The sequence below is a fragment of the Mastigoproctus giganteus genome, chromosome 3 (genome assembly GCF_048544385.1).
Source record: "Mastigoproctus giganteus isolate SK-2022 chromosome 3, ASM4854438v1, whole genome shotgun sequence".
Taxonomy (NCBI): Eukaryota; Metazoa; Arthropoda; class Arachnida; order Uropygi; family Thelyphonidae; genus Mastigoproctus; species Mastigoproctus giganteus.
Window position 1 is genome coordinate 111223353 of NC_143577.1, and position 1153433 is coordinate 112376785.

The 1153433-nt window shown below is 38.5% G+C and overlaps 1 protein-coding gene across 1 annotated transcript; it reads left to right on the plus strand.

Annotated features, from left to right (window-relative positions):
* Nucleotides 1–70943: 70943 nt before the first annotated feature.
* Nucleotides 70944–762526, plus strand: LOC150088225 (uncharacterized). The gene is made up of 24 exons (XM_090369395.1): nt 70944–71276; nt 229412–229601; nt 255618–255720; nt 269732–269822; nt 299293–299338; nt 313037–313109; nt 322221–322323; nt 589533–589643; nt 643651–643758; nt 661793–661887; nt 676530–676647; nt 691370–691434; nt 702091–702240; nt 707303–707344; nt 718006–718093; nt 723922–723999; nt 731198–731264; nt 737896–738048; nt 744152–744336; nt 749091–749252; nt 749847–749956; nt 750058–750235; nt 751724–751895; nt 760340–762526. The coding sequence occupies exons 1-24, from the start codon at nt 71046–71048 to the stop codon at nt 762058–762060; spliced, it is 4440 nt and encodes a 1479-aa protein (XP_090225521.1). The 5' UTR covers nt 70944–71045; the 3' UTR covers nt 762061–762526.
* The last annotated feature ends 390907 nt before the right edge of the window (nt 762527–1153433 follow it).

Below are 1153433 nucleotides of genomic sequence, written 5' to 3' on the forward strand. Positions count from 1 at the left end.
TGGTGGGTTTCCAGTATCTGACACTCCCCACAACGCCTTAAATTCATCTAAAGGTGTTATCACGGAGTGAGACCTATTTACAGTCTCTGAGGAAGAACTAGTTCAAGAGCTTAGTAGTCAAAAAGTGATCAGTGCCAAACTAATAATGACAAGAAAAGATGGAAATCTCGTTCCTACTAGATCCATCATCTTAACATTTAGCACTCCAGAATTGCCATCCACAGTAAAAGCTGGCTATTTAAATTGCCGAATTCGTCCTTACATCCTAAACCGATTCGTTGCTTTAAATGCCAGCAATATGGGCACTCTCAGCAGGCATGCAGAGGGGATGCCATATGTCCAATTTGTGGATCAACAAACAGATTGTTCAGCCTCAACAAACAGATTGTTCAGCCTCAACTCCCATTTTCCCCAACCTCAAAGGAAGCCACCCTGCTTTTTCCAAATCATGTGGAAAACTAAAAAAAAATACAAAAATACAAAATTGAACATAAAGTCACATATCCTAAGGCACGAAGGCAAATTATGTTGATCATGCCTAGTCGATCATATGCGTCTCACACATGGAGCTATTCGTCAACTGCAGTTCAGACAGATATGTCAATTCCGCCCAGCACTTCCTTGCTAACTGGGTTAAAGCAACCCTATCAACATCTGGAAAAGACACTCGTAAAACTAAAATGAGTGAAGCCACTAACACTCCAATCAGTATTCCAACTGGTACTCCAACGGTCTGGAGCGACATTAAAAACTGCTAAAGACTCTTAAGAAAACCGAAGCACTCACTAACAGTATGGAAGTGGATGAACACCAAGGTTATGAGGAACCCGTCTTGGAACTTCATGCCTATGACACAATGGATACTGGACGCCCCATCTTCCCAAAAAAAGAAGACCGGAAGAAATGGCCCATTCAAAAAAAAAAAAAAAAAAAAAAGCAAAAAAAAACAGTCAGATGAATCTTCCTCAACTAAACCCAAATAATGCAAAACATCATACAATGGAACTGCAGAGGACTAAGCCATTCAGATAACTTGGAGGAGTTACTCACCCAATTTAATCCCATATGCCTACAGGAAACATTCCTGTCACCGCAGATCTCGCCAAAATTTTCAAATTATATCATTTACAGACGAGATAGAAGATCAGAATCTCCTGCATTAGAGGAGTAGCTATTCTTATTAATTCAAATATTCCTTCGAGGCTCATCTAATTACGAACCACCCTAGAAGGCGTATGCAGAATTTAACGCCAATCGTGAACAACCCGTCCCCATGAAACGATCATAAGAGAACTGTAGCTGCATACAGAGCTAGGCTGATATACACTTCACAGTTGATGTAACTGAGCGTAACGCCCTGTAATATCCCTGTACGTATCCACCCTTTTCGCCTAAAACGGATGTACGTGTGGTAACGGCAAAAAGCTTCTCTTTGGAAGTGTACGCATCTAATAATCACTGTTTCGAAGAGTCCACGACGGTGCAGGGCACGATTATCTGGCGTGATCTGATAATCGTAACCTGCACTGCTGATATGAGGGAAACCCTCATATCAGCAGTGCGAGCTATGCGGGTGTCCCGAGCAACCATCTGCGCCCAATGTTATATACCATTTCTGAACCTCCTGAACGAAAATCTCCCACTGTGACAATGTTGCACCTCACAAGGCCTATATTATTAGGCAGTGATTCGAAGACCACGAGGACGAAGGTGCCCATCTCTGCCACCACTTGATAGTAATCCTTTCGTAGTTTTTGGAACAGCACCCAAGATATAGGTTTCCACGACTGTCCAACCTGCTTTAATTGGCAATTATCCTTGCATACAAATGGCGCCAGAATCTTGTGGATTCCATGCCATACCATACCATATCAGCCCCCTTCCCCCACACGGAGAAAGGGAGGGGGATGGTGCTGATACGGTACTGTTTTTTTTAAACTGTTTTTTTTTGGTTACAACACAGAACATAGTTTTGCGTGATTTACAGACACCATACACTGACGCCTCATAACCTTCGCCTTAGATAAAAAAACAAAAATTAAAATAAAATAAAATAAAAAATGGTAAAATAAAATAAACAGTATGCACTTAAAAACTGTTGAAAAACAAGGAAGTTGGCAGCAATATAATTTGGAATGCCTGATTGTTATTATCGAACTTTCAAAATTTTTCTAAATGGCAAAACCGTCTGTTATTTTACTAAAAAAAAAAAAAAAAACAGTTTACTAAAAACTTCTTTCTGAATGCTCAGTACCACAAAATTATGTAATTAATTTTGGATCATTCATGTGTACAAATGCTGTACATCAAAATTAACTTTAATTTACAACTTCATTTAGCGAAAGCTACGAGTATATAGTCTATTAAATGAATGAGTAAAATGAAAACTGCTTGTCCCATGTATCTTGACGGCAACAGAATTTCAACGCAATTCCATAGCATTTACTCAACTGCGTTGAGTAAATACTACGTTCTTAATACTTAAGATAGAGCAAACTTTTCTTAACCACGAGTTGGCTGGAGAAGCACTAGTTTTAATGTTTACTGTGAGTCTAGAGACTCAAATTCATAAAAGACGTCTTGGATCGAAGTTACTCAGACGAGATAAGAGCCTCCAAATGAGGTCGAAATGTCGCCATGGTTATCTGTGAATAAACTGCTATCTTTTATGGAGTATGTCTGTTTTAAGAAAGCAATAAACCACTTTATTTTGCCAAAAACATGAAATTTGTATTAAGTTATTACTGCAGTGAAGATATATAGTAATTAGAACTCACTTTGCATCACTTTGTAGTTTTATAGGGGAAAAAAAAAATCTACTGACCCATTTACAAGCTTAATGGAGAACACCGCTACTTTTATTTGCTGACTGACCTCGTTATTCTTTCACGACAACAAAAAGTGTACCTATGATATAATTTCAGGCAACACAAAAAGAATTCCAGTACCGTCACTTCCCAATGTATCTAGTCGATTCCAATATGGGCAGGAATTCACGCCCTTTCTCCTAAGTAATCCTACAAAAAGGGAGGGAAGGACGAGAAGATTAAGTAATTAGTAACTCCGAGATGTCAGTATATTTTGTCTATAAATAATTTGCATGTTTGCTACACGATAACCAGAGTTCCGGGATATAGAACCTCACAACTTTCGTCTGAAACCGACTAACCTAGCCACGTTGTGTAAAAAGCCCATTGTGGTATCAGATAAATGCCGTACGCTTTCCTCGGGCTTCATAGTTGATCCAGTCAAAGCATGATTGGATCGACTATGACATTTTAGATTTCCAGAATGCTATTATTGTGTGAGCATGTTTAGCTGGAACCACAATTAATTTAGGCAAAGAATGACCCATATGTGACGGAAGTTGAATATTCTGCAATTTAGTAATCGTGTATCTGTAGAAAGCCACTCTATTCTGTAAAAAATCGAACGATTCTACTGGAGTGGTGCCGGAAATGCAGACCGGACTGCGTGAACCATGTAAAAAGGTCACGTGGTCTGACGAGTCTCGATTTGCACGGTTTTTTTTTTTTTTTTGCACCGAAGGTACAGTGAAAGTGTGGTGCGAACCTCAAGAATCCATTCATCCAGACTGTCTCGTGGTATGTACTATCTTCTAATGGTATGTATGGACCGAATCCATTCATACGAACATAGTCCGTACACGGAAGGAAGAAAATTATTTCCTCCAACGAAAAAAAAAAAAAATCTTTCTGTCGTATCGGATCATCTTCACCCTGCAAATGCTTTATTTTTACTCGAATTGCGATGGATTCTTTCAGACGACAGTACCTATCCATCCACCGTGCAAAAAATGCATTTGAAGTACTTGAAGTTCAAGGAATATTCCAACATTTCCAACATCTGTCCTGGCACCTAATTCGCCAGATCTGAATCCAATTAAGAATGTGGAAACGTTTAAAAACCGTTGGAATACGTTGGAAAGGGCAGTTCGACTTCGCAGCTCTCTACTGATCACACTGCAGCAATTGATATTGAAGAATGATGAGATCTGCAGCCAGACTTCCTCAGACACCTAGCGGACGGAAACCATGCCAAGACGTGTACGGACTGTAATTCAGGCAAAAGGTAGCTAGATATTAAATAAAAGTTTCTAATATTTTGGCGAGTGAATGCAGTTTATCTCCTATATTAATATCTGTTTTTTTTTTTCTTTTTTATCACCAGTAGAACTTTTTTTTTTTTGTTCACATTAATTTTCAAAGAGGAAAGCTGGAAAGAGGATGCATTTATGCATCCTCTTTCCAGCTTTCTTAATTATTTTGCGCTGCTCACGTTCTCTTCTGTGACAGAGATATCGTCATCAAATTTAATATTCTCAATTGTTCTAATCACAATGCAGTCTGTCTTATAGTTCTGCAATTTTCTCATCTTGTTGCCTTCTTCCTTTTTCTCTATTTTTTATAATTTTTTTCTATCATATTTCAGTGATAATTAATCGATATTAAATTCGAATTTAATCAGAATTTAATTAATCGATATTAAATTCGCTAGATGGCGCCACAACAACATCAATAGTTTGAATGATGAAACCAGAACTGCGGGTCACAGAGAAGTGATGTTTTGTTTTTGTCATTCTCTTATTAAATTAGTGAAAAAAAAAAAAAAAAAGGTTGAAACAAATTAATTATCAACCGAACTTTCTGGTGTACTGTTTTAACTTTTGTTCGCACTTAAAAAAGCTGTTCAGTATGATTGCGCTCTTTATAATCAAAGTATTAACGGGAATCTCTTGTGAAGATTTGAGTGTTCTCTGTTTCTTTTACCTTTCCCGCTCGCCTCATATTTACGACGTTTGTAAATAGGACCATGATTGCATAAACATTATTAGATTCCCAATGATGTTTGGCAATCGAAATTGATACGTTAACTTCGTTTACTAAGATCTTGAGCTAGAGTATGTTTCAACGACGTGACCGAGTTATTGATCTCGGACAAGGGCTGCATAGGTTGCATGTTTTATCTTCCGGAAACTCGACTTTTTTTGTCCAGCAACTAATCAAACATAAAGACAAATTCTGTGACATTGTAATTGCAGCAACCAGAAGGAATGATCACAAGTGCATGCAAATCCCGAGGGCTCACATCTGGTGAGTATGGACTTGGCACACTCAGGGTCCTGAGCTGAATTCATCATTCTTCTCTTTCTTGGTGATTCCCTTCTACTTTTGACTCAGGGTAACTTGGGAATTTTTTTTTTTCCTGGTGCAGCATAAGCCTCAGGCTTCCTTCCACCATATTGCTATTAATAATAATAATAATAATAATAATAATAATAATAATAAATCAGCAGGCGGATGAGTTACGGCGAGATATAAAAAAAGATTAAAGTGTAGTGTCTCGCAATAACCAACTTCAGAGTGCAAGAAGATTGTAGAGAATGGTGAGATGTTGGCAACAGTGGCTGCAGGAATGTACGACTGCTCATCGAATTGGTAGTAGAGGACTACAGAACGGGACGATCGTTTTATCCGTCGATTGGTAGCCAGCTATTATCTAGTGAGCTGTGACATCAGATGTCACCCCATCACCCGTCGAACCATTACAAGCCGATTGGCAGAAGAGGGCAATTATGTATATCGGCCGTTGCGTCGATTACTCCTGACCTCTGTCCATCATTAACAGCGTCTGGAATGATGCCACGGTCTTTCTGTTTCTATTTAATTTACAATACACATATATTCAAAATACATATACAGTCAGTCCTCGTATAACACGTGTTTACACTACACGAATTCGATCATACACGATTTATAAATAGGGGAACAATATCTTATATAACAAGAGCCGAATCGTGCATATGGCAGTCGAACGCGGATGAACGCAACACGATAGGAATGAATAGAAGATTCTGAAAATGTATTTATGTGTTTTATATCAGTGAAGGGGAAATACATTTCACCAACACGTAAAAACCAACACAATTCCAGCTATCAGTATAATCGCAAATGCAATTAGATCGAGTTTACTACCAGTTTATAACAGAGTCCACTAGCAGTAACGCAACTGGAAATTGTTTTTATTGTTTTATGGTAGTAACCCCTAGAAATGTGCTTTAGTAAAATGTGAGGTATTAATAGTGTGTCTCTGCCTTTACGGTATTGTTTATTCAGTTGCTACACACGCGCAGCTTTATTTATGCGAAAATTAAGCGTGCCTCCTCGTTTTGTAATTGTGCTTTATTCCCTAAAAATGAGTAAAATACTTAAAAGGTGTGAAAAGGAAGCTTCCTGGTGAAGACACTGCAGATTCAGAGAGAAAAAGAAAAGCAATATCGATAAACAGAGGCGGACTGGATCAAAAATTCTTACACAGGAAAATTTATAGTGGCCTCATACTATGGTTTATGGCCAAAATCACACCGGCCTCTGGCCCACCGGGGTTTCCCCGGTAAGGCTTATCGACAGAGGCGGACCAGTCCGCCTCTGTCGATAGGAAAAAAATAAAATAAAAAATAAATTTTCTGTTTATACTCCGGCACGACAACCAAGTCAGTAGAGTTTACAATAAATCGTCAATACAAATATGAAATTGTGAAACGCTTTGAGACAAATGAAAGACCATGTAATATTGCACGTGCTACAGACCTAAATGAGGCAACGCCGAGAATTACAAAGAATGCAGAGAAAATAAAAACAACTTTCATAGCAGGAACAACTCAAAGTGTAATTAATTAAAATCCATTAGATCAACACACAAAGAATTGGAAGAGATGGAACGGCTGTCAACTGTTTGGATAGAAAATCAAACAAAAAACAAGTTTGCTTACGATAGAAGCAAAAGCATTAGCAATATTTTATTACGTAATAGTCGTAATAAAATACGTAAGTATTTTATTACCATTATTTGGTAATGTTTTCGTTACAAATGTGTTTGGTAATGTTTTCGTTACAAATGTGTGTTCAGTCTTGGGTGGTCGGCACCTAACCCTATTTTTCCCATAGGGCCTGTTATTATATTGCACGATTTTGCATTGCACGAGGATTTCTAGGAACGCAACTATCGTGCTATACGAGGACTGACTGTATTCAAAAATATATTCAAAATACATTCAAAATTAATAAATAAAAATTATATATATATATACAGGGTGTCTCAAAAATACACGGCATAACTTCAGGAATGAGTTCCTCATATGAAGAATAAAAATATCGCTCCTCCGGAACAGAACAGTGTACCTCACTCATCGTAACCTCTGCTATACCCGATCCATCAATGCTGGTGTGCCGCAAGGTGGCGTTTTATCGGGGTTACTTTTTACCGCCCTCCTTATTCCGTTTGTATGTAACAGAGATGATGTCATTACCTACGCCGACGATATAAAGTTCCTAACGCAAATACCACCATCAGCTGACAGGGGAGTGATCACATCGGAAATCTGTAATAAAATCACAGCTTTCTCTAGCCATCTCAACCATTTCGGTCTCAAACTGAACCCCCAAAAATCCGTTATTATGGTTTTTTCTCTGAAGAAGTGCCCCACATCCATACAACCCTCACTGCAGGGCGCAGTTATTCCAAGTGTTACTAAACACAAAGATCTCGGTGTAACCTTCGACCCAAACCTTAGGTTCAACTGTCACATCGAATGTGTTCTACGCAAGATCAACCGAATGCGCTGGATTGCCCGTCAACATCTTCTTCATAACACAGACGCTAGAACCACAATCAGATATCTGGAAACCATTGTGTATCCTACCTTTCTGTATGCCTCTGAAATATGGGCATCTGCAGTACCTTCTCTCATGAAGCCCATCTTCGCCAGTGAATACTGGATATTGAAGTGGGCAACCCACAAGCATCGACTCCCCCCTCAGCAGAGGACCACCAGCATGGCCGACCAACTCCAAATCCCGCGGCTGCCTCAAATAATCAGCATGAGGAGAACTGCGACCACAGTCAAAATGCTGGTTGGAAAAATCAATTCCCCTGACTTCTGGGATATATGCCAGTGGCATGTTCCACTTCCGTCCTTACGAGCCACCCCTCTTCTTCAGCTACAACGGAACAGGCTGAAGATCAGTGACAGATTCCTACCTGGACAAGTACTTCCGATAGTACAAGCCCTGCTAATGATCGGAGTTGACCTGCAGAAATTCGCTTCCGATCGCAATTACAGGCGCTCGTTGGCCGAACTTGTTCCCCTTTTGTTTGGCCCCTGATGTCGACTCATACTGATATCTCCACCTGCTATCTCCTATGAGGCGCATAACGGCACGTCGCAGGCAAATCGACGAACTGTCTTCACAAGAAAATGCAATACCGAACAATAATTTGGCACTGTGAAATATTCTGACTTGTGTGAATATGCTTAAATATGTGCTTTGTACATATGAACGTGTACATACCTTGGTGTACTGTCTGCTTCACATCTATGTACATACTCATATCTATTGAATGGTTAATGCTACGTTTTTAATTGTTATGTAATCTTTTATACTGCACAAATTTTTATACTGTACATATTTTTATATTACCCTATATCATTGTCAAGCCCCTGGCCTCCTGGCTGTGGCGGGCACATTATTGTATCTTTACTGTACAATAAAGATTTTCTTCTTTATATCAACATAGTTCCGGAAATGCTTGGTTTCCGAGTTTTGAAGGTCTCTCTATGGCACTTAACTGTTCACGTCACCTTATAGTAATTGTTCAAAATATCCACCTTCTGCCTGAATATATCGACGTCTCATGGACTCGCGAAGACGATGCCAAATTCCTGGCATGTTTCGTATTATCTCACAACCTGCCACAATTCGATTGCAGAGAGTTTCCACATCAGCTACCGGAGTCGAATACACCAATGACTTTAAATGGCCTCACAAGAAGAAATCTAGACGAAAATAGAAAATAGACATGTGAGTGCGCACACGAAAATAGACGTGTGCGCATGCACACAAAAATAGACATGAGCACGCTCATACGAAAATAGACATGCGCACGCGCGTATGAAAATAAACATGCGCACGCGCATACGAAAATATATATGCGCATGCGCATACGAAAATGGGCATGCGCATGCGCATAAGAAAATAGACATGCGCACGCGCATACGAAAATAGACATGCGCACGCGCATACAAAAATAGACATGCGCACGCGCATACAAAAATAGACATGCGCACGCGCATACAAAAACAGATATGCGCACGCGCATACGAAAATATATATGCGCATGCGCATACGAAAATGGACATGCGCACGCGCATACGAAAATAGACATGCGCACGCGCATACGAAAATGAACATGCGCATGCGCGTACAAAAATAAACATGCGCACACGCATAAGAAAATACACATGCGCATGCGCATACGAAAATGGATATGCGCACGCGCATACGAAAATGCATATACGAAAATAGACATGCGCACGCGCTACGAAAATGGACATGCGCACGCGCATACGAAAATGAACATGCGCATGCGCGTACAAAAATAAACATGCGCCCACGCATAAGAAAATACACGTGCGCATGCGCATACGAAAATGGATATGCGCACGCGCGTACGAAAATGCATATACGAAAATAGACATGCGCACGCGCTACGAAAATGGACATGCGCAAACTCGTACAAAAAAAGACATGCGCAAACCCGTATACGAAAATCGACAGGCTCACGCGCATACGAAAATAGACATGCGCACGCGCATACGAAAATATATATGCGCATGCGCATACAAAAATGGGCATGCGCACGCGCATACGAAAATTCATATGCGCACGCGCATACCAAAATAGACATGCGCATGCGTATACGAAAATGGACATGCGCACGCGCATACGAAAATACATATGCGCATGCGCATATAAAAATAGACATGCGCATGCGCATACGAAAATTGACATGCGCAAACCGTGCGAAAAATAGACATGCGTAAACAAAAATAGACATGCACAAACCGTAAACATGCTATGCGCATACAAAAATAGACATGCGCATGCGAAATTGGACATGCGCACGCGCATACGAAAATAGGCATGCGCATGCGCATGTCCATTTTCGTATGCGCATGCGCATATATATTTATGCGCATGTGCATGCGCATACGAAAATGAATATGCGCACGCGCATACGAAAATGTATATGCGCACGCGCATACGGAAATGGACATGCGCACGCGCATACGACAATGTATATGCGCATGCGCATACGAAATAGACATGCGCACGCGCATGCAAAAATGGATATGCGCATGCGCATATGAAAATATATATGCGCATGCGCATACGAAAACGGACATGCGCACGCGCATGCGAAAATTGACATGCGCAAACTCGTACAAAAAAGACTCGTATACGAAAATCGACAGGCGCACGCGCATACGAAAATAGATATGCGCACGCTCATACGCCGATTTTTTTTTTTTTTTTTTTTTGATTTGGTAGTTGTTGGCGCATCGGCTTCAGTGGCCATATTGCCAAGGTTTTTGCAGTACTTTGATCCAAGCCCGAGGCGGGAATCGAACCCGCGACCTTTGGGTTGCCGGGCAGGTACGTTACCCACTCGGCTAGCCCGGTCGGCTCATACGCCGATTTCATTTAATAAACACCCCTTACTGTCGAAATGATGACTAGTATAATCATACTGTATATAACAGTCATAATTTCGAATAGTGAGGAATTCCTATGCCTCATCAAACACCTCACTGTTCCTGAAGACAAAATCATGGCATCATTTCAAGTCATATCTTTATTTACTTACTTTATTTACTTTATTCCTATGCAGCAAGCCATCGTATATACCAACGTATATATGCGATATGTATATATGCCATCGTATATATGCGATCTTCTTTTTTCCTTCAAAATGTGCCGCCATCTACCATCTCAAAAATTTCATTGCACAAGGTGCACAAATCGAGGGATGACTGTATATTTAAAAATTTCGTCGTGATCGACTGAAATTAAATCCGTGATTGACTGGTAGATCGCGATCGACTCGTTCGCCAACCCTGTAACTCCAGCTCCTTTTTATTATTATTATTATTATTATTATTATTATTATTATTATTATTAAAATCAGTTTATTTCCCAAGAAACCTTAGGTCACCCCGGGACGGCTCTGTGCCAGAAGGGCGTGAATTTACAGACTAAGTTGCGAGGAACACAATGTACAATAAACAAGAGTACATGCGTGTTCGACCCGAGACTTTTAGAGGATTAAATATTCAAAATATATGATTGCATGAAGACAAAAAGTCTTTGTCATATACAAATAGGCAAGTTAAAAAAAAAACAAAAAAAAAAAAAACAGTCTATTCAGGAGCAGGTGAGTATTATAAGTTCATAATCTGGTAGCAGTTCTTGAGGATTTCCTTTCTGTAGGGCTTGTCTTCACAGAACCTATCAGGGTGGATCCTAAATTTATTGAAGATCCGAAGACATTTGGCTGGAAACATGTTCCTCAGGGAATCAATGCTTGACAGCGTAAGACGTAGAGGGAGACAGGAGTCGAGGGTGCTCCCCTCTTGTCCTCCTAGGGCCAGAGATTAATGTGGATACCGAAGGAACATCAATTTGCCTCGTTATAAGCCGTGCAAGCGTGAGAACATTTTTTGTCATGATGATATGTCTCCAGGGAGTGGTGCCCACATTTGCTTGTAGGATAGATGTGGAGATAGTTAGCGGGTGGCCTACCACCCTGTTCATCCATCTAAGCAACCAGTACTCTTCTGAGATACTTCTCCTTGTGCTGGCAGTTCTGTTCTCGGCAGCTCCTTGTGCTGCTGGCTTTCCTATACGGGTTTCCTGGTACTCTGAACAGGTGTAGCTCTTTGCGATCAGTTGATTGAAACTGGAGTTTGGACCCTGTCTGATATTTAATTATATTTATTTTTGCGCAATTTGATTATTTTCTGTTTTTCATTTGTATATGTTTTGGTTGTGGAAGTCTTTCTCTCCCTGTAATTATTGGGCAAACAGGAGAGGGAGTACTATTAAATTAACTGTAAATGACGGCGGGGTTGCCATCGGTAGGCTGGGACCGCCTTAATTAATAAAAAAAAAAAAAAAAAAAAAGAAAAAAAAATCAGGTAAAATTGTGAGATGGGGCAATGTCAGCATTATAATTAAAGAAAATCCTTTTTATCTTTGCATTATGTGAATAATTTGATTGGATAAATTTATCACTTTTATGTTAGTGATAAAATATTTCAAAGTGGAAATAGAAATAACTAAATTATTATCTGAATTCCGAAAGAGAAAACCTAACAGTCTGTACAGTTTGTTTTAAATTTTTGAAAACTTTTGTAATGGTTTCTGCTTGCTTTGAGAGAGAAATTTTATAGACATGCGCATGCGCATGAGTTACTGAATTATGTGCTCCTAAAAATACTCAAATACCTAAGTTAACCTGAAAGGATCATAAATGAACTGCATATTGACAGAGAGCTTATGAGAAGGGGAATCCGGATATAGTGTCTACTAATGGAATCCTGAACAGGTAATATGTCTAATCTTGATTTTAAGCATTCATACTTCGCGTAATAGTTGAAAGGAACGGTTGGTTTATAGCGATTCAGTGCAGCGGAACATAGCAATATTCTGCTTAAGGCAATACGGCACTTAAGCTCTGAACAAGGTCAAGCGGTGACAAAGTTAGGGATTAAAACCTCCCCCATTTCCACCTGCATATTTCATAGGCTAGTCATCGAACGATAGAAGTGCCCTATCTTGTTGTACTAAAGACTACCTGCCTCGAAATTACTGAAATTCCAGCCCCCATTTGCATTTCAGAATGACAGATTTCAGCGCATCAGCCGTGCCGCTTACTTGCTGCATATGTCTGACCAATGATGACTTCATAATTAAATGCGTTACTTGTCACAAAAACTATTGCAATAAGCCTGATTGTACTTCTGTAGATATTAAGAAATTAAACAAAACTAGAAAACGCAAGTTTGAATGTAACGCCTGTAGGCAACAAACAGAGAAAAATAATGAAGAATTACCTAATGAAGTCATTTGTGAAGATTCTTGCACAGAACAGATTAATGACCTTGAACAAGCAACAAGAGAAATCCTCTCGCAGACTGACCTTGGAAATGGCATCTTGGGCCATCCTGAAGGATCAATTTTTGAAACCTTGGGATGCGATATTTGCCCGGAAGACTGCGAGCACTCTGAAGGGGGTTTCGCTAGACAGAGGAGCAATCATAGCCCGGATGAAAGGCAGGAAGAGAACCGTAAAGAATATGTCTCGCGTACGGAATTAAAGGATATCCTTGCAGACTGCATCAGCCCCTTTTCGATGCAGGCTGTGGAATACGCTGAAAACCTCGCGAGCAATTTCATCCCTGTACATAAAATGCTACAGGAACTGCAGGAAGAGAATTTTCTTCTCAAAGAACAAAACAGTAAAATATTGCACGCCCTTAAACGACTGGAGGAAAAGCTAGGATGCTTTGAATCCGTCCTCGTTGCACAAGGTGGCTCAACGGCTCCCGTAACCGACGAAACTTGCTATGCGAGGCAGAGCTACCCAAAGAAAAGTAGAAGTGATATGCATGGATTGTACAGGAGGACAGAAAGCATTGAAAATCACAAACAGAAGACAAGAAAAGAATTGAATTCGGGGGAAAACATATCAGAAAGAATTGCAAAACTACAAGACAGCCAAATAATATGTGAATCTCAAGCCCAGCCGCGAACTGTCTGTTTGCAGCAGGACCTCGCAAGCAATAGCACCAAACCCAGTGAAACTTTAGGGGCAGCACAAGGAAATGGCTCCACACATTCCACTAGGAAAAGTCGAAACCAAGATAAAGAAGCCTCAGAAATATTAGGACAACAGGAATCAACTGAAATGATTGGAGCATGCATGTATTCCAAGAGTACGAACTCCAGAGTTACATCTTCCCCCTCAAATCATGTTCCTGCAAACCCACTCACTTATGCGCACATCACTATGCTACCTAAAAAGCATAACACTTTTGAGGGTAGAAAAACCCGCCCATCCCAAAATTTCATGCCTACTCTCGCCGAGGACAGCCGACGACGTAATCCAGTTCACAGAGAAAGTATTAACGTGTCTTCCTGTAACACACCTGAAACAAACAAACGGTTTTCTGAAATGTACAACATTACTTCCGTTGCAACCAGAGAGCAAATTTTTGTATCAAGGCTGGGACCCACAACACAGCCCAGAAACATTAAAGCCATGTGTGAGGGCGAACATGGGATAACTGTGGAAGTAAAGCAAGTGAAAACACGACACCCAGCTTACTCCTCCTTTATAATCTCTTGTCCACCAGATAAAGCAACTCGCCTACAAGACGTAAGCGCCTGGCCAGTAGGTACCTTAGTCAAGCCCTACAGAGACAGATGGGCCAGACCACTGGTTAAAAATGATGCAAGGAATCGGGCTCAATAGCAATCAAGAAAACTACCCCCAGCTGGGAATGCAGAACATCACATCCACCTGTTTGTACAAAACGTGAGGAGCATCTCAAATAAGCTCCACACCCTACAAACGATGATGATGTACGAGGACCTGGATTTCATTTGCCTAATTGAAACCTGGTTGGGAAATGGAAAACAGTTAGATCGGCTAACTGCGGCAGCAAACTGCAAATGTGTGGGAACCGGAAGAACAGATAGGCGAGGAGGGGGAGTTATAATTTGCTATCAAAATAAATACCAGCCTATAAGAGAACGAAAAACCAATTCAAATAATTTTGAAGGGATTTGCGTTACCTTTTCAAAAGAGCACGTGAAAATACAGTTATGCATCATATACCTCCCACCTGAGCACACAAAGGAGACAAGAAACGAACTCTATGCTTGGCTTGCTGCAAATCTAAAGCCATCAGTCGACACAATAATAGCGGGAGATTTTAATTTGCCTTTTCCGAAACACAGGGAGGCCAAGAAAGAGCTGGATGCGACATTGGGTGCATTGCACTTAACGCAGCTTCCGACACCAGTGACAAGGGGAATGCAGCAACTTGACCTGTTGTATCATAGTTCCTTAGACATAAGGCTAGCGCAAAACTGCATAAAATTTAAGTCGGACCACAATCCCATTGAAATAGAAGCAGCACTGAAGATACACAAATACATGCAGGGTAACCACACGAACTGGGAAAAGCAAAGTAAGTATCTTTTCTCCGTGAAGTATATTAATGCAGAGGTCATTCTCAGTCACCTGACTAGTTACAACTGGAATGACCTGCAAGAAAAGCCAGTAGACGAAGCTTTAGAAATGATCACTAAAAAGCTATACCAAACAGCATTGGAAGGAGCAGCAAAAGAAATCAAAATATCTGAGAGAACAAAAGAATGGTTTAACCCACAACTGAAAGCAAGTTTCCTCAGGAAGCAAAAACTGTATAGAAAATGGCAAAGAACGGGTCATCCTGCCGATCACATTCGTTATAAGAAAGAAAGAGCACATTTCATCAAAGCAAAACGACAGGCACACTGCAGTGTTGTTCATAATAAACTAAAAAGAGCAAAAAGAATTACTAGCAACAGAAATAGCACAGAGAATATGACCGAATGCATTTTCAAGGAATGGGCTAATAACACTTTTAGTAACCTGCATGGACTGAATCAAATTGAGAACACTGATAATGGTAACAAAATTTTTGAATTCCTGAAAGATTTAAACAAGCGAAACCATTCGGCAATAGAGGAACCAACAAGACCTCCTTTGAGTGAAATACAAATCACCAAAGAGAGCGTAATGAAAGTAAGCAACGATCTGCCCAATAAGGCCACTGTTGGACCAGACAAATTTCCAATGTTCATCCTTAAGATAAGTAGCCCATTTATAATAGATCTATTACTGCACATCTATCAGGAAATCATTAGGTCAGGAGCTTTCCCGCAAGCCTGGAAAAATTACATTGTAACCCCAATACCAAAGATTAAACACCCAAAATTGGCTAAGGATTACAGACCAATTTCTGTCAGTTGCACCCTACAGAAGGTATTCGAAAAAGCACTGCTTCCCACCATCAATCAACACTGCTTCAGCCATAGACCACCACATTTGCACTCAGTTATTTCCGGTAGATCAACAATAACAAACTTACTTGAAACCCTTTTTCGCGTGCAGAAAGCACTAAATGAGAAAAAGCAAATCGATATTATTTTTTTGGATATCTCCGCAGCCTACGACAACGTCTCAATTCCAGCGCTCATTGCGATTTTAAAGAATTATTTTAATGTAAGAGGAAATTTGTTAACTATAATAACCAGCCTGCTAGAACATAGAAAACGTATTGTTAAGCACCAAAAGCTACAATCTTGCTTTACCATCTCGCGAGGAGTGCCACAACGGGGAGTTCTTTCGGCTACTCTCTTCGCGGCCGCCCTGGAGCCGTTTCTTGCACGGTACTACAATTTTATAACATATGCTGACGATGTAAAATTCTTCATCACTTCCAAAGACCATGAATCAGCAGAAGGTATTTGTCAGATGGCAAATAGCACAATCAGAGAATTTGAGAGCTACCTGGATTGCATCGGGCTCCGTATTAATGCGCAGAAGTCTGCCCAAATGACCATAACTTGCAAGCAGAATAAAAATGACATCTCGATCTCTGTGAACGGGTCTAATGTGGTAAAAGTGCACTCTCACCTGGACCTGGGTCTTAAGTGGGATGACAGACTCACCTTTGCTCAACACTTCGCCCATATGAAGACAAAAATATTCGCCGCTTTATGGGCTACCAGACAGGAACTGGTAGGAATTAGGGATCCTCAGCTAGCGACCAAGTACATTTTAATGTGTGTCCTGCCAATTGCAATGTATGCCTCGCAAATCTGGTCTTCAGCTCCAGATTCACATTATAAGTCCGTCCTTGGGATCGAGTACTGGTTCTTGCGATGGCTTAACAGAGTTGCTGGCCACCCTTTTACTATCTCAAGGGCCATTCTCTACTCAAACCTTAACATCACACCCTGGATGCAGCGGACAATTAACAGGAACATACACACTCTCGCACAAATGCTCACAGGCAGAGTGGATGCTCCAGTCCTGGAAAATATTCTAGTCAAACCGCGTGCCACTGCTAGACGTTGCGGAGAAGTAAATAATCCACTGCGTTCAGTCCTGAACAATCTTAGTAGCCTGCAAAGATTCTTCCCATCAAATGCAGCGAAAATATTTAACTCACTACACATAGATGCCGAAAAACTGTGTGAGGATGCAACATACCGGAAAGAGATCTTCCAGGATTCGTATAGACTTACCAAAATATGAATCGGCTGCAAAGTACCAAAGAATTTAGAGTAAAAGAGAAACTTTCTGCCCTAAGATTTAAGAACAATAATAATTTGTTGACTGTAAAAATATACCTTCTGTAATAGATATGTTAATATGTAATTTATAGATGGAATTATTAGTGAATTGTAAATATATCAGTTGTATAATGTATGTACAGAATCATCAATGTGTAAATACTGTATATATTAAACATAAAATGTGTATATAATATTTCGGGACGAGACTACGTGTTCAGTATATGTAACCCACTGCACGTAGTATCTCGTACCCTGATATGTACTTAGCACCCTCCTGGCACTTTGCCGTCCCGGGGTGGTTTCCTTATGGAAATAAACGGATAATAATAATAATAATAAATAATAAGAATGTTCGTATGTCCGCCCTTGGTGAGAGGGCGCTGTTTTTTTTAGAAATAAGGTTTGCAGAGTGCGATGTCTGTGGTGAGTGTTCTCTAAAATTAGTTTGTGTATTAAAGTGTAATAGTCATAATTTTTACGTGCACTCTGTTCATGATTAGCAGGAAATACTTGCTTCCACTTCAATAATAAACGGAGGAAACTTTCCGAAATATATTATGAATTAGACAGATGCAATTTAATACATTAAAGCACCATGAATTATTACTTAACCAAATGTTTGCGCGATGCTAAATTGTATTGAAATACGGTGATGGGAAATAACACCTCTATGTTAAGAATTTGAAAACATTGTAATCATTATTTCGTGTATTAATGATTGAAAATGCTCATTCATGAGGAAGTAGTTTGTGAATAGTTACAAAGAATAACCGGTAACGTGGGTTCTATAAATCGAAGCAGTGATAGGGATAAAACAATTCCGAAACTTTATGAACTTGTGCTTTAAAATTCATTAATAGTGAAATACTGGTATTTTTATAAATTATGTTTTAAGCATTTGCTCGTTTTAAGCAGTTTAACCATGAGCCTACATTTTTATTTTAAGAGAAATTTATATAATTATCGTTAATTTATTATTATTTAGTTTTTATTTTAATATTACTTTTATGGTTTCAGTATATTTGACTGGGCTGACAAAAAAATTTAATTAATTTTGAGATAATTATGAATGATCTATACGATATTAAGCTATGCGATTTTTTTTTTTTTTTTTCCTCACAGATACAACTTAAACGATGTATACAGTGGCGGAAATTGAGACAGGCTTTAAATTTTTGGGGAAATGCTAGTTTTGGGGAGGAGGGTGAAATACATGGACTAATAGTTTAATGGAATGCCTTTGAAAAGGTGAAATTCATTCTCGCATTGTTTCTGCTGGGACATGCAGTAACTTAAAAAGGGGGGAAGGATTACAGTCTGCCGGGGGGGGGGATATGCTAACGCGACAACCTACTACATGAGCTGCATTCGAGTTACTAACAGCAAGGCTCTAGTGTAGTGGTTTTCAACCGAGGTGCCGCGGCACCATTCCAGGGGTGCCACGTAATTTGGGATTTAAGTTACTTAAACTTATTATTATTTTTAAAATTTATACATTTATTTAATTTATATAATTTATATAAAAGGTGTAAGGTATCTATTTAATTCTGTGGTGATCTTTTATAATTGATGTTTATTTTAGTACCTCTATATAAAGGATAAAATTTTATATATATACAGGGTGTTTCAGTTAAACGTTTCAGAACTTCTAAGAGGGGTAGGGTACATCCTGACAACTCGAAATCACATAGCAATGTGGGGTCGGAAATGCTTTCCTGAAGCGGTGTTGTACACAGAAGCACCATAAAGAAAAGAGACCGTAAGTGAGAATCGTTTTAATAATACATGAAAAGAAGCAAAAGGTACATGGATTAAAGTAAGTGTTCGAAGTTTCTTCCACGGGCTACAATGCACGCCTCACATCTCCGACGCATGGACATCCGAACATTCTGGAATACTCCAGGCGAATTTCGAATTTCTTCGGCAGCTACTGCGATTCTTGCAACCAGCTCCTCAGCATTGTCAACAGGGGTGTCATAAACTAGCGATTTCATATGACTCCAGAAATAAAAATCAAGACATGATAGGTCGGGTGACCGAGCAGGCCAACGCACGGGACCACCACGTCCGATCCACTGTTGACCAAATGTGACATCCAGGTAGTTACGAACATCTCCGCTATAATGGGCAGGGGCTCCATCGTGTTGGAACCACATTGTGTGTTGCGTCGATGCAGAAATCTGTTCATCTCTCAAAAGTTGTGGCAATACTTGCTGCAGAAAGATCAAGTAGATAGGTCCGGTTAGATGACACGGTAACAGGTAAGGTCCGATGAGGTGATCTCCCATAATACCGGCCCATACATTGACCGAAAATCGAATCTGTGCTGCACGACGTCGTGTTGCATGCGGGTTCTCGACCGCCCAGATATGGTCGTTATGCGTGTTGAAAATTCCTTCCCTTGTGAAGGATGCCTCATCGGAAAACAACACTTCAGCAGGAAAAAGGGGATTTGTAGCACATTTTCCAAGGTACCACTGTGCGAAAGCAATACGAGGTGCATAATCCTCCGGTTGCTGTGTCTGGACACGCTGCACGTGAAACGGATGCATGTCTTGTTCTCGGAGAATCCTCCAGACGCTGCAATGGGAAACCCCGACTGCGTTTGCTAGACTTCGTGTACTCGTTCTTGGATTCCCCTGTACATGCTGCAGCACATTCTGTTCGACGGCTGGAGTCCGTGCTGTTCTTACCCTGTCCCTGTCAGCTCTTTCAAATGAACCTCTCTCAGCTAACCTCTGGTGCAGTCTTGCAAAGAAATTATGACTGGGAATACGCCTCATCGGATATCGTTCCGCGTACAAACGCTGTGCGGCTGGCCCACTACGATTTGCAGCCCCGTATGCCAAATGCATATCGGCTAACTCTGCGTTCGTGTAATCATCCATCCTACTAACTTGGCGTTCTTGTTCAAGAAATTCGAAATTCGGCTGGAGTATTCCAGAATGTTCGGATGTCCATGCGTCGGAGATGTGAGGCGTGCATTGTAGCCCGTGGAAGAAACTTCGAACACTTACTTTAATCCATGTACCTTTTGCTTCTTTTCATGTATTATTAAAACGATTTCTCACTTACGGTCTCTTTTCTTTATGGTGCTTCTGTGTACAACACCGCTTCAGGAAAGCATTTCCGACCCCACATTGCTATATGATTTCGAGTTGTCAGGATGTACCCTACCCCTCTTAGAAGTTCTGAAACGTTTAACTGAAACACCCTGTATATACACACACACACACACACAGAATCAGATCTAACAGGCAGAAAATTGAGTAGGAGGTGCCACAGAATAAAATAAATTACTTAGGGGTGCTGTTATTAAAAAAAGGTCGAAAACCACTGCTCTAATGTATAGAGTTACTTACTAACAGCGCAAATTGGCAAACACTTGCTTATATACAAATACAGCCGTACTTAGTAGCATAGTAAATAAACGTATACATTTATTATTGTTATTATCAGTTTATTTCCAAAGAAATGTCTCTTTACAGCTAGAGGATTTAATGAAATATTGTTTGAATAATCGAATGGTAACATAGAAATATCACAAAAAATATAATGCCATTCTGTATTATATTCAGAATTTCAATATGGCGAGGGCAACGTGCACAGAAATGCCATTAGAAGGGGAGGTATGCATTTGGTTAATAAATGTATAGAATCTAAAACAGTACACACATTAGATACGAGTGGTTATTGTAATATTGAATCAGCCTAACGTGACATAAACACTGGCCAGATAATTGCGATGAGTATAACGAATAACCGTACAAACAAATAGAATAATGTGTCAAGGAATCATAATCTTATCATGGGGGATTTTAATTTTCGGTATTACATAACATTCCTGGATTTGTTGAACGATTATTTTTCATATCAACATGTTGGAGATACTACACGACAAAGCAATATTCTTAATTTGATTATCAGCAAGCAGCGAGTCATCTATTAAGAAGCTTCAAATAAAGGAACCACTAACTGGCGATGATTATACAGTAGTATATTGATGCCGGGATTATTTATAGAAATATTTACTATTGAAGGTAATGGGAAGGGATTTTGTTTCACAAAAGTGTTTATAGTGAGTGGTCTTAGATATTTCATATATATATATATATATTTTTTTTTTTTTTTTTTTTTAAATTGGACCCAGTTGATGTTTTTAACAAATGTTATATGGGAAGTAATCCTACAAGCTACTAAGCTTTTTTTTATACCAACAAAGAGGTACTCTTGGAAGTTTAAGCCAAAATTCATGTCGGATGCTTAATGTTCTAATCATGTTACTCAGGGGGGTTAATCACGTTGATTCAGATAATGGGAAGTCTTTGGTTAGGAGCATAAAGAAAGGTAGCAAGGAATTCTTTACTTATGTTAGCACTAGAATAATGAGAGAGAGAGAGAGAGAGAGAGAGATGAACCATATTGGTCCACTTGATATGAATTGGAAAAAAAAATATCCATGATCTGTACAAGTTGCTGATAAACTGAATATTTTATATCCATATTCCCGTGTACTTTTAGAGGTGCGGATACTAGACGTGTATCTAATAGACTTGGAGTTAAGTGATGGTATGATAGCATCGGTCTGCATTATAAGAAAAGTTTTCTGATATTTTTCTACTGGTAAGTGATCTGAACTACATTTTAATGAAATTTTCAAATATTACTTGAAATTTGATCTATCACTTCAGAATTTTTTACTATTAAAAACAAAAATATTGGTTTAATCATGCTTCTAGTTTATTTAGCAGGTTTACAGATTTTAAAAGTAGGTAATTTTTATTTATTAAAATGCCGATAAAATACGTAAAGAGAGAAATATCAAAGGCGACATCCTCTTGTAAAGCATAGATGGCCGCGAACTAGATTTCTTATACACTAGATTAAGTTAAACTTTCGCCTTTTTGATTTCCTCAGGCAGCTAGTTTTGGTGGCTGGCCCTCTTTTTTTCTTTTTTCTTTTTTTTTTTTTTAAAGAATGCAGCAATAGTTGTTCATCGTATTGACATTGCAGTCCCCCTCCCTTGGTACATTTCATTTTCCATTTCTTTTATATCCCAAATGGAATATTTCCCCCTACTGTTAACTTTAAACTACCTAAATTTTCTGGGAAGTAGTGTAAATGAGAGTGCAAGGAGTGTATCTTAACAATCATATTGCAGCTTAGTTTTCTGAATTTTTCCAGAATGTCACTGACGATCATCTTATAATTTGGGTGTTTATTGTGTACTACAAATTTTTTTAAAGCCGGTCCAAGCGTCTCTTTTAGTTATTTTGTGAATTCTTCAAATGAAGTATTGCGTATTTGGTCGAGCAAATTCCTGCTTTGATTTTTTTTTTTTTTTTTTTTTTTTGTATGTATAAGATGGGAATTTAGTGCAAACACACTTATAATTGTTTCCTTCTTTATTCAGAAATTGGGTGAGCTGTTTCATTAAACCTAGCTTTATATGTAGAGGAGGTAACAGTACTTTTTTTTTTTTTTTTTCTAGTGGTTCCCCTTTAATGTTTGAACTTTGTGTCAGAGACAGGTGGCCACACTTTCCTTTACTTTCCCGGTGATCACTTCTTGCTCCGCTATTCCGCTCGCACAGAAAGTAAAGCATTTTTGTGTAATCAAATTGTTGGCCGAGTAGCACACCAATAACTTTAAAATCTCCACACACTAACCAACCTGAACTTCCTTCTACACGTTCATGGCCTTATACTTGTGCAACTTCCTTGTACGGATTTTTTTCCAAAAAGAAGCTTAACATTTTCGTAGTTTTCTTTTAAGTGTGCTGAATGGGCTACAGGAATGGATGCATAGTTATTTCCATTATGAAGGAGAATTCCTTTCAGGTGTTGCTTCGATGAGTCGATAAAGAGCCTCCGATCTGTTGGTTGGTAGAAAATTACAAAAAATGTTCGTGACTGCCGAATTGTGATGTGCCTTAATAAAATGTTCCTTATAAACCTGTCTCATTGAGGTATAAGGCGCATTTTATACACCCCGATGAGATTCCTTGTTGTTAAGGTGTGGATTAATATTGTTCCAATGGCTGTACTTTGGGAATATTGTTTGATGTCTTGTTTTTAGCATTTAGGTTTTTAGGTTTAGGTTTTTAGCGATAAACATCATTCTACTCATGAAAGAATAATTCGCTTCACAGACGAGAAACTCTTCAGGATACGGAAGACCATATGATAAAATTATCATCATCCTGTGTCAGGTGTGAAGATGTCAGCGAGCATAATTTCGATGAATAATGAGTTAAAACCTATTCTTAAGTGCACCTTCGAAACATTTTTGGAAGGTAGCACATCAGTTACTATTTCATAAGTTATTCTTACAGTTACTCTTTTTGTCGTGCCGGAGTATAAACAGAAAATTTATTTATTTATTTATTTATTTATAAGGTTAAAACGTCACATTTATGGCTTATAATCATGTCTCGGATTTCTTCAGGTCCTTTGAACGGCCTTCGCCCTCCCGTGCTCCACTGCATGAGCCCATTTGACTTTAGATTATGGTCACAGTTGGAATTCATGGCGTGCATCAAGACATCCTAATACAGTATTATAAAAATAACCATACTTGTAATCTGAAGCGAACATCGTCACAACAGCAGCAAGCCAATATTTCATTGATAACTGCGCATGTTACTAAGTTGAGCGGCCTGCCAAATTTCAGTGGCTCAGTAAAGGTTAGGGTGGCGATTCCGAATAATATTGCTGAATTTTGTTCACTAATGTATTAATAAATAAAAATAAATTCTCTTGATGATAGCCGTTTTTTTTTTTTTATTTCTTTTGCAGTAGTTATGACAGTACGGCATACATTCTTAGGGTAACGCTGTTGGCTGGATTAGTTTGGTGTTTAATTGTGAATAATCAATTTGTGATATGTATAACTGTGCAACAGTATGGCTTCTTAAATTAAGGAATTTTAAAATCTATAGTTGTAGTTAAGAATGGATCTTCTTTTTGGAAAGAAGTTCGGAAAAAATTGTAATTTACTACTAGTCGGAACTTCATTGTAATTCAATGAAGTTCCGACAACCTTTTTTATTTATCTGATCTTGGTTATGTAATCTTTAGTAGCTTTTTCGTGTGATGCTCATGTCGTAACGTGATAGTAATATAAAGGACATTCGATTTTCTGATGCTTGTGGGATTAAAAAAAAATCGTATTTTTGTACTGAAATGCTAAAAGTGCGAAATTTATCCGAAAAAAAAAATATAAAGAAGTACGCTATACAGTATACGCTCTTGGTAAATATGTGTCCAAACCTCATTCAATAAAATATCACGAAATACCTCATTCAATAAAATATCCATTAAATATCACGAAATACCTCATTCAATAAAATATCCATTAAATATCACGAAATACCTCATTCAATAAAATATCCATTAAATATCACGAAATACTGGATTGCACTAAGATATCACGAACTTAGTTTACAAATACTGTAAATAATGGCAGCGAGAGAGAGACTCATTATTTCATTAACTGTGTTCTGAACTCCTTGTTTGGGATGTAAAATTAACGATTGAGAGAAAGACATTAAAGTAACACAGCAGAATTTGCCGCTGTTATTGTTCATGGAGAAGTAAAAAATAGTTGCCTAATGAAGCATGCTGTGTGCAGCCTGAGAGGATAGCTTACGCATAAAAAATAACTATACAGTATCTGTAATTATCATAATAGTGCATTTGCTCGTGTATCACTAACCTTCATTTTTTAAAGTTCTTTTTTTTATGTCAAATAGATTTAAAGTCGGTTCATACACATTATTCTTTCATCCTTCTCACCATCTTTATTGTCGTGTCTCGTTATAGCCTATTTAATAAGAAGAGATAATTACAGACTTTGACAACTAGCGCTAATAGTAACTTGTATGACAGCAGTTCTTAACATGAGACTTCAAGGAATACTGAATGGCAAATACAACGACTTAACTCTAGGATCGCTACAAATGTGGGTCATAAAATATGTGTAACAAACATATCTACTGTGATCGTATACGAGTATAAATTACGTATCTCGACTTTATAATCTTTACTGACGTGTCCAGAAAAGAAATGCAGCCAGTTGACCAGAGATAAATTAAAAGCACGAATGATAAATGGTTTAGATAATGGCCTTTAACCCCAAGGTTCGTAACCATGGAAGGGTTCTCACATAATTTTTTATTTTTATTTTTTTATTTATTTATGTTATTTTATTTTATTTTTTGGTTATCGCAATATTTAAAGTAATATGAATGATTTTAAAAAAATTTTAAGTTTTGGAGCGCTCTTCACTCTATTTATCGACTTTTTGGTGTTTTTACGTTTATCGGCTTTATTAATTCAGATTTATTACGATTTATTAACGGTGTTGGATTTCACAAATTTGAAACTGAAACCAGAACGGGAGGAGGACGAACCACCACTCATTACATTAGCCAAAGTGTTTTTTTTTGTTTTTTGTTTTTTTTTACCTGTTTGCTATTCAGAGTAGGATTATTAATCATTACTTTTGCCAAACTAATGGTTATCCCAAGTAATGAGAAAGATAATGTTATAAGAGATTATAAGAGTATGTTTAGTAAATTAAAAATTCGTTGTTAAAAACTGAAAGCATTTTTCAGTGTAATTCTGCCTTTAAAAATAGACAAACAAATCCAGTGTATATTTGGGTCTAACGGCTCCTGGGATTTTTCCCATTTCCAGGTATGTAACACTGTATCGGACAAGCCAGGGATTTAAAAGTATATGGGTCATGTGGTATGTTGTGCCCTTTGTTCATCCGGCCTGTTAGCCACCGGGAACCGGTAATGGGAACCGACGTTACCATACCGTGCCATGGGGAGGCCGGCCGTGTGTTACCTGTAATATATAGTACTCTGGCGGGTCCTGCGATCTACTTTCCTGCAATTTCAGTGGCTAGGACCTATAAAAAAAAAAAAAAAAAAAAAAATGCTCGCGGTTTGTCATTAGGGTTTGCTAGAATAATTTCTGAAATGATATTTTCTCTATGTCTAAATGGGTCGGGCAAGAATTTTTGATCTAGTTAAATTTGGACGCGTAGGGCTGAAAACGCTGTGAAAGTCAACGGTAAAGGGAGGGTGGAGAGGCTGAAGACTAGAGGAGAGAAAAGGAAGTAAGGGACCGATAGAGAGGATGGCCCCGCGTTTGTAGTGGAGCAGGCCCGTGCCCCACCAGAGGGAATAGATTTGGGGAAAGGGGATGGGGGGGCAAACCTCCCCCTCTCACGCGGGAAGGGAAAGAAAGCACAGTTCAAGAGAGAAACAGTGTATGATGAGTCATATGACCACCTTAGATGGCCTTTAGTCCAGGTGCCCAGCAAGGCGAGATGAGGTTTTTCTAGTCTTCTGTGGTGTCTTGATGAGTTGAGTCACAGTTACTCTCACAGTGGAGGATAAGTACATCTGTCATCGTGGTACAGGCTGCAGCGATACAGTATGTGCGTCCAGGTTTCCTCAGCATCACACAAGCAGAGATTGGTGTCAGACAAGGCAAATTGAAATAGTTTGGAGTTGATGGAGCCGTGCCCAGTAAGTATATACGATGTTGTTAGGCTGGGAGAAAACCATTCGCGGACGTTCTTGTTGAGAGGGAAGGTAACTGCAGGAACAAAAGAGCGGGTGACTTGACCAGTAGTACTGAAATCCCATCGTGATTGCCACACACTGATAAGTTCATTCCAGATTCTCCGTTTCTCGTCTTTGATGTTAGCAGTTAAGTTGCATGAGATGCCGAGAATCTCGGCGCCTCCGTAGCCAGGTGGGAAGGAGCAGCAGTGCGTAGCACACGCTTCTTGATTAGACCGGGGTTCGAGCCCGTCACCAACAAATACGGAGGATGCGGAAAGGTCAGGGAATGACCACCGCATATCCCGGAGCAATATGGCCTTAGTTGCTAATGCTCCTAAAAACAAAATAACAACAACAACAACATGCCGAGAATCACGCCGGGAACTCCGTGCTTTAGACGATAGCATAGTCCTTTTAAGATGACATGCAGGTCTAGTGGTAAGACTCCAGCAAGGACCTGCAGAGGACACTGTCCTGCAGGCCCGGAGTATGGCAAGCAGCATAATCCGTTGAATGAAAATGAGCTTGGAACGGAGTTTAATATTAACGGCTCTATGGAACCAGACTCCCGAAGCATATGTTGTTATTGGTACGAATACTACTGTATAATACAGTAAGAGAGTCTTCCTATTTAGTCCCCAGTCCAATTTTGAAATTCGGATAACTGCTGCAGTGAACTTCTTAATCTTCGAGGCGAGGTGATTAATATGAGAGGAGAAGGTTAACCTGTCATCTAAAATGAAGCCAAGATGTTTTAATTCAGGAACAAAAGGGATTTGCTTTCCGTCTATCTTTATATTTGGAGGTCTTCTGTAATCTAACTTGCCCTTAAAAACCATCAGTTTTGTTTTTATGGCAGATATATGCGTACCTGGAATAATTGCTGTTTCATAAAGTTCTGTATGAACTTTGACATATTGCCCCTGAAACCTAAAGTGTAGAGATCACGAAGAATTCGATATCGCAAAGCTGTGTCAAAAGCTTTCTCGATGTCTAAATAAACTGTAATCAAATGTTCCTTCTTTACGAAAGCATTACGAATCTGGGTTTCCATTTGAGTCAAGAGGTCTAAAGTTGATCTTCTTGTATGAAATCCAAACTGCGATGAACTGATAAGATTATATTTGTTCAGCAACCAGGTGAGATGAGAGTTTACTATTTTTTCCATTATTTTGCCCATACAGGTGGTGAAGGGAAAAGGCCGGTAATGAGTGGATACATTGAGTCTTTGCCAGGTTTTAATAATGCTATGGCATATACATGTCTCCAGGTATCGGGGAAAGCATTTTCTGTAAAAATTCGGATTATAGAGAAGAAGTAAGACATGAAGTGACTTTTCGCTCAGCTCTTTTAACATGGAATAGTAACTCCATCAGGTCTAGCAGTACTAGGTCTTGAGCTGTTAAGAGCAAGCCGTATTTCAATTATGGTAAAGGGCCAGTTGCATGATTGATGGTGGTTAGTGCCAAAATTTAATTTCTGTTTTTCAGCAAGGGACTTTAATTTCTGGAATTCTGGTGAGTATAAGGATACAGCAGAGATTTGAGAAAAAGACTCTCCGACAGTGTTACTATGTCCTGAGGCGTGAAACGTCATTACCATTTACATTCGGTATTGATAGATGTGAAGGAGGATATTTGTTATACATTTTTCTAATACTTTTCCAGACTGTTTGTGTTTTGGTCGTCCTCGTAATCGTGGAAGCGAAACGTTTCCATGATTCTCTTTTGCTTGACCGCTGAATGCGCCTAGCATTGGCTCTGGATTTTTTAAACTGGACTAGATTAGGACTCATACTGATATCTCCATCTGCTATCTCCTATGAGGTGCATAACGGCACGTCGCAGGCAAATCGACGAACTGTCTTCACAAGAAAATGCAATACCGAACAATAATTTGGCATTGTGAAATTTTCTGACTTGTGTGAATATGCTTAAATATGTGCTTTGTACATATGAACGTGCACATACCTTGGTGCACTGTCTGCCTCACAACTATGTACATACTCATATCTATTGAATGGCTAATGCTACGATTTTAATTGTTATGTAATATTTTATACTGCACAAATTTTTATACTGTACATATTTTTATATTACCCTATATCATTGTCAAGCCCCTGGCCTCCTGGCTGTGGCGGGCACATTATTGTATCTTTACTGTACAATAAAGATTTTCTTCTTCTTCTTCTTCTTCTACTGGTAGGATTCTTGCGAAAGTTATTCCAGGCTTTATTTTTCTCTCGTTTGGCTTGATTGCATTCATTGTTCCACCAGGGCTTTGGTCTTATTCGCTGACTTTTGGAAACTCTTGGTATTGCTGCTTCTGCGGCCTGCAATGTTTGGTTTGTTATGTAATCAATAGCATCGTTTATTGACACATTTGAAACAACTGTTTTTTCTAGAATTGCTAGCTGCCTATATTTTTCCCAATCAGCTTTAGCAAAGTTCCATTTGGCTGTCTGATTAGGGCAGAGTGGTAAATTTGCTTCTATATGACAGACTATTGGGTAGTGGTCACTACCCAGTAGACTATGATGAACAGACCAGTCAAACAGTGGAAAAAGGGCTGGTGAGCAAATGGAGAGGTAAATTTCTGAGCTTGACCTAGAAGGCAGGTGAAAATAAGTGGGTAGTCCAGTATTCAGTAGTGTCAGATTTAATTTATCAAGAAACTTTTCTAATATTTTCCCCGTTTATCATGTATCTTATCATGCCATAAAGGATTATGTGCGTTAAAATCCCCCATGATGAAAAAGGGAGGAGGCAGCTGAGATACAAGAGTTTCAAGATCACTGTACGAGATGTCTTGGTTAGGGGGAAGATATAGAGAGACAATGGTAACAGCAAAACGACAGGATATTCGAGTGGCTACTGCTTCAAGATTTGTTTGTAGCATTAATGGTCGGGAAGGGATATTGGAGCTGATAGGGATATCAGATATGAAGTTGAGCAGTGCAAAAAGGCTGCAAGAGTAGCTCATGGTGTCTTGTCAATGATATATCAATGATATACAAAAATAAATGATCATTCCTTATAATTGGCTTTTTAATTCAGCTTTTAATTTCTTATAATTCAATGTATCATTTAGCGCCTCCGTAGCCAGGTGGGCAGGAGCAGTAGTGCATAGTACACGCTTCTTGATTAGACCACAGTTCGGGCCTGTGACCACCAAATACGGAGGATGCGGAAGGTCAGGGAATGACCACCGCATATCCTCAGCCGGAACAAAGGGTGAGGGTTGGCATCAAGAATGTCATCCGGCCGTAAAAATTGCATGCCAAAACAATAAAAAAACGCTGACCCCATATAATAATGGGAAAAGGCGAGGATAAAAAATAAAAATAATAATTCAATGTATCATTTAGGTTTTTTTCACACTTTCCTTATCATCTATTTTTAATACTTCTCTTTCTGTCTATCCTTTACCTACTAGTTTTGCTACCTTATGTTCCTTACACTTCCTCTGTCAGCTTTTCTCTCATTGATGTTTAACTGACAAATGGAAAGCACTGCACATGGGTACCAGTAAACCCAGAGTAACATATCAACTGGGTGTTACTATACTCAGGGTAGTGGAGAATGAAAAGGACCTGGGGGTAATTATGCAGTCAGATATGAAGTTGAGCAGTGCAAAAAGGCTGCAAGAGTAGCTCATGGTGTCTTGTCAATGATATATCAATGATATACAAAAATTTTGCTAGCAGGGATAAGGGTGTGATTGTCAACTTGTATAAGGCAATGGTCAGGTCACACCTTGAGTACTGTATTTTAGGAAAGATGTAGAGCTGCTGAAATGAGTACACAGAAGGGCAGCGAGATTGGTGAGTGGAACAAATGATTGGTGTTAGCAAGAAAGTCTTAAGTTCAATTGCAGTTTCTGGAGACTAGGCACCTGCAAGGTGATGTAATTGAGGTGTATACAAGGCCTTGAATCTATTGAGCAAGCTCAGTGCTAATGGAATTCTTCCTCTTTCTTAGATTAATCGTCTAAGGGGACATAAATTCAAATTGAGGAAAGACAATTGTAGAATAGATGTGCAGAAACTTGCCTTTAGCCAGAGGGTGGTTGATAGTTGGAGCAAGCTTCCATCTGTTGTAGTGGAGGTCAGCAACTTAAATAAATTCAAGGCAGAACTAGACACACATTTGAAGTGAATGGATGGGCGAAATGGGAAGGTTTTTTTTTTTTTTTTTTTAGCTGATGCTATATAAGCTTGCTTTCTTGCATCAGAACCTTCTAGTAATGCTAATGCTTAATTATTGTAACCTTAAGTATATACTTTTGTGTTCTTTGTTGTTGCTTAGCACACTTAGGTACATTTGCCATATAATTTTATAATATAATTAACCACTATCCCCATATTGTATAAATTACTTTAACTCAATTATCCAAACTTTATGTGTGTATATATATATATATATATATATATATATATATATATATAGAATCAAATTACTAAAGCGTAGAACTGTGATGTTATATTTACTAATGCAATAATTACTAAAGCATAGAACAGGGATATTATATGATAATATTAAACAATAGGATTAATGCCATCAGCGATAGAACATTACATCCGTCGTTATGCAGTAAAGAAATAAAGTTAAAATGTAGAGGCCGTCCTGTCGTTTAAAAACCCGAAGCAATCTATGAACTAACCGGACCCCTAGCCAACAATGGTTAAACATAAATATTAAACTCAATAAAAATTATATATAAATAGCCGTCCATGGGAAAAAAAACTTTGGAAGGGACTTTGTCGACGGCTAAACCCCTACAAAATACCAAACCCATGGCTGGCAGAGCTATCAGTTTCTGTTGTCATCTGCCTGTATAACTAGGACCTAAAGAAGTCCATAAGTACCCGTAAGATGGGTATAATATAATAAGATAGAAATTATAATAATAATTATAATAATAAAATTAAAATTATCATAAAATTATATAATAAAATAGAAATTATAATAATGAAATTAAGTAGTTTATTAATAGCAATTTTGCAGAATACAGGCTGGATGACATTTAGCCCGACCGATAGCTGAAACAAAATAGTAAATAAGCAATGTTGAGAACCAAATAATCTGCTACACATAGTAAGCTAAATTAGCTAACGGAGAGAAGGGCTAGTTAAAGTAATAGTACCTCAATCCCCCTCGAATTGCTCTAATAGTTCATGAGATATGAAAAAAAGAGAATAAGATGGTTAAAAGTAAAAAGTGAAGGAAAAGTTTTTATACGATTGTACATCGGATATTACCGGGAACGTAACTTCCCGACCCTATAAGAAAGGGATCCTGTTATAGTATACTGTCTCCAACCTTCTGGCAGTCCAAACGGAAATTTTAAATGCATTTGAGGCCAAATCAGAAATGGCGGTTGTTTATGCCGATATTGAAGCTGCTTTTGATAGCCTCAACATCTCAGCCCTTCTGAATCTCCTAACCAATTTCTTTCGGATCAAAGGTGACCTTTTCTGCACTCGCTCCTCCGGAACAGAACAGTGTACCTCACTCATCGTAACCTCTGCTATACCCGATCCATCAATGCTGGTGTGCCGCAAGGTGGCGTTTTATCGGGGTTACTTTTTACCGCCCTCCTTATTCCGTTTGTGTGTAACAGAGATGATGTCATTACCTACGCCGACGATATAAAGTTCCTAACGGAAATACCACCATCAGCCGACAGGGGAGTGATCACATCGGAAATCTGTAATAAGATCACAGCTTTCTCTAGCCATCTCAACCATTTCGGTCTCAAACTGAACCCCCAAAAATCCGTTATTACGATTTTTTCTCTGAAGAAGTGTCCCACATCCATACAACCCTCACTGCAGGGTGCAGTTATTCCAAGTGTTACTAAACACAAAGATCTCGGTGTAACCTTCGACCCAAACCTTAGGTTCAACTGTCACATCGAATGTGTTCTACGCAAGATCAACCGAATGCGCTGGATTGCCCGTCAACATCTTCTTCATAACACAGACGCAAGAACCACAATCAGATATCTGGAAACCATTGCGTATCCTACCTTTCTGTATGCCTCTGAAATATGGGCATCCGCAGTACCTTCTCTCATGAAGCCCATCTTCGCCAGTGAATACTGGATATTGAAGTGGGCAACCCACAAACATCGACTCCCCCCTCAGCAGAGGACCACCAGCATGGCCGACCAACTCCAAATCCCGCGGCTGCCTCAAATAATCAGCATGAGGAGAACTGTGACCACAGTCAAACTGCTGGTTGGCAAAATCAACTCCCCTGACTTCTGGGATATATGCCAGTGGCATGTTCCACTTCCGTCCTTACGAGCCACCCCTCTTCTTCAGCTACAACGGAACAGGCTGAAGATCAGTGACAGATTCCTACCTGGACAAGTACTTCCTACAGTACAAGCCCTGCTAATGATCGGAGTTGACCTGCAGAAATTCGCTTCTGATCGCAATTACAGGCGCTCGTTGGCTGAACTTGTTCCCATTTTGTTTGGCCCCTGATGTCGACTCATACTGATATCTCCATCTGCTATCTCCTATGAGGTGCATAACGGCACGTCGCAGGCAAATCGACGAACTGTCTTCACAAGAAAATGCAATACCGAACAATAATTTGGCACTGTGAAATTTTCTGACTTGTGTGAATATGCTTAAATATGTGCTTTGTACATATGAACGTGCACATACCTTGGTGCACTGTCTGCCTCACAACTATGTACATACTCATATCTATTGAATGGCTAATGCTACGTTTTTAATTGTTATGTAATATTTTATACTGCACAAATTTTTATACTGTACATATTTTTATATTACCCTATATCATTGTCAAGCCCCTGGCCTCCTGGCTGTGGCGGGCACATTAGCATTAGCATTTAGCATTAGTAGAGGCATTTGATGCAAGAAAGCAAGCTTATGCAGCATCAGCCAAAAAAAAAAAAAAAAAAAAACCCACTTCCACTTCACCCCTCTGTTCGTTCAAAATACCTGTCCAGCTGAGCCTTAAACTTATTTAGGCTATCAACCTCCACCACAAGGGATGGAAGTCTGTTCCACCAACCAACCACCCGCTGGCTAAAGGCAAATTTCCGCACGTCTATCCTACACCTGTCTTTCCTCAATTTGAATTTATGCCCTCTCAGGTGATTTTTCTGAGCTAGAGGAAGAATCCCATCAGCATTGAGCATGCTTAAACCATTCAAGGCTTTATACACCTCTATCAGATCACCTCACTGGTGCCTAGTCTCCAGACACTGTAATTTGCAAAACTTAAGCCTTTCTTCGTAAGAGCACCCCTTTGTTCCATTCACTAATCTTGTTGCCCTTCTCTGTACTCGTTCCAGCAGCTCTACATCCTTCTTGAAATGAGGTCTCCAGACCTGTATACAGTACTCTAGGTGTGGCCTGACCATCGCCTTATAGAATGGAATAATCACCTCCTTATCCCTGCTGGAAAAATTCCTGTATATCATTGACAATACTCCATGAGCTACTCTTGCAGCCCGTCTGCACTGCTCAGAGAACTTCATATCTGCCTGCACAACCACCCCCAAGTCCCTTTCATTCTCTACCACTGTCAGTGTAGTACCACAGAGTTGATACGTTGCTCTGGGGTTGCTGTTTCCCATGTGTAGTACTTTACATTTATCAATGTTAAACTTCATTTGCCACCTCTCAGCCCATCTGCTCAACCTTTCCAGATCCTGTTGCAGCAGCATAGTGTCAGTAGTGTCCTTGACAACCCTGCCAACCTTTGTATCGTCTGCAAACTTGGACATTAAGCCCGATATACCATCATCAATATCATTTATATATATAGAAAACAATAATGGACCCAACACTGAGCCCTGAGGGACTCCACTAATAACATCAGTCCACGATGAGCAGTGTCCATTGATTACCACTCTCTGTCTTCTCCCCCTCAACCACCCCTTTATCCATAGCAGCAATTTGCCTCCAATGTCACACTGCTCCAATTTGTGTAGCAGTCTTCCATGTGCAACAGTATCAAAAGCCTTTCTAAGATCCAAGTATATAATATCAAAGTTATTCCCTGCATCCAGTTCTTTTGTGACTGCATCATAGTATCCAATCAAGTTGGTCAGACAAGACTTCCCCTTAACAAAACCATGCTGTGTCTGAGCTATAACTGAAGTCTTGTCTAAATGATCCTGCAGTGCTTCTTTAACCAGTGCCTCCATTAATTTTCCTGGAACAGAAGTTAAGCTCACAGGTCTATAATTACTTGTGTCAGCCTTTGATCCTCCTTTGGGAATTGGGGTCACATTTGCACATTTCCAGTCTATGGGTACATCCTACCTTTCTGTATGCCTCTGAAATATGGGCATCCGCAGTACCTTCTCTCATGAAGCCCATCTTTGCCAGTGAATACTGGATATTGAAGTGGGCAACCCACAAACATCGACTCCCCCCTCAGCAGAGGACCACCAGCATGGCCGACCAACTCCAAATCCCGCGGCTGCCACAAATAATCAGCATGAGGAGAACTGTGACCACAGCCAAAATGCTAGTTGGCAGAATCAACTCCCCTGACTTCTGGGATATATGCCAGTGGCATGTTCCACTTCCTTCCTTACGAGCCACCCCTCTTCTTCAGCTACAACGGAACAGGCTGAAGATCAGTGACAGATTCCTACCTGGACAAGTACTTCCTACAGTACAAGCCCTGCTAATGATCGGAGTTGACCTCCAGAAATTCGCTTCTGATCGCAATTACAGGCGCTCGTTGGCCGAACTTGTTCCCCTTTTGTTTGACCCCTGATGTCGACTCATATGATATCTCCATCTGCTATCTCCTATGAGGCGCATAACGGCACGTCGCAGGCAAATCCACGAACTGTTTCACAAGAAAATGCAATACCGAACATCAATTTAGCACTGTGAAATATTCTGACTTTTGTGAATATGCTTAAATATGTGCTTTGTACATATGAACGTGCACATACCTTGGTGCACTGTCTGCCTCACAACTATGTACATACTTATATCTATTGAATGGCTAATGCTACGTTTTTAATTATGTAATCTTTTATACTGCACAATTTTTATACTGTACATATTTTTATATTACCCTATATCATTGTCAAGCCCCTGGCCTCCTGGCTGTGGCGGGCACATTATTGTATCTGTATCTTTACTGTACAATAAAGATTTTCTTCTCTCCCCTGAGTCCAAGGAAGCTCTCATAATTATGGCTAAGGGTTTGCTTACTTCCTTTGCTGCCTCCTTTAATATAACTGGATAGATCCCATCCACCCCGGGTGCCTTTCTTGTGTTTATCTTCAACAGTTTCTCCTCCACTTTACTCCCAGTTATTTCAAGATTCTGTAGCTTACTGCTACAGTTGAATACACCTCTGGCATTCCCCTCGCTGAATAACTCCTCATGTGTGAATGTCGATGCAAAATATTCATTTAGTTTGTTAGCTACCTGAGCAGGATCATCAACACTTGACCCATCAATATCAAGTGGACCAATTTGATTCATCCCCTTCCTTCTAGAGTTTACATAAGTAAAGAACTCTTTGCTATTTTTCTTTGCATCCCTTGCCAAGGATTTCTCGTAATCTGCCTTCGCCTGCCTAACCTCCTTTGTAACTTGGTTGCATATCAACTTGTATCTATCATAGGCTTCTGTGTCATGTGTTAATTTGTATGTATCCCATGCATTTTTCTTCTCTGCCATATGCCTCATTAGTTCATCTGACATCCATTTTGGCCTAAACCTTGAACAATATTTCTTAGTTGGTATGTAAAGCCTAGTAGCTTCCAAGATAAGGTCTTTGAATGCTTCCCATTTTGAATTTGCTGTTGGTAACAACATCAGTTGGTCCCACTGTATAGAATTTAAATACTGTCTCAGTCCATCGTAGTCGCCTTTACGGAAGCAATAACCCTTCCCTTTACCCCTAATGGTAGTTACCTCTTTGAGTAAATCCCACTTCAGCACACTGTGATCACTGCCACCTAGTGGTTCATTTATCTGCAGATTCTTAATGCATGAAGAATCACTGCTGATATTGTATCTTTACTGTACAATAAAGATTTTCTTCTTCTTTCTTCATCTTTTACCGGCTTTTCTTACTATAACAGGATCCCTTTCTTATAGGGTCGGGAAGTTACGTTCCCGGTAATATCCGATGTACAATCGTATAAACACTTTTCCTTCACTTTTTACTTTTAACTATCTGATTCCCTTTTTTCATATCTCATGAACTATTAGAGCAATTCGACGGGGATTGAGGTACTATTACTTTAACTAGCCCTTCTCTCCGTTCTCCTTTTGTTAGCTAATTTAGCTTACTATGTGTAGTACTATTTTGTTTCAGCTCTCGGTAGGGATGGCGCCTCCGTAGCCAGGTGGGAAGGAGCACCAGTGTGTAGCACACGCTTCTTGATTAGACCGGGGTTCGAGCCCGTCACCACCAAATACGGAGGATGCGGAAAGGTCAGGGAATGACTACCGCACATCCCCGGAGCAATATGGCCTTAGTTGCTAATGCTCCTAAAAACCAAATAACAACAACAACAACATCGGTAGGGCTAAATGTCATCCAGCCTGTATTCTGCAAAATTACTATTAATTAACTACTTAATTTCATTATTATAATTTCTATTTTATTATATAATTTTATGATAATTTTAATTTTATTATTATAATTATTATGAAAGCACTTACTTGTGGACTAAACCAGCAATTTGCTCGATCGGAGATTTTAATGCGTTTTCATACACCCTCCAGAGCAATAAAGTGAAGGGTATCCGAAAGTGTTTCTAAGGCATCGTCTACGGGGAGTCGGAAGAGATTTTGCCAGTTGAAATTCGCGAGCTGTTTCAAAATTATTATATATACAGGGTTCACTACCAGTGCGACAAACTTGCAGAAGGTGTAGGGGGCACAAAGACATATCAGAATCATATAGCATTGCAGGGCCCGAAATGCCTTCGTCATACGGTACAAGATCAAAAATGAATACAGAATACGAAAAATGCATACGCGCATACGAAAATAGACATGCGCACGCGCATACGAAAATAGACATGCGCACGCGCATACGAAAATAGACATGCGTACGCGCATACGAAAATACATATGCGCATGCGCATACGAAAATATACATGCGCACGCGCATAGGAAAATATTTTTTTTTTTATTTTTTATTTTTGTGTTTTTGTATGGGCGGCTCCTAGAACAGAAGTTCATCTCCGCCTCGTTGCTCTGTTCAGTTTTTATAGACTCTGTAAGGGTAAGGCCGGTGTGTGTCTTATAAAAATAAATAATATTTTTTTTTTTTTTTTTTTTTCCAAACCGAATCCACACAGGAATATCCCAGATTGGATGAAGATAGATGAAAAGGAAGGGGAGAGAGGGAAAAAGAAAAAAAAAAAAAAAAAAAAAAGCTTTTCATCCCGCACTGGAGAAAGTGATAGGAAAGAAAAACTGTGTTTGTGAGCTTATGTGTGTGTGTTCTGTAGCGTGATGTTGTGTTTTGGCCTATTGGCTACCTGGAAGGAGTGAGCACCTGGACGATTCCTCCAGGTACTCGTCCCTAGCAGAAGAAGGGCAAGGCCTCCCCTACTATCTGCACGCCCTCCTCCCTGGGGAAGAGTTCCCAGGGAAGAAAGAAAAACTTGTATAAGATGAAGAGAGGGAAGGAGTAAAGAGGAGAAGGACTGTTCCGGCCCAGGAAAGTCCCAGTCCAGGATGGATAGCTAGAACAACAACGCAAACAAATAAATAAATAAATAAATAATAATAATAAAAAAAAAAAAAAAATTAGTGTGAGAGAGGAGCTTTCCTGGTCTGGGGAGCCCCAGCCCAGGTCAGAACGCGAAAAAAAAAAAAAAAAAAAAGATTTAAATCCCACAACCTGGTCAAGGAAAGGAATAGAGCCAGGATGTCAGCAAGCAGAATGATGTTAAAGGGGAAAAAAATAACAAATAAATAAGAAAGAAAAGAAAGAGGGTTTTTTTTTTTTTTTTTTTTTCAAATTATCCCACACGGGGTGGATAGGAAAAGGCTATCAGGAGAGTGCTAGGGCTACTAGTGCTAGCTGATTATGAGAAGAAGAGAGAGAGAGAGTAAAAAAAAAATAATAAAAATAAATAACTAGTTATTGAATTGCAGAAGCTTCTAGGATGATCCTCCTCCTACGCTTGAATACGTCTGCCGCAAAGTGCTGTAGTGCACCTAAGTTCCTTTTGGAATGGACAAGGAGTTCTACTTGGTCAGGAGAAAATCCCAAAATTGCTGCCTGGAGTTGTTGTCTATGGTCCTCGTAGATAGTGCATTCAAATAGTAGATGTTCCCAACTCTCGACAGACCCACAGAAACAGAGGTCAGTATTTAGCAGATCTAGTTGGTGGAGTTTCTGGTTGAGAGATCCATGTCCAGTGACCAGAAAGGATGTTTCCATGCTGATTGAGAACCACTTGTTGACCGCTTTGCTGGTTGCGAATGTGACATCCGGTATAAATTTTTTCGTAACAATGCCTTTTGTGGTCGTGTCCCATCTTGTCTGCCAGTAATTGATTAGCTCGTTATAGCAACGAGCTCTTTCCTGTTTGGTATCACTGTCCAGGTTGAGTTCAATATCCAGTATTTCAGTTGGGATTCTTTTCTTCAGACGGTAGGCAAGTCCTCTATAGATAAGGAATAGATCCAGGGGGATGTTTCCAGATATTACTTGCAATGCTGCAGTTGACACAGTTCTACAAGCACGATGGGTAGCAAGAATAATGCTTCTCTGGATGGAGTTAAGCTTCTGTTTGATTTTGCAATTGGTCGCTCTGTGAAACCATGCTCCTGCAGCATACGTGGCGATAGGTAAGAAAACAGCTTTATAGTATAACTGTAAGGTACGCTTAGAGAGACCCCAGTCGCTTCGGGAGATTCTGATAATTGAGGCAGAGAATTTTCTGATTTTGGCATATAAATGTTGCAAGTGTGGTAAGAAGGATAGCCGGTGATCAATAACGACCCCAAGGACCCTGGTCTGTGTTACCAGGGGGAGCCGTATTCCATCTTGACCTGAGGGGGCTGCCGAAGATCCAGTTTAGTTTTAAAAATCATCATATTTGTCTTGTGAGGATTGATGTGCAGTTTGTTAATCTTAGCCCAGTTGGTAAGGTTAGTTAGTACTAGGTTAGCAGTATCTTCCAGAGCAAGTCTTGAGTGTCCGGAGACAACAATGGTAAGGTCATCAGCAAATGCAATGACCTTGGTGCGTTCAAATGATCTGCTTAGCCAATCTTGTAAAACTACATTCCAGATCAGGCCTAGGACAGATCCTTGGGGGCAGCCCCTAAAGACTGGTCTGGTGACGTGCTGATGTTTTGTTTTCACCATAACTGACCTTTCAGAAAAGTAGTTTCTAGTTAGCCAGTAGAGTTGTGAGGAGCAGTTGGCTAACCGGAGACGCTCCAGTGCACTCTCCCACCAAACTTTGTCAAATGCACCCTCAAAGTCAACACAAACAGCAAGCTCATACTTTGACTTAGATGTTTCTAGATGAAGAACCAGGTCGAAGAGGGCATCTTCGCAGGAGCGGCCAGGCGTGAAACCGTATTGTGCTGGGGAAATAAGATCTTGTGATTGGAATAAGTTGACAATCCTCAGGGCCATGAGGCGTTCCAGGATTTTGCCTAGGTTGGCCAAAAGAGCAATTGGCCTAAGGGATCTTGGCTCCATTGGTGGCTTGTTTGGTTTAGGTATAAGGCGGAGGAGTGCTTCCTTCCAGTATTTCGGAAATTTTGATTCCAGGAGACATTTGTTATACAGGAGTAGCAGTAGGCTGGGTCTTAATTTATAAAATCTTTGTATAAACATATACTCAATCAAGTCGGGGCCTGGACATTTTTTGGGATTAATTTTCATCATAGCTGTTTCAAGTTCTTGTGGGGTAAAAGGGTTAGTACTGTTGGATGCTATATAGTTAGCATTGTTTCTTCTGATTGTCATATGTTCTGGCGTATCTTCTGATACGTCATCTGGGGGGAAAAGCTTATCTAGTATCTCGTTGACTGAGTCTTCCCAGTTGGTGGTTTCCCTCATAGCAGTGGCAACCGATCCATAGATTTCTGGGACAAAGGTTTTGTCCCTTGTGATTTTGTACAGGAGGCCCCATGGGTTAGTATTACCTGAGTCTCTGACAAATCCAGTCCAGGTTTCTCTTTTGCGAGCAGCAATAGCCTTGGTGTATTCATTCTTCTTTATCAAGTAGGCAGTGTGAAGACGTTCGACATCAGGGGGAGGCCAGTCTCTATGGCGTTGGTATTCCCTCCTGGCACTGTGGGTGTCTTTCCTGAGTTTGCTTAGTTCAGCTGTCCACCAGGCACAGGGTCTTAGCACGATAGTCTTTAGTTATATACCTTGTGCATTTCGTGCTCCTAATTAAAGGTGATTTATGTGAATTACAGTGAATGCTCGACCGTTCAAGTGATACAGAGGTCATCAGTAAGTGCCTGTCTACTGGTGCATGAAATTTCAGCTGCGTTGCTCCAGCCAAAGATAAGTATTTTATAATTTTCCCTTTTTGGCCTGCGATAATGAATTTTTCCAAGATGGACGATATCTTGTTGTCATTTCTTGTATGCAAGACTAAAAATCATAAGAATGGTCTGATGTATACTGGCCAATAGCAAAGCACTAAACTAGCAAGTACTCACCGCACTGAGTAGGGTTAATACCCGAGGGATATAACCCTCCTGAAGTACAAAGACAAGAGGATTAAGAGCAGACCCCGAGTAGTATCTTTTGTAAATTTCACAAACAGCAAAATTTAACCGTAACATAGAGGCAAATGTAGAAGCGAGTTAAAATTAAAATTAAAGAATGCAATCTGAAAGGGATATCAGCTCTAAAATGACACAGGAATGCGTTATCTGTCACCAGAACCCTGAGGCCATCTTTAAATGCTGTACATGTAGCCGTACTTTTTGTACAGCCTGCCTAGGTCCCTCATTTAAAAAGTTAAAGAAAGAAAGGCGACTAAAATGGTCTTGTGATTTTTGTCGTGGCAGCGCGAGAACTAACACAAAACCAGATCCGACAACTAAAGAATTGACATCTGGAGAAGAGACAGAAAGTCCAGTTACCCAGGAAAATCAGGAAAGTGTAGGAATTACACCCGCAGACATCTCTCAAAGGGAAAATCTGACGACATCAGAAAACTCTATATTGAATCCTGATAAAGGCAATGGCGATAAGAGTGGCCAAGTGATCTACGGAGAGTTGATAAACGCGCTTACGGACGCCCTCGCTAATCACGTTACTCAACTGACACAGCAGTATTTACCTCCTCTGGCTCAGGATCGGGTTAAACCTACCTCCACTTCTCATAAAACTATACGTTTTGAGTCAGGAGACAAAGACATCGAAGCTGAAAGTACGACTTCTTGTGTAAATATTGAACAAAGCGATTCTGAATTTAACGCGTCTACTTCTCAGGTTAATCAGGGTGTTCTTGAGGATAAGGGCATAAAAGACAAAGAAGGTCTGGATAAAATGAATACTGATAAGTCGAAGACATACCCAGTTTTTACGATTGATGCAGAATGCCTCGCAGATAGTGCTAGTATGCAGGTGGCATTGACGAAAATAAAGAAAAACTTGAGTGATTTCATGGCTGCTGAAACCAATAAAGTAACTAAGGCAGCCTCCAACATAATCCATAGCCTTTGGGCAGAGATGGAAACGATTACCACGTCATTGATAATTCAAAATGAGAAGTTGAAAGTCAAGACAGAGGAATTACAAGTAAGAGCTAATATGTTTGACCAAATCATGAGTGGCAAGGCTGGTTTGATGCCACCTTTACAGCAATCTCACGCCGATAAAGTCAGGATCAGCTCGACACAAACGAAGCAGATGTATTCTGAAGGGGAAAGAGTGGAACGAGGGCAACATTACAATATAACTGACTCTAGAGATAGGATACTTATGGAAGCTAAAACTGTCACAACACAAATCAGTGCCCCTCAGCATGTGGCGATCTTTAGACCGGTGGACGGCTCCAAGCTAGCCTCGGGGACGGAGGTTAAAGAAGTAATAGCCAAATCTCTGCGTTCTGAACATAAAAATTTAAAAATTAAAAACGTCAGAATTGTGAGAAATAATGGAGTGATCGTTGAAACATCTAACAAGGAGGATTTAGAGCTGCTTAGACAATCATCCACATTTAAAGATGTCGGACTACAGTCGGACAAACCAAAAATGACATTTCCTACACTACTAGTTTATGACGTTTCAAGAGATTTGACTAAGGAAGAAATAGTAGAGGACATCTTTATGAAAAATCTTAAAGATTATGGCTTTACTTTCGAAGAAATTCAGGAAGAGGTGATGTTACGTTTTAGCTCCGGTACAAAGACAAAAGTGATAAATTGGGTGATAGGTCTCTCACCGAGATTATTTAGACATATTTTAGAAAACGATAGAATTTTCTTGGGATTCTCAGCCCATAAATACAGGAAATTTACAATAGTGACAAAATGCTTCCGTTGCTTGGGATTTGGCCACCTCACGCAGTTTTGCACCCACAAGACTGTATCTTGCGGTCATTGTGCGGCTGGGGTACATATATACGCAGATTGCCCCCATAAAGAACAACCCCCGAGATGTATAAACTGTAAGAGGAGGAACAGGGACAATGCACATTCTGTAAGGGATCCACTCTGCCCAGAATTTCAGAAGGCAGCTGAACTTGCAAGACTGAAAATTGCTAATGAATAATACACAAATAAACCATCTAAATTACAATAGATCTACCAACAAATACTTCCTAAAAATAATGCAGGTGAACGCGCAACGTTCACGTTGCGTTGCAGATGAACTAAGAGCTTCATGTTTGCAGGATAAAGTAGACATTTTGGCTATTCAGGAGCCCTACTCGATGTATAGACAAACGGATAAATTATATCACGTTGTTGGATACCCGTTAGTAGCTAGAGTCGTTGCATATGAATCCAAGCAGCCAAAAACTGCCATTGTTGTATTTAATGGAGCTCTAACTGTAACAGTCATATCTCGTTTTTGTACATCCTTTTCTACCTGCATCCATATTTCTACCCAGTTTTTAGACTTCTACATGGTTTCTTTATACTGCGCTCCAAATGATAATATCGAGGTACCAATGCATCTTTTGGAAGAAATTTTAAGCACTTTTCCTAGTGCAAATATATTGGTTTCAACTGACTCCAATGCAAAATCTCAACTTTGGTTTAGCGAACGCAAAGACGCTAGAGGTTCTGTCTTTGAAGAATTTATATTGACTAACCATTGGAATGTGCATAATCTTCCAAACATGCCAACAACCTTTTGGAACGTTCACGGACGGTCTAACATAGACCTCACCCTTTCCTCTCCATGCTTGTCGCAGCATGTAAAAAACTGGATGGTCTGCCCGGATGTATGCAATAGCGATCACCGTGCTATCACTTTTGATTTAGTATTAAATGGCACGGATGGAGGCTCTTCAGGTCACCTTCAGGATTTAAACCGCTTCTCTATGAGAACCACGAACTGGACCAAATTTAAGCAAGTCTTGCAACAAGAATTTTCAGATGATAAAATTGCACAATTGAACAGTTTATCTGCAGTAGAATATGCTTACTTTGTGCAAAACACTCTTTACAGAGCTTTGACTGAATCCACTAAAAGGAAAGTTAGGAGACCTGGCTCCACCCCATGGTGGAATCCCCAGTTATCTGTTTTGAGAAGACTGGTTATAGATGCAAGGAAGAATTTCCAGAGGCACAGATACTTAACAGAAACAGACGTTAGGCGACTAAAAGAAGTCTATTGTCAATTACGTAAGGAATATTTCGAAGCTATTGCGGAAGCCAAAAGATCCTCATGGCAGAAACTAGTGTCCCAGACAGGAAATTCTGACCCATGGGGATTAATATACAAAATTTGTCGTGACAAACTTGCAACTACTGAGATATATAGTTCTGTTTACTCTAACGGAAGTCAGACTACTGATTGGCTCTCCACGGTTGAAGCTATTATAGAGAGACTTTTCCCTGATGATCACCCAGAGCAAGACACCACCGAACAAACTCAGATAAGGTTCGTTAACGGATCTTACAAGGGATCAAATGATACGGAACTATTTAGTCTAGATGAACTTGCACTTGCAATTTCTAAAATCAATCAGTCAAAATGTCCTGGAATGGACTTAGTTGAAAATGTGGCGATCAAAAGATTTCACCAATATTTTCCACATATATTGTTGAATGTTTTCAACAAATGTCTATTAGAGGGGACTTTTCCAAATTTTTGGAAGATTGCATTAATAAAGATGCTCAGAAAGCCTGGAAAACTGGCAACGGATCCCAAGGCATATCGCCCAATATCCCTTCTAGGAAATCTTGGAAAGCTTTATGAGAGATTATTAGCGCCTAGGATGCAGAAGGTTTTGGCTGCAAGTAATATGAGTTCTAATTCACAATTCGGCTTTAAAAAAGGCTCCTCCACCGAAGATGCCATCAGAAATTTGGTGAATCTATGCAAAACTACAGACAAAAAATACATGATGGTTGTTTTTATCGACTTTGAGGGCGCTTTCGATACACTCTGGTGGGAGAGCGCCCTCAGGTCACTTCGAGAGGCAGAATGTGATGATTTACTATATCAGGTTATGAGATCTTATTTTTCAAATAGGCAGATAAAAGTCATCTCACAACACTTGGTATTTTCAAAATTCATTTCCAGAGGATGCCCACAAGGCTCGGTCCTTGGGCCTCTCCTCTGGAATTCTGTTTTAGACCAGTGGTTACTAAAAGAAAGTCAAATTTGCAATAAAATAGCATTTGCCGACGATTTAGCGCTGTGCATACCAGGCAGGTCAAGACGTATGCTAGAAACACATGGGAAAAAAAATCCTGGATGATTTGCTGGAATGGTCTAAAATAAACAAATTAAAAATTTCTGAGACGAAAACTAAAATGATGATCTTCAACAATAAATTGGATTATAACAGACCTCCTAAACTCCATATCAACAATGTCCAAATTCCTTATGTTTCTCAAAATAAATATCTTGGTCTCATAATTGATGATAAATTTTCTTTTATCCCCCACGTAAAGAACTTAGCTGAAAAGATTAACAAGTTTACTGCCAATGTGATTAGGCTCTCAAGAGCTGAATGGGGTATAAAGCACAAAACTTTGGCATTATATTATAAGGCTATATTTTTGCCAATTGTAGTATATGCGGCTGCCATATGGTTTCCTAGGGTTACTCACGTCACAGTGAAGGCCAAACTCTTATCATTGCAGAGAAAGATGATATTGGCAACACACAGATGCTGCAGAACGACATCAACCAATGCTTTACAAGTGATCTCAGGTTGTATTCCGATTGACCTTTATGTGGCATACCGAGGCATGATTTCTAACTTAAAGAAAGGTTTGCCAACTCAAATCCTCGACATTGCAAGTAATCCGGCCACGGACATTCGGCAGGAGAAAATTAATCTTTGGACAAAATTCACTGAGAAGTGGAAATACAGATGGCAATCCAGTGAAACGGGACTCACTACCAGGGAGTTCATTGAAGATGCAACATTTGCTGTAAATAAGAAAGTTATGGGATGGTTTTATCCTTCAATGACAACGTCGTATTTAATTACTGGACATGGTTCACTACGGGATAAATTGTGTAAATTTGGACTCGAACCTGACCCTTTGTGTTTTTGTGGGGCTGTAGAAGATTGGAGGCATGTTCTGCTTTACTGCCCGGCTTATGACGACTTCAGACAAGAACTATTTAACAGCACTCAACCTATTAGGACTGACAACCTCGATATTTTGATTCAAGATGCCAAGAACTTTGCAGCATTCCAATCCTTTTCTGACAAGGTGTTTAAAAGAAGACGCACCTTGTTTACTAATTCTAGAAGTGGACAGTAGAGTGATGTGTTCATGAACTTATATTTCTACCTTACTAGGTCAAACAGCTGTTAACTTAGAAACCAACTGTTGTGGTCTTAAATTAGTAATAACATTCAATGTATATAATGGTATTAACTATACATATTTTTATTTTATTTTAACTTTTTTTTTTTTTTTTTATTTATTTATTTCTTTTCTTTTATTTTATTTTATATTTTTTATTTATTTATTTATTTATTATTATTTTTTTTATTTATTTATTTATTTATTATTTATTATTATTTCTTTTTTTTTTTTCCCTCGGGTTGGGCAACCTGAGAGCTCCTGTCCTTTGGTATTGCACTCCTTCCACTGGACGACAAATTAGTGCAGCAGCACTAGATAATAGAAGCAGGCACAACTACTCAAGCCTAGAAATGGGCAGTGATTGACAGGGTGTTGATTGCTGTAGAGTGTAGACAGTTTCTCTCTCTCTCAACACAGAATTTCCAAGGTGGAGTTCGACTAAACGTCTAGGTGCCACCCAAAACAAGTACATCCGCATACATACACACATAGTATATCTTTTATTGCTTGCAAGTGAAGCTGTATAATTAAAATTGTTTTTATTTTTACGCAGAATGCGACGATTGTAAATATAAAGTGTTTGTATCTGTGTATATATGTAATAAAAATGTATGTAAATAAAATAAAAAAAAAAAAAAAAGTCTTTTTCCTAGCAGACTTGTACGCTGCTTTTGATAAAGAATTCTGAATCTTATGTCCAAGGTCAACTGCTGAGATGTGCTCCAGGCCCTGGATATTTGAATCAGGGAAGTCATTCTGGATGGTGTCATCAAAAGCGGTCCAGTGAACTGTTTTCGTGGAGAACCTAACAAAGTCCGGGGTCCGGTTCGTGGATGTTGAGTCTTTCAGGTTCAGGCAGAGGTTGAATAGGATCACCCTATGGTCACTGAGTGTCCAGTCTGGAATGACAGTCCATTCGCTGACTGCTGTCCTGAGATCCTTGGTCGAGACTGTAATGTCAATGTTGGACTGACCTGATGGACTGCAGAAGGTTGTTAGCTGGCTGGGCTGATTGTGGACAGTAAGATTCCTAGACAGGATCAAGTCTTCCAGGAGAAGTCCTCGAGGGTCTGAAGCCGGGGAGTGCCAAAGTGGGGATTTTGCATTAACATCTGAGGTGATGACGATAGCTTTAGAGCCAAGAAGGTCCAATGCGTGCTCAATATAGTGGAGTGACTCTTCAATATCCATAGATTGTGGGCAGTATAGAGATATTAGATAGAATGAGTGTGAGTAGAATGTTATCTGAATACAGGTTGCAAATTTTGTGCATAATCCATGGATCACCAGTACATCAAGATTTCTATTAAGCACTACAATACAGGATTTTGGGTCCTTTGTAGCAGAGTGGATGACTTTTGCATGTATGGAGTATCCCACAATCTTATCACTGTTGGACATCGGAGTTCTGGAGGCATAGGGCTCTTGGATGGAGATTATATCTATTGCGTGTTCTTCTGCTGCTCTTCTAATTTCGTCAGCAACTGCCCGAGACCGGTGACCATTTATTTGCATTATACTAAGTTTTGTAAAGGGATTCTTGTTCCTAGAGTTTACTGAGGCTGAATATATTCGGAGTGGTTGTGGTGGTCTATCATCGGCTGACTGTTTCTGTAGGAGGGTTAGAACAGGTTCATCCATCAGCGGTCCTTAGTCTTGCCAGGTCGAGGGCTCTTTGATATTCTGGGCAGGCTGCATCTCTGACCGAGTGGCCATGCTCTTTCTTTCTCCTTTTGCAATTAGCACAGCAAGGACTTTCATCCCTATGTGGGCATTCAGCAAGCACATGTCCACTGCGGGCACAGTGTCCACATGTAGGAGAGGAGTGTGTGCAATGCTGTGCTGAATGCCCAAAGCCAAGACACAAGAAACACTTTGTTAGTACTGTGAAGGGTCTGAATCGGTGAGCACTACAGCCCAGGAAGATTCTATCATGGGACATGGTGTACTTGAAGAGTCTGGGGGACACTGTAATGACGCGATGTGATGCTGCAGATGAGCGAGCCTTCATAGAGAACCTGTACACCATCTCTTGTTTAATCTCTTCAAAAGAGATGTCAAACTTGTCAAGGTTTTTGTTAAACAAGTCCTCCAGTAGTTCTGTATCAGTGATGGTATTGGGCACGTCATAAACAAGGACTGATGGATCGGTGCGTTTAGGCGGGTTGCTGGACAGGCCAGCTGCCTGCAGAGCAGGTGCCATGGAGATTGAGGTCAGATCTTCCTTGTTGGTGGCTTCAAGGAGGACCCCTCGATTGCGAATAACACGTAGCGATTTAACTTTTAGTGTTTTAAAGTCTTTCTTTAGGGTGGTTTGGACCAAATCTTTAACCTCCTCGCTTGTCTTAAGTTGGGAGCCTTCAGATGCACGCAGCAGGAGGATGTGCTGATCCTTTTTAGTGGCTTGTGTCCGCTGGAGGACTGCTTGTGGTTGCTGACTGATGGGGGATTGGTGTGCTGACCCCACGACAGAAGCAAAGGATTTTGATGGAGGTCCACTTTGTTTCTCTTTTATCATCTTCACAGGCTCTCGGCCCTCACTTGAGGGCAAGGGTAGCTTGGAAATGGTGCCAAGAACCTGCTCCAGGATAGCCGTATGGGAGGAAAGTTCCTCATTAGCAGCCTTGAGCTTAGCATTTTCAATAAGCAGGGATGTGGCTATTGACTCTAAGTTGTCCCACATCTCCTGAATGGAGTTAGCAGCAGATCTGGTGAATCTGTTTGTTTCTTGGTTCAGAAAGTTTGCCAGGCCCCTATGCAGCATGGAGATGACCTGGTGGAGTGAGGCTGCATCATTGGAGTTCAGCCCAGGGACTGAAGCAGTATCATAGGAAAATAGACATGCGCACGCGCATACGAAAATGGCCATGCGCATGCGCATACGAAAATAAACATGCGCACGCGCATACGAAAATAGATATGCGCATACGAAAATAGACATGCGCATGCGCATACGAAAATGGACATGCGCACGCACATACGAAAATACATATGCGCATGCGCATACGAAAATAGACATGCGCATGCGCATACGAAAATACATATGCGCATGTGCATACAAAGTGGACATGCAATAGACAAAATAAACATGCGCACGCGCATACGAAAATAAGCATGTGCACGCGCATACGAAAATACATATGCGCATGTGCATACGAAAATAGACATGCGCATGCGCATACGAAAATAGACATGCGCACGCGCATATGAAAATGGACATAGTGTTTTGTGGAAGGCGCCACCGGTGGTTTCCCACATCTGCGCCATGGTACTTTGTGAAGAATTTACAGAATCTCTGTAAAAGCCAGAAACAGTGTGGTGTCTGGTTTGTGACAGAGTTGTGCTGTGTTCTCTTGTTCTGTCTCTGGCTGCTTAGCCGCAAGGCCCCTAAGGGAACCCCATGTTGCCCGCCACCACCACTGGGAGGTGAGCCAGGCTGCCCATTATACTCTGGCTGGCCTCCGCCAGGGTTGCCTGAGCTTCCTGACGGAGCCAAAAAAAAAAAAAATAATAAATAAAAATAAAAATAAAAAAAAAATAATAATAATAAAAAAAATAAAATAAAAAATAAATAAAATAAATAAAAATAAAAAGTAATATAAGTAAATAAATAAATAAAAAGAAATAAAAAATAAAAAATAATAATAAAATAAAAAAAAAAATAAATAAAAAAAAATAATAATAATAATAAAAATAAAAAAATAATAAATAAATTAATTAAAAAATTAAGTAAAATAAAGTAACAGATTAAAAAAAAAAAAAAAAAAAAGGGAAGAGAGAGAGAGGAGCATAGAAAAAGAGAGGATTTGAGGGAGAATGAATTTGGGTGGGTTGACAGGGGAGAATAAATCCACCCTAATTTAGGCGAAGTATAGGAAAGAGTGTGGGTTTAAAAGTCACAGGGGACAGGTGCCCCTGTGTAATTGTCAATGGCATAGTGCCTGTAGATCCCGCACTGAGGTCAGTGCCAGCAATCCCGCACCTAGATCGGTGCCAGCAATCCCGCACCTAGATCGGTGCCAGCAGTATATCCTACCCATTTCGGGTTTGCGATGACTTTTAAATCCCGCACTCCGAGGAGTGCCAGCATTCCGCACCTTGGATGGTGCCTGCAGTGGATCCTACCCTATTAGGGTTTGCATAATTATGTCTGCGTTTTTTCCGGGGGAATGGAGAGTTATCCCACGCCGGTCCGGTTTAGTTCTTGGGCTCTGAGTTCTGCAATCTTAGCTCGCCTAAGTGCAAATGTTTCTTGTGCATAGGTGGTTAATGCCTTATAGGTATCTTCCTCGAGTAGCAGAGTGAATTCTTGATTGCGAGGGTTTCTCTGTATTGTGGTGAGGAATTTAAGCCTAATGTTGTCGTAGCTGGGGCACTCATACATGAGGTGCCCCCAGGACTCCTCTTCGCCGCAGTGGCAACGTGGGTCATTCTCGATTCCCATGGCGGTCAGTTTTTGTTGGAAGGATCCATGGCCGGTGATGATAAAGGTCACATGGAGGCCAGGCGAAAACCAGGGTGGAGGTTCTGGGTGAGTTGAACTTATGGATGGAAGGAATCGTTTTGTGATGGCCCCTTTTGTTGTAGTGTCCCAGTCATGTTGCCATATCTCTTGTAGATGTTTGGTTATCCGTTGTCTTTCCTGCCTGGTGCCGTTTGTGGTGTCAAGTTGAAAATTTAGCAGTTGGGTTGGAACTCCCTTCCTTAAGTGATAAAAAAGCCCTCTTTTAACCACTTCTAAGTATAGTGGCTGACATCCAGTTAATACCTGCAGAGCAGGGGTGCTGACGGTGCGGCATGCCCTGCAAATTGAAAGGAGCATGAACCTCTGGATTGAATCCAGCTTACGTTTATTTCTTGCTAGGATGGCTTTTCGGTACCAGATGGAGGCACCATAACAGACAATTGGCACGTATGCCGCTTGGTATATCAGAGTAAGAGCTTTGTGCTTCAGCCCCCAGTCTGCCCTGCTGACCCGCCTTATCATAGCACTGTACCTTTGAATTTTGTTGGCTAGATACTTTAGGTGGTGGTGGAAGGTAAGCCCCGAGTCTAAGAAGATACCTAGGAGCTTGACTTCAGCGTGCAGCCGTATGGGCATAAAGTTTAATTTTATTGTAGGTGGTCTTGTGATTTGTAGTCTGCCTTTAAGGAGTATGGACTTTGTTTTCTCTCCTGAAATGGTAAGGTTGTGCAGGGCTGCCCAGTTCTGAAGTTTTACCAGTGCTCCATTTGCCATTTTCTCTAAGTTCGTCCTGGTGTTAGCACATACCAAAAGGACAAGATCATCCGCGAAGGCCAAGGGCTCAACACCTCCCAGGTCCATGCCCAGGAACTCATCCAGGACAATAGACCAGAGGAAAGGGCCAAGCACAGAGCCCTGCGGACAGCCTCGATCGATGTACCTAGTCACTGTCTGGAATCTGTTGGTAACTTGGACTTTTCTACCAGTTAAATATGACCTTAAACTGTTGTATAGGTTGTTGGAAACATTTGATTGCCGAAGCCTCCGAAGAACACTGGGCCACCATAGTCGATCAAAGGCCCCAGCGAAGTCTACCATGATTGCAAGGGAGTACTTAAAGGCTGTGTGAGTTGCTTGAGTGATTAAACTGTTAATGGCATCTTCTGTGCTGCTACCTGCTTTGAATCCAAATTGCTTGTCACTTGGAAGTTTTTGTTCTTCATATCTGGCGGTTAAGCGAAATAGGAGCAGGCGTTCTTGTAGCTTGGCCATTACAGAGAGCAAGGCAATCGGGCGGTAGGAGGTTGGAATTTGTGGTGGCTTGTCGGGATTTTTCAATATAAATTTCAAGGTTGCCGTTTTCCAGGATGTTGGAAATGTGCCTTCTGTCAGGCACCTATTTAGAAGGCTTATGAGAGTAACAGGATAGCATTCTACAAATTTTTTAACCACATCCACTTCCAGCAGATCAGCACCAGGTGTTTTTCCTACTTTCATTTTGTTTATTGCCAAGTCCATCTCAATGTTAGTGAAGGGGGATTCCACAGAGGCAGGATGATAGTTGTGATTTTCATCTACTATTTCTTGTTGTTGTTGAGTCATAGCTGCAGCTTCAATGGGATAAATGGTGTCTAGAATATTGTTAATGCTATCCTTCCAGGTGTAAGTAGAGGAGCCATCCATCTTTAGTGTCGTATCGAGTACCTCTCCTCGCGGCAGCTTGTTTGTTACGATCTTGAAAACTATGCCCCAGGGGTCCTTATTCCCAGAAGTGGATACCAGGGTTTGCCACGTTTGCTTTTTACTTTTACGAATTAGCTTTGTGTATTCATTTCTGACAATGCGATAAGCCTCCCTGGCGGCATCTACCTCATGGGGAGGTAGCCTTGATCGAGCCTGCTGGAACATTTTTCTTGCATGGTGGACTCTTCTTCTGAGATCCTGTAGTTGGGGATTCCACCAGGGAACTGCATATCGGTAGGGCCTTCTGCGTGGGATAGAGAGATCACATGCAGATCTTATGGCAGTGGTAATAATCTGTACACAATCGTCTGAAGGGAGTGCTTCAGGGAGTGGAGTGTCTTCAGGGAGTCTTCTTGTTAGCTCAGTCCGAAAACGTTGCCAGTCTGCCTTTTTTGAATTGTACCGTATCACATCTCGTGGGATCGGAGGGGTCCGTTCCACAGAGCGAACCAGAGAAAATGATATCGCTCTGTGGTCCGACGTGGTCCAGGCTTCTTGTACAGTCCATTTGGCTAGTTTGTTGGCAATGTCTGGGGTGGCTGCTGTAACATCTATAGTGCTCTCCCAAAGGGGGCCGCTGTAAGTTGGAAGTTGATCTGGTCGGTTTATTACTTGGAGGCCTGTGGCTAGGAAGAATTCTTCTAGTTTTGCACCATTTCTTTGTGCAGATCTGTCAGGGGTGCGACTGTGCCAGAGCAGAGATCTGCAGTTTGCATCCATGGCTATTAGTAGTCGTCCCCCCGGGAGAGTCTCAAGAGCCGTCTGAATGGTTGAGATCGCTGGGGTGATGTCTTCACCAGGGTGAGTATATATTGTTAACAGGAACAAAGACCCTAACTGAGTTATGATTTGTGCACAGGCACTGTTTGCAGTGCAGAGTGGTGTAATCTTTGTTGTGCTGATTTCTGGGTTTCTGATGATTATTGCTGCCCATGGGGTTTCGGTTTTACAGTAGACCATTTTATAGGATGCAGGGTAACCTGTGACCACACCTGAGCGAACATATGGTTCCTGTAATAAGGCCACATCAATTTGGTTTTCTTCTATTTTCACTTTTAGTTGGTCAGCTACCAGCCTCGCTCTTTGTGCGTTCAGTTGAACTATTTTTATTTCATGGTGGCAGTTTATAGAGGGGCCTCTATCCATAGTTGATTCTCATTTGGTATTGGCTTTTGGCTTTCAGGTATACCATACAGTTCCCATCCCTGATTGAGTGTTGATGAGGAGCTTTCACTGCTTTGCAGTTTGCACAGACTGGGAGCTGGTCTTTTGCTGGGCAGTTGTGCCCTTTCTGGGCACAGTGACCACATGTTGAATCACGCTGGTTGCATGTGTGTGATGTGTGGCCAAAGCGAAGGCACTTGTAACATTTCGTAACTGAAATATGCTCCTTAAACCTATGGCTTCCCCAGCCTATGAAAATGCGACTCTGTGTTTCTAAGATTTGCCATGCTCGCGTGGAGAGCTGGATTACCCAATTGACATTTGAATGTGTTTTAGATTTAGTACTGTATTTTGGGCTAACGTCTTCTTCCACAGTGTCCTCAGGTAGGTGCAGACTTAGATTTTTGTGGTAAATTTCCTCTTTGAGTTCTTCTGGGGTTACACCTTGCTGTATGTCAAATAAGACAATTGAGGGTCCTTTTTTCTTGGGAGCCTCTGCCTTTAAACCGTACTTAATCATATTATCATTACTTAAAATTGTTTGTGCCTCTTCTCTGGAGTTGGTTTCAATTACCACACCTGGGTGTCTAGTCTTCCGCATACTTTTGATCTGGATTGTCTTCATTTGGTCTTTTAGATTTTTGGTTAAGGTTTCCTTTACAGCATCACTTGTGTCAAGCTGCGCGTCTTCTGTTGGCTTAATCAGGATTATATGTGATTCTGTCTTTCTTGTTAGTGTTTTGGTTTGGGGTCCATCTGGTTTATGGGATGCTACTTTAGCGCCATTTCGCAACGCCTCCGAAAAGGTAGGGGGGCGGTGTTGCATTTGTTTTCCCCCTTTCTGAGGGCGAACGTCCCATTTCGCTTGCAGTTTTTCGTATTCGACGTAGAGGTTTAAAATCACCGTCTCCATCTTGCTGAATATGTTAATGAGGTCAGTGCGGATAGCAGCAGTAATTTTCGATGATTTCCCGACATACTCCTCAAGCTTCCCTCTGATAGCCATAATTTGGTCAACTGGGGTTCCAATTAGAGGGGGTAGAGTGGGATTCGGGTTTGCAGCTGGTTCTGGCACTTCGTTTGTTTCTTTATGTGCATCTTTGTTTACCTCTTTGCTGGTCTCTTCAGTCACGTCCGGATGCGGGCGAGACAATTGTTGTGAATCCTTGGGTTCACAACTGCTTCTCTCTCCCTTTTCTAGGCAGTAGATTTCGCCTAATTGTAGCTCCTCGACAGATAAGTCCGCAGGAGTGGGAGAGATTTGGTCAGTTGTTGTGCTGTCTCTCTCTGCGTTGTTTTTTCCAGCACTTGAAATACTGCTTTTGCATTGGCTGCAGTAGTATCTAGATCGAGCCGTGGAACTTATCTTTGGAATCGTAGATCTTCCAGAACAGCACTCCCCCAGTCTTCTTTTGCAGGGGCCATTACAGATCAAAAAGACTTTAATATTTTTTCCGCAGCAATCACAAGTTTGTTGGCTTGCGCGACCAGGCATAATGATTATTAAAAGGAGGGAAAATTGGCAAAGAACAAATATTTAGAGTAGCACTACAGTTGGGGCAGAAGGCTTCTGCAATTTTTATTATTATTATTTTTTTTTTTATTTATTAGAAATATTACTGCAAATTCTATTTAGTTTCTCAAGTTCCTTATTTTTAAAGAGTTCAACTGCTAGGCAATAAAAGCACTTCCTACTATGTGAGGAGTGTTTGTGTTCAGTTATATTTAGCGTTAACACGACTTTCCCTTTTTAAGTGCCCCAGAGGGTAGCCGATGTCCGCTGCAGTGAGACAAAGTATACAGACCACCTGCCGGTTGACCTAATTTAGGCGATCTATAAAATGCTGGTCAACGTGGTGGAAAGCATTCCGCTGGCTATAATGCTTGGCTGAACAAAATAAGATATGTATTCAAGTTTTTAAATTGAGAATAAAGTTGTTTACCTGATCATTTAGTGGGTACAACTTGCCTCAGGAAAAAGCACACCAAAAACTGATTCGCTGGATATCAGAAACTCGACAAGATGTTAAGCATAGTCCTTTAAACTATTCATTTAACAGGAGCCTGAAAACATGCGACCGCACAGTGAAAAACCTACTCGCGTCCGTCATATGAAAATGGACATGCGCACGCGCATACGAAAATGGACATGCGCATGCGCATACGAAAATACATATGCACATGCGCATGCGCATACGAAAGTGGACACGCGCTTGCGCATACGCAAATGGGCATGCGCATGCGAAAATAGACATGCACGTGCATACGAAAATAAGCATGCGCAGGTGCATACGAAAATACATATGCGCATGCGCATACGAAAATAAACATGCGCAGGCGCATACGAAAATAGAGATGCGCACGCGCATACGAAAATGGACATGCGCACGCGCATACGAAAATAAACATGTGCATACGAAAATGGTCATGCGAATGCGCGTACAAAATGGACATGCAATAGACAAAATAAACATGCGCACGTGCATAAGCATGGCACGCGCATACGAAAATACATATGCGCATGTGCATACGAAAATAGACATGCGCATGCGCATACGAAAATAGACATGCGCACGCGCATACGAAAATGGACATGCGCACGCGCATACGAAAATGGACATGCGCACGCGCATACGAAAATGGACATGCGCATGCGCATACGAAAATACATACGCGCATGCGCATACGCAAATGGGCATGCGCATGCGAAAATAGACATGCACGTGCATACGAAAATAAACATGCGCATACGAAAATACATATGCGCATGCGCATACGAAAATAAACATGCGCAGGCGCATACGAAAATAGAGATGCGCACGCGCATACGAAAATGGACATGCGCACGCGCATACGAAAATACATATGCGCATGCGCATACGAAAATAGACATGCGCACGCACATACGAAAATGGACATGCGCATGCGCATACGAAAATAGACATGCGCACGCGCAATCGAAAATAGACATGTGCACGCGCATACGAAAATACATATGCGCATGCGCATACGAAAATGGACATGCGCATGCGCATACTAAAATAGAAATGGAGCTGGCAGCCATGTAATTGCAACGTGTGGACTTCAAAATCTTCCCGGACAATCATTAACTAATTTATTTATCTTGATTCCAATTGCTCCAAGACTTTAATGGCAGGGCACCATGTTGGCAACGGTTGAGATTAGGGGCAGTGAGGCAGACACGCTGAAGAATTGAAGCGAATTTCATTCGCAGTATATTTGTTGAGAAGATGGCCTCTCAAAGATGGCCTCTATCCCCATAGCAAGTTGTGTGATTGGAGGTCTGCATGGTAGAATAGCAAACTTCATACTGAAGTTTGGTGTGGAGTTTGGTCTGGTCATCAGTTAAGTGCTTGCTGCTGAGGTTTAAGACAGTGAGAATTGTCTGCTGTGGGATCCTTGCGGGTGTTGGAAGGGTGAACCTCTCGGATTAGGCCAATAAACTTATGCTGCTGGTGCGAGTGGTAAATATCAGATTCGCAGATAGCCTGGGAACAAAGAGTGTGAATCGGGTTTGAAAAGGTTAATGGAGAAACCAAACCTCTGAGTTCCTGGATAAGTCTGGCTTTGTTGTCGGTGGCTCTCGGCAGCTGTAGGTGTAATAGCCAATCCATACTCCCAAGGTTCAAAGGCCAAAGTTGAAACAGGCATGCTTCATATGGACATGGTTGAAGGGTGCCTTATAACGGAAGGCTTTAGGTATAATGCGATGTGCGAAGCGGAGGTGTTGTTTGTTTAGAGCTATCAAGATGAAGGTTTTCTGCAGTTCCACTGTAACACTACGTATAAGGGCCATGACTCGAGCAAATGAAATTAAAGAGGCCTGTGGTACCGGCCTCTTTAATTCGCAACTTTAATTCGGAAGAACAGTAACTGAGAACAGTAAATGTTTGTTATATTATTCAAAGGTTAATAAACCTTTGTTTCGAAAATGTTTTTCTGTTGAAAAATATTTTTGAAATATATTTATAAAATATATACTTCGTGTAAATAAATGTTTGAGAAGCAGTTGCAATCAAACTGCAATATATGGAAAATATTATCCACCAGGAATAACAATATACCTTTTAGCTTTACAGTAATTTTAATGAATAAATTTTTTTATTATTAACCAAATTGTTACTAGCAGTAATGCATTCCATTCAATATTTCTAAGTAATAATCATTAATTGATCACTTAATTGAACCAGATGGTTTTACATAACATACATTACATTTCTAACAATTGTTATTAGTATTAAATTAATAATAAATTCTAATAAAGATGAAGCCAAATAGAGCAAGAAACAGATTGACATTTAAGGTGCAATCATCTGGTAAATATCCAGCACCAAATTCAGATTATAGCTGCAATTTAAAAAAAAAAACCAAGAATGATAAAGCCTGTCATATCTCCAGCACAAAAAAAACTGACAACTTAAAAGGAGAAAGTATGACTGAAATTTACGAATTTATAGAGAAATGGCATTAATACTGTAAAAGTTCATTAGAGCATTGCACCAACTCCACCAGTTATGGGACACCTTGGTATGGTAGGTTCAAAAATTGTCGGCCACCCGACAATTTTTGAACCTAATCCCTTAACAAGAGGGTGGCCACCACTGCTCCTAATTTTGGTTTGCCCTTGTTTAGTGCGCACCTCATACACCTGATAAGACCACCCATGGTTACATGTCCAGAATCTCAACAAATAACGACCAATCAACTTCTGCATGCATTGACCTGCATGTATTGCACAAAAGATATATTCCAAGGACAAAAAAACAGAAAAACTCAACCCCAAGTGGTGGAGGAAACCGAAGATATCCAAAGACTGGCCAGCTCAATCAGCATACTAAATCCAGTCAAACGTGTGGGGTGCCCATGGGCATCACATTGCATTCTGACACCCAACTCTTTGGTCACTTAGTGAGCTAAGGTCTGCACTGGTGGAAGAATGTGATTTTTTGCCACGAAATCTTATAGACACCTTTATTTTTAGCATGGTTCACCATTGTCAGCCCTGTTTAGCCATACTGATGACATGTGACCATATTTTCGAGCATCTTGTATCGACTTCTGTAATGTGACCTTTTTGATAATTCTTATAACTGCTATAAATGTTCATTTTTCTTATCCGAAGTTTCTTGCTGTCTCCTCATTTCATTGTTATTCTATGATACGCCACCATACCAAAAATATTTCCTGCTGCATCACAAGCTACATAACGTTTTTTGTGTCCTGTTAATTTGCTCGAGTAGTGTGGTACCACATATAAACTTAGGGTGTCCGAAGAAGCTGCGGCTGCGCATCAGAGAGAGCACTGGCTACAAGAGAAAAGAATTGGGGATTTGGATTTTTCTTCTATGTGAGTGGAAAGAATAAAACACACCGATGAGCCAAAGTTTAAATTATTTGTAAATTGATGTATAGTTATCTCGTGGTAACCAGATTTTCAGGAAGTTTTAAGACAATTTTAAAGTTTAAATTATCTGTAAATTGATGTATATTGATTTCGAGATGTCAAGATTATCAAGACGATTTCAATTCTCATATTAGCATACGTTATTGGTTGGTTTTTTTTGGGGGGGGGGAGGTTGATGGCTGTCGACTTTCCACGATTCTTCTCGATGCGCTGGGTTGGATATGAGTATTGAATACATGATGATTTTAATACGTAGCTTTTTTAAAAATGATAAATTGATTTAATTAATATTGTACGCTAATTCACATAAGAATATATTTATATGCAATTGAGTGTTGAGAGAATTACAGTCCTACAATAAAGGTATGAGGTTTTCTCTTATAATTTAAGATTAATATTTAATTATTTATAATTTTGGCTTAAAAATTATAAATAAATAATTTTTATATATTAATAATTTTGGCTCCTGAAGGAAAAACAGGAAGAAAAGCAAGGGCTTTTTTAAAATCTAGACTTTGGACTTAAAATTGAATTTCACTGGCAAGATACACATTTGCTCTATAAGATTACTTCCTTAATTCATTTTGCCATTACTAATGTGAAAAAGTCATGCTAAAAGAGAAATTTTGATAAATTGTATTCACAGAATTTGAATTCATGGAGTGCAATGCTTAAATAGCACTCCTAAAATAAACTTAGATTGCAAAATATTTATGGTATTAAAAAACAATGAATGCTTCTATTCAATAATATTATAATGAATACTTCCTATTTGCTTTATAATTTTAATTATTTATTAGAAAATGCTATAAAAAATTAAGCTTACCCTTGCAAAATCAAAGTGTGGTTCATAATGTCCACCAATTCCATAATTAACAACCTGCAACTCTTCTGCGGTGGAAGCAGTAAGACCTGTCAGATCTTCAATTCTCTGACTAATCTTAGCCACAATATCATCATCCTCATTTTTTAACCATGCACTATAATTGCAAATAGAATATAAACACGGTCTTCAAATTGAATTCTGTTTTGTGAAAGAGGTCAGTAAAATGAATTAAAAATGTCTATCAGTAAATTTAATTCACATGGAACAGTGATTATTCTTCCATATCAACGGTAGAAAAACAGTTGATGTGGAAGAATTAGTTTCGGCCAGTGCAGCAAAAGCCTCTAGTTTCCTAGCACTGTATGGCTATTACCTTAACCACTTGACCACCCTGGCTGGGTGGCTGTGTGGTTAAAGTGCCGGACCCTGCCAAGATGATGGCAGTTAAAAGTTGATAGAAATTTGTTAAAAGTTAATATAAATGTGTTAAAAGTTGACTACAGATATTTATTATTAACAATATGAAAAGCATACTATTGAAGAAAAACAGTTTGTTTATTGTTAAAATTGTGTAAATGAACAGGATTATATAAATAAAAGTCAAAAGCCTGATATGCCTTTCCATAGTGTCCCACAAGTGCTCTATGGGATTGATATCGAGGGAAGTCGGAGACCAATAGATATGTTGATGTCAGAACTGTGTTCCTCAAACCATTCGTTAACAAGTGCCCGATGGCTTGGCACATTGTTTTCTTGGAAGTTACCATCGCCATTCGGGAAAAAGTATAACATAGCGGGGTGTACAGAGTCAGCAAGCAGTTGACGATAGCGGAGAATACTGATACGTTGTTCCACGTGCACCAGAGGTCCAAGTTTCTGCCAGTGAAACATGCCCCACACCATACAACCGCCTCCACCGGCCTGCACTTCTCATACCATGCATGATGGATCAAGAGCCTCATTTGTTGAAGCAAAATCCGTACACAACCATCCACGGTGTGGAGTAAATAACGTGACTCATCCGACCAGCACACCTCCTTCCAGTCTTCTAACGTCCAACTTGCATGCTCTTTGCACCAGGCGAGTCTTTTACGCCGATGAACCTTGGTTAGGAGAGGATGCCGTAGGGGTCGTCTGCTGATAGAGCCCATACGTGCGAGCGTGCGACGCATGGTCATGCCATATATTGTTCCGAGTTGGCCCATGTTGTATTGGGTAATCAATTCTTCAACAGTGCTACACTTGTTCGCCTATACGAGTCGTCGGACCCGGCGCACGCCTCTAACCTCAACCTTTGCATCAAGCTTTGCAGTTTTGCCGTCGGGTCGTTGTTTGACGCCAGTCCTGGTACACTTTAACTACGGCGGCTCTCGAACACCCCACCAGTTTAGCCATTTGGGAAATCGAGGCACCAGCTCGTCGAGCACCCGCAATCTGTCCTTTATCAAAGTCCGATAAATCCTTCTTTTTACCCATCACGCTCGGAATTTTACTACCTATTGAACCACTGACACCTTATCTATGTACGTAGGTGGACTAACTCCGCACTCTCGTACCTCACGTTGTCAACGGGTCGCATTCAGTTTTCATGGGGGTGGTCATAATTCAGTGTATGTAAGGACAATAGTCCTATCCGTGCAAACTTGCGGCAAGGAAATGCGAGGCTTCTTATTCAGTGCAGGACAAGTCTTGCCCTATGTATTTGTGGGATGTTTAATTCGTTAAGGGATGAACTCAGGGTTCAGTGTTGGATCCATTGTTGTTTTCTGTATTTATAAATGATATTGATGATGGTATATCAGGCTTAATGTCCAAGTTTGTAGACGATACAAAGGTTGGCAGGGTTATTATGACACTAATGACAGTACACTGCTGCAACAGGATCTAGAAAAGTTGAGCAGATGGGCTGAGAGGTGGCATATGAAGTTTAACATTGACAAATGTAAAGTACTACATATGGGAAGCAGTAATCCCAAAGTAACGTATCAACCCTGTGGTACCACACTGACAGTGGTAGAGAATGAATAGGACCTGGGGGTAATTGTGCAGACAGATATGAAGTTTTCTGAGCAGTGCAGACGTTCTGAAAGCTCATGATGTCTTGTCAATGATATACAGGAATTTTTCTAGCAGGGATAAGGAGGTGATTATCGCCTTGTATAAGGCAATGGTCAGGCCACACCTTGAGTACTGTATACAGGTCTGGAGGCCTCATTTTAAGAAGGATGTAGAGCTGTTGGAACGAATACAGAGAAGGGCAACAAGATTAGTGAATGGAACAAAGGGTTGCTCTTACGAAGAAAGGCTTAAGTTTTGCAAATTACAGTGTCTGGAGACTAGGCACCTGCGAGGTGATCTGATTGAAGTGTATAAAGCCTTGAATGATTTGGGCATGCTCAATGCGGATGGGATAGATTCTTCCTCTTGCTCAGAATAATCGCCTGAGAGAGCATAAATTCGATTTGAAGAAAGACGGTTGATAGATGTGCAGAAGTTTGCCTTTAGCCAGCGGGTGGTTGATTGCTGGAACAAACTTCCATCTGTCGTTGTAGAATTTAATAGCTTAAATAGATTCAAGGCAGAACTTGACAAACATTTGGAACAAGTGGATGGGTGAAATAAGGGTTTTTTTTTTTTTTTTTTTTGGCTGATGCTATATAAGCTTGCTTTCTTGCATCATGTGTCTTTGCTAATGCTACCTTAATGTTAAATATCTTAAAATTATTGTTCCAAATGAATTTTTCCAGGGAAGTTTGTTTAATGGACTTAAAGTACAGAAGTGAACTTATTTTCGTATGGATGTTAACAGACTTTGGTTCTTTTCCAGGTCTCTTTAATGGACCTTAAGATATTTATGTATGTTGAACTGAACTTATATGTTCTTTCAAATAGAGATGTAGCTGAAGACTGGTGATTACTATGCTTTCATCCTCCAACCGCTCAAGTCCATCTTCAACGGAATTCTAACAACAAGAAAATTTCCTAAAGCCTGGAACAGCTACCTCGTTAGACCACATCCAAAAGTTCGAAACCCCACTCTACCCAGGCACGATATCTAACTCCTCAACGCTCCTGAAAATCCTGGAAAAATCTATGCTGCCCACCTTAATGAATCAGATTCTTGGAGATAGGCCGCCACAGGTCCACTACGCAATCCGAAACCGATCCACAGTGACGAACCTCCTTTTTTTTTTTTTTTTTTTTTTATTTACATACATTTTTATTACATATATACACAGATACAAACACTTTATATTTACAATCGTCGCATTCTGCGTAAAAATAAAAACAATTTTAATTATACAGCTTCACTTGCAAGCAATAAAAGATATACTATGTGTGTATGTATGCGGATGTACTTGTTTTGGGTGGCACCTAGACGTTTAGTCGAACTCCACCTTGGAAATTCTGTGTTGAGAGAGAGAGAAACTGTCTACACTCTACAGCGATCAACACCCTGTCAATCACTGCCCATTTCTAGGCTTGAGTAGTTGTGCCTGCTTCTATTATCTAGTGCTGCTGCACTAATTTGTCGTCCAGTGGAAGGAGTGCAATACCAAAGGACAGGAGCTCTCAGGTTGCCCAACCCGAGGGAAAAAAAAAAAGAAATAATAATAAATAATAAATAAATAAATAAATAAATAAATAATAATAATAATAATAATAAAATAAAATAAAAAAAATATATATATATATAAAATAAAAGAAAAGAAATAAATAAATAAAAAAAAAAAAAAAAAAAAAGTTAAAATAAAATAAAAATATGTATAGTTAATACCATTATATACATTGAATGTTATTACTAATTTAAGACCACAACAGTTGGTTTCTAAGTTAACAGCTGTTTGACCTAGTAAGGTAGAAATATAAGTTCATGAACACATCACTCTACTGTCCACTTCTAGAATTAGTAAACAAGGTGCGTCTTCTTTTAAACACCTTGTCAGAAAAGGATTGGAATGCTGCAAAGTTCTTGGCATCTTGAATCAAAATATCGAGGTTGTCAGTCCTAATAGGTTGAGTGCTGTTAAATAGTTCTTGTCTGAAGTCGTCATAAGCCGGGCAGTAAAGCAGAACATGCCTCCAATCTTCTACAGCCCCACAAAAACACAAAGGGTCAGGTTCGAGTCCAAATTTACACAATTTATCCCGTAGTGAACCATGTCCAGTAATTAAATACGACGTTGTCATTGAAGGATAAAACCATCCCATAACTTTCTTATTTACAGCAAATGTTGCATCTTCAATGAACTCCCTGGTAGTGAGTCCCGTTTCACTGGATTGCCATCTGTATTTCCACTTCTCAGTGAATTTTGTCCAAAGATTAATTTTCTCCTGCCGAATGTCCGTGGCCGGATTACTTGCAATGTCGAGGATTTGAGTTGGCAAACCTTTCTTTAAGTTAGAAATCATGCCTCGGTATGCCACATAAAGGTCAATCGGAATACAACCTGAGATCACTTGTAAAGCATTGGTTGATGTCGTTCTGCAGCATTTGTGTGTTGCCAATATCATCTTTCTCTGCAATGATAAGAGTTTGGCCTTCACTGTGACGTGAGTAACCCTAGGAAACCATATGGCAGCCGCATATACTACAATTGGCAAAAATATAGCCTTATAATATAATGCCAAAGTTTTGTGCTTTATACCCCATTCAGCTCTTGAGAGCCTAATCACATTGGCAGTAAACTTGTTAATCTTTTCAGCTAAGTTCTTTACGTGGGGGATAAAAGAAAATTTATCATCAATTATGAGACCAAGATATTTATTTTGAGAAACATAAGGAATTTGGACATTGTTGATATGGAGTTTAGGAGGTCTGTTATAATCCAATTTATTGTTGAAGATCATCATTTTAGTTTTCGTCTCAGAAATTTTTAATTTGTTTATTTTAGACCATTCCAGCAAATCATCCAGGATTTCTTTCCCATGTATTTCTAGCATACGTCTTGACCTGCCTGGTATGCACAGCGCTAAATCGTCGGCAAATGCTATTTTATTGCAAATTTGACTTTCTTTTAGTAACCACTGGTCTAAAACAGAATTCCAGAGGAGAGGCCCAAGGACCGAGCCTTGTGGGCATCCTCTGGAAATGAATTTTGAAAATACCAAGTGTTGTGAGATGACTTTTATCTGCCTATTTGAAAAATAAGATCTCATAACCTGATATAGTAAATCATCACATTCTGCCTCTCGAAGTGACCTGAGGGCGCTCTCCCACCAGAGTGTATCGAAAGCGCCCTCAAAGTCGATAAAAACAACCATCATGTATTTTTTGTCTGTAGTTTTGCATAGATTCACCAAATTTCTGATGGCATCTTCGGTGGAGGAGCCTTTTTTAAAGCCGAATTGTGAATTAGAACTCATATTACTTGCAGCCAAAACCTTCTGCATCCTAGGCGCTAATAATCTCTCATAAAGCTTTCCAAGATTTCCTAGAAGGGATATTGGGCGATATGCCTTGGGATCCGTTGCCAGTTTTCCAGGCTTTCTGAGCATCTTTACTAATGCAATCTTCCAAAAATTTGGAAAAGTCCCCTCTAATAGACATTTGTTGAAAACATTCAACAATATATGTGGAAAATATTGGTGAAATCTTTTGATCGCCACATTTTCAACTAAGTCCATTCCAGGACATTTTGACTGATTGATTTTAGAAATTGCAAGTGCAAGTTCATCTAGACTAAATAGTTCCGTATCATTTGATCCCTTGTAAGATCCGTTAACGAACCTTATCTGAGTTTGTTCGGTGGTGTCTTGCTCTGGGTGATCATCAGGGAAAAGTCTCTCTATAATAGCTTCAACCGTGGAGAGCCAATCAGTAGTCTGACTTCCGTTAGAGTAAACAGAACTATATATCTCAGGAGTTGCAAGTTTGTCACGACAAATTTTGTATATTAATCCCCATGGGTCAGAATTTCCTGTCTGGGACACTAGTTTCTGCCATGAGGATCTTTTGGCTTCCGCAATAGCTTCGAAATATTCCTTACGTAATTGACAATAGACTTCTTTTAGTCGCCTAACGTCTGTTTCTGTTAAGTATCTGTGCCTCTGGAAATTCTTCCTTGCATCTATAACCAGTCTTCTCAAAACAGATAACTGGGGATTCCACCATGGGGTGGAGCCAGGTCTCCTAACTTTCCTTTTAGTGGATTCAGTCAAAGCTCTGTAAAGAGTGTTTTGCACAAAGTAAGCATATTCTACTGCAGATAAACTGTTCAATTGTGCAATTTTATCATCTGAAAATTCTTGTTGCAAGACTTGCTTAAATTTGGTAACCACATGTAATATATTGTCCGCCTTTGAACAGCAAGAGGAACTCGCAATCACGTACCTGGATATTGAAGCTGCCTTTGACGCCATCAACGTGTCGGCGCTCCTCCGCTTACTGGAAGACCACTATCTAATCCAAGGTAATATCCTCTGGTTCATAGCTTCACTTCTCTATGATAGGGTACTACAAGTCGACGCCTATGCACAATCGCACAAGAAGGCAATTTCTGCTGGTGTTCCGCAAGGAGGAGTCCTATCTGGCTTATTATTTACAGCCATCATTGCGCCTCTTCTCCGTAACAATGAGAAAATCATCACCTATGCAGATGATATAAAAATTCTAACGCCTATTGCTTCCAACAATCACCTTGAAGCTACAGCAAGCATTAATGATAGTTTCATCAACGTCGCCTCTCACCTCAAACAGTATGTACTCTCAATCAACCCACAAAAAAACAAAACTAATGGTGTTCTCTCTCAGATCAACCCCTACAATAATAGCCCCAACACTCGATGGAACTGTAATATCTGCCACTCCTACACATGTGGATTTGGGAATAGTATTTGACCCAAAATTCCGGTTTCATGCTCATGTAGACAAGCTCACTTCCAGAGCAGCCTCTCTCCGATGGCTAGCTAAACAACAACTAATTTATGTTAAGGAGCCTCGTATAATTAAGAAATATATCAGAACAGTAGTTTATTTTCCACTCCTCTATGCTGCTGAAGTGTGGGCGTCAGCAGCTACTACAACGAAGAAACCAATCCTCGCTGCAGAATTCTGGCTACTTAAATGGGCTAACTGGAAAGCTTGTCTCCCACCACAGGACAGAACTACAGCTTTAGCTACCTCACTGGGGATGCAGCGACTCCCTGACATCATTGAAATACAACGACTGATAGTTACAGTTAAAATGATCACGGGCCAGATCTCAACACCGTCCATTTGGGATTCGTGTTACTGGCGAATACCCAAGCCAGAACTTCGGTCAACCCCGAGGAATCGGAGGCTTCATATCTCAGACCGCTTCCTCCCAAACCAAATGCTACCGGAAGTACAGCACCTCGACGCTGACCTCCAGAAGTTTTTCAGTAATAAAACCTACAGGAAAGAAGTATTAGTAGCTCGCTCCAATCCCAGAATCTAATGAGAACAAGTTCGTGCATCCTCCACACCATCTGCCAAGCTATCCTGTGCCACGACAGAACTCGTTTGACAGAGAAGTGCCATTCATATATATTATATATTTTATTTAAATAAAATTGTGAATGACATTTGATTGTAAATTTTATTGTAAATATAACCGTACGATGTCACTTGTAAATATAGTTAATACTGTGCAATGTAAGGAAGTGTAATGACATGTTTACATGTTACATCTTCAATTTTAGAATGTGCATTATCCATCATATATCCTGATGTGAGCATTATCTATTATCCGTGTGCATTATCTATTACCTAATTATCTATTCTTATGTGAGCCCCTGACCGTTGGCCGTAATGGGACAATTGCAACTTTACTTAAATCTATATATGTACATTGTATTAATTTAGTTGCAATAAAGATTTTCTCTCTCTCTCTCTCTTTAAATTTCAGCGCCAGGAATACGTGTATGTTGGTTATAACTGGATGTTAGTTTCTAAGAATGTGTGATGCTAGTTTCTATGGGACTTTATGCAGTAATATCTAGAGGCTGTGAGAATCTGTTGTATGACAATTCACATTAGTGACTCCAGTTGCAGTCACTATTGCGAATTTCGTTTTATTCATTTTTCTTTTTATTCATTTTAGGTGAGTCTAGCTCTTCTTCTTCTTCTCCCCTGCTGCCTTTTTTGCTGTGTTTTTCCTTCTCCTTTTCGCTTTACTTATATCTAGAGCCATCCCACTCAGTTGGTCTGCTGTAAACGATTATTCTTACTTTGGTACTCCGTGAGTTAACCCAGCTTCACGAAAACCAGATGTTTATAGTGTTCTGTAGGGCTATGGGCTAAGAAGCCACTCAAAAAGCACAAACCATGACAATACACTACAGTGCATGAATACCACTACTTTAATTGCCGGGGTTCGAGTCCGTGACCACCAAGTATGGAGGATGCGGAAAGGTCAAGGAATGACCACCGCATATCCCCGGAGCAATATGGCTTTAGTTGCTAATGCTCCAAAAAAAAAAAAATAAAAATAAAAATAATAACAATAACATTAATTGCCCTTTGCCACGAACCGTATCCGCACACTTATGCAGCGGATTTTTCCGATGAGCCAGAACGGTCTACATTTAATAAATAAATCATAACCGTGAAAGACCGGAACTGCATGCATTTATTACTCGTGTTTGTCCTTGTGGGTAGCACAGTTTTTATAATCACCGTGTGGAAAAGGTCTGGGTTCGAATCTCATCCATGACGCCAGCAAACTTTATGGACCTTTTTCACACCTCGGTTGAGATGCTGGTCTCAGGCGAAGACAGCAGTTTTTTCGTCTAGCGAAACAGGCAAACCGAACAGAGAATTCGTGCAATTTACGGACATAATACATTTTAGTGGATGAGTTTGTCTTTTCGGGTAGCCCTGATCCGAAATATTTATTTATGGTTTTTGTACTCGTGTTGGGTAGAATATTGCGCAATGCCTTATAGACTACCTTCAATAATGAAGGGCGCCAAAGTTAGAAAGGATTTTGAACTGCACAAAGTGGGCTAAGCGATATCTGTTCTGGGTAAAAGAAGGTGACAAGTGAACCTGCCGCATTGCCCCCCATCTTTCATTTCCACTGAAGAGCGATAAATAATATTGGTAATAAAAAACTACTTCTTTCAGGCCGTGGTCAGACGGGCGAATTAAACTGCAGTACAGTATTTTAATTTTCACTCGTCTGGCCTTGAGAAAATCTCATGCTTCCAATTCAATTCGAGAATAAGCTGTGCACCAAAAATTTTAATTCCATTTTTTCAAAAAAAAAAGTGCGCGGGATATTCGAGAAAATGTGGTAATTTTTAAGAAAATGTGATGGCTCCTTGCGGTTTTAAGAGCAAATAATGGTCTTGATTTGGAGTAGAAGGTTCTTTTTTTTCTTCTTATGAATGCAGTACCTGTTTCTCCAAGCGTGGTTACTAAATTGGGAGATTTAAAATAATGACGTTGCAGTTTTGAGACAGTCAACATTCGGAAATAATCATCATTATAGAAAGGTTGCCACACATTTTATGTCATTGCCACGTCTATTGGCCTTTTTAATATCATAACTTTAACCTCAATGGGAATTGCACCAAATATTAAAGAAGACAGTGATTGACAGACATTAAGAAGAAAATCTTTATTGTATTAAATTATTTTCGTTGAATAAAGATATCATTGGTCACTGATCCTAGAATCGCTTGTAATGTTGAAATTACTGTAATAAAAAAAAATATATATAATAAATAAATAATCTGGAAACAAAGCTGTACAAATAGGCGACCGGCTGTGATCACTCCACTGTTGCGTTAGAGTTCGGTGCTGCTACTTGCGTGAAACTAGTTCATTCACAAATATGAAAGGGTTGGGAACAAAAATGCGCAAGCGTATTTTTTACTAGTACTGGCAAGAGTAAAGCCCCTTAAACGAAGTGCATTAAACAACTCTTACCAGAGGGTTGCAATTTAAAGTTGCAGGGATATCTTGCTTATTTATAGGCATAAGAGATTTGCCACGTATCATTTGCTTAAAATCACAATATATAAAAAGTTGTAATTTTCTTCCAGTTGTCGTTCCTCACTGAATTATCTGGCCATACATCTGGTTGCGTTGTTAATCAAAACAAATTATCCTCTGCCCTAACTGTGCCTCACGGAGGAGCCAAAGGCTACCTTTGTTCCTTCTCAATGCTGTAGCGGTAATTATAGGCATCCTTAGTTTGTAACAGTGAAGTCGGGAGTCCAAGCAGTTCCCCCTCTCGTTAATCATGTTCTGGCACCTTGCCCTTTGTCCACCGAAACACAGATGTCACATGGAGCGGCTCTTTGAGCGTATCGAGACTTAATATGTGGTAGACAGTCCTGGTGTCCAAATTTGGGCTCTTCAGCTTCTCAAATCATAGCTACCGGGTTGTTGCGTAGGAAGCACGTGGGACGCGAGAAAGCTATTGTGAGGGCAGTGAGAACGAGAGTGCACAGGTCGCTGCAGAGCGAGTTGCTCAGCTGACAGCAAGTGGTACACGTGCCACTACTGATGGCGCTGGATATAAACGTTGTTAGTTCATCTTTGTTTACGGTTACGTTTTTTGACTGTAGGGGATAACTTATAGTTTTTGGAGGAATAAACATATTTTCCAGGTGCCATGTCAACTCAGGAATGCGGGAGTGTAAATGTTTGTAAAATGTTGAATGTCGGTTCTCAGCGAAGACGGACATGGGCTCCGAAGAGAAGCAAGCGACATGTGCCGTCCATAGCTCGTCTTACTTTATGGCGCAACAAGTCAGAATCGTTCTCGGAGAGGCAGTGTTACCGTCCAGTCACCTGGAAAGGTGTGGAGGTTTTAGTGAAGGTTCCAGATGGATCGTGGAGAAGGGTAAGTTTTGAACTTCTTTGTGCTCGTGTGTACATGTCAGTATTGATTTAACTGTTATTAAATCCCCATTCGGTATTAAGGGAGAGATACTGCAGCTTTAATATTTCATTAAATAAGATAAATGAGCTGATGGCAGAAACTTACTCTTTCCCTACCTAATCCCAAGAATGTTTGTTACGAGATCATATTGTTTATTTTTAGGCTTTATAAATGACGTAGGTAGAATTTGATTGTAGCTAATAATAAACTTGGTTAGGCTTTGTATACAATGTCTTCATATTCTGTTTTGAGATTTACTAATGCTTTTATATGATATAATAGCGAGCTTGTTTAAGATTACCTCCCCCCCCTGCAATTTTCGGCAAGAGTTATTTAATGACTTTTTTTTTTTTTATCCGACGAAGAATTTTTCTAGCAACTTTCATGTGATAAGTCGATAGCGTGGCAATTTTGCTGTGTAATGTTTGTCTATCATTGATTTCCTATTGATCATGACTGGAAAATATCACAAGTGCCATTACTGACAGCTACCTAAAAAGCAACTTTTATGCGATAAATTTCCAAGTTTTTTTTATTTAACCCATTTTAGGTAACTAATGTTATTTTATAACATTACACTTTTTCAATACTTAATAAAAATAACCACTAATTATCCTGTTTTATGTAACCTAACCGTGTTTAATAAGGTTAGGTTTAATAAGATTAGGAATATAATAGGTCGTAAATTCCATATGATACTAGCGATACGCACGTGAAACTGAGTTTCCTGTTGTTTTTTTTTTTAATTATCAAATTTTAGATAACCTAACTTTATTAATAAAATGGTTACATTACCGAAAATGGCTAAAGTGGAAAAAAAAAAAAAAAAGACACGTAATATTCGATTTGCGATAGCTGTCAGTAATGAGTGTTTGATTGACAAAAGATATCAGCAGTGATCAGTAGAAACTGATAAGAGACGAACCTCATATAGTGAGATTGTCAACCTATCATATAAAAGTCGGGAAAGTTTTCGTAGGATAAAAAAAAAAATCGCTTAATTAATTCTTGCCTAATTTTCTTTGTTTTATTGCCATTTAACTTTGTTGAATATAAAGAGAAAGCAAGACGCAAATACAATCAATCCTGAGCCGGGATTCTTCTGTTTTTTGATTATCGATTCGTCATTTTGACTGACATGCAATTTGACTGACATGAGAAGTTATATAAGTCACAAAATGGTATTTAAATTTCGGGTTGCTATGATTATAGCATAATAATAATTGTTGAATATTTGAGACCGTATCCTTGTTCTTCGTGGGGAAACCTCACCTCACCCGATATTTTGAGTTAGTGATGTTCGACAGTTTAGAAACTCTTCAAACATATTGCTGAATTTTGTAATTAACGTAAGGTATTATCATGACTGTCAATCATTCTAAGTTGGCGAATAAAAGTTATTTATAAAAAGTAACTTTTCGGACTCTTTTTATTCGAAACCTTTTACCTTTGAAAGATTAACTATTAATTACGCTTAAACGTTTACTGAATTATTTCCAATTTTTGTTAATATCTATAAAATACTAAATATCTAATTTAACATTAGGCCTTTAAACTAACAAGTTCCTCAAATGACTGTAGAGGTTATGCAACATTCCATTATATAACAGAACGTATTATAAATTACTGGTTTGGCTTTGTAGAGCGTTGATATATAATTAATTAAAGTTAATTTACCCCCCCCCCCAAAAAAAAGAGTTCGACTTTACAAAGATTTATTTTGGAAACATTTAATTTTTTTTTAAAGACAATGAAAGCCTATTCCCCTACGGTTAGGCAGTTGCAGACATTTATAGTTCAATATTTAATTATCTGCATTTCACACTTTGTTTTCCAACTGTTTGTTCATCTGAAGAGTGCCGAGCATGGTGTACACCAGCTCTACAATATGTTAAGGGCAAAGGAGAAAACAATACAGTCCTTTCATTATGGTAATCTGCTTTTAAATTTAGTTGCTATTGAACTCTGATACACTGGACTCTGATCTTTGATAGCCCAGTTTACAGGGAGTGCGAATAACGCCCTCGATCCTAAAATTTGGAAGCCCCACTGATTTCATTATTTACATAATATGTATTTAAATCTAAAGCAAAATAGTTAAAGATTTTATTCGCTCGATTTCACTGGATTCTATTATAATTTGAAAAAATAATGTTAAAATTCACTCCTTCACCTGTTAGTTTGATTTAAAGCGAATTTCTAGTTTTGTGGGGGAAGATTTCAATTATGAATTAAAGTTACGCAATTAGAAGTAAAAAGATAAAGGAAAAATTTTCCTCATACATGTATTAAAACTTTAAGTATGGCTTAGCTTGATAACTTACGCATACTAATCAAGAGCTTTCACATACAGGTGGGAACCTGACTACTTAAATTTCCTAGCTTTGAACGCGTTAAGATAGTAGTCGAGCAAGCTGTGTCATGTTTCTGTGCGTGATTGAACGTTGTGAATGGATTTAGCACTCCTAAAACTGGAATACGATCGTACTTCGATGTGAGTGAAGTTGCGTGTAAGATGGGATGCAATAAAAAGCCAACTCGATACTGACAGTTCTGACAAATAATGAGACACCTGTAGTTAAATAAGGGGAGGGAATTTGAATCTTATGATTTTGAACATTTAAGTTATATCCTAAGACATTCGTGTCAGTGATTTCATTGTATTGTTTGTGTATATTGGATAATTCGAAGTTAATAGGCGGGTATTTACGTTAGCAATTTGTTGTACCGCATATAAAAAATAGAGTAATTACTAAATTTCCACAAAAGCAAGAGCTAAAACATTTGTCGCTCGTAATTCAGGCTTGTAAGTGTTTCCTCTTTTATGAAACAAACTCTAGTACTCAAGTTTATTTATTCGAATCGCGCACCTTGACACTCAATAAACTCATTAAAAATCGAAGTGCGAATCTCTCATCAGTACCATTAACAGCAGAATGGGAACTTTACGATACTTAGTTTAAACAGTTATTTGAAAATTAATCGTTGATGGGGAGGCTATACCAGAGGCAAGCAAGAAAAGACTTGTGTAAAGTAATGCCATTAGGCGTCAGTAATGGATAAAAAAAAAAACAGTTTCAATGAGATAAAACCACCCAACCCTCGCTCGATAAACTTAGCAACTTTGCGAAAAAGCATATAAATGCCTCGAGTTATTGACGGGATTCGAACCAAGGCCTTTTACATCCGGTTTAGGAGGACGGTGATTGTAACCCACGAAGGCTTACGTGTTACGTTCGGTTATTTGTTAATATAACCGGACACGAAGAAAGTGCAGTTTAAAACAGGTAACAGATTACAACAAAAGGTGAGTATTGATTTGCTAACATAGTGTTTCCGATAGAAGTCACGTTTTCAAATTTACCCCATTTAGAAATCCCATGCTCATTTCATATCGTTAGTAAAAGAAAATAATAAAAATGAATTAATTAAATTTTGAATTATAGAAATTTGCTGCGTTTGTTTTATATTCGCTATATGAACATATTTGTATACTTTGTGTTACCAGCAGTAAACTGAATTGGCGGATTGATCTTTGCACCTCTAGTAAGTGTTGCTTTCTTCCTCCTTCGTTTTAGTATCATACATTTAAGGACATCACGATGGTGATTAAAAGTGTTTCAGCCAGTATAATTGCAAGAGTACGGTGGGGGAACCTCAGAAAATAGTATACCTTAAAGCTGATTCAATATTTGTGGCAGAAAATATTTCGATTAGAGATGAAGATTTCTCAGGGTAAATAGCATGGTTACAGAATTGCCTGCGACCTTTCGAACGACTGAGTTTATTAAATGAAAGTTTGCCAGTGGGTAGTCACATGTACTGACTCTGGAACGAGCAAAGCTTATGATTCGATTGTTGTCAAGGATGGGTTGAATCACAGCGGTAAATATTGACGATATTTTCCCCTTGAGGAATATCTAATATCATTTGGCTGGACAACTGTTTGTGACTAATTTTGAGGTAATCGTTTTCTGGTTCAGAACAGTGATGTTAGCAATTAGAGTATATTACCATATGGAATACTGTAAATAGCTCTTCAGAAGCCCTTCAGGTCCCCGAAATTCTCGAATTGAAATAGTCAAGTGTTTCAAGCAGATCCAGATAGGTTATTACTTCAGATAAGTTTAGTTCAAATATTAACAGTATGTTTTGAGTAGTACAAAGAAAATTGGCGATTATTCTGTTTTTTAAGAGTATAATGGATCTGGGGTGGACTAAGGTAGATATGGTTGGGAATGAATAAACAGCTTTCTTTTTTTCCAATTATTTTAATAGTTAAATGAAATTGCGTTTGGCCCATGTTTGGTGACCTTTGGCGGCCAATTTCACTTTTGATATTGGCTTAACAATCAGGCCCTTAGAACAGTGCAGAATTATTTAGAATACCCACGCATTTGAACAAATTGCGAGATTTCATAGCCTGAAACAGCAGCGAGAGGAATTAAGCACAGCAATAATTTGAATGACTTATTTTCCTGATGGTTAATGAAGTCATGGTTCCAATAACAGATGGCGGACGGAGAATACCGAGTTGATCATGTCTTGCAACGTAATGTATTGAAATCAGATGCCTGCCGCTTTGTAATTTTCCTGTTTTTAAGATTTCGTAGCCATGTATTTGGTCATAGGTCGCTTAGGGACTAAAGTCCCACCCAAGAACATTTTATTCTATATTATATAGTTGTGGTCATGTGTTGACGGTTGTAAAAGCTACAAGTACATTATGGTACTGTACTGCTCCTTCCCCTAAACAAAATTTCTGGCTGCACCACTGAATTTGTTTCCTGGTTAAAAAATAATGAACGTTCTAATGGTCGGAAAAAACTTCCATCTAACGGTTTAAGTGCATGTGTGGTTATGGGCTTGGAAAACTAAGAATGATTGCATCATTTTTATTTGTTATCTCAAGAACCATGTAAAATTGTGTAAAGTTTTACCTACTGGTTTTTATTTAAATTCAATAGTATTCGAAGGTTTCATTAAAGAAGAAAAATTTCTTATGTAATATTTTATAAAACTGTGGTAGAGACGTTGCATATCACCACGTGGTCTTCGATTAATATCTCGTATAAATGTAAAACTTCCTTTCTCTTACGATGAATATTTAATAATAGTTTAAAACTAAATGATTTAGGAAACACATGATACCAATCAATCTATAACAAATAAGAATTTAAATGCAAAAAAAAAAAAAATAAATAAATAATAATAATAATAATTCGAAATAATAAAATTTGATTGCTTACAGAAAAATAGTCTGGAAAACACCGCTCTCTTGAAAACTGACATAGAAATGGCGATATTACTATCTAAGGCCGAACTGAAACACAATTATTACTCTGTATAAGTTGTTGTTTCATTATTTTGTAATTTAAATCAGAAATGTTATTCCTGTGTCGTCCCTCCTTCCGTAGCATCTCTCCGCATTCACCATAAGTAGTGCTATAGGAAAATCTCGTGTTGTGCAGAGGTTCCCAAACTTATCTTGAATCCGCTTAATTTTTCATAAATTTCACGCGCTCTCCAACTTCCAGAACAAGTGCAACTAAACATATTTGATCTGAAATTTACCTATGAATATGCATACTTTTATAAATTAATAATATATACTTCAATACCGTAGCCGAGTAGTCAGTAGCAGGAGTGCATAGCACACGCTCTTTGAGTAGACCGGGGTTCAAGCCCCTGAGTGCTAAATACAGTCGATCTGTCAAACCGCACTGGACCAGCGTAGCAGATTATGGTCCATTTCCCTCAACGTGAATTGTTGAGGAGGTTCTATCCTGCAGTGGATTGATAATAGTTGCAGTTGACTTTTACCGTTTTTACTTCAATACATTTTAATTTCAAAGAAATAAAATGAAATATAAACATCATACCTGGATAAAAAAAACTTCATACCTGGATTAGTGGAATGGTTTGTTCATATTTCGTTAAAGTACTTCTTGAAAACAAGCTCCCCCCGCCTCACACAAATAAAGTGTTCCGAGGGGAGGCGCGCCCTAGAGGAGTCTCTGGTCTACATGCTGAGAATATATACTCACAACTTAGACTCACAACGTCAAGGCGAGGGTTTCTCGGAGCTTTCTCTCATGGTAATAGAGCTGGCAACGGGGGATATTTCGATCATCTACTCGTAATTACCTTTGGTGCATTTTGAATCAATGCCTAAAAATGACATTAGCAGTTGATAGATACAACTCATTACTGTAAAATGAATCAATTGTCTTCTTATCCATACCTGGAAGGATAAAGTACCATTTCATGTGTAGGAAAAGGTCAATTCGCAGGACTTTTCAAAGTTAATCTTCGACTTACCATCAAAACAAGAGATCGAGAGAATTGATTTAAAGTGTCGTTTTGCTACACCACACTGTGCGACCACACTTGGCCATCCCACTTTGGAAACCATCCAGATTCTTCAGTGGGAAGTGACTGAACATTCTCTGTAGTGAGTGGCGTTGACTTTTGTCGCCTTGTGATGTACATATTTTTTAAGACAGACTGAAAATTATCTGGTAGGACGTGTTTCTGAACGGACGGAAGTCGAGGAAGCTTTCAATGTGGTGCCACCAGCAATTGAAAGACTTATGAGCAAGGATAAAAATCTGGTGTACAGTTTGGGATAAGTGCGCAACAGGTGGAATTTCTTTAAAAAAATTAAGTACCAGCTATCAGTAAGAAAAAAATTCTCCTTTTCATTGACTCGCCCTTGTAGTTGTAATGCGTATGTGTCACTCGCACTGAAAGAAACATTCCGTGTAATGTAGTGCTGTTCGTTATTTTGACATTAACTTGGTATCGCTGTTTTCATTAAACCTTAATAATTGCCTTTTCTCATTCGGAGATGCGTGTTCGCTGAACATTATATACAGCTGCCCTTGTTGGGGACGTTGAGTCAGTAGCAACTTTGACCTTGAGTGTGATGAACATGTAGGGCGTTTCCTGGAGGTGATGCAGCATTGCCTCCAGGAAGTTACATTTAGCAGCCTGATGACAGTTTTTGTAGAAGTTTATTGTTTTCTAGAGAAAGTTGCATGGCCTTCTGACTATCATTCTCATGCTCTTTATGCACACCTTCATCACAACTAACAGTAGCACATGTATTCACTTATAATAGTTATTAGCTCAGCTGTTGGCAATGAAACTTTGGTCGTCACTATCTTTTGTCAGTCATGTTTATATCGTACTCAGTACCGCCTATTATTTTTTTTTCTCTCATAATATATTATATTTTATGCATTATTTTGAAAGTTTTGGCCACATCAGATACTTTTAGCTGACGTGAGATTTATCAGATTTCGTTACTGAATGAAAGAAAATCAAAACTTTTATATAAAACTTCAGTTTAATACTCCATACAGCGTTTTTCCTTCACAATTTCTCCGTTTTTTTTAATGAGTATAGAATTACTATTTAATTATTACTGATCTTTAATCGTGCTGACCATCCAGAACCCTTGAACTGATTGTACTTAGTTTCTAAACTGCAGAGTATGGTATAAAATCGCTAAGATGGAATGGCGCTACAGTAGTGTAGTTAACAGCAGAACTATGAAAGAATCAAACCGTACATATCTGCTGCAGACAAAAAAAAAAAAAAAAAAAAGTTTATTCACGTGTACACAAACAAAGCCCTACACTCATTCTTGCCATTTATAGAGCTTTGTATCATCGCAGAGTACCACAGCGGAGTTGAACTAACTTTCAGGATTCGCCCTACATAAACTATAACATATGTCCATCTCACGTTCACTTGTGAGAAAAAGATTGGTTTAAGTTGCAGTTTCAATATGTTATTACGATGAGTTTGCAAAGTTTTCATAAGAGGAGTTGTTTCCACAGGTATGATTCAATGACTACGCCTCTAAACAATCCACATTATCTTGAATTAAGACCTGTCTTCGCTTGTTAAAGAAGTGTTCGTTTTCAAACAGGCTTTAAGAGCCTCCGTTTAGAATAGAGTTCCCATTTTTCTTTGATGATGGCGGACAGTTGGGTTTTTTTCAGTATTGTAAGCAAACTTAACTACCGCTGAAGCTGAAAATATCTCCTGATAGCTGTTTTTTTTTTTTTTTGCCATTATGCATTTCCACAAAAGTAATAATGATTTGCAGATTTTATGAAGGCCTATAATAACCATATCGTATTATGCTTATGGCAAAGAGATTAACCTAATAAAGCTAAATGAAAACGGAAATGCATCGAGGAGACAAACCTTTTTTGGAAAAAAAGTAAAAGTTCACCCACGTACAGAAAATCTTATTAAAGATCTTACTCCCATACATGGTAAACCGTAGTGGTTTATCTTTGCTCCTGATGACAAGCTATACTTGCTGCATGTATAAATCATATCTAATCAGAAATAGAGCTTGTTCTTTCTGCAGAACGATATTTAATTCATGCTGATGTTTGAACTAGAGTGGATCCCCCAAATCATTACCTAACAGCTAGACTGGATTTAGGTGATCTTTGGACCAGAGCCTGAACTCGCGAGAAATTTAAATATCAGCTTCTTTCTGAGAAAATTGCCAAAAGTCGTTATCCCTATTCAAATAACTATGGAATAAATCAAATTCATTCTGTGACAGCCAGCAGTCCGCCGGCCTCCTTATTAATAAGTGGGTTGAAGTACCTTTGCCGATGACGTTATACACAGTTTTATGGAAATCTTTCGATTTTTGTTATACCACCTTGTCCATCATTTGAAGGATATGAGAACTGTGATTCATCACCTTGTGTATTGCAGAATTTTGTCTCCGCCTTTGACCTTGTGCTTAAACCGCTATAAAATGTCTACCCCCATGCTTGCTGGATACTCGTGAGATCAGATCAGCCTTCCCACTTCTTTCGTTTGCGAATTGCAAATGGCCGTGATAGGTCTGTCTACGATTATATGTTGTTTACGTCGAAATCTTGCTTCTCTTCCAGAAATAACAGTGTTTTTGTCTTATTTTACCTACCTGTTTTAATTCTTCCATTGCTTCATTTTTCCTTGATGTTGGTCATTGAGACAGTGGTTTATCCACAGTTAATCGACTATCTTTTAAATTATGGATACACCTGTGAATACCACCGTCATATAATGTTGCTTCATCACAAACTACTTGAAGTTCTTTATTTAATTCCAGTCGCATCTGTAATGGTCGGATCATAAAACTCCTTAAATATATGAGATTTCTAGTGATTTATTATTTGAGCATATGACTAAATGGTATTTCGAGGCCTGATCTTGAGAATTTTATCTCTTAAGTTTTATTTGCTTTCTAAGTAAACTTTTAAATATTCCATATATTAGAAATTTTTTTAGTTAATTGTAAACTGTAATGCTTACTTGTAGTGACGGTAAACTATAATTAATCCAGATATACGAGTAAACATTTGTAACTCATTTGTAAACTTTTCTTGCCTGTTGTTTTGTCTCCTTGTAATTTCGATAAATGAAACTTTTTTTTTTTTTTTTTTTTTTGTGTAATACAATATTTTATATAGAACGTGAGTACGAAAGCGAAGCTAACTTAGCACTTATATGGGCAGTTATGGTGATGCAGTGATTTCTTTTTCTTTCTATTTTATCAAGTGACTACAACTGCCTATTTTGTTGCATAATACTCTGGTTAAAACGCATATAATTTTCGGCCAGTAAGAAAACAAACAAACAAAGGGGCTAATCATTCGCGTTAAACACCGAAGTGATGCAAAATGACAACGGTGTCATCAGTAAATAGGAACCCGATGACTCTATTATGCCCAAATGGAGTTTCCGTGATTGACCCTGCTGGTCCTTATGAGAAAGTTATGACTGGCCTTAATGGAAGTTTCATGCTGCTTCAGCTTCACTGTTACTTTCAGATTAACGATGGGTTCAGCAGTGACAATAATACTATGCGCGATCTCAATTCATAGGTCACTGAGGTTACTTTATGTTTGCTTGAGGTCGTTTGTGAACAACGAAGAGTTTAATTGCGATGGGTTTTTTTTTTTTTCAATCGAAATATTTCCTGTTATTACCGGAAGTTTTTTTTTTTTTTTTCCCTTTCTGACAGGAAACATGGATATGAACTGGATACCTGGAATTTTGTGAAATGTTCCTGAAAATATGATCTGTCATCACAGACGACATGGCTATAGAAAATTACTTCCGTAATCTCCAGTATTTCGAATAGTGTATGTGTTTATCCTAATAAACACATACACTATTCGAAGGAAGTGCCTTCCACATTATCAAAAAAGTATGAGTCATGAAAAGTGGTTGAGCCCAGCCGAAGATGACCAAGAAAATCAAAATAAACTGTCTTCTCTCCGAGAAATTTTCTCACTAAAGCGTAATCGATTGATGAGCCAAGTTATTTCTGTTTTTAAGTTTCATTCGAACATATCCAGTTTAGAAACTGTACACGTCGTACTTCTTTAGCTCAACTTACTTGAAAGAGTAGTGTAACATTACACATCACATAAATCATATATAACTGCATGTTCATAATTGTATCTGCGTTCTAATATGAGCCTTTCTTGGTTGGTTGGCGCGTAAGGTTAATTCTGAGAAGGATGTACATTTGGTCCTTTTTATGTTAAAATTTCTCTCCAGTTCTGGATTCGGTTACCAACAATATAAAACTTATGAAGAAAGGGAAACTAACCGCAACGAAAGAGCACACAGGCTTGGGATATTTATGTTATTACTTTTTAAGCGTATATTACAGGCTCATTTGGCTTTTTTTTTTTTTTTAATTTTGAAACTTTGTATCTGCGATAAGCCATTTGGGTAAACCTCATTACAATACCGGATGCAATATTTGAGTTGCCTGTCTTGTTGAGTAAATGGAATTATGTTTTACAAGTGCGTAGGTTCGTGGAAGGTTAAAGGTAGGAAGGCGAGTGAGAACACATTAATATTCGCATTGCTGTTGAACTAGATTAACACAAAGTTATGTCCTCCTCGTTGTTTGGCGAGATGCAAGGTCTGACTGTAGGCAGCATATATAAATGATTCAGGATATGTAGATATTGCATAAATAGAAGCCACGTTCAACTGAAACTGCGGTGGTACGGGTTTTAATAACATTGCAGCCAGAGATCATTGGGGAGGATAATTATGAAGTGTCATTTTATTGAGTAATTTTAAAAAAGGGAAATATTTAAAAAAAATTCGAGGAGGGATTATCAAGTCAGATTTTTTGTCATTGAAGAAGAGATATAAATCAAAGGAAAGACCTGTGAAAGATGGCAATTATATGTGGGCCCTATTCCACAAAGTGACAACACTGATCAAGTTCAGTCTCATTTTTTGACAACTTTGTTAACATGGGGGGCGCTACTTCAGTGTGTGTGTGTGTGTACATACGTGGAAAGAGATTTGAAGTACTTTTCGATTTCTGTGGCCAAACATGTTGTGAAGGTATTTTAAAATACCATGTCTGTTGAAATTGATTGCCACTTGATAGACATCGGAACCCAATAAACTAAAGTTAATGCGATACTGCATATCGCTATGAAAATTAAAGACTACAGTAATTAGGAAGTGACCTCGGTGGCTGCTTAAGGGAATGATTTTCCTGGACAGCGACGCACGCTGTTGAGCCCACAAACGACCTGCGTTATTTATCCTACCTCACCGAGCATTCAGCTGCTCAGCTCGTCTACTTCATTAGTAAAATAAAAGCGGTTTACATCACAGAATTAGCATTATTATTACAAAAACAGTCTTTCATTGTGCTGGAACATGGGCTTGGATAGCCTTGGTGACTGCGTTGGAACGTATGCCCTTGCCACTGTGCATTGTAGTTGTTTTATTACAAATAAAGCAATAAATTTAATAAATATGAGTAAATTTTGGATATGATTCCTCAACTTTGTTACTGAGATTAGCCACAAAATAAACGCGCATTTTATTCAAAGAAACTCTTATCTTAATTTTGAACCTTTTCAAGATAGCGCCGTAGCCGAGATTCAAGTGCAAGGGTATACAATAGTACAGGTGGCTGAGTTGACCGTGGTTCAAGCCCACGTGACTGATAAATACTGTGATGTTTTTGTGCTCTTTCTATTTTGTTTCTGAGCTCCTCTGACCTTATGTAGTCGTCCCCGAGTATAAACGGTAAATTTAAATTTATTATATACGGCTTTCTAGCCTCATGCAAATATACTTGCACATGATCAAGAAGGTTTCCATAACTTTATTGAATTATTATTTTATTATATATTTTTTTTGATTTGATATCATTACAGTTTGAATATTGAACACCTTCAATTTGACCTTGCAGCTAGCAGTGGTGATGATCCTCATCCTTCTATGCTGGGTAAAAAAAGCATGGATTTGAGTGGCCCATCTAGAAAAGAGGAACTTCTATAACTTTTTTTTCCTCTCTCTCTTCCCGGTCGACTTAGTCGGGAGAGGATCTCAAAAATTTATTTTAATAGAAAATCGGGGTTTTGAATCAGAAAACAGGCAAACTGACCATAAAGTACAGGTAACTTACTGACGTCACATGGCCTTAATTGCTGAAGCCCAAATTCCTTCTATTTGAAATTCTATTGGAGAAAATTAAAGTTGCAGTTCTCTGGCAGTTTAATCCGGGGATTGGTCTGTTGCAGTCCTCCACTCTGCTCTTCCTGCCAGCTTCTTCAATTCAGAATAACTACTGATGTCGACATCCCATATGAGATGACAGTAAGTCCTGTACTTCCTCTGCTTCCCTCAGTGATTGTTCTTAGCAGCCGCTCATGTCTTGATATGTGTCCAAATAACCCAGTCTTCTTTTTCTTATTATTTTCCACAAGGTTCTTACTTCGTTGGCCCGCATTAGTAATTCCTGTTTATGTCTGCAGTCTTATCAACATATGGGATCGTTAGTCTTTCATTAGCGAAGTTATTAATATCGTATTATATACCCTGCAGATATAATCCCATTAACAAACGTTGATATCCCTGTGACAACATAATGGTTTCGCCACCTGTCATTCCTTTCGAGAGGTCTGGGTTCGAGTCCCATTCATTGATCTAGGACACTCTAGAGGATTCTTCAGTCGTGGTTGTAGCCCATATCAGGAGGAGAGAGTAGAGCTCCCTCCGATAGTTATTCCTGTTTTTTTTTTTTTTTTTTTTTTTTTTTGTTTCAGCCTGCTTAACATGAAAATCTGCCTATGAACACATTTATACTTTCGTAATAAAATGTGTAATGCAATATGACCTTAGATGCTAATGCGCTAAATAAATAACAAAAATAATGACAAACATTTCTGTTCATTGGAAAATTGAATTCGCTTCGAGCGTACCTTCATTGTCTGGAATATATGATCGTATAGAATATATGGGGGGGGGGCTGAATATAATCTCCCTGCCACCATCAACTGATATAAATAGATTCACCTTGATGATTTTGTTGTCTTTCTTCTGTGATACGTCTATTGTGAACCGGGCGAGGGTCACACTCCAGAGTGTTTCTTCCTTGACTGCGATTTGCCACTTCGTACCCTCGTGGATGTGACATCGGGTTGTTCAAATATTCGATGAATTTCTACTACGGAGATGCTCTGTTATGCAAAACTGAATAACACTGCACTGGTCTGGCTTGACACATTAGTAATTCACGACTATTAGCGAAGTGTATCATTGTTTTACTAGCATCTTTTTAAAACACTGGCACTAATTTGTAAAGGTAATACTCAATTTCCCAGTTGCTGATAAACGAGAGATTCTCTGGCAACGTTGTCATTTTGTACATAAGAAGTAGTGGCGTCTATTCCTTTTCCGGGGAGGAAGGCGCCTCCATAGCCAGGTGGGAAGGAGCAGCAGTGCGTAGCACACGCTTCTTGATTAGACCGGGGTTCGAGCCCGTCACCACCAAATACGGAGGATGCGGAAAGGTCAGGGAATGACCACCGCATATCCCGGAGAAATATGGCCTTAGTTGCTAATGCTCCTAAAAACCAAATAACTAACTAACTATTCCTTTTCTGGTGACTCGAAGTGATCTCTTCTCTCTCTCTCTCTCTCTCTCTCTCTCTCTCCCTCTCCCTGCAGTAAAGAAATTATGATTTGTTTATTTCCATAATGAGCTCATAAACTCATCACAATTAAAAATAAATAAATATACCACTTATTAATAAATCAATCATGTATTCATATATTGATAATCTTGGGAAATTCTAAACTGCCTCCCGTTTGGAAAGGTCTAGGTTCGATTCCCATCGCTGTAGTGAAGGGACTTATTCCTTAATTAAGAGAAGGAACTATAAAAGCCGGCGCCTCCGTAGCCAGGTGGGAAGGAGCAACAGTGCGTAGCACACGCTTCTTGATTAGACCGGGGTTTGAGCCCGTCACCACCAAATACGGAGGATGCGGAAAGGTCAGTGAATGACCACCGCATATTCCCGGAGCAATATGGCCTTAGTTGCTAATGCTCCTAAAAAACCAAATAACAACAACAACAATCTATAAAAGCCATTTGAGCGGTACATAGTTTAGTCGAGCTCTGAATGATGTGTACAAATTTGTTATTAGCAGTTCAAATGTATTTTTAATCCTATAAACGACACAACGTACACGCAAATTACCCGACACGATGTACTCATGCTGCGTGACGGTAGTTTTTATGGCACTTATCCAAAAGAGTTTAAATGAACCGAACAGATTTCGTTTCTGTCCAGAAATCTTGTCGCCCTCTCAGTTTTTCTTAAATCGAGAAAAGCAGACAGTTCTGACTCTGAGATGTTTGCATCTTATTATTGAAATAGTTCTGATGAATGCTGTTTCTCTCTCGTTACTGCTTGAACGGATTTCAAATTATTTTTCCTGATATACGAGTTAAAGTTATATTTTTAAACAAAGGGTCGTTATGTGCCCCCTCCCTAATAATTTACCGACCGATCCATATCTTATTTGTTTATAGTACTTGTGAAACAGATTATTTTATCTCTAGCCGCTACCTTTTAATTAAAATAACTTCAGTTACTTGTGCCCTGTTGAATAAAGCGGAAAGAGACGCCATTTAGTTATGCTTATAACTTTTTTTACTATATTTCTGGTGATTTGCATTTAGTTTCGACGATAGAAGCTAAATGCAAATCAAGAATCGTTATTTTCAGCTGACTAGCTGTTACTTTTATTTTCCTTAACGGTACTCTTCTTTTCAATATGCCCTCATCACTAAACATAATTGGTCTTAAAACCACACCCAGATTCTTCTCTTTACAATTAACCATGATTATTCCTTCAATTAACATCCTTCGATTTACAATTAACCATTATTATTTTAAGGGGGATAAAGAGAATACGTATTATTATTCATGTGGGGACTAATGACATTAAACATACACGATTTGTTAGACAAATATAGGACCATCCTGATGGAATGCCTGGAGTTAGGTCACTGTGTCTGCAATTCTGCCCAGGCGCGATGGGAAGGATTATATGCTGAAACCATTGTGGATAAACTCAAGACTTGAAGGACTCTGTAAGGCTTTTTGGGGGAAATTTCTATAAGCTTGGCCCGCACTTGTAGGTAGAAGGAATCTGTTTTGTAGAGACGGGATACATTTAATCAAAGGTGGCGCAAGAGTTTTTGCTGGTATTACTGAGGATACATTAAAGGTTCAGGGAAATTGCTGGTTTGGGGGAAGACAAGGGTAATATTTATCTGATAATATTAGTCAAAGTAACGCTTGCACATACCTCAAGAGTTCTTGTTTGTTACCGCAACAGAACATATTAGCAAGATGTTCTGAGGGCAGAAACGTTTTAAAATTGAGTGGATAGCTAATGCCAGGGAAGCGAGCTTAAAATTACTTTAAGGGGCGTGTCAGGGTAGTTAACTATACAAGAACACTAAGTCTTAATTGTTTATACAGTAAGGTCAGAAGTGTGGTCAAAAAAATGAGTGAATTCGAACTGCTGGTTAGGAGAAGGAACCCTGAACCTTACGGAAACGTGGTGTCACCAGGACATAGGGGATGATGAGTTTCAATACGGTATGTATAATGTATTTAGGGAAGATAGAAGAGGTGGTGGAATCATGCTTCTTATGAAAAGCAATCTGAGCGAGATGAAAGCTTTCCCGGATTCAGACGTTTCACATACTAGTATAGAATCTGTATGGTGTGAGATCGTTGGAAGCAAAGGTATAAGAGAGTGGGAGTAATCTACAGGCAAGGTGATGTGATTGTGAAGATTATGACGAGAGCCTTTACATGCAAATGGAATGGGCAATTAGGCGTGAATGCCTTATGAGTGATTTTAATTTGCCTCTAATTGATTGGAGAAAATGAGAAGGAACCGCCACATGGGGGTCATTGAAAGTACTAGGGAAAATAATATTACAGACCTTGTCATCATCCATGAACCAGATGACATAATAGGGCCGACATTACAGGAACCAGTAGCAGGAAGTGATCACAGAGTTCAACAGTGGCCGATGAAGAGAGAGAGAGGTAGCAGTAGTTAAAGGAAAAGGAATGGGTTATAATTTCAGGAAAGGAAATTATGACGGCTTAAGGTGCTACCTGGCCTCTATTGCGGATACAATTGAATTATGGTATACCTTTTTAAAACATTAATCACAGAAGCCTTGCGTGCCTTTACGCTAACAATCTCTCTTTCTTGCCATTCACAGAATATGAGGTCCATCGAAAGGCAATTGCAGATATCTCTCAATAAAGTACAAAAGTGTGCTGAGTCTTTCCCAAAAGAAAACAGTTGCCATCCACTTTTGCAATCAACGCAAACTGCATACAGATCCTGAACTTCGGATATCAAATTCCACTATTCCGATTGCCAGCAATATCAGATTCTTGGGACTATTCTAGACAGTAAGCTGAACTTCTTTGAGCATGTTAAATTATTACGTACTACCTGTCTGAAAAAGATCAACATGCTAAGAGCTTTATCTGCCTGTCTTGGGGAGCAGATCATATGATTTTGCTGCTCTTATAAAGAGCATTGATTAGATCCCGTTTAGATTACGTGCTCCAGTTTTTGATTCTGCCCGAAAGAGTATATTACGCTGGCTGGATCCTATTCAACATAATGCACTACGGATTGCAATTGGTGCGTATAGGACATTTCTAACTCATAGTCTATACATTGAAGTTCATGAGCCCCCTCTGCATCTCCGCAGAAAAGTGCTGTTACTTAAATATGCAGCCAAAATACAGACTTGCTTCAGCCATACCTTTTTAATCAACCGCTAGTCAATCTCTATAGAAATAAACCAAGTAAAATCCGACCAGCTGGCCTACGGCTCCTTGAAATATCACAGAAATGGAATGTTCCTCTCCACAATAGTCAACAGATAAAGAATTACTCTCATCTACCCTGGACCCTGTTTCCTCAACTGACCTGTGATACTTATTTTATGCAATGGGGAAAGAATCGCCTATCGACACTGAATGTGCAATTCCAACTAGCCATATTCAAAGCTGTGCTGACTTCTTGCCGATATATACGGATGGTTCCAAATCTCTTTCAGCTGTTGGAGCAGCAGCAGTGTTTCCCTCTGCTATCATATCAGCTTCTCTTCCACCTGAGTATACCAACTTTGCAGCAGAACTGTATGCAATACAATTAGCTCTAGAAAATTTGACTCTACACCCATCTGCAAAATATATAGTTTACACTGAGCTCTTAGACCAACTAGAACAATGAAGAATCCCTCTCAAAAGAATCACCATATTTTAATGAAAATCAGGAGTTTGCTATTGCAAATTGATCATCGTCAACAACTAGTGAAGTTTTGCTGGATTCTAGCACATTCAGGCATAAAAGGAAATGAACTGGCTGATATATATGCTAAAAATCCATCAACCTTAGACTTAACCTCTGTTTTCATTCCAGCTTCTGATTATAATATCATAATTCAAACAGCATACCGTGGACAGAGCTATGCCATAAAGAAACAAACTTTTTCCAGCTGAAACAGGACCCAAAATTATGGCACTCGTGCATTCAGACAGTTCGGCGAGAAGAAGTGGTACTCGCACGGATTAGAATAGGGCATGCCCATCTGACTCACTTCCATCTACTCACAGGCGATGATCCTCCTCAGTGTTCACACTGCTCTAAACATATTTTGATTGACTGTCCACACTATCAACCACATCGTACTTCAAAATCTGGCTAATCTTCAAGAACCGTCGACATTACATCGTATCATTGGAGAGGAGACAAATATTAAGGAACTTTTCTGCTTTTTGAAACAAATTGGAGTGTATAATCTTTTATGAATAGGTTTCAGAACTGAAATGAAATCTAACTATTTCATTAATTATTTTCTGATATTCCTTCGAATAGGCGCACTATAGCCATAGCAGCTAATGCGCCAACACACACACACACACACACACACCTTGAATGCTTATATACCATTAAAAAAATACTCACGATGAGGATTCCAAGTTGGATGAATAATGAGGTTGCCAGATTACTTGAACAGAAAAAGACTGTTCAAATCCATGTGATGCATGGAAAAGTTACAGAGCAATAAAAAGTATTGACGCCTATAACAGTTACAAATTGATCTGTAATAGTGCCACGTAAAAGGTTAGGCTGGCAAAGGCAGATTATGAGAAATCACGAGCAAAGAGGGGGGGGGGAGGATAAGGAATTCTTCACATATATAATTAAGAGAAGGACAAACCAGATCGGACCCTTATGATCCGATCTGGTTTGTCCAGATCGGACGTGGGATAGTATTAGATACCCCAGCTGAAGTTGCAGATGAACTCAACAGTTACTTTGCATCGATATTTACAGAACAAAAACCCTTCACGTCAATGAGAAATTCTGGGAGTGAAGTTGAAAAAAATGTAATTAATGATGTTGAAATTTCACATGTTTATTTAATGAAAAAATTTCGAGCCTACAGGCCAGTAAGGCTCCTGGGGTTGATGGCATTTTCTTATAATCTTAAGGGAAGCGGCAAGTGAATGCATTGAACCATTTAAGCTAATTATGAGAGCATCACGGACTCGGGACTGATTCCGTTGAATTAGAAAAGTGCCAATGTATCTCCAATATATAAGAGCGGTTCTAAGAGTGAAGTGGGAAATTACCGGCCGGTCAGTCTAACTGCAGTAGTAGGGAAAATCATGGAGACAATGATCAAGGGTGGAATTCAGGATCATTTAGATAGAAATGGATTTCTGAAGGATATTCAACACGGTTTTGTATAGGGAAAATCATGTTTAACTAATCTGGTTAACTATTTTGACAGGGTCACTCAAAAGCTGGACTTAGGGATTAATTTCGAATTAGTTTATTTTGATTTAAGCAAAGCATTTGACTCAGTCGCACATGAGCGGTTACTTGATAAGCCTGAACAGGTTGGAATCACAGGGAAAATCCTTAATGGATGGTTTCAGGGCAGGAGGCAGAGGGTTGTGATAAATGGTTATTCCTCAGATTGGGTTGATGTAAGAAGTGGCGTATCCCAATGATCAGTATTGAGACCACTGGTGTTTTTTATTTTCATAAATGATATCGATGAAGGGGTAGAGAGCGTGATGTCTAAATTTGTAGATGAAGTAATAGTAGTAATAGTGGCATGTGATGCAAGAAAGCAAGCATATGACCTTATGTAGCATCACCAAAAAAAAAAAAAAAAAAAAAATCGCATAACCATTCCCTATAAATGTTTGTCCACTTCCTCCTTAAATTTATTTAACCTATCAACTTCAACAACGACGGATGGAAGTTTTTTCCAGTAATTAACCACCCGCTGGCTAAAGGCAAATTTTCGCACACCTATTCTGCAGCTGTCTTTCCTCAATTTGAGTTTATGACCCCTTAGGTTCGTAATCTGAACAAGTGGAAGGATCCCATCAGAATTCAGCATGCTCAACCCATTCAAGGCCTTATGCACCTCAATGAGATCACCTCGCAGGTGCCTAGTCTCCAGCCGGCAGAACTCAAGCCTCTCTTGGTAAGAGGATCCCGTCATTCCCCTTACCAATCTTGTTGCCCTTCTCTGTACACGCTGAAGCAAATCTACATCCTTCCTAAAATGAAGCCTCCAGACCTGTACGCAGTACTCAAGGCGTGGCCTGACCATTGCCTTATAGAGAGGGACAATCACCTCCTTTTCCCTGCTAGCAAAATTCCTATATATCATTGACAAAACCCCATGACCTGCCCTGGCAGCCTGTCTGCATTGCTCAGAAAACTTCATATCTGACTAAACAATTACTCCTGGGTCTTTTTCATTTTCTACCACCCTAAATGTAGTACCACACAGTTGGTACGTTCCTCTGGGGTTACTTCTACCCATATGCAGTACTTTGAATTTGTCAATATTAAACTTCAGTTGCCATTTCTCAGCACATCTTCCCAAATTTTCTAGATCCTGTTGCAGAAGCACACTGCCATTACTGTCACTAACAACCCTACCCACCGTTGTATCATTGATATCGTTGTATTAGTGATAAAGGTATATCAGTTAAAGCCTAATATACCTTTATCAATATCATTGATAAATATACAAAACAACAGTGGACCCAACACCGAACCCTGTGGGACTCCACTAATAACATTAGTCCACGAAGAGCAGCGCCCATTGATACAATCCTCTGTCTTCTCCCACTCAATCATCCTTTTATCCCTTGTAGCAACTTACTCTTAATACCATTTTGCTCCAATTTGTACAATAGCTTGTACAAATATCTTCCATGCGCAACAGCGTCAAAAGCTTTCCTGAAATCCAAGTATATGATATCAAAATTATTTTTTGCATCCAGTTTCTTTGTAACAACATCATAAGTAAAGATTGGTAGAGTAGTTAATGATCACCGCCAAGCAGAGCTTCTTCAGAATGACGAAGACAGACTTAGGGGATGGTCAGAAAAATGGCAGCTATTCTTTAATCCAGCGAAGTGTAAGGTATTACACCTGGAGAGCAGTAACCCAAAAATAAATTATACAATTGGCTGAGTTGAACTAAAGCCAGTAGTGGAAGAATAGGACTTGGGTGTTAACGATACGGTCAAACATGAAGTTCTCCGAGCATTGTAAGGGTTGCAAGGAAGGCCCATGGTGTCCTATAGATGACTTATCGAACAATTGCTATTAGAAATAAGGACATCATAATCCCATTATATAAGGCTATTGTTAGACCACACTTTGAATACTGTGTTCAAATATGGAGACCGCACCTAAAGGGCGCCTCCGTAGCCAGGTGGGAAGGAGCAGCAGTGCGTAGCACACGCTTCTTAATTAGACCTGGGTTCGAGCCCGTCACCACCAAATACGGAGGATGCGGAAAGGTCAGGGAATGACCACCACATATCCCGGAGCAATATGCCCTTAGTTGCTAATGCTCCTAAAAACCAAACAAACAAACAACAAACAAAGCACCTAAAGAAAGACATTGTGCTTCTTGAAAGGGTCTAAATATGGGTAACTCGCTTGTTGAGATCGGCAAAAGGGCGTCCATATGAGGAAAGGCTTCGAATATGTGGGTTGCAGAGCTTAAACTAGACACCTTAGAGGAGACTTGATTGAGGTGTTAAGGCATAAGTAGAATGAATGAGGACGAAATTTTCACGTTTATAAATGATTCTAGAACTAGGGGCCATAAATTCAAGTCCAGGGGAGAGATGTTTAGGCTGTATTGCAGGAAGTTTATTTTAGCCAGCGAGTTATAAATTACTGGAATAAGTTACCTACATGGATAGTAGAGGCTGACAGTTTGGGTAAGTTCAAAGGTCAGCTGGATAATTACGTACGGGAGGAGGGAAACGCAATGGTTGTATATTTCTTTTTGTCTTATTAATTGTTATTTTAATTTTCTTCTTATTTTATTTTATTTTTTTGGCTGGTGCAGTATAAGCCATAGGCTTCCTTGCACCCATTACTAATACTAATACTGTACTTCCATTAGTTGTCACAAGCCTCTGTGTGTGTGAATTACACTCGAAACAGGTTTAGGTATGATTCATATTTTAAATCCAGTCGTCTCTCATCTGATGAAGTACGTGAGGGAGAGGGAATGCTTTATGAAATAAGAAGGGTCTTTGTCATAATTTGCTATCTTTTCCGTATTCAAGTTGACATTATAATTAGCAGACCTCATTCTAAACAGTTTTTGAGCTGTTTCACTGGGATGCATCTAAATCGTATTTCGAAATAACACGTTTCGTCGAAGAAAGTACAGTATTTTCAAGTGAGGAAGCATGCCTGCTATGATACTGGCGAAATTCGAAATTTTGAATGCTTTATATATATACATACAAACAAACAATCTTTTGGTTTCCTTACATAAAGATTAATATTATGCTCACATATATTTACATTTTTATCTTATTTCAATATGTTATTTTATTTTTGAGCTCATGTCCTGTTTTACAGTTATGTAATTACTTATGAAATGAATTTTGGCCATTTTAATGGAATTTTTTAAGAGAAAGCGAAAGCCATTTTGGATTACGTCATATCTTTTCTAAGTGACATGTCTTGTGTACTCCACGTAATTAACCGATCAAGGCCAGATGCCCATAACTTACAGGTTGAATATGCAGACCACCCATGAAACCAACACTAAATTGACATTCAAATTGCTAACCACTCCCCTGTAATCATTACCTTTTTTATTTTCATTTGCCATCATGGATTAGCCCCGAGGCTTTCGTGGCAATAAGAAAGTGGGTGGACGTTGTAGGTACACCGTTAACCTTGGTCATCTAAATCCGATACCTTTACCGAAGACAAATTCGTTTCCTGAAGTTTGTGAGTAGGCTGAAAATTGGATATAAAATTTCGAAAACGCCAACACCGAAAGATGATAAGAATGTATCAGGGGTTCACCAAAACTAATCTGCAGTCGTATATGAATTATTTTATTTATTTTTTACTTTTATTCACGAATCGTAGAGTACATGGATGTAAAGTTCTTAGCATCTTGTTTTGTTTAAACTTTTTGTTTAATATCACTTGCATATTCTCTGTACCATCGGCCTCTACCGCGTCATCAATTAAAGCACAATATGACTTTTTTCTGAAAATGGTCTCTATATGTCATTCATATCATCTTGTCCCCCTCCATCTTCCAATTGACTACCCTTATTGACGTTTAGATATTTCATCACTGAAATTAAACAAAATAAACTCTGAGTTAATGTAAACAACTTAACCACAAATTTTAAGTTCTTAACGACGGTACGTGGAATTAACACAGTACACATGCCTCCGTAGCCGAGTGGTCAGGAGCGGGAGTGCAGTAGCACACGCTCCTTGAGTAGATCGGGGTTCAAGCCCCCTCACTGCTAAATACGGTCGATCTGCCAACCCGCACTGGACAAGCGTGGCAGATTATGGTCCATTTCCCTCAACATGAATTGTTGAGGAGGCTTCCATCCTGCAGTGGGTTGATAATGGCTACAGTTTACCTTTACATTACGTTGGATACAGATACAAATCTACAGAATTTCTGTACCCAACATAGGAGTATATTGTGTTAATTTTAACTGCGTATGTTGTCTTAAGAATTTAAGACAATATTATTGCCCTGCCAAACTATCAGAATTCAGTAAGTTAGATTTCCTTTAGCTACGATGATAGTAGTATCTTCCTTTCCACTTCCGTTGTTTATACAAGATGTGAAAAAAGTACCCCAGTGATGTCAGACCATTCCTGCAAGCGTGTGCTCAGCGGTTCACCATATTCATTATCAGCTGTTAACGCTCTTTGAAACAGCATTTCAAATAATCCTGCAGGTTCACAACTGTTTTCAAATCCTTGGATTATGGAAGCGAAGAAACATGGCGCTTATATTCGAAGCGATGTTTTGGCAGTTGTATTGTCATGCAGATTCATTCATTAGAAAATCAATTACATGTGATTATATGCGGATGTGTGCTATTCATTCTCGAAATGTTTCTCAGTTTTCGGTTTTTAATCGAAAACTAAGGTAAATAGCATGCTAGTTGCTATACTGCTCGACAAAATTACAGAAAAAAATGTTTTTCGTGAATATTTTAGTGTGAACAGTGTCGGCGAATATTTGATATAATTGGCATACAAATTCCGACTGTCCAGTAGAGATCGATCTACCACCTTACAGAGCCGCTCATTACGCAAATTATTCACGCTTATAAAAACAGTTGCGACCACGTCATTTCATTTCCGTTTTTTGGCTTGCTCAGTGGAATAGGCACATCTCCAGTGCTCAGGATGTCAAGTCGGGGTCCTTTAGATGATTCTTTGAGATGGAGGGTCGATGGACGACTTGGAGCGGGGCAGCAGCCGGCAGAGTAGCACATTGGCTTAATATGTCACGCTGTGTTGTCTCGGCACTATGGAAGTAGTTTCAGGAGACAGGAACCATTACAAGAAAAGTTGGCCAAGGATTACGTCAACCAGAACAGACCGCTATTTGGCTCTAACAGCAAGACGGAACCTACGATGTCCTGTCATTAGGAGTCTTGAGTTTGCTGTGGGTACAAGTGAAAGCATTTCCAACAGACTGTGCTAAGAAGGTCCAATTCAAGTGTACGCTACGCAAGAAAGCCAGCGGTTTGCATCCCATTAACCTCAAATCACCGCAGAGCTCGTCGAAACTGGTGCCATGAACATGATTTAGAGCCCTAAAATGGGATGCAGTTCTGTTCTCTGATAAATCAAGTTTCAGCCTACAAACAGATTCTAGACAACGAAGAATGCGGTACCATCTTTCCAACATCAGATAAAGGAACACTTACTGTGGAGGCGGTGTTCTTGTGTTTTGGTGGAGAAATGATCAACAGCCGCACCCCTCCATGATTTTGATAGGGGTACCATAAATCCGCAGACGTACCGAGAACAGATCCTCGAACCAAATGTGCGACTTTTTAGGTATGCGGTTGGCCCGGATTTTCTTTTAATGCACGCAGCACTACTGCACATAGAGCTCAAGTGGTGGAGGAATATCTTTAAACTGGAGATATCCAACGAATACAGTGGCCAGCAAGATCAGTAGACTTAAATCTGATCTAACATGCGTTGGGACGTCCTTGGGCGTGGCATTGTTCGCCAACAGCCAACTCCTGGGTCACTTGGTGAGCTAAGGTCTGTGTTGGCAGAAGAATGGGATTTGTTGCCAGTGAATCTTCAAAACCTTGCCCTGCAAAAACAGCTTCAACTTCTCGAATATCCACTATCAGTTTCTTAAATGCTAATCTACAGGTAATTATCCACTGGTGCAAAGATAACTTCGTTAATTTTAATCCTTCTAAAACTCAGTCCTGTCTTATATTTTGCAAAAAGAATTCTTCTCCTATGCTTATCTTCGATGACTCTCCGATATCTAGGCAAAATCATATATCTTTATTGGAGATTACCCTGACCTCTAATCTCTTTGGCATAAGTATATCGGAGCAATATGGCCTTAGTTTCTAATGCTCCTAAAAACCAAAAAACAACAACATCATAAGCATATTACAAATATTGCTTTCTCTGCATCTAAAATAGTGGGTTTTCTCTTTTGCTCCCGGCGTTGTTCCCACATTCGGGGCGGTGCCCCCAGAACCTTTCCCAATGCTTTTAGATGCCATTGAAAAGAGGTTAATTAATGACTCATCTCTAACGGATTATTTCTACTCTCTGTTTTATAGACATTCTATTTCTGCTGCATGCCTTTTCTTTTGATACTTCAATGGGCACTGTTCTTCTGAATTGGCTTCTATTATTCCCGCTCTCTCCTCCAAAGCAATCCGAACACGTGCCGCAATCAGTCAACATTCTTTTACTGTCCAACTTCAGTCTCAGAATCAACTTTTCTTTTTCCTCATTTATTCATTCGACTTCCGTTTTTTTCTTGAACAACCTTCCATCTAAGTATTTCTTGAAATTTGCAATCTATAGAAGCTAAAGTCTAATGTCAACAAGTATCTTTTTCATCTTTGCAACCTTTCAATCCGTGCACGATACTAAGTACTATTGGTTCTAATACCTCTCGTGTTTGCGGTTCACGTAAAAAATAAATAAATAATAAAGAAATATATATTCACCGCTGTCAGGACTGTTTAGCCGTTGGAGTGATCATAGGCCGAACTGAAGTCATCTTACCATATTTTCGAGCATCTTGTATTGACTTCTCTAATGTGACAATTTTGGTAATATAACTCCTATAAATGTCCCTTATACTTGTCCGAAGTTTTTCGCTGTCTCCTCATTTCATCATTTTTCTATGGTATACCACCACACCAAATATTGTCCCGCTTCATCGCAAGCTGCGCGAGTTACACCTCGTTTTCTATGCGTTTTCCAGCAGTGTAGTATAAAACTTCCCAAGAGATGCCAACTTTCACCTTCTCCGTTGGCTTTAGTCACTTCGTTGTAGCATTGCTGCTCTCTCTCTCTCTCAATGGGAATGACTCGATTTGATTCTCATCGACGGACAAAGTTGAGAAATACGCGTTCGGGATGGGAGAAGCTTTTATGGATTGTTTTCATGCTGGGGTGGATTTCGTCAGTTTCTGGAGTGTGTTTTATGAATTGAATTTCTTCTGTAAACTAACGGTCTTCCTGTTTCTGTCGGTTTCCATCCCACAGAACCAGGCAGACCGTCCTCAAGACACACCAGGTTACAGACACTATACATCCTCATGAACTTGCTTTTCATAGAATAATAAGCTACTTCGGAAAAAAAAAACGAATACACTCGCCTTTGTCTACACGGTCGTGCTTGTAAATCATTATTTGTAAAAAATATGGTCTATTAAACATATCCGCCTCACCCCAACCAAGCCAGCTCTCTAGAAATGGAAAGCATTTAGCTCTAAAGTAATAAAATCTGAAAAAAAAAACTGCATTAATCAGATTTATTCCGTGGTGAATCTTTAAGATTCGCCCTACAAATTAGAATTATGCGGAATTACTGAGCATTGGTATCAGGTTTATTTTAACCTGGCTTCGTGTACTACAGGCCGATAGCACTGGTTCACACGAGTGTCCTCTACACTCATTATTAATATCTCACGCAAGTTTTATGTTGCTTGTTTAAGAAAGAGGCCAAATTCCTCCAGAGGGCTACACGCATCGTGTTAAAAGTAATGCCGTCTTGTGTGCTTTTCACAATTAAGGCCAGAGAAGTGTCCTAAATTTTACAAAGGGGGGGGGGGGGGATTTTCTTGATATCCTGGCAGATACTTCAGCTTATTGTGTAAATTATGGGGTCAAATATATTTACTCAGGGTGGATATTCTTATCGCAATATATGTAAACTGAGAGTAAGCAGATTTCCAATAAAGGGTTGTAGGCATATTGCTGATTTAACGGGTTTTCCGTAGAAAGAGAGCCATTCGGGTCAGAAGAATTACGGAATTTTCGACTTTTTTTAATATATTAGATAAAAGAATTCCTTTTTTTTTATATATACGAGTATTTCATATGCTCAAAAGGAGCCGAACATATTTATTGATGCTTTTAGTTAATTTTTGCACTGTACTCCATTCTATCAGATTGCTGTCTTTTCTAATCAAGGTGCTGGTGAAAATCGAACCTTTACTTTGTCTCAGTTCTTAATGATCGATAATAACAAAACAAACACTCGTAAATCACGTAGTATGTGTTAAGAATTTCATTGTGATCACCCCGATACTTTCTGTTCATGACTAAAAGCTAAGTTTCAAGACAACTTACGTCTCATTTCAGGCTTAGAAGTGAATCATCTTGATTGTGACCTGAATCATTTCACTTCGATGATTAAGGAAGGCAAGCATCATTAAAGAGGGCGCATGTATAAATCCGATCCCTAAATTTAGATATAAATTACACAACATTCTTCGACATCACAGTGGCATCTGAGAGTCTTTTAGGGATCTTTTAGACGAGCGTATTTCCCGCCGCATTTTATCTGGCAGCACGCAACCTCTGTGTTAACACAGAGAGCGTGTTTCATGCTGAGGACTGACTCACCGGCTGGCAGGTCTACGGACACAACGGAACTGGGCGCGTTAGACCCGCGCGCGAGCCTATTTGTTTTCAAGACACACGAGACGGACCACACGCGAGCGGTTGACACACTTCAGGTTTCCTTCAGTACTCGTTGGTGTTACGTCTTTTTATTTGCATTTTTTTTTATTATTAATTAATATGTTCGACATTGAAAACTTTATTAGTGAATCTGAAAAATCTCCAGCTCTGTACGATACGAAATCAAAGTAATATACCGGTACATTGCTCGACGAAATTAATAGAACACGTAGAAAATGTGGTATGCTTGTGATGAAGCGGGACAAAATGCGTTTGGTGGTGTACCATAGAATAACGACGATATGAAGAGGCCAAGGGAAATTTCGGACAGGTATAAGGGACATTTATAGTGGTTGTATAAGAATTACCAAAGAGGTCACAATAGAGGAATCTATACAAGATGCTCGAAAATATGGTCACGTGACATCAATACGACGTATGATCTATTTCATCGGCTAAACAGGCCTGACAGCGGTGAACCATGCTTAGTATAAGGGTGATAATAAGATTCTGTGACAACAAATCCCTTTCTTCCACCAGCTCGGACCTTTGCTCACCAACTGACCAAGGAGTTGGCTGTTGGCACGCATTGCGACGCCCAAGGCCTCACTCTCACACTATCACCAGATTTGAGTCTGACGATCGTGCTGGCCACGGCAATCGTTGGATATGTGATATCTTAAGTTTCAAGATATTCCTCCACCATTTTTTTTTTATTAATGAATTTCTATTAATTTCCTTTCATGTCTTGCACGAAAGGAAACCTTGGGCCAACCGCACCCCTAAAAAGTCAAACATAGGGTTCGAGGATCTGTTCTCAGTACGTACGCGCAGTTACGGTACCCATATCAAAAGTATGAAAAGAAGTGCACCGTTGATCTATTCAGCCCCACACGAGAACCCCGCCTTCACCATAAGTATTCCTTTCTCTGATGTTTGAGAGATATTCTATTCTTCGTTGTCCCCAGTTGAATTAACGCCCAGAACCGATTTGTAGGCTAAAACTGGACTCATCAGGAAACAGAACTGTACTCCATTTGTCAGGGCTCCAAATTACATGTTCATGACACCAGTTTCGATGAGCTCTCCGGTAGTTTTGGGTTAATGGAATACAAACCACTTAGCTTTCTTCAGGAAAGTCCACTTGAATTGTGAGCCTTTTTAGCACAGTTCGGTTGGAAATATTTTCACCCGTGGCCGCAGTAGCCTGAAGAGTTTTGACAGGATATCGTAGGGTTCGGTCTTGCTGTTAGAGGCAGGTAGCGGTCTGTTCTGGTTGACGTAGCCCTCGGGCGATCTTGGCCAGCTCTTCTTGTAATGTCTCCTGAAACTACTTCCTTAGTGCCGTGATGACACTGTGTGACACATTAAGCCAACGTGCCACCTCCCTCTACGGCTGCCTCGCTTCAAGTTGTCCAGCGGCCGGCCATCTCAACGAATCATCTTAACAACGATGACTTGCCATCCTGAGTACTGTAGATGTGGCTATCCCACTGAGCAAGCCACGAAACAGGAATGAAGTGATGTCATTGCAACTCTTGTTTTTATAGGCATGAATAATTTGTATAATGTCCGGTCTATAAGGTGGTAGACCGATTTCTATCGAATAATCGGAATTTTCCAGGATGTCTATTATATCAAATATTCACCTTCGGCGACATTGTTCACAATATGAATATATTCATGAAGAATATTTTGTTCTGTTAATTTTGTCGCGTTGTCTAGTAATAAAGATGTGCCATGTATGAAAACTGGGATGATTTATCCATAGAAGAAATTAAAGCATTTGTGAGCCTGATCGACAAGTTAGGATGGATCCATCAGTTATGGTGGTTTTTGATTTATTAATTGAATAAACGCATAGTCTAGATAGAGCGTACAACTTAGCTCTGTAAAATATTTGCCGATTTTAAAAATTGGCTTGGAAAGCACTAGAATTACATTCTGAGTGAACAGAATGTTTTCGAATGAAAGCCAAAATAGGGGGCGGGTGGAATTAATGGTCTCCTACGTGCGACTAACAGGATTAAGTAAGAACATGAAAGAAATTTTTGATATGATACCATAATTTCTTTAAAACCACTTTTTCCAAAAAAAAAAAAAAAAAAAAATCTAGAAGGATTCATATATACTTTTTTTAGATTTTATTTAAAATATTTATTTCCTTATTTGTTAATCTGAAACTATAACATTATAAAATTTTATCTCTTCTCTTCGTTTTGGTACATTGAACAATGATATCGTTCAGGAGACTTCAGTCAGCAGTTTTTAGAATGCTTAAAATACTGCTTGCCAGTGAGTTATGGCTGCCTGATGCTCTGTGTAATTCTTCTCTAACCGTTTACAACTATCCGCTTGACTGAATGTCCCACTATACAAAGGCTAGTTTGCTGATACATCAAGAAGACAGAGGGGACAGAACCAGTTTCATGAATTCATATTTCAAGGACTTACCATGTTACATAATAGTCTGAACTGCAGATCACTGATAAAGCAAGTGCAAGTAAAGGAAAGGGAGGAGCTAGTTAGCGTGACTGTTAAAATCATCTTTCATGTGGCTTGGCCTGTTTGATGGCAGTCTTTTGTGTATTTGCCCTCCGATAGGAGGACAGATCCAGTAGGTTTCCATAGCTAAAACGTCATCGTATTGTTGAACATTGTGGTTTCTTTTTTTAGATAGCTCCAGATAAATAATAAAACAACATTTTTAACGGTAGGATATTATCCTTCTTCCTTTCGAATTTGAATACTGATAGTAGTGCTTAAGAGCAGGGGTTGTAAGTAAGTAAATAAATCTTTATTGTTGTAGAAGAGAAGTGTTAGCATGACGTACAGTGCAGAGTAGCCACGTGAAGATGTGTAGTAAGTCTGTTATTTGGTTTTAGGAGCATTAGCAACTAAGGCCATATTGCTCAGAGGATATGCGGTGGTCATTCCCTGATCTTTCCCCATCTGGTTGTCACGGGCTCGAACCCCGGTCTAATCAAGAAGCGTGTGCTACGCACTGCTGCCCCTGCCCACCTGGCTACGGAGGCGGCGTGTAGTAAGTAAATAGATGAATACATTTTGCTTTATATTAATGAATAAGTAGATAATAAGAGTTGCAGTAATATGAAGTGAAGATTATGGATTGCATTGACAGACTGCATGGGGCTGCTCCTAAATGTTGACAGATTGACTAATGGATATATAGTGTGGTTCAGTACCTGTTTTACTCGTACATCGATTTTCTATATTAAGCACATTCACAATAATTGAATATATCCCCAATAAAATGAAAGATCTTGTCTAGACACCGGGAAAAATCTGCGGCCAGGATGACCCCGGATCATTGGTGTGGATGGCTTAGTCAATGTACATGGCGTGTTATGTATGGCGGTTCCCGAACATTAGTTCAACTCTGCCATTGTACACGGTGATATACACAACTCTGTAAAATGGCCAGAAATGAGTATAGTGCAGTGTGTGTGTGTGTGCTTGTGTACGTTAGTGGTTTCTACCCTCTTTGCTACCAGGAAGCCGGTTTCCTTGTACCGTCCAAACCGCGAGGAGGCAGGCGGCAACTATGCACGTTCTCACCTACCAAGTAAATGGGACTAATAAGATCCCACACTCGTAGAAAGACTATGCTACTCATATAAAATTAGATCTATGCCAGAACACTCAAATTGGCAGATATTTTTCACATCACAGCACAGCAGATTATACCAAGACTGCTCTACTGCTAACCGTCCTTTGGATATGAGAATAAAACACCTCTTAGAAGAACTAAATTTAACCTTAGACATTCCCTCTTGTTCCTTGGAACATCACTTCACGTACTTGCCGCTTACACCTTCATGAATGGAATAAATCTACTTTACATAGAGAAAATTTCTTGCAACTGTACCACGCAGTAGTGGACCAGTTTCCCAACTTCGTCGTAGTACATACTGCTTGGTAAAAGCTAGGTAATATTCCTGCTCAGTAATGTACAGATATTCTCTGTACATCACTGAGCAGGGAAAGAAAAAAAAAATAAACTATTCAATAAAAATCGGTGGTCGACAATAGTTGATGGTCGTTGGGCCAAGAAATTCAAGGCCGTGGCTACTAAATACGATCAACGACTGAATTTAGGATTTATTGCAAACTCCTCTGACCTGATTGGTATAAAAAAATAGACTTGTAAAGTGGAATAAATTCAGAGTAAGAGAACATAGCCGGAGTAGTCCAGTAAAGTCTATGCTACGAGGTCAACACAAGGTCTTTACTCAAGAAAGCAACATCAGATACTGCATTTGTAGATGCTTATATTACGATGGTTGGATGTTAATGATATACAGATTACGAAGTTGTTAGTGCTTTAAAAATAGTACTATATGTAAGTCCACTAAACAATGGTAGTTGCAGAAATGCACAAATTTAATTGGCCTTGGAAAGAGGTAAGCTTAAATTTGGCTGCAGTGTTCTCTTTTTCTTAAACTTACGAAGCAAAATTCTCTTAATTTTTGAAAGGAATCATTTTGTACAAAAATAGTGATTCGTTAAAAGAAAAAAGAGGAAAATTGCAAGTTTGCACTGTTTTCCTGAAATCATTGTAAAGAGGCGCCTCCGTTGCCAGGTGGGAAAGAGCAGCAGTGCGTAGCCCGTCACCACTAAATATGGAAGATGCGGAAAGGTCAGGGAATGACCACCGCACACCTTATTTGGTTTTTAGGAGCATTAGCAACTAATTTACATTTTTTTTTTACATCATTGTATAGAGTTGCAGAAATATAGGAGATGCATTCAGTCTTATTTTGTTCCAGTTTGTGCTAGACCAAAATCTATAACTTTGAGTTCGTAGAATTGTCTAATTATATACGAAGTGAGTAGACTTGAATGAATCCATCTTTTTTATCCTCTGCCGTGGTAAGTAACTTCAAGTAGAAACTGCTTCGTGTGGCTATCTAGATATAAGAGTAGAACAGGTAATAAATATACCTGTTGTTTATTTTTTACAACTGTTTTCCTCAATTTGAAGGCATTTTTATGTTAGCGCCACTTTTTCAATTCCTTTCAAAATTAAATAACGCAGAGTTGTGTAGTTCTATGTTACCCGGTAAATATACCTATAATATGTAGTTAAGCTTTATGATTTTCCGAGTTTGTGTCTCATGATAGCATCTATTGGATAATCATCTAATACAGAATACACATATCCTTGTAATCAGGTAAGTGTTTGGATTGTACGTACGTACTTTGCACAATAGTTTCAGGGTGGATATCCTGAAATGGTCATTGCTTAAGCAATGTAAATGAAAATAGAGAAACAGCTTGTTCCATTGATTCGAGGAACTCCAAAGGTTTCTTTTCGTATTGAACAAAGTCAATTGAATTTGTATTGAACGCCACAAAATAATACGTACCAAATCTCATCGAAGTATTACCAACCTACAAGAAAGAATCTCCTCTATTTACTCGAGGTCTTCTTTAGCAAAGAAGAAACCCAGAATCCTACAGTCTGTTGCATTGTTTATAATTTGTTTATATGAATAAGGCATAAAAAAATTATTTCCGAAACATCTTTTGTTTGGAACACTTTTATTCTAAACTTTGTTCAGAATAAAAGTTATTTCTTTTTGGAACCCAACATTCCAATTGACGAAACATAATACAGGTGCACTATTTTCACATATCATAATTTAGAAATCTATAGAAACGAGTTTTCACACAACATTACAAACTGCACCTTTACTTTTGACTAGTTGAACTGTTAATAAAAAAGCAGATGTCGTGCTTAGTAGTTCAGTTCCTCGTGATCTCGCCATTCATGGCATGATTTTCCAAAGATTTCCTTCCGGTTACTTTTGTATGCCGAGTACACAGAGCGCTATTTATATCTTTCAAAACTTCCTTTTTTGACTCTCGTTCAGTGACTCAGTTTCTGTTTGAACTGGGAAACATTAGGGTCACTAGTTAAGGAGCGCAGCTACGTATCTAAAATAGCAGAGACATTTGTAAAATACAGCGTCATATTCAGCTGTGAACAAATCAAGAATGGTAAATGCCAACGAATAGTAATGACTTTCACTTTTAAAATTCCAATAAATACAAATATACAACGTTTCAAAGAGATATATCTGTTGAGTAAACAGAAGTAGTGGTCGAAAAACAGTTCAAGAATGGTTCCAAAGGATGTTCGTGACACGATACTTTATCAGAGGGATTAAAAAGTATCTCAGGCAGATATTGAGGAGGACAAAATTATATTTTCTTATGTTTATATAAATGTATAATAAATAATAATAATAATTTCTTTTCTGTTTGTACTCCACGAAGAGTACATAAGGTCAGATGAGTTCATAAAGTAGGAAGAATACCAGAACATCGCCGTATTTGGCAGTCACATGAATCGAACTATGGTCAACTCAAAACGCGTATACTAATATACCGTCGAGTTTTACAAGAGGACCACAAATTCAGGCAGGATGGAATGATAAACATCGGTTAACCTTCCAAAAATGTGTCATAGCAAAAGACACCACTTTATTGGTATGTCCATTCGCCATTTTCCTCCGTGACAGTAAAGAATTTCATTACTAAAAGGAAGGTTGATTATAGCCACTATATTACCGACGAGGACTCTTAGGAAGAGATGTTGGTTCCCCTCCCATGCATATGAGATAGTCACGGCTTTGATTGTTGATGGTCTAAAATTTAACAACTCGGCTCATTCGTCAGACAGCAGAGCAAAAGGACAAGTCACTTTTTTTTACATAACAGCGTAGTGGAAGAGTTAAAATTTGGATAATGGTCGTTTGCCAATATTGCTGGATTATTTATCGTCATAAAAGACTACATAGGATGGGGTATCACGGCTGTTACTTGCGTATCTAACTCGTGACCTCAACCCTAGCGAGTGTCTATCGAGTTCATAAAACGGAAATAAGCCTTGCAGTGGATTACGTGAAGTGATGAATTACAGGGAGCACGAAGCATGTGGATGAACCTTAGTGTGTCGAATTCCCCTTTCCAACTCGGATCTGTTTTGTGTTGAAACCCTCAGAGAAGTTGGTAGAAGCGGTTCGGATCTGTTTTACGTCTTTTAAATGTAGATCAATGATCTAGAATCTTTTCTTGCCGAGAAAACCTAGTCTTTTTGTTCTTCATCCACTTTTCTCCGTATTTCTTTCTTTCCCAAAGGGATGGGCACCTCAGTAGCCAGGTGGGTAGTAGCAGCAGTGCGTAGCACACGCTTCTTGATCACACCGGGATTCGAGCCTGTGAGCCACGAAATATAGAGGATGCGGAAAGGTCAGGGAATGACCACCGTATATCCTCGGAGCAATATGGCATTAGTTGCTAATGCTCCTAAAAAACAAAAAACCAAATAATAACAACAACCCAAAGGGATGAAAAACGAAATGTAATTGCGGCAAAAGAGAGAGAGAGAAACATTTTCTTAAAATAATTACTAAAAGATAATGTTATTTAATAATTTTCGCATCGGTTATGAAACCTGAGGGGAGGAAAGCAAACGCTTTACCGTTTCTGAAGTGAGTGCCTATTAAAATTGCTATAGTGAGTATATAATTCCATCTTTATAACAAGTGTTTTTATAAATAAGCGCGACAGCATTTTAAATAAAATTTAAATGTATATTGGTATTCTAAGAAACTACTGAACATTATAATTTAATTGGTATAAAATTGTTATTTTTTTAAAGATATATAATTTGCTTAAGGCTTTCGTGAGCTGTAAGTCGTCCTGCGGAATTCAGAAAACCGATGTATTTTTCCGCATAAAAACTGAATAATAATAATAAACAGGATGGATAATGACAAGACAACACCAGTATGGTTGTCAAAAAGCTTGCAGATAGATCTTTGAGGCGTTTGAAGTGTCTTTCACCTCAACAGGTCTTATAGGCGTAAGTGGGATTGTCTTTTAGCAGCGTCTGCCTACGGACCTGTGTGCGTTGTGTCTAATGTCGATACTTCTATCTCCAGAACGCAAAGCTAGTGTTGCTAGGTGTAGTAATTTGAAGCTCGGTCAGCGACGCGCGCCAAATCCTCATGTTTAGAGTGTAAACGTCTTATCTGCTAAGTAAATCTGGGTATTTGGGAGAAATTAACGGAGTCGGTGGTTTCAAACATTTGAAAGGTTGTTGCCCCAGAGATGCGCGATTACGTTAACTAGGCTACCGATGTTTGCTTGGGATGATCGAGATGAACACACGACCCGAGGCTACTTCTAAGAATAAGAAAACAAAGGGTGGAATGCATATTCTTGTCATGTAGGATGACTTGCGCTTTACGAGCGACAAATAATTTAACTGTATTCGACGACAGGTGGGTATAGGTAGTGACGACTTCCAGAGTGGGTGTAAGGGAGGGGGGGGGTATGTGAATGTCACGCTCAGAAGAACAAAACGCATGCTCTGATTATTGTACTGGAATAATAATCAGATATGTCTTCGTGAATTCAGTAGAAATTACAAGGTACCGTGAAAGTTATGTTAGAAAGGGTTAGGTCCTTATTACAGTTATATATTTACTTAAAAATATATATAACATAGCGAATAAGGAAAATTTTAAATGTTCAACCTTGGTTTAGAAAATATTATTACTTTGAGAATATCTGTGAATAGTCAGTTATAAGTAATATTACTTATTACATAAGTATTATTACTTTATCTGTTTAATATTTCAGAGGTGAATCGAATGAAAACGCTTGGTTTCTTATCATACGAGTCCAAACTTCCAACTGGTTAAATTTGTTTTCCATCGTTGTTGGCGAAAGTTAGCATTCTGCAACGCGTGCGAATGAGACAAATTCTGTTTACGCCCTCATACCACCTTCCATGACAGTACAGTACAGCAGTTTCGTCCCACTGGTGCTACAGATATTATTTATGTATAATATTTGGCAGCTGCATGGGGCCAAACATCCGTTGCAGAATGTAGGCAATATACAGTTAATTGCATAAATGGATACAAGGGATAGATTAAAAGATATTCTTGAGATTTAAGAGGACTGCTTTAGATGGCGTCACTTAGCGTTGCACTTTTTTTTTTTTTTTTATATTTGAATAATCTGGGCCCTCGCGGGAGCACAGTAGTTATAATTATCATCATCCCCACACTGGGTGGAAAAGGTAGTCTGCGCGGGGTAGCACTGTGGTATCGTCACCGGCCTCTCCACACCGGGTGGGAAAGGCCCGGGTTCGCGAGGAACTTTAATGGGCTTTTTTTCACTCCGTGGCTGAGTTACTCGGTCTCAGGCGTAGATAGTAAGGTTTTTTCCCCCAGAAAGTGGGGTTTTTCATCCATGAAACAGGCAAATCGACCAGAGAACACACACACAATTTACAAACAAAAAATATATAGGTAGATGTAATTATTTACGGGTGGCCCTAATATCACAATTTTTGGGCGGAAAGGCCTGGGCTCGTATCCTGCCAATGACGTGAGGAACTTTTATGGTTTTTTTTTTTTTTTAACTCCGTGGCTGAGTTATTCCGTCTCGAGTGACGATAGTAAGATTTTTCTCCCGGAATCCCGGTTTTCTTCGCCCAGCAATACAGGAAAACCGATCGGAGGACACCCGCAATTCATGGCCATATTATATGTGAGAATGAGATTGTTCTTAGGTGACTCCACTATGATATTTTTTTTTTTTTTTTTTTTTTGTACGTAATGTGGTATATGAAGAGGTGGAATGTAATTACTGTATATGTGTACGCTTGATAGGTATCTCAGTTATTTATATTTTTTACCCGTCATTAACCGGTAACGTCAATCGTTAACCCTAAATTAAAAAAATATCAATCATTAATCATCATGTAGATAAACAACAAAAATGAAACATTCATAATATAATTAATTTCACAGATTTTTATTTAGTTGCTGTGCAGAAACAGAACATTTTTTGTTTTAACTTTGTTAACTTGGTGACAACGAACATGACATAATACACGTGATACATAATAGCCAATAGGAATTGTAGTTTGGAGGGATTTTGGTGCAGCGCAGTTTAGGCCCTATTGCGCCAAAAATGGATGTTAAAGATTTTGATAGGACAAATAAAGATTTATTTATTTATTTATTTATTTAAAGATTAATTTCATTAGTTGTTAGTAAAGACTATATTCTATTAAACACATCTATTTTTAAAAAAACACGAACACCGCCGTCTTTCTAAAATCATGCGACTTCTTCTATTAGATTTATTTATTTAATTCAGGTAAAGTAAAAGTTGCATTGACCCCTAGACAGCAATCAAATGCTAAGAGGGTGAACACCACCATAACATAGCAATACAATATCTATATTGGGTAATATAAAAGATACAAAGGCAAAGACAGAATACGTTCGACATAAATGCTCAATATACATTCAGCGTCTATCCAAGAAGAGTGCGGGGATGCTGTAGGCTGACTGGAACAGGAGGAGCACCACAGATCATCGTCTAGTACAGAAGCCACGTAGGACGATGGTGAAATGAAGGTCTGAAATTGCAAGATAGCGTAGGTAGTATCTGCAAAAAAATTTGTTCTGTAGGCCTTGTCAACACAAATTGCCTCAGGGTCGATATTTAAGTCGTTGAGAAGTCCAATCGTGTTTGCTGGGAACATGTAACTGAGCGAGCTGATTTGGTTAAGGGCAGGTTGGATCACAGATGTTTGCGGATTACTTATTCTTCTGTTATTCTTGGGCAGGATGATGACGCTATCGATGCTGGGAGCGTCTAGTTTAAAGGAAACAAGCTTAGAGAGGGTAATTACGTTGCGAGTGGTGATTTGCTTCCAAGGGGTCATTCCATGCAGCGAATGTAGTATACCCCTAGAGATAGTAAGGGGATGTCCTGAAGTCCTATTGAGGGATCAAAGAAGCCAATATTCAATCCCCAAGAACTGCCGCAGGTAGGTTGGAGGGGCAGAGGACCAGATTTCCGATGCGTAAAGAGCCACCGGTACTGCACAAGATCGGATATACAAAAGAACAGTGCCCGATAACAAATCTAGAGCAGTGGCGAAACATCTAGGGGATAAGGAGTGGATGAGTTTGTAAGAGATCATTAGTTAGATTATTGTCTTTTGGGCAGAGTCGTTGAGTAGAGAGAGAGAGAGGGGGGGGACGGCTCTGAGAGTATAAATAGTGCTCAATAGTGGAGAGGATTTGTATAGATTTAGGAGCTGTTTAGAAGAAAGGTAACGCCGAGAGCGACAGAGAATCTAGTTTTTTTCTGTGTAGAGGAATCGATATTTGATATGCTTATGCGAAAAAAAGATTAGAAGGAAATACAGCTTTATACCCGATAAAGATACGTGACATTGATTCAAAATTTGAATATTGTTGAAAATGTGTACAGAAGCAGCAGTAGATTTTTTTTTTTTTTTTTTTTTTTTTTGAGAGATAAACATAGTTAACTGTGTTCTACCCCAGTGAAGAATTACCTTGCGATCAGAATTGACGGCATGATGGTAATCTTTCAAAAAGTCGCAATTTGAATTGGAAAATGAAATGCTGTGTACTGTCATCAGCGAAATCTTACTTCAGCTGTAGATGGATAGCATTTTCAATTGTAAAATGTCATTAAGACGACATTCTGCGGCATTCAGAGGTTATATATGTGTTATGGACATTTTGTGATTTATTGTTGCAACCTTTTAAATGTTATCTTTTTATTGTCGTAACCATTGACTTGGCGCATTATGGCCATAAAACTACAAGTCAACAAACCAATTAACATATCTTACGGTTCATAGCTGTTTGTCTCATTGTTTTTTTTTACTGAAATCATCCAATATTTTTTTTTTCTGTTGATTACATGTGCACAGTTACCCAGTAATTTCTTTCTCTCTGAGATGCATTATTTTCTGTATATAAACTTTTTTTTTTTTATTTATCACGTATACAGAATTTTTATTTGAATTTAAAAAAAATGGGTTCCGGATAGAAGGTGAAAGAGAAATTTAGTTTTATTTATAATTCTAAAGGTATAGCAGATGCAGTAAACTCGTGTTCTTAGACTATTTGTCTTCGTCATCCATTATCTCATTGAGAAAGGCACACATCATAAGAGAAAGATTGAAGACCACACCGGTTTCTTCGCCCTCGTTTTCTGTTCATTAATGGATTTTGTCATTTGCCATCTTCGCTTTACCTAAATGGTCTCCCGTTGATGATTTTTTAAATGATGGAACCTTGAACTGGTTACTTCTGTTAGAGTAACTTAGCATAATCGAGTTTAACGCCCATTTTAACTGGTTGCCTTTCGGAACTTTTTGTAAAGCAATATTTGGGCCATTTATATATATGTAATTGCGGAGAGGGAAGGAGGGAGGGGGAGAGAGAGAGAGAGAGAGAGAGATTGATTTTCTTAAAATAATTACTAAAAGATAATGTTATTTTATAATTTTCGCTTGGGTTATGAAACCTGAGGGGAGGAAAGCAAACGCTTTACCGTTTCTGAAGCGAGTGCATATTAAAATTGCTACAGCGAGTATATAATTCCACCTTTATAAATGCCAAACTGATAAAAAAAAAAAAATTAATGGAACAAAATGAGGAGGGTAATTGTGAGTTAAACGCCAGAACAATTAAAGCTATGGGGTGTCAATTTGCATGTTTGCTGGACGGAAAACCCAAGTTATCGAGAACAAAAAAAACTATGCGACCTTCGCCTGAGATTGACCAAATCAGCCACAGAGTGAAGAAAGCTAATTTGACTCAGCCCGCATGATAAGTTACTGTTCGAGCTGGATCATTTTGGAATCACAGGACAATTCCTTAGATAGATCGCAGAATAGGAGGCAGAAAGTTGGAATTAGTTGCTCCACAGTTGGGCTGAAGTCAGAAGTGTGGTTTTCCAGTAATGGGCTCATTGTTTTTAATTTTTAAATGACATTGACGAATGGTTAGTGGGCGTGATGTCAGAATTTTCAGATGTCAAGGTGGAGCTAAGGACAGCTTCTTCAAGAGGACGTAGATAAATTTCAAGAATGGTAAAAAAAATGGCAGCTGTGTTTTAATGCAGCAGAGTGCAAGGTCTTACACGTGGGGAACAGCATCCCAAAAATAATATATACACTTGTGGAGTTGAGTTAAAAACAGTGGAGGAATAAAGGAATTTGGGAGTTACGATACGGTCGCACATGAAGTTCACCTAGCAGTGCAGATAGGTTTCAAGAAAGGTCCACGTCCTATGGATGATACATCAAACATTTGATTGTACAGATAGGGAGGTCGCAATTCCACTGTATGAGGCAATTGTAAGACCGGACTTGGAATACTGTGTTCAGGTATGGATAAATAAAGCATCAAGCTTCTTAAAAGGGTCCAAAGACGGGTAGCGCACCTTGTGAGATGAACAGAATGGTGTCCATATGAGGAAAGACTTCGAATATCTCTGCTAAGTTGAGAAACTACATACTTTAGAAGAAACTTGATTGAAGTGTATAAAGCTCTGAGTTACGAAAGAAAAATGAATGATCCTGGAATTTTCACTAATATTAATGATTCCAAACCAGAGGCGATAAATTCAAATTATGACAAGAGATTGCAGGAAGTTTTTCTTTTATACAGCGAGTTATTGATTAGTGGAATAAGTTGCCTCATGGATGGATGAGGCTGAGAGCGTGGGGAGATTCAAAGCCAAGCCCAGGATAAGTATCTATGTGAGGAGGTAGTCAAGTATTCTATTTTATTTTTTATACTATTTATTATTATTGTTTCTTTCTTCTCCAAATGGGATTTTCTCATCCCTCGACGAGTACTTGTACCAGGTGAGAGGTTATCGTGGGTTGGTTGTTATGTTTGGTTATTATTATTGGTCCAGGAATTCTCTAACTATCCTGCAGATGTTCAAGATCACGGCTTTCTGCAGTTCCATATAAGTGTTCTTTGGGAGGCCTATTGCTGCTAGGTTCTGATGGAGACTCTTCGGCACCATGCTTGTGATTGATACGTTGATCAGGATGGTCATTACTTGTTTCATATGCCACATTTATTTGACTTCCTGTACTTTTCCTTAGGTTTTCTGGATGTTACTGGTGTTGGGCACCGTTATGTTGATCAGGTAAGTAGCCATTTCCTTCTTGTCGATGAGGGTTATATCTAGTCTGTTGTGCAGGATCGTCTTGATTGTTATTATGGCGCAGTCCCAGTATAGTTTGTAAATAGAGGTTTATAGTACGGCCTGGAATTCATACTTGTAATACGGTACACTTTATTTAATCAACTAGTATTTATAATTTGTTTATTTGTTTATTTTTTGCTAGTAAAGCAATAGCCTCGGTCTTACTTGCACCATATGGCGATCAAAACTTTCGAAAAATTAATTTTTTTTTTTTTAAATTTAAAGAATCGGTAATTTCAACCCCAGACTTTATCACGAACAAAGTTGTACGTTTTTAAATTTTCATGGAAAATTTTATCATTTATTCCTATAATTAAAGTGACCAGATCCTAGGTATTCCAATGCATCTAGAGGAAGGAGGTTTCCTCTTCCTCTTAGGAATATACCTAGAAACAATATACACTTTTTATGTATAAAAAATATTCACATACAAAATATAAATTAAATTCATTTACTTCTTTGAACTAAACTTATAAAAGAAATATCACACTTCTTAAATAAAACAATAAACAAATATAGTATACATTCCGAGGATGAGGTTCCTGATTGTCTTCACAGCCAAACTCATCACAGGCCAGATATCATCTCCAAATATTTGGAACGCTTGCTCTTGGAGGATTCCACACGTGTGTGTGTGTCCTGGTATCAAGGGTGGCCCCTAGGCATAGCCCATCTCCACCTAGTGGATCTGTATTGAATGTAGGACCTCTGCAAAGGAGCAGCCACCACCTGTGCAGCTGCTGTCTGGTGCCTGTCCCCAGGCGCGAGTAGCCAGGCTTTTTTTTTTTTTTTTTAACCTTTTACATGCCAAAGTGCACGAAATCCCGCACCCACTGGAGGTAGTGCAATACCAGTGGGTGCCCGCTATCCCGCTCACAGGCTGCCCAGGCCTAGAGCCCGCAAAAAAAAAAAAAACAAGGCTGGAGCTCCAAAAACCCATTGAAGTCACACAGCCAAGACAAACATTTTTAAAGAACTGCAATTTTCAATAGCATTATATATCAGTTATCAGGAGCATTATATATCAGTTATCCTATTAAGTTTAGCATGAACAAGGAAATAAACTGTTAACATTGATCACTATTTACATTACAGTGAGATTTACCAGTCTCTCTGTTTGACAGTTCTAGCAACAGAATTTGAGAATTATTTACAGTCGTTTTACAGCAATATTAGTTGTTACTTACCAATAGTTACATGTATTTCTGTTTTGTACAATTTTAAAGACAATCCAGTAGTCTAACTGTTCAGGAAATATATAGTCTCATTTAATTTCTTCCCCGGTAGGATCTGAGCTTGTAGAGTAGGGCTATAGAAGTTCCTCAAGGCGATTTCCATGTAGATAGTTCACATAGTACTCCTGAGCTTTAGGCAGGAGAGGAAGTTCCCAGCATGCATGAAAGCACTCGGAGTAACACTAGCGTCCTTGCAGAAGGTTTTTCTATACGTGTAGCATTACATCAGTCAGAGAGCAGAAATTGGAGTTTTTTGTGTTCAATTGGCTTGATGGCATTTCAGATTATTGCAGGATTCATCCTATGGGGAGAAGATCTTATTTTATTTATTTATTTTTTTCTTTTTAAATAAGATTTCATGAGAGAGAAGCGTGTTGGGGTGCGCAGAAGTATGGGTATTCTTAACTGTACGTTAAGCAATTATTTACAATTCTTCGAGGTTAGCTTCCTAATAATTTAGGCCCGTTTATACACAAAGCTTCTTGGAATCCCATCCAGCATCACTTAGAGGAGAAAGGGGTCTACCTGTCATTTCCTGTTGCGTTGATGGCTATCTTCCTATATGTTCTTCCCAAAAGTGAGTTAATCTGGATCATTATGACACCACAGTAGAGTTTCTAGCCGCAAGTCTTTTCTTGAAAACTGCCGCAGAGAACTGTTGAAATGTAGCGAAGACATCAGAATTTTCGACGAGCAAATGTACATTATTTTCTGAGAGATTATTTATTTTACTCAGCAGTACCTGTCTTTCATTCGAATAATCATTACATTCAAAGAGAACGTGCTGCCATGTCTCAGATGCTCCGCAGTGACAGAAAGGATCAGGCTCAAGGCTCCTTTCGAAAAGTTTAGCCCTGAGCGATCCGTGGCCAGTCATTAGATATGATGTAGTCATGCTAGGCACAAACCATTTTGAGACTGTGGGTAATGATGCGAATTCAACATTTGAAATGTATCTTCGTGTAACCTCACCGTGTTCACTTTCAGCCCATCTTTGCTGCCAAACAGCGGTGAGTTCCTTCCAGAGTCTTCGTTTTTCCTCTTTTATTCTGTTCGTAGGGTCTGTTACAATGTTAAAAATATTTACAGAAATTCCTTTTTTAAGATTGTAGATCATACCCCTGTAGGAGATATAAAGGTCCAGGGGCAGGGTTCCTGCTAGAACTTGTAGAGCATTATTCGACACCGTCCGAGGAGCTTGTAGAAGTGTGAGCAACACCGAACGCTGTAATGAAAGAAGTTTAGTCCTGGTCTTAGTTTTTGAGACCCTCCAGAACCAAACACCTGCTGCGTACGCAGCAATTGGTAGGAAGATAGTCTTATAGTATAAAGACAACGTCTTTTTGCTGAGGCCCCATTCTTTTCTGGAAATCCTTGCAATTCCAGCCGTGAAGTTTTTAATTTTCTCAGAAATTTTGGATACGTGAGTATGAAAGTTTAGTTTGTCATCGATTGTAAGTCCCAAGTACTTGGTGCTGGATACGTAGGGGATTTGTGAGCCATTTAGGATAACTCTGGGAGGTCTGCCATAATTGAATTGCTTTCGAAAAACCATGAAATTAGTTTTTGTAGGGGAAATTTTGAGCTTATTTAGATTGGCCCAGTTGGATAAATCATCCAATATTGTTTGGATCTTTTGTTCTAAGATTGTTCTCGACATTCCAGTAACGCCAACCGCCAAGTCGTCTGCATATGCAATTTTTTTGCAATCTCCATTTTTCTTTGTCAGCCATTGGTCTAAGACTGCATTCCAGAGGAGAGGCCCCAGGACTGAACCCTGCGGGCACCCTCTGGAAGCAGTCGTGCTGTAAGTCAGGTGTTTGGCACAAACCTTCATCTGTCTGTCTTGAAAGTATGATCTCATAATTTGGTAGATATGATTATCACACATGGCTGATCGTAGCGACCCGAGGGCGCTCTCCCACCAGAGGGAGTCGAATGCACCCTCGAAGTCCACGAACACCACCAAGACATACTTGCTGTGAGAATCCTGGATGTATTTCAGAAGAGAAATTATAGCATCTTCGGTCGAGTGACCCTTTTTGAATCCGTGTTGATGATCTGAGCACAATTGCTGGTCCGATAACATGCTTGCAATTCTGGGAGAAATTAATCTCTCAAAAAGTTTCCCTAAGTTAGCCAGGAGGGATATTGGCCTGTACGCCCTTGGGTTTGTTTTGACTTTTCCAGGTTTATATAAAATTTTCAGTAGAGCTAGTTTCCAGGGTTTGGGAAAAAGTCCTTCGAGGAAGCATTTATTGTACATATTCAGTAGTATATTGGGAAACAGTTTAAAAAATTTCACAATTACCAAATTCTCTAGCAAGTCAATGCCAGGGCATTTTTTCTTATTGAGTTTAGCAGTAGCAGCTCCTAGTTCCACGAGAGTGAAAAGGCAAACATCGGTAGATCCAACATAATTCTGGTTTTTCCTCCTGATCTCTGCCTGTTCTGGAGTATCACAGTGAGGTAGATCCTTTGGAAACAAATTATCAACGATCGTTCCGACAGTAGAGTGCCAGTCTGTTGTTTCTAGGTTATTACTAATTACAGTCTGATAGATATCTCCACTTATCAGTTTATTCCTCATTATTTTATATATGATCCCCCAGGGGTTGGTATTCCCAACATCTTTGACCAAGTTTTGCCAGCAGGTCCTCTTACTTTCAGATATGGCTCGATGGAATAATTTTCTTTTCTCTCTATAACTGTTTTTCAGCCTTTCAACGTCCTCGTTAGAAAGATGTCTACTACGCTGATATAAGCGTCTGGCTTGTTGAGTTTGAAGCCTCAAATCAGAAAGCTGAGCGTTCCACCATGGCACTGAAGGCTTTCTTATATGTTTTCTTTTACTTGAGTTTGACATAGCTATATATAGATGTTGCTGAACAGTGTCTACATATTCTGAAGCCGATAGTTGGTTTAATGCTTCAGCATCCTCTCCATTAAATACTGTACGCAGATAATCCTCGAATTTTTTCCAGTTGACTTTATCCGTACGGTATCTTCTTAAGTCATGGACAGTCAAGTCATTGTGTTGGGAGTTCTTTGATATGTTGAACGTGATAGCCCTGTGATCGCTGTTCACCAAGGAGGGTTTCACGTCCCAGTTTCCAGTTTTGTCATCCATCCTTATGGAAGTAAGTGTGACGTCAATGTTTGATTCTCCGTTGGTAGTGGAGAAAGTAAATGGTTTATTTTGTACATTTTTAATACAAAGGCTGTGAGCCATAATTAAATTTTCAAATTGGGCTCCCCGAGGATCAGTGCCAAGCCTAAGGTCGGTACCAGCACTCGTGGCCCACCACAACAGGCTTGTACTCACTGAGAGATTTCTTCCCAAGCAGATGCTCGCTGCCCTCAACCGTGTGGACGCCGACATCGACAGCATAATAAGTAACAAGAAGGACAGACACAACTTTATCAAAGCCCTTGAACCCTGATATATTGCCAAGTTGTATTTATTTCTGTATTTGTGTCTAGCTCTCTGTTTTTATGCTGTATTTGTATTTCTGTTGCATTTGTGATCGGTATTTTGCAGCCTTTTTGTATGTGTTCGCTGTATTTTGTAGCCTTTTGTATTTGTACGCGGTACTTATCTTATCTATATGTGTGAACCCCTGGCGCTCGTCGCCGTGATGGGATATTGTGCTGTAACTGTACTTCACAATAAAGATTTATTTATATATATTTATTTTTTTATTATTTTTTTTCACAGAAAGGCTGAAATTGCGTAGTATACCCCTCATGGCACGCTACGTAACGAACAGAAAGTTGCGTGAAGGAAGTGAACTGAGAAAAATAGAACGGGGGAAAAAAAGACTAATTGAAGGGGTCATGATTTTCATTGATTTTAATTTTTCTTTAATTAAAAACGTTGGGTGTTTTTTTTTTTTTTTTTTTGTGAAATAAAAATACATACTTCTTTTAACAATAAAAACAAGAGAAATTAAATATTCTTCCGCTGAGTGAATTTTGCTATTTCTTCGTAAAATTCTTCATAAGAATTAGCAAAATTACTTAACTTGTAGTATTGTTTTCAGCGTTTCTACGGTCAGTTTTTTTTTTTTTTTTTTTTTTTTTTTTTGACGTCCAAAACTTACTACCGAAAAAACCATTTCCATTGGTTCCCAGCAAACATAATGCAAGATTTGTATTGAGTATGGAGGCTACATGCCCAATCCGGGGTATTCCGGGACAGTTTGCAATGCGGGATCAACGACTGAAATCCGGGACTGTCCCGCATAATCCGGACGTCTGGTCACCTTTACCTATAATCCATCTCAGTATTATTCTCAACTTCTGCCAAAATTGGACCATTGTTTTGAGGTGTGACGCTTTCTCGTTTCTTTAATATTTTTCAAATGAAATTATAAAACGAACTTGGTCCTATTAGTGTTAATAACACCAAATAATGCAAAAAACCAGAAGTTATTTATTTTTATGTGAAAATATCTTTGGCGACAAATACTAAATTTTTCGGACTGAAGTAAAACCGATTGGTAAAGAAAATGCGAGACGGAAATGACGATAACTTAGTAATCTTGATCGGTGGAGTAAGTAGAGGGCGTGAACAAAAAATGTTACATCGTTCATAACTTCAGTTCTAGCTATTCGATTTTAAAACTTTAAACTTTTTCAAACAACTTTTTCAAAGATGTTTTCACATAAAATAAAACATCTTTCGTGTGTATAGGGTATCCACGCAGTTTTTTTTCCATCACCACCAAAAATTAATGGTAAGTAAATAATAATAATGGATATTCATACTAATCCTATTTTCACTAGTTAATCAACTAATTCTGCTTAGAACTTAACCAGACCCATTGTTTCTACAACGTTGGAGACCTTCCTTCATTCCTTAGACCGGGGGTCGGCAACCTGAGGCTCGCGAGCCGCATGCGGCTCTTTAACTTTTAGCCCACATGAAGCAAAGTTTGAAATGGAGTTAGAGGACTTAAAAAAATCAAGGGCATGTGAACTGCAAGACTAAAATGCCTTAAAACTGAAATCGAGGATATGGAGAAGAAAAAGGCTGCCCTTGCAATTCTACATAATGGATGCCGATAGATGAGTTGAAAAAGCAAAAACAAATTGTGTTCGATGCGTGGAGTAGCTTACTGGACACGTATATAAATTTGAAAATATTTGCCTTTGAACTTCTCTCAGTTTTCGGTTCACCGAATTTCTGCGGGCAAATGTTTTCGAACATGAACTATATTAAAAATAAATTAAGAAACCGTCTGAACAATGCGAGTCTCTCAACATGCTTAAAGATGAAAATTACGGCATATTTCCCTGATGTTGAGAGACTCGCTCAAGAAATTCAGCACCAAAAGTCACATTAATTAGAAATATTATTTTTTAATAAAACACCTTTCCACTCTATTCCATTTCTTAAACTCTTCCCCCCTACCCACCAGCATGAGCTGAAGTGCGGTTCTTCGGATTCTCTCTCTTTTTTAATTAGAACAAAAAAATCTTTTCAGTCAAAAAGGTTTCTGACCCCTGCCTTAGACTAAATCAAATAAATCTTTATTTGCCCTACCAAATTTAAAATATGGGTGTACATTGGTAAGTGACAAATTCCCTTCACGGCAGAAATGCCAGGGGATTACCATAAAATGTGAATAAAAGAATGTCTAAAATACAGTATACAAGAAAGGTTAAATATACACGAAAAGATGACATTTAAACTACATTTCTGTCTAGAGTCCTGGCAATTGTAATACAAAAATTCATCTTAACATCACATCCACTGATCAACTTGTGCGAGATATACATTATTCAATTGCGTACACACAGTTCAGAAAATTCACACTACTAGGCAACAGTAGCCTCAGCGAGCCACATTGCGGTTTGTTTCCTATATTTCAGATCTTCTATGAGCCTTAGTAGGTCAATTCCGATATGTGTTAGGCACTGAATTGATTCTAACGCACTGGCGGGTATAAATCTGTCGGCCCTCTTCAGTCTGTTGGTCTTCATTCTCAAGGATTTTGTGCCTCTTAATGCAGATGGTGGGATGTGCCACTCACAAAGCTGCCAGAAGCATGGTGATGATATCGTGCCAGTCTCATTTTTATTGTAGTTATTAATCGTTTCCAGGCAATGATGTCTGGTAAACGCTACAGTTTAAGCTGTTCAGAGAGCTGCGTGGTCTTTAACTGTTGAGGGAGATGGTGCTTATGGTTTGCCCACTTCAGCAGCCAGAATTCACTAGCATATATTCTCCTAATGTGGATAGGGGTGGCTGACGCCCACAATTCGGCGGCATACAAAATGGCCGAATACACTGTGGTTCTTAAATATCGTGCGGTTGTTGCAGCCTGTTTCACGTGCAAGAGGTGTTGTTTTGTTGCCGAACGTAAGTAGTTCATTTTCTTTACAATCAGGTCAATATGAGACTTGAACGTAAGTTTCGTATCAAATGTTACTCCCAGATCTCTATGCGTCTCAAAAACTAGGATAGGTTTGCCATTAAGTTTCTGGTGTACGAGCGTAGGCGATTTTTTGAGCGAGTACACCATGATTACAGTCTTCTACGGATTTAGGGCCAAGCCAAATTTGTCTAAGTACACGAATAAGTTCAGAAGCTTATAATTAATCTGTTCACACAATACCCTATTGTTCATGGATGGTTGGATGGGTGTTAGGATCTTAATATCGTCTGCATAAGTACATACATCATCCCTACCGTTGCAGAACGGGATCATCATGGCGGTAAAGAGGAGTCCAAATAAAACTCCACCCTGTGGAACTCCTGCATGGAGTTGGCGTTGGCGGATCTGACTATCTGTGCAGTAATAAATGGACCGACAAGTAAGTAGGGCCTGTAGGAACTTCAGCAAATTTCCTTTTATTTGGAAGGCGTGTTGGAGTAGATGAAGTAAGGCATGTACATCCAGACTATCGAAGGCTGCTTTTATATCGGCATAAATTATTGCAATTTCCTTTCTGGCTTGGAAAGCATTTAGTATCGCGGCTTGAACTGTGAGGAGGTTAGTTATTGTTGATCTTGCAGTTATTGAATAACGAATTTGTTGAGGCTGCCCAGCCAGTATCTGATTCGAGAACTTTGGCAACAGAGCTTTCTCCAGTACTTTTAACAGGGTAGATGCAGTAGATATTGGCCTATAGTGCTCCACAAGGTTAGGCTTTGTAATTTTCGGCATTGGAATTACAGCGTACTTATTCCAGTTCTCAGGGAAAACTCGGCAAGCAAGGATAGAGCTATAAATTGCTTGGAGTGGTTCAATTAGGTAAGGGCTGTGATGTCTAGTTGTTAAACTTTGCAGTCTACACCTTCTTAAGTCGTTCTTCTTAAGTGCTTTGGTTTACACTCATTCCTAATATATTCGACCTTCTTTGAATCCTCCTAGAAAAGTTCTATGCTTTTTTTTTTTTTTTTTTCAGTGCGGTCTCCAGACACGAATACAATATTCCAAATACGGTCTAAAGTATTAATGACGTCCTTCTCCTCATTAACAAAGGTCCTACAAATCATGGACACCATGTGCTTTTTAGCCACCTGTTTACATTCATTTACACTTCACGGAAACTTTCATATCCGATTGAATCCTAATACTTAACTAAATTTTTATCGGCTTTAACTACTTTTAGTGCCTCTCCCTTAGCTTATATGTGAATCCAGGATTTCTGCTCCTGAAATGCATAGTTTTACATTTAAGAGCATGAAACTTTCCATCAGGTTGCACTGATTATCTTGATATAAACACTTGAAATAAAAGCATTTCGCCTTTGTAATATCTAATACATTATTATAAATGAATATTGAGTTCATTAATTATCACTTAACGCTGATGAATAGATTAGCATTGTATCCACGAAATGTCTGGTAATTAATTAAATTGTTTTTTTTTTTTTTTTTTGTCTACACGGCAGTAATTAGCTGCCAGTTAACCTGGTCTGTAGCAGCAGATTTGCGAAACCACTTGAACAGCGCAACAAAAAACTTTTTTTTTACGAATCTACGCAGTTCAATGTCTCTTAACCACAGAACGAACTTTTCCCTCCTAATTATTACCCTTCAGAAATTTATATCAGAAATTGGGTTTTGTTTTGTTTTTTTAATGAGTAACAAAGTAGGAATTGAAAGAACTAGTTAATGCTTGGTGAAAATTATCAACAGAAGAAATTTCGAAATTGAAAAAGGAAATTAATTCCAACGAGTCACTAACATTTTCCTTTTAGTGTTTAAAATTATAACGCTCCAATTTTAGACAGGCGTAATGTAATATTCTTCGCCTTATGAGCGCAGATATTTATATTGAAGCATGATTGGTCAACTGTGTAAATTTTTTGATCCTGCAACATGTTCCTTCCTTCTTACTTTACGATGTGCTGTTTAATTATGCTTTCAGCAATGTTTGTTTTCTTTTCGAGCATGCCCACAAATTCTGAGGAGAGTGGCATTGATTCATATTATTGATCACCAAAGAGATATGACAGATTAACGTCAATACCTTAGCTTACAGAATTAGAAAAGAATTCTCTTGAGTCACTGCTCTTTCTGCTGGTAGATGACACCTTCTCACACTTCAGGGAAGTACTACAATAATCGCCAGTAGCAGTTTTATTTAAGTGAAACCAAATTTGAAAGAATTTTAGCAAAACCTCGTTTATACAACGACTTGTTCTTTACTTTCTCTATTCTGTAATAAAATGAATATAATAAATTTGGAATATATCTGTAAAATTGTAATAAAATTTCGTATTTTGGGAACAAAAATAAGATATAATAAGTCTGATCTCATTTTTGAGCTCAGACTATTATACTTAATTACTATTAAAATTTCCCACTGTAAACAACAGGGCAGTCAGTGTGGAATCTGAATCACGATTAAGACATCTAGAATATGCTTCTACATTTGTTCCGTGCAAGTTTGAAACATTCAGCGCATCTAAATGGTTTTATCTGTAGTTTTGAACCTCCTAACTTAGCAGGAAAACTGAATTTAATTGTCTTGTTTCTGTTCGACTCGTTTCCTTTCATTGATGCAAAGAACTGAATTTATCTTTAAAAAAATATTAACCAGTTTACTAAACATTGCATAATATGTAAATTAGTTTTAGCCATAAAATAAAAATGAATTTTAATGTCTAATAAAAATCGATTTGTTACCAAATAGAATTTTTATTAGATATTTTCCGAGTTTTTCAACCCATACAACTCGTATATCGGTTCATAAACACAATTGTGCAGATAATATACGACAACCATAAGAACTAGCTGACTGAGCAGTGGATGTGGCAAGCATTTCCAAGGAACAATCCATCATTCCAATTAAGCGCCTTTTGAGATGAAATAAATAAGGATGGGGATGTACTCACTATTAGGAATATTTACCTTGTAAAGTGGCCAGTCAGTGTACGCATATTATCCGTTTTAACGACATATAAGAATACTTTTCTTTTATGTCGTGATTTATGAATATCGCTAAAAGGGCAAATAATATACATTTCCATAAATATCGCTAGTTACAGGTTTACGTTGCTGAAAATGGAACGCTAGATTAAATTTAACATAATATGAAAACAGAAGTTCGAGGGACGCGCGTAGCCCGTGCTCTGCCCGTTGGTCAGCATGGTGAGCTTCGTTTTAAGCTCTGCGGTTGTGAGAGTTATGCAGTAAATTTTCGTCGGATTTTATTAATTAATGGATGACAACATTGTTGGGTGTGGACTTCGAAGAAGCTCTAGTTTCCATTTAGTGTTATTCACATTTATTTGCAGATCTTTTCTTATCGACTATTCCCATATCTTTGTTTCTCAGTCATCTGTTAATTCAGGTTTTGTCCTGGTCTGATTGTCGCCGACCCTCATGACCTTTGCTTAATAATGACTTCAGTTCGAAAGCTGCATTGCATTTGCCCAAAGTTGCGTCTTTGAAGAATGTTTAAAGATGAGCGTTTTTGCGAGAATGTAGACTGTGAGACATTTTGTTTATTATTAAACAACATTTGTAACTATTTTGTACGGCGCTATTAGATTCCTCTTTTTATCTACCTTTGTTTAGTGAGATTATCTCATTGTTAACTGCGAAAATCTCACGTGCGTATATTTTGGGAAGTTAATATATTAACGCTATCTGTAATAACGGACTTCTCAAGAGCGATGGTACAGAAGTACACGCATTTGATTGACCATTCAATCTCACGTGACTACTAAATACAGTGATTCCCTTGTACCTCTGACCTGAAGTGGTCATCCTGGAATATAAAGAGAAATTTTATTCTTTTTATGTTATTTATTGTACAATGTGTAATAAATACAGGGACTTTTGTATCAACTGAATTCTTAAGCTTGGTTTTCATACTTTTCTCTGAATATTTCAGAGAATGAATGGGTGGATATGTAGGCGCAGTATGTTATATGACGCAATATAATTTACTGATAACGTTTTGACCTAAAAATAATTAATTTTAATTATGAATGAAGGCGGTAATGAGAAAGATCATTTGGGACTGTGGACCACTTTTTTGAATTATTCAGTTCTCAGAGTTTCTGACAAAATAACAAAACTGAAAGCTGGAAACGCCCAGTCAGAAACTCGTAGGTCATATCACAATCGAATTAAAATAATGGTATTTGATTAAAAATATAACAGAGCTTAATTTTTATTACTTAATATGCATTTTAGAGAATGTTTCCAATTAAAGATATTTCTACATTTGTCACTATACATTTTCATACAATTTGTTCTGGCTTGCATCTGTGTTCGTTAATTTTAATTGTCTATAGGAGGAGATAGAAATATTTCATTTTTTTCGTATTTAAAAAAATTCCAAGTTACATCGCAGCTAATTTGTATGGTTAATAGGTGGAACCCCATGTTAAACGAGTTCAGCGCTATTATACAGGGTGTTCTAGAAAAATGTCACAATACTTTGAGACGCCTCCCATTATTGGAAATTTAGTGTCAGCGCTGTGACGTTGAATTTGAAAACCTACAGATGGGGCTGTGCCGCAATCATTGGTAAAATTTTTCTTGGCTGTTTGCAAATACAGACAGGGGTACTCATTTTATCAGTATATCCATAAGGTGGCGATAGAGTTTGTTTAAGCACAACAAACAAGGGTTAAAGAGGTATTGGATATATATATATATATTTTTTTTTTTTCCCTTTCATTAAACATAAAAAAAAACTGTATTACGCAGGCTGACATGTATTTCTTTAAAAAGTTTTTTATGGCAGCACCACCACCATACAACTCCTGTCACTTATCGACTAGTGTGTGTCCAAGAATACACTAACAGTTTCCAGTTCTGACGTGACTGTAAGTTGCATAATGTTCTTACATTACGCGCTGTTAGCGCTAACCATTTTGTAAGCCGCTCAATGGAAGATGTGAAGACTGAGCCAAGTTTTTTTTATCATCTGTTATGTTCCACGTGGTATGACTGCTACAGACATCATAAAATAAACGTTAGATTAAAACAAATGTTTGAAAAAAACTGCAATGTTTAAGTAGCACAGGTGCATTAAAGAAGGGCTGGAAATCTGTAATCACGACTACCACTCCCAAAATTTACTTCTCAAGAAATGATTTCCGGGAGTGCTTCAACGAATGGTTCATTGATGTGGCGCAAGTGTATACACTTCGAAGGAGATTCTTTCGAAGAAGGCTAAAATTAAGTTAGGTCCATTCCATGAATTAAATGAGCAACCTGTGTTTATACAGTAATCCCTTCCCAACAGCAAACTTCAGATAATACAGTTTTATACACCTGGCTTCCGTAGAGCGAGTTTAGTGGATTGTGCAGAGGTGATGATTTATTTACGCTATACCCCCAATGGTTCCCACACTTTTGTCACTCGAGTCACACTTGGATTTATATGACGCTATATTGACTGCACCTACCAAAATGGCGAGATACACAATTTGGGAACCACTGCCGTCTATCCTTTGAATGAGGCAATCATCGCTATCATATACAGTATACAGTTTGCATTGACCTATATGACTTGTATCAGCAATGGTATGATATACAGACTTTTTTTTTCTCCTGTACGTATTTTGAGGTTGCTTTTGTATCGCTTTGAAGATGCATGTTTCGCCGTGTCACATCACTAGATATACTCTAACATCTACTCGGAAGTTGTCTATTTTTAGATAAAAATGTATACCCTCATTTGACTTTAACCAATCGCGTTGGTTTGACTGATTTTAAATGCCCGTTATTTTGAGGGCATTTAAAATTGTAATGAGTTTTTTCCTTATTTAAAATTTTACAGCTTTTATTTATAATTAGTCTTGAATGTATTTGTTCCCGACTTTCTCCTAGAGTTTTTCATCAACATAAACATAATTATGTATCATTCGATGGGTGTCATGAGGAATCGAGTTTAATATTAACCAGAATTAAATTAATTCATTTTAATTATAAAATTATGTAATATTATGGAATTAAATAATTGTTTTTAGCCCCAGGTTACGCAGCTTGGCTACTTCGCTACTGTGGCGCTAGATAACATCTCAACAAGGATTTAGAGCAGTTTAACAACGAGTAGGATAGCATGACGTGGTAGGCTTTGAATTTCGGGCGTTGTTTTCGTTTCTTCATATACGGTAGTTGATTAAATACGTCTGTGAACGTTGAAGAATTAAACCTGTATATTTTGATTATTTTTGCAGAGAGAGAGAGAGAGAGTGAATGAATGATATTACTAATAGATATAAATGTAAAAGCTTATCACTGAGATTAAAGTTAGATTCGATAATTGAGCACTGAACATAATACAGTACGCTGTACTGATAAGTTAACTCCCGATATTAACTCCCCATATTTATTGTGATATAAACTCTTGGAACAAGATATATAACAACAGCACCACCGCGAAGTTAGTAATTGCCGTTGTGTTGTTTCCCAGGTGAAAAATAGCTAAAGTAAAAGGGTAAATCAAAACGTACAAGCAATTTGTGTTTAAAACTAAAACCCCATGTCAGAACATGCTCACGAGGGTCATCTTACCTACTACCTTGTCAGACAAGTCTATACGTCTGTCGCCAGTTGCCTACACTCAGTCTGTTTTATGACTGAGTAGGTAACTCAGTCATAAAACAGACTGAGGTATAGTCATGTGTCGGCTTTGCTTTCAAGTGGCACCGTTAGCGTACAACGTGCTGTGAATCACATTATTCAGATTTTTGTGGTCAGAAGAGATGAAACCTTTCTAGTTTCACTGAAGGTTAGCTCAATATATAGAAAAGCATATAAGCCATAGAAAGTTGTACAAATAAGCGGAAAGGTTTAGTAGTTGCACAACAAGTATGGTCGACGAAAATCATTCAGGTGGTCTTCGCTGCTGATTAACATTGTTTTGAACTTTTTTTCTCAACATTCATAGAATCTGGACCTCATCCCTTCAGGTTAATATCTTTCTGGCCTCTGAAAAATGCATTATCTAGACGTCGATTTTTAAACGATGAAGAAGTCAAAGGCGTGGTACAAAAGTGACCTCGAACAACCGAAAATGTTTTACTTAGACGGTTGGGTGGTGTTGGTTTTTTGGAGCATTGGCAACTAATGCCATATTGCTTCGTGTATATTGTCTGTAATTTTCGAGTGTTCTGAGGTCGATTTTATGTTTACTTGACAAAAAAACTCGAGTTTCCGGGAGTAAAAACCATGCTACCCTCACCTGAGACCGATTAACCGGGCCACGTTGCGAAAAAGACTGACAAAAATTCATCCCTTCATCGACGGGATTCGAACTCAGGTCTTATCAACCTGGTGTGGGGAGGACGGCGATCCTGCCATCTGCCATCGACGAGGGCTACTTAGACGGGAATTAAGAAGCTTGGGCACCGATGAAGAGCTATTTGGAGAAACAAGGGGACTACGCGGAAAAGTAGTATTAAATTTTTGCATATTTTCCTTTCTTTGATTTAATGAAAAATAAATTGTCTTTATGCCAAGCTGGGAGCAAATTGCCTTTACTCTTTTTTATTTACTCTCATAAATAAGGTGCGCTTGGGACCAGTTATATTAAATGAAGCAGCAAAGGAAATAATAAAACTCTTTAGCTGTAATGATGAGAATATACTCGGATTCGGGGCAAGTTCCTAGAGGTTGGAGATATGCGAAGGTCTTTTCTCTTCACAAAGATGGTTTAAAGGGTGAAGTGAGTAACCAACAGACAAGGTTTGACTTCTGTGCCAAGGAAAATAATGGGGTCAATATTTAAAGAGATAATGAAAGGTCATTTCTATAGAAATGGAGCTCTAAGGCAAATCACTGCATGAATTTGCTATGGAAAGAGATCCTGCCTGACTAGTCTGATTACCTACTATGAGGTCGTCACAAAGGAACTTGGATCTGAAGAATAATTTTGACATTGTTTACTCCATCTCAGTAAAGATTTGATATTGTTCCACATGAACAGTTTGCTGTTGATTTAAAAAAAAAAAAAAAAAAGGGGGGGGGGGCGAACCGGGTGGTTAATAACGTTAATCAGCATATGCTGCTTCAACAAGATCTAAATAAACTAGGAAGATGGGCTGAAAAAGTCAGTTGAAGATAAACGTTGATAAATGCAAAATATTGCGTTAATCCTAAATCCTAGAATAACATACCAATTGGGTAGCAGTAAATTGAAACCTAATGAAACAACTTAGGCAATGTACGCAGTGCGTTACATTTCAGGCTCATTCAATTTTGTCTTATACGAATGCGCCTATAAAAAGACGTAGGAGTAATTTAATAATAGAAGTTCAAAGTAAATAACTAATTAATTGTTACCAATTAAGTAACTAATAATATATAAAAGTAACCGTTTTTACTTCACTGCGAATACCTCACAACGTAGTATTCTATGATTTAATAAAATAAACAAAAGCAACAAGCACCTCAGATTTTAGCATACAATCAACCTTTTTGTAATGTAATTATTTACTTGGATTTCAATAATAATTAAAATACTGTGTAGGCACTGTACGTTTATGCAGTGAATAATAAAGCAAACAGTATATTTTTAGTGAACTGATAACAAAAAAAAACCAAGCTCCTCCAATAAGTAACAACTTTGAGATACGCAAACCGAGAAAATAGATGCTATACGCATATGAGAATGCTCTTACAAAAGAATTTAAGGAGTAAATGTACAGTCGTTCGTGGAGCTCTCCGAGCAGTGCAGGCAGGCTGCTAAGATGGCCTATGAGTTGGTTTATTGCAGCTGGATTCCTGCAATACAAAGAGGCGATTATTCTATTATATAAAGCAACGGTTAGGCAACATCCTCTGTGAATACTGCATACAGATTTGGAAACCGTATTTTAGAAAGAATGAAGATTTGTTTGAAAGGGTGCAGAGACGGAACCAGATAGATTAATTGGGATACAAAGTGGTATTTTTATCAAGTTAGACAGGTTCTATAAATTGTAAGCGTATGAAAAGTAGGCAGCATCTACGTGGAGATGTAACTGAATTGCTTAACGCTGTAAATAGATTAAGTAAACTGAACGATGATGGCATCTTTACTCTTTTTGAGACGACGCACGTAAGGAAATTTAAATTGAATAGGTGTGTGAATAAATTTGTTTTCAAGCAAAAAATAATTGATCGTTGGAATTTGTGTGAGTTTTTTTTCGTACCATGGCTAAGTTGGTTGTCTCAAGCGAGGGTTGCATGGTTTTTCCTCCCGAAATGTTGTTGAAGTACTGTGAGATGTAAAATCTTACAAATATAATATTTTGTGGAAGAGGGAGATTTATTTAAAGTAAAACCTATAATATAGCAATATGGGGGAGTGAAACCATATGTCAAGAATATTACTAAGATCACTGGCAAGGATTAAATTAGACAACGTCTATACAAGGGGAGCGGTAAGTGAAAAGCTATTAGCAACCTAGGGACACTCGACTCTTAGCTCACACAAACAAACCAAACAATAGAAACTAGTAGCAACTGCTATTAGTAGAAGGGTTAACTCTGGTAAACAATAGCGCGGTGGACCATGTGTTGTCGGGACATTTCTTTAATCTGTGACACCTGAAGAGGATAATAAGATGGTAAAAACGGAACAAATGCTGGGAATTAGATGGAAGTCTGGCTCTGGCTGGCAGTGATGGCAAGTTTTTAGATCGTGGGAAATTAGTCTGCTGCAGTATAACTATTAGCGGCTGACTTCAAAGGTACTGACAGCCTGAGAAAGTTTACAAATTTCTTAAAATAAGAAGTTAGATCGAGCAACAAGGAATCAGCTTGAGAAAATTAAAATTAGCGAATAAGAAGAGAGAAAGTTGATAAAATGAGTAAGATTGGTTAAACAGAAAACTAGTGCGGATTTGACATATGTAGGCGGTACAGAAAAGGAGATGAACAAAAAGTGAGTGAACGGGAAGAAAAGACACACTGAGTTGAGTTTTTGTTTTGTGAAAATGAGTTAGAGGACAGACAGTTGAGAATTTGGGAGTGTTTTGGAAGATGAGTTAGACACAGAACACAGAGTTGAGTTTTATGTGTGTGTTTATGGAAATGAGTTAGAAGAGACAAGTTGAGAATTGGGGAGTGTTTTGCGAAGATGAGTTAGTGACAGAACCACAGTTGAGTTTATGTGGGTGTGTATGGAAATGAGTTAGGGGGAGACAAAGTCGAGATTCTTGTCGAGATTTTGGAAAAAATGAGTTAGGACAGACAGTTGAGTTTTTCGTCGAGATAAGTAAAATGAGTTAATAACATGGACAGTTGAGGGTTCTGTTGTGGTAGGAAATATGTGTAAGTTAACAGTGGAGTGTTTGGTCGTGGTGGGAATAAGAAAAGGGTAGCGCCCTGGGAAGTTTTCTTCTTGAAAAAGTTCTTAATAGGTGGAGCGGAAAAACGAGGGTAGCACCCTATGAGTTTTTCCTTGTGATAAGTTTTAATAAAGTGGAGTGGAGAAGGAGTTAGTGTGAGATGCCCTACGAGTTTTCCTTGTGATAGGTTTTAAGAAGGTGGAGAGAAAGGGAGCGAAATCCGCAGAATCAGTAGCTCGAGAGAAAGGAGCGGAAATGCGAAATTAGTAGCTCTAGGAGAAGGAAGGAAGCAACGAATGGAAAAGATAGAAGTAGCCCGAATAAGGTGGAGAAAGAACGCCAGTCCCATGCAGCAAAGAGTTCCTAAAAATCATCTGTAGCAAAACCAGGTGTAGCTGATGAAAGAGATCCCCAGAAGGTACCCTGAGAGCCAGGAAAGCTTGGAACCTCCCCGGAAAGCGAAAGAAAGAAAAAAGATAATAGTAAGTACTGTAAGTTAACAAAGACTGTTAGTAAAACAGTATAGAGATTAAATAATGAAAAACAGAGATAGCACTAGAAGTAAATTGATAGATAAATTATCTCTTAAGTAAATTATATATATATACTAGCAGAGTTAATTAATTCAAAAAGGTTATTGTAAAATGCCAGAGAAACGAAAGATAAGTAATAGATTAAATTGTTGTTCAAATGATTATAATATGTTAGAAGGATAATAAAGTTTATAGCGAGAATCTTGGAATGTTCTAAAGATAGATAATTGAATATAGTGTTTGTATTAATGGAGAATTGTTGATCTAACTGAAAGACTAATAACAAATAGAGACTTTAGAAAAGTTAAGATTAGTCTTCAGTGTATTGTAACAGAATGGCGAGAACACAGATTATAATGATGAAAATAGCATATTGATTGTTAATATAAGAATAATAATTGCAAGGTATCCTTGACTTAACCTTGTATGCATATTACATGTTTTTTTATTCAATTGTATATTATGTTATATATATATATATATATATATATGTAAATAAACTTTGTTGTTTGTTAATTTGTGAGTTGTTATTCCTGAACACAGCCTTTCCGAAGGGAATTAAAATTAATTGAGAAGTTCCCACGAATCTGGAATTCTCCTAGGAAGTAAAGTCAGATGCGTAAGTGGGGGAAATAAGAATAAAGTGGACAAACATATAATAGGGAACAAAACGAAATAAAAATAAGAACAATAAAACAATAACTAAACAAATATATAAATCATCATCATTGTTTCCACCCCCCACAGTATGACTAAGTAGTTTCAACAAATTTATAGGAGAATCTGATAAATTATTAGTGAAAAAGTATTTTGGTCTGATGTAGAAACTTGCTTCCCTAACGCATAATTAATTTCAACTGGGAAGGTGTAGTCAGAATTATAGAATATAAGTATGTAAATATTTAAGCCGTAGTTCATAAAAACATCATTCACAATTCAGCAGCGCACGTTAATTTAGGTGGTATTGGACGAAAAAAAAAATATTAATGTTTATATTAAAAAAATTATGTACAGACTTCAAATCAAATCGACCACAAATAATGCGATCTGTTAAGCTTTAATCAGTACGTTAAACTTTAATCTAACCAGAAGCATACCATCTCCAGGCCTTATAGCACATTGATTTAATCGTCCTCTCACACCGAGTGGAAAAGTCTTAATCACACACCTAATATAACCATCTCCCAATCGTACTTTGAGGATGATTGTTTAGATTAGGGAACTGGAGATACTCTCCAGTTCCCTAATCTAAAATAATAGAATTTCTATGGCTATAAAATGCTTTGAGCTACGAAATTTTTAGCCAAATGTACAAGTTGGTGCAAATCATGAGATCTGCATGTAGCTAAAATATTAAAACAACCCGAAGTCTGTATGGAAGACAGTGTCATGAATTCCTTCACAACGAGTTGCCCTTTTTCTTATACCTCGAGTAAGTAACACTTCCCAAATATATTTTTATTGATTCTCGACTGAACACCACCATCCATCCATGATTTGAGAGTATGCTGATCTGGCCGAAGCCAAAGTTCCAGTTCATCTCTGGTGTGTTTACTGGGATTAAGGTAGGAGCTCTGGGCTGTCCAATGAAACTTTGCCCGCCCATATCTTCAAACCAAGTGACTTGGCTTGAAAGCATCAGCGTGCGAAATGCACCCTATCAAAGCAAGTATGACATGGTGCACTGTCATGCTAGAACAGAAAATGGCTTTCATCATACCGCTGCCACAGTGTAGGAAGAGCGGATTTGTCCAGAATGTTGATGTACCGCATGAGATTCATTGTCTAGGAACGACGAGCCTACCCCAGATAGGGGCAAAATCTCCGCCAAATTTCATAGTTGGGTTGCCATAGTTTGATAAATAACATTTCTCCTGGCATCCGCTAGACCCAAACAATGCCTTTAGATCGGAAAAACTCAGTATTGTGATTTGTCACCTCCATTTCATGGCTTGACTTGGCGCATTATAGCCTTAGACGCTAATGCGCCATAAAATCCTAAAACAATCAACCAACCATTTCATAGCTTCCCAGTGGTTCTATGAATCAATTGCGATCGGTTGTGCACCAGAAAGTCGACTGTGCATTGCATGCTGTGATGTTTTTTTTTGTATGCAGTAGTTCTTTAAAATCCAATTCCTACAGTTTCCTATTTATTGTCGCTTCCTTGAACTCCCATCTGTTGTATTCGAAGAGGACCGACAGGATCCACGTGCCACCCTTCTGAGTACCGTCTCGTCTCTTTCTGTTAATTTCTATTCGAAAGTTTCCCTGCTCTGATAGAACTACGATGTTTCCATTTGTGATTACGTCGCCTACCTTTGATCTCGGGTGTTTTATGTTTTTTTTTTTTTTTTATGTATTATATCTTATGTAGGGCGACTCTTGAATGTTAGTTCGATTCTGCATGGTACTCTGTGATACACGGATCTCTGTGAAATGGCCAGGAATGCGGTAGTGCTATGTTTGTGCAGCGTGTATGTTGTTATGAGGATTAGATACTTTGCTGCTGGGAAGCAGCAATTTTCGATAAGGTGACCACTGCCTCCCGGTATCTATCCGTGCCACGAGGAGGCGGGCCAAAACTATGCATGTACCGTCTACGGAGAGGCAGGTCAGATGTGCACGTACTGACTCTTGCCTCCCCCCCCCCTATATGCACCGAAGTGAACACGGGGAACCAAGAAAGTCTTAATATTAAAATGAAGAGGGGAGGAGGGGAAATAAAAATATGGCACGAACAGATTGATTGCTAATATGGCATCCTTTGGAAACCATTAGACCCAACGCCTCACCCCATCTATTGTTATTTCATTGGACTGCTTACTGCTGGGAGGTTGTTTTTATCTCTTCTTGACACGTGGATGGCGTGTGTGGTTCATTTTCCCAAAATTTGAGGGATGTTCAAATGCTATTGAGAATAGCGTATATACTAAGGTTGTTTAATTAAAACCAATTGTTCGATGTGAGAAGTTTCAAGTTTCAGACTTCCACTTGACCTTTAAATCAACACATCGACATGCTAGGTTATAAAACAACCTGCTTGGTGTTAGTCAATCCTAACGTAGCAGAGAGCAAAAAGTTTTTTATTTTTGTTGCAATTGTAACTTTCATACAAGCGCCGTGTCCAAAGTGGATCTGCGTGTAGTCACTCGGTTTTTAACTGCTGAAGGGCAAGTCCCACAATCGGGCGAGTTGTGGTCTAGTGGTTAGCGTGCACGATCATTTGTAAAGACGTTGCAGATTTGAGAGCGTACTTTGCCACAAAAAATGCTTAGGCCATTGTGAAGTATGGTGCTGAAAATCGGGCTTCCCTTAACTGATTCAATAGGTATGCAATCGCAATGAATTTGTTAACTCTTTGGCCTCAGCCGTCTAGAGAACAAACAGAAATATATAACGGAATATGTGCTGGGTAGGGTGAAGTTGCTACTCAAAAAGCCGCTATCACAGAATAGTCGAGAAAAAGGCGGAATGAAACGAAAGCACTTCAGTTTAAGGGGAAAAAAAAAAAAAAAAATCACGGATATCTGCAGGAAAAGTGGTTGGAAATTTGTGTTTTTTTTTTTTTTTTTTGTTCGACGATTCGCTGTTGTTAGACTGGAAAGAACGATAACGTTCATTCGGAAAGGTAAGCCGAAAATCCGAACCGCCTTCGCATCAGAATCAAATGCATCCTGCTTCATGGTAACACACGCCCACACGTTTCAACCTGGTTCCTACTTAATTCAAAGGATGCTCTGCGAGGCACTCAGATATCCTGTGTTGTATAATCCAAATTTGTCATCGTGTGGCTTTCATGTTTTGGTTCCATTTAAAAAAAAAAATTAAATGATATTTCAAGTCGAACGTCGATGTTAAAACAGCCACCGAAGAACTTGTGAAATATCCACGTTTCAGTACAGTAATTTCATTAACTTAAAATTAATTTCATTGGCATTCGGATTTGTATCTGTTTACTCATAAATGGCCATCGTGAGGCTAGAGATTACCTGTTTGGCCTTCGGGATTTCACTATGCTTATGAAGAAGAATGTTATTCCGGAAGAACTAAGTCTTCACCACAGACCTCCTCGTCAATTCAATGAAGAAATTAATTTGTGCGTTAGTATAAATTAATGTGTTCAAGACTTGTTTAGCTTCCTTACAATTTGTTTCCATTGTTCAGATATGTGCTGCCATCTTTTGATAGTCTTTATCATATTTTACATTTCGCGACACGATTTATTCTTTCTTACGACCTACTTAACTTTTTCTAAAAAGTTATCCCGTCGGAGTTCCATTTCATTGGAATTCCAGCTTCGTACAGGAAGTCTCTCTCCGCGTTCCATTTTACGAAGGGTTTTTGCAAAACTACTTCTCTCAGAGGCGAAGTTTATTCGGGAACCGATGCGGCAGATATATCCTCTCACGGCAAATCTGTTTGGGGGTCAGTCAGTAACCTGTTCTCCACCAGGTGGTTTGAAATAGCTTTCTCCACCCACATAAAGTGAGACCTTTAAGGTCATACGCGGAAGTTATGTCTCGTCGCCGGCTGACAGGATGGACAACCTACAAGGTAGGGAACTTTTTTAGTACTTTGACACGCCTTCGCGGGCACGCAGGCACAAAAAAAAAAAATAAAAATAAAAAAAAACATGTAGGTACAACGCATTATGCAAACCCAAGTTTCTCGAACTGATTGAAACAAAATTCCTTTCATTGTTTTGCTTTTGATGTAATGGAATGGATCCTAGAAATGAACACTTAAAGAGTATTGTTTAATTTTAAGGTTGAAATTATAAAATAAAGAGACTCGGTTCTAGTTATTTGTTATTGTTTAATCATTTGAAATGTGGAAATAATACAGAAAAAAATTTGGAGAGGAAATAGAAAACATGAAATAATAGAAAAATGAGTTTCTTGACTCGTCTTCCCGAAATTTTGGCTTAGGTTAATTAAAAAAAAGATGTTATTCCTGTTGATGGCATCTCTTGATGAAAAAAAGAACGGATTCGCGGCATAAACCACTGTTAAGGTTTTGTGTAAGAAACTTAGAGGATTAGACTCTGTTGTACTGGTAGACGTTTTCGTAAATTTTCATATGGCGAGCGCCATTTAATCAGCCATCCTCCTTCTGATACCATTATCCATCAGTGTGAGAATAGCCATTAGCCTCTCTTCCAGAATTCCATCAGCAATACTTGTTGTCCGCTCGTTGTAGCCCGCATCCTCGTGGCGTGGTCTGGTACTGGGAAGCAGTCTTCCTAGTGATCGCTGCTTCCTGGTAGCTAAGTGGCCAGAAACAACACACACACACTGCGCAAACATATCACTACACTCATTTCTGGCCATTGTACAGAGTTTTTGTATATATATCATCACAGAGAAGCATGACTGAGTTGAACTGACGTTTAGGGGCCGCTTTACATAAGACACAACGCGTGTTCCCATCAGCAATGCTCCACGTTTCACCAGGAGGCGCTGGCCTCTATCGAAGACGATTCTCGCTGGCAAATGAGTTTCAGTTGCACGGAACACCGAACGGCTGCTTATAGTGTTATGACAGCAATTTCTGGCTTTGTCACAACAGATTTCAGGAATCAATTCAGTACTGCCATACCAAGAATTTAATTGGAGTCATAGCGATCGGCATTCAGCTGTTCCTTCTAAATGATAAAACTCTGTCAATTTTATCCTGCCTATTGATTTTGCTTTCCTTGGAAATGAAAATGCTATACGTTCTTTAGGTGTAGGTGGTTTTACGCGCTGGTGCATTTCTGGGCTAGTAAGTATTAGTTGGATGTTTATTGTTGTCATATTCCACTCAGATCCTGTTTACCGACTTTCTTGACTGCGTTAACCACCCCCTTTTCTGTTTCTGAGGCCTACCAAAATTGCTTTCATAATTTTTTATGGTTTTTAAAACGCGTCGAATGCTTATTTTATTTCTAGGCACTCCTTGCAGCTTTACAGTTCATATATTTGGGAACAAGTATACTTCTTTTGACACAATTTTACTTAAATTTTGCATTTTCATATTTTATAAAGTACATAATTGCGAAGGTTAAAAAAAAGTGAAAAGAATCAAAATTTGTTAATTGATATAGCTTCTAGTTAATATACAGTTTTTTTTTTTTTTTTTTGCTGTGACAATGTGGTTTTCAACTAGACCTGTGACATGAACGAAAGGTACTACGTTCCCCACGGAAGACGAGAGGTTTCAACTCTGTAGGCAACGTACATGAAGCGATCAATGCTACTGGAATTTTCCAGAATGTATTTTTGTTAGTGCCTCTTCTTGTTTTAAACTTTATTAATTTAATTATTATACGATGTTCAGATATTTTGATAAATGTAGATGAGTACATTTTTAAGCCACTCGTGATTTTAAGTGTTATTTTAGGTCCTCTTTGATATTATAGAGGGTTTCACTACTTGTCACTCGTCTGGGTTCAAATATCATCAGCGAATGAACAAAGTTAAGGCTTCTTCATTCGGAGCTGTAATTAGCCGATCTCAAAGGGAGTGGGCACAACTTATCCTGAGTTTTTTTTTCCCGCCCACACAACATGCAGACCAATCCATGATCACATGGGATGATCTGTTTGTTTCATATTTCAAATAAATACAATCCAACAAAGTATGTCGTAGTTAAGAAAGATCAAATATTGTAGTGACTTTTGGCTCGGATCGCATTTATTCCACTGCCATTCCTGGATCGCAGTGTACCCATTATATTGATAAGACAATGTTTTTAAATAGATCGAGTTAATATTGTAAGAAAATGTATTTAGCAGATGTCATATGGGTTGCAATCTTCGCAAATAACTGTTGAACAATATGAGGAATCAATATTTAGTGGGGCAATTCCTATTTCATCACAGACTACGTAACGTGCGCCTCTCCATTTTCTCTTTCAGCTCCTCATACGGATTTTTCTGGCTGTGGGTAAACATGGGTTTTAACTACTGAAACATTTTCTTTTCTGTGCAATGGTTATTGCTCCCATTTTTATCAGTCTCTGACAACACCGTTCTAATCAGCTTCTCTTGCCAATTCTAAATTGGCTTCAGATTCAATACTACGTGTTTTCCGTTTAAAAAAAAAAAAAAAAAAAAAAAACTTCCCACCCACTTTGAATGTGATGACAGACCGCCATTCTTTCTTATTTTGATGAATTTCCACACGCTTCAATGTTTAATATCAGTCAGTCAGTTTTGACGTGAAAAACATAAAATGGCAGTGCATTGTTATATCCCCTTGGTTTCAGGAATTATATCAGAATGGTGGGGGGGTTACTTATCGCACATCCCGTACATACATATAAAATATGTATTAAAATTATAGCATTTTCAGTAGTTTTAACTTTTCGGAGATAACCTCAATTACTTTTCTTCTCTACGAACAGAGATTGGGCAGTTAAGGTCCGTACCGAGACTCAAATTGGTCGGTCTATCTTTTCTCTGGTCTTCCAAACTCCTCCATCCATGTGGCCTATAAAACAGAACCTTCTTAGGTAGTCTTTCATCAATCATCCTCATAACGTGTCTCCCCCACCCCACTGTGTTCTATATCGTGTAATATATTGCTGATGCCTAAACGTTCTCTAATGGTGTGGTTCTGGATATGGCCTCTCAAGTACCCTGCAAGCGGCCTAAGAAAGCTCATTTGTAGTGCTTCCAACCTTCTTTCATCTTTTTTTCTTCAAGATCCAAGTTTCGGAGCCAAACATTAAGGCTGGTTTTGAGATTATATTATGGAGTCGTAATTGTATATCTCTTGACATATATTTATCAAAATGTCTTCTAATAATACCATTCATTTTGTTGAAATTTATTCTTTACTCTCCACATCTGCATTTCCTAAATTTGAAATCGTATTGCCAAGGTATTTAAATGTTTTTGCTTGTTCTATTACATGGCTATTTTCGCTCGTAATAATTCCTTTCCTTCCATGGCCACGGTTTGTTTATTTTTGGATTGATATTTCCATACCAATTAATGAACTAATTCTGAAGAGATTGTGAGCTGCTTTTTTGTAATTCTGTCTCGATTCAGCTAAAATAACTTGGTCATTAGCATATAGAGTATAGTTGAGACTTTTGTTTGTGCTGAAATTGAAATCCCGTTAGAGTGCAATTCCCCCCCCCCCATCTTCTATTACTTTATTGACATATAGATTAAACAATAAAGGAGCGAGTCCACCTTGTCATAAATCCCTAGTTGTTTCAATTCTGTTTGAAAATTTAAAATTGTTTAATTGCACTGTTACTTCTGTATTATCATATAAGACCTTAATTGCTGATAACAATTGCGAATTCACACCATAAAATTTTAAAATTTCCCAGAGTTAGTCAGTAGATTCTGTCATATGCTTGTTTTATAATCAACGAACAGTAGGAACGTTGACTGGTTGGATTCTCTTCTTTTGTTAATTATTTGTTGTAAAATAAAGACTGGATCAGTACAGATTCGGCCTTTCTGAAAACTTGATTGTTCTTCAATTAAAACATTTTCCACACATTTTAAAGTTTGTTTTCTAATGTGTTTGCTTAAATTTTATATGTGCTGCATAGAAGTGTTATTCCTCTAATTTTCGCAAATTTCTTTAGATCCCTTCGTATGTAGATTTATTACCTCTCGTGTTTTCCATTCATTAAGGAGTTCACTTACCACCACCCCAAGGTCCCAGAGGTGGTATCCGCCGAGAATAAGTAACATTAGTCTTCTCCATTGGCGAAGCGTTGCTTATTGGAGGCAGTGCAATATAAGGGCAACTTATTGTGAGGGCATTCACAATATGAGATATAACAAAAACGATGCCATTTTACCTATTTCGGTAATTTACTACGAACTAAAATGATGCTTGACACTAAATTTTTCGATTACCAAAATGCATATATTGTTTTATATTTTTTTAAATATAAAAATAAAGAATTTCTATATTTAAAGTGTGAAAACGTCATTATAATAATACACTGCGTGTTCTTTATCACTAACTTTTTATGCGGGAAAACGTTTTATCCGGGAAACTTACGCAGGAAAATAATACATCACAACATATAGAGTTGAAATTGGGACTTAAGAAACCAAACCTAGTAGGGGAAAACTTCTTATGCGGGAATTTCTTATCCGGGTTCTACTGTATGTATTAATAATTCAGAGATTATTATATACGCAAAAATCTTTCAGACATTTTCCATTTCGTTCTCCATATTTTCCAATGCAGTCTCTTAAAGGATTGCATTCTATTCTAGCATTTAAATCTCCCATAGTCATTTTTATTGATTAATCGATTGTTGATAAAATGTTTTCTATTCTCCAGTGTAGCATAATATATTCGATCTGAGATCCAGGCTTATGACATGATTTGTTTTTGAAATCTCAGTTGCTATATGTCCCCCCCCCCGTGTGACCTGCATAATAAAGGAGGATTTCTTATGAAAATTATGTTTTCAAGCGGTAATTTAGCAGCAATACTTAGCAAGAGATTTTTGTGGACCACCATTAGAGGGGAGTGGAATGTCAGCCATAGTTTTAAGATATATTCCACTCGCTAATTGCGCTTCCTATAGATTCTCACGTGAGGTTTTAATGGCTGGCGTAACCCATTGCCAGAAGGTTCGATTGTAATAACCCGATTACTTACAGCTGTGTCGTTACTTATTCAAATTGTCTTCTCTGTTTACATTTAGTAATAACTACGGTATGCGGTCACGCTCGGGAAAGTGTATTGAGGCCACATTGCGTAGTTTGTGCGTGCGTGCGTGTCCGTACATCAGTAAATAAACGTACATGTCGAATGTATATGGGAACTGATCTTTTACGTTATAAGATTCATTGCATGTCTACCAGTAAGGGTTGACATAGGTGAGGCTGTCGTCCTCCTTGTGTCTATCCTGTTATCTATCAAAAGAACTGACTGGTGGGGGGGGGGGTTTACATAACAGTTGTGCAACAGTTGTACGTTTTCTCAGTTCTTGAGCATCAGTTATTCTCTTTACTTGCTGCAGTCACGTTTTCTAAAGCAGTACTCCCATGTGTTAATTAAGCACCTTATTGTTATTCAGTTGTAACACTGTGGATTTATTATGCCAGTAACTTTACCGGATATCATTACGGAGCATAATGCAAAGACCTTCTGTAGTGCTACGAATAGCGTCCCTGCACGCTCCCTGTGTTAAAAAAAAAAAAAAAAAAAAAAAAAAAAAAGCCGTTTAATTAGTCCTTCTCCGAGGAAAGTTGCTTGGTTTTTAAACTTATAAAATTGATTTTCATCACTTGGAATAAGCAAATGGACCATAAGTACGTGCAACTAACAAACAAGACATAGTGGCGCTTTAGTTGTCTCAACTAAAATTCTAAACAGCCAACACTTTTAAGCTAATGGCTATTTATTTATTAAGAAAACAGAACATGGACAAATCACAACTAAAGTTACATAAAAAAGATTAGTGGTGACACATTTAAATCATTTTAAAGTGTATCAAAATATATTAATAGTTTAGAAATTGCTAGAAGTTTTTTTTTTTTTTAAATGAACAGAGTTGACTGAAACCATCAGTCTTAAATTGTTGGACAATAAATGCGGAATAAACTCTTGCATTTGATTAGAAAGATTTTGAAACAGATTTATTCGGGTAAATTCCATACTTATATGGAAAAAGTGGTTGATTACATTACAAGGAAAGAAAATTATGTAGAAATGATTTCCATTCATGTAAGGTAATACACGCTGAGAGCATACAATTCGTGTGCTACCTGGTTCCTGGGCAATGCGACGGTGTCGTCCCTCTCGCTAGAGGACCAACCCACTGCTTTGCAGGTATATACACTGTGCTGCCATTTTTTTTTTTTTTTTTTTTTTTATTAAGTACACCTACCTAATAGCGTGTTGAGCCTCCTTTAGCCTTCAAAACAGCCTAAATTCGTCTAGGCATGGATTGAACAAGATGCTGAAAACGTTGTGCAGGAATGGAGACATGAGTGTGTCACGCAGTTCCTTGAGATTCGACGGTGTAGACCTGCAGCGAACAGCCCTTTCCACGGAGAAGCGCGGATCTCAATAGGATTGAGATCCTCGGACAGAGCGAGCCACTGCAGCAAAGAAAAGTCATTGTCATGTTTCTGGAACCATTCCATTGTGATTCGGGCTTTGTGCACCGGCGCATTATCCTGCTGGAAATAACCATCTGACTGAAGTTAAACTGGCAACATGAACGGATACACTTGGTCAGAAACGATGTTTAGGTACGATGTGGCATTCAGATGTGAATCTATTGGTATCAATGGACCCAACGTGTGCCAAGAAAACATTCTCCACACCATAACACTGCCTCCACCACCTTGCACAGTAGTCGTCAGACATGTTGTTTTCGCCAAATTCTGAGCCTTCTGTCAACGTGATGCACCAGGAACTTCGACTCGTCAGACCAAGCAACGGTTTTCCAATTCTCGATAGTTCAGTGCTGGCGTTGCTGTGCGCACAGGAGGCGTGCTCTTGTTCTTCATGGATAACAACGGTACGCGATGTGTCCGTCTGCTGTTGTAGCCCATTCGCGACAAAGTGCGACTAGTGGTCCGTTTCGATATTTTGTTCTGCGCACCAAGGTTGTATTCTGACGTGATGTGCGACATTGTGGCCCGTCTGTTTGCTTACACAATTCTAGCCATCCTCCTCTGACCTCTCTCATCAACAAGATTTTCTATCACAGGAGTGCCATTGAGAGGATGTTTTCTGTTCGTTGCTCCATTCTCGATACACCCTTGAAACTGTGGTGCGTGAAAAGTTCAGAACTGCCGTTTCAGAGATGCTTTGTCCAGCACGTCTTGCACCTACTACCATGCCACGTTCGAAGTCCGTTAGATCACTTATTTTCCCATTCTTGCTACGGTTTGTACAGTTAACTGATACTAGAAAGGTTGTTTTGCTGCATTTATATCCACAACTGTGGCTATGTGAATTGCAACGTTGCGGGACAAACCATTTGTGTGCACAGCAGGGGTGTACCTAATAAAGTGGCAGCACAGTGTAAGTACGCTGCATCACTGCATTCACGTTGCGAATAAACGGCGTGAGTTAACCGAATTTGAAAGAGCGATTATAAAGGGTGGCCGATGCATGGGTCACTCTATCGCGGAGGTGGTACAGAAATTGCACTATCCCCGTTCGACAGTATCAAGAGTGTATCGGGAATACGCTATTTCCGGAATAATATCTCATCATTGACAGCGCTGTGGTGGGGGGAGAAAGGTGGTGGATGAACGTGGCTGTCGACGTCTGTCCCGCATTGTTTCAGCCAACCGGAGAGCGACGGTGGCACAAACCACCGCAGACTACAACAAGGAATGTGCCAGAAACGTCTCCACCAAGACAATCAGGCGATCATTAGCCAAAATAGGTTATGAGAGCTGCCGACCTACCAAAGTCCCACTGCTAACACCACCACTACACAGGACTTTACGCCTCAGTTGGGTGAAAGAACATCGGCACTGGACCTTAGATGAATGGAGACGGGTCTCCTGATCTGATGGGTCCCGTTTGCAGTTATTTTGAGTGGACGGGAGAATGCGTATCTGGCGGAAATCACTGGAAGCTGTGCTCCCGTCATGTCAACAAGGAACCTTTCAGGCAGGTGGGTGGTCTGTAATGATCTGTGGCCGTGTTCAACTGGTACACGTTGGGACCTCTGGTACGTCTAGACGCATCGCTGAACAGTACAGGTTACGTGTCCATCCTTGCAGACCATCTGCATCCCTTCTTGGTCATTTTTCACCCACAGGGCAATGGGCTCTTCCAGCAGGACAATGAGCCTCCCCACAGAGCCGTGGTGACTAGAACATGATTCGAAGAGCAATCCGTAGATGCCACAATAGAATGGCCTCCCCGTTCACCGGGCATGAATCCTGTAGCATCTTTGGGATGCTGTGGAAAAGTCCGAGCTTTGCATCCTCCATCCAGGAATGCGACGGAATCATAGACAGCGGGGTAGCAGGCATTGATGGAAATTCCTGTGTAACGCTTTCGTGAACTAGTGGACTCAATGCCTCGCCGTGTGACTGCCCTTATCCGTCGAAAGGGGGGGCCTACCCTTTAATAGGTAGGTATCCCATGATTTTTGTCCATTAAGTGTACATTGTAAAATTACTGTAATTTTGAAATGTGTATTGGTATTGGCTAATGATGCAAGAAAGCAAGCTTATATAGAAGCCAAAAAAAAATACCATCCACATCACTTGTCCATCCCCTCCAACTATCTGTTTAGTCTAACTGGAATTTATTCAAACTAAGGACATTCACAACAGTAGATTGAAGTTTGTTCCAAATTCAACAACCGCTGGCTTAAGGAAAATTTCCGTATGTTTATTTCACAACCATCCTTCCTTAATTTGAATTTATGCGCCCTTATGCGCGCCGTTTAAACAAAAAAAGAAAACTGCCATCAGTATTGAGCTTGCTCAATTTATTCAAACCTTAAGCACCTCATTCAGAACACCTAGCAGGTGTGTCTAGTCTATAAACGTTGCAAATTGCAGACTGAAGCCTTTATTGAAGATCATTTTGTTCCCCTCACCAGTTTTTTTTATATATATATATAATCTTTATTGTATACAAACATGGTATATACAATAGACCCTTCACAGCAGTAATGCCAGGGGTTTTACATTGGCTGGTGGACAATAATAGCCTTGGGGAGACGGGGCCCACATCGAAGTTCGGGCTCATCCCCCAGAGCCAACAATAAAATAGAATCAGTGTCAGATTGTTTACAGGATATATGCTTTTGACAGTATTTACAATGAAATAATAAAGATATTCGTATTTACATTATGTTATATTAATATTTATATTCATAAAGACATCGTGCTTTGAACATTATGTACAACACATTGGGCATTATTATGCTGCCCTTATTAATGTGCACTTTGCCTGGCCAAGGTCAGGCTCTTAAGGATCTGTCTTCGGTACCTCCGATCCTTCACAAACCTACAGAGGTCGCCGTCAATTGAAACGATTGTGGGAAGCATCTCCTTGGGGAGAAAGCGGTCACTGAGCGATAGTCTGTTATAGTGAGCTGTGAGCATGGGAGCTGACCTCAGTCCGGGTAGAGGGATCCTCCAGCCACACAGTTCCCAGATGCTTGGCTCCGAGACCATTCCGGTTGTCATCTTAACAGTGAAAACGAGGCGTTTTTCTAATACAAGATCTGGAAGTCGGGCAAAGTGAAGTGACGTCGCCATCGCAGTTGTCCTTTGCTGGGGTGGACGACGATGTTTTTGCGTGATCCAACGAAGGAGCCAGTATTCGGCGGAGTACACGCGCTTGATGTTGGTAGGGGCCGCGGACCCCCAAATTTCCGAGGCATACAGTACGACGGAGTATACTGAGGTGTATACGTACCGACGAGTCACATCCAGATCCCTAACGTGGAGCAGTTGTTGTTTTGTGGTCCAGCGCATTTGACAAAATTTTGCTATGAGCTTGTCAATGTGGGGGTTGAAGCTCAGTTTATAGTCGAACACGACGCCCAAGTCTGTATGCATCTTGACCGCTGGGAAGGGAATGCCGTCTAGTGAAGCTTGGATTTCAGTGGGTTGGCGCTTCAGAGAAAAGACCATTTGGGCTGATTTGGCGGGGTTAATGAGGAGGCCAAATTGATGGAGATAGGATCCTAGGTTATGTAACTTTTCACAGATCTTTTTATTGATGTTTGAGAGATGTTCGCCGGGGTTAATCTGAGTATATATTTTAATATCATCGGCATAGCAGAGTATGTCTTCTCTCTGTTGCACAAACGGAATAATAATTGCGGTGAATAATGCTCCGGAGAGAACTCCACCTTGGGGAACTCCCGCAGTGATCTTTCTCCAGATTGTGTGTTGATCCACTTTGAGAAGAATGGTTCTACATCTTTCCTAAAATGGAGCCTCCACATGTGTATGCAGCACTCAAAATTCAGCTTAACCATTGCCTTATACAATGGGATAATCACCTCCTTATTCATGCTGGCAAAATTCCTGTATATCATTGATAAAACCCATGAGCTGTCCTGAAAGCCTGTCTGAACTGCTCAGAAAACTTCACATCTCACTTCACAATTACCTTCAGGTCTATTTCGTTTTCCAACTTTTAGTGTGGCACCACACAATTTCACGTTATTCTGGGATTACTTCTTCCCATGTGAAGTACCTTTCATTTCTCATTGTTAAATTTCATTTGCTTAAACTGGGTCTAAAAGACCTAAGTTCAATCCCATCGATGACGAGAGAAATTTATGGGCTTTTTTTTTTTTCACAGCGTGGCTGACAACGGCTCCTGGGATTTCTCCCATCTCCGCGGGTGTACATTGTATCGGGGCCAGAGATTTGAAGTGTGTGGGGGGGTCATGTGCTGTATATTGTGTTGTGCCCTTTGTTCCTCCGGTCTATTAGCCGCCGAGTCCCTAGTGGGACCCGACGTTACCACACCATGCCACGGGGAGGCTGACGGGGTGTACCACTGTAGCTAGAGTACTCTGGCGGGTCTTGCCACCTACTTTCCTGGGATTTCAGTGGCTAGGACCAGATTTGAGAATGAGATGATCGCTGTTTCTTGAGCAACGGTTGTAATTTTAACAGAGCGTAGGGTTGTTCGCTGATAACTTGTTCTAGGGCCAAATAGGTCGGGCAGTAATTTTGATGTTTTTAGATTTAGACCTGTGGGGTGTGTGTGTGTGTGTGTGTGTGTGTGTGTGTGTATATGTATGTATGTGTATATATATATATATATATATATATATATATATATAAACTAAATAATAATAATAAAAAACCGTTGTGCAAGAGAAAAGTAAGGGAGGAAGGCAGAAGACTGGAGGGTAGGAAACAGAAGAAAGGGGCCAATAGGGAAGATGGCCCCTGATGACAGTGTGGCATGCCCAGTGCCTCACCAGAGAGAGGAGTGGGGTGGCGGGTGGACGAAAACCACCACCCCACAAAAAAAAAATCATTCTGTAAGAGAAAAATAGGGGTGGGGGGAGTAAAAGAACGGATGGCAGGAAACAGAAGAAAGAAGACGAAAAAAAAAAAAAAAAAAATGAGAGAGAGATATACCCCGCAAGTTCAGGGTAGGTACAGCTAGCACGGCCAGTCAGTTGGAGCCGACAACTTGCTGGAAATCCAGCAGTGTGAGTGCTGCTATGGTGGATGGGTCATGTTCAGTAAGGTCTAGTTCAGGTGCCGTCATTGGGACTCCATTTGGTGAGTCTGTGTCGCATCCAGACTGAAGGCTGGTCCAGTAGTCCATCTGAACGAACAGTGGGGGGTGGTCAAAACCGGGAGTCCAAGATTGATGGTCAAGTCCAGGGATCGATGCTAGGCCTCATGGTTGTTATGACCTATTGATTCGGATACTAAGGTGGTGATAGCGCTTTCTGCCTGGCAAATAAGTCCATTGCAAATTGAGTCAGAGCTCGGTAAGTTTCTTCATTCTGTAGGGTGAGGTGTTCTTGATTTTGGTAGTTGAAGCGTAGTTTTATTATTAGGATCCTCCTGAAGTCCTCGTAGATTTCACAGCTGTGGGCAAGGTGCTCCCACGTCTGATCCTCTCCACAGTGGCAGCAGGGTGAGTCTGAAATTCTGAAGTCATGTAGTTTTTTCTGGAAGGAGCCATGTCCAGTGAGGAGGTAGGTAGCATAGAGTCCTGGTGAAAACCAGACAGGTGTGAGGGGGTAGGAGGCCCTGACATCAGGGAGGAATCTTTTGGTGACAGCGCCTTTAGTTGATGTCTGCCATCTTTCTTGCCAGGTGTCTGTTAGATGTTCATTGTCTCTTCTTTTCAGCTTTTCTATTATTTGCTGAGTCAGTGGTGAAACCTGCACAAGTAACTGCTCTTCCTTTGGCTATTTGGTAGAGCAACCCATGACGAACAATCTCCAGGTCCAGTGGAAGAGATCCAGTGAGGACCTGGAGCGCATGGGTGCTGACAGTGCGACAGGCACGCGAGGACAGAAGAAGAAAAGAGCGCTGGATAGTTCCTAGGCGCGATCTGTTTACTACGGTATTGCCCTTCTTGTACCAGACTCCAGAAGCATAGGTGATAACCGGGACGAAAACTGCCTTTTTTTTTTTTTTTATGAAAACCTCAAACACGAAAGGTATCAAACCTATAGTACTTAGTACCGTGCATGGGTTGAAGGAGAAGTATGGGGGGAGGGGGATGCCGGAAACTTTGCTCTAGAGACTAAACATGGGTTTCACCACTTCAAGCCTCCAATAAGCAAAGTGGTGGTATTTCACCGGTTGATGAAAGTTATAGAAGAGTGACAGCGTTCTCTTCTTTAAGCCCCAGTCCTTCCGGGCAACTCTTGAGACTTGGGCAGCATACTTCCTGATCTTAATCCTGAGTTGGTCTAGATGAGGAGTGAAGGAAAGATTTTTGTCTAAGATCAAACCTAGATATTTAACCTCTGTTTTTAGTTTTACTGTAACACCATTGACCTTGATTTGGGGTTAGTTGGCCTCAGGCGATGGTAGCATGTTGTTTTTTTTTTTTTTTTTTTTTTTTTTCTCCCTCAAACTCGGGTTTTTTCTCTAGCAGACCGAAAATCGACCGCAAAACACATGCAATTTACAAATATCTGCATACCTGGATCAATATGGCTTTAGTCACTGATTCCCCTAAAACCCTACAACAACCGGGAGAACTGCTCTCTTTGTAGAGAGCGCAAAGAACTTTGATAAATAGAAAGGTTTATCTGATTCGTTTGATCATGCCTAGATTTTTAGGCACAAGATCTCAAAGATGTCACTGAGAGTTTCTAGATCGACGATGGTTTTCATACATTTTGCAATTGCATACCATTGTACTGAAAAGGGTAAATTGGGACTCGTTGAACCACATCGTTCTTGCCTCTAGCCCTTTGCGTACTTCCTTTGAGTTGCTGGAACCCAGCTGTGTTTTCTGGTGGTCATCCGAGGTTAGTCGTTTCCATGAAGGTCTACTCCAGTACCAGTAATGCATTCTTCATAGGGTTCTTCGCATGGTGCAGGTACTTATGCCTTCTGATGTTCCCGCATTAAAGTGCAATATTATTTTTTCCGTCTTTTCGGGATGATTACATTTGATAATCCTCTACAGAAATCGAACATTTTGCTCCATTACCTTATTTTTGGATGCAGTTTGCTCTGTTAACAGATGTTTTTAGGTTAGTTTTTCATTCGTTAAAGACTGGAATGGCACGAGTCTTTGAACACTCGAAGTGCAATGAAGAAGTCTCTCTCTCTCTCTCATTGAAGTAAATTCATCAGTGAAAAAAAAAAAAAAAAAAAAAAAAGGAAGATTAATTCTTGGGTTCCCCCTCTTTTGGATGAAAATCTCGAGTTTCCAGGAGAAGGACCACGCAACCCGAGACCAACTAACCGTACTACCGTGTGAAAAAAACGCCCATAAAAATTACTCTTATCCAGACGGGAAACAAAATAGGGACTTTTGGCATTGTGTGCAAGATTAGTAAGCATAGCCACGAGAACGTTACCATTAGATTACAAGTGTGCATCTATTGCAGGTTAATGAAATTGAGTAAATTGTTTTGAATAGGATAGTGGAATGACTTTGTTATTAAATTAAATGTTATATTTGGGGGGGGGGGGTGCAGTTATTTCTATTTCCTTCTACAGTAGTTTATTTCCATGAACTTTTCCTTCAGCTTTGATATCATAGTCTGCAGCAGTCGATGTGAGTGACCCACATTTTGGGTCAGACTGCTTCCAGTGACCATCACAAAGTCCATGTGCTCTAGTTTTTGTGTATTTGTTGTAGAGTTCATGAAGTTATTATTTAAGCGCTGTACAATAGCGTGGTGTTCAACATAATGCCTGCCAGTGATTTCGTGTCCTAGTTAAAGTAGTCATTTCTAGCTACGCTTAGTGATTTAAAGTACATCAAATGTAAATGTACTGATAAAAATAACTCTGGAGGTGTTTGTTATTTCCTTAATGTTGAATTTTTTTTTATTTAGATGCGAATGAAAGAAATTATGTATTTCTATCCCAATTATCTGTGTCTCAGTGCTAAAAATTAAAAATAAAAAGTTGTTCTGTGAGAATTACCGATTGGAAGGTTTCAACTTTCTAAAAATGTCGCAGATAATTGCAGTTACAAACAACGTGCATAAAACTAATTATTAGAATATAAAGTAGATATAAAAAGCATTGCGGAGGAGGTAATCCTTGTGCATACGTCTTGATGATATGCAAATAACCGGAACAAAGCCTAATGACTTTGTCTAATATAATTAAAAGTTTTGTCAGCTACACGGAATGGCAGTTACTTGCAGTATTTGATCGTTCTGTCCCGGATAGGCAAGAATTGAGAGATCATTGCTTTTCTGTTTCATCATTCTTTAAATGGGTAAATAAATCTTAAATTTTCATAGAAGCTTTTCAGCTGCATGCTGATATCAAGGTAGCCGTATTTTTCTGTTGGGCTTTACCAAGAAGCTGGGGATTTCAAGTACTTTCACCGCAACATAAAAAGTTAATTTCTTGAATGTGCCGATCTTGGGTGGGAGGGTAAAGAGGAGAAAGAGAGAAACGTAATTGGTAGCTGCCGTCACTTCTATTACAGAAAGGCATTCTCCTTTAGGGCATTCTAAAGGCGTTGTGTAGGTTCATTGCCGAATCATCGGAAGCAGCGTCATAAGTGCATTTTTTTCTTTTTCGGTTTACTTTTTTTACGTTCAGGAGCATTGTAACATTTTACCCTGGAGGTGTACAATGTCATGGGGGAAATCCTTAAGACGTTCATTTAAACATCGAATGACGAATCATATCTGATGTCGTTAACCTTTACTTGTGGATGAATGATGATGATGTTGTTGCTGCTGTAACATAAGTCCGCTTGCGAGTTGTCTGATTACATTTCTTGATTAGGGCTGGGCTTCTTTATACCCAAATTATGTACTCAAGAAATTTCTCTCTTTCAACATAAGCTTGCTTTCTTTTATTTTATATGAAGTAAAATTCTCTGTTGCAGTAATAAATGATACAAGAGATTTTTCTGCTTGAAACTAACTAGATTCATAGTTTACCGGTCAGATTTCGTTATTCTTGTTCTTAATTTCTTTTACACAATTCTGATTTTCTGGTAACATTAATAGAAATCGTGGTATCATATGGGATGTCGCAGCATGTGATCTGCCCTCTTGCTTGAATTATTAGCATATATTTCAATTTTTAATTAGCACTTTGAATTTTGTATTGTGTATTTTGCAAGCCTGTGTACCAGAATCTTAAAATTTGAATTATTACAAACTGTTTGTAGCTAGCATAATTGGATGACTGATTTCTTCTCCTTTATTTTCTACATTGACATCAGCAGCATTGAACTATTACTAACATGGAGCATTGAACAAGAAAAAAAAATCTTTGAGTCGGTACATTTTTTTTTTTTTGTCATAGATTTAAAATATCATACAGAATAGTTTTATTAATCCATATTTTGTTTGTTGTTGGGTTTTAGGCGCTTTAGCAACAGCAAATAGTGTACTATATAATGTCTGTAAATTGCATGTGTTCTGTGGTCACTTTTCTGGATGAAAACCCCGAATTTCCTGGAGAAAAAAATCATGCTATCCTCGCCTGAGATCGATTAACTCAACCTCCTTGTGAAAAAAGCCCATAAAAATTCCTCACGTCACCGACGAAACTCAAAACGAGACTACAAAACTGTAGAGGACGCAGATTCCACCAACTGTGCTACCCACCAGGTTCTGTTTGTTGCCGAAGACGGATTGTAACGATTAGTATTTTATCCATCCATATATTTTTTACAAGGAAATATGTATTTATTTATGTTTTTGTCCATCTTAGCTAGAATGTAGTCTACGCAGCGCCATAGGCTGTAATACACTCAGTGATCCCTGCATTATGACCACCTACCTAATACTGTGTTGGGCCAACGTTCTCACGGATAACAGCCGCTATTCGCTTAGGCATTGACTCCACTAGATGTCTGAAGACGTCCATAGGAATCTGCAACCATGCTGCCTGCAAGGCTTTCCACAGTGTCTAAATAGATGACAGTTGTGTCCATTCGCCTCATTTCCCAACCAAAACATCCTACAGGTGTTCAATTGGATTGAGGTTGGAGCCCAATCAAGATGGATGATACATTCACTGTTTTCCTAGGACCATTCGTGCATAGTGCGAGCCCGATGATACGGCGCATTATCGTCTTGGAAGATCCCGTTTATGTCCAGACCTCTCCTAAGAGGTGGCGGTAGACCTCGTCAGTTACCCTTTCGGGGGTGGGATTAACGGACGACACTGTCCAGACTTTCTTTGCTTTTACTTTCTTGCATTGACCTTGTAACTTCCACTTTTCTTGGGGGATGTCTCCTTTCTTCCTATACCTTTCTGTGTACTGTCACCCTGCTCCATTTTATCCCACTCTTCACTAACTATTTCCTCTCTTCTGTTCAATGTTTCTTTTGGACCTCTCCAGCTTTTTCTGGAAAGTCCGGTACGACACCTTTCCTGGATAGTTTCTGGCGAGATTCCACGTGACTGAGGTTGTGCGGCAGGGGGCGGCCGACCAGGTGTCTGCTGCCCCCCCCCCCCTGACTGCGAAGTCGCCAGGTGCAGGCACACAACAAACATACACTTACAAACTTTCATTACACTTACACGGCCGACCCCTATAAGTGAGTATCTTCAAGAATTCTTGAAGATACTCACCTACAGGGGTCGCCTTCCCTTACGTCCCCCATGCTTCTGTCTTTTCTCCCCAGTCTTCAGTCTACCCCCCCAACTCTCTCTATATGCAAGCCAGCGCCCACACGTCTAAATTTAAACATATCAAATTAACCGCGATCACCAGTTTTTGGCTTCTCCAACTTCAGCGTTCCCCTAGGTTTTTTTTTTTTTTTTTTTTTTTTTTAAGGCCCAAGCCACTGAAATCTCAAAAACTAGGTGGAAGGGTCTGCCAGAATGTAAATTTCAAACTACTGGGTCCCTGGTGTGCCTCCACGGGGTCAAGTTTGGGCAACGTTGGGCTCCAGCAGGGATATAGCGGCTCAATGGCCAAATGAATAATGACACATAACATTACACATACAAAATCCATACACTTTTTTAAATCTCTGGCCTTCCCAGCGAACTGGTATACCTACAAGGCGGAGATGGGAGCCCCCTGGTGCCGTTAGAAACTAAATACATTTACTTTACTCACCTACCAACCAGCATGTAGATCTAAAAATAAATCTCTGTCGATCCCATACTTCGAGAATGAACTTGGAGTTTGGACTGTTTTCTTCATAAGATATTATTATCAACTCTCATAAACTTTTCCCCTAGGATTAGTAAAACTGTAAATAAGTGCCTGGTTTCTTTAACGAATTTCAGCGGTTAAAATGGTTTGCACTGGTATTCACAGCTAAGCAATCAGTAGATCGCGATTAGAGATTTCCAATAACTCCTTCTCTAAAAGAACTATGACACTTATAATCCAGAATGACTGGGATCTTTCTTTGGACAGAAAACCGGCTGGTTGCTGGCTTCTTTTTGCATAATGTTTCTTCTGATTTTTTTTTTTTTTTTTTTTTACTTCTTCTCATGATGTGCGATTAAAGGAAAGCAGTGACCAATCGTCTTGGACTGGTCTCATGATAAAACTGTACCATCCTTGTACATATTGTTTATTTTTTATGGTATTATTTACTTTATTTGTAACTTAATATCTATAATCTTATATTTTAGTATTAGTATTAGTAACGGCCGCATGGTGCAAGAAAGCCTATGGCTTATGCTTAATATGTATCCAGATATTATATATCTGGATACACTGAGTAATTCTCCGTTGTACACTTTAATTGGACACACATGCCTGCAGTGTATATTAGATTTAATAAGATAAAATAATATAATGTATAAATAAAATAATGTAGTAATAATATAGAAATAAAACAACTTCTTATAAATATCAACTAACAGTGACTGCACTAATAGTTCTTGGCACTCTTCTGTACTTATTCCTTTTATGAAATTTTTAATGTGAATGATTTGCACATTTGATATACAATAATAGCTGTTACATGGTATGTACCGATTTATATTTTTATTAGTGCCTTATTCTTATGTGTTGTTATCTTTTATGCATTCCTACCAGTGTACGATGAAAGGACAGAATTCATGGGACAACTGATTCCTGGGCAAAGCAACGCTGTCACCGATTTTGCTAGCGGAGGAACCCACCGCTTGGCAGGTATATAGATACACTGCATTCACGTAGACGGTAATTAGATGTCAGTATGGATAAACGTCGTGAGTTAACCGACTTTGGAAGAGGGATGATAGTGGGTACCCCACGCATGGGTCACTCTATCGCGGAAGTACAGAAATTGCACTATCCCCGTTCGACAGTATCAAGAGTGTATCGGGAATACGTAATTTCCGGAATAACATCTCATCATGGAGGGCTCTGTGGGTGGAGAAAGGTTTTAGATGAATGTGGCCGTTTATGTCTGTCTCGCAATGTTTCAGCCAACCGGAGAGAGACAATGGCACAAATCACTGCCAACTTCAATGCGGATGGTGCCAGAAACGTCCCCAACAAGACCATCAGGCGATCATTGGCCGCAATAGGTTACGAGAGCTGCCGACCCACCAGAGTCCCATTGGTAACGCCACGACACAGGACACTTCGCCTCAACTGGGCGAAAGAACATTGGCACTGGACCTTGTATGATTTGAGACGGGTCTCCTGATCCGATGAGTCCCTTTTTCAGTTGTTTCAACCGGACTAGGGGGGGGGGGTGCGTATCTGGCGGAAACCGCACGACGCTGTGCATCCGTCATGTCAACAAGGTACTGTTCAGGCAGATGGACGGTCGGTAATGGTCTGGGATGTGTTCAACTGGCACACTTTGGGACCTCTGGTACATCTAGATGCTTCTCTAAACGGTCCACATCGTGTCCATCCTTGCAGACCATCTTCATCCCTTCATGATCACTGTGCATCCACTGGGCAATGGACTCTTCCAGCAGGACAATGCGCCTTCCCCACAGACAGAGCCACGGAGATTAGAACATGGTTCGAAGAGCATTCCTGAGATTTTATCACCATGGAATGCCCTACTCGTTTACCAGACATTAACTCTGTGGAGTATCTTTGGGATCCTGTGGAAAGATTCGTTCGAGCTTTGGATCCTCTACCCAGGAATGCAACGGAATTATGGACAGCGGTGCAGTAAGCATGGATGGAAATACCTGTGGAACGCTTTCGTGAACTAGTGGACTCAATGTCGCGCCGTGTGACTGCCCTTATCCGGGCGAAATGTGGGCCTGCCCTTTACTAGATAGGTATCCGATTCCATAGCCAGCAGACTATTCAGAGGGTGAACTTTGCGTACGAGGCATACAACAGAAAAGTGGGAATTTGCTTACAGTATACACTGGTATTCAAAATTGCATCACCTAAGAATTTCACATTTCTAACCCTTTTTCGCGATGGTATGTTACATTAATGACTAGCATTAGAAATATAAACAAAAGATATTTATTAATAGTTAAGGCAAAGCTAAGTAATATTTGACAGGTGCTCTCAAAATGAGCATTTGCACCCTTTATACAACAGTTTTGGTAAACACGACAATTATGCAGAAATTTTATCAGAAGCCCTCAAATTTGCTTCAGTTTATCATTTTAAATGGGGGAAAAATAAATAAAGTTCACCAGGCGCAAACTAGTATTTAATTGAACTGCAGCTGGCCCTGATGAGAGCAGCACACCGTCGAGGCATTGAGAAGATAATCAACTGATAGTTCGTGGTTCCAAACACGAATTATGAAGTTCACGAAGGGTCTTTGGTTTCTTTCTGGCAACTTCAGATTCCACACGATGCTTGTTAACAGTTCCCTATAGGATTCAGGTCCGAGCTGTTTCCTGGCCAGCTCACGGTTGTAATGGACCGTTCTTCCAACCATTTTTTCACCTGTAACAAATGTAAACACATTACTGTCGTCTCTAATGCAGAAATGAAGCTAAAGTAACTACAGAAGTGCCTACTTACACTTTTTGCCTGATGACGAGCAGAGTCGTCCTGAAAGATGCAGTTATTTGGCAGGTTGAAATGGTCTCTAATGGTTGGCAGCAATTTGCCTTCCAATATAGCCAGGTATTCATTGGCATTTACGGAACCGTTTATAAACTGCAGGTGACCTACTCCGTGATACGAAATGCATCCCCATATCATTTGGCTGGTAGGGAATTTCACTGTAAACACCATACAGTCTGGATGGTATTCTTCACCACGTCTACGGCGAATCGTTCGTCTCCCATCAGAGCCATGCAGGTTGAATTTCTTCTCATCCGAGAAAATAACTGACTTCCACTACTCGGGGGTCCATTTGACATGCTCCTTACACCAAATTAATCGGGCCTTTTTCATTTTTTTTTGTGAGGAGGGGCTTCTTCTTAGGACGACGGGCTAAAAGTCCATTTTTGAAGAGGCGTCTTCTGACCGTTACTGCACTTGCCACCACTCCTGTATGTTCCTCCCATTCTCTTTTCAGCTCAGACGAAGAAGCCTTACGGTTTTTAAGGCATAAGCGCTTCAAAACGCGGTCCTGTTTTGGCGTAGAGACTCGTTTGCGTTCGGTTCCTTTTTTCCTATCAGCAGAACCAGTATTCTTGAGTTTGGAAAGAAATCTACTCACTGTCGACTGATTACAAGACACTCTATAAGCAACATGAAGGACGGGAAGAACATCCTTCCTCATGTAAAGCAACAATAGCAGTCTTTCTTCGTGCCGTCAACTGCACGTAACTCTCCATCCCGACACAAGTAAGGAATGACTGCAACTCTTGCAGAGTGTAGCTGAAAGTAACAGTGATGCAATATTACGTCATCACCTACACGTATCACTCTTATCTGATGCAATCTGTAAGAAATATTGCCATATACTTCAGTTATTATGACAATTACAATTTTAAGGGGTGATGCACTTTCTTTGAACACCAGTGTATATTGCATGTTTCGTGTGTGTAAAGAACATAGCGAATTTGCGTAAAACGATTGGTAATATAATAATTTCAAAAATTATCCACATTAAGAATTTCATTCCCTTTTCTGATTTTTAAAAATGGGCATGGGGTGATGTATTTCCTGTTCCAAAAAGTTCAATTTTAATATATAAAAATTTTGATATTCAATTTCTCGTTTTCTTGATATCTGCGTTGCTAAACAATACACACGACGTAAATTCCCCATCACCCTACACAAAGTCTTTACCACTGAAATGGATTTTCATAATAATAATAATTTCTGCATCAAAATGCTCCTTTAAACCTTAAAAACATTTTTAGTATAAGTGACCTATTTTATTTATTTATTTATTTTTTTTTAATAAATGATGTTGCCTCGTTCTCAATCTCTGTACATAATATTTCTGTTACGGTTCTTATGAATCATTTCCTATGCTTCTAAAAATTTTCTACACGCAGATTACGAGAGCACAGATGTTATCTATTTCCATCTAAAGACTTCCTCGTTGCTACCTGTTCCCAATGTGATGCAACATTCGCGCAGGACTCTGCTACGAGTCAAGTGTTTCTGAAAGGATTGAATTGCTTAGCTCTTTGCCTTTACTAGTTCTGTTTATGGCTTCTGGATTATCCATGAAACTCTGACAATATATTTGTTCTTGTTGTTTTGGTTTTTTCCTTTAAGTTAGGTTGATTTTTTATGCAGCAAAAACAGGATTAAAAAAAAAAAAAAAACATCAGTATTCACATAAAGGTGTTTAATAGCGATTTTTAGCATTGGAATGACTGTGTTCTTCCACGCCTTTTATGTTTAACTGACATATAAATGCGTTGTTAACTTCTAGTGTATTTGTAATACCATGTCTTAGTTATATTTCTTTATTGTGCCAAACAAGAACGATTGCAGTCTAGTACACGAATGGAAATTAAATTCATATTATCACCAAAAATTGTTTTTTTTTTTTTTTTTTTCTAATCCGATCTACTGCAGCAAACTTCGCATAGAATGGAAGGGATATTGCGCATACTCTGAACATTTATATAAGAATCGCTAAGGATATTCCCACCTCCACTCTTCCATCACGCGCAGGTGGCTTATTAGAATGTGTTCGCCGTTTCTGATTTCATTCATATAGCTGTTTGTGTTTGTTTGTTATTTGGTTTTTAGGAGCATCAGCAACTAATGCCATATTGCTCCGGGGATATGCGGTGGTCATTCCCTGACCTTTCCGCATCCTCCGTATTTGGTGGTGACGGGCTCGAACCTCGGTCTAATCAAGAAGCGTGTGCTACGCCCTGCTGCTCCTGGCTACGGAGGCGCCATTCATATAGCAATTTAAGAATTATTCTCTAGTATATTTTTTTTATAAATCTGCCGCCGAATAATAATATTATTATTAACAGTAATATAATTTATTCTTAATAACAAATTTTTTGACTCCGGACGTTGTTATAGATCTGAAAACGGTTCTCGAACTGGAAAATATTAACATCTGAAACGCTGCATACGAAAGTAACTAAGTTTTTTTTTTGTTTTTTGTTGTTGTTGAGATCTCACCCCAAAATAAAAAGTACTTGTACAAAACTATAGAATGGCTGGCATAGTAGCAGGAATATTTAAAATATTTTTTAATTTTGTTCAACTACTCGTACTAATGTGCATGGTCTAGTAATCGGCAGTGTCAATGAAAAACTTTACATAAAACTTTTTTTTAACCTCTAGAACTCATTTAACCTTTTACATTTAACCTGAAACAGCCGTAACGCTGTTTCAGGCCCCATTCAAACGCTGCATACGAAAGTAACTAATTTTTTTTTTTTTTTTTTTTTTGTTGTTGTTGTTGAGATCTCTCCCCAAAATAAAAAGCACTAGTACTGTAGAATCGCTGCCATAGGTGTTACTTATTTTAAACCGGTATTTGTGCTTTTGGAGGCGATTATTTTCAGAAAAAACGCTATTATTCGTGTCTTCCGTGCTTCATTCATGGATATTCGAAAATATAAAATTATATACTAGTGCTGCCATCTATCGTAATTATTATGCTGATATCTGTTTTTTGGTTTTCACGCACTATTTGTACTTTTAAAAATCATTGTACTTTCTGGCCCTTCCGCTCCTTCCTCTTTTAGAGATTTTTTTTTTTTTATTAGCAGTTTTACAAAAATTGTTAAAATATTTTTATCGTTTGTAGGAATTATCAAATGTAAAAAAAAAAAAAAAAAAGTAATAAATAATATAACTCTAAATAAAAAAAAAATATCTTTGTTATTGAATAAATAAACAGCCCTTGCTAAACATGTGTGCAATGTCTACAAAAAGATGACATAGCATGCAGTATTTATATAAAATCACGGAATATCTGCATAAAGATGGAGTAGTTAATAAAGAATGCACAATTTTCATGTTTTCGTATATTTTCATAGTTAGCATTACGTAAAACAAAAAGAAAAAAGTTAGTTGTAAATTATTTTTGCCAAATGAAAAAAAAAAAAAAATTGATAGGTTAAAGATGCAGCAATAAAAAAGTGGAGAAGCCTATAATTACAAAAACATACGAAAATATACCCAATATTAACCGTAGTAGGACTGAAGAGGACAAATTTTTTAACTAAAAGAATTAAACGGGAAAAAAAAAATTGTAAATGCTTACTTAGACAAAAGTGGAAGCTCAGAATTCAGAATATATAAAAGTACTAAAGATTAATTACAATAGGTTCCCAATTATTCAAGGATTAACCTGGGGTCGTAGAGACCCCGGTTCATTCGCTTTGTCTTATGTGGAGTCCCGGCTCGACTGCACAGAACAAGATACGCCACTCTCGCTGGCAACGTGATGCTTTGGAATTTACTTATCCGCAGAAAGGGCAACCAAGGGCAACCATTGGTTAGTTGATACCTCTGCAGCAAAGCTGCAGAGGTATCAACTAACCAATTCTGCAACAATCGTATCCCGAGGTTGTTCATTGTGCTGGTACAATATGCCGATCGTATCGGGAATCGTCTTAGCTGGCCTTGCACATAACCAGGACGAAAGATTCCATTTCCGTCCATGTCATATTCATATAACTGTGATTTCGGTCATAATTCATTCAACCTTGCTGATTTCCGCTTATCGAACTGAAACCTAATTACCCGATGGTCACTGGATCCTTGCTTGCTGAACCGACCAATTATTGATGAGATCTGATCCTGCATGGTAGATGTGATACCAAAGTTAGATTCCCCATTCGTTTTCCAAAAAGTGCTGTTCTGAGTGATGATTATGCGAACAAATTGAGGTGAATTACCGTCTCTTAAAGTTACCGTCCCCTATCATCATTCAATCTGCTGCACCAGGAGGTATTTTTAGAATTGGAATCCAAACACAGAATGATTTTCTCTTCCTCTAAGTGATGCAACAAGTCGTCCAAGTAATTTAGATATGGTTCAGTTTCCGCCCCATGTTTGAAATAAAGTGACACTGTAAAATTTAATGTATCTCGATTGATACGCATACACCATACGCATACACCATAGAAGGGATGTAGAAGAGTAACAGTAATATTGTGATTAAAGATAAGAATAGCTGCGCAGATTACGCTCACGGGTTGCTCAACGACCACAACCTGTGATCGTTGACCATTTAATTGGACTACATTTAAAGACCGTGGATTACAACATAACCTTTCATTACTTTCAAAGTTCTTTTGGTTCTGATGCATATTACGGAAACTACTAATCTGTGCCTTTGCACGATTCAAAGTAATTAGACCGTTCAATAATCAGTTTCAGCGCACGCTCATATTTCGGACATTTCCTGTCTCTTACCGAATGGTTACATCCATTTCTCCTCTGCTTGCAATTTGCACATACGCAGGCTTATGTGTGATTACTACCATATGCTGACAACTGTGATATGTGTGATTGTAGCGATCACACATATCACTGTGGTAGTAGCTACCACAGTGACTGCAGATTGGCTCGCGCCTACAAGTTTTCGAGATATGTCCCTAAACTAACAAATGTAACAGATTGTCGCAAGGCGGAATGAATTCAGTCTGTGCCAGGGGTGGCGAACCTATGGCATGCGTGCCCGAAGGGGCACGCATAAAACTTTTTGGGCACGCGGAATTCAGAGAAATCCGCGTCCCAAAAAAAATTGCCAACTGTTGAACAGTTTTCTTCAAGATTTGTGAAGTTCAGAGAATTGGAAGAAACTGCAAAATTCATCAAGATTGTAGACAGTGTAAAACTAGTCGAACTGAACCAGAAAATATTTCGGTGGATCGACCTGGATGATTTTGAGATGCAATTGATTGATTGATTTTCAGAGCAGTTCAATTTGGAAGAAAAAAATTTATCGACCTCAGAGCTGATTTAGAAAATATTGAAAGGGAAATGAATGACGGGATTTCTTTGCTAATCCCGTCACATGAGTGTGACGGGATTAGCAAAGAAAACTGCAGAAAATGAGGTATTAAAAGTTTGGAATTCCGTTCCTGAAACTTTTGTTTGTTTAAAAAATCTGGCAACAGCATTGCTAACAATTTTCTCATCAACATATTCTTGAGAGTCGTTGTTCTCAGTGATGAACTCAAATCCAGTCATAGAAGTAGTCTTACGGATGAAACTAGTGCTGCATGCATAGCTGTATAAGTTACAAAGTATAAGCCAGACGTAAAGTATCTGTCGTCAATGGTGCAGCAACAGAAGTCTCCAGTGAGACTTCTGTTGCTGCACCATTGCATTGATGTTTTATATTGCAGTTATAATATATGAGAGATTTATCATTTTATATTAAATTATTTGTTCTGTAAGCTAAAAGTTATATTGTTGTAATACCTTTATTAAAGCTTCTTTGAAATGTCTTTTATTTCATTCATTTTTTTTTTTTGTTACGCTTTTGTCAAGTAAAACGTGTATGAGAAAAATAACAATACAGTAGAACGTCGATTAGCCGAACTAATTGGGACCACGATTGGTTCAGTTAATCAAATAGGTCGGATAATCAAACATACATGAAAATACACAGTTTATACGAAACATAGTGTAATTAGGCTTGCAATTAAATTATTGCACGCAAGGTATTTTGAAATATGAAGTCTTATAAAAAAAAATAATTGATCTAGGAAATGGTTTTTAAATAATAACCAAACGTTTTGAAAAAAACAATGCACAGTATATTTATCTTGAACTTACCTAATTGTTTTACATTAAGCGGCAGGAGTAATAGTTCAGCATAACAACCAGTGACCTAAAAGTAGATACTGTAATTTTTGGGAGAGGGGGACAGTGGTTCGGATAATTGACAGTTCGGATAAAAGTGTAAAGTGTATTCGTGTCTAGCGCCACCGGGGGTTTTCCCCCAACTCCGCGTTGCTTTCATTGTAGGTGTAACAGTTCACTGTAAGGGCCAGAGATTTAAGTGTATGGATTTTGTGAGTGTAGTGTTGTGTATTGTTCTTCTTCTGGCCATTTAGCCGCTATACCCCTGCTGGGGTCCAACGTTGTCCACACTTTACCAGGTAGCCAGTAGTTGATATTTTACTCTGGCAGGCCCTGCCACCTAGTTTCCTGAGATTTCAGTGGCTAGGGCCAAAAAAAAAAAAAAAAAAAATTGTGGGGAAATAATCGCTGAAAAAGGTTTAAGCTGAAAGAGTTTTGCGTGCGCGGTTTAAATTTGGACATGTTTTAATTTTTGACATTGTGTGGGACATTGTGTGCATAGTGTTGGGGGAAAGGCGCCTCCGGTGGTTTCCCACATCTGCGCCATGTATACTCTGTGGAGACAAACAGTATCACTGTGAAAGCCCAAAAAAATTTTTTGTGTTGTAAATGAAGTATTATGCTGGGTTCTGTTGGGTGTCCTGGCTTTTGGCCGCAGGGCCCCAGATAGGACCCCACGTTGCCCGCACACACCACTAGGAGGTAGCCAGGCTGCCCATAATTCTCTGGCTAGTCTCCTCCAGGTCACCTGAGCTTCCTGGAAAGAGACCAAGTAAAAAAAAAAAAATAATAATAATAATAATAGGATTCAGGGAGTACAGGATGTATTGGAGAGGGTAAAGGAAAGGAGGTATAGACAGAGCGACGGAGGATGTAAGGGAAGGCATCCTCCACAGGTTAGGTGGGAATTCTCTCACCTAAGTGGAAGAAGAGGCCCCTCGAGAGGGTGGGAAGACAATCACGTATCAAGAGAGACACGGATGAAACAATTCAAGCGACCTGAGTGTCAAGTCCAGTAGCTAGAAGTGGTCACAATCTAGGTGAAGATGTTCAGTATATGAGAAAAGGGTGTTGATCAATGTGCATCAGTTCCAGGATGTTATACAGTGATCTTCTTCTGGTGAAGAGATCATGGGCGAAGGCAGAGAAAGCGTGGTACTGGTCTTCCTCATTGATCAGAAAATGTTCATTTCCTCGAGGCAAGGCATGTATTTTTAATATGAGCAACGTTCGCAGGTCCTCGTAGAGCGGGAAAACATAGAATAGGTGATCCCAGTCTTCGTTTTCACCACAAAGACAGCGAGGGTCATCCACGATGTTCATAGAGGCAAGTTTGTGATTTATGGATCCATGGCCTGTAATCAGGTAAGTGGTATATAACCCTGGGCTGTACCATGCTAGAGCTTTAGGGTAGATCTGGGCTATTTCAGGTAAAAATTTTTTATTGATGGAACCTTTGGGGGTGGTATTCCATCTGTTTTGCCAGGCGTTAAGAAGGTAGACTGCAAGGCGCTTTTTTTCTTCTTTGATGGTGTTTGCTGGGTTTGTAGTGAAATCCAGGATGGTGGTAGGGAGTCCCTTTGCGAGCCGGTAGTGCACGCCTTTGCGAATTATCTGCAGGTCTAGAGGGAGAACTCCTTCCAAGACTTGAAGTGCTGGGTTGCTTACAGTGCAGCAGGCACGGGTGATAGTGAGAAGGATATTACGCTGGATGGAGGTGAGCTTCCTTTGGTTACGAACAATGAGTACATGATGATACCAGACACCTGCACAGTAGGTTATAGTGGGAATAAGTACAGCTTTGTATAGCGTATGCAGTGAGCGGCGATTTAGGCCCCAGTCAGACCTGCTGATCCTCACTACCATTGCCGTGTAGTTCTTGACTTTGCGATGAAGGTAGTCTATATGCGTGTAAAACGTGAGCTTGGGGTCGAGAATTACCCCAAGGTACTTCAACTCAGTTGTCAGTTTGATAGTTCTACCAGAAATTTTAATCTTCGGCGGCCTGCTTATTTGAAGGGTTCCTCTGAGTAGAATTGAAGTAGTTTTCTAAGGAGATATATGGAGTTTATGGAGGCTGGCCCATTCTTGTAGCTTTGTACGGGCTCCGTTGACTGTTGTTTCCAGGGAAGCTCTGGAGTTTCCAGTGACTGTCAGTATCAAGTCGTCTGCGAAGGCTTAGGTGGAAACATCCCCCAGGTCTAGGTTCAGGAACTCGTCCATGACCACTTTCCATAGGAAAGGACCAAGGACAGAGCCCTGGGGCATCCTCTGTAGACATTTCTGGAGACTTGTCGATAGGCATTTCTGACTGTAACACTTCTGTTGTGAAGATAATCCTGTATGCAGCTGTAAAGATTTGCTGGAACGCTAGCTTCTCTGAGTCTTCGTAGTATACTTGGCTACCACAGCAAGTCAAAGGCCCCGGCGAAATCCACTGATATTACTAAGAAGTATTTGGTGGCTGAATTTTTGACTGAATCTGTGAGCTGTCGAAGAGCATCTTCTGCTGAACGGCCTGCCCGAAAACCGAACTGGTTTGGGGACTAGAGATTTGCATTTTTATAGTGTTTTTCCAATCTGGATAAGAGAAGACGTTCAAATATTTTGCTTAAAACGGGAAGGAGTGCTATTTTTTTTATTTTTATTTTATTTTATTAATAACAAGATACACAACAGGTAACCATTAACAGTGTATCTGAGATCAGATCAATAAACATAATAACAATGATATGAAATCCAACAGGACGATAAACATTGATATAGATTCAAACAATAAAAGCATATGTACAAAAGAGGATTGTATTAAGTTAAGTTACCGGTAAAACAAGTAATAATTAATCCGTTAGAGAATAGAAAAATAATATAACAAATAATAAGCTACAATAATTAGGTGTGAGCTAGTCACTTTGCAGTTTAAGTGAAGAGGCAAACTTGTGGATGGAGTTCATCAGTGATTGGGAGTTGTCAAAGAAGTCAATGCGAGAGTCATTTGCTGATTTGCTGATTCTGTTCAGTGGACTGAACTTCATTAAGTCCGTGTTGGCAGAGTCAAGGCGAAACGGTGTAAGGTTCCTGACTTGTCTACAGGGAGCATTGAAGTTTATTTTACTCAGGATATCAGATGCTTCGTAAATTCCAGTGATTACTTTGGCTAGAAGGGCGATGTCAGCAGTAACTCTTCTAGTGCACAGAGGCTTCAGATGAAAGTAATCACACAACGATTCATAATACACTGAGTGATAGAATAGAGGATTGCGGTACGGAAGGTAACGGATAAAGTTTTTTTGGACTGCTTCAATTTTGTTAGTTAAAGTCTTTGTGTGAGGATTCCAGATGGGTGAGCTGAATTCAAGGATTGGCAGAACAATAGTTTTATAAAGGATAACCGCATATCTGTAGCTTTTGAACTTGTATGTGTTCCGTTTGATGAATCCCAGTGTTTTGAATGCTTTGCTGGTGATTTTAAGGACATGGGCATCGAATTTAGCACTGCTGGAAAAGAGAATCCCTAAGTCAACTTGATCACACCTTTCGATGATCACAGAGTTAACAGTGTACTCCGTATTCATTAGTTGTGGAGATCTGCAAGATGAGAAAGAGATTACTTTGCACTTCGAGGGGTTAGCAGACAAGCCATTCACACAGAGAGAATTTATTGAGAGCACATTGAAGCTGTTGAGAATCGGTAGTCTCCTTCACTGCTGAGTAGATCTTAAGATCATCTGCATAGAGAGCAACTTGAACATTGGAGGTGTACATGAAAGAAGGAAGATCATTTACGAAAACAATGAAGAGAAGAGGACCTAAGGGAGAGCCTTGTGGTACTCTGCTTAGTGGTATAAAACAGTCTGAGTTCACTTGATCTATGATAACGCTCAAGGAACGATGCGTAATATAGCTGCGTAGCCATGAGAGCAAAGGGTCACGGATACCATATAGCTTAAGTTTTTCCAGAAGTTGTTCGTGCGGGACTTTGTCAAATGCCTTGTTGTAAAGAGAAAGATGGGAGGGGAGGTGGAAGACTGGGGGGTTGGAAATTGGAAGTAAGGGATCTATAGGGAAGATGACCCCTGTTGAAATAGTGGGGCATGCCCATGCCCCACCAGAGGAGAAAGAGGGGTGGCAGGAGGGGGAGGAGACAGCAGGCCGTCCCCTCCCCCCCTTGCTAGGGAAAGAGGAGTAAAAAGCAGGCTAGACAGAGCCAGGGCACTATGGCTGTATGGCATCATAAGATGTAATCTTCAAGGTCCGAGTCCAAGTTGCAATCTTTGTCTTTGCATTGGTTCAGTGGTGGTCCAAGTCCAGAAGTCAGGTCCAGTTCGTCACGCTCATGTGTTGTATCTGCCTCAGGTGGTCACTAGTTCAGAGTTTCGCTGTCTTTCATAGGTTAGTGATATGTGGCAGGGATCTTTGTCTTTCAAAGAGTTCGCGGGCAAAGACGGTGAAAGCCCGGTAATTATCTTCTTCTTGCAATATTATTTCTTCTCGGTTTTTTAGCAAGGAGTTGATGCGTGTATATAGCTGACATCTGAGGTCCTCGTAGTTGTCACAGTCATGGATAAGATGTTCCCATGTTTCCTCCTGACCGCAGTTACAGCTCGGGTTGTCAGAGATTCCCAGCTCTTGGAGTTTCCCTCTGAAGGAGCCATGTACCGTAAGAAGGAAGGTGGTGTGCAAGCCAGGGGAAAACCAGGACGGGGAAATAGGATATACCCTGCTGACATCGGGTATAAATTTTTTGGTGACTTGCCCTTTTGTGGTAAGATTCCATCTATTTTGCCAGATAGATTGCAGGTGTTCCGTTAACCTCTTATTTTCTGAGGATTTGCTTTTTTGTGGATCTGTTGTGTAACCTAGATAAGTTGTGGTTCTTCCTTTCGAATGTTGGTGTAGCAGCCCACAGCGCACAATCTCCAGGTCCAAGGGAAGGAAGCCTGCCAGGACCTGGAGCGCATGGGTGCTCACCGTGCAGCAGGCTCTAGTTGTCAAAAGTATGGATCGGTGGATCGACTCCAGCTTTTTCTTGTTGACTGCTGTGTTTGCTTTCTGATACCAGGCACCTGCACCATAGGAAAGGATAGGGATGAAGAGAGCTTTGTATAGAAGAGAGAGGGCCCTCTTCTTTAGTCCCCAGTCCCTCCTGGTGATTTTGGTTATCAGGGCCGAGAGCCTTCTTGTTTTTGTTCTGAGATAACAGAGATGAGATGTGAAGTTCAAGTTTCGGTCTAGTGTTATTCCTAAGTATTTTAGTTCCTGTTTGAGTTTGATGGTCGCTCCATTTATTTTGATTAGTGGAGGTCTACCAGGGTCAAGGGTACCCCTGAGGAGTATTGAGTTTGTTTTTTCGGTTGAGATTGTTAGAAGATTCCTCTTGGCCCAATCCTGTAGCATTTGTGTGGCATGATTGCCTATGGCCTCCAGTTGAGCCCTGCTGTCTGCTTGAAGCATCATAATCAGATCATCAGCGTATGCCTGTGTAATGACATTTGGAACATCCAGGTTTAAAAACTCATCAAGCACCAGGTTCCAGAGGAGCGGCCCCAGGACGGATCCCTGGGGGCAGCCCCTGTAAACCGGTCTGGATACAGAGGTAAAGGGAGTGCTGACAGTGATTCTTCGGTTTTCCAGGTAAGATTTCATGCAGCGAAATAGATTTGATGGGATTTCAGCCCGTCGGAGCCTGGTCAGAACGCTGGGCCACCAGAGGGAGTCAAAGGCTCCAGCGAAGTCAATTGAGATGAGGAGGAAATATTTCCTATTACAGTTTCTGACTGCATCAATGATCCTCTCGAAGGCATCAGTGGTGGAGCATCCCCTCCTGAAACCAAATTCGTTTCTTGACATCAATTGAGCATTCTGGTAACGGTTTTCAATTCTGTGGTAGATGAGTCGCTCAACGAGCTTGCTCAGCATCGACAGCAGAGCGATAGGCCTGTATGAGCCTGGCATGTCCTGGGGTTTAGTGGGGTTTTTCAGAATAAGTCTGACTCGGGCTGTCTTCCACGAAGTTGGAAAGAAACCCTCTGTGAGGCATTGATTTGCTAGGTTTAATATAGTATCCGGTATAATTTCCACTGCCTTTTTTTAGTATTTCCGGCTCTATTTGATCTTCGCCGGGAGTTTTCCTGTTTTGCATTTTGGCTGCAGCTATGTTGAGTTCCGTTATCGTGAAAGGAGGCTCCACTGTCTGGGTGGTGTATTTATCATTCCCCTCACGGAGAGTTCTCTGTTCATGCGTGTGTGGAATTGTTGAAGGTAGGAGGATATGGTCCAATATATTATTAATGGAAGAGTGCCAGGATCTAGTGTATGTCCCTTGAGGTGTTAAGGTGGCAGCAACGACTTCTCCCCTGGGCAATTTACTGGTGGTGATTTTATATACCAATCCCCAGGGGTCTGCATTTCCCACTGTGGAGACAAAGTCTTCCCAGGAGTGTCTCTTTCTTGTTTTAATTTGAGCCGTATATTGGTTCCTGACCTCCCGGTATTGCTCTCTGAGTATGTCAACCTCTGCTTGGGGCCAAGATCTGCGTGCCCTTTGGAACCTTTTTCGGGCATTATTCACTCGCTGTCTTATTGCCTGGAGTTCTGGTGACCACCAGTGGACCACTTTGGGAATGGGCTTCTTCTTCCTGATGGCTGTGTTTGCTGCTTCAGTTATAAGCTGCGTTACTTTTTGTTGGTGTTGGTCAGGATTGAGATATTTTGAGTCGAAATTTCTGGCTTTTTCCATCAATGTTTGTTGGAATAAGTTCCAGTCTGCTTTTTGGATGGCGTATCTTGGCGAGAGGAATCTAGGTGAATACTGTGCTACGAGGGAGTGGTGGAGGTCAAAGGTTAGGACTCTGTGGTCTGAGGTAGTCCAGTGTTCTTGTACCACCCAGGGGGAGAGATGCCCAACAATCGATCGAGTGGCCAGAGTTACATCTATATTTGACTCCCATAGTGTGCTGGAGAAAGTTGATGGTTGATTAGGTCTGTTCAGAACTGCTAGATTACTGTTGGAGATGTAATCCTCCAGGCGCTGACCATTTCTGACACCCCCACGGTCTGGTCTCTCACTGTGCCAAGCAGGGGATCTGCAGTTGGCGTCCATTCCTACTATGAGTTTGGCATTCTGCATTTGTAGTTGGATATTTTGCAAATATCTTGTTACGGGCAATATATCTTCTCCCGGACGGGCATATATAGAGGTGACATAAAATTCCCCTAGCGGTGAAGCTATATGGGCACATACGGCCCAGTTTGTACATAGGTCTGAGATCTTGGTTACCGTGAGGTCAGGATTCCGGACAGCGATGGCAGCCCACGGGTTGTCTCCATCAACTTGTACGATCTTGTAATGTAGGGGGTAGCCTTTTACTTCTTTGTTGTAGGTGTAAGGCTCCTGTAGCATTAGTATGTCATAATTTTCTTCCGTGGCTTTTTTAGCCATTTGTGCGGCAACAGCCTTAGATCTCTGAGCATTGTGCTGTGCGAATTTAATCTTTGTTTGATTATAGTGATTCCTGTTATTCCCCATAGTCGGTTCTGTTTTGTTGTGCACTCTTAGCCTTTATGTAGATTGGACACTTATTATCCCGTAGTGAGTGATCAAATGGCAGCTTCTTTTCTTTACAATTCACACAAATTGCAGGTTCTGCTTTCCTGGGGCAAAATGCGAATTCATGTCCGATGTCTGCACAATGCCCACAAGTAGGCTGTGTTTGCTTACAGGTGTGGGTTGTGTGACCAAAGCGGCAGCACCTGTAGCATTTGGGAACAGCCACATGCTCACGAAAACGATGGCTGCCCCAGTTTATATAGATTCTTGTTTGTTGGCTCAATGATTTCCAGGCCGCTGCTGAGAGCTCTATGATCCAATTTATGGCATTTCCGTTTCTGGATTTAGTTTTATATTTCGGCATAATGTGTTGCCCTGATTCTTCCTCCATGAGTGTCTGCTTCAAGTTTTTGCAGTATATTTCCTCTGTTAATTCTTCTGGTGTTGTTTCTTTGTCTACATCAAATACAATGATGCTTGGCCCTTTCCGTCTAGGGGGCTCTGCTAGGAGTCCCAGCGTTGGAATTTTGGGGTTGCTGAATATACCTTTTATGTCCTCCGCGGTTTCAGTTTCAATTAACACCCCTACGTTTCTTGTTTTCCGAATAGATCTAATCTTAGTATGCTTGAAGTCACCCTTCAGTTTTTCTACTATTGTTTGTTTTACTTCTTCACTGGTCTTGTGTGTTTCTGTAGAGGCTGGCTTTAGTACAACTAGATGCTGTTTTGGTATGAGGGTTTTTCTCTGTGCTGTTGTGGTTCGGTTTGTAATGGTGCTTTCATTTGGCTTGTTTAGGTTGGTCCTCAGCGCTTGGGAGTAGGTAGGGACGCGCTGTAGCATTTCCTTTGCCCTACTGTTTTGATAGACTTGAAGTTTGGCTAAGGCAACCTCTTTTTCCAAGTTGGTCTGGACTAGGATTGTCTCCATTTTCATCCATAATCCCACTATTTCCCCCCGGAGTGCAGTCGTAATCCTATTATGTTGATCTTTAAATAGGCTTTCTAGGGCAGTCCTTAGAATAAGAGACTGCTCCAGTGCAGTGCCTTCAGGCAGTCTGGGGTCCAGTGGGGTTTCTTGTTTTTCCTGCCCTTTTTCTGTCACATTTTCTTGTTGGGAGATAGTCTGCTCCGTTTGGTCTTTGTTCTCGCTTTTGGAGCGGGTTTTCATCTCCGATCTGGGAGCTGTGGATTGCTTGCCCTTTCTCTTTGCTGTGGATGCTGTTAGAGTACTGTCCAAATCTTCGTTATTCTCTATAAGTGTTGGGTCATCGTTATTTATAGCCTTTTTCAGAGGCGTACTTGGATTTTTCGATTTTACGGCCAGGTCCGGATTATCGGGATTGTTTCGGTTTATCGGTTCCATATTTTCCCCGGATGAAGAGTTCTGAACGGCAACTACTGAATTGCTTAGCTGCAGGAGTGCAATGCTTAGTGCAGATTCTGTTTAAGCTTGTTGACCTAAGCTTGTCAGGTGGTGGGGGGGGGGGGAGAGATCTCGACCCTAATCACCAAAATACCTGGATGTTGTGCTTAGTTTATTATTCGTTCTGGGAGGTCAGCACTGTGCACATTATTATATATATTCTCAATATCATGATGTAGTGACATTACCTGGCTTTTATTAATCCTGTGTTAAATATATTTAGTACCCCCTAAAATGTTTTGGATATAGATGTCTTGAAGTAGCAAGTAACTCGCACTAACGGTCACTCAGACAAGGTCCGACCAATCAGGGCTCGACCGCGTGGGACACTGAGAACGTTTTGTTATATATATTCAAAATATCATAAATGTAGTGACATTAACTAGCTTTTATTAACCTTGTATTAGATCAAATATATTTAGTACCCCTAAATGTTTATGGTATAGATGTCTTAAAGTACGTGGCAAATAACTCACACTAATAACGGTCACTCAGACAATGTCCGACCAATCAGGGCTCGACCGCGTGGTGTACACTGAGAACAGTATGTTTCTTTGGATAGTGTCCAGCAGTCTTCTGTTGACCGCGGTTCCGGCCTTCCTGAACCAGATTGGCGATCCGTAGGTGATCGCTGGGATGAATATTGTTTTATAATACAGTGACAGGGTCTTCCTGTTGAGTCCCCAGTCCCTGCGAGATACTCTTGCTACAAGTGCTGCATAGTTCCTCAGTTTCTCTATCAAGTAGGTGAGGTGTAAAGGACAGGTTTCCATCCAGGATAATACCTAGATACTTTATTTGCTTTGCTAGTTTAATGGTGGATCCCGCTATCTTTATTTGCGGTGGTCGTCTGATGTTTAGAGAGCCTTTTAGTAATACTGAGTTTGTCTTGGTTGGTGAAATCATTAACATATTTGTTTTTGCCCAATTCTGTAAGGTTTGTAGTGCTTGGTTTGCTTGTGTTTCAAGTCCCGTTCTGGAGTCCGCTTCCACCATTAAAATGAGATCATCAGCGAAGGCCTGACTGGCCACATTTCCCAGGTCCAGAGCCAAGAAGTCATCAAAAACCATGTTCCACATTAGTGGCCCCAGGACAGATCCCTGTGGGCAGCCCCTTCGGACGCTTTTAACAACTCTTCGGAAAGTTGTGACGACCTCAATTTTTCTATCCGACAGTTATGCCCGGACACTGTTATACAAGTTTTCTGGGAGTGCTGCTTTCCGGAGTCTGCCAAGGACACTGGGCCACCAGACGGTGTCGAAGGCCCCAGCAAAATCCACTGCTATTACCAGAAAATACTTCTTGTTACTTTGGGTTGCCTTGGTTATGAGGTTTTGGACTGCTTCAATGGTCGAGAAGCCCGGTTTGAATCCATATTGCCTGGGTGATTCCAGGTTGGCGGTTTTGTAATGGTTCATGATCCTTTTGTGGAGCAGCCTTTCATAGAGTTTGCTTAGGGTAGAGAGTAGGGCTATGGGGCGATATGAGGCTGGTTGGTCCGTAGGTTTTGTTGGGTTTTTTAAGATAAGTTTTAGGTGTGCAGTCTTCCAACTTGTCGGGAAGTTCCCAGTTTCCAGGCATTGGTTGAAGAGATTAAGTATCAGGTTTGGTATATATTCCACGGCTTTTTTGACCATCTCTGGTTCTATGAGATCCGGGCCGGGACATTTCCTGTTGCGCATTTGCAAGGCCGCACCCTGTAATTCATCGACTGTGAAGAGCGGTTCTATTTCTTGGGTTCTATACGTTTCGTTTGCCTGGCATATTACCTTTTGTTGTTCATTAAGGATATCTGGTGGTTCATGGATGATAGCACTAAGAATATTGGTAATCGATTCCTCCCACGTTTTGGTCAGGCTTCCATTGGGCATCCTCGTTACAGTAGGCGCCTCTGTAGCCAGGTGGGAAGGAGCACCAGTGCGTAGCACATGCTCCTTGATTAGACCGGGGTTCGAGCCCGTCACCACCAAATACGGAGGATGCGGAAAGGTCAGAAAATGACCACCGCATATCCCGGAGCAATATGGCCTTAGTTGCTAATGCTCCTAAAAAAACCAAAATAACAACAACAACAACCTCGTTACAGTGGATGCTTCTCCCCTGGGGAGCTTGTTTGTGGTGATTTTATACACTACGCCCCAGGGGTTCTCGTTCCCTGTCTTGGAGACCAGGTTTTCCCAAGAGGCTCGCTTGTTCTTTTTAATTTTTTCTGTATAGGTGTTTCGCACCTCTTTGTATTGTTGCCGTAGTACTGTTACCTCTGTTGGTGGCCATGTTCTCCGTGCTCTTTGGAATTATTTCCGTTTTGTCTGGACCTGTTTTCTCAATCTTTGTAATTCTGGAGTCCACCAGGGCATGTCCCCGACTGAGGGGGTTTTCCTCTTCATAGCTGTCTCTGCTGCTTCAGTTATGATACTGGTGATTTTCTCTTGGAAACAGGAAACCGTCTCCCCCCTGCCAGGGGATTGGGAATTAAAGGTAAATGGGACTAGAGGGTCCTATTCAGGCCGCCAATATGGCGTACCGCAGGTAGTTCCTGCATTTATGTTCAGTCTGGGTTTTTTTTTTGTCATTTGGTTTGTTTGCATGCACTCATCTTCGTCGGTTAGTTCCTGTGGCTGTGTCTAACCAGGTTCTTTGTCACTCTGCTATTTTCTTTGATCTTTGTATGGTCCTGTTGGGTCCTTTGATCCGTTTGTGGCCTCACTTCCGTTGTGGTTGGCTTCTTCCATGCTCATTTTGATTTCCTCTTACCTCAGGTATGTGTTCCACAGCCATTTTGATCAGCTCCGGCTCCAGGGGGTCCGGTCCCGGGCATTTCCTATTTCTCATCTGTGCCGCAGCATTTTGTAGCTCCTCCATGGTGAAGGGCGGCTCCATTTTCTGCGATGTGTATGCCTCGTTCGCTTGGGAGACTTCTTCCTGCTTGTCACTGAAGTATCTGGGGGGTTCTAGAATAATTGTATTTAGAATGTTTTTAATTGAATCATCCCATTGTAGTGAAGGATCCTTGAGGCGTTTTTGTGGCCGTCGTTATTTCCCCCCGGGGAGCTTATTTGTGATTATTTTGTATACCACCTCCAGGGGTTCTCATTTCCTGTCGCAGAGGCTAGTCGCTCCCAGGAGGCTTTCTTATTTTTCTTTATTTTTTCAGTGTAGGCATTGTGTAGCTGTTGGTATTGTTGTCTTAGATAGGCTACCTCTGCCGGCCAGGTTCTCCGCGCCTTCTGGTATTCTTTTCTCCTTATTTGAACTTGCTTTCGTAGTCTTTGTAACTCCAGGGTCCACCACGGCATGGCTCCTACGGAGGGTATCTTCCTTTTCATCGCCATTTCCGCTGCAGTGGTTATAATGTTGGTGACTTTCTCCTGCATCCTGTCCACGTTTTCCATCCTGTCAATCTCCCATCCGGTTACTTCCTCTTGTGCTTTGCGGATCAATCGACAGTTGGGATAAGTGTAAAGTGTGTTTAGGGTCAAGCGGCACCAGGGGTTCCTCCCATCTCCCGTAGTTTACATTGTGGGTGAACCAGTTGACTGGAAATTCCAGAGATTTAAAAGTGTATGGACTTTGTATATGTGTGATGCCTTGTGCCGTTGTTCATCTAGTCATTTAGCCGCCAGACTGAGGCCCGACATTGCCCCACTTTCGCCCCGTGGAGGCAGACCAGGTACCCACTAGTATATAGTTCACTCTGGCAGATCCTGCCACCTAATTTCCTGAGATTTCAGTGGCTAGGACCTAAAAAAAAAAAAAAAAAAAAAAATCGCGTGCGCGTCGCGAGAAGCGCTGGAAGTCCAAAATTTTGGGCAAAATTAATTTAGTTTGGTGATTTTAGATTGTGTGGGCCGTGTTCACGTTGCTGTCAGATAGAGCGGGGTGAAGGCTGAAGACTGTGGGGAGATAGACAGAAATATGGAGACGAAAGGGAAGGCAACTCCAGTTCACAGTGGGGCATGCCCACCAGAGGGAAAAAATATGGTGGCAGGGGGGACAGAAAACTGTCCCCTCCCTGCCAGGGAGAGGTGAGACAGTGAGCCAGACAGTGAGCTGGCTCAGGTTGCCAATGTGGCCTGTGTGCATGGGTGGGAGCAAACCAGACCGCGGGGTCAGGTCCGCACCATCCAGAAAAACGTGAGGCCCAGCAGAGGCGATCCAGTGTTGGTTTGGCTGAATAGGTTGTACAAAATGTCATAGTTGGGAGTCACTCATGGGACTGTTGTCCCGTCCAGTAGTCAATGTTCTGGAAAGTGCAGTTTTGTCCTGCAGTCAAGCCTGACGTCTGGTTGGAGACTTTGAGAAGCTTTGTTTGACACGTCTATTCGAAGTTTGCAGGCAGAGGAATGGTCAATCGTCTGGAATACAGATTCTGGGCAAACTTAGTGAATGCTATATATGAGGCTTCGTCTTCCAGTAAGTAGTGTTCCCGGTTTTTGGTATTAAGGCGCACTAGGATGATTAATTCAACACGAAAATCTTCATAAAGTTCGCAGTCATGCATCTGGTGTCCCCAGGTCTCCACAGAGCCACATGCACACATTGGGTTGTTTTCGAGTCCGAAAAGGTGTAATTTGTGCTGTACAACCCAGGGCAAAGCCATGCCGGATACTGTGGGTATTCACAGTTCGGATAATCGATATTCTACTGTACTTCGCAAAATTCAGCGGCACACGAGGATATTTTTTTTTTTTTTTTTTTTAAGATTTAGCCCTTAAAAAGGGTCGCCACCCCTGGTCTATGCCATCATCTCTACAAAAATGTGACTTTTATCCATAAGATATTTGAAAATACGACCCGATACTTCCGTTATCCAATTTCCTCCAGTTTGTCTTATTCACTCTCCCGAAACGCTCCAACACCTCACCGTCCATTTCCGTCAGTGACATATTCATATAACTGAGATTTCGGTCATAACTCATTCATCCAGTCATCCTTGCTGATCTTCTCATTGACTTCGTAAATTATCACTTTTGGTCCCAGTCTCCTAGGTTTGGAGAATGAGATGCCCACACTTCTTACTCTGTCGTTCGTTTTTATGCGATCAATATCCTCCGCACTTTCCACCTCTATGACATTTCCTTTCTCCACTGTTGAAACTTTCTGAATCTAACTGATGTCGAATTCGGATCTATCTGATTTCAACATTCCTTTCGTCGTCTTATCAACGGTATCATGCACTTCCTTGCTGCTCTTTACGAGAATCGTCATTTCGAGGGCTTAGTGTCAAACAACGTTAACTACAAAATTGCATTTTTGTTTTGAGACCACTTTGGTTTGACTTTATACAAATAACAATGCATATTGTGACATAGAAATGTTATTTCTCTAGTAGATTGTAGTTTACAAGTTAGCATGGGCTAAAAGCACATTTCTGGTAAACCAAGAAAATGCCAAATTACTTTTTCTTGGTTAATTACAAAAATGTTTACTACAAAATTATTTTGTAGTTAACGTTGTCTGACACTAAACACTCGAATTTCTCTGATTACAATGGAATGAAGCTCTTCAGTGCATGTCTTCCTGCTTGTCTTATCATCGTGTTCATTTTCCTTAACTAACCTCCTTGCTTACCATATCACTGTATAAAAATAGCTCTGGTACACATGCCAATTTGCCCACATCTAGCATTTATTGTCATTTTCCAAAATTCAATTATTTGTTCTTGATAGGTCTTGACCATTTTATCCAGGTCGGTCTCTCTCTCTCTCTCTCTCTCTCTCTCTCTCTAAACCTTCATTTCTGACCTCCCAGTTCTATTGTCGCATTTTCCAGGGCATCCCCACCTAGATAAAATTTCGCCAATTACACTTTCGCTTATTCCAATATTCCCATTAAACAGAAGCTTCTGTGTACTGGTTCGAAGCATTCCTGTTAACTCAGACCGAGCACAGAAATACATGACCCTGAATTTTAGATGGGTATTCCCTCACTTCTTCAGCATCTGAATATGAGATTATTTCATCCGGGTTAAACGCAACATTCTCGCCTTCAAGCGCATACTCTGCATTAGATGACAGAGAGGAAAATAACCCTCTCAGTCCCTCCAGATCACTATTAGTTATCGAGCTCTGCTCACTGCCCATTAAAACTAGATCTAAATCCACATTCTGGTGTACCTTATGTTTTCCCCTCTTTCGATTGACAGTCTTCTTCAGATCATACTCCTGGAATTTCTAACTACACCTTGAGATCGATTGTTGACAGAATTTAGACAGCAACCTGTGCTGACCCGTTTCATACATGCCAAGTCCCCAAATTTTTGCTGTCTTCGAAGTCTTCAGTCAAAATTTCAGCCTCATTTTGAATCTTATCGTAGCTGGATAGGGGGCATCCAGAAACCTCATCTTCCCCTTCCCTGTCCAATACTGTCACCTCTTCATGTTCGGAAGCTCCAGTATCTCCTTGTTCCTCCTTAGTTTTCAGAGGCTTATCTGAATTTCTCCCTACATTTATAATGTAACATCCAATTTATCTTCCCTTTCTTCTGACCCCTTTTTTGCCACTGCTACTCCGGAAACAAAATGACAATTATCACAACTTTATTTTTACTATCACGACTGCTTGCCAGCAAAGGCGTGTTTTATTACGCCATTGGCATGTGAACAGTGTTTACGGGCTGTCCTGAAATTATTTTTGCATGCATGGTATCAGAGGAGTCACTGTTGTTGGAATCTCGCACTGAATTTCTACGGGGGAAAAAAATAATAATTTTTAATACGTGACAAGGAGTTGCCGAGAAATAGCTTTGTTTTCCATCACCACAACACCTCTCCTCACAGCAAATTCAGTGCTACAGTTTTGCTGGGAAAACAACTTTTGACTATTGCAGTGACAGTTTAATTGTATGTTGCACAGATGATGATTACATCTATCTGCAATCATGTATGGTTGCTGGAGTACTGAGGCAAGACTAGGTCATAAAAGCTGTAGCTGATTTTCTTACTTGAAAATCACGACTCACTGGAAAATCAATGAATCATGCGTGTAAAGTGAATATTCTGCGAAAATTTTTCCGTGTTCGGGAGGAAACATCCAAGTTTGCTGAAGGAAAAAATTCCACGCCTCCGCCTTGAAACTGACTAACAGCCCGAGTGAAAGAAGGTTTTGTAAAGAATTACACGAGTCTGCGACTGGATTCGGAATTCAGACCTTTTGCAAATTGACGACAAGTGGCAAAGCCACTACCAGTATAAAGATATCGTCCGCTAGGTGGCGAAGGTCAGTGAGTTACTGAATTATGTGCTCCTAAAAATACTCAAATACCTAAGTTAACCTGAAAGGATCATAAATGAACTGCATATTGACAGAGAGCTTATGAGAAGTGGAATCTGGATATAGTGTCTACTAATGGAATCCTGAACAGGTAATATGTCTAATCTTGATTTTAATCATTCATACTTCGCTTAATAGTGGAAAGGAACGGTTGGTTTATAGCGATTCAGTGCAGCGGAACATAGCAATATTCTGCTTAAGGCAATACGGCACTTAAGCTCTGAACAAGGTCAAGCGGTGACAAAGTTAGGGATTAAAACCTCCCCCATTTCCACCTGCATATTTCATAGGCTAGTCATCGAACGATAGAAGTGCCCTATCTTGTTGTACTAAAGACTACCTGCCTCGAAATTACTGAAATTCCAGCCCCCATTTGCATTTCAGAATGACAGATTTCAGCGCATCAGCCGTGCCGCTTACTTGCTGCATATGTCTGACCAATGATGACTTCATAATTAAATGCGTTACTTGTCACAAAAACTATTGCAATAAGCCTGATTGTACTTCTGTAGATATTAAGAGATTAAACAAAACTAGAAAACGCAAGTTTGAATGTAACGCCTGTAGGCAACAAACAGGGAAAAATAATGAAGAATTACCTAATGAAGTCATTTGTGAAGATTCTTGTACAGAACAGATTAATGACCTTGAACAAGCAACAAGAGAAATCCTCTCGCAGACTGACCTTGGAAATGGCATCTTGGGCCATCCTGAAGGATCAATTTTTGAAACCTTGGGATGCGATATTTGCCCGGAAGACTGCGAGCACTCTGAAGGGGGTTTCGCTAGACAGAGGAGCAATCATAGCCCGAATGAAAGGCAGGAAGAGAACCGTAAAGAATATGTCTCGCGTACGGAATTAAAGGATATCCTTACAGACTGCATCAGCCCCTTTTCGATGCAGGCTGTGGAATACGCTGAAAACCTCGCGAGAAATTTCATCCCTGTACATAAAATGCTACAGGAACTGCAGGAAGAGAATTTTCTTCTCAAAGAACAAAACATTAAAATATTGCACACGCTTAAACGACTGGAGGAAAAGCTAGGATGCTTTGAATCCGTCCTCGTTGCACAAGGTGGCTCAACGGCCCCCGTAACCGACGAAACTTGCTATGCGAGGCAGAGCTACCCAAAGAAAAGTAGAAGTGATATGCATGGATTGTACAGGAGGACAGAAAGCATTGAAAATCAGAAACAGAAGACAAGAAAAGAATTGAATTCGGGGGAAAACATATCAGAAAGAATTGCAAAACTACAAGACAGCCAAATAATATGTGAATCTCAAGCCCAGCCGCGAACTGTCTGTTTGCAGCAGGACCTCGCAAGCAATAGCACCAAACCCAGTGAAACTTTAGGGGCAGCACAAGGAAATGGCTCCACACATTCCACTAGGAAAAGTCGAAACCAAGATAAAGAAGCCTCAGAAATATTAGGACAACAGGAATCAACTGAAATGATTGGAGCATGCATGTATTCCAAGAGTACGAACTCCAGAGTTACATCTTCCCCCTCAAATCATGTTCCTGCAAACCCACTCACTTATGCGCACATCACTATGCTACCTAAAAAGCATAACACTTTTGAGGGTAGAAAAACCCGCCCATCCCAAAATTTCATGCCTACTCTCGCCGAGGACAGCCGACGACGTAATCCAGTTCACAGAGAAAGTATTAACGTGTCTTCCTGTAACACACCTGAAACAAACAAACGGTTTTCTGAAATGTACAACATTACTTCCGTTGCAACCAGGGAGCAAATTTTTGTATCAAGGCTGGGACCCACAACACAGCCCAGAAACATTAAAGCCATGTGTGAGGGCGAACATGGGATAACTGTGGAAGTAAAGCAAGTGAAAACACGACACCCAGCTTACTCCTCCTTTATAATCTCTTATAAAGATAAAGCAACTCGCCTACAAGACGTAAGCGCCTGGCCAGTAGGTACCTTAGTCAAGCCCTACAGAGACAGATGGGCCAGACCACTGGTTAAAAATGATGCAAGGAATCGGGCTCAATAGCAATCAAAAAAACTACCCCCAGCTGGGAATGCAGAACATCACATCCACCTGTTTGTACAAAACGTGAGGAGCATCTCAAATAAGCTCCACACCCTACAAACGATGATGATGTACGAGGACCTGGATTTCATTTGCCTAATCGAAACCTGGTTGGGAAATGGAAAACAGTTAGATCGGCTAACTGCGGCAGCAAACTGCAAATGTGTGGGAACCGGAAGAACAGATAGGCGAGGAGGAGGAGTTTTAATTTGCTATCAAAATAAATACCAGCCTATAAGAGAACGAAAACCAATTCAAATAATTTTGAAGGGATTTGCGTTACCTTTTCAAAAGAGCACGTGAAAATACAGTTATGCATCATATACCTCCCACCTGAGCACACAAAGGAGACAAGAAACGAACTCTATGCTTGGCTTGCTGCAAATCTAAAGCCATCAGTCGACACAATAATAGCGGGAGATTTTAATTTGCCTTTTCCGAAACACAGGGAGGCCAAGAAAGAGCTGGATGCGACATTGGGTGCATTGCACTTAACGCAGCTTCCGACACCAGTGACAAGGGGAATGCAGCAACTTGACCTGTTGTATCATAGTTCCTTAGACATAAGGCTAGCGCAAAACTGCATAAAATTTAAGTCGGACCACAATCCCATTGAAATAGAAGCAGCACTGAAGATACACAAATGCTTGCAGGGTAACCACACGAACTGGGAAAAGCAAAGTAAGTATCTTTTCTCCGTGAAGTATATTAATGCAGAGGTCATTCTCAGTCACCTGACTAGTTACAACTGGAATGACCTGCAAGAAAAGCCAGTAGACGAAGCTTTAGAAATGATCACTAAAAAGCTATACCAAACAGCATTGGAAGGAGCAGCAAAAGAAATCAAAATATCTGAGAGAACAAAAGAATGGTTTAACCCACAACTGAAAGCAAGTTTCCTCAGGAAGCAAAAACTGTATAGAAAATGGCAAAGAACGGGTCATCCTGCCGATCACATTCGTTATAAGAAAGAAAGAGCACATTTCATCAAAGCAAAAAGACAGGCACACTGCAGTGTTGTTCGTAACAAACTAAAACGAGCAAACAGAATTACTAGCAATAGAAATAGCACAGAGAATATGACCGAATGCATTTTCAAGGAATGGGCTAATAACACTTTTAGTAACCTGCATGGACTAAATCAAATTGAGAACACTGATAATGGTAACAAAATTTTGGAATTCCTGAAAGATTTAAACAAGCGAAACTATTCGGCAAGAGAGGAACCAACAAGACCTCCTTTGAGTGAAATACAAATCACCAAAGAGAGCGTAATGAAAGCAATCAACGATCTGCCCAATAAGGCCACTGTTGGACCATTCCAATGTTCATCCTTAAGATAAGTAGCCCATTTATAATAGATCTATTACTGCACATCTATCAGGAAATCATTAGGTCAGGAGCTTTCCCGCAAGCCTGGAAAAATTACATTGTAACCCCAATACCAAAGATTAAACACCCAAAATTGGCTAAGGATTACAGACCAATTTCTGTCAGTTGCACCCTACAGAAGGTATTCGAAAAAGCACTACTTCCCACCATCAATCAACACTGCTTCAGCCATAGACCACCACATTTGCACTCAGTTATTTCGGGTAGATCAACAATAACAAACTTACTGGAAACCCTTTTTCGCGTGCAGAAAGCACTAAATGAGAAAAAGCAAATTGATATTATTTTTTTGGATATCTCCGCAGCCTACGACAACGTCTCAATTCCAGCGCTCATTGCGATTTTAAAGAATTATTTTAATGTAAGAGGAAATTTGTTAACTATAATAACCAGCCTGCTAGAACATAGAAAACTTATTGTTAAGCACCAAAAGCTACAATCTTGCTTTACCATCTCGCGAGGAGTGCCACAAGGGGGAGTTCTTTCGGCTACTCTCTTCGCGGCCGCCCTGGAGCCGTTTCTTGCACGGTACTACAATTTTATAACATATGCTGACGATGTAAAATTCTTCATCACTTCCAAAGACCACGAATCAGCAGAAGGTATTTGTCAGATGGCAAATAGCACAATCAGAGAATTTGAGAGCTACCTGGATTGCATCGGGCTCCGTATTAATGCGCAGAAGTCTGCCCAAATGACCATAACTTGCAAGCAGAATAAAAATGACATCTCGATCTCTGTGAACCGGTCTAATGTGGTAAAAGTGCACTCTCACCTGGACCTGGGTCTTAAATGGGATGACAGACTCACCTTTGCTCAACACTTCGCCCATATGAAGACAAAAATATTCGCCGCTTTATGGGCTACCAGACAGGAACTAGTAGGAATTAGGGATCCTCAGCTAGCGACCAAGTACATTTTAATGTGTGTCCTGCCAATTGCAATGTATGCCTCGCAAATCTGGTCTTCAGCTCCAGATTCACATTATAAGTCCGTCCTTGGGATCGAGTACTGGTTCTTGCGATGGCTTAACAGAGTTGCTGGCCACCCTTTTACTATCTCAAGGGCCATTCTCTACTCAAACCTTAACATCACACCCTGGATGCAGCGGACAATTAACAGGAACATACACACTCTCGCACAAATGCTCACAGGCAGAGTGGATGCTCCAGTCCTGGATAATATTCTAGTCAAACCGCGTGCCACTGCTAGACGTTGCGGAGAAGTAAATAATCCACTGCGTTCAGTCCTGAACAATCTTAGTAGTCTGCAAAGATTCTTCCCATCAAATGCAGCGAAAATATTTAACTCACTACACATAGATGCCGAAAAACTGTGTGAGGATGCAAAATACCGGAAAGAGATCTTCCAGGATTCGTACAGACTTACCGAAATATGAATCGGCTGCAAAGTACCAAAGAATTTAGAGTAAAAGAGAAACTTTCTGCTTTAAGAACAATAATAATTTGTTGACTGTAAAAATATACCTTCTGTAACAGTTATGTTAATATGTAATTTATAGATGGAATTATTAGTGAATTGTAAATATATCAGTTGTATAATGTATGTACAGAATCATCAATGTGTAAATACTATATATATTAAACATAAAATGTGTATATAATATTTCGGGACGAGACTACGTGTTCAGTATATGTAACCCACTGCACGTAGTATCTCGTACCCTGATATGTACTTAGCACCCTCCTGGCACTTTGCCGTCCCGGGGTGGTTTCCTTATGGAAATAAACGGATAATAATAATTATGGAGGACATTAATTTATTTCTTTAAAAAATAAATAAAAAATTAACTTCCGTTTGGTGGAATATAAGAAGAAAATTTTATAAATGCAGTATAAGAGTAGAAGCATTGTATTATACCTTTTGAGTTTAATTCTGTGAAATATCTTTTATATGACATCATGATCTTTTCATATAGGAATACCATATTTATTAATATATAGTAAGTGATAAACCACTGCCACTGTATGGTAGTTAAAACAGAATCGAATTTTAGTGGCTGATGAACGAAGCTCATATATTGGGCAGGAAAGCATTTACGGGTTAAAAAAGGCACAAAACGTGTCACAGAAGAAGGTGAACATGTTAGATGATTGTCAGCATGCAAAACATAAAATAAATAATTTCCTTACAAGTGAATGTCGCCTGTTAAAACAAGGTAAGGAGCCGTTCATCAAGGGACTTCATGACTCGTTCATTAGACTAAGAATTTTAGGCTGGATTTAAAAGGCTTCCTTAAATGTAAAGAATATCTGAGAAGCGAGAACTAAGCTGACTGAAAAGAGATGATTAGGAATTATATTTTAGAATGAAACTGTGGAAGTTAGACACTTTTACTATCAAAAATTTTCCCATTGTACTTGAGAAATATTTATTATCGTTGAGGTAATTCGTTTTCTGAAGAACGCAGTTCACTAAAAGTTCTTAAAAATACGTTCTAAGATCCAATTCTGAAAAATGGAAAGCGAAGGTGTTAGCTTCTCCACTCGCAAACATGTCAGCTTTCCAAGATATAATATAACATTCCAACAATTCGTAAGCTTAAAGGAAACTTTCTTGGCATGTGCTACTGATGCATTACGTACCTCGACTGGGCTACAGGTTATAAACCTTGCTCAGCAGTTTAGTAGTAATTCAAAACAGGTCAAGGAAGAAATAAAATATCTCATCCCCCACCGATTCCTTTTATGGACGAGGGGACAAACAAGTTACCTTCTCATACGAAGGTAAGAATCTGCCATTTGTAATCCGACGACTGGGTGTAGGTAGTCTGTCCAATGTTCTGCATACATATATGTCTATTGTTGTAGGGGACTTTGGTTTGCCTAACACAATTATAGATGTGCATAGTCGAACAGAAAGCTGTTGATTTTAGTTAAGCTTCGGGTATCAAGAATTATATTGAACTGAATGGGAGTGATCCAAAAACCTTAAACACTCGTATTACCTTTTATGAACGGCTACCTGTCTCCAATTTTCTTTGTTGATAACTTGCCATTTTGTGGTATTCTGTTTGGATAGAATTTTCCAATCTGCTCGACTCTTTCTTAAAAGTAGAAAATTGCCGTTTTAATTACAGCGTTTATTTCTGTTACCAAGAATTGAAGATTAATAATCAGGTGGGTGATTTCCAACGGTTTGTGCTTATGAAAATTAAAGCTTCCACCCTCCTATCTCCGCTTGGAGAGACATATATTATTAAGAAATTATTTTAATGCGATGTTTTTAAGTTATATTATTAATATATTTGAATTGTATTATTGTATCGTAGGAACTATTTTTCAATAAATGTGTGATATTAATCAGTCAACTCCTTGTGCGATAGCAGTTGCTTCAGTGGATACGATTGTTCCGTTATCAATATCCTCAGTACTATAGTGATGACAGTTGAGTTCCATAATGCAAATATTAGATATAAAAGTATTACCTGTAAAGGGTAAACTATTTATAAGACATTTGTTTATCGATTCCCAACTTTTAATTTATTTTTTAAATATGTTTTGAAAGATTCACAATAATGAAAACTTACGAAGTCTTTGAGATAAATGTAAGACCAGGTTACAAGTTTTAGGCCGCAATTCGATGTTTTATGAATCTCAATTCCGCGGTCACAACTCATGAGACTCTTTCTTTATAATGTATAAACAACAACTCAAGTTTAGCATTAATAACAGCATGTTTGCAGGAGAAATCCGAAGTGTATTATTTATGGGTTCAGTTTATTGAGAAATTTAGAAGGATGAATCTCCTCGCAGGCACTTTCAGCACTAAATATACAATATCTTTGTGGATTCTTACTGAATGGAATAGCCAGATCTGCACGGGTGGAACAGGTCCGAAGACGATACCGAGCTTGCTATGTTGTAACGGTATGATAAAACATTTCAATTTTGTAATAAGATATGATTAATGCTAAAAATGGTAGCCATACCTAAGCGGTATTATATATTGTCGTTTATTATTTGAGGTTATGTATATACGTAATAACCGCAATACATAATTCAATGTAAACAAATTTTTTGATGAATATATTATTATTATTATTTACATATAATCTTTAAGGGAACGCAACAGAAAAAAAAAAAAAAAAAAAAAGCAAGATTAAATTTAGCGACATCACGTCGTCGGCCATTAGGGAGCCGACTCATACAGAAAGAGAATAATGTGGATATGCACCGTTCGGCATTGTTCATTAAAAACACCTTTTCCTGGAAATTGTGGATAAATAAAATCCTTTAATAGCTAAATTAGATACGAGTTTGCAATGACTGAACTGTCGAAGAAAAAGCTCCGGTCAATTTTCCATATGCCATTCCTCTGCAAACAACAATTCCAGGGGAATTCATTTGTTTTCCTTTTGAGAACGGCTAGTAGACCAAACAGTTTGATTGAAAAAATTTGTGTTCTTACTCATTGCATGAAACTTGTACGTAAATACCATACCCTTTAAAACTCACCTTCACTGAAAGCCTGGCCTGATTTTGGTATATGGGGACTGAATCCAGTGTTCTTTAAGGTCCTCCTTATGGAGATCTTTAGTATCTATGCTATAACTGTACTGGAAAATCTCAATGATAAAAGTGTCCTCGTCCGTTGTCTCTGTAAAACTTCACCACCAAATATGGAGGATGCGGAAAGGTCAGGGAATGACAACCGCATATTCCCGGAGCAATATGGCCTTAGTTGCTAATGCTCCTAAAAACCAAATAACAACAGCTGTACAACTTTTACGTTTTCGTATTTTTAATTATAGTAACTTCACTGTTTGTTTACCTCAGATCTGTCTTTTCATTACTTCAATAAAGGTTTAAAAGTATCTTTAAAGATAAAAACATTCATATATATATATATAATTTGTAGGAAAATATAGTACAAACTAAAAGAAAAGCCATATAAAACAGCTTGGGGATAGCGAATTTGGGGTGAATCAACAATGTAACCCTTCATTCAGAAAAATGTTACTATCCTTGTTATGTGAAATGTTATAAGGCTGCTTTGGAGGAAACAGCTGTTTCATTAAATTCATTCGTATATTCAATTCATTAAATTGTATTCGTAGTTTCGTATTCCATGAAACATCACATAATACCATAAAACATACGAGTATTTCTACTGTTCTGTGAACAACTGGATGGATGGGTTATCTATCATCCATTTACGCCTCTTGTCGGGTGCATTCAGAGCCTCACTAAGTACCTCATACTTTCGAAATTTTAAAGACAAAGGTGAAACTCTTACCTGGGTATACTCAGTATTAGTCTTTTTGTTGTCAGAGATAATAAGTTTTTGTGTAGTCTGCATACGTTGTGTTGATCTGTTTTTCCTCTGCCATTTAGCCGAGGGACCCTGGTGGGACCCCGTTACTCCTCCATCACCTCGAGGAGGTAGGCTGGGAGTAGGGTGTAAGTATAGTCTCCGCCTGGGGCTAACTCAGGACATATCCTGAGATTGCTAGGGAAGGTCTCCTGAAAATAAAAAAATAATAATAACTCTGGAAATTTTTATTGTAAATGGGTGTATAGGTAACGGTTAATGTTTGGGAGTAAAGGTGAAGATAAAGGAGGTGGATTGTAGCATCGAAGATCCATAGGAAATTAACAGTTTGATGACCCAACGTTAGGCAAGTCCTTTGTTTTTAAAATCAATGAGCATCAGCTGAGAATGATCTACTGTCTGAGAGTCCAATAACTAGAACAAATAATATAGAAAGCTGAAAGATTTGTTTTGTAAGATCGTTGAGACCCTTTACATTTCACATAGTTCCACATTTGCCATTTTGCCTAATCTCAAATGCATTTTGATATTTTTTTCCGTGAACTGGGAGCAAGTGAGATCAGTTTTGCTGTCCAGTTCTTTAAGTATCTGTAGCTTATAATCCTCTGAATTTTCGTTAACTTTGAAATGTTGCCGATCACTTATTGAACAACTTCCCTTCAGATTTTCACCCGAATTCACCTCTCCACTATAGTTCATATGTTTCATATTTAACATCCTCTAATCCTCATGTTCGCTAAATTTCTTCCAGTGACTTACTTGTTTCTCTTCACACAAACCAGACACCTAAGAAGTCAATTTCAAACTAGAGCTGCATTAAACAGATTGAGTTTCCGATAGTTTAAATTTTCTTCCCAAAGAGGTCTTCGCTAGTGAATAGAATGGTGTAGCAGACATGTTGACGTAGTAATGTATTGAAGAGGTAAAGAAACGTGCGACGTACTTGAACGACACATTGAAAAGAACACATTATTCGTATCGCCTCCATTCAGTGTATGTTATAGCGGGCATTCTTTTTTTAATTTCTCACTTATTTTAGATATACATTCATTAAATTTTTCCATTGTTTTAAGATCATATATTTTACTTCTCTTAATTTAACTATTTTTTGCCATTTATTAGAGAGAATGATCGACAATCGTATTGCATGTTTTAAAAATCTTAACTCTCAAAATAGGAAAATCTACATTTTCAGAAAATTACTGAAGAGATTGAGATCAAGATTAAGAATCATCTGTAGTCATAAACGTACAGGCAATACGATTATCGATCATTCTCTCTAATAAAGAATAAAGTTTTTTTAATAACTACCTTTGTATTTTTTCAAATGTATAACAATAACTTGATATGGGATTAAATCTTTAATAGTAATCAAATTCTTGGTAACTAATAGACATTATTATTACCTAAATGCAAATTACTCTTTCATCTTATGCGCGTATTTGATGACTGTTATATGCTATTATAGCGAGGCCACGTTACGTCAAGGATCTGGGTATATTCTTACCATATGTATGCCATATCCATAAATTTAGTACTTCAATTTAGTACAGCATGTCCCACCCACTTTTTTTAACTATTGAATACACATGAATTGTCAAACTAATAGAGCAAGCTTATCTGCGAAAAGATCTAAACCTCCCAAGCACTTCCTAATTCATTTCCCAAATATACGTGGTCTCAATTCTAATCTCAACGATGTTGATTCAACTACTGCTCATCTCAGATGCCCAAATTATTCGCTGTATGATTCCTTTCGCCTCAAAGGAGGTACTTCTGCATATGTCCGTTCTGATATTCCCTGTCAGAGACTTGGCAATTTGGAATCTCCTCTCTTTGATCTTCTCTGCCTTAAAATCTCTCTATCTCATTGTGTCAAATTCATCTGTTGTCTCTACCATTCTTCCAACTCCACTAATCACTTTGAGCTCTTTGACTTCCTCTCTTTGCAGCTTGACTTTCTTCACACCAACTTTCCTAACAGTGAGGTAATTTTCCTTGGTGATTTTAACATTCACAACTCCAGCTGGCTTCCGTTTTCTAGTCACACGACCCAGCAGGTCGAGATGCTGAGGCTTTTGCAATTACTAATGACCTTGCACAGATTGTTCATTTACCTACAAGAATATCGGACAATCCTAATCATACAGCCAATATGCTTGATCTTTTTCTCATAAACAACCCTTCTAAGTACACGGTCGAAGTGAGAGGTCCTTTAGGCACTTCAGATCACAACTTGGTGATTGTCTCTTCTCCAATGGAACCTTTATCTCATGGCTATTCCCAACCTCGTGTTGTTTGACATTACAAGAATGCAAAATGGGATGACCTGCGAGACTTCTTTTCCTTGGTCGGATTACTGTTTCAAGACTTCTGATGTCAACGTTTGCTCAGATCGTGTCAGTGAAATTATTCTTGCAGGAATGGAATCCTTTATCCCACACTCCACTTTAAAATCTCGTCCTTTATATAAACCTTGGTTTTCCAATAAATGTGCTAAGGCTGTTCAAGAGAAGAATGTTGCATATCGTAATTGGCTTCTTTCTAATTCTTCAGTTTCATTTTCTGCCTACACCAAAGCTCGCAACAATTGTAAAGCAGTTATTAATCAGTCCAAACTAGAGTTCGAACAGGCTAAGAGTAGAAAACTTGCTTCTTACCCTAATGGTAGCCGAGAATTCTGGTCTCTTGCCAAAGCTATTGGCTGCAACTTTTGCCCATCTCTGCTTCCATCTCTGTCTAAACCAGATGGTTCTGTTGTCACTTCAGCCAAGGATATAGCTGACCTGCTAGCATTCCATTTTTCTTCCAGCTCATGTATTAATGATCTTGGTAAAACACCTCCCACCATTCCCAACGTGCTCCATTCAATGCCTCCTGTGGTCTTCCGTCAAAAGGATTTTGACGAATCTTGATGTTAGGAAAGCTCCAGGTCCCGATGGTATTTCTCCACTTGTTCTTAAAACCTGTGCTCCTGAACTTACTCCTATTCTTTACCGCCTTTTTTCACTTTCTTATTCCAAGAGTTTTTTCTTCTGCTTGGAAATTTTCTCATATCCAGCCAGTATCTAAAAAGGATGACAAATCCCTCCCATCCAATTATCGTCCTATTGCAATTACTTCTACTCTTTCTAAAGTAATGGAGAAATCAATTAACTGCCAACTCTTAAACTGATTAGAAACCTTCCATCTGATCAACGGTCGCCAGTATGGATTCCGTCAGTGTCGATTCACTGGTGATATTCTTTTTTTTTTGTAGTTGTTGGCGCATCGGATTGTGTGGCCATAATGCACCTCCCAAGGTGTTTTTTTTTTTTGCAGTACTTTGATCCAAGCCCGAGGCGGGATTCGAACCCCCGACCTTTGGGTTGCCAGGCAGACGCTTTACCCACCTGGCTAGCCCGGTCGGCGGTAATATTCTGGCTTATGTTACCCATTTATGGACTAATTCAATGGAAAGGTTCGGTGAAACACAAGTAGTTGCTCTTGACATCTCAAAGGCTTTCGATCGTGTTTGGCATAAAGGTCTTCTATGGTATACCAACTGTTTTTAGTAATTGGTTATCCAGTTTTCTCTCTGATCGCTCACTGAGGGTGATGGTAGATGGCTCTCTGTCTTCTAACTTCTACACTAATGCCGGTGTCCCTCAAGGTTCAGTTCTTTCTCCCACTCTTTTCCTCTTTTAGCATTAGCATTAGTAGAGGCATTTGATGCAAAAAGCAAGCTTATGCAGCATCAGCCAAAAAAAAAAAAAAAAAAAAACCCACTTCCACTTCACCCCTCTGTTCGTTCAAAATACCTGTCCAGCTGAGCCTTAAACTTATTTAGGCTATCAACCTCCACCACAAGGGATGGAAGTCTGTTCCACCAACCAACCACCCGCTGGCTAAAGGCAAATTTCCGCAAGTCTATCCTACATCTGTCTTTCCTCAATTTGAATTTATGCCCTCTCAGGTGATTTTTCTGAGCTAGAGGAAAAATCCCATCAGCATTGAGCATGCTTAAACCATTCAAGGCTTTATACACCTCTATCAGATCACCTCGCTGGTGCCTAGTCTCCAGACACTGTAATTTGCTTTAAGCCTTTCTTCGTAAGAGCACCCCTTTTGTTCCATTCACTAATCTTGTTGCCCTTCTCTGTACTCGTTCCAGCAGCTCTACATCCTTCTTGAAATGAGGCCTCCAGACCTGTATACAGTACTCTAGGTGTGGCCTGACCATTGCCTTATACAAGGGAATAATCACCTCCTTATCCTTGCTGGAAAAACTCCTGTATATCATTGACAATACTCCATGAGCTACTCTTGCAGCCCGTCTGCACTGCTCAGAGAACTTCATATCTGCCTGCACAACCACCCCCAAGTCCCTTTCATTCTCTATCACTGTTAGTGTAGTACCACAGAGTTGATACGTTGCACTGGGGTTGCTGTTTCCCATGTGTAGTACTTTTCATTTGTCAATGTTAAACTTCATTTGCCACCTCTCAGCCCATCTGCTCAACCTTTCCAGATCCTGTTGCAGCAGCATAGTGTCAGTAGTGTCCTTGACAACCCTGCCAACCTTTGTATCATCTGCAAACTTGGACATTAAGCTTGATATACCATCATCAATATCATTTATAAATACAGAAAACAATAATGGACCCAACACTGAGCCCTGAGGGACTCCACTAATAACATTAGTCCACGATGAGCAGTGTCCATTGATTACTCTTGTATATTAATGATCTTGTTCCATTGACTGGAAATCCTATCCATAGTTTTGCCGATGATAGCACATTGCATTCCACTTTCCATTTTGAGAAACCTTGTCCTGCTCAATCAGCTTCAACTTCTCGAAAATCTGCTACTAATTCCTTAAATGCCGATCTTTAGGTATTTCTCCAGTGGGGCAAAGACAAATTAGTTGATTTCAACCCTTCTAAAACTCAGTCATGTCTTATATCTGACAAAAAGGATTCTTCTGCTCCTCTGCTAATCTTTAGTGACACTCCGATTTCTAGGCAAAATGATATATCTCTTTTGGGAATCTCTCTTGGCACAAGTACATTACAAATATTGCTTCTTCTACATCTAAAAAACTTGGTTTTCTCTTTCGCTCTCGGCGTTACTTTTCTTCCAAACAGCTGCTCACTCTGTATGAATCGCAAATCCGCCCTGCCATGGAATATTGTTTCCACTTCTGGCGTGGTGCCCCCCAAACCTCTCTCAGGCTGCTTGATTCCATTCAGAAGAGGGCAGTCAGCTTAATTAATGATTCATCTCTAACAGAGTCTCTCCACTCGCTTTCTCATAGACGTACTGTTTCTGCTGCATGCCTCTTCTACAGATACTTCCATGGGCACTGTTCTTCTGAATTGGCTTCTATAATTCGCGCTCTTTCAAAACAGTCCGAACATGTACCGCCACCAGCCAACATCCATTTACTGTCCAACTTCAAACCCACAGAACCAACTTTTCATCTTCCTCGTTTATTCATTCAACTGCCGTTTTCTGGAACAACCTTCCTTCATACGTATTTCCCGAAAATTACAATCTACAGAAGTATAAAGTCCAATATCAACAAATATCTTCTTTCGTCTTTCCAAGCACGGCACTAAATACTATAGGTTCTAATATCTTTCGTGTTTGGGGTTTACATAAAAAAAAAAAAAAAAATTAACTGGGTTGTCACCAGTCAGCTGTACCCTTTATGCAATTTTCGGTGAGAAAACATAGTTACAGGCACATTTAATATATCCATTTATCTGTGATTTTCTTTCCCTCGTGCCTATATAGCGCAGTGATTTTAATCGACGTTCTTTCATACCGGACGAAAAAGGCCTGAGCTGTAATCCCGTCAATGACGCGAGTAATTTATGTGCTTTTTTTTTCATAACATAGCTCATTTAATCTGAGGCAGGGGTTGCATGGTTCCCCTCCCGAAACTAGGCTGTTCCTTCCAGAAAGTCGCATTGCCGCTTGGCATACATACATCTAAACTAATCTTGAATTTCGGCGAAAACAGTCCACCGATCATGCTGAGTGAAACGCTCTGGTTGTGATATTTACATCTGTAATTACTTTCCACATATTCCTGTGGGTTTAGTTACTATGGGGGTATAAAATAAATAATTTATTAGTCGGAAATATCAAGGAAATTCAAAAGATCAAAAGGTTTGCTACAGGGGTGCTGTTTATCCCCCACATTATTCAAGTTGTACCTGGAAGTGACTCTGGAGGCTTTGGTCCCAAAGATGCAGACCATTGGGATTATGTGTAGCTCAAAACATCTACCTTTCAAAGGTAGATGACCAGGTACTGATTGCTGAGGGTGCTGACTGTATGTGCAGAAATCTATTGGAACAATATACAGAATGGGGTTTGATAAATTTTAATAAGACGGAATATGGAGCGGATATAAAGAATGTGAAGCAGTTTAAATATCTGGGAGCTATTGTGCAGATGGATGATTCATCTGAAGATGAGATTACAAAGAGAATTAATGAGGGGAGAAAAATCTTGGGAATGTTGAATTTGAATCCAATATTATGGAGCAATAACATTCTCCCAAAAACCAAACGATTACCATATAATGGACTATAAAAGAAAGACAAAGGAAGAAATTGCTAGCTGTCAAGATGGATATTTGGAGAAGATTAGCCCTAGAGAAGATCTAAACTAGAAGGAGTTAAGAATGAAGACATAAGAAAAGCAATGGACGCTCAAATAAACATCGACAAAATAGAACAAAAAAGATTAGAATGGTATGGACATGTTATGAGAATGGGGGAAGAGAGACTATCTAAAAAAGCAATGGAGTGGACACTACCTCGAAGGAAAATAAGAGGAAGACCTAGAAGCACATGGATGGAGGGAGTGAGGGCAGTTATGGAAAAGAGGAAATTGATAACCCCTAGCATTTTTGCTGTTATGGGCATTGCATCAGGCATACATTTAAAATTTACTTATTTTCGCTGATTGCAATAAAGATATTATGACTGGAGACCGGGAGGACAGAAAAGAGTGGAGGAACAAAATTTAAATAATAAAAAAAAGTTAGGTCGAGGATAACTATTGATACAACGGAGAAATCTAAGAAGAAGAACTTATTAGTTACTGATAAGTTACTTATTTTATTCGGAATGCAGGTAGCGTAGAAATGATGGAACATATCTCTACATCATAATTTCTCTTGGTCACATACTCTTTAGTTTCTGCTGTTTCAGTCGACTGCCATTCAAATATAAATGCATCAATACTTAACGGCCCTGCTTTAATTTTGTAAAACGAACTATCTACACGTTTCTTCTTTTAATAAAAAAAAAAAAATCCATGTTAGCTCTCACCGAATGCTGGCTTCATTGGCAGAAAAGTAACTATATCGCTTTCTACCCGCCTATTTGGAAAAGTCCATCTTATGGACTTTTCCAAATAGGCGGGTCCATTTTCCCAGAGCTGCAAAACGGGAAAATTGGGATTTAGAATATAGGCGATTTTACAGACGCTTAACACTAACGCCTCATGTGTTGCTTTGGTGTTGACACTCAAACTAGATATTTAATAACGAAGTCCGAAAAGAATAATTAGTCTTTCTAATTATTACTTTAAAGGGAATATTCGATTGAAATATTCTCTGGGGTAAAAGTGCCTGGTGAGTAAATGAACTTTGGAATGTTTATCATTTGCTGAGAAAATCAATGTCGGGCATTCATACGGGAACATTTTGACTGTTCGTAACTATAAGCATCTTTGATGCAGAAAGCAAAGTCTTGGAACATGACCTTAGATTTTAATGAGGCATTTAGTAGTCATAGTGGCTCTGCCATTAAAACACAACACGATCTTGATTTTTCTTTTCTTTTTTTTCTTTTCTTTTTTTTTTCTGGAGTCTTTGTAAAGTGTGAAGACATTAGGGGTGATAAGCAAAATAAATTGCGCAGATATTAATAGCACCTTAATAATTGGCTTCCGAGAATCTCGAAATAAGTTAGTTACAGAGTAATTTTTACTTAAGCATCTGTTCAACAATTTGTATATTAATTTTTCATATAGTAGTCGGGCGGGGTCGCTTCGGGTGAACGTACATTAAGTAGGGTGAAAGTACACAAAGTTCGTGAGTCAGTGCTCGTGACCTGACATTATTTCCCACTTGCTTCTTTTAGCAGTCTTGCAAGCCACGTGTAGTTAGCGTATAAGCGCGTGTAGTTCGTGTTCGATGCGTAATTGGTCTCTTGTTAGTGAAGCCTATCCCAAGCTCGAGGCTATCCTGGCGGACTTTGATGGGTGGAAGAGTAGTGGACTGACGGCTCTTGCGTTTGCTGGTAGATGCGAAGGGAATGGTGACAAACGTGCGACCTTCTCCGCTCGATGTGGGTGAAGCTAGTGTGCCGTAGGCGAGACAGCCAGTTAACATTTGAACCCCGTCACCTCGCCAACCCACTCGCACTCAGATTGTGATCTCTGGATTTATCTCGTCGATGACAACAGCAAATTAAGCTCCATTCAATTCGATAAATATATTTGCTCACCAGGATTGTACCGACGAATCGATCACATCGGTTTTGTATTGACCGTCCGACACTAGGAACTTCGTTGGTAGGCCTTGCCGAGTGTCGTGTCCCACTTCTAGGCACGGACGATCAAAATACTAACCCTTTCAGCAGTAAAAGTGGACCGGTTTCTGCGCCACCTTTTCCGGCCGAGTCACAACTGACATTAACTCAGTCGGCTACGTTAAGGTGTTAGAATGTGCATCTCCTATTGCCGCGAGTTCGCTGTAGGCATCACGGCTGTAGTTGGTTGGTTCATCGTGAGTTGTAGCGAGTAGCCGACGAAGGACGACAGTGGCAAGAGAAGTGATTGAAAGTGAAAAAAATATTAAATATTTATCAGAGTGAGTAATATTTTGTTTATCTTTGTTAGACTGGTTCGTATCACTTTAATCAAACTAATATTCGCCTTTTCTCAGCCGTAGCCATTAATCTCACGAAATACAATTAAAAGAATTTAATGAAAGCGGTGGTAACTTAAACCGGTCTTTTGTACAAGCGTAAACGGTCGCAATGGACCATTACTCCTGCCCAAATGACCGACACTCTCTGGTGGACTTTCTTTGCATCCTTATTAGTACTGTATTGGCAAAAGATTCTCAGGCTAGCGGCGTATTTTTCTGGATGGTCTGATTTGGGGTGGGAGTAAATATACACAAGTACTGTGTTAATAAAGCAATCATTCTCTGTTTTTATATGCCTTTGGTAAACGCATTTGTGAAAAACGTGGGTAACGATTGCATCCAAATAACGAGCTCTTTGAAATAACACATTCTACTTTAAGTTGGAAGGCTATTTGACAGAAATTTATACGTTGCCTCGATCACAAGATGATGAGTATTTACGTGGCACCCCTGGAATGTTGTTGCTGCACCCCGGTTGAAAACCACTGCGCTAGTGGTTTTTTTTTTATTTTTATTGAACTGCAATCGTGCTCGTAATAAGGAAGGAAAATTGAACAATTCTGAAAGATTTTCTCTCTTTACGTATTATTTTATGTTATATATCTTGACGTATGCATTGCGTTAAATTAAGGCTTGATAAGTGGCGTTTAATGCGAGAGGACAGCACACTTTTGAGTTGACCGCAGTTCGATTCCACGTGGCTTCTAAATATAGTAAATAACGTTCCCGTTGTGACCAGGTTGAACTAATTAAGATTAATAAAACTAGTTGTATAATGACTAGCTGTAATTTCCTCTGACGTATGTGGTTGTGCCGAAGTACCAACAGAACAATTTTATATCATCTCTCTCTTTTCTGCGGAATAAACTGTTTCCTATTACACACAACCTTTCCTTCCTGAACAATATATTTCCAGCATGAACCACGCCTTAACCCCCTTGGAGATGTCTATTGAGAAAGAACCAACTGTGTTTTTTCCCTTGATCCGAGGAATCAGTGAACTCTCCTATCTAAAGTCCAGTTTGTCCAGTTCCTTATATTTATGTAAATGCCAAATATCAATTGTACATATTTCTACAGATCAATACTGTTCATTTTTTTTTATTGTAATTATTTTCTGTTGGTTCCTTTTTTTTTTGCACCCTTCTAGCTTGCATGCTGTTCTAGGGGTGTTTGTTAAAAGCAATAAACTGAATAAATAAATAAACAGAATTTTTCGGAATAAACTAAAACAAATAGTATTTGAATTATTAAATCTGAATAAGACTTTCCGAAGAATCGCTTTTATGTTCGTATAAAAGATGCTTGCCAATTGATTTCAGCATCGTTGCTCATCATGGCAGTATGAAAGAGAAGAGTATAAGCTTTCATTTTCCATTTAGCGAGCCACAAAATAAGCAGAAACAAAAGAAAGAAAAAAACTTAATGTCTGCAAAATTTTGATGTTTTAAAAGTTATATATAAGCAACTCACTTAAAAAAAAAAAAAAAAAAAGTTGAATTGGAAAGAATATCGAAGTTCTATAGCACGTTTGGCTGTTTGGTTCCAAGCATAAAGCAACAAAAAAAAAAAAAAAAAAAAAACGAATGGAAAGTAACTTATGCTGAGTACCTAACTGAGGTCGTGGGCCTGTCTGCACACTTTTCGCAGCGCTCTCTCTCTCTCTCTCTCTCTCTCTCTCTCTCTCTCTCTCTCTCTCTCTCTCTCTCTCTCTCTCTCTCTCTCTCTCTCTCTGATTTCCGGATTTTTCCCACAGAACAGGTTTTCTGTGACTTGCTAAAAGCAAGTGAAAGATTGTTTCTTTCAGAATTCAGTGACTCATTAAGAGAATCTTAAATACGGTTAAGCATTCATAAAAGTGTGAATGCTTAAACTCCTCTAGCTTATTTTCATGCACCTTTTTGGAAGTAAGCTAGAGGATCTTTCTGCTCCCGTAGTTTTCAAAATTATAGCTTCTTCAAAAATACAAATGTATTCTTAGATTACTTCTGTCAGTAAAATTTTGTATACGATGCTAATGTTAACAATTTGGATTCGTAAAATTAATATAGAAAGAAAGAAACATTAAGAAGTTTGTTTTATTTTTATTTAAAATGAATGACGGAATGAGAAAATTCTGAAAGAAGTAAGGTGTTTCTCTTGAAGGGATCTGTTAAAATATTTCAGCGTAGAGATAAAACTGGCCATTTCATGATTTGTTATTTGCATTTCTATCCCATCATGATATATCAACATGGGCTTATGCTGGTTTGCCTATTTAAATATTATGGCTTTTTTATTTCTTGTGTTTTAAAAGTAACATTATTGCAGAAATATAGCCTTATTGTAGTATTTCCAACATTAATTACACATGTTAGCCTACAGGCTGAATGCAAAACTCAGATCGTTCAGCAGTGGTTCGCATTTCTTATCTTGCAACTGCCTTGGAAAAACCGTACCCATCTTCCCATCACTGTTCAGTGATGGAAGATGTGTAATTTGTTTTCATCCAAGTTTCGTTAGTTTTTCTTATCAATGGCAGATGTTAGTTTCGGTTGTAAATTTTATTGTGAAGTTTCAAAATATACTACATTTCAATGACCTTGAGAAAAAAAAAAATATATATATATACAGTATACGAATTCCAAAGTGGTTGCGAAAGGCTATCAGTTGTGCACTGCTTCACAATTATGACAGCCTTGAGAAAGCTATATAGTATCTATTGCCTATAACTGTGTTTTAAAGGTCACTGCAATGACCTTTTTGTTTCTCATCTTGTTTGTCCTTTCAATAAGTGTTGGTCACCTCCCGAGGATATGGTAGGAATGACAGAATGGTGTAATTTCATTACTAAACAAATGGTAATTTTACTTTTCATAAGAAATATTTGTAGTGCAACCCGAAGTAACAGCATCGGAAAATGCGAGATCAATGCCATTTTCATACTATGAAGAGTTTCTATCTATCTTAAAAATAGTCTTACAAGCACTAACCGATTCTCCGTAGACATCCGCTTCTGAATAATCATCTTAAGTATATGTGACTTTAGCAGGCGGTTACTAGAAGTTTGTCTCGCGTTCCTGGAACCAATTCTGTACAGTTCCGGCCTTGTGATATGGCGCATTAATATTTTAGAAGAATTCGTCCACAGAAGTGATGGGCCTGGTTGGAAACAATTTCCGGATCACTTAGCTAGTATTACTCCACTGATATCAAGGAGCCCAATAGATACCACGAAAGCAATCTCAACACCATTACACTGCATTGTTGATGTTTGGCAGGATGGGTCTGTGGCAAAAACAGAATTAGCTTGTTCTGTTTTTGTGTTATTCTGCTCCTCTTATCACCGTGAAACAGCAGGAATCGGAATCAGACGAGACAGCGCTTATCCAGTCCTCCACTTGGACCGATCTAGATTCACCTGAGATGTGAAAAACCCAAGCAGATTTGCAGTTTCCGATATCCTCGTAATGGCACGTCTGGCACCGACTACCTTGTTGCATTCAAAGTCACTTAAACCTTTAGTCTTCCCCATTTTCGCACCAAATTATACACAAACAGCATCCCTCTATCTGCCGTCTGTTCTATATCGTATGATACGAGCACGTGATGCTCTTACTGAAGGAGCTCTATTTCATAAAAAAAAGGCAGATGTAGCTGGTGAAGTGGCCACTCAGTATACAGTAGTTCTACTTGATACTTTGCCTTAACTGATTGCTATTAAGAAAATTTTTTGTACACTGTACATATTTAAGGCGAAAGAATAATATTTTACCCTATAAATTGCCTCATCTTAGAGCCCGTCAATGGGGTGGGGGCGAACTAGATTGCGGTTATACAAAAGAAAATAAATTCGGATTAATTAATACTCCCCACTGAAAATCGGACATCCATTATACTTGTATTCTAAGTAACTTTAATGGAATGGACATCCTGGGGAAGGAAAAGGAGAGGTAGACCTAGAAACACATGGATGGGGGGGAAATGAGGGCGGCTATGAAAAAGAGGAAATTGAAGAATGGAGACTGGAAGGACAGAAAAGAGTGGAGGAACAATATTAAATTATAAAAAAAAAAAGTTAGGTCGATGATAACTGTTGATACAACGGAGAAATCCAAGAAGAAGAAATTACTTTAATACAAAAGAATAGAATTTAAGAAAGATGAATAATAAATTCGAAAGCAACTACAGCATTCTTTATACGAGAGTCTACAAAGTTTTCTGAGACAGATGTATTTATTCTAGGCCCACTGTGAATGAGGTGATAGCACTACTACTGTATATTGGGAACCTCGCACATGAAATTCCATCGCGCCGCCTACGTTCAGTCTTCTGATATATGGGTTAGTACCAGGGAGTGTGTTTAACTTTGTATCGCAATTCGAAATTGCTTATGCTAAAGAAGCTTATGTCTTACGTCAGCAAAACAGTTTCAGACTTACTCGAAATGTTGCAAACAGAATTCGGTGATGAAACCGTGAGACAAGTTTCGGATCGTTTCTCAAAGTTTAAAGAGAAGGGGTAGTGCGATCGAATGTCAGGGCGACGACGTTGACATTTTTCAGTACTTTTGTGATGAATACAGAACTTCTGTAAAAGCCAGAAAAGTGTTATGTGTAGTTTAGTGTTGGGTTCTGTTGTTTGTGCTGGCTGCAGGACACCTAGTGGGACTTCACGTTGCTCGCCGCCGCCGCCACCACCACCACTGGGAGGTGAGACAGGCTGTCCACAGTACTCTGACTGCTCTCCATCAGCGGTCGTCTGAGCTTCCTGACGGAGAACAAAAGAGAAATAATAATAAAAAAAAAAAAGCATATGTGAGGGAGATAGCTGAAGGGTGGGAGTAAAAAGAGGAAGGAAGAACGTCAGTGCGTTTCGACAGGTGTGTCTTTTAGGTAGAAAAGACTTGACTTACTCTGTCATACCTTTACATTTTACGTAGAAAAGCGTGCGCGAGGGTTGACGAGAAAAGCGAGCAGGGGGGCAATACACCATTACTAACAACAGTAACAGTGGCAATGTCACTCAGAACTTTTGTTTGTCAACTGGGTAATTAATAATTAAGCCCACTATTTGAAATACCAGTTTCATTAACTGCTACTAAAAATACGTCATATGGGCCTCTTATATTGACAAACACAAGTAGATTAATTGTGCTGAACAGACGTTCAAAAATTGCTGGCTGGCGAGTAACGTGTGACAATGATTTTAAGCAGAGGTTTTCAGCGGTCTGCGTCTCTAACCGTTTTAAAACTTCGTAGTGGACTGCAATAACAGTGACACCTCGCGAAACGCATCCTGATAACACCATTCCTCACTGTAGAAAAATTTAATTAGTATGACCTTCACATGTGATTTTTATTTCACCACCTTTTTATGGCATTGATATTGTTTTGGCAATAGCATCCCTAAACTTTATCAAACATCCTCGGTAGTCCGCTCCAGTCTCCCGAAAATGATGTTCTTTTTGTGTTTCTTCCTAATTGCGCTTCATTACCGATGACGTACTTCTGACTTTCCAGTTCGCAAAAAAATACATTTGGAAATGTTCCAGTGGGAGGGGTGAAAAAAAAAACCAACTCCCTTCAAAACTGCCTCCCTAAATAAATAGACTTGAAATAATCGAGATAAAACGAACTTTCTGTACTGCTGCTCTTTGGAGACATTATATTAAAAAGAAAATGGTTGGTAATTAGCAACAGCATGTAGTAATTATACTTTTTTGTTGCCAGAAATTAAAACTGCACTCAATTCCTTCCACATCTTGGTAACAATGGAGGTAGTTTTTTGCAACAGAACTTGTGGATTTTATATTCATATTTCTGTTTCCTTTTGTTCTTCAGGTCGATTCTTCCTAATGTTGAAAAAGTTTTGAAAGATCAAAAGTGACGACCGCTCCTGACCCCTCCTTGAACCTGCCTTCCGGAACAGCTGGGCGCCAACCATCCATTATGTGGAGATTTCTGACTGATGGATCACAATTACGTGGTTACTGTTCTCCCTGCACGCTCCACGTCAACGAACTCAAACCACACGTTACGAGCATTCATTTTTATGCATATATTTTAGCCGGTTTTTTCCATAAGAAAAAGGGATGCAATCAAAGTTTTCCCTAGCTACTGCAAGTTCTTTTATCCATATTGGCTTGAAATTGCCATCGTCACTATCTTATAATCCTTGCACTCCATCGACGTTCCTTAATATCACAGATCTCAAGTTCGAACTACGTGAGCCAGACTGGAGCTGCGCGGTAGCCGAATTAAACTTTTATCCACCCCCTTAACACAGCAAATGTTTGTTGTATTATGATTTTGCTGGTTCTCCCTCCTGCTTTACAGCTTACAGTTTGATTAATCGACCAGATTCTTGGATGAAGATTAATGTGAATTATAGTGTACGTTTTTACTGTGGTAAACTTAGGGTCTTCAAAGCAAAAATAAAACGGAAAAACTTTTACTGAATACACGTGAGAACTAGCTATCTCTCCGTTTTCCAAAAAGTGATAACCTACGGACTGTCTTGTTTTTTTGTTGTTTAATAAAGAGAGTCACCAAGCTTAAATATGATATTTGTGTACTTATTAGACGAAATTTACAACAAACGTTCAGCTCATTTTCGTATTCAAAATGCAGCCCATTACACCCTAGTATTTGCATGCATGAAAATAGGAAGGGCTACTACCAACTATGCGTTGAGCATCTTTCCAGACATTTACAGCATATGAAATCAGTTTATTTCCGCATACTTCCACACAATGGAAATCAAGACTTTTCACAATATTCTATCCAATCCAAAATTTTAACGAAAAACGCATGATCAAACAAATTTTACCCAACACGGAATTCTTATACCAAACTAACTGCCAGTAATGCATTTTGCTCGCTGAAAAGTGCACCGTTGGCAGTGACAGCCTGAAAATATTTAGTGTGTGTGTGTGTGTGTCTCAAAATGATGGAATTTTAGTTTGGTTATATTAGTCTTGCGACCCCTTAAAATATTTCCTAAATTTCACGCTCATCCCATCCTCCAGAACAAGTGCAAATAAACAGATTTGGCATAAACTTTTAGCTATAAGTATATGTATATAATTTAATACATATAATCTCAAAGAATGAAATAAAATACGTTTCATACCTGGATTAAGGGATGATTTATCCATATATCGTTAAAAAATTGCTTCATAACACGCACCCCCCCAAAAAAAAAAAACAAGTGCGCCCCGTACACTTTGGGAACCGCTGCGTTATACGAATTATTCGCACGATCTGCGAGTATTCATGCCTTTATTTAAATCTCCCAGAAGTGACTGCTTACACTTTTATATATATATATATATATATATATAATAAAAAAAAAAACATGAATAACCAGTGGGAGCAGAAATTACGTCTATACAGTTATTTCCCCAATACTACAACCTATGCTTTACTAAAACATTATCAAAACTACGAATCTCAAGAAAAATTTTAAAAAGGAGAAAGAATAAAATTCTAAATATAAAAAGCAGCGTGCTCAGCGAAGTGGTAGCGAGAACTTCATGAAACCGATAAATATGTGTTCGATTGTTATCGATTGATAAAATTTGCTGAGGTTTACAACTGCAGATAATCTACTGTTAATTCTTATTCTACGTAGCTGTACAGTATTATAAATAGAATATAGAAAATCTTTATTAACAACCTTTGGTTAAATTTCGAAACTATTTAAGGAAAATTTAAGGTTTGCCAAATTTTTAGAAAAAATAAAACTGAAATTATATCGAAACTATCAAAATTTGGTCGAACAGACAAAATTTGTCTTGGAGCTATTTGGTTGATTTTTGGACTCTTGCTGTACGTATACGACGGATAATAATAAAAAAAAAATTCTAGACTCGCATGTATACATGTACTATATTCCCGAGATTTGAGGAAAAATTAAAAAGCCCGCCCGCCATCCACGTGTCAAGAATAGATAATAAAAGAAATTGCATTCACCCTAGAAGTAAGCAGATCAACGAAATACAGTGGATGGGTTGAGACAAGTTGAATTAGTTTCAAGGTAGTCATCGTACAATGCCATATTAGCAATCAATCTTTTCGTGATGATGTAGGGTGTTGCAGCAAAACTGCAACACCTAGATCAATAACGACGAACCCATCCGTCCTTTGTACTTTACGCCCCTTTCCATCCTTGTCCTAAGTGGCTGACTTAATTACCAAATGGAAAGGTCATGATGCTATGACAGTCGGGAAACGTCCGGGTGAACCGCAAAAATTTGATGGAAAGACACCGGAGGGAGTTCAAAGTGTAAGGAGCTGTATTGCAACAAGTCTTCCTGAAGAGTTCCAGCGGACAAACCATTCACAACGCGCGGTGCACAGTGTCGACTTGTGTGGTGCCACACAACCCATGGCAGTTGGGTACGCTGTGATATAGGATGGCGAATCACGGTGCATGGTTTTCCGATTCTCTTGCCGTGTTCGTGTCTGGTTGATGCCCAAAGAACTTTATTTACCAGAGTGTGTTGACCCAACAATGAAGTTTAGCAGATATGCTGCCATCGTCTACGGTTGTGTCTTGTGGTTTTGGCATGACCACTGGTCGCCGTTCCTGGACCAATAAATGCAATATTGTCCAGAACGTCAATTGTACATTGACATTTTGGTCAATTCCGCCCTTCCTTAGACTATGGCAACGGATTGGGAAGGGTACTTTTCTATTTCAGCTTAACAAATTACCATGTCATATTGTACAACTTATTGTTACTTCGTTTAACGACATAAGCATTGGGAATCTCCATTTGCCTGCCCATAGCCCTAACTTTAATCTCCAATGAACACCTTTACGATGAATAAACGTGAGATTCAGGCCAAGCCAGCACGCTTCCAATCAGTAGTTGAAATGACAGCAGTGTTGAAGCACAAATTGTACAAAATATCCCCTTCCTGTTATCAAAAAGCGTTTAATTAATAGACTGTATGCGAATGCATCAAACCATTAGAAATGTTAATAAGCGAGTGATTAGAATCGGAAAATCCTTCTCGACTGGTGAAGTTCTAAGATTGTGTCTAGCAAGGTAATGTGAAAGAGGAATTAGGTAACTACAGTGGCGGCCAAAAAAACTGCATCACCTTAAAAAAAAGTAACATTTGTAGCGAAACGTATAAGATATTGTTTGATTACAGTCATTTTTTTGTCGCAGAGCAAAGGTAATGCGTCAGATAACGCTTCTATTGCATCAGACAGTAATTGCATCAGCCGTTTCTATAAATACGGCGTTGGAAGGCTATACACGCTCATTAGTAACCTGTTTTGCGGAGGTTAAGCTATTAAGCATGGCTCCATACGTTCAGTTGACACCAAGAAAAAAAAAAAGTGTAGCTATTGCTCTGTCCCAGGAAGGGCTTTCTACGCGTGCTGTCGCTGATAAAATAGGCAGTCAACAGTATCTCAGGTGCTGAAATTAAACCGTGAAACAGGTGATGTGAAGAGAAGACCTGGATCAGGCCGTAAGAGAGTAACTACGTCTTCCCAAGATCGATATTTGAAATGGCTATACCTTCGTAATCGCCATGCTAGTGCTCCTGATCTAAAACTGGACTTTGAGATGGCCCCTGGTGTTGAAATAAATGCACAAACTATCGAAAGACGGCTTTCGGAATGTGGTCCAAGAAGCCTTTGTTGACCCAATAAATGTGGAAGAAGCGACCTTCTTGGGCTAAAACGCATGTTTCATGGACAAAAGAACAATGGGACACCGTCATCTTTTCTGACGAATCGAAATTCAACCTACATATATAGTACCTTATGTAGGACGGCACCTGAACGAAAGTTGAACACCGCCTTTGTGCACTGATGGTTACAAGGTACTGTAACAGGGCAGAAATGTGTGTAATATTATATTCGTGCAATGTGTGTGTGTTTAGTTGTTTCTGGCCGTTTTGTCAACCAGACAGGCGATCACCTAGAAAGCCTGCCCAGTGTCCGTCTACACCACGGGGAGGTAGGCCACAACTACGCATGTAACATGGCCAACCTCAACAGTCACGCACTGAATGTCCAAAGCGAATTTGGAGCCATTCAAAAGAACCCCGTGCCAGCAAGCCGACAACAGCGCGCGCACGCACACACATTCCCAGGAGACAGGACAGCAGAAGACGAAGAAATAGAGAATAGCATAAAGTAAAAAATATATATATACTAAATAAAAAAAACTAAATAAAACTAAAAATAAAAAATATATATAAAACACTGTCTTTGCCCACGTTTTTATGCAGTGCTGCCCAAAGTAGTCTACAAAGAGAAAAAGTTTACTGTCAAACAAAAGCAATGTTGTTCAAAACAAGATCAGCAGGAACAAGTTCTACATATAATTCTGTTAATCTGGAGTGGTATCAGAAGTCACTGGTTGATGACGGTATCACTGTGCAGAGGAACGATTGAGGTGTGAAGAGTCTTGATAAAGAATGAACCAGAAAAATGCAGCATCTGTTAAAATCTTCGTTTGTTCTTAAAAACCAGCAAAATTTTTGGACATTGCGTCATCAGGACGACAAACGAGGCAACAGGCTGTATTTTCATTTATGAAGTCTTTTCAGTTTGATTGCCTGAAGTAACATTGACGTTGAAAGTCTTCCTGCGATTAAAAGCAGCATTACAGAATGTTTGAAGGGCCTGGGAATTGTTGACAGATATGAGTGTCTTCTCACATCTGGGAGACAAGTTTGGTACTGTTGCCTTAAGAGCCAATCTTAGGTCCTCGTAAATGGAACATTCAAAAAGGACGTGAGGAGAGTCTTCCGGTAGCCCACATCGACAGGAGACTGTATTGGAAAGCCTGAATTTGTACAGTTTTGCGTTAAGGGAATCATGTTCAGTTAGAAGAAGAACAACAACTCTTTATTGCATACAAAACGCACATGCCGTACACAATACCCTTCACGGATACAAGCCAGGGATTTACAGTAAAGGCTAATACAAGGTAATAAACAAAGATGAGATAAGAGAAAAAAATAATATTACTAATTATACAAGTGTAGGAAAGCAACTGAAAAATTTTCATATGAACATATATACACAACAGCATGTTATCATGTTAAATTGTTCTCCAGGGAGCAGTCATCTAAGCAGGAGCAGAAAGTTGGAACAATGTAGTGAGGGATCCAGATGGACAGGTCCGTGGGAGCAGGTTCTAATGTCCTGTGACGTGGTATGTAGGAGGTAAACAGTGAGGGTGAAAACCATTATCTGGTGTATGCTGAAAGTAGTGCAGTTACGTTGGGATCGAATTTTTTGGTAATAGCTCCTTTTTCAGTAGAATTCTGCCAGGTGTTCACCAAATATTCCAGCATCGGGTTCGTTCAGTTGTAAGGGAACCACTGTCACCTTATCTATGCTACGTAGGTCGACTAACTTCGCACTCTCGTACCTCACGTGGTCATTCAGTTTTCATAAGGGTGGTCATAATTCAGTGGTCACTCAGTGTGTGTGTGTGTGTGTGTGTGTGTTTAACCAAAAGTCTATATACGTTTTCTGTTGGTTATTTTTCTAGTTTTAAATTTTCCTGTTCTCTTCGAAAAAAGTTTCTAGTACGTATTTAAATTTGCCTAGAGCAGAGGTTCGCAAAGTGGACTGCTTGTACTTCGTAGAGATAACGCAAGTTTTCTGAAAATTTCTTATTTATTTTTGATGAATTCAATAAATGTATAAACTTGAGCTAATTTATAGCAAAACTGCTTTCCATTACATCCAGGAATAGGTAGCTCCCCTCTTCCAAATAATCTTCGTTACTTGGAAGATGGGATCTACGTAATTGTTCATTATTTTGTTAATGAATTGATAGACACAGCACTATTATATCACATGGTAGATTAAGTAATTTATTATGGCAGTGATGCAATGTAAAGGAATTGAACCACCTCAATGCCAAATTTTTAAACCATTTATGGCTATGCTTATAGGATAGCCCTGAAGACGGGAAACAGTGAGTTCCCGAAACGTAGCCATAAATAGTTTGTGTTGTGTTTGGCATTGAGGTGGTACAATTCCTTCAAATTGTATCATTTCGATAATAAATTACTTAACCTATCACGTAATATAATAGTGTGGTCTCTCTCAATTCATTAACATACTAAAATGCTCGCCTTAAACTAGAAATTTATATGGAAGTACCTACAATTAGATCAGCTGGCGTTGATATTGACAATTTTGTGTAATGCTGTTAACAAAGAGCACTCGCATTGTCTAAATTATGGGAGCTCAGCATACATTCCTTATCAGAGGCTACCATACTATCTTGCTGTTCAGCAGAGATAGGGCGTGATATAAGCATACATTTATGTTCTACTTATTCATTTTGTCGATAAAATTTGGCTATAAGGTAATATGGAAATCTTTAAAATTTCCATATTGCCTAATGAAGGCCTAACACTTTAGATAAACATTTATAGGATCATCTAGAGAAGGCTGCCGTATTGCAGAATCATCCAAACAATACTGCAGTTATACTTCAGACAGAGCATCGTTTTGTTAAGGAGAAATCTGGTCTGACCAATTCAATTGGATATTATAATGCAGTAACAAAGGAACTGTATGCAAAAAATAATTATTTTGATATCATATACTAGTATTTCAGGAAAGCTTTAAGATTTTGATAATGTTGCACGTGAAAGACTGCTGTGCAAATTGGAGCAGTGTGGTATCAAGGGCAAGTTGCTGCTTTGGATAAAGGGATGGTTGAGGGAGAGAAGATGAGAGTGGTAACGCTGCTCTTCGTGGACCAATGTTATTAGTGAAGTCCCCCAGGGTTCTGTGTTGGGTCCATCGTTGTTTTGTGTATTCATCAGTGATGTTGATGAAGGTATATCAGGCTTAATATCCAAATTTGCAGACCATACAAAGGATGGAAAGGTAGTTAATGACATGAATGAGTATGCAGTGCAACAGGATCTGGAAAAGTTGAGCAGATGGGCTGAGAAGTGGAAATTCCCGTTTAAAATTGACAAATGCAAAGTACTGCACTTGGATAGCACAAACCTCAGAGTAATGTACCAACTGTGTGATACTACACCTAGGGTAGTGAAAAACGAAAAAATACCGGGGAGAGGCATAATTGTGCAATCAGATATGAAGTTCTCTGAGCAGTGCAAACAGGCTGCCAGAACAGCTCATTGGGTTTGGTCAATAATATACAGGAATTTTGCTATCGAGGATAAGGAGGTGATTATACCATTGTATTAGACAGTGGTCAGGTGACATCTTGAGTACTGCATACAGGTCTGGAGGCTTCATTTCAGGAAGGATGTAGAGCTGCTGGAACGAGTACAGAGAAGGGTAACAAGTTTGGTGAGCAGAACAAAGGAGTGCTTTTAACAACAAAGGTTTCAGTTCCGCAAATTGCATTGTCTGGAGACTAGGCACCCACGAGGTAATCTGATTGAGATGTATAAGATCTTGGATGGTTTGAGCAAGTTCAATGCTTACGGGATTCTTCCTCTTGCTCCGATTGCGCACATGAGTGGGCATAAATTCAAATTGAGAAAGGAGGGTTGCGGAAGTCTGCCTTTAGCTAGCGAGTGATTGATTGCTGTAACAAATTTCCAGGGTTTTTTTATGCAAGTTGGTAGCTTAAACAAATTAAAGGAAGAACCACATAAGTATTGGAGGGAATCGATAGGTGAAATAGGAAGTGTTTTGTTTTTTTCTCTCTTTTGGCTGATTCTGTATTAGCTTGCTTTTTTGCATCATATGCCACTACTAATTCTAACATTTTAGAATAGAAATAGATGCTTCTGCCTTCGGATAACCTAATAGCCCAGAGTGTTGAAATAAATAGTCAACAGGAAGTTAAAAGTAGTACACAAATGAAGAATAGTACGGTTTTCTACGAGCGTTAAGTTCTCGTAGATTTTCTATCTGCTTGAGATCGGCTAACTACAGCAACTATTGAAGAGGCCTTTAAGAATTCTTCCAGCGAGATCCGAATCCAGACCTCTCCAAAAGAGTGACAAGTTGCGAAACGACTCTAATGTCACGGAGGTCTATAAGACGATTCCAGTGTTGCTGAACAAAATAAATTTGAGTGTTATACCAATGGAAAATCATTGGCCCATGATTTTTTATAAATTTTCTACATTTCCTTGACTAGTTCATAATTTCGTGTGTCGTTATTTTTATTTGCTCGCATGTGTTTCTTTTAATGTTATGGTAGTCTACAGTAGGATTCCATTAAATATATCTACAGATCAGGAAAACTATAGATAATATCGAATTTTTTTAAGAATGGACAACCTTGGGCGAGTAGGGAAACGTGCAATTACAAAATAGCATATCTTTACATATAAATGAATTCAGATCTATAGTAGATCGATCTTATTTATTTTATCTTATTTTTTTGTCGTGAATTCCCATTATTCCTCAGGTTCTACTACAGCAGGAACCCTGAACGTTGATTTCGGTGTCTTCAGGTCATGCATATTTCACGAACGAGACGTTGGATGTAGGAAGGGGAGTATCAGCCAGATTTCATTTTCCAATGTCTTCACTTACAGTTGCTGATCACGTAAGTCTCTATCTTAGTCAGCTCTTCTTCGTTTATTCGTTAACGATTTAGCGCCAAAACAACTAAGGCCATTAGGCGTCAGTATATTGTGTGCGTAATTGAGTGGATCTGGGATCCACTCAATTAGGTACACAATCAATTCAAATCTGGGAGGAGAAAAGGAACTCCAAAAAACTGCAATCATCCTCTGAGACAGGCTAACTCAGCTATGTTGTGAAAAAAGTCCATGAAATTTACTTTCAACTGTATTCGAACTCACACCTCTTCCACTAGTGTGGTGTTTATTTAAGTTAATTTTCTTAAATGAAAATGAAGTCAAATAAAATTCGTACGTTTCTTCCTGGATTAAATTTCCATCACGGGTAGATCTTTACTCGCCCCGAAAACCAAGGGCATTTGGCCCAATACAGTTGTTCTCGGTTCTGCCTAATTTGATAATATCTTTTTAAATTGTATAGCATCACGAGAAGAGGTGAATCTGCTGTACAAAAACTACATTTGAAAGGTTAGAGGTACACCCAATGGTTTTTTTTAAATGAAGTTTTACTTTTTCTAAGAGAACAGCTTGGCTGTTCTCTTAGACAAAATATATTATTCACAGTTCTATATACGTTTGCTAATAGAGATCAACCAGTTCCGAAGAGAGAGGGAGATTAGGGGGTTACAGCTGCAGTTCTTAAGGGGGCCCAGCCAAGACATTAATATTACATTTTTTTAAATAATTAAATTCATTTTAATAGTCGGCAAAATGTCTAAAAACTTAAAATAAAAGTGTTTTTCATGTTATCAATTTTTTATCTTATTGATTTATTATGTGTTAGAATCGATGTTTTTTTTAACCTTTATATCTAAGTATGGTACACACAAACACATAAAGACAGGGGGAAAGTCATGCACTTTGCACCGGGCCTCCGTTAGCTCTCGACTTCTCTGATCACCCATCAGGACAGCTTAGAAACAGTAGTCCGGACAAAATCCTATAATTTTAAATGTATAGCGGATTCACCTTTCTTGATAATTCTATACAATTTAAAAATATATTAAAAACTTAGGCAGAATCGTGGATAATTTTTCTAATAAATTCTAAATTTTCTAATAAGTTCAACCGGCAGTTATTTTAATCTCTTTTTCATCTATTTTAGATGAAATTCTCTGCAATTCTAAGTAATTATCTACTGTTTATCGCACACAAGATGCTCTTCCACGTAAAGTTTATTTTAGCGCCAGAGGAGCTAAGGCTGTGAAGAGTCGATGTGTTCTGTCTGTAAATTCCGTGAATTCTATAGTCTGTTTTGCTTTTTTGATGGATAAAAAATTCGAATTCCTTGGGGTTAAAAAAAAAAAAAAAAAACAATTGTGCAACCCTTTCCCAAGTAAGCCTCGATGTGAAAACAAGCCTATAAGAATTCCTCCCGTCTTGATGAGATTCGAGCCCAGGCATTTTCTGCGCAGGGTTAATTGTTACCGCTGTGAATACGAAGAATAATTTCTTTCGTTTGCTTTGTCTTTAGTATACCATACCATAAAACTCGGAACTCTTTGGAATAGTTCGTAAAAATTCTTCTCATTTGAAAATAATGATTAGCAGGCAGCAAGAACTCCATTACATTCATAAAGAAAGTCTCCTTCATTTATATGAGTTATTCCGGGAATTAAATAGCTTATTTCTAAATTTTGAAGTCACTGTAAAGACACGGTACGATTGTATAATTTTTTTTTGTTCATTAATAATTATAATTATTAACGAGGTATTAATTTTAACTCATTAATAATTTGTGATTTCCTTCCTTTTGCGTTCTTTCTGAATAAAATTAAGTGAACAGCCTCTAAAATTACTTGTCATATGACATGTATTTTTACTCTTATGTTTCTGAATTTGTTTGTTCCAGTAATTTTGGCAATGCGTGATATACATACATCCTGTATATCTACCCACTCTGTCTGCGCTGCGCCGCGCCTACAGTAATGTGAGTGTACTCGCTTTTAATATTGATTTTTACTCAACTGATAGTTGGGAACTTAGCAGTTTTGAGTGTCAAATAACGCGCAGCTTGACCATCTGTACATTATTTTCTTCAGATTATGACCGACAAATTACATCTTCAAGCGTGCTACAAGTAAATATACATCGTTGAAATTAATGGAACACTTATTTATTGAAGTGTATACAAAAAAAAACTACATATTGCTATGTGAAATCCTACTAAATAATTCCGTCAGTTTTCCATCCCTATCATCATTGTAAGCATTAAATTACCGGACTTCAAAAGATAGCAGACATTTGAAAGGAGGGTATAGCAGCAATTCTAAGCTTCATAGCTCTGTTTATCTGCCCATTGAGAAACGTTGACACGTTAGGCAGCTGATGAGGGCGGCCGTGCTTTTCATGATAAACGATAACTCTTCACTTGGCATAAACTGGCGCTAACCTTGTCGGCCTGGAGATATTCCGTATGCAAACAGCGACTGCCGATTAGCGGAGGGCCTTTCGAACCGGAACTACAGATATTACCCTGTCACGCGATATCTCTCTGGATATGGTGGACGTGATACAATTCACAAGCTAAAGGTCAACGTGGCCCGAGAATCATTATAAACAGAATTTAGCAATGTGCGTATGAGGGTGAGTATATGAACTACCTACAAATGTGAAGTTCCATCTTTGCACTCATCGTCCTAATATTTCTGAGGTTTATCTATATGTTCGTTGGTTGATCTGTGTCAACAGTGCATCTAGTCACAATGGCAACGCCCTGATAACCCAGTCATAACAATTCTGACAATATATTGAATTGCAGACAATTATAAAAAGCTGATTGCTAGCAGTGGCAGTATTCGAACCGATTTAAGTAGAAAAACCTTTCAGCGCTTGCTTCAATAGTGCCGATTTTAACGCATTCACCTCTCTGTGGCTGTATAATAATACTTTGTGTATTTTACTTTTCTAGATATGTGTACGTATTACCTATGCTAAATAAATAAATACAATGGCGTGTGTTTGTATTGTTGAGATAAGTTAATACAGAGTTAATCAAACACAGATAAACAACAGGATTCCTCAAGTTACCTTGTACGATTTATACTCAATCTGTTTCCCTCAGATAATGACACTCTAGTGAATGGCATGTGTTCAAAGACTTCAGACCAGTTTGTAAACTACTGCGTTTCTGTCATGGGAAAAATAGCTTTTTGAATAGAAGTAGACCATCAAGACAGGAAACATATGGCCTAGTTTTTATATATATGATGTATATAAAGAGGGTCCTACCTACGCATGAAATCGGTAAACAGCAGCGTTAAAATCAAAAAGTCCGGATCACATCCCTTTTTTTAATTATGAAAAAATGTAGTAACAAAATTAAATATTTGTTTTCTCACAATCTTATTTTTTTAATTCTCTGTTAGTATGGCGAGGTGTCTTACATCCCCATCACAGCTAATTTGTATAGTATCTAACAAAGGCAATAGTTTCGAATCTGAGAACAATAGTACCTTCTCAGTACTAGTCGTAAAATATATAGACGCCTAGTTTTTCAGTTGTACATTAACTAGTGGTAGTATATAACAGAGTTGTGGTGCTCAATACGTGCTACGTTGATATCAATATTTGTAGAAGAATAAGAGAAATGGAATTCACCTCAAGTGTTCTACGTATCATATTGAGGTAAATTTGTCTTATTATTCTATAGATATTAGCTAATGGTGAATTAGCATTATAAAATAAGTCTTTAGGGGTCATACACCCTGCCGCACTAATGTAATTTTGGTATGTACTGTATAAGTAATTTTGGTGTATAAGTAAAGTTTTCAAGAGAGGAGTCCCTCGAGGGGGAGTGTTGTCTGCTGCCCTTTGGGGCCTCTTCTCTTCAGCAGCCGTAACATTTGTCTAATCAGACGACATTAAAATTTTTATCACCTGTGACAAACCTGAGGAAGCACCCACAGTCTTCCAGAATGCAATGAAGCAAATCTCTAATATCCACAGTTACTTAGAGTCAATCTGGCTGGAAATAAATCCATCCAAATCGGCGAAGATAACCTACATTAAAAGGAGGAGGAAGAAGATCCCATAACTCTACCGTTTACTGTTAGTAACCTCTTAATTCAGAACGTCATTCATCACAGAGACCTCGGCTTGGTATTATGGGACAGAAACCATTCGTTCCAACATCATTTTAGGCAAGCAAAAAATAAATCTCTTGCTCCTTTTTTAGATTGCATGACAAGAACTGGTTGGATTTGGATTTTGTTGGATCCGCCCCACCGATGTCCAAATTGAAACAGTAAATATATATGATGTATTTGAAACAGTACATCGGTCTGAAGTACCAAGATAGTATTCCAGCCCGATATTAAGATAGTTTAATCGAATAGCTGAAACCTCTTTACCATCTCCAAGGCAGCTTTACTCTCATTCTTCGAAACAACCCCATGGATGCTTATAATTTCTACCCGGAACGTGTCACCCTTGCTAAACTTATAACGGGAAGACTTAATGCTCCAGACATCCATTGACTCATCAAACAACCTAAGACTAACAGAAGAATTACGTTACGGACCACCAGAGCGCCCAGATTCGTCCCTCCCTCGATCAGCTGGGTTGCTTGAATAGATGTTCGCCTAACACACAAAGATTTGTTAACGACAACACTAGATCTTTGGAAGATATGCGAAGATAGAAGTTAGAGAAAGATGGTTTTTGAAGAAACTGTTACTCCCATGTCCGAGCAGCATGCAACACCATGCTAAAATTTTGAAACAACCATTGCCTAACGAACTTATATGTTATTATTTATACACAGTAAAAGATTAAGTTAATAGAAATCAAATTATTAAGTGTTGCGTGCCATCCAGAGGGAAAAAACCATCCGAAGAAAATTCTATAGAGGGTTAGGTTTAATAATGTAAAATCTATAAAAATATATTTTTTAAATAATGCATTTAAAGTTAAGCTTATGTATAACCTTTTTTATTGCCCTACTAGTATATGAGTGCTGTGGTGGGGTTAATGTAATTTTTTTAGTGAATAAATAATAATAATTAAAATCTGGTTCTGTCTTATTTCTTGCAAAAAAAAAAGTCTGTTGCTCCCACATCCGAGCCTGTTTGGACACCTCCGTAGCCAGGTGGGAAGGAGCAGTAGTGCGTATCACATGCTTCTTGATTAGACCGGGGTTCGAGCCTGTCAACACCAAATACGGAAGATGCGGAAAGGTCAGAGAATGACCACCGCATATCCCGGAGCAATATGGCTTTAGTTGCTAATGCTCCTAAAAACCAAAACAACAACCGAGCCTGTTTATCATCATCATTCAGATTTATAGAAAACTACCAATTTTTTTTTTTTTTTTTGTGACTTCTGACCTTCTTGGCATTACCATATCAAAATTACTGATTCTTCGCCATCGAAAAATTATAGCCTTTCCTTTGACTCTCGGCCTTAATTTTCTCCTAAACAAACTATATAAATTCCAAATGCACAATAATATAGAATGTTTTCCCCATATATGGGGAAGTGTCTCTGTATATCCTCTTAAATTCCTACATTTTGAGTATTATAAAATGCATTTCTTGCCTTGCTAATAATAATTTCTATAGATTAGAAATTATTATTAGCAAGGGAGGAGCCAGAATAGAAGAGAGGAGCCAGATTAATCAATGATCCTTTTCTTGTAGGATCATTGCAGAAGATTATTTTCTGGATACTGTTCTACGAAATTAACTCCATTTAATTCCATTTCCGTCTTCCAAACTAATGTGTTAGCTAGAGAGCAATTCATCCATAGATCAACTAGAAATTCACCAGGCCAACTTTTTCTTCTTTTTATTTATCCTTTCTGCTAATTTCCTTTGGATCAAAATTCCCTAAAAGTATGATCTATAGAAATTATTAAATTATAATGTAAAGTATCTCTACACGGTGTTAGAGTATTTTTATGAGATCCTGAAGCACGACAGTTGGAACCTATAATACTTAGCACCGTGTATTATTACGGTGGCGAAGAATAAATCCACTTTTCCCTAGAGGGGAAACCTGCAATCGTCGCTGAAGGCAAATTAACTGAGCCACTGTGTGAAAATAATCTCAAATTCCTCCCTTCACGACGGGGGAGGGATTTCTCAACTTATGCATGTAACGGGAATCGAATCCGGGCCTTTTCCACACAGTTTGAGATATCAGCGACGCCATCCACCGCACTTCTGGGTAATATACTTCAGAAGGGAGAGTTGTGCAATAAAGCTCATCCAAAAAAAATCTCAAACAGTGTGAAAAACACGTAAGTGCAGTACCCAGTTTATTTAAGGTTATGCAGGAAAACAGAAATCCCAAGATTAGAACAAAACTTGATTAGACTTTAAATCCAATTACTTCAGACTTTCTTGCATTTATGAAAATAGCCGTGACTGCACTTGAGAATTACTGATTTAGGAAATTTAAGAAAAACTATGATCTAAGAAGCTATACAGGGTGTCTCAAAAATATTAGTACAAACGTTTAGGGGAGATAGGCAACATCTAAAGGAATGTGAATCGCATAGGAACCCATAACCGGAAACGTCACAGTAAATCGGTACACGGCGCTGTTCATCAGTTCGCAAGAGGGAAAATTTCTGGTTTACTCATTCAAGCAGTAGTCGCCGCACGAAGAGCATGCATCGATATACGAACTATGAGCTGGCAGACATGCATCTAGCGGATTAGCAGAGGGCAATGGACGAGCCGCTCAACGAATTTATGGAGAACGCTTCTCAGACAGACATGTACCGGACCACCGTTTTTTTTGCGCGTGTGCATCAAAATTTGTGCGATTATGGGTCATTTAGAGGTAACAGGAGTAGTGCGGGCAGACCACGTTCGACGCAAACTCCCGCCATGGAAGAAAGTGTGTTGAATGCCGTCCAGAATAATCCTACTACCAGCAGACGTGCCGTTGGCTCTGCCTTAGGAGTGTCTCGTTGCAGTGTACAGCGTGTCTGGCACGACGATTCCTTACACCCCTTTCATCTCCAAAGGGTTCAGTTTATTTATTAATTTATTAAATCTGTTTATTGCTCTGCCAAAGAGCCACCCCCTGGACAGCTAGAAGCTAGGGGGGTGATATTACACACAGAGGTTAAGATAGGGACATGTGCCAGGCGGTTACATGGGGCACATGTATGCTTAACCCGACAGGTACAGAACTTAGTGTTTATTATTTTACATAATTAAAAGAATTAGAGGATATTATTTTCTCAAAATTGCTATAAATTACATAAGCATGAGGGAAATATACAAAATATAAAGAAATGAGGCAGTCCTTCACCGGTTGTTACACGTGGTATCTCTTCAATTCTTCAATCGTGAACGTAATAGTGCAGCCAGGCGTCTTTGGAGTAGTAGATTCTAAGTAAGAGAGGACCAGTGATGGCTTCACCTATCTTTAACGGGATGCATTGTGGTGGTATTTTCCTTCTGGTGGCGTCTCATAAGTGTATGTTTGCATATGTGTTCTTTAGTTTCTGACGTCTGTATGAATGCTGTTCGCAGAATCTATCCAGGTCGATGGCTAGTTTGTTCATCAAATCTACCGTGTTTCCTGGGAACATGCATCTCAATCCTTTCAGGTTGTTCAAGCTGATTGTGAGTGGGAGCCTTGGGTCCATTTGATTCCTTCCGGCAATGCGTGGAGTTTTTATTAAATCAGTGATGTCAGGGGTGTCGAGTCGTCTTGTGATTAGTCTGGCAAGTGTAAGAAGATTTGCTGCCACAATCTGTTGTTTCCATGGGGTGACTTCCAGATTTATGTAGAACTGAGCCCTAGAAATGGTGTATTGGTTGCCAGTCCGCCAGTTGAGCCATTTCAGGAGCCAGTATTCCAGGCTGAGGAACTTGTTGAAGTGTGTTGTGGGAGCAGAGGACCAAATGGTTGCGGCATAGAGAGGTATATAGGATAGACACATCGGACAACATATTTCTTTACCAGGTCGGCGTCATGAATTCCCGTTAGTTCCTGGCGGATCGCCCACATAGCGGAGTACATTTTTGTTTTTGTGTTCAGGAGGTGAGCCTGGAATGTCAGCCCATCATCCCACACTAATCCGAGATCTTTGTGCGTTTTAACTTTCTGAATGGGTGATCCATTGATAGTAAGATTAATGTCATTGCGTGACTTCTTCCAGGTGAAGGACATTTGAGCTGTCTTTGTTTGGTTAATCTGTAGTCCGATGGAAGCCAAATATTGTTGAAGGTTATGTATGGTTTTATTTGCCTGCAAGGTAGTGCTACGAACCTGAGTTTGGTCAGAGGATGTAATATAAAGTTTCAGGTCATCGGCGTATGATTGGAAGTCAGTTTGGGATGCAAGGAAGGGCTCTAGCGCTGCGGCAAATAGGGTTGGTGATAGGACTCCCCCTTGCGGGACACCCCTATTAGTAATGCAAGTTGTCTGAAATCTGCGATGTGATATGATGAGATGTCTATGCTCCAGGATTGATTTAATGATATGGAGAATCCTTCCAGTGATGTTAAAGTACTGCTGGAGAATGGTGATTAGAGCTGTTATATCTATTTTGTCATAGGCCGCTTTTATGTCAAAGAAAATAACATCAAGCTGTGTCCTGTTGTTGAGGGCTTTCTGGATTCTGGTAAGGGTGTCTAGGAGGTTGCTGTTAGTAGATCTCCCCTTAATCACAGTGTGGAGGTACGGAGGCCTGTGATTGAAACAGTGGTCTGCAATGGTGGGCTTTAGGAACCCACAGCCGATGGCAATCGGCCTGAAATCTTGAGACCGCTTGGGATCCCTGCATTTAGGCACTGGCCGCACAAAGTATGTGTTCCAGATATTTGGAATCTCCCCACTTTCTAAGATTTTGTTAAAAATATGGACTAGTGGGTCTATAATATATGTACTGCAGATTTTGATTAGAAACAGAGGAAACCGGTCGGGACCCACAACAGCTTTCAGTGGAAGTTTTTTGATGACCTCCAGCAGATGGTTCCGGGTTATGGTTATGAGTGATATTGGAGGTTTGAAGAGAGGGCCAAAAAGTGTAACAGGGGGTGGAACATGTGACTGGTCGGTCTGTTGAAAAGTAAGCTCAGTCCATTCTTTAAATATTTCTTCCTTCATATTGATTTGCTTATGGCTCTGTTTCTGGAGTCTTTTAGATCTCTTCAGCTTATCCAGGGCAAACTGGTTGCAGACAAGTCGTTTTTGTCTTAAGAAGAGAGCCCTTGCCTTTTTATAGGCGCTGAAGTTTTCGGTGTCAGCTGATTTTCTCCATCGTCTGTAAGCCTTCTGTTTCTGGAGAAAAGTTTGTTTGATCGTTTGATTAAACCATGCAGAGGTTCTGGAGGTGATGCGTATTTCTTTTGCAGCTCCCTCTTTGGCTATTCCATAAAGCTCTTCGGCTAGGTGGCTTAGGGCTACATCAGGAGGGACAGTGAATAGGTGTGTCCAGTTGAATTCTCTGAGACGTCTGAGGATGATTTCTGGTTTCAGGAATTTAGTAGAAAAGGTGAGTTCTCTCTCAGGTTGGTTTTCTTTTCTGGGCAAGTGATGATTGTGATTTTTTTGTAAGGCGATTTCACATGTGATAGGATTGTGGTCAGAGTAGAATTTAAAAGAAGAGGTGATCATAGATATGCTGTCAAGATTATGGAATACGAGGTCGAGTGTGCTATTACCTCTGGTTGGGCTGGTAATACTTTGTACGAGGCCCAGGGCAACAAATATGGCGTCCAGTTCTTTCTTGGCTTCTTCATGGCGTGGTGTAGGCATGTTGAAGTCACCGGTCACTATGGTTTTGAGGTTTGTTTCTAAGTTTGTAGCTATCCAGTTGTGTAGCTCCACTCTTGAATCTTCAGTATGATCTGGGGGAAGATATATTACACAGACTTGAATCTGGGTATCCTTGAACGATAACACTGTGGAAAGAGATTCAAAGTTAGATGTTTGGCTGGTTTTAGTTTTAGTGGGTTGAAAATGTTCTCTGAACACCAGTGCGACTCCACCTCCTCTTCTGTCGTCTCTGGAATTCTCTAGAGATCTGTACTTTGTTGGCTGCGTGAGGGTATCTAGGTGATTGCTCTTGGGTAACCATGTTTCTGTGATACATATAATTTCATATTCTTCCATGAGGAGCAGGGATTGAAGTGTGTTTAGTTTGTTGGTGAGACTTCTGACGTTTTGGATGAAGCAACTGAGCTGAAGGCATTTCGGATTCATATGTTCCTGATCTGTTGGTTGCTATGTCGAATGGTTGATTTCGTTGGTGGTGAAATTTTCTCTATGAACCCTGTCAATGAATGGTTTAACCAGGGTTCCTGGTGGCCAGATTTTGGGATCTAGAATTATGCTTTGTTTATCCGGAGGACAGAAAATTACAAATGAGGTATAACTTGGGCGTCTTGTTTTGACGGGTTTCACTTCTACCTGTGCTGCGAACTCGGTGTCCAACATCATCTTGATGTTTTCGCCCGTTGTAGCTGGGCTCAATCTTGAGACGAAAATTTTCCCGCGAGTTGGGACAGCAGTGATATTATAAATGGAAGACAGGCTTTGTGAGTGTTGGTCTCTTCGAGGTATTAATGATCTGGTGTCTGGTAAAGAGTTATTTGCGTGAGGAACATTGATGCCTGGGTCAATTGATTGAACCATATCAGCTGACTGTGGGTTTAACCGCCTGACTAGAGGAGAGGTAGGTTTAACTGCTGACCGTGAGGTTAACCTGTCGTGCTTTTCTGGGTGCATCTTTACCACCTTGGCATATGTCTGTTTGGTGGGAGGGCTTGACGGGTCACCCCGGTTTTTATTCTGGGGGTTATATGCAGGCTGGCTCTGGAAGCTTCGTGATTTTGTACATTGACTGCTGGTAGTTGATAAGTTGTTCTCTTGTGCCAGTTCATTGGATGCCTCCACCGGGAAATACTACTGCTCCCCCAAGATCATCCTGCACATGTGGCCTTTGCGCAGTGGTTTCTCCAAGAAAGTGTTCAAGACTTGAATTTTCCAGCCTATGTTTTGGTCTTCCCGAGTGAAATAAGCCTCACGGATGAGGCTTATTTCACTCGGGAAGGCCTATTCAATCAGCACAATGCTCATGTGTGGGCTCACGACAACCCACACGGTGTGCGCTCTCATGCAGCCCAACATCACTTCGCAATAAATGTGTGGGCAGGTATGGTCGGTGACTGCTTAGTCGGCCCATACCTGTTACCATCCCGCATGAACTCCGCTAAATATCGGATCTTTCTTGAACAAGTTCTACCAGGGTTACTTGACGATGTTCCAGCATCGTCAAGTAACCGATGTGAGACGCAAAATTTGGCTTCAACATGACGGGGCGCCTGCCCATTATGAAAGGCGTGTTCGTGACCATTTGGACAGGCGTGTTGGGCGTCGATGGATTGGCGGTGGTGGACCCGTTGCCTGGCCCTCACGCTCACCTCATTTATCGAGCCTTGATTTCTTTCTGTGGGGGCCCTCAAATCTATCGTGTATGAATCGCCTGTGGAGACGGAAATGGATCTCGTGGCGAGACTTGTCTGCGCTGCTGCTACTGTCAAAGAAACTCCAGGTGTGTTCGACCGTGTCCGCTAATCCTTGCTACGTCGGTGTCACGCATGCATCGCGTCTCATGGTGGAACCTTCGAGCATCTGTTGTAACATCATGAAATGCATCCATCTCGTAATCCATTGTTAATATTATGTCAAATAAATGTTTTCTACTAATTACTGTGTTGTGTCATTTCTGCTTCTTGTGCCTCTGCTACTACTTTCCCGTGACGTTTCCGGTTATGGGTTCTTATGCGATTCGCATTCCTTTAGATGTTATCTACTTCCCCTAAACGTTTGTACCAATATTTTTGAGACACCCTGTATAATAATCTATTAAATTAATGGATGAGGAGGGTTTGTCCTTCTGTTTTTTCGTGCTTAGTTTAGATATGTGCTAAGCGAGAAAACAACTAATGCTATGAGGCGTCAATGTATTGTTCGATCTCTGTTCTGTGGACGAAAAGCCTGAGTTTCCGGGAGGGAAAGCCCTATAGCCAGTCCTCGACTCAGACTGACTAACTCATTTTTATGCGGGATTTTTCACGCAATAAATGACCAGAAATTAAAAAGTATCAACAGAATTATCAAAGATTTTGAGAGTGAAGCGCATCTTGACGAGATGAATTGATTGATGAGTAGGTTTGCATTTCAGCAGTTTGTAATTCAGCATTTCATTTATTCTTCTAGAATGGGATTATCCATATTATACCTACATTTTTCGTTTCATTTCAGCTTAAGTTTCTAGTAACCACGCGATTCAGAATCCCGTAATGAAATTGGTGCATTTACATTTATTTCACTCGATAGGCTTATTATGATGCTCATGCAGGTGAACTTACTATGTTCCTAAAGTGCAAGCATACATTTTGTAACCAATCTATACATTCTATGATATATATAATTCACCACTGTATTCTGTGAAAACTAATAATTTTTAAACATTATCGCTTCGCCGCAGTTGTGGAATTATTTCACAAATGGATAAAAGTACGCGCAAAACTAAGGATATCATTTCTTCTTTGTTTGGATGATTAGATGTTCTTCCACAGCAGTTAGTGTTACCAGGCTATTCCTTCTTACCCTTTGATTTCAAAAGAATGTCTACCGATTAGCCTCTGTTCCTCATCCACAATACTTCTACTGGTACAGGTGTCTTTCCTTAAGGGTTTAGTAGAATAGTAATTACAGGTGGCGCGCCATCTGTACGTGTCACTGTAATTAAAGTCGCATCGTCTGGCAAAACGCGAGGCTTCTCTACTCTGCCTTTTGTCAGGCAACTGGCCCGTGCAGGCGTGGTTTCGAGAAAGTGGGAAGAATCTCTCTGGAATCACTTACACATTCTCTGTATTAACAACGCCTTTACCAGCGAAAAAGTTCAAGCAAATTTAGAATACCTTTCATCTTGATTAGCGCTTTTCACACACAAAAATAAAAGGCACAATTTGACCATAGCAGTGCTGATGCCAATGAAGTCCGTTCCAAAAGAACCGCGTTCTTGACCTACTAGTTTTACTATGGACTGGTTTCTTGAATGGACAATTTAAAATAAAAGCTGAGTAAGCGAAAAATATTAATTAGTTGTTGAAATAGCGAAATGTATCTAAATTATTTTATTTTACTCCTTGTAAATAAAAATAAAATAAAATCTTTTATTTTGTAACAATAGTACTGGTATTAGCTTTATAGTTCAAGGAAGCCACAGGGTTTTGCTGCAACGACAAAAAAAAGAAAAAGAAAAATTTTGCCGCATTAAAACAGTTGCTACTTTTCTGACCACTCTTGAAGCCTGTTTAACTAATCTTGAATGAATGGTACTTGGCACTGTTCGTTAACGACTGTCCCAATCTTTATGTCGTCTGAAAGTTTTGACATCACGCCATTTCTCCCTTCGTCGCTGTCGTTGATGAAAATCAGAAAAAAAAAACAGTGGTCTAAGAACCGATCCTTGTGAGATCCTACTTCTAATGCCCCACTAATCTGAAGAGGTGCAGTATAACCTTAGTCGTTTTTGCGCCAATAAAATCAAAATCACTAATCTGAAGAATATCCAATAATCAAAAACCCCCTGCCTTCGGCCTGCAGCCGCCCTGAGTACAACTTAGAATCTTTCCAGCAATCGTAACCAGTTCCATCTTATACAGTAACCTCCCATGAGGGACTGAGTCAAATTCCTTGCTAAAATCCAAATAAACCACTTGACATTATTCCCTACGTCCAATTCATGACTAACTGTGTCAAAATAGCTTACAAGTTCAGTTAAACATGATTTTCCCTTAACAAAACTATGTTGTGTGTCATTTAGAATGGTATATTTTTATCTAAATGTTCCTGGCTTGCACTCATTCATTGCCTCTAAGATTTTCCGACCACTGAAGTCAGACTGGCCGGTCTGACTTCAGTGGTCGGAATTACCATCTTCACTCTTGGAATCACTTTTATGTATTGGTGATACGTTGGCACATCTCCAATCCAAAGGAATTTCTCCTAAATACAATGATGCCCTCGTAATTAACATCAGTAGTTCAACATACTCTCTGGCCACCTTCCTGAAAATTACTGGATATATGCCATCAATTCCAGGAGCCTTACTTGCCTTTATTGTCTTTATGCTCGAAAAGGACCATCTCATTAGCAAGACATCAATAGAACTCGCCACTGAAAGTCGTTCGTAAATAAGTTGGACTGTAACGGACTTCAGTTTATACTGCCTTAAATTTAATGAAAAAGAAGATTGTCTCGGTTAAAAAAATTTTATTGCGCATTTATTAGTATTTTTTGATTTTTCGTAATATTAAGATGAGTGCAAAATTTATTGATATATTCCGTGAATTTGATCATTACTGAACGAACATTTCTCAACCAAATACGTCAAGCTAAATTTAAACTGTAATATCTCCATAGATTTTATTTGAGATTTCCAGTTTAAGAAATGGATGGAGTAGTGCATTCTGCTTGTGCCCAATTTTTTACTCTGTAGTACAGACTATATTTATGAACCATATTCATTTATATTTTATACTGCATTTATGGTAGCTTAAACAACCCAACAAAACTAGTATGGTTTTAACTAACTGGAGAGTCCGTCATGGTTTTTACCGTTCTTACCTATTGAGACAATGATGCGACATTGAGATGCGACGTTTATTGGTCCCACACCCGTTATTAACCCAATAATGGGCATGGTTAGTATAGTGCGAACGGCACCTGTAAATAGAGAAACGGTTGATGTCGAAGTTTATTCATGCGAAAAAAGAAATTAACTTATTATTATTATTATCATCAGTTTATTCAACAAACACCCCTGTACAGAAATTATCTAGGAGGGTGGCTCATACATACATCCAACTAAACTTATTGGAGTGTAACAAAGGATAAAATATCAGCAAAAATAAAGTATATAAATATAGAGGAAAAATTACACAGATACAGAAATCATACATTCATAGAAAAATTACAAAACAATATACATACATAGAAAAATGACATCGTCATTTACACTATGAATTGGTCCTCATTGTCATTCTCTGAACAAAAGGAATATCCTCAGTCCTATAAGAGTCTTTTGGAAACACAATATATAGTTCATTTAAGATTTTTATGAGTTTGAGGGCACTTGAAGTCTTTCTTGAATTACGTTCTTCATCATATTTGTAGTTTCGTATACAGATCCGCTGCAATGAGCTTCCTGTAAGTTTTTTCTCATGGCAGTACCTGTCCGGGTCTATTTGAGGTCTCTAAACAGCTCCAGAGTATTGGCAGGAAACATCCGCCTTAATCCATCCGTGTTATTGAGAGCGCTTCGGCAACTATGAGGGTTGTGGAAACGGGCTCCAGGGCGGGGCTTTACTACAATATTTTCAATTTGAGGGGCATCTAAACTCCCAGTCAGAAGTTGTGCTAGAGTGCAGATGTTACGTATTGTGATCATCTGAATCCACGGAGCTGTGTTCAAATTTGCGTACAGTATGGATTTCGAAATTGTGAAGGACTTCCCGGCAATCCTATTTAACCACCGGAGCAACCAGTATTCCAGGCTGAGAAATTTCCTGATATAAGTATTTGGAGCAGAGGACCAAATTGTCGAAGCATATAAGGATGCAGGAACGATACATCGTTGGATGTATTGGTCACTAGCTGGTGGTTTCGAATCCCAGTTATTTTCTGTCTTACAGCCCATATGGCAGCAAGAGTTTTTTTTTTTTTTTTCTCGTGTTCTGAAAGTGCCTTTGGAAGGTAAGGCCCACGTCACTCCTAGGTCGGTGTATGAGTTGACTTTCTTAATCTGTGCTCCATTAAGAGATAATTTGATTTGATTTTTAATCTTCTTATTAGTTATTGTCAGTTGTGCTGACTTGTCTGAGTTTAGCCATAAACCGATTTTACATAGGTATGTCTCCAGTTCATGCAGCTTAGCGTTGGCATGGAAATTGACGTCGGACACCAGAGATCCTTCGTTAGAGACAACAAAATATTTTATATCATCGGCGTAGGAAATAAAATTCTGATTCCGCGGCAGAAAAGACTCCAGGGCGGCAGCGAACAGCAAAGCTGATAAAACACCTCCCTGAGGGATGCTCCAAGTGAGGGTGTATTCTGCACGGAATTCTTGGTGTTGTACAATTAGGTGCCTTGGCTTAAAAATGGTCTTGATGATCTGCAATAGTTTGCCCTCAATGCGGAAATAAACTTTCAATATGTTTTCAAGTGCAGATAACGACACATTATCGAAAGCTGCCTTTATGTCAAGGAATATGATGTCAATTTGGGCTTTTTCATGTAATGCGTGATGCATTCTGAAGAGAGTCTTCAACAGATTAGTAGTAGTGGATCGTCTCGGTACTACGGTATGGAGGTGGGGTGGCCTGTGCGCAAAACACTGTTGGGTTAAAGCAGGAAGGATGGCTTTTTCAAAAAGTTTTAAAAGAAAACTGATGGATATAGGTCGAAAGTCTGAAGAGGCCTTAGGGTTCTTTTTCGGCACCGGCCGCACAAAGTAGTGATTCTATCTCTGTGGGAGGACTTCATCTCTCAGGATGTTTTGGAAAATGTGCAACAGCACATCAACAATATAGGCACTGCATATTTTTTAAAAAAAAATAGGAAACCCGTCGGGGCCGATCGTAGATTTGGTAGACACGGAATTAATGGCATTGATGAGATCTTCTCTAGAAATAGACTGTGGATAAAGCATTCTCACAAACGCCTCCTCTCGCTAAAATATGTTCTGCCATATCCTTCAGCTGATATACTTATACCAAATTTTAAATTGATAAAGTGCCATATTTATTTACGATTACTTGAGTGGTAGATGTGTTATTATAGACGGTCAAGAAAATTACAAATTGCTTCCAATTTTAAAATTTAAGCTGTGCCTAGTCACTGTGGATCTTGACAATCTCAATGTACACTTGGTGTATCGAGGCGTTCAAGATCGGTAAGTACTTCTCCAGTCCCTCTTTAAATTTAGATGAACTGCCTACCTTCTCAAGTCTACGTGGGAGTTTATGCCAAAGGTCAATCACTCCTTGGCTAAAGACACATTTTTGCACAATATTTGAAGCCAAGCTGTTTATAGGCAGCTGGTGTAGCTCATCCCAAATTAACTTGGAACTGATCCCTTCATGTTCCTCACCATGTCGCTTCTCAGATTCCTGGGTTTCTGCATACGACAACTGTCATGTTAACATACGTAATCATAGGATGTATCATAGTCTCATAAAAATAACAGAAAAATCGCAACACAACACAATTTGTTAATGAAATTATCAGTGTCCGTGTCTTCTAACAATAGAATAGAGAAGTCTTGCAGTGTTTTTTGTAATTGGACCCTAAGAGTTTCTGCATAATTTAGGATTTTTAATCTGAATAAATGTGCGAACAATTCCCTTTGAAAGTTATTCTTCGCTCTGGAGAATAATTCAGGATGTTTAAGTAAGCATATTTTACTCGTTTTTTTTACTTTGGAACAATTCTTTTACAATATCCTGTTCTAAGCTACTTTAATAACAAAAAAGGAATAAAATCTAATGATCCGACTTTGTTGAAGAACATAATTAAAATTTTAATTTCATTGCATATACCCATTATTGTTCTTTCAACTACAAAGAGTACTAAAATGTATTCTTTTTATCTGAAAGAGCTGTGAGTTAGATATGAAAAATGGTAATAAAATGTATTTGCTTACATATGTACTAGTTGAGCTTACAGCCTACTCTTTTCATTATAGTGAGACTTCAGATGGCCTCATTGTAAAGAAAAGTTTATGCTGAAATGTATATAAGTTCTACAATGCATAACAGAAGTTTGTAAAAAAAAAAATTACTGCTGTTTACTTTAGGTAGTTGGAGAGAACCGGATGCAGGTGTGGGAGTTAGTAGCGCCTCTTGTAGAGGAATTTAAACTCCAGGAGCCACGAATACACATGTCGGAGACAGAAGCTCCTGTGGAAGAGAGAGTCAGTGCGTCATTCCTTGCAGGAGAAGAGATCGTCATAGAGGAAGGAAAATGTAAAAGGGACCCTCGATCTGGTGAGATATATTCTGTTCAGCATTTTCTGTCTATATTTATCATTCTTTAAAACAAAATCCAGTGAAACTAACTGAATCGTATTTGCCATTCAGATTATGCAGATGAAGAAGAGAGGAAGAGTAACTAAAAATCTTTTTAGAAAGATTTTTCTGTGGAAACCTTATTTTTTTTATTTCAGAGGAATGAATTATGATTTTTTTGGAGAATGGGAATATATTCCCAATTGGGAATATTTAAAATTATTTTCAAATTATTATATATATCCCCACTAGCAGTTGGTGTGTGTGTTAATATAGTTCAAAATTGGGATTATTTGTGGCTATACGTCTTCCCAGTCTGCACAATGTGCAATTATCCGTTCACGCCTTCTCAACCAACACCCACCGTAGTACATTGTGACGCATTGGAGACACGTCAACTCGCCCACTTATCATGGCATAGATAAGAGACGTTGTGCTGCTTACCTGCAGTCATGTTCCAAACGTGAGACAATGATACACCAAATATGTGTGGTTTCCGCCCGCATATTTGTAGTAATGGTCTAACGCTAACATAAAATCAACACATTTTTGCAGTCAGATTTTTAAAATGAATAACTTTAGTGACTTTCGCCAGAGGCATAGTTTTTGTGACCGTAACGTTAGCATATCTTTTTATTTATCAGCTGAACTGATCAATTCAACAGCTGTCGGTTGTTGACTACTGGATTAAAATGAAAAGAACAAAGGGCGATCGGTTGCTCTGAAACTTTGATTCGTAATAACTTAAAGTGAATCAAGAGATAAATCGGGTAAGACATGAGCTGAAATAGAAGACGATCACTAGCTATCTAGGTTTGAGAGAAATCATGAGACAATCAACATAAGGAGCGGAAACATAGAGCACATGGTGTTGTCATGAGAAGACTCAAAATTCACTCTACTCCATGACAATAATAATCAAAACTGGGGTTTACTGCCAAATATCCCTCTTGGCTCCAACTGGCAGATAAGTCATGAAAAGTTCTGTTCATCATCATCAGCCATTTTCAATCCACTGCAGGATGAAGGCCTTTCCAGCAACTTTCCAGTGCTTTCTGTTTTGTGCAATGGCCATCCATTTACTACCCACAAACTCATGAATTTCATTTATCCATCTCCGCCGTTGTCTTCCAGGTTTTCTTCTAGCTCCTCTTGGGTACCATTCTGTTATTTTCTTAGTCCATCTGTCATGTCTTCGAGCTGTGTCCTGCCCAAGACCATTTTAGTTCTTTAGTTTTGATAGGAATGTCCTTTACTTGAGTTTGCTGCCTAATCCATGTTTCTCTTCTTGTCTAACAGTCCGATTCCCATTTTATAATTCGTTCCATTCTTCGCTGTGTAGTTCTCAGCTTCTCTTTCATTCTTTTGGTGAATGCCCAAGTTTCACTTCCATAAGTCATGGTGGGGAGTATACATTGGTTCATTATTTTACGTTTCACACAAACTGAGATATTGCTCTTCAGTATGTGACTATATTTCCTGAATGCTATCCATCCAAAACTTATTCTTCTCTTGACTTCCAGCCATTTATCATTATTACAGCTAATAACTTGTCCCAGATAAGTATATGACTCCACCTTTTCAATTACTGCTCCTTCAATCATTATTTTCCTTTCTGTGGCATACTTGTTTACCATTACTTTTGTTTTATTACTTTTGTTTTGTATTTTATGGCCTAGTGCGCCGTTATTTGATGCTAGTGAGCATATGGAGGTCTCAACGTTTAAAAATTATGAGGAAGCCGTATGAGAATACGTATTATTAGGATTTCATTTTATAGTAAAATACTGTCGGCTGAAAGTAGTTTTCCAAAACATATCTTACACAGAACGAAATGACAATACAAAAGGTAGTTGTAGTTGAGTCTTGTTTGCAATTTAAGTAATGTATTTACTTCTTGTACTGTATTTTTAAAAAGTCGTCATCATCAGCCATTTGGGTACCATTCTATTATTTTCTTAGTCCATCTGTCTTTTAAAAAGGATTTTACATATTAATATACCGTGGAATTTATTTGGTAGTAGATAAGGTAACTTTTAAAATTAAATTACGTCAATGTAAAATTGGAACTTTTTTTTTTTTATTTACATAATTTTTATTACATATACAGATATAAACACTTTCTATTTGCAACCTTCGCATTCTGCGTAAGAAAAATTTTAATTATACAGCTTCACTTGCAAGCAATAAAACGCAATAAAAGATATACTATGTATGTATGCAGATGAACTTGTTTTGGGTGGCACCTAGACGTTTAGTCGAATTCCACCTTGGAAAATCTGTGTTGAAAAAGTAACTCTGATGTCTCCACTCTACAGCGATCAAAAACCGGTCAATCACTGCCCATTTCTAAGCATGAGGAGTTGTGCCTGGTTCTATATCTAGTGCTGCTGCACCAATTTGTCGTCCAGTGGAAGGAGTGCAATACCAAAGGACAGGAGACGTCAGTCTGCCCAACCCAAGGGGGGAAAAATAATAATAATAAAAAAAATAAATAAATAATTCTATGTTAAAAAAAATTCTATGTATAGTTAATACCATTATATATATTCTATATTATTGCTCTACTATTCTATATTACTGCTCTACGGTGTAGAAACCTGGACTCTAACATCAGCCACTACAAAAAAGCTCCAGGCCTTCGAAATGTGGCTCTACCGAAGAATGCTGAAAATTCCGTGGACAGCCAAGATAACCAATGCACAGGTCCTGCAGGACATGCACACGGAACGGGACCTGCTCAAAACCATCATCAGCAGGAAATGCAAATACCTAGGTCACATCGCTAGGAACCAACAAAAATATCACCTACTACCACTCATCCTGGAGGGAAAGATCGAAGGCAAGAAACGCCCAGGCAGACCGAAAATGGCATGGCTAGATAACATCAACACCTGGCTTCACATGACAACAGCACAAATTCTACACGCAGCGCTAGACAGAGAACAATATCAAAACGAAGTCGCAAACGCCATTCGGCAGCATTAAAGAAGAAGAAGAAGAAGATATTATTGCTAATTTAAGAACACAACACTTAGTTTCTAAGTTAACAGCTGTTTGACCTAGTAAGATAGAAATATAAGTTCATGAATACATCAGTCTACTGTCCACTTCTAGAATTAATAAACAAGGTGCATCTTTTTTTAAACACCTTGTCAGAAAAAGTTTGGAATACTGCAAAGTTCTTGGCATTTTGAATGAAAATATCGAGGTTATCAGTCCTAATAGGTTGAGTGCTGTTAAATAGTTCTTGTTTGAAGTCAGTCATAAGCCGAGCAAAAAAGCAGAACATGCCTCCAATCTTCTACTGCCACATAAAAACACAAAGGGTCAGGTCCAAATTTACACAATTTATCCCGCAGTGAACCGTGTCCAGTAATTAAATATGACGTTGTCATTGAAGGATAAAACCATCCCATAACTTTCTTATTTACAGCAAACGTTGCATCTTCAATGAACTCCCAGGTAGTGAGTCCTGTTTCACTGGATCGCCATCTGTATTTCCACTTCTCAGTGAATTTTGTCCGAAGATTAATTTTCTCCTGCCGAATGTTCGTGGCCGGATTACTTGCAATGTCGAGGATTTGAGTTGCCAAACTTTTTTTTAAGTTAGAAATCATGCCTTGGTATGCCACATAAAGGTCAATCGGAATACAACCTGAGATCACTTGTAATGCATTGGTTGATGTTGTTCTGCAGCATCAGTGTGTTGCCAATATCATCTTTCTCTGCAATGATGAAAGTTTGGCCTTCACTGTGACGTGTGCAACCCTTGGAAATCATATGGCAAAAATATAGCCTTATAATATACTGCCAAAGTTTTGTGCTTTATACCCCATTCAGCTCTTGATAGCCTAATCACATTGGCAGTAAACGTCTTAATCTTTTCAGCTAAGTTCTTTACGTGGGGGATCAAAGAAAATTTATCATCAATTAAGAGACCAAGGTATTTATTTTGAGAAACATAAGGAATTTGGACGTTGTTGATATGAAGTTTAGGGGGTCTGTTTTAATTCAGTTTATTGTTGAAGATAATCATTTTAGTTTTCGTCTCAGAAATTTTTAATTTGTTTATTCTAGACCATTCCAAGAAATCATTCAAGATTTCTTTCCCATATGTTTCTAGCAAAAGCCTTGACCTGCCTGGTATGCATAGCACTAAATCGTCAGTGTATGCTATTTTATTGCAAATTTGACTTTCTTTTAGTAACCATTGGTCTAAAACAGAATTCCAGAGAAGAGGCCCAAGGACACGGCCTTGTGGGCATCCTCTGGAAATGAATTTTGAAAATACCAAATGTTGTGAGATGACTTTTATCTGCCTATTTGAAAAATAAGATCTAATAACCTGATATAGTAAATCATCACATTCTGTCTCTCGAAGTGACCTGAGGGCGAATTGTGAATTAGAAATCATATTACTTGTAGCCAAAACCTTCTGTATCCTAGGCGCTAATAATCTCTCATAAAGCTTTCCAAGATATTCCTAGAAGGGATATAGGGCGATATGCCTTGGGATTCGTTGCCAATTTTCCACACTTACTGAGCATCTTTACTAACGCAATCTTCCAAAAATTTGGAAAAGTCCCCTCTAATAGACATTTGTTGAATACATTCAACAATATATGTGGAAAATGTTAGTGAAATCTTTTGATTGCCGCATTTTCATCTAAGTCCATTCCAGGACATTTTTATAGATTGATTTTAGAAATTGCAAGTGCAAGTTCATTTAGACTAAATAGTTTCGTGTCATTTGATCCCTTGTAAGATCCGTTAACGTACCTTATCTGAGCTTTTTCGGTTGTCTTGCTCTGGATGATCATCAGGGAAAAGCCTCTCTATAATAGCTTCAACCGTGGAGAGCCAATCAGTAGTCAGACTTCCGTTAGAGTAAACAGAACTATATATCTCAGGAGTTACAAGTTTGTCACGACAAATTTTGTATATTAATCCCACGGATCAGAATTACCTGTATGGGACATTAGTTTCTGCCATGAAGATCTTTTGGCTTCCGCAATAGATTTGAAATATTCCTTAATTAATTGACAATAGACTTCTTTTAGTCGCCTAACGTCTGTTTCTGTTAAGTATCTGTGCTTCTGGAAATTCTTCCTTGCATCTATAACCCGTCTTCTCAAAACAGATAACTGGGGATTCCACCATGGGGTGGAGCCAGGTGTCCTAACTTTTCTTTTAGTGGATTCAGTCAAAGCTCTGCAAAGAGTGTTTTGCACAAAGTACACATATTCTATTGCAGATAAACTGTTCAATTGTGCAAATTTTATCATCTGAAAATTCTCGTTGCAAGGCTTGCTTAAATTTGCTCCAGTTCGTGGTTCTGATAGAGAAGCGGTTTAAATCCTGAAGGTGACCTGAAGAGCCTCCATCCCTAACATTTAATACTAAATCAAAAGTGATAACACGGTGATCGCTATTGCATACATCCGGGCGGACCATCCAGTTTTTTACATGCTGCGACAAGCATGGAAAGGAAAGGGTAAGGTCTATGTTAGACCGTCCGTAAAGGTTCCAAAAGGTTGTTGGCATGTTGGGAAGATTATGCACATTCCAATGGTTAGTCAATATAAATTCTTCAAACACAGAACCTCTAGCGTCGTTACGTTCGCTAAACCAAAGTTGAGATTTTGCATTGGAGTCAGTTCAAATCAATATATTTGCACTAGGAAAAGTGCTTAAAGTTTCTTCCAAAAGATGCATTGGTACCTCAGTATTATCATTTGGAGCGCAATATAAAGAAACCATGTAGAAATCTAAAAATTGGGTAGAAATATGGATGCAGGTAGAAAAGGATGTACAAAACCAAGATATGACTGTTACAGTTAGAGCTCCATTAAATACAACAATGGCAGTTTTTGGCTGTTTGGATTCACATGCAACGACTCTAGCTACTACCGGATATCCAACAACGTGATATAACTTATCCGTTTGTCTATACATCGAGTAGGGCTCCTGAATAGCCAAAATGTCTACTTTATCCTGCAAACAAGAGGCTCAGTTCTTCTGCAACGCGATGTGAACGTTGTACGTTCACCTGCATTATTTTTAGGAAGTATTTGTTGGTAGATCTATTGTAATTTAGATGGTTTATTTGTGTATTATTCATTAGCAATTTTCAGTCTTGCAAGTTCTGATATTCTGGACAGAATGCATCCCTTACAGAATGTGCATTGTCCCTATTCCTCCTCTTACAGTTTATACATCTTCTGGGTTGTTCTTTATGGGGGCAATCTGCATATATATGTCCCCCAGCCGCAGAATGGGTGCAAAACTGCGTGAGGTGGCCAAATCCCAAGCAACGGAAGCACTTGTGAAATTGGAACTAGAATTAATAATGTTATATGAAGCTTACATTTTGCTGTTTCCAGCAAAACCATAGTAATTTGTATTTAGTAAAGGGTTTCATATCCGCACGGTTTTCTATCTGTTAATGGGGTTCTGTCGGATAAAATTTAATTACTTTGGTTCGGGTACAGCATAAAAAAAAAAAAGTTTGAGAACTACTCTGTACGATTAAGGGCAACTGTTTGTATAAAGATTAGGCATGAACTTGTAGCAATGCTCTCCAAACTTCTCTTTGACACCGACAGAATGTGCACATAAAATAATTCGACACTCCATCTAGAATTTTGTAAATATTCGACACTCGCTCCTTTTGTTCCTTATCGTTAAGCTGGTGGTAAACGCAACAGTACACAACTTTCTTTGTCGCGGACCATAAACATGTAGACAATGATAAAAGAGTGTAAAGTGTATCTAGGGTCAAACGGCACCAGGGGTTCCCCCCATCTCCGCGTAGTTTACTTTGTGTGGTGATACAGTTCACTGTAAAGGCCAGAGATTTAAAAGTGTATGGATCTTGAAATGTGTAGTGTCATGTACCGTTGTTCTTCTGGCCATTTAGCCGCCAGGCCCTGCTGAGGCCCGACGTTGCCCCACTTTCGCCCCGTGGAGGCAGACCAGGTACCTAGTAATTTGCATTTACTCTGGCAGGTCCTACCACCTATTTTCCTGAGATTTCAATGGCAAGGACCCAAAAAAAAAAAAAAAAATTTGCACGTTGTATGTTGATCACATACATGTTGCCCGGTTTGAAGGGGTTGCGTTTGAAAATTTAATGGCCGAGGAGAGGGCGAAATAATTTAAAGAAGCTAGAATTTTGGTGTGGGTCTTGCGCTGGCATAGAGAGGGGAGGAGACTGAAGGCTAGGGGGGGAAATAGGAAAGACTGGGGTCAATAGAGTAGACGACCTCAGCATGATAAAAGAGTGGAGGAGATGTGGTACTCGGGGCCAGCGCTAGGCGTGCGCAAGTGAGACACTTGCCACAGGCGCCGTCTAAAATACGAGCCCCGCCGAACTGCATATATACATATGCGCGTTAAGATACGATATGAATTAGACGCCATTAAAGGTTTTGTCTCGGACGTCACAAATGCCCAGCGTCAGCCCTGGTGGTACTGGGCACAAGCTGAACAAAGTCCTCTGAAATCACTGCATGAGTTATTAGCTCACACACACACACACACACACACACACACACACACACACACACACAGAGCGATAGAGAGAGAGTCCAGCACTCACCGGTGACGAATAGAAAGCATATGAAGAAAAAAATGTTGTAAATTTGTAATATATTACTCAATAATTGTATTTTAGTCAATATATGCCGTGAGATAAATCAGAATGAAGTTTGGCGAAATCTTTTTTGGAAAGCGCTGCTATATAGTATGACGGTTGAACAAAGTTCAGCGAAACATTACTACACCACAGAAATACTCAGTCGGTTGTAAAGGTAATTCATACTGATCAATATATGGACTATCATACTTTTAATGGTTCACATTTAAGGCTCTTGGGAGGGGAGTTGATCACAATTATGGGCACAAAACGGAGCATAGTGCGTGATTCAGATGAAAAAAAGCGCCTTGAGTACTGCGTACAGGTCTGGAGGCCTCATTTAGGAAGGATGTAGAGTTGCTAGAACAAGATTGACGAGGAGAACGAAAGGATCCTCTTACCAAGAAATTCTTAAGTTCTGCAAATTGCAGCATCTGGAGACTAGGCACCTGCGAGGTGATCTGATTGAGGTGTATAAGGCCTTGAATAGTTTGAGTAGGCTCAGTGCTGATGGGATTCTTCCTCGTGCTCACATTACAAACATGAGGGGGCATAAATCCAAATTGAGGGAAGAGTTGTCAAATAGATGTGCGGAAATTTGCCTTTAGCCAGCAGGTAGTTGATTGCTGGAAAAAACGTATCTGTCGTTGTGGAAGTTGATAGCTGAAATAAATGGACAAACTTTTAGAGCAAATGGATGTGAAATGGGATTTTTTTTTGGCTGATGCTGTATAAGCTTGCTTTCGTGCATCATATGCCTCTGCTAATGCTAACTATCCATGTTAAGCAGAGATGACCAAACATTCAAGAAATGTCAGAGAAAATATTTAGTGTTCGAGTGCCACGTATATACTTGCACTGTGACATAAATAATACAATCCTTACTAAATACCGTGGTCCTTTTTAAATAAGACGTTTATTTGTAATATTGTAAATTAGTAATTGGTGTACTGCTGTTGTGTCAATAAATTGCAGTGGATGTATCCCTTCATAGGCTCATTCAGGCAGAAAAGCCGACCGGGCTAGCCGAGTGGGTAAAGTACCTGCCCGGCAACCCAAAGGTCGCTGGTTCGATTCTCGCCTCGGGCTTGGATCAAAGTACTGCAAAAACCTTTGGAGGTGCAATATGGCCACATATCATACTTAAGGAAGCCGATGCGCCAACAACTATCAAATCAATCAGGCAGAAAACAAAAATAGTATAAAACAATAATAAATAAAAATTTACTGCCGTAATAGCCGATCTCATATTTTCAGTGACGCTGTAAAAAGTTATTTCGTGTACCGCATTTCTTTCTTGTTATTTATGCCACTGTAAAGAAAAACGTTTACCAGTTTTCACTTATGACAAAATAATAATGATAGAAAGACAACATCCACATTAACGAGATCTGTAATCAGAGGACTGAAGAATACTTTGACACTCTCAAGCAGAACCTCCTGACACTCAGCAAGAGATTTCGCCGATACAGGTTGATTTCCCAGAGGAAAACAGACAATCGGATATTTGATGAAAAACGGGAGAGCTATCTCCAGGTAAATCGGAGAAGAGGAAGACAAGGGACTCCACCCCCCCCCCCCCCACCAACAAGTGGCAACCTGTGAAGCAGAGAATTTAGCCATAACAGCTGTGATCCTTGGATAGACCTAGAACGGAAGACAACAGTCGATCAGGAAGTCCCACAACTTGCGAATCCCAGAGATACATATAATATTCACAATTACTAGTAAAAGAAGTTCAGCTGCACACATATAGCGTAGCAGTTCACCAGATGATAAGGCACCTGACATAATTTTAGTCTGTGACTCACGGAATCACCTACCTGAAGGCTAAGGACAAAAGCAGCACAAACCACTAGTATAAGAATAGACCGATCACATGTAAAGATACTGACCAGTTGCATAATCAGCTTGGAAGACTGAGTAGAATGAATGGAGGTCTGTTCTCCCTCGTGGGTAGGGTTGCCAGACGTCCCTTATTTTAGCCAAACTGTCCTTGTCCTTTATTGAAACGATAAAGGATGCAATTTGTCCTTTATTTTCATTTTTCAATGCCTGTGCCTCGTAATGGCAGTGGCCGATTTCCGCACAGGCGTAGGAAGCGAAATAATTTGTAAAGCAATAAAATATCTTGAAAAGAATGAAACGTGTGCCAGTGATATTTTTTATATAATGAATGATCTAAAAAATTCACTGAAGAATCGTCTTGATCAAGAATTTTTTGTGTATCAAGTTCATCAGCATTTTCAGAAATTAGACCCTATAGTTAAAAGCACAGTAATAAATGATTTCAAAGCATTTTATAATGCTGCATTGAAATATTTTGGAAATTTAATTTTAATGAAAATACCCCTTTTTTGAAATTCAACAAATTAAGCTTTAAAAATGGTTGTCCTAACGATGACTCGTGTGTTGAAAAAGCAGAATATTTTAAATTAATAGAAAAACTAAAGTTGGATATGAATGATTTATTTGATGAGTTTTCGGTAAACTCATCAAATAAATGATGAAAACAAATTATGAAACTGTTAACCTCCTGAAAATTTTAAAACTAGTATAAAATATATGTTCAATGTGAATGATTTATAGTCATTAAACCAGTACGGTTTTTTTTTTTTTTTTTTTTTGCTTTTTTTCACTCACCTAAAATTATTTTAGTTTGATGTCAATTAAGGCACTAAACTTGCATTAAAATATTTGGACCAATTCATGCTTTTTTATCATCCATATCGTTCATTATCCTTGTATATCAATCCATATCTTTCCCCATAGAAATACTATTAAATATTTTAAATTCTAAATTAAACTAAAATATTTATGGTCAGTATGAAAGCTATAAGTTTTAAAACAAAATCTAAAAAATATAAACAATGTTTAATTATTAACTAAAAAAATCATTCAATTTTCCTTTTTTGTGGTGGAGTGAGAGTTGGAGAGTGGTAGCATTAATTATTTTTGAGTGTCCTTTAATCGTCATAGAAATCTGGCAACCCTACTTGTGGGTGAGATACGAACCAGGGAACATAAATATAAAATCTCAGGGGAAAACGGAAGATTTGATCTCATATTTCAACCACTGACAGCAGGTTGTCTTGTATTGAGATAATTTGTCTCCTAACGTGATGGAGGCAATGAGTCTGACATTCATCCATTGTAGGCAATCATCCATTCTTTAAAGAAGAATGGATGATTACTGGTGGGAATTGTATTATTTATTTATTTATTTATTCATGATTGAGTACTGTAAGCTTCTGTGCCGTTAAGCTATTTATTAGCAGAACAAAAGACACAGGATTCGCCCGTTTGATAGCATAGTGCACTACAGTATGAATATTCTGTCTTATTTGAATTTTTATTATTTTATTTATTTATTTTTAGCCAATGCAGAAAAAGTTTGCTTCCTTTCATCATTCGACCATACTGATATTTAAAAGCTGTAGTTCACATTCAAGAAGCTTCAAATGTAGGCAGTAGATCCTTTAACGTTTCCAGACACAACATATGATTGAGCCACGAATGCCTCGTCAAGTACATGTTCGAGATCAATGTTCCAGTCGTTTAGAAGAGAGGAGAAATATAGTAGCACAAAATGAGCAAGCTGGTTGCTCTTTTATATCATTGACATGTGAACTGCAGCAAAATTGGCAGAGCTTTTTGCCATAAATATCGATGTTCAATTAAGCGTTTATATATTTTGTGTACTGAAAACACGCCGGACTCTATATATGGTTTCTCATACGTTTTCCGAATAGCAAACCCTTTTCACAAGGTTGTTTCGTTAAATTTACCGTGACCCACATTTTACGTGACTGACAAAGCACAATGCTGACTTCCCTTAGAGGCTTGACCATTATTATTGATAGATGGGCTGGCTGCAAGATCCTTCCTTCCTTCCTTCTCTGGGTGCCCTCGAAAAGGGTGTGTTGTGTTAAAACGCTTAGAAAACATTGCCTTAAAGTGACTTGGTTTATTTCTACTCTCTCATAGCTAATAGAGGATTTTTTTTAATTCATGAGAGTATTTCATAATACAAACAACTTGAAATGGGCCGAAGGGTACTTAAAAATTGACTTATTTTGAACTTAATAGGTCACTTACTTTTACTCACTATTACATTTCTGCTATATTACGACCGTATACTTAAAAGCAGAAAGTTAACGATTTCGTTAGAAAACATTAAAGTAATCTTTCTTAAATTATTGTTTCTCATTAAACTATAACGTAATGTCTCCAACATCTATCAGTTTTCTGCAATCAAACATCATTAAAACCAGTTATAAAAACTTCCGATGGAGCATCACAAGTGAGAATATGTTTAAGCAAGAAAAAAGTAGAGTGGTGAAACCCATGTTTAGTCTCTAGAGCAAAGTTTCCGGCATCCCCCTCCCCCCATACTTCTTCTTCAACCCATGCACGGTACTAAGTGCTATAGGTTTTGATACCTTTCGTGTTTGGGGTTTTCATAAAAAAAAAAAAAAAAAGAGTGCAAGACAATTTCTTCACAAAAAATAACTGAGTGCGAAATGGAGAGAAGAAGTTTTTAATTTTTCCAGCACTGCAGCTCGATTACTGGCAACCTGCCAGCTGAAGTGGAGAAACATATGTTGCGCCCATTTTAAGCAGAAACTCCACCAAACTGGAATGACAACTTTTTAGTCTTGTGTGTGGAAAGGTGGCATACACTGTACTATCAAAAGTCATAGTACCCCCATTCCTGACTGCAGAATATTGAGTGTGACAACGAAATATATAAATATTTTGTCATATAAAAGTAATCAGCGGTTCTCCTGAATCGATTTCATGCGCGTATGTCGCACGTGATCACACAGAAAACGCAAACCGAGTTTCAGAGGGGAATGACAGTTAGATGATATGAGCAAAATATGTGTGGGCTATTGCTCAGGAATTAAACCATTCCCAGACCAACAATTGGCAACGTACTCTAAATAATACCTTTAATCGATGTCTTAAGAAAAGGTTTTTTTTTTTTATCTCCTTCATGATCGCTATACAAAAAGCTCCTATACCTAAATTTAATGACTAAATTTCGCCTATTTGTTTTACGTTCCTCCAAAAGAGGGTTTCCCCCCTTCTTAACCTCTCAAAATCTTTCCAATTATTCTTTTTAAATTCATTTTCCTCGGGGGTAGCAAGTGGTTACAATCACCGTTCTTCCCTCTCCTCACTTCGTGGAAAAGTTCTGGGTTTGAATCCGGGTCAACAGCGCAAGGAACTTTTATGTACCTTTTTCACACCGCGGCTGAGTTGATCGGTCTTGGTCGAGGACAGCAAGGATTTTTCATACTGGAATCCCGTGTGTTTTCGTTCACCAAAACAGAAAACCGATCAGAGAACACGCGCAATTTACTGATATAATACACATGGGTGGATGAGTTTGTTCTCTCGGTTAACCCTAATATCAAAATGTGTTTTTCATAGATTGATTACAAAAGGCAGTGTTTCAACTCTCTCCAATTCTCTTTGCGCTGTTTTTGTTGGCTACTGATGCTATTAATGATAATTCAAAACTTGATTTTATCCATTTTTTATGCAGTGTATTTGTCGCTTTTTATGTTATTATTCCAAATTCCTCCATTGAACTTATGTCAGCTTATTGCTCCATTCCTGGAGAAATCTAATGTTTTATCTAAAAAATCAGTCAAATGCCGTTCTTAATCAAGATTTTTTTTCTCACATTTCCAAAGTTATCTTCTTGTTGTGTTGTTGGCGCATCATCTGTGATGGTATATCGATTTACCAATCATTGTCTAATGCAGACGCCATCAAGATTTGGAGTATCTGATCAAACAGTGCTTGAAGGTGGCAAAAATGAAGGAAAATGCATTTTGAAGAAGAGGATCCTCGCTTCAAAATAATATTATTCATTTTTCCCTTCGAGCAACTAGGATTTTTCTTCGTTTGAACCTATCTCTTTAATCTTTGGTATACATGTATGTATGTCGAGCTTTCGCTAGCCGATGGAGAGTCATTCTTTATGGAATATCAGGAGCGCGATAAATGGAATTCAAAACTCAATATACTGTTAGATGATTTGGTCTGTCAGAAAGCGAATTGATATCTTGAATAAAGTTCAATCTAGGGATTTTTCAAAGACTAGTCTTATTTTATTTATTTATTTATTTTTGCGTTGGGCGAGGTACTTCTCTTTTTTTTTTTTTTGCCCCCAGATATAGGTCATCTAGTATATAGAATGCGTTGGTTCCTCAGGTGGTAATATTAACTGGAGACTCGATTGTAAAGGAAATAGTCTGTGCGTATAGCACAGTGGTATCATCACCGTCCTCCCACATCGGGTGGAAAAGGCCCGGGTTCGAACCCGTTTTTTCACTCCGTGGCTGATTTAGTCGGTCTCAGGCGTAGATAGCAAGGTTCCCCCCCCCCCCCCCCCAGAAACTGGGGCGATTTTCCTCCAGCAAAACAGGCAAATCGACCAGAGAATACACGCAATTTACAGTCAAAATACATATATGAGCATATATAAGAAATTATGAGTGGCCCTAATATAATAATTTCAGTTTTTTGTAAAGGAAATAGGGAATATATTCTCTAGGAAAGACAATGGCAAAGAGCGAGAGTATGTCTACCGGATTCAGAAACTGAAGATGTAACACAGTTCATTAGCTAATGATAACAGTGGCTGCATGGTAATATTTGGAGAGGCTAATGATGTAAGCTAAAGTGAGCTGAATTGGTAATAAGGTCATGTTGAAAAGTGTTGCAAGGTAGGACAAAATGTTTTTGTGTCTGCAGAAATTCTGCCCAGGAGGGATTTCATGATAAAGCCGTGTGGGGTAACTTTAAAATTGAGGGACTATACTAGGTTTATGACAGAAAAGTTTTCTCATCGTGGCTGGCTTTATTTCGTAGATGGATTTCATTTTGTACAGGATATTCACTTAAACAGAAGAGATTTCAGTAGTTTTGCTGATGCCATTAAAGAGGCATTAAGGGAAAGTGGGGCGGGAGTATTTAGGGAAGTCAGTACACAATGGATTCAAATCAGTGATATGGGACAAAATTACTTTTGCACCATCTCTGCGAGCGTAAACAAACGAAAGTATCAAAAAGGGAAGTTAGAAAATTTTCTCAGGATCTGTGGCTATTAACTTTGTCAGTATCATTAATACATGAGGATTGTTTAGATTAGCATTACGAAGAATTCATCCCAGTATACTGAATACATCTAGAGTACCGCAACCTTATTTCCATCTTAACAGAACTTCTGGCGAGATTAAAACCGAATGGAGATCATGTGGAATTAAACCCTTTTGAAAACTTATATTTTATATCCGAGATCAGATTTTGTGACATAAATAAAAGAGGGCAAAGAATCTTAAGATGCTGTCATCTAGAGTGTATTGGAATACTAAATGAAAAAAAAAAAAAAAGTGTGGTTATCAGAAATAAATTTTTAATATTGAGTATGACTCCTCTGGGCTTTAATCGCATCAGAAACTCTCTGGGGAACACATTCTAGGTTAAAAAGTGTTCCCCAAAATCCAACAGCAGTTTCTGGTAAGCGGTACTGGATTCTTGTCCACTACTCCCATAAATCTACGGCGCCTCCGTAGCCAGGTGGGAAGGAGCAGCAGTGCGTAGCACACGCTTCTTGATTAGACCGGGGTTCGAGCCCGTCACCACCAAATACGGAGGATGCGGAAAGGTCAGGGAATGACCACCGCATATCCCGGAGCAATATGGCCTTAGTTGCTAATGCTCCTAAAATCCTAATAAGAAACAAACCATAAATCTGCAAGCTAGTTCTTTACTTCAACTAGGTCGTAAACTTTCAACTATTGTTCCAAAACATCCTGAATAGTGTTCAATTGGATTCGGATCTCAACTCCGGGCTGGAAATGGCAGGTTTACCATATTATTCTCCTCAAACTATTGTGGCACTGAGCGTGATGTTATGGATGCCTGATTGCTGATACAAATAGAGTCCCCTCTCCAAATAATTATCACATTGAATGTAACACTATTGTACAGGCCTGGGCAAACTTTTTGGCTGAAGGGCCACATTAGGAATTCAAAAAGAAGGCGGGCCACACGTAAAATACTATTTTTAGATATATATTATTTGTTATCATGAAGGAGAAATATAACATAAAAAAATTATTCTCTAACAGCCAAGAATTTAATGAAATGAATGGAACTGTTTTACATCTTTTACCATTTTTTTCTTAAATTTCGGGTGTTAATTTTGTAGTTGAGATTCTTAAAACTGCTTCTAAATGTTTATCGGTGATGCTTGATCGTAAAGAATTTTTATTTAGATTCATGATGGAAAATGTTTGTTCACATATGTAGGTTGATCCAAAAATAACCAACATTTTTCGGGCAAAATCTTTTAAGTTCGTCGAATTTGTCCGAATTAAGAGTATTGTAAAATTTACAGATTTCCTCACGACGGTGCAATTCCCTTAAATCGGTATCACACTGCAGATCTATAATCTGAAGCTGTAGTTCACTCGGTGCACTATCAAATTCTATTGAAAATGGGTCGCGCACTATTGCCAAACTTGTCTCAATTTTTCGGAAGTCGCCAAATCTTCGTGAAAAGTCGTCATTCAAAGCGTTGATAATTTCACAATATTTTTCAAATTTATTTTCTGAAATCTTCAGCAACTTCATGGTTGGAAAGTGGTCTACCTTGTTAATTAATAAATGTCGAAGGAACAACTGGAGTTTTAATTTAAATCCATTCAAACTTTTTACCATATCGTGGGCGTATAAATTTTTCCCTTGTAACACGGTGTTGAAAGTATTTAAGTGTGTCACGATGTTCAGGGTAAACGCAAAATCACAAATCCAGTTATTATCAGTTAATTCGGGAAAGTCCATAATATTTTTCAGTTTTAAAAATAGAACGATGTCATCTTTAAGATTCCATACTCGCCGAAGAACTTTTCCTAAGCTAAGCCATCGAATTTGACTATGATAAGGAATATATGTGTACTCGGATTCAATATCTTGAAGAAAATTAACGAATTGTCTGTGTTTAAGGCCCTCTCGATCGTATTAAATTTACTAGTTTAATAATACAAGATGTGACATGTTCAACTTTTAACACATTTTTACATAATACTTGTTGATGTATAATACAATGAATTGTAATTAAATTATAATCGGGATAATTTTCACAAATTTTATCCTGAATTTTCTTTAACGCTCCAACATTTTTACCTGTCAAACTTGGTGCTCCGTCAGTTGTTACGTTTACCATTTCGTTCCATTGTAAATTATATCTTGTTAAGCATTTTTCAACCTTTTCAAATATATCAGCTCCCGTTGTTTGGTCTTTAAGAGATTCCATTGAAAGAAGCTCTTCAATAATTTCAAAATTAGAGGTACATCCACGTATGAAAATTAATAACTGTGCAGTATTCTTTTGGTCGTTACTTTCGTCGAGAGCTATCGAGTACTATGTTATGGATTCTAATACTGATAATAATTGCTCATTCAAATTTGTATCGATACATTCAATTCTTCTTACTACAGGACATATAATTCCACAAGCTTCGGTCATACATTCTTTAATATAGTCTCCATCAGAACAAGGCTCGTTGCTTTTTGCAATTATATGAGAAATAACAAAACTTGCCTCTACAGTAGCTTCTTGTTCCTTAGTTAGCCGCATAAACACATTTTGTTGTCTGGATAAATTTTGAATCAATCCATCAGCAGTTTCCTTTCTCGCTTCAGGAGTTAAATTGGCACCATATTCGGAATATTTAATAGTGAAATGTCTTTAAATATTGTACTGTTTCAACACTGAGACACTCTCCCGGCAGATGAGACAAATAGTCTCGTTATTTATGTTAGCAAATAAATATTTTGTGTTTCACTCTTTATTGAAGACACGATGCTCTTGTTGAATTTTTCGTTTTTTATTCATTTTTAAAAGGGCGTAAATATTATTTTTATCACTACTGGCACCAAGATGATAACCGAAGATAACGCAAAAAAACTAACTGCGGGATGACCGTCAGAGAAAACAGATTGGAACTGCGGCCGGTCAGCAGTCCTATCCTATTACTCCGCCACCGCAGAAAAGCCGTTGTCGTTATCACCGATTGTCTGTTACCGTAGTTTCGCGCAGTTAGTTTATAATCGCAAATTATACCGTTATAAAAGCGCCCGTTGGCTCGCTCCGGTTTCGCGGACTATTTCAAATTCTGTCTCAATTTGAACAATACAGAGATAAAACAATTTACAAGTCGACAAATTCTATAATGTATTACATATACAAATTTATTTTTCAAAAAGGCGTCGCAAAAGGCATAAAATAAAGCTCGCGGGCCGCATGCGGCCAGCGGGCCATAGTTTGCCCTGGCCTAAAGCATATCTCAATAGACAGTTGCATTCATCAATAACCACCATCAACACCAAGGAAATTAAATTTTTACAAATTAACGCGCAGCGTGCTCGAGCGATAGTAGACCAAATAAGGAAAAAAGCTGACGAAGAGAACATCGACGTTATCCTAATACAAGAACCCTGACGCATAATAAGGAAGTCAGGGGGTATCCCCTAACTTACAAGATCGCCCAAGTGGATGGAGATACCCCATGGGCCGCTGTAGCGGTCCGTAATCCTAATATTACGGTCACGAAAATCGTACACTTTTGCTCAGCCTGGGCTGCAACCTTATTACACCTCTAGGAGAATTAAAGGCCAGGAGAAGACATCCAACCTGCAATCAGATATATGCAGACAGTCCTTGCAGAACTTCCCAACGCAAAAATCGTCATCGGTGCTGATGTTAATTGCCGTTCCTAGCTGTGGCACAGTGAGACTGTAGACCCATGTGGGAATGGCCAGCGACTGGAGGAATTCCTTGCAAATTCCACCCTCACCGTAATAAATCAACCAAACAACCCAGCAACCTTTTCCAGTACTCTTTTGGAGGCCACAATCGATGTGACCCTTGCAACCAGATCACTGGCACGATATCTCTCGAACTGGACGGTACATGACTCATGGACAACATCCGACTATCGGCCATTACGTTCCAGATGAAACAGTCCATTGCTTCCTCACTAATAATCAGACAGATAATGCATAGATATGCCCTCGCCAAGGCAGACTGGAACCTCTTCAAGCAGGTGCTGGCCGACTCCTCACAGGCTTCAAGTAAGTGATTTACAACACTAAATCCAGACCAACACTAACGTGCTGTCACAGACATGATCACATTAGCCTGCAACATCTCCATTAAAAGGAAGAACCCCAAACCGGGTGCAGTCCCTTGGTGGGGCCCTGAGCTAGAAGCCCTAAGATGCGAAGTAAATCACAGACCAAAAACTTTCCAGCGCGCTCGCAGATCATGGCCAGAGGCTGAGGTAGAAGCCCTCAGGCAGCAGTACGCGGAAGTCCGGAATAGCTACACCGCATTAATTAGGAAGCCCAAACGAAAATCGTGGGACGACCTTGTTTTTACTTTTGGCAACTCGGATCCCTGGGGGTTAGTCTTCTAGGTAACTACCAACAAGCTCCCCAGAGGTGAAGTGATTCCATCCATAAAGACCCCTCTGGGAACTATAACCACGAGTTGGCAAGCATCGATAAATAACATACTTGATGTAATATTCAAACAGCCAGCTGCTCCATCCACTCCGCAGCAAATACAACTGTGTGAAGACAACAAAAGTTGCAACAGCAGGAGCCTCCATTCACAGCCGAAGAACTCAGTATCGCAGCATCAAAACTAAGAGAGACAGAAAATCACCGGGACTAGACTTGTTAGAACCGTAAGTTGTAAAGAAGGTGGCGGTGTACAATCCAGAGCTTCTCCTTAATCTATTTAACCATTGTCTCCAGCGTGGATGGTTCCCAACAGACTGGAAAATGGCAAACATCAGGCTAATTTTGAAAAATTCCAGCAAACCCCATGAGCAACCAGATTCCTATAGACCTATCGCTCTCTTGTCAGTAATAAGGAAGCTGTTTGAGCATCTTCTAAGACAAAGAATAGAAATATTACAACAATGCCAACTTACTATTCCCAAATTAATATGGATTCAGAAAGGGTCGTTCCATTGTTGATGCACTGGAGAACATGATCGAAGGCGCAAAGAGCACGGACAGAAAATATTTCTTAGCTATCTCAGTGGACTTTGCCGGGGCGTTTGACGCACTGTGGTGGCCAAGCCTCCTCGGCAGACTCCGTACAGCAAATCTCCTTAGCAACCTGTACCAATGCATAAAAAATTATCTATCACAGCGGAGCATAACCGTCAGGACACCGTATAGCAAAGTTACGCGCCAAATCTACAGAGGATGTCCCCAGGGCTCTGTCCTGGGTCCCCTACTATGGAACATCGTACTCGATGAGTTCTGAACATAGACCTGCAGAATCTCAAGCATATGCAGACGACTTAGTCCTTACCCTTGCCGCTGATACTATATCCCAACTGGAAGCCGCAGCAAATAGAGCACTCGGAACTTTACAGGACTGGGCCTGGCACAACCACCTGGAAATCTCACCAGTAAAGACAAACTTCATCCTGCTTAAAGGCTCTCTGAACGTAGCGAGGCCACCGCAAATCAAAATCCAAGGGTTTGTCATTTGGTTTTTAGGAGCATTAGCAACTAAGGCCATATTGCTCCGGGGATAATGCGGTGGTCATTCCCTGACCTTTCCGCATCCTCCGTATTTGGTGGTCACGGGCTCGAACCCCGGTGTAATCAAGAAGCGTGTGCTATTCACTGCTGCTCCTGCCCACCTGGCTACGGAGGCGCCTAAATCCAAGGGAGAACTATCCCGTTAACAACTGAGTTGAGATATCTTGGAGTGATCTTTGATAGGAACCTATCTTTCACACCACACCTGAAATATCTACATACCAAGATTCGAAAATATACTGCGCTAGTGGCAAGAATCGCACGTCGGGACTAAGGATTGAAACGACGCGCGCTCACCCTCTTCTATAAGGCTATGTGCATCCCCATAATCACTTATGCATCTGGTTTTCAAAGGCCACCACAGCAGTTAACAAGAGGAAGCTTGACTCGATTCAGCGCGTCATCCTGCTCACCATCACTCGGACCTGCTGCACAGTCAACACACATGCCTTGCAAGTGTTGGCCGGCGTGCTACCTCTCGATCTAGATATAATCAAATGTGGTTTGCTTTACATGCTTTCCAAAGGTAAAGCCATCTCCTGTCTGGATTTTACCACCGACCTCTCAAATAACATCAAGGCCGAGAAGAAGCGCCTCTGCATACTTGCAGCAGGTCTGGCAGCCTAGGTGGACACAGTCTTCAAAAGGAGAAGTCACCAGAAAATTCATTCCTACAATAGCAACAGTATACCCAAAATCTCCCACATGGATCTCCCCTGGCCTATACGTCACTTTTTTGTTAACTGGCCATGGATCTATCAGAGGAAAACTCGCTACACTCGGGATCGCCGAAAACCCACAATGCCTCTGTGGTTCCCTTGAAAGTTGGGACCACCTGATGTACGAGTGCGAAATATATGAAAATTTGAGATGCCTCCTCCTGACTAGGATACATTACCTTCCAAAAACCAAGAACAGCACATCCTCGAAAGAGAAGAAGACTGTCACCTTTACGCGCTACGCACAAGACTTATTAGCACGACGGAAGACCCTACCATGGATATAGTCACTATCCCGATCATCATCAAAACCAAGAGAAGACAACCACCTATATTTTGGGAATCAATGCAGAGGCCTACCAGCAAATGAGACTACACCACCACCAAATCTGAGAAGATCCAGTATAGGACAACCACAGCTGCATTCCTATTTATATCCCTACTGACTTAGATACAGATCACCACTGAAATTGACATCACGACCGGACCTGAATGAGAAGAGCAAGAAGATTCTGCCAAATGGCGATCACGCTTGTGCTCTCTTGCACGGCAACTTTTCTCCCACTCCCATCGCCTACTTTCGTCTGATGAATGTATTCCATTGTACCTGGGGGATGCCTTCTTCTTCATCCCCCATATTTCTACCTGTTCCCCCCTTTTCTTGACCGAGCGGGTGGGCTTTTCTAAAGCCCACCCGCTCTAACTCTCCTTTTTTTTTTTTTTTTTTTACATTGGTCTCTGTCAGGAAGCTTAGGCGACACTGCAGAGACTAGCCAGAGAATAAAGTACAGCCTGGCTACATCCTAGCGGTGTGTGCGGGCAACGTGGGGTTCCACCAGGGGTCCTGCGGCCAAATGCCAGGACACCCAAAACAATACTACGTATTCAACACATAGCACTTTTTTGGAATTTACAGTAGTTCTGTATTTCTTCACAGTGTACGTATGGCGCAGATGTGGGAAACCACAGGGGGCGCCTGACCTTAATACTCTGCACTATGCACACTATATGCATCACGTACTACCTTCGCACTACGATATTCATTGTTGTTGGAGTAAAATTAGAGTGAAAGCGTTCTTTGGGCGTGTGGTGTATGCCCAAAGTGTTTCTATTCTCTGCATTAGTATAGGCACTGACGTGCACTGCTGGGAGACTGCTTCAGCTTACAAGCAATTGCGCATCCATGGCAGCCATTCTTTGAAGTGTTTTTAGGATGGCTTTCGATCTTTCACTTGTTCGAGTTTGCAAACTGTCTTTTCCGTCAGCAAGTTAAGAGTGCCTTTGCAATTTCCCCTCACTGTTCAACTGTTTGCTTGCTCTATCAGGAATTAATTGTCTACCTGGATTGGGATGAATGGTCGCATTACCTTCTGTTTTCCATTGGCGTACGAAATTAGCATAGTCAATATTTTCGATATCACATGATTATCTTATGACGTCCGGTACTTTTTTGATAACGTTGTATATGTAGTAGTAGTGGCATCTGATGCAAGAAAGCAAATGTATGAGTTTATTCACCATCAGCCAAAAAAAAAAAAAAAAAAAAAAAAAAAAAATCACACCATTCCCTCCAAAATGCCTGTCCAGTTCCCCCTTAAATTTATTTAACCTCTCAACTTCCACAACGACAGATGGGAAGTTTGTTCAAGCAATTAACCACCCGCTGGCTAAAGGAAAATTTTCGCACATCTATTCTACATCTATCTTTTCTTAATTTGAATTTATGCCCCCTTAGGTTCGTAATCTGAACAAGTGGAAGGATCCCATCAGAATTCAGCGTGCTCAACCAATTCAAGGCCTTATACACCTCAATCAGATCACCGCGCAGGTGCCTAGTCTCCAACCACTGCAATTTGCAGAACTTAAGCATCTCTCGGTAAGAGGATCCCTTCATTGCCCTCACCAATCTTGTTGCCCTTCTCTGTACACGCTCAAGCAAATCTACATCTTCATAAAATGAGGTCTCCAGACCTGTACGCAGTACTCAAGGCGTGGCCTGACCATTGCCTTATACAGAGGAACAATCACCTCCTTTTCCCTGCTAGCAAAATTCCTATATATCATTGACAAAACCCCATGACCTGCCCTGCAGCCTGTCTGCATTGCTCAGAAAACTTCAAATTTTCTAGATCCTGTTGCAGTAGCACACTGTCACTACTGTCATTAACAACCCTGCCAACTTTTGTATCATCTGCAAACTTCGACACTAAGCCTGATATACCTTCATCCATATCAGTGAGAAATATACAAAACAACAGTGGACCCAACACCGAACCCTGTGGGACTCCACTAATAACATTAGTCCACGAAGAGCAGTACCGATTGATTACCACCCTCTGTCTTCTCCCACTTACCATCCTTTTATCCATTGTAGCAACTTACCCTTAATACCATTCTGCTCCAATTTGTACAATAGTCTTCCATGCGCAACAGTGTCAAAAGCTTTCCTGAAATCCAAATATATGATATCAAAATTATTTTTTGCATCCAGTTCCTTTGTAACCACATCATAATATCCTATCAAATTTGTCAGACAAGACTTTCCCTTAACAAACCCATGCTGTGTCTGAATTATTGCTGCAGTCTTGTCTAGATGATCCTGCAATGCATCTTTAACCAGTGACTCCATTATTTTATCCGGAACAGAAATTAAACTAACTGGTCTGTAATTACTCGTGTCACCCTTCGATCCCCTCTTTGTGAATTGGGGATACATTTGCACATCTTCAGTCCGTGGGGACCTCCCCTGAGTCCAAGGATGCTCTCATAATTATGGCTAAGGGTTTGCTTAGTTGCTTTGCCGTTTCCTTTAATATAACTGGATAGATCCCATCCACCCCAGATGCCTTTCTTACGTTTAACCTCAACAATTTCTCCTCCACTTTGCTCTCAGTTATTACAAAATCATTAAGCACCCTGCTACAATTTGATAACCTTCTGCCATTTCCAAACCTTAATAACTCCTCATGTTGAATGTAGATGCAAAATACTCATTCAGTTTGTTTGCTATCTGGGCAGCATCATCAACAATCGATATCAAGTGGACCAATCAGATTCATCCCCTTCCTTTTAGAGTTTATATAAGTAAACCTCCTTTGTGACCTGATTACAGACTAGGTTATATCTACCATAGGGTTCTGAGTCGCTTGATAATTTATATGCATACCATGCATTTTTCTTCTCTGTCACGAGTCTCATTAGTTCATTTGATAACCATTTAGGCCTAAACCTTGAACAATATTTCTTAATAGGTATGAACCTTTTAGTAGCTTCCACGATTAATTCCTTGAATGCTTCCCACTTAGAATTTACTGTTGTTAACATCGTCAGTTGATCCCACTGTACAGAATTTAAAAACTGTCTGAGACCACTGTACTCACCTTTACGAAAGCAAAAGCCCTTTCCTTTACCCCTACCCCTACCCCTGATGGTAATTATATCTTTAAGTAAATCCCACATCAGTACACTTTGATCACTGCCATCTAGTGGTTCCTTTATCTGCAAATTCTTAATACACGAATGATCACTGCTGATAACCAGATCAAGAGTATTACTCTCTCTGGTTGCCTCCCGAACGCTGCAGAAAACAATCATCCAATAAATCCGAAAAAGTCTGACTAGTGTGTGAGTGACCAACCCACAAGTTCCAGTCAATATCCGGGAAGTTAAAATCCCCCATTATAAGACATTCCGATTTACTAGCCCATTCTATTTCTCTGTACAATTATTCATTGTAGTCATTCGAGTCATTAGGCCTATAACACACTCCTACTCTTATTTTTGCACGTTCATAGAGTTCAAATCCATCTATGAACGTTAGTGTTTCTTTTTTATTTTGGTTTGTTTTTGATTTAAAAAAATTTAAGTTACCCACAAACTTTAAGATTGGCCTTTTTAACGTCTTATATATATAATTCATAGATATTCCAAAACATTTAATAACTGCTGAGTAACATCAACATTATTACGCCCCTGCTATTACATTCTATGTTATTTAATAATTAATATAAAATAAGATATTTTAAAACAATTGTTAGGGTATGGTAGAGATTCCCAATTTCCCCCTCTTCCCCCCGTTTCTAAGGTAGAACTAGCCCACCCAAGAAAGAAGCATACTTTTTTGACAGTTTTTAATCAAAAATACGGTAATGTTCTCACTGGCTCAAGTATTCTTGAGTAACTTGGGGCAACCTTAAGTGTGCATTAAGCATTTTAAATATAATAATAAAAGTAGAAAAAGGTAAATATCCCGTTGTTTTTGATAGGAGTTTAATCTAGTTAAATTATTGAATATCACAGCATTTGATATGCTTCTTTATATGTAAGTTAGGAAAAAAAGTTAAGCTAGGAGAAAAGTCTACGAAAAAAACTTTTCGTAAATGCAAAGATTTGTAACGATAGATTTATAATATGAAGCTATATAGTTCATATTATGAAATTATCGCTCCGAATTTCTTCATGTTATGAAGCTTTCACTACCGGTTGCACTAAGTGGGTGCGCCCGAAGGTATGCTCTGAACCACAAGGTTCGAACAATTAAGTTGTATAAGCGAATCTGTTTATTCATTCGGAGTACTGTTATTAACGACATTAATTTTACTGTATCAAAATTGTGTGCGAGTTGTTTAAAATAAAACATAGATAAGCTAAAAATGAGGCGAAAAATAGCGATACCGGATATTTCCTCTTATGTTCAGATAATCTTTAGACTACCAGTCCTATTTACAGAATTCAAATTTTGATGAAAATGAAACGGCCACGAAGGGACACCAACCGATATCCCCTTTCCATACCTGATACTAATTTTAACTTTTCAATGGAATCGTGTTGCAATTAGAATACTATATATTGTATTGCATTCCTTAATTGCTTGATTAAATAAATGCCTTCGACGCACATTTGCTCAAATGATTTTATATATATATATATATATCGCTGTGATCATAATTTGCAACTGCAAAAACCAATCTGAAATATTTTCTTTTTAAGTTGCTGATCTCCGGTTTGGTATAGTAGAAAATATTTTTCTCAGCGAGAAGGAGTATTGCCATACCCTGAAGAGTGTCTGTGATCTTTATGAAAAACCCCTCAGGTAAGTTCACTGAACGTTTTTTTTTTTTTTTTTTTTTTTTTTTATGCATTGGGGTGAGAATTGTTCTACATTTATTTATTTAATTGCCGAAAGTTTTCAAAAATACCATATTCTACTCTGTTGCCACTAAACTATACGTTATTTAAGAAAGATCCTGAATGATTTTTTTTCGAAAGAAATTTTTAATTCTGCCATTATGGACTCAGTTTCAAAAAAAATTCTTGCCCTAAAAGAAAGATTTTTGTGTGTTTTAAGTGCCAGAGCAGCTAAGGCTGCGAAGCTCAGTATATTGTCTATAAAGTGTGCATTCTGTGGTCTGTTTGCTAGACGAAAAAACCAAGTTTTCGGGAGAGGGGGTGGGGAGAAACATTCAAACCTCGGCCGAGACTGACTTATTCATCCACGACTTTTATAAAAGCTAATAAGACGGCCTCGCATTACGATTTATGTGAGCTGTTTTATACAAATAGATAAGAACAAAGGCATGAAATGATCAAAATAAAAGTTCTTTATTAAATGTCATGAACTTGCCTGACGTTATATAAAGTACGAAGTGCACTCCTGATTAGTAACATGCTAACCAGGAGTGCACTTCGCTTCCGCTGCATATAGAATAGGCCTGAGTTCGAATCCCGTCTCAACAGGAGGGAGATTTGTGGGCTTTTTTGCACATGGTAGAGTTAGTCAGTCTCGAGCAAAGATTACATGATTTTATTTCCCGGAAACTTGAGATTATTCGTCCAGCAAACAGGCAAATCCCCACCATAGAATACACTGACCTTTGGCGCTTAACTCACATACCTACCAAGGCGAAGTCGACTACCTTTTCCCTAGAACAGTGCAAATCATTATGCTTTTTGACATTGAATTAAAAAAGTGCTTGCCATCCCTCCATACCCGGGGTTAACTGTTCCCTTAAACCCGCTGTACTACGTGCTGATTGAGGCACAGATTTTAGTAAGGAAAGAATGAATTGCAAAGAAACTGACATTAGGGTTGTGGGGATGTTATTCCATTGCCCTTTTGGAATAAAATGTTATTTAATTATTGGATTAATTGATAAAGGACAGGTCTAAGTTAGTTTCGACATATGTATATAACAATGCTAACTTTAACATCAGATGATGAACGACTACTGTCATGCGAAATGGCACTCATTAAGATTCCTGTTGTTAATGTGAATGCCGTTATTGAATACGTCCAGGAATACTCTTGAAATAGGGTGTCGCCATACACTGATTCATGTGTCATCGTTCCCACAAACCTAACATTGACTCATCAGTGAAGAATAGTTCCTTGCCATTCTCCATTTCACCTGGGCTGTCCATGTGCCACGGATATCTACAGACGTCTAGGCTCTTGAATCAGTGGCTAATGTGGCGGGACAAAACCGATAACGAGGAGAACAAGTCAACTGGATATCAACTGGAGAACAAGATATCAACTGGGACTACAGATGTCTGGTCTGCCACGTATGCTAAAATCAGTAAGAGGTGCAAATAGGCATTAAGACTTCAGAACCTGTTTTCGCTAGATCAAGCAGAAAGCTCGTTATAATGGGTACTTGTGATATTGAGATGAACGACTACTGTCATGCGAAATGGCACTCATTAAGAGTGTCATTTCGCATGACAGTACGGCAATCGGAAGCTTCTCGTGTGTTTGTGGGTGTCCTGCCGAATGCACCTTCAAATACAGTCTAAACGAATCCATTTTCATTGTATTGGAATTGTGCAATGGTCGTGTTGTGGGACATCCACAAAAAAGTAATGTTGTCAGAAGAATCACAATTCGTATTGTTTAGTAGTGACAGACCCACACTAGTGTGGAAAACTTCGCACGAAACAATGGATCCCGAATGCGTCATCCTTTCTGTGCTGGCAAATGGTGGCGAGAACTGCTTTATAGAACGGCATGGATTTGTTCGTATTTCTGAAGAGTTCTTTCGCCTGCAAGGCGTATCTGAATATCTTTTGAGGAGCAGATGTTTATCCTATAATACTGACACTGTACATGGACCGATGGACTGTTTCAAGAGGACAATGCCATGGCTTACAAGGAATGGTGCGAGAATAGTGTGCATAACGCTCCGACAATATAGAATAGAATAGAATCTTTAATTGCAGCATGATATACATACAATTAGCATGTATAGTTTTACAATACCCCTGGCACTACCATGCCAGGGGTTTACAATACTTTACAAAAGAGATACACATGATAAAAACATACGTTACATCAGATTATTGGAATGCAATATTTTCAGTTCGACGAGGATTCCCTTCCTGTATTTTTTATTGTTGACCACTTCTTGGAGGACCCCGTCGATGACTTGCAGTAAGGGCAGCATTTGCTTTGGCAGGAATCTGCCGGTTATGGTTTGCTACCAGCTGTGCTGAAGACCGGAGATAAGGGGGAGAAATGCGCCAAGTGCAGTGATCCCAGAAGTTCTGCTCTGTAATTTTACCGGTGGTCATACCGATGGTAAACAGCAGCCTTCTTTCTCCGATGTATGATCGGAGCCTGCGTAGTTGAAGGGCATCTGCTAACTGCGTTGATCTGAGAGCTGGGGGAAGGTGGAGTTTGGTGTTAGTCCATTTTAGAAGCCAGAATTCGGCAGAGAATATCCTTTTTAATGTTGGATTCGGCAGCCGAGGCCCATATCTCTGAGGCATACAGTATTGTCGGGTAAAGGATTGATACGATGTATCTTTTTATCAGGTGTGGGTCGGTGGTGTGGAGCAGCTGTTGTTTGGCCACCCAGCGTAGTGAATTTAGCCTCGACTGTATGAGGTTTACATGATCGTTGAAAGATAGTTTGGAGTCAAAAACGACCCCCAGATCTTTGTTCGTTTGAACACTTGGAACTGAGGAGCCTCCAACAGGCTCCAACGTTGTTTGGCTGCCCTTTAGTGAATAAATTATTTGTGCCGATTTTAGGGGGTTGATTTGGAGGTTGAAAGTATTGAGGTAGTCAGCCATGTCCTGCAGTTTGCTATTGATTAGCTGAGTGGTTTCGACTGCCGAGTTGGATGGCGATATCCTAGTAAGGAGCTTGGCATCGTCAGCACGTGTGATCCAATTGCACTTGTTGGTCACATATACACCTAGGGGGTGATAGGGATCTTACTGTAATATGTTAAACTAAAAATATTTAGAGCTTATGTTGCAACATAAACCTAAAGGCATATTACATTGGTTCGGAGTAGGTATTAAGCTTTTAAACTGTATTTACAGATTATGAGATTTACACGGGTGTTTCAAATTAAAATGCAACGCCGTTTTAATTGGAAATCCCAAATGTGCTGGAAGTGCGGGAATAAATGGATACATCTTTCTCGCGTAGACGTTCATTCACTTGTTTACTGTGCTTGATTCGGCACTACGGAGAATGTTCAACAGTGAGATGAATGCATTTCTGAATGTCTTAAATTCATCTACAGTATGTGGACTATTTGCATAAGTCTTGTTCTTGGGTGTGCACAGAAAACAATCGTTAGGTCAAACTCTAAAAAATAAGGTAGTTATCAAAGAAATTCGTCAGTAGATTCATTGATGTGCCAGCTGTGTTTTTCAGTTGCTTTTGCCCTGCTGGAACCAGCCATGGCATTCATCCATTTCAGCATAAAGATGAGCTGCAAAATAAGTCATGATGCATCTCAGCGGTCACTGTCTCAATCAAGAAGATCGGTCGCATATCCTCCTCTGTGAGATAGTACACCAACCTTTTGCGAGTGTAACGATCTTGCTAATATTGCGCAAGAATATAAATTATTAGAATATTCTGTGCACCCTTGTTATTCTGTTAACGTAACAGTGCAAATGAAACCGTCATTGAGAAAAATCGGTTGTCCAAAACCTTTATTCTTCTCTAGCTACTTTATCTTGCTATTTGAACTAGTTCACAGCGTGAACTCAATATGAATGTATTCTATTTTTCACGTGACAAACAGCTCACATTGTTGTCGAAGATTCGATAGATATGAGTACATGTATTTCCTATTCTCCTATTTCCTGTAGCTTATCTTCTGATAAAACTATTGATTTGAGGTTATGTTTACAATCATTCTCACAGCTATTTGGCTTAAGCGCCATAAAATGTGCTGCATGGTTGTATTATTTGGTACAGGCCTCCTCGGATATTTAAATTTATTTTTATTTTTATTAATAACAAGATACACAACATATGATCATTAACAGTGTATCTGAGATCAGAACAATAACATAATAACAATAATATGAAATCCAACAGGAAGATAAACATTGATATAGATTCAAATATTAAAATCATATGTACAAAAGAGGATTGCATTAAGTTAAGTTACTGGTAAAACAAGTAATAATTAATCAGTTAGAGAATAGAAAAATAATAAAACACATAAACTACAATAATTAGATCAGAGCTAGTCACTTTGCAGTTTAAGAGAAGAGGCAAACTTGTGGATGGAGTTCATCAGTGATTGGAAGTTGTCAAAGAAGTCAATGAGAGTCATTTGCTGATTCTGTTCAGTGGACTGAACTTCATAAAGTCCGTGGCAGAGTCAAGGCGAAACGGTGTAAGGTTCCTGACTTGTCTACAAGGAGCATTGAAGTTTATTTTAGTGAGGATATCAGATGCTTCATAAGTTCCAGTGATTACTTTGGCTAGAAGGGTGATGTCAGCAGCAACTCTTCTGGTGCACAGAGGCCTCAGATGAAAGTAATCACACAGCGATTCATGATACACTGAGTGATAGAATAGAGGATTGCGGTACGTAAGGTAATGGACAAAAGTTTTTTTGGACTGCTTCAATTTTGTTAGTTAAAGTCTTTGTGTGAGGATTCCAGATGGGTGAGCTGAATTCAAGGATTGGCAGAACAATAGTTTTATAAAGGATAACCGCATATCTGTAGTTTTTGAACTTGTATGTGTTCCGTTTGATGAATCCCAGTGTTTTGAATGCTTTGCTGGTGATTTTAAGGACATGAGCATCGAATTTAGCACTGTTGGAGAAGAGAATCCTCAAGTCGTTAACTTGGTCACACCTTTCGATGATCACAGAGTTAACTCCGTATAAAGTGTAAAGTGTAAAGTGTGTTTAGGGTCTAACGGCACCAGGGGTTACCCCCATCTCCGTGTAGTCTACATTGTCGCGTGTTACAGAACACTGTAAAGGCCAGAGATTTAAAAGTGTATGGATATTGTTGGATGTAGTGTCGTGTACCGTTGTTCATCTGGCTATTTAGCCGCTGGACCCCTACTGAGGCCCAACGTTGCCCACACTTAGCCCCGTGGAGGCAAGCCAGGTACACCAGTATTTTTAAATAAGTACTCTGGCAGGTCCTGCCACCTAATTTCCTGGGATTTCAGTGGCTAGGACCAAAAAAAAAAAAAAAAAATGGGGGGTGCGCTAGAGGTTGGGTCAGGCCAAGGAGTTTTAAGTTATACAGTGTGGAATTAAGAATTTTGGGTGTAGGGCTAGGATAATTTTGACATGGGATGAACGCTAGTTGGAAAGCTAGAGGGGGGAGGGGAGACTAAAGGCTGGGGGGTGAGAGACAGAAGTATAGGGTCGATAGAGTAGATGACCCCAAAATCAGTGAGGCAGGCCCATGCCACACCAGAAGGAAAGGGGGGGTGGCGGGGAGGAGACAAGGGGACCTTCACCTCCTCCCCGCCAGGACAGGGGAGAAACAGGGCCGCGCAAGGGAGCACGGGTTCAGGATCGCCACGTGGCATTGGCAGCAATGCTGCGTGAAGTCATAGTTGGCAGAGTCCACTCCGAGAAGGTAAGATTCGAGTAGTGCAGTCCTGGGACAGACAGGTCCCGGCCAGGTGGTGAAGTCATTTCAGTAGTGAGCTGCATGAAGATGTATTTGGTAGAGTCAATCAGAGAGGATCAAATCCGAGTAGTGTCAATCCTGGGACAAAGAAGTCCCATCCAGATAGTAGAGTCATTTCAGTGGTGAGTCAACTTGGTGGGAGGCGAAGCCGGAGCGGCAGTCATGGTAGATGAAGGTGATGTTGAGACTACATTGTAAAGGCACAATTATTGTGCAGGTTGAAAGTCTTCACGGGGATTGCAGTGTGCTGAAGCAAGTAGTGGTCTTAACACATGGCTGTTTAGGCCGTTTCATTGTCTGGTTGGGTCTGATTCTGTGGTTGTGGTAGGGTTTTCCGCCTCGTGAAGAGGCCCTGAGCAAAGTTCGAAAATGCTGTATAGGTATGGTGGTCTTCCAGGAGATGTTGCTCCTGATCTCTCGGGATGAAATGAATTTGTGTGATGAGAGAAGATCTGAGGTCGTCATATAGTAGGCAGTCATGCATCAAGTGGTCCCAGGTTTCCTGGGCACCACAGGTGCAAAGGGGGCTGTCGGAAAGTCCAAGAAGGTTCAGTTTGCTGCGAAAGGCACCATGCCCTGTTAGGAGGTACGTGGTTAGAAGGCCTGGGGAGAACCAGGATGGTGATTTGGGATATACTTTGCATATGTCTGGTATAAATTTGCGGGTGATGGCCCCTTTGGTGGATTCAGACCATCTGGCTTGCCAGGTCTGTTGTAAGTAGGTTAGGAGTCTGCTTTTTTCGCTGGAATAGGTGTTAGCAGGATCCGTGGTAAAATCAATAAAGGTGGTAGACTTTCCTCTGCTGAGTTTATACATCATCCCCACATGGGCCACCTCAAGGTCTAGGGGCAGTACACCGGCGAGGACTTGTAGGGCGTGCGTGCTGGAGGTGCAACATGCTCTGGTTATCGTAAGGAGAATTGGCCGTTGAATGATGTTCAGCTTTCTTCGTCCTACCACAGTGGAGGCTTTGGTGAACCATATGCCAGAACCGTAGGTGATAGCTGGTATGAATATGGCTTTATACAGTAAGGCTAGAGTGCGTTTTTTGAGCCCCCAATCTCGGCGGGTAACCCTGGCAACCAGTGCAATGTAATTTCTAATTTTCTTTTGTAGATAGTTGAGATGTGGGAGAAATGTTAGTTTGCTGTCGATGATAATGCCAAGGAGTTTCAGCTGAGTAACAAGCTTGATGGTTGTGCCATGTATCTTGATTTGAGGCGGCCTCTGCGGATCAAGATAGCCCTTCAGGAGAATGGATTGAGTTTTTGTGGATGAGATGGTCAGATGGTTTTTCCGGACCCACGCTTGAAGGGTGGTAAGAGCTCTGTTGGCAGATACTTCAAGCTGAGCCCTGGAGTCCCCTGCCAGGATGAGGGAGAGATCATCAGCATATGCCAAGGTCTGGACATCGCCTAAGTCAGTACTGAGAAGCTCGTCGAGTACAGAGTTCCAGAAAAGGGGGCCCAGGACAGAGCCCTGAGGGCAACCTCGGTGGACACGACGTTCCACGCTGGAGAAGGGAGCCTGAACCACAATGCTCCTGTCACTGAGATAGTTGGCAATGCAGTTGTAGAGATTTCCTGGGAGCTCAGCGCGTCTCAGCCGTCCGAGGACGCTAGGCCACCATAAGGTGTCGAACGCCCCAGCAAAGTCGATCGAGATGACAAGGAGGTACTTCTGGGTGCAGTTCCTGGCAGCATTTGTAATAGCCTCCAGCGCATCGACCGTAGACATGCCCGGTTTGAATCCAAATTGATTTTGTGCTGGTAGCTGTGCAGTATTGTAATGGTTTTCCAGTCTCCGTCTAAGGAGCTGCTCAAAAACCTTACTCAGCACAGGAAGGAGAGCAATAGGCCTGTACGAGTCAGGGCGATCATACGGTTTAGTTGGATTTTTGAGTATGAGCCGAATGGACGCAGTTTTCCAATCAGTTGGGAACCATCCCTTTAGCAGGCAATGGTTGAAGAGGTTTAGCAGGGTTTCTGGAGCGAATTCAGCAACTTTTTTAATTATTTCGGGCTCGAGCATGTCCAGGCCTGGTGACTTGTTATTTCTCAGTCTCCCAATGGCCATAGAGAGATCCTCGACGTTGAAAGGCTCTTCCACGAGTGTTGAGTTATAGTTGTTATTGTCAAGGCAAAGCTGCTGTTGTTCTGGTGAGTTGTCATCTGGTGGCTGTTTGAAAGAGTAATCAAGTATGTTTGAAATTGAATGCTGCCAGGTGGAGGTCATGTGGCCTTGTGGGGTGATTGTGGAGCGAATAACTTCTCCCCTTGGCAGTTTGTTTGTTGTTACCTTGAACACGACACCCCAGGGGTCAGAGTTACCAACTGTTGATACCAGGTGCTCCCAGGACAGTCTTTTACGCTGCCTGATCATCGCGTTGTAGGCGTTTCGAGTTTCTCTGTACTCCTGCCGGAGGTATTCAATTTCTGCAGGGGGCCAGGATCGCCTGGCTCGTTGGAATGCACGCCTCTTTTGGTTTACTTCACGTCTGAGGGCCTGAAGCTCTCCTGACCACCAGGGGACTGCTCCAGGGATGGGATTTTTCCGTTTTATTGCTGTGTTTGCAGCGTTCGTAATCATGTCCGTGATACTGTACTCCGTATTTGGGCCGACCGGGCTAGCCGAGTGGGTAAAGTACCTGCCCGGCAACCCAAAGGTCGCGGGTTCGATTCCCGCCTCGGGCTTGGATCAAAGTACTGCAAAAGACCTTGGGAGGTGCAATATGGCCACAGAAGCCGATGCGCCAACAACTACCAAATCAATCAATCAATCAGTACTCCGTATTTATTAGTTGTGAAGATCTGCCGGATGAGAAAGAGATTACTTTGCACTATGAGGGGTTAGCAGAAAAGCCATTCAGAGATGGCCACAGAGAGAATTTATTGAGAGCACATTGAAGCTGTTGAGAATCGGTAATCTCCTTCACTGATGAGTAGAGCTTAAGATCGTCTGCATAGAGAGAAACTTGAACATTGGAGGTGTAGATGAAAGAAGGAAGGTCATTTACGAAAACAGTGAAAAGAAAAGGACCTAAGGGGGAGTCTTGAGGTACTCCACTTAGTGGTATAAAACAGTCTGAGTTCACTCGATTGATGATAACGCTCAAGGAACGATGCGTAATATAGCTGTGTAGCCATGAGAGCAAAGGGTCACCGATACCATATAGCTTAAGTTTTCCAGAAGTTGTTCGTGCGGGACTTTATCAAATGCCTTAGATATGTCTGTGTAGACTGCATCAACTTTTAGGTGGTTATCAAGAGCTTCAGAGGTGTATTGCCAGAAAGGAAATAAATTTGTGACTACTGACTTGCCACTGCAGAAACCATGTTGATTCTGATCAATGAAAGGCCTGTACTGCTGTGTCGAAGAGTTTAGGCAGGCTGTTTTGCAAGGTTATGGGTCTGTAATCAGTTACATCATTGTTATCACCTTTTTTGAAGATAGGAACTATATTGACTTGCTTAAAGTGTTTAGGATACTTCCCCAGCCTGAGAGACAAGTTGAAGGTCCGCAGTATGAGGGGTTTTAAGGTAGTGACAGTCATTTTACAAAATAAGCCTGGAATGTCATCTGGGCCTCTAGTATGCATTTCTCATGCTTTTTTTTTATACATTGTATATATATATATATATATATATATATATATATATATATATATATATATATATATATATATCACCTGGTTGTGGCGCATTATAGCCTTAGTCGCTAATGCGCCAATAAAACCCAAGCAACAACAACATCTCATGCTTTTTAATGCCGAATTTAAATCTTCATCAGTGATAAAGAGGTTAATGAGGATATCATCTTTAACAGGTGTGAAGTCAGGAAATGAGGCAGGTCTCAATGTATCATTTGTTTGAATTCTGGAAAAATATTTGGCAAACTTTTGAGCAATACTGAATTCCATCTGCGTTATGGAGTTGTAACTTTCTACTGGTTATATTCTTATGCTGCATGTAATTCCAGAATGGTTTGATATCTCTGTAAGTAAGCAGACTATCCTGAACTGACTCTGCATACATATTGTAAGAGTTTAATATGAGCGTTTTCACTTCTTTGCTGAGTTGGCTGAATATTTCATAGTATTGACTGTCACCTGATTGCTTCTACTTGTTTCTGTAGAATCCTTTGGATTTAATTTTATGTATTAGTTCGCTGTTATACCAGTGCGGGTAGGTAGAGCGTGCAGTCAGATGGGATTGAGGAACAATTTCAAATATAACTGAATGGACACAGTTGATCAGGTTGCTGGTGAGCACATCGATGCCATCCATAGCGTCAACGAGCTGCTTGTCTACGTTGAGCAGAGGCCAGTCAGCCATTCTGAAATTGAATCGTGGAGAACGGGAGCTGCATTTGAAGTTATGAGAAGTCACTGTGATGTCAAAAGTAATTGGCGAATGATCCGAGTGAAATATAGGGTTGTCATTGTGAACATCTATATGAGTAGAGGAAAATATTAGGTCAAGGTGGGCATTTTCTCTGGTTGGAAAATTGCAAATTTGTTCAAGACCATAGCTGTGAAGCATATTAAAGAGAGCCCTAGTGTGCAGTGATGGAGAAGAAGAGCCTAAATTGGCCAGTTGACCAAAACCATTGCTATGTCGGCAGATTGAATTAGTGGGAAGACAGATTCCAGCGAGCTTTCTAAGTACTGGAGGTCGATATTAGTTAAGGGAGTTGGAAAACAAAGCAATACGATTAAACTTTTAACTTGCCAAGATGAAGAAGGCACTATACTGATTCAATATTTGTGAAATTTGATGCAATTTCACAGAGTATATGGTTAGAATGTATAATAGCTAATCCGCCTCCACGAGATCCTCACCACCAAATACGGAGGATGCGGAAAGGTCAGGGAATGACCACCGCATATCCCGGAGCAATATGGCCTTAGTTGCTAATGCTCCTAAAAACCAAATAACAAATAACCACGAGATCCTCTGTCCTTTCTATGGATTGTATATTGCCCATCTATAATATCCTGATCATCAATATCTATGGAGAGCCAGGTTTCAGTAAGTAGGTAAATGTCATAAATATGTGAGCTTTGGATTGCTCTAAAGTGGTTTAGGTTGCTAATTATACTCCTGCAATTCTGAAGGTAAACACTGAACAGTTGGGATCTGGGGATTCTATGACGAGAGGAGAACGTAGTATGTGTAGATAGCAGGGTCTCTGATTGCTATGCCTGTGGAGAAGAGATTGTGGACTCCCTTGATGGTCTGTCCGTGAAGCGTTTTACTAGAGCCCCTGATAAGAGGGATCTTAGATTCAGCACTTTTTCTGTTTGTGATGGAAGGCATGTTATTATAAAAGATGAGTAGGCGGGACACCGTGTCTTCAGAGAACGGACATCTACACCGAAACCATATTCTTTTTTAATTAAGTTGATAAGATCTTCAGATTTAGTGGCGGGTCCAAGCCCAGAAACAAAAATACGGTCTTTTGTGGGAATAATTGTGATATTGTACTTATGTTTGAGTAACTGAGATTTTTCTGCAGTACTGTAGTTACATTTTGTGTTTGATGAGTTTTGGCTGGAAGCTTGGAGGAAGTGTCTTGAGATATAGAGACTTGAACATTTTCTGAAGGTTTGTTCTGTTTTGATCTTTGGTGTGATATTTGAGACTGGCAATCAGAAACAGGTTTACTCACTGTGGCGGCAGCCCTACAGACAGGTTTGCAGACCTCATTAGATGTGGCAGCAGTTATTTTTGCATATGCTGCCTTAACTGATGTTGAAAAGGATTCCACTTGGTGACTCTGAGCTTGTAAAATAGAGGTACAGACAGAACTGTTCCGCAGAGGAGAGCAGGTGGTAGGAGTGGTTCGATTTACATCAGAAGAATCATCTGACAGAGTCTGTTTGGCAATAAATTGCTCTGTTGAATGACTTGAATCATGAATGTTAGCAGGCTTTGGAAAATTAATATTTGCAGCAGTAGGAGTATTGAGGCCGGTGGAAGATGAAGATCTGGTCTCAATACTAAGGGTATCGTCAGGTAATGAAGAATTCCTATTCACTTTGAGCCCATTAGTTTGAAGAGTAGGTTCAGAATTCTTCCTAGCTTCCCTTAAGTGGCAAGACATAATTGACTTGAGATTTTTAATTTGGGCGTTAATGTCGGAAATTTCAGCCTGTTGATTAGTTAATATTGTTTTTATACCACGAATCTCCGTGGATAACTCGCAGTTTCCTTCATTGAGTGTATTAGAATCCAGGGGAATATCAGATTTTGCAGTATGAGGTAGGCTGATTAGCTGAGTTTGAATGAGGATTTTCTGCATAGTATTAAAGAGTAGTTCCTGGAATTCAGTTGATTGCAGAATACAAAAGGTTGGATTCAGAGTTTCAGTAGGGAGGGAGTTAGCGCTGAGATCTTCTGACAGCACAGATATGTGTTTGAATTGATGCATCTGAAAGTTGATGCGACCCCAAAGAAGGATTAGAGGCTTCATCCACGTACGATTCAGAGTCAGTTTTTTTTTTTTTTTTTTTTTGTCCTCGCCTTTTCCCATTATTATATGGGGTCAGCATTTTTTTTTAATGTTTTGGCATGCAGTATTTCTAGTTATTGGCATGATATTTGTCTCAAATGAACTAGAGTAGGGCATTTCAACTTTGTTAGCGGAAGAGGAGGAAAGTGTCTCAGGTTCCGTGTTGTTTTGCGTTGCAACAGTTTTATATAGGGCTTTTCTGAGAATTTCTGAGTCGACATCTATCACAACAGAATGATTTCCGACGACTTTTATTTAATTTTTTAAGGTCAGATTGGGTACAGTCATTGCATATTAATTGCTTTCACTCAATACATTGGACAATGGGGTCAGAGCTGGTCCCACAGATGGTGCAGACGCTAGAATTTTGACAGAAGGTAGTATTTGTCATATTGAATTCAGTTATTGTATAGTGTGTTTAGGATCTAACGGGACCAGGGGTTTCCCTCATCTCCGCGTAGTATACATTGTGGTGTGATACAGAACACTGTAGAGGCCAGAGGTTTAAAAGTGTATGGATATTGTGGTGTGTAATCTTTTGTACCGTTGTTCATCTGGTCTTTTAGCCGTTGGGTCTCAAATGAGACCCACCGTTGCCCACACTAAACCTCGTGGAGGCAGACCAGGTACACCAGTATTTCAGTTACTGTAGTGTTACTAGACAATTTAATATCACCACCAGTTGTGGTTTTGCAGGCAATTGGCACTGTGACCAGCCGGTCGCCTTACTTGTCCCGTAATGAAATCCACAGGTAGCAGGGAGGGAAGAGCAGAGCGGCTATGCGAAACTCTAATGCCTGGTCAAGTGTCTGTATAAGTTGAATTACAAGATAATGGCTGAAAGCGCTTGTATAGAGTAGCAGAATGAACATGCAGAAATTCATTTAATACTTATCTGTTGTCTGTTCAAATAATAAAAAGTACTTTCACCTGGCAATCCAAGGGCCTATCCTTATGTGGTGGCACTAATAGGAACTTAATACCTTAATTAAAAAAACACACAAATCAAGAAAAGTTTATGGAGCACATCATACAAACAGCCGGACGCAATCGTCCTCCTAGCGGACACTGACAATTCCCGATGGACCCAGCAGTGAGCAATCCTTCCTTTCCAGTGTTGGACGATAGTGAGTGCTCCCACCTCGTGTTATCTAGGTGGGAGTTCATTTCAGGTGCTAGTTTATTTCGGGCGCTATTTTATTTCAGTTTATTTCAGGCATCACACAACTTGTCTCCTTTATAGCAACGGAAAGTGTTCTGCTTCGCCTTCGGTAGGGTATGCGCGTGCGCATGTCCATTTTTTTTATTTATTTATTTATTTATTTTTTTTTTTAATGCTAAATGTCTCTTGGCAATATAAAAAATGATCCGAAATAAATACGCATTCTTATCGGAAAAAAATCCATTTTGTACACCACGTTGATAAACGCTGTACAGTACTGCTCCTCAAATACCACCACTGCTATCACTAAACTTCTTTATTTATTAAAACTGCAAATAAGAAAAGTATTAGAACCTATAGTACTTATTACCGTGGATGGATTACTTCGAGTTACCTCGGTGCATGCGGTTGACCAGTTTATTGCACAATAAATGGATAATTCTGTTTAATTATAAGCCGATTATGCACAGAAGTTATACGCCTACCCATTAAATGTTTAACTTTTATTTCAGGAAATTGTTGTCAATGGACAAAGACAATCATCGAGTACTTTTCGACTGGGTGGACCCAATTTGCTCATTAAGCAATTTAGTGATCGCCAAAGTGAGTACGCTAGATACATAATTTTTATATCTAATTAATTAAAACTAGAATAACACATTTTTTCCACTGTAGTTAATTACTTCAAAAGTTTTCTGACTAAACACTCGATGATGTTTATTACAATTATGTACTGGTACATTACGGTTATTCATGTGGTAATTGTAAGTCTTGTAACATTAATAACCAACCAGTACACAATATGAAGTTCTATGTCTTTCTTCCTTAAAGAAAGATATATAACTTCTAGAAAAGATTTAAAGAAGGGGAACCAGTTTGGTGAGGAATGCCAATCGATGTCCATATAAAGACTGGTTTAGAAGGTGCGGACTGCAAAACATGGGAACTGGACATCTTAGGTGGGGGTGTATATGGTCCTGAAGAGAATTAGTAAAATGAACGAGGGTGGCATATTTTCACTGGCAGAAAAGAGAACTAAGGGGCACAAATCCAAAAATTCTTGGAAGTAACAGAAAGTTACTTCTGGGAGCGTGTTGTAGGTCGTTGAAATGAATTGCCTGCCACAGTCGTCAAGGTTAATAGTTTGGTAAAGTTCAAAGCGTAATTGGATAGGCACGTTTTTTTGTGGACCTGGAAGCTATGAATGATAGAATTTTTTTTTTTGGCCGATGCCGAAAAAGCAGGCTTTCGTGCATCATTTAGCCGTTATAATATTGATAATAATTTCCTTTTGGTATTTGTCAAAACGTATCGAATCTAAACTTCCATTTGTATAGATTTTTTTGTGACAGCTTTAATCCTGCAGGGAAGGAAATGTTGCTCTGCTTACAAAAGATTTTGTAAGTATGATTTGAAATATTCTCATTTTAAAAATGTCTAGTAAACATTGTTGATGAACTGATACATTTGTGGATCTTCTACTTCGTGTGTGGCCCAAAAAAAATATAAAAAAGTTGGACTCCATTTATAATGTTTTTAGTTATAATTTAGACTGTATAGGCTATTTAATTCATCAATATTTCTCTCATTTTAAAGGCTCTTAATAAGTGAAGTTTTATTTTTCGAAAAAAGAAAAAAAAAATTACAATGGAGATCTCCAAAAGCCACACTATGCCTGAAGTGGTCACATGCTGCCTATCTTTACCCTAATTGAAACTTGCATTCTGATACTCTTTCACTTTGTTTGTCGCCATATCTGATGAATTCAGTGCCGAGTTCATATATCCCTCATATTGTACGTACGTAGTATATTTATTCAATGTGAGATCATCGCTCCACCTCTGGACAGCAAAATGCTATTTGGGATTGATCATTTACCAGTTACTTCATCATCATCATCATCATCAGCCATTTTCAATCCACTGCAGGATGAAGGCCTCTCCAGCAACTTTCCAGTTCCTTCTGTTTTGACACCAGTTACTTATGGAGCTACAATTATCAAATTTTAAAACACAAAAAGATAAGCAGTCGACGGAAAACAATAAATTCGGTATAGTTTGAAGCCCCACACATTTTGTTAAAAAAAAACAAAAACCGTACATTAAATTCAAATAAAGATAAGTAATGTAAAAATGAACGGTAAATAGAAATGCAACTAGCAGGAAAAAGTCAGTCATGTGCGATCCGCTCCGAATTTCACATCAGGGCGTGTCCATGGCAAAACCAAGGGAGAAAACAGTTTATGTGAATTATAGTTGGTTAGGTGAGGGCATGGAAGCTCACTTGTGCTGCAGAGCTACTACAAACTTTTGTAGTTCGTTAGAAAACATATTTTACTTACATCCATTTTCTGAGATGTTGCAGAAGTTGATGATGTTTGAGGGACATATGTAGGAAACACGATAGATTTTGAAGTGCGCTTTCTTTATATAGTTTATTTGGTATTGCGGTCTCATCTTATCTTCCTGCTGCATACAATGATGTCGTCAACATCAGGACATCCAAAGCGCGTGTGCCTTGGATTAAGGTTATGGCATTCCGTGTAACAATCAAGTGCCTCCAATGTATAATGTTCCGGTTCGAGAAGAGCACCGCCTTGGAGATCATGAAGGAATTACTTACTTGTGGTCAAGTTCAACCATCGCAGGTTTCAATATTCTAATCAAATGTGGCGTTTCGGATGCAAGGGCAGAATAGATGACCAAATCAACGATGCGTACAATTGAGGCATCAATTGTACTGCATCACGCATACTGCATGATTAGCCTCTTATTACAAAATTTGGTAAGCATTATTTGCATAAATTGCCGAACTAAGGGCATAAAGCTTCGCATGCTTTTTGTGCTCCTGCGGCACATGTTGTCATAGAATAAGAGTATCGATAAAATTTAATCTCACACGCACGTAATGAAAGTTTAAGGGACAGAGTAAGAAGAGTGAAGTGAAGTGAATTCCATTAAGTATACAGCTAGGAATTTTCTGTAGGTTTTAAACGGAAATTCATTCGCTAAGTGAAGATCACCTCCTTCTGCAATCTATTATCATGCGAGATAATAATTTTGTTCCACAACACGCTCCCTGAAGGTAAACTCACAAGATCTAGTGTATTGTTCTTTCGTAAGATTTTGCAGTTGTGCCATTTAGTTCTTGTTCCACTCACCATTAAGAATATTCCTCCTCATTCATTTTACTAAGACACCTCAGGGTCTTATGTACTTCAATCAAATCCCTTCTCCTCTCCCCAACAAGGTGTTTTGTTTGCCAAGATCTGAAAACTACGTTCAACAGACAAGTCGATCTTTAGAATCGACAGATACACTGACTCATTGTCACCTGCGTTGTCTTTCCACCACCCAACACAACTGTCCATTGTCTGATTATTTTTTTTTATGGATGAGTGGACTAATAATGAAAATTCCTGACGTTATAAAAGGCAATTACCATCCTAAAATTTCAATTACTTCGGAGATTGATTTCTTTCTTGGCGTTTTTGCGACCACTACTACAAAATAGTTAAGTGAAAGTATGTTTTGGTCCCCTCTTTAGAAATGTTTGGTCATTGTGCAGTTCCAAAACAATAAAAGAATTATATATCTTTCAAGTCGTGTGCTAAACGAAAGGATACTTTGGGTAACAGTGTATTTATCTTTTAATGATGTTCGATGCGATACAATCTGCGTTGTCACCGAGTCTGATTAATAGCTGCTGTAACTCCACAGAGACATGACTGAGAATCCTATCGGAGATATTACTGTTGAGCTATTGCAAAGCTCGTCAGTAAGAGGCTGTCATATCAGTTTTGCTGAAAGTGGCATTTATTAATTCGATACTACGTGTTACTCATTATAAAACGTAATATTCATGGAACCAGCGTTTATGAGAATTTCCTGAGGTTATTCAAGTTCCGAAATCAATCAAATATATAATGAAGGCTACTATCGTGAACAACTTATCTTGCTTCTTCACATTAAATCGACGACCTGGCCACGAAAGATACGTTCTTAGAAAAACCTTTCTCGTTTTGCTGATTTTAGCGATATGAATACTCACGTTTTACATACTGAAGACTTGGTTGGTATATACATTACACTGTAATGTCTTTATAGATGAATTGCCTCGCCCCTCCCACCAAACTTAAACGAATGCCAAGTTTATTCCTCATAACCTGAAAAGCGTTGATAATTCCAGTAGATTTCAGAAACAGGGCTAGTTCAATCCCCCTCCAGTTCCCACATAATATGCTGCCGAAGAAGGAAAACTAACGTAAGAAATCACCATTTGTACGAGATAAATCAAAAAAGAAAAACTAAAGAAAGATTATAAATATATGTACTTGTGTTTTAGAGTTTGTTTATTTATTGCAGTATGTGCTTATTTTTTAAAACGTACTTGCAAAAAACATTTTTCCTAATAATTACCAGAAAATACTTTGCCAAAATCATTGTACCATTTTTAAATAATAACCTCAAATTAGTTTTTACGGCATGACTATTCGAAAATCTCTTTTAAACTTTAAAAAATCGTAGGGGCGATTTTATAAATGTAAATGTGATAGAATTTGCATACTACTTTCAGATTAAATTTGGCGTATGTTTCACTCGCTGCCATCCGTGGAAGATTTGTTGTGATCTTTCCGGATAACTAAAGCTTGTAAATCCAGATTGGGATTAAAGGCTAAGAGGTAGTTCTGGATTTGCCATCAACCGTGAAGTATTGCGGTGTTAGTAATTCTGGAGTCAACATCCAAAGACATGACTTGACATCATAAATAATTGGTCGCAAACAGAAACTATCACCACATATGGAAGTTATTTCGGGCAGGTAAGGATTCAGTGGGTATAGAAAACCTTTGGTTAGAGAATTTGTTGCAAAAACTGTAAATACTTTTTAAAATAATTTTATGGGCGAAAATCCTGAATAATGTTTCTAAACTAGCGGCAACAAATGCTTCCATTAGAACACTTATCTGCGAACAGAAGAAGGAAAAGTTCTGCGGTTCTTTATATTCTTAAAAATATACCACCTCTGTGGAATTTCGCAATCCACTTTTCTTGGGGCTTTGTATAGAGCAAAAATTATATAGATTATCACTAGGATTAGTATTAAAAAAAAAACTCTACTTGCGTTGCTTCTTCAAATCAGCGTTTCCCAACGTGTGATACCCATACCATCGTTGGTAAACAAAGGTATTTCAAGGAATACACGGCACAAAATAAATTAAAATTTGTGCCAGGATCTGTCTGCTAGCAAATGAACTCTGATGTAAAGAAAGTTGAACTGGTTCATTTCTGAAAATTTGTCTTAATCAGAAAACCGATCAACAAACATTGTATTTTATGAAGACGGAACGGAACGCTCGTCAAGATAATAGTAGAACGCAGTTAATGCGTATAATGGAACACATGCCATTACTGATTTGTATGGCGAAATGGAAGGCTGTTAATTCCGAGCTCTGAATATTATGCAAATCGATGTCTTTTCAATTGCGTTCTTTCAGGCAGTCATATTTTTACCCCAGTAATTTCGTTTTTAATGTATGGTCGATATATTAAAATATATTATATATTTTAATATTAAATCTGAAGGCTAGTGATCGTAATCAGCAAGTGCGTAAGGCATCTGGTATTGGTGCATGTGAGGTAAAATGTCGATGTTTGAAAAGCGTACATCATCCAACACGATTTGCTAAAAAACAAGTTTCCATCAGACTTGGTCAAATTGTTATATTGAGAACGCATTTGGCTATTTAAAAATTGTTGCCTTCTTTTGCTGAAAAAACAATGGAACACTTCAGCACTGAGGATCTGATTGTATGAATTTTAAGTGCATTGCAGATGAGACTAATTTTTAAAATTTTTCATTCTTTTTATTCATTTTTTATTCATATTTTAATGCATTTTTTTTTCAGTTTTTAATGCTTTTTTTTTTTTTTTTTTTGCTCTAGATAATTTTGCTAGGGCTTGTGCTCTTTTCTGGAGGTGCTTGTTCATAAAATTAACTTTGTTTTCTTACCAATAGACGCCTTCAGATTCTTGAGGAAAACTAAGTATTGAATATTACTTAAATTCTAACGAATTTTATCTCTTTTATTTCACTAACTGCAAGTAACGCTGTGGTAGCGTAAACTTTTTTTCCTATGCCCACATAGCAAATGGGGATTACAAATTTAGTGTTTTATAGAAATTGATATCACAGTGATCGGCTAAAAAATAGACATTCAGTTTTTGTGGCGGTTTCACAAATTCACATTATGTATCTAAAGGTTATGAAACTTGTTTCTCTAGGTTTTTGTGAGGAAGATAAAGAAATTAATCGAATAAATGAACTGTAACGTCAGTTGCTTCTACCGGTCCACATTCTCATTACTCTGATAAAGGTAGCCACGAATTCTGAATGAAATAAACCGTGATTCAACAAGTATTTCTAGAGTAGCAACGTGTTGACTTTAGAAATCTGTAGTATTTCAAAGTGCCAATTGCAAACTGAAAAGAGTGACATTAATTGGAGGGAGCGTTGCATTCCTTCTAACGCCTTACTTGTGGACTTTCTGGTGCTGTTCAAGAATGAAAAAAAAAAAAAAAAACAAGATAAGGTAAAAAAATTCCTACCGCATACATCAGAACTCATTCTCCACGCTACCGATAATGTGAAATTACAAGACAGTGCTGCCGATGTCAAGGAAATAGCAAACAGGCGACAGCAATCGAGGATGAATAAAAAATTCTAGCTGGGTCCAGCTAAGTATGGTAATCTAGATAACTCTTCAGCCGGGAACTATGGTAGCAAATGGGGAACGGAGAAAGTAAAAGATGACTGTGGCGAAACGAAGAGTGAAACGTGATGTGGAGGAGGGATTTTAAGTCGAGTGGAGGCGTGGACATGGTCAAGGACCTGACGAAGTCCAGACAGGCTATTACTAACTCATGAATCATGCTGACCTCCTTGCTGCCATTAACCTGCTCTGTCTTTCTCCGTAAAGAAAACTAAAACAAGAGCTTGTAATATGTGATTTAACCACAGAGCTGGCACAGTCACTCTTTCCTTATTCAGCTTAATAAACAGCGACGAGTTTAGTCTGGTGTACAAATGTAATTGCTACTAACTAATAATGAGTTCACGTGAAAAGTATGCTACTTGCTATTAGGTTATTAACTCTAATAGCCAATTATGTGACAGCGAATTTATTTGTCTTTAAGATAGAACTTGCTTCATTCTACCTTCTTTGAATAAACAAAATCAAGACATGTATAAGAAGATGGAGAAAAACTAACCAAAAATAAGATTAATAATATTAAAGTGAGGTATCCTAATTCTTGCTTTATTATATGTTGAAGTTTTCCAGGAATATTGCTTCCATACGTGCAGTTCACTCCTCCGTGAGAGTAGAGTGATTTGGTAACTAATTTGGAGAAGTTTAGGTTTCCGGAGACTGGAAGAATTCTTACAAGCTTTTGCAATCCCCGGTGTAATTGGCCCATCTCTGGCAAAGGCGGTAGGCTTTTCAGCTACATATCGTGCAACTCGACCCGTGGGAAGATGTACTTGTACAGGCAGAATATACGGCAAAACCCTGTGAACGAGAGTGACATACAACTAGTGCGCTATGGCCTGAATATCTGATGAGCCAATTTCCAAGATAGGTCATTGTAATACCATTTTTTATATCTTCTGACCAGATGGCTCAAGATGAAAACGTTTCGTTACTTATCAAATCTTTTTAGTATGTGCACTAAATTAAAAGTTTTAAACTTTGATCACAAATAAATAAAAAGAAATGGTAGTTTTAAATTTTATTCACATAATCTGAAAATTAAAAATATTTTGGCTTAAGAGTGATATTACCATTTTTTTTTTAATTTGAAGTTTTTGACATTTAAATCGATTTTTAATTTATTCTACATGTTTAAACGTATAATACGGTGTTTGCATACTTGACACACTATGGAATGTTGTATCAAGATTATTACTATTCAGTTTATTAAGCTTAATTTCACCCCGTGTACAGCTGGTTGGCTAGAAGGGTGTGCATAGAATTATAAGTGAAAAACACATACATTAAAAGGACGGTTGATGTTTGGCAATGCACTTGCCGGAGTTGGCATATTATCAGTAAATATATTAACAAGAGGGAAATAATACAGGTTTGAACAGGAGAATAAATAAAGTTTACAATATAAATTCAGTTTACGATCGAATGAGAACAACCAATTAAAAGAAGTCTTTGCATACAGAAGTTCATGATTATATTCCTTCCCATTTAATCAGAAGGTCTAAAATTGAAATAATTATTATTATTACTGCAGTGACTATTCTTTTAATTTTATATATAAAGGAAAAACAAATTTGCATCCATTTATCACCATTTTAGCAAATATAATGAAGGAATAGTCAGTTTCAAAGACGAGATAAGCAGCAATTGGATTTCCATATCATCCTAAATCACTCAATTTAGGATGTCGAATTGATGACAGAATGAAACAGGAGACATAGACCATATTTTCAACTGAAGGTAATCATTTTAGAACGAATAAAATGTTTTGTTGTAAATACACTTGGAAAGTCTGCTGCGTGCAATAGTCGACGCTTTAACTAACGGGTTGGCAGTTTTTGATAGAAGTAATAGGATTTTGGCTGTGCATGTCATACTCATGAAATAAACGTACATGAACTGAAGAATTGATTGAAATGTGCATATGCTCGTCCTTAAAAATGACATGAGTTAAGACAATGTAACGGTCTGCATTTCTGTCCAGGCACGTTACGAAGGCTTTTATAATGCGAGCTTCATATGTTAACTCTACGATGTAGGGACTTCTTTTGGTGGTGGAGAGGAGACCTTTATCAACATATCCCTCCCCCGCCGTAGTTGGTAAAAGGAATGTATTGTGCAGCGATCTATGCCAATGCAGTTAAAGGAACTTTGAGTTCAAATGCCAGTTGAAGCAGAAGGAAAGGTATATATCTTCCCTTCACCTATAGCCATAAGTCCGGCATCATAGAGAAACCAGTAATAATGGACAATGTTTGCTCAATATGTCCACCATTCATTGTGATACACAAATGCAAGGATCTGCACAACGTATACGACTACTTGGTGCAAGGCTGTTGGGGATCAAGGACACTGCGAATTATACTTCCTCTTAAAGTATCTACAAATGGTTAACCCCCGTGACTACTCTACTGAAGAAGAAGCCTATGATGCGGCCCCTCCAACCTCCATACCACAGCCATTAAACAATCAGCATATTGTTCTCAATCAAATCATGATTTGTTCACATACCAGTAACATAATGTGCCGATGCGCTTCTCCGGTCAATCTAGCCACCTTTTTTTTTTTAAAGCTTTGGTATATTCGTGCCGATTTTCAGGAATATCGAGAGTGTACTTTGTTCGAATAACCCAATCGTTCTCCTGTATTTTTTACTCATTTTTAAAATCCTACCAAATATAGTGAACTTGTTATAGATATTGCGGTATAGGGGAAGGGTCTTGAAAGGAGGAATCTTGGCCAGGGAGAGTCTCTCCCTTCTTCCCATCATTTAGAGAGAGAGAGATGCTGCCCACACATCTTCAATTACAAATTAACAAAATTTTCTGCTATTTGAATCATAAGCTGGGGTCGTATTCGAAATAAAACTAATTAAAACTTTGTGTGAACTTATACGCTGTACAACTTTTATGTTTCATCACTGTAACGAAAACTAGCAAAAACGTTATGGCTCACCAAATGTTGGGAGGTTTAGGAAAAAAAATTAGCTTCACCCATTGAACGTTATAAATAAAAAGATATTTATTTTTAAAGGTAGATGGCGCAGCAATGATCCAGAAACAGTTAATCCAAAATGTGCTTTACATACATATCTACACACGCATTTGAAGTTAATATAAAGGTTTTATAATAAAAAGGGAGGTGTTTTTACTTAAATTATTTTTGAAAACGCAGTAATTTAATAAGCATGCTTTGAGTGATGAAGTATCATAATGGTTGAATAAAATAGAGAATTTTTCTAGATTACTCTCCAAAGAAGAAAATGCTCTTATTTCAGTCTGATCTAAATCATATTTCCAATACATATGAGAGAGAACGTTAGGGTATCTCCTATTTGTGGAGTTTTATCTTTGGTGGTTACTACCACTCATATTATAAGAACCTCCGTGATACAATATAGCTCCTGTGTACAGTCCGAGTCAAATTACACTTAACGGTACTTGAAAGTGTATCCTGTTCTCTGTAAGATTAAAATAAGTTACATTATTCAAAAATTTCAAAAGACAGTAGAAAATACGATTTAAGTTACCAATTAAAATAACAGATTATTAACAAGACTTTACAAACAGTTTTTCTACTCGGTATCGTGCGTAAATTTTAATTCTCTCATAAAGTTCAGTTACATCTTTCATCGAAAAGAAGAAAGATGCGTGCGGGATTTATGTTTATTAAAAATTACCGATAGTAAGTTGAAATGCTCTCCTTTGTTTTATAATAAATTTTATTTTGCCCCGGCCTTCCCTGAAAGAATGTCTTCGCACTTAAGATCCATTATGTATACTTGCTAGCTTTGTTGTCGATAGATGGCGCCATTGATTTCGAAGATCTGTAAACAGTTGAAGCAAAATGCATATTGTGCTTTAATAAGGTTTGTCGCAGACGTTCTGCCAGATATTACAGCTGGGGTTACTAGTTCAGAGTCTAAAATGCTGATGGTGTCAGACATGACGGTGAGAGCCAGTATTCCTTATATTTCGAGGTTACAGCTCTAAAACGGTGTTCACAGACTGGCCGCTGGATAGTCTACCAGACCGAACCTGCTGATAAATTTATAGGAGGGACTCGGATCAGCTACTGTATAATCTCGCTGCCTCTACTCTCCAGCTCGTGACTGGAGAGAGTGCGAGTAGTGTGCATATAGGGTGGGGGGGGGGGATACTGCCGAGTTCACATTATGTCAAAGAGATGGATATATTCTCCGTATGGCATAGTATTTAAGGTTAGGCGCCACCGGTGGTTTCCCACATCTGAGCCGTATGTACTCTGATAGGATGCCGAACTAATGTAAAAGCCAGGAAAAATGTAGTGTCTAGTTTATGCAGTGTTATGTTCTGTTGTTGTGTCTTTGGCCGCTGGAACCCTACGTTTACTCGCCACTACCACTGGAAGGTGAGCGCCTAGTCTCCCTGGCGACCCTGGTCTCCGCAAGGGTCGCCTAAGCTTTCTGGACGGAGACCAAGTAAAAAAAAAAAGAGGTGAGAGTGGGTAAGATAGTACAAGTGGTGGAGTCAAAATAGGCAAGAGGATGAGGAAAGAAGGCATCCTCTAGCGGAAAGAAGAGGTGGGAAGGGAGAAGTAGGAACCACCCCTGATCTGGAAGCCACCGAAGGCCAGGGAAAGGAAGACAGCTTGCAGAACAAGGGAGGGCTGCAAAGGTGGGTAGGTACAATGGGAAGTGTGCGAGTGTGATTTCTTTCAGATCAGTGCCGTAATTCCTACGAGGATGATGTCCAGTTGGGTGTTCATTCAATTTTGTTTATGATCGGTGATGAGAGAAGAGCGGTTTCAGGAACATCTGGTCTGGATGTCTCAATTATAGGACCAGACGTGGAGTGATGATACCCTGCGCCTCTTGAAAACTGCAGAGGCATACCTGCTAAAAGCTAAAAAAGCTTCCTTTGATTTAGCAGGTTTCTCTCCGGAGTAAGTGTGGTTAAATTTAGATCCAGTAACAGTTGATTACGTAGGTCCCGGTAGATGTTACATGACTGCATCAGGTGCCAGTCCTCTAGTTCTCCGCATTCACAATGGGCATCGTTTACAAGCCTGAAGTCGCTTTTGAATGACTCATATCCTGTCAAAAGAAAGTAATATGTAAATTAGGGAAGAACCAGCCAAGTCTTTGTTTGTTGAGGTAGGAGATACTTCCAAACTATTTCTACCCATAGGTAGAAATAACTTGGTAGTGTACTGCCTTTGGTCGCAGTACTACCATATTCTCTATGTGTGTTTGCTATATCCAAACTTCTACCTCATTTGCACCAATGAATTACTAACAGCCAAATTAATAAATCAAACTTATAAGCGAAAAGATATAAACCTCCCATAAGCTACTCCTTTCATTTCACAAATATACATAATCACGGTTTCTCACCTTCCATTTCCGCCTTCATAAGGTAATTAATCGTCTGTCTGCTAAGCCCCAGTTACTTTTTCTGAGAGAATCTCTCAATTGTTGATTGTTTCAACCACTACTCATCTCAGTTTTCCTACTTATTAACACTTTTAAGTCCTTTCTTCAAAGGTAATACCTGTGTATATGTAAACTCTGATATCCCTTCTTAGAAGCTTCCTAATCTTCTCATTCTGATCCTCTCGTTTTTAATCTGCTGTGGATTAAGGTCTCTTTATCCCATCATATTCATCTGTTGCTTTTATTGTTCTCCCAAATCCACAGACCACTCAAATTTTTGATCTCCTTTCTGTGAAACTGAATTTTCTGCAGTCTAACTTTTCCAACATAGTCGAATAGTGTTTTGGATTAGGGCGCCACCGGTGGTTTCCTACAACTGTTCCATCGTTACTCGTTGGCGTTTACAGAAGAACTCTGTAAACCCCAGAAGTGTATTGTTTTGTGTTTGAGTAGTGTTGGATTCTATTGTTCTTCTAGTTTTTGGCCACAGGGCCCCTAATAGGATCCTGCGTTGCCCGCTCATCTCCAGGAGGTAAGCCAGGCAGGCCATAGTTCTCTGGCTACTCTCTGCCAGGGTCACCTGAGTTTCCTGACATAAGCCAAGTTAAAAAAAAAAGTGAATTGGGAAGATAGAAACAGAGTGGGAATGAGAGTAGGGGGAAAGAAGGATGAAGAAAGAAGCATCCTCCAGTATAGAGAGAGGGATGAAGTAATTGAGAGCCAAGGTAACGAGTCTTATCCTGGAGGTAGAGATGTTTCTGGTGTCGAGATTAGCTTGGATTTTGGTTATGAGTCTAACCCTGAAGTCATCATGAAGTTGGCAGGTGTACATCACATGCTCCCAAGTCTCACAAGTGGAGTGAGGATCCTGCGCTATCTCTATGTCGACGAGTTTTTGTTTGAAAGGACTATGTCCAGCGAGGATGAAGGTTAGTTGAAGGTGAGAACCACGAAGGAGACTTTCGGCAGGTAAATGTAACGGAGGATTTTATTTTATTTTAATGAAGTATATATATATATATATTCCGTTTGTGTTTACATCTAAATACACTATTCTCTATTGAGAACTGTGTACTCCACTGGTGTGTGCAAAACTTAAGGACCAACACTATTTCTAAAGGTTCCAACCACAAAATAAAACGAAACAGCCTGTGGCGATTTGCATAACTGTGGCCTTTCAGTAGAAAGCTGGTGCACATGAAAAAAATTGAATCGTGATGAGAGGGCTCACATAAACAGATAAAAGCAGCAATTATGTGCAAATTACCGAATGGCGAGCAAGTGGTCGTCCACGAAAAACAACACCCAATGATGACCGCTATATACTCCTACAGGCTAAGAGGGACCGACACCAGACAGCGGGATCCATTGCAAACCAGGAGCACAGGACGCAGGATATCGCGGTTTACTGTAGCTAGGCGACTCCACAAAGGTGGACTGTTTGCCCTACGGCCAGTACGCCGTGTCCCTTTTAACACCGTTTACAGTGGTGCATCGAACAAAAGGATTGGACAGCAGCGCAATGGGCTAAGGTATTCTTTACTAATGAGAGTAGATTCAATCTCAGAAACGATTCTGGACGTCAGCTAATCTGGCGAAAGATTGGCACACGGTGTCACCCCGAAAACATCACTGAACGGGATCGATATGGCGGTCGAGGTGTTCTCGTCTGGGGAAGCGTTATCTTGGATGGACGTACACAACTCCAGATACTGGAAGGCGGTACTGTAACTGGTGCATGCTACTGTGCTGAGGTAATCCTTCCCCATGTGCATCTGTTCCGAGGTGCGACTGGCCCCGAGTTCGTGTTTATGGATGATAACGTCACACCCCATCGCACTGCAGCTGTGATATGCTTTTGGAAAGTGAGGACATTGTTCGTATGGATTGGCCTGCCCCGTTCCGCAGATCTAAATCCCATCGAACACATATGGGACGTTCTGGGGAGACGCCTAGTGGCACGTCCACACCCACCAGAAATGTTCACTAGCTGAAGATGGCGCTGACAGAGGAATGGACGATGTTACCGCAAGAACTTATCAACAAAATTGTTCTAAGTATGGACAGGTGGTGCAAAGTCTGCATCGACATTAGGGGTGGCCATATCTCCTACTAGGACCACCTCTTCCCTTTGTTTCATCTTTGGCAGTGATGCATATGTATCATGGCAGCAAGTGCTATGTTGCCATTTTTTAATAAAGTCCCTCTGTACCGTTTTGTTTCCGTTGTTGTTTTCTTCATCATTTCTGTACCTCACGAGGTTTGTTTGGTATGCTTTTCCCATATCCAGGCCACTCCTATGAGAAGCTACAGGTGAAAACCTAACTGGTCCTTAAGTTTTGCACACCAGTGTCATATTTAATGTTTATTATAGTCGATTCGCACTTTTCGCTCAGTTTGGGTGAAATTCGGGCGGACTATAGCTCCAATTTTAAGTTTCTTCAAATCGGAGCTGCAGTTAGCTGTTTTCGGAGGTTGTAGTTATTCTTGGTGTTTCAGGCAGCACATCAATCAACCTGTGAACACACGCACTTATAGAGACATAATACATCGTAAAAGACCATATAAACTGAAACACGTGTGATCAAAGTCGTCGATGCACCAAAATAGAAACTAAAAACCAACCATTGTGTTTATTACACGGAAGAACTGCTCATTGCTTTTCTGTCGAGTTTTTCGGATGCACACTTCAATTTCCCATCGGCAGGTGTAACCAGTATAAGGCGCATCAGTTTCGTGTTCCATCTTTGCTAAATAATATAAACTGCGATAATCTTTGCCAAATAATAAATAATCATCTACCTTCCCTTCAGACGTGCTCAAAAATGAAATAACATGGATCCCGAAACCTTTGTGATTATAATGATTATAGTTTTATTTAGGTTATGCTGGCATTACTTTAAAGGTTTGTTTTATTTGCCATAACTCTCAACGACCCCAGAGAGCCTCTTTCTGCATTCAAGTTAAAATGGTCGGCTCAAATGGAATTTTTTTTTTTTTTAAATAATTCTTTTCGATGTTATTCCTTTTGTTATTATTTGCAACTGCACAGTAGCATTCCACCTTTAAAAAATAACCAGAATTGTGCAGTTTTGATTAACTGTGTACTGTTTATGTAATGAATGGGGAGAAACAAATATCCCTCTTAGTTTAGCACCCTCTTTAAGGGTTTAGGTGTGATAAAGAATTCAGGCGGAGGAATGTCACAGGTGGGAAAAGAAAAATGTCCTCCCACATCGGTTTCATAAATGGCGGGTGTGCTTGATATCCTGCCAAGTTTTTTTTTTTTTTTTTTTTCCTGAAGTGTGAAAGAGGAATTTTTTCTTTGGAGTCTCAGGTGTGGCTTTAATATTCATTTTTGTCTGTCCTCCTACCTTTTAAGAATATGGAAAGCTTTAAAATGTTTTCATTATTGTTCACTACACTTACCAGCACTTAATTCTTTCGGCCAATAATGCGATCTTTAAATGTACAAAATCAAGGTCGTAAATTTTTGCAGATCTTCTACACTATTGGAAAAAAATCAGCTTATGTGAACCAAACATTTCATGAATTAGCGTTTCTGAAACTGAAGCACTGCATACCTCTAGGTATATTAGTATCTGAGAGGATTGACTTGGCGCATTATGGCCACATCTGCCAGTGCGCCATTAAACAAATCAATTAATCAATATCTGAGGTATGTAAAGGAGGAAAGTCAATAATCTGTGACATTTATTTATAATAAAAGAAGCAAAAAATCTGAATCCTGTGTTTTCTTTTATAGGCTTCTTCGCATATATGCCTATTCCACCTATTGTGTTCATGTCCGTTCGTCTGTCTATCCATCCTTCCTTCGGCGTGTAATAATTCGAATACGTCTGGATGGAATCTCATGAAATTTTATATTTGGGTCATTAAGAAAGATTTGTCGAGCCATTTCAATTTTCATTAAAATCGGACAAATTTAAATTTAGAAATTATTATTTCTGTTTTGTTTTTTTAATTCATACATTTCATATGGTTATATATATATATATATATCTGATAATTAAAATAAATATGATATTTAAAATAAAAACATCAGCCAGTAGTACGGCAATAATGCAGAGCGAAACGAAACGCAAAATAATATAAAATAAACAAACTGGGAAGGGAAAGTAGAGATAATAGGACAAAAAGGTAGTCGATAATCCCCTGTATAATTTAGTCAATTAAGTCAAACCCAATTAATAGAACATGATGTAAATTTAAAATAATGCCAATTATAAATAATTTAGTTCTGTCGATATGGGGCATGATGGTCAGTCTATTATTTTGATATTTTAGTTTTTTGGTAGTTTCTTTAACCCTTATTTGGTGATATTTCACGTCTTTTGGAACTGGTACCTTCGAGGGGGTTCCGCTAAATTATTTATAATTGGCATTATTTTAAATTTACATCATGTTCTATTAATTGGGTTTGACTTAATTGACTAAATTATACAGGGGATTATCGACTACCTTTTTGTCCTATTATCTCTACTTTCCCTTCCCAGTTTGTTTATTTTATATTATTTTGCGTTTCGTTTCGCTCTGCATTATTGCCGTACTACTGGCTGATGTTTTTATTTTAAATATCATATTTATTTTAATTATCAGATATAATTAGGCATCATGTGGAGGATGTGCATTTGCTGCCTCTAATGATAGCTACATAGCCATATTTATTTATTTTTATTACTTTTGCCTAACTTTTACTTCACATAATATATATATATATATATATATATACACAGGAAATTGTAGTCGGAGCACTGGACGTTGTGTGTTGCCGTGCTCTGATTGGGAAAATGGATAGTTATGGCGGATGCAGAGAAACCGAAATGTTCTCGGTTTGCATATATGAAGTAATTTTTGTTATCAGTTTACTAAATACATAAATCGCGAATTATTGTTTGCTTATTATACTAATCACACCAGAAACGTTAAATATGTTATATTTCAACTGACATTAAAATCCAGGAGGAAATAATTACAAAAATGTTTATCGGATATTGCGTCTGAGGTGTGCGTTATTTATTTTACTAATTCACGAAAATTCGTGAAATACAAATTGTATTTCAATTCTTGCTAAAAAAATCAAGGAGGATACAAGTAAAGTAACTACAAAACGTTGAGTGAATATTATTTGAGGTTTGCGCAATGATGCGAAAACAGTACTTTTTATATATTGTTAGTTAATCAATTAGTTGTGATAAGGTAATTATTTACTTTTCACTTTCATTAATCACAGAAAGAGTTCAATTAATTTTTCTTTTCGATTTAATTTCTTAATTCTACATTTATTTTGTACATTGGCGCTCTAAAATGAAACAAGTTAGGTAATGAGTACATTACCTAACTGTTTGATTTTAGTGGACCAATAAATTCAAATTTTAAAACTATATTTTAATTGTTCATATATTGTGTATCGTGTAATTTTAATCTGAATGAAAGATATATAAATGAATGGCGAGTGCACGCACACGTTGATTTTCAAGTTTACGAACAAACAGGAATTATAACATATATCCAATTAATTTAATAGCTTAAAGTGTAAATTTTTATATATTACCTGGCCTTGGCGCATTATGGCCTTAGTTGCTAATGCGCCAATAAAATCCAAACCAAACCAAACCATAGCTTAAAGTGCTTCGAACTCGAAAGTTTCACAACTGGAATTACTTCCACCCATGACCTAAGAAACTTTCCAAACAAGAAATTTGGCTGTTTTCATAAGAGGATTTTCGCAGTTCTTACTTGCTGATTTCTTGGCTGTACAGCTTGGAATGATACTCCAGATGACGCTCCTCAGTGATGTTTCATATTGCCTGCCACCCATTATTTTTGTGTCCGTAAGTCCTTCAAATTAAAGGAACGATGAAAACTCGCATTTCCGACTGCACGCCATATTTATTTTAAACTTATGTTGCCTGTAATAATTCCTTGGAAAATTTCGATAATGAATTTATTATTGGGCATTTATTTTTTTCTTTAAACTTCTGTTTCATGAAATTGCTGCTTTCTACCCTAGAATTTTTTTTTTAAATAATTCTTTTCAATGTTATTCCTTTTGTTATTATTTGCAACTGCACAGTAGCTGTTTGAAATGCACATATCGAAAAGGGACTATCACGCATAACCTTCGTGTTTGTTTGTTTTTCTTCAAATAAAATCGGTTTACATTCGTTTCAGAAATGAACCGATGATGTTTAGACCAAACAGGACGGGGAACAACTTTCTCATTGAGGAAAAAAAAAGCAGTTGATTAGATTAAATTTAGAAATCGTAAACTCTGAACTTTAATACTTAGTCCAATTTTACATCAAATTCAAAACTTTCAGCCCAATATAAATCCCGACAAATAGCCTAAACCTAAAAATAGATCCCGGTGTTTATATTTCCAATTAAAGAAAGGCAGTTGCAATTTATTTTTAATAATAGAACTAAAACATCTTCGTATGCTTGACCAATTGTGTAAAAACGTTCGTTGGCTACTCTGGCGTGTTGAATTCATCTGGTTCTGTATGACACCTTTATCATTTGGTTAAAAAGTAGGTTTACCGGCTGATTTTCATGTGCAGGCTGAAAAACCTACACGAACTTACTATGGAACTCTATTCCTGAGGCCTAGGTTGCGATACTTATTCGGTCTCACTTGCGATACTTATTGATCAGTAATAGACATTGCGGAGTACTTCGAAAAATGCGCAGTGGCAAAATTATCCGCTTTTTATGGCCATTTATTTTTCAGTGATATGAAAGGATGTTGGTTGTCTGATGTTATTTTGTATAAAAATAAAATGTGATACTTCCATGTATATCTCTATTATCTTGGAGTTTAACTTAGAATCGCTAATGGATCATTCATAAAAATATCTGCAACGTTACAAACTGAGCATACAGAATTTATAGATTTTAATAGAAGACATGGATTCGAATTTACATTAAACAAGACATTTGTCGTACTCTATTCACCATTGATAACACCCATTCTAGATTACGCATCAGCTTTTGGAATTAACATCTATCCACACTACTGGACAGTGTCGAATGTCTCAAAGGAGATTCATCAACCACTTCTCTTACAGGAACAAGATCTCATACCACACTGAAGATTATGCAGACATGTGCGATATCTTCGACTCATTTTCTGCTACAACAGAAGAAAATATATCGGCTTATATTTTCTTTAGAAATTTATTAAGGTCAAAGTAGACTGACCGCACTTATTGAACAGCCACAGATTCCATGAACACCTAGTAGCTCCCAAATTCTACAGGTGCTTGTAGCATTTGTTTTACTGTTTGTCAGATTTAGTCTGTCGCTCTGGTACATAAGATTAGAGCTTAATGCTTAAAATTAATGCGAAAATCTGTGCAACTATAGCGAAGGTAATAGTGCAAAAGCATATTTTTTGAGTAGCTGTATAAATGGAAGCCTATAAAGATTTGATAATAGAAATCATTATACTAAATTTCGTATTTTAAATCCCTTCTCTTTCCCCCTCCCGAATAAGTATTACTGTCCCAAAGAGAAGTGTACTGTTATTTATTCTCTGCCCTTGCGGTAGCGAAGTGGATATAATCACCACTATCCCCACACCGGGTGGAAAAGGCCAAGGTTTGAATTCAAAAGGGTATCATGCGTTTTCCTCCCGAAAACTCAGAATTTTCGTCCAGCAAACGGTCAAATCGACCGGAGAATTCACACAATTTACAGACAAAATATGCTAAAGCCTCAATTTACTCATAGCCTTAATTGCTTTGGATCCTAACACATACATACATATTTATTCTCAGTTGAATACCACCATCACCTGTCGGCATTGAGAAAACATCATCTCTGGGTGGTGGCACTCATCTCAAAAATAAATAGCAGTATACTTCGTTGGATAATTTGCTGCTTATTCAAGACAAAGAATCGGGAAACTCGTTCACAATATGAGATATCATTGCGTAATGATATGTTTGCAAACTTTGCCTTCATTCATACACCTACCTAAAAAAAAAAAAAAAAATATGATTTTCAATTGCATTTATTACGAGTATTTTTATATTTTAGTTCGTTTTAGCTAGACTGGAGAATCTGAGCATTAAGACTGATAAAACTGAAAGGAGTTGGGCGATACTACGCATTCGATTCCTTTGATTTCCTCTTTGTCTCGGCTCCTTTTATATTCACAAAATACCCATATATATTTTAAGAATTAAACTAATTTCTATTTTCTGTATTACCAAAGGGTAATATCCAGCTGCCGTTATATCCCCATCACGCTATTTTCCTTCTTTATGTTAATACAAGCTATCACATTTGATAAAGCGAGTTTCTTTTGTTGCTTTAGTACTTCGCCAAGGCAACTAAGGCCACTTTATTCGAAAGTGTATTGCGTCTATACATTACTCGCATTCTGTGGTCGATTTACTTATTTGTGATTAAAATCCCGAAATTTTGGAATAATAAATTAACCTGAGAAATCTTCGTTCGATCTAACTCTGTCACATCACGTTTGAAGAAAAAAAAAAAAAGAAAAAAATGACTACTTTCCATCTGGAGAGAATTAATTCAAACTCAAGCCCTTTCCACATAATGTATTTTGTTTATACTCCGGCCATATATGGTTACAAAAGTTTTCAAGATATAGAGAATATAAGAACATATTTAGTAGTTACGTAGGCTAGAGCCATCGTAAATTTAAACGCGTGTTGTAATGTACCCTCGTGTTTGACCACCCCACTATGACGGTGGTATGGAAGAACACGAAATCATAACCACTCCGCTACCCTCAAGGTTGCTGAATATATTTCAGAAAGTGATTTAATCTACTGCGCAAAATTTAGTCAATTTAAATTTCCAAATCTTTCCGTATCATTATGCACATAGCCTTTTTGTGTTGGACAACATAACAGCTTCTCTGCGCCTTCTGGAAATAGTGTGGATATTTATGACGCAAGTTAGTTGGAACCAGAGGCCGATGAACAGGTTTTCATCGCAGCAGCTTCCAACGTTCTTGCCCCATCCGAATCGGTTATCAGCTCATGACGGTTAGGCAATGACCCAAACTGGTGTTGGCTCTGGAATGAATGAATATAGCGAAAACTGTATAATAATCATAGTGGACAACAAATTTACTCCTTTTCTGATGAACTGAATCCAAATTTAAAATCAAATAACGTCCAGTAACCACAGATTTAGATAAGAATAAAATTTACGTTTGATGAAATTTTAACACTTTTTACATTAATAAACAGCGTGAAAATATAGTCAGTTGTGTTTTTTGTTCGTTTGCTTTTTCATTTGTAATAATCGGGATCTTCTCTGATCAATGGCCCACAAGAGTCTGATAGCATACTGTGCATCTTCCATCGTGACTGGTGGGCTCCTTCCACGCCATGAGAACAACGGAATGGAGTGATACTTTACGTTTATATATTTATTATTATTTTCTTTTTGAACAACATCTGAGCGCGAAGAACAATTTCTCCACTTCTCTATGCCACTGAAGTTTGGGCATCAGCATATACTACAACGAAGAAGCCACTCCTTGCTGCACAATTCCGACTCCTTAAATGGGCTAACCGGAAAGCTTGTCTCCCACCACAGGACAGAACTACAACCTTAGCGACTTTACTGGGGATGCAGCGACTACCTGGTGTTATTGAAGTACAGCGACTGATAGCCACAGTTAATATGGTCACAGACCAAATCTCAACACCGTCCATTTGGGATTCGTGTTACTGGCGAATACCCAAGCCAGAACTTCGATCGACCCCGATGCTCGACCCCGATGCTCCGAGTAGAGCATTGACCCCGATGCTCTACTCGGAGCATCGGAGACTTCATATCTCAGATCGCTTCCTCCCAAATCAAATGCTAACGGAAGTACAGCACCTCGATGTCGACTCGAATAAGTTCTGCATCAATAAAACCTATAGGAAAAATGTCTTAGCAGCTCGCTAGAATCACAAAAGCCAATGAAATCAAGCTGGTGCTCCTCTTTACACCGTCTTCCAAGCTCTCCTGTGCTTTGAAGAAATTCGTTCGCTACAAGTGGGGGCAAAGTCTCACCACACCCACGCGTTTTTAAACAAGAGCGCATCGATGCTCCTCCCCAGAGAAGGTATGAGTGCCATTCCTGTAATTTCAATTACGTGATGCAGCATATAAATACAGTATAGTTAATACTACATTAATGTAAGATATCATAATAACATGTTACATTTTTTTAAATTTTCCTTTTTATATCGCTGTGTGCACAATTAATTACTCAGATGTGAACCTCTGGCCTTTGTCGGCGACGGGACAGTTGCAACTGTACTTATTTATCAATATTGTATTTCATCTAGTTGCAATTAAAGATTAATTTGCGCAGCATTTGTGACAACCCCGTTTCTAAAATTCGTGATCTTCCTTTAATAAGGGCATTATACATATCTATATATTTAATTATTGCTTAAATGTGTTAAGGGCTTTAGCCTCAGGCTGCGAGAGATTTAGACAACGTACAAGTTAGTGGAAACGCATCATATTAGTACGCAGCTAAACTCTGAATTAGCAAAACATGCAAAGGCGGCAAAACATGCAAAGGCAGCATCGATGATTATACCAGCTGCGCCCCTCGGGGGCGCAGCTGGTATAATCATCGTTTAAGTTATATCTCATATTGTGAATACCTTCACAACGAGTTCGCGTGATATTGCACTACTTCGAATAAGTAACGCTTCACCAAAGGAGAAGACTTGTTACTTATTCTCAGCGGATATCACCATCTAGACGGCACCGTTTCAGGGCTATTTGGCCCTTTTTTGGTGGGTGGGTTTGTCATCATTGCATCACTAGGATACCTAGTGATGCAATGATGACAAAACAGTTATGAAGTATAACTCCACAATACGAAACGGTGCCATCTGGGTGGTGACATCCGCTGAGAATAAGTAACAACACTTCTCCTTTGGTGAAGCGTTACTTATTCGAAGTAGTGCAATATCATGGCAACTCGTTGTGAAGGTATTCACAATATGAGATATAACTTAAACGATGCCGCCTTTGCATATTTGTGCTAATTCAGAGTTTAGCTGCGTATTAATATGTTGCGTTTCCACTAACTTGTACGTTGTATATTTAATTATGTAATCATCGCAATCATAACAATAGCCATCTGGTGAATTAACACACTGACGTGACATTTTTAAAAGCACATTCAACGTTAACGTCAGACTTAATTACTTGACTCACATACCTCTGACTGATTGATCTGTTTGGGTGGTTCGCTTTAAATTTCCATCTGACATGCAAGGGGTGGGTGGGGTAGAATAGTCTAGAAACTGCCATAAACTGACAGTTTCGGCAGTACTCAATCAACAATCCATTTAAGATGAACAGATAGGCCAAACCTAAGTACGCGATAACTAAAACATGGAATATCTTGCGAAGTGAAGGTGCTAATCAAAAACGGGCCGCCTACTTGAAAGCAGCATTAAAGAGTGCACGAAATCCATTAGATTTCTGTTGAACAATTTTTCATTATTGTGCAGTATTATCCCTGACATCGTGTCCTAGGTTGCCCTCGGGGGCGCAGCTGGTATAATCATCGTCCTCCCCTCACCGGGTGGAAAAGAGTTCGAATCCAGTCAATAAAGCATATATCCTCCCGGAAACTCGGGTTTTCTGTCCAGCAAATAGTATATGGGGGGGGGGGGGTGAGATTAATTATTTATTCTATTTATATACTTTATTATTATAGACCTTATTTTAATCTATCCGTTAGCTATTTCTTTCCCCCTTTTCCTTGGAACCATAAAGGCTGTTGTTATTTTCTTTATTCCTTTAAACAGGGGGGGGGGGTCCTCACTTCCCTTCCAAGGCCCACACGCTACCTGCTGCATAATATATTATTCCCTTAATTTTATCCTGTTTGTTCATCAGAAGATCCAAGTACTGAGGACTTTATTTTATTATTTTTTCTCTTTATATTAGCTTCCCTAGCTTGGATAGTTCGTACTACTAATTATAGCTCTGAGGTCAGTCTATTAAAACGAAACAAGGGGAATTAACATAAGTATTTATTTACCATTTTGTATAACTATTATTTACACACACTATATATTCATGATTATCAAAATTTTACAACACAGTACTTATTATCATACATGAAATGGTGTCCTCCCTTAATCACTCTTCTTGAATAATTCATAAATTTCCACTTTATTTTAATACTAAATCTTAAATATTCTATCTTGTACACCTTTATATGGTCATATATATATATATATATATATATATATATATATCGTTTCCAACATAAACTGAATAACTCCAATAATTTTTCAGTCTCTCTTACATACTCTATGCAGGAGATTTCTACTGAATACACTTCACTCCGTTAATAGCAATTAGACAATTCATGAAATCAATTCTTACTTTTAACAAGTTTCTTTAAGTTTCTTAGCAATATCTCTCATCACAGATGAGTAACATTCACTCACTCTCTTTCTCTCTCCCTCTATTTCTATTATATCTTATTCCTATCCTTACAATATAGTAGTATTTACGTTACAATAGTTCTCAAACTGTCCTGTCCAATTTTCTCCCATGGATTTCTTTACCACACCGTTCTCGTTAGTAAAATTCACTAAACTGACTTACTTGGTATCTTTTTTCTACCACCTGGGTGAGTTTCCGATCTTTCAGGTCTTCCTCCGAGTTCTTCCCTGATCTGCTAGGCTTACAGCTCTTTTCTGCCTCCACGCCGATCTTCCCACACTCAGGACTTTCTCCGGGTCATTCTGCCTTTCGCTATTACCTTTACCCACTCAGCTATCATAATCGGACTTTCTATATGCGTTTCCCGCACTCCCAAAAATATCTTTCCGCCACTCTCACGCCTCTCCGGGATTCTCCTCCGGATCTTTCCCTTCCAGGCTTCGGGACTCTGACTTTCCGGCTCTGGCTCCTTCTTCTTCCTGCATCAGAGTTTTTGTTTCCAACTCTCCCTTATTTTTCGTCCAATCATAGTTTTCTCTCCCTCTTCATCTTTAATTTCATTTGCTCATTTTTTCCTCGTCGTCCCGACCCGCGTCTGGTAGGTCGAGCTCCCTTCTTTGTGTCGAGAACATCCGGGCACTAAGCAATCTGTAGAACTATCTTTGGGATGCCCGCTACCACTTACCTCTTCCGTCACGCTTACTTCCAAGACACCGCCTGTGAAATTTTTGAGAGTGCCTCCCGTGTCGGCCTGTTTGGACTTTGTTTACTGCTCGAACACGGTGAGCTCTCTGATCTGGGTCTTCCCTTTGGATGGAGTATGAAACCACTTTAGGGGTGTGGGCGTTCTTTTGTCCCCTGCTACCGTCAGTTGGCAACAGCCCTTTTTCTGTACACACGAACTGCGTCAAACTGGCCTACCCATTGTATCACAGTTCAGTTAGCATCCCCCCTGCTGTTAAGCTAATCTCTCAGTATTGAAAGATGCACCGCATAAGCAAATCTGCTGAGTGCTTATCTGTTAAAAACATTAGATATTGTAAATTATAAATTCCTAAAAATATATGTCAATTACATCCCAATTACAAGTAAATCGACCAAAGAACGCACGCAATTTACAGACATTTTATATACAGCGCAATATAAGTTGATGATGCGCCTAAAACCCTACAACAGCAACCTCCGAGGTTAGTTGGCAAGACATATCACTGACTGCCACTGGTTTGAAAGGGGGGGGGGGAAGTCGAATCCCATCGATGAATAAAGGAATTTGTAGTCTGCAATCGAGGCTGTTATATCCGAGATGAGATACAGGGATAGGTTTTTCACACTGCACAACATGAAAATCGTAATGTAATCACAAGCTTTAACAGGCCTCGTGAATTGCAGAGTGGATATAACCACTGTTCTCTCCCTCCCTCCACATTGACTGGAAATGCCTAGGTTCAAATTCAATGACGTGAGGAATTTCTACGGGCTTTTTTTTTCAAAGTGGCTGATTTAGTCTGTCTGGACGAGGACAGTAAGGTTTTTGCCTTCGAATATGGTTTTTCATCCAAAAAAAACGGAAAAATCGACTACAGAATACACGCAGCATACAGACAATATTCGTGTCGCCTCATTGTATCACTTAACACGGCCTCATAGCCACGCTTGACACACTACGCTATCCGTATAGATAATAACATACGGAGTTAAGTTTCAATCACCCGTGCTGTTAAAATAATTTTATTCTAGGCAGCGTATAGGTGCAACCCTCAGTTTGTTTCAAACATGGTTACTGATGTGAACATCAATAAGTTTCAAATTATCGATGGTATATATAGATAATTTTTAATATATTTCCTCACCCAACTCCTTTAATCCGATACTGTTAGAATCAACCTAAACAGTTAGAATCATATAATGCCCTCGTAAAACCTGTTTTACAACTTTTCTTGGCTAGCAGTTGAAATTTGAAGTCTCAGCAATTAATGAAATGGGAACATGTACCAATAAGAACTGAAAATAAGTTGCAAGGGGTATTTCAATTAAAAAGTACCGATGTCTACCTTCGGTTAATTTTATATTTAGGCGAATTGATTTGTCATCTGGATCTTTTTTTTTTTTTTGTCGTATGTGAGCTAATCTTTTTGAATTTGTTGTTAAAATGGATTAAATGGATCTTTCAGATTTTTAAGATTTCTGAATTGAAATTTTGGCTAATCAGCTACTTTCTCAATGGGAACACTGTCTCTCCCGCCTTGGTTTAGTCCGTCATGGGGGGATTTCTGAAACGAACGCAAACCGATTTTACTTTCTATGAGACATTTTCTATATTTGAAATTTTTTATTGAAGAGCGATTATTACATATAACCGCTGTGATTTCGTTTCATTTCTTCAAATAAAATCAGTTTACATTCGTTTTAGAAGTACGACTATCACGTTTTTAGGTTAAACCGAATATAGGGAATAACTTTTCCATTGAGAAAAAAAAACCCGGTTGATAGGTTAATTTAAATTTAGAAATTTTAAATTGTGAATGGTAATAGTCTAATTTTAACATAAATTAAAAGATTTTTGAAAATTCAAAAATTACATCGACGATCTCCGCAGCGCTGCACCACTTCTGGAAAACACTCTTCTTTTTGCTGACGACGCGAATACCTTCGCTCGCGTTAATGAAGCAAGACATAATGACGAGTTGCAGAGGTCACTCGATGAGCACCTTACCTAGTGCAACTCAATGGTAGCAAATATGCTGCTATGAGCTTTTGTCAGTGCGAGAAAGCACAACAGGGCCACCTAATTACAACATCGATGGTACTCTCTTGACTCGCATCAAAAACATGAAGAATTTGAACGTGCCAATTACATTCCAAACGGATGTAATTGGAATGAAAAGATAACGAGATTGATCATATTAAAATCAAAGAACTAATTCCTGTGCCGCTCTATTGATGGCTGTGAACGAGCTCAACATCGATCTGTAGCTCAGGCTGAATCACACCAGAAGTAATATCCTACATTTAGAAGGGTTTTTGGGGTGGGTATGGCTATCGATAACTTTTGAGATCGGACAACTTAGTTTCTTTTAGGGAGCTCCAAACTCTTTTTCAAAGTCTCTCAAAGCTGCTAATTATGATACAGTGTCATCTTTTAATATACAGATCCTTAATTGCAGTTTTGTAGATGATTGGATAGAAGTAACGTGAATCGTGCACTCAACCTGATTCAAAAATTATTCCATAGGTGGATAGGTCCGTCCATTTCTTTCTAGCCGATTTATTGAAAGGGTTGTCACCCTTGATTCTATGAGCCCCAAGAAGGGTTTTTTTGACACTGTTTCAATGCATATTGCTCCTTCTTCATTGACAAACCAATGTACATATCCTGTACTGATGGTATAAAGATCCCTATTGTTATAAATCTGATGATAACCTCCAGCTGACCAATCATGACTTTGACAGGGATATTATACAATTATTTTAATACTTTCGGATACTGTCTCTTTCAATAAATTCACAATGTCCACCTTGAGAGACCATATTGGTCTCCCAAGAAAAATCCCTCATCTCTTCACCAAAATTTTTTAACATCACAATAACCGCTGAACTGTCCTATCATGAAGATATTTTATTTTCGTTGACAGAATACTGCAATTCTATTAGCGTATTACAACTGTTTTCAAGGCTAAGGTGGAAATAAAAACGTGAACTTATGCATAATATCTGTCTCAACATTTAATATTATTAGATTTCTTGTCGAAATCTAATAATATTATTGGTTTTATTTAGGAGGTCACAGTATTGCAAATTTGAGAATCTGCAACTTGGAAGAGTTCCAAGATTTCCTTTAGCTTCTTTCATACATATCCTTATATTCTTTACATCTAATAACGACTTGGTATATTCCAATAAGTACTTAGTTTTATTTGCAGAAAAGTTTTCTCTAACTACCTTTACATCTAATAACGACTTGGTATATTCCAATAAGTACTTAGTTTTATTTGCAGAAAAGTTTTCTCTAACTATCTCTTTAACCTCTGTTTCCTATGCTGTTCTGAATTTCTGTTTTTGAAACTTTCTTCCCACATTCCCCCATGGATTTTGTTATATAAGCCCGGAGTGTTACACAGTGCTGATATCTGAGCATTGAGAGAATCAATTTCCATTCTTTCAATGTATTCTGGAGGGCACTAGCTAATTAAATAGCTGATATTACAGACAGTGACTCCTTTCCGGAGTCACTGATAAGACAGCTACGCGCTCAATTTCACTATGGAAGGTAAATGTCCACATCTGTTTGGTAGCCACTTTTAAATGGTTTACTGGATGAATCGACACTCTTGTGTCCTGGGACGTATGCCAGTAGAGTATCCCATGACCCCCGACTTAGGAACAAGCTAGCTCCATCAATTATCCGGAACCGTCTGGAATTTGGACACATCTCTGGCTTTCGTGCCCAACAGGATCCTTCAGTTTGAGGGCGAATATAAAAAAATGCGAATGTGTCAAATATGGGATATCCATGTGCTTCCGAATAACACTGGCTGTATGATGGTCTGCTCAACTGTCACCGTAAACTTCACCTCAATGTTACTTTAATTCTTATTAATATTGATGTATTCAGTTATTATTCACGTCAATACTACCTCCATAGTGTTAATTGGCCTGTGTGCATTATGTGTTTTCGTATGTCATCGTTCGTGCATCTCTTTTACAATAATGAACATTTGTTTATTTATTGGGCAATTATTTTCACTCCATAAGTAAATACATTGTACTTTGTTCATTTTCTTTACATTGTTGATACTTGGGCTACAATTTAAATGCCGGGTGGGCTGTCTGTAAAAATATATGGGCAGTGAGACAACGCGTTACAAAAGGAGTGAATGTTATCATCATTATATTTTCACTTCTGATTATTCAGATTATTCAAAATCAGAGCTCGGTGCACGAGTCAAACTTAAGAAACGCACAACACGCGGTTCGATGAAGCAGATATTCTTAAATTTTCATTTCGATTACGAATTAAAAACATACAAAGTATTGGCCATCAAGATATTTTAAAACCTTCCATATTAAGTGAGAGACTACCGGTCGATTTTTCCGCTGCATGGATCTTGAACCGCATCACGGTTCCGCAAGAGAAATTTGCTTTATGCAGGTGATTATCATAAAGAAACAAGTTTTTGTGATCTCTCACATTGTGTAATCTATCGACAGTGTAAGTTATGACCATAATTCTTTTTTTTACGTTTTAAGGTTAAACTCATTTAACTTTAAAACGTAAACTATTAATAAAAGTCATCCTATTTTCGTGCTGTTCGCATTTATGCAAATTATCCAAATTCTCAAGACATAAACAATTTTATTTCAAATTTTTCTTTTATTCAGTCATTTAATCATGCTTTTTTCCTTTTCAGTTACAAGTAGCCATGGAAGATTGGGAATCCAGCTCAACTAAAGTGGGTAAGTAAGAAGTCTTAATCTCAGAAAGTAGTAGTGATGTGTTCTTCATACGCCTCTTGTAGACATCACGGAAAAATTGCTCAAAGACAAAACCTTTCAATACAGTTATGATAAATTCTGTGCGTGATACAGACACTTCTAAATTAACGCGTTAAAATCTTTGATTGAATTAAAATAAAAACCGCTTCCAATAAAGACGTGCTGCTTGAATTAACAAATAAAAAGCATCGCGTGACAAAACAGTTGCCGTAGGGCAATGGAATCCGGGAAGCGACAGCATAAATAAATACATTTAGGAGTCGGGGAGCTTAGAAGTATTCTCACTTTCCATCCATATTTATATTAACATAATTCTCGATATCACATAAAAACGTAGTTTTTACTGTACTGTATTTTTGTGTATGATTCAAGTATACCAATACAACAATGCCAATTGGTTTACATTCATAAAATTACTTTAATAATTTTATGAATTTATCGTAAATTTATGGATAATAGAATCGATATTCCACTGTTTGATGAGGTAAAGACAATTATTCTTAATAATGCCAAGAATTAATTAATTACCGGTATTTACTGTATTTTTTAGCCTGATTAAACTGATTTCCTTTAAATATCATGTAAATTCTCAACATGAACTTCACTGAGTAGCATATACGTAGTGCAGTGAAGCTTAATTTACAGGGATGGCGTACTTATCATGGTTGGTCAAAACGGTCATCTTATAACACATTACAATGCCAGCTGGCCACACTGTCTCTAATTAGGGTATTTTGTTACACTATTGAATCAGTATTAATATTCGACGTGTCTGTATGTTGAGAAAGATCTCAAAAACCTTTCAGAAGAGGCTAAAGATTTATGGGCATCAATTTAGCATATTGGCGATATCTTATTATGAAGCAGTGAGATAGGAAACGAAGTACTACTATATGCAGGTTATCCAAAACTGTTCTTCCGATTTCCTGTGGTTTTGTTTTGGCATTGGAATTTATTGATACAAAACCATAAGCAAGTTGCATTAAGTACCCAAACTCAAAAGAGCTACGTGGGTTACATTCTGCGTCTGCTTGTTATTGCATTTGCTGGAAATATTTTGGTACATTATCTGCTCAGTCTCTATGTTATGTACATATGTGTGTTTTTACGAGCCGATCTATATTTTGTTTGTTCTGAAAAATCAGGAATAACTCACACGATGGAAACCCTACTCTTTCTTTATGAAATCGGCAGACTACAACACGATTGAAGACGTATTCGAAAATCAACCCCCCCCCCCTTACGATGGGGCTCTAACCCCCAATATCTTAAGACATGCGACAAGTGGTGAATCTACTATATTGACTCGGAAGAATGGCGCTCCATAGACATCACAACTATTTATTCACATTAATATGCATTTCGTAATATGAAATGCTGACCTATTGCAATATCTTCTTGTATTATTTCCTTTAAAATGTCCACACTTGCTAAAAATAGTGGAACATAAACGTAATTTTTCATATAACACGTAATTTTTAACAAAGGAAAGAAATTAAAGGGAGATCAGGCGAAGAGGCTGGCCAAGCTTCTTCGCCTGCACTTCTCATTTAGGATTGTTTTAATTACTTTGTGAAGGTGAAAATGGCGTCCTATTTTCAAGTGAAACATCTGGTTTATCCACAGTTTAACGTGCTCTTGAGATTTATTGGCACAAGGGCTCTTGCTAGGAAGAATGGCCTAACCACTTTCTCAATAGTGATAACACATAAAAAAAATCACTCTAAAGCTATCGCTGGCACCCTCGCGTGTAGCACAGTGGTTATAATTAAGGACCTCTCACACCGAGTGAAAAAGTCCTGAGTTCGAATCCTTTCAATAATGTGAACAATTTTTATGGATTTTTCCCAAATCCATAAAAATTGTTCAAATTAGTTGGTTTTGGGCGAGGGTTGCGAGGATTTTTGAGGGAAACTTGGATTGTTCGTCTAACAAACAGCATAACATACCGATAGAAGAACGTACACAACTAACTACAGATACAAAGATATTGAGGCCTCGTATTCTTATTTACTTTGGTGCTTAACATACACATAACCTACTTATTATCTCCGACGTGTTCGACATAGGAATTTTACTTCCCCGTATTCTAACATTGTCCGTTCTCTCTTTTTCAGAAAGAGAATTTTTCCTCGCCATTAATAAAAATTTTCTACAGGAATGTGCCATTATCAGCAAATTCTTATTTACAACAGTCAAATTGATAGCTTTTAATCAATTTTTCCTTCATATTGGCGTGTTGCAATAATTGCATTTTGTAGGAAAAAAAGAAACAGTTTTTCGCATCAATTTAGGTAAGAAGAGCGAGATGCTATTTCAGAGTAAATATTCCAATAGTCTGAAAAAGTAGCGCAACACTGCGTTGTGATTTTATGTCTTGACTCTTTGGCGACACGTAGTGCCGCCAGAGAGTGAGTGAGCCAGTGGGATAGCTTAGGATTATTCTTCTTTAGAAACTGCTAATCATATCACGAATCAGCCTAAAATAAATAATACCATTTTTATTAGAATAACATCACCCAGTAGGTGAAACCATTATTCATTAAAACTCCCAGGCACTATTGTGACCAGTTCGAATCTATTCGGGTCATTCATCACACAACGCGTATCCTCAATTGGCAACTTTGTGTCGAGCGATGAATAAATGTATCCGACTTAATGTAATGAGGGCAGCCAAGTGGTGCGCAGAAGAAAATCTTCCCACAGAAAATGTTATGTGAATAAATATCCCCTGTTGGTGGCTGCGTTGACCCAATACAGAAATTTAGTAAAGAAGCGGGGTGCTGATTGGGCGTAGATATTGAAATAGTTTGTGAAAATAACGCAATACTGTGTTACGTTTTTTTGGCATGACTGTCTGGGGATATATCTCGTTTAAAATTATATAAATCGATTAAAATGGATATTAGTTGCTTGCTTTGGGTCGTCTCGTGGATGAACGTAGTCATTTCTAAAGCGCATAAGCCATGCTCTCTCACTGGACTAAAATTTCTCCAGGCAGTCAAAATCAGAAAAAATAACGCTGTGCCCTTTTCTCAGACCAAGTTTTCTAATTCTCCACCAATTGTTTGAAGTACATTCGATTAGCTACTGATGCGACATTTTTCAGGCAAGTATCAGGCTGTCCTGTACATTTCATTTTCGCAAATGAAACCAGTGTTGATCGATTATCACTTTGCACGAATGAAGTAACTCACTTGGGAGATACAGTATTTTCGTAATTATTGTAAATTTCTTTTTGACATTAATTACTGATTTCTTTATACAAGAAACTGTGGTTAGTATTTACGAATCTTCTTCATTTCTCAATACTAGATGGTTTCGGGTTAAGATACCATCTGGTACAATGGGTACTCAGCTCTCTTAAGTACATCAGCGTTAAGGTGTGTAACATGTGGTATATAGCGAGTTGACAATTATTTCCCCCAACCAGCCTGTAAAAAGATCATCAGATGACGTCCTTAAGAAAGAATAAGTTTCAAGCGACTATAAAACCGGCCTGTAATTATTAATACTTTCAAATATAATTGTAGTACGCACAGATATTTACATTTCATTCAGCTGCAGTTGTAAAACATTTTAGGGGACCATAGTCATGTTGCTATTTTAATTGTAGAATAATGTGGTTTTAACTTCAAAATTATAAAATATCATATGATATTTTGGCCTTTATGAAATTGTAAAAAGATAGGATAAATTTCAGTTATCGCTTTTTGATTATATAAACGTCATGATTCGAAAAAAAAAAAAAAAAAAACAGACTTTTGGGGGAAAAAATAATAATTGTCGATTTATATTAGATTTTAGGCCTCCGTAGCCGAGTGGGCAGGAGCGGGAGTGCAGTAGCACACGCTCTTTGAGTAGACCGGGGTTCAAGCCCCTGACTGCTGAATACGGTCTATCTGCCAACCCGCACTGGACCAGCGTGGCAGATTATGGTCCCCCTCAACATGAATTGTTGAGGAGGCTTCCATCCTGCAGTGGGTTGATAAAGGCTGCACTTTACTTTTTACTTTTTTTTTATTAGATTTTAATGAAATTAACATTAGTAAAAGCATATGATGCAAGAAAAGCAAGCTTATATACCGTCAGCCAAAAAAAAAAAACCTGCCCAATTCACCCATCCATTAACTCTCCATGTTTCTGTTGTTCTGCCTTGAATTTATTTAAGTTGTCAACTACTGCAACGACAGGAGATTTGGTCCAGCAATCAACCACCCTCTAGCTAAAGGCAAATTTCCGCACATCTGTTCCACAACTGTCTTTCCTCAATTTAAATTTGGCCCCTTAGGCGACTAATCTTGGAGAGGAAAAATATAATCAGCATTGCGCAAACCATTGAAGGCATTATACACCTCAATCAGATCATCTCGCAGGTGCCTAGTCTCCAGACAGTGCACTTTGCAAAACTTAAATTTTTCTTTGTAAGACCAACCCTTTGTACCATTCACCAGCCTCGTCGCCTTTTTCTGTACTCGTTCAAGCAGCTCTACATCCTTCCTAAAATGAGGCCTCCAGACCTATATACAGTACTCAAGAAAGATAGTCATCTCCTTATACCTGCTAGAAAAATTTCTATATATCATTGACAAGGCGACTCTTGCAGGTTATCTGCACTGCTCAGAAAACCTCATATCAGACTGCACAATTTTACCCCCCCCCCAGGTATTTTTCATTCTCTACCATCCTGAGTGTAGTACCACCCAGTTGATACGTTACTCTGGGACTGCTGCTACCCATTTGCAATACTTTACATTTGTCAATATTAAACTTCAGTTGCCACTTCTCAGCCCATCTCCTCAACTTTTCTAGATCCTGATGCAGTGACATGCTGTCATTGTCACCCTTCGTATCGTCTGCAAACATTAAGCCTGATATACCTTCATCAATATCATTGATAAATAGAAAAAACAACAATGGACCCCTTGGGGGAAGGGACACTACTAATCACATTAGTCCACAAAGAGCAGTTTAAGTGAGAGAAGAAAGAGTGTCCGTCCATTGATTACCACTCTTTCTTCTCTCACTCAACCATCCCTTTATCCATAGCAGCAACTTCCCCTTAATGCCATACTACTCAAACTTGTACAATAGTTTCCCATATGCAATAGTATCAATATCATTGGGCAGACTCAAATCCCAAGTATATAATATCAAAATTATTTTTTGCATGCAGTTCATTTTTATCTTTAACACCATGCCCGAGTATCTTGGTGATGGACAATGGCTCCATGACTTCTGGTTTTGGAAACTCTCGATTTTCATTTACGATCAGGCAACTGAACCACAGGCCCGGAGATGGTTTACCACAGTGGGGGCTGAAACGCAGTCCGAAAAAGTTTAGTAACTGACAGTACGGGTAAAGGGTTTGTACCAGGAAATTCAACAAACAAAATTTGAGTTTAAATTTTGTTTACCATGTGGGTATAAGATTTCCTTAATTTGAAAACGTCATCAACTCCCACGTAATGATCTTTAGTAATTATAGTATATTAGTTGAAATTATATTTGAAAATAACAATTTAAAGTGTTGCAAAAAATTTTTTGCGATGTCCTAGTACAATTATTCTTATGGTGAAATTTTTTTTCAAGTATGTTTTCTTTTTTGCTTTCCGAACAGTCGTTTTAATAAAATGATATTTCACTCATAATCCATGCCTGAAATAAGTATACTTAATTTTAAATATGATATGTACTAGTACTCTCAATAATGAAATATCATATAGCCGTTCGTTTTATTCCAGTATATAACTTGTATGCGGTTATAATAGTGGAAATAATATCGGAAAATAATTATGAAACACTGAAAAAACCGTATTTGTTAACAGCTGGTGTTATTCACTGATTCCGATGCCTTAAATAATTCCTTCAATGGAAATAATATTAAGTTCGCTGGAGTTTTGGTTGAAATATAAAAAGCGAAATAAACCAAAAAGTAGTTTTCTGGGATTTGGATTCTTTGGGATAATAATAATCTTAAAAGCATCGGGTTGACGATCTTCTTGAGAACTAAAATTAGCGGAAACAAGATAAGGAGTAGGAAGCAAGAGGAAGTGAGTGCAACCGTGACGAGAGATTTCTTAGCGATCGGGGTTACGTGGGTGGTCTTTCTTGTTTTGAAAAGCTAGGTTTGTGTTCTCAACAGCTGATGATCATAATTTCTCCATCATAAAAAACACTGAAAAATATACAGTTGAAAACAGCTAGTTTGTGTCTGTCTGAAAATTGACCAGTTCGAAAGAAGATATATTTAATTCCCGTGAAGAACAACAAAAGAATCTTACTCGACCACATAAAAACTTTTTTTTTTTTTTTTTGTTTCTAGATAAATATAAATTATATATGCAACTGAATTATGATGAGTGGAGATAGATAAGCCTAACCATCAACTAATCTTAACATTTTCGTATTCTAAACGTATCTTTTATTTAAAATTGTTATAACGATTTATTGCACATGCGGGTATTTTTAAAATCTAAACAGCTTCATGGTTGATGGTAATTATCTATTTATTAAAACCTTTCGATATCTAGCCTTATCCATCTATTATTTTCCCATCCGGGTATCTTTGTTTGTACCAAGCTAATTCCGGTTAATATACACAAAAAGAACACGAGCTAAAATTTTTTAGACCCTGGCCTTTTATTTTTCTAAAATGATCAGATTACAGTCCAGGAGAGAAATAAAGTTATCTTATGTAAATGGCGCCCTTTATTTCATCATCTACCAATTTACCGCCTTCGTGCTTGATTCAGTGCACCGGTCCTTGCCCAACATAAAACAGCATTGACCAGGTCAGCAGGAACGACTACCTAGTGCTCTTCAGGTAGTTATTTTTATCGCTCTTTCTTTTTTTTTTTTCTTCTTCTCTTCTGAGTTAAATTTCTCATCTCCGTTTTAATTTTGCTATTACAAAAAAGTTTGTACTAGCAAAAAAAGAAAGGTTGATAATTTCGTAAATGATTCATTCAGTTTTCCTATTTTAAGGGTATCATAAGGCGTATATATTCCCTGTCTCAAGAGATATAATATATTCAATTTTAATATAATAATTTTTATTTTCAATTTTAGCTTTTCTTTATATTTGCTTTACTAAACGATATACAGGGGCTAAAGTACGCGTACAGTGGCTTATTTTAATTTTATTTTATTTTCCAATAGATAATATGTAGATAGTGATGGGTAGGAATTTGACAGCTGATGAGCGCAAGTGGGTATTCAAATACTACTGGAAAATCGAGATTTGGAAGAGGCTGGAAGTCGATTCTACTTTAATAGAACGATTCTCTCTTTTCTCACTTTAAAGTGGCTGGTTTTTTTTTTTTTTTTGTTTTTTTTTAAGCTGCGTATTCTGCAGTCTGCCCAATGAAATTCGAATTAAATTAAGTATGATTAATTGTTTATGATTGATTTTAATATATTTATTATACTTCGATATTTATTTTACTGTCAATATTTTCTCTGTTGCCTTCATGCGATTAAGGCGGAGACACAATTACAATTCTTTCTCCCAGCCAGCGAGAACGTTTCCTCCCACAAGGTTTTCAACAACCGTACCAACTGACATCCCTTCACGCAGTTCGCTGGCGAAACTAACATTAGTTTCGCCAGCGAACTGCGGTATGTGTGTGTCAACTTTAAATAAAAATATACCTACTTTTAACAAAGTACAATTTTATTGTTAGAATCTTTATTCTCTTACTTAAAATACGATATTTTTCATTATCGTAAACTTTGTTTGGTGAGCGATTGATTTGTTGAGAGTCTGGCAAAAACAATACTTTCTATGTATATATTAAGTGCAATAGCATAATTAATTCACAGCCATTTCTGAATTAACAGAATATCTATAAGGTAGCATCGTTTTAAGTTATATCTCATATTGTGAATACCTTCACAACGAGTTGCCATGATATTGCACTACTTCAAATAAGTAACGCTTCACCTAAGGAGAGGGTGGTGGTACCTATCTGAGAATAAATAACATTAGTCTTCTCCTTAGGTGAAGCGTTACTTATTTGAAGTAGTGCAATATCATGGCAACTCGTTGTGAAGGTATTCACAATATGAGATATAACTTAAAACGATGCCGCCTTATAGATATTCTGTTAATTCAGAAATGACTGTGTATTAATGATGCTATTGCACTTAATATATATATAGTCTAAACGTGCTCGCAGCTTGAGGCTTTTAGCCTTAAACGCATCTTAATCTTAAACAATTCTTTCTTAAGAATTTCCCTTCGGTACACCTCTATTTGTAATAATCTAAAAAATAAAAAAAGAGGGAAAAAGATCTTTCATAACAAAATACTTCAACAAAACCTCTATTATCTTTCCAAGATGTTTGCTTGTTTCTTTTGTCCTTCCCCTAACAAAAACATTGCAATACTGTGGATAAATTCCATTTTTGACATTTCTCATTAGTATAATCATGACAACAGCAGATAAATATATATTCGGATATGAATTAACCTTCCTCATGCTAAGCGACTTTGTGGATACTACCGATTTTCTTCCACGCTATTGGCTAGATTTGATTCCAATCTAGACGAGAAAGACTGCTTTTCTTGAGTTAGTTGCTCTTGTGCGAGGGTCGCATGGTTTTTTCCTTCCCTGAAACTAGTTTCAACCAGATCCTCAAGAATTTCGACATAATCATTTGACTTTAATTAATTGTTTGTACATACTGAAAACCGAAAAATACGTTATTTGTGCACCCAGCATGGTACTGGTCTCGTGCCTGTTTTGTAGCATTATTATAGAACCATATTGGTCATTGGCGCAGTTCAGTGAGGTACTAGGTCAAGTGGAGATGAGATTACACAGTTGACTAGCAAAAAACTGAAGAAAATATGTGACTGTCCTTGGCCTTTGACTTAAGCTGCTAAAGGAGGTATATTAAGAATTAAACTTTGTATTGTTTTCTCTATTCTCGCCATAAAGGTAAATAACAGATGCCGTGTGTCCTGCAGAAGAAGAGAAACGTAATAGTGTTTTGTGGTTGCGTGGAGGCGGTGATATGTGCAAAAGTATAAGTTTGGGAAATTTTGTAATTTTTTCTTGTTGCACAATGGATGCTAACAGCAGTGAATAACTAAATCGTAGGTGTTTTTTTTTCTTTGAATTACCTGAAATTATTAAATATGTCATTGTGAAGTGTAGAGAATTAAGGGTAGAGCAAATTGCTGATGGGGAGTGCACAACCATAAAAAAAGACTTGCAGAATTGGTACCGGTTCTATGAGAAACCTCTTTTCATATATCCTCTAATTAAGGAAGATGTATTGTTGCTATAGTATGTTAAATAAATACCTCTTTCTTTTCCTATTTCGAATACCCAAATTTCAGTTAATTTTGATGAAATAACAAATTTGGAATAATAATAATAATATAATTCCAAATTTGATATTTCAACACAATCGAAATTTAAGTTATGATAATAACTTAAAATAATTGATTGATTTAATAAATACTAATAATTTAATAAATTATTAATCAAAATTAAATTATTTTAATAATAACTTGTAATTACTATTCTCATTACTTTACTTTTGTTGTTTCTATTTCGTTCAGTACAACAATCAGTACATTAAATCCACGATTTCCTACATGTCTTATCGTTTGAGATTAATCTAAATGGATTCAGCAGCCCCAAAATGAGAATCTACATTTTGTATTAAGTGGTAATACGTATAGAATGAATCATGAATTTCGTTTGACCCCACACAAATTAATCTAAGTGTTTGAGATCAGATGATCGTGGTGACCAAATCCATCGGTTATTACATTCTGCATTTAGAAAGTCAGAAACATCACGCGAAAATTGGGCTGGTGCACCGTCATGCGTAAACTACATTCTATTCTTTTCCTATTTTCAAGGATGTGTCTTCCAGTAGTTCCCACAAATTTTTATGCAGAAAAGGTAGGTATTTCATTTCTGAAATACTTTGCTGATAAAAAAAAAATAATAATAAAATAAATAAGGAACAATAAAATACACCACACTCTACTATACAGTGAAGGAAAATGTATATTGATATTCAGTACTGAAAATCGTATATGGGTATTCTTCAGCCTAGGTATGAGTATTTCGAGAGTTGAGTATTCCACTTCTTGTAAAATATGATTCATTTGCAACCAGAACATTGCTGAGAAATTGAGGACCACATGTACACTGCAAAATGAACCACTGAAAATAGTTTCTGCTCTTTTTCATATCTCATAACAACAACTCTTGTACAAGCTGACCGTGATGACCTCCGTACGCTTGGGATTTCGCCACGGGCAGGTATTCCAGAAATTTGGTGATGAGATTATCTTCATCTTCACCGTTAAAGTTGTAGTTCGTTCAGTTACAATAGAATGCCTCCTTCTGATCTTGAATACGTTTGCAAGAGCCGTTAACGTAAGACCACTGGGCTACGGTCGCCGCCTTTAAAACGAAAATCCGTCCGCACTTTGTTTTAAAGAGCCCCGAATGGCCGTTTTGCATCATCGAACAGTGACTGCCAATCTGATCAGCTTAACTTGGCGATGCCATGTTATGGCAATCAGCACATAATCGTTATGTCTTTTGTCCAGAAGAGAAAACAAGAATTCTTATCGTTCAAAAGCGAATACAAGCAAACCAATGTGCTAGACCAATCGAGTTGACGCGCAGTTACGTTTCAATTAACAATCTTCTTGGTCTACTCAAACACTAAACTATCCAGTATAATCGGTCACATTGCTGTTTACTGTAACCATGATATGGCTGGAAAGATCAAGACATCCCTGATGATTTCCACGCAGCACGCTAGTAAAATCGTTGTTTCAAGACCTCGGACCTCACTTAACAGATAATTTTAGAATAGTATGCTACCTCAGCAAGAACCAGGATTGCAGGAACTAAACTTTTTCGACTGACATTTCAGAACATACGGTCAATCAGGATAAAACCAGAAATTGCAAAACAAATGTTATCCTCCTCTCCACGACTCCTGATATTTTTTTGCCTCCCAGAAACCTAGTTAGATCCGCATCAAACTTTCATGCTTTGCGTCATCCCCAGAGGCCTTCTAGTGCAATGTGATTCACGCAAGAACAAAAGAGAGGAGGCGTTTTCATAATATTTAATACGAATATGGTCACGAAACATCCCATTTCTCAACGCTTACTGAAATAATAATGGTAACGTCATATTCCGTCTTTTTTGACGTTGGCGCTGTTTACCTGCTTACTGATGAAGCTATTGATAAAATCGCTGTAAACACTGAAACATCTAGTTTCACTCAGTCACTGAAATCAAATCATCCACCACCCTATGTTCACGGCATTCTTACCGATTTCAAATTTCGATATTACGAAACCAAAAGTTCAAACCCTTGCCAGAACACACAAAGTTCTGGATCTGGACAGCTCCATCCAGGCTGCTTCATTAATTCTATGGGGCACCACCGCAGTGTGTGAACCAGATCCAGCAATTGACATCTTTACTAGATGGATATTAACTGCTATTTGCCATGCCAAAAAACTTGAAAATCGCTCCACCTTTCCAGGATAGGATGGGACCCATACCTGCATAAAAGCCTTTAAAATCAAGTAAACCTTAATTGATGTTGGAAATCGACAGGCGAAATGGAAGCATTCTCCAATACCAGAACGCTCTTTAACAGGAATAAAGCCGCTTCCATTAGTAAGCATGTAGATAACTCTCTTAGGACGGCCCTTCTATCCACACAGACTGGATCGCTAAGTGTTGTTAACCACATTTCAAGGTTTTCAATGATGGACGCGACACTGGATGCTACAAGTATTCTCTCCACAGTTGCAACAAGAACAGCATACGACCGCATTGCCAAAACTTCAAGCCAATAATCAAAATTATTTCGGACCGATTGCATGCGCTTCCAGTTTTTTAAAGTTATAGAGAAGGATTGATAAGGTATACAGTAACGTATACACTAACCTCCAAAAAGGACAACGTCTTCTTTTTTTCATAGTTCATTAGACCTTTCCGGATAAACATGTAACTCAAACCGACATATAAGAAGACAAAGAAGCCACACAAGTTAGCTGTTCTCGTCGTGGTACGTAAAGCTGAGCTGACTGATTTCTAGAGGGGTGTTATTTTCGGATGCCACATTGCTGGTTTCTCGAATTGTGCAATTGATTTCATTCTACGCCACCCAAAATCGACTGTTGATGATTTCAAATTGAAGTGGAAGCGTGTCGGTAATACCACCACCAACGGACAGGAAAAACCACCTGATCTGAGGGTATTCGGAAGGGTAGTACAGCAAGCTCTTCAAACATTCTTGCAAAACATTCACGAGGAGCTTAAAGCGTCAACAGGAGTCGTGGTCTATAAGAACATACTACGTATGGAACTTCAGTCTCGGTTTTCGTGTGAGAGGGGGTCATATGCTAAACATCAACAGCAATCAGGAATCTAGCTTTGTATGATGCAAGAAACGCCGCAATTGGCCCGATAGCAGTGGAAATAGAATCTACTGAGTAACAAATCTCACTTCACTTTATTCCGATCAGATGAGCTGGTGTGAAGGATGCCTGGAGAAAGTCTTCTGCTGGAATGCATTGTGCCAGCAAAGAAATTCGGTGGAAATGAGGGTTATGAAGTGACCTTTGGTGGTTGTACAGGAAACCATGAACGTAGTGATGCCTACCTTAACATTTTGGACAATTTCAATGGTTTATTTCAACAGGATAATGCTCCATAGCAGTTGGCCGGTTTTCTGTTCGAGAATGGCTCATGGACATGAATATAACGTCGAGTTAGGTCCAGATCAACACGAATCACATTGGTAGTTCACCAGGTCACTATTCTGGAAGAAGAAGAATGGAAGACCACACCTGTTGCAGAGGATGAGGAAAGAGAATTTGATGGAATGTGTCATTAGCGGCCAAAATAGGAACCGAAGTTACTGAGTGGCATTTGACATCAATATGAAATTGAGTGGCAATGACATCAATATGAAACTGACGTGTTTCCGGATACCTTTTTGAAGAGTAGCCTATACCCACCAATCTTTAGTTTTAAAAGCGGCCGCCGTAGCTGAGATCAGGCACGAGGGTATATACTCACACGTGCTCCTCCGACCGTGTTGTCATTCCGGAGTACAAACATAATTTTTTTATTTATATGAACGTCTTCATAAAATACCCGTCCAGTAAGCGCTTAAGTAGTGTGGAGCGACAGACAAGAGACGAGATAGCATGGATCTGTAACAAACAGAAATTTAAAATAAATTTCAGCCGTAAAACTTGACTACTAACCGAGCAATCGACAGTTTGAACAGCAGCACTTCTTGAAAACGGAAATAAAAGTAGATACCGCAATTTTCAAGGTCGTCTAACTGAAAGAACAAATAATATCTTTTGCTCGTTTTTAAAGCAGAAATATCATTCCTGTTGTACCTTTCTCGTATTCACCATAATTAAGACGGATGGTGTTTTTTGGGGTTTTTTTTTTTATGAAAAAAGCTAAATATAGGGGTTCAGCTTAAATCACAAAAAAAAACTCAATATTTGTTTATAAATAAACATTGTATATTTATTTTCAAAGAGATTGACATAAGGAATTCATACATTGAAAACAACTGTATACATTAGTTCTGAAAGTGTTATGCATAATAAACAATATCTGTTTAAATTTACAGGGAACATATTTTCCAAGCTGCTGTGGAATAAATATGAGGAATATCAAATTATCTATAGAACTGCTATTCTACCGTAAGTATTGGCATTTTAATGAGAGGATATTTTAATGTCAGTTTTTAATAATAATAATTTAGAATATGTTGTTGTTGTTTTCATCTGTTCAGTCCCAGCCGACTTTATGGGCGAGCTGCCTCCATGCTGTCTGGTCTTCAACAGCTTCTTCCAAATCCTTGATGGTGTCGAGCCAGCGTGTTCTTTGCCGACCTCTTCTTCTTGTTCCACTGACCTTTCCTAGCATTATCTATTTATTCTTGAGCTCGACCATAAAATTTTCTGGTGAAAAATACTGGAGTAGGTTGTCACCACGTCTTTCTCCAGCAGCTAAAAAGAATTTTAAGGGCATTTTTGAACCGTTACCGAGTTGGCCTGTCTCCTGAGGCTTTACCTTTCCACAAACTTGAGAATTTCATCCTCTAAATAGGAAAAGCAAGCCACAGAATGCAAAAAATTTGTTGACACGATATAGTGATACCTTATGACGAAGAAAAGCGAATGTACTCTTATATCTAATCTATATATTAACTAAATAAAATTGCATTTATTTAGTTTTATTTAGAAACCTTTCGGATTCACGGTGGGATTCCTTTGTCAAGAATTTTTCTCAGCATGGTTTTTGCTTGTTAACAGGAGAAACTACTTCTACAGGGATGGGATGCACTTAAATATTAAAAACACTGTCTCGATAGCATATGCTGATGCTATCGAGGCAATGTTAGGTGAGTCGGAAAACTGCTAGCTTGAGGAAGGGGCGGAATTCAGAGACTAATAGATAAACAACGGCCACAGGAAGAGGTGAAAGTGATTCTTGCACTGCTTCTCCTGGAACGAGCAGCAGCCTGGAAAGCAAGGTGCCAGGGGTTTAAAGGGCTGCTGGCAATCGTCATAGAACAAGTAGAACACAGCCCAATACACGGGCTGTGTTCGGGTAACTGAAATTAAAAATAAAAAAAAGTAAATTACCGTTTACTTTAGATTGCAAAATACAACCGCTTCAGCAAATATCTTTCCCTTAGGAAGCATTGAGTTCTATCGTGCATAACATAAAGTTTTGTTGGACTTCAGCAATTTTATCAAATCGATTAGGACTTATGGGAACAGTACAATCATCTAATTTTGACGTTAAAAACGTTTTACTGGTGTTATTCCAAAATTTTTCTAAAGAAAAGCGTTACAGTAGCGGCTTCAGCCAGAAGCGAATTATTGTAACTTGTATTGCTAGAATCATACTTTTATGATGGCAACAATAATTTATCTTCTACTGGACCACATTTAATGAAATTTTGCATGAAGCTTCATCTTAGCTGTATGCTAGAGGGAAAAACTTTCAAACCTCCGAAAACTGCAGTTGTTTTTTTTTTTTTTCAGGATAGTGGAAATTATGAACATGTGATCAAGGAAATTTTCTCACGTAATAAACGGGATAATGAGGACGCATAGTATATCGTTGGAAAGCTAAGGAATTTAGAAACAGAAATATTAAGGTTTTAAGATACCAAAACACGTTCGGAAACTGGAAAATGCGTTAATTCGAAAACGCATCTGGTTTCAAATGACCTGGTGTTTTCAGATTGAATGTAATTTTTTTCCTTTACAATTGAACTCTGAGTCTGGAAAGGAGTTGTGCACATTTATGAAAAGATTCTTCAACTTGGACATTCATCAGATCTTTCGATAAATACTACACGTAATGGAACAACTATAGATGGTGTATTTAGTCATGAACTAAAATCTCTTCAATGTAAGAATTATATAATCCTGCTTTAGTCATCAGAGACCAATACTTTCAGTAACCGATATGTAATTATTATTAATAAAATAAAAACATTTTATATTATTATCCATGAATTTTATTAATATCTAAAAAATTAAACCTTTTTTAACGCCTGCCGATGACTCTTAAATGTAAAACACTTTAAATATGCTAGCGGCCGGACACATTATGTACCTGGTAGAGAATTTAACTTTTTTCTATATCACATACAATTTCATGTACACATTTACAGTAAACTGGACCTTTATGTTGTTTGATTGAAAGATGTAGTTAGTAATCGATCTTTATATTTCTATGAAATCAAATGAACACTGTATAGGATTCAACAATATTTAACAATAATTAGGATCCCCTTCTCTTTTGTGAGAAGGGAATTCTAAGTTTTACAGAAGGTGTTCTGTAAAACTACAAAGTAAAATTTGATTTTTATTTATTCTGCGCTTACTCTAATAACAAGTCAGTTGCATAACGGCGCTTTACTATAGCAGAATATCTTTACAATTTCAATATAAAATCCTAGAACCAGCACTGAAACAAAACAACAATCAACAAATTTTTTGTTGAATAGTGAAATTAGAGTTAATCTTGTTTTCATTCATATCATTATATATGAATACATAAATTAACGTATAAATATTATATTATGGATATAGTACAGTCTTTTATACAAGTAGTAACAGATCTGTCGCAAATAGGTTTAAAGAACAAGGGGCTAATTAATATTCGTGAGATCTTTAAAGGAACAGGATCAGTGGTGATTTTTATCACCCACACATGGCCATTTATACCGTGAAAAGGATAGTAGGTGGATGTAGGTGGAGATAAACACTTCCACTTGAGAAAATAAAAGACCTTTCACTTTAGATTGTATAACAAAGTCTAGACAGTGAACTGCAAATCGCTGCATGCATTATCCGGTTTTCATTGAATTCAAGGTCAGTTCTTTCGATTCAGGCATTAAAATAATAATGACCTGGTCGTTATCAGTAATATGAACACCCTTTCCCGCCTTCTATTTTTCTCTTTTATATGTGCTCATCAGGTCTTTCTCTCTGCAGTTGGATTTCACAGGAACAAAAGAAAGCTTCCATATGGTTTCCATGAGGCAGTCTGGAATTCTTTTAACATATTCCTCTTCAAAAGTTAAGAATATTAGTTGTAAAGCATCAAAACAAATATCCTAATTTTATAGTAACCGAAATCTTTGCAGCAAAACCACAAAAAAAGTAAAGTGATGTATAAATGAAACGAAGTGTTCGATATGAAACTCGAGGATCACTTTGGACTCTGTTATCATATTTTTCCTTATGATTGCCCATGAAGACGTCTTAAATTTTCTTTTATCTTCTTTTTTATCCTTTAGATTCGGCTTAGAACTTATCTGAATCTTCAGAATTAAGCAATAATGTTTCAGGTAGCGTTTATGGGCACAAAAATGGTGGAGGGGAGTGGTAATAGGTGGATTTAAGTTCGAGAATTACACGCTTCAGCAGAAACTTAACATTCCCCTGAAGAAAATACGAATTCTTGTCAACTTAGACAGCATTGAGCTGAAAGAGTTGAGGTGCACTTTTTATTATAGTTCTTCTCAAAGACAGTTTGTCCTTATCTTTGAAATGAACATTTAATTTTGATTAAAAGGCAGGGTAGACATATATAAAGAGCACTCGGTGTTTTACTTCCTTATCCCTTACTTGATCCATTGTTTGGTGAAGACCTCTCAAAGTGGTCTCCAATCATTTTTCTCCATTGTCTTTCTTCTCTGTTCCGTGCTTAAAAAAAAAAAAAAAAAAAACACCCAACTCTGGTATCATCTTTCAGTTTGCACTCATGCCGATGCGTCGCTCAACCTGAAATACAGTTGCTGAAGGCTATAATTTAGGACAGATATTTCGTCTATGATCATTCCCCGTCAACTGAAATATCTCTAGATTGCTGGGATAATAACAATGGTAATATTCGTTTCAAGATTATCAATTACGTGTCCCTATGATGTGAAGAAACGGTGTTGTCAGAAGTGTTACCCATTCGGGTAATCTAGTTTAATTGCTTATGCAGTAATTAAGAGATTAGCAATTTAAAAGAAGCATTAAAAAACAAAATGGCCCTCCAATTTCTTGGGAGAAAGACATATGTCGGAATTAATTAATTCCAATAAAAGATTAAACAACACTTGTAATTAATAAAATAGCACCCAGTCCATACAATTTTTGTTTTATATATATATATAATTAATATTAATATATATATATATATACGGTGCGTGTGTGACTAATACAAACTAATAGTACTGAAAATAAATTTAAAATAAAAACTCATTCCTTTATTTTCTTTCACTACCATTTTCAACTATTGTTCATTATTCAAATATATATATATATAAACTACATGCTCTTTCCAAATTCATTTAATTTCTTTAAAAAGTGCTGCGGTTGTTGTAACTTACCCTCATTCAATTTTTAGTATATTTAACAATGACAATTTCATAATTATCGCATAATTGATTAAATATAGCGCAGCGTATCCTCATACCCATGGTGTTTTTTTTTTTTTTTTATAAATCACACAATGTTTTTTAAATTTTCAAAAAAATTAATAGTGCAGCGGTTTTTATATAAACAGTTCTTACAACCGCCTTATTTTGACTCCCTCTAAACTTGAAAACGCTATCCACAAGAATTTCGAAACACCGTCAAATTCGTCCTCTAAATAGGTTATCTGAATATTTTCATTAAAGTCCTTCCCAGCTTTTTTCAATAAACTCTGCCATTTTTTTCCTTTAAAATGTTACGTGTTTAATATTTTATTAGAATTAAAATGAATATCCATTTCATAAGAAAAAGCATTATGCATTCTCTTACGAAACAGACAACCTTCCCCTTTAGAAATTTCATAAAAAGTACTCCAACACTTAGGAAATCGTTTCTTCCTTATTTACAGATTCCTTGTATGTAATCATGTCAATATGTTGCATAACAATGTACGTGAAATATGCCTTTTGAAGAACAAAACAAGTGTAAGATACTTTGGCTCCACTTGTAGCACTGTGGAAGAACCTGTGTAACCAGGTTCTACAAGTTACTTGAACATACTATAAAATAACCCGGTCATGTGTGGAACAAGATTCTCATTCCCCAGATCCAGTGCCCACCTGCCTTTACAGTTCAATTTGGAGTAAGATGTAGTTTAACCGTAACCTTTATTCTCTAACTAATTTTGCATGCGAAGAAATATTCTTTGATTCCTGCGTCTTCTACTTAAAGAAAAAAAGAACCATCAAGATGCCTCACAATCACGACACAAAATCCAATAAAATCACTGCTGGTGCACTATCTGGGATCCTGTTTATAGTGGTCCTTGTCCCTTTCACTTTGGCCAGGCAAGGTATCAGCGCTACGTCGATGACTACAAAATTCTCACGACGACAGAACCAGGGACCGACCTCCACCAAATCAGCACATCACTATCCAGAAACTGACCCGGAAAAATATTTAAAGATTCAAACTAATTCTCAACCCCTCCAAATCAGCACAAGTGATTTTTTTCCCCTCAAGCAGAATCCTCGTCACTTGCATACTTCAGTCGATGGCATCCTGATTCTGAACTAGAGTGACGTTTGACCCAAAACCGACCTTTTCGCAACATATTGACAAGCTTCAGGTCAAAGTGGATCGGATCTGCTGGTTAACAAAAAAAAAAAAAAAAAAAAAAAACCCGAGTGATTGACGTCCATGATCCCGAATAGTAACATCGTATATTCTGTCTTGTATATATTTAGCACCACAAAGGCTTCCTCAACTGATGTTAACTAAATGGACTTATATAAGCCCGGAATTCCCAATGGCAGTAGAACAACTCAAATGGCAAATGCACTAAAACTAAGAAGACTACCATTCTTGGTCGAAGAAAAAAAAATCTCATCTTCACAGCAAAAATGATGACTAGACTTTATCACCAAGCGTAACCTCTGCGAATGCTGCTTGGGGATTCCCCATCCCCAGCTGCGACCACGCCTGCACTGATCGCTACCTCCAACCGGCATGCCTTATCTGACCGATTTATGCTCAACCAAATACTAACTAGACTACAGAACACTGATGGTGATCAGCACAGGTGTGGCTCGTAGTTGCTCACCCCTTCATCTGAAAATCTATTAAATAGATGCAGCTAAATTGATTGATGCAACCTTAAAACATGAAGCCTAATGACAGCGATAAGTTTTCTCTATCAATAAATTCCGGGTGTTCCTATGTTTAATGATTGTTATTTTTCACTATGTAATTCGTTATGCCTTTGTCCATAAATATTGTATGTAAGTCCCTAATACTGTCCTATATTATTCAACTTTTATAGCCCTTGGCATTGCTGCCGTGATGAGCAATACTGTACACACGTTACCTGTGCAATAAACATTGTTTATTTTTTTTTATTTGTTTTTATAGTAGATAAATTGTAATATTTCATTTTTGACCATTCCATTGTATTAAAGCGCGATATTTATCTCTGTAGTTTACATTACCAGTCTAAGAGAAATGAAAAGGAGATTTCGGTCGTCTAAATTTAAATTACGCGCTGCCATGATATAAATTTAGGAATTGGAAATAATGCTTCTACTTAAAATAGTAAAGATTTGCTGTCCAGCGCTGGGAGTGATGCGCAGCAGCAGAGAAACATGGCGTTCACAGTGACGGGTGTATTCAAACTTAAACAATAGTTTTACTCGGTTTCTTATGCTCAGAACAGTGTTCAAACTGCGATCTGTAAGGCAGTACTGTACACTTAGTTTGTTAGAAGGCGTCTGCGTCTATCTAGCAGCAATTCTCTGGCGTTATTTAAAAGGTATATGTCGACAAATGTGTCGCGCTCATGAGGGTACTAATGGGCAAATCCCTATCGTGAAAATCACTATCTTCTGTAACAATAAGCTGACAGTTGTTACAGAAAAAAATGCGGCTCTGTGTACGATAGCTGATAATGCATCCAGGGAGCTGTATATCAGTCATGGGTGTGCCTAGATCATAGCTGATATACACTTCTCGGAACGCATAGACTGTTTATGAGACTTAGTGCAGGCATTTTAATCTGATGAGGGGGTGGAAACGAGAAAAGTGAAGCTGCATGCACTGGAAGCATCCGTCATCACTACGACCGAAGAAAAATTAGGATTTTTAAAGTAGTCGTGAGATTGTGCACATCTTCATCGACTTTGAAGATAAACGCCAAGTCGTTGAAATTTATTTGTCCTTGTTGTAATATTTGACATCAGTGAAAATGCGCTTTGACATTGGTTGATATATTATTTGATATGTTGTTGAGAACATAACAAGTACTTTGAAGCAAGGGAACTTTTTCTGACCGTCAGTAGAATCCCAGAATTTTGAAATGCAGTATGTTCTTGTTGAAATAGGTACTTTATTTCAACAAGAACAGCTGCTATTTCATCTTGAATGAAAATTTGTGTGAGATCACTAATCTCAAAATTTAGTGGGTGCATCATTAATTGAAATTTAGGTAGGAGTTCTTTTAATATTCGAACATTTCTTCGAACTGGTTAATGAGGTTTTTCAGTGATTTTACAAAGAGTGATGGGCATTTGCTGACAGCAGTTTAAGCCAAGCATTTTTTTAAGTTCAGGAAAAGTATGCGAATTTTCTTTGGAAACCTGGTTTTAGAAGTTTTTTCTGGAATCCCATTATTTCCTCATATAAGACAAGAGTGGACTTGTTTTTTATCTTGCAACCTCTGATTTAAGTTATTCAAATGGCTGAAAAGATCCGCCATGATTGAAAATGCTATCTTGAAGTCAGAAATAAAAATTTTAGGAAAAAGATTATCCTTTTTGTTATGTATCAGAAAGCCTTTACCTCTTCAAAATCCTCTCAGATTCTGAAAGTGCTTTCCCAAGACTAAGCCACCTATGGATAATAAGATCAGAATAGGGTACTTGCAAATCTTCAAAAAATAACTTTATGGGTCGTTTATTTAGCGGGCCTTGAGGTTAAATAGTTGATTTAACTTCGACAGTTCATCATTTCATTTTGATTTTTCATTTGAGAACATAAGCTACGATATGAATTAAATAGTGATAATGGACAAAATTAGGTATTCTTTCGTCTTTACTAATATAAGCAGTAAGTCCTTTGTTTTTTCCTACCATGGTTGGTTCCTCATCAGTAACAATGGATACAAGTTTATTGAGATCGACTGTGCAATGTGAAAAACTGCATCATTGTTTCGCATATATCCTTCCCAGTTGTTTGACCAATAAGAAGTAATACACTCAAGAATTCTTCGCAATTACCATCGTGTTGTACAAAATACACAAAACACATGAGTTGCGATACGGAGGAAACATCAATAAATTCATGAAATGCCAGAGACAAAAATACACAATTTTTCAATTTTAAGCAACAATTTTCTAAACATAAAATCGGAATTTTATGAACACGATTTATTATAGTATCATTACTCATAAGGATACTTTTTGCAGAGCTTATCAATGAAGTTCTGTGTTTGTCTGATAAGCATTAGGAAGGATTTCCAATGCAGATACTACACACTCTTTTGTTACACTTAATTCAAAGATTGTGGTGAAATTTAGAATTGAAAAATCAAAGAATTGAATAGAATTGAAATTTTGTCAAATCAAAAATGACCGTTCATTCTTAATTAAGAGACTGAAACTTGTCTTGAAGATGGAATCCCAGAATATATGAAATATCAAAGTACTACCTGGTATCCGTAATTTTAAAATTGTAATTTTATTTAGTTAATTGAACATGCTTTTCCATCTCTCAGTAAATAGTCAGTAAACCATTTAATTTGCAAATATACGTGGAAGCTGTTTTTCGCCTTTTGAAATTTAATTATTAATTTCCACGTAATGCTTTCCACAGAATATACGAGAAAATAGTTGAAAGATTACATATAAAGAAATACAATGTAAGATTAAATATTTTTTCGATAATAATTTCTTGTTATTAATTTAGGCTGACTTTTTTGCTTTACTGTTGTGTCAGTTAATGCATCATGCAATTCTTCATGCGGCACAGCGTGAAGAATTGAATTGAATGTTGATTAATAGCACACCATTCTTTTACACGAAGTTCCAAAAAAGCAGTTTATCTCTTTCTTCCCCATCTGACAACCTTTTTCTGAATTGATCTTAATACACGAGTTATCAATCACTCTCGATTTCATTAATTAGCATTCTCTATTAACGAGTTAATATTAATAATATTATTAATACGAGACAAATGCAAAATAACTAGGATATTTACAACGTGCGATTATTTTTCAATATTTCATATATGAAATAAAGCTATTATTCATTTTTATGTTTTTCTTTATAGTCTCCTTCACGAAAAACAAAGCTCTGACGAAGACTTTACCTCTTTGTGCCAAATACGACAAGGAGCTGCTAAATATTCGCTGCATGGTCTCCTTCACTTGCCGGTAGGTGGCAGCACATAGCGTATAAAGTAATTTAACTTCTTTAGAAGTGCTTCGTATGACACAACTCAAGCCGAATATTTTTTAAAAATTGCACAATCTTGTTTTTTTCTTTTAATTATTTTAATTTAAATTTTACAAATTGATCCGATAAGAAGATATATCAGATGTTTTTAGAAATATCATCGCGATCAATTAGCTGTTATTCTTATCGATATAAAACGAAAAATTTTAACTGATTATTTTTAAATAAACAAGAATTGCAAATGAAAATCTTAATGACTGAAGGGTTTCTTTCTTAAAATAGAAAATGCTTTCTGATTAAAATAAAATTAAAGTAAAATCCTTAAGTTTTCTATACCTGGAATCAATGGATGAGAATTTCTTGTTTTTCATGCTTATTAAATAAAATTTAAGAAATTAAAAATAAGATTTGCTATTTTGCAGTAATTGCCGATATCTTAAGAATTCCAAATATTTTTTCTATATTCAAAATGAAGGAAGAATTATAATTTTATAAATCTGTAGCGTAAAGCTGGCATTTTTAAAATCTCGTAAAAATATTTTTTGATATTAGTCCCAATTTCCTCGCTCCAGTCTTACAAATTTTTAAAATACAAAAATTAATAGTTTTTTGACGTAAATAGAATTTTAAACGTCAATTCTGTGGTGGTTATAGAAACCGAAAGGCTATTCAGTTTGTATTTTAAATTATGTTTTTTTTTTTTTATGTGCCAGTACAGGTAAGTTATAACCTTACACTTATCATGATTTAGTTCAGAATTATTAGAATAAATCCATTTGCTTTGCTCCTGAAGGATAGATCAAAGTAGACGCAATCATACAAAGTGCAATTTCGTTTCTGTATTCTGAGGTCGTCAAGACATCTACGTAAGTAGGTAGGAAAACTCCACATTATCTGAAAATCAAGGGTAAATCATTAATATTAATTAAAATACACACACAGAGCGCTTAAATTACGATGTGGCCTTTAAATCAGTGAGATTCAAACTCAAAAAAATCGTGAATACTATAAATGGACTAATATGATAAAATAATAATAATTATTATATTATTTTTCCCTGATGGGGATTCCACCCCGTGACGGGTAATGATACCAAGTACATAGGGTAGTTGTCATGTTCGCTGGTGCTGTTGGTTGAGGAACTATCTGATTATCCTACAGGTGTTCAGGATTGCGACTTTCTGGAGTTCCTTGTAGGTGTTCCCGGAGACCTATTGATACTAGGCTCTTGTGTAAAGTCTTTGGCACTATACCCGTGGTTGAAACGATGATAGGGATATTGTTACTTATTGCATATGCCACTCTTTGATCTCCTGTCTTAGGTCTGTGTATTTCCCCTGATCTTTTCCTCTTGGGTTTTCTGGAGATTGCCAGTGTTGGGCACCGCTATGTCAATCAGATAGGTAGCCTTTTCCTTCTTGTCGACAAGGGTTATGTCCGGTCTGTTGTGTGGGATTGTCTTCGTTATAATGGCGCGGTCCCAGTACAGCTTGTCGGTTTGGGTCTCTCGTATGGCCTGGGTACTTGTAATATGGTACACTTTCTTTGATCAAATGGCATTTCCTCGCTAGCTTATGTCTACCCGGTCGTGTTTACGAGTATACTCCTTCTGGGTGATCATCCTGCAACGATGTGTTGGATCGTTTCTGAGGCTAAATGGCATCGTCGATACGTGTCCTCTCTCTCACTCTGGACTCCTTGGCAATGCATTTTCTACAGTTCGTGGTGTTGATTTCTTGGTCTTGAATGGCGAACATGAATCCTTCGGGCTCGTGAAGAGTCTCTCTCTCTTTCTCTCTCTCTTCAGCAGGGCATTGGAAGCCATTTTATCTATATTGTGGGGGAGAAAAATTTGGTCTTTACTTTTTATTTTGTTGTTGTTTGTTTTTATTTAATGATAATATTAAATATTCTTTATTTTGTTCCCTATTATTTATATAGACCTCTTTTTTCTTATACCCCCACTTACACATCTGACTTAGACTTCACAGGAGAATTCCAGATTCAAGGGATGTTCCGACTACTTCGGCTCAACTTTCTATTGTTCTCTCCAGTGACCCTTATTGACTGCTACTTACTGATGGCTCTGCTACCCGTTTTAGGCCTTCAGATTTGTTTACGGTACTTATAGCTGAGTGTTTATCCATCTGTAGGTAGAAATTTCGTGCAGTAATTCCTATGACTCTCCCTTCCCTTCGATTAGCCCCTCCTTAATTTAATCTCCCCATATTTTTAACTATCCACTTTGTTAAATTTATTTGATTTGTTATATTTTATTTTACAATATAACTATTCCTAACGTATCCTTTCTTATTAAATTTCCCAGTTTGGAAAGACGATCTATTATCTTTATATACAATTTACTTGTAAGATTTTACATCTTACAATATGATCGTGATGAGGGTCGTTGTAGTGTCTGCCATGGAGCGTCCTCTTTGCCCATCTTTCTGGTTTCGTCTGGATGGGAAGGGTTCTCCTCGCTTAGATTGAGAACCGATTGTCTTATTATTAGTTGAATTTTTAGAAGCTGAAAATTTACTTAGTCTTTTATTAGACAATTATCACATTTTATTACAGAGTACTTCTTGATAAACCACACTGATATTAAAATTTCTTCCGTATTTATTTTTCCTTTTGTACTTAATGAATTTTGCTGACCTGCCTTATTCACTGAAATTTCCTCTATTCGTACCAGAAATTAATGTTCCGAAAATACTTATAAAATTACTTAAAATGCAAATATATTTTCAGATTTACAGTGGCAGACAAAAAAACTGCATCATCTTAAAAAAAGTAACATCTGTTTGATTTCCTGTTTCTATAAATACGGCGTTGGAAGGGTATACACGCTCATTAGTATCCTGTTTTGCGGAGGTGTAAGCATGACTCCATGCTTATAGAGTCATGCTTACACATATGGATTGTCAACTGAACATCCATATTTTCAGTTGACACCAAGAAAAAAAAAAGTAGCTGTTGCTCTGTCCCAGGAAGGGCTTTCTACGCGTGCTATCGCTGATAAAATAGGCTGTCAACAGTAGGAGCATCAGCTACTAAAGCCATATTGCTCCGCGTATATTGTCTGTAAATTGCATGTGGTCTGAGGTCGATTTTCCGTTTGCTGGACGAAAAATTCGATTTTCCAGGGAAAAAAAATTCATGCCATGCCACCCTCTCCTGAGACTGATTAACTCAGCCAAGTTGTGAAAAAAGCTCATAAAATTTCCTCCCATCATCGACGGGACTCGAACTCCGGTCTTTTCCACCCAATGACCCTACCAACTGTGCTACCCACGAGGGTCTGTAAGCAAGTATGAGTGCCGTGTTATGGGAAATTTCAATCTGCCCCATTGGAGTTTTGGTTGAGAAACTTATCATGGTGGGCAAAATTTTTAAATAAACTAGATGATTGTTATCGATATCGGCTCGTTAAGAAAAGTACTGAGGGGAAAAGCAGGATTTACCGAGCTGCAATGACGCAGTTGCTCATTGTTTAAAATTTACAGATCATGAAAAATTGGGAATGGATAATAATGAGCAGCACTGCTGCGCAACGACTTAGATAGGCTTCAGGGATGGCCAAATAAGTTTTAGCTATGTTTTTAATGCTGAAAAGCACTAAAAACATAGCTAAAACTTATTTGCTTATTAAACTTATTGAACACTCGGAGAAATAACAATCCTGAAATAACTAGCACATTTGGAGTGAATGAATTAAATGACAGAGGAAGAAAGGGAGTTGGAATTATCACACAAACAGATGCGGCGTTCTCTATGCAATTCAGATAGGTGGTAAGGACAACCTACCGTATCCTGTCGAGAATTTATGAAATGCAATTGCTTGTAGACATAAGAAGATTATAATTCCACTGCATAAGGAAACTGTAAGATCGTACTTGGAACACTACATCCCGGTATGGAGGCTGTACGCTCACGAGCTTCCTGAAAAATTCAACAATTGGGGACACATCCAATGAGATTATTAAAGAAGGACGCCATACCATGTGGTTTTTCGAATATCTGTGTTATAGAACTTGGTAACTAGATACCTTAGAGGGGATATCGCCGAAGTTTATTAAGCTCCAATAAGGGATTGTAAAATGAATGAAGACGGAATACGTATTAATCCCACTTGAACCATTCATTCAAAATAAGGAAGATGTATAGAGTGAACTGCAGAAAGTTTTGTTTGAGACCAGGCCTCGCCAACCCAAATCGTTCTGCGGGCCACCTTGACGAACTACAAATTTTCCGCGGGCCGCACATAAAATAAAACGATCTTTTAAAAATAAAAAAAAATCAAATGCCATAAAAATTTATTTTATTCATTCATTTTTATTATATATCTACATCAATGCGATATTTGCTATCAATCTTTTTTTTTTTTTAATTTACCTCAATATCAATATTGGTAGTTGACATCTTAATTGATTTGCTATTGAAGCTCGAGATTTACTTTTAATAAATTTCATTTTTGAAAAGAAAGTTTCACAAACGTATGTGGATCCGAAGGTACTCGCAATTTTTTGTGTAAAAAATTCTTAAATTCGATTACTTTTCCGCCACTTTACAGAAATTTGTTGTGTCTGGTGCAGTTAGTGAATGATTTCCCACTGACGTAGTCAGTAGTATAAAAATAACGTGGCCATCTCGCATGTGGCCCGCGGGATGGCCAGGCGTGCTTTAGACAGCGAGTTTTTAATAACGAAAATAAGTAGTCTCCATTGGTAGTTGATGCCGATGGCTTGGAAAAATTTGAAGGCCAGCTTTATTTATTTTTATTTATTTATTTTTTTTTTTTGCCAATGCAGAAAAGATTGGCTTCTTCTGCTTCGTACCATAAACCAATATAATAATTAATACTTTAATTAATTCATTCATTAATTAAAACATTAAATTGTAGTTTTCATTATATAATAATTGAATCATTTAAATTAATTTAATAAGAATTAATGAAAATAAAAGGCGCGTTTTAAATACGAGATCTCGTATTTGGCCGTACGTGTCAAAAATCTCAGTTACGCCTCTGTCTGCAAGAGTCCGCTGAGCGCTTCGAATATTCCTCTTTCAAAAACCTGGAAGCTTCATTTTAACCCATCCGAATAAAGAAATAAACAAAATATCTTTTTAATCATTATATTCTACAAATTAAATCTCTTAATTTATGTTATATTTCTCTCAAAATAAAATTTGTATTATACAAGTGTTAATATAGCATATGAGATTTACTTAACGATTTCTTTTTAACATTAAACATATATTTTAATATTAAGGATTTCCTTTAAAAATGAAACCATTGCTTTGCATGATTTTCATATCATTGAAGATAATTTTCTCATATGTATACGAATAATCTGAGAAGCGTTACTCGAGTTTATAAAGGTGAATGACAGAAACTGACTGCTTGTCATAAGTATAGGTCATTTTTTTTTTTTTTTCCTATTATGGGCACGATCACCTGCCTCCTTGTAAAGATCGCAGTTTGTGTGTGGTAAACAAACACACCAAGAAAACCATGCCATTTAGATGCGCTGTACGAAGTTGTCAGAATCGAGATCTGAAATTTGTGTAGTTGCGATATATATGTTAGCAATGCCAGTCTTGTAATATTGTCACTGAACCCATCCCTGTAGGGACCTCCAGGGATCCCTCTTGTTTGAATAAGTTTGAAGAACTTGTCAAACAGGCTCGGTGAGATGGTCATCTGCTGTCCTGTGACAAGTAGGCTGTCTAGTTGTCGGCTGATATTAGCCCCCTGGCACTGGTCCCATGTAGCCAATTATCTGTATCCTGTCATGAGAGAGAAAGAGAAACTGCTCAGTTGATATTTTGAAGGGAGGAACCTTGATTGATAAAAAAAAAAAAAAAAAAAAAAAAGCTAATGTTTGAAAATGAATTAGTTAGCTAGTTCTGCAAGTGACACTGTGACTGGCCATTTTGAGGGTCGTGCGGTGGGGTTTATTTAAAACCATTTCTGTATTTAAAAGCTAAACGCGGAGTTGGGAAGACATGTGAATTACCGCTAATAGTGATGGCAAGTAGCCCATATCTCTTGGCTAAAAAAATTGTGGTAAAGGAGTCTAATATTTAACCAAATAATACGTACACACTAAACCAAGCTAAACTAGAAACCCCTTCAGTTTAAGTACTGTATTCAGATCCTCGTAATGTAACAAGTAACATTAACGCGCTGTTCTTCACGGTCGAATGCTCAAGTACAGAGTCTAATGTTTAGCGACTTATGATCTGCATAACAAGGTTCATCATCTGTAAGTAAAGTAATCGACACCGTCCGGATATATTTGATGGAAATGCTATGAATAAATGATGCTTTTTGCAGCCCTATTATCTTTTGAGGACCAATATTCACGAATTATTAGCAGATGCTTCCTGTCCAAGAACCATTGTCAATCGAAAAAAGAAAAGAGAAATCCTGCATCATTACTAAACTAAAAGTTGACACAGAGTTACTTCAAAATTTCACTCAGGCGAACAAATTCGGGACTTCTTGGAAATTATTGACCAGTCTCATTACAAAAACATCGTTGGAAGGCAGTTTCCTGCTTAACAATCAGTGAAGAAAAAGCTTCGGTAAAAATTATTATTGATCACTGCTCCTCAGTGTCAGTTTCTTGTAAAGCAGTGCAGCTGAAGCGTAACTGGTGGAGCGAATCACATGTTAACACACTGCCATCGATGAAAATGAAATTATTAAACGGTATTGTTTCGGGAACCCTTGCAACAATGCTACATTCCTCGGGGCTATACCAATAGGTCCCTTTTAGGTGTGCTTTGTCAGTAGAAGAAAAATAGCATTCTGGAAACAGAACTGCATGAAGCAGCTATTATTTTCATTGGGCCATTATACTATTCTTTTGCGTTGCCTTTTGAGCTGTGTTTTGTGTTATATATGTCTGCAGAAATGTGTGTTCACAGATCGATTTGCACGTTGTAGGGAATGAAAATTCCATAATAGTTCGCAAAAGAATTCTTTTTCTTCCTGAAATTGGTTGCGGTTCCTGTTGAAACGTCATTTAAGAATTATTCCGGCCTTCGACGGATTTGAACCCAGATCTCTCAGAAAAAAAAAAAAAAAATGGCTAAGCCACCAATGTACAGGTTTTCATCATAATGATAAATCAATTAATATTTTGCCAATCTGGTTCATTGCTGACGTACTGACTGATCCTGGATGGTGACTTTTGTGTTAAATTAGTGACTGATCTAGATGGTAGCTCATTGAGTGATAGACGATGAGGATGGTTAAAGTTGGCTAGGACTGTCTAAAAATAAATGTAAATATAAAAACATTCCTTCCTACGATTGAGGTTTAATATACAATAATTGTATATTGTATTTGTTAGATTACATTGGATAACAAATTTGCAACTTTTAATTTTTTCCCTCCCATTTCAAGATACATCCTACGAACTGTGATGAGCTGAATCCAAATATTGAGGTCAGTTGTAAAGGAATTATTTGTAACTCAGCATAAAAATACAATTAAATATTTTTTTTGTTTTTGCTTTGTAATTATCAGAAACATCTCTAGATTTTCACCTGCCATAGTAACATTTTTCCATGTTAGCAATATCTTGATAAAAACATTCACCTGTTCATCATTGTGTCCAGGATAATCTGGGAAAAAGCTCACATGGGAACAGAGAAAGCATATTTTTAAAGACGCATTGCAACTGAGATTTTCTAATAATGTTTCTAATAAATTTCGAAAGATTTTATATCTGTCTGCTCTATTTTTGCCCAAACATGTTTACAAACTTTCTTTAATATTTCCAGTCTTCCAGTTCGAAAAGATTCAGTGATTCTCAGATCTGGGAACTGAAAAATATATCTTTGATTCGTGTAGCTTGCGATGAAACGGGACAAAATTTGGTATGGTGGTGCACGACAGAATAACAATGAAATGTGGAGACAGTGAAAAACTTCGGATAGGTATAAGGGACACTTATAGGGGTTGTAATAAGAATTACCAAAAAAGTCATATTACAGAAGGAAGTCTATACAAGATGCTCGAAAATATGGTCACATGACATCAATACGGCGTATGATCCCCTCCAACAGCTATACAGGGCTGACAGCGGTGAACTATCCTCGATTTAAAGGTGTTTATAAGATTCTGTGGCAACAAATTCCATTCTTCCGCCATCAGAGACCTTAGCTCACCAAGTAACTGAAGAATTAGCTGTCCGCGTGTAACACGACGCCCAATGGCATCCCACACATGTTGAACCGGATTTATTCTATGATGGTGCTAGCCATGACAGTTGTTGGACATCTTCGGTTTAAAGATATTCCTCCACCGCTTGAGCTCTATGTGCAGTGGCATTGTCGTGCATGAAAGGAAAATCTGGGCCAACCACACCCCTGAAAAGTCACACATAAGGTTCGAGGATCTGTTCTCAGTATCTCTGCACAGTTACGGTAGCCCTATCAAAAACGTGAAGAGGGGCGCGGCTGTTGATCATTATTCCGCTCCACACGAGAACACCCCTCCACCGTAATTGTCCCTATCTCTGATGTTGGAGGGATGGTTCCGCATTCCTCATTTTCTTCAGATGAAATAAACATCTAGAATCTGTTTGCAGACTAACACGGGACTCATCAGAGAACAGAACTGTATCCCATTTGTCAGGGCTCCAAGTCACATGTTCATGGCACCAGTTTCGACGAGCTCTGCGGCAGTTTGGGGTTAATGCGATAGTGACATAATATTTTTTACCGAGGGTCTCCCTCAACTCCGCATTTTTACTCTGTGTAGAATACAATGCTCTGCATAAGGCCAGGTTGTGTGTTTTGTGAAGTATTAGTGTGGGTTGTGTTGTTCCTCTGGCCCTTTAGCCTTGGGAACTGTGGAGAGCCATTAACACCCCCGGTTTCCGTCACCGCTCTGGGGAGGCGAGCCAGGACACATTAAGAGAGAAGAAAGCTCTGATGGGGTTGAACCCTGGGGTAGCCTAGGTATCCAAGGAGAGGAAAAAATTATTGGAAAGGAGATAGGAAGAGGGTGGGATAAAAGGGGTAGAGAACAGAGTAGTTGAGGCACTCGCCTGATTTGAAAGGAAATACACTAAGGGAACCCTGGTACAGGACACCCATCCTGGTCCAGAGGCTGGGAGTTGAAAGTGGGTGGTAGGAGCCACCCAGGGTGGGGAACGGGTTTAGAGGAGGGAGATTCAACCACCCCAGGTGGTAGGAATAAAAGAACATAGGGAAAGAGATCCCTATGGTGGAGTGTGCTTTTTGCAGCTCTGTCCTACACTGGCCTCGGGGTTATCCTAATGGCCAGTGTCACCATACCAGCTAGAAAAAGGTACAGCATAGTGTTAGCTTGGATAACCATGAGGCCCCTGAGGTTCTGCATAGTTTTTTCTTACATTTTCTATTTTATACTTTTTTCTTGCATCTAAATTTTTTAACTTTTTTCTTACACTTTAGGTTTTGTAATTTTTTTTCTTACATTTTGGGATTTAATGGGATACAAACCTCTGGCAGTCCATATCTTGTTTTTATAGGAATGAATAATTTGCATAATATGTGAGTGGGTATTCTGTAACATAGTAGATTGAGTTCTATTGAATACTCGGAATTTGCATGCCAGGTTGCCTATTATATCAAATAATCGCTTTCGGCATCACCGTTGATAATAAAATATGCATGAAAATCCATTTTTTTCTGTTAATTTTGTCGAACAGGGTATGTTAAATCAACTAATGAACTCACACAGAAGGCAACAATATTTTGTATAGCCAGATTATAAGATCTCCTGATATCTGAAATCCTCATAGGTCTGCCACTTGTGTGTTAATCATACTGTATGTTTCTTAAGAGAAGTTCCATGTTCTCATAGTATTCTCTCAAATAAGTAGCATGACTAATTGATATAGTTAGTTGGATGCTTCCATTGTGGAGCAGCATAGATTTTAGACTTAATTTCGTACAGTCGATGAAGCCCCCATTCTTCTGGTTTATGTTCTCTTTCAAGGGTGTCAAGCAGTCCATCGAAATAATTAAAATAGCAAGGAATCTTCCATAATAAATATGAAGAAAGCACTTTTCGTCGTTTACAAAATACAGAAGTGTCACTTTAGATATATTTAAATCATATCCAGCAATATTTAATTAATTTTGAATTATCTTGTTTGGTCCTGTGAGTTGGTATTCTGATTCAGAGCTTCTTACGGTCTGTGTAATTTGGATTATCTGTATTTTCCTCTTGTAATAGCCAGGTTTAACGTGGAACAGAAACAGTAGTTGTCATTATGGCTGACGGAATAGTCGAATACTAAATTTTTTTCTGCCCTTTTCGTCTTCCAATTTGAGTTATGCAAAAATAGCAGTCGTTGACATGATTGGTTGGCTCCCTTCACATGAGAACTGCGAATGTTAGTGGTGCTTGACTTTTATTTTTAAATCAGCTTCTCAGACACGAAGCGCAATTAGTGCAGCACATATCCTGCCCTGATCACTTAATTTGCACCCAAAATAAAGTTCATATTATTCTGACTGTGATTTATAGGACCTTTGCAAGTAGAAAGAGGGATGTCGTTACCTCTCTGTATATGATGATGGAGAAACCGCATTTGCGAGATTGTATTTAAATCTGGAGACCAAAACTAAAAAAAAAAAAAAGGGGGGGGGGAAGCTTTTAAAGGGGATTCAAAGAAGAAAGAAAAACGGCGCACGGTCTTCTTGCAGACATGAACGTTCTCATTGACAGGAGAAACGAGAACCAGGGGACTCAAATATAAAACCTTCGGGAGCGAATAAGGCTGGATTCGGACAGAATTTTATAAATCTTTGGAATAAACTGTCATAGTAGCCTGGTACGATAGTTGAGTAAAGTTAAATGTTATGAAAGAAAATACAAGACTTCGCTAATTTACATGGAGGGGGATTATTATTATTAACACTTGACGTTTACAATAATGCCCTCTCTTTCAAATAAATTCGTGTAACGCCTTGGTTCAGAATAAATATCTCACGTGTTTCTACACGCAGTCTTGTGTTTTCTGTTATACCGTAGTATAGCATAGAACATTTAGTCTACTGCTACAGGTGTAAATAAAAACCAAAAACCACAACAGGACAGCTTTCTGATTCCCTCCCTCCCCCCCAGACACCAGGGCTTAAGTCCAAAAAGGGTTTGGTTTATCGTATATTATTGTCGTGCACGCTTTCTGTTAGCAACCTTCAGCTGTTGCTTATACCCTAGATAGATATGTTATGTCAAATAACGGTACTCGCATATGCAATATAACAGAATTTTATACTGCATTATGATTAATGATATTTCCACAGGGAATCCTTAAGCTGTAGTCATTGCTTCTAGTACATCCCACCTAGAAACAATAGCCAGAAGAGGAATGCTGTGTACTTTGTTTCGTAATAAACAAACAGATGACAGAAAGTAGGAAGTTACGTAATGGCCAACGCCCCTAAATGTAGCCATATCCCTGAAGGCATTAATACGCCATTTTATACTATGCAGTTCGTTGATCTCAAAATCTAGTTGTTAGCGATTGCAAAGTAAAGTTTAACATGACGGAAACATTATCATAAAATAAAAGGTGGTTAGGGAAGTTTTAAATTTTCATAAAAATAATTATTCAGGAATGCCAGCCGTAATGGTTCAACATAAACGTGACAAGCGTGAATAAATTTAAAAGCACATTTAATTCGCCTTTGGGTTTTCTGAGCATTTAACAGTAGCAATGAATAAAGGAAAACGTGCAGGAAAACAAAAATGAATGTTTTCTCCTTCCGAGATGCACCTGGATTCGATTTTTATCTGTAATGATGATGCCTTCCACTTCCTCATTGTGGCGACAGATTTATTCTCTTACATGATCAAATAAACACTGAACGGAAGTGTTAATTCATAATGCACAACGACAAGAAAGGAAATCGTGCAGGATAATCGAAATATTCAGCAGAAAGAGAGAATGGAATGATTTTCCCTCACGTAAGCGAAGCTGCAATTTCTTTAAAAAATCCGAAACGTGGATTCCGAAATGCTCTAACAGAATGAGAAAAAATCTTTCATGTTTTGTTTAAAATTTAAAACAAAAGCGCAAAATTTTCTGAAACGAAAACAAACTCTGAAATCGTGAAACACAGCGAAATGCCATCTTCAGCTGTCTATTTAAGCATCCACACAAATCACCTCATATGATTAGCTATATTTGTACCCTTCTCCTTTATCATGACTATTAACGTGTTGTGTGTTTCCGAAAATGCTTTAGTTCTGGAGAAATGTATACTCCACGGTGATTTTTTTTTAAAATTAAGTATGAAAGTCTCTAGGTTACCAAATGATTGATACTTGACACTTGCATTTCAAATTCTTCTCTAATATGAAACATTGTGCTTTTGTTTCTGCGTTACAGTTAACTAACTCTTCGTTCCATTCTGATTTTAATTTGAGTATGCCCAAGACCACCGACACGAACACTGCAGATAACAAATAATTAGAATTTTATTACTAAAATTGTCTCATTACGGTAATGTTCTGTTTCAAAATTTAAATTACAGCTTTCAAACAGAACTAAGAAATTCTGGTTGTTACAGAATCGTAACAAAGATATTTTTGACAATGAAATAGTTCTTCAAAACTATAGAATCATAAGACACGATGGAATAGCAAGTTGGTTGTGGAAGTGGAGTGGTCTTAATCCTACGCTGCAGGCTCTGCATTAAATGTAAAGATACAGAAGGAACTGATTTAAAAATTCAAATTACTTTTGCACTATATACGTGGTTTATGCTGCTTGAAAAATGGTAAAATCTCATGCCATTATAATATCTCATTATACGTTTATTACCGCAAAAACTGATGTTATCGGAGATCGCAATTTACCATCAATTTAATTAATTATAATAGCGCGAGTATATGCTGTAAAAATAATATGAACTTAGTCACCTATCTAGAATTTGTTTCTTAAAATAGGGATTACAACAGCAATGCTGACTCCCCACCAGAAATATGAATTTCTTAGATTTAAGTTTCTCTAGTTTAGATCTCACCGTAATTGGACCATTGAAATTGTTTACTCTAAACACATCAAATGAGATAACGTTAGAAAATCAGTAAGGATGGAAACTTCCTCAGAATGTCAAGCTCCGATTTGGAAACATTGCTAAACAAAATTGGGCCAATTATCTCAAAGCAAGATACGAACTAGAGACATGCTATATGTGCTAAAGAGCTCTTGCTGTCATATTAAGGTTCTTAGCTATAGGAGATTCCTACCATTCCATGATGCACCTATTTAATATCAAAACAAGATATTTCTTTTATAATACCGGAAGTATGTGATGCTCCCGCTGAAATATATGAACAGGAAGTAAAGATATGTAAAATAAATTAATCAATGATGTTTAAATATTTTATTCAATTTAATGTAAAGTTCAATAATAAATTATTAAATATTAGTATTATAAGTATAATAATATTTAAGTAATTAATGTATAATATGTTTATTGGTATACTATTCAGAAACAGTAAATTAAAGAAATGTAAAAAAAAAAATTATATATATATATATATATATATATATAAACATTTTAGTAGAACTGTGAATTGAAAGAAGCTCGAAGGATTATGCCACCACCACAGTCGGAATCCTTGGTGTTTTTTGCCACATTCTACTTACCTGTTGTCGCTGCACCAGAAGAGGAGCCAATACAGTCGTAGCTTCGTAGTCCACTCGTTTCCTGGAACGGTGAAAGTATCGACATTCCTGTCGATTAATGCTGTTTCGCAGAATAGTTCTGTGATCCTCTCGTTTCCTGAGACGGTGAAGGTATTGGCGTTCGTATAGTTGAGTGCTATTGGGAAGTATAGATTTGTGATCCACTCATCTCTGAGGACGGTGAAGTAATGGGTGTTCGTAACCATGAATGATTTTGTGTGGGATAGTCATGTGTATCCCGACTGACTTCCCACAAAATGTTTGATATCATATGATAAAACATTTTTTAAGAATTCCATAATAATAACCCTTAGTTACTGCCTTGGCAATCACTGAAAAAGTGGCAAGAAAATACCATAAAATAATTAAAAGACAACAGTAAACAAGGCAGAACTAGTGGTGATGGTCCACACTAGAGAAACATCCCGTGATATTTCCCACATGTTGCCGCTTGTTGCTATTTCCTTTGAAGTCTACCTCTCAAGGCGGAAACACGCAACAAGAGGGAACCTTCGGCAACTAGCAACAGAAAGATTTAGCAACATGAGTCAACTAGAAGCAACTTTGTTTCTGAAACCTAAAAGAATACAATGATATAAACCAGTAAAACGTATTTAATAGATAACACAATAAAATACAATAGAAGCTTTCGAGACAGTTGCGTCTCTTTATCAACTAATTAGTCAAATTAGTTGATAAAGAGACGCAACTGTCTCGAAAGTTTTTATTGTGTTATCTATTAAATACGTTTTACTGATTTATATCATTGTATTCTTTTTAACCGTGGACCCCAGTACATCAGGCCCATTTGTCATAATTTCCGAAACCTGTTGCAAGGTAAAAATTAACACTTTGTTGCCTCTGTTTCGGCAGGGTTTTAGATTTTGCAGTTATGCCCCCTCGTTCTTGTCTCACTTATCAGCGAGAATATTCCTCCCTCATACATTTTACTGATCCTTCCCTGAGGGCTTTATATCCTTCAATCAAATGCCCCCAAAAGTGTTGTTTGTCAAAGCTCCGCACGTCACATCTAAGCCATCTTCCTAGAGAGAGAGAGAGCGAGCGAGCGTGTTGCTTTCTCTACTTGGAAAATTCCGATAGAGAACAAAACCATATGTCATTTTGCCGCCTGTTTACATTGCATATTGAACTTTGACTCTGTATCGTAATCTCATGTCTTCCTAATCTCGAATATGCTTTAATTCCTCTTCCCCTATATTCTAGTCTAAAAACCACTCCTAAGTTCCTCAAGTGAAGTGCTTTGCATTTGGTAGCATTAAACTTTAGCTGGCATTTAAGGCCATACTTGCGTCGGTCCACATTCTTTGAAGCAGAATATCCAGAACCAAATATTAATCATCCTCTTGACCTTTGTCATCTGCAAAATCTGATGCTTCCCCTGTATTTCCTTGTCAATATTATTTAGAAAGATAAGAAACAAGAATAGTCCGAGCATTGATCCCTGAGGGGGGAGCCGGCTTTGCTACTATGGCACACTCTGAAGAGTACTCAACTCATATATAACCACCATCTGTCTCCTCTCATTCAACTAAACCAGATATAGATCTTTCCTATTATTCCGACCTGCTATAATTTATACAATAACTATCATGAGAAACTATGAAAAACCCTACTAGAAACCAGATATATAATGTCAGAGTTGTTTCTTACATCTAACTGCTTCATAACCACGTCATAGTAATACTAGATTTGTCAGGCAATCTCCTCTTCACGAAACCATGCTGAGGCCCATTAGAATGTCATCCTTGTCGAGATGGTCTTGTACTGTACCTTGTAACACCATTCCATAATCTTGCCAACCGCCGTAGAAGTCAAGCCCACTCGTCTATAATTGCCCATCACATTTTTAGCTTCTCCGTTATGGAGACATTGGCATTTCATTGCAAGGGAATAATTCCCAAATCTAATGATAATCTCATTAACGTTACTAATGGTTAGACGAATCATGCTTCCCTCATGTGAGGGTAGCATGGTTTTTTCTCCCGCAAAATCTGGTTTTTCGTCCACCAAACAGCAAATCGCCACAGAATACACGCAATTTACGGCTATATAATGTATACGGCGCAATATGGCCTAAATTGCTAATGCGCCGAAAACCCTGCATCGATCAAGGATCGGATGAATTCACTTGCCTCAATTTATCAAATGAATGCATATGGGCCTCGGCCCTGGAGGCATGTATGGGATGAAGTTGTTAATATATATATTTATCAAATGATTCTTGCATTGAGTATGCAATGACTTTTACCAGTGTCGGCATTACTGGTCACCCTCATATCCAATATTGGTTGCTAGATGAAGTCTATATATGAATCCTCTTTGCCAGATATTATTATTTTATTATTTCTTTTTTATTATTATATAGACTATAAAGTGTTTAAGGGCAAAGGCCTCATGCTGGTTTTTTATTATTATTATTGTTTATTATGTGTAGCCGTCCCCGCCAAGAAATGGCATCTGTGCCGTATACATATGATTGGTTAAAGTCGAACTGAAATCTACATTGCGTATACCCTCTGTGTGCTTTCCCGGTCGGTCCTAAAGTTTCTTTTTTTTTTTTTTTTTGCTTTGCCGATGTAGCTGGCGTTACGTTATCCATAGTTAATTTTAATAAATGGCGCCGCTACCGAATATTTCTGGAGTGAGATATTTGATTAGGGGAAATGTAGCCTGTAACTCTCAGTCCGGTAGTTGTCCCCACAGTTTTGTTTAAATATTCTGTCTATTTTCTGCGATACCCTAGAATAAAATGAATACGAGCTACACCACCCTTAACTGGGCGTTCTCCTTGACTGTATCCCTGTCTAACCAAGACTTAATATTTTTCAAGGATCCAATCTGAGAAATCAATTGTGCACAGATCTCTCTCCATACTCTAGTTATTTCGCCAGGTTCTCAAAAAAACAACAGCCCGATCCAACTCTCCAGCATGACTATGAACACCCTTCAGATGTCCTAGCGACAACCCAAATCACGAAGCGGCAACTCATACAGGTCATCAATTCCCTTCCCACAACAGCCACCGCTGGGGAGGATGGAATTCTACAATTTATGATCAAATGTTTGAGCTCTTTCATCATAGACCCCCTTCTGTAGACCTACAACAGATGCCGCACTGATCATTACTTCCCACCATAATGGAATAAGTACAGAGTGCACCCCATCCCTAAAAAACCAATTTGCCACACGCATCAGCCAGTTTAGACCCATCTCCGTTGCCTCCAGTCTGTTAAAAACTCTAGAAAAAGCCTTACTATCCACAATTGTTTACCAAATCCTCCAGATGAAACCACCTGACATCCACTACGCCATCTAAGGAAAATCATCACATACCAACTTGGCAGCTACCATTGAACGCATCGTCTCAGCATTCGAGTAAAGAGCCGAACTTGCAACTACATATCTCGACGTAAGTGCAGCCTTTGATGCTGTGTCAATCCCTGCCTGCTCTTCCTACTTAAAGAAAAATTTCACATTCGAGGTGATATGTTATGCTTTCTGGAATCTCTGCTCTGTCAACACTTATTCTCCATCAGGAACAACACACTCTGTCCTGTGACGTTACTGCTGGAGTTCCACAGGGGGATATCCTATCTCGTGGTCTGAACACGGCTATTATTGTGCTGATCACTGTCTTCATGGAGGCAGTGAACAGCACTGCCTCCATGAATGACCTCTTATGCAATGATGATGACCTCCAACTGCTGACGCATGTTAACCATATCGACAACCCTGCTCAGCTCACCACAGCAACAGGATCAGTTCGCACCTTAGGAATCTTGAATTGTACCTTGCAAGCATCAAATTCACCGACAGAAGTGTGCTGCTCAGGTTATATTTTCCCTAAAATCTGTGCCAACACTATTCAACGTTTCACTAGGAGGGGTACCAATACCAAGCTTGCTCTCGCACACAGACTTTGGCCTTCTATTTAACCAAAAGATGTCATTTGTCAACCAGATCGACAAAATTAATACCAAATTTTGTCGCCTTAGGTGGATCTCAAAGCAGCAGCTGCTACACGTTCGACATCCCCCTCATTGTCAAAAGATTCATCATATCTACATTATACCCCCGCCATTCTCTATGGTGCAGAAATATGGACCCCAGCCGCACTCACAAACCTTAAACTAGTGTATACCGCTGAATATTGGGTACTGAAATGGGCCAATAACAAGCTTCGTCTGCCTCCCGCCATCACAACAACGAAGATCGCCAACCACTGGAAATCCCGAGGGTGAAGTCCCTAATCATGGAAAAGAGGTTAGTCTTCACGACCAAACTCCTCACTAGCCAGATATCATCCCCAAAGATTTGGAACTCCTCCTCTTGGAGGATCCCACAGCCAAGCCTAAGCCAATTGTGGCTCACCACAATAGGCGTGCGCTCACTGACAGGTTAGCAGATTCTCACCGCCCTGAACTGTATAGATGCTGGCTTTGATGGCCTGATAAAGAACAAGAAAGACAGATTCAACTTCATCAATGAGGCCTTCATCGCTCATGATCCCTGACCTTTTAGAAGAGGATTACGATGCTCCCGTTTCCTATCCCTAGGCTCCGTGAACATATATCAAATTGATATTTATCACTTTTCTATATTCCTTAATTCTTAATGCATTCATTATTTTGTTTTTGTATTTGTATGCTATGTTTTGTAGTCTGTTTATTCAAGCTCCTATATGTGAATCCCTGGCGCTGGTCGCCGTGATAGGATATTGTGTTGTATGCAATTCTGTACTTCACAATAAAGATTTATTTAATGCTTTTAGCATTCCATCAGTTCCTTTGCTACAGTATGACCCAGGTCCTAGCCATCAAAACTCCAGTTATACTATTCTTATCGGCGGGAGCACGACATGTTGAATAATCAGTGAATTAATAAGCACACAGTGGTTGTCTAGAAACCATAGTGTATAACTGGTTGTTATCATAATAAGACACACTTTGACCTCAGTTTTCTCTTGTTTCGTTAAACCCTATAACAACAACAACTGGTGGCTCTCTCTCTATCAAAACATCTAAAAATGAAAGGTCCGGTCACATTCTGTTTCTACCGTAAATTTAATGATCGAATGACGATATTCTAACAGAATATTACAGCAAATATATCATCAGTGAGGTGTCGCCACACGTGAATTTCATATATCACTTCTCAATCTTTCCTCAAACTCTTCCATGATCAAATTATTGGGGTGATTTCTATATACAACTCTTTCATTCTATTCAAGAGCCACATGCTGTGATTAGTATGAGATTTTATAGCTGTACAGTTGTAAAGACAGTAAAACTGTTGTAATAAGATTAAAATGCCCATGCGTTAGTTCTAGCTTAAGAGTCGACACTAGTTGATTCTTTTCAGATTACATTATTGATTCCAACTGATGTGCCGCTACCTGTCCCCATTGTCATTTTATGAATCTTTGGGGTAGGGGAGAATGTTGATCGATACATATACAGATAGGCGAAAGATTTATAATGGAATCTATTTTAAAACCACAGCATATTTTCACACAGGTGCATCCGCGCACTTACCTTGTACCGATATAACACAACACCCCGCCCACCTCAAATATTCACGATCACATTCCAGTAGTATGCAAACCGGCGTACTAAGAACAAGGTAAAAGATGCAGCAACAAACCATGTGTTTAAAACCCACGTGTTTTGAAAGTTTTTGAGACCCCTTCCTCTAATAATGCTTCCAGTGTCGCGGGGGTTCTTATAGTAAAAGTGGACGCTGGATTAATGGTTTACAAAACTTGGTTCAAACGAGTGACAGGAGAGGAGTCGCTCGTTGGCATTTGAATGTCCTTCATATCGATAATTCTTTCTCGTATTATCGCTTCTACTCTTTGGTGTTAACGTGGACTGCTAAAACCGACCCTGCCCTTCTCTCCTCTTTTTGTTTTCATTTTGGAATTATCAATTGAACACTTTTTATATAAGTAATTGGACGAAAATAACCTATTCGTATATTCCAAAAACATTCTTCGTCTTTGCAATTAGAAAACATCAGGAAGGACCTATGTTTTGGATAATGCTATGTCACGTTGTTCATCAGATATGCGTATCATTTTATTACTTGTATGTTATGTTATGTTATGTTATGCCTTGCTGTCACTGTTGTACAGTTACATCATCCAGTTCTTTCCACACACCATAGCAAGAAACCTTCACATCCAAATGTGTTAGCTATGCTGAATAGCATTGCTACCATTAATTTCTTTTGTCTATTGTAAGTTTGACTACTTCCGCTTTTCCTCTACTTTCATGTCCAAACCTATTGCCCGCCTGCTGTGCTAACATCTCATTATCTTCCAAAGTGACTAATCTATCGAGCTGATACGATGCGTACATACGGACACGCACCACATGTGCAGAAGTGAAGCCAGGGTAGATGCTAGTATCTTTACCTATTAACGAAGCTCTTATCTGGTGCAAAAATAAAAAAAACCGATTGTCTAAATTAAAGCTTATGTTTACAGGGGAATAGTCTAGGCTGTCATTATAAAGGTCATGGCAGCATTAACAATATGTGTAGACGGACGTGTTCTCTTGTTATATCTTTGAGTTGATCTTTAAGCCGCATGTCATATTTAGTTCGAAGTCGTGTTGTTGTTTTTTTTTTTTTTAACGCTTTAGCTATTTTGTTCTTTCATGCGAACAACGTCCAACGTTGCATTAGCTTACTAAATAAAGCTAGACTATAATATATGTGATTACATTTTAAAGAATGTATAGAACGCGGTGTATGCACTGCAATCCGAATATTTTTTTCCCTTCGGGTTAGTGTAAGATAGCTCTAAACAGCATTTTGCTCGTTATATAAAATTCAGCGTATGTTCGCGTCTTTTCAAGCGAGCTTGGCCAACTCATTCTGTGTGTGTGTATGTGTGTGTGCGTGCGTGCGCACGTCTTTAACGCACAACACTATATACATTTTCAAGCAGTTAACAAAAGTTAACTTGTTGTCTCGGTTAAAATGTACTTCGAAAGACAGCTCATTAAGAGTATTTCTACCTTATATGGCTACTAATGATACCTCGAGCTTGCATACCTTGCAATAGCTTGATCAAAACCTAATAATGATTATGCTTTGAGCAGAATAATAACTGCTCAAAGCAGTTATCATTCTAAATAATATTCTAAATAAACAAATTAAATGATAATAGTTAAAATTATATATAAAGGTGTCTCAATAAGCCAGCATAACATTTTACGTTTCAAATCCATCTTGGGGTTTCGTTTAAAAGTCTATAAAGAAAAGGAAAAATAAAACAGGATGAAACAAAATAATTAATAATTAAATATTAGATATCAGAAATCCTACCTGGAGCGATCTGACGGTCTTGTAGCTTTATGAACACTGAGAGATTAACCTGTGCTGAGATTCAGTGGACTATATGTAATATCATTTGAATAAAATTCAAGAATATTCAGTAGTTCCCCCTCCGGATACGAGAATTTATAAGTATTAATAAAAATAGTAATTTTAGTGTGATGATTCTATTTGGGTTATCTGCTCAGATGTACCCACATTAAAATTAAATTTCTAGGTTAAGATTAATATGGTAGGTAATTAAACAGATTATACAGTTTTTATACCATTCTATAATTTTTTCTCCATTCATAAATAAAAAAGAAAACAAGCGATTCGACCATAGAATACATGCTCAATTTACAGACACAATATGTTGACACCGCATGGCCTTAGTTGCTTTAACGTTAAAATGCGCACTATTTCAACATCTCTAACTGCAGTGAGAAGGGAGTGGCTATCTAACCAGCTTTCTTTACTCGGCCAAGCGCAGTAATAGGGAGTACTAAAATTCTACGATACGGAGTTCAGAGAATCTTTTAACAAGTTGCTTAAACTCTGTCTTATATTTAAACTCGAAGTTTGTTTCAGGCTCATCCAGACTGAGAGCTTGTTGGGCACAAAATCTAGTAGGTTCAAACAAGCGAAACCTCTTCATCCAACTCGCCATCTATAGAATATTATATTGAAGAGCATAAGCTGTCTCTTTAAGTCTCTTGCATCTACAAAACATATGTTGTAAAACCTTAATTAAGGACTAAACATAAAATTTGACCATCAGTTCGTCATCTCAACCTTGTTGAATGAATAGACAGTATCACCAGATACTTGAAGGACACTGCTGAAGTAAACCAAATGAATATGCAATCTGATAGTACCTCGCCAAAATGCCACTTCACATTCCAGTCAGTAAGCAGGCAAGAGCTGGTCAACTCATTAAAACTGTGGTCCCCTTAAAGATAGCAGGTGTAGATAAAATTACATTTATGCTCCTAAAATCTTGGAGATCTTCCTTCCATCCTTAATTAAACACCTTCTTGCTCCGGCGCCAAGGGAGCCACTACGGAACTACAATAGCCAAAATCTTTGCAGTCAAAACTTCGATTTTAAACGCATTTCAGACCGGATCAGAACGGACTCTTGTGTATGCTGACATCCAATGAGCATTTCACAGCTTTATCAAGCCCTTTTTAGTATTTGCTGCAGACTTCCATCTGTCGTTGTGGAAGTACACAGCTTAAATAAATTGAAGGCAGAACTAGGCAAACTTCTGGAGTGAATGGATGGGTGAAATGGGAAGTTTTTTTTTTTTTTTTTTTTTGGCTGATGCTGTATAAGCTTGCTTTCTTGCACCATATGCTTCTACTAATGCGTTACTGAACAATTTCTTCCCCATTGTGATGTGTTTGTTCTTATAAAATCCCTATTACACTGGATGGTTTACCTTAAATTTAATAATCGGTTCTGTGTAAAGCAAATGAACGTTGGAGTACCCCAAGAAAGTTCTTTCGGATCTTTTATCCACTGCTCTTTTTAATTCCCTTTGCTCGTGCCGCCAGAGAAGTAAAGGTGGTTCCACTGATAAACTGCCGCATAGGAATTTAACTGTTACATTCAAACGCTACTAAATACATTCAGTACTCTGGGGCAAAGAGCCAAACACCATCTGTTTGGGAAGGATCTCAAGATTGGACACTTTATCCAAACACATAACACGATCGGGCACCGCGGGCAACCCTAAATCACGATTTGGCACTAATTTCTTTATTGAAATAAGTCACTCGAGAATATTGAGAAAACCGAATAAATAGAAACTCAAACATTTATACATAGTATAAATGTTTGATTATAAAATTATAAAAATTATTAAATATTATTAAATTATAATATTTAATAATTATTAAATATTATAATTTATATAATAGATTATTAAATTATAAAATTTAAATCCAGAATCTATTTTAAAAAAACATGAATAATTAAAATATTACCATATATTATTGATGACTTATATTTTTGATGACGTATATATATACTTCATCAATAATGGCAGGATGCATGTCTTTTATAGGCTTAAAACACATATATCACCAATGTTGAGTATTCCCTTAATTAAATTGTTATATTTTGCTCGTCTGGAAGCGGGGTTCCATTATTTTCATAAATTGACGATAAGCCAATTTTTTTTTTTATTATTGTACTCATCCTATGTTTTTTGGATAAAATCAATTCGATCTTTAATTTGCTTCCTCGAGTTATTCCAGATATTTTCCTTTAGTCCGTTTCAATATGAATATCCACAAGTACTTGAGTACGTTATAAACTTGATGCATCGTATATTCCGGTGTATCAATAGACTTTTGAAGCGTTAAAAAGTCGTCTAAAATTTTTAAGTTGACTTACATGCTGGATATAGGATCCTAAGCTTGAATTAAAGGCTCATGCTTGGTGTTGGAAAGACATGAATTAATGTCAGTACATTTACAGTTTATTACACATATATTTATACATTGTGTTCACCTTTTTAAACTCAAAATTGATTCATCTTCTTCATCGGACGAAAACAGTTCATGGAATTCGTCGGATGTTCCGTTTTTGGGTTTAATTTGCGAGATTATCAGTTTCTTTTACAAAACGTTCTTACCATTTGTAGCATTGTTTAAAGTGAAAGAAATTAGCAGGCAGTGCAGTACTACTTAGGCAAGGAATGGCCCAGTTACGCAATCAGATCCTTCTATGTAAGCATACAGTATCAATAACAGCGATGTCACCGACATGGATTTTGGTCTTGTTACTTTTTACCTGAGGGAGTACTGTATAAGCTTACCGCTTTCTTTATAGTTTGCTGTGCAGTGTAATCTAATCGACATATACGCCGGAGGTAACAGAGAAAGAAATTAGGATGTATTGTGTAAACGGTTGATTGGAGTGAGAATGGATAGATTGGAGACAGTTTATCATTCTTCGTTCACTTTCAAAATAACTTTCAAGTGAACTTGAAAATTATTTTGCCCATACCTCTTTGGATGATACGAGGAGTCTTCTGCCACATAGTTGTTCAGAACGTAGTCAGGAAAAGGTATATCTTCTGTCAGAGCAATAGCAATCAACCATAGTCATCTGTTTCATCGAAAGGTTAAAAAAATGTGCGAAAAAATATATTTAAGCCGTTGCCCTGTTTCTATAATTTTGATTACAGCAATGGCCGAGGCTCCTTTGTGCTTCTATTTTCCGGTTCCAACCCCACCCGAGATGTAATCGACAAAAGCACCGTTAAGTGTTTCCGGAATGATATTTGGCATTCCAGAAACCCTTAATAGTACTGAATGAGCGCTTCTTTTGAAATCCAAATGAATTTTAACAAGTTTTGGCTCATGACCAGTAAGTTCCAGACAAATTTCCTTTAATGTGGTTGTCTTCAATTTTAGGCTTCGCTTGATTTTGACCACATAAAACAGACGGAATAAAACAGTTCTTCCATGCATGTACAGCGTATGACTAGCAAAAAAAACAAAACGTTTTGGGAATAGGAAATCGTGCCATCTGCAAAAACGTCTCGTGCATTTCTCAAAATTTTCATGTCTTCTTTAATGGTAAATATGAGTACACTTCGGCTACAATGCATAAGACAACTTTTTCGCTATGCTGGTAACAAACCAATTTTGTGAAAAAGTTTTGTCATATGCATCGTAGCCGAAATGTACTCATATTTAATAAAAAAGCATAATTTAAAATTTTGTTGGTTGTGGTAGGTCTTGTTTTTTTATTACTTCTTTCATTACATGTTGCTTTACTTAGGAGATGAACATCAGAATGAAGAATATTAGAAAAGGTATCATTCGCGGTTCTCTTCCAATCAATATGCTCGTCCTTTCATTTGCTTTTCACTTAGCAATTATACCCATATTTTTTTATGTTTTATTAAATTATCGTAGAGAGGAGGATCGTTGCGCTCATATCGTATGATAACTACGCATTTCTTTTCCCTATCAATAGTAATTTACATTTATTTCCTGTTACTGAACTGAAAAATTAAACCCTCATCTTTAATATTTTTCCTTCACTAAATTTATACTTTACTATAAGAGGACAATATGTCATTCGTATAGAAAATTATCAATATTTCGCCAATTTAACTTCCATAACCACTTATGATGACTGCTTGAACGTTCATGGGAAATAACTAAAATTGAAACAGAGAAAGAAAATACAAAACTTTCATTTTTTTTTCTGCTCCACTGGGGCCTTAGTGGAACCGGAAAAGTCCGGATGAAAAATCCGGATATAGCAATCTATCTATGAACGATTCCAGGTCGAGCACAATCAACCAAAATTAATATTAGCTTGGACCAGAGATCGATGCACCATCTAAAACTTTGAGATTAAACCATTGATGTAAAATCACGTTGCCAAATTTTCCATGGTTGTTTGCGTAGCAGATGCCTTTTTTATCCAGTTTTTTTAGTATCGGCATAAAACTTTAAATGTCATGTTTCTGTGCCTTAGCTTAGACTGTTGAAGAGGCCCCATTATATTCTTTCATAAGATTTTTTTGTGATATCTTTTATAACTTACTTGTTACTGCACAGTGGGGAGTATTTATAAATTTGCGGGCCGTGTACAAAATATCCGAATACGGGTCCCAAGCACTCCATTCAGTTCAATGAATATCATTTTTTAGTGAGCCGTGAATATAGCTTCTTTTAATTCCAACCATAACGGAACAAAAGGTTGAGAAACAACGGGACTACCAGGACAGCACGTGGAACAATACTGAGGTTGCGCGAGCGCCGCCACCGGCCACTTATGGAACAGTACTAACATAAAACTAATGATACGCGCATTGAATAAAATAATAACATTTAATTGTTTATAGATATTCTGGATATGTAAATTTATATCTGGATTAAAAATATATCGGATATCGCGTAAAAACGGATATTTAACAGGTTGGTTGTTGTAGGGTTTTAGTCGCATCAGCGACTGAGACCATATTGCGCTTGTTTCAGTAATCAAGTTTTTGTATGTCAGACGGAAAACCCGAATTTCTGGGGGAAAAATGCTACCCTCGCCTGAGACCTGCTAACTCGGCCACGTTGTAGAAAAAGAGCACATAAAAATTCCTTGCGTCAGGAGGAATTTTTATTTCAGGTGTTTTCTGCCCGATGTAGGGGGGGATGGTAATTATACCAACTGTGCTACCCAAGAGGCAGATATTTCACACACGGGCTTATAAAAAGATTACTACACTATTCGCTTCGACAACTCCCACACAAATTGGAAACGTAATCTAGTCTCGAACGCACAGGCCAATCGTTTTATGAGTAACTGGTAGTAAAAAGGGTTTGGTGCCAAATTACGTTGCACCTTGCCATAGCGTCCAATTGTGTTACGGCTTAAATAGATATTAAAAAGGATTTGATGTCCAATCATGATGCGCCCATCTCAAGGACCACAAGGGTTATCTACAAATTGCTGGCCACCCAAAAGTTTTTTATGATGTCGAACTCGGACCTTTGCTCCACTATTCAAAAGAAATAAATTTACGCTAGGAAATATTACGCTAGGACCTAGTTCGCTAAAGTTGGCGTATAATATTCAACACTTCCGCAAAAAAGCTCAAAACTGAAGCTGTTAAAAAAAGAAAAACGACAAATCTGCAATGTTTATGGGTTGGTGGACAGTTACAAGACCATTCGAATCATGGGACTGCTGTAAATTGAGTGATCTTAATCTCAGATATTAAGAAGATATGAATCTCAGAGAAAATGCATGTGGAGAAAATTATCAAATGTAAGGCTCCAGGATTGGATGGTATACATCCAGTTATACTAAACAAGTCAGTTGATCTACGCTGTGCATTATATTTCAAGCGTTTAGCAAATACTAATAATTTGTGTGAATACTTTCTAAAAGATCTAAATATAAAATTTCATAAAAATCCGCCCATTTGGAGTCGAGTTATTAAATGCGAACAGACGGTTAAACAGATAATAATGGTCTAATTATTATTGTTCCAATTTTAATAAAATATGAGACGACTCAACAAATCTTTCTACTAGGCCCAAATATAAAATTTCATGAAAATACATCCGCTGAGAGTGGATTTATTACGGGAAGTCGGAATAAATAATAATTTCCGGATTTCTATTGATCCGATTTTAATGAAATTTGGAACGGCTGGACGAAACTTTTTAAAAGGTCCGAATATAAAATTTCATGAAATTGATCCAGTGTAGTAGGATTGTTACATGCGGACTAACGGACATAGTGAAGACAATAGGCGTATTATGCACATATGCTAATGTGCTTAAAAAAGGCTGCATGTGATTGCATCAGCGCGTTGAGAATGTTAATGAGATCATCATTAGACTCCAGGGAGATCCCCTAGAATGGAGAAGTGATATCGTCTCTCTAATCCACAAAGGAGATACAAAAGACATGATGAACAACTGTAGCCCAGTGAATTTGATTTCGGTGTGGGAAAGATAATAAGAATACAAAACGGACTGTCTTGATAGAAATGGTATCCTTAATGGATCACAAAATGAGTTTGTGAAGGGAAAGGCTTGCCTGACCAGTCTAGTTAATATTGATAGTATCGTAAAATAACATATTTGGATGCAAGAAACAAATGCAACATTATTTATCTTAACTTAAGTAAATCTTTTGGCAGTTTCCTCATGAAAAGCTATAAACTAAAGGAAATTGGCATTAATGGCAAAACTCTTCATTGGATCAAAGCCTGGCTAAAAGATAGGAGAGAGAATGAAGTACCTGAGGGATCAGTGTTTGGAGCCACTTCTGTTTTCTAACTTCCTTAATGACATTGGTGAAAGAGTGCAGGAAGTTGTTAAAGTTTACTGATGATTTAAAGGTAGGAAGGGTGGTTAACAACCCCTAACTTGTACATTTTACTTCAAAATGGCTTATATCGGTAGCAAAAAAGGTCTGAAAAATGGAAAGTGAAATTTAATGCTTTTAAATGTAAGGTTTTGCACATAGGAAACAGAAATCCAGATGTTACCTACAAGCTAAGGGGGGGGGGATTGAAGTTAAAAGTGGCCCGGGAAGAAAAAGATTAGGAGTTCAGAATCAGTTGGACGTGACGTGATATTTTCCAAGCAATGTAAAATTGCGGCTAGGAAAGCAGATGATATGTTGTCTATGAGATATAGGACCGACCTTAGCCAGTAGGGAAAAGGATGCCATCATTCCTTTATATAAGATAATGGTGAGACTGCATATAAAATATTGCGTTCAGATCTGGAGGCCACACTTGAAGAAAGATATAGAATCTCTAGAAAGGATTCAGAGAAGGCAGCCAAATTAGTAAAGGATGCTAATTTATGTCCATATGAAGAACTTCTTAGAAGGTGCGGACTGCAAAGCGTGGCAACTAGACGTCTTAGGGGGACCTGATAAAGGTGTATAAGCTCCTGAAAGGAATCAGTAAAATGAATGAGGGAGGTATGTTTTCTCGAAATTTAATTTGATTCGAACCTGGCGTCTTTTGGAGAGGTCAGGGTTCGGGTCCCGTCGTATAATAGAGGAAATTTTAGAGGCTGCTTCTGTCGGGGTTGTAGTTAGCCGATCTCGGGTAGTAGGAGTCTCTCTTAGTTAGTCTGGTTTTTTTTCAGTCTGCACATCATCAATGGCACAATATGGTCTAAGTTTCTGATGTGACTAATACCCAACTTGATAGCATACTGTATATAATATAAGACTTTGTATGAGCGGCTCCTAGAACAAAAGTTCATCTCCGCCTCGTTGCTCTGTTCAGTTTTTACAGATTTTGTCAAGGTAAGGCCAGTGTGTGTCGTGTAATGAAAAAAAAAAAAAAAAAGAAAAGAAAAAATAATCCCGCACAGGACGGAGGGTTCTGTGCCGGTTGAACTGGGATAGAGGGAAAGGAAACACACACACACACACACACACACACACACACACACACACACACACACACACACACACACACACACAGAAATCGCTTTTCATCCCGCAAAGGAGAAAGTGATAGGGCAGAAAAATTTTGTCTGTGAGCTTGTTTGTGTTGTGTTGTATATTGTCTTTTGGCTACCTGGAAGCAGTAATCACCTAGACTTCCGCTTCCAGATACTCGTCCCAGCCGCGGGGAGGCCTTGCCAGGGAGGAAAAGAAAACTATAGTATAGTGAAGAAGAGGAAGGACGAAAGAGGAGGGGGCCACTCCCGGCCCAGGGGAGTCCCAGTCCATGATAAATCGTTAGGGAAAAAAAATGAGAGTGGGTGAGAGGTTGCTATCCTGATTTGGTGAGCCCCAGGCCAGCGCAGAACACGAGAACGAAAAAAAAAAAAAAAAAAAAATCTTTAAATCACGATCACGGAAAGGAAGGGAGCATCGATCAGATGCAGCAACAGGTATATAGGGAGAAAAATAAATAAATAATAATAATAATAAAAGTTTTTCATCCCGCGCGGTACAGAGAAGGAAAGAGTAGCAGGAGAGTGCTATTGCTACTCCGGATTCAAGAACTAGTCCCAGGCCCAAAGCAGAACGCGAACAGAGAGAGCGAGCAAAAAAATAATAATTAATAAATAAAAAAAATTTAAAAAGTTATGATAGGACATTTATCATTTTGCAGTCAGCTCATGTCCTAGGGTGGTCATTAGTTCTAGTCAGGTTTAGATGTCTGCGTCTGGCGAAAACTTCCTTAGCAAATGTTTGGAAAGCCCTCAGGTTGTCAGTCGTCGTAATAAGTTGGTCAATATGGCTAGGGTCAAGGTTTGTCACAATAGTTTTCAGTTGTGCTCGCTGCTCTTCATATTGAGTGCATTCGAAGATTGTATGGAACAAATTCTTTTTTTCCCCACATCTGCATCGATCCGTTTGAGAGTTCCAGCTGAAATATCTTCTCATTAAGGGAGCCGTGCCCCGTTACCAGGTAAGACGTTTCAAGGCTCAGTGAGAACCACCTTCCCACTACTTTATTCATTGCAAATGTTACGTGTGGGAGGAATCTTTTAGTCAGTCCCGAGGTTTAAGGTGTCCCATCTGGTCTGCCACACCTTGACGAGCTCGTTGAAACACCGAGTTTTTTCTTTAGTTGCATCTTCCTCAAGGGAGATCTGCATATCCAGAATGGAAGTGGGGATTCTTTTCTTGAGTCTTAAACAGAGCCCTCGGTAGATAATGAAAAGATCTAGAGGAAGTGTCCCTGCAATTATCTGGGTGGCAGCCGTGGATACAGTGCGACAGATCCTGTGGGTGGTAAGAATCGTGTTTCTCTGGATGGTATGGAGTTTATTTCGCATTCTTACCCAGACCGCTCGGTGACTACATGCTCCTGCAGCGTATGATACAATAGGTAGAAAAACCGCTTTATAGTATACCAGGAGTGTTCTTTTAGAGAGGCCCCAGTCACTTCTGGATACTCTAACAATGGCTGCGGTGAACCTCTTTACCTTAGTGACCATTTGTTGCAGGTGCGGCGTGAAAGACAGCGTGTGGTCTATTACCGCTCCTAAGACTTTGATTTGTAGTACCAGGGGAAGTTGGAGGCCGTTGATCTTGACCTTAGGTGGGCCACCTGATATCTAGTTTAGTTTTGAATATGATCATATTTGATTTGGCAGGGTTGATTTGTAGTTTGTTGGTTCTAGCCTAGGTCATGAGATGATTAATTACCCGTTGGACATTTGCTTCTATTGCAGATCGAGACTTTCCTAAGACTATGATGGTTAAATCGTCAACAAAGGCTATGATTTTTGTGTTATCAAAGGTATTATGTAGCCAGTCTTGTGAGACCATATTAGACATGACATTACTATTAGAATAAAAAAAAACAGTTACAATGAATTTTTAACTAAGTAATATGCTAAGGCATTACGTAGCTTTCAAGTGCGTTGCGGCAAAAAAATGTTGATGCTCTGGTTTTTAAAAAATTCGATGTGCCCTGATAAAATAAAACCTGTTTTTAATAGTCATACAAAGTTCTGAGAATAAAAATATTCTAATAGTTTTCAGTCAGCGAAAGTCGTGTGTGCGAGTTATCAATCATCATTAAAATGTTCTGATAAAAATATTTTCCTTAATAAGCGAAAAATAAAATCTAAAGCCGAATTGTCCTTACACTTTTTCGCGACTTTGTACATTGCAAAGATGCATTTCCAGGTCTTGATGATGGTAATTAAAAGAATTTTAATTATTTTAATTACCATCATCAAGACTATAGTACTTTTTGCTGAAAGGAAAACACAAAATGATATACAGTATTTCTAATTGAATTTCATTACCGCAATATTAAAAATGTCTTACTTTCTCCCAGCCTGCAGTGCAGTATTTTTCATGATTGAAACGATTTAATACAACCGGAAGATATTTTATTAGCCGCCATTATACCAGTCTAAAATGAGAGGTCTGCTTTGAGAAATGGGGAATATTTTTACCTGCTTAGCAGTGTATAAAGTTCACCTTTTTCAGAAACAAACAAAAAAAGACGGAAGTAAATGTATGTTGTCGTACAGATGTAATAAGGGTAGTTTCCTGTGTGTGTGGGCATCAACTTTCCAGGCCAAAATATATTCCGGTAGGAAGTACATGGATTGCCCTTCCATTCTTTTGTCAGGTTGCGTTTTGTGTTCTTGTGACATTGTATCCCTTGTTGTTATTTATTTAAATATTCGGAAATCATTTTTGGAGTTCACATCCTCTTTATGATGTGGGTGACTGTGCACAAGCAATTTTAAGAATTTGTATTTATTAAATGAATTACTCATTCCACCAACAAACTTAGAATAAGTAATAATGAAAAAAATATATATAAAGATACGCAGTCTGATACGAAGTAAGCATTTATTATTATTTTTTTTTATGTAAACCCCAAACACGAGAGGTATTAGAACCTATAGTACTTAGTACCGTGCTTGGGTAGGATGTTGAGAAGACGAAAGAAGATATTTGTTGACATTGGACTAGAACTTCTGTAGATCGTAATTTTCAGGAAATACGTATGAAGGAAGGCTGTTCCAGAAAACGGCAGTTGAATGAATAAATGAGGAAGATGAAAAGTTGGTTCTGTGAGTTTGAAGTTGTACAGTAAATGGCTGGTGGCTGCACGTGTTCGGACTGTTTTGAAAAAGAGAGGGCGGGAATTATAGAAGCCAATTCAGAAGAATAGCGCCCATGGAAATATCTGTAGAAGAGGCATGCAGCAGAAACAGTATGTCTATGAGACAGCGAGTGGAGAGAGACTGTTAGAGATAAATCATTAATTAACCTAACTGCCCTCTTCTGAATGGAATCAAGAAGCCTGAGAGAGGTTTTGGGGGGCACCACCCCAGATGTGGGAACAATATTCCATGGCAGGGCGGATTTGCGATTTATACAGAGTGAGCAGCTGTTTGGAAGAAAAGTAACGCCGAGAGCAAAAGACAAAATCAAGTTTTTTAGATGCAGAGGAAGCAATATTTGTAATGTGCTTGTGCCAAGAGAGATTAGAAGTCAGGATAATCCCCAAAAGAGATATATCATTTTGCCTAGAAATCTGAGTGTCACCAAAGATAAGCATAGGAGCAGACGAATCCTTTTTGCGAGATATAAGACAAGACTGAGTTTTATAAGGGTTGAAATCAACTAAGTTGTCTTTGCCCTACTGGAGAATTACCTGAAGATCGGCTTTTAAGGAATTGGTAGCAGATTTTAGAGAAGTTGAAGCTGATTGAGCAGTGCAAGGTTTCTCAAAATGGAAAGTGGAATGCAATGTACTATCATCGGCAAAACTATGGATAGGATTTCCAGTCAATGGAAGGGGGTCATTAATATACAAGAGGAAAAGAGTGAGGGAAAGAACTGAACCTTGGGGGACACTGGCATTAGTGGAGAATTTAGAAGATAGAGAGCCATCTACCATCACCCTCAGTGAGCGATCAGAGAGAAAACTGGATAACCGATTACTAAAAACAGTTGGTAAACCATAAGATGGAAGCTTGTTTAGAAGACCTTTATGCCAAACACGATCGAAAGCCTTTGAGATGTCAATAGCAACTGCTTGTGTTTCACCGAACTTTTCCATTGGAAAAAAAAAAAAAAAGGTAAACTGCAGCCATTATCAACCCACTGCAGGATGGAAGCCTCCTGAACAATTCATGCTGAAGGAAATGGACCACGCTGCCATCTGCCACGCTGGCCCAGTGCGGGTTGGCAGATTGGTTGGTTGGTTTTGATTTTATTGGCGCACTAGCTACTAAGGCTATAATGCGCCAAGACCAGATAATATATAAAAATTTAACATCTCAGTGACCTAATTAATTAGGCCACCATGTCCAGATCTAATAATAAATAATTAAAAAGATAAATCAATAAAAGATATAACAATATCATATAAACTTTAAATACTATTAAAAAGGTTTATTGCTTTCAAAAAGCTAAAAACAGCAGACACATTGTCATTGTCGGATAAAATCTGACTGAGTGTATACGGCTCAGTCAGATGATTAGGGTTGGCAGATCGACCGTATTTTAGCAGTCAGGGGCTTGAACCCCGGTCTACTCAAAGAGCGTGAGCTACTGCACTCCCGCTACTGACCACTCGGCTACGGTTGAAAAAACTAACATTAATACGTTTTTCAACACCACTGTCAGACTTATCTGCATCTTGGTAAAGAAAATTATACTCAGTTGTTTCTGTTTCCAATAACTGCTAACGTTCACAATAATTTCATTGTGGTTTTTTTTTTTTTTTTTTTGTTTCAAATAGATCTTTCAAAGGACAAATTTGGAAAAATTTGTTCGTGCAAATTGGCCGGATTTGGTTTCTTTGTAAAATATTAGGAAAATTAGCAAAATCACTAAATAGTTTCTCCAATAGTTTAAAAGTATGTATAAGAAACACTTCAGCAATTTCTTGAGGCATTTCTTTTGATATTATACGAAGATGTAAAATAAGAGTATTGATATAATGGCATAATACCGGATATTAGGTTATTGACCCAATTTACCATCACATTTATATTTAAAGGATAAATTCTTTCATTTAGGGTAAAACCTAACTACAGTACTTTACACCGTGAATGTAAAACTTACCGATAAGACCGAGTCAGGCCCGCTTTATGAATCAGTGAGGACTGGGTGAAGTTCACAAATTTTCATAAAAATAATATCATAAAATAAAGCATATAAATTTTCTAAAGGTAAACTTTTTTAAGACACTTTGCTTGGTACTGCTTAGTATTTTTTTTTATCTTAAAGCTTGTTCAATCCCACGCTTAAACTTTGTTTTTAAAATTAGACTTAAACAGCAGTAAATTTCATGTGAGGGCTGAGATTTATCTATGCTTGAAACTAGCCACAATACGAAGTTTTGATTTGTAATGCGAGTTCATAGTTAATTTTTGAACTTTAATTTTTTCCGTTATTAGTAGTTTAGTAATAATATTTTTTTGCTATTAAGGTGTTATAGTGTTTTGTGTGTAATTTTATTTTGTCGAAATTTCAATCTACGCTGTGGACCTCGAAAGTTAAGCAACTAGTACAAAAAAACGAACACATTTTTTTTTAAAATTCGAATAAAAACAGAACTAAATAGTCGTCATTTATGAAACAAAACAATCTCTCTCCGACCCTGTAAACATTGCTACGCACAACCTATTACTACGTGCAAATTGGGTAACCAAATGAAAACAGCCTGCTTTGAGAAGCTTTGTAATGTTTATCGCCCAAACTATCGATTTCAAAGTAACCACGATTGTAAAGATATCATAGTCACCGCCTGAATGATTCTTTCTAATTGAGAACAACAGGGACAGCAGAAGCTGTACAAATCATGTCGAAGTGGCTGATAGCCATTTGCAGCATTGTAAGCAGATTCCACTGTCTCCAGAAAATTTAATGTCTTCACAGAAATTACGTTGTGAACATTGGTTTAAAACGTAAAACCTTCAGCAGGAGAGTATAACTCATATGAAATGGTCAGCCAGATCTCAGTCCAATAGAGCACGCCTGGGGTGCTCTGGGCAGAAATAATGGGAATTGATGCCTGCAGCACTAATTAATAACAAACAGAAATCTCATTCTGCCAAATTCTACCTTTGTTTAGACTTGTTCGCTGGATGATATTTTGCATAATTATGGTGCTCCTTTTTTGAGAGAAATAAAACAAAAAAATTATTACAAAGTTGTGATAACTCTCGCAAGTAACACAATGGTTACAATCGATATCCTTCCAAGCCGTATGGAAAACGTCTGGATTCGAATTCCGTCAATTTGAGTTATTCTGTGTCCTTTTTTACGCAGCGGCCTGGTCGTGGCGCATATAGCCAGAAAAATGGAAATCAAATCAAACACCGTGGCGAAGTTAGTCGATATCGGGCGGGAATGGCGTGGCTTTTCATCCAATACGATAATTGACCACAGATCACATACAGTTTGTAGGCACAATACACTGGCGCCTGATGGTTTAGCTTCTTTTGCGGGGAAAAAAATTACAACAAACATCCAGGATACCCTTCAAGATTCTCCTAGCTGTTCGCAAACGATTTTTATTTTTTTTTGAGAATCACTACTTTAGTTTTGTCACTGACCACAGTGGCAGCCTAGCCGACACGATACATAGCCATGTGCCACCCGTTTGGCAGGCTCTGGGTTCGATTCCTGTCGCTGAATGCAGGAATTTTAGTCTCTTCATTTTGAGGCTGTAGTTAACCGATTTGAGGCGGAGGGTGTAAGGATTTCACCTTGAATTATTCTGAGATTTTTTTAGCACGCACAAGGTTCAAATGAGTCCATAAATAGGCACTTCTATAGACCTAACACACTTAGTTTTGAGAGCATGCTTAGGAACCATTAATATAAATATACAGCATAAATATATATATATATATATATATATTTGATTTCGTCACTGAACGAACAATTTGACAAAAGTATACATGTTTGTTTTACACATTTGCCTTTCAATAAAATGGAAATACATAATGGTGTTAAGTGACCTCTATCAGTTGTGCCTTGCCATTGGTCTTGGAGTAAATTTTCTTTTAAGTTAATTTCCAATTGTTCTTGCCATTCACCTTGCTAAAAATTAACACTGTTTTCTTCTCCTTTTTTTTTCTTTCTATAATTATTTATGAGAGACACTTCAGGAATTTCCTGTTTGTCAGCACCAGCGTATAATGATTTGCGCCAATGGACTCCTGTTACCTGTGGCTGCCCATTTTATATAATCGGCATGAGAAACTGTGTTCTTTCCTTTCCTTAGTTGTTTATCGTGAAAAAGAAGAAGTATATAACGTACTATTCTATTAACAGCGTCCCTAGTCAAGAAATAACCGCGGCAGTTATTACTTTACGTTTGATAGTTTTTGTAATCCTGATCATCAGTTGAAAGAAAAGTACCGCAAAGAAGATCTGTAAAGAACGTATTTTTGTTGCCTGGCTTACCGAGTCTTTACGTTTTTATTCGATTCTCGTTATTTCTTGAATAGGATGGTTTTTACTTTCTGATCCACTACCGAATTACAAATTTATATGATGTTATCGACATTAATTCAAGCTGTGAAGGTCCCCTTTCAGAAGTTTCTGTTTGGAGTCCTTATAAACGATTTTCAAAATATCTACGCATTATACACTGCACAAATAATACCCGTGTAGTACTATAAATGCCTCATTTTAAACGTACTCTACAGCTTTCTCTACATTGAACTCGACGCACACTGTAGCGTTTAGCGATTAAAAGCATCGAGTTATTCCTCGAGATTCAGCCATAACAAGCACACGTACAAATAATAATACATTTCTATGATCCGGAACCGTTCTTTGGTCAGATGTAGGCGATCTCCCTGCAGGCCAATGACCTCTCAAGCAGCTCAGGCACGTGACCGAACGCTACGGTTCTACGGATGGCGTCAAATGTGCATAAGAGACAAGTAACACTGGGATGGCAGAGCAGGTGGCAAAGGCCAGCAATGGACAAAGCCGTAAGAAAGATACAAGGTATGTGCGGCTGTTTGCCGCAACCGCAGATGTTTGGAATTCTGTAATGGTCTTTCTTGATAGGAAAAATACTTACTTAACAGGGTGATGGCCTCTGTAAAAAAAATTTTCTATTAGAGGTGCTCAAATTAAGTTCTCTCTTCATCCTCTCCCTTCCCGCAGCATGTTGCAAGTGAGAATTTCTCAGAACACTTGGGGTTTAAAAACCCAGTAATGGTGACTTTTGGGAAATATAAATGATCACACCCAGGTCGTGAACGTTTAGGTAATGCCAATTTTGAGAACTTCGGATTTGCTGACCCGCACCTTTCCAGAGTTTACTTGTGGTCAAATAGCAAACTCTCCCTGCCTCCCATCCAAGACTTTTTTATTCTTAGATTTCAGTCTTCATTCCCTCCCTCCCCCTTTTTTTTATCCATTTTTGCGGCAGCCACATTTTGAAGAACACCCAATTTGGTTAACAGTTATGAGCAATCTTAGTATCCGTTTATCATCATCTTCCGACTTCTTTCTTTTATCTTAGATTCCACTTAATTCACTATTATGACTAGACAATTTTCGAAACAACTTAAACTTTCAATATTAAACGGATATTATACTTAGAGCGGTTTTCTGCATTATGCCGATGTTCCCAAAAATTAAGAAGTCCATCATTAAGGTTGGATTAATCCATCCTGACTGATACAGCTGTTACACGTGATATTGGTCCTGTAATGCGCGAATAGTGAGGTAAGTTGTGTAAGCTGCTTGTTTAACATTCCCAAGCAGTGATTGTCTATATAGTCTACAATAATATCGAAATTCACCAAGATATTAGTGTAGCTAATATAATCCAGAATCACAACAGCTTCTCATACCAACATATACTAAACCAAAACACTCTCACCATATTTTTTTTGTTATCTGAAATTCCTCATTCACTTTTTTTCGCAATGTATAAGCAATTTACAAGAGAGAGAGAGAGAGAGAGAGAGAGAGAGAGAGAGAGAGAGAGAGAAAGAGAGAAAGAGAAAATACGCTTATTTGTTAGTTGCTATGGCTCCAAAGCAAAGCCTCTTAACAGTCATGTAACTTAGGTATCAGGGTGTGTTTTCATTCTTTGCTAATACTACTGCTGCCTTTGAATTCATAACTTACTTTTTTTTTTCTTAACCTATATCCACCACTTTACCTCTTTCAATGAAGGCATGTAAGAAACTCTCCTGTTACACGATTGCTATCAAATACCGTAACTTGCAAAAACTTAAATAGCAATTAACAAACAAAAAAGAAAGAAAAAAAATTCCTACCAAAATCTTTACTGTCCCAGTATTGTAAACTAAGATTCAAATAAAGCTGCATGATTTGTTTTTAAATATTCCGTTTAACTTTTCAAAAAGGAATACAATATCTTTAAAACTGTTTTATATTTCGTTTTAAATACGGAACCGATTTGGCGTATTGGTACGCTACATACAGGCAATTCAAGATATATCTGAAGTGAACTTTTTTTCTTGAGTAATGAGCAAGTCAGAATGAGAATTATCCTGAATGGTAAGGATTAATTGTTTATTCTCCACTGTATCGATGCAATCATTAAAAGAATTTTATTTCTTGTATACCACAAGAAAAAAAATTCCTGCTAATCATTACCATATTTAGCAATCACTTAGGCTCGAACCACGGTCTAACTCAAATGCGTGTGCCTATGAACCACTAAAGTAAAGCTGTCGCAGTTCAGTAGCCCTCTGTATATATTCCATATGCAGTCTCTATCATCATCATCATCATCATCCATTTTCAATCAACTGCAGGATGAAGGCCTCTCCAGCAACTTTCCAGTTCTTTCTGTTTTGAGCACTAGCCATCCATTTACTACCCAAAAACTCATGAATTTCATCTATCCATCTCCGCCTTTGTCATCCAGGTTTTCTTCTAGCTCCTCTTGGGTACCATTCTGTTATTTTCTTAGTCCATCTGTCACGTGTCTTCGAGCTATGTGTCCTGCCCAAGACCATTTTAGTTCTTTAGTTTTGATAAGAATGTCCTTTACTTGAGTTTGCTGCCTAAGCCATGTGTTTCTCTTCTTATCTAACAGTCTGATTCCCAATAAAATTCGTTCCATTCTTCGCTGTGTAGTTCTCAGCTTCTCTTCTATTCTTTTGGTGAATGCCCAAGTTTCACTTCCATAAGTCATGGTGGGGAGTATACATTGATTCATTATTTTACGTTTCAGACAAACTGGGATATTGCTCTTCAGTACGTGACTATATTTCCTGAATGCTATCCACCCAAAATTTATTCTTCTCTTGACTTCCAGCCATTTATCATTATTACAGCTAATAACTTGTCCCAGATAAGTATATGACTCCATCTTTTCAATTACTGCTCCTTCAACCATTATTTCCCTTTCTGTGGCATACTTGTTCATCATTACTTTTGTTTTATCCATATTCATCTTTAGTCCAAAATCCTAACTAACTGTGCATAACTGATTAAGATTTTCCTCTAATTCTTTGGGATCGTGGCTTATGACCACAATGTCATCTGCAAATCGTAAATGGTTTAGGTACTCTCCGTTCACATTGACTCCTTTCTGCGACCAGTCTAATCTTCTGAAAGCTTCCTCAAGGGCAGCAGTAAAGCTTTGGAGATATTGTGTCTCCTTGTCGAACTCCTTTCTCGATTTTAAATTTGCTACTGTCTTTGTCTAGTCTAATAAAGGAGGTAGCACTCTCATATATTTTCTTCAAAATCATAATATATGGGGCATCTATGCCTTGTCTTTCCAGTGCCCGAAACATTGCCTTATGCTGTATGGAGTCAAATGCCTTTTCATAATCCACAAATGCCAGGCATAATGGTGTTTTATATTCATTTGCTTTCTCCATTAGCTGTGATATTACGTGAAGGTGATCCATAGTTGAGAATCCTGTCCTAAAGCCAGCTTGCTCTTTCGGTTGATTCTCATCAAGTATTCTTCCTAATCTGTTAGTAATGACCCTTGTGAACAACTTGTAGATGTGGGATAACAAGCTAATTGGTCTATAATTTCCAATTTCTGATTTATCTCCTTTCTTATGCAGCAAAACTATGATTGCATTATTCCACTGCTTAGGCGTCACACCTTTTCTAATGCACTTTGTGAAGAGCCTTGCCAGTTTTTGTGTTATGTCTCTTCCTCCCAATTTTAACAACTCTACAGTAACTTCATCTTCCCCCGGGGCTTTCCGATTCTTCATTTTCTTCAATGCATGTTCTACCTCATCAGGAAGAATATCGGGTATGTCGTATGTGTTGCTACTTTGCAATCCATGTTCCCCACTGCTGGTATCATTCCCTCGCTCCTTGTATAATTCTCTATAGTAGTCTTCTGCTATTTGAATTATGCCTTCTCTGCTGTTTATAAGTACACCATCGCTATTCTTCAGTTTCAGTATCATTTGTCTTTCTGTATTACTGCTGCTGATTTAAATCCTTTGTTTTCCCTTAATGCTTGTTCTACTTTTCTTGTGTTAAATCTTCTTATGTCCTCTCTGAGTCTCTTTCTAATGGCTTTGCATAACTCAGTATACTCAAATTTTCTCCCTGTCAGTGTTTTTCTTGCTCTTCATTTGTCGTCTTCGGTTCATCATGACAAGTGTTTCTTGACTAATTTTTTCTTCTTTGGATTTTTGTTTCCCTATAGGTTTCTTGGGCTTTATCACTTTCAGAAAGTTGTAATATTCCTCGTCGATATCTTGGTCCTGAGCAGTCTGCAGAAGCTCAAACTTGTTCTTAAGTTCCAGTACATACTGCTTTTTCTCCTCCTCTGTTATCTCAAAGACCTTTGTATTATTTACTCGAGTCAGTTTTTTCCTTTCCTTTCCTACATCTATATCAAGTGTACATCTTACCATTCTGTGATCACTTCCAACATTTACCTTATTCAGGACAGTAACATCATTCACAATATATAATCTGTTAGTGAGGATGAAGTCGATTTCATTAGTTTTTAATCCATTTGGACTCTTCCATGTCCACTTTCTGTTCACCCTTTTCTTGAAAAAAGTGTTCATTACTGACAGTCCTTGAGATTCTGCAAATTCCACAAGTCTTTCACCTCTTTTATTTCTTTCGCCAATTCCAAATTTTCCTATAGTTCCTCTTTCTGCGCTGTTTTGCCTTTTTCCAACCTTAGCATTGAAGTCCCCCATAATAATAGTGTAGTGGGCTTTCTGCTCATCTAGAAGACTCTCAATTTCGGTGTACATTTCTTCAACCTCTTCATCATCATGGCTCGATGTTGGTGCATAAATCATTATAATCTTTAGCTTGTACCTTGTAGAAATCTTGAGTATTAGTCTTGACACCCTTGGTGATGTACTTTTGAATTCCAAAATGTTGTTTTTAAAATCTTTATGGACCAGAAACTCAACTCCACCTTCACTCCTTTCACTGTTTCCATTGGTGTATAGCAGATTTCCACTTGATAAACTTATAAGTGATTCATTTCTTCTTGTTTCAGCCAAACCGATGATATTCCAATTCACATTTTCTAATTCCTTTTCCTGCTCTAATATCCTGTCTTCACCGATGAGTGATCGTACGTTATAACAGGCCAAGTTCAGTTTCCGGCAGCCTGGTTCTACCCAGAGATTCTTAGCACCCTCTCCTTCCACTCTGATCCTCTCGCTGCCGTAAGAGGGAGAGTGAAAGCTGCTGGGGACTGAGGGCCATTTGTATTGTTGTGCTTTCATATGCTGGAGGGTTTGGTCTTTTCCTCTTCACGCTGACCAGGCGTCTTGAAGAGAACCACTCTACACGTTCGTTGCCACCTAAGTGACGTAACAGGGCTTACCATCGAGAAGGTGTGCATGAGTGGATTTTAGGGAGGCAGGCCAACCGGACTTCTCCTAAATCTTCTGTAATAGAGAGATATTGGATCCATCAGTGTTTTAGGCTGAGTGTCTGATAACACACAGAATACCTGTTCCCCTCTAAGCCCCTATATACTCCATACTCCAGTATATACTCCATACTCCAGTCTCTATACTCCATATATATTTTCTGATCGGTTCTCCTGGAACTCAGGATCAATAAACAGTTAGGCTAGCCATCTCATTCAGGCTTACGTTGGTTGTTTGGAGCACAGGTACAGTTGATAGAATACAGTAATGTATATGTGCGAGTGGGGGGGGGCGCCTCCGTAGCCGGGTGGGCAGGAGCAGCAGTGCGTAGCACACGCTTCTTGATTAGATCGGGGTTCGAGCCCGTGCCCACCAAATACGGAGGATACGGAAAGGTCAGGGAATGACCACCGCATATCCCCCGAACAATATGGCCTTAGTTGTTAATGCTCCTAAAAACAAAATAACAACAACAGCGAGTGGAGAAAGTGGCTACTTTTGTTAGCCATAGTAGTTGCTCTTATAAGATGTAATCGTTGTGCAGCTGTGTTCTCGATAACATAATTTTGATAAATTAATTTTGAAATGAAAAATTTCGGTATGTTGATAGTATTAAATATTATTCAGAGGTTGATTAACCATTAATAATTTTCATATGTTTATCAATGTAAATTAGCGATCTTGTTTAATTTTACAAATGGAATAAAAAAAAATAATTACTGTTCGTGTGATCTGACCTTACAGTGGTCACACTGATCAAGATAATTTCAGCTGAGTTGTGGGCTGATGGGGATAGCAAATGCCTGTCATTAGAAGCTATCACATTAGCCACCTGCCGAACACTAATACACTTCAGTTTCATGCGCTGTTCAATTGCGCATCCTTTGTTGAAAAAACTTTAAATATACCCCATTGAGAATTGACTAACAATGATGTTTTTAATGTCAAACCCAATTCCGCTTTGAACTTTTGAACTTTACAAAACTACCAACCGCGACCACTGCTGCAGGCAATTCATTCCAGTGATCTTCAACAAGCTGTCAGAAAGTAAACTCCATGGGGTCCAGCCTTCTGCTACTCCCAAAAATTTTTATTTGCGCTCGGTGGTTCTTCTCTCTTCTTCCAGTGAAAATGTACATCTTCGGTTCATTTTACCGATTCCCTTTTGGGTCTCATATACTTCTATCAGGTTTTCCCGTGAGATGTCTAGTTGCCAAGGTTTGCAGTCCGCCTAATAGCCATTTTTAATATAAACATCGATTAGTCTCCTCACCCATCGGATTGCCGTTCTTTGAACCCTTTCTAGAAGTTTTGTCTTTCTTCAAGTGTACACAAAATTCTAAATACGGTCTCATCCTCGTATATAAAAGGACAATGAGGTTATTTTCTCAAGTTGAGAAAGTTATGCAAATATATATTGCAGAGAGGACGCTGTGTGTCTTTCTAACCATTTGTTTGCACTGCTTTGAAAATTTCGTCTGATTAAATCGTAACTCATGCCTTTTGACTGTACTTCCCCTAGGTTATAAGTAACTCTTGGAAAGCATGAAACGTCAGTTGCCATTTTTCAGGCCATTTGCGAAACCGATCTAACTCATTTGGAAGTAAAATGTCCTGGTTGTGGTCCTTTAAATCATCAGCAGATTTTGAAAACTTTCTCTCAGCTCCCTCAAGTGTTGAGGCTACTTCCTTTTCTTATCTTCCTTAATGACATTTGAGTCATGAACAACTGTTCACCCTGAAGTGAACAGTTGATCATGCTCACTTTCTGTCCCCTATCTTTTAGCTAGCCTTTGATCTAATGAAGGATCTTGCCATTAATGCCAACCTGCTATAATTTATATAATAACCTTTCGTGGGGAATCGTATCAAAAGGTCAATCGTCAATCAAGGCAAATAATGTCAATGTTATTCAACTTGATAGCAAAGCTTAACTAAGTGTCAAGGTTATTTCTTGGGTCAAATGCTTTACAACATTGTTAATAATTAACTAGATTGGTCAGGCACAAATTCCCTTCACGAACATGCTACGATCCACTAAGAATATCATTCCTATCGAGATGGTCCTGTATCGTATCCTGAACTACAGGTTCCATGATCTATGTCACCACTGAAGACAAAGTCACTGGTCCGTATATGCCCATCATGATATGATATATCGCTTAATTTAGGACAGTCTGACTCCTTGTTACTCTTCGCTCGTGGCTCTAACGAGGAACAGTGAGTCGTTTTTTCAGGTGTAAAAATCTTTGCAAAGTACATATTCAACTCGTCTGACACTTCTGTATGGCTTTCTGTGACTTTCTGCCATGGAAAATAATTTTTTTTTTCCATGGCAGAAGCGGATTTTAGAGATCATGATGTGAAGGAAACAAATAGATTGTAATTAACTATTAGATCCTCTTATTTGTATTTGTCTTAATTCATCTACATATGTAGAGATCAACGAAAAATATATGCCTATTGAAGAGAGAGGAAACTGTGCAAAGATTTAGGGGAGGTGAATCTTTCACTTAAACTAAACCTGCTTTAAGTAACTTTACGACACCTGAAGATAGATGTATCCCTGACCTTACCAAAATGACTGACATGAAATATACATTCAGAGACTTAACGAATGACTGACTGTAGTAACATTTTGGATTTAATTTAGATGGCTACGAAATTCCCACTATTAAAGCTCAGAAATCCTATTTAAATAATAATAAAAAGCAAAAAAAAAAAAAAAAAAAAAGTTCGCGATACAGGCAAGACTTACAAAAATTTTCAAATATAACATATAATCATTACACCAAAAACTAATAACAGAATAGTGAACCACAGCACATGGCATTCATGGCCCCTGTGCCACGGCCATGAACACCAACTACACATCACAGAGATTTATACCAACTCAGATGCTTGGCTTGGTCCAACAGCTGACTTTGATTTTGCGATTTTCCCCAAAGAGATAAGGTATCGAATAAAACATCTTCAATGAACCCTTCAGAAAATAGCGACACTTCCAAAATATTCATTTTTTAATGGCTTCGGTGCCACTGTTTATGGTTCTCTCTCTCTCTCCGTTCATTCTGGAAAACGCTACTAAAAAGGCGAATAAATACAGTACTTGTTTTTGGTTATCTTAGATGTAAGAGTTCGCACATTATGAGGAGAGTCATTAATCAGTGCCTCCTTTACCATGTGCAGTTCCACCATCCAAATTTTCTGCAGCTCGTGTACACTCTTCCGCAATTCACGGATGGCTAGTAATCTACTTCCACCGACAGCGTCCTCAATCGCTGCAGCAGATATCAGTTAAAGATTGCCGCCTAATAGGAGCTCCTGTCTTCATCTGCAAACTGATTAATGGTCTTAGCTACTCAAGCATGACTCTGAAAACTCAGAAGACAAGCGTCCCACTAAAGGCTTGCCGCATGCCTGAACTTTCTTAAATCTAATCTTGAGCCTTTCATTACTGATCTAGATCTTTTACGGCTGAGGTTGTGGAATCCTAATATTTTAATATTATATATATATATATATATATATATATATATATATAAAATTCTAAGTTGTCCTGAGTCCGGCTTGTTGACTGCTTTAGAATTTGAGCTCAAGTTTCAAGGATTGTCAGAAATTGTATGTATAATTTTTGCTTGGTTTGTATGTTTTGCGGGATGAAAAATCTTAGTATCTGAAATAACAGTGGGCAAAATTATAATTGAACTGGAATACAGTACTAAAAACATCATAGAGATGTAAGATAACTGATTTTTGGTTTAATTCGGAAATCATACCGTATTTGTTAATAGTTCTGGAATAATAAATAATTGCTTTTTCCTTATTTGTCTTTGGATGTGTAACGTTCGATCACGTTTTGATTTCTCTAAACCAGTATAATGTTAATGTCGCGCAGTTCGAAATAAAAGAAGCGATTATTTCTGTATTTTTCTGAATCGATTTATTCCTATAAAGAAATGTTTTTATCTCGCTATTGGTTGATTTAACATGAAAAAGATGCCAATGAGTAAACGAATAATTGCCTTTAACTTGCCATTTCCCGGATACCCTCCATTGTAAATCTGTGTATCTTTCGCTCGTTCTCTGTATTCAACATTAGCAGTGTCCTTACCTTCCGTCCGATGACATGTCATTACCCAGAACTGAACGCGCTTGCTTTTATTACAATGTGTTGGTGATGTTGGGTGACGTGGAATTGTCCGCGTCTTCCTGATGGATGATTGTCACTACTTGCAGCTTTGTTCCGCTAGGAAGCTTACCACGCGCACTCCCCCTTTCCTGCCCTTCCTCCTCGCAGTTAGCCAGTGGTGTTGGTGAATGACCGGTTCTGTTTTGCAGTCTTTCTCTAAAGAGGGACATTCAAGTTAACTGTTGAGAGAAGCTGGCAACGCTAACTTATGTCCAGAATCTTGTTATTTTTTTGATTCTCTGCCAGTTTGGTGAAGCAAAGTTTTCAGAAATATGTGTGATTAGTAATAGCCTTTTACTCTGCTACAAGTTCACTTTGACTGTTCAACGATTTTAAATCATTAATATTTCCTTCTGTATTGGAGTCAAAAAGTCAAAAAAAGACGAGTGTACTTTTTGTTTCGAGGTCAGCCTTAAGTGAAGATTTCTTTTGGAAACTACAACAGGAGAAAACCAGGGGCAGTTCACATAGTCAATCGTAGACCGTATGCATAATGTTTGCGATGAAAGTTCTCTGTTAATATCAAATTATAATAGTGAAATTGAAATTTCAGCTCTTACATCTCCACTCAGGATAAATTCCTTTTTCCTCCCCAGGAAACAAACCTGTGTACTTTTTTTTTCGGTTTCAGCTTCTGTTCGGAACAAAGCGGATGCTAAAAACCTTCCTGCTGGATTAGTAGGAGCTGTTTTATCGCTCTGTTTAATAGCCAAAGTTAATGTGTTTATCACGTTCTTTGAGTAGGCGTTCGTCTCTTCTAACAAAACTTTACTAGAGGCCGAGTCCTTGAAGACTTTTCTCTTCTTACGGTGAAGTCTATGACCGTAGGGGGACATTCCACGTCCCGTTCTTCATGTACGGGCAAACAACTTTCACTGGATCTCCCTGCCTTGCTACTGCTGTCGATCTTGTCGGCTAGCCCCGCGGCACGGACTGTCGCTATTTGGACCCGGTCCGGTATCCTGATCGGCCTGTGAATTTTTTCTTTAATTCCGTAGCGGTCGGACGTAGCCAGTCACGACGCGAAACGTAGCTGTACGAGGAGCTTATGTTGGGCGCACTCTCTGCTATTCTGTTGATTACTGATGTTGCCTTCCTGATATTCCCGTGCATCCTGTAGTCCCCAGTTGCAGGAGATAGCGCACTAAATTTATCTACTCGATTATCCGCCTTATGTGCGCTTTTCTCAGGCGCGTGAAGCTTTGACAGCATCTCACCATGTCGTTACGAAGGCTAAAGGTCGTGGAGCAGATGCTAGAGAGTAGTGTTAGGAGCTTATATTGTTTTTCCACCTCAACCAGCACCAGCGACAGCTTCCGATCCGTTTATGTTAGTAAACGTCAAAGGCCACCGCTTCCACCTGCATTTAGGAAGAGTGACAAGGGACATCACAGTAGTGATGAACTTGATTGCATTTCAGGAGAAACCCAGGTATGGCTTTGTCTTCTTAATGAATATATAATACGATTATTAAAAAACGCAATTACTTTTTTATGCCACACAGAGAATACGATTGGTTTGCAGAGTCATATTCTTATTTGGGATACCAAGAATAAGCTTTTTGTTTGCTTTTGTTAGATGCTTCTTCTTTTGGGGATAGAGAGAGCAAGCAGAATGGAATAACTTTATTCTCTTTGGTAACTTACGAGTATTTCTGTACTATTTAATACTACTTTCAAACTACGCTCGAACTGCTATATTCCACTCAGGCTCTTATATCCAAAATGCCAGTAATCAAATCGACTAATGAGTGGGAAAACAATTACAATTCTTTTTTGGGGCTTCTTCAGTGGCCCAGGTGGGAAGGAGCAGCAGTGCGTAGCACACGCTTCTTGATTAGACCGGGGTTAGAGCCCGTGACCACCAAATACGGAGGATGCGGAAAGGTCAGGGAATGACCACCGCATATCCCGGAGCAATATGGCCTTAGTTGCTAATGCTCCTAAAAACCAAATAACAACATAACATAACAAATCTTCACTGGCACTGCAGATCCATCACTTGCCACTATTTCTGGGGGAAAAATCGAGGTTTCGTTCATTTTAACACATTTCATAGGTATAAATATTGCTATTACTTTCGTATCGCATTTATTCTTTTTTTCACTTTCTATTAGATCTCGCTGTGTGTTGTTATATGTAATTTATTAAAATTCCTTATCCCAGTTTCTTGTTGTAAATTTCTGCCCTCGAAACCAGGAATTTCAGCTTAATCACATAAAACAGTGACAAAAAATTAGTTACTTTTGATGATCTCATTAGAGTAATTATCAATATTTTAACGCTGTTTGCTAAAAAAAAAATATATTAATAACTGAAATAAATGGTTAAATATATTTTTATAATACACTTTCGGTTGTTGGTGGTGTTCGTTTTTTTGAAAAACCACTTATAGTTTCACTTTTTCAGTATGACCTCCCATTTCTGAACAGTTATTAAATTAGAGCAGAAAAATTTTCATAAAAATCTCCTCAAACCTTTCTTTCGATCGGAATGATAACGTGCTGATGGAAAGCGTTTCGAATTCAAATCCTGGAGCAATTTTAATTTTATACGCGTGAAGCAATTGATTTCGAATTCAATTAAATTGAATGATAACAAACTCAACAATTCAAAACAACTGGTAATGTATTCCAAATCATCTTTCTTAAGTCTCCTTTCGCAATCGATCCTAAATAACAACAAAAAAAAAGTTGTGCGCCTAATATGTAGGTGAGTCAACTTTTGATCCCTTCCCACCATCCCCAGCCGATTCCTAAATAAGCCACAGAAGAGAATTATTATTTTCTTTAAGTACTTAGCTTTGAATTCAGTCGTAGGAAAGTAGTTTGTGGTATCTGTCCTTACGTAAAACTCCTTTTGACCCGAATGACAGCATTAAACAGAAGCGCCCAACTTGCTAGTCACGTACGATCTCAAAATTTATGATCTTAGGCTCTTCTTATCATAATTAAAGCTACGCCTCAAGTTCAACTTATTTGCAGTTTCTCTTTCACCTTTAAACTGGTTGTCACATTCCTCGCATCGTTTTGTTCCTCTTAGTCGGTTTCTTTCTCTCTTGCAACACAGCGTCCCATCTGCAAGTATGAGCAGAATAGAGAAATCTGTGGAAAAAGCCACAAACAAATAAATGAATAGAGTTATTTATTGATAAAAATGGAGGAAGCCCATCACAGCCTTTTGGCTAGGGTAAAAAGTTAACAAAATATACGCATGCTATCAGCGACAATAATATCAGAATCGTGGATTAATAACAGATGGGCGACCTTTGGTACCATAGTTTATTTGAAGACAATGTTTTATACATCGCATTCAGTTGCACATTTAGGTAACAGTTGGTACAGTTCAATGATATTGTAAATGTTCATTAAAGAACGAAATTGTTGTTGTAGTTGGCCAGCGCTGAGAATTAGAGTAAAACCTTCATTGGGAGGACTTGTAGCGATGAAGCCTTCAGCTCTTTTGGTTCAATTTGACTATTTCAGTTCTCTAGAATTTTCTAGCGACAAATTTGTGACAGTCCATTCCGCGTTGAAGTGTAGAGTGGGAAATAGTTTATCCATTTGTTGGAGCCTGTTGAATTAATTTGGAATCGTATGTTTTCGCTGTTATTATTATACGTACTTAATAAGCTTTTTCTGTGGAAAATAGAAATCTGATTAACAATTATATCAGGTTGCGAATAATTTTAAATTAATAAGCTTTAGTCTGTGAGAATTTTGCAGATTAAACAACAAATTTAACAACCATGTTTGTATTTAATGACTGCTGGGAAAACAGAGATTTTTAGGAAGTACAAGCTTAAGGGAGTCGTCGCTAATTTATGCTTCAGGATCACACACGTATAACTTAGATAAGTGTACCTTTACCGTCATTCATAAAGATGGAAAAATTATAAAACTAGAAAATGTGCGTGAAAGAATCAAAAACATCACATTTGTCGATGGCATGTAACAGTAGTGAATTTCAAAGATAAAAATTAAACGAATGAAGCGGCAGACAACTAAGATTTCTCATTCTCTCCAAAAGCACACACAGATTCGGTACTGCTCTGTGGGTAGCTTATTAAGAGTTCATTAATATGCCCACCGCGATATCCCATTACGTTGTTATTAGATGCCACTACTTTCGGTTTCTCTCTCTGTGATATATATGGGAGGGAGGGAGGGTGTGAGGAGAGAGATTTTTCGTTAACAAAATATTTTGTGCTCAAAAGTTTTCAGAAGAATTAAAAAGAAAATCTTCGACTGCTACAACTTGCTGCGTTTTCCATGTATAGTGCTATAGGAGGGAGTCCGTGGAAGTGATATTTTCAATGGCAGCATTCCAACACCCAAAATACACTGCATCATATGGCACTATTGGTGGAAAAATAAATAAATATCGTATTTATCGGCTTATAGTACGCACTGTTTTTCCCTATAAATACCTTAAAAATCGCCCTGCCTCTTAGAAGTCCAAAGTGGCAAAAGAGCACATGCAAAAAAGCGGCAAGGGACAAAATGTAGTTAACGGATAGTTTACATCGCGATCACGATCAAGTACACTTTTCAGTAATTCCTAGGCTGTTGTTGGATACAAGTGAATTCCAGTTATACATTTAAGCCCTGATTATTAAAATTAACGATTAAAACCACTGGACATGAAAAGACACACTAAACCTCAGTTTTAGCGTGTTATGCTGATGGGACCAGACCTTCCACCAATGTTAATTTTTAAAAGAAAAACTTTACCGAAAGATTAACTGTCAAATGGAATTCAAGTGCTTGTACAACCGAAGGGAGGGATGGATGAGGAATGTATCAAGGATTGGTCCAAACGTCCTGATGGACTACTGCGTAAAAATACGCTACTAGTATGGGATCAGTTTAGAGCACATAGGAGTGAAAACATCAAACAACTGGCCGAAATGATGAATACAGAATTGGCGGTAATTCCGGGTGACTTAATTTCCCAGTTACAGCCGTTAGATGTCAGCATCATAAGCCATTCAAGAATAACATGGGGTAGCATAGTGTTGGAGGAAAGGCGCCTTCGGTGGTTTCTCACATCTGAGCCATATAAACTCTGTGGAGACGAACAGTATCACTGTGAAAGCCAGAAAGTGTTGTGTTGTAAATGAAGTATTGTGCTGGGTTCTGTTGGGTGTCCTGGCTTTTGGCCGTAGGGTCCCTCTGGCCCTGCGGCCAAATCCTGTCTGCCCATAATTCCCTGGCTAGTCTCCTCCAGGTCGCCTGAGCTTCCTGGAAAGAGACTAATTAAAAAAAAAAAAAGAAAGAAGATATAGGATACAGGGAGTACAGGATGTACCGGAGAGAGTAAAGGAAAGGCGGTATAGACAGAGCGACGGAGGATGTAAGGTAAGGCATCCTCCGCAGGTTGGGTGGGATTTCTCCCAACTAAGCGGAAAGTGGAAGAAGAGGGCCCTCGAGAGGGTGTGGAAGACAGTCACGTATCAAGAGAGACACCGATGAAACAATTCAAGCGACTGAGTGTCAAGTTCAGTAGCTGGAAGTGGTCACAATCTAGGTGAAGATGTTCCCAATCGGGTTAAGACAGTCGAATCTGGACGAATCTGAGGTGGAGATGTTCAGTATATGAGAAAAGGGTGTCGATCAATGTGCATTAGTTCCAGGACGCTGTACATGCGGTAGCAATGGAATAAATGGATGATCGAGGGGAACCATGATACGACGCCTACGGAAAGGATGAACGTCCATCAATAGCACAAGTGAATGGGCGCTGAAGTCATGGCATGATGTGAAGACTGAATTTGTAATCAGTCCTTTAAAAAATGTGGTGTAAGTGATGCAATGGATGGCACTGAAGATCATTTATTGTATGAGAGTGACAGTGATACAGTGAAGAGGAATGATGATAATGATGATCAAGTCAGTATTAATCTGAAGTTGAATAATATTAAAAATAATAAGAGTTATAATCCTATACCTTTCTTTATTGGCTTTTGGGTTTTATTTTTATCGAATTTTAAATTTGCATTGTATTAACAATAATTTTTTTTTCAAAAGATTTTTTCTTAAATTTACCGTTCCAAAATTAGGGTGCATCGTCCACGCTGTTGCGTCTTATAAGCCGACAAATACGGTAACTAAGAGCCTGAGGTTTGTCAAACGTAAAGTAATAGAAATACCCCGGAATGTTAATCTGAATGTTCTACCCGAAAAATCGAAAAGGTTAATTCAGTGAAAATGCGAAAGAAAACTCCATTCAACAATAGTATAGGTCATTACTGAGTTCTTCAAAGCTAATTGATGCGAATAAGGAAAGATCGGAACGAATAGTAACGTGTCACATCTGTGGAAATTTTGGAAATGGATGAAAAACACAGAAAAAAGTAAAAATAGCTGAAAAGGTAGATATTGATGATTAAAAACAAATTAAAAGCTATTGCCCTGTAATTGTAGTTTATTATGTAGGATAATTTAAATTAGTTAAATAATCTATATAAATGTTTAAAAATTATTGCAAAAAAAAAAAAAAAAGAAGAAAAAGTCTCTTCTGTAGCAAATGGATAACATTACTGATGATTTACACTGTCAAAAATTCCTGGGTTCGATTCACTTCGCTGGTCAAAGTTCATAATTAGGTTCAAGTTAAGTTCATATTAGTTAGACCTTAACTGATTTTATACTGTCTTTATCCATATTTTACCTCTACTCCTAACTTATTACGATTCAGTATTAACTTGTTGATCGATTTATGTTATAACGAGTTACCTAATCACTTTAGTTAATGTAGTTTATCCTAGCCTCTGTATTTTCTAATCTATATCCCAGGCTTGTAGCCGTGAAGGGATTTTTGTACTGGCATATTCTAAAGTTTCGTTTATAGAGTAAAGAATTCCTCTTCCTAAAATAATTTGTAGTTGTATACGAAATTTATCTGATTTAAAAAATAAAAAAACTGGGGCTACACAAACCTGCAAGCTGGCTACGAGCTGCCACTGGTTAATATATGTTCTACCCGAAAAATCGAAAAGGATATAAGACGCATGGATATCGAATGTAAGGTGTATCATACCTTAGAAAAGAAACCCCCCCCCCCCACCCTTTCACTCAGTAATGCTGTTGCGTGAAATAATGCGATATTTTATATCGAAATCGTGATGTCTCTATTTCGAACTCATCGGCAGATCAGACCGTCTCGGTATTCAGCTAACAAGTAATTAAGCCATATCCGAAGAATTGGGGGGGGGGCACGCGTTTAACACCACCTCGCTTTTATTCGGATCTCAAATAATCTGAACAAAGAGATTACAGATAAACTAACGGAAGGGTAGATCGAAGACAAGTGGTAGGCAGAGAGGAAAGAGCTGGATAGTAACCATCAATTTGCGCTTTACGTGGGACGAGGTTCACTGCAGTAGCACATCTAAATTAGTAGGGGATAAACAAAAAATAAAATAAAAAGATTGGTCCGCTTAGAGAATTCTCGCTTATCTTTTCTAAATAGCGGAGTAGCGCGTTTCACTCATCTTGTGAATCTTAAACGAAGCTTCCTGGTATCACTTTTTTTTTTTTTTTCACGACGTTACTTTCACCTAGCGTATATCGCATTTCAATCATATAAATAGTGCCTTCAGCGTCTCATCCTTCTCCAGTGTAGGTCATCAACCCTTTCTTGTCTTGGCATTTATTTGGAGTGCAATCGACAATAGATGATCATTAATTTATAGTCTGACCACCAGCAGTAACCGGCCGCGTGCAGTGACCTCCCCTAACACATCCCTTTATATTTGTAGGAAACTGGCTTCTAGTAAGGTGTTACTGTTGTTTTCTCCGTTGTAAATCTTGTATCACTGTGTAAGAGATGGGAAACATGTGTCGGCTCAGAAGGCTTCCGCAATCCAGTACAACTGCTAATGACTCCGCCCACACGAGTTCTGTTTGCTCGCCTAATATAAAAAAATGCAACAGCAGGTAAACCAGAAGTGATGTCATCATTGAAATTTCTGAGAAATTCCATGGATAGCTATTGGGAAGGTCTCTGAGCAGCTCCCTGTAAAGGCCCCTTAAAATTATGATGGTATCTGTCCGTGGCAAGAAAACACACGTAGCAACTTTCTGATGAAATCGAAAGGCCCATTTTGATGAAAAAAGTTTTAACCTTCTCTGTTATTCCGTTTATTTTATATTGTCGTTCCCGCTGAAATTAAACATTTCTTAGAAAGAAAAAGTCATTGATCCGCTTGTTTATATAGGCCGATATCTTTATATGTACGAAATTTTACATTCACGCGGCTTTTTAAGTTTATATACTGTATCTTCGTGGTTGCTTTCAAGATGAAATAAAAGACAAAAAAAGAAAAACGTCATATCTGAACTTCAACAGTTTCTTTATTATAGTCTTCAAATGTTTAATTGTATAGTATATCGTAATTTGGACTCACTGCGATAAAATATTCGGACTGGGTTCAAGAGAAATCTTAGGAAATTTCATCGCCCCTGACTGATAACGTGATGCTCTCTTATAATTGGTGGAATACATATTTTTAGTGAGTAATATCCTAAATATTTATTTTAAAAATAAATATAATTTAACTGTTCATAAATAAACAATAATTCTTATAAAATAAACAAAATAAAAATATTAAAAAAAAAACCCAAAGTGGAAGGTAACCGAAAAGGCCGCGCCCCCTAGGTAACTAAGACGCCATTAGGTTTAGATGTACTGTATACTCCTTCATGCTTTCTTAGTGCTGTGATGATTACTCCACTTTTTTTTCTTTTTTTAAAGAGGGTAGTTAGACAGTTTCGGGTGTTTCCGCTACTGGTGTACTTCAGGTATTTAATATCCACTTTTATTCTTTCGCTAACTCGCACAAGTATATGATTTTACAAGGGCAATTCCAAATGTTTGTCTTCTGACTACTAACTAATTAAGATATTGAATTTATATTTAATCAGCATTAATACAGATCTTCCTTGAATTATGTATCAGAAAAGTTGTATTTTTTTCTAATGTGCCTTTCTTTTGTGTAGAAATTTGTGTGAAAAATACTAATATTATTATTAATATCAATTTATTTCCGAAGAAATGTCCCTTTACAGCTATAGCTAGACACAGGTTGCGTGATAATAATGAATAAATATTGCTATACTATGTACAATCTATGTACAGAGTACTGAAATGAGTTGATACAATACATGGCCTAAAACAGCATCTGATCATAAATACATAATCGTAGATACATAAATACAATACGTGGATAATGTAACATCACCGAAATTATATCACCTAGAGCTTTACGAGGGCATACATATCTGCTATGTATGCCCTCGTAAATATATGAGTACATATTCCCATGTACTCATATCTGCTAGAGAGGCAAATCTGTAAGTTTTGTCATTGTCCAGCTTCTGAAAGTCAATGAATAACCTGTTAAATATTTCCATGGAATTAAATGGAAACATGTTATCCAGGGAGGTCATACTGCGCAGCTTGGATCTGAATGGCAGTGCGCCGGTATGAATTATATTACGATCTGACGGTCTAGCAATGATATTCCAGATATCAGGTGAGCTTAATTTTCAGGAGAGAAGCTGGGCGAAGATCACGAGGTTCCTGGAGATGATGTGATACTTCCAAGGTAGCATATAAAAATAACGAGCCTGACAGATTTTGAAATTGTAGCTGATAGGTGTGCGATCTTATTTAGCCATTTTAAAATCCAGTATTCCAGGGATAGGAACCTGATTTGGTAAGATGGAAGTGCCGAGGACCATATAGTTAAGGCATACAAAGGAATTGGGGTTATGCAACGGAGAATATAGTTGATGATAAGGTGCGGGTTATGGAAGTTGGAGATCTCCATGGGGAAATGGGGAAACTGAACTGTGGTTATTAATTTCAAAAATTCCCATGTACTCATATTCCTCCAGAATTATTTCACTCAAAGGGAGAGACCAATATCATTGCAAATGTGCGCAGCACTTTCTCCTGATGAAAGAGCACACTGCGCTGTAATGTGTTACCTATTTCTTTCCCTTGTGATATAGACATTCAGTTGTGATCCTTTTTCACTGATTGTGATGCGTTGTATTCTGCCATACGCTAAATAAATCCCTTGTTATTATGGTACAATTTTTCACTTAACTGTGCGCAGCAGTTGTCTGCAAGGGTTGATCCTCTAGCTCGGCGATCCGCGGCCCGCATGCTGCTCGCTTAAACGTTTTTGCGGCCCTTCTCAGCCTATAAGAATATTTCCGAAAACATAAACAGTTTTTGAAACCCGGCTTCATATCTGAGTTCCAACTATTGATGATTTAAAAATACTTTGTTTTCTTATACCGGTTAAGCTATTATTGTATTATTTTAAAAGTGTAAAATTGCCCCAGTGAAACCAATGGCTGAAAAAATAAAAAAAAACGGAAGTAGAAGACGGAAAACGTGTATTCCAAAAGCAATGGGCGAACAAATATTCTTTCATTGAACAAAATAAAAATATAATTGTTTGATATACTAGCAAAATATAAGCATGCCAAGAGAGTATAATCCAAAACGGAATTTTGAAACAAAATACGCCGATTTTAATGAAATATATTCTGGAGAACTGAGAAGAATAAAAAAGGTCATCTTCATTCCTTGCAAGCTCAGCAGAATATATTTGAGAAATGTTCTGAAATCTCAGAACAAGCCTTAAAAGTAAGTTTCGAAATACTTCAGCAATAGCTCAGTCATCGAAACCTTTTTCTGGTGGGGATTTTGTAAAAAATGTTTACTTCTTTCATCACAAACAGTTATGTTGCAAAAATCAGTTTGAAAATATCAGTTTAAGCAGGAACACAATTCAAAGGCAAATATCTGATATTTCAAATGATATGAAAAGTAAGTTTTCCGAAATTTTAAAACAGTGTACTTACTTTTCGCTTGCTGGTGATGAGTCAGTATATAACACTTCAACAGCACAATTGTCTATTTTTGTACGTGGAATGATTTTAAGATATATGAAGAACTGTTAGAACTGCAACCATTGAAAGGCTAAACGAAAGGATCAGATTTGGTTGAGGGATTCTTTTCTTGTCTTAAGAAGTATAATTTGGGATTTATCAAAACTTGATAAATCCCAAATTACGGTGCACCTTCTATGATTGACTCTAAAAGTGGTATGGTGTCTCTTCTCTGTGATTTTATGAAAGAGGCCTTCAGACAAAATTGATACGCTATCACTGTATATTATTCATCAGCAAAATCTATTGGATAAAACAATAGGATTCAGAGCAGTTATGGATGATGTTACTGTAAATTTTATTAGATCACGAAGGTTAAACCATAGACAATTCAAAGAGTTTCTCGACGAAATCAAAAGTGAATATAGCGAAATTATGTACTACACTGAAGTACGCTGGCTTAGCAGAGGTAAAGTTTTACAACGGTTTTCGTCGCTATTCGAAGAAATAAAATTGTTTCTTATTGATAAAGAACAAAGAGTGGATCACTTTGAAGATGAAAATTAGGATTGCAACCTAATGTTCTTGGCGTACATATCTGGTCATTTCAATAAGAGACTTCAAGGAAAAGTTCAACTTATAGCCAAACTTCAACTTATAGCCAAACTTACCAGTGAAGTATCAGCTTTTCAAATGAAATTATCGCCATTTCAGTCCAAACTTTTAAATAATAACATTTTACGCTTTCCAGATTTTTAAACAATTTAAAAAAGACAGCAATGAGAACATCCGTTACATTGAAAAACTTCAGCACTCGTTTGAGCAGAGATTTGGGAACTTTGAGCGAGATAAGATATTGTTCAAAATCTTTATCAGTCCTTTTGAAGCTTCATATAAAGAATCTGATCCAAATTTACAACTTCAACTAATTAAGCTCCATTGTTAATGATGAACTAAAATTCAAATTTACAGAGGACAATTGATTGAATTTTTGCAAATGCCTCCCTCTGGACAAATATCCCAGTCTACATTATAATGCAGCTATTTGTGAAAGTTTATTTGGAAGGACATATATTCGTGCACAGGCTTTCTCTCTAATGAAAATGAACAAGTCAGTTCATCGCAACCATTACAATCTCAGCTCAATCATACGGTTATCATCAACTAATATTGAAGCAAATTTAAAAGTTTTAGCCTCCTCTATGCAAGCTCAAAAATCTCATTAGTAAATTTTACTATAATTTTTTATTAATTCATAAAAAAACTTTGTATACTTTGCTAATATAAATAGCATTTTAAAGTTTCAAATTAAATTTCTATTTTTCATTATGTAAGGAAATTTCTAGTTCCCTCATCCTGCAGCCCGCGGACATAGAATATTTTTAATGGCTCTTCGAAGGACGTTGGCATCGTTTTGCCTGCAGAGGCAGTGACACGAAAAATCTGTGGAGGTGATGATGATCTGATGCTGATTTCAAACCCATGCTTTTTCGCCTGGACTCGAATGTGGTCTACATTTCATTCACAGATAAACCGCTGATCGTTTAATCCACTTTCATACCTTTTCTGATAAAATCTTGATAAAAATAAATCCCGCATGCAAATGCCTCGCCGTACAGAAAAGGATATTAAGAAAATCATAAATTACTAACTTTTAGTAACTGTACATAAGATAGTATCTTAATTCCTTTATAGTAAAAATTCAAAATATGCGAATAACCACTATATAATCCAAATCTAATTCGGGCTGAAACTGTGTAAGCACAAGTGCTTAACAGATTTTATGGCTTTTTATTATAGCGAAGTACGTATTTGATGAATGATCCATATTTCCTTCTGAGATATCTTCACTGTGGACTCCTGACATCGCATGGAATGGTGAACTAACGATAATCATGCTTTGTAATAAGTTATTGACCTACGTAAAAGCAGCTGTCACAAGGAAAAGTGTACATTAATGGTACACCTAATTGACAGTTACATCCATAATGTGCCTTTTTTTTTTTCAGTATAGGCGGAGGAAATTTTTTCCTAGTACTTAATAACTCTTCAGTGGTTATGCGAATAGTCTCAAGTCCAATGGCGTAACTAATATTTCGTCACGTTTACCACACAGGTTCTTTCACAACGGGGGGGGGGGGCAACAGTATGATTTCTCAGGTTGTACTATTCCAAAGGTTTCTCCATATCTAATTAATATACTGTGTCCAAATGTGGCTTTATATAGCAGTTTCTTGATTGTCTACCACTGCTTATTTATCTTGGATCGATTGGACACACAATTATACCGAAAATACATCGTTTCGGTTTGAACATTACATTTTGTTTTTCACAAGTTGTTTTTTACGATTGAGTTTTGAATTACAGTATTTCCTTAGACAGAGATTCCATTTCATATAAGCAGAACAACTATCCTGCAGAAATTTTGAAATAAGCTATATACTGTACAAGGATGACGACAAACTCAAAACTGCTTGTGCAGCTCGCCATCGGGTCTCGGGAGGGGAGGGTCTTGCCGGTCGCACCACTGTACACACAGTACACTGGTAGCATTCCTGATTGAAATACATTAAATATTTTCATGTATTTCCCCTTGCACAAAAAATACGTGATCTCGAGACCAGAAACATTTATGAAGGTTCCTAAATGTGACTTTTATTTAACAGTATTTTCATATAGGTTTAGCGTTATTAATCTGTAAAATTTGATTACACTTGGGGCTGCACAAGAAATATTTGAGGGCCACTGGCCGCCAGTTTGACATGACTGCTGCGCACAGCCTATAAAGAACTTGTGACTGCAGTATCTTACTTGTGAATACTGGACAAAAAGTTTAGTTTTTTCTCATGAAATATGTTATTCGTATGTATTTTGTGATGCTGAATGTGATTATGACCTTAAAATTTTGCAATTGACTTTTTTTTTTGAAAATATTAATATTTTTACTGGTTTATTAAAAATAAATTAACAGGCATTAATGAAACGTGAATTTTTCCAATCTTAAAATGTTTAGAGCCCTCATTTCTGCCTCTAGGTTCTCTTACCCTCTTAAGTGTCAAACTTGCTTTCATACCATTTTTTATGCAAGAAAATAAATATTCTGTAAAATCTTTCTCATGTTTATTGTTGGCATTACCAATGGAGGAGATTAAAAAAAAAAAAAATGGGGAAGAACAAATTAAGATGGAAATGTAGAAAATGAATTTTTAAGTTCATATTAGAGTTCAGGTTTTTGTAAACTTGCAGCAGTTGGGCACTCTCCTCATAGTTGCCAATATTTAATTTCCTAAAACTTTTTTTTTAATTTTCTATAAAACCTAGATCTGTGGACTAATTAATATTCCCCGTTTTATCTTCGCGTCTCACCAAATCCATGAAATTTTTTTAAAATTTTTCTGAAAATGGCAGCATATCTAGTTGGCACGAATGAATAGATATTTCCATTCTGGAAATAGCTATTCATCCGTGGAAATATTCATTCATCTTTAAACGACATTTTGTAAAGTCTATAAAAGAAAAACTCAATCTTCAGGGTAATGCTTATAACATTTTCATCTATTAAGCCATCATCTTAACCTAGATCATCTGTTAAGTCACCAATATCACTGCAGAAGATGATATCTCCTCTAATTGAAAAAAAAAAACAAAAAAAACTACTTCTTTAAATCCTTTTGGAGCACCACGACCAGTTATGGCTGTGTGCTGTGCGAGCAAGTTCCATCTCTGTAATTTGGAACCCAAGAGTTCAGCTTGACTAATAGAAAGCTAAATTTAAGTCTGGAATCGGGTATATCATTTACTTGCAGTTCCACTTGAGTAATCAAATGAGGCTGCGTGTTCATCATCTTCACAAGATTACATATCTTCATCTAAAATCCATGCTTGAGGAGATACAGGGATATTGAATCTTCTTACTTTTAGATGACAAGCCAAAAGTCTTGGTTAAACAAATGTAGCAATCCTCAAAATAGTCTCTTTGTTCCCACCATATCAAATAGCACTGAAAATGACCTAAATTTAATTTTTCCATTTAACTATTGTTCTTTTGTGCTGATTCAATTACATACTCCGCAAACATAACAAAACAATTTGATTTATTAACGTTATGTTCACATTTATTCAATTCTCAAACCATAAATATTTCATTCGCATACAGTGATTTATTGAAACACGGAAACAACAGACTTCAATTTGCCTCACGTGTAACACAGAGGGTATGCACACCGAGTGGAAAAAAGATGCAAGGAATGAAACTTTATGGGTTTTTCGCAATGTGGCTGAATTAGTCTGTCTCAGGCGATAAATGCTTCGTTATTTCTCCCAAAAACTGGAAGTAATTTAAATTTATTTCCAACTGTAGTATATGTACATATTTTAATATAAAATAATGAAATCTTTCAGAAATCTGATACGATGGTAATATTTTGAAACCGTTTTCTTAATCAGGAACTAAAATGCATCAAAGGAGTCTTACATCCATAGGTGAGGGGGATAATCCCCAATAACATTTTTTTTTTTTTTTTTTTTTTCGTATTATATAATTGTTTTGCCACATGTTAAATCTCGCAAAAGCTACCAATGTGGAAGGTACGAGCCCCCGAAGTGAAATTTGTTGGTGCGCCACTGTACCAAAAAGAAATATTGTATCTGAAGAGTTCAGGGATGTTATATCCGATTGATGTACTCACGCCATCTATCGGAAGTAAACGTAAAATGATTTAGAAAAAAGTAATATGTCATTTTTAGAATGGTGAATTTACGGAGAAATTGTATATTTCGACAACGGTACTCAAATTAAAAAAAAGTTGGGAACTTCTGCAATAGTTGGTTTACACGTGCGCTGCCAACTGGATTATTATGCTGTTGCCCATTTTCGAAAGAGTCACTTCAAAGCAAAATATAATTGATGCGGGATTCTTATCAAAAGTTTGAAGCTTAATGAATACGTGATATTAAAAATAGTTAATATTAAACATATGAACTGCTGAGTATATTTAAATTCCGCTCGTTTCCATATTTCTCCTCCGATTTCAGTCAAGATTTGGAATTTGGCGAAACAGCTCAGTTAGGATAGCTGAAATTTCATTATTGGATATCCGCGGTTCAAATTCTGTAGCTGCTTTTATATTTTGTATTTTGTTTGTTTTATCCATAAAGTAAATAAATTTATTTTAAATTTTATTATATTATTATTTTGTTTTATTTTATTTATTTTTAAATTTAAATGTATACATAAATTTGAGAAAATTTCTATGGTGACCATTGTAGATGGCAATAATTCGTTGATGTGCTTCGAAATTACAATGACACTAATTCAGCTGACGCCTTGCAAGCTTGAAGTGCGTTTGATAACTGGCGAAAAGTGGCTAAAAGGTGGCTACTTCAATTACATTTATTCGAGTACGTTTACTTTATGAGCATAAACTGGGAAAAACGCTACACAAGTAGCCCATAAGATATATACGGTTTGGATAATATACAGTGGCTGTGTATATTAAAACACAGAAACAACCCAAAAATGGTCACTTGACGATGTGTCGTCCCCCCATGAGGACGACCAACCGCCATTAATGACTGAAGCGGCCAATGAGTCAGATTCAAGCGAAACGTGCCAGGTGGTTGCAGATATATTCAAATGAACGATGAAACCTGTATTTGCATCGACTGGAAAGATGTAAAACTGAGCAAATTTGTGTTCCACGTAAATCACAGCCGACGACAAACTTTAGACGCTATCTACTTGTTTCTGCTTTCGCGCCACAATGAGCCATTTTTGGACTGGTCGTTGACGTACGAAAGTAAAAAAAATTACTAATACCAGCAGAACCAAACGATTACATCATTAATTGTAATTTTTTTTTTTTTTTTTGCCAGTGCAACAAAAACCTGTGGCTACCTTGCACTACATGGCCAATACTATTACATGACGTCCCCACTTCACGAACAGAAGATTTTACTGGCTTTGTTTTGTGGTAGCATATAGATGGTATCGTCCATTACGAGCTTCTACCCTCTGGTGAAATGTCAAAATGAACAAAAATACTTGTCTTTCAGGAGACGTCAAGTTTTTGTTCATTTTTTACGTGTGTTTTAACTTTATCATAAAAATTTGCAGCACGAACTTTTTTCATTATCTAATAATAAAAAAAATCGCATTTAATTAATTTACATACACTCGCTCATTATCAAAATGCAGACACCTGATAATGGGATAGGCCATCTCAGACTCCCGAATTCATGGGATGACGAAACTCTGCATAAATGACGAACTTTTTATTTCTGTTGTCACTAACCATGCTTAATTTATGACGTCTACTGAACGTTTTGTCTTGCTTTTTGGATAATGTAGTATCTACATCTCGAACATTTTTTTTTTTTTTCATTTATTTACACACCCAAATATTATGTACAATTTCAAGAAACATAAACAATAATCTATATACAATTTTATGTACATTTTCATTCTCATATATATAATTACCCTAGCATATCTCGAACAGTCCTTCCAACTTCATTCTCTAAAATTCAAAAGATAATTTTCTGAAATGCCACAATGAAATAAAAAAATAATAATAATATCTATCGCCGACATTGATATTTCCGTGCATCCATTCAAAGTAGCATAAAATGTTAATGCAAAACAGATAAATAAAATAAAATAAAATTCTGTTTATACTCCGCGAGGGCTACGCATTCAGAGAATGTCAAGAGAGAGAGAGTATAAGAAATAGCACCGTATTTAGCAGTCACACGAGCTTGAACTACGGTCACCCAAAGCGGCTGCTTATGTACCTGACCACAAGACTAGATGCATCCTAAAGCAACCAAGCCATGAAGCAGTTCACATTGGAATGTCAAGTTTTCAACGAGCAAACAGGCAAACCGATCAGTGAGTACGCCCCTCATGACCTTAGCTGCTTCAGCGCTTAATCTAAAAACAATGGACCTAATCTGACAATAAAAGGATTACAAGGAAGATAATCTGTCATTTAAGTCTATTTTTAACTTTACAATTCAATTATTCGAATGTTCAGTCCTCACTTTTAACCATTGAGCGGTTTCGTCGATTGGAGAATGGCTACTGTTACTATTCCGAAATTTTCAATAAAAATTCGTTTATTTTTATTTTATGCCACTGAGGCAGTTACTATCAACTGGGGATTCGTGAATGGTTGCGCAGTATGAAGTGAAAAAAATTATTACTTGCAAATTAGCGATTGTTTTAATACGTTGAGAAAAGGATGCATGATTATTCATAAAGAATTAATGTAAATTAGGACTGCCAGTAATAAAAATATGAATGTTATTGAGTGAATTTTAGTGGGAAATTGTTACCGTTAATAAAAATATTTAATAATAAAATTATTAAACAATTTTATAAAGTGTTTAAGGGCAAAGGCCTCATGCTACGAGGTAGAATGATTATCATGTAGGTTAGTGCAAATGCATCATTTTAACATAGCTATCTACCAAAGTAGTTAAATTAATCAATTAAATTGGCATCGTTTTGTTTATATCTCATTGTGACTGCCTTCACAACGAGTTGTCATGGTATTGTACTACCTCGAATGAATAACACTTCACCAGTGGAGAAGACTATTGTTATTTATTCTCGGCGGATACCACCACCCAGACGGCACCGTTTCAAAGCTTGTTGGCTTCTCTTCGGTGGGTGGACAGGTGCCCTGGTGTTGCAATAGTGACTACCCAATATGAAGTTATACTTCATAACTTCCCACCCACCGAAGAGGAGCCAACAAGCTTTGAAACGGTGCCGTCTGGGTGGTGGTATCCGCCGAGAATAAATAACAATAGTCTTCTCCATTGGTGAAGTGTTATTTATTCGAGGTAGTACAATACCATGGCAACTCGTTGTGAAGGCATTCACAATATGAGATATAACCAAAACGATACCAATTTAATTAATTAATTAATTCAACTACTTTGGTAGATGTTAAAATGATGCATTTGCACTAACCTACATGATAAATAATTTTAATAGAAATATGAATATAAAATATGGTTAATAAAAATATGAGTGTTATAGAGTGAATTTTAATGGGGAAATGGTTACAATTCACTTTGAATCCGACCATGAACCCATCGTAGTCCTATTGCAGCTCCCAACGCCCAACTTTAATGTCTCCCACTACGTCAAAAGGAAGATCATCATCTCTCCCACCTTCCTACAACCTAACAGATGCCTTTATGCAACAAGATTAATTCCCTGGGAAGTTCTCGAATCAGGAGATCCGGAACTGGCTCTAGACATATTAACTAGATGGTTGCACACTGTTACCATGCTCTCAGCAGCTAAACAGGTCAGTATCTCCGCTAGAACTAATGCTTGGTGGTCTTCGGAGCTAAATTACAGTTTCAAGTGCAAACAGGCCCTCCATAAACAATGGAAACAGTCTGGTATAGCATATGACCGAACTCAGTACTCCAAAGCTAGAGCACTGTTTAACAGACTGATATCGCAAGCCATTAAAGAATGTACTGACAAGACCTTATCCAAAGGCAAAGTGCCATATACCCGTAACTCTGAACCAGGTTCCAATTTCAATCCAGTTGAATGGATCAACTATGTAGCCAGATTCCAAGACAACATCACACAACCATATGATTACCAACCAGACCCCATTTCTAGTCCACATGATGAGCTGTTTTCCATTCAAATCGATCGACAGCAGCTCCGTCAAGCCATCAACTCGCTTCGTCCGTCATGCACCGCTGGCGTCGATAAAGTCCCGCATTTCATCGTAAAGTGCCTCAGTCCATATATCCTTGATCCTCTGCTCTACTTGTTCAACTCCATCCTCTCTCATAGAGTGTTTCATGCATCCTGGAGCAAATACGCTCTCGCCCTACTACCTAAAGTTCAACTACCAAGCCAGCCGAAGCACTATAGACCGATATCCACTGCATCCACGCTCCTAAAGCAACTGGAAAAAGTCCTTCTTCCGCATATAACACGCCATCTTCTTCCACAATCATCAAAACAACTCCATTATGTTCTCCCTAATAGATCAACTGTCTTCTGGCAGTCCAAACGGAAATTCTAAATGCATTTGAGGCCAGATCAGAAATGGCGGTTGTTTATGCCGATATCGAAGCTGCTTTTGATAGTCTCAACATCTCAGCCCTTCTGAATCTCCTAACCAATTTCTTTCGGATCAAAGGTGACGTTTTCGCTTTTCTTCACTCGCTCCTCTGGAATAGAACAGTGTACCTCACTCATCGCAACCTCTGCTATACCCGATCCATCAATGCAGGTGTGCCGCAAGGTGGCGTTTTATCGGGGTTACTTTTTACCGCCCTCCTTATTCCGTTTGTGTGTAACAGAGATGATGTTATTACCTACGCCGACGATATAAAGTTCCTAACGGAAATACCACCATCAGCCGACAGGGGAGTGATCACATCGGAAATCTGTAATAAGATCACAGCTTTCTCTAGCCATCTCAACCATATTTCGGTCTTAAACTGAACCCACAAAAATCCGTTAATATGGTTTTTTCTCTGAAGAAGTATCCCACATCCATACAACCCTCACTGCACGGTGCAGTTATTCCAAGTGTAACTAAACACAATGATCTCGGTGTAACCTTCGACCCAAACCTTAGATTCAACTGTCACATCGAATGTGTTCTACGCAAGATCAGCCGAATGCGCTGGATTGCCCGTCAACATCTTCTTCATAACACAGATGCAAGAACCACAATCAGATACCTGGAAACCGTTGTGTATCCTACCTTTCTGTATGCCTCTGAAATATGGGCATCCGCAGTACCTTCTCTCATGAAGCCCATCTTCGCCAATGAATACTGGATATTGAAGTGGGCAACCCACAAACATCGACTCCCCCCCAGCAGAGGACCACCAGCATGGCCGACCAACTTCAAATCCCACGGCTGCTTCAAATAATCCGCATGAGGAGAACTGTGACCGCAGTCAAAATGCTGGTTGGAAAAATCAACTCCCCTGACTTCTGGGATATATGCCAGTGGCATGTTCCACTTCCTTCTTTACGAGCCACCCCTCTTCTTCAGCTACAACGGAACAGGCTGAAGATCAGTGACAGATTCCTACCTGGACAAGTACTTCCTACAGTACAAGCCCTCTAATGATCGAAGTTGACCTCCAGAAATTCGCTTCTAATCGCGATTACAGGCGCTCGTTGGCCGAACTTGTTCCCCGTTTGTTTGGCCCCTGATGTCGACTCATACCGATACCTCCACCTGCTATCTGCTATGAGGCGCAGAACGGCACGTCGCAGGCAAATTGACGAACTGTTTCACAAGAAAATGCAATACCGAACATCAATTTGGCACTGTGAAATATTCTGACTTTTGTGAATATGCTTAAATATGTGCTTTATACATATGAACGTGAACATACCTTGGTGTACTGTCTGCCTGACAACTATGTACATACTCATATCTATTGAAAGATTAATGCTACCTTTTTAATTGTTATGTTATCTTTTATATACTGTACAAATTTTTATACTGTACATATTTTTATATTATCCCCATATCATTGTCAAGCTCCTGGCTGTGGCGGGCACAATATTGTATCTGTATCTTTACTGTACAATAAAGATTTTCTTCTTCTCTAGTAAGCTAAAACTACCACACAATAACAGCAATTTAATAATTTGCCACGTTTCTGGATTGCAAAAGGATCTAAGAACACAAAATGCATTTTCTAATTGTCTACTTGCAGTTTTCAGTGACAAAAACACAAATTATAATCTTTAAGAGAAGACCAAATTATGCCAGGCCTCCAGTGAAAATATATCAAGGAAAATCACTTCCTTTAGTATCCACACAAGAACACCTAGGCGTTCTACTATGTGACCGCCTGGCCTTCTCTTTGCAATTACACCATCTCTCTAAATAGATTAAGAACTTTACAGCAATGTTCTATAGAATTTGTATGAAAGAATGGAGACTAAAAACAATACTCTCATTATCGTACTGCCCTTATTCCAATTCTATTATGTGCCTCCTATATTTGGTTTCAAAGTCCAGCCTTCTTACTGTAAAATCCTGACTGGAACCATACAAAGATTTATTTTCTTGGCCTTACTACGTGCATGCCGTACAGTCTCCACACGGGCGCTACAAGCTACCACAGGCGCATTACCCGCTGACCTTCATGTTATTTATAAAGATATCTGCTATTATACTAGGAAATGGATACCTATTACATGTACCTTTCTCAATATTACTATTGATCGAACTGCTGACCCAAAGAAATAAAAAGAGAAATGTTGGAATCTGCTCGCCCAATGTTGGCCATTCAGGTGGTCCTTTTGTACCTGACATTTCATTTACCTGTTCCAACATTGTACAGAAATAGTTCTTCCCTGGTATCTGTACATTATACGTAATAATAGAACACGGATTATTGAATGCAAAGCTCTTACACTTTAATCTCACCTCTACAGATTTTTTCATATGCGGTGGCATAAGAAAAAGATTGGCAATTGTGATTTATTCTTGCCCTATCTACCATGTCCTTCAGCAACAAATCTCGACTATGTCTCATTATTTTGCTCCTGGAAATGAATATGATTTAATTGAAAATAAGTAAACTTTTGAAATCTTCCAAGAATTTACCAAAGAAATCTTTAACAGATGGCGCCAACTAGTCGGCTTCCCTACTATCAGGATATCTGCCTTATAACTCAATGTAATTTCTTATGATATCGTTACGTGCTTCGAGCAGAACTTATTATTCATTAACGTTCATTGATTAACGGAGTTACCCTTAGTACAGAACCCATCGTTGAGTGTATATATATATATATATATATATATATATATATATATATTTTTTTTTTTTTTTTTTTTTTTTTTTAAACTACTTTGTGTGATTCTGGCATCAACTCGACTGAGTCTTCTGTTTTGTCATGTGTCTCGAGTTTCATCCTGGATAAATCTACCTGTTAACGTATCTAACTTCTTTTCAGTATTCCTGATATTTTTCTGATGACTCCGGTTTGGGCTCCGAGTGGTACAGATTCTTCTGGCATCACTGGAATTGATTTTTACTTCAACGTATGCGGGATTATTGCCATGTCACTTTTTTTCGACAGTACGCGTATAGGTTTGGACCGCCTCCTCGTAGCGTGGTCGGGTACTAGGGACAGCTTTCCTGGTGCTCGCTGCTTCCTAATAGCCAGAAACAACACAACTCACACACTTTGCAGACATAACACCATACTCGTTTCTGGCCATTTTACAGAGTTCTGCATTCAGCACAGTGTACTATGGAGGAGTTGAACTAACGTTTAGGTGCCGCCCTACATATGACACAACACACATGTCCATACATGTCTACTTGCAGTCGTTCCATCCTCTGAGATGATTAGAATACTACTCTCTGAGTGCAGAATTTGATGTATTAGTAGTAAACAAGGAATCGGATAAAGCCATGTGGAAGAAAATTATCAGAGACTCTGATTTTGGTCTGGATTTCACCCTTTCCTTCCAAAGCCACTGCTTCAAAATCATGAGGACGAAAACCACTTTGTATAAACTCCATTATTTTACCCAGCAATTTCCCTCGCTTAGCACAAAACAGTTATTTGAACAGTATCCTAACGTTGACCTTTGCAATAGCATGCGAAAATGCAACATGAAGTTGGCCGTGACCGAATACTTATCTCCCACAGTGCAAATGTTAACACGTTCCACTATGGGTGTTAGTTCCCTTTGTTGAGCTTGTGGGTGTCGGCCAAAGAATACATAACTTTGTAATTCCATGTACGTACTTATGGTTTTCAATCCAGCAAGCAGATAAACTAATCATATAATACACACAATATGCTGTCGCCTTGTGGCCTTTGCTACCTCGGCACTTATTCTAGCAACAATGAGGCCTAATCTGATGCTAAGGAGATTACGAACACTTTCTCCAGAACATCAGCAAGGGACTCTAATGCCTCCTGGTGGGGTGAAGTGATCGGTCTGACAGAACTGAGAAGTGATGATTGACATTCGCACTTTCTTTACTTTTATATACACTGAATAAATATAATTTAAAAAAATTAATATGGAGAGAGAGAGAGAGAGAGAGAGAGTGTGAGTTGATATCCACTCTGATTGATAAAGATAAGTTTTAAATATGCTGCGAATCCACTGAAACAGTCCATATATTAGATTTACTAAAAAAAGATACATTTAAATTTTCTCCATTAATTTTTATTATTAAGCTATTATATATTTGTATCTTATATGCTGTTTTTTTTTATATATATGAATTCTTGTTGCCTACATTAACGTCCTTTATGGTGCTCTACAGCTGTTTTGCTTCAAGCAAAATCAACTGGTTTTTTTTTTTTTTTTTTCGTTTTTTTAAAGATATATTATGAATAAATATACAGAGGTCCTCAGCGTGAGAAACCCGTGAATGAATGAATCCAATCGTTAATTGTCAGATTCTTCATATTTTAAGATTCTATGTATTTCATCTCTTAAAAAAATTCTATATCGCTAAAACATAATGAATAAATGAATGAAATAACTGTTTTGTCTCATTATCACTAGATGCGTGGTCAATGGCTAGCTTCGTATCATGTACAGTGTCGCCATCTCGTAACGGTTGACCGGTTCTGTTACAAAACATTAAAAATAGGTGGCGCGCTTAACGTACTTATTTACTAAAGCTGTGTGCCGAGTTCTACATTGATACGGACTACTTCGGGGTGGGCCCCGCATAATTGGCGAGAATATATACGCAGTTTATAAAAACCGGATACATCGTACGGAAGAATATGATTACAGGTGTCTGGTCCGAATTATATGTCAAGGTCGCATTCTTACGTGGTTGATGAGATGGAATTGAGGCTCTGTTGGAAACTTGATACTTTGGGTGATGCAGAATAGGCAGTTGTCATATGATAGTCTGAATTACTGCTAAGAAATATATTTGAAAATAGTTATAATAATAATGGTTATCACTTTTAAATTATCGATATTTTGATATCATATCCAAGAATCGAAGTCACCATACCATTGACGCAAGAAAAGTAACGGCAAAAATAGGAAGTAAAATTTAAATAATAATAATACTAAAGTGGTCGAAGTATTTAACTTAATGTGACTTTAGAAGTTTAATGTCACTTTTAAAAATTTCTAGGGAAAAAGTTGCGACGTTATTAAATTATCTTTTCTGTTTGTCTGCATTGTTTGTAAATTTTTATGATTCATAGTGGTCATTGGAAAGAGCCTTTCAGTAATGGTGGTACATTGAGCATTTTGATGGGCCTCCCCCCCCCCAAGAATTTTCAGTGGCACTATTTTGTAAGAAAGCTGGAATAAATAATCCTTACACAATAACTTCTTAACTCTTCAAACGTGTTATTTAGATAACATACTATATGTCGTCCCTCAACGTATATGCATATACAATGGTTCTAGGAACCACAAAAAAAAAAAAAAAAAAACCACTACGATTACTGTGCATTACATAATGTGATGATATTCTAAATTCATATTGCTGTAATATTTTCGTAGGAGGAGAGAAGAATGTAGGAAATATATCCAAATCTATGCTGAAAATTGTATTTTTAATACAATATGGATGCATGTTTTATAACCTCCCCCCCCCCCCGTCTCTCTCTCTCTCTCTCTGATGAAAAAGCATATGGCAATGCACGCGACCCGTGATGAAAGGTAGTTAAGCAGCACCATCACGTGCAAAATCTGGATGCACGAGTTGAGACACGAGGACCGTAGGTCAGTAGTCTAGGTTAATGAAGTCGTTTAGGCCACCGCACAGGAACAAGTAGCGAAAACTCGACCCGAGCTGTGCATCACGGGAGACAGGTCATCGACTACATAAAAAAAAAAAAAAAAAAACCCTTTGGCTTCGAGTTTTACCATATTGTATATTCTGTTTGATAAATAAATTACACAAAAATTAACGTCAAATTCGTTAAATTAACAACCACCTCCCCCTCCCAAATTATAAAAAAAAGCAGAAATGATTTATTTGTTCATAAAGGGGTTTATAGAGGCGAAACGAATGCCTAATTACGGACCTATACATTTGACATCTGCGTCAGGAAAGGAGTTAACAGTAAAAGGAAGGTATAACTGAAGATTATCTCGATAGAGGTGGATAAAACGATTCCAGCACGTGCTTGTTAGGAGTAGATCATGCTTGACCAGACTGATTAGCTATTATGAGCTTGCCAAAATGGAACTGAATGCGAAGAATAATTTTGGCATCACACATCTAGATCTGAACAAAGCTTTTCATACTGTTAAACGGCCCCTGCTCTTCACAGACTAATATTATGAGTGTAGTACCACTCATGAAATTAGTCTATGGAAGGATTCGATGGAAGGTCCATAAAGAATAGAAGATTCGTGCCCCTTATTTCTTTAATTCCTTTATTTTTTTTAAATATTTATTAATGATATTGGTGTATTGATGATGTAGGTATTTCAAGTGTAAATATCGAAGTTTGCTAATGACGCAGAGATGGGTATAGTGGTTAATGACACTAATCAAGGTATGTTGCAGCAAGAAGAAGACCTAAACCAGGGTTGGGCAACATTAAGTGGCTGGCCAAATAAAATGTCTGTGAGGTACACGCGGGCCAATTTTTTTTAGTGTTCCACGATTAATGTACAAATTAGTGCAATTGCATCATTTCAGTACATAGCCAACTGCTTAAGTAGTTATAAATTGCCATCATGTGACACAATACAAGTGTTGTAATCTTCGCTACTTAATGATGCCAATTTTTAACTACTTAAGCAGTTGGCTACGCACTGAAGTAGGCGACCGGGCTAGCCGGGTGGGTAAAGTGCCTGCCTGGCAACCCAAAGGTCGCGGGTTCGAATCCTACCTCGGGCTTGGATCAGAGTACTGCAAAAACCTTGGGAGGTGCTTTATGACCACAGAAGCCGATGCGCCAAAACTAACTAAAACAAAACATGTATTGAAATAATGCAATTGCACTAAATTGTACATTAGTTAAACTCTTTATATAACCTGAGGACTTAGCCCTAAACTATATCCACGATTATTAGTATTAAATTATTAAAAACTTTTCACGATTATTATTGTTTTTTTAGGATTATTAAAATGGTGCATAATGAAAAAAATATACACCATTATTAACTTGTTAACGAGTTGCATTGTAGTTAGGGTTGAGTGTTTTTGCACCATATCAGGTAGTATTGAACTACTTAGAGAGACATGTGTTTATTTGACAGTTGGAACGTTCTTAGTTCTAACGATCAGCTGATTGTTTGCCTATGATGTAGTAGTAGTATCAACTTCCACAACGACAGATGGAAGTTTGTTTCAGCAATTAACCACCTGCTGGCTAAAGGCAAATTTCCGCACATCTATTCTACATCTGTCTTTTCTTAATTTGAATTTATGCCCCCCCCCCCTAGGTTCGTAATCTGAACAAGTGGAAGGATACCATCAGAATTCAGCGTGCTCAACCCATTCAAGGCCTTATACACCTCAATCAGATCACCGCGCAGGTGCCTAGTCTCCAGCCACTGCAATTTGCAGAATTTAAGCCTCTCTTGGTAAGAGAATCCCTTCGTTCCCCTCACCAATCTTGTTGCCCTTCTCTGCACACGCTCAAACAAATCTACATCCTTCCTAAAATGAGGCCTCCAGACCTGTACGCAGTACTCAAGGCGTGGCCTGACCATTGCCTTATACAGAGGGACAATCACCTCCTTCTCCCTGCTAGCAAAATTCCTATATATCATTGACAAAACCCCATGACCTACCTGGCAACCTGTCTGCATTGCTCAGAAAACTTCATATCCGACTGCCCAATTATTCCCAGGTCTTTTTCATTTTCTACCATCTTAAGTGTAATACCACACAGTTGATACGTTTCTCTGGGGTTACTTCTACCCATATGCAGTGCTTTGCATTTGTCAAGGTTAAACTTCAGTTGCCACTTCGTAGTCCATCTGCCCAAATTTTCTCGATCCTGTTGCAGTAGCACACTGCCATTACTGTCATTAACAACCATACCAACCTTTGTATCATCAACAAACTTCGACACTAAGCCTGATATACCTTGATCAATATCATTGATAAATATACAAAACAACAGTGGACCTAACACCGAACCCTGTGGGACTGCACTAATAACATTAGTCCACGAAGAGCAGCATCCACTGATTACCACCCGCTGTCTTCTCCCACTCAATCATCCTTTTATCCATTGTAGCAACTTACCCTTAATACCATTCTGCTCCAATTTGTACAATAGTCTTCCATGCGCAACAGTGTCAAAAGCTTTCCTGAAATCCAAATATGTGATATAAAAATTATTTTTTGCATCCAGTTCCTTTGTAACCACATCATAATATCCTATCAAATTTGTCAGACAAGACTTTCCCTTAACAAACCCATGCTGTGTCTTAACTATTACGGTAGTCTTGTCTAGATGACCCTGCAATGCATCTTTAACCAGTGACTCCATTATTTTACCCGGAGCAGAAGTTAAACTAACTGGCCTGTAATTACTCGTGTCACCCTTCGATCCCCCTTTGTGAATTGGGCATACATTTTCACATCTCCGTTCCGTGGGGACTTCCCCTGAGTCCAAGGATGCTCTCATAATTATGGCTAAGGGTTTGCTTAGTTGCTTTGCTGCCTCCTTTAATATAACTGGATAGATCCCATCCACCCCAGGTGCCTTTCTTATGTTTAACTTCAACAATTTCTCCTCCACTTTGTCTCAGTTATTACAAAATCATTAAGCACCCTGCTACAATTTGATAACCTTCTGCCATTTTCAAATCTTAAAAACTCCTCATGTGTGAATGTAGATGCAAAATACTCATTCAGTTTGTTTGCTATCTGAGCAGGATCATCAACAGTCGAACCATCGATATCAAGTGGACCAATTAGATTTATATAAGTAAAGAAATCCTTGTTGTTTTTTTTAGCATCCTTTGCCAAAGATTTCTCGTAATCTGCCTAAGCTTCTTTGTAACCTGATTACAGACTAGCTTATATCTGCCACAGGCTTCTGAGTCGCTTGATAATTTATATGCATCCCATGCATTTTTCTTCTCGGTCACAAGTCTCAATAGTTCATTTGATAACCATTTAGGCCTAAACCTTGAACAATATTTCTTAATAGGTATGAAACTTAGTAGCATCCACGATTAATTCCTTGAATGCTTCCCACTTAGAATTTACTGTTGGTAACATCGTGAGTTGATCCCACTGTACAGAATTTAAAAACTGTCTGAGACCACTGTACTCACCTTTACCGAAGCAAAAACCCTTTTCTTTACCCCTGATGGTAATCAAATCTTTAAGTAAATCCCACATCAGTACACTGTGATCACTGCCACCTAGTGGTTCTTTTATCTTATAATGGGGAATTTTAAGACATTCTGATTTACTAGCCCACTCTATTTCTCTGTACAATTGTTCATTGTACTCATTCGAATCATTAGGCCTATAACACACTCCTACTCTTATTTTTGCTTTCGCAGTGCTTATGTCACACCAAACTGACTCAACAGTGCGCTGTTCATCTATATCAACTGGAAGCACTTCTTTTGATTTTGTTTTTCTTAATTAACAGCATGACACCTCCTCCCTTCCTACCCTGCCTATCCTTTCTGTACACATTGTACTCCCCAAATTCCAATTCTGCATTCCTAATATCAGTGTGATACCACGTCTCTGATATCCCAACAATATCCGCCTTTGATGGTTTGACCAACACTTCAAATTCATCATGTTACAGCATAGCGTAAATATTTAACATTTTATCTGGCTATAATTTAAAATTTATTCATTGGCACTAAGCCTATACAAACCACTATAAAAAATATGTTTAAGAAAATTCAAAAATCATTAATATATTGGACATTATTACCTAGAGATTAAGAGAGGAAGAGGAATAATAGCGCCACCTCACTAAAGATTAAACAAAAATTAATTAATGCAAAACTAATTGAATAATACTTATGTATATATATTCCGGACTTCATTCCGGCTCGTTTTCAGATTACTTCAGGCATCGTCGAACTAACGGATACAGCTAAAATACTGCGGTGCAGAAAGTAAGGGGAAACTACTGCACTATGCTTCCCAAGAATAATCACCATGGCTAGTACAACGAGAGAGAGATGGCCCCGAGTCCCCAGCATCCTTTAAATGGGACAGGGATGCTAAGAATACCCCGGGTGGCAAAAACTTTCATTAGGAAAAATAGGAATATGGAATGTTAGAACCTTATATGAAGCTGGGAAACTGACAAATGTGGCTAGGTGTGCAACTGGACTGGCAGACCCGCTGAGGATCTTTTTCATCTCGCCCAAGACAAGATGCCAGAACCCACCCCTCCCTGTGCCCCAGCACATCCGTGGATCTTGCCCAAGACAGATAGAAGTACAGCGTGGTAATCGCCAACCTCCAATAGGAGACGACATCACAAGAAGAAGAAGAATGAAAAAATTGTTATAAACAGCTTTGTTATTTACTGCAATATTTATACAATTCTCGTACATATAATTAATTTTATTAATAAGAAAAGCTAAATACAAATTCAAGATAAAATTACAAAAATACAATTATAATAACAAAATACAAGTACAATTCCAGTAACAAAAATTGCAATATTTCATTTTATAACATTTAATGAGTAATTTGATATAGTTTATTATTTTTCAATCAATCGACATCTGGATGGATATTTGTTGTAGCAATGCGCAATGTTTTCTAAATTTACGTTAGAAATTCGGGACCTCTTCTTGGATTTTATAAATGTCATTTTCGAAAAAAATTGTTCACGTCTGTATGTGCTTCCAAATAATGTCAGAATTTTCTTTGCCTTGTCTATCATATGTGGAAATTCTTTCTCGGTTCAAATTTTTATAAAATTCGTGATAGCAAAAATTTAATTTACTTCGGCGGGTCGTCTATTCTATATATTTTGAAAACGACCGCTGGCCGAATTATGCACGTTAGCGAGTTGGAGTTGGCTCCTCTGGCCGGAGGTTGCCCACCCATGATATAAACAAAATTCTTGTATTTTTAAATTAAAAAACGATGTTTGCAGAAAGAATCGGCAAAATTTTCCTTCAGCAGAAAGTAACTGATTGATTTAAAGAAAAATTGGACAAATTACTAGAAGGAATGGGCAAATAATAAACCCTTTTATTATTTATTTTAATTTATTTATTATTATTATTTATTTTTCTTCTTTTGCATGATGTGGTATAAGCTTCTTTGCACCATTTTTTCCAGTACTAATATTAATTTCGCAAACTGCATTATGCGTATGAGTGGTGGACAAAAAGTTCTGAGAACGAACTAAATTCCCCCTTTTTTATTTTTTAATGTATTCACCTCGAAATTATTGCATTTAATCTGCTTACTGTTGTATATACGTATTGCATTTAATCTGCAAACAGCTTAATTGTTCAAGTTGGGCATCAAACCACACTTCCACAGATCCTCTTAGCTCTTTTTTCATCTTTAAAATGAGTTCAAAGAAGATGAGACATGATCTTCTGAGGAAATAATAGTGACTTATTGCCAGATATAGGCTGTATGAGGATAATTTAATTGTTCAAATCTATATTCGTGAATTGTAGCCTGTGCAACCTGGCTTTTGTTAACGGGTGAATTGTTGTAGAAAACAAAACCTGATAACCAACTTTTCTCTCTCTTTTTTTTTTTTTTTTTTTTTTTGTCGAATTGCAGCTTTAAACTTTGGCATAATGCTGATATAAATGTTCCCCTGCTAGTGTGGTTTTAGGTGGAAGATAATTTTTCTGCTTTGGAGATCTTTTGTGCTTCCACTTCATGCGTTTCTAATTTGGATTTAGAATCATAAAAATATAGCTGAATTTCAACACCATTCACCAAAACGGGATTAAAATACGTCTGGATTAGCAAAAATTATTTTTAAATTCTCTTTTGATGACTACCTACTCATGTCTGTCATGAAGGGGAAAGGTTTCTGGGAACCCGTCTTGCACAGACTTTGGATATTCCCAAATGCTCCTGTATTATTGCTATAATGCTTCCATGGGAAATGTAGCGTGCTTTTTTTTTTTTTTTTTTTTTTGTACAGACATTTTAATTTTTTTGTTTTCTAAATGTTTTCTTCAACGATGGCAATCGTTTCAGAATTGATTGCTTCAGATGGCCAGCTAGACCTTGAACGATTGAACCATCCTCCTCTTTTGAACTCTGTTGACCATTTTGCAACAGTAGCACAACTGAGCGAGCGATCCTTCTCATAATTACTCTAGTGATTTTTCATGGATTTCATGGAATTCATTTCTGCTCTCTGGATATTCAATCTTCTCCCACCTAATAACAACAAAAGAGACATTTAATTTTGGAAACTGCAATAAGATGTTGACATACAATTTTTCATGTTACAGTATTTTAAAAGACATTAAGCTATAAAAATAACCTATTCTGTAATTTATTAATACGTTTTATACACCCTGTTCTCGAAACTTTTTTGACCTCCCCTCGTATCTCTGACAATAATATGAAGAATAAAATTATCAGTAAGCGCAGATTTTCACATTAATACTGTACCAAAACTTTATTATTTTTTGAGAATACGGGCAGTGTCTGATAGAATTCATTTAATGCAACGGGACTCCAGCAGTATAAGCACGTGTTTTTGAGGTGAAAATAACGTTATCAGTAGAATTTGATAGCCTTATTGACAATGTTGTTTTTTTTTTTTTTTTTTTTTTAATGCTGTTGAAATAATGCCCAGATCAGAAATATTTACTGTGAAGAAATACTGTTTCTCTCGATATTACTGAGAACTTTATTCTTTAAGTGCATATTCATTATCGCTGTCTGTTTTGGTTTGCATAGTGAGCCAGATAGATTTAAAGGCAAAGAACTTTTACAAATTTTCCTTATGTCCTGGGTATAACAATCGAAAGTAATCATCTTGTGGAAGTTACACACCAACACTTAAAACTTTATTTTAGAAAAATTTAGGGAACTTAGATATGCCAAAGTGGAACGCTACAACTTATATTGATTGTTCAATATGTCGACTGCAACTTATTTTGATGAATACTAATTGCTGACTCCGCATAGTTATTCTGTATTTGGCCTCTCACAGTTAATTTGTACTTTAATCTGCAAACTCTATGCCCGGTCCTAGTTGAGTTGTTTAGACGTTGCCAGGAGCAAATAAGTCCATGAAGCGTCAGATTGGCGTCTTGATAATTTGTATGGTTCTCAATGGTCGGTTTGCGGGATGAAACACTCGAGTTGCCCGGAAAAAAAAAAAAAAAAAATGCAACCTTGTCGCGAGATGACTAATTCGGCCGCGGTATCAAGAAACTTCGTAAAAACATTCCTCTAGTGGAGACGAGATTCGAACTCGGTCCATTTATAGTAGGCAAGAGCAATAATCATAGAGGCTGAAACAACCTGTAGGAATTATTAAGAGCGTTTCCTTTTATCTTATTCACGTCTTATTTACATCTACTAGAATGAGTTCCTTGCCATTCTAACCTAAAGATGAGGTAATAGCCGTGTGAAGGCGCGTCGGCTTCTGTTAGTCGGCGTTTTACTTTCACCTTGCCGTTTATTGGGCTCATTATCATCTTTGGATTTCCATTTCTTCAGCGTTGAGAATTAATGGCCTTGGGAACATTGAATTCCTGAACAATAGCACGCATGGACATTTTTCCCCACATGACATTTTTGAAACTCTTCCTCCCTTTGCTCATTATTCGGCCTACATGTTTTAAACGAATTCCAAACTAACCACTGAATTGCCTTTACTGGCGAAAATAATTGCATATTTCGTAGTAATATGAAATTTCCTGCAATCAGTCGAGTGTCCAACCATGACTTTTAGTGTGATATTGTAGCTACAGCTCTGGTACTTCATTATCCTTCTCCGTGTCTTCTTACTGTATAGAAGTTCGATAGGTGTTGCATGAAAGCAACTAAGGCTATGAGGCATCATAGTGTTAGGGTCGGGCGCCACCTGTGGTTTCCCACATCTGCGCCATATGTACACTGTGAAGAAATACAGAACACTGTAAATGCCAGAAAAGCATTGTGTTGAATGCGTAGTATAGTATTATGTTGGGTTCTGTGGTGTGTCCTGGCATTTGGCCGTAGGACCCCTGATGGAACCCCATGTTGCCCGCACACACCACTAGGAGGTAGCCAGGCTGCCTATTATTCTCTGGAAGGTCTCCGTCAGGGTCCCCTGAGCTTCCTGATTGGAGACCAATTTAAAATATATATATAATGAAATAAATTAATTAATTAAAATAAAAAATTAATAATAAATAAATAAAAATTAAAGTAAAAATAAATAAATAATAAAAATAAAAAATTAATAATAAATAAATAAAAATTAAAGTAAAAATTAATAAATAATAAAAATAAAAATAAATGAATAATAAAAAATAAATTAAAATAAATGATAATAAAATAATAAAAATTAAAAAAAAATTTGTCAAATGGCCGCCATTCAGTGTAGCCACGTGTTCTGGAGCTCCTGAATGTTGAGTTATTTTAATGTGTTTAAAGTGTTTTCTTCCACTGGAAAAGTGTGCCAGCTCAAAGAACTTCGCAAGAGGATTACGTGGGTGAGAAATTTTTGTTATTACGAGGGTTATCTTGTCTGTACTCTCTCGTCATCTACCTAATCCCTTTAGGCTTAGCATTCTACTAACGCTTTGCTGTAGTCACACACGCATTGTTGACAGTTAGGCCTAGTGGATATTGCTGGTAATACGTCCATAAAGTTTTGAATTGGAGCAAGTGCGTGCGCGTATAGTGTGTGGCAGCCTGCGAATGAGCTCCGTTTTTCCGCCTTGGTAGGGTAACTACTAAAATCATTACTGTCGCTTTCCGTCATACTGCAATGCCGTCCAGGAACACCAAAAATCAACTAAAGACGACTACTGTCGTTTGCAGCCGCTGCAACAAAAAAGTCAGTGAAGCGGTCTCGTGTAAATTATGTTTCGCCTTGCTTTGCGAATCATGTTCGGGCCTAAAATCCGTACATAAATTAAATGCCCCGCGTCGCAAGAATTTCACGTGCGTTCCTTGCAAGAACAACCAGCCGGAAAAATTTAGGTCCTGCGAGCAGTTTACCAGTTGCACAGATAATCAAGTTGGTGAAGCGATCGCAGTTCCATTAGCAGATGATAATGATACATCACCCACTTCCAGCACCCCAGCTGCTGATACATTTCATCCAACTGACTGCTTCCCAGATATAAGGGCCGGATCCGTGGAACGGCTTATTTCACATTGTGATATCACTAACGCCGCAACCTGTTCGGTTGACCCTGATGATGAAGACTCTAGCTTCTCTAACTTAACAGACGCAAAGGATAAGTCCCATCATCGCAGTGTCGCCACTGTAGCAACTCAAACAGAAGACTTCGCCAATATCCCGCATGCACAGCCAACAATGCATGCAGATCCCCAAAGAAGGAACTCCCCACTTTCTATCATGTTTACTAATGTGTCTACACAAACTGATTTTTCGCTTGCTGAATCTTTGTTTCCTAGCCACTCCACGTGCCTCTTCAAGAACCGTAAATCACTTGAAATTATTATAACATCAATACTTGAAGATATCAAACATCGTATGCTCTGCACTACTAATAACTACGTATCCGCCATAGCTGATAACTTTTCTCAAGATCCATGTTTGTGTACATGTAATGATGGTGGTCCAGCTATTAAATGCGCTACGACTCAGACCTGCCCTACTAATCAGGATCACAATAACTTATCCTACAGCACTAATGCACTGAATTCAGGCCAAACACTAAATTGCCCCAAGATCCAGATAGCCAAAAAACTTCCTTGCCAGGAAAACCAGACCAGAAACCCTGCCAATCCTACGGAAGAATCAGCTAATCCAGATAAACCACTTAGTGTCCCACTCCACAAATCACAGAAGCCATCTACTACATTGCAATGGGAACCCAATCCTGAAACTATCGTCGAGCCTTACTCGTACTCAAGCCGAGTGTATCAACCTACAATGCCGAAGAAACCTGAAATCCACAATTACGGTCCCCCACTGCTAACATTACAACCATCCTGGGCGGAAGTTGTAGCTGCACCTCCTCCTACACTTGGGGCCAAAGTTACTGCAGTAAGCCTCGCCACCCTGAAGAGGGTAAAATGGGAACCCCAAATGTACTAAAGAGAAGGCGATCATTTAAAATGGGCACCTCGGCCACCTCCAGGCTGCAGGCGATGAATCCACCAACTGTTCGTCTTCGACGAAGTCTATTCGTTTCCCGACTGGCCCCAAATACAACTCCAGATGATATCGAGTCATACATAATGCATGAGCTGCACTTTACTGTGTCCGTCACACTTCTTAAGAAAACACCCCTGCATACATCGTTCAAAGTTGAGTGCGATGCACAGAATTTCAGCTCCATATCAGCGACTGCTCTCTGGCCGTCTGGATCACTACTCAGGCCATACTATGAACCTAAATCCAATATCACCCCACGCCTAGCCATGGCTAATGCGCTATCCCACCAAGACTGCTCCCAAGCGTGACGGTTTCATAGACATTCCTATTCTCAGAAGCCCCAAAACCAGGAATCAGGGTCACACGATGATGAGCCCTATACATACCCCGATGACAAAACCTCTGATCAATCTCTGCAATACCACAGCTACAATGAAATCCACCCTCAGCTTATACCAACTATTGTAACCAACCGTGCTAAAAAGCCAACAAAGAAAATAAATAATGTCCTCGAATCAGCACTCGTGAAGGTCTCGTGTCACCTTTTATCGTCTGGTTCCTGTAGCGTCGACATTAAACCCGAAACTCACTTTGAATCCGATCATGAACCCATCGTAGTCCTATTGCAGCTCCCAACGCCCAACTTTAATGTCTCCCACTACGTCGAAAGGAAGATCATCATTTCTCCCACCTTCCTACAACCGAACAGATGCCTTTATGCAACAAGACTAATTCCCTGGGAAGTTCTCGAATCAGGAGATCCGGAACTGGCTCTAGACATATTAACTAGATGGTAGCTCCCTGTTACTATGTTCTCAGCAGCTAAACAGGTCAGTATCTCCGCTAGAACTAATGCTTGGTGGTCTTCGGAGCTAAATTACAATTTCAAGTGCAAACAGTCCCTCCATAAACAATAGAAACATTCTGGTACAGCATATGACCGAACTCAGTACTCCAAAGCTAGAGCACTGTTTAACAGACTGAAATCGCAAGCCATTAAAGAATATACTGACAAGACCTTATCCAAAGGCAAAGTGCCATATACCCGTAACTCTGAACCAGATTCCAATTTCAATCCAGTTGAATGGATCAACTATATAGCCAGATTCCAAGACAACATCACACAACCATATGATTACCAACCAGACCCCATTTCTAGTCCAGATGATGAGCTGCCGACCGGGCTAGCCGAGTGGGTAAAGTACCTGCCCGGCAACCCAAAGGTCGCGGGTTCGATTCTCGCCTCGGGCTTGGATCAAAGTACTGCAAAAACCTTGGGAGGTGCAATATGGCCACAGAAGCCGATGCGCCAACAACTACCAAATCAAAAAAAAAAAAAAAAAAAAAAAAAAAAGATGATGAGCTGTTTTCCATTGAAATCGATCGCCAGCAGCTTCGTCAAGCCATCAACTCGCTGCGTCCATCATGCACCGCTGGCATCGATAAAGTCCCGCATTTCATCGTAAAGTGCCTCAGTCCATATATCCTTGATCCTCTGCTCTACTTGTTCAACTCCATCCTCTCTCATAGAGTGTTTCCTGCATCCTGGAGCAAATACAGTCTTGCCCCACTACCTAAAGTTCAACTACCAAGCCAGCCGAAGCACTATAGACCGATTTCCACTGCATCCACGCACCTAAAGCTACTGGAAAAAGTCCTTCTTCCGCATATAACACGCCATCTTCTTCTACAATCATCAAAACAACTCCATTATGTTCTCCCTAATAGATCAACTGTCTCCAACCTTCTGGCAGTCCAAACGGAAATTTTAAATGCATTTGAGGCCAAATCAGAGATGGCGGTTGTTTATGTCGATATTGAAGCTGCTTTTGATAGCCTCAACATCTCAGCCCTTCTGAATCTCCTAACCAATTTCTTTCGGATCAAAGGTGACGTTTTCGCTTTTCTGCACTCGCTCCTCCGGAATAGAACAGTGTACCTCACTCATCGTAATCTCTGCTACACTCGATCCATCAATGCTGGTGTGCCGCAAGGTGGCGTTTTATCGGGGTTACTTTTTACCGCCCTCCTTATTCCGTTTGTGTGTAACACAGATAATGTCATTACCTACGCCGACGATATAAAGTTCCTAACGGAAATACCACCATCAGCCGACAGGGGAGTGATCACATCGGAAATCTGTAATAAGATCACAGCTTTCTCTAGCCATCTCAACCATTTCGGTTTCAAACTGAACCCCCAAAAATCCGTTATTATGGTTTTTTCTCTGAAGAAGTGTCCCACATCCATACAACCCTCACTGCAGGGTGCAGTTATTCCAAGTGTTACTAAACACAAAGATCTCGGTGTAACCTTCGACCCAAACCTTAGGTTCAACTGTCACATCGAATGTGTTCTACGCAAGACCAACCGAAAGCTCTGGATTGTCCGTCAACATCTTCTTCATAACACAGACGCAAGAACCACAATCAGATATCTGGAAACCATTGTGTATCCTACCTTTCTGTATGCCTCTGAAATATGGGCATCCGCAGTACCTTCTCTCATGAAGCCCATCTTCGCCAGTGAATACTGGATATTGAAGTGGGCAACCCACAAACATCGACTCCCCCCTCAGCAGAGGACCACCAGCATGGCCGACCAACTCCAAATCCCGCGGCTGCCTCAAATAATCAGCATGAGGAGAACTGTGACCACAGTCAAAATGCTGGTTGGCAAAATGAACTCCCCTGACTTCTGGGATATATGCCAGTGGCATGTTCCACTTCCTTCCTTACGAGCCACCCCTCTTCTTCAGCTACAACGGAACAGGCTGAAGATCAGTGACAGATTCCTACCTGGACAAGTACTTCCTAGAGTACAAGCCCTGCTAATGATCGGAGTTGACCTGCAGAAATTCGCTTCTGATCGCAATTACAGGCGCTCGTTGGCCGAACTTGTTCCCCTTTTGTTTGGCCCCTGATGTCGACTCATACTGATATCTCCATCTGCTATCTCCTATGAGGCGCATAACGGCACGTCGCCGGCAAATCGACGAACTGTTTCACAAGAAAATGCAATACCGAACATCAATTTGGCACTGTGAAATATTTTGACTTGTGTGAATATGCTTAAATATGTGCTTTGTACATATGAACGTGCACATACCTTGGTGTACTGTCTGCCTCACAACTCTGTACATACTCATATCTATTGAATGGCTAATGCTACGTTTTTAATTGTTATGCAATCTTTTATACTGCACAAATTTTTATACTGTACATGTTTTTATATTACCCTATATCAATGTCAAGCCCCTGGCCTCCTGGCTGTGGCGGGCACATTATTGTATCTGTATCTTTACTGTACAATAAAGATTTTCTCTCTAAAATAAAAATAAATAAATAATAAAAAATAAATTAAAATAAATGATAATAAAATAATAAAAATTAAAATAAAAATAAATAAATAATAAAAAATAAATTAAAATAAATGATAATAAAATAATAAAAATTAAAATAAAAATAAATAAATAATAAAAAATAAATTAAAATAAATGATAATAAAATAATAAAAATTAAAAATAAATAAAACGGACGAAGATGGGGGGTGAAAGTAAGAGTAAGGGGATGTAGGTGAAGGCATCCCCTAAATTGACAGTGGAGCGTATGCTCCACCAGGAGAAAAGGAGGAGGGGATAACTACAGAAGGGTAGAAAAGCCACAGCGAGAGTGCTGAGTGTGACTTATATTTTGCAGTGGAGTGGTCAAGACCACTGGAGCCTACCCAACCATGTGGGTAAGTTAGCAGGTAATCATTCTACCCTGGATATTCCAGGGTTAGCAAGTCGATGCTGGTAAAACGAGATTTTTTTATTTCCGATTTGAGCAAGTCCCTCACAGGTTTGTATCCCTAGCTTGAGTTGGTTGTAGAGTCCTGCGCCTAGCAAAGAGGTTCTGTGCGAACTCCGTTAGAAATTTGTAGCGTTGTTCATCAGAAATGAACAGGTGCGCCTATCCTTGAGGTATGTGTTGGAGTCTGGTGTATAGTGTTCCTCAAAGAGCGTTGTAAATTGGGCAGGTATAAAGAAGATGGTCCCAATCTTCAGTTTCTCCACATGTACAGTAGGGGTTATTTATGATTCCCAAGGTAGTCAACTTATGATTTATAGAGCCATGTACAGTAGTGGCCAGGAGAGAACAAAGGCAGTGACTTTGGATAAACAAGTTTGACATCCGGGATGAATTTCTTAGTTATTAGGCCCTTGTCCGTCCCATTTTATCTGCCAGATTTGTAGTAACATGGCAGCTAGTTTCTTCTTTTCTTGCTCACAGTCAGTGTGGGTGTCGATGGTATGTCCAAAGATGGTAGCTGGGATGCTCCGCGACAAGTAGTAGTGCAATCCTCGACGGATAACCTCCAAGTCAAGGGGGAGGACACCCGGAAGAACCTGGAGGGCCGGAGAGCTTACTGTGTAGCGGCCCTGGTAATGACGAGCAATATACTCTGCTCAATTGTTTCTAGTTTTCGTTTATTGCGAACAATTATTGCTCTATGGTACCAAATTCCGGATCCGTATGTAATAACAGGGGGGAATATAGCTTTATACAGTTGAGTGTTCTACGGTTCAGTCCCCAGTCACACCTGCTTGCATCATGTAGACATGTGTTTATGTAAGGGACGGCTCCTAGAAAGTCAGTTCAACTCCGCCTCGTATCTCTGTGAAGAACAGTATCACTACAAATGGGCCAGATATGTGTGTGACGTAGATTTGCGTGTATTCTGTGTGTGTTCTGTTATGTTTTGGCCACTTGGCTACCCAGAAGCATCAATCACCTGGACAGATGATCCTGGGTACTCGTCCACACCACGGGAAGGTGGTCCAGTAGATGGGACACCTATGGTCTCAGAGTATGAGACGACAAAAAAAAAAAAAAAATTCCTTCTCTGGGGCCCACTCCAGAGGGAAAAAAAAAAAAAAAAGAGAGAAAGAAAAAGGAAGAGAAATAAAAATAATTAACTAAGATAATAAAAAAATAATAATAATAAAAAAAAATAATATATATATCCAATATTTAAAATTTTAGAATTAAATAAATAAAAAAATAAATAAAACATAAGCCAGCAGTGTGGCAAAAATTGTAGAGCGAAAATTAACATAAAAATAACCCAAAATAAAATAAACGAACGGAAAAAGGAGAGTAAAGGTAAGACATAAACAGTAGCCGAAAGACAATTATATAATTTCGCACTTTAAATCTAATTAATAAAACCGATGTAAATTTAAAATAATGCCAATTGCATAATATATATTTTTATTTATTTATTTAATTCGAAAATTTAAAATATTGGATATATCTTGACTTCATATGGAGGATTTGCGTGTTGCTGCCTCTAATGAAGTTCAATATTTATTTATTTTATTTTATTATATTATATTATATTTTAACTTTTGTCATTATTTAAATATAATTCAATGGTAGAATTATATTTAATAATTGATATGCCAATTAAGCAGCGCCTGTGCCGCCATCTATTTTCCTTTTTCTTCTATATAAGCTGGTTCAGCTTCATTATGCCAGTGGTGTGGCTCTGCTTTAGAGTGCTGTCTGTTCCATAATTTATTTTTCGCTGCATAAGGACCACCGCCGTGCAAATCCTCTGCATTGGTGGATCGATCGGAGGGGAAAGGGTGGATTAGTACTTCGATCTTTTCGCCTTTGCGACGATTTGTATAGCGATTGAAATGCAGCGATTCCATGACCATTATTGGCCTCGTGGTCCTCTGTCGATATGGGGCATAATGGTCAATCTATTATTTTGATATTTTGTTTTTCTTTTAGTAGTTCCTTTAACCCTTTTTGGTGATATTTCACGTCTTTCGGAACTGGTACCTCTCTGGGGGGGTACCGTTAAATTATATTATAATTGGCATTATTTTAAATTTACATCGGTTTTATTAATTGGATTTAATGCGCGAAATTATATAAGGGTTTTTCGGCTACTGTTTGTTTTACCTTTACTCTCCTTTTTTCGTTCGTTTGTTTTATTTTGGGTTATTTTTATGTTAATTTTCGCTCTACAATTTTTGCCATACTACTGGCTTATGTTTTATTTATTTTTTTTTATTTAATTCTAAAATTTAAAATATTGGATATATCTTGGCTTCATATGGAGGATTTGCGTGTCGTTGCCTCTAATGAAAGCTCAATATTTATTTATTTTATTTTATTATATTATATTATATTTTAACTTTTGTCATTATTTAAATATATATATATATTGGTTTTTAGCATATATACGCAAACATACATATATATATATATATATATATATATATATATATATATATATATATATATATATATATATATACCAAAAAATGAAGGGGGGAAATCAATGGAGGGGAAAGAGAGAGATAAAGAAAAGAGTAGATCTTCCAGTTGTGCAACCAGTAAGAACGGCAGCATCAAAACACTTCGATGCCTACAGTCAGATGGATTTGATCAACCTCGTATCACTGGAATCATACTTTCCTTAGTTCAAACACTTCTTTAGCAAATACCTGGAGCATCTGAAACTTACTACAGTCTCTTAAAAATATAGCTTCTTCTCCTGGAGCAATACTCTCAAGAATTTCACGTATCGCTGTCCTGGCATTGTCATATATTCGACAATCATATAGTGTAGTATGTGCCGCCAGCCTTCCCTGGCCCCGCAAAAACAAAGGTCCGTGTTACTTAGTCCTAATGCATATAATTTCTCATTCATTGACCCGTGCCCTGTTAACAAAAATGACGACTGTAAACTAGGTGTAAACCAATTGCGAACCTTTTTATCATTGAGAAAAGTCACGTTCGGGATAAACAAGTTGGTTACTCTTACAGTAGGTATGGTATCCCATCTTGTCTGCCATATATTGATTATTTCATTCATACATCTTTTCTTTTCGCCTCTACAGTCAGAGCGAATATTGATCTCTATGCCAAAAAGTTCTGTAGGAACTCTTTGGTATAGTTAATACGGTTGCATCAGTATATTATGTTTGTAGTTGCATGCCTTCTTCGGGTCGGCTTGGCTGTTTGTTGGACAGAAAAGTTTTCGGGAGATAAACCCTCGCCCTTGACTGGCTAACTCAGCCACGTTGTGACAAAAGCAGATAAAAATTGTTAGCGTCATTAATGGGATTCGAACTCGCCTTTTCCATCAGGTGTAAGTAGATGGCGATTGCAATCATCATGCTACACGCGAGACCTTTAGCGATTAAAAATGTCTAAATCTTATTTGTACCTCTTGGCAGCGAGTGTTATTCCAAATTAACATACGTAAGTCAGTGAAATATTGTTCCATTATAACAACTGCAGTAATTCGACCTGTATTAATTCGTTTCTTATGACCTATTTTTTAAAATCTTTCTGAGAAAAAAAAATAATTTCTTTCAGAAAACGGATTTCTTTCGTTTCATAAAAAAATTTTCGATTATTTTAAAGGTTATTCTTTCCTTTATAAAAGGCCGCATGAACTATCTAAATTATGATGTGCAGTAGTATTTTACAAGGCAAATTTTGTGTTATTTCGTTACCATTTTCTGTATGGAGCGGAGAGACATAACAAATAAATAAACATACGTTGTTATGTGATTTCAATTAAATGATATTTAAACTCAGTTCCTTCAGAATACTTCAATAATTTTTCATTTTAGACACTTCATATGACCTTCAGAAAATCGCACACGAACCTTAACCGAATAAAAAGACAATATGGAGACTAGTTTCACAAACCGTAACATTGGCACAGTTGAAAGGAACGTCCAGGACACACGCGACCTTCGCTCTCTCATCTACGCTCCTGTCCATCAAATCCAGTGGAAGTTCCAGAATTACCTATTCTTGAAACATGGCACCCATTGCGTATGAAATTCCTCTGCCGATTAATCATCGTTGCTGTGTCGTTCCTTAAGCTATGGTAGAACCCGAATCGCATCGCGTCTATGGGCAGACGTCAAGGTCGTGGCAAGCGTGCCTGACATGCAGGTGAGCCTTCTTAGATACCACTTTACCACGACCTCCTCTCGTGACTTGTTTTTTTGAAGGTCACGAGGGTTTTAGGCGGGGAGGGGAATTTTAAACACTAAATCAGGAGGATACGAATTGCAGGCCAAGTAAGTTGGGTTTCATTACACACCTGTCGTTAGGGGTATAACACTTTCGGTAACAGTTAAGGAAAAATCTTCTTCTTTTGATTCTGAGAACACTTCACATTTGCTTGAACTGTTTAGCATACTTATTCTAAGTGAGGGTAAATACTTTTCTTCTTCTTCTTCTTCTTCTTCTTTGGTTTCTGCCAGCCAGATAAGTTAGTGAGAAACCATGCTCACTACATAATATGACGGAGTCTGTCATTGCTAAATAAATACCACATTTGTTCAATTCGTAAATCTTTTTTTTTTTCCCTCTGATATTCAATTTAGCAATGCTGAAATCAGATTAATCTCACTAATTTTTATTCATAGTTTGTTGCAACCAGCTACAAAATTTGTTTATTTACAATCCTAATAGAGCAGGGCTGTCAAGTGAAACTATCACGTCAAGCACATTTCAGCCAACCAAGTGAAGTTTTAAAAATTGCATAAAAAACTCAACAAATATTTAATATTAATATAGGCAGTATGAAGCAAGCAAGCAAGCAAGCTTATTCACTATAAGTAATATTAATAATAAATAAAAGGAAAACTTTTATCCACTTCAGTCAGTCAGTCATTCATTCTAATATACCTTTCAAAGCAGATTTCTGCATCCACAACGTTAGGTTTTTATCAACGGTCGTTTACTCTCTGGCTGAAGGGAAAAAAATTTCTGCAAGTTTATTCTGTGACCATCCTTTATCAATTTAAATTTGTCTCCTTGTGGTCGTGTCGCTTGAGAAAGATGAATGATGTAATCAACATGCAATTTACTTTAACCCTTTTAAAATCTTAAATACTCCACTTAGGTCTCTTCGCAGATGCATATTTCCAGTCCCAGTAATTTACAGGGCCCAAGTCTTTCTTGATAAGAACGTCCTTTTGTGTATCTGAATAATCTTGTTGCTCTTCCCTTCACCCTTTCCTATAGATCTACGTCCTTCCTGAATTGATATTTCCTAGACTTAGAACATTAGTCCGCGAAGGGCAGTAGCCATTTATAACAACTCTCTGTGGCCGACCGGGCTAGCCGAGTGGGTAAAGTACCTGCCCGGCAACCCAAAGGTCGCGGGTTCGATTCTCGCCTCGGTACTTGGATCAAAGTACTGCAAAAACCTTGGGAGGTGCAATATGGTCACAGAAGCCGATGCGCCAACAACTACCAAATCAAAAAAAAAAAAAAAAAAAAACAACTCTCTGTTTATTAACGTTAACCGTCCCTATACTGACAGAAAAATTTTAATAAAGCTGAACTATTTAAAACACTTTGCATGATTACTGTCTAGTATTTTTGATATTAAAGCTTGTTTTATTGCTAGGCACTAATTTTAACTATGAAATAATTGCTCACTGCTGTTGGTAAATTTCTGGTACATTATATAACCAAAAGTATTTGAACACACACACACACAGGTAATTTTAATTCAGAAATTTAATAAGCAGTACGGCTACCTTTGGCCCGTATGACATAGGCTGTCATACTTTCTACCAACTTTTTTAGTTGGTGTCTACAAGAATTCGTTTCCATTCTTCCCGCAAAGCTGCTGCCCGAGCCTGTTTGGAAGATAGCCGTAACCTAATCCCGCACTCCAATTCATCTATGTTCAATGAGGTTGGGGTTCGGCTGCTTATCCGGACTGTTCAATTCCATGACAGTGGTTGTAATCGCCGTTCTCTCAACACCGGATGGAAAAGGCCCGTTGTGGAATCCAGTCAATGACGCGAGGAACTTTTATGGGCGTGCTTTTTTTTTCACTTCGCGACTGAGTTAGTCGGTCTCTGGCGAGAGTTGCATATTTTTTTTGTCCGGCAAACCTAACAGTGAACACATGCAATTTATGGACATATACACGTGGATGGATGTGGTTTTTCTGGGGTAGCTCTATTGTGACATTATTTTAGCCTACCAGTTAAATTTTTCCATATCTTTGTACATATACTAGTTGTATATGCACAAAGATATTTTGTTCATATACAACTGTGGTATCTAATCTCCTGCGGTGAAACTGTGTGCGATCCGATCCACAACTCATACTGGCTTATCTCGTGCTGCTACTGCAGAGGTAGATCCACAAGATTTAAATTGGTCTGTCTGAGCCAATATGCATGTGGAAAACCTCTGACACAGTACATGATATTCGTGGAGGGATGGCCGAATACTTTGGGTGATGTGGTTGCGTGTAGGTTTAAAGCAGCAGGAGAATCTCTCATCAGGGCTGAGAATTCATCCTTATCGAAAACCTAGCGCTTATCTCCACGATACATTTTAATCGGTTGTGTTTCTTCAGAGCTAAATTTTAAAGTTATATTTTAAACTTAATATAATTTCTTTAGTGGTTAAGTTCTTATTTTTTTTCTACTATTTTTAATCTATTACGAAATTTGTCAAATTTATTCTGGAATTACACAGTGACAGTTTATCCTAAATGCTATTTAACTCTCAATAGAAATCCATCAATTATACTGATTTCACAAGTCTTCCTAATTAGGAGATCGTGCATCACCAAGTTACGATGCGAATTTTTTTTTTTTTATTAGGGAGCGAAACATTCCAAGATCTCCTGCCAACGTTCTCCAGTCATATTACAAAGAGTCCTGTGTCATTCATCGTTAATTTCCCTTTGGTGATGTTACTTCTTGCATTTAATTGGGATCATTGCTTGTAAGACTACATTCCACAGTGGCCAGAATAAATACGTAAAAATGTAGCAGAATATTTTTTCAGCTACTGATATGTCTGCTAATAGCACTGATAAATTAAAACAGCTTATTTTTATTTTTTTGAAATTTATAGAGCTGAACTGTAAAAACTAATGATGAGGGTTGAAATGCAAGAAAGTGAAATGAAATTCAAAATTACGAGCTAAAAATTAAAGAAACATTTCTATATGAGAAAAGGTGCCAACCTCTTTTCTGATTGATTCATCAAATTAAAAAATATACTACCAAATAAATTAAAGTTATTGAAATCGATGGAAACCGGAATTCAGTTCACAGCTTTTTGGTAGCCAAGCCAAATTCGTAAAATTGCCCTCCCTGAAATTGAAGGTGTATGTCTCTTGCTAACGCACGTAGAATCACAGCAACGTAGGTAGCATAGAACTGTTCGCACTATTGATTTAAATGGTGGTGAGTGTTGTGTTTCGCTTTGCCAGTTTTGCTGAAAGAAAAAATCTTATGTTCTGGGTAAGGGTGCAGCTCTTCCCGGATACAGACTAACTCAGCCTCAATGTGAAACAACCACATTAAAATTCCTTGCGTCCTGATGGAATTCGAGCCCAGGTCTTTTTCCCATTGTGTGAACGAACATGGATCATCAGCACTGTGCTGTCCTCGAGAACTACTGACGCAAAACACCGCCACTATGGATTGTAATCTTACAAGCAATGATCCCAATTAAATGCAAGAAGTAACATTATCAAAGGGAAATTAATGATGAATGACACAGGACTCTTTGTAATATGACTGGAGAATGCTGGCAGGAGATCTTGAGATGTTTCGCTCCCTAAAAAAAAAAAAAAAAATTCGCATCGTAACTTGGTGGCGTAATGGTGTTGCACAGCTCTGTTCTGTATTGCCTTTAGAAGTGCAATAACTTTTCCAAAACAAAATCAATGACGTTGATAAACGTCTCTTTTTGTGACTACTTTGATTACTTTGTGAATAATAATTACCTTGTTAACACTGTAAGGTATAAGTTGAAATATTAGTTTATATAAAGAATTCTTTGTTTCTCCTCTAGCCGGATGGAGGAAAACAAAGAATTGACTATTTCCCCAGTAAGCCTATATCTTGTGCATATAGTAGCAAATCACACTTGATTCAGACATTAGTGGGTGTTGCTGGTGAAGGACAAACATTTAGTTTGAAAATTTTATGAATAATATTGACGTAAGATAATATAGACGTAACTGGACGTTATCACCGTTTGCACGAACAAAGATTTGTTTCGTATTGAAACTCCCTGCGGATTAACAACAGCCATTGTTTCTATCATGTAAATAAATCGTTATCGTGGTAAGAAAAACAACACACGAATCACAGATCCTTTCTGTGATTCGATGAAAAAATTCCCCAATAGTGTGCATATGGAGTAAAGAACCTGTTAACGTCATATGATAGTAGTTTATTTTTTAATAAGGCATGGTCAACAGAATCAAATGACGTTCACCCAGTTTCCCTTGTCAAGCTCCGTGGAAGCAAACTTCCAGAAAGGAACTAGGTTAATTCCCACTGACCCAACCAGTACAAGATCCGTGTAAATCACAAGAGAGGATTGGATTTATAAAATGGGAAAGTTTGTTGTGCAATTTGGTATCAAAGATTTCAGCTTTACTGTATAATAATATGATACGGCGATAATTTTTAATGTCTAATTTGATTCTTTTTGTGTATAGGAAGAATAAAAGAAGTTTTGAGATGTATTGGGTAAATTCCTGATTAGTGGTTTATTAAAAATGAAACAAAGATGATCAATTAACTGGTAAATGTAGCGCTTCCAAAATATGGGCCAGGGATAATTGTTCTTTAGGTAATTTACTGCAAACATATCTCATTTTTTTAATTATCTTAATAATGATCAAAACTATGATTGTCGAGGTTAGTATTGGTGATGGAATTATTAAATAAACACGATTTGTTATTCTTTAACTTTTATGCCAGAAGACGGCAACTCATCAAACCCTGTTATAACGGTCCTCGCAAAGTACGACGCAATACTCGGGGAAGATTAGTCCACCACCCGTTATTGATGCAGTCATGTTTCGATGAAAAATAGGTTGTAGTCATTTAACATCAAATTATAAATTAGGTTAAGTCTTTCGCTAAACTGCGACATAATTAATATTTTGGATATAGATTTTATCATTTGGCTTAGATTTGTATTACTATAACTGGGACAATTGCGATTGGAACGTATGCTAATTGTAATTTCTCAATGTTTCATTGAATTAATTTATTACAGTGCCCCTTGGCCATTATATCAATGTTTGTGAAAATATTTTGGTGTAATTGATCGCAGTGAACTATAATTGGGATATCTAGTTTTTAGCTTTTTAACGTACCCATCAATTCCAAATGCCTCCATAAAGTAATTAATGATATATTCCTCAGAGATTTCGGCCATTCGAGAGATGAAGTATTTCTTAGGTATTTATTGAATTTAATTTGTTTACTTTGTAATTTTATTGATTTGTTGCCTTTCGTATTATTTTTAGTAACGGAATTGAGTGTTGTTACATATTTGGAAAGTAGGGTGGAGGATTGAGTTACATGTGCATATGATTTTTTTTCTTCAAAAATTTGGTTAGTTTAAAGAACTAAGAGACAGTTAGATGTTACACAGTTGGGTAAGGGAAGAAAGTCACGATCATCAGAATCGCTTTAGCATTATTTTCTGAGAAGTCTTTCCCAAATATTTTTGAGTCTTTAATCATGGTTGTTTTTTTTTTTTTTTGATTTGGTAGTTGTTGGCGCATCGGCTTCTGTGGCCATATTGCACCTCCCAAGGTTTTTTGCAGTACTTTGATCCAAGCCCGAGGCGGGAATCGAACCCGCGACCTTAATCATGGTTGTTGTGTTTGAAGTTCTTAGTTAGGTTACATGGCGTTTCAGTGAAATCATAATTAAAAAATAATTCAGTTCTGCTTTGTAGTTACTCGTACTGGCGATTTATTTTTGCAGAATACATAGGGGGTTTTTTAGGGAGTTCAGTATTTTCTAGAGAAATAAATTCCCTTTTTCGATAATTATCATTAATTATAAAACTGAATTATAATTAAGTGCAGATAAGTTTACCGTTAAAATTCTTCAGTTACCTTTTGTGAATTTCTCATTAAGGCATGAATAATTACTCAGTCATTTTGCAGTGATCTTTGGATTTTTCTTTCATTTTTCCAGTATTAAGTTAAATTCCACATCTTGTTCAGCGGTTGTAGAAATTGGTGATGCTCGTACACTTACTGATGAACTCTGTTTGCTTACAGTGACAGTTGAGCGACAACTGGAGCGAACACCAGGACACTTCACCGGTCGTCAGGTCATTTTTCCTCCGTTTCTTTTTTTTTTTCTTCATCTCTCCTGTTGACTTGTGGCGCCATAGCATTTTTCAGGACCCTTGCATGTTATACTGCCTCCTAAACGACCTTGGGCGAAGCCTGTACGTTTTGACCTTCTGCGTATGTGTGCGCGCAAGCCAAACTGCAATTGAAACATTGGCAAAAAAAAAAAAAAAGAAAGAAACACAAGGCACGTGCGTCGAGTGCACACGCATGCATACTATGCATGTGTATGTTCTTTTAAGCTATGTAGAGGCGGAATGTTAACACTTGTTGCAGAAGCAGGGCGGGATCGAAATATATATATATATATATATATATTTTTTTTTTATTATTATTATTTATTTATTATTTATTTATTACTATTATTTATTTATTTTTTTCGCTTTCTTGCAAGACATGCGGATGCCTGTTAATCTGATAAATAATTCCCGTCTCAACAAATAGGGATACTTGCAATATTTTGTGGTGGAAAAAATATGTTATTCTGTTTCCCGTAAAATAACATTTCCTAAAGGGATTGTATAGTGTTTCTTGTCAAGCGGTTCCAGCGGGTTGGTCTCCCCCAACTCCGTGTCGTAAACGTTGTGTCGCTACGCAAACTCTGTAAAGGCCAGATAGTGCGTATTCATTGTGTGATGTGCGTCATGTAGTGTTGGGTTATGTTGGTCTATTGTTCCTCCAGCCACTTGCCATAGGGGCCCATGAAACACCACAGTCCCCCAGTTTACGTCCAGCACCATGGAGAGGTAGGCAGGGCAGTAGGGTGTAAAAGGTCTCTGGCTGGGACGAACCCTGAACATCACTTCAGCTTGCCAGAGGTAGGTCCCCAATAAAAAATAATAATAATAAATAAACTGGAAGTTTTTATTGGAAGAGGAGCGCGGAGCTGACAGTTTGGGTTTGGAGAAAAGGTGAAGGTAAAGAGGATAGATGATAGGAAGGCATCCACTGGGAAATGGGAAGTCAAGGGGGCAGGGGACTGTTAAGAGCAGGGGAAGATTCAAGGTGATAGGGCACACCAGGCGAAATCTTAGGGTTGAGAGGTAGGGATTGGTCAAAGCCGTGGGTTTAGGGGGGAACCAAAGTCAAGGGCCGGAGGGTCCATGTGGAAGAGAAAAATCCCAGCTATGGTTATCAGTACATAAGTTTAATCCTGCACTGGCCAGACCAGCTGTTGCTAGTTTCCGCATACCTAAAGAGTTACCTAAACATGTATAGTATCTTATGAAGGGCGGCACCTAAATATGTGTAATGTTATGTTTCTGCTGTGTGTGTGTGTGTGTGTGTGTGTGTGTGTGTGTGTTGTTGTTCAGTTATTTCTGGCCACTTTGCCATCAGGAGCGATCACCTGGAAAGCCTGTCCAGTGCCCGTCTGACCAAGAGGAGGTAGGCCACAACTAAGCGCAAAAAGTGGTGGACCTCAGGCACTAAAATCATTGTCCGCAATAAAGAGAAAAATCCCGCACCCACTGGAGGGTTGGTGCGGGACCCTATACCAGTGCGAGTGGCCCAAACCCAGGAGACTGGGAAAAAAAAGTCATAAATAAAAAAAAAAATAATAGAATAGAATAAAAAATAACAATAAAATAAAAATAAGACTGTTTCCTTATATGAAGTCAAAACCACTACTGGCGTCCCAAAGTGACTTCAGACGACGAAAAGTGGAAGAAACGAATTTTTGAAAAGCAATAAAATTAGTCTTGTTTAAAAGAAACACGGATTCCTGATTTCGTGAGATTATGCCGGTAATAGAAAAAAAAAGTGGGGGGGGGAGGGTTTGACGAAAATTTTCATGAATAGAACATGTAAATGGACTGTGCTCAGAAGTCTCGATTTCGCCACAAAAACAAAGATCGTAATCGGAGATTAAATTGAGCCAATTTCACATTTATAGAGCCATGCCCTGTAAGAAGGAAACAAGAATATAGATTTGGAGAAAACAATTCCAATGTACTTCGATTGACAAAATTAACATCACTGATAAACGATTTAGTGACTTCACCCTTAGGAGAGCCAGTCCAACGCTGACACTTGGACATAAGGATACTGAAGACCCTGATTTTTTTTTTTTTTTTCTCTCTTTCCGGATCATTAGATTGATCAGTTTAAATGCCGTCAAATTCAGTGGAATATTCTTTTTAATGAAATAGCAAATCCTCGAAAAACGAAGAAGTCAAGGGGCAAGGAACCAGACAATACTTGTAAGGCAGGAGTCGAGACAATTCTACAAGTTTTCGATAAAAGGAAAAGAAAACTGCGTTGTATTGTACAGAGGCAAGCCTGCGAGTAAACCAGGCTGCAATTGCATATGTGGCAAAATAGGCAGAATGACAGCCTTGTAGAGAGTGGTTAATGTTTTTTTTTTTTTTTTTTTTTTCATGATATGACAGCACACAAAATGCATTATCTATTTGTTCAATATGTTTCGCGCGTACTACCACTGCAAGAAGTCTGCGCGGTAGCACAGTGATATCGTCACCGTCCTCCCCACACCGGGTGGAAAAGGCCCGGGTTCGAATCCCGTCGATAACGCGAGGAACTTTAATGGGCTTTTTTCACTCCGTGGCTGAGTTACTCTGTCTCAGGCGTAGATAGCAAGGTTCCCTCCCCCCCCATCAAAACAGGCAAATCGACCAGAGAACACACGCAAATTACAGACATAATATATAAATGGGTATATGTAAGAAATTATGGGTGACCCTAATATAATAATTTGTATTTTTTTGTATTGCCACTGCAAAACATAAAGATTGCCTGTGCAGACGATCTTGTGATTGTTATTGAAGGTCGTTCTCGAAAAATACTAGAAGAGAAAATGCAGCCATTACTTGACGATCTTGCAGCATGGGCTGCAAGATCGTCAAGCTAAAAATCTCTACAAGTAAATCCAACTTCATGACTTTTAAAAATCACTTCAATTATGCGAGAACCCCCTAAGATTCTTCTGAACCATTCACAACTACCGTACGTTTCAAAACTCAAATGTCTTGGCTTATTACTGGATGACAAACTGACCTTTTTGCCCCATGTTTGGTACATAACTAATTTGGTACATAAAATCCGAAATTTTACAGCTGCTGTAACAAGAATTTCTAAGAAAGAATCGGGTCTGAATAAGAAAATATTGAGATTGTATTACAAGACGATATGCTTACCTATTGTCTCGTACGCTGCAAGCGTTTGACATCAGGATGTTGTTAAGGTTGCTGTGAAGAGGAAGTTAACATCAATTCAAAGATCTGTTCTTCTAACTGTTCACTGCGTCCCTCGTACGGTTTCAAATAATGCATCCCAAATTCTTGGTGGTGAAATGCCCACAGATTTATATATTTTATTCAGAGGCACAATCTACAAGTTAAAGGGATGTCTACAACGTTTTTGGGCATAACATCAGACCCAGCAAATTACATTAAAGCAGAAAAGAAAAGAATCTGGACTGAGATAACTGCTATTTGGTAGTCCAGATTGGACGAATTTGTGGCTGGACAGGTAACCAAAAGGTTCATTCAACAAGCGACTATTGTGACTTCAATCTGTTCATGGTTCACACCATCTATGACTACAGCATATTTACTAACTGGTCATGGTTCTCTCAGGGCTAAGCTCCATGAGATGGGGCTAGAGCCAGATCCGTTCTGTACTTGTGGTCAGAACCAAGATTGGGGAACATGTCCTGTTAACGTGTCCACTGTACTCGGAACAGAGAAGACCTATTGTAAATAGGGTCCCTAACCTATCGGTGGATAATATTGATATCCTTCTAGAAAATGAACAAAATTTTACCGCCCTCCAGATCTTCTCAGTGTCAGCTTTTCACAAGAGAACTGAACTCAGGAATCAGCTTGGTTAATTAATTTGTAATCTAATTGGTGTACAAGTTGCATGAGCTGCATTTTAATGAATAAAATAGCCTACTGTGATTTATTGGAATACCTAGTTCCACTTGTTGAAAAGAAGGCAGATATAAAGTAAACAATATCAATACTAGGAGGGAAGATCTTCTTGGGATACTTGGAGGGGTGTAAACTCAAGTTCATATTTTGAATCTTGTAACCTCCTGATTGTTGGACTCTGGAAATAGATACCATACTGATCCGACACCACATTGCTCAATATAAAATTCAAATTACTTGCTCAAAAACGCCACTTTTGGATTAGATAATATAAATCGTGCCGTGACAGTCTTATTGCAACTGTTCACAGCAACTTTCATCACTCCTAATTTTCTGATCGAATGATTTCCTAGACTTCACTGCGTGAGAAATGATGAATTGTGAAATTATGTATTATATAGGCACAGTCTTATTGTGGTTGTTGACCTCCTTCCTGACGCTAGAGATTTTTGTCATTTGCTTCCAGTACATCTCTTTTGTGGAAGATTGAAAAGCAAGATTTCTAATTTTTGAGTATCTTTGACTGGGAAGACGACAAGGATCATTATGCTTTTCGGTGGCAGTGGCCTCTTCCAAGGTTGATAGTTCAAGTTGAGTAACGTTTTCGACCAGCTAATATTAATGGGCTGTGAAAGTCTCATTGTGGCTGTTCATAGCAATCATCATCACCATTAAATTTTTGATAAAATTTTCCTGAATTTGACTGCGTAGCAATCAATGCTTTATAGAGAAACAGTCTCACTCCGGCTGTTGTTTCTCTGTTGATGCTACTGGCTTTATCATCTGCTTCCAGTGTGCCTCTTCCCGTGGAAGATTGTAAAGATGTATTTCATTGCTGTGTATCGTGGAGCGGGAGTGACGAATACCAACATGCTTCCTGTGATAATAGTCTCATCGTGACTACTTCCCACCGGCTGTCCTTTTAAATGCTTTTGTATATAGTTAAAGTTTTAACTTTTAAATTTCCTTGCGTTGCAATATCTAATAGCCAAATTCAAGTAATAAAATATCAGAATTTCTGAGTAAAATAATTACTAGGTTAATTTACACAGCTTTTTTTTTTTTTTTTTCGCTGGCTCCCTGGCTTGGGCAACCTCGGAGCGGGATTGCTGGCACCCACCGGTATTGCACTATCTCTGGTGGGTGCGGAATTTTGTGAGTTTCAGCACTACAGGTGATAGTGGACCCAGACCAGAACATTACGCTGACACGAGCGCCAACACTTTTTCAGACGCGATCTGCAGAGGTTCTGACCCACCACAGATGAACAAGGTGGAGATGGGCAAATGCTTAGGAGCCACCAGCGATACCACACACACACAGTGCAAGACATAAAGCCGAACCATCAAGGAAATTAAATATAGCAAAAAATTCGATGTTTCTTCACTCATTTATATTAAATGGGGGAATTCGTGTATACAGGGTGTTTCAGTTAAACGTTTCAGAACTTCTAAGAGGGGTAGGGTACATCCTGACAACTCGAAATCATATACCAATGTGGGGTCGGAAATGCTTTCCTGAAGCGGTGTTGTACACAGAAGCACCATAAAGAAAAGAGACCGTAAGTGAGAAATCGTTTTAATAATACATGAAAAGAAGCAAAAGGTACATGGATTAAAGTAAGTGTTCGAAGTTTCTTCCACGGGCTACAATGCACGCCTCACATCTCAGACGCATGGACATCCGAACATTCTGGAATACTCCAGGCGAATTTCTAATTTCTTCGGCAGCTACTGCGATTCTTGCAACCAGCTCCTCAGCATTGTCAACAGGGGTGTCATAAACTAGCGATTTCATATGACCCCAGAAATAAAAATCAAGACATGATAGGTCTGGTGACCGAGCAGGCCAACGCACGGGACCACCACGTCCGATCCACTGTTGACCAAATGTGACATCCAGGTAGTTACGAACATCTCCGCTATAATGGGCAGGGGCTCCATCGTGTTGGAACCACATTGTCTGTTGCGTCGATGCAGAAATCTGTTCATCTCTCAAAAGTTGTGGCAATACTTGCTGCAGAAAGATCAAGTAGATAGGTCCGGTTAGACGACACGGTAACAGGTAAGGTCCGATGAGGTGATCTCCCATAATACCGGCCCATACATTGACCGAAAATCGAATCTGTGCTGCACGACGTCGTATTGCATGCGGGTTCTCGACCGCCCAGATATGGTCGTTATGCGTGTTGAAAATTCCTTCCCTTGTGAAGGATGCCTCATCGGAAAACAACACTTCAGCAGGAAAAAGGGGATTTGTAGCACATTTTCCAAGGTACCACTGTGCGAAAGCGATACGAGGTTGAAGAAACTTCGAACACTTACTTTAATCCATGTACCTTTTGCTTCTTTTCATGTATTATTAAAACGATTTCTCACTTACGGTCTCTTTTCTTTATGGTGCTTCTGTGTACAACACCGCTTCAGGAAAGCATTTCCGACCCCACATTGCTATATGATTTCGAGTTGTCAGGATGTACCCTACCCCTCTTAGAAGTTCTGAAACGTTTAACTGAAACACCCTGTATATTTTCGCTACAAGTTTTTTTAAAGTTCTTATCATCGGCCGTAATAATGCTTGCGTTAATTTTAAGCAGATAACGTAGATCTAAAATTAAATTCCGTGTTTTTTTTTTTTATTTTAAAAGGTTTTAGCGTTGAAAGATAATTTGATACGAATTGCGTATCTTATTACGTACTTCCACATACTTTGTTTCTTCAGGTTTTAAGCTCTCTCGTTACCTTAAATTGAATTACTTTCGAAACACGACAAGCACCATGGTCACCGATTAAGAAGTGGGTCACCAGGAAAGTTGTTTTTTAATAAATATAATGACTCTATTTATTGCTGCTATAATTATGTTCTTATGTTGCCAATAAGCGAAATACTTCGTATAACCTGCGGTAACATCCATAATAATGCGATAGAACAGTGCTCAGCTCAAATGTAATTCGAAGTGATCCGTTTGGGAGTTTTTGTTTGTAATTCCATTGGGTTGTAGAATTCAATAAATTTTAGTTCTTTATTTTTGTTTGGTTGTGAGGCTATAAATTATGTGCATAGGAAACATTTCATGAATTTGATAAAAAGGTGATAGATAACAAACTGAACTTCGATTTGTCGAAATGAAGTTCAGCAAATGATTTTCTACCTTTTCACTAATAGACAGAACATTTTTAAAGTAGATAATTATTAAAAAACACCATGGTGTATTTTTTCAATCCGAAATGAACTTCTGGGCAGCAAATAAGAAATTGGACTGAGAGAGTAAATTACTAGTGGCCGAAGTCTTCGGACAGTGTTATTACCAGCAGGAGCCCATTACCAAGAAAGTGATAAATTTTATTAATTTATGTAATTCAGGTTTATTTTTGGATGTCTTGCTGCTAGCATAGAAGCTCTGCTTATGTTTTTTTCTTTCTTCCCAGAAACTCGGGATGTTTAATCTCGGAAACCGACTACTGTATGTATTGTATGTACAATTTGTTGACGAATCTCTTCCCGCTGGTTAAAAATAATAAACCTCAATTTTTGACTTTAGTAGATTTTTAATCACAAATGATATGTTATTTTGGTAACTAAAATGTTTGGTACAAAATGTTGTGCATATATTTGCGAAATACACCTCGAAATTCATTTCGAAGGTAATGGCACACTAACCCCGGAAAGGTTTTATAGTATTATATACAGGCTTTCATGATGTGGTGCGCCAGATTCATCTGGTATGTGAGGCGGGTTCACTCTGGTCTGTAATTTAGGATGTAAACATTAAATTTTTGAAATCGTGAAGATATATTTGTGCTGAAATTACCTGCCGTTAATTTTCAAAATCAGAAACAAATGATCATGATCTTCTGAGAAGGTCAGAAACAATGATATAGTGCCAACACTGAATCTTAAATGGAATTCATATGAGTTAGACATTGAATCTTTAACGGAGTTCAAACGAATTATACACCATGCAATGTGATTCAATTCAGTAATCGAATCGTACTGTATCCTGTGTAACTCGATTGAACCCACTTTCCTCGAATTCAGCCACCATAACTTTTGCAGGAGATGGTATGAGTTCATACCATCTTTGAAAGAAGGCTGGGTCTAACGGGGTTTGTTGCAATGATTAAATGAAACCGTTGTTTCGTGATGACATTCGATATGGTTACCGGCATGAAACTGTTCGCTAACATGACACGGTTTTTCCTGACTCCTAGTAGTGTGTGTGGGCGCCTCCGTAGCCAAGTGGGAAGGAGAAGCAGTGCGTAGCACACGCTTCTTGATTAAACCGGGGTTCGAGCCCGTCACCACCAAATACGGAGGATGCGGAAAGGTCAGGGAATGACCACCGCATATTTCTGGAGCAATATGGACTTAGTTGCTAATGCTCCTAAAGACCAAAATAACAAACAAACAACAATCCTGGTAGTGTACGGTTTCAAGTAATGAAGAAATCTATCAACTGAAAACTCTTTCGCAATATCGAGATTTTTCATCTGATCAACGATCACCAATATGGATTCCATTAGTGTCGATCCACTAGTGATATTCACTTGTGTTACTTATCTTGGACAAACCCAATGGAAAAGTTCGGTGAATCTCAAGCAGTTGCAGTTATTTCCAAGGCTTTCGATCGTGATGATTTTAAACAAGTTTCCATCACATTGTTTGCCTTTTACTTTTTTTGCAGTTAGGTAAATAATAATTTATCTGCAGATGATGGTACCTGGCTCTGCGTTTCTAAATTTTCAACTAATGCTAGAGGTCCTTTAGGTTCAGCTTTTTGACCCCCGCTTTTCCGTTTGTAAATTAATAATCTCCTCCTACTGACCGAAAAACCGCTTTCAAGATAATGCACATTTTCTGTTAAGATCCGCCACTGACTATGGGAGCACTAGTTTAGCAAAACGCTGTGGATCCTTTGCTAAGGTTGGTTTTATTAAACATAAGATAATACATGTTTAATTTTTGGTTTCAACACCACAGGATGTTACATGTTACAGGATGTTCTTTCTAACACCATTTCCTCAACATTAGGTAGGCGCACTATAGCCTCAGCAGCTTATGCGCCATTAAAAAACCTCCATAACACACACACGCTCAACATCAGGTGTTACGCTTCTGGACCTACCTGATCGTACTCCATGTGCGAAGCGCCCATGTTCTCTAAGGCGTTGATTTACCCTGATGAATGTGCGCCTGTTGGGCTGCCTTCGGTGGGGAAATGCTTCTTGGTACAAACGTGCAGCCTCGAGTGCACTGCCGCTGGCTTTACCATACATGAAGTGTGCATGTCCGCATACTCTTCGTTGCTGTAACCTCTTTCCATGTTGACTATCCTTTTACAAGTACTAGTATGCCTGCTACGTCTCAGAGCATTGAGAGAGGGTGAAACGGAGAGAATGAGCATAACATAAACAAGTTAGTGGTGGATTCCAACTCTGTACAGTTCACCTTGTCAGTGGTGGATTCCAACTCTGTACAGTTCACCTTGTCAGTGGTGGATCCCAACTAGAAATGTGCAATATCTCGAAAACGATTCACTTAAGGACCCATGTTTACTTGGCTTTTTTGCATATTGTAGTCTGTACAGTTCACCTTTAAATTATTGACCATCACTTTTGAAATTGTGGGGGGGGGGTTGTTGGCGTTAATACTTTTTTTTTTTTTTATTATTATGTATTTCTTTAATAATAAATCACGTTAACCTTCCAGACCCACCTCTTTTAACTTTGTATTTCTCAATTAAATTTCCCCCTTAATTTACCTCCCCTCCACGTTAACACCTGACTTGTATACTGCACAGAAGATCACAGATTCTGGGGGAATAATAGTTCGTGTATGTCTCCTCTGGACTGGCTGAGTATTCAGAATGACTCAATACTACACATGATAAACATATACAAATTTGTTTATTTCACAGTATATACATTAAAGAATTGTATCATACAACATCAATTGGTATAATGTTAATAACTGGCATTATATGTGTGTTAAGATGTAAAATTAATAGCAAATGATATAATATGTCTCTTCGTGTCTTTCTGCTTTTTCTCCTTCTGGTTTAGGCTACATCTCATAACATTATTTTTTCTTTCTAACAGTTAAACTTCCCAACTGGAATTACCTCAGTGGGCTTAACACCTCTATGGATATTGTCCTAGAGTTATAAATCCCCGCTATAATCTTTCATTAATTTATCCCTTCCAAAATAATTCAATCTTAATATCTTGTAACGTTTCAAGTACATAGAACACCTTTACTTCTTAACTTAGAACATACCAGTCTCAAGTACCTGTATCTAAATCTTCCTTGCTTTAACTTATCCTTGAGATGAAGTACATACATCTATGAACCCTTTTCTTCCTCTTATACTAATCAATACCAAATCTACTATCAACTAAATAAACATTTTTCTAAAGTCCTTCTCTTCAAATCTAGCTTAAAATTATTATCTCGTACTTACATATTAACTTAGGGAATCACTCTTTACACTACCTTTTCTCAGTTCAGGGGCGACTCATCATCAACAGCATAGGGCATCATCAGGCTCCAACTGGAATTTTTCATCGGCAAAGTACTGCTGTTCATCTACAGGGATCCTCCTACGTTCAGGAACTCGCTCTTCTTTCCATACGGCTATTAAATAAGTTGCTCCGGCCTGCTTTTTGGGCGTCTGATCAGTTCGACGAAACTGGGAAGCATAATAGAATTATCAGGACTCTTCTTACTACTTTATTAAGAAGCCTGGCTATGTAGCTCTTCCTTATCTTGCTATACCGAGGCTTTTCGATCCTTTTTTTTTCTCAGCTCCAGCATAGGTGTTTCCATCTTTCAACGGTTATCTCCTTCCTATTCCAACAACTCTTAAACAGCAACTCCCACAACTCATTACTCTGTCCGCTACTTTCTGGCGATTCTCCCGGCACTTCTCGGGATTTCTTTCCAGCCGCACATCACTCAGGCATCTCCACGGGAACTCTCAAAACTTCCACACTGCCAAAACTCACAACTCTCCCAAAAAAAAAAACCTCCTAACTCTCTTTCCTGTCTTGCATCTCCTTTTTGTTTCAGCCGCTCATTCTATTTTGATCCAATCGTCGTTCGTTCTTCATCATCTCATTATTCTCATTCGCTCTCTCTCACTTCTTCCGTTTTTCTTGGCCCTTCCCTCTCCTGGGGTAACTTCCTGTTTACGAAATTTCCATCAACTTCGATGAACTACTGGGCGTCTAGAAATTTCTAGATATTTCCTTGTGATCATTCCCGATTCACTACTGCTATTAGTCCACTCTGCTTCTTCTCTACCGCTCCTTGAAATTAATAAGTGCTTAAGGAGTCGGTCTGTTTCATCTAGCGGCTAGTCATCACCACATAGTGTATGTCGCATCCAGGGTTTCCTTCACCCTCTTAGTTCTTAAAATCTTCCTCTCCACAAGGGGGAGTCGGTTCCCTTGTTCTTTTCTTCCAAAGAGTTGCTCACTTTCTGTTTATGCGACCATGAACTGGCCTTACGGTGCTCCCTTTGTACTAGTGTTCCAGTGCTCCCATTGTCTTGTGTACCGTCCTGCTACCCCCCGTTGTTACGTTAATCCTCCCCTACTTGACTGTATGGTACAGAGCGATCGCAATCTAAGCTGAAAATCATCCTATGTAAATAATATTATTTAATATACTGTATACATTTTTTTCTTGATATGTTATAATATTTATAACATAACATTCGCTAGGATAAGTGTAAGAATTTTGTTCTTACAAAATACTTGGGGTGAAGGATCCAAAACTTTTATCAAGCTCTTGGTCTCTATCCAAAAGAGGTCTTTCAAGTTAATTAATGATCCGTTCTTACAAACTCTTTCCGCTCTCTAACAACGGATTTTCGTGTTTGCATTTCTGCTGCATACCTTTTTATTGATATTTTCGAGGCATCGTTCTGAACGGGCATCTGTAATTTCACCTCTTGCTTCCAAAGCAGTCCAGAATCAAAGATTGTAAACTTGTAGCATAGAAAAACTTGTAATTCAACTAGCCAACATGTATTTAATGAAAATTACAGTCTCAGAAATTCAAATCCAGTATCAGTGCATGTCTTCTGAACCTTCAACCAGTACACGTTACTAAAATGCAATAAATTATACCTTTCGTGTTTGGGATTATACAAAAAAAAAAATATATATATATATATTAATTTGGAATGTTTCAGTAAAGTTGGATTACTATTTCTAGATTAGTTATAGTTTAATTTTCTGAAAGTCACAGAGACCTTCGTAGTTCATGAATTGGTGATATAATCAGTCTTATATAATATAACTGAATAAACGAATTGGTCGACCAGCTGGTTCATGCAATCCTAAAATGGATTGCAGTAAAATTTGACTGTACGTCAGTTGAGTCCAGTTGAGTAAATTCTGCGAGAGGAGTAATTTTTTATTATATTTATTTTTTTCCTTTTTTGTTATTTTATTTATTTTTTATTCAACCTAAAATAATAAATAAAATAACAGGATCATAGCTACAAGCTACTAGTATATTGAATTGTTATATAGTATGAATCAGAGCTGTAATACTCAATATGTTCTACGTTGATAATAATAATATTAGTAAATTAATAAGAGGAGTTTACCTCAATATAGTACGTGGAACACTTCCGTATGATACCCTCCAGAAATTAAAACGGAAAAAACGAAAAAATCGACAACTTACCGGTACATTAAAGTAAAATATAAATAATTAAATAATTAAAGTAAAATATAAATAATTAAATAATCAATTTAACACAATTCAAAACGATCACTCCTCTTATTAATTTACTAATTGAATTGTTATATACTTGTCTTTATCAGGCAGCACTTCTTTAAACCTCAAATACCCATAATCCATCAACAGAATTTCTATGGTGTTGCCAGTGCTGTAGTTGTAAAATTAGCAGAAGATATACTCTGTGAACGTCATATATGCAGAGAGTACAGTATACTGAGCTTATTAATCGAATTCCAGAAGGTATACGGCGTATACCCATATATATATTCTACGTGCCGAAATTCTACGAAGGCGTTGCAAATGTGTCCTGATAAAATAGATCAATATGTCACATACTTTGAAGTTAATGATCTCTTCCATCTTTCGCCGACTGCCTCGAGCCCATAATTTAAATCATACCGAACACTTCTGGAACAAATTGCCCATTCTTTACTGACATATTTGGGACTTTTCTGATTGAGTAATTGAAGTAAAATCATTATATAGCTTCAAGTCATTACGATAATTTAAACATTATTACAAAGTTTGAATTTCATGAAGCCTCTTCTGAGGGGGGGGTGGCTCATATTTGTACAGTGAGCTTTGTCAAATATGGGCCGTATACTAGCATTTTCATTTAAAAACGTAATAGAAAAACAGATTATTCAAACAATTATATACAGCACTAGGGGATTTTACAGAATTTTATTCTCGTTAATGGGAAATACTTTTTTGTTAAGCAGATAAAGGTGAAAATGTGCAATCTTTAATGGATTCCGGATTGGTAGGCAAATTCCGGATTTAAATGCAAATAATTCAAATTTTGAGATCGTAATTGGATTAAAATAGTTTATTATTTCGAATGGCATTTGATTCTCCTCCTCCCCTCCGCAGATATCAATGCGAATAACTTAGTTGTTACTTTGTCATTTTTCTACATGCCTTCACGAATAGCACAGTGAATAAAACAACCGTTTCCCACACCGCGTAGAAAAGGCCTGAGTTCGAATCGCATGAAATACACTAGGAATTTTTATGGGCTTTTTTACAATCTGACATAACCCTGCTTCTGTACAAGCGTATGGTCAAGGGGCCAGTCGACATGTACATGCCAGCACCTCGCGTACTGGCATGTACAGTACATGTGCAAATCCGTTTCGCATCCTTGTTACGCAGCAGAGGAAGATTCCCATATACGTAACGATGATCAGCAGGCATGCGGTAGGGAGGCGTGCCTGGCCCCATGTAATATAATTATTTTCACTCGAACGAAGGATCATTACATAGCCTGGGCATTGCTGATTACGCCGCTTTGATCGATCATTTTGACCTCATTAGTGAAAGTGCATCGACTTGGTGGTGACTATATTGAATAGGGGGAATAAATATGTGCAAATAGATGGCATATTGATTCTGTTGATTATTTGCTTGTGTATGCTCACCTAAAGAAAACTTTCAAAGACCGGAAATTAACTTTATTCAGCATGCACTTAGCGGAAAACCTCACCTATAATATATACTGTATTATCAATATGCAATTAATATGAATATAATTTGCAATAGAAGAAAATTTTATTAGAAACGAATGCAGAAATTAATGGTATGTATTCATTCTTTTATTAACTTGTTTGAGCAGCTCTGCGAAAAACAAATTCATCAATGATGTGAAAAGTTCTCAGTAGTTTCCTTCCGTTTTATTAACACTGACTTATTTGGATATTTATTACTAAATTTGTCATGGAGAGTCCTTCACGTGTCCGCTGTATTAACGGACCGCACCCGCAATAACTGTAACCTGACCCGAACCCAAACCTGCATTGTTTGTTCCCACAAACCGATCCACAACTAGCAAAAATAAATAAATGATGTATTAAATATTTACACCTCAATAAAAATGCAGTATTTAGCTTTAATTTAAATAAATAAATTTTATTGATTATAATACATAAAAATTAAAAAAAATGAAACATTCACAATATAATTATAATTTATTTTTTTAAAAAACTTATTTGGTAAAGTTTCTGTGGGAAAAATAGGAGTACATACACAACAATTTCCGGATTCAACTAATCTAAGAAGATTAGTTGAATCCGGCAAATAGCATAAAATAACAAATGAACTGGCGCACTGTGTTCTCCTTTGTCAATGCGCTAATAAACACCAAGCAACCAATCTTCTTTCTTGAATTAGAAATCCAATGCAAAAATCTCCAATGAAGTTTAAATATAACCTAATTAAATGCAAATTGTAATTAAATTCAATGTAATTTATGTAATATAAGATAAGACTTGTCTTATATTACATAAACTTACGCTTTTTATCTAATTCACTTGCTTGGAGTGTCGTTTTGTAGATAATATTCACAGGTTTATTTATGCCACATATCTTTTTGCACACATTATATTACTTGGGTTTTTTATTATATAGTTAAACTTTAATGCAATGGGTGAGCTTGTTTAGTGAACGTAATATTATTCATATCCCGAGTAATCCTGGGTAATCTTAAATTCCAAGTTCGGCTGCAGAGAAAGAAAAATCTAACCTCCGTTAAAAATATTTGGGAGGCATTTGAACTTGATATATGGACGTCCGATCACTAAACAAACTAGAGGATTTGAAACAAAAATTACTGCAAAAAACAAAAATTAAGTGTGTTCCCTATAAAACAAAAATTATTCTTTACTGCTTAAACAATGATACTGAATACAGAACAGTTAAACTGCTATCATTCTTCCCGAAGGGATGCTGATGCAGTTTAGGATAATTCAAAGTCCACGTAACCAAATTATCAACAATATATTATTACTTTATTAATTATTGTACTATCAGATTATGCATTCAAGTGATTTAATAACTATAATGATAATAAGGAATTATAATAAATGTTGAAAATGTCTACCTTCTTAAATGCATGGACTCTTTTCATATATGGGAGATATTCAATGACTCCTTTTTGAACGTCTGTGTTCTCAATTTCATTCTGTATATTGGCTTTCAATTCCTCCGATTTGTGGGGCTTATTTTACGCACTTTGCTTTTCACCACATCCAGCGAGGTAAAATTTTGGAAGCAACAATTTTTTCGAAATAACGCAATCCCCGAAGAAGTCTCCCGGTTGTCATGTTTCATTGGGTATGTAACAAGTCACCCCGTTTTGCTGAAACCATTGCTAACATTCGTCATTGACGAGTTACGCAATAAACTAGAATCTTGTAAATGGTATGTGTTTACTGTGTTCTCGAAGAAGGAGAAATCCAATCACACCTTAGGTGAAACGGCACACCACGCCCCATTTTTTGGGATGTAAGGGCGTTTCATGAAAACCATGAGGATTTTCGTTACTTCATATCCTGCTGATTTCACTGTTTACGTAACCACTCAATTGGAACCACTGAAGAAAACACGGTCCAAAATGCCAATTCCGTTCGAATCAGTAAAGACGCGAAATCAGTGAAAATAACACATTATTATTTCTTTGTCATCCAGTTCTTCTTGAAGTTCATGCATAACATAATTACCATATGGATGAAGCCTATCTTTTCAATAGCTCTTTGAGTATTTATATAAGATATGTCCATTTGCGGTGCAAGTCTTCTGGGCGATTTTTTTGGGCTACGACAATAAACGTTGAAGAATGGTAGCAGTATTTCTGTTCTGTTTTCAGTACCAGTATGCTATTTATTTTTCTGTCTTTAATCGTTCGTTTAAGAGTGAATGGCATCTACCTAGTTCTCCGCTCTCTCTCTCTTCTCTCTCTCACTCTCTCTCTGTGTTGCTTGATCATGAATAAATCGGTATGAATGAGTTTGTGTAAATGTAACCTAACACTCGTTGTTCTGCATGCGGAGGTATAATATTGAATACGAGGGGGTATCAAAAAGGTCGTACCCTTACCTAGAAATAATAGATATCCCTAGAAAGGTGAAACTTCAACAGTAACTTTAATGCTTTTCTATGTACTCTCCATGTATAGTAACACATTTATCCCATCTATGGATCAGTTGTTTAATGACTTGATCATAGAATCCGCACTTTTTGCCTGAAACCACGATTTCACTTCATTGATGACTTCCTGAGACAAATCAAAGCCACTGCTTTGACATGTCTTTAGTCTCCGGATCATACTGGTACACCCAACATTCGTCATTTGTCACCAACCGATCAAAAAAGTTCTCAACATCTGCATTACACAAATCCAACAGTTGGCGAGAATATTGAATTCGACATCGCTTCTGTAAAGGCGTCAGCAATCTTGGAATCCATCTTTCGGAGACCTTAGACATGTGCCGATAGTCATGTAAAATAGCCTTCTCAAAGTTAGTTTGCCGAAGATCTGTACAGAAGACGTGACCTGAACACGCATCATGACCAGTAGCGACACTGATAAAAGAACTGAACAAAGGACGGACGGCTGCATGAGCTGAGCACCCTAGCTCGGCTTTCTTTAACTCCCCTCCCTGGCAAGGGGGCGATACAAGTCGCCTCGCCCCTCTGCTACCCCATCCTCTCTCTGGTGGGTCATACCCACTGCTCAACCTGGGGACGTCTTCCCTATTGTCCCCATACTTCTGTCTATCCCCTCCAGTCTTCAACCTTCCCACCCACTCTAACTTTTGCAACTGTGTACGTCGGCCCTCAGTCCAAATTTCGATATCAAAATTCAGATCAATCTTTTGACCCTTTCGGTGTAGCTCTAGTGAAGCGATGTCCGACGCTTTTTTTTTTTTTTTTTTATTAGGTTCTAGCCATTGAAATCTCCAGAAACTAGGTGGCAGGGCCTGCCAGAGTGCTGAATATAAATCTACTGGGTACCCGACCTGCTTCCACGGGGCAAGTGTGGGCAACGGGGAGTACCACTAGGGGCCCAACGGCTAAATGGTCAGAGATACAACATACCATACCATGACATTACACAACAGGACACTGACCATATACGTTTTGTAAATCTCTGACTTTCACAGACCTCTGTGCTACACCTACAATGCATAAAACACGGAGATGGAGGAAACCCCTGGTGCCGTTAGACACCAAATAATTTACACTTTAGTCATGTAAAATGCTGTGGACAGACCCATCACTAATTTCCACTGCATTTGCGATGAAATGAATTGTCACACTTCTGCCACTCAGTTCCAGCTGCTCAACCTTTGCAACCGTCTCACTGTCTGTGGATGTTGATGACCTTCCTTCTCTTGGCTCATCAAAGACACTTGTACGACCGCACTGGAACTCCCGTTTCCAGTTTTTTACAGTGGACAGTTCTGCCCATACACAGCTTTCATTTCTTCGTAAATTTCCTGAGCTTTCTTACCCTGAAAATGCAAGAACTTGATCGCTGCTCGATACTCCACTTTGTCAACCGTCCTTCCTCAGATTCCGGGCTCCACCTCTGGTGTACGATCACCTACGGGAATGAAATTTCACATGTTAGTTATTGAATATGTAGACAACTTGTATTAAAAACGGCATCTTCTTACTGATGTTTTATCTAGGTCAGGGTACGAAATTTCTGATACCCCCTCGTATGGTTACCAAAATGAGAGAAATCAGATCTTTAATTTTGGGTTGCACGAATTTTGAATCATCCTGTAGATGTTTACCGTTGAGAAAGAAGTTGGCACACGGCAGTTTCTGGACAACCATATTGACTTTCAACTTCAGATTGAGAGATATTCGTGAATTTCATTCTTTTAATCCACTTTCAATTCTGACAGTCAAGTGACTTAGCATTCTATGGTTTGGATGTGTCACCTTGTTTTCCAAGAAGTTTTTTCTTTTTTCTTTTTTTTTTTTTTTTTTGGTGTGCATGCGTGTAACAACCACATGAGGCACATCTTCTTTCATGCACTTTAGTGCAATATGTTCACCCCAGATAGCTGTGTACGTTAAAGTTTCCACGTAGTTAAAAAATAATAATAATAATAAATAAAAATAAGAAGAGAGAAAGAAAGAAAAACAGAAAAGTACTTTGTACCGGTACAAAGGCAAACATTCTTTTTAATTTATTTATTTTTGCCCAATGCAGTATAACGCTAATACGTAATCTTAAAAGCAGGCGTTGCGTTCTAATAAACAGGACCCACTCAATAGAGAGAGAAAGAAAGAAAGAGAAACTCGCCAGCCTACTTTATCGACGCACTTATTCATTAATTTTGCTCGTCCATCCTGTCATCTGCCATTCCGACAACTGATTCTTACCTTTTTCTTTTTGGAGGCCCTTAATTTGCCCGTGCAATTAAGATTCTCACCTCTGAAGGTTAATGTCAGCGTGTCTAACGGAAGGTGAGGTAACGGAGATCGGCCTCTCTTTTAATGTCGTATCACTGTTATTGTCTGCGCGATCATTTATCTTGTCTGTTATTTTGTTTTCGAGGCCCTACCTTTTAAAATACTACAGGCCCGGGTCTTTAAAGATTAGTTTCTTTCGCCTCTGCTTATATTCTAGATCCTGATGGAGCGAAGTCATTTTACTTTGTATTTTGTTTGTTAAGTCACATAATACAATTAACTTGCTTTCGCTTTTTGGTTTTCTAATATACGACGAACGGTTAGCGAAATTAAGGTATGCGTATTCTTGACAATGATAAATCTTTTTTTATTTATATATACGTGTATATGCCAGTCATGTGTCACAATAGAAGTTTCTCTTTAGCGTGAAATCAATATCTAATTGCAGTTGTACTTTGTGACATTAGGACGCGTCTGTGCTCTAAATAGTTGTTCTCAAATTATTTATTGAACCGAAACTTGAATTTATTCAGTTAAGAATTCCAGTGTTTTAGTATTTAACCTTCTCTTTCCATTTGAATTAAACAGCGCTTAAGAAAGATAAACTTGGTATGGAGATCTATTTAAATGCTTCCACCTTAAAATACTTCTAATTGAAAGCACTTTCACTTATCAAACAACTTGTGTTTGAGTTCGAGTACAGTAGTTATTATAAAAGGTGAAGTGAAGGCAACAGAATCAATAAAAATTAAATAAATAAATATGTTATGATGACATTACTTATCATCACTCATCTGGGCTGTAGATAGTCGATTGTACGGTCGTATGTGATGTTCACCCCTCAGTAGAACAGCTAGCTGTATAAGAGTTGTGATGTAACCTGTTACAAAATGAAATCGGTTTAAGTTCGTTTCAGAAGTACACCGAAGATTTTTTAGACAACTAAAGACAGGGAAGAACTTTCCCGTTGATGGGAAAAAAAAAAAAAAAAAAAACCAAGCGGTTTATTAGGCAAAATTTTAATTTAGAAACGGTAAAATCTAAACGGCAAAGTCCAAAGTTTTGCATAAAAGCAGCCCATGTACAATAATAATAAAAGACAACAAATCACTTAAACCTAAAAATAAGCGATATAAAATAATGATTAATTGAAACACACGATAAGCGAACAGTAGATCGCCAGACCTAAATAATGTGTTGGGTCAGTGAACACCATGCCCTTAGTCCCTCCACTCTCCAGCCCCTTCAGATCTAGCTCTCTGTACATTATTTTTTTTTTTTTTTCTGAGTGAAATAAATAAGGGTTTCGATTCAGCTCAGTTTAATTTTTCTTAGCGATTTGGTTTCAGTTCTACTTCAACTAGAAATATTCTTTTTTATCTGTGTTCGTTTGTTTCGATGTTTTACTGCAAATGGAAGTTATTACCATGAGTATAGAAAAAGGCTATAAAGATGGGGGCAATGGCTGTACTGAACGAACATAATCAAAACTTTATAATAAACTGCAGTTTTCTGCCTGATTTCCACTACTTTTTCCCAACTCTTGTACAAAGTATCTGAAACAAGCTTCTGAATAATAAGTAGTTTCAAACTTACCATGGCTTTACTATACAGTATCTTCATTAATTTTAGAAATTAATTCCTGCAGTGTTTTGTTTGTTTGAGCTGCGAGAAATGTTTATTCTTTCTCAGAACGGAGAGGAAGATCATTGTCTTATTTCATTCATATCTTCGGAATCGTGACCCCGTTATTGAATTATCAAACAGAATAATCTTCGTAGAATGAAACTATTTTCTGGAGCTTGTCGCAATATTTTATACTTTAATTAATGTAAAGATTCAGTTATATCTATAAAGAATAGTATAATAATAAAGTAAAAAAGAAAAGTCGAACAGTAAGAGATTCCAAATCAATCTAGATGTGTTATTTCCTTTGCGATATAAGAGTATTTTAACGCCGATCGTTGTTTAAATTTTATTAGTCCGTAATGCTTTTTTGTTAATCCGATCTGGATACTTGTAAATGTTAACAAAATGTGATATTTTCGTCTTAATACTCGTACTTTTACTCCCTGCCATTCTACAAACTTCCAAAACCACTTTTAAAATTTTATTTTTCCTTCTCTAAAGAAGATGCAGAATGGTTTTTTTTTTTTTTTTGTTATCAGAAGAAATAACTAATTATGTCATTACAGAGTTAGCATCCCTTGGCAAGGATAAAAGCAATTAACGCTTCAGACGGAGCAGTCACTGGAGACCCCGTAAATAATGCTATGTAAAGTTATACCCCTCTACTGTTTCATTAAACACCGTCATTCTTTGCCATTGGTTAGTAATCTCTTTTTACACATCCCAATTACAAGGTTCGTTTCCGTTGCAATGCTATAATTCTGAAAAGGAAGATCAGTAGCATAATTTACATTCGCTTCGTGCATTTTGTGGTAATTAGCAAACTCGTAAATGCTAATTAAATATTAATGCCGCATAAAAACAAAGCTTGTGTGGTCTGGACTGTTGTCTCTTTGAGAATGTTTGTATTGTTTTGTTTATGTACAAAATTCACGATAGGCAGTCATTTGTTACCGGGTAAATGGAGATATCTGACAATCCTCCCGTGTCATCAGTCCGGCTTTCGTCCACAGGGTCATTTATAAAGTCCCACAGGAAAATAATCATCGCGTAAGTTGAGAGGATTATTTCGTTTAAACCATTTGATTTATTCTTTCTTTATAAATGATGTGCTCCAATGTTTTTCAAATGCAGGTACTTTTTTTTTGCTTTGAACATTTCGGTGATAGCGAATTTTGCCTTTAACTCTTATTTCACATGATATTTTTCGCATCTCTCGTGTTTCTCTCCGATATAATTTCTATTTCTACCTGCGTTTCCATCCAAAAGACTTTCAGCATCCTTATGCTGAAAGCCATAATTATTGACGCCATAGACATTGAATCATTGAAGGAGCAGTATTTGAAAAGATGAATTCATATACTCATCTAGGACAAGTCATTAGCTGTAATAATTGTAAATGGATGGAAGTAAAGAGAAGAATAAATTTCGGATGGATAGCATTCAGGAAATAGTCACATACTGAGTAGTAATATCCCAATTTGTCTGAAACGCATGATAATGAACCAATATATACTCCCCACCATGACTTATGGAAGTGAAACTTGGGAACTCACCAAAAGAATGGAAAAGAAGCTGAAAACTACACAGCGAAGAATGGAACGAATTATAGTAGGAATCAAATTGTTGGATAAGAAGAGAAACACATGGATTAGGCAGCAAACTCAAGTAAAGGACATCCTTATCAAAACTAAAGAACTAAAATGGTCTTGGGCAGGACACATAGCTCGAAGACATGATGACAGATGGACTAAGAAAATAACAGAATGTTACCCAAGAGGAGCTAGAAGAAAACCTGGAAGACAAAGGCGGAGATGGATAGATGAAATTCATGAGTTTGTGGGTAGTAAATTGATGGCCATTACACAAACAGAAGGAACTGGAAAGTTGCTGTAGAGGCCTTCATCCTGCAGTGGATTTAAAATGGATGATAAGGATGATTAACCCAACTTTGCTGCAACACATTTAAATCCTATGAGCACTCCTCTCCCCACACAATACATTCTTAAGTCCTGTGTTAGGACTTAATGAACCATTTCAGTGAAAACCTCAGCTGCAGAAGTTTCTATATTAGTAATTTACACCTTTATTTTCTATATGTTGTGAATTAAAATTTTCCTCACAGACTTCTATTGCTATATAATAGAGATAATATTGTTTTCTCGTGAATGATGATGCACTGCTTGAAACTGGCATGTATCTTATATAAATGGAAAGTAGGTTTTGTGGCTAGACCGTTAAAGCTGCTAGACGATGAGAAGCTCGAACTACATTCCGATGCTAATCAGATATGATTATTCCAGAACAGAAAGGAGAAGTGAAGAAAAGATGAAGGACACGACCTCTGTCTGTGAAGGACACGACCCCCATACAGTCCTGTTAAATTAATAGCGCCTTATGACAACCCCAGATAAGGTTTGCTCCATTAATAATTGCACACAGGCGGTGGCGTCAGCCCCAACGTGTCCGTGACTTTTAAAGATAACACTGGGCGGAACAAGAACGGAGGCTGTCACTTCGATTTTTTTATCCTGCTCTTAGACTTCATTATTTAATAGAGATATGATAACAAAGGTATTTTTCTTCGACATTTAAACACCTAGAAGATAAAAGAGATGTTTCTATCTTTCGGTCGTTTTAACATTCACATCTACTAGAGAGAAAAATCTGGGTTTTTTTTGGATCTAATTAGCTTCTGTTGCATTTGTCAGTTTTTTTTAATTGTGCCAAGATGACCTGTTACCTTTTCTTAGGGCTGACAGATTATTCACCATCGGCACCCCAGTGTTTGTCACTTATATTTCAATTGTATATGTTATTACTCTGTCACCTTTTAACCACATCATTCATATGTACAATGTGTGCGGGCTGTCACTTCTGGAAGTGTAGGGCAGAATCATGCATTTGTTATTATGGTTTACAGATTATGCTGTGCCTTTGAAACCAAATAATAGGGTATGCACAGCACACAAAAAAGATATATAAATTCTCAAATGGTCGTTACAACTTGCTGACAATAATAAGGCCATTCTCCTTTAAATATTATTTCTGTAATTCTTAACTTTTCATATTATTATTATAAATTAGAAAAAATCATGTTCTTTTGCTATAACTATTTCTAAACTTTATAATTTTTAGTTGGTCCAAGAACTCTTTCGAGATTTTCTAGCCTTTATTAGAGATCACATTAAAAATAACAGCGCTTTTTTAAATTAACTTAAAATTAAATAATTAAAACCAACTTTTTACTTTAAATTAATTAAACTTTCTTTCTTGGAGTAATTTTCTTCTGTTAGCTGCGATGGACGCATTTTGAATATTGTGGAGGGATATTTTGAATATCCCACCACAAATTGGAGGTTATTTTTTCTGTTTATACTCCGGGATGACCAAACGGTCAGAGGAGTTCGCATGATAGATTGAATACAAGAAACAGCACCGTATTCAGTAGTCACGGGCTTGAACCCCGGTCACTTAAGGCACGTGTGCTTAGGCACCCGCGCGCCTGACCATTAGGCTACGGCGGCCTTATGGCACTTGCTTTCCCCCTTTGTGAAATCTGGGTTTCTTTATACCATTTCAAACAAACGGCAAGTGTGTGGTGGGGATATACATACGCCGTTGAGTTTTTCTCTCCCCTCTTTAGTTTTTTTTTTTTTTCCCCCCCACAATACATTCAAAAACATTTACAGATGCGTAGTGACGAATCCATTCTCTTTGTCAAAACTGGAAAAAACCGCCTGAGGAAAAAAGATAATATTTAAAGAGCCCTAATTAACTTGATAGATCACGTATCCTTTAAGGAATAGGCTAAGCTACTGGTTTGGAGAAGTTTGGGTTTGAATTTCGTCAGAGTCTAGAGGAAGTCTTCAAATTCCCTTCAATCAGTCGTAGAGAATAGAGGTTTTCCCCGTGATTTACTTTTCATAGAAAATTCTGAGGTTCAAGGATATGATGAGAACTTTTATGGGCTTCATTTTACAATTGCATGATTATCCTCCAAAAACTCCTGTTCTTCTTTTCAAAACAAGCAAACCTTCTCTGTGGCGAAGAACATACACAATTTATAGGTTCCGAGTATAAACTGACCACTCATCGTAGCTGCCTCGGCATTTATTCTAAACAACCCAGTCCCAATATTCATTGTAATGTTGATAATATATAAACAGCTTGTTCATTTGCTTCATATAGCATGATGAACCATTCGCGGTTCATTCATTATCTCTGGTGTGATTAAAGGTTTCTGACGTTTTGGGAAGAAAGTTAAAGGATGAAATAAGACTAGAAATTCGTCCTTGACCTTTAATTCATGGAAATGAAATTCCTCGGCTCTATCTGTATGCCCCTTACGTATTTATGTGGTCCTCCATGAAAGTATAGTGATTTCGTCGCCTGACTTTTTTGGAGAAATTTGGGATTGAATTCTGTCAGACTGGAAGAATTCTTGAAATTCTCTTCAGTCAATCGTAGAGAATAGAGGTTCCCCCCTTGAATTATTTTTTTAGCCTATACAACTTGTACATCTGTCTGTCGATACACACTTTTACATACATAATATACTGGCACATTATGGATTAAGATGCTGGTGTACGACAAACCAACAATCGGCCTCCCCTTACCTTTACTCCTCAATATATTTTACTAGCACTGTATGCTCATTTTTCCTTCGCAATTCATTGCTTTTGTGTCGTACTTGCATATTTTTTACTTTTGACAAATAATAACGAAATTGCAATTGAAACCTGAAAGCCTTTATTACCCCGAAACATCATTTGTGATAGGCAGATGATGTTTACAAACCCCAGTTCTTCCGACGAAGCTGGTAACGGCCCTTATCCTTCTTATCTACCTGGTAAAACAAACCTATTGTGTGGCATTGAGGAAATGGCTAGTTTAACATACAGGTGAAGGTCGAAGTGATCTATGACTTTCCCTTTCCACCGTCGCTTGCTCTATTGTCGTCAGCATTGTTCGCCAGAAGATTGAAGGCAATCGCTATAGTTATTATCTCTTAACGTGTCACTGCCGGTCAGTCTACCTGTCTCGGTTTTCAAGAACAGCGTGATAGGACACGAGACAGTATTACGCCACAGAGAAACTCGAGTCTGCCGACTCTTATTGTTCGTCTGTCTGGTTGCTGTTCACTTAACAGTACCCCGTGAATGTTGTTTGTTCAATTGCACCAGGCTTCAGGGCGTAACTGACTCCTTAACTTTCTTGTGTTAAGCAACAGCAGTCTGTAGCTCCTTTCGGTGAGTTCTATTAGCCTCTCTGTATACGTACACGCTGACAGTTATTGCTGTTCACTGCAATGCGCTCCCGCTGACAAAGATCTCTACAGAAACGTGCCTTGCCCGATGTTGCGATAAGCAAATACAGTGATATTTATATCCTCTCTTCTTAGAAATGATAATTAAAATTTGGACATTCAGGACTTCAGCATTGGCTTCTCTCCTGTCTTTGTAATTCCTGAAATGTTGTTGTTGGGTTTTAGGAGCATCTGCGAATAAGGCCATATTCCTCCATGTATGCGGTCTGTGGTTGATTTTCTAGACGAAAAACCCGAGTTACCGGGAGAAAAAACCATGTTACCCTCGCCTGAGGCCGACTAACTCAGTGACGTTGGAAAAAATGCCCTTAAAAATTCCTCACGTCATTCGATGGGATTCTGTGTTTCATATTTATATTTTGCAGTTATAAAATCTTTTTCTTCAAGTTCTCTGCCCTCTGGCAGGTTCAGGGCTCCATTGACGTCATGCTTCTCTATCTTGTGCTATACTTTTAATTCCTGCATAATTTCCTCTTACCGTCCAATCCATCATTCCAATTCTCCTTCTCCCAACAGTTCTCTTCCCACACATCTACCCCTCAATCTCCTTCCTCAGCATGCTTTCTCTTCTCAATACATGTCCTATAAAGTTATTTTGTCTCCTCCTTAATTCTTTACAAACGTCCTCTCTTCTACTTTCCTCAAAATCTCATTCTCACTGTGTCCATCCGTTTCACCCTTTCCATTCTCTTTCACACCCACATTTCGAAAGCTTCTAGGCGTCTAATTTCCACTTTCCATTGTCCATGTCTCGGAGCCATATAGTACAACAGTCCATATTAATGTTTTCATAATTTGCTTTCTTAATTCCTCCTTGAAATTTCTTCTCAATAGTTCTTTTCCATTACTAAATGCTTCTTTGCTATTGTAATTCTTGTTTTTATTTCTTTCAGGCTTTTCCCAATTTATGTCATTATGCTTCCCAAGTATCTGTCGACCTGTTCCAATATTATTCCATCTAATGTTGTCATTCTTCTTCCTGGCTACTTTGAAATTACATTACCTTCTTTGTTTTAATGCTGTTAATCTTCATATTTTACTCCTTTATTGTGCTGTTCAAGATGTCCAAGGAGCTCTGTAATTCTTCATTATTAGCAATCAATATCTAGTCATCTGCAAATCTTATTGTCTTTGTCTTCCCCTTCCTACTTTTACATCTCCTTTCTGCTCTTCTTTGAACTCTTTCATCAGTGCTTCTGTGTATAAATCAAATAGTATGGGGGGGACATGGAACATCCTTGCCTTACACCCCTACCGATGGGAAATCACGGAATATTTTCAAGAAAATAGAACAGAGGAAGCACTCCAAAAAATTCTCGATTCGGCTAATAATATGGCTACTATCACTGGCATTGCCGCTTCGGTTCCAAACGTAAGCACTGTAAGGAAAAGATTGAAAAGAAGTCATTTCGATTATGAACGTAGAGAGGAAGATATTCAGGATCCGCAACAAAATTTCAAAATTAATTTTTTCTTTCAAATTATGGAGACCAATTTTCTCGTTAACTGAAAGGCTTAGAAATATGAAAGAACATGTAGAAATATTTAAAATATTTTATAGTTCTGAATTAAAAAAATGGTAATATAACGATTTCTTAAATCTTTGCAAAGATTTAAGTAAAAAATTAAGTGACATTTTTTTTAATATGAAAACCCCAAACACGAGAGGTATTAGAACCTGTAATACAGTACTGTACTTAGTACCGTGCAGAGGTTGGAAGACGAAAGAAGATATTTGTTGACTTTAGACTTGAACTTCTGTAGACTAATTTTCAGGAAAGACATTGATTATAACGAGTCGGATAGATGATTTAACATTATTTGAAGAACTTAAGAGTACAGTACTTAAAATTTATATTAAAGACAATATTACTCCATTTGAAGTGTTACAATATATTTTTAAAAACAATTTTACAGATACTTTTTCAATTGTAGCAGTTGCATTAAAAATTTATGCAAATGAGGGGATAAAAGGGGACTCTTACCAAGAAAGGCTTAAGTTCTGCAAATTGCAGCATTTAGAGGCGAGGTGATCTGATTGAGGTGAATAAGGCTTTGAATAGATTGAGCAGGCTCAGTTCTGATGGGATTCTTCCTCTTGCTCAAATTACGCAAAAATTGAAATTGGGGAAAGGAATTATGAACTGTTGTCCATCTGTTGAGCGTAAATAAATTCAAGCAAGAACTGGACAAACTTTTGGAGCGGATGGGGAGGTGAATGGAAAATGGGTTTCTCCCCCACCCTTTTTTTTTTTTTTTCGGCTGATGCTGTATAAGCTTGCTTTCTTGCATCATATGCCACTACTAATGCTAATACCAATTTTTCCAGTTTCAGTTGGCTCAGGTGAACGGACTTTTTCAAATTAAGATTAATGAAAAATGTGTCAACAACAACTCTAATTTAGCAATAATTTCAATGGAAAGTGATCATTTGGAACAAAAAAACATAAATGAAATAATAAATTCGCATCTCTTAAAGCAAGGAAACATCCTCTTCCAGTCGCATAGTTCCTTGAGGAGCTGGGACCACCAACACCCCAACTGCATCGATCATGTGCTATACGAGCGGAATCGCAAAATGTCACGCCCAAAAGTTCACTTATTCCATCCTTCCACCTAGTTGCAGGTCTTCCTTTAATAGCAGTTTTTGGAGTTGGTTTTGTTATGGTCTCTGTGGCATCAGATAATGTGGTGGTATGCCATTGCCTACCACATGGACGATTTTGAAAGGGGCCGTCTTTAATCATAGGAAGAATCATCATGCATCCCACGAGATGCTCTTGAAGAGGAAAGGTGACTACAGCAGAGCCCCACTTAATGCAGAAGGCTGATTACAACTGGTTTTCGCCTGGTTTCCAGATCGTCTATGTGTGTCGTCTATGTATATATTATTCATTAGATTCGCACAAGTAGTTATTATATATTCAGTCAATGAATTTATTCACAAGGTGACGCTATTATCCCTCTTCTTCCTTCTTCGATGTCTAATTAATGTCCAATATTTCCAATTAATTATGTCGAATACATTTTAAAATTATTTTCTCCCAAACCACGCAACGTTTCCTTACCATAAGATTATTTTCATGCTGATTCGCGCACAGTCTTAACCCCAAATGAATATATTTCTTACGTTTTAAAATCTTCGTTCCTGTATTTCAAATTTACACTCTTTTCATATATCATTAACCGCTGCAACATACGAATTTCAGAATGATTTTGATATTTTTGTTTGCTGTTTCATTATATTATATGTTGTAATTCTTTTATTTTTTAATCGAAATATTTTGGGACGGCTTACTGGCGACACATAGGATAGGGTCGCAGCGGCCCTGACCACTTCCAGTACTGAAGGTTGAATGTTTATGGATTGAATCCTGGATAATTATCGTGATAAAATCTTTTTATATTCGTGATCAAATCTCTTAATTTGCAAGAATTGAGTAATTTTGACTAGTTTTTATATCCCAGTTTCAGATTTGGTTTACTCCAAATATTACATCGCATCAATATTTTGCGTTATTGAGCATTTTTATAAACTCTTTCTTACAAAACACTTGAAATTTTCAATAGTTTGTTTTCGAAGTAGTCAGTTCATATTCATTTTTAAGTGAAGTGTTAAAGAACTTTTAGTTTACAGATCTCTCGGAATCCATGAACGATGCTTGCGATACTGCGATTGAAGACCATTGGTTAAGAAATTTTTTTCGCACTCTGCAAGTTAAGAGAAGCGTCGTGTTAAAGGCAGGAGAGAGTGTGGTGACGTGTGTTATGGCGTTATGTGCTTTTACTTTCGTAAAGAACTCGTCACGTCTTTGCTAGCTAAGAAGTCCAAACATTCACACCTGCGCAAGCTGTTCAGGTTCTTATGGTTACGTATTCTGTACCCTTCGGCGCTTTAGCTTGTTAGTGTGGGTCTCTGGTTTCACGTGAAACGTGACAAAGATTAACATTTGTTGAAATTAGACCGTCTTTTAGCACGAGTTTTTATTAAAGTACGGCACTTGGAGGCAAGCACTAAAGATCACTATCCAAAACCACGACTACATATTAAAATAATCATTTTCAAGTGTGTCAGCTTCTTGGAACGAGCCGGAACTGATTTACTTTCTGCTGAAAGGGGACATTAAGTTGTCGTGTGTGTTTTTTTTTTTTTTTTTTTTTGGCGCCAAAGTAACGGTTGTAGACAAGGCACTCATGAAAATAAAATATTGGGGTTTTCGTGTCTACTGACTTAAATAATGGTATTTTAAACGTTGCCGCAATTTATTTAAAAATTAATTAATGAAACATACTCGTATTATCGAATCTGGCCATTGCAAAATACAGAATGGAAAAATATTTATTTATTGTTATATATTTTATATATTTATTCGTAGAGTCCTGATTCAGAACTCTTTCATGAAATGACCGAAATAGTTTGTTTGTTTTTTATAACCAAAACAGTTTGTCTTAAGATAAGCTGCAGACACCACAATTAAACCATTAAAAGCCGCTGAATACTGGCTCCTGAAGTGGGCAACCTGGAAGTGTCATCTCCCACCACAGCAGCGCACAACACCGATGGCCAACGCGCTGAATTTAACCAGGTTTTCAGCATTAATGCACGAGAGAAGACTCATCTTCACCGTAAAAATGATTGCCGGGAGAGTCTCAGCACCCAACGTTTAGGACACCGTGTGCTGGCGGATTCCCCAACCAGGTCTCCGCTCCACTCCCAAGCTTCTTGCTCTTCCTTCGAGACTACATTTGAAAGATCGGTTCCTCCCTTATCAGAAGCTCCACCTGGTTCAATCCCTGGATGCCGACTTATTTAAAATCATAGATGATAAAAAGTATAGACGGATCATCCTAGATCTGCACGTGGTCTCCAGATCTACCAACTGATCTCAGATCGTTATGGCGGGGCAAGAGACTCTCAGAAAACTGGACTTGAGGAAAAGCTTTTGTTATCACAATTTGTTATTTTTGTTATTTTGTATTAGTTTTCCTTTCAAGTCAATGTTATCTGCTATGAGTACTTTTTTTAATTTTTTTTTTATTATATAATTTGCTTATAATTAATCTTTACAATTCCTTTATTATCTCTGCCGTTTGTTAACCCCTGGCATGGTGCCGTGAAGGGTATTGTATGGTCGTGGTACCTGCGTGTACCGGTGAACTGTACAATAAAGATCTTATTTATCGTACTTGATTCTAGTAAATCAGACGTAGTTTTAATTACCTGCAAAAACGTTTCCCATAAATAAAGAAGTAACGTTTCGGTGTCAAAGTCAATTCAATAATATGTCATTTTCAAATATGAGGAACAACCTTATGTGCCACAATTACTGCAATTAAAATTGCAAATGGCGTTTGCCAATTTTTGAATAAGAACACGTATTTGTAACAAAGCCAACTTAAGTGCAGACAGTGTCATGTTTGAACAGAATTTTCAAACTGCAAACTACTACTGCAACTAGACCAACTCAGGATTAAGATCAGGAAATATGCTGCCCAAGTCTCAAGAGTTGACCGGAGGACTGGAGCTTGAAGAAGAGAACGCTTTCCCTCTTCTATAAGGCAGTTTTCATCCCGGTTATCGCCTATCCTCTGGAGTTTGGTACAAGAAGGCCAATACAGTTGTAAACAGATCGTGCCTAGGAACTCTCCAGCGCTCTCTTCTTCTGTCCTCGCGTGCCTGTCGCACTGTCAGCACCCATGCGCTCCAGGACCAAATGTCTCAAGCATATATAACTTTCTCAAGATGATTAAAGTAAACCTCCTTTAGTTAGTTAAAAAGAAAAAAAAAAATACTTTCTGGTTTCTTTTTTCCATTTTCTGTAATTGAGAAGAAATGGCATGCATAATTATTATATGTATGGCGCACTATGGTCATAGCTGCAGATGCGCCCAATAAATCCCGAAACAAACAAACAGCTCCAGGTCCTCACTGGATCTCTTCCCCTGGACCTGGAGATTGTTCGTCATGGGTTGCTTTACCAGTTGACCAAAGGAAGAGCAGTTACCTGCGCCGGTTTCACCACTGACCCAGCAAATAATAGAAACACTGAAAAGAAGAGACTTCTAACAGACACCTGGCAAGAAAGATGGCAGACCTCAACTAAAGGCGCTGTCACCAAAAGATTCCTCCCTGACGTTAGGGCCTCTTACCCCCTCTCACCTGGCTAGTTTTCACCAGGACTCTATGCTACCTACCTCCTCACTGGACATAGCTCCTTCCAGAAAAAACTACATGACTTCGGAATTACAGACTAACCCCGCTGCCACTGTGGAGAGGATCAGACGTGGGAGCACCTTACCCGCAGCTGTGAAATCTATGAGGACTTAAGGAGGATCCTAATAATGAAACTACGCATCAACTACCAAAACCAAGAACACCTCACCCTACAGAATGGAGAAATTTACCGAGCCCTCACTCAATTTGCAATGGACCTATTCACCAGGCAGAAAGCACTACCACTACCGTAGTATCCGAATCAATAGGTCAAAACAACCATGGCTGCCAATTGTTGCTACGCATCGCTGAGCCATGGATGCTAACACCTTGGACCAACTTACACAAGACTTGACCAACAAACCATCCGGAGTACAGAACCCAACTTGACCCCTCACATCTCGAGTAGCAACTGGTCTCCCCACTTGGTTGGGACAACATTAGCGGTGCAATCAAAGACAGGGTTCTCACATACCTCACGGGACGTGACACATCTCATCAAGAAGAGACCTAACATCGGTCCCTGGACTTGACCATCCTATCTAGGACTCCCGGTTTTGACCTCCCAACTATTTATTATCATGGACTACTGGACTAGCCTTCAGCCTGGATGCGACACAGACTCACCGAATGGAGTCCCAATGACGACACCTGGACTAGACCCTCCCGAACATGACCCATCCACCATAGCAGCACCTGTTATGGTGGATGGGTCATGTTCGGGATGATTTCTGCTGGATTTCCACCAAGTTGTCGGCTCCTACTGGCTGGCCGTACCTAACCTGCACTTGTGAGTATCAGTCTCTTTTTTTCTCTCTCTCTCTCTTTTTTTTTTTTTGGTTGGTTTTTCGCTCCCCCCGCCAACCTACTCTTTCCACTGGTGAGGCATTGGGCATGCCACACTGTCAGCAGGGTCCGTCTTCCCCGTTGGACTGTTTCTTCTGTTTCCTACCATCTGGTCTTTCCCCCCCCTCCTTACACAATGGCTTTTATTTTATTTATTTTTTTTTATTATTATTTTTTTTTGTGCGTGTGGGGAGGAGTTTCGTCCCCCGCCACCTCACTCTTCCCTCTGGTGAGGCACTGGGCATGCCACACTGTCAGCAGGGGCCATCTTCCCTGTCGGCCCCTTCCTTCTGTTTCCTACCCTTCAGTCTTCTGCCTCCCCCCCCTTACTTTTTTCTTACACAACGGGGTTTTTTTTTATATATATGCCCCATAGATCTAAATCTATAAACACATCAAAATTATTGCCCGGCCTATTTGGCCCTAGAACAAGTTATGAACGAACAACCCTACGCTCTGTTAAAATTGCAACCCTTCCTCAAGAAACAGCGATCAAATCATTCCCAAATCTGGTCCTAGCCACTGAAATTCTAGGAAAGTAAGTGGCAGGATCCGCCAGAGTACTCTAGCATCAGTGGTACACACGGTCAGCCTCCTCGTGGCACGGTGTGGTAACATCGGGTCCCACTAGGGGCTTGGCGGCTAATAGACCGGAGGAACAAAGGGAATAACACATAACCCCCACACACCTTCAAATCTCTGTACAGTGTGCATCCGCGGAGATGGGAGAAATCCCAGGAGCCGTTAGATACTAACATACCTTACACCATCTTTGTTCAAATGAATACCATCTCTATAAAATAAATTCCTTCTACCTACAAGTGTAGGCCACGCTGATAAAAATTTCCCCTTAGTCTCTCAAGTCTTTAGGGCGGATTGGACAGAGCCAGTCTTCGCACATACGTTATAAATCGATATTTACTAGATGTAATGAATTAAAAAATAGTTTTTTTTAAATAAGCATATGTGTAATTATTATTATTAAATTTCTTCAAATCTCAATTTTCTTTTTAAAAAGTATAACATTAATAGAATATACTGGGCAGTTTAAATCCTATCAGCCGCAAAATCAGAAGAAAGGACAAGATCCCTCATATAGAAATAGCATCAGCTATTTCTATAATCAGGGGGGTAAAAGAAACAAAACTTTGTTTGTTTTAGTATTACAGTACATAGGCCTAATCTACAGACATTAGCAGATAACACTACACTATATATTTACGCTAAATTTAAAATGCGTTTAGTTATTTTAAATATATGATACCTATCATTAGTATGGGCAACTTTTGAGATTGAAAGACAGACAAGGATATCTAAGCAGCATTTGATGCCGTTTGAGTACCTGCACTCCTCCGACTGCTCGAAAACCACAATTTCGTTAGTGAGATGCATTGCCCTTTCTCTCATTACTCTTTCGAAGCTGTACAATCATAATCCATGGTGGTAACAAAGTCTGTGCCAAGGAGATATATACAGGAGTATCCCAAAGGGGTGGTGTCCTATCCGGCCTCCTGTTTACTGCCATCATCTCCCCGGTTATAAGCAAGAGACCAGATATATTGTCATTTTCTGACAACAAAAAAATTGCAAGCCCCGCTGTGATCACAGAAGAAATTACCAACTTGCTCCTCTCATTAGCAAGTTATCTCAAACAGTTTGGCCTCAATATTAACCCATTCAAATTTGAGTGCACGCTCTAGTCACTGAAAAAAGAACCAACAACCATTTCGCCTATAATGCGAAATGGTTGTTGGTTCAGTGAAGCTGTAATCTCTGCTATCTTCTCCCACTGAGATTTAGGAGTTGTTTTTGACATAAAGCTGAGATTTAACCATCACATCGAGAAACTCGTCAGCCGTGCAGCGCACCATAAGTTGAGAGTGAAAAAGCATCCACATTGCATCTCAGATAAGATCGCAACAGCAACATGTGCAAAGACCATTGTGTACTTTCCGCTACTCTAAGGAACAGAAATCTGAACATCAGCCGCATTTACAATTACCAAATCTATTTTTCAGCAGAGTACTGGCTCCTCTGTAAAAATATAGATTTGACCCATCACATCTCCATATTTCTGGGATCTCTGTCACTGGAGGATTCCGCCTGCCTGGCTTAGAGCAACCCCAACAATTTGTTCTCAAAACTCTCATATTCACCTATAAGATTGCTTTGTAGCCTAGGAGATGCTCGAAAAAGTCCAGAATATCGATGCTGACCTTGCTAAATTTGCAGTCAATCGACACTATATAAATTATAATCTCGGACCCACATATCCCATGTCCCTCCGCCATTCGTTCGCTGGCTGCTCACCGCCTTCATCGACCCACACCACGACCATCTGACCCTACCAAGAACAGAGATTCTGATAGATGGCATAATCATCATGTGATGACACCCTACAAGCCGCCTAGCACAAATAGTTTCATCCTGGGCTTTCTCCAGCGAGGGAGAAAACAAAGTACACGATGGCGAAACCATTGTGTACAACGGAACTCCACTCTGTCCATCGTTACAATCAACATGGCCCTCACTTTCCATTGAAACTGCCCTATAAATAAATGATCGTAAAGAAGGCTGAGCATGAAATACTGTTTATCTTGCACTCCGAAATGTAATGACATGTACTTTCATATGTACTCGTATCTATGTATCATTTTATTTATTTATCCTTCTCTCACTATTTTATAATAGAACGTACGTATAATTCTACATACTATTTTTACATTATACCTCTGACTGTATTTTTGCTTATAATTAAAAACTTATCTGTAATTTTCATTGTTATTTTCCTTATAATGTAATTTTCGTTATAATTTTCTTTATTATAATTAAATTATTTTAATTTCGTTATAATAAATTAATAATTGATCTATTATTTGGTGAACCACTGGCCTTCTGGCGGTAAAGGGCATTTGCAACACCAGTTAATTTGTCTAAGTTTACGATTGAATGTTTGCAATAAAAGTATTCTCTCTCTCTCTCTGATATCAGATCCGGTATGAATAGATTATAACCTACCAGCGTAACATTCTTTGTCTTTATTCGCTATTGGCCATTTTGTGTCACGTGTTAAAAAATATCTTTCGTCAAACTAGTATAGTGCTAAAGGCAGGGGAAGCTTATTTCAGGTTGCCCACGGAGGATAAAAGTGGCGCCACCCATTGTGGACTGTCTGAAAGGCCCCATTGTTTCCTGTACAGCTAGAGTATCGTGGCGAGAGTGAAAGTTGTTTTTGTTTAGACTTCAGAAAATATTTGTGTAACTGCTTTGCAGTTTCTGTACCTGGCATTCTTAGGTTGGCAATTGCCAAGCAATGAATTCCGCTCCAACGAGTCTTTTAGTGGTATAGCTCACGAACAACCCTATGAAGAGAGATAGCGAAGAGTCTCCTTTCGAGATTTATTAACCATTTTGATTGAATTCAATATTAATACAGGCCATCATTGTGTAAATCGTTGAATGCGTGATGATGACCGTGTATTAGAGGAGTCTATTTTTATCTCTTGTTCTTTAATTAAAAGTGCAGTTTAGTTTTTAAAAAATGCAGTAAAGTTCAGAAATTACTTTAAACAATAAAAAAAAAAAAAAATCCAGAATTTTCAGAAATATCATGAAAATTTAGTTATTTCTCTAAGTATTATTTTCCGATTTCACTCCTGTTTCATAGATATGGTTCAAGGACATTCCTTCGCTGATGCGACATTGTAGTAAAATGTTCTGTATTCATTAAATACCTTTAAGTCTGCCACCAGCGTGAACCAAGCAGTCAATAAAAGCAGCACACAGCTCGGTGTGAGCCTTTAAAATCATACTTTTCAAGGCTATCTACTTGCCGCCTTTGATACTAGCCACCTCTTCTACTTTCATCCCCGACGTGTCATTCCTGACCAGGATAGGAACATGCTTTAATTACCATTCTTAGCTCTGATAGTTTCGTATTACTATCGCCATTCAAGGTTGAACATTATTAAAACTTGCGTACCAATAGCCATCGTTAATATGCTCCATTCCAGAAGAAGCAGTTTCGTAACAACCGAACTGTGCCATGTGGCAGGGCAACTCTGTCGCGAATGTCGTAATAGCAGATATGCAGGAAGAAAGAAAAATGAAAGGAATTCCATACTGGAATTTGTTTTCGCGTGGCCATAAATGAAGTCCTGTTTTGGTGAAATTATTTATAATAAATAATTTGTAATACGTATGAAACATAATTTGCTAAATAATCGAAATTGTTTATTAAAAATTTAATAAAATTCTCTGTAGGCATCATTTCTACGAAATGCTACCTATAGAACTAGGGCGAGGATAGTTCGGTTTTCTTTCTTAAATTCAAGTGATTTTCATCCCATAAAACAGGAAGAGTGACAACAGAATACGCGGTTTTTTTTAGCTTGAAAAACCTTTATTTTGGTACAAAAACAGAATCAACCAACTGACTGAGGGGTCATAAAACTTTGCCCTCGTGCGTAGCACAGTTGGTAGAATTGTATCCTATCCACACCGGGTGCAAAAGACTCGGGTTAGGTTCCCATCAATGACGAGGAATTTTTATGGGCCTTTTTCTCAACGTGGCTGAGTTAGCCAGTCTCAGGCGAGGGTAGCATGGTTTTTCATCCAGGAAACAAAATCGACAACAGGACACACGTAATTTACAGACAGTATGTTGCCTTAGTCGCTGATGCCACTTATAAAACTGTACAACTACGACTCAAACTTTGCGATTCCGCGGCCTTCTAAAATGGTAAATGTTTTTGTGCGCCGCTCACTCCAAAAAAATAAAGTTAACGATTTCACTTGAGTTAGAGTAATACAAGAAATAATTATACCTCTTAATTTTAATAATTAAATCGGCAGTGGCAAATATATGAGAGGGATTGCCTGAATAATTACTTGTAGAACGCTTCGATGTTGACACACTCCATTACCCAAATGAATTTTAAAAAATAACTTAAATGAACCTTTACACCCGAAGAAAAATCGATGATCCAACATACTCGGTGTCAATGGTTCACGAGTTCCAAACCCGACCCGAAAATGCATCAAACCACCAACCAATTCTTACGAATGAAAGAAGACATTGGCATCATTAGAAATACGAATGTGATATAATTAAGATACTGTCCTGAAGCTTACAAGGCTTTTCGACAACAATCATGACCACAGGGCCAAATATATTACAGAATTTAAGCCTTTTGCTGCTCTTATATTTATTAAATTAAATCTGAATATATGTATCAAGGAAAACAATGATAGGACCTTAAAACTCTATAAAATAAAACCGTCGCATTGGGGGAGGGGAAAAAACACACATTTAAAACTTGAGGCAAAACAAAATTTTTAAAAATTTGCTCGTGAATTGCCAGGGAATCACGACCTGTAATTTGAGAACCCTGATCTAACCATAAGGAGGTTGTCAGTTTGCTTTCTAATAATTAGGCTAGAATTTAAACGAGATTCCTCTCTAAATTAATTCCTGTCTATTTTTTTAAATCTAAATTAGAAAGAAAAATCTAGTCTCAATAGAATAAAAACGTGAAACTGGATAGAATAACAACATGCAATTGCATTAAAATGAAGCTGCAGCCTAGTTGAATCGCCAAGTGTTTTTTCTTTTCAGTTAACCAATTTAACTTTAAAAGATGTGCTATGCAATCAAGTGATAATTGAGTTTTCTTATTTATTTGCTTATTAAAAATGCCAACGGGAATCGTATTAAGGTGAACGAACAAAACTGAAGACATTAGTGAAGTTTAATTTCAACTACTGATTTTGCAAGGATGAATTTAAAAAAAACAAAAAAAAAATTGTATTTCGGAATTTCCATCTTAGATAGCATGTCTACTGGTTCTATTTCTGTCATAGCTCAATTAAATATAATTTCACTCCACCTTTTCACTATCTCTTAACCTAATTTGCAGTGATAAAAAATATCTGAATTTCCCCTGCCACTGTAAGAGTTAAATTGCAATATTCTTTGAAACAGTGCACTTTTACACGGCTGGCTAATAAAGAATGAAATTGTCTTAATGTCGTTATAGCGGTATGCTGTTTGCTAAGAAGTACGAGTAAATGAATAATATCACGCGAGCATTAGGCCTTGCCGAAGAACCTCAATTTCGTTACCATAGGCTACTTAATGTATTGCATTCTTAGCGGTGTAGTAGTTTATATTACACTGTTCGACAAAATTAACAGAACACGTAGAAAACTTAATGTAACTCGTGCAGTTTGCGATGAAGCGGGACAAAATGTGGTATTGTGGTGTACCATAGAATAACTATGAAATGCGGAGACAGTGAGAAACTTCGGAAAGGTATAAGGGACATTTATAGGGGTTGCATAAGAATTACCAAAAATGTCACATTATAGAAGTCGATAATATGGTCACATGATATCAGTACGGCGTATGATTCCTTCCAACGGTTAAGGAGGCCTAACCGCGAGCAGCTAACTATGCTCAATATAAGGGTATCTATGTATAAGATTCTGTGGCAACAAATCCTATTCTTCCACTAGTGCAAACCTTTGCTTACCAAGTGACCGAAGATTTGGCTGTCGGCGAGCAATACGACGCCCAAGAGCGTCCCACACATGTTCGATCGGATTTAAGTCTGGTGATCGTGCTGGCCACGGCAATCGTTGGAAATAATCAGTTTCAAGATATTCCTCCACTTCTTGAGCTGTATATGCAGTGACGTTGTCGTGCATGAAAAGACAATCTGGGCCAACTGCACCCCTAAAAAGTCGCACATAGGATTAGATGATCTGTTTTCGGTACCTCTACACAGTAACGGTACCCCCTCTCAAAATCATGAAGAGCGATGCGGCCGCTGATCATTATTTCGCTCCATGTCACTTATTGAACAGCTAGAATAGCAATCTGTTTTAAACAAATAGTCTTTATATTCCTTCTTTTGTAATCTGATTTTAGTCGGTTGAACACGTATGGAAGAAAGTAGAATAGAAGTACAGTATAAGAAATGATATAGTCTGCACCGATGGCCCTTTTGACAGTTACAATTAGAATTTGTTAACACAAAGAAAATGCATCGTTAAAAACAAGAGGAAAAAGAATGTCAAGAAATATAATGGAATATTTGTTTGCGTGTAATAAAGTGCTTTTAGCCTAGTGTTGGCTCTGTTATCTTTGTATTTTTAAATTCTCTTTACTTTTCATTCCTCATAAGAATTGGAAAGTAAATTTTTATAATGCCTACAGTTTAGCTTTGGGTAAGGGTGTAAGCTTTCGTGCATATTATATCAAGTATATTAAATATTAATGGGGCAAAGATAGTGTGGTTAATTTCAGTCCTGTCTCGTATATCTCAAAAAGGATTCTTCTGTTCCTATGCTTATCTTCGATGACACTCTGATTTCTCAGCAAGATCATATACTGTATCTCCATTAGGGATTACCCTTACTTCTAATCTCTCTTGGCATAAGCATATCACAGATATTGCTTCCTCTGCGTCTAAAAAACTGGTTCTTTTTCGCTCTTACATTTCTTTTCTTCCAAACAGCTGTTCACTCTGTACAAATCTCAAATCCGCCCTACCATGGAATATTGTTCCCACATCTGGGTCGGTGCTCTCCGGAGTCTAAAAGCCTGAGCCTCTCACTGGCTTTTAGACTCCGTTCAAAATAGGGCAGTTAGGTTAATTAATTTTCTTTAATTAATGGCTATTCAGAATTAGCTTATATAATTCCTCCTCTCTCTCTTTCAAACCTGTCCGAACACGTGCCGCAAGCAGTCAGCATCCTTTTATTGTCCAACTTCAAACTCAAAGAACCAACTTTTCTTTCTCATTTATTCCTTCAAAATTCGTTTTCTGGAACCACCTCCCTTCACACGTATTTCGAGAAAATTACAATCTACAGAAGTTTAAGTCTAATATATCTTCTTTCATCTTCTCAACCTTCACCCAACGCCCAGTACTAAGTACCGTAGGTTCCAATACCTTTCGTGTTTGAAGTTTTAATTTAAAAAAAAGTCCCATTAAAAATATTGTATCAAACTCTGATATAATACCCTGAAATGATCATATGCATACAAATCAGAGAAGGCAGTCCGACCTGATATTAAATCTAAAATATATATAAATCGCCTTGTAGCTTATGCTTCTTGAATACAGTCTACTCAACTATAGGAGTACAGTATTAGGAATCGGCGAGGCATAACCCCAGGGCTCACATCTGGTGAGTAGGGGCTTGGCGCACCTAGAGTCCTGAGCTGGATATCATCTTTCTTGGTGATTCCCTTCTACTTCTCTCTCTAAGCATAACTCGGAATTTTTTTTTTTTTTTTGCTGGTGCAGAAAAAGCCTCAGGCTTCCTTGCACCATATGGCTAAATATAATAATAAGGATAACACTAATCGAGAAATATTCCTATGCGTATATGTAGATTTCAGGAATACCTTGATCTGCAAAAAACTTTTTGTTTCACATTCGTTAGCGAATTACAGATTTCATCCAATTCTACTGAACAGTCACTCAATAACATTAATAAAATCACTGATTTGCATGTATCTGTGATGCTTCCAGTGATTTGACCAATTTTGCTATTGACCAATTTACTGCATATCCAGTCGACCATCTGTTATGTTCTGTTCCGAATATACCAACCCCTCAAGACATTAGTTACTTTGGCGTTTATGAGCTCGTCCTCCTTGACAGTCTAGTGCAGGGGTTCTTAACCATTTAGCCATCATTCTTGTTCCACTCCCTTTTGGCGGAGCGAAATAAGGATGTCTTCTTTTTGTTTCCACAGTGATATGGTTTCTTTTTTCTGTGTGAGATTTACTGCATAGTGTAGTAGATCGATAATTTCTGATTTCAACGACCACAGGATTAGAATTTTGTTTGTTCGCAGTGCTAGAATGAGTGGTTGATTTATCAAAAAAACTTTGCATATTTTCTAATAACGCATATTTAGAATCAGTAACGGGTTTTATGTCGTCTATAGGACAACTACAGGCCAAGGTTATGCATCCCTGGCTTGCCGACATCGAGAGGAACTCGTACTCTTAAGACCACCTCCCTGTCAAGTGTATAATCAATTAGGACCTGACCCAGATACCAGGCGAACGTTGAAACATCCTCATGCTTCGCTTTTTATCCCTAGACTAAAGAATGGTGGCTTTGATATTTCAAGGACACCTGCCCTAGACTTGAAGAAAGTCTAAATGATATATGAAACGCGACTGATGTTACATGAGTGACAGCAGAAATTGAAAGTTAATCCTGCTTTCGTCTTGGCTGCAGCAGGTGTGTATAGAATAATGGATATTATGAAGCAGTTCTGCTTATCTTACATTTTCTATTAACGTCTACATATATACGCATACGAAGAGAGAAAAAATAATGTTCAGGTGAACACCCAAAATAAATACGAGTTTCCGCTGCCTTACTGAGTTAAAAGACGCTGATCGCTCCTCATTATTTGTTTTGTTTATTCCAGTATTACTCCTGTTTTAAATGTTCACTGCCGTTCAGTTTTACTTTTCGCGTGCAGATCTCATTAATCGAATTCGATACTAGCGCTAATTATTGTTTTATAGTTGTTAAATCATTAACGGTTAATGCAAGTAAAAATTATCCCGTTTTTACGTGAGGCAACAAAGAAAGCCAGTATGATGAATGAAGGGAAATTTGAAATGCCTTTCACTGCACGGCCCCAAGGTAGGACTAAGTTCAGGCGGCAAGATGAAAGGCTCTCAAGGGTGTGGTTGCCCAGAAAGAGAAAAGTGATGTCACGTGTGACATTCCCGAGATTTATACACCGTGGCCATCGGTAATTATGATTGTTACCCATATAAAAAGCGTAACGGAAATTACGACGTAATCCAAGCAATGACTGAACACTCTAATTACCCCGAGAGGGGGCTGCAAATGCAGAACTAGATCTTTACAATACGTATTCCTGAATGCTCTATAATTGACAGCAGTTACTCTGTACCAAGCTATTTTCTCTTCTCAAAACTCTTAAATTAATAATACTTGCACAATGAACCCCCTTTACTTTAGATTTAAATTCATAGCGCACCAGAGATTTAAATTCTGTGGTGCCCTGTGGCCACACATGCCGAAGCCCCCAAAAAATTCTCAGATAAACAAACTCTGAATTCTGAGTCATTAGTTTGATTAGTTCGATGCATGGTTATATTAAGATACTGTATAAATTTTGAAACATAATAAGAATTTTAAAACAAAAACATTTAATAAAACTAATAACACTACTTTTTTTTTTAAGAACGCGGTGCTTTAAATTTCAGTACACGATACCTTCAGTTTGGTGCATCAAGTCTGTTGAAGATTTTGGTTTTATCGAAGCCCGTAGTTGGAAAGGGGAATAAGGAATTTATATTCTTGTTTCGAACCGAATCAAAAGTTCATTAGAGACTTAAAAACTCAAATCATCCAGAATATCTGTGGTGTTTTCTTTTTATGCTCAGTTGATTAGCTGTGTGTGGAAATACTTTTCTTTTCCTAAATGACAAGGCAGAAGCAGATATTTCATGCTGTTGTTTACAAATACTTTTCTGCACATGACCTATAGCGGCATAAAATATTCTCTTCTGCCTTGTCATTTAGTAAAAAGAAGAAAAGTATTTTCATAGCTAAATTAGCTGAGCCGTAAAAAGAAAACTACACAGATATTCCGGCTGATTTTGGGTTCCCAAGTCTCTACTGAGATTTATACTCTTTATCCCGAGAAAATACATAACAATTTTTTTAAAAAATCAAACCTGATAATATTTTTTTTTCCTTCTCTTGGATTTTGTTTTAAAGCTTCAAAGCTTTCTTCGTCATATCGCCCTACACGTGAGTTACGAATGGGTGATCGCAATTCACATGTATTGATCATTTTGTGATGAATTTGTAACACGCTCACAAGGGCTATGCATCTATTTTTCATTAAGTACGTTAGTATATATGCGTAATGCGCGCACAGATTTGTCTCCCCAGTAGATCTATCTCTGCACTGGACCGTTCATGGATGTTCCTCATCCATTTATCCTGGCATTTGAATGGACTTACTAATCAATCTTCACAATAATAACCACTTTCCTGTAATTTTCAAAATACAGACAGGCACAGAGTATCAGTGCAACCAATAAATTACCTGGAATTTTCACGAGAGCCAACGAGAAACAGTTTTCTAACACTTAAGCCAATATGATAATCGCGCGATTCTTACTGCTACCGTTAAATAATGTCATTATACATATAGTAGAACAGACACTTGGGGCTGCTACCATTACAGCAATACACTACCATACAGCAATATCAAAGGAAAACTTATTTTTTTTTATAAATGGGTGGTGGACAAGAGTGATTTCTTGCCAAAAGGAAACAAAATAAGCATGGAAACCTTTTTCCACGAAACTCTACGATGGAGAATCTTATTCAAAGCTGAAGCTCGACGAATTCGTAGAAAATTGAAACAGGAGTTTGGGTTCAAAGAAAGAGATCTGTACTCTTTAGAGAAAAGTGTGAACAACCATGTCCCCAGTTCTGTCTTGTAAAGGAAAAGATCTCTTGCTTCTATTTTTCACTTACAATTTGATGCAGAGGCATCGTCACTTAAGCCAGGGCGTTTATTACCAACTCATCCTCTGAGGTCTCATTTTGCAGCACAGAGCAGTCTGTGGAACTACGTAAGATTATCTTTGATACCACTCGATCCTTTTCCTATAATTTACGGCCCGCTGTTACTGAACTCGATGAATCTATTCAACTTTCCCGAAATAGTTCTGCTAGAGTAGAAGCCATTATTTTATTTCATGTGTCTTATGTAGGGCAACCCATAAACTTTTAAACCTAGTTCAACTCCGCCTTTTTTACTCTGGAAAGTGGCCTAAATGAGTGTAGTACGCTATTTGAGTAGTTTGCGTGTTGTTTCTGGGCACTTCGTTATTGGGAAGCAGCGATCACGAGGAAGGCTGATTCCCAGTACCAGTCCGCAAAGAGGTGAACCAAACTATGTGCACTTACTGCCCTTTGTGTGGAGGTGAAAACATGGGAGCATATTTTATATGATTGTGAAGAATATGTGGACAAAGGAGGATTTGTGGTGTTTGAAGAATTTGCAACACAAATTTTTAAAAGAAGAAAGGTTTCATTAGAAAATGAGCAACAAGACTGATGAAATCAATAAATGGAACGGAAAAGAAAATAGAACGGAAGATAACAAAGCAAGCGTAGCATGAGAGGTAACTTCGTTCTCTAACTGGTGGGAGCTTTCCCTGGAACAGCGTACTCGTCGCTCTCTGCATATTATATGATATTGAAATTGTAAATAGTATCAATCCAGGATGTTCATTTTGTAATATACTGTACTTCACTTTGCATTTTGTATGACATTCTAAATTGTATCATAATATCTATGAAGTGTACTATAGTTTGGTGGTGTTACCAAACGTTGGCTGGGACCACCTAATTGGGCGCCTCCGTATCCAGGTGGGCAGGAGCAGCAGTGCGTAGCACACGCTTCTTGATTAGCCTGGGATTCGAGCCCGTCACCACCAAATACGAAGGATGCGAAAAGGTCAGGGAATGACCACTGCATGTTCCCGGAGCAATATGGCCTTAGTTGCTAATGCTCCTAAAAACCAAACAACAACAACCAACTAATTAAATAAACTTTTTAAAAAAATATCCTTTGGTGACTAAATCCTGCACCCACAAGCAGTGGCGCCTCCGTAGCCAGGTGGGCAGGAGCAGCAGTGCGTAGCACATGCTTCTTGATTAGACCGGGGTTCGAGCCCGTGACCACCAAATATGGAGGATGCGGAAAGGTCAGGTAATGACCACCGCATATCCCCGGAGCAATATGGCCTTAGTTGCTAATGCTCCTAACAACAACAACCACAAGCAGTAATGCACGATCATTTTTATTACAAGATGCTCCGCGACATTAGCTTCATTTCCATCTCCACATTATTGCAGTTTTACAAAATAATCTTTGAAGAAAAAGTTTATCCCAGCTGCGTGGTATCAATCAATAATGACAGCCCTAAAAAAACTGGAGAAAGATGCTTCCTCTGCCAGAAGTTATTGTACTATAGTTATCTCTGATATCTCTTACCAACTGTTTAGGGATATCCTAGGAAAGGTGGTTCACAAACGACTTTTCTGGAGTATTGACGACCAAAATGTTATATCAGGCCATCAATTTCCACTTTTATTATTAACTCTTTTTACGAAACGAATGGCAACACATGGTACTGGTAACTTGATATTGAGAAGACGTTCGATATCACCTCTGATACCTTCTCCAATCTTGTAATGAGAGGTAAGCTACCTTGATTTATTCAGAATTTCCTCCATCTCAAGACCTTTCGAGTACCATTCCACAATCCATTATCCACAACTCGAATACAAAAAGAAGGCAACTTTATTGCATTACGTACAAGTAACATAACTAGTGACATTCCAGCTACGGTGGAAGCTTATACGTACACAGACGATCTTGCTATTTCCGTGTCAATCATCGAGTATGGCTACCATTGAAAGACAGTTTCAATTAACATTAACTGAAATTAAAACTTGGACAAAATTCAATGGCTATCGATTAACTGAAGCAAAAATTACAACAGTACACGTCTGTAAGTTTCAGTCTCTTTATCCAAAACCTGTTCTGAAACTGAAAGGCATAGAAATACTCATGACAAATTTCGTAAAGTTTAGATTTAGACCCAAAACTAATTTTAATGAACATATTACCTACCTGCAAACTATGTGCCTCCAGTAATTAAACATATTTCGTGCAATATCCTCAACATCTTGGGGTGCTAACGAACAACCATTACACAATTTATAACGTGCTTTAATTCGATCATGGATTAAAGCGATTATCTAGATTATCGAGCCACAGTACATGCTTCAACCAGAAACAGCATCTTTCGATATAAATACTCAACACTATCCAATACGGTACCCTTTGATCTGCATTAGGCGCCTACAGAACCTTATTAGTTCATGGCCTGTGCTTTGAAGAGCATGATCCCTTCCCCACCTCCTCTGCATCTTAGATAATAGTGCTCATAAAATGCAGAAAGTTCCTATTTCCTTTCATGATTTTAATAAATTAGAAGAAAACTGAAATAATAGTAGGAGGACCTTATCGGAAAAGTTAAAAAAGAAACAACGCAGTTACCAACTTTTTTTTTCTCGGGCCGCCTTGGTTTTTCAGCCACCGGTTGAAAAACGCTAAATTGTCCTGATATACTGTACATTTAGTAAATTCAGAGCACAAATATTACACTATACCAAACCGAGATGCTCTTCAGGATTAATTGCATTTCAAATTGGCACCAGCCACCATTTATCACAGTGCGTTATTCCATCAGTGTTTAAGATGAATCATTATCGTGACCTCAGCTAAATTTAGAAAAATTTCTACAAATAGAAATTTCTGTTAATAAAATTTTCGCGTATTCTATCGAGTTTTAAAAAGCATGCAGAAAATCACGCATGCTTGGAGCTCCTAATTTTTGTTTGCCCGAATAAGTGACTTTCAGCTGTGCTCAATGCTTGTTCAACCAGATATCATGAAGGAGAAATCCTTGCACGAATTGTTAACTTAAGTGGCTAACCGACATTCTTGAGCCTACTCTTAAATGAATTCACAGTCGAATACGGAAATAACCTAAAATGTTGCGATTCTTGTTTCATCCACTTATTACAAAATGCTGATATTTATTCACTGGGGCAGCCAGATTTCCTATGAGATGGCAGTGACTATCAAAACAGTTCTTGAAACAATAAAAACAGGGAGAAGGAGGAATTAACTCGAGCAAAATTTAGATTTCTGATTTTTTTTAATCGAAAAATATATTTATATTTTTCCATAATTTATAACATGAATTTCTGAAACTAAAATAGGTGCGTATTTCATAAGTATATAATTTTCATAAGCCCTCATCAAAACTTAAAACAATTTTAAATTGAAATACATTTTGTCATTCATTTAAATATTTCATGAGGTTTCGGTTGAATAGAATTTACTCAAAGGCATCTCAGGTCTTAGTAATGTGTCTGTGAGTTCAATGTATCCTTTGACCGGTTTGCTTATCTGGTAGAAGAAAAACCGAATTTCCGGGAGGAAGACCTTGGCGACTCAGTAACTCGACCGCAATATGTAAAAGCCCATAAAATTCCTCTTGTTGAGATGGAATCATCCCACACCTTTTACAGACGCTGTGACAGAACAGAGAACAAGAGGTGTAACCAGGAGGAGGCGATGGGGAAGGTATTCTCTATAGTAAATTGGAACAAAAACTACATTTTAACATATGAAGTTGTATAAAAGCTGGTTAAAAATTCGACATAATTTTAAATAATTGTCAATCACATACATCATCATTGTATCGTTCCCCACCACCTAGAAAGGCAGTCTGTTTGGCGAAACTGGAATCGGCTTGAATAATAATTTGGGATGGTAGTGGGAGAACCGTTTATGGTTTTAAAGCATTTTAAAGATTACTTTGTCTTTTTTTAAAGACTTTTTCAGTATTCGTTGAAGTTTGAGAACACAGAAAATACTTTACTTTGGAATTGAATTTTTTTAAATTGTAATTCTTGGGAAATACACACGAAGTAAGTTGATATACTTTAATGGGGCAGCTTATTACTACTTATGCTGATACTGTCACTTCAAAAAACAAAGCTGTTTATTTATAATTTTAGTCTCGCACTGTTTAGATGAGACATCTCATAATAGTGAAAAAAAAGGAGCGAAAATATTTGATGCAAAAAGGCTAGATAGAAAAACAGAGTGGTTAAGTTTGAAAAGGTTTTGCTTATACTCTGAGACGGCCAATGAGTACAACCTCATGGGCAAGCTACCTGACTGGAAAACTGTTCACAACTTTTTTAACTTGTATTTTAAAACGGATCTGCGGAAAATACTTAGTGTAATGAAAAAATGAGGGTTATGTTCTAGGAGAGTAGAAAATACAAAAACGCAGTTTTAAACAATAGAAATAGGAAAAATTCGTAATGAATACGTATACAATACGTTTAACGGACCATTTATCAAAAAAAAAAAAAAAAAAAAAAAAGAAAGAAAATCATATACGGGGGATGATATGGGTGACGCAGAGAAGACAGGCGCAAGAGTTTTATGCAGTAGAGACAGAAATCGGCTCCAAGAATTCTGTGATTGAAAGCCTCTTATTTTATTATTTAATTTATTTATAGACTTCTCTATAAGGTAATGGATCAAACAACAAATCGTACTGTGGCCACACACTTAAACGGACATCATACCTGATAAACCCTGTTAGCTAGTGCACAACCACCATAACAAAATATGCGTCAAAAATCCCCAAACTACCTTAGATTAAGATTATAGGCATTTAGGATATATCCAAAATATTCAGAATAGGTTCCGGATTACACATAAAAAAAGGGGAAGGGGTCCTCTACTTGAATCGCATTGGAAACCTACCATATCGCCAGGTTCACCACCGCAATGCTGCCCGCAGTGCCTTTTGTATTTCAGCGCCCTTTACTAAGGATATATATATTTTTTGTCTCATTGTTCTTCTGTTTTTGGCGCCCCGTAAAGAATGTGCCCCGGGCAAGGGCCCCGCTAGCCCGGGGCTCATTCTATAAGGTAATCGATCAAACACAACAAATCGTATGAATGGATCAAACAGCACAACTTAATCTGGCACTGGCTGCTCGCGAACTTCGCAGGGGAAGGGGCTAGAATTTGTAGTTTAGGTGATGAATCAGATGGGCTCGAGTGTTCCAAATGAATTCAGAGGAGATTATTTATTCGGCGCATTCCTTTAATTAATGTAGAATTGTCTAACGTGCACTGATATAGCCAGCCATTCAGTCCATTCATTTCCCTACCCACCAGATGTCACTTGGCATCCTGGAAAAGCCTACATTTTTATGAATGTTCTCATTTGAACGATTTATGCTTTTAAAATTCATTCCTACAAACTCCAGTTAAACATTTCGTACTTTTTTCCCCATGTGGTGACACTGTCACCATTGTTTACTCTTTTCACGCGCACTTTAACTGTGTAATGACATACGTATAAATGAAATCCCCTCCCCCCCCCCCACTTCCAAAAAAAGGCAAACGGGAATGGAAACTCGATTGGTCGCATAACTTTTCTAACTAGCCTGTGGCGAAATCAGTTATACTGAACAAACTAGCTTGACAAGAGCCCCTTCGGAAAAGCAATAAACTGTTATTTGAGAGCTTGGCTTTCTGCCAAGTATGCGGGCCCGCCTTAGTTTTTTAATGACGTGATTTCATTGAGGGGATTGGGACCACGTGCTGAATTTCATGTCTCACATAGCGCAAACTGCAAATAACGCAAATAAGGATTTCAATTTTAGCTGATTTTCAGTCTGCACTCGCTGAAACTGGCGAAATAAATTATCGAACAAAGCAATAAACACGCAGATATCTTTTAGTTGAAACGGATATTGAGGAAATGCAACATCCTGTTTTCTTTGATATTACTTGCGTTAGACGGAAATCAAATTTGAGGAAGTTAATCAATATCTCATTATTTAACTCTGTTTCCGTTTTCTCGCTCAGATGGGATAAATTCGCAGTAGCCCAGATCCTGGTTAACCTTCAAAAGAAGTCAACTTGAATAATTTAAGCATAAACTTGGAAGTTTTTTTTTTTATTTTTTAATTCAAAAATGCTAATATGCCTTATATTTTCCAGAAAATTCTATTTTAAATGTCACCTATTCCTGTCAAATAATCTGCTTTAATTTAAATAAAATAAAGGCAGCTCCATCTCACCAATGTTGCCCCTTTTTCCTTATATTTTGTTGGAGGAACCTTCACCTTTGCATCTAATTCCTCTGAGTTAAACAATTCCCGTAAAATTGCTTGGCCAGAAGGAGATAAACCTAAACCTGATTTACTCGATGTTCCAGGAGAGTTGGAATGTAACATAGAAATGCATTTTTTTTTTTTTTTTTTAAATAGAAATAGGCAAAACTATTAATCTAAATTATGAATAGAAAATAAGTAAGTGTTTAACTTTAGTATTAATCCAAAATAATATCATATTGAAGGCTTGACACGATGGGCGCCTCCGTAGCCAGGTGGGAAGGAGCAGCAGTGCGTTGCACACGCTTCTTGATTAGACCGGGGTTCGAGCCCGTCACCACCAAGTACGGAGGATGCGAAAAGGTCAGGGAATGACCACCTCATATTCCGGAGCAATATAGCCTTAGTTGCTAATGCTCCTAAAAACCAAATAACAACAACGACACGATGGGAGATGACAGGAGCGATTTGCCAATGGAAACGTTTCATGCAGTGGAGACAATAATCGGTTTCATTTATATCGTAAGATGTTTATCTTTCATGTGTTTCTCAACATTTAGTGAAGCGTGGAGGAGCGCCACAAAGTGTTACCTAATTTAGACAGCACCAGAACAAAAATGTTTTTTTTTTCCTTAACATTTTACTGTACTCTGAAAGGACAGAATTCATGGGGTTCCTGGGCAACGCTACGCTGTCACACCCCTTTCGCTAGTGGACGAACACACCGCTTGGTAGGTATATAGGTACACTGCATCTCTTCATTCATGTAGACAGAAATTCGATGTCAACATGGATAAACATCGTGAGTTAACCGACTTTGGAAGAGGGATGATAGTGGGTGCCCGACGCACGGTGATACAGAAATTGCACTATCCCCATTCGACAGTATCAAGAGTGTATCAGGAATGCGCAATTTCTGGAATAACAGGCCATGTGGGCAGGAGTAGCAGTGCGTAGCACACGCTTCTTGATTAGACCGGGATTCGAGCCCGTGACCACCAAATACAGAGGATGCAGAAAGGTCGGGGAATGACCACCGCATATCCCCGGAGCAATATAGCCTTAGTTGCTAATGCTCCTAAAACCCAAACAACAACTGGAATAACATCTCATCGTGGACAGCGCTGTGGGCGGAGAAAGGTGGTGGATGAACGTGACCGTTCATCAACGACAAACTCCAATCAGGGAGAAATAATATAAGAGCACTAATAATAACAAACGTACCAAACATTTTTATTGTATTTATACAGGGTGATTCACTACCAGTGCGACAAAGTTGCAGGAGGTGTAGGGAGCACAAAGACAAATCGCATAGCATTGCATGGTCCGAAATGCCTTCGTCATGCGGTAGAGGACGTTGAACGGGAGGTCGCGTGAACAGCGATCCCGCTGGAAGTCAGCATTTGCGAACCGGTTCCCGAGGCAGTAGGATGGACGAGTATTCAAACGTTGAACTGGCCGACATGCACCTCGCGTAAGGATCTGCGGACTGTAACTGGCGCGCCGCTCTGCGCTTGTACCAGGAACGTTTCCCGCACAGGCGTGCTCATCATACGATTTTCGCACGTGTGCACAGAAGGTTACGTGAGACTGGTTGTTTCACGAGAGATACCATGAATCGAGAGCGAACGACGAGGACGCCAGACAATGAGGAGAATGTCGTACGTCTTGCAGAAGGCAATCCGAGTACGAGTACTCGAGCGATAGGCCAACGATTGGGTATGTACCAATCCACTGTATGGAGGATACTGTCAACAAACCAAATGAGTTCATACCATCTGCAACGCGTCCAATCATTGGAGCCTACGGATTATCCACTCCGGAGGACTTTTGCTACTTGGTTCGCAAATGCTGACTTCCAGCGCGATCGCTGTTCACGCGACCTCCCGTTCAACGTCCTCTACCGCATGACGAAGGCATTTCGGACTCTGCAATGCTATGTGATTCCGATTCGTCTTTGTGCCCCCTACACCTCCTGCAAGTTTGTCGCACTGATAGTGAATCACCCTGCATAAATACAATACAAATGTCTAGTACGTTTATTATTATTATTATTATTAGTGCTCTTATATCATTTCTCCCTGATTGGAGGTTCCACTTAGTGACGGGTATTACTACCAAGTACGCAGGGCAGGCCTCCGTAGCCGAGTGGGCAGGAGCGGGAGTGCAGTAGCACACGCTCTTGAGTAGACCGGGGTTCAAGCCCCTGACTGCTGAATACGGTCAATCTGCCAACCCGCACTGGACCAGCGTGGCAGATTATGGTCCATTTCCCTCAGCATGATTTGTTGAGGAGGCTTCCATCCTGCAGTGGGTTGATAATGGCTGCACTTTACTTTTTTTTTTTTTTACGCAGGGTGGTTGTTGTTATGTCTGGTGTTACTGTTGGTCGAGGAACTCTGACCATCCTACAAGTGTTCAGGATTGCTACTTTCTCGAGTTCCTTGTAGGTGTTCGCTCGGAGCCCTATTACCACCATACCAGTGGTTGACACGTTGATTCGAATAGTCGTTACTTTTTTTTGCATAGGTCACATCTCTTTGATCTCCCGTCTTAGGTTCGTGTGCGTCTTCCTGATTTTTTTCTACATAGGTTTTCCGGAGGTTACCAGTGTTGGGTACCGCTATGTCAATTAGGTAGGAAGTCCTTTCCTTCTTGTCCCCAACGGTTGTGTCCGGTCTGTTGTGGGGGATTGTCTTATCCGTTATTATGGGTCTCATCCTTTATTTTGATTTATTCATAGAGTTTTTTAAGATAATACAGCAGTTTCAGATTTTTCTGGCCTCATAGATATGCAAATAGTCCACTGAATACACGCTTATTACATGATAAACTCTGAGAACCAGTGCACTATAATCAAAACTCGCCATTCGCCAAAACTCCCTAAGAAAAAAAAAAAAAAAAAGTCTTCGTATGAAATCGTATATCTTTTTACTAGGACCTTTTTATACTTATAAGAAAAACGTAAGATATGAAGTTTAAAACTGCCCTGTTATGTATTCAGTAGGTCTTGCTGCTTGGCTCCCATGGGCAAGAGGGGAAATTTTGCTGTAAGGCTAATCTGCCCCTTGAAATATTGTAGCTGGCATCTCTTTTAACCTTTTTAAGCTGTCTAGAATGTCAGTAATATCAGACACGTATAAGATTATGATATGCGGTATATGTATTGTCCATTTGACGGAAAAAGCTCATTAAATGATCACCATCGTGATCACAGCATAACTGAGAACGATGAAGCGCGCGCCAAAACAACTGCATACGGCGTGTTGTTGGTGATATTGAATAAGTTGCTTTTCAGTTTCGCCAGCGTGCGTGGACTATTGTTGTAGCCGTGACCTTTGACATAACCTCCACCAAAAGAAGTGCCTTAGAACATCGGAAATGCCTGAAAAATCGCTTTGAGTGGTTTTAAAACGACTCTGTTTTGAGATACCCTTCTATGCTGAAAACTATGTTCATTTACTGTTTGCTGAACACTGGCACTATTGGTTGTAGCACGTTGTAGACAGATGGCGATGCCATGATTAGAATAAAGAATGGTACTTATAAATTTCATGTCTCTAGAATTATTTTGCTTGAAGCTTTTCGCATTTTCGTGAGTTCTTCTTTAAAATTATCATCCTCTATCAGGTGATATCAGAGAGAAATTGGAGTCGAAAATTTAATTAAGTTTCCAAATGTTTAGTGAAAATTGCATCAAGCGCATGGATTACTTTTTTTTTTTTTTTTGTTTCCTTCTTTTCAAAGGCCGACCGGGCTAACCTGGCAACCCAAAGATCGAGGGTTCGATTCCCGCATCGGTCTTGGATCAAAAGTACTGCAAAAACCTTGGGAGGTGCATTATGGCCAAAGAAGCCTATGCGCCAACAACTACCAAAAAAAAAAAAAAAAAAAAATTCTTTTCAAAGTTTCTGATGATAAAGTTTGACAACCCCTTGTCGTAATGACTTGTTCCAGTTTTTCAAAAAAATTGTTAGTAACCGAAAGCTGTGCTGACGTGCATTTAACCCTTGGAGAATGTTTCAGTACGCACGGGGGTATCCAAACAGTCGATTTGCACCAAACATTCGCATACATTGCTTCGTGTGGGGCATCCACTGTGAGATGTAAATTGTGATCCCCTCCAAGTGCTGGACTATATACAGCAGCGCCAAGGTAACGTGTGTGTACAACGATCTGTACACGGGCACAAACCAAAGATGTATTTAGTTCACATGTACTCCCTCTTTGGGTTGCGTGTGCAGTGTCAAACTCGTATGAATGGCGCGCACCAAAATACACCGTTGAGGAATTTTCACGAGAATTGTCATTGTCTCCTATTATATGGATAGCAAGCAGACATTTCTGACAACACTCATCCTCGGGGCTCCCTTGACCAGAGGAGACCTCCCTCAGATCAAGGTTGGTACCACCATACTGAGACTATCAAAAGAGCTCAAGTACCTGGGTGTAATACTTGACGCCACACTCTCCTTTAAAGCGCATCTCAACTACACCAGGAAGAAAATCAGGGGCTACACGGCCCTCGTTACCAGGGTGACAAAGAGGGACTGGGGACTAAACAGCAAACCCTCAAGCTCATATACAAAGCAACCTTCATACCGATAGCAACCTATGCATTGGGAGCATGGTACTCTAAAGTCACCATGGCAGTTAACCACAGGTTACTTGACTCTGTCCACAGAGCCATGCTATTAGCCGTCACACGAGCCTGCAGCACAGTGAGCACACATGCACTGCAGGTGCTGGCTGGAACCCTTCCACTCGACCTGGAATTGGACAGAATCGGAATCCTCTATGAATTATCTAAGAGGAACGCTTGCACCTTCATGGGCTTCAATGCATATCCCACTGCTGACCGAGAAGAAAAAACTCACTTCCCACCTCACGCAAATATCGCAATCTAGGTGGGACAACTCTCCAAAGGGAGAGATCACTAGGAAATTCCGTCCCAACGTAGAGAAATTACATCCGAAGATCCCGTTCTGATTCTCACCGGGTCTCTATACAACCTTTTTACTTACCGGACACGGAGCATTCAAGGCCTTGGGCATCACAGAGGACCCTGCATACTGCTGTGCTGTGGAGAGTCTGAGAGCTGGCAGCACCTCATGCACGATTGCCGGCTCATCTCCAGGATCACCTTCTTGCCCAGAGACAGGAAAAAGCATCTACTCGACAGTAAAGAGGAATACATTGCATTCTCCAAATTCGCAGAAGATCTCTACAAGAGGAGACGTACCCTAATCTTACCACAACCAAACCGTGACCAACAGCAATAAAGCAAAACGGACGAAACCTTCGAAGACAGGCCAAATTCAAGCTGAGTGTGCAACAGAACTGAAAACGACTAGGTGTCATGACCACTGCATCGTGGAACCTACAAGGAAACCGACATCGTGTATGTTGCAGCAATCCTCGGGGAGGTGAACTACTGGCACAAAAAAAGTTTTGAGTACAGCACGGCTTTAACGAACTTCAAAAGAAGTGCTGCAGAGTATGGACCTTTATATTGTGCCACTTTGATTAATGCGCCCAGCAACGATGTCAAATCGAACTGCCTCCAACACTATGCTAAATGCTCTGATAGCTTGCATAATGGCTACAGCTGCTGGTCTTCCACATTGTGGTGGAAAGGCTTTACTTCGAATCCTTGCGAAACGGGGAAATGTTCATAGGCACTTTTTCACAACGCGGTCGAGTTAATCTTTCAGGCAAGGGTTATAATTTTCTAGACAGAAAACTGGAGGAGGAGGGTGTTCCCACAAAACACGAAAACCGACCGTACAACAGAATATACTAACACATCAGCGGCCTTATTTTCCTGGGCGCTTAATCTAAACACTCCCACCGAAGCCAAAAATGAGAACAAATTGCCATGAAAGGCGCACACATGTCATAATTACGATGTTGTGAATCGTACATTTTTTCTCTACTCGGGCAAAAACAATGTGCTTGATGACTAAAATTGAAAAGACATTTTGAATTCAGATGTGTTTTAAGATCATCCGCCAAAGACATATATTTAATTATCGCCGTATATGTTGTATAAATATAGAAATATAGGCCTATTATGTTTTTGAATACAGCATTCATAAAAGGAATGGGGTGAGCAATTTTCAAAATGAAATAAATGTCATTCTTAGTATGAGCAAATAGAAAATCGAAGCTGTAGGAGTGGGGGAACCATTTCTTACATAAAACAAAATTCTGTTTGTAAAAGGTAAACTGCAGCCATTATCAATCCATTGCAAGATGGATGCTTCCTCAACAATTCAATTCATATTCAGGGGAAATGGACCATAATGTGTCACTCTGGTCTTTTGCGGGTTGGCAGATCGACTGTACTTAGCAGTCAAGGGCTTGAAACCCGGTCTACTCAAAGAGCGTGTGCTACTGCACTCCAGCTCCTGATCACGCGGCTATGGAGGGCACAAAATTCTGTTTGTACTCTACTACAACTCCAAGGGACGGGAAGAGTTCCAAATTTCATTATAACTTTGTACTTTGTTGCATCCGATATAATAAGCTCAATAGTTAACATGTATTTGGTTTGTGACAACTTAAGAACTGTGACCACAGTCAAAATGCTGGTTGGCAAAATCAACTCCCTTGACGTCTGGGATATATGTCAGTGGCATGTTCCACTTCCTTCCCTAAGAGCCACCCCTCTTCTTCAGCTACAACGGAACAGGCTGAAGATCAGTGACAGATTCCTACCTAGCCTGGCCAAGTACTTCCTACAATACAAGCCCTGCTAATGATCGGAGTTGACCTCCAGAAATTCGCTTCTGGTCGCAATTACAGGCGCTCGTTGGCCGAACTTTTGTTTGGCCCCTGATGTCGACTCATACCGATACCTCCACCTGCTATCTGCTATGAGGTGCAGAACGACACTTCGCAGGCACATCTACGAACTGTTTCACAAGAAAATGCGATACCAAATATCAATTTGGCACTGTGAATATCCTGAAATACCGGTATGTGCTTTGTACATATGAACGTGTACATACCTTGGTGTACTGTCTGCCTTATATTAATATCTATTGAATGGTTAATGGTACGTTTTTAAGTTAATTTCATGTTATGTTATCAATACTATTACCCTATATCATTGTCAAGCCCCTGGCCTTCTGGCTGTGGCGGGCACATTATCGTATCTTTTGTGTACAATAAGGATTTTTCTTTCTTAACGGTTTCAATCTTGAAATGTTCGTAACAACGTCCAGACCCACAACCCGCGCTTGGCCGGCCGTTACGACCGGACACGTTATTTCGCGCTCCTGAATTTGTGTGGAAATGAAGTGTTTAAAATGTTAAATCAGTCTAAAAAAGTGTTCCACCTGAAAGAGCTTATCTGGAGGATTCCGTAGGTGAGATTAGTTTTAATATCTATTGGGAATTTAGTAAATTACCAGCGTTTCTATCTGTGTCCTTTGTTGTCAGACTACAATGGTCACCATGTGGCTGGCAGAAGGGCCATAGAGAGGCACTGATGTAAAGCAGAAGCCACGTTGGTAGTTTACACTTGACTGGGGAGTTGCCCAAGCTGTGTTTAAAACTGAGCTGAAAGACCGCTCCACCAAACTGTACCGTAAACCGCCGAATTTTGTAAAATCGTGTGCTTCGAACATGTACTTAGTGTAGAGAACTATTTTTTACTGCGCCGTGCTACACTGGGACGGCCTGCGACGACACACATTCTGCTTCACCCATTGTTCTTGAACTGGAGGGTGTGACTACAGTGATCTGCATTATTGAGTGGGGAGGGTGACCCCCATGTGTGTAAATGCTTAAGCCTCTATTAGCGAGAGCTCCTGGTTGCCATCTACAGCCTTCGGCAGTAGCTTCGTCATCGCCACAAAAAGCAGCGACCACCTGCTTTTCACAGCATTAACTTTCCCACTATACTTGGGTTAACCCCCCCCCCAATCATTTGTGGGGAATCAAAAGTTTAGATTGACCACTGCTAGGCCCGAAATTGTGCCACGGACTTACGATCGGCAACATTTGTAAACATTCCTAGCCGGTTCTTGAGTGTGTGGATCCTACCTCGATAATCCGGATTAGTCTCGATAAACCGTACCTGAGACAAAATGATTAGCCATAGTCAGAAATTGACTGAACTTCAGCCAGAAGATGAACACCAACGAAGAAGGCAACAACCTATCCTACAGCAAAATGATGATTTGCAAATTATAGAGAAGAATGACCACGACGATGGAGCACAGCCACAACACACTTCAAAAAAGAAATACAAGAAATATGTCGCCCCGAGTACGGGAATGGAGACAAGATCGCAAAGCGAATCGAAAGACCAGCAAAACAATGAGGACCCCCAACCAGAGAACAGCGAAGAATTAAGTAAGCAGCCCCAGCCTACCACAGACCCCAGATTGCCGGATGGAACGGTACTGGACCAGGTTTTGGCCCTCCGGGTGGAGCTTGAAAACAAACTGAAAGACTCCGCAAGTAGAATCTCAGCTGCCCTTAGGGCTGATATTGTAGGAATATGGACCAAGCTGGAGACGGTCTTCCACAAGGTTCGCAGTGAGGCAGAAAGAAATGCAGCCAAACTGGAGGCCTACCAGGAATGTAGGGTTACACAACAAATGCAACAGCGTATCCCTACCTATGCAAGTGCACTGAGTAATCCACCAACTGTGACACAGATGCCAAGAAACGAACAGCCAAAGAAAAAGACACTCCTCCCAACGCCAAACCTGGTAATACTAAGGCCCAAAAATGCCGAGGAAATAACAACAAGTGAAGAAATTAAGGCAAAACTAATAAGCACCATGAAGGAAGACCTCAAACAAACCCAAATCAGAGGAATACGCAAGATGAGGAGCATAGGACTGGTAATAGAAACCGAGACAAAGAAAGAGATGCTAGGAATAATACAAAACCCGAAAATAGCCACTTTGGGTCTAACAGCTGAACCACCCAAAAGAAAAGGGCCAGCCATAATAATATACGACGTAGATAAAGACATCACACCGAACCAATTAGCGTACGAACTCTACCATAGAAACCTACAGGGTAAAATCCCTAACAAAAATCCACAAGAGATAGCAATGCCCAAATATTCCATTAAAGCGAGGGATGGAATAAACAAAAACTGGGTAGTAGAACTAACCCCGGAAGCCTGGCAAACCCTGAAGAACCAAACAAGGGTGTTTATAGAATGGGGCTGCTACCGATATCACGAACGTGTGGTCGTTCCGAAGTGCTACCGCTGCTGCAAGTTCGGTCACACCACGCATACGTGTGCACAAACCACCCCAACATGCGGCCACTGCTCAGAAAAAGGCCATGAATATAATGCCTGTCCCCACAAAGATGTGGGACCTACCTGCGTAAACTGTAAAAACTTAAAGCTAGAGTACAAGCATTCACTGAGAGACCCCATGTGTCCCACGTACCAACGAGCCAAGAGTTTATACCAAAGTAGGATTAACTATGGGGACGAAAATTAAAGCTTACAACACAAATATACTAAAAATAATTCAAATAAATGCGCAGAGGGCTAGAGCAGTAGCCGACCAGATCCGAGTTAAAGCTGAAGAGGAAAACGTCGATGTCATCATATTACAGGAGCCATACTCGCATGGGAAACGGGTTGTAGGCTACCCGCTCACCTACAAAGTGATACACACAGTTGAAGACACCCCATGGGCTGCTGTCCTGGTAAGGAACAGCAATATCACAGTGACTAAAATCACGCAGTTCTGCACGGAGTGGGCCGCCTGTGCCCAGCTAAATACAGCTTTAGGGAACCTGTACGTTGTGGCACTCTATTGTAGACCAGGACAACAGATAGATTTTGCAATCGAATATCTTCAATGCCTGCAGGACATCCTACCAAACCAAAAAATCATCATAGGAGCTGACGTGAACTGTCGATCCCCGACATGGCACAGTACTACCCCTGGCAGGCGTGGAACCCAAAATGGTCAACTCCTTGAGGATTACTTGGCAGGATCACAGCTGACAGTGCTAAATCAACCTCACCACTTGCCAACCTTTTGCAACACCCTCTGGGAGGCTACGATCGATGTATCCCTAGCTACTAGGAACTTGGCGGGATTTGTGACTGACTGGAAGGTGGAGGAGGCATGGACTACCTCAGACCACCGTGCAATCACCTTTAAAATAATCAGACAACTGACAACAGTAACACGAACAAACCAACAGAAAAACAGATATGCAGTTGCCAAAGCAGACTGGATGTCATTCAAAAACCTGCTCATCACAGCCATAGAAAGCAACCCAGCCAGTATAAACCCGCAAAATGACCCGGATGACCTTCTGAGGGGGACTACAGACCTAATACAAACCATTAGCGATCGAACAATCAAAAGAAAAAACCCAAAACTTGGTGCTGTTCCTTGGTGGACCCCAGAAATAGCCGTGCTTCGACGCCAGATGCAAAAAGCTAGGAAAGATTTCCAGAGAGCCCGTAGGACTTGGCCTGCACATGAAGTGGAGGCTTTAAGACAGCGCTATCGAGAAGTCAGAAATCAGTATACGGACGCGATACAGAAAAGCAAGAAGCGTTCCTGGGAGCGTCTAGTATCCACGACAGGAAGAACTGACCCCTGGGGTGTAGTTTACAAGGTGACTACAAACAAACTGCCCAGGGGGGAGGTGATCAGCACCACAAGGACCTCGCAAGGAGACTATACAACCACTTGGGAGCAATCAATGGGTAATATACTCGACACAATTTTCAAGGAACCCGCGACCCTAACTCTGCAAGAACAACATAAGATTTGCGAAGAAAATGAAAAATATATCACCGCTGCGCTCGAGCCCCCCTTCACCCATGAGGAACTCGGCGCGGCTGCTACCAGGATCAAAAACCGCAAATGCCCGGGACTTGATATGATCGAACCGGAGATACTGAAAAAAATAGTAGAAATTGCTCCGCAAATCCTACTCACCCTCTACAACAGATGTTTGGAAACAGGGAAATTCCCTGCAGCATGGAAAACTGCAAACACCAAGCTAATTCTGAAAAATCCTACTAAGAACCCAGAATGTCCATCATCATACAGACCCATCGCTCTGCTCTCAGTAGTCAGTAAATTGTACGAGAGGCTACTCCACATGCGGATACAGAACCACTACGAAAGGGCAGGCCTAGCAGCTAAAAATCAGTTTGGCTTTAAGCCAGGATCCTCTACGGTGGATGCCCTTGGAAATCTGCTTAGGAAAGCACAAGAGTGCAGGAAAAAATATCTATTGGTCATTTCAGTCGATTTTGCCGGGGCGTTCGACTCACTTTGGTGGCCGAGCGTCCTGAACAGACTGAGAGAAGCTGCAGTACCAATCAACTTATACAAAGCAATGGAAGACTACCTTTCAGGCAGAAGAGTGGAAATAAATACAAATTATCAAAAAATCACAAGAAACATACATAGGGGATGTCCGCAGGGGTCTGTCTTGGGTCCTCTCATTTGGAACATGGTCTTGGACGATTTCCTGTGCCAGGACTTGGGGCTGGCTGAGGCCCAGGCCTTTGCGGACGATCTCATTGTTACTATTGAGGCAGATTCCAGAGTCCAACTGGAAAACATCGGCAATGAGGCAATGCAGAAATTACAATACTGGGCCACAAAAAACCAGCTAAAAATTGCACCGACGAAAACCATATCCATCTTGCTGAAAGGAACTCTTCAGGTACAGCGTCCGCCCCAAATAAAAATAAATGGCCTGACCATCAAACTCACCAAGCAAATGAAGTACTTAGGAGTTATCTTAGATAATAACCTATCCTTCATACCTCACCTGAAACACATAAGAATGAAAATAAGAAGATACTCAGCCCTAGTGGCTAGGATTACGAGGAAGGATTGGGGACTGAAAAAACGAACCCTAATGCTATATTATAAGTCAACCTTCATTCCAGCAATAATCTACGCAGCTGCAGTATGGTACACCAAAACATCACTGGTAACCAACAAGAAAATCCTGGATATGACACATAGGACCATCCTATTGACAACCACACGAGCTTGCCGCACGGTAAGCACACCTGCACTGCAGGTGCTTGCTGGCGCGCTACCCCTGGATTTAGAAGCTGTGAAAGCAGGACTGCTCTACTTGCACTCAAAGGGAGTGGCCGCAAATCATCAGGACTTCACAATCAACCCAGCAAGCAGTCAAAAAACGGAAAGAGCCCGACTACAGACCTACCTCCTTCAGGAGTGGCAGCAAAGATGGACAGAGACGACAAAGGGCGAGATCACTCGTAAATTCTTTCCAGAACTGAACAAAATATACCCAAGGCAACCGGGTTGGTTCTTCCCGGGCTTGCACCTGACCTCATTACTCACAGGACATGGACCCTTCAACCAGAAACTGTTCAGCTTCTGCCTCGTCGATGACCCAAATTGCACGTGCGGGGAGGTCGAAAGCTGGGACCACCTGCTTTACGACTGCCCACAATACGAAGACCTCAGATGCACCCTCATCACGAAAATCCATTACCTCCCCAAAGGACTTGAACATCACTTCATTGACACGGAAGAGGAGTACCGAGCGCTCTCCCAGTATGCACAGGACCTCTTCACAAGGAGAAGGGTGTTAATTGCTATACATCGAGACTGATAGTACAGTAACATAAATCGCATAAGACAGAGACAATTCCTGGAAAAGAAAACTGTGGAAGAAAAGAAAATGAACGGAAAAGAAAGGAATAAAGAAAATAAGGAAAAAAGAAGAAGAAAAGAGAATCAACGGAGAAAAAAAAAAAAAAAAAAGGGGGGGACAGGGATTGCCTCATGAGTGTCCCAATCTGAATCAAGTGGACAAGAATAGAGACAACAAACTGCAGCCTAGCTCCCAAAGCCTCACGGCAGCCTGAAGAGGGCACCCTAGCCCCCTTCACCTTTAAACCCTACTCCCCCGGGGAGACGATTCTCTCGTCGCCCCCCCCCCTCATTTCCACTCTGGTGGGGCATGGGCATGCCACACTAAACTTGGGGCTGTCTTCCCTATTGGCTCCATATTTCTGTCTTTCTCCCCCCAGACTTCAGCCTTCCCCCCCTCTCTATCTTCACGCTAGCGAAGTCCCACACACCTAAATTTAAATACATCCAAAATATCTTCACCCACGTTCTGGCCCAATTCAAGCGACGTCAACCCCACGATTGACGTTGGCACATGTATGCACGTTGTGTGTACATATATGTGCTTGTATACATGCATATATGCATGCAATATAAATACATTCTTTTTTTTTTTTTTTTTCTTATTATCCTTTTATTTATTTATCCTTTTATTATTATTTTATTTCTTTATTTATTTTATTTTCTTTTATTTATTTATTTATTATTATTTTTTTTTTTTTTTTTAGGTCCTAGCCACTGAAATCTCAGGAAATTAGGTGGCAGGACCTGCCAGAGTAACTTAAGTCTACTGGGTTCCTGGTCTGCCTCCACGGGGCTAAGGTGGGGCAACGTTGGGCCTCAGCAGGGGTCCAGCGGCTAAACGACCAGATGAACAACGGTACACGGCACTACACATATACAATATCCATACACTTTTAAATCTCTGGCATTTCCAGTGAACTGGTACACCCACAATGAAAACTACGCGGAGATGGGGGGAACCCCTGGTGCCGTCTGACACTAAATACACCTTACACCCACAACCCGCTCTTTGAGTAGACCGGGTTTCAAGCCCCTGACTGCTAAGTACAGTCGATCTGGCAACCCGCAAAAGACCAGAGTGGCAGATTATAGTTCATTTCCCGTGAATATGAATTGAATTGTTGAGGAAGCATCCATCTTGCAATGGATTGATAATGGCTGCAGTTTACCTTTTACAAACAGAATTTTGTTTTATGTAAGAATTTTGTTTTACGAGCCTCTGTGCTCGTAATTTTAAATTTCTTTTGTTGAAAAATGTCCAATCCCACGTGCAATATATTACTTTATTTTGCCCCCGTAACATGCAGTTTGTTTGATAATATTTTCCATATATGCTGGATTGATCGTTGTAGGAATGTCGAATGGGTCGTATTTAGTGTCATTGTTTTTTGCTTCTGGAGACAAGTAAAAGTTCATGTATCCTAAAAGGAAACACGTTCACTTCAAGTCATTAAGAATCGCTTAACTGGGGCATTTGCAGTGAAAACAGAGAATTATACATTTATATTATAATAAAATTATATTTGCAGCCATCAGTGACAATAGAGCAGTAACGATATTGACGTGGATTATCAGCAGTTCGAACAGAAATTACATGTTGATGAGCAACCGAAAGATAATGTTTGTTTACTCCTACAAGCGAAAAATCACTTATATATTTAGATTATTAATAAATGTATGCAATGTGGCTCACGTATAGTTATGCTGCAGCCAGTGTCCGTTATGTTTTGACCTGAACTTTCAACCATTCATGTTGAGGTTCACTGAACTACCGTACTACAGTGAAGTCTTCAACACAGGTCAAAAGAAAAGAACTCGCATCCCAGACTACATCTGTTTTATATCCAATTCATGTTGCCGTGCTTTCTTTAATAATTGAAGGCCACGGCTGAACTATAAAGAATGCATAAAAGAAACCTCTTTTATGAAATAAGATTGGTAATTTATATATTAGTATTATATATAGGAAGAGCGTTTAAGAAATTTGATGTTATTAAACCAAAACACAGGCAAGATTAATGAAGCAGTAATTCGACACATGATAGGCCAGAATCGGATTACAGGAAATCTCAGACTCTGATCTCATTAAAGAACCCTTACCCACACATCGAATATTTCTCGGAACCAACCTCCCCATACTAGCACAGACAAGGTCCCCTTTCGGATATAATCAGCTGAAACTCCTCATAGCATCATGATCTGATCCATATGGTGCCATCTCCCATCCTCGCCTTAGTTACAGCCCCAGTGGCTTTTTGAATGTGACTTATCTCACTAATTGAATATGGGTCTGTTTTATGTCAGTTCGCGTGGGATTAGTCGAATTTTATGAAGTGAGTTATGCCGCAAATTTTAGTTTGTCTTTTGTGAGGGCATTCCATATGCTATTCATCTGGATTTTTTTATATTATATATTTATTATTTTGGTGTTCACTATAGTCTTTTGATTTACAGTAGAGTTGTCTCCACTGTGGAATCATGCCCATTACATGTTGATGGGCATGATTCCATTTTATATAAAATTTTCTATCTTTCCGAGATGCCTTGGCTCTTATTTATTATTGATTCTTTATAAAGGATCAATATCTAATCTAATTATCAACATCCATATCTAATTATAAGGAATCAACATCCTTATCTAATTAGAAAGGATCAATATCCTTCTCTAATTAGAAGGCAACCCATTTTGTAATGAAAAATTTTATATAAAAGCGAATAAAGAATTTAATTAAAACTGCTACACTGTCGGAAATCTCGGCCTTGCTTCTATAAACAGCATTCAGTCTTTTGCAAATAATTTCTGCCCTTCTGCAAAATAATATTGAACCCTAATGGTAATTGCAGAAGGACAAAATTCCTCGCAATGGAGTGAATTTCTTTACGTAACAGAACACCAGAGTGAAATTGAAGGAATGACCGATCGGATATTAAACTGAGATATAAATGACTGACGAATGAAAATGATTATTGGAAATATCTAAATGGGTTAGTAAGGCGATTCCTCTTGATTTGGACATTATACAGTCTCCCTTATAAATAAAATAATAAATATCTTGTTTATACTCCAGCACGACACCAGCGCTGGATTTAGGTAGCTTGGGGCCTTGGCACACGTACTCGCACTTTAAATGGCCCAAAAATAAGGTGGCCGGGATCGCTGGATCAATAGCCCCCTTCCCTGCCGCTGATGAAAAACCTTTCAACCCAAACAGCTGGAGATCGTGAACCGTAGTCAAACATAACCCACCACGCGTTTCGAAAAGAATTCATGGTTGTTGTTTGTTATAGGATTTTCTGTGCATCAGCGACTTGGGCCATATTGCGCCGTGTATATTATGTGCATAAATTGCATGTGTTCTGTGCTCGGTCAATTTTCTTGTTTGCTGGATAAAAATCCCAGGAGTTTCCGGAAGAAAAAGCCATGCTGCCTTTGCTTGAACTAACTAAGCCACGTTGTGAAAAAGTTCCATAAAAATTCCTCACGTCATCGACGGGATTCGAACTTGTGTTTTCCAGCCGGTGTGGGGAGGACAGTGAATCTACCAACTGTGCTACTACCCGCGAGGGCTATAATTGACGGACTCTGATCCATATATTGCCAGTTTGGAATAGCATTTATTTTGAAAAATTGTATCCATTCTTTATAGTCCATAACAGTTTTATAGTTATTTGTTTCTAACAATAAATAAACGAATAATCTTTATTTGTATACTTGACGTATACGAGAAAACTACAAATTCCCATCATGTCAATTAATGCCAGGAGATTAACATTTGTAGGAGCATGTTATTGAATTATTCAAGATTTAACTGAAGTACTTATGGGTTAGTACTAAGGATATTGGGATTAGCTTGTTCAGCTTGAATCTCAGACCACACCTTGCATACCATTATTAGTACTGAACTGTGTATGTATCACAAATATCATTAATATCTTATATATCGCATCATGCTATTTTAAATTGAAATGGATTATAATTACCAGTCATAAAGCATAATAATTAATTGTAAGTAAGAAACATAGACGGTGTAAATTTGTCAATTTGCCATTAGTTTAGCGTATTAGATTTTCTTAGCAAAGAGATTGCCACAATGGTCTTGTGTGGTCACTTTTTATGATTAAACCACTAGTGCAACTTTATTATTTATTTGTTTCGATTATCAGCCATTAAAATCGGAGAGGGCCGCATCTTCAATTTAGAATAGATTTTATTAACCGAATCTTTAAATACTAAAATTCAACGAAACTTTTGATGGGTAACACAGAGTACAAATATTTACAAACCATTTAGCAATATTCTCTCAAAGCGTGCGTCAGTCGTCATCTTTGAAGATCAGTTTCAATGTTGAGGAAAGTGAAAGTGTGTTTAGGGTCCAACGGCACCAGGGGTTCCCCCCATCTCCGCGTAGTTTACATTGTGGGTGAACCAGTTGACTGGAAAAGCCAGAGATTTAAAAGTGTGTGGGAATTGTATTTGTGTGGTGTCGTGTACCGTTGTTCATCTGGTCATTTAGCCGCTGGACCCCTATGAGGCCCAACGTTGCCCCACTTTCGCCCCGTGGAGGCAGACCAGGAACTCACTTGACTTAAGTTACTCTGCAGGTCCTGCCGCTTAATTTCCTGAGATTTCGGCGGCTAGGACCTAAAAAAAATGTTGAGGAATGTTTCGATTGATGAAGTGCTTTCTCTGGGATGAACCTTTCATTGTTACTTTCTTGCATTATCTGTAGATTTCGAGTATGTGATCGCCGTAAACATTATGCTAATACACATGGTTTTAACGCATTTCATTAAAACTTTCTTAAAAGTGAATTCATTTGGTTGTATTATAAATTGTTACATATTATTTCGAAAAGTAAGAAATAAGTATTAATCTAACTTAGTATATAGTATTCTTAACAAATGGATCATTATCAAAAACTAATGCCACGAAGGTGTGAGTTTGGAAATCACTTTCAACTCGAGTTCTAAAAAGCAGTTGTAATGCAAAAGTCATTAGTTCGTAAGGCTGTTCCTCGTGCAGACAGTGACAGCTAAGTAACAGGGCTGGCTAATCCAATATAACGACGACGTCTGGGAAGAAAATGGGCCACGGGTGTAGTGACCTAGAGATGAGAGATCAGTATACTCTCTACTGCTTCAAGTTCATGGCCTCGTTATTCTTCCATAGGATATCTGGTTTGGCTTGAATGCAGAGCAGCCATGACCTCTCGTTTTCAGTGCTGAAACAAAAGTCGTTCGTCAATGTTTTTCTGTAAGAGTGCCAGGACGATGTTGAAGAAGGAAGATCATTTAGGATAATATCAAATAGTTATTTCTGAATTACACTGTAATATCAATTTACCCGAAATATAATGAACAAATAAATATAAAGCATTTTTTTTTTTACCTTGTAGAAGATAAACAAATATAGTATATTGCGACATAATCGATTTGTCAGTGAATTACAGACTAAGGGACACAAATTTTGTCCAGAAAGTAAAAATTAAGGTTTAAATGTAGATACGCAAAATTTGGATTTTGAATTAGGAACCAGCTGAATATGACCATTTTTCATTCGTGGATTTAAATATCATGGCAGTTGTATTGTCTCAAGCTATATGCAGTGGGGTAGCAAAATTTTAAATGTTTTCTCATGCTTATACAACGTAAGATTCACCAGTCCCACTTTTAATGCTTCTTTTAGTAATATTTTGAGTCAAACCTCTTCCCTCCCCCGAGAATAACTAACTCGGTTAGTCACGAAAACCTTCAATAGTTTCAGAGTAATGAAATTTTTTTATGTATTTAAAGAAGGTAAATGTACATTTATCGAAAAAGTCAATGGTTCTCTTTCTTTTTTCGTAAATGGGTGTTACATCATCTTTCTGATTATAAAAGCAGGTTGGAAATACTTGGCTAGATGAAAAGAATTGGAATGTCTCAGAAATAACAAGTTAGAAGCAGATGGATGAGAGAATATCATTGGAATGTTTTTGTTTTTTTTTTGAGGGGGCGTCCATTAAAATTAAGGAGTATTATTAAAATTAAGGAGTCCATTAAAATTATCGAGTATTAAGAAGAGAAGGAACTAATAGAAATCACTAAATATTAATGCAATTGAAGGTTGCATAATACGAGACTCGTTAAGGCACTAGATTGGCGCCTCCGTAGCCAGGTAGGCAGGAGCAGCGGTGCGTAGCACACGCTTCTTGATTAGACCGGGGTTCGAGCCCGTGACCACCAAATACGGAGGATGCGGAAAGGTCAGGGAACGACCACCGCATATTCCCGGAGCAATATGGCCTTAGTTGCTAATGCTCCTAAAAACCAAATAACAAACAAACAAAGCAGTAGATCGATTTCTATTGGAATTTGCATGCCAAGATGCCTATTTTATCAAATATTCGCATTCGGTGACACTATTCACAATAATATTCATGGAAAACATTTTGGCCTGTTAATTTTGTCGAGCAGTGTAGAATCATAGTTGTTTCAAACAACAACAGCATTGTAATTATTATGAAGCGCTTCTGATTCCATGAGGTAATTTAATATCAGAGATTCCACAGAGTGTTATACCATGAGCTAGTTTCCAGAACACGGGTTTCCTTTATGAATCAGAAGAGATAAATCCTTGCATTACTCGTATAGAAGGTCATCAGGTTACGACTTAACTGAATGAATAAAGATAGTTAAACGGATGTGCATACGATTGCGGAAATGAATCGTCACAAATGTGGAAGGACAAAGAAAGTTCATACTATCTTATCAGTATTGGGCGGATGATCCTGAGTAAAATAAACGAAAATTGCAGCGATTTCCTGAGACTGTTTTAAAGATTGTATATCATCAGTATCTTTTCCTTTCTTCTTTTATTGTATTTACTCACCACTGGACCTAATAGGAGGTTACTGTTTAATCTTCTCCCTTAATTTTCCTTTCCGATTATGACACTTTGCCATATTTTTTGCATGTTCCAAACTTTCGAACATTTTACACAAAATTATCTTCTTCACTCTGTTCTGCTTCTTGTAGTATCGGCATACAAGTAATTCAGAAATCTTTGTGTATCAAATGTTAAATCGACAAAGAACTGGATTATGGACGCTAAAACCTTATAAAATAAACCAGCCCATTATGAGTTTACGCCGCCAAATGGATCTTATTGTATTACCTGTTTCTTTTTAGCTCTGCTAATGTGGACGTTTCTGTCCAAAGGCTGCTCTAGAACAGTCGTTCCAATCTGCCTGCCCTGTCACTTTGGGATGCCGCTACCTTATTGAACTTTCGCGAGATTAAGAAAAACTCCACTGAGTTCAATGGCAACACTCTTTAGGTGTGCCGAGAATACAACTTCTTTTAAATCCAATTGTGAATCGCATGAAAAAAAAAAGAAAAAAGGTTGGAAACTACTGCTCTAGAATAAAATCCGCAATGTTTGTTGTGAATAGTTTTAAAATAGTTTATGTTAATCATTAAGACTGAAAATAATTTAGATGTAAGCGACTTGCAGTGGTTGATTTCAAAACCAACCCTAGGATGGAATGATACTAGAAGTGTAGAATGAGTAAAAGATGCAAGACAATTTAGAGCAGTGATGCACAATCCACAGCCTGTCTCTGTTAGCCTCATAACTTCCCGAGGGAGTGTGCGCCCAGAGGATATTTATTAACGTATGAAGGTTACTGCGAATTTAATGTATAAAACCTGCGTTATCAAAGTATTGTTCAAATATCATTTATTTACATACAAATTTGATACATTCCAGTCCTTAATATGCAGAGATGTAGAAAAAATGATGATAACATATAGCTAAATAATAATAATAGTAATATTTATTATTAGTGTTATTGCAGAAAATCTAATAAATTTGATTTGAACACGCTCGAGATTGTGTGTGAGGAAAAGAGAATTGCAGTGGCGTCCAAATCAGAACTCAGTGTCAAAAAATGGGAAGTAATAATTTCTTGTGGAGGATGATAATCACATCGTTACTGTTATAGGCAGATAATAAATGGTTAACTAGTCCCAGAAGTTTGGAGGGACTAATTAACTAGTTTCGTCTTTTTCTGAGAGATAAGAGTGTTAATATGTAAGGAAGGATGAAGGGCACATCAAAGGATAATTCCTTTGATCTGCCCTTCATATTATATTTTAGTCTCTGGAAGAACTACTTATCAAGTACACACTGAAAAATTATTATATTATCATACAATTAGGAGAAAAAGTCGCATAAGTTACATTCAAAGATTTAGAAACATATTGTTCATAATAAATCAGAGAGAGGGAGAGATTCGACGCAAGATTCTGCCTCTTCATCCGACTGTAAATCAGTAACTTTGAAAAGCTTCAGGTCATCTGCAAACAGTTACCACTAAATTTTTACATCCTGGAATACTCACTATGATCATGTAGAATGAATGCCTACTCATGGTTTTTTCATCTGGTAACTGACAGATCTTTAAACAATGCTTTATAATATTCGTTTTTCGGACTGTTTGCAATGACTCAAGGAGCACGAGGGCGGCTACCATATTTCACTGTCTGCTCATTCGCTCACCGCATCTCAGCCCGATGAGGAATGAGGTGGGGATCCGCTGTTTTCCCGTCTGAGGCAAATGCAAGTGGCAATCGAATCTGTATGAGCCAGCATCCCTGTGGGTCGCTTTCGCTGCCACGTTGGAGTCTGACTCGAATCGAGATTCCTGAGAGCTGTGAGAAGGTGCTACTCGCTATTAGGTCGGTGTAATTAATAAACTGGATAGTGCGTGTGTATGTATTAACCTGTAACTTATAAAATTTTCAATCTCGTCGTGCAGTGGAACAGAAGTTGCCCATCCTTGCTCTAAACAGAACAATATACTTGAATATTTTCTCTTGTTTTTTTTTTTTTTTTTTTTTGATACATTCAGTGATAGGAGTGTTTCCAGCAAAGCTCTGTTCGTAGCTAACTTCTTTCTTTCTTTTCTTCTTAGGTGCGTACACTTCGAAAGGTATGAATAGCTGCACTCATGTTTCTGTTAACAATAGGCGGGATGCAGTCTTAATTTCTTCCGCCCTCCTGCTCATCCCCATATTTCCCCTTTACCGCACTGTCATCAGCTAATTGAAGCCTTTTTCTTAAAGCAGAAGACCCACAAGTTAAGATAGAAGTAATAGATACTTCTGTATTCACAATTCGACACATAACTCAACATGACACAGCAAGGAGATGGGAAACCAATGTTTAATATCGGGCCGGAAAGAAGCAACCATGCATTTATTACATTTTTTTTTCTGATGTATTAAATATTTCGGATTTAATAATATGTCAGAGTGAATTTTATTGTGTTTTGGATAGGGCATGCCTTGGAATATGCAAAAGAACAGTCTATTTTATAATTCAACAACCAACGTAATATATAAAAACTACACGCAAGCCCTGACTTTAACAGCGATTCGAGAGCTGGCGACCAATTAAGCAAAACAAATAAAAATATATTTCAGTACTGTTTTCCGATGAACAATTAAAACCAAATCCATTTAAAGCACCCAGAATGTCTGTAGCATAAAATTTTAGAACACACAAGACGAAGGTGAAAATTTAATTTTCCATCCAAAACAAGGCCTAAGAATTTGAAGGATTCAAAAGGGAACCACAGGAACAGAATTAATTACAATCCGAAGCCTGGTAAACATAGAAATCATATAAAATGGAAGTAAAGTAATTTTTGGTTTGGCTGGATTAACTGAAAGACCAAACTGAACAGTACAGTAAGAGATAAATTTAGTGAGAAGTTAACAACGCCAATAAATCAGATAACGCTTCATTATTAATACGGCCATGCCTTTACTCCTTCTGGACTTGGCGCATCATGGCCTTAGTCACCCATGCGCCATAAAAACCGAAATCAAATTAAAAACCTTTACTCGTTATAATTGAGTTTGAATTGGACGAAATATCTCTTTCTTTTGGATCTCTTATTCTTCTGGTGTGTATTTAATTTCTCATTATTGTTCCTTTTTCCAAAAAAAAAAATGTTAATGAGAATTTTTTTAAAGAAAATATACAAATGAGATTAGAAAAGAAATTTTTTTCATTTGGGCATTTACTTCGCTCCCTTTTATAAACATTTATTGTCGGACTTTCATTCTGCAAGGCCCACAAAGACACATCCGTGAAATTTTGCGTTTTTTTCACAATTTTTTTTACAATTTTTTTTACATAAGTTAATATTGTGGCCTATTTCAGCACAATTAAAACATTTGACTTTTTTCGTACAATCCACACCAAAATGATCTTTTGACCCATATCTCAAACGTGTTTTCTTTAACCCAGCATAATTTTGAAAGGGTTTTGTGTCTCCGTACGTTAATGATATCTCAGACCAGTTTTTCATATCTGTAATCACCATTACAAATCCTGTTTCCAATGTCTTTCATGTGCTGTACACCTCCGACTTGTTTAGCGCTCCGCAAGCTCTTCATTACTAACTGATACAGAACACCTTTCGATAACACGATTAATGGAAGTGGCCTTTTTCCCCTCCTAACCTAGACATTTCAGATTCCATAGCCTTTAACAGAAAGAAAAATTTAGCTCCTGAAATGTCAAATACTCTAACAGAAAAATATCTGTCTAATTATCATCGGAACTTTATTTTAATTTACATTTAATTGTTGGAAAAAGCAATGGCTCTTTCCCACGAATAAGTTTACTGGGGGTGGGAAAGAGAATTCCTTGAAGGAATTACAAATGCCGTATTGCTGTCACTTGTGTACTGCCAGAAATTAAAACAAAAGTTACGAAAGAAAAAAAAAATTGTACTATATAAAGAAAAAAAATTGGGTTTGTACTCTTGATGACATAAAGACAGAAAAGTTTACAAGATAAAGAGAAACCAAAATATCGCATATTTAGCAGTCATGTGATCTATAACGAAGGTCAACTAGTCAAACGTGACGGTACAGTAGTACACGCTAAATCTGACATTATTTCTTTCTTGAATGAGACTTTGATGACAGGAAACTTATGAGAATGGAGGGAAGATAAAAAAAGAAAGAAGAAAACATGAGTTTTGAACAAGTTTAATAAGCTTATGTTTTTGTTTGTAAATACAATTGTTGCTGTTATTGTTTTTTGTCTAGATGGGTATCACAAAATGGGGTTACAATGGGCTCAAAAACACCAATGGAGGATTGAAATAAATAAAAAAAAAAAAGTTGTCTGATGCGATGAATCCTGGTTTCTGCTCTTTTACGCTGATGATAGCACCAGAACGTGGCTAATACAGTAGAGTCCATGAACCCATCCGACCCAGTGTCGGCATTGCAAAATGGTGTGATGAGTAATGTATGTTCAAAGTATGTTCACACAATGGAAATAGTGCGAGGCTTCCATGAACACTGGAACTGCAACGAGACATTATTACTAACGTGCATGAATAGAAAACAGGTGTATTAATACTGCCTTAAACGTAATTTGTGTCAGTTTGTTAATGCCAAATGAAACGCTAGTGAAATCGCCACACTCAGTTCATGAAATACGCAAACCACCCCTTCAGATAACCACTGACATCAACACCCATTACTGCTATGAATGTTCAATAAATGACCTAATGGTGCGCATTGGATCCCTTGATACCAGAGGATCAATATTTTGATGCTATAGGTTATCTGTAAATTATTTCCACCCAGTAGGAGCACTCCTTCACGGTGTATCCACTTGCGAATGGATTTTTACAACAGGATAATGCGCCATGTCATGAGGCCAGAATTGTATTGTACAGAACTGCTTCCAGCAACACGACAGTAAATTAAGCCTACTATGGTAGTCGCCTAATCATCACATTTCAATCCATTGGGCAAGTCTTAGCGCGTAGCACAGTGGTTATAATCACCGTCTTCTCCACTCCGGGTGCAAAAATTCTGGGTTCGAATCCGGTCAATGATGCGAGGAACTTTATCTGCTTTTAATTAAACAGTCCCGGGCATAGATAGCTAGGTTACTTCCTTCCGGAAACTCGGGTTTTTTTATCCAGAAAAACAGGCAAACCTATCAGAGAACATGCAGAACACACATGGGTGGATGAGATTGTTCTCGGATGACCTTAATATGTCAATTTAATCCAATTTAACACTTACCAGGCGAAGTGGAACGAGCTCTTTGGTATAGATATGCGCAACAATCTAATGCAACTGAGTCAACATGGATCAGCATCCCTATAACATACTTTCGACAACTCGCTGGGTCCATATCATGACAAATCTAAGCTGCTCTGAGGGCTAAAGAGAAACCTACTTGCTATTAGGTAGGCGTAATAGCATAGGTAGGCATTACTTAATAAAATGGCCACTCAACATATGTATATATCCTGCATTGGTGTTGGGCAAAAACTCACAGTACTGATGAAGGATATACACATTTATAACTACTCTGTGCACAAACCAGTTTTTACTCTTAACGCAGTTGTTAATGGCAGTGATTATTAAAATTCGATACTAAGTTAATAGAATTATTAATGCAAAGTTATTTTCAGCGTGACTTTTGTTTCATTTGCGACTTTGGAGCGTGAACGTTCCTGATCAAAGTGTGGAAAATTAGAAGTAGTAACTGAGAGGGTTAAAGTCGCAGATGTGATTTTAAGCATAACAAGCGTTACTCAACCGTTCAACGAATGAGTAAACGTAGACTTCCACAAGTAGCAGTTGTTTTGCGATTTCTGGTATTAAGGATGAAAAAAAAGTAAAATACTTTACTTCCTCCTCCATTATCTTGTCATAGTGATTCTCTGATTATTTTTTTTTTTAGTATTTAAATTATGGGAAGTAGTAATGTCTACTAAAGGCCGTCACGGTTCTCCATTCAGAATGGCCAACTCGTATCCTGCAATGTGAGTGAATTTATAATTAGTGCTTAATTATATTCTCGAACAGTACTAGTGGAGCATGCATGACAAGTTCTACGGTAGATGTATTGTTGATTGAAAAGGTCAGCATCCAACATGTGCAGCTCCAAATGATACACACACAAAGTATGTTCACACAATGGAAACAGTGCGAGGCTTCCATGAACACTGGAGACATTATTACCAACGTGCGTGAATAGAGAACAGGTGTATTAATACCGCCTTAAACGTAATTTGTGTCAGTTTGTTACTGCCAAATGAAACGCTAGTGAAGTCTCCACACTCAGTTCATGACATACGCAAACTACCCCTTCAGATAACCACTGACATCAACACCCACTACTGCTATGAATGTTCAATAAATGTCCTATTATGTTAGACAGTAACTTTCTATTATAGTCGCCGATAGAAACAGTTGTAAACGGATTACGTTCCTTTCTCTTCAGCGGGGGGTTGGAAGTTCCGGGTTCAGAACAGTAAGCCTCTTGTTAAAAAAATAAGAAGACTGCGCGTGAGAATTTTCTTCCACTCGCTCCTCGAGAAAGAAACCACATGCAAGTACTTGAATTACTCTTCAAATTTGTCGGGTTTAAATTATACATTTCTTATTCCCATTATGCATTTGTGTTAGTGATTTCAAAGGCCATTGTCACTATTGATTCGAATTTGAATACCAGCGGGGCTTTCACCGAAACAAATGAACTACGAGTTCGGTAACTTGCGATTTAAAACAACTTCAAATGGAGTGTGTCCATTATTGTTATTAGAATAATAACTATAATAATAACTGTTTTTTGGCAACTCCCTTTATCAAGGTGGTCACCTATACCCCATTGTATATGCATTATTTTTGATCAAAAATTTCAGTGACTGATCTTATAATTTTTAAACGCATGAAAATAAATAAGAGGGTCGAGCTTCCAGCGACATCTTTTGAGAATGCGTTCACCAAGTTTTAACTTGTTACCAGTGACTAAACTTTTAAATTCAGACCCCACCGCCAGACCGATGAATAGCCCATGTGATCTTAAACATCCATACCATATCAGCCACCGGCTGATATGGTATGGATGGTATGGATGTTTTGGCTATCTCCTGTTTTTGCAATTTTCATTAATTAAGTAGGGGCCCGAACATGTTCTTTGCCTCCGGGCCCGAAAAAGGGTAGCTACGCTACTGGTCCGCACCATCATTCAGTCTGATCGGCAACTAAACATTTGACAAATTTTTGAAGAGACATCTTCATTTGATTCAATTCAGGCTATTCTGCCTGACCATTTGGGCATAAGGTGAGTGAGGGGCAAGTTCGTTCCACGCATTTTCTCTCTGTTTCTCTCTCTCAAGATGGAAGGCAGCATGGAGTCCTCAATTCATCTGAGTTGTTCGAGCAAGATTTGTCGAATCCTTCATTTTTAATCAAAATTATAACAGCTAGTCTTCTGTTTATGGATATGACCTAGAGACCAAGGATCAAAGCTCCCAGTGGAAAACTACATCGATCTTAATGCTAAAAGAAAGGCGAGGCAGTCAAAATTATGAACAAAGGCCAGGCTAGTTGCATTGTTTGGCAATGAGGGGATGGTGTTATCAGAATTTATTTCGCTAGGTGACAGCGTTAACGCAGCTATTAAAATGGAGTTTTAAGATGGCGATAATGGTTGGCTCTTTCACCACGATGCTTCACGTCACTCGTCGTCCAGCATTTTGGCCCATTAAAAAAAAAAAAAAAAAAAAAATCCCTTCGTGCTGCATCCAACTTATTCCCTGATTTGACTATTCCAAAATTTAAGACAGGCCATGAAAGGAAAAAGAATTAAGTCGATTCAAGAAATCCAATCAAACACGATGGCTCCCCCCCCTGAAATTACTCACGAAAAAAAGATACAAAAATGTTTTGATCAGTGGGAGGTAGAAGGAGATTAATTTTTGATCAAACCTTAATCGTGTATATATATTTTAAAGACAAATGTTAAATTTTCCATTAATAAAAATATATATAGTATATATTATTCGTGTATATATTTATTGATCCACTAACTGATAAACATTGATTGCTTTTGCTAATTTTTAATCAAAAATAGATATTTCTGTATTTATAATTTAAAGCACAAACTTTTCATATAAAAATACCGTTGAAAGATTAAATGAAAGATAGAAAAAATATGTTTGATTGTAAATGAATTTATTCTATAGTTCAAAGAGTAAACTGATGCTCCAATACTTTTATTCTATATTAATTTGAACTGTGGTTCTGCCTTGTACTTATGTCATTCCTGTTAACAGGCCATGGCTCGTTCAAAGCAAAATTGGCAGATGTAGGCATCAGAGAGACACAAACTTGCCAGTGTGGGGAGCCTGAAACCTATTCTATACTCTCCTGCCTCCTATATGCAATATACAGGGCAGTTAATTCAATCGATCTTGCTGTTAGCCAGGAAGAAAAACTTATTGAAACAAAAAAGGTATTCAGTGCACTCCCAACATTTGCCAAACACCATATTAACAAGCGCACAACAGATGCTGATGCAGCTTTCCTGCTCTTGCCACCCTGCTGTATTGTGCACTGTCCTTACTACTTACATGAGAGGACTGGTGTGAGGAAAACAATCAACTAATCATGGCTGACATCTTTCTTTAGGATGTATGGATAGGTTCATCTTAAATAACCAAAACACTCTAAAACCAATTTCCTACATTATCTGCATCATACTGCACTGTAGTATAGTACATTGCACTAAACCATACTGCACTGTTAGTATAGTATGGTTTGGCGCAGTGTAGCATGGTATAATATACTGTACTGTACCATTCTGCACTAAACTGCATAGTATAGTACAGTATACTGCACTGAACTAAACTGCATCATAATATAGTACAGTATACTGCACTAAACTGCATTGTCCTATACCATTCTGCCACTCCTGGCTACACTATGGTATAGCATGCTGCACTATAACATAGTACTGTATAACAATAAACTGCACTGCATTACTGCATCATGGTGGACTGCACAGTGCAGTTTACCCCAGATGTGGTTTGGGTTGGGCAGAACACATGCTGGCCACCTTGGTTTCAGCCTTTACTGAATGTGGCACAGTGATGTAGTTTAGTCAGAATGTGATGTAGTTTAGCTTGAGCCAGCGATTCAGAGCATACGCAACACTTGACATACAGTGGATGAAGAATGGTGTCTGCTTGAAGCAGCACCAATTTCTATGCGTGTTGGTTGACAGCATATTTTATTTTTTTTTTTTTTTAGTGAATCTATCTACCCTACCACTACTCCTCTTTCTTTAACTGAGCACTCCTCTCACTGCAACCCCACGGTTGTAGTGAGCAGCTTGAAAACCATGATTTTATGTGTATGGGAGATGGCCTCTCTATACACGTTGTACTTGCCTCCTTGCAGTAATGTAGGGAGGGAGGCAGGCAGGCAATCTTTTGTACACGTTCACATAAAACACTAAATGACAGGAGCAAGCCAGTATATTTCCAGCCAACTTTTGCTGGCTGATGTCTAAGAGGCCAGTCATACAAACACAAGCACATCACTAAGCACAGAAACCAACACAACATACATGATTGGCTTTGCAGAGAGGCACAACACAGAAACATGCGGCAGGTCTGAGGAAATTCTTTGGAACTACTGTAACAGAGCAACATATACATACATGCATGTCCTCTCTATGCACGTTGTACTTTCTATATTCAAATTGAACCTTCCTTATGTCGGATGTCTGATATCCCTACAACATGTGCATTTGATGACTGGACCAGTACTTCATCAAATTTATTTCCTATACTCCTAACATTAGTGTACATTTAATGATCTGTTTTTACTGCCCTAGTTAAGAGTGCTGTTGGGAAAGCTGTATTAAGTCAAAAGCATACATGGAATTGGACCAGGGTAGGTGTGCCTTGGGAGAAAGGTGATATTGTTATACACTTTGGTACTAATGATATTAAGAATAGGAAACCTGAGGATTTACAGTACTTAAGAGGTATAGGTCAATCTTGAGGAAGACTAGCGAGCTAAGATTAAATTTCAAAGTGAATGTCTGTGGTTATGCTTACACGCAATGGGAAAGTACACAGCAGGAGCCTTGTAAACCAGTTCATATCTAGAAAGACGGTGCAAAGCTGAACGTATCATTATTTCCCCGGATTCCAAGAGCAGGCCCTCGAAAACATGAAAGAAAAGACTGTTCGGTTGGGAACTGGAGACCTGTGATGTTGAAGAACTGTTGGTATTAACCATTACTTAAGGTTACATACATTTAACTATATACGTGTACAGTATGTTTATTTTAGATGTCCTAAAATGAAGAAAGCTACAACGAGAAAAATTAAATTTAGAGGAAAATTTAAAAATCATTAAGGAGGTAGAAAAGGGCGTAAAGAGGTTATGGCTTTGGCCGAGAAAATTAAATTCAGTTACCTGCTTCATATCATTGGCTGCAAAAAAGCACTACAAAAAGAGAGAAATCCTATCAGAGAGAAAATTGAAAAATTACTTGTTTTCTAGATAGAGGATCATAATAAAAATAGAATACCTCTTAGTTCTGATGTTATTAGAATCAAAGCTCTGCAAAATTTTAATCTCCTGCAAGAAGAAGCCGGTGCATCCAATGCAGATGTCTCTCAGGCCGGTAAGGGTTGCTTTGAAAGTTTTAAATAGCGTCAAAATCTTTTCAAAGTAAAATTAACTGGCGAAGCAGCCAGCGCTGATCTGGAAGCGGCTTCCTTGTATCCAAAAACTTTAAAGGATATTATTGTGATAATCTAACAAGTCAAGTGTTTAATGCTGATGAGACCAGCTTATTTTGGAAGCGTATGCCAATCCGAACGTTCATTTCAAAAGAAGAGATAACCTCTCCAGATTTCAAAGTTTCAAAAGATAGGTTAACTGTGGCTATGCAGAGGATGACTTTAAGTGCAAACCGCTTCTAATTTATACTTCAGAAAATCCTCGTGCTTTTAAAGGAATATCAAAAAGTTCTTTACCAGTTCATTGGAGGCGCCTCCGTAGCCAGGTGGGCAGGCGCAGCAGTGCTTAGCACACGCTTCTTGATTAGACCGGGGTTCGAGCCCGTGACCACCAAATACGGAGGATGAGGAAAGGTCAGGGAATGACCACCGCATAACCCCGGAGCAATATGGCCTTAGTTGCTAATGCTCCTAAAAACCAAATAACAAACAATAACAGTTCATTGGAAATCGAGCAAAAAGCCTAAATGACAGCTAAAATCTTCGAGTATTGGTTTTTTAAATTGCTCTTCCGTCGAAGCAGAAAAATATTGTCTGAAGAGAAATATAGCATTAAAACTGCATTTTTTTTTTTCTTTTTTACTCTGAAGTTTCATTTATGACTTTATTTGGGGCAAGACTAAACAGATCTGCCCTAGGCACCATATGTAAATCCGCTTCTTCATTCCTCAAAAGCAGACTGCCAACTGCGTTAACATACACTAAACCGCAGGAATATTTTACATATATTCCTCTTTCAGATTTAATAGTTCCGCTCCCCTTATCCATTAGAAAATTTCCAGTGAAAACTGCTACTTCTCAGAGGCTGCCTTTTCTATTCGTCTAAACCTTCAGTTTTATAAATATTCAAATTTCTTTGTTTACTGTGCCTTTTGCTAGCTGAAAAAGTTCTTTGTCTCACTTTACACCCAACACTCTTTGATATATGCCACCCTAAGCTATCCACATTAGATACCTATACCAAAGGGGCTGTATCTGCTGTCCTAATAGCTTTTTTTAAAGTAGTTCTAGAGTGCTGTTTGTTCTCTACGCACTTAATCGTGTATGTTCCATTTTTAACGTTTATACTCTTCGCTTCCGTTCTTTGCTTGGCTCTTTATTTTTTATCTCATAGAATTATCCTCAAATATAGATTATACATGTACATAATGTTTTTACCATTGTATAGTAATATAAAAATTAATTTAAGGCTAGAAATATTACAAATTCATAATTACAACTATAATTATATAATGATAAAATGATTATTTCGTTAAATTCAACCTGTGGAATGTGCTGCTAGTATTAATACTAACTAGTACCACTACTAATATAAAATAGCACTCTCGAATGTCGTCATGGCGAACGTTGAGCTGTTTCTTGCACTTGTGCTGTGAGTTGGGCACGAGTGGCAGGACCTGTGAGAGTAGTTATTGAACATCATATCCTAAACGTGATTGATGGCCAGAAAATCTCTGAACGAGCAGAACAAGGAAGCATATTCGCATCACGTAGAAACTGTCGGGATACTGAGAGCAGTATAAATTTAAATTTTCTGTTTATGCTCTGGGATGACCACTCTGTCAGAGGAGTTCTATGTGGGTGGGCATTGTCCTGCTGGAAAACCACTAGTCTTAGAATGTGTTCAACCTATCTTGTCATCAATAACGATCACAGGTGAACGGTTGATGGCACCCCATGCCACGATTCTTAGTTGACGATTCGCCATTTGGCCCGGCATGCCGCTCCTTGATGCAGGCTGGATTATCTCTGCTCCCGCCGTGTCTCCAGACACGCATGCATATGGCCGTCATTGGATCCCAATGTGTTTCGTCACCAAGGATAATATTATATCATTTTTGTCCCCAACACTAACTCTTAAGTATTAACGTTCCTTTCCCTGCACTGCTGACTACGATGAAACAGCGTCAGAGGTAGACGAGGCAATGGACACCGAGAATACAGTTCTCACTTCTCGCGCTCATCTGCTAGTCTTGTTCCTCCCCACAGGAGTAGACAGAGATGGCTTTACAATATTAGAAATCTGGAGGTTTCTGATAGATCTGTTTCCTATTGCTATCCAGAGATCCGTCGAGCTCTAGGTTTTTAGAAAGTTTTTAGTGAAGAAAATAACATTATGTTTACTTGTCGGTTACTGACAGTATTCAATAACCGACAAGTCTGTATTATCTTTCCAGGAAGTAGGATTATTCACTGGGTTTCTGAATATTGAAACCGGTATTGGTTCGAGAACGTTACGATTTTTAATAAATGTGTTTCATCCTGGAGTACTTGTGTGATTAATTTAAAGTCAGTTCTTAATAAAATTAGATTGAAATCTTTTGGGGTATTAGACATACTTGCTAATCAGCCACAACTCCCCCATTCTTCTTAACACATTTTTTCCGTTAGCCGAGCATATAAGAAGCTCACCACTGCTCTACTTATCAACTGACCTATAGAGAAACAACCTGTTATAGTGTTTCCTTAGACACTGAAATATTCTCCTGGTTGGTAAAATATGTGATCTGATTTTCTTAAGTAGAAACTTTCCCAAACTGCGAGCCATGCTTTGAAGTGTATCGTGACATCATTGGACTTGTTAAACGATGCGAATATTATGGCATTTTGGATTGTTTATTCTTCGCTTAAAATAAACATCGTTTTGCACTAGAAGAAATCTGGTATTTGCCTTTAAAAATGCATACATGGTTCACTGTTACAGTTGGAAAAAGGAATCCAAAGAGACGGAATAATTTTTTTCACACTCCTGTATTCTGACTGCTCTTTTAAACATTTGCCCAGCACCCAGTAGAAACAGAGGGGGGGGGATCTGCACAGTACTACGCCGAAGCGTAGGATGCGTGACATACAAAAGCTACAATCATTTCAGAATCAAGCAAATAATACAAAATAACTTTAAGTAGGAAAAACAGGACGAGAAGGGTGGCGTCTCTTTTGCCGGGGTCCCTTCAGAGCGTTAGATCTATGGTAGTAAGTGTCATTGAAAGTTGACTTTCAAAAGGAGCAGCCTGTGACTTTGAGACCCAAGTTTTAAGCCACCACAAATTAGTATTAGGCCTTATTTCCGAGGTGGTACTAATATACTGGAGCTAATTAAGCTTGTATGAATTAATAAATCAATTTTTCACGATGGCTTCTCTAGTAGATGGTGGCACATGGACAGTATGCACACATCAGTCATGATCTCATGGCAAGCGAGGAAGACTTTAATACCGTGAATCTTCGGTCAATAAAACAGTTGAACTAGTAAGAACTAACGTGTCTGTATTGAATAAAATATCGATCCCGCCTCCCTCAGAATGCTCCCTTGATGCGAAGACACTACACAAACTCGATGCGCATGGAACTACTAAGGAGTCCTCATTGGAGAAAGCCACGTTTCTGAAACAAAGATGTCATATATTCTAGAGAATGCAGCATTTCACAGTATCCAGTTCGTTTCTAAGTTAGTTACGCAGCTGCACTGAGTGTTGCTGGATATTAGTGTTAGTGGTCTTTTACAAGTATGAGGTTTGTCCTTTTGGTAATGCGTACTGGACCTTTAATTGTATTCTTTTTTTTTTTTTTTTTTTATTTCCTGGTTGAAAGAATCGTAGTTATGATTCTTTATCCGGTAACCATACAATTCCGTTGAAATTTTATATTATTGATGGTCGGATGACAAGTCACACCTAAAAAAAAAAAAAAATGTGGAGCAGCAGTTTGTATTCTTTGTCATCATTGCATCAACAAGCGGCTGAACATCAACTTGGGTTCCCCTATGTATATTTGAATGTCCAGTCAAAAAAAAAAAAAAATAATGGTCAACTATCTCCAAGATTGCTAGAAAGCGAGAGGCAGAATTTGAATCATTAATTGCGACTTTGAATGACTCATAGAAGGGTTTCTTAGTAGAAAGTTTGGTCACTTCTGCATCACAAGACTTATATATGCAGGATGAGGATAGCTTGCACTTTTGTGATGGTAGGTAGGCTTCATAATTCTTCTACTATAGGCTTCGATAATGGACAACTATCTTCTGGGACGCCAGCCTTCGGCTAGGACCTATAAGATAGTCGACCCTTGATAACTTGGATTGAGGGGCTTAACGGGTGTCATTTACTTTTCACTAGAGTTAGAAAAAGGAAGAAATGTAGAATTTGTTAGCTGATCTCAAAAGTTTTCTATACTTCCATCTTGATTGGTATTACTAGAATCGTTTAGAATTAGTGACTGATTCAATGCTATAGTTTGTGGAAGGCTTATGGTTGTTTTTTTTTTTTTTTTTGGCACCCGTGCTTGTATACCTGGGTACATATTCCTTTTCCTCAAATGCTTTAAGAATCTCGTTAGTACTGGCCAAAAGGTTCGTAATTGTCGATCGGCGCTTGGTGTCGTAGTGAATTTGGGGAAAGTGATCATGGCCTCAGCTGTCAAAATGTAAATCCACATTTGTAAATTTAGATTTACAATATGACGTACTGCACATTTGTAAATCTAAAATCTATAAATGTCAGATTATCAGAATTGTTTGACACATGTAAGACCAAATTGAAAAAATGGGGCATTTGAGTTTGAAAGGCTGCATTGGGAGAGGTTCTCACTCAATTGAATTTAAAAAAAAAAAGTAGTTATGTATAGAGGAAGTGTCTTAATTGTTGGATTTATGGTGCATTCGCTCCTTGGGCCATGATGTACTAGTGCATTATATACACTGGTGTTCAAAGAAAGTGCATCATCTAGGAATTTCACATTTCTAACCCCTTTTCGCGATGGTATGTTACATTAATGACTAGCATCACAAATAGAAATATAAACAAAAGATATTTATTAATAGTTAAAGCAAAGCTAAGTAATATTTGACAGGTTCTCTCAAAATATTCCATCCAAAATGAGCATTCGCAACCTTTATGCAACAGTTTTGGTAAACACAACAATTATGGCTGAAATGTTATCAGAAGCCCTCATTTTGCTTCAGTTTATAATTTAAATGAAAAGAATGAAAAGTTCACCAGGTGTAAACTAATATTTAGTTGAACTGCCTCTGGCCCTGATGACAGCAGCACAATTTCGAGGCATTGACAAGATCAATTTCTGAAGATAATTAACTGATAGTTCGTGGTTCCAAACACGAATTTTGAAGTTCACGAAGGGTCTTTGGTTTCTTTCTGGCAACTGAAGATTCCACGCGATGCCAACAGTACTCTGTAGGATTCAGGTCCGGCTTGTTTCCTGGCCAGCTAAGAGTTGTAATGGACCGTTCTTCCAACCGTTTTTTCACCTGTAGCAAATGTAAACACATTACTGTCGAACCTCTAATGCAGAAATGAAACTAAAGTAACTTCAGAAGTGCCTACTTACACTTTTTTTCCCCCCGTGACAAGGACCAGAATCGGCCTGAAAGATGCAGTTACTTGGCAGGTTGAAATGGTCTCTAATGGTTGGTAGTAATTTGCCTTCCAATATAGCCAGGTATCCATTGGCATTTACGGAACCGTTTATCAACTTGCAAGTGACACTAATTGCACCCCCATATCATTTGGCTGGTAGGGAATTTCACTGCAGACTGTGGGGGGGGTTTAAAGTGTTGTGTATATATATTCTATATTATTATTTATTTATTCCCCTATTTAAACAACTCCCCTTTATAATATCTCCCCACTTGCGCATCTGACTTTACTTCTCAGAAAATTCTAAGTTCATAGGGGAGAAACTCTTATATATGTTTAATTCCCATTGATTAGGCTTGTGTCCAGTACAACAATTACACACACACAAATGTTATACAAAAAAAAACAAGTTTATTATGCATATTTACAGTTAAATCATAACAAATCTCATTAAGAATAAAATTTCACTGTTTCAACACCAAAGTACTTCCAACATATCCAGTCTCTTCCTATCTAACAGGCTCCTTTACAGACTTGACTTTTTTTTATCTCACCTTTCTCATTATATATGCTCACCTTATTTCTGCTCCTATTACAACACAATCAAATCATACCTCATAGGTGTCAATAACATTTTTTATCATTAAAGTTAAACATATCATTGATCATATTACCTTTATGTATCATCATAACTACCAATTTATTCTTTAATTCCCTATTCCTCTTTCTTATATATTTCTTTAACCATTATCAGTTACAGAATTTGATCACCAAAATACAATAGTACATTCAAACACACCTTTAAGGGTTGGCAATATACATAAATTTTATCTCCACACATTTAATATTTCTATTTTTTCTACAATTCCTTCCGTTCACTTTCTCATCTACATTACTATCCTCCTTATTCCAAATTACTGCCTAAACCAACCATAATTGCCTTAGAGTAGATTTTACTCCTATTTGGTTCACCCATCTAATCTTATCTTTATCATTAAATTCCCCAATTATCGCACTACAGTCCTTTCTCTAGCAGTTAACTTACAGTATTCTCAAATTAACTCTCACTTACTTAATTTCTGTGATCAGGTGTCTTCATAAGGGCCTTCTATCCTATCCTTATCCAGAGCTGCTATCTTCTGCTATCCAGGGCAACATCTTACAGCTTCCAGGGCAACATCTTACAGCTTCCAGGGCAACATCTTACAGCTTCCAGGGCATTATCATACGGCATTCGCAACTGCTACTCCGCTTTCAGGATCTGCTACTTTTCCTGTCAGGACGACTACCTTTGCCTCTCAAGACCATATCAGGATATTATCGCCCTCCTCGGTGGACTGGGTGTTCTAAGGGAATCTTCTTCTCTCATTCTCACTGTTTGCAGAACTTCCTTTTACTACCCCTTTCCAGTTCATCTCCTAATTTCTCACTCACTACATTACTGATAACCCCACTTCGACCTTTTTCGTCGGCTATTTCTTCATCATCTTTCAAACAACTCTACCCGACTCACCCTTTCACTAGCACCGCTCAAAAAGATCTCCTCTCTCCTTCTCTTCCTTTTTTCACTCTGACTCTTGTCCATATCCATCCACAATTTTCTCCAGGAGTTTTCCACGCCTTCCCACAGTGTTTTCTTCCAATCACTCTTTCTTTTTCATTTTTCTTTCTTTTCATTTGTTGGAAGGCTTAGTTCAGCCTGCCCCGTAGCACTAGCACGTGATTCTCTATACCCCTTTCTTTACAACCTGTTGACATCCGTCGGCCGAATACATCAAAACAACTCTTTCTGTCTCATAACAGCTTGTCTCTATAGCACTCAAAAAAAACCACAAATTGTGACACTGGCTACCATAGTGTCTATTTTTAGAAACTAGTGTGTGTTGTTCAGAATACGTTTCCGGTGTGTGACCCCTCATAAACCTTAAGTTGTTTTTGTAGCGCCGAACCCCCTGCTGGGTTTGTCATCATCCTCCATCTGTTCCCTGGTTTAACGGAAGTAAAGCTAATGGCTCTGTTTCCGTTCCTACTACTCTTAATTTTTATACCTCTTACCAGAATAATTCTTATTTCTGAAACTGCATATATTACCCATTTATCCTATTAATGGCAAGAATCAAAAGAAAACTAACTTTCAAAGTCTTAATAAAAAATATTTTATTTTTGTAAGATTTTCAAATCTTACAAGACACCATACAGTCTGGATGGTATTCTTCACCACGTCCACGGCGAATCGTTTGTTTCCCATCAGAGCCATGCAGGTTGAATTTCTTCTCATCTGGCAAAATAACGGACTTCCACTGCTCGGGGGCCCCTTTGACATGCACCTTACACCAAATTAAGTGGGCCTTTTTCATTTTTTGTGTGAGGAGGGGCTTCTTCTTAGGACGACGGGCTACAAGTCGATTTTTTGAAGAGGCGTCTTCTGACTGTTACTGCATTTACCACCATCCCTGCATGTTCTTCCCATTCCCTTTTAAGTTCAGACGAAGAAGTTTTACGATTTTTAAGGCATAAGCGCTTCAAAACGCGGTCCTGTTCTGGGGTAGAGACTCGTTTGCGTCCGGTTCCTTTTTTTCCTATCAGCAGAACCAGTATTCTTGAGTTTGGAAAGAAATCTACTCACTGTCGACTGATTACAAGACACTTTTTAAGCAATATGACGGGAAGAACATCCTTAATTACTTAAAGCAACAATGGCAATTTTTCTTCTTGGCGTCAACTGCACGAAACTCGCCATCCTGACACAAGCAAGGAATGACAAACTCTTGCAGAGTGTGCTTATATAGCTGAAAGTAACAGCAATATTAGGTCATCACCTACGCGTGTCAATCTTATCTGATGCAATCTGTAATAAATATTGCCATAAACCTACGTTATTCGGATGGTAATTACAATTTTAAGGGGTGATGTACTTTCTTTGAACACCAGTGTATGTACACGCTTCCATTCACTGGCCGCTTTGCATTTGCACGTTCTGCCAGCTGAAAAACGTGAAATTACTCATTGGGAATCCTACTTTCTCCGCTTGAGATTGGCTAACTACAGCTCTGATTGAAAAGGATTTTAAGAATTCCTCCAGGCTCGAACCTAGACTATTCCAAATTAGTGGCGGAACCACCGTTTTATTACAGAAGACCATGTCTATGGCCATGGATGCATTTCGCGTGTCACTGTAGTTGTTTACAGTTTACACCGAAACAATCTTAAGCCATGAAATGTCAGTAACATCGTATCTCCAAACCTAATGTATTCTATGGCCAGTATATGTGTTTTAATGGAAGACAAAAAAAAAAAACCGTTTCCAGAAAAGAACCTTCAAACTTAGCCATAAGAAAGTCGGGCTGAGAAATATTTCTCAGCTTTAGATGGTGATGGGATTCGAATCCAGTTTCTCTGAACTTGTGTGGATCCATCCGTACCAGAATATAAGCAGAAACTTTATTTATATTTTTCCACTCGGTGTTAGATAGCGGCGACGCTATACGAGCTTATTTATCAATATAAATGCGCATGTCCGAGGGTATGCATCAGTATACAGCCACTCCTCGGCTTACGTAATACTCGACTTACGGAAATTCGACTTTACGTAAGTTTTTGCCAGCCGGTGAAACTTAAAAAAATTGTGGAAACGTATTCTGCATCCCTTAGGAATAAATGGAGGTATCGTGAAAATACCGTACTGTGAACCCAGTAACACATCGTTTTTTTTTGTTTTTTTTTGTTAATTCGTTCCAAGACCTCGGAAGTTGCAATTTTTTTCCTATATAACTAAGCTATTTATCTCTCTAAAAGGTCATTTTTATAATGGAAATTGCACCACCCTTTCATCGTTATCACATGTTCCGTTATAAGAATCAATTTTGGACGCCTTTGTGATATTTTTCTAAAACACATTTCTTTTGGTTGTGACGACCAAAAAACAATAAAAACAATTTGCACTTTTCGATTTACTGGGCTTTTATTTTAGTGCATCTAATTATAAACGGGTAGTAAGCTCGATCTTATTGCATTTGCGATAATCCTGATAACTGAAATTGTTTGGGTTTTTACGTTATTATGGTGAAATGTGTTTCCCTTCACTGAACTCTTCAATCATACAAAAAACATAAATAAATTTTCAGAATCTTCTCTTCATTCACTTGTACTTTCCGTTGGTCCCTTTCCCTTCACCATTGTAATAAGTAAATAGGAATGACTATTTACTTATTACAATGGTGAAGGGAAAGGGACCAACGGAAAGTGCAAGTGCTGGCAGTGCTGAGAAACGATACAAAATTGATTTAGAAATGAAGATGATTAATTAAGAAGTACGAATCGGGACAAAGTTTGTCATCTATTGCAATGGAATTAGGTCTCGCTGCTTCAACAGTGAAATCTATTTTAAGGGACAGTGCGCGTATAAAAGAACATGTCAAAGAATCAACGCACTTAAGATCAACAGTGATCACAAAACAGCGTTCAGGTGCTATATCGAAGATGGAACAGCTGTTAATCATATGGATGGAAAATCGGATTCAGAAGCGAGTGCTCCTGAGTCTAATGGCCATTCAAGCAAAAGCAACAAGTATTTATGAAAATATTAAGAATAACTACGGCGAACCCCAAGCCACGTTCGTGGCAAGCGACGAGTGGTTTAATAGGTTCAAGCATCGCGCTGGTTTCCAAAACATTAAAGTATCCGGTGAAGTCACCAGTGCCGATTCTGCAGTTGGAGAGAAATTTTGTGATGTGTTGGAAAAAACCCCTTCTAAACTTCCTCAGCGGTGTGCTTATCAGCTAGAGAGTTAATTCTGGCAACGATACTCGAAAGGCAAAACTTGCTGACGTTTTGCCTGTCTCCTCTCTCTTTTTGTAATTTATAATTTTGAAATTTTTGTAATCTTTCCTGCGCATGAAATAAAAGAAAAATTGAATAAATAAATAATTCTGTTTACATGTTCGTGGAACATTTATTTTTTGCTTCAATCAAATTTGCGAGTGCTGTTTAAGCATTTAGGAAAATTCCGATTTACGTAGAGTTCGGCGGATCGCAAACTCTTACGTAAGTCGGAGTGGCTGTAAATCGAACGTTGTTTACACCAACTTCCAAATTCATCTCTCCCGCTACTTTCGGCAAGCAATCGCAAAAGGTTTGCAATCTCTGACCTGGGTAATTTAACGTTGTGGTGATAATTAATATTCTAAAGGACAGAGCCGTTCTCCTTTTCCATTTTTACATTGTGGATTTGTATCGTTTCCAGGTTTGCTATGTACTTTGTGGACTAAACTGAGATTTGTTACTTCAGCTTGGTACAATGTTGGTAGTACAGTGGCGTACTCAATCATGGATACTTTTGATTAATAGTTGATTCACTCATTCCATGCATATTTTATAAACAGGAGTAACGCTAGGAAAAATAAAACTAAAAGTTTTCAAAAATGTGAAACAATTTTCCTTCTCTGATTCATTTGCGATGAATGACGCGAAGTTACTTAAAATGAAAAGTTTAGTTTTCTGTAAAATAAGACCAGACTCCTACCGAATCTAATGAAAGAAAGCAAGGAAGATTAAACATAAATCGTATTCTCCCCAAATTCTTTAATTCGGTAAGCTTTATTTTGTGCAATTATTAAATGACAAACTGTTTGACTAATCATTCAACATCTCCTTTGAAACAGATGTCCTGTTTAGAAAAACGTGCAACTTATGCAGAAATTGAACAAAAACTTCATACGAAACTAGAAGTTCGTCTTCAGATTTGTTAAGTAAGACTACCTCAAATGAACCGGCAACTATGACTTTTTATCTCTCACCTGGGTCACAAGTAGTTCGGTACATTCCTTGGTCTGACTAACTGGACGGAATCAACCTCTGACAACCAGTATCCTTCTGGTGACGCAAATGATGTCGTCAGACCTTTGAACCAGATTTGATTGTTCCCGTGAAAAAGGAGAGTTTTGTGTATGGCGTCCGTGTTTATTTTATCTTTATTTGATGCCCCCCCCCCCTTTGGTGATGAAGCAGGCGAATTCTATCGCGTTTCAGCGCAGCATCCAAAACACCTTGTAGTCCGACAGGTGAGGCGTGTCACTATCGGTTTTCCTTTTGCAACAAGTCCGCCATGCGACACTCGTGGCAGCCACTGAGAAGTAGCCTGTTCCCATTTACGTGAGAGGGGAGGGAAGTGGCTTCACGGATAGAAAGAAACGGCTGCCGTGACCGCAGCCTACCTCCAACACGAAGGAGGAAAAACAGTGAATACGAGGAAAGTGTGCACACTTCTCTCTCGCGCACAGAACTTGTAAGAGCGGTTCCTGTTTCTCGGTCACATTTAAGTATCTGAAGGAGTAGTGTGCTGTTGGAGGAAGTATCTGTTGTTCTGGAAACTGTACTGAAACCGGATTTTGGAATTCTTACGTGTGTCTTCACTTGTCTGTTGGCCTTTTAATAATTCTCCAGTTTATCTGTAAACGTCACCCGACACCTGTTGCAGTGAATAGTGAACTCCAAGGCATCCGTGGAAAATTTTTCGGGAATTATTAAAGTTTGTGAACCTGGGATTGCTTGAAAGTTACCAGCACCATCTGCCTCGCGGAGCCACAATGAAAGGTGAGTGTTTCATCATTTTAACTCTCTCTTTCTCTCTTATAATATCGATATACGTCACGTGTTAGTACACACACTGATACAGATTTGCACGATCGTTTGTAGCGTAATTTAAGCACTGCATATTTAATAGAATAAATTCAGTTCGGAATCGACATTATAGTTGCTTCATTTCTGTTATCCACCGACAAACTAAAAGTGCCACCTAGTGTTACTGATGGATTCATTGGACTCAAAGGATGAAATGGACAGATAGGGTTGGAAATGAGTACGTATGGAAGAAAATTAAAGTATAATAAAGGATGTAAGGTAAAGAAAGAAAGAAAGAAAAATTGTATTCGAAATATACTTAGGGGAGAAACTTTGGTAAGGTATGTAATTGAAAGAGAAATGATGGGCAAGAGACTAAGAGGCAAAAAGAGAATTGGAATGCTGAATGTTGTAGTAGAGGCTGATGGGTATTGTGAGCTGAAGGAGAGAGGGCTAGAGAGAGAGATGGGGATGTGGTTGAATTCGGCTCTCATGGACTTACCATGTGGCAGAGACAAGTACTTTATATTGAAGTAAGAATTTTAATTACAATGTTATAAGCATTGTAGCTTTAAAAGTGATAATGATTGCTTTACCGAAAAAAAAAAAAAAAAAAAAAAAGGTTATTGCGTGTTAAAAGGGACAAATGATGTATATTAATAACATGAAACTAGCCGCAGTTCCGAAATAATTTTTCAGACAGAAACAACCACATTTCTGTGTCCTCAGGATCATTTTATCAATAAAATAAATGTTAATAAATCTATATACTGGATTGAATTCTTTCGGAACAGTCCACTTATTTGAAACACTTCCTCCGTTGACTTTGAGCATCCATTAAATCTGAGAACCAAGCGTAATCAATGGCGTACCCAAGAGGGAGAGGAGGATAGTAATAACCCCAACTGGATATGCCATTATGTGTGTGTTATAGGTATTATGTAGCCGTCTCAGCCATGTGTCACCCCCTCTTCCCCCATTATGTGTGTGTGTTATAGGCATTATTTAGCCGTCTTATCCATGTGTTACCCCCCCCCCCCCGTCCTCCTCCTCGCCATACCCAGACTGGAATTTTCTGAGCTTAAATAACTGTCATCGAAGACCACTTCTTTAAACATAGAGATTCAGGCGAAGGACCAGACTTCGATAACACTATGGTATTATGTACACTAATGGTATTATCATTACAGGCTGCTTTAATGTACTAAGAAATTTAGTGAATAAGAAAGAAGAGTGTAAGTACGACTTACCTTTTGTGTTCTGCTTTTCACAGTGAGACCAACTTTCACCTCAAAGAATGCTCATTTGCTTCGTTTCTAGGTGTGTCGTGTACTGATTCTGAATGTTTAATAGTGACATTCAGTGTTTTAATGTAACTTATTAAATAAACTGTTTGTTTGTTTGTTTTGTTGGTTTTTAGGAGCATTAGCAACTAAGGCCATATTGCTCCGGGATATGCGGTGGTCATTCCTTGACCTTTCCGCATCCTCCGTATTTGGTGGTGACGGGCTCGAACCCCGGTCTAATCAAGAAGCGTGTGCTGCGCACTGCTGCTCCTTCCCACCTGGCTACGGAGGCGCCAAATAAACTGTGTGTCATTGTTTATTTAATGATGTATTATGCCAACTACACTGCTGTGGAGGGTGTGTACTACCAGTCGTTATATTTTAAAACAATTTTGAAAACGATATCGTTATAGTATCTGTTAATAAATTAGAAAAATTTTTTAAATTTTTTCTAATTTATTTCTTTTAAAAATTTAATAGATTTTAATGAAAATTATAAAATGGCAGCCACGTAACTTTAGAAATTTTGATATTTTAAACATTTTAAATGCAACATCGTTAATTGAGTTTGTTCCCTAAATTATCAACTACAATAAAACCTCAGTAATTCTGACTAACACGAGGAAGAGGTAATCCGAATTAGTAAAAGTCTGAATTATAGAATATGATTATATTAAGCTATTATCAAGTCGTAGCAATTAGAAAAGCGATCAAATTTATTCACAATCCAGAAAGAATATGTCAGTTTAGATGCACTAGACACAAATATGAAAAATATAAACTTTTTTTTGAAAATAGTTATATAAAACAGAATTAAAATTTATCGTTTAAAAAATCGTATTATTCATGTAAACGGTTCCTTGTCAGTCGTTTTTTTTTTTTTTTTTTTTTTTAAATAAATCCGAAATTTATTCTTAAATAAAGGTCCTATTGTATTATAGTGACATGACGTTGATCTGCATTCTCTTAGAATGTAAAAATATTTTTTGTATTCTTCGTCAGAATTAGCAAATTTAATAACAGTATCAAGGCATCCTCTAGCTTTACGTAATTCAATTTTTCCTTCTTCACTTCTCGCTTCACCTGTAGACTTTTCCTCTTGAACTTCTTTTGCTATTTCCTCTTCCTTTACCATATGATAACCGGCTCATCTTCACCATCTTCTAGCCAGATTCTTACATCCATGAAATTAATACCTTTTTGCCACCGTTGTACAACACATTTTGGCGCTCTTCATTCTTTTATTTCTTCTAACTCATTATGAACATCGTCATCATCGTATTAATAGCTTTTTTCATACAGTTACCATTGTATTCTATTTTACTCCATTCCAACAGCCCAGTTATTCGGAAGATGGAATATCCTGAAAAAGTGTTGTACTTTGGGGAAAATACACAACGCTTTTAATGCTGTATTTTATTAATATTTTATCGATCGTATTGTGCGGAGCAGAAGAACTTGAAATTTTGCTGTGTCATGTAGTGGAAGTGGAAACTCTGGCTAAAGCTTATCCGGACTGTGAAAGTCTCTCGGATACCCTCGCTAGCTGACTTGCTCGTCAGGTAATAGAAGGTGATGCTGATGAAAGTCTTGGTTCTCTGGCTCTCTACTTTATTGAGAAAATATTTTATCCAAAGGCAATTGCCATCAGACTGAAGCAGTACGTCACTGGTCCTGTATAGATGAAAAACCTAGTTAGTGGACTCTGTCCATTATTTCCCAAGTCCGTTAAATTGGGGTCCGTTGAAGCCAGGGTTTACTGCTCTAATTTTTGTTATGATTTTTGATATTTACCATTTTCTTCTCTTGTATCCTGATCACTGTCAGAATCATCAAAAAATCGAATAGTGTGCAACTGTTCCTTTGATACAAACTTTTACAGCGACTTTTGAGTATGACGCCTGGTCCGTGGATTGATGAGATCTGTGATATTGGGAGGAGAAAAGACACTTATAATTGCTTTTGCCGTTGGTTAACATTAAATCAGAAGGGTATACAAATGGATTATCTAATAATAACAATGCCTCAGTGTTTCCGTTTAAATTTTCATTTTGAATGATTTTACTTCTTGTAACAAAGTGATTGTGAAAAAACATTCTGAAAAAAAGTTCGAAACCTATCATTAAGTTTTCGTTCACGACAAAACTCTGTTATGCATAAATAAAATAAATACATAAAAAAGGCAGTCCGAATTAGTGAGGTTTTTACAGTACGTAAATGCTTAAACAAAATTAACATTTGTTGAAGCTAACGTTCTCATTCGGTGATCTGTGTCCAGATGAACTTGGTAATGCATTTGATTTTATCGTTGATACTTTTACAATTTTTTTTTTTTTTTTTTTTTTGTTAATGTCGTGCCTGTGAATTCAGTAGAAAGAAATTTACGAGGATTCAATGGCATGCCCCAAAATTATACTCGGTGGTGATGGAAGTACAGCGAAAGTGATCATTGCCCAGTTTTATGAATCAGACGTATGTCTCTGATATGCTTAGAAAACAACAGCAATACTTGAGCGTATGGATTATTTAATATCCCCTCCCTCAGATACTAAGATAGTAATTTGTATTACTTATATAGGAATTCAGAACCACTAATGTTTATTTAAAAATGCATTCTCAAAATAGTGCTCGCGTGCTAATTTCTCATAAATCAGTAGTGTATCAAAACCTAAAATACTGTTTATTTAATTTTTAAAAAAATAACCAATTTTAAACTAGCTCTTTGTATGTACCCTCACCGAATGAGTAGTGGGTTAGTTTGTAGAAAACACAATTATAAACGATGCCTTCCCCAATCGTGGCAAAGTGTTCATTTGTAGTTCTACGTTGCTATTCACTTTTGCCATTCTGTACTTCCCGGATTTATCGCTACATAGTTAACTGGTACGCAACAGGAAATGACGATTTGTGCCGTTCTCTTTAATGCGAGGACATCGACAGTATCAAGCCTTGGCTTACGTGCTGCAGTCCATACTTTTTTCTCCGAAATAACAACTTATCTAACGGATCAAGAGTGGCTCATGGTCAGCCGAATGCAAATACGAACACTTGTCTTAGTGAAGGTTATTCGTACGCAATGCTGAATCGATCTGCCTCAACAGTGAGTGAAGTTAGGAAGTGTTTCTTTCTGTGTGTAGTTTTAAATGGGCTTCGGAAGAAAGTTATACTTGTATTTTAATTCATTGTCTTATTTATTTATTTTTTTTTTACTTAGGGTTTTCCCTTGAATTCAAGACTGCTAGTAGTGACTTTGGCCTACTTTTAGGATCTCCAGTATCATGTTGCAAATGGATAGTATATAAATACCTAAAAAGTACTAATTGACCGAAAATTAAATCACTCAAACTCTTTCGGTTCTTAATACCAACTGACTGCGTTTTCTGCTGATGTCACAGGCATCAGCAGAAAACGATATTGCTATTAGTGATTCATGTTATGAGTTCTTAAAAACAAGAAAGTTTATCAACGTGCTACACTGGTTCTGAGAGTCGGGAAGATGATTTACTGTGTTGCTGCTTGCCTGTGTTACAAAACCACGTTTTTCAAGAAGAAATTATTGTTAACGATCACAAGTTGAGCTGTATCTATTTTCAATCTGGTAAATTATTTTGGAATCCTGAATTTATTTAACAACGATCGATATTCGCCTACACTCCACTCTTTACTGAAATTTTAGAATAACTATGAATGAAATTCACCAATATGCTTCATTCACAATTATCTTTAAATACTAAGGTTTATCGTGAGTAGTTGAATTACGTGACGTTACGCCTTCTCCTTCTCCGCAAAGCGTGTACTATTTGTTGTTATCTTGAAGCTGCCAGGTGTATCAACTAAATATCCTGACACGAACATGGTATTGCACTTTGATGATTTCACGACTAGCAACTTTAACTCACTCTCTGCATTAAGCCATTGATATCACCCAATCTTCGTGGTGTCCTTGGGAACATTCACAGTCCCGAAGGTTCCCTCAAGCCATTCTTCTGTGGTCGTGAAGTTATAGATAAGTTTATCACTATTAAAGACACTGCTATCAAAACCACTCCCTACAGAAGAAACTGTGGAATGTATGACATAAGATTTAAAACAGAATGCTTAACTGATTTAGTTTTGATTTTCACTGGTATTCTATTGTCGTGACTATCTCTGTTTCAAAACTTGAGGATGGGCGTATAGTTGGTTTATGAATACTTTGTCACGTTAGAGCAAATCCAAATTCCTTACTAAAAATATTTTTTGCTAGAGAGAGAGAGATTATATTAACTCCACTGTAGGTTGCGCCAGCAGCAGACCAACAGAAGAATACATGATAGAATCCCTTCATGCGTATATGAAGAGAAAAAATCCGGTCTACAGGTCTATCTCCTCTCTTAAAGAATTAATTGTAAGCGTATGTAACTGAAAAATATTATTTTGGGGAGTGTTATATAAGATAACTAATTTGTACATCAATAAAGCTTGGATTTATTAATGTACAAATTAATTGGGTTTTGAAAGTTTGGATTCAGGAAGTTATGACAGATAGCAGTACCAGCTAAAAGTGGATGCAAAAAAAATTTTGGTTTTATATCATCAGCATTTTAGGCTATATTGTGTAGCACGGCTGGTCGTGGAGGGGAAAGGGGCTAAATTCCTACAAGGAGGACCAAACTTTAATCCCTGCATCCGGATCCCTTGAACTCTCGACATAATATGCTGGCCCTCTGTACTAGTATATATTATACCTGTAGGAGTGTGTGTGCACTCCGATTAGCGGAACCTTTAAGAAATTCTTTCAGTTTCCGGTGGGAATTGAATCGAGACCGCTCTAAATGAATAACAAGTAGCGAAACAACTATATACCTTTTCCTTAATATGAGTGCTTTTGGATTCGGGTATTCAGCTTTATGTAAACTTAACGTTATATTAATGATGTGATATGCACTTCAGTGATTTCTAATAAATGGAGCATGAAAAAAGTACTCTGTTATTTAAATTGTTTTTCAGACTGTATTTGTTGAAAGTTTCTAAGAATTTAGTGAATCGGTAAAAGCAGTACATTCTCATGCATAGGTAGATTTTATAAGGAAACAAGTTTTGGTAAACAGAATAATAATTTAAGAATATGTAGCTATCCTTTTCTTTAAGTGAATTCTGGACTGAGCTTGAGTTACCATACAAGACGGGGCATGTAAAAGAGGGGCTGAAAACTAATGTTATCAATGTGCTAAATAAAAATATTAAAATTTCTTTAAACATTGGAGCATGATTCATCTGTTCATGAACTAGCGAATTGAAGCCTATACTAACCTCAAAAAGAAGTCACACATGGGTTTCCGCCAATGGGAACGTTAAAAGGGGTGGCTGATCAACCCTTGAATATGTTGGTGACGCCGAACAATTGTTGCACTTTCTTGTTAATAGTCCTACAAATTCAGAATGCTACTCTCGTCTGTTTATGACCGGATCGTTTAATCCTTTCATTAGCTTAAATGATTCAGGTCCGATATTGGAACGTGCCATCAACGTCTCAGGTTCAAGAGGAGGGTATTCCACATGGCTCTACTGAGTGCAGCCCTATTTGAGATAGAATCAAAAACATCATACAAAACCTTCCAAAAACCATTGAAGTTTATGTATGCCTACGACCTAGTCATATCTTGTCAATCACAGAGCATGAGCACTGTTGAAAGAGAGCTGCAACTTGCTAAAGGCAAAACAAAATACTGGATTTTAAAGTGGCTACCGCTTAGCTGAACAGAAATCTACCATTCACTTTTTCAAACAACGTTCACTCCATCCTCATCCTGAACTACTCGTCAATAATGTATCGATTCCACTTTCCACATTGTTCGGTTTCTAGTCCCGATCGTTGTTGCTAAACTGAATCTTCAAGCTCATGTGACTTAGCTTCAAGCCATTTGTTCTCCACTATATAGCTCTTCAGGGAAAAGTACTTTACAGGGATTAAACACCATGCACAGTATTCTGAGAATCTTCCTGGGGCTTTCAGACTTTCTCTAGTTCGCAATCTTTATATGAACCTCCGTTACACGGCAGGAAAACGCTACTCTTGTTATTGGTGTAAAAATCCGCAGTCTTCCCTCACACCCAAATTGGAGATGCCTATATGATACTGAATGAGACTCACTTTATAATAGCCTACCAAATGAAAACCGACCCGCTTCCTTTGACTTAGGGAACTTGCTTTAGCTTGGAATATCAAATTATGCAATGTATACAGACTGATCTTTAATTCGCGGAATGTACCCACCTTAATTTTAATCTTCGTCGCAGAGATCTGCGGATGCCCTTTCCTTTTTGAAATAATCTCGTTCCTTCGAAGGAGATTATTTCGAAAAGTTTCTTAACTATTTGAGAGTGGTTGATTTCACCACAGATTCCCGTCCTTCCTGAATGCAGCTATGCCACTTAAAAATTGCAATTTTTTTTCTTCAAATATTTGTCTTCGTAAACTGTCACGTTTCTTTCACAGTTTCTGTAGCACTTATACCATGTAGAACACAACAGCGAATAACAAAAACGTTGCTCAGTCCTCAAATCCTTCATTATGGAGAGCACGAAATGGTTCATTTATAGCACGCAACTTAAAGCTACTTTGCAACTATCAGACATCATGTCAGAACTTGTATCTGTGTCAACGTAATCTAGGACATATACACTCCAACTATCTACTGGCAGTTCGCCACAATTTGAGTGGTGGTGCTGCCATTCCACGAATTTCGGAACAAAACACCACCTTGGATCAATATCCCTACAATTTAAGATTTATTTTTCTTAAAAGTTATATCTAAATTACATGTAATAAACAATTTGTGAATTATAAATGTACAGCTGACCTTACTCTGTTTTCGTAAGGCTGTCAAGGAATTTCTCTGTTTATACTCCGGGACGACCAAACGGTCAGATGAGTTTACGAGATACACAGAATACAAGAAACAACACCGTATTCAGCAGTCACGGGCTTGAACCCCGGTCACTCAAGGCACGTGTATTTATGCACCCTCGCGCCTGACCACTAGGCTACGGCGGCCTAGCTGTCAAGGAAATAAACTATTCTAACACTATGTACACCGCGATAGATAATGTTCATAAATGAGTATTACGTTGCAAACAGTTTACCAAGTTCTTCACATGCGCAATCCGGAACAATAACATGACATAGGATTGGTAACGTAATGCTCGTTTATTAAAATTATTTATCGTGATGTATAAAGTGTTAGAATAGTTTTTATTTCTTGATGGATGTCATCCGCGAATAAAATGTCTCATTTTAAGATATGATTAAAGTGCATACTGTATACACAGTATTAACAGAATTTTTCCTATCATCACTTCTAGTACATAGCAGATGGAAACACAATTCTGTCTAAACCCGTCCTTTAGATTCGAATAATAACAGCTCGCTGGTGAACATTTCTAAACTGACGGATTAGAGCAAGCCCCTGTATCTTACAAAAATCTATAAAAATAGTACTGTGTTGTCATGGAATGTGTACACGTTAAAGACTGGGATCCGCTCCAGTTTTTTCGGGTGTCTAAAGATGGTTGTTACATCGTACACTTCTCTTGCGTACACAGCGTCCTTCCAGTTGAAAAATAGAAGTTTAAAGGGTTAAAGTTTGGAGACTATACCAGCCATGCCGCGTCTGTCTCAGGTGTCCAAACCACTGGTGCAGAAAGTGCTTACCAAGTCATGTGCACATATGCTGGTCCTCATTATGCATAAACAGCATATCGGCACATATGGCCAGCAGGACATTTTCAAATGTTTTGTAGGTAAGCCGCAATAGTAAGATGGACAGATTTCATGTAAGAGTCGATCGCATTGGTGAAGCATTGCTGATACGGCATTTACTGTACCATGTGCAGGTTTCCATTCTGCAGATATAAGAATAATACAGGTTTAACAGTCATTTCTTCTGAAGAGCATACGTTACTTGTGCACTACTCGCACGGGTTATGAGCAGAAAGATGAAGCAACTAAAATTAACCCTGTTAAAGTTGTGGTCAAGAATGACTGCACTATTTTTCACAAGATGAAATCCAAACAGTTCTTGTGGGTTTCGCACACATGAAAATAAACACCCTAGTGTGCGCTGCTACCATGCGTAATATCAACGCGTGGATCATTGTGTTTGGAGTCGGATTCCTCTCTGTCTGAAGTTGCCCTTATATATAATGCATATAATCAGCTAGGATGATAATTCTCTTTCCTGGTGGCGATTAGCCACACTAAGAAATCTGAGAGAATTTGGCAGGTTATCTTTTTTGTTTTAATTTATTATTTTGGAAGGCAGACTGAAATGGCATGACTCAGTTTAACTTAAGGTAGTTTGAAAAAGGACCTGATTATACTCAGTTATAAAATTACTTGGAGTAACTGTTTAAACTATTGAGTGCATTTAATGGAGCCGTTTAATCATGCGTAATGTATCTAATGGATTGATTTGTGCAATTAATGGATCAATTAGGAATATTACACGCTTTAAATATTAATTTCATTAGAATCAAATATTAATTCTCTTTTCTCTGAGCTTTCATCAGTGGCTAAATAATGCGTTATTCACAAAGAACTACTTTGAAATTGTAAAATTAAAATCGAAATGAAATTAATATTAGAATTACTATAACATTACCTATAAATTAATATCATGAAACCACTTGATTACTAATTTACTGATAACGTTATAACTATTCTGCACATAATTAGCCATTGTAAATATTATTTATTATACATGTAAGGCATGACTTCGATCTGTGCGTAGCAATGATCAAACTAGGTTTACTACTTAGTGCAATGATCTCATATTGTGGAGACATTTGGCTATGATTTGCCTCGATATTATACTACTCTAAAGTAAAAAGACACTGGATGGGGCACTATATTGCTATTATTTATAATTACACTATTTATAATAATAATAATGCTTATTGTAATAATACAATTTCATAATTATTATAATAAAATTCAATTACCATTCATCATCCATCACGTGCCATCTCCTTTCAGGAATTTGGCTTCCAAGGATCTCTTCTCAGCTAATCTTGCGAATTATTTATCACACTTAACCTTGTTCATGTCTCCAAGTTGGGAATCATGAGTGTCTGGGGGCATCCTCGTCATATTTTGCTTTCTATTTTTAAATTCCTGTAATAAGTTCTGTATGTCATTTTTTCTGCTCAAGTGTCCCATATGCGTTATTTTACATTCTCGTTAATGTGCTTATCTGTGTATGTTTAGCATTTACCATCCACAGTACCTCTTTGTTCCTTCATTTTATTTTCCCTGATATTTTCATCATACTTTCCTTGTTGCTAAATGCATGTTTCGCCATAACAATTCTTCTTTTCATTTCTTCCGCCAAGGCAGATAAATTTATAAAGTTGCTCTCCTCTTTCTCCATTTATTTCGTTTCTTATTTTGGGGCATCTCTTGAATGCTGATGAACATCACTCTTTCGTTTCTTCACATTTATATTCGTTGCTCAGTCTCTCCTATTTCTGTTTCGAGCATCTGTAATTGCAGGTCGTTTCATTTTCAGTTAAAGCAATATCACAAATACCATTTAACAAATTGTAGATTATTTATATTTCGTACATCTATGTTGACTCCTTTCAACCTTCAATCTCTTTAAATATCATTTCTGTGTAGAGGTTGAAAAGACATCGCGATAGCATGCGTCATTGTCTAACTCCTTTTCCTAATTTCTGCTGATATCAGTATGATCTTCAGTTTTTATGACTGCCTTTTCATTCCAGTAAAGGTTAACAATTAGTTCCAATTCTTTTTCCATCTATTCCCATACTTTTAAAACACAATTAATTATTTATGGTTGACTCTGTCAAAAGCTCTTTCACAGAGTATCCCTACTGATTTCTCGGTGTCTTTCACAAATAGTTCCAATATTAAATTCCTTCTTGTTCCTTTTCCATTTCTAAAATCACTTTGTTTTGCATCATCATCTTGTTTAATTTTACTCAATCTGTAAGCGATTATTCTCAATAATATTTTAGCTTCATGGCTCATAATGTATATGGCTTTGAAGTTTTTACTGTCCTGACTATATTGCTTTTTGGGGATAATGCAAAGGGTGATTTATTTATTTATTTTTATTCATATCATTTATTTTCTTTGCAGTTTCACACGCTTCAATGTTTTCATACCAATAATATGATTACTCTGTAGAGAAAAATTTGAAGATTTGGTTGGCAACATTGAATACTGCAAGAGTTTTCCTGATCTTCCTGAATAAAATTTTTGACAACAGGGTGCTTTCTAACCGCTACCCTGAGGTGCTTAGTAAAGGACTGGCGTGGCCTCCAATGTTACCTGATTTAAACCAATGTGATTTTTATCTCTGGGGTTATCTCAAAGAGAAAGTGTTTCAGAAGAATCCACGAACCATTCCTACACTGAAGAAAGCGACTGAAAACATTAATTTATTTTTCTGTCGGAGGAAATGTTGGAGCTTGTTCTTCGTAACTTCACACTCCGAGAGCGACACATTATTAATAGGATACCTCATTTCATAATTAAGTGCCTTAGCTCCTACATCCTAGATGCATTGCTCTCAATCTATAACTCTGTTCTTTCCACAAGAGTTTTCCCTGCTCAATGGAATGAATACTCTGTGAGTCCACTGCCTAAGGTCAAAGCGCCAACAAGCCTAAAAGATTTCAGACCAATCTCAACTTCTTCCACTCTCCTTAAACTTTTTGAAAAGGTGCTCCTTCCAGCATTAAACAAACAGCTGATGCCACAGAAACCGAAACAGTTCCATTTCGCAGTCGTAATTAGATCCACCATAACAAACCTCATGGCCGCACAGACATCAATTCTTCAGGCCTTCGAAACTAAATCCGAATTAGCTATTGTGTACGCAGATATTGAAGCTGCTTTTGACAGTCTAGCAATCACAGCCCTTCTCAGTCTTCTGCAATTATTCTTCAGGATTAATGGAGACCTACTAGCTTTCTTCACCGCCTTATTGAGGAATAGAAATGTCCACCTCACAACGAAGAAGACCCACTTTACAAGGAAAATCAATGCAGGAGTCCTACAAGGTGGCGTCCTGTCTGGCCTTCTTTTCTCAGCCATTCTAATTCCTTTCATGAGTCCCCGTGATGATGCTCTAATATATGCCGATGATATAAAGTTTCTTACCTTAATCCCACCGTCTGCAAACCCAACGGCAATTAGGTCTTCAATTACAGAGAACTTGACCGCTCTTTCAACTTACTTGAAGATGTTTGGATTAAACCTTAACCCTTCAAAATCTGTAATAATGATTTGATTTACTCATTGAAAAAGCAACCAACGGTAATTCAACCATCAGTTTTTGGTACTCTCATTCCAGTGGTTACCTGCCATAAGGACCTCGATGTCTATTTTTATCCGAAGCTGAAATTTAATGTTCACACAGAACACCTCTGGAAGCGATTTAATACCCTACGCTGGAGAGCGAAGCAACACTTACTTCATTCCAACGGGCGCCTCCGTAGCCAGGTGGGAAGGAGCAGCAGTGCGTAGCACACACGCTTCTTGATTAGACCGGGGTTCGAGCCCGTCACCACCAAATATGGAGGATGTGGAAAGGTCAGGGAATGACCACCGCATATCCCTGGAGCAATATGGCCTTAGTTGCTAATGCTCCTAAAAACCAAATAACAAACAAACAATCATCCAACGATGCCGCAACCACTACCAGGTATCTTCGAACCACTATTTATCCGGTTATTTTATACGCTGCTGAAATTTGGGTATCTGCTTCGCTCTCACTTCCAAAATCGGTGTTCTCGTGTGAGTACTGGACCCTGAAATTGACCACAAATAAGCGTCGCCGGCCCCCTCAATTGAGAACAACTAACATGGCTGTGCAGCTAAATGTACCCAGGCTCCCTAAGTTAATTGACAGCAGGCGTTTTAATGATTACAGTAAAAATGTACACAGGAGTGATAAACGCCCCAAACATCTGGGACTTCTGTCAGTGGCACAATCCTCTGCCATCCTTGAGGTCAGACCCCACACTAATCCTCAAATACAACCGGTTGAAACTGTGTAGTCGTTTCCTACATGCCCAGGCACTGCTTCGTATTGGAGTCAACCTACAGAAAATGACTACCGACTACAAATACCGTCACATGCTCCTCGAGTGGATGCATCTGTTGAACTGGGATAAATTATTCCAAACTGGGTTATGACGTTCATTTCCTCTTTATATTTTCCTATTATTATAATTTCATTTTGTGTAACTCATAATTTCCCATGTAACTGTAATTTTTACCAATTTAATTCATTCCTTAATGTAAAAATCCTGGCCATGGCGCCGTGATGAGAATTATTGTTTCTAGTATCTGTACCGTACTTAGCAGCAATAAAAGAAGTTTATTATTAAACGTGAAGGATGCATTGAACATGTTGTGGCATGAATTTCCCAGCACTGCTATGTTTAGTTCAAAGTGTTAATTTCTGTTTCTAAACAATGTTTTATATTCTTCAGATGAATAAGAAAAAAACGCCCTGTAAATTCAATAGATTTTGGGAATTTTCGTATGTTATATATTAGAGTAAAAATTTTTGTTAGGCTATATATTGCTTTATCATTCACTGTTTTTATAATTTCTGAATATACCTCATTATCGCCTGTTGCTTTTTCCATCTTTCGTAATTTTAATGGCTCTTACGGCTTCTTCCTCTCTAAACTCCTGTATTCCTAATAGTGTCTATCCTTGTTCCTTTCTCTCTTCCATTAATAAGAGTGTATCATCCAGTTTTACTTTCTTAATCTGTTCACTTTTAATAGCTTTTGTTGGTGTATCCTTCAAGATTTCTTTAAATCCATTCCAAAGAGATTCAATTAATTTTTGAAGGCTTCTGTCGCGTTCTGCTTCTAAATGTTTTTTTCTCTTATTCATTTCGTGTGCTCAGTGTTTTACAATTAAAATTAAGTGAATACTATCGGTAGTGGGGTAAAATAACTAAAAACATAAATACATAATGCAAAAATGTTATTGATACATTACGTTCATTAACGTCATTGTAAGGAAGAAAACAACACGCTGGTTGACGTCACCCACTATGCCCTCTCGTCAATATCATTAGTAAGGAGTAGGAAGCCAAGTGAATGACTTTCAGCCGCCTATTGTTTTGCCTTCCTATGTTAGAATAAGTTAAACTACAGATTTACTTCGAAAACAAAAACCTTCATATAATGATAAAGTGTAAAGCAGGTGCATGGGACGAAGTGACAAGCTGATGCTATCGGTGACGCATTTTCATTTTTTATATGGTGAAACAAGTAGTTCTCTGGTACCATGTATGAATTGAGGAGACAGAAGATACTTTCTGAGGTTGGACATGGATTTCTGCAGAGTGCAACGTTCAGGAAATACGTAAGAAGAAAGTTGTTCCAAAGAACGGAAGTGGAAGAGAAAAAGTTCGGCGAGTTAGAAGTTGAACTGTGAATGGATGTTGAGTAGTTGAGCTACTCAACATCCATTCACAGTTCAACTTCTAACTTATTTGGAAGAAAGAAGTAGAAATAGAGGTTCTAATTCTGTATAACAGTGCCCATTGAAATATTTGTACAAAAAGGCATGCCGTAGAAACTGAGCATTGATGTGACATGGAACACAGTGAGTTTTGTAATTGAGAGATCATTAATTAACCTGGCTATTTCTCTTCTAATTCTTGATGTATATTTAGGCCTTCATAAATGCATTCAGTGCCATCTTACTATTAGTTACAAGCACCATATGAAGACATTATAATAATAAATAGAACAAACCATTGCAATATGTTACCTTTCCCTTCATGGCCTCCACGCCAAAATATGTGAACGATAATACAGTATGTGAAAGAGAAATAAAAGCTTTAAAAAAAAAAAAAAGAAAAAAGAAAAAAAACTTTACACAATATCGAAAGTTTTATGTGGATATATGACAAATAAGAACTATAATTCTGTGAATTTAAAAATTATTATAGATTTAAAAAATACTGGATACTAAATGCAGTATCCCGTTAGAGAGAAGGAAAGGCTTTTATGGCTGTAGGTTGAAATTTTTATCCTGTGGGTTAATTAGTGAATAAAGTCCTGAAAATGTTAGATTTTTGTATTCATTCTGTATACTGTATTCCCCCCCTTCAAGGACAATTGGAAAGCAATTCATTCACTGAGGATCTATTCAACAAGCCACACCGAAATGCAGCCATCACTCAACTAAGTATCGATTGGATTACAAAAAGGTGTTAAATAGCTTGAACCTTTTCGATTTCTTTTAACTTCCTTCAAGAAAGCTCTTTATAAATACAAGGTCAGCTAGCTTGCATATTTTTTCAGAATGATAAAAAATCCATTATTTTATTTCGTATAGTGGTATAGTGTATTTGCATCTGCATTGAATTCTAGTCATAATACACCATTTCACTATAAAATTGTACTGCTAATTTCTACAATTATGGCTAATGTAAGCTTCGTGCCAGATCAATTTTGTAGGACTCGTTATCCATCATAAACAGAGCTAATGTTTATGATGGATTAAGACCGCTTGTCCTGAAAACTTAAGTGTCCGTATTCAAATTCAACCCGTAATGGGACAGTGGTTACATTCAGCAGCATTTTGAGTTTTATGGACGAATTCCGATGTCCATCAGATGAGCAGAACCAAATGTCCTGCATTTCTGAACGTTCACGAAGCGAACCTCTCCCAGTTCTTCGCCACTACAAATCTCTACTAAGCCGCTTTCTAGTCACGATCTTCAACTTTCTACCGTAACTGTCTACGATGACGGATTTGCATGGAAATTGAATAGCTGGCGTCAGATGCCGCTTCACGGGATCCTAGTCAAGCGTTCAAAGACAGGTACCCTAGATCTTCAGTAAGCATAGCTGACCTGCTGTAACCTGTTGGTTAAGGGTCACTTGAAGAGTAGAGTAAGTGGTCTCACTTCTTACAGGGACTAATTTTCCTATCGCGAAACTTTGTTTCTGGACTTGTCTGAGAACTCACTTAAAACATTTGTATGCTAATAATGCGCAATGAACAAAAAAAAACACAACTTCGTCTTTGTCGGCTAAGTTACAAGTAGACAGCCATCCCTGTTTACCTCTTGTGACTCACGGAATTCTGTAGGAAACTGCCCTGTTATTTGCCTCCTATCTTGAATGCCTAATTCTCCATATGTCATTAGTGTGATAGATAAAAAGTGATGTAATGTCTTCGTGTCATTCTCTATACCCAAAATACGATCTAGATGAAATTCTCTGAATCATCACCACGACCTATGATAACTATGGGCTTAAGAATCGTGGTTCTGAAGAAATAAATAAATTCTGATTCAATTCTGATTTATTTGAAGCATTTTCTTCTCGTTGCAGACTTCACTCTGACATTTTAAATCATTAAATTGATGTTTTCTCTTAAAAAAAGTTTCTCTGTTTATTTTCATGCGCAATAATATTTTGTCTTTATATTGCGCATTAAGAAGTGTATGTTTTTCCCTTGAAATGTTTCTTACCTTCACATACTTCCTATGCGTCTTGAACATCTTTCCTCTTTTATCTGATATATTAATATTAAAATATTTAAGTAAGAATACATATATAATCTCAATGTTGTAATCTAAAATCGAGTTTAATTATACTTCCTCAATATGCAGCTGCAAACTAGGAAAAATAAAAAAGATAATAATATTAAGTGTATTATTATTATTATAATTACAAAAGTATAATTACTACAAACTATTACTGATTTAACCCATTTTCTAAAATATTTGACATTATTTATTAAATTGCTATTTTTTCTCTTAAATACATGTATCAACTATCTTGGTAATATTTAAGTTTACTTGGTTCTCTAGACTTCTTTTCGTTAAGTAAATTTAATTAAATATTTTTTAGAAAATACTAATGATTAAAAGAAAAAAAATCTATATTTTTCTTCCTTCATCATTGTGATCAGTTTCAATCTTTAGAACAGCAAAATAGTGGGTGTAGCCGCGTACAAATATTGATTCTGAACACATTGCTTTTTTTTTTTTTCTTTTCATGATTGAAGAAGCGATGTGTTCAGAATGTGCTCGTGATTGCTTCTTCTTGATTGAATGCACTCAACGCTGTTGGGTGTATTCCCTCAAGCGTGTCTCCCCCTTCTTCCTTACACTTTGAGTTCCTCGGGTACGCATCAGATATTATTAGCTGCCTCCAACTAATGCATTCTTTTCAAGCCCAGCAAAGCTCCCGTTTTTGAGCCTGCTTTTGGAATTGTTTCTACCATATTACGTTTCGATTGCAATATTTGCTTTGATTACCATGAAAATAAAGGATTTGTCTAAGCAGTTGCACTTTCATTGATATTTGTTTTTCCATTAAAATGGCACCATGTTTAAACACAGTCTTCCATACATCTTTTATTATTATTATTATTTTTTTTTCTTTTCAAGAGAGGAATGCTGTACCAATGTTGTCATCATTTTTTTCTGTTTGTTTTTAATTACGTTTCTTTATTTTGGAATTATCTTAAAGATAACCATTATTAACCAATATTTTGTAAATAAAAATTATTAGAAATTAGATGCCCTTTAGAACTTCTGGCAGGCATACAGAGGTGGAAAACGTAGGAACTTGTCCACAGAAGCGAGCACATAGTCTATTTTTTATTCACCCAGCCAGCCATTGCAACTCCTTGTTCACCAGTGCGCTAACATTAGTTTTATTATTTGTGCCAATGTTCTTGAGCATCTTTTAAGACAGCAGCCGAATTGGATGAACTAATGAGAAAAAAAAATTGTCATTCTGGTAGACAAAGAAAAGTTGCGTTGCTGAATTGCATCTGAAAAGTGAAATTCAGCAAAGTAAGCTGCAGGAAATGGGAGAAGGTACCACTGCCACAAATAACTGAAGAAACAAGCATTCATAGATTGTTAATGCATTAAAAAGCTAGAGTTTCATTTTAAGAGTTGATGCTGCACACAAAGACTTTATCTAACAAAACTGAAGCTGTCCAAAAAAATTTTGTCCGTTACCTTACGTACAGCAATCCTCTATTCTATCACTCAGTGTATTATGAATCGCTGTGTTATTACTTTCATCTGAGACCTCTGCGCACTAGAAGAGTTACTGCTGACATCACCCTTCTAGCCAAAGTAATCACTGGCACTTATGAAGCATCTGATATCCTTAGCAAAATCAACTTCAATGCTCCTTGTAGACAAGTCAGGAACCTTACACCGTTTCGCCTTGACTCTGCCACCACGGACTTTATGAAGTTCAGTCCACTGAACAGAATCAGCAAATGACTCTTTCATTGACTTCTTTGACAACTTCCAATAACTGATGAACTCCATCCACAAGTTTGCCTCTTCTCTTAAACTGCAAAGTGACTACCTCTGATCTCATTATTGTAGTTTATTAGTAGTATGTGTTTTATTATTTTGCTATTCTCTAACTGATTAATTATTACTTGTTTTATCGGTAACTTAACTTAATGCAATCCTCTTTTGTACATATGATTTTAATGTTTGAATCTATATCAATGTTTATCTTCCTGTTGGATTTCATATTATTGTTATTATGTTTGTTGTTCTGATCTCAGATACACTGCTAATGGTTACCTGTTGTGTACCTTGTTATTAATAAAAATAAAAGTTGTCCTCTCACATGTTCTAATGGTTAAGTGGGCACTAGCTCGGCTTGCAGGCTTTCTGGCGGTCAGCAGTTAATGCTGCTTAACCATTAGGACAAGTGATCATTGGTGCCATTTCCACTTTCTAACGATTAACCCCGATCCTACTCCTCTCAACATAGAATGATTTGACCCGCTCTACTTATTAGGTACATTCTTGGGCACTCACTAGTTAATGTTCTTGGTAATAACGTTTTTTGAAAAGTGTTAACTTATTCAGATTTTTACTTTCGCATTGCATTTTTATAAAACCGTTGTTGTACTTTTTAATTCAATTATTAGCACTCTTTCTTTTAAAAGTTTACAATGTGATATTTGTTGTTAGATTTTAAGCGTATTAAGTACTTAGACCATATTGCGCCATTGTTTATTATGTCTGTACAAGTGTGCGCATGTTATGCGAGATGAAAATCCGGAATAACTAATGGAGAAACCCTAATTTCCCTTCTCCCCCTGAGATCGGCTAGCTGCAGCTTCGACCGCAGAAGATTTTCGAAATTCCTCCAGAGGAATTATGTTGACATTTAATTGCACTGTTCATTAAACTGTAAAGAATGCAGTCGGCGTTTACAGTATTCTCTTATGTAGAAGTTCAGAACCATTGCAATAGCCGAGCTATTCCCTCTTGCCTATTTAATACTGTACTGGTTTCTCTGTAAACACCGCTTCAATATATAAGTGAATTTCAGGTTTACTTTTCAAGAATTCGAAAATAAAGAAGCGCGATGCCAGGAGACAAGTTTTAACGGCCCCTGATATGCCGTCACTCCAGATGACCAAGTGTGCTCGCCCTTAATGCCGGTCCTGCTCATAACAATACGTGTAACTGCGTTCTTACGAGGGGAACGACGAAATTATATAGTGTAAAATATATCCTTGTTGTAATAAGAAATTCTGTGCAACCTAACTTCTTCCCTTACTTCGAAATCATTTGAAAGTGTGAGAATTTGATCCAGCAGTACAAGTAATCATTTGTTTTTGTGCGGAGGTGTTGTACATTACCTCGATTAATCGTTCAACCTTTCTGTGTGGTCGAACAAAAGAAAACGTAAGTTTTCATTTGCTATTAGCATCTAAACACACTTTGAATAGGATTTTCTGACTCTACTTAATAGATCTAAACCATTTGGCAGCGATCATTAGGCCATCAGCGACCGCCTTCGTCACAAAAATGCAGAATTTGCTGAGCACGCACCATACCATTAATGGATAATTTAACTTCCATTAAACAGAGTGTCGTGATAATTACAATCTGTGTAGTGCCGACATAATTCAAACAGCGTTTCCCTTATTCTTAATATAACATCTAATTATGAAAAACATTAAAAAAAAAAAAAAAAACACTTAGCAAAGTCTGTCTGATTTGCAAATGTTAAAAATTAAAAAATTGGTTGTTCATTTAGCACGATTCAATTTTACATTAGCGAATTACTTTTGTTTTCATTATTGAGCCTCTTATTCTAGTTAATTAAAAATGTTATTACGTGTGTTAGTAGTGGCTTCCATTACTATTTATATTAGTTTAATGAAAGTGTTGAATGAGAGTAATAATTAAAAAGGAATGCGATCTTCCTGAATGATCAGACATCCAGTTTACTTTTGAATTGATTAATTTGTTTAATTATGCATCACTCCATGTATATAAAGTGCTTAGCATCTAAATGCGCCTTAGTCTAAATGCATCACTCCATATCAACTTCAATGCAAACTCTACCCACCTTAAATTATGAATTATTTACATTACAGACAGGTTATTTTATTTCCGCAATACAGCATTTGCAATCCAGTGCTGAATTAATGATATACCATATACCTGGTGAACTAAACTGAAATTATTATCAACTAACTGATTCGTACAATAAAAACTGTACATATGGAAAGCAGTAATTTTACTTTTAGCCAGAGATGCGCCTGACTTCTGTTATAGATTTGTACCTGAGAAATCTATCGCAGAATTCCTGGCATTCTGCAGGAAAAAATTTTTATTGTACTTCAAACAACACTTACATAAAGTGTTAACATTATTACTTTTTTCTTCTTTTTTTTTTTTTTTAAATTAATCAAGAAATGGGAGATAAAAACGAACAGAAATAGGGTCACATGTACCAAGAAACAACCGGACCATACGAAGCTTATTTATCCACTAGCCATGTTTGTACTTTCCTTTACTTCAATAAGGGTTTTAACACTCTTATTGAGGTCTACTGCCTCGCTCAAATAGGCTGTTGAATTGATCAACTTTGCGACAAAGCGATTATTCAATTACGTAATCTTGTAATTAAAATTTAATCTATTTAATTCTTGTTAATATTATAAACTCGATTGCTTGTCCGAGGCCTTTCGAATGAGATTGAAATCGAATGATTAGCCTTTGCAGATCAAGGTCAAGATTGTGGAAGAACTCCAGGGCAAGATTGTGAAAAATCATACTCAAGAACGGTTTTGACAATGGTTAATAGATTGCTTGATTATGATTGTGTGCGAGAAAATTTCTTAAAAAGTCTGTTTTCTATAAGTTGAATATGGCCTGGTATATATTGGAGGTGTAAGTGTTAAAGATATCAAAGGAGTTGGCTGGGAACATTATCTTTAGCTAGTAGGTCGTGCAAGACCTGCCGGCAATGCTCGAGGGTCCGAAACCCTTGACGAGAGAGTCGCTGGAAAAACGGTTGAAGTATCAAGAGTGATCTGGGGACATCAAACTATTGCAAGAAACCTACATATCTTTGCAAAGCTCCTCACAGGCCGATTAGAGGCTTCGAAAGTGAAACAAGTTCCATATTTATAAAATTGGTAATATGTGATCTATATGCAAAATGCTGATTAAAATTAATGTGAATAAACAGTAATAAAATAAAATATAATAACATTTTACGTGAAACATTTACTAAGAAAGTTAAATACAACAAAATGTAGAAATTAAAAACGCTAAAAGTAAACAGATTAAGATCGCAGTTATAGGCTTTCAAAAACATCCGTTTCCTTTCTCAAATAACAACGTCCGTTTCCTTTCTCAACAACTTGTTGTTGAGAAAGGAAACGGACCTTTCTGAAAGTTACAGCTTTTAATATGCGAGTTTTATATTTTATTTTTATTCATTAGTATTCATTTACATTAAAGTTATTAATAGCATTTTAAACATAGGGTAGTATGTTACTAATTTTATCCACATCGATTAGATGATCTAGTTGTTATACATATTATTATAGCAAGACCACGAATCGCCAATGAAGCAAGCAGACTCAAAGCAGACTTATCTCTGCTAACCAGACATTATTTTGTCAAATGTTCCCTCTATCACTTTGGACAATTTTAACACGTTTGGGATCGATTCTTTGAGGATAAGAAATAGAAAAATTAACTGGAGGATTCGTACGCTAGGGTGAAGTTTTTAGCCCAAAATAGCTGCATTACGATTAACTATTACATGTCCCAATGCTACCAATATCGTATGATGAGCGTAAGGCAAGTCCCTGTCCGAAATCTTCCATAATGGAAAGTGAGCTTTACTCTTCACGTATTTGGAACCTACAATGCTTCGCATCAAAGGATTATGAGTCCGAGGAATTTGTCATAAAACTCCATCTCGCCTATTGGGTGGGGGAAGGGAAATTGGAGAGGACCATCTTCAATTGGTAGTCCTAATGACCACACCTATAACAAGCGTACTTTTTTTTCCAAGTTTCTAACCTATATCTTACTGAACAATTATTAATTTGCTTGAACGCCTGCAAAGAATGAAATGCTATTTGTCTACATAAGACTCAGAATTTATCTAATGTTTTTTGTTAACTGATGTTACTGATATACTCAAAAGGCAATATATATTCGTACCATTGATCATTGACAATTAGATGAAATCTGCTGGAGGGGAATTGAATAAATCTGGAGATTATAATAAAGTCACCATAGTAAACAACTGTACTTCATAAAAACCACTTTCTGCAATCCTGGAGGGGATGCCGTAGCTGAGTGGTCAGGCGCGAGGGTTCATACGCTCTTTAAATGACCATGGTTCAAGCCGTGTGACTGCAAAATATGGTGCTGTTTCTTGTGAACTGCTCTGACCATGTGGTCGTCCTCGAGTATAAACAGAAAGTTTATTTATTTATTCACGGCATGGAAACACTGCAGTAGAACCTGAGGTGCCTTCTCTTGAAGTAAGTGAATGCAATGAAATTTCAGTTTTATACCGTTCCCGAAAATCCCATAGGAGTAATGTTAAATTTTTCTAGAAATTAAGTTTCTGCTTTCTTTCTATCTCCTCAGTTTTGCTCTTTATTTACCATCACCGAGATAAAAATGGTCACCTCAAACCGTTTCAATTTTTCAACACTCAAACTGTTTCATTTTTTCAACACTCAAACTGCATACACAGTTTACTTACACCCTCATTTCATTGAGAATAAAAGAAATAAAAGAAATATTTCCCTGCACGGAGTAACCTTGCTTTACAGGAAATGTTGCCTTAGACACGAAACCTGATAAAACGCCATCTTCGAGGAGGTCCGAACATCAGTTTCCAGGGCCCGCGGATTTTTATTTGAGCTCTGGGATGTCATATCAACAACCAATAATTTTCGCCCTACCAAAGATGTTCTGGTTGGTTTGTATTTTCCCATAATTCACGCGTGATTTTCGATTAAGATGATTCATAACTATAAATCATGAAAATTCCAACATCCGCGAATTTTAAGGATCTCAGTGAAAATCTGCATGCAGATGATTGCATTTACCCTGCGATGGCTGTTGTAGCCAGATCAACCATCCACTAATATGAGTTGATAGCTAATATATTGTGCTATTTGTGTAAATTCTATTACAGGATAATATGACTAGAAGAAGAAAACAACGTTGAATCTCGGCAACACACGAAACCGGCAGAGCAAAGGTTACTTAAGGTTAGACCGTAACAACAGTGTCAGCCTGAATACTATACCAACGCTGTCAGTGACTCAGGAAGCTTGAAAGTATCCAGAGACCTAATCCCCCTTCCCCCCCATAAAGAATGCCCAACGGCTCAAGTGCATGGAGCACAGAGACCCCTTTGTAACCGCTAGTCAGCTCATGGGTTTTTACCCGTTTTTGAAGTGCTGTATCTATCGAACCCAGTCTGTCGCAACTGTATGATGGAATTTACTAATGCTGGGTTCCCAGACACGCATACACAGATCAGAACAATGCTCGCTACAGTCCAAAAACATAGGACTTACTGATTGGAATGACACACATCTTAGATACACTGGAGATCTTTACTTTTCACTGACAAGTGACTGGTGAAGTTCATTGCAAAACACACACCTGGAAAAAATGCACAAGCGTACTGTCCAATTCAGGCAGTTCTGTCCATGATGACAGTGATTTCGGGTAACACATCCCTAATTCATACCTGTGGCACATCAAATTCACATTGCCATTCTTGAACTAGTAGTTGCTACATTCGTGACCTTTTCCAGGCAGCCAACAATTTGTTCATTGTGTAAGCTAGAGGTGTTCATACTCTATATCGACTACATGGATTCGATGTGTATTGGGTACAATGCACGTTCCCATTTCCACATTTGATTCTTTTCTATTTGGTTATATCTGTAATATGTTCGTGCATTGTCATTTGTCTCCAGTTCTTTTGTGGTGTCTTTTCATGACCTACTGTATATGTCATTTTTCATTACCAGATTTAAAAATGTTTATTTTTCACATATATTCTTGGAATTATCCGAATTTTAAGGCACTGCAAATCGAAAAGTGAAAGCTATTTTTTTTTTAAAGTAATTTGCATCTTTATTTATTATTTATTTTTTTTTTTTTTGGAATAAAACTACTTTTTCGTTCATTTTTCAGGAAGGTCCTAAAATTATTGATATAAAATCAACTAGAAGTTGTAGGGAAAATACCGCGGAGATTTTTTGCGAAACCGGCCCATGAAGTGACAAATTGTACAAAAACTAAATTCATCTTCAGGCGTTTTCAATCCACTGCAGGATGAAGGCCTCTCCAGGCTACTTTTCTGTTTTGTGCAATGGCCATCCATCTAATACCCATGAACTCGTGAATTTCATCTGTCCGTCTCCGTTGTTGTCTTCCAGGTTTTCTTTTAGCTCCTCTTGGGTACTATTCTGTTATTTTCCTAGTCCATCTATCATCATGTCTTCGAGATATGTGTCTTGCCCAAGTCCACTTCAGTTCTTTAGTTTTGATAACAATGTCCTTTATGTGTTTGCTGCCCAATCCATGTGTTTCTCTACTTATTTAACAGTCTGATTCCTAATATAATTCGTTCCATTCTTCGCTGTTTAGTTTCTCTTCCATTCTTTTAGTGAGTGCCCAAGTTTCACTTCCATAAGGCATGGTAGGGAGTATACATTGGTTCATTATTTTACGTTTCAGACAAATTGGAATATTGCACCTCAGTATGTGAATATATTTCCTGAATGCTATCCATCCAAAATTTATTCTTCTCTTGACCTCCAGCCATTTATCATTATTACAGCTAATAACTTGTCCCAGATAAGTATATGACTCCACCTTTTCAATTATTGCTCCTTCAATGATTATATCCCTTTCTGTGGCATACTTCATCATTACTTTTGTTTTAGCCATATTCACTTTAGTCTGAAGTCCTTACTAACTCTGCGTAACTGATTAAGATTTTTCCTCTAATTCTTTGGGATCGTGGCTTATGACCACAATGTCATCTGCAAATCGTAAATGGTTTAGGTACTCTCTATTCACATTGACTCCTTTCTGCGACCAGTCTAGTCTTCTGAAAGCTTCCTCAAGGACAGCAGTAAACAACTTCGGAGATAATGTCTCCTTGTCGAACTCCTTTCTCGATTTTAAATTTGCTACTGTCTTTGTCTAGTCTAACAAAGGAGGTAGTGTTCTCATATATTTTCTTCAAAATCATAATATAAGGGATATCTATGCCTTGTCTTTCCAGTGCCCGAAACATTGTCTTATGCTGTATGGAGTCAAATGCCTTTTCATAGTCCACAAATTCCAGACATAATGGTGTTTTATATTCATTTGCTTTCTCCATTAGCTGCGATATTACGGGAAGGTGATCCAATTGAGAATCCTGTCGTAAAGCCAGCTTGCTCTTTTGGTTGATTCTCATCAAGTATTCTTTCTCATCTGTTTGTAATGACCCTTGTGAACAACGTGTAGATGTGGGACAACAAGCTAATTGGTCTATAATTTCCAATTTCTGATTCATCTCCCTTCTTATGCAGAAAAATTATAATTGCATTTTTTCACTCCTTAGGCGTGACGCCTTTCCTAATGTATTTTGTGAAGAGTCTTGCCAGTTTCTGCGTCATGTCTCTTCCTCCCAATTTTAACAACTCTACAGTCTTCACCCGGGACTTTCTGACTCTTCATTTTCTTCAATGCATGTTCTACCTCATCAAGAAAGATATCGGGTATGTCGTATGTTTTGCTAATTTGTAACCATCTTTCCCACTGCTGGCTTTATTCCCTCATTCCTTATATAATTCTTTATAGTAGTCTTCTGCTATTTGAATTATTCCTTCTCAGCTATTTATAAGTACACCATCGCTATTCTTCGGTTTCGGTATCATTTGTCTTTCTGTATTTCTGCTCATGGCTGCTGATTTAAGTCCTTTGTTTTCCCTTAATGCTTGTTCTACTTTTCTTGTATTAAATCTTATGTCCTCTCTGAGTCTCTTTCTAATGGCTTTGCATAAAACTCTGTATACTCAATTTTGTCCTTGTCAGTGTTTCTTCAGTCCATCATGACAAGTGTTCTGGACTATTTTTTTCTTCTTTGGATTTCTTTTTACCGATAGGTTTCTCGGGCTTTATCACTTTCAGAAAGTTGTATTCCTTATCGATATCTTGATCCTGAAAGGTCTGCAGAAGCTCAAACTTGTTCTTAAGTTTTAGTACATACTGCTTTTTATCCTCTTCTATTATCTCAAAGACCTTCGTATTATTTAGTCGAGTCTTTTTTTTTTTTTTTCCTTTCTTTTCTTACATCTATATCAAGTGTGCATCTTACCATTCTGTGATCACTTCCAACATTTGCATTGTTCAGGACGGTAACATCATTCACAATATATCTTCTGTTAGTGAGGATTAACTGAACATTATTAGTTGTTAATCCATTTGGGCTTTTCCATGTCCACTTTCTGCTCGCACTTTTCTTGAAAAAAGTATTCATTACTGACATTCCTCGAGATTCTGCAAATTCCACAAGTCTTTCACCTCTTGTTTTTTTTTTTTTTTTTTCATTTCTTTCACCAAGCGATCTTACGTTGTAACAGGCCAAATTCAGTTTCCGTGCATTGCAGTCTGGTCATACCCATAGATTCTTAGCACCCTCTGCTTCCACTCTGATCCTCTCGCTGCCGTAAGAAGGAGAGTGAAAGCCGCTGGGGACTGAGGGCCATTTGTTTCGTCGTGTTGTCATGTGCTGGAGGGTTTGATCTTTTCCTCTTCACGCTGACCAAGCGTCTTGAAGGGAACCACTCTGCACGTTCGTTGCCACCTAAGTGACGTAACAGGGCTTATCATTGAGGTGTGCGTGAGTGGATTTTAGGGAGGCAGGCCAACCGGATTTCTCCTAAATCTTCTAAAATTGGAAGGATATTGGATCCATCAGTGTTTTTGACTGAGTGTCTGATAACACACAGAATGCTTGTTCCCCTCTAAAACTAGATTACAGAGTCACTATTTATTGGGGGGGGAGTAAAACTAAATTTTTATTGTATAAAAAAAGCACTATTTGTACAGTTGTCATATTAATTTCACACCATAAATTGAGGTCTCTGTACTGTATATATATATATTAGTTTAAATTAATACTTTTCAGATGCAGGAAATTTTTGATAGCTTATAATATGCATATTACCGTAATAATTTATATTGGTAATATGCGGTTATTCAAAGATTATACTTACAAAACTGTATTAATTAATTTAAATCAAAGTGCAATACGTGCCATTTTTCTATTTAAAATATAAAACCGGATTCGTTGACACACAAATTACACACTTCAAGTCCAATGAAATAAGCTAATAACTTTTTATCCTGTTTTCCAACTGCTGAGCTGAACATCAGTTATCGAGGGACTTGATAAATTGCAGTCACGTCTAAATACAGCACTATCTTTCACAAACTATCGTTTGTGGAAGATAAATCTCTCATTTCTTTCATATCATGACAGAAAGAGAGACAGAGAGAGAAATTTCATTGCATTTGACTTGTACACAAATCTTAAACATAATCATATCAATTATTTTTAACAAATAAATAAATGTGAAAATAGTACATTGTGACTTGTCCTGCCCGTTTCGGCACGCGGGGCAAACAAGTTTATAGCAACTTAGAAGAAGAAGAAATATATACAAACATCTAGATTCAGCACTATATACGTATTCGATTCGTTCAAGATAAAAATCAAAAGGCGGCTGTAATAATTATGACACTCACGTAAAATAATAACTACTGATCACGCTTTAACAAAATTTTAGAAAGTAAATAGCCAGAACCCCAATTGAGTGTCCGTCCTAGAACACTTGGAAGTCAGTCGTTAATTCCTGCTACTGTGCAAAAAGTAGAGATTAATTTCATGCAGATTAAATTAGTTTTAGTGAGGGGCTAGAATATTATAACTAACATTAATATTGAAAGATGAAATGAATGAGGCATTTATTTGTTTGTGAGTATTGCGTTTTGAAATGATGGTACGAACTGTTTTTGTTGGATCGAGCTCCGTGTTGAGTTTTTTCCCTCGATTGAAATTACGTCTAGTACACACATGGTGTATATCGCCAATAGTACCTCGGCGTGTGCCCAACCTGCATGGATAATCTGGCCATTTGTGCATCCTATTCTAACTTTGTTAGGTTGACAACCATTTTAACCTAGATCATCTAAACAGGTAACGCTAAATCCAAATCTATACGACTAATTACTGCGATTAGTCTTATGAAGCAAAAACATTTCTCTATTTCTTAATACTCTTATAATGGGTGGAACAAATGTCTATGTTTAGACGCTGCTTGGAACTTCAAAAAAATAATAAAATAAAAACAATGGAGGCATTACATAGATCATTAAAATATAAATCGTCATTTTTGTTGTTTTTTAGTTAAATGCAACTTCGTATTGAATCGCCCGTATTCTCGTGCAATCTCGCGTCTTCCAGGGGTGACGAATGCTCTTCATTTCTGTTCCCCCTCCCACATTGGTGAAACGACACATGAAGTGACTCAGAGACACACCTTATTATAATCCTTCGAAACAGTTTCCGAATTTGGATCTCTGTTATTTTAATAGCATTACAAACGTTATTAAAATGCATGTGTGCGTAGGACCATTGAATGGTGGTATCTTAGGACTGAAGATACCGCTGAACAATATACTAGATCCTGGAACTTTTGTAATTGCAATTTAATAAATATCTAAACACGTTTGTACAGACATAATACACAATGGCGCAATATGATCTAAATACCACCAGGGGCTCATATCTGTTGAGTATGGGCTTGGCACACCCATGGTCCTGAGCTGGATATCATCATTCTTCTCTTTCTTGGTGACTCCCTTCGTCTCTCTCTCTCTCTCTCTCTCTCTCTCTCTCTCTCTCTCTCTCTCAGGGTAACTTGGGAATTTTTTTTTTTTTTTTTTTTTTTTTTTTTTGGCTGGTGCAGTATAAGCCTCAGGCTTCCTTGCATCATGTAGCTATTAATATTAATAAAAATAATAAAGCCCCGGATGCGCCTAAACCCCACGACAACAATTAACAAATATTTTGGGGTACTTTCAGTAATAAGATTCTTGTGCTTCACGTCCACTTGCTGATATATTGATGAAATGTCGCTTCTGCTATGCCAGACTGAAACCAAGTGATTAGTAAGTAGTTCGTGCCACTTGTTTGAATTCACGTGATATGATTATAAAACGAGATTATACACTTGTATTCCTTATCTTGTAAACTGTTTTGCCCCTATGTGGCCTTCCAAGAGTATTAAAAGAATATTGATTTGTTTTTTCATTATTATTAAATATTCTGTTAAGCCTTATTCATAACCCCCAAGGTGCTATGTATTCATTAGTAGCGAGCAGAGCATCTTGGGAAACCTGTTTCACATGCGTCAAGCTCAAGGCTCTTTTGGTAAAGTTTATGGGTGTCACAAGATCCGTGTTATTATTCCACAGCAACTCTATTGATTCATTTTCTTCGCGTATATCAGTGTTCATCTTGTTCTGTTTAATAGCAAGGGGGAGAAGCGTTTCTTTCATTCCATATCGAGCTCTAGTGACGCAAGTATAGCCTGTTGCGTACTAGTAAGCGACTGTTGCCATATATGGTTGCACACAGGACGTCTGATATACCTCATATTGTGTAGGAAGTTCCTCAGTGGGACTGGAGGGCGGTGATTTTTGAAACATACACCAAGAACTATCCCTGCTCTTCGCATCTTTATGTATATGCTTCCTACGTCGCAGGTAATTCAGATATTTCAGTGGGAAGCCGCTCCTTTAGAAAGATTTGTAAAGCAGACGAACTTAAATTGTTGAATTATGCACACGGTCGATCTGTTCCTCCACCGCTGTTGGGCAAGTGGTAGCACATGATGGACCCAAAACTGTGAGGAACGAAAAATTGAAAACTCATGGAATACTTTTTTCCAAAGAGTAACCACGTATTTATTAATACCGGGGCCCGAACTGAGTCTGGTGCAGGATTCACACTGAACTATTCTTAACTGTTATGAACCATTGCAAAAAATACACTGGTGGCCAAAAGCAGAATAACAGTTTTCAGAATAATTGATACAAGCAATTAAATTTGGTATGGAAGAACATGATGTTGGCGCAACGGTGCCGTATGGGAACTTATGAGAAAAGCGTGTAATTTCTGAAATATTCAATTTAATTCATGCGTACATCAATATAAGTAACCAACAGTAGGAGATTGATCTTAAGAGGAAATATGATTACTCCCGAGAGATAGGCATATAGACAAATCCCCCAAAAATATTTCGTACTCCAATGGAATGCACGAACGCCCCACCCAAATAATAGCAAGGTAATTGTGTGCACCACTGACCACACAACACTCGTGACCAACTCTCACGCTGTTAATGAAAGTGTTCAAGAGCCTTGATGGTATTAAAATCCAGTTTTCCATGAGAGAAGTTCTTAACTCATGTAAAGACTGGAGGCAGGGAGTTACCTCTCGAAGTTTGAAAATAATCTCGAAACGAAAGATTCCCCGGGACACAGGGAAATATCCTGGTTAGTCCTCTGCCCATGGCCACTAAACAGCGAGACCTATTGAATATATAATTGCACAAATTTTTAACTTTTCCATTCGTGTTTCTTAAATTATGAAACAGTGCTGGTAAAAAATGTCACTTTATTACAATTGTTCTTATGTCAGGTGCTCATCAGCTGTTTTGATCGTAGTGCACTGGTTCACATGGTTTATCATGTATTATGATGTCTGCACAAGAGTCTTTCCATGCTAAAACTCAATGCCACTGTACTAAATTGTAAATAACTCAAAAAATAAAAAAAAGAAAGAAAGAAAGAAAGAAATACAAGCAGCTTTCATTCGCAATATTTGTGCCTCCACAGTATAAAGGCTTCGAGCCTAATTTATGGAATTTCTTTGGGCTATTGGCATATTAAAGCACAGTAAAAGCCCAGCTAACTAGCATTCATCGGGAAAGTTCACGCAATCGCACATCTAAAAAACAATGTTAAGAAAAGGTCGGTTGCACCATCATTAATTCGCAAGACTATGAGTTAATTAAACATTACAAAAATGCGTTGAATATAAACAATGTTTAACGAGAAAAAAAATATATTAAAAAATGAACGTATTTTTTTATAAACTTGCAAAATTCTGTATTTACTCTTTACATTATCCCCAAAGTGACCATCAGAGGCACTCAAGTCTGTTGTCCACTGCCAGTGTATTCATGTCAGTGTTGTCAATTAAGTTATAACTGTAGTATTTTTACTATACAACACTACCATCTTTGCCGAGCGGTCAGGCGCGCGGGTGCATAAGTACACGTGCCTTGAGTGACCAGGGTTCAAGCCCGTGCCTGCTGAATATGGTGCTGTTTCTTGTATTCTCTCTACCTTGTGAGCTCCTCTGAACGTGTGGTCGTCCCGGAGTATAAACAGAAATTTTATATATTTTTTATTTTATCTTGACTGAATCACTATAACAGTAAGCTACAGCACACTTAAAACACTATAATTTTCAAAATCATGTTATCGCTTAAAATCTTTTGAAACCAAAGACAATTTATGAAATTAAATTTTTCAGTATTTTTACATCTTTTTCTAATCAAGTTCCGCTGATTATCTTACTGCGCCCGTGCAATACAGGTTGGCGTGCAGCATGCGGTGTGCACGAAGTTCAAACTTCGCATCGCTATTTCGTGCTCATTCCGTTTCAAGTACAGTATTTAATTTGTTGGTGGTAATAGAGTGGACAATGGTGAGAATATAAAAATTTCAGCTGCGTAGAGTGAAGTCTGTCTTTTATTTATTAAAAGACTGCAGATTATTCCCGGACGAGTTAGTTCTCGAGTGCCCCTAATATGACACTTCACTTTAGTACTTCAAATAAGTATGGCAGGTACGCTGTAACTCTTGGTGGAATGCAGAATGTGTGACAGCAGAAAGAAAACGAAATCGTGCATGGAATGAATTCCGAAATTATCCAACAACCGTTAAATTGGTTGCGTTTGAAAAAAAGCTAAGGCTGAAGCGAGGGAGATTCGGAGAAAACAAACAACAATTCTTGGATGAAGTTTGCGTCCACTCTTACTGGGAACTCAAGTTCTGGTTTAGTGTGGAAAAGAATTCGGATTTTGAATGGCAAGTATCTCCTCTGTTTCTGCTTGTGCGCAATAAAAGATTATTTATTTATTTTGTCCGGAGATGCAATTTCCAGTCTTTCACTAGAAGTGTGTTCTCAGCAGATAAAATATCAGAAATTCTGGCTCACTCTTTTTCTACTGAATCAGCGGTTACAAGTTACAGCGTTGTAAAAGTGCTGTAGCTTATAAAACTTTTCACATTTAAAAGCTGAAGCTGAATGAAGTAAGTTGAACTTCTCAACTATACATCACTCATAAAATTTACCATTAAAAAAAAAAAAAAGAACTACGTAAAGCCATCACAAATGTGCCTAAGAGCACTGCAGGTCCGGATGGTATAAACGCCTACAATCTGATTCTCTGGATACTCTATAAAATCGATTTTATTTTCTAAATAACTTGCATCCATCCACATGGCGGTAAAAATTTGTCCTTATATTTCTCTAACTTGAAAAAGCTCCTTATTCGGGCATATAGCTGTCGTCTCATATCGTTGCTTAGGTAAAATCCACAAATGAATGGTGCATGGAGAAGTACGCGGCTTCTGGAAAAAAAAAAATGCTTCATCTCACCAGTTTGAATTAAGAAAAAATAGATCGCCCTTGGCCTACATGGAAAAGTATAAACGAATATAAGAAATTCTTTTACTATAAAACAGCGATTGGTTTTGATGAATCTAGACCTTGAGACAGTTTCGATATAACATCAAGGTTCGAAGTACTGGGAGATTTTTTTCAGCTGGGATACGGAAACCAACTTCTCCAGTTTAGAGAGAACTTCCTTTCTCTCAGAACATTGCAGATACGATATAATAATTTAAATTTGTCTCCGATACATATACAACAAAAAAAAAATTAATAAATAAAAAATAACTGTCATATTATGGCCATCCAACACAGAATTTTTAAGCCCATGTGTATTGCGTCCATAAATTTCTTGTGTTCTCTAATTGATTTTGCCTGTTTGCTGGACAAAAAAAAAACCAGTTTCCGGTGGGAGACTTGCGTGCACGCCTGGGACAATCTAAAACAGCCCATACAAGTTCCCGCATCATTGGAGAGATTCGAACTCTGATATTTTCCACCCAGTGTGGGTAGGACAGTGGTTATAGACACTGTGCTACCGCAGACAATACACACCCACCCACCATTAAAAAAAATTCCCCCAAGGCTCATTTTTATCCTTAGGTATTCCCCGAAATCGCCCAACTACAGCGCCTAATGAAGAGGACCTCAGAAATTCTTCCAGTCGACTCACTAGGAAAGTAGAATGTAGAGATAGGGCAGTGGAATTGCCGACAGAGAGAGAGCTGTTGTTGTTGGGTTTTAGGAGCATCAGCGACTATACAGGTTATATTGCTCCGTATATAATGTCTGTAAATTGCCTGTGTTCTGAGGTCGATTTTCTGTTTACTGGATGAAAAATCAGAGTGTCCGGGAGGAAAAAATCATGCTACCGTTGCCTGAGATCGACTAATACAGCCACGTTGTGAAAAAGGCCCATAAAAATTTCTCAGCTTAATGACGAGATTTGAACTCAGGTCTGTTCCACTCGGTGTGGGGAGGACGGCGATTCTACCAACTATGCTACCGACGAGGGCGGAGGGACAGCAGCACCTAACAGTCATCCCCAAGTGTAGATTCATGTGTGGGGAACATGGCAAATTCGACAATGGGCCAGTTATAAACATAATGTTTAGAAATAGTAAAATAAGGTCGTCTTTAAATAATGGCCCGGTAAAATATTCCACACACATAATTTTTGGTGCCAATTACTGCTCTAGCACCTTTCTATTGGCCGCATTTCCTTCACTTATTACTTCATTCGCTAAATGGATCCACTTTTTATTTATTACGCTAGGCGTTACCTGCCGAAAACTGCCATCCTCGCCGTATCATACAACATTGTACTTAGAGACATAGATACATGAATCCACGTATACAATATGCATAAATACATATATTTAAAACGCAAATCCAGTTAGTTCAGTCCAGTAAAAGACGTGCAGGAACTGCAATCCCATTAGATTGGAAGCTCACTAAAACGCCATCAGTCCATCAATTATAAAAAAGTGCATATTGATGAAGTTGAGACTTAACGAAGATGCCACCAGAAAGAAAGAGCCACGTTAGCAGACTTAATTCATTGAAGTCTAAAAGAAGCGATGGGTTCACCAAAGATGTGCTCTCCACATCTTGGTAGACTGTAAACGTTGTTAGCAGCAAGTCTAGATAAACCAAATTAAATGCACCCATCATCAGCAGTTCATCAACTATATATGATCAATAAATCAGAATATAGTCCAATCTGAAACTCTTGGCATCACATAACTCAAGAGGAGATAACTAGGTGAATAGCAGACATTGGGAGTTGACGAAGGTAGAGCAGAGTACCCTCCCATCAGTAATCAGAACAGTGCCCAAATCCTAAGTCTACTCTGCTAATAAATATTAATCTGTTCTGATGCACAGCCTTGTAGCTTATTATTACCAGGCGGGCCCAGCCAAATCCATTTAATTCATTTGCTATATAGTAAAATAGAAATTTTACTACTGGACTAATTGAGCTATAAAACAGGTTAAATAATTCTTTGAGCCAAAGAATGGAAACGGGTTTTCGAAACTGGGGCATGATTAACGTGAAAAAAACCTTCAGTGCCATTTGTTCCGCCCGCCTCACCCCATTAACCAGAAATACACACGGATACAAAAAAGCACCAAATCTTGACGAAACTCATAGGAATTCATGCAATCATAAATATTTACCGAAATTTTTTCGTTATTTTTTTAAATTAAAAATTTAATAGCTCGAAGTTGAACATCAGAAAATATTTATAATGAGATAATAAAATGCTTCTTTAATCTAACCGCATTTACCATAAATTGCAGAAACTTTGCATAACAATACTATTTGCTGTTATATTAATTTCCTTTCATCTCTTTTTTTTTTTTTTTTTTTTTAATCCTGGAAGTAGCGGTTTTTCATATACCTCTATCCTGGTTGAGCCTCTCTCTTGGTAATGGTAGCCATTCACGTGGGAACATCGTATTTTAGTCGTCAGATGGCAGCAGGTGTAATTCGGACCACATAATAGGCAGATGGTTATAGCGCGGACATTTATCATTGCCTTAAATGCTCAAATAAAGAAATTTTCAGTTGTTATATAATATATAAAGTGTCGTGTAAAATTATTATTAATAATATTAAATTGTAGATGGTTTAAATTAAGTATATCTATCATTTTAATGGCAATGGAAAAAGTCTGTAACTTAATTTATCACCGAACATTTCAAAAGATATTTAAATCATAGCCTAAAGTTTAATATCCTTCTGCTAATTCAGTTACTATGCAATTTCATAAAGTGACAATAGTATTGTTGCTAAATTGAGTTATTCCTTATTTCAAGGCCTCGCCAGTAGCTCATTTGGTGTGATCACCGCCCTCCCCACACCGAATGGATAAAGGTCCGGCTGGGAATACCATCATCAATGATGTCAGGACTTTTTCCATAACGTGTCTGAGTTAGTCGGTCTCAGGCGAGGGATGCAGATTTTTTTATACTGGAAACTCGAGTTTTTTCGTTCAGCAAATATGCAAATTGACCACAGAATATAAGTAATTTACTGAAGCCCTGTAGCATTAGTTGTTGCGGTGCTAAAAACACTCTTAAAACACACTTGTAAGAAATAGACTTTTCAATCTTTTTTTTTTTTCTCGAAGGCACAGTGAACATTATGTGAAAAACACAGTCGCTATATAGCGACAGTGTTTTTCAGCAATAAATTGCTGAAAAACACTGTTTTTCAGCAGATAAACCTACGATAGATAAAAACTAGTCTGCAATCAAGTCACAAAGGAGGCTGGGCAAGTTAAGGCTGATTACGAGAAGTCTCTGGCAGTGAAAAGCAGCAACGACTCCTTTATTGACAGTAGAAAGGAGAGGTTGAATGACATTGGCCCACTTGATATCAATGGTTTAACTGTTGATGATCCCAGGTTGCTGACAAACTTATGTCATCGACATTCACGCATGAGGAGTTCTTTAGGGAGGGGAATGCCTGAAAAATTCATGAAATCTAACTGGGACTAAATGAATTTGTGGTGACTGAGAGGAAAGCGAAATTGTTGAAGCGTACATAAAAAAAAAAAAAAAAAAACACCTGAGGTGGATGAGATCTATCTATTTACATTAAGGAAGTAAGCAAACCCTTAGCCATAATTATGAGAGTATCTTTGGATTCTGGACAGGTCCCTATAAAATGGAGATGGGCAAATAATTCCCCAATTCACAAAGGGGGGGCTGTATAGGTGACATGAATAATTACAGACCTGTTAGCTTAAGTTCTGTTCCTGAGAAAATAATGGAGTTTCTGGTTTAAAAAAGCAATGCAGGACCATCTAGACGGGAGTATAGTTATACTTCAGTCACATCGTGGGTTTGCTGAGAGGAAATCTTCTGTGACCAATTTGATTGGATACTATGATGTAGTCACAAATGAACTGGATGCAAAAAAATAATTTTGATATCATATACTTGGATTTCAGGAAAGCTTTTGATAATGTTGCACATGGAAGACTTCTGAACAATCTGGAGCAAAGTGGAATTAAGGGCAAGCTACTGCTATGGTTAAAGGGACAGTTGAGTGGTAGAAGATAGAAAATGGTTATCGATGGGCACTGCTCTTCATAGACTGATGTTATTAGTTGGAGTCCCCCAGGGTTCGGTGTTGGGCCCGTTGTTGTTTTCAATATTTATGAATGATATTGATGAAGGTATATCAGTTTTAATGTTTAAGTTTACAGATGATACAAAGGTTGTTAGTGTGTTTAATAACAGTATTCAAGGTAAGCTACCGCAACAAGATATAGAAAAAATTAGGCAGATGGGCTAAAAATTGGCAGTTGAAGTTTAAATTTTAAAAATTCAAGGTACTACGTATGGGTAGCAGCAATCCCAAATTAACGTACTAACTGTGGTACTACTCTCAGAGAAATGGAAAAATTGTGCAGTCACATATGAAGGCCGCCGTAGCCTAGTGGTCAGGCGCGTGGGTGCATAAGTATACGTGCCTTGAGTGACCGGGGTTCAAGCCCGTGACTGCTGAATACGGTGCTATTTCTTGTATTCTGTCTATCTTGTGAACTCCTCTGACCGTTTGGTCGTCCCGGAGTATAAACAGAAAAAAAAAAAAAAAACTTCTCTGAGCCATGCTGCCAGGATGGCTCATGGGATTTTGTTAATGATATACAGGAACTTTACTAGCTGGGATAAGAAGGTGATTATTCCAGTATACAAGGCCATGGTCGTGCCATATCTTGAGTACTATATACTCGTACAAGTCTGGAGAAGCCTAATTTTAAGAAGGATGTAGAGTTGCTGGAACGAATACAGAGAAGGGTAATGAGAGTGGTGAGGAGAACAAAGGGATAGTCTTACCATGAAAGGCTTCATTTCTGCAAATTGCGGGGTATGGGCCTACTAGCTGTAGAACCCTTCAGTTTGAAACAAAATATAGTTTCACACTTACTTGTGAGTGTATCGTTTTTAGTAATATTCGATTATTCCTCTTGTCTTTCTCATGATGTTTTAGCTTGCTCAATATTTAACAATATTATAACCTTGTAATAAGAACGTTGCTAGTCATGCAATAATAGCTTTGGCTGTTCGTATTCAATTTTTAACGCGTAAAAATTAAACTGAAAATATTGATTAACTGAAATTAAACCCTATTTTGAAAAATGCATAATTAGTGGTAAGAAACTTTTTGTGTTGCGCGTAGCTCGTTGTCCGTGAGAACTCATACAGCCCTTAGCACAACCCTTAGCATTTTTTCTGTGTTGTTCCCCCAGACATAAAAAAAAAAAAAAAGTTGGACGTCCCTGTTCTATCCCTCTACCTGGGGGAACAGAACAGGGACGTACACACTTGTACGCAAAATACGTACTGTACTATGCATATACATAAATGTGCTCTTCTCCTGTTTGATCAAAGTTTATTTACAAAGTACCGACTATGTATCGATACACATCATGTGTGTAAATCGTTTACACGAGTATTGTGTATGTGTGAGTGAGAGAAAGAAAGAAAGAAAGAGAGAGGTGTTTATATTTTTAAACGCCCATTTCGCTGATATTGCGTCTACATTCTGCGATTACCTGCCCTTTTCCATTTCAAGCTCTATGGCTCTCGTTCTCTCACTGAATACCTACCATCCGTGTACACGTGGCTAAGTGATTTTCCACGTGCCTTCAGTCCAATAATAGCGCTGTTTCTTTGTGATTCAAGTATATGGTGTCTGCGATCGTTAGCGTGTTACGGCGATTCGTTTCCACGTGCGCGGTCAGATCACCTACTTAGATTACTTTTGCCAAATAACAAATATGTATAGGGAGTAATGTCCGTTGTGAATGGGTCCCTTAATGGCGGCACGAAAGAATACAGTTCAATAGGTTGGATAAAGACTGACTTCCTGTCTACAAGTAATTAGAATGGCTGGCTGATTAGAAAGACGCTAGGAAATTCCGGCAGCGGTTACGAGGAAATCATAAAGGTAAATAGCCTGCTAGCGTTTAGAATTATATAAAGCGACACAGGTTATTATATTCTACAAAGCAGCAGGTGCCTCGATTTTCTGTTACAGAAGACATGATGGCGGAAACCAGTTATAACGCGGTTTTGTCCTCTCTTAAAACGACATTTCGTCAATCGTGTATTTCGTACATATTAATACAATGATTAATTTTAATAAGTCATAATTATGTCATTCTTCGCTTTGTTTAGCATCGAAACAAAGAATTTTTATTAGTTTTATTGGAGATGTTTTGTATCAGCGTGTGTTGTGCTGAATCCTATAAATAGATAAACGTTTCTATTGTTCAATCTGCAAGTAAACACCCTTCTATTAATTCTTTTCGTAGTAAAGTCCTTCCAAAAAAGCGGATCGTCCTGGATCATCACACAAAGCCTTACTTTTGCTGCAACAGTGTTAGTGGACCCTATTATCTGCTCTATGGTTAAAAGCGATAACTCAGATTTATGTAGTGTACAATGGAAGGGAGTCCCAGAAGCCATTATCTGAGTCCCCGTTTTCTTAGCAGCAGGAGCGGTTCTAGGAACCCGTGCACCTGTAGCAGTGGTCTGAGCAGGTTCTGTTGACTTCTGCAGATGGTAAACGCACCCCATGCTAAGATACACGTGCCACTATTGTGAGTGATAACTGAGCGAGAGAATTTTACGGATTTGGCCGTTTTCACAAAGGGGGACTGTCGCATTTAACTAGGCAGCAGACAGACAATGAAGAAAATGTATTTACTGGTTTAAATGTAGTCTGAGGATACGTATTGTTTAGTATCTTAATTATTCCTGTAGGGAGTCATTAAGACTATGACTGCAGAATTTATGAATTATTGCCCAATAATGTGTCAGTCTTATTTACGGGTCAGTTTACTTTATTTTCTTTATTAGAAGCGTGAGTGAATAAGAACTCCGTACTTGAACTGGACGATAATTTATGAATTGATAATGAGGACAGGCTCGTCCTTACTGCACTTTATTTAAAATTAATATATATTCAGTTTACAAATAAAGTTTATATACACGCGTCCATGGTTCATACAAGTCACTTAATTTTACCTGAGAACACGAGTATTCCATAGGTGGAACTCCAACTTACGCAGGGAACCTAATCCTCGAGTATTTTGAGACCTGTTGTATTAGAAAACATTGAATGAATATTACTGTGCAGAGATGCGAAAACAGTTACAGTAATTTTAAATATTAGTAGTTGGTTAATTTTCAAAAGATAATTTGTTATTCACTTTTCACTTCTATTAATCGTAGAAAAAGAAAAAAAGTCAATTAATTTCAGAAATGAAAATCGATTGCATCCGAAATGTAACACACTGCGTGCCTTATCCAACTCGTTCGGTTTGTTTCTGAGCTACATAAATGCATTACGCGCGAGTAATCCATAAACGTGTTGCTCTACCTTTCAGCACTTGGCGGATACTTAAATGTAATGTCGTGTTGAGTCTTCTAGAATCAACTAGTTTAACATTTCCAATCACGTATCGCGCTAGAGGTTCTTGACGCTCGTTGCTGTTGTACGGAGTACTAGATTTCTTGGGGGAACTGATAATCACTGTTATTTAACTGTCAGAGGACAACGCAGCAGAATCCAGTTTCTCAGAGAACGGATTTAATGATGGAGGGAACTGGATAAGTATTAATGTGCAATCTTTCGAAAAAGTGAGGAGTAAATAAATAAAAACTCCTTTAATTAGAGTAAGTGCATTATCTGTTAATCAATTGTTGGCATTTTTATGGGTGGCTGCTCATTTCGGATATTTTTTGGAGCTTCCTTAATGTATCTACCTTCTTAAAACTTTCCTAGCAGACTTCGTTAACTGTTTTAAAAAAGGGTGAAAAGAAGTTCTCAAATGGTTTTAACCTTATTAATATTGTAGATGACCCCAAACAACTCTCACTCCTTAAGGACATAATGGCTAGGAGGGTGGAGATTGCGTTACATTTGACATTGTAACACTCTATGTTATATTTTACGAATTATCATTATTTGTCCTTGCAGGAGGTTGATAACATCTTTTGAATTAAAGGTTTAACTTATATAAGTCTTACTTTAAATTTTATCTAGTTTTAAACAAGCGTTTGCCATCTTCGAGGAAAACAAATGTCGCAGAGTTACGGAGCTGTAGGACTTCTAGGATCAAGCCTGGTGAATGTCAAAAATACAAATTCTAATTTCTTCTACGTTTCTGCCATCATCGTCTTTCTATATTTCTTATCGATATAGTTTTTCATAGTCGAGGTATTCCACAGTTGCAAAGTATTTGTGGGGAACATACCTTGTATGAAACTCTGTTGAGCCTTTTTTTTTTTTTTTTTTTTTTGTCCAAAGAACTAGATGTTAACCACCTTAGACAGTTCTCTTAGGCAGACCTTGATAGGACTGATATACATCTGGTTCATCCACTCGACGGACGAGGAGCTGAGCAAGGATGATGATGTTTCTTTCCATTATAATCTGCCTTCATGGAGTGACGTTAAATCATATAAGGAAAACCAACTTCGAGATGGTAATCCTTTTACCATTCTTTTAGTGATAAAAAGATTGATCTATCTGAGGATACAGTCCTCATATTGAGAAAATCTTTACCTTGGAGTATTGAGAAGTGATTGGCCATTGTGGAAGATGCTTGTAAAACAACCAGGATAATGCCTCTTTGTACATATTCAATAACCAGTTTCGTATTTGTCATACCCAGAAGCACTTGTTGAACATTCTGTAATGCAACAGACGCTTCTACTTTAGTAGCATCCAAATGATTTTGAAGGTAAGATATTAATACAAAATAAACATTTCAAATGCACCAACCTTCCAGGCAGCAAGCTATGTACGCCCATAAAAACACAAAATAACAAGCCAACCAACAAAGTATTTTTTACAATAAGCTAAGACGAAATTTAAATTTATCAGTGCATGGTTTGGTATGGTGTCTACTGTTATCTTAAAGGATTGATTCCCGTTAGTTTGCCTACTGATTCGCAACAGATTAATTAGCGAGAATCCTGCATATATAGAGCAGGCGTTACAAGGTGGCAATCCGCGAAACTTGTGCAGCCCTTAGATGCTTCGGATTCCCAAGTGTCATCAGCTTCCACCTATATGAAAATAATAATAAATGGTGATACTGTACTTAGAAGACACAATAATATAAAATTTAAATAAAATGCGCAGCTTATACTAATATACATCATTGTCGAAGAAGATGAAAGACTTTAAAAAAAATGAAAATTTTCCCAGTTTCAACGTATTAAATGTGCTGTTTATCATTATAAGAAAAAATAAATTGTGATGGTGGTGCGTTAAAGAATTTGGAATGTCTTTTAATAAAACGGTAAAATTATAAACCGAAGTTCGTTTTCTGACAGCAACGTTCTCAAAATTCACTTTTCGAACTTTGTATACATTCTCAAACATCTTTTTTTTTTTTCTTTGCTTTTAATTTTCATGTCACTCTATTAATAAGGTGTGCCAGCTGTTCTGCTGCTTTGCTCAGAGCTCGAAATGGACCGGAGCACACTAAAAGCCATCCGGTTGGTCACTCATATCGGTAATGTCACATACACACTTGTTTGCTAAAAATAAGATATTTGATTAAAGAGCATTCCGTTTCGTAGCATTTTCCATTTCGACCCCTCGTATAAACGAAATGAAGAAGTTAATTCCATTTTTAGGCGTTTTCTCTAGCTAGAACATTGCAGTAGTGTCTAGAGGCTCGGCCCATGGTGGCTTTGGAACCCCCTTTGCTTTTTTTTTTTTTTTTTTTTTTTTTTTGTACACAACTATATCATAAGCATCTCTTGAAAGTTTTGCAAATCCTCGCCGGTGCGTTGCATCCATTGCATCTTCACCCCACCTCCCTTTTAGCACGGACCTGTATGTTGTGATGTACGCCATCTTAGCTATTAGGCAGGGTGGAACGACTAACTGATAGAGATTTCTTCAGTTTTTCATTCCAGTAGCAAAAGAGTGCTCTTAAATTTTTGTTAATATTTTGATATAAAGAGTGTTTGTTTTGAATTGGTGCCTAGGAAACTAATGCCATGAAGCGTCAGTTTATTGCATCTGTAAAGTGGCATGCATTCTGCGGTCTGCTTTCTTGTATGCTGGAAGCAAAAAAACCCAAGTTCCCGGAAGAAACAGCCACACAACCCTCTCCCGAAACCGACTAACTCAGCCACAGTATAAAAAATATCCATAAAAGTTCCTTCGCTCGAAGTGGAACTCAGAATCAGCTCATATGTATTTATTTATCCTTAACTCGAGGAAAATAATCACTATCCTTCCTCACAAGTGGAAGGACGTATAAAGAAACATGAAAATATGCTTTGAGCCGTTTTATCGACTTTATTTCTGAAAACCTCTCCTTCATGGGTTGTACGATTGGTAGGATCGCCGTCTGCCCTACATCGGTTGGAAAAGACCTGAGTCCCGTCGATGACGTGAGGAATTTTTATGGATCTTTCACAACATGGCTGAGTTAGTCGGTCTCAGGCGATGGTAGCATGGTTTTTTCATCCAGCAAATAGAAAATCGACCTCAGAACACACGATAGACAATATATTCGGAGCAATATGGCCTTAGTCGTTATGGTTTTTCATCCAAAACAGACAAAACCGACTATAAAATACACTCATTTACATCGTGGTGTTAATTCCCTCGATATAAATTAAAAACAACCGAACCCAATTGTTTGGCAACGATATTTGTGTTTATGCACTGAAAGAAACTATAGAGATATGTCTTAGAAGTTACGTGTTCTGATTTTAGAATATGAATAGTGTTAATTTCTTAGAGAGCTTCCGCATTCAGTTCAAATTAGACGTTCGGCATTGAAGTGCGTTACACTGGCACTAAGAAAGTGCACTTAATTCCAGATGCAGTTATTTCAATGCATTCACTGAAGCGCGAGACACTTTGAGCCGCCAAGTGGAAAAGGGATTGGGGCGGGGAATTTGTACATTGCTCCGCGCAAGCCAGAGAAGACAAAAAGAATTCTGTCAAACTGTTTCACTTCACCTTAAATACTTCGGATTGGAAATGCCGAGAAACTAGGTTATTAGTCGATCAACAAACCTTTAAAATTTAACGCCAAACGTCTATTTTGTTCTCAGTTTTTACATGGGCGGGTCACGTGCAGCTAAGTACGCCCCCGCCTTTTTGTGGCACGCGTTGTTTCTAGAGTAAGCAATCCACTGGTCCATAACAAAGCGGAAGAGGCATTAAAAAATAAAGGTGACACCCGGTAAGCTAAGGCTACCCGTTATGCGCCAAAAGAATTTGGAGAACGCCTAAGACTGGCAGCGTCCGCGCGTCGCCCTTTTCTTATTCTCTGATCTTCCATCAGCCGCCAGTCATTGGTTGGATATAAGTTCATACATCTTCCCGTTGCTAAAAAAATTTCCTAGAGCTCGTTAACCCTAAGATATGCGCAATAAATGAGCCAAATGTCAAGATGTCATCCGTTATCAATGACACGAGTATCTGGATCGAGACGAGTAATGCCCGTAGATGCCAACTTTGTAACACCACCCAATTTTTAATCCATCGAGATAAAGCGAGGCGAATTTTAACGAAATACACGCAGCATTCGAAAGTTGTTTATTTTAAAAATGGTTAATTTATGCTTGCTGATGAGGATTATATCTTTTTCTCACAAGTTCAAGAGACATGGTGAGTTTGGGTGGTAAGTAAAGACCCAATCATTTTTTTTTTTTTTTTTTTTACTCCCTTGTAACGAAAATTAAGTATAATGTAAGTTAGTTCGGTTGGTTGTTTGTTTTTTTTGAAGGAATATAATATAATATAATATAAGGAAACAATTACACTAGCTCGTGATTAATTTGGTGGGCTTCAATGTTTTTCTCTTAAATGGACTGATAAAAAAATAAAAATAGAACTTTAAACTGCTATCATACGCTTTGGAAACAACATATATACCCGCGAATTAGTCAAAATCCTGGTGCTGGTCCGAGAACAGCATTCAAAGATCGCGTTCTAATTTATTCGTTTTGTTTATAAAATGTTTAGCAGATATATATTTTTTATTATTATTATTATTTAATTCAAGATAAAGTAAAAGTTGCATTCACCCCTAGACAGCAATCAAATGCTAGGAGATATGTTTGTGAGTGGTTAAGATCGGGGGTGGGCAACATCCGGCCCGCGAACGTCAGTAATCATGCACGCGGTCGTTTTCAAAAAATATATAATAAAAGGTCCCCCATTTATTATTTATATATTTTTGAATTAATGGAATTTGTGACCTAAATTTAGAAAATACTGTACGCATTTCTACGACAAATATCGATCCAGATATTGATTCACTGATAAAAATAAACAGTATCAAATCTCTCATTAAATATTATAAAAATAAAATTTTTCAATTTTTGTTACTCGACTTGTATTTTGTTACTATAATTGTATTTTTGCAATTTTATCTTGAATTTGTATTTTGTTTTTCTTATTAATAAAATTAATTATATGTACGAGTGTGTATGAATGTTACAATAAATAACATAAAACTGTTTAAGACATTTTTCATCATACGCCATTTTAATAATCCTTAAAATTGTGGAAAGCTAAAAAAAAAAAAAAATTGGCCCGCGTGTACCTCACAGACATTTTATTTGATCTGCCATCTATAAAGGTTGCCCACTCCTGGTTTAGATCATTGTCAGTTTTCCAACAGCGTGCCCCGGTACTTTGGTGCAACACGAGATTAGAAAGCGCCCGATCGATTTGAAAGAACTAGACAACTACAGTATTTGAGGGAATAAATAAGTGAAAAAGGAGTTGTAGTGTTTTTTTTTTTTTTTTTTTTTTTTTGACTGATGCTGTATAAGCGTGCTTTCTTCTATCCTTTGCTAACAACAATCACTCTTTAGATATGTACGAATATAGCGACTTTTGACTCAGTGTGACTCGGCTAACAAAAGTTTGCGAACCGGTTTAGCTGTTTCATTTTATAACTTTATTCTTATAAGGAGAATTTATTTATTTATTAGATTTGTTTATTGTTCTGCTCAAGGGACCACCCTCTGGACAGCAGTAAGCTAGGGAAGTGATATTTACATTCAAAGGTTAATGCAGGGACATGTGTTCGGGGTTACATGCAACACATGTACGCTTAACCTGAGAGGTACAGTTTTTTTATTTTACATACTTGAAAATTGTGAAATATCGAATTATCCCAAATTAATAAAGATATTATTTTATCAAAATGTGCTGTGCAAAAACGTGAAATATATGTACAAAAATATAAAGGATTTAGGCAGTCCATGACCGGTGGTTGCCCGGAGTATCTCTCCAGTCTTGATGATCTAAGCGCTCACTACCAGGGGATCAGTAACGGGTTCACTTTGTTTTAAAAATTAATGGGTCATTCTTGTTTCGAATAACCTTCTCACGATATAAGTTACTTCTTGTTATTGGACAGTCTAAATTAGGCCATACGAGAGTCTGAGTTAATTTACGCGAAATCTCGTTTTATACCGAAATTCCTTTTAAAATGTTGGAACTTTCCTCTAAAGGTGGTTTGTTTTGATGCGAAAACATCTATGGCGGCACCTACTACAATTTTGGACTGAAGTAAAACCAATTGGTAACGAAAGTTTCTTACGGTAATGACGCTAACGATACTAACTGAGTCACTAACGTTGATTCGGTATAGTAAGTAGCGAGCGTGAGAATAGAATGTCGCATTGTTCATACTAAGAGACAGAAATGACGTCACTTCCTATATGACGCTAACGTAAGAAGCGTGTAGTAATATTATGCAAGAATAAGTTTCAATGCACCGAAGAAGCCTCTCGTGTCTACAAAAGAACAAGTTCAAAAACATAGAGAACGGGAAAAAAATGCAGAGTTGGACCTCAACATCACTAAATTATCCTGAAGATTTCGATCCAGAAGATTTGACTTCAAATGAATTACCTGAGGATTTTCAGTTGATTCCTGAACTGGCTGGACAGTATACTGCAACAACCAACTTTGATTGCATCATCCAAAAAGAAACAAAATGGTATTTCAGCTCAATCGCCTGTTGTAGATCCTCCGCGTGTTTCAACAGTAGTCGAGCATGAAATCATTTACAAGAACATCGAACATAATTCCTGTAAAGAATTTGAACGACAATTTCTGAAAAATAGATTTGGAGCCGTTTGTGATATCTGCGATCTATTATGGTGTGAAAATGATGTAAAATTGTGTCCTCCAGGAAGTTGTGTGTTAGAATTTCCAACTGCAGACGTAACGACTATGAAGGATCGTAATACTTGTCGAGAATTTCTCAAAAATGATTCCATTCCAACATTTTCGAAGAGTCATTTTCGTTTATCCTACTATTTCACCTCATCTGCCTCGATTGGATTTAGTGATCGAGCGGCTCATTTCTCTTCGTATACCATTCATGCAAATTAGAAGACTAAGACATGGTTTCGGCCAGTACGGAATTTTGGGCCAAATTATAAATGTTGATTGGATGGTCAATCATTTGCCTCGGAGTAGAGATGACGATTATTGCGTTAACGTTCATATCAAACGTAAGAAAATCCTCAAATCGAGTGCTTAATGAGCTTGTTTCGTAAATGAGATGTAAAAGTTTGTTTAAAGTATCTGCTTACGACTCCTTTGTATCGTCTGTATGATATCGAGATTTACGAAGCATTCTTCGATGAAAAAATGGAACACGATGATGCTCCCACACGTGATGAAATGAGTGAAGCTGTACCTATTGAAGAAAGTTTAGTCACTCAACAACAAACTCTTATGGAGCGATTACAAATATTTACGAATAGCTCCTGGTGAACGAAATGTTCCACAAAGTTTACCTTTTGACGAACATGCCAAAGAATTGTTCTTTCCTTTAAACCCTTGATACTGACCAAGGTCAGTATCAAGGGTTTACAGACAATTTAAAAGTTACACCGTTTCTGATGGCATTGAGTGAACTTCGTCGTTTACATCGGCGTGGAGTGACGCCTTATCATCTTCTTTATAAGGCCATGGAAATAATGAGACTAAGAATTCGAGATTCGTTAACAGTTGTTTTTAAATACGTCGGAAAATACACTAAGCTCACCAAAGAACAAATCCAATCTCGAATATACGCCAATAAGTGCATTGGAAACAATTTATCTTTTTTGAAATCGATTTCTAATTGAACTTGTTACTCGACGTTTGATAATCAGACAATTGGATAAATAAATGCTCAAAAAATAAATGCTTTAAAGTGTTAAATGTGTTCGGATTCTTTTCATACTAAACTCCTTTAATCTCGTCCAAACCAATGATGTTTTCACATAAAATAAAACATCTTTCGTGTGTACAGGGTACACACGCTTCTTCTTTTTTTCAATGGTGATTCTAAACAAAAAGTTTGGAGCCTGTAGTACTTTAGTACCTCGAGTAGGTAAAGAAAAAAAAAAGAAACTTGTTGACATTGGACTTAAATTTCGATCAATGCAGAGGAAGAATTTCCAAAGAACGAACGTAGAGAGAGAGAGAGAAGAGTTAAAGCAGAAGCATACCCAGTAGTTTCAAGTTGAACCGTGATGGATGTTGTTTAGCTCTTACGTCTATCAAAAATTTTGCCAAAAATCCTGGAGCTATACCTCATAATGTGAGGAATGAGGGTGTGAGTACATTCTGTGACATTGAAATTGCAGCACCCAAAAGGCGTGATCGGAAGTGCACGAAAACAGCAGGCGGATGACTTGCGCAAAGATATACAAATGATTGCATATGGATCAATCGAGCGGAAGCTTCGGCTGATATAAAAACTACTGTAGAGATCGTGCAGTTCAAAGCAACGCGAGTGTGACGCAGTTCACAGGCTTCTGTGTGGCGCCTCCGTAGCCAGGTGGGCAGGAGCAGCAGTGCGTAGCACACGCTTCTTGATTAGACCGGGGTTCGAGCCCGTGACTACCAGATGCGGAAAGGTCAGGTAATGACCACCGCATATCCCCGGAGCAATATGGCCTTAGTTGATAATGCTCCTAAAAAAAAAAAAAAAAAAAAAAAATAACAAATAACAGGCTTCTGTATCGCAGGAACAGATTTCAGAGTGCAACGAGATTGTAGAGAATACGTTACGTTGGATGGACATCGATATCGGCAACTCAGAGCCTTCGGGAGGGAAGGTAAGACTGCTTGTCGCTCGGGTAATGGAGGACTACAGAATGGGAGGATCGTCTTATCCGTCGACAGATTTACAGTCGCGCCCACTACCATACAACTAGCTGCGACATCAGTTGCATGTTATCCCATCATTCATCGAACCATTGCAAGCCAACTGGCAGAAGGGGTCCGCCGTGCATACCGGCCATTGCATGGATTACCACCGACCGCTATTCATCGTAAACAGCGTCTGGAATGGTGCTACGCACCAGCCATCTGGGTGTCAAGCGGCCTTTAGCGATGAATCCCGTTTTTGCTCGGGGTGCGATTATCGCTGTATACGTGTTCTGACCTTAGAACCATTGTTGAACGCCCTATTGGTGTTACGGTGTGGAGAGCGATCAGTTTTGACAGTCGGTCATCGTTGGTGTTCGTCAACGACAATCTGATTTCTTGTTGGGGTGCCTGGCGTCATTTTTCATAGGACAGCACCCGAACACATAGCACAGGGGAATCCTTTGAGTATCTTTGCGGTGTGGCATACTGTCTTGGGCTCTTGGCCAGCCAGGTCTCTGAATTTCTCCCCCATCCAGCACGTGTTGGCAATGATTGAATGCCATCTACAGAGCCACCAAAGACCAAGGATGTTCTGAGGAGCTTGGTGGGAATTATCGCAGGAGGCTATTCCACACTTGTACGACTCAATGCTGAGACGCTTAGCTGAATATATCCACAACCATTGTAAACATTAATTTTGTGTCATTAAATCTGTTCACACCCACACATCAGCGTTTGAAACTCTTTCCATGTCACAGAGTGTACGATGAAAAAAATAATACATTCTGTAAAAACATTTCAATGTGCTGATTATTTGCAAATCCATTGATATTATCCTTCTACAGGAAACTGCTCCATCACAATGAACATTAATAAAAATATGATAATAAATATTCCATTTCTAAGCTGGAAGACCTTTCTTCCCTTCATTGTTGATTTTTCTGGCACACCTTAAACATTGAACACTTCCATAACTGGTTCGTAAGAAAGTGTAACTACAAAATCCAGTTCAGAAGAAAAGATACATTACCTTAATCTTGGTGTTGTAGGAGTAAATTTATGAGATGGTGAATCGCTGATTAACCTGATTGTTCTCTCAGAAGAGGGTCAAGAATTTTTATAGGTTTTTACAACTGGGGAAAAACTCCAACTGCCAGAAGAATATCACATGGTACCACAGAGTTTAGATTTTTAGAGTTAATAATTATTCAGATGAAATATAATTTCTGAAACAAAAACAGAAAATCTGATAATTTTTTGACTTACAAAGGAAGCGATATTTGCACAAAGAAAGACTAAGTCAAAAAATAGGAAACGTCTTGAAATTTGTGTCATTGAATATGAGCAAAGATAAAACTAGTAAAATTTTTATTTATTATGATTTATTTTATTTTTTAAGATTAATCAAGATTAGGTTTTAGGATGGAAATTACATTCCCTGCCTCCGAATGAGGAACGATCTCGGGATCAGCACTTACGACACCAGCGATGGCTACTCGAGTAGTTGTTGTTGTTAGCAGTGTGCTAAACAAAAAATGAAATGCACTCTATTATCATCAATAATTTCTATATCTTATTAAAAAAACATACTTTGCAGGGTACTATCGCTAAATATTGAACTAAATATTATTTATAGTAGTAGTGGCATGTGATGCAAGAAAGCAAGTGTATGAGCTTATGCAGCATCAGCCAAAAAAAATCACAACATTCCCTCGAAATGCCTGTCCAGTTCTTCCTTAAATTTATTTAACCTATCAACTTCCACAACGACAGATGGAAGTTTGTTCCAGCAATTAACCACCCGCTGGCTAACAGCAAATTTCCGCACATCTATTCTACATCTGTCTTTTCTTAATTTGAATTTATGCCCCATTAGGTTCATAATCTGAACAAGTGGAAGGATCCCATCAGAATTCAGCGTGCTCAACCCATTTAAGGCCTTATACACCTCAATCAAATCACCGCGCAGGTGCCTAGTCTCCAGCCACTGCAATTTGCAGAACTTAAGCCTCTCTTGGTAAGAGGATCCCTTCATTCCCCTCACCAATCTTGTTGCCCTTCTCTGTACACGCTCAAGCAAATCTACATCCTTCCTAAAACAAGGTCTCCAGATCTGTATGCAGTACTCATGGCGTGGCCTGACCATTGCCTTATACAGAGGGACAATCACCTCCTTTTCCCTGCTAGCAAAATTCCTATATATCATTGACAAAACCTCATGACCTGCCATGGCAGCCTGTCTGCATTGCTCAGGAAACTTCATATCTGACTGCACAATTACTCCCAGGTCTTTTTCATTTTCTACCACCTTAAGTGTAGTACTACACAGTTGGTACGTTTCTCTGGGGTTACTTCTACCCATATGCAGTACTTTGCATTTGTCAAGGTTAAATTTCAGTTGCCACTTCTTAGCCAATCTGCCCAAATTTTCTAGATCTTGTTGCAGTAGCACACTGCCATTACTGTCATTAACAACCCTGCCAATCTTTGTATCATCTGCAAACTTCGACACTAAGCCTGATATACCTTCATCAATATCATTGATAAATATACAAAACAACAGTGGACCCAACACCGAACCCTGTGGGACTCCACTAATAACATTAGTCCATGAAGAGCAGCACCCGTTGATTACCACCCTCTGTCTTCTCCCACTTAACCATCCTTTTATCCATTGTAGCAACTTACCCTTAATACCATTCTGCTCCAATTTCTACAATAGTCTTCCATGCGCAACAGTGTCAAAAGCTTTCCTGAAATCCAAATATATGACATCAAAATTATTTTTTGCATCCAGTTCCTTTGTAACCACATCATAATATCCTATCAAATTTGTCAGACAAGACTTTCCCTTAACAAAACCATGCCTGAAGTCTTGTCTAGATGATCCTGCGATGCATCTTTAACCAGTGACTCCATTATTTTACCCGGAACAGAAGTTAAACTAACTGGTCTGTAATTACTCGTGTCACCCTTCGATCCCCCTTTGTGAATTGGGGATACATTTGCACATCTCCAGTCCGTGGGGACCTCCCCTGAGTCCAAGGATGCTCTCATAATTATGGCTGAGGGTTTGCTTAGTTACTTTGCCGCCTCCTTTAATGTAACTGGATAGATCCCATCCACCCCAGGTGCATTTCTTATGTTTAACTTCAACAATTTCTCCTCCATTTTGCTTTCAATTATTACAAAATGATTAAGCACCCTGCTACAATTCCATAACGTTCTGCCATTTTCAAAGTTTAATAACTCCTCATGTGTTAATGTAGATGCAAAATACTCATTCAGTTTGTTTGCTATCTGAGCAGGATCATCAACAGTCGAACCATCGATATCAAGTAGACCAATCAGATTCATCCCCTTCCTTTTAGAGTTTATATAAGTAAAGAAATCTTTGCTGTTTTTCTTAGCATCCTTTGCCAAAGATTTCTCGTAATCTGCCTTCACCTGCCTAACCTCCTTTGTGACCTGATTACAGACTAGCTTATATCTGCCATAGGCTTCTGAGTCGCTTGATAATTTATATGCATCCCATGCATTTTTCTACTTTGTCACGAGTCTCATTTAGTTCATTTGATAACTATTTAGGCCTAAACCTTGAAAAATATTTTTTAATGGGTATGAAACGTTTAGTAGCTTCCACGATTAATTCCTTGAATGCTTCCCACTTAGAATTTACTGTTGGTAACATCGTGAGTTGATCCCACTGTACAGAATTTAAAAACTGTCTGAGACCACTGTACTCACCTTTACGGAAGCAAAAACCATTTCCTTTACCCCTGTTGATAATTATATCTTTAAGTAAATCCCACATCAGTACACTGTGATCACTGCCACCTAGTGGTTCCTTTATTTGCAAATTCTTAATTCACGAATAATCACTGCTGATAATCAGATCCAGAGTATTACCTTCTCTGGTTGCCTCTCGAACATGCTGCTGCAGAAAACAATCATCCAATAAATCCACAAAATCTTACTAGTGTGTAAGTGACCAACCCACAAGTTCCAGTCAATATCTGGGAAGTTAAATTCCCCCATTATAAGACATTCTGATTTACTACCCCTCTCTATTTCTCTGTACAATTGTTCATTGTACTCATTCGAGTCATTAGGCCTATAACACACTCCTACTCTTATTTTTGCTTTCGCAGTGCTTATGTCACACCAAACTGACTCAACAGTGCGCTGTTCATCTATATCAACTGGGTGCACTTCTTTTGATTTTATGTTTTTCTTAATTAACAGCATGACACCTCCTCCCTTCCTACCCTGTCTATCCTTTCTGTACACATTGTACTCCCCAAATTCCAGTTCTGCATTCCTAATGTCAGTACCTTGATTATATAAAATTGATTAAAAATTAAATGAAATTAATAATAAGGGGAAATAATGATATTGCGTGAAGTAACTTTTTAAAAATGAAAACCTTTTTTAAGATTTATCTTCCGAGAACCGACCAAATTTGAATTTTATTATGTTAGACTGCAGATCTAATACAATAAAACAAAACAACGGAGGTAGCACAACCTGCTGTGCGCGTGGCAGCAAGAGCAGCTCTCAGTGGAGGCGCCTCCGTAGCCAGGTGGGCAGGAGCGGCAGTGCGTAGCACAAGCTTCTTGATTAGACCGGGGTTCGAGCCCGTGACCACCAAATACGGAGGATGCGGAAAGGTCAGGGAATGACCACCGCATATCCCGGAGCATATGGCCTTAGTTGCTAATGCTCCTAAAAGGGGAAAAAAAAAAAAAAAAAAAACCAAATAACCAAGCTCTCAGTGGCACTCCTTTCGATTTGGAAAATGTAATGTAATCAAAAAACTGATGTGAAAAATGAGAATTGAAGATAAACGCGGTTAGATTTCAGTTTAACAGACAAAAATTACGACCCTGTTTGCGTCAGATTCATGCAGTTGGGAGGGGTTGCTACTGATCTCCTCGTGACATTGTGTACAAGCGAACGTTTGTTTGTTAACCTGTATTAAATTTGCAGTATGTCTATTTCAAGTGCTTAGCAGGGGCGGATCACTTGGGGTGGGGGAAAGAAATTATTGATTCATTTTTAAGAGCCCAACCTTAAATTTTTATATAGAATTTTTTTACCTTTTCTGTAGAAAAGTTCTAATCGTTGCAGGAAAACGTTGGCCACCACTGTGTTAGAGATACCGCATAATTAGGTGCACAAAACGGAAAAATTAGCTAAAAGAGCCATCCATTCATATCTATCCGAATGTGAAAAGATACGTGTAATATATCGGTTTGTTAAATACTCAAAAAAAAATAATAATAAAATAATTCTCAGAGCACAAGCACCGTAAGTTATGGAAATATTGTTTTTATAAAACTCAGAAACAGAAAATTATCCCACCAAGGATAAGTCACTGGCGTTTGATATGTGATAAATCTTGAAACCCGATGCCCGTGTTGTTTGACTGAGCCAAGAGTAAACGGAACGACTCTTGACCCCGCTCTAACAAGCAGAAGACGGAGACATACCATTCTCTTTAACTAAATCTCTTTTTCAAGTATCACTTAAACTGAATGGAATTTTCAAGATAAGTTTGGGAAGGAGGGAAGGGGCGGCTTGGCTTTTGACTTTGAGATCGAACACACAGCTTGCAGTCAAAATGTAGCAAACAAACACGTAAAAAATGCTGATGGTAAAGTTCACAGGCACGATTTTAATATCATAAAAGAGTATAATCAGACTTATACAGAACCACAGTGATGCTTTCCGTCAGCAGGTTGCAGGCCCTTACACTAAAAGAATCATGATTAGGGATATTCTTTTTCAGGTTTGACGTTACAAATATTCTATGTACGAAGCACGATGTAATTTACTCGCTCCATCTAATCCTAACGCGTACTTTACCACTCTGCTTTGAACTCGTCCTAACTTTTGCTAAACATTAACTAAGCAAATTAACAATGGCGAAACTACTATACCGCAAGATCTGCCACCTCGGAGGCCCGATAGCTCTTTCAAATGGTTTTAAAAATCATGCTGGGCCGTAGGATCATTTGGCTTGGGGGCCCAGGCTAAACTTTTACCTACCTCTGAAAGAAAGGCACCTATAAGAAGAAGAAGATACAATCATCTGGTTGTAATACAAATGCATGCATTTGTTAGTATATCAGGTATAGAGGACAAAATGAAAAATTGTCTATACATTTTTAATAACTGCATATAGGATAAATTTATTTGTGTTAATCGGATTAATTCTCAATCGTCTTGTATCACGAAAACGTATTTAGGGGACACACACACACACACACACACACATATATATATATATATATATATATATTTTTTTTTTTTTTTTTTTCCTACGAAAAATAACGAGGGTACAAATCTTGGAGAAAATTGTAAAATGTACGTCGACAAAATATTTGACGTACCTTTTACAAATGAATATCACTGTGTTAAGCCGATATTTTATCTGGGTGGGGTATTTTCATACAGTGCGCGAAGTGAAAGCTTAAAAGCTCCTATTTTTAAGTCTGTGATTAACTAGAAAAACTTCAAGAATAAAGATTAGTCGAAAGAAAAGTCGGAGGTAGTCTCCCGAGGAAGACAGTGGGTCACAAGGGAAAAGCAAGACCATCCAGCCCAACCAAGTGGAAGTACTTCCTGCGCTACTGACCACCCAGGAAGGAAGAAAAAACTAACTCATGAAGTGGAGCATCGAAATGAATACGTTCATCATGAGAGCATGCTAGGAAGCATTCCAACCAAGCTAGAGACCGATATGATAATGCACAGGATGAACGGTTCTCGACTGTTCCAGTCACTGAACAGCAGACCAGAGACGGACAGTCGTCATAAAGACCTGATGCTCCTACAATCCTGGAAAAAAAAAAAAAAAAGCAGAATGTGAACGATCAACTGCAAAAAATTCGGCCACAACCTAACTAGAACAAGCCATAGTGGAAGCAGTGGAAGTGGATCTAGCAGAATTCGAGGGAATGGACCCCCACAATGAGCCACACCATACCGAAGCAGAGACCCAACAGAATCCTGTGGCAAGTCACAATCAGCGAATCATACCGGATTACCTCAACAACAACGAAGTAAAACTAGACGCCATCCGCACAGCAATTTACTGTGCCACTGTAGCAGCCATCAGGATGAACGTAAGAGAAACCAGAGACCAACAGGAAACAAAATGCAAAGACAAGGAACCATCAGCTTGGGGAAGAAAGCTACAGCAGAAGACTGAAGAGCCAGGAGTGAATACAGGACAAATGAGCCAGTACTAATGGGGTAACAGAAGTAAGAAGCTGATCAGGAAAGTGAAGATCATCCTCAGGAAAGACAACATCCACAGCAAACACAAGACCTATAATCACAGGATCGAAGAATACCTGAACATCCTCAAGCAGAATATCCTTGCACTCAGCGAGAGTGCTCTCAACACATGGGGAGTACCCAGAGAAAAGCGAACAACCAGATATTTTTGTTGAAAACCAAAGACTCCTCTACAGAAACATGGGACAAGAGGAGAAGGTGGGCAACGGACCAGAAGGAAATTGAGGAATGCTAGGGTAACCTGTGAAGCAGCGAAGTTAGCCATAACAGCAGTACAGGATAGACCTTGAACGGGAAAAAATGAAGGACATACAACAAATGACAATGGGAGATTCAGGAGGAAGAAGTATAACAATCGATCAGGAAGTTCAGCTGCATACACAGGCACACAGAGGAGCAGTTTTTAGATATTTTGATTATTCGACATGAACTGCTTTGAGTGCAACCATGTCCTCAGTTTATAACCCACTTGGAAATTGCCTTCCTGCGCCGAATATAACTTCATAGATGGAATAGTTGTTGCAAAACTGACTAAAATTAGTATTGCTAAATTTGCATTGCTGCAGTAGCATAATTAAGTATTTATAGAACCGGAACTATTCCCAGGATATATACTTCCATTGCCCCTCCCATAACTTGCATAACCAAGAATCAGAATATGTCCCTTCTCGGGGCGCGCTCGGTCCATTGCTCGCTCGTCCCATCTTAGTTTTGCTGCTGCTAAAATAGTGATTCATCTGATGATACGTCTATAATGTTAACAAGGAAAGGTACCGTCTCGTTGCCCTTGTATTTACCAAATTAGAGAAGCCAGTTTCCTGGACACGTCATATTCTTGAAAACTGTTCTTTTTTGGTCGAAGACATATGGGATAAAAAACCAGTTATCTGCTCCTGTGATTGTTGCTTAATTACTTCATCTACTCAGCGAACTGACAGACTTAAAACCTCTTTAAAAAATCTAATTCGATCTGTCAGTGGAAAGTGGAAGTAGGGAAGTGCATAATTTTCTTTCGCTAAGCAAAATGCTAGTGCAGCTGTTTTCTTTTTGTTTTTTTTTTTTTTGTCTGTCACATACGTTTAATGGCACATGATCCGATCCGATTCGAATTTGCTTTGCGGTTCCCTGACTTCTGATTTTGGAGAATACTGGAAAGAGTAGATGGAAAATGTTACAGCCTCCCGTTTGATGTTAACAACATTCCCACAATCCGGGCAAGGATCATGGGAATCGCTGTCTTTTTACCCAGTTTAATTCTCGCTTCGAGCTCTCGTGAACTGTACGACAGACAGAGTCGCACTCCCGAAATCAACTCTGGATGCACCGCTATTGCTCTTAAAATTCTTGAAATTCTATTCTATCTTGGATATTTCATTACATTTGACGTATTAAAAGTTACAAATGGGTCTGCCTCAAATGCTCGCTCATTAAGTCGATTGTTTCCAAATACATTTTCCCATAGAAAGCGTGTTTTATTATTAATTAAATAGATATGAATCAAATCGTGTCATATATGTGTAGCGTATTATTATTAATTCTAAAAGCAGTTTCAATTAATTAATTTCAATTGTTTTATATTTGTTATGATATTGTCATAATAGATTCATATTACTCTTATTATGTTCACTGCATGGAAAGGTAGGTCCGTGTTTAGCATTTCTCGAGGGTTTTTTTTTTTATTTTTTTATTCTGCCCATAATGTATAATAATTTTTAATGATACATCGGCAAAGATTATTAACCGCAAAGATTTTTTACAACTCGGAGTTCCGTCTAAATAAATTACATTTCTTCAGGATGATTTTATAAAATGTGCAGGATAAATCAGTTCCGGCTGTCTTCTTCTTTTTTTCCTCTGCACTCCGATTCTTTCCACGCAAAACAGCAGTTCCAGAGATTTGCCTGCAGCATGTAGAAAGCCATTGTCATAAACAAAACGAAGCAGTTTCTTTTGAGGGGAAACATAACCCCTCTCTGTAAATGCGATATATTTTCTCGTGTCACGCTGATTTCTCTGAACCTGTCTCTGTGTTGTCTTAAGCCGTTCTCAGTATGTGACATACGGACTACACGGCAACCCTCCAGTAAATACTTCGTAGAGATGCCTTCCGAACGAACCATTCGCTGCAGTAGCGGTAATTTCAGGCTGCGCATTCTTGAGGATTTCGTGAGGGAGGGGTGGTTGTGGCGATATTTGAGCAAGGCGGAGTGATGAGAGACGAATGCTAGTACGTATTGGGTGGTCCTGCTATTATAGCCGTAATGTGCTCATTTCACTGTCTCATTTGTTTATACCTAACCGGATAGAGGTTACTTATCTTGGCAACTTTATCTAGCGCTGTCACGCGCATCTCCACATGATAACCGAGTTATTTATATATTCGTGTTAAAGGGGACTACAGCAATCGTGCCAGAACAATGCGTGAATCCTGGCAATACGGATCAATAGGAAGTTCGATAGGAGTCTCTTCATTAATTAAAAGTGTTTAGTTAACATAAAAAGAGAAAAAGAACCCTCCCATGATTTGTCCAGTTCTTTAAAAAATACAAAATTTGTAAATAAAAATAAAAACCTCTACAGATAAAAATTACCGCGTGTTGTATTAAGCTTCATCAAAGCAATCAATCTAAATGCCATCGATGCATCCCGTAGCATAGTTTGCTCATAACTAAATAGAAAACAACTATTATTATCTTGACTGAGCAATATTTAAGCAGCATCTTATTAATCTAGGTCCTTGAGTGGTTGCTTTCAAACTGTTGTCTGCTGCTGGTTGTCTGTATGATTTTAGGCACATCGACGACTTAGACCATATTGCCACATACATTCTATGTCTCCAAATTGCGCGTGTTCTGTGCTCAATTTTCTGTTTCCTGGACGAAAAGCCCCAGTTTCCGGATAAAAAATCATCCTGCCTTCGCCTGAAACCAACTAACTCAACCACGTTGTGAAAAAGGCCCTTAAGAATTCCTCGCGTCATTGACGGGATTCGAACTCGGGTCTTTTCCGCTCGGCGTGGAGAGGATGGCGATTATACCAAGTGTGCTGCCCACGAGGACGTTGTCTGCATCACATGTATTATAAAAAAAAAGTTGTGTTAACACAATTTGATCATCTGAGAAATCCAAATATTTCATAGCTATAGAAAATTGAAAAAAAATGAAGGTTTTAGAAATTTCGGTAAGTTATAAAAGTTTTCCACAATAAAACAAAAGCAAAAAATAATACACTGGTGTGAAAAATTTAAGGATCAGTCAGGTTTTCACCTGTAGCTTCTCTAAAAGGAGTCGCGTGGATTTGGGAAAAGCATACCAAAGGAACTTCGTGTGGTACAGAAATGATGAAGGAAACAACACCGACACAACAACAGAAACAAAACGGTACAGAGGGACTTTATTCAAAAATGGCAACATAGCACTGGCTGCCATGATGCAGATGCATCACTGCCAAAAATAGAAAAAAGGGAAGAGGTGGTCCTCAGTAGGAGATATGGCCACCCTTAATGTCGATGCAGGCAGGCTTTGCATCGCCTCTCCATATTTAGAACAATGTTGTTGATAAGTTCTTGCAGTAACATTGTCCATTCCTCTGTCAGTGCCATCTTCAGCTGGTGAACATTTTCTGGTGGGTGTGGACGTGCCGCTAGGCGTTTCCCAGATCGTCCCATATGTGTTCGATGGGATTTAGATCGGTGTAATTGGCAGGCTAATCCATACGAACAATGTCCTCACTTTCCAAAAGCATATCAACAGCTGCAGTGCGATGGGGTGCGGCGTTATCATCCATAAACAGGAACTCGGGGCCAATGGCACCTCGGAACAGACACACATGGGGAAGGATTAACGCAGTACAGTAGCGTGCACCGGTTACAGTACCGCCTTCCAGTATCGGGAGTTGTGTATGTCCATCCAAGATAACACCTCGATCGCCATATCGATCCCTTTCAGTGTTTGCGGGGTGATACCGTATGCCAACCTCTCGCCAGATTAGCTGACGTCCAGAATCGCTGCTGAGACTGAATCTACTCTCATCAGTAAAGATTTTGTGGTTGTAACCTTTAGAAATAGTGTTGGTCCTTACCAGCACGCCAGTGTAAAACAAAATAAATATAAAAGAGGCGAACCACCTGTTTTACAGAACAAAGAGTACTATGGAATTTGCGATTCTGCAGAGTAAGCAGTATCGCAAGCCTATTTTGAAGAAGGGATGAAAACATCCTTTCTTTAAAATAGGCTAAGGGCGGATTGAGACACCACGAAATTTCTTGCTAGCACATCCGTCCCACTCCTATGAGTCCCAAGCAGCAACACTTACTGAATGCACAATCGTAAAAATTTTAAACTTCGTATTCTAAAATTTAATTTTAAAAAAATGCTAGTACAAAGATATAAATTTAAATAGCATTAATTTATTTAAACGATACAAATGTATTATGGTTTTTCTTTTTTTCGGGGATTTTTGGTTTCTGGACTCTTTGGTCATAGTGCACTTGCTTCCCAATCGGCGAAGTATATCTGTAATTAGAAGTTGAGGACCTTCTCCCCCTTGAAAATTTCCCCTGGCCTCCTTGCAGCCATCAATCAGCCCCCTTGACTCCCATTGAAAACAGTCCCCACTAGTTTGCTAAGAATTCTAAATTTATTCCACATTCATTTTCCCGGTTGATGAATTTTTCAAAAGTGAGATTGTGTTCAGGCTTGTGCATATATAAAACTGAAGCTATATAAAATATAGCTTTAGTATATATATATAAAATTAAACAATGAAACTCTTCTATCTTCTCTACCCCATTCTGTCAAATTCATCATCACTAATTACTTGGAACTCTGAAATCGTCTCTTTGAAACTTGACTTTCTCCAGTCCAACTTTCCTAACAATGAGGTAATTTTGAAGGAAAATTTCTTGGTGATTTTAATGTTCACAACTGAAGCTGGCTTCCGTGCTCTAGTCACCGGACCCAGCTTGTAGAGATGCCGAGGCTTTTGCTATTACTAATAATGCCGCACAGATTGTTCATTTACCTACCAGAATACCAGACAATTGTAAGCAGCCAACGCTCTTGATTTTTTTCTCACAAACACCCTTCCAAGTTACACGGTTGACGTGAATGGTCCTCTAGGCACTTCGGATCACAACTTGGTGATGGTCTCTTCTCCAATGGAGCCTTTCTCTCATGGCCATTCTCAACTTCGTGTTGTTTGACTTTACAAGAATACAAAATGAGATGATTTGCGAGATTTCTTTTCTTTTTCTAATTTGTTAGATTAATGTTTAAAATCTTCAGATGTCAATGTTTGCTCAGATCATGTTAGTGCAATTATTCTTGTGGGATGAAATCCTTTTGTTTACGCTCCATCTTAAAATCCTATCCTTTATCTAAACCTTGGTTTGTCAATAAATGTGCTAAGACTGTTCAAGATAAGAACGTTGCATATCGCAACAGGCTTGCATCCAAATCTCCAGATTCATTTTCTGCCTACACCAAAGCTCGCAATGATTGTAAAGCAGTTATTAATCAGTTCAAAATAGATTTCGAACAGGCTAAGAATCGAAACTTGCTTCTTGTCCAAATGGTAGCCGAGCATTCTGGTCTTTTGTTAAACCTATTAGCCGCATCTTTTGCCATCTCTATTCCCACCTCTATCAAAATCGGAAGGTTCTATTGTTACCTCAACTAAAGATAAAGCTGACCTGCTACCATCCTACTTTTCTGCTAACTCGTTTAAACCACCTCCTGCCATTCCCAGTACACTAAATTCAATGCCACCTGTGGTATTCCGTCAAAATAATGTCAGAAAATTTTTTAAGTCTTAATGCCAAGAAAGCGCTAGGTCCTGATGTTATTTCTCACTTGTTCTCAAAATCTGTGCTCCTGTTTTTAGTCGCCTTTTTACACTATATTGTTTCACTGGTGTTTTTCCTTCTGCTTGGATATTTGCTCCTATCCAGTTCCTAAAAAAGGGTGACAAATCCCTCCCATCCAATTATTGGCCCATTGCACTTACTTCTACTCTTTCTAAAGTAATGTAGAAATCCATTAACTTCCAACTCCTAAACTGTCTGCAACCTTCTATCTTATTAACGATCTTTGTCTTGCATCCAAAGCAGGTACTGATCGCCAGTATTGATTCTGTCAGTGTGGGATCCATTGGTGATATTCCTGCTTTATCATCACCCACCTATGAGCAAATTCAATGGAAAAGGTTGGTGAAACTCAAGCAGTTGTCTTGACATTTCAATGGCTTTTGCTCGTGTTTGGCATAAAGCTCTTCTAAATAAGCTTTTATCTTATGGTTTGTCAACTGTTTTTTGTAATTGGGCATCCAGTTTTCTCTCTGACGGCTCACTGAGGGTCTGATGGTAGACGGCTCTCTGTCGCTAACTTTTCCACTAATTCTGATGTTCCCCATGCTTCAGCTCTTTCTTCCGTTCTTTTCCTCGTGCATATTAATGAACTTCTTCCGTTTAACGGAAATTTTATCCATTTGTTGATGATAGCACATTTGCATTCCACCTTCCAGTTTACGAAACCTTGCCCTGCACAAACAGCTTCTTCTCGAATATCCACTACAAGTTTTTTTTTTTTTTTTTAAATGCTGATCTCCAGTGGAGCAGCGATAACTTAAGAATAGTTGATTTTTCAGATTTTTAGGATTTTTTCAATCCTAAAACTCGGTCTTATATCTCTCCAAAAGGATTCTTCTGCTCCTATGGTCATCTTCGATAACACTCAGGTTAATGCCATCCACTGTCTTAGACAACGCTACATATGTCTATTAGGGATTACCGTGAATTTTCATCTGTCTTGGAATAAGCACATCAGAAATATTCCTTCTTCTGCACCTAAAAACCTAGGATGTCTTTTTCTCTCTTGGCATTACTTTTTTTCCAAATAGTTTTTCGGTCTGTACAAATTGAATCCGCCCTACCGTGGAATATTGTTCCTACATTTGGTGGGGGGGGGGTGTCCCCAAAACCTCTCTCAGGCTTCTAGATTCCATTCAGAATAGAGCAGTTAGGTTAATTAATGACAATCTTTAACAGATCTCGCCACTCTGTCTACCGCTGTTCTGTTTCTGCTGCACACCTTTTCTATGGATACTTCCATGGGCACTGTTCTTTTGAATTGGCTTCTCTCTCTCTCTCTCTCTCTCTCTCTCTCTCTCTCTCTCTCTCTCCAAAACCTGTTCGAACACGTGCCGCAACCAATCAGCATCCTTTTACTGTCAACTTCAAACTCACAGAATTAACTTTTATTTTTCTTCATTTATTCCTTCAACTTCTGCTTTCTGGAACAATCTTCCTTCACTCGTATTTCCGGAAAATTACAATCTACAGAAATTCACGTCTAATGTCACAAGTTGTTACCTTCATCTTCTCAATCTTCAATCCATGCACGGTACTAAATGCCGTAGGTTCTAATACTGCTTGTGTTTGGGATTTTCATTTTAAAAAAATCATAATAAATATAAAAAAAAAAAAAAACAAAAAACGTGTTTGTGTAAAAACAAAAGTTAGTGCCCTCCGTGACAATATAATAGTTTTATCACTTGTCATTCACTCATTAGGAGAGGTCTGCTTCTATTCGAACTGAAGAATTCTTAAAAGCTTTTTCTCTGTGTGACTGTAGTTACGCCAATTAAACACACAGATTTTTTTTTTTTTGTAATTTTTTAAGGCGAAACTGCAACTTAGGACATATTACACCGTTGTGTACTATGCCTGTACAAACGTGTGCTCATGAACTGGTCTGCATGCTATGCTGCCTGAAAAACCTGGAATAACTCACGAGAAAAAGTCTACTCCCCGCACCTGAGATCAGTTAACAACAGCCCCAGAGAAAGGGTCCTTTAGACATTCTTCCGGTCATCAGTGGAACTCGAACCCATACTTCTCCGAAGAGTGGCAAGTAACGAAACAGTGTCACAGAAGATAGGTGCATTATAGCCACAGTTGCTGGTACACCAACAAATCTAACAACAACAACAGAAGATAGGTAGAGGTGCAGTGATTTTCCCCCTGAGTTATTCCGGTTTTTCAACTCGCATAACACGTAAATTCGCCCATAAACATTTTTACATAATACAACAACAACAACGCAATATGTCATTAGATGCTAATGTGTTATAAATAATAATAAGAGTAGTTAGTGGCATAGATATATACTTTTCTTTGCATATTTAAAACACTGCACATTTTAGTTTAACCCCACCATTCCCCCTCCCGGTTACGTCACTGATGATAAAGCAGCTGAGAAAAGAACTACGTAGCTCGATTTTCAGCCGAAACTGCGGATAATTCCAATGCAATCAATCAAACCAACTAACCTCAATTTCAATCACTGGGCAACAGTTTATTAATGCCATCCACTCTCTTAAGCCCTCAGAGACAGCGGGAACTGACAGTGTCCCAGATTTTCTTTTGAAATGCCTTTGGTCAATATATAATTTAACCATTGTCCGCTTATCATTAATAACAGAGGCAGGAACGAACAAAAAATTCCATGACTAAATTTTTATTTATTATAGTTACAGATAATTACACATCGAATTTTTCAAATAATAACCTTGTCTATTTACACATTTTTTTTTTTTTTTTTTTTTTTACATCGGTTTATAATCGCAAAACATATTTTCGAAATACTCTTTAGAAAGTTTCGTGAATTCATAGCTACCATAAATCCTGCTTAACCAGAAAAGTGTTTGTTTTTTTTTTAATGAGTTCGTCAGTTGTCGAAAAATTTAAAAATTGGATGGCGCAAGGTCTTAGACCTTGCGCCATGCAATTTTGAATAACGAATGTTTTTTCTAAGTGCATAGTATTGCACTTAGAAATTGTATGACCCGCTGGCAAAGGCTAACATATACCTTCCTCCCCTCCCGAGAGATTTCCCGACGGTCCTCCACACGATCATTAACAACCATACCAAACCTGCCGTCGAACTTTTCTAGTTCCCAGGTTTCCTAGCGGTGGCGGATTTGGCTGTATGGCAGTTTCGCCACTACCTCCTGATATAAATTCTTAATGAATTATGGCTTTATAGCCATCGTGGGTAGCACAGATTGGTAGAATCACCGTCTTCCCATGTCGGGTGGAAAAGACCTGAGTTCGAGTCCGTCGATGACGTGAGGAATTTTTATGGGCTTTTTTCACAGCGTAGCTGAGTTAATGGGTTTCAGGCGAGGTAGCATGATTTTTTCCTCCCGGAAACTCGATTTTTTGTCCACTAATTTATAGACATTATATACGCGCGATATGGCCTAAGTTTCTAATACGCCTAAAACCCAACAAAAACAGGTCTTTTGAAATTTCAACGCTTGTTTCCATTCTGCAGTCGAAAACTTGGGAACAAAGAATTAACATAATGTTTATGATGGCTTGGGCCACTGCCATATATGACATGTCAACTTGAGGGGCTACGTCTTTATTTCTTATTTGATGATCGTCCCGAATGATGCTTCTAACGAGAGAGAAAAGTTCGTTTGTTGACGAGCAATGTCTCCCACACCTTGATTATTCTCGGCGATATTACATCCATTTTTGAAGCGCTTGTACAATTCAAATATCCTATCTCTTGATAAAGCTTTTGTGCCACATGTGCTTCAGCAATCATTTTCATTCTCTGAGACCGATTTCTTCAACAAAAACTAAAAACTTTATAGATCTTTGTTCAAAAAACTTGTTATATAAACCTAAAAATCATTGTAAAAATGATTTTTAGAATGAAATTACTTGTCATATTGTTAAAAAAAAAAAAAATTTAGGCGTATGTGGCGTAATCAACTAAGATTAACAATTTAAGTCGCACTTTTATACCACTATGGAATCCTGATTCAAAAGGATGATGCTTGTGAAGTGTTGCTACCTGCAATCATGCTATAATAAAACAGCTTGAACGAACAAAACAAAAAGTAAAGAGAGAGAGAGAAAAATAAAAATAGAATGAAATTGAAAGCTGATTCTCACGCCATGAAGCACAAGTGACCAGGTCGTCGTACCGGAGTATGACGACCAGGTCACAAGTAAACATTTTTTTTAAACTGGAACTTCGCACAAGGTGGTGCAACTGCAACCCTAAACGGCAAGGACTCCAAAGACGTTCAGACCTAAAGGCAAATGTCGACCCTCACACTTCCAGCACAGTATAGGGGAAAAAAAAAAAAAAAAAGTAAGAAAGATAATATAAAGAATGAACATGAGAAATACAATAATCTCTTCATCAGGATTGCATCGGCCATCGTGGATCCAAAACGGTCGTATTTCAGAGATGGCCTGCTCTTAGAAAGCAAACTGGTCATGGATGCCCCTATACGACTGAGAAAGACTGATAGATAAGGACTGTTGGTCTCTCTCTCTCTTTTTTTTTTTTTTTTATTTAATCCAAACGCGCAGCTTTATCTCAACTGCCCTATGCCTGTAAGTAAATCCTCAGATCTCCTATCCTTAATATCATTAATACCAACTTATACAACAATATTACCTTTTTATGTTTTTTTTGCCCTTAAAAGATAATAGCCATTCTACAACATCATTAACTTTAATCCCTGGCAGACTTATCCTGATCCTATTTCACCTAACCTTTTTTTACAGTGTATTTACTGTCTCCCTAACAAGAGATTTTAATAATAATTATTTCCTGTGAGACCAGAGCTTTCTGCCATTGTAGATGATTTTGTGGTGTAGGTCAAGTGTTGCTGTGCAGCTGAGAGCTTGATAGGTCCCTTTTAATTCTCTCGAGGGCATCAACCCTCGAAAGAATTAAAAAGAACTGTTTTTCAAGGAACTATTCTCCAAGCTGTCATGGTCGCCCACCAGAACACTGAATTTACACTCAATCCTCTCACATTCTTTGCACCCAATAACTGTATCACGTCCCGATATAGATGGCCTGAAATCTTGCAGAAAGTAAAGCGCATTATAAAACCCTGATTACAGCAAAGAAGAAAAACAACAGACGGCTCAAGGTGAGTGACCTTGAAGCGCCTGTTGTATTCGCTCTGTTCCAGTAGGACAACTGCTCTTAGCAGTTATGCTCAAGCCAAGCATTCCCACTACTTTCAACTCTTCACATTGCTGCTCTAGTCTGAGTCAGATTTTAGCTTTAAAATATCTAAGTTCATTGTAAAATCACGTTACGTGTTATTTTATAGAGTTACATTACAAAATAATGGTTATGTATTATGCTGTACAGTATTATAACATCGCTTTCGCATTGTTATAGTTTATAGACTTAATAAAAAACATTCTAATATTAACCACACTCTTACTGAATTACATAAAATATTATTAAATAGTGTTTATATCCTTCTTATGTGAATGTAAAGAAACTGAACAATGTCAGCAAAATACTTCAACTCTCGTGTTTCAGTAATTCAAGGCCACTTTTAAGAAATTTTAAGAAACAATTTCACCTACTTTATCAAGTAAATGAAAATAATAAAGGAAAGATGCCATCGAAACCAGGAGAAGAGTAAGCTTTCATGTTTTTGATTGCAGTTTTCAAGCTCTAAGATCAGATATGATTCAATGTGGAGTTAGTACAGTATATTCCGTAAGTTTGGTATTATGACTAGCATTCATTTTCGTATAAACTTCTGACAATTTCGACAGAAGGGATCTGCTGTTTAAAAATAAAAAAAATAAAAAAAAATAAAAGAAAGTCAGCGAATACAGTAAATCGGTTTGAGTCTTTGTAACGTCAGAAGATAGCCGATGAGGTAAAGGAATGAAATTTTCGGTGGCAGAGACAGTGACATCTTCAAGATATTGGGCAACAGCATGGCCATCATTGCTGTTTATTATTTTTGGCCTGCCGTTTTCCCATAAGTTTTAGATGATATGAATAGTTATCATTATTGAGTAAATTAACTACAATTTTTTCGAGCTATTTCAGTATGACCAGAATCCACAATCAGTGAAGTTTGGTTTATTTGTACTAATTGATCAGTACACCAAAAGATCAAACATGTGCCTTTAGCCAGCGGGTGGTTAATTGCTGGAACAAACTTCCATCTGTGGTTGTGGAAGTTGATAGGTTAAATAAATTTAAGGAGGAACTGGACAGACATTTGGAGGGAAATGGTGTGATTTTTTTTATTTATTTATTTTTTTTATTATTTTTTTTTTTTTTTTGGCTGATGCTGCATAAACTCATACACTTGCTTTCTTACATCACATGCCACTACTACTATGTGATCATTTCTCATCGGAAAGGTGCGCATTCGTTCTGAGTTATATCTAGAATTAAGTTCAACGAGCACTGGAATCAATAGCCTGTACGGTATACACAGGGAACGTTGACAAAAAGATGCTGCACAATGTAAATGGTAGAGGTTGCACAAGCAACCTCTACCATCATAACATCCATGAGATTCTTAACATTTTGTTATATGCCAATGGATGCTGGAGAGGGGAATATAGACGACCTCAAAACAGAGCAAATGCTTTCTGTTTCCTTTTATACAAATGGCTACAAACTCTCTTTCAATTGTTACAGACGTCCGTTTTAAAAACCTTTAGCTTCTCTTTGTATATAATCTTTACCCCACCACCTCAGGAATTCCTGTCTAAGCAGACGACTTCATAACCAAAGTCCAGAAATCCATCATTTAAAACAGTTTCAACGAGCCACGTTTCTATCAGAGCATATAGGTCATGAGTTTGGTCAACGAGTAACAGGGCCAATGCAATCCGGTTGCTAATCGACTTCGATAGTTTTGGCAAATTACGAAGAGAGCCAATTTATTAACATAAACTGAAAATTTCGCGTCCAAATATCTAGACATTTTGTCATCTCAGGTGAGATTTGAATACGGTGCCATTTGTATACACATTTGGAGTGGCATATTCAAATATATATATATATATATATATATATTACTTATAACCAAAAATTGCACTCGGTACCTTCGCATATGACTCCCTGAGACGATCTCCTTGTGGCCTTAACTAACGGCGTTACGCTGGCTTCTGTTATAAATGCAGTAGCTGATTATCGATATTTTACTGTCAAGCAATAACACTACGAACAGTGGATTCTTTTGTACTTAAACGAACAAAAAAAAAATGAAGTACTGGAAGCTCCTATGCATCATGAGAATTTTATATTGAATTCACTTTGCAGTAGATACACTAAAAATTTAACACTTATTTAATATACGGCACTTAGGAATGCAAATGTCCCCAATAAGTCAATTACCGTAAATTGGCTCCTTGCAAGCAAGGATCAAGTTTCTTAATTCTCATTTCCTGTTTGGCAAGTTTCGGAAACATGTTTAAGGTCTGCACAAGGGAACCATTTTACCTGGCCACTGTAATCGCTTATCTCAGTAATTGAAGTGATCTTATAAAAGAATTTTTTCTCTCTCACACACACACCGTTTATTTCCAATAGGCACAGTAAGTAGTAGTCTAAGTATGCCAACCTCTTGAGCTAATTCTTCTAGCCAAACTGTGAACACTATTACTAGCAGCTGATTCCATTTTTTTTTTTTTTAATCAACACAGCCCATGAATAATTTAAATTATGAATAGATTATAATTATGTATGTAATTTACACCTCAATAAGCGCTTATTACACCTTAATAAGAACGCTTATTGGGATGGATATGACAGTCAGCAGGTGGAACAAGATTTACAAGATGAAGTTGGTTATATTAAATTTTCTATTTTCAACAAAATTTGAACCCTTACGGTACCTCTTTTTGATGATCCCTACTATGACTCCGTTGGGTATCCAACTAAAACAAAGAACTACTGAGAATAAGAAAAAAGAGAAATCTATCGTCTATTATCACTCTTAGTGGAAAGTATGAAGGGCTTTCTGATTCGTGTGCAATTTATCAACAAGAAATTTGTTCTATTTACTTTAAAAACAAAAAAAAAAAAGGCAAATGGATCTTAAAACAGAGCGGCGTGGAAAACGTGTCTAAAAAATACTGAAAAAATTCTGTTTATACTCCAGGACAACCACATAAAGTCAGAGGAGTTTACAGGATAGAGAACATCGCCGTATTTAGTAGTCACACGAACTTTAATCACAGTTACTTGAGCACGTGTACTTCGGTACACAAGAGATTGACTACTCGGCCACCCGACATAATTTTATTTTAAACTGTAAATGTTTGAACTTGATTAAATTTTATTTAATGTATTAATCGAGGAATTCAACTAGATTGTTTTTCAATTAAAACGAAGATGATTTGGTCATGCCAGAAATAAAAATAAATATTTGATATAATATAAAAAAATTATGCTTATAAAAAATTCTTTTCGCGTTTCGATTGAATGGTGGCTTGTTTGCTAATCATTAAACGTGGGATGGTGGGGGTATAAATCGAGGGAAAGAATGCAAATACTGTATTGTACTCTGACAACTTTTTTTTTATATTATTTGATATGTAAAAGTTTATTTTCAATACGCTACGTAATCCATCATTGCATATACTGTTTATTTAAAAAAAATTAATAAAAAAGAAAAAAAAATGCAAAATTGGCCAGCTCTTATCTTCGTCCCTGCAAGTAAAACCACTTTATTCGAACTGTAGCGTGGCTTTCCTCGACATTGTCACAGTTGTGCGTGATGTCCTAATACACACACGTATGTTCGGAAGTCTTTTACTAACCAGGATGCAAGATTCAATGCATTAATCGTGTTCCGCACTTTACTTTCAGTTGCATATTGCAATAACCGTTTCGCTGGTGTCTGTCATTGTTCGAGTTCACACAGTGAGTAACACGATTGCGACACCATTTTGATTTGCAGCACGCGGAAATAGAGCGTAGGGTGCGTGCCTTTTAAATGCAGTTCGTTCTATGGAGGACTAATGTTGATAGTAGGCTAAAAATGCTTCCTGATACATGGGCAGTTGTAAGGGCTGGGTTTGGTACCAGTTTACATATAGGCAACTGCCTACGGCGCGAAATTTTGAAGATGACAAACCTTTGTTCCATGTTTTTCGTGCGATGTCATTTTGAATTAGTATTAGCCATGTGGAGCAAGAAAACTTGAGGCTTTTGTTACACTAGCCAAAAAATATATATATAAATAAATAATAATAAAATAAACTACTGTACTTATTTCAGTGCCTCCTCACGCAGATGAGGAGGGACTGAAACTATAGCTTATCTTTGAATTTCCCTAACTGTCAGCCTTAGCCAGATGGAGACAATTTATTCCAGTAATTAAAAATTCGCTGACTAAAAGAAAACTTCCTGCAATCCAATATAAAGATCTTCCCCCACTCGTAATTTTAATTTATGTCTCCTAGTTCTGGAATCATTTATAACAGTGAACATTTCGCCTTCCTCCATTTTATTTTCTCCTCTCAGAGCCTTAAAGATCTCAATTAGGTCTCCTCTAAGGTGCTGGTTTCAAGTTCTGTTGCCCATATATTCGAAGCCTCATATGGGCGCCCTTTTGCCGACCTCAACATATTGTCCATCTTTAGACCCTTTTTTAGATGCCATCTTCCATACTTGAACACAGTATTCCTAGTGTAATCTTACAATTGCCTTTTTACAGTGGGATAATGACCTCATCTCTACGAGCAAACGTTCAATAAATCGTTGATAGAACACCATGGGCTTTTTTGAAGCCCGTCTACTCTGCTCGGAGAACTCTGCAGCAACCCTGGGATCCGTCTAAGGATTTTCCCTGTGATTCCAAGAAGTTCCAGCTTATACAGTCTCTCATGCGGGACTGAGTCAAATGATTTGCTTAAATACAAATAAACAATGTCGCAATTATTTTCTTCATCCAACTCATCAGTGACCCTATCAAACTGACATTAGAACTAATGTTGGATTCTAAATAGTCTGATTTTCATTTTTGAGTTTGTAACTAATGGTGTATCCTTAATTTTTGTAATAAACGATTTAAACGAGTAATACAGTATTCATCACTACTGTAAGACCAGGAGTTTAACATGAACTGTAAATTAAGCTTATAAAAATAGTTATAATAAAAAATGAGTAGGAATTTTTTAAACAATAAAAATATAATTAATAAAACAGCAATTAGTTAGGTGAGATGCGGATTGGAATACAAAAGTAACTGCTTAATTAATAAAATTATGGTGCCGGTAGGAAATATTGGGATATTTTATTATAGTCAACGATGAGTCAAATTAAAGCGTGTGTGAGAGATGAACTTAAAAATTTCTGCAGCTACTACAGAGATCACAAATGTCTCGATCTTATTTTCATTTTAGCTGATATTTTAGTATTAATATTGCCTTTCGTTAATTATAATAATCAATTTATTTTCGCTTAAATCTTAAGCGAACAACAAGGATTTAACTTCTGGTTTACTTCTGTTTGGGTAGTCAAAGTTCCTCTTATTCCACTTTCGTAAATTTATTCTTCGCCGGAGGAATATTGGATTAGATACACCAACTATGGAAATTTCTCGTATTGAAATATATCATAAGAAATTATGATGATGGAGAACTTGTTTTTAATCTAGTGCTAGCCCAATTTGAAGCAGCATATACTGCAGTGGATACAAAATCAAATCTTGAAAAAACATTGTAGGAAAAATTTTCGATTTTTACAACAGCGATTAAGAAGTGAATAGAAGATTTTGAAACATATGAATATTAATAATAATTCTAGATTATTCCGTTTACAATAAAAAAAAAATAGTAAACATTAGTACTAAATATTGCTACCTTTCCTGGAGGAATAGTCTATCCCTCCACCCCATCCCCCCACCCCAGAATCAGAGTTTTAATCGAGACGTTGCATGTTTTTCAACTTCCTGCAAACGAACATGCGTACAAGTCTTTTTCTTTTCCTGGTTTATTGGATAATCGCAATTTGAGTCATGGAATCATTTAGTTTCTCTCTTCGCTAACGAAACGAAGTAAAGTACGAAGACTGAGTGAAATTGGTGTAAAATGGCGGCCATGGAACCCACTTAAGTTTCTGATTTCGTGGACAGATCTGCCTTGAGATTCCTTTTGCTCCAGAATGACCTCGGAGTGGCCTTGTAGAAAAATAAAAAAATATCTACATCGTTTTATGGGAACGGAAAAGAAAAGCGGGAAGGAGAGTGGGGAGTTCGAGTTATGACCTCTTAATTCTTACGTCACTAGAATTAATACCAGACTAGATCGCCTAAGGCAGGAAAGTAGAAATTGCTAGTGTGTCGAGGACGACACAGCCTTTCGATATAGGGAGGGGGGGGGGGGGTGAAAACATCATTCAGTCTCTCGTACTTGCCGTTCACATGAACTTGGTCGATTGTATATCCTTGATGTAATAATTTGATGAATTAGCGTCTGTGAAAACGATGTAATAGCACACCTTTATTGAAACTACCCTGTAATATCCGTACGGATCACTAATTGGCCTCTTGATTGCTATAGTTCTGTAAATTTGGTTTTACTGCTTCCTTTCTTGAGAAACTGGATGCCATTAAAGTTATAAGATCTCTTAAGAAATATTACATGTGACTGTTCTTTAGTATACTTCTCCTGCAGCGCTTTACAAAATGAGTATTTAATGAAACAGGTGTCTTAATTAATGCATTATTATTATACAAAGTTCCATGAAAAGCTGTATCCGCCGTCTTTTTTGGCATTTCAACAGCAAGATGATTTCATCTTGGCGGGAAACAAAACAGAGGCAGATTCATATCACTTAAGTTCAAAAAGCAGTCACCATGGGTTCGGATGGGGCCTCAGACTTCAAATGAAAAACTTTTGTATATGAATAGTTTTGAATAGGTTAGGGTTCTCAGTGGCTAAACCCACCAATACAGAGGGTGGGGGAAGAGGGCCTTAAAAGATCGGCCAATAATATATACGAGATTCACTTGGCATTCCAAAAGTCAAAGAAAATGAAGAAAGTTTCATTCACTAGCCCTTTTAATATGCGACATTATTACTAAACAGTGGAGAAAATGGGTCACTAACAAGGAAGAACATCGCGTGTTCAGCGCACGCAAGAGAGAGAGAGAGAGAGAAAGAGAGAGATAAATGAAGTGTAAGAAAACTAGTACCGGATTTTGTACCCGGAACTAGTTTCACTTAGAGAATGTGCTAATTATGCCTGCGATATTATTTTTCGTGTGGCCATTTAAACCTAGCACGACATGTAATAAATTTGTGTGTTTCACCTCTGTGACACTATGTTCCTCTCCCTTTGATAAAGCTATTATTATACAGTACGAAGAAATTCTTGATATTTCATGGACGAGAAACTGTTGGCTGTTTGCCCTTGTGCAAACTATAGGCTATTATGAGCGATGTATTCCTTAAGCATAATAATTTGACCATTACTAATAAAATAATAATAAACTGGTAACACAAATTTGGTGTTAAAAGGGGAGAGAGATAAAAAAAAAAAAAAAAAAAAAAGCAGGAACTTCGAGGTCACTCACTTGACTTCCCGCTTCGTACTAACGCAATGGAACTAAAAAACACGTGAGTGAGTAACCCTGAAGCTCCTGATTTTTTTCTCGTCTATAGTAGGCTTGCTAGGAGCTTTGCAAACTCAGATGTTTACTCTCTGTTCCAAATGGGGCACGTTTACAGGAAAACGATGTACAGTGCACTTCTCTGGAGACAACAACAGCAGTGGTAAACTTAATGAAGTAACAGCATAGGGCCGCATGCATGAAGTTTCTCCCCACTGTTAATTTAGCAGATGCAATAACTGACGTCATTTACCTGCAGTTAGGTATGCATAAAACGTTTATCATTCCCGTCCGTGACATGTTCACTACTTCCTCATGCAAATATGTGGCATCAGATTTTTAATCCATTTGGAGGAGAACCATACCCTACTTTTAGAACTTTCTCTTTCAATTCGACAGAAGGAAACCCAAATATTTTTGTCAAGCCACCTTCACCGGAGGTTGATTAATTCAGTTATAGTGTGAAGAAAGCCCAAAAATGTCTCTTCCCTTTCCAATCTATATTGACTCAATCCCAGGTCAAAAAAAGGTCGTCGATAAAGATGGTTGCGAAAGTTGTTGGAAAGCGGGCAACCAGCTTTCTTTGCTTTCGTATCTTAATGGTATCCATATTCACAATTGCTAACTGCACTTTAGTTTTTCTCAAGCAGTAGTTTACAAGATGATGTTGCTAGATGACAGGCATCTAGCAACATCATCTTAATTAATCATTTTTCGTCTGTCGATCTTAATCTTCGTCTTAATCAATCAGTACCAAATTAATCATTTTTCTAATTCTATAAAACGTGAAAGCGCACCTCAAGGGTCTTCTTTGGGATCCTGTTATTATCAATATTTTTAAATTATATAGCTGCTTAATTAAGCATTCGTATATTAAAAATTTAACGTACACTGTTGGTGTAAAAATTTATAATACTCTTAATTCAATGAGAGATAGCTGGGTATTAAACAAATACAGCTCATGGAAAAAGGGTTATAACTAATAACTTAACAATTAATACAGTTAAATGTACAGTAATTTCATATCATATTCATAAGCACAAGCCAGTAGTATTTAATTATTAATTTTATTCCACCTTTGTACCCGGTGAGAAGTTTTTAAAATATTTAAGAATACAGACAGTTATAAATATCGTGTTAATATAATTGTTACGCTAAGAGACAATTAGGATCAATAAAAAGATTTTTTTGGAATTTTAGCAATTCTGACCTGTAAATTGACAATTTTAGCTATAATAGAATATAATTCATCATTTTGAAATCCATATGAACTTTGTAGAGAACATCAAATTGAGCAAATTCAACATAGCTTTTCTTAATACTTTGTTATAAGAAAGATGCCTTAGATTTGGAGTGATGTTCCTCGGAGACTGAAGAAAAATATCTTCGAATATTATTTTAAAATAATTAATACCTTTTTTTTTTTCTTTTCAGAGTTGCTCCTTACTGCGACAGACCAATTAAACTTGATCAGAAACAGCCAATTATTTAGGTTGTATAAATCTAAAACAAATAATTTGTATTTTAATTCGTTAACAGAACAACGTGGCTTGCAAATCAGTTAATCCTGAATCTTTCTGTCAATTTTATAATGTCTGTCAATAATTTCTGTCAATTTTATAACCATTTTATAAAAGTTTTAAGTAACTAAAAATTTACTTATTAAGTCTTTGTATTCCTTTTTTTTTTATTTCTATATTCTTTGCTTTTTAGTTTTTGTTTTATTATTTTAAATTATTTCAACGTTTGTCTTGTATTAACTTCCAGTTTTAGAGGTTAAAAAAAAAAAAAAACTGTCGCAGTATAAGATAAAATAAAATTTAAAAAAATCAAGCTGCAGTCAGATGGTTCATCAGATTATAGTTCAGATGGTTGAAAAAGCTTTATTTCAATTAACCTCAAATATAATAAATTTCTTAAAATAATCATCAGTATCGCAAGTAGGCTATGGTTAGACTTTTCGAATAATGCTAATGTCTAATTTTAAGGAGTAATGGACTGCACATAGGTATTCCCAGTTCGGTGAACATTTGCATCCCCTTAGCTCCCCATAAATAAACATAAATTAACAATAAATAACGGCATACTACAAAATGTGTGTCGCTCTCACTCATTTTGCTGTATTTCAAAGTTTATATTTATATATATAAATGATATACATTATTTTTAAATTCTACTTTTTGTCTGTGTTCCTGTTTTTGATACGCCGGAGTAAAAACCGCTTTGGGTCACCCTAGTTACGACTCCGGTTTAGTCTACAACCTGCTAAGTTTGGCCTTATTCGATTGTTAATTACATAAATATGTAAGAAATTATCCCAATTATGAGACGCGCTGAATGAAGTTTCATTCAGCGCGTTTTGTCAGCGAAAAAAATAGCTTAATTGATGTTCAAGTTGCTTAAAATAGTCGTGTATTCTTATTTTATTTCCTTCTTTGCAGTTAGACAGGCTGGTCCAGTATGAACGTTATCTTTCTCAGTTGGCAGCGGGGACGACCGAAGAACATCCGGATTACAGCGATATTAGTCGAGCAGCGCGGAAAGCTTCAAACGTACGTTGTCTGATTCATTGCTTTGCTAAAATTTATATTTCTAAGTGTAATAATTCTGTGTTTTTTTTTTTTTTTTTTTTAAGTGCAGTTTTCGGTAGGTTTGCTCGTAGTCTTATTTTGATCATTACAAATAAGTAGTGTAAGTGTAGTCTAATCAACTCCGAAGTCCTCTTTCGGTAACTGTATACAGAAATCAGGATGGGCCAAACCTATTCGACAACTGTAATCAAATACTCTGAAAACAGAGGAAGTCAAATGCCATTAAATAGCATTTGAAGAAAAGAGAATGAAGAAACGCTTCAAGTTTCATGTATTGAGTTTGATCTGAGCTCGCTTATTATTATAAGTCAACATGTCCGAATATTACCTGCAAAAGTCTCAAATGTCTACTGCTTCCCAAACACACAGTAGCACCTCTCGGCCTGCTTAGTTATCGACTATGTGATGCGCAACGGCAACCCACGGAGAAAGCTAAGCATTGAAAGGTTTGTTTGTTTGTTATTTGGTTTTTAGGAGCATTAGCAACTAAGGCCATATTGCTCCGGGATATGCGGTGGTCATTCTCTGACCTTTCCGCATCCTCCGTATTTGGTGGTGACGGGCTCGAACTCTGGTCTAATCAAGAAGCGTGTGCTACGCACTGCTGCTCCTTCCCACCTGGCTACGGAGGCGCCTACATTGAAAGGATGTACACCTGAATCTTCGCGAATTCCCAGAGACTGAGATCTAAAGATGTCAGAGCTCGGGAAATGCGGGGCAGTGGAACCAGGTTTCGCACGTCCAGTCCACTTACGGATAACCACTGCGACGAGATATGGACTTCTGTATAGTCGTGCGCAACCTTGTTAAAAATGAGGGTACGGTCTTTTGTTCACGTAGCTGCGGCATCGGGTAATTCTGCAGCATATCCAGGTACACCACACCAGACCAGACAGTGCGTAGCAGGAAGAAATGGTCTATAAATCTCGCTCGGCAACACGTGAAAGATATGAGAATGACCGTTGAGCCGCTAAGTTTCTGTTCCTTTGGTATTCCTGTGGAGCACAGAACCATCGCGATTTTGTGCTAAAATTCTGACATTTGTTCACCTTAGTACCCAAGTAGAGAATACAAGCTCATTACCGAACACAGTTCATTCCAGGAAGTTGTCAGGACCGAAGACAGGAGACCGATGTATGGCGCGGTCCAGGAAGTTGCCCTCCTCCTCCTACCGTCTTTATTACATCGGTGACTCACGGCACTCGGTATCTTGGGGCGGGGGGACGCTCATTTTTGTAATTATTTCTAACTCGTTTATGAAGAACTCGCTACTGGATTAGGGTGTAAACATTTTGAAAAATTTTCAATACTAATAATCGTTATTATTGTTATTACTCTTATATTATATATAAGAATAATATTATATATAATATTATTATGTTATTTCTCAATGATGGGGTTTCCACCCCGTGACGGGCACAAATTGCACACAGGATGGTTATTTTATTATTGTTATTATTATTTTAGGGTTGCCCGTAATTAAATACATTAACCCGTATTTGTGTCTGTAAATTGCGTATGTTCTATAGTCGATTTGCCTGTTTTGCTGGACGAAAAACCCCAGTTACTGGGGAGAAAAACCTTGCTATCTACGCCTGAGACCAACTAACTCAGCCACGGAGTGAAAAAAGCCCATTAAAGTTCCTCGCGTCATCGACGGGATTCGAACTCAGGCATTTTCCACCCGGTGTGGGGAGGACGGTGACGATACCACTGTGCTACACGCGCAGACACAGGGTGGTTATGTCTGGTGTTACTGTTGGTCGAGAAACTCTCTATCATACAGGTATTCAAGATTGCGACTTTCTGGAGTTGTAGGTATCGCTGGGAGACCTATAAAGGTAGCCGTAGCCTAATGGTCAGGCGCGCGGGTGCATAAGTACACATGCCTTGAGTGATCGGGGTTCAAGCCCGTGACTGCTGAATATGGTGCTGTTTCTTGTATTCTGTGTATCTTGTAAACTCCTGTGACCGTTTGGTCGTCCCGGAGTATAAACAGAAAATTTATTTATTGCTGCTAGACTGTTACGTAGGATCTTTGGCACCATACCGGTGGTTGACACGATGATGGGGATGGTCGTTACTTGTTGCATACGCCACATCTCTTTTGATCTTCTGTCTTCGGTCCGCTTACTTCCTGATTTTTTTCTACATAGGTTTTCCGGAGGTTGCCAGTGTTGGGTACCGCTATGTCAGTCAGATAGATAGCCTTTTCCTTCTTGCCGACAAGAGTTATATGCGGTCTGTTGTGCGGGATTGTCTTATCCGTTATTATGGCGCGGTCCCAATACAGCTTGTGGGTTGGGTTCTCTAGTACTGCCTGGGGTTCGTACTTGTAATACGGTACACTTTCTTTGATCAACTGGTATTTCCTTGCTAGCTTCTGATGTATTATCGTGGCTACCTGGTCACCTTTGTATCGTTTCTGAGGCCAGGTGACATCGTCGACTTGTGTCAGATGACACAAGTCGACGATACCACCTGGCTCCTTAGCAATGTATTTTCTATAGTTCCTGGTGTTGATTACCTGGTCTTGGATGGCGAGCACGAATCATTGTCTCGTCAGCCACGTTGGAAGCCATTTAACTATGTGGTCATGTTGGAGGTCATTATAGTGTCTACCCTGGAGTGTCTTCTTTGGCCATCTTTCTAGCTTCGTTTGTCCGTCTGGGTGAGAGGGGAATCCTCGCTTAGGTTGATTGGGGGTACGCCGCTTGTCTTTCTTCCTTATGGTCTGGTAGAGTCCTGCTGTGTTTTTCTGGAAGTAATCCTTCAGATTAGCTATCACTCTCTTCAGTTGCTCGATGAGGACTATCAGGACCCTTCCTCCTTCTTTCCGAGCTACTTCAGTCTCTCCACGACTAACTTTGGATGATGTTGGTGGCTTTTGGTCATCATTGTCTGTCTGTCTCTCTCTCTTCATATTCTCCAGCTTGGTGTTAGTCCAATCTATGATCCGAAAGAATATGTTAGCACTGGGGATGCATAGGCGTTTATGTCTTTAATTGTGTTGCCTCCGTTCAACTCTACTTTCAGCAGGCTTCTGAGTCTTTGGTGGTATTTTTGGGTCAGGCAGGCCTTTATCTCCTTGCGCTCTAACTGCTCAGGTCTCTCCCCTGTCATGGCTTTTATCTCTTTGCCAGTCTGTAGCTGGTAGTTTTGGCCAATTAATTTCCTCTTGATATAATTAATTCGGCCAATTAATTTCTCTTGATATAAAATCTTCGGTGACGCGCGGAGTAGTTGCTGGAGTTGCTTTTCTGTTGCCGCATAGAGCTTGCTGTCATCCATCTATCAGGTGGGAGAGAGTATACTAGTTTTTCCTTCCTTCCTTCCTTCAAGTTATATCCATACTTGCTGTTGTTGAGCATGGTGAATAATGGATTGAATGCTAGATAGAACCACAGTGGGCTCAGGGCATCTCCCTGAATGATTCTTATCGTGATGAGGATCCGTCTGGTTATGATGTTCTCGACCTTGATGGTGGTACTCCATTTCACCATTGTTGCTTCTAGGAAGTTTTGTATTGTCGGATTGACTTTGTAGATCTTCAGCGTCTCTATTAGCCAACTGTAAGGCACGGAACCGAAGGTCTTGCGGTATTCGATGTAGCCCGTGTACAGGTTGCTGTGTTACTGTAGGCTTGCTCTCTAACTATGGCATCACTGGTTAATTGCTCCTTCAATCCTTTTGTTGTTCGATCATGATATTAATGTTCTGGCTCTCCGAGTGGTCTAATATCTTCTTGGTTATGCAGCTGATCGTGATCTTGTACACCGTTGAAAGACAGGTGATTGACTTGTCTATTTTGAAACGGTGCCTTCTGGGTGGTGGCGCCCACCGAGAATAAGTGACAGTAGTCTTCTCTATTAGGTCCACTGTTGTTTTGTATATTTATCAATGATATTGATGAAGGTATATCAGGCTTAATGTCGAGGTTTGCAGATGATACAAAGGTTGGCAGGGTTATTAATGACAGTAATGGCAGTGTGCTACTGCAACAGGATCTAGATAATTTGGGAAGATGGGCTGAGAAGTGGCAACTGAAGTTTAACCTTGACAAATGCAAAGTACTACATATGGGTAGAAGTAACCCCAGAGAAACGTACCAACTGTGTGGTACCACACTTAAGGTGGTAGAAAATGAAAAAGACCTGGGAGTAATTGTGCAGTCAGATATGAAGTTTTCTGAACAATGCAGACAGGCTGCCAGGGCAGGTCATGGGGTTTTGTCAATGATATATAGGAATTTGATGTAGATTTACTTGAGCGTGTACAGAGAAGGCAACAATATTGGTGAGGGGAATGAAGGGATCCTCTTACCAAGAGAGGCTTAAGTTCTGCAAATTGCAGTGGCTGGAGACTAGGCACCTGCGCGGTGATCTGATTGAGGTATATAAGGCCTTGAATGGGTTGAGCACGCTGAATTCTGATGGGATCCTTCCACTTGTTCAGATTACGAACCTTAGGGGGCATAAATTCAAATTAAGAAAAGACAGATGTAGAATAGATGTGCGGAAATTTGCCTTTAGCCAGCGGGTGGTTAATTGCTGGAACAAATTTCCATCTGTCGTTGTGGAAGCTGATAGGTTGAATAAATTTAAGGAGGAACTGGACAGGCATTTGGAGGGAATGGTGTGATTTTTTTTTTTTTTTTTTTGGCTGATGCTGCATAAGCTCATACACTTGCTTTCTTGCATCACATGCCACTACTACTACTGTTAGAGAAGTGTTACTTATTTGAGGTAGTGCAATACATGGTAACTTGTGAAGGATGAGCACAATATGAGATACAGTTGAAATGATGCCCTTTATACTACTATCGTAGTTTTTTCCTTTAAGAGTTGTCTATGGTGTTTTTACACCAATATTCTATAGATATAGTAACGTATTCATAGTTGAGGCACACACAGAGTCGAAAGCTTTTGTAAGTACAGTATTTCATTTTAGAAGAAGAACTCTCTATTGCATACAAATTTATTTCATCAAAAGCAGCGAGCAGGGGGGGCGAAGCCCCCTAGTTATTATTATTATTCCTAATATAGCCCACCGCGTTGAGTGTAACAAGAGCAGGTTATAATATCCAGTAAAAGCAGTGAACCAAGCTTAGTATTAACGTTGTAGACGCCATCGTCATTTTTAAATGGACATAATTTCTTATTATGAACTTTGAAAGCATTAAAATGAAATGCATATTTTCTGGCTAAGATGGTGAACAGATCTAGCCCATTTATATAGCAATTGATTTACAATTGATACTGCAATTGTAAATCAATTGCAGTATCAATTTTTGGGTCCGCTATAATAACGAGTTCCGAGTAAGCCCGTGCAGAAAGAAGGCGACTTCCTCTCCACCACACAAGCTGACATGTTTTAGAAATTCAATCGTTGTCGTCGTTTGGCGCCTCCGTAGCCAGGTGGGAAGGAGCAGCGGTGCGTAGCACACGCTTCTTGATTAGACCAGGGTTCGAGCCCGTGAGCTACCAATTACGGAGGATGCGGAAAGGTCAGGGAATGACCACCGCATATCCCCGGAGCAATATGGCCTTAGTTGCTAATGTTCCCAAAAAAAACCAAATAACAATCGTTGTCGTTGACAGTAGCCGTATGCAGCAACTGCACTTTGTACTGTTTCATTCGTAATCGCTTACCTAAAGAACCCTTCAGATGGATTTACTGTAATGCACCACTAGCTCCTCTCGTCGTCTTCTTTGGATTAGTGTCGAATGCGTTTTACATTGACTTCCTACATTTTTGGCTTGCTACTTCTTGACCAAGGTGTTTGCCCACAAATTCTCTACGCTGGTGGTTTGCTGTTGATTTTCATAAAATTCAACACTAGTAGTTACACCTCTTTTACCCAGGGGTCCTCTCCAACAGGCCTGGCGACAAGAAACAGTGAATTCACGAAACTTCGCCAAATCGCATAAGTGTTTCCGTTGAGGTGTTTTCAGTCAATTTACATTTTCAATAAAACAACTTAGTCTTTCCCACGGTATATTAGTGCTGCTTTATTAATTCATTCCCATAAGATGCTCAACCACTAGCGCACTTCTTCCAATTAAAATAGTTCAAAAACAAACCGCAAAAATTAAATGGAATGAAACAGTCTGCTCTCAATTAGGACAGAATCTCCACCGAAGTGAAGTTCACGGAGATATAGTTATGCTGTAGGAGATGGATTTTCTTTGGGAAAAGACAGATCTTCTGAGAGATAATAAAAACAGACGTTCAGTTTACAAAGGACAATTTCTAATTTAGTAGGAAAAATGTAAGCTTTTGTCTGGCAAGTGGGGTCGGACCATAAAAGGACAAGTCATGAAGCCACTGAGATAAGGTTAGACATATTTGTAGAAGTTTCCTATCAGTGATTAAAGAGGGCAGAGGTGCGAATATTTGTAAAGCTGATGATAAAATATGGTTCTGTAAAACATGAGATCTTCCTGATGATTTTTTTCCCCTCCACGGGTTCGAATATGTTATGCGTAAATACTGTACCCTTCAGGTTAAAACATACGTATGACCCTGTCTTAACTTTAATATGAAAATATGAACTCTTCCCCCCCCCCCCAAGCTTAATGCTATCCAGGGGATGGCTCATGAGCAGAGCAATAAACAAAAAAAAAAAAAAAAATACACATAATAATCATATTGAAGGACTCTTTCCTGTTATAAGATCGAATATGGGAGGCAGATTCCGTTAAGAGCAAACCAAGGCTTTAAACAGCAATTAGTTCTTTAAACAGAACTACAATTTTAGACTTCTGTAACGTATAAGTATTCCCTTTAACAAATCCAGAGTGTCTATCAGCAGACTAACCAGATTTTCAGTATTCTTATTAAAGTTTCCCAATTCAGAGGAAACTAATTCCAATATCTTTTATTTCAATGACATTTTGCAGTCGGCATTTGAGTGATGAAATAAGAGCACTGGATTTTATTTATCTCTTTGGACAAATCTTATACTTGTGGGGATGGGCACCGCTGAATTGCAGACCGGTAATCCCTTTAACTCTCAGACATATTGGTAATATCCTGAAACTGACCACTAAATTGCGGACCGATCATTCCTGGAATTCAGCAGGTGAAAGGTTACAAAGAGATAAATTATCATGGGGGAGTGGGTGATTTTATAAGGATATTACTAATTCAGCTTCACTGTTCTCATACGACCACCACAGGATAGTTCAATGAAACGTTCCATGATATGGCCACTGAAATGATTGAAAGGGGCAAAATTTTTATTGTCAGTGAAAAACTTAGCACGAAAAAAGAGTTAAGACGTGGCAAGGTCTTCCGGAACTGCACGAAAAAAATAGCTCATTGGGAAAAATTTTTTTTGTGGGGAAAAAATTATCCGAACGTCCATTATGTAGAACACTGATTTCATTAAATCTGTGTTATTTGGAGTGCATTTACCCCCCACCCCCAAGAAATCCACGTATTTTACTATTATTTTTGATTTTATCAATATTATTATGGATTTTGTATGATTATGTCTAATTATTATTATGTCTAATAATAATTAAATTAATATGCAAAATATATACTCTGATGCATTGATTAACAAGATTATCACAGACACACACCAATATGACTCTGTGAGTGCTAGAATCTCTTGGAAACCCTGAAAACACCAACTTATTCTGCAAGGATTAACTGAGGTATTTAAGGATTAGAGCAACACGGGATGGGGGGAAACAAGAGGGATTCCCTAATTGGTTTAACACAGCAGAAGTGAATTTTTTTTCCCCGAGATTCGTAAATTTATTTCTTAGATAAATTCGCATTCTATTTTAATGAAAATATCTAACGATGCTGATTTTAATGAAATTTGGAATGGCTCGACTTTTTTTTTTTTTTAAAGAACCACATTTAAAGTTGGAAGTCGATTGTTACAATAGAATTGTTAGTAAACATAACAGACCCATGGTAAAATTATATAACTATTGCATTACAGCGAATGCATTTAAAAATCATTATTTTTGATAGTTTACACAATTTATGTATTCTGTGAAAATTCTGTGTTCCCTGATAATGCATTTATTTAATCATCTTTGAAAATTCATCAATAATTAGCTGCAAATTTCTCCCAGGACAAGCATGATTTAAGAAAATACGAAATCTTGGACTTCGCTCTCCTTGGCTCATTAGCCCAGCTACAAAATGGATGGTTTTTTTTTTTTTTTGTTTTTTTTAATCTGCATATGACTGTTTTGCCTTTGATGAAACCATAACGAAACTGGCCAATTATTTGCTCAAAATTACGGAGCAGAAAATGCACTTTCGTTCCCAGCATGTGGGCATAAGCAAGTTCTTCGACAGAACATACAGTAAACACATGTGAAACTTTCATTCGCGATTTAATGCCAGCTTCTACAAAAAGTAACGGGTAAAAAGGTCCAGGAATTTTTTTTTTTTTTCGTATATTTTCATATATTGATGTACGTACTAAAGTTTTATTCATTATACTGTTCAAGTTCTGCACCGACCAACATGGTCACTAAATTGCTTCGGGATTATGCATGTAGGGTAGATAGCCTTGAGGGTTTAACTCAGTATTGGGCCCCTTTTTCCCAGAAACTTTTTTCCGTGAACCACCTTGGAGATATCAACTCCCGTGCAGTAGTGATTTCTTGAAGGGGCGTGCAGCGATGTATTGATATCCCCCCTCAAGAAATCCATATATCGTTTTTATTATTTTTTGATTGACAGCTATACTGTATTTTTAAAAATACCACGGGAAATAATATCCCAGATTGCTTTACATATTACAAAATCAAAATCACGTCACCGTTCTGTCCACTTAATTTTAAATTTGTTTAAGCAAACCGGGAATTGTAATTTGCACTAATTTAGCATGATTGGCCGAGATAAAACACTCCGGCAGATTTAAAGTATTTCATATACAAGTATTGGCATTGCTTCACTGTTCCAGCCATCCATCTCAATACTCTTTTATTAATATTTTAATGTTAAATATACTCTAAAATTCAGAGCGAATTGAGAACTTAGATACGAAACGTATCTAAGAGAATATCTGGATTTCAGATCTGGGTTTATAATTTGTCTTGTTCGTTAAAATTGTGTCACACCTTTTTTGTTGTTGTTGTTGTTGTTTAGTCGTAAATGGAATATTTAATCCATTCTGCAATTATTTAAAATCAGTTTTCATAATTAATTAAATATATTGGAAACTCAATAAATTTTGTCATACTTGAAATTCGAGTTTCCTTTCACTTTTAACTGATGCTGCCTAAATCGCATCCATCAAGTTACCTGAGACTTTTACCGCCTCCTGCTATCAGTCCTCCTACCTGGCTTAAAAGGCAGTCATCAACATCATCAGCCCTTTTAAATCCACTGCAGGATGAAGGCCTCTCCAACAACTTTCCAGTTCCTTCTGTTGTGCAATGGCCATCCATTTACTACCCACGAACTCGTGAATTTCATCTGTTCCTCTCCGTCGTTGTCTTCCAGGTTTCTTCTCTCTCCTCTTGGGTACCATTCTGTTATTTTCTTAGTCCATCTGTCATCATGTCTTCGAGCTATGTGTCCTGCCCAAGACCATTTTAGTTCTTTAGTTTTTTAATAGTTTTTTAAAGAATGTCCTTTATTTGTGTTTGCTGCCTTAATCCACGTGTTTCTCTTGTTATCTAACAGTCTAATTCCCAATATAATTCGTTCCATTCTTCACTGTATAGTTCTCAGCTTCCCTTCATTCTTTTGGTGAGTGCCCGAGTTTCACTTCCATAAGTCATGGTGATTCATTATTTTACGTTTCCGACAAATTGGGATTTTGCTCCTCACTATGTGACTATATTTCCTCAATGCTATCCATCCAAAATTTATTCTTCTCTTGACCTCCAGCCATTTATCATTATTACAGCTAATGACTTGTCCCAGATAAATATATGAATCCAGCTTTTCAATTATTGCTCCTTCAATGATTATGCCCCTCTCTGTGGCATACTTGTTCGTCATTACTTTGGTTTTAGCCGTATTCATCTTTAGTCCAAAATCCTTACTAACTCTGCATAACTGATTAAGATTTTCCTCTAATTCTTTGGGATCGTGGATTATGGCCACAATGTCATCTGCAAATCGTAAATGGTTTACGTACCCCCATTCACATTGACTCCTTTGTGCGACCAGTCTAATTTTCTGAAAGCTTCCTCAAGTGCAGTAAGCAACTTCGGAGATAATGCCCCCCCCCCTCGTCGAACTCCTTTCTCAATTTTAAATTTGCTACTGTCTTTGTCTAGTCTAACAAAGGAGGTAGTGTTCTCATATATTTTCTTCAAAATCATAATATATGGGATATCTATGCCTTGTCTTTCCAGTGCCCGAAACATTGCCTTATGCTGTATGGAGTCAAATGCCTTTTCATAATCCACAAATGCCAGGCATAATGGTGTTTTATATTCATTTGCTTTCTCCATTAGCTGTGATATTACGTGAAGGTGATCCATAGTTGAGAATCCTGTCCTAAAGCCAGTTTGCTCCTTCGGTTGATTCTCATCAGGTATTCTTTCTAATCTGTTAGTAATGACTCTTGTGAACAACTTGTAGATGTGGGATAACAAGCTACTAGGTCTATAATTTCCGATTTATCTCCTTTCTTATACAGCAAAACTATTATTTCTTATGCAGCAAAACTATTGCATTATTCCATTCCTGCGTCACACTTTTTCTAACGCATTTTGTGAAGAGTCTTGCCAATTTCTGTGTGAGGTCTCTTCCTCCCAATTTTAATTGGGAGGAAGAGACATCAGTACATTCCCGGGGCTTTCTGATTCTTCATTTTCTTCAACGCATGTTCTACCTCATCAAGAAGGATACCGGGTATGCCGTATGTGTTACTGATTTGTGATCCATCTTCACCAATGCTGGCATCATTCCCTCGCCCCTTGTATAAAATCACGTGACCGTTCTGTCCGCCACTTAATTTTAAACTTGTTTAAGCAATCCGAGAATTGTATACAGTAATACGTGTAATTTACATACACACCTCCCGAAGCAAACCGGTGTCCAAATTTCCTGGAAATCCCCGAAAGCATTAACTTCTTTCTATTGGCAAGGATTATTTTAGGGATTATTAGGGAAACAAGAGAAGTGGTGGGTTTAAGTAAGTATCCAGTAATACTAATTGATTCAAAATTTTCCTTGGACCTTTGTTTTTCCAGATTCAAATAGTAAACGTATCACGAATTTTTTTAAAAAATAATAAGTAATATTTGCAAATGAAATCTATAACAGCATCAAGTCCAAACCTTTAATGAGGAGTTGAGGTGGGGGAGCAATATAATTAGGATGATGTATGTGGTTGACAGGAATTGGAAATATTCAATTTAGTTTGAATTTATCTCTAAGCAGCCTTTACCGACTACAACTTAATACAGTATTATAAAACACATGGTATTTGTTCCAATTTACTTAGACTCTGGGCTCGGAGACGATCCCACTGACTTAAAATAAATCCCTGAAAAAATATCCCATTTTCTTTATTTATTTATTTTTCTTAAAAACTACACAACCACTTGATTTAACAAAATTTCAAGGAAAATCCCGGAAAAGATTTAAATAATCGCACATGCAATAGTATATTTAATTTTTTTCTTAACTATAAAATACATAAGTTAAAACCTGTAACCTGTTTCGTTTGATTACATAATAAAAGAGATTTTTTTTTTTTTCTTGGATATTTTTCCTGTTACTCCAATCAGCAGTTGGTCAGCAATATAGATCGGAATCCAGGTTCATGGGTGGTTGGTCCACAATTTAGGTACGCCAGTGGTGATAAGTTCTCAATCAGTTAGGCCTCCAAAAAAAGAAACAGAAGCCTTTTTTATAGGACATTAGCTTCATTAATATTTTATCGCAGAAAAAAATTTACTTTATTCGCTGCGGCGAGTACTTAATTTGTTTCCAGGAAACTCAACGATTTCTGCACGAGTAAAATAAATAAAAATTACAAAAAATGTTAGTTGCTTTAGCTAAACTGTAGCATCGAATGGGAACGGAATTCGGGATTAATCCACGTATTTAATCCTCTTACAGTTTTCGGTGGCTGTAAAATTACCTCTGGATTTATGGCATGGAAGTTTTTTCCTCGTACTACATTCCTAAAGAGGTGTATGCCATGAACGGATTGTGGGTTATCGGGTCAGACCAATGAACCTAATAGATCACAGTCTGTCGGGCAAATATTCATGCTTTGAAGCCTACATTTGTCTTTCCTGTAATTGATGGCTACCGTAGGATAATAAATATTACTGGCACGCCTGAATTTTTCTTTTTTTAATTTGGGTTGGAGAACCCTGAAAGAAATTTCTCATTACACGCTACATCAGCTAGTGCAGAATTTTCTTAGGGCACCTTCATTCTGGCGTGTAGACTTTTCTGGAAGGTGGTCAAGCTCCAAGAGCAAGATCTCTCGATGCTCTTATGCACTATCTGCAAAGCTTGTCATTTCTGAAATAAAGGTAAGGTAAGGTAAGTAGCAGCCGTTATCAAGTCACTGCAGATGGAAGCCTCCGCAACAATTCATGTTTAGGGAAATGGACTATAATATGCCACTCTGGTCCAGTACGGGTTTGCAGATCGACCTTATTTCGTAGTCAGGGGCTTGAACCCCAGTGTACTCAAAGAGCGTGTGCTACTGCACTCCCGCTCCTGACCAATTCCTTACAGCCGCCTTGACTTCTGAAATACGTATATACTATTTCTGTCTTACTTGAAAATGAGGGGGGGGGGGTGTAAAATTAATAGATGTATAATTAAAGTGACCAGAGTTCTGATTTTTGAGGATCCGCCCTACCTTTGTTCTTTTCACAAGCTTGTCGCTCCAAGAGAATTTCGAATTTTTTGTCGAGAAAATTAAAATTTAAAGTGAGCTAATAATTCGAACATATACCTGTTGGAAACACAAGTTACGGGTTCGTATGTCTGTTTCTCCTACCCTCCTTCCTATATGAGAAGTTGGATAATCAGACTTGTAGATTGAAACTGATTCATGATTCTTTAAAACATGGTCCTTAGTCAAGTTGGAAAGGACCCTTCTCTACGATGTGAGAAGGACAAAAACTGTCGTCATGCATATGTAGACCTAGCTATAATTTGTGGACCTCTTTGCCATAATCATCCTGAATGTGATTCAAATGCGATTTGATTGCGAAGGAGACAGAAGAAATGTCTTGAATAGCTACACAGGGTCGACCAAGAATCACATCACCAAGATGGCCGATATTTGCCCAGCAAAATTCTTCCAAGTGATATGATTCTTGGTCAACCTTGTGTAGCTATTCAGGACATTTCTTCTTTCTCCTCCACAATCAAATAAAAACATTTGAATCACATTCAGGATGATTACAACTACCAGCTGTGATTGGCCTATTTACATATTGCGGACTGCGTTCCACCATGGCCGACCGGGCTAGCCGGGTGGGTAAAGTGCCTGCCTGGCAACCTAAAGGTCGCGGGTTCGAATCCCGCCTCAGGCTTGGATCAAAGTACTGCAAAAACCTTGGAAGGTACATTATGGCCACAGAAGCTGATGCGCCAACAACTACCAAGAAACAACCAAAACGCTCCACCATGATAATCACCGATATGGTGCTCTCCCATTCGATTATGAAACGTTACTCAAACGAACTCTGGACCTGTGTACAATCGAACTGAGGGATTCGTGGTCAAACCGATATTATTTAAAACTATCCATTTACGTATCAGAAAATGATACACATATGGATATGTGCGCACACGTACTTATTTGCTTCAGTTCATCTGTCTGCACAAGTTCAGTTCGCCTTAAAAAGGGTAAGTGGGTAAATCCGACTGTGCCATTACTTTTTCTCATCTATATACAGTATGTCGGTTCTTTGCTGTGAACCTGATGCTTAATCTTGGTAATACCGGATGTTAGTGTCTTAGCCTGGGAAGTCTTACTACTGGCCTGACTAGATTCATCATTCACCTTCAGCTATATTGATGTCCTGTCTTGCAGCCGGTTCCTGCGTGGACCCTAATTTTCCTCCGAGAATAATTTCAATTAGCCTTGAGAGATGGGTCGTAACCACAACTGAATAAAGAGCCGACTTCTTTGCGATACATTGTTGAAAGTGCTTCTGTTCTATCTTCGTCAAATTCAGATGTTTTTACTAGCGAACGCTTAAGATCATTTGCATATATGTACCTTAATATACGAGGGGGGAATCGAAAGGTTTTCTAGCCCAATATAAATCTCAACGGATTTCGTGAAAAACAATATTGCAAATCTGTGCTGTGACTCTTTTTGTGTGTCTGCATATAATTTCAGATCTGCATGCAGCTATATTCTTCTTCTTTACAGAGGGTATGGAAGGTGAATGAAAATGGCGGCTGTAGAGAAATCAAGCACAGTGTAATCATTGAGTACCTTCATTTAAAGGGAATATCGCCTATCGAAAGAAATTCATGAAGACATACAGCAAACTTTAGAGGAATCTTACCCCTCTATTTGAGTGTCACGGTCCTAAACTGGATTGCCGAACTTAAGCGTGGACGAGACCGGTTTAAGATGCACCCCGCAGTGGAAGGCCTGTTACCGTGTCGACACATGCGAATGTGAATACCATTCATGACCTGATCATGCAATACCCCAGAATAACATTGAAGCAAATTGAGACAACATTCAATATCTTTCATGAGTGAGCTCACGATATTGTGGTGAATGTTTTAGGAATGAAGAAAGTTTCTTCGAAGAGGGTCCGTAAAGTACAGAATGCAGATCAGAAGCGAGAAAGAGCGAGGTATTGTCATGGGAGATTGTGCAGCATTTTGAAGCTAATGAAGCGCAATTTTGGGGGCGGTATGTTACTATGGACGAAATATTGGTGTACCACTTCGACCCTGAAAGAAAAGAACAGTCGAAGCATTCGTGTTCTCTCCCTTAAAAAGTTTCGGGTGCAGAAGTAGACGAGAAAAGTACACGTCCTTGAGTGACCCGGGTTCAAGCCCGTGACTGCTGAATACGGTGCTGTTTCTTGTATTCTCTCTACCTAGTGAAATCCTCTGACCGTGTGGTCGTCCCGGAGTACAAACAGAAAATTTATTTATTTATTTTATTTAAAAGTCATGGCATCCGTCTTCTGGGATGCAGGAGTGATCATGGTTTATTTCCTGGAACGAGGTCACTATCAATGCGGGGTATTATTCTTAACCTACTGAGACGGTTCCCTGGGGAAATTGGCCAAAGCCATCTTGCATCAACACAATACACCGGCGTAAGCAGCGTTTGTGACTCAATCAACACTACTTAACTGTGGATTCGAGCTACTGCAACATCGCTCTAATCACTAGATTTAGCTCCATCAGACTATTTTCTGTTTCGAAATCTCAAAAAGGACTTGAAAAGAAAAAAATTCGACAGTGAACAACTGGTTTGAGTTAAAATCTTAATTTTTTTGAGCAGGTTACGATAGCAACGGGATCGTGCCAAAAAGTGTGTTGACTTAAGGGAGGAGGGACTATATTGAAAAATAAATGGGTTTTCGCAACTTACTAGCATTCCTTTTATGAGAAGCTAGAAACTTTTCAACCTCTCCTCTTGCGTTTCATGTATTGTAGTCATTTGACTTCTGCATTGCTTAGATTTTGCATTCGAGTGTTGTTCTTCGCTGTTTTGAAATCCGTGGCATGTTCCTGAAGGTTTATTTTTAGTCATTCCAATGATTTCCAGTTATCTATGCTGATGGTTCGTAATCAGTAAGCGGATTTAGTTGGTACCGTAATTGAGAATACGGCATTTTTGAAATTCATTGTTGCTAAGATCAAATTCATATTGGTTCCAGCACGTGCACCCAACGTTTGTCATGCACTGTATTTTATTCACGCAATATTAACAACATACATGACGTTTTTGTTTTTTTTTTTTTTAATAATGAATCAATTAGCTTTAAATTTTTTAAATGCATTTTAAGTGAATGTCACTGGCGTAGATATAATAATTCTGCTTCCCTAGAAAGTTACGGGCCGGCCCAAGATATTACTTTATTTCGGAGGGGTTCCAATTACTGATATATCGTGGGGCACCTAAAATAGTGCAGCCGCTAGAGGACTTTACACATTCTTGACAGCCTGTGTAGTCGTTCCAGCGCTACAGTTACTAGTGGGCCCTTCATTTTTTGTGACTCGTATTGCTCGACTCGCGTCATGCTATCTGTTGACGTCTATTATCCCAGGACCAAATAAATAAAGTTAGGTGAAAATGTAGCTCCTTTTCAACTCAGTTCAATGGCTTTAACATAAAACTTCACAAAGATCCTGGAAACTATTGTTTTTCGGTGTTTGTTCGACTTTTTTTAAAAATTTAATATTTAACTACAGTATATGACTCCACCTTTTCAATTACTGCTCCTTCAATCATTATGTCCCTTTCTATGGCATACTTGTTCACCATTACTTTTGTTTTAGCCATATTCATCTTTAGTCCAAAATTCTTACTAACTCTGCATAACTGATTAAGATTTTCCTCTATTTCTTTGGGATTGTGGCTTATGACCACAATGTCATCTGCAAATCGTAAATGGTTTAGGTACTCTCCGTTCACATTGACTCCTTTCTGCGACCAGTCTAATCTTCTGAAAGCTTCCTCAAGGGCAGCAGTAAACAGCTTCGGAGATATTGTGTCTCCTTGTCGAACTCCTTTCCCGATTTTAAATTTCCTACTGTCTTTGTCTGGTCTAATAAAGGAGGTTGCGTTCTTATATATTTTCTTCAAAATCATAATATGTGGGGTATCTGTGCCTTGTCTTTTCAGTGCCCGAAACATTGCCTTATGCTGTATGGAGTCAAATGCCTTTTCACAGTCCACAAATGCCAGGCATAATGGTGTTTTATATTCATTTGATTTCTCCATTAGCTGTGATATTACGTGAAGGTGATCCATAGTTGAGAATCCTGTCCTAAAACCAGCTTGCTCTTTCGGTTGATTCTCATCAAGTATTCTTTCTAATCTGTTAGTAATGACCCTTGTGAACAACTTGTAGATGTGGGATAACAAGCTAATTGGTCTATAATTTCCAATTTCTGATTTATCTCCTTTCTTATGCAGCAAAACTATGATTGCATTATTCCACTGCTTAGGTGTCACACCTTTTCTAATGCACTTTGTGAAGAGCCTTGCCAGTTTTTGTGTTATGTCTCTTCCTCCCAATTTTAACAACTCTACAGTAACTTCATTTTCCCCGGGGCTTTCTGATTCTTCATTTCCTTCTATGCATGATCTACCTCATCAGAAAGAATATCAGGTATGTCGTATGTGTTGCTAATTTGAGATCCATCTTTCCCACTGATGGCATCATTCCCTCGCTCCTTGTAATTTTCTATAGTAGTTTTCTGCTATTTGAATTATGCCTTCTCTGCTATTTATAAGTACACCATCGCTATTCTTCTGTTTCAGTATAATTTGTCTTTCTGTATTACTGCTCACGGCTGCTGATTTAAGCCCTTTGTTTTCCCTTAATGCTTGTTCTATTTTTCTTGTGTTAAATCTTTTTATGTCCTCTCTGGGTCTCTTTCTAATGGCTTTGCATAACACAGTATATTCAATTTTCTCCTTGTCAGTGTTTATCTTGCTCTTAATTTGTTACCTTCGGTTCATCATAACAAGTGTTTCTTGACGAATTTTTTTCTTTTTTGTATTTCTTTTTCCAAAAAGGTTCCTTGGGCTTTATCACTTTCAGAAAGTTGTAGTATTCCTCGTCGATATCTTGGTCGATGTTGATGTCTGCAGAAGCTCAAACTTGTTCTTAAGTTCCAGTACATACTGTTTTTTCCTCATCTTCTGTTATCGCAAAGACCTTAATATTATTTACTCAAGTCAGTGTTTTCCTTTCCTACATCTATATCAAGAGTGCATCTTACTATTTTGTGATCACTTCCAACATTTACCTTATTCAGGAAGGTAACATCATTCACTGTATATCTTCTAATAGTGAGGATGAAGTCGATTTCATTAGTTGTTAATCCATTTGTACTCTTCCATGTCCACTTTCTGTTCACCCTTTTCTTGAAAAAAAAGTGTTCATTACTGACAGTCCTTGAGATTCTGCAAATTTCACAAGTCTTTCACCTCTTTCATTTCTTTCACCAATTCCAAAATTTCCTATAGTTCTCCTTTCTGCGCTGTTTTTGTCTTTTTCCAGCCTTAGCATTGAAGTCCCCCATAATAATAGTGTAGTGCGTTTTCTGCTCATCTAGAAGCCTCAATTTTGGTGTACATTTCTTCAACCTCTTCATCATCATGGCTCGATGTTGATGTATAAATCATTATAACCTTTAGCTTGTACCTCTTAGAAATCTTGGAGTATTAGTTTTGATTCTTATATATATATTTTTTTGAGTTCAATAATGTTGTTTTTTTTAAATCTTTATCGACCAGAAACCCAACTCCACCTTCACTCTTTTCACTGTTTCCGTTGGTGTACAGCAAATTTCCACTTGATAAACGTATAAGTGATTCATTTCTTCTTGTTTCAGCCAAACGATGATATTCCAATTCACATTTTATAATTCCTTTTCCAGCTCTAATATCCTGTCTTCACCTATGAGCGATCTTATGTTGTAACAGGCCAAGTTCAGTTTCCGTGCATGGCAGCCTGGTCGTACCCAGAGAGTCTTAGCACTCTCTGCTTCCACTCTGATCCTCTCGCTGCCGTAAGAGGGGGAGTGAAAGCCGCTGGGGACTGAGGGTCATTTGTTTTGTCGTACTGTCACATGCTGGAGGGTTTGATCGTTTCCTCTTCACGCTGACCAGGCGTCTTGAAGAGAACCACTCTACACGTTCGTTTCCACCTAAATGACGTACAGGGCTTACCATCTAGATGGTGTGCATGAGTGGATTTCAGGGAGGCAGGCCAACCGGACGTCTCCTAAATCTTCTGTAATACAGTAGAAGGATATTGGATCCATCAGTGTTTTACAATGAGTGTCTAATAACACACAGAATACCTGTTTCCCTCTAAACCCCTAATTGCACACCGGACTTCGAATACTTTGGATGAGTTTGGGTAAACAGGTTGTCCACGAATACTCTTTTATATTATATTGTTGTATTATCACATATTTCTGCAAGATTGCACACTGGACTTCAAATACTGTACAATATGCAGGTTCAGCTGAAATATTTTCTTACATATATTGGGGAGAGAGGATAATCCTAAAACTGATTATGATCAGTAATTGGGAAAAGAAAAGACAGACCGAAAATAAAATATTACTGCTCAAGCTGAAAAAAAAATATATCATCACACTTTTTGTGGGGTAGGCGATGTATTCCCAATATGTCCTTGTTCAAAGTTTAAAAATCGGGAAAGTGGGAGAATCGTTAATAAGAAACATTTTTTAAAATACAAAAATATTTGTGTTATTACTTCCCTTTTCGAGGTGGTACTAGTGTACAGTTTAAAGTGTATTCGTGTCAAACGGCACTAAGGGTTTCCCACATCACCACATAGTATAAATTGCCATGTGGAACAGTTCCGTTTAGGCCAGGGATTTAAAAGTGTGTGGTGTTGTGTACCGTTGTTCATCTGGCCATTTAACCGTTGGGCTCCTATTGGGGCCCAACGTTGTCCACACTTAGCCCCGGGTTGCAGACCGTGTTCCCAGTAGCTTTTTTATTTTATTGTGGCAAGTAAAAAAAAAACGCGATTTCCGGGATGAGATGCTAATGAGACTAGAAGCCGAAAGTGGTGATGCACGATTGGATTTTAATAGTTAAATTTTGATTGTGTGGAGTGTACGCTATGGATATTAGACAGAGTGGGGGGGGGAGATTGGAGGCTGGGGCGAAAAGGCAGAGATAATAGGGAAGGTGACTCCAGAGGAACGTCAGTGCGGCATGCCCATGCTCCAGGCGCCTCCGTAGCCAGGTTGGCAGGAGCAGCAGTGCGTAGCACACGCTTCTTGATTAGACCGGGGTTCGAGCCCGTGAGCCACCAAATATGGAGGATGCGGAAAGGTCAGGGAATGATCACCGCATATCCCCGGAGCAATATGGCCTTAGTTGCTAATGCTCCTAAAAACCAAAAAATAACAACAACAGCCCGTGCTCCACCAGGGGGAAGGGTTGCGAGAATGGAGGACCCACCAAGGAGAGGGAGAGAAAAGCGAACCAGACAAGAGCGCCCGGCTCGGGTGGCCAATTGGTGTAGTGGAGCGGGGCAGCAAAACTGCTAGTGTAAAGTGTGTCATTGTCATATGGCACCAGGGGTTCCCCCATCTCCGCGTTGCTTTCATTGTGGGTGTGCCAATTCGCCGGGAAGGCCAGAGATTTAAAATATGTGGGAGTTGTTCTTGTGTAGTGTCATGTACCGTTCTATATCTGCTCATTTAGCCCCCTGCTGAAGCCCAACGTTGCCCCACTTATGCCCAGTGGAGGCAGACCAGGAACTCAGTAGACTTAGTTGATTTACTCTGGGAGATCCTGCCGCTTACTTCCCTGAGATTTCTTCTAGGACCTTAAAAAAAAAAAAAAAAAAAAAAATTTCGTTGTCGTAGGGGTAATATCGCTTAAGATTGTTATTCCGAATTATGGACGAATGGTAATTTTGCACGTTCAGTTTTTGATGTGTGGGCTTTGGCTAGCGTAAAGACAGAAGAAAATTGGGGGAATAGAAATATGGGGCCAATAGAATAGATAGCCCCGGTTTTCAGTGGGGCATGTCCATGCCCCACCAGAGTGGAAGATAAGGGAGTGACGAGGAGGTGGAGGACGAAAACGTACCACATCCTTGGGGGGATGTTTTCCATACATGGGGCAAGCCCCATCATAGCTTTTCTTTTCCAGTGATCAGCATTCTTTGTCCATCAGGTGTCGTTTCTTGTCAGTCACTATGTTGGTTACTGTCGATAGCTGTTAGTGTTCTTCTCCTGGCGAATAAGTCCTGCACAAACCAGGAGAGTGCCCTTTATTCTTCCTCGGTGTCCAGAAAGTGGGACTCCGGTTCCCTTGGGAGCTATCTGATCTTTGTTATGAGTATCCCTCTGAGGTCCTCGTATTGTGGGCATTCATAGACTGTGACTCCAAGTTTCACTCTCCCCACACGTGCGGTCCTCGGTGAGACCGAATCCAAAAAAGCTTCTCGTTATTGGGACCATGTCCTGTTAATAGCGTTTTCATGTGGTACCCTGGGAAGTACCAGGCCGATTGCTTTGGGTATATTTTCCTCAGGCCCGGTAGAAAACGTTTTTAGTTACTTTGCCCTTGGTAGTCTCCATCCACCTTCCCCAAAGGTTTAGAAGGTGTCTGCAACCTGACTTTCTAATTCTTTAAGCTGTTTGGCCAGGTCAGTTGTGTAGCCCTGATGAGTGGCAGCCACTCTCCTGGACAGCAGAAACAGCAGCCCCACCCGAACAACCTCCAAATCTAAGGGGATCACTCCAGCAAGTACCTGCAATGCTGGGGTACTTACTGTGCTGCAAGCATGCGTTGTTGTTAGTAGTATCACCCTTTGGGTCATTTCCAGTGTTCTTTTGTTCACTGCCAGTGCCACTTTTGGATCCAAACTGCCGCTGCATAAGTGATTGCTGGAAGGAAAGTTGTTCTATAGTAAATTGTCAGGGCTTTTTTTTTTTTTTTTTTTGAGTCCCCAATCTTTCTTTGTGATCCTGGCTACCAGCCCAGAGTAGCCCCTGATTTTCTTCCATATATATTTCAGATGCAGTTGGAACGACAAAAAAAATTATGATATTAAGGTCCTCTGTAAATGATTACATCTACCGATATATTTATTTTGTCTGTAAATTGCGTGTGTTCTCTGGTCGATTTGCCTGTTTGCTGGACGCAGTTGAAACGACAAGTTGTTATCTAGGATTACGCCTAGGTACTTCAGCTGGCTCACAAACTTGATGGTGATATTTTAAATTTTGATTTGCGGGGGTCGCCGCAGTTGTAGAGTCCCTTTGAGGAGAATTTACGAGGTCTTTTCAGGTGATATTCTTAGCTGGTTTTTGGAAGCCCATTGTTGTGGCTGCTGCAACGCCCGGTTTGCCAGTATCTCCAGCTGGGCCCTGAAGTCTCCCTGCACCGTCAACGTGAGCTCATCCGCGAACGCATGCGCCTCCACAGGTCCATCACCAGGAATTCTGGTGATGGAATAAGGTGATGGTGATGGATTACTGGAATAAGTTGCCTTCATGGGTGGTAGAGGCCGACAGTTTGGGAAAATTCAAATGTCATCTGGATAGTACCTTCGGGTAAGGGAAATGCATAGGATGATAGGTTTAATTTCCTTTTTTTTTATTAATTATTATTATTTATTTATTTTTATCATTGTTTTGTTCGGATTTTTTTTTATTTTATTTTATTTTATTTTATTTTTTGGCTGGTGCAGCATAAGCCATAGGCTTTCTTGCACCATGCGGCCATTACTAATACTAATTCATCAAGGACCATTTTCCACAGAAGCTGCCCAAAAAAACCTACCCCTGCGGGCATCCTCTGTGCACTTCTCTCGTGATTTTCTGATACTGCACATTTATCTCCACTCTTCTTTGGGTTAAATTTAAATAGTTCTCATTGACTTTGTACAAGTTAAGTGGCACCTGGACCTCCATTAACCTCGCCAGGACGCTTGGCCACCAAAGTGAGTCAAGCGCCCCAGCAAAGTCAACAGAAATGAGCAGCAAATATTTTCTTCTGCATTCCTGCACTATCTTGAACAAGTTCCCCAGTGCATTCACAGTTGAGGTCCCTGGTCTGAAGCTATACTGGTTTGGGGCTTTGTGATCTGCCATTTCGAAGTGTTTAGTAATTCTTGGATGGAGTAATCTTTCGAATAATTTATTTGCCACTGGGAGCAGTGCGATCGGTCGATAAGCCTCCGGTTTTTCTGTGTTTTTTTTGTCTGATTTTTTAGTATTAATTTGAAATTGGCTGTTTTCGATGTCGTTGGGAAAAGTCCAGCTTCTAGGCATCTGTTGTATAATGTGAGGGGTAGTTTCGGTTCAGTTCCACAGTTTTTTGAGTATTTCAGGCTCAATCAGATCAAGGCTTGGGCATTTCCTATTTTTTATTCGACGAGCAGCCAAGCTAAGTCCATTCAAGGTAAAGGAGGGGCTCAGTCGCCTGGTTATTGTAGTTATTGTTGCTCTCATGAATCTGTCGCTGTGTGGTAAGATTGGCATATCTGGATTTTGAAAGATTGAGTAATATGTTATTCATTGACTGCTCCCAAGTGGTGGTAAGATTTCCCTGCCGAGTCCTGGTGGTAGCCTCCCCCTGGGCAGCTTATTGGTGGTTACCTTGTAGACTATGCCCCAGGGGTCAGTGTTTCCTGTTGTAGAGACCAGGCATTCCCAAGAGTGCCTTTTCCTTTTCTTGATGGCATCAGCGTATCTGTTTCTGATTTGTGTCTCTGCCTGAGGGCTTCAATCTCATTTGCCGGCCATGTTTTTCGGGCCCTTTGGAAATCTTTCCTTTCTTTCATCCTTTTCCGCCGGAGTGCGGCAATCTTCCGGCTCCACCAAGGGACCACCCCCGTTTGGGGATGCTTTTTTCTGATGGTTTGGTTGCTAACGTCTATCATTAGTTGCCTTTTGCAAGTAATTCGGGTTGTTCCTTGGATCTAGGGACAGTGATTTGTTGCTAATTGCTATTGTTAGGGGCTGTTTGTATTGTGGCCAATCTGCCTTGGCAACTGTATATCTTTGGCTTGTTTGCTTTAGTGTTATTGCTCTTCTCAATGTTCTTGCTATTTTACAGGTAATGACTCGGTGGTCCAAGTGTCCTCCACCCTCCAGTCAGCCACATATCTCACCAGGTTCCTAGTGGTTAGGGTAATGTCGATAATGGCATTACGAAGGGTGGTGTAGAATGTTGGTAGCTGGTGCGGCTGATTCAGTACCTCTAGCTGTGTTCCTGTCAGGTATTTTTCAAGTTGTTGCCCATTTGCTGTTCCTGTTCTGTCGGCAGTAGCGCTATACCACAGTGGGAAACAACAATTTACATCCGCTCCTATGATTATTTTTTCATTCGGCAGAGTGTTCTGGAGCTGGCGCAGGATTGTGGTCTATTTCCTGTGCTGGCCTGCTGTACAGGGCCACAATGTAGAGGGAGCCCAATGCTGTAATGATCTGAGCACATGCAGCCCAGGCCGTACACAAAACTGCTCGTTGTGGCAAATGATGCAGGGAAACAAGCCTACACTCATGAGCCAAAATATTATGACTACCTGCCTAAAAGTGTTAGGCGACCCTTTGCCGTGATCACCGCTTGCACCCGGCGTGTCATGACTCCACGAGACGCATAAGGTGTTCTCAACTATCATGGCCCAACTGGACAGAAGGTCGTCCCGAAGTTCGGCAACGGAACGAGGCACTGGCGAATGCTGCATTCCACAGCATCCCACAAATGTTCGATGGGGTCGATGTTGGGGGAATTTGGGGGCCAATGGAGCACACAAAATGCTTTTACATGATTCTAAAACCATTCCTGCACAGTGCGGGCCTTGTGATACGTTGTAAGATTCACTGGTACATGCAGATACCACGACCCTTCAATGCCCTTCCCGGCACCATGCCAGGGGTTGTCTTGTTTAAAGCGTCCACGACTCTACAATACCCTTCACGGTACTATGCCAGGGGTTGTCTTGTTTAAAGCTTCCAGTGCCATCTCGATACACGGTCACCACGTAGGGCAAAACTTGGTCCGAAACAAATTGTATACAGAATAAAATATGCCAAGAGAAAGGGGAAGGTCGCCTCCTGCAATGAAGTATAACTGGAGAAGGTAAAGGATGCAAGCAGTTGCTTATTTATTCTGGGTCTTTGTTAGCAAAGTAGCAGCCTCTCACTTCTCAAAAGTCTGGGACTCCTCAGCAGGATGCAAATTAACTTCACTTCTAGCATTTGGGTTACTCATTATACGTGTACTTTAAATGTTAAGCTTACTGAAACGTGGTGAGGCGCAACAAGAATTGAAGCGAAGAACAGAAGCACAGCACTGTGCCACTTAGATGGCATTTCCCTCGTTCAAGGAGTCATCACTTTCCGTGTACAGTACTGTGATGAATATATTAATGATATCTCGGTTGTTTGTTTGTTATTTGGTTTTTAGGAGCATTAGCAACTAAGGCCATATTGCTCCGCGATATGCGGTGGTCACTCCCTGACCTTTCCGCATCCTCCGTATTTGGTGGTGACGGGCTCGAACCCCGGCCTAATCAAGAAGCGTGTGCTACGCACTGCTGCTCCTTCCCACCTGGCTACGGAGGCGCCTATGATATCTCGAAGATTCGATTATTAAAAAAAAAAAAAAAAAAAAGAACAAGATGCTTATAAAATAGTTAACTGTTGTATTGTAAAAATAATAACTATTATATTGCCTGAAGTACTGTATGGGCGTATTTTGAAATCGTTAGAACAAGCTTAGCTCGTCAGGTCTAGAAGGGAATGAATCTTAGTTTTGTTTTCTTTGGTCTTGCCCTTATGTCACGATGTGGGGAGGTTAACCCCTGCACAATTCTGTGCTTCCCGGTCGCCGTGGATCACGGAATGTTGTCTAATAAAGAATTCATTACCCTTGTTTCTGGTTGTTTCCTGAGTTCTTAGCATAAAGTTTTTAAGCGAGCGTACACACACACTTGTTGTCAGTAATTGGTTTGGCAGTGCGTCATTGTCAGTCTGTGTAATGCAAAACAAGATACGAAGGCCACCTCACCAAATAACCCTTTGTTCTTCGTTAAATTGTTGATGTTGTATTTCTTGTAAGACGGAAATGGCGTCATCACAATGAAGTCATTGGTTGTGAGGGCTGGAAGCATGACTAACCATTTCTTACAAAAATGATGAGAAAATGCCATATTTTATTGAAAATCTATGCCAAATAATAATGCGGTGAGTTTAAATTATCCTTTTACTTAATCTTCTGGATTTGATTACAATTCGTATTTCAGTTAATCTGTATTTTATGAGATCTGTTCCTGTGTCGCTCGCGACTTCCGGAGTTCAGACATTTTGCCGAAGTAACATACTTAAAATTAATTTGGATGGCGAATGTAAAGCCTGATGGGTTTGGTCTCTCAAAAGAGACCACGAAAAGATACAAATGGATTAAAATACGTTTATTCACCCTCACTGATGTCATCCGCGTGTCCACGAATTAATTTCACTGTAGGAAAAGCTTTTTTTTTTCAATATATTTATTTTGCCGTCAAAATGCATACTCGTTCCGAACTGCTTCAAACCACCAATTCAAGAACTTTCTCGCCCAACCTACAAGGCGAAATGACTGCTAGGCATTTCATTCAGCATCAGTCATTCGGTCTGAAAGTTTTTTTCTCTAACTCTGCTTCCCCAGAGGCAGAGAAAGCAAATGAGCTTAGTGAAACCAACTTACAGACCCAGAAGGAACCCCAGCATCTTGGAGTCCCACAGATATCCCATTTATACTGGTCATAAAAAAAAAAAGTCTACTCAATGAGCGTGTGCTACTGCACTCCTGCTCCTGACCACTCGGCTACGGAGGCCTTTACTGGTCATACTTAATCTCCTCTAACATAAGATTCGCATTTTCATAGTCTTCTTTAATACGAACAGGTTGCCCAGTAGGAATCGGTGGCTGTGTATTCCCATTGTGAAGCAACACAGCTCTTAAACTTTTACTTGAGCCGTTCGCAAAAAGATGACACTCTTCTGGATTGTGACTAATGCCAATTTCTTTATAAAGAACAATTAAATCAAAAAACAGTAGAGCAGAGACGCTGCAACGCTGTAAAAACGTGCGTGGGTGATGTCTTTTTCTGTATGCGATAGCTTTACATCTGCGATCAAGTAGATTCCACCCGTTTAAACGAGTTATTGGGAGCTCTGCATTGGAATTGGTTAGACCCAAATCAGCCAATTATTGACGATTAGGGAAATGGACCTGATCGACAAAGTTTACAGGATCGACAGTCCGTCATAGCTTTTTGCTGTGAAAGGGACCTGAACTAGACAGTGCATATCTGGTTATCTGAATATGGAAAGACCGGTCTGGAATAATAGTTGGAATGTTACACTGCCATTGCAACAGCCAACGCTCGTACATCAAATTGACACTGAAGTGTGATGGACCCTTCCATTCTGGAAAAGTGCCATCAGGACTATTCCCTCCAAGGCGCCTCCGTAGCCAGGTGGGAAGGAGCAGCAGTGCGTAGCACACGCTTCTTGATTAGACCGGGGTTCGAGCCCGTCACCACCAAATACGGAGGATGCGGAAAGGTTAAGGAATGACCACCGCATATCCTGGAGCAATATGGCCTTAGTTGCTAATGCTCCTAAAAACCAAACAACAACAACAACTATTCCCTCCAGATGGAGGGAATAGTTGTTGTTGTTGTTGTTTCTATTCCCTCCGGGCTACTAGGCAGGAACTGGTAGGAATTAGGGATCCTCAGCTAGCGACCAAGTACATTTTAATGTGTGTCCTGCCAATTGCAATGTATGCCTCGCAAATCTGGTCTTCAGCTCCAGATTCACATTATAAGTCCGTCCTTGGGATCGAGTACTGGTTCTTGCGATGGCTTAACAGAGTTTCTGGCCACCCTTTTACTATCTCAAGGGCCATTCTCTACTCAAACCTTAACATCACACCCTGGATGAAGCGGACAATTAACAGGAACATACACACTCTCGCACAAATGCTCACAGGCAGAGTGGATGCTCCAGTCCTGGATAATATTCTAGTTAAACCGCGTGCCACTGCTAGACGTTGCGGAGAACTAAATAATCCACTGCGTTCAGTCCTGAACAATCTTAGTAGCCTGCAAAGATTCTTCCCATCAAAAGCAGCGAGAATATTTAACTCACTAAACATAGATGCCGAAAAACTGTGTGAGGATGCAACATACCGGAAAGGGATCTTCCAGGATTCGTACAGACTTACCGAAATATGAATCGGCCGCAAAGTACTAAAGAATTGTGAATAAAAGTGAAGCTTTCTGCTTTAAGAACAATAATAATCTGTTGACTGTAAAAATATACCTTCTGTAACAGTTATGTTAATATGTAAGTTATATGTGGAATTATTAATGAATTGTAAATATATGAGCTGTATAATGTTTGTACACAATCATAAATGTGTAAATATTGTATGTATTAAACATAAAATGTGTATATAATATTTCGGGACGAGACTACGTGTTCAGTATATGTAACCCACTGCACGTAGTATCTCGTACCCTGATATGTACTTAGCACCCTCCTGGCACTTTGCCGTCCCGGGGTGGTTTCCTTATGGAAATAAACAGATAATAATAATAATAAAAAAAAAAAAAAGATAAACCGAGAACTGAAGTAATCTTCCCGTGTGAGTTTCCTTTTTCCAAAGGGTAAATATCACTGGAGTCTCCTTGTGAGATTCCTATTGGAAACAAAACATTGTAGGGTGAGAGTTAAGATCCAATGGTCAAGTGAGTTTGCTTTAACTGTTTTGGCTAACAGTCTATGTAATTTTAAGCAGAAAAAATCATTATTTCAGATTAATGTTATCAATAATATTTATAACAATGTTCAGGATTATTTCATCTCTTAGTAATCTACCCGTATTATGTCATTCAGATCGTATATATGTCCTTGCGGTTAGCACTGTTGTTACGATCGTTGTTTTTCATGTTAAGCGTGAATTCCGTTTCGACGGAACTAATTTTTATGATCTTTTGCAGTATATAAATTTCACACCGTGGCCAAGTTAGTCAGTCTCGGGAAAAGATTGCGCAGAATGTTTTTTTTTTTTTTTTTTTTTTAACTTAGCACTGATTTTCATCCAGAAACCATATAAACCAAACATAGAAAACACGCAATTAACTGATATATTATACTGATGCGCATGGCCTTAGTGCCGCCATAGCCGAATCGTTCGAGCAAAAGGATACAGTAGTACACACGTTTCAGCGACTGACTGTGGTTCAAGCTCACGTGAATAATACATAGGACGTTCTTGTATTCTCTTTCAGTATGGGGTTCACATGTGGTCGTCCGAGAGTATAATCAGATTTTTTTTTAGTTTCTAAGCGAAAATAAGCAGCAAAAAAAAAAAAAAAAAAAAAGTCATAATTCTAAAATATTTGGAAACTGTTATGAGTGAAACAAATAATATAAAAATTTGATGTCAGATGGCGATATTGCCTGTAAGAAATATAAAAGAATGATAACACCGTATAGTATAAATCAGGGACCTGTTAGGTGTCCATTGTGGTAAAGTAACCGACCTTGGAATGGGCAAGCAGCAATTCTGTTAAATATCTAAACTGTGTAGATACTGTATTTCCTAACACGGTACAGCTAGGGCTTACAATACCGGTCAAAATCGTAATATCGGTATTTTTAATTTATGAAACAGAGATACCAGTATTCCAAAAACGTTTTTCTTCATAAATTTTGATGACAATTAGGTGCAGTAAAGTAAGGAAAAAAACAAGTACTGTAATTACTTGAATTCATGTTTTAAATAAACTTTTATTGCAATAATAAATATTCTGAAAAAATCATCAAAATACAGTTATTCTAAAAACAAAAAAAAAAAAAAATACATATTGTTACTGCAAAGCTTAGTTATGTTTAAGCATCCACACTACCTCTCCGAATAAAGTGAGCTCTTAGGAAACATAAGCAATCAACAGTATGATCGTTTAAAATGGTTCTAATTTTGGTACATACAGTATTTGATTAGCAGCAAAAAACGCCCTTTCGGATTCTATTCTGGTACTGAGATAATCGTAGACGATCTCAGTCCATATTTTCTAGGCTTTGAACTTTTTTAGCAAAAATAGTTAAAAGTATTTCATTAATTTCCGACTCAAGTTCATCTTTTAAAATCTCATTGGAGTCAGGCAATTTCTTATTTTGCGGAACACTGATGTTTTGTTCCATGTTGGTCTTCCCTGGTTGAATCATGTTCATCATTTTCTGAAAGAGAAAGACGTTTTATTTAGCGAAGTATAATTTTCACTATAGTATCTTTACTGAGTCTAGGAGAGAGCAAAGAGTGGGGATAAGGAATAAAGAAGAGAGCAAAAAGTGCAGTTAAGGAATTCTTCACATATATAAATGTAAAGAACAGAAGGACAAATCAGATTGGACCCTTATGTAATGGACGTGGGACAGTATTAGATAACATAGCTGAAGTTGCAGATGAACTCAACAGTTACTTTCCATCGATATTTGAATGATAAAAACCCTTTGTGTTAATAAGATATTATGGATGTGAAGTTGAAAAAAATGTAATTAATGATGTTGAAATTTCAAATGATTATTTAACGAGAACTTTCGCGCCTACAGGCGAGTAAGGTTCCTCTGGTTGATGGCATATACCCTATAATCTTAAAGGAGGCGTCAAGTGCGTACATTGAATCATTAAGGCTAGTTATGAGAGCATCACTAGACTCAGGAGAGATTCCGTTGGAATGGTGTAAATTGGAACATAAAGGCGGTTTTAAGTGTATAACGGGAAATTACCGACCGGCCAGTCTAACTTCAGTAGCAGGGAAAATCAAGGAGGCAATGATCAAGGGTAGAATTCAGGATCATTTAGATGGAAATGGAATTCTGTAGGATACACAGCATGGTTTTGTAAAGGGAAAATCATTTTTAACAAATCTGGTTAGCCATTTTGACAGGTCACTCGTGAGCTGGATTTAGGGAATAATTTCGGCATTATTTATTTGGATTTCAGCAAAGCATTTGACTCAGTCCCCCATGAGTAGTTACTTCATAAGTTGGAGCAGGCTGGAATCATAGGGAAAATCCTTAGATGGATAGCACAATGACTTGAGGGCACCAGACAGAGGGTTGTGATAAATGGTTATTCCTCAGATTGGGTTGACGTAAGAAGTGGGGTTCCCCAAGGATCAGTATTGGGACCACTGTTGTTTTTGATTATCTTAAATGACATCCATGAAGGGATGGAGGGCGTGAGGTCTAAACTTGCAGATGATGTAAAGATCAGTAGAGTAGTTAAATACAACTGATCTCAGATCGTTATGGCGGGGCAAGAGACTCTCAGAAAACTGGACTTGAGGAAAAGCTTTTGTTATCACAATTTGTTATTTTTGTTATTTTGTATTAGTTTTCCTTTCAAGTCAATGTTATCTGCTATGAGTACTTTTTTTTTTTTTTTTGTTTATTATATAATTTGCTTATAATTAATCTTTACAATTTCTTTATTATCTCTGCCGTTTGTTAACCTCTGGCATGGTGCCGTGAAGGGTATTGTATGGTCGTGGTACCTGCGTGTACCGGTGAACTGTACAATAAAGATCTTATTTATTTAATGATCGCCGCCAAGCAGAGCTTCTTCAGAGTGACCTAGATAGACCTCTGGGATGGTCAGAAAAGTGGCAGCTATGCTTTAATTCAGCAAAATGCAAGGTCTTACACCTGGGGAACAGCAACCCCAAAATAACTTACACACTTGGTGGAGTTGAACTGAAGTCAGTAGTGGAGGAACGGGACTTGGGAGTTACGATACGGTCAGACACGAAGTTTTCCGAGAATTGTGGACAGATTGCAATGTTGCATGGTGTCCTATCGATGATTTATCGAACATTTGCTAGTAGAGATAACGACGTCATAATCACATAAAGGTCATAAAATGACCTTTACGTAATTAAATTATAAACAATTATTTTTTTTTTTTAAATTAGTACCGAAAAACCGGTATTTTTTGTATCAATACAGGGAAAAAATGACCGGGATCCTGGTATTGTATGCCCTAGGTACAGCGTTCTTGAATTACAAAGAACTGACCTTGAGTAACAAAACAACGGTAACATTTAACTAAATCCCTAACAGTTGATCAAACAAATTAAAATCATACGACGAACATACAGTAACACGTGTGACCGAGCTTTCTCTTCAAGTGCTGCTGTTTCCTAATCGAAAAATCACCAAAAACGTGCTGCCGCCCACATATTTCAAATCATGTCACCGGAAGCAGATATACGTCGAGATAATTTTGTAAGATAGGAGCATTTTAATCGTATTACAAATCTTAGTCAAAGTTTTAATTTTTCCTGATGAAGCATGCGTGACATATACGGCTTGATAGGTTGGCTTTTGCAAGAATAGATCGATTGTACACTTTCCACGATTGATCATTTTCTAATAAAGCTATATAATTGCCCAATAAGACCTTGGGTCCTCATAGCCGTTAATAAATAGAGTGAATAGACATGCTCGGAGTAATCATGACACTTTAATGACTGGCGACACATAACAGGGACGAATTTACTCCCAGACAAAAATAGGCCATTGTACTGTTTGTTAAGGCGTAAATTCGTGTTAGAACTTCACTTATAATAAACTGATATTTAATATATCTTACTTGTATATCTTACTTGTTACAGGTACAGAGTCTTCATCTCGCAAACAATAAGATGAAAGTGGTGCATTTGTGAAGAGCCTTATGAGGTGTGGCATTAAAGTTCCCGGACTGGTGCAATAAAAAGAAAGTGAAGGAGCTCAAAATTGATTTTTTTTTTTTTTTAATTCAAAATTATCACTACATGATTGAATGCATTTATTACATCGTTCTCTGAAAAGAGTCAGCGAAGACGTCCAAAGAGATGATGTTCAGTTACTTTTTTGTTTGTCCTCAGAATAGTGAAATCCTTTGAGGGAAAGAGGAAGAAGTCGGCTGGTGCTAGAGCGGAGAGTAGGGTGGATGGTTGATTTGTACGATGCCATGTTTCGTCAGAAATGTCTTCACAATAAGTGTGGGATGAGCGGGGCATTGTCGTATAACAAGAACCAGCTGCCTTTCTCTCGAAATTGCGACCTTACCTGGGAAGTGTGCTTCAATAGACTTTGAATCACCAGTGCGTAGAATGCAGCATTAATTCTCTTCCCTTCAGGTACAACTTCCTTGTGAATCACACCCTGTTTGTCAAAAAAAACATGATCAGCATCGTCTTGATCTTGGACTTCTGTAAACAAAACTCTTACGACGTTGGTGATGATTTCGAATAATTAGAAAGGAGATATTTGTCACCCTTTTCACCCTCTTTAGGAACTAGCTGGATATGAACAAATTTCCGTGCAGAAATTTACAAATGGAATGAGAAAGGGTAAAAAAAAAAAAAAAAAAAAAAAAAGAAATATGGAAGTGGAATAAGAAAGGGTAAAAAACAAATACAATCTCGAGAGCACAGCTTTTCAGAACAACTGCAGAAATTCCATCAGGATATGCAGCTTTCTTGGCATCAAGACTGTTCAGAATTCTTCTGCCATCTTTCTGTCCGAAAACCACGAGAGGAATTGATTAGTGTGTGTTTGTTTGGTATGATAGGAGGTCATTTGCCAAGATCCTCTATTCAGGCAGTGAACGGTAAAATTGCTAAATATTATACCTGTTATATGATGAACACACGCACATTGTCTAGTCAACACTGGAAAATTTTCGCAGAAAATAGGATGCGGAAAATCTTTTTATCTTGGTACTGTACTAAGATTCAGTAGGTGAGGAAATAAACTGAGTTTATGGTCAATGACAACACCCTGGACATCGGCCTGTGTTACAATGGGAAGTCGGAAGCCAGAGATCTTGACTTGCGGGGGCCTCCTGAGGTCCAATTTCTTTTTGAAAAGCATCATCTTCGTTTTATTTAGATTTATTTTGAGCTTGTTCAGAATGGTCCAGGATTGAAGGTCTGCCAGGACTCATTTGTCATTGTTCTCAACGTCTTGTTTTGATTTACCAGAGACCACGATAGTCAGGTCATCTGGGAAAGCTATAATCTTGGTGTTATCAATGATGCGAGCAAGCCAGCCACAATTGATAGGCAGTTTTTAGCATTCATAGGTCTGTCTACGAGGTCTTTTAAGACATTCCCTGGAAAGCATCCCCCCCCCATACGAAAACACTGCCTGCCACCTGTCTGTTTCTGTTGTACTAAAACATCGGAGTGTTTCACTCCGTAGTTTGTCGCACACCCTCCATTTACTGACCGATTACTATCCACATGGCATAGCAGAAAACGTAATTCATCTGAAAAGGCGACTTTTTTTCCAAAGGAACAAAGTGTCCTAGTTCACTACGACACTCGTGCCACCAAGCGTAGAGGAATGACCGATTGCTAAAATATGATTTGATTGAACAGTGTGTGTGTGTGTGTTTGTGTGTGTATATATATATATATATATATATATATATATATATATATATATATATATACACACACACACTCCCACCCCCATTTTTTTAATTGCCCCTAAAACTCAAAACTTATTTTTAACTCATATTTGTCCCGGTTGTGTATATCAGCACCTGGTCACCCTAAGCTGTATTAGAAGTCTCTGCCATTCATGAAAGAAATAGGGCACCACCTTGCACGTAATACATGTTACTCTCATTCAACGTGAAAGAGTTCAGTTGAAATTTTGCGTAATACTTGCAGGAAGCTTTACACCAGCTGGTACTATTTTAAGAAATTTCATTTGTGTTGCGGTACCTGGTACAGATACCAAGACTTGAAGAGAGTGATAGAATTGTGCGTGGATCGAAGACAAACCAAAGAAGGAATCAAGGTTGAATTCTTTCGTGCATGAAGCACGATTTATACACTTCGTATGCTAAGGTTTCGCTAGTTGGAATAATATGCTTGGGAAATTATACATAGCCAAAATTCATCCGCAACTTCATAAAGGATAGACGCCGATTTCTGTTTTAATATTCGTATTAGTATTGGAAAATGATGCAAGAAAGCAAGTTTATACAGTATTAGCCGAAAAAAAAATCAAGTTTGAAAAGTGGCGTCATTACTGCAATATTCCGCATTGTGAAATCCTTCATAATGACTTGCCTAGTCTTGCACTTCGAATAAATAACACTTCCCAATTAAACAAGAGTATCGTTACTTATTCTCGTGTGAGTACCACCACCTCAACGCACTGTTTCAAAGATAGTTGATTCTTAATCGGAAGGCAAACAGGCACACAGAGTGTAAGAGATCCCACAACTCAGTTGGGAAATATTTCCACATAGGAGAGATGCCATAAAGTTCACAATTTGCGAAACGTTATTTACAAGAAGTGTGAGACCAGCAACTCGTTGTTGGTCGCCTTCAGTTGTGATGCCACTTTGCAAACTTGGTTGCTTCTCTATGAGTTACACCGCATATAAAAATTAGGCTTTTAATGCTCTAACTTATGCGTATGTTACGAAACAAAAAAAGAAGAAATTGGTAAATATTTACATAAATCAGAACGGAATTCGTTGATTCATCCCACTTTCGGTATTCCTGGATATTTATAGGTCGCGTTTTATTGTTACCTCTATTTTACTGTCTGGAAGGGGAACCATCAATCAGGAAGGAAGCTTAGGTACATTACAGTATTCATTTATGACGTTATCCCCCCCCACTTCCTTTCATTGCCTGAAAATGAAGTGAAGGGGAAGTGTCGTTAATGCTTATGTAAACTTTTTCAGCTTTCCCAAATGCACCGATTACCCGAGTCTTGTACTCTTCATTCCGCACAACTCATCCGTAATTTTTCATAAATCCTTCCTCTCCGGAAAAAAACCTAGCGACACTATTGAGTACTGCTTCCGATATGTCAGGAAATCAAAGCATTCTTACTATCTACAATTCAGATAACCCGGTTGGTAATCAGAGTGAAGTAACATTTACTGAAATCATATTGAGCTTCAATCCCACGCCATTATCGTCAGAATTAACGGCTCTTATTTATTTCAATTTTTAAGACATAATTTGAGGATAATTGATGATAATTAAGTAATGTTTAACTCGGTGAATTTTCTGTGTGCAGCGACTCTTCATTAACTTTCCTTAAATATGCGACAATCTTAGACTATTGCCCTTGGTTGTGTGGATTGCGACAGGTGGGGGCCTGCTCGGCGCTTCTGCCAGTGTTTGTAGTTTCTTCTGGAATGCTGGAATTGGAGAAAATCGGAGTATTCAATCATTATATACTCCGATGCAGCCCCAAGATATCCAGAGGAGTGTACAGCTTTATTTTATTTATTTTATCGCCCTCTCTTTCCAGTTCCATTATATCTTGTTGTTCGGTTTTAGGCGCATCACCAACTTAGACCATAATGCTCCATTATGTATTATATCTGTAAAATTGCGTGTTCATGGGTCGATTTGTACGTTGTACGGGTTGAAAAACCCGAATAAACCACCAGGAAATCATTACTCCCTAATGGTCTTGTTCGGTTTTAGGCGCATCACCAACTTAGACCATAATGCTCCATTATGTATTATATCTGTAAAATTGCGTGTTCATGGGTCGATTTGTACGTTGTACGGGTTGAAAAACCCGAATAAACCACCAGGAAATCATTACTCCCGAAATGGTCTAAATACAACCACGATTGAAGAAGATTTTACAAATTCCTCCTGTCATAGACGGAATCGAACCACTGTACTACACAGAGGATATAGATGATCTCTCGCAGTGTCCCTTTCGGTTTTTGTTGAATCTCCAAGATGTAATTAATCTTTCGTCCCCTTTAAGTTTAATTTTAGGCTAGGAAACAAAAAAAAAATCAGGGGATGTGAAGGTCTAAGTCCAAGTTTTTGTCCTGAAATTGTCACACATATATCACACCTTTCCTGTGTTGACCTTTGAAGATAAAATTATCATTATGTTTTAAAGGCACCGGAGCTTGTTGCTCATAACCGCTTTTGCATGTGTACGTCTGTAAAAGCTCGGACTTGAAAAAAACATTTTACATAACTCACGGAGAGGACAATCCTCGCTTTACGCATGGAATCAGCTAACTGCAATCTCAGTTAAAGATGACTTTATAGATTCCTCCAATCGTACGGGAAGCGCATAAAGACCTCCCCCAAAATTATCGGTATGGTAGACAACAATTTATCATGCCAATTAAGCTGCTACAGATGTCCTTTGAAATCCAAATTATTATTTTAATGGTACAGCAGCTTGTCGTATATCCCACGCGTGGGAAAACCGTTAGCACTTTTGCTTCCCACTGCCGATGCTAGAATCTTGTTGATGTTGACAGAGCTACGATTCTATGAACGTCGGATTTCTGCAGATCTACGAGACCAAGAGGTGGCAATAGTGCTAACTGCAAACTTTCTAGAAGTAGGATCCATTGCTAAGACTGACAATTGCTTCTTTTGCCAAAGTGGCTGTATTCCTCCTGGCTAGTGTGGTCTGCCTTGATTTAGCTGCTCTAGCAGTTATGAAAGCTGTTATTTCCCAGTTCCATCCTTGCCTGTTTGGCACTCAAAAGGAGCACACACAGCAGACTTTCCGTCTGCTGTGTGGGATCTTCGATTGATTCATGTCCCAGCCTAAGAGGAATATTGCTGACGCTGAGGTGTCCTCAGTATGGGATTTCGATCTCGCGGAGGCCTCTGCCTCTTCCTTCCATGAGCCTATTAGAACCGTCTCTCAGTCTCCACATCAATAGACGCCTTATCCTTATGTCATAAGTTCTCCTTATGTCTAGATTACCTTTGTGCTAACTCGCAATAGTCGAGCCGATCAGAGAATCCACACCTCTTATCCTTGAATTAAAACTCTTTTCAAACTTAATGAATAACATTAAGTAATTAGAACTCGTGATTGAGTGATATAATGTCTGTATGAGGAACAGCCTTCACTTGTCCATAACCGTGTAAAACTGAAGGTTAAACGCATTTTTACGCACGTGCTAACCTTCGCTTCCAGTCTCCCAAAAACAAGTCATGTTTCATTGTGCTGAAGTACTTCATGTTTTTTAAATCAGAATTCTCCACTTTCTGACTGTTTAATCTTTAAGGTCTGATGCATCTCCTCCCCAATCTCCACCCACTTTTTTGCCCTAACTAGAAAACAAGTCATGATTAAAATTATAGTTTATTCTTTCAAGAAACATGGTACGCGTACACGATTTAGAAACTACAATGGTCAAAGCATCAATGTATGATAATTAATCAAACTGTCTGTAGAAGGGCTTATTTCATTCATAGTATCGGATATGGTTAGCCTTCTCAAAAAAGGTAAACACCCCGCGACTGTTGTAGCTAGTCTTTTCCTGCCCAGCTGAGATCTGCACGCGCCTTGAGAAGTAGAAGCCTTTATCACAAGTAACAGCTGAACAGTCTGCAGAGGCATTTATTTCGCTACTATATTTAACAGTGAGATCACACTTGTGCTGTGCAACCTTTGTAGATAACGCTGCACATCTCGGGTTTCCGCCTATAGACAAGGACAGGTTACGCGCGTATATCTTTATTGAATACGCAGCCGTACATCCAAGGATAGCTTAAGCGCACTCGTCAATACTTCTACCTATGCGCTGATGTCATTTTCAGAAAATTTTTAACCAGTTCTTTGCACAAGGAAGAAATAAAGAAAGAAAAAGTAAATTGTATATAAAAAGTTTTCTAGCAGTAGCGCCAAAAGATTCATTTCGTTTTCTTTAAATTACGGGTGGAGACAACTGTACCCAACCCTTACTGGTTCGCGTACAAATAAAAAACATTGCGTTTGATGAAGAAAATTCCCATTAAGTAATTACGTATGCATGTGGAAAAGTATTTGATTTGTCATCACATAGTGATTCATGTTTGGCCGCACTTCCTTTGAACTGTAGCCTTTCTTTGTTTGTTGTCACTTGATGACAACATATAAAGAAACAAACAAAAAAAAAAAAAAAAAAAAAATTCGAGGTCCCATTGTTAGACTAACAAGCTCATTGTTAGCCTGTTTGTGTTGCCGTTTATCTTTTGGCGTTCTGCATAATATCTTTAGTTTTGTTCTCGTTATCATTATTACTTGCATAATGTACTGCGTAGAAAATAATTTTCTAATTATAAACTGAACTTGCCGAAAAATGATGCAATTTTCTGATTGCTCAAGTTGTTTTTAGCAGTTTCTTTGAGAAAGGAGAGAAGAGGGAAAAAAAAAAAAAAAAAAACAAGAGTTCAAAATTCCTCCCACAGTCTGCTAAAAGGTGTGAGGGCGGTTGACTTTTTGTTCTCCAAGTCAGTTAAAATAGCGGAAAGTTAAAAAGCTGAAGTTAAAAAAAAAGAGAGAAAGATAAATAAGCGTTAAAAGATCGAACAGCTGTAAGCAGAACCGTACAGTGGTATCTTGGGGATCCTTTCGCATGATTAGTTGTAGGATTTTGTCGTACCGTCGCAAGCAGGTAGGCGGGTCCTACGGGCGGCAGTTCAAGACGCTTTTTTGTACGCTCTTAGAACGTCAGTTCAACTCCGCCTCGTATCTCTGTAAAGAATAGTACCACTATAAAAGGGCCAAAAATGTGATTGGTGTAGGTTTGTGTGTATTAGGTGTGTGTGTGTGTGTGTGTGTGTTCTGTTCTGGCCACTTGGCTACCCAGAAGCATCAGTCACCTGGACAGATGATTCTGGGTACTCGTCCACACCACGGGAAGGCGGGCCAGTCCCAGTAAAGCTCTGACTCACCTGATGTTGCCCAAAGGTGATCCCGATTCCTCGAGGGGCCAACTCCAGAGGAAAAAAAAAAAAAAAAAAAAGCCGTGGTGTAATAAATTAATAAAAAAATAATAATAGAAAAAAAATATATAAAATAGGACACTTCAGAGGAAAAAGGAAAAATACCGAAAAAATACCGAAAAAAAAAACAAATAAAAAAAGGAGGAAAAAAATTGGCTAGTGCGGAGCGCGAAGAGGAAAAAAAATTTTTTTTTGCTCCTATATTCTTTCCCCTTTTCCGCTGTCCGTGGCGTTGGTAGTAACAATTCTGGATTTATGGTTATCCAGCACAGTGTTTCAATCTTTTTCAGTAGCCATGTCAAACACAAAGAAAAAATATATATTGAATTGTTTTATGATGCTTTGCTATTTTTTCGATTCAAACAAAAAAATAAAATAAAGTTTTTGTTGTTGTTTAAAGAGTAACAAAGGAATTCATTGTAGTATGGATAAATGATCTACATTAACGTTCACTACTATCCAAAAAACATTACCTATAGCTGGAAAGTTACTTATGCATTGCTCTTTAAAAATAGAATAGAATAAAAAAAAATTTTAAAAAAAATTACAACACAAAGTGCTTGTGTACACAACTATTATGCTAATTGCTGTAGCTGTGTGAGTCGGTTGAGAACCAGAAATAAATAATAGATCGGCGAAGACAGGGCTACAAGAGATAGCGTCAGCACGTCTTCCAGTTAATTGTCGATGACCTACAATGCATGTTGAGTTGTTCCCCTCAGGGGGTGATTGTATTCCGAATGCAATCTTTTGTACTTGCGTGGAGGTGTGATAAAGGTCTGTGAACCTTTTCCTTTAGTACCAAAGTTAATAGCTATTGTAAGGAAAGGATTCCCCCCTCTTATGTCCTCCCACCCTGGTCGGTTGGCGTTGTTGGTTTTGGAACGACTCCAAGTAGAACTTCTACTTTCCTCTTGAAAAATAAAGTGGACAGGAGAGTCATGCGCACTGATCGCAGGCAACAAAGAATCATGCATTCGATTTTCATCCCGAATTTTCGGTGTAAATTTCAAGTAATTTATAAGCTCTAAAAATGATTAAGCAGTTCATCACAATTAGCGAGCCCATTGGCAATTGATTGATGCTATATTTTTGTCAAGGACCCATATATCGTTGATTGATTAGTTTCATGTTCACAGCTTGTCCGTGTTGGCATCAAAAAGGGAAATTCGGCCATAAAACTCGGCTCCAGCCATCGCCCTAACTGTATTTCAGCTCCAAGTGATTACGACGTTCGCTCAGTGTCTCATGGGATTAAAACTCCGCGTTGACTTGGATTAGTTTAACATAAGCGCTGAGGCAACTAGGCTATACAGTACCCAAAACTGCAGTCATTAGTGAAATATCCAAGTGCTAGTTCTATATAAGCCGAGATCTAGCTTTCATTAGAATTTAGGGTTTAGAAACACTATCACTTCATTGTTATTAGGTATTTGGGAAATGTTTAGAAAAAAGTATTTTAATTAATACTGACTTAATGCTAGTTAATACTGGAAAAATATTTCATTGTGACAGTGAAATATTTATTCCGACTCCTAAGAAATAAAGTTAGGTGCTCAGATTCTCGAAAAGATTTTAATTTATAAAAAAAAAAGTCTCAAGATAAATCGGGATTGAAGGTTGACTGCATAGAAAAATCAGAACAAATGTTGTCTAATATGATTGGTATTTTTTGGAGGGTGGGGAAGATAAATATAAACTTCCGTACTGTATATCAACCATTTACTGCCTAGTACTCATGGAGTCGTGCCTAACGGTGTGCACTGGAGAAACGAAACCACTAATTTGGATCAAAGTAGGTGTAAAAATTAGATTATCATCAAACGGAAACTGTCATTCCAACAGATTGCACGTGGGCTATGAAGAAAGTACTATTTGCGCTTTCTTTCGCCAATAGCCAATCACATGTTCGTTTGATGCAGTGTGACGTTATCTACTCAGGAATTTTCAGGGTCTTTCATTCACCTGAACTAACGAAACGTGCATTATCAACACACTAATGGGGATACGTCAGCCTCACGCACAATAGATAACTGTAACCAGTCAACAGCTGAACGTTTAATAGACATGACCAGTGCAACGCGTGAATAATACACGAGGATAGCATGCATGGCAAAACTTCTCCGAGTGATTCAGAAATTTTCCACCTTTCGGATCTGTGTGCTCCAGTGGATGTTTTCATGTGTGGGCCCGCCATTCGGAGTCATAGGTCATGCTCCTACAGTTTGGAAGAGGCCGAAGAATTGATCAACAGAAAAGAAAGCTTTTTAGATGCGGATACCATTTTCCCCATTCATGGAGCCTTTACCGTAACAGATGGTGTAAGTTATCTTAATTGATTTTTCACTCTAAAATTAAAAGGCAGTGAGTTTTTATGATGTTTTCGTCCTCTTCATAATATTATTTATTCCAATCTCTTTTAACATAAACTATAGACGGTAAATGTTGCACCAGACATTGCTAATTGAAATTTGTTAATCTACTAATGTCAGAAATAGGAAGAATCCTACAGTTTCATAATTTTTCCTCATCATTTTTGTAATAAATGCTTCCAACGATAGTGTTCACATATTTATATTCCTATCAGTATCAAAGTAATAAGCCACGAACTGTCTGAGACCACTACAGTGGTCTCAGACAGTTTTCGAATTCTGTACAGTGGGATCAACTGATGATGTTTAAAATAGCGAATTCTAAATAGGAAGCCTTCAAGAAATTAATCTTGGAAGCTACTAGGCTTTTCATACCAACTAAGAAATACTGGTAATGATTTAGACCTAAATGAATGTCAGATGTACTAATGAGGCTCGTGGCAGAGAAGAAAAATGCACGGGATGCATATAAATTATCAGGTGACACAAAAGCCTATGGCAGATATAAGCTAGTCTGTAATCAAGTCACAAAAGAGGTTAGTCAAGGGAAGGCTGATTAAGAGAAATCTTTGAGGATGCAAAGAAAAACAACAAAGACTTCTTTACCTATGTGAACTCTAGAAGGAAGGGGATGAAACAGATTGGTCCACTTGATGTTGATGGTTCGACTGTTGATGATCCTGCTCAGATAGTTGAAAAACTAAATGAGTATTTTGCATCTACATTCATACATGAGGAATTCTGTAAGGAAGCGGAGGGCAGAAGTTTACTAAACTCTAACAGGGAATTAAATGATTTTGTAATAACGGAGAGCAAAGTGGAGGAAAAATTGTTGAAGTTAAACATAAAAAAGGTACCTGGGGCAGATGGAATCTACCCAGTTATGTTGAAGGACGCAGCGAGGGTAGTTAGCAAACCCTTAGCCATAATTATGAGAGCATCATTAGATTTAGGGGTGGTACTCGTGGACTGTAGATGTGCAAATGTATTCCCAATTCACAAAAGAGGTTCAAAGGATGACAAATAATTATAGACCTGTTAGTTTAACTTCTGTTTCGGGTAAAATAATGGAGTCGCTTGTTAAAGAAGTGATGCACGATTACCTAGACAAGACTGCAGTAATAGTGAAGACACAGCATGGGTTTGTTAAGGGGAAGTCTTGTCTAACCAATTTGATTGGTTACTACGATGTGGTCACAAAGGAACTGGATGCCAAAAATAATTTTGATATCATATACTTGGATTTCAGGAAAGCTTTTGATACTGTTGCACATGGAAGACTGCTTTACAAATTGGAGCGGTATGGCATTAAGCGAAAGTCGCTGCAATGGATAACTAAAAGGATGGTTGAATGGCAGACGGCAGAGAGAGGTAATAAATCGACACTGCTGTAAGTGTACTAATGTTATTAGCGGAGTCGTGTTGGGCCCATTGTTGTTTTGTGTATTTTTCAATGATATCGATGAAGGTATATCAGGCTTAATGTCCAAATTTGCAGATGATACAAAGGTTGGTGTGAGAAACATGCCAACTGTGTGGTACTACACTCAGGGAGGTGGAGAATGAAAAAGACCTTGGGGTAATTGTGCAGTCAGATATGAAGTTCTCTGAGCAATGCAGACGCGCTGCCAGAGTAGGTCATGGAGTTTTGTCAATGATATATAGGAATTTTGCTAGTAGAGACAAGGTGATTATCCCCTTTTATAAGGTAGTGGTCAGGCCACACCTTGAGTACTGCGTCCACGGATGGAGGCCACATTTTAGGAAGGATGTGGAGTTGCTAGAACGAGTACAAAGAAAGGCAACAAGGTTGGTGAGAGGAATAAAGGGGTGCTCTTACGAAGAGAGTCTTAAGTCCTGCAAGTTGCAACACCTGCGAGGTGATCTGATTGAGGTGTATAAGGCCTTGAATGGTTTGAACAGGCTCAATGCTGATGGAATACTTCCGCTTGCTCAGATTAAGAACCTGAGGGGGGCCATAGATTCAAATTGAGGAAAGACAGTTGTAGAATAGATGTGCGGAAGTTTGCCTTTAGCCAGTGGGTAGTTGATTGCCAGACTTCCGTCTGCTGTTGTGGAAGTTGATAGCTTAAATAAATTTAAAGCTGAACTAGACAAACATTTGGATTGACCGGATGGGTGAAATGGGAAGGGGTTTTTTTTTTTTTTTTGGCTGATGCTCTATAAGCTTGCTTTAGTTTGGATTTAATTGGCACATTAGCAACTATGAGTATAATAAAAAATTAAATAAATTTTTCTGTTTATACTCCGGGACGACCAAACGGTCAGAGGAGTTCACAAGATAGACAGAATACAAGAAACAGCACCGTATTCAGTAGTCACGGGCTTGAACCCCGGTCACTCAAGGCAATACGCCAATGCATCATACGCATCAACTAATGCTGATGCTAAGAGCTTTCGAAGTCTGTCCTGATGCTTCCCCTAATACGGATAAATCATATCAGTTCCTCATGCCTTGTTCACTTTCAGGCATGACAATGTCTTTACCAATCCACAATCGTTTATTTCCCAATACCGTACTTTTTACCTGGGCGAAAGCACTGTGACGTTAAAAGAATGTTCACAGGTAAATATTGTTAGGAAAAAAACCTTGTTTAGCCCATAGGGGTTCGCAGCGGCTGAAGAAAACAAATTTACACTACATCACTGGTGTGAAATTGTTCCCTATAAGCTTCTATTAACGGTACGAAGATGTGAAAATCAGAAGGAAACATTTGGACTTAAAGGGTGGAGGAGGGATAGTTCAGGATCGTTCAGGATCTCCCAACCCAGTGTATTGAGTGTTGCAATCGTTTTGTTAGCAGTATGGGACTAAGCGATTTCAGCATCTTTGAAATCAAGCTTGCAGTAGATTTCGGTAGTGAAGTTGCTCATGATTAACGGGCATATAGAAATGTTGCGACTGTCCAGAATAAGCTTTCAGCTTTGTTAACGTTCGCATGCTTGACTACTGAGTATCGTTTGCAACCGTCAATATTGGGGAAGTTGATACCTGTCTCACAGCTGTCCTAGAATGTACACCACACATACATACATTTTCGGTGATATTCTTCACTGACAATGAATATCATCGAATATCAATTCAATGGACAGATTTAAACCAAATGCAAATATGCGAATTTAAACAAATTAGACAAATGCAAATATGCAAATTTAAGCAATTTAGACAAATGCAAAGATGCAGATTTAGACCTGTCGATGTCTAATTTGCATTTTGGTCTGTTATGTTTGTTTATTTAACCAATAGAGGGCAGTAGACATGACAGACTTTTTACTTAAAGTTTGAGTTCTATTTGTTATTTACTATCTGGTTCTGGACATAAAAAAGGGATATTCGTTGTCACTTTGCTGGATAGCAGTCAGTGATTGAAATACGATCGTTTTTTGGAGTTCGCAAATGCTAATACGGTTGTAGATTCCCATTTCAAATAATTTTTTATCTATTTACAAAATGTGATTCCCACTCTCTGGTGTGTGTGGGCGTGGCTAGCTTGGCCCGGGTTCGTGCGTTCGCGCTGCTGGGGGTTGAGTGTTGCCTTCCTTATTTTATTTCAGTTTATTTCATTTTATTTTTAGGTTAGTTTAGTACATAGGAGCGGAATCATACCTTACCAAGTTCAGCCTTAAAAAAAAAGAAGAAGAAAAAAAAAAAAAAGCAGGAATTTGCTGTATTTGAAACATGGTTTAGTGTTTCCTTTTTTCATAAGTTCTAGTAATATTACTCCTGTAACGTACAGAGTAATTTGCTGTTTGATTTGTATTCTGTATTATACAAAACCCACTTTTTGCTTAAAATTATTTGATTTGTTGAGAAATCTGAAAATCGTGTCACTCCCCACTGACAATGACCTTTGAATTATTTTAAATTATATTAGAATTATAGAATTTACCCAAACTAATGATATATGTGATGCAAGTGAGCATTAGATTACTCATTGTAAAAAGCTCTTGCCTAAGGTGTGGCAATATACGTGTAGACTGTAACTGGTAAGCTTATCGGATGATATTTAAAATGCATATAAACATAAAAACATCTGTTTGCTCAATGAGAGAGATGTCTGTATGCTTTTTCGCATCATGGTCGATTAAATGGTCTTGGGCGAGTGTTCCACGATTTTTCATCAAAAAAAAAAAAAAAAAAATGAAAAAAAAAAGAGCCATATAACCATAGAGCTGATGCCTCATTGATTTAGTTGCTTTGGTGAAAAAAAAACTGATTAATGTATATCCTGCACTATTCATTTTACAAAGAACCCTTTCAGTTTAAAGACGGCTAGAAAATTATTCTAGTTGTTGGATGTCTAAATACTTATCTAATCAGTCTGAAAACTGTAATTATAGCAAGCTTGCTGTAAGGCCAGATAATTATTTCGAAAACTGTTGTGAACCAACCTGATGTCCTGCACATGCGTCACGCAGAAATCTGAATTTCACTTCTCAAGTGGCCGTACTCAGCATTATAATGTTCTTTCAACGGTGTATTCCCTTTTGATTAGTCATGTGTGGAGCATTCTTTATTTTCAAATGGAAAACAAACACATCAGCTTGCGACTCTTATCGTCAAGTGATAGCCTAGAATAAAGGTCACCGGTGATCTTTATTCTCCAAAGATAACCTCCTTTCATTTATTTTTAATTCAATTATTTACGTACGTTGGCAGCATTCGGAAAATTGCTGTTTTCCTGTGAATGATCTCTGCCTATTTAGTTAGCGGAGCTAGTGAAGGATAAGTTTCAAGAAAACAGTCCATTAATAACTCCCTTTCTTAGCTCTGAGAGATTCAAGTACAATGTAATTATTCGCTGATTCTGTATAGCTTTTTTACTCTATAGGAGCGAAACAAAATTTGGTAATGAACAGATACTGCAAACATACACAGGCTAATCACTGAATTAGCAGAATGGCAGTGCTACCTTACAACCGCTCAATTTTTGTGAACTACTGGTAGAGAGCATATGTCCAAGAATATGCTGATACAGTGGCAAGCGTTGATGTCTGGTAGATGCAAATTAGTTACATGTTGTTGGTGGTGTGAACCGTGTCCTGCTCCAGTGGAAGATCTGACGACCGTGCAACGTTTTGTTATTCGCTCTGTTGTTCGGCTTGTGCGAATGTTTGAAAAAACTACAATTTTCAAGTGGTACAGGCGCATTAAAGTTCGAGAATCTGTGGCCACAACGGCCACTCTCAAAGACTTATCAAGAATAGCTTCCGGGAGTGCTTCTACAAGTGGGTTCATCGATGAAGACCCCCTTCGAAAAGGAGAGGACACGGCAGACCTCACCGACGAAGATTAAAATAAACGAAGTCCCATTCCGCGAATTAAATTATCAACATGTATATTATACAGGTACATTTATCTTGTAGTTGGATTATCTGCTTCATCAGCTAGATTAAGTATACAATAAATAAATAAAATAAATCTGCAGCCATTGTCAATCCACTGCATGATAGAGGCCTCCTCGACAATGGACCATAGGAGGGAATGGACCATAATCTGCCACGCTGGTCCAGTGCGGGTTGGCAGATCGACCGTATTTAGCAGTCAGGGGTTTGCACCCCGGTCTACTCAAAGAGCGTACCATTCCACTCCCGCCCTGACCACTCAGGAAGCCTATAAGTATAATACCTATATACCTACTATAATACCCAACCCAAAGTATTCAGACATCACTAACGTGTGGAAAACGCGAGTTTTAATGAACAAATTCATAAGGGTGTGGAAAAGCTCACCTTTGACCACAATGACAGCATCAAACTGTCGTGGAACACTTTTGACTATTTATTTGGAGCAGGCAGCAGGAATTTTTGTCAGTTCCTCCTTCTCCACTACTATTTTCAAATAAGATAGCCGTCGTGGAAAAAGAACTGGCTATAGCGTTCCTGCTGCATCTCATACTATCTAGGACTTCACACCAAAGGGCTTGAGGTTAACTGATTCTGAGCGGAAGGAACTTTCTGAGTTTTTTCCCCCTCACACCTCGGGTGACCGTTGCAATAGACTTCTTCCAGAAACCAGAGTTTCTTTTATCGGTCTAACCGGCCACAGAATGCATGCGACGTGCAGAATTGATATATTGCTGCCTTGCTTCTTTAGTTTCTTCGCACATATAAGCAACCCAACCACACAAATACAACACAATGAATGAAACAATCTGATGTGGCATGACCTCAGTTGCCTTCACTAATCTAAACGTTCAGTTAAACTGGATTCGAAACGATTTTTAATTATGAGCCTTTCTTTTCTGAATCAAATATTATTTTGTCAACTATCAGGTGTCCATTAATACGCCATCTGTATTTCTTTTATCTCAGATCAATTTTTTACAATAACAACATAAATATGTTTGTTTGAAATGTTCTTGTTTTGTTTATACTGCGGTACGGCCACCAGGTCAGAGGAATTCGCAATGAATCACAATAAATCAATCGTTAAGTATTTAGCAGTCACACGAGCTGGAGCCACGGCTCACTCAAAGAGCGTGTGCAACTGCACTCTCGCCTTGACCACTCGGCAATGTCACGCTTTATTTTAAAGTGGTTTTTTTTTTGGCAAATTCGGATGGTAAAAGTTACTAGGTTGATTGTTTAAAAAAGGAATTCAACCACAATGAATGAAAATTCATTGTGGTTGAATTCTTACTTTAATTGGTACTGACTTGAAACCTCTTACCTCATATGATGGGCCCAATCTCACAGTGAACATGATGGTCAACAGAGCTAGACGTCTCCTGTATGCTTAGGTGCCTCCGTAGCCAGGTGGGAAGGAGCAGCAGTGCGTAGCACACGCTTCTTGATTAGACCGGGGTTCGAGCCCGTCACCACCAAATACGGAGGATGCAGAAATTTCAGGGAATGACCACCGCATATCCCGGAGCAATATGGCCTTAGTTGCTAATGCTCCTAATAACAACAACAACCTCCTGTATGCTGACAGATAAGTATAGTGTGTTTAGTGTCTAACGGCACCAGGGTTTCTCCGCGTAGCATACATTGTCGTGTGATACAGAACACTGTAGAGGCCAGAGATTTAAAAGTGTATGGATATTGTAGAGTGTTGTGTACCATTGTTCATCTGACCTTTTAGCCGTTGGCCACTAGTGGGGCCTACTGTTTTCCACACTATGCCCCTGGGAAGCAGGTCAGATACACCAGTATTAGATATTTACTCTGGCAGGTCCTGCCACATAGCTTCCTGAGATTTCAGTGGCTAAGACCTAAAAACACACACACACACACACACACACACACACACACACACTAGGATTGGGTTTGGCCAAAAGGAATATAAAGATTAAAACTTTGGGTGTTGGGCTCGATAAATTTTGACATGTGTTTGACGCTAGTAGTAAATATAGGTAGAGGGGGGGAGGAGACTGAAGACCGGGGGAAAAGACAGACGTATGGGGCCAATAGAGAAGACAACCCAGGAGTCAGTGAGCATGCCACAGGAACTGAACGGGTTGTCGCTGAGCGGCCCAGGGCGATAAGTTTTCCTCTGATGGTGCCATGTCCAGTCAGCAGATAGGTTGTCAGGAGACCAAGGGAGTACCAGGTTGGTGACATTGGGTAGGTTATCCGGATTTCTGGAACGAATTTTTTGGTTATGGCCGCTTTATCTGTGGCTGTCCATCGTTGTTGCCAGGTCTGTTGAAGAAAGTTAGCAAGTCGTCTCATCTCCACTCAGGAAACAGAAAATCGACCACAGAACACATGAAATTTACAGACAATATACAGTAGCAATATGACCTTAGTCGTTGATGCTCTTAAAACCCTACAAAGATTGGGAATTCTGACTGGTTAATTAGTAAGAAGCTTTGCTTCAGTCGGGTGCTAATTTCATAATATAATGTAATGTGTGTTAAGCGCTAAACTAAGACTATGAGGAATCAGTATATTGCGTCTGTAAGTTGCGTATATTCTTGTGATTTGCCTGTTTGCCAGACGAAAATACGAGTTTCCGGGAGAAACAAGGGCTACCCTCGGCTGAAACCCATTAACCCAGCTACGTTGTGAAAAAAAACCCATAAAAATTCCTCGCGTTACTGACACAAATTTCCCACTTAGGTCTTTCCCATTGGTTTGGGGCTGAAATTGATTATACCGTTTGCTACCGCGAGGACTTGGGCGCTGGCTGCTTCATTATGAATTTCCTGAAGGTGGTGTATATAAAATTGTGGTTGTATAACGTAGCTGTACGATGCTAACATGATTCCAAAAAGGATGTAACAACATTGTCTGGAAGTTAACCTTTCCACATTTGTTCAAAGATTTCTCACTGTTTCCGTAACATGTCAAAGTTTGTTGATGATTGGTATATAGGCTTGGAACGCATTGGGTCATGCCCACACAAACCGTAAAAGAATTTCTTGATACAGGTTCTACAATGTCGTTTTTGCCGTCTTGTATAGTGCTACAGTCGCTAGTCTACTATTCTTCAAATTCGACTACATCTCCAGCGCATTCGGCTGCGAATAAGTTTCTTCAGATACTTTGGATATTCCGAAATTTTTATGATGAATGCATGTGAATGGACTTGTTCATGATGTGGACTGACTTGTTCACGAAAATAATAATAAGAAAAAATATTTAAAAAAAAGAATAGCAAGTTACCACTCTTTTGAAATTAATGGTTTTTATCATTATTTATTTATTTATTTTTCGTTGAATGCCGCTTGAAGCGTAGAGAACAGTACGTCATTATCTCTATTATCAGAAACATTTTGATAAGCGGGCCAAGGTATCCAGATAAACGCCAGAAAAGGTGTCAGTAATCTCGACACCTTGTATGGCGTTGTTAAGAGATCGTTGCACCTAAGTTGTTCTTTTTCCCATCTGTTCAACAAAAAATAAGCGAATAAATAAGAGGAAGTAGAGAATCTCAATCTCAGGTATCGTTTTTTTCTTTTAGCAGCCTTCTCAGTTATAATTTACTACATGCTTCCTTTTTAAAAAAAATATACGTATCGTTTTTTTTTTAAGAAATATATGTGATGATTCCTGACACCATAAATAAATATATTTTTAGAACTATATGTGAAGTAGTGCTGAGGATGTTTTAGATTAGGGCAAGATCATCTCAGATTAAGAAGCATAATATTTTTTAAACCTGTTTTCTGTCTTAAAGACCATCAGTTCCATGGGTTTCAAACCTGGAACTTTCCCAATGATTTGGCGAGTGATAAATCAGCCTAGAGTGTTCATTAGTGGCTCTACCAATAATGTTTGTTTTTATCCTTATTTCTGTCCTTAACAGTTATATTTTCCGCGGTTTTTTTTTTTTTTTTGTACCTTTATTTCAGAAATACCTGTCTTCCAAAATGTATTGGAGCGTCTGACCCTATATGGGTTTTAATGACATTAATAACCTTCTTGGAGGACAAGAACTTTTACAATTTTTGGGTATTAATATTAGTCATAATAGTGCAAGGAAGCTCCAAGCTTTTGCTGTACAAAAAAAAAAAATAAAATAATAATAATAATAATAAATAAATAATAAGTAAAATCAAATAAAATACATATATACAGTACAATTCCTTTCTCATGTAGGTATCTATCCAGCTGATCTTTGAATTTTCTCAAGCTATCGGCGCATAGAGTCAACTAGAGTTATCCCAGTAATCAGCAACTTGCGGGATAAAAGAAAACTTTCTGTAATCCATCTAAACCTCTTTCCCCGAAATTTAAATTTATAGTCCCTAGTTCCGGTAAAAATTTCGCACTCATTCATTTTACTTTTTTCGCTCAGAGTATTGTAGACCTGAGGTCTCCTCTAAGGCGCTGTCTATTTGAAAAAGTCTGTGGCTCACATTCGAAGTCGTTTCTCTTATGGGCATCCTTTAGCCAATCTCACCAGCATTATTGTCCTTTTTTTTTTTTTTTTTTTTCAGGTGTGACCTCCACACTTGAACACAGCATAATGTGTGTTCATTATGTGGACTGTTTCAACATTATTATTCATTAGTATTCCGCGTGCTGTGAGATTATGACCTCCCTGCCTCTACAAGAGAACCTTCGACTATTCATCTGATAGGACACCATGGACCTTCCATGCCGCCTGCTTGCATTACATGGAGAACACCATGTTTGCCCGTATTTCAATCCCCAAATAACTTTTTTCATGTAATTTATTTCATTCAACCCCCACAAGTAAGTTATTTTGGGGTTGCTTCTCAAGTGTAACACTGACTTTTCTGCTATGTGGAGACTGAAACCGTGCTCCACTCTTCCAGTAAGGCTGCAGCTAATTCCCTGCTTGACCTATGACTTATTGCCGTTGCCCTCAGTCTTTGTTTCAAAATATCCTAAAGGTGTTCAGTTGGATTTAGATCTGGATACCCCCTAGACTGGATGCAATTGGTTAACTCCATTATTCTTCTCAAACCATTCCTACATACTAACTGTGCGTTGTGGTATGGAGCATTTTCCTACTAATGCAAAGAGCACGTCCTTTGCGCATAATCCTCCCCCCCACCACAAACACCCAGGTTCTGCCATGCATAACTGGGTTGTGTAACATAATTCATCAACTCATGTCACATTCTGCAACTGCTGTAATATTCAATGTTCCTGTTCTCTGGTGGATTGGACCAATAATGGTGGATTGGTGGATTGGACCAATACGACCCACCGAAATTCTATCCTCTTCCACCAAGTTTAATGGATATAAATTTATGCGATCTCCGTGTGAAGTGGAATAAGAAATAAACTGTACGTTATGAAATTTGCAGCATTTGAGAAACTTAGGCCGACGAAATTTGCGTCACGTTAAAGATCATGCGGCCTCCCTCAGTACTCTTTCAAGAAGAATGTCATGTTGTTGTATAATAACATTTCACTGGGGATAACCCTGTGATGACCTAGAGCAATGGTTTTCACCCTTAATTAATTTATTTTATGTTGTGGCATCCCTACTCAATTTTCTGCCTGTAAGGTCCGATTCTCTCTCTCTCTCTCTCTGTATATACATAATATTTAAAAAAAGTTATATTATAGTTATTATAATAATATAATTATAAGGATGTACCGTTTTATAGTGGAATAAATACTTACATTTATAAAAAAAAAAAAAAAAGCTTAAGTAACTTAAACCCAAATTACGTGGTACCCCTGGAATGTTGATGCGGCATCCCTATTGAAAACCACTGATCTAGAGGTTAGATCAATGCAGGGATGTTTTATGTGTTGATAAAATCTGATTTAGGGCTGAAAACTGTGCAGGTTGTAGTCCTAAATTTTATTTAGTAGAAGATAAGCATAGTATATTCTACTTCACCTATTTCTAATCATAAAAAAGAAATAGAAGGTTATGTGAAAAAAAACTAATAATAATAATAATAATATCAATAATTGATTAAAAATATATATTCAATAAATTTTACATTTATACTCTGGGATAACCATCAGAGTGTGCTAAAGAAGTTTACAACTAGAGCGATTACCGTTAAATAGAATGCATATTTAGTGATTACGCATAATTTTTAAAATTATACCTCCCTCTTCCCAGTATAGTATCATATGAGTGAACAAAGATCAGAACTTCGAAGACACGATGTGTCACATTTTCGGTTTGGCTATTAAAGACGTATAGAATGAGTTGTTTTAGAATCTGACATGGAAAGTTTGGGTAAAATCTCAATTTGTTGAATAAATAATATAGATAAAGTGTGTGAGTATTTGTGTAAATGCTGGAATAGTTTTGAGATCTTAATGACTCGCTATATGAATGCGACAACAATTTCTTGTATAAGTTAATAAAAATTGCTGTTAAAAAAAAAAAAAGTAGTGCCATGTATAGGACCTGTTAAAAATTTCTTAATTAGATAAAATTTCATGGTGTGGGACTTTCAGATAATAGTACCTTGTTCCGAAAATAACTTTTACTCCAAAGTGTGAAACGCAGATAGGCAAGTATCATTCCGAAATGCATAATATTGCGTACAGCCAAAGAAAGTCCGGTATTACGCGCAAATGACACAACACTTAAGGGGTGTCGCTCGCAGGCTAATTTGGCACAGTGCCACATATTGTTAGAACTATTTCCTGCCTGATCACAAAGGCAAAACAACTAACTCCATGTGTTTTGTTTGTATGCAGATGGTGAAGCGAAACGAACTAGGAAAGGAGGAGTCAGACCTAGACCGCATTCAAGATCTATTCCCAAGTGACCATTTGCGGCTGCATGATCGGGATCCGCTATCTCCGGTAAGTACGTAGTACCTGTTTTATCTGCTGTACATACTAGTCACTAATTAGATCTCTCTTGTTTTCTATCTGGCAAGGTGAACGTGTAATGATATGCTGGAACTGAGATGCACAGTTCGTTTTTTTTTGGGGGGGGGGGAGAGGGATCCTTCCTATCTTTTGTTTTGACTATATTATAAGAACTTATCACCCGAGTTCCTCTTCTGTATTGATACCCAGTTACTTTACATCTGGTCCTATCTTTCCAAGTTTGCACGGCCCTCTTAACGGCGACAGATTCAGATGTTCCAGCGTTCTTGGAGAGGAAGAAAAGTTAAGCCTTTTGTTTTTCTTTTTTAATGAAGGCATTAATAGTGCCATATGACAAATACTAACATCCAGTGGTGGAAGAGAATGGTTGCTTCCCTCCACTCCCATATCCGTGTATCTGTTTGATAATTTTAGTCAATTTATTGTTGGTTTACAGTACATCAACATCTTAAACCATATTACTCCACTGTACTGTCTGTGTCAGTAGAAGTTGTTCACAGACTGATTTGTGCATATTGAAAACCCTTCTCCTTCCTCCTGAGATCAGCTAACTATATCTTTGATTGAAGAGGCCTTTAAACACTCCCACCGGTGTCTAATCTATATTCCTGTTGCACTGTATTCGCATATGCAGTAGTACTCGAGCTTTCGAAGTAGTACGCGAAGATCATGATATTAAGGGGATGTACGACCCCTAACAGATATAAGCAAAATTTACGAAACAATGTTAACTGAGATATATATCTTCACTCTCTCGCTTCATTGTGTTGATGACATTTATGGTTCTTGCGAATGATGCATGTAAAATTCTCAAGACTGTCTAACGTTACAGTTACGACGAGCCGTGTTAGGGCCGTTATTAAACTCCTAGTCTTCGCGAAAACTGCTGGATTTCATTAAACTGTTTATTTCTTTCCCAGGTCTCTCATCCTAATCGTGAGACAACGAAATAACTTTATATTAATATCAAGACAAAGTATTATGTACCTATTAAATATATAATGTACTATGTCAGATATGCAATGTTCGGAACATTTTCCAGAGGTGGCACGTGATTTCATTTAATTATTCCAAAAGAATATTATAAGAAAGTGGTAACATAAACATATTATGTATTTCATAATTGTAACATAGATGTATTTTTGTAACATAGTTGTATATGTATTTTCACCCTCTAGCCAGTAAATAAAATAAATAAATTTTCTGTTTATACTCCGAGACGACCAAACGGTCAGAGGAGTTCACAAGATAGACTGAATACAAGAAACAGCACCATATTCAGCAGTCACGGGCTTGAACCCCGGTCACTCAAGGCACGTGTACTTATGCACCCGCGCGCCTGACCACTAGGCTAGCTGTAACCGGGTGTTCTCCTAAGAGAAATAAACTGATGATAATAATAATAATAATATAGGCGTATCTCTGTTTTGATTCAATTTTAAGAAGGAGGCTTATATTATATGCATTTACACCCCTTTAATTCGTTTGTATGTACTTAGAGTATTTTATTAAAATAACAGTATTTTTTTTTAATGTTATAGTAGACCTTTGAAGCTTGAAATTTATTAAATTTTCTGTTTATACTCCGGGACGACCAAACGGTCAGAGGAGTTCACAAGAATACAAGAAACAGCACTGTATTCAGCAGTAACGGGCTTGAACCCCGGTCACTCAAGGCACGTGTACTTATGCACCCGCGCGCATGACCACTAGGCTACGGCGGCCTCATTTTGGATTTAGTAAACAAGGTGGGAACTCTTTATCCCAGAAAACTCATTTTTACGATCGATAAAACGGCTGGCACTAGAAACATCAATTCGGGGGAACCTAAAAAACAGGATCCCACAGGGTGGGATCCTGTTTTTTACAGCTACACTTTTACCACATTTTGAAAAGCGACAAGAAATCCTGCTCCATTCAGACGATGTTAAGTTCTTTACTGCCATCCCACGTAGAAAAGGAACGAACAGAATATTGCGAGCGGCTGGGACTCCGCTTGAATTCAGCTAAAACCGAGGTTATGATCCATCCCCACATCAGCCACGATTCAGCTAGCAATCCCCGGAGCAAAAATCCCAGTCGTCAAGGGACACAGAAAGCTTCGAATCATATTTGAGTTGATACTGAGTTTCCATGATCACGTTGACATGCTGACAAAACGAATGACGACCATAATGGTGTGCAAAGCAGAATCTTGTGAATGTAAAAAGTGAAATATACTTTTTTTTTCTTATATCAAACAGTAATTTATCCCATGATACTTTATTGAGCCGAAATATGGGTCTCTTCGGTCCCAACTCCAATGAAGAATTCGGGTTGATCAAATGGATTACGTACAAGCATCACCTTCCGCCACAAGTTAGTACAACTGATAAGGCTATATAGATGAAACTTCCCCGATTGATGATGACAATCAAAAACAAGTGGCTCACAGCAGTAAAACTTCACGGGCATCATATCATCCTCTGATTTCGGGAACTTATGCTATCTGAAGATTCCGCTACATTCCTTACATTCAACACTAACGTTGCGCCCGCTGATAGACGGTAAGGACTCGGTGGCAGGTCTTCACCAGTGTAGTCTCTGCGTGTAACCCAGTGTATATGGATTCCATCGGAATTGACCTGAATAATTATGGGACTGACCATGGCAAAGGAAGTGGATTAACCATCATAGCAGCGAAATAACCATTGTTGAAGACCACCCTCACCAAGTGATCGTAGCAGTTTCCCTGAAGAAGAAGAGAAAAAAAATAATAATAAATAAAATAAAATAAAAAGAAAAACGCCTAGAGGCGTCAGCCAAAGAGACAGTATACGTAAAAGCTGCAATACACCATATGTCAAGCAAAATATTTGGCCATGTTTACTCACTATTGCATTTTGTCATTTCCACATAAACATGTAAATAATATTCAATGTTACCTTTACTATGTGTGAGAACCGTAGCCTTATAGGCTGTCAAGCGGTCACGTTACTACGCTGTAATACACTTAATGATTTCGTAATTCGTAATCGACTATGCCGAACAGCTGCGTGCGCTACAGAAGTGATTTGCATCTGGTCGTGCAAGTCAAAGTGATAAAGTACAGTAGTACTTATGGGACGTAGTAAAGATATCGTGGCGTTTCAAAAGGGTATGATTGTGGGAGCGCGTGAGTCGGGTGCTTCCATATCGAAAATGGCACGTCTTATCGGTTGCTCACGGCCCACTGTCGTTAAGGTGTACAAAAAATGGTGTCGAACGAGCCGAACCAGCTCCCGCTGACAGAACTGTAAAGGATTATGCAAGATGGGTGTTAGTGAAGAGTGCAGCGCGTTGTACAGGCTGAATGGCAGGTCACTGTGCGAGAGTTGACATCGCAATACAATATGGGAGAATGCAAGAACAATATCCCAAATGACGATGCACCGCATATTCAGATGTATGGAGTTCGACAGTAGACGACCGAAGAGACATCCTCTCCTCACCGCTGATTATCGCCAACAGCGAATGCTGTTGTTTCAGCAACTCTGGTTGGACACTCGAGGACTGGAAACAAGTGTGCTCGTGGGACGAGTCCAAATGCCAGGTGTAGCACGCCGACGGCCGCAGTCTTATATGGCGCAAGCAATACAGGTCCATGGATCCATCGTGCATGGTGTCCCTATCCAGACAAGTGGCGGTAGTTGCTTAATATGGGACGTGTTTTTCTTTCAAGAACTAGGACTCATGGTATGTATGAACTACCGTTTCGCTGTTGAAGCCTACCGGCAGCTCTTAGGCGACAATATGAACCCTGCCATGTTGCATTTTTTCCGGACAGAAACAGAATCTTTCAGGACGATAATCGGGCCTTCAATGTGCGTACGCGGTTCGAGGAACACAGCGAAAGACATCACCTATCTTGATTGATCTCCAAATTCGCCTGACCTCAATCCAGTTTAATACCTGTGGGATGTTTGGAACGGGAAAGGAGGTGTATGTGCACCTATTCAGACACAGTCATGCTACCTACAAGGCAGCATGACTGTGTCTGCATGGAATCAATGCCTAGGCGAATAGCGGCTGTTATCCGTGCGAGTGGTGGCCCAGCACGGTATTCGGTAGGTGGTCATAATTCAGTGATCGCTGAGTAGGTAGGTGGTCACAATTCAGTGATCTAGCATGCAATAAACATTCTTAACTTTTTAATTTTTAAATACGGTGCACCACTTTGAAAGATTCCCATTGCTGTACTGCACTATGTAATTGCAAAATTCGGTTTTAGAATTTTAGAACAAAGTAGATACTTGTTGGCAAAAGCTCGGTTTGCGAGGCTTTTCCCGCGTCGAAATTACTTGTAAATATCTTTCACACTAATAATCTTTCATAATCGGGGGGGGGGGAATTCAAAACTGACTGCATTCGTCAGACGTGTCACGCTGAGTGACCGCGTGAAACAATCGGATGCTTTTTGTGCGGCCTCCTTAAGTGTTGTCAACCTTCGCTGGTTATAGTGGTAAACGCATATAAAAAATATTTGTAAATGATGATACGTCAAGGATATAACATAAAAATTAAATAAAATTCATAACTTTCACGGACCGTTAAAAGTATTGATGGTCACGGCGCCTCCTATTTTGCGCAAGGGAAAATACGTAAAATTATTAAATGTTTTTCTCTCAATAATGCCATTGGTGTGCACACTAGTGGGCCCAATAGCCCAATGAGAGCCATTTGTGTACGATCAGTTCGATGCCCTTATTGTAACTGCTACAGCACTTGGCTGTAAAAGGTAGAAAACCTCGTTGTATATAATTTGTTTATTATTTATTTATTATTATTTTTTTTTTTTTGAGAAAGAACAATATTCGATATCTAATCTGATACGTCAGTTGTAGTCTCCCTGAACTAATTTCACTAGGATGATTTTTGTTTAGCTGTCAAGAGAGTATTTATATGATGACAGTCACTGGCCTAGTAAACAATGATAATAAATAACTTGTAAATAACTTGCGCTTTAGGGAAGAATGTTATTCGAATCAATAAATAATCAGCAGTGCTTTTAGAATCATAAGATAATCCGCATTCTTTACATAGATGGCTGATTATCTTTATTGATTTTTCATATTTTCAATTCAACGAAATTGTTTTTCATTCTTTTTCCCCTGAAATTGAATTTGTGTTGCTTTTGCGTTAAACTATATGTAGCAAATGTTTCATTTTAAAATAATATCTCTAACCTATTAAAAATAACCTCGGACCACATTCAGTCGCACGTGATGTCCCCCAAATATCAGTTTATCCAAGCCTGAATGCCACAGCCTACTCGAATATTGTTGCCTACTAGGTGCATCCCTTCGTGTCACAATTTATCCATATGGTAACAGTTACTCTCAGCAGGATATGCTCTATGCCACAGATCGTTCGGGAACTGTTCATGAGAGTGACTTAACAAGGATAAAACGCCGCTATACACTAATTGCCAATGCCAGCTTACAGTACGCCACTTAATCACACTGTCCGGTATGAAGATGAAAAACAGCATTTCTCACACATGCGAAACCGCATCTCAAAAACATGTCCTAGAAGACAGAAAAACACTGAAGGAATCTTCACCTTCCCTAAATTAATGCATAATTATGATTGCATTTAGAACTACAAGATGTTAAAAATAAAAAAAATGTTTCTTGCATATTTTAATAGGTGTAAATAGCCTTAATAGCTTTTGCTCCACCAACTGAACAACAACAAAACGAGAGCGACTTTATCATATTTCACTGGCCTGCTCACATTGGCTGATATTCTGTGTGGAATGCTTTCTGTACTTCGTGGAGTCTGTGCTCCAACTACTTGAGGTTGTTCTAAAAGCTAAAGGAGATACTGTTATTGTTATTTGGTTTTTAGGAGCATTAGCAACTAAGGCCATATTGCTCCGGGGATATGCGGGGGTCATTCCCTGCCTTTCCGCATCCTCCGTATTTGGTGGTCACGGGCTCAAACCCCGGTTTAATCAAGAAGCATGTGCTACGCACTGCTGCTCCTGCCCACCTGGCTACACAGGCGCCAAAGGAGGTATTACTCGGTATTAGATCGTACCTGATAAAATGGACACTCAGTGTACGTTGCAGTAAAAGTCAGACTTGTGAATTTAATCATTTACTCCTTTTAAAGTTTTATTTTATAAATAGAATCTAAACATTACATTAGCAATACGACAGCCATTGTGATGTATTCTTCCCTCAGGAGTTTTCAAAGATCGTAGGTTCATTTCAGTTTAGTTTTTCTGGGACTTCTTAGTGCCATCCTCGACAGCTTAGTGGGGTTGCCATTTGTCACTCGTTTGTTAAAGTCTAGGTTCACATCCAATCGGACACTGGGAGAATTCCTGAAGACCCTTCAATTGTAACTATTTAGCCGATGCGAGGCAAAGGGAGTACAACCCCCCTAATATCTTAGAGAGAGAGAGAGAGAGAGAGAGAGAGAGAGAGAGAGAGAGAGAGAGAGAGAGAGATAATCTTTTATTACCCTTCACGGCCATAAAGCCAGGGGCTTACAGTTTCCCAAACTTGGGAAAATTGAACAATTATTTACAAAAAGGTAATTTTACAAAGAAAACATATTATAATACAAAGGAGAGAACTCCTTACGAGAGTTAAATCTGCTTGAGCTGGCTTAACATCGAGATAAGAGCAACAGCTCAATCAGACAGGAACAGGTGCAAGGTATACATCAGTCATTGCTGATTAGTCCTACTCGTCATAATTTTTTTCCGGTAAGTCCGGTCAGCAGCGAATTTGTTCAGGTCGGCGTCCAGTGCCTGGGTTTGCTTGAGCATCTGCTGAGGAAGGAACCTGTCCGAGAGATGGAGTCGTGCTGAATGCGAGTAGAGCTCGGGATTGGCCCTAAGGGCAGCAGGGGGGATCCTCTAGCCACAGGTATCCCAGAATGAAGGTGTTGCCATTATGCCTGTTATCATCTTGACTGTTGCTAGGAGGCGTTGGTCATCGATTAAGGTGGGAAGCCGTGGAATTCCGAGAGAGTTGGCAAGCTGTGTGGTACGAATCAGAGCTGGAAGGTTGTGCTTCCTGTTGGCCCACTTTAGGAGCCAGAATTCTGTGGCAAAGAGTGGTTTCTTTATTGACGGTGCCGCTGACGCCCAAATTTCAGCAGCATAGAGTAAAGGTGGAAAGATAACTGTTCTTATGTACCTCACGGTTATCTTTTTATCTGTGATATGAAGGAGATGCTGTTTTGCTATCCACCGGAGTCTTGAAGCACGTGTGAGGAGCATATCCATGTGGGCGTTGAATCGAAGTTTTGGGTCGAATACAACGCCCAGATCACGATGGCTGGACACAATTGGGATGAGGGTGTTGCCGACTGAAGGCTGGAGAGAAGGAGTTTGCTTCAATGAATACACCATGAATTCGGACTTAGCAGGATTGATCTTGAGCCCAAACTGGCAGAGGTAAGATGTGACTGTGGTGAGAGTGTTGTTAATTTCCACTTTTACCAGATCTAGGCCTTGACCGGGAATGATGGGAGTGAGTATCTTGATATCGTCCGCATAGCTCAGTAGACATCGAGAATGTGCAACCAGTGGGAAGATAATGGATGAAAACAGAAGGCCCGAAAGGACCCCTCCTTGTGGGACTCCTGCGGTGACGGATCTAGTAAGGGTGCGATCTCCTGTATGAAGCTTTATAACTCTGTTATTCAGAAGAGAGGAGAGAAAGCATAATATGTTCCCTGTGATCTGGAAGTGGCATTCCAGGAGAGTGAGAAGTTGGTTTACTTGGATGGCATCAAATGCAGCCTCAATGTCTAAGTAAGTCACAGCTAGTTCCTGCCTATTCTCCAATGCTGACAAGATAGTATTCGTGGTGGCTAGCAGATTGGTGATCGTTGATCTGTTTGGAAGGGAGTAGTGAATTTGGACTGGATTACTGGGCAAGATCTGCTTAGTGAGGATGGGGAGTAAGGCCTTCTCCAGGAGCTTCAGCAGGCTGGAGGAGTTGGAGATGGGTCGGAAGTGTTTAGGTTTCGATGGCGACTGAACTTTGGCTAAAGGTTTGATGAGATAGTTTTTCCACTGCTGTGGGAAAATTTTGTTCGAGAGTAACTGGTTGAAGATAATTAAAAGTGGCTGAATAATGTACGGACTTAGGCATTTGAGCATGAATTGGGGAACTCCATCATCACCGGTGGTAGACGAGGCAGGTAGAGAATTGATGGCTACGATCAGCTGTTGTTTTGTAATCTGAATGTTGTTCAACACTTCTTGCTGGATGGGCTCTGTTAGTAGAGCTACATCTGAGTTTGGCATAGGAATACGGTTAAATCTTGTGACGAAATCGAGCCACAATTCAGGATCAAGTTGTAAAGGAAAATGAGGGTTCACTTTCTTGTATGGAATTTTTCCTTTAGCCAGCTCACGGTTAACATATAATTTGATTGCCTCAGATTTCAGGCGATTAAAATGAGCCCGTGCCCTTGAATAAACGATACGATCATTGACATTTTGAGATTGTTTCCATGTGCGATGGAGCTGTTGCTTCAGCTGGAAACTCATTTTGAGTTCAGAATTCCACCAAAGTCTTGTATATGGACTGATTGTGATCTTTTTAGAAGCAGCATATTTGGCAACCGTGTTGATCCAGTTTGTGAGAATGTTCACAGCTAGTTCTGGGTCACAAGTCTCTAAGGCCACCCAGGGAATGAGAGAGGCGGCTCTGATGCACTTATCTACGTCAAGTAAGTTGGGGCTAGTAATGTCAACCTTTGTTGTTGTCCTTCTGGCTTCTAATTTGGGGGCTGGCAGATATGCGGTTACATGCATCGGGACATGATCAGAGTCAAATGACGTTTCTGTAATGTAATCAAGGGTGCAAGGGAAAGAGGCTAGAACTAGATCTAAGAGGTTATTCCTCCTGGTTGGAGCTTCATTAATAAGTTGTAGGTCAGCACATCTCAAGTGTGTCAGAAAATCCTTTTTCAGATTAGATAGCTGAGGAGGTAAATTGAAATCACCACAAACTAAGTGAGAAGCTGTGGGATGCAGCTGATTGATTAACCAGTTGGAAACTTCAAGGATGATTTGCTGGGACGGCTTTGGGGGTATATACAGCACACAGACGTCAAACGTCACGAAGTTGTATCCTAACGTAACGAAGATTGCTTCATAGTTAGGAGAGTTACTGGATTTATTATCCAATAGCTTGAAAGCGGATTTCTTGTAGAATAATGCGACGCCTCCACCCTTGCGTGCAATCCGAGATGTGAATACGACCCCATAATCAGCTGGGGCAGCTGCTGCTAGGAATTCTTCATCATCATTCAGCCAGGTTTCGGTGATGGCGAGCAGGTCAAAATGTTCGGAGAGCAGAATTTGCTCCATAGTATCAAGCTTGTTCCTAAGACTACGCACATTCTGATAAAAGATGGTGCAGGCAGGTACTCTGGGTACTTTGATATGGACGGGTGGTCTCTGACATGGCACTACTCGATTCAGCGGGGTGTCTCTAGGACTGATGAGCACAGGGATCGGCATATTGGTGTTCTGTGTCTGTGATTCTGGTTGCGGTAACAAGATCTGTGATTGCTATGAATCAGGGTACCATTGGTGGGAGTCTTTCCCATTACTTCTATATCGCTGCCCGAGATATGGCATAACAAGAGCTCCAGCAGGCCAGATTTCAGGATTGAAGAGTGCTTCAAAATCTGCATCAGCTACATCGATCTTAAAGGAGGCGTAGGTGGGATATTTCGTGGACAGCTTAGTGACTCTACCATTCATTTTGAATGCAGCAAGAAGGTTTTCCACATCATCGGCTGAGGTAGCAGGGGAGAGCCTACTAATGAAGACATTACGCATCCGCTTGTCCCTCATTCTAGTGTTCGCAATTTGCATCTTGCTGAAGTGCAAATTGGTTCCAATAACTTTAAGATTGGGGCTCAGTTCTTTAAGAGTTGGATTACGGGTCAGTGTTTGTTCTTTTGTTCGTTGGCTTGCAATCATTGCATACGTTGTAGTGTCTCTATGGGTCTGTACATTAGATACAATCGTAGTCCCTGTATAATGGTTACCCCTCACGTTGTTTGAGGTGGAGCCACAATTGCTATGTACTTCCGCAGCCAGAGCATTATCCAGTCTCGAGCGCGAGGACCCCATATGTGAGCTTTGTGATCGCGAAAAGGGGCAATTTGGCAGGTTTTGCTCCTGATGACTTCTGGGAGGCAGTATTTCCAGAGTATTCGCTGGCATCTGCTGTGATTTCAGGGCACACAACTTCAGACTCACAATTTGTAAGAATGGGGGATGGAGAGGAGTCATGTGATAATAAAGATGGGGTGGTTTGGGTAGGAGCTCTCGGTTTCGCATGAACGTGTCCGTCCGGAGGATGCTGCTCATGATGGTTAGTTTGAACAGCAAGATCACAAACAGAGTGCTTCAGGTCATCAAAGTTTTTTCCCAACACCTCCAATGTTTTATGCATGCATTCATTTTGTTTTCGTAGTCGCTTGTTTTCAAGCAGTAGGTCTGCGAGGATATTATGAATTGGGGATAGCTTCATGCATAAAGTTGTCTCGATATTTGTGAGGAGCGAGACAAAGAGTGGACTGTGTTCGAGTGATGCTTGATTAACTATTGCTGAGATCTCTGTTGATAGGATGTTATCCTGTTGGGAACTACTTGATTTTTGCATGATGAGATTTTGTTCTGCCAGTAATGAGTCAGGGGTCAATTCCACATGTGAATCTGACGATCTCAGATTCATAGATCATACTTAGAGTACTTTTAAAAGTATTTGATTACTCATATAACTTACAGGAACTAGTTTTATTAAAACTAGTTCCATTAAGTTATATGATTAGTTAGAATTAAGAGATATGTAAATTGCTGCAGACATTTTTGTTACAATTTAGTTAAAGGGAAATTGCCTTATTTTCAGCAGGAATTTAAAAGGTTATTTCTTTGTTATTATGTAACAAAAAAAAGAGACTTGTCTCTCTTCTACAGTCATGCTTACCGATTTATCCAAAAGAGGAAGATATAAAAAAAAAAAAAAAAAACCGCTTGAACTATGTGTCACTTTTTGATTAATGCAAAAATACTGAGAGACAGAAATTACGGGACTTTAGTAATAATAAAATTCTGATAAATTACACACGCATCTCCAGTTGCATGTATATTGCCACCTACTTTGTACTATATTGTTTAACCGTAATTTCCTTGATGGCACGTTGACCAACTCTTTACCATTGAAGCAGCAGCTGACGGCTGCAAACAGGTCTGTGCAAAGGTACTTGGGGGCCTCGTTTATTTATGTTGAGACAAAAAATGCTCCCTCGATTGGGGCCCCGTAGATCAGGGTCCTGATGCGGTGCATCACTGACCCTCCCCCCCACAATTGCACGGTCCTGGCTGCAAATGATTCATCTGTACAATATATAAATATGAAGGATTCTACTTTGCTAATTGTTGAAAGGAAATAAATGCTCCACAAAAGCATTCGTTCGTTATCTTGGAAATGAGGGACCCAGGTATGTTTTGGAGGAGGCTCGCGCGAGCCACTTGTTAAATTTTTGGAAATTATCCGGGCTCCTTGTTAAAAAAAATAGTTTGATAAAATTTAACAGGCTGTTTTAACTGGTTATGACCCTCATTCTAAATTCTTCTCGAGCGAGCCCCTTATTAAGAAATTGGCAGCACCTTCCCTATCAGAATGTTATCTTTAACAATACAAATATTGTATACAGAAAAATAAATAAATGATTTAACGTGAAACGAAATCAAGACAACCTGTCAGAACTGGGGACAACTTTAGTGCTGAATTTTATCGATTCATACAGAATCAGGTGGATCCAGCATGTAGAGATAATGGAGGATGGACGCTGTCCGAAAGATATTCTTAATTACAAAGAGAGAGGCAGACTCCTGCAAAAGAGACCGTAACAGACCACTAGTCCTAATACCGGACAGGAAGAAGAAGAAAGAAAAATAAATAAATAAAATACGAAATCAGATGATTTCATCAAATTGACATTTAGTATTTCATTATGTTATGACGACGTCTCACAATATCTCGAAGTTTTTTATGGAAATTGCGACACTTGCAGCGATAACAAGTTCTCGACACGAGAGTGTATTGCGACTTTGGGGAACACGTGGTATCTGAATTTGCACACGTGTCACAACAGGGACTACTTCCGTACTAGGGATAATTCTCTCTCGTCACTTCATTTCTTGATATAGGAATTCTAAACGATGTAGCGGTGCAGAACTTTCAGTAGTGATAAAAAGGAAATGCTAAAAGCATCACACAATTTCCAGTAAGTCGCTGTACACACAATCAAGAGCCTTACAATTGCTCTAAGAAGGAACGTTTTAAAGAATAAGGCAACAGTCTACTAGGATAAACGTGATTCTGCATATCTTTAATAGTCAGCGGTTGCTACATTTGCAATCACCTGGAAAAAGTTGTGGTGCAATGGCGAGAGCAGTGCTGTCAGCTTACCAAAGCTGACACTGCGTTGCAAGCATTCTTAAGGAATACGTAAATATAAAGGCGTCTTAGTTACGAAATATTAAGAAGCTGTAGCTTCTTAATATTTTGAACAAGAAACTGTAGTACTGGTTCCAGCTACTGAACCACGCCGCAAAATTAATATTCGCGTTTTCAGTTAATAAATTCTTTCCATTTGCAAGTCTTACCAGTCTTCAGGTGTGGTTCTTAGCGTAATACCCGTTACCCCTGCACAAGAAGGAGGTGAAACAATCTGTCATCTGAGGTGAAATTTCAGATGGATGTTATACAATCTTTAGTCCAATTTCCGCTGATAATTAGCATAAGCGTTATCCGTTTTTAAAAATGTTAAATTTTATAATTGTGACCATTTCCTCCAAGAAGAATGTGCAGCACACCTAAAGATAAAAGGATGATAATTGCGGGTCTTGAAGATGCGTGGTTGATAGATGGTAGATTCCACTGTTGGCTTTTGTCTAGCCAGTCCATCCAAATTAAAGATGATGCACCTCCTTTGACGTTTGTAATCTGGTTATCAAGAAGTCCATTGTGTGGCATAAATTAGTATTTAGGAAAATAAATAAACACTGACATTTAATTAGGTCGTCTCCGACGTTTAGCCTGTTCCAGAAAGTACCGGTTTTCATTAGGTTATCCTGAGGATAAGGTGTCATAAGTCTGCCGTACCGCATTTCCATTGTATCGTGTGAAGAACCGGAGTCAGAAAAAAATATTGCATAAAATAAGAATATTACTTGGAGAACCGCATCATCGAAGCAGTGTTCTTATTAATGTTCTGACCTGAAATGAGGTTCGCACAAAATAGATATTACAGAAAGGACAGAAGAAGAAAAAGATGTGTGAAAGAAACAAATTAATGCTTTTGCTGTTAAATTCCGCTGAAACTCAATACATTTCTACATTATCAGTCCATCCTCTCTAATAATTTGTCTAATTCTTCCTTAATTTTATTCAAACTTAATAATTTAAATAGAGATAAAAAGGAAGATGAACGGGAAATATATTGAGAGGAGTCTAGAGATGCAATTTTTAGAAACAGAATTGTGGATGAGATATTGTCATATTTAAGCCAGAATAACACTGCACGAAGAAGAAGAGTGAAAGAAAAGAGAGAGAGAGAGAGAGAGAGAGAGAGAGAGAAAAGAACAAAAGTAGGAGAAAAAATATGTACGACTCTGGGAAATTCCCCAATGTGCGTTTTTTATTGGGCACGCAGAAAAAATGGTTAGAGTGAGTTTCACAAGAATAATAATAATGATAATGACAATGCACGAAGCGAAGATAGCAGCAAGAGCGCTGATTGGGATAACATTAAACATTACAGTTACTCACATCAGGGATCAGTATTCCGTTTTTATTCGTGATAATTGGTGCATTCAGCGCTTGAATTTATTTATTTGAACAAAGATTACATTGCAGGGGACAGTCTCTCGCAGTACATAAAAAAAACAGATGCTAAAAGGTCACAGCATAGCTAAAGCATTTCTTGAATTAATTTAATCATAGTATGACCAATAAATAGACTTGGTAAATAAATTGTCATTTAATAATCTACATAAATAAATAGTTGTTTAATAATCTAAATAAAAAAAAATTTGTGCCTAATAATCTAAAATATGCATATCTAGTTAGTTCAATAATCTTAAAGAACCTTTAATTTAACAACCACCACTTCACAACTTCTCTCCCCTCCTTTTTGCTGTTGATATTGAAATATTCAAAAATCTGATTTGGTTTATTATTATTATTATTTTTAGATTGCCGAGGTACGAATAAAATTTACAATTACTTTCATCTTTTTAATTCAAAGAAAAAATACATAAAAACTAGAGAAATTAAAGGCGGAACGTATTTGGCACACATAGGGCGTTAATTATTCTTAATTTGTTCCTAACTAGTTTCTTAAGTAGTCGGTTTCAAAATAAATAAAAAAATAATGGCTCTTCTCTCATCCCTTAAGTCGAAAGCGTCAGCTTCTTTCTGGCTCTTAGACAAAATGTCTTGACCAGTGCTGGTCAAGACATTTTGTCTAAGAGAAATCAGAGATGTGGTTTCACACATATAAGGAATGCAGATTTGAAAATGGGGGAGTACAAAGTGTACTGAAAGGACAGACAAAATGGGAAGGGAGGAGAAGTGGTGCTGTTAGTTAAGAAACAAAATCTGGCGAAGTGCATCCAGTTGACATGGGTGGACAGTGCAGTGTCGAGTCGTTTGGTGTGACATTAGCACTGGGAAAGACTATAATAAGTATAACGAATAATACAGAGAAATAGTGGGCTGGTAAATCAGAATGTCTTATAATGGGGAATTTTAACTTTTCGGATATAGACTGTAACTTGTGTGTTGGTCACCCGCACGCTAGCAAGACTTTTGTGGATTTATAGGATGACTGTTTTCTACAGCAACATGTTCGAGAGGCAACCAGAAGAAGTAATACTCTTCATCTGATTATCAGCAGTGATTATTTATGCATTAAGAATTTGCAGATAGGGGAACCACTAGGTGGCAGTAATCACAGTGAATTGATGTGGGATTTACTTAAAGATGTTACTACCATCAGAGGGGTAAAGGGAAGGGGTTTTTCTTTCATAAAGGTTTCTACAGTGGTCTCAGACAGTTTTTAAATTCTATACAGTGGGGCCAACTGATGATGTTAGCAACAGCGAATTCAAAATAAGAAGCATTCAAGGAATTAATTGTGGAAGCTACTAGGCTTTTCATACCAACTAAGAAATACTGATCAAGGTCTAAGTGAATATCAGATGAACTAATGAGACTCGTGTCAGAGAAGAAAAATGCATGGGATGCATATAAATTATCAGGCGACACAGAAGCCTATGGTAGATATAAGATAGTCTGTAATCAAGTCACAAAGGAGGTCAGGCAAGCGAAAGCAGATTATGAAAAATCTTTGGCAAAGAAAAACAGCAAAGACTTCTTTACTTATGTAACACTCCAGAAGGAAGGGGATGAATCAGACTATTTCACTTGATATCGATGGTTTGACTGTTGTAGGTGATTCTCTAGGGAAGTGGAAGTCAGACGTTTATCAAAGTCTAACAGTGTGCTAAGTGATTTTCTAATAACTAAGAGAAAAGTGGAGGAGAAATTGTGCATGATAAACATAAGAAAGGAGTCTGGGGTGAATGCGATCTATCCAATCATATTAACGGAGGCAGCGAGGGAAGTAAACAAACCCTTAGGCATAATGATGAGAGTATCATTGGATTCAGGGGAGCTCCCCGCGGACTGGAAATGTGCGAAAGTATCCCCAATTCACAAAGGGGATCAAATAGTGACACGATTAATTACATACCTATTAGTTTAAATTCTTTTATTGCGAAAATATGGAGTTACTGGTTAAATAAGAAATGCAGGATCATCTAGACAAGACTGCAGTTATGCTTTAGACACAGTATGGGTTTGTTAAGGAGAAATCACTCCTGACCAATTTGATTGAGTACTACGATGCAAAAAATAATTTTGATATCATATACTTGGATTTAAGGAAAGCTTTTGATACTGTTGCACATAAAAGACTGGTACGAATTGTTGCAGCAGTGTGGCATTAAGGTAAAATTGCTGCTGTGGATGAAGGGATGGTTGAGTAGGAGAAGACTGAGAGTGGTAATCAATGGACACTGCCTTTCGTTAAATAACGTTATTAGTGAAGTCCCCCCAGGGTTAAGTGTTGGGCCTGTTGTTGTTTAATATATTTATCAATAATATTGATGAAGGTATATCGGGCTTAATGTCCAAGTTTGCAGATGATACAAAGGTTGGCAGGGTTGTTAATGACAGTAAGCTACTGCAACACGATCTAGAAAAGTTAGGCAGATGGCTGAGAATTGGCAACTGAAGTTTAACATTGACAAATGAAAAGTACTGCATATGGGTAGCAGTAACCGCAGAGTAAGAGGCCGTCGTAGCCGAGTGGTCAGGCACACGGGTGCATAAGTACACGTGCCGTGAGTGACCGGGGTTCAAGCACGTGACTGCTGAATGCTGTTTCTTGTATTCTCTCTACATTATGAATTCCTCTGACCGTGTGGTCGTTTTGGAGTATAAATAGTTTATTTATTTTTAGCTGTGTGGTACTTCACTCAGAGTAGTGGAGAATAAAAAAGACCTGGGGTAATTGTGCACTCAGATATGAAGTTCTCTGAGCAGTGCTGCCAGGACAGCTCATGGGGTTTTGTCAGGCCGTACCTTGAGTAATGCATACAGGTGTGGAGACTTCATTTTAGGAAGGATGTAGAGTTGCTAGAACGAGTACAGAGAAGGGCAACGAGATTGGTGAGGGGGGAAAAAGGGGTGCTCTTTACCAAGGAAGGCTTCAGTTCTGAAAATTGCAGCGTTTCTGGAGACTAGGCACTTGCGATGTGATCTGACTGAATTGTATAAGGCTTTGAATAGTTTGAGCAAGTTCAATGCTGATGGGATTCTTCCTCTTGCTCAGATTACGCACTTGAGGGGGCATAAATTCAAACTGAGAAAGACAGTTGCAGAATAGGCGTGCGGAAATTTGCCTTTAGCTAGCCAGTGGTTGATTGCTGGAAGAAACTTCCATCTGTCATTGTGGAAGTTGACAGCTTAAATAAATTCAAGGAAGAACTAGACAAACTTTTGGAAAGAATGGATAGGTGAAATGGAAGTGAGTTTTTTTTTTTTTTTTTTTTATCTGATGCTGTATAAGCTTGCTTTCTTGTGTCCTATGCTAATGTTAATTCAAATACAGTGGCAGGCAGTTTTTACATTTGGAAACCAAATTCCGCGTAGACCGTAGCCAAGAGGCTAGCACAGCTGTTACGATCGCTGTTTACTCACACTGTTTCGTAACACTTTAGTTCAATTCCCGAACTAAAAGTAATTTTTATGGGCATGTTCCGCACCGTGGCCAGATTAGTTGGCTCTCTGATGTACGGTTTTTTCCCAGGAACTTGTGTTTTTTTTTATTTTTTTATTCAACAAACAGGCAAACTGATCAAAAGAAATATTTGCAATTTACAGACACAATATACTGATGCCTAGCTCATAGCCTTAGTTGCCACGGTGAAAATTCTAAAACAGTAATGGGAACTATAATTCTGATTATACGAATTTTTGGTATTAGAAACCAAATCGTGTCCCAGCGAATCGGTATTATGTGAGGATAGAATGTAGCGGCAATTTTTGTTGACGTACTGACGGAGTCTTTCAACAAATTTATCAACATCACTCAAACTCAGGTTATTATATTAATTGGACATTGTGACGATATTGAAATTGCATAATGTTGACTCTCACTGGTTTCTCCTAATCCAAAATGATAGAAACTTTTATACTATAATAATACTCGTTCCTTTATATAAAACAATAAGTACGGCTTATTAGAATCGAGTCCTGTCGTAAGATTTGTTTTAATGAAAATTTTATTTTCAAGCCTACTGAGTTCCTTTGTTTCATGATCATCCCACAATAACATCTGTTATAAATTCTTTTACTTTCAGCGTAAGGGTTTGATGCGAACCAAATCTTCTTCCTCTGCCACAAACAAGTTACAGAAGGCATTTCCTGCAAGGACGAAAGGATCGCCTACAGATATGTGAGTAGCTTTTAATTAGAAATACAGAAACCATCATTATTTTAAAATAATATAACTTTCATTTGTTTCTTCATAAATGCGTATTATATTAATTGATCTCCTATTTATTTGAGACAAATGACAATTATATGGCAGTATCAGTTAAAATTAGGATAGAAATGACATGTACGTGAAGTTTCAAGGATGAGAAAACGGCCTAGATTACTCCACAAGAGGTGTGAGTGTACGCATATTCATTCGCCAGAGAACAGAAAGACTGAGACACCCAAAATCAACTACCGGAAGCATCTTACGCCAATGGAAGGCAGAAGGTAAAGCAACAGCTCATCCTAAGTCAGGTCGATCACCATCTACCAGACTTGAGATGACCTCACGGAGTACGACAGTTGAAAAGATAGCGAGAAGAAATAGCAAAGGTACCTTTATTGAACCTCCATGAGGTCACCATTAATGACCTCAGGACGCATAACAGTTGAAATAGATAGTGAGAAGAAATCTCAAAGGCACCTTTATTGAGCTGATCGACAGACAGTTGACAGAACTGAGAGTCGTGTAAATCAAAAACCATTAGGGGAAAAAAAAAAAAAAAGTTCACAGAATGAAGGGTTACTGATATTTTCTTCCGACAATCCTGCCTGGTGCAGAAACGAAAGCATTGGCAGAACGTGATATGCAGCCATCAGATGGACACATCTGAGCATGGCCAATGCCCAAAAAGGTTTAGCTCGAATTGTATTGCGCCAACAGTTTGAAGATGGTGGTATAATGGACTGGTCCAGTTTTACTGGTTTGGCTCGATCTACTGGTTGAATGTAGCCGTGTATTGTGACATTCTGAACAATTCAGCCTTACCTGCTTTGTGCCATAATTTTGGAGAGAAGCTATTTGTATCAGCATGAAAATACTTCATGTCGTAAAACGCGGTCAGTACAGTAGCAGTTTGAAGAGAATAATGTGATGAACCTCCCATTTCCACCCCCAGAGCTCAGATCTGCGCAAGGGCAGATCTATCTATCTTGTGAACTCCTCTGACCATGTGACCGTCCGGAAACAGAAAATTTATTTATTTAAATGCGCCCTTTCGCTAGCAGTATTCCCTCCAATGTTTTAATGTCCTTCGTTATTTTCCAGATGGTTCAGTGATTTTCACAAATTATGATGTGAAAATCACCGACATCTAATCTGTTAACCACTGAGTAGTTATTTGAGCACCACAGTAGTTTGAAAGTGAATGACCTATGTAAACTGCTGTTTGATGAATAATAAAATGTGATATCTAACTTTTAAACTCCTTTGACAATAATTCGGCTGTGACGATTTCAGAAAACATGTCAATATACTGTGGTTCTTCAAAACTTGAGAAACTGCGTGGAAATTGATTGTTGCCTAGGGATACTTAAACAAGTCTTAAGGGAAAAATGTTTTTTTTACAATCATTAACTTTTTATTGTATTTCATTTTATCTAATAAATGTACATTGTCGGTCATATTTTGTTATTATATGTGGAGTTTTTATTAGCATTAGTAGAGGCATATGATGCAAGAAAGCAAGCTTATGCAGCATCAGCCAAAAAAAAAAAAAAAAAACCACTCCCATTTCACCCCTCCGATAGTTCGAAATACCTGTCCAGCTGAGCCTTAAATTTATTTAGGCTATCAACTTCCCAACAAGGGATGGAAGTCTGTTCCACCAACCAACTACCCGCTGGCTAAAGGCAAATTTCCGCACATCTATCCTACATCTGTCTTTCCTCAATTTGAATTTATGCCCTCTCAGGTGATTATTCTGAGCAAGAGGAAGAATCCCATCAGCATTGAGCATGCTCAAACCATTCAAGGCTTTATACACCTCTATCACATCACCTCGTCGGTGCCTAGTTTCAAGACACTAATTTGCAAAACTTAAGCCTTTCTTCGTAAGAACAACCCTTTGTTCCATTCACTAATCTTGTTTCCCTTCTCTGTACTCGTTCCAGCAGCTCTACATCCTTCTTGAAATGAGGCCTCCAGACCTGTATACAGTACTCAAGGTGTGGCCTGACCATTGCCTTATACAAGGGAATAATCACCTCCTTATCCCTGCTAGAAAAATTCCTGTTTATCATTGACAAGACACCATGAGCTACTCTTGCAGCCCGTCTGCACTGCTCAGAAACTTCATATCTGCCTGCACAATTACCCCAGGTCCTTTTCATTCTCTACCACTGTCAAGTGTAGTACCACAGAGTTGATACGTTGCTCTGGGGTTACTATTTCTCATATGTAGTACTTTACATTTGTCAATGTTAAACTTCATTTGCCACCTCTCAACCCATCTGCTCAACCTTTCCAGATCCTGTTGCAGCAGCATAGCGTCAGTAGTGTCCTTAAAACCCTGCCAACCTTTGTATCGTCTGCAAACTTGGACATTAAGCTTGATATACCATCATCAATATCATTTTTAAATACAGAAAACAACAATGGATCCAACACTGAACCCTGAGGGACTCCACTAGCAACATTAGTCCTCGATGAGCAGTGCCCGTTGATTACCACTCTCTGTATTCTCCCCCTCAACCATCCCTTTATCCATAGCAGCAATTTGCCTCCAATGCCGCACTGCTCCAATTTGTGCAGCAGTCTTCCATGTGCAACAGTATCAAAAGCCTTTCTAAGATCCAAATATATAATATCAAAGTTATTCCCTGCATCCAGTTCTTTTGTGACTGCATCATAGTATCCAATAAAATTGGTCAGGCAAGACTTACCCTTAACAAAACCATGCTGTGTCCGAGCTATAACTGAAGTCTTGTCTAGATGATCCTGCAGTGCTTCTTTAACCAGTGCCTCCATTAATTTTCCTGGAACAGAAGTTAAAGTCACAGGTCTATAATTACTTGTGTCAGCCTTTGATCCTCCTTTGTGAATTGGGGTCACATTTGCACATCTCCAGTCTATGGGTACCTCCCCTGAGCCCAAAGAAGCTCTCATAATTTATGGCTAAGGGTTTGCTTACTTCCTTTGCTGCCTCCTTTAATATGACTGGATAGATCCCATCTACCCTAGGTGCCATTGTTATGTTTATCCTCAACAATTTCTCCTCCACTTTCCTCTCAGTTGTTACAAAATCATCTAGCTCACTGCCAGAGTTTACTTCACCTCTGGCATTCCCCTTCCTGAATAACTCCTTATGTGTGAATATAGATGCAAAATACTCGTTTAGTTTGTGAGCCACCTGAGCAGGATCCTCAACTGTTGAACCATCAATATCCAGTGGACCAATCTGATTCATCCCTTTCCTTCTAGAGTTTACATAGGTAAAGAACTCTTTTCTGTTTTTCTTTGCATCCTTTGCCAAGATTTCTCATAATCTGCCCTTGCCTGCCTAATCTCCTTTGTGACTTGGTTACAGACCAGCTTATATCTGTCATAGGCTTCCATGTCACCCATTAATTTATATGTATCCCATGCATTTTTCTTTTCTGCCACATATCTAATTAGTTCATCTGACATCCATTTAGGCCTAAACCTTGAACAATATTTCTTAGATGGTATGTAAAGCCTAGTAGCTTCCAAGATAAGTTCTTTGAATGCTTCCCATTTTGAATTTGCTGTTGGTAACATCAGTTGGTCCCATTGTATAGAATTTAAATACTGTCTCAGACCATCGTAGTCGCCTTTACGAAAGCAAAAACCCTTCCCTTTACCTCTGATGGTAGTTAACTCTTTGAGTAAATCCCACTTCAGCACACTGTGATCCCTGCCACCTAGTGGTTCCTTTATCTGCAGATTCCTAATGCATGAAGAATCACTACTGATAATCAGATCAAGTGTATTACTCCCTCTAGTTGCCTCCCGAACATGCTAATGTAGAAAACAATCATCCAATAAATCCACAAAAGCCTTGCTAGTGTGTGAGTGACCAACCCACAAATTCCAGTCAATATCTGGGAAATTATTATTTATATAACATATAATTGGTAACATTAAAAATAGGAAAAAAATGATTAGGTACTGCTTATGAGTTGACACTTTGAGATATACAGGGTGATTCACTACCAGTGCGACAAACTTGCAGGAGGTGTAGGGGGCACAAAGACGAATCGGAATCACATAGCATTGCAGGGTGCGAAATGCCTTCGTCATGCGGTAGAGGACGTTGAACGGGAGGTCGCGTGAACAGCGATCCCGCTGGAAGTCAGCATTTGCGAACCGGTTCCCGAGGCAGTAGGATGGACTAGTATTCAAACGTTGACCTGGCCGACATGCACCTCGCGTATGGAGCTGCGGACTGTAACGGGCGCGCCGCTCTGCGCTTGTACCAGGAACGTTTCCCGCACATGCGTGCTCCTCATCATACGATTTTCGCATGTGTGCACAGAAGGTTACGTGACACTGGTTGTTTCACGAGAGGTATCATGAATCGAGAGCGAACGACGAGGACGCCAGACAATGAGGAGAATGTCCTACGTCTTGCAGAAGGCAATCCGAGTACGAGTACTCGAGCGATAGGCCAACGATTGGGTATTTCCCAATCCACTGTATGGAGGATACTGTCAACAAACCAAATGAGTTCATACCATCTGCAACGCGTCCAATCATTGGAGCCTGCGGATTATCCACTCCGGAGGACTTTTGCTACTTGGTTTCTTCAACAGAAATGGTTCGCAAATGCTGACTTCCAGCGGGATCGCTGTTCACGCGACCTCCCGTTCAACGTCCTCTACCGCATGACGAAGGCATTTCGCACCCTGCAATGCTATGTGATTCCGATTCGTCTTTGTGCCCCCTACACCTCCTGCAAGTTTGTCGCACTGGTAGTGAATCACCCTGTATAAGCTGTCAAAAATAAAAAAATAAATAAAAGGTTGAAATAAAACTCCTCTTGTGGAACTGCAGCCAACTCTGCCTGGCGTTTAAGTTTAACACATTTCACTGAAACGGATTCATATGTATGTGGAGTTTGGTCGTCTTTCTTATAGGGAGGGAAGTAATGTAATCTTTTGCAGCCCCTATCCAAACTGTGAACCATTTTTCTGTCTTAACAGGCTTTCTTTCATTTATAACTTGGCCATTTAATGGAGGATACCAGAAAGTATGTTTAATTAATTGACAGCAGAGGCCAGCGTCTATATTAGAGTATTTCATAACATAGAAATAAATAATTTTTTTGTTTACGCTCCGGGACGACCCACACGGTCAGACGAGTTCAGAAGATAAAAAAAAATACAAGAAACAGCACCGTATTTAGCAGTCAAGTGGGTTTGAACCACGGTCACTCAAAGCACGTTTATTTATGCAGCCTCTGTTGACCACTCGGCTGCGGTAGCGTTGGTTCTCTAAGTAAGAGGAGTAGCGGAAAAAAATTTCATGTAGCTACCTTTTTGTTTTCGGTTTTCATAGGCGCTTCCGTAGCCAGGTGGGAAGGAGCAGCAGTGCGTAGCACACGCTTCTTGATGAGACCGGAGTTCGAGCCCGTCACCACCAAATACGGAGGATGCAGAAAGGTCAGGGAATGACAACCGCATATCCCGGAGCAATATGGCCTTAGTTGCTAATGCTCCTTAAAACAAAAACAAACAAACAAAACAATCGGTTTTCTTACGGACGCTCATTTTTGACTAAGAAAATGAAGAGAGTTACTTTCTTTGCTTTGTATTCAATAAATAAATTCTGTTCACCATGGGCTTCAAAAACCCTGTTTTCTTTTTCAAAATTCATTAGCAAGATTTGCTGATGTTTCTATAGTTATGGTACTGTGTGGCGCATGTAAGCATGCGCCACGAGAGGTTTTACTTTTGTTGTGAGTGCGATCGGTACTTTGATATGCAAAATGGTACTATGCAAAATAATGACTCTTGAGTAATGTTTCTTAACCTGTGGTCTGTGAACACCCAACAAGCGGGCCATGCATTAATGAAAGATCAGTAGACTTGACTGTATTTAAAAAACAAAAACAAAACAGGAGGCTAGTTTTATTTGTTTTTTATAACCATGTTTCCTTTCTTTATATCTGTATGAATATGCTAATGATATTAATGAAATAACAAGATCATTTCTATTATTTTAATTAAGTTAAAAGTTATTGGTGACTAATGTAAAAGTTTGCTCAATCAAAGGTTTGTCCATAGTGTCGGAAATTTAAGAATTACTGCTGTAAAGGAAAGAGTATCACTATGAAAAGAAAAAAATGTGCAAATAGTGGCAATGAATATCCCGCCAGCCATGCTGTGCTTTTCTATTTTTAATAGAAATCTCAAACAACGAAAGGTAGAATAGGTAGTACCTAGTACCGTGCTTGGGTTAAATGCGGAAGAAAGTGTCAGTACTAGACCTAATTTTTCTTTCTTTGGGGGGGTCCGGGGTGGGGGGTCCCGTCTGTTTTTTTTTAATGAGAAAATATTTAATTTCTTCTATAAATCAACCGGTTTCTTTCTTACTTTTTTTTTATTTGTGTTCAATCAACAACATTCCTCCCAGTAGTCTAACGAACGTGTTTTCCTCTTGAAGCGATAACAAAAATTGGGTCACACGACCGAAGATCGCATCAGGGATAATAAGTCGGCCTTATCGGACCTGTTCAGCTTACCGATAAAGTTGTTGGAAGTGTAAAGGTCTTCTTACCTTCCTGGTTAGTGTAAGTTGGCAAGTCGTGAGTGATATATTAAAACCTTTGCTTCTAAATCAGTCCAAATAAGGTCCTAATTTTTTCGGTTCATTTAGATAAAATGCTACTTACTGTTGCACCCTCCAGTTGAGGCATACGGCAGTAGTATTAGCAATAAGGTATGCAGGCCAGTTTTTTACATGTTAAGCGAGCAAAGTTTTAGAATGTTAATCATTTTTGCGCGCTCCTGCTTGTGTCCAGTTTTCGCGGCAGAATATTCCGTGATGGAAACGTAGGTTATTCTGAATAATTCAGTCGTTCTCTTTGTTTTTTACTGTTAAACGGCTGTTTGTTATGATAAACATGGCTTGAACACTTGGAATGGTAAGCGTACACCAGTGACCTAAATCAAGATGGAATACACAGGACACTGCAGACACTTTCTTACTACAATACTAATCATCCGGAGGAAACTTTTAGTGAATTGACTGGAATATTAATTTATGCTATATGGGATTATCCCACTTAGTAGCAGACGAAGGCTTGAGCCGTGTAGGTCTTGAAGAGTTGAACTGGTTCTGGAAGAATCGATGCTATTGAAGTGAACAAAAATAGACATTTATGCGCGTAATGTTGTTTTTGTAAACGCTGTAAGCACTTAATTTTAGCTTTCTCGCTCTACCTGTTTTTCTTTCTTCTCCCCACCCCCATCCATTGCGGTCATCCAGTGTCAAGAGGAGTTTACTGCAGTAAATACAACAGCATTAACAACTGGTCATGCATTTTTTTTTTGTGGCAGCGCGCGATTCGAACCCATGACTACTTACTCCAGGACCATAGCAGCCCTTTCAGCCAGGGGTGTAACCCTAACAAGAGCCAAAAATTTCATTGAAAATATAAAAGTATATAATTTGGAAATTACGCTACTCGATGATTATTCTTGGATTAATTTTGAAATGAACCGTTCGCCTTTGAAATGAACCTGTAGGGTCTGATGATGGAATTCATCAAGGATCCTGATGGATCCCGCCTTTATAATAATTTTAGGAATTAGGTCAAAAGCACTTCCACGTGGTGAAAGAGTGGTTTATTTCAAAATTAATCCTTAAAAATATAAAGTAAATGCAGAATGTAATATTCGTGTATCAACTGCTGCCATATTCGTTACATCGAACATTGTTCTTAATACCGTAGGATTTGCTAACTCTTAACACAGTTTATGCTCACACAGTTACTTCAGCAAGAGCTCTTTGTAAATGGTCGGCATGGCCTTTTAGCAGCGATTTGTATATACTGAGTTGGTCAGTTTGTCTCAGTACACAAATAATTGTACAAAGGTTTTCGAGTGTTGTAAATCACATTCCATGTTATTCGGACTGGAATGGCTCTTGATTTCTTTCTTGGTTGGTGGCTTTGAGAAGATGCATGAATGTATGCATGAATGTAGTCTTTCTTTTTCATTTTAGCTTAATTAATTAAAAATAGGAAATGAAATTCAGAACTTCTCAGTTGTCTTCGACACTACTAATTTTGTTCGATTTATTGTTATCGTCACGCTTAAAAAGATGGCACCTTTTCTCTTACAAATTTGATCAATATGCGTTGGATTGAAATTTAAATGTAAGACAACTCATTTTCAAATTCTTTTTCTTGATGAAATAATCTCAACGGACTTGCATAATTTCATTTGTTCATTGTATTTCTCAGTTCTAATGATAATATTGCTGTATGCTACATATAGTTTCTAATTGTCGTGTCGCACTGTGCGTCACGTGTTTCTAATGTGAGTTGGTGCAATGTGCACGTTTTATTTATTGTATTAGGCTGTCCCTGCCAAAGTTTGGCAACACCGCTGTCTAATATGCAGATAATTTAGATAACTATAATGTACCCCTCCCCTGTTTTTGCCCAATTGTATGGTCGGAAGACCCATAAAGCAACACAAAAATAGAAGTGGGTTTAAAGTCCATGTTATAAATAACTGTCAGCCCATTTCAAAATAGCGTCTTCAATTAAGATGGCTATGGCAAACCACAAATCAAATAACAGTTAATAAGGAAATCCTCACGATGTTAAAGAGTTCTATAAGAATCTACATCCCATGGTCTGTAGGAACCAGGTACTCCTCTGAGAAAAGCACAAATAGATACCTAAGATAGAACTGTTAGCGCTTGGTAGTATCACGAACCAGCGCAAGGAGTTGCCCATGACAATCACAACAATGCTGACAGTGCCAGGGGATGCCAAGAGAAAACCGGAGCGGTCGATTATGTAGATACGGAAGTGGGTGTGCCCCATGTGTACAACGTAATTTAATTAATTTTGTTATTTATTCATTTATATTTTTACATATTAATCATTTTTATGTATTCATGTTTAAAGAAGCCAGTTCTTTAAACCCTGGCTTCTACGCCATCGCTAATGGATATTGTACACCGGTCTATTTCTCTTCAAAGTTTGCAATAAAGAATTCGGCGAATAAATAGTATTGCTCTATCCGTCCAGTAGCAGCGATATTTCTGGGATAAAGTGGTTAATCAGTATGTGTACCCCATGAAAAGATAGCGTTGTAATCAGGGCTGTAGTGGAGAGAATGCGTAGTATACCCTCTGGATTTTTTTTTTTTTTTTTTTTTTAAGGTGAACAGCGTGTACCTTCTGTTTTTTGAAAGACTTGAAAACAAAAACAAATATTATTAAAACATTTAACATTATAACATTCACAGAGTATACCTTCTGCTAACTTTACGACTACAGCACTGGTTATAATGTAACATATTTTACTGTGTTCAAAAGGGACACTTGTCATTTGAGTCCTGTCCTCAACTGTCTCATTAAATGAAAGAGAAGTAGGATGAGGGAGTATGTGGACTGTAAGAATAGATTGCTTTTCGCTAGCACAGCTGGAACTACCCTGAAGATATAATACTTGTGGCCGGCTATCTATTTCTGTGGCATTAACTCAGTGTGCCTTTTCTTCAGGGTAGCTCTGTGAAGAAAAACACACAGTGTACGAAAGAAAAAGAGAATACAGAACGAGCCGACAGGCCGTTCCCACATATATTCATATCATGATTCACGTGCATCGCAATTCAAGTGCGAATCACTGGGGAGTTACCTCGCTGCGGAAACCTCTGACGAACGTGGACGCACGCAAGGTGGTCGTTAGAACGCATAACTACGTACCAGTCCCCACCCTCCTCCTCATGACGAATACCTAGCCCTACTTCTAACGGTGATGGCGGCCCCTTAAAATATCGACTACAAGATGTAACATAATCAAGTCACGATTGCTTCATCCTTTTCACTTGTCCTTGCTGCGAGCCCGCTTCCCTACAAGGGCCATGTGCGGCGCTCCTTGTCTCACAGCACTTTGATGGTTTGTGTTCGCCGCATTTCACGACCATAGAGTACTTGCAAATCACTGACGCTCCCCCCCCTTCCCGCCCGCCTCAAAACAGGCAAGGGCCTTTGTTCAGCACCGGTAACTAAAGAATAGCTGGCAAGGGATAGCACTTCTCTGCACCTGACAGGTAATGACAGAGGGAGCCGAGTGCTAAGCTGATAAAAGCTTCCATTGACATATATTCTCCCTAACCACGTCGCATGCTTTGGGAATGGTTTAAATATCAGCCATACATTTCATAATTTGTTAGAGGTGTTTTAACGCTTGGAATAGTAAATAGATATGCTATCTTCAGAGTGGCACACACACGTGCCAATTAGTGATGCCAGAGTAACATTTGCGATCAATCTTTGCTGCACGTCGTATGCAGTTACTTAAGGCTATAATTACAACATGTTTGAAAGATAATAATCTTATGATAATGCCACGAACAGTTTAAAGTTAACGCTCACAAATTACGCCTCGATCAGATTATATATCATCTGTGAGAAATTTTCCATCACTTGCTTTTGTGATCTGTTTTCTATCTGGCCGTCGTCTTCCTTCAGGACCAACATTTCGATACTATTTGCACACTATTCCTTTCTAGTACTAACTTTCCGTGCCCTTCATAGTGCCCATATATGCAACTGTAGTGAACGAAGAGTGCTTAATCATTTTATCGATGTATATCATCCTTTACTTTTCTTTTATTCGTTACTTATAAACAGAAACTCTTTAATGAAAGATATATTGGTAAAAGAGTTGCCGCTAAAGTTTGCCGCCTGTACTGTAAACTAACGTTTTCTTGATGGCTGTGGATTCAGACAGTGATCCATCCTGTCAATATGGATAGGTAACAGGTTTTGTTTACCATGGCGCCCATTGTAGCGCTTTCGATTTGCATATTTATGAGTTCTGAACCAGAAGAAACCAATATCATAGCACAAACATTTTTGGCTACATTGAATCAGCCCAACTTGTAGCTTACAGAATTAACAACGTTCCCTAAGCAAAAACGCCCCTTTCTGCCCAAATCTTCATTTCACTCAAGTCCTTTAATTTTGATTACCAAAATACTTTAGAATTTCCAGCATCAGAAATTTTGCTGAAAAAATAAGCAGCGCTTTTAGTACCACGTTGCGAGTTTTTTTTCCCAAAACGAAATTTGCTGAAGAAGTGAAGGTGATAGAGGTTCATTTGGAAAACAAATTGAGTTGTTGATGAAAAGTATTGTGGAAGTTACTGATAAATTAAGAAACCCCAAGGACGATTTCTCATTAAATGAACTTGTTGTTGCGACAGAAATCAAGATGTTGTGTTCCGCTCATTCTATTCTTGAAAAACTTTTGCTTTCAAAAGTGGTCTGTTGAGTTATTTAGATCTCCCAGGCTTTACTGTACAGTCTTGAACGCATCACTTCTAAGCCGTTCTGAAACTGAAGATTTCTAGATGTTGCTGGATTTGTTAAAACACACGTCGAATCCTTTAAATACCTTAATTCTTGCGTCCCTTCCAACTTTGCAACCGAGGCAGGTGCCTCGGTCGCTATACTCTCTTCTCGCCATTGACAGTAAAGTAATTTGAACTTTTCTTTATCAGATGTGACAGCTATGGTAAAAGCAGTCGATTCGTCGATCGTGGCTGGCGAACAGCAGATAAGCAGAACAGAACAGCAGAACAGAACAGCAGATAAGTTTTAATACCCCTTAATACTTAGATGCCTCAAGTATTTTCGCTATTGTAATGCGCGCATTGCCTTCATTTGCAATAGCGTGTTTCTTGCTCCCTCCCTGCTTCATGTTTTGTATTCTCCTCACTTAACTGCGCGCAGGAATGTGCGCACTGTGTGTTCATGTAGCACGTGCCATATTGTTGGCAGACGTGTTCCCCTCATCCTCTGGTAGTCTTCTGTTAGCTGCCTAATATTCTCTTCTGCATTCAGAAAAGCTATTAACGGTTGTAATGGATGTTTCCGTGGTGTCACGTTGCCCGTCTAAACCCCACCATTATCTGGTGCAGCGGGTGATACTGCGGTCAAGGACTAGAGCATACCAGTCTTGTCACGTGATGCGGAATGCTGAGTGCAGAGCAGTTGTTAATGTAATCTTCGACTGAGTTGGGAAAAGGAAACGGCCTTTGTTGACTGCAGCTAACGAAACACACATGACATTCTGTCACAAAGGTTGCTACAGAATAACGGTAATTGGCTTTTCCTTATTACACCCTTCCCATCCTGACGGTTACTTCACGAACTTCCAGAGGGGTTTCAACAGCGGAGCAAAACAAATACTTAAAATATTAACGAAAAGCAAACATACTCGTACGTACTCACTAAATAAATAATGAAATCGAAGCAAAATTTCAAGGTGATGAATTTCCATCCGATAACCCTTCATTTAGCAGGACGCCGTAGCCGAGCGGTCAGCCGAGGAGGTGCTATATTTTGAATGACCGGAGTTCAAGCCCTTGACACTACTAAATATGGTGCTATTTCTTGTATTCTCCTTATCTTGTGAACTTCTCTGACCGTGTGGTAGGCCCGGAGTATAAACAGAAAATTTATTTATTTTATTTACAGAAGTTTATGGATTCGGTGCTGTCCATTTTCTAGTTAATTATAACTGAATAAGCAGTCCTCAATTTGCCTGTTTTATTTAGGTCGATCTGCGCGTAGGTTAAAAGCGAATTACCATAAGCGTCATCATTTATGGCAGTGTGATTCGCACTATTTTCAAAGTAAAAACACAACACCCGTACAGGCGAAATAAAAAAAAAACAAAAAAAAACAATGAGAAACCTTGCCCCACACTAACAGTTTCATAGATGCTAATCTCCAGGTGACTTTCTTATGGGGCGAAGAAAATTTAATTAAATCGAATCCTTTTAAAACTCGGTCTTGTATTTCTTGCTACAAAAGAGTCTACTACTCCTATGCTTGCCTTGACAACACTCAGACATCTAAACAAGACCATATATCCTTATTAGGGATTACCTTGACTTCTAATCTATATCTTGGCATCACAAATTTTTCATCCTGTGCATCCAAAATAAATAAATAAATAATAATGGAGATAAAATAAAAGGGATTTTATTTTCGCTGTCGGCGTTACTTTTAAAACTTCTAAACAAACAACTGTTGCTCATTCAGAGGCCAAAAAAAAAAAAAAAAAATTGTGTTAATTTTTTTAATTTTTAGACGCGTTTTCCCGGCATTAATTGACGGAATTTTCCAAAGATATGACGTTATCACCATTTGATTAGATGTTTATCTTTTTAGGGCGTAATGGAGTGATCAACACGTGATTTGATTTCATTAAATAAAAAAAAAAAAGTGACTGCGCTAGACAAAAAGACAGAAATCCAAAGAGGATGCGAAGAAAATTACCAAGTTGGTGATGAGTGCAAATCGATGCACATGCGAAGAACGGCTGGAAGAGGTGAATAAAATAAACAAGGAAGGTTTGTATTTGTCATCTCTGGTTCTAGGGACACAAGTACCAGAGATGACAAAATACAAAATCTCAAGAAACAGAGAACTGGATCTCGCTTCACCTTGTTAGCAGCGGGTTGTCGAATGCTGGAATAAATTGCTTCCCAACGTGGTAGAAGCAGATTGGCTCAGTTGAAAGCAGAATTGAAGGGTTACCTTGTAGGAATCGTATGGATATTCCGTTTTGTTTTATTATTTTACTTTATTTTTTAGCTGATTCAGAAAAAGCCCGTTTCCTTGCGTCATTTTGTCTTAATACTAATAGTATGTGTTGAGGATCGTTTCTTTATGCGTATATACATAAGCACCTTTGTCTTCTCCGTGTCCGTCCGTCCGTCGTATGTAACAACTCGACTCTCAGTAGACACATTTTCATGTACTGTAATTTTATATTTGGTTAATAATAGAAAGACTTATCAAGCCATCCAAAATTGTTAAAATCAGACAAATAGAAATTCGGTAATTATTATTATTTCTTTTTTCCGTACAGTTTGTTTGGAAGAAAATAAATTCATAAATTAAATGCAGTATTATTAGCTTTACACACAGTTCATGCACGCTTCACGTGAAGTGTGATGGTGATGTGGGGCTCCTGATGTGCTGTCGCTTGTGAACAGATATATATATGTAGAGAGAGAGAGAGAGACACGTAAAAAAAGCATACCGTGGGAGAGTTATAAATATTATACAGTTGTAATCAAACTGAATGGCTATGTTTCGAGAACGTAAAACTATAGAGTTTTATTAAGTGTTCTTTAAAGTTATAATTACTTAATAAGAAGATAATTGTATTTACTTTTCACTTTTATTAATCGCAGAAAAAGAACAAAATCAATTAATTAAGAAAAAATCGAACTCAATCGTACATTAACTAACTTGTTTATATAATCTCTGATTAATACGTATTTAACTTTTAGAAACGTAAAGAATGAGTGATAGTGCAAAAAGATGCTGTGCATAACGATCCTCATCCTACACGCAGCAAAATGTTCGACAACCTTGTAGAATTCACTTGGAATATAACAATTCGATGTGGTGGGAAATTTTGCCAATTTAGACAATGATCTGTTCGTTCAGGCTATCTTAGATTTGCTTGGCTATGAATTACTTGTTTCATGATCTCGTTTCCATTATCAGTAGTTTAATGTAGTTATCACTTTCTTATTTTCTGTGACACAGGTGTGACAATTCACGAAAAGCAGATGGAACGAAATCGAGTTCACCGAAGAAGAAACTGGCATGGAATGAGGAAACTGTTCGAACCTTCATCGTGGACTGCTCCGTTCATTTCACCATGGTTAGTGATTGTAGTCTCTTGTTATTATCATTCATAATCATTACAAAACATGTGGGTTTAAGGGATTTCTTTATCACATACCAATATTTGCTACCGCGTTGGACGGTAGCACTTTCTTAAGAAATTTTCATAAGCACTTTTTTGTGCTACTTTTTTAATGATTTTTTTTTCCTTTTTTATTTATTGAAAGAGAATCCATTGCCCTTTTCCAAGCTAAAGTAAAATTAAATTTGTTGAAAAGAGGATATTTGTCTGTCTTTATATAAGAGTTCTAGTACCCTTAGCCCGCGAAACGGATCCTTCGGTGGCTAACCCCCAATCAACCAATGAAATTGAAGAGGTTGGAAGGATGTTTAATTTTATTGGTTGAATGGAGGAATAGCCACTGCCGGATCAGTTTCAGTGTGTGTGTGTCTGAAGGTAGCCTTGCATTTGTTTCACCCAAATGTTCCTAAGAGGGATAGTAGGCAATGCAAGATAAAGAAACGTGTTATGGGAATTATATCTCGTATCGACTGGAGAACGAATCTGTTGTCAATAAAATCCTGTCCTTATATTCATGTTCTTATATAAAGCATTTTGAAAACTTCTGATTTACACGGCTTCTTTGAAAACATGCCGTTTTCACACCATATACAGTAGAACCCGAATAATTCCCGCATAAGAAGTTTTCTCCTGTACTATGTTTTGTTTCTTAATTCCCAATTTCAACTCTATTTGGCCCCGAGTGCCAAGCGATAGTGACAAAAGATTTTCTCTGCAATGTATAGAGTGCCCTTTCCAAGATAAAGTTTTCGTTCTTTTCTAGTGACTTTTTCTCTTTCGTTCACTTCAAGTGGTTCTTTACTAAAGCATTAAAGTAAGAACTCAGAAAAGAACTCTACCTTTCTTTATTTAGTGTGCGTATACATATATATTAATTACTAACAAACTCTAACTACTACAACCACTTGGTCACTGGGAGCACCGCTCCTACCTCCACGTGGCGGGCCGGTAACCTGGGAGAAGGAAGTAACTTTCTCAGGGCTAAAAGGAGCAACGATGGATTTAAATAATTTTCCACCTTTAGAGCAATAAAGCTCAAGTTTAGACATACCCAATAAAAATGACGCCAACAAACCCAAAAGGCTTCGAAGAGAAGCACAGTGCCCTAACCTACCGAACTTTCTGGTGACACTCTTTTGTCATCTCAGCCTGTGGGCAAGTTATCACTATTTATGATCCAAAAATATTTGGAATCTATTGCGGGATTACTAAAAATGGTGAAGAGATTACAATCCTGAGACCTTCTGGTTGAAACAGCCACCTCCAAGCATTCTGAGTGGCTATTAAATACAAAGACATTCGGTGGGCCGCCAGTATCTGTTACTCCTCACAATATCTTAAATTCATCGAAAGGCGTGATCACAGAGTGGGATCTACTTGCAGTGACTGAGGAGAAACTACTTCACGAACTTAGTAACCAAACAAAAGGTAATAGGTGCGAAATGTATAATTATTAAAAAAGATATAAATTTGGTTCCAACTCGATCCATCATTTTAACTTTCAGCACTCCTGACTTACCATCCACAATAAAAGCCAGCTATTTAAACTGGCGAATTCGGCCATACAGCCCGAATCCTCTTCGCTGTTTTAAATGCCAGGAATATGGTCACTCTTACCAGGCACGCAGAGGGGATGCCACCTGCCCCATATGTTGTTCTAAGGATCACATACAAACAGATTGCTCAACCTCAACTCCCGTGTGTCCCAACTGCAAAGGGAGCCACTCTGCTTTTTCTAAATCATGTGATATGTAGAAAACCGGAAAGAAAATTCAAAGATACAAAATAGAACACAAAGTCACATATACAAATTATGTTGACCATGCCTAGTCTATCCTGTGCATCTCGCACCAGAAGCTATCTTTCAACTGCAGTTCAAATAGACGGGTCAATACTACCAAACACCTCTTTGGCGAACTGGGTTAAAGCAACCGTATCAGCTTCCAGAAAAGATACGCCTAAAACTAGAAGCAACTAACACTCCAATTAGTATCCCAACTGATACCCTAACGGTCTCACACGAGAGTAAAAAATTGGGAACTAACAAAGATAGCAAGAAAGCTGAATCACCAACCAATATGGAAGTAGATGTACATTCAGATAATGAGGAACCCATACTAGAACTTCATGCGAATGACACTGTGGATACTGGACGCCCCAACTTTCCAAAAAAAGAACGGAAAAAATGTCCTGCAAACAAAAAGCAGTCAGATGAATCATCCTCTGCCAAACCTAAATAATGCATAACATGATACAATGGAATTGTAGAGGACTAAGTACTCATTCTGATGACTTAAGGGATTTACTAGCTCAGTTCAATCCCATAGGTGTATGCCTACAGGAAACATTCTTGTCTTCCTCAGTTTCGCCAAAATTCTCAAAATTATACCTTGTACAGACGAGATAGGAACTCAGAGTCTCCTGCACGTGGAGTAGCCATTCTTGTTAATTCTGGTGCGCCGTCCAGGCCAATCCAGTTAAGAAAAATTTAGAAGCTGTGGCTGCTCGTATTGCAGTTGGTACGTCAGTCACCCTTGTTTCCGTTTATATTCCACCATCTCTACATCTTCCCCATTCAGAACTCGATAATCTGTTTACCCAACTCCAATTTATCTTCTCAGTGATTTAAATGGACACCATCCTTTGTGGCGGTCTAACACAATGGACAGAAGAGGCAAATTGATTGAAAAATTTATGAATAATAATGATCTTAATTTACTAAACTCTGGATCACCAACATACATCCACCTACCTACAGGATTTACTTCTGCAGTTGACTTGTCAATTTGCTCTCCATCCATCTTTCCAATCATGACATGGTCGGTATTATCCGATCCCTTTAATAGTGACCACTTTCCAATTATTTGCGCAATACAAACATCGGTAACTCAAAATCCTCATCAACGATCCAATTGGAAGTTTAGCAAGGTGAACTGGGATGGCTATTCTGCCCAAAATACTTTTAGATGGAATTTATGTTCAACAGAAACGTATTGATGATGTAACTACTTACATCACCAATCAGATTCTGACTGTGGCAAATGCTTTCATTCCAAAATCCAATTCATATCCCACTCACTGGTGGAATGCAGAGTGCTCTAATGTCAAACAAGAGAAAAACCGTGCATGGAATAATTTCCGGAAGTGTCTTACTACCAGTAATTTAATTGCTTATAAAAGGCTAAAAAGCAAGGCAAATTAGAAGGAAAGCTAAACGCGATTCTTGGATTGCTTTTGCATCAACCATCACAAAAGACACTGACACACGGATCATCTGGAGAAGGATACAGGCGCTAAATGGCAAATTTGTTCGGATGCCCTCTACGATACTTCACTGGAAAGGGAAAGACATGTCCACTTCTGAAGGAGTTGCCAATGCGTTAGCAAAATCTTTTGCCACCATCTCTGCTTTACGCTCCTATGCTTCCTCCTTCCAGAGCATTAAAGGTGGTGCAGAACTTTATAAAATTAACTTCTCAACGCACCGCTCCTTTACACTAATAGAACTGAAAGAATCATTGAATTGATCTCCTAACAGTGCTTCAGTCCCAGATGGTGTTCATTACATTATGCTGAAGCATTTACATGAAGAGGACTTTAGTACCCTTGTTGATTTTCTACAATCGCATCATCTCTGAAAATGCCTATCCTTCTTCCTGGCGCCATTCGTTCATTAAAAAAAAAAAAAAAAAAAAAAAAACGGCTCCGTAGTCGAGGCAAATATCCTTTCCTGGTTCAAAATTATAGGCCAATATCTCTAACGAGCTGTAGGAACAATTTTCGAAAGGATGGTTCGTAAAAGGCTCACATCCTAGAGTTACAGAATAGCCTTCCAGACCATCAGTATGGATTTCGGAAGAACAGATCAAGGCTAGACGTGCTTAAAAGCTGAATCTCTTATGCGCAATGCCATCGTCATGAAACAGCATCTAGTCATGGTCAACTTAGATCCTGAAAAGGCATTCGACACTGCTTGGCGTCATGATATTATAATGGATCTTTACCATCTAGGTCTAAGGGGACAATTGCCTGAAATAATTCAAAATTTCTTGCTGCTTCAGTATTTTCAAGTCCGATATAAAAACACTTTCTACACCTCACATTCAAGAGCCACAGGGTCCGATACTTAGTCCAACACTATTTGCAATTCGAGTTAGCAATATGACACGGGTCACCCCAAAAAAACAGTTGAAATTTACATGTATGCAGATGACCTTACCATTTCCTGGCAGTCTAAAAGTATGAACACCATCGAACAGCAGCTCCAACTAGCCATAAACAAAATAGAATCCTGGTCTTCACGGAACAGTAAATGCACTGCCACTCACTTCTGCAAGCTACGTGCGTGCTCTACATTCTGATCCTGAACTAGAAATAAACAAAACTCCAATCCACTTGTTAATACTGTTAGATTTCTTAGACTGATATTGGACAGCAAGCTAAACTTCCAAGCTCACATCACTCATTTAAGAACTACAGTACTTGATTAAAGCATTTGAACACACTTCGATCAGTCTCGTCCATGTCATGGGGAGCTGATCGATATACCTTACTATACCTTTACAATTTCCTAATCCGTTCACGCATGGAACCTTGATTATGGTTCCAGTCATATACTGGAGAACCAGTATATGACTCTGCTAGGGTAAGCTCATTGGAATGACTGAACGTCATACAGCACGGTACCCTGAGGACAGTCCTAGGAGCTTTCAGGACTTCTCCTTTCCAAAGTCTTTATATCGAAGCGCACGATCCTCCATTACATCTTCGTAAGAAAACATTACTGCTCCAATACGCTGCTAAAATCCAGTCTTCCATCGCACCCCAGTTGGGAGTATCTTCATAATACTTGGTGGGATTTGTTCGATGAGAGGAAACCAAATAAAATAGGCCTGCTTCACTCAGGATTAAAGAGCTTGTTCAGAATTGGAATATTGATTTAAGTGATATTTTTCAAGACAACTGCTCCTGTTCCACTTTGAACGTGCGTTTCTGCCTCTTACAATGTACATTTTCTTCAGTGGGGGGAAAAATGTCATACGACCTTGCAATATCTGGCAGTTGCACTCAGCTCGCGCTGTTCTCAACTCCCCTGCCTGTACAATCTATACTGACGGATCGAAAACTGCGAGTACAGTAGATGCTGCTGCAGTTCTTCCTTCGTTTACTGCTACACCCTTACTACCATTAGCCTGCAGCGTTTTCACTACTGAATTATATGCTATCAAGTTAGCACTTAATAAAATTTTTGAGCTATCCATCTCACATGCCATAATTTACAAAGATTCCCTCAGTGCTGTGTCTGCCATAAGGAAGAATTTCTCATCTTCCTATCCTACCTTGAAATGCATTCATTCCCAATTAATCTCTGCAACGTGTCCAATCATAGTGGACATAGTGTTTTTTTGTCAAGCGGTTCCTTTGGTTCCCCACAAATCCGCGTTGAGTACTCTGTGATGTATGCACAGCATTGCAAGGCCAGTCACTGTGGGTGTTGTTTGACTGGCCTCTTAGTTACTGGGAGACTCGATCACCATGGAAGGAGCTTTCAGCATCCGTCCACCGGCACGAGGAGCCGGGCTCTCTCCCCACTTGCAAAGCAAGAGAGGAGAGAGGCCAAATTAGAGGAATGGAGCGAGTTGGATAGGAAGGGGAAGGAAGCAAGGGTAGGCAGAGTGGAATGTTACCCCCAGCAGAGGGCCAAACGGCCAGATGATCCCACGCCTGTCAGTTGATCAGCATCAGCAGAACCCCTTCGATGAGGATTCATCGAGGGTGGTTAAAATCCCGCCTGGGGAGTGTCCCAGGCCAGCTAAAGAGCCCTAAAGCATCTAATCCCACGCCGATGGAGCTAAGAAAAGGAGCTACACAGAGAAGAGGTGAAGTCAGAAATCCCATTAGTTTATTCCCTGCAGAGAGAAGTGTCGGCGTCGGCAAGGATCTCTGGTGGAAGCTTTGTCAAGGCAAGTTGAGAATCACCCGGTGAAGTCTTCTAGGAGCAGCAGAGAACATGTTGGAGCATTGCAGGGGAAGATGACGTTACTGTGGATGGACAGAAAGAAAAAAAAAATTGAGGCAGCTCTCGAGTGGCCACATAATAGAAACTTGGTGACATGATTGCAATAGTGCATCCTGTTAAGTAGAGAATCTTATTGGGTTTGGTATATCCTTATTGCTGACAAGTTATTTAATTTATGGTGTGACTGGCAGTGGGGAAGATAGTCGACAGAATGAGCTGCGGTAGTCATAGGTGTACCAGTTGGTGGTTGTGAGTGATAACGGCGTCTGTTGAAGACCGCGGTGGCATAGATCAAGAATGCTTTGTAGGCTTCTTCTGATTACAATACCCTAGCCTCTGGATGGATTGTCTGTGCATTGAAGGCCAGAAGAAGCTGGTTGCGGTGGTCAAGGTAGATCGCACAGGAGTGCATCTCGTGGTTCCAGTCCTTTTACGCTCCACAGATGCAAAAAGCATCCTCAGCCAGACCAAAGTCGAGAAGACGCCTTTTAAATGATCCATGGCCAGTTAAAAGAAAGGACGTGTAGACGTTAGGGTAGAACCAGTTGCAACGTCGTTTGTTGAGGAAGGTGACATCCGGAATAAAGAGTTTAATAATTTCACCTGTTGATGAGTTATTCCATCGTGTCTGCCATAGGGAAATCAGTTCAGTCCACACACAGGTCATCTCATGTTTGATGTTAGTGTCTTTACGCGTTTTAATGGTGAGTATTTTAGCTTTATTCTTCTTGATGGCATGAGAGAGGCCGAAGTATATGATATGGAGATCTAGGGGTAAGCATCCAATAAGAACTTGTAGTGCAGCGGTTGACGTGGTCCGACATGCACGAGTCATTTGCAGCATCATAAGCCGCTGGACCTAAAGGATCAGACGTTGCATTCTTACTATCGTCATCCTGTTATACCAAACTGCGGCGCCATATGTGACAATGGGAATAAATACAGCTGTGTAAAGAAGAAGATGTAAAACCCAGCCTTTGAGGCCCCAGTCTTTGCTGGTGAAGCGTGCCAACATGTCAATATAGGCTTTAATTTTTTCTTTGATGGAATATAGGTGGGGAATGAAAGTTCCTCGGTCATCCAGTGTAATACCCAGATATTTGATAGCGCGTTGGTTTTTGAGTGATTGCCCTTAATAACGGATGGTCGGAGGCTCCTCACATCCAACTTTCCTTTCAGTAGAAGGGTTTTGCTCTTTTCAGTAGAGACTGCAAGTTTGTTGTTCTCAGCCCACTCGGAAAGGGCAGACAGTACTGCACTGGCCCTAGTTTCTATTGTAGCTCTCGTAGGTGCTTCAACGACGATGACAAGGTCGTCGGCATAAGAAGTTTGTGTGACGTTGGGATATATCCTCAGAAGCCAGTCATCCAGGATCATATTACACTGCTGGACCAAGGATGAAGCCTTGGGAACTGCCTCTGGTAAGTTGCCGGGTGATGGAATGGAACTGTGTTTTGATGGTGAGACGTCGGTTAGAGAAGTAGCTCTTGAGGCAGTTGAACACATTCTGAGAGCAATCAGTGGCCCTGACCCTCTGTAGGATGGCCGGCCACCAAATGGTGCCAAAGTTCAATCAGTTTTTGCTGGATCCCTGGTCATTCTGGTATTTCAGGAAATTAAAGTGGTGACATTGCCACTGAACATCCTCAAGTTCCCTACAGCGACTATAAGCCTATCATTCGCAAAGCATGCTACGACAACTGGTTACAGATTTGGAAAAGTAATGCCAACAATAAACTTTACAAGATAAAACATGAACCAAAGCTGTGGCCCTCTGGCTTCCGACGAAACAGACGAGAAGAAGTGGTATTGGCAAGACTTAGAATTGGACACACTCATCATACACATCTCTTCTTACTATCGGGAGAAAACCCACCTCAGTGTTCATCTTGTCTGACGCAACTTAACAGTCCATCATTTTCTGGTTGATTGTCCCTTACATTCAACCATCCGCCTAACACTTTTCAATTTCTCTCCACATTGAACACCTCTCACGATTTATCTCACTTCATAGGGAATTAAGCAAACATAGAACTTTTGATGTACCTAAAATATATTGACCTGTACAGGAGTATATAATTTAACATCTATAGCTATATGTGGCCTGTAAATAAACAGATTTGGCCTCAGTAGCCCTTGTGTCGTTAAGCCCAATAACAACATCAACTCAGTTTATTGTAATGTATTATTTTCCCGCTTAAGAAGTTTCCCTCATAAAAAGTACGGGATAAAGAATACCCGGTGTATTATTCTAACAACGTTTTCTCACTTAATACATTTTTTAAATATAGAAATTCTTTATTTTTATTAAAAAATATAAAACAATATAAAAATTTCGCTAATCTAATAAGTTCAGTGCGTAGCATCATTTTAGTTCGTAGTAAATCACCAAAGTAGGTGAAATGGCATCATTTTTTAATCTCATATTGTTAATGCCTTCACAACGAGTTTCCCCGATATTGCACTACCTCCAATAAGCAATGCTTCGCCATTGGAGAAGGTTAATGTTACTTATTCTCGGCGGATACAACCTCTCAGGGTGATGCATCCGCCTAGAATCCACTGGTGAAGTGTTGCATATTCGAGAATCCACTGTCGAAGGTAGTTCAATATCAGGGCAACTCGTTGTGAAGGCATTCACAATATGAGGCATAAAAACGATGCCATTTCACCTACTTTGGTGATTTACTACGAAGTAAAATGATACTGCTACGCACTGACTTGTTCGATAGTGAATTTTCCGTAGTTACTAAAACCTTTTTAGCATAAACATTTTGATTTAATGGAAGTGACATATTGCAATTGTTTTCATCGATATCCATAATTGGATACGTCGACCACGTTAAGCATTAAGTTCTGATGGTTGTGAACAGTTCTGAATTACTTAGTGGATTGTTGCTTTGTCCTATTGTAATTGTGACCTTTTGAAACTCCAAAGGAGCTCATTCTTCCAACTTGGTCATGAATTTAGTGAACAGAATGTTAAGCAATTAGAAATCATCAGTTTAAAAATGTTTCCCATAGGCAGAGTAATATATTTATAAATTCTGAAATAGTACTTAAAATGTTCTTTAACTTATTTAATGTGTATCTTTTCATTTTTTTTTTTTTTTTTTTTTTTTGTGTAGTTAATATTTCATACCTTTGAGGTAATTTCCCCTCGTAAGAAGTTCTAAACCTCCACTCCCTTGGAAAAATTCTTATCCGGGTTCTACTATATATATATTCGCCACTCCGACCGTATTTATGACAATTGACTGATACTGTTGCATAGGAAGACTACTGTACAAATTGGAACAGTTGATGCAATGTATAAAAGGATAGTTGAATGGGAGAAGACAGAGTGGTAATCAATGGATACTGTGGACTAATGTTATTAGTCCACAGTATCAATACTTCGTGGACTAATGTTATTAGAGTCTCCAGCGTTCGATGTTGAACCCATTGTTGTTTTGTATATTTAGCAATGATATTGATGAAGGTATATCAGGCTTAATGTCGAAGTTTGCAGATTATACAAAGATTGGCAGGGTTGTTAATGCAACAGGATCTAGAAAAGTTGGGCAGATGGGCTGAGAAGTGGCAACTGAGGTTTAACATTGACAAATGCAAAGTACTGCATATGGGTAGCAGTAATCTCAGAGAAACGTATCAACTGGGTGGTACTACGCTCAGGGTAGTAGAGAATGAAAAAGATCTGAGAGTAATTGTGCAGTCAGATATGAAGTTTTCTGAGTAGTGCAGACAGGCAACCAGAGCAGGTCATGAGGTCTTGTTAATGAATAAAGGAATTTGCTAGTAGGGATAAGGACGTGATTATTCCTTTGCATAAGGCAATAGTAAGGCCACACCTTGAGTACTGCGTACAGGTCTGGAGGCCTCATTTTAAGCTGTAGAGTTGCTAGAACGAGTGCAGAAAGGGGCAACAAGATTGGCTAGGGGAACAAAAGGGTGCTCTTACCAAGAAAGACTAAGTTCTGCAAATTGCAGCATCTGGGGACTAGGCACCTGCGAGGTGATCTGATTGAGGTGTATAAAGCCTTGAATGGTTTGAGTAGGCTCAATACTGATGAGATTCTTCCTCTTGCTCATATTACGAACCTGAGAGGACATAAACAATTTAGCCTTGTTGTCTAAAAGCACATTTAGCTTACGAGATGTGCAAGGGCAACAATAAGTATTTGCAGTTTCTTTCGATAACTAACCGAATGCCTTTGTCTCTTTCCTTTCTTATGGTCCCATCGCATATGGCTGCCCTATGCATTCGACAGTGATAAATCATGATCGAAAACTTTTCTTTAAGAGATTATATCAAACCTTTATACCACACACACAATGATTCAATTAAAAGGCATTGTTATCTATCTCGCTTATTTTTAGGTTAAGACTATTTGTCAATTTGCTTTTTTTTTGTCATATTTTGTCTGAAATTTCTGAATTTGACTTCAAAATTGGATTAACCAATTAGATTTTACGATTTCAAAATCTAAATTTTACCTAATCAACTTCTTTTCCCTTCTCCCTTGGTGTCAAAGTTGTTTCCTCCTCCTCGGTTTGGTCTAAACATGTCATCGGCTACTTTTGAAACGAACTTAAATCGATCACAAACAAACGACAACAGTTTTTTGTGATGGCACACCTTCAGAACACCCGTTTAGTTGTATGGGGGCAGCGGATGTGTTACAATGGGCGCATTTGTATTAGAAAAAAAACGAAACAATGTGGAAGATTTCTTGTGATGACTGACAAACTCGAAAATTAGAATCAATATTTTAATAAAATACAGTATTTACATAAACAAGAATGAAACTGATAAGGTTTTATTATTATTATTATTATTATTAGCTCTTTGGTGGAAGGAAGTCTGAGGATTATGTTGCACAAGCCAAAAAAATATATATATATATATTTTTTTCTGAATTACCCAGAGAGAGAGAGGAATCACCAAGAAAGAGAAGAATGGTGATATCCAATTCAGGACCCTGGGTGTGCCAAGCCCATATTCACCAGATGTGAGTATGGGCTTGGCAGACCAGGTAGAGAACAAGTGCCTCTTTATCAATTTAAAGGAATGTACAGGCCTATATAAATAACAGAGTTCGTGTGGTTATCTTAGACCAGGAATGACCGTTTTTAACGAAAAAAAAAAAAAAAAACCACGCGTGCAAGTTTCCCGACAGCACTTGTCTCTTTGCAAGGTGGCAGACTGCATATTAAGGTGCATGCGATTCATATCAGGCTTCATCGTAGTAGAAATATGAAATGCCACGAGCGCTGGCGGATTAAATAAAATTTTGATTTTAATTTTCGAGTTTGTCTGTCTTCACAAGAAATCTTCCACTTTGCATTTGTTTATCTTTTTTTTTTTAAATAAAATTTATTTACTTCGTTTCAAAAGTATTTGGACGACTATTTACATAACGAAACACTGTTATATATATTATGTTAAAGGAATTTGCAAACTGCAACAGGTAACGCTGAAGAGGTGCAACAGTCACGCTCAAACGAAAATTAAACAAAAAATCAAAACTACCAAAAAAATTAATTAAAAATACAGCATATATAAGCAGAGGTCTACACTCACTCAATCAAGTACTGTACAGTCTCCTACTTAAGAACAGCATAACTGCTGTCGCAAAAAAACAAGCAAATCTCTCCCACCGCCACCGTACCCAATTGAATAGATCAATACATGCACTCATTTAAGACGATAATCACGGGCAAGTTTAGGTGAACCGCAGCGACCGCTTGAAGCTTCAAGCACAGCATCGGCCCTGTGGAAATTCACAAAACACTGATATTTCCGTGCTAACAGCGAAAGAACCGTGGATGCCCTATGCGAGCGATGGAGATAGACAGAACGGAAAATAGTTAACCCGATAACCAGGAAGCAACTAATACAAACTGAAACGACGAAGTGTAGATTTCCTTGCGGACCGAAGCCAGTCGACAGGCCAAAATACCCGTGGAACGACGGTAGCTTATATTAATAACATCTACTAAATAAAATTACAAAGCGAGGTAAGAAATAAATTTTAATGTAAACCGAGGCCAGAAAAGAATTTTCGCATTCAGCAAAATAGTTGATTAGGCAAAATTTAAATTTTGATGTAAACGATAATACCTTCGGTGCCTTTTAATTGAAACACACACACAGACAGGGTGGACTATTTAATTTAGCACTTTTATTTTTCTAATATACAAAGCTGGGCCAAAAAAACCATGCATATGAAAGTGTAGTACGAACAAGGGAGTTATCGTACCATTTTAAGATCTTGTTAAAAATTACATCTCTTAAATGTTGTTCATTAAAATGTACATATATTCTACAATGAAGTGAAACATTCATCTATGCCTGATCTATGCCTACAATGAAGTGAAACATTCATCTGTGCCATTTTGGATAACAGAAACATCCCGAGTAATCCTGATTTTCCGTTCATCTCTAGTTTTGAGTCTCTTTTTGTACTTAGCTTTTCAACAATTTCCAAAAGGAGAAAAAGAAAAACTGGTAATCATGATGGTCATAAAACATTGTTGAACCGGGAGGCTATCCCCTTCCAAAACTGTTGTGATGGAAATTTCTAAATAATTCATGAATAAGGGTGTAAGAAAGTTTTACAGTACTACGCAAGTATCATTCAGAAGTCGCCATATAGTCTCATTATTCTCTTCAATGAAATAAGATCCAATTATATAAATACATCAATGGCACAGTACACAACCTCTGCAGGATTTTACATTATCCTCCTTCCCATTATGCTAATATCGTGCGAAACTTTCTGAATAAAGCATTCCTTGAAAGATGGATTAGTCAACAGTTGCCATCGAAGGAAGGGCCACTACTTTCACCTAATTTAAAGCCCTGCGATTTTTTTTTTTTTTTTTACCGCTCTGGAGCGGTAAGGAGTATATAAAAGATAGTCTGCCTTATGAAGCAAAGTCATTTCAGAATTTCAACATTCATTTGTCAGAGAACGTGAATCATTACCAGGTGATTTAGGCATGTCTGACTCTCCAAATGTTACAAAAGATCTATAGTTTTGTGACACCCAAAATGGCGTAAATTTTGAACACATGCGTTGATGAGTTATATATCTGTTTTTAAGTTGGTAATCACCTTTCTTTTACTTACGATTTATACTTTATGTATAATATTTTATGTACAGTTCATCAGATAAACTTCTTCCTTGACTTTTAGTGCATCCTGTATACATTTATATTGTTTATACATCTCCATTAAATAGTCTAGCTGTTGGTTTGCTTCGATGTCTCAGTACTCTAAGGTTGCATGAAGTAAATCTCTGTCAAGTGAGAAAGAAGACAGTGTTAGCTTATAAACCTGGAAGCAACGCATTCCAGATCTGGATCCATTCTGATGTTGTCTACCAAGACAACATTTCCTTCTGTGGCATATATGTGAGTTTAGACTGGACGAGCGTCATTCTCCAGAGGGATTTTAATTTATTATTATTATTTTTTTTAACTTCATGATACAGTTTTTGTAAACTTGTGGGTGTCTATATAGTTGTGGACGTACAGCTTTTCGTACTCCTGTGAATTTGTGCTGTAGAAACTCTCTCCACAGTAAGAAAGTGGATAGCTGGAAACGTTGAACTATCTTGGAAGAATCGCTGTGAACTCCATATTATTCCTGTTGCTGAGGATACATGGCAACCAACTTTCTCTGTTGTTAAGTGGAAGCATTAGTACCAGTATTTAAATTTAAGCCCGCGGCGCGTAATGTTTGGATATCTTTGAACAGTGTTTGGGCGATAATGAAGAGCCGTTTGTATGTTGGAACTTCTTGTGTAAAAGGAAAAGTAGCGATATATTATGGCGTGTGCAGTGTTATGCTGCATCAGGGACCATGCGTTGATATTAATTTGGCTTTGTGTAAAATGAAAGGATATGGGGTAAAAAAAAATAATAATAAAAATAAAAAAACGAATAGCCAGAAAACAATTCACAAGAGGATGCCATATACTTTATGCAAGTTTACCTCTTATGTAATCATTTGGACTAAGATTTTATTCAATTAGGAAAAGCAACTAATGATGACTCGATACGAATTACGAATGCTACAGCAACTTGAATAGCTGATCACGCAGACCTTCCTGTACTGAAATCTGCCATGGATTGTGATGTAGGCAAGAGCCATGATTGTTATCCAACTCCCTGGTCACTTCATCAACTGTGTTCAGTACTTAAGTTGTTCTTTTGGCGGCAAATCGAAATGGAGAATAGTGAAACTTTAAACACTTAAACCTGGATAGAACAGAACTGCCTTTGAAGTACTGTAATACAGAATTCTCAGAGATTTCTTTATACTTTCTGTATTACTTCTTCAATGACTGAATTGCTGTCATTATTATACCTTCAAAGGATGCTTCAAATGTCTACACCTGTTCCGAAAATAAAGTCGGACTTAAGACTCGCAAGATAACTGAAAACGCTTGGAACAAATTAGGGTCGCGAGACGAAGCGAAAGCAATACAATGTAAACAGAAGAATTCACTTCAATAAATAAATAATAATAATCTACGCTGTTTCCATGTGTCATAAAGAACTTACTTTTTTTTTCAACGTTTCAAGTGAAAGTCCGAATTATGCAGTTCCATTGTATATTCACAGATTTTGAAATTTCTTTATTTTCAGGGGGTCCAAAAACAAGACAGACATCTCTTTCTGTTCGATGACCTCCTGCTGATAGCAAAGCCCAGGTTAGTACTGTTAGTTTGTAATGTTGCATTTTTTTTAAAGACTTTCTATCCTTCAGATGCCTAACTGAAACAATTGGCAATTTTTAAACGTGCATCTGCGAATTGTCACATTCACAGTATGTATTTCGGCTCATCAGTACGGCATGTGGAATGACGGTAGCTTATATTTAAGTTACACTTACAACATTATTGTTTTTTTTTTTTTTTGTGAAGACTTCGTTCTCATTTAAATTTTATACGTCCCCTCCTTCTCTCTCTCTCTCTCTGCTTGCAAAATACAATCAGGGATATGTTTTTGATAATTCACATCTTGCCAACATATTAGAGAACTGGACATCATTATATGGGCGCCTCCGTAGCCAGGCGGGCAGGAGCAACAGTGCGTAGCACACGCTTCTCGATTAGACTGGGGTTCGAACCCGTGATTACCAAATACGGAGGATGCGGAAAGGTCAGGGAATGACCACCGCATATCCTGGGGAGCAATATGGCCTTAGTTGCTAATGCGCCTAACAACAACAACTCTCTGAACTTATATATATATCATTATATGTGAGAGCGTCACGTTGAATTTAAGTTATATAACCGTTATTTAGTAATATATGGAAATAAGTTGAACTATAATGCAGCTGTATACTCGATGCAGTCAATTAATGCTTTTCTATGGGAAAAGCTAGCGATATCAACCAATTTACGAGAAAAATGACTGTTAGTGTTAGAGCAGTGGGATGCAATGGACTCAGCCCTTATTGTCTCATATATGTCTGCAACACGAGGCAACGACTTTAAATTTGACGCCCACCTACTTCTGAGCCTGTTTTAGTGAAAAATGCAACCTTTCGAAAATTGCATCCGAGACGCAGCAATCCTGAATGGAAATATATCTAATGATAAAACAGAGATCAACTTATATTGGTTAAGAGACACTTTGTGTTGTCTGTTCTTAAAAAAAAAAAAAAAAAAAAAGAAAGTACTCCACAGTCAAGATCGATCATTTCTTTCTCCTGATGTAAGCAAAAAACTCAAGTGCGTGTGCTATTGCACTCCGTCGAAGAGTTTGGGTGCTCGACGAGCTGGCGACTCGATTTCCCAAACGGCTGAACTAGTGGGGTGTTCGAGAGCTGCCGTAGTTAAAGTGTACCAGGACTGGCCTCAAAATGGTCAAACAACGACCCGACGGCAAAACTGCAAAGGTCGATGTTAGAGGTGAGCGCCGGGTCCGACGACTCGTACAGGCGAAGCACTGTTAAAGAATTGACTACCCAATACAACATGGGCCAACTCGGAACAATATCTGGCATACCATGCGTCGCACGCTCGCACGAAAGAGTATACCAGCAGACGACCCTTATGGCATCCTCTCCTAACCAAGGTTCATCGGCGCAAAAGACTCGCCTGGTGCAAAGAGCATGCAAGTTGGACGTTAGAAGACTGGAAGAAGGTGTGCTGGTCGGATGAGTCACGTTATTTACTCCACACTGTGGATGGTCGTGTACGGATGCACTTTTGATGGGGCACGTTTCACTGGCAGGAACTTGGACCCCTGGTTCATGTGGAACAACGTATCAGTGGTCTCCGCTATCGTCAACTGCATATTGACTGTATACACCCCGCTATATGTTAGACTTTTTCCCGAATGGCGAAGGTGTCTTCCAAGATGACAATGCGCCGAGCCATCGGGCACTTGTTGTGCAGGAATGGTTTGAGGAACACAGTTCTGACTTCCAGGATATCGACTGGCCTCCGAACTTCCCCCGATATCAATCCCAAAGAGCACTTGTGGGACACTATGGAAAGGCATATCAGGCGTCTGGATACACCAATTACCTCCATACCTGCATTGCTGACCGCATTACACACAGCTTAGTTGGCCATACCTCCCTAACGTTTCCGACATCTTGTTGAATCAACGCCACGTCGTAATGAGGGCAAAAAAGGAGGACCTACGAAGTATTAGGTAGGTGGTCATAATTCAGTGATCACTCAGTGTATAAGATTGGATGAAAAACATTGGCAGTATTGAAGACCCTGATTTCGCCTCTGCAATTGATGCCGAGACGAAACCTGGATATACCGTCCAAGAAAAGGAAAACGAAATACGTAAAATTGGATGAAAAAATTTGCAGTATTCTTGAAAAATGTTCATTTACATAATAATAATAATTTACAACGATGTCTCCCCTTTCTTGGACATGTAAACAGGAAAACTAAGAAATAAATTACGTTATGCTGCTTCTGCACATGTGTTAAAAAAAAAAAAGTACCTTTTTGTGTTTTTAATAAAAGCATAAAAATGACGGGAAAATAATAAAAAGAAGTTAAATAAACATAATGCAAACAATTTTTTGGGGTGTAGGCAGTTCGCTTCTAAGCGGCGCAGGGGTAACGTTAAATGAACTGGAATGCATTCGAGCTATGTCATAAATACTACCCTGTATCCGTCGGGATGCATTTTAGTTATGTAATTTTCTGGAACAAACTCAGAACGTTGAAATATTCTGATCGTGCGAAGCAGCACTTCGGCTATTCCCTCAAAACGAGCACGTGTCAATTGCGTGTAGATTAAATTGTTAATACCCCAGATGCTTTCAGCCATTACTTGCAGGCCCCATTAAGCAGATCAGTCATTTCTGTTCAATGACTACTTTGAATTTTAAACTAAACTTTCATTGACTTCGAAGCCGCTACTTGTGTAGAAATTAACATTGTTCGGGCAGAAGATTTAATAACAGGTCCAGTACTCAGCAGCAGACTGGATTTGTTTTTTTTTTTTTTTTTTTAAGATGCAGCTTGGTAAGTGGGGGAGAGAGAGGCCGCGGTAAAAATCGGAAATTAGCTGTAGTTTTTACGTTGTAATTTATACAACGCGTTACATTATAAGGCGTGCGCTCTGTATAAGTACGTTTTCACGGGCCAATTTACATTATGTCGTAATTTTCTGCGATTCTCTTTTATAATAGAAACTGAAATTTTAAGTCTGCTTGTCGTTTGAATGTGATTAGCTAATAATTACCTAAGACCAGCAACTGAACTAAAAAAAAAAAGTTTGGAAAGCACTGAAATAAACGGAAAGGATTTCTTTTTAAGGAAAATAAACTTTAGGGGCAGTGTGCACTGTTTTTCCGTAAAATTGATTGAGACCACTATTGTGAAACAAAAATAAATTAAAACAGACCATCGAACCCCATCTTTTCGGAAGTTAAACAATGGTCCGGGAATCACTGCATCGCCGACCTAATCGGCCTCCAATGCAACTGATTAGATTAATGACCCTTTACGCAGTGAGAAATAATACAACAGCAAAGAGCATGCACGAGGCAACACCAAACAACTGTGGAAAAAAAATAAAGAATATAAATAAGAATTTGAAATTCTAAATTATTTGAATGAATTCTTTCTGCACCATCTTTATTTCTCCCACCATCCCTTCCATTTTTATTGTTATTTTTTTAAGTTACTAGCTTTCTTTTTGTTTCCTTCTTTGCTTGCCATATTGCCAGCGTAATCATGATGTGCATATTAATTGTATTTTAGCAACAATGTGACAGGTAATGCTTTGTAATCACCCATGTTTTCCTTTTTTGTATTTTTTCTTTATTATTATTATTTTGCCACTTATTGTTACGTATGAACTTTTGTATGTTATATATAAAATATGTAGATTAAATTGAGAATAGATTACCAGACTGGGTAACTATACATACATATAGAAACAAAGAGATAGGGACTAAATTAAGAATACATATCTGATAATTTAGGATATTTTAAACAAATGGCCAACATGTCAAATTTACAAGCCGATTAAATAACTTTAGACAGGTGTACCTTGAACGTGTCTGAGATCGAATTTCATGAAATATTAATTAACGATACTAAAACGACCATAACAACGTAAGCAATATATACAACACGGCTCATCTCATCGGAAAGCCAGCAGACAATGGTTGCGTGCATTTCAAACGATGAACAAATCGCATCCAAGTAGTAGTGGAAATGATGCAAAAAAGCAAGCTTATATAGCATCATCCAAAACAAACACACACACACACACACTTCACCATTCTTACCCTCCAAGAAATTGTCTATTTCTTCCTTGAATTTATTCAAACCATCCAATTCCACAACAACAGATGGAAGCTTATTCCAACAATCAACCACTCGCTGGCTGAAAGCAAACCCGCACATCTATCCAGCAACCACCCTTCCTCAACTGAAATTTATGTCCCCTCATGTGTGTGGTCTCAGCAATAAGAAGAATGCCCTTCACATTCAGCTTACTCACTCCATTCAACAAGGCCTTAAACAACTCAATCACATCACCTCCTGGGGGGGGGGGGTAGTCTCCAGACGCTGCAATTTGCAGAACTGACGCCTTTCTAGGTTGCCAATCTAGTTACCCTTATCTGCACTTGTTGCAGCAGATCTACATCCCTCCTAAAGCGAAGCCTCCAGACCAGCGTTTCCCAAACTTTTTTAGTCACGGAACACAAGTTTAGCGGGAGCCAAAGAATTGTTTGCTAATATTTTATTACATACAACGCACTGTGCATCAGGAGCATCTTTATTTCCAACACACGTAAAGCTGAAAAACTGTCATCATACTTTCGTTTTGATCTTTTATTAGTTGGTTCCTGTTTTTTCACTTCCGATTTTTTGGGAACAAAAGGCTGCGATTGTTCCTCCTCACTTTGAAGTGTGACAATATTGTGTTCGTATTCATCGACCACAGTTGCACTACTAGAAGTACTTTGCTTCTCGTTTTAAAGTTGCTTTTTTCAACCACAAATCTATGGTCACATATTTTAATAATAATATTTCGAAATACTTATTAACAAAAAAAAAAAAAAAATGTACAAGGAAGTGAGTTTAGTTATGATATCGGTTCGCTTCCTCCTCTCCTTCAACCCGTGTACTCCAAGCTAAATCGCACACGAATGGTAAACTAGATCACCACATTGCTAATTTTTCGTAGATGTCATTACCAGGGGCAGCTCGTCCATAGGCACTGCAGCATCCCCAGCTATTTAAATCTAGATATACAGTGAACGGAGTTATATGAAATTTTGTGAAGAACAATGCAACGCAATGAATACTTTTATTAACAGGACCCGCATATAGTATGCGCATCCTCTGTTTCAAGTAATCATTTCAATAATAAACGAATACGGTTAATTAAACTTCAAAGTTGGAAACTTTGAAGTTTAATTAACCGTAGGCCTCACTGTGCGCCAGACAGTGATACATTTTGCATTCCAGTGAATATCTGGTAGTTGGTTGCCATTGGCAACTTTCCAATATACATTTTTTATGGGTGAAACGAATCAAGGTGACTGTAAAGCGCGCAGTACAGATTTCATCGTTGACCATGATAGGTGTATAGCCACAATGTCGGTGTCGTTTTGTTATTCGCCCGAATTCCCGTTAAGTCAGTACTCAACAGTGTAATTATGTGATTACAGCTTAATTGAGCTCGAACTTGGTAAGTTGAAGTTATATTATGAGGTGATGTGTAAGTAAAACGTTATTTCTACGACACACGATTTTGTGGAATTTGATTCGATCATGGTCTCCATGCTTCCCCATGAAGTAAATCGCGTGACAGTGAATAAACTTTTTCACACAGTTTTTCACAATTATCTCTCCAAGAAAAAAATGCGATTAAAAAAAGAAGCCCACCCCATACCAAAGATTCAAATTTCTCAGCTGGGAATAAGTAATAATAAGAAATATATTTGCAGTTTTAAAACTGAATGGTATCAAAGGAAAAGTTGGCTTTGTGGTTGTGAAGTTAAAAATGCATTGTTTTGTTTTCCATGTTTACTGTTCGGTGACTTAACGTGGGCAAAAAGTGGCTTTACAAACATAACAGAATGAAAGAAAAAACTCTAAAACATGAGAGTTCGAAGAAACTCATGTTTTGATAATGTGATTTCACTATCGTTTTTAGGAAGCGTAAATATTAAAGAACAGCTTAGTGAGGCCTACTGACTTTCGATCTGGAAAAATAACAGAAAAGTTACCAAGAATCGTGAGGTATTACTAAAATAATAGACTGCATTAAATTTTGTGGACAGGACGAAAAAGACGATTCTAAAAATCCAGGAGTATTCAGAGGATTAATAAATTTCGTCTGTACATTAGATTCCAATTTAAAGAACCATTTAGAAAGTAATGCGTCATTAAAAAAACTATTCAGAATGATATTCTTCACTGTTTGCTGCATATATGCCGGGATGAAATAAAAAGAGAAATTAAAGAAGCTTCATTCGTAGCTGTCATGGCTGATGACAAAACAGATGTTTCAGAACATGTACAAATGGTAATTGTTCTGAGATATGAACTGAATGGAGACATTTTTGAGGTTTTTTTCACTCCGGAAATCCAAACGGCAGACGGAATATCGAAGTGCATTCTAGATTAGGTAGACACAATCCTCAGGAAATACTCAAAAACTGGTTGCTCAGACATTTGACGGCGCAAGTGTGATGAAAGGAAGAAAGTTCAGGCTAAAATAAAAGAAGTGTACAAAAATGCACATTTTATTCACTGCTGTGCATTTTATTCACACCAACTGAATCTGATGATGAGAAATGCAACAAGATTCAAGACCCGAGATTCCAGAGGTATGAGGTATATTGAGGGTCTAGCGGCTCCTGGGATTTCTCCCATCTCCGCGAATGTTCTATGTATCGGTGACAGTACCCTGTCAAAGCCAGAGATTTAGAAGTGTGTGGGTCATGAGTAGTGTTATATGTTGTGCCCATTGTTTATCCGGCTTATTGGCCGCCAGGCCCCTAATTGGGACCCCACGTTGCCCATACCTCGCCACGTGGAGGCTAGCCGGGTGGTACCATTGAGTCAATTGTACTCTGGCAGGTCCTGCCACTTACTTTCCTGGGATTTTAGTGGCTAGGACCTAAAATAAAATTGGAACGACCGCGGTTGATTTTAATTCACTTACATTAAAGCGCTAATATGGGGTTTGACGCTGAAGGCCTGTTTCTGAAGTGCCTAAAAGGTTGGGCGAAATTTTTTTGGTGTATTTTAAATTTGGACGTGTAGAGCTATACACTGTGAAAGAGAAAGTGCTGGGAGGGGAGAGTGAAGGCTGGGGGATGAAATAGGAAGAAGAGGGTCGATAGGGTAGGTGACCCCCAATTATTCAGTGAGGCATGCCCATACCCCACCAGAGGGAAGGAATGGTGTGGCAGGGAAGAGAGGAGACAGCAAGCCGTCACCTCCCTCCCCTGCCGGGTGTGGGAGTAAAAGAATTGCACTGCACAAGAGAGTGCAGAGCCTTGAGCCAATATGGCTCCGTTGAGGCAGAAACTTGGAGTTTCTCTATCTTCGTCGGTCTTCTCTGTCATTGGTAGCGTTTGGTATCCAGATTTGTCCTACAGCTATGAACACTGGACCCGAGATTCAAGAATAATCTTTTCGAACCTCATGTCGACACCAACGTTTTTCTCGAGATCACCACAGTGTCTCCCTGTTCTCATAAAGCATATGGACCGCCGTGTTGCCCGGCCTTCCCCTACAAGATGGAACTTCAATATACGCACCGTGAACAGCGTTTATGAAAATTTTGAATCCTTAAAAAAGTGCATGGAGGAACTACAAGCGACAGCAAACGCAGGTAAGACGATTTCAGAAGCAACTGGAATTTTGCACATCTTGAGTAATGAAAAATTCGAGTTCTTGTTAAAACTTTTCCATCAGTTAATGCCTCACGTGGAAGTTATTTATAATCAAATGCAATCTGGAGAAATTGAGGCAGTTAAAATACATGAATATATAGGAAACTTTAAGAATGCCATTCTAAAAATCAGGAATTCAATGTACTGTGAAAATCCTTCAAAAACACTCATGATTGAAGCAAAGGAAGTATGCGACTATATACGGTAAGTGTTGACCATAGGTGAGAGATATTCTTTTACAAAGCAATTTGTTATTTTTCGTACGGAAATGCCCATGGAAGAGGTACGGGAGACTACTGAGACATATACCATGATTGAAAAAAGAAAAACTTCTTACGGAATTACAAGTTTTCTATAGCAGACATGATCTACACATTATTGCAAATTAACTGACTTGCTGAAATTTTTCTCAGAAAATAATCTAGCTGAAGTTCTTGGTGAACTTACAAAACTCATAAAAGTTCTTTTGACCATTCCTATGACTACTTCAAAGCCAAACGCTGCCATTCGACATTAAAAGAATAAAAACATTTTTAAGGAGCAATATGAATCAGGAAAGGCTAAATGCTCAAGCAATGCTTTCAATAGAGAAAAGCTTGGTCAACAGTGCACCAAACTTGAATTAAAAAGTTATTAATCTATATTAAACAAATAAAAATCGAAGAATGGATTTTGTTTTGAAATAAAAGTTCAAGTCTGTTAACGGTAAATGTCTAGTTAATGTTTTGTAGTATTTTTAACTTGCTTATTATTATTACTGTGTATGTCTACATGTCTTATAACAAAGGCAATTTAATTTTAATGTAACTTTAAGACGCAACACCCCCAAACATCAGAGTCACGAGCCGCCGCTGGCCATTACCTCTACGCATACTTCTCTATGCAAAAGCCCACCAAAATAAAGTGTTCCGCGGTCTATTTGATTATTAGTCTATGCCAGTATATTGATAACCGAAAAAAAAATTACGTTAATTATTATAATGACACAAAAGTGGTGTACGCTACAAACATGCAAAATTTATTTATTTTCTTTTTTTAATGATTAATTACGATTTTTTGCAAAACACAGTTTGAGAAACGCTGCTCTAGATGCAGCCAAATCACGGCCTTATACAAGGGGATAATCACCTCCTTATCCCTACTAGCAAAGTTTCCTATAGGATTGACAAAACCCCATGAGCTGGCTTGGTAGCACGTCTGCACTGCTCAGAGAATTTCATATATGACTGCGCAATTACTCCAGGTCTTTTTCATTTTCTACTACCCTAAGTGTAGTTCCATACAGTTGATAAGTTACTGCTACCCATATGCAGTACCTTGCATTTGTCAATGTTAAACTTCAACTGCCATTTCTCAATCTTGTTGTAGCAGCATATCGTCATTACTGGCGTTAATCACCCAGCCAAACTTTGACATTAATCCTAATATATCTTCATCAACATCATTAATAATATTGAAAACAACAATAGGGCCAGCACCGAACCCTGGGGAACTCCACTGATAACATTAGTCCACGAAGAGCAGTGCTCATTGATGTTTTCTTCCACTTAACCATCCTTTTATCCATAGCAGTAACTTGCCCTTAATGCCACACTGCTCCAGTTTATACAGCAGTATCAAAAGCCTTTCTGAAATCCAAATATATAATATCAAAATTATTTTTTGTATCCAGTTCCTTGGTCAGAGCATCATAGAAACCTATCAGGTTGGTTAGACAAGACCGCGCCTTAACAAATTCATCCTGTGACTGCAGTATAATTGCATTCCTGTCCAGATGGTCCTGCATTACTTCTTTAACCAGTGACTCCATTGTTTTCCCTGGAACAGATGTTAAGTGCAAGTCTGTAATTAATCATGTCACCTTTGATCCCTCTTTATGAACTAGGGATACATTCGTACATCTCCAGGCCACAGGGACCACCCTTGAATCCAAGGATGCTCTCATAATGGTTTGCTCACCTCCTTTGCTGCCACCCCTAATATGATTGGATAGATCCCATCCATCCCAGGTGCCTTTCTTATGTTTATTTTCAACAATTTCTACTCCACTATGCTCTCAGTTATTACAAAATCATTTAGCTCACTGCCAGAGTTTAATACACCTCTGGCATTCCCCTCCCTGAATAACTCCTCGTGTGTTAAAGCAAAATACTCATTCAGTTTGTTAGCTACCTGAGCAGGATCATCAACAGTTGAACCATTGACATGAAGTGGCCCAATTCAACCTCTTTCTTCTACTATTAATACAGTATAAGAATTTTCTTGGCATTCTTCGCCAGAGACTTCTTATAATCTTCCTTTGTGACTTGATTGCAGACTAACTAATTTGTATCTGTCATAGGTTTCTGTATCACCCGATAATTAATATGCATCTCATGCACTTTTCTTCCCTGCCTCGTGTCTCAACAGTTCATATGACATCCATTTAGGTATGAAAACCTAGTAGCTTCCACGATTAATTCCTTGAATGCTTCCCATTTAGAATTTGCTGTTGGTAACATCATCAGTTGGTCCCACTGCATAGAATTTAAAAACTGTCTGAGACCACTGTAGTCATCCTTACGAAAGCAAAAGCCTTTACAGTAGTTACGTCTTTAATTAAATTTCACATTAGTACACTGTGATCGCTGCCACCCAGTGGGTCTTTTACCTGCGGATTCTTAATGCATGTAGAATCATGCTGATAACCAAATCAAGACTATTGCTTCCTCTTGTTGCCTTTCTAATATGGGGCTGTAGAATTTATTATTACTTATTAAGTGACAAAAAATTACACACACGCCCTCTTTGAGTGGACCGTGGTTCAAGCTCGCGTGACTGCTATGTACGATTAGTGATCGTATTCATGATTTATTTTAGACACTTCTAACGTAGTGGTCGTGCTGGAGTGTAAACAAGAACATATTGTACAGTATATTGAAGGTATAGATTTTAATTTATCCCTCCTTTTTCCTAACAGGTCCGGCGGAATGTTTAAACTGAAGGAGAAAGTGCGAGTGTGCGAAATATGGATTTCTGATTGTCTTGGAGATGTTTGTGAAGCCTCTAAATCACCAGATACCTCTTTCGTTCTTGGGTGGCCGACTACGAATGTGGTTGTGACATTTGGGTGAGTGTAACACATAAACAGCTGTTATTATTTTAATAACGAAGTTGGTTCTAGGCTCGATAGCATTTTGATGAGTTAGAAAAGCGGTATTTTACCTTTTTTTTTTTTTTTTTTTATTGTTGTTGATCCCTTTAACACATTTTCGGAAACTATCGTATCCTCCTAGTATATTTTAACAAAAACAACTTATATGTATATATTACTTATTATTATAACTTCATTAATCTGATATTGTGAATTACCGCACCATAACTGAGACTTTTTTTTTTTTTGCCATGTGTAGCAAGGAAGCCACAGGCTTTTGCTGCATTGGCAAAAAAAAAAGTAGATAAGAAAACACATTACAGTATATATGCTTCCCTTCTCTCACGTGTAACTATCCAGTTGACCCTTGAATTTTTTCAAACTGTCAGTCTGAACGACTTGCGAGAGCAACTTGTTTCAGCAATCAACGATCGCCGGCTAAAAGAAAACTTCCTACAATCTAATCTAGCCCTGTAATTTTAATTTATGACCAATATTTCTGGAATTCTTTATAACAGTGAGAATTCCACCTTCATTCATTTTACTAATCCCTCTCAGAGCCTTATAAACTTCAATCAGATCACCTCAGGTGCCTGGTTGCCAAGCTCTGTAGCCCACATAATCGGAGTCTTTCGTCATTCCATCGTCCTTCTGTCGATTTGACCATTCGAATTGTCTGTCTTTGGATCTGTTCAAGAAGCTCAATATCTTTATTCGGATGAGGTCTTCATGCTTGAACACAGTATTCCAAATGTGGTCTTGTAATGGTTTCAAAGATTTATTTCTGAATAATGTTTTTCACCTGACAAATCCATGAGTTACTAAGGGGATGGAGTTTAAAAATGGTTCGGGATAAAACTGACTTAAGAATTAATATTCAGTCAAACATGAATTAGGGAAAAGAGGTCCGACGGAGCTTTTTAAGGCCGTGGCGAGGGTCGTAGGAAAAAAATTATTAGAATTGATAATTTCTATATTAATAGAACGATCATTGCAACAAATTTCAAGCTACCAACGGCAATACAAATACGTGTATTGAACAAAAAAAATAATAATAAATAAATAAACGAATCACAGTGCTAAAATCTAGCACCTGAAATCCAAATTTCGAAAAAGCTTGACAGGGCGTAGACAAATTGCGCATTCCCAGAACCCGCCATTTTTAAAGACTGTCTGAGAATTCTGAAAAATTTTAGGGATATAATGACCCCCCCCCCCACCCGAAAAAAAAAAAAAAACAGTTTCTTCTATGTTTTGCCTAAAAGCCCTAGGTGTTGATTGTGTGTATGTTTTTTTTATATTTTTTTTATATTTTTTTTATGCAACTCCGAGCATAAATGAATTAGAACCGGTAGTAATTAGTACCGTGCATGGGTTGAAGGCTGAGAAGATGTTTGTCGATATTATACGTTAATTTCTGTAGATTGTAGTCTTAATGAAATAGGTAAGAAGGGAGTTTTGTTCCATAAAACGGAAGTTGAATGAATAAATGAAAAGAAGAAAAGTTGGTCCTGTGAGTTTGAAGCCAATTCAGAAGAACAGTACCCATGGAAGTATCTACAGAAAAGGCAGAGAGTGGAGAGACTCTGTTAGAGATGGGTCATTAATTAACTTAACTGCCCTCTTCTGAATTGAATCCAGAAACCTGAGAGGTTTGAGGACACTCCCAGATGTGGGTACAATATTCCATGGTAGGGCGGATTTGGATACAGAGTGTAATCATTTTTGCAAGATAAGACAGGTTTGTTTATATGGATATAAGTATGTTCGCATACAGTGAAGACAGAGATAAAATTATTTGAAAGTGTAGGAGAATTTTAATGTGTACACTGGACAAAAAGGAACTCTTTTGTCTGTGTGTCGCATAATCATCCAGCTGATTCTGAAGGAGTCCTAGTCACGAAAATTATTTTTCGTGACTTGAACTCACAGTAGACAGTTAATTGGTATATTTTTAGAGTAAATTACGTTTTTGGTGGAGTTGTTTGAAATTTAATTATTAATTAAATTTCAAAGTTTTTAATTATTAATTAAATTTCAAAGTAATTAATCGTTATTAATTTTGAATAAAAACACGAAAATACCAAGGCGATATTTACTCGTAGTAGAGAGAAAGCAACATGCAGAATATTGAGATTTCGGGCGTCTAACAATTTTTTAAACCTTGTCAGGGAGTAACAGAACGTTATCGAGTAATGCCCGAAGTTCGTAAACGTACTTCCATTTGAAATTTCGTGCGTTTAACGTTTTTTTTTTTTTTTTTTTTAAACCTTGTCAGGGACTAACAGAATTTAGTGAAATTTGGAATGACTACGAATATTTTTAAATGAACCAATTATAAAATTGCATGATACTGTAATTGTTATTGCGTGTTGACGGACGGACAAGGAAAAGATATATCTGCGCTTTTCATAAGCAGACGCGCCTCAAAAGTGTTTTTGAGTTGATGTAAGGCTACTTTATATTTAGATCCGGACCTTTTTTCCGTGGACCTGTTTTCCTACAATCATAAGACGATAGTGAAACCGCCTTGAGATCGCATTTGAAGAAAGATCTAGAAAGGGTTCAAAGAAGAACAACCAGATCGGTAAAGGATGCTAATCGATTCCCATATGAAGAACAGCTTAGATAGGTTTGCGAACTGCAAAGCTTGGCAAGTAGACATCTTAGGGAGGACCTAATGGAGGTATACAAGGCCCTGAAAGGGAATTAGTAGAATGAATGAGGGAGGTTTATTTTCACTGGTAGAAGAGAGAACGAGAAATTGAACCAGGGGTTATATATAAAAAATTTTGTGACTTAAAATAAGACTAGATCTCATGAAGTATACTTTCGGGCACACTGTTGTAAATTATTAGAATGAATTACCTGAAAAAGGAGTCGAGGTTGATAGTTTGGTAAAGTTCAGAACGGAATTAGAAGGCACTATTTTTGGCAACGGGGAAGTTATTAGCTGTACATGCTATTATTAACCGTACTTTTATAATTCGACGGAATATGAAGGTCAAATACAACTGTCCTCAAAGGAAGGAGCAGTAGCTGCTGGAGAAAACATACTTTACATTTCTGTTTTGTCTAAAAAAATCTTTTGCAATTAATGAAGTGTCAGCTCAAACTGTAGCCTAGGCCTTAGGGTATTTACATAGGTAAGGAGAGTCAGACGATACAATGCATGAAAGTGGTTATTCGCTGTTGATTGTGACGACTGCTCGTTTCCGTTGTTCCATTCCTAGAAGGGTAGTGCCACGAGACTTCGTCTCTTGGGACTATTCATCTTGGTTAATTCCCAGAAAATTCTTCTGTTTAGGAAACAAGCCTACCACAAATGGATACAACTACAAAAGAACCTTGAAATAACTCGTGTCACATAATTGACATCTTTAATGAAAACATTGATGCTTTCATTAAAGAAAACATCAATGCTTTATGCTTTAAAAATTTCAGTTGACATAATTTATTGTTAGCATTGTGTAGTGCACACTAGAAGCAATAATCAAACTTTTAACTTGCACTTAAATTACCCTTACACTCAATTCCAGTGTTTTATTAATTTTTTATTGCATTTAATAATTAAATAAGAAAATTCAACAATCATTGCATAGCAACTCACATTAATAACATTCTTATTATATGGTTATAGTAATATTGCTAAATACCGAGGATGATACATGACACTTCATAAAAAACAACACAGAAAAATCTAATATTACAAAAAACGGATACTTTCAAAAGTCAGTGCGACACTATATTTTGTGACATGCTAGGTTTTAAATTGGGGTATTATGACACTGTGCATGTCATGTATGCAACCCTATGTGATGGAATAGACTGGAATTGGACACCCGTGAAGCCTACTGATTTAATATATTAATTAACTTTGGGGTCATCCGTAACAGCTTAGTCGGTGCGATATATCGCCGTCTACCACTCGGTTGGAGAAGTCTGGGTTCGATTCCTGTCGACTGCTGGAGAACTTCTACAAGCCTTCTTCGTTCGAGGTTGTAGTTAGCCAGTCTCAGGCGGACGATGTAGTGTTTCTTCCGTGAGTTACTTCGAGTTTTTCAGTCCGCACAACAAGCATATCGGCGCGTGAACACACACACCCCTACAGACATTAGACACGGTTATGGGCGCACGTAACTGTCGATACATGTGACATTTCGTGCAGAAAACAGATTATATCGTGTATGCACAAGTATCAATCAGCAGTCTAAAGAAATTAGATGAGGAAAGAACTTTAGAATAAACACATTAGGGATGTGCCTACCTTAGAATCTTACAAATATATATAGATGGCTAAGGGTGCAATTTTTTGTTTATTTTGTTCTGGGTGTTGAAATGCTTAGTGACAGTCTGATCACCATCCCCGAGATGTTATTTTGCATCCCCTTTTCCCAGATCTTTGAGCCGCCGGCTAGACTGTTACAGTTTGGAGTTTGGTGTCTTTCATGTATAATTTGATTCAAATGAATCAAATTTTATCAGAGGCCTTTTGTAAATTTTCCATATTGGTGGAAATTTTACAAAAGGATCAATGGACTTATTTATTTTATTCCGAGTACTCTCAAACGTTTATTGTTTCATTTATTTGTTTATCAAGTGGTTTCAGGTGTGGATTCTGTTCTACCTTTCCTTAGTATTATTGCACGCGCCTCAGGCTGCTTCTTAGGAAGCTGTCCCAGATGTCATCGTTTCCAGGAAACTTGGACAGCCTACTGGGATTTGTGACATCGCAGGAGAAAGTGTTCCGTGGTTATTGTTTACCCTTCCGCCAATGAACTTTGACCTATGTTATTGGGAGGTCAGGACTGCCCCCACTATAAGCCCAGCTTCATGCGTGTCCTCTTGCACGTAGCCTCAATTAGGTGAATAGTCGTAACTAGATTGGTTGTTGTAGTTGTGCCGTTCGGAATATTCGTCATTAGAAACAAGAACGAAACTTCGGGAACTTTTAATCCAGTGTGTTCGTGTGTATCTGTTAATATTGTACAGCATCTTTATATTGCACGAATTTAATCGATTCATTTTCTTTCATTAGCTCATTGGAAACTAAAGAACTGTGGAAGGACAAACTGCAACAGTGAGTATAAAGATTTTACCTTAATAATAAATATATATGCTATTAATTTGTACTCATACAAGCGTTAACATAACGGACCTTCAGGAGGGCAATTAATTTTTTTAAATCATACCACTTTACTTATACTTTATTAAGGGTATGATTTTATACTTTATTAAGGGTATGATTTTAAAAATAAATATCCTTGCGGAAGGTCATATATTTTATGTTAACGCTTGTATGATTACAAACTAATATCAAACAAATTAATAAAAACAGTACAGTACAGTAAAACTAGTATAAACGTTAGTGTTACTGCTCGGTCGTCCGTCCACCCACAGATTTTGTTTGGGAAGTAGGACTTGTACTTTCCACATTGGATAGCCTTTGCAAGTGTCAGCACAATGACATAGTGTGCATGGTGGACATAGTGTACAATGACAGTGCCATTATATTATTTTATATAATATAAAACAAACTGTGTCAGGGATAACTTGAACTTTCGTAAGCCAAAGCGATGAAAATTCGCCAGCCTATAATAATAATAATTTAAGTATTTAGCTAATATTGCGCTAGTATTTAGCGCAAAGCCAGGGAAAAGGAACGCGCATTGTTCACTGACCTTTACTGGAATAGGAAACACCTTCCCTGATATTTAAAAATACATCAATAAATACTTTTTTTGTGTATACACTAGGACGCGTGAACATGATTGTATAACAGCATCATACTTACAAATCACGTGGTCTTTAACCACAGCCAACCCAAACACGTGTACTATTGTACCCTGACATTTGACCACTCTGCTGTTAATAATTGTGAAGTATACATACATAATTGGGCAAGCTTTTACTTTAGCGTTAGAGCACTTCAGCTCTGACCTGTGATTCCAATGTGTTTTTCTGGCAAGACATGCGCGTTCACTCACTCTATTTGCCCCCCATGCTGTGAATTTAATCTTATTGTTTAGATTCGTCTCCACGATCTGTGAAGAGATTTATCGTATTTTCAGTTAAAAAGAATGAAACAAATAGTTTTTTTTTTTTTTAATTGTAGTCAGCGTTGTTAATTTGAATTTCCTGAGCTTATACAGCGGTATTTGCAGATAATGCTGCAAATACCGCTGTATTTTATTACTGTATTTGCAGATAATGCTGCAAATACAGTAATAAAATTTAGGGTTTTATGTCGTGTGTGTGTGTGTGTGCGCACACTTTAGAACAACTTAATTAAATTAATTAGACAGGAGGACGTGTGGATGAGGATATATGTAACCTCTTGTTGCAGCAGCACTGAAGATATTTTCACAGGCCAGAAAACCCCAAACACGAAAAGTATCAAAACCTATAGTACTAAGTACCGTGCATGGGTTGGAGAAGTATGGGGGATGCCGGAAACTTTGCTCTAGAGACTAAACATGGGTTTCACCACTTCAAGCCTCCAATAAGCAAAGTGGTGGTATTTCACCGGTTGATGAAAGTCATCTACCACCTACAATATAGAGCCCTTGCTACTGCAAGTGCATTTCATGATATGAAACTTAAAATTTTATATAACTTTATTGGTAATGGCGAAAATATCGCTGCTATAGGCGCAGAAAATTAACAGCAGTAACTAAGTTAAAAAGAAAAATAAAACTTGTTTTAATTTTTTTTTCTTATTGAAATACGACAAATCTTTGGGAAGGGGAAGAATCCAACACGCAAGGTCCGAATTGAAAGTTTAATTATCCGACATAGACAGGCAAACATAAAATAAAAATGTTAAAATACGGTATTTCTGCACTTTAGCGTAGCGCATCACAGTCAGCTCGCAAGCCAGCCTGCAACCTGTCGTGAATCGTTCTGACGGAGCAGTTCCGACTTGTCACCGAACTTGTAAATTTTTTTTTTCCCCCGCTCATTAGCAGCTATGTGATGCAAGGAAGCCGAGGCTTTTGCTGCACCAGTCAAAAAAAAAAAAAAAAAAAAATATATATATATATATATATGCATATATATTTCCAAGTTACCTAGAGAGAGCAAGAGTAAGAAGTAGAAGGGAATCACCAAGAAAGAGAAGAATATTCAGCTCAGGACCCTGGGTGTGCCAAGCCCATGCTCACCAGATGTAAGCCCCCTGGAGTTCTGAAGGAGAATGCGAGGCGTTCGTTTCTCCACAGAATTAAAAATAATCAAAAATAAGATCTTTCAGGAATGATATAATGTTCGTTTCTACTTTTTCAGAAAAAAATAATGAAATATAAGAACTTTCAGTAATTGTTATATATAGTCTTTACGTGTTTATATATAGTCTTTACTAATGACATTAAGAGTAGGAGACCGGCGGAATTACTTGACAAGTACAGGTCACTGATGAAAAAAAGCCGTGAATTAGGGTTGAAATTGAAAGTGTCTGCAATTCTGCCCAGACACGATAGGAGGGAGTATATGATGAGAGCCCTGTCAATCAATTCGGCCCTGGAAAGATTGTGCAGGGCTCAAGGGGTAGAATTTTTTTCAGCCTGGTCTGTACTTGTTAACAGGAGAGACTGCTTCTACAGGGATGGGATACACTTAAATAGAAAGGGTGCAAGAATGTTTGCTGATGCTATCGAGGCAATGTTAGGTGGGTCGGAAAACTGCTAGATTGGGGGGATACAAGGACTAATAGATTAACAGTAGCCACTGGCAGAGGTGAAAGTGATTCTTGCACTGCTTCTATTGGAATGAGCCGCAGCCTGGAAAATAAGATGCAGGATATTTCAGAGACTGCTGGGAATCATTGGGGTACAAGTAAACACATGGGTTGTGTTAGGGTAGCTAAGAAAAAGAACAGGTGCATGTATACTTGTGTGTACACCAATGCTAGGAGTTTAGTAAATAAATTTGATGAATTTGAGGTATTGCTCAAAACATCAAAGGCAGATATTGTGGGGATTTCAGAGACGTGGTGTCACACAGATATAAGGGATGCAGAACTGGAATTTGGGGAGTACAATGTCTACAGAAAGGATAGACAGGATAGGAAGGGAGGAGGGGTTATGCTATTAGTTAAAAAACACATAAAATCCAAGGAAGTGAAGCCAGTCGACATCGCTGGACAGTGCAGTGTCGAGTCAGTTTGGTGTGACATAAGCATTGGGAGATCAAAATTGAGAGTAGGAGTGTGCTATAGGCCTAATGACTCTGATGAGTATAATAAGAAACTGTTCGGAGAAATAGAGTGGGCCAGTAAATCAGAGAGTCTTATAATGGGGGATTTTAATTTCCCAGATATTGACTGGAATTTGGGGGCTGGTCACTCACACAGTAGCAAGGCTTTTGTGGATTTATTGGATGATTGTTTTCTACATCAGCATGTTCGGGAGGCAACTAGAGGGAGTAATACTCTTGATTTGATTATCAGTAGTGATTCTTCATGCATTAAGAATCTGCAGATAAATGAACCACTTGGGGGCAGTGATCACAGTGTGCTGAAGTGGGAGTTACTCAAAGAGGTAACTACCATTAGGGGTAAAGGGAAGGGGTATTGCTTTCGTAAAGGCGACTACAATGGACTGAGACAGTATTTAAATTCTATACAGTGGGATCAACTGATGATATTGCCAACAGCAAATTCAAAATGGGAAGCATTCAAAGAACTTATCGTGGAAGCTACTAGGCTTTACATACCAACTAAGAAATATTGTTCAAGGTTTAGGCCTAAATGGTTGTCAGATGAACTAATGAGGCATATGGCAGAGAAGAAAAATGCATGGGATACATACAAATTAACACGTGACACGGACGCCTATGATAGATACAAGTTGATCTGTAACCAAGTTACAAAGGAGGTTAGGCAGGCGAAGGCAGATTACGAGAGATCCTTGGCAAGGGATGCGAAGAAAAACAGCAAAGAGTTCTTTACTTATGTAAACTCTAGAAGGAAGGGGATGAATCAGATTGGTCCACTTGAGATTGATGGGTCAACTGTTGATGACCCTGCTCGGGTAGCTAACAAACTAAATGAATATTTTGCATCGACATTCACACATGAGGAGTTATTCAGCGAGGGGAATGCCAGAGGTGTATTCAACTCTAGCAGTAAGCTAGAGAATCTTGTAATAACTGAGAGCAAAGTGGAGGAGAAATTGTTGAAGATAAACACAAGAAAGGCACCTGGGGTGGATGGGATCTATCCAGTTATATTAAAGGAGGCAGCAAAGGAGGTAAGCAAACCATTAGCCATAATTATGAGAGCTTCCTTGGACTCAGGGGAGGTACCCATTGACTGGAGATGTGCAAATGTGACCCCAATTCACAAAGGGGGATCAAAGGCTGACACAAGTAATTATAGACCTGTGAGTTTAACTTCTGTTCCCGGAAAATTAATGGAGGCACTGGTGAAAGAAGCACTGCAGGATCATCTAGACAAGACTTCAGTTATAGCTAGGACACAGCATGGTTTTGTTAAGGGGAAGTCTTGCCTGACCAATTTGATTGGATACTATGATGCAGTCACAAAAGAACTGGATGCAGGGAATAACTTTGATATTATATACTTGGATCTTAGAAAGGCTTTTGATACTGTTGCACATGGAAGACTGCTGCACAAATTGGAGCAGTGTGGCATTGGAGGCAAGTTGCTGCTATGGATAAAGGGGTGGTTGAGGGGGAGAAGACAGAGAGTGGTAATCAATGGACACTGCTCATCGTGGACTAATGTTATTAGTGGAGTCCCTCAGGGTTCAGTATTGGGGCCTTTATTGTTTTCTGTATTTATAAATGATATTGATGATGGTATATCAGGCTTAATGTCCAAGTTTGCAGACGATACGAAGGTTGGCAGGGTTGTCAAGGACACTACTGACACTATGCTGCTGCAACAGGATTTGGAAAGGTTGAGCAGATGGGCTTCGAGGTGGCAAATGAAGTTTAACATTGACAAATGTAAAGTACTACATATGGGAAACAGCAACCCCAGAGCAACGTATCAACTCTGTGGTACTACACTGACAGTGGTAGAGAATGAAAGGGACCTGGGGGTGGTGGTGCAGGCAGATATGAAGTTCTCTGAGCAGTGCAGACGAGCTGCAAGAGTAGCTCATGGTGTATTGTCAATGATATATAGGCATTTTTCTAGCAGGGATAAGGAGGTGATTATTCCCTTGTATAAGGCAATGGTCAGGCCACACCTAGAGTACTGTATACAGGCCTGGAGGCCTCATTTCAGGAAGGATGTAGAGCTGCTGGAACGAGTACAGAGAAGGGCAACTAGATTGGTGAATGGGACAAAGGGGTTCTCTTACGAAGAAAGGCTTAAGTTTTGCAAATTACAGTGTCTGGAAACTAGGCACCAGCGGGGTGATCTGATAGAGGTGTACAAAGCCTTGAATGGTTTGAGCATGCTCAATGCTGATGGGATTCTTCCTCTAGCTCAGAAAAATCACCTGAGAGGGCATAAATTCAAATTGAGGAAAGACAGATGTAGGATAGATGTGCGGAAATTTGCCTTTAGCCAGCGGGTGGTTGGTGGGTGGAACAGACTTCCATCCCTTGTCGTGGAAGTTGATAGCCTAAATAAGTTTAAGGCTCAGCTGGACAGGTATTTCGAACGAACAGAGGGGTGAAGTGGAAGTGGTTATTTTTATTTATTTATGTTACTTTTTTTTTTTTTTTTGGCTGATGCTGCATAAGCTTGCTTTCTTGCATCAAATGCCTCTACTAATGCTAATGCTAATGCTAACGTGTTTAACGCATCAAGGCCAGATCGCAAGTTGCTATCAGCTCCGACTTGACTGAGCATGCGCGGCGCTCACTGTATATACCAGTCTATGTTCCGGGAATTGTCACGGAACATGCGCGATGATCACTGTATCTGCTTGTCTATATACTGGCAATGTATTACGTACTCGCAGTAAATATAGTTGAATTTTAAACCCCTCTTATTTGTATTCTGGGAAAATAGCTATTTTAACGCGTTTTCAGAAAGAATAAAAACAATTTCCTGACTATATAAGAATTTGATTATAAAAATAAAAGTAGGTAATTATAAAAACAAAGGAAATAGGTAGCTTATTAATTTTTAATTAATTATAACACTGATATTTTGTATTACCTAAAAATAATAAGACTATATTTTGCGATTATTTGTATATACGTATTTTCTCAATTAACCTTGCAGACACCCTCCTTTAGGGTGTGGGATTCAATCTACCTCTCCACTAACACTTACTAACTGTTGCACCAGGGCCTTGGATAGGGCAGTCCAGAATCTTGCACGCTTTCTTCTCTTTCCCTGGCTTTGGCTGGGCTTCCCCAGACCAAGCGTACCCTGGTATCACCGGAAGGGGGGGGGGCATGGCAACCAGGCTTTTGAGTTTTTCTTTAGAACGCCTACTGCGTTATTTTTTTTAAATTTCAATTTTTTGGTTAAGGAGAGGCATTTTATAGGGTTTCCTTTGTTTTACATGAAAACAATTTTTTTATTACAAGGATTTAAGTAACTATTCAGGAAAAGTTTTTGAAATATATTTCTAAATGAGTATTAGCAGCTTCAATAATTTGTTACTGCTTCATCATCATCATCCATTTTCAATCCACTGCAGGATGAAGGCCTCTCCAGCAACTTTTCAGTTCCTTCTGTTTTGAGCACTGGCCATCCATTTACTATCCAAAAACTCATGAATTTCATCTATCCATCTCCGCGTTTGTCTTCCAGGTTTTCTTCTAGCTCTTCTTGGGTACCATTCTGATATTTTCTTAGTTCATCTGTCATCGTGTCTTCGAGCTATGTGTCCTGCCCAAGACCATTTTAGTTCTTTAGTTTTGATAAGAATGTCCTTTACTTGAGTTTGCTGCCTAATCCATGTGTTTCTCTTCTTATCTAACAGTCTGATTCCCAATATAATTCGTTCCATTCTTCGCTGTGTAGTTCTCAGCTTCTCTTCCATTCTTTTGGTGAATGCCCAAGTTTCACTTCCATAAGTCATGGTGGGGAGTATACATTGATTCATTATTTTACGTTTCAGACAAACTGGGATATTGCTCTTCAGTATGTGACTATATTTCCTGAATGCTATCCATCCAAAATTTATTCTTCTCTTGACTTCCAGCCATTTATTATTATTACAGCTAATAACTTGTCCCAGATAAGTATATGACTCCACCTTTTCAATTACTGCTCTTTCAATCATTATTTTCCTTTCCGTGGCATACTTGTTCATCATTACTTTTGTTTTAGCCATATTCATCTTTAGTCCAAAATCCTTACTAACTGTGCATAACAGATTAAGATTTTCCTCTAATTCTTTGGGATCGTGGCTAATAACCACAATGTCATCTGCAAATCGTAAATGGTTTAGGTACTCTCTGTTCACATTGACTCCTTTCTGCGACCAGTCTAATCTTCTCAAAGCTTCCTCAAGGGCAGCAGTAAACAGCTTCAGAGATATTCTGTCTCCTTGTCGAACTCCTTTCTCGATTTTAAATTTGCTACTGTCTTTGTCTAGTCTAATAAAGGAGGTAGCACTCATATTTTCTTCAAAATCATAATATATGGGGTATCTATGCCTTGTCTTTCCAGTGCCCGAAACATTGCCTTATGCTGTATGGAGTCAAATGCCTTTTCATAATCCACAAATGCCAGGCATAATGGTGTTTTATATTCATTTGCTTTCTCCATTAGCTGCGATATTACGTGAAGGTGATCCATAGTTGAGAATCCTGTCCTAAAGCCAGCTTGCTCTTTCGGTTGATTCTCATCAAGTATTCTTTCTAATCTGTTAGTAATGACCCTTGTGAATAACTTGTAGATGTGGGATAACAAGCTACTAGGTCTATAATTTCTGATTTATCTCCTTTCTTATGCAGCAAAACTATGATTGCATTATTCCACTGCTTAGGTGTCACACCTTTTCTAATGCACTTTGTGAAGAGCCTTGCCAGTTTTTGTGTTATGTCTCTTCCTCCCAATTTTAACAACTCTACAGTAACTTCATCTTCCCCCGGGGCTTTCCGATTCTTCATTTTCTTCAATGCATGTTCTACCTCATCAGGAAGAATATCGGGTATGTCTTTTGTGTTGCTACTTTGCAATCCATGTTCCCCACTGCTGGTATCATTCCCTCGCTCCTTGTATAATTCTCTATAGTAGTCTTCTGCTATTTGAATTATGCCTTCCCTGCTGTTTATAAGTACACCATCGCTATTCTTCAGTTTCAGTATCATTTGTCTTTCTGTATTACTGCTCATGGCTGCTGATTTAAATCCTTTGTTTTCCCTTAATGCTTCTTCTACTTTTCTTGTGTTAAATCTTCTTATGTCCTCTCTGAGTCTCTTTCTAATGGCTTTGCATAACTCAGTATACTCAATTTTCTCCCTGTCAATGTTTTTCTTGCTCTTCATTTATCGTCTTCGGTTCATCATGACAAGTGTTTCTTGACTAATTTTTTCTTCTTTGGATTTCTGTTTCCCTATAGGTTTCTTGGGCTTTATCACTTTCAGAAAGTTGTAATATTCCTCGTCGATATCTTGGTCCTCAGCAGTCTGCAGAAGCTCAAACTTGTTCTTAAGTTCCGGTACATACTGCTTTTTCTCCTCCTCTGTTATCTCAAAGACCTTTGTATTATTTACTCGAGTCAGTTTTTTCCTTTCCTTTCCTACATCTATATCAAGTGTACATCTTACCATTCTGTGATCACTTCCAACATTTACCTTATTCAGGACGGTAACATCATTCACAATATATCTTCTGTTAGTGAGGATGAAGTCGATTTCATTAGTTGTTAATCCATTTGGACTCTTCCATGTCCACTTTCTGTTCACCCTTTTCTTGAAAAAAGTGTTCATTACTGACAGTCCTTGAGATTCTGCAAATTCCACAAGTCTTTCACCTCTTTTATTTCTTTCACCAATTCCAAAATTTCCTATAGTTCCTCTTTCTGCGCTGTTTTGCCTTTTTCCAACCTTAGCATCGAAGTCCCCCATAATAATAGTGTAGTGGGTTTTCTGCTCATCTAGAAGACTCTCAATTTCAGTGTACATTTCTTCAACCTCTTCATCATCATGGCTCGATGTTGGTGCATAAATCATTATAATCTTTAGCTTGTACCTCTTAGAAATGTTGAGTATTAGTCTTGACACCCTTGGTGATGTACTTTTGAATTCCAAAATGTTGTTTTTAAAATCTTTATGGACCAGAAACTCAACTCCACCTTCACTCCTTTCACTGTTTCCATTGGTGTACAGCAGATTTCCACTTGATAAACTTATAAGTGATTCATTTCTTCTTCTTGTTTCAGTCAAACCGATGATATTCCAATTCACATTTTCTAATTCCTTTTCCAGCTCTAATATCCTGTCTTCACCGATGAGTGATCGTACGTTATAACAGGCCAAATTCAGTTTCCGTGCATTGCAGTCTGGTCATACCCATAGATTCTTAGCACCCTCTGCTTCCACTCTGATCCTCTCGCTGCCGTAAGAGGGAGAGTGAAAGCTGCTGGGGACTGAGGGCCATTTGTATTGTTGTGCTCTCATATGCTGGAGGGTTTGGTCTTTTCCTCTTCACGCTGACCAGGCGTCTTGAAGAGAACCACTCTACACGTTCGTTGCCACCTAAGTGACATAACAGGGCTTACCATTGAGAAGGTGTGCATGAGTGGATTTTAGGGAGGCAGGCCAACCGGACTTATCCTAAATCTTCTGTAATGGAGAGATATTGGATCCATCAGTGTTTTAGGCTGAGTGTCTGATAACACACAGGATACCTGTTCCCCTCTAAGCCCCTGTTACTGCTTATTGAGCTGATATTTTTCTTTCCACCTCGTATATTAACTTTTCTAAGTCATAAATAATTTTTACAAACGGACCGTGCTTTGTGATCATATCAATGCCTTAGCAATGAGCAACTATTTCATGACCAGTGTTCATAAATATACTCAGACATGTATCCCATTTCATACTGGTAACAGTTCCATTGCTTCAAGGATGGAGCATGTTGCATTTTTTCACTTACTGCAACAAAAATTTACAGTGCACATACTCTCTCATAAAGCAATGTGTTCTGTCTGTGGAACTAAACAGTTCCTCAGCTAAAGTTGCCAGTATATATGGTTAAATTGCCACGGTTCAAATTGACTCTATGAATACTGAAGTGGTGGAAGTGCCGTATTCAAAAGTTATTGTAATAGGCTAAGTATCACATATACTGTATCATTATTTCTAACCTATTCCTGGTGATCCATGTCATTGAGCTAACCAGAAATTTGCACCTTGCTTACTACTCCTTAAGTGATTATAGCAGTTTTAATTCCTTTCTTCACAAGTCCATTAGGATAGCTCTTAAGTTACCTCCCCATTTTGTGGGTGGGGGGGCGCCTTTGTAGCCAGGTGGGAAGGAGCAGCAGTGCATAGTACACGCTTCTTGATTAGACCGGAGTTCGAGCCCGTCACCACCAAATACGGAGGATGCGGAAAGGTTAGGGACTGACCACCGCATATTCCCGGAGCAACATGGCCTTAGTTGCTAATGCTCCTAAAAAAAACCAAACAAACAAACAACTCTGGGTGGGGGGGTTATGACCCACTGGAATATGGGATCTTGGGGTCATTAATAAACAATCGAATAAGAGATTTTTTTCATTGTAAGATAAATTGGGTACTTGACAACTTACCATTCTGCTTTAATTCTTATATGGTGAATTTTTTTTTAAAATCTAGGCTGATTACAGAAGTAAAGGAGAAAGAAGGATCACCTTTGACTTCAATACAAGTGACTTATTGGGATCCCGATACAAAGGAAGATTTTGTAAGTTTCACGTTTGCAAAGTTTGTTTTTGCCTTTTTTCATCCAGCATGCCATTTAACTATTAAAATTTATTTTTTTCATAAATAAATAATAATAAATAAAATCCACCGTGTTTCATTTACAATCTGTACAGAAAATAAACAAAACAGTTCATTGTAACTGCTTTATTGTAGTCAAATATACCTGTGCATGGGATTGATCTCATGTACATTACCATTGGACTCGGCCATCTCAAATTGACATTCTCAAATTCTGTTGATATAGTAATTTTCTTGAATGTTTATAAGGATTAACTTTTATTCCATTGTCATACATCCAGCAGTGTTAATATGGAACTTTAAAAGTTAACCCAGTGACCGCCAGTGATGGTACTGTTGCCTCACAGCAGATTCCAGTTGCAAAACGGTGGCTACCATGCGAGTGTGGTCCAAAACAGGTGTTTGTTAAGTTACTCACTTATTGCAAGCAAAAGGGTCTTCGCCAAGTGACATTCACTGTGAACTGGTTGCTGAGTATGGCACAAAGGTGATGACAAAGAAGAGGTGTGTTTTTGGTGCAATGAATTTAAAGCAGGCCGTGTTGACATTGGGTGGGTAGGCCTTCATCGAGCAAGATAAAGACAACATTTCGTGCATTAAGGGCATCGTTCTTGAAAACAGGCAAGTAAAGCTGCTTCATTTAAGTGAGGGACAAATAGTGAACACGAGTAAATCGACTGTTCACCACGTCCTTGGCTTTCAAAAAGTGTGCTGCCGCTGGGTTCCCCAACAATTGTCAGAAGAGGACAAAGCAAAACGCATGGGGATGTGTCTGTAGAACCTGTTGCAATACAGTGACAAAGGTGGGTTCATCACTTTACCATGGAGAGCAAACAAAACTTCATGATCTGGAAACATCCACAATCTCCTGTGCACAAAAAATTCAAAACTGTTCCCAGTGTTCTGTTGGTGGATTTCTTGCCGAAGGGAGGAAAAATCAGTGCACAGTTTTACTGTGAAACATTGGAAAAACTGAAAGCCAACATTCAATGCAAACAACCAGCGTGATTTTGTTGCACGACAACGCAACTCCACACACTACTCGTGAGTGGTTGTGCCGTAATTGTTGGGAAACTCTGTCACATACCCCCCCCACATCCCAGAGTTAGTGCCTTCAGATTTCCATTGGTTTGGCCCTCTGAAAAAACACCTTTTCAGGAAAGCATTTCACCACGGATGAAGTTCATCAGGCAGTGCAATGTTGGTTACTTCATGTGGGCATGGACTTCTTCAGTACTGGTATTGATAAACTGACCCATCATTGGGATAAGTAGCTCATGTTCACTTATTTCTTGGTGTGTAATTTCAACTTCATATTATTAAACATCATCGAGAGAAAAAATGTGTTACCTTACTTTTCAGAAACTGCTCGCATCTTTCAGATTAGAGGAAGCCAGTGTATATTTTCTGGAATCATGTGATTCCAGAAAATATATAAACATATAGATATTTTAAAATAATTTTTACTAAATCTAATTTCATTAGCAAGATGTTCTGTGAGTGAAAAATTCCAGAACTGTACTTTATGTCTGGCTTTGGAACAGAAAGTGTGTCAATGCTAGTTAAACTCTGATATACTGAGGTTTGACTGAATTCAGTGTCAGGTTAAAGAATGTAAGACAATTATTAAAGTTTGTGATGGTTGAAGAAACTATTACTGCCTCTTCAGTTCAGACAGACATGGGTTTATGGCTAAAGGGTATAGGCCAAGTCAAGAGGACATGATCAGCACAGGAGAGAAATCTCAGGTGTTTACTAAAAAAAAGCTATAAAGATGGCAACAGGTCTGATAAGGAGCCCCCTGGAGGATCTTTTCATGGAATGTTAGGTTAATACTTCTTTAAATTTAAAATAAAGTATTATATATCTCTTTGATAGAATGAGCTTAATGAAGGATAACACAGGGTCTTTTATTAGAGAGAGGAGGGATTTAATGGAAAATGAATCAAATGCAGTAGATAAGTCCAGGGAAACAGCATGAAGGATGTTAAAATTAGGGCATATAGGCATGTTATGGTAAAAATGTTACCTTTTTACCAGGAGATATGTGTTGGCGTTTCAGTGAAGATTTGGACTGATAAATGACAAAGCATATATTTTTCTAATAATTTGTGCCAGATTGGTCAAGTCTGGCATGTTTGTTTTAGATAAGGACATCATTCCTTAGATAAGGAAAGCTTTTGACACTGCTGTGCATGAAAGGCTATTGTACAAATTGGAGCAGAATGGTATTAAGGGTAAGTTGCTACAATGGATAAAAGGATGGTTAAGTGGGAGAAGACAGAGGGTGGTAATCAATGGGTGCTGCTCTTCGTGGACTAATGTTATTAGTGGAGTCCCGTAGGATTTGGTGTTGGGTCCACTGTTGTTTTGTATATTTATCAATGATATTGATGAAGGTATATCAGGCTTAATGTCGAAGTTTGCAGATGATACAAAGGTTGGCAGGGTTGTTAATGACAGCAATGGCAGTGTGCTACTGCAACAGGATCTAGATAATTTGGGCAGATGGGCTAAGAAGTGGCAACTGAAGTTTAACCTTGACAAATGCAAAATACTGCATATAGGTAGAAGTAACCCCAGAGAAATGTACCAACTGTGTGGTACTACACTTAAGGTGGTAGAAAATGAAAAAGACGTGGGAGTAATTGTGCTGGCAGATATGAAGTTTTCTGAGCAATGCAGACAGGCTGCCAGGGCAGGTCATGAGGTTTTGTCAATGATATATAGGAATTTTGCTAGCAGGGAAAAGGTGATTATCCCTCTGTATAAGGCAATGGTGAGGCCACACCTTGAGTACTGCGTACAGGTCTGGAGGCCTCATTTTAGGAAGGATGTAGATTTACTTGAGCATGTACAGAGAAGGGCAACAAGATTGGTGAGGGGAATGAAGGGATCCTCTTACCAAGAGAGGCTTAAGTTCTGCAAATTGCAGTGGCTGGAGACTAGGCACCTGCACGGTGATCTGATTGAGGTGTATGGGTTGAGCATGCTGAATTCTGATGGGATCCTTCCACTTGTTCAGATTACTAACCTAAGGGGGCATAAATTCAAATTAAGAAAAGACAGATGCAGAATAGATGTGTGGAAATTTGCCTTTAGCCAGCGGGTGGTTAATTGCTGGAACAAATTTCCATCTGTCGTTGTGGAAGTTGATAGGTTGAATAAATTTAAGGAGAAACTGGACAGGCATTTGGAGGGAATGGTGTGATTTTTTTTTTTTTTTTTTTTTTGGCTGATGCTGCATAAGCTCATACACATGCTTTCTTGCATCACATGCCACTACTACTACTATTCTATACACCAGCTAAGGAAGAACCTAAACTTCTGTTGATGAGACTACAAGGATGTCAATAATAACTAATGATTTTGAGTGCATAACTTGGAAATTGGTCTGCCTCAAGACCAGAGCAGTTAGGTAACTGATTTATTATTTTAATTGGTTCTTGTGTAGAGGTATTAATCATATTAAAGGTCAGTAGTACCCCATGGCAGATTCATCACTGCTTGGTGGGAGGAGAATATGATGATGTCAACCCATACTGATGGCTGTATAGTGTGGAGCAACCAAAAAAAATTGTCAATATAGGGAAACAGTGTACCCTGCTTCAGTTGTTGGAAGCGTTTCCTTTTGTCAGCAACACTACAAACTGAATCCACTAATCAGCACTTTTAAATTTTTTTATGAGCAGATTGTTCTTTATTAAAAGGAAATTATTTTTCATAAAGAAAATTGGGAAATCCTTTTCATTTTATAGAGTTTTGTTCATATAACTATTTATGCTTTACGTTAACTGACTTAAGAGGTAGGTATGTGCAACCATTTAGAGAATGCAAAGGGACTATGCGCACATAGTTACTTTACTATAATGTTCTTCCAGAGTGTTTCAAATAATTAGTGCATCCAAGCACGCTATTGTGCTGTAACATTTAAATTTATCATAACTGCCTCTACATGTTGTTAACGAGTAATTAGAATATTTTATCTTATTTGGATATCAATATTAAGGGCTATTTCAAACCTTATCTTGCATGGTTTTACACACCTCACGTTTGATCATGTAATCTTTAACTGGAACAGAAATTGCATCCATGTTGCTTATGACCCAGGAACAGTAATTAGAATGCAAGGTGGAAAATCACTGCTGTTATGAAGCATTACTACCTTTTGAAAAATACTGAGAAGACACATGAAAATAGCTGCTTTAATCTTCAGGGATACAGTTGGTGAAACTGTCCTTCATAGCTAATTATTTAATCACTAGATAACTGTGGTTTTTAAATTGGCTGCCACTAACAAATTATATGAATTGCAGTCATTATTACATTACCTCTTCCACTTTTTTTTTTTTTTTTAAAGGCACATTTGAGTGTGTAAGTGCCCATTGTCTTTGCTATGTACATTTATGTGTAATAAGTTGACTCCCAGTGGATGGATTTTCATGAAATTTTATATTTTAGTCTTTTAGAAACATTTGTCAAGCTATCCTAAATTTCATTAAAATTGGACAAAGAGAAATTCAGTATTTTTTTTTTTTTTATTCATGTCACATAGACTATCCATATATTGTTGCTAGTTGCTGGTGGGAGGAATGAATGGACAATATGGCAGATGTGCAGAAACAACATTCTTGGCTTGCACAGAAAAGCACATTGTTTTGTTATCACTTTACTAAATATATACATCATGAATTATTACTAAATACTTATTACATTAATCACAGCAGAAATGTGAAATACATGTTATATTTCAATTGTTATTAAAATCCAGGAGGAAAATAAAGTGCATTACAAAATTGTAGTATCAACATACTGTGTCTGAACTATCATTGCTATTTGTTTAATTTATTACATCACAGAGCATGGAATATTGTGTTATTAGGTATATGCACACTGCATATACCTTATAACCTAATTTTGCAGTAATTATTAGTAATCAATTGTAACATGACAAATATTTGCTTTTCACTTTTATGAATAACAGAAAAAGAAAAATTTAGTTCATTTAAGAAAGAGAACGTGGCCTGAAATGTAATGCACTGCATACATTGCCTTGATCTTAATCGTGCATGTCTTTCATGTGAAGATGATTTAAATGAAAATTATGTAGACCTAATACATTGCATTATCATTATATTAGATCATTGTCTTTAATAAAAGTCATCAACTGTGATAAATAATATAATTTATTTATTTCTTGATAAATCTGTAAAATTTACAGATTATTTCATGAATAATCTGTAAATCATATACACTTTCCTAAGAACAAAAATTTGCATGCAAGCTAGAGAGGAAATTTTGAATTTATCTGCTGAATAAAAGACAGGCAGATATTATAGTATTGAATACTGTATTTGTGTTTTTATAAATTTTCATTTGTGAATATTTACATGATTAGGGCTGTATAGTGAGAGCATATACTGTTAAGCCATGTATAGCCCTTGATTCTCATACTGTGCACAATTGTTTGGCATTCTGGGAATAAAAGCTCTTTATCTAGCATCAAGTAAAGAACACAGCAAATAATTTTGCTTTTAATTTGGTATTATGTTTCATATATCATATATAACAGATTTACCATATGAAACCATTAAATAATGCTTCCTTGTGGTATCCAGTATATGCTCGATGTGTTAATCACATTGCACATATACTGGATACCTTAATTTCTTACTAATTAGAAGTTTTGTTATTTGATGGTATCTAAGTATACATACTATACCTAATTAATTATTTTTTGAAATATACTATCTGAAAAAAAAATACATATTATTTTTTCTTTCATTTCAGTCCAAAACAATAAAAATTAGCAACACGCATACTGCTGTTGACTGCATCAGTTTGGTTCTTCAGAAGCTAGGACGTCCTGTAAGTAATTAGTTACCATTAAAACAATGAGTGAATATCTACTAAGATGGCAGGGATTTTTTCTTAAATAAGAAACTTTATTACATTTTCGAAAATGTTGGTAGAAAAATTTTCATAGTTTTCCATTAAGGTTATTATTATATTTAATACTATTCTTACACCACATGAAATTAATAATATAGTTTATTAAGCTAATGTTTCAGGTATCTTACCAATATCCATCATCAGACTGTGCTGCTGGCAGGCTCCTCTTTGTCGATGCTCCCAGAAACCTGTATGCACATCTACAATGATGGGTATCAGTAAGATACCTTAATGCAGTGTTTCTCAACCTTTTTGTTGTTGTGGCACACTACAGTCACCATTATACTCATATATAATATATATTATAAATATTTACAAACTGGAAGTTATTTCTGTTGGGTATATTTAATAATACATTTATTATTTGAACATACATGAATTGCATTAAATTTGAAAGAAAATATGTAAAAAATTAACATAATTATATAAACACAAACAAATATAACATGTTAATCAGTGAGATGGTTGGGTTTGATGGGAAGAAGTTTTTTAATACAAGGATTTATTGTGGATAGGCTTACTCTCAGCTCCTCTTCTACCAACTTTAGTCTCTCTCTTTTTTTTTTGTTTAATCTTGTTTAAAGCAGAAAATGGCAATAAAATTCTAATTGCCTTTTTCAGAAACTTGTGGATATTCATTTTGAATTAACATTTGCTAATATTAGTGCTATTAAAGTGACTGGTCACTGGATCTCAGCCAGTTCTTCCTCTTGCAAATTAAGTTGTAACTTGGAATGTTTCTTGTTGCAAGTGGGTCTCTTACCCACAAATATTTTTTTGTATCAAGGGATGGGAAGTAATGCTCAATTTTGTCTTTAACAGCCCTAATGTTTCACTTATTACAATAATATGTTTTGGCAGTCAAGGGAAACATTTCTAAATGTTTTTTTTACATATTTTTCCATATACTCAATTTTTCTTTGAAGGCAAACAACTTGTTAGTAGAAGTGAGTAAATTTCCTCTGAGCCTTAAATATTGATATTTAATTTATTTAGCTGTGTGAATAAATCTGCTTGAAAAGCTAATTTGCAGCACTAAATTTCATCACTTAAATAATTAGAAAATTTTGATTGCTCCACTGAAAAAAATATGAGCATTTCCTCATGATAACCACCGAACCTTGTATGCATCATTAAAGAAAAGTGATCAGACTCCAGTTCCTTGCATAATTTTTCAAAAATACATATTTTTTGTGGTCTAGTTTTGACCATTTTAACTGCTCGATCAAGTACAACTGTCTATGCTACTGGAACTTCTCTGTGTCTAAAACAGTGTGTTGTTTTACTAAGTTTGCAAATCCTCTTGGTGCTGTTGGTACAAATGCCAACACAAGACTTCTATAAAATACCACACTTTTGTAAATATCTTGGCTGGGCTATCCTGAGTTATCTCGTGTATGCCAAAAAGTTTGCGTCCCGCCGTAGCCAGGTGGGAAGGAGCAGCAGTGCGTAGCACACGCTTCTTGATTAGACCGGGGTTCGAGCCCGTCACCACCAAATACAGAGGATGCGGAAAGGTCAGGGAATGACCACCGCATATCCCGGAGCAATATGGCCTTAGTTGCTAATGCTCCTAAAAACCAAATAACAAACAAACAACAAGCCAAAAAGTTTGCAAATGATACAGATTTTTTTTTAATAAATTAGCACTTGAGCTAAAAGAAAGGAACAGATAAACATTCATTATATAAATAAATTTTTAAAAAAATCAAGTAGAAAGCACAAGCAGTAACCGTGAACTAATTACATTCTGACACATGGCTGCTGCAAGTAGATAGGTGAGGTAAGTGTTGCCGAAATATTTTTCAATATAGTTTTCTAATTGGTTAATGCTTATCAGTATTCAGCATTTAGGATGGCAAATTTTATTTAGCTTACTGGTGACACATAAGAATGCATGCTACTGTTCTCACATTGCTGTAAAATGAAAGCCAGTCTGCTGCCAGATGCAAGAAAATCCCAGGATTTATCTGGCTAATTTTGCATTAGCCAGATAAATGCCCGAGATATTTTGTGTAGTTCCAAATAACGTTTAAAACTAAAAATGAGATATCTCGGAATAATCCACGAAGGGATTAATTGGGCTTTACCACTAATATCTGTAGAATTATTTACTGAGCCATACTATAAAATTCTATACATTGTTGGCTAATAGAGGCTTGCAGTCTTTTAAAATACTGCACAGTTTTGGATGATAAATTCTCATGTTTCGTAGAAAAATTACGCTGCAATTTACTCAGCACCATTGATTCATTCGACAATTTTAAACCGCACATAAGGGTTGAGGACAATCTTGGGTACCAGCATAAGAAAATCCCATCACCAAATAATCATATTTTCTTCTTTTTTGTCATTTTCTCCAAGCTCGTTATCAAGTTGCCTGGGAGAGTGTCTCTCAAATGATAAGAATGATTGAATAAAGGTGAACAGATCTAGTACTAGGAATCAAAACGTGATGTTACATTGACTGCTGGAAGGGGCTTGGATATAATTGCAGCGTAAATAAACAGATTTTTTATTTGCATTTTCCGCGGCACATAAGTTGAGAAACACTGTCTTAATAAACTATATTATTAATTTCATGTGGTGTAAGAGTGGTATTAAATATAATAATAATCTTAATGGAAAACAACCACTTAACATCCTTCCCTAACTATATTTCATAGTTTTATTTATTCATATTTGAAAAGTTAACACTATACAATCAAAATAAAATAATTGTGACTGCAGGATAGACCAGATGGACTGATTTGTCATTTTTTGATGATCTGTTACATCCATTGGGTGTAACAGATTTGGATGGAGGTGGTGGTGATGATTGCATGCAAATACTATTATTGACTATATCATAGTTAATGAACAAACTAACAAGCTACCCACTGATTATAACAGATTTGGATGATGGTGGTAATGACTGCTTGCAAATGGCATTATTGAGCCAATTAGCAGGCTGGCAATATAAGCTGACATGGAGGATGCTATAAAGAAATAGTTGCACTGAGAAAAATTATAACAAAAACTTGTATTTGGTAATCTCGAAAAATGTTAGCATGAAAATAGTAAATATTTATGATTGTCATGAACTGTTTAATAAGAGAACTTCATGTCAGATCTTTTTTTTTTTTGAAAAAGTCTGTCATATTAGTTATGGCCAATCCTGATTATTTATTTATATTTATTTTAGAAGAGGGAATAAATTTTCTTCTGGAAGAAGAAAATTAATTAAAATAGTGTATTTTTTTGCATCTTCTCACCTAATTCATTTAATTTCTTCACTTTAAAATAAAATAAAAATAGTGCGACATTTGTTGCTAATGGCCCTCAATATCAATTTATTTCTTCTTGTAGACTATTGCATAATTGTCATGTAATTAATAAAAAAAAATTGTGAAGTGTTTTTTCCACAGTTAATATTTTCACCTAATTCCTTTAAAGTACTGTTGCATTTGATATAACCAGGTTCTTATGATCACTGTATTCTTTCCTTTCTCTTGACAATGGCATCTACAAGGATTTTGAAATTAGTCTAAAATGGTTGGGTAATTGGGATGTTTTTGTAAAGTTTTCTTTCCTTCTAATTTCAATAATCTTGTATCAGTTTTGCATGGAGTGCAGTGTTATTTCTCATTTATATCGAGACCAAATTGTATTTCTACATAAGATTATCCACTTTTATATTCTGTTAAATAATTCTTTTCCAATTTTCCATCCATTATATTAATTTTAATTAAAAGGGAGCAGTTATTAGCAAAACACATAATGAAAATTGGGTTAAATTAAACTAGAAAAAAATTAGCCAAGGCTAATTTTTTTCTAGTTTAATAGAAAGTGGAGTCTTTAACTTCAACTAAACACTGATGTGATAATAATAAGTAAATAAAAGTTTGCATATAGTTTCCCTTTTTTATTAACGAGTATAGCAAAATTTCTATTGAACTTTGTTGTGTAAGTTTAGGGATCTGTTGTGGAATAGTATCCTTTCATATCCAAACACATATAAATGGTTATTGTTAAGTGGCCAGTATGAGTGGTTTGAAATTAACTGCTTGATCTGTGGACTGTTAGCAGCAATGTTTTGTTTATATTTGATAGTCATTTTCATTTACACAGATTTATCTTTTGATTTTTGTTCTGATTTGCTGTTCAGCCCAAAAGTGAAATTATCAATTCCTGAAAATTCTGACACATTAACATATTCAATTTTACATTAGTGCTTTTTTGACTATTTACTTTGTGACACTGTGAACATTAATTTTTCATAATCTTTCTTGTTATGCCTACCAGTTATCAGCATAAAATTTTATCAAATCAAAAAACAGCTAAAAAAGATTTTTTATGCGTTTGGCAAAATTTTATATAAATAATTTTACTTATAATAGAGAGTCTTGTTTCTGTAGCCCTTTCTCCTTTATATTTTGCATCCAGTTTATCTTCTAACTTTGTTTTTTTATTTTTGTACTAGAAATCCATATAATTTAAGATTTTATGAAATATTTTCTTTTTTAAAACAGTTTCCATATCTTAATTTTTATTGACTCTAAGCATCTTTGCTCTTCTTTTAATACTGGTTATATGTTAATGTAGACAAAAGTTTTCTAAAGAGTAGAAGTAATTGAATGGGAGGGATTTGTCACCCTTTTTAGGAACTGGCTGGATATGAGCAAATTTGGAATAAGAAAGCAAAAAAAAGGTGACACAGAACAGGAGCACAAGTGAGAAATTTTTTTGGCTGGTGCAGCAAAAGCCTCAGGCTTCCTTGCACCATATGGCTAATGATAATAACATCAGGACCTGGAGCTTTCTTAGCATCAAGATTCATTAAAATCCCTCTGACATCAGACCACAGGAGGCATCGAATGGAGTGTACTGGGAAAGGTGGTTTATCAAGATTATGAATACACGAGTTGGAAAAAAGTTGCAGGCAGGAGCAGCAGTGCATAACATACGCTTCTTGATTAGACTGGGGTTTGAGCCCGTGACAACCAAATATGGAGGATGTGGAAAGGTCAATGAATGACCATCACATATCCCCGGAGCAATATGGCTTTAGTGGCTAATGCTCAGATACCATTTGGACAGATTAATAACTGTTTTACAATCATTGCAAGCTTTGGTGTAGGTAGAAAATGAACCTGGCAATTTGGAAACAAGCTAATTACAATATGCAACATTCTTAGCACATTTATTGGAAAACCAAGGTTTTGATAACGTGGAGTATGGAATAAAGGATTCCATCCTTACAAGAATAATTTTACTGCTATGATTTGAAACAGTAATCTGACAGATCATCCTGTTTGGCATTCTTGTAAGGCCAAACAACATGAGGTTGAGAATGGCCATGAGAGAAAGACTCCGTTGCAGAAGAGACCATCATCAAGTTATGATCCCAGGTGTCTAGAGGATCACTCACCTCAGCCGTGTATTTAAAAGGGTTGTCTGTTAGGTAAATGAACAATCTGTGCATGTTCATTAGTAATTGCAAAGGCCTCAGCATCTTGACTAGATGGGTCTGTGACTGGAAAACGGAAACCAGTTGGAGTAGTGAAAATTAAAATCACCAAGCTAAATTTCAAAGGGAGGATGTTAAAGAGTTCCAAGTGATTAGTGGAGTTGGGAGAATGATAGAGGCACCAGATATATGTGCATATATCTTAACTTAGTGTCTGTATGCTCCAGTTTTCTTCTATATAGCTATTTTACTTTCTCTTCATTTTAAATGTTTTTGGTGAGAATCTTAATTATTTTGGCCTTAAATAAATTCAAAGCTATAATCTGTATCATTACTGTTCAAGTGATACACCTACCTGCTACAGATAATGTTCATTATTATAATAGTGGATGTATTTTATTGTAAATATTTCTGCAATTTAGCAACTATAAGCTAAAAGGTATTAGAAGTTTCCATATATTGGAGTTCTGAATCGTAATTTTGGAAATGAACTAAAAGTTTTGGTTTCATTTTCAAAGTAAACCCATGTTATTTCTATTAATTACAATACCAATTAATGATTGTTGGGGTAATTGTGTAACAATGCTAGTGGAGGAAGTTACAGTTTGTTATAATTCATGTTTGAAGCCATGCATATCATGCTTTATAATGTATTTTTTTAGTGGAATCTTACAACAAATGTCAAAAAATATTTTGAAAAATTTCGTAACACTAACCATCCATGCAAATTTGCGATTTTCAAGATAAAGAAATTTCATTAGTGTGGATCAGTAGGAAATAACGAGTGTTCTTACAAGTGGCACTTTAGACAAACAAATCTCTATGGAATATTCAAAAGGGGATTCAGCTTATTTTACTGTATGAAAACACATTATTCATGAGTTTCAGCTTCAGGATAATATTAAAAGATTATGATACTATCGCTCATTTAAATGTTTACTTTGTGAAGGTATTGAACTTTTTGAATAAAATTTATTTAACTTATGAAGCATGGCTGTAGCAACAGTCAAAATTAGAGAATATGGAGTACTAAAAATTTGCAAAATTTCCTTGATGTGCCCAAAATATCGAGGCCCATGTTTTTTGAATAGACTGTTACATCTGATATTTATCAAGCCATCGTAATGCAGCAAACTGCATTGCTAGAGGAAAATGAAAGATACATCTTGCTTCAAGAGGATAGGGCAACCTGGGATACCACTGTAATGTTGCAAGAAGTTTTTTGGGGATTGAATTTCTATCATGAGGACCATACCACTAGGTCTTCTGATTTAAAATCCCTAAACTTTTATGGAATTTATTAAAATAGAAAGGTTACAAGAACACTGCACAAAACATTCAGAAGAGTGAATTTATGTATTGTTAACAATGGTCACTTCCAGCATTGTTTATAAACTATTATGTGCTAATTATATTTTTCTTTGATAATTTCTAAGCTTACTTTTAAATGAAGTCTGTATTTATCCACAGTTTAGCCTATTATTTTCTCTTATAAATAGAAGAAAATGTATTATGTACTCATCACTACAAATTTATTTGTACACAGTGTCCACTTGTTATTAATTATATACATAGGTTGATTTTTTTCCCTTTCATCCCAATGAGTACTGAACTTTTAGAGTATTCTAGTGATTGTGATTACTAATAATGATGTCTTATTTGTAGGAAAACCAACGACATTATCAACTCTGGGTGAAAACAGGAAAAGATGATGCTCCATATCCATTAATAGGTAAGTAGGACTGATTACACACAAAACGTTTAATTGGTATAAGAAGAGTTCAATTAAAATTCTGCATTTAATTACTAGTACATAATCAGTGATTTCAAATTTAAGAAATCACGGATTCCCCTTCTTTGTATTCAGGTACCTCATCACTAATTCAGTCTTGTGACTGGTCAGTTCCTCTGATGAGCTGTTGCCATCTTTGTTTTAGTTCCACTTCATCCAGAAGCAAACCACCATGCCGAATCATGTGGCCCACCCATTTGAGTCTGGTTGAAACGTATTCTACCTAGAATTTTCCTTTGTTTTGGACATGTCTTAATACCACAATTGACACTTTTTCAGTCCATTTAATTTTTCCATCCTACACCAGCACCACATCTTGAAGGCCGCAAGTCTCTGCTGCATATAGTGCCACCGACCAGATGTCATTATTATCTTCTTCCTGACTTAAGATCAGAAATAAACATATATTAAAATGGCACCTTAGAAACAAATATGAAGGCATATCAAAAAGTTTGTACCCCCACCTAGAAAGGTGAAACTTCATAGGAACTTTAATCTTTTTCTATGTACAGTAACACATATCTGCCATGATCATAGAAGTCTGCACTTTTTTCCTGAAACCACGATTCCACTTCATTGATGAATCAAAGCGGTGTCCACACAATGGTTTCTTAATTTTTTGAAACAAGAAGTCTGATGGTGCAGTAGTTTGAAGCCACACTGGCCGTATGAGCCGGTGCATTGTTTGACAGAAGACGGGTGCCTTTTCACCTTCAAAGCATCGTGTAACTTTTTCAAAAGATTTCTGTAGTATTCTCTGGTAGGTAATCTGTTACGAAACCCCTTTTCTGTTCCAAAACACGGACGACATCACCTTCTTTGCAGACGGGGAGGAGGTGTGCTTCCACATGTCTTTAGTCTCTGGATCATACTGGTGGACTCTGCATTTGTCAACAACTGATCAAAATTCTCAACACAAATTGTTGGCAAGAACATTGCTTCTGTAAAGGTGTCAGCAATCTTGGAACCCATTATGTAAAATGCTGTGAGCAGACCCATATCTGTCACTCAGCCTTTGCAGTCATCTCACTGTCTGTAGATGGCTTTCCTTCTCTTGGCTCATCACAGACACTTGTTTGACCACACCAGAACTCCCGTTTCCACTTTTTTAGTGTCATAGGATGGGCAATTCTGCCCTGCAAATGCAGGAACTTGATACTCCACTTTGTCAACCATAGTGTCCATCCTCAGATTCCAGGCTACACCTGTGGGAATGAAATTTCACATGTAGACAACTGATATTAAATCTAGGTCAGGGTATGATCTTTTTGATACCCTCTTGTATATTTCTTAAATTAACCTAAGGTAATTGGGAAATAAATCATCTTTAGTAGTCTTCAAAATTAAAGAAAAAATTTAAACATGACCAAATTGTAAATTTATTTAAATAAAGGTGTGTTACAGCATGCACTATTGGAAACCTCAGACAACACAATTAATTTAAGTAGAGTGAGCTAGAAAGCAAAGGTGGGGATGAGGTTTTCGAGGGTTTCAAAGAGTCTTGTCAGTAACATTACAGAATGTAAGCAAACATCACGTGTTTTCCTGGCTAATCTGGCAGATAATTGCAAGTCTAGTATATCACTGTTTTAACAGTGGGTGTTTTTAGGCAAAAGTGCCGAACATGTTATTATTTGCTATAATTGGTTGATCCTACTGGAATGATATAAGTAAGAAGATATTATCATAGTATGAAACAACAGAATCCTTGAATAAGTTGTAAGTAGGCTGGATAGAAATGTGCATTTAGCTTATTATAAATAGATTGCCTGGAAACTTAACCATCTATCAGGATGACTTGAATGTAAAATTAAAGCATCTGCTAAAGTGATTTCAGTTTTCCTTCCTTCTTGGTTTGACCATAAAAAAAAAAAATAAAATAATGCAGTTATTGTTGTAATATAAGAAATTAAAACTTTTTGTGGGAGAGACTCTCAAAACCAGTGTGCTTTTCAGGTATCATATGAGTTAGAAGAGGGATTTACTTTGTGCAGAACAACTTAAGATATAAATTGTTTATAGATTATGTTAGTTAACTTTTCGCTGATCAGAGGAACTGTGGTAGTCCCCTTCTCTGTGATAAAAATAATTTTTTCTTTCTGCTACATGATTAAAGTTTAGTGATTCCCTGAAATTTGAAGAAGGAAATAACTCTGTCTTACTCTTTTTGGGAGGGGGGTGACGGCTGCATCTGCTTGACACTAGGAATCATTCTCTTATAGTATGATTACTTAGAAAAGAAGAGAATGCCAAAATTCTGCTGGTAACAGCAGAATAATATTTCATTTTTAAGGCTTACTGTGATGTGGTTTGCAATGATTTACCACAAATTAGCTACCAGCAGTTAGTGTCTTTTATATGGATTTATAAATAGTTAAAGTCATCCCTGGTAGAGATAATCTACAAAATCTGCTTTTCCTCTAAAAATATTACAAAATTGCACATCAGAAATTATCAATACTACAGTAGGCCTTAATGTGTTTTAATGGTTGTCTTGTTTAAGTTTGCCTGGGATATAAAAATAAACATACTAGAAAAGTGATAAAATATTAAATTCAAGATAGAACAATGTTATTATTATTATTTTTTTAATATAAAAGCCTCCAGACCTTGGGTATTATAAATTTTCATTCAAACTGCTTTCAGTTTAAAATGTGATTGAAGTGAACAAACTACTAAAAATATTTGATGTCTAAAAACAAATGGATAGTGCTATTTTTGTTGGGGTGGGTGGAAAAAAGAGTAGTACACCCTTATCTTTTTTCCTAGGTTGTGTATTTATTCAAAACTGTTTTGAATAGTAGCATTTTTATAGTTGTGGGGAAACATTTTTAGTGATTTCAGATCTATCTGTGCTCTACCTTCTAATAAAGAAAAGATAATTGGGCAATGTCTTGCCACCTAATTTTAGATATTAAAGAAACAACACAACCGTCTTAAATGATACACAGTATCATTTAAGAAAACTTTCTTATACATCACATGATTTTATACCTGCATGTATACCTGCGTGTACACCAATGCTAGGAGTTTGGTAAATAAATTTGATGAATTTGAGGTATTGCTCAAAACATCAAAGGCAGATATTGTTGGGATATCAGAGACGTGGTGTCACACAGATATAAGTAATGCGGAACTGGAATTTGGGGAATACAATGTGTATAGAAAGGATAGACAGGACAGGAGGGGTTATGCTATTAATTAAGAAACACATAAAGTCCAAGGAAGTGAAGCCAGTTGACATCGATGGACAGGGCAGTGCCGAATCAGTTTGGTGTGACATAAGCATAGGGAAATCAAAATTGAGAGTAGGAGTGTGCTATAGGCCTAATGACTCTGATGAGTATAATAAGATATTGTACAGGGAAATAGAGTGGGCCAGTAAATCAGAGAGTCTTATAATGGGGGATTTTAATTTCCCAGATATTGACTGGAATTTGTGGGTTGGTCACTCGCAAGGCTTTTGTGGATTTATTGGATGATTGTTTTCTACATCAGCATGTTCGTGAGGCAACAAGAGGGAGCAATACTCTTGATCTGATTATCAGTAGTGACTCTTCGTGCATTAAGAACCTGCAGATAAATGAACCACTAGGTGGCAGTGATCACAGTGTGTTGAAGTGGGATTTACTCAAGGGGGTAACTACCATCAGAGGTAAAGGGAAGGGTTTTTGTTTTCGTAAAGGCGACTATGATGGTCTGAGACAGTATTTAAATTCTGTACAGTGGGACCAACTGATGATGTTACCAACAGCAAACTCAAAATGGGAAGCATTCAAGGAACTAATCTTGGAGGCTACCAGGCTTTACATACCAACTAAGAAATATTGTTCAAGGTTTAGGCCTAAATGGTTGTCAGATGAACTAATGAGACATGTGGCAGAGAAGAAAAATGCATGGGATACATATAAATTAATGGGTGACATGGAAGCCTATGATAGATATAAGTTGGTCTGTAACCAAGTCACAAAGGAGATTAGGCAGGCAAAGGCAGACTACGAAAAATCCTTGGCAAAGGATGCAAAGAAAAACAGAAAAGAGTTCTTTACATACTTGAACTCGAGAAAGAAAGGGATGAATCAGATTGGTCCACTGGATATTGATGGTTCAACAGTTGAGGATCCTGCTCAGGTGGCTAACAATCTAAACGAGTATTTTGCATCTACATTCACGCATGAGGAGTTATTCAGGAAGGAGAATGATGTAGGTAAAGTAAACATTGGCAGTGAGCTGGATGATTTTGTAATAACTGAGAGGAAAGTGGAGGAGAGATTGTTGAGGATAAACATAAAAAAGGCACCTGGGGTGGATGGGATCTATCCAGTTATATTAAAGGAGGCAGCAAAGGAAGTATGCAAACCCCTAGCCATAATTATGAGAGCTTCTTTGGACTCAGGGGAGGTACCCATAGACTGGAGATGTGCAAATGTAACCCCAATTCACAAAGGAGGATCAAAGGCTGACACAAGTAATTATAGACCTGTTAGTTTAACTTCTGTTCCAGGTAAATTAATGGAGGCACTGGTTAAAGAAGCACTGCAGGATCATCTAGACAAGAATTCAGTTATAGCTCAGACGCAGCATGGTTTTGTTAAGGGCAGGTCTTGCCTGACCAATTTGATTGGATACTATGATGTAGTCACAAAAGAACTGGATGCAGGGAATAACTTTGATATTATATATTTGGATCTTAGAAAGGCTTTTGATACTGTTGCACATGGAAGACTGCTGCACAAATTGGAGCAGTGTGGCATTGGAGGCAAATTGCTACTATGGATAAGGGGATGGTTGAGTGGCAGAAGACAGAGAGTGGTAATCAATGGACACTGCTCAACGTGGACTAATGTTATTAGTGGAGTTCCTCAAGGTTCAGTGTTGGGTCCGTTGTTGTTTTCGGTGTTTATGAATGATATTGATGATGGGATATCAAGTTTAATGTCCAAGTTTGCAGATGATACAAAGGTTGGCAGGGTCGTTAAGGACACTACTGACGCTATGCTGCTGCAACAGGATCTGGAAAGGTTGAACAGATGGGCTGAGAGGTGGCAAATGAAGTTTAACATTGACAAATGTAAAGTACTACATATGGGAAACAGTAACCCCAGAGCAACGTATCAACTCTGCGGTACTGCACTGACAGTGGTGGAGAATGAAAAGGACCTGGGGGTAATTGTGCAGGGAGATATGAAGTTCTCTGAGCAGTGCAGACGAGCTGCAAGAGTAGCTCATGGTGTCTTGTCAATGATATACAGGAATTTTTCTAGCAGGGATAAGGAGGTGATTATTCCCTTGTATAAGGCAATGGTTAGGCCACATCTTGAGTACTGTATACAGGTCTGGAGGCCTCATTTCAAGAAGGATGTAGAGCTGCTGGAACGGGTACAGAGAAGGGCAACAAGATTAGTAAATGGAACAAAGGGTTGCTCTTACGAAGAAAGGCTTAAGTTTTGCAAATTACAGAGTCTGGAGACTAGGCACCGGCGAGGTGATCTGATAGAGGTGTATAAGGCCTTGAATGGTTTGAGCATGCTCAATGCCAATGGGATTCTTCATCTTTCTCAGAATAATCACCTCAGAGGGCATAAATTCAAATTGAGGAAGGACGGATGTCGGATAGATGTGCGGAAATTTGCCTTTGGCCAGCGGGTGGTTGGTTGGTGGAACCGACTTCCATCACTTGTTGTTGAAGTTGATAGCCTAAACAAATTTAAAGCTCAACTGGACAGGTATTTCGAACGAACGGAGGCGTGAAATGGGAGTGGGTTTTTTTTTTTTTTGGCTGATGCTGAATAAGCTTGCTTTCTTGCATCGTATGCCTCTACTAATGCTAATGTTTAGTAGTTACTCTGAAAGCGGTGCATGCCTTATTTCTGATTAGTTTGCATTAGTGAAAAAGACTTTAAAGATCTCTGGTTAGCGTAGGCACATGATGCAAGAAAGCAAGCTTATATAGCATCAGCCAAAAAAAAACCCCTTATTTCACCCATCCACTTGCTCCAAATGTTTGTCAAGTTCTGCCTTGAATCTATTTAAGCTATCAACAACTATGACAGATGGAAGTTTGTTCCAGCAATCAACCACCTGTCTTTCCTCAATTTGAATTGATGCTCTCTCAGGTGATTATTCTGAGCATGCTCAAACCATTCAAGGTTTTATACACTTCAATCAGATCACCTCGCAGGTGCCTAGTCTCCATACACTGTAATTTGCAAAACTTAAGCCTTTCTTTGTAAGAGCAACCCTTTGTTCCAACATCTCTACATCCTTCTTAAAATGAGGCCTGACCATCCCCTTGTATAAGGGGATAATCAACTCCTTATCCCTGCTAGAAAAATTCCTGTATATCATTGACAAGACATCATGAGCTACTCTTGCAGACCGTCTGCATAATTACTTCTGTTACCTTACAGAATTTTACATTGCCTAGTATGTTCTTGTTGTCATGCAACTGTTGGTCCTTTCCTGGATTCTTTTAAAAATCTTCTGGAACTAAATAGTAATGTCATGTTAGGAAATTCTGAAATATGTTTAAGCAATAGGGATTTGTTCTTATAATTTTATTTTTTTCTAGGACATGAATATCCTTTTTGTATCAAGATGAACTTTATTAGGGATTTGCTTCAGCGATCAGATCTTGATCTGGAAAATTTTATGAATATCAGTACTGATTCAAAATGTTGTTTCATTTTGAGAAGAATCAGGCAGAAAAGCATAGCTGTTGCAGGTTAGTATGCCTAATATTTACAATTATAACATATCAGTAGGTTTAAAGAATTGTTTTGTTATTAACATTAAATGTTCAATGAGAATGAATTTGAACGGAATAAATTATACATTTCTTTTGTATTTAGCATCCAGATTTGTGTTGTGATCACAACACACTGAAACTCTTATCTTCATGTTTATTGTCTTGATATTAAAAAAAAAAAAACACCTTTGCCATTTAAAACTCTATACCTGGCTTTTTATAATGTAATATAAGTTGAGGGCACTTTCCATCCATTTGTAACTTAGATAAATTTAATAAATAAATATTTGATTAGTTTTCTTTTATAGCTGTATTACCAAATGATTATAATTTTGTAATCAAATGGCTGATGAGACATCTTCTACTTGGATGGATCTTCAATTTTTTTTCAGTAAATAAAATGAAACCCTATATTTGTGTTTTTCTGGGGGCTGTCAAAATAAAAGGTATAGATTGTGGGAAATGAAAATATAAAGCTGATTTTTCAGTTTAACACTGACAATCATAGCTTAAATTTTTTATTTCTTATTAGAAATACACATTACACTTAATCCATTGGTGGTAACCTGACAGGTTCTCAGTTTTATTTTTAATTTTTTGGATTCTGCAAATGAACAGTGCTAATATTTCCTATGGATTACTGAACTTAAGTTTTAATATGCTATGTGTTTTGAAAAATATTAATTCTGCACAAAATTAAAACACCAGTCTCTTATTGTCTTCCAAATGTGTATATATTTCTGCTTATTTTGTAAAAAAAAATTATATATTTAGTATTTCCATAGTATAGCAGGCATTAGAGTAGAAATCAGGTTTTGTGTTATCATTCCTAATTCGTGAAAATAAATCTTCAAAAACAACTAACCCAAAACTTTTACTTAAAGAATAGTGCTGACAATGTGCTTGTTAAAAGCCAAATAGTTGCAAATCCTTACATTCTGTATAAAATATGTTTAGCAACTATTGCAATAAAAGTTTGACTATATTTAGGAAAGTGTAAAAAAAAAAAATTTCAGGTTTTTAATCATTGATAAATGGTTAACATGGGAATGTCTGTTAGATTACTTGTCACTACTTCCAGGTTAATAATATGAAGTTAGGAGGTTTTTAGCCAGCATGATTCCAATTTGCATAGCTGATGTGATGGTCTTTTCAATCACAAACTTTTAATAATTGGTTAATCTATTATTTATTTAAAAAAAATTAGTAAAATCTCGGCCAAATTGTGGAATTAATACTTTAATTTTATTAATTATTACCAAAGGCAGTCTTGTTACATTAGCAGAGACATACGATGCAAGCTTATGCAGCATCAGCAAAAAAAAACAACCCCCCCCCCCCCATTCGTTCCAAATGCCTGTCCAGCTTAGCCTTAAATTTATTTAGGCTATCAACTTACACAACAAAAGATGGAAGCCTGGTCCACACATGTATTCTGTCTTTCTTCAATTTGGATCTATGCCCCCTAGGTTCTTAATCTGAGCAAGAAACCCATCCAAGACCTTATACACCTCAATCAGATTACCTTGCAGAACTTAATTCTTTCTTGGTAAGAGCACCCCTACATCCTTCCTAAAATGAGGCCTCCAGACCTGGACAATCACCTCCCTGTTAGCAAAATTCCTATATATCATTGACCAGACTCCATGACTTGCCCTGGCAGCCTGTCTGCACAATATGAAGGTCTTTTTCACTTTCCCTAGTGTAGTACGTTTCTCCTGGGTTATTCCTACTCATATGCATTTGTCAATGTTAAACTTCAGTTCGAGTAGCATACTGTCTTTAACAAACCTGCATCAATGGGCCCAGCACAGAACCCTGGGGAACTCCACTAGCAACATTTGTCCATTGAAGCAACTTACCCTTAATGCCATACTGCTCCAATTTGTACAGCATCAAAAGCTTTCCTGAAATCCAAGTATATGATATCAAATTGGTCAGACAAGACCTCCCTTTAACAAACCCATGCTGTGTCTTAACTAGAGGATCCTTGCAATGTTTCTTTAACCAGTGACTGTTATTTTTCCTGGAACACAAGTTAAACTAACAGGTCTATAGTTACTTGTGTCACCTTTTGAACCCCCTGAGTCCAAGGACGCTCTCATAATTATGGCATTCCCCTCATGTGTGAATGTAGATGCAAAATACTCATTCAGCTACCTGAGCATGATCATCAATAGTTAACCCATCTATGTTAAGTGGTCCAATCTGATTCATCCCTTTCCCATTTTTCTTTGTATCCTTTGTGACAAGCTTATATCTGCCATGAGCAGTATTTCTTAGTTGGAATGAAAAGTCTAGTAGCCTCCCCATTTAGAATTCAACATTGGTAAAGAAACTTTGCTGAACAGAATGAATTTTGTGTGAATCAGCAAAAAAAAAAGGCTGAAAGTTAACCAAAATTCTTAAATAATCACACATTTAAGAGAAGAAAATGAAATCTGATATTATTTATATTTGGAATTCCTCCCTCCGTAGCCAGGTGGGCAGGAGCAGCAGTGCGTAGCACACGCTTCTTGATTAGACCGGGGTTCGAGCCCGTGCCCACCAAATACGGAAAGGTCAGAGAGTGACCACCGCATATCCCCGGAGCAATATGGCCTTAGTTGCTAATGTTCCAAATAACAACAGCGAACTTGGAATTTCTTTCTAGGCCTGTCTAAATTAAAGTCATGCAGCTGCATTAATATCTCATTGAAATTGCTACTACTCTAGAGCAGTGGTTGCGAACCCCTTAGCCTACACCAGCCCAAAAAAATCCTGATATCCATCTTACTGAATTTCCAGCACTATGTTTTTATAAGTGACATTGCATACTAATAAAAAGTATTAAGAAGAAGAAATCTTTATTGTACAATAAAGATGAGAATTAAACCATGACATTACATATATTTTTTATACTTTGTAAAGCAGTTATATTAATCAGTCCAAGAGTAGAACTTGGTTCTTGTCCAAATGGTAGCAATTTTTGCCCATCTCTGTTCCCACATCTTATTTTTCTTCCAACTCATCTCAAACTGTTTCCAGTACACTCCATTCAGCACCTCCTGTGATCTTCCGTCAGAAAGCTCCAGATAATATTTCTCCACTTGTTCTCAAAACCTGTGCCCCTGAACTTACTCCTGTTTTGTGTTGGCTTTTTTCCCCTCTGCTTGGAAATTTGCTCATATCCAGCCAGTTCCTAAAAACGGTGGCAAATCCCTCCCATTACTCTTTCTAAAGTAATGTTAAAATCAATTAACTGGCAACTCTTAAACTATCTGGAAATCTTTCATCTGATCAACAATTGCCAGTATATATTCCGTCAATGCCGTTCCACTGGTTTATGTTACCCAATTATCGACAAATTCGTTAGAAAAGTTTGGTAAAACTTAAGCTTTGATTGTATTTAGCATAAAAGTCTTCTAAATAAGCTTCCATCCTATGGGTATCCAGTTCTCTCTGACTGCTTACTGTGGATGTTCCCCAAGGTTCAGTTCTTTCTTGCACATTAATGACCTTCTTCCATTGACTGGTAATCCTATCCACAAATTTTGTTGATGATAGCACATTACATTCCCTTTCCAGTTTGAGAAACCTTGCCCTGCTCAAACAGCTTCAACTTCTTGAGTATCCACTGGGGCAAAGATAAATTAATTTCAATCCTGTCTTATATCTCACAAAAAGGATTCTTCTGCTCCTATTTCTAAGAAAGATCTTAGGGATTACCCTGACTTATATCTCTTGGTATAAAGCACATTAAAAATATTGCGTTTTAGTATGGATTTAACACTGTAAGGTACTCAAGGAATTGTGGGAGATGTAGTTTCTTTCTTTGGAAATTCTTTACTTTACAATAATATACCTGCATAAATCTAATCAGATGCCATTACAGAGTTTTTATTGCGAACCACTGTGCTAAAGTATAGGGTTACCAACCTGCAGCCTATACAGTTTCAATAAACAATGCAAAAACATAAGAACTATTTTTTAGCATATTTTAACCAAACATTGAGTTGTTGTAATGAAGAGGGAAGGGTGGTAATCAGTCAGAGAAGAAAACACTGATCTGTTCCTGTTAATGCCAAAAGATAATTGGTCCCTGCAATAGCATGTATACTAGAGAAGAAAGTTAAAAGGACTAGTTAATTTTTCTTCAAATGACTTAGTGCTATCAAACCATTTTATCCATAGGAGTAAATGGCAAGAGCACTTTATCTTTTTCAGACCTCTGACTTAGGGTACCTTGTTTATCTTCCCAGGAACGTATCCCAAAATTTTTTTCTTTCATAGAAAAAGGGACCATTTGTGATCATTTTTCTATTCTGTAAAATGAGTAGTGCAAGTGGGCTTTCTCTAATATAAAAGAATGACTGACTTGGGTATCTTGAGAATGTCTCCTTTTTTTATCAAACTTTTTACGGTTCTGATTGATTGTTAGACATGTACAGCATACTCCAAATTAAAAATCAAGTAATAAATAGGAGATTAATATACCTATTATCCTGCAATCCCCCCCCCTTCCACAAATGATGGATAAATGCACAAAAGTTGTGCTTTCAATTCAACAAAACCTTAACTGTGCATCCATTAAATCTTTAATGAACCATTATAATGTTGGTGATGAAAGCATGTGTCAAGTTTTTTTTATTATCATCTATCCCAGAAAATTGAGTGTGCAGTTTAATATTTTGATAGTATGCTTCCTTTTTAGTCGCCTAAAATTCATCTTGTTTAACCTTACTTTGCAATGTAGTCTAAGTTCAGAATTAATTTTAAGAGTACTAGGTATTGCATTATATCACTTACACTTTAAATTTTTTCTTAAGTTTATGTCTGGATCCTTTGTTTCTTTACTATAACCTTTGGTGGATTATATATTGTAGAAGAAGGAATTTTAGCATTTGTTACACACCAAGAAACTTGGGAAAGTCTATATTTCACTGGATGCCTTCAATATATGTGTGATTCTCACTTTGACTAACAACTGTTGTATGTACAGTTCGAGGCTATGTTCTCTTTCTTAACCTCTCTATTAATATTAGTAATAGCCACATGGCCTATGCTGCACCAGCCAAAAAAAAAAAAATTTTCAGATACAGAAACACAGGTTCATGGCTATCTCTAAGGTGTCTATTACATTACTAATAAGTGATATTTTTTGCCTAACTCAGTGCAGTGATGTCAAAATTGAGCAAATTAATTATTCTAAACCTCTAGATTTTATAGTACAATTTGAGATATCAATGCCATTCATATAAACAATGGATAGAAGTTTTGCTCTAGCAAAAATCTGAAGTGCATAGATAATCTTAGAACTTTAATTTATCTAATGCACTAAATCATTGCTGGGTATCAGCATTTTGCATATAGGTTTTATATCATTAATTTTATCCATGTAAGACTTAAATTTCTTTTTACTTACACCGCATACAGAGTCCAGTCACATTATTATGACCACCTACCTAGTATCCAGAATTCAATAAGTCCGCTACAGATATCTGTGACCATGCTGACTGCAGTGCACCCCGGAGTTTGTGGAGGATCCATCTGTCTGATGTGCCAAGGGAGTAGCTTGAAGTCTGCATTGTGCTCCTCAAACAACAATTCTGGTGCATTGTCTTGCTGATAGATACCATTGCCCCCAAGCCATAATGCCACTGTCTATCCACTTGGTGGGGCAGAAAGTCACCTGGTTGGTATTGCCGTATAAACTGATGGCCATCAGCATGGGTGCTGTCACCGTCATGTTGGATAGCCAGTTGAGTGCTTTGCCGATGACAGAGGTTTTTACTGTGTTCATGGATGCTGAACATGTGCTGTATGATTTACTAGGTGGGTGGTGATAATAATAATGTGGCTGGACCCTGTATTTGAAAGATACTGATGCTTGTTAATTAATCTTCTTCAAGAGGAGTGCTTCCTCACCCTACAAGTAATTTAATTAATCAACTCATTTATTATCATTTTTCTACATTTCATAACCATGTTTAATTATATTTGTAGTGTTTCTTGAGAATTTTTGAAATCAAGCTTTATTAAGTAAAAAAAAAAGAATGATTCTTCAAAAGGTAATCAGAACTTTCCATGTTTAATTTAGATCCATTCCCTACAAAAAAGAGAAAGAAACACCGAAGAGTAAATCGTATTAATTGGCTGTTTAGAAGGCAGCCTCCAAAGCAAGAATCTCAAGATAGTGGTAATGGAAGTCCTCCTTCTAATGATTTGTTTGGGAAACCTCTATGGAAGGTATGCATAGATGACAGCCTTCCCAAGAATATTTTGGTAAGTTGTCAGCTCATACAACTTCTGTTATTTTCATTTAAAATTCCAAAAAAAAAAAACAAAAGCATATAGAACAGTGTTTCCCAACCTTTTTTATATTCAAAAATTGAATTATTCCCTAAATGAAGCCTAATTACAACTTGTTCAGGACACAAGACTTAATGATTTCTTCCTAAAACCTAAGTAAATTTTCAAAACATATAATAGACAACTAAAATTCAAGTACAAAATAATTTATATGAAAGATTTTTCTATAATATTTTAATTTTTAATAATTATTGTTTAATAATTTCAACATTCCATGTGAAGTCACTAAATTTAGTGAGACCCTTGTGCAGAGAGATTTTATATTGGGCTCCAGTCTTTCCTTTCTTTAGTAACAAATCATTTATGGCACTAAATCCACATTCAGCTAGTTCTCTTGCAAGTTGGTATTTAATTTCTGTTTCATCACAAAGCCATGCCATCGCTCTGCATTGATACATCATCCAGGTTGGAAAATCAAAGGACAGACAATAACAAGTACAGTGGTATCAGTCACTTCACATTTTTGCAATGATGAGAGTTTTATTTAATATATTTAGTTTTTCAAAGATATCGGCTAAATAACTCACAAATGCTTCATTTCAGGTTTGTCACTTAAAAAGTCACTAATAGTTCCATAAATCCTTTCAAGCGCCACCTTACTTCACACTTCACACTGAAGTAAAAGTCTCACATTTGGCATTGACACACTTCATTAAGAACAGGCAAAATATTTTTGGCTACCAAGTTATTCCCTATGAATAACATAATGCACAAGATGTTATATATCTTTGGAGGTAGTGGTGCTCTCTAATGATTTACAGAATAACATACGTTATCAGTATGGCTTCACCCATTTCATCTATTCTTTTGCTAATAGTATTGTTATTGAGTGGTATAGCTTTCACATCTTTTTCCAGAACTGCTGATATTGATGGTTTGATTAAATTCTCTCCTATAGTATGATTTTTCCCAGATTTAGCAATGAGTAAAGAAATTTCATAACTAGCTTCAAGAGTACGATTGACAGTTGCAGTATGAGCAATAAACAGAAACTTTAATGTTGCTCTTTTTTCAAAATTCTTTAAAGTTTGAAAGTAATTTAAATCTGAATTTACATGAGCATTATTGGCATAAAAGACAAAAAGGTGACCTTTGATTGTGGACAGTGGGTATGAAACCAAATTTTAAGTATTCCTCTGAATACTGATGAACTTTTTTTTTTACTGTGCAACTGAAAGAAATAAATATAAGATAAATCAAAAACTAAACTATGCATTAAAGTTAATTATTAGTATGAATAAATCACACAAATTACTGAATTTGGGCTATTAAATCTGTGGTCAAGCAGATAAGTGCACTATAATAAATACTTTATTATTATGTGACATGCAGATATCTTTGTTATTGTAGTTTTAGCGTGAAGTTTATTTTTCCTCTCCTGCAAATTCTGTGCACAGACAAGGTAATTTTTTATTTTAATCTGAGATCGCCCAAAAAAGTGTTTGTATGAAAGGAATTACCTATTTCATATAACATGCGGAAGGCTACAGTAGACAACCACTTTGGTTGTGCCTGCCATAGTAAGCAATACTCTCTGAGCAAACTGTAGTTGATATTACTCCAAACTTTCAAGTGTGGCTCTATAGAAAGTTCAACATTTAAAGAATGCTTATTTCAAATTGAGATACCAACAATTCTTCTTTTGTACAAGTTAAAACATAGTAGGCAGTTGTTTTAAAGTCTAGATGAGCAATTTTTGAATTGCCTCTCTGATATAGAATCAAATACTTATTCAATTAAAAACAAAAAAAAAAAATTTGATCTGGAATAGAATGGGAAAGGATTTATTTGCATATGTCCAGTAGCAGAGTAGGGAAGTTTAATAGATACACCTTACATTGATTTTCTTGAAATTATTTGTGAAGCCAAACAGACATCCACAGTGATTCAGTTTATATATATACAGAGAGCTTAAAAAAAAATGTGTTAGTAATTAATTAATAAGATAAGTATATTTACATTAATCACATATTCCTGAAAAGTAATGCATGGTATTGTCCGGGGTAGGGCTCACAATACTAGTATTCCAAAAAAAAAAAATTACTTGAATTTGTTTTAAATCAAACTTTTATTACAATAATAAATAAGCATCCACACTACCTGTCTGAATAAAGTGAGCTCTTAAGAAACTCAACAGTGTTATCATTTAAACTGGATCTAATTTGTGGCAGAAAACGTCCTTTTGTACTGAGATAGTCGTAGTTGACCCCCCCCCCCCATTCCTGTATTAATGAAAAAGGAGACTAATGGTTAAGCATTCATTTCCCTGTGCCTTAGTATTGCCGTCTCAATTAAATCACTTCCTCATAGGTCACTAAGAATTCCATGTAATCTTTCTTAATTTATTATTAGCCATATGGTGCAAGGAAGCTTGAGGCTTATGCTGCACCAGCCAAAAAAAATTCCCATGTTACCCTGAGAGAGAGAGAAGCAGAAAGGAATCACCAAGAAAGAGAAGAATGATGATATCCAGCTCAGGACCCTGGGTGTGCCAAGCCCATACTCACCAGTGTGAGCCCTGTAGCAATAACAATTTTCTTTTCAAGTACCATTTCCAAAACAACACAGTTTAGAGGGCTTTGCACATATCTCCCCCTATCTAATTTAAACTTGACCCAATCATGGTGTTATTCTTTAAATTCACTCTTCTTCCCACACAACGAAATGCATGAAGTGTTCGTGTAATAGAAGGATTAAAATTATCCATGATTTATACACATAAAGGTTATAAATCATGGATAATTATTTTTTAAATTAATACTGGATGCTAAGTAATGACAGCCTATAGAAGATTGTTTTTAATACAGTGGATTCTGTTTATTTGGGACAAATCTTAAAGAACAGAACCTAATTGAGAAAAGCCAGGAGATTGCAGCACAACTGTAAAATAATTAGCAGTTTTCTGTTATAAAGTGGGTAGTGAATTTGTAATAGCTTTTATGTTAGTATATCAAAATGTGTTTATTCCATGAAATCTTCTGTTCTTAGCCCCCTGCCCATCCATAATGTCAAGTATAAATTTGTTTTAATTGGTAAGGTAATAAAATCTATACTTTTATAGTCTGTAGATAATATTGCTTATCATAATTAAAATTCAATGCACAAATGTGATCATAATGACTGGTGCTTACTGAATATTGTATAGTGAAGCTCTGCATAATTGGGCAAAGTGCACACCTCCTCCTGACAACTAATACGCTATGAAACAATTCCTAAAGTGGTCTTTTTAAGTTCTAATTTTGTTTGTGACAGTTTCAGTACCTATGTAAGTCTGTATGTTACTTTTTTGAAAATCCTGAAATATGATAAAAAATATATATTGAAACATTTCTTTAGTAGGACACTTCTCTGGCCCTCTTTCTTAGTTCCATAAACTTTTTTAAAATATGTAACCTTCTGTCTTCATTAAAGACTGTTCTTGAGATTTTGGAGTACAGTATCATTGGTATGTAAGACTGATTCCTTATTTACATTCTTTTCTTTAAATCAATGATAAATATATCTATTATGAAATACAGCATCTTGTAAAAGCTATTTTTAACATTTTGTGAAGGATTACTCTGTTTAAATGGGCCACCAAACATCTGGTGATAATTTGAAGGTTTATAGTCAGTCTGAGCTTTGTAATCACACAGAGAAATGGGAGGGTCTAATAAGATACACTGCTCAAAAAAAAAAAAAAAAATTTTATTATAAACAGTGTTGCCTAATGCAAGTATTTGATTCACATCACCAGTACTCTGAATGGCAAGTCATTATTTAGATCAATCTGTTCATGACCTATAGCAGCTTGCACTGGTGGTCTTTAACTTCTATAATGAGACATGTCCACTGATGATGTTTGGTTAATCAGATTTATATGACACATGAAGAAATAATGTCTATTTAGAATTGAGCTGATAACCTCATAATTAGTTATTATTATGAGTGGACTGGAAATGGCAGCAGTAATGAATAAAAAGTTTGTAGAGAATCAGTGTTATTCTTTTTCTCATGTACTGTCTCTTATTTTTCCAGAGTTCAGTTTTAAACCTGCTGCAGTATGTAAAATGCCCTTGTAAGTACACTTTTTTTTTTCAAGTGAGAAAAACAACTAATGAAGTTATTTTCCTTATGGATAAAAGCATTTGACAGTATCATAGATCCTGAAGTGCCACTTCAGGCCACTGACATTAATGTTTTGCTAATAAAGTTGGAAAGATTCTTATCCTGTGTAGTTAATACATACCAGTTTTTATTAGTGATCTTTAAAAAAAAAATTACAATATACACCTACATAGTAATGTGTTGACCCTCCAAAACAGCTCTGTGCAAGGTATGCAATGTGGCTGTCCTCCTCTGACCTCTCTTGTCAACAACTGATTTTTCTTCCAGAGGATTGCTGTTCTTTGCACCATTCTTGATACTGTGGTGAGTAAAAAGTTCAGGAGAACTGTTGTTTCAGAGATGCTTTGTCCAAAGTTTGTTAGATCACTCCTTTTCCCCATTCTTGCTACACTTATATTCACAGCTGTGGTCATGTGACAAACCATTTGTGTGCACCTAATAAAGTGGCAGCATAGTGTAGATAAAAGATCATTAAGTAAGTAAATGGGTAAAATACAAAGATAATAGCATTTTTATGTATTGGATTGCTTCTACAATATTTCATCCTTTTTTTTTTTTAGGCAATTCTGCTCCATCTATTTCAGAAAGGTCCATTTACTGTTGGCATCTTTCGTAAGTCAGCAAATGCTCGCTCTTGTCGTGAACTAAGAGAAAAGTTAAAAAGTGATGAGCCCATCAACCTCCATGGCATTTCTATTCATACAATTGCTTCAGTTTTTAAGGTATTATTAACAAAAATTATTATCTGAAAATGAACCAATATATATTTGCAGTTGATGTATAGAATACTATATAAAATCTAGTGGTTTTCATTTTGAAGATGAAATCTGCAAAACAAGATAGTAATTATAAGTGGTCCTTTGAAAATGTTCAACCACTAGGTGTACCTTGTACTTCATGAGTATGCTAGATTTTAAAGAGTTTTCTATATCAGCTGCAAAATGTATGTTTTGTATTTAATATATTTGACAATTTAAGTTTAATAGGATTTTCATAAAGCTAAAATACTTGCAATGCATTGTCTGTAGTTTCTAGGCACTTATTCAGAATCATTAAATGTAAACTGGTTCCTATTTTCAGTTAGCATTACATTTCCATGTTGAATTTTATTTTCTTTTTGCCACTGTAAGATACTTTTAGATGTGGCTATGTAGGCAATTCTATTCTCTGAAATAGGAGTTAAGACAGCAAGCAGCTGGTCAAATGCTTCTTTACTTTACCCTTGTGCTACAATACAGTAGATATCATTGTTTAGAGTATATTAAAGTTAGATTAGGGGTATGGCTAATGATATTATAAATGTATTTTTTTTGAAGGAGTTCCTTAGATGTTTACCTGACTCCCTTCTTCAGGCTGATCTTTATCATGAGTGGTTAGAGGCTGTTACAATGGATAATAGTTGGAAATCCAGAGAATCTGTTTTAAGGTATGCTATGATAATTTAGCATTGTTATTTTATGGATTTATTTTAAGGTTTAATATAGTGAGCATGATTCTGTCATTAATGGTTACTGTTTTGTCATTTAGACTTCTAGGTAAGCTTCATGCTGTCAATCTTCAGCTACTGCGATATACTTTGTGCATCTTGTGGCATATATCTCAGCATGCTTCTGAAAATAAGATGTCATCTTCCAACTTATCTGTGTGTATTGGTCCCAGTTTACTTTCTCCTGGAATGCATCAGTCTCCAATGTTACATCATGAGGTAAGTTGTTATTCTTTTGAACTGTCATTGTAGTCTGAGTTTTCTTTAATGGTGTTATAACTGAAAGTGTTTCTCTAAGAAATTAAGTACAATGAGAGAGAGATTTTATTTATTTCATATGCACCAATGAGTTGTTATGCATATTACAGCATGGTATAAAAAACACCTGATACTGAACTCTATTAGTCAGTGTTGCTCTTGTTCTTTAGATGACAAAGGCTCTCCTGGATGTTACATGTCAACTCACCAAATATTAGAACTGTGAGTGGAGGTTCAGATCAGACTTCAACTTTCAGGAAATACATATGAGGGGTGGTTGTTCCAGAAAATGGCAGCATCTGGAGAGAAGTCATTAATTAACCTAACTGCTGTTTGGAATAAAAGTAATGCTGAGAGCAAAAAAGAAAGCCAAGAGAAGTATCACCAAAGATTCCTTTTTGTGAGATATAAGACAATACTGAAGTCAAATAAGTTGTCTTTGCTCTACTGGAGGATTGGCAGGGCAAGGTTTTTCAAACTGGAATGCAATGTGCTATCGTTGGTAAAACTATAGATAGGATTTCCAGTCAATGGAAGAAGGTCATAATATACAAGAAGAAAAGAGTGGAGGTTGATTGATTTCTCCATTACTTTAGCAACTAAGGCCATGGTCTAATCAAGAAGTGTGTGTGGCCAATAGATTTGGCAATTTTTCTACTCTTAGCCTGATTAACAAATGCTTTAGTGTATGAAGAGAATTAAAAAGCCAGGGTTTAGATAAAGGATTCCATTGACACCAGAAGTTTTGAAAAAGAAACCTTGCCAGTAACTAGTTGTGATCTGAGGTGCCTAAAGGAACACTCACTTTGACTGTGTTGGCTATATGGTTAGGATTGTACCAAGCCAAAGAAGGTACCCATATCCTTGACAATGCCCCCTCACTACTATCTGATGACCAGTTTGTGAACTCTGTTTCAGAGTGATAATGTGCCATTGCCTCTAAATTCCCCAGATATCCCATAACCATGGACCTGCTGGTATTAAAAGATACATTTAGAAATTTTGTAGTGTCCATTGCTCATTTGTGTAGGTTAAGAAAACTTCTATTAATTAATTCTGTGGCTTAATATAAGAACAATTGTAATTGCTGGGAATGTGTGCAAAAAAAAAAAAAAGGTTTTTTTTAACAGTCACTGCATTCTAAGTTTCATCTGGTAGGTATTTGAGACTGATCCCAGCAGAATCTTAAGCTGTTATTGGAACTAATTTGTTCAGTCTCAGTGATTAATCTTCATCAGCTGAGAAACCATAGTGTGAAATTTATGTTTCTATTTTGGCTACTACAAATTTTTAGGTTAAAGAAGGAGCTGGCCCAATAACTAAATAAAATGAAGTGGTGTTTTCTTTGTTCATGCATTAAGCTACTGGAATAGATGTATATTCTCTGTGATATTTAAATGATTGTAGTCTTTTCCAGAATTATAGCATGATGCATATGTTTTATTTCAGGAAGTAATTAAGCAAGTACCCAGTGTTGTATGTTATCTCATTGATCACTGTGCAGAAATATTTGGTGATGAATGCTTGAGGTTGTTGGGAGAGCTTCCTGATAGAGAAAGCACACGATTGGATTCAGGAGCTGAAGAATCAGACAGTCTACATAGCTTACAAGATCTAACAGGTTTGTACAAATTTATTCTGTGTGAACATCCTTTGTTAAGAGCATGTTGTGCAGTATTTGTCTCAATTTTTAGCTAAGAACACAAAGAAAAACTTTATTTGTAATAGAATTCTTCTTAGAGACCTGTACCCAAGCATACCTTATCTTGGTAAACACACTGAATGCTGGGGCAAAAGATTTTCTGTAATATGTTAAGAGAACAATTATTGATTGTGTGATTATAGCAATCTAAATGTTTCAGTTGAAATAAACAGAAAAGTAATCTGGGCAGTAGAACTTTTATCATATATTGGGGAAAGAAGAGATGTGTTTCAGTGGTATTTATGCTTGAAGGACAAATGTATTTTTTCTGTCATGGAAAGGAAGGTGTGTGGGTTGACATTTATTTGGTTATGTACTAAATAAGTGTCCAGATATTGATGTGGCATTTTGTTGATTAAAGTTTTCAGTGGAGGCAACTCATGTAGTTAAATCTTATAGTAACCAAATTTGCAGAAGTCTAACATGATTGTCTGAGCACTGATATGAAAGAAGTATTGTTAGATTCAGAAGAGCTTCCTACAGACTGTATACCAGGGAAAATAATCTACTATTATTGTTCATATGTGTACTCTTTCTTAGGTAACACATTTTTATGAAAAAAGGTCATCTTTTAGCATGGCTACTATCATCAGAATGTTGTTTATATCTAAAAAAAAAAGAAAAATTATATCTTTTTAATGTCAAGAGTATTGTTAATAAAATGGCTTAATTTGAACTCCTGGTTAGGATAACTAATGCTGATGGAATGGGAAAGCCCCAGATTGGAGGAAGATGTTGTTATATTGCAAATACATACATTTAAGAAAAAAGGTATAATGGGACAGTTATAGAGCAATGAAGCCTACAACAGGTACAAGCAATTTTTCATGAATGTGAATAGAACAATGTACAAAGCTAATCAGATCTTTGTGCACTGGTTGTTAGAAAGTCTTAGATAACCCAAGTCATGATCATTTATTACAAAAACTTGTGAGAAAAGGTTCCTGGAGAAGTGCCAGACTTTAATGGTAGGGAAAGAGTGCAATCCAGGAACATTTACATAGATGACCTTTTGAATAACACATAGCATGATTATGTTAAGGGTAAATCATGCGCAAATAACTTAGTGAAAGATTATTGGTATCCTGTAATAATAGGGAAGTCATAATTCCACTTTATAAGGAAATACCCAGATACCTTGTCTGACAGGATATTATGATGTTGTTACAAAGGAACTGGATGCAAAACATAATTTTGATATCATATATTTGGATTTCAGGAATGCTTTTGACACTGTTGTGCATGGAAGACTATTGTACAAATTGGAGCAGAATGGTATTAAGGGTAAGTTGCTACTCTTTGTGGAGTCCCACTGTTGTTTTGTATATTCATCAATGAAGGTTATCAGGATTGTTAATCACAGTGTGCTATTGCAACAGGATCTAGATAATTTGGGCTAAGAAGTGGTAACTGAAGTTTAACCTTGACAAATGCAAAGTACTGCATATGGGTAGAAGTAACTCCAGAGAAATGTACCAACTGTGTGGTACAAAATGAAAAAGACCTGGCAGGCCACATTTTAGGAAGGATGTAGATTTACTTGAGTGTGTATAGAGAAGGGCAACAAGAGGTCCTCAAGTTCTGCAAATTGCAGTGTATAAGGCCTTGAATGGGATCCTTCTACTTGTTCAGATTATGAACCTAAGGGGGCATAAATTCAAATTAAGAAAGGCCAGATGTGTGGTTAATTGCTGGAACAAACTTCCATCTGTAGGTGAATAAATTTTTTTTTGGCTGATGCTGCATAAGCTCATACATTTGCTTTCTTGTATCACATGTCACTACTACCTTAGAGGGATTAGTAAAATTAATGAAGATTGTATAAATTTCAGAACTAGGGGTTGAGGACAAAAGTATGTAATTTGCACATCTTGGTTTTCTTAACTTACTAATAAAAATATTTTAGATAAAACATCTCTACCATACTTAGCCTTGTAAGAGTTGCAGCTAAAAAGAAATTTTGAATTGCACACCTTTAAGATGTTTGAAGGCAAGACAGTGAGCCCAAAGCTACAAAGAAAGTTTTAGTATGTTGAATAAGAAATAATGAAGTATTAAGATATGTGCAAGAACAAAGGAAAATTCTAGTTATTTGGTTTTTAGGAGGATTAGCAACTAAGGCCATGAACTATGAGATATGCACTGCTGCTCTAAAATTGGTGGAAAATATGTTCATTGGGATGTTGCTGGACTTTGAAATTTAGAGGAACTGACTGATTAATAAAACAAAAATTCAAACTATATCATTTACCTTAAATATTGTAGATTAGGGATTCTTAACCTTCTTAGAATAATGTTTTTAAATACCTAAAATAAAAACACACATATGTCTCTTTTTTAACACATTGAATAATAATACATTTAAAATATAGGAAAGTTAAATTTTAAGGACATATCAGTGTGAAGATTGTTGTTTAAGAACATTAAACTATGGTGTGGTATTTGACAAGGCAACACACGTCATGTTGGACATCTAGTCGATTTTATTGTTACAAGTGGTATCAAAGCTTGCTTTACAAGATGAGGATATTCTTTCAGTGAACACTAGAATTCTCCAAAGCTTTTTGACCTAAGGTCAATGAGTTCATCTTTGATACAGTTTCAGAAAGAAAAGGATTTTTGATCCATGGTTCAATTTTCATGTCATCAAGATGACATGTTTCCAGATATCTCTTTCTTTCAGAAAAAGTGAAACTTCTGCCCTTTGTTTGAACAAGTACTTCATATTCTGTTCCTTGACAAAATCTTCTTTCAGGGTTGTTGGGAGAGTCTGTGTAAAAAGCAATGATGACTTGAGGAGCTTCTTTTTTCACTAAAGTAGCCAAATCAGATGTATTATCAAGCATTACAGGAGCTCCATCAGTGCAAAGAGACTCACAAAATAAGAATTCTTCTTTGATGGCATCAGCATGCACATAGCAAACAAAAACAAGGAGCTGGCTACATTGAGAAATTTCTATAGTTTCATCCAATTGCATACTGAAGAGGAATGGTGAGGCTGCCATTTCCTCAATGACCTGCTTCTAGTTTTTTTCTCTGTTCCAGTCCACATGCCTTTACTAAAGTCACTCCAATAGTGTGGGGACTTCTTTTGCTTGGCAATCTGGTAAGCAAATTTATAAGATGCTTCAAGAAAAGGTAAATCCAAGTTTTGGAAGTGTGCCTGCTTTTTTGCATGAAAAACACTGATATTTGAGTCCTGTCATGTTCATTAAAGCTAGTGAAACCAAATAATACATAATTTAATCATACTTTTTTTCAACATAAATTTGGTCTGTAACAAATTTTAAACAATTAATTCAATATTAGCAACTAAGAAAGACAGACTGTATGCATACACACATAGCAGTGAAAAGTTTAAATTACACACTTCAACTGTGTCTATTAGTGTTAGAAGTGGCCTCCTAGGTGCTGATTTGCCATGATAGTCTGTCATTTCTATTGGTGACTACAGCTAATACAATTTATTGCATACATTCATAAGTTGATTTTTTTTTTCATTTCTACAGCTAATGTATTGTACCTTGAACTAGCTTCCCCTCCTGTTTTATATAAATGTCTAATTATGCAAGCACTTCAGTTAATATTTTGGCTTTGTGTCCAAATACACATTTTTGTTTATTATGAGTACAATAAAAAAGTGTTAAAAATGAACTGTCAGTTTCCTTTCAAGACATCTCATAAGGTAGAGAAATTTTCCCCTGATCTTGCTTGAGCAATTATTTAAGAGATCTGAACTTTACTTATTTCTCTTTTTTGGTGAGCCAAAAAAAAAAAAAAAATTTCTGAGTTACCCCAAGAGAGGAATGGTGATATCCAGTTCAGTCACTTAAACTGTGGATAATCATCATGTACTTTTCACTGTCAGTTATTTAGGAGCATTAGCAACTAAGGCCATATTGTTCCTGGATATGTGGTGGGCTCGGACCTGGCCTAAGCAAGAAGCGTGTGCTGCTCCTTCCCACTGGCAGTTATTTTCTGGATATTAGCTAAGTGCTGTGTTGACTATTATTGGGTCTCTGCCTGCAACCATTTTGGGATATATATATTATTTATTTTGCTTAATCATGGAAGGGGAGACATTCTACAAATGCAGATATCTGAAAAAAAAAAAAGTGGATATACACAGTACTGCCACAAAAATGAAATGGGGAGATAAAAAGGACATGATACACCTACAAACTTCTGAAACCACTTGGAATAAGCTGAAGATTTGTCTACAGGGCAATTGATGACAGGCTGCCTAAGAACTGTGAGGATCCCTTTATGAAAACCATGTCCAGAGCAATGGGAATATCATGCATAATCAAAAGTGATCAGTGCTTACTGCGGAAGAGTACCTGAATGGCCTCTTTCCAAAATGTAGTGTAGCAACTTCACCTGTCAGTTAAGCTCAGCTTATCAATGAGTGTGCACAGGTGGTGCTGCTACATTTTTGTGTTTACCATCAAAGTATTCTTCAGTCTGGACTTTTCTACAACTGTCAAGGTGTATATTTTAATCATTCAGAATTTGATCTTATGATATAGTGTTTCCAAACTTTAAACAACTAACATTACATTGTAAAATAAAGCTAAGTGAATTTAATCACCTTTGTTATATAAAAAGGGTAATAAGAGGTACCAGCAAGAAACATGTTTACAGTGAAGTTGTTTGGAATTTCAACAAAAAATGGACTGATTTATGCTTGTTTCTTTAATATATCAGGTATCCAATTTGAAAAGACATTATTACATGACACTGTCTCCAGGGTCAGGTACTCAAGCTTAAAAGCAAGTAATGTCAAAACTAGTTAAATCATTGCTCAAAAAATTGCCATGAGGTTGTTGAAACCATTTTCTGATGGAGTGCCTTCAAAAAGATAAGCTTCTCTAATCACTGTTACAGCTCAGTTGGCTTTATGTTCCTTTCAAGGAACAGACATTCTGGAAGTTATGAAAATGACTCTTGCAGGGTTGGCCACCTCCTTACAGACATTTCTTCTCATTTGAAGCTTCAGTCAAAAGATCAACTAGTGCATATCCTGTTTAATCACATCAAATTAGAACTCTAAGTGCCAACTTGAAGACCAGAATTTAACTCATTTTCAGTCCTCAAAATCTTGGCTCCAGACTGAGTTCCAAGAGAGAACCCTAAACATGGTAATTAACCATCTTTGATGAAGATGTCGCTCCTAGAATCTTCTACCTCTTCGGAAGCATGTAGTTATATAAACAGATGTTTTTCTAGAATGAAGCACTCCAAGTCAAAAATTAATGATTGGCATCTGGAGCACTGCCTCCAATTATTAGTAGAATATCAGTTTTCTCATTAACTGAATCGTTCATTCATATTGTATTGTAATAAAATTTGCTTATAAATGCAGTTGGTTTTGTTCTTTTAAAATTTAAACAATCCCTAGGTTTACAAAACAGTTATTACATGTAGTCAAATTCAGAACCAATTCTGAAGGGTAATATTTTCTAGTTGAAAAATTAAAACAATCACATTATAGTAAAGTGCATGGAACAACACTGCAATTGATTTTAAGTATTTTTACTCAACAAAATTTTCCTTCAGGTGTTGCTTCTGAATTAGAGCCTAAATCAGTATATAAAACTTGTATGGCCTGCAACTTCCAAAAGTTTGAGCCCCCTTGCTGTAGAAAATCAGAGAAACTGCAGCCTGACCATACTTTGGATGAATTCCACACAACTGTTCATAGCTCTGTCACTTACTGAAGAAATCTCCATTCTTGAATTTAAGAATGAGTGGATATGCTGAAATCCTATGGGGAACATCTCATGAAGAAAACATATTCCTACCCTGGGAGTATAGGTTATCTAATCTTTGAAATAAAGCTGTTAAACATATGACTTATCTAATTAAAACCACAATTGTGCAACAGAGAATGGCTAAGCCTAATGCTCCTTCCAAAGATGAATATCCTACCTCTCAACACAAATATTTAGGGAGTTGTGTTGCTGCCACTGCAAGAAACTATAGAAAATGAACATTTATTATCCCAAAACAGCACATCTACATCACTTGAAAGAGGCTTACTTGTTGCTATTCCAACTTCACTTTCATTTATAGGACCAATACCAGACCATCCTTTCCAACACTTCTTGAAGAAAACCTAAAGCAACCAATTAATGCTTCTAACCCTGGAGTCTCCAAATGCATCTGTTGTTTTGCACCAAAGAAAGGTCTTTATATCCAGTCTTGGTCTAGAGACAAAAGCAGAAAGTATCAAAACCCTATTCTTGATGGAAGTTGAGAACCAGAAGAAATGGGTAAGCCTTTTAAGTAAAAATATCCTTTGGCAACACATAGATACAACCCCCCAAACCAACAAATGGCTGGTCCTGAACCAAACTCTGTGCAAATACAATATGTCAGGAGTTTATCAAATAAGTTCTATTCTTTCATCTCTCAGAGAAACTGACCTAATCTGTTTAACAGAATCCTGTCTATCTAGTGATGGACACATTGATATTCTACTTCAAGCTATTCCTTACAAAAGTAAGGGAAGAGGAGGGTGCATCCAGATATTATTCCAAGCGTTGTGTAAAATAATAACGAGTTTAGCTCAATATAGTATGTAAAAAATGCTTCCATATGATACTCTCCAGAAATTAAAAACTTGCATTAGAGTAACAAATAGTTTAACCCAAAAAAAAAAAAAAAAATTGCAAAACTATTTCTTTTAATTTCTGGAGAGAATCATACAGAAGTGTTCTACGTACTACATTGAGGTAAACTCTTATTATTTTACAAACACTGAGCATTACAGCTCTGGTTCATACTGTGTTGAACCTAGAATATAAGTGTTTGGTCTACCTCCCTCCTCACCTGATTAGTTTTGAGCCTTGCCCCTGCTCAATATACCAGTCCCAATCTCTGCAAGACAATGTTAACCTTGAATTCTTTGGACTTCAAAGAGTGACAAAGTTTATAACACCACCAACAAAAGCAGGTGAAGCTTTAGACCTTGTCTTCTGCAACCTTCCCAGTTCTTTCTCTATTCCAATGAAATCAGCCTTTAGATGTAAGTAGAGAGCATATAGAAAATGGGTAAGATTGAGTGTAGTACAGGCCAAGAAACTGTTAAAAGAGAGAGCAGCAACACATCATCCTGGAGAATTTCCTTGAATTGCAACAAACATTTTAATATGGATGGAAAAATCTTTTGGTCATAATGATATTATCTCTAAGCTCATCAGCATTATAAAAGGCAACAACTGGATCTGATGGCTTTCCATTGTTTATGGTTAAGGTGTGTTTGGGGTACATCTCCTAAAGGCAGGCACCATTCCTAAACTCTGGAAATCTTAATTTGTCAAACCAGTCCCTAAAATTTGAAACCCAAGACCAATCTTCATAGGATGCACTTTATTGAAAAACTTATACACCCAGTGATTCAGCACTGTTTTGCTCATTGATCCTCTCTTCCATGCACAAAAAGCCCTTAATGACAGAGCTCAACTGGACCTTCTTTTAGAATGTATATTAAGAGCAGGAATGAAGACAGTATCAAAGGCAGATTTAATATAAAAAAAGAATGTGACAAGACATCAAACCAAATAGTCAGCATCTTATAATTTTTATTACAGTAGAGACAGTTAATTATAGCCAATGGATCTATGCAATGAGGGGGTGTGCCAATGTCAATCACCCTCTTTGCAACAAACCCAAAATTCTTTATTATTTCAAGAGAGCAATAATCAAATCTTCAGGCAAATTCAGCAGTTAATAGACAACCTACAGCTAGCTGTACTCAAACTAAATAATGCCAAGTCAGCCCACGTGACTATCAGGAATGATATCTAGTTATAGTAAGACAATTCCAAAAGTTTCATTGCATACCGACTTGAATTTTAAAGAACAACAATAAACTGAAAGGTCAAAATATTAATAGATGTCTCACCCCTACACCTTAGTGTAACAAATTCCTTACCATGGAGTATTCTATTCTGCAGTGGCTTAACTGGCTGGGAGGGAACCTATTCATTATCTTGAAATCTATTCTTCTAGTCAATGTAGGCATGACTTCCTGGAAGCTCACTGTTCTTAAAAAAAAAACTTCTCCACACTTGCTAAGCCTGATATTATCTCACTCCCAAAAGGAATGTTGTCATGTAATACCATCCCCATAGACCCAAATCACCACCATAAAAACTGCACTTAATTTATATCCAGAAATTTAATGTCAACCTGTATATATATATCAATTTAATATTGGAATGAATTGTTACTCGCTATTTAGTAAGTATAATTATCTAATTAATATTATTTTAAAGATCTGTATACTGCATTTTCCAAATTTTTGTACACCTTCCTAAATAAACAGATAATAATATTGCATATTTCTTTTTATGTAGGTGGTTATCGCAGAGATGATTCATCTATTGATAGCTTAGATCGTGATTTTATGGATGAGAGTGAGCAGAGTCCCAAGCTACCATGCAAAAATAAAATGTCCTTAACTAACTTGAGTAGAGATTCAGGTTTGACACTAAGTGATACACAACTTTATGCTCCCGAAGAAGACATTGAAAGTGAAGCTTCCAGTAGTGGGGACATACGCAAGTCTAGTGGATCAGCAATAACCAAAAGTGTTCCTCATTTAGATTCTGCAGGATTGGAAACTTTCAGTGTGTATGCAAGAAATGCAGGAATAAGTATTGATGGTTCATGTCATGATGTTGTTCGCAAAAAAAGGCATGGCATGGAACACTGTAAGCCTCCTCTAAATGTTTGTCATTCTCAGTCATTTCCTACTCATGGTGATACATATGAAGATGATCATGTTCCCCTTCATCATTCTAAGTCATATGGCTATAGCATGCGGCAAGACTTGTTACATAGGTCAGGATCACTATTACCCAAAAATAATACTAGAAGAGAGGCCCGTGAAAGGACTAGTTCTGAAAGATCAGCAATGTCAGAGGTTGAACCCCTTGAAGAAATGTCCAATGTAGTTCTGCGACGAAGTACTTCAGAAGAGAGCCTTCACCTAATAGGTGCTTTGTCAGACAGACAGCATTGCTTCATTTCATGTGACACACCATCTTTTCACCAAGTATCATCTCAGGGCTCTTTAAATAAAAAATCATCCCCATCTCCTGATCGTAATGCAGTGTGGTTTGCGTCACAGACAAGGGGCAGTACTGATTGGAAGCGTAGCCAGTCTGCCTCAAAAATTGATGAACTTGAACAAACTTGTGAGTCTAGTGATCTGTCATTAGTATCAAGTGAGGAGAGTACCCCACATGTATCACGTAGCAACTCTCGTGTGCAGGATATATCTTATTCACATAGTGATCTATATAACATGTATCATACATCCCCACGTGTAAGCAGTGTGTGTAGCTCTTCTTCCGACTCCAGTGCCCATTCACAACTTTCAGGTTCTCATGAGTCACAAAGGTTGAGAGGATCTTGTAGATCTCAAACTTCTCAGGGATCAAATAAGTGCTCTGGAAGGACTCTGTATTCGCCAAATAACAAACGCTTAGAACCACCCAGTTATCAAGAAGCACTTAACAGGAGGACGATTATTCACCAGTTGCAAACATCTCCTCCAAAAAATATACCCAATCAAGCACAAACTAAGTTTGTGGCAAAAGTTTGTGAACTGTATGAAAAATCTGTGCAGAGGTATCAACAGGTAGAGGGATCTAAAGAAACCCATTATGCTGTGCCAGCAAAAGTTTCTAATAATAAAGATGTTGTTAGAAATTCACCAAATACAAGAAGTGGTGCAGTGTGTTTGCAAAGTGAAGGACATTCTTCCAGGTTACGGCAGCTGCCTCCTGTTCATGTAACTGAAGCTCAGATTGCTCAAACTCGGGGACATGGACAGAAAGGTACCACAAAATTGCAAGTTCAGAAAGAGGAACTTCCAGAAGATTTACGCAAGGAAATCAGCTGGAGTGTAGCCCAACTGAGAACTATTTTTAGTTCTCCTCAGCAAAGTAAACAGGACCTTACTTTGTATCATATTGAATCAAAATGTAGCAATCTGTGTTCAGAAAGGGATGAAGTTGATAGAACTAATTCACTGGAAAGTAAGAACAGTGGAGAAGAATCTTTTGTCTAAGTCATGAACTACTTTCTGCCCACCCAAATCCCTCTCTTTAGCTACATTGTTTTATGTATAGTTTAAACTTCATAACATTTGATTTTGTATATATTTTCTATTCTTATAGATTGTAAATATTTCATCAATGCTGTATAAATATGCCATAGTGTTTACTTTTGAAAATCAGTAGCTCTCAACATTGTAAAAAGTAACAAATTAAAAAATACCTTTAATGCAGTGCAGTTGCCATTAAAATTGAACACTACTCAATTGTAGTTTGCTTAGTGTTAATTTTGTATCTAAATTGGTCACAAAAACTGATGTCACATATCTCTATGAGAGCATAGAGGCTGTGTGTGCAGTTTTTAGCATTTATATAAAAGATGTCTACCAAAGTTTTGCAATCTCATAATGGACTTTTCTGTGAGAGCATTTGAACAAACGTTGAATACTGTTCATTTTGTATATTTACTAACTGTGCATAATTTTTCAAAGAATTACAGTGGCAATAAAAAAAAAAAAAGCCAACATCTGTGTGAATTTCCTGACTCAAAACATTCCAGGACAACAAAAAGTTAGACCATTTTGCTATGATATCAGCAAAAAGGTCAATTTTTCTAGAAGATATGTTATTACCAAACTCTGTGTCACAGTCTTCAAAAATTACAGGATCATGTTAGGTTTTTGAATATGGAGAAAAATTATCTTGGTTCTTTATAGAGTAAATAGCTAGATGCTTTTAATCACACAGTTTTATGAATTCTAATATTCCATTCAGTTACCATCACTTTGCTATGCCAATATATATAAAACTGGACAACATTGGCCTAAAAACAGGTTTTCTGACATTCATCATGTAATAAATCTAAAGAATGGTTGTTAGCAGAGATTTCTCTATCAGTCTTAGCCAACTTTATTTTGGATGTAATACATGCACTATCCCACCAAAAGGTCCTCTGTAATCAATTTCAAACATGAATGTTAAGCACATGGAAAAATATCTGGAATTAAACGTTGATAACTTGCTGGAAAAAGTACAGTCCTGATACTGGGCCCAATTAATGACCAACATCTGGTTACATCACTTGACTCCATATGGATACACTTAACCCTTTTATGGAAAAATACTAGACTGAAATACAAATAACTGTTTAACCACTGAACTTTCATTTTTACGTTCAGTATCTGGAATATCAGGTCATATTATATGACCACAAGTATTGCGACACATCTGGGTAGTTGGAAAAGGGCTGTATCAAAACATTTCCATATGACCTTTGTTCTTTGTCTCAGGAGGTTTATTTGGAACATTACTTCTCACCCAAAGCAACAATTTCTCCCAGCTTTTGCTCTTGAAACTATGCCTTCCATCACAGAAATAAGTCAGGGATAGCAAGTTCAGTGGCTGAGAAGGTAGTGTAAGAGCAAAGTGAGACTGAGACTTGCAAAAGATGTGGGAAATTGTTGCTTTGGGTGAAGAGTAATGTGTTCCAAATCAACTTCCCGAGACAAAGAACAAAGGTCAGATGGAAACGTTTTGATACAAGCCCTTTTCCAACTACCCAGATGTGTCACAATACAGCAAGCTAAGTGGCTGAGAACGCAGTGTGGGCTGGTGTAACAAAAAAACCTTTTTTGAGCATTCCATATTTGTTTGATAATCTCTTCGCCTTGCAGAAATAGGAATTTCATACTGTTATATTCAACTTCATCCATGATGACACTGTCACAACCGAAACTTCTGGAATCAAGCAATACCGTTAATAAAACATATTCATAGAATAAGGTCACGGTAAACACTTTTTGATATTCCCAAGGTTAAAAAAAAAAAACCTAACCTAATACTGGAAACTATTAAGTCTGGCATCTTTTACCAACCTAGTACTCACATCAATGGTCAAATTTGTCTTTAAGAAGACATTTCTTTCTGTTAGCACTATACATTATTCAGTAAACTTTCTAATGGTGCAACCTCCTCTTCCAAATTATGGCTCTATGTAGCTGGTGACATACCTTGAGAACAACAATATATGGTTAGTCTTCTTCATAAACAGCAACATGACAAGCATTAGCTAAACTTCCACAGAACCAAGATACCCAGTATAGTAGTATCAATTAATCAGTAAAATTTACTAAACTTATTAAATAACTTGACAGGAGATAAGAGTCATATAACGTACTCAGTACCGAAATACATATATCTCATAACTGCATTGGGATATAAGTTTAGAATTATATTTTGTATTGGTATTTTATTTGAAATTGAATAGAAATCATGACTCAGACCAGAGCAGCAAAGCAAAAGGCTCAAACTAATGGGAATGGTTGCTCTCTGATTTATTAATTTGTGGGGTGGTCACTCACACACTAGCAAGGCTTTTGCAGATTTATTGAATAATTGTTTTCTGTGGCAGTGATCAGTGTGCTGAAGTGGGATTTACTCAGAGGCAAAGGGAAGGGTTTTTGCTTTTGTAAAAAGGTAACTACCGTGGTCTGAGAAAGTATTTAAATTCTATACAGGGGGTGGTGATAATGTTACCAACAGCAAATTCAAAATGGGAAGCACTCAAAGAATTAATCTTGGAAGGTGCTAGGCTTTTCATACCAACTAAGAAATATTGTTCAAGGTTTAGACATAAATGGATGTCAGATGAACTAATTAAACGTGGCAAAGAAGAAAAATGCATGGAATACATATAAATTAGCAGGTGACATGGAAGCCTATGATAGATATAAGCTGGTCTGTAACCAAATCACAATGAAGGTTATGCAGATTACGAGAAATCTTTGGTAAAGGATGCAAAGAGTTCTTTACTTATGTAAACTCTAGAAGGAAGGGGATGAATCAGATTGGTCCACTTGATATCAATGGTTGAAGTGTTCATGAACCTGCTCAGGTAGCTAAGAAACTAAATTAATATTTTGCATCTACATTCACACATGACGAGTTATTCAGGGAGGGGAATTCCAGACTTGTATTAAACTCTGGCAGTAAGCTAGATAATCTTGTAATAACTGAATAAAGTGAAGTAGAAATTGTTGAAGATAAACATAAGAAAGGCACCTGGGGTGGATGGAATCTATCCAGTTATATTAAAGGATGCAGCAAAGGAAGTAAGCAAACCCTTAGTCATAATTATGAGAGCTTCCTTGAAATCAGGGGAGGTACCCATGGTCTGGAGATATGCAAATGCAACCCCAATCCACAAAGGAGGATCAAAAGGAGACAGGTAATTACAGACCTGTTAGTTTAACTTCTGTTCCAGGGAAATTAATAGAGGCACTTTTTAAAGCAGGATTATCTAACAAGACTTCAGTTATAGCTCGGACACAGCATGGGTTTGTTAAGGAGGTCTTCTCTGACCAATTTTATTGGATACTATGATGTGGTCACAAAGGAACTTGATGCAAAAAATATTGATACTGTTGCACATGAAAAACTGCTGCACAAATTGGAGCAGTGTGGCATTGGAGGCAAATTGCTGCTATGGATAAACAGATGGTTGAGTGGGAGAAGATAGTGGTAATCAATGGATACTGCTCTTTATGGACTAATGTTATTAGTGGTTCCCCCAGCATTCAGTGTTGGGACTATTGCTGTTGTCTGCATTTATTGATAGTATATAAGGCTTAATGTCCAAGTTTGCAGACAAGGTTGTTAATGACAGTATGCTGCTGCAACAGGATCTAGAAAAGTTGAGCAGGTGGGCCGAGAGCAAGGGTTTACTGTAATCATCATTGCATTGCACACACTTCTACTCTTTTTAAAATAATGGAGAAATCCATTAACTGCCAACTCCTAAACTATCTAGAAACTTTCCATCTGATAGAGATTTAGTCAGTGTCAATCCACTGGTGATATATTGGCTTATGTTACCCATCTATAGATAAATTTGGTGAAACTCAAGCAGTTGCTATTGACTATTTGGCATAAAGCTCTTCTAAATAAGCTTCCATCTTGCATGCTGCCGACTGTTTTTTTTTATAACTGCATCTCCAGTTTTCTCTCTTACTGCAGTTGGTTTTTTTTTTATTAGTATTATTAGTAACGGCCGTATGGTGCAGCATAAGCCTATGGCTTATGCTGCACCAGCCAAAAAAAAAAAAAAAAAAAAAAATCCGAACAAAACAATGATAAAAACAAAAATTAAATAAATAAATAATAATAATAATTAATAAATAAATAAAAATAATAAAATGAAATTAAAAATTAAATAAAAAGGAAATTAATCCTATCATCCTATGCGCTTCCCTTACCCGAAAGTACTATCCAGATGACCTTTGAATTTCCCCAAACTGTCGGCCTCTACCACCCATGAAGGCAACTTATTCCAGTAATTTATAACTCGCTGGCTAAAATAAAACTTCCTGCAGTCCAATCTAAACATTTCCCCGCGTAACTTGAATTTATGTCCCCTAGTTCTAGCATCATTTATAATCTTGAAAATTTTGTCCTCATTCATTTTACTGATGCCTGTCAGAGCCTTAAACACCTCAATCAAATCTCCCCTAAGGTGTCTAGTTTCCAAACTCTGCAACCCACATATTCGAAGTCTTTCTTCATACGGACGCCCTTTTGCCGATCTCACCAGGCGAGTTACCCTTCTTTGCACCCTTTCAAGAAGCTCGATGTCTTTCTTTAGGTGCGGTCTCCATACTTGAACACAGTATTCCAAGTGTGGTCTAACATAGGCCTTATATAATGGGATTATCACGTCCCTATCTCTACTTGCAAAAGTTCGATAGATCATCGATAGGACACCATGGGCCTGTTTACAATGCTCAGAGAATTTCATGTCTGACCGTATCGTAACACCCAAGTCCCTTTCCTCCAATACTGGGTTTAGTTGAACTCCACCAAGTGAATAAGTTATTTGGGATTACTGTTTTCTGAAGTAATGACCTTCCATTGACTGGAAATTGTATCCATAGCTTGCTGATAATAGCCCATTGCATTCTACTTTCCATTTTGAGAAACCTTGTCCTAAAAAAGATTTCTCAAACTCATTTACCTTTCTGGGCACACCCCATAACTGAAGCTTCAACTTCTCAAATATCCACTATCAATTCCTTAAATGCTGATCTCCAGGTAATTGAAATTAACTAAGTTCATTTCAATCCTCCTAATCTCAGTTCTCTTATACCTTGTGAAAAGGATTCATCTGCTCCTATCCTTATCTTCAACAACACTCAGATTTATAGACAAATTCACATATCTCTATTAAGGATTACCCTGACTTCTAATCTCTCGGCTTAATTCCCAAGGATGCCAACTTACTGTACATAGTAACAGAGCTATTTTTGATATTCATGCCCACATATAAAGAATCTTCCAGAGAACTGGAAGAATGTTGTCATTATGGACAGCATGAACCAAACCCATATAATAAGATTCCTCCACTAAACTTTATGATAGGGACAATATAGACAGGAAGCATTCTCCACACCTATCACAACAAACCATTGTGTAGCAAAGATTATATACAATAGCACCTGTCAGTGTTCTAGAGTTCATGAAATTTGGGAAACACTTCAAATGTCATATTGCATGATATTTGGCTTATACATAACTACCCTACATACATTCTTGTGGCCTCTTGAAATTTGAGATAAATCACACTTTGATACCACATTATTAACCTTTCTGGGCACACCCCACAATTTATACTCTTATACTTCACATAATGTACTGTTGGCTCATCATCTTCACAAACTAAAACTCAGTGTGTGAAGCTGACTGTGTAATAAGAACAGCAAAATATCTGCAATCCTTTAAATAGCATATAAAAATGAAGCACACTTTTCCTGATGAAAAAGTTTTTGTGCAGTTGTCAAGTTTGCATTTAAAAGAAATGTGAAAAGAATTCTGAGCTTAGGATTGATGACATCACCTTGTAATGGTAAAAATCTGTTCTGGTAACTAGAATAGGCAAGCAAGTGTGATTGCCTTTAATTTACCTCTTGGAGAGGGAGTAAATAAGAACTTCAACCTGCATGGATTGTGATTGGTCTTTAAAGGACTATAGATTATTCTCATTTTGTGATACAATTGTTTCTGCTATAACACTAGAAACTTACACAATAAACAGGGCTTATGGAAAAATTAGGGTTGGGGAAGATAAAAAATACACTCAAAATTAAAACAAATATAATAGTTAACACAAAGGATAAACATGTTAAATTCTTTGAGGTTTCTGAGTTAGAAAGACAGGAGCAGAGGGTTGCCATCACTTTCAGGTGCAGTTGCAGACTTAAAACAAATAGTTAAGTGGATGGCTGTAATTCATTGTCTTCTGACTTTAAAAAAAATACTATTTTTTGCTGCTTTGCCATTTTTCTTTTTTTGAAAAGAAGCTGTTTCATCGGATGCCAAATAAGACCTAATTCCATGAACATTGCATTGTAATCATTATCTTCTAAGAGCTTCAACTTTCCTCAGGATAGAAGAAAAAAAGTGGAAAGCTCTGTGGGACTGCACCCTAAACTTCATCTTAGCTGTAGAGAGGTCTTCACAATGGGAATCAAGTAGCTCTTCAACACCCTCACTCTCCACCAAATCCAACACAATGTTCTTTGATTCTTGTGGGTTACTCTGATCGTTTTAATCTTTAAAATCAAGAATAAAATCTGAGAGAAGCTTCTGCTAAACAGTATGCAAGCAGTCCTTATTGACATCTCAGTAGCTGCAATGAACTTCTTAAATGGTGTCCTTAAACAATAAGCTTTAAAAGACAATTGCTGTGTGTTACACTTTGGTCCACAGGCTCAAGGAAAGATGTATTTAGAAGTAGATATAGGACTTTGTATTGAGAAAGCTCAGCAATAGTGTTTTATTCAAAGTGAGAATCTTCAAATCCATTTTTTTTTTGGCAATAATGTTTAAGAATTTAACAGGTACAACTGTTAATATGCAACTGAAAAGAATCTCATGTCACAGGAGTGGACAATATACTCCCAGCATGCCTATAATATCATCCATTCCTGGTCTACAAACTTGGATTTCTTCTGAAAGAAGAGTTCTTACCAGTCTGGGTAACTATTATGATGAAGTTATAAACACTTTAATGGGGAAAAGAAAATTACATTCTAGAATTTACTAAATTTTTAGATGTAAACTTGCAACCAAACACACTGGTGGGGGGGGAAGAAAGGAGTATATTTTCAATGCTAAAACATGTAAACGGACATTCTTCGGAGCAGGCATCCTCTTGCCCTTAACATTAAGCAATTAGTTTCATGATTTCAAGAATGGTTAATATCCATACTCTGGATGAGTTGAAACCCAGATAAAAAGAATTAAGTCATAGTACCATCAAACACAGTATGAAGAAGTCACACAGAATCATAACCAGCATTAATTGTCCTTATATGGAATAGCTTAGACAAGTAAAATTTGCCAACTACATGCCTGTGGGAGGAGTAGATTTCCAAAGGTACAAAAGAAAAATTAGTGCTTGATCAAGAAATTTACTTTTGGGTAATATGTTGTATATCACTGTAATAGAATAGTTACTATGGAAAATGTATAGTGTTTCCTTGCATCAGAACAAGGTGTGAATCAACCATTTTGCACATCACTTATTCCGAATGAAAATTTATATTACAGTAAATTTAAGATTAATATATGCTTTATTAATATTTTTAATAAAAATATAGTTAAGAAATTCCTGCATCCACTGTCAGTTTTCGGCAAATATTTCTAAATTCAAGTCTATCAATAAGGATTTCTAGTATTTTCATCTTCTACCCTGAAGTAGAAGTTTACTCGTACAAAACAGTTTCAGCAAAATGTTCATTGAACCAATTAGTGCTGTGTACAGTTCTTGCAGAGTTCAACACATGGACTTCATTTCCCTTATTGTTGCAGTTTTGGGTGCCCATTAATACTATTCATTTTATTGCTTGGATGTGGTCACTTTCATTTGAACACAGTAAATTGAGTGATGAAACATCATGAAAAAGGTTCCTCTGTTGGCAAAGTAGTTAAGAGTTATAACTGCTGATGCAAAAATATAGCTTTTGAAGTGGACTACTGGAGCTTATTTCAATACTGCAAGTTGAAATAAATATATTTCTGTCAAAGGAAAGTGATTAGTATGCATCTTTCAGATTTTACCTGGATAAAAAGTATTACAATTTTCACTTACGGATTATCAAATGTCAAACCTTGTGGTGAATGCCAATTTGCAAAATTTTCTTGCTTACTGTATTACAATAAAGGTAGCTCTAAATATACAGTAATTAAAGCTGTTCAGATAATTACTTTGAAAATCCTATATAAAATAATGATAAAGAAATATAATTCTTTGTCTAGTCTCTAACTTTATATTCTGGAAGACTAAATGCAAGTACATTAAATATTTACTATCTTTTTTTGTCATCATGGATAGATAATATCCTAGATAAATGTCAGTTATGTAACCCAGATCCATGATTCCATTTACAAGTTACACAGTGTAACCCTTTCACAGCAAGTGACAAACAATTTAATAGATTTTAAATGATATGAAGTCTAGTCATAAAAACGTCAGATCTTTCACTGTATGCCTGTCGCTTTGTAATGATATTTTTATTATAAAAAGTGTTTAATGTCTTTGAATTCACTAGGTGATATATAAAGATAACTTGGTAGTCTGAGAATAGGTGATGGGAGTAGTAGTCAGGAAAGTAAAGTAGAAAAACGGAAAATTGATATTGAGTTTAAGGAAGGGGTTAAATGCTTTGTACAGAGTATCATGCTTTATGGGGTTGAAACATGAGCACCAAGAAAGGCGCTCATGTTTCAACTTTGATCTTTTAGGGTGTTAAGCTTGAAAGGGTTATGAGAAAATCGGATTGGCCACATATTGAGGGAGGGAGTATTAACAAAGGTAAGAGATGGAGAATTTTTTGCCTTCCTCCATATTAACATTGGGCTTAATGAAAAAACAAACAGTCTGAAAATCATGAAAAGTAATTTTTGTCCACCCACAATTAGAAAACATACAGAGCCAGAGAAAATTTTTTAAATTAGCATTAAAAAAACATAATGAACTAAAATTTTATTCATGCTGACTATATTGGGTAATGTGAACAAATAATATCTTAAGTGTCAATCTTGTTATCAAAAATAAAGTTTATCTTACAGCAGGGACACATGAAATTGAAGCTGAAACCAAAGCTCTATCAAAAATTAAAGAAATGCAGGAAACACTATATTTGTATTCAGTTCTTTTTCCATCAGATCCGAGTACTGAACTTGGCAAAAAACTGCATGAAGAAATACACGATACAAAAAAGCATGATGGAATCAAGATGCTGACTGACTTATTGAAATGATTAGAGAAATGCTATCTGTTAGTTAAAAAAAAAAAAAAACTGCCTTAAACATGGTGGATGATCCCAGCTCAAATTTACTAATCACTTATTTTGAATTGCATTCTTCATAATACAAATATTCTCACAGCAGTATCTACTTAGGCCTGTATATGTTTAAGAACACCTTATAACTTTTGTTATTGTTTCATATCATGCAAGTTCTTTTCCATTTCACGACTAAAACTGTAATGAAACCCCATTCCATTAAAGCTGAATACTTTTTTTTTGTTCTGCCAGCCAGACAGACATGCTGATTGTAGTGCAGGTAATGTGTAATTTCTTATTATATCTTCCTCATCCCATCATCTTGGTAATTAGAACAAGTTAGTGAATTTTCTCATTCCTTCGACATTCAAGAATCCAATTACAGATGTTAATTTTTATTCCAAACGATTCGGACATTTCCGAATGAAAATTTGATCCTGGGAGTCGGGTTATTACACGCGGATGGGCGTAGTGAAGACAACAGGTCCTTTACCTAAAGCGCCTGAAAACGCAAACGTACTTTAAAAATAAAACAATTCTACTCCATTCCCTACAGCTAAGGCAAATCAAAACGAGGAGTCGCTTGGTCTGAAAACTGTGTTCTGAAGCTTTAAGGTTGGCTGGGGTTCTATTTCATTATTTCCTATATTACTGTTGTTGTTTGGTTTTTAGGATTAGCAACTAAGGCCATATTACTCCGCCTATTATATTTCGATACAATACTGGTAGACTGACATAGAGACCGCAGCACAAACAGTAAGAGAAGCGCTTACTCTGTGCTGCGGGACACATCAAATCAGAAAACGCAAGAATTATTTTGACTTCCAGTAAAACTTCAAACAACATTTTTCATAGAAAATTATGCTAATACAATTTTAATGTTATGTATATTTATACCCAAGTCAAAACATCTAATATTAGTGATTCACATCTTTCACATGTAAGGGGAGAGGGGATATCAGGGTTTGCACCTGTTCGTCAGTAGCGATCTAAAAACTTGAAAACCATGCAGCATAATTACTTGTTTTGGAGGAAGCGCGGCCAATGTGATTAATGATAGGAGGAATTTTTTCATCACGCTCGATGTGTTCTTAAAGACACAATAGGGAAGAGGATGCACTTTGATATTCAAACTATTTGTAAGAGAAATTGTATCTAAATAATTTGGTTACTGCCAAACTTTTTGAGAAGGAATGTCGCTAAATCTTAACAATAAATATAATGCCTGTCAATTAACAGCAATCATTAAACCTCACAGCAAGACGAAATGACAATGAAAAACACACAAGACCCGACCAGATCAGTATCCAAGATATTGCGGCATTCGAGAATTCATCTCATACACCTTGTAAGTTATTTTCCCTCTAGTATTTGTTAACATATGTGACTCATGGAATAAAGCAAAAACAGCATTTAGGATCACACAAACTACTCACTTGAAACGTACCATTGTTAAGTACTTTGAAAAGCTATATGGTTTCTTTCGGAAGTGAACTCATTTAGCAACAAAGCTATTAGTTTAGTAGCAAGAAATCGTTTTTAGAGGCCCAAAGGGAAAAACAATTACTCAAATAATACGTTGTGTATTATGGGTAAAGAGGGTTGAACAAAACACTGATATTGTAAGCAAAGTTGGCCTGTCTTTCCTTAATTCCACTCGTTTAAGCTAAGGATGGGTAAAAAGATTGGAATTGGGCCTGTAAAGTGAAAATTATAGGTCCAAGCAGCGAAAGTATAACCTCCATTGGTGATAGCATCAAAATAATTACTCCGGCAGGAGAAACTAACTGTTATTTGGCCACTCCTTGTTCTCATTAAACTTTGTTCTGTGCACGTACGAGGGTTTTGCCCTCTAGAATGAGGTATTCCCTTATTAAAATATATATTAGGAAATGCCCTATTTTTACTTGATCTAGGATCTCCGTAGAGTAAGCCAGAATGATATGCTTCACTTAAATACCATAAATGAGCAACGAATTCAATAAAATGGACTATTTATCCATCCTTACCAAGTACAATCATTGAACTGGTCATGTAGTTGTCATAAGGTTGTACCTCCATAACGTTTATATTACATTGTTTTCCAGATAGTGGGCAGTTTCTTTAACTACTTTCAGCTCGCCCATCGTTACAGTATACCAGAACAGCCTTCTCTTCCCCCATACTGTACAGCAGGGATACGTAAGATAGGGCAATCCACTGAACTTCAAATATTACAAATTTTTGGCAACACCGGTTGAGAACAGCTGATTTAGAGTCCACCGTTTCTCTAAACTGAAAGCAAGTCTAACAGAGAAAATTATTTCTATCCGATAGGTATAAGTATGTTGAGGGTCTGACGGCTCCGGGATTTCTCCCATCTCCGCGTATGTATGTTCTATGTATCGAGTGACAGTACTCTGTCTATGCCAGAGGTTTAAAAATAATGTATGGGTCATATGGTATGTAGTTTGTTGTGACCATTGTTCATCCGGCCTGTTGGCCGCCGGGCCCCCCAGTGAGACCCGGCGTTACCATACCTAGCGACGGGAACGCAGGCCGGCTGTACCAAGAGACTAATTATACTCTAGCAGGTCCTGCCACTTACTTTCCTGGTATTTCGGTGACTAGGACCAAAATAAAGGTTGGAGCTATCGCGGTTGATTTAAGTAAAATTGCATTTAGAAAGCGCTGCGTGGGGTTTTACGCTGAAAGAACTATTTCTAGAGAGCCTAAAGGTTCGGGCAAAATTTTATGTGATTTAAATTTGGACATGTGGGGCAGTCGCTGTACAAGAGAAAGTGATGGGAGGGAGGGAGGGTGAAGACGGGGGATGAAATAATAGGAAGGTGACCCCCATTTTCAGTAGGGCATGCCTATGCCCCACTAGAGTGAAAATATGGGGAGGAGAGGAGAAGAGCAAATACTCCCCTTCCCGAAAAAAAAAAAAAAAAAAAAAACGCATAAGGGAGTGCAGTTTTGGATCGCCAGTAGTCCATTCAAATCACCCTAAAGTCTTGTCTTTCTGTGGTATGGCGAGTTTTTTTACTCGTTTGACCTCCTGCATTCTTTCTAGTCGGGTTGCCTTTGGTGTATTTCTATTATTGTTTTCCTTCTAGAAAATAGATCCTGGGCATATTGATTGAGTGCCTTGTAGTCCTCTTGAGTGTCTGGGATATATTGGATTGCCGTTATTAGTCGTAGGTCATCATACAAATCGTACTCAAACATTGTGTCTCCAGGACTCCAGGTTGCCACAGGGACAGTCCGCGTTATTTATGATGCCAAGTTGAAGTTTAGCTTTAAACGGGCAGTGTCCTGTAACGAGGAAGGTAGTATTTCGACCGAGGTGAAACCACGCTGGCGCCTTAGGGTATAGCTTGGTGACAGTGGGGAGGAATCCCACTGTCACCAAGGTGCAGTGACCAGAATCTTCTGGTCACTGCACCTTTTTCTGTGTTGCTCCATCTCCTCTGCCAAATCTGGACGAGGTGGTCGGTGATTCTTCTATCCAATAGGAGGTTTCGAGTTTCATAGTGTATATATTTCCACCACCACTCCTTGAAGGAGTAATGAAAATCCTATTCGCCTTGGGACAAACTATTTTATTATATTTATTCAATTTTATAGCTGTTTGCAAACGTGTTTTATATGTATTGCATTTTTTCTCCCATATACTGCGCTACACTAATTATCCTGTAACCTAACCGCAGCCGAGAGCAGGTGTTAATAAGGAAAAATATCACTGTATATAGACAAAATACATAATTCTAAAGCAGGGACGGACTAAGGTACTCTCGAGTCCAGGGCAGAAAGATTATTTAGGCACCTTTTGCATATCCTAGAAATGTTCTTGTTAATACTCCGGTACGACCACCAGGTCAGTGGAGTTTACAATAAATCAATAAATACAAATGTTAATCGTATTTTTCAGTCACGGGCTTGAATCCCGGTCCACTCAAAGATCGTATGCTAGTGTACTTGCGCTCCTGACCACTCGGCTACGTCAGGTTTTGTAAAAAAAAAAAAAAAAAAAAAATCCTTCCTTTGCTCATCAGCTTGTGGCGATTGCCCTATTAGCCCGTGCCTTAATCCGGCAATGTTCTAAAGCTTTTTGGGTATCCTCTTATTCTAGTCACGAAAATTCTTAAAATAACTCTCACCCACCAGGGATGGGGGACTTGAAGAATTTTATATTATCCTATCTAATTTCAGTAATGGGATACAATTAGGCAGCTAAATGAGTACTTTCCTGTTCTGAACAGAAATAAAAAAAAAAAAAAAAAATAGTACTAAATAATAAATATTACATTCCGTAGCGAAATTTTTTACAAAACAATGTTCATCCAGGATAATACATGACAAAGGCAAATAACGCGTGCGCGTAACATTAACGATGCTTATGACATTCACGGTTTCATGGTTTAACTTCTTTATTAGCATCATGTGACATCTTCTAGAAAGGTTAGACAAAAATGAAGGTTTTAAAGATCTCTTTTAAGAAAGCAGTGCCAATTAAAGTGAATATTACCAAAATAAGCAGGTGTACACTGGTTGATTCGAGGTAACTACCTGAAACAAAGGAAGTCAGCTATTATTCTGTTAAGAATGATCGTCACTTCATTTTACTACATTCGTGAGGCTCTAATAAACATCTCCATTCACAGAAAGGAATGAGCAGATTCCGCCACTTTCCACAACATTCCCCCCCTCCAAGATTTCTTTTCTTTCTAAGGACAACTTGGCAGCCCGTGACATTTATCTTCTTTAATAACCAGGACGTAACAAAGGCGTCCTATAGAAGGAAGTTATTGCCTTTTATCATATTCCACTTGCAACAGCCTAAGAGTAAAAGGTGCAATTTGTTGCACGTGATTAGCGAAATGCTCCAGGGTGTCAAAAATCATTGTATATTAGTTCCTCACCAGGACACGAGATGTTCCGAGTCTGATAAATGGAAGCGGAGAGAGAGATCCGCCTTCAGTGCTGGTCAGCACGGTGGCTGAAATTAAATGCATTCGCCACTGCTGGTCATTCACCCAGAGAATATAGGAGTGGGTGACGTAAGATATTATGTACAAGTGAAGTCAAATATCAGAGAAGGAAAATTCCCCATTTCAGGGAACAAAGCAGATTTGGTTTGCAGAAACGGCTTTGCAATAGAGCTGTTTTCTTAAGTAAATTAAAATATAGGGATTTGCTGCTAAACATATCTTTGGTTCCAAAGTTATTTAAAAAGGATCCATCTAACAGTCAAAATATTCTTAAAAGTAGAGTGAGTAGTTCTCACTTTCTTTTAAAATGTTATCAATTACCCCAGCTAAATTTCAGAAACGAAGATTTTTTTTTTTTTCTCTCTCTCTCTCTCTCACAGTTCTAGAACAATTTACTACAGCGATGTGTAACTGGCTTATCCTACTTTTTTCCATTCCTTTCCTTCCATCGAATTCTTTTAAAAAATTCAAATCAAACTTTAAGAAATATCCTGTAATAACTTATTTCATAAAGCAGTTCGTAGCTACTAATGTCGTGCTTCACCCATTTCGAGCAAGTTCATTCATGCTGGATTTTTTTTCAGTCGTTAAAGGTGGGGTAGGAGGAAGGTAATAGACTTTTAATGGCGCCTATCGTTTCGAGAACCAGGATGTTCATTTACGTATTTCTCACATAAAGACCGCTTCAAGCATGAGAGTACAAGATATTTTATAGCAAAACCTTCTGAAACATTTGAGTTGATAACGCAGCGATCAAAACAGAACTTGGAAAACAATTATGACTTTACAAGGCGCCCGCTAGGAGATCTGTTTCAGCAGCTCACCGAAGACATCTTGCGAATTTAGCCACAAATTGTAGCATTAAAGAAAAAAAAAAAAAAAAAGTGTGGAAAAGTTATTGCCTATTATCATTTTATTATTTAAGTTATTTTAATAGTTATTCCACTCAAGTACAGTTATTGCCTGTACTTGAGTGGAAAATTTAGCAATTTCCGATTCTTCACTTCAATCAACTGCGAAATTCGATTATTTCTCAGAATTAACGCTACTCATAAAATGAGATTCGTTTCGCTCGAGGAACAAGAATATTTTGCAATTACAGAAGTAATCGTAAAATTATACTTACTTCTTGGAGATCAACATACGAAACACACTGTTAATAAGTAACACCGTGCCTTGATTTCCTTCCCATCATCGGAATTCTACCTTCCAGTAACGACAAAATTTTCCAATGCACAGTTGAATTCTGAACTGTACGTGAAATCAAATGAGATGCACATTGCTGTCATGTTTGCTGATCATTCTCGTCATCTCCAGACATAAGTGAAAATTTAATGCAATTTAACCACGTCACTAAAAGAAATGCATTTTACTCTATTGCTTGAAGATTAATACAATTTAAGCTCAATAACCAGGAAAAATCAATGCTATTCACATTCAAATAAAGAACGCTGGCGAAATCGGAATTAAAAGAATTAACTGTTGCTCTTATTCCCCACGATTAACGAACATAACCATATCGGCTATGCCCTCTGTTCGTTCTTAATCTAGGACTAAGGAATACTTACATTTAGGAGAGTATATTTCTGATGGCAGAGGAGGGGGGGGGGGGAATGGAACGGTATTAGCCATATGGTGCGAATTAATGCGTGACCAGCCAAAATAATCAATAATAATAAAATAAACTGTTTCGCGTCTCATATATTCATCTGAATAGATACTATTCAGATGAACTTTGAAATTTCCCAGGTTACCAGCCTTAACTAGCCATAAAGACAACTTATTCCAGCAATTAATAACTCGCTAAAAAAAATCCAATTTTCCTCCAAAATTTTTAAATTATAGCCCTAGTTCTGGCATAATTTAAAACCATAAAAATTATAAAGTTGATACAGGTTATCAACTGTATAGCAAAACCTTCTGAAACATTGGAGTTGATAAAGCAGCGATCAAAACAGAACTTGGAAAACAATTATGACGTCAAAAGGCGCCCGCCAAGGGATTTGTTTCAGCAGCTCACCGAAGACATCTTGCGAATTAACCGCAATCCATATTTTAGAAGTCTTTCCTCATATGGGTGCCCTTCTGATGGCGTTTGAACCTTTTCAAGCTCAATGAATTTTTTTTAGGTGCGGTTCCCCCTACTTTGACACGATATTTCAAGTAAGATTTTACAATTCGTCATATAGTGGGATTATGATCTCCCTGCTAACAAATGTTCTATAAATCATCAATAGGTAAGCGTTTCCTCCTTCGCAAAAATCCCATTCTTCCTCTACCATTTTAATTCATCCCCACCAAGTGGATTTTGCTGTTTGAACAAATCAAAAAAGGTGGCAGCTGTATTTTAATACACAGCTACCATTTTTCTGACCATACTTGTAGCCTATTTAGTCAGTCCTGACGTCCAGGTCATTAACTACTTGCCAAACCACTACATATGACTTTGTCATCACGACCGGTATTCCTCTGCCGATGTCATATAACGAAATCAAAAACAGTCCAGTATCCATCCTTGAAGAATCCCACCCGATAAATCTTTATTGCAGCATTAAAAATGCACCTTTGTAAATTATTTCCCCTCTGGTTCTTGGTAACGTTCATATGCAAAAATTTATTCCAACATGGCGCTACTACAAAGAGAAACCAGCCACATTTCAATTAATTTCAGACTTCCTCCGCTGGACACTCATTTCGACAAAATAAAACTGGTTTGGCAGATTGCGTGAACTCATAAAATTACAAATTTAAGAATAAATATCGTAGTAGTCATCTCTCGCTCTTATAGTTCAGTATGGATAGAACTCAAATTATAACGAGACTCTTATCAAATGAATCTTTTAGCCTTAAGGAAAGCTAAAAGATGTTCCTGTCTCACTGGTTCTTACTAATTCAGTCCCTAACACATATCGGAATTGACCTACTAAGGCTCATAGAAGATTCGAAATATAGGAAACAAACCGCAGTGTGGTTCGCTGAGGCTACTGTTGCCTAGTAGTTGTGTGAATTTCTGTCAAGAACTGTATGTACGCAATTGAATATATCTCGCACAAGTTGATTCAGTGGATGTGATGTTAAGATGAACTTTTTTATTACAATTACCAGGACTCTAGACAGAAATGCAGTGATGAGTAATTCATCTGTTCGTGTATATTTAACCTTTGTTGTATTCATATTTTATGGTAATCCCCTGACATTTTCTGCCGTGAAGGGAATTTGTCTCTTACCAATGTAAACCTATGTTTTAATTTTGGTAGGACAAATAAAGATTTATTTATTTAATCATGACTGACGTCAATCAAACTAATTTTACTTATCCACGATGTAAAGAGAATATCGAATAGCAGTTGCGTTTCATTAGGTAACCAAACCCATAAATTAACCAAAAAACTTTGCAATTTTATTTGCCTTATTTGGGCAACGTAACCTTATATGGTGATGGAAATAAGAACGTAAGATTGTTAAGTTAAAGAAAAGATTTCCTTAATTGATTCTTGCTTAAATAGTGTTAATAAGTATATTCGTACCATGATTCCCATCGTCGTCTTAAAATTTCTCCAACAAGTTTTCGAATCAAATGGGATGAACATCTTCGCGCTATCAAAGTGAGTTCACTGCATTCCACTAACAGGGGACTGACACGCAAAATGAATACGTTAATAACAAGCGACTCTCGCTATCTCTAAACAAGATTTACAATTTAGTGTAACACCGAAAAGAATACATTTTACTCTAGTTGCTTGAGGAACTACACTTAAAATTGACTTACCTAAATCCACCAACTACAAAATAAATCCAGTCTTAAGATATTCACGTATTCATACAACGAACACTAAAATCAAAAGTACAAAGAAACATTACGCTTCTTGACCACGACTTACAAATACTGTACACTGTTTGATAGTTCTTAATCTAGGACTAAGGTTACCTTGTTACCGAACAGCGCTAGGGTAAGGACGAGGCGCGATGCTGTCTTCAACATCCCTCACCCGGGGAAAACCTACCCGCGTGGCGGATTTTCAAGAGAAAATGTGTAAAGGTTTGTGTTGCGGATGTTCTAAGGTCGGTTTTGGGAGGAGGAACCCTCACGACCACAGCCTGAGACCGACTAACTCAGAATACTGAGCAGGAAAGAGCTCCCAATTACCGATAGCGCGACTCGAACCCCCCCACAATACTCTGCTGAGTACAGTCCAGCGCTCTTGCGGCCATGGCTACTGGGTCCCGCTAGGTTTCTTTTCATACGTGTCTTTTATTTTTTAATGTAGATTTCAACAACAGAAATTTCCTACACTTTCATAGCAGTCGCAATGATAAGGTTTGTTAATAATAAATATTTCAGCAAAATATATAATTGTGCGAAGCATTTTAACGCTCAAACAACATACCGTGTTTTTAAATGTGCGATTTCGAAAACTGTTTTCAAATAGTTAATGTGTTTGTCGTGCATACACGACAGTTAGTGGGAGTTGACAAAAAAAATTAAATATAACTTAAAAAAAAAAGAGACAATACAGATGCCACCTACTGTAAATAATGCAATAAAAAACAAACAATACAGAGGATGTTATTACACTAACTGGTAATCTAAATGACGTCAACCGCTCAGGATAAAAAAAAAAAAAAAAAAAAAAAAAAAATGACGAAATCATCAACAGATTGTGCCACAGTTCAATTTTGAACTTCACTGCTTTAAAAAAAAAAAAACTGAAAATGATGTCGTCACCAATGCAAACAACTAATTGTTGACATTACAAAATGTGAAGAACCGAAGATAGGTAGTCCCTCAACAACTTAAATTCATCTAGCGGTCGAAAGGTAGCCAAGTGGAAACTGATGCGGCATATCACTGATTTCTTCACCCTGCTATTATTATTATTATTGCCCAGGAAACTGTGGGCCACCCCAGGACGGTGTGAAATTTACATACTAAGGTGCGATGAACCACACGTACAATGTACAAGAGTACGTGCGTGCTCGACCTGACATATTTACAGAGATCAACTTACAAGGGCTCAAAATAAAAACAAAGTTTGTAATAAACAGCAAGAGAAATGCAGCAGGCAAAAAAGTCCAGGTGTAGGTGAACGTCATAAATTCAATAGCTGGTAACAGTTCTTTTTTTTTTTTTTTTTGATTTGGTAGTTGTTGGCGCATCGGCTTCTGTGGCCATATTGCACCTCCCAAGGTTTTTGCAGTACTTTGATCCAAGCCCGAGGCGGGAATCGAACCCGCGACCTTTGGGTTGCCGGGCAGGTACTTTACCCACTCGGCTAGCCCGGTCGGCTGGTAACAGTTCTTAAGTATTTCTTTCTGTAGAGCTTGTCGTCATAGAACTTATTAGGGTGGATGCCTAATTTATTGTAGATCTGAAGGCAATTGGCCGAGAACAATGTCCCTAAGAGAATCAATGTTTGTAAGGTTAAGCCGCAGAGGGAACAGGAGTCAAGGTGTTCTCTTCTTTTCTTCTTTGACCCAGAGATTACTGGATATAGACGGCGCATCAATTCGACCTGCGATAAGCCGAGCCACCGTGAGTGTATTTGTACAGAAGAATGTAAATCGGGTTCATTAGACCCAACATCTGATTCGCATCCTTTGCAGTCAAATTGCGTTGCCTCATCCACTTGAGTCTGTTTCCAATTTTTGGGTGAAACGATTGTATTACAGCAAATGAATCTCATATATTTCCACTCTCTGGGTATTTTCTAATCAGACATGAGTTGATGCAGTTACTCGATTTGGGTGTGACATAAATCTGTGTTCTCCCTCTTGTAGGGTTCTCTTTCTGTCAGTTACGTCTTATAAGCACAACCACTTCTTATGAATTCTGGACACTGGCAGTGAAAAGTCCTGTGATTTCCTCCTATCAACTGCAAGTCTTCAAGCTAGTAACATCATGATTTTGTTCTTCTCGATGTCGATGATATTTAATATATCAAGGCAGAAGCGAAAGGCTGTGTCGCCCCACTTATGATCAACTAATGTGGATTTTTTACTGTTACATGATGAACACTGTTTTAGCCCTACCTACATCAGGATTGTCATTAGTTAATTTGAATATTGTCAATTCACTGAAATTAACAATAAGTTGAGTTTCCATTATCCTGGCAGTCTAATATATTATACATAAATTATCTTTTCTTTATCACAAGTGGTTTTTTTTAAACAATTCCAGTAAGATTAAGAAGAGGTCCTCGAGGAGAAAAAAAAAAAAGGAAAGTAATGCCAATATGTCCAGAACACAGGCTGAAAAGCAAGTTACAAGAGGTTTATTAATGCTTGCAATAAGGTGACCTCACTTCAACCGTTCAATATATTGATGAACAAACGGTTATCGAAGGTACCTTCGATACCTGTTAAATACAGGTGGTACAAAAAGCGACCAAATCCGCAATGCAGAAATTTAGGAAGGACAATTCTGGATATTGGCACAGTACATTACATACAGATGAACAGCTGCGCAACATGGTTATTAATATCGGAAATGAAACCCAATGCCAGACATTGTTTGTCGAACTGTTCATTATGAAGTCAACGAAATGCTCGAATCGTACAAATATGATCTCAAGGGTTGCTAGTAACATTTCTTCGAAAAGTGCTTGATATGCTATTTTTTTAAGAGGGGGTTAAAATAAGATTTGTATTCACCCAGTAGTTGTAATGGAAGGTTGAAACAAACAACATGCATTACACTTTTTCAACACAGTCACCAGACATTTTTTTTTTCATTTATTTAAACACACAATTCTATATACAGTTACAGCCTCATTATACACATACACCGATGAGCGAAAACATTATGACTAGCGAGTCGTTATGCAAATCGAAGCAACTGCAGGTGAACGACGGCGCGTGCGAGGGTCTGGACACGGTATAAAAAACACCTGATACCGAGCTCCATCAGTGTTACTCTTGTTCTTCAGATGGGAAAAGCGGCGTACTTAAGTGAGTTTGACAAAGGCCAAATTGTAATGGCCAGAGCATATCCAAAATGATACGGCTGGTGGGATGCTCACGGTCAGCCATGGTTAGCACTTACCGAAAGTGGTCCGAGAGGAGGAGAAACCCACGAACCGCCGGCGAGGTGTTGGACAACCACGGCTCATCGATGCTCGAAGGCTCTCCCGGATGGTACGTGGCAACAGAAGGATGTAATTACCTAAATGAAGAAAACATATGATGCTGAGGAGCAAGTTGCGCTCATCCAAGAACAAAATATGCCGAGGTAGTCTCATGATGACTTGTTGCTGCATTATTATGTGCTAAACGTTCGTGGACCACTTCCTTACAGAAGCCATTTTCCTAGGAGCCACCCCGGTACAAGAGTACACACGCATGTATACCCCTAGGATAAATACAAACGAGAATGTACATAAAATTTGTTTGTGTAAATAAATGAAGTTGCTGGGCGTCCTGGAATTTCTTCATCATGCATTGAGGTTCTTCCACATTTGAATTGTTAATACCAATGTGCAACAACAGCACTATAACCTAGGCAGCCTTCTCCATAAACAGCGACCATTTCTTCCTGGATTGTTATGGGTGTTTTCCCTTGCAGAAAGAGGAACCGAATCACTGATCTGTATTCCACTTTACTTCATCCAGCGCTGCAAAGAAAAAAAAACATTGACGTGGTTGCTGTAAAGATTTCAATGTATCAAACAAACAAAAAAAAAAAAATCATCTGTCTGTCACAACTAATTCTGGATAAATACGAATCTTTATGTACCCCCCCCCCCCCTCTGGGTTTCAATATTGCACCACCCTCAAATAGCCCCATAATCGGAAATTACAAGGATTGAGGTCGCCAAGCAGTTGGGAAAAGACGAGATATTGTGCGTAATTTGGAAAAATGTGTCATAATTATCTGAAACTCTGTCTAAGAAGCCTTTTCCTTGAAGGTTGGAAATAACACACGATGGGTGACGAGTTAATCGCATTGCGCACCGTCATGTATAAGCTAAGGGCTAAAAGTGGTCCAAGATGAAAACGACTAAGGTGTTACGATTCAGTCTGACGTGAAATATTCCATGCATTATAAATAGACGGCCAGGAAGGCACTTGGTACCCTATCCATGATTTATAGGATGTCATTATCCCTCTACACAAGACGATGTATAGACCGCACCAAAAATAAGACAAGTTCTGGAGGGGCACCCAAACTAATAAATGCACATATGTACACTAGTATGAAACATATTTAACAAACGTCTTACAGATAAAACTCTGTGGAATAAAAGACAATTCCACAATATAAACACTGCAAAACAGCAGATTCACACTTATTTATTATTCCACACTGGAATAATGTGCACATAGGTATAAGTGAGGTCGTACGATTGTCTTATACATTAGGATTATGACCTCCGTATATCATCGATGGGGCTTCGTGACCCCCGTCCATACGGCACGGAGAACTTCACTTCTGACTGTATCGTAATCCCCCCCCCCCCAAATTCATTTCTTCCTCCACCGTTTTTAAATCAACGCAACCAGGCACATAAATCGCCATACCCAATTCGAATCAGAGGAGGTCTGGTCGTTAACACTGCTCTACAGACTTCATCAGTATCATCTAAGAAAATCAGAAACAACGGTGGTCTAGTCCCATTAACAATCCTTGAGAAACTCACACTTCTAATCCTAAAGTATGAAGAGTAAACATTTAGCACAACCATCTGCCTCTTATCTTGTTAACATCCAAACACCATGGCAGAGGATATTACACCTAACCACTTTATACAGTTGAATTTACCTCCTATGCAGAAGATTTAATTTAATTACCCCAAAATGATACCGCTACACAGACACGTGCCACTTAATTTCAGGTTCCGTCCCTGTGTAGCATGGAGGTAGTAGCTTCTGTCCTTCTGCTTTCAGCTTATGGATAGATTTCATAAATTATAACAAGAACATTTAGAAATCTACTAAATGATTTTTTACTACTACTGATAGCCTCCCGCATGATTTATCAATAGCTTGACAATCACATTGTACGACGTTTGTCTCTCATTGGTTCTTACCAATCATTATTGACAGCTGACGTCGAATTAACTTTATTTGCACGTCTCCACGATGTAAAGGAATATCTAACAGCAGTTAAGTGCGATTTTACGGCTTAAGTTATCTAACCCATAAATTACATAAAAGGAGTTATTAACTTGATTTGTATTATTAAATAAGGTACCATTATTTAATTCAACGTCACTAAAAAGAATGTATTTTATTCCAGCCGCTTCAAAGCAGTTAGGAATTAAATTTATATAATGATGCAAAGTTGACCTAATAAGACATCTTATCTAATAATGACGACCAATATCATATTAAAGTAGTTAGATGCAATATCCTTTGGAAATTGTTTCTTTCATTTCATCTCATACGGAAGTGAAAGAAATGATTTCTTCTTCAGTTAATTCTTTTAAAATAATTTTTAGTGTTAACAAGTGCATACCTCGATTTGATGCTCATCGCTGGCATCAAATTTCCTAAAGCCCAGACGAATTCTAAATTGTATGTCAAATTAATTGAAATATAGTAACAGCATTCGGAATAATTACATAACCGACTCGAAACATGCATACGTTAACAAGAAGCGACTATTATATTACACTTCGTGACAACCCTCGCTATCTCTGACATGACTTACAATTTAGTGTAACTAAAACAGGTATGAAGGGGCTAGTCTACCTCACTGAAAAGAATACATTTTATTCTAGTTCCGTTAAAGCAATAACGATTAAAATTTACTTACCTAACTCTCTCAACTGCCGAATTGAAGAATAAATCCAAACATAAACATCCCTCATACAGCGAACACTAAAGAATGACTAGCATCAAGAAACATTCCACTTCTTGAGCACGTTCCGGTAGTTCTTACTGTAGGACTGTCTAACGCTAATACACTAGAGTAAAAACTCTTACTTACTAGCACTGTTTGTGCACAAGAGTACGAACTCTTACTCTAGTACACAAACAGTGCTAGAGTAATTAAGCGGGCGCGACGCGATAGTGTCCCCCCGCGCGTCTTCAATATCCCTCATCCGGGGAAAAACCCCCGAATGGCGGATTTTGAAGAGAAAATGTGTAAAGGTTTGTGTTGCGGATGTTCAAAGGTCGGTTTTGGGTTGTGAGGGGAAACCGGAGCTCCCGGAGAAAACCTCACGACCACGGCCTGAGACCGACTAACTCAGAATACTGAGCGGGAAAGAACTCCCAATTACCGTCAGCGCGACTCGAACCCCCGATACTCCGCTCAGTACAGCCTAGCGCTCTTGCTAACATGGCTACCGGGCCCCGCTAAAATTCATTTCATAAGTGTGCTTTATTTCTTCAAGAAGGAAACAACAACAGAAATTCATAGCAATCGCGGGGATAATAAATATTTCAGCAAAATATATAAAATTGTGTGAAGCATTTTTACAATGGAACATAAGTTTTTTTTTTAAATATGCGATTTCAAAAACTTTGCGTATTCGCGATAGTTAATTGGAGTTGGAAAAAAAAAAAACAACTGACAATACCGATATCACTCACTGTAAATAATGCGATAAATATATAAAAAAACACATAGACAATAGAGATATCAATTATTGTAAATGATGGAATAAAAAACGCGGACAATACACAGGATGTCATTACAGTAATTAGTACTCTAAATAATGTCATTCTCTCAAGTAAAAAAAAAAGATAATTCGCCAATAGATGGTGCCACTGTTCGATTATGAACTTCAACGAAAAAAAAAAAAAAAACATCGATGCCATTAAATTAAACAATTAACAGAAACCGAAGATCAGTATTACAGTACCCTGTATGACATCAGAAACTCAAATTCAGTTGGTGTCCGAAAGGTAGCCAAATACAATCTACCATTACTCCAACCATTGTAACTTGTACGAGGGTAGTTCAAAAAAAAAAAAAATTACACTTGACCATTGTAGCCCAAGAGACATTTATTGAGGTATGTAACATTATGCAATAGAAAGCACATACCTTGCACTACTTTTCCACACAGTTGGTGTAAACACTTCTCGGAACGTGTAACTAAACGTTCGATTCCCTGATGATAGAAATCCACTCCTTGGTCATTCAGCCACCGTTGAACTACTGTTTGCACTGCTCATCGTTGTCTCCCTACATGTTCTCTCAGCTTGCCGAAGATGTGATAGTTACAAGGCTAATGTATGATCTGGACTGTACGGCTGATGTCGCCATTCCTCCCATCCAAAGCTTTAGAGCAAGTGTCGTGGCGTTGTCCTGAATAAGAACAACACCTTTGTTTAACTTTTCAGGCCTCTTGTTTTTCATGGCTGTTCGCAAAGACCGTAATTTTTGGCAGTATGAGGCAACATTAATTGTCGTGCCTTTTGCCATAAATTCCAAGTAAACAACTTCTTCACAGTGGCCATGACCTTTCCTGCTGATGGTGCAACTTTGACTTTCTTCCGCACAGGCGATGTTTTGTGTCTCCATTCCATAGATGCTCTCTTTCTGGGGTGAAATGGTGCACCCACGTTTCATCGCCAGTTATGATGCGGCGTAAGAAGTCATGGCCTTCCACAGAATAGCGTTGAAGTAAGGCTAGAGAAGAAAAAAACGTTGACCGTTGTGTTCATCTGTCAGTGAACGAGAAACCCATATCGTGCACACAATTTGCGATAGTCAAGATGTTCACGGTCGATGGAACGAACACTGCCTATCGAAATATCCAACTCCTTTACAATTTCAGCGACTGTCAGTCTTCGATTATTGCGAATCATTTCATCAACCTGCATCAGGTTGCCTGCACTGGTCGACGTTGATGGCCTTCCTTTTCGATCAGCATCCGTCAATTCTGTGCGACCACTTTCAAACTGCTGGCGCCACTTCACTATGGCTGGACGTGACATTGCATTTTCTCCATACACCGCCATTATTTCACGATGAACCTCGGAACAGTTCAGACGTTTCGCCCACAAAAATCGTACTGTTCCGCGTACCTCGAACTTGGAGTAACATTTTCGCTGACGTGCCATTACGAACCCCTGCTCCTTCACAACTGTCACCGATACATCAACGAAACTCACCTACCAAGGGGCGCACGATATGAATTCCATTCCACGCAGGCGCCACATTTGTTGCGCAATTATACCAGGAGATGGTGGTAGGTGTAACTTATTTTTTGAATGTACCTCGTACAATAGAGGTGGCATATCACTGATTTATTCCCTGTTTCGGTCTTATTCAAGCTGCAGTTTCTACAGCAGAGAATCGGGATTCATCAGGTCCCAACATTTGATTCGCAACCTCTACAGTTCAATCGCGTCGCCTCATTACCTTGAATCTGTTCCACCTTTTGGGTGAAACGAGAACTGAACTCCAGATCTCGCCACTCCCTGGATATTTTCTAATCACATATGAGTTGATACGGTTACTCGATCTAATGCTCCAACATAAATTGATGTTCCAGTAACTTGTGAACTGAATTACTTAGCTGAAATAGTTCTAAAGAATGCCGCAGAATATACTAAGGCCACTACATTCTGGTGCACCTCCATCCTAGCCGGAAACTAATGAGCGAAATCTAACCATTTCTCAGGAGCAGTTGAAGTCAGCTGTTGTATCATCTGCACTTTATATTGGTACTACATTCTGGTACACCTCCATCTGGTGCCACTACATTCTGGTGCACCTCCATCCTAGCCGGAAACTAATGAGCGAAATCTAACCATTTCTCAGGAGCAGTTGAAGTCAGCTGTTGTATCATCTGCACTTTATATTGGTACACGTTTCGCAGAACCTTGTGGACATGTATTTATGTGTTCTTTGTCAAAAGAACAGCAGAGGATTCTCTCACACTCCCCCGTATACTCCATCTGTGGTGAAGCGATCTCTGCCTAGTCAGTCATGTGTTGTATGTTCATTATGTTGTATAGGTATTGTGCCGCGTTGTCAGGTGTGATCGGTCACGTTGCAACCAGTAAGGTCACTTCTAATTTCAGTCTGTGCCACGAGGAGGCAAGCCATCTACTCTTCAGAAGCTCTTTCTGAGCATCCTCGGGACAATTTGTAGGCCAAGGAAAGGAGTCTATTAAGTAATACTAAAGAGAGCGGAGGCGCAATAATGGGAGCAAAGGAAGTAGACTGCCTCTTCCTCTCACCCCAATGTAAACATTACTGCACACCACAAGGGTAAGGTGCCCGCAATAGACAGATATAGAAAGGCTGAACAATAGGAAGGTCCCACAAACGATGACCCATGCACACGCCAAAACGAATGCCGGCATTGTAATCAAGATATCAAAATCCTCTGCACAGTGGTGGAGGGAGCGGAGTAGAGTAGGCTACGGATTCCGTAACCAGAATCCGTATCGAAACAGTTTGATACATCCAGTATTGTACACCGGTGTGCAAAACTTAAGGACCAACACTATTTCTAAAGGTTACAACCACAAAATCAAACGAAACAGCCTGTGGCGAGTTTCATAACCGTGGCCTTCAGTAGAAAGCTGGTGCACTTGCAAAAATTTGAATTGTGATGAGAGGGCTCACATAAACAGATAAAAGCAGCAGTTATGTGCAAATTATCGAATGATGAGCACGGTTGCCACAGACGTTCGATTGGTTTCATACAGTGCTACAGACAACGAAATGGCAAGTAGATATCTGGATGACTTTACCCTGGGTCGAATAATTGGGAAGCTCGAAGTGCGAGGAGTGTGACTGCACAGTTCGGTATTGCCTATAGCATCGTCTCACGTGCGTGTCGGCCTTCAGAACGACAGATACAGCTGTTCGAAGGACCAGTGGTAGTCGTCCACGAAAAAAAAAATGCCCAATGATGATCGCTATCTACAGGCCAAGAGAGACCGACACCAGACAGCGGGATCCATTGCAAACCAGCTGCACAGGACGCAGGATATCGCGGTTTACTGTGGCCAGGCGACTCCACAAATTAAATTCTCCAACAGATGGTGCCATTGATTAATTAGGCACTCCAATGTCTCAGTTAAAAAACAAAACAAAACACGATAATATCACTACATAATGGAGTACCGATTGTCCTAACACTTATAAACGTTTAAGTTAAAAAGACATGGGAAGTGGGGGGGATATGAAACTCAATCAGCGACATATACTGCCGGACCAAAATTTCAAAATCTGAAGCTGAGAATCATGAATTCAACTAATGGCTAAAAAGGAACTGAGAATTAAATTTAATTCTCAGTTACATTACACAAATTATTTTCTTTGGTAACGAGGGCAGTGAATTCTGCACACATATGACAACTTCTAATGCGTCTTGCAAATTTGAAGATTTCTTTCAGAAAAAAAATCTTGCCTTTTAAGAAAAGACGCTTTGAATTTACAAGAAATCGTCCGTCTGTGATCCACCACCACTACCACCACCGATGCTCATTAGTCAACCTTTCTTTGTTCACTGGGAGGGCCCCCCAGAACAGGGAGTAACCCGCTCTTCATCCCTCACCTACCAACCTAAAGCGAGGGACGCCTTCCTTCTTCGTCCTTCTATCTTCCTCCCAATTATGAACGTAATCAGCACAATTAAGTTAGAGTACGTTCATCCTCTCCCTTTTTTTTTTTTTTTTTAATTTGTCTACATCCAGAAAGCCCAGGCGATCCTGGCGGAGACCATCCAGAGTATAATGGGAAGCCTGGCTCACCTCCAAGTGGTGGTGGCCGGCAAATAGGGTCCCACTAGGGTCACTGCAGCCGAGCAGCCAGATACAACGACAGAATAAAAACACAATACTACATAAATCAAACATTACACTTTTCCTCGATTTTCCAGTCGTTCTGCATTTCATCACAGAGTACATATGGCGCAGATGTGGGAAGCCACCGATGGCGCCTGACTCCAAATACTATGCCACTGGTCAACCAGGAAAGGACCGCGCTACTTTTGTGGTCTGAATAAAAGTAGAGACACGCTAAACTCAATCCCAGCACGCTACCATGAACCACCAATATCACAGAAAATTAAAACTTTCGTGGTTAAATTATTTTCAGAAATTTCATTTGTTTACTAAATAACCCGGCATATTCCATCTCCTAGGTATGTGAGGACTGATGCTAAGTAAGAAAGAATTCCTGGATGATAGAGAAAAATCTTTGAAGCTCAATATATCAATGAACACTAGATTTATATACCAGCAGCCGAGACAGGATAACCTTGTTAACTTAGCTATACGTTGTCAGCCATACGTGATGTTTAAAGTCTGCGGATCGGATTTCTTTTCATTGAGTTTTAAACTTAACAGAAAATTCAGCAGAAGTCATCGCCTCATTTCTCCATACTATTTGTGGTTAGTATGGACAGTATAAGTTACCGTTAGTGTTAATAAGTCTGTTCAAATCTTGATTTGACCCGCATCGACTGTCCACCCTCGGCTAACGAAAACAAAACATTAAATTTGACAGAGCAGCGGGCAAAGAGATGAGCATTACTGCCATGTTCGCGCTACTAAAGTGAGTTAACTACATTCCAACAATGAGAGTATTCGGCGGAATTAAATAACTGGCGTGTAAAGTGAATGTGTTGCACCGAACGTGTCAGGCCCCAGTTTACGTGCATGTGTGTACAGCGAGTAATGAACGTTATTAGCTGGCTTCAATAGCAGGATGCGGCTCGTAGACAATTATTTAGAGGCGCGACTGTCACATTTCGTGATCAATCTCGCCACATACAGACACGATTTACAATTTAATGTAACAACAGTAAATATGCCATTTATGCACTATCAATCTATGGGGAGGCGAGTTTGACCACGTCACGGTCTGAAATGCCTTATTCCAATTGCTTACGCTAGCAGTTTGCAGTAAATGAGGAAAGTAGCTCAAGTAGAAACTGGAAAGAAAAACACTTGTGTTGAGAGTGGAGAAATGCGAACTTCTAAAATTTATATATAAATTCCATTTACTTCCGGTTTCGGAATCAGAAACCGCAAAAAGAGGAAATTGCTTTATTTGAATATTTCAGCAGGAATTTTTTTTTTTTTAAATATTACTATAATTTTAGAATAACAACTGAAAAGAAAATCATAAAAGTACGCATCATAAAACTTGCATACAAAACAAAATTAGGTTATTTTTATAACTGTTTTCTTGAAATAAATAAATCTATGAATGAACAAATAATTGAATGAATAAATAAGTCTTGGTCAATCCATTTCAGCTAAAGCGTAATTTATTAATTTGTTGTCGAATTAGATCTCAAGTTACAATTGGGGGAACGCCACACTTTACGGAGGTGACCGTAATTTTTTCCAACAGGAAAATGGTTTGTGGGCAAAGGCAGATTTTATAATAAATGAAGCGACAGAATTACTTTTAAGAAGTGCCACAAACTATTTTTGTCCAAGATTCCATGAAGCCTACATTCGGTTCAATTTGTGGAAAATAACGTTCGAACTCCACTGCTGCCCTACATTGGAGTTCGAACTCCGATGCAGGGCCGTGAAAATGGGGGTGCATTGAATGGGCCACACTGAGCCCTGATCTAGGGGGACCCCAATCCAGGGAGCCATCAAAATCACAACATAAATAAACGAGGCCCCTTAACCCCTTTTGCATCCGGGCCCCCAAGTACCTTTGCACGGCGCTGCTCCGATGAGATAGAAGAAGATGAATAGGGTATCCACCTACACGAGGTGGAGACCCGATTCAATGAAAGTTTCATTTTTAGTAAGGATATTAGGCCAAAAACGATCTCCTATTGAAAAGTATTGCAAGTTGCCACTAGCTGAGCAGAGTGGTTTTTGAGTGAAAAAGAGCGGAGGAAGGGAAGGAAATTGAAGTTGATTGCACTCCAACCACGTTCTAGCGGCAAGAATGCATTTCATTTTCGATGAAATCAAAATTTATTGCTTCGTTATATGGTCTCAAACAATTTAAAAAAAGACAATCGTAGACATATGAAAGTTCGTTTTCAGTCGAAGGATTATCAGTAATTGAAGCCAGCTCTCATCAACTTTTGTAGTTAGAAAACATATGTAGATTTAAAGGGAAAACTGGATAAATATTGGGGGGGGCGAGGATTAGTAAAACATGAAACTAGAGACACTTTTCTTTTTTTATATGGGGGAGGCTACACAAGATTTGCTTCCTCGCATCTTTCTTAGCACTAATTACAATCACAATTGTGGTGGATTATTAAAAAAAAAACTAATTTAGTTTACGAGAGATTAATTTATTAATTAAGAAAAATGGAAGAAAGTAATAATAACTTACTTCATTAAGTGACCTGTCATTACATTTTCCATGTGATCTTCAGCCTTAGTGACTGAGACGAGATTGTTTTTCCACGGCTTGTAACGTACTACCAAAAAAAAAAAAAAAAAAAAATAGCCTTTTTGTTCGTAATGTATATAAAATAATTACATTAAACAAGAGTCGGTTGGCCTTATTTTTTACGTTTTTTTTTAATTTTTAAATTCAGTTTTGTTTCCATGATACGTGTTTCCTTTATGCTGAAAATATGAATTTCTCCCCCCCCCCCCCTTATTTACAGTTATGTTGATGTTTAACACACCACTATACTTCAAAAATTGAAATACAGTAATAGGTTTTTTTTTTTTTGTGTGTGTGGCGCTAGTAGCGTTCGACATGCGCTGTGATAACGGTTAACAATAATTTAAAAGGTGGAGCATTGAAATGAAGGCATTTGAATTGAGTTAGTGCACGTTATTCGTTTTCGCTGGCTTTGTCTCGTTAATTTGTGATATTGGAGGACTAGGAAGCGATTTCCTCATAAACAGCAGGTAGTATTTTGCCATACCGCGTGGTGGTAAAGTAAATTAACGAAAAATTACGAAGTATTTTTGACATGATCATTAATCTACATACAAAATAAAAATCTCAGGTCTACTGCTCAATTCTAAAGGAAAATGTATAAACCATTCTTCCTATTAGACCTCGAGAGTTGTACGAATATTACTGAACTTCATATAAAGTGAATATTGTGAGAAAAAAATCAAGATGCGGGGAGGTAAATCAGCAGACTTCGTAGTGAGGGAAGCGATTATTTCTTTTGAAATGCTTTTATTAAAGCTGCAATAAAGCTTAGACAGTCCAAATCCTACAGAAGGAAAAGGAAAGGCTGTTGTGTTTAATCTTTAAAGAGTATTAAGAATGAAACTTGCCATGAAGTTTTGGCTGTTATGCCACAGCCTTTAATGATTTAATAAGGATGGGAAACTTTCAGTTGGATGTCAGTGGACCATTAACATAGAACGATTAAGTTTCGATATTCAAGAATTTCCAAACACTTCCGAAGATAGGGAGTTGTAAAGCTTGAATTTTCTGTTCATAAGGTCCAGAAGTTAAGTATTTGTTCAGTCGTTCTCGCGGCGGCTTCTGCCATAACAGATGTCTTGTTTTCAATGGAGGCTCTGTCAGTCTTACCACGAAGAGAAGACGCCAGGGATTTCAGCCGGTTTTAGCCAAAGACTGCGGCGTAACAGCCGACACTTTCACGGTAATGTTATTTTTTTTTTCTGGCTATCGCTTCATTAAGCAAAGTAGTGAACATTACATGTATAATGTAATTGCAAGCCGTTGGATGGTTGCTGTTTAAGCATTCGGCGTTTTTATTTCCTACTGCAAAATTTGTTTGTAGTGTTTAGTTTCTAGCCATTTTAATCACTAGGAAGTTGATCACCTGGAAAGCCTGCCCAGTGACAGTCTACATCACAGGAGATAGGCTGCAACTACGCATGGTATCACCCTTGTGTAGGCTGAAGAAATCTCTGCACGTGACATTCTGTAACAGTAATGTGCAACTTCACATCCACGTCATAGTGACGTGCGTACTCTGACAATGGATGTGAAGCCAGTTCCTGCATTAAGGTCATTCCGCTGAAGAAACATCGGTAGAGTTTCGGAAAGAGTAGCTACCTTACAGCCACAGCCTTCAATCCTGGAGATCGTGGGTTACATAAGGTATCTGCAGACATAACCCAAAAGATCTCCCACAACTAAAGAGGGCAATCCAAACAGAGGACGCCTGTGTCCTAAAAGCAGTATGTCCGGTTTGTTCATCGTTCATTACTTGAATCGGAGCTTTTGATTCAGCGGGTTGACATTGAATAATATTTGTAGCCGTTTAAATTGAGGACCTCTTGTATGTAGATTAACGTTTATGCCGGCACTCAAGTTACTTTGACCACCATAATTCAACTGCTGAATATGACCATCTCAGCCAGAGGGAAGGTCTTGAGCTTTTTCGCCACCTTAAGAGAAGAAATGAAAAAGCCGTTTCAGTTAGTCTTTCGTATAAAGACGTTGTGGATTTTTCCTGGCGAAGTTAGGATTACGTGATTTTTAAGTAAAGAAGCACTTTTGTAATTTTATCGGAATTAAGTTGGCGTGTTCAAAATGCCTTTCTTCGGGAGAAGAAAACGCTGAACAGTTAACTAGCTCTGTGCTTTAGTGTCTCAAATTTAAAGTGTGGTTTGCATATAGCAAAGTGTTTCATGGTTCAGTTTTTCTTTTTTTTTTTTGATATAAAGAAGTGCTCGTTTAAGTGACTGCTACTACAAATTTATTCCAAGTAACGCTGCGGTAATCTACGCTAGGACTTAATTTTGTCTACGTAAGTAGAAAACTTTCCAGGGATAGTTCGCCAATCACATCATTTGTGTTTTTACAAAGCGGCCGAATCTATCAACTGATCCATGGAAGAAACATCAAGCATATATTCAGCGCAGTCTGCTTCCGTTGACGGTTGTGCCATTATAAACTCTCCGCTTCTGCGTTATTGATGACTGCGTTCTGTGCTAAAAAAACTGACTTCGAGGTATCGAGACAAACTACGTGCCTCTGGAAGTGAGACCAATGAAGAAATTTGTAATTGATTTTCGTGAATTTGGAATATAGCGCTGTGTAATCAGTTTGTTTGCAGAGGTTGTTAATATCCTTTAATGCTGTGAAATAAACTATTTTGGAAGTGGCTTCTTTACTTCAACATTACTCTGTACATATATACTAAGGACTCTACCTCGCGTAATTTGGACCTGAATAATAGCATAAAGTCACGCATTCAGTGAACTAGTAGACTAAATTAAATTTTTATACGGAGTTAATTTTAAAGCGGAAGGACTATTTTACGAACTAAAAGTGATTCCTAGCAACTATCTTCAACTTTTCTGCAGATTTGTTCCTAACCGCTTCAGTTTTAAGTAGGCATTTACTGCAATCCTGTCATTTAAAGCGCTATTTGAGAAAAACAGTTAAAACCTGAACCAATCAGTTTTTGATGTTAACTTGGACGCACATACGTGCTAGATTTCTTAGCCTAGGGGACTTCTAGCGATCATGTTAACTATAGCATGAATATTAGCATTACATTCTGTAATGCACTGTTTCAAATTGTATATTCAAACGAAATTTGAACAATTCATAAGTATTGGAATGATGTTTTAAGTGTATTTCCTTAAACTAACTTAGCTAAGCACAAAAATGAGGTTAGTATACTAATTTGAGTTAACTTTCATACTGAGTTCTTGTATATAGATTAAATAGTACAGGAATTACTATAGCAAGATTTTCCTCTTCACTAATTCATAAAATTAAAGCTGATTTTTTGATCACTTTCAGTGGTTTGAAATCTTTCTATAATACTGATTATTAATATTGCACAATTCGCACATTGTCTTGTGCAGTCTGGCAGAGGAATGAATTTCACTTATTACTTTAGTTTGGCCTTGAGTATATGGTTAATTTTATAAACAAATAAAAATGTTTTATTAAGTGGCGTGACACTGTAATTTTGAAATACTACATACGTACTTCGCTAATAATTTTAATGACATGCGAGACAGGCGCGAATTAAAAATATTTTGGACAATTATTAGAAATAATTGCAAGTGACGATAGAAATGTACTCTCGTACCAGTTGTTTACTTTAAGATAAACGATTGAAGATAATTATCTTCAATCGTTTGTGGAGAAGTGCTTTCAATTTACTGTTTTATTGATATCCTTAAAGAATGGTTTTTGAAAACGACAATTAGTTACCATTCTAAAAACTTGACGACCGTTGCAGTGGAATTAAACTCCAAGGTAGGGATTAATACGAACATAGGTGAACGAGGCAGGTTTTCAGTAATTTAAATTTTAATGGTCGTAACGTATATTTCCGGAGGACTATCCCACTCAACCGACAGTGGTTCATTGAACACAATTCCTTGAAGTTCCAACACCGAAAAACGTACAATTTCAAGAAATTGCGTAGGTTTTACCTGACCTTTCTCCCCCATTGGGTGTGAGGAAAAAAGTTGCCAAGAAGGGGAAATTTCACCCTGTTGCGAGCAGACATCTCCAATATCCGTTGGCTAGATCTGATCCCGGGTCACACACTCACTATGTGAACAAGCACGCCACAATAGTACTGCTATGATTTTCAGTGAATGAAAATAGATATTCGAATTTATCTTTTCTTTAAGAAAATATATCTGTGATCACTTTGCGTCGAACTGCTGGTGTTTGGGAAGTAACGAATAGAAAAGTTTACATTTCGTTTTGGTATGAACTTTTACTTTCTGGACCTTTCTTAGTTTGTTTCCTTAAACTATCTGCTGCCACTTGTTTTGCGATAAGTAGCATCTCAATTTACTTAATTAGTCAACTAAGTTTTTCGCTTCAGTGAATTACTACTTTTATAGTTTGCCTAAAACGTCTTCGTTTTAGTCTAAAATAATTAAAGTGATTTCAGTCTTTGTGTGTTGTGCTGCGGTAGTTATTGCTAATGAGTCCACTTCAGTTTAGTGCATCACACAGATCAGAAATTAAAATGAAGTGAAATGTTTAAGAAATCTTACCGACGTAGGCGAAATTCAGAAAATATTTTGTCCTTTTATTTCGTATAAAAGGATGCACGCCAATCCTCACAGGCAGGTTCGAAAGTAGTGCCTATTTTAGCATAACTGTCCATATTGTAACAAATACATAACTATTCAGTTGACCCCTATGCTTGTCAGCAACATGAACTGGTAGACGGTTGGGAAGCTGGAAGAAAATTAATGGCACAGAAAATATGTAAAGGAACAGACCATCCCTTAATCAGGAGCATTGAGAACCAGCGAGGATTCTAGTGAAAACGCCTTACTGGGGCAGAGCAGAGCGCTTTTAGAAGGGCACTCCAATTCCAACGCCTATCCAATCTCCATGGAAGCCTACCCTTAACCCATCCGCGGTACTAACGTATTGCTAACTTTTTTCAATAAAAGCTATAGCGCGGTTGCAAACCGAATGTCAGAAGATACTCAATACCCACCCAGCATCCATTCATGATCTCTAATTTTGGGCTCTGTAACAACTCTTTCCCACCACTAAGTTGTAGTTCATTAAAAATGCAACTTGTGAAAGTAAAGTGCGAACAAGATATCCCAGTCGTTAACCTGTGGTGACTTTTTTTTCAAAGAGGATCACCTAAAACAAAAAAAAAAAAAAAAAAAACCAATGTGCATTAATAAACTAAGATAGCACGCGCCACGAAAAATATGAAAAACGGTATATGGGGATCATCAAATTCACCATTTTCATCACGGCATGTTAAAAGTTTGCATTTTGTCTTACTTGCCATGCATGGAATTGTCCTAATCGTCAATTGTCTCGCCAAATTGTTACATTCAGCAAGTTGTCGTGCAACGAATTGACGTAAGACCCATTGCTAATAACTGTTCAGTGATAAGTGTTATTCAGTCTTAAAAATCCGTACAGGTTTATTCAAAAGACACGCAACCCACAGTATATTTTCAGTTTCGTTCCACTTGTATAAATATAGAACTTATAGCTTAAAATATTTACATATAATTATAAGAGTGCAAGTTTTATTTCAATTCTAAACAAAATTTAGATTGCAATAAATGTTGAAAGGGCCCTTCCTAAATGTGAGTGCAAATAATTCTCCCACGTTTGGTTGGACTTCATCTGGTGTTTGAACGGTTACGTTGATTTCTGATTCGGTATTGACTCGATCCTCTTTGAATGTAGTGTTAGTAGATGCAAGCTTATAAAGCATGAGCCGGGAAAAAAAAAAAGTGTGTAGGTTCTTCCTTGAATTTTTTCGAACTACCCACACAACGGTTGGAAACTTGTTCAATTAGCCATGCGGTGGCTGATGGCAAATTTCCGCACATCATCCTGCAATTACCTCACCGTTTTGAATTTGCTCCCTCCACGTGCGTAGTCTAAGGAGGAATGTTATCAACGATTAGATTGCACAATTCATTTAAAGCCTTAAATACTTCAATCAGCTCACCTCGCAGATGCCTGGTCTCTAGACGCTACAATTTGCAGAACTGTAGTAGTACATGTATGGTATCTTTTGTAGGGAGGCACCCGAACGTCAATTCAACTCGCCTTGATACTGTGATGAATACAGAACTTGGTAAAAGGCTAAAAGCGTATGTAACGTTATGTTTGTGCAGTATGAGTGGTTTACTTGTTTCTGGCCACTGTGCTACAGGAAGGCGATCACTTGGAAAGCCTGCCTGGTGCTCGTCTACACCACATGAAGATGGCCACAACTAAGTGTGAAACGTGTTTGCCCCAAAGAACGAAGTACAATGCGTACAGAGCTGACAGGAGAGGAACTCTCTTAGTTAAGAAGCGTATTAAATCTAAAGCAGAAAAGTCATCTAGTCGACATGGGTGGCCAGTGCAACGTTGAGTCAGTGTAGTGTGACAAACACTGGGAAAACAAAAACGAGAGTAAGGATGTATTATAGGATTAATGACTGTGATCAGTAAAAACAACTATACAGAGAAATAGAGGGATCTAGTAAATCAGAATGCCTTATAGTAGGAGATTTTAACTTCACAAATATTGTCTAGAACTTGCGGTTTGATCACCAACACAATATCAAAGTTCTGTGGATGTATTGGATAACTTTTCTATAACAGCATGTTAGAAAGGCAACAAGAGAAAGCAATACTCGATCTGATTACCAGCTTCGATTCTTCGTGCATTAAGAATCTGCAGTTAAAAGACCCACTGGGCAGCGATCACGTGTACTCATGTGGTATTTACTTAGACATAACTATTGTTAAGGGAAGGGCCTTTGCGTTCGTACGGGAGACTGCAGTGGTCTCAAACAGGTTTAAATTCTATACAGTGGGACCAACTAATGTTACCAGCAGCAAATTCCAAATGGGGAGCATTCAGGGAAGTAACCGTAGATGTTACTAGGCTTTTAATACTAACTAAGAAATACCACTCAAGGCTTCGACCTATATGGACGTTAGATGAGCTGATGAGACTTGTGGCAGAGAATAAAAATGAGTGGGTTGCATATAAATTTTCAAGTGATACACACGCCCATGGTAGATATAAACTCCTCTGTAATCAAATCACAAAGGAGGTTAGATTATGAGAAGTCTCTGGCAAAGAAAAGCTGCTCAACTTATATTCACAATAGAAGGAAGGGGTTGAATCGCATTGGTCCTCTTGATATAGATGGTTTAACTGTTCATAATCTTGTTATAACTGAAACGGCGGTTGAAGATAAATTATTGAAGCTAAACCCGGGGGCTCACATCTGGTGAGTATGGGCTTGGCAAACCCAGGGTCCTGAGCTGGATATCATCATTCTTCTCTTTCTTGGTGATGCCTTTCTACTTTTCTCTCTCTCTCTCTCACACACACACAGGGGGTAACTCGGGAATTTTTTTTTTTTTTTTGGCTGGTGCAGCATAAGCCTCAGGCTTCCTTGTACCATATGGTTAATAATAATAAAAAATAAACATAAAAAAGGCAGCTGGAATGGTTGACATTTCATCCAATTATATTAAAGGAGGCAAGCAAACTCTTATCCATAATTATGAGAGCATCTCTGGACTCGGGGACGGTCTATGGACTGGAATGTGCAAATATATCCTCAATTCACAAAGGGAATCAAAAGGTGACATGACTAAATTACAGTCCTGTTTATCCTTTCGTTCTCTTTACCCATATCATTGCCCTTCTCTGTATTCGTTCCAGCAGTCTACATCTTTCCTAAAATGAGGCTGCCACACGCTGTCAATCTTCAACTTCAAATGCTATTTCTCAGCCCGTCTGCCTAATTTTTCTAGATCTTGTTGTGCTGGCTTACCCTGGTTACTGTCATTAACTACCGTACAAACCTAGCTTTTAAATCTGACATACCTTCATTAATAAATATAGAAAATAACAACTGGCCCAGCACTTTACCCTGGGAACTATGCTAATATTACTCCACGATGAACATTGCCCATTGATAACCACTCTCTGTCGTTCCACTCGACCATCCCTTTATCCATAGCAGTAACTTTCCCTTAATTCCACACTGCTCCAATTTGTAGAGCAGTCTTTTATTTATATGCAGCGGTATCAAAAGCATTTTCTGTGATACAAGTACAGTATATGATATACAAATTATTTTTTGCATACTTTTTTTTTTTGTGCTGCATCATAGTATCCGGTCAGACAAAATCATTCCTTAACAAATACATGCTGTGACTTGACTGCGGTATGATTGCATTACTACTTTAACCAGAGATTTTTTTTTTTCTCGATCAGAAGTTAGGCCAAATAAACAGGACTGTAATTTAGTCATGTCACCTTTTGATTCCCTTTGTGAATTGAGGATATATTTGCACATTCCAGTCCATAGACCGTCCCCGAGTCCAGAGATGCTCTCATAATTATGGATACGAGTTTGCTTGCCTCCTTTAATATAATTGGATGGAATGTCAACCATTCCAGCTGCCTTTTTTATGTTTAGCTTCAATAATTTATCTTCAACCGCCGTTTCAGTTATAACAAGATTATGAACAGTTAAACCATCGATATCAAGAGGACCAATGCGATTCAACCCCTTCCTTCTATTGTGAATATAAGTTGAGCAGCTTTTCTTTGCCAGAGACTTCTCATAATCTAACCTCCTTTGTGATTTGATTACAGAGGAGTTTATATCTACCATGGGCGTGTGTATCACTTGAAAATTTATATGCAACCCACTCATTTTTATTCTCTGCCACAAGTCTCATCAGCTCATCTAACGTCCATATAGGTCGAAGCCTTGAGTGGTATTTCTTAGTTAGTATTAAAAGCCTAGTAACATCTACGGTTACTTCCCTGAATGCTCCCCATTTGGAATTTGCTGCTGGTAACATTAGTTGGTCCCACTGTATAGAATTTAAACCTGTTTGAGACCACTGCAGTCTCCCGTACGAACGCAAAGGCCCTTCCCTTAACAATAGTTATGTCTAAGTAAATACCACATGAGTACACGTGATCGCTGCCCAGTGGGTCTTTTAACTGCAGATTCTTAATGCACGAAGAATCGAAGCTGGTAATCAGATCGAGTATTGCTTTCTCTTGTTGCCTTTCTAACATGCTGTTATAGAAAAGTTATCCAATACATCCACAGAACTTTGATATTGTGTTGGTGATCAAACCGCAAGTTCTAGACAATATTTGTGAAGTTAAAATCTCCTACTATAAGGCATTCTGATTTACTAGATCCCTCTATTTCTCTGTATAGTTGTTTTTACTGATCACAGTCATTAGGCCTATAATACATCCCTACTCTCGTTTTTTGTTTTCCCAGTGTTTGTCACACTACACTGACTCAACGTTGCACTGGCCACCCATGTCGACTAGATGACTTTTCTGCTTTAGATTTAATACGCTTCTTAACTAAGAGAGTTCCTCTCCTGTCAGCTCTGTACGCATTGTACTTCGTTCTTTGGGGCAAACACGTTTCACACTTAGTTGTGGCCATCTTCATGTGGTGTAGACGAGCACCAGGCAGGCTTTCCAAGTGATCGCCTTCCTGTAGCACAGTGGCCAGAAACAAGTAAACCACTCATACTGCACAAACATAACGTTACATACGCTTTTAGCCTTTTACCAAGTTCTGTATTCATCACAGTATCAAGGCGAGTTGAATTGACGTTCGGGTGCCTCCCTACAAAAGATACCATACATGTCTACATGTACTACTACACTACATGTACTTCCCATATTCAAATTCTGCATCCCTTATGTCTGAGTGACACTTTGTCTCCGATATCTCTGCAACATCTGCATTTGATGACTTAATCAGTATTTCAAATTCAAGTTTATTTACTATATTCCTAGCACTAGTTTATATGTAGTTACACGATTATATGCACCCGTTCTTACTTTCAGTTACCCTATCACAACCCGTGTACTTATTGTTCCATGATGACCCACAGCAGTGTTTGAAATCCTGGACACTTCGCTTTCCAAACTTTGCTGCATGTTCCAAAGAAAGCAGTGCAAGAATCACTTTCACTTCTGCCTGCAGCTCTGGTTAATCTGTTACTCTGTGTATCGTCCCAAGCTGTCAATTTTCTGACTCACCCACTTAACACGGCCTCGATAGCATCAGCCAATATTCTTGCACCTCTTCCTACTTAATTGTATCTCATCCCTGCGAAAAACAGTTTTTCCTCAACGTGGTCCGTGCCTGACCTGTTAACAGGCACGGACCACGTTGAGAAAAATTCTACCCCATGAGCCTTACACATTCTCTCCAGGGCCAAATTGATTGACATGGCACTCAACATATATTCTCTCCTATCGTGTTTGGGCAGAATTGCAAACACTTTCAAATTTACTCCTTCTCATGACTTTTTTTCCAACGTTGCTCTGTGGCTGAGATCTCTACTCTTAATATCATTAAGAGTAGCGTACTAATGTACACACGAATAACACTTTTTGCGCCCTTAAAAGATGATATCTGCCCTACAACGTCATCTACTTTTGTCGCTGGTAGACATGCCCTGGTCTTGTTCCATCAATCCTTTTTGAAAAATATATCTGTTTTCTTGACAACAGTCACCAATAATAACCACTTCCTGTGGAACTAGCGAATTCTGCCTTAAGTTTGCTGCTATGTCGCCTAATCCACAAATTTAAGCTCTGGCTTTCAGTTGGGCAGCTGAGAGCTTGAAGGACTCCCTATTTTAATTATTTCGAGGGCATCCACCATATTCTTCAAGCTCTCATAAACGCCCATCAGAACACCGAGTTCGCGCCTAATTTCATCACCCTCTTTGCAGTGAACTTACACATAGGCAACCTCCTTGGCTGTATCATGTCCTGTTCCATAAACCCCCACAAACATCGTACAAGTAACACATTTCATAAGGATTCGTAGGAGAACCATCCTTTCGTCTCTTCCCCGAGCCGCTGTTTTGAACCCGTTGCTTTACTGCTCTATTCTGAGATATGATTTCCGTTTAAATTCAATTTAATTTTGAGAATACTACACTAATTAATACATACCTAAATGCAATACTACGCATTACGCTATATCATTACGTTCTTAGAGTTTTAAATTAGTTATAGCCTTACTAGAAATAAATTTTATTAGCTATAAAATATGCCAAAAATGTGATTGGAATCTTCTAACTTCTTATTCACCACAATTAAAATCCTACAATTCCATTACTATGCACTACACTACTAGTTCAGTGATACGATAATGGCTGCAACTCACTCATGCAAAAGCTCTACGAATATTAAATCGTAACTTACAAAATCTCTAGCTAAATTTAAAAATACGCTACCAAAAGTGACTAGAACTATTAAACTATTTATTTAACACAGTTTAATACGTTAGTTAAATCAAAAAACGCCAAAATTTTCTAAAAAAAAAAGTATGCGTTTACAAAATCTCAAAATTGTCTCCACAGTTCGTAGCTTCGAACCCAATCACTGTTCCATTTCTTAAAAGGAAAAATAAAAATCTGGGGAACGTGGATTTATTAATTACGAACGTCCACGATTATGTGCTGTGCTGTAGGAAATTTACTGGTGCCAATAAACTATAACAACTTTGCATAGAAACTTGGCGTAAAGTTTTAAATTTTAAATTAATGTTTAAATTTCTAAGAAAGTGTACGGATAGAATATTTTGTTTTTTACATTTTGTGTTCTCCGGCAGTTACAACACTGAAACTGGAAGGATCACGCGAATAGTTGTCTCGTGATTCGGAAATTTTCTCGTCACGGGAGTTGGTCATTTACATTTATAAATTCAGCGTGATTGTGCTCATCGTGATACGACAGAGTTAAACTGTTAATTTCCTTTAAACGGCCATTGAGAAAACCTTATAATTTGGGACAACTAAATATTATTAAAGAGGTGCATGCATTGTTTCTAAATGTAAATCAAACGCTCGTAATGACAAAAGGAGAGAAAATCAAGTCAACTCGCGTGGGGAAACGTATTCCATTCGGATGTGAGAGCAAAATCGTTTAAATTCAATGCTGTGTGATGCGTAGAAAATCACGAAGCATTATATCACTGTTGCTCCATCTCTAAATTCATATCTTTAGAAGGGATTTCACGTACGAATAGAGAAACTTTCGCCGCTACCTGCACGCAAAAATCATACATCAAGTCAGTTTGATTGAAAATTGGAACAAGACATTCATTGTTTCCCTTTCAGAAGAACAGGGTTACGCTTCAATAGCAAGAAGTAGCAATTACAAAATTCTTCGTTACACTAACATGCCAACTGTGCAGCATTTTGCATCCTGTTAAAGTAGTTTCAAATGTGTAGAAAATGCGTACTGGTTACGTGTTTCACCACACGTGAAACACCTTGGCATTGCGTTTAAGACATTTAAGATCTGAGATCGATTTCCTAGACCGAAGTAGAGTACAAGGACGGGTAGGAGCATTTAATAACGTCTCTTGATTTGTAGTCGAAAGAGCCTGTGCTAGGCAAAAAGATCTAGAAACTAGAGTTTTTAATCTCACAGAAAAATACCATCAGAAACACTGTTCACGCTCTCTGGAAAACAATCCGACCCAACTTTGTGCCATCATCCGTATGCGTACGAACATGTATTTCTTATTGGAACCAATGGCGATGTTGTCGATAATACCTTATCAGAAGAAACCTAATAAAACAAAATTGCATATCTTAAGTTGATTTTGTATTCCCGGCGCTTTTCAGATATATCAGGAATTTGGAAGACTTTCTTCTTTAAGCTGGACACTGTAACAACGTAGAGGTTGACAATTTTGAGTTGGGAATTGAACCATGCACTGCTGCTGACATGTTAATTATTAACATGACTGCTCGCTTTTTTTAACAGAAGTTTAAAGATATCATACCTGATGTAGAAGCACCATTCCAAAGTAGTATTTGTGATTCTTACAGAGTTTACAGCTGTAAACTCTAGAAGAATTAAATTAACAATTTTCCGGATCCACTGAAGAATGAACTACCAGAAAAGATTTTGAAAGAGAAGTGGAATGCAGTAACGATACTGTCACAAGCAAATGGATGATTGAACGCGCTGAATGGACCAGTAGTCTTAAAACTCGAAACAGCACATAATGTCCTTACCTTTGGTGAATGAAGTGGCAATTTACGAACTGGTTGAGGATTATCGGTAGCCCAGAAGCGATAATTCTCTTTGTTGACATCATCATTTAGAAGAAACTATGATTCGTAACAGTTTCTTTTCAAGTTCGCACATTTCTCTCCTTAACCACATAAAATACAGAAGTATTGTCGATTCATTTCGTCATTTGCAATGAGTTCTTGAGCAACGGCCCTTTTTTAAGAGTAAAACTTTTCTATATGAAGAATACGCCTGATAGCAGGGACTGATATTGTAGCGTACCGACACGAGAGACTGAAAGAATTGTCTCAAGGAACTCCTCTTCATTCTCAGGCCTTTTAAAACTCGCTGTCTGCTATTTGATTTTTGCTGATGGAGAGCACTTTACGAACACGAAAACATCGCCAAGAATTACATTGCGTTGTAGCGATAGACTTCGCAATATGACCTAAGTGACTGATGCGACTTAGGCCATATTGCGTACAGTGATTTTTCGGCGCCTTAGGCCATATTGTACCATTAGATGAACGTAATTGTGTACCCTAATTCCGTCCTACGTACCCACACTTTGTTCATCTAAACAAGGAATGAGGGTGTGTAGATAAACAAAAACGATAAACTTCTATTCAACCCCTTCAGTCAAAACACACATCTGACAACAGATGTTTCCGTGACCATTGTAAAGTCACCATTAAGTTTCCATTAGTGGGTGTGTACGAAACAGCAAGGATGCATTTTGGATTTAAGGGGAAGGTAATACCATAATAGCATAAGATAATACTCTCATCCACCCTGTTTTTTTTTTTTTACCTTGATTTCATTAACACGAATGCAGCTATACCTGAAACGTAATAGTTGAACTGAGATCCCATTAATTAGAAATTCGCTTAGGTGCCATCTGTAGGATTCTTTTTAACGATGACTCTCCTATGATGGGAGCGAGGAGGAAGAAAGGCAAAGGGCTAAAAAAAGACAGAAAGTAAAGAAAAGAAAGACGGAAGTTTAATTTTTGACTGATGGAAAATTCTGTGGGTTTACAAATACCATCTCACTTCAAGAGGAAGAATAGTAAACTGACGGCTTGAAGTGCACCACATCAGCCTGTCTTTGGTGTAAATTTCCAATCCTGTGAATGAAATGCCTTCAAAAAACGCCTATATGTTAAGCTATTAAAAGAATTAGCTTCAGAATGTAATGTGCTGGCCAACTGCAAACAGAGTGGAAGTTTAATACGGACGCACAGGGGCGAATATTCAAGAAAACAGTGTATTGTGGAAAACTGAGTGCAGAGAAGAGGCTTATAAGGCATAAACACAAATCTTCAATCTTCTGTTTCGGATTTTCTCATGCAATTGGTTACATTGCTATTAAAGCCAACTCCTACGTGATAAATGAAATATGCACGTACCACATCCCTTAACTATAGTTTTTCCCTCTACGAATATTTACCGGTGAATCAGTCTGGGGTCGTGGCTTCGCTAAAAGGGAAATGATCGAAGGACCGCACGGTCAAGAAGGAATCTCTCATGCTGCACGTGATTCTATTGCACACATAACTCACGTTCCAGTTTTTTAAAATTCTGCATGCGTCGTATTCTTCGTGACGTCACAATTTGAGAACAGGGGTAATACAGCAAACGAATGAACAAGGTCTAGAGAGAGATGACGTCACCGAAGAATACGGTCATATCGGGAACAGACAAACCCTCAGATGATCACGCCAAACCCATCTTCCGTTCTCCTTTCCCAGTTAGAGTTACGATTAGGCTCAAGAATGGAAACTGAATAAATGCGCCATTAATATTGCTTGAAGAGGTAATCCCATTTAATCCGTTGGCAGAAGAGGCAATTCTGCCAATCATCTTTTGAAATAGTGCCCAAAACATTTTAAACGATATTAGATAGTGTTTATTGCGATGCTTTTCAAAAGATGACCACAACCAAGTTAATATTAAGCGAGAGGGTCACTTAATAAACTAATGGATAAAATACGGGTTGATCGGGACTTACTGCAGCAGTTAAATTTTTAACAGTAAAGTACAGTAAACATTACCTACCAATGTGGTATTATTTTCGAGGCTGGGCGGAAGAATACACACATTCCTTCAGTATCTATTATAGGAATCTTTTCAAAGTTTTGTCCTCCGGGCTAAATTCTCTTCATATAGATATGAAGGGAAATTAGCCTAGAGCAATTTGAAATCAGATTTATTGGCTTTTGTGGTACTCAAATACAAGAACCGATTTCGTCATATCACTACAATTAATCAAACACGTTTTGACAACATATGAACTCTCCAACAGACCATACGTGGACGCAGAAATCAGAGAAAAACAGTAAGAAAGCAGGTCGGTTGACTGCACGAAAAATTAATCATTTTAGAGATAATTTCTAATTTTTATATTTGGACTTTATTTCATGGAAATAAAGTCCGAATTTCCTATAAATACACCTTTTGTAAGCTTACTTGAATTATATGGATTAGAATTAAACCTTTTAGTAAAGGGGATCGTGACTCTGCTTGTCTAAAAACTGATCAGTATTCACGACTATTGAACTAAAACGTCTCCTGCCTACCCTTATCAAAATGGCTAACTTATGGATCCGTTTCCCCCACCAACGGTGGGGAGAATGGGTCCATAAGTTCTGAATCTACACTGCCAAAGCCGCAAGTTTATTAAATTCTATCTGTCTATAAATGAAACACAGTTTTACTGAAAAATAGGTTTCTCAAGAAGTACTTCCCAGGTTTTTCCAAGTTCACGAATGTAACATTATTAATTAATACGTAACTTGATACGGAAGTCATATAACGAAACTCGTAGATAATACTCGATACCGAAAAAAAAAAAAATACACGCATATATATATACAGGCATACCTCGAATAACGAATAGGATGCGTTCCACGAAATTACTTCGTTAAGCGAAACTTCGTTTTCAGAGGTAAAAATACTATGGCCAGAATAGGGATATGTTCCTACGTAAAGAAAATGAAAAGCTTTTTTTTCGAACAAAGAAAAGTTTTATTAAATAAAATTAAGCTATCAACATTAAACGGTCTTTGGCTGCTTTGAACCCAGCAGCTGGTTTTTCTTCAATAGAAATGAAACTTTTTGTTGGTAGCCGTTTCCAGAACATACCGCTTTCGTCAACACTGAACACCAAATTTGGTGGAAAATTTTCACGTTCAATTATTTCCTTTAGTTTTTCTGAAAACTTATTTGTGGCTTCTCCTGTTAATTTTACACTATGAACCCTGGCCCGTTTTTTAAATTTCTCGAACCAACCACGAGAAGCCCAAAAGGTTTCCGTAATTTCGTCAGTTTGTTTAGATTTCAGGTGATTAAACTGGAATATTTTTTTTTTATGTTAAATGGGGCTTGAAATTGCGGACTTCGTTATATCGAAGCTTCGTTATCAGAGGTAACGTTAACCGAGGTATGCCTTTATATATAGTGTTATAACTGCATTGGGATATAAGTTAAGGGTTATAATTTTGTACTGAAATTGAATCGAAATCATGACTCAGACCAGAGCAGCAAAGCAAAAGGCTCAAGCTAATGGGAGTGCTGTGGCTTAGGGGAGAACTGAGGGGGGGCAGTCACCCTCTGAATCACAGCCTTTTAAAATGCACTGCTTGCTTGCTTGATGTTTGTGCATCAATCAGGTACAGGACATGATATTTCCAAGGGGTGTGCGCAATGTAAGGAAATCAGGCGACAACTCAGCGTTGTTATGGGCCTATATGAGAGCTTGAAGGACAGGGTGGATGCCCTCGAAGGATTTAAATTGAGGGGCCCATCAAGCTCTCAGCTGCCCACATCAACGCCAGAGTTTGCACTTGAACTTCACGCAACACAGCGGCAACCCACATGGCAGAATGCGCTGGTCCCACAGGAACTAGTAGTTGTTGGTAACTGTTGTCAGAGAAACGGGAACATATTGTGTAAAAAGGACAGATGGAACAGGACGAGGGGCAAAGGTTGATGACGTTGTAGAGCAGATATCATCTTTTAAGGGAACAAAGGTGATATTGTCGTACACGTTGGCACTAATGATATTAAGAGTAGGAGACCGGCGGAATTACTTAACAAGTTATAGGCCTAATGTTGAAAAAAAGCCGCGAATTACGGTTGAATTTGAAAGTGTCTCCAATTCTGCCCAAACACGATAGGAGGGAGTATATGATGAGAGCTCTGTCGATCAGTTCGGCCCTGGAAAGATTGTGTAAAGCTCAAGGGGTAAAATTTTTTTCAGTCTGGTCTGTACTTGTTAACAGGAGAGACTACTTCTACAGGGATGGGATACACTCGAATAGAAAGGGTGCAAGAATATTTGCTGATGCTATCGACGCAGTGTTAGGTGGGTCGGAAAACTGCTAACTTGGGGGGGGGGATACACAGACTAATAGATTAACAGTAGCCGCTGGCAGAGGTGAAAGTGATTCTTGCACTGCTTCTATTGGAATGAGCAGCAGCCTGAAAAACAAGATGCAAGGGATTTCAGAGGCTGCTGGGAGTCATTGCGGTACAAGTAAACACATGGGTTGTGTTAGGGTAGCTAAGAATATGAACAGGTCAATGTATACTTGCGTATACAACAATGCTAGGAGTTTGGTAAATAAATTTGGTGAATTTGAGGTGTTGGTCAAAACATCAAAGGCAGATATTGTTGGGATATCAGAGACGTGGTGTCACACAGATATAAGGAATGCAGAACTGGAATTTGGGGAGTACAATGTCTACAGAAAGGATAGACAGGATAGGAAGGGAGGAGGGGTGATGCTATTAGTTAAGAAATACATAAAATCCAAGGAGGTACAGCTAGTCGACATCGCTGGACAATGTCGAGTCAGTTTGGTTGACATAATATTTGGTTGGCATTGGGAGATCAAAATTGAGAGTAGGAGTGTGTTATAGGCCTAATGACTCTGAAGAGTATAATAAAAAACTGTACAGGGAAATAAAGTGGGCCAGTAAATCAGAGAGTCTTATAATGGGAGATTTTAATTTCCCAGATATTGACTGGAATTTGTGGGTTGGCCACTCACACAGTAGCAAGGCTTTTGTTTTCTACATCAGCATGTTCGGGAGGCAACAAGAGGGATTAATACTCTTGATCTGATTATCAGTAGCGATTCTTCATGCATTAAGAAACTACAGTTAAAGGAACCACTAGGTGGCAGTGATCACGGTGTGCTGAAGTGGGATTTACTCAGAGGTAACTACCAAGGGAAGGGCTTTTGCTTTCGTAAAGGCGACTACTGAGATCTGAGACAGTATTTAAATTCTATACTTTGGGATCAACTGATGAAGTTACCAACAGCAAATTCAAAATGGGAAGCATTCAAAGAATTTATCTTGGAAGCTACTAGGCTAACCCCTCGAAGTGCAAAGTAATCTCTTTCTCATCCTGCAGATCTCCACAACTAATAAATACGGAGAACAAGTTAACGACTTGGGGATTCTCTTCTCCAGCCGTGCTAAATTCGATGCTAATGTTCTTAAAATCACTAGCAAAGCATTCAAAACACTGGGATTCATCAAACGGAACACATACAAGTTCAAAAACTACAGATATGCGGTTATCCTTTATAAAACTATTGTTCTGCCAATCCTTGAATTCATTTCACCCATCTGGAATCCTCACACAATGACTTTAACTAACAAAATTGAAGCAGTCCAAAAAATTTTTTGTCCGTTACCTTACGTACCGCAATCCTATATTCTATCACTCAGTGTATTATGAATGGCTGTGTGATTACTTTCATCTGAGACCTCTGCGCACTAGAAGAGTTACTGCTGACATCACCCTTCTAGTCAAAGTAATCACTGGAACTTATGAAGCATCTGATATCCTCACTAAAATAAACTTCAATGCTCCTTGTAGACAAGTCAGGAACCTTACACCGTTTCGCCTTGACTCTAAAGTCCGTGCCACCACACCACGGACTTTATGAAGTTCAGTCCACTGAACAGAATCAGCAAATGACTCTCTCATTGACTTCTTTGGCAACTCCCAGTCACCGATGAACCCATCCACAAGTCTGCCTCTTCATTTCAAATGCCAAACGACTAGCTCTCATTTAATTATTGTAGTTTATTATTATTATTATGTGTTTTATTATTTTTCTTTTCTCTAATTGATTAATTATTACTTGTTTTACGGTAACTTAACCCGTAAAACAAGTAATGGCATGGTGCCGTGAAGGGTTGTAGGGTCGTGGTACCTGCGTGTACTGCGTGTACCGTTGAACTTTACAATAAAGATCTTATTTATTTATTAATGCAATCCTCTTTTGTACATATGATTTTAATATTTGAATCTATATCAATGTCTATCTTCCTGTTGGATTTAATATTAAATAAATAAATTTTCTGTTTATACTCCGAGACGACCAAATGATCAGAGGAGTTCACAAGATAGACAGAATACAAGAAACAGCACCGTATTCAGTAGTCACGGGCTTGAACCCCGGTCACTCAAGGCACGTGTACTTGTGCACCCGCGCGCCTGACCACTAGGCTACGGCGGCACTTCAATTATTGTTATTATGTTTATTGTTCTGATCTCAGATACATGTCCCTGTCTTAACCTCTGTATGTAAATAAGGTATAGCACGCGCATACCAAAATGGACATGCGCACGCGCATACGAAAATGGACATAGTGGCATAGTGGCATAGTGTTTTGTGGAAGGCGCCACCGGTGGTTTCCCACATCTGCGCCATGGTACTTTGTGAAGAATTTACAGAATCTCTGTAAAAGCCAGAAACAGTGTGGTGTCTGGTTTGTGACAGAGTTGTGCTGTGTTCTGTTGTTCTGTCTCTGGCTGCTTAGCCGCAAGGCCCCTAAGGGAACCCCACGTTGCCCGCCACCACCACTGGGAGGTGAGCCAGGCTGCCCATTATACTCTGGCTGGCCTCCGCCAGGGTTGCCTGAGCTTCCTGACGGAGCCAAAAAAAAAAAAAATAAATAAATAAAAATAAAAATAAAAAAAAAAATAATAATAATAATAAAAAAATAAAATAAAAAATAAATAAAATAAATAAAAATAAAAAGTAATATAAGTAAATAAATAAATAAAAAGAAATAAAAAATTTAAAAAAAAATAATAAAATAAAAAAAAAAATAAATAAAAAAAAATAAAAAAATAATAATAATAATAAAAATAAAAAAATAATAAATAAATTAATTAAAAAATTAAGTAAAATAAAGTAACAGATTAAAAAAAAAAAAAAAAAAGGGAAGAGCGAGAGAGGAGCATAGAAAAAGAGAGGATTTGAGGGAGAATGAATTTGGGTGGGTTGACAGGGGAGAATAAATCCACCCTAATTTAGGCGAAGTATAGGAAAGAGTGTGGGTTTAAAAGTCACAGGGGACAGGTGCCCCTGTGTAATTGTCAATGGCATAGTGCCTGTAGATCCCGCACTGAGGTCAGTGCCAGCAATCCCGCACCTAGATCGGTGCCAGCAATCCCGCACCTAGATCGGTGCCAGCAGTATATCCTACCCATTTCGGGTTTGCGATGACTTTTAAATCCCGCACTCCGAGGAGTGCCAGCATCCCGCACCTTGGATGGTGCCTGCAGTGGATCCTACCCTATTAGGGTTTGCATAATTATGTCTGCGTTTTTTCCGGGGGAATGGAGAGTTATCCCACGCCGGTCCGGTTTAGTTCTTGGGCTCTGAGTTCTGCAATCTTAGCTCGCCTAAGTGCAAATGTTTCTTGTGCATAGGTGGTTAATGCCTTATAGGTATCTTCCTCGAGTAGCAGAGTGAATTCTTGATTGCGAGGGTTTCTCTGTATTGTGGTGAGGAATTTAAGCCTAATGTTGTCGTAGCTGGGGCACTCATACATGAGGTGCCCCCAGGACTCCTCTTCGCCGCAGTGGCAACGTGGGTCATTCTCGATTCCCATGGCGGTCAGTTTTTGTTGGAAGGATCCATGGCCGGTGATGATAAAGGTCACATGGAGGCCAGGCGAAAACCAGGGTGGAGGTTCTGGGTGAGTTGAACTTATGGATGGAAGGAATCGTTTTGTGATGGCCCCTTTTGTTGTAGTGTCCCAGTCATGTTGCCATATCTCTTGTAGATGTTTGGTTATCCGTTGTCTTTCCTGCCTGGTGCCGTTTGTGGTGTCAAGTTGAAAATTTAGCAGTTGGGTTGGAACTCCCTTCCTTAAATGATAAAAAAGCCCTCTTTTAACCACTTCTAAGTATAGTGGCTGACATCCAGTTAATACCTGCAGAGCAGGGGTGCTGACGGTGCGGCATGCCCTGCAAATTGAAAGGAGCATGAACCTCTGGATTGAATCCAGCTTACGTTTATTTCTTGCTAGGATGGCTTTTCGGTACCAGATGGAGGCACCATAACAGACAATTGGCACGTATGCCGCTTGGTATATCAGAGTAAGAGCTTTGTGCTTCAGCCCCCAGTCTGCCCTGCTGACCCGCCTTATCATAGCACTGTACCTTTGAATTTTGTTGGCTAGATACTTTAGGTGGTGGTGGAAGGTAAGCCCCGAGTCTAAGAAGATACCTAGGAGCTTGACTTCAGCGTGCAGCCGTATGGGCATAAAGTTTAATTTTATTGTAGGTGGTCTTGTGATTTGTAGTCTGCCTTTAAGGAGTATGGACTTTGTTTTCTCTCCTGAAATGGTAAGGTTGTGCAGGGCTGCCCAGTTCTGAAGTTTTACCAGTGCTCCATTTGCCATTTTCTCTAAGTTCGTCCTGGTGTTAGCACATACCAAAAGGACAAGATCATCCGCGAAGGCCAAGGGCTCTACACCTCCCAGGTCCATGCCCAGGAACTCATCCAGGACAATAGACCAGAGGAAAGGGCCAAGCACAGAGCCCTGCGGACAGCCTCGATCGATGTACCTAGTCACTGTCTGGAATCTGTTGGTAACTTGGACTTTTCTACCAGTTAAATATGACCTTAAACTGTTGTATAGGTTGTTGGAAACATTTGATTGCCGAAGCCTCCGAAGAACACTGGGCCACCATAGTCGATCAAAGGCCCCAGCGAAGTCTACCATGATTGCAAGGGAGTACTTAAAGGCTGTGTGAGTTGCTTGAGTGATTAAACTGTTAATGGCATCTTCTGTGCTGCTACCTGCTTTGAATCCAAATTGCTTGTCACTTGGAAGTTTTTGTTCTTCATATCTGGCGGTTAAGCGAAATAGGAGCAGGCGTTCTTGTAGCTTGGCCATTACAGAGAGCAAGGCAATCGGACGGTAGGAGGTTGGAATTTGTGGTGGCTTGTCGGGATTTTTCAATATAAATTTCAAGGTTGCCGTTTTCCAGGATGTTGGAAATGTGCCTTCTGTCAGGCACCTATTTAGAAGGCTTAGGAGAGTAACAGGATAGCATTCTGCAAATTTTTTAACCACATCCACTTCCAGCAGATCAGCACCAGGTGTTTTTCCTACTTTCATTTTGTTTATTGCCAAGTCCATCTCAATGTTAGTGAAGGGGGATTCCACAGAGGCAGGATGATAGTTGTGATTTTCATCTACTATTTCTTGTTGTTGTTGAGTCATAGCTGCAGCTTCAATGGGATAAATGGTGTCTAGAATATTGTTAATGCTATCCTTCCAGGTGTAAGTAGAGGAGCCATCCATCTTTAGTGTCGTATCGAGTACCTCTCCTCGCGGCAGCTTGTTTGTTACGATCTTGAAAACTATGCCCCAGGGGTCCTTATTCCCAGAAGTGGATACCAGGGTTTGCCACGTTTGCTTTTTACTTTTACGAATTAGCTTTGTGTATTCATTTCTGACAATGCGATAAGCCTCCCTGGCGGCATCTACCTCATGGGGAGGTAGCCTTGATCGAGCCTGCTGGAACATTTTTCTTGCATGGTGGACTCTTCTTCTGAGATCCTGTAGTTGGGGATTCCACCAGGGAACTGCATATCGGTAGGGCCTTCTGCGTGGGATGGAGAGATCACATGCAGATCTTATGGCAGTGGTAATAATCTGTACACAATCTTCTGAAGGGAGTGCTTCAGGGAGTGGAGTGTCTTCAGGGAGTCTTCTTGTTAGCTCAGTCCGAAAACGTTGCCAGTCTGCCTTTTTTGAATTGTACCGTATCACATCTCGTGGGATCGGAGGGGTCCGTTCCACAGAGCGAACCAGAGAAAATGATATCGCTCTGTGGTCCGACGTGGTCCAGGCTTCTTGTACAGTCCATTTGGCTAGTTTGTTGGCAATGTCTGGGGTGGCTGCTGTAACATCTATAGTGCTCTCCCAAAGGGGGCCGCTGTAAGTTGGAAGTTGATCTGGTCGGTTTATTACTTGGAGGCCTGTGGCTAGGAAGAATTCTTCTAGTTTTGCACCATTTCTTTGTGCAGATCTGTCAGGGGTGCGACTGTGCCAGAGCAGAGATCTGCAGTTTGCATCCATGGCTATTAGTAGTCGTCCCCCCGGGAGTGTCTCAAGAGCCGTCTGAATGGTTGAGATCGCTGGGGTGATGTCTTCACCAGGGTGAGTATATATTGTTAACAGGAACAAAGACCCTAACTGAGTTATGATTTGTGCACAGGCACTGTTTGCAGTGCAGAGTGGTGTAATCTTTGTTGTGCTGATTTCTGGGTTTCTGATGATTATTGCTGCCCATGGGGTTTCGGTTTTACAGTAGACCATTTTATAGGATGCAGGGTAACCTGTGACCACACCTGAGCGAACATATGGTTCCTGTAATAAGGCCACATCAATTTGGTTTTCTTCTATTTTCACTTTTAGTTGGTCAGCTACCAGCCTCGCTCTTTGTGCGTTCAGTTGAACTATTTTTATTTCATGGTGGCAGTTTATAGAGGGGCCTCTATCCATAGTTGATTCTCATTTGGTATTGGCTTTTGGCTTTCAGGTATACCATACAGTTCCCATCCCTGATTGAGTGTTGATGAGGAGCTTTCACTGCTTTGCAGTTTGCACAGACTGGGAGCTGGTCTTTTGCTGGGCAGTCACTGTACTTGTGCCCTTTCTGGGCACAGTGACCACATGTTGAATCACGCTGGTTGCATGTGTGTGATGTGTGGCCAAAGCGAAGGCACTTGTAACATTTCGTAACTGAAATATGCTCCTTAAACCTATGGCTTCCCCAGCCTATGAAAATGCGACTCTGTGTTTCTAAGATTTGCCATGCTCGCGTGGAGAGCTGGATTACCCAATTGACATTTGAATGTGTTTTAGATTTAGTACTGTATTTTGGGCTAACGTCTTCTTCCACAGTGTCCTCAGGTAGGTGCAGACTTAGATTTTTGTGGTAAATTTCCTCTTTGAGTTCTTCTGGGGTTACACCTTGCTGTATGTCAAATAAGACAATTGAGGGTCCTTTTTTCTTGGGAGCCTCTGCCTTTAAACCGTACTTAATCATATTATCATTACTTAAAATTGTTTGTGCCTCTTCTCTGGAGTTGGTTTCAATTACCACACCTGGGTGTCTAGTCTTCCGCATACTTTTGATCTGGATTGTCTTCATTTGGTCTTTTAGATTTTTGGTTAAGGTTTCCTTTACAGCATCACTTGTGTCAAGCTGCGCGTCTTCTGTTGGCTTAATCAGGATTATATGTGATTCTGTCTTTCTTGTTAGTGTTTTGGTTTGGGGTCCATCTGGTTTATGGGATGCTACTTTAGCGCCATTTCGCAACGCCTCCGAAAAGGTAGGGGGGCGGTGTTGCATTTGTTTTCCCCCTTTCTGAGGGCGAACGTCCCATTTCGCTTGCAGTTTTTCGTATTCGACGTAGAGGTTTAAAATCACCGTCTCCATCTTGCTGAATATGTTAATGAGGTCAGTGCGGATAGCAGCAGTAATTTTCGATGATTTCCCCACATACTCCTCAAGCTTCCCTCTGATAGCCATAATTTGGTCAACTGGGGTTCCAATTAGAGGGGGTAGAGTGGGATTCGGGTTTGCAGCTGGTTCTGGCACTTCGTTTGTTTCTTTATGTGCATCTTTGTTTACCTCTTTGCTGGTCTCTTCAGTCACGTCCGGATGCGGGCGAGACAATTGTTGTGAATCCTTGGGTTCACAACTGCTTCTCTCTCCCTTTTCTAGGCAGTAGATTTCGCCTAATTGTAGCTCCTCGACAGATAAGTCCGCAGGAGTGGGAGAGATTTGGTCAGTTGTTGTGCTGTCTCTCTCTGCGTTGTTTTTTCCAGCACTTGAAATACTGCTTTTGCATTGGCTGCAGTAGTATCTAGATCGAGCCGTGGAACTTATCTTTGGAATCGTAGATCTTCCAGAACAGCACTCCCCCAGTCTTCTTTTGCAGGGGCCATTACAGATCAAAAAGACTTTAATATTTTTTCCGCAGCAATCACAAGTTTGTTGGCTTGCGCGACCAGGCATAATGATTATTAAAAGGAGGGAAAATTGGCAAAGAACAAATATTTAGAGTAGCACTACAGTTGGGGCAGAAGGCTTCTGCAATTTTTATTATTATTATTATTTTTTTTTTTATTTATTAGAAATATTACTGCAAATTCTATTTAGTTTCTCAAGTTCCTTATTTTTAAAGAGTTCAACTGCTAGGCAATAAAAGCACTTCCTACTATGTGAGGAGTGTTTGTGTTCAGTTATATTTAGCGTTAACACGACTTTCCCTTTTTAAGTGCCCCAGAGGGTAGCCGATGTCCGCTGCAGTGAGACAAAGTATACAGACCACCTGCCGGTTGACCTAATTTAGGCGATCTGTAAAATGCTGGTCAACGTGGTGGAAAGCATTCCGCTGGCTATAATGCTTGGCTGAACAAAATAAGATATGTATTCAAGTTTTTAAATTGAGAATAAAGTTGTTTACCTGATCATTTAGTGGGTACAACTTGCCTCAGGAAAAACATGTGCACGCGCATACGAAAATGGACATGCGCACGCGCATACGAAAATGGACATGCGCACGCGCATACGAAAATGGACATGCGCACGCGCATACGAAAATGGACATGCGCACGCGCCTACGAAAATGGACATGCGCACACGCATACGAAAATGGACATGCGCACGCGCAACGAAAATAGACATGCGCACGCGCATACGAAAATAGACATGTACGTATACGAAAATGGACATGCGCATGCGCATACGTATACGAAAATGGACATGCGCACGCGCATGCCTATTTTCGCATGCATACGAAAATGCATACGTGCATGCGTTACGAAAATGGACATGCCCATGCGCATACGAAAATTCATATGCACACGCGCATACGAAAATAGGCATGTGCACGCGCATGCAAAATGGACATGCGCACGCGCATGCGAAAATAGGCATGCGCATGCGCATACGAAAATGCATACTTGCATGCGTATACGAAAATGGACATGCGCACGCGCATACGAAAATGGACATGCGCACGCGCCTACGAAAATGGACATGCGCACACGCATACGAAAATGGACATGTACGTATACGAAAATGGACATGCGCACGCGCATGCCTATTTTCGCCTGCATACCCGCATGCGTATACGAAAATGGACATGCGCATGCGCATATTTTTAACAAAATCTTAGAAAGTGGGGAGATTCCAAATATCTGGAACACATACTTTGTGCGGCCAGTCCCTAAATGCAGGGACCCCAAGCGGTCTCAAGATTTCAGGCCGATTGCCATCGGCTGTGGGTTCCTAAAGATATTTGAAAAAGCAATCCAGCCCACCATTGCAGACCACTGTTTCAATCATAGGCCTCCGTACCTCCACACTGTGATTAAGGGGAGATCTACTAACAGCAACCTCCTAGACACCCTTACCAGAATCCAGAAAGCCGTCAACAACAGGACACAGCTTGATGTTATTTTCTTTGACATAAAAGCGGCCTATGACAAAATAGATATAACAGCTCTAATCACCATTCTCCAGCAGTACTTTAACATCACTGGAAGGATTCTCCGTATCATTAAATCAATCCTGGAGCATAGACATCTCATCATATAATGTCACGCATGTACGTTGCTCTCAATAATCATGAATATTAATGTAGTTATGTCTAAGTGTATACGGTGATTTTAGTGTTGTTATGCTCGTCAAGTGACTCTGAAAAGGAAGACATCAACTTTAAGGCGATCAAGGCTCCCAGGTATTTATTATTTGCAGTTTTTCTTTCTCATATTGCAGAATCTCATAAACGGACACTAACAAGCTGTATTATCGCTGCCAGCTACAAATCAAGGTCAGTTGCCCTACTGATACACGTCAATCACTAACCCCCGGAGATTCACGTCCCACGCAAACGGATTAACTGCATTCCTAAGATCGCCGAACCAAATACCGTCGTTTTAGCCTGTTAAAACTTTCAAACACGAGCATTTGTTTTTTCTCCTACAGACATTCAAACATGACAGAATTGAATGAAGTCTACCATAGCCGAATGCAAATTATGCAAATTAAACACGGAGCTATGCATTATCTGTGTTACGTGCTGTTCTACCTTTTGTGGGTTATGCCTCAAAATCGACCTAAAAAAGATGAATAAGCAACGGAGACGAAATTTTTCTTGTGTTTCATGCAAGGAAATACCTGACAACGAGGGATTAAGGGCACTTTCCCAACATGATGTGATACCCTGCACATCGACTGAAACTATATCATCTGCACAGAAAAAAAAACACTATCCTACCATACCTCAGCACAAGCACCACACCTGAAACTACCGATGAACAGGTACAAATCGCCGAGGGCGACAATCAATACCCCACAGATGACGATGCTGTCTCTACTTTTCTGTTGCACTACAGGGCAATTGAATGCCACCCTGAAGAAGTTATGCATGACGTAGCTACCTCGGCCACTAAATATTGCCAAACGGCAACAACTTCGATACATGTGGAAAACTACCCCCGGATAAGTAATGATTATGTGATTCTCATAAACAGTCAGCTGAAAACTCTCATTAATGAGATTAAGCAAATTAAAGCACAAAACTCAAGCCTACTTGAAGAAGTACAACTACTAAAGGCAGAAGTAATTAGAAATAAGATCACAGTTGTGAACCAGCCTTCTGTCATAGAACAAAACCATCGAAATGTCAAAGGAGCTACATCAAATGAATACATGATACCAGCTTATCGTGATAGTCATCAAAGTACGAAGAAACCCACTAAACCTCAAACCAGCAGTACTAAAGAAAAACAATCTTTAACTAACAGGAAACACAGCGACCTGCCTACCCCCATAGAATTGAGTCAATTACCTGTATTAGAGCACCCTTGTGAACCTAGGTGTGATATCGATTATATATCTGAAGCAACCGTTTCTCACAATGAAGCGTCTCAAAATGCTCCATGCCTACACTCAAGCTTGAGTGGTGACACCAATAAAAAACCCACTTATGCACATATTGTCTCCCAGCAGTCATCCGTCAAACGATCGCGACCTAACTCCCCTTTGGAAGTGTCATTAACGATCAATAATCCAACTTCTCACCAAGATAGGTCTGTAAATAGTTTGGTAGCCCAGGGGACCGGTCCCACTCAAGAAACATCACCAGCATACCCCAACAAAACCACACCAGTCAACCAATCCAACGTATTGGAGAAAATGTACAATATAACATCCGTCCAAACAAAATCGAAAATCTTCATTTCGAGACTTGGACCGTCCACAACCGATGCAAATATATCTAAATTCTTTGAGGAACAAATGGGGATCAAGGTGGCTGTGAGACCTGTGAAAACAAGATATCCCTCCTATTCTTCATTCACAATTACTTGTGAAAAACAGGATGAACTAAAAGTGCTAGATACCAGCACCTGGCCGCCAGGAACTCTAGTAAAAATGTACAAAGAACGGACATCTTCCGCATCCTACCGCACAAGATCGACAATACTACAGGGATAGCAACCAATGTCAGCCTCATGCCAACCTATCTCAATAACTCCCCTTAAATGCTTCTACCAAAATGTACGCAGTATCAGCAATAAACTACACCCCCTACAAACCATCATGTTACTAGCTGAATATCAGTTCATCTGCTTGACAGAAACCTGGTTATCTCACTGAAGGCAACTGGATGTCATAGGTCAGCCTCTTGACTACCTCAGCCTCCATAATTCCAGGGATAGCAGACGCGGTGGAGGTGTTGCGTTACTGTACTCATCCAGTTTCAAGCAGTCCAGATTTCAGGTGACCAAATCAGATAAATTCGAAGCCCTATGTGCCACATTAAGAAAGGATGCCATACAACTACAAATTTGTCTTGTATATCTACTCCCTGACCACACAGAAGATTCACGAAATGAACTGATAGCATGGATAGCAGCCAACTTAGTCCCCAACATCCCCACCTTCATTATAGGCGATTTCAACATGCCTACGCCTAGACATGATGAGGCCACTGAGGATCTCATATCAGCCATTGGCACGTTTGGCTTATTTCACCAAACTACACCTCCTACCAGGGGAAACCAGATGCTGGATCTATTATTCCACAATCTTCCACACCTAGGTCTGACCACTGAACACCACAGCTTCCCCTCCGATCACTCTCCCATCACGTTTGAGTTTAACGTCACTGTAAACTCAAACACTGATGAAACTCTCAGGAACCAGAAGATTACCAAAACAGTATTCTCCATCAAATATTTAAACCCAGAGATCATCCTTGCACGTCTCATAGAAATAAACTGGAAGGATCTACAGCAGGAATCAATAGACACTGCTATATCTAACCTGGCTAACCAGCTGCTTGAAATTGCCTCCCAAGGATCTTCCAAACAATTAAAACTCTCTGATAGATCCAATACATGGTTCAATGCCGAAGTCCAAATAGCATTCAAGAGGAAACAAAAAGCATTCAGAATATGGAAAAAGTACCATAACTCAGCTGACTACCAGATGTACAAGAAAGAGCGGGCAACCTTCCTCAAATGTAAACGAAATGCAATCCGGCAGCTGGCACTCAACAGAATAAACCGCTCGAAACGTATTACATCCAAATGCAACAAAGATTTCCATATCGATGAGAAGGTATTTCAGGAATGGGTATCTTCGACTTTCAACGAGTTACCATTAGACCCAAAAACCCCAAACCTAAGTGATTTCATCATGCACTCCAGACAGCCCCTTTCAACTATAACGCTAACAAAACAACAACTTATAAATACCATCAATAGACTTCCTAATAAATCTACAATTGGTCCTGACGGCTTCCCTCTCTTCATGGTTAAAGTGTGTAGTGCCTTCATTGTGGAGCCCCTTCTTCTAATCTTTAATCGCATATTGAAGTCCGGATCAATCCCGACAATGTGGAATCACTACAGGGTACAACCCATACCCAAAAGAAGAAACCCAAAGGAACCTAAGGACTTGAGACCGATCTCAGTGGGTTGCTCTCTATTAAAAGTGTTTGAGAAAGCTATCTTATCAGCACTGATCGCCCAATGCTTCTCTCATAGACCGAAACATCTGCACACCGTGATCCCCAAAAGATCTACATATACAAACCTACTGGATACCCTATTTAAAATTCAAACTTCTCTCAACAGTAAATCTCAGCTAGACGTCATCTTCCTGGATATTTCATCTGCTTATGATAAGCTCTCAATTCCCGCTCTCATCAACATTCTGGAAAAGTACTTTGGCATTATTGGAAGCCTGCTAAAAACCATCAACCGCATACTTACACCAAGACAACTCATCATCAGCTATAAATCCTTCCAACAGGAGTGCAGTATAACGAGAGGAGTCCCACAGGGAGGTGTCCTATCCTGTGTACTGTTCGCCGCTGCCCTTGAACCCTTCCTCGCAAGGTATACTGATTTTTCATTGTATGCAGACGACCTCAAATTATACATAACGTCTAAAGAAGCTGAACAAACTCACCTGACTAATCAGCGAGTCTCCGTCCTGATCGACAGCCTATCTATAGCATATCTACTGCAGATAGGTCTGGAAATAAATGCATCAAAGTCAGCTCAACTTACCTTTACAAAAAAGAGAATAAAAAATGACATCACAGCCTATCACAACGGAGAGCAGATAAGGAAAGTGAAGTCTCACACCGACCTCGGCTTGACTTGGGACGAGGGCCTCACTTTTCAGACCCACTTCTCGACCATGAAAACTAAGACTTTTTCGGCGATGTGGGCAATTCGACAAGAGCTGACGGGGTTACTGAACGTAGATGTAGTCGGAGGATACATCCAGCGGTGCCTACAACCTATCGCATTGTATGCATCACCAATCTGGTCTTCTGCCCCGACGTCGTACATAAATAGATTCCTCGCAGTCGAGTACTGGGTAATGCGATGGATGAACAGGGTCACGGACAATGCTTTCACCATCTCCAGGGCTGTTTTATACACCAACTTAAATATCACTGGAGAGTTCACATTGCATCCAGGAATATTCTTCTTCTTTCTCAGATGCTTACCGGTGTGATTGACGCCCCCAGTCTTCGAGGACTTATCTCTACTCCACGTGCTGGACGCAGTAATGACAGTCCCTACCTACCACTGCATTCTAAACTATCCAACCTGTGCTGTCTGAAGAACTTCTTCCCAAACAACGCAGTGAACCTTTTCAACTCATTGACAATAGACCCTGTGAAATACTCCGAAAGCAAGCAGTACAGAGTGAAGAGCATCTCAGAAGCGCACTGCTTACTTCAACTATAATCTTGACAATGAGTGAACTTGTAAACAATATTGTAAATATACACACTTGTGTAAATTATTGTAAATAATTGTATTCGTGCATTTTTGTACACTCTTCTTATATTGTAAATACTGTATATAATTGTAATTTTTGCATTTTGTACACCCTTCTAGCCGGTCGGCTGTGTATAAGGGGTGAAAGCAAACACTTGCTATTTTTTAATAAACGGATTTTAATAATAATAATAATAATATCACATCGCAGATTTCAGACAACTTGCATTACTAATAGGGGTGTCCCGCAAGGGGGAGTCCTATCACCAACCCTATTTGCCGCAGCGCTGGAGCCCTTCCTTGCATCCCAAACTGACTTCCAATCATAAGCCGATGACCTGAAACTTTATATTACATCCTCTGACCAAACTCAGGTTCGTAGCACTAGAAGAAGAAGAAAATCTTTATTGTACGGTAAAGATACAATAATATGCCCGCCACAGCCAGGAGGCCAGGGGCTTGACAATGATGTAGAAATATAAAAATATGTACAGTATAAAAATTTGTGCAGTATAAAAGATTACATAACAATTAAAAACGTAGCATTAGCCATTCAATAGATATGAATATGTACATAGTTGTGAGGCAGACAGTGCACCAAGGTATGTGCACGTTCATATGTACAAAGCACATATTTAAGCATATTCACACAAGTCAGAAAATTTCACAGTGCCAAATTATTGTTCGGTATTGCATTTTCTTGTGAAGACAGTTCGTCGATTTGCCTGCGACGTGCCGTTATGCACCTCATAGGAGATAGCAGATGGAGATATCTGTATGAGTCGACATCAGGGGCCAAACAAAAGGGGAACAAGTTCGGCCAACGAGCGCCTGTAATTGCGATCAGAAGCGAATTTCTGGAGGTCAACTCCGATCATTAGCAGGGCTTGTACTCTAGGAAGTACTTGTCCAGGTAGGAATCTGTCACTGATCTTCAGCCTGTTCCGTTGTAGCTGAAGAAGAGGGGTGGCTCGTAAGGACGGAAGTGGAACATGCCACTGGCATATATCCCAGAAGTCAGGGGAGTTGATTTTGCCAACCAGCAGTTTGACTGTGGTCGCAGTTCTCCTCATGCTGATTATTTGAGGCAGCCGCGGGATTTGGAGTTGGTCGGCCATGCTGGTGGTCCTCTGCTGAGGGGGGAGTCGATGTTTGTGGGTTGCCCACTTCAATATCCAGTATTCACTGGCGAAGATGGGCTTCATGAGAGAAGGTACTGCGGATGCCCATATTTCAGAGGCATACAGAAAGGTAGGATACACAATGGTTTCCAGATATCTGATTGTGGTTCTTGCGTCTGTGTTATGAAGAAGATGTTGACGGGCAATCCAGCGCATTCGGTTGATCTTGCGTAGAACACATTCGATGTGACAGTTGAACCTAAGGTTTGGGTCGAAGGTTACACCGAGATCTTTGTGTTTAGTAACACTTGGAATAACTGCACCCTGCAGTGAGGGTTGTATGGATGTGGGACACTTCTTCAGAGAAAAAACCATAATAACGGATTTTTGGGGGTTCAGTTTGAAACCGAAATGGTTGGGGTGGCTAGAGAAAGCTGTGATCTTATTACAGATTTCCGATGTGATCACTCTCCTGTCGGCTGATGGTGGTATTTCCGTTAGGAACTTTATATCGTCGGCGTAGGTAATAACATCATCTCTGTTACACACAAACGGAATAAGGAGGGCGGTAAAAAGTAACCCCGATAAAACGCCACCTTGCGGCACACCAGCATTGATGGATCGGGTATAGCAGAGGTTACGATGAGTGAGGTACACTGTTCTGTTCCGGAGGAGCGAGTGCAGAAAAGCGAAAACGTCACCTTTGATCCGAAAGAAATTGGTTAGGAGATTCAGAAGGGCTGAGATGTTGAGGCTATCAAAAGCAGCTTCAATATCGGCATAAACAACCGCCATTTCTGATTTGGCCTCAAATGCATTTAAAATTTCCGTTTGGACTGCCAGAAGGTTGGAGACAGTTGATCTATTAGGGAGAACATAATGGAGTTGTTTTGATGATTGTGGAAGAAGATGGCGTGTTATATGCGGAAGAAGGACTTTTTCCAGTAGCTTTAGGAGCGTGGATGCAGTGGAGATCGGTCTATAGTGCTTCGGCTGGCTTGGTAGTTGAACTTTAGGTAGTGGGGCAAGACTGTATTTGCTCCAGGATGCCGGAAACACTCTATGAGAGAGGATGGAGTTGAACAAGTAGAGCAGAGGATCAAGGATATATGGACTGAGGCACTTTACGATGAAATGTGGGACATTATCGATGCCAGCGGTGCATGACGGACGCAGCGAGTTGATGGCTTGACGAAGCTGCTGTCGATCGATTTGAATGGAAAACAGCTCATCATCTGGACTTGAAATGGGGTCTGGTTGGTAATCATATGGTTGTGTGATGTTGTCTTGGAATCTGGCTACATAGTTGATCCATTCAACTGGATTGAAGTTGGAATCTGGTTCAGAGTTACGGGTATATGGCACTTTGCCTTTGGATAAGGTCTTGTCAGTGTATTCTTTAATGGCTTGCGATTTCAGTCTATTAAACAGTGCTCTAGCTTTGGAGTACTGAGTTCGGTCATATGCTGTACCAGACTGTTTCCATTGTTTATGGAGGGACTGTTTGCACTTGAAACTGTGATTTAGCTCCGAAGACCACCAAGCATTAGTTCTAGCGGAGATACTGACCTGTTTAGCTGCTGAGAACATAGTAACAGTGTGCAACCATCTAGTTAATATGTCTAGAGCCAGTTCCGGATCTCCTGATTCGAGAACTTCCCAGGGAATTAATCTTGTTGCATAAAGGCATCTGTTCGGTTGTAGGAAGGTGGGAGAGATGATGATCTTCCTTTTGACGTAGTGGGAGACATTAAAGTTGGGCGTTGGGAGCTGCAATAGGACTACGATGGGTTCATGATCGGATTCAAAGTGAGTTTCGGGTTTAATGTCGACGCTACAGGAACCAGACGATAATATGAGATCCAGGCGATGAAGACCTCTAGTTGGGCCTTCGTTTATGATCCTGAGGCCACTAGGTGCAATCTTAGCCATAAGTGACTCATGAAGATGTTGGAGATTTGGTGGTAAGTTAAAATCCCCACAGATGAGGTGGATAGCAGATGTGTGAAGCGTATTTATTAGCCAGGATGCAATATCATTGATTGTCTGAGCATCGGGGGTTGGGGGTGCATATATTGCACCGAGATCTAATAAGCAAGAGTTGATCTTGACCGTTACTATCAATGCTTCGAATAGATTGGATTTGCTGGAGACTACATGTACGAACTCAAGTCTACTGGCATTTATGATAACAGCAACGCCCCCACCACAGGTATGAGAGCGGGAGGTGAAGAAAGATTTGTAACCAGCAGCTTGGGTGGAGGCAATTGATTCTTGTTGTGGTTCCAGCCAGGTTTCAGACATGCAGATGACGTCAGCCATTTGGGACAGAAGCATCTGCTCAAGTGTCTCGAGCTTATTCCGAATACTACGAACATTTTGATAAAAAATCTTGAGTGTAAGGTGACACGAGACCTTCACGAGTGCTGATTCGAGGACATTATTTATTTTCTTTGTTGGCTTTTTAGCACGGTTGGTTACCATAGTTGGTATGAGCTGAGGGTGGATTTCATTGTAGCTGTGGTATTGCAGAGATTGATCAGAGGTTTTGTCATAGGGGTATGTATAGGGCTCATCATCGTGTGACCCTGATTCCTGGTTTTGGGGCTTCTGAGAATAGGAATGCCTATCAAACCGTCACGCTTGGGAGCAGTCTTGGTGGGATAGCGCATTAGCCATGGCTAGGCGTGGAGTGATATTGGATTTAGGTTCATAGTATGGCCTGAGTAGTGATCCAGACGGCCAGAGAGCAGTCGCTGATATGGAGCTGAAATTCTGTGCATCGCACTCAACTTTGAACGATGTATGCAGGGGCGTTTTCTTAAGAAGTGTGACGGACACAGTAAAGTGCAGCTCATGCATTATGTATGACGCGATATCATCTGGAGTTGTATTTGGGGCCAGTCGGGAAACGAATAGCTTGCAGGCAAATAAAACCGTACATAACCTTCAACAATATTTGGGTTCCATCGGACTACAGATTAACCAAACGAAGACAGCTCAAATGTCCTTCACCTGGAAGAAGTCACGCAATGATGTTAATCTTACTATCAATGGATCACCCATTCAGAAAGTTAAAACGCACAAAGATCTCGGATTAGTGTGGGATGATGGGCTGACATTCCAGGCTCACCTCCTGAACACAAAAATAAAAATGTACTCCGCTATGTGGGCGATCCGCCAGGAACTAACGGGAATTCATGACGCCGACCTGGTAAAGAAATATGTTGTCCGATGTGTCTATCCTATACCTCTCTATGCCGCAACCATTTGGTCCTCTGCTCCCACAACACACTTCAACAAGTTCCTCAGCCTGGAATACTGGCTCCTGAAATGGCTCAACTGGCGGACTGGCAACCAATACACCATTTCTAGGGCTCAGTTCTACATAAATCTGGAATTCACCCCATGGAAACAACAGATTGTTGCAGCAAACCTTCTTACACTTGCCAGACTACTCACAAGACGACTCGACACCCCTGACATCACTGATTTAATAAAAACTCCACGCATTGCCGGAAGGAATCAAATGGACCCAAGGCTCCCACTCACAATCAGCTTGAACAACCTGAAAGGATTGAGATGCATGTTCCCAGGAAAAACACGGTAGATTTGATGAACAAACTAGCCATCGACCTGGATAGATTCTGCGAACAGCATTCATACAGACGTCAGAAACTAAAGAACACATATGCAAACATACACTTATGAGACGCCACCAGAAGAAAAATACCTCCACAATGCATCCCGTTAAAGATAGGTGAAGCCATCACTGGTCCTCTCTTACTTAGAATCTACTACTCCAAAGACGCCTGGCTGCACTATTACGTTCAAGATTGAAGAATTGAAGAGATACCACGTGCAATAACCGGTGAAGGACTGCCTCATTTCTTTATATTTTGTATATTTCCCTCATGCTTATGTAATTTATAGCAATTTAGAGAAAATAATATCCTTTAATTCTTTTAATTATGTAAAATAATAAACACTAAGTTCTGTACCTGTCGGGTTAAGCATACATGGGCCCCATGTAACCGCCAGACACATGTCCCTGTCTTAACCTCTGTGTGTAATATCACCCCCTAGCTTCTAGCTGTCCAGGGGGTGGCTCTTTGGCAGAGCAATAAACAGATTTAATAATAATAATAATAATAATAATAATGTGCATTTTCGTATGCACGAAATGTCTATTCGCATACGAAAATAGATACGCGTCTATTTTCGTATGCGAATGCTCATAATATATTTTCGCATACCTACCGAAGGCGAAGCAGAACACTTTCCATTCCAGAAAGGAGGCAAGTTGTTTGTGTGTGATGCCTGAACTAGACTTCTTCTTCTTCTTCTTTGGTCCTTAGCTGGCAGCTGGGGGAGGCGGTTGGCCACGCAACCAGTATGCTGCTGTAGGTGCCGCAGGGTTTCGGACTTGCTCTGTGATGTTCTTCCATACCTTACGATCCATGGCTTCAGTCCTGGCCTGGTTAAGGTCGAGACGTCGGCTCTTCAAGTCATCTTCCACTTGCTTGGCCCACGTTTTCCTAGGCGCGGTCCGTTGGATGCTCCATTGGGTGGGTCGTTGTCTCCAAAGGAGTGTGGATGGTATTCTGTTCGTGCCCATTCTACATACGTGGCCAAACCATCTGAGCCTTCGCTTCTGGATTTGGTCGGCAATGGTTGGTTGCTGTTGGCATCTGGCGCGGATGGTATCATTAGTGATGCGGTCGCGAAGAGAGATGCCCAAGATCTGCCGCAGGCATCGCATTTGGAATACCTCAAGTTTGTTCAAATCTAACTTGAGACAAATCCATGTTTCCGATCCGTAAAGAAGAATGGGCAGGATCAAAGTCCGGAAGAGTCGGATTTTAGTCTTTGTGGAAATGTTGGTCCTCTTCCACAGACACCATTTGAGCGAGGCGAACGCAGTGGCCGCCTGTCCAATTCTGCTGTGAATTTCCATGGTGGATGCAACTTTCTTCTCCTGGACCAGCGACCCAAGGTATTTAAAGTCCTGCACTTGCTCGATCTGGACGCCTTCGAGATAGATGGTGGCTTGCGACCCATCTGTTGTCAGGGCCTTTGTCTTACCAGCATTGATCTTCAAACCGTATGGCCGGGCAATGCGGGCAATGTCGTAGAGGATTTCCGTGGCTTCAGCGTCGTTACCGGCAAGGATAGCACTATCATCAGCAAACATCAGGTCAGTCACATAGTGATCCTTGTCATATTGTATGCCCTGTCTGTTTCTGAATGCTTGCCTCATAATGGCGTCGACCACGATGTTGAAAAGCAACGGGGAGGCTACATCCCCTTGGCGGACTCCAGTTTGGATGGTAAATTCCTCAGATAAATCGTTCTGGATGCGCACCTGGCTGGTTAAACCGTTGTATGCAGTTTGGAGGAGTGTGATGACTTTTCGAGGTACATGTTCAACCTCTAGTAGTTTCCATAAGGCAGGCCGGTGGACACAGTCGAAAGCAGACTTAAAGTCAATGAAAACAATGACGGTTCGCTGTCCACACCGGATCCTCTCCTCCATCAGCTGACGAATGGCAAAGATTTGATCACAGCATCCTCGCCCGGGTCTAAATCCTGCCTGTTCTTCTCGACTGGTTTGCTCGCGATGTTTTTGCAGTCTTGACTGGATAATCTTCATAAAGACCTTTCCGATGATGGAAAGGAGGCTGATGCCACGGTAGTTCTTGCAGTCCCGGTTATCACCTTTCTTGTGGATTGGTACGATAATGGCTTTCCTCCATGTTAACGGAATTTGTTCAGTGCACCAGATGGTTTTGAGGAGTGAGTGTAGTTGGCGAAGCAGTACATCTCCCCCGGCTTTGATCGCTTCTGTGGTGACTTGGTCCACTCCTGGTGCCTTGCCATTCTTCAGGGATTGTATGGCTGCTTTCACTTCTTCTACTGTAGGCTCAACATCGACCATGGAGACCTCAGGGGGGTCGATCGAGAGTGCTGTTGCTGGCGGTCCCTGAAGTGGGTCGTGATTATACAAGAACTAGACTAGACTAGAACTAGACTAGCGCATGAAATAAACTGAAATAAACTAGCGCCTGAAATGAACTCCTACCACAAGGTGGGAGTCCAACACTGGAAAGGAAGGATTGCTCATTGCTGCGTCCAGCGGGAATTGTCAATAACCAACTGTTTTTGTTCTATAGTCGGACAACGGACGTATTGTATCGTATCGTATTGATACAATCAGCCAAAAAAATATATACAATAAAACCAACAAGTCGATCGCGGATTTAATTTCAGTCGATCACGACGAAAATTTTAAATATACAGTCATCCCCGATTTGTGCACCTTGTGCAATGAAATTTTTCAGATGGTAGATCGCGGCACATTTTGAAGGAAAAAAGCAGATCTCATCACATATTAAGTAGGCCATTCCTGGTATATACAATGGCTTGCTGCATAGGAATGTAAGTAAATAAAGAGATGACTTCAAATGATGCCATGATCTTGTCTTCAGGAATGGTGAGGCATAGGAATTCCTCACTGTTCGAAATGATAAGTGGTATTTCGTACTAGGGCGACGTACTTCGACAGTTTGTATATTGGAGAATTGTAGCAAGAGACAATTGGTCTTCAAGTCTGGCTTGTGCACTTTCGGTATGCCATAGAAATGGAGCTGGAAGCCCGTGGCGTGTAATTGCCAATGTGTGGACTTCAAAATCTTCCCGGACTTGAACCAATCATTAACTAATTTATTTATCTGGGATTCCAATTGCTCCAAGACTTTAATGGCAGGGCCCTGCACCTGTTGATAATTTTAGGATCGAGTAGAAGAGAGGGAGATGAGAGCCTTACTTAGATACTTAGGACGATCCATCACAACTGTACGGCGTCCTTTGTCGGGGACGACAAAGGACGTCGTATATAGAATGACGATGGAATTGTCGTTCCTGATAGAATTAAGGAAGGGCAGCATGTTGGCAACGGTTGAGATTAGGGGCAGTGGGGCAGACACGCTGAAGAATTGAAGCTGTCTTGAAGCGAATTTCATTCGCAGTATATTTAGGGAGACTGGTCAAAGATGCCTCTATCCCCATAGCAAGTTGTGTGATTGGAGGTCTACATGGTAGAATAGCAAACTTCATACCGAAGGTGAGGAGTTTGGTCTGGTCATCAGATAAGTGCTTGCTGCTGAGGTTTAAGACAGTAAGAATTGTCTGCTGTGGGATCCTTGTAGGTGTTGGAAGTGTGAACCTCTCGGATTAGGCCAACAAACTTATGCTGCTGGTGCGAGTGGTAAATATCAGATTCACGGATAGCCTAGGAACGAAGAGTGTGAATCGGGTTTGAAAAGGTTAATGGAGAAACCAAACCTGAGTTCCTGGATAAGTCTGGCCTTGTTGTCGGTGGCTCTCTGCAGCTGTAGGTGTAATAGCCAATCCATACTCCCAAGGTTCAAAGGCCAAAGTGGAAACAGGCATGCTTCATATGGACATGGTTGAAGGGTGCCTTATAATGGAAGCCTTTAGGTATAATGCGATAACAGTCGTGCCCCTCCCCCCCCCGGATAGATCTAGAAAGGAAGAAAATCATGAAATCATGAATACATCTCTTGTATCATGAAAATCATGATACAAGAGATGACAGAATGGGATATTCGACAGGAAGATGTACAACAGTCGATCAGGAAGTTTCAAAACTGGCGAACCCCAGGAATAGATAACATCCACAATTACAAGACGCTCAGCGCGCGCACACAGGCACCCAGATAATAATGCATCGTGACATAATCCCTGAGTCTCTGATTCAAGGACCTACTTGACGGCTAAGGACAAAGGCATCACAAACCCAGCAAAGTACAGACCAATCACTGGCCACTTCCAAAAGACTAACGAAGAAAATATCAGGAACTACACAGACCTAAAACAAGACATCAAAGAGATGTGGCACATGGAACAAGTAACGACCATCCCGATCATCGCGTCAAACACCGGTATGGTACCAAAGTCCTACTGGACGTGTACAGTAGGACTTTGGTACCATACTTGGTTCACTGTAGTTCGCTGCACATGTGAAGCGAACTAAATAATATGAAGACACTTCTTCATATTATATAACAAAACTTATTCGATTTTTCTCGTTGATGTATAATTTGCATTCATTCCAGAATAAGAATTATTAATATTATCTCTGTGTGTTCCGTAACAATTAATAAAGAACCAAAAATGTAATTATAATACTACATTTATTTGACGCTTTATTACTTTTATGCCAATAAGGGATGTGGACCAAAGTGAGTTACACTTTTTCCAGTACAAACCACGAAGAAAAGTAACTGGTAACTCACAGATAACCTCATATAGAGGAGTCGCCTTTTCATGTTTACGGAGTAGGAGACAGAAAAGGAACACCAAGATCTCCTCATATTTTGAGGGGGAAGCGGCATTTTTTTTTATTTCCACATACTCCTGCAAAGAACATGCCGAAGTGTGTTTAACCAATGGCGAGTGCGAAGAGTACAGTAGAGTATGCGGGGCGGTATTATTAAATTTGCAACACATAATTATATGATCTTTGAGTTTTCGGTTGCCATTATCAGTGTTCTGCCAATGGCAGCTCCACGCATAAACTCCACTACTTCACATCTCCCTATTCTGAGCCCTCCTCCTCATCTCTTCATATTCTGAGCCCTCTCTTAATTCATCTATCTTAGTTTTCCATCAATCTCTCTCTCTCTCTGGGTCTCTTCCTTCAGTTTTCCCTTCACATGTATCTTCAATTTGAAGAGATGAGGAGGAGGAGGTAACCTCATATAGAGGTTACCTGTGAAGAGATGAGAAGGAGGGCTCAGAATAGGGAGATGTGAAGTAGTTGAGTTTATGGGTGGAGCTGCCATTGGCAGAACACTGATAATGGCAACCGAAATTTGTCAAGGTGGCAACTGAAGTTTAACCTTGACAAATGCAGAGTACTGCATATGGGTAGAAGTAACCCCAGAGAAACGTACCAACTGTGTGGTACTACACTTAAGGTGGTTGAAAATGAAAAAGACCTGGGAGTAATTGTGCAGTCAGATATGAAGTTTTCTGAGCAATGCAAACAGGCTGCCAGGGCAGGTCATGGGGTTTTGTCAATGATATACAGGAATTTTTCTAGCAGGGAAAAGGAGGTGATTGTCCCTCTGTATAAGGCAATGGTCAGGCCACGCCTTGAGTACTGCGTACAGGTCTGGAGGCCTCATTTTAGGAAGGATGTAGATTTACTTGAACATGTACAGAGAAGGGCAACAAGATTAGTGAGGGGAATGAAGGGATCCTCTTACCAAGAGAGGCTTAAGTTCTGCAAATTGCAGTGGCTGGAGACTAGGCACCTGCGCGGTGATCTGATTGAGGTATACAAGGCCTTGAATGGGTTGAGCACGCTGAATTCTGAAGGGATCCTTCCATTTGTTCAGATTACGAACCTAAGGGGGCATAAATTCAAATTAAGAAAACACAGATGTAGAATAGATGTGCGGAAATTTGCCTTTAGCCAGCGGGTGGTTAATTGCTGGAACAAACTTCCATCTGTCATTGTGGAAGTTGATAGGTTTGAATTGAAGGAGGAACTGGACAGGCATTTGAGGGAATTGTGTGATTTTTTTTTTTTTGGCTGATGCTGCATAAGCTCATATACATGCTTTCTTGCATCACATGCCACTACTACTACTACTACTAATTCCTCGCCTCGCAACTCATGTCCAATCCAATTTCAGTTCCTTTTCTGATTATTTGATTCAAACATCACCCTTTTCAAAAATTTCTAATTTCTCACTCTATCAACCTGTCATGTCTTTTCCATCCTCCTACATACCCACATCTCTAAACATTCCAGTTTTCTAATACCCTCTATTCCCAATGTCCATGTCACTGCTCGATCCACACTAGATATCGTACCAATCTTTTCCTTAAATCAATTCCTAAAGTTACATGTGATATTCTTCTTCCCTTCTCAAAAGCGTTTTATCCATTGATATTCTTGTTTTTATTTCCCTGCTGCTCTTTGCTTCTTCCACTACTAAGCTTTCGGTACATCTCGCTTGCCCATTCCACTTCTTCTTTCTCTCCTCCTATTTCAATATTTAACTCATGCCTCCTCTTATTTACCTCCTATTTCAATATTTAACTCTTCGCACTCTCATAACCATTGTCTGTAATGTCATAAATTTTGTCCAGTGTTTAGTAATCAATGACAGGCAATAAAAACACGTTATAATAACATTTATTTGACGTTTTATTAATTTTATGCCAATAATGGATCTAGAATACAAAATAATATAATAAAACAAAACACAGAATACTCTTACTATTCACCCATTAAGCGTTCTACAATGACTAGTTCGCCAGGTGCATCTTTTTTTTTCCCTCTCAATGGATGCATCACTTATGATGCTAAATAAAATGGTTCACGTTGATTCTTGGAGTTGATCAATGAACTACTCCAGGAATCATCAATGCAATTAGCAATACAAAAACTTCTAAACTGATTGTGTTTGGTTTGAGTGCAAAAGTTCTCTCTCTCTCTCAAGGCGAAACGAAACCCGTGTTTTCAGTTACTCATTATTAACTACCATGCGTTCATTTTGAAAGATGTTCCAAGTGATTAGTAGACTTGGGAAAAAGAAAGACGCAACACGCTGCTCAAACACTACGCTCCACAAGTAAGAAAAAATCAAACTCAGTTAATCTGGAACAGCCCTTATGTTATCTTCTCCGTAATTTTTATTACTTGGTTTTCCACATTTCAAGCTGACAACCGTTCTGCTGTTAAAGTTGTATAGTAGGATACGTCTCTCCCACTAATCTAGTAGATTCTTCTTGTACCGAACAACTTTCGCTTTCACATTTTCTTGCTTGCCAAGTGCTTTATCACTTCATTCATTCATTACTCATGGTTTTCCGCATTTCAATTTTCATGCTCTAAAGAGCACGAAAAATGGAAATGCAGCAGAGATGTAGAACATATTTATGTTCTTCATCTGTGCTCCTTCCACACTTACTGCATAGGGTTTTTTCCATTTCCGCAGTCAGCAAGTAACAGAATAATGTGTCCATATTTTTGCTGTTTTCTCGATTATGACATTTTCTCCTATTTTGTCACTTTAGGGTCTTCGTAATCTTTTCTGCTTTATTCCTTTATTTTTATTATTCAACAAGTCCCAGTATGCTGCCTGAATCATGGAGTAGTAAAAGCAGAAAGTTCCATTTACAGATAGCTCGCTTGATCAGGATATTTCTGAATGTTTCTGCAAATCAACGATCAGTTGCTCAACGTTTATCTCAGGAATGTATGGATTTCACCTTTCTGTAATAAACTGCTATTCTCTCTTCACCCATCCGTATAGCTGGTTTGATCAGATTAAAATTTAATTTCGGTTTCCTCCAATTATTTGAAATAGAAGAAAAAAGTCTACAAAGAGAAGAAGACGTCTCTTTTTCTCACACTAAAAAACGGACGGAGGGGTACTGTAAAGCTGTGTGATTTCAGTCACAATTTTTTTTTCTTTGAGCGCTTCGTTAGAAGAACTATCATCTACTGGAAGCGAAGGGGAAAATCTACATTAGAGGTACAAACCAATGAGTTCTTAACGACTAGATATAAAACTTGAAACTTCAAAGTGAGTGAAATGAAAAGAATATATTCTCTTAAATTTTCATATGTATTTCAGTAGAATTGTTTAACGTACCAACCGATAAGACAAACATTAGAATGCTGTACGAGGCACGGATAGCGGATTAGTAAACATTTACCGTTTTAGCGAAAGTTAAGCGGGGCCTTTCATTTCGTGTAATGTTCATAATTAGCTTTAAAATTTCGCATTCTTCGGGTGATCCGAGATGATATTAATGATTAACCAGCTGCGTCCTAGATCACTCCCACTCATATTATAACCCCTTCTTTTCCCTCGACATGATACCACAAAGGCAGACTAGTATAAAACACATTTCAATAATGCTTCCGTGGCCAAATTTCGGCCACTGCAAATTACGGAGTAGAGAAGCGACAGTGGTTTCTTGGAGTCACGTGTGCCAATAATTATGCATCTATTCGCAGTAACAAGGAGAGTGAAGGGTTCGTGACTATTGAAGTCTTTCATCGTGTTGCTTGTTTTATATGCAAATGACATAGAAGAAGGGAAAGCAAAGGTGTCGACTCTTCAGATGTCTCGCATATGATGTTAAGGAGAAACTAGAGCAAATGACGACATCTAAGAAACTGGAGCATCTCCTCCCCCATCTTGAATCACTATATAAAGGGATCGTTTTCGATGGAACAGCATCAGCAGCTCTTCTCTCTCTTTCCCTCTCCGTTCTGAGGAAGGACACCAGGGATCTCCCAGTGGATGGTGAAGAGCAACCCACTAAATAAATTCACTAGTAAGTTTATTATTTATACCTTTGTTTAAACCTTAATTATAATTAGTTTATCTAAATATAAAATCCTCGTATATTGAAGCACCTTCTTCCACAAACGGAGGAACTTTAATCGAATGGCTTAAAGAAAATAAACTAAAAAGAAAATGCATTATTGGTTTAGAATGTTTCATCAAATGAGCTATTTAGTGGCGCCATCTATTATCACTTAAAAGAAACTACGAATATTTTCACTAATTTTGTTGTATATTTAAATAGTTATATATTTAATATATTTATTTATATATGATAAAACATTTATTATAAAATATATATTTTATAATAAAATAATAAAATAATAAAATAAATACTGTATAATAGCATTTATTATAAAATATATATTTAATATATTTATATATTTAATTATATACTAGGGGGAGGTTTGCTCTCTGCTCGCTACGCTTCTTTTGATAAAGTAAAATAAAATACTTACAGAAGCTTAGAAAAGAGACACACTATGTGTGTGTCTCTTTTCTATGAATATATAAATACGTTACAAATGGAAATCAAACATGGTACTGCGTGGTCATGTTAGATAAGCATAGCGCGTGGCCATGCTTAAACAGAAGCTTGTAAAACAAGCTTCTATTACGTATGCCAACGTAACCTGCATCTCTCTTCTCCCATTGGCTGAATAAATATCATTAGGAGGCAAATTATCTTAATGTACAGAAAGACTTATCCCAGTTATATATTTAAATAGTTCTAATTTTGCTTACTTTTGATTTTCTAACATATATTATTCAAAATTTAACGTTTCAACCGGCCTTCTTTTCAAATGATTGTTCAGTTATTCTCTCTATTTCTGTATTTCTTTTTCTATCCCATTTCATACGACGTTTCATTAAAAATTCCAACCTCTAAGTTATTTTTTAAATTAATATAAACTGATTTTTTAAAAAATTAACGAGTTAGGTTTTAATATTATTTAATTTTTTTTTCCTTTTCGTTTGCTGAAGTTACAATATTGTGTCTACAAAATTGCATATTCCGACAAAACATCCTAGTTGCAGTTTTATTTCTCATAAATATATGGTAATCTTAATGCAGGAAAGGTTAATTCTTAAAGGATTGGTAAAACCCTTCAAGAATTTCGCAACAAGATTTGCAAGGTCTAATTTTAGTAGTCACGAGTATAATTATGAAATACTTCACAATGGGCTTGCTTATGCTAATATCAGATTACATTTTTCAGGTTACCTGCTAATGATACCTTCTCTCTCTCTGCAGTCATCTTAAAAACCACGTCTGCTAAAATACCAAAGACATGTATCTTACAACGACGGCACTCTTACTGTTGGGTGAGTTAGTAACATCTGTTCTTGATATTTTGGTTATTAATAGCTCAGAGAAAACACTCCCAAGGTTAAGCAAGCACTTTATTCGAATTACTAACATGATCGGACCTTATCGTACAATTAGTTAACTTGTGAACTGCGTTGTTCACAAAAACACTTTGTAGTAACGAACAGACATAAAAAGTCTTTCAGTTTTATTTCTATTTCATAATGTGTACCTCTCTGTCGTAATGCCAACTCCACATTCGACAAAAGTGTTCTTTGTATTTTTATTTGCTGGACAACTAATATAGAAATAAAATGAATTACTCGACTAATAAATTTTTATAACGATTTTGTTCTCCTCCTCCTCTTCCCTTTCAGAGAACATTATTTTATCAATTTTATCAATGGTATAATAAATAGAGTTTTAAATTAGCAATTCCACGTGACTTCGTCAGCTAAAAACTAAATAAACAGTTAAGGCAGATAAAAATGAATAATAAATCTTCCCAAGTGCCCTTAATAAACAGCATATTTGATAATCTAGTTGTATTAATCTAAAAGAAACAGTGGAGACTGCAAAGACAATGTTCCGCGGCACACCAGTCTGCCGCTACCCAGTGGATAATTAGAAATCTACAGCTTAGTTTGTAAGTTTATTAAAACCTGAAAAAATTATTTTTATTCTATGTTTAGGGTAGTTTAAAAACGCTCTATTAAAAAGCATACATTTAAATTGGAATACTCATTCACCCATTAACTCTGTAAGGTGTTTTAACTTTTAAGAAAATGTAACTTTTTAACACTAAAAAATATTTATTTATGTTTTCAGGTATACTATCAACGGGGATATGCGGCTCAAAGGTAATGTCTTTCATTTAGGCGAAGTTATCGATGTAAACTATACTTTCTAAGTTGAAATATGCCGCTGTAAAATCTTGCATTAAATAAATTAAATTGCTCGAGACTGCAATAAACATACACCGTAGTTTTATTTGGATAAGTGGATTATTGCTTATAATGAGAGTCGTTAGGATAACTTCATTAGGACTGTTAACACGTAGAACAGCTTATTCAGGATCAATTTTGAAAGCAGAAATACAAGCGCCGTTGGTGTTTTCTCATTAAAATTTGGATTACTCATACTTCAAACCTAAAAGTACATTTTTAATTTTACCTATTTTAGTTACAAAACTACCGATAATTTTGGCATCTGGAAATTATTTAATATACAAACAACGAGTGCTGGACTTCTTTCGTTATAACCGAGTTCGCTATTTCGATGTACTTTATAAAGAATAATGTTTTAACCAAATAATACTCATAATATTTTAACCAAAATGCATAATAATGCATAAAAAATCATAATAATGCACGCATAATGTCTTAACCAAAAGTTATAACTGAAAACGACTTCTGTAGGATAAAAGAAGTGGTGAAAAATGTATTTTAAATCATTAGTTGAACCAAACACTGTAAAATATAACGGCTTTAAGTGCACATTAAATGTAACAGTAGCGACCATTTGAGGCGATGTTCATACAACATTCTAATGCTTTACTATAATTGTATTTTCTGCCGATCATTAATGACCCTTTCGTTTTCTCCCCTTCCCTTTCACCCCTTTCTGTCCACAGGAGAAAAGAGCGGTCTACGATTCCAACGGAAACGGGGGAAGTGGCATTTACGATAGTAATGGTGCTGGAGCCAATGGCTACGGTGGTGCCAGTGGCACTAATGGCAACGGCGGTAATGGCGGCTACAACAACGGAGGAAACGGACATAACGGCGGTAATGGAGGGAACGGACACAATGGCAATGGCAATGGCGCTCAGGCTGGAGCCTATGGAAACGGCTTAGCACACAGGGCGCATAATGGTAATGGTAATGGTAATGGAGCAATGATCCTCGGTGGAGGATACGGAGCTTCTGGACTTAATGGCGGTGCTGGAAGATACGGTGGAATGAATGGCAATGGGGCAGGTGCCCATAATGGATACAACGGAAACGGAAATGGAGCGACTCGCAATGGAGGATACAACGGAAACGGAAATGGGGCAGCCCGCAATGGAGGATACAACGGAAACGGAAAGGCACGTAATGGAGGATACAACGGAAATGGCAATGGAGCCGCCCGCAATGGTGGATACAATGGAAACGGAAATGGCAACGGAGCAATCCGCAATGGAGGATACAACGGCAACGGAGGACACAACGGTAACGGAGCAGCTCATAACGGAGGGTATAATGGCAACGGAAACGGAGCCCGCAATGGAGGATACAACGGAAATGGCAATGGAATGGGACGTAATGGAGGATATGGTAACGGAGGCGCTCAAGGGGCAGCTTATGGAAGTAATGGCTTCTCAGGGAATGGAGGGTATGGAGGTAATGGTTATGGCAACGGTGGAATGTCATTTTTTGGTCCCGGTGGAGCCCTGAGCGCCGATCGCAGTCTTAGTGGTCCCTATGGATACGGCAGCGAAGATGAAGGATTGGAAGCTTTTGGCACCCCCGGCGAAGATTTTCCTGTGTTTGCTGAAGTTCCTGAAACCACCTTCGACTGCTCAAGCCAACCTCTTCCAGGATTTTATGCCGACCCTGAAGCAGAATGTCAGGTAAGAAAACTTAAATTCTTCTGTCTTCATAGTATGCATTAAATAATCAGTGTATTGGCAAGAGAAGAGAAGGTGTTCTCGTTTCTTGTATTTACAATTCTCCCCCACCACTGCTGCTCCTGCCAGGTGGGCAGGAGCAGCAGGGCGTAGCACACGCTTCTTGATTAGACTGGGGTTCGAGCCCGTGACCACCAAATACGGAGGATGCGGAAAGGTCAGGGAAAGACCACCGCATATCTCCAGAGCAAATGGCCTTAGTTGCTAATGCTTCTAAAAACCAAACAACAACAACCCCCACCTCGACTACCAGTGGAAATGAGTACACATTGCATTTTATTTTAGGAATTCAGTGGAATGCTGTTTGTACGCAATATGTATTAGCTCCGGATGGTCTGCAGTCTGATTACAATTTTCTTTAATGTTTATTACCCTGTTATCCTATTACATCTTTTTTACGTATTACACGTTTTCAAATTGTATCACATAACCATTGCAATATTTTCACACCTTTTTTTTTTATTTTAATTTCATTGTCACTCACTTCTGATCTTTCTTTATTTGCATATTTTGTTTCATAATCAAAGTTCCGATAATGGTATACATTATTTTTAAATACCGAAAACTTTTCTTCTTGCGGCCAAGTTGCCATTAGTTAGGAAATATGTACTGAAGTTTCAGCAGCAAACGTATATGTTTATTGAAAACAGGATCATATTTCTTATTTACTGACTTTTTTAAATTTATGTTTGAAGTAGAAAAATGGGTTCAGTAGCAAATAAAGAAGTTTCGGGATTACTCCCTTGTTTCTTCTTCAACTTTTCTTCCTTAATTTCAAGAGCTGCCTTCTTTAAAGTTGTATATTCTGTTTCCCTTGGAAAGTGACACAACAGAAAAGAAGGTATTATACACCACGGTGTGATGACTTCTGAGATATTTGGCTACTTGTCTCGTCGATCGATCATTCATCAACTGACGGTTGCTAACTTTCAGAACAGAAGTGTTAAGTGCACTGATCTGATTACCATCCGGAGATTTCGATTTCCCACTTTCTGTCAGCACAGAATGGCAAAAAGGCGAGTCAATCAACAAAATCAAAGGCCTGTTTTGTTTCTACGAACTGTGTATTTATTGTAATTTATTGATTATATTGTGTATACAGCGTGAGTCAAAAGTCAGAACAAGTAAGGCAATTTTAGTTACCAGTCTCTTTGGGAAGTGCATAAAAGACCCAGGCGACCTTTTCGATCTTTATCAGCGAATTACTAAATAGTAACAGACAGTTGGCATTTCCAAGTTGTCATGACTTTTGATTCACGCAGTGTTTTCATAGCGATGATAGATATTCATGTGTTTTCTGTTTGTTGCAGGCTTTCCACGTGTGCCAATTTGACGGACGTCAAGACTCCTTCCTGTGTCCTAACGGATCCATTTTCAATCAAGAACATTTCGTGTGCGACTGGTGGTACAATGTTGACTGCAGCGAAGCAGAAAGTCTGTACGGTTTGAATGCAGAGCTCTTCAACGAAGGTAATGGTAATGGTAACGGCAATGGCTATGGCAGCGGCAATGGATATTACGGGGGAAATGGCTATAATGGACGCAACGGAGGCAATGGCTATAATGGACATAACGGAGCTAATGGCTATAATGGACATAACGGAGCCAATGGTAACGGCCATAATGGAGCCAATGGTAACGGACATAATGGAAACGGTGGCAGAAATGGTGGATATGGCTTGACTGGAGGAAACGGCCACAACGGCCTTAATGGTGGAAATGGCAATGGCAATGGCTATAACGGAGGCAGAAATGGAATGAATGGTGGAAATGGTCATAATGGCCTTAACGGAGGAAACGGATACGGAAACGGACACAATGGTCTCAATGGAGGAAATGGTCATAATGGAGGAAACGGATATGGAAACGGAGGCAGAAACGGTATGAATGGTGGAAATGGCCACAATGGAATGAATGGAGGAAATGGCCACAACGGCCTTAACGGAGGAAACGGCTACGGGAATGGAGGCAGAAACGGTGCATATGGTCTGAACGGAGGAAATGGCCACAACGGTCTCAATGGTGGATACGCAAATGGAGGCAATGGAGGTAGAAATGGCGGATATGGCACGAATGGAAACGGACATAATGGAAACGGGAATGGAGGAAACGGCCGCAATGGAGCCAACGGAAGAGGAAAATACGGAAATGGAGGAGCATCTCGTTACGGCAGCACAAATGGTCTCTTGATGCTTGGTGGAAGCAACGGCTACGGACTGAATGGTAACGGAGGGAACGGTGTTGGATCTCGACCGTATTAACGTTAGGTGCCAAATAAACTTTGCTTTGTAGCTTTATAACGCGCGTAATTGTGTGTGGACTGCTTATGTTGTAATATATTCACGTGTTTAGACCGCTGTACTGCGTCACATTTGTATACTTTGCTATTTAAACCGAGGTAGGCAGGTAATTTATATATACAGGTAGACCGATAAGTAATAAATGTTTAGATTTCGTTATTTAATTGCATTGTATAGTGTGTTATTTAACGATGGGTTATATATGTTATTTAATTCCTAGCTTGTTGTTTGTTACGAAACTTGTGCAGTGTATTTAAGTTGTGGTGTAATAACTGTCTGTTTTGTAATAAAGCATATGTGAAATATATAGTCATACTCGATTCTTTTAATTTATTCATCGATTAAAAATATTAACACTTCTAAACTTTACTCTACTGGTTCGAAGTACACTGAACTAATGAGCCCATCGTAAGAGATATTCTTAGAATGGTCTTCCTCTGAAATTACCGGTAATCAAAATATTAGATTTTTTAAAACACTATAATTGCCAAAATATTAAGAGCAACAACTTTTGGGATAACTGCTTTTTCAATGGAGTTATTATGGGCTGAGAGTTATAGCTCTTTTGAACTCCCCTGAAAAAAGGAGTTAACATGATCATCAGAATGGCTATGTTAACTCCTTTTTTGCATTGTGGAGTTATAAAATAAGTTCCTTATCTTTTCCATTGTGCAGTGATGGTGCGATGATTATGAAAAGATAAAGAACATATTTTAATTACCACAGTGATTTCCAAACTTTTTCAACGATGAATATGCATCCTGCATCTCTCTCTCTTTCTCTCAGAAAAAAAAAACAAAACAAAAAAAAAAAAACATTCGGGAGGCAGCAGCACTCTATAAGAAAATAGTTACTTATTCAGGAAATAAAACTTATAGCTCCTGCCTTAGTCATAATGAAATCAGCGATCATTCAAAAAATATTTTAGAAAAACAGAAAATATTTTAATTTTGAGTAATTATAAAAATAATAAAATATCACTGTGCTTCACGTTAAGAACAAGAAATTAACTAGTTTATTGTAACCTAAAAGGAGCAATTATTCCACATCCATTACATCAAATATACTGAATAATTTATCATCTAACGACAATGTTATCAAGAAAGAAAGAGTAGCAAATCTGGATTCCAAGATTGTCATTTGATTGTCATAAGACGCACTTAATTTTGAGGCCCGAAATTTGAAAAAAAAAAAAAAAAAAAATGCATTACATAAAGTTATTGAACTCAAGTTTTATTCATCATAAAATTCATACAACTCCTCATCCCTGTCAAAACTCCCACCCATTAGCTTGTCCTCATCTGTGTCTGATGACGAATCACTGTCTTCATATATTGCCTCGTCCTCAGTTCCATCTATGGCATTTGAAATGCCATACTTCTTAAATGACTTGACAACGATCTCAATCTTGATATTATCCCAGGATCTTTTCACCCAGGTACAAACTTCTCCTATAGTTGGTTTCTTCACTCTTCCTGCTGGTGTCAAATTGTCCCCAGAAGACCTCATCCATTGGTTCCATTCGTCTCTCATGGCAGCTTTGAAGAGTTTGTTAATGCTGACCTCAAGTGGTTGGAGCTGGGATGTCAAGCCTCCATGTATGACGGCAAGTTTTGTTTTTTGCTCTGCAGCAATCTTCTTTGTATTTTTTGTTATATGTGCCCTGAACTGATCAAGCACCAATAGGGCAGGTTTGCGTAAGAGCCCACCTGGTCTCTTGCTCCAAACTTTCTCAAACCAGATCTTCATCTCATCCTGCTCCATTCAACCCTTGTAATGAACGTGGACAATCACTCCTCGAGAAATGTCTTCTTTTGGCATTGTTTTGCATTTGATAATCAGCATATGAGGCAGCTTGGTTCCGTTGGCACAACAAGCTAGAAGAACTGCATAATGGCTCTTTTCATGTCCACTTGTCTTCACTGTTACAGTTTTCACCCCCTTCTTATCAACAGTTCTGTTACTTGGGACATCAAATTGAAGGGGGACTTCGTCCATATTTGCAATCTGTCCCAACTCAAACTGATGTGTCTTCCGACATTGAATGACAAAACGATGAAATTCAAGGACCTTCTGCTCATAGCTTTCAGGCAACTTTTGTGCAAGTCTGGTGCGTGTACGCATGCTTAGTCTATTCCGCTTCATGAATCTGAAGCACCAATTGTGTCCTCCTTTGAAATCAGTAACTTCTTTTTCATTAGCAATTCTTCTTGCCACATGCTGAACCATCTTTGTGGACACATGACTTCCAATTGCCAAGTCAGGCCATTTTGCTGACTTGCCTCTCATGGCCTTCTTCTGCCGTGGCGTTTTCAGTAGGGTTTCTTCTTCCTGTAGCCAGTCTTTCTCATTGGAGGAGGACCAAACTTACATTCAGCAGCACGATTTCCATTCACTTTTGCAAACTGGATCACTTTTAACTTGAATTCAGCACTGTACGAAAATCTTTTATGAGCCATTTCTGGGCAGAACGTGGCAAAACGTAACCTAATATATCGGTAACAAGTGCGAAACAATGAGCGCAAAGACAAGCGCGAAAAAGCGGGAAATGCATAAGACGCACCCACTTTTTAGACCACTAATTTTTCGAAAAAAGGTGCGTCTTATACATGGGGAAATACGGTAGTTCGGTATGTTGAATGTAAAGAGAAGGAATAATTCCTTATTTTATATTTCAATAACTCGTTGATTTGTAGCTCTCAACGCGGAGCATCATGCTATCTTATTATTTCTGTAGTTACTCAGTATAATCCACGTTACGTCGTTCACCTATCGTATCGGCTTAACCTTTGCTCCCCCACCGGTTCAACGCAACTGCCACTCTCGCATTAAGGGTGGACAGGTTGATGATGATCTCGTGTGTGTCGCCATAGAGATGTAGTCCCCGTGTGTAAAAGCTACTGTCCCATCGATAATTTGTACATCAGCGGATCAGGAAAAATTAGTCGGCAGAAACTACCAGCTGCAAACTAGTAAAGAGATCGAAGCCATGACAGAGGAAGAGTCCTACAAATAAATAAATAAATAAATCTTTATTGTGAAGTAGAGTTACAGCACAATATCCCATCACGGCGACGAGCGCCAGGGGTTCACATATAGATAAGATAAGTACGGCATACAAATACAAAAGGCTACAACATACCGATCACAAATGCAACAGAAATACAAATACAGCATAAAAACACAGATCTAGACACAAATACAGAAATAAATACATAAGAAATACAAATAAATAAATATCAAGGTTCAAGGGCTTTGATAAAGTTGTGTCTGTCCTTCTTGTTACTTATTATGCTGTCGATGTCGGCGTCCACACGGTTGAGTACAGGGAGTATCTGTTTGGGAAGAAATCTCTCAGTGAGTACAAGCCTATTGTGGTGAGCCACGAGTGCTGGTACCGACCTTAGGCTTGGCTGTGGAATCCTCCGAGAGCAAGCGTTCCAAATATTTGGAGATGATATCTGGCCTGTGATGAGTTTGGCTGTGAAGACCAGCCTCTTTTCCACGATCAGGAACTTCATCCTCGGGATGTCGAGTGCTTGTGCCATCATGGTGGTTGTGGTAGCAGCAGGTAGCCGAAGCTTGTTATTGGCCCATTTCAGTAGCCAGTATTCAGCGGTGTACACCCGCTTGAGGTTGGTAGGTGCAGCAGAGGCCCATATTTCTGCACCATAGAGAATGGCGGGGTAGACGGTGGAGGTGATGAACCTTTTAACAGTGGCGGGATGTCGGACGTGTAGCAGCTGCTGCTTTGAGATCCACCGTAGATGAGAAAATCTGGTACTGATTTTGTCAATCTGGTTGACAAAGGACATCTTTTGGTCAAACAGAACGCCAAGGTCTGTGTGTGAGGGTACGTTTGGTATTCGTACCCCTGCGAGTGAAACGTTGAGTACTGTCGGCATGGATTTAAGGGAGAATATAACCTGAGCAGACTTCAGTGGGTTGATTTTTAGATTGAAGTTTGCCAGGTACAATTCTAGATCCTTAAGTTGGGAATTGTTCCTGTTGCTGAGCTGAACGGGGTTGTCGCCAGGGTTAATTTGAGTCAGCAGTTTGAGGTCATCGGCATAGCATAGGAGACCATTCGTTGAGGCAATAATGGGCACGATGATAGCTGTGAACAGGACACCGGATAGGACACCCCCCCCCCCCCCTGTGGTACTCCAGCAGTAATGTCGCAGGATAGGGTGTGTTGTTGCCGATGGAGAATAAGTACCCTGTGACAGAGAAGAGATTCCAAAAAGTACAGCATATCACCTCGAATGTGAAATTTATCCTTAAGTAGGAAGAGCAAGGCCAGGATCGACACGGCATCAAAGGCTGCGCTTATGTCGAGATATGTGGTTGCTAGCTCAGCTCTTTGTTCGAATGATGAGAGGATGCGTTCTGTGGTGGCTGCCAAGTTAGTGATTGATGATTTTCCTGAGATAGCATAGTTTTTCAGGTGGATTCGTCTGGAGGATTTGTTGAGTGATTGTGGTTGCCAAAGCCTTTTCAAGCGTTTTTAACAGACAAGAGGCAACTGATATGGGTCCGAACTGGCTGACGTTTGTGGCAAATTGGTTTTTAGGGACGGGGTACACTCTGTACTTATTCCACTGGGGTGGGAAATAATGCTCAGCGAGGCATCTGTTGTAGATCGGGAGAAGAGGGTTTATGATGAATGTGCTCAGGCATTTGATCATAAATTGCGGAATTCCATCCTCCCCAACAGTGGCTGTTGTGGGAAGGGAATTGATGGCACGTATGAGCTCCTGTTTCGTAATCTGGATAGTCCCTAGGACATCTGAAGGGTTTTCATAGTCAGGCTGGACCACTGTAGATAGGACTGTTGTTGTATTTGAAAACCTGGCGATGTATTTGAGCCATTCTTGAGGATCAAGCATATGACTGAATCCACCATGTGGGGCAGCATAGAATGGCTTTCCTTTCCTCAGAGTGCGGTTTAGATTTACTTGGATTGCAGCAGCTTTCTTTCGATTAAAATGGGCCCTGGCGCCGGAAAAGGCGATTCTGTCTTGACTGCCATTCGTAAGTTTCCATTTCTTATGTAGGACTTGTTTCATTTTGAAGTTGTTGTTGAGGTCAGCAGTCCACCACGATCTGGGACGGGGAGTTACTGTTACTCGTTTGGTGGCAGCATAGTCAGTGACGGATTTAATCCAGTTAGACAAGAGTGTCACTGCGAGGCTGGGGTCGCAGTCAATGAGTACATCCCAAGGAATGCAGGATGCTGCTTCTACACAGAGTTGAGGATTAAGGTATTTAGGTGCTGAAACGTATTTGACTATTTTGTTGTCAGGGATGTTGAAGTTTGGCACCTGCAATGACCATGTCAAAACTATCGGCTGGTGATCGGACAGGAAGAATGGGATGGGATCATCCTCAGCTGTGCATGGTGTTGAAGCAAAAGCGAGATCCAGTAGGTTCAATTCCCTGGTGGGGTTCTTATTGACCCGTGTCATGTTGATTGATTTGAAGAACTCGCAGAGCCTGATAAAGAGGTGATGTCGGTTTGGAGGCAGTTTAAAATCACCACAAACAAGGCGTTGTGCACACGGACGAAGATGGTTTAAGAGCCAGTTCCCTAGATCTTCAATCATTTCAATTGTAGGCCCTGGGGGGAATATACACAGATGCGATATCAATGTGGCTGGAGTGGAAGCGTAGTGAGACTATAATCGCTTCGAAAGCTTGAGTTGTAGTTGAGGTCGAATTCTCATATGAGAATAGGGAGGTGTTGTACAGTATGGCTACTCCACCGCCTCTAGATTGCTCCCTGGAGGCAGACAGCATGTGGTAACCAGAAATTGCTGAGCAGAAGAGTGTGTCTTGATTAGGTTGAAGCCACGTTTCTGCGAGGCAGACCACGTCAGCGACCTGGGAGAGGAAGATCTGTTTTGCTGAGTCTAGTTTGTTCCTGATGGACCTGATATTTTGGAAGTACACCCTGATGACAGGTGTTCGACGAACTTCCGTCCTCATTGGAGGTGTTCTGAGTTGGCATGTTCTCGAGCGAACGGCACGACTTCCTAACGAAATATGGACTGGTATTTTATGGGGACCGTCGTATAGGGGACTTATCATGGCGGAGTGGTGCTTTAACTTTGGGGCTTGGCAGAGCAGTGGTATAAAAGGAGGCCTGCTGAGATCTTTGGAAGTTGTCCGGGAGTGAGTCCAGTCAGCTGTGGGTGGTGACGTTGCAGACTTGGTTTTGGTGCAAAGGTGGAGGGTGGTGAAGGTGACTGGTTCTCCTATTATAGAAGGGTCGAATAATGGTGCCAATAGGCCAGATAGATTCGGTTCCAATTAAATTGAACAGGTCCTGTGGGCAGTCAACCCTGAACGATGCGCAGCGGGGGTTCCTGGTGTGAAGTTGCTGCACCTTTAGTCGAAGGTTTAATTGATCACGTAGAACCTCAGCAACATGATTCGCTGTGGTATTTGGGGCTAAGCGAGATATGAAAAGTCCACTAGAGGGTCTGGACTTCTGCCGTCTGGGAGGTGTGTGGGAAGGCTGCAGTTTGGAGTTAGTCGATGTGCCAATTCGAAGCCAGTCACGTGAAGCTGCACTTGTTCGTTGGTTCACTCTGAGGTTCATACGTGTACTTTCCTCTGGTTGCATAGGACAGGATGGATTTGCAGTGGGGTGAACTGGGAGTGGAAATTGTAGTGTGGAAGAATCCGCTAGTTCGTATATTGAATTCGCTCCGACACTGAGTCCCAGGCCTTGTGAAGATGAGAAGTGCGAGTGAGGTATGACAGGACAGGCATTGCGAGAAGTTGGGTGTGAAGGCGGAAATGACGACTTTTGCCTCATTGGCATAGAGGTAGAGAATTCGTTATTGCAAGTAAGAGAGTTTCTACATGCGGTGCCATTGACCGTTGGTGGAGCCTGCTTCTGTAATTGTGGAACCTCTCTTTCGTTGAGTGGCGATTAACATCAGTTGACCTTTTCAGGTTCTTCTTGAGCGTACGTGAATGATGGGCTTTTGTGGGTGGTTTTTGCCCTTTCCCATCTGTTTTTAGAAGCTGGCTGGAGCGAGGAGATGGCGCTCGACGATGTCCAGTGTTTGGCCGTTTTTCAGATTCATTCCTACCTGGAGCTTCTGATGGAGGACTGGGTACTGATTTTTTGCTACATTCGGGGCAGACTGATACTGTAATGGCCTTTGCGTAATTTTTATATAATCTACGAAGATCGTCTGAGTTCAGAAGGTTAGTGAGTTTGCTCGGATCTGCTAGCTTACTCAGTTCAATCGAATTATAGATATCAAGGAGTATAAATTTCATCTCCTTGTTTTTTTTTGTGTAGCACTGTGATGTCGTCTTGTAGCTCTGCCAGTTGTGCTTTTGAGATTTCATTTCCATGATCTATTTTCGCAATTGCTTCTGATGAGGGTGTCCTGAAGTTTAATAATCCATTTTCGAGCTGATTAAATCTGGAGATCAACCGCTCGGTACTCTCAACAACTGCGTCCGTGGTTCCTGAACATGACACACCGGATTCAGGTATCCTCAGTTCTAGAAGTTCATCAGGTTTAGCACCTGTGATGTCGGTTCTCTGTTGCCCTGAGCCCTTTAACTGTGTAAACTCAGCAGAAAGTTGAGAGATTGCGGTCTGAATTTCGTTTACAGAATCACTTAGCTGAATAAAATCACGGCTGGATACGCACTCCGGATCAGTTTGTAAGTTAGGTGAAGTGTCATCGACATTCCTCGAGTCATTTTCTGCTTGTTTGCAAAGTTGACATTTCCAAGAATTTTTAATTTTCTTTGCGAGTCTTTTCAGATCAGCTTATGGGCTACTTGGCCCACAGAGGCTAACGAACGGCTTTGCACGAGGACATAGTCAACTTGATAACCACACCCTGTGCAGGTAGTAGGTTCGCTCATGGCTGCAGAAACCGTAGGTATTTGCGATTTAAAGGATTATCAGCGTCCTTGAAGACAGCGAAAAACTGAAAGACGAATACAGAATACGTATTCTGTATTCGTCTTTATAAAGTCGCTGAAGGCACTGTGAGTGAGTGAGGAGTGGTCAATGAGCCCTGAGGCGTAAATTCCAGAGATGTTTCGGACAAGATTAGTGTCGGCAGCTCATGCAGGCTAGGAGTTCTGTATGTCGTCATACAATCCGGAAAAGCAACGGACAATTGCCTTTATCACAGAGAACAAAGTAATATTCAAAATTCAAAATTAGCTCGAATCGAATTAAGAGCTGCTTGTAGTTACAGGTATAAGTGCACTTTACTGTCACAGAAAGTTAGGGCTCTCTTTCAGCCTGGGTTTAGCACTGATGGGGACAACCTCCCCAGTCAAGTGCAGGGTATTTACGTGGCAATCGCGAGATAGCGGCGCCTCTCTATATCCCTGCTGCCAGCCACATGGTGACCACTGCGGTCTGGCAAACAAAGGATATAGATATTAACGCAAATAACCTGCTAATTTCCCAACAGAAATTTCAAATTTTCTTACCGGGGGAGTCCAGTACTTGACAACTTTGAGGGAGAACAATTTTGAGACAAGAACTGAAGTTAAAACACATTTTTTTTAACAAATTTCTATGGAGCGTTAAACTGCACGTCTTCACTATACGGCGGCTTGTATGAGATACCTGGGGACGATGCAGGCTCAGCAGTTAAAGCACAAGGAGATCAATTCCTGCCTGACAGAAAAATACCATCAGAGACTCAGAAGCCTGCTGAAAGCAAAGCTGAACGGAAGGAACACATTTAAAGCCATAAACACCTATGCAGTCCCGGTGCTAACATACTCCTTCGGGGTCATGGATCTAACACCGAGCTGGAAGATAACACGAGAAAGACAAGGACAACGATGACCAAGAGCCGCAAACACAACCAAAAGTCAGCCTTGGAGAGACTGATAATAGCTCGGAAAGGAGGAAGGGACCTGATTGACCTTATCGAGCAACAGAAAAACACAGCAGCACTCTACCAGGGCATAAGGAAGACAGAAGCGGTATACCCCACTCAACCTAAACGAGGAGTCCCCTTCCGCCTAAACGGAACAAACGGGCAAAGAAGACACTCAAATGGCCTCCATCAAGACCACATAGATAAAATTGCTTCCAATGCATGGCTCACGAGACGCTCTTCCCCGAGACTGAATAATTCATGCTCGCCATCCAAGACTGGGTAATTAGCCCCAGGAAATACATCGCCAAGGATCCCAGAGTGACAGATGGCATATGTCGACAATATCAACTTGCCCCAGAAACAAACTTGCACATAACAGCAGGATGCAGGGTGATTACCAGACGGAGTATACTCACGGACACGACCAGGTGGCCAGGAAAATACCCCAGAAGCTTGCGCAAAAATACCAGTTGATCAAAGAAAGTGACCATATTAAAAGTACGAACGTCACGCTGTACTAGAGATACCTACTCATAAACTATACTGGGACCTGCTATAATAACGGACAAGACAATCTCCCACAATAGACCAGACATAACCCTCATCTACAAGAAGGAGGCTGCCTACCTGATCGATATAGCAGCGCCCAACACCAGCAACCTCCAAAAACCCTACGAGGAAAAGATCAGGAAATACATAGACTTAAGACAGGTAGTCAAAGAAATGCAGGATACAGGGGGGGGGGGGGGGTCTCCGTAGCCAGGTGGGCAGGAGCAGCAGTGTGTAGCACACACTTCTTGATTAGACCTGGATTCGAGCCCGTGAACACCAAATACGGAGGATGCGGAAAGGTCATGGAATGACCACCGCATATCCCCGGAGCAATATGGCCTTAGTTGCTAATGCTCCTAAAAACCAAATAACAAACAAATACCAACAGCAGGATATAGAAGTAATGACTATCCCCACTAGCATAATGACAATGGACCTCCCAGGAAACACTTACACAGAACACCAGAATCCTACAGGTGATCCTGAACGTCTGTAGGAAAGTAAGAGTGTTCCTCGACCAACAACAATAATAATAATGGTAACAGGACACAACCAACAACCCCGTGCACTTAGTACCAGTGAGGAAGCTGAAAAATCCCATAAAAGGAGAAAGAAAACATTTTTAAAATAATAATTTTAAGAGTTTTTAAACGGTTGTTTCATAACACAGTTTTATCACGCCGAGATTAAATTTTTTTTTTCTTTTGAACTGGTAATATTGAGATAATCCTCTTCTTTCTTATTTTCCGGAAGTTTTATTACTTAATGGAGTTAGAAAATACCCTGACGCTGCCATTAACATCTGGATACCTACATATCTAGCCTTCGTGGGTAGCACAGTTAGTATAATCACCGTCCTCTCCAAACTGGCCTTTATGGGCGGTACAGTTGATAGAACCGTTGTCCTCTCCACAGCGGGTGGGAAAGAGCCCGTTCAAGTTCCCCCGATGACACGAAGAATTTTTATGGGCTTTTTCACAACGTTGTTGAGTTAATCGGCCTCAGGCGAGGGTAGCATGGTTTTTTCTTCCGAAAACTCTCGTTTTTCGTCCAACAGAAAATTGTCCACAGAACAAACGCAATTTGCAGACAGCATATACGAAGCAATATAGCCTCAGTCACTAACGCTCCTAAAACCTTACTACAACAACTTTCCCCCAAAATCGGGTAGAAAAGTTCTGAGTCCAATCCCGTCAATGGTCTTTTTCACAACGTTGCTGGGTTAGTTGGTCTCAGGCGAGGGTGACATGGTTTTTTTCTTCCGGAAACTCGGGTTTTCTTTCAACAAACAGCAAATTGGATCCAGAACACATGATGCAATTTACAGGCATTATATACGGAGCAACATGGCCTAAGTTTTTTATTTTATTTATTATTCAATTTATTACATATGCTTCACCCCTGAACAGCCTTCAGCTAGGAGGGTGCCTATATACATTTGTACATTATAACTTAGATTTGGAAAATTAAATGCACTAGGCATAATCCTTATGGGTTTTGATAATTAACTATATAATATCGGTGTAAATACACCATAGTTAACCCATATATTTGAGCTACGATTGTAGCGTAGAAGGCATCGTTTTAAATGTATCTCATAATGTGGTTGTCTTCACAACAAGATAGCTACTATTGAATTACTTCAAATAAATAACGCTTCTCTAGTAGAGAAGACTACTGTTATTTATTTTCAGCGGTACCACCACCCAGACGATCGTTTCGAAGCTTTTTGGCTTCGTCATCAGTGGGCGGGCAGGTACCCAGGTAATACAACAAGCCATCTCAGTTGCGAAGTTATATCCACATTATGAGAGATGCCAGAAGGGTGTGGTGGTAATGTATTTGGAAAATTAAATGCACTAGGCATAATCCTTATGGGTTTTGATAATTAACTATATAATATCGGTGTAAATACACCATAGTTAACCCATATATTTGAGCTACGATTGTAGCGTAGAAGGCATCGTTTTAAATGTATCTCATAATGTGGTTGTCTTCACAACAAGATAGCTACTATTGAATTACTTCAAATAAATAACGCTTCTCTAGTAGAGAAGACTACTGTTATTTATTTTCAGCGGTAACCGCCCACTGATGACGAAGCCAAAAAGCTTCGAAACGATCGTCTGGGTGGTGGTACCGCTGAAAATAAATAACAGTAGTCTTCTCTACTAGAGAAGCGTTATTTATTTGAAGTAATTCAATAGTAGCTATCTTGTTGTGAAGACAACCACATTATGAGATACATTTAAAACGATGCCTTCTACGCTACAATCGTAGCTCAAATATATGGGTTAACTATGGTGTATTTACACCGATATTATATAGTTAATTATCAAAACCCATAAGGATTATGCCTAGTGCATTTAATTTTCCAAATACATTACCACCACACCCTTCTGGCATCTCTCATAATGTGGATATAACTTCGCAACTGAGATGGCTTTTTGTATTACCTGGGTACCTGCTCGCCCACTGATGACGAAGCCAAAAAGCTTCGAAACGATCGTCTGGGTGGTGGTACCGCTGAAAATAAATAACAGTAGTCTTCTCTACTAGAGAAGCGTTATTTATTTGAAGTAATTCAATAGTAGCTATCTTGTTGTGAAGACAACCACATTATGAGATACATTTAAAACGATGCCTTCTACGCTACAATCGTAGCTCAAATATATGGGTTAACTATGGTGTATTTACACCGATATTATATAATTATAACTTAGAGAACAAACATAGAAATCGTACATAAATTACGCATATATAAACATTAGTTTCTATAAAATATTATAAACATTAGTTTCTATAAAATATTATAAACATTAAATAAATTTTCTGTTTATACTCCGGGACGACCAAACCGTCAGAGGAGTTCACAAGATAGACAGAATACAAGAAACAGCACCGTATTCAGTAGTCACGGGCTTGAACCCCGGTCACTCAAGGCACGTGTACTTATGCACCCGCGCGCCTGACCACTAGGCTACGGCGGCCTATTAGTTTCTATATTCCAACAAATAACATCTAATGTGAGCAAATAAAGCACATACAAATATATAGTGACACAAGCAAAAGGTAGAGACATATAAACACATACGCGTCCTAATATATGCATATATAGCTAATACATATACATACAAAACACATAATGATTTAAAACAAATTAATTCTTCAGCAAAGTAGAGTTTATGGGAGATTCCATCCTGAAGGAGATAATCAGGAAAATTCTACAGTTGTATGTGATAGTACATGTCCTGTATCTTCCCAGATCTGTATGCTTTCTCATCACAGAACTTGTGGGGATCAATCTTCAAGGTGTTGTATGTTTGGAGGATGTTAGACGGAAAACATCTTCTAAGCATAGTTAAATTCTGTAATAAGCTTCTTAGGGGAATCCATGCACTATTGCAAAGGACGCGGGAAAGCCTAGGGCCTACAACAAGATTATGGACATTTGGAGCGTCAAAGCGATCGGTGAGGAGTTGACAGAGATTACGCAGATTTACTGTAATGAGCAACTGATTCCAAGAAGTGCAACCAAGGTTAGCATACATGATTGATCTCGAGATGGGGAAAGGGTGGCCATTAACACGGTTCAACCACCTTAAGATCTAGTACTCGATACCCATGAATTTTTTGATGTTAGTGAGGGAAGCAGAGGACCAGATCGTCGAGGCATACATGGGAATCGGAACGACATGTTTGTATGTAGTGAGTGGCAAGTTTTTGGTTGTTGCTGATATCTAAAACTTTACACCATTTTGGCATTATCCCACTACCTAGTCTGAAGTCTATCCATGGGTAGCTCTCAACAAAAATGATCTTGAGAAGTAATACAGTTAAAATTTCGAAATAAATAAATGAATAAGTAAATTCGACGCATGTTAATACAGCAAAAATAGGAAATTAAACGAAGGAGAAAGCCATCTCATTCGTACCGAATTCAATGAAATAATGTGTTATTAGAAAACGCCATGCATCCCAGTGAACCCAGTTTTCCATCCAGGCCACTGGGAGGTGGGCTTCTACTATCTAAAATTTTTCCTCTCAGAATTCTCCTTCGTTTAAATGTTTGAAAGACGAATTCGTTTAAACAACTAAAACAGCACTTATTAACAAACATTTGCCATAGTATATCTTCATTTAATCCAGCAAATGACAATTCTAAACGCACACGCAAATCCATGTACTGTGGGCAGTGTAACATGACACGCATTGAAGTCTCTTCATATCCACAAGTACAGTACATGCACTGTTATTCACAAGTTCTAATTGGTACAAGCGCTTGGCCTGTTAACAAAAACGCAGCATTCAATCCAAATTGAAGCCAAGGTTTTACTTTTACATTCATGATGTCGACTGGGCAAAAAACTGTTTGCCTACCTTGGTACTCTATTACACCTCGGTCAGCCAATATCAGTTAACTGAGCCAAAATCCATTTACTTTCACCTTTTATATCATTTCTTGTATAACATATTCAGAATTAAGACAAGATGTAACACCTAATACTTGTTTAGAAATATTCCTTCTTCTTAAACATGTCATGCCAGTCATTATCACTAACAAGTCAACTGGAAGTCTCCTTGCAATTAGCTGCAACGAGCCACTTAAAACTGTCCTGCATGCACTGGTTGTACCCAGAAGAGCGAATCGCTGCATTGATTTAAATGTTTAACAATAATAGTTTTACGTAACTCTGACGACAAACAAGCAATCGCATAACAAGTTAAGTGATCTACCTTGTATGCCCCGCTCAGCTCTCACAAGTCTTCTGATCTTAGAATACAGAAGCCTAATCTTGGTTTTCCAAAATTTCACAAGTTCAGTAAAGAGCATCCGCTCTTCCAGATATAACGCACGATATCTTACAATCCTGATATCAGGTAATGATATTCCTTGAGCTTTTATAAGAGGACTTCGATCCCGACTCTGTCAACCTTTAGCAACATCAGAACCGCTTTCTGGTGCGATATCTCCAATTTAAATTCTTTACTCCAGTTCAATAACTCATCTAGAATATCAGCTGCACGTTTTTCAATATCTGATCCTGAATTACCACAGAGAAGGACAACCAGATCATCAGCATAATCTACAAATGTATATTAGAATATTCCCTATTCAAAAACTCGTCCATTACTCTGATCCAAGCAAGGGAACGATCAAAGAGCCTTGGGGACAACACCTACTAACTTGCTTTATTATTTCAGTAAACTTACAACTTACAATTTCGATCAGAAAAATACTGTTTAAAAACAACAGATAAATTATCAGAAAATTGTTACTTTCTTATCTGTGCCAGAATTCCCCCATCAAAGCATGCCAAAGGTACCACGAAATTCTACAAACGTCCCCAAGATATTTATTTATAAATATTATAAATAAAATTTATAAATATTATATTATTTATAAAAATCATCCACAGTGGATATTCCTATTTGAAAACTATACTGGTTTTCTGAGGATAGGTATCTTACATTGTACGATTAACACATATTCTTTCATAAGTCTTTGCAAGAACAGAAAGCAGAGTTATTGGACGGTATGATCCTAGTTCATCTGCAGAACGTTCAGGACTTTTAATTATTAACTTCAAAAGGGTCGCTCTCCGTTCATGGGGGAAGACACCCTCAGCGAAACATTTATTATACATCTGTAAATATAATAAAGATTTCATTTTAAATGTTCTTTTCATAAGATCCACTTCTATTAAATCGAGTCCCAGCGACTGCCATCCTTTGCTTGAACAACAGAATCAGTAATCTCATTTATGGTAAATGGATCCTCTATCTTACCAGTACGGTAGGCATCATTATCCAATATAATATTCTGTTGAGTCTGGCTGTCTAAGACCCTGGAATCTTTTGGAAAGAGGATATCAATGATCTCATTAATAGAATTATGCCAACCAAAGGTTTGTTTCATATCACTGCCAACAGTAGATGTTACATTGTTAAAGCAATACTTTTCGGTAACAACCTTAAATATAGTCTCCCAAGGATTCTTAGACCAAATGCATAGCAACAAATTCCTCCAAGAGGCATCTGCTTAGCTGTATTGATTGAAGAAACATACATCTTTCTTATCTCCTTATATAATTCCCGGTAATATCTACTAAATCTAAATTCCAAGCCCTCCTATGAGACTGCAATTTTCTTTTTGCAGTTACAACATGCTTCCTTAAAACTGTTAAATCATTATTCCATCAGAAAACTGGTCGAGTCACAAACTTCATCTTACGCATAAACGATTCACAAGCTTCAATTATTATATGCTGATGCCTGTCAACAAACTCAGTTGCACCAAAACAATCCTACTCAATTAAATTAACACTACGAAAAAAAATTCTTAAAATTTCCAACAATATGCGTTCTTTATCAAGGAACGACCAGTTTCCTAAAGAGATCTCACATTATCACGAAAGGGCTTGGTGTACCGGGGTCCATGGTTAAGAAAATACAGTATAATACAGTGAATGTATTTAATAACACAATAAATACAATAAGATACAGTAGAAGCCTTCGAGACTGTCGAGTCTCTTTATCAACGAATAGACTGAAATTTCAGTCTATCAACTAATTTCAGTCTATTAGTTGATACAGAGACTCGACAGTCTCGAAAGCTTCTACTGTATCTTATTGTATTTATTGTGTTATTAAATACATTCACTGGATTATACTGTATTTTCTTAACCATGGATCTCACATGTTCAATGTTAGTGGAAGGGTATGCTATTATGGTCACTCGTTGTGATATCAAAAACTACATTCCAATTCAATACCTTGCTTCTAATTGATATACTACGCAAGGCGTGCCTTATGTCCAGCTAGACTGTCCATATCAGGGAGCGCCATGCGCACTGTACTGGTGCGCCCATAGCACCAGTGTGCTGCGATAACATCGACCTGAGTTCTGAGCGGACGATTCTTTAGAGCCCGAAAATATCATCAAACAACCGGAAACCATATGAAGATGACGCCTCGTCAGCTGCAGAGGTTTTCTGAGTAGTTTGGTGACGATTTCAACACAAGTTCGCTTCCATTTGTAGACCACATCACCAATCGTTGACCTAGGCATCTTCAGTGCCGTTGAAACATGACGTATAGACCAATTGTTTATGTGGCATGCTATTTCCATTTTATATATCATTATTCTGTGCTGGAAGTCGATTTACTTCGTCGATCGCGGCACCTTGCATTCATAATCATACTGCTGTCCTCTCAAAGGCCTACTAGCATATTTATAGTTGTCTGACGTGTGGTTCTTGGGTAGGAGGTGACCAACCATCAACGGAGGGTTATCCAGATATTAATGGTAGGGCAATATATGTTCACTCAGTGTCAGAAAAAATTACCATCATAAAAATGCAGGTTGATTGACTTGAACTTTGATATATAAATAGGCAATAAATGATCAAAATATCACTACTAAAATTCAGTTAACGGGGGATGCCCACATAAATCAGTAAAAAATATGACCTATCCTCCTGCAGCGATTCAAACACTAAGTCAGAAAGGTCCTCTTGAAGTCCATGCTTCGATTAACAATTCCTATAAAGCCGTTATAGTCTGGGTTGGTTGACGCGCATTGTTTTAAGTTTTCCTCTCATTATGCTCCATATATGCTAAACAATATGGAAACGTCGACATTGCAAACAAATAATCTGACAACTCTAGCAGTGTGAGGCTAAGCAGTGTGTGGACAAAAAAAGAAAAGAAAAAAGGGAGGTCTAAGTGCAATTTAAACTCAACGTCGACGCTTAAGGTTAAGAACGAGCGCTGAACAGTTATCAAAAGAAACGGCGTGCCACATCAGAATCCTTGATGTTCGATTTGTATACTTTTTTTTTAGTAGTTGTTGGCGCATCGGCTTCTGTGGCCATAATGCACCTTCCAAGGTTTTTGCAGTACTTTGATCCAAGCCCGAGGCGGGAATCGAACCCGCGACCTTTGGGTTGCCAGGCAGGCACTTTACCCACCCGGCTAGCCCGGTCGGCCCTTTGTTGAATACGTCCAGGAACTCTTCTTTTATCAGAGCGACGCTACATATTTCTTGTCATCAGACCGTCTTGAGAAAACCGACCCACCAATGAATACTGAAGTTGTTCTACGTGATGATATAGGCGCCTCCGTAGCCAGGTGGGAAGGAGCAGCAGTGCGTTGCACACGCTTCTTGATTAGACCGGGGTTCGAGTCCATCAGCGCCAAATACGGTGGATGCGGAAAGGTCAGGGAATGACCACCGCATATCCCCGAGCAATATGGCCTTAGTTGCTAATGCTCCTAAAAACCAAATAACAAACGTGATGATATGTATTGTGACTGGAGGAAGAGGGAGGTGTCGTGAATACAGCGCTGTCTCTGCCAGTCGTGTGTCCTCGCGGGCAGCGCAGTCGATATAATCACCATCCCCCCCACACCGGTGGAAAAATACCCAAGTTCGAATCCGTCAATAAGCGCGAGAAATTTTTATGGGCCTTTTTCACACTGTAGCCAAGTTAGTCGGTCTCAGACGATAGTAGAGTGGTTTTCCTCCCGGAAATTCGAGTTTTATGCCCAGAAAACAGGCAATTCTTATATATTATAATATGTCAAAACCTCGTTATTTGTGTAGAGTACTTATGTCGCATTTTTATATGACTTAAGCATAATTAAATCCTTCTCTAGTAGCGAATAGCTACTAGAGAATACACCTTGTCTTATGAACTTCTCTGGTCTTATTTGGCTGTCTCAGAGTACAAACAGAAAATTTATTCATTTATTTACTTCAAACAGGGTCCATTTTTGAATTTATGATCTCTGGTACAAATTTATTCGCCTAGGTTTGAGTTTCCCTCGAGGGTTTTAATTCTAAGGAAACTTTTTTTTTTTTTTTTTTTTTTTTTACTTCAAAGCCAAATCTTCCCCGTAAAATTTATTCTTCCTCGTCTCAACAGGTGAGTACAGATTTCAAACCGCCCCCAGATGCGCAAACCTTATCGTATACGATTCATAACAGCGAAAGAAAAAGTTCTATAACTAGCCGATAGATGGCTCCACAATCTTTAGATTAGCGCACGGGATTGGCAAACGCATCCACGATTAATTTCTTCGTCTAAATAGAAATCACGGGAGTTCGTAGGCAAGATCAAGGAAAGTCAGTCGACCTTCTACCGAAATTTGAAAAACAAATAACTGTGTGCGCGCGCCGGTTTCGTAAAATTCATGCGGTGGACGAGGGATTAATGGTACCGGGGTGATTTGTGTGATACTATTTTCTAGGGGAGATGGCTTTTTGCGTGTCTTCCCAACTTTCTGGGATATCTCCACTAAAATAAAAACAATTTTGTTGTCATCTGGTGATGGTTCTGAAAAGTCCGGAGTCACTCGTTGAAAATTTCCTTGTGCAGCTGACGAGGGCGCCACCTTTCTAAAAAGAGTTTCCTGCTAGCCAGCTGTTACTCTCGAGTCATATGTGTGGGTGCCCCTCGTTATTATAAATTTCGTATTCTACCAGCTTCTACAAAAATTTGTTCTATATCATATTTAAATTCAATAATTTCCTTGATTTTAACTCCAGTAATCAAATATCACATTCTAATATCTTAAATCTGAAAATTGTGTTTTTCAAAATACAAATCAAACAAATTGCAATTTTTGCAACTACTCTTTGTACATATATAAGGTTAAAGGAGAACCCTAATGACATCCTTTCTAGGCTCTAAATATTCTCACCGTTCCAACTCTCAACGTTTATGGGACTATTATTCAGATAATAGTCCCATAAAAGAAATCAATGTTAATATTTATGAGTGTTCTGAGCAGTAAAGACAATCTTTGGTTTGGCGTGAAAAATAAGTAGTTCCGGTGTTGTGCATTACTCTTCATTAGTGAAACCAGGGCTTTGTGTAAATATGGGACAGTTAACCAAGTGAAATGCAAGACGGTTCTCCGGTCGGTTTGTCTATTCGCTGGACGAAAAAATCTGGAATTCAGGAATAAAAAACTTTATACCATCCCTTGAGACCGACTAAGTCAGTCCCCGTGTAAAAAAAAAAGACCATAAAAAAGTTCTTCGCGTCATTGACGGGATTTGAATCCAGGCCTTTTCCCGCATTGTTGGAGGATGGTGATTACAACCATTGTGCTATCCGTAAGGGCAGTTTCATGAACAGCGGACTTCAAAGAAGGTTATCTGTACAAAGGGTGCAGACAATGCTGCCTACCGATCATTCTTCTCCACGTTCCAAGTTGGTTCTCCAGATTAACAACTCTTTTGTCTTTGTGCTAATAACCGCAGGCAGGTTTCTGATTAAGATCCGGATTCACGTCAGTCCTGCATAACCATTACAAATGGGAAGGGAAAAGCCAACATATAGTTGGATTTCAGCAGTAATCCTTTATCAGCTTGGACTGTTGTGCTAGGTGTTGATCTGGCTAATCCCTATGTATTGTCCACCCAACTTAGAGTGACCAGCACATTGATTTTCTCCTCACAGTATACTATTCGAGTCGCTGGATGGTATCCCACTGGTTGAACATGTTTGTATGTGATTAAATCATGAAGGAGTACCATCATCAGTTCACCAGTTTCACACGTGGTCCAGGCAGCGCGTTCTATAATGGCGTGGTGTTTTGGGAGTGGTGGGGAAAAGTTTGGCCATGTGGGGATATGTGCTGTGTTTTAGGTAGGGTGACTCCTGAATGCTAGCTCAACTCAACCATAGTACTCTGTGATGATTACAGAACTCTGTAAAATGGCCAGAAATGAGTGTGGTGTTCTGTTGGTTAGTTGTTTCTGGCCCTTTTACTACGAGGAAGTAGCAATCAGGAGGAAAGCTGCTTCCTAGTATCTGTCCATGCTACGAGGTGGCGAGCAGCAACTGTTCACGTACTGAACAGTTGTCTAAAAGGACTAAGCTAGAGATTGCTCATCCGCTGGAAGGCAGAAGGCCTGTGATTGGGGTATCAGAAGAAATAAAAACTTAAAATCAAAAAGAAAAAAAGAATAATACTAACATACAGAAAAGAAAAATAATGGTTTAAAAATAATATTAATAGAAATAGGAGAAGAGTATGAAAAAAAAAACAGAAAAATTATTAAGAAAAAATGAAATACCGCTCTGAAATGTAATATATATATATATATATATATATATATATATATAATAAAATGTAATAATAATAACGGAAAGGATAAAGATAAAGAAATAAAAAAAAATAAGAAAAAAAGGGGGAAGGGAAAGAAGAAAGAGAGGAAGAGTGCCAAAGGCAGTGGAACTATAATTGCATAACGTTATAAAGACAGCAGCTCATTTACAACTAAATATATCAGAAAAAAAAATCAATCAATCAAAGTCAGGGGTTCTTTACCAGAGAGGCTCACCTCCCTAGCGGAGGCGAAGGGCCTCCTAAAAAATTCACCAGATTTTTGTTTCCGTTTTATTTTTTTAATACTTCGGGTTTACCTTTTTAAGTCGTAATATGCAGAATGTGGCTTTAAACATTAAATTCTTTTCAAAATGAGTTTCCCGACCTCGTATTTCATTTACAAATTTTTAAACTAGAATAAGAGAGGCAAATTTAAAGGAAAGTGACTGAACAAAAAAGTTAAGAACCCGTGATCTAAGTGAAGACAAGGTATTTCAGCAAACATGCAGTGTACAACATGAACTTGCTATAACAATTATTAAATAAGATCACATATTTTAAAGGAAAATTACGTATAGACTATACCCCCAACCGAAGAACTGGTTAACAGGTTTTCCATAATCAATTATTATCATTAATTCGACTCAGGAGAGACTTCCATCGAGTAAATAAAGCTTTGTCGTAATCTGGAAAACACTGGAATAGGATCTTCAATGAATTGCTGTATATCAAATGACCTGTTTCAAATATTCGTGTGACAGAATTCAATTGTTGTTTCAGATCTCCACAAATACCATTCATATTCCAGTCAAGTTACAGAAAAAAAAAAAGAGCAATTTGTGCGAAAGTTTATCCTCGTAAAAAGAATAAATTTTCATTTGAATGAAATAACTGAACGAAAGTTGAGACAGCTGCTTTTATAGTTCGGATGCCTTATCATATTCACGCTGATTTCTTCTTGTATCTCAGTATGCTTTGCCTGTTATTTATCATTCTTTCTTTCGCAGATTTTTGAAACACCCCATCGTTCATTTTCTCGAAAGAAAATGAAGAATGGGGTGTTCCAGAAAATCTTTTCTCATAAGGAAACTGGAGTTTTGCCTGTTATTTATTGTTGCATGTAATTGGGTTTCTCCGCTAATGCGGACGACCTCACATGGGGAAGGTGGAGTTCGTTATCCTTCGTGCAGTACGTCGAAGTCAACGAAAGGCATGCCAAGAATTTATTCACAAGCGCCAACTTAAGCCAAAGATCCTTACAAGACAGAGTCCTCCTGTTCAAATAACATCGTCTGCAATTTGAATATTTGATATGAGTGAAGACTTTGGAAACGCCCTCAACAGAAAAGAAAATATATCGCCCGAGCAAGTAAACGAAACCTACAAAAAATGCTTTACGAATACAAATCCAATGAGAAATATACCGATGGACACAGAGCAGTAATTGATGCTAGCCGTTACTTGTTAATAACACGATTTCGCCTCGTGTCTTGAGACTAGCCCCGGTTATTACCGAGACAAGAGAACTCCATTTAAGTTTTAAATTTGCTTTAATTATTTTCAGTACTCATCACTCACATCATACTTAGAGGTATCGTAACACGCGTGTTAAGCGGACCCAGTAGCTTACTGCTCCATCTCCACGATGAAATTTTTTACGAAGAAAAACTTTTGATCCATGACGGCATTCATCCGCTCACTGCATCATCCCATCTATCTTCATCCTTCCATCTTGTGATTACACAGCACTCGGAAAGTTTTTCATATTTGCATACTTAAATGCCCGATTAATCAATTTTGAATATATCCTGGTGGACGCAGTCGCCAAAGGACAAGAAAAGTGCATTTTTATTTATTTATTATTATTTAATTTTTTTTTTTAATGTGTGACGTTTCTCCATTAATATTTTCGGTATACACACACATTACTTAATATGTAGAATACTGAAATGCTCTAACCTTCATTCCCGGACCTGTCCTCAAGGTTAAAGTGGAAACGCCCATTATATTTCGCCCACTGGGATTTACTTTTATCAAGTATCAAGCAACCTGTTTAAAAATGAGCGGATTAAAATGGGTTCAGATAGCTGACAATTTCTGGCAGTGATATAATTATAGGCGACAATCTCTGATGGCAGAGAAGATTCTCGATCTTTAATACCACGCACAAGCATCACGTGCAAATATTCTTTCCAATTTCACTACGTACTGACTGTGGTTCATTGCGCCGATCGCCTGACGTGTGGGTCTTTGATGAGCAACACTGCCTGCCCTATTAGAAGAATGACTCCGAGTTGACCGCTAAAAGGAGATTGAATATAAAGATACTTCAAATACTCTCAGTGTCCAATTAACGGCCCCCGCTCTATTTCTCAATTGCCCCGGATTGAGAATGTCGGGTAAACGAACTTCTATTAGTGAACTCTCTTCTGCTAGGTTGACTACAAAACTGCAATTTACAGATCGCGTGTATTATGCACATATAATGCAGAGGTATCGCTCGGAAGTTCATGCAAGCAATCAAAATGGCAATTACGGAGTTAAATCAGCAGAATATATACATCCGAGAACATCTGTCCATTTATCCACCACCATCTAACCACGATAGAATCGTATAAAATAGTAAAAAAAAAAAAATAATAATAAATAAATAAAACCAAAATTCTGTACCAGGTACATAATATGTCCTGCTGCTAGCATATTTAACGTGTTTTACATTTAAGAGTCATTGGCAGGCGTTAAAAAAGTTTTAATTTTCAGATATTAATAAAATTCATGGATAATAAAATAACAATGTTTTTATTTTATTAATAATAATTACATATCGGTTACTGAAAGTATTGGTCTGTGATGACTAAAGTAGGATATATAATTCTTGCATCGAAGAGATTTTAGTTCATGACTAAATACACCATCTATAGTTGTTTCATTTCGTGCAGTATTTATCGAAAGATCTGATGAATGTCCAAGTTGAAGAATGTTTTCATAAATGCGCACAACTCTTTTCCAGCCTCACAGTTTAATTATAAAGAAAAAAATTACATTCAATCTGAAAACACCACGTGACTTGAAACCTGATGCGTTTTCGAATTAATGCATTTCCCAGTTTTCGAAAGTTTTTTGTATCTTAAAACATTAATATTTCTGTTTCTAAATTCCCTAGCTTTGCAACGATATTACTATACGTCCTCATTTTCCCGTTTATTACGGGAGAAAATTTCCTTGATCACATGTTCATATTTTCCACTATCCTGGAAAAACTGTTGCAATTTTCAGAGGTTTAAAAGTGTTACTTTTAATATAGAGCTAAGATGAAGCTCCGTGCAAAATTCGCCTCCACCGTAAGTGTTCGTTACTCTGATGTAGGAAGGATGGGACAGCATTCCTCATTGTCTCCAGATGAAATAACATTTAGAATCTGATTGCAAGCTAAAACGGGACTCATCAGAGAACAGAACTGCACCCCATTTGTCAGGGTCCTAAGTCATGTTCATGACACACCAGTTTTGACGAGTTTCTGCAGGGTTTAGGGTTAATGGGATTTTTAAAAGTATTTAAAGTATTTGTGTTTTTTATGGCGGTCTCCAGGGTTCCCCTATAAGCCTGATGCATCTGACAAGACATAGCGCCAATGCCGGCAAGTGTGTGTATGTGTAGGTATGTACAGTGTATGTGGCGAATAGGGGAAACCCTGGAGCCCGCCAAAAAATAATAAAATACTTTGACTTTGACTTTGTACAGCGTATGTGTGGGTTGTGTTGAATGTTGAGTGCCGGCACCAGGCATTTCGCAGCCATGGGGAAAATGACACCTGGTCCCCCCCCGCACCCTGACCCATCCCAAGCCACGTGGAGGCAGCCAGGATCAACCACCAAAAAATAGACTCTTACTGGGGCTATCAGGCAAGCCTGGGAGCCCCAAGGTATTCAAGGAAAGGAAATAGGATTTAGGTGGAATAGTATGAGAAATGGAAGGTAAGGAAAGTGGACAGAAAGGAAGGGGAAGAAAGACAAGACATCCCCTGAGTAAGAAGAGAGAGAGAAGTGTGAAAAAGTTTACAGGAAAAGAAACACACAGTGGATCAATTTTAACACAATCTTAAACACCTTAAAACTAAAACTATAATGTTTTATGGTGCAGAGCAGCATAGCTATTTACATATATACAATAATTCTAGTCTGCCAACTGCAGACAGAATCACAAATCCTTTTATTTCAAATTTAGACCACAAGAATAACAACACAAACTCTTGCCAACTTAAAACATGGTTCAAAATCAAAACATAGTTTAGAAGTAGGAATCCAAGAGAACCCAATACACATGGGCATTCAGTCCACACAGTTCCCGATCACTTGAACAAACCAAAAGCATCCATACATTTAATATAATTTGCCAACCACCAGAACAAACTATTATATTAGGCCACAAGTTATACTTTACAGATGACCAATTGTCTAAAAGCTCCATAGACCAAGAAAACCTCAATATCGATTATAAAACCCATTATTTTCCGGCAAACAATCCAGGTGCAGCCCATGAACCCAGAATGAAGCAGAAGACATTGACAATTTATTTACAAGTCTAAATAGACACCATCAACATAGTCTGTCTACCATTATCCAACAATCCATCAGGAAAAGATGTCCAACCATCAAAATATTCATTAAGAACTGTACTATGTCTCAGTTTACAATTCCCTAAGTTGCAATTTTTTTTTTAAACGTCCTCAACCCGAACGACCATCAACCAGTCTAACAATCACAATACCTCATTTCAGCTCTCATGACAAAACAGCTGTCACATCATTATCCAACTGCAAGCAATTTACCGGTATTCAAAATCAATTACACTCAGTTGACAGAATAGTTAGACAACATTCAATACAACCCATTTCTATTGTCCTAAAAAATATCCAGTTCTTGTCACTTTTATCAAATCACTGCTACATTAATAATCAGTGCAATAGTCTCACTAGGAGCCTTCGACCCTACAGTCTCCAGCTCAGAAACAAACATAAAGATCTGCAATTTAACAGTTCTGCAATTTAAAGAACATCATTTATGCCCAATTCTGTCTCATTCTGTCTCAATTTTTCAGGTAATCCAGAAAAACTCCAAGGGTTAATGGGATACAAACCACTGGCTGTCTTGCGTAGGGTCCATTTGAATTGTTCACACCTTCTTAACAGTCCGGTTGGAAATGTTTTCACCTGTGGCCGCAGCAACTTCAAGAGACAGTTGATGACAGGACATCGCAGTGTTCCGTCTTGCTAGATAGAGCCAGATAGAGGTCTGTTCTGGCTAATGTAGCCCTCGGGGGATCTTGGCCAACTCTTCTTGTAATGGTTCCTGTGTCCTGAAACTGCTGCCATATATATATATATATATATATATATATATATATATATTTATTATACTAGGCATTCCCTGCCAAAAACTGACATCCCCGCCATATTATACAATCCGTACTTAGAGACATAGATACATGAATCCACTTACACAATATACATAAATACATATATTTAGAACACGGATCCAGTTAGTCCAGTACAATAAAAGACACTCAGGAACTACAACCCCATTAGATAGGAAACGCATTAAAACGCCATCAGATCATCAATTAGAAAAAGTGCGCATTGATGAAGTTCAGACTTAACTAAGATGCCACCAGAAAGAAGAATCCAGTTAGCTGACTTAAGTCCAAAAGAAGTAATGGGTTTACCAAAGATGTGCTCTCCACATGAGGTACATCTTGGCAGACTAAACATTGTCAGCAGCAAGTCCAGATTAACCAATGAAGCCCACCCATCATCAGGAGTCCATCAAGTATATATGATCATTAAATCAGAATATAGTCAAAGCTGAAACACCTGGCAGCACACAACTCAACAGAGGAGATGCAACTAGGTGAACAGCAGACATTGGGAGTTGAGGAAGGTAGAGCAGAGAACACTCCCACCAGTACACTACTAAAAAAAGTATCACTAAAAAAAATAATAATTTAAAATGGGGCCCTGACTGCATACACACACTGAAAAATTCATACACAGGAGATAGTGCAAGATCTGTGGATGGCGAATTAAAAAAAATTAAATTAATTGTGTTAAGATTAGATAACAAGGTCCTGGTAGGTGTTTTAAAAATTGATTTAAATTTAAACACATTTGGCATGTATTTACTAATAGCTTAGTGCAGCATATGTAGTGTATTATTAGATTCATTATACACAAATTTTCAATAATTTTTTATGATTTATAAACAAGTGGAAAAACTAAATCAATCATTTGAAATTTACGTTTAAACGACAAAACAGATATGTGATCATTCCTGTAGAAATCGCTGAAAAATGTTGCAAATATTGCACCTCAAAAAACTGTCTGGTTTCCAACGACACATTACCAATTTGCTAATTCAATGTTGGAACAATATCATACATATATTACAGTAGTGCATCCTGTGAAGTAGAGAATCATTACTAGGTTTGGTAAATCCTTATGGATGACAAGTTATTTAATTTCTGGTGTGACTTGCAGTGGGGAAGCTAGTCGACAGAATGAGCTGCGGTTGTTATAGGTGTGCCAGTTGGTGGTTGTGAGTGATAGTGGCGTCTGTTGAAGATCGGGGTGGCATAGGTCGAAAATGCTTTGTAGGCTTCTTCTGATTCCAATACCCCTAGCCTCTGGATGGATTGTCGGTGTATAGTTGTATCGTACCGTCTTCCCCACACCGGGTGGAAAAGGTCTGGGTTCGAATCCCGTCGATGACGCGAGTAACTTTAGTGGGCTGAAGTTACTCGCGTCACTCCGTGGCTGAGTAAGTCGGTCTCAGGCGTAGATAGCAAGATTTCCCCCCCCCAAGACCTGGGGTTTTTTCGTCCAGCAAACAGGCAAATCGACCAGAGAACACACACAATTTACAGACAAAATAAATATGGGTAGATGTAATCATTTACAGGGGACCTTAATATCACAATTTTTTTTTTTTTTTTTTTTTTTTGTCGGTGCATTGCAGTGCCTGCGTTCTATTGCTATTGTAGTTGTCCCAAAATTTAGTCATTCGTCCCGTTTGAAGTTACCCGACGCTAAATTTCCGGCACGCCGAAAGGGCGATTGCCACTGAACTCAGTGGAGCTATCCTAATTAGTGGTACAGCTTGAAGAAGTTACGCACCAAAGTACCGGGATACAGAGTTTGGGAACCACTGGACTATTGCAACAAAACTTAAGTGTGATTTTCTGTGCTTAATTTTGTGTAGCCTGTTGTATCTTTTTTAAAATACACGACTTTTCAGTTGCTCCAGCATAACTTGAACAGGCACTCTGACTACTTTACAAAGAAACATTTTAGAAACAGGTATACACAGAAAATTCCCTTAGTTTAATCAACGGTTTCTTAACTTCTTCAACGATCGGACATTTAACTCTTAACGAACCGTAATAACGAAGCTGGCATTCCATTAGCGTTTGAACCACATCGATCGCTCATACTGAAGCCCAAACGTATGCGGGCGGAACGCAAGTGTAATTGCACAACATATATAATTAAGTTTAGGGAGGATAATGATTACATGAACTGTGCTACAGCGAGGGCGACGTGTTCACGAAAACAACTGGAGTGGATTGACTCTTTTCTTCGATGAGTTAAGTCAATGAGGTTCTTGCATACAGACCTCTCTATCACTTTCCCTCAAAACTACAGGACATAGTTCAGAGGGAGATTGAAACGGTGGCGGCCCTGGTCGACCTTGTACAGTGTTTCGTGATACTTTTCTTTCCTATAACTGTCTTCACAATTGGGACATTACATTTCGGTGGACCTTGCTCCTTCCACTTGTGATTGTTTCGCTGCCATCCTACCTACTTCTCTCCACCACAATAAATCATTCATATGGTGTATCTGTGCCATTGGATAATGAATTGTATGACAAATGGTTAAAGCATTCTTTTTTAAAACCAGTCACATTTGTATATCAAACCGATATGTGCATTTGTATCAGTTAAGGATTTTCAACGTATCTGCACAACTTTTTTGTTCAATTTACAAAGGATAAGTTGCAAACCTGTACCTTAACTTTTGTCTACCAGTGTAACGATTAAAATGAAAATTTCAAATTTTTTTTCAGGTCACGATGAAAGAGAACGAGAGAGACACGAGGGATCCACACCTATTTTCATGATATTATCGAGGATATGGTCTGAGGATGAGGGAGCACGTCTAGATATTTCACCAAGTGCAGGTAAGCTGTCTTCATGTACGTGGAGGGCGGACGTTCTGTGCAATTATGTCAGCAACAGAACGACACCCGCTGACAGGAGGAGACGGGGTGTTGGCAAGATGGCGAATCAAGGGATATGATACCCAATGCAATTTCAAGGTGACCTGGTCAGTATGTCTACTAAAGGTTGCTCACCTCAGACCCTCTAATATAGGTTGGATTTTGAACAGTTCTGTGGGTTTCATAAAAGTGAAATTGTTTAGTTAGATGCTTTAATGCGCATTTGATACGGTAATAATCGATGAAACCCCTAAGTGTTTATTGGAAAAGGATGGTTGGAAAGGTATTATCCTTTTTAACACAATGGTTTGCTAATTGGATCACTGTGTAAGAAGGCCGACCAGGCTAGCCAGGTGGGTAAAGTGCCTGCCTGGCAACCCATGGTCGCGAGTTCGAATCCCGCCTCTGGCTTGGATCAGAGTAAAATGCAAAAACTTTGGGAGGTGCATTATGGCTGCAGAAGCAGATGCGCCAACAACTAACAAAAAAAAAAAAAAAAAACTGTGTAAAAACAGTCTGTGTGTGTCTGTGGTATACGCCGAAGCAACTAAAGCGATGCGCCGTTAGTGTATTTTATCTATGGTAGATTTTGTGTTTGCTGGACGAAAGAACCCGAGCTTCCATGAGAAAAAAATATGCTGTCCTACAGCCACTTTGTGAAAAAAGCCCATAAAAATTCCTCGATTAATTGAGGGGATTCAAACTTAGGCCCTTTCCGTCAAGTGTGGGTAGGATGATGATTATATCCACAGTGCTATCGATGAGGATATGTGAACATGTGTTTTTGTAAATGGCGGCTCCTAGAACGCCTGTTCAACTTCGTCTCGTATCTCTGGGAAGAACAGTATCACTAAAAATGGGTCGGATGTGTGTGTGTGTGACGTAGGTTTGTGTGTGTATTATGTGTGTGTTCTGTTCTGTTCTGTTCTGGCCTCTGTACTACCCAGAAGCATCAGTCACCTGGACAGATGATCCTGGGTGCTCGTCCACACCACGGGAAGGTGGGCCAGTCCCAGTAAAACACGTACCGTCTCAAAAGAGACTCTGACTCACCTGATGTTGTCAAATGGTGGGCCAGGTTCCTCTGGGGGCCCATTCCAGAGGAAGAGAGAGAAAAAAAATCCCATCTTGTAATTAAAAAAAAAAAAAAGAAAGAGAGAGAGAAGCTACACTAGTGGAGAGCGGGGGGAATGAGGGGAAAAAGTACGCTAGTGCAGAGCGCGAAGAGAAAATGAGAAAAAAAATAAAATAAATAAAAAAAATATATAAAAATAAATAAATAAATAAAAATAATTAATAAAATAAAAACAAATATAGATAATTAAAAATTTTAGATTAGTAAAATAAAATTTTTAAGCTGCTATCTGGGGATCCCCATTCGTAGCTGCGTTATTCTGTAGGAGGCCCGTAAATACTTGCGTCGAGAAGTTCTGGAATGCAGCCAGGTTCTGTGGTGTCTATAACAGAATGTCCAGTTGAGTTTCAATGAGAGGGATGGTATTTGCTAGGTCTTGCCTCAGGTCTCCGTAGAGAGCGCACTCGAAGAGAAGGTGGAACCAATTCTCCTTGGCCCCGCAGTAGCAAACGTCTATAAGTATCAGGCCTAGTTGGAAGAGCTTCTCGTTCAATGAGCCACGCTCAGTGACTAGGAATGATGTCTCAAGAGTTAGAGAGAGCCACTTCTGCGCTGACTAAGAGGAAGGGAAAGTCACATCCGGCAGGAATCTCTTTGTAACAGCTCCCATGGTGGAAGTGTCCTATTTGTCTACCAGACGTTTATCATCTCATTATAACAGCGTGTTCTCCTCTGCCTTAGGGTCAGTGTCCAGGTTTAGCTCAATGTCCAAGATCTTGGTCGGAATTTTCCTGTTGATGCTGAAGGTCAGGCCATGGAAGGTTACATACAAGTCCAGTGGAAGGGTCCCAGCTAAGACCTGGGTAGCAGCAGTGGATACTGTCCTGCATACCGTATGGGTAGCCAGAAGCATTGTCCGTTGTATGGAGCCCTTGCCTATCATGTTTACCAATCTAGCTCGGTGGAACCAAGCACCTGAAGCATACGACACGATCGGAAGGAAGACAGCTTTATAGTACAACTGAAGCGACCGCTTGGACAGGCCCCATTCGTTCCTGGTGATTCTGATGATTGAGCCTGAAAATTTTTTCACTTTGGAGCTGAGATGGATGAGGTGGGGGTGAAAGCTTAATTTATGATCCAGAACCACTCCTAGCACAGTGGTCTGTGTGACAATGGGAAGTTGTACCCCAGAGACTTTAACTTGCGGAGGCCGCCTGAGGTCCAGCTTATTTTTAAATAGCATCATTTTAGTCTTGCTTGGATTTATCCGTAGTTTATTTAGTGCAGCCCAGGAAGGCAGGTCGTCAAGGACCTGATTAGCATTGTCTTCTATGGCTTTGCGAGAGCGGCCGGACACCACTATCACGAGATCGTCCGCGAAAGCAACAATCTTGGTATTGGCAATGGAGAGGGATAGCCAGTCTTGTAGGATCATGTTCCACACGAGAAGTCCCAGGACTGAGCCTGAGGGCACCTCCAGGTGAGTGACTTGGAGACATGATGGTATTTTGACTTTAGAATTACTGTTCTATCTATCTGAAAAGTAGCTTTGGAAAAGTTTATAGAGTGGCTGGAACAGGGGGCTGTCCGAGGGCGTGCCAGAGCACTGCCCCACCAGATAGTGTCAAACGCGCCCTCGAAGTCAACGAAGATGGCAAGTTCAAATTTTGCTTCGGAGTTTTCTATGTGCAGAACTAGATCGAAGAGAGAGTCCTCACAAGATGGTCCTGGAGTGAATCCATACTGGCAGGGGGAGAGCAGATTCTGTGCTTGAAAGAGAGCTGTGGTCTTGAGCGCCATTAGCCGCTCCAATATTTTGCCAAAGTTTGCAAGTAGCGCAATTGGATGGTGAGAGCGCGGGTCAGTAGGGTTTTTGTGCTGCTTTTTAATTAATCTCAGTAGCAAGATCTTCCAGTCCACAGGAAAACATCCCTCCTGGAGACATTTATTATACAGTAAGAGTATATACTCCGGCCGAAGCTTGTGAAGACGGTGGATGAAACTGTATTCGTTGAGATATAATCCTGGACATTTTTGGATGTTAATATTTTGGAGAACTGCTGATAATTCTTCCAAGGTGAAATGTTCTGTGGTTTCATCTGATTTATAACTGTTGTTTGCAGTACGAATAGCAGTATGTTCAAACAAGTTCTGAGCAGTGTTGTCTGGTGGAAATAGTTTATCAAGGATGTAATTGGCCGAGTCCTGCCAGTTGGAAGTCTCCCAGGAGTATGCAGTCACTGTGCTGAAGATGTCCTTCCGGAGTGTAGATTTTGTCCCGCAAGTTCTTGTAGACTAGGCCCCCACGGATTCGTCTTACCAGATTCTCTGACAATGTCAGACCATGTTGCCTTCTTCCTAGCTGCAATAGCCTTTGTGTATTCATTTTTCTTAGCGATGTAGTCGCTATATAGTCGTGCTACTTCTGGGTCTGGCCAGTCACGGTGTCGCTGGTAAATTCGGCGAGCTCGGTGGACGGACCGTCTAAGCAAGGTGAGTTCCCGAGTCCACCAAAGGCATACAGTGGGACGGAAAAATTTCTTCTTGGCGGATTTATAAGAGGCCTTCAGGACAGCTTGCTGCAGGGTGGTAACTAATTCGTCAGCAGTGCAGACACTGTATTGGGTTGGATCCGTGAGAGGGAAATATGAGACAATATATCTTACGAGAGCTTCCCAGTCAACATTTCTGATGGAAAATCTGACAAAGTCCGGAATCCTAGTTTTATTTGTGCTTATGGTTGTAGTTAATATTATGGAGAACAGGATAACTCTGTGATCGCTAATTGTCCAGTTCGGAATGACTTCCCAATTGGAGACTATAGGGCTAAGTTTCCTCGTGGAAATGGTGAGATCAATGTTTGACTCTCCAATGAGATTCTGTAAGTTGTATACTGACTAGGCTGATTGTGGATCGTTAGATTCCTGCTGATGATAAAGTCCTCAACCAGCATCCCCCTGCTGTCGGTAGTCGAACTGCCAGAATGGTGATTTTTCGTTGGCATCAGTGGCTATGAGGAGTGATTCGGAGCCGATGAAGTCCAGGGCGTACTCCAAGAAGTTAAGGGAGTCATTGGTATCTGCTGATGGGGGGGGGCAGTAGAGTGACATCAGGTAGAAAGACTGTTCAGAGTATGTGACTTGGATGGACGTTGCGAACTGGCTGCAGAGTCCCTGAATGACCAAGACATCCAGCTCTCTGTTAAGCACCACAATTCATGTTTTGGGATCTGCCTGGGCAGGTTGAATAATGCGAGTATGAATGGAATACCGGGTGGTTTTTTCAGAGAGACGAGAATGGGTCCTAGTGATAAACGGCTTTTTAGGACAAAAAAAAAAAAAAAAAATCTTGTAAATTCCTTCAGGCCTGGCGGCAATCGAATTTAGATATTTTTGCAGCAGCGTTGTGACACAATGGCACTGCGCTAGTCTCGAGCATTCATTTTTAGGCAGTGAGGATATTGTAAGCAATCTGCAGAAAATCCCAACATAACTGGAGGATACTGATCATATCCTCTCCCGGATACAGCTACCAGAATTTCAACAACAAAAAAAATAAATAAAATTATCATTCATACAAAACGCTCTGGTAACAAGCGGATATCTCAAAGTTAATTTATTAAGTGCTTGCGACCTAAATTACTCTAAATTAATTATTCTAATCCTCTGCGTTTTATCGTACGTTTTGAATGACTAGAGAAGAGGTTCTTAACATTATTGTACAGTCCCTTGCTTTCCAATTTTACTTCGTTACTTTCTTTATTGCAATTTCAAAATTTTTCATTGAAATACATGGTCAGAAAATTCAAATTTTAAAAGACCTTAAAAAGTTTAAAGGTACATCTACCCATCGTAACTTGAAAAGGAATGCGTAATACAAAAAAAAAATTTTGCCGAATTAAAATTTTCGGTACATTTTAAGAGGCCCTCTTGCCTCCCCTGAATTTACGCTTCACTTCTCTCTGGTTTAAAATTTTCTGTATAAAAGGGATGGAAGAAATGTTCGTCCTCAAATACGCAGAACTGTCCAATCGCAAGAATATCAAAATGCTTCTGAACTCAGTCGACTGACTACGTCTATTATTATTTTTGTTGTTTCTGTTGTAAAACCTCTCCCAGTTTCTAGAGATTCATTAATACAGAAGTCATAATTAAACTGTCGAAGAATATTATTCTGGTACTACTGTGGAAAGGCTTTAATATTTTGAGAGAATACAAACCACCTCTTTCTCCATCTTATCTTCGTATGTGATTTCAGAATATCTGGCTGGAAAATGATCACATCAATATCATAAACTTTCCTCGTTTCTGACATTTCTGGACTTGACATTTACAAGTATTTCTTGTCTTTTTTTTTTTTTTTCATATTTTTCAGGTTCCCAGATATTCAGTTATGATCAATGTTATACACTATATTATTAAAGTATCCGAACATTTCCGATCGGATTTGGAAAAATGAACCATAACCGCCACCAACGTGTCAGGAACAAGTATAAAAGCAACTGCGTTTATGCTAGAAATAAGCACATCAACAAAACATAGTATTTTGATAGAAATGTTGAGCATAGGATGAGCATAGAAAAGGTCATCATAGGATGCCATATTAACAATTAATCTGTTAGTAACATTGCAACAATACTGCAACACCCTAGATCAAAGATGGCAGAAGTGATCCAAATGGAAATGGCATGCTTCTATTACATTCGGGACAAGTTTGAATGGACCGAAGCAATTGATGGAAAGATACCGAAGGAAGCTCAAAAGCACGTTGCCAGTATTATTCAATGAGGAGTGACAACCAGTTTTTCGGGGCCGCCGCAGCAATTGATATTATTACAAGGGAAATACGCAGGGAGGCCTGCGCAACACTGGATTTTACGGAAGAGCTGCAGCGCACAAACTAAACAACACAGCACACCATGCACATCATCGACCTGGTTGGTGCACAACCCATCATAATGGTCCTTGAAAAGCGGGGAGCCTCCAAAGTTATGGAGCAACGAATCACTGTACAACACAACTGTATACGGCTTTTCCTACTCCGACTTCAGCCAGGCTCAAACACAATCACCAGATTGGATTTGAGCCTGGCTGATGCCCTGAGAACGTTATTTACCAGAGTGTGTCGACGTAACTGTGAAGTTTGGCGCCGGTGCTGTTTCCATCTGAAATCGTTGATCGCGGTTTGTACTTGGACTACTGATCGTCATTCCTGAATCTATGAATTCATAGTATTCATAGTATTCATAGCATTCACCATGGTATTCATAGTTTAAGGAATGACATCCTGGACATTCCTGAATGTCATTTCAAGAATTTACCAGTATATCCTTTGCTGTTTAAACATGACAATCGCCATGTCATGCTATACAGCCTGTGGTAACTTGGTTTAAATACATGAGAGTTTTCTCTATGAAAACATTTTGTAGATCATATATTTTTGAGAATGCTGATTTTTTCATCCCTTGTTCAAAAGAAAAAGATTGGGTTCGGTTAATTTAGGTGTTTGTTTGTTGTTGTTTTTTTGGTTTTTAGGAGCATTAGCAACTAAGGCCATATTGCTCCGGGATATGCGGTGGTCATTCCCTGACCTTTCCGCATCTTCCGTATTTGGTGGTGACGGGCTCGAACCCCGGTCTAATCTAGAGGCATGTGATACGCACTGCTGCTCCTTCCTACCTGGCTGCGGAGGCGCCAGTTTAGGTGTGTGTGTGTGTGTGTGTATGGTAAGCGCCAAAGCGACTAAGGCTATCAGGCGTCAGTATATCGTGTTTGTAATTGCATGCACTCTATGTTCGGCTTGTTTGATTTGATGGGTAAAAAACCCGAGTTTTGAGTTTTCAGGGAGCAAAAATTGTGCAACCCTTGCCTGAGATCAATAACTCAGTCACATTGTGAAATAAGCCCAGCAAAAGCTCGTCGTGTCATTAACAGAATTCAAACCTAGACGTTTTCCATCCGGTGGGCAAGAAGGTGATTATGACTAGTGTGCTAACTGCGAGCGCATAAAAGAACAAGACATTGGAGACAAAATATCTGACAATATTAGTGGCATTGTCTTTTTGAAATAAAGAATTATGCAGCTCTTGAAAGCATGCCGACAGGACAAGTCTAAGCATAGTTTCAAAGTAAAGTCGTCCACTGAGATTACGCTGAACAAGAGAACATGAATATGTCAAAACCATTGGTTGTCATAAAAGATGGTACTCGATTTCCATACTTTTCTTCAATGCATGTGGAAATAATTCACTGAGGCGTCGCTGCACCTATCATTGTTCCACAAAGAGAACCTTGTTCATTAGCAAACAGAATTCGTTGTCATATGTGTAATTACTCTTTTCCTTAGTTTCATTACAGTACATAGTGCCTATTTTTAGTAATTAGTAAGAAACATTTATTAAAGAATTTACAAAGAAGGTGCAATACCGATTAATTATTAAAAATATCCTTCTAACGTTTCCGCACTGAATGAATCTTGTTAATATGCTAATTAAGGGTTTGAAATTGAGAAATTTTACGGCACAATAAACCTTATTTATTACCTTCCATCGATATTAGGTAAAGTTTCCCAATATTTTCAGTGTTCTTGGATTCTCAAATATTTTTGAGAATGCTTGACTGCTGAGAAGTTTTGTCTCTAAACAGGGGATACTAAGTGAAAAATAGTTACATTCAATAGAAAAAGCTTCAGTGATTTGCATCTACAGATTTCATAATTTCTCTGTTGTGGAAAGCCTTGATATTTGCTACTTGAGAAATTTAAAATCGAAAATAAACTAGAATTACTCTATATAGAATCACTGTACCAGAAACGGCTATTTCTCAGAACAATTAAACTAAAATCATCAGTTTCATTTGACAGATGAAAGCAAAAGAATATTTCATATTCTAAAACTACAATATTAATATTTATTAAACTTTTTAACAGTGCATGGAACTAATAATTTTTGTTTGTATTTTTTACAAGGCAATATGAGATAACCATTGCATAATCTGAGTTCTTTCGGTTGCAAGTACCATTATATCTTTCCTTATAAACAAATCAAATATAATTCTAATCACTTATTAGTTCAATGTAATATGCACGATATGTTTTAACTCCCTAAAAAGTTGCTGAATGATTTCTTATGATTAATATCGTTTTTTGGATAGATAGCGTGTAGCAAATACTGGTTCACCTTATGTTCCGCTTGACATTCTGGACAAGTGAAGCAGGTGTTGAGGCCTTCAATTAATCAAGGATACAATAGATGTCATTCTGAGATGCAGATATTATCAGTCAAATAAGAGAAATACGCTGGAAGGGTAGTCTCCAGAACAAGATAATCTTCGCCCCGCCAACCATTTTTATATTACATGTACTTTTTATGAAAGAGAGAGGGGGAAGGATGTTTATCAGACTTCCGTCTTCTCTTTGTTAATAAACCTTCTTCATAATCAATCTTTATTATATTGTAAGGAACAGTCGCATGGAATTAGCAAGGGGGAAACCCGTGCCAGCGTACCGCTCTAATGAATTAAACTGCATTCTCAACTGTGAAATTAAATCTTTTTGTAATGATTTATCTTCTTCTACTAACTCTACGACAACTCGCTTTATATTTTCTCCTTTGACTACACATTGGTCTGCAGTAGATAATTGGAAAGCACGACACAGAGGAATGCTTTTGCAAATTTCTTGTTAATGCCACACGTCTATTGCAACAAATTCAATGGTTTCTACTTCTTTAATGTCCACTTTGGTAGGCTGTCAAGATTCTTTTTAATTGGTAGAATTTCTTTTTCATAGCAGATTGGATCTGCTGCCCTTTTTACATTTTCTCACTGCTTCAGTGGACAGCTATTTTAAATTTCTTCAACTCCCGAAGCTGATAAAGAATAGAATTTTTAAAGATATTAACAAAAGTAAGTCTAACATCATTGCTATTTGCAACTGCTCTTTGGTTCTAAACAGTAAAACATTCTGTTCAAAGTTACATTTTCTGTAACTTTTTCTTTACAACTAACGATAGCCTCTTGGCAGACACAAATCAAAATGATGACTGTTGCTTAAGCTACTAAATTGAGAATTTTTAGATAACCACTCAGAGAAACATCAAACCACTTCCAACTGTTTTAAGCTTGCCAACAGTATAGAGAAAAAGTGAATGTGGGGTCCTTATTTATTAAAAGTTAGGTAGAACTTCTTCTACATGGTTTATTTCGCGTAATGTCGCCCAGATGCAGCAAGATTACGCTGCATCTGCGTAATATCTTATATGTACAAGAGCAGTGACACTCAAAATTTTCCCCAAGCCAACTAAGCGGATGTGCAATTAGTAAAACTAATCTGGTAACTGTGTATGTTTATATGATTACTTTGTCTTTTTCGGGATGAAAAACCCGAGATTCTGGAAGGAAGAGAACAGACAACTGTCATCCGAGACTATGTAACTCGGCCAACAGCCACACAGAAGGCAGACAGACTGACAAATCGATTCTGTGAAAATAAGCTTAAAATGTTCGATGACTATACATGGACTTCGTTCAGGTTTGAACAGGATTTTTTTAAATTTAAAGTTTTTCAGAACTCGTGTTTCCTTTTCTACCGACACATAATAAGAGTTTTCAAAAGGAATTTAAAATTTCCTGAACGGTGCGCAGTTCTAATCATGGACAGACAGATGAATTTTATAGGTGAAGATTAAATGTGGCTTTCAACGTTTGTTTAAAATCATGACAAGGAAGAATATATTAAAGAATTACACTATTTATATAGTTTACCATTACGTTTTCATGTATGTAGGTTTATCAACTTTCCGATCTACATTCAATTGAGGTAAATATGGGAATTTAAAAATCCACACAGTATACGGATTAAGCCCAACATTTCACTTCTAAACGGAAATATCAGCGATAATCGCCTGTGATTACGTGAAGGTATGATGGGTGCAGAGTATGAAAGTCCCAATAATACCTTTACTAAACCAATCGCCCCCCATTACAAAGAAAATTAAGTTTGGAACGTTTGCTTCTGATTTCCTTGTGTTAGCTCTGCCTTTAAGGCGTAAGACAAGTTCCACATTATGTTTGTCAATGCATCCCCAAGAAGTGAACTTTTGGCAAGCAGCACGTGCAACTGCAAATTAATCTGTCAATATTCTGCGGGTATTTAACTCAACCTTGAAGCCTTTCCCCAGACATTAAAACGTGACCTCTTATTTCTTAATCTGTAAATCCGGGTTATGTGAGATTATAGTTTGACCGATTTGAACTCCACCCTACGCCATTTGAAAGGTTAAAGACTGTAGTCAAGATGAGGAATGTTGAACTTGATTTTAATCTCGGATGGTGAGAAGAATAACAGAAAAAAGAAAATGCTAAAGCTAATTGAGAGATCAAATGGTCTCTTCTTAACTAGGGATGTACTGCAATGCGTACTGATCACGACTTGAGAGGGGAAAGAACTGTATATAACTGTGTGTGTGTGTGTGCGCGTTTGTGAAAGCGAAAATGTTTAAAATGTCAGACTGAGAGAAACGAGCTAAAGTACTCCAATAACCAAAATTGAAAATTCGCTAAAAGAAATTTTCCAAGGAATTTGGGATAAAGGAAATAAATTGATGAAATCGGAAAGAGAGATAATCGTACTTCGAAGGAAAGAAGGGAAAAGATCGGATATATTCAATTTGTGAAATTTGTGTTTCATTTTTTTGATGTCACTGATCATTGAGAATAAAATACGCAGCGATGAAATAAAATAAATACATTTTTTACTATAATGCACTTAAAATTCAGATAAAGCAGTTAAAATCGCATAAAATAAAATATTCTAAAAGCAATAAAAATATAAATAATAAATAAAATCAGAATCTTAAGGAGAATAAGCGTTTTCCTTCCTTAACGCCTTAATAACTAAATAATATTATGGAATAAGCCATACAAAAAGCTACTTTTAATGTTTCCCAAAAAATCATTCGAATACAAAGAACAGGCAACAGCTTTGTTGATTAAAAAAGTATTAACAAAGAATAAATTAATCGAAAAAACTAAATTATGCACTGAAACAGTTGGATTGGGTTATTTTGAATTTACGCAGATGCAATTAAGGCCGCGAGGCGTCACTGTAATGCGTTCTGTAAATTGCACGCATTCAATTGTCGTTTTTCCTGGTTTGGGTAACTGCTGTGCTACTTGTCCTCAAACAGTATGCTGTAACTAAAACGCAGTCGAGGATAGTTTAATGTCCTAAGAGGCCAATCGGCAATCCCCTGTGTATCACAGATATTCCCTAAACAGTGAGTGCCTCAGTAGCCAGGTGGGCAGGAGCAGCAGTGCGTAGCACACGCTTCTTGATTAGACCAGGGTTCGAGCTCGTGACCACCAAATACGGAGGATGCGGAAAGGTCAGGGAATGACCACCGCATATCCCCGGAGCAATATGGCCTTAGTTCCTAATGCTCCTAAAAACCAAATAACAACAACTAAACAGTGAAGAACATTCACCACAGCTGGATGTTGAAGAGAAGGACACTCACTATTCAGGAACAAGCGAGAGCAAGAAAGCTGAAGCCAGCCAGAGGAACCGTCTCAGGAAATGAATGTAATCCACAGGGACATGGATAAGAATTTTCAGATGAAACATTTAGAAAGGAATATTCCGGTCAAACGCACAGTTTAAGATGCTCCCAAATTTCCCAAGGAAGACAGAGATGACAGACTTTAGATACCTTCCTTAAAAGTGGAAAATGTGTCAGCTGCTCTCCCACTGATAACACCGGAAGAGTCAGTTGAATGCATTTCTGGAATCTAAGGATTGCTACAGCACGGATTGCAAAAATACCAGTACGTGATTCATTCGTTACTATAATATTGTTGGGGACGTCAAAAATTTAATAGAAGGAAGACACCTATTTTAGGAACAACATCCATTCTGCGAAGAGAGAGAGGTATCTCTTCCTAGAATGCACATCGAAATTCGGAATTTTTGAGAATGATACTTGATAACACATAAATGTTATCAGGTATCATTCTCATTTCTCAGTTTCTTCCAAAGAGATGGAACACTACCCCCAAAATTCGACGTTTGTACAAGCGTGGACGACTGAAGACACTCCACTGCACAACGATATCAAGTTTGCAGTTCGATAGACACGTGAATCCTCGGATAAAAAAACTTGATACACTGTTGGAAATCTTGTATTTAGTAGCAGCAGTCATTTGTGAAGTATAAAAGCTGGTAACACTACTTTTCGTTTGCAAAGCGTCGATGAAAATCAATTCCCATTTTTAGAGGAGAAAATTTCCTGGCAGCATTTTTTGTCATCCTTTTAATTGCCTTTATACAATTTATACAGAAGAACTGAATAGAAAATAGATATTGTCTATGCACATCTCAGATCGGTTTACACAAATCTGTATATCAACAAGATGGATTTTAACAACCTTCCGAGAAGAATAAATTGGAACATTTTTTTTAAAATACTGTACTGTTTTGTTATAAATGATTTTATTAGAAGTTTTATACATGTCAAAAACATTTGTTTATATTTCGTTCACGTAAGTTTGTTTTAAAACTATAACAAACACGCTGAATAAATAAAAAAATATAAATTTTGACCCATTGATTCGGATACTATGGTGGTGGCGCTTTCTGCCTGGTGAATAAGTCCATTGCAGATTGAGTGAGGGCTCGGTAAGTTTCTTCGTTCTGTAGGGTGAGGTGTTCTTGGTTTTGGTAGTTGAAGTGTAGTTTCGTTATTAGGATTCTCCTTAAGTCCTCGTAGATTTCACAGCTGTGGGCAAGGTGCTCCCACGTCTGATCCTCTCCACAGTGGCAGCGGGGTGAGTCTGTAATTCCGAAGTCATGTATTTTTTTCTGGAAGGAGCCATGTCCAGTGAGGAGGTAGGTAGCATAGAGTCCCATTGAAAACCAGCCAAGTGTGAGGGGTAAGAGACCCCGACATCCGGGCGGGAGGAATCTTTTGGTGACAGCGCCTTTAGTTGAGGTCTGGCATCTTTCTTGCCAGGTCTCTTCTTTTCAGTGTTTCTATTATTTGCTGGGTCAGTGGTGAAGCCGGCGCAGGTACTTGCTTTTCCTTTGGCCAATTGGTAGAGCAACCCATGACGAACAATCTCCAGGTTCAGGGGAAGGGATCCAGTGAGGACCTGGAGCGCATGGGTGCTGACAGTGCGACAGGCACGCGAGGCCAGGAGGAGAAGAGAGCGCTGGATAGTTCCTAGGGGCGTTCTGTTTACAACTGTATTGGTAAGGTAGGTGGTAGACATCAGAGTGCCTGGCACATGGATGGCTGGACCCAGGGTATCCCAGCAGAACATCACCCAAAGCATGACACTGCCGCCACACGACTTGTTTTCGTCCCATGGTGCATCCAGGCCCCATCACTTCCCCAGGTAAACGATGCACACGTACTCGTCCGTCCACATGGTGCAACAGGAAACGTGATTCATTGGACCAGACGACCTTCTTCCAATCACTCAAGGTTCAGTTTCGATGCACGCGTGCGCATTGTAGGGGCTGTCGCCGGTGAACAGTGGTTAGCATAAGCACTCGAAGCGGCCTGCGGCTACGCAGCCCCATTTTCAGCAGGGTTCGATGTACTGTGTGTTGTGACACATTACTCCCGTCATTAGCATTCCAGTTAACGGCGAGTTGTGCCACAGTCGCCATTCTGTTGCTACATACCATCCGGGAAAGCCTTAGCTCACCTCGAGCATCGATGAGCCGTGGTCGGCCAACACCTCGCCGGCGGTTCGTGGGTTTTCCCTCCTCGGACCACTTTCGGTAGTTACATTGGTGTGCAAAATTTAAGGACCAGTCAGGTTTTCACCCGTAGCTTCTCATAGGAAGTGGCCTGGATATGGGAAAAGCATACCAAAGGAACCTCGTGAAGTATAGAAATGATGAAGGAAACAACACCGACACAACAACAACGGAAACAAAACGGTGCAGAGGAGAGAGACTTTATTCAAAAATGGCAACATAGCACTGGCTGCCATGATACAGATGCATCACTCCCAAAGATGGAACAAAGGTAAGAGGTGGTCCTCAGTAGGAGATATGGCCACCCCTAATAGGTATAGGTATAGGTATGTTGAGGGTCTGACGACTCCGGGGATTTCTCCCATCTCCGCGTATGTTCTTTGTATCGAGTGACAGTACCCTGTCTATGCCAGAGGTTTAAAAATAATGTATGGGTCATGCGGTACGTAGTTTGTTGTGCCCATTGTTCATCCGGCCTGTTGGCCGCCGGGCCCCCAGTGGGACCCAGCGTTACCATACCTAGCGACGGGGACGCCGGCCGGGTGTACCAAGAGACTAATTATACTCTGGCAGGTCCTGCCACTTACTTTCCTGGGATTTCGGTGACGAGGACCTAAAATAAAGGTTGGAGTTATCGCTAAGTTGGAGTTATCGGTTTAAGTAAAATTGCATTTAGAAAGCGCTGCGTGGGGTTTTACGCTGAAAGAACTATTTCTAGAGAGCCTAAAAGGTTGGGCAAAATTTGATGTGATTTAAATTTGGACATGTGGGGCAGTCGCTGTACAAGAGAAAGTGTTGGGAGGGGAGGGTGAAGACTGGGGGGGATGAAATAGGAAGGAGAGGGGTCGGATAGAGAGGTGACCCCCCATTATCAGTGGGGCATGCCCATGCCCCACCAGAGTGAAAATATGGGGAGGCGAGGAGAGGAGAAGAGCAAATACCCCTCCCCTCCCCCTCCCCCTCCCCGAAAAAAAAAAAAAAAAAAAAAAACCGCACAAGGGAGTGCAGTTTTGGGTTGATAGTAGGCCATTCAAATCATCCTCAAGTCTTGTCTTTCTGTGGTATGGTGAGTTTATTGCTTGTGTTTTTTTTTTTTTTTTTTACTTGTTTGACCTCCTGCATTCTTCCTAGTTGGGTTGCCTTTGGTATATTTCTATCATTGTTTTCCTTCTAGAAAATAGATCCTGGGCATATTGACTGAGTGCCTTGTAGTCCTCTTGAGTGTCTAGCAGTCTGGGTTCTTGGTTGTCTGGGATATATTGGATTGACGTTATTAGCTGTAGTCGCAGGTCGTCATACAAATCGCACTCAAACATTAAGTGTCTCCAGGACTCCGGGTTGCCACAGGGACAGTCCGCGTTATTTATGATACCAAGTTGGTGAAGTTTAGCTTTAAACGGGCCGTGTCCTGTAAGGAGGAAGGTGGTATTTCGACCAGGGTGAAACCACACTGGCGCCTTAGGGTACAGCTTGGTGACAGTGGGGAGGAATCTTCTGGTCACTGCACCTTTTTCTGTGTTGCTCCATCTCCTCTGCCAAATCTGGATGAGGTGGTTGGTGATTCTTCTCTTCTCATAGTTGCGGTCATTAGTGATGTCAGTGGTGAGGTCATACATCGTAGCCGATGTGTTTCTGGCAAGATGGTAGAGCAGACCACAGCGGGTAGCTTCGAGATCCAGGGGTAGAACTCCTACCAGGACTTGGAGGGCAGCGGTGCTAGTTGTTCTAGTTGCTCTCGACATGGTAAGGAGGATGGTCCTCTGAATGGTTTCGAGGATCCGTTTATTCACTTCTAGTGCCGCCCTCGCATACCAGACAGGGGAGCCATATGTGATGGCAGGGATGAAGAGAGCTTTGTAGTACAAAGACAGGGTAGTACGTCTGAGTCCCCAGTCCCTGCGAGTGACTCTAGCGAGGAGGGCCGCGTATCTTCTTATCTTTTGTTTAATATATTCTAGGTGTGGTTTGAAATTTAATTTTCTGTCCAAGATTATTCCTAGGTATTTAATCTGTTCGCACAGCTTAACTGTTTTGTTCTCAATTTTAATTTGTGGTGGTCTCCTTAAGTCTAACGTACCTTTTAGCAGCACCGAATTTGTCTTGTCGGGTGCTAGTTTGAGCAAGTGTAGCTTCGTCCAATCTAGCAGCTTTTGCAGGGCATCATTTGCTTGGATTTCTAAGGAGGATCTGCTGTCAGCCTCGATGGTCAAGATCAAGTCATCTGCATAGGCCTGGGCCTCCACACCACTCAGATCCATGGCGAGGAATTCGTCCAGGACAAAGTTCCACAGGAGCGGCCCTAGGACAGAACCCTGGGGGCAGCCCCTGCGGACTGGGCGACTGAGGCATTTATATGGTGTGGTAACTTGCACTGCTCTATCAGCCAGGTAATCCTTCATGCAATAATAAAGATTCAATGGAAGGTTGGCAGCTCTGAGTCTCGCCAAGACGCTCGGCCACCAGAGGGTGTCGAACGCCCCAGCGAAATCCACTGCGATGACGAGGAAGTATTTCCTTTTACAATGGGCGACTCTAGAGAGGAGGTTCTGTATTGCTTCGATAGTGGATTTGCCAGGAGTAAATCCGTATTGCTTTGTCATGTTAGGATTTGCTTCATTATAATGCCTTGTGATTAGCATTAGCATTAGCATTAGTAGAGGCATTTGATGCAAGAAAGCAGCCGTAGCAGCCGTTCGAATATTTTACTGAGGGTTGGTAGCAGGGCTATGGGTCTGTAGGAACTAGGTGTCTCTGGTGGCTTTGTTGGGTTTTTTAGGATCAGTTTTAAATTTGCTTTTTTCCACTGTAGTGGAAATTTACCTGCTTCCAGGCAGCAATTGAATAGTTTTAGCAGTAATTCAGGTATATATTCCGTTGCTTCTTTTGCCATCTCCGGTTCAATTAGGTCCAGTCCAGGGCATTTCTTATTTTTCGCGCGGCTTGCTGCATCCTGAATTTCTTCTAAGGTGAAGGGGGTTTCTATTTGGTCGTTATTATAGGAATTGTTTGCTTGGCAGATAGCCTGCTGCTCATCTGTTAGTGTTGTTGGCAGCTCCTGAAGGATGTTGTCCAGGATGTTCCCAATCGACTCCTCCCAGGTTATGGTTAAATTTCCTTGTGCTGTTTTGGTGGCTGTCACGACTTCCCCCCTGGGGAGTTTGTGAGTGGTAATTTTGTATACCACCCCCCCAGGGGTTGCTGTTTCCTGACCCTTGTACCAACCTCTCCCATGATTCTCTTTTATTTTTCTTTATCTGTTCAGTATAACAATTTCTAGCGATTCTATACTGGTTCCTGAGTTCAGTGACTTCTTGTTGCAGCCAATTCCTCCTAGCCCTCTGAAATTGTTTCCTTCTGTGTTGAACTCTTTTCCTCATTCGTGTGAGCTCTGGAGTCCACCAGGGCGTGGCCCCTGCAATGGGGATTCTTCTCTTCATGGCTTTCTCTGCTGCTTCTGTTATTATTTTTGTTAAATCTTTCTGGAGTCGTTCCGGGTTTTCGCTCCCGCATTCCTGCTCCCTCAGTGTGTGTAGGTATTGCTGGCCTGCTGTGCGTAGAGTCTCTCGGAAGGTATCCCAGTTTGCCTTGCTTAGGGCGAATCTATTTAGCGTGTGCCTGTCGGCAGCTGTTCTTGTCAAGTTCCTTTCTAATGTGAAGGTTATTGTACGATGGTCCGAGGTCGTCCAGGCATTTCTAACCGTCCAATTTGTGATGTGGGTGTCTATGTTTCTTGTGGCTAATGTTATGTCAATCTCTGCTTCCCATAAGGTGTTGCAGAAGGTCGGGAGGCAGAAGGGTTGGTTTTTAACAACAAATATGGAGTTGGCCAGGTGCTCCTCGAGCCTTTGCCCATTTGTTGAGCCTCTTCTTTCAGGCGTGGTACTGTGCCAGAGGGGGGATCTGCAGTTGACGTCTGCCCCCACTATTATCTTGTGTCCGCTTAGTGCAGTTTGAAGATTCTCCAGGTATGTTATCGCATAGTCGATTTCTGCCCCTGGCCTGCAGTATAGAGCAACCACATAAAGACTTCCCAGAGAGGTGACAAGGTGGGCACATGCTGCCCATGGTGTGCAGAATTGTGGGATTTTTGTGACCGTGATATGGGGGTTCCTGATTATCACAGTTGCCCATGGGGTTTCATCTGTGTACTGCACAATTTTGTATTTAATAGGATACCCCCGTACTTGCTTTTGGTGCGTGTACGGTTCCAATATTATGAGGATGTCAGCATTTTCATCGTCAGCTTTTAGTCGGACTTGCTCCGCCACCGCTCTGGCACGCTGTGCATTGAGCTGGTGGAATGTGAGAACGCTGGAGTTGAATTGTTTATGGTGTGTGGCCATAATCTATTCTCTGTTGGTATATATAAGGTATAAGGTATAAGGTATGTTAGTGTCTAACGGCTCCTGGGATTTCTCCCATCTCCGCGGGTGTACATTGTATCGGGGCCAGAGATTTGAAGTGTGTGGGGGTCATGTGCTGTATATTGTGTTGTGCCCTTTGTTCCTCCGGTCTATTAGCCGCCGAGCCCCTAGTGGGACCCGACGTTACCACACCATGCCACGGGGAGGCTGACCGGGTGTACCACTGTAGCTAGAGTACTCTGGCGGGTCCTGCCACCTACTTTCCTGGGATTTCAGTGGCTAGGACCAGATTTGAGAATGAGCTGATCGCTGTTTCTTGAGCAACGGTTGTAATTTTAACAGAGCGTAGGGTTGTTCGCTGATAACTTGTTCTAGGGCCAAATAGGTCGGGCAGTAATTTTGATGTTTTTAGATTTAGACCTGTGGGGAATGCGTGTATGTGTATATATAAATATATGTATATACACACACACACGCACACATATATATATATATATATATATATATATATAAACTAAATAAAAAAAAAAAAAAAAAAAAAAAACGTTGTGCAAGAGAAAAGTAAGGGAGGAAGGCAGAAGACTGGAGGGTAGGAAACAGAAGAAAGGGGCCAATAGGGAAGATGGCCCCTGATGACAGTGTGGCATGCCCAGTGCCTCACCAGAGAGAGGAGTGGGGTGGCGGGTGGACGAAAACCACCACCCCACAAAAAAAAAAAATAAAATAAAATAAAATAAATAAATAAATAAATATAAAAAAAAAAAAAAAAATCATTCTGTAAGAGAAAAATAGGGGGGGGGGATAAAAGAACGGATGGCAGGAAACAGAAGAAAGAAGCCGAAAAAAAAAAAAAAAAAAAAAGGAGAGAGAGATATACTCCGCAAGTTCAGGGTAGGTACAGCTAGCACGGCCAGTCAGTTGGAGCCGACAACTTGCTGGAAATCCAGCAGTGTGAGTGCTGCTATGGTGGATGGGTCATGTTCAGTAAGGTCTAGTTCAGGTGCCGTCATTGGGGCTCCATTTGGTGAGTCTATGTCGCATCCAGACTGAAGGCTGGTCCAGTAGTCCATCAGAACGAACAGTGGGGGGGGTCAAAACCGGGAGTCCAAGATTGATGGTCAAGTCCAGGGATCGATGCTAGGCCTCTTCTTGATGAAATGTGTCACATCTGGGCGAGAGAAGTTTGTCCAGAAATCAATGATGAGGAATTTGTCAAGGTATGTGCGGACCCTGTCTTTTATTGCACTGCTAGTCAAGTCTTGTGCAAGTTGGTCCAAGGCGTTAGCATCCATGGCTCAATGATGCGTAGCAACAATTGGCAGTCATGGTTGTTATGACCTATTGATTCGGATACTAAGGTGGTGGTAGCGCTTTCTGCCTGGTAAATAAGTCCATTGCAAATTGAGTCAGAGCTCGGTAAGTTTCTTCATTCTGTAGGGTGAGGTGTTCTTGATTTTGGTAGTTGAAGCGTAGTTTTGTTATTAGGATCCTCCTGAAGTCCTCGTAGATTTCACAGCTGTGGGCAAGGTGCTCCCACGTCTGATCCTCTCCACAGTGGCAGCGGGGTGAGTCTGAAATTCTGAAGTCATGTAGTTTTTTCTGGAAGGAGCCATGTCCAGTGAGGAGGTAGGTAGCATAGAGTCCTGGTGAAAACCAGACAGGTGTGAGGGGGTAGGAGGCCCTGACATCAGGGAGGAATCTTTTGGTGACAGCGCCTTTAGTTGATGCCTGCCATCTTTCTTGCCAGGTGTCTGTTAGATGTTCATTAAGTCTCTTCTTTTCAGCGTTTCTATTATTTGCTGGGTCAGTGGTGAAACCTGCACAAGTAACTGCTCTTCCTTTGGCTATTTGGTAGAGCAACCCATGACGAACAATCTCCAGGTCCAGTGGAAGAGATCCAGTGAGGACCTGGAGCGCATGGGTGCTGACAGTGCGACAGGCACGCGAGGACAGAAGGAGAAGAGAGCGCTGGATAGTTCCTAGGCGCGATCTGTTTACTACGGTATTGGCCTTCTTGTACCAGACTCCAGAAGCATAGGTGATAACCGGGATGAAAACTGCCTTATAGAAGAGTGACAGCGTTCTCTTCTTTAAGCCCCAGTCCTTCCGGGCAACTCTTGAGACTTGGGCAGCATACTTCCTGATCTTAATCCTGAGTTGGTCTAGATGAGGAGTGAAGGAAAGGTTTTTGTCTAAGATCAAACCTAGATATTTAAGCTCTGTTTTTAGTTTTACTGTAACACCATTGACCTTGATTTGGGGAGGTCTTCTCAAATCAAGGGTGCCTTTTAGTAGGATCGAATTGGTTTTCTCTGGGGAGATCTTTAGGTTGTTATGCTCTGCCCAAGCTTGAAGGGTGGAGATGGCCTGGTTGGCAGTTGCTTCTAGTTGGGTTCTGTTATTGGCAGAAAAGAGCATGACCAGGTCATCTGCATAGGCCTGGGTTTGTACATTGTTGAGTTTGGTGTTCAGGAAATCATCCAGCACCAGATTCCAGAGGAGAGGCCCCAGGACAGATCCCTGAGGGCATCCCCTGAAGACTGGTCTGGAGACACTGCAGTGGGGAGCAGACACGACAACTCGCCGGTCCTGGAGATAGGTCTTGATGCATCTATATAAGTTTTCTGGGACATGCGCTCTTCGGAGCCTGCCCAGGACGCTGGGCCACCAGAGGGAATCGAAGGCACCAGCAAAGTCAAAGGAGATTAGTAGAAAGTATTTGGAGTTGCAGTTGGTAGCAGCTTCAATGATTGTTTCCAGTGCATCAATCGTGGAGCGTCCTTTCCGGAAACCGTACTGCTTAGGTGAGGAGAGACCAGCGTCATTGTAGTGGGCTTCTATTCTATGGGAGATCATCCGTTCGAGAAGTTTGCTGAAGACTGGCAGCAGTGCAATGGGCCGGTAAGATTGTGGCAGATCATGTGGTTTGGTTGCATTCTTCAATATAAGTCTAAGGATTGCAGTCCTCCATTGTGTGGGGAAGAATCCTTGGTGGAGACAGTGGTTTAACAGGTTGAGTATTGTAGTGGGAATAAGTTCAATGACCTTCTGGACGATTTCTGGATCGAGCATGTCTCTGCCCGGAGCCTTCTTGTTTCTGATTCTAGATGCAGCTAAGTTGAGCTCGGTTGTGGTGAAGGGTTCTTCAATTGCAGTTGTGTGATATGTTTCATTTTCCGTGCAGAGCTGTAGCTGTTCCGATGTGTGTGGGTCAGCAGGCTGCTGGAATGTAGCGTCTAGAATATTATTGATAGTATCTTGCCACGATCTGGTGTACAGTCCGTTCGGTAATTTCGTGGTTGATACGACCTCACCTCTGGGGAGCTTGTTAGTGGTCACTTTGTACACAATCCCCCAGGGATCGGCGTTCCCTTCAGTGCTTACCAGGGCTTCCCATGAGCGCCTTTTGCGCTGTTTTATTGTTGTGGTATACTGGTTCCTGGCCACTCGATATTGCTGCAGTAAAGCCTCTGTTTCTTCTGGAGGCCATGTTCTTCTTGCACGTTGATAGCGTTTTCGTCGGTAAATGACTTCGCGTCTAAGAGTCTGGAGTTCAGGTGACCACCAGGGGACAGCACCAGGTCTGAATCTCTTCTTTTTGATAGCCTTGTTTGCAGCATTACTGACGAGCTGTGTAATTGCGCATTGATGCTGGTCTGGGCTGAGGCCGCTAGGATTGAAGCGGCTGGCTGCACTGGTCAATTCCTCCTTAAAAAGGTTCCAGTCAGCCTTATTCAGGGCATATCTTCTTTGTTGAGTTCGGTTGGTTGGTTGAGTGACTAGTGAACGGTGTAGTTGGAAGGTTAGTACCCTGTGGTCAGAGGTGGTCCAGTCCTCACGGACTGTCCAGGAAGCAAGGTGCTGAGCAATGGAGCTTGAGGCTAAGGTGATATCTATTGTAGCTTCCCACAGGGTACTGGAGAAAGTTGGCAGGCAGTTAGGTTTGTTTAGAATGACCAGGTTGCTGTTAGACAAGTAGTCCTCAAGACGTTGGCCATTTCTATTTCCTCTGTGATTTTGAGTTCGGCTGTGCCAGGCTGGGGACCTGCAGTTAACATCAGCCCCTATAATGAGTTTTGCATTTGTCATTTGTAGCTGGATGGTCTGTAGATATCGGGTGGCAGGAAGAATATCTTCCCCCGGTCGACAGTATATCGAAACTAAGTAGAATTGCCCCAGTGGTGAAATTACATGGGCGCACACAGCCCAGCTAGTACACAGATCAGTGATTTTGGTGACAGTCAGTTCGGGATTGCGAACGACGATCGCGGCCCAGGGTGTGTCACCATCAACCTGGACCACTTTAAATCTCAAGGGGTAGCCTTTTACCTCCTTGTTATGAGTGTATGGCTCCTGAAGTAGCAGCACATCTAAGTTCTCTTCATCTGCCTTTTTGACCAGTTGTGCAGCAACAGCCTTGGCCCTCTGAGCGTTATGTTGTGCTATTTTCACGGTGTGGGTATTTAGGTTTGGTCTGTTACTCCCCATATTCTATTCTTGATTGTTGAGCACTTCTGGCTTTGAGATAAACTGGGCAACTGCTGTCACGGAGCGAATGGTTGGCTGGCACCTTTAGGGCCTTGCAATTGGCACATGTGGGAGGTTGAGACTTTTTGGGACATGTAGCGTATTCATGCCCCATTTCGGCACAGTGGCCACAGGTGGGCAGATTTTGCCTGCACGTGTGCGTGGTGTGGCCGAAACGGCAGCACCTGAAACATTTGGGGACGGCTACATGCTCCCTAAAGCGGTGGCTGCCCCAGTTGATGTAAATTCTTGTTTGTTGGGAGAGGATCTTCCAGGCCTTGGGTGATAGCTCAAAGACCCAGTTAATGGTGTGCCCAGCTCTGGGTTTTGTTTGGAATTTAGGGATTATGTGAGAAGTTGGTTCTTCATCTGGGAGTTCCTGTTTCAAGTTTCTGTGGAAAATTTCGCTTTGCAATTCCTCTGGAAGGAGATCCTTGTCCACATCTAGTACCAGTATGCAAGGGCCCTTTTGTCTAGGGGGCTCGGCCAGGAGTCCCAGAGATGGTAATTTAGGATTCTTAACAATCAGTTCAGCATCCTCTTTTGTGGCTGTTTCTATAATTACTCCCGTATTTCGCGTTTTGCGAATTGACTTGATTTTAGTGTTCTTTAAGTCATCTGTCAAGGAATCCATGATGGTCTTCTTGACCTCCTCACTGGACATACGACCTTCATTGGTAAGGGGTTTAAGTACCACAAAGTTAGGTCTGGGTGATAGCGTTTTCTTCAGTGTAGTCCGTAGGTTGGCACCTGAATTGTTTGTCTGGTAGCTCAGTTCCTGAGATTCGGGAATAAAGTCCGGTGGTGACTTCCTCAGCGCATAGGCATATGTGGAGTCGCGCTGTCGCATTTGTTTTACTCCACAGTCAGTGTAGGCTTCCAATTTTGCAGTTGCCTTTTCGCTTTCCAGGTGAGTCTGGATAAGCAGCGATTCTAGCTTGTTCCATAGGGTGACAATTTCTGCCCTAAGAAGTGTTGTAACTCTGTTAGTTGGCTCTTTGAGCACGTTCTCCAGTGCTACTTTGAGTTGTAGCGATTGTTGGATAACTGTCCCCTCAGGCATGCTGGGGTCAAGGGGGAGGTCAGGTTGTCTCATATCTGTGTACTCGGTTTGGGAGAGGGGGGGTTCCATGGTCCCTCTGTTTTGAGATTTTGACCTGGTTTTTCGATCAAATTTGGTACCGATTGATTTTTTGTTCTTAATGGGGAGTTCAGTTTGAGATCCCTCATGTTCTTCGTGTTGCTCTGCTATTTTAGGGTTGTCGGTCACTGGCAGGGTTGTGTTTACAGCCGATTTCCTCGATTTACCCTCCATTTTGAGCAGATACGAATTGGCGAGTTCACTGCGGATGAGCGAGTGGCGAGACAGTCTCACAGAAGGAGCTCAGAAAAATGAGTGCAGATGATACCCACTGCAAGTTAGTAGGTGAATGAACTTAAGAAGTGCTACACAAGAACAGTAACCACCAATAGGATTTACGTGCTGTTGTCACGTGCTATTTGCCCTGGGATGACATCCATATGGTCATTATAATGGTATTAAGTTACACCAGTGCTTGCAATATTATTTATGTCAAGTGGCACAATTCTAATTTCTGCCGAAATCGTGGGGCCAAAATCAGCCGTTCACATCCAGTATCAGCGCCCTAATTTAAATAGCCGACTGGGCTAGGTGAGTAAAGGGCCTGCCTGGCAACCCAAAGGTCGCGGCTCAAATCCCTCCTCGGGCTTGGATCAGAGTACTGCAAAAACCTTGGGAGGTGTATTATAGCCACAGAAGCCGATGCGCCAACAACTAACTAGGGTTAAACGAGGCAGTCAGCGATTCCTGAGTTAGGCCTAACAATATTACAAAGGTAATAAACTAATATCAACAGTTTACAAAATCAATTAAAATTTATAGCCAGTTAGAGAAAAACTTACTGACAATTTCTGGACAACAACTGAATTAAATAAAGCACAATGAATACATTAGGATATTAAATGAAGTGTGCAGCATACTAAAACATCAACCGTACTAACAACGACACTAGCGACACTCCATTCTCTGTTGGTAGGAACTCTTGATTTTTTGGTATGTCGGACACCCAGTATCGCGGATGGAGTGTGAGTGCTCCAGTTTCAGACTCTTACAGTTTGCGCAGGTTGGTGCGTCGGTTTTGTTGGGGCAGGTATTGTACTCATGCCCTTTGCCAGAGCAGTGGCCACAGGTCGGCTCTCTTTGTGTGCAAATGTGAGTGGTGTGGCCATATCTGCAGCAGCGAAAGCACTTGGGTATGGATATATGTTCCCTGTATCTCAGGCTGCTCTATTCTATATATATTCTGTTTTGGGTGCTTAAGATTTGCCAAGCAGATGGCGCCAGTTCCACCGTCCAATTTACTCCCATCCCGTTCTTTGCTTTTATTTTGAACTTTGGAAAAATCAGCTCAGAGGGTTCCAACTCTGGGAAGTGGCTCTGTAAGTTCTTTCTATAAATCTCGTTGGTTAATTGCTGCGGATCCATGTCATACTCTACATCAAATATTAGTATAGTTGGGCCTTTCTTTTTCGGTAATTCTGCCTTTAGCCCTAATGTGGTTATTTTCTCATTTGCTTTTATTTCTTCTATCTCCTTCTCGCTCTCAGTCTCAATCACGATCCCTGGGTTCCTGGTTTTGCGGATAGACTTTATCCTGGTGTTTTGAAAGTCTTCCTTCATATTATCTATGACTTTTTGTTTGATTTGCTCACTTGATTGGTTGCTGTCCCCGGCAGGTCTCAGTATCACTATATTTGGAGTTTTTGTTAGTACTTTCTTCTTTGGCACTTGTAATTCACTGGTTTTTTCCCTCTCACTTGGGGTATGCCTCAGCGCTTGGGCATATGATGGGGCGCGCTGTAGCATTTGTTTGCCACCATCAGCATCTTTATATGCTTCTAGAGCTGCAAGCGCCCTCTGGTGCTCCACATTTGTTTGCAGGAGGACTGTTTCTAATTTAGTCCATTGAAGGACTATGTCTGCTCTTAAGGTTGAAGAAATTCTGCTACTGTTATCTCTCATTATGTTTTCTAGAGTGGCTCGCAGGGTGAGCACTTGCTCAAGTACTGTTCCCTGTGGCAATGAGAGATCCGGGGGGGGAAGATTTTTTCCCCTTGTTTTTGCTCTTCTGTGTTTTTGCTTGGCTCCTGTCGATCTCTTGCTTCACTATTGCTCCTCATTTCCCGGTCTGGTTTTTCAATATTGTACCTCTTGTTTCTCCTCTTGCCGGTGGTGTCTTGTCTGGTTTCGTCTTGTTCTTCTGGTTTGTCCAGGGTGGGTTTCACCGCTCGCTTGTCGGTAGATGTATGGGAAACCTCTGGCTGGCCTTGTTGACTGTCTGGCATCTCCTCCAGGTCTTGTGTTCCCATACCCAGAATTGGATAATGGTGCCAAAATAATTTTTTGCAGCAGGATGAAATCTGCGGGATGAAAGGGTCTGAGGGGCAGTTGCTTTGCTGCTGGGGTGCAGTGTTTAGTTCCGAGTCTTGCGAGTGGGAGGGGGGGGAAGTCTTAACCCCTAGATATGAAGAATACTGGATGACGAGCTTGGTTTATTGTTCGTCCTGGGGAGCCATTGGGAGCACGGCACTGCGCATATTATTATATATATATATATATATATATACATGTTCTCAATATCTTAAATGTAATTAAATTAATAACTTCTATTCATATTTTAAATCTAATAAATTTAGTACCAATAAATATTCTGGATATAGATGTCTTGATGTACGTAGCTACCAACTCACGCAACGGTCACTCAAACAGGGCTTGACCAATCAGGGCTTGACCGCGTGGTGTAAATTGAGAACAAAGGCCTTTGTTTATTAACCAGCATACTAAAGTCAAACAAGGAAAACTAGCAAAATATCCAAAATTCATTATGAAAGTTACATGTGGTTGTAGAACTGTTCAATTACTGTTCCCGATAATTACTATGATCAATATTTAGGAATTATTTGTTGTACTACTCACTTTAACAAAATTGGCAATATAACAATATGCAATGCAAAATCACGTTGTGACCCGGCGAGATCAACGCTAATAAAAATTTTCATAACTTTCGATTACCTTGGCCGATCTTCACGAAGTTGATGTCCATGGACACATCTTGAAAAGAGGAACTTAATGGACACAAAATAAATGAAACTGTGACACTTGAAACCAATAAACGGCACAACAAATAACGGAGCACCAAAACTATGCGTGTGGCCAGTACTTGGTCAGCGCCCTCTCTCCCGGCCACCCCTAATGTCGATGCAGGCTTTGCACCGCCTGTCCATACTTAGAACAATGTTGTTGAGTTACTGCAGTAACATCGTCCATTCCTCTGTCAGCGCCATCTTCAGCTGGTGAACATTTTCTGGTGGGTGTGCAAGTGCCGTTAAGCGTCTCCTCAGAGCGTGCCATATGTGTTCGATGGAGTTTAGATCGATGGAAAGAGCAGGCCAACACGAACAATGTCCTTACTTTCCAAAAGCATATCACATCTGCAGTGCGATGGGGCGTGGCGTTGTCATCCATAAACACGAACTCGGGGCCAATGGCAACTCGGAACAGACACACATGGGGAAGGATTACCTCAGTACAGTAGCGTGCACCGGTTACAGTACCGCCTTCCAGTATCTGGAGTTGTGTACGTCCATCCAAGATAACGCCTCCCCAAACAAGAACACCTCCACCGCCATATCGATCCCTTTCAGTGATGTTTTCGGGGTGATACTGTGTGCAACCTCTCGCCAGATTAGCTGACGTCCAGAATCGCTGCTGAGACTGAATCTACTCTTATCAGTAAAGAATACCTTAAGTAAAGATTTTGTGGTTGTAACTTTTAGAAATTGTTTTGGTCCTTAAGTTTTGTACTAACCACGGTTGACCGTGAATCCCACCAGCCGTGCCGTTTCGGATATGCTCTGACCCAGTAGTCTGGCCATTACAATTTGACCTTTGTCAAACTCGCTCAAGTCCGCTGCCATTCTCATTTGAAGAAAAAGAGTAACACTGAATAACGGAGCTCAGCATCAGGTGTTTTTTTAAACTGTGTCCCGACCCGGGTACGCGCTTCAGTTCACCTGCAGTTGCTTCGATTTGCATAACGATTCGCTGGTCATAATGTTTTGGCTCATCTGTGTATGCGTAATACATCTATTGTCTTCAACAGGTATGTAATATCTTAAATCATAACGGATAGATTTTCATGAAATTTTATGCTTATCTCTGTTAGAGAAGTTAGGAACATATGTAGAGTAATTCAAAATTACATTAAAATCGGACCGAAGGAAATATGGAAATTATTTGTTTGTCCCTGCCCCCACATATAATAATTTGGCTCTCAGTGGATGGATTTTCATAAAATTTTGCATTTGACTTGTTCGGAAGGGTTCATTGAATATTCCCAAATATAATTAATATCGAACCAATAGAAATTCGTCAATTTCTTTTTCCATACATATCACATAAGCTATCCTCATACTGTATATTGTAGCTGAACTATATAATATCGGTGTAGATGCATCATAGTTTACCCATAAATTTAACTACAAAGGGTACTAGGAAAGTTTTGCAATACAGCTTTGTTTATTTAATTTTTTCAAAGTAATTTCCTCTACATTCAATACACCTCTCCATCCTCCGAAACCAATCTTTAAACCAGTTCTGCCAAGTTTCACTAGGGAGTAAAGCACACTCGTTGTCCCAAGCCCGTAGAAGGTCCTCATCACTGGAAAACCGCTCCCTTTTAGCTTCATTTTCACATGCGGGAACAGTGCAAAGTCGCAGGGAGCAAGGTCTGGACTGTAGGGAGGGTGCTCGAGAAGTTTCAGTCCTGTCGTGGTCAAATATTCGGTGCAGGCTTTGGCGCGGTGAGCTGCAGCATTTTCGTGATGGAGGTATCAGGTGTCCATTCTTGACTTTGGCCGCAGGTTCTTCATAGATCCAATGACTTTAGGCAGGCATTGTTCAGTATACCACTTAGCTGTGACTGTCTTCTGCGTGTCCAAAACGACACGTTCCACAATTCCACTCGATTTGAAAAATACAGCTATCATTTTCTTCTTTACAGATCGGGATTTTCTGACAATTACGGGTGTGTCGTCATCATCAAAGACCCAAACTTTGTTTTGAGCCTTGGTCGGCAGATCGTAATAGTACAGCCAAGTCTCGTCACCTGTCACGATGTTGTTCACATACAGAGATTGTCCCTTATCAAACTTTTTTAACATCTCCCGGCACCAAGTCACACGTCGTGTCATCTGCTCTTCAGTCAGTTGATGCGGCACCCAGAGAGAACAAAGTTTCTTCACGTGCAAACGATCTTGCAGAATCGAACGAATTGCTGGTGCATTTAGGCCCAAAGTATCCTCTATCTGTTGGTAGGTCACTCGCCTGTTTTCGTCAAGCATTTTCCTCACAGCAGTAACGTTTTCCTCCGTAACTGACGTTCGTGGCCTTCCCGGCCTCTCTGAATCCTCCAGAGTGAAATTTCCCCTTTGGAATTCTCTACACCACCTGAATATCGTTGTACGATGTGGACAATCATCATCTAGTGCAAGAGTCATTTCTTCTAAGCACTGGTCTATGGTTAAACCACGCACGAAATTATACCGCAAAACTGCCCTTATCTCATTTCGTGACCACGATGCCATCGCAAGCACTTTACACTCTCACTACTAATGAATAACTGAGCCCATCGACTTGGCGCGGCATGGTACTATGCACGTATGAACATGTCTCAACATGCAGCAACAAGCAGCTTCCTGTGATTCATTGTTGCGTCATATTGCAAAACTTTCCTAGTACCCTTTGTACATGTAGTAGTGTAACGGCATCGTTTTGATTTTACCTCGTATTGTGGCTACCTTCATAACGAGATTCTAGGTATTGCACTACTTCGAATAAATAACCTGCTCTAGTTAATTTTAACCCATAATGTGTTATGCCTTGTGCATTTAGTCTTCAAAAATTTCGTAGCTGAAGCACCGAATATTAATGTTTATTGTTCTGTGCTCATTAGAGGAATGAATGAGCAATGTGGGGGACGAGAGGAAACGAAATGTTCTTGGTTCACGGGTAAGTCTTTTTTTTGTTATGAATTTGCTAATGCACGTGAAATGTTATTTGCTAATGCACGTGAAAGGTAACGCACTGCGTACGTTAATTAACTTGTTATAATTTGTAATGCCTTCAAATTTTTCTCGAGAGATTCCCTAACGGTATACAGCGCTTATCTCCACACTAGTTGAGTCTAGACATGGTACTTTATGTTATGCAGATAATATGAAGCTCCTCACACTGATTTCTCGACATGAAGATCTTGATAACAGCATCAACCAATAATAAACTCCTGGAATTTGCAAACTACCTCAACCAGTTAAAATTAAAAATAACCCCAGAAAAATCTGAATTTATGATATTCTCCTTAAAGAAAACGACTTCTTACATTCAGCAAAAACTGTGTAATTCTCTTATCCCCATCGTCAATAAACATCTCGGGGTTGTTTTTGATCCTAAGCTCTGCTTCAGTTACCACATAGACAAGCTCCTCACCCTGGCAGCTCGACTCCGATGGATTGCCAAACAGCATTTACATTACATTAATGAAATCGCAAATACTAGATAATATATAAAATCCACGGTATACTCTCCGCTTTTATACGCTGCAGAGGTATGGGCATCCATTGTCCATACCTCTGCACAATTAGCCCCTTCTTTCTGCTGAGTTTTGGCTCTTAAAATGGGCAATAAACAAACTCCCTTCACAGTTAAAGACAACTGAAATGGCCAGTCTGATACAAATTCACAGGCTCCCCACGCTCATTAGGATGAAACGCCCTACCACGACTATTAAAATGATCTTTGGCAAGATTTCGGCACAATCATTCTGGGACATATGCTCTTCGAGAGTCCCTCAGGGCACAGAGTTGGAGTCTCAGAGCGACTCCAACTCTGTGCCCACATCTCAGCCGTCCCCATCTATCCGATAGGTTTCTGCCTTTTCAGCCACTTTCATGTGCCCAGTCATTGGATGCTGACCTTAATAAGTTTGCTTGTGATAGGGAATACAGATGCCGCATCCTTGAATTGTACTTTCCTGTTCCTAATCCTTCTCGTCGAAGCTCATCTTAATGCCGTTAGCCAACAACCTCATCTGATATGAAGACGGCTTACTAACTTTTCAGTATTACAGTAAGCAATGATGAACTTGCTACCTCTGAATATTACAATATAAAATTATTTGTTTTGATCTAGATCTTCTCTGTATATTGTGATATGACTGCATTACACTTTGTTTTGAGCAGTACTTCCTTTTGTACGCATACATGTGTTTCCTTATGTTTCATTTATCAATGTTCTCTGTTTATTATTATACTGCATTATCTATGTTAGCCCCTGGACTGATAGCCGTGAAGGGCAATATTGAAATGTATCAATCGTATTATTATTACTGCAATAAAGTTGTCTAGGATTTCTAAATAGCGCAATAGTTAGAGCGCAGATTTCATTTCCATCACTAGTCGAGCTGAAGGAAAGTGGCAGTCCGGAAGAGAGAAATTATAAGCGTTTCTCAAACCATTACCGCGTTAGTCTGTTTCTAGTTCCGTTCCAATTTTACGCCTCAAACTCGAATCTTTCATCCCAAAACAGCCAAACGGACTTGCGAAGCCACACTTTAGACACGCACAAAAACACGCATGAGGGATTCAAAAGAAAGATTACAAGGTAGCCTTTTACAGATTATCCTATATCAACAGCCACCGTTTGCCTATGAGACTCGACTGCCAAATTTCCAGGGGGAGGAGGATATTTTACTTTACTTCGTGCTCTGATTTAGGTTTAGTTCGTCCTCTGAGAACCTGTGACCCACAATTGACCACCGATATTCTTTTATAACTAAAGTCGGTGTTCCTTTTCCTGACCCAGATGTATGAGAAATTATTTACGAGATTATATCTTTTTGCTGCCTTGCTACTACACAACAAATCGGCACAAATTGTTTGTTAATAAATATCAGCTTTCTCTGATAGACTGATTACATGTCGTAGATAACAGACACTTATGTGGAGTTTGTTATACAAAGAGGAGGGGCAGGTGCAAGAGAAATTGCAACAGATGACAGACTTACTAGATAGTTGCGGACAATCTGACCACCCCCTGCCCTACAGTCAAGGTACGTACGCGTTGACAAGACAATGGAGGGGGAGTTATTTCATGGGGAAACGGAACCAGAATTCTTACCAAGATCACAATGACTGTCCCAGTCATTATTAATGATAGCAGTCAGAGAACGAGATACAACTGATTGAGAATAAATGAGATATGGGGAACAACGGGACAGCGATCTGCTTTAAACATTCTTTGGAACAACTCGTTGGAGGTCAGACGACAGTACGTTACCTCAGATGCACGGCCGAGTTCGAAACAAGTTCGATACCTTTAAGTCGAAGCTGTTTGAAAATGTGGAAGCAGCCAGATTTTTTTCCAGGAAGAATAAATGGAGCGAACGTAGGGGCTGTTACTCGGATTTCAGACGAAAGAAATTACGTCTCTTTGACTCTGTCAAGAACATCCCGTATTGAAAAGGGGAATTCCTCAATTAGGCATCGATGTGCCGTAGATTAAAACTACTAAATGGAGTAAGTCAGGGTTCGGCAAACTTCCGATATTCATACACACGGTAGACACCATTTTATTTAATTATTCCAGTAATGTACGAATTTTGTAACCAAAAAATAAAAAGGTGTTCGTGAGTTATAATTTAATTTTAAATGGCGGCTGGTATTTTTGTCTTCTGTGATGTTTCGCAACTTCTGAGTCTTTTGAGAGAGGTCTGGATTTGAATCCTGTTGGAGAAGTAGGGAATTTTTAAAGCCCTCTTCAATCGGGGCTGTAGGTAAAATTCATTACGCTAGCTAGGACTTGAAATTAGAAGCTCGGTATAAAATGCTTTTTCTCATTCTGATTGGCACCTAAATATTGCTTAAGGTTTCTTCATACCCTTTCGTAAATGCAGAGTAAAACGTACATTAAAAAGGTGCAGAACTTTTTAAATGACTTAATTTAAAGACTCATTGGCGACGATATTTGCTTTTGGTAAGTATATTTTTCGAAGACATATTATGAATGCTGTCCTGACCTGCTCAGATAATGCGCCTCATGTTTAGGGGAGGTCAATAAGAGCAAGGGACAATTCAGCTTGTATTTATCGGGGGGAGGCGTCATTATCTTGCTTTTCTAGATTTCAGTCATTACTGAAAATACTGTATCCAATCCAAATGTGTATTTCTTTCGAAGCGGACGAAGCAACGTTTATATAATTTCGTAGAAATAACAAGGGTCAATGAGATGAATTTCAAAAACTAGTAATATCATTTTCTCCATAAGAATTTCAATTGGTCAATTATGAGAATTATAAACTTTCTGAATTAAAGACTTTTGAGAAGTCGTAGGCATTAGAATAAGTAGCATTTATCCGATTATACATACAAAAGAAAAGACGGTACTATAAAAGAAAACAGTATTCGATACAGCAGTAACGCACAGTCTTCATGTTAAGAAAGGTCTGGAACCTCTGGAATTACTGCTATACTGTAAAGCATCGCTGAAAAAAGGAGGGTGAGGCACAGCTAATCTGCAAATAGTCTTACTTTTCCATGCATACTGCATGCAAAATGTTGAAGCATATCGAATCCCTACTGAACCCGCACTCTCCCCGGGAGTTTAGTGTCTTCGACATGTCTCAAGTTCTTGTGTTTGAAATGCCCGAAACTCATCCTATGGAGAAAATCGGAGCATATCGAACAGAAGGGTTAATCATATTGTTATTAACAATGTAGCATAATCTGTATCTGATTTCACGCAACCAGATACAGATTATGCTTCAGAGAGGCATGCAAATTTGTGTTTGGTTTTGCTTTCATGCGGATATTTTAATAAATCACGCAGATCTTTGTTGCAATAAGCACTTTCTTTGTGTTACCCTTCCCTGAAGAAGTACGCCATCCACAGTAATAGCTGTCATGTCAAATCGAACCCTGCTGTGATTTGTGAGCGATGTTGAAGTTTGTTAGAAACGTAATGTATTCTGGAGTTACCCACCCTCCTACGGGGCGCTGAGACTGGCTAGTTTGATAAGAGAAGTGTTTGAAGACCGCTGGTGCACATATAAGGATTTGTCAACAGTGCAGTGTACTGCTACAGTCAGCGCGTCGCCTGGATAGTCGTCGTGTTCGCTGAAGGCTGCGAAATCACCTGATTTCCCCAGCACTCGTATTTTCAGAATAAGACACGCCACGAACAAAAAATTCTTTTTGCCGATGGCGGAGAAACGACTGACTGGCTCCAACCGACTTGGCACCAACTCGCTTCGGAAGAAACACGAGTTTCTGGCGCACTGACGAGACAAATCCAGACGGCTCTCTCTGGGTTAACAGCAAAATTGCTCGAGGAAATTAAAAAGAATGCACACTTTTGGAGGTCAACGCGTCTCTATTGTTTTCGCTCTAAAGAAAAGACGGCTGTCTTGTCAGTTTGTGCGTAGGATGGAGAGATAAGACGGTCTTTAAAGGATGGGTTGATTTAAACAGAAGCAGTTAAATGCGATTGTCTCATACTCAATTACATGTTTAAAAATTAAACCTTAAAAAAAAAAAAAAAACAGATTTGATGTTCGTAAGACCCTTGATTTCCAAGTTGGAAATTCTGCAGCCATTTTTTTTTTTTTTTTTTTTTTTTAACCACCTGCTGTTGATCGTCACGTATACTTTGTTTAATGAAATGAAATAATAAGCTCGAAGAGAAATATAAACGCTTCAGATGGCCCGAATATTGCATTAGAACTTCGATCAATATATTCGTAATCTTAGAAAACCAAAGCGGTCTTCCTCAAAGATTTCTGGGAGGTGGAAATTAGTCAATATACGGTGGGAAGAATTTCTTTCATTTTTATACCGAGAATGTGTACATTGCGAGAACTTTAACGTTTCAATTTCTGATGCAAGTAGAACCAGAGATACTTCCAAATACTTGTTTTTCGTTAACTGCACATTTAAGAAAAACTCATCATAATTGTAAAAATGTGGAAAGAGACCCATGGCCATTTAAATTTTATTATTGGCCTTTTTGCTATTTTACCAACAGCTCACCTTCTTAAACAGCGATTCTATAATACGTTGAAAGCTAAATTCACTGAAGAAAACTATCCTTGCTAAATTTTCCTAGTTCCTCCTTTAGCTTACAACATGCATCATCCTCCCTGAGAGAGCAGTTTTACCACTCATTGCTTATTCTTTTTTTTTTTTTTTTTTTTTGTGCTCTCACATGACAACCAGGTCAGTGGAGTTTACAAAAATAATGAATACAATTATTAATTGTATTTAGCAGCCACGGACTTGAACCAAGAGCGTGTGCTACCACAGTATTGTCCTTGATCACTCGGCTACTTCAGGCCTATTCGAAAAGATATTTCACGGTTTTTCACGCCAACTTCAAACCAGCCTACGAATACATGGTTTCACAAATATGCACATTTCTTCATGTATTGAAGCATATATTGCTTCATTTTTTTACTCTACTTCACTGCTACACAGGTTTCCACTCATCTCTGGCTAAGAACTTCGTATGCCACATTAATCAGCTCCTTTCTGTCGAAATATACAACAAAAATTCAATTACCTGTATGAAAGAGAAACCCAGGCAACTTGAATGACTGATTAAAGTGAAATTAAAATTATTTATGAAACTGACATGAAAGTGTAGTGTTCAAATATGCGACTTCTTCCAGAAACATCCATTTGGCTGATGGCTGGTGCTACAAAATTGTTTTTTACTGATCGCGAGTTTCTCGGTATTCCTTTTACTTTTTTGTTGGTGTGACAACAGGCCTCACGTAAAAATGGCCCTGCAACTTAGATTCGGATTTACCAGGGAATTTTGTATATTTGCCATTTTTCAATCTTTGATCGCTTCACTTTGAAGCTTGGGGTCTGCCCCACCCCCGATTACCTGTTACTATTGTAACAACTACGTCCACTTCCGAATTATAAAAGCTAATACCACATGCTTTGATGTCGTCACTGCATATTGAATGTGCGTTCATTTGTATATCCATTCCAAAAATGCTGCCATATATCATATTTGTGCGTATAGGATAGTATCTTTCCTATCCTGTAGGAAAGATACTATCCTATACGCAGCAAGTTGTGCTTTGCGAATTCATGGGCTTCGATACCGATATCATGTTATCAAGTTGACTGAAACACTATGGTCAGTAGCAGGACGATCATGTTTTGCACAACGTAGTAGCTACTTAACAAAAAGATCGATCCAGAAGGCTTATAAAGATGCAAAAGCAGAGCTAGACACCACAGCAGAAGCAATCGGAATGAAACAATTAACAACACCTGCGACAAGAGGATTACAGCGCCTGGATTTAATTTATTATAACGCGCAAGATGCTAACTTAATAGACAATTCCCTACAACTTTCCTCGACCACTCTGCGCTTTCAGTGGAAGTTGCTCTTCGAAGACACACTGCCGATCAGAACTGCGGCATACATCAGGGTAATGAATCGAATTTGATATTTTCCACAAAATATATTAAATGCGAGGTCATCTTGCAATGCTTAGCGCAATACAACTTTAAAAGCCTATATAAGATGTCCACTGAAGAAGCCATAGACGAGATTTTGCGGTTACTTTTTCATATTGCCCGTCTAGGAGCAGCGAAAGTATTAAAGATCTCCGATAGAGCGAACTCTTGGTTCACTCCACAAGTTAAAGTTATGTTTAAAAAGAAGCAAAAGCTTTACCGAAAGTGGAAAAGAACTGGGCACCCGACTGATCGGACTATGTATAAATGCGAAAGAGCAAAGTCCATTCGACTGAAAAGACAAGCATACTTTGAGGTTATGAAGGAAAAATTTAAAAAAGGAAAGAGAATAGTAAGCAAAAAAAACAACAAAAAAAGAAATGACGGACCAGCTTTTTAGAGAGAGGACAGAAGTCACATTTGGAAAGCATTTGAATGAAAAGCAGAAAAATTGTGAGGAAAACATCCGCGAGATGCAGAAAATGATTGAAAAACTGATGGATACCACGGGCACTAACCAAACTAGAGCTAGAAACTTATTACGTGAAATTAATATCAGCAAGGAAAACTTAAAGGAAGCTATTAACTCGCTCCCCAATAAAGCAACGATCGGGCCGGACCAGTTCTCGCTATTCATGATAAAAATATGTAGCGCTTACATAATCGACCCGCTCCACCACCTCTTTCAGCGAATACTAAGTGAGGGGGGGTTATTCCAAAAACATGGAAGAGATATTACGTAAAACCAGTTCCAAAAATAAACAATCCTAAAACCAGTAAAGATTTCAGGCCCATCGCAATCGGATGCTCTCTGAAAAAAATATTTGAGAAAGCAATCCTAAACACCGTCAATCTTTGGGGACAGGCCAGAATACTTGCATTCTGTGCTTCCTCGAAGGTCGACTATTACAAATTTAATGGAGACTACTACGGATACAGCTAGCATTAAATAATAAACAACAGTTGGACATCGTTTTCCTGGATGTAGCAGCAGCCTTCGACAACGTCTCAATCCCAGCTATAACAGTAATCCTCAAGGAGTTTTCCTCATTTCAGGCAGCACTTGAAGCATTCTGACTAACACCCTTCAAGAAAGACAAATTATCGTAATAAACGGAAAACAAACAGCAACTTACTGTATCTCCAGGGGAGTACCTCAAGGGGGCGTATTGTCCGTCACCTTCTTCGCAATACCACTAGCCCCATTTTTAGCTCAAAACTGTGAGCAATTTATTACATATGCTGACGGTTTGAAATTTTTTGTAACCTCTCAAGAACAAGAAACTGCACACCATCTATCAGAGGAAGCAAACAAGGCAATCAGGAAGCTAGAAGAATATCTGCACTACATTGGCCTGAAACTTAATGAAAAGAAAACTGCCCAAATGACCTTCACCAACAAAAAGAAGAAAAATGAAATTAATTTTTGTGAACAATACCAGAGTCCAAAAATCTCCCGCACATGTCGACCTTGGCCTTAAGTGGGATGAAGGATTAAACTTCATACCTCACTTCTAACACATTAGGAAAAAGACATACGTAGCACTCTGGAGCACTAGACAAGAACTCACCGGTCGCCGAAGCCCTCATCTTATGATTCAATACATCCTTAAATGCGTTACACCGATTCCGTTGTACGCATCGACTATCTGGTCATCGGCCCCCGAGAACAACATCAAGGACTTCTTAGGAGTAGAATACTGGCTCCAGAGATGGCTAAATAGAATCGCCGGGAAACCGTTTACCATTTCAAGAGCGGTCTTGTTTGCCAATCTAGATATCACACCCTGGAAGTATATCATCATAACCAGAAACATCTTAACTCTGGAAAAGCTACTAACGGAGGGAACAGATGCGTCGAAAGTGGGAAACGCGATCACTCGCCCTCGGATGATACGACCGAGAATAAACAGGGAAGAACCAAGTCTCAAGTGCCAATTGACTCGATTGGACTCTCTGGGGAGATTCTTCCCAGCAAATACTGTGAATTATTTTAATAATTTAAATATAGATCCAGAGAAACAATGTACAGACAAAATGTACAGGACAGAAATCTTTGAAAAAATATAATAAGAAGACTAACTTAATAATTTATATAATAATATTTAGCATTTAACAATCATGTAGTAATTAATTAAGCCAACTTAACAATTAATTCATTAACCACATACTCTGTATTTTTTCATCTCCAAATTTTCTAAATATTGAAATAATGTAATCACACCCTCTAGCTACATGCTGTTTATGGGTGTCTCGAAAGAGAAATAAACAGATAATAATAATAATACAATACAATACAAATTTATTTATCATTTGAATAATAATAATAATAATTATGTACGTGGAGGAGAGCTAATACTTCGCAATTCTTTTTTCCGGAGGTAGATTAATGATGGTGCCAAGGCATTTCCTGCAAAATCATTGTGGTTATTATTCACCTATTGTGGCAATTCCTGTTTTCTGGGTCCAAAAATCTGTTACTTCACTTCATATAATCAAAGAGCGTTGGGCAAAGGTACTTGAGCCCTATTTCCTTGTCATATTGTAAGAGCGATCGATGTTTATTTCATACTTCACTGATCCAAATTTCAAAATATAGTCTACTAGTTATCATTAATTGAAATTCGTTCTTACACGTTATAAAATAATATTTTATCTGAATCAAGCTTTGATGTAGCGTCTAAATTCATTTTAATCTATAGTATTACCTGTGGATTTGTTACTTAACGCTCCTTCCTTTTGGAACTTTGATTTAAAAAAAAAAAGTGATCCGCTTTATCCAGTAAAGAGAATCAGCGGTTTTCTTTTCTTTCATCACCTCAATGCCATTTCCTTTTTTATCCGCCAATGCAGTTTTATTTTATCCGTCATAAAAAAGAGTAAACCAAAATTCGCCACGTCACAGTACATCCTTCATTCTATTCATATCACTGAAATTTCAAAAGTTAATAACAACTAGTTAACGTAATCAGTCAGATAATTGACATAAAGCAGAACATTCTTCAAGCGAATCATCAATTTTTAAGTTTACTGCAAGTAATTAAAAATTAATTTCGGTATTCGATTATTTAAATATATATTTAATTGGAATTTTTATTTTGCCACAGTTGAATAAAACTGGTTTGGGTTACTGTTCATGAAAGAGGTCTGTTGGCAGTCAAATGAAATTACATGGGAATAATTTAACGAAGTTATTATAATAGTACATTAATATGCGCATAAATAGTAGTTTATGCCAATATATTATGTGTTCGGAATATTTAATGCGATTCATTTAATTTTCGCAAGTAAATTCACAGAATAACCTTGTATAAGATTTTTACGTCAGGCGACATCTTTCACTTAGGTTTGTCTGAATTGTTTGCTGTCACTACAATGACAGCCCTTCTCCGTCTAGAGAAAATTATATTCCACTCCTACATTCTAGATTGTGAGGTCCGGTTATTAGGAATGGTAGATTTGTGCTAAGGAGAACTTGCCTTTTAGAACTGGTCCTTTTGTCACAGCGGGATATTCCGGGAATAACGATAACGATTCCGATAAATCAAACTGGGTAGAAATGCGGGTTATTATAAATTTTTCACTTTTAATTAAGACATCAGTAAAAGATTCACGACTGATGGCGCGCTGTGGAACCAAAGATAATAAAATAAATGTGGAACAACAGGTTTACAGAAAGTGTACTAATTTGCAAATTAATTTTTAATTATAGTTGTGTCGCTATTCATCCATAACCCATTCATGTAATGGCTGCTGCATTTGTATCGTTCTGATTGTGATGGCCAATTCCATCCTTAAGACTTGTAGCTATTGCGTATTGATTGTGTTATAAGAATTTGAAAAAAAAAAAAAAAAAAAACAAAGAGAAAAAACTGCCACTAAACGTTAAACCGGAACTTTGTTTTCGACTTCTGTAACCAACCTTCACGGAATTCTGCGATTTGTTGATTGGATCAGAAATATCACAAACAAGTCTATCACAGAATCCTGTGAAAAGTATATTAAATATGAAATCATAGCATTAACACAACATTTATAGCACCCATTCTCAAATAGCTTTGAACACAGTCACCGTTTGAAAAAAATATATTACTAAACTAAAGATATGAGTAATTATTACTGATCAGTAATGGAATATAGAATTTCTGTCCTTCTTCCAAGAAGGGTTATTGCACTGCAAGAAGTAGAAAACATTTAAGTGATTAATTTATTTAATATCCACATTCCCGCCGATAAACTTAATAGTATCATTTATGATTTTTTTTAGTAAAATGAATAAAAAATAGCAAAACAAAAATTCGACAATTTCAATTGTTCTCGGTCACGTAAATATCAGTCACGTATGTAATTAATCTTGGAGAGTATTAGTTTTGTGTATTGAAACGTTAAAGTAAAAGTTGGGGAAAATTTTGAGAATGTACTGGTAAAATAGATTAATGGAGATCAAAACAAGTAACTTATCTAATTTCACATTGTAGTATTGATTTAAGAGATATTAAATGACAGAAAGTGATAATATAAATAGGTGGTAAATTAAGGAATAAGTGAATTTATAGATTGGAAAGTTGCAAGTTACGCTTTATTGGGTGGTGTACACCTTGTGCCTTATATATATGTAAATGACTTCTGGTTATATAATAAAGGTTTTTGTGTTATTCTATTTTTGATCTGCATCATTTTCTCACGAGATACTCGCAATTCACAAGGGCAAATATACTTATGTATATCGAAAGTTTAACACAGCTCGTGGATCGTCTGATTCTAGAGAAAATTATAACAACCAGTCAGATTACACTGTGGGCAATATTGACCGCTTGTTATAGCTCCTTCCCCCTTAAAGCACCAAGTTACTTTTAGAGGGGAGATACTATCACAAATGCTGACAGTAATAATTCCCCTATCCCCACAGTGCGTCGCAATTACCACATGGGTTGTTTAAAGAACTTTTAGATTTGGAAGAGAAGGATTTACCGTTACACGCTGAAATCAGGTGGCTGAGTAATGGAAGTAGTAATATGCTCACTAGGTTCCCAAGGACGTGTTCTTTCTTGGTAAAATTAAAGAGATTTCAGAAACGAAGTAATTAAGTAGAGCTAAATATGAGATCTTGGCTAACAGATTAAAACTTTTTCGCAGATATGATATATGTATTAAAATTAAATAATTTAAATAAGAAGATACAATGTAAACTGTGACTTGAATTCATTCAATAAGTGTTTCTTAAGTGATAAAGACACCGATAATCTGGTAATCCGCACATATTCCTTGCGAGAAGGAAGAATTAAAGTATAATTCAATCGCTGATCATTGCAGTTGGTATAAATATATTGACGTTTTACAGAGACCAGCTATTAAGCTATTGTTTGTGTTTTTTTTTTATTTCCCACAGCTCAGAGTGATGGCTGAACTTTTTAGCCTGATTCCATTCCTGATCTATTACTAGCCGTTGCGGTTCACTGATTTTTGAGTTTAGAGGGTATACCAATAACCTGCTTTTATTTGTCCCCCAAGTAGTTATTAAACACGCAAATATTTTAAACTAACCGGGTTGTTTATGGTACTTAGCAAGGCCGGACAGGTGTTTTATTGTTACCTCTTGACCTGGGTCTGATATCAGAGAAATGATTTAATCCTACATCTTATGGATAACTCTCTCTCTCTCTATCCCCCCACCCCTACAACTAGAAGTGAGAAATAAAATTGGTAAGTATAATTACAGTTAAGCCAAGAAAAATCCAGTTCGGTAGGTTTTGGCCGATTGTAAACGCAATTGCGGAGGTTTTTCATTTGAAAGGTAACTATGTTTGTCGGTTAAAAATGCTAAATGCAGGACGTTTATTGCCCCCGTGTCCTTTCCTAATCAAAAGCAACCTTGTGATTTATGCAGTTGCAATTTCTTATCGGATTGATGGTTTGCCCGAAAAGGAGTCCCCATTTTTGTTGTTTATTTCAAGCGATAAGCCTTATTTCGACAAATAGAATGAGTCCATCACAGAATCTGGCATACCACGGGCAGTAAAGTAAAATTAGTCTTGCATTACTTGTAACTCTACTAAGTTTTAATATTTATCAACACACATTCCAGAATATCTTCGAATACAGTCAATTTTCCTAAACATTTTATTATCAAACGAGAGAGATTATTATTACCAACGTGGAGGAATTGGAAAAATTGGTACCAATGTGCAGAAAAATATTCGAAGAAAGTAGTGATATTTTGAAAATGATCGAAGTTCATGTTCCAAATTTATCGCAATGTTTTTCTTAGGGCGGAGGAGGAGGAGGCAGAGGGAACTTGGGGCTATGGAATTGAACCCAAAACCTCCCCGACTGAAAGTTGATGTCCATGATCCTATTTTTCTTATATTTTTTTGGGGTGGGGAGAATCATAGGATTATGGAAACGTAATTGGTCTTTAAAAATCTTCCCAGAGATCAACGAAACTTACTTTGATTGGTATCGATTCGACTTCTCGAGTAAAGCTCATAACACAAAACTAATATAGGCTTGTATAGGAAGAAAATTGGGAGGAGAAGGCTCGAACCGGAATTCATCCAGAAACCTTCCCAAGGACATACCCTGAAAAATAGTATTAATCTGATTTTTGATTATTTTAGTAAGGCACAGATATTCGAAATTCAAATACAAAATTCAAATTATTTTAGTAAGGCACAGATATTCGAAATTCAATACAAAATTTCAATGCAAAACACAAAAAGAAAAAAAAAACCTGCCAAATTTTTATTGGTTCTTTTGAAATGGTTCTATAAAACTCCAAATATACAATATCATGAAAGTATGTCCATTGGGAATAGCGTTGTTACATGCGGAAGGACTAACAAGGCGAAGACGACAGGGACTTTATGCACTCGCGAACGCACCTAAAATAGGAGTAAAACAAAATAAAAAGTTCACTCTTCCTAGATGGATTTGACCACGTATAATCCGAAACAGCTGCACCAAAAGACTCTCATTTACCATGCTTGTTATACTAAGTACTTTACTTTCTGTTAAAACGATGAGAAAATCTTTATTAAGATCTATCGTCGTGTTATTATAGTCAGTCGAATTAGGAAAACAAAAAAAAAAAAAAAAAAAAAAAAATTGATAACTAAATTACGAGACCTTTCAATAATGATTTTCCTTCGTAGATACAAGCGTAGCACACGCTTCTTGATTGACCGGGGTTCGAGCCCGTCACCACCAAATACGCAGGATGCGGAAAGGTCAAGGAATGACCACCGCATATCCCGGAGCAATATGGCCTTAGTTGCTAATGCTCCTAAAAACCAAATAACAAACAAACAAACAAACAACATCGTAGATACAAAGGAAATTCGAGGAAAAAAGGAAATACAAAGGAAATTCGAGCGATTTTAGGACAGATGACCATATTTTAGCAGTAAAAATATGGATTTAAGTAATAAAAACTTTTGGATGGATTTTACCAGAAGCTTTTCATCTGTTACTCTTATCACTCCCACCCCTGCATGATAGTCTACGTTACTTCCAATATACCTGCTTTCACATCAGACAAGTGCAGTCGAAAAAGTCAGTACTTCTCTAATGTGGACGCAATCATCTGTATTAGTCATAACGTTGGTCCTAAACCCATGTAAGTCTTAATTCCGAACGATGCTAACGCCTACACTCTACATAAAACTGGGTTTGATAAATCAGTTTATGTGGAGTGTAGGCGTCAGAAGTTCGGCTAAGCCAATGAACTTTTAATTAAGGATTTGTTTCTAACTTTGAATCACATTACGCCTTGGTCAGCCACAGCTGCTTCTGGTGATGTCTTTTATTTCTTCTATCCCAGCCACAAACTAACACATGGCATTTTCATGTAATCAGACTGCTAACCAAGCAGAATGCGTAGAACTTTCAGATCTCCACATGTAATCGGCAGACCTTCCTGAGAAAAAAAATATGACGCAAATTCTGTCTCAAGGTGTATGCACCAAGAAAAAGACTATAAAAGTCGAAAAATCTCTCGCCAGATCATTATTACTTAGTGTGAAAAGTTGACTCGCAACAGATATTTTTGATTGGTAACAGTCTATCTTTTCTTCTGTATTGCCATCATCAGAATCAGAGTCTGTTATAACTGTCAACATTTTCTTGTGAGGAAGGAATAAGCATATTGGATTCTTATACTATGGATAACCGGTTAACAGATACCCAGCTTATTTCTAGTATCATAATCATGTACATTGTACAAACAGAAATGGCTATCACCTTCATGGTTTTACGATTTCAAAAATGCTTGGCCTTTTTTTATCTCCTTGATTCTGTTATCTAAATGATTCAACACAAGAAAGATAAACTTGCCAACGATGGACAAACGTGGTCTTCAATTCTATTCGAAAGTTGGCATAATAAACTTTTCTGACAGTCTGTGATGTTTAGCTTCTATTCTACTGGAACTTAAGTGCACAGGCATAACAAAATATATTAGGATTATTAATTTATTCTCTTGATACCATATTAGCTAAAGTTAAATGGATAAAAAGTAGTTTTCAGTAAATGACACATTAAAAAAATGTATAAAACTACAAAAAATATATTAATTTTAATAATGTGAGAAGGAACTATACGGGCGTAAGAGCACGTAAAATTATATGGCAATTTTCACAAAAAACAAAAACAAAATTTTTTTGTTTTCTTGATGAAAAATGGCATTCATTTTTATTCTTGATGAATAAAAATGAATGCCATTTTTAAATTCAGCATGCAACATTTATTATGAAACACAACAGCAGGTGTGTTTCACAATAAATATTGTATGCTGAATAAAATTATAAAATTATAATTTTATTATAAAAAAAATTAAATAAAATTATATTTCCTGAAACCGACTAAAGCAAGAGCATTTTTCTACCTCTTTCTACTTTACTGGAACTACAAATTATCGCTAACTCCTCCCCGCTCTGAGTTTAAAACTTCAATCTTGGAAACAAAAAGAAATAGCTCAGGGCTAGAAATAGCTTTTGGTTATCAGTTAGCATACGTGTACAAAATTTCGTGGAGATCTGTAACATGTTCAATTTGTTTATATTAATGAGTTAGAAGGTTTTACTGGAGAGTTATTCGTGTTGTCACATCAAGTGGAATCTAAAAAAATTTTGGCAATAGCTCGCATGAATAAAAAAGAAAAACTTTGAAAACTACTCGTACCATTGTAAGAGTACATTATAACATCCAAAGAACTTTTTTTGTGTATATAGTGATTAGCAGGGAGATGGAAATTAGGAGAGAATTACCAACGCCACTTAGTCAAAACATTTAAAAACTGGAAACTCTTATACATCGAAGTGAAAGACAGGCACTATCAACAGCAATTTGGTTTCCATGCAGGGGAGTTAGTTTCTAATTCTCTTTACATACAAATTAATTTCCACAATTAAAGGCTGACCGTCATCATCCCAAAACTGAAACGCAGTTGTAGTTCGGATTCCGGAAGACAGACTTTGTTAATCTTTTGGGACCTTGTATCCGCCCCTTCTATCCACGAATATTTAAGCATTCTGCTTAAATAAAATATGAAATAAATTGCATTCAAAATGAGCGATGCCCAATCTTTGGGGTTCTTCAAACCTCTGCCAAGAGCTACATGAACTAATTAAATCTGTTGTCTCAACCGTTCTCCCAACTCCACTAATCACTTGGAGCTCTTTGACTTCCTCTCTTTGCAACTTCACTTCCTCTCTTTGCAACTTGACTTTCTCTAGTCCAACTTTCCTAAGAGTAAGGTAATTTTCCTTGGTGATTTTAATGTTCATAACTCCAGCTGGCTTCCGTTTTCTAGTCACACCGACCCAGTTCGTCGAGATGCTGAGGCTTTTGCAATTACTAATAACCTTGCACAGATTGTTCATTTACCTACAAGAATACCGGACAATCCTAATCATACAACCAAAACGCTTGATGTTTTTCTCACAAACAACCCTTCTAAGTACACGGTCGAAGTGAGAAGTCCTTTAGGCATTTCAGATCACAACTTGGTGATTTTCTCTTCTCCAATGGAGCCTTTATCTCATGGCTATTCCCCCAACCTCGTGTTGTTTGGCATTACAAGAATGCAAAATCGGATGACCTGCGAGATTTCTTTTCTTCTTTTCCTTGGTCGGATTACTGTTTCAAAACTTCTGATGGTAACGTCTGCTTCGATCGTGTCAGTGAAATTATTCTTGCAGGAATGGAATCCTTTATCCCACACTCCACTTTAAAATCTCGTTCTTTATGTAAACCTTGGTTTTCCAATAAATGTGCTAAGGCTGTTCAAGAGAAGAATGTTGCATATCATAACTGGCTTGTTTCTAATTCTTCAGTTTCATTTTCTGCCTACACCAAAGATCGCAACAATTGTAAAGCAGTTATTAATCAGTCCAAACTAGAGTTTGAACACGCTAAGAGTAGAAAACTTGTTTCTTGCCCTAATGGTAGCCGAGCATTCTGGTCCTTTGCCAAAGGTATTGGCCGCAACTTTTGCCCATCTCTGCTCCCACCTCTGTCTTTATCCTTGGCTGAAGTGACAACAGAACTAGATGGTTCTGTTGTCACTTCATCCAAGGATAAAGCTGACCTGCTAGTATCCCATTTTCTTCCAACTCATTTATTAATGATCTTGGTAAAACTCCTCCCACCATTCCCAACACACTCCATTCAATGCTTCCTGTGGTCTTCCGTCAAAAGAATGTCAGAAGGATTTTTACGAATCTTGATGCTAAGAAAGCTCCAGGTCCCGATGGTATTTCTCCACTTTTTCTCAAAACCTGTACTCCTGACCTTACTCCTATTCTTTGCCGCCGTTTTTCACTTTCTTATTCCAAAGTTGTTTTTCCTTCTGCTTGGAAATTTGCTCATATCCAGCCAGTTCCTGAAAGGGGTGACAAATCCCTCCCATCCAATTATCGTCCCATTGCAATTACTTCTACTCTTTCTAAAGTAATGGAGAAATCAATTAACTGCCAACTCTTAAACTACCTAGAAACCTTCCGTCTGATCAACGATTGCCAGTATGGATTCCGTCAGTGTCGATCCACTGGTGATATCCTGGCTTAGGTTACAATTTATGGACTAATTCAATGGAAAGGTTTGGTGAAACACAAGTACAGTGTAGTTGCTCTTGGCATCTCAAAGGCTTTCGATTGTGTTTGGCATAAAGGTCTTCTAAACAAGCTTCCATCTTATGGTTTGCCAACTGTTTTTAGTAATTGGTTATCCAGGTTTCTCTCTGATCGCTCACTGAGGGTGACGGTAGATGGCTCTCTGTCTTCTAACATCTCCACTAATGCCGGTGTCCCCCAAGGTTCAGTTCTTTCCCCCACTCTTTTCCTCTTACATATTAATGACCTTCTTCCATTGACTGGAAATCCTATCGATAGTTTTGCCGATGATAGCACATTGCATTCCACTTTCCATTTTGAGAAACCTTGTCCTGCTCAATCAGCTTCAACTTCTCGAAAATCTGCTACCAATTCCTTAAATGCCGATCTTCAGGTAATTTTCCAGTAGGGCAAAGACAACTTAGTTGATTTCAACAATTCTAAAACTCAGTCTTGTCTTATATCTCGTAAAAAGGATTCTTCTGCTCCTATGCTTATCTTTAGTGACACTCCGATTTCTAGGCAAAATGATATATCTCTTTTGGGGATTACCTTGACTTCTAATCTCTCTTGGCACAAGCACATTACAAATATTGCTTCCTCTGCATCTAAAAAACTTGGTTTTCTCTTTCGCTCTCTGCGTTACTTTTCTTCAAAACAGCTGCTCACTCTGTATAAATCGCAAATCCGCCCTGCCATGGAATATTGTTCCCACATCTGGGATGGTGCCCCCAAAACCTCTCTCAGGCTTCTTGATTCCATTCAGAAGAGGGCAGTTAGGTTAATTAATGATTCATATCTAACAGAGTCTCTCCACTCGCTTTCTCATAGACGTACTGTTTCTGCTGCATGCCTCTTCTACAGATGCTTCCATGGGCACTGTTCTTCTGAATTGGCTTTTGTATTTCCCGCTCTCTTTCAAAATAGTCCGAACACGTGCCGCCACCTGCCAACATCCATTTACTGTCCAACTTCGAACTCACAGAACGAACTTTTCATCTTCCTCGTTTATTCCTTCAACTGCCGTTTTCTGGAACAACCTTCCTTCATACGTATTTCCTGAAAATTACAGTCTACAGAAGTTCAAGTCCAATGTCAACAAATATCTTCTTTCGTCTTCTCAACCACCAACCCAAGCACGGTACTAAGTATTATAGGTTCTAATACTTCCCTGTTTGGGGTTTATATATAAAAAAAAATTAAGGACCCACTAGTCACGCACATAACGTATATAGGAAGAAGAACAAGCTTACGTTATTTAATTTAAAAAAATAAGAAACAGAACTTGCGGATTATCAAGGGACCCGAGGGATCAACCACCTATCACTATTTCAGAAATCGTACACTATAGGTAACACAAAAAACAAACTTTTTCCTGCAAACCAACATATTTTGCACAATGCAGTCTGGCAACACCTTGATGGCCAATTTATTCCATAGCCAACTGGCCATACTCACTTTTTTTGTGAAAAAACTAAGAAAAATTGTTATGATGGTGAAAATGAGAAAGAATCAAAATAAGTCTTCAAGACTTTCACACAACACATGATGTATTGCCGACTTCAGCATAGTTGTGCTCTCTCTCTCTCTCTCTCTCTCTCTCTCTCTCTCTCTCTCTCTCTCTCTCTCGTGATTGAAGTCTCCGTATGATGAAGACGCTTGAGCTAACGTAGTCGTTGCTCACTGTCCTCTCGACTTCCTAGGATCGATTACAATAGATGGCACCAACAGATCCTGCCATAGCTGTTTAACTTTATACGTTTCAAAATTGAATCATAAGGGCAATCGTGCATTCCATGGATTTCTAATGCTGCTGAGGCAGAGTTTTGCTTACCGTAACACAAATGTATACACTGCAAAGAGGCTGCTTGTTATGCAATGGTAACCTGTTTACAGGAATGTCGTAAAAATTCTATACAAATGACTTCTATTTTGCTTACTAAGACGTATTGTTATCTCTCCCGCAGACATCTGTTATACGAGGGGGGATACCTAAAAGTTGGTACCCTGACCTAGATAAAACATCAGTAGGAAAATGCCGTTTTTAATTTAAGTTGTCTTCATATTCAATAACTAATATGTGAAATTTGATTCCCGTAGGTGATCGTAATCCAAAGGTGGGGCCCGGAATCTGAGGAAGGACGTATGGTTGACAAAGTGGAGTATCGAGTAGTTATCAAGTTCCTGCATTTGCAGGGCAAGAAAGCTCAGGAAATTGACGAAGAAATGAAAGCTGTGTATGGGCAGAATTGTCCATCCTGACACTGTAAAAAATGGAAACGGGAGTTCCAGTGCGGTCGTACAAGTGTCTTTGGCGAGCCAAGAGAAGGAAGGCCACCAACATACACAGTGAGACAGTTGCAAAGGTTGAGCAGCTGGTGCTGAGTGACAGACGTGTGACAATTCATTTCATCGTAAATGCAGTGGGAATTAGTTATGGTCTGCCCTCAGCATTTTACATGACCATCTGCACATGTCTAAGGTCTCCGCACGATGGGTTCCAAGATTGTTGACGCCGTTGCAGAAGCAATTTCTCGAATGCAATGTTCTCGCTAACTATTGGATTTGTGTGCGGCTTCGAATTGCTACTTCACCCACCCTATTTTTCTGATCTGGCACTGTCAGACTTCTTCTTGTTTCGAGAAATGAAGAAACCACTGCGTGGACGCCGCTTTGATTCGTCTCAGGAAGTCATCAATGAAGTGGAATCGTGGTTTCAGGCAAAAAGTGCGGACTTCTATGATCAAGGCATTAAATAATTGATCCATGTGTTACTATTCATGGAGAGTACATAGAAAATAATTAAAGTTCCTTTGAAGTTTCACCTTTCTAGGGCTATTATTTCTAGGTTAGGGTACGAACCTTTTGATACCCCCCCCCACGTAGTTGTTCATTCCACTCTCAGTTTAAATGCTATATGCATTGTTTAGCCTAATTTTAATTATTTTGTAATCCATGATTTGTTATAGGTTATTTTACGAGTAGTGCACCATATTTGTAGGGTTTTGTAAGAGCATCCAGTTTACATAAGGGAATAGTTGATCAGCTTACTAATGCCTCTCATCTATAATACTTCTGCTTACGTTTTTTTTTTTTACCTAGAAATAATAGCTAAGGGTACGAACTTTTAAGTTTCTATCTCAGGAAACTCACTGTAAAATATACTTGTATGCTCTTTTGATCTACGTCCGTTTCCACATGCAGGAAATATTGATCATTTATAAGTACCACATAACTTTTTCGGAACTTTATATATATATATATATACATGGGTTTTCGAGGTTGTACATAGTAATCGCATAACTCCAACGATTCCTTGGAGGCTGCAGAGGAAGTAATGAAATACATACTAAGCGGGCATTCCTTCTTAGCCTTACTTGTAAAACAGCGAGTTATCTCATACTCTCTTAAATAGAAATGGCCGCATCCATAGGATTTTCCTGGAAGAACAGTAACAGTTCTAACCCTGGTCCTTGACAAATGCCTCTCATCTATAATACTTCTGCTTACGTGTCATCGATTCCATCCGGGTCTAACGAAAAGCGTAAAATCCTGCAACGTTTATTTCACTCTAAATAGACAGTGACAACAACATGTTCACTTCGTTTAGAACCACCGAAGTAGTATGAAAAGGGTTACACGGATAGCTGTTGCCAGTTGAGGATGATCCGCTTGCACGTGAGCATAGAACGGTGTTTGGTATGTAGGTCAGATAGTAATGATAATGTTCAAATAGTGGATGCCCCACTGAGTTCTACAGAAGTGATGGGTGTGGGAGAAAAAATGACCCTTATCTGCTACATTGTTAAGCGTTTAGAATAATAGAAGTCTTGTGATGATGACAATAACACGGGGGTCTTACTTGACCCGGAATGTCCGCCAACGAAAGTAACAACACTGAGCTGAATAAAAATAAAAGAAGAAAAAGTACGCGAGTGCATATTAATTGCAAAAGAAATTTGAAGCCAACCAGAGCATCTTGCCACTACTAAACAAAAACAGCCAGTGAAGTGTTTCACGATTACTTTTAGCCCTGGACTGAACAATTAAAGTCGAATGGTTCTCTCTATAATTAATTTCATTGAGAGGTTTTGAAAAATAATTGGAAATTAGGTCAGCCGTGCAGTAGCATCGTAGGCATCCCTAGTTACTTTTTCATGCAAATACAATACCTTGGGACAGGCTATTGAAGTCCAGCAAAGCTTTTGTACAGCTGATGCCGACTCTGTGACTTATGATAAATGAAGCGAAACAGTAACAGAAAGACCCAATGGAAAACAATTAGAAAAATTTAAAACTTTAACGCGTGAAATAACACGCCCAGACAATTCATGGCGACTGACCGTATTAAGATGGACTTAATGAGTAAAAGAAAATTAAAAATAACGGAAGGAACAAACACTGAAAAGATAATTTGAAGGAGGCAAAAGTAAGCAATTGAATATTATTCGAACAAGGGGTGCGCGGAAAATCCGGTAATAAAGAGGCTGTATTAAGTGGATGTGCACAACAGAATATATATATATTTTTTTTTTTACAAGTAATGTGGAAAAAAAATGTTCAAAACTTGAAAGTCAAACGGTGGAAGCAGTTCGGGAGGAAGTTCACAAGTAGGAGAAGATTGCCTGAATTGGATCCCTTAACTTTACAAGCTAATTATTTCAAAAAATGTTAGTAAAAGACTGAAAATTTATCACGTGAATCAGCATAAATACTTATACCAAATAGTAATCAAGCATATGCGTAAGATGTTATAACAACTTTAAATAAATATGTTCTGAAATTGTAGAAGTGGTGCAATGCAGGAATCTGGCTCCTTGATTGGACCAGAGGTTGAATTGTTCTAGAATCATGAAATACTGCTTTTTCTACGCAATGGAATATATAATACAGATATATAGTAGCTAACTATTAGAAAATAGAACATACTTTGTCGTTTAATGGGCTTACACACAAAGGAATAGGACATTTTTTGCTCTTTTTTTTTTTTTTTTTTTTTTAACTCCAGCGCTTTCTTCGTGTACTTTATGACATGACATGCATTGGATCATATCGTGCATCTCTTGCTTTTCACAAATAAAGAAATACCAGCTTTCATTATTCGTGGGCCTACTGAAGAACAGTAGGCCCACGAAGTTCTAGGACCTCGATGGTATTTAAGTTTTTTCCTTTAAGGCTTCGCTGTTTCATGTGAAGAGATTCCTTGTAAGGGCTGCTTCTCAGTTCAAGAACAGGCTGAGTGCTTCTCTTTGCTCTTTATTTCATCGCAAAAGCAGCAACAGGTGTTGGAGAAATGCCTTCTTTAGGTGTACGCACATCAAATTTAGGCTTCTTGCTGGCACACTCAAGAGATATACTGTACATCTCTTGAGTGTGCCTCAATATACTGTATCTTGTTGAGACTGCGGTGAGAAACTCATTCCACTCACAGAGCTTGGTAACCTTTCAGGCAACCTTTCCCTATGTTATATACTGGAATTGGAAATATTATATAATGTAATATAATATTATTAATATTACAATATTACAACTCAGCATAAATATTACATATAAAAAATATTACAATATTTTTGATAAGTGGTGAAGGAAACGAATTCCGGGTATATTTCTTCTGTGTGTTGCTTTTTGGATAGAGAAAGCTATTTCGTAGCCATCTTTTGAAAAACATTGTTTTCCGTGGAGTGGGGGTAAACTGGTTGCTGAGTTGTAATTCCATGCCTTTTGTTCATTATTTTCAGATTAGCTACGCATAATAAACCACATATTTCGTAAGCATACACCATTTTCATACATGTATTGTGAAGCCCTGGAAAATAAAATGGTTAATTCGAGAGGCCACATGAGATAGCCGTATCGATTAAAAGTGAATAATAAATAATCTTTATTTGTACATAGTATAGGGCATATACACTCAACAACATGTAGATGGAATAGAATGGGACGAGAAAAGGATCTAGATCCCTTCACATGGGGTATAATAGCACGTCATCATGTTGAGGAGGTCACGTCGATTCGCTAGACAGCAAAATGAGTGAGACATCAAAAATTAACTGCTGGAAAAATCGGACACCAATGGAAGATAGAAGGAATATAACGCGGGCATTGATCCCAAGCCAGGTTAAATTAAATTAAACCAAACTATTAATGATACCCGCTAATGTTGACAGTTGAAACAGACAGTGAGAGTAAACTTGTAGTTGGTAGTTTGTTTTGTCTGTTCAGTTTTAGGCGTATCAGCGACCTTACCCTATATTGCGCTGTATACATTGTCTGTAAATTGCTCGTGTTCTGTGGTCGATTAGACTGTTTTCTGGACGAAAATTCCAAGTTTCCGGGAGAAAAATTTTTTTTTTTCCAGGAAACTTGGAATTATGCAACCCTTCTCCTAAGACTGATTAATTCGGCTACCTTGTGAAAATGGTCCATAAAATTTCTCGCGTTATTGACAGCATTGGAACTCACGTCTTTTTCACCCGGTGTGGGGAACATGGTGATTCTACCAACTGTGCTACACGCAAGAGTAGTTCGATTAGTGGGCCCGTTTTACGTGGTTTCGACTTGGTCCACTGTTGACATCTATGACACTGTCTGTTTTGACATTCTGAACATTTTTTTCTTACCTGCATTGAGGCAATTCGTGGAAGAAGGGTAGTATTTATGTCAGAATAACGATGGTCTGGGTCCCATAGCACAGTCAGTACAACAGCTGTTTCAGGATAATAGTACGATGACATACCCCTTATAGCCCGCAGCTCAGATCTAAATCCAAATGAATAAATTTTGGATATTTTAAAACAAACATTAAGAGCCATAACAAGACTTAATACTTCAAGTACGGGTAGCACAGCCTTATGGGATGGGGTGGAACAAGATTACGATCTTCAAACTAAAAAACATGTTCTAAGAAGCGTTTCCAAGGGTGTTACAGATGATATTAAAGCCCACAAGGATCATATCCGATGTTAAACATTTATTTTTTTTTTCTAATTGATGTTTTTTCATTTAGTGTCGCTATACATTTTGGAGGACATTATATATAATATTGTACAAAGTTAGAATACCTAAAATATTACATAAACTTTAAAAAGGTTTCAATACGGAGATTAAAAACAATTGAACTAAGTTGAAATCATAAAACTTGAATCCAACTAATTTGATAAAATTTTTCATGTTCCTTAAGTGGATCCAGTCCGACTTTATTAATTAATAATAACACGCTAATTAATTAATGTACATTTCAAGAGCGTTCGATTTTTTTTAAAATTAAATGATTTTTTTTCATTTTGTGTGATTAAAGAAGCAAATATAGTTATCTCGTTATCAATTAATTACTAAGATTATAGCTTTATATATCATTTAATAAATCTCTATAGTTTTACATTCTCTAAACTTAGCCTTTGTTCAGTTTAATTACAATTGTATAATATTTACTAATCTCCTGTATTACACTTTTGTTTTCTGTTTATCTCTTTTCTCTCTGTAGCATTAGCAGTGGCAAGTGATGCAAGAACGCAAGCTTATGCAACATCACCGAAAAAAAAAAAAAAAAAACCACTAACACTCATTTTATCCATTTTATTCCCTCCAATAGTTTGTTTAGTTCTTCCTTGAATTTATTTAAGCTATAAACTTTCAAAACAACAGATGGTAGTTTGTTCCACCAATCAACCACCCGCTGTCTAAAGGCAAACTCGCGCACATCTATTCTGCAACCGTCTTTCCTCAATTGAATTTTTGGCCCCTCATGTGTGCTGTCCGAGCAAGAGGAAGAACCCCCTTCAAAGCTCTAAATACCTCAATCAGATCATCTCGCAGGTGACTAGTCTTTAGACGCTGCAATTTGCAGAAATGAAGCCTTTCTTGGTAAGAGCACCCTTTGTTCCCCTCACGTCTGATTGCCCTTCTCTGTACTCGTTCCAGCAGCTCTACATCCTTCCTAAAACGAGGCCTCCAGACCTGCATGCAGTACTCAAAATGTGGCCCGACCATTGCCTTATACAATGGCATAATCACCTACTTATCTCTGCTAGAAAAATTACTGTACATATTTGAGAAAAACACCATGAGCTGTCCTGGCAGTCTATCTGCATTGCTCAGAGAACTTCATATCCGACTGCACAGTCGGATATGAAGTTCTCTGAGCAATATTCCCAGGGTTTTTAATTTTTCACTACCCCACTGTAGTATCACACAGTTGGAACATTACTCTGGGGTTACTGCTACCCATACGCAGTACTTTGCATTTGTCAACGTTAAACTTCATTTGCCATTTCTCCGCCCATCTGCCTAACTTTTCTAGACCTTGTTGCAGTAGCATACTGCCATTAATGCTGTTAACAACCCTGCCAACCTTTGTATCATCTGCAAATTTGGACATTAAGCCTGACATGCCTTCGTCAATAGCATTGATAAATATAGAAAACAACAATGGGTCCAAAACCGAACCATAGTGGAATCCGCTAATGGCATTAATCCACGAAGAGTTCGAAAAGACCTGAGTTCGAATCCCGTCGATAACGGGAAGAATTTTTATTAGTCTTTTTCACAACGTGTCTGAGTTAGTCGGTCTCAGGCGAGGGTAGCATGGTTTTTTCTCCCGGAAACTCGGGTTTTCTGTCAAGAAAACTGAAAATCGACCGCAGAAAGCATCTAATTTTCAAACAACATACAGGCGCCTTCGTAGCCGGGTGGGCAGGAGCAGCAGTGCGTAGCACACGCTTCTTGATTAGACCGGGGTTCGAGCCCGTGACCAGCAAATACGGAGGATGCGGAAAGGTCAGGAATGACCACCGCATATCCCCGGAGCAATATGGCCTTAGTTCGCTAATGCTCCTAAAAACCAAATAACAAACAACATACACGGAGCAATTCGGCCTTAGTCTGTAATGCACCTAAAACAATAGAACAACAACAATACTACTTAAAGTCCGTTTTACACAGTTGTTAGATTTAAATATTAAAATGTTTTTTCGTATTAGACGGTGTTGTAAATTATGATTAATGCTTAATATCTTGGAAATAAAGACTTTGAGACGTTTAAACCTGCTGGTGCCAAGTTATTTGGAAGATGCAGGCATGCATAAGGAGATGAAAATTTTAAGAGTGTAATTGAACTTCTCAACGCGTAGTGGACATCCTTTTCCCTTAAATTATTGTTAATGAAAATCTGTGGCTAAAGATCAGTCAGCAAATACGATATCAGTTTTAAAAAAAGATGATCCTAATCAAAACGTGATACGCAGGAATCGGAAAACAAGTAACTAGTGTGAAGAATGAATGATATTATTCCAACGAAAATGTTCAGCAGATGTATTAAGGTTATATTTTGCTTTCGCGCATGTTGGACATGGTTATATCTGTACCTTTACGAATTATTATAGTACTATACGATTGCTTACTCGAAATTAAACTCTTCCGCAATGCCAGTTTAATATCCCTACATTCTGACCCACTCTACCCTGTCAGGAAGCTCAGGCGACCGTGGCAGAGACCAGCCAGAGTATAACGGGCAGCTGGCTCACCTCCTGATGGCGGGCAACGTAGGATCCCACTAGGGGCCCTGCGGCCAAGCAACCAGAGACACAGCAACAGAACAAAACACAGTACTTCATAATCCAGACATTACACTTTTTTCTGGCCTTTGCAGTTGTTCTGCATTCCATCACAGAGTACATACGGCGCAGATGTGGGAAACCACTGGTGGCGCCTGACCCAAAATACTATGCCACTATGCCAGTTTAATATCTTCTAGAGAACATTCAGAAGTCTCTTCCATTTTTGTAAAAAGCCAACCATCGCAACGTTGGGCCTATCTACTATTAATATTGATGAGAATAAATTTTACATTTTTCATTTGGATCTTACAAAGTCGAAGTGCTTTGTGATCTTTAAGAAACATTGAGCAACTAAATTTATCTCAGAGTGAAATATTCCTTCCTGCAACTCACAAAAATTTAGGTGAATGGCTCGTTTAATGAGTGATACAGGATCATTTTAAATCTTTGTATGTTCAGATGAGTAGCACAATGGGATTACTCGTCTTACTACTCCAAGGAATCTTTAAAGATCTAACCTCAATCCACCCCCCCCAGCAGCATTTTATTCCCTACTTCTATGGAAGCATGATCTCACAGAGAGAGAGAGAGAGAGAGAGAGAGAGAGAGAGAGAGAGAACATTGTGTGGAGAAGCATGTTTAAGGAGCAATCGTGTGTCATTATCGGTAAGGTGACCTGAACCTGGTCCTACGCCCTGTCACCATTGGTCCGGCGTTCCTTGACCTCAATTTTCTTGTCAGTCCGGATTACGGTGATGATGAATATGTCAAGTAAATTCGGAATGTTGAGATGGAAACCAGTCGCGAATTTCTGCTGCAAATTACCAAAATTTCCATTAAATTTTAATTTATTACCAAATGACAAAAGTGGTGACAGGACAACCAAGATTAAATGAGTTTCTTGACGTCCAATTGGCTTACTGGCATTCTGTATGTCATTTTTTCATGTCTGCCCGCGACCAAATTTCACTGTCACTGTCATTGTCAGCTTAATTTATGAAGTGTTTCAAGGCGCCTTTTTGTAAGTATACGATCCCGCGTTTCTTTCTTTCTTTTTTTTTTTTTTTTTTTTTTGTAACCCGGACTACGCAGAGTAGCAAAGGGCTGTCTACACAATGTGGCCTTTCGCTTCGCGTAATTAATGGAGACCGTGAACACGGAACAATAAATCTGTGGAAGGAAAATTAGAAAGAAATCTCGCAATAGATTAAGTACAATTGAGTCTTCAAAGACACACCCGTCAATGCTATGAGAGCTCAGTGTGCAACAACTTAAAACAGGAATCAATAAATCATTGTAGTCATTCCAGTGGACTGAACATACACCTAAAATACCTTTCTGTAAAATAGATTTTTTTGAGTGACGTATGAAAAACAGATTTTTGCTTTTAATTGCTGGAACTGAATGTTGAACTACAAATCTTAAGTATTTTTTCTATTAAGAGTACACAAATGTGTACTCATAAATGGTGGCTTTAGTTATAGGAGGACCTTTCTGAAACCATGAAATTTTACACAGATTTTCAAATTAATACACGTTAACTGTTTTGACTCGCAATTTCTCGATGTGTTTTGGAAGTTTTATGTGAATAATCGAAATTAATAAAAACTGACCACACCAATTATTGCAAACCAAAGTTTCTTAAGTGAGATTTTTGTATTATTTCCGTTTAAAGCCAAAAAACAGACTTAAAACTTATTTCTACTAAATTAAAGTTTAAAAATCTTTTTTAGCATTTGAACTTGAAATACAAATATATATTTTATTTCTATAAAACGGTAGAAGATATACAGGATAAATTCAGCAACAAAACCTTTTGTTATTACTCGTAATGCTTAATTTTGAGAAGATTACCCAACGCTATTTAATATAATGGACACTATAAGGGCAGAAGGTGCTGTATACATACTGCTTTTTCCAAGTAAAAAATTTCATTACCAATTTGGCAAGCAGCCTGCACTAATATTTTTTAACTTGTTATTATTAACAAGCCGACACTTTTGGACCTACATTTAGCAACTTAAATTTATTTTTATAATATCATTTGGTTACGAAACTTCCAAAAATCACAAATACCAAACTTCCAAAAATACAAGTACCATTATTTATGCCATTGTACAATCGAACGGAATTGCCATCATTCAAGATCCACTGGTGAGACTCGTTGCAGATTCAAGAGTGGAACTTGAATAATCGCAAGTTTTAGGAGGGGTGATCAAAAGCTGATAAAATTAAATTAAAAATATAAAACGTTCTTTTGCTGATCTGCGGATGGTTATTAATTTTCGACATAACCCCCATCTAGTTCAGTGCATCCTCCAATCTCTCCACTGTGTTACTAAGCACTTCACAGAATCTGAGTGCCGTTTATTGGCTCAGTGTCCGGTGGAAAATGGGGACCGTTTAATTAGCCTTCAGCTTAGGAAAAGGTCACAATGGGCAAGATCTGAACTACAGGGAGGGCGAGGAATGAATTGTTTCATGTAGTGCACTTTTGCATTTCGTGATGCAGAAGCCATCCGGACATTTCGATATCAGTGCCATCTAAATAATGGCACTGATATCGAAAAAAAAAAAAATGATGATAGGGTTTCTAGCAGACTTTATGAAGCGTTCCTATTTTGGAGGCAGAGATGTGCTATTCTTACTCGGCTAACATTTTGTTTTCATTCAGGATGGTACCGTAATAGAATCCAGGATTCATCCAGTGATTATTCTTCCCTCCTCCAGACGTTCCTCCTCTCTTCAGGTCCTTTTTCCCAACAACAGAAGAAGAAAAATAATTAACATCTTAACAAAATTCCGCTTTTCAACGAAGCCATCGAACGAAAACATTTAACTTCGAATCAGAAACTATCATTAATTGCTGCTTTGCAACTTCAGCCGCAACCGCAATGACTGTTTTATTAAGTCTTTTGTGTAACACATCCGTGTAAAGGATTTTGTTTTATGTTCTTTGAAAATAGAGTAAATATATCAGTGTAAAGAGTGCACGTATTTTAATGCAAATACCATAAACACATCCACTTAATACTTTGAATTTCGTTTTTATTATTGTTTCTCGTATAGTTTTGTATTATTGTATAACTCTATAACTGTTTACTTTTTTTTGCTAATCATTGTAAAGGTCAACTGTTGTGTATACTTTAATTGAAATAAAATAAAACACCGATACTCATATGACATCGATCATTCGGTATCAACTAACATCTCTAGTAATAGAGTGTTTGCGAATATTATCATGTGGACGCGTTGAGTGTGAAAGGATTGTCCAGTTGGGTAGCACAGTTTATATAATCACCGCCGTCTTACCACACAGGGTGGAAAAGGCCCAAATTCGAATCCCATTAATGACATTAAAAATTTTTACGGGTTTTTTTTCACAATGTGAATGAGCCAGTCGGTCTCAGGCGAGGCTTGCTTGGTTTTACCACATGGAAACTTAGTGTTTTTCATCTACCACACAAGTAAACTGACCACAGAACAGGCGTAATTCAGACACAATATACTGATACCTCATAGCCTTAATTGCTTTATCACTTAGCACACACACTAATTGAAATTGTTTGCACAGCGTATGGCAAAATTCCCAGAACTATTTTGAATAAATTGATCGGTCATTTTTAAAAGTTCTATCGGTAATTAAGCATTCGTATCTCTAAAATTCACATGCGTACAACTGCGACTTTAGAAAGAGCCTGGAAGTAGTTTTTACGAGCACCGCAAGGAGAATTCTGCGAGCGAATTACTTCTGCCTTTCGTATGTTCGTTTACGGAATTGTGTAACATTTCAACGTAATACGCATGCGTGTCTCTAGTGAGCACGAAGTCGTGCTGTTATCGTACGGAGAGATCTGAAGGCACACAGACCTTCACTTAGTTCCAATAAACAAGACGGATAGGACACCATTCTCTCGCGATTTAACCTCCTTAAACCCCGTCAGTAGGCGGAATGCGTTCTTTCGCTTTCACTTCTTCCCTGTTTTGGGGTATCACCTCATTTCCTTTCTCCACTTCTAGGAACGCAGGCATGCATACCCTAAAAAGTCCTACTGCAAAATAACCTTCCTTACCTGCACTCCGCAGCAGGTAGCTTCGGGTCAGTAACACTTACCAAGAGACCTATTCTGCAGAGCTCGGCGTGGTGGAAGAGCATCTTTAAATGTAGCTCAGTGTAAGGAAGTGAAGCACGGTTCTTTACGCACTCCAGCCGGTCATACCGGTTCAATTAACTCCCCATCTCCCTCTCCTCCCCCTCCCGCTTTCACTCCTACTCCAAGTTTCCCTTTCTGTGACCCTCCCAAGATCATCAGCACCAGTGAATGCACACGAGCGAGAAAGGGGAAGGGAAATCAGACTGTCAGTGATGAGAGTATGACCTTGCTTGTACGAGTATCGCCCAGACAGTTCCCAGTGGAGCTTGGATTCCACCCATACCATTGTACGAAGACCTGCTTGATAATTTCGGATTGGGTGGTGCCTCTGTTTTAGTATGTTAAGGTCATTGCATGCCCCTTTCCTTCCGTGAGCTTTATCGCCAAATATTTAATTTCGCGGAGCTATCTCGTCATTGTTCTTAGCAATCTTCTTTACTTTTGTATTAAAAAAAATAATAAGTGAGTTTGTTTTAGATAGGAAAAGTAATGAAGATACACCTGATGTCACGAACCAGTTTCGACAGATATTTTTACCAGCGAAGAAGGCATAATTATACGTTTAATTACGTGTTTCACGTTTAAAAATACTCTCATATTATTTTAACCAACCGGGAAACTTTCTCTCTCCCCCTGTACTCCATCCAACTCAGAAAAATTAAAATGCGTTTGAAATATTTAACAGGAAATACCTGAGAAACTGATAGGATTAAGAATACTGCACGAAGGCTATGTCGCTTACCATTTATCATTCAAAAGTGATTCGAGTTACTGAAAATGTTAATGACAAAGCGGACACCAATATCTAGAAATATATAATTTTTTTCGCTTACAGATCAATACCTATAACACAAGCTCTTTGAATGTACTGTGGTTCAAGCCAGTGACTGGTCACCCTCCTAGCCCACTGGCTGTACAGGGGTTGAACCTTTGGTGAATAAACTGATAATAATATATTTGTCCCCTCTTTCGCTCACTCTAATACAAATAAAAGATTCCTTTTATCCTCATATCAAATGTGTTATTTTCTTTACTTTTTTCATAATTGAATCCTTCTAGTCTGCTTCTTTTTTTTTGGTAGAGTCTCCGTATCTCTCAGGTAACACCGCCCCGAGTTCAAAGCATGAAAATGTTTATGAATAGAGGAGCTGTTGCTGGATTTGTTTTACTCAGCTGGAAGCCTTCAGGTTTTTGCTGACTGCTGTTTTTAATTGCGAAAAATAGACAGACCAACTATTTGAACACTGAATTTACCAACACAAGACCCGTAATGATCTCGTTGCCTTCGTTTTGACTAAAAACACTCTTTCCAGTAGCCATATGATATGAGACAATTAATATATGACAGAATCAAATACTAAAGTGTTTTTATATTTGATTCTGTCGGTGGAAAGAGCTGTGATTGTGTGGATGAATTCGACAAACCAGGGTCATTGATGAGAGCGGACAGCAGATGATTCAATCTTCTTAAATATTCAATGCGGTGAGCTATATTAACACCCTGTATATAAAAATATAAGGCTGCGTTCATACACGCGACACTGAAGTAGATTTTAATTTTAGTGTTTAATTTCCTAACCAACCAATAACATTAAAGATCCTTCTCACCTCTTTAATTTTACTGGTCGGTTGGGGATTAAGCACTAGTGGATCCGCTTCAGTGTCGCATATATGAAAGCAGCATAAGTTTGTAGCGAACAGGCATGCGCATCTCCAGTAACCGCGGGTAAAAAAACCCACATCACTCTGGATTGGGAATCTTGCTGAAGAGCCACTGAAATTCTCGACACTCCTTCATGCAGATAATGTTTATGGTAGTGAAGTGAAGTTTTTTTTTTTCATTTCTCGAAACTTTGTTACAAATGGAAAATTTAAGGCAGTGCATTTTTCAGACAATTAACATTCGGGAATCACCCTCATTAAGAAGTTGCCACATTTCTTTTAAGTAGCATTAACATGTTCGGCCTTTTAAACACTCAACTACAACCTTGACATATAATTGCTATTTTACAAAATGCTTTTTTTCTTTTCTTTTTTTCCCGTTGAGTTCTTGGCATGAAAAACCCAAGTTTCTTTAAGGGGGAAAACCATTAAACCTTAGTCAGTCACAGAGTCAAGTTCATAAAAATTCTACCTCCACACTCTGAAAGGATCGAACCTAGACCTTTACCACACGGTGTAGAAAGACTACTATAAACCGATGTGCTATCTGCTAATGAGGTATAAGAGGTGTAGGTATTAAAAATTGATTCTTTGCCAATCGTTCAAATCTGAATTCAAAATGTCCAGTTGTTCCTTATTACAGGGAAATTTTGTTTAATTATAAGTTTTGTAATGAAATATAAAGTATAATTTTATCTTTACAAAATACGGAACTCCATAATAAAGATTTAACACTTGTCTTTGGTCCAGAGATGATGATCGCAATGAAATTTAAACGTCTAATGATAGAAATCAACTCTTCATCTCCTTCGTTAAGGGTTTATTAAAAGTTCTCAAAAAACGTGAGGAATGCTTATCGAAGAGTATGTCGAAAGTAGTAACAGATTACTGTAAGGGTGCACACGTGTGGTCGAGGTCATCCGAAACATTTCGTGCCTTTGTAATTTACAGGTCCGCCGAAATCTACCTTATTCTCGTATTGCCGTCTTTGTTCCAGAACCTGGGGGTACTTCGAGGGCTGTATCGAACTACAACCATTGCACTGCTGACCTAGAGATGTCGTGTAAATAACCTAGAACTCCTGGTGAGGAGAAAGGGTTGCGAAGGGAAAAGCAGCACATCCAGCGGATGGAGGAGAACAAACAAAGACCTTGTGGAAGAATTTAATAGCGCCCTTAACCTTGGCTCCAACCTAGGATGTATAAAACAGCCAGTAAACGAGTGAAATATCCTGGAAAGTCATCCAGTTGGCACGCGCAGTACAATATAGGTCAAAAGAAGAGGGAGGGGCAGGATGGTTAAGTTACTGAGTTGATGTGGAACACACGGAGTCAAATATAGTACAGCTGGCGAGTAAAGCTTTCTAATTAATTCTAAAGCAGGCGTCTCATAAATTCTCCTAAATGTTTCACGCAACTACTAACTTGTATGTTAATAAGGAGCTAGGTTTCCTTAGGTCAAACTTCCTTCAGTTGTCTGCTTTTGTTACGTTCATTACTTCATTGGATGTCATCTTCAAAACTACTCAATTTTAAAACAAAATAAAAAGTTAACGGACTCTACAGAAATCTTCTATTAATAAATTTACTTAATTATTTTCACGGGTTTTCAATCTTTTATAGATTAAACATCGCGGAAAACAGAGAATGGAGTTCAATAGATTGTACTCCATTTTCTCTTTTATTCTGTGCCTCCTTAACGCGAGCACAGGATGAAAATATGGTATAGACATAATTGTACGGACTGGAATAATCCTTTTCATGATTATGCTATTTGCATCTGGAGTGAGGGTTGGCTATAAATAGTCGCTGTTAGTCACTTATTGTTCGATGCATTTATAAATTTCCTTTATTCGTTTTATTTTATTTATTTATTTTTGATCATGTGGCTTCTATTCTATCCCACTTCCATTCTGGTGATCGAGTTGGCAGTAGAACCCTGCAACTAGACCGAATTTATACTGTGTACGAAAATATTAGAGGATGCAGTTAATATCTAGTTTGTCCTCTATAGAGGCGATGACGGTTGTAATTCTCCTTGACCGATCTCAAAGGCATGTGTACTTATCCGTGGTGATGTTACTTCATCTGCACGAGCATGCTCTTACAGGTATTCAATATTCACCGGCAGCTGTAGTCACCCTACGCCACGTCTTTTCAAATGATCCAGTGGTTCTGTAGTGGGTTCAAAGGTTCCGAGCATGCAAACCTTTCGGTAGTGCATTGCACAAAAGGTTCGATTACGGTCTGTGGCTTAAGTTAAAAAACACTTACCAGTCCAGAGGGAGGGGAGGAAGAAAGAAGTATACATCGCAATGGCGGTAGTGTGAATTTTATGAAACTCTCTCCAGTTGAGAAGCATATCTGCGGCATCTTCCTCCATCTCGGGCGAGAATTTCATGATTTTTTCCCTTCCCCCCTCCGTAAATTAGGATTTTTCATCCTTTAAACGAAAAATCGACCATAAAATAAACACAATTTACAGATACGATGATATACTCACGCTTCGTTTCCTTAATTGCCTCTTCTGAGTTCTCAGTGCTCTTAAGGATGTTGAGAGGACCAGTGTTGTGCCGCAATTTCACAATATCTATATCCACTGCCCTCTGTGATTTAATCCCTATTCATATTTTTTTTCGTCAAGCATACTCTAACGGTGGTAGAGTACAGAAAAGGCAGTTGAGGCACTGTTTTGGCATATTTTTTATATTAATTTATCAGTGAGTATTTGTCAAAACATGTGTTATTGTATTTGACTACACACAGGGAAACTGGAATGGGAGTGTAATCTTTATCTTGAATTTTACCAATGGTAGTGCTATTGAATTTGATCAGGCAATGATGCATGCAATGAGATTTGTTCAAAAAGTGGCAAAAGGAGAAGTTCCACCTGATGTTGAGCTCCTGGGTCCATTCTTTTCAGCTGCTTTCCAGGCATATGTTGTGTCATATAATTTCTTTCTTTATTTTATGAGAAATTCAAATATTTTTTCGCCGCAAACAGGGAGTGCTATATATATATTACACCTATACCTCCTCCTTATCCTGGTACTAGTCCAAACCACACTGGAACACCAATAACTTCTCCAGATATGCTGTACATCACTACTGTTCCTCCTCCATATCTTGGTTTTGGTTATGCATCTGGTACAGTCTTATCAGCTCCTCCAATAGCTACATACCTCCTCATTACCTTGTAGTACAGCCTTTTCCCCTTCCTCTCTCAAATCAGCCAGCATCTTCCTCAGATGCTCCAACATCATCTGCTGTCCAAGTTCCCGTTCAATCCATGCAGCCTTGAATAAGATTTGAGGATCAGCATCAGAGTAAGATCAAATTAAAACCGGTCCCTTTCAAAATTGGCCATGTGGTAGGCAATGGCATACCATCACATTATCTGATGCCACAGAGACCAAAACAAAACCAACTCCAAAAATTGCTGTTAAAGAAGACCTGCAACTAGGTGGAAAGATGGGATCAGTGAACTTTTGGGGGTGATATTTTGCGATGCCGCTCGTATAGCACATGATCGATGCAGTCGAAGGAATTTGTTGGTGGCCACAACTCCTCAGGGAACTATGTGACTGGAAGAAGAAGAAGATTTGTCAACCCATGTACGACATTGCTTCATAGCTTTCATAGCTTTCATAGCTTATACCGGTAATTAAACTTACTGTACACTTTGTATTGTACATAATAATTTTAATGTTTGAACCTATTTTAATTGCTTTATTTCTATGAGAGTTGGATTACTCTCTTATATGCTCCCCCCCAAAACTTTGGAATCACATTTCATTTTTCTTAATTTTCAAATCTTTTATTAAAATAGGACCACTTGTTTATCGATTTTTATTAAAATATTTTTTATTATGCATAAAAAAAACAAATAATATTTAAGAAATTTCTAGAATACTCGTGAATAATCCAGAAAGGTGTAAAAGACTTCTGAATGTGGAAGAACATCGTAGAAGATTCCTAAATGTGTAGAACGTTGTAGATGATTCTAGGATATTTTAGAAAGTGGGAGTATTGTTTCAATATTATAGAAAGTTGTAGATGATTCTAGTGTTTTGCAATAATATAAATTGAGGAGTAGGAGCTGTAACTTATAAAATCGAACACCTGTCATCCAGAAAGAATGTTTGGTGTATGTTGTGTGTTTCGTGATAAACATGGAAAGAAATAGGGAACTTAATGTTAAAAAAAAAAGAAGTGCTATTATAACTCTGTATAAAGAAAGTTATTCCATGAGAGGTATTGGCAAAAAAAACTACCATTCGATGATTCAAGAGACTGGTGAACTGAAAGGACAAACCATGATCATGACGATCGCGTGTTAACAACGGAAGCGCAAGATAAGACCATAATATTGATTTATAAATGCAGTCAACGACTTACTGCACCTGAAATCCGAGCTGAGTTAAATAGGAATAGAGGAACTCCCGTGTCTACATCAACTGTAAAACTTCGTCTTAAACAAGCAGGACTTCATTGTCGTGTAGCAGTCCGAAAACCCTTATTAAAACTGGAAAATCAAACTGTTGGCTAAGCGCCATCAATATTGGACAACTGAAGACTAGAAAAAAGTGCTGTGGGCGGATTAATCAAAATTTGAAATTTTTGGATCCAAGCATAGAGTTTACGTGAGACGATCAACTAAAGGAAAAATGGTGGCAGCACGGCGGAAGTTTCATCATGATCTGAGGTCGGTTCTTTTTTTTTTTTCTAGAGTGGGTGAATTGAAGAGATTTTAAGAGAAGAAGTGGATTTCGACTTTGTGGAAGATATTATTTTATGTTACAACAAGACAGTGACTCAAAATACAGCTCTAAGCTGCGCAGGAACTTTTTCAGCAACTGAATAACAGGGAAAGTATTGCAAATTATGGTGTGGTCACCACAATCACCTGACTGAAACCCATCTATCAACAGGACCGTCAAGTGAAGTCTTTCCATCTTCACAAAATTTATGGGAAACCTTGCAGATCGCTTGGAATTATGCAAAATTATTATTAGACACTATTATAAAACTGATCGCCAGAATGCCAAGTCTGTGTAAGGCAGTGATAAAATCTCGTGGAGGATATTTTAATAAAAAAAAATCAGTATAGTTGTTAATATTAATCATTTTAATTTTTTTTTCGCTATAAATTTTTCAATGCTTAATGAAAAATCTTAAAATACTTTGCAGTGTGTTGTTTTTTTATAATATACTTTACACTGTCATAGCTAATTTCACAAAAAAAAAAAGTTAACGAAACTGTTTTGATACGCTGTGATGCTAAACTTTTATTTATTTATTCATCTGTTTATTACAAATCACCCCTGGTACAGCCGTAAAGGCTAGAAGGATGATATCATAATTACTTATATTTTTTTGTTTATGCAAATTTATACTTTTCAAATAAATTTATAATTTTCAAATAAATTAATATGTTTACAATTTTTTCTTTAAAATTTATACAGCTACCAGGTATATTAAAGTGTGCACTGAAAACTAAAACCAAATTTTTAAAATTTCATTTCAAGCTAAAGAGTATCTAATATCGTTTAATTCTTTCTGGCTAATCAATCGTTCCTCTGTAAACTCGGCTTGCTCCTTATTTATTTTTTCTTAATTAAACAAAGAAAAGATTTTCGGTTGATCCGTTCCTACCTCTGTGTTTCCTGGGCGTGACAGTTCTTCCACATAGTAGTTTTCGTACTCGTGGTGCGAAAGCAAAATTGCTGGTGAAATTTTCTCACACCCCTCACGCCAGGTTATATTAGTTACTCCTACATGAACTACTACCGTTTAGTTCAAGTCACGAGCTCGGCACTTCGCAAGTTTAGTCACGGAGTGCAGCAAAAGAGATAGTATTCATATGGAGATCTACGACATTTCGGTGGAGAAACATTGGATGGCTCAAAGGTGCAGAGCACCTGCCCATTGTTCATCGAATTCCGACCGGAAATCTTACCCCATGTATGACCTGTTGTTCAAGAATTGACCCCGTGGTCCGTGCTTGCATGAACAATCAATTTCAAGAGTTGTTACCCTTTGCCAGCATTGTTTCGAATATTACCCAGAAAGCACTAACAACTCAGAAGATGCACTGTGAGGTGTACAAGTTGTATATTACAAGGAGCAAAAGTGCGAAATACATTGATTATGCACAATCAGTAGAAATTAACACAATAGGAGTTGTATGATAGTAGTAGTGGTAGGTAGCAGTTGCATGTGATGCAAGAAAGCAAGTAAATGAGCTTATGCAGTATCAGCAAAAAAAAAAAAAAAAAAAAAAAAAAAAAAATTACAAAACAATTCCCTCTAAACGTTTGTCCAGTTTCTCCTTAAATTTATTTAAGCTATCAACTTCCACAACAACAGATGGGTGGTCAGCAATTAACCACCCGCTGGCTAAAGGCAAATTTCCGCACATCTATTCTACATCTGTCTTTTCTTAATTTGAATTTATGCCCCCTTAGATTCGTAATCTGAACAAGTGGAAGGATCCCATCAGAATTCAGCGTGCTCAACCCATTCAAGGCCTTATACGCTTCAATCAGATCACAGCGCAGGTGCTTAGTCTCCAGCCACTGCAGAACTTAAGTCTCCAGCAATTTGCAGAACTTAAGCCTCTCTTGGTAAGAGGATCCCTTCATTTCCCTCTACCACCTTAAGTGTAGTACCACACAGTCGGTACGTTTCTCTGGGGTTACTTCTACCCATATTCGGTATTTTGCATATGAATAGATGATGATGAAGGTTCGTGTTCTGCAAACGAATCTTTCATACAAGTAGTCAAAATGCTGGCTAAGTTCGTTTACATTTGAAAGATAAAAACTCAGGCATACAATATTCATTTCTTGGATGCTACTTGGACATCTAATACGTACGTGCTATGGTTACCTTTTTATCCAACCTTACGTAAGAATATTAGAATCGTGAACTCTAAATCATATTTTTAACTGAATTCTCTACCAGCCAGTTCAGTTGTAGGCACAGGTGGCTTTTATTCATTTATTATTTATTTTACCTCGGTTAATTCAATCATTCTTTAGAATGCTGGTGGCGTAAATGAAACTCCCTTTCTTCATATTATTACATAAGAATATGCATAGGTGCATTTGGTAAACAGTCAAAAAAATTAAAGAAAGATAAAATATATTTTACTTTCTTTATTTTAAATATTTTGTTTTTAAAAAAATGATGAAAATTATAGTGGTATTGTCTGTATTAAGTAATAGAATTCTTCTGTCTTAAGAACCAAATTTACCAGAAACCGATCTCACTTTAAATCATCCTGTCTCAATTCTAAGCTTAAACTCCTTGGCTTATCTTCTTGACAGCATAAAGGAAATCTCCAGCCTAGCAACACGAGTCCACATCAAACGACAGCTATTAATACCTAGGAATTTAAATGCAAGAAAAAGTACTGAAAAGATCCAAATCTTCAAGCAAGAGGCAGCAATCAAAATCTTCAAGGGAGAATCCACCACTACCTTTGTCTTCTTAGATCCACATATCTAAAGCAGAAAAACGCAATGCGCCAGCAATTCTTAATTAGGAAGACTACTGCCAGAAAGTCATAGAGCGGCTATCAGATCGAGATATGTACAAACCGACTAACAACGCTCCAAATCCCACAAGAATCCTCGAAATGAAGATAAAAAAGGAAAGGCTAAAAACCCACCTTCATCCTCAATAAAAGATAGATAAAGACCTCTTCAAAAGACTTAAACAAGTCAGAAATTCCCTTTCTGTTTGCGGGCGTCAAAGTCCACAAACTAGGTTTTCCAATCAGACCATAGTAAATGGCAGACTTCATCCAGGAAAACAAATTTCTGTCTGGCTTTCCAAACTGATTTGGAGCATATTACCAAGAAACACTCTATCGATGTTTGTGTTTCTATTGAAGTGTATTCAAGTTAATTGCAACATTTTCAATAAAGCAACTTGATCTTTCATCTGGTATATTAGTGTTGCTTACTCAATTCATTCCCATAGCACGACAGCAAAAATATTTTATATACGTTCAGGTGTCAAGCATATATTACTCCATTTTTAGTACAATAACTTGTTGAACAGTCTACATTTTCCATTATCAGCAAAAAAATATTATTTGTAAACTGGTATGCAAAACTTAAGAACCAACACTATTTCTAAAGGTTCCAACCACAAAATCAAACGAAACAGCCTGCGGCGATTTGCATAACTGTGGCCTTTCAGTAGAAAGAAAGCTGGTGCACATGCAAAAATTTAAATCGTGATGAGAGGGCTCACATAAACAGATAAAAGCAGCGTGTGTGTTATGGGTGTTTAATGGCGCATAAGCTACACTGGCTATAGTGCGCCTGATAAAAGCAGCAGTACAATAGTTATGTGCAAATTGCCGAATGGTGAGCACGATGTTACAGACGTTCGATTGGCTTCATACAGTGCTACAGACAACGAAATGGCCAGTAGACAACATCTGGATGACTTTACCCGGGGTCGAATAATTGAGAAGCTCAACGAAGGTCGAAGTGCGAGGAGTGCGGCTGCACAGTTCGGTATCGCCCATAGCATCGTCTCACGTGCATGTTCGGCTTTCAGAACGACAGGTACAGCTGTTCCAATGATGACCACTATACACTCCTAGAGGCCAAGAGACGACACCAGACAGCGGAATCCATTGCAAACCAGCTGCACAGGAAGCAGGATATCGCGGTTTACTGGGGCCAGGTGACTCCACAAAGGTGGACTGTTTGTTCGACGTCCAGTACGCTTGTGTCCCTTTAACACCTGCTCATCGGAGACACCGTTTACAGTGGTGCATCGAACACAAGGACTGGAGAGCAGCGCAATGGGGTAAGGTACTCTTTACTGATGAGAGTAGATTCAGTCTCAGCAGCGATTCTGGACGTCAGCTAATCTGGCGAGAGGTTGGCACACGGTATCACCCCGCAAACATCACTGAAAGGGATCAATATGGCAGTCAAAGTGTTCTCGTCTGGGGAGGCGTTATCTTAGATGGACGTACACAACTGCAGATACTGGAAGGCGGTACTGTAACCTGTGCACGCTACTGTACTGAGGTTATCCTTCCCCATGTGCGTCTGTTCCGAGGTGCTATTGGCCCCGAATTCGTGTTTATGGATGATAACGCCACACCCTATCGCGCTGCAGCTGTTGATTTGCTTTTGGAAAGTGAGGACATTGTTCGTATGGATTGGCCTGCCCGTTCCCATCGATTTAAATCACATCGAACACATATGGAACTCTCTGGGGAGACGCCTAGCGGTACGTCCACACTCACCAGGAAATGTTCACTAGCTGAAGATGGCGCTGACAGAGGAATGGACGAAGGTACCGCAAGAACCTATCAACAACATTGTTCTAAGTATGAACAGGCGGTGCAAAGCCTGCGTCGACATTAGGGGTGACCATATCTCCTACTGAGGACCACCTCTTCCCTTTGTTCCATCTTTGGCAGTGATGCATGTGTATCATGGCGGCCAGTGCTATGTTGCCATTTTTGAATAAAGTCCCTGTGTACCGTTTTGTTTTCTTCGTCATCGTTCCTGTGGTACGCTTTTCCCATATCCAGGCCACTCCTATGAGAAGCTACAGGTGAAACCTCACTGGTCCTTAAGTTTTGCACACCAGTATATGTAATTTAATTTTAAATCGAATTTGAGGTTTTAATTTTTTTTCTAGAATTAAAACCCGTTTTAGACCTGATGATTTTTCGAGATTTTTTTTTTTTTTTTTTTACTGAAAACCAAGCAACTTCCTTCCGGGACCGAATCACTCGTCTGGGATATGAAAAGTATATGGAGTTCCTTTATTCACGATCTGATGAGAATCGAATCCAAACCATTTCCACACTGCGCTGAAGGTCACTGTGCTGATCTACAGGTCGTAGGTCACCGTGCTGATGTACAGGTCAACAAAGAGTAGCACCAGTGTACAGTAATTCTATGTTTCACCACTGACGGCATAAAATTGCCATCGTGCATCGTTATAAAATGAAGACGCTACCCTAAAGTCGATGACATAGGTGCAATTGAGAGAGTGCAAGAATCGGAGTGGATGGATCGCTCAGCTGTGGAATGGATAATAATGGGATAATGTGTTTGAGAGTACCGCCCAGTAGGGCCTATGCAACTCCTAAGTACAGTATGCTCATTCGGGACAGTTTTAATAACGATAATTCATATTGCAGGAAAGTAACTACCTTCACGGAACCAGTTGATGTTAGAGTACCAGTAAAGTGATTTAACATCAATTTAATTCATCCCTACCAACCAATGAGAGTCATCATGAAGTATAAGCGTTCGGGATGAAAAGGGGTTAAGTTCGATGATAATAACCATGTTAGAAAGTCGAATTAGAATTTACTCACCAATAAATGGATAGGCAAATCCCATTAGATATTTACCAACAATGATCGGTATAATATGGTGACTGGATAATAAAGGATTACACGAGGATGGGCTGAATTTAGTACCACTGAAATACAGAAACGATTGAAACATATGGCTTCCAATAAATCTGACCTTCAATGTAGTTTTCTATTAAAACATGAGTGAATTTCAGCTGACAATTAGACAAATGTAGAAGATTTAACCCATTTTAGCATTAATATTAGTATTAGTAGTGGAAAATGATGGAAGATTATGCAATACCAGTGAAAAAAAATACTCACCTTATCTGTTCATCCTCTCTAATCAGTTATCTAATCCTCTCTTAAATTTATTCAAACTATTCACTTCCACAGCATTAGATAGGAATTTGTTAGAACAGTCAATTACTCTCTTACTCTGAAAGCAAATTTTCCCAAATCCATTTTACAATCTTCCTTTTTCAACTTAAATTTAAGTCTTCTTATGTGCCTTGCCAAGAAAGTCGTCAGAACAAGAGTAAAAATGCCATCGGAATTTTGTTTACCCAATCCATTCAAAGCTTTACACACTTAAATCGGGCCTCCTTGCATATCTCTAGTTTCCACATACTGCAATTTAGAGAACTCGAGGCCATCTTGGTAAAAGTGTCCTTTTGTGTCCCCAGAGTTTTTTTTTTTTTTTTTTTTTTGTTGCTGTTTTCTTCACCAGTCTAACAGGTCCACATTCTTCCAAAATTGAGGCTTCTAGACCTGTAAGCAGAATTCATTACTTTATACAATGGAATAATCATCTTCTTGTTCCTCACAGCAAAATATCTGCATACCATTGATAAAATCCCAAAAACTGTTCTAGCAGCCCGTCTGCACTGCTTAGAGCTTCATGTACTCCCCACAATTATTTCCAGGTGTTTTTTGTTTTCCACTACCTTGATTATGGTACCTCCCAATTTATATTTTATTCTGGGATTAGTACTAGCCATATGCAAGTACCTTGCAGTTGTCATTTATCAGCCCACCTCTCTAATTTTTCTAAATCTTGTTGCATTAGCATACCTTGATTACTGTCATTAACCAACCACCATGCCAACCTTTATATCATCTGCAAACTTAAACAATAACCTTAATATGCTTTCATCAATATCATTAATAAATACTGACAAAAAGTAAAACCCCAAAGTCTTCAGCAATACCATGAACAAATAAGCCGAAATGTTTGTGATATTGAATATGTTGTTTATACTGTAACAGAATTAAGTGAACCAACTGACCTTCCAGCAGGTACTTAATTAGAGATCGAACAAAGACAGTTACGTATTAACTCCTCTAAACGAACATGGCTGTCCCAGATTATAAACAAAAAAAATTAATTATTAATTTATTTAATATGAAGTAACTATAATGCTCGTCTCTTGGTCAAATATAGCTCATCTTCGGAAATAAAAGTTAAACCTGAAGAATATGAATTCCAGCGTTGTAAATTGTCAGAAGATTAAAATTACTTTAACTTGAGAGATGGACCGAAATAGAAAATTATGAGTAGCGATTGATATTTACAATTTTAGTATTTTTTTTTTAAATAAAGAACTTACATTTATTTTTTGGATAGGGAATTATATTAATAAAATATAGATATTATTTGTTTAAAAAGCCTTCATCTTAAATGAAGGGTTTTTAACTCTTCACCTTAAATGAAGAGTTAAAATGTTTGAGATTAACGTGATACAGGAGTGAAAATAACTCTCAGGGGCAAAATTGCACGTTCTGTCGATGACTTCTAAATGACGTTTATCCCACCGTGATGATTAACAACCCGAGACTCCACCTGCCTGATTCTATAACCTGTTACCATAAGGGGGGCGGGGGCTTGAAGAAACCCAGGAAGACGTGCTATTGATTGCAGTTCCAGTGTCAAAGCTTTCCGAAACAGCCTACGCCTTAAACCCAGAGGATAAATAATGATGGCGGCAATACTTTATACTGCCAAGATGATATAAGCTCGCTGCTACAGCAAGTACTCATTTGGCAATTACTTTTTTTTTTGTCAAAAAATCTTTCCTGAACCTTTGCATATTATGATTATATTTTTAATTATAAACTCAAGTAAAGAAAAAATCGAGTTAATAATCTGTGTGATTTCGACATCCAGCAGTGAGCTGAATATAAGGTTGCTAATGAAACTTCGATGTCAAAACAGTTTACTTAAAAGGGCTGTTTTCACGAAAATAGAAACGTTAATTTGTCATCATTACTATCGTGAAAAGAATTTTTCTCCTGTAGCTGCTCAAAATTCTTTTTATTAATACGAATAATTTATTATTCATATTATTGAAAACAATGAGATGCTTAGAGAGAGATTCTTACTTTATCATTGTTATTATTAATATAAATTTATTTACGAAGAAATGTCCTTTGCAGCTATAGCTAGAGGACACGGGTTACATGATAATAATGAATAAATATTGCCATACTATGTACAATGTATGTACAGAGTACTCAAATGAATTGATACAATACAAATTTGTACTTGGCCTAAAACAGCGTTTGATGACATAAATACAACAATAAGTGGATAATATAGCATCACAGAAGTTACATCACCTACAGTTTGATCAGGGCATACATATCTGCCAGAGAGGCAGATCTGTACGTTTTGTCCTTGCAGAGCTTCTGATAGTCAATGGATAACCTGTTAAATATTTCCACGGAATTAAATGGAAACGTTATCCAGGGAGGTTATGCTGCGCAGCTTGGATCTGAATGGCAGTGCGCTGGTATTATTGGCAATTATCATTGCCAGATCATAATACAGTTCTACTGTATTATGATCTGGCAATGATATCCCAGATATCAGGCGAGCTTAATTTTCCGGAGAGAAGCTGGGCGAATATCACGAGGTTCCTGGAGATGATGCGATACTTCCAAAGTGTCATATTTAGAGAGCATGACAGATTTTGGTATTGTAGGTGGTAGGTATGCGACCTGATTTAGCCATTTTAAAATCCAGTATTCCAGGGATAGGAACCTGGTTTGGTAATATGGAAGTGCTGAGGACCATATCGTTGAGGCAATGCAATTGGGGTTATGCAACGCGCCGTGGACGAATAATACTTCTTTTCATTACTTTTTGCAACGTCGAAGAACGTCCGTCATATATATGAATAAAGATGTGCTTTGTTTTGTCGAACACAAAGGTCAATCACAAAACAAGCGCCCGCGCACACGCTACTGGAAACTTACCAGTATTTTTGCCAGAAAAATCTGTCACAGTAGCTACTGTATGTAATTTTCACATTAAGCAATAATTTATGTATACTCAGTAATGGCATATGCTAAAAATGAAATTTCCAGCAAATATTTTGAAAGTTGATAAGATTATGCTGAAAGCAGATTTTGCTGAAAGCAAAACGAAGGTGATTTCATTCATATTGTCGCTTTTATAAAAAAAAGATAGAATATACAAATTGTGATGATTATTCATCGTGTCCATTTTTCTCCTCTTCGAAGTGATAATTTTGGTAAATAATAAACATGATAAGATCCTCAAAGTACGATGAGTTGCATGAACTTTTAAAATAATTCTCTCCAAATACATTCATTGAGTAATTTCATTTTATTTTTAGGTACGAAAGGACTAGAACAAGTTGTCAGAGGCATTTGTAATGCTAATATTTTTCCATCAAAAATGCACCGAGGAAAGAAATTTAAGGTTATTTCTGGAATTTATCTGCTAGTTACGAATAAGTAGCAACTTTTTTTTTTGTTTAATGCTTTTTATTTATTTTCTATTGTCATCATTAAGGTCAGAAAGCGGAGCTGCTGTTACGACGCAGACAGTAAATAGTTTGGATCAGTGACAACAGTCTTCAATCAGTGACAACAGTCGGACAAAGCAGGCAAAAAAGGGCTCTAGGAAGGGCTCGAACTGGGGACACTCAAGGGCTCGCGCTACTGTACTTTACCTTAACCAATCGGCAATATTCCCATGCGCACACTGTTTTTATGGTAATGCATGGTTTTCATGGTCTTCCAGCTATTCCGGATAGCCTTGAACTTCTTGCGAACCAAGTTCGCCTTATAAGGTTAACATTGTACTCATATCTGGAAAGCGATAGACTGTTCAGGATGATAACAGACTGTACAGGAATGCTATTTCAGAATCATCCAGCTGCATTTGCCATGGCTTGCACAAAAACCAGATGTGCATCCTTCGAGAATCTGTAGTATTCTGGAATGATGCATCCCATTTACTCCTCAGCAACCAACAAATGTGATCGATCTAAACCATTCTACTACAGGAATAGATTAACGCTGCTATGGATACTTGTGCACAACTAGAACTTATTCCATGCAACTTACTGTCATTACCCACTAAAGTTGACTCTACATGCTATTACATACGTTATCTGATATTTTTGTAGGCCATTGTATGTTGTCATTCTTGGCATACATCAGAACTAGATCTCTTTATTTAGCAAAATCAAAGATTCCCTTCTGAATTTTCATGCACAAATGCGAACATTTAAATAAACTGAACTTTATTGTAATTATATGGCGCAGTGTTTTTACTTAACTTTATCACTATAACCGCCGCACAAAGTTTTTCTTCAAACTATATTTGATCTCCGATCCGTTTTTGAGTATTGCTATTTCAAACAGAAAAGTACTTACGGCCTTCGTGGGTAGCGCGTAATTGGCAGAATCGCCGCCCTCCCGACACCGGGTGGAAAAGATCTGAGTTCGAATCCCGTCGATGACGGGAGGAATTTTTATGGGTCTTTTACACAATGTGGCTGAGTTAGCCGGTCTCAGGCGACGGTAGTATGATTTTTTCTCCCGGAAACGGGAGTTTTATGTCCGGCGAACAGACAATCGATCTCAGAACACACGCAATTTACAAACAGTATACACGGAGCAATATGGCCTCAGTCACGGATGCTCCTCAAACCCAACAACAACAATATTTATGATTGAAAACATGTTGATAATTTAATACAAGTACAAAGAAGGTGCACAAAATGAAACTTAAATAATTTAGAACATAACAACTTCAAGCCTCAAGCCTATTTTCAAACTAATGAAGTACCATTATTTACCTATGGCCGATAGTCTGCCTCTGGGAAGAAAATTGTCTATTCACAGAGGTTTAATTAATAATCTTATTTATAAAGAGAGGCTTAAAGTAAAGTTCCGTGGAGGATATTGAAGAAACCATCGTGATAACTCTGCGCCTGGCGAAGATAAATGATTAGAGCGTGCGTTATAATCATCTCCTTGCCTCGTCGATTGGTGGGGGTAGCTACAGAGTAGGATAAGGATTGGGGATTCCATTTCGGCTATACCTTGAGTTCGTTGATAAATAGTAGATGCATCGTCGGAATATTTCTCAAGTGGGCTTTGTAACAAAAAAAATCTTACAATAAAAACTTCTTATTCCAGTTTCATGAAGTGCGATCACTGACATCTAATACGTAGGTTGTCCTGCAATAATTTTTAGATTTAAGACTTAATAAATATTGCCATCATAAATCAAAACGAAACCAATGACGCCATTCTGATATGAACATATATTATCATATATCCGGTACAGAGAACTGCATTTACTTATTTGATAATTAGATCTTAAAAGATGAATTTGGTCACGCATCTGACGAGTATGACTACAAAGTCGTTAAAGACATGACTTGCACTTTACTTATAATACGGGTATTCTTAAATGCACACCCACTTTAGATTGTCCCAGTGGCAATCCTTCCTTTTACGTGCAATCGTCGTTTAATTAAAACAGTCACTTTGTCAAGTAGTAAAATATTAGTCTGCGTGTTTCGATGTGTGCTTTTCAGTGACCTGCTGATGAATGTTTTTTATACCCTCCAAAGGATAGAAGGGAAGACAGAAACAGATTTGTTTGCTCGGAATGAATAAGAGCAAAATTAATTGGTTTAAGAAGCATCAAATATCCCTTTCGCTATCTGTTTACTAACATCAAAAGCACGCTACTGTTTACTAATTAGAACCTTTGATAAAATGCCTGCAAAGCACCTTCTTGTTGACACAAGAGATGGCACAGATTTCAAATAGCGCATGAAGAAACAAGTCTATGTGTCTATCTTGTACTGATGTTGGGCTGGACAGAACAGATAAACTCCAATATACGAAGATTTAGATGACATTGCCAAAGAAATAAATGACAAGTTTAATGAATGGTTCTGAAACATTTAATTGAATCAAAGGTGCCAAAGTGCTTAGAAGAATAGTAAAAAAAGATGCAAGAAGTGGAATAGAGGGCAAAATATACACATTTCGATGGGCAGCACATTTTCGATGTCCGGTTTTACTATTTTTATTTGAGTTTTTATTACTTGCGAATTACATTATTTCCATGCACTGTGATCAATAAATTTCGTTTGAATTTGACTGTAATACGGGAGTTCTAAAAAGGTAATACTTATAATTCCAGTGGAACATCCTTTTCAAGTTGAAAAGAAATAAATAACTCCGCCAGTTCACTTATGGTACTTTAAAGTTGGTTTGTACTGGACTAAAAACAAGAAATGGGCGTTGGTCATCTTGCAACTCCTTCAGGCGAATAGCTTCATTCTACATGAATTTTATACACTGAAGTGCATACAAAAGGGAAATTATTCCCTTTTTAAAAAGCAACAGAACAGAAACGAAAGAGAACTGTACGCAATACAAATAAATGTTGAAAACTCTTAGGAAAAAAATATGGGTTTGCTTCCAATAAAGCTAACTAAGAAGACAATTTGATGATCATCAAATATACAACATCATGAAATATACTGCACTAATACGTTGGTATCATGAAAGAAGGAATATTAAAACGAGTTTAAAGAAATAAAGAGCCAAATTTCATTTTATTTCGGCACAATAAATGGTCCGTTCCATTGCAATCTGGAAATAATATTGTAAGCTAAAATATAAATACCTCCTCAAGGTGACCTTTGATTCCTTTGCATTTGGGCTGCAAATACTAAGGTCAACATGAGCGGTGCTTATAATATTCTGTAGCCGATATCATGTTCCAAGCTGAACAGAAATGAAACAGCTCCGCCAGAGCACCACAAGACCCTTTAAATTAATAAAAAAAAAATTGGTTCGTATTGTACTATAAAACCATCAAATGTGTATAAAAACATCAAATATCAAAAACATCAAATGGTGCCGTCATCTTGTTTCGAAAAAGTGTTGTTATTTGGTTTTTAGGAGCATTAGCAACTAAGGCCATATTGCTCCGGGGATATGCGGTGGTCGTTCCCTGACCTTTCCGCATCCTCCGTATTTGGTGGTCACGGGCTCGAACCCCGGTCTAATCAAGGTAGTGAGCGGTAGTGCGTAGCACTACCCTCCTGCCCACCTGGCTACGGAGGCGCGCCATTCGAAAAAGTGATCTGAAAACAAAACAAATCCCCCCCCCCCCTCTTCAGAATACCTGGAATCCTCTCACATGAGCTATAAATTTAGTTTCTTTCGAACCGTAAACATGAAAATTCTTAAGACCGGTTTCCATTTTTGGGAAATAGGCCAATGATAAATAAAAAATAGTATCATCATCAAGCTGCCCAAAACAAAAATCTTTCTTCCTTAATCCCCCCCAGTCTCCCTCCTTTCCCTATATAACAGTTATTATACGCGGTGTTTTAGCCATACTATTACTGACGGAATTTTCCAATAAAAGTTTCATTCAGTTCAAAAGGTCAATTAATTTGAGTCTATTCTGTGGAAGGAAAAACGAATATAATTCCTCTCGTTCCTAAAGGGAGTATTTCTTAACCCACGACTTGCGATGGAAATTGAATCTGGGCTATTTCGTACGTTGTAAAAGAGCAGCGACACTATCCACCGTGCTAACTACGAAGGCAGAAAAAGGACGGTCATGTTTATTTGGAAAAATAATAATAAGATAGAGATATAAGTTCTAATATATCGTTATCTTATTCGGTGTGAATTCTGTTTATAAATGTATTTGCAGGCCGGTTTGCAATTAGTGAATGAAGAAATTGAAGTAATTCGCGGGGAAAGCATTTCGAATACTGTGTCCAAGTGTGGTGACCTCATCCGAAAATAGACGGTGAGCTTCTTGAAAGGGTCCAAAGACGGGCAACTCGTATGGTGAAATCGACAAAGGGCGACCGTACGAGGAAAGACTTCAACGATGTGGGCTACAGCGCTTGACAACCAGGTACTTTGAGGAGACCTGATTGAGGTTTATAAAGCTCTAAGAGGGGTTAGTAAAATGAATGAACGTGCAATTTTCAGTGTTATAAAGAATTTCAGAACCGAGGGCCATAAATTCAAATTACAAGGGAATCATCATCATATTACTTAATGCGTTACCCGAATCAGGGACTCAAAATGCTAAAATCACTAAAATTTATTTCAACTTAGCACATGCCACCACTTGAACAAGTCAAGCACAGTGTCATTGTTACTGCCCCTGTCAATGTGGTAGCGGCTTTCTAGTAACTAAAAATTTTAAAACTTCTCAGCACAACGTCATTGTCTAAAACTTTACTTTAGAAACATCTCTATATACATATACACAATCAAACAGACTAAAAACTTATACTAATACTCAACATCAATTTACATATATCGTACTACTTACAAAGTTTACAACCTAATTTCAATATTCATACTATTTACAATATAAAATCGCAATGTATATCAATAAAACAGTAAATATATGTATATAAAATCCTATATCACAACTCATACAAATTCACATGCATTCAGAACCTTAATCTTCGAATTATAGAGACAATATTTATAAATCTCAGAATGCCATATAATTCAGTTTTGTTCGAAAAAGCCTGGGAAGCTCAAATATAGTCAGCATAACAGTACTTCGAAACATTTCAATTGTTTTCTCATTATAATTCCGACATTGTATCAGAATATGTCACTGGTTTCATCCATTCCCCAAGGACAGCTATGCTCGTATCAGCCCAAGTTGTCACAATCTAGACTAATGTCCATTGCCTGTAACCATCATGGTGGGAAAAAGACCCAAATTTGGCCATTTACTACGCCCATTGCATAGTTTAAACTTTGGGAATGAAGGCATAAGTAACTCAGCTTTTATCGGACTCATTCCAATGATGTTGCCATATCTGCTTAAACTCTTTGTCAACCTCTTGCGTTCATTCTTAACATCAACTTTAGTATACTCTTTTTCAATGAGCGGACATGATCTCACTCCTTCAAGTTCTAGAGAAATATTTCTCTTCGTTGCATTCTGCATGCACTTATTCATCACTATAGGATCTACTAGTTCTCTACCCGCAATTACTTGCAATGCACAATTGGAGATCGCAAGGAAAGCCTGTATCAGTCACTGCCAAAAGAGCACTTCTTTGTGCAACAATGAGTTATTTCCTCACCATGAAGTTTCTTGCGGCCGAGCCCTATGTACCACATGCATATGTAATCATGAGGATAAAAATATATTCATAGAATAAAATAAGGGATTTGGCCTTAATTATCTAATCTTTTCAAACAATACGTTTTGCGCATACTACGATTATTTTTTCTTTCATATACTTATCATGTAGAAGGAAGGAAGCTCAGCTGTTCATTTAATACCATGCCGAAGTATTGCCCCGAGGAGCACAACTAATCACTATGCCTTCTGATCTTATAGTAGGGTGTTTATGTGCACTCATTTTACCCTTAGGAATCACACATTTTGTTTTGGTAGGAGAGATTAACACCTTATGCAAATTAGCCCAGTTTATCATTCTGCCTAAAAAGTTGCTGCCGTATTCTTTATTTCTACTCTAGAATTCCCATTATTGAGAATTAGTTGATCATCTACATAGGCTATTAGGTCACAGCCGCCCCACGCCATATTTCATATATCACCAAATGCATATAATTCCACATATGTTTACCCAAAACGAATCCTTGTGGAGTTCCCTTCGATAAACGTTCATGCATTTTAACAAACTTGTTTTGCTCTGTGACCTGTCTAGCCATAAAATAGCTCCTTAAAAGTCTATATAAATTTCACGTCATTCCATAAGTCCCAATCTACACTAATACTTTCCCACCAAAGACAATCAAATGCTCTCTGAAAGTCTATAAACAATCCAAGGTCTTAACCATAATGAAAAAAGTGCCAAGGGCCTATCTGACCATAAATCTTGTGGACCTCTATCTATCTTCTATAATCAAAATTTTAACAACTGCATTCTTCCAACAGTCAGGAAAGATTCCTTCATACAAACAGCTGTTAAAAAGCTGTAAAAATATTTCAGCCCATTCTCAGCAAAAGCTTTTACCACTACAGCTATATTATCAAATCCAGGAACCTTCTCATTCTTAAACAATTTCAATACCAGTTTCACCTATTCCGTTGAAAATTCATTTTCTACCTCCATTATTTTCTCATCATTCCCTGTTTTCCTGCGTTTTCTCATTGAACTTTCCATAGCCTCACACAAAATACTTCCCAACATCTGTGCCCTGTCGGATGCAAAGCTGCTATTTCATCTTTGTTAATTATTTTCCTTCAACCTTTACCTAACGTTTTGAATAATGACAAGCCAATTCGCCGAAGAAACCACAATTTTAACAATCGTATATCCTGTACACGGTGTTGCTTTTCTATCACATCATAAAGTATGGCCTGATGGTCACTCGTAGATCAATTGTCTACCACTCGCCAATTCAAAATGCAATTACTCAATGAGGAGCTTATAAGAGTAAAATTCGACTGCCCTAATGTCAAATTACAGGAAAGAGGTTTAGACTAGGTTGTAGGAAGTTTTATTTTAGCCAGCGATTCGTTGATTGTTGGAAAACAAGTTGCCGCTGCAGGTAGTTGAGGCTGACAGTTTGAAGAAATTCAAAGGTCAAATGGACAGTTACCTACGTGAGAGGGAAGTGCATAATTTGTATTTTCTTATCTACTTTTTCCCCGCCGGTGTAGCATAAGTCTGTGGCTTCCTTGTCCTATACAGCTAATACTAAAGACCAATTAAATGGAATCTGAAGTGAAAATACCATTAAGAAATTCGTCTCGACATGGGATTTCAACCCAGACTTTCTGAAATGGACGAGCGACTGAATGACTACACTCACTGTGGCTGATTTTTGTTTACTTACATAATAATCATCTTAACCAGTAAAACAGAGGAGAATGTAAACATACAGGGATGCTTCAACATTTCCGTTCAAGCTTTCGCTCCGAATACCTTAATGAACTTCTAGGGATTAAAGTAATTTTTATTTTCAAGTTGCTCGTGACATGAATCGCTTCACATTAAAATAAATCTATTACATGTGAGGGATTCCAAAACATCAATTAACACGCATATAAACCATTCGCATGAATGCAGCTACGAGGTGAACGGTTTAATTTGTAGTATCCGAAATCTGAGCGCCTGCTGTCCTACCTGCCCTCCGAAATGTTAAGTTTGACAAATAGTAGCTATCTGTTGCCTTATGTGGAAACATCAGAAAATAAGCTTTCATCATATTACTGCAATACAGAGCTTAAAACACATTACCCTTAAATCCTAGCCCTATCCTGCAATTCGGAGCTTAAAATCCATTACCCTTAAATCCAAGCCTTACCAGAGAACTTTTGACTGCAGTAAAAGGATCACCGGATTCATCATATCATCCAATTTCAGGAGTCACTGCAATTGGAGAATTCCTATCTGCACTCTTCAAGTGTAAACGATCTCCAAGCAGCTAGAAATATTTCTAACAATATTTTAAAAATCAGTGACTTTTTTGCTATTCACTACAAGCAGCTAGACGCAATAATTGAGAAGATATTCCTCGAATTAAGGATTCTATCACCGTATTTTTCTCTTTTAAAGGACATTGGTAAAAAAATATATAAAATTCAACAGTTGTAACCTGTATTATGACCATATTCCTACCAGTATGGTAAGGAATACTTCTTGGTCTTGAAATGTATTTTGGGCAACAGCAAATCTGTGCGAACCACAGAAAGGCCAAATAATAATAAGGAGGAAAATGGAAAGGAGAAAAAAAAAATGTAATGATAACAGGAAATGCCTTATTAACTCTCCCAGATGATACCACCCTACTGACGAGCAACACACCCATTTTCAAGGTCCTCCAGAAGAACTAGCTTCCAATGATTGTATTAGTAGTATTCAAATAAAAAAGCGCGTCTTGAATATTGCTCATCATTATTTTTTATTGCATGATTATGTCGTAAAGTGGAAAGTAAAGACATTTTAAGGAATGTTTTTATTTCATGAACTAAAAATATCGAATTGTATGCGTAAAATTGCATCTGAAAAGGTATTACTGCATACATGTGATCCGAAGACTTCAAGGAAAATAAGAAATTACATTGAACACGGGGTGCACAGGTTTGTAATAATACCATATTCGATTAAGGCACTGCCCTGTACAATATAAATATTTTAAGCTGCGGTGAACCGTAGGTCATAACATAGACCCTTTCAGTCACCTTTCCTGTTTTGTTTAAATTACTTCTTCAGTTATTTTTTTACTTTACAGTCTATAAGTATACAGGTTTGTTATAACGTCTTCAGCTATTTACAAAAAAGATAAAACAGTCAGACGAAATTTAATAGAGTTTTTCTTAAACAAAAATAATTCTAGTTCTGACCACTAGAAGGCGAATATGTGCATATTACGACATTACACAATCTGTCCCCAATGCCAATGTATATAGCAATCGTTTATGCAGATATCAAAAGCTTTACAGAAATCTAAGTATGTGAAGTCAAAATGATTCGTTGGATCAAGTACTTTTCTGACTATCTCATAATAGCTAATCAGAGTGGTCAGATAACATTTTGCCTTAATAAATCTGCCGTAAATACATTCCTGTCAAGAAAATCCTGTATTACTCCTTTAATCACTTGTACAAAAATCAGGCTTAGAGGTCTGTAATTACTCCTTCGCCCTTTGTTAACAGGAGAAATATTTGCAAGTCTCCAGTCTGTAGGGACCGTCCTCGAATACAAAAATGCACTTATAAGGGTTTTCTTACCTCTTCTGTTGTTTATTTTAATATAATTGGATAGATACCATCAGTTCTAAGTGCCTTGTTCACTTTTAGCTTCAACAATTTCTTTTCCACTTTTCTCTCAGTTGGTATCCCTATCCCTAAAAACATCTTCATGCGTGAATGTAGATACAAAATATTTATTCAGTTTGTAAGCAACCTGAACAGGCTCATCAAAAGTTATGCTTTTCATATCCAGTGGCCAATGCGTTTCATCACTTTCCTTCCAGTGTTAACAAAAGCAATAAATTCCTTGTACTTTTCTTCTCGTTCTTAGTCAAAAACTCGTAATCTACTTAAGCTTGCCTAGGTGATTTTACGGCTTTCCACTGTTTTCAAGCTCGCAAGAATGTAGCTAACGACCTCCACGTTCAAAACAACCCTTCATTCACGTGATTACAAGATCTGAAGAAGCAGAAAATACTTTCTATAAACCATGAAATGAACTTCTTCCAGTTCAACCGGAACCTGTCGCACAGATCGCTGAATCTCTTAATGAACAGGCTGCTTCTGGCGGTCACAACACTTCCAGATTATACGAGTATATGACTCTCGAATTGTTGCTCTTCTTTGGAGCACTATCAGGAAGGATCTTTTTGTTTACATGCGCCGATATTATATAAAATCACACATGAACATCAAATCTTATGTACCGATAAGTCCAAGCCAATATGCGTTGCCTTTGGCCAACCGATTGCGAAGGAAAATGTAAACAGAACCATTTTGGTTGACAAACGTGTCCTTGACTGAAGAAGCACATATTTCGTTGAATGGGCGGTGAAAACTCATAATTGTTACATTTGGCTCTCAGATAGCCCACATCAGTTTTATGACGTTCCCCTCCATTCTCTAAAGGTAAACGATTGGTGCGGTTTTACTAACTCATTTGTCTTTGGGCTATTCTTTTTCCAAAGGCCCACTTTCGATGAAATGGAAGCCAAACCGTTACAGAATAACTCTATGAAATCTTGTTAGAAGAGAAGATTATACCGCGTTAATACCTTTAAAACACAATCTTCATGCATGATGGCCTGCCACCACATATCGCGTGACCGTTTCTACTCCATCGCTTGAAACATTTGTTCAAGCAGTGGAGCAGTCAAATAATATACAATTGGTAGGAATTACGCCAACGCTTGGCCTCTTGGTCGGACCTGACTCCTGCAGACTTGTGGTTATGGAGTCTGACCACAAATCTACTCCTGTAAATTTGTGGTTTGAAAGACCGTGTTTACAGAGATAAACAGTATATTTCTTTAGGGCAGAGGTTCCTGAACTTTTATGCCTTGCGCCCTCTTTAAAATATTTAATAAATTTCGCAGGCGTGAAAATAAACAGATTTGACATAAATTTTAGCTCAGTATACATACTTTTATAAATTAATATATACTTCAGTACATTTAATATATTTCAATAAATGCATATTTCGCTAAAATTTGCTGCATGCGTACAAGCACGTGCCCCCACCAAAAAAAAAAAAAAAAAAAAAAAACACGAAATGCACCCATACTTTGGGAAGCTCTGCTTTAATGTATTTAAATAACAAAATTTAACACGCGGTTTAAGCCATCAGCATCTACTTGATGCAGGCAAATGTGGACAATGTTGTCCTTGGTGTACTTAAAGTTATAGATCAGTAGACATAATGTTAACCTCAGTAGCCACACTTTATAATTACAATAAAACCCATGCCGTCTGGTATGAACATAGGAACTATATTTTTGTGTCTCCAAAATAAAAATTAAAAAAGGAAGAAAAAATAGATTTTATGCCCGACTGTTTAGAAACTTTTTTCTGTTACAGTTTTTATATATTTTTTAATATTTTTGCTTCAAAAAATAAGCTATATATCTGATATGAATTTTTATTTTTTAAAAAGCTAAAACTTTAAAGTATTTAAATACTGTACTTATATTCAGTATGTTTGTGGAATAAATTTTCGATTTTCTCATGAGGTTTTTCTATTTATTCTTTAGAATTAGCGAGGAGGTACATACAAGATTTGGTGTTGGGTTAGGTGTGTGTTCGGTGCCAAAGCAACTATGAGGCCTCAATATATTGTCTGGAATTGGAAGACTAACTCAGACGCACTGTGAAAAAAGGCCATAAAAGTTCCTCGCGTCACTGATGGGATTCGAAATCAGAAAGAAAATGTCGGTATGTAATTACTTGTATGTTAAGGATCTCTGTCGTCCCACGTGTGGGACGACAGAGTTCCTTAGCACTATGCCATACACGAGGGCAGAAGTGGAGGGGATTTTAAACAGTTCATTACAAAGAAGTAAAGAGCGGTCATGTTCACCGTTTCAGTTTTATTACTATTATACTGTCAAAGTAGTCACATAGTGAGTTCGTTCTTCTGAGATATATTACTGTTATTAGAGCAATAAAATGAACTTGCTACCTTCATATAATGCGGATTAGCCACGCGTGGTTCATAGGTCACCATGTCACAGTTTTTCATCCCCATCATAATATATCCTCAAACTAGTGCCATCACAGGTTGATCCGCATACTTTTTGTATGCTGTATATAATAGTAGATCTGAAGGCTACAGGTTGATATTGAACTACTGTAATGGTTAGTAACGAGTTAGATAAACTCGTTTCAGTTGCCAAACTGTTGTCTAACTCGTTGTTAGACAATAACAACAACAACAAAAGATCCACCAAGGATCTTCAGGTTCTAGTTATTAACTATTGAAAGGAGAAGAAGAGAAAATGTAAGGGAATGAGGGTTGGAATGAAGCGGAGGACTAACTAATGCAGGAGAATTTGTTTTTGAATCGATTCGTATAAGAAGCAGAATGAAGAGAGAGCACACAGTCCAGTCTGTGAACGAAATTTATTTTCTTCATATGCAACTACAGAGGAAACACGTGTCGAAAGATTCCATTATGCTAAACTGAGAAATGTAGGGCAAAAAACTAGACTTCTTACACCTACATCAGTGGATATTCAAAATTTAAATTCATTCCTAAACTCTTGGGGGTAATGGATTTGCGAACCGATTAGTTTCGCAGAGGTTTTTATTTATTATTATTTTTTTATTAGAGTCGCGCTTGAGTGATTGTGTTAAACGCCGAAGCAACTAAGACTATGAGGCGTCCGCATATTGTGTCTGGATTATGTGGTCTATTTGCCTGTTTGTTGGACAAAAATCTCGAGCTTCTGGAAGATAACAAAGGGTCTAATGTTGATCACGTATTTATTATTATTTTTTAAGCAGCGTAAGTCTGGTATATTTCGATACTGGCTTCAGATTTGGACCCAGTAATTCCTCAAAGAGGCGGATTTATTCATATATTTATTTTTCATTATTATTTTTAAAAAAAGCACACCATAAGATAGAATCGCACAAAATGAGACGGATGAAGGGCTAAATAAATATTATTTTACGAGTAATATATTACTATTATACTTCCTCTACAGCTGGTTGGCTAGAAGGGCGCACATGGAATTATAAAAACATATTTAGATTTATAAAAACATAATTAGAAAAACATATACTGTATATTAAAAGGATGATTGATAGTGTCTAATAATGCACTTGTCTGGAGTTGGCATAGCATAAGTATATATATTAACATGAGGGAGAAAACTTAGGTTTGAACATGTATACACATATGCCGCACTAGTTCTTAAATATGGACACGAAGACATTTAAAGCAAGGTGCAGTATGGTATAACTGGAAGCGCAATTCTGTCTTAGAGACAATGCGAAAACAGAAAATCCTGTCGTTCTCAAATTCTCAATTATTACTCTCGAAATTTCCAATATGAACCTCACTTTACAGACACTTGAAAATTTCCAAAAGTATTCGGTTTGCAACATCCCCTCATATGTTACAATTCTGTGCATGAGTGACACAATGGTCGTTAGTAAAAATGTCTAAGTGGGATGGACGTATAAAAGGTTAAAAACTATATAGAATAACGCGGAAGGCTATAATAAGAATTCACCTCGCCAGAGATCAAAGGCATATTCACTGTTCATTGGAGGTTTTGGTGCTTTGACTACTCAGGCCATAGTAACGCCAGCTCCAATGATACTTTTGTTCATTCGTTGTCAAAGTACCATATGCCACTGAAATATTTCCAAGAGTGTACGAGCACAAATCGATTTGCACGTTGTGAAAATACACAAATAAACACATTTTCTGTTTTCACTCCGGGACGGCCACATAGGGAAATAGGAGTTAACAAGATAGAGAGGATACAAGAACCAAAAAAAAAAAAAAAATTATGTCTCTATCACGTTTCCATTAAAAAAAATTATACTGAAATTTTAGTAATTGCATATGCTATCTTAAAAACGAATTTTATTCATTTTAAAATATTTTAGCCTAACATATATGATGAACTACAAACATTCTGTTTCCTAAGAAACAGATTATACTATATTTTCTTCTCAGAGAGTTTTTCTCATAGTCTATTTTGATCACCCACAATAACCCCCCATCATGGCAGTATCCTAGCGATCGTGGTAGCGCTTTTCCATCGTGGATATGGCCTGATCAAATCCTTCCCCCTTGTTCATCACTTACATCTCCCAGATTTTGAGTTAAAAAACTGAGATGAGAATGAAAAAAAAAAACAATTTTCAAAGACATTGGCAGGCCGTATCTTTATAACGCTACAACGCCAGAGATTCATAACAATCTTCTCTTTCTTTCTTCCTAGAAATCCAAGAAATCTTTAAAGGATCTCTAGGCTACTAGTTCAGTATACTGTAGCTTTGCTTCAAATACACCATCTTTGAAGAGGTTCTCTATTTGAACCCCAACGAAAATTCCTTCTTTCCGTTTTGCATCTGTTAAATTGGGAAACATTTTCCTTAGGTAGCAGAATCCACTAACTTCTTTATATAGGGCTTTATAAAAATACTGCATTAATCCAAGATTATGTGCAAAGGCAGAAGAAGAGCCTTTTGTGGTTCAGCCAGTGAAACATATTTTATATTACTTCTCTCTGGTAAAAATTCCTTTCTCTTTTTCCACTGCTGCACAATATATCATGTATTTTTGTTGCATAATTGTACCAGAAACATAGGAAGCAAAGGTATTTTGTAAAACCTCTCTGTAGACCAGTGAGTAATCCAGTTAAGATACCTTAAGATCACCACAGATATTCCAAGCAAAGTGATGGTGCTTTACTACACTCAGGATCATGGACATGCATTCATGTTTCCTTCATGCCATCTGCATGAAGTAGAGGAACTGATGGGAATGCATTTTAATTGTGTAACAAATCTATCTTTAAACTTAATTTTGAGGCATTAATAAATTTGTGCCATTCATTAGGATTGTGTTCATCGTCCAGTTCGTTCAGAAGACCACTAGTACCTTTACAGAAACACATATCGTTTTCCATAACGAAATATTTTGAAGACTCTATGACATTCAATGTACCGTAATATTAGTTCCTGCCTCAAGACATTTTCACTTTTTAATCAAGAACCAAGGAGTTCTGCTCGCTCTTTAGATAAGTTTAAATCTCAAACTAAGTCATTCAACTTTCCTAGCTTAATTAAGTGCGGCGCATTCTAATTTTTTGGTTGAGAGTCCCAATCTGTAGGAGAAGACAGTCCAGCAAAGTCTGCAACACAATAATCCTGGCTATATTTGTTACTGCTTCCTTTATTCTATGATTTTTTTGGGCGGGGGGATCTGGTATCGGCAGATCTTCATTATGGGAACAGGCCTTATTGCAGATGATACGTTACGACATTTAATGCTGTGCTCGCTTTTTTTGGCATCCCTGATATTTCTGTCACGCCTAAATAACAATTGCCAATGTGGTTGCGCAGTTCTCACCATACCACAGGAACAGCAAAAGGAATACTTTTAATTTTTCCAATTAGCTCCATCCTCAGATTTGCGGTGCTGATAATACAGCAACCAATGAAGCTCAAGTTTTGTCCTGGTCGCCAATCTTGCAAACAAAGTACAAAGAAAATGAACATTTAGAAATACTGTTGATTTTCTTACCCTGAGTTTTTGTTGTAAATCGTCCACAGAAGTAGCAAAAAATTTTCGGAGTGATTCAGATACTCCCTCTGTTTCTGCATAAACATTTTAACAATACTGGATATGCTAATGGTGGTAAAAATTAATATGTCAGTGGAGGTGAAAATAATGAATAATGTTAGCTAGCCAGTGTTATTAATCAACTTTTTAATTTTTGCATTAGCTTGTGAATGAAATAAACTTTACCTTTCCACCCGCACTTTTGAGAGCCTTGGTGCAGTAGCACACGTTCTTTGAGTAGACCGGGGTTCAAGCCCCTGACTGCTGAATACGGTCGATCTGCCAACCCGCACTGGACCAGCGTGGCAGATTATGGTCCGTTTCCCTCAGCATGGTTGAGGAGGTTTCCATCCTGCAGTGGATTGATAATGGCTGCACTTTACTTTACTTTTAGTGACCAGATAGAATATTGCAGTGAAAATGACATTCGTGGAAACGCCATTGTTAAATAGATATATGCGAATTTTAAGACAGTTTTACAAATTGTCTCTAGCCGTGATGAGTAATGAGAAAACAACAGTATTATTATGTGTATTTATATCGGAAAGCTTACATTTAAACATAAATAAGAGGCAACAAAGAACTGAAGCGGCGAATTTCAATTTTAAAATAGAAATATATAGGATTAAGTAATGAACGAAACTGAACGTTTTGTAATCACATTAAGATGCTACTGAAGGAGGCAACAGTTGACCAACAGCTTTAGTGTTTCGTATTTGCATTGCAATGTAGTCAGCGAAAGTTATTGCTTCAGTAATTTTTTTAGTTTGGAATGGTTGGTGTAATTTTATTTCAGCTGCAGTAAAATAATCAGGAAATTGAAGCATGGATACGTATTCTGGTTTTCGAATCCTTTTATTTTCAAACTAAATAATTTAATCACGACGATATATTATTATAAATTTTTTTGTGTTTTCTTAAATTACAACTTAATGCTCTTTCTCTTGCTCCTACAATTTAAAAAAAGAACGCATATTCGATGGGAAGGACCTGAAATAAACCTATTGCCATTTGAAAACTTCCTTTCCAGAAATGAATTAAACTATAGATTGCGTTCAGATATGGAAAAAAAAATCATACTATTTATTGCGTCACTAATTAAGGAAATCTGGTTTACGATTCCTTTTTTCGATCGCCACAAGATGCCTTCCATTTCAAGACTTTCCATTTCAAACTCGAAATTTTCTAAATTAGAACCGCAACTGTTCAGCCTCTGTGTCAAGGGACTCAGTTATTGTGCTTCAGATTTGAGTGTATGTCAATGCATACAGACCTTTTACAGTGGTAAATCATTGAAAAACAAGGAGTGATTGAATAGTGATGTAATTCGGATGGCAGGGTTCTAGTTTAAGTGTATGTCAATGCATGAAATCGTTGTCGTACCTCTGGCATGTGCTAGTCATGGAAATAAAATGACAGCAAATTACTTCCCTGTCTCCAGTAGGCGTGCTTCATGTGTTCGGTTCTGATATTGAAGCAGAGTTACAAGCACGTGACTCAACGACACAAATTCCTGACAGAACCACACAGATACGTACAGCTGCGGTCATAAAATTTGGGGGGGGGGGAAGTCGGGGAGAGTGTCTGTCACCTGAAGCTTTTTATATGGCCCTTATTGTACATACATGGCCAGTTGGAGTTGGGCGACATACGTTTTGCCTTTAGCAACGCAAAACTGAACGGTCAATGAACTTCTTTGATTTGCCCTTTAACCTCTGAAACTTTTCCTTTTTATCATTTGTAAATATATTTGACGAACGTGCGCTTCTTGCTCAGGATGACCGAATGAGGCGCCAACCTCAGTTTTAACCTCAGTAGTTTTAAATCTCTCCTGACTTTTCCTATACCCAGCAAGACTAAATGGTGATAAATTCGTCCTTGTAATTCAACTTATTCAAAAAGCCACAGACAGAAATTGAAGGGGTGTTGGCATTAGAGCCTCAAGGCACTTATCACATATCAGTAGCAAAAGTATCTGGCAACCGTGACTCACAAGCACTTTCTTGCATTTCAAATACCTACACCTATTGAACCAGCTGGCTTCGTACTGATACTTGCTTTTCTCCAGCCTTTCTTTCATCCCTATGTTTGGTTTGTCTGAAAGTTTTGAAGCAGTGTTTGAACTTTGTAATTAATATTTTGCTTAGCTTACTTTCAGAAATTTTGAAATTCAACTATCGACAGCCATCTTCAATCAAAACTATTTGCTTAGTGGTTAAACTACTTAGTTATTATTAAATATTTACAAAGAAGATTATGCCACAAATTTTATTACTCTGCGTGTTTGTATAGATATAATGCGTTTAAAAGGGCAAGAATGGCTTAAGCGCAAATAATGGGAAGTCTGATCCCATTCAGAAGACGATCATAATTTATTTTCGTAAATTATAATAAACTCGATATACAAGTCACGCAACATGTCACTAGAAATTTTTTCAGAAAGTAACAGATCTAATCTTGAGCTGATTTCTGGAACTTTTTAGGCATAAAATGAAGTTTAATTCCATGCCACTAGGAACCACTAGATTTTGAATATAACAAGGTCGAAAATTTTAAATAGCATAAGGGATAAAGGATAACGACGAAAGCTCTTTGCAAACTGAATAGTTTTTACTTGCGCACTTTCCAAGCTGCAGGTATTTTGGATACTTAATACTGTATATTTTTATACAGTGTTAAAATTTCACGCAATTAAGTTAAAAAAACAAAACGTGGCTACAACTTAAAGGGAACGAGCATTGTCTAGAAATGTGAGCGTTATAGAAAGCGAGCAGAGAGAAAGCGGATTCTTTTTAGGCAAAACGTGTGTAACATGTAAAATGTATCTTAATTTAAGAATATGGAAAAGTATTTTTATATCTACGGAGGAATCATTAAGTAATGAGAATTCTGTTTCTGTAATACATCTCGGAATTTTCATTATAGAAGAGACACAAGCCCAATGAACTCCTGGAAAGAAAGAAAAAAAAAAGGCAGGTATATAGGTACATTACATCACGAGATGGTAACATTATCAAGTTCAAGTGGTGTGTTTTGCAGATGTTGGATAACGGTGATTTTTATACGACAAAAATATCAAATCTGCTGAAAGTAATCGTCAGCTGATCGACGATTATTTACAAAAAAAAAAAAAAAAAAAAAAATCCATGACGACGCGTACGAGTGGTTAATCCATTAATTAGCATTTCAACGGTAAATAAAGCTTATAATAAACATAGGAAACTTGTGATGCGCGAATATCCGACAAAAGCACGAAAACAAAACAGAGATCTAAACGGCAATTTTATGTTTCGCGTTTGTAGTATTAACATAACAAATTGGACTAGCGATTCATTACCATAGCGCTTTCAATAAGAAGGCACTTCGAAAGTTTAAAGCGACCTCAACATTGACTACTGATGAAGAACCCTGTGGCATTTCCAAACGTTTTCTAGATGATGTAAATAGTGAGAACCATAATCAAACGCGACAGACTGTAAAATTGCAGAAGTGCGCGTTTCGCAAATGTTTATTGACCACGAAGGGCTGAGTCACTGAAGCGTGCCAAAGACTGGTTTACATAGCAGGACACAGACATCTACTAGAGTCTCCATTGCACTAGGACAAGTGTACGAGAAATTCTGTTGATTGTTGAAACGTATTCTGGCCATACCACCAAGCAATTGTTACAGTCAAGTAAAACATTTGAAAAATATAAAAATAAAAAAAAAAATGCTCGTTCTCGTACTTGAATTGTAAGAATACGGATGCACATTTATACCATACATATAGGGGAATGAAGTATATACCGATATGCATCAGTGAAATATTAGCGCAGACATGGATCATGCTATAAATAAGAAACGTCTACTTCTGTTACCTTTCCCTCGACTGTTGTACTACTTTCGGCGATGCAACGGCTTACTGCATAACTGCGAAAGTTGATCAAAAAAAGAAGTGGCAACAACATTACAAATCAAAACACTAGCGTTATTTACTTCGAAGTAATATCCGGATTCCTGTATAATTCGAGATCCCAAACAGGTGGAAGGCTTCTCACACCATCAGTCAGCCTGCTATTATTGAAAAGTGGCGAGAGAACGGTATACTGCAAGAAGAATGCTTTGAGTTCTCCGGAAGTGTGTCACTGAGTGGCTCTATCTTGTGGAACAAATAAAAGTATTGTATAAGTTCAAAGACCATATTGGCCTAAGTATATTTCAATGGACTATTTATTTAAAATACCACTTTCTCCAATAAGGAAATGGAATCTCACATCTGGTGATTATGGGCTTGGCACACCCAGGGTCCTGAGCTGGATATCATCATTCTTCTCTTTCTTGGTGATTTCCTTCTACTGCTCTCTCTCTCTCTTTCTCTCTCTCTCTCTCTCTCTCTCTCTCTCTCTCTCTCTCTCTCTCTCTCTCTCTCTCTCTCGCTCTCTCAGGGTTGCTCAAACTTTTTTTTCCTGGTGCAGCATAAAACTCATTTCCATTTATTTGTACACACAAACCTCATTTCCATTTATTTGTAAACAAAAACCTCAGGCTTCCTTGCACAAGGAGCCCGGAGTGTTCGATGACATGTCGACGATACCACCTGGCCTCAGGATGTAAGGTGGTCACCCAGACTGAGTACGCGCATAGACACGACCAGGTAGCCAATAATATATCAGAAGTTAGCAAGGGGAATACCATTTGATCGAATAAAGTGTACCGTTCTACAAGTACGAACCCCAGGCAGTACTAGAGACCCCAACCCACGAGCTGTACTGGGACCGCGCGCCATAATAACGGATAGGACAATCTCGCACAACAGACCGAACATAAATCTTGGGGACAAAAGGAAAAGACTAACTATCTGATTGACATATCGGTACCCAACACTGGTAACCTGCAGAAAACCCATTTGGAAAAAAATCAGGAAATACACGAACATAAGACAGGAAATCAAAGAGATGTGGCATATGCAAGAAGTAACGACCATCCCGATCATCGTGTCAAAGACCCTAAAGACCCTCCATAACAACCTAGCAGCAATAGGGCTCCCAGTGAACACCTACAAGGAACTCCAGAAAGTCGCAATCCTGAACACCTGTAGGATTTTGCATTCGTAAAGGCGACTACGGTGGGCTGAGACGGTATTTAAATTCTATACAGTGGGACCAACTGATGATGTTACCAACAGCAAATTCAAAATGGGAAGCATTCAAAGAATTTATCTTGGAAGCTACTACGCTTTACATACCAACTAAGAAATATTGTTCAAGGTTTAGGCCTAAATGGAGGTCAGATGAACTAATGAGACATATGGTAGAGAAGAAAAATGCATGGGATACATATAAATAATTGGGTGACATGGAAGCGTATGATAGATATAATCTGGTCTGTGACAAAGTCACAAAAGAGATTAGGCAGGCAAAGGCAAATTATGAAAATCTTTGGCAAAGGATGCAAATATAAACAGCAAAGAGTTCTTTATCTATGTAAACTCTAGAAGGAAAGGGATGAATCAGATTGGTCTACTGGATATTGATGGTTCAACTGTTGATGATCCTGCTCAGGTGGCTAACAAACTAAATGAGTATTTTGCATCTACATTCACACATGAGGAATTATTCAGGGAGAGGAATGCCAGAGGTGAATTACAATCTGGCAGTGAGCTCGATGATTTTGTAATAACTGAGAGGAAAGTGGAGGAAAAATTGTTGAGGATAAACATCAAAAAGACACCCGGGGTGGATGGGATCTATCCAGTTATATTAACGGAGGCAGCAAGGGAAGTAAGCAAACCCTTAGCCATAATTATAAGAGCTTCATTGGACTCAGGGGAGGTACCCATGGACTGGAGATGTGCAAATGTGACCCCAATTAACAAAGGGCGACAAAGTAATTATAGACCTGTTAGCTTAACTTCTGTTCCATGAAAATTAATGGAGCCACTGGTTAAAGAAGCACTGCAGGATCATCTAGACAAGACTTCAGTTATAGCTCGGACACAGCATGGGTTTGTTAAAGGGAAGTCTTCTCTGACCAATTTGATTGGTCAGACAAGATATTAAAGATCTTAGAAAGGTTTTTGATACTGTTAAACATGGAAGACTGCTGTACAAATTGGAGCAGTGTGGCACTGGAGGCAAATCGCTGCTATGGATAAAGGGATGGTTGAGTGGGAGAAGACAGAGAGTGGTAATCAATGGACACGGCTAATTGTGGAGTAATGTTATTAGTGGAGTCCCTCAGGGTTCAGTGTTGGGTCCATTGTTTTCTGTATTTAAAAATGATATTGATGATGGTATATCAAGCTTAATGTCCAAGTTTGCAGACGATACGAAGATTGGCAGGGTTGTTCAATACACTAATGACAGTGTGCTGCTGCAACAGAATCTAGAAAAGCTGAGCGGATGGGCTGAGAGGTGGCAAATGAAGTTTAACATTGACAAATGTAAAGTACTACATATGGGAAGCAGTTAACCCAGCGTAACGTATCAACTCTGTGGTACTAAGTTGACAGCGGTAGAGAACGAAAAGGATCTGGGGTAATGGTGCAGGCAGATATGAAGTTTTCTGAGCAGTGTCTTGTCAATGATATACAGGAATTTTTCTAGCAGGGATAAGGAGGTGATTATCCTCTTGTATAAGGCAATGGTCAGGCCACACCTTGAGTACTGTATACAGGTCTGGAGGCCTCATTTTAAGAAGGATGTAGAGCTGTTGGAACGAGTACAGATAAGGGCAACAAGATTAGCGAATGGAAAAAGGGTTGCGCTTACGAAGAAAGGCTTAAGTTTTGCAAATTACAGTATCTGGAGACTTGGCACCTGCGAGGTGATCTGATTGAGGTGTATAAAGCCTTGCATGGTTTGAGTATGCTCAATGCTGATGGGATTTCTCCTCTTGCTCAGAATAATCACCTGAGAGGGCATAAATTCAAATTGAGGAAAGACAGATGTAGGATAGATGTGCGGAAGTTTGCCTTTAGCCAGCGGGTAGTTGGTTGGTGGAACAGACTTCCATCCCTTGTGGAAACTGATAGCCTAAATAAATTTAAGGCTGTGCTGGACAGGTATTTGGAACGAACGGAGGGGTGAAATTTGAGCGTTTTTTTTTTATTTTGGCTGATGGTGCATAAGCTTGCTTTCTTACATCATATACCTCTACTAATGCTAAGGATAGTCAGAAAGTTCCTCGACCAATAGTAACACCAGACATAACAACAACCACCTTGTGTACTTGGTAGCACTACACGTCACGAGGTGGAACCCCGAATCAGGGAGAAATAATATAAGAGCAATAACAATAATAATATAATACTACATGCCTAGGGCTCTGTCCAAGAATTGAAGTAAAGTGTAAAGTGTGTTTAAGGTCAAACGGCACCAGTGGTTTTCCCCATCTCCGCGTAGTATATATTGTGGGTTTGAAACAGAACACTGTCAATGCCAGAGGATTAAAAGTGTATGGATTTTGTATATGTGTAGTGTTGTGTACATCTGGTCATCTGGTTATTTAGCCGTTGGACCCCTATTGGGGCCCACCGTTGCCCACACTTGGCCCCGTGGAGGCAGACCAGACACACTAGTATTTTTTTAAATGGTAGGCCCTGCCACCTAATTTCCTGAGATTTCAGTGGCTAGGATCTATGTGAAAAAAAAAAAAAAAAAAAAAAAGGGAGAATTACGCTAGAATTTTGCTAGGCTGAAAGGGTCGTAAGCGATTTGAATTTGGATATTTCTAATTTCCACTGTGTGGGACGTACGCTTGTGTGAAAGTAGAGTGGGGGAGAAAGACTGAAGGTGGGGGGGTAAGTCGGAAATATAGGGACAATAGAGAAGGTATCCCCAGGAGTGGCCTGTGGGACAGCCCATGCCCCACGGGGAGGAGAAAGAGCGGCAGCGGCGAGGGGAGGAGACGTAGATGTCGTCTCCTCACCCCACCACCAGAAAAGGAGTGAAAGTGAGCCAGGCAAGGGCACCCGCCTCAGATCGCTAAGGGGCGTATAGCGAGCCCAAGAATTGAAGTGCAGCATCCGGGATGCACAGTCGAGTTTATTTGAGAAACCTTATTCTGGATCCAAAGTATGGCAGTGCACTATGGCCTCTGTCGCCGATGCGCTATTAAAGCTCCAAACAACGACGGTCTTATCTTTATCTCCATGTTCTGATGAGCTATGGACAGCCTGGCTCACCTCTCAGTGGTGGTGATGGTAGGCCACACACTCTGGCACTCATGTAACACACTATACGCACCTCTGGCATTTACAAAGTTCTGTACACAACACAGTACTACCAGCGCAGGTGTGCGAAACCACTGGTGGCGCCTTACGCAAACACTATTCCCCTCTAGAGGTGAACACAACAGTTAGGTGATGTTCTTAACTCTCGATTTACTGCACTGTTCACTGTGTTCACGCTATGACCACAAGTGACCTGACATAATACGTCACTGTCCAATCTGGAGATTTTTTAGAACTCAAAGAGGAAAGTAGGGAGTATTAACCGAAATATAACGCCAGCAGGCACGAAGCCACATGTGCTTAAGATGCAATATTCTTTTCAAAGTTAGGAAAAGTTTTCAGTTTAGGGGGAGAAGTAAATTTAATAAAACAGATCTTGATGACTTCGCAAAACTCCTTTAGAATTAATAAAACACTTAGATTGCAACCTTTCCAGGGATTTAACGTAATAAGAGTTTTTTTATAGAATCGGCGGTTTTGACAATCATCTGATCCTCATTGGTAAGAATGCACCATCAGTTGCAAGAAGGATTGATGACTCCGACAACATCTCTCTGCTCTCAGAAATCAGTAACAAGAAAAATAATTGCTTCGGAGTGTGCTATGTGCCGTGAATAGATATAAAATCCGTCTACGGATGAATATTATGTAAAATAAATTAACCATGATGGCGCCAGACGTGAGAAAAGTTACGCAGTTTGTGCCCACTCCCCACAGAGATAGGTGACAATAAATCTACCTCACAAAAGATCAAGCCACGGTAGTCGCACAGAGAACTATGACACCTGTCTGTATTCGTGATGTGGAAATGCCAGAAGTAGGAACGCGCAGTATAATATATATTTCAGAAGGTCAAATATCAGCGAAGGTGTATATATTTGTCAGAGGAAACTAGGAGAAGAGCCATCATGTGCGATTCGGGGCGGAGGCTCTGCACGTTTCTTGTACAAACTTCTGCGTTACGAATTTAGGTTGCTTGATCGTACTTGTACGTCGACCCTTTCCTGATCGGACGTAAGGGGGAAGGATGCTCTGAAGGCTGACGTGATGCTGATAACTACAGAGAAGTGAACGATGGTGGATATTCCTCGATTATAATCGAAGACGCCAATAAATTACGATAATGGGCATCTTCGTCTAAACAGCTCATAAGTAATAATCTCACAGAGATCTTCCATCAGTTGATCGCTGTTTTGAACCACGGAGGCGATTTATCATAGAGATTACGTCATCCAGGAGTAGATTGCGCCACAATGCGGAAGGAAGAGTCCAGGGAAATAACGCCAGTATTTCTGAGGATCAAAATTGAAATTCACGTGTATTGGGCTAACCGGAAACTGCCTGAATTTAAAAAAAGCTTAATAAAATTAGTAATTGTAAAATCCTCTGACCTGAGTGGCCGTGCTGATGCATAAACAAAAGAGATACAGATATGTCATTAAAGAAGTGTCATATTTGAATGGAATCAATCAAAGGGAATATTATATTGAAATCTCAGTGTGTAGCATTATCGGGTTAGCTTTTTTTGGGACTTGGAAAATACGCATTGGTGCACATGAGGGGGAGGGGGGAGCAAGAAGTCGGTCCATTTGAATCAATATATTTGGGGTAATTTCAAGATAACACGATGTTTACTCGTAAAACTAGAATGGAAAGTGAACTCGGTATCATAAATAGGGCGCGTTTCGTATACTTATACTAGAACAGCGGTTCCAAACTGGTCTTGGCATTTTATTTATTTATTAAACAACTAGAACCTTGCTTACATGACAGGTTCTAGTTGCTGGCAAGGGTTACAAAGAAAGGTTAATAACTCTTTAACATTTTAATACACATGACAACAGTGGGGTTTGCACATAATAATCTATTATACGTTATCAGAGCCATTCTTATAATATTTGCCCACGATCTTCAGAGTTTTTCCATCTACAAAGACAAATCATATGTCATTCGAAACGTCTTAATTAGGATTCGAGTTTTTGATAGTAATCATAACTAAATTAACTAATTTTTAACTACTAAATTACGTAATTTAATGATCGAATGCGATCGTTTTCAGCCGCCTTACGACAGTTTCGCCAGTCGACCGCTCGGGTGTTCTGGCGTGGCAATAGATCTCAGTAAGTTTCAACTATGTAGTTCAGTGAAAGTGTGTGTGATCTGAACAAACGAGTTCAGTAGATGCATACGGTTTACTTACTGGGATACAGCATCCGATCGAACTGTAAGCAACGAGGCTTCGCCTACCCTCTCCCTCAAGCTTTTATTATTATTGCATAAAACATGAAAAATAAAAGGAATTATGATGAAACGAACCCAGGATATTATAGATGTAAATGGAAAGGCCTCTCCCCCCCCCGAAATAGAGTGAACGGATTATATAAATTAGTTTCTTGTTCTTAAAATGTAACAAATAAGAAATAAATTACATAAAATAATTATGAAAGAATGCTAGACTTAGGAACAGTGTGTTTCATACTGATATATTACTTGCAATCGATTACCCAACTTCCCAAGCAGAACGTCTGGAATTTTGTGATCTGCTTTTGCGAAATACTGTTTAAGTTAGAAACAAGAACGGAAGCAGTTAATTGAATGAGTCTGAAATAAAAAATGATATGGTCAGACGTCCAAAGTTTACAGAATGCATTTAATAACAAAAGATAAGAATAAGATAAGATAAAGTACGTAAGGTAAAAGATAAGATCAGATAAAGATAAATAATTAATTTCGTCACACTGCAGGCATAAGTGCGACTGTAGCCGAGTGATCACTTAATACGCACTCTGCGTATTAGAAAATATTACATGTGTTACTATAGATTTTAACCCCACAATTTGATGTTACATAATGCGGAAAATTTTTGTAAATCACTATAGTGGTAATGATGCAATGGTGATAAACTGCGTACAATTGAAAATAATACACATCATATCAGAATATAACGCTCAGCGTCCACATTACTAGGTACAACTGCCGAATAGCGAGTAGGTCTCCCTTTAGCGCTCAGAACGGACTGGATTTGTTGCAGCATGGACTCAAAGAGTGTCGAAAGTATGCCACAGGAATGCTGGCCCAAGTTAACTCAGTTTCTTCTCACAGTTATAACAAAATTGATTGTTTGAAGATCCGAAAACATCGAAGAACTCGTTCCGCCTCTTTCCCTAAGTGTTAAATTTCTTGTGGTTTGAATACTTTCTTGAGATCTCGTGACTGGAGAGCCTTCCGCAGTAGGCTGAATTCAGTCTCATATTTTTAGAACCAGTTCTGAGCAATTCTGGCAGTATGACATGGCACATTATCCTATTGGAAGGCACATTCTCAGACAGATACGCTGCAGGCATGAAGGGATGCATCTGGTCGGAAACAATTTCCAGATAATATGTGATATCCAGTGCTTGGTTCGCCTAGTATCAAGGGGACCAATGTGCACCAGGAAAACCCTCCTCTCAAAATTTCACCACCACTACCAGGCATCAACAATACATACTGTCCTTCTACATCTGTTAGGATGATTTCATGGACTCATGCTCTTTTCGCCGTATTCTGGTCCTCCTACTAGTGTTCGGTGGTCGGCTGTGATACCCTATCTGTGACAAGGTACGTCGAGTTTTAAGTTCTGAAATACTCTTTTGGTTTACTCTATTATACTGGGTTGCAATTTCAGATCAATTCTCCAAGCTAATCTAGACACCACTCCCTGGAGACTTCTCATCACGACAAGAAATGCCCTCACGTTATCACGCCTTATCACTGGCCCAGTTGATGCTCCAGCTGTATCCCCATTAATCTCTGGCCCAAAGGAGGCAACAGGAGAGCACCCTGACTCCTGCCTCCCTCTACGTCTTGCGCTTACAAACGTCGATTCCCTGAGGGACATGTTTCCTCGCACCTCAGCGTGTAAATTCCACAACTCCCTGGCATATTGCCGTTCCGGGGTGACCCACGGTTTCTTGTGGCTAATAAACTGATAATAATAATAATTTGACTGTCTGTAGCCTTTCAAGTACGCTGCAGAAGTCTGATCACCCTCTGTCGGTCTCTTGAATCAACATGCTGTTTTCGACCACAGGATTGCTGTTCGATGAGTGTTAGTTTGTTATATGACAAATCTCGATACACCCGAGACAGTCATATTTGAAATTCCCAACATGGTTGCAGTTTCCGAGATACTCAAACTAGCGCGTGCTATCCATGCCACCTGCTTTATATCGCATGGAACGAACACGTGTTGCTATTACTGAAGGGAGCTCTATTTAGAGGTAGAATTTGCAAAGCGTAAGGGAACTGAAAAGAATTATCCGGACACGAGTCTGTCCGGATAATTCTTTTATAAATATTATAGAAAGAAAACTATATCAAATAAAACTAATATTATTACTCGTACAAAATATGAGAGAGCCGCCATACATTATTATTACCTTTTCCGGAAATGTGGCTGATGTCGAAAGGTCATGTAGTAAATTAAAAATAATAAAAAAATTTAATCTATAACGTTATACCAAGTTTTTATGGTTTAAATTTGTAGAATATTATTTAAATATCATTTAAAATATACATTATAAATGATATTTTTACAAGTACAGCATCAAGATTGCGTGTTAATAAAAATCCCTTCAAGTACACTTTTCATAGCAAGCATAAAAATTCTAGCTACGCCGTTGGCTCTATTTAATGAAACCGATAAGTGTATACCTAATAAATATACAATGGAATCCAAAGATTAAGTTATAATCGTCTTTTTTTTTAAATTTTTTTTAAATAACTGCGTAATTTTTTTCATTAAATTTGGAGTAAATTAACTTGATAAATCCGAATGTGACATAAGAATTACGATTTTAAACACACAACGTGCAATTTTGGTGGTTTGTAAATTTTGCAACATTCTTTTCAAATTTAACGTGTTACAGAAAGCAACTGATTAACTCTTCTCTTTCTCTAGAATACGGTCGGATGATTCTGAGCAGTGAATTACAAGAATCATAAGCTTAGTTGGCCCGGCCTTAAACATGTCAAAAATGGTAATTCCAAGGTTAAGGCAAGAACATCAGGAGAAGTTTCTCAAAGGCAAGTTCAAGGTCGGCAAACGTCAACATTGCATGATGGTCGCTACTGGCCCCAATATCGAGACACCACAAGTAGATGACAGCTTTCTCGTTCTAGAGCTTTCAGCGACACCAGAGGAACGATAATTTCAAAGCAAACGCATATAGAAGGCTTAAGAAGCGGACAGTTACGCGAGAAGGGGGGGCGATCGACTAACCCCTCCCACAAAAGAGTCAGTTTCAACTGATTCAGAAAACACTGTTTTTAGAGCCAAAACAAATGGATCAACTTAAGAGATGAGTCGAGATTCAACTTTGAAATTGATTCTCGATGTGTTTTCACCTGGAGGAAAAGTATTATACGCCATCTATCTAACGTTAGGGAAATGGATTACTTTCCATGACACTACAGTGGTTTTGCAACTTGTCACTCGCTTGGAGTGATCTGGGTTCGAGTCCCTTCAGAGTTACTAAAGCCCTCTTGAATCTGGGCTATAGTTGGCAGATCTCAAGAGGTGCTATTCCGGGTTTTACAGTCTTCACATGCAAATTGTCCTGTGCAAACCGAGTTTTACTTCTACAGACAGAATACACAAAGCAGCAAAATGATCTAAGTCGCTGATGCTCCTAAAAACCACCACCAACAACAAATGCACTACTATCGTGGCGATACTATAATGGTCTGAGGAGGCATAATTATGAGTACATTCACAGATTTCTACTTTTTAAGGAAAGGTACCTTGAATATACAGTAACACGAGATTCTTGAGCCCTATATATGAAGTTTTGCAGAAGTACAATAACCCTTAATTCATCTTCTTAATGGGTGACAATGCATTTTCACAGAGCTATTTGACGAATTCCTTCAAAGCGAGAATATTTTTTGGATAAGGTAGCAGCAAGGTCTCTGAATTTCAATCAGATTAAATATGTATATAATATTTTAGGAAAGCAATATGTGGCACATCGACTGACTCCCAACCCTGCATGCTAAATATGTGCGGGTGGGGGCACAAAAATATTTGTATTCACCCAAAAGTAGTTGTGATAGAAGATTGAAATAAGCACCATGTATTATACTTTTTCAACATAGTAGAAACTTTTCAATACACTTCTGCAAGTCAGTTTCGTAGAAGTCCTCTGACTATCCTTGAAACCACAACTCAGCAGCAGAAATCCTCTCATCATTAGTAGAAAAGAGTTTTTCCACCAATGGCTTCAGGGCCGGAATGAAGAAGAAAACCGATAGTGTACGGTCGGAAGTTTAAACAGGATGCGGCAATATTTCTAACCCACATTCGTGGTCACACCTTATTGCAGCATGGAATGAATGCACAAAGGCATTATGTGGAGCAAGCGCACAGTTTTTGAGAGTTTTACAATATATCTTTTCTTTTCTAGTAGCAAGTAGTTTTATAAGAAAGTTGTAATAATACTTCACTGTCACAGTACAGTGGTATACCTTATCGTGATCAACAAACTCCCCAGGAGAGAAGTCCTGTGTTCAACAATGAAACCAGATGGTTCAGTCACCCTAACTCGGGAAGAATCTGTCAACAATATATAGGACTTCATCTTTCCGAATGACAGCGACCCCATGTCTGCAAATCAACAATATATTATTACCAGGAACGAGGAATATGCAACCGATCAAACTGAAGCGCCCTTTTTATTGGAGAAACATAAAACTGCTTTGCACAAAACCAAAGACAACAAAACTCCTGGAAATGATCTTCTTGAGGCGGATGTCTTAAAAAAGTTTGCTGAAAGATTTCTTTACCACCTACTTTTTAAGGAAAAACCCACTTTTTAAGGAAAAAGTAGGTGGTGAAGAAATTCACCACCTACCTTCAACAACTGTCTTGAGTCTGGATACTTTCCCAAAATATGGAAGGAGGCTAATATAAAAGATCCTGAAAAACCACCAGAAATTCCAAACTTTTACAAACCAATTGCCTTGCTTCCTGTCCTCTCCAAACTGCTTGAAAGGCTATTACACACTAGGATGGAAAGACACTACACAGAATAAAACCTGGCATCCTCCAGCCAATTCGGATTCAAACGTGAAGAGCATCCTCCGTACCTGATGGTATGGAGTTCAGTACCTCATCGTTTCGGCGAAAAATAGTCCTGTAAAATACTTCCTTGCCATCACAGTGGATTTTGCTGGTGCTTTTGATCGCCTGTGGTGGCCAAGCATCCTCAGGAGGCTTAGACATGCCAAAACTCCTCTCACCCTTTACAGATGCATTTCCTCATACCTCAATCAGCGGAAGATCATGCTCACCTCCAAGTACCAGCAAGTCTCCAGGCTCGTCACCCGAGTTTGTCCTTGGACCATTCTTCTGATCCATTGTCTTGGAAGAGTTCCTGGAGATGGACCTTGAGTGTGCTATGTCCTTGGTCTTTGCAGACGACCTAGTCTTGGTTATTTATGTTCATTCTCGAGCCCAGTTGGAAGTCAATGCCAATGTGGCCCACAGAAAGCTCCAGAGCCGGGCCTCCACACATTGGCCTTACTATTTCTGGTGAGAAAACCAAGTCTATTTTGCTCAAAGGATCGCTTCAACTAACTAGACCACCAACCATAAAAATTAATGGTGCACCCACAAAATTGTTCCCTGAAATAAAGTACTTAGGCATCATCCTCGATACAAAGTTGACATTTTACCCGCATCTCGTTCATGTCGCAAACAAAATTAGGAAATACACGGCACTGATTGCCAGAATTAGTAGAGCAGACTGAGGCCTTGAACGACGGGCACTTGCACTAATTTATCAAACTATCTTCTTGCCCCAATTGTCTGCTACGGTGCGGCAGTGTGGTGTACCAGAGCCAACATCCAGCAAAATAAAGCTAAGTTAGATTCAATTCAGCGAGTTATGTAACTCCTTATGTAGTCTAGTAACTCCTCACAGTTACTAGAGCCTGTCGCACTGTTAGTACGCCGGCCCTTCAAGTCCTCGCAGGATATCTACCCCTGTATCTTGAGGTGATCAAGAGAGGCCTATTTCAAAGACTAAAGAGAGGTATTCCTTCCGAGATCCTTGACATCCACCTTGATCTGGCCAACGGTCCCAAAAGAGAGAGAAAACGTATTGCAAACAAATTCGTCGAATTTGGCAAGACGCATGGGATTACACAAGCAAAGGAGGTATTACAAAACTTTCGTACCTTCTGTTGCCCAAACATACCCAAAGTCTCCTCCCTGGTTTTCAACGGGCCTCCAAGTAACATTCGTACTTACTGGACACTGACCCTTCAGGAAAAAATTAACAGATCTGGGCATCGAACAAAACCCACTTTGCACATGCAGACAACTTGAAAGCTGGGAGCATGTAATGTACTACTGTCCTTATTATGAGGATTACAGGACAAGACTGATCACAAAAACACATGGAAACCTACACCATCAGGAACATCTATTTCTGAAAGATGAGCTCTACTATCATGCCCTTACCGAGTTTGCTCAATGAACCTTCCAACTCAGACGTACTAATCAGACAACAATCTCCTAGGCAACAGTTCGATATTAGTACAAAGGGAATCCACCTAAATGCACTGCAAACCCCTACGGGGTAGGATAAACTAGTGCCTCTGCCAGGGTACGATACGCTGCAAACCCCATCCGGGGTAGGATTAACTTCAAACCCTGCTGACACCTTCGGGTGTGGGATGACTTTGCACCTGTATACTGGAAGGTGGGTCAGGTGCTAAAAACGCCTTCTGGTGTAAACGCCATACGGCACCTCTTTGCAGGGTAACTATTACCCCGCAATCTTTTCTCTCTCTCTTTTTTTTTTTTTTTTTTTTTTTCCTTGGCCCTGGGTGGGTGGGCTTCCCAAGCCAGGGGCTCCAACCTTCATTCCCTCCCTACTTCCATCATCTGGAAGACGCCGTTTTTTTTTTTTCCACGTCTTTCTTCTTCCTTCCCTCTTTAGCTATTTCCCTCTTTTTTTTTTTTCTCTAAACTTGGTCTCTGTCAGGAAGCTTAGGCGACCCTGGCAGAGGCCAGCCAGAGTATTATGGGCCGCCTGGCTCACCTACCAGTGGTGGTGACGGACAACGCGGGGTCCCATTAGGGGTCTGCAGCCAAGAAGCCAGTGACATAACAACAGAACATAACGCTACTCTGAGACAAACCAGACATTACACTTTTTCTGGCTTTTACAGAGATTCTGTACCTCTTCACAAAGTACTATGGCGCAGATGTGGGAAACCACTGGTGGCGCCTTCCACAAAACACTGTCACTATGTCACAGTACAGCCCTTATGAAAATAACCAAGTGTTTCTCAACCTTTTCGTTGTTGCGGCACGCTTTTAAACACGTTAAAATTTTGCGGCACACTACAATCACCATTATACTCATACATATATTTGTCATATATATATATTATAAATATCTATAAATATTATAAATAAAAAGAAACAGAAATTATATATATATATATATATATATATATTCAAACTGGAAATTATTTCTGTTGGGTATATTTAATAACATTTATTATTTGTTTTAAATGCTTTAACGTTCCTTTTGAACATATATGAATTGCATGAAATTTAAAAGAAAATATGTAAAAAATTAACATAATTATATAAAAACAAACAAATATACAATTATAACATTTTAATCTGTGAGACGGGTGGGTTTGATGGGGAGCACAGTTTTTAATACGAGAATAGGCTTACTCTCAGCTCATCTTCTACCGACTCTCTCTCTCTCTCTCTCTCTTTTTTGTTTAATCTCGTTTAAAGCGGAAAACTCTGTTTCGCAGAAGTAGGAAGTGGGAAATGGCAATAAAATTCTAATTGCCTTTTTCGGAAATTCGTGGATATTTATTTTGAATTTTGATTCAAAATTTGCTAATATTAGTGTTATTAAAGTGAATTTCCAGCGACTGATCACTATGGATCGTAAGCAACCTTGGCAGAGACCAGCCAGAGTATTATGGGCAGCCTGGCTCACCTACCAGTGGTGGTGGCGGACAACGCGGGGTCCCATTAGGGGTACTGTGGCCAAGAAGCCAGTGACATAACAACAGAACATAACGCTGAACAAAACAGAAGAAGAAGCCAGTGACATAACAACAGAACATAACCAAATCTTCTTCCTCTTGCATATTCCGAAGTTCTAACGTCGGAAGGTTTCTTGTTGCAGATGGGTCTCTTACACACAAATATTTTTTGATATCAAGGGATGGAAAGTAATGCTCACTGTTTGTCTTTAACAACTCTAATGTTTCGCTTATTACATTATTTATTTTAGTATAATTCGTTTTGGCAGTCAAGGGAAACATTTATAATTTTTTTTAATTTACATACTTTTCCCATATACTCAACTTTTCTTTAAAGGCGAAAAGCTTGTCAGTAGAAGTGAATAAATTTTCCTCTGAGCCTTGCATACTGATATTTAATTTATTAAGCTGCGCGAATAAATCTGTTACAAAAGCTAATTTCCAGCACAAAATTTCATCACTTAAATAATCACAAAATTCTGATTGCTGCAGTGAAAAAAATTTGAGCTTTTCCTCACGCAACTCGTCCATACACATAAGCACATTCATTTCCTTTCGATCTCCACCGAACTTCAGTATGCATCATTAAAGAGAAATGATCAGGGTTCAGTTACTCGCAGAATTTTCCGAAAATATGATTTGTTATGGTCTACTTTTGATATAATTGACCATTTTAACCGCTTCATTAAGTACAAGTTTTAAATCGGGCACGACTGTCTTCGCTGCTGGAACTTCTCTGTCTAAAACAGTGTGTTGTAATAATATTTGAATTGCTTCGTTTTACTAAGTTTACAAATCCTTGTAGTGCTTCTGTCATCGGGGAAGCACCGTCGGTACAAATGCCGACACACCACTTCCACAAAATATACCACAATTTTGCAAATAATTATTCATTACTTCGAAAATATCTTGGCCGCTTGTTCTTTCGGTTCTTCAACAACAACAAAAAAACAATAAATAATAATAATTGTGTCGTTTTCGATAAACCTGACAAATGCTATTAATTGGGCTTTACCCCTAAAATCTGTAGAATTATCTACTTGCAATGCAAACAGTCGCCCAATTTTATTAATATTTCGAACAAATTGTCCTTCAATATCATTGGACATTTATTTTAATAATCGTCATCATCCATTTTCAATCCACTGCAGGATGAAGGCCTCTCTAGCAACTTTCCAGTTCCTTCTGTTTTGTGCAATGGCCATTTATTTACTACCCACAAACTCATGAATTTCACCAGTCCATCTCCGTTGTTGTCTTCAAGGTTTTCTTCTAGCTCCTCTTGGGTACATTCTGTTATTTTCTTAGTCCATCTGTCATCATGTCTTCGAGCTATGTGTCCTGCCCAAGACCATTTTAGTTCTTTAGTTTCGATAAGAATGTTGTTCTTTACTTGAGTTTGTTGCCTAATCCATGTGTTTCTCTTCTTATCTAACAGTCTGATTCCCAATATAATTCGATCCATTCTTCGCTGTGTAGTTCTCAGCTTCTCTTCCATTCTTTTGGTGAGTGCCCACTTTCACTTCCATAAGTCATGGTGGGGAGTATACATTGGTTCATTACTTTACGTTTCAGACAAATTTGGATATTGCTCCTCAGTATGTGACTATATTTCCTGAATGCTATCCATCCAAAATTTATTCTTCTCTTGACTTCCAGCCATTTATCATTATTACAGCTAATGACCTGCCCCAGATAAGTATATGACTCCACCTTTTCAATTATTGCTCCGTCAATCATTATGTCCCTTTCTGTGGCATACTTGTTCATCATTACTTTTGTTTTAGTCATATTCATCTTTAGTCCAAAATCCTTACTAACTCTGCATAACTGATTAAGATTTTCCTCTAATTCTTTGGGATCGTGGCTTATGACCACAATGTCACCTGCAAATCGTAAATAGTTTAAGTACCCTCCATTCACATTGACTCCTTTCTGCGACCAGTCTAATCTTCTGAAAGCTTCCTCAAGGGCAGCAGTAAACAGCTTCGGAGATATTGTGTCTCCTTGTCGAACTCACTTCTCTATTTTAAATTTCCTACTGTCTTTGTCTAGTCTAACAAAGGAGGTAGCATTCTCATATATTTTCTTCAAAATCATAATATATGGGATATCTATGCCTTGTCTTTCCAGTGCCCGAACCATTGCCTTGTGGTATATGGAGTCAAATGCCTTTTTATAATCCACAAATACCAGGCATAATGGTGTTTTATATTAATTTGCTTTCTCCATTAGCTGTGACATTACGTGAAGGTGATCCATAGTTGAGAATCCTGTCTTGAGAAGCCTAAAACCAGCTTGCTCTTTCGGTTGATACTCATCAAGTATTCTTTCTAATCTGCTAGGAATGACCCTTGTGAACAACTTGTAGATGTGGGTAACAAGCTAATTGGTCTATAATTTCCAATTTCTGATTTATCTCCTTTCTTATGCAGCAAAACTATGATTCCGTTATTCCACTCCTTAGGCGTCACACCTTTTTAATGCATTTTGTGAAGCGCCTTGCCAGTTTTTGTGTTATGTCTCTTCCTCCCAATTTTAACAACTCTACAGTAACTTCATCTTCCCCCGGGGCTTTCTTGTTCTTCATTTTCTTCAACGCATGTTCTACCTCATCTGAAAGGATATCAGGTATGTTGTATGTGTTACTAATTTGTGATCCATCTTCCCCACTGCTGGCATCAATCCCTCGCCTCTTGTATAACTCTTTATACTAGTCTTCTGCTATTTGAATTTTGCCTTCTCTGCTATGTATAAGTACACCATGGCTATTCTTCAGTTTCAGTATCATTTATCTTTCTGTATTACTGCTCATGGCTGCTGATTTAAATCCTTTGTCTTCCATTAATGCTTGTCCTGTTTTTCTTGTGTTAAATATTCTTATGTCCTCTCTGAGTCTAATGGCTTTGGATAACTCTTTGGCTTTGGACTAATGGCTTTGGCTTTGGACCAAAGTCTAATGGCTTTGGACATTCTTCTCTTCTCTTCTTGGTGATTCCCTTCTACTTCTCTCTCTCTCTCTCTCTCTCTCTCGTAATACGTTGGCATTCGAGGTGAGCGGACGCGCTTAGACAGGGCTCCTCAGTTAAGTGGTTTACTTTTGGATAGTGCTTTTAAATATTTGATTTATTTAGATATTGTTGGATTATTTTGTTATAGGTTTTCCTGTAACTGTTTGATTTTAATAATATTATAGATATAATTTTTTAAAGTTACTTTCATTGATATTTATAATGGTAGTTACGAGATCTGCCTTAAACACGTCACAGGGTATCGTGACTCACACGGAAATAGCAGATGGCGATTTACGGGAGAGTCATGATTTAATGCGTTGTGGAACCTGTGGTATGTTTTCCAAGGTCGACCTGGTGACTAATCCTACCTCACCTGGAGATTCTTTTCTTTGTGATCGATCTAAGGAGTGCACCGATCTTAAATTACAATTTGGTGCACTGATGGAACAATTTGAGTCCCTGAAAAAACGAGTGCTTGCCTTCGAAAATAATGCATCTGGGAGCTCGTCAGGGACTCAGAACTCCAGCAATCTACCAAGTGATGCACACCCGATTCGAGCCTCAAAACAGAAAAACCAAGTGCAAACTACTCTGGTTAAAAAGGACATTGTTTTATTAGGAGATCCATTGTCAGGGAAACGGGGAATATTTTTTGTAATAAGGATAGGTGGAGCAGAACCAGGGTATGTCTGCCGGGAGCAACTATTGATGATGTCACCAACAGATTGTCAGATTTTAAAGGGAAATATTATTATCCATGTGGGGACAAATGATATTAAACGTACACGATCTGACGATTTGTTGGAAAAATACAGGACCATGCTGAGGAAATGTCGCGAGCTAGGCCATAATGTCTATGTGTCTGTAATTCTGCCCAGACACGATAGGAGGGATTATATGTTAATTAAGAGCCTTGTGGATTAACTCAAGACTTGAAGGAATCTACAAGGCTTTAGGGGGTAAATTTCTATCAGCATGGCCCACACTTGTAGGTAGAAGGAATTTGTTTTGTAGAGACGGGATACACTTAAACAAAGGTGGTGCAAAAGTTTTTGCCAGTATTATTGAGGATACCTTAAAGGTTCAGGGGAATTGCTAGTTAGGGGGGGATGTGGGTAATACTGACAAGCGTTTATCTGATAATATTGGTCAATGCAACTCTTGCACATACCTTAAGAGTTCTTATCTGTTACCCCAACTGGACGTATTATCTAGATGTTCTGGGGGCAAAGACGTTTCACGTGAGCGGGTAGCTAATATTAGGGAAGAGAGGCTCAAAAACTTCAAGGGTTGTTAAATATACAAGAACAGTAAATCTTAATCGTTTATACAGTAACGTTAGAAGTGTCGTCAATAAAATGAGCGAATTCGAACTGCTGGTTAAAACAAGGAACGCGGACATAATAGGGCTTACAGAGACGTGGTGCCACCCGGAAATTGGGGATGATGAGTTTCAGTACGGCTTGTATAATGTATTTAGGAAGGATAGGTTAGATAGAAGGGGTGGTGGGGTAATGCTTCTTATCAGAAGCAGCCTGAGTGCGACGATAGCTTTCCAGGATTCAGACATTTCACATGCTAGTATAGAGTCTGTATGGTGTGAGATAGTTGGAAACAAAGGTATAATGCGAGTAGGAGTAATCTACAGACCAGGTGATTGTGAAGATTATGACAAAAGCCTCTACATGCAAATGGAATGGGCAGGTAAGCGTCAATGCCTTATTATGGGTGATTTCAATTTGCCTCTAATTGATTGCAGTAAATGGGAAGGAAACTCGACATGGGGAACAAAATTTTTAAATCAACTGGATGACTGTTATTTGTATCAACATGTCAGGGAAAGTACTAGAGAAAAGAATATCCTAGACCTCATCATCACACATGAATCAGATGACATAACAGGGCTGACAGCAGAGGAACCAGTAGCAGGAAGTGATCACGGAGTTCTACGGTGGATGATGACGAGAGAGGTAGCAGAAGTAAAAGGCAAAGGAATGGGTTTTAATTTCAGAAAAGGAAATTACGATGCCTTAAGGTACTACATGGCCTCTATTAACTGGGTAGATATCGCGCAGAGAATGAATACAATTGAACTGTGGTGCACTTTTAAAACATTAATCACAGATGCCTTGAATGCGTATATATCATTAAAAAAATACTCCACGAGAAGGGTTCCAAGTTGGATGAATAGTGAAGTTGCCACATTACTTGAGCAGAAAAAGGTGGCATGGAAAGGTTACAGAGCAATAAAAAGTACTGAAGCCTATAACAGCTACAAGGTGATGTGTAATAGAGCCACAGAAAAGGTTCGACAGGCAAAGGCAGTTTATGAGCAATCACTAGCAAACAGAGCAAAGAGGGGGGATAAAGAATTCTTCACATATATAAATGCCAAGAAGAGCAGGACAAACCAGATCGGACCTTTAAGTAAGGGAAAGGGGATAGTAATAAATACACCAGCTGCCGTTGCAGATGAACTCAACAGTTATTTTGCATCGATATTTACAAATGAAAAGCCTTTTGTGGCAATGGGAAATTGTCGGAGCGAAGTTAAAAAATATGTAATTAATGATATTGAAATTTCGCAAGATAATTTAATGAAAAAACCTTCGAGCCTACAGACCAGTAAGGCTTCTGGAGTTGATGGAATATACCCTATAATCTTAAGAGAGGCGGCAAGCGAGTGCATTGAACCATTGAGGCTAATTATGCGAGCATCACTAGACTCTGGGGAGATTCCTTTGGATTGGAAAAGTGCAAATGTATCTCCCATACATAAGGGTGGCTCTAAAAGTGAAGTTGGCAATTATCGACCTGTCAGTCTGACTTCAGTAGTAGGGAAAATCATGGAGGCAATGATCAAGGGTGGAATTCAGGATTATTTGGATCGAACTGAAATTCTCAAGGATACTCAGCATGGTTTTGTAAAGGGAAAATCATGTTTAACAAATCTGGTTCGCTATTTCGAAAGGGTCACTCACGAGCTGGATTTAGGGAATAATTTCGACATTGTTTATTTAGATTTATCCAATGGCAAAGGCATTATAAATTACTGGCATTATAAATCCAAAATCATTATAAATTACTGGAATAAGTTGCCTTCATGGGTGGTAGAGGCCGACAGTTTGGGGAAATTCAAAGGTCATCTGGATAGTACTTTCGGGTAAGGGAAGCGCTTAGGATGATAGGTTTAATTTCCTTTTTATTTATTTTTTATTTTATTTATTTTTATTTATTAATTATTATTATTTAGTTATTTATTTATTTATTTTATTTTTTTGTTTTTATCATTGTTTTGTTCGGATTTTTTTTTTTTTTTTGGCTGGTGCAGCATAAGCCATAGGCTTTCTTGCACCATGCGGCCGTTACTAATACTAATACTAACTCCGTATACTCAATTTTCTCCTTGTCAGTGTTTTTCTTGCTCTTCATTTGTCGTCTTCGGTTCATCATGAACCGAAGACGACAAATGAAGCCCAAGAAACCTATAGGTTTCTTGGGCTTTATCACTTTCAGAAAGTGGTAATATTCCTCGTCGATATCTTGGTCCTGAGCAGTCTGCAGAAGCTCAAACTTGTTCTTAAGTTCCAGTACATAATGTTTTTCTAGTCTCCTGTTATCTCAAAGAACTTCGTATTATTTACTCGAGTCAGTTTTTTCCTTTCTTTTCTTACATCTATATCAAGTGTGCATCTTACCATTCTGTGATCACTTCCAACATTTACCTTGTTCAGGACAGTAACATCATTCACGATATATCTTCTGTTAGTGAGGATGAAGTCTATTTCATTAGTTTGGGCTCTTCAATGTCCACTTTCTGTTCACCCTTTTCTTGTAAAAAGTGTTCATTACTGCCATTCCTCAAGATTCTGCAAATTCCACAAGTCTTTCATTTCTTTTACAAATTCCAAAATTTCCTATAGTTCCCCTTTCTGCGCTGTTTTGTCTCTTTCCAACCTTAGCATTAAATTCCCCCATAAAGATAGTGTAGTGAGTTTTCTGTTCATCTAGAAGACTCTCAATTTCGGTGTACATTTCTTCAACTTCTTCATCATCATGGCTCGAGATGTTGGTACATAAATCATTAATCATTTATTTTATAAATCATATATTTTAATACGCCTGCTAATTGTGCTGTTCGAAAGTGGTACTGCCATTATTTTTTTTTTCAACTTCCTCTCCCAAAATACTTTTCATGATTATCCGACATGCTGGTAAAATCAGACTTTCTGCAATCAGGTGAGTTTTTTTTCCCACCAGTTTGGCTACTAAATAGCTGGCTTCTTGAGTTTTATCAGATATTTTAGCAAATTATAAAATTCTGCAACTTGTTTTCTAGTAGAGGTCTTGCAGTCTTTTAAAATATTCCACAGTTTTGGACGATAAATTCTCGTGTTTCGTAGAAAAATGATGCTACAATTTACTATTGTAGGAACCATTGCTTCATTCGACAATTTTAAACCACATACAACGCGTAAAGGCAGAAGACAATCTTGGGTACCAGCATATGAAAATTCTATTGCTAAAAAATCATCATCATATTTACAAAACACGTTTTCTTCTTTATTTTAGCCATTTTCTCCAAGTTCGTTGTTAACAATTTGTCTCTTTTGATTTCCTTTCGCTAAAAATTTATCCATCGCTAATAATTTAAAAAAAAATTAAAAGTCACTAATAAACTAATAATAATAAACTTCTTTATTGCTGCTAAGTACGGTGCACGTACTAGAAACAATATTTCTCATCACGGCGACGTGGCCAGGAGTTTTACATTAAGGAATGATACATGGGATGAAATTGGTAAAATTAATATTTACATGGGATGATATTATTATAAGTTACACAAAATAAAAACGTGTAAATTGAAATTATAATAAATAGGAAAATATAACAGAAACAGAACTGAATATCGTAACACAATTTGGAAGAATTTATTCCAGTTCAACAGATTCGATCCACTCGAGGAGAATGCGATGGTATTTGTCGTCGGTAACCATTTTATGCAGGCTAAATCCAAGACGGAGTAGTGTCTGAATTTTGGGGAGTGTCTGGGCAGGTAGGAAACGATTACACAGTTTCAGCCGGTTGTATTTGAGGATTAGTGTGGGGTCTGACCTCAAGGATGACAGAGGATTGTGCCACTTACAGAAATCCCAGATGTTTGGGCGTTTACCACTCCTGTGTACATTTTTAATGTAGTCATTTAAACGCCTGCTGTCAATTGGCTTAGGGAGCCTGGGTATATTTAGCTGCTCAGCCATGTCAGTTGTTGGGTCCGGCGATGCTTATTTGTGGCCCATTTCAGGGTCCAGGATTCACACGCGAACACCGGTTTTTGAAGTGAGGGCGACGCAGATGCCCAAATTTCAGCAGCGTATAAAATAACCGGATAAACAGTGGCTTGAAGATATCTGGTAGTGGTTGCGGCATCGATGGAATGAAGTAAGGATTGCTTTGCTCTCCAGCGTAGGGTGTTAATTCGGTTCCGGATGTATTCTGTGTACGCATCGAATCTCAGCTTCGGATCAAAATTGACATCGAGGTCCTAATAGCAGGTAACCACTGGGATGAGAGTGCCAGAAACTGATGGTTGAATTACTGTTGGTTGTTGTTTCAATGAGTAAATCATTATTGCAGATTTTGAAGGGTGAAAGTTTAACCCAAACATCATCAAGTAAGTGGAAAGAGCGGTCAAGTTCTCAGTGATTGAAGACGTAATTGCTTTTGGGTTTGCAGACAGTGGGATTAAGGTAAGGAACTTTATATCATCGGCATATATTAGAGCATCATCACGGGGACGCATTAACAGAAGTAGAATGGCTGAGAAAAGGATGAGAGACAGGACGTCACTTTGTGGGACTCCTGCATTGATTTTCCTTGTAAAATGGGTCTTCTTCATTGTGAGGTGGACCCTTCTGTTCCTCAATAAGGCGGTGAAGAAAGCTAATAGGTCTCCATTTATCCTGAAGAATAATTGCAGAAGACTGAGAAGGGCTGTGATTGCTAGACTGTCAAAAGCAGCTTCAATATCTGCGTACACAATAGCTAATTCGGATTTAGTTTCGAAGGCCTGAAGAATTGATGTCTGTGCGGCCATGAGGTTTGTTATGGTGGATCTATTTACGACTGCGAAATGGAACTGTTTCGGTTTCTGTGGCAACAGCTGTTTGTTTAATGCTGGAAGGAGTACCTTTTCAAGAAGTTTGAGGAGGGTGGAAGAAGTTGAGATTGGTCTGAAATCTTTTAGGCTTGTTGGCGCTTTGACCTTAGGCAGTCGACTCACAGAGTATTCATTCCATTGAGCAGGGAAAACTCCTGTGGAAAGAAGAGAGTTGTAGATTGAGAGCAATGCATCTAGGATATAGGGGCTAAGGCACTTAATTATGAAATGAGGTATTTTATATTGGCCTGCTGTACTGGATGGACGCAGGGAGTTTATAGCATTTATCAGTTGCTATAAACTCTTGTGATGGAGATGATGGAGAGGTCATCTGTTTTGATGGAGAGGTCATCAGTAGGAGCAAATTGAGAGTTTTGGAGAGGAATTTCTGCAGAAGCGGAATCGACTTTGAATCTTGAAATGTAGTCCATCAGTTATCTAGATCAAGATTGAGATTAATGACACTGTGTCTGGATGAGTATGGCGCTTTTCCTTTAGACAAGTAGCATCGGTGTATCTCTTTATGGATGATGCCTTGAGTCGGTTGAAAATTGCTCTTGCTCTGGAAAACAGGATCCGATCTTGGGTTGTGCCAGAGATTTTCCATTGCCTGTGAAGGTACTGCTTATTGTGGAAACTGCGCGCTAAATCTTTGGTCCACCAAGCTCTAGTCTTTGGAGAAATGCGTACGGTTTTGGCCGACGCATAGATGGTTACTGTATCTATCCATCTTGTGATTAGATCAACTACAAGGATTGGGTCACATCCATCAAGCACGTGCCATGGAATACACTGTGCTGCCTCGAGGCACTTTTTGGGATTAAGAAAAGTCGGAGAAAATATGATTTTCTTTTCCACAGTATTACGGCAGTTGAAGCTGGGCATAGGCAGTACAAGAAGTAATGCAATTGGGCCGTGATCTGATTTGAAGGACGTTTCTGGTGGAATATCGAATCTGCAAATGCCAGAACATAGAATCAGGTCGAGACGATTGATGCCTCTTGTTGGCTCCTCATTGATAATCATAAACTTTAATGGTCAGAGATTATTTATTAGTCGTCGAAGGAGAGGGCTCAGATGCGGTGGAAGGTTAAAATCGTCACAGAGAATGTGAGTAGCAGAGGGGTGTAACTTCCTCATTATCCAGCCGGTAGCATCGTCAATTGTTGCAAAATCTTAACTGGGGGATGTAGATTGCTGCTAAATCGATTAAACAGGCATTAAACTTCACAGTCACGACTATTGCTTCATAAAATAAGGATTCGCTAGATTAGACATGCACAAATTTCAGGTTGGAATCTTTGACGAAGATGGCAGCACCGCCGCCTTTGGATTGAGATCTTGATGGGAAGAACGATGGATATGTAGCGGCCGGAGCACAGGCTATTGACTCTTTGTCAGGTTTGAGCCATGTTTCTGATACACAAATTATATCCACATCGTTAGACAACAAGAGTTGTTCGAGGGTTTCAAGCTTATTTCGGAGGCTCCGGACATTTTGGTAGAAAACTAAGGGTGAGTTGAAAGGGAATTTTTAGAACTTCTTCTAGAATGTACTAATACAGTTACTTCTAGAATGTACTAATAGAGTTACTCCTAGAATGTACTAATACATAATTGAAAATAGCTATTCCATGCGAATTAAGTGAATATGGCGTTTTAGAGATATAAAAACACAAAAAGTATTTTTAAAACACAAAGGAAATTTCTTACTATGCTGCTTACAAGTTGTACTTATACAACAGCAGGGTGCCTGGGAGAGTTTCTCAAATAATAAGGATGGCTCAATAAAGGTCAACAGATCTATTACTAGGAATCAAAAAGGTAAATAAAGGATTAAAGGTGAACAGATATAGTACTAAGAATCAAAACGTGAAGTCACATTTACCGCAGGAAGGAGCTGGGGTCGGTGCAGCGTAAATAAACGATTTTTTTTATTTTAACTAATTTTCATTATAAAACTTCGATTTATTAATTTTTTATTTGCATTTTCCGCAGAACACTTTAAGCATACTCGGGGCACACTAATGTGCCGCGGCACACACAGGTTGAGAAACACTGAAGTAACCTGCTAGTGTTGCACCATGCTGATCCCAGAAAAACTGACAGCATCACCTTTCCAGCACTTAGTAGCACCTTTGCCATTTTAGGGAGAGATAGTGGTGATCCAGTATGCTTCCATTGTTTTGACATTTGTTTAGTTGTGGGATCACAGTAATGGATACAAGTTTCATCCATGTTGAGCAGCCGTGAAAAATAAACCCCTCTTGCTTTTCCTGGCACATCTACAACATTTCATGTGCACATTGTGCCCTTCCCTCCTTCTAGTAAGGGGTCAAAAGTCTGGGAACCCATGTACTAGACTCGGCATTAAACTCGGCATTAAAAAGCATGAAAAATGACTATACTAGAGGCCCAGATGACATTCCAGGCCTATTTTGGAAAAGGACTGTCACTACATTGAAACCCCTCATACTGCGGATCTTCAACCTGTCTCTCAGGCTGGGGAAGTATCCTAATCACTTTAAGCAGGTCAATATAGTTCCTATTTTCAAAAAAGGTGATAAAAATGACGTATGCGATTACAGACCCATAACCTTGCAAAACAGCCTGGCTAAACTCTTCGACACAGCAGTGCACAAACATCTCTTCGAATTCTTCAAGCCTTTTATCGATCAGAATCAACATGGTTTCTGCAGTGGCAAGTCAGTAGTCACAAATTTACTTCCTTTCTGGCAATACACCTCTGAAGCTCTTGATAACCACCTACAAGTTGATGCAGTCTACACAGACATATCTAAGGCATTTGATAAAGTCCCGCACGAACAACTTCTGGAAAAACTTAAGCTGTATGGCATCCGTGACCCTTTGCTCTCATGGCTACGCAGCTATATTACGCATCGTTCCTTGAGCGTTATCATCGATCAAGTGAACTCAGACTGTTTTATACCACTAAGCGGAGTACCACAAGGCTCTCCCTTAGGTCCTCTTCTCTTCATTGTTTTCGTAAATGATCTTCCTTCTTTCATCTACACCTCCAATGTTCAAGTTGCTCTCTATGCAGATGATCTTAAGATCTACTCAGCAGTGAAGGAGACTACCGATTCTCAACAACTTCAATGTGCTCTCAATAAATTCTCTCTGTGGCTATCTCTGAATGGCTTGTCTGCTAACCCCGCGAAGTGCAAAGTTATCTCTTTCTCATCTTGCAGATCTCCACAACTAATGAATACGGAGTATAGTATTAACTCTGTGATCATCGAAAGGTGTGACCAAGTTAACGACTTAGGGATTCTCTTTTCCAGCAGTGCTAAATTCGATGCCCATGTCCTTAAAATCACCAGCAAAGCATTCAAAACACTGGGATTCATCAAACGGAACACATACAAGTTCAAAAACTACAGATATGCGGTTATCCTTTATAAAACTATTGTACTGCCAATCCTTGAATTCAGTTCCCCCATCTGGAATCCTCACACAAAGACTTTAACTAACAAAATTGAAGCAGTCCAAAAAAACTTTATCCGTTACCTTACGTACCGCAATCCTCTATTCTATCACTCAGTGTATTATGAATCGCTGTGTGATTACTTTCATCTAAGGCCTCTGTGCACTAGAAGAGTTACTGCTGACATCGCCCTCCTAGCCAAAGTAATCACTGGAATTTATGAAGCATCTGATATCCTGAGTAAAATAAACTTCAATGCTCCCTGTAGACAAGTCAGGAACCTTACACCGTTTCGCCTTGACTCTGCCAACACGGACTTAATGAAGTTCAGTCCACTGAACAGAATCAGCAAATCAGCAAATGACTCTCGCATTGACTTCTTTGACAACTCCCAATCACTGATGAACTCCATCCACAAGTTTGCCTCTTCACTTAAACTGCAAAGTGACTAGCTCACATCTAATTATTGTAGCTTATTATTTGTTATATTATTTTTCTATTCTCTAACGGATTAATTATTACTTGTTTTACCGGTAACTTAACTTAATACAATCCTCTTTTGTACATATGCTTTATTGTTTGAATTTGTATCAATGTTTATCGTCCTGTAGAATTTCACATTATTGTTATTATGTTTATTGATCTGATCTCAGATACACTGTTAATGGTTACCTGTTGTGTATCTTTTTATTAATAAAATAAAATAAAATAAAATAAAAATAGACATTCTACTCATATGCAAATTTTGATGGATGATGTTCTCCACAGACCCTACACTCATTTGGAGCTCTGCAGCTAGTTTGACTCTAATACCGCGATCTTCCAGGATTAATGCCTCAATTTTTGCAACACTCTCCTCTGTTCCAGCAGTTTCTAGGCGTCCTTGGATTCCTTCATCATGTACTGAGGTTCTTCCACATTTGAATTGTTTGTATCAATGTGCAACAATACTGTAATCTGAACAGTCTTCTTCATACACAGCGACCATTTCTTAGTGGATTGTTTTTGGTGTTTTCTCTTGCAGAAAGGGGAACCGAAACACTGATCTGTATTCCACTTTATCCATTGTGACGCTTCACTTCATTTAGCGTTGCAAAGAAAAAAAAACAGAGACTTGTCAGATTGGAACCAAAATTGTGTGTTTGCTATAGAAATTTCAATGTATCAAACAAAACAAAATTAAAAAAATAATAATAAAATAAAATAAAAATATGTTTTTGGACCCGCCCCCCCGTATGCCTCGGCAAAGGAATGGGAATTATCACCTCACGCTCTTATAGCCAGTGTTGTGAACAGAATGAGCGCTCGCTGTAATAATTTTTTGGCTGTCAATGGAGTTCATATTTCCTATTGAAGACCTGAATTAGTATTAAAATATAGTGCAACGAAGTCACAGGCTTTTGCTGCAACGGCTAAAAGAAAGTAGATAACTAAATACAAATTATGCGCTTCCCTCCTCACGTAGTTAACTATCCGGTTGACTTTCGTCCAAATGTCAGCCTCAACTAACTGGAGGAAACTGGAACAAGTTGCCTTCTCAACGACTCGCTAACTAAATTGTACACTGCTCAGAAAACTTCATATTTGCCCGGATAGTAACTCCTTCCAGATCCTTCCTTCCTGTACTGTTTTTAATTCAACCCTTCCAAGTGTATAAGTTATTTTGGGCTTGCTATTTTTCCATGTGAAAGACTTTGCATTTTGCTGTATTAAAATATAGCTATATAGATAATCTGTCATCATGTCTTCGAGCTATGTGTCCTGCCTAAGACCATTTTAGTTCTTTAGTTTTGATAAGAATGTCCTTTACTTGAGTTTGCTGCCTAATCCATGTGTTTCTCTTCTTATCTAACAGTCTGATTCCCAATATAATTCGTTCCATTCTTCGCTGTGTAGTTTTCACCTTCTCCTCCATTCTTTTGGTGAGTGCTTATGTTTCATAAAATGCCTAAGTTTGATATGGCCTTTTACACAGCTTTGCAAAAATCAGTTTCAGGGGGTGACCCGGGAAAGAACTCGATAAGACCACAACACCCAATTCATTTGTTTGGTAATTTTCCCTTTGGAAATTTTCTAATTTCAGATGATTAACGTGCGGTAGTACCATCCTAAATGAAACTGGTATTTCCTCCAATTTTATATTAAGAATTAAAATTATCACAATGAAAGCTAGTTATTTGAAGTAACGTTCCCGTTGAAAAAAAAAGTTTAAAAGACCGTCCCAAATAACAACACCTAAAAAGTTTAATTCCTTTTAAATTTGCATATTAGAGTTCTCAGTGTTCAATTTTGCTGCTTAACGTATCCGCTGGCCTTATTAGATAGAAGATTTTATTGATAACGTTTTTTCTCTGCCCAAGACCCGTGCGTGGCAGAGAAGAAAAATGCATGGGATTCATTTAATTATCACGTGACACAGAAGCCTATGATAGATATAAGCTGGTCTGTAATCATGTCACAAAGGAAGTTAGGCAAGCGAAGGTAGATTACGAGAAATCTTTGGCAAAGGATGCTAAGAAAAACAGACTTCTTTACTTATATAAAGGAAAGTAGGGATGAATCAGATTGGTCCACTTAATATCGATGGTTCGACTGTTGGTGATCCTGCTCAGATAGCTGACAAACAATGAGTATTTTTGCATCTACATTCACACATGTGGAGTTATTAAGGGTGGAAAATGCCAAAAAGTTATCAAACTGTAACAGGGTGGTGCTTAATGATTTTGTAATGACTGAGAGCAAAATGGAGGAGAAATTATTGAAGTTAAACGTAAAAAAGGCCCCTGGGGTGGATGGGATCTATCCAGTTATATTAAATGAGGCAGAAAAGGAAGTAAGCAAACCCTTAGCATAATTATGAGAGCTTCCTTGGACTCGGGGGAGGTAGCCATGGACTGGATGTGTGCAAATGTGACCCCAATTCACAAAGGAGAATCAAAGGGTGACACAAGTAATTACAGACCTGTTAGTTTAACTGCTGTTTCAGGGAAAATAATGGAGTCACTGGATAAAGAAGCATTGGAGGATCATCTAGACAAGACTGCAGTAATAATTCAGACCTAGCATGGGTTTATTAAGGGAAAGTCCTGTCACAAATTTGACTGGATATCATAATGTGGTTACAAAGGAGCTGGATGCAATAATTTTAATATTATACTTGGATTTCGAGGAAGCTTTTGATACTGTTGTGCATGGAAGAATACTGTACAAATTGGAGCAGCGCGGTATTAAGGGCAAGTTGCTATAATGGATAAAATGGTGATTGAGTGGGAGAAGACAGAAAGTGGTAATTTATGGACGTTTCTCTTCGTGGACTAATGTTATTAGTGGAGTCCTCCCACAGGGTTCAGTGTTGTGTCCACTGTTGTTTTGCATATTTATCAATGATATTGATGAATGTATATCAGGTTTAATGTTCAAGTATGCAGATAGTACAAAGGTTGGCAGGGTTGTTAATGACAGTAATGGCAGTGCTACTGCAACAGGATCTAGAAAAGTTGGGCAGATGGACTGAGAAGTGGCAATTGAAGTTTAACATTGACAAATGCAAAGTATTGCAAATGGGTAGAAGTAACCCCAAATAAACGTACCAACTGTATGATACTACACTTAGAATGGTAAAAAATGAAAAAGACCTGGGAGTAATTGTGCAGTCAAATATGAAGTTTACTGAGAAGTGCAGAGAGGCGCCGGAGCAGGCCATGGGGTATTGTCAATGATATAAAGAAATTTTGGTAAAAGGAAAAGGAGGTGATTATCCCCTTGTACAAGGCAATGGTCCGACCACACCTTGAGTACTGTATACAGGTCTGGAGGCCTCATTTTAAGAAGGATGTAGAGCTGTTGGAACTAGTACAGAGAAGGGCAACAAGGTTAGTGAATGGAAGAAAGGGTTGCTCTTACGAAGAATGGCTTAAGTTTTGCAAATTATAGTGTCTGGAGACTAGGCACCTGCGAGGTGATCTGATTGGGGTATACGAGGCTTTCAATGGGTTAAGCAGGCTAAATTCTGATGGGATTCTTCAGCTTGCTTAGATTACGAACCTTAGGGGGCATAAATTCAAATTGAGGAAAGACAGTTTAGAATAGATGTGCGGAAATTTTTCTTTAGCCAGCGAGTGGTTAATTGCTGGAACAAACTTCAATCGGTCGATGTGAAATTTGATAGATTAAATAAATTCAAGGAGGAACTGAACAAACTTTTAGAGTGAATGTACGTGGGAAATTGTTTTTTTTTTTTTTTTTTTTTTGATGTTACATATGCTCATACGCTTGCTTTCCTGCATCGCATGCCTCTACTACTACGTCTGGAGAATTTTTGTCAAAATTTAACTCTTCTATGTGGATGGTCTTCATTAAGTGCGTTACAAAATTTTGGAATGCAAAATTTGTGTCCAGAATCTTATAGTTTCGGCCTTGAGGCATAATGTTTCACTTCATCGTGCAACAAACAAAACAAAACAAAAAAAAAAAAAAAAATAGGGATGAAAATTAGTTCTCCCCATATAATATTTTCCAGAATTTTTTTAAAAAAATGTGTGTCCAGCCGTTTGACTTATTATGTACGTTATTAAAATTGAAACGGTTTCCAATTGTTTGGATCATCCCACAGCGCCAGTTCTGCTTACCAAAAGTGGCCCACTGGGCACTCACATCCTTTCGTCCGGGCTTCGAGTCAAGCAAGCCGGACTTCTCACCCATTTAAAGTTTGAGAATAGGTTGAGGTCGTTTCGGCCCCAAGGCCTCTAATCATTCGCTTTACCGGATGAGACTGATTCCCTCGAGCGCCAGCTATCCTGAGGGAAACTTCGGAGGGAACCAGCTACTAGATGGTTCGATTAGTCTTTCGCCCCTATACCCGGGTCTGACGATCGATTTGCACGTCAGAACCGCTGCGGACCTCCACCAGAGTTTCCTCTCTTTTTTTTTTTGGATCATCTGAACTTATTCTGATATTCAATAATATTAAAAAGAAAACATTACTGAATTTTGGAATGAGTTGGGAAGAAGAATAAAATTTCATTAACAGAAATACGTCATTAAAAATCGTCATTATATATCGACAAGAGAATCAAAAAAGCTATGTGAAGATAAAGTGCACTAAGAGTATTGCATTAAATTTCAATAATATAATTCGTGTTGTTAAAAGTTACATATACTGTATTTCAGAAATTACAGGAATAAATAGCATGATGGGATTACGCTTTGAAACAGAAATACAATAGAAAACGAAATCTTCAAAGCGATAATTGCATTGGCTAAAATTTTGCAATGGCACTGAACGTCAAAACCAGTTAAAGAAACTGTCGTGATTACAGACATCATTACAGACACGAGAAACCCTTCACCAATCAGATCACACCCCTTGCTTGGATCAGGTATTTGACCCGCGATTTGCCCTCTTCGATTCCTACGCAGGTCATGACCGCTCGTTGAAAGGCGACGCCTTCAAGCTACCCACCCATTTTTAGAAATAAAAATGTATGCCGGCAGAGATGAAAGTCCCGGTAATGCATCTATCCACATTTATTATGCTTTTAATTCTAACTATGCTTGAATGTCTAATGAAACCCACCAACTCAAGTAGCTTCGTGTGAATCTTGCCTAATTCTATACCTGGCTTCGTTGCCAGCGCCATTAGATTTTTTCACCCTTCACAAAATCTGTAATAATAAACTTCGAGCCTGAATAACAATTCGCAAGAGTCAAAAACAGTTAAGCTTAGCACAATTACATTAGAACGTTTCACACTGAAGATGACCTCGACTGTCAGTTCCGGGGTTTATCGACTGTCATTTATTTATTATTTTTAGCAATTTCAACGACTTCTGTGGGATGTTTCCATTGATTATGTATTATTTGGCCACGTACTATCCTTGAAGCTGGGGTGTGCTCCATGTCCTCGTGACCTTCCTCCGCTAACCCTATTTCTTACTGGTCTGCTTGTGCTGTATCTGCAACTGCAGTTTTCTTTCACTGGCCGACCTTATTTCCGTCTAACGTGGGGTCAGCCTACTACGACGGTCATTTAGAACTCGGCAGTGATCTGACTCACAGACTGCGTGTATCACAGTCTTGTTTGCCAGTTTGTGGGATGAAAAACTTAGAGGTAATATCATACTCCTCCGCTCGAGACTGGCTAACATATCCAAGTTATTTATTTATTTACCTTTGTGATTTGCCATGAGTGATTGCCTGTTGATAACTCAAAAGGAACTCTGATACAGGACTTGAATTCTTGTGGTTTGCAATTTTCAGGAAATTTATATGGAGAGAATGAATGAATGAAGTAGAGAGAATGAATGAATTAGGAAAGTTAGTTCGGTGAATTTGGGACTGAACTGTTAATGGATGCTAGCGAATAGATTCTCATATTCGGACCGGTTGGGAGGAAGATGGTGAAATTACAGATGCTGATTTAAAAGCCCAGTAGCCATGGAAATATCTGTAGACAAGGCACCAGCAAAGACTGAACGTGTATGTGACAGGGTGCGGAATGTGTTGTAAGAGAGAAATCATTGAGTAACTCGACTGCTCTCGTTTTTTGATGAAAAAGAGAATTTCTGGGACTCATGCAGATCTCACAGGAGAGACAAAGCGTCATATAAGAGACCCACCTCATAATAAAGTTTTAGGATACGTTAGGCGGTAGTAATAGGTTAGGGGTTGAGATCAAAATCATTAGACCTACTCAGAAATTAGAAATTAACCTGTTGTCGCTTTATATTACTCAGGTTAATTAACTCGTTGTCGCTTCAAAGTCTCGTAATTTTTAGGAAGAATGTCTGATTTGTTCTTAAGAAGTAGGGGAACCAGAAGAGGGTCTTGACTCACCGCTAGAACAGTTCCTCCGCCAATTACAAAATCATCTGATGTCACTTTTATTTCCCTTCATCTATATAACGTTTAGAATCTATTTGTTACTAATAGAATCTGATAGTAGCTACTAATACCTTCGTATAGGAACACAGTCAGTTCGGTAGAAGAGACTTCCGTTATGGAGTGGCATTAGTATCCGTGGTCATACAAATCATCAGGAACGCAAGTATAGAGATGAGATTAATGGGCATTTCTGTGATGAAGATGATGCTGCTGTAAGCGAGTTCTTTCTGATGGACTTATTTAATCCCATAGCTGTTTAACAGTATACTGGAAGATGAGGGTATCGATCCTATGAATTGGACTGCCTGCTTCTCTGACCTGAATCCCATAGAGAACGTCGGCTGCACATTGTCCTGATTGCCCAGTGACAGTTAATAAGCTGAAAACAACACTTACACCAGGGCAACTGATTTTTCGGTTCAGGCAAGGACATAAAGGTTTCTTCTGACAGAAATTCAGGTTTCTTGCCAAGCGAAAGAGGCAAACCGATCAGAGAAACAAATGCAATTTACGGACATATAATACACATGGATGGATGAGGTTGTTCTCGGGTAACCTTAATACGACATTTTTTTTATAATGAATCAAATACATTTTTTTTTTTTTTATAATGAATCACGTTCCCAATAAAGCTGTAGTTCAGTTTAAATCACGTTTTTAAATGAGACATGATTAAATTTTTTTGTGAATATGCAGGGGCATGCGAACAAGAAACTCGTAAGGGGTTTGTACAGCGATGCTTATTTATTACAATTATTTATTGTAGTGGGTGTATAAAGTGTTAGAATAGTTTATTTCTCGATGGATATCACCCGAAGGAAACAGTTGATATACAACATTTAAAGACATACTGTATTTAAAGTTAAATATGGATAGCAAAGTCTGTTCACTGAAATGCAAAGGTTATACAGCAATATTTATTGTAAAACAAGAAGGAATTAATTACAGTTTTACAACAAAAGGATTAAGTATACTGGCAATGATAATATAAATAATTTAAATAAATTAACTATAAAATATATAAGCATGAAGTTTAATGATAAAATATTATTACAAATAAAAAATACAGCTAAGAAAATTATTTTAATTACTGAAAGATAATTAATAAATTTTAAGTATTCGAAAAGTGAAATTAAAGAAACAGAATCATAATGGCACACATAATGAATCATCGAGTAACTTGACTGCAAGTTGCTCAATGATTCATTATCTTGACCATTACGATATTGAAGATGAAGTACTGTGTATGAGAGACTAGTACACTAAAAGCCGTATGAGATTTATAAAGAAATTTTTAATATTCCTAATGGTGAAAATGAGAGGGAATTTTTATTTCAATAATACTCTGTGGTAAAAATGAGTGTTAAGACAGTCAAAATATAATACTTTATATTGCATTCTAATATAAACAACTCATAATTAATTAATCTTTAAGTATAACATGATTAAATTAATCTACAATGGAAATTAATCACATGATCCTGTCCAAGAACTTCGATCAGGATTGAAGTGGATCTAATTTATTTTTGAGTGGAAGAATGTGTCACCCAAAGGGGCCGAGAAAATTCATGATACAGGAGTACAAAAAGGTAAACTAATGTTTCTTAAAGAATTATATTCCAGCAGAGCAACTGTAACTGTTTGACTAAGCCTTTAAACACTAAAAAAATACCTCCTAATTTTATATAGGAGGTCTTTTAGTGTTTAAATAAATACCATTACTAAAAGAGCAATTACTGGAGCAAATTCCAATTACAGAAATTCAATTAATAACTCAAGAATATACGGGATAGTCACAGATTATAAATTTTTCTCAGGATGTTTAAAAGTTATGAGATTGAGACATGAGGCTGGGAGGGATTGGGGTGAGGATCCAAAATCTGATAACCCTTGCCAATGTACATTATGAACCACTCTCCAACTTGACTAGTGGTATTGAAATTGTGGCTTGCAATATATTTTCGAGTGGTTGCGGAAAAATTGGTGCTTTAGCGCATTTGTAAATAAATTTTCTGCGGAAGGAAGTGGCGGGATCCACTGAAATGGAAGTACGGGAATCCTCCAAGAACAGAAAGAGGAAAGAATCTGATTCTTAATGTTCATATTTATATTACTAGCATTTTCCACATAAATAACATAACTGATAATCCTTAAATTTAATATTTTGAAATTACAAAAAAAAACATGCCAGTAAGCTAGAAGTAGAGATTGCGACAAAAGTGCCAGCTAAATTTTTGTCACTGCACAAGAAAAACAGCTGGTATCATCATAATAACACAATAGTTACAATCGCCGTCCTTTTACGCATTTGGAAAGGCCTGAATTCGAATCCTGCCTCGAAGGGAAGATTATCCATTTTTTCTTTGTTTTTTTTTTTTTTTTCCTCGTAACCTGGCCAAGTTAGTTGGTCTCGGGCGATACCAAGGTTTTGTTCCTTGGAAACTCAGATTTACGCCCAGAAGCGGGGAAACCAACTGAAAAAGACGAGCCATTACAAACACAATATACTGACCTTTCTGTCACGTTACCTCGGCACTTAGCACACACACACACACACCCACACTCGCAGAAGAAAGATTGCATTACACTAGAATAAGCAAACAGAGATCAATAATTCACTTAGGAATTACAGCTTATATTCAGTAAACTATTGTCAATATTATAAAATTGCTAATTGAGTATGAATCGCCTAACGATGCCATCTTGGTTCTTCATTGAAGCAATTTAAAAGTTAAATAGATATGAGCATAGAACTTAATGAATACACACTTATTTTCGAAAAGCTTTCTTTGTTTGAAAAATACGTTCAGCAACGTTCATCAATCATTTTTTTAAAAAAGAACGCGGATAGAAACTACTAACCCTGAGAATGCGATTAAAGCATCATCTACAAGATTTTATCTCTGTAATGTTCTTGACTTTCCCTACATTAAGAATTACGATTTTAGGAGTATTCTTGTTACTAAAGGCTTTACTCTAACATACCTTAGCTTTAAAAAGGTCACGGTCAGAGGAAACTAACAAGACATCTAATGCTTGTGTCCTTAATGGCGGTCACATCGATAGAGGTCATAAAAACTTTTGGATCCAAATATAACTAAGCTATTTCAAGGTTACACACAATAGAAATGAGAGGTTTTAGATCACAATGGAAACAAAGGATTGCTGCTGGCAGTTACGTTGCCGCAGTGTTTCGTAAACACTAATTAATCTATTGCCGGTTGTGTGCAATATCGGTAGGTAGTTTTAGCATTTCTGGGAACTGTGTGCTGCCACCTGGTTGATTCTAGTAATCAGATATTTTGATTTTTCGTTTCCAAAGGAGGAGAATATGAATCAAATTATGGGATTATTTCTAGAAAATAATGTTGCTTCTTCTAAGAAATATCTTCATGGAATTTTTGTTTTATTGCTAAATAATTTTCTCTGGTACACGTAACAAAACGAACAGGTTCAACTAACTTAATTAAGAGGGATGTTTCTGCGCAACATTATCTAGCATTTTAACACCTTACACATATAAATAGATTCTAAGACAATAAAGCATACAGACAGACATTCTGGATCAAATCACTAGAATTACCACAAAAGATTGAACTTAATTTACATCTGCAAATTATAGTAAGTAAATGTAAACAATTTCTATGTAAATAACCTCTTAATTTCTATCTATCTATTAATAGAAATAGGAATGTCTGAAGAATTCAGGCTTGACGTAGCCGAGTGGTCAGGAGCGCGAGTGCAGCAGTGGACCGGGGTTCAAGTCCGTGACTGCTAAATACGATTAACATTTGTATTGATTGATTTATTGTAAACCCCACTGACCTGGTGGTCGTGCCGGAGTAGAAACAAGAACTGAGTATGAATTTCTAAAAAAAAAAAAAAAAAGGCCCTTAAAAATTCTCACGTCATTGGTGGGATTCGAACTGAAGTCTTTTCCACCCGATGTGGGAGGATTTTACAAACTGTGCTACCCACAGGGATCGCACTTCCATATCTTAATGTCACACACACACGAGAGAGAGATTTATAAACAGAAAAGCTTTCTCCTCTTCCACGAAATTCCAATCTCTATAAGAATCGCGAGGTTCATTTGAGATTGCACCACAATAACATCCTGGACACATTTCCAGAGCAGAGAAAACCGAAAATGAGTGGGACAGTGTTTACAGAGGGATAGACTTAAAAACGCGAGTTTGGATTGCTACACACACGTAGCTCGAGGGAAGTGCTGACCCTGATCCCTTTGAGTGTCGTAAGACTTCACTACTGGCATCCTAGCAATAAAGAAATAGGCCAGAAAATTGCCACAGGTGGGAGATGGAAAAGGGAAAATTGTTATATGCGATAAGAGAAGAGAATTCCGCAAGAGACATAATAGAGTGTTGTGGGAAGAAAGTTTCACAAGGAAAAAAACTGTGAAGCCGTTTAAACACAACTAGAGAGGTATGTGGCTGACTTAGCAGTTTACTGGTAATTTTTTAATGGAATGTCAATAATGTGTCAAAAAGAGAACGTTAATTTTTCAGAGTTACAAGCAATTAAAATTTCTAAGAAAAATGAAAAGTCACAACTTGGAATCCAAATGGATAACTATTCACTTTTTTGAGATAATGTTTTCCAATTTCCACGCTTACGTTAGATAATGTCATGCCTGAAATTAATTCTCGAGTAGCCATTACGATTCCTCGATGGATCCCTCGAATAAATTTTCATTAAGTAATTTATATCATGGATACCAAAATATTCGGGTCATAATTCCTAAAGCGTACCAGAATACAAAAAATATTTCAACTTAACATCAGCTTTTCCCGAAGAAGGAACACAAATATTTCTTTGGTTTCCCTTTGTTTAAAAAAGTTCAAATAATTATGCACAAATAAGTTGTTACAACTGTAAACGCTATCTTGACGTTCAACAGATTCTAAAGACCTACTTTTAAACAGGTTTCTATATCTACTTTAAAATAATAATTCTCAATTTTAAGGAGGCAGTTATCCAAATGACCCAGTTCCTCAGAGGGCGACATTGAAAATTGAAAACTGACCTTCTACCGAAAACTGACCTTCTACCGAAATGGCAATTGTCATCTCTGGTTCTTTGCTAAAGCTATTTGGCCGAAAAATTCTGACATTCTTATGTCCATCTGTTTCGCAGCTTTCGTGTCAACTCGGTGCAGCGGATTCAGAATGAAACCATTTGGGCTTCAATTTGGTGTATGAGAGCATAACATTATCAATAGGGAATTCACATCAAGTTTATAAGAAAATTCATGTATTCGAGCATAATGGATAGATTTTGGGTTGAAAACCTAGCAGAAGAGCCCTAAAAGTAGAAAAAAGTAAATGAGCATGCGATTTTTATGCAAGGTTTTTGAAGCCCATATTGTCTAGCGTGGAATTCGTTGAGGATCGGGAACTGGAAGAATTACTGATAGAAGATATTACTGGCAGAGAAACGAAAGGTAACGAAAATAAATAAAAAAAAAAAAAAAAAAACCAAGGCTGCCTTTTTTGTAACAACCAACTTTTGATGAGTTAAGTGTTCGGGAAGCTGAAGAGAATAAGTTTCTTCAGCTTTACTGTTTTTCTTGAAGCCTAAGAGCACAGATTTACTTGAAACCTAAAAACACAGATGGTTTGAGGGTTAGGAAGCCTCCTTCCTTTATGGAAGGCTGTTGAAGTCTATACCTGTAGTAGTGGATTGGTTGAAGGTTGAGGAAACTCCAGAAGAAACTTGTTGACGGATGGGTCATTTATTCATTTATTATTATTAGTTTTTTTAGCTTATTTCAGCTCCAGCACATTATAGGTAATTAACAGGCAGTGTGTGCATAATGTACAGAGTAGAAAATGAACAAAGAGTATATAGCCCAAATATGAAAGTATAAATATACAGTTTAATACCATGAGTCCAATACAAAGTCTGAAAGAAAAAATAAAGAGTGATAGAACTATTGAGCAATAATAAAAATAAATAGATCCTATCTGCACAACTTAATTCAAATTTACAGGTGCAGAACCCGGATTATTTTTGCGAGACCAGGGTTGGGTGGATAATGCTAAAATAAGAAAATCAGCAATTACTCGCATATTTAAAATATTGCGTTTTAATTTTCCAGAAGAGGTGGGAGATCGATCTTTAAACTTCCACAGGCGAAGCATGTTTTCCGTTAATCAACATTACGTACAACATAATTAAAGACAAATAATAAACAATAAACTTAAATTATAAACTTAAATTAAACTTAAAGTGCTACTGTCGACGAAGAATACCGTCGACGGTTTCCTCACAGCAGAATACCGGATTCAAGAGCGTTTACACCAAACTGCGTGAGACTGGTACAGTTGCCAGCGCTCATATTTCTTCTGGACGTGCAAATGAACAACATGTGGATGAAATAGAACACATTCTTCAGTCGGTATCCATTTCATTACAGCTTGAATCCATTTGTGCAACGCATTCAACCAGGAGAAGACGCCCAGCGATTGGAATTTTGTCATTGGGTAAATGCTAATCGCCGATTAATTCCATTAATACTGTTCAACGATGAAGCTACTTTCGCCCGTGACGGTATCAACAACACTTGGAACTCTCATAGGTGGCCAGACGAAAATCCACATGCCACTGTAGAAACAAATTGTAAACATCGCTTCTCTGCAATCGTGCGGTGCGGTATCATCGATAATCAGTTGATTGGGCCTGTTGTGTTACAAAATCGATATACAGGGCACATTTACTTAGAATTTCTGCAACTTCCATTGCTGTTGGAGGATATACCCTTGGCTATAAGGATTGGTATATACTTTCAGCATCCTGCACATTATACTCGTCTGGTGATACATCTAAATCGAACTTTTCCTGAACGCTGGATCGGCCGCGATGGTCCCATTCATTGGCCACCCAGATCTACAGACCTCACTCCGTTAGATTTTTGTTTGTGGGGATGGGTGAAAAGCGAAGCGTAGTATACAAAGAAAAGATGAATACAAGAGATGAATTGCTCACTCGCATTTTGGATACTGCTGCCCTCATAAAGGAACGCTAAGACGACCTCAGAAAAACAATATGTCATATTACCACAAGGGTTGCAAAGTGCATTGAGGTTATCGGTGGGATTTTCGAACATTTATTGTGCACTGTAAAAAATTTGTCAATTATTTTGTTTTGTATCATCCAAAAAGTCAATAAATACAATAAGTCATTTATCGTTCTTTAATAGCTCTCATAATGGCTTTGTGCGCGCCAGTTTCAAACAGCTCCGTATCCATTGAGAATTGGAAACATGTTTATATGAACTTTTTGACGTGAATACGTCTTTAAATTCAGAACAGTATTAGGGGCTACGGGACGAAAATTTCAGTGTAACGAAATCATTCGATCAAATGACATTGGCTTAATAATTTCTAAAGTATTAAAGGTAGCCAAACCAAACTGATATCATTCGATAGTTGAGGGAATAAAGATTCTTCAGTGACCTTCAGATAGCGCTCCGCGCTACACGGGTGGCATCCGCCATTTTCTGTACGATCCGCCGAGCTTCGGAAACTTCCACCCTGTATAACTTCGACTCGGTCGTGGTACGACGCTGCTTTTAGTGTCAATCAACAGCTCTCGTCGATATCTATCGGTTTAATGCGAAATAATTAAATTTCAATACATTGTTGGTGAAGATAATTGGATCGAAGTTGAAAAATTTTTGAAATTTCACAATGTCCGCCTATACTCGCTGGAAAGCGAGCCAGAAATATGTCGAACGCCTACGACGGGAAAGAGCAGCTCGTCGGCTTTCCAATAATACCCCAATGTATGGGTCAGAATGAATAAGGAAGTATCGGGAGCGAAAAAAAATGTAAGCGGAGCAGCGCGCGGCTGACGGCGCTACCACATCGGTGGTAGCGGCGCACGAAACCATGGATGTAAATGACATAAGTGACTATGCCACCGCTTCGGAAGTTGTATTGGACGAAATGGATTTGGATTTTGGAAGATCGGTGACAGTGGAAGACCACTGGAGTTCGGCGAGTGAGCGTTTCGAGAGCGCGTTTGTGAATAACCCATTCGGTCATAAATGTGATGTGTGTGTGTGACAGACTATGGTTTCTGCGAGAACTGAAGCCAGTGAAGTCAAAACACATGCTATTGCTCCATAACACTTTCTCGGGAGAAGCGGTTGCAGATTTCAAGTTGTGCAATGCTTGCAGAAATTCACTGGACAGCAATAAGATTCCAAACTTGTCGCGATCGAACGGTTTCAAGTATCCACCAAAGCCCAGCGGACTGCCGCCGTTGGACCCGATCAGTGCACGGCTGATTTCACCACGTTTTCCATTTATGCAGATCCGCAGGCTTCGTTACGAGGGCTACTACAGCATAGTGGGTCAAGTCATAAACGTGCCAGTCGACTTGAACACTATGGGTGCAGCAGTTGCCCCGGCGTTTGGACGGCGATCACGCTTTCAACGCGAATATAAAGAAGAACTTGATACACAAATCTACATATTTGAGTGGTTTCGTGAAGAAATCTGTCGTAAAGGATTGGCTTCGTTACTTGGTGAATCAACCGTTGTACAAACATTACAACATTACAATAAACTGGGAAGCATTCGACGACAGTGAGGTGATGGAGAGTGACTGCCCCATCGATTCAATCAGCAATAGAATGTTGCTGAATATACTCCATCATTCAGCAATAGAATATTGTATCTATCGATCCCTGCTGCAATACTCGAAAAGCATAAAGAAAATAATCCCCAGTATCGAGCCAGACCTGCATACGCCGATCATCATCACCGGTGACTTCAATGTCGATGTGTCACGAAACCGATCACTCCAGGACTTTATGCAACGCGAGTTTAATCTCACTTACATTCAGACCACGCTCAATAACACTTGTATTGATCTGACTTTCGCCAGAAACTTGGATGTATCTTGTCTACCCTTTGTATCTTATTTCTCTTATCATAGACCTATAATAAATAAAATTGTAATCGATTATTAAACTTGTTTTAATTTATAATTAAACACAAATACAATCCGCTGTCGTGGCGTATTCACGTAAAACCCCTCCGGCCGTGCTCCGACACAGTCACACCCGATTTTTTTACTCAGAAAAATCGATACTATAAACTCCCAAAATATTTACTATTCCTCCCGAATCACCCTCTTGTATAGACAATTTTATTCTAAACTATACTTTGTAATAGCATCAACATTTCTCAGGCACTATGCATATTGTGTTCATGTTAATTGATTATATATTATTGCATTATTGATGTTCTGTAATTTGATCTGTCTGTAATTTTATTTGTGTTTGTGCACACTTTATGTAATGTGACTGTTTTATTTGATCTGTTGATAGTGCAACCTCCTCTAGCCTGTATCGTTCAGCCCCTGAACGATATAGTAATAAAGCAGATTTTAATAATAATAATAATAATAATATTAGCATTAGTAGAGGCATTTGATGCAAGACAGCAAGCTTATGCAGCATCAGCCAAAAAAAAAAAAAAAAAAAAACCCACTTCCACTTCACCCCTCTGTTCGTTCAAAATACCTGTCCAGTTGAGCCTTAAACTTATTTAGGCTATCAACCTCCACGACAAGGGATGGAAGTCTGTTCCACCAACCACCCGCTGGCTAAAGGCAAATTTCCGCACGTCTATCCTACACCTGTCTTTCCTCAATTTGAATTTATGCCCTCTCAGGTGATTATTCTGAGCTAGAGGAAGAATCCCATCAGCATTGAGCATGCTCAAACCATTCAAGGCTTTATACACCTCTATCAGATCACCTCGCTGGTGCCTAGTCTCCAGACACTATAATTTGCAAAACTTAAGCCTTTCTTCGTAAGAGCACTCCTTTGTTCCATTCACTAATCTTGTTGCCCTTCTCTGTACTCGTTCCAGCAGCTCTACATCCTTCTTGAAATGAGGCCTCCAGACCTGTATACAGTACTCTAGGTGTGGCCTGACCATTGCCTTATACAAGGGAATAATCACCTCCTTATCCCTGCTGGAAAAATTCCTGTATATCATTGACAATACTCCATGAGCTACTCTTGCAGCCCGTCTGCACTGCTCAGAGAACTTCATATCTGCCTGCACAACCACCCCCAAGTCCCTTTCATTCTCTACCACTGTCAGTGTAGTACCACAGAGTTGATACGTTGCTCTGGGGTTGCTGTTTCCCATGTGTAGTACTTTACATTTGTCAATGTTAAACTTCATTTGCCACCTCTCAGCCCATCTGCTCAACCTTTCCAGATCCTGTTGCAGCAGCATAGTGTCAGTAGGGTCCTTGACAACCCTGCCAACCTTTGTATCGTCTACAAACTTGGACATTAAGCTTGATATACCATCATCAATACCATTTATAAATACAGAAAACAATAATGGACCCAACACTGAGCCCTGAGGGACTCCACTAATAACATTAGTCCACGATGAGCAGTGTCCATTGATTACCACTCTCTGTCTTCTCCCCCTCAACCACCCCTTTATCCATTGCAGCAATTTGCCTCCAATGTCACACTGCTCCAATTTGTGTAGCAGTCTTCCATGTGCAACAGTATCAAAAGCCTTTCTAAGATCCAAGTATATAATATCAAAGCTATTCCCTGCACCCAGTTCTTTTGTGACTGCATCATAGTATCCAATCAAATTGGTCAGGCAAGACTTCCCCTTAACAAAACCATGCTGTGTCCGAGCTATAACTGAAGTCTTGTCTAGATGATCCTGCAGTGCTTCTTTAACCAGTGCCTCCATTAATTTTCCTGGAACAGAAGTTAAGCTCACAGGTCTATAATTATTTGTGTCAGCCTTTGATCCTCCTTTGTGAATTGGGGTCACATTTGCACATTTCCAGTCTATGGGTACCTCCCCTGAGTCCAAGAAAGCTCTCATAATTATGGCTAAGGGTTTGCTTACTTCCTTTGCTGCCTCCTTTAATATAACTGGATAGATCCCATCCACCCCGGGTGCCTTTCTTGTGTTTATCTTCAACAATTTCTCCTCCACTTTACACCCAGTTATTTCAAGATTCTGTAGCTTACTGCTAGAGTTGAATACACCTCTGGTATTCCACTCGCTGAATAACTCCTCATGTGCGAATGTCGATGCAAAATATTCATTTAGTTTGTTAGCTACCTGAGCAGGATCATCAACAGTTGACCCATCAATATCAAGTGGACCAATCTGATTCATCCCCTTCCTTCTAGAGTTTACATAAGTAAAGAACTCTTTGCTGTTTTTCTTTGCATCCCTTGCCAAGGATTTCTCGTAATCTGCCTTCGCCTGCCTAACCTCCTTTGTAACTTGGTTGTATATTAACTTGTATCTATCATAGTCTTCTGTGTCATGTGTTAATTTGTAAGTATCCCATGCATTTTTCTTCTCTGCCATATGCCTCATTAGTTCATCTGATATCCATTTTGGCCTAAACCTTGAACAATATTTCTTAGTTGGTATGTAAAGCCTAGTAGCTTCCAAGATAAGTTCTTTGAATGCTTCCCATTTTGAATTTGCTGTTGGTTACATCATCAGTTGGTCCCACTGTATAGAATTTAAATACTGTCTCAGTCCATCATAGTCGCCTTTACGGAAGCAATAACCCTTCCCTTTACCCCTAATGGTAGTTACTTCTTTGAGTAAATCCCACTTCAGCACACTGTGATCACTGCCACCTAGTGGTTCATTTATCTGCAGATTCTTAATGCATGAAGAATCACTGCTGATAATCAAATCAAGAGTATTACTCCCTCTAGTTGCCTCCCGAACATGCTGATGCAGAAAACAATCATCCAATAAATCCACAAAATCCCTGCTAGTGTGTGAGTGACCAGCCCCCAATTCCAGTCAATATCTGGGAAATTAAAATCTCCCATTATAAGACTCTCTGATTTACTGGCCCACTCTATTTCCCTGTACAGTTTCTTATTATACTCATCAGCGTCATTAGGCCTATAGCACACTCCTACTCTCAATTTTGATCTCCCAATGCTTATGTCACACCAAACTGCCTCAACACTGCACTGTCCAGCGATGTCGACTGGCTTCACTTCCTTGGTTTTTATGTGTTTCTTAACTAATAGTATAACCCCTCCCCCCTTTCTATCCTATCTATCCTTTCTGTAGATGTTGTACTCCCCAAATTCCAGTTCTGCATCCCTTATATCTGTGTGACACCACGTCTCTGATATCCCAACAATATCTGCCTTTGATGTTTTGAGCAATACCTCAAATTCATCAAATTTATTTACTAAACTTCTAGCATTGGTGTACACGCAAGTATACCTGCACCTGTTTCTATTCTTAGCTACCCTAACACAACCCATGTGTTTACTTGTACCGCAATGGCTCCCAGCAGTCTCTGAAATATCATGCATCTTGTTTTTCAGGCTTCTGCTCATTCCAATAGAAGCAGTGCAAGAATCTCTTTCACCTCTGCCAGTGGCTACTGTTAAACTATTCGTCTCCCCCCAAGCTAGCAGTTTTTCGACCCACCTAACACGACCCACCTCGATAGCATCAGCAAATATTCTTGCACCCTTTCTATTTAAGCGTATCCCATCCCTGTAGAAGCAATCTCTCCTGTTAACAAGTACAGTCCAGGCTGAAAAAAATTTTACCCCTTGAGCCTTGCACAATCCTTCCAGGGCCGAATTGATCGACAAGGCTCTCATCATATACCCCCTCCTATCGTGTCTGGGCAGAATTGCAGACACTTTCAAATTCAACCCTAATTCTCGGCTTTTGTTCAACAGTGACCTGTACTTGTTAAGTAATTCTGCCGGTCTCCTACTCTTAATTAATAATAATTGTTCAATAAAAAAATTGCTATTAGGGCCACCCAAGAACTAACTTATATGAACGTATTATGTCGATAAATCGCGTGGGCTCTCTAGCCGATTTGTCTGTTTTACCGAACGAAAAGCCTGAGTTTCTGGGGTGAGGGGGGGGCTTGCTATCCGCTATCCACGCCTAAGACTGAATAACTCAACCACGGAGTGAAAAGAGCCCATAAAAATTCCTCACATCATTCACAAGATTTGAATCTGATAATTTTCCAACCAGGAGGAGACAAGACAGTGTGCTAACCGCGCAGACTCATAAGGTCGATAAATGAACTTCTCTTCCAAGAAACTTTTATATACTTTTCATTCTTAAATATAGAAGAAATTACATGTATTCGACCTCCGATATAGCTACGTGGGAGGAGAAAATAAGTTATAGACTATTATTATTATTATCAAAATCATGACTTCCTGTATTTGAAAACCGCTTCCGCACTCACATTAAGAAAAGTATACATTTTCTTCGAGCAGGAAAGTATTATTCACATTATAAACACACCACCACGTTTGAATTGCATACTCAAAGCGGTATTTAGCTAGACCACATTATGGATGGCTTCAGAACAGGAATCACGCGAATTGGTAATGCCGACATGAATTTAATTGTATTTCAAACGCGTTGTGTTTTCTGCAGGTGTTGCAGAAATAAGAACACTGCTATTATTTATCACAGTATTTTTTGTAAAACCGAAAAACGTGACTCGAACCAGTAAAAATAAATCTCTCAATCACCACTCTCAAATAAATGATGATAACCCGTTCTACACAATAAGGTCACTGATGAATGTTTTCGGGTAGCCAGAGTTCACGATCTGTAAGAAGATCCAGTCGCGAGTCAGCAGGAGGGCCTAGTACCGTCCCTTCCAGCAACCTGGGTCAAGAGACAGTGGGTGTGTTGTCTCCATGGCCCGAAGTAAGCTATCACTTGATGGATAAATGATTTTCTGAGCTGCCACTGCCCCATACCTTAACAAGGAGAAGAAGATCCGTATGTAGTCCACTGTAAAATAAGGATACTTCAAGAGGTATCATTAATCGTCATCACGTCATGGCAGGAGTTTGACGTTATCATTATCTTTCCTTATGTAAACGAGGACAGTGCTCCCTTTGAATGTGGTTACATGGGATTTATTTATTACGCTGTTTCAGTCCATCCCACTTCAAAATTTTCAGCTTCAGATCCATCTTTACTTTTTCATCGTTAAGATGACTTCCCAAAGCTGGGGAAAGTTTGCAAGAAAAAAAGTCAGTTTGAAGTATCGGACATAGTCATCCACGGCAGCATAACTCAGTACATCGAGGATGGAATATTCGTAGACACAGCCTTATTCAGAAATAGAATAACACATTATGAAAACATTAGATATGATTCGAAAAAAATTAGGGCGGAGGTGCACTTACAATTTTTGGCATTCTCCAGAATCGTTGAATAATAAAAACTTTCGATCACTTGTATCACAGTAAACGAAATGCCACGATTTAATGTATCGCTGCAATACATATTTTTGCATATAGGAAGTGGCTCAATTAATTGGATTATTTTAAAGGTTAACTGTGACCCTCTTACGCTTGTTTTAAAAAATAAATCAGATTCATTATTCTACTGGTGACCAGTTAGAGGTGTATTGCTAAAAAAATAGTACTGGAATGCTCGTCGATTAACTACAAATAGTTATCTACGCTTTTTTCATTTGCAAAAATAAATAAGTCAAGGATTAGAATATTTGTTCAGTATTTATTTATAACTATTAAATAAAAATTTCAAAAGTAAAAAACAGACAAAAAAATAGAAAAATCAGAAAAGTAAAAAACGAAAACAAAAACTCCAAAATAATATAAAAAATACTGTTCAGTATTTAAAATAATAATATAAAAAATACTGAAAGACAAAAAAAAAATCCTGTACGACTGTACAGTAACTGAATCAAACTTCAGACTCACGGTTCATAGAACAACCAGTTCTAGCGTTCAGCTTATGGCGAATCAAAATGCAGCGCTCGCACGCATCACAGTATATCTCATTCGTTGGATCTCTTTATATAACACATTGTACTTTAGTAAGAAACGTTCAAGTTTCATTGCGAAATTTATTATTTTGTTTTTAAATAAATTTTTAAAGAAATCTATTAATTTTAAAGATTACTATTAATATATATTTTTAGTAGCAATGGGTAAAATAGATATTATTTCTCTCTCCCTTTGATTATGCCATTGTTTCATAATATTAGGTGTATAAATTTAATGATTTTCTATTATTACATTCAGAAAAAAGTACCTACGTCGTTCCGGCCCGAATACACTACTATGACCAGTAAGTGTAAAGTAGTGGTCACTACCCGGTAGACTATCACAACAGATCAGTAAAACAGTGGATAAAGCGCTAGTGAGAATATGGAGAACTGCTGAACTTGATCCAAAAGACAAGGGGGGGGGGGTGAGTCAATGATTCAATTTCATCTTGTCAAGAAACTTTTCCAAAAATTTCCTCGTTTATCGTGTGTCTTATCACCCCGTAAAAGATTATATGAATTAAAGTCTCTCATAATGCAGAAGAGAGGAGGGAGCAATGATACAAGGCTTTCAAGCCCGTTGTAAAAGACATCTTGTTTAGGCGGAGGATATAATGGCAGTATTACAATACAAAATTTTGGGTAGTAACAGAAGGCTGGACATCATAAAGTTTACTCTCTGGCTTTGCGTTGTAGATTACTGGAATGAATTGCCTTAACATTCGTCAAGGTTGATAATTTGGTAAAAATTCAAAGCGGAAGTTAAGAGGCACTTTTTGGCGATAGGGAAGGTATGAGAGAGGGGATTTTTTTGTTTTTTTTTTTAAACTTTTTTTTCTGGCAGATGTGGAAAAAGCCCACTTACTTGCATTACTCAGCCAATAATACTAATATTAACTCTTGTCAGTCAGTATCTAATCAGCCAACTTCGTCGCTTCCTAGACTCGCTGTTACCTGTGAACTTCCATTTCTTTAGTACAGTTTTAGTTATAGACTTGGGAATGTTCAATTTCTTAACAGGCACAGGCATTTTCGCCACGTAAAATTTATCATTCCACTCTGAAACTCTGTAATCTGCTAGCCCCTTCCCTATATTTATCGTTCAGCGTATACATTTAAAATGAATTCTGAGCTAATCGCTGATCATCTTTATAGGCAAAATATTTGCGCATTTTAATAGCACATGCATTCATACAATCAGGGGGATGCCCATGGCTTTTGATAGGAAAGAACTTACTGTAATATTATTTCGGTAGGGTCAGGTTAAGTGTGTGTAAAGCACAAAGCAACTAAAGCTAAGAGGAGTTAATATAGTGTGCCTATTTTTGGATATAAAAGCTGAGTTTCCAGGAGCGAAAACTATGCACGCTCGCCTGAGATTGACTAATTCAGCCATTGTGAAAAAAAGCCCATCATATTCCCTCGTGTCATTGGTGGGATTCGGACTCAGGCCTTATTCCACTCGGTGTGGGAGGTCGGTGATTATAACCACAGTGCTACTTGCGAGATCGGAGGGATCATCCAGGCGTCAACTATCCAAGCATAAAGCAAGCCCTTTAACTTATTTGTAAAATCTGGCTATCTAAACGTGAAGGATAAATTATTTATATTTTCTGACTTTTAAAAATCAACATATTGAATAATCATTATTTACAATTATGACAAAAATTAGAATCCTTGCTTTGAATTTCCAAAGTGTAATACTAGTGTGGAAATATATCACTATTTTCAAAACCTGTCCCAGTGTTGCTGAGGGATGTTAAAGTGGCTTACTAGTTGCTGATTCTTATATTTCATTTGACTCAAGTGCACATTTTGCTGGATTAAATCTCATTTAAAACAACAATAAATCCGTATGTGTGAGCACGTGCACTTTAAGGGCCACAGCCATTTGAACAAGAAGTCCTTCAAGATCCAGAGAAGAAAATTTCGGGAGAAGGGCAGTAAATGAGCACTCGTCACGAGCGTAAAGTTTCGTGAAATTTTGCTAAAAAATGTAAAAAAAAAAAAAGGCTTTCAAGAATTTTTGCTTCTCTAAAGTTTTTCCACGCATTTCAAGTTATTTCGCAGAGTTTATCAGCGCTTTTTTTAAGGAGGGAAATTTATTATTGTTTATTTAAAACCTCTTCTCAGACAGGTAATAGGATTATAATAAGATATCCATAATTGTTACAATAGCCCTAATTCCAGGATTCCCCTAACCTCCGAAATTTCATCTGTGTACTGCCCTGCTAACAAAGACTGTTACGAAAGGGTGAAATCACAATTCATTATTCGAGTATTAGCCCAAAACATTTCTGTAATGTCCAAGGACAGTCTGTTCGACTGTGTTCGTGATTTAGAGTCAAGGCCAGGTTGGTAGATTTTTTTCTCGCGTCCTTCTCTATGCAACCCTTTAGGCGTACATTTCAGGCCAGACAATCTGGGCAGTTCCACCCTCGCTGACGTTTGTCGTAAAATTAGCTTTGTCATTATTATCACGGTGGACGAAATAAGTCACGAAGTCTGCGCCTATTTATTAAAATCTTTGTTCTATTTAAAAAAAAAAATCACTTTCTTAAAATAAAATGGCGTCGATCACTCCATTCATTCAATAGAACGACCCACTGCTTGTGCGGTAGTGTAATTTGTAGTTCTTGATAAAATTTATAGAGACTGAACATTTAGGTGAATAACTTCATATTTCACCACAAAAACAAAACGGACAGGTGATACGGGGATAATAATAAATATTTAGTAATACACGATGACCAAAAAAATACGAACCTTTGTAATAAGACAGTCACAGATAGAAGAAATGCAAATAGATGCAAAGAAAACTGCGACGTGGGATGATGACAGGTTGCCTCTTTGAGAACAAAGACTGTACAGACTGCTCGACTGCAGTAATCTGAAGCCAGAATTGGGAAAACACGTGATTCCCTCAGACTTTGAAAGAGGTTTTATCGCGGGTGTGCATTTAGCATGAGCCACTATTCAAGAAACGAAAGACATAACTTGTTACTCAAAAGCATCCATCTCAAAGGTTTTTAATGACTGAAAAGCAAGAGGTTCTTCTACATCTCAAAGGCGTAAATGTGGTGGCAAAAAAACAATACTTCAAGAAGAAACTGTCGAACTCTAAGGAGGAATGTACGGAAAGACATCTAGTGTCGACATCTCAATTCAACCAAGTCCAGAACTGCCCTATTTCGACCTGTATACCATGCGTAGGGAATTGAAGAAATTGGGTATTGGCAGTAGCCTGCCTATTAAGAAGCCATGTGTTTCAGAGCAAAAGAGAAAAACCCGCTTACAGAGGTGCCGAGAACGTCGTGATTGGACCGTGTAAAAATGAAGAAAGTCATGTGGTCAGACGAATCACGATACACTTTGTTTTGCACTGATGGTAAGCAGAGATGGACCGTATTGGCCTTGTTAAAACAACCCAAACATTTAGAGGTGGTATGATAGTGTGGGGAATGCTTTGTTTGTACGGACTGGGTCCGTTGATACTGGTGGAAGGTCGAATGTCATCATCCAGCGATTAACTGAATTTTGTATCAGACCTACTACACTCTGCAATGTTACACTTTTTTATCCCGAAATTGGTGGCCACTTTATGGATAACAATGCAGCAGTGCATCATGCAAGAACGGTACAGAAAACTTCATGATAATATTTCTACCATCTTCTCATGATCTGAATCCTATTGATAATGTGTGGGATATGCTGGAGAGAGCTATTCGGCAATGAAGTCCTGTTTCTTCAACTCCAAGAATGTTAGATCAACTCTGTTTCGTATCTCTTTGACGAACGGTACCACTGTAAAAGGCCAGATATGTGAGTAGTGTAGATTTCTGTGAGTAGTGTAGATTTCTGTGAGTAGTATTGTGTATGTTCTGTTGTTATGTTCTGGCCACTTGGCTATCCAGAAGCATCGGTCACCTGGAAAGATGATTCTGGGTACTCGCCCACATCACCGGAGGTGGGCCAGTCCCAGTAAAGCTCGTACCGTCTCAGTTCGAGGCTCTCACTCACCGATATTGCTAAAAGGTGGGCCAGATTTCTCTGGGGCCCACACAAGAGGAAAGAAAATCCTGTGGTGTTGAAAAATACCATATTCCAGACGAGGGGCCCCAGAACAGCGCCCTAAGGGCACCCCTGGAAAATGGGCCTGTCAACCTCAACTTCGTCGCAGCTGCGCGATATTTTGCTGGAAGAATGGTTACAATTAGTTCAAAATGCATAAAGAAACTTTATAGAATCTTGCCGTGCAGCACACTTGCTGTTATTCGAAACAAAGGCGGCCCGATTCGGTATTGAATAAAAGTGTGTTTAGTTTCATACACGTCCTCTGTAATAGAACAGTGTTGACTCATAAACACATGTATTCCATTGACTGCGAGAGAACACATCATGTTATTAGCCCAAGGCTTCCAAATTTCTTAAGATGGCTCTGGTTCTCCTTAACCTTATCTAGAACCATACTGTTTTCTACCTAAACTTACTGAGCTATCCAAAATTGGTTTTCCTAATAATGATTTCTTTAATAATTTTCGAAGTACAGCAATCTTTATGCTAGATCTCTGAATCTTAACTTATAAATGCGTGTATCCTTCGAAATAAACAGTTTCGCTTCATACGCTGTTTTCCCTAAGTTGTTTCTTGTTAGAGTCATTAAAAAATACGTTTTTAAAAATTGCGCTCAAGGTATCACGATATAGTAAAGCGATACTTTATATTTTTAAGAATAATAATCAGGTTTAGCAAAAAGTCTCGAAATCGGTTTATTAATTTCATTTATTTATTAAATCTGTTTGTTTATTGCTCTGCTCTAGAGCCACGTTCCCCCCCCCCCCCCCCCGGACAGCAGTAAGATAGGAGGGGGTGATACTTACATTCAGCGGTTAAGGCAGGGACATGTGTCCGGCAGTTACATGGAGCACATGTATGCTTAACCTGAAAGGTACAGAACTTAGTGTTTATTATTTTATATACTAGAAAGTTGTGCAATACCGAAGTGTCCCGAATTAAAGGATATTATTTTATCAAAAGTGCTGTAAATTACAAACGCATGAGAAATATATACAAAAATATAATGAATTGAGGCAGTCCATCATCGGTTGTTGCCCGTGATATCTCTTCAATCTTGACTGTCTTAGTGCTCACAGTCAGGCGTATTTAGAGTAATAAATGCCAAGAGAGGGGGACCAGTGACGGCTTCACTTTATTTTACATTCATCGTGTCATGGAAAGCACTGTTGTGGCAATTTTCCTTCTGGTGGCGTCTCATAAGTGTAAGTTTGTATATGTGTCCGTTAGCTCCTGGCGTCTGTACATATGCCGTTGGCAGAATTTATCCAATTCGATGGCTAGATCGTTGATCAAATCTACCGTGTTTCCTGGAAACATGCGTCTCAAGCTTTTCAGGTTGTTGAAACTGATTCTGAGTGGGAGCCTTGGGTCCACTTGAATTTTTCCGGCAAAGCGGGGAGTTTTTTTTTATCAGATCAGTGATGTCAGGGGGCTTCGAGTCGTCCTGTGATTAGTCTGGCAAGTGTAAGAAGGTTTGCTGCCACAATCTGTTGTTTCCATGGGGTGACTTCGAGATTTATGTAGAGTTGGGCCCTAGAAATGGTGTATTGATTGCCAGTCCGCCAGTTGAGCCATTTCAGGAGCTAGTATTCTAGGCTGAGGAACTTGTTGAAGTGTGTTGTGAGAGCAGAGGACCAAATAGTTGCTGCATACAGAGGTATGGGATAGAGATATCGGACAACATATTTCTTTACCAGTTCGGCGACATGAATTCCAGTTAGTTCCTGGCGGATCGCCCACATAGCGGAGTACATTTTGGTTTTTGTGTTCAGGAGGTGAGCCTGGAACGTTAGCCCCTTATCCCATACTAATCCGAGATCCTTGTGTGCTTTAATTTTCTGAATAGGTGATCCACTGATGGTAAGATTGTTATCATTGCGTGAATTCTTTCAGGTGAAAGACATTTGAGCTGTTTTGCTTGATTAATCTGTAATCCGATTGAGGCCAGATATTGCTGAAGGTTATGGATATTTTTACTTGCCTGTAAGATAGTGCTAAGAACCTGATTTTGGTCAGAAGATGTGATGTAAAGTTTCAGGTCATCAGCGTGTGATTGAGAGTCAGTTTAGGATGCCAGGAAGGGCTCCAGCGCTGCGGAAAATAGAGTTGATGAGAGGATTCCCCCATGTTGGACACTCCCTATTAGTAATGGAAGTTGTTCGAAAGCTGCGATGTGGGATGATCAGATGTCTATGCTCCAGAATTGATTTAATGATGCTGAGAATTCTTCCTGTGATGTTGAAGTTATGCTGGAGAATAGTGATTAGAGCTGTTATGTCTATTTTGTCACAGGCTGCTTTTATGTCAAAGAAAATAATATCAAGCTGTTCCCTGTTGCTGAGGATTTTCTGGATTCTGGTAAGGGTGTCCAGGATGTTGCTATTAGTAGATCTCCCCATAATCATGGTATGGAGGTACGGGGGCCTGTGATTGAAACAGCGGTCTGCAATGGTAGGCTGAATTTCTTTTTCTAATAACTTGAGGAACCCAAAGCCGATGACAATAGGCCTGATATCTTTCTGACGAATGGCTGACGAATAAAATAAAACCTAGTTTGCATATTCACGAAGTTTTATTACATTCTTGTTCTATTAAACATTATCAAAACCGTTCTTTAATATATACACTATGCTGCCACTATTTATTACAACACGCTACTAGGTACACCTACCTAGTAGCGTGTTGAGCCTCCTTTAGCCTTCAAAACAGCCTGAATTCGTCTAGGCATGGATTGAACAAGATGCTGAAAACGTTGTGCAGGAATGGAGTACTATGCAGACACAATGTGTCACGCAGTTCCTTGAGATTCGACGAAGGTGTAGGCCTGCAACGAACAGCCCTTTCCAGCTCATCGCAAAGATGTTTAATAGGATTGAGATCCGCGGACTGAGCGGGCCACTGCAGCAAAGAAAAGTCATTGTGATCTTCCTGGACCCATTCCATAGTGATTCGGGCTTTTTGCACCGGCGCATTATCCTGCTGGAAATAACCATCTGATTGAGGATAAACTGTCAACATGAACGGATGCGCTTGGTCAGCAACGATGTTTAGGTATGATGTGGCATTCAGACGTGAATCTATGGGTATCAATGGACCCAACGTGTGCCAAGAAAACATTTCCCACACCATAACACTGCCCCCACCACCTTGCACAGTAGTCGTCAGACGTGACGGGTCCATGGATTCATATTGTTTTCGCCAAATTCTGAGCTTTCCATCAACATGATGCACGAGGAACTTCGACTCGTAAGACCAAGCAACTGTTTTCCAATCCTCGATAGTCCAGTGCTGGTGTTGCTGTGCCCACAGGAGGCGTGCTCTCTTGTTCTTCATTAATTACAAAGGTTCGCGACGTGGCCGTCGGCTGTTGTAGCCCATTCGCGACAAAGTGTGACTAGTGGTTCGTTGCGATAGGTTGTTCCGTACACCAAGGTTGTATTCTGACGTGATGTGCGACATTGTGGGCGGTATGTCTGATTGCACAATCCTAGCCATCCTCCTCTGACCTCTCTCGTCAACAAACGATTTTCTTCCACAGGAGTGCCGTTGAGAGGATGTTTTCTGTTCGTTGCACCATTCTCGATACACCCTTGAAACTGTGGTGCGTGAAAAGTTCAGGAGAACTGAAGTTTCAGAGATGTTTTGTCCAGCACGTCTTGAACCTACTACCATGCCACGTTCGAAGTCTGTTAAATCACTCCTTTTCCCCATTATTATTACGGTTTGTACGCTTAACTGATACTAGAAAGGTTCTGCTGCATTTATATCCACAACTGTGGTCATGTGACTTACAACGTTGTGGGACAAACCATTTGTGTGCACAGCAGGGGTGTACCTAATAAAGTGGCAGCACAGTGTATGTTTATTCGCGATATTGGCCTCGAGCTTTGCATCTACAAAGAGATATCATATATGAGTATCATTCGAAAAGTCTCATTCAAGAATCGAGTTTATGATATTAACCAGAATTTAATGAGTTAAATTTTAAATACGAAATTGAGTAATTAATGCATTTTGGCAAATTACTGACATTGTAAATCAGGATGTTATAAGCATAACGACAACAGCAGTACCAGGAGCGTAATGGATAAAAGAATTTCATGTCGGTTTATTTTTTGATTCTTTTCTCAAAAAAAAAAAAAAAAACTAAGTGGTGTAATGAGAAATAAAATTAAGAAAGCACTTCACCGGGAAGGGAATGGAATTTTACTCATTAATATAATCACTGAACATTAAACTGAAATTTTACTTTTGGCCTTTATAATCAACCTTCACGGTTTCTGCTATCCACTTGGATCACAAATTTCACACACAAGTCAATTAAAAATCCGGCATTACTACTTTGCATATGTATTGAAAAATGCACTAAATGCACAATTAATGGTGAAACCACCAATTTTGGCCCTCCCTGCCAGAACTGCGATCGGCTACTCACGTTATCTTTAACAATTATTCGAAACCAGTCGACTCTTTGACTCCTTGGGCTCTCTAGCTAGAATGTCAAACGGCTCACATAACTTTTAACAACCATATCAATCAGCTGTCGAGCGCCTTTCTTACTTTTTGGACACCCGCGTTGGCAGACCTGGCGGTATGGTGGTTTCGCCACTGTGAGTAATCATAGACTAAGGCCGCCGTAGCCAAGTGGTCAGGCGCCCTGGGGAATAAGTACACGTGCCTTGAGTGACCCGGGTTCAAGCCCGTGACTGTTGAATACGGTGCTGTTTCTTGTATTCTCTCTGCCTTGTGAACTTCTCTGACCGTGTGGTCGTCCCGGAGTATAAGCAGAAAATTTTTTTATTTATTTATTACATATGTGCAAAACTTAAGGACCAGTCAGGTTTTCACATATAGCTTCTCATAGGAGTGGCCTGGATATGGGAAAAGCATACTAAACGGACCTCGTGAGGCACAGAAATGATGAAGGAAACAACACCGACACAACGACGCAAACAAAACGGTACAGAGAGACTTTATTAAAAAAAAATGGCAATAAAACACTGGCTGCTATGATACAGATGCATCACTGCCAAAGACGGAACAAAGGGAAGAGGTGGTCCTCAGTAGGAGATATAGCCACCCCTAATGTCGATGCAGGCTTTGCACCGCCTATTCATACTTAGAACAACGTTGTTGATAAGTTCTTGTGGTAACATCGTCCATTTCTCTGTCAGCGCCATCTTCAGCTGGTGAACATTTTCTGGTGGGTGTTGACGTGCCGCTAGGCGTCTCCCTAGAGAGTCCCATATGTGTTCGGTGGAATTTAGATCGGCAGGAACGGGCAGGCCAATCCATACGAACAATGCCCTCACTTTTCACAAGCATATCACAGCTACAGTGCGATGGGGTATGGCGTTGTCATCCATAAACACGAACTCGGGGCCAATGGCACCTCGGAACAGACGCACATGGGGAAGGATTACGACAGTACAGTAGAGTGCGCCGGTTGCAGTACCGCCTTCCAGTATCTAGAGTTGTGTACGTCCATCCATGATAACGCCTCCCCAGACGAGAACACCTCGACCGCCATATCGATCCATTTCAGTGATGTTTGCGGGGTGATACCGTGGGCCAACCTCTCGCCAGATTAGCTGACGTCCAGAATTGTTGCTGAGACTGAATGTACTCTCATCTGTAAAGAGTACCTTAAGTAAAGATTTTGTGGTTGTAACCTTTAGAAATAGTGTTGGTCCTTAAGTTTTTGCACACCAGTGTAGTAACATTTAACTCTTAACGTTTAAAACAGCCATTCTCAAATATCAAAAGTCAAATATCAAAAGTCAAATACAGCTAAATTTTCCAAAAACATTTATTATCATTTCTTTTTAAAAATATTTATTAATGATACTTCGCTCCATATTCGGTGACATCGTGCGATCTGTTGCCGTAGTCACCTTGCTACACCACTAACCAATAAGTTGTGTGTTAAGGGGATAACCCTCTAAATCTAACCTGCAAACATTAGGTGACAATTTAATTCGATTAAAAAATAATAAGTTAAGTGTATTCTCCAGAGAGTAAGACACATTATGGCGTCTTATGTGTAGTGAAGACTGTTAATTAAGACAAGTCGATGCATCTAAGGTGCAAGGCGCTTAACGCTATTATAACATACATACTTTTTTCATCGTGATAGTTTTCTGAAGATGATTTTTTGTACACATTGTTTTTCGGAACATAAGTTAACGAAAATCCAAATACCACCCCAATTACATTAGGTTTCAGTAAGCTGGCAGGTTCATGCATGCAATATGAAGCTTGCCTACTTAGCGCTAGGATTTCATCCATTTAAATATCACTAAAGTATAAGTTATGATTATTCATTCAGTTTAACAGGGTCGTAGAAGCTGGCATACCAAGTACCCTTGAAAGAAATCTAAATATTAATACAACGTTTAGTTGAAAAGTCACGTGTTCCGAATAACCACCCGTCACTCATTAACCCAACCTAATCCTGTTTCAGAGCGATGACTATAATTTCGAGAGCTACGTCATCAAGGTAATGGAAAGGGAGGAGAGGACAGAATTCTCGCAAACTACTGGTTTTCATTTCAGTACAAGGTAATACTGCACATAATAAGAACATAATAACTAGCATTATAATCTTGAAGCTCGTTCACGTTAAAGAGTGATGCCGAATTATTCCTTTTTCTAAAAGAAAACCACGATATCGATGAGTTATCAGGAAATGCCGACTGCACACAGGATGGAAAGAATTGGATTCATCGTGGAATATTGAATAACAACACATTCGGCAACTATTTAAATGAAGAGGGTATAATGTACGGGCATACGTCCTTCGCGTGGAGCACGCAAATATTTACGGCAATGAATACAAAGACAGCAAATAAAAATTTAAATGAAACGAGTCTATTCAAGCCGAAACGTCATCTTGCCAACAAGATACTGCGTCAGTGGTGGCTCCTAATGAGAACAGCGAATTGGTCACGCCATGCCCACAGTAAACGCTATTGTAAAAGTTTTATATTTCACGCTAAATGATTACAGAGTTTATTGTCCACCAGACCCTTGACCTTTAATCGTTAAAAAGGCGTTTTTTCCCTTCCTCTTTTGCTATCCGGATGCTACTTTTCTCGAATGCAATACGGTGTAAGCTCATTAAAAGACAGCATTCTTAACGAATACTTAAATCTGCTCTGTCTCAAACTTGAGAACATTTCTTAGAAAGGGGTAGAATGACGCCACCTTGATACACAGTGTAAACTTATTTTTACACATCTAAAGCCGGGTATAATGATCTTAGGGCGATTTCACGAATTTATTGCAGTCAGGTTAAGGCAAGGGTTGGCGAAACCTTCAAATGGATGTAATGAGGTCTCCATCGTGTGAAGGCCGAACATTAAAATGGATCACTTATCTCCAAGTGCAAATCTTTAGGTCAGTCGTCCTCAAAGTACGACTTAATTGAATACAATTAAAATTCTTCACATAAAAAATAGTAAGCAGTGTCTTTTCAGCATTACTTTTTTCCCAAGGAAAGCAAGTCGTGACATCCTCCAGAAAAGAAGAACGCAACTAGGGCTAGAACTAATATATAAGTTCATTAACGGAAAATGCACGAACAACTCACTGTTGCAATACGTCTCCTATATTCCTGGTTTTAATTACAGAAACAATTATTTATTTTTCCTCAAGTATCGAATCGACTATGGAAAACATAGCCCAATTTTCTGTATTGAATATTTTGAATATAAACGGTTACGATCTTTTTATTTCATTTTTTAAATCCACCTCTATTCTTTAGTATCGCAAAAACAATAATCTTTTTGTATTAATTTTTATCAGTTTGTAAATATTTTAAATTTGTGTTTTATAATTGTAAAAATAAGTAGGTTTAAAACTTCAGTTTTCACCATTGAGGGAAATCGTGGGTTTATGCTCCTTATAAAGACGAACAAGCTGCGCAAAGCATCAGATTAGTTTGCAGTAAATCGCCGAAGTAGGTGAAATTGCATCGTTTTTGTTACATCTCGTCACGAATTGCCGTGATATTGCACTACCTCCAATAAGCAAAGCTTCGCCAGTACAGAAGATTAACGTTACTTAATCTAAGCGGACAGCACCATCCGCCTAGAATAAGTAACATTAGTCACCGGCCACCATCTTGGTGGTGGCACAGCCGAGTGTTGCTTATTCGAAGTAGTGCAATACCAGGCAATTCTTTGTGAAGGCATTCACAATACGAGATGTAACAAAAGCAATGCCATTTAATCTTCTTTGGTGATTTACTACGAACTGAAACGATACTTTGCACTGCTTGTTTGTCTAGTAACTTTCCCGTAGTCCGAGGCTTTCAGCCCTAAACCCCTTTTTATAGTTATTTGTGAATACATTATTACTGTAAATTTTATCTCAGTTGTAATCGTTGTACAGTTGTATTTGCTTATTTTGTTGTGCGTCGTATTATATGAGAGTTTTCTCACACATTGTTAGAGAGTTAAACTGTAATGCGTGATGTTAAATAATTAAATAAAATATCCCAAAAACGGTTTGATTAGAATTTTTCTCCATTCCTTAACGTTAAATGAAATAAAAACGTTCGACCGACCATCATGCTATTTGAACAAGTAATCATTAACATAAATCTACTTTGAATGAGTGGTTAAAAGCCACAAACTGTAATTTTTTTTTTCTGGAAGACAAGTATTTTGTTGTACAGATAGGACATAGCTTGTAAGTAGCATTAAGAAAACAGCTTCTTTATTCAGTGCGTCGATATTATGCTGTAGACGACTTCACCATGAGTTGATCACCATTGCCCTAGTCGCTTTAAATAAAAAAAAAAAGACCACCTTAGATGAAAAAAATATATTATTACTTATTTAAGAGGCCACCCCCCTTATTTAAGGGGGGGTGGCCTCACTGGTGGGAAAGTAAGCAAAGTTCAGTTCTGCATACCATCAAAAAGCGCACATAACCTGGATATTTTTCAGTTGTGGAAAATGCACAGGATGTAGACTTTGTCAAGGTCGTCGACTTCAAAAGGGCTGAAACCTATAGTATGAGGTACTATACATTTTAAATAGTGATATTGATTGTATTCGACATACTGTATATCGCAAGGAAGCCACAGACTTTTGCTGCAAAAAAAAAAAAAAAAACACCTCACAAAGTAGATAAGAAAATACAAATTATATGCCTCCCTTCCTTCCCTCCTCATGCAGGTAACTGTACATTTGACCTTTGAATTTATTCAAACTGTCAGCCTCAACTACCTGAGAGAGCAACTTGTTCCAGCAATCAACGATACTACAATCTAATATAAACCTCAAATAAATTAGCAAAATACTTGTTTATTGGAGTTGTGCTTTTCATTTAAAATGCATAATGAAATACCAAGGCAGCTCGTGAAGTGCCTCCCAATATGAGATCGATGCTTAGTTCGTTCAGTGCTCTGTATTAGTATCAGTTTGTGCGCTAAGAGGCCTTAGTATTTGTGTCTATTCTACGGTCGACTTGCTTGTCACCTGAAGGTCTGAAAATAGGGATTTTGCTGGACAGAAAGCCGTGAGAAAAAACCTGAGACAGATTAACGCTGCCACGTTGTGAAAAATGTCCATAAAAATTCCTCGCGTCATTGACAGCATTCGAACTCAGGTCGTTTACACCGGTGTGGGGAAGAGGAGGAGGTGATTATCTTCATTGTGCTACCGCGAAGGTTCTGCGTACAAGCTGCGTTCTACCTCTGTAATAAAATTCCATACGGCAATAAAATTAAAAAGGTTTCATTTCATACCGATCATGGTCTTACTGAAGATGAAACTCTTGCATTTTGGGAGTATTTCATCTATACAAATTTAAAAGAAAACTTACACAGCTTTCTGGTCACCAAGAAGAAAAACATGATCGTAAAACTTGACCCACTTGCAACGTTGACAGATCGTAGTGTAAAGTATTTGATGTCTAACGGCACCAGGGGTTTCCCCCACCTCCTTGTTGTATGCATTGTAGGAGTAGCACAGAGGTCTGTGAAAGCCAGAGATTTAAAAAATATATGGGCAGTATATTTTTGGCAGTGTCTTGTTGTGTAATGTCATGGTATGTTGTTTCTCTGACCATTTAGCCGTTGGGTTCCTAGTGAGACCCCACACTTTCCCCGTGGAGGCAGGTCGGGTACCCAGTGGATATATTTTCAGCACTCTGGCAGGCCCTGCCACCTAGTTTCCGGAGATTTCAGTGGCTAGGACCTAAAAAAAAAAAAAAAAAAAATGCGTGGGACATTGCTTTACTAGAATTACGCCGAAAGTGTTAAAAGATTGATTTGAATTTTGATATCGAGTTAAATTTGGACTGACGGCCGACGTACACAGTGCCAAAAGTTAGAGTGTGTCGGAAGGTTGAAGACTGGAGAGGATAGGCAGAAGTATGGGGACATTAAGGATGACGTCCCCAGGTTGAGCAGTGGGTATGACCCACCAGAGAGAGGAAGGGGTAGCAGGGGAACGAGGCGACATGTCTCGCCCCCTGCCAGGGAGGAGAGTTAAAGAGAGCCGGGCTAGGGTGCTCAGCTCATGCAGCCGTCCGTCCTTTGTTCATTTCTTTTGTCAGTCTTCATAGATACCCGGTGGATCTTTGTTGGTGTTGCTTATTACTGTGGCTACTGGTCATGATGTGGTTGGTGTGTGTTCAGATCACGTCTTCTTCTGTACAGGTCTTCGGCAAACTTTGAGAAGGCTATATATTCCTGCTTTCCATCGAGGAGGTGTTGTTCTCTATCTCTGGGCAAGATGGTGATCCGGGTAATGAGCGGACAGCGAAGGTCATCATAAAGCTGGCATTCATGCATAAGGTGGTGCCAACTCTCCACAGCAGCAGGTTGGGTCGCCTGTAATGCCCAAGGGCTATGAGTTTGGCTTTGACGACACCATGCCCCGTTAACAGGAAGGTTGAGTAGAGTCCCGGCGGAAACCATGTCGGTGCCGTTGGGTATAGTTTGTCGACATTTGAGAAGAATCGTCGGGTGATCTCACCCTTTGGAGACTACTACTATTATATTAAGCCACCCGAATATTTATCTGGCATGCATTGTGTATTATGTCTGTAAATTGCGTGTGTTCTATGGTCGATTTGCCTGTTTTGCTGGACGAAAAACCACCAGTTTCTGGAGGGGGGGAACCCTCGCTTTCTATGCCTGAGGCCGACTAACTCAGCCATGGAGTGAAAAAAGCCCATTAAAGTTCTTAGCGTTCCTCGCGACGGGATTCGAACCCGGGCCTTTCCCACCTGGTGTGGGGAGGACGGTAACGATACTAGTGTGCTACACGCGCAGACCACCCTTTGGAAAGTAACCAAATAATCAGGAGCGATATTCATGCGTGTCTACACTGAATCACGGTTACCTAGTGACTCCGTGCTTTCTGTTCAATCCGCCAGGAAATTATTGGATGTTAAAATACCTTGGTGATAAGCAAATACATTGAAAGGTGTCTCACACCCATCCCTATATGTGCCTCTGATCTGTATATAATTAAAATTAAGCCATATTCGTCGATGATTTGCTGTTTGCTGGACGACAATCTTGAGTTTCCAGAAGAAAAAATCATGCTACTCTCGCTTGAGACAGATAAACTCAGCCACGTTATGTAAAAGGCCCACAACAATTCCTCGCGTCATTGACAGGATTCGAACTCAGACCTTTTACACCCAGCGTGAGGAGGACGGTGATTATATCAAGAGTGTCCACGAGGGCACCTCACAATAGTCACTCAAAATAAAAACTTCTAATGGGACAGCGCTTTCCTGACGTTAAGGATTTCACCGTGTTATTTGATGCACTAGTGTAGGTGAATCAAGTAAACACGGTTCAACCATCGAGGTGGGAAGCTGAGCTTGATGAGTTCCTCGTTTTAATTCTTTCGAGGGTATCACCCTGTTCTTCAAGCTTTAATATTTGCCTTAAGGAAGCAATTTGCACTTATTCTCCTCACAGTCATTGAATCGAAAGCACACAAAGGCGTCTATCCCCCTTTGGCTGTGTTACGGTGCACAGATCGCTTCGCAAACGTGCAGCAAGTCGATTATTATAAATTCTCTCCAGCTTTCTTCCTTTTTGCTTTCTTCTCTTTAATTCTGAAACCTGTAGAGAAAACTGTGGTTCTACAGCTGTCATATTTATGCGTTTCTTGTTGTTGTTTTTATAATTGCTGCAACTCTTTTACCAATGCTATTTAGCTCGCGTCGACATTTTGATTTCAGATAATGCTGCCTTGACTCAGCGTTTGTTGTTTTCTATAATTTAACTAGGGTTTTATTTCTTTTTGTGTGTGTATGTGTGTGTGTGTGTGTGTGTGTGTGTGTGTGCGTGTGTGTGTGTACAATTGCGTTCTATACTCATCTTTCTTACTTTTATCGATGAAAAATCCCGACTCCCAGAAGAGAGTTTTTGCTACTGTTTTTATTTATTATTTTCTTATTTTCACTCATAGTCTAATTAGATGCTATTGACAGGATTTGGTCCTTTAACTATCGAGCCCTTACCAAGGGTCTAAGATAATCAAAACTATCGTCATAATATGTGCTGTTGCAAGTATTGCTGCTTTTTTGCAATTGGTGGATTGAATTTTATCTGTGCTTATGATGTTCAGGTGATGTTCCAGGCCTTTTAGAACAGCCCCAAGGGCGCTAACAACTATGGACACAACTGTTATTTTTCTTTAAAGAGTCATTCCATTTCGATCGAAATGGGATGACTTATTATTAATATTATTTGTACAAGCGAAATCAAGCCTATGAGCCAATGACTGTATCTGTAAATTGCGTAGTTCTAGGGTCGGTTTGTTTGTTCTGCCGGTTACTAAGTAACATTCATCTGAGATCGACGAATTCGGTCGCGGTGTGAATAAAACCCATAAAAATCTCTCCGCTCTTGAAGACGATCGCTGTTCTTTCTACACTGTTTGGAAGGAGAGCGATCGCAACCACCGTGCTAGCCAGGAAGTTGGTTTTCTTTAGGATATATTCTAACTATCAAGAAGAACGTACTAGTTCAACATCACATCCAGCCAAGATTGCAGAAATAAGGCACGAATCATTATTATTCTTCGTGAGTTATAACTTGTCGAATCTCGTCTCATTAGGCGGAATTTTCATCACAGTTTTTCACCACGTATTCGAATTAGTTGTAATCGCGCGTGGTTTCACGATTTTATCTCCCGAAACTTGGGCTTTCTCTCAAGTCAACAGGCAAATCTACTGAAGAATAAGCGCTATTACACGTAATATACTGGCACCTCATTACCTTAGTGGACTTGGCGCTTAACCGTGAACGCTACGACTTAAAGTAAGTCAGCTACAAAGCAAAATGTCAGGCAGGTTTAAACAATTTACAAAATCAACTTATTTCCAGTAAAGAAAGCGAGTTGGATTTAAATTCCACACCTACGTAAGTGGTCAGATGTCTTGAGACCCTCTTCCTCTCGAAATATACTTTATATTTTATAAAAGTGATTCATGTTTGAATGCAAATTAAAAGCTTTATTCAGCAACACTGGTTAACATAAATCTTTGAAAAAAAAAAAAAAGAAAAGAAAAAGGCCGCCGTAGCCTAGTGGTCAGGCGCGCGGGTGCATAAGTACACGTGCCTTGAGTGAACGGGGTTCAAGCCCGTGACTACTGAATACGGTGCTGTTTCTTGTATTCTGTCTATCTTGTGAACTCCTCTGACCGTTTGGTCGTCCCGGAGTATAAACAGAAAATTTATTTATTTATTTAAAAAGAGAATTCTAAGCATCCCTTCTGTCTTTCACTAGGTCTAGCAATAATAACTGATTCGAGGCGGCTGTTCCGAATAAATGATTTGGATGATAAAATTGCCAAACTTCGAATACGAAATAAAAATGAACTGGAAGTACTGTTGCCAATAGCTTGAAGATCGCACTTTTGAAAGTTTTGTCAAGAAATCTCCGCATCTTAAGCAAGGGTTAGCACAATACCAACAAATAAAAACTTAAATCAGTCATAATAAGGGTAATTTCAATATTAGTCTTGTTTGACATTCTTTTCCCGACAGCTGGTTGGTGTAAGTGTCGCCACCTATTAAAAATTCTTTCATGCTGACTGCGTTTACATGATTCATAGAGGTGGGTACCGACACCAAGCGTCTCCAGTGAAAGGCTACCTATTCTGAGTAGGCTTCTGAATAAACATTGCCCTATATTTATGGCTGCATTAATGCTACTATTTATGCCATTTTCATTGCCTGGAAGTAAATAATCGCTGGCACGCATACCATCGCCCATTGTAACTTTGCAACATCTCACCAGGAAGCAAAACATTGAGCTGACAGTCACATAAGATTAATTTTGCTGTCAATCTAAATGGTGTTTTATAAGAAAATTAACCCTTCCCCAGCAAGAAAGACAACAATTTGTTGTTACAAAAGATCAGCAAGTTCTGTTTGATTTAAGTTCTGCTTTGAAAGGAAATTACAGAAATGTTCACTGGAAATCTCCTTACTTTTCGTTGGCTGTTTACACTTGGAAAGAGCCCTCACCCATACTTCTCGAAGTGTTAAATTCTAGTACAAAATGCCGAAGGTTCCGGCTTTGCTGACGTTCTGGAAGGTTCCAGCTTCATTTGAAACCAGTGACCAGGAGAGCTTATCTGTGCCCCCGGCAATCTGCTAAATAGACTTCCTTCGTACACGTAATACTCTCCGGCTGAAAGAACAAGTTGTATCTGTAAAATTAATGGCATAAATAAACTCGAATTGGAATGTTTTCTCTGATGCAGCAGAATACACATCTTCTTACAGTAATATCAATCCTCCGTGTAAGTTTTCTGTTTTCATTTCGAGATCAGTGACTGATTGAGGGAGATCGTAAATTGAGTAGTAAAATGAATGGGTCACCTATTTGCAGAGAAATAGTAATATTAAATTCAGTGACAGAATAAAATATTCAAGATGACGAAACAATGGCATTATGCCACTCAATTTGTAAAGGTGAGGTACCTCCGCCCTGCACGAGAATTAAATAATAGGCTATTTCTTCGTAAAAAGAACACAGTTTTCTTTACTCTTTTTGGCTGCCGGCGGAGACAAAATTGTTTTCCTCTTCGACTTTGTATTCACAACAAGACACATAGAACTTTCTTTGTTTTCCTTATTTCCTCCTTCTTAAGCGTATTTCCAAGTACAAAAGGTCAGTGAGTCACTAGGGAGTGGTACCCATAAAGTGCACGAGTACTGTTTTAGCGCGTGCTCCAATTTTCTCCGTTGTCTTTACCTGTGTGGGCTTTTTATGTGGGTTAGGGTAATGTTATGATGCTCGAAAGTGAAAGGAGAGAAATGATGAATAAGTGGCGGGGCGTCTGGTTTTCGCAGAGACTCTCGTAATGCTGTCCAAGCTGAGTCTACACTATTTGCTTAGTCCAGAGCCAAAATAAAGAGAGCAATTCTAAAAGAGTCAATTGACCTCAAGCAATTTGCCACAACTTTCATACCATGAGAGAGAGAAAGAGAGAGAGCATTGCAGATTTCAAATAGATGCTAGCAAATGTTGTTCTCTAATTTGATCGTGTGTGTGTGTGTGTGTGTGTGTGTGTTAAGTGCTCATGCAAGAGTTTTGTTTGTTTTGCGGATTTTCATCCGGGAGCTAAAATCGTGCAACTCCAAACCTCTCAGGAGTGACTATCTTGGCCCCGATATCAAAAACGGCCAAAAATGTACTGCTCCAGCATCGAGAGGGGATGGGGGGGAGGGTATTAGAACTCAAGCTTTTTTCGCATGGTGTGAAGGAAATTACAACCATACTCTCAAGGATTAATTTGATTATACAATACATTATGGAAACGTGCAACAAAATGCAGCCTCCTCAAATTTAAATATACAAGATAATTAAAGAATGGTTTATAGGCATTCGTAAATGCCTAAAACGGTGAGGAATTTTTAATAAAAATTCATCCAGAGCTATATATACATTACCAGAGCTATATATATATATATATATATATATATATATATATATATATATATATATATGCATTAAAGATTTTTTTTACGAATTAATTCTTTTAATGAAATTTTGGATGTACAGTCAATCCAGAATTTCACTAAAGTCTAATCAATATGATTTTGGTATCTTCGTACAGTGGACGAAAAAAATATCCGGGCATACTAAATGGAAATATGTTCGGATGCTTGGGCATTCCTTGAGAACAAAAAAGTACGATTGACACTAAATTTTCAGCGCATCGTTTGTTGGTCCTTAGAGAACTTTCAGATCCAAATTCCGAATCGACAACTCCATAACAGACTGCTGTAAGCGTTGAATTTCAACTCGAATCTATTTCAGGATTTATTTAGAACAATCTTCTAGCATACTAAATCAGATTTTATGTTCGTCCATTTCCTCTTTCCCCCTCCTCCTAAAAAAAAATTAGAAAAAAACTGCTACACAAATCCCACCTTGTGGTTACCCATCACGCGAACATGACCTGGTGAAGTTTCGGTAAAGATTTCTTGCATACACTACAGACCTCCTGTGGTAAGTATGATAACTGGAGTCTCTAAAATGAAACGCAATGTGTGTTTTACCTAAATTATTATTTTCTCACTTTTGAGACCATTATATTTTTAAATTACCTTTTAATCTTATTTAATTATTACTGTATAATTGCAAATTTGAGTTAAAATTATTTTTGGACGCCTGCTCGATAGTTCATCAAACTCATATGACTCGACAGTATTCGATGAGAATGTCGAGTCATATGAGATATTTATTTATTATTTTTTAAAATTTTTTTGTTGGTGCTGGATTGGTGTTTTCGGAAACTTGGGTTTTTCATCACGGAAAAAAACCCAAGTTTCTTCTATCTTTTGTAAAAGATAGAAGATATGGTTAGAGAAGTTCACAAGATTGAGAGAGAATACAAAAACATCACCATATTTAGCAGTCACGCGAGATTGAACCACGATAAATTTAAACGAGTGTACAAATGTACTCCCATGTTTGACCAGTCGCTACGGCGGCCATTATTATTTTCTTTTATTTTCGATTCAATATTTGTGATAAGGCAAAAGAAAGTTTGTGAAATTTGTTTAAAGTATATCTTTTAAGAAAATCAATTTCTGTTCCCATAAAGCAATAAAAAAAAAAAAATCTACGAAAAATATTAAGACAGAACTTCTTAATACATCTTTCTCAAATAGGCTACATCGCTGAAGAAGAAAAGAGTCAAAAACAAATTATGATCAGAATTATCTTGGAGAGAGTTGCCTGCTATAATATGCGAGACTACTTTTTTTGAATTGGAGGATATCCAGTATTTGGAGGATTATTAGGATTACTGCGTTTTTATAGGTAAGTAAATAGCCACATTCGATCAATATCATTGATAGTAGTTGATTGAGCAACATAACAGAGTGAAACATGTGAATCTGTCTAATTTTTTTCTGAATGCTGACCGATGTACAGGGTGTTCCATAACAGGCGGGCTTTACTTTCAGGATATGAAAACAATGAGAAAAAATTTGATATAAATATATGCCCAAAATCACTTTTTCCAAGTTACAGCCAATTCTGTGTTCCAATGATTATCCACTCTACCAGAGAGTACTTAAATTGACCATCTTGAGCTTGAATACACGCCTGAGCACAAGTCGTCATGGACTGCCTGACACATCAAAAGTTTCAGATATCGATCGGATTTGCTGGCACCCTTGTTCTGTACGTTGGCAAAGCAACTAATGATGGCAATAAGTGTTGCATGAACGAAGGATTTCAGATGATCCTACAGGTAAATCCTGAATCCAGTAGATTCAGGTCTCGGGAGCGAGCAGACCACGCAATTATCTGTTTATCAGGGAAACGCTCATCCAAATAGTCCCTAGCTACTAGATTAAAAATGAGGGCTGCATGTTATTTATGCCATCATGCATAAACCACATACTTCAGACAGCAAAAGGAACTTATTCGTTAAAAATTCAGAACAGGATTCTCCTGGTAGGTAATCTTCCAAACGCACGTAATCTACAAACAAATATATATATGGTGCATGAAGGTCTAAGTTGCTGATCCGCCTAAAACCCTACAACAATAATAACAACAACAAATATATAGTGGTATAGTATTTCGTGGACGGCGTTACCGATGGTTTCCCACATCTGCATCATAGTACTTTGTGAAGAAGTACAGAATCTCTGTAAAAGCCAGAAAATTGTAATGTCTGGTTTGTGTAAGTAGCGTTCTGCTCTGTTGTTGTCTCTAGTTACTTGGCCGCAGGACCCTAGTGGGATTGTGCATTGTTGCCCGCCAACAACAAAAATAAACAAGTAAATTTTCTGTTTATACTCTGGGACGACCAAACGGTCAGAGGAGTTCACAAGATAGACAGAATACAAGAAACAGCACCGTATTCAGTAGTCACGGGCTTGAACCCCGGTCACTCAGGGCACGTGTACTTATGCACACCCGCGCCTGACCAATAGGCTACGGCTTAGTACCCGTGCCTTGAGTGACCGGGGTTCAAGCCCGTGACTGCTAAATACGGTGCTGTTCGTTTGGTCGTCCCGGAGTATAAACAGAAAATTTATTTATTTATATACTGCATCAACAGCTTAAAACTTTCACAATGTGATTACCATATCTTTAGTTCCCTTGAAAAAAAAAAAAAAAAAAAGCTTCTCGCCCGTAGCACACAGTGGTTATAATCACTGTTTTTCCTGAGTTCGAATCAATTAATGATGGGAGGAATTTTTATGGGCGTTTTTCACAACAGGACTCAGTTAACTGGTCTCAGAACAGTCTCAGGAGCATGGTTTTATTCAAGGAAACTTGGGATTTTCATCTAGCAAATTCCAAACTGACCAAAGAATCAGGCAATTACAACATACTGCAATTTAATAGCATTAGTTGCCTTGGCGCTTAACGCACTTAACCTGGAGAAAAATCTCTGAAAGGTAAACACTCGTGCGGATGATGACTAGAAGGCTACAGCTATATTGTTATTCAGAGAGCATCTTTGATTCTATGCTTGGGAAGAAATGGATTTGCCTATACACCGTTTGGCTTTTAAGTTTATCACCAATATAACACCTAAGGCAATTTTGTATAATTGTTTTCAATGTATACAACCCAAATTATGCTGTTGTTGTTATTGGTCTTAGGAGCATCGGCGACAAAGGCCATGTTGCTCCGTGTCTATTGTCAGCAAATTTAATGTGTTCTGAGGTCGATTTTCTGTCTGCTGGACGAAAAACCCGAGTTTCCGTGAGAAGAACTACGCTACCGTCGCCTGAGATCGACTAACTCAGCCGACTAAGTGTGAAAAAGACCATAAAAATTCCTCCAGTCATCAACGGCCTAAAATTATGCATTCTGTTACTTCTTTCTACAAGCGAGAAGAAATAGGCAAAGAAACATTTCCGTAAGATGCACTTTTCCCAACACATTGCAGAAGAATAATAATGAGACCGAGATCTCAACTTTCTTAGCATTTTATAAAGTTCTTCCAAATAGTGACGAGTTGGCACACTGCGATAAATTGGACTCACTCTTCTGGATCCGTCTCTTGTAAAATATTTGCGATCCTATCAAGGCCTACAATATTTTATTATTATCATTTAGTTTTCCTCACGGAGGAGATTGTGTTTCTTCTGAAAACAGCATCCTGAAAGGTCATTAATGCTTACTGGAAAGTCCAGTTTTAGCCTTTAGTGATAAAGTCTAAAACTGTTGTCAAAGTTGTCTTGAGACTTGCTTCAAGAAAGCAAGAATTTGCTGTCCCATATTCATCTTCAACAACAGGTCTTTTTACTAAGATTAAAGCTAACATATAACTGTCTTGGCTTAAAATCGTGAATATTGCTTTTGTACATCGAAATAACTAAATTTCTGTTCCTATACTCAGCATTTCTAAGTAGTTATTAACTTTACACACATCAGAAACCTCCCTTACACGAGAATGCGCTTCTCGCATCTATGGTTGTATCTTCAGAACTTTTCTAAAAATCCTTCCAAAAGAGTGTAATTAGGTTAATTAATGAGTTATCACTTAAAACTCACCCCACTTCCTATCATACTGTGTATGCTGCACGTTTCACTGATGCTACAGATATTTCCAATGGCGCTATTCTTCTGAATTAGCATCTGTAATTCCATGTTTTTTTTTTTTTTCTTCAAAACCAGCGTGAAAGCGTACTTTATATCAACTAGCCGACATCCTCACCGAATTAACCTTCTTCCTTCATTTATTCACCCCACTTTTGTTTTATGGAAGCCGTACTTCGTATGTTCCGAAAATTACCCAAAAGAATTTAAGTCCCGTGTTCAAAGGTTCCTTCTATATTTTCACCTCTCAGCGCATTATTGGTATAAGAGTATTATAAGTTTCAACACTCTTTCGTGCTTCGGGTCACAATTAAAAAAAAAAAAAAATGTGTTTCCTCCCATCTGGAATCTGATTTGGAAAGCTCGAGAAAGATGGTACCATTGCAGAGCTTTGTTGAAACAGGCGTTCAAAGAATCATAATTTAATAGTCGTGGCAAAAGTTTCTGTAATTCTGATCATATTTTCGAATCAAAAAAGCCTCAGAGAATTGAATAAAGGTGTGAAATCCTCTACTCCATTGATTCTCAGCCTTTGGTATCTTATTTCTCACCAATAATTTTCGAACAAAAAAAAAAAAAAAACACGTCCACCACACGTCAAGCAAACTGATACTTTTTTATTTTTAATATAATACTAAAATACATACAGGCCTAATCATCAATGGGCATTCTGGGAAACTCCATTAAGAAAGTAAATATATTATTAGGAATGTGATAGTAACAGTTAAGAGAGAAGCTTCAGAGTACATTTCACTAGCGAGCTTCTTAAACCTTGGTGTAATGTTAGAAATTATACCTTTTCCCGCAGAATGTCTTCCCACCTTTCTCAGAATTTTTTAAATTCTTAATAATCATTTTTGAACCTTCGTGTCCCAACAAGAAAAGAAAGCCTTCTCGTCTCACAAGTGGACACGCCTCACTGGTTAAAAAGCGCTTTCTTTTTTACATGAGGCCCTCTGCAGGAGCCAAAGTACCTTTTATTTTTCACTCACGATTTCCAAGCAGATTAGGTGCGGTGGAGAATTGCTGCACGAGCAAGAACGGTCTTGAGCCCAACTCTTCACCGTACACGAACTTATGAATTTATTGATCTAATGAATACCTTTTTTTTCCAGTGTACATTTCACAGAGAAGTTCACTGAACAGTTCGTTGCATTTTTCTTTTGCTTCAGTAGATTTACCCAAGCACACTTTTTTTTTCTTGTATATCTTATTAAGACAAATTTGTTTTCAACCTCGTCTTATGGTTTTACGATTTTGTTATTTAAGCATTTGTTCCTTCAAATTTGGAAACTAATATATACATTTTAAACAATGCTTACCCTTTAAAATTGTTTATAAAAATATACAAGGTGATATGGTCAAAATGAAATTTAGAAAACAAATTGCAAAAAGAATGAGCAGATCGTTTCATTAATTATTCATCAATACAGCACTGAAAGGTGCGTACCGTATTAAAAATTGAGTTTATTCCATTTAATTAGTTGGGAATACTCGGCAATTGAGGTTTAAACCGTAAAACCAATCACCTAATCTTTCTTTTGTTTAACTCATAAAATCCGAACTGCAGAAAGATGGGTGCTACGATTAAAATTTCGCAAATCAAACTTCCGGTTACCTGAATTAAATACAAACGGCAATTTTCTGGATGGCCAGCAACCTGATTTACGACCATCTGTTTTCTTTGAAGGTTATTCGAACACTGGGAAAAACTTCGCTAAATAAGGAAAACAATTTGTGCCATTACGAATTACTCTAGAACAGGAAGATAATTAATCGTTATCTAAAGGTCCACCCGATTTGTGGGAGGTCACTAACGTCAATGATATGATACAGCATTATGACTCAGCAATAAACCTCAAATAGGCAAAAGGAACCGGAAGTTAAAAACAAAAAACGTCGGATCATTTGACTTTACGCCCATTAAAGTTCCGTTATTGTCCGGCTCTTATAGTCACGAAGGTCCATCTATTTCCTTAGCAAGAGATCTTTTTGTTTCCCAACTTCTGACTGAAGTAATTTTGAACACGACCTGACATTAATTTTTTATTTACTGTCTCAACTTTTTGCGGAGAGATCGGAGAAATCGTTTCTTCTGTTCTTCAGTATGTCACTGGCTTGCTAGTCAAAGAGATTTTGTTCGCCAAGGTCGCCTTTTTAGTTTAGTAGGCGTGCCGAGGAAGGGAAACACCCACTTTCCTTCTTAGACCTTCTTTGAGTCCTACACATTGCTGGCCGTATTGCGTAAGGAATCGTAAGAACCGGATACAGCAAAGGAATTACTCTGCCCGATATCTGAGAACCTCAACACTAAGTTGTGTTGAACGAGATAAATGACGTCTCAAATGTTGGAACGCCATTTGTTTCGCCAATTTAAACATTCGCTACAGGACAACACAAAGGCAAACACACCCAAGTATTGTGGGCGAAACGCCGATTAATCGATACCAGCATTACAGGCGAGTTGAATCCCTAATCCTCTTCATAGCGATCGGTATACACTAAATATGGAACGAGATCTAGTTTCATGTTTTGTATGTGTCAAACGAGTCTTGAGATTTAAGGCGGAAAAACGGAATGGAATCTAGTCATACAATAGAAAATCGGGATGATAAAAATTTACTTTTGCCACCTCTCGTCCAGAAAGGTTCAGAGCTTTTATAAGTTTTTTTGTTTAACGTCATGGACAACTTAGTCGGTCTTATTGAGCAGAGGCGAAATTATCATACCACCAAGTTTGAAACTACCATACCATGGGGTGTTTTCATCCAGTAAAACAGGTAAACCAACCGAAGACTAAATTTGCAGACATAATACACAGATTCCTTGTGACATTAGATGCCTTGGGGCAAACTCAAACATAGCAACAGGAACTCTTTAGACAGGAATCATTAATTAACTCACGTCTTTTAAGCATCTCATTTCAACAGAATCTGGAAACCTTTGTTTCATGAAAATTGGTAAAAGATCAAATATTTTCTCAGTAACTTCTTTTAACTTTTAAATTGCTTGTAAGTAGTAGAAACATAATTACTGAACAACTTCATCTAATCTTAAGGGGAATCCTTGGTTCAGATAAAGTGAATTCTCAATTATTACTCTTCCGCGTACAGAAGTAAACATAATGAGAAAGAATAGCGGCAATGTCATTTTGGATTACTGCTTAGCCTTAATGGAACACAACGATGAGATAAATTAACTAAGAAACGTACACCAAATGAACCTAATACCAACTAGCAAGTTCGAGAAATCTTTGTTACAACAGACTGAAGAAAATCGAAGGAATAAAAATTGAGTGATAAATGCCCGGGTTGTGTAAAGCACGTTTTTCCAATTGAGTATTTTATTATTTTTTTTTTTTTTATGAAAACCCCAAACACGAGAGGTATTAGAACCTATAGTACTTAGTACCGTGCTTGGGTTGGAGGTTGAAAAGACGAAAGATATTTGTTGATATTGGACTTGAACTTCTGTAGACTGTAATATTCAGGAAATACGTATGAAGGAAGGTTGTTCCAGAAAATGGCAGTTAAATGAATAAACGAGGAAGATGAAAAGTTGGTTCTGTGAGTTTCAAGTTGAACAGTAAATGGACGTTGGCTGGTGGCTGCACGTGTTCGAACTGTTTTGAAAGAGAGAGCGGGAATTATAGAGGTCAATTCAGAAGAACAGTGCCCATGGAAGTATCTGTAGAAGAGGCATGCAGCAGAAAGAGTACGTCTATGAGACAGCGAGTGGAGAGACTCTGTTAGAGATGAATCATTAATTAACCTAACTTCCTTCTTCTGAATGGAATCAAGAAGCCTGAGATAGCTTTTGGGGGCACCACCCCAGATGTGGGAACAATATTCTATGGCAGGGCGGATTTGCGATTTTTACAGAGTGAACAGCTGTTTGGAAGAAAAGTAACGACGAGAGAAAGAGAAAACCAAGCTGCAGAAGCAGCAATATTTGTAATGTGCTTGCGCGAAGAGAGATTAGAAGTCACGGTAATGCCCAAAAGAGATTTTTCATTTTGCCTAGAAATCGGAGTGTCACCAAAGATAAGCATAAGGACAGAAGAATCCTTTTTGCAAGATATAATACAAAACAGAGTTTTAGAAGGATTGAAATCAACTAAGTTGTCTTTGCCCCACTGGAGAATTACCGGGAGGTCGGCATTTAAGGAATTGGTAGCAGATATGCGAGACGTTGAAGCTGATTGAGCAGGGCAAGGTTTCTCAAAATGGAAAGTGGAATGCAATGTGCTATCATCGGCAAAACTATGGATAGGATTTCCAGTCAATGGAAGAAGGTCATTAATATACAAGAGGAAAAGAGTGGGGGAAAGAACTGAACCTTGGGGAACACCGGTATTAGTGGAGAAGTTAGAAGACAGAGAGCCATCTACCATCACCCTCAGTGAGCAATCAGAGAGAAAACTGGATAACCAATTACTAAAAACACTTGGCAAACCATAAGATGGAAGCTTGTTTGAAAGACCTTTATGCCAAACACGATCGAAAGCCTTTGAGATGTCAAAGGCAACTACTTGTGTTTCACGGAACCTTTCCATTGAATTAGTCCATAAATGGGTAACATAAGCCAGAACATCACCAGTAGATCGACACTGACGGAATCCATACTGGCGATTGTTGATCAGACGGAAGGTTTCCAGGTAATTTGAGAGTTGGCAGTTAATTGATTTCTCCATTACTTTAGAAAGAGTAGAAGTAATTGCAATGGGACGATAATTGGATGGGAGGGATTTGTCACCCTTTTTAGGAACTGGCTGGATATGAGCAAATTTCCAAGCAACAGTAAAAGCATTTTTGGAATAAGAAGGTGAAAAAAGGCGGAAAAGAACAGGAGTAAGTTCAGGAGCACAGGTTTTGAGAACAAGTGGAGAAATACCATCAGGACCAGGAGCTTTCTTAGCATCAAAATTCGTCAAAATCCTTCTGAAATCCGTTTGACGCAAAACATTGAATGGGAGGCATTGAATGGAGCGTGCTGGGAATGGTGGGAGGTGTTTTACCAAGATCATTAATACATGAGTTGGAAGAAAAAAATGGGATGCTAGCAGGTCAGTTTTATCCTCGGTTGAAGTGACAACAGAACCATCTAGTTTTGACAGAGGTGGGAGCAGAAATAGGCAAAAGTTGCGGCCAATAGCTTTGGCAAGAGACCAGAATGCTCGGCTACCATTAGGGCAAGAAGAAAGCTTTCTACTCTGAGCCTGTTCAAATCTTTGGACTGATTAATAACTGCTTTACAATTGTTGCGAACTTTGGTGTAGGCAGAAAATGAAACTGAAGAATTGAAAACAAGCCAATTACGATATGCAACGTTCTTCTATTGAACAGCCTTAGCACATTTATTTGAAAACCAAGGTTTAGATAAAGGACGAGATTTTAAGTGGAGTGTGGAATAAAGGATACCATTCCTGCAAGAATAATTTCACTGACACGATCTGAGCAAACGTTAGATCAGAAGTTTTGAAATAGTAATCCAAGGAAAAGAAGAAAAGAAATCTCCCAGGTCATTCCATTTTGCATTCTTGTAAAGCCAAACAATACGAGGTTGGGAGTAGCCATGAGATAATGGCTCCATTGGAGAAGGGACAATCACCAAGTTGTGATCTGAGGTGCCTAAAGGACCACTCACTTCGACCGTGTACTTAGAAGGGTTGTTTGTGAGAAAAAGATCAAGCGTGTTGGCTGTATGGTTAGAATTGTCCGGTATCCTTGCAGGTAAATGAACAATCTGTGCAAGGTCATTAGTAATTGCAAAAGCCTCAGCATCTCGACCAGCTGGGTCGGTGTGACTAGAAAATGGAAGCCGGCTGGAGTTGTGAACGTTAAAATCAACAAGGAAAATTACCTCGCTGTTGCGGAGCAATGTGGCCTTAGTTGCTAATGCTCCTAAAAACCAATTAACAACAACAACAACCTCGCTGTTAGGAAAGTTGGACTGGAGAAAGTCAAAGAGCTCCAAGTGATTAGAGTTGGGAGAACGGTAGAGACAAGAGATGAATTTGACACAATCAGGTAGAGAGATTTTAAGCCAGAGAAGATCGAAAAAAGGAGATTACAAATCATCAACAGGGAATATCGGAATGGACATATGTACAAGTGCCATCTTTGAGGAGAAAGTAATCTTACAGCGAATAATTTGGACAACTGAGATGAGCAGTAGTTGAATCAACCGATAACTGGATTCTATCAGAAAATGTACATGGGGTTTGGCAGACTACAAGTGGAAATGGACATCATTGAGAATAGAACTGAGACCACGTATATTTAGGAAATGAACTAGGAAGTGTTTGGGAGGGTTAGATCTTTTCGCAGATAAGTTTACTCTATTAGTTTTGACAATTCATGGTGGTTTTTTTTTTTTTTTTTTTTTTTTGTTAGTTGGCGCATCGGCTTCTGTGGCCATAATGCACCTCCCAAAGTTTTTGCATTTATCCAAGCCCGAGGCGGGATTCTAACCCGCGACCTTTGGATTGCGAGACAGGCACTTTACCCACCTGGCTAGCCTGGTCGGCAATTCATGGTGTATTCAATAGTAAGAAAGAGTTGGGGGGGGGACATGCTGTATGAAGTAATGAAATTTTTAGATGTGGCGTACACATGGTAAGAATATACCTTGATCCTTGACATAACGTGGCGTCGACAATGCCCCCGCACACACCCACACTACTCGGACTCCCTCCAGTCACTATCTGGCAGAGTAGAGGTAGCAAGATTATACACTAGCTGATCTGGGAGCCGCCTAAAGAGTTACCAATAGGTTCGGTCCGGTGTACTAACTAGCGGCCGGCCTGCAAACACCGTTTTAGAGCTGTACCCTCGAAATGTAAGGAAGTTTTGATCTTGCCATGGTGTTCATTATAACCTCAAAAGGCATCAATCATACTGCATGATTTAAGAGATGGGGGAGGGTTGACCGGAACTTAGTTCTGGAGACTAAACATGGGTTCCATCACTTCACACTTCCAATAAGCAAAGTGGTGGTATTTCACCGGTTTATGAGAGTCATCTGCCACCTAGTATTGCTTGGTAACACAGAGGAGCGACATTTCTCCATGTGGTGTGGGAGCCACACCTCGACCCCTGCTTACGTTGGTTCACACCTCAGTGGTCACACACGGTGTGCTTGTGCATGGCGGTTATACCCAGGATTACTATTGTGAAGGTGCAAACAGAGGATTTGGCTGTCACAGACCGTCCGACGGTCCGGAAATTGGGTTCACTTGACTTGAATGTCACCCGAATAACAGTTCCATCAACGTTTTAGACTCCCAGATAGCAAGTCAGCTTGTCTGGCATATTTGAGAGAATGTCTGTGACAACCTCAAGGACCATTTAAACAGTTTTAGAAATATAAAATCAATCAGAAACGTATACCTGGATATATATTGTAACAAGGATGGAAATAGTCGTAATCTTCACTTTTTGGTGAATCTCTTGATTTTTTTTTTCCTCCGAAAAAACGATAATACGATCGTTTTGGGAAATTAACAGAATTAGTAAAAGGAAGTTTAAATAATGCCAGAAAGGTTTATTCTTAAAAAAAAGGAGAGAATTCCCGTCCCAAGCTGTTAGCTCAGGAAAGAGAGAATAACTTTATTGCAAACTGATCAACCCTTATGCAAACTAGAAGCTCTTACAAAACCCTACAAATATGGTGCACTGATTTAATATACTAAATCAGTGCTATAACAAATCATGGATTACAAAATAATTAAAATACGGCTAAACAATGCATATTGAATTTAAACTGAGAGTGGAATGAACAACTGCGAGGGGGGTATCAAAAAGTTCGTACCTTACCTAGAAATAACAGCCGTAGAAATGTGAAACGTCACAGGAACTTTGATCCTTTTCTATGTACTCTATGTTTAGTAACACATTCCTCCCATCTATGGATCAGTTGTTTAATGCCCTGATCATAGAAGTCTGCACTTTTTGCCTGAAACCACGATTCCACTTCATTGATGTCTTCCTGAGATGAATCAAAGCGGCGTCCACGCAGTGGTTTCGTCATTTCTCTAAACAAGAAGAAGTCTGACAGTGCCAGATCAGAAAAATAGGGTGGGTGAAGCAGCAGTTCGAAGCCGCACACAAATCCAATAGTTAGCGAGAACATTGCATTCGAGAAATTGCTTCTGCAACGGCGTCAACAATCTTGGAACCCATCGAGCAGAGACCTTAGACATGTGCAGATGGTCATGTAAAATGCTGAGGGCAGACCCATAATTAATTCCCACTGCATTTGCGATTAAATGAATTGTCACATGTCTGTCACTCAGCACCAGCTGCTCAACCTTTCAACTGTCTCGCTGTAGATGTTGGTGGCCTTCCTTCTCTTGGCTCGCCAAAGACACTTGTACGACCGCACTGGAACTCCCGTTTCCATTTTTTACAGTGTCAGGATGGACAATTCTGCCCATACACAGCTTTCATTTCTTCGTCAATTTCCTGAGCTTTCTTGCCCTGCAAATGCAGGAGCTTGATAACTACTCGATACTCCACTTTGTCAACCATACGTCCTTCCTCAGATTCCGGGCCCCACCTTTGGTTTACGATCACCTACGGGAATCAAATTTCACATATTAGTTATTGAATATGAAGACAACTTAAATTAAAAACAGCATCTTCTTAATGATGTTTTATCTAGGCCAGGGTACGAACTTTTTGATACTCCCTCGTATAAAGACATATATCTAACTATAAAGACAAACTTCTCCATGAAGAGGCTGAGAGAATTGGTTAAGTTATTTTGAACTTCTCTGAGATAAGCATACCTCTCGAATTGCGCATAAAGATTTTGATCCTGCAGGACTAAAATCCCGAGTTCCTTGATTCCCACCCACTCATCTACAGTGGGAGTAAAAAAAAGCAGATCCCCCCTTACGGCATCTGGCCACTGCTGTATTATAGAGAAGGAGAGCGTTTACATTCAATGTATTAGCCGCCTGACTACAAACGATTACAAATTGAAAACTGAAAAACACATTAAATGTGAGATTTAATTGATCTACCATGCTTAGCAACACACACATTGAGATTAACGCGACATGAAATTTATTTGTTATATTTATAATATATAAGAATATATATTTTTTATATATCGTTTAAAGAAACAAAGTTATCAAGTTAGATAGTGAATAACGAACGGAGAGGTTCATTATTCGCTCAACGTTTTGTAATACTTTACTTATTTCCTCCTGCATTTTAATAACAATTGAAAGAGAACACATATCTCGCATTTCTGTTGTGATTAACATAACAAGCAAATAGTATTAATTCATGGCATAGCGTAAAAAAAATTATGGAGGTCCTAAAGTCTCGAAACTTTATTAGACAGTTGGACAGACAACTTTGAGTAGTCGAGACCCGCTAATTAGCGGGTCTCGACTACTCAAGTTGTCTCTCCAATAGTATTAATTCATGATTTGTATATAAAAGCAACAACTTTCATACACGCGAACCGAGAACATTTCATTAGATATCAATCTTTAACTGCCTTGAAGCTACCATCTTGGAAGGATCTGGTGCATTAACCACTCGGCCACAGACACTGCCAAGACGGAGAGCATTACTATTCATGTGGGGACTAAACGATATTAAACCAACACGAACTGACGATTTGTTGGATAAATATAGATCTACGCTGAAAAAAATGCCGCGAGTTAGGTCAGAATGCGCATGTCACTGTATTTCAACCCACACACGATACGGGGGATTATGCTGAAAGGCTTGTGGATTAATTCAAGACTATAGGGAGGGTGGAATCTTTTTTTTTTCAGCGTGCTCCACACTTGTAGATAGAAGGAGAATCTATTTTTAGAGACGAATAAAGGTGGTGCAAGGGTTTTGCCAGTATCAAAGAGGTTACTTTAAGGGTTCAGGGAAATTGCTAGTTAGGGGGAAAAGTCTGATATATTAGCACACATTTCAATAATTCATGTTTGTTGCCGCAACAGCCGATGTGGCAAGATCTTCTGCGAATATATCAAATGAGCGGGAAGATAAACTAGGGAAACAAGCCTAAAGTAGTAAACTGTAGAAGAATACTTAGTCTTAACTATGTCTACAGTAATGTCAGGAGTGTTGTGAACAAATTGTTGTATTCGAACTCCTGGTTAGGACAACTAATGCTGATGATATAATACGGCAACCATATTCGTGGTGAACGAGAATCCATGCACGTACAAAGAGCAGTGTGGAATGCAAATTTTGACAACTAGACATCGAAGGGGAGATCTGAATGAGGGGTATAAAGCGATGAAGTAGTTGAGTATTCTCACATGCTCGCCGATTGCATATCTGGTGTAATCTCTGCCCCCTTCACACTGAATGAAAAAAGGCCTACGCACTAGTATCGTCAAAATGAAATAATTTTTATGAGCTGTTTTCACAACGTGGTCGAGTTAGTCGGTCTTGGGGAACGGGTTTGCTCGGTCCTCCTCCCATCCCGGAAACTCGGATTTTTTCATTTAGCAAAAGAGGCAGGTGAAACTACAGACACAATAAACTGGTGCCTTACAGCCTTAGTTGCTTTGATTCAAAAACAAACAACATACTCCTGCTTTTCAGTCTATTTCGTAGCAATAGCTCAGAGAAAAGCGGAGTCACTTTCTTTATATGCGCAGGATATTAATTAGTGTTATTATATATGAATAATATCCTAAAAAGGAAATAGAGCGGAAACTAAGCGTTGCCATTAATAAAAACAATGAAAAGAGACGCTCAGTATGAACTGATATCACGATACATCGAATCCATCAAGGCTTACAGATTGATATCACGCTCTGCGGTGAAACAAAATGATCAAATCAGTTAAGTAATTTAATTTAATAATATTTAAGTTTTAAGTTGAAAACAAAACCGGTCTACAAAAACGAAGAAAGGAAAAGAAGAACGGGATGAAAAAATGCGCAGTTATAAGAAATATCAGTAGAAAAATAAATAAAGATTTGTATTCTCAATCTGAATATCGGATGTCAAGTACCTAAATGTCATAAGTAAAAAGTCATTACATGCTGGTGAGACGCTGGCATTTTAAGAAAAGAAACAGCATAAGATTGCCTGCATGCGTTTAAAAAGCAGACATAAAAATACACGAAGGATATGGGACATTATTTTTTCATATTTCCGAGGTGTTGAAATATTTTCTGTCAGTATTAAATCGGATGCGCACACTACCTAAAATTTTTGAAAAAGTCATCTACGCTTTAGTAATCGATCACTGTTTTAGCCATAGACCTCCTCCCTGTCTGAAACAGTGATTAGTTGAAGAACCAAACTTCTAGACGCCCTTTTCGGGATGCAAAGCTTTCACATGCAAATTGGAACTTGATGTTTTTTTCCCACGATATCAAGGCGGCATATAATCAGATATCTATCTCCGCTCTCCTGCACATCCTGGAATTCTGTTTCAACATTATTAGCAACGCCTTGAAAGTCCTGGCATCAATCTTTCAATCTGCTAGTCACACATCAGTAAAAGTCGTAGTCATTTCTAGAAGTGTTTCACGAAGGGAGGGGGGGGGTGTTCTCTTCTCAACGTTATTTGGCTGCAGTGGAACCCTTTCTGTCGATCAACCAAGACTCTATCCTATGTCGATAATTTGAAATTATTCGTCGCTTCAGAAGATCCAGACTCCGCTCAGTTAATCCCTGAAAAAGTAACACAAACTTGCACTCCTTGATTACATATATTCCATTGGTTTAGAAATAATCAACATGAGTCACTTTTACAAAAAAAAAAAAAAAAAAGAAAATCAAGGACGAAATTACTGTCTTTATCGAAATTCAAAAGGTTTCTCACCGCAAGGATCTCGGCCTAACATGGAACCAAAACTTCACTCTTCTCCATTTAAAGGACTCGAAAAACAAATATTTAGAATCAAAAACCGCCCCGGCGAGCTCTTACCATAAGGCAAGAGCTCCCCAGCTTTTGTAATCCAAGGCTTATCGTTCAGTATGTTTAGAGATGTATCGTCCCAATTATCATTTTCGCATTGGTAATTTGGTCATCTGCCCCGCCCTCGAATTTGAAACACCATCTTGGATTAGATTACTGCTACTTGCGATTGTTGAACTGGGCCACAAGGAAGCCCGTCACAATCTCCAAGGCTGCACTGTTTTCGAACCATGAATATCACACCTTGGAAATACCTGTTACACGGAGTATTATAATCCTTAGCCAGCAGTTAACACACTATGGATACTCCCGATATTGGTAACATCCTTGTACGCAGCAGGAAAAGAAGAGGAGACTACAATTCCAAATGGACCATTTACGGAAGCGCAATCCAAAACCTAATACTTATCGCATACATTTTCCTTTCCAATAATATTACTTTTCTGAAACATCCTAGAGAGAGAGAGACCTAAGCAAAATATGTTTTCGAAAGAATTACGGAAAGAAAATCTTGGCTTAAATCTTCTAACATAGCTTAAGACATCAGAAACTGACAAAATCGCCGAGAGAACTTCTGTCCACAAGCCGTCAAAGCCAATTCGGGATGAACTGTTTTCTACGAGGGATGTGCCAAAGATCACTTCCTGCGATGGAATTCGAAATCGACTACTTTTCCCTATTAATTGCAGTTATCTCATTTACGTTTATTTTTTATATAAATTATCTATTTAATTTACTTTTGTTGTTATAAATGTATTATTTTTATGTCGTTTATTCCCAAACTTTTGTAACTCCATACCAAACTCTTATTTTATTACTGTTACACAACGACCATTTAATCTTTTGAGTTTTATAAGCCTTATTGAGATAACCCTTATTGTTATTCACCGTTAACTTGTAAACCCCGATAGCGTCTTGCTGTCCAGGACATGTGGACATGTGTTTTTGTAAAGGGCGGCACCTAGAACATCTGTTCAACTCCGCCTCGTATCTCTGTGAAGAACAGTATCACTACAATTGGGCCAGATGTGTGTGACGTAGGTTTGTGTGTATTATGTGTGTGTTCTGTTGTTGTGTCTGGCCACTTGGCTACCCAGAAGCATCAATCACCTGGACAGATGATTCTGGGTACTCGTCCACACCACGGGAAGGTGGGCCAGTCCCAGTAATGCACGTACTGTCTCAAAAGAGACACTGACCCACATGATGTTGCCAGCAGGTAGGTCAGGATCCTCTGGGGGCCCATTCCAGAGGGGCAGACAAAAAGAAAGGAAAAAAAAAAAAAAAAAAAAAAACACCCGTGGTGTTGGTAATGGGAGAAAAAAAAAAATAATAAATAAATAAATAAAAATAAATAAAATAAAGAAAAATAATAATTAAAAAAAAAAAAAAAATATATATATATATATATATATAATAAAAGTAATGTGGAGTGGCTGACTCCAAACAGAATGCAAGGAGGAGCAGGAGAGGGAAAAAAAAAAAAAAAAAAAAAAAAACACCATTGTCTAATCCACTTCAGACCCAATGCCAGGGGTGTTGACCACTCTATATGATCTCCTCCTTCGAGAAAAGACTTCCATAGCAAAGTTGTGAAGAGCAAATAAACGTTCAGGGGTTTGGAGTAACTGGTCTAATTGGTTTTCCGATATTGGGATGGTGGTCACTAAATCTTGTCTCAAGTCTTCGTACAGAATACAGTCAAAAAGGAGGTGCCTCCAGTTTTCCTTGGCTCCACAGTAGCACAGGTCAGTCGTGCAGAGGCATAGTTGGTGCAGTTTTTCATTAAGAGAGCCATGTCCAGTAACTAGGAAGGAAGTCTCCATGGTGAGGGAAAGCCAGGATTGGACCAAATTAGAGGATGTAAAGGTTACATCAGGAAGGAATCTTCTAGTAACCACTCCAACCTGGGATGTATCCCATCGGGTCTGCCAGATGTTCACTAACTCGTTGTAGCATCTGGCTTTCTCAGCTTTTGGGTCAGTGTCAAGATCAAGCTCGATGTCAAGGAACTTAGTGGGGATGCTGTTTTTGATTCTAAATACTAGTCCTCTGTAAGCAGCATACAAATCCAGAGGAAGAGTTCCAGCTATGCCTTGGATGGCTGCTGTAGAAACTGTTCTGCAAACTCTCAGGGTAGCCAGTAGCATTGTACGTTGGATGGAACTCAATTTGTTTCTCATCTGGACCAAGCCAACTCGGTGAAACCAGGCACCGGCTGCATATGTGACGATTGGAAGGAAGACTGCTTTATAGTACAAACGAAGTGTCCTCTTGGAAAGGCCCCAGTCATTCCTGGAAATACGAATAATGGAGCCAGAGAGCTTCTTGACTTTTGATCTGAGATGGGTGAGGTGTGGCAGGAAGCTCAGTTTGTGATCAATTACCACTCCAAGAATGGTAGCTTCAGTAACTATGGGTAGCCGGATTCCAGAGATTTTAACCTGTGGTGGACGCCTGAGATCTAGCTTGTGCTTAAAGAGCATCATTTTGGTTTTACTTGGGTTAATGCGGAGTTTGTTCAATGCTGCCCAGGAGGAGAGATCAGACAGGACCAGATTGGCATTATGTTCAATGGCACTCCTAGATTTTCCAGACACAATGATGGTAAGGTCATCGGCAAAGGCAACAACTTTGGTGTTCTCAAAAGAACGGGAGAGCCAATTCTGTAGAACCATATTCCACACCACAGGCCCCAAAACCGACCCCTGGGGGCATCCCCGAGAGACAGGCCTGAGGACATGTTGATACTTAGATTTTAGGATAACAGTTCTTTCGGAGAAGTAGCTAAGGAAAAGTTTATATAATTGATGGGAACAGGAGGCAGACCGGAGGCGCTCCAAAGCGCTGTCCCACCAGACAGTGTCGAACGCTCCCTCAAAATCGACAAAGATTGCCAGTTCAAACTTAGCTTCGGAGTTTTCGATATGTAATACCAGGTCAAAAAGGGCCTCTTCAGAGGAGCGTCCTGGTGTGAAGCCATATTGATGTGGAGAGATTAGATTTTTCGCCTGGAAAAGCGCCAAGACTCTTAGGGCCATAAGACGCTCGAGAATTTTCCCGAGATTTGCCAAGAGTGCAATGGGACGGAAGGAGCGAGGATCTGAAGGTGGCTTGTGTGGTTTCTTTATCAGGCGCAGAAGAGCAGTTTTCCAGTCCTTGGGAAAGATACCTCCCTGGAGGCATTTATTGTACAACAGGAGGAGGTACAGCGGCCTTAGTTTAAACAGACGAAAGATGAAGGTATACTCTATCTGGTCTAGGCCAGGGCATTTGTTTGGGTTTATTTTCTGTAATACTGCATTCAGCTCTTCCAGGGTGAAAGGATCCGTTGTGCTTTCTGTGGCGTAGTTTCGATTTGCTCTTCTAATTGCTGTATGCTCTGGGAGATCCTCAGCAACATCGTCTGGAGGAAACAACCTGTCAAGGATTAGGTTGGCTGAATCAAGCCAGTTGGAGGTTTCCTGGGAGTTAGCCTGTGCAGTGTTAAAAATTTCAGGGGTGAAGGATTTATCTCTTGTTATTTTATACACTAAACCCCAGGGGTTGGAATTTCCAGTTTCCTTAACAAAGCTCACCCAGGTTGCTTTTTTCCTGGCTGCTATGGCTTTGTATAGTCGTTTTTCTTTTGGATGTAGTCACTGTAGAGCCGTTCGACTTCTGGGGGTGCCCAGTCCCGGTGCCGCTGGTAGTAACGTCGTGCTCGCATTGCCAGTCTCCGAAGTCTAGTGAGATCATTGGTCCACCAAGTGGAGACAATAGGTCGGAATATTTTCTTTTTGGCGGATTTATAGGATGCTTTGAGGATTGCTTGCTGGAGAGCAGTTACCAGTTCATTGGCTTGCATGGATTCATTGGGATTTGGCTCACTTTCAGGGAAGTCTCATGTGAGTGAGTTTTGGGTTGAGATTGTGCAATCACAATCTCAACCCTGCTGTCCAGGGTTGAGATTGTGATTGCAAATTGAATAAATAAATAATTCGCATTGAAGACTTCCTAATTCATACAGGACTTGAAAGACATAAATCGCGTGTTTTTTCTGTTCCTGCAACGACATTTCTAGTATTCATGTAGCATAGCTGGAAATCAGGGGTGTATGTCTCCAACAATAATATTAAGGAACGAAGATGGAAACAGCAAAACTGTGATACGCCTAGAAATAAATAAGAAATAATTTAGTGCGCTGACTGCCATTTCAAGATGGGGAAAAATAATAATGGAGTTTTTTTTCTCAAAACTGATTATGATTAAGTATCTTATCTCGAACCTCCCTTGGCCAGAAGCCTTATAAAATTTTAAAAAATGCCATATCATATCCATCTTTTCAACAGTGCTTAATTAGAGCTTATTCACTTTAATATGAATTCCACTAGACAACGTAATCTGAAGAGTGGAAAGGTCTGGTTTGATATTTATCACGAGATTGGAGTGATTATTCGGGTAATGGCGGAAACTTGCAAAATATTTCAAGCAGTAAACGGGATGTAAACTTTTTCTACCGGAAACCGCGATTTTTTTCCCGATAAACTGTTGTCTCCTTTTCAGGATGATATCGGCACAATATTAATAGTGGCAATAATGCAAGAAAGCAAGCTTATACACCGTCAGCAAAAAAAAATCTTTTCATATCATTTGTCAATTCACTCTAATAATTTATCTAGTTCTTCCTTAAATTTATTCAAATTACCCACTTCAAATTACACACACAAAACGCCAGATGGAAGTTTGTTCCATCACGCAACTACCCACTGGCTGAAAGCAAGTTTCTGCACGTCCATCCTGCAATCATCCTTCCTCAATTTGAATTTATGATCCTTCATATTGTCCGAGCAATGGGGTAAGGATACCATAGCCATATATTGACCCCTTGCAGGGTTTTAGTTAGCACGGTGCTTGGTCAAAACAACTGAACTACACTATGAAGACAGAATAAGAACATTGATAAACACGAATAGTGAAGCTAATGAACTCTACAAAAAAGAGCTTCCTCTCTGCATCCTAAAATGATTTCTCCTGCTTCTCAAATGAAGTGCTGATTCTTAGGTTCCAACTGAATCACCTGATATTCCATGAAAATTTGGGCGGAAACGTTTTGATGCTCTTGTCTCCACTGGTCATTTAAAATTCAAACGCTGACCCTTTCTGACAAGTTTAAATGTGGATGTAAGAGTTCGTTCTCTTTGTATTAGAACGATGACTTCCCCTGCTCGTGACGTCTTGTAGGGAGTAGCGAAGAACCCCGACTACTGACCTAAGAGCTGGACAATATTTCAAACTTATTCGAAACACCGCGTGTTGGAACACGTTCCATGAGTAACCTTTTAACCCTTGCCTTGCCCACTCTTGTTTTCTAAGGGTGTGATGCCGATGTGCGCGGCAGGGGGACAAGGATCCTAGAGTGCTAACAATGACTTTCACACTTGGTCTATTAAAGGGATATTTAAAACAAAGTCCATTTCGGTCATAATTCTTCCGAAGGCAGCACTAGAATGTTCCTGTGGATGGAGTGGGTGTGACGTAGGTCCACACCCAGCATCTCAATGTGAGGAATCTCATAAAAATATTCAAATGTGAGTAATAACCGTAGACATTTGTTTTATTTGATATCTGTTTGAAAGATATGATAATTTCAGAAGTCGATCACCTGACTTTGTAGTGAAGAAATCTTTTGAGTGTACAGTCTCTCTCTCTCTCTCTCTCTCTCTCTCTCTCTCTCTCTCTCTCTCTCTCTCTCTCTCTCTCTCACACACACACACACACACACACACACACACACACACACGAGTGCGTTCCAAGAGATTTCTTAGTTACAAAGATAAGTGATCGACACCTTTGACAAGAAACGTGTTTAGTATGAATTTATCCGAGTCCAGTATGTTTATTGCTGATTATGACTTGCAGTTAGTTCACTCTGAGGATCTTGACCAGAAATTCGATAACCGCCGGAAATGTAGAGAATAACAACTAAAAAGAATTACCTCACATTAAATGTTATGTTTATTAATTGTATCCTTCGTGTTGTATATAGTCATACAACAGCAAAATTCTTCCAGAGACTTTCAGTAAGCTTACTCAATCCATTAAGGTGAAATAAGGTTCTATGAAATGTCAGGCAAACAAGAATTAAGAATTTTCTTATGAGCCCGCACACATTCAGTGAAATGTGAGCTGCGTACCGTTACATTGGAGGATCATGTTTCATAATGAATATCAGCTGAGTATTCCAGTTCTCTTAGACTCCGGGGAAAATTTATTAGGAGTGCTACCTCCAGAAAGGAAATCGATTATTAAGTATCTGCTGGTGTTGAGGGCAAACATCCCTGGTAGTCGTTTCCAGTATATTTCAACTTCAGGCTACAGTATTATTGCAACAGCGGGCATGGTAAGGGGTTGACGAATCCTATGGTAAGGGGTTCGAAAATCGAATAGTCGACGTCAGTGGACACTGGAGACTCGTTGGAGCTGCACTCGGACAGGCCTCACCGATCCCAGTAACATCTGAGTACAGCTGCCGAGTAAAATTTGCATTGGATAATACCTAGTCTAACCCACAGTAGCAAAAGACGCATCAGCACTCTTCACGCGAGAGAAAGAAATGCCTTGACGCGCAAAGGATCACCGAAAATGGACAAGAAAGGACTGGAAAAGTGTGTCTCCTTTTCAAATTGGCAAGACTAAGAAAATATGGCGAAAACAACACAAAGTAATGAATCTAATCACTCATTGTGCGGAAACAGTGTGGTAAATCGTAAAGCCATACCCGCAGCTTTTTTGATTCATAAATATAAGCAGCTTTTTCCTTTCCTAAAACTGCATACAGATTTCGAAAGCTAGCGTTAATTCGGGTTTAATTTTTTTTAATTCTGTTATCGCGTGTGGCTAGTCCAAAGAAGAGTTTTCAACTGTGTTTTCTTTTCACGGTTTGAGAGAATTCTTTTAACGTGGAGAAAATCGATACAGTTAAAAGTAATGAATGCTAAAAGCAGCAAATGAAAAAAAAGAAGAAACTAAAAATATCTGTTAGATAACCAAAGCCGGCAACTTTCAAAATGGAGCTCACCTACATGTTTATGTACGCGCATCACGTACGTGTGCATCTAAAACCCATTGGATATGAACGTAATGATCTTTCTGGTGGCATCTGAATTTAAGCATACTGAACGTCACAAGTGGCGGAAGTTTATTCCATATTTTCTTCAAAAAAATATAAAAAAAAGTTTACTGGCCACGGCTGTAAGAGAAAATTTCGTTTATTTTTTACCTGCAACTGGCTCAGAAGTGTTAAAAGACCATGATTTCGACAGAGTCGCTGTTTTGAGTGTAATTGGTCTAGACGCACCAGTTGTCACCTCCTAACGCAATTCAACGGAAAAGCGCATCTGTAGTGAAGGAAGAACAGCTGACTCCCACAAAGTTCAAGGCTACTCGCAACTAACATTACTACCTTCTGCTGCAGCGAATCGTGAGAATTGTGCCTGCAGTGGCCCAAAAAAAAAAAAAAAAAAAAAATCTTAACGCTTACTTTCCCCACAGAAATGGATCTGTTTCGCAGAAGCAATTTTATTTCCTTAAAAATAGCTCAAGTGCGCATTTTCCCTTTGAGGTCATGGGTCAGTTGAGTGCCATTATTCTTCTATAGCACAGAAGTACTGGTGAACATCTGAAATTTGAGCTTGTTGCAGAGTTGATGCGGTGCAGCCAATAAACGACTGAAAGATAAAACATAATCGATTGAAACCTATCTGTTCACTTTTTAAAACATCTCACGTGTAAAGCAGAAAAGCGAAATATTATATTAATTATGTTATATATGTTATTTTATATTATGTTAAATATAAAGTTAATTATGTTTACTTTACTATCAAGATCCAATATATCATGAGTAAGCAGGTCCAATTTTCTGTACTGCTTTTCTCAACTGTTAACTCTACTGAAAGTAACCAGCTGAAACAGAGATTAACCTTAGAAAGGTCAGAGAGACGTCATTCGAGTTTTAGATTATTGTAAATACAGCTCTAACTCTATTTAAAAATAGTTTAAAAAACACGGGCTGTTCTCTTGAATTTCTCTTCGGTTTTGCTACGTAGGTCAATATTACTTTTATTAATATACACTGAAAGGATGTCGAAACAGAGTCAGCTACCAAATATCGAGTCGAGCCTCGGAGATCTTGTAGAGCGGCTTGCCCACGTCGTGACATGGATGTTACAAAGTGAATGAACACATTTGTAGATGAGAATCTCTATGCTATGGAGGGTACTACAACTGTCCAACATGGGAAGGTGGCGGAATTACACGTCTAACCAGCCGTTCGACCTCATCCCACAACTGTTTGATAGGATTCAAGACGTTATCCTGCTAAACAGGGGAAACATCGACGTGCATACGTGGTTCACAACGATAGTGGAATATGTTTCCACCATTAAACATCCTTACACATTATTAGAGAATCTCAGGCATCCCATCAAAACATGTCCCAGAGCAGAACACCTCCGTAAAGCATTTACTGTCCGTACAATGCATATGGGGGTCCACTCCTCTTGTCTTGACACACCTACCCTTCTGTCAGCATCATACAAAAGGAGGGGCGATTTGTCCTGCTTTCATGAATCTCGTAAGACCCATGAAAGCAAGATCAGCGAAACTCAGAAGGATATTAGTTATAAAAGAGCTCTATTCATATACAATGATTATTTCTTTCCTGTGCTCGATCCTGTCACGATTTTTTTTAAAAAATAGGAAAGATTTTACATTTGCGCTGCCCTGCGTTAAGTTTGAAGAAAACTTTAGAAAGCAGTTGCAACTGTTGCGCGTATGAGTTAGCATACGCATTTTTTAAAATGTAAACAGAATGGACAAGTCAGTGTTCAATTTCTAAACTGAAGGGTAGTTTTTCTACCATTGAAAGTATTTCAAACAGGAAATACTTTCGGAAAATTTTTCTTTCTTATCTGAGTCAGGTTGTTTAGAATTATTTTCTGATAAAAACAGAAACCTGGGGAGTTCTGAACAAGGAAGAAGTCTTCTGAATGTTGCGAAAAACATATTTGAAAACATTTTGCCACCTTTTTTTTTACCATTTTCATGGTATGGCACAATGACCAAATAGTTCAAAACTGTCACGCGTTGTTGGATTTGTTTTACAGAACTACAACCAAATGTTCTCCAAACTGCATCATCCAGTTGTTAACTGCCCAATCACAACACACTTTGCATAACACAAATTACAGATGTCGGTGATATGAAATTAGATAGGAGTTTCGATTTAGACGTCTACTGCTAAATCCCCATCTGAAGGAAGGTACATCGCAGTCTGCAGCCATATTATGATGGCTTTTTGCCTGTCTTACTCTCCATTTTCCAGTCTGTGTATAACTTCCAGTTGTGAAGATACGCTGTTTCAAAGGGAGGAGGGCATTTACCACCTGGCACCAATAAATACTTCCATTCCTCCTTAAAACTCCCACACATCAAGCAGTTTTTACAATTTCACAAATTCCTTACTCTTCAGCACGAAAACCGTAAACATAAAGCACTATGGTACACATGCGTCTGTATGGAGGGGACCATGTTTTAACATTAATTAAAAGTATAAGTACAACCCTTGTAGTTGTATAAGTAAAAGTATAAGCCCTTGTATAAGTACAAGTATAAGCCCTTGTATAAGTACAGCCTTCGCGTAAATTTTAAACAACAATATAAGCAAGTATGGGGGAGGTTTCAAGAAAAAACTTATTCGAAAGTACCTAACGGCGATGTGTTAGAATTACAGTTGGAAGCAAGAAAAGTTCCTCTCTTAGCATTCGACATGCATCTTACTGTTTCATAGAGCGCGGAATGCCTCACCTCAGTATCCAAGATAAGCTGTTGAATTTCAGTGACTAATTATAATTGATATTTTTTATCATTTTTTTTAGAAGTTCGAACAACACGGAAATGCTTCTGGATTCTAAACAAGCCCGAAGAATATTTAAGGGAACGGATCAAGCTGTAAGGAGGTGGGAAGATCCCGTTGCATTTCATAACAATCTTTATTGGGGTTGAGAAATTTACAGTGAAGGTGGGTAATTCCTTCTGTTAGCTTGAATACACATTGATTCCTAATGGGTGTAGCAGACAATGACACGCAATAAATAAACCATCTCGTCTTGTTTAAAAAGAGATGAGAAAGCAGCATTAAAGAATTTACAAAACGACAAGAGTGCGATAAAAACAACAACTGAAAAATAAAATGGGATATAAAAATATTAGTGGGATGACGCGTTAGATTAAGACATGTTTTGATATTTAAAGGACACTGAAATGAAATAACATTGTCACTTCAATTATTTTTCCAATATTAAAGTATATCTAACCCAGGTCAATGAAGTGTTTTCCTTGCCAGTTTCTTTTGTTTTAACTATGCGATCATATTATAAAGGTAGCATATTATGGAAATATTTTAATGGCAAATTTCGATAAACAATAAAAGAAAGAAGATTATGGGCGTTTCTTAACTCAGCTATTCAAGCTAATTTTTTAAAACTTATAATAAATAAATAATAAACCGTTTATTCTCGAGATCGCTATGTTAGAAGAGGTTACGTATTCTTGCGATCATATTACTCTTGAATATAACTGAATTATACAAGAATCGATCCATAGGTAATGCCTCTTTGGCGATAAAAGTATAAAGAAAAACAGCTACAAAGTTGAAATTTATATCCTTTATTAAACAGACACTGGGAAGCATGTCTACACTATTCTATATATCTACCTTGTTTATAAATACATGTCTGCCATTTTTTCCAACTCAAATATGCACTGTGGTATAAGAAGAGCTTGCTTTTGAAGCCAACCCATCATTATCTTTTTTACTTTCTCATCACTCATTTTTTATTTCACGAAGAAATGCTAAAAGCTAGAAAATATCAAGAAATTCACTATGAAGGGTGGTGCTGGAAGAAGCCTTGCTAGCATTTTCTCCATGACTTTGAAGATTTCTGAGAAACAAAAGAAAATATCATAGTGGAAGTTTTCAGACTTTGAGAAACACATTAACCTGGAAGACACAGTTTGATGACTTGCTGGCTGAAATGCAAAACAAAGAAAGGGGATGACAATTATTGTGAAATCTCCAGTATCCCTTCAAGCTTTTTGAAGGAATGCTGAAATATAACCTCTTTATATGCCAAATAAAAAAAAAATCAATCAAATATCGGATGAAGTCAAGTCTGTACTATGACTACAATGAGGCAAAACTCTCGATTCTAGGTCTGCAGTTTTCATCTGAGTCATATGGGACGTGTGGCCTAGCATTATCATGGTGAAAAGCGATTTGGTATTCCTGTTAGATGCTTCCTTTTTGTTTTATAGTCCTATTAAGCTTATCAAGTGATGGATAATATTTTTCCTTATTTATAGTCTGACCTTTATCTAAAAAAATAAACCAAAATTGAGCATCCTCTGTTCCAAAACATATTTTACTAAAAGTGATGGATGTGCCCGTTCCATAGACTTGCGTTTAGAATAAGGGTCACAATGGAAGATACAGGTCTCAACAACTGTTTTCAGGTGGTTTAAAAAATCTCCTTCAAAGTTATTACACCCTTGCGACATGTCTTGGCAGATCACCTGCCTGGAGAATTTCGTTTGTTTTTTGGTAATATCCTGTGTACCCATTTGCAGTACATTTTTCTGTATTGTAATACATCTAAAATGGCATATAAGCTTCTTTTTGAACTCCCTATTGCTTGCACATGTGGTTATTGTACTATCGTTTTAAATCATTCCATTCCGAATCTTAGTGGTTTCTTCAGTGCATACAGACTGGTCTTCTGCTCCTTGGCTGGACACAAATATCAGCGACTCCTTTAAAACTTCCAAGACATCTATGAACATTGCTTATATCCATAATGTCTTTTTCGTATATTTTCCTCAATTTTTTTATGAATCCGGACAGCTAAGTTTCTCCTGACTTGAAGAGGAACTCTGTCACCGACTGTTGGCGGAAACGAACACCAGTTTGACTATTCATAAACTGGTGTTTCACTAAGTTTATGTCTTAATATCTATACTAGCAATATATAAAATTTCATGACGCTAACTCAATTACAAAAATTTTAAGAACACAAAAATTTGTCGCCCAAGAGGCACTGCATATGGATTGACCCTTGTATGTATAACTGGGTTGCAAAATTTTTGGAACCACGGTACATTATGGACAGTGCATTTTCCGTGGCAGTGTAGGTTAAAGAGTTAACTTCTTTACGTGACCGCGTATGCTGACCACACGACCACGGCAAGTTCCCTGTAAGTATGCAGATTAACAAGGCTTTGTGTGCTTCTTAAACTTATCGGTGTCATGAAACTAAATGATGACTGTCTCTGCAGGGTGTTTCAAAGTTGCACGGAACAAAGGCTGCAGTATATTAAACATAAAAAAAGAAAAGAAAAAAAAAACAGTTTCTATAAACACGTGTCAAAGTCTTTATTTCCAAGATATTAAACATTAATCATAATTTACAACACCGTATAATACTTCAAAACATTTTTATGTTTAAATTTATGGCATAACAACTGTGTAAAACGGACTTTAAGTAGTATTGTTGTTGTAGTAGGGTTTTAGGAGCATCAGCGACTAAGGTCATATTGCTCCGTGTATATTGCCTGTAAATTGGGTGTGTTCTGTGGTCGATTTTCAGTTTGCTGGACGAAAAACCGGAGTATCCAGGAAAAAAAAAACCATGCTACCTCGCCTGAGATCGACTAACTCAGTCATGTTGTAAAAAGGCCCATAAAAATTCCTCAGGTCATCCGCGGGACTCTAACTCAGGTCTTTTCCACCTGGTCTAGGGAGGACGGCGGTTCTACCAACTGTGCTACCACGAAGGCTTTTTAAGGATGTTTTGTATGTTGGTTCATACAAAACATACGAACCAACACGGACATTAATAGTGTCCTACTACATGAATCATACCAGTTACCCAGTTGTGAATAATTATCAGCCAGACAGAGCATTCTAGCAGCATCAGTTTGTTCTTCACTTGAGTTTTAAGTTCCACAACGACTCCATCGTTGGTTGGAGAATGACATTTTTAAATTGATATTATAGGAGACACTGCAATCAGTTTACTTTTGCCGAATTAACTGATATGATTTTAATTTATGGTGAGGTTTATAATAATTCCGTAGCTACTGTTCGCAGATACGGCGCAAAATTTCCAATTCGACAAGTGCCAAATCGTCAAATATTTCCCTTTTTGGCGAAAGGTCTCACAGAAATAGGTACGCTGAAATCCTAACGAGTAAACGCTGGAAGAGGAATATTTCACCGAACTGCAAATACTGGAGGGCAAATATTTTGTTCTTTGCAATTAGGTCCTACCACCAGTGTCAGAAGCAGGGCATTAGCATTAATAGAGGCATATGACGCAAGAAAGCAAGCTTATGCAGCATCAACCAAAAAACTTCCATTTCACCCCTCAATTCGTTCCAAATGCCTATCTAGCTGAGCCTTAAATTTATTTAGGCTATCAACTTCCACAACATGTCAAATCAACTACCTGCTGGCTAAGGGCAAATTTCCACACATCTATTCTACAACTGTCTGTCTTTTCTCAATTTGAATCTGTGCCCCTCAGGTTCTTAACCTGAGCAAGAGGAAGAATCCCATCAGCATTCAGCTTGCTCAACCCATTCACAAGGCCTTATACACCTCAATCAGATCACCTCGCAGATGCCTACTCTCCAGGCGCTGCAATTTGTAGAAATTAAGCCTTTCTTGGTAAGAGCACCCCTTTGTTCCCTCTCACAAATCCTGTTTCCCTTTTTGGCACTCGTTCTAACAACTCTACATCCTTCCTAAATAAGGCCTCCAGACCTGTACACAGTACTTTAGGTGTGGTCTGACCATTGCCTTGTACAATGGGATAATCACTTTCCTGTCCCTGCTAGCAAAATTCCTATATATAATTGACAAGACTCCATGACCTGCTCTGGCAGCCCGTCTGCAGTGCTCAGAAAACTTCATATTTGACTGCACAATTATCCCCAGGTCTTTTTCACTTTCCACTTCCCTGAGTGTAGTACCACACAGTTGGTACGTTACTCTGGGGTTACTGCTTCCCATATGCAGTACTTTTCATTTGTCAATGTTAAACTTCGGTCGCCACTTCTCAGCCCATCTAGATCCAACCTTAGTATTAAACCTAATATACCTTCATCAATATCATTGATAAATATACAAAACAACGGTGTTGGGCCCATTCAACAATGGGCCCAACACCGAACCCTGGGGAACTCCACTAATAACATTTGTCCACGAAGAGCAGTGTCCATTTATTACCACTCTCTGTCGTCTCCCACTCAACCATCCCTTTATCCCTTGTAGGAACTTACCCTTAATGCCACACTTCTCCAAGTTGTGCAGCAGTCTTCCATGTGCAACAGTATCAAAAGCTTTCTTGAAATCCAAGTATATGATATCAAAATTATTTTTGACATTCAGTTCCTTTGTGACCACATCATAGTATCCAATCGAATTGGTCAGACAAGACCTCCCTTTAACAAACCCGCATTGTGTCTTAACTATTACTGCAGTATTGTCTAGATGATCCTGCAATGCTTCTTTAACCAGTGATTCCATTATTTCTCCCGGAACACAAGTTAAGCTAACAGGTCTATAGTTACCTGTGTCACCTTTTGAACCCCCCTTTGTGAATTGGTGATACATTTGTACACCTCCAGTCCATGGGGACCTCCCCTGAGTCCAGGGAAGCTCTCATAATTATGGCTAAGGGTTTGCTTACTTCCTTAGGTATAATTTAGCCATTATGTTGAAACTTTGATGACTCAATCGATTGGGGGCCCCCTAGATCAGGGACGCTGATGCGGCGCATCCAGTGCACCCCCTATTTGCACGGCCCTGGTCAGAAGGTCGTCAGTTGCGTAAATGTTTGTTCTGTAAATGCGAAGAGTATTACATGAACAGCAATTGTATCCATTTCAAAGAACGCCTGCACAAGAATTACCGTCACAAGATAAGAATAAGCGTAGGAACTTCTTCAATGGCCCATTTTTCAATGTACACGTGGTGCAGTCCTCAATTTCTTCGCCATGTTCCGGTTACAGATGAATCATATTTTACGAGAAATGGAATTCACAACTCCCGAAACATTCATGCCTCAGTGGAAGGAAACCCACATGGGATTGTCAGCACTCATTATCAACATAACTTTTCCTTTAATGTTTGGTGTAGTGTTCTAGTGAAGCCGATAATCACTGATAAGTTATCAGTGATTATCGGCTGATCGGGTTCGAATCCCGTCGATGACGCGAGGAACTTTAATGGGCTATTTCAATCTGTGGCTGAGTTAGCTGTCTCTGTAGATAGCCAGGTTCTCCCCCCCCCCCCGAAACCGAGGTTATTTCGTCAGGCAAATCGAGAGAACACACGCAATTTTCAGACATGATACATATATGTGTATACGTAATCAATTACGGGTGACCATAATATATAATAATTTGGTTTTTTATCAGTAATTATTTTTTTTTTACCAGCAAGTCTTTCAGGAACGGCATACCCACATTTTCAACGGAATAATTGAAAGACACATCATTCATATTCGACTCATAAGCCATTGTTTTGCCATCTCTCATTACAGGAATTCTTTAGTTTAAAGACTGTTGTTATCTTAGATGCAAGCATTTTGATTTATTGACGTCTGCATAATGAAGGGAAAAAAATCGAAATTTTATAACGGAAAATCAGAATAAAAGCAGTGTCCGATTTATGTTAGAACACTTCTGACGTGGTGGACTCCTCAGTAAAGAAGCATTTAGATTTTTGATTAATCAGCGTTATCTCGCCCTCCCCCCATTACTCTTATTAACTCATTCACTCTTTATGAAACATTTTGAATTTAGAAAATGAGGAGCACTTCGGCAAATTTTTGTTTCAATCTCATTATAACAGCAAACAAAATAAAATTACTATCAGTACAATTACTATAATTCTGTAAGCTGAAATAAATTGATCATGCGAATTTGTATGATCAATAAGGTATTAAATGGTTAAAAAAATTAAAATATTATGATATTTAAAAAAATTAAAAGAAAAAATAACGTTTTTATTCGCAGTTCTTTATTGTAAATCCAGCAACCATTCTGCTATACGTCAGATTTCTCAGCAAAAGGGTTCCCTTCTCATTTCGGTTGTATGAAAACGGAACACTCAATAAACAACTCAGATTTAATTGAATTTAATGAAGTTAATGCTTTGCCACTATTCCTCTAACAGACACAATTAAATAAAAATTGATTATGATTTGTGAATAAACATAAAAAAACAAAAACAAATATATGACAAATCTGTGGTAGTTCTCCATTAATTTCAGGGCTGTTACATGTTTTCTGTACCAAATATTCTTTGTTTTATGCAACCATGCGAAATGACATGTTCCGTGACATGTCAGTAGGCTAATTAAATTTAACTACATTCTATACGTTTTGTATTTCCATGCACGAGACCTAAAAACAGCTGAACAAAAGAATATCACAACACGTACGTAAAAGAAAACTGAAAACCTCGGTTAATCAATTTCCTTTGATAACACCTTTTCATTTCTCTTTTTGAACCAAAATGTCCTCTTTAGGCGTGGCCTTGCAGAACTAGGTCTGAAACGGTTCAACAAAATGGTTTTAAAATCGAACGAAACGGAGTTGGGTTGACAGAACGTGTAGCTACTTGGAGACCAAAGAATGGACAATGAATACGAAAAAGGGGGAATTTTGCAATATATCTTGAAAGGAGATCAGTTTAATAAATGCATTTCTTATGACAACTGGTGAGGCACTGTGGCAGTATCCGCCCTCTTCTCCGCTTGGATGGGTGGGTGGGTGGGTAAAATCTGAGAGAGAAAAAGAGAGAGAGAATATTTGTTTATTATAAGAAAAATAGTCTGGGCGGACTTAACAGAAATTACTTCATTTTGATTCTGCCAGGATGAAAAGGCAATATTACACAGAAAATCTTCCTTCCCCCACCACTTCCCTTTTGTTCTAATCCGACATGTTAAATTGTCCTAAACGTGTCCAAACTATTGTAAATGGGTGGAGTTGATAAGTGGAGAAAGAGCGATGTTACCAGGAGGCAAGAAAATCCTCAGAGTATTACTAACACAGTCGGTAGATTAATTGCATTTTACTGGGTCACGACAGTCGATTAAACCTTTCAACTCTCTACACGCATGAAAACTTGCTTACTATTTACTATATACAATAGTTATAAAGACAATTTCAATACGTTAAAATTCTCAAATTCTGAAAAAACTGAACATTCGTTCAGCTATCACAAAAACTTGATACGGTGGGGTTGTGAAGTTTAAAATTTGTGCCGAGGAACTATAGCCATATGGCGACATTGTTATACCAGATGGAGAACCAAAAACTTCGAAAAACAAAGTAACATGCATTTCTCACCTGAGATCGACAAACTTGGCCATGGTGTGAAAGATGGCAGTCGTTTTTTTTTCATCGTTATGGGAAATTATTTATAATACAGCGGGAATCAGATCCCATGCTTTAAAAAAAAAGGTGTGAGTAAACTGACACCATCCATTTTGCTATCCGAAAGGGTATGTGGTAAGAGAAGATGCAGAAGACAAAACTAAGCAGTTGTTATATTTCCTTATTAAAAACAAAGATGCAAAATAGGCTCTCAACTCCAAGAAGAGAGCGAGTAAGATCATAGCAGAAACAATTTACCTCTCAAATATCATGATTTCCATGACACACTGCAGTTGGGCTAGCATTCGCTGAAACTGTATTGAGACATTCCAATACTATATTGGAATATCTCTTGTCGTAACCCTTCTATTCTTTTCCAGAAGGTGTATTTGATGTGTTCCATAATAACATCTTTTTCCGTCCCAGGAAATAATAAAATACACGACAGCCATATGATTAAAGGGCACAACTGTTTACGCACTTGGCTGAAGTCATTGCTCATAAGAGTGAACAATATTCACTTGTCCAGAACAGGAAATGAGAAACAAGCTGTTGTCCAGGAACTGGACTGTTAATTCAAGACCTGTCTAAACTATTCCCAAGACACACATTACTTTAATACACACAGAATAATGCAAACAGCGATAGGCATTATAAAAAACCCTTTCGTTCTAGTCTGTCTACACCCGAAACAAGAAAAAAGCGCATAATTCTGAAAGCGCGGAGATAAAAATCTTGTGTAACCATATCGGGATCAAATCAGTAAAAACCGGAATGAAGTGTTAAACATTCACAAAGTGCACGAGAGGGTTATCAGGGAAGCGCCAGAGTAATGTAAGAGACAGCTGGAATCTAGAACCATTTTCTAAAGTGAAGCTTTTCATCACTGTCTTTTCCTCCCCAAATATGCAAAGGACGGTAATAAAAAGATTATTAATTATTTTATAGAACCGAAGTAAAGTGGAGTACAGATTTTTTCCACACACAAAAAAAGCAGTTTTTGAATTGTCTCTAGAATATAAATTAGGGCTAACGTGAGTAGACAGAGAATGTACATACATATTTATCAAAATCAGAGGATAAAGGGCATAAATTGTTAAAATAAAAATATTTATGCATTTCATAGACAATCTGCACGTTTTTTTAAGTAACTTGGAGAAAAGCGAGGAATGTTTTGATTATAAAGGGTTTTCCAATAGTAACGCTCGATGTTTGGCAACAGCGCATGACGAAGTCGACAGTCACACAGGTGGTATCTTTGGTAGCCGTATTCAGTTAGTCTCTGCATTTTATTATGGAGCGTTACACGAGTGAGCAACGAGTCGAAATTGTAAAAAATAAGAACCAATGTTCTATTCGTCAAACGTTTCGTGCACTCCGTGCGGTTTATGGTGTCGACGAACGTCCTTCAGAATCCACAATTCGCCGTTTAATAAACAAATTCGAAGCAACTGGGTCTGTGGCAAATCTAAAAGTGCCTGTACGTCAGCGAAACGCAAGATCCGTTGAAAATATTGCTGCAGTCCGGGAAAGTGTGCGTGAGAATCCGCAACAGTCCATTCCGCGTGGGGCTCAAGAACTTGGCTTGTCTTCGACGACAACTTGGCGAATCCTGCATAAGGACTTAGGGCTTCACCCTTATAAAGTGCAATTAACCCAACAACTAAAGCCCAACGATCATGCGCAGCGGCGTGCATTCGCTGATTGGGCGCTAGAGCAGTTGGAGGTCGATCCTGATTTTGGGCGAAAAATAATGTTTAGTGACGAGGCTCATTTCTGGTTAAATGGCTTTGTTAACAAGCAAAATTGCCGAATTTGGAGCGACGAAAACCCACGGGAGATTCATGAGGTCCCACTACATTCCGAAAAAGTTACATTAGGCGCGTTATTGCTGAAATTGAGCCACTTTTATGCGATAACGTCATCACCAATTGGATATCCAGGATTAACCAAACCAGACAAAGCCGCGGCGGACATTTATCTGATATAATTTTTAAAACATAATGTTAACACATATACTTCATAATAAAAATAAAAATAGATCACTATCACTCTCACAATTTGTTTTATTGCGTTACAAAAATCGAGCGTTACTATTGGAAAGCCCTGTAAATGATGATATCAAAATACATTTTTAAAAACTTTTTAAGCTTTAATGTAAAAACAGAACATTCGCTTTTCACACCAAGTAACATTGTTTTTACTGCACTGAACAGCTCTATGGTCATTTTTAAATAGAGTCGCAGTATTTTTATTAAAATACCGCGAAATTATATTTTAATAAAAATAATCGAATTTATTAGCATAAGATGCTTCGATTGTTGCTATTACATTTGTCGATTGTTTAACATAACAGTCAGGACAGTTAAGGCCATGCAGGGTCAGTAAATTGGGTCGATAAACTGTGTACATTCTATGGTCAATTTGCCTGTTTGTAGATGAAAAACTAAAGTTTCCGAATAAAACCACCAAAGAGAACCTCGTCCAAGTAAGCAGACCAATGTAAGAAAGCAGGCAACAAAGTTTCCCCCGCTAATCCGAAGGAAATTGCACACAGCAATTGTTCACAAGGAGTGGTAAGTGGAAGATACTGTGTGAGCTGTGAGGATCGCTGGTTGAATAAAGTGCCTCTCGATTACCCAATGATATCCCGGACAAGCACCCGGATCTGCAACTTCCGTTGGCCTCTTTCTTCCCTTTGGAGCCGCACCTTCAAGTATTTAAGCAGATCTCAGGTGGAGGTGAAAGGTTCTTTTCGCTCAGGAGCTCGGGTTTTTCTCCCACGTACGGGCAATCTGGAATACATACAATTATAGACACGATATACTGGCGCCTAATTGCCTCAGTTAACTCAGGTTCATCTTTGGAAAACCAGCCCATTTTTAAGTATCAGCTTTTTTCAAACTGATTGCAAATTGAATCCAAGTGAAAGTTATTAGGACAGTTCCGGCCGTCTTCAGCCGACATAAACAGCAATAATTTTCTTGTGTCTCCTCTCCCTGGGTCATCTGGTAGGCGTAGCCTACGTCATCATATTTGCAGGAGGATATTTAAATTCTGAAGTTGTCTTCATTGTTTTTGTCTGATTTCTCAAGTCCGCTCTGTGCTAAGGTACGGCTATGTGTTATTTCCTTCTTCTTCTTTGTACTAGTTACAAATGACAGCGTTCCTTTTCCGTTCTACTCCCCCACACTCGCTGAAAATGACGTGTACACTCATTAAACTCTGAAGACATGTTCCCCAAATATGTGAGAAACACATGATTTTCTCTTTCTTCAATTGACAGCTCATTTGATATCTTCTTTTTCTATTTCACTGTTAAAAGTTCTTGATGTAAAAGTGATATTTTCAGCCATCCTTTTGTCTTTGTTCAGAAAGCAGTTTTATAGACTTTTTGTTTTGCCCTCTCATGATAAATATAATTCCTTATTCATAAATCTTAATTTCTTGAGAACATTTCTTTCTTTATTTTTGTGCAAAAAGCACAACGTGTGTCAATATCTAGGTTTTAGAGATTTTCCTCACACAATCAGAATAAACTTCGACGTTCCAATCGGCTTACTTTGAACATCGCTAAGTTCAATCTGGGAGTCGAATTAATTTTTGAAAATGAGAAATTTTCCTTTTGATAATTGGGACTTAAATATCTAATGGATGATGGCAGATCCATTTGTGTACGCTTTCTCTTTTTATTTTCGTGCATAATTCGTTTCTGTCTCCATGGTCAATATCTAAATGACTTCCACTGATTCACTCATTTGTGGGTGTTCTGCCTGAAAGCATGAAAAATTGGAAATTATATATACGCGGTGATTTCTTACTGGCGTCCACTCTGTGTGTGTGTGAGTACAAATCTGTACCCACTTGTGTTCAAAGCCAGTTTTCTTGTTGGTGATGAGTGAAAACCCACGAGCCATCTCTTGAGACCCACTATTTCAAACGGTTGTCAGAAATTGCTTTGACCTATGATGGGACTCAACCCGACTTGAATAGCTACAAACTACTATATAGATATGGAAGTAAAATGATTTTCGTAAATAAGGTACATACATAGTTTCGTAAGTTACTTACGTAGTTGAGCACGTCTATATCTCTGAAAGGTACTCGAGGGATACAGTTCAGTTCTCGTCTACATAAACCCTCATATCCCTGCAGTCCACAGCATTTTCCCAACAACTTTTGCATTGGTTTACCAAAAGCTATTAATGTATATTATATTATTTTATTTCTTTCACTTTATATTCTACGCTCATATCTTAGAAATTTTAGTCTATTTCTAAGATATGTAGTCTTAGTTAGTCTACGCTCATATCATATTATTTTAGTCTACGCTCATATCTTAGAAATTTTAGTCCACGCTCATATCTTAGAAATTTTAGTCCAAGCAGGCTGGATAATGTGTGTTCACTTATTATTAAATATGTAAAACTATACAGAAGCCGCACAGATTCTTCCATTAATAAGGATCTCGGTCAATGTGCATATTTAATGGCGAATAATTTTTTTTAGTAGGGTTAATTATGCGAAGGGCTTTTGCAAAATTATTCGATTTATCCATTTGTACAATTGAAAGTTTGTAATGAAGATATTCTTTCCTCCTCACAATAGACATCATGCGCTCTGGCCAAAATTTGGTTTGCAAAACATCATTCGGTCGATGTACATTCCAAGGGGTGTTTTTCCCAATCTTTTCATTAATTAATTTCTATACTACGATATATTTTACTCTTTGAAAACTTTGTAAAATGAGATATAAAATTTAATTTCTCTCCACACTTCTTTCATAAGATGATTATTAATTCTCTACTCAATGTCCGATCAAGTACTTGAATTTCTATGTACATCATTCCGCTAACTTTACACACCTAAGTAGCTTAAATCGAATTGAAAAAGACACTGAATTAATTTAATGATGTTAGGCATTTAGTTCTGTGATATGTGAAAATGGTCATCATGTGGAAATATTTGGCAGTAATACATGAACGAGCCATTGTGGTAATATCCGAATATCAGCATCACTTTGAAACACCTCATAAGTTTTCGTATATAATAATAAGATTCTTTATTAACATAAATTTTATACAATAGTGATTCCTTACACAGAAATCCAGAGGAATCTTACAATTCGTTATACAAGTGATTTTGTTTTATAATAGAAAAAAAATAATAATAACTAAATAATAATTAATAGATAAAAGCAAAGATGATAATCAAATTGTAAAAATGAAGTGGTAATTACAGCGAAAAAGGACTACAAGTTGAGCAGAACATGAAATAACATCAGCTAACTAAGATCGGCACTGACATAAATGTCCTTTTCAAACAGCAAGATAGGACAAGATGCCATTGCGATATGCCTTGTCTATAGTCCACAGTTCGATGACGAACGAGTTGAGAGTATCCAGAGTAACATTTGGGAAGTATCTCCTGAAATTCTGTAACCGCTGGAGCCTTGAGCACAAGGAGGAGGGGTACTGCGAAGATGTCTACCTGGCAAACGCCAACCAACCGTGTTCCAGATGTTGATGTGATCCTGCTTAGCTGAGCACAGATGAAGGAATGACTTTATTTTTAGCACATGGGCTCTGTGGACTATGGGCGTATATTGCAGGTTCCAGCAGAGAGTAGATTTAGATGTTGTGTAGATCTGCTAGGACCACAAGTTGGCCCACTTCAGCATCCAGAATTCGAGGCCCCATAGTTTCCTGAGGCTGGTGGGTGGTGCCGCCGACCAAACTTCCACGGCATAGGAGAGTATACTACAGAAGTAAGTTGCAGGGTATTTCTTGATTATTTGCTTATTATGCGTTTTGCACAGATCAATTTTCATTCCCCAGAACGCTCTCAGGGCTTTGAAATACTTTGGATTTGTTTTTTATAGGTAAGGTTGACATCAAGGATTACTCCTAGGAATTTGACACTGTCTGTGGAAGTCAGAATATTTCCTGCCAATTCCGGAAGTAGAGAAAATGCAGTATCAGTAGAAGTCATCCGACTTGGCGTAAAGATGAGATAGTTTGACTTCTCTGGATTGACTGACAGGCCAAAAAATTTGGCATACTTACAAAATGTATTTAGGTAGCTGTTTACAGATTCAGAGGAGGTTTGTCTTTCTTGTGAATCACCAACAGGGCGTTTGCATGGCAAGTAGCATACAATATCATCAGCATACGATAGGAACACTGGAATTTGATCCATTAGTGGAACGAATATTGCTGCAAATAGCAAGGCTGAGAGAGAACCATCTTGTGGGATCCCTACTTCGACGCTTTTAGTGACTATAATGCCACCGCCTTTGAAATGAAGCATTCTCCTAGATAGCAAATTATTGAGGATCTCGAGCATATTTCCGGATATCCCGTAGAATCTCTCAAGTGAGGCAAGAAGGGGTATTATTTGGACTGAGTCGAAAGCAGATTTCATGTCGAGAAAAATGGTGTGAAGATCTTCGTTGTCATTCCAGGCGTGAAGTATTTTCTGTGATAATGACTGTAGGCAGGTTGTAGTAGATCTATTAGGCATGGCATAATGGGCATCTTCTGGCCCATGCACAAAGATTGCGAGTGCTACATTATTATAGATACACTTCTAGAGGCATTTCAGGAAGGGAGAGGCAATTGATATTGGCCTGAAGTCAGCCGGTATTTTCGCACGAAGCTTTTTCGGAACTGCTATGATTCTGTATGATAATCAGCTTGAAGGCACCTGTGCAAATTTGAGTACTTTGTTGTAGAGTTGAGTGAGCTCTTTGCTGATGAAATAAGAAGCAATTTTTAGACTAAAAAGAGGTATTGCGTCAATTTCTATGGTGGACTTGTCAGGTAGTGAATTTATTATTTTTATTGGCTGTTCTTCGGAAATTTCTGTATTACTAGAAGGTGAAGAAACGTTAAACGCTTCGTTCCAAGGATATGCTTCGGACACACGGTGATCTCGCTTAAAACGCAGCACATGCTCACACCATTCCTGGACATCTAAAGATAGAGGGGTGCAAGTATGACTTGTGGACCACACACGTTTTCCCCTGGATAGCCGGCCGTTCATGAAATTGTCAATAGCAAATTGTTTACACTTCTGGAAATCCATCCTTACTTTGGAAAATTTGGCGTATGACTCTCGTGAAGGCGACTTCTTGTAGGCGGCATGGGCTGCCTGTTTTTCCCTAAAGGCCTTACTCAGGAGGTTATTACACCGTGGCTTTGAGTGGGGACTAAGGATGCAAGTTTTGGACATTGCAGACCTTGCAATGAATTCCATCCATCTCGAAAGCCAGTAGGCAGCATCATTTCTGTTAAGCTCAGCCAGTATGTTCCATGGGTAAAGTTGAAAAAGGGTTGTAACTTTTCCAATGTTGATGTATTTTGGATTGTGTACTCTCCTGACAGTGTTTGTAGTTTGTACTTGTGTACGTTCATCCTTAGGTGCCTGCAGAGATATCATCGCAGCAATCGGACGGGAGGAAGTTCTCAGTTATGGTCAGGGTTTCCTTTACTAAACAGTTTGAGAAGATGCGCTGCAGGGTGGCATCGCCGTGTGAGGGAGGAACATGATAAGACCAATGCCCATTTCCGACATGTTCAATGACAGTGTTTCTAGGAGCTTCTTTGTGGCTGGCAGTGGAAGGTTCAAGTCTCCGAGGATGATGAGCTTTTGCCGATGATTGATTGTGGATGACAGCCATGCTGTCAGATTAAGGACAGAATCCTCAGAAACCAGTGGAGGGAAATAAACGGCACACACAGAGATCGACAAACCAGCAACTCGGTAGATTCCAAGAACAGCTTCTACATCTCCTCCTGGATAAGTGGATGTCTTAATCAGGGGGAGTGAGCTCCTTTGACAGATTGCTACACCACCACCTCGTCTCCCAATTCTATTAGCAGCCAGCGTGTGATAGCCAAGATTTGAGGTGAAGGCAGCAATTTCCATTTCATCTCTGAGCCAGGTTTCGATCAGAATGACGAAGTCGTACTCTGCGAAAGAAAGCAAATCAAGTAGGCCATCTAGTTAGTTTTTGACACTCCTGATGTTTTGTAGGAAACATCGAATTTTACTTCGACAGAAGGTTGTACTATGATGAGATTACTCTCGGAACAGTATTTGCTTTTCATATAATGATCTGAAATTTCGGCCCGGGATCGATGTCGCGTTCGATGTGCCCTCTTACTGGTTATTCTAACTGGAATGCGACCGGTCTGATGTTCGCTCGTCATCTCCACATTAGACATCCACAGAGTTGCACCCGCTCTCGGATATAATTTAGGAGACTCCGCTACCGTAGTTATGCATTGTTGTGGAATGGGGTTCGGACTTGATAAGTTCTTGGCCTTTAGTGTCCCATAGTATGGCATTACCAACAACATGATCTTCGGTGAATGGATTATCAACAAATCATAATGAGTGGCATAAACAAAGTCGGAAAAATTTAAAAATACGACCAAATTCTTTTAACTATTTTTTTTATTAAAAAGTAACTTTTTGTAACTTTTAAAAAGTTACAAAAAACTCTTAAATATATAAGAGGGTGTTCCAGATAAATGCCGCCACTCTTTGGCACGTTTCCATGAAAGGAAATTTAGTGTCAGCATCGGAACTGAATCATTTGAAATGCCCACAACGACATCAATGTTTATAACAGTCATCATTAGTTTTTACGTAAGTTCTGTAACAGGTCACACCCAAAAGAGAGTAGGAGCAAAAATTTGAACGCAAATATGACGCGCATTCTATGTCAACTATTGTAATGAGAGTTCCTGAACTGTTGTATGTTTCTTCGTGTAAAGAAGGAACTCTTTAAATGTACAGAGTGCCAAGTTTCTCAATTTTTCGTACAGTTCCCACATGGAGATCGCAAATAAAAGATTATATCAAAACTTCTGCATAAAATTTCTCTTGCAATCGTCCGACTGGCGAATTTGCCACTCTGCATTTGGTGCACACTGCTATGAGTTCCCAAGCCTTCAATGAAAGTTTAATACGTCTTGGTGCATCTCCAAAGATAACGTCTTTGCTACCATCTTTCTAAGAACCACGAAACAGATGCTTGTATTTACTTGCACCGGTGAATAAGTTCAATACTTCGTTACATACTATTTGGTATTTCAACATACAGGGAGACCTCTTCTTTATTTATTATTATATTGTATTATCACTGTTAACCCCTGGCCTGTAGCTGTGAAGGGCAATATTGCAATGTATCGATTTGTATTGTTATTATTGCAATAAATATTTCTAATCTGGTGACTCGGTTGTTATTCCTTAGTCCCATCTGGAGACGTTCAAGGAGAAAGTTCTAGTAGTGTGATGCTAAAGTTTCCCTTACGAAGTGTGTCAGAATATGGCAACAAATACATATTTTAAGTTTGGTAACATTTTTCTAGGAGGTGCTTTGCGATATAAGTATAGAAAGAAAATAATTTTTATAGTTGCATAGCTAGATATTCTTCCCACACTTATATTCATGGTACTGGGACAAACAAGTGTGGATTTTTCCTAGACTGATTTCTTGCACAAGCAATGTATTGCATAATTTGAACAAGCGTGTTTGTTCTAACTAGGTTGGAGATAGCGTTGCATATAAAGCAAAGTAAAAAAATAAGAAATTCCATTTCTGAGCAATTCTTATGGTAATATTTGTATGAAGTAACCAGTACACGTGATATTTTGTACAGAATATCACGTACAAAATAATCCTCTACAAAGAGATATATGGTAAAGGCTCAGGTTCCAAAATTATTGAACGAAGTCAATGTAAATGTACCATCTCGAAGAACGAAAAATAAGCGTGGATTCACAAGTATTTAAGGTTAAGTTAGTTGAAAATGACGAAGACCACCAAAAACACCAGAGTGTTTCTGGTGGTCTTCGTCATTCTGTGAATATACTATTCTGAATACACTATCAAATTATACCGCATAAAGGATGCAAGAAGTTAGCTACTTGTCACGATATATGTCCAGGTTCAAGCGAGGAAAATAAAATAATACAATAACGAATGTTTTAATTGATTGAAAACATTCAAATTTTCACGTCAGTTGCCGTGCAATTTCTGAGTGACTGGGATTTTCAGCACACGTAAACTGCAATGAATGTAAGAAAGGCCAGATAAAGAGATATGACAATAATAACTACTGTATATTCCATATTTTAATTTTTATAACGTTTGGAAAGACGTCACTCTCATCTAATATATTTCGAATGCTATTTCTAATAATTCGGAACAGTTTTCAACCGCTTCGTAAACATCTCTGGTCACTGTTTCGCTCGCTGTTTAATTAGGGAATTTGTATGAAATTGCACGATCTTTGTATCAGACCAGCCGCGGTGTCGGAAGAAACCAAACTGTTACCCCCCCCTCCCCCAGTGCTCCGGAATCGTTTCTAGTATAACACTACCACTTCAGTAAGAGCAGGTGACGAACGTGTCCGGAATGAACATCTGGCAGGATCAGGTTAAGCAGTTGATAAGTACAGCTAAACAGATGTGGGGGTAGGAGAGGGGACATTTTTCCATAAACATTTCGAGAAAAACACCAAAAGGGGTCTCTGACCCTCACGTACATACACAAGTTTGAAAGTTTCTTTTCCAAGTAAGGATAACGCAAAATTACTGGGAATAAATGCAGATATTAGGTCGGACATCAAATTTGTTTAACATTCAGGAGATCGCACTTTGAGAACAGGGTGTAGATTTTGTTAGTAGTTTAGAATTTCAATGAGTAAAATTTAAGTTGGGAAAGAATATAAAATGCAAATTAGCAATCTTGTTCTTGAGAAATTGTAAAAACGGAAGACTAGTTTCTGAAACCACAAATACAGTGAAACTCTGTGTGTGTGTTTATATTATCTTAACTTACATTTGCTCCCAAAGTTACTCGTTTTTCTACCTTTCATTTCGATCATTTTAATGCGTGTTATTCACTTGCTGATAAAAACATCGGCAATCTCTTCACAGGAATAGATTTTACTTCCAGTGATTTTTCCTGAAGAGATTTTTTTTCCACTTTAACAGGAAACAGTCTCTTCTGGCTAGGATGTTGTTTTAACCAACTGTGGAAAACTTAAGATAGATAAATAAATACCTTTGCATGAAAATCACGATAGCTGTTAAGATAATTTATCGAAATATACATGTACAGAAAGCCGATAACTTTTTTCTTCATCCCTAAAAATAAAAATTTGAGGTTTCATTCTATTTTAACCTTTTTGGTTAAATGTGCATCACATTTACATAATCAAACATAATGTTGTGTGGTTCGTATTGTAGAAAAAGCTTTAAGTTATTATTCAAAAAAATAAAACCTTCAAATCCCGAAATCTGTTTAAGATCGATTTCTGTCTCCGAACTATCCTTAATCCTATCCTATACACACTTAATGGAAAATGACAGAGTAAAGAACCACAATGGTACGCAATACTAATACCTGAAATAGGAACATTGCTCTTCTCAGGACTTGTGTAAGGCTTTCCGAATCATAAAAACTCACCATAAGAAAGATGCATTAATGCCTTTCCTCCAACTAATGCCAAGCAATGAGAGCTATACCACTTAGTAGAAATTCTCTTTAGTTTATATGTAAATCATCCGACGCTAATGGTGGTTATGTATATCAGGTGCAATATCGGATATTTTAATCATCACAAGCGTGTTATTAACGAAAGGTGGCGAGTTATATTTGGTGCATCATTTGTAACAGCTCTATAAAACAACCACGAAACTGTACTGGCGTATTTCTCTTTAATTTTCGTTATATATTCGCAAACTAGCAATAAAACAACAAAGAGGAGGAAGCAAAATCAAATAATAGCAGTTATAATCGATAGAGAGACCCAAAATGAAGAGAAAACGAAACGGTTTAATTTAACAACCACCGTCAAAAATGGCGGAGAATATTATATTATTTTAATATTATATATATTGTACAATAATTTAATATTATATTATTATTTAAGAAAAAAAGAAAGATCGAGTACTGAAAAATTAAGCCCTTGCTATTTTTTTGAATTTAGTCCAGTAAAACAGTACTTTAAGACATATTATAACTTCTTAGTGAAAAAAGTAATATATAAAGTAATAAGTAATATAATAAAAGTAAGAAAAAAGTAAAAAGTAAACGTAATATAACCAGAGCTTGGAATGTACCGGAACACCGTTTCGATTTATTTTTCTCACAAGTGATACCGTGGATACATATTTGATTACTAAAAATAAGATATTTTATTAATGAGCATTCCAGTTTGTAAAATTTTTCATTTCGATGAACCTAACACGATTTTTACTTTTCTGGAAACCTCCCCCCCCCCCCACCATTATTACGTTTTCATTCAACCATCCTGCTTACACTCGCAATGCATCGTAGCACTAAATATGATTCGAAAAATTCAGCTGCTTATTCTTATCCAAGTAAATAATATCGAGATAGCATAGTGTGCATAGTGTTAGGGTCAGGCGCCACCTGTGGCTTCCCACATCTGCGCCGTATGTACGTTGTGAAGAAATACAGTACTACTGGAAATGCCAAGAATACTACTGGAAATGCCAAGAAAGGGTTGCGTGTTGAATGTTTAGTAATGACTTGGGTTCTGTTGTTATGTCCTGCCATTTGGCTGCAGGGATCCTAATGGGACTCCACGTTGCCAGCACACACCGCTAGGAGGTAGCCAGGCTGCCCATTATTCTCTGGCTTGTCTCCGCCAGGGTCGCCTGAGCTTCCTGGACCGAGACAAAAAAAAAAAAAAAGGAAAGGTATAGTCAGGGGAGTACAGAATGTACGCAAGAGGGGAGAGAGGGTACAGCTAGAAATACGGAGGATGTAGGCAAATGCATCCCCCAGGTTATCAATGGAGCCATAACTTTTTCCATCAGTCGAAAGGGTGACCGGGGAGGATGATGGATAAGACACACAGCAAGAGAGCTTCGTGTAACTCGTCACTGGCGAATCAGGTAATCAGCCACCAGTAATAAATATTACTGGTGGCCAGTTACGTTAGGATCAGATGTTTGGAGTGTTCCTATTCTGTGTTGACAATAGGGTGTTCCGTCTCGTGAAGAATGCTTACGCAAACTTGATAAACTCATAGTAGTAGTTTTCTTCTGTGATGTATAAGTGTTCATTTCCTTGAGGGATATCTTGTATACGTATAGACAGGATGCTGCGGAGGTCCTCATAATGTTGACAGCTATATACCAAATGGTTCCAGTCTTCTTCATGCACAGTAGGGGTTGTCAATGATTCCCATGGATGTTACTTTGTGGTTTATTGATTCGTGTCCGGTAATGAGGTAGGTGAGATAAATACCAGAAGAGAACCAATTTGGAGACTTGTGAAATACGGCATTCACACAAGGTCTAAATTTTTCAGTGATTGGCCCCTTGTCCGTAGCAGTCCATCTGTCCTGCCAGGTCTGGAGCAGTAGGGTGGCAGCAGCGGTGTTTTGCCAACGCATCGCGAATAAGAAATAAATATTACTGGTGGCAAATGATGAAAGAAAGTAAGCTTATAAGGTGTCAGCCAAAAAAAAAATAATAATAAAATAAATGAAATGGCCGACATCACCTGCCCACTTCCACAACAACCAGAGACGGCAGTTTTCTCCAACAATAAACCGCTCGCTGGCTGAAGATAAACTTCCGCAATCTATCCTGCAATTATCCTTTCTCAATTTGAATTTAGGCCCCTTAATGTGTGTAGTCTGAGAAAGAGGAAGACGTCATCAGCACTGAGCTTATGCAATCCATTTAAAGCCTTAAACACCTCAATCAGATCACCTCGCAGGTACTTAGTCTCCAGAAGCTGCAATTTGCACAACTGAAGCCTTTCTTGGTAAGACCATCTTTTTGTTCCCTTCACTAATGTCGTTGCCCTTTTCTGTTCACGTAGATCTATTGTACATCCTTCCTAAAATGAGACATCCAAACATGTATGCAGTACTCAAGATGCAGCCTGACCATTGCCTTATACAACGGAATAATCACCTCCCTATTAAGAATATGGTCGTTTTGGAGATTGACTGCCTAGCAACACAATCATTTTGCTTCTTAGAGTTATGCTGCCATCAAGCAGTTCGTGCGGGAAGTTTGGCAAGCTTTACATGTTGCGGATACAACTTTGAGACACCCAACACGAAGGACCTCTTTTATTTTTAAACTGTCAGTTTTTTTGTAAATTTATTCTCTGAGTTATAATTTTTTTATCCCCTCTGGCTTCCACTCACAAGAGACAATTGTAAGGTAAGGAGCAATCAATTAAATAAATAAATAAAAATATCACAGACAGAACTCCCATGAGTGGAGTACTGCACAGTTTCACGTTAACTTGAGATTATTTCTCCCCATATGAAGTAGCTTGCATTTTCCATGGTTAAACTTCAACTGCCATTTCTCATCTCATCTGTTTAATTTTTCTAGATCTGGTTACAATAGCTTACCCTGATTACTGCTATTAACCATCCTGCCAACCTTTGTATCATTCCCTAAACTTAGACATTAAACTTGATATGCCTTCATTAATATCATTAAAAAATACACAAAATAACAATGGGCCCTTGGGGGACTTGCCCAAATAAAAAAACACAATTAATTTCGAATCCATCGATGAAAAATAAGGGACACAGTACCACTACTGAACCACTACTCAGGTATACTGAACAAAAACTACCAATTTCGTCAATTATATTTCAGATACTTTTTTTTTTGTTAGCGAATCCTCTATGGCAGCTTTAAGATTCTCGACTCGATTCCCATCGAATATTGAAGGGATTTCCAAAGTCCTCTTCAATCGGGGATACAATTAGCTGATTTCGAGAGGAAGGTGTCGTTTCCACCCTCCTCTCACTCCCTTCGTGAGTTATTTCGTGTTTTTCATTCCCCAATACACGAAAACAGGTCTGTAAATATTCACAAGTTAAGAATATAAGCGATAATCTTCGGTGCCATTAAAATAATAATTGGATTTTTTTATTTGTTTTTTCAAGTTTCCTTAATTTTCTATTAATGTTTTGCGACCTTGAAGTTACAGTTTATTTCACGAGGTTGGTCCGTTTCTGTTGAGGTCTTCCCTTTCAAATAAGAGGAAAAATTTAACCGTTAATAGCTTTTCTTATAAAGAGACGGCTTGCTTTTTATTATGTACTAATCTGACAGCATTTCAAATAACACAATTCATTGCTGATTAAATTAGACGTGCCTGTTATTACAACATAATGCAGTTTTACTCCAACAGTAGATGGTTTTGTTATTAGAATACAGGGCAAAATCAACAGTGTTATGCAGGTTTAAAAAAAATCGGTCTATTTGAAACGATTCAACGCAATTAATACTGCAGTTTTAAATAAAATATGCAAACATCCAAAATCCATTTCGCTTTACAGGTAGCCCTTGACAAGATCCAGGTAAAACTTTACCTTTCTTTATATTCGGAGGTAAGTACGTTAAGGAACTTGTCAGTCTTACTCAGAAATGAATTGATTGTATTTTTAAATGAATAAAATTCGCTTAATATTCAGCAGTTATTTCTAGCCAAATTCTAAACCTTCCATCATCAACCAAAGCAAACACCATGTCAACAAACTGCTATATTCGCATCACCACAATGTTGCCCTAATATCTTAGGTATGAGTTTAAAATTAGGGATTAAAATGACAGCTTTAATTGTGTGGCAAAGCTCTTCTATTTTCTTTTTCTTGCAAAAAAAAAAAAAAACAAACAACGTCAGTCGAAACTTATGTAAAAATGACCTGTGTTTTCGTTGCACATGAGGAGTTGAATAATAATTAACTTAACTCATTCTTGCTCCCGAAAAGCAAAACAAATCTTTTCAGAGAACAAACATGGGTTAATTATTACATCGGGACAGGACACATCGTTGCTAGACAGGATGTTTTGTTCTACAAGTAATTACATTTCCGTATTACAAGCAGAAGCTGGCATCTGATCATTAGTAACCAAGGAAAACCCTGACACTCGATTAACATCTCTGCATGCATGATATACTAAACTAACCATTACAGATAATGCATTAAACAGTGACTTTCTGATAATCACTTCACAACTAAAAACTGGATAATTGAGATATCGATTTCTTTTGGATGTCAAGAAAAATTATCTTATTTAGTTCACGATTTAAGGAAAAGCTTTCCCTCGCTGCTAGCAGAGTAGTTTGGACCGCCGTCCTTCTACACTTTATCTTTACTGCCATCCGTAGTAATATTAATAAACGTGACACCGATTCCTGATATAACACCCATAACAGCACTGTGTGGAAAAGATATGGATTAGAATTCCATCGAGATGACAGGATATCTTTGGACTTTATACGCACTCTGCTAAGTGTCTGTCTCGGGCAAGGTGGGGGAGGGGCGTGCATGATTTTTCCTCCAGAAAACAGACGCATCGACCGAAGAATCACTAATGCCTCGTGGCCTTAACTGCCTTTGGAATTCTTCTCTGCCTCTGAAAATTTATTAAATTTGCGATGGCAAAGACAGACGGTCTTTTCACAATGGCATAGAAATATTGTGAGAAACTATCGCAACTAGTTGCCTCGCGTTGAATAATAAGTAAACAGTTCTTCTTCGAAGAAAAGATAAGACACTCACTTGTAAAAAGTAGACGTCTCTTGTAATCTGTTATTATAAAATTGCTTCAGTGTGCATTTCACAAAATTTAACTTGATTTTCCACAATACCAGATACTTGATTTAACTCGCATCTCGCAATTTAAATCGTCAGTGGATTGTCCAGAGTATCTTTTCAATTGCAAGATCTTGTTTGCTAACAGCCTACTTTGTAAGAAGTGGACACTCATTTTATAGAGTAGAAACAGAAATTTTCATGCCTTATAAGAAATAGAAAAGTATCTCTCAGCGATCCTTGTTAGTTACAGAAACTAAAATCGAGTAGGTTATTGGATAACAACCATTTTAAAGAGAGCTTTCTGTTTTGACCACTAACAAGTTTTCCAGTACCTATTTGGGTAATACAAAATGTTATTACAGATCGGGAGAATTTGTATGATATGCTCATATTAAAAAAATTCATTAAAGTTCTCTCGAACTATAGCTCCAATGTTAGAACTCTACTGTATTTCAATATACGAAATACTACAATAACAAGAATTATTGGAAATAAATACGCAAGACCTGGGTGTCATATATATATTTTGCATTTACTTCTATAATAATGGTGGCGAAATTTCAGTAAAAGAAAGTCTGTCATTTAGTGATTGTAAATATACCTTTAGAATTACAAGATTTACCTCAGCTGTATTTTGTAAATATTTCCACAGAACGCACTGTTACAGTTGTATCCCTCTACACCTATAGGTGTGGAGTGGTACTATAAGATTGATACTCGTTGCATCTAGGAGGATCAATCGTAATCAGTAGCGAAAATACCGCATCACCAGGTCAGTCACTACGTAGGGACTGACCTGGCTTTAAATTGCTAAGAATTAAAAGAGGAATAAATTCAACGCGTTTTAATGTAATGATAAATAACAGCCCTTCATCTGCAGCGCAGTAATAAAAAAAAGTCCAAGAAAACAACACTGGACTTTACTTTTGAAAAAAACAAGAAATGTTATAACCTATAGAACACACAACTCCCAAACTCAATCAATTCCACAATTCACAATATGATGATACATTTCTCAGACATCTCTTGGCCACTATAACAACTAGCACGAATGGAATTAAATTTTACAATTGTCCTCGGTCTTCCTCTGTATTCGGTGAAAGAATATGGATACAGGTTTTAACTATGCAAACCTCACTAGAATGTTTCTGTAAGCAAGATATGAAAATATAATTTGCTTGCTATCTAATTATCGAAAAAGGGAACAAGAAGGGAGTTATAAACAGGTTCTCAAAATAAAAGTTAAAGAGATGAAAAAGGGATGAGAGGAGGAGGAGGAGTTGAGAGAGAGAGAGAGAGAGAGAGAGAGAATTTAAAAGTCATATTTTCAAGTTCTTCCGTTTCCTGTGTACGCTGGTGAGAGCGAAGAAACGATTTAATGGATTCATAACGACACTTTCTTTATCAAAGTTAAATGTTGTTCCGAAGTCATTAACCATTAATATTTAGACCGTGATCCAGGAACGACTCGGTCATGTCATTAATAACCACGCCACTCATGATATGCTAATTGCCACCTAACTGTATATTGTATTAGTATTTAATTCCAGCTAGTCGCGAGCCAGAAGTAGGTCCCAAATGTGTTATAGTTTCACAATAGGTAAATAGATCTCTATCTGTCCCTACGCTATCAGGTGTTAACATCTACATGGCTTTTTGCAGACTGTAAGGAACCAGGAACAGTTCCTCCCCCCCGTAGCCCCCCTCGTGCAACTATCTAGGCTGGCAGGGGACACGAGCAAAATTTTAATGGTGTTGCTTCCAGAATTACAGGGCGTTAGCTGAGCAAATAAAGTCATTTTTATCCATCTAGAAAGGATAGGCTACATGAGAAAAAAAAAAGGCAAGCAGGCTAAAAAATGGCAGAGGAATTAAAATATGCAAGGCCCAGACAGAGAGAGAGAGAGAGAGAGGTCGTTCCCAAAGTGATGAGGAACTGTATTACGATTATCGAGATGAAATTACTGTTCTATAAATCTGTATAATTAAATTACCTCCATCTATTTGCACTTATCTCAAGATCATCTTTATGAGGAGAATGAAGTATTAGGAAGTGGAACGGTTTTAAAAGGTTCGAGTATTGTCTAAAGCATGCCACTCTCCTAGGAAAAAGTAGATGATCAAATAGATGTTTGTTTATTTCCTGTAAAGAGGAAAACAAAATATCAGTGCTTTGTCAGCTTATGAGTTTGCTTAGGAATCCGCGAAGAGTATTAAGGAAGGAGATAGATAAAAGTACACTCTATAACGAGTTCATTAAAACAAGCGTTATTAATGTAACATTAACATTTTGAATTTAGGAAAAATAGCGAACGAAATACTTTTATGTATAAATACGAACTTTTCGATAAAACGAGTGCTTCAAATTGAGGTATAATAATGTAATTTGTCTCAAATATGCCTCTCTTCTTTAAATTAACGAGCTGTGATTGCTAAAAGTGATCGCGTTATCCTTCTTAAAAGTTGGACAAACAAATTTATGTAATTGGAAAAACACGATAAAAGCGCTATGACTCTTATTGCCTTTTTGTTTTCACTTTTGATGGTCAGCAGTCGCCATTTTAGTGATAATTTCCGTTGAAGAGCGCATGAAGCGTGGACTGACAAATGAAGGAGAGAACTCAAACTATGAGTTTGAGTTCCCTCCTTCATTTTCTTCGCTAGCCTTAAGAATAAGGATAAAAATCAGAGATGCCATTCTCCGTGACAATCCTCCAGGGAAGAGAAAACCGTTTGGAGCAGCCGTTGAACGTGTTACAGTAGTATAGAAGATAACGCACAAATTGCAGCTGCATTCGTATCATTATGTTATTGTTCGATCGAAATAAAGGTTATTAACATGACTGGTAAATAGAAGGAGATTTTCTCCCTCTTTTTGTGTTTTTCTTTGCATTTATGCGCTTCTAACTTGCAATTTGTCTACAAAGAATCAGTCACAATGAGTGTTTCTCTATTTATTTCAGCGGAATTACATCGTATAATATTTCAATTAATTAAAAAAACATCTTCGAATTTCAGCAGCAATTCGCCAAGCGTGACTTCAGAAGATCAAAAAGTGCGGTGAAAGAACGCACGCACGTCAAACAACAAAAACCCTAATAATGACGAAAAGACCGCTGACGGAATTTTTAAGTTATTCAATTAACAGCCAAGTTAATTGAATTACATTTCCTATGCAATGGGGAATAACATTAGAGAGAACTGATATTCGACGGTATTTCTTGCGCAGCTGCTGTCGAATCCAAACAATCAAGACGATATCTTGATAGTTTGATTTCTAAAGCAGTTTGGAAAACGTCTTCGGTCTTCCTCGAAAAAAAAATTACTATCAGTATTATAAAGGCTAAATGATGTAGGAAATTAGACTTTATTCTGCACCTGGGCCAAAAAGGGGCTAACCGATTTCAATTTTACCAAATTATCCACCGCGAATACTGTGAGAGGCAATTTATTTCAATGATCTACTACACGCTGCCCTTCACGAGATCCAGCCTTCGGTTATTCCCCAAAATTTTATATTTATGAGCCTTAGTTCTTGTTTCTCATACCAGTTGTTGTTGGGCTTTAGGAGCATTGGCAACTAAGGCCATGTTGCTCCGTGTTTACTGTCTGTGAATTGCGAGTGTTCTGTGGTCGATTTTCTGTTTGCTGGACGAAAAACCACAGTTTCCGGGAGAAAAACCTTGCTACTCTCTCACCTGAGACCGACCGACTAACTCAGCCACGTTGTGAAAAAGGCCCGTAAAAATTCCACACATTATCGACGGGATTCGAATTCGGATCTTTCCCATCCGGTGTGGGAAGGACGACGATTCTATCAACTGTGCTACCCATCAGGGTTCTCATACCAGTGAAATTATACCTTATTACTAAATTTTACTGGTTTCTTTCAGGGCCTTATCTCTATCAGGTCCCCATTCTGAGGTGTCTAGTTGCCAAGCTTTTCAGTCTGCATCCTTCTAAACTGTTCTTCATATGAATGTCAATTAGAGAGAGAGAAAATGTTTATTGTACACTAAAGATACAATAATATGCCCGCCACAGACAGGAGGCTAGGGGCTTGACAATGATATAGGATAATATAAAAATATGTACAGTATAACAAAAAGATAACATAACATTAAATTACCTTAAAAACGTAGCATTAACCATTCAATAGATATGAGTATAAGGTAGACATACACCAAGGTTGCCTTTAGCCAGCGGGTGGTTGGTTGGTGGAATAGACTTCCATCCCTTGTCGTGGAAGTTGATAGCCTAAATAAGTTTAAGGCTCAGCTGGACAGGTATTTTGAACGAACAGAGAGGTGAAGTGGAAGTGGTTATTTTTTATTATTTTTATTTTTTTATTTATTTATTTTTTATTATTTTTATTATTTTTATTGCTTGCTTTCTTGCATCAAATGCCTCTACTAATGCTAATGCTAAAGGTATGTACACGTTCATATGTACAAAGCACATATTTCAGAATATTCACACAAGTCAGAATATTTCACAGTGCCAAATTGATGTTCGGTGTCGCATTTTCTTGTGAAACAGTTCGTCAATGTGCTTGCGACGTGCCGTTCTGCGCCCCATAGCAGATAGCAAGTGGAGATATCAGTAACAGTCGACATAAGGGGGCTAAACAAAACGGGAACAAGTTCGGGAGCGCCTGTAATTGCGATCCGAAGCGAATTTCTGGAGATCAACTCCGATCTTAGCAGGGCTTATATTGTAGGAAGTACTTGGCCAGGTAGGAATCTGTCACTGATCTTCAGCCTGTTCCGTTGTAGCTGGAGAAGAGGGGCGGCTCGTAAGGAAGGAAGTGGAACATGCCACTGATATATATCCCAGAATTCAGGGGAGTTGATTTTGCCAACCAGCATTTTGACTGTGGTCACAGCTCTCCTCATGCCGATTATTTGAGGCAGCCGCGGGATTTGAAGTTAGTCGGCCATGCTGGTGGTCCTCTGTTGGGGGGAGTCGATGTTTGCGGGTTGCCCACTTCAGTATCCAGTATTCGCTGGCGAGGATGGACTTCATGAGGGAAAGTACTGAGGAGGCCCATATTTCAGAGGCATACAGAAAGGTAGGATACACAACGGTTTCCAGATATCTGATTGTGGTTCTTGCGTCTGTGTTATGAAAATGTTGATGGGCAATCCAGCGCATTCAGCTGATCTTGCGTAGAACACATTCGATGTGACAGTTGAACCTAAGGTTTGAGTCGAAGGTTACACCGAGATCTTTGTGTTTAGTTACATTTGGAAAAACTGCACCCTCCGGTGAGGGTTGTATGAATGTGGGACACTTCTTGAGAGAAAAAACCATAATAATGGATTTTTGGGGGTTCAGTTTAAGACCGAAATGGCTGAGATGGCTACAGAAAGCCGTAATATTATTACAGATTTCCGATGTGACCACTCCACTGTCGGCTGATGGTGGTATTTCCGTTAGGAACTTTATATCGTCGGCGTAGGTAATAACATCATCTCTGTTACACACAAACGGAATAAGGAGGGCGGTAAAAAGTAACCCCGATAAAACGCCACCTTGCGGCACACCTGCATTGATGTATCGGGTATAGGAGAGGTTGCGATGAGTGAGGAACACTGTTCTATTCCAGAGGAGCGAGTGCAGAAAAGCGAAAACGTCACCTTTGATCCGAAAGAAATTGGTTACACTCCTCAATAACTTGATTGCCCTTTGAAGCTCTTTGTCTTTCTTCAAGTGGCTTCCGAACCTGGCTTGGAGCCACATTTTATGTAAGGCACTCACCATCGCCTTATACAAAGGACAATGGTATCCTCTTTCCTACTGACGAAGGTCCTGCATATCACAAACGGTACGCCATGTCCATTCCTAGCCGCTTGTTTACATTGCATGGAAAATTAAAAGAAAGGAGACAGAGAGTAGTCGTCTCTTGATCCAGTGAACTATCTTGCCATTAATGTCAATTTTCTCTAGTTTATATAATGGCCTTTCATGAGAAACCGTATCAAAAGCTTTACTGAAGTCAAAGTAAATAATGTCAAAATTTTTTCTTGAATCCAACCGTTCTATAACTTTGTCATAATAACTAATCAGATTAGCCAGGCAAGACTAATCTTCGTGAGTCATGGCGTGATCCAATAAAGATGTCATGCTTATTGGGATAGTCTTGTATAAGAAAAATGTCAATATGCGATTAAAATATCATTATTTGCGAGTCCCACTATTATCCAAGAAATTCTCGTAAAAACACGAAGTAATTTCCCAAGAAACTGAAAGATCACTCAACTATTCACAAGGTTTTGGTAATATAAAATAAAACAAAACTTTTAAATTAATTCTCATATTAATTTCGAATATGGACACAAATTTTACATCATTTCGCAATTGGTATAAAATTAGTGTCCACATTCGAGAAAAAAAAAAACTGATTTTCACAACAACGAAGCATCGTCTAATGATGAGGGGGGAAACAGACGTACAGCAGATTATACACACTAAGCGAACATTTTATTACGTAAGCTACCTAATACCGAGTAGGGCACCCAGAACAGCCTGGATTCGTAGCATGGACTCACTGTCGAAAGCGTGTTAGTGGGATGCTGGTCCAAGTCGACTAAACTGATTCCCACAGTTCTTGCAAATTGTATGTTTGCATATCTCTGCTTCGAAGAGTTTGTTACACCTCATTCCACAGGTACTCAATAATAATGAATCCTTATTTATTAAGCACGTATTACGAAGTATCATCTAATTATTAAGATGCCATTTCTGGTTTATTATTATTATTTGTGATAAAATAAAAAAAATAATAAAAGATAAAAATAAAATAAAATCCTAAAATTGTTTCCTACCTTGATTTGACAGCTATTTGAACCTTGTTAAATGAACAGTCCTTCACAGGCCCAAGGACCGATAGCAATATCGCATTTAAACTGTTATAATTCGTTGAGTTCTGTAATTCTAGTGGTTTTTAAGCAGGATTTTGTACAGAGGTGCTAATTCATTTTATATACAACAATGTTAAAAATACAATATACAAGGTGGGATCCAAAATGTTCTAGAAATGAATCTGTTAAAAGTATCTGAACAACGAAAAATAAAAAGCAGGATATCTGATTGCTGCAAGCGCTTCAGAGACGAACACAACATTATTGAGGATGCTGCAAAGTGTGGGAGACTTTGCGCGTCAACAAATAACAACCTTCTATTTCACCTTAGAAGCGTTATTCAGGACGATCGTCATATAAGAAATGAAAAAATGGCCTCTCAAGTTGAAATATCATATATTAGTTGCCAAACGATATTTTAAACATGAAAAGATTGCTCAACTTCTCTGTTACCCAGTTTATAACAGTAAATCAGATGAAAATAAGAGTTGATTGAAATTTATAACAGCGATCCACGTTTTGTAAAAGAAAAGGTGGCAGATAACGTGTGCAATTATCGTCAAAATTTGAAGAATAAACATAGACTCTAAATGGAAATCTCCGATATTATACAAAAAAGAAAAAGAAATCGGAATTAAAAGCAACGACCTTTATGCTAGAATTATTTTTTGATTACAGAAGTATAATTTATTATGAATTTATAACAGGATATATTGTCAATAAGACGGTATTCTTATAAATCATTAAGTGCTTGAGAGATGCAGTTAGCATGAAAAGACCTGATTATGTGAGCAAAGAGAAATTACGCCATGACAATAACTTCTTAATACCTTTCTAAGTACTCTGTAACTGCCTCGCAACATCCTTCGTATTCAGTTAATCTTGTACCATGTGATTTTTATTATTTTTCCCCAAACTAAAGAACTAATTAAAGAGACGACGATTTTTTGGTGAAACAAAAACTATGACAGCTACGAAAAACGCAATCGAGGCACTTTTAGAAAGGGACTTCGAAAAAGCTTTTTCCTCGCAGTTATATAACCGATGGAAAGCAAGCTTACACAAGCGTAGATAGGTTGCTATTTTGAACAATTTGATATGTAATTATCTGCAAATGTATTATTTCGTAAATAAAAATTCAACCATTCAGAGCTTTCTGTTTAAGTTAAATAAGTTTAAGGAACATTTAATATCTCCTCTTGCTTGATGACTGGCTGAAATATAAAACGAAATAATTTTTTTTTCTATCTCTGTTTCTGTTGTATTCATCTGATATGTTTTAAAAGAGACTCTGGTGGTCAACACATTAACAAATAATCTGTTTCAATTACAATAATTTAGGTACACTATTTTACAACAGGTACGATATTTTACCAGCGCTCGTCTATTTCAAACCTGAGTATTGAGAATACGCAGATTATCAGAACGTTGCTTCGAATTCTTCAAGATCGAACAATCATCGTGGTAACCGCGAACCCAGGCCTTTTAAACGCCTGGTGGAAATAGTCTTTGTGTTCGAATCTCGTTTCTATAGGAGGGCCTTGAACACAGTTTTGCACAATTTTATCTCTCGCAAATTCGGGTTTCTCGTTGTTGTTGGGTTTTATGTTGCTCCGTATTTATTGTCTGCAAATTGCGTGTGTTCTGAGGTCGATTTTCTGTTTGTTGACGAGTTTCCGGGAGAAAAAAACCATGCTACCGACTAACTCAGCCACGTTGCGAAAAAGACCCATAAAATTTTCTCCGTTATCGACGGAATTAGAACTCAGGTCTTTTCCACCCGATGTGCGGAGGACAGCGATCCTACCAACTGTGCTACACACGAGGGAGGGTTTCTCGTTCAACAACCAGGCAGACCAACTCAAATTTATGCCTCGTAGACTTTGTTCCTTTGACGCTTAACACAGACAGACACCATATGAAAGAGTATGTCGATTCAAAACGGCGCATTATAGCCTTAGTTGCTAATGCGCCAATAAAACCCAACAACAAACAAACGATTCAAAACCGACAAGAAAGAAACGTTTTAGTAACCACTTTCTTCGATTACAGTGGACTTTGGTCGTTTTACTTTAAAGTATTCATCCGATACCAACTCGGAATATTATGATGAAACTTTGAATTTCAGGTGCATTAAACGCGAGTGATCGAGATAACTCACAGAAGAAATTATCCTGCTTCACAATAATAACACGAGTCCACACGTTTCGACTAGATTCTGGAGAACTTCAAGGTGAGAAGCAAGCACTTCATTTCATTTTCAAAACCCTTTTGCAACCGGTGTTAGGCCAACTATTCTAAATTGACGCTTATAATTTCAAACTCCGTTTTAAATAAAATAACGTAATATTAATGTCTAGTTTTTAATATAGCGCAAAAATAAAGAAGTCAGTGGTTTGTACCCCATTAACCCTTGGTGCAGCATAAGCCATAGGCTTTCTTGCACCATGCGGCTATGACTAATACTAACAGCCCAAACCACTGCAGAGCTCGTTGAAACTGGTGCCATGAACATGAGACTTGGAGCCCTGGCAAATGAGGTACAGTTTTGTTCTTTGACGAGTCCCATTTTAACCTACAAACAGATTCTAAACGTTATTTCATCTGGAGACAACGAGAAATACAGTACCATCCCTCCTACATCAGAGAAACGGACACTTAAGGTGGTGGCGGCGTTCTCGTGTGGGGCGGAATAATGATCAACTGCCGAACTTCATGTTTTTGATAAGGGTACCGTAAGTGCGCACAGGTACTAGAACAGATCCTCGAAAGCTATGTGCGACTTGTTAGGGGTGCGGTTTACCCAGATTTTCTTTTCATACACAACAACGCTACTGCACATACAGCTCAAGTGGCGGAGGAAAATCTTGAAACTAAAGATATCCAACGACTGCCGTGGCCAGCACAATCAACAGACTTAAATCCCATCGAACACGTGTGGGGATCGCATTGCACGCCCACAGCCAACTCCTCGGTAATTTGGTGAGCTAAGGTCTGCGCTGGTGGAAGAATGAGATTGTTGCCACAGAATCTTATAGACACCTTTTTATCGAGCGTGGTTCACCGATGTCAGGCCTGTTTAACCGTTGGAGGGGATCATTAGTCGTACCGATTTCATGTGACCATATTTTCGTAACAGTTTCTGGTTTCTGTAATGTGACCTTTTTTGGTAATTCTTATACAACTATTAATTGCCCTCATACTTGCCCTAAGTTTCGCGCTGTCTCCTCATTTCATCGTTATTCTGTAGTACACTACCGTACTAGTTACACCACGTTTTCTACGTGCTCTGTTTATTTTTTGAGCAGTGTATTTCTCAACTCGGCAGAAGTCCTAAATTTCCAAGGAATAGCATTTACATTTTCTAAATATGCTTCTTTTCCGAACGAAAAGCACTCCTGAGATCTTCGTAATAAATACATTTCCAGAACACTTGTATAACATCCTTTTCTATAATACATACTTCAAAAGTTTCTTGTACTTTCTAATAAAAAAATCTCTTAATTTCTTTATAAACGGTTCGTTCTCTGCAAGAAATAGGGAACTGCTATATGCTATATTCTAATTTAAGGCCTATACTTCCAAACTTCGTTTTAAAACAAATTTGCATTGTCTTGTTATAATATTAACACAAGTCACTTGATGAAGAAATTTAAAAGTAATTCTCCCTTTTTCTGAGACATTCCATCTCTACTGCCATAACTTCGGGATATGCAACTCTAAGTAACTCTAATATTTTTCTTAGTGCAATACTCCAGAACTCTTTTTATCAGTACTAAATTAACAAGTAGTTTTCCTGCAAGTACCTGTAAAACTACATTACAAATTGTACTGCAGGCTTTAACTACAAAGGGTTGTGCTAATATTAAGTGCCTTTTTATGACAACATTTATAGTCCTGTGCCCCAAGCTGCAGCAGCAGCAGCATAAGTGATAACAGTCGCAGAGAAGCTAGGAGGCAAAATAAAATTCAAGTTATACTTTTAACAGCATTGGAGCTTGTCGCTCATATCCATATTTCTATAATATATTTGAATATTTATACAAAAGCTGTGCTCACAGGACAATTTACATCTTATCCGGGCTGAAATACCTGGAATAACGAAGTCTGCTCCCTCTTTCAGAGATTGGTTAACCACAACCTCGACTGAAGAGGCTACTAGAAATTCCTTCCGTCATCCACGGTAATCGAACCAGACCCCTCCAAACGAATGGCAGATGGTGATGTATCATGGCGAACGAAGTGGGAGGCAATCAAACGCGATGCGTCCAGTCTAATTTGTCACCATGTGACTGTTGTGTTTCTGGTCCGATAAAAAAAAAAAAAAATTAAGAGGAAGTCGAAGTCAAAAAAGCCGCCAAAGAGCTGTTGCGTCGTCAACAGCTGAAAGAATTTTTTTGACAAAAAGAGAACTAATTTTAAATGCGAATAACTAAATAAAATACGTGTATTGAAGTTATCAAAGGAATCTTAGTTTACGAAGTATTACATAAGTAATTTGAACTCTACATGGTAGAGCTACTTAATAATTGGCGATGTTCTGGAGCCCATATTGCATCCTGCCATCGGACCTAAACGGCAAAGGTTTGAAGGCTACTGTACAGAGTAGAAGTATATAGAAGCCCTCAGACATTTACTCCACTAGATGCGTGAAGACTTCAATAGGACCATGCTGCCTGTAGTGCTTTCAACAGTGTCGGAATAGATGAGGTTGCGTGTCCATACGCCTCACTTCCCGTTCCATAACATCCCACAGGTGTTCAATTGGACTGACGTCAGGCGAATCTAGAGGTCAATCAAGATGGGTGATATCTTTACTGTGTACCTCGAAGCACTCGTGCACAGTGCGGGGCGATGACATGTGCATTATCGACTTGAAAGATCACGTTTCTGACCAGAAAAAAATACAAAATGGCAGGGGGCCCATAATCTGCTAATAGCTGCCAGTAGACTTCACCAAGGGTCTCACACGTTGGTCCATACGCACCAGGGGTGTCCTTGTTCTTGCCATCAAAACATGCTCCATATTGAGCAACCACTGCCACCTGCCTGGATAGTGGGCACCATGCCCGATATCCAGGCAGGTAGATCCATCGTGCACCATGCAGAATGGGTCCGGACTCATGTTGCTTGCGACACGAGCCCGACACACACTAAAGCTTCCATTGGCGTGGCGTACCATGTATTTGGACTCATCCGACAGCAGACTCGTTTCCTGTCCTCCAGTGTCCAACCAACGTGTTGCTGGCACTACAGCATTCTTGGTCAGTGATGATCAGCGGTGAGGATAGGGTGTCTCCTGAGTTGTCTGCTGTGGAACCCATATGGAGCGCGTGCGACGCATTGTCATTTCGGATACTGTTCTTGCATTCCCCAATTATATTGCGATGTCAATTATTGCGCAGTGACCTGCCGCTCTGCCCGTACAACGAGCCGCACCCTTCGGTCACAACGAACATCCATTTTTCGTTTTTAAGTTCTGTCGGTGGGATGTGGTTTGACCCGTTCGACACCATTCTTTGTACACCTTAATAATAGTCGACTGTGAGCAGTCGACAAAGACGTGCTGTTGACCAATATGTAAGCACCTGACGCCCGAGTTTCCACAATCATGCTTTTTTGAAACTCCGTGATATTTTTACAACCTCCCATAACTGGTACTTTATCACTCTGCCTTGCACGAACAAGAAGCAAATTACCACTGCTCTAGCTTGTGAAGCTGTTCAGCTTTGTAAACTGCGAATTATGGGGTATTGCCCATTTCAGATGGAGTGGTAATAATTTAGTGATCTGAGTGTATAATTGCTATCGATAAAAAGTGACCATCTAAATCCTCATCAACTTAAAAACTCTCCCAGTGTTCTACAACATGATACTCGAGGATAAATTTCATGATATACAGGCTGTTCTTAATCCCTAAGATTTTATATTTGTGCTCTTTGTTTCTTGTATCACCAGCTACCGAGAATACACCTCGCTCATCCATATTACTGATACCCTTCAGTGTCTTATATACCTCAATTAGGTACCTCCTAAGATGCCCACTTGCCAAGATTTTCAGTCTATGCCCCTCTAAGCTGCTTTTTCTGTGTGTATATCAATTGGACTCCTCTCACCAATCTAGGCCCCTTCTCTAAATCCTCTCTAGAAGCTCCATATATTTTAGATGTGGTCTTCAGGCCTGAATGCAATATTTAAATCAGTCTCACTATTGTCTTATACACAAAGGAAACGACATTCTTCTCCCTACTTTCAGTAAAATCCCTCTCCCTTAGTTGGTAATAATGCCCGAATTCTTGTTACATATTGTAACATTATTTTAGTTGTCATTTTTCGCTACATTTGCATCCGACTGAACTCATTCTGAAGTAGCCTGGTTTTGGTCGTTAATCAACTTTCCTACCTTCAGATCAACAGCAAACATTGAGTGAAATAGCATTCCTTGTATTCCATCCTCATTGTTATTATAAGGTATTTAAAGAATAAAAATTCATTCGACGGGTCCTATGAATTATGTAATAAACACGTACTGTAAAGCATGTATTTCAAGAAAATCTATGCCTTAAAGACCTCTTCAATCTGAGATAAAGTTAGCTGATATCAGGTGGAGAGACCAATGTTTTTTCAGCAGTACAACATGTAACTTGGCACCGTGAAAATATACACATTTCTCCAAACATAACAGACTGGCTCAATATGTTCTAATATTGCGCAGTTAGGGAAGAGCCCCTGAGCCACTTGACAAGAAAGACTATGTCCTATTATGCTGATCTTCCATAAAACCAATGACAACAGCCAGAAACTATTAATATTTACCAGAGAATATTTGGAGTAATATTTTTAAAGGAGTAATCGTGTGCGTTATGTCAAGCACCTAGAAGAGTAATTGATTTTGCTTGGAGTCATTTTTAAATGATTCCAATCCATATTTGCACGTTTGGGCTACTGTCTATCCGAAGAGTTTATTAACTACTTACATTAAAACGACTGTTGTGGAGCTGTTATTGGAACGCAACGAGTTTATCAGGTTATAAAACGGATGAAGTACGTTACTTCCAAAGACTTTGTGGATCTGATATATTGATATTGAACTGGTAAGTTATTTTTAGCATCTTCCCCGAGCGATCATTGCGGCATGAGCCCGTTTGCTATATTTGCTATGAAATAAATGAAGTTTTTTTTTTTTTTGTCTTGCTGAATAGTTTAATCATTTTTGTGGTTTGCGGAATGGAATGACTGTACATTTACAGCCTGAGTGGTTTGGTTTTATTTATTTTGGCAAGGGACAGAAAAAAAGTCCGCTTCCTTCTATCATTTAATGATTCTAATAATATTACTAAACAGATGTCTGTAATTTGTGTTCATTTTACTAATACCCAAATTTGCATCTCCAATTCACAGTATGTGACCGGACTCTGGATTGGCGAATCAAATTCTTTTATTTGGTCACTCAACTAAAAAAAAAACATCAAAAAGAGCAGAAAACTGCCGATTTTGGTTCTCCAATCCACCAGCTCATAAAATGGAATGAGAATAGATAAAAGGAAGCAAGCAGCTCTCTATCTGCGTCCTCTTGTCAATTGTGTCCTCAGCGTGGATAAAAGTCACGCTGTTCTTGCCGCTACTGTGCACATCAAATAAATAATGTTCGATCTAAAGTTCCAAAATATATGCAAACGTTAAAAGCATAAATGAAATTCTACATGATCCTAAACAGAATATTTAAAATACTACAGCCTTCGATTATTGTTAAGATTTTGGCACGAACCCGTTTTATGTAGGGCCGTGCAAAGGTACTTGGAGACCGGGATGCAAAAGGGGTTAAGGGACCTCGTTTATTTATGTTGAGACTTTGATTGCTCCCTCGATTGGGGTCCCCTAAATTGGGACCCTGGCGGGGCGTATCACCCCCCCATTTGCACGGCTCTAGTTTTATGTATTAACTCCGATTCTAAATACAGTACTCTACTTAAATACTGATAAATAATGAACGTCGCATGTAATGTAGCTAAAAATACAAGTCGAGTAAGGGCTTTCATCCGTTTTTTAGAGTCAATAGAAAAGCCTCAATTTAACCTAATTAAAAATACTAATTAAACCATATGAAACTAAGTTTAAGTAGACTTTATTATATTAATAAATATAAAGTACAAGATTATTGACATGCAACAAAACTGCATGTCAATAATCTTCGCTGTCCACCAGAATTAATCTAATTATCTAAAGGTGATGTGACTGGAACTGGATTGTGTATCGAATTCTGCTCATCAAGCAAAGAAATGGACCAGAATCCTCTGAGCACCTTTAGGATGAAGGGGAAATGACAGATTAGGATGTGCCCAATACATCTCTTCTCTCTTCTACAGGTGAACAGATAATTGCAATGAAGGAGGACTGCAAATGGAAGGAGGATTGCAAGTAGAAGGACTCCTTCATGTGAAAGTTTCTCACTGAGTGACAACTCGTCGATAAATGAAATTTAGCCATAATTGAAAAACCTAAAACTACGTAAAGAAACTTTATTTTTTATTCTCAGACTTACAACAATGAAAAGGATCAAAATAGTTCCACCACTGTATTCTACACAAAACTTCATATCAAACCTTTGAGCTCTTAAAATATGAAACAAACAGCGATGAAGCAATTGGAGAATTTAATCCAATTGTTTTTTCCAAAGGTGAAATGATGATTTCGTCGTTAGGAAAATCGTCTTTGCGTTATAAGTAGACTGCATGAAATCAAAACACAGTTTCGTCTTTATTTCATTACAAATAAAAATATTATTTTAGATGAATTTTCTGAATTTATTCTCTTTTCAGATAAATATTTCTACTGCCACAGAACAATCTAAAGATACCAAAAATATGCATTCTTTAAAACTTGTAAAGGGTAGAAAAGTACCAGAAAAAAAACTGCAGATAGTGGGGTTTCGTAGGTTGACTATATTTCCGCGATATGCTGATGAGCGAGCATTTACAACTCGGTCTCAGCTCGGTAAATATCTTAACGTTACTTCCTAATGTGAAATGTCGGCGACCTCTTCAATTGGAAAAAGCATGTAGCCTATCGTAAGTGTGAAATAAGGCGCTAGTTGCGGCAAACAACGATAAACCATTTCGCTAATAACCGCAGAGTATTGAAAGCAAAACAGATCAAGCCACAGATAGACCAGAGACCTAGATTCGAAAGAAGAGCAAGTGAAAGTAACACCTGAACGTTACTTACAGTACAGATATTGGCCCCAGGTTGGGTTTATCGCACCGCTGACGTGACACAGGTCGAGTTAGGATGTGGCAATTCCGTTTCCACATGCTCCGCCCGACTCTGTTCATATTGCGATGGCAGCGGGTAACCACCGAATTCGGGAGTCTGCGTGTATCCTGGGGAAATGCGAAAGCTGAATGTGAAGAATGAGGACAAGACCAATAAGAATACGGAGCGCAGTTTATGATTTATGACTGTAATGCAAATCGTCTTTTAACTCTAAGGATAGTCGAAACTTTTTACTACCGCACTCGATTCAGTGTCTTGGACAACTAATCACCACCTTTCGGTTCGCAAGAAATTTAAATTCCGAGACAGTAAGTTGGAGATTTTCCTGGTGCTGTAACAATGACTTCCTCGAGAGTCGCGACACCGAAAAATATCAGGCAATTTACTGTTTTAGAAACACTGTCACTAGAAATTCCGACTTCTTTCGAGGTCAACTCTCCCTGAAAATATTCCATGCGAATATTCATTGCTTAAGATAGATCTTTCACTGAGAAATAAGAGAATTCGCACTAGCTCTCTATTTCGTTTTCCCATTTGTTGTTTTGGTTTTCCAAGCAGTAAAACCAAAATAATAAATTCACGGAAGAAATTCTAAAGTAATGGCAAGTAGGGGGAAAAAACATTTAGCCAGTTAAAAGTGCTGTTGCAAGAAAATTATACATAGATACTTTATTTTACCTTTTAATGACTCAAGGGAATAAAGCGGAATACCGATCCGTGATACGTTTATTCTTGTTTCTCCAAGAAAATAATATAAAACAACTCCTGAGGAGAGTGAATGCATGGGAAGGACTGTCTGTTCTACAGAGTTTTTGCAAAGGCAGTTCCAGCAGGAACGTGTTTCTCTTCATAATTCAGGAATTCGAAAGTGCCCAATACCTGCTATATCGGAGGAAATTTTGAAGAAAAAGAATAAAAGAAGTGACCATGAAAGATTTCCGTGTACAATTTGTGAATTGGTTCTTAGCTCCAACGGAATATCAGCTCAGTAAAAAAACATCATTCAAAACAACTTGCACGCGATAAAGTTTCTGTCCGATGGAACCCTTGAATACTATAACCGTTTCAGACAATTCAATGGTAGAATTCGTGGAAAAGCTTCTGATTATGTGCGGAAAAAGCCAGAATTAAAAGGCAGAGTAAGAACTAGATTAACCATTTTCACTATGAAATTAAGTAGCGTTCCAAAGGTTCTTATTCACAGCAGTTGAAGAAGCATGGTTGCAGGCAGCTGCCGGCTTTTTTGTAACCAGCATGGTGTGACCCTCGCCGATTATCTTCCAAAGGGGTCCGATCAGCATATTAATCCGACCTCCTTCTATCCCTTCCTTGTGCTGCTGTAAAGAAAAAGCGGCGAGAAATGATCAGCAAAAGAAGGTGCGCTGTTGCTCCACTACAATGTCCCTGCAGCCACAAGGACGGAAAGCGAATATGGCTTTGAAATTTTGTCACATTTGCCATATTCTGCTAACCCTGCCATTCAGATTTCTTCCCATTTCTATCCTGAAATCTTTTTTTCATAGCAAAAATTTTCCTGATGATGAAACATTGATATCAGAGTGCACCCCCCACCCTTTTATATACCAGCACCGAATCACGGTTCCGAGGGCACCAGAAGCGTTCAGCAAAACTGGCCTCCAGAAACTGCCTTCATATTTTCTTAGAGGTCTTACTTAAATTAGTAAAGTGGCATGATTAATTTGTAGACGTCTCGCAACAACGTCTGCAATTAATCACGTCCTGAAAGTAAATTTCAGAGGCGACAAATTAATCAGCATCAGTTTACTCGCAATAAACATTAATCTCTGAAGTTGTGTTTCAAGGAAGAAAATTTGCTCGCAAAATGCTCTCTGGCATCGAACAGGAGAGGAAATACCTTCCATGGGAAAGTACCCCCGAGCACAGGTAAAAAAAAAATAATAATGAAAAAAATAACTATAAGAAAATTCCCAAAGGTTTTGTTAATCTTACATAATCCGGCTCTTTAAACGAGAGGTTGATCTTTTTCAACTGCGCGGTTAAAGTGGACGGTTGTTAGTGAACAAAAAAAGAAGTCCTGTTTGATATCTCATGTTAAGAGGCTAACACTGCTATTTTCTCTAATGTTACACTACAAATAAGCATTTGAAATGATCCCATTCCCCAATTCGACTGTTTCGATACTGGCACTTGTACTTCTCTTTTCAAGGAAGTGCTACTTATTTGTAGTATATCACTGGTACAACTCACACCATGAGGCATCAATGCCATTGGGAGGCCTCCTTTCTTTCTTAAACTCCTGTTCTGTGAAAAAAGATATAAATCTTATCATATAAATAATTAAAATAAGCAACTTACTTCCATTCTTCTTTTTGGTATTCATTTTCGACAGTATTGTATTGAGGCATTAAAACAACGTGAAACTCGGCTCCTCAGCTTCTCCCCCCCCCTCTTCAAGCAAATCGTTTGCGAAACTGCTTCTAACTCACTCATTCATAATAATTTACTGAAAAGTACAGTTATTATTAGTAAGGCATAAAAATTACTAACAGTTATTAAAGAAAACATAAAATAGGAAGAAAACTTAATTAGAGAAGACACAAACTGTGTTTAGTAACTGAAAAAAAAAATAGAAAATAAGCCTTTTCAGAGAAAATATCAGTATCAGTGTTAAATGGTGTTTAAAATTGCTCAAGTTGTAAGATTTAACTTTTGCCAGAGTATAATTATTTTAAAAAAGTTACTGCCAGTACTTGATTACAAAAGTGCGAGATAATTTCTCTAACCTCACGTTGAATCTCATTAAGAACTGAAATCACGGCCTCGCTTCCCTCTCCTCCCCCCGTTGTACCCGTTCCACAGTAGTGATTATGTTAAAGAGGCACAAGACCAATATCTGAAAACCCACGTTAATTGGGAACTGGAAAGTAACAATCCATGTGAGGTGTCATTAGACGCAGTAAAGTCCTAAGGTCTTTCTTCTGTATATGCTCAGTCATAACCCAAATCAGCTTCAGACATGTGTTGCAGCTGTATGTTGTCTACAGCAGGAAGAATTACAGAAAAGAACCGTTTCAGAAACATGAAATCTCATCGCATTGGTGTTCAATTGAATTGTCAGCCGGTTTTTGAGCCTTAATTCAATTTATTTTCTTACGATGAGGATATATATAAAGGTGACTATGACAATTTAAGAGGATGCAATGCCTCTATTAATTGGGTAAACAACATAGAGAGGACGAATACAGGGGAATTTTCCAGGAAGTTTCGGGAGGTTGTAAAAATGTAAACCCCTGGCTTTTTGGCCGTGAAGGGCATTAAAGATTATCTCTCTCTCTCTCTCTAACTATGGAATACCTTTAAAGCCACGAGTACAAATATGCCATTAAGAAAATATAATGCGAAACCTAAGTTCGAATCCTGTCAATGTTGCAAAGAATTTTTCTAGATCTTTTTCACAATATGGCTGAGTCTGTCGGCCTCAGTTTTTACTCCGGGAATCTACAGTTTTTCCTCCAGCAAACAGCAAAACGACCACCACAAGGCGAGGGTTGAATGATTTTTCTGCTATAAACTCGGATTTTTCGTCTAACAAACAAGAAAACCCGACCATAAAGACCAACACAATTTACAGGGCAGGCGCAATATACTGTTGCCGTCTCAGAGCTTTGATTGCTTAACACACACACAGTTAAACGCTAATACTGTTTTCTAAAAGCCACATCTATTTCATGGCCACTGTGCTCATAGAATCTAATTTAAAAACTAATACATTACGTTGAATACAAAATTACAACTAACATAATGTGTTCTTTGAGTAAATTACCAGTTCCTAAGTAATGTATTAAAGAACATCAATCAGTTCCATATAGGACAGAATAACCCACCGGTTCAGATCCTAGTTGAGCAGAAATAAGATCGGTAGCATTGAGAAAAAAAACAAAACAAAACAATGCAGAGATGTATGCAAATTTATTTGGAAGTTATCAACATTCTTGGTTGAGGATATTTGGAGGGAGATTTGGAAGAACTGACATTATAAGAATTTCTTTCTCTCTCTGACGAAATCTGCCAAAATTACTTAAATAATTTTAACACTATCAAATTTTGAAGTTCGATTATTCTTTTTTACAATCCTTGAATTTCTTAATAAAGTTAATCACAGTACTTCACATTTTTACTCTGTTTTTCTCAAAATTTGGTATAGTTTATTGACAATGAATTAATAGATTAGTTACTTTAATTTTTCTTCATCAGCATAAGGTTAAAATACAAGCATAAGTTGGTCGACGTATCACAATACTCACTCGGATCAAAATCTTCAACTACGCCAAAGTTTTAGAAACTTACCTTTCTCCTTAAGAGAATCAATTCAGAAGCACTTCCTTTGCAAATAGTTAAGACTTTTAAACTGAGTAATCAATTTGGTTTAGCGCAAAAGGAAAATTAAAAATTATATTTGCAAATACAGCACACCAAATTAATAACAATTTTGAATAAGTGCAATAATAATAATTATTATTATTATTAAATCTGTTTATTATTATCGCAAGTGATTGCTTTCACCCCTTTTACAAAGCCGACCGACTAGAAGGGTGTACAAAAATGCAGAACAGCAATTTTTACAATACGGTATTTACAAAACATGTTTACAATATTTATAACAGTGCAAATCATTTACAGTATTATTTAAAGAATGTAATTATCGACAACATTAGAAGAGTAAATTATTCCCAGTATCATTAGCATTAGCATTAGCATTAGTAGAGGCATTTGATGCAAGAAAGCAAGCTTATTCAGCATCAGCCAAAAAAAAAAAAAAAAAAACCCACTTCCACTTCACCCCTCTGTTCGTTCAAAATACCTGTCCAGCTGAGCCTTAAACTTATTTAGGCTATCAACCTCCACCACAAGGGATGGAAGTCTGTTCCACCAACCAACCACCCGCTGGCTAAAGGCAAATTTCCGCACGTCTATCCTACATCTGTCTTTCCTCAATTTGAATTTATGCCCTCTCAGGTGATTTTTCTGAGCTAGAGGAAGAATCCCATCAGCATTGAGCATGCTTAAACCATTCAAGGCTTTATACACCTCTATCAGATCACCTCGCTGGTGCCTAGTCTCCAGACACTGTAATTTGCAAAACTTAAGCCTTTCTTCGTAAGAGCACCCCTTTGTTCCATTCACTAATCTTGTTGCCCTTCTCTGTACTCGTTCCAGCAGCTCTACATCCTTCTTGAAATGAGGCCTCCAGACCTGTATACAGTACTCTAGGTGTGGCCTGACCATCGCCTTATACAATGGAATAATCACCTCCTTATCCCTGCTGGAAAAATTCCTGTAGATCATTGACAATACTCCATGAGCTACTCTTGCACTGCTGAGAGAACTTCATATCTGCCTGCACAACCACCCCCAAGTCCTTTTCATTCTCTACCACTGTCAGTGTAGTACCACAGAGTTGATACGTTGCTCTGGGGTTGCTGTTTCCCATGTGTAGTACTTTACATTTGTCAATGTTAAACTTCATTTGCCCACTCTCAGCCCATCTGCTCAACCTTTCCAGATCCTGTTGCAGCAGCATAGTGTCAGTAGTGTCCTTGACAACCCTGCCTACCTTTGTATCGTCTGCAAACTTGGACATTAAGCCCGATATACCATCATCAATATCATTTATAAATACAGAAAACAATAATGGACCCAACACTGAGCCCTGAGGGACTCCACTAATAACATCAGTCCACGATGAGCAGTGTCCATTGATTGCCACTCTCTGTCTTCTCCCCCTCAACCACCCCTTTATCCATAGCAGCAATTTGCCTCCAATGTCACACTGCTCCAATTTGTGTAGCAGTCTTCCATGTGCAACAGTATCAAAAGCCTTTCTAAGATCCAAGTATATAATATCAAAGTTATTCCCTGCATTCAGTTCTTTTGTGACTGCATCATAGTATCCAATCAAGTTGGTCAGGCAAGACTTCCCCTTAACAAAACCATGCTGTGTCTGAGCTATAACTGAAGTCTTGTCTAAATGATCCTGCAGTGCTTCTTTAACCAGTGCCTCCATTAATTTTCCTGGAACAGAAGTTAAGCTCACAGGTCTATAATTACTTGTGTCAGCCTTTGATCCTCCTTTGTGAATTGGGGTCACATTTGCACATTTCCAGTCTATGGGTACCTCCCCTGAGTCCAAGGAAGCTCTCATAATTATGGCTAAGGGTTTGCTTACTTCCTTTGCTGCCTCCTTTAATATAACTGGATAGATCCCATCCACCCCGGGTGCCCTTCTTGTGTTTATCTTCAACAGTTTCTCCTCCACTTTACTCCCAGTTATTTCAAGATTCTGTAGCTTACTGCTAGAGTTGAATACACCTCTGGCATTCCCCTCGCTGAATAACTCCTCATGTGTGAATGTCGATGCAAAATATTCATTTAGTTTGTTAGCTACCTGAGCAGGATCATCAACACTTGACCCATCAATATCAAGTGGACCAATCTGATTCATCCCCTTCCTTCTAGAGTTTACATAAGTAAAGAACTCTTTGCTGTTTTTTTTTTTGCATCCCTTGCCAAGGATTTCTCGTAATCTGCCTTCGCCTGCCTAATCTCCTTTGTAACTTGGTTGCATATCAACTTGTATCTATCATAGGCTTCTGTGTCATGTGTTAATTTGTATGTATCCCATGCATTTTTCTTCTCTGCCATATGCCTCATTAGTTCATCTGACATCCATTTTGGCCTAAACCTTGAACAATATTTCTTAGTTGGTATGTAAAGCCTAGTAGCTTCCAAGATAAGTTCTTTGATATAAAAGTAGATGTCCAACAGTTGTTTTATATTTTGGTCATTCCATCCTATTTATAAAGTTCAAGTTTCTAGCTTCTTTCTAGTTCAAGCTTCTTTATACTTCTATAGTTCAAGCAAGCTGTGCGCTTCAGAGAGGCTCTTCGCTCTGTACTGCTTGCCTGCACAGTATTTCACAGGATCTATTGCTAATGAATTGAAAAGGTTGACTGCGTTGTTCGGAAAGAAGTTCTTCAGACAGCACGCTGCATTCTACACTGTCCAACCGGACAGGATGGACAGTGTAGAAGGCAACGATAAGTAGGGGTTGTCATTACTGCGTCCAGCACGTGGAGTAGAGATAAGTTCTCGAAGACTGGGGTGTCAATCACACCGGTAAGCATCTGAGAAAGAAGAAGAATATTCCTGGATGCAATGTGAACTCTCCAGGGAGTGATATTTAAGTTGGTACATAAAACAACCCTGGAGATGGTGAATGCGTTGCCCATGACCCTGTTCATCCATCTCATTACCCAGTACTCGACTGCCAGGAATCTGTTTATGTACGACGTCGGGGGCAGAAGACCAGATTGGTGATGCTTATAGTGCGATAGGTTGTAGGCACCGCTGGGGGTATCCTCCGACAACATCGACGTTGAGTAACCCCCGTCAGCTCTTGTCGAATTGCCCACATCGCCGAGAAAGTCTTCGATTTCATGGTCAAAAAATGGTTCTGAAAAGTGAGGCCCTCGTCCCAAGTCAAGCCGAGGTCGGTGTGAGACTTCACTTTCCTTATCTGCACTTCGTTGTGATATCAATTTTGATATCACAACGGAGGCTCTGATATCAATTTTGATTCTTTTTTTTGTAAATGTGATTTGGGCTGATTTAGATATGTTTAGCTCCAGACCTATTTGCAGCTACAAGACTATTCATCAGGACGGCGACTCACTGATTTATCAGGTGGGTTTGTTTAGGGTCTTTTGATTTTATATAATTTGAGGTCATCTGCATATGATGAGAAATCAGTGTACTTTGCGAGGAAAGGTTCAAGGGCCGCGACGAACAACAAACCGAACAGGACACCTCCCTGCGTTATAACATGCTCCTGTTTGAAGTATTTATGGCTGATGATGAGTTGTCTTGGTGTAAAGATGAGATTGATGGTATTTAACAGGCTTCCTGTAATGCCAAAGTATTTTTTCAGAATGCAGAATTCCTTCCTTCAGAAATTGGTAATTTCTGAAGGAAGGACTATTCAAGTTTCGATGCTATAATTAAACTCACAGGAGTCTCGTTAATTGCATTTTGGACGAATGGCCTGCAAATTTAATAAGTATTGCGTACTTATTGGTCATCTTACGACCAGAATCTTGTCATAACTTTTAAGAGCAAGGAAGTAAGCGAAAAAGCAGCTTCTTTCCTCCAAACATATCGGTGTTTATTTTGTATCCCAGCAAAACTAACAAGGCCGGTGTTCACTTTGCCACTCTTGAGAGCTGGTGCCCGGATGCGGACGTTTTCAAACTTCCATGTTAACAAGGCCCTACTTACGACCATTAGTAGAGTAAGTTATAAATTAAAAATTCAATTTCGTATTTTAAAATTACTGCATGTCATGCGAAATCTAAATTAATAAAAAGAGTGGTGTAGTCTAGAAAAGACAAATTATGAGCGTTATGTACTTTTGACTGACTCTTCAAAGATATAGTAATCGCTCTCCCTCACGCCACTTGTTTACTGTTGATCGAAGTCTCCTCGCTGTATTTAAGAATTGCAATAAATGGGTTGTTTCAAAGAACGAAAGCCTGAAGCAAAGACTTTTCTCCACCAGCAGGATGGATAAACCGCCTCGCACGTTCTGAAGTACGAGTAGATTTTTCTTTTAATGCCGATTGTAGAGTGCTCGATGTTATGTTATATATTAACACAGATTGTTATTAAACTTTCAGATCAATCGTTCTTTATCTTAAATTCTTTTTCAGTCTTTGAAGCTTTCGTTAAGTGAAGTTTTCACTAAGTTACACATTGCTCAAAACACATTTATTAGTTTCGCAGTAGGTCTTTGCATTAGGATAGTGAAAGTGCCGAAGGAGATTACAGGATTACTGACCTACTCCAAAAACAGTTCATTCTAGTTGGCTCTCAGCTTATTGCTTATAAGACCGACCTTCATTCTCAGTATATTCACAGACTAAGATTTGATTATCTTTACAATTAATTATAAAGTACCTTAAAAGTTTTGCTTACCTTAACAGAATTCTTAAGTGACTTCAGCGGGCATGCATCAAAGTGAATCTCCAGCACGGCCTCGCATTTTGAACATTATGGGAGAAATTCGGTTCAAGGAATTTTTCTAGGATCTGCTGGTGAGAATAATAAACATCCGATAAACATATCAGGTGACAATGTCAGTCTATATCATTAACAAGTTTTATATTTAATACATTCTTCACAGAAAATGAATCTGCTGAAAAAGAGCATTAGGGACACTAATAATGTTAGGAACACCGCAAGTCCTCCTAGCAGCGTTAGTCATTTCTTCAGTTGTCTGAAATAGTGCAAAAGATCAGGTATTCTTAAATACCTGATTCTCTAGCAGCGATAATCATAACAGTCAATGAACACATCTGTTTATTGTATTTAAAAAACTACTTTTGAATAATCTGGTTTATGATTTATAGCGAAATGTGGTAATCGAGCTAGTATACGAATTTAACACGGCATTTATGGGCCTAGGTTTTTTAACTGGTTCAGAATTAGGTCAGTTGAACCTCGACCATTGCTTCGTGATGATTTTGTTCTCTCCGAATTAATTGCACTGGGCCCTCTCAGTACAATGAATTAAAAACAGTAGAGTGTTTTTTCACAGGAATAACCCTTGCAAGTAGAACAGTGGATGTAATCATCGTTCTTCCACATTGGCTGGAAAAGACCAGAGTTCGAATCCCGTCATTGATGCGAGGAATTTTTAATAGGCATTTTTTACAACGTGGCTGAGTTTGTCGGTCTCAGGCGAGGGAGGGTCGCATGGTTTTATTCCCCTGAAACTCTGATTTTTCGCCCTGAACAGCAAACCGACTAAAGGATACACGCAGTTACAGACACAATATATGGAAATATATTTAATTCATTTAAGCAAGTATTATGGGGTATTTATCACTGGCAAAAATTTAATTAATCAACTACATTATGCAAAACAAAAACCTGATTTAATATAGTTAGAAGAGGCAGTACTGAGGGAGAAGAGTCACAATTCGATAAACTAGTTTATCGCATAATCAAAGAAAACGACAGTAAAAGATGAAGACATATTAGCAAAAGAAAAGTAAACATAAATAAATAAGCCTCTGTCAGCAGCAGCTATAAATTCGTTTTTACGTACGGTTTCTTGCGAAATCTTGTGGTCCGAAAATGTTTTCGCTCCATTACTCGTTTTCTGATTTAATTTATTGTTGTTTACTTTATAGCCGACATGTCACTGGGGGCATATTTTAATTTCCCTCTAAGCAATGCGATGGCATTTCACATTGCCACAGCAGCTTCTGATAGCATCATCCTCACTTATACCCTCCGTTTTTTTTCTCTTTGTTCCATTTGAAGTCTGTGGTCAGAGCACATATTAACCTAAATCTCAGCCCACGTACTTACTTTCTCTGGTTTACCTCTCTCCCCTGCAGCTGTTCAGCATAATGACAACATTTAATGAGATCACCGTGCGAGCACTTGTTCCCAGCGTGTGATCTCATTCCATGACATTGTATGCATATTGCCCAAAGAATATAATTAAACATTTCAACTGTACAACGCCGCAGTTTTTTTCAAGAAACTTACGGGGGACTGGCAGTTACGGCACAATAAGTCTGCAGCGAATGGCTAAACAGCAACAAAGTGATTTCTCTGTGAGACGAATAAATAACAGTCGAAGAATAAAGTTGGAGTTGAATAAAGGCACGATTAAAACAATTAGAAGTGCTGTCACAATCACAATGAATGGAAAAGAAAAGACTAATCCTTTTAAATTCTGAAATCTTCACTTTACTCCATAACAAATGAGTAAAGTATTGTCAAGTAAACCCTGTTCTCCTGACGATCACGTGCTTGGGGAGTGTAAAATCACGCAACTCAAACTGCTTAGATTTTTACTATTCTCCAGATGAAAGCTATCCTGATAACAGCTTCAAAATCAAAAAATGCTTCCTATGAGCTGAAATAACTCAGGCAAATGTACGCTTTAAAGATCTGCTGTTTGACATATATATTATTTTCGAGAGCAAATCCTCTTTTGAGAGATGATCTGACCGATAACGACCGATTGCCATGGGGAGGAATAACGGTGGGGGCATCTCTGGCAGATTACAAGGAAGATGAACTAAAGAAGCGGTATCATTTGCAGTTATGCCTCTTGCAATCATGATAAAACTTTCAAGGGGCAAAATTGATACCTGAAGTTTAAATGAGGCCGCTTACAGTCATATTTAAGGGTTGCCATCGCTTCCAATGTTTTGATTTATGTGGGGAAGGGTTGCCCATGTCGAAAACTTCACTAAAAGCTTGAAAAACGTGACAACTAGTGAACATCTAGAGACGTTTCACTGTTTCATTTTTAAATGAAAAAAGAAATTATGAGCATGGGCTACACAGTGACAGATTTTGCAACGTATAGAAAATAACAACCTTCCTTCTTTATACTTTGGCGTATTTAAAAGCTAGGAATGGTAGTATCAGATGTCATTTAATTTTAATTAATTTTTTGAATAAAAACCTTTATTACATAAACAGATACAAAGAACACAACAATATTAATAATAAGACTGACAGTCTCCAGGATTAGATTTTCTAAAGAGATTATGCAAAAATAAGAAAAAGGCTGAAGTTCTCACACTGTTATGTCATAGTTGACAGAGAAACTGAAATAAAAATACGCTCGTTGAAACAAAAAGGCAAACTATTTTTGATATTTACAATTTTTATAAATTTACTCAAAGTTTTCTTAATCATACATTTTACTTTCTTGTATATTTTCTTCTTCCTTTTGCATACAAGATTTAATTCCATCCGGTTATATTTAAAAAATCACAATGTTGTGCTTCATTTTTTAAAGCTGTCACCAGCTGTCATCAACAACCTTCCGTCCCACTTCAGAACTGGTTCGGTTCCTCTGTGGATATCAAGATGTAAGTTCAATTTATAGTTCCGTTCTTCTACTGCATTGTTAATTTTGTAGCATCTGTAGTGGAAGAATCCAGAAATCATTAGGAGGACATTCCTATTTACCTGACTATCAAGATATTGAATTCTTGTAGTCGGGCAAGTACGATTATGTTCTGAATGAAGAGCTAAATATCACTGAAATGTTCTGTCTACAAAAAGGAAAGAACAGTACCCGCTAGCATGCGGTCTAATGTCTTAATTTCCTTGGTATCCCTTTATCAACCGCAATTTCTGAAGCTACTGTTACAAGCATTGATTAAAATGAAATTAGCATCCTTCAATAATGACAGAAAGAAAAACACTTATCAAAGCCAGATTTGCTTCTGCTATGGAGACTCTTTTAGAACTCTACTCTGGTATTGAGTCAGTCCAGTTTGAACAGTATTTTATAAGAGGGGGGTTCCGAAAAGTAAGGTAACACATTTTTTCTCTCGATGATGTTTAATAACACGAAGTTGAAGTTACACACCAAGAAATAAGTGAACATGCACTACTTCTCTACAAAGTCTCCAGTTTTACTGATGCACTTGTCCCAACGATGGATCAGTTTATCAATACCAGTACTGAAGAAGTCCGTGTGCCCACCCGCAGTAATCATCATCGTACCGTCTGATGAACTTCTTCATCCGTGGTGAAATGCTTTCTTAAAAGATGTTTTTTCAGAGGGCCGAACAAATGGAAGTCTGAATGCGCTAAGTCTGAACTGTAGGGGGGGGGGATGTTACAGAATTTCCCAACGATTACGGCGCAACCACTCACGATTGGTGTGAGAAGTGTGTAGAGTTGCATTGTCGTGCAACAAAATCACGCCGCTTCTCAGGAGTTCTGGTCGTTTGCGTCGCTTGTTGGCTTTCGATATTTCCAACGTTGCACACTAAAGCTGTGCATTGATTATTCCTCCCTTCGGTAAGAAATCCATCCACAGAACGCCCATCCCAGGCGATCCCAGAACACTGTGGCCATGACTTTTCGGACACTGAAGACGGTTTTGAATTTTTGCGCACACGAGATTGTGGATGTTTCCAGGTTATGGAGTCTTGTTTGCGCTCCGGGAAAAAGTGATGAGTCCACGTTTCGTCTGCTGTGACTATGAGAGCAAGAAAATTCTCTCCTTCGTCGCTGTATCTCAACAAGTTCTCCAGGCACATCCCCCATACGTTTTGCTTTGTCCTCTTCTGTCAATTGCCGGGGCACTCAGCGGAAGCACACCTTTCGAAAGCCAGGGACATCGTGAATGATTTCGTGAACAGTCGACTTAGTTCACTATTTGTGCAATTTCACGCAGTTTCACCCGCCTGTTTTCAAGAACGATGCATGCCCGTAATGCGCGAAATGTTGTCATCTGTCTTGCTCGATGAAGGCTTGCCCGCCCAATGTCGATCTTCAGTGTCAATACGGCCGGCTTTAAATTCATTGCACTAAAAACACACCTGCTTCTTCGTCATCACCTTTTCGCCATAAACAGCAACCAGTTCACGGTGAATGTCGTTTGGTGAAGACCCTTTTGCTTGCCAAAAGCGAATAACTTCACGAACACCTGTTTTGGACCACACTCGCACGGTAGCCGCCATTTTGCAACTGGAATCGTTTGTTATGTTATTTGGTTTTTAGGAGCATTAGTGACTAAGGCCATATTGCTCCGGGAATATGCGGTGGTCATTCCCTTAACCTTTCCGCATCCTTCGTATTTGGTGGTGACGGGCTCGAACCCCGGTCTAATCAAGAAGCGTGTGCTACGCACTGCTGCTCCTTCCCACCTGGCTACGGAAGCGCCTGCAACTGGAATCTGCTAGGAGACGACAGTACCGCAACACTGCACTGGCGGTCTTTTTGAACGTTATTAACGGATCTATCTATCCACTGCATTTCATCTCATTCTCTTTCACGATTATTAAGAAAAAAAAGTGTGTTACGTTACTTTTCGGAAACCCCTCGTATGTTTCTCTTTTCTTCTTCGGCAGCAGTATAACTACAGGCATCACATTTATTTCTTCCGCCGTGCAGCCAAGGACCACATGAACGGTATAAATCTGCAGTAAAATTGCTTGCAGTAATTTCCTTATATTTAGCAATTACAGCAACTGCTTACAGTATTTAAATGTGCCGTTTTTAAAATTGTTTGGCAAGAGCCCCTTTGGTAAGCGCCTCTCAACTTTGCTGCTGGCAAATGCGAAGTATCCTGGCATCGACAAAAATAAAATTTTCTTCATCGGTCCTCTTCACTTAACGCTATTTCTAAAGCGGTATTGGGTTTTCTGGTATCACTTACTCATTATTCCATAAACGGCTTTTCAACGGCGAATAGAGTGGGGACTTCCATCACAAAATAACTGCAATCCTCCGTTAAGAACTGCAATAATTTATACCGGAATAATTTTTTGCTAGAGGACTTTTTTTTTTTTTTTTTTTTCTTTGCTAGTTTTCTTGTCAGAGAAATGTGTTTCTTAACCTCGGCACTGTCCGGTTTGAAGAAGGGCTCTGATGTCCTCAACTTCATTATGGTTGGTAATCATATGACCATCATTATACTTCTGCGAATTTCATTTAGACCCACGTAATCAGGATTTCTTCACTGCATGTAGGGACATCCGCATATAGGGAAATTTCATGTACGGATATCTGTTAAAACTCGCAGACAGCTGCCTCTTGGTGGTTTCAACAACTTCCATCAAGCAAAAACAAATAACATATATATGGATACGGAGATACAGCTGTTTGAAACAGGCGCGCACAAAGCCGTTATGAGGTATTAAAGAAGGATAAAAGACTTATTGTTTTTTTAATTTATTTATATAAATACGAAAATACATAAACACTCTCGATTTATAACTTTCAGAACCTGTGTAAGAAACTCCAGCAGAAGATGGAGCTTCTCTTACAAAATTGAAAAATGCAGAACTCTCAAAGACTCAAAAGTAAAAGAAATGCATGTATGCACACTCAATGACATCTGTGTAGGTGTATACGTATGTGGCCTGTTTGTAGCGGCTCCAGGGTCCATCTCCATAAATTGTCTCTGTCTTGACTACAGAATCTGTGTAAACAGGGCCTGAAGTGTGCGCAGCCAACACCTGAGCAACTGCTGCCTGATGCGCGTCTCAAAGCACGTGGAGCCGGGCATAATATGCTATCAGCGCGTCAGTAAATTCCGCATCCACTGGAGGTAGTGCAGCACCAGTGGATACATGCAATCCCGTACTCAGGATGCCCAGTCCTGAGTACCAGCAGAAAAATAAATAAATAAGTAAGAAAAAAATAATAATAAGAAAAAAAAAGATAATAAATAAAAAAAGATAATAAATAAAAAAATAAATATAAATAAATTAATAATAAATATATAAAATAATAATAATAATAACAATAAAAAAACACCAGTGGTTGACATCTCTGAACAACCTCAGAGATCAAAATAATTCAAGTTCAGATGACAGGTTGGTGACACAGGGAACAGCTCAACAAGAGTTTGTTGAATTATCCAGTGTGGTGAAGCAAACTGCATTCTTCTGCTGAAGACGTCGTTGGTGAAGATTTGAAGGACTTGAAAGTTAGTCTCATTTTCAATTAAGGCTTTAAGATTGACTTCTGAGATGTTCTGAACCTTATTTTTAAGTGTTGTCCGTTGTTCTTCGTAGTTGGGGTAGGACAATAGGATGTGGTTCCAGGATTCCTCTTCCCCACAGGAGAAATGAGGATTTGTCGCCAGTTCGAATTGGAACAGTTTTGCTTTAAGAGCACCATGTCCTGTTAGGATGTAGGACATGCTCATGGATGGGTAGAACCAATTACAACGCGGTTTATTCATGGCAAAGGTTACATCCGGGATGAATAGTCTGATGACCTCTCCAGTGGGACTTTCATCCCATCTAACCTGCCAAAGGGAGAGGAATTTATTCCATAGGTTTAGTTTTTCCTGTTTGATATTTGTAGCAGAATTACAGTCTATTCCAAGGAGTGAGGTTGGTACACCTTTTTTCTGTTTGTAGATGCAGCCTCTATAAGCTATATATAAGTCCAGGGGAAGGGAACCCGATACAACCTGGTGCATTAGTTGAGATTGTTCTTGGTACTCGGTGTGTCGCAAACAGCACGGTTCTTTGCATGGAAAGGACTTTGGCCCGGATTTTGCTGTTAATCACCCTATGGAACCAGACCCCAACAGCAAAGGAGGGAACTGGTAAGAACACAGCTTTATAGTAGAGAGATAGGGTTCTTTTGGTGGGTCCCCAGTCCGAACGGGAGATCCTGATGACGGCTGCAGTGAAAGCCTTGGTTTTGTTTGCTAAACTGTTCACGGGTGGTTAGAAACTGATCCTGTCATCCAATATGATACCAAGGTATTTAGTTTGTGCCACATATGGAATTTGCTTCCCGTGAATGAGAACTTTAGGGGGTCTGCGGTAATCCAACCTGTTTTTGAAGATCATTAGTTTTTTATTTTGTGTTTGATATTTTTAATTTATTTGTGAGGATTCAGCTTACCAGGTCATCCAGGAGAATCTTTGCTCAGTCCTCAAGTGTCCTCCTTGATCTTCTTGCAATGCAAATAACCAAGTCGTCTTCATAGGCGAAATTGACGCAGTTGTCAAAGCTTCTGATGAGCCTCTGCCCAAGTACAGAGTTCCAAATGAGTGGTCCTAGCACTGACCTCTCTGGGCAATCTCTATTTATAAATTTTGAATATGGCAGGTGTTGGGCAGTGACCTGAATTGATCTGTTACTGAAGTAGGATCTTATGACTTTGTAAAGATATTGACTTATTGTTTGTATTTATTAACTTTTTGAATGATACAAAACACAAATAATTGACAATTTTTTTACAGTTCACAATGCACTTTGCCAACCTCAATGCACTTTGCAACTCTTGTAGTAATATGATGTGTTGTTCTTCTGAGGTCGTCTTGGCGTTCCTTTATGAGGTCAGCAGTATCCAAAATGCGAGCGAGCAATTAGTCTCTTGTATTCACCTTAGGCTTGACATAGCCAAGTGGTCAGGCTCTTTAAGTGGACCGGGGTTCAAGCCCGTGACTGCTAAATACGATTAACATTTGTATTGATTGATTTATTGTTAACTCCACTGATCTGGTGGTCGTGCCGGAGTATAAACAAGAATTTTTTTTGTATACTGCGCTTTTAATCCATCCCCACAAAAAAAATCTAACGGAGTGAGGGCTAGAGACCTTTGTGGCCAATGAACGGGACGACATCGGCCTATCCATCGTTCAGGGAAAGTTCGATTTAGATATTGTATCACCAGACGGGTATAATGTGCAGGATTCTGAAAGTACATACCAATCCTTGTAGCCAAGGGAACATCATCCAATAATAGTGGAAGTTGCAGAAATTCTAGGTAAATGGGCCCTGTAAGACGATTTGGTAACACAAAAGGCCCAATCAACTGATTGTCGATGATACCGCACCACAGAGAAGCGATGTTTAAAATTTGTTTCTACAGGGGCATGTTGATTTTCGTCTGACCACCTCCTGTGAGAGTTACGGGTGAAAGTAACTTCATCGCTGAACAGTATTAATGGAATTAATTGGCGATTAGCATTTACTCACCTCTGGACAAAATTCCAATTGCTGGGCGTCGTCTCGTCTCCTGGTTGAAGATGTTACACTCTCTGTAGGTGAAATGGATACAAGCCGTGCTCATGTTCGCCATATTCTTGTCTGCGGAACACAATAAGCCTAGAAATTCTTGGTGTGCTAATAGTAGGACTACGTTCTACCGACTGAAGAATGTGTTCTATTTCATCCACATTTTGTTCATTTGCACGTTCAGAAGAAATATGAGCGCTGGGAACTGTACTAGTCTCACGCAGTTTTGTGTAAACACTCTTGAATCCGGTATTCTGCGGTTAGGAACCCGTCGACGGTATTCTCTACAAGCAGCAGTGGCACTTCCACCACGAAAACCGTAGACAAACATCATATCGGCATATTGAGCATGTATGAAGATGTTCTTAACAACACTTCTAACACCAAACAGCGTCAGGTTATAACTGCTTCTTGGTCACATCTGATTCAAGGAGCTGTGCGCGCCAGTTTCAAACAGCTGCATCTCCGTATCCATTGAGAATTGGACACATGTTTATATGAACTATTTTACTCAGAATAATCGATACTATAATCTCCCAAAATATTTACTATCTCCCCTGAATCACCTTGTATATAAACTGTAAAAATAATGTTAGGAGAAATAGGAAAGATAAAAAGAAAGAAAGGAAAAAAAAGAATAAGATGACTCCGGACGTAAGTGGCTGGCTGCGTAAGCAAAATACAACAACACGTCGTGTAACATACAGAAGCAATATAAAAGGGGGGGGGGGGAGCGAAGAAACAAATAAATAACGAAGCGAGAAATGGAAACAGAAGTATACGGTAGGAATACGTCGAAAAAGTTTGAAAAAATATTAAGTATCGGGCAAATATAGCCAAAATTATAAGCCAATAAATAATAAATTTAGACCATTAATAAATTTTGCGGTAATTTGCATTAAGTTCGAAATGCAGTACTGTTCACGAATGTTGTATCCAGGGGTCCTCTGATGAGAATGGATGGAACGGTCGCCTATTCTTGTTTCTTGTTTTGTTTCTTCCACATATATCTATTTTTCTTTTGTGGTTGGATTATTGTGTCATTTTAGTGATATTTCACATTTTCTGGACTTGGCGCTATCTCAAGTCGGCGCCGGTCTAAATTTATTATTTATTGGCTTATAAATTTGGCCATATTTGCCCTATACTTAATATTTTTAAAAAGTTTTTCGACACATATTCCTATCACATATCTTCCATTTCCACTTCTGTCTTCGTCATTTATTTATTTGTTTCTTCGCTCATTTTCCGCTTTTTTATATAATATATTATATTTATCAGTCTGCCCTTCCCCCTCCATTTACGCGAACGAACACAAACAGCTGAGGAAAAACTGGTCTTCCTTCTCCTCCTTATATTGGTGAAAATGCGGTTCGGGCTGTCAATTACAGAGGCAGCTAAGTCCATGAGGTGTCTGCATATAATGCCCACAGACTGTTTGTATTCCATGGTTGGTTTGAATGGTTCTCTGAAGGAGAACTCACGTTTCTGAAAGAAACAAAAAGCAATAAGCGATCCAATGGCTTTTGACTTACTAAACTCGGCCACAGTTCGAAAGAAAAGAGTCCAAAACTTCCTTCCATAGAGACAAGATTCGAACCATGCCTTTTCTACACGGTTTGTTTTAAAGGACATTGACAATAATCAGTGTGCTACTATATACTGATAGATAGAAAGAGAGAGAGGATTTCTTTAAGTGAGGTGAACATGATAGTGCGCACGGTAGGAAAACGCGAAGCCACAATTGCAAACAGGATTTTTTCCCTCTACCAGCAAAGCCATACTTCAAAGGAAACATGTTCCCAATATGAGCAGGTTTAAGCACTGATGCCATTCTGATAATTTACCGAAGCATTCTGTGAATATTATGGGAGGAAAACAAATTATCGAAGTAGTAGCTGCGAATGAATCCGAAACCAACTCCAAAGATGTTGATTTCCCTTCGTTTTTGCAGTGTAATCTTTGTCTCATCTTCATCTTCAAGAGAACGACATTCACAATGATGATCTGAGCTGCTTTCGAGGGTTAGTATTAGAAAGGTCAAATGATCCAAGGAAGTAGACTTTTTACTAGTCCCAATTTACGAATGGATGCTGCTAATTCCAAGAATGATGAGTTCAATTGAACTGAATATATTTTATACTCCGTCACGATCGCATAAGTCACAGAAGTTTAATGATTTCGACAAGAATTTTGTCATTAACAGTATCTAGCGGTCGCGTGATCTTGAACTCAGTCGATGTGTTTAATAAATTAATAACAAATGTCAAAATATGTGTCATTTAGATTAAAAAACGGTGGTCCATTTGCAGGAATCCCACATTTCTGTTGCGAAGTCTCGCTTGCAGTTTCAAGAAAAAAAAATAATACAAGTTGTAATTGCCACAAGACATGTTTGAAATGATATAAAAACAAGCGGATCCTTTTTTTCTCCCCTTAGCATTCTAACGAAGGACAATCTAGGACAGAAAAAAACAGCAGTTCGCGTGACTTTAACGACAACAGGGTCGACGGGGTTCATTGTGACCTTCAGTGGTAATAGATGCTTCGGTCATTGTTTCATTCAATTCACGCATGACAACCGTTTTAAGGCTTAGTCATGCGACTGTGGATCCTGAGGGGGGGTTTTGTTTTTCACTTGGGACCTTCAAGTACACCCCTCCTTAAAATTAAGCATTTGGAATGAGCGATATGCAAAACTTCCTTAAATTACCACAAACATTTCATTACTACTCCTTTAACAATGACCTCAATGAAGACACATTTCCCAACTCGTAGGAAATACGTTACATTAGCCTTTAATAATTCACGGAGCCACACTTTTATCATGTTTTCCAAATTCCTGTGTAATTCCTCATCTCGGGAACAATCGCAATGACCAATATATCGACAACATTAGTTGATAAACAGCGCGCAGCGAAATTGTACCCTTTCATTTGTCAGCATTCCTAACAGCTTCATCGTGAATTCATTCGGCGCTGATTAATAATTTCGTCGGCCCGAATACTCACGAAGACCAAAACTGTTGCATGTAAAGACCAAAGCAATGTGGAACACAATTTCCATAATGACGAGTTGCCCGCGGTTTTCGCTTTTGAAATACGCATTACCCGATTACAACAGCTGGGTAAAGCAATAAAAAAAAAGAGCTTTTTTAAATTGGTAACGTCATTGAGAGCTTAAGTTAAACAGAGACTGCAGAAGAGTGAATGCTTTGATGGCATAATTGCGTATTACAGTTATCTGAAACGTACTCTGCAATCGTAATTGGTTGGATTTTGAACTAGCTGGAAAATCTTCCTCGAAAACTTCTTTGGTTCATTCTGACGGTTAATTTCTCTTTGTAATTACTTTTAAAGTTTTCTAAGGGGAAAAATTACGAAAATATACGATTATAATCGATTGTAAGGCTAACTGGAACAGGTGAACCACTAAAGGAACGTTGTTACCTTCGATTATCATCTTTATGGCCGAAAGTAGGTCTACTTCAATTGGACTTTATCAGAAAGGAGGAACACACACACAGTTACCATGACTCATCTAAAAACAAGTGGGCTAAAATGCCATTACTCTCATTTGGCTTTACTCTCACCACGACTTCTGTTACGTACCTTCAAATTAATTTTTTTGCATACCTTTCCAAATTAGCTTCAGTGCGAAACTTTGTAAATAAAGTTATGGAAATCCTTTCCTATAACGCAATTTCCACATCAGATTTAAATATAATTTGGGTATTTAAATTTAATTTTGTATTTTGGTGTATAGCCAAAATTTTGGCCTGCAACATAGCGCTAATCTTCATGGAACGCTGCCTACCAATTTAAAATGTCAGCTTTCGTAGACGGATTCCAACACAGTTACACAAAAAAAAAAAAAAAAAAACCAACACTTCATCCAATGAACCACAGTAGCTCAGATAAAATTACACTGTTCACACCTGTGATTTCAGTTATTTTTGAGCATTTTAAAAGCATGAGATATAATTTTATCGTTATTCGTATTTTTTTGTGTTTCGGATATTTCTAAGAGACCGGTAAAGCCTTAAAGGACTCTAGATCGCAAGAGTTCAGACGATAAGAATTACTCTTGACTTCAACGGCTTCTAACGAACATTTCAGCCTCGAATAGACAATTTATTAGAATGCATGTAAAGATATTGTAAATCCCAACAAGTAATTAATTACTTTTTCCCAAGCATTTGTCAGACTAATCAAAAAATATCCATCACCACCGTTCTGGAAGACCTCAAGAAAGATATTGCGAAGATCCAAAAGAGGGGACTGCCATCTCTGCCGAAAAGCGAAGCTATTAACAGTTAGTTGATTTCTCTACACTCGTGGGTAACACACGGCCTGGGTACGGGTCTTTTCTAGACGGTAGAAACGTTAAAGCTTGGTATATTAAATGATACATTAAAGCCATGGACCCCTTCCTACCTTTAAGTTAAGATTTCAAATTGTGAATGTAACTTCTTTGCCCCCTCCCTCCCTTCCCAAATACAGTATACAAGCAACTATTTGTTACCCTTCACCTACCATGTATTAGTTAAGATTTACTCTGGTTGTTATACATTTTAAATAAATAAACATTAGAGCAATAGATGTAAAGCATCGAGAGCTCTTTTATGAAAACTGGATCAATGCATTTTTATAATCTGAATCTGTTAATTTGCGAACATGACCCATAAAACATAACATGAAATTTTCATCGCCAGCACTGGATATTATCGTACAGTACAGAATTCATATATTCAATAGAAGACATCAATAATCTTAAAGATAAATAATAGCATTTAAGACGGCTTATGTCTATCCAATATGAAATATTGGTCTCATCACAGCAGTGCGTTTACAAGTACGATACCAGTTAATTTCTCTCTCTCTCTCTCTCTCTCTCTCTCTCTCTCTCTCTCTCTCTAATTCCGCTAATTCTTCAGGATTCCAAAGAGATCGACGACTCCGAGAATGGGTCAAATAGGGGTTATCCATTACATCTTTCAAAGGGGGAAACATGGTATGAAATTAATTACATAACCATATTCTGAAACAGGATGTTTCCAAAACACACGCCAAACACGGTTGGTAACTTACGGGTCTGATCATGATGGGTTTCTGTAATCGTTTTCAAGGAAGTATTTGATGCAAATGTCTACTTCCATAGAATATTTATCCCCATCGAGAGGACAAAGTTCATCTTGCCTGAGCGTGAACCGTGAACTGAATCTATACATTTCGCACATTGAGGGGAAAAATCGGTTTAAATATGACAAACCACACACATGGATTATATAAGGAAATATGAGCACAGCAGTGGGATTTTTTACCTTATCGGACTACTGTAAAAATATTCATTCGCTCATTGAATTGATCTACTTCTGGTTTCCTCTGCTTACTTAGACAACTCCCAGAAGCCATAATCTGAAGAAACAGAACAGTTACAAGAAACATCAGGTAAGTGGATTGAGTTATTATTATTTTTATATCATAACGGAACCAGAGGAGAAACAATTTCTGCTCATTCGATAAATTCCAGGTGAAACGTAATCCTGTGCAAGAAAATAAAGGTTAACTAACTTCAACAGCGTAAATTCAGTTCTCCTGTACTTTAGATAACGAAAAAAATTGCTGACTTTATCGTCTCAGTATATCTCTTTCTGCATCCTACTGTTGCAATGTTTTTTCTTCGAACCTTTGTGCGAACGAAGATGTTAAATTATTCTGAAGTGAAGGTCTAAACTAAACACTGGTTTAAAGTTTCATTTTAAACAAATTAACAAATTGGCTTTTTATTCAACTAAACGTATAAACCCACGTTATTAATTTAACATTCTTGTGCACACTGCGATTGCTCTGTGTAGTGTATGTTGTGGATCACCTTGTTTATTTTATGAGAACAGTAAGCTTGAAGGGATTTGAAACTGATTAGTACGGACTGCTACACACCTGAAGAAGCATACATTCTATAAATCAAATCACAGCCATTAGCAAGGATAACGAGAGTGGAGAAAAAGATCATTTTATTTCCTCAAATGAAGGATTTCCACATTCCTAGACTATACATTCAACGTTCTTCGTCTTTGGTTTCCGGCAGTGAACAACAACTGTAGGCTATCGTCATGGAAACGCATTGTTTTCACGAAGACCACCCCTAGGTGTTTACGAAAGCTATCCGGTCATTGCTGCTGCTGTACTGACCCAATGCCACGATGACCATAGATTATCACCGTACGCATGATTGTTCCAAACTAGGATGCACGCAATATAACTTCAGGCATGTTGATAATTGTGCCAGATTTGCTGGTAAAATATCTCCATTGTTTTGGAATTCGAATGATATTGATGGCGAGTTACGTAAGAATTCGCTTTTGGCTATTCGCACTTATTTGGATTTCGAAAAACTCAAAAGTCAGAAAGGAGGAAAAATGGATACTGCATGAAATTATGCCCGGAATAGCAGTATATTCCAGTTTTGCAGAAGGGGAGGGGGATGCAGATTTTGAGGTTGTTCTGGAGTCTCAGCCGTTTAGTGAAAATTGTATGCAAATATCAGGGAATGTCGATTGCTGCATGATGGAATGGAGTGATGGGGGATTATTATTGAATAAACCGCAGTGTAGTCTGTAATTTAATTTGTTTAATAACTAAAGCTAAAGTTTTAAGCTTAATTATCACAGGAAAGCTTGTCCTAATGATTAAGCCTATATTTCAAAATTCAATAATTTAACGTACAATATCAAAGTAAATATTCATATTTAACATTATTTCATTTTTAATATCCGAATTATAATTTTATATATTTGTTGGCTGACGTCTAAAAATAATAAAACTCTGACTGGAATCGTGATATATATTTTTTAAAACTATGAATATTGTAATTAAAAAGTTTTCAGATATTTTTATAAAAAGTGCTCTTTTCCCACACAACGTGATGTGGCGTTACGATCGGTATCATTCTCTCTCTCTCTCACACACACACACACAGAAATGCGACCACTATAATGATGCCGTTTATATTTATGATAATTTGTTGATAATAAATCTTACTCTTCTACAAGTGCATATATTAATGCATAGAAATTTTGGGCAGAGGTCGACGTGACACAGTTTGTCAAGGAAAGCATTCTGGACATTCTCAAATCGTATTCAAGTCAAAGTTTATCCAAAGAATGTCCTCACTTTGAAGAAATTTGTTGACTAGCCGAACCCAGTATGGAAGATCATTGTTATTCACGAAAATGAACTCACCTTCAACAACGCCTCTGAAAAGTCTTACACAGGGCTGAAGGATCTCTCTCCCTATAGCTGTGGGCATTCGAAGATGTGGCGAAAACAGTGTGGCAGCTGGTCATGATGGCTTCTCCAGACCATCACATCACCTCCATGATAGTGGGTTCTTTCTCTGATGTTATAAGAATGGGAGCATGCTCCACATTCTCTCCAGATGGGAATACATCAAGAATCACCTTCAAAATGATTTTGATTCACTGTTATTGGCTCCAGAGGCGGTATTTTGGGCAATCTTTTGTGTGGATGAGTGACAATAGGCGCTATCTCGCACGAAGCAACCTTTTCTTGAGGCATACTCTATAAAATATAATTTGAAAACTATCATTCTTGTGCTAGAGAAAGCTGCCTAGCTGTCATATATCTCTGACATCTCTCTGTTCGATTTCAGACAGTGGGCACATCAAGATGCTACAATTCCTGATCGACGTTGAACCTACCTTCAAAGTACTCCCTCTCTCTTGATATTATTTCCATAACCTTAGAATGACCATATTTTACTCTGCCATCTTATTATCATTGCTCCAAACCTATCTCTAATCTTCTAAAAGGGCAAGTTTCATTCTATAGAAATAGAAAACCTGATCAGATGTACTGCATTGTTAGATTAGAAATGAATTCACACTTTTTCTTTACACACTTTTTACAGTCCACCTGATTTGTAGGTTGCGGAGCTTAAAATTATATTCTGACGTCAAATCTGATTTATGTAAAATTACAACAGGGCTAAAAAATTTACGCAATCACATAAAAAACATAGGTGTAAAATTAACCACAATATTATATATACAATTACACAGAAAGAAATGGGTCACTTGTAGTTATAAAAAATATGTATTAATTCAAAGAAATTAATAACATTTTGGCCCACCTTTTGCCTCTAGCGACTTCCTCGATGCGTCGTGGAAGACTATTAATTTCTTAATAGAAGGCTGTGGTATTTTGCTCCACTGCATTAATGAGAAAATGTCCTGGCCTTGCCCTAATTCCACATTTGAAATCACCCAAAAGATGTTCCATTGGGTTCAGGTCAGATTCCTTTGTGCTGACCAGGGTTGACAATCCTTGTTTGAGGATTCTGAGCGTTTTCATGCCACTTCCATAACATTTTCAGAACACAATTGTCCAGAATATTAATGTAGGATGTAGCATTCATGGTTCTGTGCACTGCAATCAGCGGACTTATCCCCTCCCACGAGAAGCACCTACAGTCCATGACATTTTTTCCTTCCAACTTCACATCTGAGAAAATACATTCAGATAGGAAGCGTTCTCCAGGCATCCGCCATTTTCAAACAGCTCTATAACAGTGGAAGATTGTGTAGCATAACTTGTCCATCCACAGCATTAATTTCACTTATGGACAATCCAGGTTCAGTGTACTTTATACAATGTCAATCGACAGAGTGTATATATATTTTTTTAATTATACGCTTGTGGGTTACAGCTCTTTTGCGTTTTTGTTTCACATGGAAAAGCATTATCCTAGAGGATATGAGGTTCGAGCTCATATCCTCTAGTACTTTGGTTTTCAACCGGGGTGCCGCAAGTTACTTAAGCGTATCATTATTTTTCAATTTATATGTTTATTTCATTATAAAAAGGTGTACAGTATCTTTAATTTTCTGGTGATTTATAATTGATGTTTACTTAGTACCTCTATATAAAGAATAAAATTATAAACTGTATATTGTATAGTAATTTGTATATTATGAAATGTAATTTTTATAATTATATTATTATAATAAATATCATATAACATATATATATTTTAATATTTTAATATTTTATTTATATATATATATATATATATATACAGAGCGAGAGAGAGAGAGAACCGGATCTAACAGGCAGAAAATTCAGCAGGGATGCCGCAAAATAAAATAAATTACTTAGGGGTGACGTTATTAAAAAAAGGTTGAAAACCACTGCTCTAGGATAATGATTTCTACTGGTGTACAGAGAAATATTCTACCACATACTCATATTAGCACTTATCTACATTTTCATATGATGCGCTTAAAAATAAACAGATAATATACTCAATAAAATAAACTCACTCCCGTGATGTATTTAAATGGAATTAATTTGCTTCTGGTCACAAAAACAAAGGTGTTTTGTACTGAAAGTGTACAAACAAAATAAAGTTTATATAGATTTCCTGTTCTTCTATTTCTTGTCCATTGCAAAATGTTCTGTTGCTCAAAAAAAAAAAAAAGGTTGAAAAAAAGATTGCTTCAAGGTCTGACAGCGGGATGTGGTCAACAGCCGATGCTCATTTTTTTGGGCCAATGTCACCTCTGGACTTCCATGCATTAAGCATGCGTAGATATTTTTCCAAATGCCGTCCAACTGTCCCTCTGAAACTCTTGTTATCTCTTTCTGAGTGCTCATCGTTCGACGTACACGTTTGAAATGAATGAATTCCCTGCTTACCAAAAGTCACACACACACACACACACACACACACACACACACACACACACACTTCCTTGACTTTTGTTAAGGTAGTGCATATGCTTCCAGGCATATTCTGAAGAAACTGTAATCATATAGTTATCTTAGAGAAAGAAAAAAAAAAAAAAACCGAGGTTAAAATTAACTGCAACAAATCTAAAGAAAGTAATTTACTTCATCGAGAGATTAAAGAAATTAGATATATGCATTTTTAGCTAACATAGAAAACGCTTCTCACTGAATCGGATTCTTAAGACACTGAAAAAGCGAGAGCTCTCAATTATTAGTAAAGTACAGATCTCTAAGAACGTGCCGCTTCTCATTTCCTATTGTAATTAAATATTCTTGAACTTACATTTGCAATTTAAATGACTTTTAAAGGCTAACTGCTTTTGTTCTCATCCAGTTGCGCAGCAGCAGCAGCCTCTAACTGCAATGTGCTGTTACCAGTAGCAAACTGGTGGCTGAACGACTTCCTTTTGTCTTCAATTAACATATTAACCTACCTTACATTAACTGCCGTCTTCCTCTGGTTGTGATGAGATTGTAAAAGCGTGTCGTGTATTTTTATTTTCAGAAAAAGAGCATTTATTTATTTACTAGCGCAACTGGATGAGACAAAATTTAAACCAAACTGGTATATTCTTATCGTAATGTACAACTGTATGTTGTATATATGATAAAATACAATTATACATTACGTGCATTTATTACTGGGAGTTCATAGTTTCATTTTATACGAGATTCAAAAAGGCAGTTAAAATAAATTCTAAATTAAATATTAATAAAACCATGAATTACGAATTCAGTATTAGGGCTTCATATGGAAAACGTGATGAGAGAATCGAACATTATTAATTTCATGTTTATTTTTTTCTTCTTCTTCGCAACTCGTGTCTACCGAGACTAAAATGGTCGTATCACAGCCGTGTCATCTCCGATGAAAGGTATGTTGAATTTGTCGAGACATGACCGGAGGCTGGTCAGGTTTGTTTGCCATACAAGGATCGGCCATTTTTAAATAGTCAATCCTTGTATGGCTGTACGTAATTTTGAGAAGAAAACTCTTCTCGACTGCATCTACCTATAATTAAAATAATTGCCCGATCAGCATAAGGTAACCGAATCTTCTACCAATTTTAAGTGGAACGTTTAATACTAAGAATTGAATTGATAAGTTATGTACATCATTAGGCTAATTTATTTAATCATGACAAAATAATGAAGTTTTAATTGGAGCAGTAAAGGAAAATTATGACTACATGCTGATGGAGAGAATCATAATAAAATGAGAAAGCATCTCATCCCTTATTTATAAGACTCGTGCATGAAAATCGCTCGTAGTAGTAGTATCACGATATTTCTTATGTCATTCTATATTGCATTAATTAAAGTGCCCATTAAGTTAAGATCGCGTTAAACTGGACAGAGACGATTGCAACTAATTAGAATATACGTGTTATTTTGACATTAAGAATATCATTATTGCATCGTAAATTTCTGAACTATAAATAATAAGAAAAGGCAATACCACGAATAAAACTCGTCCATCAGGTTCATAATCGTAAAATTCAACAATAATTTTGTGGAAGGTAATGCAAATTCCAGAAGTCTCCAGAGTACTGCTGGAATCCGGAAGTAAGCACCGGATTTCAGCAGTTTATTCTTAAAGAATTTAGAATCCAAGTTATTCGAAATGGATTCCTATGATATTCAATGAGGTCCCCGAACCATTATCAAACATTTTTATACAACGCAATTAGATTTGTAAGCGACAAAGATCCCGGATGCATAGTCCGCGACCGTTCCAGATCGCGATTCGGATCTTTTGGCCTTCTACACAACTGTGGAAATGCAAAAAAACTAGAAGCAGTCAATGAAGAATAAGACCCTGTCTGTTAATCCAAAAAAAAAGTTTACGCCCCATTCAGACACCACTCCTTAATCATTTCTCCTTAATTTTTGTAATGAAAACCCCAAACATGAAGAGTATTAGAACTTATAGTACTTAGTACCGTGCGTGCGTTGAAGGTTGAGAAGATACTTGTTAACATCAGATTTGAATTTCTGTAGATGGTAATTTTCAGGAAATACATGAGAAGGGAGGGTTTCCATAAAACGAAGGTTGAAAGGATAAATGAGGAAAAAGAAAAGTAGTTGTAAGTGGATGTTGATTAGTTTGTTATCCATATTTGCTTTTTTCAGCCCTGGAAGAGGGAATTTGTTCTCTCATAACTGCCCCGCCAAGGGGAGGGAGGAGCAGTGCCGTAAGGGTAATTAAAGCGGTATAAAAGTTAGCGTTAATTTAAAGGAAAAAAAGAAAGGTGGCTTTCCTATCTGAAACTTGCTTATAATTCGTAAGACTAAGTTTATTATTGATTATTATTGATTGTTGAACTGTTGATTATTGAATTGAATCAATAATCAATTGATTATTGATTGTTGAATTGTTGATTATTGAATTGAATCAATAATCAATTGATTATTGATTATTGAATATTTATTATTGATTATTATTGAAAACGTAAAAAACTTTTGGAACTGAAGAACTGTGGCTTGGAGTAAACGCTATAGATATCACGCAGAAAATCGCTTGCTAGAAATCTGAGTGTTATCGAAGATAAGATAAGCAGAGGAGCAGAAGAATCCTTTTTTTTTTTTGAGAGATATAACACAGAATGAGTTTTAGGAGGACTAAAATTAACTGAGTCATCTTTGTCCCACTGGAGAATTATGCGGAGATCAGCATTTAAGAAAGTGATAGTGGATAGTCACTTTCTTAAACTAAAAGATGGAAATCGATGTGCTATCATCAACGATTCAATGGATAGGATTTCTAATTAATAGAAGAAGGTCAATAATATACAAGAGAAAAAGAGTGGGAGAAATAATTGGACCTTGGGGAACACCAGCATTAGCAGAGAAGTTAGAAGACAGAGTGCCATCTAGCATCCTGCAGTGAGCGATCAGAGAGAAAACTGGATACCAAATTACAGAAAACAGACGGAACCCCATCCATAAGATGGAAGCTTATTTAAAAGACCTTAATGCCAAACGCTATCAAAAGCCATTGAAATGTTAAGAGAAACTGCTTGACTTTCACCAAACCTCATTGAATTTGTCCATAGAGGGTAACATAAGCCAATATATCATCAGTGGAGCGACACTGACAAAATCATACTGGCGATCATTGATCTGATGAAGGTTTCAAGATAGTTTAGATGATGGCGATTAATGGACTTTTTCCATTACTTTGGAAAGAGCAGAAGTAAGTGCAATGGAATGAGAATTGGATGGGAGGGATTTTTCACCCTTTTTAGGAACTGGCAGATATGAGCAAATTTCCAAGCAGAATAAAAGCACTAGTCGAATAAGAAAGGCAACACAGTACCCAACTAAGTTCAGGAGCATAAGTTTTGAGAACAAGTAAAAAAATATCATTATCACCTGGAGCTTTCTTGCCATCAAGATTGTTCAAAATTCATCTGACGTTCTTTTGGTGAAAGACCACGGGAGGCATTAAGTGGCGTGTACTGGAAATAGTAGGAGATAATTTACCATGAATGTCAATACAAGAGTTAGAAGAAATGTAGGATGTATGTTAGTTGGCTTTATCTTTAGCTGAGGTGGCAATAGAAACACCAGGTCTTAATAGAGGTGGGAGTTTGTTTGTTATTTGGTTTTCAGGAGCATTGGCAAATAAGGCCATATTGCTCCGGGATATGCGGTGATCATTCCCTGACCTTTCCGCATCCTCCGTATTTGGTGGTCACGGGCTCGAACCCCGGTCTAATCAAAAAGCGTGTGCTACGCACCGCTGCTCCTGCCCACCTAGCTACGCAGGCGCCGAGGTGGGACTACAGATGAGCAAAATGTTGTGGCCAACAGCTTTCGTAAGTGACCAGAATGCTCAACTACCACTTGGACAAGATGCAAGACTGGCTAAAATACTTTTAGCCAGTTCAAAATCTAGTTTGGACTGATCATTAACTGCGTTACAATTGTTGCTAACTTTAGTGTAGACAGAAAATGAAATTCAAGAAAACTTTGAAGCCGGCCGGGCTAGCCAGGTGGGTAAAGTGCCTGCCTGGCAACCCAAAGGTCGCGGGTTCGAATCCCGCCTCGGGCTTGGATCAAAGTACTGCAAAAACCTTGGGAGGTGCACTATGGCCACAGAAGCCGATGCAACTACCAACTACCAAAAAAAAAAAAAAAACTTTGAAGAAATTGAACTTGAAGCCAATTACTATATTCAACATTCTTATCTAGAACAGCCTTAGCACATTTATTGGAAAACCTTGGTTTTCCAATAAAGGAAACCTTTATTGGAAAGCCTTGTCCTCCTCCTCCTTTATTGGAAAACCAAGGTTTTCCAATAAAGGAGGAGATTTTAAGGGGGAGTGCGAAATTAAGGATTTAATTCCTACAGTAATAATTTCACTGACATGATCTGAGCAAATAGTGACATTAGAAGATTTAAAACAATAATTCAACCAAGAAAAAGAAGAATAGAAATCTCATCTCGCAGATCATTCCATTTTGCATTCTCGTAATGGCAAACAACACAAATCTGAGAATGACCATCAGGCTCCACTGGAGAAAATTCCATCACTAAGTTGTGATTTGAAGTGCCACTCTCCTCGACCACTTCTTGGAAAGATTGTTCATGAGAAAAAGATGAAGAGTGTTGGCTATGTGATTATGAGTGTCTGGTATTCTGGTGGATAAGTAAACAATCTGAGAGGTCATTAGTAATTACAAAAACCTCAGCATCTCGATCAGCTAGGTCCGCGTGAGCAGAAACTGTAGTCAGCTGTAGTTGTGAACATTATAATCTCTAAGGAAAATTACCTCACTGTTAGGAAAGTTGGACTGGAGAAAGTCCACTTTCAAAGAAAGGAAGTAAAAGAGTTCCAAGTGATTAGTGTAATTGGGAGTTCGATAGAGGTAACGGATGAATTTGACAGAATGGGATAGAGAGATTTTAAGCTAGAGAAGATCGAAAAAGAAGAGACTAAAAATTGCGAAGTCTCTGACAGGGAATATCAAAGCGGACATATGCAAAAGTACCACATTTGAAGCGAAAGAACCGTACAGCGAATAAGTAGGATTACTGAGATGAACAAGCGATTGAATAAACCGATAATTGGAACTCCTGTTAGAAAAATGAAGTGGAGTTTGAAAGGCTGTAAATGGCGTTTCGCAGACTGTGAGTGGAAAAGGACATCATTGAGATTGAAATTGAAACGAAGTAAATTTGTGAAATGAACGAAAATTTGCTTGGGAAGTTAAATCTTCTCGCAAATAAGTTTGGCTTGACTGTTCATGATATCTTCAGTAGTAAATGTTGTTCTCGTAATAGGGTTTTTTTAGGAGCATCAGCAACTGAGGCTATATTGTTCCGGATATACCCTTTTAAATTGTGTATGTGTGTGTTCTGTGGTCAATTTTCTGTTTGCTGGACGAAAACCCGAGTTTCGGAGAGAAACTCAACCACATTTTGAAAAAGGCCCATAAAATAAATTCCTCACGTCATCGAGGGGAATCGAACTCGAGTCTTTTTACCCGGTGTGGGGAGGACGGCAATTCTACCAACTGTGCTATCCACCAGGGCACACCATACTGCAAGGCGGAAGAGAGAGTTGGCCTTGTTAAACGGAGAATGATATTGTTAATCCAAATGATGTCGCCCAATTCCTTAATATGCAGCTAATTTTTTTTTGTAAATCCCACAGATACAATGGTGGTACGCAGTAATTTCTTTCGATTGCTTCAGGGATTTGAATCTAATCAAATTCCATTCAGTTCATTTCCATATCAAACGAATTCAGTTCATTTCCATATCAAACGAAATGCTTCCGTTCACAAATGAAAACCCTTTTTTTTTATTTATACCTAATACAGGGTGATTTAAAAGACACGCAACCCATAACACATTTTTAGTTATACTTCACTTATTGTTTTAAACAAGGCTATAACAGAAATTGAAATAAATGATCAAAGCATTCTCTTCGAAAATGTAAGCACAAACTCTTCTCGCCATGTCTGATGGAACTAAACATAGGATATCTTTCAAATTTCTGATTCGATATTGAGTTTAATTCTTCCAATATGTGAAAATTGTTAGTGTACACAATATCACTAATTTTAAGTAGTCCGAAAGATAAAAATGCATTTACTGTGGATGATAGCGCTGCTACAGTAGCAGCGCTATCATCCACTGCTACTGTAGTTTTCAATGATAAATTGACATTCACAATTTGAATTGCATGCATTTTGACTCACCCTGTAGTGAGTAATTAATTATAATTAATTATTTTTGGTTTTTAAATTGCGAGTTGCAGAGATCCTGCGAATACATTTTTATATTCTGATTATTTCTGTTTATTAAGGCAGAATAATTACCCACTTGCGATTGTTGCTTTAATGAGAAATACATACAAGTATACATACATACATAACTACGAGATCAAAGAAAACCATATATTTAGTTTTCATAATTTAGAGATGAAAATTACAATTTAAGCCTATCACGTTGCACAGATAGATTAGAAAGACTACGATTTTAAGCATCTGTTAGCAAAGCAGTAGGACAATGCTGCAGCATATACGGCAGTGCTGGGTGGGGTCACACAACCAGTGAAAAAGATAACAAACCCTGTTCCAACCTTGACTTCACAGTCTTACGCTAATTAGTATGACTAATAGCTTAAACAGAAGTCATTTAGTGTGGAGCCCTCCTCCTATTGTTCACGATTTCTTAAGTCAGCAGTAAGTGACCTAATCATTGGAACTTTTGTTTTTCCTTGGAAATATTGCGTCGACCGAGTATGGAAAACACAGTTCACGCGAATGTCTTCCAAAACAATGCAAGTCACTCACCTCAGATGAATTATCCGATGGTACGTGTATTCCCCTGGGGGTGAGAAAGGAATCACAGTAGTGGAAAAACAAAACTTACTACAGTCACACGCTCCTTATACCTTCATATAACAACAGATTTTCTGTTTGACTTTAAAATATGGCAGTGGTATGAAAGATATTAAAAATATTTTAAAAGTACCCGAACAAAAACGGTTGACTACCACTAAATGATTACCAAATTGTAACATACAAATTGAACCATCTACTTCGTTTCTATTAAACATACAGTAAAATAAATTTTCCTTCGCAATGGATCCGGGTTCTCATTTCCTTATACTGTGTAAATCCGGCTAGTTCGCATAGGATCTGAGGAGTTTACGAGATAGGCTATTAAACAGCGATAATTTTTCAGCAAACAAAATTCTTGATCGTAATGTGTTAATATCGCTGAAAAGTTAAAAATTTTTGTTAATTGGTACTTTGACAGAAAACAAGCAGACTTTTTGCTAAGTGATATAACAAAATACAACGAAACCGTGACTGAAGGATTATTCGTGCTGAACAGAAATGACCATGAAAATGCAAGGTAAGATACGTTCAATTGAAAAACAAAAAGAAAAACTGCAAATCAGTAAAGAAGCGGGGTATTATTTCAATAATGTCCCCAGGCATGGAAATAGTTTAAGAAAAGCGCTACTCTTGGGTTGTTATTCTGTCTTTACTGCCCCTCTAGTGACAGCGGGCTTACACGCACTTTAGAAACACCCAGAAAACAGCGACAAAATCAAACTGAACTAATTCGACCGGTGAATAAATTTATCATGTCAAAAGGAGCAGCTAAGTGGCGTGGAGAAAAAAAACTTTGGATTGAAAACCATAACTTTCATTTCGTGTATAATGCAACCCCAATTACTGGTCTGCGTTGCCTCAATGCAGCAAATCAATGAAGTGGTTTGGGTAACGGATTCGCCTTCTTGGCTCTGTTATTCGATTTAAAAAGATAAGAGAAACTTTAGGTCGATTTATGGATAACGCTGTCGATTCTGAAGTAAGCGTAAGCTCTGTCATGGAGGAACAAGAGTGTCCCCGGGCATTAAATAGGGAAAAACATAATTAGCCACAGTCGCCCAAGAGTCGAACGCCAGGGTACAGAAGTACACGCACAGAGTAACGTTTCTCAAGCTAAGAAAAAATCTTTTGTATGGATAATAAGCATATGCTCCCTCTTTCTCCGAACTTTGAAATAACGGTTTATTTAAGCTGCCATATCTACCTTTTCAAGGTCAGTGGCGATGGACGGCGAATCCTTATTCGTTACGGTAGACTCTTTTTCTGAACTTCCTTTTGACTTAGCCAATAACAATGGTAGCAATATATAAAAAAAAAAAAATTAAACAGGAAAAAAAAAAAAAAGAATCCCAGTACTGTTAGACAGGAAAACTCACTTTATTCTGCAGTTTAAGCAAAAAACTCAACAGGTAAATTAACGGTTCTCTTTGTGATGACTTCTGTAAGAATCAACATTCCCAACTAACACTTGTCCTGGGAAATTTTTTTTTTTAGTTGAGAAGACGAAGGAAATTGTGTTTGCAGTGACAACTAAATGCTCTGCTGGTGCCCTAGGGGTTACAAAGGCTGCCCTAGTTGTGAATCTTCATTCCTAATGGCTCTTGTGTGGTCTTCTGGAACATCAAACCAGTGGGAGTGAACCTCGATTTTTAAAGTGTCATTTCCTTTGTACAGAGGCTGCAAAAGCAGTATTTTATCCGTTCTCTCCGGTTTTTCTATCTGGTGAGGCAGATAAAAGCTTCAGCGAAGTGTGCATCTTCAATAGGCTACAGACACCTTCCACACTTTGCCCATGGTCCACATATTTAAGAAAACAACGACAGTAAAAAAAAGGCCTGAACTCGAATCAATAAAAAACTTTTTCTCTTATATTTTATTATATATTTCATATTTATTTTTTTAAAGAGAGTTCTGCTCATTGAACTTCTTTAACGAATTTAAATTAGCATCAGAACACTGGCGGCAAAAGTTTATGTTTCCTTCTCTAAATACTACCGACAATCTGGTCGATAACATTTTCAAAAAGTTTTAATAAATGCAATTTCTCTATAACAATATGCTGTCGATTATTGCGTTTATTGCATTTGGGATTATATGTCGGTTTAGGTTGGTCCTGAGATTTTTGTGTATTTTTTTAGTATTTTTAAAAAATTTTTCTTCACTGAATGAAAAACGAACATTTATTTTTAAAAGCTATTAAGGCTTTTTTTTAGGAATAGTCAACCAACTAACCTGTCCTTAAGCCTTTATAATAAAAAGACCAAATTAAATTTCTCGTTCGCCTACTTGTAAAAAATATACCCACATATAGATAGAGTGAGAGAAAGTTGTCAAAATAAGTAGAACCTCTTATGTACGAAGCAGTTTGGATCAACTGGAAATTCTTATATCCGATATGGCTGGGATTAAGGGTCCACTTTAGAGTTATTATTGAGTATTAATTTCTTGAATACTGAGTATTAAAGAAAAACTATAGGGAGAAGAATGAAGAATTGCATTATAAAAGTACTACTTGTATTTACTAACAGCAAGTGACGAACTTATTATGCCACGGAGCAAAGATTCGAAACACGGTTATTGGAATTTTGGATAGAAGAGATTCAACTATACTTTAATCTGAAAATATCTACTGTTTAGTAAAAAACATTTTAGCATTAAAAAAAATAATTTTTGAGACACCTCAAATGTTTTCACAGCCTATCTTTGAGAAACACCGATCTACAGTAAGAAAAGAAAATGGACGTATAAAATGATGTACGAAAGCGATGGTGAAATTAATAGTGATGGAATTATTGGGATTATTAATTATATTTTAAATTAAAATCAGATTTGGTAGAGGAAACTAATATATTATCAATCAGTCCACATTCGCTTTATGCAGGTCTAAGGAGAGATTATCCTTTCAGGGAGGTAATTTCAATTGCTTCACGCTAGGCTGATTGACCGCTATCTGGGGATAAACACCTATTCGGTGTCTAGTGCGATCTTTCCACCTGAATTCACCCTACAGAACACACTGAGAGGTATTGTACCCTCCAACCACCTTCATATGGTCTTTTCAGGAGCGAATTTCTCTAGAATATCGGTGAACATCCTTGCCACCAGAACTTCATGATAGTGTCACCAATAGCATACAGTATTATTTTAAGTCCTTACGTAATGAAAAACTTACAATGAGTCTTGTAATGCAGTAAGGGTAGTAGTAGTAGTAGTGGCATGTGATGCAAGAAAGCAAGTGTATGAGCTTATGCAGCATCAGCCAAAAAAAAAAAAAAAAAATCACACCATTCCCTCCAAATGCCTGTCCAGTTCTTCCTTAAATTTATTCAACCTATCAACTTCCACAACGACAGATGGAAGTTTGCTCCAGCAGTTAACCACTCACTGGCTAAAGGCAAATTTCCGCACATCTGTCCTTTCTTAATTTGAATTTATGCTCCCTAGGTTCGTAATCTGAACAAGTGGAAGGATCTCATCAGAATTCAGCGTGCTCAACCCATTCAAGGCCTTATACACCTCAATCAGATCACCGCGCAGGTGCCTAGTCTCCATCCACTGCAATTTGCAGAACTTAAGCCTCTCTTGGTAAGAGGATCCCTTCATTCCCCTCACCAATCTTGTTGCCCTTCTCTGTACACGCTCAAGATCCGCACCCCCTGCTAACCTGCAAATGACCTTCCAACACAGCATTTTGTGCATGTGTATTTCATTTTACCATTAATTATCATTTACTAGTTACCATTCTACAGTACTTATTAAATACAATCCACGTGCAGAGTTACAGTTAAATTTTTCTACGGGTTTACACGATATGCACCGTTTTGTGACCGTGGTTTAAGTTGTACATTACCTCGCATGATGCAGAGGGCCACCATCCAATCCTAAATTAAACTGATTTGTAAATACGATCATTCTGAATAAAGATGGACATTGAAGCTTATGCCAATGGCAACCAGGTTCAGAAGGTGGGATCTTATACGGGCCTGGAAATTCCGTGTGATAAAAATCTTACATTTTAATACCATTTTCCATTCTTCGTCTTTTACCAAATCCTATGTATGCTTCGGCATTATTATCTTCTGCTCTCCAGACGTGCAACAACAGATCCTCTTGGTAAAATATTGGGTAATACGGTGGATGAATAAAGTTGATGGAAACCCATTCGCTTTTTAATAATCTTCAGACAAATCCTGTATACCAACCTTAAACTAGCTTTGGCTGCTCAGAACAATAAACAATATTAATCTTATATTGGAAAAACTGATAATGAGACAAATTTACTCCGGAATTAAAAGAGGTCATGGATATTCCAAAAACAAGTAGGAACAGAACAACCCCTGCTGCCTCTGCATCTCATTCTGTGTAATCTATCCACTCTTCACGTGTCCCTTAATAATAAAATTGGTCTATTTAATTCCTTTCACATAGATACAACTAAATTCGTATACAGCAAGGCATACATAGAGGAACAGCAATCAGAACTGTTTGTAGTGCTTCTTACTCCTCACAACAACAAGAGATATGGATAATTTACTTCTCTGATCATCACAATCTATGACCATTAAGTAATAGCTGACGAACAAACTTAGTCAATTTAACTAGTGTTACTTCGTGCTACCAAAGACGGATTTATTATTAAAATACATAATGTATCAACATAATAACGTAATTATATAACAGTTTGCTACGCGTTATTTTATATAAATGCTTTATATTCATACTTTGTGTCTCTTACGTAATTATGTCGTAGTCGTATATTTATAAAATTCTCCTAGCCAAGATTGTTGTATTATGACTCACCTCGCACGTAATAAACAGATTCAATAATAATCATAATTATCACTATTATTATTATGAAATATCTTTTAAACCCGAGAGCATAAGGAATAAAGAATGTAAAGGCATTTTTCCCCTTGGAAATGTAAATTCCTTTTGGAGAAGCATTTCAAATTAACTACAAAAAATAATTAAGATGAATATGTCTTATAAAAAAAAAGTGCGTCCTAATTTATCTCTCACTTCCCAGTGTAAGTCAGAGGAACCACCTTCAGTAGGTGCCATGAGTCACCTTAAGAAACGGGTTGACCGAATGAAAGAACTGTGTATATGGCACACTGGCGTAAAGAATGGAATGTTGTTGAAAAGGGAGAGAGCGAAACAGTTCTTCAGTGTTAACATGCTTGATATCATTTATCCACCGACGTACAAGGATAAGGAATTACAGAGAAATACACCCAACCCCATTGCCGCCTCCTGTCGTCAATACATCTTTATTCAGCATCCGGTAACCGGCTACTGTTGAAATGCGCGCATCAGCCAAATGTATACCCAAGTTGTGACCTCTTGATGCCACGAGTGACAGGCTGTTCATTCAAAAGTAGGATGAGCACTGGTTTATACTTCGCTTGTCAAACACGCATTCCATATACTTCCTCTTTTCGTTGAGGCTTTCCTGTCGTCGCTATGATTAACACACAAAGTGTTTGCAGTTCGCCAAAACACGTTTTCGGAAATCTTGGACATGTATGGTTCGCACACGGCGAGTGGGTCTTCATTTCCTCAATGGCAAGTGGGCGGGCTACTGTTAACACTTCAACAGGGGAACTTAACACCTCAAATCGAGCAAATAATATAACGAACAAGCACCTCATCCGTGTACAGAAGGAGAGATTTTCAACTGGATAAGAGAAGTCAGTAATTTAAGGTTTTCGATTGAACAAAATTATTACCATTTGCATCGATTTTACAACTGCACGTAAGAGACGATACTGTTTAAGTCCATTCTGAAGTATTAAGAACAAATAACCTGAGTTCTTTAGAGAAATGCAATTATTTATGACTTTAATTAGAAAAACTACTAAGTGCACATTAATGCCTTTTTCGTTGGTTCATGTGAAAGTATAGAATAAAAAAATCCTTAAAACGCTTTTTTTTTTGTGTTAATGTAATTGATTTCAGAATATTTTGTATTTAAGGGTTGCGTTTGTTACCTTTGCATTTTGTTTTGCCTGAAAAACCCTTGAAATCTTTCTCTCTCTCTCCTGATTGCTCATAAGAAACAGATCGTTGAGTATATGACGTTCCAACTTCTTTTGCTGGGATATCGTGTACTTTTTTCCTTGCAAAAACTGAAAATTTGCTTGCAGATTTGTGCGAATGCCAGTTCATTAAAGACGTTGTTATTAACTTCGACTCCAAAAAATGAACGTATATTATTGTGACCACTATCTTTTTCTTTTCCTCCAGATAAAAAACTCTTACACTGTAATTATTCCTTATATTTAATTTTCAGAAAGTGTTCAACTTTCCACATTATCCATAATTTCCACGAAGAGAAAATCTTCAACCGTTCAGCACTTTGCAAAGTCTATTATTTAAAGTTTAATAACCAAATCAACGCAAAAATAATAAGGACTATATACTGTACAAAACACCTGATGAGATTCTTTTAAAGAACCACCTGGTCCACGATGATCGGAAGAATTTTTTTAAGGCTTCTTCAGTCTGGGCTGTAGTTAGCCAATTTCTGCCTTAGGAAACAGGGTTTTTTCTATGGATTATTACAGTTTGCACAATATAAAAGTCGTCCCGTGGACACACACCTGTACAGATATAATCAGTTCTCCAAATCCGGCGAAGAACTGGAGAACAGGCGCGTTACGGTCTGAGTAGTCGATACGCCAAAAATTATTCAGACTAAGAAAAAGAATAAGGACATTAAAAGGAAAAGGATCCTGCATTCAATCAAATGTACAGCTTACTATGTAATCAGCAAAAATGCCATCAATGGACTCTTTCCGATTTAAGCATTAGCACCGCAATTGTCACCTCAGAAATTACAGAAAAAGTTATGCGATACCTTGTACTCGCAGAAGAATAATGGTTTCATCACGATGATGCAATTCCACACCAGAAAAATCAGTCTTGAAAGTGAGTGCAAAATCACTTCTAAAGTGATAAACTTTAGATCTTACTGGACTGAGAAACTAATCCAAAGTAGAAAACTGATTCTACTGGACGCTTCCCCTTTGCAGTTGTGTACTTCCTGAATGTGATCGCAAAAGTACACAGCGAACTTGATCACGCACCATGATCAAGTTCTTATTCATAGGGAAGCATACTTGGTGATCTACATAGCAACAAACAGAGTATTAGAAATTTGTACGTTTTTCGCCACAAAATGTAATACCATTCCTTAAGTTTCGTGTAAGTCTACACGAAAATAATTTTTAATAATATCCGTTCACGTTTTCTTTCCTCTCTCCTGCAGAAACTCCTTGTATAAAGGAGCACCCTGGGCATTGAAATTTCCTACATTAGCCTTTCTTGAGAAATAAGGCGACTAAGAGCGTTTCTTCTTATCCCCCAATGATAATTCATAAAATTTAGTGAATTTTCATCGTATTCACATTATAGCTGAAATTTCATTAAGCATGTCCAAAAGCTTTTTTATCTTTTAACTATCTACGTTTCATTAAAAGTTGAACGCCAATATAGTGCAATGAAATTTATATATGATTAATTAGTTTGACCGCTGAATTTGTTCCAGCAAAGTTCATGAAATTAACTGACTGATTAAAAAAGTCTGCTTTTAATACAGCTAACATCATTTTGTTTTTAGCGCTGTTTCGTTACGCGTTGCTCTTTATTGGTGTTGTCTCTCATTATGATTCCAATTCATCATGAAACGGAAGCCTAACGCTAAGGATTTCTCATAAATTTTCGCAGTTTACGGTTTTAGCAATCTTGAGAAAATCAAGGCGTAGTAAGACTCAATATATTTTTTCCCAAGTAGACTTTTATTCCGAAAATGATTTTCATAAAGTATGCCTTAAGACCATTTACGTGCTTTATTATCGTGCATCCAGTTAAACAACATATTTTCAATATCCTGGTTAGTGCGTTGTACACTTCCTTGGCTTTGAGTACGACGCGACTTCTCACGTACTAGTTTAATTCAGGCCACAACGATGACAACTTTCAGCAGCTCTATTGGAGAACTCACGTCCGTTTTCAGACTATAATGCATGCTTAGAACTGTAAGGAAAGCGAAAATATCATGGAATTGTTATTAAACTTCCTTAGTACAAGCTTTATTTCAAAAGGATGTGGTATTAAAATTTCGTATGCCAACTTGATAGACCCTACATTTACACTACCGTCCCTAAGAAGCTCACTGATGGTAAATTAGTTCAACTTGCCATTTCGATTTCTCCAAAAAACAGAACTGGCTTCAGTAAAAATCTTTCCTTGTTTTTTTTCTCTGTTTCTGCAAGAAAGCGTCACAGTTTCAATACCCCTTCTGTACATAAATATTCCAATAACTGCTGCTACACGTAATATTGTTTACATATATTATTATTTCGTTAATACGAGCGTGTATTAACCATTTTGACTCAATTGAGATAACCCAAGAAACGTGTTTCGCGTGCAATGTCACTGTATGGAACAATTAAAGATCGTTTAATTAATAAATTATTTTTCATTAACGTCAAATTCCATTATGGAATTACTTCCAAAGCTATTATGTGAATAACAAAGGTTTATTTGTATAGTTCCTACCACGTAGATTGGGCTGGAATTGGCGTAAATTACTTCAAATCCAGAAGAAGGCAGCAAACAGATAGACAGACACATAGAAAGTTGCTAATAGCAATCGTTTATCCTATGTCCCCTTCTCGGCAAGATATTAAATAATAAGCAGAAGTAACTTAAAACACAATTAACATGAAACGAAGTAATAAAATGAGCAAATAAAACAAATCATCAAGTCTATTACTACTAAAACGATATGTTTAAATACATTTTCTTTTTGTCCTCCAGGACAGATAGAGGAGTTTGCGAGGGACAAACTAGAAATTTACCATATTCTATGGTAACATTATCAGGTGGATTCGAACACGAGCGAGTCCTCTGTACTTTAGTTTGGTCGCTCGACCACGTTTCTTGTGACAAAGTGAATGTTTTGCTGACGAAATTTCTTTTAGAAGCAAGTTGCATACTCGTTTAATAAAAAACAATTTAGTTTGTGTACGCAGTATGTTACATTTCAGGCACGTTAGCATATAATAGCATAATTCGTCAGCATATAATAGCATAATTCGTTAGCATATAATAGCATAGTAATTACATACTTGTAACAATAATGGAAGAAAGTGGGAAGTTGTGCCACCTGCAATTTTTGTTAAAGTTTAATGAAATTGTCTGCATTAACTAGAGCTTCTCCGAGATTTATAAAAATAAAAGAGCAAAAGCAAAAAACAGTAAAAATTGGACTTCCATGCGCGAACCGAGAACATTTTAGTTTCTGCACGTCCACGCAGTGCCCATTCATTCCAGTCAGCACAGGAAAACAAACGTAATAACCAATGCTTCAGCAACAATATCCGGTATATGGATAGCCTATGTCATATGTATTAAAAAAAGGGGTAATAATTATTAGTTTGATTTTAATGAAATTTGGGAAGACTCAACAAATCGTAAATATAAAATTTCATGAAAATCCATCCACTAGGAGTCGAGTTATTGCATGCGGGCAGACGAACGGACATGGTGAAGGCAACAGGCGCTCTACACATATATGCTAACTTGCCTAAAAACCGGTCCACATATTAAACAATTCGGTTTTATTGGAAAAATATTTTTCAGCTTCTAAACTCGAAGGCTCACCAAAATGGCAGTGATTGACATCATTTAAACTCAAAGTGAATGCAATGGGAAAAAATATATATAACTGAACAAACTGATTTCTTTGCAACACTTGTTTACTTCGCAAGCCATCATAGTTGATGTCTTGTCTTGATGTTATCTTTCACTACCAGTAATTCTGCGCAATAATTTAATTTTCTTATTAATGTAACCACTAAATTACATATTTATCTAGTATTTTCTCTCTCTCCTGTAAACAGACATCTACAATGCTGTCCGTTATTTCAATGAAATCATCTTAATTTTTAGTGACAAAATACAAAACGTTTTGTAAATGATTTCACGTCAGTGTCAAAAAAAAGTGAGGTCACACGAGTGTGTATAATTCGGCAAGTAATTGGCTATTTGTGACAATAATGGAAGAAGGTGGTGTACAGTTGTGCCACCTGCAATTTTTCTTAAGGTTTAAAGAAATTGTCTGCGTTAACTAGTGTTTCACCGTAGTTTTTTCAGAGAAACAATAGTACGAACGTCATAAGGATATACGTGACGCCCATAGATCAGGTCATTAACTTAAAAGCCCGTGGGCGAAAACACACCACCTCCTAGAGAAAAAAGCAATGTTCATTTTACTGTATTAAGTGTGCGCCACAATGAATTTTGGAATCCAACAACTATTTCTGAAATAGGAAATACCATTAAGCAGCAGATTACGCATCAAAGTAAAGAGATCAGTAGCCCAAAATAGTATTAACTACAGTAGGGGCGTAAATATAAATCTGCGTCATACGTCGCGGGTAATTCCAGATTTAATATCCTAATTTGTTAAACGGAGCGCTTGAAATGGTTTAATCCTGTTCAGCTGTTTTTTTCTGTGATCACTTCTGAAAATGAAAGCAGAAATGAAGTACGCGGTTCACATGAAACAAAAAAAAAATTCAGCTGTGACTGAAGAAGCAAGGTTTTCCATGACGAATAACGGTGCACAGATAAGACGTTAATGAGTCGCTTAAAGGAGTGACAGCATTTGGTAGATCTAAAGGACATCCTGTTAAAGAAGTAGCTGAATTTGCTGGAACAGTAATAAGAGATTTAAAGAATGTTGTGAAGAGAAATCAATCAGAAATCAGCGACAGATTTGGATGGAAAGTGTGCGCTAAGTGATCGTGATCGGCGACGAATATCACATCTAGTAAGCCAAAAACAATTTCAAATAAGACAAAAAGTGCTGCAAACAGTTAACCAATGGCATCATCAACTGATCTCTGAGAGAAAATTGGAAAAAAACCAATGTTGACAATAGAATATGAAGTCAGCTAATACAGGCTAAAAGGCATAAAGAAGTGTATTTTTGATTACTGTGAAACTGTGCTTTGGTCAGATGAATTCAAATTTTGCATATACTCTGATGATTCCAGGCACCGAGTTCACAGCAAAAACAATGAGGCATTTCATCCAGACTGTATACAAGGTGTAGTACAAGTCTCGATGATTAATTAGGTTGTTCCTTTCAAAAAACATTTGAGGGACACTCGTGATTTCAATACTCTTGTAACCCCGGTTGACATCTGTTCGGTTCACATGGTGTCTTCTGTTTTAAACTAGCTCGAAGGGCACTAAGAAATGATCAGGCATTTAAATTTTCCAATCTAGCCACCAGACTTAAATCCTATAGAAAACGTACAGGCCTTGAACAGAAAGGGGTTACGAATTGGGTCCTCTACTTGAACAGAAAAACACAACAACAGCTTCCATGAAACTTGAATGAATTACAACTCAATTGTTTTCAGGGCAGAGAAATACTGACATAAATAATTCAAGTGGTCTAAATGAATTCATTCCAATGAAAATTCATGAAGTGATTGGTGCTAAAGGAGAAGTTACACATTATTAATCGAAAAATAACACGAGACTAATTTTTTTTCCAATGTCTGCACTTTGGTCGTTTTGCCGTTTGCTGCACAAAAAAAAAAAAAAAAAAAAAACCGACATTTTGGGATAAAACCTTTGCAATTCTCGTCTGAAGCCGACTAACTCAACTACGATTTGTAAAAAGCCCATAAAAATTCTTCGCGTCCTTGAGAGAATTCAAACTCAACCTTTTCCACCTGGTGTAGGGAGGATGGCAACATAAATGTAAAAGGCGGCTACCATGAGCCACAAGAATTTACAGCTGTCAGACACGATACTTACTTTTGGAAAAAGTACACTGGTCGACAAAATATGCAGAACGAAATGTTTTTCATGAATATTTTATTGTGAACAGTGTCGCTGAAGGCGAATATTTAAAAGAATAGGCATCCTGGTAGGCAAATTCCGAGTATTCAATAGAAATCGATGTGCCACCATACAGAGCCGCACATTATTAAAATTATTCATGCCTATAAAAACAGGAGTTGCGACCACATCGCTTTATTCCGTTTTTTGGCTTGCTCAGGGGGACAGCCACATCTCTAATACTCAGGATGACGTCATCATCGTTTAGATGGTTCTTTGAGATGGCGGGTCGTTGGATGACTTGAAGCCGGGCAGTGGCAGGCGGAGGTACCTCGTTGGCTTAATATGTCACGCAATTTCATCTCGGCACTATGGAAGCAGTTTCTGTGAGCTGCTGTACCAACATTCGAAAGGAAGAGCAGTAACCCACTTGGATTTCACTGTTGACCCAGCAATCAGCAAAACCTTACAACACAAAAGGCTTACAGAACACCTAAAGGACACCTGGCAGAGCCGATGGAATTTATCCACCAAAGGAATCATTACCAAGGAGTTCCTCCCAGATATCAGCAGGGTGTATCCACTCTCCCTGGTATGGCTATCTCCGGGCCCGTGGACAAGAAGAATCCTGGGAGCACTTCCTTCATGAGTGCGACCTCTTCGAGGACCTGCGTGGGCAACTATACACGACTATCCACTCACTACTGAAGAATGAAGAGCACGTCATTTTACAGGAGCAGGACAACTACAGGGCCTTCACCCACTTTGCCCAGCTGCTGTTTTTACAAGACGAAGAACCCTTTTACCTCCTTAAAGAAAATGACACACCATAATAGGAGTAAGGCCCATCTTTTGGAGCCAAATGCTGGACATGACACTATCAAGTTAACATCTTGCGACGTATAGAAGGCCATTTGGCGCTCTCTACCCCACACTAGCGAGGTATCTTTTAACCCGTTCCCCCGGCGGGGAGAGAGGAACTTGTTTTCCATCTCCTGCCTCTCCCATTTTCCTTCTGATGGGGCACGGGCATGCTCCACTGCTAGCAGGGACCATCTGCTCTATCGGCCCTTTACTTCCTTTTTCTCTCCTCCAGCCTTCAGTCTCCCTACCTTTCTTTCACTTCACACCGCGTCTGCCCCCACACGTCCAAATTTAATTAACACCAAAATTCTTGCCCGACCTATTAGTCCTCAAAGCTTGATATTTCCAGCGCATAACCCCATATAGAGAAATTTCTAAAGTTATTGGCAGACTATACCGCGTTCACCTTTTACTTCTTAGGTCCTAGCCACTGAAATCTCAGGAAAGTAGGTGGCAGGACCTGCTAGAGTAGATTTGTCTTAACGGTACACCCGGTCGGCTTCCCCGTGGTTGGGTATGGTGAAATTGGATCTCACCAGGGGCTCGGCGGCTAACAGACTGGATGAACAATCGGCACAACACACTACATATCACATGATTCATACACTTTTAAAATCTCTGGCTTTGACAGGGTACTGTCACTCGATACATAGAACATACGCGGAGATGGGAGAAATCCCAGGAGCCGTTAGACGCTCAACATACCTATACCTATGGAAGCAGTTTCAGAAGATAGGAACCATTACAAGAAGAACTGACCAAGGTCGCCAGAGGGCTACGTCAACCAGAACAGACCGCTATCTGGCTCTAACAGCAAGACGGAATCCTATGATGTTCTGGTATCAACTGTCTCTTGAGGTTCTTGTGACGACAGGTGAAAACATTTCCAACCGGACGGTGTTAAGAAGGCTCAATTACGCAGGAAGCCAGTGGTTTGTATCTCATTAATCCCAAACCACTGCAGAGCTCGTCGAAACTAGTTCCATGAACATGTGACTTGAAGCCTTGACAAATGAGGTGCACTTCTCTTCTCCGATGAGTCCCGTTTTAGCCTACAAACAGATTCTAGATGATTCTTTTTAGGGGTGCGATTGGACCAGATTTTCTTTTCATGCACGACAATGCCACTACACAGAGATCAAGTGGTGGAAGAATATCATGAAACCGAAGATATCCAACGATTGCCATAGCCAGCACGATCACCAGAATTAAATCCGATCGAACAACTGTGGGACGACCTTGGGCTTG

What these genes read in the sequence shown, in the direction of transcription:
- LOC150088225 (XM_090369395.1), top strand. Translation starts at nt 71,046, where the DNA reads ATGTCAACTCAGGAATGCGGGAGTGTAAATGTTTGTAAAATGTTGAAT. An exon ending in CTTTATGAAAAACCCCTCAG is followed by an intron (nt 255,721 to 269,731) that starts GTAAGTTCACTG and finishes CTTTTATTTCAG; the next exon opens with GAAATTGTTGTCAATGGACA. An exon ending in AATGTGGTTGTGACATTTGG is followed by an intron (nt 702,241 to 707,302) that starts GTGAGTGTAACA and finishes TTCTTTCATTAG; the next exon opens with CTCATTGGAAACTAAAGAAC.